Here is a 1,002,656-nt window from a genome sequence, read left to right as displayed (position 1 = left end):
GCACCTCTACGGAAAGAGATTTTCCTCACGAATCCAACGGTGTCCTTAGAATTTTGAAATTCGCAAAACTAAAGATGTTACAGCAATCTCAAACTCACCTCGATTTTTTTTACCATTTTTCGGATATTAATTATGCGATTTTGAGCTTGTTTTTTGAAGAAAAAACTTAGGAGTTGCACTAATCGATTTTTTTGCCATAATCTTCAATACTGCATACTCAACTCGAAAAATTTTTTCGCATCAAAAATTGAAAATTTTCATAAGGGGTTAGCCTTTGCGAAAAAAATGCAAAAAAAAATAAAATGTGAAATTTTATGTAATTTTGTTTATTGTACGAATCGTTTTCGAATTTCGAACTGCGGAATTGTGGAAAATGATCGAAATTCGAAAAAATGAAGGAGTTACAACGTTTTTGACCTTGAAAATGACCTTGAGTTTTTACGCCAAAAAAGATTTGGTTTTTGCAATGTTTTTCATAGAAAACTTTACACTATTCCTTCATGTAGCACCTCTACGGAAAGAGATTTTCCTCACGAATCCAACGGTGTCCTTAGAATTTTGAAATTCGCAAAACTAAAGATGTTACAGCAATCTTAAACTCACCTCGATTTTTTTACCATTTTTCGGATATTAATTATGCGATTTTGAGCTTGTTTTTTGAAGAAAAAACTTAGGAGTTGCACTAATCCGATTTTTTTGCCATAATCTTCAATACTGCATACTCAACTCGAAAAATTTTTTCGCATCAAAAATTGAAAATTTTCATAAGGGGTTAGCCTTTGCGAAAAAAAATGCAAAAAAAATAAAATGTGAAATTTTATGTAATTTTGTTTATTGTACGAATCGTTTTCGAATTTCGAACTGCGGAATTCTGGAAAATGATCGAAATTCGAAAAAATGAAGGAGTTACAACGTTTTTGACCTTGAAAATGACCTTGAGTTTTTACGCCAAAAAAGATTTGGTTTTTGCAATGTTTTTCATAGAAAACTTTACACTATTCCTTCATGTAGCACCTCTACGGAAAGAGATTTTCCTCACGAATCCAACGGTGTCCTTAGAATTTTGAAATTCGCAAAACTAAAGATGTTACAGCAATCTCAAACTCACCTCGATTTTTTTACCATTTTTCGGATATTAATTATGCGATTTTGAGCTTGTTTTTTGAAGAAAAAACTTAGGAGTTGCACTAATCCGATTTTTTTGCCATAATCTTCAATACTGCATACTCAACTCGAAAAATTTTTTCGCATCAAAAATTAAAAATTTTCATAAGGGGTTAGCCTTTGCGAAAAAAATGCAAAAAAAAATAAAATGTGAAATTTTATGTAATTTTGTTTATTGTACGAATCGTTTTCGAATTTCGAACTGCGGAATTCTGGAAAATGATCGAAATTCGAAAAAATGAAGGAGTTACAACGTTTTTGACCTTGAAAATGACCTTGAGTTTTTACGCCAAAAAAGATTTGGTTTTTGCAATGTTTTTCATAGAATCCAACGGTGTCCTTAGAATTTTGAAATTCGCAAAACTAAAGATGTTACAGCAATCTCAAACTCACCTCGATTTTTTTACCATTTTTCGGATATTAATTATGCGATTTTGAGCTTGTTTTTTGAAGAAAAAACTTAGGAGTTGCACTAATCCGATTTTTTTGCCATAATCTTCAATACTGCATACTCAACTCGAAAAATTTTTTCGCATCAAAAATTGAAAATTTTCATAAGGGGTTAGCCTTTGCGAAAAAAATGCAAAAAAAATAAAATGTGAAATTTTATGTAATTTTGTTTATTGTACGAATCGTTTTCGAATTTCGAACTGCGGAATTCTGGAAAATGATCGAAATTCGAAAAAATGAAGGAGTTACAACGTTTTTGACCTTGAAAATGACCTTGAGTTTTTACGCCAAAAAAGATTTGGTTTTTGCAATGTTTTTCATAGAAAACTTTACACTATTCCTTCATGTAGCACCTCTACGGAAAGAGATTTTCCTCACGAATCCAACGGTGTCCTTAGAATTTTGAAATTCGCAAAACTAAAGATGTTACAGCAATCTCAAACTCACCTCGATTTTTTTACCATTTTTCGGATATTAATTATGCGATTTTGAGCTTGTTTTTTGAAGAAAAAACTTAGGAGTTGCACTAATCCGATTTTTTTGCCATAATCTTCAATACTGCATACTCAACTCGAAAAATTTTTTCGCATCAAAAATTGAAAATTTTCATTTTGCGAAAAAAATGCAAAAAAAATAAAATGTGAAATTTTATGTAATTTTGTTTATTGTACGAATCGTTTTCGAATTTCGAACTGCGGAATTCTGGAAAATGATCGAAATTCGAAAAAATGAAGGAGTTACAACGTTTTTGACCTTGAAAATGACCTTGAGTTTTTACGCCAAAAAAGATTTGGTTTTTGCAATGTTTTTCATAGAATCCAACGGTGTCCTTAGAATTTTGAAATTCGCAAAACTAAAGATGTTACAGCAATCTCAAACTCACCTCGATTTTTTTACCATTTTTCGGATATTAATTATGCGATTTTGAGCTTGTTTTTTGAAGAAAAAACTTAGGAGTTGCACTAATCCGATTTTTTTGCCATAATCTTCAATACTGCATACTCAACTCGAAAAATTTTTTCGCATCAAAAATTGAAAATTTTCATAAGGGGTTAGCCTTTGCGAAAAAAATGCAAAAAAAATAAAATGTGAAATTTTATGTAATTTTGTTTATTGTACGAATCGTTTTCGAATTTCGAACTGCGGAATTCTGGAAAATGATCGAAATTCGAAAAAATGAAGGAGTTACAACGTTTTTGACCTTGAAAATGACCTTGAGTTTTTACGCCAAAAAAGATTTGGTTTTTGCAATGTTTTTCATAGAAAACTTTACACTATTCCTTCATGTAGCACCTCTACGGAAAGAGATTTTCCTCACGAATCCAACGGTGTCCTTAGAATTTTGAAATTCGCAAAACTAAAGATGTTACAGCAATCTCAAACTCACCTCGATTTTTTTACCATTTTTCGGATATTAATTATGCGATTTTGAGCTTGTTTTTTGAAGAAAAAACTTAGGAGTTGCACTAATCCGATTTTTTTGCCATAATCTTCAATACTGCATACTCAACTCGAAAAATTTTTTCGCATCAAAAATTGAAAATTTTCATTTTGCGAAAAAAATGCAAAAAAAATAAAATGTGAAATTTTATGTAATTTTGTTTATTGTACGAATCGTTTTCGAATTTCGAACTGCGGAATTCTGGAAAATGATCGAAATTCGAAAAAATGAAGGAGTTACAACGTTTTTGACCTTGAAAATGACCTTGAGTTTTTACGCCAAAAAAGATTTGGTTTTTGCAATGTTTTTCATAGAAAACTTTACACTATTCCTTCATGTAGCACCTCTACGGAAAGAGATTTTCCTCACGAATCCAACGGTGTCCTTAGAATTTTGAAATTCGCAAAACTAAAGATGTTACAGCAATCTCAAACTCACCTCGATTTTTTTACCATTTTTCGGATATTAATTATGCGATTTTGAGCTTGTTTTTTGAAGAAAAAACTTAGGAGTTGCACTAATCCGATTTTTTTGCCATAATCTTCAATACTGCATACTCAACTCGAAAAATTTTTTCGCATCAAAAATTAAAAATTTTCATAAGGGGTTAGCCTTTGCGAAAAAAATGCAAAAAAAATAAAATGTGAAATTTTATGTAATTTTGTTTATTGTACGAATCGTTTTCGAATTTCGAACTGCGGAATTCTGGAAAATGATCGAAATTCGAAAAAATGAAGGAGTTACAACGTTTTTGACCTTGAAAATGACCTTGAGTTTTTACGCCAAAAAAGATTTGGTTTTTGCAATGTTTTTCATAGAAAACTTTACACTATTCCTTCATGTAGCACCTCTACGGAAAGAGATTTTCCTCACGAATCCAACGGTGTCCTTAGAATTTTGAAATTCACAAAACTAAAGATGTTACAGCAATCTCAAACTCACCTCGATTTTTTTACCATTTTTCGGATATTAATTATGCGATTTCGAGCTTGTTTTTTGAAGAAAAAACTTAGGAGTTGCACTAATCCGATTTTTTTGCCATAATCTTCAATACTGCATACTCAACTCGAAAAATTTTTTCGCATCAAAAATTGAAAATTTTCATAAGGGGTTAGCCTTTGCGAAAAAAATGCAAAAAAAATAAAATGTGAAATTTTATGTAATTTTGTTTATTGTACGAATCGTTTTCGAATTTCGAACTGCGGAATTCTGGAAAATGATCGAAATTCGAAAAAATGAAGGAGTTACAACGTTTTTGACCTTGAAAATGACCTTGAGTTTTTACGCCAAAAAAGATTTGGTTTTTGCAATGTTTTTCATAGAAAACTTTACACTATTCCTTCATGTAGCACCTCTACGGAAAGAGATTTTCCTCACGAATCCAACGGTATCCTTAGAATTTTGAAATTCGCAAAACTAAAGATGTTACAGCAATCTCAAACTCACCTCGATTTTTTTACCATTTTTCGGATATTAATTATGCGATTTTGAGCTTGTTTTTTGAAGAAAAAACTTAGGAGTTGCACTAATCCGATTTTTTTGCCATAATCTTCAATACTGCATACTCAACTCGAAAAATTTTTTCGCATCAAAAATTAAAAATTTTCATAAGGGGTTAGCCTTTGCGAAAAAAATGCAAAAAAAATAAAATGTGAAATTTTATGTAATTTTGTTTATTGTACGAATCGTTTTCGAATTTCGAACTGCGGAATTCTGGAAAATGATCGAAATTCGAAAAAATGAAGGAGTTACAACGTTTTTGACCTTGAAAATGACCTTGAGTTTTTACGCCAAAAAAGATTTGGTTTTTGCAATGTTTTTCATAGAAAACTTTACACTATTCCTTCATGTAGCACCTCTACGGAAAGAGATTTTCCTCACGAATCCAACGGTGTCCTTAGAATTTTGAAATTCACAAAACTAAAGATGTTACAGCAATCTCAAACTCACCTCGATTTTTTTACCATTTTTCGGATATTAATTATGCGATTTCGAGCTTGTTTTTTGAAGAAAAAACTTAGGAGTTGCACTAATCCGATTTTTTTGCCATAATCTTCAATACTGCATACTCAACTCGAAAAATTTTTTCGCATCAAAAATTGAAAATTTTCATAAGGGGTTAGCCTTTGCGAAAAAAATGCAAAAAAAATAAAATGTGAAATTTTATGTAATTTTGTTTATTGTACGAATCGTTTTCGAATTTCGAACTGCGGAATTCTGGAAAATGATCGAAATTCGAAAAAATGAAGGAGTTACAACGTTTTTGACCTTGAAAATGACCTTGAGTTTTTACGCCAAAAAAGATTTGGTTTTTGCAATGTTTTTCATAGAAAACTTTACACTATTCCTTCATGTAGCACCTCTACGGAAAGAGATTTTCCTCACGAATCCAACGGTATCCTTAGAATTTTGAAATTCGCAAAACTAAAGATGTTACAGCAATCTTAAACTCACCTCGATTTTTTTACCATTTTTCGGATATTAATTATGCGATTTTGAGCTTGTTTTTTGAAGAAAAAACTTAGGAGTTGCACTAATCCGATTTTTTTGCCATAATCTTCAATACTGCATACTCAACTCGAAAAATTTTTTCGCATCAAAAATTGAAAATTTTCATTTCGCCTTTGCGAAAAAAATGCAAAAAAAATAAAATGTGAAATTTTATGTAATTTTGTTTATTGTACGAATCGTTTTCGAATTTCGAACTGCGGAATTCTGGAAAATGATCGAAATTCGAAAAAATGAAGGAGTTACAACGTTTTTGACCTTGAAAATGACCTTGAGTTTTTACGCCAAAAAAGATTTGGTTTTTGCAATGTTTTTCATAGAAAACTTTACACTATTCCTTCATGTAGCACCTCTACGGAAAGAGATTTTCCTCACGAATCCAACGGTGTCCTTAGAATTTTGAAATTCGCAAAACTAAAGATGTTACAGCAATCTCAAACTCACCTCGATTTTTTTACCATTTTTCGGATATTAATTATGCGATTTTGAGCTTGTTTTTTGAAGAAAAAACTTAGGAGTTGCACTAATCCGATTTTTTTGCCATAATCTTCAATACTGCATACTCAACTCGAAAAATTTTTTCGCATCAAAAATTGAAAATTTTCATAAGGGGTTAGCCTTTGCGAAAAAAATGCAAAAAAAATAAAATGTGAAATTTTATGTAATTTTGTTTATTGTACGAATCGTTTTCGAATTTCGAACTGCGGAATTCTGGAAAATGATCGAAATTCGAAAAAATGAAGGAGTTACAACGTTTTTGACCTTGAAAATGACCTTGAGTTTTTACGCCAAAAAAGATTTGGTTTTTGCAATGTTTTTCATAGAAAACTTTACACTATTCCTTCATGTAGCACCTCTACGGAAAGAGATTTTCCTCACGAATCCAACGGTGTCCTTAGAATTTTGAAATTCGCAAAACTAAAGATGTTACAGCAATCTCAAACTCACCTCGATTTTTTTACCATTTTTCGGATATTAATTATGCGATTTTGAGCTTGTTTTTTGAAGAAAAAACTTAGGAGTTGCACTAATCCGATTTTTTTGCCATAATCTTCAATACTGCATACTCAACTCGAAAAATTTTTTCGCATCAAAAATTGAAAATTTTCATAAGGGGTTAGCCTTTGCGAAAAAAATGCAAAAAAAATAAAATGTGAAATTTTATGTAATTTTGTTTATTGTACGAATCGTTTTCGAATTTCGAACTGCGGAATTCTGGAAAATGATCGAAATTCGAAAAAATGAAGGAGTTACAACGTTTTTGACCTTGAAAATGACCTTGAGTTTTTACGCCAAAAAAGATTTGGTTTTTGCAATGTTTTTCATAGAAAACTTTACACTATTCCTTCATGTAGCACCTCTACGGAAAGAGATTTTCCTCACGAATCCAACGGTGTCCTTAGAATTTTGAAATTCGCTAAACTAAAGATGTTACAGCAATCTCAAACTCACCTCGATTTTTTTACCATTTTTCGGATATTAATTATGCGATTTTGAGCTTGTTTTTTGAAGAAAAAACTTAGGAGTTGCACTAATCCGATTTTTTTGCCATAATCTTCAATACTGCATACTCAACTCGAAAAATTTTTTCGCATCAAAAATTGAAAATTTTCATAAGGGGTTAGCCTTTGCGAAAAAAATGCAAAAAAAATAAAATGTGAAATTTTATGTAATTTTGTTTATTGTACGAATCGTTTTCGAATTTCGAACTGCGGAATTCTGGAAAATGATCGAAATTCGAAAAAATGAAGGAGTTACAACGTTTTTGACCTTGAAAATGACCTTGAGTTTTTACGCCAAAAAAGATTTGGTTTTTGCAATGTTTTTCATAGAAAACTTTACACTATTCCTTCATGTAGCACCTCTACGGAAAGAGATTTTCCTCACGAATCCAACGGTGTCCTTAGAATTTTGAAATTCGCAAAACTAAAGATGTTACAGCAATCTCAAACTCACCTCGATTTTTTTACCATTTTTCGGATATTAATTATGCGATTTTGAGCTTGTTTTTTGAAGAAAAAACTTAGGAGTTGCACTAATCCGATTTTTTTGCCATAATCTTCAATACTGCATACTCAACTCGAAAAATTTTTTCGCATCAAAAATTGAAAATTTTCATAAGGGGTTAGCCTTTGCGAAAAAAATGCAAAAAAAATAAAATGTGAAATTTTATGTAATTTTGTTTATTGTACGAATCGTTTTCGAATTTCGAACTGCGGAATTCTGGAAAATGATCGAAATTCGAAAAAATGAAGGAGTTACAACGTTTTTGACCTTGAAAATGACCTTGAGTTTTTACGCCAAAAAAGATTTGGTTTTTGCAATGTTTTTCATAGAAAACTTTACACTATTCCTTCATGTAGCACCTCTACGGAAAGAGATTTTCCTCACGAATCCAACGGTGTCCTTAGAATTTTGAAATTCGCTAAACTAAAGATGTTACAGCAATCTCAAACTCACCTCGATTTTTTTACCATTTTTCGGATATTAATTATGCGATTTTGAGCTTGTTTTTTGAAGAAAAAACTTAGGAGTTGCACTAATCCGATTTTTTTGCCATAATCTTCAATACTGCATACTCAACTCGAAAAATTTTTTCGCATCAAAAATTGAAAATTTTCATAATTTTCCTTTGCGAAAAAAATGCAAAAAAAATAAAATGTGAAATTTTATGTAATTTTGTTTATTGTACGAATCGTTTTCGAATTTCGAACTGCGGAATTGTGGAAAATGATCGAAATTCGAAAAAATGAAGGAGTTACAACGTTTTTGACCTTGAAAATGACCTTGAGTTTTTACGCCAAAAAAGATTTGGTTTTTGCAATGTTTTTCATAGAAAACTTTACACTATTCCTTCATGTAGCACCTCTACGGAAAGAGATTTTCCTCACGAATCCAACGGTATCCTTAGAATTTTGAAATTCGCAAAACTAAAGATGTTACAGCAATCTTAAACTCACCTCGATTTTTTTACCATTTTTCGGATATTAATTATGCGATTTTGAGCTTGTTTTTTGAAGAAAAAACTTAGGAGTTGCACTAATCCGATTTTTTTGCCATAATCTTCAATACTGCATACTCAACTCGAAAAATTTTTTCGCATCAAAAATTGAAAATTTTCATAAGGGGTTAGCCTTTGCGAAAAAAATGCAAAAAAAATAAAATGTGAAATTTTATGTAATTTTGTTTATTGTACGAATCGTTTTCGAATTTCGAACTGCGGAATTCTGGAAAATGATCGAAATTCGAAAAAATGAAGGAGTTACAACGTTTTTGACCTTGAAAATGACCTTGAGTTTTTACGCCAAAAAAGATTTGGTTTTTGCAATGTTTTTCATAGAAAACTTTACACTATTCCTTCATGTAGCACCTCTACGGAAAGAGATTTTCCTCACGAATCCAACGGTGTCCTTAGAATTTTGAAATTCGCAAAACTAAAGATGTTACAGCAATCTCAAACTCACCTCGATTTTTTTACCATTTTTCGGATATTAATTATGCGATTTTGAGCTTGTTTTTTGAAGAAAAAACTTAGGAGTTGCACTAATCCGATTTTTTTGCCATAATCTTCAATACTGCATACTCAACTCGAAAAATTTTTTCGCATCAAAAATTGAAAATTTTCATAAGGGGTTAGCCTTTGCGAAAAAAATGCAAAAAAAATAAAATGTGAAATTTTATGTAATTTTGTTTATTGTACGAATCGTTTTCGAATTTCGAACTGCGGAATTCTGGAAAATGATCGAAATTCGAAAAAATGAAGGAGTTACAACGTTTTTGACCTTGAAAATGACCTTGAGTTTTTACGCCAAAAAAGATTTGGTTTTTGCAATGTTTTTCATAGAAAACTTTACACTATTCCTTCATGTAGCACCTCTACGGAAAGAGATTTTCCTCACGAATCCAACGGTGTCCTTAGAATTTTGAAATTCGCAAAACTAAAGATGTTACAGCAATCTCAAACTCACCTCGATTTTTTTACCATTTTTCGGATATTAATTATGCGATTTTGAGCTTGTTTTTTGAAGAAAAAACTTAGGAGTTGCACTAATCCGATTTTTTTGCCATAATCTTCAATACTGCATACTCAACTCGAAAAATTTTTTCGCATCAAAAATTGAAAATTTTCATAAGGGGTTAGCCTTTGCGAAAAAAATGCAAAAAAAATAAAATGTGAAATTTTATGTAATTTTGTTTATTGTACGAATCGTTTTCGAATTTCGAACTGCGGAATTCTGGAAAATGATCGAAATTCGAAAAAATGAAGGAGTTACAACGTTTTTGACCTTGAAAATGACCTTGAGTTTTTACGCCAAAAAAGATTTGGTTTTTGCAATGTTTTTCATAGAAAACTTTACACTATTCCTTCATGTAGCACCTCTACGGAAAGAGATTTTCCTCACAAATCCAACGGTGTCCTTAGAATTTTGAAATTCGCAAAACTAAAGATGTTACAGCAATCTCAAACTCACCTCGATTTTTTTACCATTTTTCGGATATTAATTATGCGATTTTGAGCTTGTTTTTTGAAGAAAAAACTTAGGAGTTGCACTAATCCGATTTTTTTGCCATAATCTTCAATACTGCATACTCAACTCGAAAAATTTTTTCGCATCAAAAATTGAAAATTTTCATAAGGGGTTAGCCTTTGCGAAAAAAATGCAAAAAAAAATAAAATGTGAAATTTTATGTAATTTTGTTTATTGTACGAATCGTTTTCGAATTTCGAACTGCGGAATTCTGGAAAATGATCGAAATTCGAAAAAATGAAGGAGTTACAACGTTTTTGACCTTGAAAATGACCTTGAGTTTTTACGCCAAAAAAGATTTGGTTTTTGCAATGTTTTTCATAGAAAACTTTACACTATTCCTTCATGTAGCACCTCTACGGAAAGAGATTTTCCTCACGAATCCAACGGTGTCCTTAGAATTTTGAAATTCGCAAAACTAAAGATGTTACAGCAATCTCAAACTCACCTCGATTTTTTTACCATTTTTCGGATATTAATTATGCGATTTTGAGCTTGTTTTTTGAAGAAAAAACTTAGGAGTTGCACTAATCCGATTTTTTTGCCATAATCTTCAATACTGCATACTCAACTCGAAAAATTTTTTCGCATCAAAAATTGAAAATTTTCATAAGGGGTTAGCCTTTGCGAAAAAAATGCAAAAAAAATAAAATGTGAAATTTTATGTAATTTTGTTTATTGTACGAATCGTTTTCGAATTTCGAACTGCGGAATTCTGGAAAATGATCGAAATTCGAAAAAATGAAGGAGTTACAACGTTTTTGACCTTGAAAATGACCTTGAGTTTTTACGCCAAAAAAGATTTGGTTTTTGCAATGTTTTTCATAGAAAACTTTACACTATTCCTTCATGTAGCACCTCTACGGAAAGAGATTTTCCTCACGAATCCAACGGTGTCCTTAGATTTTTGAAATTCGCAAAACTAAAGATGTTACAGCAATCTCAAACTCACCTCGATTTTTTTACCATTTTTCGGATATTAATTATGCGATTTTGAGCTTGTTTTTTGAAGAAAAAACTTAGGAGTTGCACTAATCCGATTTTTTTGCCATAATCTTCAATACTGCATACTCAACTCGAAAAATTTTTTCGCATCAAAAATTGAAAATTTTCATAAGGGGTTAGCCTTTGCGAAAAAAATGCAAAAAAAAATAAAATGTGAAATTTTATGTAATTTTGTTTATTGTACGAATCGTTTTCGAATTTCGAACTGCGGAATTCTGGAAAATGATCGAAATTCGAAAAAATGAAGGAGTTACAACGTTTTTGACCTTGAAAATGACCTTGAGTTTTTACGCCAAAAAAGATTTGGTTTTTGCAATGTTTTTCATAGAAAACTTTACACTATTCCTTCATGTAGCACCTCTACGGAAAGAGATTTTCCTCACGAATCCAACGGTGTCCTTAGAATTTTGAAATTCGCAAAACTAAAGATGTTACAGCAATCTCAAACTCACCTCGATTTTTTTACCATTTTTCGGATATTAATTATGCGATTTTGAGCTTGTTTTTTGAAGAAAAAACTTAGGAGTTGCACTAATCCGATTTTTTTGCCATAATCTTCAATACTGCATACTCAACTCGAAAAATTTTTTCGCATCAAAAATTGAAAATTTTCATAAGGGGTTAGCCTTTGCGAAAAAAATGCAAAAAAAATAAAATGTGAAATTTTATGTAATTTTGTTTATTGTACGAATCGTTTTCGAATTTCGAACTGCGGAATTCTGGAAAATGATCGAAATTCGAAAAAATGAAGGAGTTACAACGTTTTTGACCTTGAAAATGACCTTGAGTTTTTACGCCAAAAAAGATTTGGTTTTTGCAATGTTTTTCATAGAAAACTTTACACTATTCCTTCATGTAGCACCTCTACGGAAAGAGATTTTCCTCACGAATCCAACGGTGTCCTTAGAATTTTGAAATTCGCAAAACTAAAGATGTTACAGCAATCTCAAACTCACCTCGATTTTTTTACCATTTTTCGGATATTAATTATGCGATTTCGAGCTTGTTTTTTGAAGAAAAAACTTAGGAGTTGCACTAATCCGATTTTTTTGCCATAATCTTCAATACTGCATACTCAACTCGAAATATTTTTTCGCATCAAAAATTGAAAATTTTCATAAGGGATTAGCCTTTGCGAAAAAAATGCAAAAAAAAATAAAATGTGAAATTTTATGTAATTTTGTTTATTGTACGAATCGTTTTCGAATTTCGAACTGCGGAATTCTGGAAAATGATCGAAATTCGAAAAAATGAAGGAGTTACAACGTTTTTGACCTTGAAAATGACCTTGAGTTTTTACGCCAAAAAAGATTTGGTTTTTGCAATGTTTTTCATAGAAAACTTTACACTATTCCTTCATGTAGCACCTCTACGGAAAGAGATTTTCCTCACGAATCCAACGGTGTCCTTAGAATTTTGAAATTCGCAAAACTAAAGATGTTACAGCAATCTCAAACTCACCTCGATTTTTTTACCATTTTTCGGATATTAATTATGCGATTTTGAGCTTGTTTTTTGAAGAAAAAACTTAGGAGTTGCACTAATCCGATTTTTTTGCCATAATCTTCAATACTGCATACTCAACTCGAAAAATTTTTTCGCATCAAAAATTGAAAATTTTCATAAGGGGTTAGCCTTTGCGAAAAAAATGCAAAAAAAATAAAATGTGAAATTTTATGTAATTTTGTTTATTGTACGAATCGTTTTCGAATTTCGAACTGCGGAATTCTGGAAAATGATCGAAATTCGAAAAAATGAAGGAGTTACAACGTTTTTGACCTTGAAAATGACCTTGAGTTTTTACGCCAAAAAAGATTTGGTTTTTGCAATGTTTTTCATAGAAAACTTTACACTATTCCTTCATGTAGCACCTCTACGGAAAGAGATTTTCCTCACGAATCCAACGGTGTCCTTAGAATTTTGAAATTCGCAAAACTAAAGATGTTACAGCAATCTCAAACTCACCTCGATTTTTTTACCATTTTTCGGATATTAATTATGCGATTTCGAGCTTGTTTTTTGAAGAAAAAACTTAGGAGTTGCACTAATCCGATTTTTTTGCCATAATCTTCAATACTGCATACTCAACTCGAAAAATTTTTTCGCATCAAAAATTGAAAATTTTCATAAGGGGTTAGCCTTTGCGAAAAAAATGCAAAAAAAAATAAAATGTGAAATTTTATGTAATTTTGTTTATTGTACGAATCGTTTTCGAATTTCGAACTGCGGAATTCTGGAAAATGATCGAAATTCGAAAAAATGAAGGAGTTACAACGTTTTTGACCTTGAAAATGACCTTGAGTTTTTACGCCAAAAAAGATTTGGTTTTTGCAATGTTTTTCATAGAAAACTTTACACTATTCCTTCATGTAGCACCTCTACGGAAAGAGATTTTCCTCACGAATCCATTAGCCTTTGCGAAAAAAATGCAAAAAAAATAAAATGTGAAATTTTATGTAATTTTGTTTATTGTACGAATCGTTTTCGAATTTCGAACTGCGGAATTCTGGAAAATGATCGAAATTCGAAAAAATGAAGGAGTTACAACGTTTTTGACCTTGAAAATGACCTTGAGTTTTTACGCCAAAAAAGATTTGGTTTTTGCAATGTTTTTCATAGAAAACTTTACACTATTCCTTCATGTAGCACCTCTACGGAAAGAGATTTTCCTCACGAATCCAACGGTGTCCTTAGAATTTTGAAATTCGCAAAACTAAAGATGTTACAGCAATCTCAAACTCACCTCGATTTTTTTACCATTTTTCGGATATTAATTATGCGATTTTGAGCTTGTTTTTTGAAGAAAAAACTTAGGAGTTGCACTAATCCGATTTTTTTGCCATAATCTTCAATACTGCATACTCAACTCGAAAAATTTTTTCGCATCAAAAATTGAAAATTTTCATAAGGGGTTAGCCTTTGCGAAAAAAATGCAAAAAAAATAAAATGTGAAATTTTATGTAATTTTGTTTATTGTACGAATCGTTTTCGAATTTCGAACTGCGGAATTCTGGAAAATGATCGAAATTCGAAAAAATGAAGGAGTTACAACGTTTTTGACCTTGAAAATGACCTTGAGTTTTTACGCCAAAAAAGATTTGGTTTTTGCAATGTTTTTCATAGAAAACTTTACACTATTCCTTCATGTAGCACCTCTACGGAAAGAGATTTTCCTCACGAATCCAACGGTGTCCTTAGAATTTTGAAATTCGCAAAACTAAAGATGTTACAGCAATCTCAACCTCACCTCGATTTTTTTACCATTTTTCGGATATTAATTATGCGATTTTGAGCTTGTTTTTTGAAGAAAAAACTTAGGAGTTGCACTAATCCGATTTTTTTGCCATAATCTTCAATACTGCATACTCAACTCGAAAAATTTTTTCGCATCAAAAATTAAAAATTTTCATAAGGGGTTAGCCTTTGCGAAAAAAATGCAAAAAAAAATAAAATGTGAAATTTTATGTAATTTTGTTTATTGTACGAATCGTTTTCGAATTTCGAACTGCGGAATTCTGGAAAATGATCGAAATTCGAAAAAATGAAGGAGTTACAACGTTTTTGACCTTGAAAATGACCTTGAGTTTTTACGCCAAAAAAGATTTGGTTTTTGCAATGTTTTTCATAGAAAACTTTACACTATTCCTTCATGTAGCACCTCTACGGAAAGAGATTTTCCTCACGAATCCAACGGTGTCCTTAGAATTTTGAAATTCGCAAAACTAAAGATGTTACAGCAATCTCAAACTCACCTCGATTTTTTTACCATTTTTCGGATATTAATTATGCGATTTTGAGCTTGTTTTTTGAAGAAAAAACTTAGGAGTTGCACTAATCCGATTTTTTTGCCATAATCTTCAATACTGCATACTCAACTCGAAAAATTTTTTCGCATCAAAAATTGAAAATTTTCATAAGGGGTTAGCCTTTGCGAAAAAAATGCAAAAAAAAATAAAATGTGAAATTTTATGTAATTTTGTTTATTGTACGAATCGTTTTCGAATTTCGAACTGCGGAATTCTGGAAAATGATCGAAATTCGAAAAAATGAAGGAGTTACAACGTTTTTGACCTTGAAAATGACCTTGAGTTTTTACGCCAAAAAAGATTTGGTTTTTGCAATGTTTTTCATAGAAAACTTTACACTATTCCTTCATGTAGCACCTCTACGGAAAGAGATTTTCCTCACGAATCCATTAGCCTTTGCGAAAAAAATGCAAAAAAAATAAAATGTGAAATTTTATGTAATTTTGTTTATTGTACGAATCGTTTTCGAATTTCGAACTGCGGAATTCTGGAAAATGATCGAAATTCGAAAAAATGAAGGAGTTACAACGTTTTTGACCTTGAAAATGACCTTGAGTTTTTACGCCAAAAAAGATTTGGTTTTTGCAATGTTTTTCATAGAAAACTTTACACTATTCCTTCATGTAGCACCTCTACGGAAAGAGATTTTCCTCACGAATCCAACGGTGTCCTTAGAATTTTGAAATTCGCAAAACTAAAGATGTTACAGCAATCTCAAACTCACCTCGATTTTTTTACCATTTTTCGGATATTAATTATGCGATTTTGAGCTTGTTTTTTGAAGAAAAAACTTAGGAGTTGCACTAATCCGATTTTTTTGCCATAATCTTCAATACTGCATACTCAACTCGAAAAATTTTTTCGCATCAAAAATTGAAAATTTTCATAAGGGGTTAGCCTTTGCGAAAAAAATGCAAAAAAAATAAAATGTGAAATTTTATGTAATTTTGTTTATTGTACGAATCGTTTTCGAATTTCGAACTGCGGAATTCTGGAAAATGATCGAAATTCGAAAAAATGAAGGAGTTACAACGTTTTTGACCTTGAAAATGACCTTGAGTTTTTACGCCAAAAAAGATTTGGTTTTTGCAATGTTTTTCATAGAAAACTTTACACTATTCCTTCATGTAGCACCTCTACGGAAAGAGATTTTCCTCACGAATCCAACGGTGTCCTTAGAATTTTGAAATTCGCAAAACTAAAGATGTTACAGCAATCTCAACCTCACCTCGATTTTTTTACCATTTTTCGGATATTAATTATGCGATTTTGAGCTTGTTTTTTGAAGAAAAAACTTAGGAGTTGCACTAATCCGATTTTTTTGCCATAATCTTCAATACTGCATACTCAACTCGAAAAATTTTTTCGCATCAAAAATTAAAAATTTTCATAAGGGGTTAGCCTTTGCGAAAAAAATGCAAAAAAAAATAAAATGTGAAATTTTATGTAATTTTGTTTATTGTACGAATCGTTTTCGAATTTCGAACTGCGGAATTCTGGAAAATGATCGAAATTCGAAAAAATGAAGGAGTTACAACGTTTTTGACCTTGAAAATGACCTTGAGTTTTTACGCCAAAAAAGATTTGGTTTTTGCAATGTTTTTCATAGAATCCAACGGTGTCCTTAGAATTTTGAAATTCGCAAAACTAAAGATGTTACAGCAATCTCAAACTCACCTCGATTTTTTTACCATTTTTCGGATATTAATTATGCGATTTTGAGCTTGTTTTTTGAAGAAAAAACTTAGGAGTTGCACTAATCCGATTTTTTTGCCATAATCTTCAATACTGCATACTCAACTCGAAAAATTTTTTCGCATCAAAAATTGAAAATTTTCATAAGGGGTTAGCCTTTGCGAAAAAAATGCAAAAAAAATAAAATGTGAAATTTTATGTAATTTTGTTTATTGTACGAATCGTTTTCGAATTTCGAACTGCGGAATTCTGGAAAATGATCGAAATTCGAAAAAATGAAGGAGTTACAACGTTTTTGACCTTGAAAATGACCTTGAGTTTTTACGCCAAAAAAGATTTGGTTTTTGCAATGTTTTTCATAGAAAACTTTACACTATTCCTTCATGTAGCACCTCTACGGAAAGAGATTTTCCTCACGAATCCAACGGTGTCCTTAGAATTTTGAAATTCGCAAAACTAAAGATGTTACAGCAATCTCAAACTCACCTCGATTTTTTTACCATTTTTCGGATATTAATTATGCGATTTTGAGCTTGTTTTTTGAAGAAAAACCTTAGGAGTTGCACTAATCCGATTTTTTTTGCCATAATCTTCAATACTGCATACTCAACTCGAAAAATTTTTTCGCATCAAAAATTGAAAATTTTCATTTTGCGAAAAAAATGCAAAAAAAATAAAATGTGAAATTTTATGTAATTTTGTTTATTGTACGAATCGTTTTCGAATTTCGAACTGCGGAATTCTGGAAAATGATCGAAATTCGAAAAAATGAAGGAGTTACAACGTTTTTGACCTTGAAAATGACCTTGAGTTTTTACGCCAAAAAAGATTTGGTTTTTGCAATGTTTTTCATAGAAAACTTTACACTATTCCTTCATGTAGCACCTCTACGGAAAGAGATTTTCCTCACGAATCCAACGGTGTCCTTAGAATTTTGAAATTCGCAAAACTAAAGATGTTACAGCAATCTCAAACTCACCTCGATTTTTTTACCATTTTTCGGATATTAATTATGCGATTTTGAGCTTGTTTTTTGAAGAAAAAACTTAGGAGTTGCACTAATCCGATTTTTTTGCCATAATCTTCAATACTGCATACTCAACTCGAAAAATTTTTTCGCATCAAAAATTAAAAATTTTCATAAGGGGTTAGCCTTTGCGAAAAAAATGCAAAAAAAATAAAATGTGAAATTTTATGTAATTTTGTTTATTGTACGAATCGTTTTCGAATTTCGAACTGCGGAATTCTGGAAAATGATCGAAATTCGAAAAAATGAAGGAGTTACAACGTTTTTGACCTTGAAAATGACCTTGAGTTTTTACGCCAAAAAAGATTTGGTTTTTGCAATGTTTTTCATAGAAAACTTTACACTATTCCTTCATGTAGCACCTCTACGGAAAGAGATTTTCCTCACGAATCCAACGGTGTCCTTAGAATTTTGAAATTCGCAAAACTAAAGATGTTACAGCATTCTCAAACTCACCTCGATTTTTTTACCATTTTTCGGATATTAATTATGCGATTTCGAGCTTGTTTTTTGAAGAAAAAACTTAGGAGTTGCACTAATCCGATTTTTTTGCCATAATCTTCAATACTGCATACTCAACTCGAAAAATTTTTTCGCATCAAAAATTGAAAATTTTCATAAGGGGTTAGCCTTTGCGAAAAAAATGCAAAAAAAATAAAATGTGAAATTTTATGTAATTTTGTTTATTGTACGAATCGTTTTCGAATTTCGAACTGCGGAATTCTGGAAAATGATCGAAATTCGAAAAAATGAAGGAGTTACAACGTTTTTGACCTTGAAAATGACCTTGAGTTTTTACGCCAAAAAAGATTTGGTTTTTGCAATGTTTTTCATAGAAAACTTTACACTATTCCTTCATGTAGCACCTCTACGGAAAGAGATTTTCCTCACGAATCCAACGGTATCCTTAGAATTTTGAAATTCGCAAAACTAAAGATGTTACAGCAATCTTAAACTCACCTCGATTTTTTTACCATTTTTCGGATATTAATTATGCGATTTTGAGCTTGTTTTTTGAAGAAAAAACTTAGGAGTTGCACTAATCCGATTTTTTTGCCATAATCTTCAATACTGCATACTCAACTCGAAAAATTTTTTCGCATCAAAAATTGAAAATTTTCATAAGGGGTTAGCCTTTGCGAAAAAAATGCAAAAAAAATAAAATGTGAAATTTTATGTAATTTTGTTTATTGTACGAATCGTTTTCGAATTTCGAACTGCGGAATTCTGGAAAATGATCGAAATTCGAAAAAATGAAGGAGTTACAACGTTTTTGACCTTGAAAATGACCTTGAGTTTTTACGCCAAAAAAGATTTGGTTTTTGCAATGTTTTTCATAGAAAACTTTACACTATTCCTTCATGTAGCACCTCTACGGAAAGAGATTTTCCTCACGAATCCAACGGTGTCCTTAGAATTTTGAAATTCGCAAAACTAAAGATGTTACAGCAATCTCAAACTCACCTCGATTTTTTTACCATTTTTCGGATATTAATTATGCGATTTTGAGCTTGTTTTTTGAAGAAAAAACTTAGGAGTTGCACTAATCCGATTTTTTTGCCATAATCTTCAATACTGCATACTCAACTCGAAAAATTTTTTCGCATCAAAAATTGAAAATTTTCATAAGGGGTTAGCCTTTGCGAAAAAAATGCAAAAAAAATAAAATGTGAAATTTTATGTAATTTTGTTTATTGTACGAATCGTTTTCGAATTTCGAACTGCGGAATTCTGGAAAATGATCGAAATTCGAAAAAATGAAGGAGTTACAACGTTTTTGACCTTGAAAATGACCTTGAGTTTTTACGCCAAAAAAGATTTGGTTTTTGCAATGTTTTTCATAGAAAACTTTACACTATTCCTTCATGTAGCACCTCTACGGAAAGAGATTTTCCTCACGAATCCAACGGTGTCCTTAGAATTTTGAAATTCGCAAAACTAAAGATGTTACAGCAATCTCAAACTCACCTCGACTTTTTTACCATTTTTCGGATATTAATTATGCGATTTCGAGCTTGTTTTTTGAAGAAAAAACTTAGGAGTTGCACTAATCCGATTTTTTTGCCATAATCTTCAATACTGCATACTCAACTCGAAAAATTTTTTCGCATCAAAAATTGAAAATTTTCATAAGGGGTTAGCCTTTGCGAAAAAAATGCAAAAAAAATAAAATGTGAAATTTTATGTAATTTTGTTTATTGTACGAATCGTTTTCGAATTTCGAACTGCGGAATTCTGGAAAATGATCGAAATTCGAAAAAATGAAGGAGTTACAACGTTTTTGACCTTGAAAATGACCTTGAGTTTTTACGCCAAAAAAGATTTGGTTTTTGCAATGTTTTTCATAGAAAACTTTACACTATTCCTTCATGTAGCACCTCTACGGAAAGAGATTTTCCTCACGAATCCAACGGTGTCCTTAGAATTTTGAAATTCGCAAAACTAAAGATGTTACAGCAATCTCAAACTCACCTCGATTTTTTTACCATTTTTCGGATATTAATTATGCGATTTTGAGCTTGTTTTTTGAAGAAAAAACTTAGGAGTTGCACTAATCCGATTTTTTTGCCATAATCTTCAATACTGCATACTCAACTCGAAAAATTTTTTCGCATCAAAAATTGAAAATTTTCATTTTGCGAAAAAAATGCAAAAAAAATAAAATGTGAAATTTTATGTAATTTTGTTTATTGTACGAATCGTTTTCGAATTTCGAACTGCGGAATTCTGGAAAATGATCGAAATTCGAAAAAATGAAGGAGTTACAACGTTTTTGACCTTGAAAATGACCTTGAGTTTTTACGCCAAAAAAGATTTGGTTTTTGCAATGTTTTTCATAGAAAACTTTACACTATTCCTTCATGTAGCACCTCTACGGAAAGAGATTTTCCTCACGAATCCAACGGTGTCCTTAGAATTTTGAAATTCGCAAAACTAAAGATGTTACAGCAATCTCAAACTCACCTCGATTTTTTTACCATTTTTCGGATATTAATTATGCGATTTTGAGCTTGTTTTTTGAAGAAAAAACTTAGGAGTTGCACTAATCCGATTTTTTTGCCATAATCTTCAATACTGCATACTCAACTCGAAAAATTTTTTCGCATCAAAAATTAAAAATTTTCATAAGGGGTTAGCCTTTGCGAAAAAAATGCAAAAAAAATAAAATGTGAAATTTTATGTAATTTTGTTTATTGTACGAATCGTTTTCGAATTTCGAACTGCGGAATTCTGGAAAATGATCGAAATTCGAAAAAATGAAGGAGTTACAACGTTTTTGACCTTGAAAATGACCTTGAGTTTTTACGCCAAAAAAGATTTGGTTTTTGCAATGTTTTTCATAGAAAACTTTACACTATTCCTTCATGTAGCACCTCTACGGAAAGAGATTTTCCTCACGAATCCAACGGTGTCCTTAGAATTTTGAAATTCGCAAAACTAAAGATGTTACAGCAATCTCAAACTCACCTCGATTTTTTTACCATTTTTCGGATATTAATTATGCGATTTCGAGCTTGTTTTTTGAAGAAAAAACTTAGGAGTTGCACTAATCCGATTTTTTTGCCATAATCTTCAATACTGCATACTCAACTCGAAAAATTTTTTCGCATCAAAAATTGAAAATTTTCATAAGGGGTTAGCCTTTGCGAAAAAAATGCAAAAAAAATAAAATGTGAAATTTTATGTAATTTTGTTTATTGTACGAATCGTTTTCGAATTTCGAACTGCGGAATTCTGGAAAATGATCGAAATTCGAAAAAATGAAGGAGTTACAACGTTTTTGACCTTGAAAATGACCTTGAGTTTTTACGCCAAAAAAGATTTGGTTTTTGCAATGTTTTTCATAGAAAACTTTACACTATTCCTTCATGTAGCACCTCTACGGAAAGAGATTTTCCTCACGAATCCAACGGTATCCTTAGAATTTTGAAATTCGCAAAACTAAAGATGTTACAGCAATCTCAAACTCACCTCGATTTTTTTACCATTTTTCGGATATTAATTATGCGATTTTGAGCTTGTTTTTTGAAGAAAAAACTTAGGAGTTGCACTAATCCGATTTTTTTGCCATAATCTTCAATACTGCATACTCAACTCGAAAAATTTTTTCGCATCAAAAATTGAAAATTTTCATAAGGGGTTAGCCTTTGCGAAAAAAATGCAAAAAAAATAAAATGTGAAATTTTATGTAATTTTGTTTATTGTACGAATCGTTTTCGAATTTCGAACTGCGGAATTCTGGAAAATGATCGAAATTCGAAAAAATGAAGGAGTTACAACGTTTTTGACCTTGAAAATGACCTTGAGTTTTTACGCCAAAAAAGATTTGGTTTTTGCAATGTTTTTCATAGAAAACTTTACACTATTCCTTCATGTAGCACCTCTACGGAAAGAGATTTTCCTCACGAATCCAACGGTGTCCTTAGAATTTTGAAATTCGCAAAACTAAAGATGTTACAGCAATCTCAAACTCACCTCGATTTTTTTACCATTTTTCGGATATTAATTATGCGATTTTGAGCTTGTTTTTTGAAGAAAAAACTTAGGAGTTGCACTAATCCGATTTTTTTGCCATAATCTTCAATACTGCATACTCAACTCGAAAAATTTTTTCGCATCAAAAATTGAAAATTTTCATAATTTGCGAAAAAAATGCAAAAAAAAATAAAATGTGAAATTTTATGTAATTTTGTTTATTGTACGAATCGTTTTCGAATTTCGAACTGCGGAATTCTGGAAAATGATCGAAATTCGAAAAAATGAAGGAGTTACAACGTTTTTGACCTTGAAAATGACCTTGAGTTTTTACGCCAAAAAAGATTTGGTTTTTGCAATGTTTTTCATAGAAAACTTTACACTATTCCTTCATGTAGCACCTCTACGGAAAGAGATTTTCCTCACGAATCCAACGGTGTCCTTAGAATTTTGAAATTCGCAAAACTAAAGATGTTACAGCAATCTCAAACTCACCTCGATTTTTTTACCATTTTTCGGATATTAATTATGCGATTTTGAGCTTGTTTTTTGAAGAAAAAACTTAGGAGTTGCACTAATCCGATTTTTTTGCCATAATCTTCAATACTGCATACTCAACTCGAAAAATTTTTTCGCATCAAAAATTAAAAATTTTCATAAGGGGTTAGCCTTTGCGAAAAAAATGCAAAAAAAATAAAATGTGAAATTTTATGTAATTTTGTTTATTGTACGAATCGTTTTCGAATTTCGAACTGCGGAATTCTGGAAAATGATCGAAATTCGAAAAAATGAAGGAGTTACAACGTTTTTGACCTTGAAAATGACCTTGAGTTTTTACGCCAAAAAAGATTTGGTTTTTGCAATGTTTTTCATAGAATCCAACGGTGTCCTTAGAATTTTGAAATTCGCAAAACTAAAGATGTTACAGCAATCTCAAACTCACCTCGATTTTTTTACCATTTATCGGATATTAATTATGCGATTTTGAGCTTGTTTTTTGAAGAAAAAACTTAGGAGTTGCACTAATCCGATTTTTTTGCCATAATCTTCAATACTGCATACTCAACTCGAAAAATTTTTTCGCATCAAAAATTGAAAATTTTCATAAGGGGTTAGCCTTTGCGAAAAAAATGCAAAAAAAATAAAATGTGAAATTTTATGTAATTTTGTTTATTGTACGAATCGTTTTCGAATTTCGAACTGCGGAATTCTGGAAAATGATCGAAATTCGAAAAAATGAAGGAGTTACAACGTTTTTGACCTTGAAAATGACCTTGAGTTTTTACGCCAAAAAAGATTTGGTTTTTGCAATGTTTTTCATAGAAAACTTTACACTATTCCTTCATGTAGCACCTCTACGGAAAGAGATTTTCCTCACGAATCCAACGGTGTCCTTAGAATTTTGAAATTCGCAAAACTAAAGATGTTACAGCAATCTCAAACTCACCTCGATTTTTTTACCATTTTTCGGATATTAATTATGCGATTTTGAGCTTGTTTTTTGAAGAAAAAACTTAGGAGTTGCACTAATCCGATTTTTTTGCCATAATCTTCAATACTGCATACTCAACTCGAAAAATTTTTTCGCATCAAAAATTGAAAATTTTCATTTTGCGAAAAAAATGCAAAAAAAATAAAATGTGAAATTTTATGTAATTTTGTTTATTGTACGAATCGTTTTCGAATTTCGAACTGCGGAATTCTGGAAAATGATCGAAATTCGAAAAAATGAAGGAGTTACAACGTTTTTGACCTTGAAAATGACCTTGAGTTTTTACGCCAAAAAAGATTTGGTTTTTGCAATGTTTTTCATAGAAAACTTTACACTATTCCTTCATGTAGCACCTCTACGGAAAGAGATTTTCCTCACGAATCCAACGGTGTCCTTAGAATTTTGAAATTCGCAAAACTAAAGATGTTACAGCAATCTCAAACTCACCTCGATTTTTTTACCATTTTTCGGATATTAATTATGCGATTTTGAGCTTGTTTTTTGAAGAAAAAACTTAGGAGTTGCACTAATCCGATTTTTTTGCCATAATCTTCAATACTGCATACTCAACTCGAAAAATTTTTTCGCATCAAAAATTAAAAATTTTCATAAGGGGTTAGCCTTTGCGAAAAAAATGCAAAAAAAATAAAATGTGAAATTTTATGTAATTTTGTTTATTGTACGAATCGTTTTCGAATTTCGAACTGCGGAATTCTGGAAAATGATCGAAATTCGAAAAAATGAAGGAGTTACAACGTTTTTGACCTTGAAAATGACCTTGAGTTTTTACGCCAAAAAAGATTTGGTTTTTGCAATGTTTTTCATAGAAAACTTTACACTATTCCTTCATGTAGCACCTCTACGGAAAGAGATTTTCCTCACGAATCCAACGGTGTCCTTAGAATTTTGAAATTCACAAAACTAAAGATGTTACAGCAATCTCAAACTCACCTCGATTTTTTTACCATTTTTCGGATATTAATTATGCGATTTCGAGCTTGTTTTTTGAAGAAAAAACTTAGGAGTTGCACTAATCCGATTTTTTTGCCATAATCTTCAATACTGCATACTCAACTCGAAAAATTTTTTCGCATCAAAAATTGAAAATTTTCATAAGGGGTTAGCCTTTGCGAAAAAAATGCAAAAAAAAATAAAATGTGAAATTTTATGTAATTTTGTTTATTGTACGAATCGTTTTCGAATTTCGAACTGCGGAATTCTGGAAAATGATCGAAATTCGAAAAAATGAAGGAGTTACAACGTTTTTGACCTTGAAAATGACCTTGAGTTTTTACGCCAAAAAAGATTTGGTTTTTGCAATGTTTTTCATAGAAAACTTTACACTATTCCTTCATGTAGCACCTCTACGGAAAGAGATTTTCCTCACGAATCCAACGGTATCCTTAGAATTTTGAAATTCGCAAAACTAAAGATGTTACAGCAATCTTAAACTCACCTCGATTTTTTTACCATTTTTCGGATATTAATTATGCGATTTTGAGCTTGTTTTTTGAAGAAAAAACTTAGGAGTTGCACTAATCCGATTTTTTTGCCATAATCTTCAATACTGCATACTCAACTCGAAAAATTTTTTCGCATCAAAAATTGAAAATTTTCATAAGGGGTTAGCCTTTGCGAAAAAAATGCAAAAAAAATAAAATGTGAAATTTTATGTAATTTTGTTTATTGTACGAATCGTTTTCGAATTTCGAACTGCGGAATTCTGGAAAATGATCGAAATTCGAAAAAATGAAGGAGTTACAACGTTTTTGACCTTGAAAATGACCTTGAGTTTTTACGCCAAAAAAGATTTGGTTTTTGCAATGTTTTTCATAGAAAACTTTACACTATTCCTTCATGTAGCACCTCTACGGAAAGAGATTTTCCTCACGAATCCAACGGTGTCCTTAGAATTTTGAAATTCGCAAAACTAAAGATGTTACAGCAATCTCAAACTCACCTCGATTTTTTTACCATTTTTCGGATATTAATTATGCGATTTTGAGCTTGTTTTTTGAAGAAAAAACTTAGGAGTTGCACTAATCCGATTTTTTTGCCATAATCTTCAATACTGCATACTCAACTCGAAAAATTTTTTCGCATCAAAAATTGAAAATTTTCATAAGGGGTTAGCCTTTGCGAAAAAAATGCAAAAAAAATAAAATGTGAAATTTTATGTAATTTTGTTTATTGTACGAATCGTTTTCGAATTTCGAACTGCGGAATTCTGGAAAATGATCGAAATTCGAAAAAATGAAGGAGTTACAACGTTTTTGACCTTGAAAATGACCTTGAGTTTTTACGCCAAAAAAGATTTGGTTTTTGCAATGTTTTTCATAGAAAACTTTACACTATTCCTTCATGTAGCACCTCTACGGAAAGAGATTTTCCTCACGAATCCAACGGTATCCTTAGAATTTTGAAATTCGCAAAACTAAAGATGTTACAGCAATCTTAAACTCACCTCGATTTTTTTACCATTTTTCGGATATTAATTATGCGATTTTGAGCTTGTTTTTTGAAGAAAAAACTTAGGAGTTGCACTAATCCGATTTTTTTGCCATAATCTTCAATACTGCATACTCAACTCGAAAAATTTTTTCGCATCAAAACTTGAAAATTTTCATAAGGGGTTAGCCTTTGCGAAAAAAATGCAAAAAAAATAAAATGTGAAATTTTATGTAATTTTGTTTATTGTACGAATCGTTTTCGAATTTCGAACTGCGGAATTCTGGAAAATGATCGAAATTCGAAAAAATGAAGGAGTTACAACGTTTTTGACCTTGAAAATGACCTTGAGTTTTTACGCCAAAAAAGATTTGGTTTTTGCAATGTTTTTCATAGAAAACTTTACACTATTCCTTCATGTAGCACCTCTACGGAAAGAGATTTTCCTCACGAATCCAACGGTGTCCTTAGAATTTTGAAATTCGCAAAACTAAAGATGTTACAGCAATCTCAAACTCACCTCGATTTTTTTACCATTTTTCGGATATTAATTATGCGATTTTGAGCTTGTTTTTTGAAGAAAAAACTTAGGAGTTGCACTAATCCGATTTTTTTGCCATAATCTTCAATACTGCATACTCAACTCGAAAAATTTTTTCGCATCAAAAATTGAAAATTTTCATAAGGGGTTAGCCTTTGCGAAAAAAATGCAAAAAAAATAAAATGTGAAATTTTATGTAATTTTGTTTATTGTACGAATCGTTTTCGAATTTCGAACTGCGGAATTCTGGAAAATGATCGAAATTCGAAAAAATGAAGGAGTTACAACGTTTTTGACCTTGAAAATGACCTTGAGTTTTTACGCCAAAAAAGATTTGGTTTTTGCAATGTTTTTCATAGAAAACTTTACACTATTCCTTCATGTAGCACCTCTACGGAAAGAGATTTTCCTCACGAATCCAACGGTGTCCTTAGAATTTTGAAATTCGCAAAACTAAAGATGTTACAGCAATCTCAAACTCACCTCGATTTTTTTACCATTTTTCGGATATTAATTATGCGATTTTGAGCTTGTTTTTTGAAGAAAAAACTTAGGAGTTGCACTAATCCGATTTTTTTGCCATAATCTTCAATACTGCATACTCAACTCGAAAAATTTTTTCGCATCAAAAATTGAAAATTTTCATAAGGGGTTAGCCTTTGCGAAAAAAATGCAAAAAAAATAAAATGTGAAATTTTATGTAATTTTGTTTATTGTACGAATCGTTTTCGAATTTCGAACTGCGGAATTCTGGAAAATGATCGAAATTCGAAAAAATGAAGGAGTTACAACGTTTTTGACCTTGAAAATGACCTTGAGTTTTTACGCCAAAAAAGATTTGGTTTTTGCAATGTTTTTCATAGAAAACTTTACACTATTCCTTCATGTAGCACCTCTACGGAAAGAGATTTTCCTCACGAATCCAACGGTGTCCTTAGAATTTTGAAATTCGCAAAACTAAAGATGTTACAGCAATCTCAAACTCACCTCGATTTTTTTACCATTTTTCGGATATTAATTATGCGATTTTGAGCTTGTTTTTTGAAGAAAAAACTTAGGAGTTGCACTAATCCGATTTTTTTGCCATAATCTTCAATACTGCATACTCAACTCGAAAAATTTTTTCGCATCAAAAATTGAAAATTTTCATAAGGGGTTAGCCTTTGCGAAAAAAATGCAAAAAAAATAAAATGTGAAATTTTATGTAATTTTGTTTATTGTACGAATCGTTTTCGAATTTCGAACTGCGGAATTCTGGAAAATGATCGAAATTCGAAAAAATGAAGGAGTTACAACGTTTTTGACCTTGAAAATGACCTTGAGTTTTTACGCCAAAAAAGATTTGGTTTTTGCAATGTTTTTCATAGAAAACTTTACACTATTCCTTCATGTAGCACCTCTACGGAAAGAGATTTTCCTCACGAATCCAACGGTATCCTTAGAATTTTGAAATTCGCAAAACTAAAGATGTTACAGCAATCTTAAACTCACCTCGATTTTTTTACCATTTTTCGGATATTAATTATGCGATTTTGAGCTTGTTTTTTGAAGAAAAAACTTAGGAGTTGCACTAATCCGATTTTTTTGCCATAATCTTCAATACTGCATACTCAACTCGAAAAATTTTTTCGCATCAAAAATTGAAAATTTTCATAAGGGGTTAGCCTTTGCGAAAAAAATGCAAAAAAAATAAAATGTGAAATTTTATGTAATTTTGTTTATTGTACGAATCGTTTTCGAATTTCGAACTGCGGAATTCTGGAAAATGATCGAAATTCGAAAAAATGAAGGAGTTACAACGTTTTTGACCTTGAAAATGACCTTGAGTTTTTACGCCAAAAAAGATTTGGTTTTTGCAATGTTTTTCATAGAAAACTTTACACTATTCCTTCATGTAGCACCTCTACGGAAAGAGATTTTCCTCACGAATCCAACGGTGTCCTTAGAATTTTGAAATTCGCAAAACTAAAGATGTTACAGCAATCTCAAACTCACCTCGATTTTTTTACCATTTTTCGGATATTAATTATGCGATTTTGAGCTTGTTTTTTGAAGAAAAAACTTAGGAGTTGCACTAATCCGATTTTTTTGCCATAATCTTCAATACTGCATACTCAACTCGAAAAATTTTTTCGCATCAAAAATTGAAAATTTTCATAAGGGGTTAGCCTTTGCGAAAAAAATGCAAAAAAAATAAAATGTGAAATTTTATGTAATTTTGTTTATTGTACGAATCGTTTTCGAATTTCGAACTGCGGAATTCTGGAAAATGATCGAAATTCGAAAAAATGAAGGAGTTACAACGTTTTTGACCTTGAAAATGACCTTGAGTTTTTACGCCAAAAAAGATTTGGTTTTTGCAATGTTTTTCATAGAAAACTTTACACTATTCCTTCATGTAGCACCTCTACGGAAAGAGATTTTCCTCACGAATCCAACGGTGTCCTTAGAATTTTGAAATTCGCAAAACTAAAGATGTTACAGCAATCTCAAACTCACCTCGATTTTTTTACCATTTTTCGGATATTAATTATGCGATTTTGAGCTTGTTTTTTGAAGAAAAAACTTAGGAGTTGCACTAATCCGATTTTTTTGCCATAATCTTCAATACTGCATACTCAACTCGAAAAATTTTTTCGCATCAAAAATTGAAAATTTTCATAAGGGGTTAGCCTTTGCGAAAAAAATGCAAAAAAAATAAAATGTGAAATTTTATGTAATTTTGTTTATTGTACGAATCGTTTTCGAATTTCGAACTGCGGAATTGTGGAAAATGATCGAAATTCGAAAAAATGAAGGAGTTACAACGTTTTTGACCTTGAAAATGACCTTGAGTTTTTACGCCAAAAAAGATTTGGTTTTTGCAATGTTTTTCATAGAAAACTTTACACTATTCCTTCATGTAGCACCTCTACGGAAAGAGATTTTCCTCACGAATCCAACGGTGTCCTTAGAATTTTGAAATTCGCAAAACTAAAGATGTTACAGCAATCTCAAACTCACCTCGATTTTTTTACCATTTTTCGGATATTAATTATGCGATTTTGAGCTTGTTTTTTGAAGAAAAAACTTAGGAGTTGCACTAATCCGATTTTTTTGCCATAATCTTCAATACTGCATACTCAACTCGAAAAATTTTTTCGCATCAAAAATTGAAAATTTTCATAAGGGGTTAGCCTTTGCGAAAAAAATGCAAAAAAAATAAAATGTGAAATTTTATGTAATTTTGTTTATTGTACGAATCGTTTTCGAATTTCGAACTGCGGAATTCTGGAAAATGATCGAAATTCGAAAAAATGAAGGAGTTACAACGTTTTTGACCTTGAAAATGACCTTGAGTTTTTACGCCAAAAAAGATTTGGTTTTTGCAATGTTTTTCATAGAAAACTTTACACTATTCCTTCATGTAGCACCTCTACGGAAAGAGATTTTCCTCACGAATCCAACGGTGTCCTTAGAATTTTGAAATTCACAAAACTAAAGATGTTACAGCAATCTCAAACTCACCTCGATTTTTTTACCATTTTTCGGATATTAATTATGCGATTTCGAGCTTGTTTTTTGAAGAAAAAACTTAGGAGTTGCACTAATCCGATTTTTTTGCCATAATCTTCAATACTGCATACTCAACTCGAAAAATTTTTTCGCATCAAAAATTGAAAATTTTCATAAGGGGTTAGCCTTTGCGAAAAAAATGCAAAAAAAATAAAATGTGAAATTTTATGTAATTTTGTTTATTGTACGAATCGTTTTCGAATTTCGAACTGCGGAATTCTGGAAAATGATCGAAATTCGAAAAAATGAAGGAGTTACAACGTTTTTGACCTTGAAAATGACCTTGAGTTTTTACGCCAAAAAAGATTTGGTTTTTGCAATGTTTTTCATAGAAAACTTTACACTATTCCTTCATGTAGCACCTCTACGGAAAGAGATTTTCCTCACGAATCCAACGGTATCCTTAGAATTTTGAAATTCGCAAAACTAAAGATGTTACAGCAATCTTAAACTCACCTCGATTTTTTTACCATTTTTCGGATATTAATTATGCGATTTTGAGCTTGTTTTTTGAAGAAAAAACTTAGGAGTTGCACTAATCCGATTTTTTTGCCATAATCTTCAATACTGCATACTCAACTCGAAAAATTTTTTCGCATCAAAAATTGAAAATTTTCATAAGGGGTTAGCCTTTGCGAAAAAAATGCAAAAAAAAATAAAATGTGAAATTTTATGTAATTTTGTTTATTGTACGAATCGTTTTCGAATTTCGAACTGCGGAATTCTGGAAAATGATCGAAATTCGAAAAAATGAAGGAGTTACAACGTTTTTGACCTTGAAAATGACCTTGAGTTTTTACGCCAAAAAAGATTTGGTTTTTGCAATGTTTTTCATAGAAAACTTTACACTATTCCTTCATGTAGCACCTCTACGGAAAGAGATTTTCCTCACGAATCCAACGGTGTCCTTAGAATTTTGAAATTCGCAAAACTAAAGATGTTACAGCAATCTCAAACTCACCTCGATTTTTTTACCATTTTTCGGATATTAATTATGCGATTTTGAGCTTGTTTTTTGAAGAAAAAACTTAGGAGTTGCACTAATCCGATTTTTTTGCCATAATCTTCAATACTGCATACTCAACTCGAAAAATTTTTTCGCATCAAAAATTGAAAATTTTCATAAGGGGTTAGCCTTTGCGAAAAAAATGCAAAAAAAATAAAATGTGAAATTTTATGTAATTTTGTTTATTGTACGAATCGTTTTCGAATTTCGAACTGCGGAATTCTGGAAAATGATCGAAATTCGAAAAAATGAAGGAGTTACAACGTTTTTGACCTTGAAAATGACCTTGAGTTTTTACGCCAAAAAAGATTTGGTTTTTGCAATGTTTTTCATAGAAAACTTTACACTATTCCTTCATGTAGCACCTCTACGGAAAGAGATTTTCCTCACGAATCCAACGGTGTCCTTAGAATTTTGAAATTCGCAAAACTAAAGATGTTACAGCAATCTCAAACTCACCTCGATTTTTTTACCATTTTTCGGATATTAATTATGCGATTTTGAGCTTGTTTTTTGAAGAAAAAACTTAGGAGTTGCACTAATCCGATTTTTTTGCCATAATCTTCAATACTGCATACTCAACTCGAAAAATTTTTTCGCATCAAAAATTGAAAATTTTCATAAGGGGTTAGCCTTTGCGAAAAAAATGCAAAAAAAATAAAATGTGAAATTTTATGTAATTTTGTTTATTGTACGAATCGTTTTCGAATTTCGAACTGCGGAATTGTGGAAAATGATCGAAATTCGAAAAAATGAAGGAGTTACAACGTTTTTGACCTTGAAAATGACCTTGAGTTTTTACGCCAAAAAAGATTTGGTTTTTGCAATGTTTTTCATAGAAAACTTTACACTATTCCTTCATGTAGCACCTCTACGGAAAGAGATTTTCCTCACGAATCCAACGGTGTCCTTAGAATTTTGAAATTCGCAAAACTAAAGATGTTACAGCAATCTCAAACTCACCTCGATTTTTTTACCATTTTTCGGATATTAATTATGCGATTTTGAGCTTGTTTTTTGAAGAAAAAACTTAGGAGTTGCACTAATCCGATTTTTTTGCCATAATCTTCAATACTGCATACTCAACTCGAAAAATTTTTTCGCATCAAAAATTGAAAATTTTCATAAGGGGTTAGCCTTTGCGAAAAAAATGCAAAAAAAATAAAATGTGAAATTTTATGTAATTTTGTTTATTGTACGAATCGTTTTCGAATTTCGAACTGCGGAATTCTGGAAAATGATCGAAATTCGAAAAAATGAAGGAGTTACAACGTTTTTGACCTTGAAAATGACCTTGAGTTTTTACGCCAAAAAAGATTTGGTTTTTGCAATGTTTTTCATAGAAAACTTTACACTATTCCTTCATGTAGCACCTCTACGGAAAGAGATTTTCCTCACGAATCCAACGGTGTCCTTAGAATTTTGAAATTCACAAAACTAAAGATGTTACAGCAATCTCAAACTCACCTCGATTTTTTTACCATTTTTCGGATATTAATTATGCGATTTCGAGCTTGTTTTTTGAAGAAAAAACTTAGGAGTTGCACTAATCCGATTTTTTTGCCATAATCTTCAATACTGCATACTCAACTCGAAAAATTTTTTCGCATCAAAAATTGAAAATTTTCATAAGGGGTTAGCCTTTGCGAAAAAAATGCAAAAAAAATAAAATGTGAAATTTTATGTAATTTTGTTTATTGTACGAATCGTTTTCGAATTTCGAACTGCGGAATTCTGGAAAATGATCGAAATTCGAAAAAATGAAGGAGTTACAACGTTTTTGACCTTGAAAATGACCTTGAGTTTTTACGCCAAAAAAGATTTGGTTTTTGCAATGTTTTTCATAGAAAACTTTACACTATTCCTTCATGTAGCACCTCTACGGAAAGAGATTTTCCTCACGAATCCAACGGTATCCTTAGAATTTTGAAATTCGCAAAACTAAAGATGTTACAGCAATCTTAAACTCACCTCGATTTTTTTACCATTTTTCGGATATTAATTATGCGATTTTGAGCTTGTTTTTTGAAGAAAAAACTTAGGAGTTGCACTAATCCGATTTTTTTGCCATAATCTTCAATACTGCATACTCAACTCGAAAAATTTTTTCGCATCAAAAATTGAAAATTTTCATAAGGGGTTAGCCTTTGCGAAAAAAATGCAAAAAAAAATAAAATGTGAAATTTTATGTAATTTTGTTTATTGTACGAATCGTTTTCGAATTTCGAACTGCGGAATTCTGGAAAATGATCGAAATTCGAAAAAATGAAGGAGTTACAACGTTTTTGACCTTGAAAATGACCTTGAGTTTTTACGCCAAAAAAGATTTGGTTTTTGCAATGTTTTTCATAGAAAACTTTACACTATTCCTTCATGTAGCACCTCTACGGAAAGAGATTTTCCTCACGAATCCAACGGTGTCCTTAGAATTTTGAAATTCGCAAAACTAAAGATGTTACAGCAATCTCAAACTCACCTCGATTTTTTTACCATTTTTCGGATATTAATTATGCGATTTTGAGCTTGTTTTTTGAAGAAAAAACTTAGGAGTTGCACTAATCCGATTTTTTTGCCATAATCTTCAATACTGCATACTCAACTCGAAAAATTTTTTCGCATCAAAAATTGAAAATTTTCATAAGGGGTTAGCCTTTGCGAAAAAAATGCAAAAAAAATAAAATGTGAAATTTTATGTAATTTTGTTTATTGTACGAATCGTTTTCGAATTTCGAACTGCGGAATTCTGGAAAATGATCGAAATTCGAAAAAATGAAGGAGTTACAACGTTTTTGACCTTGAAAATGACCTTGAGTTTTTACGCCAAAAAAGATTTGGTTTTTGCAATGTTTTTCATAGAAAACTTTACACTATTCCTTCATGTAGCACCTCTACGGAAAGAGATTTTCCTCACGAATCCAACGGTGTCCTTAGAATTTTGAAATTCGCAAAACTAAAGATGTTACAGCAATCTCAAACTCACCTCGATTTTTTTACCATTTTTCGGATATTAATTATGCGATTTTGAGCTTGTTTTTTGAAGAAAAAACTTAGGAGTTGCACTAATCCGATTTTTTTGCCATAATCTTCAATACTGCATACTCAACTCGAAAAATTTTTTCGCATCAAAAATTGAAAATTTTCATAAGGGGTTAGCCTTTGCGAAAAAAATGCAAAAAAAATAAAATGTGAAATTTTATGTAATTTTGTTTATTGTACGAATCGTTTTCGAATTTCGAACTGCGGAATTCTGGAAAATGATCGAAATTCGAAAAAATGAAGGAGTTACAACGTTTTTGACCTTGAAAATGACCTTGAGTTTTTACGCCAAAAAAGATTTGGTTTTTGCAATGTTTTTCATAGAAAACTTTACACTATTCCTTCATGTAGCACCTCTACGGAAAGAGATTTTCCTCACGAATCCAACGGTGTCCTTAGAATTTTGAAATTCGCAAAACTAAAGATGTTACAGCAATCTCAAACTCACCTCGATTTTTTTACCATTTTTCGGATATTAATTATGCGATTTTGAGCTTGTTTTTTGAAGAAAAAACTTAGGAGTTGCACTAATCCGATTTTTTTGCCATAATCTTCAATACTGCATACTCAACTCGAAAAATTTTTTCGCATCAAAAATTGAAAATTTTCATAAGGGGTTAGCCTTTGCGAAAAAAATGCAAAAAAAATAAAATGTGAAATTTTATGTAATTTTGTTTATTGTACGAATCGTTTTCGAATTTCGAACTGCGGAATTCTGGAAAATGATCGAAATTCGAAAAAATGAAGGAGTTACAACGTTTTTGACCTTGAAAATGACCTTGAGTTTTTACGCCAAAAAAGATTTGGTTTTTGCAATGTTTTTCATAGAAAACTTTACACTATTCCTTCATGTAGCACCTCTACGGAAAGAGATTTTCCTCACGAATCCAACGGTGTCCTTAGAATTTTGAAATTCGCAAAACTAAAGATGTTACAGCAATCTCAAACTCACCTCGATTTTTTTACCATTTTTCGGATATTAATTATGCGATTTTGAGCTTGTTTTTTGAAGAAAAAACTTAGGAGTTGCACTAATCCGATTTTTTTGCCATAATCTTCAATACTGCATACTCAACTCGAAAAATTTTTTCGCATCAAAAATTGAAAATTTTCATAAGGGGTTAGCCTTTGCGAAAAAAATGCAAAAAAAATAAAATGTGAAATTTTATGTAATTTTGTTTATTGTACGAATCGTTTTCGAATTTCGAACTGCGGAATTGTGGAAAATGATCGAAATTCGAAAAAATGAAGGAGTTACAACGTTTTTGACCTTGAAAATGACCTTGAGTTTTTACGCCAAAAAAGATTTGGTTTTTGCAATGTTTTTCATAGAAAACTTTACACTATTCCTTCATGTAGCACCTCTACGGAAAGAGATTTTCCTCACGAATCCAACGGTGTCCTTAGAATTTTGAAATTCGCAAAACTAAAGATGTTACAGCAATCTCAAACTCACCTCGATTTTTTTACCATTTTTCGGATATTAATTATGCGATTTTGAGCTTGTTTTTTGAAGAAAAAACTTAGGAGTTGCACTAATCCGATTTTTTTGCCATAATCTTCAATACTGCATACTCAACTCGAAAAATTTTTTCGCATCAAAAATTGAAAATTTTCATAAGGGGTTAGCCTTTGCGAAAAAAATGCAAAAAAAAATAAAATGTGAAATTTTATGTAATTTTGTTTATTGTACGAATCGTTTTCGAATTTCGAACTGCGGAATTCTGGAAAATGATCGAAATTCGAAAAAATGAAGGAGTTACAACGTTTTTGACCTTGAAAATTACCTTGAGTTTTTACGCCAAAAAAGATTTGGTTTTTGCAATGTTTTTCATAGAAAACTTTACACTATTCCTTCATGTAGCACCTCTACGGAAAGAGATTTTCCTCACGAATCCAACGGTGTCCTTAGAATTTTGAAATTCGCAAAACTAAAGATGTTACAGCAATCTCAAACTCACCTCGATTTTTTTACCATTTTTCGGATATTAATTATGCGATTTTGAGCTTGTTTTTTGAAGAAAAAACTTAGGAGTTGCACTAATCCGATTTTTTTGCCATAATCTTCAATACTGCATACTCAACTCGAAAAATTTTTTCGCATCAAAAATTGAAAATTTTCATAAGGGGTTAGCCTTTGCGAAAAAAATGCAAAAAAAATAAAATGTGAAATTTTATGTAATTTTGTTTATTGTACGAATCGTTTTCGAATTTCGAACTGCGGAATTCTGGAAAATGATCGAAATTCGAAAAAATGAAGGAGTTACAACGTTTTTGACCTTGAAAATGACCTTGAGTTTTTACGCCAAAAAAGATTTGGTTTTTGCTATGTTTTTCATAGAAAACTTTACACTATTCCTTCATGTAGCACCTCTACGGAAAGAGATTTTCCTCACGAATCCAACGGTGTCCTTAGAATTTTGAAATTCGCAAAACTAAAGATGTTACAGCAATCTCAAACTCACCTCGATTTTTTTACCATTTTTCGGATATTAATTATGCGATTTCGAGCTTGTTTTTTGAAGAAAAAACTTAGGAGTTGCACTAATCCGATTTTTTTGCCATAATCTTCAATACTGCATACTCAACTCGAAATATTTTTTCGCATCAAAAATTGAAAATTTTCATAAGGGATTAGCCTTTGCGAAAAAAATGCAAAAAAAAATAAAATGTGAAATTTTATGTAATTTTGTTTATTGTACGAATCGTTTTCGAATTTCGAACTGCGGAATTCTGGAAAATGATCGAAATTCGAAAAAATGAAGGAGTTACAACGTTTTTGACCTTGAAAATGACCTTGAGTTTTTACGCCAAAAAAGATTTGGTTTTTGCAATGTTTTTCATAGAAAACTTTACACTATTCCTTCATGTAGCACCTCTACGGAAAGAGATTTTCCTCACGAATCCAACGGTGTCCTTAGAATTTTGAAATTCGCAAAACTAAAGATGTTACAGCAATCTCAAACTCACCTCGACTTTTTTACCATTTTTCGGATATTAATTATGCGATTTCGAGCTTGTTTTTTGAAGAAAAAACTTAGGAGTTGCACTAATCCGATTTTTTTGCCATAATCTTCAATACTGCATACTCAACTCGAAAAATTTTTTCGCATCAAAAATTGAAAATTTTCATAAGGGGTTAGCCTTTGCGAAAAAAATGCAAAAAAAATAAAATGTGAAATTTTATGTAATTTTGTTTATTGTACGAATCGTTTTCGAATTTCGAACTGCGGAATTCTGGAAAATGATCGAAATTCGAAAAAATGAAGGAGTTACAACGTTTTTGACCTTGAAAATTACCTTGAGTTTTTACGCCAAAAAAGATTTGGTTTTTGCAATGTTTTTCATAGAAAACTTTACACTATTCCTTCATGTAGCACCTCTACGGAAAGAGATTTTCCTCACAAATCCAACGGTGTCCTTAGAATTTTGAAATTCGCAAAACTAAAGATGTTACAGCAATCTCAAACTCACCTCGATTTTTTTACCATTTTTCGGATATTAATTATGCGATTTTGAGCTTGTTTTTTGAAGAAAAAACTTAGGAGTTGCACTAATCCGATTTTTTTGCCATAATCTTCAATACTGCATACTCAACTCGAAAAATTTTTTCGCATCAAAAATTGAAAATTTTCATAAGGGGTTAGCCTTTGCGAAAAAAATGCAAAAAAAATAAAATGTGAAATTTTATGTAATTTTGTTTATTGTACGAATCGTTTTCGAATTTCGAACTGCGGAATTCTGGAAAATGATCGAAATTCGAAAAAATGAAGGAGTTACAACGTTTTTGACCTTGAAAATGACCTTGAGTTTTTACGCCAAAAAAGATTTGGTTTTTGCAATGTTTTTCATAGAAAACTTTACACTATTCCTTCATGTAGCACCTCTACGGAAAGAGATTTTCCTCACGAATCCAACGGTGTCCTTAGAATTTTGAAATTCGCAAAACTAAAGATGTTACAGCAATCTCAAACTCACCTCGATTTTTTTACCATTTTTCGGATATTAATTATGCGATTTCGAGCTTGTTTTTTGAAGAAAAAACTTAGGAGTTGCACTAATCCGATTTTTTTGCCATAATCTTCAATACTGCATACTCAACTCGAAAAATTTTTTCGCATCAAAAATTGAAAATTTTCATAAGGGGTTAGCCTTTGCGAAAAAAATGCAAAAAAAATAAAATGTGAAATTTTATGTAATTTTGTTTATTGTACGAATCGTTTTCGAATTTCGAACTGCGGAATTCTGGAAAATGATCGAAATTCGAAAAAATGAAGGAGTTACAACGTTTTTGACCTTGAAAATGACCTTGAGTTTTTACGCCAAAAAAGATTTGGTTTTTGCAATGTTTTTCATAGAAAACTTTACACTATTCCTTCATGTAGCACCTCTACGGAAAGAGATTTTCCTCACGAATCCAACGGTATCCTTAGAATTTTGAAATTCGCAAAACTAAAGATGTTACAGCAATCTCAAACTCACCTCGATTTTTTTACCATTTTTCGGATATTAATTATGCGATTTTGAGCTTGTTTTTTGAAGAAAAAACTTAGGAGTTGCACTAATCCGATTTTTTTGCCATAATCTTCAATACTGCATACTCAACTCGAAAAATTTTTTCGCATCAAAAATTGAAAATTTTCATAAGGGGTTAGCCTTTGCGAAAAAAATGCAAAAAAAAATAAAATGTGAAATTTTATGTAATTTTGTTTATTGTACGAATCGTTTTCGAATTTCGAACTGCGGAATTCTGGAAAATGATCGAAATTCGAAAAAATGAAGGAGTTACAACGTTTTTGACCTTGAAAATTACCTTGAGTTTTTACGCCAAAAAAGATTTGGTTTTTGCAATGTTTTTCATAGAAAACTTTACACTATTCCTTCATGTAGCACCTCTACGGAAAGAGATTTTCCTCACGAATCCAACGGTGTCCTTAGAATTTTGAAATTCGCAAAACTAAAGATGTTACAGCAATCTCAAACTCACCTCGATTTTTTTACCATTTTTCGGATATTAATTATGCGATTTTGAGCTTGTTTTTTGAAGAAAAAACTTAGGAGTTGCACTAATCCGATTTTTTTGCCATAATCTTCAATACTGCATACTCAACTCGAAAAATTTTTTCGCATCAAAAATTGAAAATTTTCATAAGGGGTTAGCCTTTGCGAAAAAAATGCAAAAAAAATAAAATGTGAAATTTTATGTAATTTTGTTTATTGTACGAATCGTTTTCGAATTTCGAACTGCGGAATTCTGGAAAATGATCGAAATTCGAAAAAATGAAGGAGTTACAACGTTTTTGACCTTGAAAATGACCTTGAGTTTTTACGCCAAAAAAGATTTGGTTTTTGCTATGTTTTTCATAGAAAACTTTACACTATTCCTTCATGTAGCACCTCTACGGAAAGAGATTTTCCTCACGAATCCAACGGTGTCCTTAGAATTTTGAAATTCGCAAAACTAAAGATGTTACAGCAATCTCAAACTCACCTCGATTTTTTTACCATTTTTCGGATATTAATTATGCGATTTCGAGCTTGTTTTTTGAAGAAAAAACTTAGGAGTTGCACTAATCCGATTTTTTTGCCATAATCTTCAATACTGCATACTCAACTCGAAATATTTTTTCGCATCAAAAATTGAAAATTTTCATAAGGGATTAGCCTTTGCGAAAAAAATGCAAAAAAAAATAAAATGTGAAATTTTATGTAATTTTGTTTATTGTACGAATCGTTTTCGAATTTCGAACTGCGGAATTCTGGAAAATGATCGAAATTCGAAAAAATGAAGGAGTTACAACGTTTTTGACCTTGAAAATGACCTTGAGTTTTTACGCCAAAAAAGATTTGGTTTTTGCAATGTTTTTCATAGAAAACTTTACACTATTCCTTCATGTAGCACCTCTACGGAAAGAGATTTTCCTCACGAATCCAACGGTGTCCTTAGAATTTTGAAATTCGCAAAACTAAAGATGTTACAGCAATCTCAAACTCACCTCGACTTTTTTACCATTTTTCGGATATTAATTATGCGATTTCGAGCTTGTTTTTTGAAGAAAAAACTTAGGAGTTGCACTAATCCGATTTTTTTGCCATAATCTTCAATACTGCATACTCAACTCGAAAAATTTTTTCGCATCAAAAATTGAAAATTTTCATAAGGGGTTAGCCTTTGCGAAAAAAATGCAAAAAAAATAAAATGTGAAATTTTATGTAATTTTGTTTATTGTACGAATCGTTTTCGAATTTCGAACTGCGGAATTCTGGAAAATGATCGAAATTCGAAAAAATGAAGGAGTTACAACGTTTTTGACCTTGAAAATTACCTTGAGTTTTTACGCCAAAAAAGATTTGGTTTTTGCAATGTTTTTCATAGAAAACTTTACACTATTCCTTCATGTAGCACCTCTACGGAAAGAGATTTTCCTCACAAATCCAACGGTGTCCTTAGAATTTTGAAATTCGCAAAACTAAAGATGTTACAGCAATCTCAAACTCACCTCGATTTTTTTACCATTTTTCGGATATTAATTATGCGATTTTGAGCTTGTTTTTTGAAGAAAAAACTTAGGAGTTGCACTAATCCGATTTTTTTGCCATAATCTTCAATACTGCATACTCAACTCGAAAAATTTTTTCGCATCAAAAATTGAAAATTTTCATAAGGGGTTAGCCTTTGCGAAAAAAATGCAAAAAAAATAAAATGTGAAATTTTATGTAATTTTGTTTATTGTACGAATCGTTTTCGAATTTCGAACTGCGGAATTCTGGAAAATGATCGAAATTCGAAAAAATGAAGGAGTTACAACGTTTTTGACCTTGAAAATGACCTTGAGTTTTTACGCCAAAAAAGATTTGGTTTTTGCAATGTTTTTCATAGAAAACTTTACACTATTCCTTCATGTAGCACCTCTACGGAAAGAGATTTTCCTCACGAATCCAACGGTGTCCTTAGAATTTTGAAATTCGCAAAACTAAAGATGTTACAGCAATCTCAAACTCACCTCGATTTTTTTACCATTTTTCGGATATTAATTATGCGATTTCGAGCTTGTTTTTTGAAGAAAAAACTTAGGAGTTGCACTAATCCGATTTTTTTGCCATAATCTTCAATACTGCATACTCAACTCGAAAAATTTTTTCGCATCAAAAATTGAAAATTTTCATAAGGGGTTAGCCTTTGCGAAAAAAATGCAAAAAAAATAAAATGTGAAATTTTATGTAATTTTGTTTATTGTACGAATCGTTTTCGAATTTCGAACTGCGGAATTCTGGAAAATGATCGAAATTCGAAAAAATGAAGGAGTTACAACGTTTTTGACCTTGAAAATGACCTTGAGTTTTTACGCCAAAAAAGATTTGGTTTTTGCAATGTTTTTCATAGAAAACTTTACACTATTCCTTCATGTAGCACCTCTACGGAAAGAGATTTTCCTCACGAATCCAACGGTATCCTTAGAATTTTGAAATTCGCAAAACTAAAGATGTTACAGCAATCTTAAACTCACCTCGATTTTTTTACCATTTTTCGGATATTAATTATGCGATTTTGAGCTTGTTTTTTGAAGAAAAAACTTAGGAGTTGCACTAATCCGATTTTTTTGCCATAATCTTCAATACTGCATACTCAACTCGAAAAATTTTTTCGCATCAAAAATTGAAAATTTTCATAAGGGGTTAGCCTTTGCGAAAAAAATGCAAAAAAAATAAAATGTGAAATTTTATGTAATTTTGTTTATTGTACGAATCGTTTTCGAATTTCGAACTGCGGAATTCTGGAAAATGATCGAAATTCGAAAAAATGAAGGAGTTACAACGTTTTTGACCTTGAAAATGACCTTGAGTTTTTACGCCAAAAAAGATTTGGTTTTTGCAATGTTTTTCATAGAAAACTTTACACTATTCCTTCATGTAGCACCTCTACGGAAAGAGATTTTCCTCACGAATCCAACGGTGTCCTTAGAATTTTGAAATTCGCAAAACTAAAGATGTTACAGCAATCTCAAACTCACCTCGATTTTTTTACCATTTTTCGGATATTAATTATGCGATTTTGAGCTTGTTTTTTGAAGAAAAAACTTAGGAGTTGCACTAATCCGATTTTTTTGCCATAATCTTCAATACTGCATACTCAACTCGAAAAATTTTTTCGCATCAAAAATTAAAAATTTTCATAAGGGGTTAGCCTTTGCGAAAAAAATGCAAAAAAAAATAAAATGTGAAATTTTATGTAATTTTGTTTATTGTACGAATCGTTTTCGAATTTCGAACTGCGGAATTCTGGAAAATGATCGAAATTCGAAAAAATGAAGGAGTTACAACGTTTTTGACCTTGAAAATGACCTTGAGTTTTTACGCCAAAAAAGATTTGGTTTTTGCAATGTTTTTCATAGAAAACTTTACACTATTCCTTCATGTAGCACCTCTACGGAAAGAGATTTTCCTCACGAATCCAACGGTGTCCTTAGAATTTTGAAATTCGCAAAACTAAAGATGTTACAGCAATCTCAAACTCACCTCGATTTTTTTACCATTTTTCGGATATTAATTATGCGATTTTGAGCTTGTTTTTTGAAGAAAAAACTTAGGAGTTGCACTAATCCGATTTTTTTGCCATAATCTTCAATACTGCATACTCAACTCGAAAAATTTTTTCGCATCAAAAATTGAAAATTTTCATAAGGGGTTAGCCTTTGCGAAAAAAATGCAAAAAAAATAAAATGTGAAATTTTATGTAATTTTGTTTATTGTACGAATCGTTTTCGAATTTCGAACTGCGGAATTCTGGAAAATGATCGAAATTCGAAAAAATGAAGGAGTTACAACGTTTTTGACCTTGAAAATGACCTTGAGTTTTTACGCCAAAAAAGATTTGGTTTTTGCAATGTTTTTCATAGAAAACTTTACACTATTCCTTCATGTAGCACCTCTACGGAAAGAGATTTTCCTCACGAATCCAACGGTGTCCTTAGAATTTTGAAATTCGCAAAACTAAAGATGTTACAGCAATCTCAAACTCACCTCGATTTTTTTACCATTTTTCGGATATTAATTATGCGATTTCGAGCTTGTTTTTTGAAGAAAAAACTTAGGAGTTGCACTAATCCGATTTTTTTGCCATAATCTTCAATACTGCATACTCAACTCGAAAAATTTTTTCGCATCAAAAATTGAAAATTTTCATAAGGGGTTAGCCTTTGCGAAAAAAATGCAAAAAAAATAAAATGTGAAATTTTATGTAATTTTGTTTATTGTACGAATCGTTTTCGAATTTCGAACTGCGGAATTCTGGAAAATGATCGAAATTCGAAAAAATGAAGGAGTTACAACGTTTTTGACCTTGAAAATGACCTTGAGTTTTTACGCCAAAAAAGATTTGGTTTTTGCAATGTTTTTCATAGAAAACTTTACACTATTCCTTCATGTAGCACCTCTACGGAAAGAGATTTTCCTCACGAATCCAACGGTATCCTTAGAATTTTGAAATTCGCAAAACTAAAGATGTTACAGCAATCTCAAACTCACCTCGATTTTTTTACCATTTTTCGGATATTAATTATGCGATTTTGAGCTTGTTTTTTGAAGAAAAAACTTAGGAGTTGCACTAATCCGATTTTTTTGCCATAATCTTCAATACTGCATACTCAACTCGAAAAATTTTTTCGCATCAAAAATTGAAAATTTTCATAAGGGGTTAGCCTTTGCGAAAAAAATGCAAAAAAAATAAAATGTGAAATTTTATGTAATTTTGTTTATTGTACGAATCGTTTTCGAATTTCGAACTGCGGAATTCTGGAAAATGATCGAAATTCGAAAAAATGAAGGAGTTACAACGTTTTTGACCTTGAAAATGACCTTGAGTTTTTACGCCAAAAAAGATTTGGTTTTTGCAATGTTTTTCATAGAAAACTTTACACTATTCCTTCATGTAGCACCTCTACGGAAAGAGATTTTCCTCACGAATCCAACGGTGTCCTTAGAATTTTGAAATTCGCAAAACTAAAGATGTTACAGCAATCTCAAACTCACCTCGATTTTTTTACCATTTTTCGGATATTAATTATGCGATTTCGAGCTTGTTTTTTGAAGAAAAAACTTAGGAGTTGCACTAATCCGATTTTTTTGCCATAATCTTCAATACTGCATACTCAACTCGAAAAATTTTTTCGCATCAAAAATTGAAAATTTTCATAAGGGGTTAGCCTTTGCGAAAAAAATGCAAAAAAAATAAAATGTGAAATTTTATGTAATTTTGTTTATTGTACGAATCGTTTTCGAATTTCGAACTGCGGAATTCTGGAAAATGATCGAAATTCGAAAAAATGAAGGAGTTACAACGTTTTTGACCTTGAAAATGACCTTGAGTTTTTACGCCAAAAAAGATTTGGTTTTTGCAATGTTTTTCATAGAAAACTTTACACTATTCCTTCATGTAGCACCTCTACGGAAAGAGATTTTCCTCACGAATCCAACGGTATCCTTAGAATTTTGAAATTCGCAAAACTAAAGATGTTACAGCAATCTTAAACTCACCTCGATTTTTTTACCATTTTTCGGATATTAATTATGCGATTTTGAGCTTGTTTTTTGAAGAAAAAACTTAGGAGTTGCACTAATCCGATTTTTTTGCCATAATCTTCAATACTGCATACTCAACTCGAAAAATTTTTTCGCATCAAAAATTGAAAATTTTCATAAGGGGTTAGCCTTTGCGAAAAAAATGCAAAAAAAATAAAATGTGAAATTTTATGTAATTTTGTTTATTGTACGAATCGTTTTCGAATTTCGAACTGCGGAATTCTGGAAAATGATCGAAATTCGAAAAAATGAAGGAGTTACAACGTTTTTGACCTTGAAAATGACCTTGAGTTTTTACGCCAAAAAAGATTTGGTTTTTGCAATGTTTTTCATAGAAAACTTTACACTATTCCTTCATGTAGCACCTCTACGGAAAGAGATTTTCCTCACGAATCCAACGGTGTCCTTAGAATTTTGAAATTCGCAAAACTAAAGATGTTACAGCAATCTCAAACTCACCTCGATTTTTTTACCATTTTTCGGATATTAATTATGCGATTTTGAGCTTGTTTTTTGAAGAAAAAACTTAGGAGTTGCACTAATCCGATTTTTTTGCCATAATCTTCAATACTGCATACTCAACTCGAAAAATTTTTTCGCATCAAAAATTAAAAATTTTCATAAGGGGTTAGCCTTTGCGAAAAAAATGCAAAAAAAAATAAAATGTGAAATTTTATGTAATTTTGTTTATTGTACGAATCGTTTTCGAATTTCGAACTGCGGAATTCTGGAAAATGATCGAAATTCGAAAAAATGAAGGAGTTACAACGTTTTTGACCTTGAAAATGACCTTGAGTTTTTACGCCAAAAAAGATTTGGTTTTTGCAATGTTTTTCATAGAAAACTTTACACTATTCCTTCATGTAGCACCTCTACGGAAAGAGATTTTCCTCACGAATCCAACGGTGTCCTTAGAATTTTGAAATTCGCAAAACTAAAGATGTTACAGCAATCTCAAACTCACCTCGATTTTTTTACCATTTTTCGGATATTAATTATGCGATTTTGAGCTTGTTTTTTGAAGAAAAAACTTAGGAGTTGCACTAATCCGATTTTTTTGCCATAATCTTCAATACTGCATACTCAACTCGAAAAATTTTTTCGCATCAAAAATTGAAAATTTTCATAAGGGGTTAGCCTTTGCGAAAAAAATGCAAAAAAAATAAAATGTGAAATTTTATGTAATTTTGTTTATTGTACGAATCGTTTTCGAATTTCGAACTGCGGAATTCTGGAAAATGATCGAAATTCGAAAAAATGAAGGAGTTACAACGTTTTTGACCTTGAAAATGACCTTGAGTTTTTACGCCAAAAAAGATTTGGTTTTTGCAATGTTTTTCATAGAAAACTTTACACTATTCCTTCATGTAGCACCTCTACGGAAAGAGATTTTCCTCACGAATCCAACGGTGTCCTTAGAATTTTGAAATTCGCAAAACTAAAGATGTTACAGCAATCTCAAACTCACCTCGATTTTTTTACCATTTTTCGGATATTAATTATGCGATTTCGAGCTTGTTTTTTGAAGAAAAAACTTAGGAGTTGCACTAATCCGATTTTTTTGCCATAATCTTCAATACTGCATACTCAACTCGAAAAATTTTTTCGCATCAAAAATTGAAAATTTTCATAAGGGGTTAGCCTTTGCGAAAAAAATGCAAAAAAAATAAAATGTGAAATTTTATGTAATTTTGTTTATTGTACGAATCGTTTTCGAATTTCGAACTGCGGAATTCTGGAAAATGATCGAAATTCGAAAAAATGAAGGAGTTACAACGTTTTTGACCTTGAAAATGACCTTGAGTTTTTACGCCAAAAAAGATTTGGTTTTTGCAATGTTTTTCATAGAAAACTTTACACTATTCCTTCATGTAGCACCTCTACGGAAAGAGATTTTCCTCACGAATCCAACGGTATCCTTAGAATTTTGAAATTCGCAAAACTAAAGATGTTACAGCAATCTCAAACTCACCTCGATTTTTTTACCATTTTTCGGATATTAATTATGCGATTTTGAGCTTGTTTTTTGAAGAAAAAACTTAGGAGTTGCACTAATCCGATTTTTTTGCCATAATCTTCAATACTGCATACTCAACTCGAAAAATTTTTTCGCATCAAAAATTGAAAATTTTCATAAGGGGTTAGCCTTTGCGAAAAAAATGCAAAAAAAATAAAATGTGAAATTTTATGTAATTTTGTTTATTGTACGAATCGTTTTCGAATTTCGAACTGCGGAATTCTGGAAAATGATCGAAATTCGAAAAAATGAAGGAGTTACAACGTTTTTGACCTTGAAAATGACCTTGAGTTTTTACGCCAAAAAAGATTTGGTTTTTGCAATGTTTTTCATAGAAAACTTTACACTATTCCTTCATGTAGCACCTCTACGGAAAGAGATTTTCCTCACGAATCCAACGGTGTCCTTAGAATTTTGAAATTCGCAAAACTAAAGATGTTACAGCAATCTCAAACTCACCTCGATTTTTTTACCATTTTTCGGATATTAATTATGCGATTTTGAGCTTGTTTTTTGAAGAAAAAACTTAGGAGTTGCACTAATCCGATTTTTTTGCCATAATCTTCAATACTGCATACTCAACTCGAAAAATTTTTTCGCATCAAAAATTGAAAATTTTCATAAGGGGTTAGCCTTTGCGAAAAAAATGCAAAAAAAAATAAAATGTGAAATTTTATGTAATTTTGTTTATTGTACGAATCGTTTTCGAATTTCGAACTGCGGAATTCTGGAAAATGATCGAAATTCGAAAAAATGAAGGAGTTACAACGTTTTTGACCTTGAAAATGACCTTGAGTTTTTACGCCAAAAAAGATTTGGTTTTTGCAATGTTTTTCATAGAAAACTTTACACTATTCCTTCATGTAGCACCTCTACGGAAAGAGATTTTCCTCACGAATCCAACGGTGTCCTTAGAATTTTGAAATTCGCAAAACTAAAGATGTTACAGCAATCTCAAACTCACCTCGATTTTTTTACCATTTTTCGGATATTAATTATGCGATTTTGAGCTTGTTTTTTGAAGAAAAAACTTAGGAGTTGCACTAATCCGATTTTTTTGCCATAATCTTCAATACTGCATACTCAACTCGAAAAATTTTTTCGCATCAAAAATTGAAAATTTTCATAAGGGGTTAGCCTTTGCGAAAAAAATGCAAAAAAAATAAAATGTGAAATTTTATGTAATTTTGTTTATTGTACGAATCGTTTTCGAATTTCGAACTGCGGAATTCTGGAAAATGATCGAAATTCGAAAAAATGAAGGAGTTACAACGTTTTTGACCTTGAAAATGACCTTGAGTTTTTACGCCAAAAAAGATTTGGTTTTTGCAATGTTTTTCATAGAAAACTTTACACTATTCCTTCATGTAGCACCTCTACGGAAAGAGATTTTCCTCACGAATCCAACGGTGTCCTTAGAATTTTGAAATTCGCAAAACTAAAGATGTTACAGCAATCTCAAACTCACCTCGATTTTTTTACCATTTTTCGGATATTAATTATGCGATTTTGAGCTTGTTTTTTGAAGAAAAAACTTAGGAGTTGCACTAATCCGATTTTTTTGCCATAATCTTCAATACTGCATACTCAACTCGAAAAATTTTTTCGCATCAAAAATTGAAAATTTTCATAAGGGGTTAGCCTTTGCGAAAAAAATGCAAAAAAAATAAAATGTGAAATTTTATGTAATTTTGTTTATTGTACGAATCGTTTTCGAATTTCGAACTGCGGAATTGTGGAAAATGATCGAAATTCGAAAAAATGAAGGAGTTACAACGTTTTTGACCTTGAAAATGACCTTGAGTTTTTACGCCAAAAAAGATTTGGTTTTTGCAATGTTTTTCATAGAAAACTTTACACTATTCCTTCATGTAGCACCTCTACGGAAAGAGATTTTCCTCACGAATCCAACGGTGTCCTTAGAATTTTGAAATTCGCAAAACTAAAGATGTTACAGCAATCTCAAACTCACCTCGATTTTTTTACCATTTTTCGGATATTAATTATGCGATTTTGAGCTTGTTTTTTGAAGAAAAAACTTAGGAGTTGCACTAATCCGATTTTTTTGCCATAATCTTCAATACTGCATACTCAACTCGAAAAATTTTTTCGCATCAAAAATTGAAAATTTTCATAAGGCCTTTGCGAAAAAAATGCAAAAAAAATAAAATGTGAAATTTTATGTAATTTTGTTTATTGTACGAATCGTTTTCGAATTTCGAACTGCGGAATTCTGGAAAATGATCGAAATTCGAAAAAATGAAGGAGTTACAACGTTTTTGACCTTGAAAATGACCTTGAGTTTTTACGCCAAAAAAGATTTGATTTTTGCAATGTTTTTCATAGAAAACTTTACACTATTCCTTCATGTAGCACCTCTACGGAAAGAGATTTTCCTCACGAATCCAACGGTAGAACTCAAAACTAAAGATGTTACAGCAATCTCAAACTCACCTCGATTTTTTTACCATTTTTCGGATATTAATTATGCGATTTTGAGCTTGTTTTTTGAAGAAAAAACTTAGGAGTTGCACTAATCCGATTTTTTTGCCATAATCTTCAATACTGCATACTCAACTCGAAAAATTTTTTCGCATCAAAAATTGAAAATTTTCATAAGGGGTTAGCCTTTGCGAAAAAAATGCAAAAAAAATGCAAAAAAAATAAAATGTGAAATTTTATGTAATTTTGTTTATTGTACGAATCGTTTTCGAATTTCGAACTGCGGAATTCTGGAAAATGATCGAAATTCGAAAAAATGAAGGAGTTACAACGTTTTTGACCTTGAAAATGACCTTGAGTTTTTACGCCAAAAAAGGTTTGGTTTTTGCAATGTTTTTCATAGAAAACTTTAAACTATTCCTTCATGTAGCACCTCTACGGAAAGAGATTTTCCTCACGAATCCAACGGTGTCCTTAGAATTTTGAAATTCGCAAAACTAAAGATGTTACAGCAATCTCAAACTCACCTCGATTTTTTTACCATTTTTCGGATATTAATTATGCGATTTTGAGCTTGTTTTTTGAAGAAAAAACTTAGGAGTTGCACTAATCCGATTTTTTTGCCATAATCTTCAATACTGCATACTCAACTCGAAAAATTTTTTCGCATCAAAAATTGAAAATTTTCATAAGGGGTTAGCCTTTGCGAAAAAAATGCAAAAAAAAATAAAATGTGAAATTTTATGTAATTTTGTTTATTGTACGAATCGTTTTCGAATTTCGAACTGCGGAATTCTGGAAAATGATCGAAATTCGAAAAAATGAAGGAGTTACAACGTTTTTGACCTTGAAAATGACCTTGAGTTTTTACGCCAAAAAAGATTTGGTTTTTGCAATGTTTTTCATAGAAAACTTTACACTATTCCTTCATGTAGCACCTCTACGGAAAGAGATTTTCCTCACGAATCCAACGGTGTCCTTAGAGTTTTGAAATTCGCAAAACTAAAGATGTTACAGCAATCTCAAACTCACCTCGATTTTTTTACCATTTTTCGGATATTAATTATGCGATTTTGAGCTTGTTTTTTGAAGAAAAAACTTAGGAGTTGCACTAATCCGATTTTTTTGCCATAATCTTCAATACTGCATACTCAACTCGAAAAATTTTTTCGCATCAAAAATTGAAAATTTTCATAAGGGGTTAGCCTTTGCGAAAAAAATGCAAAAAAAATAAAATGTGAAATTTTATGTAATTTTGTTTATTGTACGAATCGTTTTCGAATTTCGAACTGCGGAATTCTGGAAAATGATCGAAATTCGAAAAAATGAAGGAGTTACAACGTTTTTGACCTTGAAAATGACCTTGAGTTTTTACGCCAAAAAAGATTTGGTTTTTGCAATGTTTTTCATAGAAAACTTTACACTATTCCTTCATGTAGCACCTCTACGGAAAGAGATTTTCCTCACGAATCCAACGGTGTCCTTAGAATTTTGAAATTCGCAAAACTAAAGATGTTACAGCAATCTCAAACTCACCTCGATTTTTTTACCATTTTTCGGATATTAATTATGCGATTTTGAGCTTGTTTTTTGAAGAAAAAACTTAGGAGTTGCACTAATCCGATTTTTTTGCCATAATCTTCAATACTGCATACTCAACTCGAAAAATTTTTTCGCATCAAAAATTGAAAATTTTCATAAGGGGTTAGCCTTTGCGAAAAAAATGCAAAAAAAATGCAAAAAAAATAAAATGTGAAATTTTATGTAATTTTGTTTATTGTACGAATCGTTTTCGAATTTCGAACTGCGGAATTCTGGAAAATGATCGAAATTCGAAAAAATGAAGGAGTTACAACGTTTTTGACCTTGAAAATGACCTTGAGTTTTTACGCCAAAAAAGGTTTGGTTTTTGCAATGTTTTTCATAGAAAACTTTAAACTATTCCTTCATGTAGCACCTCTACGGAAAGAGATTTTCCTCACGAATCCAACGGTGTCCTTAGAATTTTGAAATTCGCAAAACTAAAGATGTTACAGCAATCTCAAACTCACCTCGATTTTTTTACCATTTTTCGGATATTAATTATGCGATTTTGAGCTTGTTTTTTGAAGAAAAAACTTAGGAGTTGCACTAATCCGATTTTTTTGCCATAATCTTCAATACTGCATACTCAACTCGAAAAATTTTTTCGCATCAAAAATTGAAAATTTTCATAAGGGGTTAGCCTTTGCGAAAAAAATGCAAAAAAATAAAATGTGAAATTTTATGTAATTTTGTTTATTGTACGAATCGTTTTCGAATTTCGAACTGCGGAATTCTGGAAAATGATCGAAATTCGAAAAAATGAAGGAGTTACAACGTTTTTGACCTTGAAAATGACCTTGAGTTTTTACGCCAAAAAAGATTTGGTTTTTGCAATGTTTTTCATAGAAAACTTTACACTATTCCTTCATGTAGCACCTCTACGGAAAGAGATTTTCCTCACGAATCCAACGGTGTCCTTAGAATTTTGAAATTCGCAAAACTAAAGATGTTACAGCAATCTCAAACTCACCTCGATTTTTTTACCATTTTTCGGATATTAATTATGCGATTTTGAGCTTGTTTTTTGAAGAAAAAACTTAGGAGTTGCACTAATCCGATTTTTTTGCCATAATCTTCAATACTGCATACTCAACTCGAAAAATTTTTTCGCATCAAAAATTGAAAATTTTCATAAGGGGTTAGCCTTTGCGAAAAAAATGCAAAAAAAATAAAATGTGAAATTTTATGTAATTTTGTTTATTGTACGAATCGTTTTCGAATTTCGAACTGCGGAATTCTGGAAAATGATCGAAATTCGAAAAAATGAAGGAGTTACAACGTTTTTGACCTTGAAAATGACCTTGAGTTTTTACGCCAAAAAAGATTTGGTTTTTGCAATGTTTTTCATAGAAAACTTTACACTATTCCTTCATGTAGCACCTCTACGGAAAGAGATTTTCCTCACGAATCCAACGGTGTCCTTAGAATTTTGAAATTCGCAAAACTAAAGATGTTACAGCAATCTCAAACTCACCTCGATTTTTTTACCATTTTTCGGATATTAATTATGCGATTTTGAGCTTGTTTTTTGAAGAAAAAACTTAGGAGTTGCACTAATCCGATTTTTTTGCCATAATCTTCAATACTGCATACTCAACTCGAAAAATTTTTTCGCATCAAAAATTGAAAATTTTCATAAGGGGTTAGCCTTTGCGAAAAAAATGCAAAAAAAATAAAATGTGAAATTTTATGTAATTTTGTTTATTGTACGAATCGTTTTCGAATTTCGAACTGCGGAATTCTGGAAAATGATCGAAATTCGAAAAAATGAAGAAGTTACAACGTTTTTGACCTTGAAAATGACCTTGAGTTTTTACGCCAAAAAAGATTTGGTTTTTGCAATGTTTTTCATAGAAAACTTTACACTATTCCTTCATGTAGCACCTCTACGGAAAGAGATTTTCCTCACGAATCCAACGGTGTCCTTAGAATTTTGAAATTCGCAAAACTAAAGATGTTACAGCAATCTCAAACTCACCTCGATTTTTTTACCATTTTTCAGATATTAATTATGCGATTTTGAGCTTGTTTTTTGAAGAAAAAACTTAGGAGTTGCACTAATCCGATTTTTTTGCCATAATCTTCAATACTGCATACTCAACTCGAAAAATTTTTTTGCATCAAAAATTGAAAATTTTCATAAGGGGTTAGCCTTTGCGAAAAAAATGCAAAAAAAATAAAATGTGAAATTTTATGTAATTTTGTTTATTGTACGAATCGTTTCCGAATTTCGAACTGCGGAATTCTGGAAAATGATCGAAATTCGAAAAAATGAAGGAGTTACAACGTTTTTGACCTTGAAAATGACCTTGAGTTTTTACGCCAAAAAAGATTTGGTTTTTGCAATGTTTTTCATAGAAAACTTTACACTATTCCTTCATGTAGCACCTCTACGGAAAGAGATTTTCCTCACGAATCCAACGGTTTCCTTAGAATTTTGAAATTCGCAAAACTAAAGATGTTACAGCAATCTCAAACTCACCTCGATTTTTTTACCATTTTTCGGATATTAATTATGCGATTTTGAGCTTGTTTTTTGAAGAAAAAACTTAGGAGTTGCACTAATCCGATTTTTTTGCCATAATCTTCAATACTGCATACTCAACTCGAAAAATTTTTTCGCATCAAAAATTGAAAATTTTCATAAGGGGTTAGCCTTTGCGAAAAAAATGCAAAAAAAATAAAATGTGAAATTTTATGTAATTTTGTTTATTGTACGAGTCGTTTTCGAATTTCGAACTGCGGAATTCTGGAAAATGATCGAAATTCGAAAAAATGAAGGAGTTACAACGTTTTTGACCTTGAAAATGACCTTGAGTTTTTACGCCAAAAAAGATTTGGTTTTTGCAATGTTTTTCATAGAAAACTTTACACTATTCCTTCATGTAGCACCTCTACGGAAAGAGATTTTCCTCACGAATCCAACGGTGTCCTTAGAATTTTGAAATTCGCAAAACTAAAGATGTTACAGCAATCTCAAACTCACCTCGATTTTTTTACCATTTTTCGGATATTAATTTATTTATTTATTTAAAAATTTGAAGGGCCCCAACACATGAAGGTTATATAGACCCTGTATAGTTCAAATTAATTATTTTGTGTTTTTAATTTACAGGATGTACATATTTTTACAATGCAATATTATACTAATGTACAAATTAAATCAAATTATACATATTTATTTCTGTTAGAAATTTTTTAACGTTGTTGAAATTATTTACATTTGATAATATAGTGATGTCCTTTATATTATATTTATTTTTAGTAGGTAGAAATTTGTTACATGTGTTAAAAATATGATATATTGATAATAGTTGGCCACATTCGCAGCACGGTGGAGATGATTTTTCAATAAGATATTTGTGTGTTATAAGACAGTGTCCTATTTTTAGTCTATTTAATTTAACTAGATCTGTTCGTCGTAAGGACGGTTGGGTATATTTATATGGGATTTGATTTTGAATTTGAAATAATTTTGTTTGGTTATTAGAGGTCCAGTGATCGTTCCATAAGCCATGTAAGTATTTTTTGATCTGAGTCTTATAGTCCGCGGACTGAAATTTGAAGCCATAGTTGGTGTTTCCATTTAGTGCATCTTTTGCCAACTTGTCAACTTTTTCATTTTCTGTGATACCAAAGTGACTGGGAATCCACATAAATTCAATATTTTCATTAGGTATTCTTGATAATATGGTTCCTATTTGTTGAATAATTTGGTTTCTACTAAAAGGGTCACCCATTCCTTCCAAAGAGCTTTTACTATCACTCAATATGAGAGTTTTCTGTCCAGAAGAATAAGGTATAATTCTCTCAAGGCATGTTCTAATTGCCAGCAGTTCACAGCTGTAGATGGACGAATAGTTGTGGATGCGTTCGTATGCAGTAAGGTTCTCCCCAAGGACTGCAAATCCAGCCTTTTCATTTATAACTGAGCCATCTGTATAATAAAGCACATAGTGTCTATATTTCGTATTCATCATCTCTAAGTAGCGTTTTCGAAGTACCGTGGATGACATATTGTCCTTGTTGCAGTATGTAAGTGAAAGATCAATTTTCACATTAGGGTAGGTCCAAGGTGGTGTATTAGGTATCTTCATCGATTCAATACTATCTATATCAAGAGTATATTTCGAGGTAAGTTCCCTGAATTCTCTGTGTGCTCTTATGTACAATGGATGATATCTTGGAGGTTTTAAGATAAATCTGTCAATCTTATGTCTGTCAAAAAGCATTTGCGAAAAAGGATGGTCTTTTACAGAGAGCATTTTGAGAGTGTAGTTGAGCAGTTGTCCTAATCTCCTTATGTGTAGTGGGGGACACGATGAGATTGCCTGTAAACAAATAACTGGACTAGTCCTAAAAGCCCCTGTAGATAACCTCAAGGCGGTGTTTAATATCGGGTCGAGAAGTTTCAAACGAGTTTTCGAGGCAGATGAATAAATCATGGAGGCATAATCAATGGTGGGTAATACTATCGAATTCATTATCCTTAGTAGTGTCCGTTGGTCTGACCCAAATTGTGAGCACCTTAACATTTTGAGAATATTCAATTTCGAGTTAGCCTTTGCCTTGATATGCAGAATATGGTTATGAAAGGTCATTTTTCTATCAAAGATCACACCCAAAAATTTGTAGTTGTCTACAAATTGAATGTTTCTATCAGACAATCTCAAAAAAAGATCTCCAACCATGCCGTTCCTTCGTACAGAAAATCTCATAGCTACTGTCTTCTCCTCATGAAACTGAAAACCACTGGTATCGGTCCATGCTACAAGTTTGTCGATGGTCCTTTGTAATTTATTCGTTATCGCAGAAATTTTCTTACCAGAACTATAAATGACCAGATCGTCAGCGTAAAGTAGGGCCTTTACATCGCTCGTAATCTTATCGAAAATGAAATCTATCGCCAATAGGAAGAGTGTCACACTGAGAACGGATCCCTGAGGGACTCCGTTCTCAAGGCAATATTGTTCAGAGGGAGAGTTTCCCACCACAGTGCAAAAAATGTGTTCCTTTAGAAAATTACTGATAAAAGCAGCCATATTACCATTCACCATAGCAGAGTTCAGCTTCTGAAGAATTAGGGCCCTCCAGACACGATCATATGCCTTTGTCATATCAAAAAAAACTGCAATCAAATCCTTCTTGCAAGAGAAACTTTCCATGATGTCCGAATGTAGTATCGCCAGGTTGTCGACCGTACCTCTATTTCTCCGAAATCCCGATTGGTTCCTGTCAAGTACATTACCTCTCTCAATCACCCAAATTAGTCTCCTATTGACCATTCTCTCAAACAGCTTGCAGAGGCAGTTTGTAAGAGATATTGGCCGATAATTGTCCTTATTCGTAGGATCTTTACCAGATTTCAGAATCGGTATTACGAGTGCCTTCCTCCAGTTGGCAGGAAACACTTGTCTTGTCCAGATATAATTGTAAAAGTCCAGTATGTATTGTCTCGAATTACTATCCAAGTTCTTTAACATTTCATATCTAACGTTGTCAGGCCCAGGAGAGGTCCCTCCACATGATCTTAAAGCAGATCTGAATTCAATGAGAGAAAAAGGAATATTATATACCCCAGCGTTATCCGTGGTGTTCAAACTTATATTCCGAGTAGCCGCATAAGATCTGAATCGTGGTGAGAAATTTCGGGAGGAAGAATTATTAGAAAAATTTAGGGCCAATATATCAGCTATATTCTTCGGATCGGTTTCCAAGGTACCATTATCCTCCATAGCTGTTATCTGTCGGTTACTGGAGCATCCATTCAGAGATCTTATCTTCCTGTATACGAGGGAAGATGGAGTTCGTAAGTCTATGCTTTCGCAAAATTCCACCCATGTCCTTCTTCGGCTATCCCTGATTTCTTTCCGCACTTTGGATTTAATATGGCGGTATTTCGCCAAATTCTCCGACGTTATATTCCTCTTGAACTGCTTAAGAAGCTTTCTTCTTTCTCTAATCAAAGAACGTATCTTTTCGTTCCACCAAGGAACTTCCCTTCCTCTACACTCCGGTTTCCTGCATGGTATGGATTTCTGGGCGGCGGTTATTATGGTGTCGGTAATATAGTGTTCGATTTCGTCTATGTCATTAAATTCGGTAAATGGTCTATTAAGATTGCAGTCAAACATTTCCCAATTTGCTTTCCGCATGTTCCACATTGGCCTACGTTGAAAGGAAGGGGTGTGCCCATTATATCTAATTTGTATCGGGTAATGGTCGCTATTATGTAGGTCATCACAGACATTCCAATCAAAATATTGTGAAATTACGGGTGATATAAGGCTCAGATCAATATGACTAAATGTTCTATACGCAAGGCTAAAATGAGTGGGGCAATCTATATTGTTAAGAATATTAAGTTCATTATCATCAATAAATTTATTTACAACTTTTCCCCTGGCGTCGGTTCTTCCTGATCCCCAGATAGAATTGTGGGCGTTAAAATCTCCTAATATAATGTAAGGGAGGTTAAATTGATTTACAATGTTATTGAGAGCATTTTCAGAAATATTTTCTGACCCGGGAAGATATATTGAGCATATAATACACTTAATAGGAAATTTAATTTTAATTGCTACTACTTGTATATCAGAATTTATGTTGATCTCTTCGGACTCAACTGTATTGTTAACATATATGCATACTCCACCGTGTGCTATTTGTGATGTGTTAACATTCTTATGATAACATGTAAAGTTACGTAGCGTTACATGATTGTTTGATTTAAATCTAGTTTCTTGGATACAAATTGCAAGACAGTTAATTTTAGAAAGTAGTAACTTAATTTCATTCAAATGGCTTGAAAATCCGTTACAGTTCCATTGAATTATTTGGTAATCATTCATTTTCATAGACACTAGAGTTACTTGACAGTGCACCTTCCGTGATGTCATTTGCTTCTCCTTCATTTGTGTTTCGTTTCTTTTTCTTTTCAGCATTCGAGATCTCACGTTTTTTTCTCTTTGATAAACCTTTAGGTAATAAAGCTATTTTTGATCCATTGGGTTGTTTTACCTCTCGAATAGAAGAGACAGAAGAGAGAGCTTCTTTCAATGTTTTTGTTGGTGTTGCTTCCTCCGATCTATTAGTTTGTCTAACTTCATTGCTTTGTTGACATTTGCAAGGGCATGTGCATGCTTTGGATGTTGTTGTTGGTGGTGACACTGCTATGGCTGCATTGGCATATGATGTGGGGAGAGGATTTCGTCTGTCATATTCTTTTTTTGCTTCATATATACTTCTCTTTTCTTTGATACGTATGGTTTGAATTGCGTATTCTTTTTTATAAGCTGGGCATTCTTTCGAGAAACTGTTGTGATCTTTTTGACAGTTGTTACATTTTGGTTGATTATTGCATTTTTCTCGTTTGCCATTTTCGTCAACAAGAGTATGATCAGAGTTACTGCAGTGAGGGCAGATCTTTACTTGTGAGAGACATTTTTCAGAAATATGACCAAATTTAAAGCAATTGTAACAGCGCAATGGATTTGGGATGTAGTGCCTTACTGTGGTATGAAAATATCCAATAAAAATGCTGTCCGGCGTTTCTCTAGTATTAAATGTTGCAATGTAAAGTCCGGAATCGATGTTTGTCAGTTTCTTAGTTTCTGGATCGCGTTTTTTTAAACGTTTTATTTCCACTATTGTTTTGTTTGCTTTAATCATTTCCTCTTTTACCTCCTTGTCATCCAACTCACGTAATTCATTGGTATAAAAAATACCTTTTGAGAGATTAAGTGATTTATGCTCTTCAACTTTTATAAAAATATCTGGTGACAACGATAACATTTTAACTATTTTATTGGCCTGTTTTCCGTTTATGCACTGTATTAGTAGTTCTCCGCTTTTTAATTTTTTACAATTCATAATTTTACCTCCAACAGTGTCTATAGATTTTTGTATGAGGAAAGGCGATATGTTTGTGAAACCCTTATCGGCATGAATTCCCGCTCTGGACATCAGTAAGAAAACTGGTTCCAATGAGTCTGGGTTGAGGACTGCCTTGTCTCTATCGAAGAGTAGGCCTCCCATGTCGGGAGAGGCTTTAAATATTCACTTGTAGCACAAAGATTCAAGCTTAGTGTTGATAAGAAGTTAGAAAAAAAGTTGTTTTTTTGATATGATTTGTAGTTGTTGTTTGTTTATTTGAGTTTTATACTTTCACGCAGAAGTAGATGTGTACGCAGTGAGAGTTAAACACACACTTTTTCGGATATTAATTATGCGATTTTGAGCTTCTTTTTTGAAGAAAAAACTTAGGAGTTGCACTAATCCGATTTTTTTGCCATAATCTTCAATACTGCATACTCAACTCGAAAAATTTTTTCGCATCAAAAATTGAAAATTTTCATAAGGGGTTAGCCTTTGCGAAAAAAATTCAAAAAAAATAAAATGTGAAATTTTATGTAATTTTGTTTATTGTACGAATCGTTTTCGAATTTCGAACTGCGGAATTCTGGAAAATGATCGAAATTCGAAAAAATGAAGGAGTTACAACGTTTTTGACCTTGAAAATGACCTTGAGTTTTTACGCCAAAAAAGATTTGGTTTTTGCAATGTTTTTCATAGAAAACTTTACACTATTCCTTCATGTAGCACCTCTACGGAAAGAGATTTTCCTCACGAATCCAACGGTGTCCTTAGAATTTTGAAATTCGCAAAACTAAAGATGTTACAGCAATCTCAAACTCACCTCGATTTTTTTACCATTTTTCGGATATTAATTATGCGATTTTGAGCTTGTTTTTTGAAGAAAAAACTTAGGAGTTGCACTAATCCGATTTTTTTGCCATAATCTTCAATACTGCATACTCAACTCGAAAAATTTTTTCGCATCAAAAATTGAAAATTTTCATAAGGGGTTAGCCTTTGCGAAAAAAATGCAAAAAAAAATAAAATGTGAAATTTTATGTAATTTTGTTTATTGTACGAATCGTTTTCGAATTTCGAACTGCGGAATTCTGGAAAATGATCGAAATTCGAAAAAATGAAGGAGTTACAACGTTTTTGACCTTGAAAATGACCTTGAGTTTTTACGCCAAAAAAGATTTGGTTTTTGCAATGTTTTTCATAGAAAACTTTACACTATTCCTTCATGTAGCACCTCTACGGAAAGAGATTTTCCTCACGAATCCAACGGTGTCCTTAGAATTTTGAAATTCGCAAAACTAAAGATGTTACAGCAATCTCAAACTCACCTCGATTTTTTTACCATTTTTCGGATATTAATTATGCGATTTTGAGCTTGTTTTTTGAAGAAAAAACTTAGGAGTTGCACTAATCCGAGTTTTTTGCCATAATCTTCAATACTGCATACTCAACTCGAAAAATTTTTTCGCATCAAAAATTGAAAATTTTCATAAGGGGTTAGCCTTTGCGAAAAAAATGCAAAAAAAATAAAATGTGAAATTTTATGTAATTTTGTTTATTGTACGAATCGTTTTCGAATTTCGAACTGCGGAATTCTGGAAAATGATCGAAATTCGAAAAAATGAAGGAGTTACAACGTTTTTGACCTTGAAAATGACCTTGAGTTTTTACGCCAAAAAAGATTTGGTTTTTGCAATGTTTTTCATAGAAAACTTTACACTATTCCTTCATGTAGCACCTCTACGGAAAGAGATTTTCCTCACGAATCCAACGGTGTCCTTAGAATTTTGAAATTCGCAAAACTAAAGATGTTACAGCAATCTCAAACTCACCTCGATTTTTTTACCATTTTTCGGATATTAATTATGCAATTTTGAGCTTGTTTTTTGAAGAAAGAAGAAAAAACTTAGGAGTTGCACTAATCCGATATTTTTGCCATAATCTTCAATACTGCATACTCAACTCGACAAATTTTTTCGCATCAAAAATTGAAAATTTTCATAAGGGGTTAGCCTTTGCGAAAAAAATGCAAAAAAAATAAAATGTGAAATTTTATGTAATTTTGTTTATTGTACGAATCGTTTTCGAATTTCGAACTGCGGAATTCTGGAAAATGATCGAAATTCGAAAAAATGAAGGAGTTACAACGTTTTTGACCTTGAAAATGACCTTGAGTTTTTACGCCAAAAAAGATTTGGTTTTTGCAATGTTTTTCATAGAAAACTTTACACTATTCCTTCATGTAGCACCTCTACGGAAAGAGATTTTCCTCACGAATCCAACGGTGTCCTTAGAATTTTGAAATTCGCAAAACTAAAGATGTTACAGCAATCTCAAACTCACCTCGATTTTTTTACCATTTTTCGGATATTAATTATGCGATTTTGAGCTTGTTTTTTGAAGAAAAAACTTAGGAGTTGCACTAATCCGATTTTTTTGCCATAATCTTCAATACTGCATACTCAACTCGAAAAATTTTTTCGCATCAAAAATTGAAAATTTTCATAAGGGGTTAGCCTTTGCGAAAAAAATGCAAAAAAAATAAAATGTGAAATTTTATGTAATTTTGTTTATTGTACGAATCGTTTTCGAATTTCGAACTGCGGAATTCTGGAAAATGATCGAAATTCGAAAAAATGAAGGAGTTACAACGTTTTTGACCTTGAAAATGACCTTGAGTTTTTACGCCAAAAAAGATTTGGTTTTTGCAATGTTTTTCATAGAAAACTTTACACTATTCCTTCATGTAGCACCTCTACGGAAAGAGATTTTCCTCACGAATCCAACGGTATTTTTGCCATAATCTTCAATACTGCATACTCAACTCGAAAAATTTTTTCGCATCAAAAATTGAAAATTTTCATAAGGGGTTAGGTTAATTTTGCGAAAAAAATGCAAAAAAAATAAAATGTGAAATTTTATGTAATTTTGTTTATTGTACGAATCGTTTTCGAATTTCGAACTGCGGAATTCTGGAAAATGATCGAAATTCGAAAAAATGAAGGAGTTACAACGTTTTTGACCTTGAAAATTACCTTGAGTTTTTACGCCAAAAAAGATTTGGTTTTTGCAATGTTTTTCATAGAAAACTTTACACTATTCCTTCATGTAGCACCTCTACGGAAAGAGATTTTCCTCACGAATCCAACGGTGTCCTTAGAATTTTGAAATTCGCAAAACTAAAGATGTTACAGCAATCTCAAACTCACCTCGATTTTTTTACCATTTTTCGGATATTAATTATGCGATTTTGAGCTTGTTTTTTGAAGAAAAAACTTAGGAGTTGCACTAATCCGATTTTTTTGCCATAATCTTCAATACTGCATACTCAACTCGAAAAATTTTTTCGCATCAAAAATTGAAAATTTTCATAAGGGGTTAGCCTTTGCGAAAAAAATGCAAAAAAAATAAAATGTGAAATTTTATGTAATTTTGTTTATTGTACGAATCGTTTTCGAATTTCGAACTGCGGAATTCTGGAAAATGATCGAAATTCGAAAAAATGAAGGAGTTACAACGTTTTTGACCTTGAAAATGACCTTGAGTTTTTACGCCAAAAAAGATTTGGTTTTTGCAATGTTTTTCATAGAAAACTTTACACTATTCCTTCATGTAGCACCTCTACGGAAAGAGATTTTCCTCACGAATCCAACGGTATTTTTGCCATAATCTTCAATACTGCATACTCAACTCGAAAAATTTTTTCGCATCAAAAATTGAAAATTTTCATAAGGGGTTAGGTTAATTTTGCGAAAAAAATGCAAAAAAAATAAAATGTGAAATTTTATGTAATTTTGTTTATTGTACGAATCGTTTTCGAATTTCGAACTGCGGAATTCTGGAAAATGATCGAAATTCGAAAAAATGAAGGAGTTACAACGTTTTTGACCTTGAAAATGACCTTGAGTTTTTACGCCAAAAAAGATTTGGTTTTTGCAATGTTTTTCATAGAAAACTTTACACTATTCCTTCATGTAGCACCTCTACGGAAAGAGATTTTCCTCACGAATCCAACGGTGTCCTTAGAATTTTGAAATTCGCAAAACTAAAGATGTTACAGCAATCTCAAACTCACCTCGATTTTTTTACCATTTTTCGGATATTAATTATGCGATTTTGAGCTTGTTTTTTGAAGAAAAAACTTAGGAGTTGCACTAATCCGATTTTTTTGCCATAATCTTCAATACTGCATACTCAACTCGAAAAATTTTTTCGCATCAAAAATTGAAAATTTTCATAAGGGGTTAGCCTTTGCGAAAAAAATGCAAAAAAAATAAAATGTGAAATTTTATGTAATTTTGTTTATTGTACGAATCGTTTTCGAATTTCGAACTGCGGAATTCTGGAAAATGATCGAAATTCGAAAAAATGAAGGAGTTACAACGTTTTTGACCTTGAAAATGACCTTGAGTTTTTACGCCAAAAAAGATTTGGTTTTTGCAATGTTTTTCATAGAAAACTTTACACTATTCCTTCATGTAGCACCTCTACGGAAAGAGATTTTCCTCACGAATCCAACGGTGTCCTTAGAATTTTGAAATTCGCAAAACTAAAGATGTTACAGCAATCTCAAACTCACCTCGATTTTTTTACAATTTTTCGGATATTAATTATGCGATTTTGAGCTTGTTTTTTGAAGAAAAAACTTAGGAGTTGCACTAATCCGATTTTTTTGCCATAATCTTCAATACTGCATACTCAACTCGAAAAATTTTTTCGCATCAAAAATTGAAAATTTTCATAAGGGGTTAGCCTTTGCGAAAAAAATGCAAAAAAAATAAAATGTGAAATTTTATGTAATTTTGTTTATTGTACGAATCGTTTTCGAATTTCGAACTGCGGAATTCTGGAAAATGATCGAAATTCGAAAAAATGAAGGAGTTACAACGTTTTTGACCTTGAAAATGACCTTGAGTTTTTACGCCAAAAAAGATTTGGTTTTTGCAATGTTTTTCATAGAAAACTTTACACTATTCCTTCATGTAGCACCTCTACGGAAAGAGATTTTCCTCACGAATCCAACGGTGTCCTTAGAATTTTGAAATTCGCAAAACTAAAGATGTTACAGCAATCTCAAACTCACCTCGATTTTTTTACAATTTTTCGGATATTAATTATGCGATTTTGAGCTTGTTTTTTGAAGAAAAAACTTAGGAGTTGCACTAATCCGATTTTTTTGCCATAATCTTCAATACTGCATACTCAACTCGAAAAATTTTTTCGCATCAAAAATTGAAAATTTTCATAAGGGGTTAGCCTTTGCGAAAAAAATGCAAAAAAAATAAAATGTGAAATTTTATGTAATTTTGTTTATTGTACGAATCGTTTTCGAATTTCGAACTGCGGAATTCTGGAAAATGATCGAAATTCGAAAAAATGAAGGAGTTACAACGTTTTTGACCTTGAAAATGACCTTGAGTTTTTACGCCAAAAAAGATTTGGTTTTTGCAATGTTTTTCATAGAAAACTTTACACTATTCCTTCATGTAGCACCTCTACGGAAAGAGATTTTCCTAACGAATCCAACGGTGTCCTTAGAATTTTGAAATTCGCAAAACTAAAGATGTTACAGCAATCTCAAACTCACCTCGATTTTTTTACCATTTTTCGGATATTAATTATGCGATTTTGAGCTTGTTTTTTGAAGAAAAAACTTAGGAGTTGCACTAATCCGATTTTTTTGCCATAATATTCAATACTGCATACTCAACTCGAAAAATTTTTTCGCATCAAAAATTGAAAATTTTCATAAGGGGTTAGCCTTTGCGAAAAAAATGCAAAAAAAATAAAATGTGAAATTTTATGTAATTTTGTTTATTGTACGAATCGTTTTCGAATTTCGAACTGCGGAATTCTGGAAAATGATCGAAATTCGAAAAAATGAAGGAGTTACAACGTTTTTGACCTTGAAAATGACCTTGAGTTTTTACGCCAAAAAAGATTTGGTTTTTGCAATGTTTTTCATAGAAAACTTTACACTATTCCTTCATGTAGCACCTATACGGAAAGAGATTTTCCTCACGAATCCAACGGTATCCTTAGAATTTTGAAATTCGCAAAACTAAAGATGTTACAGCAATCTCAAACTCACCTCGATTTTTTTACCATTTTTCAGATATTAATTATGCGATTTTGAGCTTGTTTTTTGAAGAAAAAACTTAGGAGTTGCACTAATCCGATTTTTTTGCCATAATCTTCAATACTGCATACTCAACTCGAAAAATTTTTTCGCATCAAAAATTGAAAATTTTCATAAGGGGTTAGCCTTTGCGAAAAAAATGCAAAAAAAATAAAATGTGAAATTTTATGTAATTTTGTTTATTGTACGAATCGTTTTCGAATTTCGAACTGCGGAATTCTGGAAAATGATCGAAATTCGAAAAAATGAAGGAGTTACAACGTTTTTGACCTTGAAAATGACCTTGAGTTTTTACGCCAAAAAAGATTTGGTTTTTGCAATGTTTTTCATAGAAAACTTTACACTATTCCTTCATGTAGCACCTCTACGGAAAGAGATTTTCCTCACGAATCCAACGGTGTCCTTAGAATTTTGAAATTCGCAAAACTAAAGATGTTACAGCAATCTCAAACTCACCTCGATTTTTTTACCATTTTTCGGATATTAATTATGCGATTTTGAGCTTGTTTTTTGAAGAAAAAACTTATGAGTTGCACTAATCCGATTTTTTTGCCATAATCTTCAATACTGCATACTCAACTCGAAAAATTTTTTCGCATCAAAAATTGAAAATTTTCATAAGGGGTTAGCCTTTGCGAAAAAAATGCAAAAAAAATAAAATGTGAAATTTTATGTAATTTTGTTTATTGTACGAATCGTTTTCGAATTTCGAACTGCGGAATTCTGGAAAATGATCGAAATTCGAAAAAATGAAGGAGTTACAACGTTTTTGACCTTGAAAATGACCTTGAGTTTTTACGCCAAAAAAGATTTGGTTTTTGCAATGTTTTTCATAGAAAACTTTACACTATTCCTTCATGTAGCACCTCTACGGAAAGAGATTTTCCTCACGAATCCAACGGTGTCCTTAGAATTTTGAAATTCGCAAAACTAAAGATGTTACAGCAATCTCAAACTCACCTCGATTTTTTTACCATTTTTCGGATATTAATTATGCGATTTTGAGCTTGTTTTTTGAAGAAAAAACTTAGGAGTTGCACTAATCCGATTTTTTTGCCATAATCTTCAATACTGCATACTCAACTCGAAAAATTTTTTCGCATCAAAAATTGAAAATTTTCATAAGGGGTTAGCCTTTGCGAAAAAAATGCAAAAAAAATAAAATGTGAAATTTTATGTAATTTTGTTTATTGTACGAATCGTTTTCGAATTTCGAACTGCGGAATTCTGGAAAATGATCGAAATTCGAAAAAATGAAGGAGTTACAACGATTTTGACCTTGAAAATGACCTTGAGTTTTTACGCCAAAAAAGATTTGGTTTTTGCAATGTTTTTCATAGAAAACTTTACACTATTCCTTCATGTAGCACCTCTACGGAAAGAGATTTTCCTCACGAATCCAACGGTATCCTTAGAATTTTGAAATTCGCAAAACTAAAGATGTTACAGCAATCTCAAACTCACCTCGATTTTTTTACCATTTTTCAGATATTAATTATGCGATTTTGAGCTTGTTTTTTGAAGAAAAAACTTAGGAGTTGCACTAATCCGATTTTTTTGCCATAATCTTCAATACTGCATACTCAACTCGAAAAATTTTTTCGCATCAAAAATTGAAAATTGCGAAAAAAATGCAAAAAAAATAAAATGTGAAATTTTATGTAATTTTGTTTATTGTACGAATCGTTTTCGAATTTCGAACTGCGGAATTCTGGAAAATGATCGAAATTCGAAAAAATGAAGGAGTTACAACGTTTTTGACCTTGAAAATGACCTTGAGTTTTTACGCCAAAAAAGATTTGGTTTTTGCAATGTTTTTCATAGAAAACTTTACACTATTCCTTCATGTAGCACCTCTACGGAAAGAGATTTTCCTCACGAATCCAACGGTGTCCTTAGAATTTTGAAATTCGCAAAACTAAAGATGTTACAGCAATCTCAAACTCACCTCGATTTTTTTACCATTTTTCGGATATTAATTATGCGATTTTGAGCTTGTTTTTTGAAGAAAAAACTTAGGAGTTGCACTAATCCGATTTTTTTGCCATAATCTTCAATACTGCATACTCAACTCGAAAAATTTTTTCGCATCAAAAATTGAAAATTTTCATAAGGGGTTAGCCTTTGCGAAAAAAATGCAAAAAAATAAAATGTGAAATTTTATGTAATTTTGTTTATTGTACGAATCGTTTTCGAATTTCGAACTGCGGAATTCTGGAAAATGATCGAAATTCGAAAAAATGAAGGAGTTACAACGTTTTTGACCTTGAAAATGACCTTGAGTTTTTACGCCAAAAAAGATTTGGTTTTTGCAATGTTTTTCATAGAAAACTTTACACTATTCCTTCATGTAGCACCTCTACGGAAAGAGATTTTCCTCACGAATCCAACGGTGTCCTTAGAATTTTGAAATTCGCAAAACTAAAGATGTTACAGCAATCTCAAACTCACCTCGATTTTTTTACCATTTTTCAGATATTAATTATGCGATTTTGAGCTTGTTTTTTGAAGAAAAAACTTAGGAGTTGCACTAATCCGATTTTTTTGCCATAATCTTCAATACTGCATACTCAACTCGAAAAATTTTTTCGCATCAAAAATTGAAAATTGCGAAAAAAATGCAAAAAAAATAAAATGTGAAATTTTATGTAATTTTGTTTATTGTACGAATCGTTTTCGAATTTCGAACTGCGGAATTCTGAAAAATGATCGAAATTCGAAAAAATGAAGGAGTTACAACGTTTTTGACCTTGAAAATGACCTTGAGTTTTTACGCCAAAAAAGATTTGGTTTTTGCAATGTTTTTCATAGAAAACTTTACACTATTCCTTCATGTAGCACCTCTACGGAAAGAGATTTTCCTCGCGAATCCAACGGTGTCCTTAGAATTTTGAAATTCGCAAAACTAAAGATGTTACAGCAATCTCAAACTCACCTCGATTTTTTTACCATTTTTCGGATATTAATTATGCGATTTTGAGCTTGTTTTTTGAAGAAAAAACTTAGGAGTTGCACTAATCCGATTTTTTTGCCATAATCTTCAATACTGCATACTCAACTCGAAAAATTTTTTCGCATCAAAAATTGAAAATTGCGAAAAAAATGCAAAAAAAATAAAATGTGAAATTTTATGTAATTTTGTTTATTGTACGAATCGTTTTCGAATTTCGAACTGCGGAATTCTGGAAAATGATCGAAATTCGAAAAAATGAAGGAGTTACAACGTTTTTGACCTTGAAAATGACCTTGAGTTTTTACGCCAAAAAAGATTTGGTTTTTGCAATGTTTTTCATAGAAAACTTTACACTATTCCTTCATGTAGCACCTCTACGGAAAGAGATTTTCCTCACGAATCCAACGGTGTCCTTAGAATTTTGAAATTCGCAAAACTAAAGATGTTACAGCAATCTCAAACTCACCTCGATTTTTTTACCATTTTTCGGATATTAATTATGCGATTTTGAGCTTGTTTTTTGAAGAAAAAACTTAGGAGTTGCACTAATCCGATTTTTTTGCCATAATCTTCAATACTGCATACTCAACTCGAAAAATTTTTTCGCATCAAAAATTGAAAATTTTCATAAGGGGTTAGCCTTTGCGAAAAAAATGCAAAAAAATAAAATGTGAAATTTTATGTAATTTTGTTTATTGTACGAATCGTTTTCGAATTTCGAACTGCGGAATTCTGGAAAATGATCGAAATTCGAAAAAATGAAGGAGTTACAACGTTTTTGACCTTGAAAATGACCTTGAGTTTTTACGCCAAAAAAGATTTGGTTTTTGCAATGTTTTTCATAGAAAACTTTACACTATTCCTTCATGTAGCACCTCTACGGAAAGAGATTTTCCTCACGAATCCAACGGTGTCCTTAGAATTTTGAAATTCGCAAAACTAAAGATGTTACAGCAATCTCAAACTCACCTCGATTTTTTTACCATTTTTCAGATATTAATTATGCGATTTTGAGCTTGTTTTTTGAAGAAAAAACTTAGGAGTTGCACTAATCCGATTTTTTTGCCATAATCTTCAATACTGCATACTCAACTCGAAAAATTTTTTCGCATCAAAAATTGAAAATTGCGAAAAAAATGCAAAAAAAATAAAATGTGAAATTTTATGTAATTTTGTTTATTGTACGAATCGTTTTCGAATTTCGAACTGCGGAATTCTGAAAAATGATCGAAATTCGAAAAAATGAAGGAGTTACAACGTTTTTGACCTTGAAAATGACCTTGAGTTTTTACGCCAAAAAAGATTTGGTTTTTGCAATGTTTTTCATAGAAAACTTTACACTATTCCTTCATGTAGCACCTCTACGGAAAGAGATTTTCCTCGCGAATCCAACGGTGTCCTTAGAATTTTGAAATTCGCAAAACTAAAGATGTTACAGCAATCTCAAACTCACCTCGATTTTTTTACCATTTTTCGGATATTAATTATGCGATTTTGAGCTTGTTTTTTGAAGAAAAAACTTAGGAGTTGCACTAATCCGATTTTTTTGCCATAATCTTCAATACTGCATACTCAACTCGAAAAATTTTTTCGCATCAAAAATTGAAAATTGCGAAAAAAATGCAAAAAAAATAAAATGTGAAATTTTATGTAATTTTGTTTATTGTACGAATCGTTTTCGAATTTCGAACTGCGGAATTCTGGAAAATGATCGAAATTCGAAAAAATGAAGGAGTTACAACGTTTTTGACCTTGAAAATGACCTTGAGTTTTTACGCCAAAAAAGATTTGGTTTTTGCAATGTTTTTCATAGAAAACTTTACACTATTCCTTCATGTAGCACCTCTACGGAAAGAGATTTTCCTCACGAATCCAACGGTGTCCTTAGAATTTTGAAATTCGCAAAACTAAAGATGTTACAGCAATCTCAAACTCACCTCGATTTTTTTACCATTTTTCGGATATTAATTATGCGATTTTGAGCTTGTTTTTTGAAGAAAAAACTTAGGAGTTGCACTAATCCGATTTTTTTGCCATAATCTTCAATACTGCATACTCAACTCGAAAAATTTTTTCGCATCAAAAATTGAAAATTTTCATAAGGGGTTAGCCTTTGCGAAAAAAATGCAAAAAAATAAAATGTGAAATTTTATGTAATTTTGTTTATTGTACGAATCGTTTTCGAATTTCGAACTGCGGAATTCTGGAAAATGATCGAAATTCGAAAAAATGAAGGAGTTACAACGTTTTTGACCTTGAAAATGACCTTGAGTTTTTACGCCAAAAAAGATTTGGTTTTTGCAATGTTTTTCATAGAAAACTTTACACTATTCCTTCATGTAGCACCTCTACGGAAAGAGATTTTCCTCACGAATCCAACGGTGTCCTTAGAATTTTGAAATTCGCAAAACTAAAGATGTTACAGCAATCTCAAACTCACCTCGATTTTTTTACCATTTTTCAGATATTAATTATGCGATTTTGAGCTTGTTTTTTGAAGAAAAAACTTAGGAGTTGCACTAATCCGATTTTTTTGCCATAATCTTCAATACTGCATACTCAACTCGAAAAATTTTTTCGCATCAAAAATTGAAAATTGCGAAAAAAATGCAAAAAAAATAAAATGTGAAATTTTATGTAATTTTGTTTATTGTACGAATCGTTTTCGAATTTCGAACTGCGGAATTCTGAAAAATGATCGAAATTCGAAAAAATTAAGGAGTTACAACGTTTTTGACCTTGAAAATGACCTTGAGTTTTTACGCCAAAAAAGATCTGGAAAATGATCGAAATTCGAAAAAATGAAGGAGTTACAACGTTTTTGACCTTGAAAATGACCTTGAGTTTTTACGCCAAAAAAGATTTGGTTTTTGCAATGTTTTTCATAGAAAACTTTACACTATTCCTTCATGTAGCACCTCTACGGAAAGAGATTTTCCTCACGAATCCAACGGTGTCCTTAGAATTTTGAAATTCGCAAAACTAAAGATGTTACAGCAATCTCAAACTCACCTCGATTTTTTTACCATTTTTCGGATATTAATTATGCGATTTTGAGCTTGTTTTTTGAAGAAAAAACTTAGGAGTTGCACTAATCCGATTTTTTTGCCATAATCTTCAATACTGCATACTCAACTCGAAAAATTTTTTCGCATCAAAAATTGAAAATTTTCATAAGGGGTTAGCCTTTGCGAAAAAAATGCAAAAAAATAAAATGTGAAATTTTATGTAATTTTGTTTATTGTACGAATCGTTTTCGAATTTCGAACTGCGGAATTCTGGAAAATGATCGAAATTCGAAAAAATGAAGGAGTTACAACGTTTTTGACCTTGAAAATGACCTTGAGTTTTTACGCCAAAAAAGATTTGGTTTTTGCAATGTTTTTCATAGAAAACTTTACACTATTCCTTCATGTAGCACCTCTACGGAAAGAGATTTTCCTCACGAATCCAACGGTGTCCTTAGAATTTTGAAATTCGCAAAACTAAAGATGTTACAGCAATCTCAAACTCACCTCGATTTTTTTACCATTTTTCAGATATTAATTATGCGATTTTGAGCTTGTTTTTTGAAGAAAAAACTTAGGAGTTGCACTAATCCGATTTTTTTGCCATAATCTTCAATACTGCATACTCAACTCGAAAAATTTTTTCGCATCAAAAATTGAAAATTGCGAAAAAAATGCAAAAAAAATAAAATGTGAAATTTTATGTAATTTTGTTTATTGTACGAATCGTTTTCGAATTTCGATCTGCGGAATTCTGAAAAATGATCGAAATTCGAAAAAATTAAGGAGTTACAACGTTTTTGACCTTGAAAATGACCTTGAGTTTTTACGCCAAAAAAGATCTGGAAAATGATCGAAATTCGAAAAAATGAAGGAGTTACAACGTTTTTGACCTTGAAAATGACCTTGAGTTTTTACGCCAAAAAAGATTTGGTTTTTGCAATGTTTTTCATAGAAAACTTTACACTATTCCTTCATGTAGCACCTCTACGGAAAGAGATTTTCCTCACGAATCCAACGGTGTCCTTAGAATTTTGAAATTCGCAAAACTAAAGATGTTACAGCAATCTCAAACTCACCTCGATTTTTTTACCATTTTTCAGATATTAATTATGCGATTTTGAGCTTGTTTTTTGAAGAAAAAACTTAGGAGTTGCACTAATCCGATTTTTTTGCCATAATCTTCAATACTGCATACTCAACTCGAAAAATTTTTTCGCATCAAAAATTGAAAATTGCGAAAAAAATGCAAAAAAAATAAAATGTGAAATTTTATGTAATTTTGTTTATTGTACGAATCGTTTTCGAATTTCGAACTGCGGAATTCTGAAAAATGATCGAAATTCGAAAAAATTAAGGAGTTACAACGTTTTTGACCTTGAAAATGACCTTGAGTTTTTACGCCAAAAAAGATTTGGTTTTTGCAATGTTTTTCATAGAAAACTTTACACTATTCCTTCATGTAGCACCTCTACGGAAAGAGATTTTCCTCACGAATCCAACGGTGTCCTTAGAATTTTGAAATTCGCAAAACTAAAGATGTTACAGCAATCTCAAACTCACCTCGATTTTTTTACCATTTTTCAGATATTAATTATGCGATTTTGAGCTTGTTTTTTGAAGAAAAAACTTAGGAGTTGCACTAATCCGATTTTTTTGCCATAATCTTCAATACTGCATACTCAACTCGAAAAATTTTTTCGCATCAAAAATTGAAAATTGCGAAAAAAATGCAAAAAAAATAAAATGTGAAATTTTATGTAATTTTGTTTATTGTACGAATCGTTTTCGAATTTCGATCTGCGGAATTCTGAAAAATGATCGAAATTCGAAAAAATTAAGGAGTTACAACGTTTTTGACCTTGAAAATGACCTTGAGTTTTTACGCCAAAAAAGATCTGGAAAATGATCGAAATTCGAAAAAATGAAGGAGTTACAACGTTTTTGACCTTGAAAATGACCTTGAGTTTTTACGCCAAAAAAGATTTGGTTTTTGCAATGTTTTTCATAGAAAACTTTACACTATTCCTTCATGTAGCACCTCTACGGAAAGAGATTTTCCTCACGAATCCAACGGTGTCCTTAGAATTTTGAAATTCGCAAAACTAAAGATGTTACAGCAATCTCAAACTCACCTCGATTTTTTTACCATTTTTCGGATATTAATTATGCGATTTTGAGCTTGTTTTTTGAAGAAAAAACTTAGGAGTTGCACTAATCCGATTTTTTTGCCATAATCTTCAATACTGCATACTCAACTCGAAAAATTTTTTCGCATCAAAAATTGAAAATTTTCATAAGGGGTTAGCCTTTGCGAAAAAAATGCAAAAAAATAAAATGTGAAATTTTATGTAATTTTGTTTATTGTACGAATCGTTTTCGAATTTCGAACTGCGGAATTCTGGAAAATGATCGAAATTCGAAAAAATGAAGGAGTTACAACGTTTTTGACCTTGAAAATGACCTTGAGTTTTTACGCCAAAAAAGATTTGGTTTTTGCAATGTTTTTCATAGAAAACTTTACACTATTCCTTCATGTAGCACCTCTACGGAAAGAGATTTTCCTCACGAATCCAACGGTGTCCTTAGAATTTTGAAATTCGCAAAACTAAAGATGTTACAGCAATCTCAAACTCACCTCGATTTTTTTACCATTTTTCAGATATTAATTATGCGATTTTGAGCTTGTTTTTTGAAGAAAAAACTTAGGAGTTGCACTAATCCGATTTTTTTGCCATAATCTTCAATACTGCATACTCAACTCGAAAAATTTTTTCGCATCAAAAATTGAAAATTGCGAAAAAAATGCAAAAAAAATAAAATGTGAAATTTTATGTAATTTTGTTTATTGTACGAATCGTTTTCGAATTTCGAACTGCGGAATTCTGAAAAATGATCGAAATTCGAAAAAATTAAGGAGTTACAACGTTTTTGACCTTGAAAATGACCTTGAGTTTTTACGCCAAAAAGATCTGGAAAATGATCGAAATTCGAAAAAATGAAGGAGTTACAACGTTTTTGACCTTGAAAATGACCTTGAGTTTTTACGCCAAAAAAGATTTGGTTTTTGCAATGTTTTTCATAGAAAACTTTACACTATTCCTTCATGTAGCACCTCTACGGAAAGAGATTTTCCTCACGAATCCAACGGTGTCCTTAGAATTTTGAAATTCGCAAAACTAAAGATGTTACAGCAATCTCAAACTCACCTCGATTTTTTTACCATTTTTCGGATATTAATTATGCGATTTTGAGCTTGTTTTTTGAAGAAAAAACTTAGGAGTTGCACTAATCCGATTTTTTTGCCATAATCTTCAATACTGCATACTCAACTCGAAAAATTTTTTCGCATCAAAAATTGAAAATTTTCATAAGGGGTTAGACTTTGCGAAAAAAATGCAAAAAAAATAAAATGTGAAATTTTATGTAATTTTGTTTATTGTACGAATCGTTTTCGAATTTCGAACTGCGGAATTCTGGAAAATGATCGAAATTCGAAAAAATGAAGGAGTTACAACGTTTTTGACCTTGAAAATGACCTTGAGTTTTTACGCCAAAAAAGATTTGGTTTTTGCAATGTTTTTCATAGAAAACTTTACACTATTCCTTCATGTAGCACCTCTACGGAAAGAGATTTTCCTCACGAATCCAACGGTGTCCTTAGAATTTTGAAATTCGCAAAACTAAAGATGTTACAGCAATCTCAAACTCACCTCGATTTTTTTACCATTTTTCGGATATTAATTATGCGATTTTGAGCTTGTTTTTTGAAGAAAAAACTTAGGAGTTGCACTAATCCGATTTTTTTGCCATAATCTTCAATACTGCATACTCAACTCGAAAAATTTTTTCGCATCAAAAATTGAAAATTTTCATAAGGGGCCTTTGCGAAAAAAATGCAAAAAAAATAAAATGTGAAATTTTATGTAATTTTGTTTATTGTACGAATCGTTTTCGAATTTCGAACTGCGGAATTCTGGAAAATGATCGAAATTCGAAAAAATGAAGGAGTTACAACGTTTTTGACCTTGAAAATGACATTGAGTTTTTACGCCAAAAAAGATTTGGTTTTTGCAATGTTTTTCATAGAAAACTTTACACTATTCCTTCATGTAGCACCTATACGGAAAGAGATTTTCCTCACGAATCCAACGGTGTCCTTAGAATTTTGAAATTCGCAAAACTAAAGATGTTACAGCAATCTCAAACTCACCTCGATTTTTTTACCATTTTTCGGATATTAATTATGCGATTTTGAGCTTGTTTTTTGAAGAAAAAACTTAGGAGTTGCACTAATCCGATTTTTTTGCCACAATCTTCAATACTGCATACTCAACTCGAAAAATTTTTTCGCATCAAAAATTGAAAATTTTCATAAGGGGTTAGCCTTTGCGAAAAAAATGCAAAAAAAATAAAATGTGAAATTTTATGTAATTTTGTTTATTGTACGAATCGTTTTCGAATTTCGAACTGCGGAATTCTGGAAAATGATCGAAATTCGAAAAAATGAAGGAGTTACAACGATTTTGACCTTGAAAATGACCTTGAGTTTTTACGCCAAAAAAGATTTGGTTTTTGCAATGTTTTTCATAGAAAACTTTACACTATTCCTCCATGTAGCACCTCTACGGAAAGAGATTTTCCTCACGAATCCAACGGTGTCCTTAGAATTTTGAAATTCGCAAAACTAAAGATGTTACAGCAATCTCAAACTCACCTCGATTTTTTTACAATTTTTCGGATATTAATTATGCGATTTTGAGCTTGTTTTTTGAAGAAAAAACTTAGGAGTTGCACTAATCCGATTTTTTTGCCATAATCTTCAATACTGCATACTCAACTCGAAAAATTTTTTCGCATCAAAAATTGATGCGAAAAAAATGCAAAAAAAATAAAATGTGAAATTTTATGTAATTTTGTTTATTGTACGAATCGTTTTCGAATTTCTAACTGCGGAATTCTGGAAAATGATCGAAATTCGAAAAAATGAAGGAGTTACAACGTTTTTGACCTTGAAAATGACCTTGAGTTTTTACGCCAAAAAAGATTTGGTTTTTGCAATGTTTTTCATAGAAAACTTTACACTATTCCTTCATGTAGCACCTCTACGGAAAGAGATTTTCCTCACGAATCCAACGGTGTCCTTAGAATTTTGAAATTCGCAAAACTAAAGATGTTACAGCAATCTCAAACTCACCTCGATTTTTTTACCATTTTTCGGATATTAATTATGCGATTTTGAGCTTGTTTTTTGAAGAAAAAACTTAGGAGTTGCACTAATCCGATTTTTTTGCCATAATCTTCAATACTGCATACTCAACTCGAAAAATTTTTTCGCATCAAAAATTGAAAATTTTCATAAAGGGTTAGCCTTTGCGAAAAAAATGCAAAAAAAAATAAAATGTGAAATTTTATGTAATTTTGTTTATTGTACGAATCGTTTTCGAATTTCTAACTGCGGAATTCTGGAAAATGATCGAAATTCGAAAAAATGAAGGAGTTACAACGTTTTTGACCTTGAAAATGACCTTGAGTTTTTACGCCAAAAAAGATTTGGTTTTTGCAATGTTTTTCATAGAAAACTTTACACTATTCCTTCATGTAGCACCTCTACGGAAAGAGATTTTCCTCACGAATCCAACGGTGTCCTTAGAATTTTGAAATTCGCAAAACTAAAGATGTTACAGCAATCTCAAACTCACCTCGATTTTTTTACCATTTTTCGGATATTAATTATGCGATTTTGAGCTTGTTTTTTGAAGAAAAAACTTAGGAGTTGCACTAATCCGATTTTTTTGCCATAATCTTCAATACTGCATACTCAACTCAAAAAATTTTTTCGCATCAAAAATTGAAAATTTTCATAAGGGGTTAGCCTTTGCGAAAAAAATGCAAAAAAAATAAAATGTGAAATTTTATGTAATTTTGTTTATTGTACGAATCGTTTTCGAATTTCGAACTGCGGAATTCTGGAAAATGATCGAAATTCGAAAAAATGAAGGAGTTACAACGTTTTTGACCTTGAAAATGACCTTGAGTTTTTACGCCAAAAAAGATTTGGTTTTTGCAATGTTTTTCATAGAAAACTTTACACTATTCCTTCATGTAGCACCTCTACGGAAAGAGATTTTCCTCACGAATCCAACGGTGTCCTTAGAATTTTGAAACTCGCAAAACTAAAGATGTTACAGCAATCTCAAACTCACCTCGATTTTTTTACCATTTTTCGGATATTAATTATGCGATTTTGAGCTTGTTTTTTGAAGAAAAAACTTAGGAGTTGCACTAATCCGATTTTTTTGCTATAATCTTCAATACTGCATACTCAACTCGAAAAATTTTTTCGCATCAAAAATTGAAAATTTTCATAAGGGGTTAACCTTTGCGAAAAAAATGCAAAAAAAAATAAAATGTGAAATTTTATGTAATTTTGTTTATTGTACGAATCGTTTTCGAATTTCGAACTGCGGAATTCTGGAAAATGATCGAAATTCGAAAAAATGAAGGAGTTACAACGTTTTTGACCTTGAAAATGACCTTGAGTTTTTACGCCAAAAAAGATTTGGTTTTTGCAATGTTTTTCATAGAAAACTTTACACTATTCCTTCATGTAGCACCTCTACGGAAAGAGATTTTCCTCACGAATCCAACGGTGTCCTTAGAATTTTGAAATTCGCAAAACTAAAGATGTTACAGCAATCTCAAACTCACCTCGATTTTTTTACCATTTTTCGGATATTAATTATGCGATTTTGAGCTTGTTTTTTGAAGAAAAAACTTAGGAGTTGTACTAATCCGATTTTTTTGCCATAATCTTCAATACTGCATACTCAACTCGAAAATTTTTTTTTTCGTGGTTAGCCTTTGCGAAAAAAAAATGCAAAAAAAAATAAAATGTGAAATTTTATGTAATTTTGTTTATTGTACGAATCGTTTTCGAATTTCTAACTGCGGAATTCTGGAAAATGATCGAAATTCGAAAAAATGAAGGAGTTACAACGTTTTTGACCTTGAAAATGACCTTGAGTTTTTACGCCAAAAAAGATTTGGTTTTTGCAATGTTTTTCATAGAAAACTTTACACTATTCCTTCATGTAGCACCTCTACGGAAAGAGATTTTCCTCACGAATCCAACGGTGTCCTTAGAATTTTGAAATTCGCAAAACTAAAGATGTTACAGCAATCTCAAACTCACCTCGATTTTTTTACCATTTTTCGGATATTAATTATGCGATTTTGAGCTTGTTTTTTGAAGAAAAAACTTAGGAGTTGCACTAATCCGATTTTTTTGCCATAATCTTCAATACTGCATACTCAACTCGAAAAATTTTTTCGCATCAAAAATTGAAAATTTTCATAAAGGGTTAGCCTTTGCGAAAAAAATGCAAAAAAAAATAAAATGTGAAATTTTATGTAATTTTGTTTATTGTACGAATCGTTTTCGAATTTCTAACTGCGGAATTCTGGAAAATGATCGAAATTCGAAAAAATGAAGGAGTTACAACGTTTTTGACCTTGAAAATGACCTTGAGTTTTTTACGCCAAAAAAGATTTGGTTTTTGCAATGTTTTTCATAGAAAACTTTACACTATTCCTTCATGTAGCACCTCTACGGAAAGAGATTTTCCTCACGAATCCAACGGTGTCCTTAGAATTTGAAACTCGCAAAACTAAAGATGTTACAGCAATCTCAAACTCACCTCGATTTTTTTACCATTTTTCGGATATTAATTATGCGATTTTGAGCTTGTTTTTTGAAGAAAAAACTTAGGAGTTGCACTAATCCGATTTTTTTGCCATAATCTTCAATACTGCATACTCAACTCGAAAAATTTTTTCGCATCAAAAATTGAAAATTTTCATAAGGGGTTAACCTTTGCGAAAAAAATGCAAAAAAAAAATAAAATGTGAAATTTTATGTAATTTTGTTTATTGTACGAATCGTTTTCGAATTTCGAACTGCGGAATTCTGGAAAATGATCGAAATTCGAAAAAATGAAGGAGTTACAACGTTTTTGACCTTGAAAATGACCTTGAGTTTTTACGCCAAAAAAGATTTGGTTTTTGCAATGTTTTTCATAGAAAACTTTACACTATTCCTTCATGTAGCACCTCTACGGAAAGAGATTTTCCTCACGAATCCAACGGTGTCCTTAGAATTTTGAAATTCGCAAAACTAAAGATGTTACAGCAATCTCAAACTCACCTCGATTTTTTTTACCATTTTTCGGATATTAATTATGCGATTTTGAGCTTGTTTTTTGAAGAAAAAACTTAGGAGTTGCACTAATCCGATTTTTTTGCCATAATCTTCAATACTGCATACTCAACTCGAAAAATTTTTTCGCATCAAAAATTGAAAATTTTCATAAGGGGTTAGCCTTTGCGAAAAAAATGCAAAAAAAATAAAATGTGAAATTTTATGTAATTTTGTTTATTGTACGAATCGTTTTCGAATTTCGAACTGCGGAATTCTGGAAAATGATCGAAATTCGAAAAAATGAAGGAGTTACAACGTTTTTGACCTTGAAAATGACCTTGAGTTTTTACGCCAAAAAAGATTTGGTTTTTGCAATGTTTTTCATAGAAAACTTTACACTATTCCTTCATGTAGCACCTCTACGGAAAGAGATTTTCCTCACGAATCCAACGGTGTCCTTAGAATTTTGAAATTCGCAAAACTAAAGATGTTACAGCAATCTCAAACTCACCTCGATTTTTTTACCATTTTTCGGATATTAATTATGCGATTTTGAGCTTGAATCCAACGGTGTCCTTAGAATTTTGAAATTCGCAAAACTAAAGATGTTACAGCAATCTCAAACTCACCTCGATTTTTTTACCATTTTTCGGATATTAATTATGCGATTTTGAGCTTGTTTTTTGAAGAAAAAACTTAGGAGTTGTACTAATCCGATTTTTTTGCCATAATCTTCAATACTGCATACTCAACTCGAAAATTTTTTTTTCGTGGTTAGCCTTTGCGAAAAAAAATGCAAAAAAAAATAAAATGTGAAATTTTATGTAATTTTGTTTATTGTTGCACTAATCCGATTTTTTTGCCATAATCTTCAATACTGCATACTCAACTCGAAAAATTTTTTCGCATCAAAAATTGAAAATTTTCATAAAGGGTTAGCCTTTGCGAAAAAAATGCAAAAAAAAATAAAATGTGAAATTTTATGTAATTTTGTTTATTGTACGAATCGTTTTCGAATTTCTAACTGCGGAATTCTGGAAAATGATCGAAATTCGAAAAAATGAAGGAGTTACAACGTTTTTGACCTTGAAAATGACCTTGAGTTTTTACGCCAAAAAAGATTTGGTTTTTGCAATGTTTTTCATAGAAAACTTTACACTATTCCTTCATGTAGCACCTCTACGGAAAGAGATTTTCCTCACGAATCCAACGGTGTCCTTAGAATTTTGAAACTCGCAAAACTAAAGATGTTACAGCAATCTCAAACTCACCTCGATTTTTTTACCATTTTTCGGATATTAATTATGCGATTTTGAGCTTGTTTTTTGAAGAAAAAACTTAGGAGTTGCACTAATCCGATTTTTTTGCCATAATCTTCAATACTGCATACTCAACTCGAAAAATTTTTTCGCATCGATTTTTTTACCATTTTTCGGATATTAATTATGCGATTTTGAGCTTGTTTTTTGAAGAAAAAACTTAGGAGTTGCACTAATCCGATTTTTTTGCCATAATCTTCAATACTGCATACTCAACTCGAAAAATTTTTTCGCATCAAAAATTGAAAATTTTCATAAGGGGTTAGCCTTTGCGAAAAAAATGCAAAAAAAAAATAAAATGTGAAATTTTATGTAATTTTGTTTATTGTACGAATCGTTTTCGAATTTCGAACTGCGGAATTCTGGAAAATGATCGAAATTCGAAAAAATGAAGGAGTTACAACGTTTTTGACCTTGAAAATGACCTTGAGTTTTTACGCCAAAAAAGATTTGGTTTTTGCAATGTTTTTCATAGAAAACTTTACACTATTCCTTCATGTAGCACCTCTACGGAAAGAGATTTTCCTCACGAATCCAACGGTGTCCTTAGATTTTTGAAATTCGCAAAACTAAAGATGTTACAGCAATCTCAAACTCACCTCGATTTTTTTACCATTTTTCGGATATTAATTATGCGATTTTGAGCTTGTTTTTTGAAGAAAAAACTTAGGAGTTGCACTAATCCGATTTTTTTGCCATAATCTTCAATACTGCATACTCAACTCGAAAAATTTTTTCGCATCAAAAATTGAAAATTTTCATAAGGGGTTAGCCTTTGCGAAAAAAATGCAAAAAAAAATAAAATGTGAAATTTTATGTAATTTTGTTTATTGTACGAATCGTTTTCGAATTTCGAACTGCGGAATTCTGGAAAATGATCGAAATTCGAAAAAATGAAGGAGTTACAACGTTTTTGACCTTGAAAATGACCTTGAGTTTTTACGCCAAAAAAGATTTGGTTTTTGCAATGTTTTTCATAGAAAACTTTACACTATTCCTTCATGTAGCACCTCTACGGAAAGAGATTTTCCTCACAAATCCAATGGTGTCCTTAGAATTTTTAGAATTTTGAAATTCGCAAAACTAAAGATGTTACAGCAATCTCAAACTCACCTCGATTTTTTTACCATTTTTCGGATATTAATTATGCGATTTTGAGCTTGTTTTTTGAAGAAAAAACTTAGGAGTTGCACTAATCCGATTTTTTTGCCATAATCTTCAATACTGCATACTCAACTCGAAAAATTTTTTCGCATCAAATTTCATAAGGGGTTAGCCTTTGCGAAAAAAATGCAAAAAAAATAAAATGTGAAATTTTATGTAATTTTGTTTATTGTACGAATCGTTTTCGAATTTCGAACTGCGGAATTCTGGAAAATGATCGAAATTCGAAAAAATGAAGGAGTTACAACGTTTTTGACCTTGAAATGGCCTTGAGTTTTTACGCCAAAAAAGATTTGGTTTTTGCAATGTTTTTCATAGAAAACTTTACACTATTCCTTCATGTAGCACCTCTACGGAAAGAGATTTTCCTCACGAATCCAACGGTGTCTTTAGAATTTTGAAATTCGCAAAACTAAAGATGTTACAGCAATCTCAAACTCACCTCGATTTTTTTACCATTTTTCGGATATTAATTATGCGATTTTGAGCTTGTTTTTTGAAGAAAAAACTTAGGAGTTGCACTAATCCGATTTTTTTGCCATAATCTTCAATACTGCATACTCAACTCGAAAAATTTTTTCGCATCAAAAATTGAAAATTTTCATAAGGGGTTAGCCTTTGCGAAAAAAATGCAAAAAAAAATAAAATGTGAAATTTTATGTAATTTTGTTTATTGTACGAATCGTTTTCGAATTTCGAACTGCGGAATTCTGGAAAATGATCGAAATTCGAAAAAATGAAGGAGTTACAACGTTTTTGACCTTGAAAATGACCTTGAGTTTTTACGCCAAAAAAGATTTGGTTTTTGCAATGTTTTTCATAGAAAACTTTACACTATTCCTTCATGTAGCACCTCTACGGAAAGAGATTTTCCTCACGAATCCAACGGTGTCCTTAGAATTTTGAAACTCGCAAAACTAAAGATGTTACAGCAATCTCAAACTCACCTCGATTTTTTTACCATTTTTCGGATATTAATTATGCGATTTTGAGCTTGTTTTTTGAAGAAAAAACTTAGGAGTTGCACTAATCCGATTTTTTTGCCATAATCTTCAATACTGCATACTCAACTCGAAAAATTTTTTCGCATCAAAAATTGAAAATTTTCATAAGGGGTTAACCTTTGCGAAAAAAATGCAAAAAAAAATAAAATGTGAAATTTTATGTAATTTTGTTTATTGTACGAATCGTTTTCGAATTTCGAACTGCGGAATTCTGGAAAATGATCGAAATTCGAAAAAATGAAGGAGTTACAACGTTTTTGACCTTGAAAATGACCTTGAGTTTTTACGCCAAAAAAGATTTGGTTTTTGCAATGTTTTTCATAGAAAACTTTACACTATTCCTTCATGTAGCACCTCTACGGAAAGAGATTTTCCTCACGAATCCAACGGTGTCCTTAGAATTTTGAAATTCGCAAAACTAAAGATGTTACAGCAATCTCAAACTCACCTCGATTTTTTTACCATTTTTCGGATATTAATTATGCGATTTTGAGCTTGTTTTTTGAAGAAAAAACTTAGGAGTTGCACTAATCCGATTTTTTTGCCATAATCTTCAATACTGCATACTCAACTCGAAAAATTTTTTCGCATCAAAAATTGAAAATTTTCATAAGGGGTTAGCCTTTGCGAAAAAAATGCAAAAAAAATAAAATGTGAAATTTTATGTAATTTTGTTTATTGTACGAATCGTTTTCGAATTTCGAACTGCGGAATTCTGGAAAATGATCGAAATTCGAAAAAATGAAGGAGTTACAACGTTTTTGACCTTGAAAATGACCTTGAGTTTTTACGCCAAAAAAGATTTGGTTTTTGCAATGTTTTTCATAGAAAACTTTACACTATTCCTTCATGTAGCACCTCTACGGAAAGAGATTTTCCTCACAAATCCAACGGTGTCCTTAGAATTTTGAAATTCGCAAAACTAAAGATGTTACAGCAATCTCAAACTCACCTCGATTTTTTTACCATTTTTCGGATATTAATTATGCGATTTTGAGCTTGTTTTTTGAAGAAAAAACTTAGGAGTTGCACTAATCCGATTTTTTTGCCATAATCTTCAATACTGCATACTCAACTCGAAAAATTTTTTCGCATCAAAAATTGAAAATTTTCATAAGGGGTTAGCCTTTGCGAAAAAAATGCAAAAAAAAATAAAATGTGAAATTTTATGTAATTTTGTTTATTGTACGAATCGTTTTCGAATTTCGAACTGCGGAATTCTGGAAAATGATCGAAATTCGAAAAAATGAAGGAGTTACAACGTTTTTGACCTTGAAAATGACCTTGAGTTTTTACGCCAAAAAAGATTTGGTTTTTGCAATGTTTTTCATAGAAAACTTTACACTATTCCTTCATGTAGCACCTCTACGGAAAGAGATTTTCCTCACGAATCCAACGGTGTCCTTAGAATTTTGAAATTCGCAAAACTAAAGATGTTACAGCAATCTCAAACTCACCTCGATTTTTTTACCATTTTTCGGATATTAATTATGCGATTTTGAGCTTGTTTTTTGAAGAAAAAACTTAGGAGTTGCACTAATCCGATTTTTTTGCCATAATCTTCAATACTGCATACTCAACTCGAAAAATTTTTTCGCATCAAAAATTGAAAATTTTCATAAGGGGTTAGCCTTTGCGAAAAAAATGCAAAAAAAATAAAATGTGAAATTTTATGTAATTTTGTTTATTGTACGAATCGTTTTCGAATTTCGAACTGCGGAATTCTGGAAAATGATCGAAATTCGAAAAAATGAAGGAGTTACAACGTTTTTGACCTTGAAAATGACCTTGAGTTTTTACGCCAAAAAAGATTTGGTTTTTGCAATGTTTTTCATAGAAAACTTTACACTATTCCTTCATGTAGCACCTCTACGGAAAGAGATTTTCCTCACGAATCCAACGGTGTCCTTAGATTTTTGAAATTCGCAAAACTAAAGATGTTACAGCAATCTCAAACTCACCTCGATTTTTTTACCATTTTTCGGATATTAATTATGCGATTTTGAGCTTGTTTTTTGAAGAAAAAACTTAGGAGTTGCACTAATCCGATTTTTTTGCCATAATCTTCAATACTGCATACTCAACTCGAAAAATTTTTTCGCATCAAAAATTGAAAATTTTCATAAGGGGTTAGCCTTTGCGAAAAAAATGCAAAAAAAAATAAAATGTGAAATTTTATGTAATTTTGTTTATTGTACGAATCGTTTTCGAATTTCGAACTGCGGAATTCTGGAAAATGATCGAAATTCGAAAAAATGAAGGAGTTACAACGTTTTTGACCTTGAAAATGACCTTGAGTTTTTACGCCAAAAAAGATTTGGTTTTTGCAATGTTTTTCATAGAAAACTTTACACTATTCCTTCATGTAGCACCTCTACGGAAAGAGATTTTCCTCACAAATCCAATGGTGTCCTTAGAATTTTTAGAATTTTGAAATTCGCAAAACTAAAGATGTTACAGCAATCTCAAACTCACCTCGATTTTTTTACCATTTTTCGGATATTAATTATGCGATTTTGAGCTTGTTTTTTGAAGAAAAAACTTAGGAGTTGCACTAATCCGATTTTTTTGCCATAATCTTCAATACTGCATACTCAACTCGAAAAATTTTTTCGCATCAAAAATTGAAAATTTTCATAAGGGGTTAGCCTTTGCGAAAAAAATGCAAAAAAAAATAAAATGTGAAATTTTATGTAATTTTGTTTATTGTACGAATCGTTTTCGAATTTCGAACTGCGGAATTCTGGAAAATGATCGAAATTCGAAAAAATGAAGGAGTTACAACGTTTTTGACCTTGAAAATGACCTTGAGTTTTTACGCCAAAAAAGATTTGGTTTTTGCAATGTTTTTCATAGAAAACTTTACACTATTCCTTCATGTAGCACCTCTACGGAAAGAGATTTTCCTCACAAATCCAATGGTGTCCTTAGAATTTTTAGAATTTTGAAATTCGCAAAACTAAAGATGTTACAGCAATCTCAAACTCACCTCGATTTTTTTACCATTTTTCGGATATTAATTATGCGATTTTGAGCTTGTTTTTTGAAGAAAAAACTTAGGAGTTGCACTAATCCGATTTTTTTGCCATAATCTTCAATACTGCATACTCAACTCGAAAAATTTTTTCGCATCAAAAATTGAAAATTTTCATAAGGGGTTAGCCTTTGCGAAAAAAATGCAAAAAAAAATAAAATGTGAAATTTTATGTAATTTTGTTTATTGTACGAATCGTTTTCGAATTTCGAACTGCGGAATTCTGGAAAATGATCGAAATTCGAAAAAATGAAGGAGTTACAACGTTTTTGACCTTGAAAATGACCTTGAGTTTTTACGCCAAAAAAGATTTGGTTTTTGCAATGTTTTTCATAGAAAACTTTACACTATTCCTTCATGTAGCACCTCTACGGAAAGAGATTTTCCTCACGAATCCAACGGTGTCTTTAGAATTTTGAAATTCGCAAAACTAAAGATGTTACAGCAATCTCAAACTCACCTCGATTTTTTTACCATTTTTCGGATATTAATTATGCGATTTTGAGCTTGTTTTTTGAAGAAAAAACTTAGGAGTTGCACTAATCCGATTTTTTTGCCATAATCTTCAATACTGCATACTCAACTCGAAAAATTTTTTTGCATCAAAAATTGAAAATTTTCATAAGGGGTTAGCCTTTGCGAAAAAAATGCAAAAAAAAATAAAATGTGAAATTTTATGTAATTTTGTTTATTGTACGAATCGTTTTCGAATTTCGAACTGCGGAATTCTGGAAAATGATCGAAATTCGAAAAAATGAAGGAGTTACAACGTTTTTGACCTTGAAAATGACCTTGAGTTTTTACGCCAAAAAAGATTTGGTTTTTGCAATGTTTTTCATAGAAAACTTTACACTATTCCTTCATGTAGCACCTCTACGGAAAGAGATTTTCCTCACGAATCCAACGGTGTCCTTAGAATTTTGAAATTCGCAAAACTAAAGATGTTACAGCAATCTCAAACTCACCTCGATTTTTTTACCATTTTTCGGATATTAATTATGCGATTTTGAGCTTGTTTTTTGAAGAAAAAACTTAGGAGTTGCACTAATCCGATTTTTTTGCCATAATCTTCAATACTGCATACTCAACTCGAAAAATTTTTTCGCATCAAATTTCATAAGGGGTTAGCCTTTGCGAAAAAAATGCAAAAAAAATAAAATGTGAAATTTTATGTAATTTTGTTTATTGTACGAATCGTTTTCGAATTTCGAACTGCGGAATTCTGGAAAATGATCGAAATTCGAAAAAATGAAGGAGTTACAACGTTTTTGACCTTGAAATGGCCTTGAGTTTTTACGCCAAAAAAGATTTGGTTTTTGCAATGTTTTTCATAGAAAACTTTACACTATTCCTTCATGTAGCACCTCTACGGAAAGAGATTTTCCTCACGAATCCAACGGTGTCTTTAGAATTTTGAAATTCGCAAAACTAAAGATGTTACAGCAATCTCAAACTCACCTCGATTTTTTTACCATTTTTCGGATATTAATTATGCGATTTTGAGCTTGTTTTTTGAAGAAAAAACTTAGGAGTTGCACTAATCCGATTTTTTTGCCATAATCTTCAATACTGCATACTCAACTCGAAAAATTTTTTCGCATCAAAAATTGAAAATTTTCAAAAGGGGTTAGCCTTTGCGAAAAAAAATGCAAAAAAAAATAAAATGTGAAATTTTATGTAATTTTGTTTATTGTACGAATCGTTTTCGAATTTCGAACTGCGGAATTCTGGAAAATGATCGAAATTCGAAAAAATGAAGGAGTTACAACGTTTTTGACCTTGAAAATGACCTTGAGTTTTTACGCCAAAAAAGATTTGGTTTTTGCAATGTTTTTCATAGAAAACTTTACACTATTCCTTCATGTAGCACCTCTACGGAAAGAGATTTTCCTCACGAATCCAACGGTGTCCTTAGAATTTTGAAATTCGCAAAACTAAAGATGTTACAGCAATCTCAAACTCACCTCGATTTTTTTACCATTTTTCGGATATTAATTATGCGATTTTGAGCTTGTTTTTTGAAGAAAAAACTTAGGAGTTGCACTAATCCGATTTTTTTGCCATAATCTTCAATACTGCATACTCAACTCGAAAAATTTTTTCGCATCAAAAATTGAAAATTTTCATAAGGGGTTAGCCTTTGCGAAAAAAATGCAAAAAAAAAATAAAATGTGAAATTTTATGTAATTTTGTTTATTGTACGAATCGTTTTCGAATTTCGAACTGCGGAATTCTGGAAAATGATCGAAATTCGAAAAAATGAAGGAGTTACAACGTTTTTGACCTTGAAAATGACCTTGAGTTTTTACGCCAAAAAAGATTTGGTTTTTGCAATGTTTTTCATAGAAAACTTTACACTATTCCTTCATGTAGCACCTCTACGGAAAGAGATTTTCCTCACGAATCCAACGGTGTCCTTAGAGTTTTGAAATTCGCAAAACTAAAGATGTTACAGCAATCTCAAACTCACCTCGATTTTTTTACCATTTTTCGGATATTAATTATGCGATTTTGAGCTTGTTTTTTGAAGAAAAAACTTAGGAGTTGCACTAATCCGATTTTTTTGCCATAATCTTCAATACTGCATACTCAACTCGAAAAATTTTTTCGCATCAAAAATTGAAAATTTTCATAAGGGGTTAGCCTTTGCGAAAAAAATGCAAAAAAAATAAAATGTGAAATTTTATGTAATTTTGTTTATTGTACGAATCGTTTTCGAATTTCGAACTGCGGAATTCTGGAAAATGATCGAAATTCGAAAAAATGAAGGAGTTACAACGTTTTTGACCTTGAAAATGACCTTGAGTTTTTACGCCAAAAAAGGTTTGGTTTTTGCAATGTTTTTCATAGAAAACTTTACACTATTCCTTCATGTAGCATCTCTACGGAAAGAGATTTTCCTCACGAATCCAACGGTGTCCTTAGAATTTTGAAATTCGCAAAACTAAAGATGTTACAGCAATCTCAAACTCACCTCGATTTTTTTACCATTTTTCGGATATTAATTATGCGATTTTGAGCTTGTTTTTTGAAGAAAAAACTTAGGAGTTGCACTAATCCGATTTTTTTGCCATAATCTTCAATACTGCATACTCAACTCGAAAAATTTTTTCGCATCAAAAATTGAAAATTTTCATAAGGGGTTAGCCTTTGCGAAAAAAATGCAAAAAAAAATAAAATGTGAAATTTTATGTAATTTTGTTTATTGTACGAATCGTTTTCGAATTTCGAACTGCGGAATTCTGGAAAATGATCGAAATTCGAAAAAATGAAGGAGTTACAACGTTTTTGACCTTGAAAATGACCTTGAGTTTTTACGCCAAAAAAGATTTGGTTTTTGCAATGTTTTTCATAGAAAACTTTACACTATTCCTTCATGTAGCACCTCTACGGAAAGAGATTTTCCTCACGAATCCAACGGTGTCCTTAGAGTTTTGAAATTCGCAAAACTAAAGATGTTACAGCAATCTCAAACTCACCTCGATTTTTTTACCATTTTTCGGATATTAATTATGCGATTTTGAGCTTGTTTTTTGAAGAAAAAACTTAGGAGTTGCACTAATCCGATTTTTTTGCCATAATCTTCAATACTGCATACTCAACTCGAAAAATTTTTTCGCATCAAAAATTGAAAATTTTCATAAGGGGTTAGCCTTTGCGAAAAAAATGCAAAAAAAATAAAATGTGAAAGTTTATGTAATTTTGTTTATTGTACGAATCGTTTTCGAATTTCGAACTGCGGAATTCTGGAAAATGATCGAAATTCGAAAAAATGAAGGAGTTACAACGTTTTTGACCTTGAAAATGACCTTGAGTTTTTACGCCAAAAAAGATTTGGTTTTTGCAATGTTTTTCATAGAAAACTTTACACTATTCCTTCATGTAGCACTTCTACGGAAAGAGATTTTCCTCACGAATCCAACGGTGTCCTTAGAATTTTGAAATTCGCAAAACTAAAGATGTTACAGCAATCTCAAACTCACCTCGATTTTTTTACCATTTTTCGGATATTAATTATGCGATTTTGAGCTTGTTTTTTGAAGAAAAAACTTAGGAGTTGCACTAATCCGATTTTTTTGCCATAATCTTCAATACTGCATACTCAACTCGAAAAATTTTTTCGCATCAAAAATTGAAAATTTTCATAAGGGGTTAGCCTTTGCGAAAAAAATGCAAAAAAAATAAAATGTGAAATTTTATGTAATTTTGTTTATTGTACGAATCGTTTTCGAATTTCGAAATTCGAAAAAATGAAGGAGTTACAACGTTTTTGACCTTGAAAATGACCTTGAGTTTTTACGCCAAAAAAGATTTGGTTTTTGCAATGTTTTTCATAGAAAACTTTACACTATTCCTTCATGTAGCACCTCTACGGAAAGAGATTTTCCTCACGAATCCAACGGTGTCCTTAGAATTTTGAAATTCGCAAAACTAAAGATTTTACAGCAATCTCAAACTCACCTCGATTTTTTTACCATTTTACGGATATTAATTATGCGATTTTGAGCTTGTTTTTTGAAGAAAAAACTTAGGAGTTGCACTAATCCGATTTTTTTGCCATAATCTTCAATACTGCATACTCAACTCGAAAAATTTTTTTGCATCAAATTTCATAAGGGGTTAGCCTTTGCGAAAAAAATGCAAAAAAAAATAATTTTGTTTATTGTACGAATCGTTTTCGAATTTCGAACTGCGGAATTCTGGAAAATGATCGAAATTCGAAAAAATGAAGGAGTTACAACGTTTTTGACCTTGAAAATGACCTTGAGTTTTTACGCCAAAAAAGATTTGGTTTTTGCAATGTTTTTCATAGAAAACTTTACACTATTCCTTCATGTAGCACTTCTACGGAAAGAGATTTTCCTCACGAATCCAACGGTGTCCTTAGAATTTTGAAATTCGCAAAACTAAAGATGTTACAGCAATCTCAAACTCACCTCGATTTTTTTACCATTTTTCGGATATTAATTATGCGATTTTGAGCTTGTTTTTTGAAGAAAAAACTTAGGAGTTGCACTAATCCGATTTTTTTGCCATAATCTTCAATACTGCATACTCAACTCGAAAAATTTTTTCGCATCAAAAATTGAAAATTTTCATAAGGGGTTAGCCTTTGCGAAAAAAATGCAAAAAAAATAAAATGTGAAATTTTATGTAATTTTGTTTATTGTACGAATCGTTTTCGAATTTCGAACTGCGGAATTCTGGAAAATGATCGAAATTCGAAAAAATGAAGGAGTTACAACGTTTTTGACCTTGAAAATGACCTTGAGTTTTTACGCCAAAAAAGATTTGGTTTTTGCAATGTTTTTCATAGAAAACTTTACACTATTCCTTCATGTAGCACTTCTACGGAAAGAGATTTTCCTCACGAATCCAACGGTGTCCTTAGAATTTTGAAATTCGCAAAACTAAAGATGTTACAGCAATCTCAAACTCACCTCGATTTTTTTACCATTTTTCGGATATTAATTATGCGATTTTGAGCTTGTTTTTTGAAGAAAAAACTTAGGAGTTGCACTAATCCGATTTTTTTGCCATAATCTTCAATACTGCATACTCAACTCGAAAAATTTTTTCGCATCAAAAATTGAAAATTTTCATAAGGGGTTAGCCTTTGCGAAAAAAATGCAAAAAAAAATAAAATGTGGAATTTTATGTAATTTTGTTTATTGTACGAATCGTTTTCGAATTTCGAACTGCGGAATTCTGGAAAATGATCGAAATTCGAAAAAATGAAGGAGTTACAACGTTTTTGACCTTGAAAATGACCTTGAGTTTTTACGCCAAAAAAGATTTGGTTTTTGCAATGTTTTTCATAGAAAACTTTACACTATTCCTTCATGTAGCACCTCTACGGAAAGAGATTTTCCTCACGAATCCAACGGTGTCCTTAGAGTTTTGAAATTCGCAAAACTAAAGATGTTACAGCAATCTCAAACTCACCTCGATTTTTTTTACCATTTTTCGGATATTAATTATGCGATTTTGAGCTTGTTTTTTGAAGAAAAAACTTAGGAGTTGCACTAATCCGATTTTTTTGCCATAATCTTCAATACTGCATACTCAACTCGAAAAATTTTTTCGCATCAAAAATTGAAAATTTTCATAAGGGGTTAGCCTTTGCGAAAAAAATGCAAAAAAAATAAAATGTGAAATTTTATGTAATTTTGTTTATTGTACGAATCGTTTTCGAATTTCGAACTGCGGAATTCTGGAAAATGATCGAAATTCGAAAAAATGAAGGAGTTACAACGTTTTTGACCTTGAAAATGACCTTGAGTTTTTACGCCAAAAAAGATTTGGTTTTTGCAATGTTTTTCATAGAAAACTTTACACTATTCCTTCATGTAGCACTTCTACGGAAAGAGATTTTCCTCACGAATCCAACGGTGTCCTTAGAATTTTGAAATTCGCAAAACTAAAGATGTTACAGCAATCTCAAACTCACCTCGATTTTTTTACCATTTTTCGGATATTAATTATGCGATTTTGAGCTTGTTTTTTGAAGAAAAAACTTAGGAGTTGCACTAATCCGATTTTTTTGCCATAATCTTCAATACTGCATACTCAACTCGAAAAATTTTTTCGCATCAAAAATTGAAAATTTTCATAAGGGGTTAGCCTTTGCGAAAAAAATGCAAAAAAAATAAAATGTGAAATTTTATGTAATTTTGTTTATTGTACGAATCGTTTTCGAATGTTACAGCAATCTCAAACTCACCTCGATTTTTTTACCATTTTTCGGATATTAATTATGCGATTTTGAGCTTGTTTTTTGAAGAAAAAACTTAGGAGTTGCACTAATCCGATTTTTTTGCCATAATCTTCAATACTGCATACTCAACTCGAAAAATTTTTTCGCATCAAAAATTGAAAATTTTCATAAGGGGTTAGCCTTTGCGAAAAAAATGCAAAAAAAAATAAAATGTGGAATTTTATGTAATTTTGTTTATTGTACGAATCGTTTTCGAATTTCGAACTGCGGAATTCTGGAAAATGATCGAAATTCGAAAAAATGAAGGAGTTACAACGTTTTTGACCTTGAAAATGACCTTGAGTTTTTACGCCAAAAAAGATTTGGTTTTTGCAATGTTTTTCATAGAAAACTTTACACTATTCCTTCATGTAGCACCTCTACGGAAAGAGATTTTCCTCACGAATCCAACGGTGTCCTTAGAGTTTTGAAATTCGCAAAACTAAAGATGTTACAGCAATCTCAAACTCACCTCGATTTTTTTACCATTTTTCGGATATTAATTATGCGATTTTGAGCTTGTTTTTTGAAGAAAAAACTTAGGAGTTGCACTAATCCGATTTTTTTGCCATAATCTTCAATACTGCATACTCAACTCGAAAAATTTTTTCGCATCAAAAATTGAAAATTTTCATAAGGGGTTAGCCTTTGCGAAAAAAATGCAAAAAAAATAAAATGTGAAATTTTATGTAATTTTGTTTATTGTACGAATCGTTTTCGAATTTCGAACTGCGGAATTCTGGAAAATGATCGAAATTCGAAAAAATGAAGGAGTTACAACGTTTTTGACCTTGAAAATGACCTTGAGTTTTTACGCCAAAAAAGATTTGGTTTTTGCAATGTTTTTCATAGAAAACTTTACACTATTCCTTCATGTAGCACCTCTACGGAAAGAGATTTTCCTCACGAATCCAACGGTGTCCTTAGAATTTTGAAATTCGCAAAACTAAAGATGTTACAGCAATCTCAAACTCACCTCGATTTTTTTACCATTTTTCGGATATTAATTATGCGATTTTGAGCTTGTTTTTTGAAGAAAAAACTTAGGAGTTGCACTAATCCGATTTTTTTGCCATAATCTTCAATACTGCATACTCAACTCGAAAAATTTTTTCGCATCAAAAATTGAAAATTTTCATAAGGGGTTAGCCTTTGCGAAAAAAATGCAAAAAAAATAAAATGTGAAATTTTATGTAATTTTGTTTATTGTACGAATCGTTTTCGAATTTCGAACTGCGGAATTCTGGAAAATGATCGAAATTCGAAAAAATGAAGGAGTTACAACGTTTTTGACCTTGAAAATGACCTTGAGTTTTTACGCCAAAAAAGATTTGGTTTTTGCAATGTTTTTCATAGAAAACTTTACACTATTCCTTCATGTAGCACCTCTACGGAAAGAGATTTTCCTCACGAATCCAACGGTGTCCTTAGAATTTTGAAATTCGCAAAACTAAAGATTTTACAGCAATCTCAAACTCACCTCGATTTTTTTACCATTTTACGGATATTAATTATGCGATTTTGAGCTTGTTTTTTGAAGAAAAAACTTAGGAGTTGCACTAATCCGATTTTTTTGCCATAATCTTCAATACTGCATACTCAACTCGAAAAATTTTTTTGCATCAAATTTCATAAGGGGTTAGCCTTTGCGAAAAAAATGCAAAAAAAAATAAAATGTGAAATTTTATGTAATTTTGTTTATTGTACGAATCGTTTTCGAATTTCGAACTGCGGAATTCTGGAAAATGATTGAAATTCGAAAAAATGAAGGAGTTACAACGTTTTTGACCTTGAAAATGACCTTGAGTTTTTACGCCAAAAAAGATTTGGTTTTTGCAATGTTTTTCATAGAAAACTTTACACTATTCCTTCATGTAGCACCTCTACGGAAAGAGATTTTCCTCACGAATCCAACGGTGTCCTTAGAATTTTGAAATTCGCAAAACTAAAGATGTTACAGCAATCTCAAACTCACCTCGATTTTTTTACCATTTTTCGGATATTAATTATGCGATTTTGAGCTTGTTTTTTGAAGAAAAAACTTAGGAGTTGCACTAATCCGATTTTTTTGCCATAATCTTCAATACTGCATACTCAACTCGAAAAATTTTTTCGCATCAAAAATTGAAAATTTTCTAAGGGGTTAGCCTTTGCGAAAAAAAATGCAAAAAAAAATAAAATGTGAAATTTTATGTAATTTTGTTTATTGTACGAATCGTTTTCGAATTTCTAACTGCGGAATTCTGGAAAATGATCGAAATTCGAAAAAATGAAGGAGTTACAACGTTTTTGACCTTGAAAATGACCTTGAGTTTTTACGCCAAAAAAGATTTGGTTTTTGCAATGTTTTTCATAGAAAACTTTACACTATTCCTTCATGTAGCACCTCTACGGAAAGAGATTTTCCTCACGAATCCAACGGTGTCCTTAGAATTTTGAAATTCGCAAAACGAAAGATGTTACAGCAATCTCAAACTCACCTCGATTTTTTTACCATTTTTCGGATATTAATTATGCGATTTTGAGCTTGTTTTTTGAAGAAAAAACTTAGGAGTTGCACTAATCCGATTTTTTTGCCATAATCTTCAATACTGCATACTCAACTCGAAAAATTTTTTCGCATCAAAAATTGAAAATTTTCATAAGGGGTTAGCCTTTGCGAAAAAAATGCAAAAAAAATAAAATGTGAAATTTTATGTAATTTTGTTTATTGTACGAATCGTTTTCGAATTTCGAACTGCGGAATTCTGGAAAATGATCGAAATTCGAAAAAATGAAGGAGTTACAACGTTTTTGACCTTGAAAATGACCTTGAGTTTTTACGCCAAAAAAGATTTGGTTTTTGCAATGTTTTTCATAGAAAACTTTACACTATTCCTTCATGTAGCACCTCTACGGAAAGAGATTTTCCTCACGAATCCAACGGTGTCCTTAGAATTTTGAAATTCGCAAAACTAAAGATGTTACAGCAATCTCAAACTCACCTCGATTTTTTTACCATTTTTCGGATATTAATTATGCGATTTTGAGCTTGTTTTTTGAAGAAAAAACTTAGGAGTTGCACTAATCCGATTTTTTTGCCATAATCTTCAATACTGCATACTCAACTCGAAAAATTTTTTCGCATCAAAAATTGAAAATTTTCATAAGGGGTTAGCCTTTGCGAAAAAATGCAAAAAAAATAAAATGTGAAATTTTATGTAATTTTGTTTATTGTACGAATCGTTTTCGATTTCGAACTGCGGAATTCTGGAAAATGATCGAAATTCGAAAAAATTAAGGAGTTACAACGTTTTTGACCTTGAAAATGACCTTGAGTTTTTACGCCAAAAAAGATTTGGTTTTTGCAATGTTTTTCATAGAAAACTTTACACTATTCCTTCATGTAGCACCTCTACGGAAAGAGATTTTCCTCACGAATCCAACGGTGTCCTTAGAATTTTGAAATTCGCAAAACTAAAGATGTTACAGCAATCTCAAACTCACCTCGATTTTTTTACCATTTTTCGGATATTAATTATGCGATTTTGAGCTTGTTTTTTGAAGAAAAAACTTAGGAGTTGCACTAATCCGATTTTTTTGCCATAATCTTCAATACTGCATACTCAACTCGAAAAATTTTTTCGCATCAAAAATTGAAAATTTTCAATTTGTGAAAAAAATGCAAAAAAAATAAAATGTGAAATTTTATGTAATTTTGTTTATTGTACGAATCGTTTTCGAATTTCGAACTGCGGAATTCTGGAAAATGATCGAAATTCGAAAAAATGAAGGAGTTACAACGTTTTTGACCTTGAAAGTGACCTTGAGTTTTTACGCCAAAAAAGATTTGGTTTTTGCAATGTTTTTCATAGAAAACTTTACACTATTCCTTCATGTAGCACCTCTACGGAAAGAGATTTTCCTCACGAATCCAACGGTGTCCTTAGAATTTTGAAATTCGCAAAACTAAAGATGTTACAGCAATCTCAAACTCACCTCGATTTTTTTACCATTTTTCGGATATTAATTATGCGATTTTGAGCTTGTTTTTTGAAGAAAAAACTTAGGAGTTGCACTAATCCGATTTTTTTGCCATAATCTTCAATACTGCATACTCAACTCGAAAAATTTTTTCGCATCAAAAATTGAAAATTTTCATAAGGGGTTAGCCTTTGCGAAAAAAATGCAAAAAAAATAAAATGTGAAATTTTATGTAATTTTGTTTATTGTACGAATCGTTTTCGAATGTTACAGCAATCTCAAACTCACCTCGATTTTTTTACCATTTTTCGGATATTAATTATGCGATTTTGAGCTTGTTTTTTGAAGAAAAAACTTAGGAGTTGCACTAATCCGATTTTTTTGCCATAATCTTCAATACTGCATACTCAACTCGAAAAATTTTTTCGCATCAAAAATTGAAAATTTTCATAAGGGGTTAGCCTTTGCGAAAAAAATGCAAAAAAAATAAAATGTGAAATTTTATGTAATTTTGTTTATTGTACGAATCGTTTTCGAATTTCGAACTGCGGAATTCTGGAAAATGATCGAAATTCGAAAAAATGAAGGAGTTACAACGTTTTTGACCTTGAAAATGACCTTGAGTTTTTACGCCAAAAAAGATTTGGTTTTTGCAATGTTTTTCATAGAAAACTTTACACTATTCCTTCATGTAGCACCTCTACGGAAAGAGATTTTCCTCACGAATCCAACGGTGTCCTTAGAATTTTGAAATTCGCAAAACTAAAGATGTTACAGCAATCTCAAACTCACCTCGATTTTTTTACCATTTTTCGGATATTAATTATGCGATTTTGAGCTTGTTTTTTGAAGAAAAAACTTAGGAGTTGCACTAATCCGATTTTTTTGCCATAATCTTCAATACTGCATACTCAACTCGAAAAATTTTTTCGCATCAAAAATTGAAAATTTTCATAAGGGGTTAGCCTTTGCGAAAAAATGCAAAAAAAATAAAATGTGAAATTTTATGTAATTTTGTTTATTGTACGAATCGTTTTCGATTTCGAACTGCGGAATTCTGGAAAATGATCGAAATTCGAAAAAATGAAGGAGTTACAACGTTTTTGACCTTGAAAATGACCTTGAGTTTTTACGCCAAAAAAGATTTGGTTTTTGCAATGTTTTTCATAGAAAACTTTACACTATTCCTTCATGTAGCACCTCTACGGAAAGAGATTTTCCTCACGAATCCAACGGTGTCCTTAGAATTTTGAAATTCGCAAAACTAAAGATGTTACAGCAATCTCAAACTCACCTCGATTTTTTTACCATTTTTCGGATATTAATTATGCGATTTTGAGCTTGTTTTTTGAAGAAAAAACTTAGGAGTTGCACTAATCCGATTTTTTTGCCATAATCTTCAATACTGCATACTCAACTCGAAAAATTTTTTCGCATCAAAAATTGAAAATTTTCAATTTGTGAAAAAAATGCAAAAAAAATAAAATGTGAAATTTTATGTAATTTTGTTTATTGTACGAATCGTTTTCGAATTTCGAACTGCGGAATTCTGGAAAATGATCGAAATTCGAAAAAATGAAGGAGTTACAACGTTTTTGACCTTGAAAGTGACCTTGAGTTTTTACGCCAAAAAAGATTTGGTTTTTGCAATGTTTTTCATAGAAAACTTTACACTATTCCTTCATGTAGCACCTCTACGGAAAGAGATTTTCCTCACGAATCCAACGGTGTCCTTAGAATTTTGAAATTCGCAAAACTAAAGATGTTACAGCAATCTCAAACTCACCTCGATTTTTTTACCATTTTTCGGATATTAATTATGCGATTTTGAGCTTGTTTTTTGAAGAAAAAACTTAGGAGTTGCACTAATCCGATTTTTTTGCCATAATCTTCAATACTGCATACTCAACTCGAAAAATTTTTTCGCATCAAAAATTGAAAATTTTCATAAGGGGTTAGCCTTTGCGAAAAAAATGCAAAAAAAATAAAATGTGAAATTTTATGTAATTTTGTTTATTGTACGAATCGTTTTCGAATGTTACAGCAATCTCAAACTCACCTCGATTTTTTTACCATTTTTCGGATATTAATTATGCGATTTTGAGCTTGTTTTTTGAAGAAAAAACTTAGGAGTTGCACTAATCCGATTTTTTTGCCATAATCTTCAATACTGCATACTCAACTCGAAAAATTTTTTCGCATCAAAAATTGAAAATTTTCATAAGGGGTTAGCCTTTGCGAAAAAAATGCAAAAAAAAATAAAATGTGGAATTTTATGTAATTTTGTTTATTGTACGAATCGTTTTCGAATTTCGAACTGCGGAATTCTGGAAAATGATCGAAATTCGAAAAAATGAAGGAGTTACAACGTTTTTGACCTTGAAAATGACCTTGAGTTTTTACGCCAAAAAAGATTTGGTTTTTGCAATGTTTTTCATAGAAAACTTTACACTATTCCTTCATGTAGCACCTCTACGGAAAGAGATTTTCCTCACGAATCCAACGGTGTCCTTAGAGTTTTGAAATTCGCAAAACTAAAGATGTTACAGCAATCTCAAACTCACCTCGATTTTTTTACCATTTTTCGGATATTAATTATGCGATTTTGAGCTTGTTTTTTGAAGAAAAAACTTAGGAGTTGCACTAATCCGATTTTTTTGCCATAATCTTCAATACTGCATACTCAACTCGAAAAATTTTTTCGCATCAAAAATTGAAAATTTTCATAAGGGGTTAGCCTTTGCGAAAAAAATGCAAAAAAAATAAAATGTGAAATTTTATGTAATTTTGTTTATTGTACGAATCGTTTTCGAATTTCGAACTGCGGAATTCTGGAAAATGATCGAAATTCGAAAAAATGAAGGAGTTACAACGTTTTTGACCTTGAAAATGACCTTGAGTTTTTACGCCAAAAAAGATTTGGTTTTTGCAATGTTTTTCATAGAAAACTTTACACTATTCCTTCATGTAGCACCTCTACGGAAAGAGATTTTCCTCACGAATCCAACGGTGTCCTTAGAATTTTGAAATTCGCAAAACTAAAGATGTTACAGCAATCTCAAACTCACCTCGATTTTTTTACCATTTTTCGGATATTAATTATGCGATTTTGAGCTTGTTTTTTGAAGAAAAAACTTAGGAGTTGCACTAATCCGATTTTTTTGCCATAATCTTCAATACTGCATACTCAACTCGAAAAATTTTTTCGCATCAAAAATTGAAAATTTTCATAAGGGGTTAGCCTTTGCGAAAAAAATGCAAAAAAAATAAAATGTGAAATTTTATGTAATTTTGTTTATTGTACGAATCGTTTTCGAATTTCGTTCGTTTAGCCTTTGCGAAAAAAATGCAAAAAAAATAAAATGTGAAATTTTATGTAATTTTGTTTATTGTACGAATCGTTTTCGAATTTCGAACTGCGGAATTCTGGAAAATGATCGAAATTCGAAAAAATGAAGGAGTTACAACGTTTTTGACCTTGAAAATGACCTTGAGTTTTTACGCCAAAAAAGATTTGGTTTTTGCAATGTTTTTCATAGAAAACTTTACACTATTCCTTCATGTAGCACCTCTACGGAAAGAGATTTTCCTCACGAATCCAACGGTGTCCTTAGAATTTTGAAATTCGCAAAACTAAAGATGTTACAGCAATCTCAAACTCACCTCGATTTTTTTACCATTTTACGGATATTAATTATGCGATTTTGAGCTTGTTTTTTGAAGAAAAAACTTAGGAGTTGCACTAATCCGATTTTTTTGCCATAATCTTCAATACTGCATACTCAACTCGAAAAATTTTTTTGCATCAAATTTCATAAGGGGTTAGCCTTTGCGAAAAAAATGCAAAAAAAAATAAAATGTGAAATTTTATGTAATTTTGTTTATTGTACGAATCGTTTTCGAATTTCGAACTGCGGAATTCTGGAAAATGATTGAAATTCGAAAAAATGAAGGAGTTACAACGTTTTTGACCTTGAAAATGACCTTGAGTTTTTACGCCAAAAAAGATTTGGTTTTTGCAATGTTTTTCATAGAAAACTTTACACTATTCCTTCATGTAGCACCTCTACGGAAAGAGATTTTCCTCACGAATCCAACGGTGTCCTTAGAATTTTGAAATTCGCAAAACTAAAGATGTTACAGCAATCTCAAACTCACCTCGATTTTTTTACCATTTTTCGGATATTAATTATGCGATTTTGAGCTTGTTTTTTGAAGAAAAAACTTAGGAGTTGCACTAATCCGATTTTTTTGCCATAATCTTCAATACTGCATACTCAACTCGAAAAATTTTTTCGCATCAAAAATTGAAAATTTTCTAAGGGGTTAGCCTTTGCGAAAAAAAATGCAAAAAAAAATAAAATGTGAAATTTTATGTAATTTTGTTTATTGTACGAATCGTTTTCGAATTTCTAACTGCGGAATTCTGGAAAATGATCGAAATTCGAAAAAATGAAGGAGTTACAACGTTTTTGACCTTGAAAATGACCTTGAGTTTTTACGCCAAAAAAGATTTGGTTTTTGCAATGTTTTTCATAGAAAACTTTACACTATTCCTTCATGTAGCACCTCTACGGAAAGAGATTTTCCTCACGAATCCAACGGTGTCCTTAGAATTTTGAAATTCGCAAAACGAAAGATGTTACAGCAATCTCAAACTCACCTCGATTTTTTTACCATTTTTCGGATATTAATTATGCGATTTTGAGCTTGTTTTTTGAAGAAAAAACTTAGGAGTTGCACTAATCCGATTTTTTTGCCATAATCTTCAATACTGCATACTCAACTCGAAAAATTTTTTCGCATCAAAAATTGAAAATTTTCATAAGGGGTTAGCCTTTGCGAAAAAAATGCAAAAAAAATAAAATGTGAAATTTTATGTAATTTTGTTTATTGTACGAATCGTTTTCGAATTTCGAACTGCGGAATTCTGGAAAATGATCGAAATTCGAAAAAATGAAGGAGTTACAACGTTTTTGACCTTGAAAATGACCTTGAGTTTTTACGCCAAAAAAGATTTGGTTTTTGCAATGTTTTTCATAGAAAACTTTACACTATTCCTTCATGTAGCACCTCTACGGAAAGAGATTTTCCTCACGAATCCAACGGTGTCCTTAGAATTTTGAAATTCGCAAAACTAAAGATTTTACAGCAATCTCAAACTCACCTCGATTTTTTTACCATTTTACGGATATTAATTATGCGATTTTGAGCTTGTTTTTTGAAGAAAAAACTTAGGAGTTGCACTAATCCGATTTTTTTGCCATAATCTTCAATACTGCATACTCAACTCGAAAAATTTTTTTGCATCAAATTTCATAAGGGGTTAGCCTTTGCGAAAAAAATGCAAAAAAAAATAAAATGTGAAATTTTATGTAATTTTGTTTATTGTACGAATCGTTTTCGAATTTCGAACTGCGGAATTCTGGAAAATGATTGAAATTCGAAAAAATGAAGGAGTTACAACGTTTTTGACCTTGAAAATGACCTTGAGTTTTTACGCCAAAAAAGATTTGGTTTTTGCAATGTTTTTCATAGAAAACTTTACACTATTCCTTCATGTAGCACCTCTACGGAAAGAGATTTTCCTCACGAATCCAACGGTGTCCTTAGAATCCAACGGTGTCCTTGAAAATGACCTTGAGTTTTTACGCCAAAAAAGATTTGGTTTTTGCAATGTTTTTCATAGAAAACTTTACACTATTCCTTCATGTAGCACCTCTACGGAAAGAGATTTTCCTCACGAATCCAACGGTGTCCTTAGAATTTTGAAATTCGCAAAACTAAAGATGTTACAGCAATCTCAAACTCACCTCGATTTTTTTACCATTTTTCGGATATTAATTATGCGATTTTGAGCTTGTTTTTTGAAGAAAAAACTTAGGAGTTGCACTAATCCGATTTTTTTGCCATAATCTTCAATACTGCATACTCAACTCGAAAAATTTTTTCGCATCAAAAATTGAAAATTTTCTAAGGGGTTAGCCTTTGCGAAAAAAAATGCAAAAAAAAATAAAATGTGAAATTTTATGTAATTTTGTTTATTGTACGAATCGTTTTCGAATTTCTAACTGCGGAATTCTGGAAAATGATCGAAATTCGAAAAAATGAAGGAGTTACAACGTTTTTGACCTTGAAAATGACCTTGAGTTTTTACGCCAAAAAAGATTTGGTTTTTGCAATGTTTTTCATAGAAAACTTTACACTATTCCTTCATGTAGCACCTCTACGGAAAGAGATTTTCCTCACGAATCCAACGGTGTCCTTAGAATTTTGAAATTCGCAAAACGAAAGATGTTACAGCAATCTCAAACTCACCTCGATTTTTTTACCATTTTTCGGATATTAATTATGCGATTTTGAGCTTGTTTTTTGAAGAAAAAACTTAGGAGTTGCACTAATCCGATTTTTTTGCCATAATCTTCAATACTGCATACTCAACTCGAAAAATTTTTTCGCATCAAAAATTGAAAATTTTCATAAGGGGTTAGCCTTTGCGAAAAAAATGCAAAAAAAATAAAATGTGAAATTTTATGTAATTTTGTTTATTGTACGAATCGTTTTCGAATTTCGAACTGCGGAATTCTGGAAAATGATCGAAATTCGAAAAAATGAAGGAGTTACAACGTTTTTGACCTTGAAAATGACCTTGAGTTTTTACGCCAAAAAAGATTTGGTTTTTGCAATGTTTTTCATAGAAAACTTTACACTATTCCTTCATGTAGCACCTCTACGGAAAGAGATTTTCCTCACGAATCCAACGGTGTCCTTAGAATTTTGAAATTCGCAAAACTAAAGATTTTACAGCAATCTCAAACTCACCTCGATTTTTTTACCATTTTACGGATATTAATTATGCGATTTTGAGCTTGTTTTTTGAAGAAAAAACTTAGGAGTTGCACTAATCCGATTTTTTTGCCATAATCTTCAATACTGCATACTCAACTCGAAAAATTTTTTTGCATCAAATTTCATAAGGGGTTAGCCTTTGCGAAAAAAATGCAAAAAAAAATAAAATGTGAAATTTTATGTAATTTTGTTTATTGTACGAATCGTTTTCGAATTTCGAACTGCGGAATTCTGGAAAATGATTGAAATTCGAAAAAATGAAGGAGTTACAACGTTTTTGACCTTGAAAATGACCTTGAGTTTTTACGCCAAAAAAGATTTGGTTTTTGCAATGTTTTTCATAGAAAACTTTACACTATTCCTTCATGTAGCACCTCTACGGAAAGAGATTTTCCTCACGAATCCAACGGTGTCCTTAGAATTTTGAAATTCGCAAAACTAAAGATGTTACAGCAATCTCAAACTCACCTCGATTTTTTTACCATTTTTCGGATATTAATTATGCGATTTTGAGCTTGTTTTTTGAAGAAAAAACTTAGGAGTTGCACTAATCCGATTTTTTTGCCAAAAATTTTCATAAGGGGTTAGCCTTTGCGAAAAAAATGCAAAAAAAATAAAATGTGAAATTTTATGTAATTTTGTTTATTGTACGAATCGTTTTCGAATTTCGAACTGCGGAATTCTGGAAAATGATCGAAATTCGAAAAAATGAAGGAGTTACAACGTTTTTGACCTTGAAAATGACCTTGAGTTTTTACGCCAAAAAAGATTTGGTTTTTGCAATGTTTTTCATAGAAAACTTTACACTATTCCTTCATGTAGCACCTCTACGGAAAGAGATTTTCCTCACGAATCCAACGGTGTCCTTAGAATTTTGAAATTCGCAAAACTAAAGATGTTACAGCAATCTCAAACTCACCTCGATTTTTTTACCATTTTTCGGATATTAATTATGCGATTTTGAGCTTGTTTTTTGAAGAAAAAACTTAGGAGTTGCACTAATCCGATTTTTTTGCCATAATCTTCAATACTGCATACTCAACTCGAAAAATTTTTTCGCATCAAAAATTGAAAATTTTCATAAGGGGTTAGCCTTTGCGAAAAAATGCAAAAAAAATAAAATGTGAAATTTTATGTAATTTTGTTTATTGTACGAATCGTTTTCGATTTCGAACTGCGGAATTCTGGAAAATGATCGAAATTCGAAAAAATGAAGGAGTTACAACGTTTTTGACCTTGAAAATGACCTTGAGTTTTTACGCCAAAAAAGATTTGGTTTTTGCAATGTTTTTCATAGAAAACTTTACACTATTCCTTCATGTAGCACCTCTACGGAAAGAGATTTTCCTCACGAATCCAACGGTGTCCTTAGAATTTTGAAATTCGCAAAACTAAAGATGTTACAGCAATCTCAAACTCACCTCGATTTTTTTACCATTTTTCGGATATTAATTATGCGATTTTGAGCTTGTTTTTTGAAGAAAAAACTTAGGAGTTGCACTAATCCGATTTTTTTGCCATAATCTTCAATACTGCATACTCAACTCGAAAAATTTTTTCGCATCAAAAATTGAAAATTTTCAATTTGTGAAAAAAATGCAAAAAAAATAAAATGTGAAATTTTATGTAATTTTGTTTATTGTACGAATCGTTTTCGAATTTCGAACTGCGGAATTCTGGAAAATGATCGAAATTCGAAAAAATGAAGGAGTTACAACGTTTTTGACCTTGAAAGTGACCTTGAGTTTTTACGCCAAAAAAGATTTGGTTTTTGCAATGTTTTTCATAGAAAACTTTACACTATTCCTTCATGTAGCACCTCTACGGAAAGAGATTTTCCTCACGAATCCAACGGTGTCCTTAGAATTTTGAAATTCGCAAAACTAAAGATGTTACAGCAATCTCAAACTCACCTCGATTTTTTTACCATTTTTCGGATATTAATTATGCGATTTTGAGCTTGTTTTTTGAAGAAAAAACTTAGGAGTTGCACTAATCCGATTTTTTTGCCATAATCTTCAATACTGCATACTCAACTCGAAAAATTTTTTCGCATCAAAAATTGAAAATTTTCATAAGGGGTTAGCCTTTGCGAAAAAAATGCAAAAAAAATAAAATGTGAAATTTTATGTAATTTTGTTTATTGTACGAATCGTTTTCGAATTTCGAACTGCGGAATTCTGGAAAATGATCGAAATTCGAAAAAATGAAGGAGTTACAACGTTTTTGACCTTGAAAATGACCTTGAGTTTTTACGCCAAAAAAGATTTGGTTTTTGCAATGTTTTTCATAGAAAACTTTACACTATTCCTTCATGTAGCACCTCTACGGAAAGAGATTTTCCTCACGAATCCAACGGTGTCCTTAGAATTTTGAAATTCGCAAAACTAAAGATGTTACAGCAATCTCAAACTCACCTCGATTTTTTTACCATTTTTCGGATATTAATTATGCGATTTTGAGCTTGTTTTTTGAAGAAAAAACTTAGGAGTTGCACTAATCCGATTTTTTTGCCATAATCTTCAATACTGCATACTCAACTCGAAAAATTTTTTCGCATCAAAAATTGAAAATTTTCATAAGGGCCTTTGCGAAAAAAATGCAAAAAAAATAAAATGTGAAATTTTATGTAATTTTGTTTATTGTACGAATCGTTTTCGAATTTCGAACTGCGGAATTCTGGAAAATGATCGAAATTCGAAAAAATGAAGGAGTTACAACGTTTTTGACCTTGAAAATGACCTTGAGTTTTTACGCCAAAAAAGATTTGGTTTTTGCAATGTTTTTCATAGAAAACTTTACACTATTCCTTCATGTAGCACCTCTACGGAAAGAGATTTTCCTCACGAATCCAACGGTGTCCTTAGAATTTTGAAATTCGCAAAACTAAAGATGTTACAGCAATCTCAAACTCACCTCGATTTTTTTACCATTTTTCGGATATTAATTATGCGATTTTGAGCTTGTTTTTTGAAGAAAAAACTTAGGAGTTGCACTAATCCGATTTTTTTGCCATAATCTTCAATACTGCATACTCAACTCGAAAAATTTTTTCGCATCAAAAATTGAAAATTTTCATAAGGGGTTAGCCCTTGCGAAAAAAATGCAAAAAAAATAAAATGTGAAATTTTATGTAATTTTGTTTATTGTACGAATCGTTTTCGAATTTCGAACTGCGGAATTCTGGAAAATGATCGAAATTCGAAAAAATGAAGGAGTTACAACGTTTTTGACCTTGAAAATGACCTTGAGTTTTTACGCCAAACAAGATTTGGTTTTTGCAATGTTTTTCATAGAAAACTTTACACTATTCCTTCATGTAGCACCTCTACGGAAAGAGATTTTCCTCACGAATCCAACGGTGTCCTTAGAATTTTGAAATTCGCAAAACTAAAGATGTTACAGCAATCTCAAACTCACCTCGATTTTTTTACCATTTTTCGGATATTAATTATGCGATTTTGAGCTTGTTTTTTGAAGAAAAAACTTAGGAGTTGCACTAATCCGATTGTTTTGCCATAATCTTCAATACTGCATACTCAACTCGAACAATTTTTTCGCATCAAAAATTGAAAATTTTCATAAGGGTTTCGCCTTTGCGAAAAAAATGCAAAAAAAAATAAAATGTGAAATTTTATGTAATTTTGTTTATTGTACGAATCGTTTTCGAATTTCGAACTGCGGAATTCTGGAAAATGATCGAAATTCGAAAAAATGAAGGAGTTACAACGTTTTTGACCTTGAAAATGACCTTGAGTTTTTACGCCAAAAAAGATTTGGTTTTTGCAATGTTTTTCATAGAAAACTTTACACTATTCCTTCATGTAGCACCTCTACGGAAAGAGATTTTCCTCACGAATCCAACGGTGTCCTTAGAATTTTGAAATTCGCAAAACTAAAGATGTTACAGCAATCTCAAACTCACCTCGATTTTTTTACCATTTTTCGGATATTAATTATGCGATTTTGAGCTTGTTTTTTGAAGAAAAAACTTAGGAGTTGCACTAATCCGATTTTTTTGCCATAATCTTAGAATTTTGAAATTCGCAAAACTAAAGATGTTACAGCAATCTCAAACTCACCTCGATTTTTTTACCATTTTTCGGATATTAATTATGCGATTTTGAGCTTGTTTTTTGAAGAAAAAACTTAGGAGTTGCACTAATCCGATTTTTTTGCCATAATCTTCAATACTGCATACTCAACTCGAACAATTTTTTCGCATCAAAAATTGAAAATTTTCATAAGGGGTTAGCCTTTGCGAAAAAAATGCAAAAAAAATAAAATGTGAAATTTTATGTAATTTTGTTTATTGTACGAATCGTTTTCGAATTTCGAACTGCGGAATTCTGGAAAATGATCGAAATTCGAAAAAATGAAGGAGTTACAACGTTTTTGACCTTGAAAATGACCTTGAGTTTTTACGCCAAAAAAGATTTGGTTTTTGCAATGTTTTTCATAGAAAACTTTACACTATTCCTTCATGTAGCACCTCTACGGAAAGAGATTTTCCTCACGAATCCAACGGTGTCCTTAGAATTTTGAAATTCGCAAAACTAAAGATGTTACAGCAATCTCAAACTCACCTCGATTTTTTTACCATTTTTCGGATATTAATTATGCGATTCTGAGCTTGTTTTTTGAAGAAAAAACTTAGGAGTTGCACTAATCCGATTTTTTTGCCATAATCTTCAATACTGCATACTCAACTCGAAAAATTTTTTCGCATCAAAAATTGAAAATTTTCATAAGGGGTTAGCCTTTGCGAAAAAAATGCAAAAAAAATAAAATGTGAAATTTTATGTAATTTTGTTTATTGTACGAATCGTTTTCGAATTTCGAACTCCGGAATTCTGGAAAATGATCGAAATTCGAAAAAATGAAGGAGTTACAACGTTTTTGACCTTGAAAATGACCTTGAGTTTTTACGCCAAAAAAGATTTGGTTTTTGCAATGTTTTTCATAGAAAACTTTACACTATTCCTTCATGTAGCACCTCTACGGAAAGAGATTTTCCTCACGAATCCAACGGTGTCCTTAGAATTTTGAAATTCACAAAACTAAAGATGTTACAGCAATCTCAAACTCACCTCGATTTTTTTACCATTTTTCGGATATTAATTATGCGATTTTGAGCTTGTTTTTTGAAGAAAAAACTTAGGAGTTGCACTAATCCGATTTTTTTGCCATAATCTTCAATACTGCATACTCAACTCGAAAAAATTTTTCGCATCAAAAATTGAAAATTTTCATAAGGGGTTAGCCTTTGCGAAAAAAATGCAAAAAAAATAAAATGTGAAATTTTATGTAATTTTGTTTATTGTACGAATCGTTTTCGAATTTCGAACTGCGGAATTCTGGAAAATGATCGAAATTCGAAAAAATGAAGGAGTTACAACGTTTTTGACCTTGAAAATGACCTTGAGTTTTTACCCCAAAAAAGATTTGGTTTTTGCAATGTTTTTCATAGAAAACTTTACACTATTCCTTCATGTAGCACTTCTACGGAAAGAGATTTTCCTCACGAATCCAACGGTGTCCTTAGAATTTTGAAATTCGCAAAACTAAAGATGTTACAGCAATCTCAAACTCACCTTGATTTTTTTACCATTTTTCGGATATTAATTATGCGATTTTGAGCTTGTTTTTTGAAGAAAAAACTTAGGAGTTGCACTAATCCGATTTTTTTGCCATAATCTTCAATACTGCATACTCAACTCGAAAAATTTTTTCGCATCAAAAATTGAAAATTTTCATAAGGGGTTAGCCTTTGCGAAAAAAATGCTAAAAAAATAAAATGTGAAATTTTATGTAATTTTGTTTATTGTACGAATCGTTTTCGAATTTCGAACTGCGGAATTCTGGAAAATGATCGAAATTCGAAAAAATGAAGGAGTTACAACGTTTTTGACCTTGAAAATGACCTTGAGTTTTTACGCCAAAAAAGATTTGGTTTTTGCAATGTTTTTCATAGAAAACTTTACACTATTCCTTCATGTAGCACCTCTACGGAAAGAGATTTTCCTCACGAATCCAACGGTGTCCTTAGAATTTTGAAATTCGCAAAACTAAAGATGTTACAGCAATCTCAAACTCACCTCGATTTTTTTACCATTTTTCGGATATTAATTATGCGATTTTGAGCTTGTTTTTTGAAGAAAAAACTTAGGAGTTGCACTAATCCGATTTTTTTGCCATAATCTTCAATACTGCATACTCAACTCGAAAAATTTTTTCGCATCAAAAATTGAAAATTTTCATAAGGGGTTAGCCTTTGCGAAAAAAATGCAAAAAAAATAAAATGTGAAATTTTATGTAATTTTGTTTATTGTACGAATCGTTTTCGAATTTCGAACTGCGGAATTCTGGAAAATGATCGAAATTCGAAAAAATGAAGGAGTTACAACGTTTTTGACCTTGAAAATGACCTTGAGTTTTTACGCCAAAAAAGATTTGGTTTTTGCAATGTTTTTCATAGAAAACTTTACACTATTCCTTCATGTAGCACTTCTACGGAAAGAGATTTTCCTCACGAATCCAACGGTGTCCTTAGAATTTTGAAATTCGCAAAACTAAAGATGTTACAGCAATCTCAAACTCACCTCGATTTTTTTACCATTTTTCGGATATTAATTATGCGATTTTGAGCTTGTTTTTTGAAGAAAAAACTTAGGAGTTGCACTAATCCGATTTTTTCGCCATAATCTTCAATACTGCATACTCAACTCGAAAAATTTTTTCGCATCAAAAATTGAAAATTTTCATACGGGGTTAGCCTTTGCGAAAAAAATGCAAAAAAAAATAAAATGTGAAATTTTATGTAATTTTGTTTATTGTACGAATCGTTTTCGAATTTCGAACTGCGGAATTGTGGAAAATGATCGAAATTCGAAAAAATGAAGGAGTTACAACGTTTTTGACCTTGAAAATGACCTTGAGTTTTTACGCCAAAAAAGATTTGGTTTTTGCAATGTTTTTCATAGAAAACTTTACACTATTCCTTCATGTAGCACCTCTACGGAAAGAGATTTTCCTCACGAATCCAACGGTGTCCTTAGAATTTTGAAATTCGCAAAACTAAAGATGTTACAGCAATCTCAAACTCACCTCGATTTTTTTACCATTTTTCGGATATTAATTATGCGATTTTGAGCTTGTTTTTTGAAGAAAAAACTTAGGAGTTGCTCTAATCCGATTTTTTTGCCATAATCTTCAATACTGCATACTCAACTCGAAAAATTTTTTCGCATCAAAAATTGAAAATTTTCATAAGGGGTTAGCCTTTGCGAAAAAATTGCAAAAAAAATAATTTTGTTTATTGTACGAATCGTTTTCGAATTTCGAACTGCGGAATTCTGGAAAATGATCGAAATTCGAAAAAATGAAGGAGTTACAACGTTTTTGACCTTGAAAATGACCTTGAGTTTTTACGCCAAAAAAGATTTGGTTTTTGCAATGTTTTTCATAGAAAACTTTACACTATTCCTTCATGTAGCACCTCTACGGAAAGAGATTTTCCTCACGAATCCAACGGTGTCCTTAGAATTTTGAAATTCGCAAAACTAAAGATGTTACAGCAATCTCAAACTCACCTCGATTTTTTTACCATTTTTCGGATATTAATTATGCGATTTTGAGCTTGTTTTTTGAAGAAAAAACTTAGGAGTTGCACTAATCCGATTTTTTTTGCCATAATCTTCAATACTGCATACTCAACTCGAAAAATTTTTTCGCATCAAAAATTGAAAATTTTCATAAGGGGTTAGCCTTTGCGAAAAAAATGCAAAAAAAATAAAATGTGAAATTTTATGTAATTTTGTTTATTGTACGAATCGTTTTCGAATTTCGAACTGCGGAATTCTGGAAAATGATCGAAATTCGAAAAAATGAAGGAGTTACAACGTTTTTGACCTTGAAAATGACCTTGAGTTTTTACGCCAAAAAAGATTTGGTTTTTGCAATGTTTTTCATAAAAAACTTTACACTATTCCTTCATGTAGCACCTCTACGGAAAGAAATTTTCCTCACGAATCCAACGGTGTCCTTAGAATTTTGAAATTCGCAAAACTAAAGATGTTACAGCAATCTCAAACTCACCTCGATTTTTTTACCATTTTTCGGATATTAATTATGCGATTTTGAGCTTGTTTTTTGAAGAAAAAACTTAGGAGTTGCACTAATCCGATTTTTTTGCCATAATCTTCAATACTGCATACTCAACTCGAAAAATTTTTTCGCATCAAAAATTGAAAATTTTCATAAGGGGTTAGCCTTTGCGAAAAAAATGCAAAAAAAAATAATTTTGTTTATTGTACGAATCGTTTTCGAATTTCGAACTGCGGAATTCTGGAAAATGATCGAAATTCGAAAAAATGAAGGAGTTACAACGTTTTTGACCTTGAAAATGACCTTGAGTTTTTACGCCAAAAAAGATTTGGTTTTTGCAATGTTTTTCATAGAAAACTTTACACTATTCCTTCATGTAGCACCTCTACGGAAAGAGATTTTCCTCACGAATCCAACGGTGTCCTTAGAATTTTGAAATTCGCAAAACTAAAGATGTTACAGCAATCTCAAACTCACCTCGATTTTTTTACCATTTTTCGGATATTAATTATGCGATTTTGAGCTTGTTTTTTGAAGAAAAAGCTTAGGAGTTGCACTAATCCGATTTTTTTGCCATAATCTTCAATACTGCATACTCAACTCGAAAAATTTTTTCGCATTAAAAATTGAAAATTTTGCTAAAAAAATGCAAAAAAAATAAAATGTGAAATTTTATGTAATTTTGTTTATTGTACGAATCGTTTTCGAATTTCGAACTCCGGAATTCTGGAAAATGATCGAAATTCGAAAAAATGAAGGAGTTACAACGTTTTTGACCTTGAAAATGACCTTGAGTTTTTACGCCAAAAAAGATTTGGTTTTTGCAATGTTTTTCATAGAAAACTTTACACTATTCCTTCATGTAGCACCTCTACGGAAAGAGATTTTCCTCACGAATCCAACGGTGTCCTTAGAATTTTGAAATTCGCAAAACTAAAGATGTTACAGCAATCTCAAACACACCTCGATTTTTTTTACCATTTTTCGGATATTAATTATGCGATTTTGAGCTTGTTTTTTGAAGAAAAAACTTAGGAGTTGCACTAATCCGATTTTTTTGCCATAATCTTCAATACTGCATACTCAACTCGAAAAATTTTTTCGCATCAAAAATTGAAAATTTTCATAAGGGGTTAGCCTTTGCGAAAAAAATGCAAAAAAAAATAATTTTGTTTATTGTACGAATCGTTTTCGAATTTCGAACTGCGGAATTCTGGAAAATGATCGAAATTCGAAAAAATGAAGGAGTTACAACGTTTTTGACCTTGAAAATGACCTTGAGTTTTTACGCCAAAAAAGATTTGGTTTTTGCAATGTTTTTCATAGAAAACTTTACACTATTCCTTCATGTAGCACCTCTACGGAAAGAGATTTTCCTCACGAATCCAACGGTGTCCTTAGAATTTTGAAATTCGCAAAACTAAAGATGTTACAGCAATCTCAAACTCACCTCGATTTTTTTACCATTTTTCGGATATTAATTATGCGATTTTGAGCTTGTTTTTTGAAGAAAAAACTTAGGAGTTGCACTAATCCGATTTTTTTGCCATAATCTTCAATACTGCATACTCAACTCGAAAAATTTTTTCGCATCAAAAATTGAAAATTTTCATAAGGGGTTAGCCTTTGCGAAAAAAATGCAAAAAAAATAAAATGTGAAATTTTATGTAATTTTGTTTATTGTACGAATCGTTTTCGAATTTCGAACTGCGGAATTCTGGAAAATTATCGAAATTCGAACAAATGAAGGAGTTACAACGTTTTTGACCTTGAAAATGACCTTGAGTTTTTACGCCAAAAAAGATTTGGTTTTTGCAATATTTTTCATAGAAAACTTTACACTATTCCTTCATGTAGCACCTCTACGGAAAGAGATTTTCCTCACGAATCCAACGGTGTCCTTAGAATTTGAAATTCGCAAAACTAAAGATGTTACAGCAATCTCAAACTCACCTCGATTTTTTTACCATTTTTCGGATATTAATTATGCGATTTTGAGCTTGTTTTTTGAAGAAAAAGCTTAGGAGTTGCACTAATCCGATTTTTTTGCCAAAATCTTCAATACTGCATACTCAACTCGAAAAATTTTTTCGCATCAAAAATTGAAAATTTTGCTAAAAAAATGCAAAAAAAATAAAATGTGAAATTTTATGTAATTTTGTTTATTGTACGAATCGTTTTCGAATTTCGAACTGCGGAATTCTGGAAAATGATCGAAATTCGAAAAAATGAAGGAGTTACAACGTTTTTGACCTTGAAAATGACCTTGAGTTTTTACGCCAAAAAAGATTTGGTTTTTGCAATGTTTTTCATAGAAAACTTTACACTATTCCTTCATGTAGCACCTCTACGGAAAGAGATTTTCCTCACGAATCCAACGGTGTCCTTAGAATTTTGAAATTCGCAAAACTAAAGATGTTACAGCAATCTCAAACTCACCTCGACTTTTTTTTACAATTTTTCGGATATTAATTATGCGATTTTGAGCTTGTTTTTTGAAGAAAAAGCTTAGGAGTTGCACTAATCCGATTTTTTTGTCATAATCTTCAATACTGCATACTCAACTCGAAAAATTTTTTCGCATCAAAAATTGAAAATTTTCATAAGGGTTTAGCCTTTGCGAAAAAATGCAAAAAAAAATAATATGTGAAATTTTATGTAATTTTGTTTATTGTACGAATCGTTTTCGAATTTCGAACTGCGGTCCCTTAAAAAACCAAGCTCAAACCGCCTTGTCATCAAAAAATTTAAAATTAAATTTGTGAGTGAGTTTGAAAAGCGCTGCAGCTTCTTAAAATGTACAAACTTCATAATTTTGAAAATACAGTCGGGTTGGACAAAAAATTTATTTCTATATTGGTGCTAACTTGCAAAAAAAAATTTTTGTGGTTTTCGAAAATTTTGCAAAGATTTAATTTTTTTAATAATATACCAAATTCTAATTTCTTATTCCGAAAGTCTTAGATCATCTCTTGGTAAATGCCCTTTCGGTAAAGGTTGAATGAAGCAAATACTCGATAAAATTGTTGGTAAAACTCAAAATCCCTTTTGTGGGTTTAAATATTTTCAGCCATTTTAAAGTCGTAAATGATGTAAGTCTTTCATGAAATTTAGGAAATTTTAAAGCATTGCTCGATTGGATATTCAAAGATATGTCACAAAATAAACAGAATTTTTAATAATTTTTACATATTTCTTAAAAAACCAATTTGGCGACTTTTTTTCGAAGAGATCGTTGGAGTATTATGTCAAAATTTTATTTTGATAAATAATTATGTGTAAAAAAGCTTTTTTACTTTTAAATATAATAGTAGCAACTCTATTTATAGTTCCATGGCACAGTGGCGACATCACTGAAATTTTTGTTACAACCAGTTCATTGTTGGTTTGTGTATACGCTAAACAGCTTATGGTGAGTTGACTGCTTACTTTGTTTCTAGTAGATGGCGCTGCAGTTTTTGTTTATATCAAAAACTTTACGGTTAATGGTTGTGAATCTACACATGATTAAATATTTCCGATTTCCTTTATTGCTATTTTAGAATTTGCATTCGCAAACGTCTTTTTTAAGCAAATCTGTTGGTTTAACTGGAATTTATACATAGGCATACAGTTCGATCTCGGCTATAAAAGGTACCTTATCATTTAGCTTATCTGGAATCGGACAACACTCACTATTATGACAGTTGTCTACAGACACGGTAGCAGATGCGGCGAATGGCTACCGGGTGAATGTAGTCCTTGAAAAACGGCCGCCTCCCATTGCACCTGAAGAAATTGACCTCCCCCTGCAAACCAAATTGGATCTGGCTCAATTACGTTCCGGCAGAGCAAGGATTGATGCCGACGTGCAAGATGTATATCCCTATTGTTACCAGGGACCGCACGATACATGTCACAAGTTTAACTGCCCAGCCAAAATCACTTGACTCAGACCCCATCTAAGTCGTAGAATCCCTGGGTCTTGACACTCAACAGCATCAAGCAGACGAAAGAAAGTACACAACAAACTGCTACAACAACAATAACATTTGTCTCCTCGCTCTTGGAGAGTAAATTTTGAGCATTTGAGAGTAGCAATTTTGACACTGAAAGAATCTTCAACACTTGGGAGTAAGCTTAAATGATGTAGTTGTTGTAACCACAATTTCATGTGGAGATGACAATCCTATTGAAGCTCCTGTAGATGAGCAAGCTCTTTCCGGTCCAAAGGACCGATCGTAGCGGGAACAAGTTGGCAATTGGTTATTTAAAGTCGCTTATAACGCCTTGTTATATCGAGCATCATAGTCTTACTTTACTTACTTTAATTGGATATGACAGAACATTTGTTCCACTAGTCGAACGTAGAATAGTGTTCCAAGCGCCTCGATCTTCTGCTCTCATTCTAAAATCTCTGACACCAAGTTTCGAGGTGTCTCCCACCACTTGATATTTCCATCGGGCTTTTGGTCTTCCCGGTTTGCGTGTACCACCGTGTTTGCCTTCAAAAGACTTCTTTGCTGGAGCTTTTTCATCCAATCTGACAATATGATCTAGCCAACGCAGCCGTTGTATTTTGATGCGTGTAACTATGCTATCGTCGTTATATATCGTGGTTCATAGGTAGCCGAGATTAAAGGCACCCAGTATTTATGCAGGAGCCGGTGCCGCGCGGCCTCTCACTGGCCCCTCCGCTCCGCTGATTGTCCGCGACTGCCGTTGCAGCTACTCTGTATGAAGCATTCCAATATCCATAGCCTGTGGGCGCGCCCGGTAGCTCTCTTCTAAGCTTCTCATGACACCAATGAACACCACACAGATCGGACCTCAATGTTCCAACCTGTGTGGTACTCACAGCTACCCCGTGCCGAGAGCTTACATTTTCATTTCCTATTACTCCATTTTTTTTTTTTTTTTGAAGCAAACACTTTTTTATTGTTTTCTATAAAAATATATCAAAATTTTATTTATAATGTAGAATTTTTTTTTAACAATTTTATCTATAATCTTTCGCTTATTACATTCTCTAATTGCTTGTATTTCCTGCTCACGCGATATTCGCAAACTCCGTAGCTAGAATAAAGAAATGCATTACATCATTGGCAGTTTATTTGAAAATTAAATTTAAAATCACATAAAACAAACACTCACCCAGTACATCCCACTAATAGGACACACATCAAAATCAATAATTTCCATGATGTACACAATTGAGCGCTTATTATGTAACCAATAACCGAGCCAGTGGATTCCCACAGCCGAAAGTTGCTATAGCCAGCTATAAGGTTTTTGGGAAACAAAATGCCATAGAAAGCTAAAAGGATAGAAAAAATGAAGATGAGGATTTTGTAAAAGAAAACAAAAGACTTAAGGCACGAACTTGGGTATAAGGTTAGTGACCATGATAAACTTTGAGTGTGTTAAAAGCTTTACCCTTAAAGCTTGTTTTTTATTATTGTTCCTATACTCACCATTGATAACAACCAACCACACTCCATCACATATACCCCAAACAGCTGCAAAAGCACAATAGCTTAGATAATCACCTTGTTTGGGCACATAGAAATACATGTAGACAAATAGGATAAGGTTGATAATGGCACACAGTGCCGCTAGTCGAACACGTCCAAATTTTTCAGCTACACCTCCTGCAAAGCCTGCGGCAATAGCATTGGCAACACCAAAGCATATCATGGCAAAGCCAATGTTCGAGATACCCCAGCCACAGGCCACAAAAGACTGGAAAATAAAGAAGGAAGTAACTATTAGACTAACAAACAAAGGTTCACAATTGCAATGTGGAGAAAATATAAATTATTTGATAGGTTAGGTTTAAGTGGCAAAAATTGCAAATTTTGCCCATGAACATTTCACTAAGAAACAAGGGGAAAACTTCTCACATATCAATGAGTGCAGTCCGATTCAAGTTTAAGCTCAATGATAAGGTACCTCCTTTTTATAGCCGAGTCCGAACGGCGTGCCGCAGTGCGACACCACTTTGGAGAGAACTTTTACATGGCATAGTACCTCACCTTTAGTACCTCAGCATTAGGAGGGGAAAACCACCACTGAAATTTTTTTCTGATGGTTTCGCCAGGATACGAACCCAGGCGTTCAGCGTCATAGGCGGACATGCTAACCTCTGCGCTACGGTGGCCTCCAGACTCACTTAGACGTTTTCGTCCATTGTGATACTACAGGAACAGAAGAAGGAAGATGCCTTCTAGTTCCTACCGTTGAACCATCCAGATCGCTTCAAAAGCCCAATATCTTAAGAATGTTCACGAAATTAGAACCTTAAGGTGAATTTTGAACTGTTCAGCCATCTCGTTGAGAGATCTGCGATAGTCGAGGGCGGTTTTTGTGTTCAGAAATAGGTTCTCCAGGGATTTAATGGCTGTCTGGCTATCTGAGAAGATATTTATGTCAATCATCGTATATCTTAGCTATTCCACCACTATCTTAATTGCAAGAATCTCCGCTTGATACACACTGCAGTGGTCGGGTAACCTTTTCGATATGACCAGTTTAAGATCTTTAGAGTACACCCCAAGGCCCACCTGGTCGTTTAGTTTGGAACCATCCGTATAGAAGTCTATGTAACTTCTGTTACCAGGGATATCGTAGTTCCAATCGGTTCTATCAGGAATAGTGATAGAGTACATGGGATATTGTATCAAGGATGACACAGTGTTCGTAACCGCCACTTGACCACTGAGAAAGCTCCCTTAACCTCACGGCCGTGGTCGCTGCAATTTGGGTAGCCACAATATCCAGAGGCATAAGATATAGCATTAAATTCTGTGCATCAGATGGTGTCGTCCTCAGTGCGGCTGTAATGCACAAACAAGCCATCCTTTGGATCCGGTAAGTATTGAGCAATAGTTGGACTTTTGAAGCGACGTCCACTAGACCACTACACCATATAGCATTATAGATTTGACAACTGCAGTTTATACCCAATGCATGACACGTGGTCTAAACCACCAAGTTTTACCAATGGCTCTCTTGCAGGTATATAGGGCAAAATTTCCAAAATTTTGGATTTGAAGTTCAATTTCCTGCCCAGCAAAATACCTAGGTATTTTGCGATTTCTGTAAAAGGAACATTCTCTCCACCCAAGGAGACAGGTTCCACTGTAGGCAACTTGTATTTCCTGCTGAAAAGAACAACTTCTGTCTTGCACGGATTTATGGGATTAATGGGCTACCGAAAGTGATCTGGGTCACTTTCGGTAGCCCATTTTGCTGTTGCACGTAGAGCTTCCTGAAGTGTATCTCTTAGAGTGTTGGGAAACTTTCCCCGCGACCACTTTTACCCCTTTTCTTTCCAGAGACAATAATATATTGTTAATGGCTATATTCCATAGTAGAGGAGACAGTACACCTCCTTGAGGTATTCCTCTACTGACCAATCTTTTTAGATCCACAGATCCCAATCCTGCTGTAATGCATCTTTTAGTAAGATATTAATGAACTTTCTTACGGTAGAGTTGATGCCTAGAAACTCCAACTCCTTCATGGTTGACGTCGGTTTTATATTATTGAAAGCACCTTCAATGTCAAGAAATGCTACCATTGTATATTCCTTGACAGCGAGAGAACCCTCTATGTAGCCGACTAGGTCGTGAAGGGCTGTTTCTATAGACTTGTCTTTACTACATGCATGCTGCTGCCGAGACAGGTGATCTCCAGGGATCTTTGACCTATGATATGATTCTATCAACCTCTCAAAAGTCTTCAGCATACTAACTATAGACTAATAGGACGAAAATCTTTCGCCTTCGTGTGGAAGGGTTTTTCTGATGCGTGGAATGGTGGATAGGTAGAGGTTGAACAGTGCCGGAGATATCACCTGTTTCACTCTACTGTGCTTCGACTTCTTATCCCTAAATTCCAAAAATGACTGGCTACCACACAGATATTTTGCGACCCAGCGTTTCAAGCCTGGCTGGTGGGACGTATTGGCGATGTTCTCAAATAATTTGGCATGGATGACCGTGTCGAATGCCTTCGATAGGTCCAGTGCCACGAGGACCGTCCTATCACATGGATTGGGCTGATTGAAGCCACGGCGAATGTGTGCGGTGTGGCATGCAAAGCTGTTGTTGTGCTATGCAGTCTTCGAAATCCATGTGGATGCTCAGCGAATGGAAATTCTCCTACGAGGCTCGGGAGGAGTAATGACTCAAGCGTCTTTGCTACTGGTGAGAGAAGGGAGATCGGTCTGTAGGACTCCCCCAAACTCGGGTCCTTTCCAGGCTTCAGTAGAGTGATCACTCTGCCCAGTTTCCAGACATCGGGAACTAAAAGAGTGTTCGCCCACGGTAAATTATGATGGCCGTCCATCGGCTTGGAGACCACGGATAAGGCGAATGGCTCTCCTCCTTGCCCTGTCACTCTCGGGATGCACAAAAAATTGACGGTTGAACAACTTGGCGCATCTCTTTGGATCAGTCAAGATTATTTCGTCAAAAATGACTGAGGTCCTGTCATCCCGTCTACCGGGGTTCGAGAGCGACTTAACAGTAAACCACAGTTTGCCTACACCGGTGCCTAAGACACATTGCTCCAAGTGTTCCAGCCACAAATTCCGTTTATGTTCATTGACTACCCTGTTTATTTTCAGATTCAGCTCGCTGATTCTGGGGTTAGTGGGGTTCATACCACGAATCCCATCACGCTCGTCTGCGAGTACCACTGCTGCTGCGTTAATGATGTCTCGGAATTCCCTCTCGGCCACCAGCACATCCGAGGGAGTGGGCAGTTCACTGAAGCGGCGATTGGTATACTCTCTGAAGCCAGCCCAATCGGCCTTCTTATGATTGATAAACGTCCGGCGCTCAGAGGTTATGAAGTCGGGTGGTCGGTCGATGATAAGACATATGGGGAGGAGATCAGGGGATGCAATGGAGATGTCTGGCGAGCTGCTGCACCTCCTCGTAATCCTAGTGGGGGGATCCTCATTCACCGTGCAAAACGTGGAGCTTTCAATCTGCTCTGCCAAAGCTATGCCACGCTGGTAGTTACCTGGCGATGAAGGTTCCATCGGGTCAATGATGAAGAATCCATCAGCTCAATCCGGAGCGTACAACCGGCTGCCATGGGATTGCCATTGGTTATTTAAAGGCGCCAATAACTCGCCTTATTTTATAGAGCATCATAGGCACTCAGTATTTGTGCAAGAGCCGGTGCCGCCCGGCCTCTCACTGAGACTCGGCTCGGTACCGGTGATTGTCCGCGACTGCCGTTGGTGGAATGCTCCATATATAGTTGCTGATATATGGAGCATTCCACTCCTATGGAACATTCCACTTCTCGCAGCCTGTGGAAGCGCCCGATAATTCGCAACTAAGCTTCTCGTGACAGCAATGAACACCACACAGATCGGAACTCAATGTTCCAGCCTATATGGTGTTCACAGCTATCCCGTGTCGGGCCATCAAATGGTCATCTTTTAATTCAACTGAGCATTAAGAAAAGCCTGTCGCCGTAGTACTTGTCAAAGGCGACAAGTCGGCTGCACTTTACACCTATATTCTTGATAAATTTCAATTTTCTTATCCTTACCTTGGTAAAATCAACTGCCAGAAAGGCTTCTTCCAAACCAATGAACATAGTTATAGGCAGCATTAATAAAAGTCTACGCTTTTTCAGCATATTCACAGTGGACATCAAAAGTTTACAGCCAGATATTTCCTTGTCATCTGATTGGCCTCTTTTGTCACCATATCTAAAACAAAAGAAAAACATTAAAGACTATAATTTATTTGGTTCGCAAGGCCAAACCTTTTCAATGAGTCCACTCCAAATATAATTAAGGCCACTGCTACCACCATACAGCCCAAAAATATGGAATTCAACAATTGTATTTTACTTTGTTCGGGTGGCACTAAATTGGGATTTACTTCAGCCTTGACATTGGGACAAAAATTTGCTCCACATAATTCACCGACCAATTTTGAAGTGTCAGTAACATTTGCTGAACTTTCTTGATCTCCTCCGGCACTGGTTAATGAGAGCACCGATGATGATATTAAATTTCCCCAAACTTGAGCCATTTGATAGAAAATAAAAAATAAACCAAAAAATTTTACAGTATTATCATCCTTTTGTGATTTATGGCCTTCAACATGGGTCAAGGCATCAGCCACCGTAGAGAGATAGGTGCATTTGGCACACCACAAGGGACCACCGCCAAAGCCTACCATTAGACCCGCGGGTATAAGAGTTACAAAGCGTGCATAAAACTGAGCTCCTATATAGGGCATATAGGCGAAGAGGGACAAGGCCATAGTAAGTTTAACGCCAAACCATCTGAAAAAGAGAAATCAGAAGATTATTTTAATGATTAAAATCGGAAAACTATCTATGAATGGTTTTTATACCCACCACCGAAGGATGGGGAGTTTATTCATTTTGTCATTCCGTTTGCAACTGATCGAAATATCCATTTCCGACCCTATAAAGTACATATATTCTTGATCAGCGTAAAAATCTAAGACGATCTAGCCATGTCCGTTCGTACGTCCGATGGTCTGTTGAAATCACGCTGCAGTCTTTTAAATAGAGATATTGAGCTGAGACTTTGCACAAATCCTTTTTTTGTCCACAAGCAGATTAAGTTCGAAGATGGGCTATATCGGACTATATATTGATATAGACCGATCCGCCGATTTAGGGTATTAGGCCCATAAAAGCCACATTTATTATCCGATTTTGCACAAATTTGGGACAGTAAGTTGTGTTAAGTCACTCGACATCCTTCTTCAATTTGTTCTAGATCGGTCCAATTTTGGATATAGCTGCCATATAGACTGATCTCTCGATTTAAGATTTTGGGTCCATAAAAGGCACATTTATTGTCCGATGTCGCCGAAATTCGGGAGAGTGAGTCAAGTAAAGCCCCTCGACATAAGTCTGCAATATGGCACAGATCGGTTCAGATTTGGATATGGCTGCCATATAGACCGATCTCTCGATTTAAGGTTTTGGGCCCATAAAAAGCGCATTTATTCTCCGATGACGCCGAAATTTGAGACAGTGAGTTGTTTTAGGCGCTTCAACATCCTTCTTCAAGTTGGCCCAGATCAGTCCAGATTTGAATATGGCTGCCATATAGACCGATCTTTCGATTTAAGGTTTTGGGGCCATAAAAGGCGCATTTATTGTCCGATGTTGCCGAAATTTGGAACAGTGAGTTAAGTTAAGACCCTCGACATAATTCTGCAATTTGGCTCACATCGGTCCAGATTTGGATATAGCTTCCATATAGACCGATCTCTCGATTTAGGGGTTTGGGCCCATACCAGACGCATTTATTGTCCGATGTTGCCGAAATTTGGAACAGTGATTTAAGTTAAGACCCTCTACATGATTCTGCAATATGGCACAGATCGGTCCAGATTTGGACATAGCTGCCATATAGACCGATCTCCCGATTTGAGGTTTTGGGCCCATAAAATGCGCCGTATATGTTTCAGAACGGTCGTATATGGTTCAGATTGGTTTATTTTTAGATAAAGCTTCTAAAAAGACCAATATTTTGTTATACACAATTGAACAATGATTTGTATTGGGTTGCCTAAAAAGTAATTGCGGATTTTTTAAAAGTAAGTAAATGCATTTTTAATAAAACTTAGAATGAACTTTAATCAAATATATAATTGCCATTTTGTTCGATAACCTTTTGCCATCTTCTTGGCAAATTTAGTATTCCACGCTCATAGAACTTCTGGCCTTTATCTGCAAAAAACTGAACCAAGTGCGATTTTATAGCCTCATCATTGCCGAAAGTTTTACCATTTAAGGAATTCTGCAAAGATCGAAATAAATGGTAGTCTGATGGTGCAAGGTCAGGTCTATATGGTGGATGCATCAAAAGTTCCCAGCCAAGCTTACTCAGTTTTTGGCGAGTGACCAAAGAAGTGTGCGGTCTAACGTTGTCCTGGTGGAATATGACATCCTTACGATTGACCAATTCTGGTCGCTTCTCCTTGATGGCTGTATTCAATTTGTCCAATTGTTGACAGTAAACATCCGAATTAATCGTTTGGTTCCTTGGAAGCAGTTCAAAATATACCACACCCTTCCAATCCCACCAAACAGACAGCATAACTTTCTTTTGGTGGATATCAGCCTTTGAAGTGGTTTGAGTTGGTTCACCATGCTTGGACCATGATCGTTTTCGTCTAACGTTGTTGTAAACAATCCATTTTTCATCTCCAGTTATGATTCGTTTTAAAAACGGATTGAATTCATTGCGTTTAAGGTGTATATCACAAGCGTTAATTCGGTTTGTTAAATGAATTTCTTTCAATACATGTGGTACCCATATTAAAATTGACGCCAAACAAACAAATGTAAACAAAATTTCGCGCACTTTTTATCTAAACAGCTGATAACTGACAGAAGAAAGAATGCAATTACAGAGTCACAAGCCGTTGAAAAAATTTGCCAACGCCGACTATATTACTACTATATTACCGACAATTACTTTTTGGGCAACCCAATACTTATCAGTATTTGGTTCAAATCGGAACATATTTCGATATAGCTGCTATGGGGCAAAAGGTATGCATTTTTCACCGGATTTTGACATATTTACCCGAGGTGGTGGGTATCCAAAGTTCGGCCCGGCCGAACTTAACTCCTTTTTACTTGTTTTTATTTTGGTTAATTAGGGGTGGAATATTCAGTAACGGTTTGGTACTAAGACCAGTAGCAGATTGGTGTTAAAACCAATACTAGCTCGGTTATAAGGCTAACGGTACTAAGCATTTTAAAGTACGTTTACATTTGCCATTAAATCCGGATTTATGGCCTTTTCCAGATTTAAATGTCAAATCTTTTGTTTTTTCAGGTTAAATCCCAAATAAAACCGACTTTATGGCTGAATAATCGAAAAAACACCAAAATATGCAACAGTTTTAAAGAATTGTGTATGAATGTGTGCGATATCCACATTATTGTATACGCATGTACGCTTGTGTATGTCACTTAAATCCCCAAAAAACGCAGTGTAAACGGAGAGGATTTGTATCTGGATTTCATTAAATCCAGATCATAAAAATTTCAATGTAAACCTTCTAATATATTTCATCCATACCGGTATACTGTGCTACTTTACTATCAATACCGTATGGTACTAAAAAGAGCACGTTTGGTATCAACTTTTCTCTGGGTGTTCTAGTTCATTTTAATCAACTTAAACATGGCAGCTTTTCTCCCTATTTCATAAAATTATTTTTATTTCCATAATTCTATACCAATGAATTTGAGCTTAAGCAAAAAACTCAAATTCATACCACCAGTAATTGTGTAGAATATTAAAGAATTGAAATATCAAATAAAGCTCTCATATTTTATAGCTTCCTAATTTTATAGCAATTTTATTGAATTATTCTTCATCAACATTTACCAAGAGTCGATGGTACACATATCTCCACTGAATAGTCATATTTATTCACATTTAATTTATTTTCCTATATATCAAAGGCATATTCATTCATTCATTTGGCTTTTAGTGATTAAAAAGAAAAATATTTTATTGCAAAACCATAACAAGTTTATTCAACAAAAACCATAAACTGGGTCAATAAATCCTTCAGGCGGAAGTTGCAATACCAACCATCAATATACACATATCATTGGAGTTTGAGGTTTTTTCATTGTTATTTGATATTTGAAATTTTATTTTGAGCCAAATGAGTGAGTGGGTGAGTGCATTACTATAATAATTTGCAGATTCATTTAGAAAATGATAACGTTTGCATATGAAAAGCCATATTCTGGAAATAAAATATCGAGAGCAATTAGCTTTTTATATGGTGGTTGCTGAAAACAAAAGCATACTTTTAGGCTAATCACTTAATGGCATGCATTCTATAATATTCTACTGGGTGGAGCAATAAAACATTTCTGCAAAGGTTTGGTGAAGGCGAGTTTTCTCTACCCTACACCAGGGTCCATGGTGACCAAATATTAAGAAAAAAAAAAAACCACAAACAAAGGAATAGGAAAAAGGGAACCTAATGTTGGCAATTGCAGTAAAAGGTATTAAGGACCATAAAGAAAGTCCTGTATATGCACTGACGATTGTATTAAAAAAATATCAAGGTAGTCTTAACCGCCCCTTAGGAAGTATCCACATCTGATTATTAAGTTGGGAGTTATTCAGTTTTGAAGTCAAAAAAGTGTATTTTTTTAATTTTTTGGTCAAAAAAGTATTTTTATTGATCGTCTTGAATGAAAACCAGTAAGGAAAGGCAAAAGTCGGGTGGTGCCGACTTTATAATACCCTACACCTACCCTATAAGTACACAGTGGGAGCTATATCTTATTCTGAACCTATTTTAATGGACCTCGGTGGATGTTTTCAGATGGGTAATTAAGCAAACCGTATCACATTTTGAGCAAATTTGTTCAAACTGTAATAAATACGGTTGACAAATGACAACATTACGGCAAACTACCCATTGTATCACGAAAATATATAAGGGAGCCTCTTAAGGGGTCTATCTCTCTTTCTCGTACGGCAGTAGTGGTGTAGGGTATAAAAATATTAAAAACTAGCACCCATTTTTTGAATAAGCTCAGTTTTCTAAGAGTTTGAAAGTCCGTAGATATGTAGTACGAAACAAATTTTAGTGTTTAAAAATGGTGAAGTAAATATTATAAACAAAAATCATTCTACACCAACGAATGGACGAACATGGGTAGATTTACTTAACCCATTACCGACGAATGGGTAGAAAAATATCCATAAACATAACTGTTTTAGAAAAATTGTAGCACGATTTGGAACAGAGTTAATTTAACGAAATTTGGACTGGCGTAAGTGGACGAATAAAACTATTGTAGTTAAAAAAAATTTCCCGTCATAAAACATCATGTTTTGGGGGATAAAAATTGGCTTCTCGGCAATTTTTTATAGCTCGAAAAATCAAAATTCTTAGTAGTAAGATTTCTGGAAACCGTTTTGGAGTCTTTCTGCATTTCATATTTTCTTAACTAAAAAAAAATAATTAATGGTGATGACCCTACTACTTTTGAAAGCAGATGCGATTTTATGTCAAAGTCATTAAAATCCGCTTTTCTTCGCTAAATGGCGATAAAATATTACTAAAATAAAATTTGTTATAAAAGCATATCGGCTAAGGGAATAAAATGAATTATTTTTATTTTTTTTTTTAAATTTCTAATTAAAAAGTGCTCGGAGTCGACTGCACAGTTGGAGTCGGAGTCGTGCAATCTTCCACGACTCAAGTGAAAATTACTCGACTCCGCAGCCTTGGTTCCGAAAGCAGACGATAAGGTTCTTGGAGTTTTTGAGAGAAAAAATATTTGTAAAAGTTAAAGACCAGGAAGATGCTTTCTAGTTCCTACCATTGAACCATTCAGTTTGCTTTCAAAAGCTTAATAACTTGCGAATGTTCAAATCTGCAAAATCAGACAGTTTCGCAAAGAAATGAGAACCTAAAGATTAAATCCTTCTGACTCCCAGCGCGGGACACACCCACAGAAGGTGTTCTGAAGTCTATTCTTCTTCCATGTCCTCACAGCTTCGCAAAAGTATGTATTCCGATTAGACAGTGACCTGTCATGACGGACACAATGACTGAGAAGTCTGTTCTACCCAATGACAGCAAAGCAGTAGACCTCTTCAAGTCTAGATTACGCCATATTGTTTTGGAATGCTCACGGCCCCCTCTTTGTAACCATCTATCATTCGTTGTCCTTCGGGCCTCGTCCTAAAAACGTAGCTTTCATGTCGCTAGAGGCATACCCACAGATTCCAGTATCCCTGGAATGTGTAGGGTAGTTCCTAATCTCGCAAGCTCGTCCGCTTTACAATTCCCTGGGATATATCTGTGGCCCGACACCAAGAACAGGTGAATTTTGAACTGTTCAGCCATCTCGTTGAGAGATCTGCGATAGTCCAGGGCGGTTTTTGTGTTCAGAAATACGTTCTCCAGGGATTTAATGGCTGCATAGCTGTCTGAGAAGATATTTATAGCCAATCGTAGTAATGACATTATATCTTAGCCATTCCACCACTTCCTTAACTGCAAGGATATCCGCTTGATACACACAGCAGAGGTCTGGTAACCTTTTCGATATGATCAGTTCTAGTTCTTGAGAGTACACCTCAAAGCCCACCTGGTCGTTTAGTTTGGAACCATTCGTATAGAAGTCTATGTGTCTTCTGTCACCAGGGATATCGTAGTTCCAATCGGTTCTATCAGGAATAGTGGTACAATACTTTTTATCAAAAAAAAGGCTCAGGTAGGGTGTAATTCACACTGCTTGGAACATCGAAAATTTGTATCAAGAATAACACAGTGTCCGTAGCCACCACATGACCAATGAGAAAGCTTCCTTCCAATTCCAATTTGGGTAGCCACAATATCCAGAGGCATAAGATGTAACATTAAATTCAGTGCATCGAATGGTGTCGTCCTCAGCGCGGCTGTGATGCATAAAAAAGCCATCCTTTGGATCCGGTAAGTACTGAGCAGTAGGTGGACTTTTGAAGCGGCGTCCACAAGACCACAACACCATATAGCACTATAGGTCTGACAACTACAGATTATACCCAATGCATGACACGTGGTATAAACCCCCAAGTTTTACCAATGGCTCTCTTGCAGGTATATAGGGCAAGAGTTGCCTTTCTTGCCCTTTCCATAATGTTTGATTTGAAGTTCAATTTCCTGTACTTGGGTAGTTTGCGCTTTCTGTAAATGGAACAGAAAGGAGACAGGTTCCACTGTAGGCAACTTGAAAAGAACTACCTCTGACGTTGGTTTTACATTATTAAAAGCACCTTAAATGTCAAGAAATGCTACCATTGTATATTTCTTGACAGCGAGAGAACCCTCTATGTAGCCGACTAGGTCGTGAAGGGCTGTTTCAGTGGATTTGCCTTTACTATATGCATTCCGGAGGCCACCGTAGCACAGAGGTTAGTATGTCCGCCTATGACGCTGAACGCCTGGGTTCGAATCCTGGCGAGATCATCAGAAAAAATTTTCAGCGGTGGTTTTCCCCTCCTAATGCTGGCGACATTTGTGAGGTACTATGCCATGTAAAACTTCTCTCCAAAGAGGTGTCGCACTGCGGCTCGCCGTTCGGACTCGGCTATAAAAAGGAGGTCCCTTATCATTGAGCTTTAACTTGAATCGGACTGCACTCATTGATATGTGAGAAGTTTGCCCCTGTTCCTTAGTGGAAGGTTCATGGGCAAAATTTGCAATTTTTATATGCATTCCGCTGCCGCGACACGCGATCTCCAGGGATCTTTGCCCTAAGATATATTTCTATCAATCTCTCAACAGTCTTCCACATAAAGGATGACAGACTAATAGGACGAAAATCTTTCGCCTTCGTGTGGTAGGGTTTTCTTGCTTTCGGAATGAAAATGACCTTCGTGTCCCTCCATCCCACAGGTATATATGACACGTAGTCCGTTGGAGAATTTCCCGGGAAATGTGTATCAATGAGTAGTTCTAGTGTTTCCTCACTAGACATTGTCCATACATTCTCTGACTTCTGAATATACCCCACCGTAATAGGTCTCGAGCACAGAATCTTCCTTAGCCTAGAGACCTCAGATGTATACTCCACGGAGCCGCAGAATTTTACCCAGGATTTGTGCTGAGCCTTTCTCAGCTCGGCCTTATATTTTCTTAGCTCAGCTTTTGCTCTGTTGAATAGTTTTCTACATTCCTTCCTTACACCAACTAGCTCTGGGGTCTACCATGACGGCCGCTAGGGCATGCTGACTCAAGCGAGTCATTCAGGGCCTTCGTGATCCGGTAGACCACGTTGTCTATATCCTCCGTAGTTTCCACTTCCTTTTCTGGTCTAGAAGGAATAGACGTGCAAAATTTGTGCCGAAATTTTTCCCAATCCACCATTCTTTTTTTTTTTTTTGGCCGAGGGACCACTTCTGCAGCATTTTGAAGCTAATATAACGATGATGAAAGAAGCTGTGGTCATCCAACACTTCCCAGTCGCATATTCTTCCACTTATATCTTCCGATACAAAGGTAATATCTAGTACCACCTGCCTGTTCCTGGTAATAAAGGTCGGTTTATACCCTTTATTACAAATCGCCAGATTGGAACTTATAATATATTCAATGAGCAGTTCACCACCTTTCGTTAACATCTAACTTCCCCAAATCTGGTAATGTTCCTTAGCACCACTTACAATGAGGCTCTTCTTCCCTACAGAAGCGGCTTCAACCAACGACTTAAACGTATCAAAAAACGTTATGCCGTTATACGACACGTCCGACTTAAACTAGTTTTTTAGTTGTTTATATATACAGGGTGGCTGATGAAAGCCGCTACCAAAAAAAAATGTAATAACTTTTTTTCTATTTAATAATAATAATTTAATAATTAATTTAATTAATTAATTAATTAATTTAATTAATAATAATTTAATAATTAATTTAATAATTTAATTTAACATGAATAAAAGAAAAATGTATTCCATACACCGAAAAAAAAATGTAGCAATATTCATCATTGTAGCAATATTCATCAGCCACCCTGTATATATATTAATTCATTAAATCGGATATTTTCCAACTGCAGACCATAAGGGTTCTCTGTTTCTATTACAAATAGAAAAACAAAAAAACCTATTTATATATTAGTGAGAGAAACAGAGAATCCTACGGTCGGTTATTTCAAGACCGAATATATTTAGCGCAAAACGTTGTCCGTATATATTAATTTGTTACAAAATGTACTAAAACCAAAATATGGTGTAATTCTGTGATGTAGTATAAAAACACATATTGCCGAAAAGTATGCTTTTTAATTTCCGCAAACAACCAATACTACATTACACATTTATGAATAACCTAAACGTTTTTAACTTTGTTTGCTATCTATAAGCATATTTATAAGAATTTTACAACTAGCACTATTTTTCTATTAAATTCTTAAACAGCCACTAAATGTGTTTTCATTATGCTTTTAAAATATAAATTTTTAATTTCTATGAAATTAGGCCTAAAAGCATGCCATAATTTTGCATAAAAGTATGCCACATTTCTAGGACACAAACCAAACACAGAATCTTAAATTCATGGAATAATTTAAATTACTCACAAACTCAACTCTCACAACGTTGTGCTGTTTAGCCTTACACATAACGCATGTTGAAGGCAACAAAAAAATAATAATTATTTTATAATTTCTAATTGACGCGGGGAATGGGACAGACAACAGATAGACAGATAAACCAATTATGCTCAATTAAAATGTCACCCTGACGTATCATATGTTTAATTTCCGACAATTAAACAATTATGTGATAAAGCCTCGGGGGATTAACAGTGAGTGAGATTTTACTGCACAAGCCTAATGGTATGCTTTAAAAAAAGGTAGCGTTTAAGACAAAAACATGCAGGCTTTTAACACTCAGGTGTTAAATGCTTAATAATACCCAGAAGCCTGGGTATTATGTCTGAATTTCCCACAATTGTTAATAATTTGTTATACACATAACAGAAACACTCACACAAACGCATTTTTGCACACCTAATAAAGTCTTATGTGTTTATGATTCATAGACAACATAGTCGGTTATAAATTGAAGTGTGTTTATAATATTTTTGGGCGCCCCTAAAAATATGTCATAATAAAATGTTGTCTCATTAATTAGATCTTGGCTGTGGTGGAAAGGAGACAAAACTTTATAGAAGGCTATTTGTTTCGTCTAGTGGCTTATGAGTGTGTGTGTATATATATGTTGGTGTATTGGTTGTTTCCCTGGTGATAAGCCATAAAAGAGTTACTCATCTTTTTAATATCTGCTACAACAAAGGATTTTATTGCTTTCGGCCAAGCTATATTAAAATCTTTAATTTGTCTCATTGGAGTCACCGAGTGGTTTGTTTAATGACCTAAAACTGAAACCCATAAAAGTTTCTTTGGAAAAGTTGAAAAACTAAATGTTTGATTTGAATTTCAGTTTAATGGCATATGAAATAAAAATTGACAAAGGAAATATGGGATGTGATGGTGAGACTATATAAAATCTATTATATTTAAACTCAATGTGTGTGTGTTTGTCTGTCAGTTCGTTGGTTTGTTTGTTCCGAATCGACTCAAAAACGGGTAAACCGATTTTCTTGAAATGTTTTCAGATTGTGTGGGAAGGTCTGGAAGGAATAATAAACTATCTTATTTTTATACCCACAACCAAAAACCAAAGGCTGGGGGTATATTCATTTGGTCATTCCGTTGGCAACACATCGAAATATCCATTTTCGACCCTATTCTTTTTCTTTTGTCCATAGGCAGGTTAAGTTCGAAGATGGGCTATATGGGACTTTATCTTGATATAGCTCCCCCTATAAACAGATCCGCCGATTTAAGGTCTAAGGCCCATAAAAGCCCCATTATCCTATGTCGCCGAAATTTGAGACAGTGAGTTGTGTTAGACCATTCGACATCCTTCTTCAATTTGGCCCAGATGGGTCCAGATTTGGATATAGCTGCCATATAGACCGATCTTACAATTAAAGGTTTTGGGCTCATAAAAGCCGCATTTATTGTCCGATGTCGCAGAAATTTGGGACAGTGAGATGTGTTAGACCCTTTGACATGCCTCTTCAATTTGGCCCAGATCAGTTCAAAATTGGATATAACTGCCATATAGACCGATCTCTCGATTTAAAGTCTTGGCCCCATAAAAGGCACATTTATAATCCGATATCGCTGAAATTTGACCCATTGACTTATGTTAGGCTTTTCGACATCAGTGTCGTATATGCTTGAGATCGGTCTACATTTGGATATAGCTACCAAAAAGACCAATATTTTGTTCTACAAAATTGAACAATGACTCGTACTTATCAGACCACTCAATATCCGTGCCGAATTTTGTCGCAATCGGACCATATTTTGATATAGCTTCAATGGGGCATAAGTTATGCATTTTTCACCAGATTATGACGAAAGGTGGTTTACATATATAACCAAAGTGGTAGGTATCCATAATTCAGCCCGGTCGAACTAAACGCCTTTTTACTTGTTTGATATCGGAAGGGGGTCGGACCCTCCAGATACCTAGAGGGCCGCCACGACCCAAAACCCCCTCAAATAGGCATATTGGACGAAAATGACAATATAGGACTAAAATAAAAGGTATTACGGAGTAGATTACGAGTATGGTCTGGAAGGAGCAATAGGCTATAGAATTTGTTGATGTCGTAAGGGGACCAACCCTCCCCCGTACCCCAAAAGCAATACGCAAAAATAAAAGTGGACCGATCGGGACAATATGGGAGTCAAATGAAAGTTATTTTGGAGTTAATTATAAATTTGATAACAAACATTGGGTCGAGGAACCTAGTAGGCTGCCCTGACCCAAAACCCCCTCAAATAGCCAGTAGCGGGTGGACCATGTCCTTACTACTACTACTAAATTTCCCATGAACAGGGGCTACTTCTCTCATATCAATGAGTGCAGTCCGATTAATTCTTATTATTAATCTTATCTTATCCGATCCATTCTTATGTCGTGCCCGAACGGCGTGCCGCAAAGCTACACCACTTGGTAGAAAAGTATTATCATGGCAGGATACCTCAAAAATTTAGCCAGCATTAGTAGGGGGATAACCACGGCTGCAAAATTTTCTGTTGTTCACGCCCGGATTAGAAGCCAGGCGCTCAGCGTCATATGGGGACATGCTGACCTCTGCGCCACGGTGGCCTCCACCAGCTCCTTAGAGACTAGATAAATCATATGCTAAGGAATAAGGGGATAAGTAGTGGATCACATGAAATAAAGATAAGGGAGATAGTGGCACAGGGCACGCCACAGGGGGCATTTAATTGTCATTTCAAGGAGGGATACGATACCAGATGACGTTATTATACTTTTGAGGGGTAAGGATCCGAATCAGCTATGCAAAAAGACCGAAAGGATCTTGGAGTTGGCATATGACGTAGGGCCCTGAATGATACCCAGAGAAAAACTATAATCTGCCTAACCACGAGAAAGACGTAGGTGGGTCAATTTTAGGCCATTTCCTCAACACCACGATTGCGATAGATAGAGAGGATACTGAAGTGTCTTATTTAGGAGCGCACTATGAAGGCTCACCGATGTGGGGCACTTTGTAGACAGCCCATAGACTCAAAAATGGCCTGAATCTGATGATTGTCTACTGGCTCTACAGGATTACCCCAGTGAAAACTTACGCTACTGTAGTTTTGGTGGACGACTTTGAAGAAAGAGTGCAACAGAAGGATAATACAAAAGGATCCGAGAACATGTTGTCTTGGCTTAGGCATGATGATGAGGACCACGGTTAATGAGGCACACTGCGGTCCATAGACATTCATATTAGGTATCAGGCCGTCGACGTGTCTGTAGGAAAACTGGATGAAAAGGAAGAGGTTTCGAATCGGATACCTGACACGACACTTGATGTCGAATGCGAGGCACTGTTTTTTCAGGCTCAGTCTGGGAATTACGGAATGAGGACCACGCCTACTAGGGCACTGGAGATAATTATAGATATCCTTCCCATGGACAAACAGATTAAGTATGAAGTAGCAATTGCTGCGTAAGGTGATGAATAGATAGAGGATAGGAACAGGTTATACCATCCCAGTATAATCGATAAGAACCATGGATGAAATGAAAGAGGTTTCAAACAGATACCTCAGACGAGTGCGATTGCGAGAACAATTGCCAACGTCGCAATCTTGACGGAACTCTGGTATTGCCATACGAAAGTTATTGCTACACGGATGGATCTAAGCTAGAGGACAGAGTGGACTTGGAGGCCTACATTGAGGGCACAGGAGCTGAGATCTGTCTCCGACAGTTTGACCATAATACGGCCTCGCAGTTGGAGATGCGGGCGATCACGGAACAATCTATGGTGTTATCGCGAGGACGCCAACTATGAACATCATTACGTATAGTAAACTGGCCATTAGGGCTATAACAACCAGGAAGGTAAGAAAAGGAACAGTCTTGGAGCGTAAGGTGTCGGCACTGAGGGTAGTTAGGGTATAAGTGCCCATCGGGCCTCCCCAACCCCAAAATTCCCTCAAACAGACATATTGGACGTTCCTATAATGAAAGGTATTCGGAAGTAGATTACGAACCTGGCGTACAAAATCAGATCGATGTATAGGGCGTTACCCTACCCCCAAAAACGCCTTTAATGAGCATATGACCCATCATTATGGGACTCGGTTTTTTTTTGTTTGTTCTGTAGAATCAAAAACGGCTGAACCGATTTTCTTAAAGTTTTCACAGATTATGTAAGTTTGTCTGGAAGGAAACATAGGCTATATAATTTTTAGATATAGGATGGAGGCGGTCCATCCCCCTTAACCCAAAAATGCCATCAAAAACCAAAAATGGACCGATGGGCACAATATGGTTATCAAATCAAAGGTATTGGAGAAAACGAATATCGTATTAAAATTTTGGTACAAGTACCTAGCGGGCCGCTTCAACCCAAAACTCCTCTAAACATATATATTCGACGTTCCTATCAATATGGGACTCAAATGAAAAGTATTCGGCATTAGATTATAAATATGGCATAAAAAATTAGGTCCAGGTAATGGGAGGTCGCCCCACCCCCACATACCCCCAAATGGACATAGCAGCCGACCTGGCTATATGAGACTCAAATGAAAGTTATTAGGGAGAAGATAACGAATATTACATTAAAATTTGCATTCAAGTTTAGGTGACGCAAAGCGGTGCCCTAAAGCACATCCTAAACTGAACTTCATTTCCTTTGGGAATAAAGAACGAATTTGATATTTATTTTCAGAGCAAAGTACCGGTGGCCGCCCCAACCCCAAAACACCCTCCAAACGGTTCATATTTACCGACCATGGCAATATGGGGCTCAAATTAAAGGGATTTGGGATTGTTGCACGAATTTGATATCCATATTTGAGTCGAAATATCTGAGCTGCCATCGCTCCCCTAAAAAGCACTTCTCATTACCCTAATTTTTGAAAACACCAGATGTCAGAGATTGATGATGCGATTCGTTCAAAAATTTTTTTCACTCTTACAATTACCAAGGAGTATAAAAAGGAGATTAAGGCCTTCACTGAGGATGGCACAACCCGGATAACGGAGTGAGGGGGAGTGAAAGGCCAGACGATTTGGCAGTGAATTCCAAAGAACTGCCGTCGATAAACTTGGTTAACCCGAAGCCTTTCGGGTCGACGCAGTCCAATTTAAGCGCGTGGGCGAAAAACGCGCATGTAACACTGTGGAACAGCGAAACCGTCGGTAGGACGGCGAAACTCTTATGGGGTGATCCGGATCGTGAGAGGACGAGGCTATTACTGAAAGGAAGTAAGAAGGAGGTCAGTATTGCTTTTGGCGTTATAACGGGACACATAAGATTAGTCACTTATGCAAAATCGGATGATGATAAGACCTTGAAGCATATCCAAAAAATTGACATTTTCTTGTTCGAGATTACCTTAGAGCGCACAACATGCCGATTGCTCGCTTAGGTATATATCTATAGTGGCATGGGGCAGATTAATATCTGCACCCTCTTTTCAACCTGACCTAACGTAACCTACCGTCACCAAAAACAACAAATGGGTTCTAATGTTGTACATCGGAGGCCGCCCAAAACCCGCCAAATGGATATATAGACCAATCACGACAATGAAGCGTCATAGGCGGACATATGCTACAATTTCACGAATTCGATATTCAAACAATCTATGCGCTGTGGACATTCTTCTTCCAAATTTATATCTAAATTTGGACCGTCTCAACTCAGTGTCCCAAATTTCAACGAAATCGGATAAAATACCTTAAATCAAGATATCGGTTTATATGGCAGCTAAAACCAAATTGACGAAGGATATCAAGTGGTCTAGCACAACTCACTGTCTCAAATTTCAGCGAAATCGGACAATTACAGGCCTAAGAATTTTAATCGGCAGATCGGTCGATATGGGAGCTATATCAAGATATGGTCCGATATAGCCCACATTAAACAGTAACTATAAAAATAGTTCCTCCCAACAAAATAGATTTTTTTGTATACAAAATACTTACAACTTTTTACTTTTTCCATGTAGTGGCATTTGAGCTCTATGTTATTATGCTACTATTTAGCATAAAAATTCCTTAGTATCAAGTAAAACATCATTCATTGAAGAAAATATATCCTTCAGTAGTTGAAAAATTCTGAATCTTTAAGTTAAATTAAAAAAGTTTTTCATAAAGCATAAAAATTTAAATAATATCTCGTTAGTAAACATAGTCATATTTTTTTGGAGTCAAAAGATTTATTTCTCATTTATTCTAAACCGTTTTGAATAAATAAATCATATTCTGTCGTAAATATATTTTTTTCTATTTAGTATCAAACCCTGTACATTGTTATTGATTTTGCTTATAACCCGCCTATCCCCTTTCATCATCACTATTCATATTCACTAATTTTCCTGAAAATCATATGCCGGAAGCAACCCTCATTTGGTCGCGACTAGCATACAAAAATGGAATACAGAATCATCAATATCGCTTACTCTTGCCATATCCCTTGTCCAACTCTTTGAATCCTTTGCTAAATCATGATACGTGACTCTTTTTTTTTGCCCCACTAATAATAGCCATCCTTTGATTAACTCTACAAATGAAGAACTTCCTTTGGAAGATGTCACTGCAAAAATGAAGGCTCTCTTGTGTTTTCTCAAGTAGGAAATTACATTAAGGACATAATTTATATCGCATTTGTTCGCCTGCTGCCGCCGCAATCTTCGTGGCCATCGCCTCCAGTGCTATATATGTTTTGGTCAGAACATATGTATGTATGTGTGTGTGTGTTTGTGTTAACAAACTATTAAAATTTCCTTTTGGGCCTTATGAGATTACAAGAGCAATCGCTTTTTCTTTTTTGTCAACATAAATTTTCTTTGATATGTATTTAACTCAATATCCCCCGAGAGTGAATTACTTATGCCCAGTATGGCCAATGCCACCAAAGTGGAGCATATTTTTTTTTTTGTTGTTATGCTTCATCTCTGGATTTGGCAATAAATCTAAATTAAAGCTCGACTAATATAATATATGTAAATATGAGCTAATATCTTGCCAAACAATACTGTCTGAGGCATTTTGCAAAAGGGCTCCTTAAAGTATGCTATGGCAGATAGGCTTTAGTGTGCTTTGCCTAAAAGTGAGCCTTGACAGAAGACAAGCAAGCATTGTAGCATTTTCACTCCTACAAAAACAAATCCATGGTTAAATATTAGCTTTTCTGGGGCTTTACTCGCTTGTCAGCTCATAAATATGCGCATAAATTTTCTTGTCCTCTCTATGGATATTGATAAGTACCCTTTTGCCTTTTCTCAAACATGCTTTCTCAACCAACACACATCCCCTACTCCCAAAGCCTCTGAATATGTGCTAATGTATTATGTATAGCAGGGTATGAGTGTGGCGGTTTAAGTTTCTATTTATTATTGACGTTGCTGTTGATTAGAACTTCACGGTTATTTGAATTCTCGTTAACTTATCTTGGCTAGCAAGCAAAAGTCGTCCTTTGATTTTGTCTTGGTTCTTGACTTCTCCTCCATTATTGAAGAGTTCAACAAACAGAGGGCTGCTAAATTGTTGAGAACTCTACGCAGTCATTTGTGGGCTTAAAGGGCTTCCTAAAGTAATCATAATAATAAAATTTTAGTTTTTACCCGTCCATGACCGAATGTGTCAGCATAGGCTGTTAAGGTGTTAGACTTTAAAAATTAATTTCGTTCGCATACTTCGATGTGCAGGGGCGTGGGAATGTAAATTTGACAGGGAGGAAATAGAGTTGGGATACAAATTTTTCTTAGGAACCCAGCAGATTAATTATTCAGCTTGCGATGTAATATATCGATTTTTTTACCTTGCTAAATATTTAAAATCTTGATCATCTATGAGATTGAGTTATTTAACAGTATCTGTTCATTATTTGCCAGTTGAATGAGATTGAGATTGTTTCTGTCCATCAGTTGCCATTTGAATGAGATTGAGTTATGTCCGAGTGCCTTCCATTCTTCGTCAGTTGAATTATTAAAAAAAACAAAAACAAGTAAACACGTGCTTAGTTTGGCTGGGCTGAATCTTACATACGCGTGCAAGGGAGTTCGAGAAGGTCCAGAGACTGGTCTGAGTCGGGACCAAAGGGTTACCGCACCGCAGGCATGCCTGGAGGCATATTTGGGACTGTGCCGCCAGGGTCGCGCTTTGGCTGAGGGAGCTCGACATGCTGAAGGTGGATGGTTGCGGCCACAGTGCTATTCTGAATGTTATGGATACGGAGGGTAGACTGAGGTGGATCTCCCACTACCTATCACCAGTGCCGACTGGAGTGTGGGCATTCACGATTCGTTTTCCTGAGATGGACGAATGGAGGGCGGATGGTGTAATTGGGAAAGATGAAACCTCGATCTACACAGAAGGCTCCAAGATGGACTCATGGACTGGATTGGGGGTCTACTCTGATGCACTCAATATCAGTATGTCACTGAGACTGTCGGACGAGCGTACGGTCTTTCAGGCAGAGGTCTGTTCCATTGCAGTGGCCGCAAGAGGAATTCTGGTAAGGGGCTTACCGCCCTCGAAAATAAGAATATATGTGAACAAAATAGCGGCGCTCATGGCGTTGGGGTCGAGGATGGTGAGGTCGAGATGCGTGGCGGATTGTTTGGAATCTCTGGATAGGTTTTGGGCCCACGATGTGACGCTGATATGGGTTCCTGGGCATGAGGGGATTCCAGGAAAGGAGAGGGCGGACGAGAGCGCCAGGAGGGGATCGTCTGTCGTCAATTATCGAGCTACTAAACACAGTAGATGGGATGGCCAAGGCGGCGTTGGTGGGACTCGGTAGATGATTGCCTGACTGCAAAGGCGCTATGCCCGGCCGGAGGAGGACGAGAGTGTTGCTGGCGTTTGATAAGAGGTCGATGAGTACTTTGACAGGATCATAACCGGACATTGTGACATAGGCCGCATGGCGGCGCGCATTGGGATACCACACAATGACTTCTGTAGGCGTTGCCTAGATGAGGATGAGACTATTGAGCACTTGCTGTCTTCCAGTCCGGGTCTCCAGAGACGAAGGCTCTCCTTTCTGGGGAGCCGTTTCTTCTGTGATCTGGGTGAACTTGCAAACGTACCTCTGGTATGGCTCCTGAGATTTGTTGAGGGAACAGGATGGTTCCGACGGGGGGTGCCACAAGCTCCGGCGTAGGTAGATCCGTTCTTGCGTACAGATGGGCGGTTCTTTACCCCCCGCTCGGGTACACCACTCCTCCACTCTTTTTCGTTTATTCGTGTACGAGATCTCACATTTTCTTTCTCTTCCCTTTCTCTCTCTAGGGTACCACAATGGGCCAAACTGGCCTCCGAGTAAACTCACCTTTGGTGGGCACCCATTCCTGAACTGTGAGCATTCCTGAACTATGTGGCCTAATCTGGACTGGAAGAGGAGTTGCCGGTGTTGAGTACGTATACTGCATATCTCCGTCACCATCAGTTTCATCCAATCTAGCAATCTTTCAGTCGGTGGTTGAAAGATTGGGATTACATTCCCTTAGTCTTTCAAGTATCGTTTAAGGATCGGAGGGAATATCCAAGCATGCGCCATTGGTCGAGAAGGAATATCTTCCTTCTTGACTAAATCTAGTGCTGCACCTGGACAGATCTCACTAATCTTTTTTAGCGCACAACGATACATTTCAATTGAGCGTCGATCGCCGAAGGGTATTAGTCTGTATTGGTCCCGATACCAGCCTGCATCGCCACAAACTGGAGGACACCCAGGAATTTCCGCAAGGAAATCGGAGTATACAGATAACAGTCCATTGAATATCCCACTCCAATTATTCCTAGGTATGCAGCTCTGTTCTTCTCCCTTGTCGACAACTGCCATCACCAAACTGTCCCTAGCGAAATTAGCAAAGGTTCTTGGACACATCGCCCTAGTTCTTCTAGGCATGGGATGCCCTCCAGGTGACCGCAGCCTTTTGGCTGACTGCGGTGCAGTTTCCGAATATAGACAGGGTGCCTGTGCAGCAAATTCCCAAGCCCAATCTCTCTTCCTATCAGTGAGAGTCTCATTCGAATCATTCGCACCAAGCCTCTCAATAAACCTGAGAGCGATGCGTCTTCTATTATTCCAACCTCTTAAAAAGCGTGTTGGTTTGCCGAGGACGACCGATGGCCTAGGCAAATTATAGGCATGCGAAGAAGCAATAGGTTCGGCTTTGTCCTTTAGACACGAACCAGGTGTCAAAAGCCCCCGACAGACCAGTCGTCTGTCGGCTAGTGGAGCCTGGAGCAGCCACTCCACCAGTCGAGGTTTCAGTAGCAGACAACATGCTACGGCCTGATACCACCACTGCAGCTGTTGGGTCTTTGGAGTCCATTCTAAGCCTACTCCCGGGCTCTAGATCTGCTGCTCCACTGGAAACAGACGCAATTCATCAACCGCCTAATGGATACAGCTATCCATGAGTGACTAAAATTTTTCGTCCAAAAAGAATGACCTATTACAGGAAATTTTTTAGAAAAAAAAATCAATTAGATTTTCAAATCTTAACTTCTGCCCTTTAATCTTTCATGCTACGCCAATATCGTCACACTTAAGACACAAGCAAAGTGGTTAAATGTTTTCCCAAAGATCATTTTCCAATACGGGTAGGTCAGACATTTTGAGTATTATTGCCTGGTGAATTTGTTGTTTTGATTTTTAGCACCGTCATTAAGGGACTCTCAGCCAGCCATGAGGCCAATGTCAAATACAATGTTTCTTCGACGCAGCATATATGGAAGGTATAGGGAAAAGCAGCATTGCCTGCTTAAGTATTCATGGAAAAAGGTGGTAAAATTGAATTTTCATTGCATACTTTTGGTCGTTTAACTAAATGTAGGTGTGTCGAACGTCAAACTCTCGTTGGAGAAAAGCTTTTCAAATTGTTTTGGTGAATCTCAACATACGATATGGCTTTGGGGGGGCCAAAAGAAAAATGTTAATGTTTGAAAATTGTAAAATCACATTGCATACATTTAGGCATTTTTTAAATAAATTCCTTAAAAGCAGCATGCCAGCATGATGTGGTTTAACGACTTGCTTAAATTCGTTGATAGTTGATTTTTATGCTATTGCGAAACTTTTTCTCGATAATACCTGAGGGGTTAATATGCTTTTGCAGTCAATGGCAACAAATTGCCTAACAAATCGTTAGGTATTACTTTGTAAGAAATTGGGATCAATAACAAATCCTTCTAAGGTACAATAAAAACCTTAAAAGTGATTTTAAGTTTGTATGCTTTGTTTAGCGAGTTGGGTACAATTTTGGGAGTTTTGTTATTATAGTTAAGCGGATTTTAAGTTTTTTAAAGCAAATTGAAGTTTTAGAAATGTTAAAGAAAATATTCGAAGAAAATTTAACCAATCCCTTAATTTGTTTTTGAGAAAGCTACAGGAAGCAGTTAGCAATATTTATTTAAACAATTTAACTGATTTCCCGATTCTATTTCTCTTGGAATCAGATAACTAAACTTAAGAGCCTAAAAGTTTTCTGCTAATTGTATACACTTTCATAACTCCCTTTATAACAACATAGTCATCTACATCAATAATTTTCCTAAATTTATTTCAAAAACCTCAGCCAAAGTTATAAGATGTTGAGCAATTCGACAAACATACATACAAACAAATCAAATATAATGCATTAATTTTGCCTTTGCCATTTTGCCCTGAGTGTGGTTGTTGAGTAGAATATTAGAAGTTAAGTACACAACAAATTCATTTTCCAAATCTATTTACAGCCACTGCACAAAAGTCATTTGGTATGTAGGATTTGCAATGCATAAAGTACATAAGTAGGCAGACAAAGGCCTGCAACAGAAACGAAAGCAAATATTAGGCCTAAAGAAATGCAACAATAGAATATATTAATCATAAGCATTGCCTACTTTGAGGCAACATTGCAATTGCCTTAATGTAATCCATATAACACAAACTGTTTGTACTTGAGCAAGTGCTTAATTAAATCTCAACCATAATTATAAAATAATAGTATATTATTATGATTTTGCCATGAACAGTTTCAATGGCAATAAATTTAATGGTTAGGTAAACATTCGTGATATTTAGGCATTTTATTTCATTGATATAAATTTTGGTTTAACTTATTAACTTAATCGCTTAGTTTTCGAAGCATTTTTGCTTTGACAAGGTAGCAAACACAGCATGTTTACACAAATAAGCTTCATTATTTTTAAGTTATTTATTCTGTTAATTTAATTTGTAACTAATCAACTTCACAGATAAGAATTGTTGATTTTGTAAAGTGAATTTATCACTGACATTTGGCAAACAACTAAAGTAAATTAGTTTATTTATTGTATGTATGCAAATTATTTTGGTAATTTGATGTAATAAGTAGGATGATTAGGAAAAAATTGTCTACGAGCGTGGTATTAAATAAGCTGAAATGCCATAAGACATTGCCGTAGTACATATGTCTGTAATTATACCTAAACGGAGAAGAGAAAGGTACTAAACGACAGTTTTAGTATTTTTGTGTACAAGATACAAATCAAATTTTTCCATGAATTTTCTACTGCATATGACTTTTGCTGTCTGCAGAAGAGTCCTATTGAAATTAAAATCCAGTAAGGAAAGGCAAAAGATGGGCGGTGTCGACTTTATAATACCCTACACATACACTATAGGTTCAAAGTGGGAGCTATATCTAATTCTGAACCAATTTTGATGGACCTCGGCGCATGTTTTCAGATAGGTTATTAAACAATCCGTATCAAATTTCGAGGAAATATGTTCAAATTGTAATAAAAAGGGTGAACAAATGGCAACATTATTGCAAATAAGCCAAAACCTGACGAAAATATATATAGGAGCTACATCTAAATCAGAACCGATTTTGACCAAACTTCTTAGATATTGTGGTAGGCATCGAAGAGAAAGTTGTGCACAATTTTGGCAATATTGGTCAATAAATGTGCTTGCAGTGTCTCTAGAAGTAAAAATCGGGCAAAGTACATATATGACAGCTATATATAAATCTAAACCGATTTCTATGAAAATTACTAGTAATGTCGAGAGTCATTCGAAAATCTTTCCTGCCGAATTTCAAGAGAATCGGTTAACAAATGAGCACTTTCTTGCAATATTTCTCAAAATCGGACGAATATATACAAGGAAGCTTTATCTAAATCTGAACCGATTTCGAGCAAACTTAATAGATATTGTGGAAGTCGTCGAGGAAAGCGTTGTACAAAATGTTGGCAAGATTGGTCAATAAATTCGCTTGCAGTGGCACTAGGAGTAAAAATCGGGCGATATACTTATGTGGGCGATATACACCAGTAATGTCAAGAGTCATAAGAAAATTCTTCCTGCCAATTTTCGAGATCGAATCGGTTAACCAATGACCATTTAATTGCATCATAACGGCAAATCGGATCATCAAATGCATGGAATCTATATCTAAATCTGAACCGATTTTTTCCAATTTTAATAGGCTTTGTCTCAAGGCCGAAAAAAATGCCTGTACCAACTTTGAAGAAGATCGGATGAAAACTGTGACCTGTAGATTGTATACAAATTAACATGGACAGACGGACAGACAGACAGACGGACATAGCTTAATCGAATCAGAAATTGATTCTGCGTCGATCGGTATTCTTATTAAAGGGTCTATCTCTCTTCCTTCTTAGACACTAAGTTATAATACCCTATACCACAGTAGTAGAGTAGGGTATAACAAGTAAAAGCGCGTTAAGTTCGGCGGAGCCGTATTTTATATACCTTCCGCCATGGATCGCATTTGACACTTTATTTAAATGACTTCTTCAAATATATAAGAAGTATATCTAAAGAAACAGATGAACCGTGCTTGTCATGCCTATAAAAATAATAGGTTTAAAATTTCGGCCAAATAATTTAGCATCATAGAGGCTCAAAAAGTCAAATCGGGCGATGGGTTTATATGGGAACTATATCTGGTTAAAAACCTTTTTGGGAACATATTTGGTACTACTGTTGAAAGCCATAAAAAAAAACTTACGTTAAAAATTTCAGCCAAATCGAAAACCAAAGTTATGAACTGCTTTGGGCCGTACTTGAAACAGTTATTAGAAATCAAAACGAAACATTTTGTGCAAAGTTTTAATAAAATCGGATAAGAATTGCGCCCTCTATATGCTCAAGGATTTAAGATCCGAAATTGGTTTGGCACCTACATCGGTTATTAAACCAATTTAGACCATGCTTCGCAAGGTTGTTGAAAGTCAAAACAAAACACTTCCCAGCAAAAGCTCTCATTACCAAATAACCAGAAAGGTAAGCTCATTCAAAAACTAATAACTACTTTTTTTAGGCATCGTTTCTAATTACTTTTACCTGGCGATATCCTAGGAGGAAAGTCCTTCCGCACAAGCATACCTATAGTTCAAGAATAAGTTCTTATGCCTAAGCTTACCAATGTTTAAAAAAATAATGACATATTATCTTAATTGAACCTTTCTAAAAAATAACTGCTTAGACCCAAACATATTCGCATCTTTCCCACCACCACGTTCTCAATGCTCAGTTTCTTTGAGGAGGACAAATTTTATACAAATAATTCAAATTATAATTGAAATTAAAACTTCACAATACTCATGGGTATGATATAATTTTGCCTCAGTTTCTTAATGCCATTTTTTACAATACCCAGGCTATAGTAATGATTTCATTCTATTATTACAAATAAGTGCTTATTCTTGAGCTTCATCGAATGTTTTATGTAATGACATTTTTGCTAACGGTAACAAAGATGGTATTCCTGTTGATAACTCGTTATATTTTAGCAGCTAGTAAATCTAAGGATAATGAGTTATCCATTATTTTATATGCCAAAAATAATGACATGTACTTACCAAGTTTTTGCTGGGTTCATGCAAAATTTTAGCCAAATCAGATTAGAGTTGCGCCTTCTACAGGCTCAAAAAGTCAATCCGATATCGTAAGGCTTCTATATCAGATTATGAACCGATATAGACCATACTTGGAACACTTTAGACAAATTAAATTAAGACAAAACACTTTGTGCAAAATTGTAGAAAATCGGACAAGAATTGCGCCCTCTACAGGTTTCAGAAATCTAGATCCGAGATCGGTTTATATGGCAGCTATATAAGTTAGCAAACCAATGTGAACTATTCTTGTCACAGTAACTGGAAGTCAAAACAAAATACTTCATGCAAAATATCAGACAAGCCGGATAAGAATTGTGGACTCTAGAGGCTCAAGAAGTCAAGATCTGAGATCGGTTTATATGACAGCTATATCAGAACATGGTCCTATATGGCCTATTTACAATTCCAACCGACCTACACTAATAGAAAGCATTTGTGCAAAATTTCAAGAACCTAGCTTTATCCTTTCGAAAGATAGCGAAACGGACAGAGGGACGGGCATGGCTAAATCGAGTTAGAACGTCAAGACGATCAAGAATATGTATATATGTAGAGTAAGGCGAAACTAGTATATCCCCATCCCATGGTGGAGGCATAATAAGTTAAAACATTTTAATTTCGACTGGGTCGAATCTTATATACCTCCACCATGGGTCGCATTTTTTTAGTCCTTTGCTCTTTGTCCTCTTTATTGGTCAACAAAGGATAATGGATATGAATTGCAGTGCTATTGGAGCTATATCAGGCATTGAACCGATTCGGGCTACACATTACTTAGGTTGGAGACCATAGTATAAGTTTTTGTACAAAATTTCAACCAAATCGGATAAGAATTACGTCCTCTAGAGGCTGAAGAAGTAAAATCGGGAGATGGGCCTTAATAGGAGCTTACCAGGTTATGTACCCTTTCAGACCATTGGCACGCATGTTAAAGGTCATAGGAAAAGTCGTTGTGCAAAATTAGACAAGAACTTCGCCCTCAAGGAGCTCAAAAAGTGAATTTGGGAGATCGTTTAATATGGGAGCTGCATCAGGTTCGTAACCAATTCAAGCCATACTTTGCACGTATGTTAGAGGTCATAGAAAAGGGTACTGTGCAAGGCTCAAGAAGCATAATCGAAATATCGGTTTATATGGGAGCTTTATCTAAATATTGAACGATATGGCCCATTAACAATCCCAACCGACCTACGCTAACAGTAAGTATTCGTGCAAAATTTCAAGCGCTTAGCTTTACTCCTTTGAAAGGAAGCGTGCTTTCCACATCAGGACATGTGGATGGAGGGACAGGCGGACGGACATGGCTAGATCGACTTAAAATGTCATGGCGATCATGAAGATATATTCGGTTGCGCAAAAAGTAATTGCGGATTTTTCATAAAGTCGGCGTTAACAAATTTTTTCACAGCTTGTGACTCTGTATCATCCTGTACATCCACCACATTGGACAAACATATTAAACTCATAGTGTCAAGTTTCATGAAAAATACATTATTTATGAAACCTTAGCAGCTATATCGAAATATGATTCGATGTGGACCAAACTCACCAGGGACGTGGACACAAAACACAACACAATTTACTTGCTTCAACCATAAAACGGGAGATTGGTCTATATGGAAGCTATATCCAAATAAAATTCAATCTACACTATATGCAGGATATGTAGCTATTTAATACAACTCTGTACCAAAATTCAGCGAAATTGGTAAATCCCCCTCTACGGCTCCTAGACCATAAACAATAAATCGGGACATCGATATATATATAATAGCTTTAACCAAATACAAACGCATCTGGACCATCTCGGCCAAAGATGTCAAAGAGCGTAACACAGCTCACTCTGCCAAATATTAGCGAAATCTGTTAATAAATGCGCTTTTTATGGGCCCAAGAAATTAAATTGCGAGATTGGTATATATGGCAGCTCCAAATAAAGTCGAATAAGAACCACATTAATTTTAAATGTTAAGGGGCTAAGCGCAACTCATTGTGGCAAATTCCAGCGAAATCGGATAATAATGCGCTTTTTGAGGCGCTTTTTGAGGCCTCCTTAATCGGGAGACCAGTATATATGGCAGCCATATCCAAATATAGCTCGTTCTCGACCATACTGGGTATGAACTTCGAGGGACCTAACATAATGTATCCCCAGTGACTACACCAAATTTTGAGCGAAATCAAATAATAAGTGAGATTTTATATTCCAGTGACCCTAAATCGGAAGATCGGTATATATGGCAGTTATATCCAAATATCGATCGATCTAGGCCAGATTGAACAGGGTTGTTGAAGAGCCTCATAAAGCTTTCAGTGCTAAATTTTAGACAAATCGGTTAATAACTGGGCCTTGTATGGGCATAATAACTTAAATCGGGAGATCGAATGATATACGGGTATATCAAGACATAGTCCGATATAGCCGTTATACAAACTTAACATGTCTATGGAAAAACAAGTAAAAGCGTGCTAAGCTCGGCGGGGCCGAATCTTGGGAACCCGCCACCATAGATTGTGCTAAAAATTTATACAAAATAAATTTAGTTGTAGGGCATAATTTTATTGTACATACCAAACTTCTGTCAAACCAGCAAAAATTAAAGCTTCTAGGAACCGAACAAAGATGACCGAGAGACCGGTTAACATGATAGCTATATCAGGTTATAGACTGATGTTGGCCGTATTTGGCGCAATTGTTGGAAGCCGTAACAGAACATCGCATGCAAAATTTCAGCCTAATCGGACAAAAATTGCGGCTTGTAAGAACTCATCGGGAGATTGGTTTATATGGGAGCTACATCAGGTTATAGACAGATTTGCTCCGTACTTGGCACATTTTTTGAAAGTCATAACATAACACCTCATGCAAAAATTGAGCTAAATCGGATGAAAATTGCGGTTTCTAGGGGCTCAAGAAGTATAATTGGGAGGTCGGTTTATATGGGAGCTATATCTAAATCTAAACTGAAGATTGTAGAGTGATTTCAACAGACAGACGGACAGACATACTGGCGGACGGACAGATATGGCTAGATGGTCGTAGAATCTTACGACGAGGGAGTAGAGTACCAATCTACCATCTTTCTCAAGGTCATGTGTTTGGGGGTCGCCTTACCCCCAAAACAACCTCTACAGGTACACATTTACCAACAATGGCAATATGGGACAACAAAGGAGGCCACCGTAGCGCAGAGGTTAGCATGTCCGCCTATTACAACATTTGTGAGGTACTATGCCATGTAAAACTTCTCCCTAAAGAGGTGTCGCACTGCGGCACGTCGTTCGGACTCGGCTATAAAAAGGAGATGCCTTATCATTGAGCTTAAAACTTGAATCGGACTGCACTCATTGATATCTGGAAATTTGCATTTGCAATACTGCTTTAGCAACCGCAAACCTTGGACTTAGACCAATAACTCGAGGCGTTAAAAACGGGAAAACCAAACTAGTATACTGCCATCATATTGTGAAGTGCATAAAAATGCGTTATGTTTCGCCGTGCCGAATCTTCTATTCCCACTTCATACATTCTGCTAGAAATGAAAGTGTCTGAAAACCCCTATTAGAAGCACACTTAAGGCCACTTAAATTCTTGTTTCTTGATGGCTTGCACATCTTCCCTCTCAAGTTGCATTATACGCATCAAAAATGTACCCTCTTGCGTGGGCTACAATGTCAACTGGGCGATTTAGTTTATTAGTTTTTCCAAAGATAACTTGGAGATACTTTTCAAGAGTTGATCTCTTTTTTTATTAATTTTCTCCAAGGATGTCTTGCATATTTTGGTTGCGTTGTTGGTTTATTTTCGCAATTCTTGCTTTCACAAACTTTCACAAGAGTTATGAATTAATTACATCACTTTGGCGCTTTGGTGCTGTATGTTTTACTTGGACACTTCCCCAACTTATTTGAGCACATTGTTGTTGTTGTTTTTTTATGCTATTTGCATAGCTTTAGTAGTTTTTGGCAAGAATTGAAGTTTTGTAAAAAATTTTTAATTAACCCAATTTATGAGATTCCTACGAGGACACATTGCTTGTAGCGTTCCACGGGTTGTAGTTGTTTTCGTTGTACAAAAGGTTTTTAGTTGTATTTACAGGAGTATCGTAAAAAGCATTGCATACTTTTAGGAAGTGTATGAAAATTCCAAAGGGAATTGTTTCAATAATAAATTTTTACAATTATTTGCCATCTAAGAAAATCCTTGTTACCTTTATAATACTTTTCCCAACCCACCCCTTGTTTTACTAACTCTTTATTTATGTCTTCGACATTTATTGGCATGCACTCAAGCATATTTTTCATGACATAATTAAAAGACTGCAAAAAAAGCTGGTAATTATTTGAGCAAATATAATGGGGGGAATAATAAATCGAAACATTAAAGTGTTTCCCCCTCTCCCAAATTTTAGCTTTGCAATATTGTAACCATTAAATTAAAGTCAATAAAATGTTGCCTACTTTTAGGTTGAGGAGGCGATCAACAACAGTGAACGAATGTAGCATACTTGTGAGCATTAATTTAATTGGAAGATTTATCATTTTAATTTAAGGCTATTAAATTTAAAACCTATGACTTTCTAAATAGCTCTCATTATGGCTCATTGCTCTACCTCCCCCGAAGAATTGGCGTTTGTTTTACTTAATGGCAAATCACAACATTTAATCACAACGTACAGCGTGGGCGCATTAAGTCAAAATGAGAATTGTGAAGTCTATTCGAAAGATAAGGAAATTTAAAGCTCGTGTCAACAAATAAGATGGAATTGAAAGAAATACGCCATGCTATGTGTCATTTGTGTCAAGTCATTTATCTCGGTGTTGTCAAGTTAGGGACACACAACTTGACATAGTGACATTTAAATCTGGAAATAAAAATTAAAATGTTGACATATAAGGGTAGGCTTGTTTAGGAAGGACTTTTGTGTATTCGTTGTTTTGCACTCCAAACCTAGTTAACCAAAAGTTAAAATAGACTTAATAAAACAGTGAAATAAATATCACAATGAGTTATAAGAAACAAGTAAAAATTTTCTAAATTCGGCCGGGCCGGATCTTGGGTACCCACCACCATGGATTCCGCTAAAAATTAATTCCTATTAACTGAGTTTGTGTTTGAATTATTTTGTAGCAATCAAATCGGGAATTGATTGAGGCTTAAATGGTCTCAAGGTCGGGATATCGGTACTAAGGAAGCATATATCACCATATTGACCGATTCGGAAAACACTTGGCTCTGATGTCGTAACTGATAAGATAGGTTTTTGGGACAAATTTCAGCCAAATCAGGTAAAAACTAAGGGTTCTAGAGGCTCAAGAATTCAAATTCGGGGATCGGTTTATATGGGGGCTATATCTGTTTATAGGCGATTCCAAAGTCTTTGTTCCAAAGTTCAGCCAAATCTGATAAAAATTGAGCCTTCTAGGGGCTCAAGAAGTCATGGACGTGGATCGGATTATATGGTGGCTATATCAGTTTATAAACCAACTAAGATCGTACTTGGCATGGATGTTAGAAGTCATAACACAAGTCTTTGTTCCAAATTTTAGCCAAGTCCAATTAAAGTAATAGGTTTCGAGAATAGGATCCTCCTTAGCCCATGGGCCTCAAATGAATCTTCCACGGAGCTGCAGAATTCCACCCAAGGTTTGATCTGAGCCTTTTTTTTTAGCTCGCCCTTGTATTTTCTTAGCTCAACTTTATGGACGTCCTAAATGTGGTTTTCGCCCTGTTAAAGAATCTTCTGCAACCCTTCCTTAAACCAACCAGTTCAGGGGACCCCCATGGCGGCCACTATTCTAAGCCTTTTTAGCTCGCCATAGCATTTTCTTAGGGAAGCCTTATAGACATCCGAATCGTGTGGTGCCCATGTGGCTTTTACTCTGTGAAATAACCTTTTGCAACCCTTCTCTAGACCAACAAGTTGTTGCGGCCACTGTTTGCCCCTTGGCTTGTCTTTAAGCCATGCTGTCACAAGCAAATAACCTTTTGCAACCCTTCTCTAGACCAACAAGTTGTGGCGGCCACTGTTTGTCCCTTGGCTTGTCTCTAAGTCATTCTGTCAAAAGCAAGACGTTCGAGAGATTCGAGATTCGCTTCACCATTATGTGTATATTCTCCGCAATTTCCGCTTTCCATTCAGATCTGGATCTGCAGAATGTGTGCCGAAATTTATCCTAACCACCTTTCTACTGGAGGAGCACTAAATCTAGATGGCAATGCCTAGGTTTGGAGGGTGTGGATATTAATGCCCAGGTTAGGTAAGGTTGAAAAGAGGGTGTGGATATTAATCCACCCATGTCACTATGGACATACACCTAAGCCAGAAATCGGGTTGTTGTGCGCTCTAAACACTAAAAAGAAACCTCGAAAAAGAAAATTTAAGCCTGGAATTTCGTGCTGCTTACAAAATCCCTCCATACCACGCCCCTTAGTTGGTTTAGGTCTAGTATTGTGTCCCCACCTAAGTGCTGGTAAGCTCGTAGTCCTATGTGTCCTGTAACGATACCTAAAGCTTTACTGACCCCCTGCTTGCTTCACTTCTGTAATGGCCTCGTCTTCTCAAAATCCGGATCTCCCCATCGGATTTTCGTCATCGTGTCGACCGTTTCGCTGTTTAACAGTCTTACACGCGTGTTCGTAGTCCACCCTCTTAACTCGGGTTAACCAAGTTTGTTGACGGGAGTCCTCTGGCCTCCACTGGCACCCAAACGATTCGGATTGTGCCATCCTCAGAGAAGGCGTAAATCTCCTTTTACACTCCAAGACTGTTCGTGACTTTACCGTCCTGGTTGTTATTGCCCGTATGACCAGTTTACTGTCCGTAAAGATGTTCACACTCGATGTCCTCGCGTTAGCACCATACCATCGCACGCATTCCATGATCGCCCGGATCAATCAAGGACTGTGCCGCTGGCAGCAGTGCCTCGCACTCGACCTCAAGTGTCGTCTCAGGTATCCGATCGGAAACCTCTTCCCATCCTTCCAGGTTTCCTATCGTCGTCTTGATTATACCGCAATGGTATGAGCTGCTCCCACCCTTCAATCCATTCTCCCATCGTTTTTAGTCTCATAGCCCCAGTGGCTCACACTCACACTTAATCTGTATGTCAATGGGTCAGATATCTAGAATAGTCTCCAAGTGCCCTAGTGGGCGTGGTCCTCATCGCTCCGCCTATGCCAAGACAACATGTTCTCTGAACCCGTTGTATGGTCCTTATGTTGCACTTTTTCTCCATAGCAGTCCACCAAACTACTGAGGCGTAAGAAAGTATTGATCTAATAACGCTCCTGTAGAGCCAGTCTACATAGTGCCCAACATCTGTGAGTCTTCTCAGTACGCTCCTGAATGTGACACTTCCAATTGAGTTTCCTGTCCAAGATTACACCTAAGTATAGCCTTGTCAGATATCGAAATCTTATTGAGGAAACGTGGTGCGATAAATTGGCCCACCTTCGTCTTCCTCGTGAACAGGCATATTTCAGTTTTTTTATACCACCACCGACGGATGGGGGTATATTCATTTTGTCATTCCGTTTGCAACACATCGAAATATCCATTTCCGACCCTATAAAGTATATATATTCTTGATCAGCGTAAAAATCTATGACGATCTAGACATGTCCGTCCGTCTGTCTGTGGAAATCACGCTACAGTCTTCAAAAATAGAGATATTGAGCTGAAACTTTGCACAGATTCTTTTTTTGTCCATAAGCAGGTTAAGTTCGAAGATGGGCTATATCGGACTATATCTTGATATAGCCCTCATATAGACCGATCCGCCGATTTAGGGTCTAAGGCCAATAAAAGCCACATTTATTATCCGATTTTGCTGAAATTTGGAACAGTGAGTTGTGTTAGGCCCTTCAACATTCTCCGTCAATTTGGCTCAGATCGGTTCAGATTTGGATATAGCTGCCATATAGACCGATCCTCCGATTTGGGGTCTTAGACCCATAAAAGCCACATTTATTATACGATTTTGCTGAAATTTGGGACAGTGAGTTGTCTTAGGCCCTTCAACTTCCTCCGTCAATATGACTCAGATCGGTTTAGATTTGGATATAGCTGCCATATAGACCGATCCTCCGATTTAGGGTCTTAAACCCATAAAAGCCACATTTATTATCCGATTTTGCTGAAATTTGGGACAGTGAGTTGTCTTAGGCCCTTCAATATCCTTCGTTAATATGACTCAGATCGGTCCAGATTTGGATATAGCTGCCATATAGACCGATCCTTCAATTTAGGGTCTTAGGCCCATAAAAGCCATACTTATTATCCGATTTTGTTGAAATTTGGGACAGTGAGTTGTCTTAGGCCCTTCAATATCCTCCGTTAATATGACTCAGATCGGTTTAGATTTGGATATAGCTGCCATATAGACCGATCCTCCGATTTAGGGTCTTAAACCCATAAAAGCGACATTTATTACCCGATTTTGCTGAAATTTGGGACAGTGAGTTGTCTTAGGCCCTTCAATATCCTCCGTTAATATGACTCAGATCGGTCCAGATTTGGATATAGCTGCCATATAGACCGATCCTCCGATTTAGGGTCTTAGACCCATAAAAGCCATATTTATTATCCGATTTTGCTGAGTGAGAGGACAGTGAGTTGTGTTAGGCCATTTAACATCCTTCGACAATTTGGCTCAGATCGGTCCAGATTTGGATATAGCTGCCATATAGACCGATCCTCCGATTTGGGGTCTTAGGCCCATAAGAGGCGCATTTATTGTCCGATGTCGCCGAAATTCGGGACAGTAAGTTAAGTTAAGCCCCTTGACGTACTTCTGCATTATCGCACAGATCGGTCCAGATTAGGATATAGCTGCCATATAGATCGATCTCTCGGTTTTAGGTTTTGGGGCCATAAAAAGCGCATTTATTGTCCGATGTTGCCGAAATTTGGGACAAAGAGTTAAGTTTAGCCCCTCCACATATTTCTGCTATGGGACATAAGGTATTAGTATTGCACCGGATTTTGACGAAAGGTGGTTTACATATATACTCGAGGTGGTGGGTATCCAAAGTTCGGCCCGGCCGAACTTAACGCCTTTTTACTTGTTCGGGTTTACTTTGAAACGTCTGGGTCTAGCCTAGTTATATGCCATATGCAAGACCCTTTTGGCCCTTCTGCATAGCTGGTTCAGATCCTTATCCCTTAGAAGTATTATAACATCGTCAAATCCCTCCTCAGTCAGCATCCGTAATAGATCATTTATGGTGGTCTTCCATGCGAGTGGCGATAAAATGCCTCCCTGTGGAATGCCTTGTGCCACTTTCTCCCTTATATTTATGTTATGGGCACACAATTTATCCACCTGTTTCTTGGCATATGATTTATCCAGTCTCCAAGGACCGGGTTCACCTGGTACTGGTCTAAGGATTGGATCAGTGCGTAGGTCCGCACATTGTTAAAAACCCCTCGATGTCTCGGGTCCTTAAGAAGGAAAAAGGAGGCGGCTGACAAGCTGGCTAGGCACGGCGAGGTATGAATGACAATGCTACCGGTTCCGTGAACCCTTCCCTTTGCGAGCTCCATACTTCTGCGTCCATACTTCTAGGACTCTTTTTTGCATTGATCGACTGTATGGGGCGTGGGCTTGCAGAGTGGCCACGACCCTATGGCCGAGTATTTCACGAAACAGAACGCCAGTTATCTTGGGACTAAAAACCATGACATTGGATTGCTGATATGAATTGTGATGGTTTATTGCAACGTCAGGTCATTAATATCGCTCTGAACATAGGCGACGACAAAATGCTGCTAGTTTGTGGTGAGGAAGATGAGAAGATGGTCGAACAATATTTGCATCACTGCCCTATAATCGCCGGGAAGGAGTAGTGGGTGAAAAATTCTTTCGGTGGAGGGATTCCCCCCTGCTACTTAATTCTCCTACTATTCTTGCTGACTAAATAATTAGCCCGAACATCGCACATTGCTCGCATAGGCATTTGTAATTACGATATTAGAAATGTCGCTGGAGTTATGGCACCGCTAGTTATCATTATGCCCCCTATTTTCGTGATTCCGTTTTGAACACATCGAGATATTGATCTGAGACCCAATAAAGTATATATATTTTTGATCGTCTTGACATTCTAAGTCGATTTAACAACATTCGTCCATCTGTCTTTCAGTCGAAAAAAAAACTAACGTTCAAAGAGTTAAAGCTAAGCCTAAATTGGCTTGAGGTGGTCGGTTAGGATTGTAAATGTGCCATATGGGTCCGTGTTTTGATATAGATGCCACATAAACCGATCTCCGATCTTGACTTCTTGAGCCTCTAGAGGGCACAATTCTTATCGGATTTGGCTGGTGTGGAGGTGTTTTATTTTGAATATCAAGAACTGTGTGAAGTATGGTCCCAACCGGTGCATATTCTGATATGACTACCATATAAACCGATCTCCCGATTTCACTTCTTGAGTCTCTAGAGGTCGCAATGCTTATCCGCATTGTTAGATGGGGAATGCAAATGGGCCCTTATCAATGCAGATTTAGATAAACCCCCATATTCATGAGCCCCCAGAGGCCTCAATTTTCATTCGATTTAGCTGAAATTTGGTATGAGGGGTTCTGTTCTGACAGCCCACATCAGTGCCAAGTATGAACAGAATCAGTCTGTAAAGTGATTAGGCCCATATAAACCAATACCTGGATTTGGCTTCTTGAGCCCTTGGAAGTTTCACCTGATTTGGCTGAAATTTGGAAAAAATACTGTTATAATTTCCAACATACTTGCCAGGTATTATCTGAATTGGTTTATAAAATGATATAGCCCCCTATATCTCCCGATTGGTCTTCTTAAGCTACTAGAAGCTTTGGTTTTTCCCGATTTGGCTAAAATTTGATACTTGTAACCTTCAATGCTCACAATGCATCCTACCTCGATATATTCATATTTTGTTGCTTTGATTTCCAACAACTGTGTAGTATACGATCTAAATCGATCCATAAACTAATATAGCTGCCATATAAACCGATATCGGGTCTTGACTACTTGCTGAAATTTCACATGAGGTGTTTTGTTTTGATATTTAACAATGGTGCTAAGCATGGTCCAAATCGGTGCCTAACCTGATACAATTGTCATATAAACCGATCTCCCGATTTGTCGCAGTTACTGTCACCGGTTTGGTTGAAATTATAAACGTGGTATTTTTGTATGAGTTTTAACAGCCATGTCAAGAAAGATGCATATCGGTCGAAAACTTGATATAGGGTCCAAATGCATGGATATGTAAGATTGAGGTGGAGGGTATGTAAGATTGCGCCCGGCCGAACTTAACGCGCTTTTACTTGTTTTCTCTGCAATGTCCCACCTAAAGTCAATGTGGGAATAAGATGCTGGAGTCATTTTTCTTTCAGGCATTGAAGAGTTAGGAAGACTACATCCAGATAGATTTAAATCTTTTATCCTGCCATTAAAGGTCCTATGAAAGGTTATATTGATAAAGCGTGCGGTAACCAATGGCCCGTGTAACTATCCGGATCTATAACAGAAAATATTTTGAAAAATCCAATTAATCTACTTGGTGGACGCGGAGCATACTAATGTCATGTAAAGATTGTGAACAGTGCAAAAGGGTCCTAATTTTGGTCCATTATTTGTTCCACTAGCCGAACGTAGAATAGCGTTTCAAGCTCCTCGATCTTCTGCGATCATTCTAAAATCACTGACACCAAGTTTCGAGGTGTCTCCCACCACTTGATCGGGCTTTTGGTCTTTCCGGTTTGCGTGTACCACCGTGTGTGCCTTCAAAAGACTACTTTGCTGGAGCTTCATCATTCATCCATTCTGACAACATGACCTAGCCAACGCAGCCATTGTATTTTGATGCGTGTAACTATGCTATCGTCGCCGTACAGCTCGTGGTTCATACGTCGCCTGTATGCTCCATTAATGCAAACTGGTCCATATATTTTTCGAAGAATTTTTCTCTCAAATACTCCAAGCACTGCCTCATCTGCTTTCACAAGTACCCATGTTCCATTCATAATCCCATGTACGCCGATCTTACTATCTGCCTTCTTAGTCCCTTAACGAGAGCAATATGTAAAGCATTTGTATGAAATTTGTCATGCGATGTTCCGCAATTGACTTTCAAGGCGCATGTGGCGGAATTTTTCTATTTTGTGTTCCTTTATAAGCCTGATCGACCTTCCTTGTTATAACCTTTTCGTCGCATATGCACCTATGTCATGTGATTTATTCATTTCAGTTTCACAGGAATGTGATATGTATCCTGCTGATCTCCAAGAGAAGCCATTAGTTTATTAATAAAAGCAGTACTTAAGTTAATGGAAAAACCAGCATGCATTCAGTGAGAATTACTCCCTCAAGTGGGGCTATGCTGTAATTAAGTGACACTACATTAGATGGCATCCCATAAATAAGTAGACAACAATATTTTACCTGTTTTGCGGTATTGCTTTGGTCATCTCCTGTCTTTTTAACAAATTGCCCCAGTTTTACCAACAATTTGTAAAGCTTTCAAACTAAAACGTTTTCATTTTATGCCCACCTATAGCTTGTCTCGTCCCCTTTACATTTCCTGCTTATTTATGATGATTGAAGCCCAACAAATTTGGGAAACTTTTCGACCGTGATGTTAGCTGGTGTCCTTGAATGCCTTTTGCTATACAGCGCTACAGCTATACACTCCGTATAAATACATACATATTTGTACATATATTTATTTATCAAAATTTTTTTGTATGAAATATGTTGCAGCATATTTTTAGGTCACGTCTGTTTGTTATAAATTTAATTTGCTCTGACATGAAAATGTCAAAACAGGTGACAAGGTCACACGTATCGTATCTGTGGATATGGATGTGTATCGGTATGTGTTTGATAAACAACCGTCATTACTTTGAAAGAAATTTATGACCCCTGCCTAATAGGCATAAGGTAAATATGAAAATTGCCACTGGGATATTCGGTACATAAGACAAAAAACTTTTCACTTATTTTTTTTCCATAAATGAAATCGGCAAGATTTTTTACCACAATCTTCCACTAAATAGATTTAACGGAAAGTCAATCTTTGTTTTTTAAATTTTTTATGTTACAATATTAACCTTTTTTTTCAAAAATTCAAATTTACCCACGAAAATTCAATGAATTTTCGTAGGTGTATCGATTTCAGCAGTTTTTTTCCCCATATACTGTCCTAAAACGAGAATATGGTACAGCAATTTGAATTATGGTAACTAAGGGATTTGTTAATACTCAGATTGCCTATGCGGGGTTGTGGGTTTCATTTCCATCAGAGGCCTGGTCTGGCACTATTGTTGTATAACAATGGGCTTAATTAGTCTAAGTAAATCTATTGAGAATATAGACTGCCACTCAAACCTAACCCTAACAAAGTGGAACGCCCCATCCTGAGACACCCCTTGGCGGAGAAGTAAAGTGATCGGGAAAATATATGTACCTTAAATGAAAGATATTGAGTAGAGTAAGAAGCTGTCTACTGAAATTGGGGCCTAGTATCAAGGAGGTCTAGATTCAGGAAGGCGACCTACCACCATAATTATCATATTACAAAATTTACCTCGTTTATTATCCCGAGTCCGAATGGCGTGATGCCTAGCTACACAAAGTGGTGTAGAAAAAAGTTTTGGATACCTCAGAATATGTACCTCATACCTCAGAAATGTAGGAGTAGAAGGTATTTGTGATTAGAGTAAGAATCTGCTATCAATGCAAATATGCCCATGAAATTTCCATAAAGGAACAGGGCAAACTTCTCACATATCAATGAGTGCATTCCAATTCAAGTTTAAGCTCAATGATGAGGTACCACCTTTTTAAAGCCAAGTCTGAACGACATGTCGCAGTACGATTTGGGAAGAAGTTTTGACATGGCTTCTATGCATGGCATAGTACCTCATAAATGTCGCTCGCATTAGTAGGGAATAACTAAAACTGAACAATTTTTCTGATGTTCTCTCCAGGACTCGAACCCAGGCTGTCAGTGTCATATGCAGACATGCTAACCTTTGCACTACGGTGGATTCCATCTGTCATCAGTTAGGACTAACTGGCGGCAATACCGCCTAACCCCACAACAAAGTCCCACAGGCGTAACATTAAACTGAAGAAAAAACGTTGAGGGGAGAGTCACATGGGGGCTGAATGCGCTCTTATCATATGGCAATTCATAGGCAGGAGTTAGTGAATGAGGCCAAGTACGGTACAATGGATGTACACTGCTGTGGTTCGGCCGATCCTCACCTTTGGGTGTCTGTTGTGGCACCAGGTTCTTGAGAATATTGGATGTTTTCTGATGTCCCGCCATGACTCGAACCCACGCTATCAGAGTCATAGCCAGACGTTTTAACCTTTGTGCTACGGTGGCTTACATCTGCACATGTAAGCTCTTTGGATTTCGGGCATACGTTTGTTCTGCGGAAGGCCGCTGGCGTGGGACAACTTCGTAATATTGACGGTGTAACGGAGTATAAGACGGGCGTATCTTTCTTCGATGGCCACTTGGAGGTTGTCTTCCCATAGAGAGAGGTTTGGGCTTTGCACGTTCCGTCATTCTGAAATCTCTTTGTTAACATAGATGGGTCTAAGCTGGATGGGGGCACCGGAGCAGAAGTTTTGGTTGAATTCCTAGGAATGAGGCAGTTATATAGACTTTTGGATAGGATCAATGTCTTCCAAACTTGGTTTTGCGACTTGCGGCGCAGTGACAATCCATTGCATACTCCAAGGAAAATGCTGCGAAATCCGTACTTCGGTATAGGAAGCCTCCCCCAACGAACCCATGGTACGAACAAAAGTGTCGAAATGCTAATGAAGCCGAGAATGCAACATACTGAGCAATCAGTAGCAACGCTCCACTTGAAGGAGAGGTATCGGTAGAAAAGGAGAGGGGAAAAAAGCCTTTTCCGCAGAAAGAAGAAGGAAATGGAAAGACGTGAGTACGAGTGAGTACGAACGTGAGACAAAATAAAGTCCAGAAATTCCTAAAGAATTAAATCTCAATCCGATGGCTTTGGTACAGGCACAAAGACGGAAAACTGGTAACTGAAACAGATAGTTTGAACGTTTTACCTAATTGCTAGTGCCCGACAATGGCGGCAAAGAGGATAAAACAGAACCAATCCCTGATGAAGTTATTGAATATTTTCCCCCTAGTCAGAATGAGGCCCAAGTAGCTGTGACATGACTGAAGAACAACAAGGCAGCAGGAGCTGACGGGTTGTGCGCTGAATTAAGACCGGAGGCGACACGCTGATAAGGCGTATGCATCAGCTTGTCTGCGCAATCTGGCTAGAAGAACGCACACCCGATGATTGGGACCTCAGAATATTATTTCCTGTACAAAAAAAAAGGAGACAAGACGTCATGTACCAACTACAGAGGAAAAAGTCTCCTCCCCATCGCATACAAGATTATCTAGCGCGTACTGTGTGAAAGATTAAAACCTAAAGTCAATGAGATAATTGGGCTCTTTCAATTCGGCCTTAGACCTGATAAATTCACCTAGGCCAGATATTCACACTGCGCCAAAAAAGCCCGAGAAGGACAAGTCAATGCCTACCATCTCTTTGTTGTTCAAAGGTATTTCAAGCCATATCTGAGTTTGACAAAATTAACAGAACTCTGCAGGATGACAAATGCTCCTCAGTAAGAATACGAAAGAATCTCTCCGAACCATTCAATACCAAACGAGGTTTCAGACAAGGAGACAGCTTATAGTGTGATCTCTTTAATATCCTGCTGGAGAAGATTATACGAGATGTAATGCAAATGACCCAATCTCTTGTACATACGTGGTGCATGCCTTATAGGCAATTCCCCCAACTTTCTACTTTCATTTCTACTTTTCTTTTATTTCACACTTTTTCTTTACCTTTTCGCATAGAATTTTAATTCTTACTGGTTTGTGATACTTCACCATACTTCATGGAGGACCACCTATCCAACCTAAACCTTGACCTAGAACCAAAAATATCAACAAGAATATTGAAATTTCTTCATCATGAGGACAGGGTGAGATTGAAACGGATCATATATGGGTCATACGAGGAGACTGTCGAGAGATGGCAACAAAGGTGGACGAATGAGAATCGGGCCAGGTTGAAGCGACGACCAATACCCGATGTACAGATGTGGAGAGATAGGAAGCACGGCTACGTTAACTATTGCGTGCCACAGCTGTTGACAATCCATAGCTACTTCCGGAAATACCTGCACAGAATGGGCAAATGCTCCTTCAGCAGGTGTAAATATGAGGAGCTTAAAGTTGTAGACGATATGGAACACACATTCTTCCACTGCGAGCGCTGGGTTGAAAGACGCAGGGAAATAGCGTCTTTCAGGGAAACAGTTGAAAGACGCCTGAGACAATAATCCATAGCATTCTGGAAGACGAGAGGAAGTGGGAGGCGGTGATGAGGTATTCTGAAAAGGTACTGTGCCTAGGAAGACCTAGACGTAGCTGCGAAGAATATGAATGCAGAGGTCTAGTCGCAGACACAATGAGAATGATATGGATAATCACCAGATATGGGGTCCACATCGAAGTAATGCGAAAGCGGTTTTGAGGTGGAATTAATCCCCAGGGGTGAAACAGGGTGGTTTTTAGCCGGTACCGTTGTTAACGGAGTTCGGCATAAGGCGAGAGACGAACACGTCACTTGCGTGAAGCATTTCCTCATCCCGACCCGCAAAAAAATCATCATGCACCTAAAATGTAAAATATTTGACTAAAGAAAAGGGCACCCTAATATCGCTGCTTAGTGCCTAGCTATTTACTATGCTGAAACATATATACATAACTTTTTTTGCCTTCTTGCTTTCATATCCTCTCTCATCATACCACCGCAAATCATAGAAAAACCAATACATACTTGTGTTGCATGCAGCCAGCTCTCATCTCTCGATTGCGCTTACCTTATCACTGTCATTGGCAGCAGAATATTCGATAATATTAATGATCCATAAATGACCGCCAATGTTGTGGTGCCCAAAGCTTTATCGGAATTCACTGAACTTTGCAGATTTGAGGTGCCATGGAATGCTGTGAAGTGTATCATAAAGGCCAGGCCAATCACTATAACATTTTTGGTAATGACAAAACGTTCACGCGTCTCATATCGAGATATGGTACGTGTTTGTGATGGCTCGTTGGAATTATCGCCCACCACTCCATTGCCAGCAACTGTGTCATGCTGATATTGATGAGATGGCTCCACGCCATCAATGTAGCTTAACTCTCGTCCCGTTTCGGCATCCATGATGATGGGTGGCAGTGATACAAAGAAATCCCTTTAATGCTTTTAATTGAACTGTAATAAAGAGCAAATATAGAAGCAAATTGATGTTAGTGTGACGCGTACAAAAATATTGCAAAATGTTGTAAGGTAATATATGGCAACAGATGTTGTTTATTAAAAAATATATATCTTCTTTTATTACAATGTGAACATTTAACCCCGACACGCATAACTATACAAGTAGAAATCAATTAGCTTTTCTTGGGGCTTATTTTCTCCTTTAGGTTTTTTGATTGTGTGGAAAAGAAATATAGCAGCAACTAAACATCCATAATTTACAACTCATATATGCGGCTGCGGTGTTGTACTTTAATAAACAGGAGGCAACTACCTATATGGAATGTCAACAGCTTGTTTCCTTTTTTTGATACCCTACAGAAGCGTCCAAAGTTATTTAAACTGGAGATGTTTCGAGACAAATAGTTCGAGAGATGGGTATCAATTCCAAAACTACTTTAAACTACCACATATTAACTTCAGGGGATGAGTATAGCAAGAGAAGAAAATCAACTGAAATTCCATATTCTTTCTCTAAAGACAAAATTCATAAAAAACTTCTATAAACAAAAAACGTCAACAAAATTATGTCGAAGGATGTAGGTTAGGTTAGGTTAGAGTGGCTTTCCTTTACAGACTCGCTTAGACAATTTGTAGTACATTGTGATACTGCAGTAGCGACAGACCAAGGCCTCCGGTGGGAATCGAACCCACGACCCCCAGACTGGCAATCCGAGCACGCTACCAGGGCGCCTCTCAAAGGATGCAATTTTAATAAAAACTTTATGACTTTTTCTGCAAGGACAAAACTTTAACTGCGAAGACCTCAACCTTATTTCACATCCGTTATTTCACATACGTCGGATCCATCACCAAGGAGAGCCCCCAGGTGCATAGTTCGATGTTTTGCTGTACCTTATCGTTAAGCCGCAGCACCTGCACCAGCACCCAAAAAGAACACAAGAATGACCAAAAATCGAGGAAAGACAGTTGCCGGGCTCTAAGGGTGATTTCCAAATCCCTGGGCGTATCGACCGAAGTACATCGGATCCATCACCAAGGAGAGGCCTCAGGTGCATAGTTCGAGGCGTTACTTTACCGTGTCGTTAAGCCGCAGCACCTGCAGTAGCACCCGAATAGAACTCAAGAATGACCAAAGTTCGAGGAAAGCCAGTTGCCAGGCTCTAAGGGTGATTTCCAAATCCCTGTGTCGCATCTACCGAGATCGACGCGTAGTTATTCACGCATTATCGGACTGCACTGCCGTTATCCCTGTACAATCGGTCGAATCTCGCTTTTGGAAGCAGTACCGTATACATTAAGTGGAACGTTCTCCCAACTCTAATCTATCGAGTTGCTATGGGAGAAAGCTCATTCAGTCCCATTCTGATGCCCCCATGTTGTTCCCTGTTCAGACCAATTTCTGGTAAAGAAACATGTCAGGGACCTCTGTAGATACCTTTACTTTCATAAGCTATGACAGGACATTTGTCCAACACGCCAAATTTAGAATTGTTTTTCAAACGCCTGGATCTTCTGCCATCGTTCTCCAATCTTTGACACCAAGATACGAGATATCTTTTACTACTTGAACTTTTTATTGGATTTTTGGTCGTCCCGGTTTGTGTGTACCACAGTGTTCGCCTGCTGAAGACCACCGTAGCGCAGAGGTTAGCATGTCCGCCTATGACGCTGAACGCTTGGTGCGAATCCTTGCTAGACTATTGAAAACAAGTAAAAGCATGCTTATTTCAGCAGGGTCGAATCTTGGGAACAAACCATCATGGATTCCGTTAAAATATGGGAGCTATATTAGGTTATAGACCGATTCGGACCGTACTTCGTACAGTTATTTGAAGTCATAACAGAACACTTCATGCAAAATTTCAGCCAAATCGGACAAAAATTGAGGCTTGTAAGGGCTCAAGAAGTAAATTGGAAGATCGGTTTATATGGGAGTAATATAAGGTTATAGACCGATTTAGACCATACTTGCCACAATTGCTAAAAGTCATAACAGGTCACCATGTGCAAAATTTCAGCCAAATCACACAAAAATTTCGGCTTCCTGGGGCCCACTCAAATCAAAAGATCGGTTTATAAGGGAGCTATATCAGGCTATAGACCAATTTAGACCGTACAGCAAGGAATTTCAGCCGGATGAAAATTGAGGCTTCCAGGGGCTCAATAAGTCAAATCGGAAAATCGGGTTACGTGGGGTTCTTGACGGATTTGGATCGTACTTGGCACAGTAGTTGAAAGTCGTAAGAGAACACATCATGCAAAATTTTTGCCAAATCGGACAAAAACATTATTATATCCTCTCTTAATTTTATACACACTCTCTTATTTTTATACACACCACCATAGGACGAAGGTTTACCAATCTAGTCATTCCGTCTATAACACCTCGAAATATTGATCAGAACGGCACGCCGTTCGGACTCCCCTATAAAAAGGAGGACTCTTATCATTGAGCTTAAACTTGGCTCGAAGGACACACATTGATATGAAGTTTGCCCCTGTTCCTTAATGGAATGTTCATGGCCAAATTGAATTTGCAACCCCATAATATGTAATAATTTTATGTCCGTCCGTTTGTCGAAATCATGGTAGCGGAACGAAGAATGATATCACCTTAAAATTATGCACAGATACTTCCCTTTTATTTAGGTATTTAGGTCATATTGGTTCAGATTAGGAACATACGTCCAAAATGGTCTTTCGATTGGACTTTGAAGGACCTTAGAAGCCTCAATTATTATCCCATTTGGTGCATGATATGTTTTCTCATGACGTTCAACATGATAAGTATGGTCCAAATCGGTCTATAATCTAATATAACTTCCATATAAACCGATTACACGATCGGTGATCGGTTAATAACCAATAACACGCCTTGTATCGAGCATCATAGGCACTGAGTATTCAAGCAAGAGCCGGTGACACTAGGCCTCTCATCGAGATTATGGTCCCTCACTGAGACTCTGGTCTCTCACCGAGACTCTGGTCTCTCACTGAGACTCTGGTCTCTGACTGAGACTCTGGTCTCTCACTACGACTCTGGTCTCTCACTGAGACTCTGGTCTGTCACTAAGACTCTGGTCTCTCACTGAGACTCTCCATCGATACCGCTGACTGTCCGCGACTGCAGTTGCAGCTACTCCGTATAGAGCATTTCACTATCCGCAACCTGTGGACGCGCCTGGTAGCTCCCAGCTATGCTTTTCGTGTTTGAAAGCAAAATTCTGTAGGTAAGGTTATGTTTAAGTGTCATTCTACAATTAGACACATTTAAACATTTTCGTCCATTGCGATACCCCACGAAAAGGAATAGGAAGATGCCTTTTTTTCGCCTAAAGTTCTATAAACATTTAGATAAACTCTTCAAAGGTATAACCTTTTTTTTTGTAAAATTGTTTCTTTCATTCTGCCATCTCCTCTTAGAAGGAGACAACAATAAAAATCCCCCAAAGTGAAAGAACTTTTCTTGACTTAAAATAGGCCATCAACAATGTCGACCTTTAACATATGTTTTCTTATAACTAAAAGCCACTGTATTGCTTATCTAAGCTGAAAACAAAGAATTTATAAACTTTTGGGTCATATGTCAGCCAGCAGTAAGGTAATTTTTATGTCACACAAAGAAGAAAAAAACAAAAACAAGAAATGGCTATCAAAATGAGAAAAATAACAGCAGCAGTGGTGTCAAAGCAGAAACAATAAACAGGAAGATGTATCGGGCAACATTTAGTAACGAAATATGTTAGGAGGATATTAATATCCGTTTTGGCAGAGGTGTATTGGGAAACAAATAATAAATTAAACAAAATCGTGTATGGGCTACATTACTTTACTATAATTGGCTATGACAGAACATTTGTCCCATTAGACGAACGTAGAATAGCATTCCAAGAGCCTTGATCTTCTGCGCTCATTCTAAAATCTCTGACAATAAGTTTCGTGGTGTTTCCCAACACTTGATCTTTCCACCGGGCTCTTGGTCTTCCCGGTTTGCGTGTGCCACCATAATTGCCTCCAAAAGACTTCTTTGCTGGAGTTTCTACATCCCTTCTGACAATATGACCTAGCCAACGCAACCGTGGTATTTTAGAATAGAATAGCGTTCCAAGCGCCTCGATCTTCTGCGCTCCTTCTATAATCTCTGACGTCAAGTTTCGAGGTGTCTCCCACCACTTGATCTTTCCATCGGGCTTTTGGTATTCCCGGTTTGCGTGTACCACCATAATTCCCTCGAAAAAAAACTTCTTTGCTGGAGCTTCTACCTTCCTTCTGACAACATGACCCAGCCAATGCAACCGTTGTATTTTGGTACGTGTAATATGTTATCGTCGCCATACAGCTCATACAGCTCTTGATTCAAACGACGCCTATATTCTCCATTAACGCAAACTGGTCCATATATTTTTCGAAGAATCTTTCTCTCAAATACGCCAAGCATTGCCGCATCTGCTTTCACAAGTACCCATGCTTCAGAACCATATAACAGCACGGGTAGTATCAGTGTCTTACGATAAGCTGCGTCCTTGCTGGAAACCTCGTTCGGTATAGAAAGGTTCGGAGAGATTCAAGTGTCATCCTACAGAGTGTTATTATTTTGAAGGGATACTAAACTCAGACATGGCTTGAAATACTTTTGAACGGCGGCTTTGTTGTCAACGAAAAGTTGGTAGGTGTTGATTTATCCTTCTCGGGTCTTCTTCAGGATTTGGCGTAGAGTGAATATCTGGTCTATGGTGGATTTACCAGGTCTAAAGCCGCATTGATAGGGCCAATTCATCTCTTTGACTTTAGGTTTTAATTTTTCCGACAGTACGTTCGAGAGTGTTTTGTATGAGATGGGGATGAGACTTATTCCTCTGTAGTTGGCACATTCCGTCTTGTCACCATTCCTGTATACGGGACATCGTAAGCTGAGGTTCCAATCAGGGGGTATGCATTCTTCTAGCCAGATGCATACGCCTTATCAGCATGTCGCCTCCGGTCTTAAATAGTTCAGCGGGTAACCCGTTGGCTCCTGCTGCCTCGTTGTTCTATAGTCGGGTTCCGGCATTTTATACCATCATCAGGAATTGGTTTGGCGGTATACTCTTCGCCACCATTGTCGGACATTTGCAGGTGGGAAAAATATTTTTTTCATATTCAGCATGCTATCTGTGTCAGTTACCAGATTCCTTTCTTTGTCTCTGAAGAACGATGTGCCTGCACCAAAGCCATCGGTTTGACGTTTAATTCTTCATATATGTATATCTCATATATGTATATCGCCCGATTTTTACTTTAAGAGTCACAGCAAGCGCATTTTTTGACCCATCTTGCCAAAAATTTTGCAAAACGCTTTCCTCGACGACTGTCACAGTATCTAAGAAGTTTGCTCGAAATCGGTTCAGATTTAGGTATAGCTCCCATATATATGTTATAGGTTATGAGAAATATTGCAAGAAAGTGCTCATTTTTTAACCGATTCTCTCGAAATTTTGCAGGAAAGATTTCCTTATGACTCTCGATTTTACAGGTGAATTTCATAGAAATCGACCCAGATTTAGATATAGCTGTCATATATATATATATATATATACAGGGTGGCTGATGAATATTGCTACAATGATGAATATTGCTACATTTTTTTTTCGGTGTATGGAATACATTTTTCTTTTATTCATGTTAAATTAAATTATTAAATTAATTATTAAATTATTATTAATTAAATTAATTAATTAATTAATTAAATTAATTATTAAATTATTATTATTAAATAGAAAAAAAGTTATTACATTTTTTTTTGGTAGCGGCTTTCATCAGCCACCCTGTATACATATATATATATATATATATATATATATATATATATATATATATATATATATATCGCCAGATTTTCACCCTAGGAGCCACTGCAAGCGCATTGTTTGACCAATCTTGCCAAAATTTTGCACAACGCTTTCCTCGACGACTACCACATTATCTGAGAAATTCGCTCGAAATCATTTCAGAAATACATATAAATCCCATATATAAGTTCGTCAGATTTTGGGTAATTTGCAATAATGTTGTCATTTGTGAACCGTAGTTATTACAGTTTGAACATATTTGCTCGCCGAGGTTCATCAAAATTGTCTAAGAATTGGATATAGCTCTCACAAAAGTCGGTACCTCCCGACTTTTGCCTTTCCTTACTGGTTTTGTATTATGATTCCATGCCTTTTAAATATTTGAAGAGCCTTCGACTACTTCACTTCCCTTGACTATTTCACAATTAACGCTTAAAGCTTAAGCGTGCAGCCCGAGTCATCTTTACCTCAAGGATCATCTGTTCTAACATCGCATTGCGGACAAATGCATGTTTTTATTCTTGCTATTTTTAATCCGCCTTAAGCGTACACCCGCAAACAAAAATGTATGTGAGAATATTTTAACGTAGTAGTGAATGAGGAAGAAAACACAAAGAGTGTCAGTGAGACAGAGAGAGAGAGAGAGAGTTGTATATTCCGTATAGGTACAGAAAGGTGTGAGCCCAAAGGTGTTGTTGTGTGGGGGAAAAATCTCCTGCCACCATCGTCGTTGTCGCGGCGTCGACGACTCAGTGTCAAGTCAATAAAATGTAAACAATTTACGATGTTGACATCCCACATTTCACGTTGAACAGAGTTAAGTGAAGAGAAATTTCAATCCGTTACACATACCACAACAACAACACCAACAAACAAACCAGAGGTAGCAAAAAACAACAGCAATGCAAAGAAAAAATAGTCCATTATAAACGGATGTTGCCACTGTAAACTTGTCGGAGAGCAAAGAAAAATATTTTGCACGTCCCCAACGATGGTTGGGTGTGTGTACGCGCGAAAGTGTCTCTATGTATTAGTGAACGTAGTTTCTGTGCCAGCCACTTGGATGGGACTGACTTATCAGAACGTGTTGACATTATAAAGCAATTAACTAAAAACGTGAAAAATATTAAATCTTTAATTTTAAAATTTCTTAAAGGGTTGGTAAAGAAATTTCATCGTAAGTAGTTTGATAATATCAAACTATATTTTGATATCAACCATCGAAGCATGGAAGTAATTTATTATGCCATTCCAATTTTTATCGAAATATCCAATTTTATGATCAACATATTATGATGGGGGAACATTAATTTTTGTCAATTCATTTGGAACACATCGAATATCCGACCGTATACGGTATATTGATCGCACAGAACCATATTTTCCGCAGATTCTTGAATGGGGCATATATAGTCTATATTAAGATTTAGCTGCCTTACATACTGATCTTATCAGTTATCAGCCGATTTCCGAACTGGAATGGCCGCAATCTTTATAGAGAGGGCGCAGTATACGCACTGGCGGGTGTGTTAGTGAAAAACGGGGTAGACATTACTGCCCCACAGGAAGTATGATCGCTCGGGAAGGGCTCCATAACAACACCCTCAGATGACGCCCTATATTATAGCTGCCATTGAACGAGGCATGAATTTGGCTGTGTATTTTTAGTTAGTCAGAGACTGAAACACCTTGTGTCCTGGTTTATTCTGGTGGATGAGGGGCTATCCACACTCAGCATAAGAGCCAAATTCTTCAGCCTTATTAGCGCCTATGCCGCGACGAAAAACAAGGACGAACAGACTAAGGATATTTTCTACGAACACCTAGGGAGAGAATATGACCTCTGTGGAACCAAATTAATCACGTTGTAATAGCTGGAAGGCATTCATCCAGCGTGTTAGATGTACGATCGAGCCGTGGAGCGAATATAGATTCGGATCATTACCTTGTTGCAGCAAAGGTTCGCACCCGTTTGAACATGACGAGGAAAGTACGAAATGCCACTGCAAGGAAGCTGGACATTGAAAAGCTGCAAATACAACAGATGGCAACGGCATACTCCACTCGACTGACCCAACTGCTTGATGGAAGCACTCGTTGTTGCGATGGTATAATGGGGCAGTGGTAAACCATTGCCAACGCGAAATCCGTACTTGGGTACCGGAAGATGCTACTGAAGCCAAGAATGCGGCATATGCAGCAACACTGCAATCAGTAGCAACGCCAGATGAAGAAGAGGTATCGGGAGGGAGGAGAAACGTCTAGTCCGCAAAATGAAAATGGAAAGACATGAGTGTGAGTGAAGTTGGATGTACGGGAGTCAGAATGAAGTCTGGAAATTCTGCCAAAGAATTAAACATAAAATCGATGGTTTTGGTGCAGGCACATCCTCCTGCAGAGACGGCGAAGGAAATCTGGTAACTGACACATATAACATGCTGAGGTATGGAAAGGAAGCTGGACATTGAAAAGCTGCAAATAGAACAGATGACAACGGCATACTCCACTCGACTGACCCAACTGCTTGATGGAAGCACCCCTTGTTGCGATGATATAATGGGGCAGTGGAAAACCATTGCCAACTCCATAGAAAATGCCGCGAAATCCGTACTTGGGTACCGGAAGATGCTACTGAAGCCAAGAATGCGGCATATGCAGCAACACTGCAATCAGTAGCAACGCCAGATGAAGGAGAGGTATCGGGAGAGAGGAGAAACGTCTAGTCCACAAAATGAAAATGGAAAGACATGAGTGTGAGTGAAGTGGAATGTACGGGAGTCAGAATGAAGTCTGGCAATTCTGCCAAAGAATTAAACATAAAACCGATGGTTTTGGTGCAGGCACATCCTCCTGCAGAGACGAAGAAGGAAATCTGGTAACTGACACAGATAACATGCTGAGGATATGGAAAGAATATTTAAAACAACTGCTAGTGTCCGACGTTGGCGGCGAAGAGGATACTGCATAACCAATCAATGATGACTGTGTAGAATGTTTACTTCCTAGTCAGAATGTGGTCCAAATAGCAGTAACCCGTCTGAAGAACAACAAGGCAGCAGGAGCCGACGGGTTACCCGCTGACACGCTGCTAAGGCGTATGCATCAGCTTGATTGCGCAATTTGGCTAGAAGAACGCATACCCGATGAATGAAGACTCAAGTCCCGTCTCGTACACAGGAAAGGGTACAAGAGAGTATCTGCCAACTATAGAGGAATAAGTCTCCTCGCCATTGCATAAAAGATACCATCGAGCATATTGTGTGAAAGATTTGATTTTAAAGTCAACGAAATAAATGGATCCTTTCAGTGCGACTTTAGAAATCCACCATTGATGTTAACACTGTGTCAAATGATAGAAACGACCAGAGAAGGACATGTCAACACTTACCACCGTTCTTTGACTACAAAGCAGCATACGACAGCCCCTACGTTCAAATGTATTTCAATCCATGTCTGACTTTGGTATCCCGGCAAAACTATTACGATTGTGCAAGATGATACTTGCTGATACACTCTCCTTAGTTAAAATAGAAAAGAGCTTCTCCGAGCCGTAGAAAGTTGAACTTTATCTACTTCGGCACCGTTGCGAAAGAAAAAATGACACCAGCTTTGAAATAAAACCAAAAATTGTATTGGGTAACAGATGCTACTTTGGATTGAGCAAGCAGTTTTGGAGCAAAGCCACTTTTTGATGGACAAAAAATCACGCTATAAAAGACACTGCTAATACTGTTGCATGGCTCTGAGTATGGGGACTTATGAAAGCATATGAGGTAGTACTTGGAGGGTTTGAGAGAAAGATCCTTCCTAGAATATATTAATCAATCTGGGTCAATGGAGAATTTGGGTGTCGTATGAACCTTGAATTGTATGAGCTGTTTGACGTTGATAGCATAGTTAAAGGTAATAAATACAACGGTTGCGTTGGCTAGGTCATGTTGTCAGAATGAATGAAGGTGCTCTAGCGAAGAAATCTTTTGAAGGCGACGTTAATAGAACACGCAAAAGGGGAAGACCAAAACTGCAGACACGGTAGCAGTTGTGGTGAACAGCTACAGAATGTGGTCCTTGCAGAATGACCGCCTACCGTTACGCCTGAAGGAACTGCCCCGGCAAAGCAAAGTTTTTCTGGCTTAACTCCTACAGAGCAAGGATTGATGCCAACGTGCAGAATGTGTGTCCTGATTGTGAACACGTCACCTGTTTAACTGCCCAGCTGGACCCACTTGACTCAGACCCAGATCCCAACTCACGAAAGTCGCAGAGTTTCTGGATCTAGATATTCAACAGAACCAACCAGACGAAAGACGAACCAAAAATGCCATGGCATGATCAAGTGTAGTCAAAGATTTCATCGATATTTGATTGGACAAATTTTGCTAGAGAACTGTAAAATTTAGTTTTAAAAAATCTTTTGTTGTCGTGTTCTTTGGCTACACTCTATTTTCCATTACTGCATGCACTTCCTGTGAAAACTGTCTATTCACCTCTGACATTCATTCATTCATACAAATACAAATACAAATAAAAGCATTGAACAAACAAAAGGTAACAAAGGCAACATAACGACACTATAAATTGATGTCACATATGACAGAATGCTTGCTGCTGCGATTGTTGTCATAACAAATACAAAGTGAGGAATATATTAAGGAATGATAGAGGAGGTTGTATCATGATTGTGTGTGTGTGTAGCTACACACACACTTCTACATGAGTTAATGCTAGGCTGTTCGCCATTCACATGTACCTGCATGTGGCCTCAGGATTTATGATTATTGTTTGCCATACAAAGCGAGAAGAAGCATCATACATAGGTGCTCAAACTCAAGGCTGAGTTATACCAAGATTTCTTTATCTGAGTGCCCACATAGGTCCATTTAATTGGTCCTTTAGGATTGCTAGGTACTGCTTTTGAATTGTTTGTGTGTATATTTGAGTAGCCGTAACTGTTAGAACGAAGGATAGCTTCGGCATTTATAGGTTTCTTTTGTTATGACCAATCAAAGTTCATCAAAGAAATGGACAATATAAGTGCACAGAGTGAAGAGGGTGGCCATGTACGATTTTTTCGAAATAAACAACTACATATGTAGAGAGTTTATCAAAAAACAAAATGGTGGTAAGCAAGATTTAAATGAAGTTGTCTGTCCGGAAACACTTTTCCTGTTGACCCATTAAAAGCCTAAAGAGAACATCCGCTTCCTAATGTGCGTCTGCAGACAAAAAATATGTCCAATGCAAACGATTTCATCGAAATCACCTTCTAGCTCTACAAGGTTCTATGGTTTGGCGGTTTGCATGAGTGTAAAGTTGACACTTAATTGCATCACCATCATCAAGCGCTTCTTAGCATTTTCTCATAATTCCATGAATATCTAGTTATCCATATCTAAAATCCTTCTTTACTTCATAGTATTTGTTGGGAATCTTCCTTGTTGAAAATATGTTTTCCGAAGATCCAAATGGGTCTCGTTGCCCTTTATCGAGTTTTCTGAGCAGTTATCGCCAGGAATAGTGAAGAAATGATGAAAAGTCACTCGAACTCCAACTATATAAAGAGGAATGAAAGCACCTGGTCTGGTGACACTGCCTGGGCTGGGAGTGAAAATCGGTCGATATATATATATGTACTAGCTGGAAAGGGCCTGTTTCGCAGCGCCTTCTCTAACTCTCTTATTTTATCTAAGAGCTATACTGGCACGGTCAGGAAAGTCCTGTTTGGGGGTACTGGTACGGCCTTTCAGATATTTCGCCGGAATGTGGATATCATATTGGTGCTCTACTCCCAAATACCTTTCATTTGAGCCTTATATCAGATTCGTTCTCTAGCCTCAAATACATTTAATTTGAGCCGCATATAGTTATTATTGGTTTGTAAATACATTAAGCGGGCTTTGGAGGTGGCGCGGCCCGCCTTGGTATCCCACCCTAAATAAGGATACCAAATTTCTGTTTTTGAGGTACTGGGTTCCCAAAAAAGTAATTGTGGATTTTTTAAAAGAAAGTAAATGCATTTTTAAAAAATCTTAGAATGAACTTTAATCAAATGTACTTTTTTACACTTTTTTTCTAAAGAAGAAGAAGACAGAAGAAAGAATGCAATTACAGAGCAATTACAGAGTCACAAAATTTGTCAACGCCGACTATATGAAAAATCCGCAATTACTTTTTGGGCAACCAATATTATAAACAACCTAAATTTTAAATTGCCCTACCCATCTCCGATATCTGGAGTTTTTGAAAATAATGCAAGGTGGGAATCCGCCCATTACAGTTTGGATCTACTTCATGCTCTTGGTTTTGTTGGTGGATTGGAGTAGCCAAACCCTTTGTCCAGAAAGTGAATATCAGATTCTTACTCTAGTCCCAAAAACCTTATTTGAGCTAAATATATCTATAGTCGGTAAATTAAGGGGGAGTTTAGGTGAGGCTTCCCTGAAACACTTAAACGGATATTTGAGCCTCTTATTGTCATAATCCACAAATATATTAATTTTAGGGGGTATATAGGGTAGGGCGACCATCCACGCACTTAGCCCTTAAAAAATATGAGCATCGTGCTTTACTCTCAATTTTTTTTATTTGAGCCTCAATAGCCTTTGGTTTAGGAGGAGTTTATGGGGTGGGACGACCCCCGAACACTTGGTCTCAAAATTGGATATCAAATTTGTTTTCTACTATCAAATATCTATTATTTATTGCCATAGTAGGCAAACATGGCCGGTTTGTAGGAAGTTTAGGGGGCGAACCCTGAAATAATATCAGCATCGTGCTAGAACACGAGTTTGTTTGGCCCTATGATGTCAAGCATTTTGTCAAGGTAACGATCAAGATGGTTCAGATCCATAATAATTATTTTTTTTGGTTTGGTTATCTACATTCAAAATTACATTTCAAAGCTACCACTTGGGATATCACATTTTTAAAGATCTGCAGGTCCTCCTGTGTCTATCCCAATTTGAGCGTAAAAAGTGTACAAATACAAATTGTACTCCTTTCATTTGAGTACAATATATCTTCGGTCGTCCTATATGACAGTTTAGTGTTGTTTTTACTGAGGGGAGAGGGTCGCTCCCCCGACGCTAAGACCCAAATGACAATTTATTTCAGTCCTCTATTGTCGCGATATACATGTCCTGCTGAATGGCAGGAAGGCTGAACGTGACCCAGATTCTGGAATCCTTATATCTATGATAGATTCGAACTCTGCTGACGTAAACCTTTCTTTTAAATCACATATTATCCCGCTCGAACTACACGTCCCATTGAAAGGTACGGCAGACTCCATTTCAAATATATATACCAGATTCGTACTCAGTTCCGAAGTACCTTTCATTTAGCCTCAGACACCAAGGAATACATTTTAATATAAGTTTGTAACTATACATTTAAATACCTTTCATTTGATATCCATATTGTACCAATCGGTAAATATGTCCTGCTGGGGGGTTTTGGGTAGTGGGGAGGCACCAAGGAATACATTTTTATGTCAAATTAGTACTCCTCATTTGATATCCATATTGTCCCAATTGGTAAATATGTCATGCTGGGGGATTTTGGGGGTATGGGGAGGCCCCTCAGACACCAAGGAATAAATTTTTGTGTCCGATTTGTACTCTACTTCTAAATACCTTTCATTTGATACCTATATTGCCCAAAGCGGTGAAAGATTTCTGTTGGGCGGTTTTTTGATGGTGGGGGACCCCCAAAACACTTTGGGCGAAATGTACGTAGTCTACTTTTAAATACCTTTCATTTGATACCCATATTGTCCTTATCGGTAAACATGTCTGTGCGGGTGGGTTTTGGGATCGGGCGTTCCCCCAGGTTATTTGACCCAAAAATTTCATGGAATTCGGTTGAGCCGTTTTTGAGTCTATACGGAACAGACAAACAAACAAAGCTCAACAATTTCATTTTCATACCCACCACAGTAGAATAAATGGTATATTCATTTAGTCATTCCGTTTGAAACACATCGAAATATCAATTTCCGACCCTACAAAGAACAAAGTAGTAAAATTCTAAGATAATTTAACGAAGTCCGTCTGTCCGTCCGTCTGTTTCAATCACTCTATAGCCTTAAAAAATTGTGATATTGAGCTGAAACTTGGTACAGATACGTCTTTTTGATGCACGCTGGTTAAGTTCTTGAACGGTCCCAATCGGACTACGTTTGGATATAACTGCTATATAGACCGATCTGCCGATAAAAGGTCTAATGCTCATAAATACTTAATTTTCTTAATTTTTGCTGAACTTTTAAACAGTGAGTAGTTTAAGGCTTCCCGACATCTAACCCAAATATGGTTCAGATCGGACTATATTTAGATATAGCTGCCATATAGACCGATCTGCCAACAAAGTGTCTGTTGCCCATAAAAGCTTCATTTGGTACCCGATTTCGCTGAAATTTTAAACAGTGGGTTACTTAAAACCTGGCGATATCTAACATAAATATGACTCAGATCGGACTTTATTTGGATATAGCTACCATATAGACCGATCTTCCGATAAAGGGTCTAATGCCCATAAATGCTTTATTTTTTATCCGATTTTGCTGAAATTTGAAACAGTGAGTTATATTAAGCCTCCCAATACCTGACCTGAATATGGTTCAGATCTGACAATATTGAGATATAGCTGCCATATAGACCGATCTGCCGATAAAAGCTCTGAAGTGCACCAAAGCTTTATTTTTTAACCGATTTCGCTTAAATTTGAAACAATATCGATATTAGGATCCAATATGATCAGAACCATATTTGGATCCTAATATCGGATCCAAATATGGTTCTGATCGGACTATATTTAGATATAGCTGCCATATAGACCGATCTGCCAATAAAGTGTGTGATGCCCATAAAAGCTGCATTTAGTACCCGATTTCGCTGAAATTTGAAGATGCCTGCCGACATCTAACCTAAATATGGTTCAGATCGGACTTTATTTAGACATAGCTGTCATATAGACCGTTCTCCCGATAAAGGGTCTGAAGGCCATACAAGCTTTATTTATTACCCGATTTCGCTGAAATTTAAAAAAGTATGTTATTTTAGGCCTCCCGACATCCCCACATGTTTCCTTCCAGACCAACGTACACAATGTGCGAAAATTTTCAGAAAATCGGTTCCGTTTGCATGAAAAACGGCAGAACTAATTTTCTCGAAATATTCGCATATTGTGTAGGTTGGCCTGGAGGGAACCATAGGCTATATACTTTTTCGGTATCGGTAGTGGGACGAACCCTCCTCCTTATTCCAAAAACACAACCCAAAATCAAAAGTGGACCGATCGACTATATGAAACTTGGGGGAACCGAATTTCATAAAATTGTCATACATTGTGTACATTTGTCTGGAAGGAAACATAGGCTATATAATTTTTAGATATCGGGTGGAGGCGGACCCTCCCCCCTACCCCAAAAACGCCGATGGTCCGATGGGTACAATAAGGGTATCAAATGAAATGTATTGGATACCAGAAAACGAATATGGTATTAAAATTTAGCTCCAAGTACCCAGCGGGCCCCCCAACACCAAAACTCCTCTAAACAGATATATTCAAAGTTCATGTCAATATGGGACTAAAATGAAAAGTATTAGGCAGTAGATTACAAATATGGCATAAAACATTAGGTCAAAGTAATGGAAGGTCGCCCACCTCCAAATACCCCCAAATGGTCATATTAGCCAACCATGTCTGTATGGGACCCAAATGAAAGGTATTAGGGAGTAGATTACGAATATGATATTTAAATTTCCGTTCAAGGCTAGGTGGCGCTTTTCCTCCTAAAGATACGTCAAATGGGTTATTTCACCCATTATGACCATATGGGACTCAAATGAAAGGTATTTGAGAGTACAAAACGAATTTGATATCTAATTTTGGGGCCAAGTGTTTTGGGGTATGCCCTAAAGCACCCCCTTATTTTAGCTTCATTTCGGTTGGGAATTAAGAAGGAATTTGATATCTATTTTAAGTGCAAAGTGTAGGTGGCCGCCCCAGCCCCAAAACACCCTCCAAACAGTTCATATTTACCGGCCCTGGCAATATCGGGCTCAAATTAAAGGGTTTTGGAAGTGCCGCACGAATTTGATATCCATATTTGAGTCGAAATGTCTGAGGTGCCATCCCTCCCCTCATGAGAACATTACCCTAAGGAAGAACATTACCACCAGGAATCGAGAAGGGGCAAATTCTCACACATCAATGAGTGCTATACGATTCAAGTTTTAACTCAATGATAAGGGAACTTTTTTTATAGCCGAGTCCGAACGGCGTCCCGCAGTGCGACACCTCTTTATGGAAAAATTTTTAAATGACCATGCATGGCATTGCAACTCGCAAATATCACCAACATTAAGAGGGGATAAAAACAGGATTTGAAAGCGTATAGCTTTATAAGCTACAATGGCACGAATTGGATATCCGCATTCGGGGCGAAGTGTCCCCATCCTAAAAAGATATTAGAGAGTTAAAGAAGGCGCAGCGGAGCGGGCCCGGTTCGGCTAGTATTTTATAAATGTAGATCGTTAGCGATTGTTGATGGCCCATCTCGATTCAGATTTGGATAAAGCCCTTATATAAACAAAGCCATCAATTTGATTTCTTCCTCGCACTTCTGCTTCTAGTCTGAATCGGTACATAGCCTGATAAAGCTACCATATAAACCTGTCTCTTGATTCGTTTTTTTGAATACTAACTGAGAGCAATTCTTATCTATTTATTGCTTGACCGATTTCCTCCATTTACAAAAGGCATTGATTCTAAACCAATAAAAATATTTGTTCACAATTTTAAGATGATTGGCCATTTGTTTTTTGTACACAAACTAACAGACAGACAGACAGAGGGATGGACATAGGTAAATCGAATTAGAAAAGCATTCTGAGTCATCTTTACCTTGCGGGTATTAGAAACAAATGTACTAAGCTAAAACACCCTCTAATGTCATAGTGGGCATAACGACTTAAATCTTTAGGCACCATCGTAAAATAAATATTTGTTTAGATTTTTGTAGCCTTTTCATGATTCTGCAAATATTTATGATTTACATTTGCATGATTTTCATTTGCATAAACACTCATTCATACTTATTCAGTCATTGCCAGTAGTGGAGTTCAGCAGGCCACATGTTGTGAAACCTTTTAAAAGACCTGCATTCTAAGACCTGTTACACAAATAGACTTTGAAAGGATTTAGTCAAACCAGAAGTATATAATATTATTAGGTTTCTCTCAAAAAAAAGTTGATGGGAAGTATGTGTTTTTTTTAATTATAGACCTGTTTTCAGTCCTACTTGGTAATGTGATAACTATGGTCAATATTTTAACCTCACCTTGAATTTTAATGAGTTTAAAGTTCCAAATCAGGCCTTATTAAAAGCTCCATTTACTTATGAATTCTACCGGTTATGGGTAGAATTGCGCTCATTGACATGTGCTCACATACATTCAACATAAAATATTTGTAATGTTTTGTTATCAAATATACATATAAGGTGTCCTTAGATTGTGTCACATGAAAATCATATTAAATTAAATTGAATTTCTTTTTGCCAGACTGTGATATTTCTGTAGTGTTTGAATGGCAGGATTCCCACACCTACCATGCCTCATAAATATGCGTGCATGGTGTGCGTGTGTATGTGTGTGTGTATAGGGGGAAAAGGTAAGTAAGACAGTGGGATGAATTTGTGCTTTGACTAATAAATGCGCCTTTTATGGGCCCATAACCTTAAATCGAGAGATCGGTCTATATGGCAGCTATATTCAAATATGGACCGATTTGTGCCATATTGCAAAAGTATGTCGAAGGGCTTAACATAACTTACTGTCCTAAATTTCGGCGACATCGGATAATAAATGCGCCTTTTATGGGCCCAAAACCTTAAATCGAGAGATCTGGACCTAAAATCGAGAGATTTGTCTATATGGCAGCTATATCCAAATCTGAATCGATCTAAGCCAAATTGAAGTAGAATATTGAAGGGCTTAACTTAACTCACTGTCCCAAAATTTCGGCGACATCGGACAATAAATGCGCCTTTTATGGGCCCAAAACCTCAAATCGAGAGATCTGGACCTATTTGGGCCAAATTGAAAGAGAATGTCGAAGGGCCTAACACAACTCAGTGTCCCAAATTTCGGCGATATCGGACAGTAAATGCGCCTTTTATGGGCCCAAACCCTTAAATCGAGAGATCGGTCTATATGGCAGCTATACTCAAATCTGGACCGATCTGGGCCAAATTGAAGAAGGATGTCGAAACGCCTAACACAACTCACTGTCCCAAATTTCGGCGACATCGGGAAATAAATGCGTCTCTTATGGGTACAAAACTTTAAATCGATAGATCGGTCTATATGGCATCTATAGTAAAATCTGGACCGATCCGTTAAGTTCGTCATTGAAGGATATGATAACATCTGTGTCACGGTGACTTCTTAGGTGATGGATTACAATCAGAAGATTGATGGGCCATGCTTTTGATTTGAAGTTCTCAAAAGACGACAATTAAGAAGGGGGTACAAGCAACATATATGTCACTAAGCCAGGGTGCCAGGTTTCCGAACACCGTTTATAGTGCCACCGCGTACTAACCATATTAAAACGCAGTAGTCGGGCGGTGCTATGGTATATCTCTCTTCCTTATAATACTCTGTACCACAGCAGTAGTGTAAAAATGCAAATTTTGCCCATAAACATTCCATTAAAGAACAGGGGCAAACATCTCACATATCAATGTGTGCAGTCCCATTTAAGTTTAAGCTCAATGATAAGGGGCGTCCTTTTCATAGCCGAGTCCGAACGACGTGCCGTAGTGCGACATCTCTTTTGAGGAGAAGTTTTTACATGGCATAGTACTTCACAAATGTCGCCAGCATTAGGAGAGGATTACCACCGCTGAAAATTTTTTCTGATGTACTCGCCAGGATTCGAAACCTCTGTGCTACGGTAGCCTCCTAGAAGTGGTGTTGGGTATACAAATCGACTCAAAGAGTTGTATGATAATAGGACCTGTCTTTGGCAGCATAGCAGGCAGTACGCCATCAGGTCCCATTGACTTGTATGGTTCAAACAAATTCACCACCCAGATTATCTTCCCCTTCCTCAACCATGTACAGTTACTCAACACTGTGTAGTGTCAGAGGAACATCGCTGCCATCCGGGTTAATAGACCCACCAGCCACGTACGAGCACCCAGAGAAGTGCGTAGCAGCCAGTAGTTCAAGCTTCTCAGAGCTAGATTGCGGCCAGGTTCCGTCATTTCTTAGAATGCTTCCAAGAGTTTTCAGTTACTCAATCGCTCCCTCTATCGACTAGCAAACACAGACCCATGGGACCCTCTTAGATGGATTCACCTCGTTGTTGTACTTGTTTAGGGATTTCCTGTAAAGGTATCTGTCCGCACGCAGCTTGATTATGGTTGTCCTATTATAGAACCGCATTCTCTCGGATATGTCAGAGGGAGGTTCTCCTCATAACCACTCAACATGTTTCCGATTTGGCTGAAATTTTGTAAGTAGTGGTTAGAGGGGCCCTCTTGGATGATTTCACCTTGTTGTTGTACTTGTTGAGGAATTTCCTATGAAGGTATTTGTCCGTACGCCGCTCGATTTTGTTTGCCCTTTGGCAAGGGCCTCCTCGAAGTCACTCTAAGCCTCCTCAAGTCGCCGTTCCACCAAAACAGGTTGCGATTTTATACACGGATAAGTCGGAGGGCAGTTCTCTTCATAACTATTCCATATGCTTCCTGCCAGCAGATTTGCTGCCAATTTAAGCACCTTGCTATCAATAAGAAAAGTGCTTATGGTTCGAAGCTTTGCTTTCTGGAGTTCCTGTATGGTGATTCATTGCATGTAGATGACATCAGATCGTAGAAGATATATGTGGTCCGAAATGGGGCAATTCTCAGACACAAATCGGTATTTAACCTGACATAGTCCCCATATAAACCAATATGCCGATATGACAATTGAGCCCCTGAAAACCGCAATTGTAGTCCGATTTGGCTAAAATTTTGCAAGTAGTGGTTAGCGAGGCCCTCTTGGATGATTTCACCTTGTTGTTGTACTTGTTGAGGGATTTCCTTTGAAGGTATTTGTTGGCACGCAGCTTGATTTTGTATGCCCTATTATAGAGCCTACTCTAAGTCTCCTCAAGTCGCCGTTCCACCAAACAGGTTGCGATTTCTTACACAGATATGTCGGAGGGCAGTTCTCTTCATAACTATTCCACATGCTTCCTGTCAGCAGATTCGCTGCTAATTCAAGCTCCTTTCTATCAGTAAGCAACGCACTTGTAGTTCGAAGCTTTGCTCCGCATTGCAGTTCCAGTTGTTCTTTCTGGCGTTCTTGTATAGTGGGTCGTTGCATGTAGACAACATCAGATCGCAGAAGATATGTCTATGGTCCGAAAAGGAGTATTCCACCTCCTTTAACCTAATATAGTTCTCATATAAGCCAATCTGCCGATATGATAATTTGAGCCCTTGGAAGCTGCAATTGTTGTCGGATTTGGTTGAAATTTTGCAAGTAGTGGTTATTACGACCTTCAACACCCATGGTAAGTATGGTCTAAATCGGTCTATAACCTGATATTGCTCCCATATAAATATTAAGATATCTCTTTTTGGTTTTTCATAAAAATTTTCAATTTTAATTTTAATTTCCGGAAAATTGCAATAGAGGCTAGGTTCTTCCGTAGCTTAGGATGTATCTACCATGGACCTGCAGAAGTTCATCATGGATAAGCTTTATTCTGCTCGCTCTTGCACATTCTTGCCTAAGCCTTATAGTCGTCCCAGTCCTGTGGTGCCCTTGTTGCTTTCGTCTTATTGAAAATTCTTCCACAACCCTTCGCTGTATCAACCAACCATGATGATCGTTCGAAATTTAGCCATATTTCAGCTGAAGCATATCTTGCTTGGAAGTTATGAAGAATTCAGTATTTCGACACTGTAACAAGAGTCTCTCTAGCTGCGATAAATACGCACATATCGCATATTTCTCGTTATCAAAATCCAGGAACCCTCTTTGGCTAAAACACAGTTCAGGTGTTGAATAAATTTCATTACTTATGGCGATAGCAAAAACGGGGAAAAAAAGGACAAATGTGCCATAGAGGAAAATGATGCCCATCATGCTGCAATGCACGTTTGACTGTTGCTTCTATGCCCCAAGGAGTTTCTCGCCAACCTTCATTTCCCTTGTAACTAACTGTATGTTTATGCCCAGTGTTTGTACCAAGCAGCAGTGGCATGTGGCATGCCAAAGGTGAAACGTTGGGCACTTGTTTTGTGCTCAATTGAATTGGAAGGCTGCATTGAATTGTGGTGATGGGGGAATTTTGTACAAAACCTAACCAGCTTCCCGCAAGTCATTTACATACACAGCACATATTGAGAGCCTCCGAAAGGCATCGAAATGCAAATATGCTCGCATAGATATCTTGTGAAACGGCATGGCGCTACAGCAGGCCAAATGCTGTCGCAATAAACTAAACATTCAATGAATCTCATGCATTTCACATACATACACCCTCACACCCACATCCGCACTTCAACCCGACACTATGCCATGCGTGAATATTACATGCTCACACATGTGTGCCAACTTTCAAAGTCGAAACCTTTTGGGGCCTCGCATTCCGATGCTGAGTGTAAAAGATTTCTTTTACCCTCAATTTCGATTTGATTTTCCTGATGGAGGATGGACTGCAATAGCCCAAAAAAAAAATAGTGAGATGAAAGCAAGTCCATGTCTTTCATTCACCCTGGGTTTTTATGTAAAACAAATTTCCTAGTGAATGATAATTCGTGGACATTCTCAGTGCAAAATCCAATAGCGTTGAAAATTTCAATGGCTAACAAAAACAATAGAGGCCATATTGGTGCTTAAGTAAGCATGTCTGCTTATAATGCTGAACTACAGGATTGAAATCCTGGAAGCACCATCACCTTCAGTTTACCAAAGAAGGATAAAGGAGTGGCTGGCTTTGATTAAAGGTCACCAGATACTATGTGATAGGCCATATATGTATCCCACATATTGATTACTGTAGAAATAGAAAGAGGAAACTAATGAGCATTAGCTTTGTTCATGTAGAGGTCTACAGTGCCTCGGGCTTTGTCTCTAGGTAAGGTGGGTTTTATCGATCTGGATGCTGAGTGATCTAGTTAGACAAAACGGTATGCTTCAGAGAGGGCAATCGCTGAGATCCTGCAGGAGATGTGTGCATAGATGCGCAGGATTATTGTTAAATGGGCATGAACTGCTGCTGCTCTAGGGATGCATATGTTTGCAAAAAATTTGACAAAAATTTTGTCTTAAGAGAAAAGTTCACAAATTTTTTATTAAAATTTTGAATTTTTTAGAAAATAATACTATTTTCCTAGGGAAAATTTTATTGTTGTTGGATTTCTATACCCTCCACCATAGTATGGGGGTATACTTATTTCGTCATTCTGTTTGCAACTACTCGAAACATTCGTCTGAGACCCCATAAAGTATATATATTCTTGATCGTCGCGACATTGTATGTCGATCTAGCCATGTCCGTTTGTCCGTCCGTCTGTCGAAAGCACGCTTACTTTCGAAGGAGTAAAGTTAGCCGCTTGAAAATTTGCACAAATATTTCTTATTAGTGTCTTGGATTGTAAATGGGCCATATCGGTCCATGTTTGGATATAGCTGCCCTACAAACCGATCTTGGGTCTTGACTTCTTGAGCCTCTAGAGGGCGCAATTGGTATCCGATTAGAATGAAATTTTGCACGACGTGATTTATTATCCAACAACTGTGCCATGTATGGTTCAAATCGGTCAATAACCTGATATAGCTGCCATATAAACCGATCTGGGGTCTTGACTTCTTGAGCCTCTAGATGGCGCAATTCGTTTCCGATTGATATGAAATTTTGCACGACGCGTTTCGCTATGACTTCCAACAACTGTGATAAATTAGTTTCAAATCGGTCAATAACCTGGCATAGCTGCCATATGAACTGATCTTAATCTTGACTTCTTGAGCCACTAGAGGACGTAATTCTAATCCGATTTGAATGAAATTTTGCACGAAGTATTTTTTAATGATATCCAATAACTGTGACAAGTATGGTTCAAATCGGCTCATAAGCTGATATAGTTCACAAATATACTGATCTGGGGACTTGACTTCTTGAGCCTCTAGAGGGCGCAATTCCTAACCGATTTGGCTAAAATTTTGAATGACGTATTTTATTATGACTTTCAAAAACTGTGCCAAATAAGGTTCAAATCGATTCATAACCTGTTATAGCTGCCATATAAACCGGTCCGGGATCTTAATTTCTTGAGCCTCTAAAGGTTGCAATTATTATCCGATTTGCCTGAAATTTTGTACGACTGATCCTCTCATGACCATCAACATACTTGTTTATTATGGTCTGAATCGGTCTATAGCCTGATACAGCTCCCATTAAAATCGATCTCTCTATTTTAATTCTTGAGTCCCCAAAGGGCGCAGGTCTCCAACATATGATTTAATTGTGGTCCGAACCGTACCATATCTTGATATCGTTCTAATAGCAGAGCAAATCTTTTCTTAATCCTTTTTTGCCTAAGAAGAGATGCCGGGAAAAGAACTCGACAAATGGGATCCATGGTGGAGGGTATATAAGATTTGGCCCGGCCGAACTTAGCACGCATTTACTTAATTTTTGGTAAAATCTGTAAACTCTAATTGTCCATATAGCTGATATGTGTACAATGGTCAAATTTTATTCCTTGACTATGCACCTGGTTTCATCAAGCATACCACTGTGCTTCAAGCGAACACCAGTTGAATTTATGTAGCATTGTGGAGTTTCAGGAATTGTTTGAAGCATATTTCCCCCTTTGTAAAGGAATTCTGATTTACGATTACAATTTTCAAACATGCACAGAAGACATAAGCACATCATGCTGTAAAAATTCAAAACTCCAATGAATGGCGAATGCAAGTGGTAGTGTCTAAATGCAACCATAGCATGCCCAGTGGGTAGGGACAAAAAAAGGAAAGACTTGAAAACTTGAGTGAATGACCATGAGTGCATAACCCTTGGCTTTCAATCTCACATCATCTTTGGCATAGACTGTAACTACTATGGAAGTAAGGGCTGCATAGTTGCGTATATGCATGAAACCTCAACAAATCCATCATAGGAAAGCAAATGGGAGAAGAGGCAAAAATTCGGTTTGAAAAGGAAAACAGCACACAACCCAACGCTATTTTGAATGTGTTCAGACATCGCTGATGAGGCTAAATTACTAGGAAATGCTCTTGTATCAAAATTGAAAGCCTTACTGCTCCTTTACTGATTTTCCACAGGTAGTCATTTGCTTTTCCAGGAAATTTAATGTACATTGAGGAAACATTGCAAAAGTTGCAAAATTGAAGATGTCATACAACACATGATTCCTTGCATCTCCAATGCATTGATTTTTGGTTCAATGGACATAATTAGGCTTTCTCTTTCAGACATAAGAACATACAACGTCCGTACAAAGTAAATGAAATTTCAGATGCCCTAATTATGGAATAGTTATGCCAATATTCATGTAAATACGAAATGCCAATTCGTAATTAATAATTTGACAAACGCTTGATATGAATGAAAAAAACCAAAGATGCATTTCCCATTACGACCAGGTAAATAAAGCGATATATATGAAAATTTCCTTGGAAAAAACGGGTAAAAAGGTACTAAGTTCGGCCAGGTGAATCCTGGAAACCCACAACATTGGATTGTGCTCAAAATTTATACAAACTGAACTCAGTTGAAAGGTCTAATTTTATTTTACGTACCAGTCAAAAATTGTGGGTTCTAGGAGCGGTAGAAGACTAATCAGGAGATTGGTTTATATGGGAGCTATATCAGATTATAGCATGGTTTGAACAATACTATACATGGATGTAAGAAGTCATAGCAAAATTTTAGCCAAATCGGCCAATAATCGGATACATTTTGTAATGTTTTCGTGATTTTTCGAACATCTTCCAGCTCGAGATCATATTCAATGTTTTCTATACAACGAATAACATAGCAAAGAACTTTTAAAAATTGAGCAAGTGTGTTATTATTCATAACACTTTGACTGGCTTGGTGGATCATGATTTCTAATACGCCATGTTTCTTCATCAACACCTTTGTCAAATCGATTAAAGTGCCCTACATACCCAAAAACTATTGGGTAACGTGAAGAATCCGCTTTTGTTTTGAAACAGGGCTCAATAAGTCTTCCAACTCTCCGTAGTGCAGCAAGAGAGAAGAAAGCCTTACTTTCAACTATTCCGATACAAACTAATCATTAATGCTAAGAACAACAAACACATCAACATTGCCAAACACTTTTTGTTGTGCACTTGAACATTCTTTGAATGTCACCACGAGTGCTTGTTTTGTGCATAGGCCGCATTGACCTGCAGCACAGGGAAGAGCCGTTCGTCTGTTTTGTTTGTTGATCTTTAAAATCTTCTCGCGCTTTTTCGAATATCTTCCAGCTCGGGATCATATTAAATGCTTTCTATTCAAATAGCATAGCAAAGAACATTTAAAAGTTGAGCAAGTGTGTTATTATTCAAAACACTTTGACTGGCTTAGTGGATCATGATTTCTGATACGCCATATTTCTTCATCAATACCTTTGTCAAATCGATTAAAGTGCCCTACATACCCAAAGACTGTTGAGTACAGTGAAGAGCCCGCTTTTGTGTTGAAACAAGGCACAATAAGTCCTCCAACTCTCCTTAGTGCAGCAAGAGAGAAGAAAGCCTTGCTTTCAACTATTCCGATACAAACTAATCATTAATGCTAAGAACAAAAAACACATCAACATTGCCAAACTCTCTTTGTTGCTCAACAACATTCAACAACAACATTTCAACATTCTTTGAATGTCACTGCAAGTGCTTGTTTTGTGTGTAGGCCGCATTGAACTGCAGTACAGCGAAGGGCCGTTCATCTGTTTTGTCTGTTTGCGCCTTTTGATCTTTAGAAGATCTTTGTGATCTTTAAAATCTTCTCGTGCTATTTCGAATATCTTCCAGCTCGGGATCATATTAAATGCTTTCTATTCAAAGAATGGCATAGCAAAGAACTTTAAAATGTTGAGCAAGTGTATTATTATTCAAAACACTTTGACTGGGTTGGTGGATCATGATTTCTGATACGCCATGTTTCTTCATCAACACCTTTGTCAAATCGATTAAAGTGCCCTACATACCCAAAGATTATTGAGTACAGCGAAGAGCACGCTTTTGTTTTGAAACAAGGCACAATAAGTCCTCCAACTCTCCTTAGTGCAGCAAGAGAGAAGAAAGCCTTACTTTTCACTATTCCGATACAAACTAATCATTAATGCTGAGTACAACAAACACACCAAAGTGGAGTTGAGCTTAATGACTATGAGAATTATATTTAAATGTATGATTTGTTTATTGAAAAGTTGCTGAAAAGAAATTGCCTGATTAACAGATGCTTGGACATAGACATAGCTGTATTTATTGTTAGACGTTCCGTAACGAAAGTTGGCAAACTTTCTTGTTCACTATTATCCCTTTGTTCAGGCTCCCGGCTTTGTAGCTCATGTTTGTGTTACTTATTCAACATCCTATGAAATTTGAATATATGATGCTGAAAGACTTGGGGACGTTGGCAACTAAGCAACGATTCTGATTGGTTTTGACTTGACAAAATCTAGGCTTATCGTGGTCATCCTTCATCTCGAATGTGGACACAAGTCAGTTCGAAGCACCAATATATTTGCGGGCTATATCCAAATCTTAACCGATATGACGTATTTAAAATCCTCAACGACCTTCATCAATGAGAAGTATGCGTGCGAAGTTTCAAACTGATATCTTTTTTCATTCGACTGCGTTAAAGATTTCCACAGACGGACGGATATGGCTAGATCGACTTAGACTGTCAAGACGAATCTATATCATTTATATGGCGTCCTAGATCAATATATCGAGCTTTTACAAACTGAATGACAATATTAGTATATCCCGACGAATGATGAAAATGATAAAATTTTCTTATCGAAATTAAAATTTGTTAAAATTTTCCATAGAATTTTGATGACATTTTCCACAGAAATAAAATTTTACCGTTAGAAATAAAAAGTTGTGTAAAACAGAGAAATTTAATTTTAACAAAATCTTATAAAAAGTAGGAGCGTGCTAAGTTCGGCCGGACCGAATCTTATATACCCTCCACCATGGATCGCAGTTGTCGAGTTCTATGCGCGGTATCTCTTTTTAGTCAAACAAAGAATATTGAATAAGGACTCTTAGGCTATTGGGGCTATATCAAATTATAGTCTGATTCGGACCATAAATGAATGCTGAAGATTGTAGAAGTCATTGTGTAATATTTCAGTTCATGCGGATAAGAAAAGCAAAATCGGGAGGTTTATATGGGAGCTGTATCGCGCTATTGATCGATTTAGATCATATTAGACACGTATATTGAAGGTCATTAGAGAAGCCGTTGTACAGAATTTCTGCCAAATCGGATGACAATTGCGCCCTGTAGAGGCTCAAGAAGTCAAGATCCCAGATCGGTTTATATGGCAGATATATCAGGTTATGCACCGATTTGAGCCATACTTAGCACAGTTATTGGAAGTCATAACAAAACGCCTCATGCAAAATTTCAACCAAATCGGATGAGAATTGCACTCTATATTGGCTTAAGAAATGAGACCAAAACACTACGTGCAAAATTTCAGTATAATCGGACAAGAATTACGCCCTCTAGAGGCTCAAGAAGTCAAGAATTCAAGATCCCAGATCGGTTTATATGGCAGCTATATCAGGTTATGTACCGATTTGCACCGTACTTAGCACAGTTATTGGAAGTCATAACAAAACACCTCATGCAAAATTGCACGCTCTATTGGCTCAAGAAATCATGATCGGTTTATATGGTAGCTATATCAAAACATGGACCAATTTGGCCCATTTAAAATCCCAGCCGACCTACACTAATACGAAGTATTTGTGCAAAAATTTCAAGCGGCTAGCTTTACTCCTTCGAAAGTTAGCGTGCTTTTGACAGACAGACTGACGGACGGACATAGGTAGATCGACTTCATATTACATGACGATCAAGAATATATATACTTTATGGGGTCGCAAACGCATATTTCGAGGTTTTACAAACAGAATGACGAAATAAGTATACCCCCATCCTACGGTGGAGGGTATAAAAATGAATTTGTGATTGTTTGTTGGTTTGTTTGTTTGTCTGTTCCGTATAGACTCAAAAAACGGCTGATTCGATTTTCATGAAATTTTCACTGATGGTGCATAATGATCCCTTGGTGATAAGAGGGTAATACATTTTTTGATATCTGAAGGGAGAGCGGACTTATTTTCAGAAACGCCAGATCTCGGAGATGGGTGGTGCGATTTAAGCGAAATTTTGTATGATCTCTTTTAGTAACCTAAAAACAAAAATTTGGTATCAAAATTGCGGATGGGGTACCTGGGGGGCCGTCCCACCCCAAAACCTAAAAATATGTATATAGACTAATCACGACAATACGGGACTCAACTTTAAGTCCCAATTTTATTTAAGTTTAGAAATCGTATCTGTCGGACCAAGTGTTTGGGGGACCACTCCAATCCCCAAAACACCCCTAAATCGGACATATTTACACACCATGGCAATATGGGACTCAAATGAAAGGTTTTTTCGAGTAGAATACGAATTTGACATTCATATGTGGGACTAAGTTACTGGGCGTCCAACCAATCCCCAAAACATTACTTATTTACTGACCATGGCAATATGGGGCTTAAATAAAAGCTATTTGAGTGTAAAATACGAATCTCATATCGAAATGTGGGACCAAGAGTTTGGGGGGCCGTCCCTCCTCAAAAACATGCCCCAAAGAGGACAAATTTGCGATCATATTAATATGGATCTCAAATGAAAGGTATTTGGGAGTTAAACACGAATCTGATATCAATAATCGGAAAAAAGTTTCTATGGTTCCACCTCACCATCATAACATCACTCGAAAAGGAAGTATGGCCATTGATCATTGCAATATAGGGCTCCAATCTGTTTTTATATTTTCAAGACGGAGTCACTGAGTGGCCGCCCCATCGCCCAAACCGGCCTTGTTTGTCGACTATGGAAAAATGGGGCTTAAATTAAAGTTATTTGGGAGTAGACCACGTATCTAATATCAACATTCGGGACCAACTATCTAGGGGACGTCCCAACACCATAAAAACCCCCAAATAGGACGTAATTGCTCACCAAGGCAATTTGGGTCTTCAAGAAAGTGGAGCTCGATATTGATAGTTTCTTGGGACCATACCTCAAACCCAATGAAAGACATTTGAGATTAGAAAACGAATTTGAAATCCAATTTCGAGTCCAATGGCAATATTGGGTTCAAATAAACGACATATAGATATATTGGAATAAGCACGATGCTGCTTTATTTTCCAGGCTTAGTGTTTGGGGGACCACCCCACTCCCCAAAACACCCCTGAATCGGGCATATTTACCGACCATGTCAATGTGGGGCCCTAATGAAAGGTATTGGGGAGTAGAGCACAAAATTTATACCCATTTTCGGGGCCAATTTTCTGGGGGTCTACCCCTGTCCCAAAATACCCCATGAAGAGCAATTATTTACTGACCATCGCAGTATGGAGCTCAAATAAAGGTATTTGGTAGTATAATACGAATCTGATATCCAAGTGCGGGACCAAATCGGACATACATATTTACCAACCATGGCAATATGGGTTTAAAATGAAAGGTATTTAGTAGTAAAGCACAAAATTCATATCCACTTTTGGAATCAAGTTTCTGGGGATCAACACCAACCCCTAAACTCACCAACTGTCACCCTGGGGGTCTTCCCACTCCCAAAATCCCTATAAGAATATCGGGCTCAAATAAAGTTTTTTAAGAACGAAGTACGCCTAACATCCAAACTTAGATGCCCTAAAACCCTCGAGCGGGATTCAGATAAAGGCATTTACATTGTTATACAGTTATTCAAACGATATACATATACTATTTTCGTAGCATGGTATTCCATTAAAAGCTCTTTAATTGATGATAAAAATTCCTATAAAAATGAAATTTCGACAAAATTTTCTATAGAAGTGAATTTTTGACAAAATTTTCTATAGAAATAAATTTTTGACAAAATTTCTTATAAAAAAGAAATTCTTCCACAATTTCCTATAGAAATAAAATTTTGGCAAAATTTCTTATAGAAATTAAATTTTTACAAAATTTCCTATAGAAATAAAATTTCTAAAGAAATAAAACTTTATAAAATTACAATTTTTGACAAAATTTTTTATAGAAATTAAAATTTCTCGTTGATATTGAATGAAAACAAAAGGTTTTCTTTTTTCAACAGAAGTTTTTTTTACAAAGCAGTTATTGTTGACTTAATTATCAGTTTCTCATCATCTTGAGGTTAGCATAACAGTTGCACGCACACTTATATGAAATTACTCATATGTAGCGTATGATAAAAGATTTTCCTGACAATTTTCATAATATCCTTAATCTCAAGGACGTTGCGACGTTCTCTTCGAAACTCAAACAGGAAAAAAAATCGAATCATTAATCTCCAACGATCAAGGTGCAAAAATGAAACGTTAACGCGCATCCTTCTTGCTTGGATAAAGGAAATGAACCACACATAAACTTTTTGAAGGAAATGAAATGCAAACACTCTGATAAATAACACGAAAATCAAGTTTTCTGTTCAGTATAATTTCGAAAAAAAAGAAAGAAAATCAAAAGTTATTCATTGCTACCTAGCTGGGGAAAGAGTACACGAGAAGAATTCTTATAAAATTAATGTAGCATAGCAAGCGCATGATTTGAGGGATATTTAAACTTTTTCTTTGACAAGCAAGTCAACTGAAGCAGCAAACACAGCATGAGAGTTTCAGAAAAGGGGCTTGTGGACAAGAAGTTTGTGGTTTCCTGGGAGGGTTACGGAGGATTTGTTATTATAGAATACCAACGAGTAAAAAGGGCATTAAGTTCGGCCGGGCCGAACTTTGGATACCCACCAACTCGGGTATATATGAAAACCCCCTTTTGGCACAATCTGGAGAAAATTAGATAACTTATGCACCTAAATTCTACACGGATATTGATTGGGTTAATAAATATAAATAACTGTTGAATTTTCTATTTAAAATTTCAACAAAATCGGGTAATAAATAAAGCTTTTATGAGCTTCGGACCCTTAATCGGCACATCAGTCTATATGACAGCTATATCTAAATACAGTTCGATCTTTACCATATTTGGGTCGGATGGTCTAAAACTACTTGCTGTTTCAAATTTCAGCGAAATCGGTTAAAAAAAGCTTGTATTCGTTTCAGACCCTTAATCGGTATATGGGCCTGTATGGCCCCTATATAAAAAAAAAATAAAGCTTTAATGGGCTTTAGACTCTTTGTCTAGAGATCGGTCTATATGGCAGCTATATCTAATTATAGTCCTATCTGAACCATATTTGGGTCGGATATTGGGAGGTCTTAACCTACTCACTGTTTCAAATTTCAGCGAAATCGTGTAATATTTAAAGCTTTTATTCAGACCCCTTATCGGCAGATCGGTCTATATGACAGCTATATCTAAATATAGTCCGATCTAAAGCATATTTGGGTCCTATGTTAGGAGGCGTAAAACTACTCACTGTTTAAAATTTCAGCGAAATCGCTGAACAAATAAAGCTTTTATGGGCTTCAGACCCTTAATAGGGAGATCGGTCTATATGGCAGCTATATCGAAGTATAGTCCGATCTGATCCATAATAAGGTCGAATGTTGGGAGGTCTTAACCTACTCACTGTTTCAAATTTCAGCGAAATCGGTTAAAAAATAAAGCTTTTATGGGCTTTAGACCCTTTATCTAGAGATCGGTCTATATGACAGCTATATATAATTATAGTCCGATCTAAACCATATTTGGGTCGGATATCAGGAAGCTTGAGATAACTCTTTGTTTAAAATTTTAGCGAAATCGGATAATAAATAAAGCTTTTATGGGCTTCAGACCCTTAATCGGGAGATCGGTCTATATGGCAGCTATATCTAAATATAGTCCGAACTGAACCATAATTAGGTCGGTTATTAGGAGGTCTTAACCTACTCACTGTTTCAAATTTCAGCGAAATCGGGTAATATTTAAAGCTTCTATGGGCTTCAGGCCCTTTATCGGCAGGTCGGTCTATATGACAGCTATATCTAAATATAGTCCGATCTGAAGCACATTTGGGTCCTATGTTAGGAAGCGTAAAACTACTTACTGTTGCAAATTTCACCGAAATCGGTTAAAAAATAAAGCTTTTATGGGCTTCAGACCCTTTATCTGGAGATGGGTCTATATGGCAGCTATATCTAAATATAGTCCGAACTGAACCATATTTGGGTCGAATATCAGTAAGCTTAAGACAACCGTCTGTTGCAAATTTTAGCGAAATCGGTTAAAAAGCAAAGCTTTTATGGGTTGACCAGCATGCATCAATGACGTATCTGTGCCAAATTTCAGTTCAATATCTCAATTTTTGAAGGACGGATAGACGGACAGACACACCGACATCGTTAAATCGTCTTAGAATTTTACGACGATATATACTTTGTAGGGTCGGAAATTGATATTTCGATGTGTTGCAAACGGAATGACTAAATGAATATACCCCCTATCCTATGGTGGTGGGTATAAAAATGGTTTAAGTGTTGGTGAAAACTATAGCTACAGAGAAATCTTTCTTCCTCCCTTATAACCAGTTTCGAGGTTGTTTGAACAGGATTCGGATTTCACCTATGTGCTGCCATTTTGGACCACTGTGAGTCTTTACCACTTGCCAATTTCTGAACTTAAGATAAGCCAGCAAGCCACATAGTGCGTATACACGAAACTCACCATCAATATATTACTCATACTCTATGTGCTTTAAAATCCTTGTGGACGTAAAGCGATAACCATAATTTGCGCTTAATTTACAGCGATTATGTCATAAATTTTAAGAACAAACAGGAAAGTAATTGTGAAAATAAAAATAATTCATTACATTTCACCAAGCCACATACATACATACAAATGCACATATAAACACACATACAAACGGAAGCATGTCCTTTTTATATAATTGAGATAATGGCCTGTAAAATATAGTCCACTTGTTTTTTCCTTTTCATGAATGTTTTTATGTGCGGTTTTTTGGGTTAAATTTAAATTGTACTCAACTCTGCATATCAAACTCCAGAAAAAAGGGCATTAAAGTGTTCATCGTCCGTTTTTTGTAGCTCAGCAGCAACTGCTCATGTTTACAAAATGACGGTTTTTTGTGAGTTAGTTGTGCTTCAGTGTCTATATGCCCCCACCCCAACCCCTTGCCTTGCAACTCTAAACATAAAATCAAGACAAAGTTGCCTTTTTCATTTTCGGTTTATTATGTCTCTGCATTCTCTGTGCTGTTGGGTTATGAATAAAAATTTGCATTTTATGCAATTTATTTTGCCATCTCGGTTTTTTATTGCCATGAAACATTACATGGGCCAACATGGACTCTGGTATGTGAGGTAATGAGTGTTCATAAAAAGCCAGGTTATGAAATCATAACTACGTCGCAAGTCAGGGCTCATAGCTTGTGGTAAGAGACTGTGTCTTGTTGCAGGCTTACAAGTACTTCATCATCCACATAATCCTGGCAAGTGTTTTTCAAGCATCCTTCGACTGAGATTCTATGTGCAACTCTGTGGTTGAATTTTATTTCTGCAGCTTTTCTTTTTGGGCATAGGGACTCTTTGATCCTCGAGTTTTGGAAAAGTCTCATAAAACCAACTTTAATGTGGCATTAAAAATTCTTGCCCAGTGCCATTTGGTTTACCAAAGCAAATGTTGCATGCAACATTACTGTTTAAAGGATTACACACTGATTATCTCACATGACAATTGCTGTCACAGCTTTGAGAGTAGTGTTTAAAAAGTTAGGAAGAAAAGAGAGAGTATGGAACCAAAAAAGGAGGGAAGTAACTCAGAAATCAAGAACTCGTTAGGGTCGAGTTCAGATAACTATCGGAGTCAGCAAGTGGCTGATAGTTGGACGAACTGCAGATAGCTGGACGACCTGTACATTGCTGGACGACCTGTACATAGCTGGACGACCTATACACAGCTGGACGACCTGTAGATAGCTGGATGAACCTTAAATGTCATGACTGAAATATGATTCAGATAATGAATTATGATTGATGTTATACGCTGATTGCTGTGGTGCTTTGGTACCTGTTTTGGGGGGCGTGACATTCCTTTGAAATGGTTTTCAGTCTAATGCAGTGTTGGGCACATGTAGTAGAGTGCGTTATGTTTCCAAGCCCATGGGCTTATGTTCTTGTGTACGTTCACATATTTGTGCAAAGGTTTGTGTGTATTTGCCCCCCACTGGTCTGTTCCTTTAAATTCTTGGCAGAGATAAGAGAACACTGCACGCAAAGAGACTCTTGGGGCGAACATAAAGGCCGACTACATTTTAGGATTCAGATAACGGCTTTAGGTTGGGACCGAATGAAACACAACAGCAATCAACCAACGCAACAACGGGGAAAATGGTAGTAGAAAGGAGATCGGTCGTAGAAAAAAGATCGGAATTCCGATCACTGGTATATTAACCAAGAACCTCCGGGCCCAGTGTTGAGAAAGCAAAGGAAATAAGAAGTAAAGCATTGCACAGTTTACAGATCAGGACCAGATTTCCGAGACAAAAATTAGTAGAAGCGCTCGGAAAATACATTGCCTTTCAGAAAATACACTTGGGCATATGCAGGCTGAAAACTGTCAGAAAGGATAGACATCAAAAAAAGTTACAGCGAATACAGGAAAAGTGTGAAAAAGCAGCTATGACAAAGTAGGTCGGAAATAGCAGCAAAGTCCACGACATCGATGACCATACGGATGTCCTCGTGTGTGCAGTGTCGGAGGGGCGCATCGCGTCAAGTTGATGAGACTCCAGGCATGCCGGAAAAGGCATGCCGGAAAAGCATTAAGCGGTGGAAGCAAGAACTTTTGAGGGAAATAAGACCGACTAAGAAACTAAGACTTCGAAGAGAACACCACTACAAAACTCGCGAACAGGAAAACCTAGGCAGCCACCGAAGGCCCCAACAATACCCACCATCATGGATAAATTAACCAACCTCTTCTATATCACAAATCCACTACCAAATCCATTGTGATATGCAAATCGGGGCTGGTCTGGATCATATTAGAGTGAGGTCCCGAGAACTCTTATATAAGGCGCAGTTTTAGCAAAATGGGGCAATAAATCCGCTTTTTATGGAATTAAGACTATAAATTGGAAGATCGGTCTATAAGAAAGCTATACCTAAATATAATCTGATCTGGACCATATGCTGGTTGGATATCGGGTGGCTAAAACTACTTAGTGTTTGAACTTTCAGCGATATCGGATAAAAGATAAAGCTTTTATGGGCTTAAGACACTACATCCGGAGATTGGTCTATATGGCAGCTATATCTAAATATAGTCCGATCTGAACCATACTTGGGTCGGAAGTTGGGAGGCTTAAAATAACTCACTGTGATATCGGATAAAATATAAAGCTTTTATGGGCTTCAGACCCGTTATCGGGATATCGGTCTATAATAGGGCAATAAATGCAGCTTTTAAGGGCTTCAGACCCCTTGGATCTATCGGGATCGGTCTATATGTCAGCTATATCTAAATATAGTCCGATCTGAATCATAATTCGGACGGATGTAGGTAGGTAGATCGGTCCGTATGGCAGCTATATCTAAATTTAGTTCGATCTGAACCATATTAAGGTTAGATATCGGGAGGCTCAAAAAAAAAACATCGTTTCAGATTTCAGCGAAATCGCCTTATCATATCGAGCATCATAGGCATTCAGTATTTAAGCAATATCCGGTACCAACGTTTCAACGTTACTAAGCCAGGCGGGCTTCTCAGCGAAACGTTGCACTCGATACCGATGATTTTTCGAGACTGCAGTTGTAGCTACTCCGTATGAATAGTGGAATCATTATCCGCAACCAGTGCACGCGCACTGTTGCTCTCAACTGAGCACCTCGTGATGACAGTAAACACCATACAATCCCATGGCAGCCGGTTGTACGTACCGGATTGACCCGATGGAATCTTCATCGGCAAGGGCTGCCGCCTCAGTGTACGTGTTCGTCTTTTTTCGTCATGGGAGAGGCACATCCCGGAGTGCCTTCTCCGTATGCTTTTGGTCCGTGCCGGGATTGAAAAGAACCCCGGACCCTGGTTCTGTTCCGTTTGCCAGAACCGCCTTCATCATCGGTCAGTGTCGGTGAGGTGTAACAGGTGCTTGGAGTGGGTACATTTCCGTTCTTGCTCTGGCCTAACTTCGCTACGGGAGTATAGTCATACTGGCTATGTCGCTAGGTGCTGTGCGAACATAGCCAGCAGTTCGTTATACACCATTCCGTGCAGTATAGACCTATCTTGCCTGCGCTTGACGCTAGTGACCCATACATGGAATGTATGGGGGTAGCAGTCAAGTCTGGTACTGCCGAGATAGAGATATACAACGTGTATATACCGCCGGTTGGCAGCTGTGACCCGATTAATGGCCAGGCCTACAGCCCCGACATAAGTGGGTTGCTATCTGGCCATAGTCGTCTGGTTCTGGGGGATTTCAATGCACATCACTCGTCATGGCATTCTCCCCTAGGCAACGACCAGCGTGGCATAGCTTTGGCAGAGCAGATAGATAGCTCCACGTTTTGCACGGTGAATGAGGATGCCCCCACTAGGATTACGAGGAGGTGCAGCAGCTCGCCAGACATCTCAATCGCATCCCCTGATCTCCTGAGTGACGTATCCTGGCAAGCCGTCATATCTTTGGGGTCAGACCACCTCCCCATAATCCTCACCATCGACCGACCACCCGACTTCATAACCTCTGAGCGCCGAACGTTCATCAACTACAAGAAGGCCAATTGGACTGGCTTCAGAGAGTATACCAATCGCCGCTTCAATGAACTGCCACCCCCCTCTGATGTGCTTGTGGCCGAGAGGAAATTCCGAGACATCATCAACGCAGCAGCCGCTCGCTTTATACCAGCCGGTCGAATACCGCAAGTGCGACCCAATTTCCCGGCGCAAGCAGTGGTACTCGCAGACGAGCGTGATGGGATTCGTGCTATGGACCCCGCTAACCCCAGAATCAGCGAGCTGAATCTGGAAATAAACAAGGTAGTCAACGAACATAAGCGGAATTTGTGGCTGGAACACTTGGAGCAATGTAACTTTGGCACCGGTGCAGGCAAATTGTGGGCCACTGTTAAGTCTCTCTCGAACCCCGGTAGACGGGACGACAGGACCTCAGTCACTTTTGGCGAGTTAACCGTGACTGATCCGAAGAGATGCGCCAGGTTGTTCAACCGTCAATTTATCGTGCATCCCGAGAGAGACAGGGCAAGGAGGAGAGCCATTCGCCGTATTCGTGGTCTCCGAGCCGATGAACAGCCATCACAATTTACCGTGGGCGAAGTTACGAATGTCATCCGTGGCGCCAAATCTTCCAAGGCGTTGGGCCCCGACGGAATCTCTACATTGATGCTGAAGAATCTGGATTTACCTGGAGTTGAGTACCTTACCACTGTCCTTAACCTGTCATTGAACACTCTTATAGTTCCCGATGTCTGGAAAATGGGCAGAGTGATACCGCTACTGAAGCCTGGTAAAGACCCGAGTTTGGGGGAGTCGTACAGACCGATCTCCCTTCTCTCACCAGTGGCTAAGACGCTTGAGGCATTACTCCTCCCGAGCCTCGTAGGAGAATTTCCATTCGCCGAGCATCAACACGGATTTCGGAGACTGCACAGCACAACAACAGCTTTGCATGCCATCACCACACACATTTGCCGTGGCTTCAATCAACCCAGGCCATGTGATAGGACGGTCCTCGTGGCATTGGACCTATCGAAGGCATTCGACACGGTCAGCCATGCCAAATTATTTGAGGACATCGCCAACACGTCCCTCCAGCCAGGCCTTAAACGTTGGGTCGCGAATTATCTGTGTGGCCGCCAGTCATTTGTGGAATTTAGGGATAAGAAGTCAAAACACCGTAGAGTGAAACAGGGAGTTCCCCAAGGCGGGGTGATATCTCCGGCTCTGTTTAACCTCTACCTATCCTCCATCCCACCTCCTCCAGACGGCATAGAGATCGTATCATATGCGGACGACTGTACGATCTTGGCATCAGGCCCCCCACCCATTGATGACATCTGCGATAGGTTGAACGTCTACCTCAACGAGCTTGCCTCATATTTCGCTGCAAGAAATCTGAAGATATCCGCCACCAAATCTTCAGCCACACTGTTCACTACAAATACGCGTGAGGTGAATTCTGAGCTGACTGTGATGGTCGATGGAGAATTGATTCCGACCATCAAGTGTCCCAAAATACTTGGCGTCACATTTGACAGCTCCTACACTTTCTCCCCACATGCCACAGCAATCTGCAATAAAGTCAAAAGTAGAAACAAGGTCCTCAAGTCACTCGCTGGCAGCACATGGGGTGCAGACAAAGAAACCTTGTTGACCACGTACAAAGCAATTGGCCGGTCTGTGGTAAGTTATGCAGCGCCAGTGTGGTCACGTCAGCTTTGTGACACGCAGTGGAATAATATTCAGATCTGTCAGAATGCCGCCCTCCGAACTGCGACGGGCTGCCTCCTTAGTTCTCATGTGGACCACCTCCACCAGGAGACAAAGATCCTACCAGTGCGAAGACATAACTACATGCTGTCTAAGCAATACCTTTTGGGCTGTTATCGCAGAAATCATCCAAATCATCATCTTGTGGATAGATACCCACCGCCCAGAAGCCTTAAGGTAGATCTACATGATCTAGAGCGTGAGGTCCAGCGCTACAAGAGAGAACCTCTAGATCAAGCGGCATATCAAGCGGGTCTGAACAACATTCATGCAGACACGGTAGCAGACGCGTTAACTGGCTACCGGGTGAATGTAGTCCTTGGAGAACGACCGCCACCCATTGCACCCGAAGAAATCGACCTCCCCCGGCAAACCAGAGTGGTTCTGGCTCAATTTCGTTCCGGCAGATGCAGCCGCCTCAATTCCCACAGAGCTAGGATTGATGCCGACGTGCAAGATGTATGTCCCGACTGTAACCAGGGACCGCACGATACACGTCACCTGTTTAACTGCCCGGCCAGACCCACTCGACTCAGACCCAGATCCCTGTGGACGCACCCCATCTTAGTCGCGAAGTTCCTGGGTCTTGACACTCAACAGAATCAAGCAGACAAAAGATAGTACACAATAAACTGCTACAACAACAACAACAACAACAACAGTAAACACCATACGGATCGGAACCAAAAGTTCCAGATTCATCTAGTGATGGGCAGAGGTGGAAATAAGGAGGTTTGCTCCTTTATCAGAGATTGAAGGCCGCATGGAGATCGGCAATCTGAATTTTCTTTCTTCCGCCGAAGAGTTCAATGATGTAGTGTATAAGGCAACAGGGCACACTGGTGACGAAGTGAATGTGCAGCCAACAGCACTTAATTTCAGAGAGCAGAAAAGGGCCTCCATCTTCCCGAAAACTAGCAGGCTTTTGACTGGAATGGTGTCTGACTGTCGGTAAAAGTTTCGGGATGGGAGGAGAGTCTCCTCAGGAAAAGGAGAAGGACATTTACAATGGGAATTAGAAGCACCACATTTCCTCAATAGAACTCATTCGATTTCTGACAAGGTCAGGTGACAGAGCAGATGTCTTCATCGAAAGCCCCTGCTGACCAGTTGGCTGTGCAGATTGGAGCAGCCACGCCACCAATCAAGGTCTCGGTTGCAGACAAAATGCGACGGCCTGATACCACAACCGCGGCTGTTGGGTCTTTGGAGTCCACTCTAAGCCATCTCCTGGGCTCTAGATCTGCCACTCCAACGGAAACAGACGCAGATTATCAACCATCTAATGGATAACACTATCGTAGCTATCCTTGAGTGACTTAAATTTTTTTTCGAAACTAATTACCTATTACGAGTTACAAAAAATTCTTGCAGAGCGAGATAACAAAATCTCTGCTCCACTCAATGGTTCAAACAAAAAGAGAAGACACAGCTGTGTGTGTCCTGTACTGACAGGCAGAATCAGTTCCACTTTAGGTTCTCATTCTTTTGAGAACTTGTCCGATTTAGGCGATGTGAACATTTGCCAGTTGTTGGGCTTTTAAAATCGATCTAGATGGCTCAACGGTAGGAACTAGAAGGCATTTTTCCTCCTTCTCCTGTTCTTGTGGTATCAAAATGGACGAAAACGCTTAAGTGAGTCTGATGGCAGACTGCCACATAACCTAACCTAACCTAAGGATAAACCATATTCCTTGGTGTAGTTTTGGATTGTATTAGAACCTGAATAGTGAATCTAGAAATAAGAAGGAGTTTGAGGCTTTTAAATCATGCTGTAAACACGTAGGCAATGTACGTGGGTTGGATTTGAGACTTAAATTAAGACATTGGTTAAATTCAGTGCTGGTATGGCCTGTGCTAATATATACAGGGTGGCTGATGAAAGCCGCTACCAAAAAAAAATGTAATAACTTTTTTTCTATTTAATAATAATAATTTAATAATTAATTTAATTAATTAATTAATTAATTTAATTAATAATAATTTAATAATTAATTTAATAATTTAATTTAACATGAATAAAAGAAAAATGTATTCCATACACCGAAAAAAAAATGTAGCAATATTCATCATTGTAGCAATATTCATCAGCCACCCTGTATATGTCATCTCAGGTGGCCGGGAGACAGGCGTGACGTGACGTGAAGCATATAAGGGGTCTTCATATGGCCAATCGTTTAGCTCTGAGGTTGTTTTCTGGTGCCATAAGTACCACCGCTACAAACTCCTTGGACCGCAACCTAGGATCTAGTTTACTTTCTTCGTCATTCCGTTTGAAACTCATCGAAATATTAACGTGACACCCTATAAAGCAGTTACGCGAATCCAAGACTTTTCGTCGGTGGTGGTGGCTTAGTCTAAATTGCGATCGGTGGCGGTAACTGATCAGCAGCGCTGATACAAATATTCAAAACGGTGGCATTTGGAAGAAAATTGGGAAAAAATGGCCAGGCCACTACTATACAACGGCCCTGGATTTTCGAAATCTACGCAATAGCAAGGAATATTTTTATACCTACAACCATAGGAAAGGGCATATATTCCTTAAGTCATTCAGTTTGCAACACATCAAAATATCTATTCCCGACCCTACCGAGTATATATATCGTATTTTTTATGTAAGGTTAGTTCTTAAATGGGGCAAGTCGGACTATATTTTCAGCCACATCGGATGAAAACTGAGGCTTTCAGGGGCTCAAAAAGTCAAATCGGGAAATCGGTTTATATGGGAGCTATATCAGGTTATAGATCGATTTAAACCGTACTTGACATAGTTGTTGAAAGTCAAAACGGAACACCACGTGTAATTTTCAGCCAAATCGTATGAAAACTGAGGCTTCCAGGGGCTCAAGAAGTTAAATCGGGTAAAGTGTCTTGTTGGTTGGTTTTTGGAGGGTGGGAGAATTTGATGAATTCTATACGGATCAGACAAACAAACTAACAAACAGAGCGCAACAATTTCATTTTTATATAATAGAAGAGAATATGACAAACTTCTCCAATATCAATGAGCGCTCTTCGATTCAAGTTTAAGCTTAATGATAAAATTTCCCAGTGCGACACCTCTTTGTTGAGAAATTTTTACATGGCTGCCATACCAAATGAAGCAGTAGCTTACAAATGGCGCTAGCATTAACAGGGGATAACCACCGCTGATATTTTTTCTGATGTTATAGCCAGGCTTGGCATCATAGACGGATATGCTAGCTACTGCGCTACAGTGGCCTCCACCGCTCGTTCACTGCTATAAAGTGAATTCTTGATCAACTAGACCATCTAAGTATCTGTACCATGTCCGTCCTTCAATCCATCCATCTGTTCGTTTGTCTGCCTGCCTGCCGTCCTTTTTATCCGCCCGTCAGCCCATTTGTCTGTCGGTCTATCCATATGTCGGTTGGAAGTACTTTTTGTTAGTGTAGAACGCTTGGGATTGTACATGGGTCAAATCGGTCTATAACGGATAGCTACCATATAAACCTTAAACCTCTAGAGGGTGCAAATTATCCAATTTGGATGACCTTTGAACTTACTATTTTGTTACTAACCTAAATCGCTCGATAGACTGATAAAGCTCCCTTATAAGCCAAAATTCTGCGAATTGGGCCATGACCAGGTGTAGGTTCCAAAAAAACTGACTTATGTAAGATTTGGCCGGTAGAAATGAACTCTTGTCTGAACTACTGCGGCCAGACCTATTAAGTGGACTTCCTTCGAAATGTATACTAGACAGCGACATGACGGCCCTCGATGGACTTCAAAATGGCAAAAAAAAAATAATCGACATGGATTACAAGTACAGATCTCTGCTCTAGGCTAGTGGCAAAAAGAACAGATTAGCTTTTCCGGTTTTAATATATTTAAAGTTGGATTTAGAACTTTAACGTCTGTGGTATCCATAGACCCGAAATCAATTGAAATGTTGTTTCCGTTGGATAATAAAAATTTTCAGGCAGAAATCTACGCAATAGCAAGGAATATTTTTGTACCCTACAGCACCACTGTGGCACAGAGTACTATAACTTTGTGCATTTGATTGCAACGCTAAGAAGTAAAAGAGCTAGAGCCATCGATAAGTATACCGATCGGCTTAGAATCACTTCCTGATCCGATTTAGCTATATCCGTCTCTCTGTCCATGTATTCTTGTAATCGAGGTGCAGGTCGCAGTTGTTGTCCGACTGTAATAAAATTTTGCACAAATCACTTTTTTGGTCCAAGGACGAACGCTATTAAAAAAACTCGGTCCGGATTTAGATATAGCCCCCATATACAATATATCTTTCATCCGATATGGTCTTTATAGCTGCAGAAGCCACAATTTGGGTCCGATATTTACAAAATTTGGCGTGAGGTATTTATTTGACGTCCCAATATGTGCGCAAAGGTTCATCGAAATCGGTTCACATTTAGATATAGCTCCCATATATATTTTTCATCCCATATAGCGTTTTAAGGCTGTAGAAGCCACAATTTTGACAGCTTAATACGTGTGCAAAATTTCATCAAAATCGGTTCAGATCGGTTTTATATATAACTTTTTCAACCGATATTTGCCTTTGAAACTGTGATAGCCAGATTTTGAGACCTATTGCAAAACCTTTTGCTGTTTCTATTCGATATTTCGGTAAGTATACAAAATTAAAGTCTAACAACATTTAGACTTAGGTTCTATTTATTGAAGGGTGGTATAGGGTATGGCTGCCCCCGACTTTAGCCTATCCTTAGTGGTTAGACATGGTTTGCTGCGATTAAACAAACACACACTCACTTCATCATGCAATATCAAAAAAGTTCATCATGCACTTATCCAGAAAGCCTCGTTAAAAGTCATAAAATCAACAACAATTTTGCCAAAGCTTAAAAAAGTTGAAATAAAGCAACACATATAACTGGGACAATGTGATGCATCGTTTGGATTTAAAAGACCAACAAAATTATCATTGCAACCTCAAAGAGTCAGCAATATGCGCTGGTAAATAGCTTATGCCAAAGCAAACATGGGAGGTCTTTGGTCATAAATCTGCAATAAAATAGGGGCAAAAGCAATGGCAACTGTTTTATAGCAGTGGACATGTGCACTATGGTTGAAATGGAAAAACTTCAATAATGAGATGAATTAAAAAATTTAGTGATGCTCATAAGAATTTGAAATTTCAAATCGAATTGTTCGTTTCACTTTAGGACTTTTGAAATATTCTCTTTAAACTGTTACAGAATGGCAATAATAGTAAGCGATGAACCTAAAGGAGAATCAAAGGGATCCCATGGAAATTTAATATCCTCCTATCTACCCTCCCCTTAGATACTAAATGGCTAAAGCAACAGAAACATCAACATTTCCCTTGATTGCTGTAAAGTTTCATTTCCACTTTCTGGCTCCTCTGTTGTCATTTGTTCAATGTGGCACCTACTTTAGTGGTGTGATTTATTTGCCTTGGGCTACAAATTGTTTTAAATCACACCTTTGTTTTGTTCTTCCTAAGGTGTTAATTGAATGCAAATCAATTTACATATCTTCACTTTTCGTTTAAAAAGGCAATTTTAAAGTCATGCAGGAAATTTAATACCAAGTGTGAATTTTCAACTGAAGCACCTTCTAGGTTAAATTGAGTTGCTCTTCATTATTCAAAAAGTTCTGCATTTTTCATGTGTCATTTCGTTCATCTTTATTTAGAAGAAAATATTTCACTTTTCATCCCAACCAAAGGACATTAAGAATTAAGTCAAAGAAATTACTATGTGATACCCAAATACCTTTAAACAATTTAAAAATTTGTCGTCTTCTAGCCAGAAGTGTAAAATTAAATGAATAAATGCGGGCTAAAGTTGGGCAAAGTTGACCTTTTTAAACTACATCACATTCCCATGAACATCCATTAAGGAACAGAGGCTTCTCACATATAAATGAGTGCTGGCCGATTCAAGTTTAAGCTCAATGATAAGGGGCTTCCTTTTTATAGTCAAGTCCGCAGTGCGACACCTCTTTGGGGAGAAGTTTTTATATGGCAAAGTGCCCCACAAATGTCGCCAGCATTAGAAGGGGATAACCACCGCTAAATTTTTTGTTTGTGATTTTCTTGCCAGGATTCGAACCCACGCTTTTCAGCGTCATAGATGGACATGCTAACCTCTGCACTACGGTGGCCTCCACATTACATTGGGTATTGAAATTAAAATTTACTTAATTTTGAAATAAAAACTTAAGACCCAAACTCGTACATATTGTGGGAGTCATAGGGAAAATCGCTGTGCAAAATTTTCAGAGAATCTATAGAAAAATGCGGTTACAATGGCTCTTAAAGTGAGAATCAGGAATTACATACACATGGGACCTATATATTAAATTGAACCGATGTCAATGAAATTCAGCAAGGAATCCGGGGAATCATAAAAGAAACCTTCGTGTCAAATTTGGTGAGAATCGGTTAACAAACGTCGAAATAATTGCAGTATTAGTCGAAATCGGAAGAAAATATTAATGGGAGCTTTACATACATCTGTACCTATTTCGATTAAAATCTGTAAAAATCATAAAAATTTTCGACGACGAACGAAAATTTCCAACGACGAACACGTACCAGTGATAACGTCTTCTGGCGCCTAGTTGTCCGTTGAAGAGTTTCCCGGGATATGTGTTTCAACGAGCATTTCAAGTGTTTCCTCACTAGAATTTGTCCATATATTCTGAATATATTCTGCCGTAGTAGGTTTAGGAGGATAGCATCTTCTTAAGTCTAGAGGCCTAAGGGGTATCCTCCACGGAGCTGCAGAATTTCACTCACGATTTGTTCTGAGCCTTTCTCAGTTTGTCGTTCTATTTTCTTAGCTCAGCCTTATAGATGACCCAATCGTGTGGTGCCCTTAAGGCTTTCGCTCTGTTGAAGAGTTTTCTGCAGCCCTTGTTTAGAACAACCAGTTCTGGAGTCCACTTTGGTGGTCGCTGTTTGCCCCTTGGTCTGGCTCAAGGACAAGACACAAGCGACTCTTTCAGGACCTTCATGAACTACTTGACCATTATGTATATGGCTTTAGCAGTTTCCACTTCTTTTGCGACTTGAACTTTGCACACAAGTTCAGATGGACATACAGACTAACAGACAGACGGACATAGCTAAATCGAATCAGAAAGTTATACTGAGTCAATCCGTATGCTTATCAATGGGTCTATCTTTTTCCTTGCGGGTATTACAAACAAATTCTCTAAGTAGCAATGCAATGTACCACAGTAGCTGTGTAGGGTATTTGACAAAACATTGAAATGGGAAAAATTAAAAAAAAAACACCCACTCTTTAATTATGTTGAACATTTAATGAGAGCCTTAAGCTTCCAAACCTTGCCAACATTAGTGTACTCCCACCAAAAAATTCATAAAATAACTGTAAAATGGTGTTGGATCCTTTTTCTTTGTTTGGTCCAAACATCCTTTTTAACATTCTCTGTAATTACATGGAATTTCCTTAATTTATTTCCATAAAAGTAAATTTCCCTAATTCCTGGCCAATGCAACTAATTAGGGATCTCGTCAAAAAGACTTATGGACCGAAAAGCGAAAAAAACGTAATTTCGTCATATGAATTCATTATCAGTTTTCCCACGATACTTTTTTCTTTGCCCAGTTGTCCTAACATTCGCCTAAGGCATAAACCAACGGTACAAAAAGGGATGTTATACAGCCCAATATTTTGGCAGACATTGCAAGAAATGTCATAAATTGTGGCCAAGTCGTATTTAACCATTATTTCATACGCCTGTCCAAGTGTTGATAAAATACATTTTGTTTGGCCAATGTTGTGGATGGACCCAACATGCTCCATGTACTCTTATTGCTTATTATAGTGTCTTTATATTTATGTCGTACGAACAAAAATGCGGGCAATTTTAATGTGTGTGGTAAAGTGGTTGGCAGCTCACACATTTTTGTTGCTGACATGGATGTTGTCTGGAACAAGGTTTTTAAATGGAAGTTAATTTATGAGTTTAATTTTTGCTAGTATCGAATTTAAAAAATGTAGAGAAATTGTCAATAAGCCCAGGGTTTTAAAGGACTCAAAAACGAGTAAAAAGCTGTTGCTCTTTTATTTTTATACATGTTTTCCTATTTTAAGATATCTCTCATGGAACATGTTTCAATATAATTTCTTATTTTGCTTACTTTTCTGCAATGTTCTGGTATGTTGTTATCCTGGCAAGCAAAAGCGAATTTCATAGTGTCAAGGAGTGTGTGTGTGTGTGTGTTTATGGCTGCCCTTATCCATATCCTTTCCCGTTGATTTCCCTCCTTTGTTTTTGTGGAAGTTGTAAGTTAATGTAGTTAAGAACACTTTAGTCGTTATAAAGATTCAGCACAGTATTCTTCTTCTTATGTATAAAAAACAATTTGTGTTTGTTTGTTTGTCTGTTCCGTATAGACTCAAAAACGGCTAAACCGTACTATGGGGTACTACATTTTTTGATTTCTAAAGGGTGGTCGGACCCTGCCCCTTACCTTAAGTTTCAGAAACGCCAGATCTAGGAGATGGCTGGTGCGATTTAAGCGAAATTTTGTGTGATCTCTTATAGTTACCCAAAAAAAAAATTTTGGTACCCGAATTTCGGTTGGGGTACCTAGGGGAGAAGCCCCACCCCAAACCCACAAAATATATATATAGACCAATCACGACAAAATGGGATTCAAATGAAAGGTATTTGCGAGTAGAATACAAATTTTACATCCAAATGTGGGACCAAGTTTCTGGGATCAACCCCTTCCTCAAAACACCCCCCAAACAGTACTTATTTACTGACCACGGCAATATGTGGCATAAATAAAAGGTATATGAGTGTAGAATACGAATGCGATATCCAAATGTGGGGCCAAGGGTTTGGGGGGGGGGGGGCGCCCGTCTCCAAAAACAACCCCCAAAGAGGACAAATTTACGACTAGGTCTTTGGGAGTAAAGCACGAATCTGATATCAATATTCGGGAAGAGTGTCTATGGCACCATTCTAACTCCATAACACCACCAAAAAAGGGCGTATTTGCTGATCATTGCAATATGGGGAGGTATTTTAGAGTAGAACACGAATCAGATATATATTTTCAGGGCCAAGTCACTGAGTGACCGCCCTATCCCGCATAACAACACCCAAATACAATGTATTTGCTGGAATTCGATATTGATATTTTTTAGGGCCCATACCCTGACTGACTTTTGCAATATGAAAACAAATTTGACACCCAATTTTGAGACCAATGGCAATATGCGGATCAAATGAATGATATTTTAAAGTAGAGCGCAATGCTGATATATTTCCATGACTAAGTGTTTGGGGTAACACCCGCTCCCCAAAACATCCCCTAATCGTACATATTTACCGACCATGTCAAATGAATGGTAGAGCACGAAATTGATACCCACTTTCGGGATCAACAGCAATTATTTACTGACCATCGAAAAATGGGACTCAAATAGAGGTATTTGGAAGTAGAATACGAATGTGGGACCATGTATTTGGGGCACCGTCCCTTCCCCAAACCGCCCCCAAAAGGTGAGTACAAATTTATCGACCATGGCAATACGTGGCTCAAATGAAAAATATTTGAGATTATAAAACGAATTTGATAACCAATTTTGAGGCCAAGTGTTTGGGAGACGCTTCATCCCTTAAACTTCTCTTAAACCAATGGCAATATTGGGTTTAAACAAATGCTTATTTTTTTTAAGGTTAAGTGTCTGGAGGACCACCTCACATCCGAAAAAAACCTCTAAATCGAATATACATATTTACCGATCATGGCAATATGGGGCTCAAATGAGAGATATTTGGGAGTAGACCACGAAATGTATACCCACTTTCGGGAGTTAACACTGAGGGTCCACACCACCTCCTAAACCCCAATCACCACCCTAGGGGCCTTCTCAGTCCCAAAATCCCCGTGGGAATATCGGGCTCAAATAATGTACTTTTAGAGTGGAGTACATCTAACATCCAAACTTAAATGGCCCTAAACCCTTCGAGCGAATACGTAGTACAATAAAAATAAAATGGGATTCAGATAAATGCATTTATATCGTTATGCTATTAGTCAAGCGATATATATATTCTATTTTTCGTAGCATGGTATTTTACTAAAAGCTCCTTAATTGTCGAAAATAAATTTGTTTCATATAAAAGTAAAAGAAGTCTCAGCGGAGCGGGCCCGATACAGCTAATTACAATATAAAACTGCTTAAAATCTGAATCCTTTGCAAGTATAAAGCCCAGTGTTGAACAATAACATTATATAAGCAGCTATAGACGAATCTATATGGAGGCCACCGTAGCGCAGAGATTAGAATGTCCGTCTATGATGCTGAACGTCTGGGGGAATTTGTGTGGTACTATGGCATTTGAAACAAGAATGATCGACCAGAGAGTCCAGTTTACATGGGATCTATATCAGGTTATAGACTGATTTGGACCGTATTTGGCACAGTTGTTGGAAGTCGCAACAGAAGACCGCATGCACAAATTCAGCCAAATCGGGCAAAAGTTCCAGCTTGTAAGGACTCAATAAGTCAAATCGGGAGATTGGTTTATATGGGAGCTATATCCAAATCTGAGTAGATATGGTGCATTTGCAATCCCCAATGACCTACATCGATATAAAGCATCTGTGCAAAATTTCAAGCGGCTAGCGTTCGACCGCTATCATGATTTCGATACACGGACGGACTTGGCTAGATCGACTTAGAACATCGAGACGATCAAGAATATATATACTCTATGGGCGGTGGTGATTATAAAAATGGTATGGCAGCCATGTAAAAACTTCACCCAAAAAGAGGTGTCGCACTGCGGCACGCCGTTCGGAATTGGCTATAAAAAGAACGCCCCTTTTCATTGAGCTTAACTTTAAATCGGACATAACTCATTAAAGGAATGTTTATGGACAAATTTGCATAGACGAATTATGCTAAGAGATGCCTTTAATATCATCGAAACAAGTTTTTCGTTCTCAGCTAGAAAAGTTTTAACTTGCCAGGATTACTCACAATTGTAGCCAGCATTTGTAAGCGTATAACCACATCTGCAAATTTTTCTGATATTCACGGCGGGGTATGAACCCAGGCATTCGGCGTCACAGGCGGACATGCAAACTTCTGCTCCACGGTGGTCTCCACTTCTCCTGATATTCCAAGCTAATATGGTTTAGATTAGATATAGCTGCCATATAGACCGATTTGCCGTTTAAGAATTTTAATGCCCTTAACGGGTTTTCTCCTCCTAATGCTGGCAACATTTCTGTGGTACTATGCCATGTAAAACTTCTCTCCGAAGAGGTGTCGTACTGCGGCACGCCGTTCAGACTCGGCTATAAAAAAGAGGCCCCTTATCATTGAGCTTAAACTTGAATCGGACTGCACTCATTGATATGTGAGAAGATTTCCCCTGTTCCTTAGTGGAATGTTCATGGTCAAAATTTGCAATAGGCTTCCAAACCAAATGTGATGTATATGGGACTGTATTTAAACACAGCTGCAATACGGACTGATCTACCCATTTAGGGTCTTAAGCCTCTAAAAACCGGATTAGTTACCGAAATGCTTGTATAAGGCTTGTCGTCACCTGAATCAAATTATCAAGCTTGTATAAGGCTTGTCATCACCTGAATCAAATAAGATCTATTTAAATACATTAAATACAAATATATACTAGTGGATAGTTATAATATAATAAGATGATGAATAAATCCCTATTGGTGAGAATCCAGTTAGTTTTTGCTTACATCAACATGAAGTACGAGCAAAACTTTGTGTGGATGGCTTCATTTTGAGAGACAGGCACTAAATCACCTGCCGCTTGCTTACACAGACCAGCTTCGTAATCATGACTCAACGTGAATCCGCCACGTCTTTCTTATGAAAGATCCGTAATCATGTACGTCATGTAGTTTTATGAAAGATCGGCACGCGTCTTCCCAACTGTGGACCATCAGATCCGCAACAGGACAACATAGACAGGTCACCACGTGATCTACTCCCTTGAGGATCTCCAGATTCGTAGTTTGGTATGCCTTCCCGCCTACCGTTTGGGAATCATAGGATCTGCAGCCGAATTAATAAGCCAGGTCTCCTACGCACCCAACCCCTTGACAATACTCCAATAAATTGTCTGAGTACTTAGCCAGATGCCCACGGTGAACGAGGCTTCTCATACACGAGGTCAATACCAAGAAAATCCATTCCCCTGTATTAGAAATTTGGCCATGAACATTCCATTAGGGGCAGGGTTAAACTTCTGACACATCAATAAGTGCTGTCCGATTTAAGTTGATAAGGGGTGTCCTTATTATGGCCGAGTCCGAACGGCGTGCCGCAGTGCGACACCTCTTTGTGGAGAAGTTTTTACATGGCATGGTACCTCACAAATGTCGCCAGCATTAGGAGGAGGTATCCAACTCTGAAAAATGTTTGATAATGTTCTCGACATGATTTGAGCCGAGGCGCTCACCGCCATAGGCAGACATGCTAACCACTGCGCTACGGTGGCCTTCCTTTAAATCCACTCACATAGTCTCTCTCTCCCACTATCTTTGAAATTTTAAATTCCTGCGACGAACCCTTTCCACGCGAGCCTTACACCAGCTAACGGTAGAAACTCGTCGCTACATTCTTTAATTATTTTCCACTCTATGGCCCGGAATCACTTCTTATCTGCTATGGTTTCATTGCGCAACACATAAGATATGTTATTTACAAAAACCCATCAGTAATGAAAAAATGCGTTTTTTAAACCATTCGACTTCCTTCATGCACATCCATTTTGCAAAAATTTACCTGTTAACTTATGTGGTTTGTATGTTTGTTAAAAGTGCTAAGGATCTCTTTTATTTGCTTTCCCTCTACATGTATAGAGGAAATCTCGTATCTCGCATTTTAATTTAAGCAAATTAAGCCAATTTCAAGATATTTCTCAAGTACCTTCCCTTTTCGGCACATTTCATTATTCCCTACCTCTCTCAACACAGGCCTTACCTTCAGGCAGTAGAAATGAATTTCATAGCATAAAAGTCCAGAGAACAATATGTATTTATGTCCATTGATACTCATTTATATTTTTAGGAGTCCAGTATTCTTCTTGCTGTTGTTGAAGTTGTAGCTTAATTGAATGAATGCAGTTATGAAGCCCCCCATAGACTAAAGACTGTAGTTGTTGGTGCCTATATGCTCTAGCCAAAGGCGTCAAAAGGATTCACACAATAATTGCAATAAAAGTCAACAAAGAGATTTCTGTTTTTAATTTACGTACAAGCTCTCAGCCTGGCGCCTTTGTTGTGGTACTTACGCTGCGTATGCGGATGTGACGAGGCCAACAATTCTTTCAACTCGCCAGAAAAGTAAATGATATTTTAATTAATTTGTTGTTTTTACCCACGGCCATTGTAAGTGAAATCTATAAATTTACAACAGGCTTAATGTTAACAATGCAAATTGAAAACATTGTGATAAATATTCAATTTATTTAATCATACTTAAAGTGCAGTAGATAGGAAGCCATTGAGGCGTACATTGAGGTTCGGATCCTGGTGAGAATAACTGAAAATTTTTCAACAGTGTGTATTTATGATGTTATAGGCGTTGTTGAAAATATTGACAACGTGAGGGGATGATGTTGGGAATGCGTGTTATCAATTTAGTGTACCGACCGTAATGATCAAAAAGTGTATATATAAAAATCTTAAGTTTACATAACTCAATGTGGTAAGGCTGTATTTACATACGCCCGATAGCCCTTTTTTTCGTCATTCTGATTGTAACTACTCGAAATATTCGTCAGAGACCCCATAAAGTATATATATTATTGATCGTCGTGAAATTTTATGTCGATCTAGCCATGTCCGTCCGTCTGTCCGTCCGTCTGTCTAGCTAGCCGCTTGAAATTTTGCACAAATACTTCTTATTAGTGTAGATCGGTTGGTATTGTAAATGGGCCATATCGGTCCATGTTTTGATATAGCTGCCATATAAACCGATCTTGGGTCTTGACTTCTTGAGCCTCTAGAGTGCGCAATTCTCAACCGATTGAAATGATATTTGGCACGACGTGTTTTGTTATGATATCCAACAATTGTGCCAAGTATGGTTCAAATCGGTTCATAACCTGATATAGCTGCCATATAAACCGATCTTGGGTCTTGACTTCTTGAGCCTCTAGAGAGCGCAATTCTTATCCGATTGGAATGAAATTTTGCACGACGTGTTTCGTTATTATATCCAACAACTGTGCCAAGTATGGTTCAAATCGGTTCATAACCTGATATAGCTGCCATATAAACCGATCTGGGGTCTTGACTTCTTAAGCCTCTAGAGTGCGCAATTCTTATCCGATTGGAATGAAATTTTGCACAACGTGTTCTGTTACGATATCCAACAACTGTGCCAAGTATGATTCAAATCGGTCCATAACCTTATATAGCTGTCATATAAACCGATCTTGGGGCTTGACTTCTTGAGCCTCTAGAGGGCGCAATTCTTATCCAATTTGAATGAATTTTGGCACGTAGTGTTTTGTTATGATATCCAACAACTGTGCCAAATATGGTTCAAATCGGTTCATAACCTGGTATAGCTGTCATATAAGCAGATCTGGGGACTTGACTTCTTGAGCTTCTAGAGGGCGCAAATCCTATCCGATTTGGCTGAAATTTCAAGACGTTTTTTTATTGTTACTTTCAACAACTGTGTCAAATAAAGTACAAGTCGGTTCATAACCTGATATAGCTGCCATATAAACCGATCTGGGATCTTGACTTCTTGAGCCTCTAGAGGTCGCAATTATTATCAGATTTGCCTGAAATTTTGTACGACGGATTCTTTCATGACCATCAACATACGTGTTTATTATGGTCTGAATCGGTCCATAGCCCGATACAGCTCCCATTTAAATCGATCTCCATATTTTACTTTTTGAGCTCACAAAGAGCGCAATTCTTATTCGAATTGGCAGACATTTTACACAGGTCTCCAGGTCTCGCTCTAATATCAGAGCAAATCTTTTCTTATATCCTTTTTTTTGCATAAGAAGAGATGCCGGGAAAAGAACTCGACAAATGCGATCCATGGTGGAGGGTATATAAGATTCGGCCCGGCCGAACTTAGCACGCTTTTACTTGTTTCTACTATCGTCGTCATACGTCGCCTATATTCTTTATTAACGCAAACTGGTCCATATATCTTACGAAGAATATTTCTCTCAAATACTCCAAGCACTGCCTTATCTGCTTTCACAAGTACCCAAACTTCAGATCGATATAACAGACCTTGTTTCTAAACTGCTTACTTAGTCCAAAGTAGCATCTGTTTGCCAGTATTATTCTTCGCTTAATCTCAAAACTGGTGTCATTCGTTTGGGTTACGGCGGTGCCGAGGTAAATCAAGTTACTGACTGTCTCAAAGTTGTGGTTCCCAACTTTCTCTATTTTCTTTATCTGCTCTGTTGTGCAAGTCATCTTGAGAGTTGAAACCATCCATTTCGTCTTATCTCCATTTGCTGCCAGACTCATTTTCACTAACTCTCTTTCGATTTTTTCAAAGGCTGCAGTTACTACTTCCGGTGACCGACCCATGATATCGATGTCGTCGGCATAGGCGAGTAGCATGTGTTCTCTTGTGATTAGTGTGCCATATCTATACACATCTGCATCTCGCATAATCTTCTCCAGCAGGATATTAAAGAGATCACACGATAGGCTGTCTCCTTGTCTGAAACCTCGTTTGGTATTAAATAGTTCGGAGAGATTCTTTCCTATTCTTACTGAGGAACGCGTATCAGCAAGTGGCATCCTGCAAAGTCTTATTAATTTTGCAGGGATACCAAACTCAGACATGGCTTGAAATACCTTTGAACGTAAAGGAGTATTGAAGGCGGCTTTGTAGGCAACAAAGAGATGGTGTTGATTTGTCCTTCTCGGGTCTTTTCCAGGATTTAGCGCAGTGTGAATATCTGGTCCAGGGTGGATTTACCAGGTCTAAAGCCACATTGATAGGGTCCAATTATCTCATTGACTCTAGGTTTTAATCTTTTACACAGTACGCTCGAGAGTATCTTGTATGCGATGGGGAGGAGACTTATTCCTCTGTAGTTGGCACATTCCGTCTTGTCTCCTTTCTTGTGTACGGGACATAGTATGCTGAGGTTCCAATCATGGGGTATGCGTTCTTCTAGCCAGATTGCGCTAATTGTCGCCTCCGGTCTTAAATAGTTCAGCGGGTAACCCGTCGGCTCCTGGTGCCTTGTTGTTCTTTAGTCGGGTCACTTCTACTTGGACCTTATTCTGACTAGGAGGCAAACATTCTATACCATCATGAGGGATTGGTTCTGCGGTATCCTCTTCGGCGCCAACATTGGACACTAGCAGATGGGTAAAATGTTCTTTCCAGTTCCAGAGTTACTAGATTTCCTTCTTTGCGTCTGCAGGAGGATGTGCCTGCACCAAAGCCATCGGTTTGATATTTAATTCTTTGATAGAATTTCCGGACTTCATTCTGACTCCTGTACATCTCAATTCGCTCACACTCACGTCTTTCCATTTCCTTTTTCTTTCTGCGAAATAGACGTTTCTCCTCTCTCCTTTTCCCCCGATACCCCTCCGATATCTGATCCGAATCAATATTCACTCCACGGATCTATCTCGTGGAGGCTAAACTTTCCGACTGTTCGACCAAAAATGTCTTCCTTCCCTATTTTCGCATTCAAATCTCCCAGAACGATTTTAATATCATGAGCGGGGCAGGGGTCATATTCTCTCTCTAGGCGCTCGTAGAAAATATCCTCGTCTTTGTCTTCCGTTGGGGCATGGGCACAAATAAGGCTGATGTTGAAGAATTTGACTTTTATGCGAATTGTGGCTAGCCTATCATCCACCGGAGTACAGCTGGAGACAAGGTGTTTCAGTCTCCGACTAACCATATATCCACAGCCAAATTCATGCCTTGTGTCATGGCTACTACGGCATACTTCGTCACTGTTTGGCGTTGTTATGACGCCATTACCGGTCCATCGCACTTCCTGTAAGGCGGTAATATCTGCCTTGTACTTCTCTTATACATCCGCCAGCGCGTATACTGCACCTGCTCTAAAAAGAGTGCGGACATTCCAGGTGCAGATCCGCAAATCATGGTCCTTTTTTCGTTTGCGTGGGTCGTCAACGTTGGGGGGTCCGTTTTTTCTATTCCTTTGTTCTCATAGTAGTTCTCAGTTTTCCGGGGGCGGGTTACTGGCCCAGCGCCCCAACCGCATTGGTTTTGTGGGATTGCACACGTATCCCTCGTTGTGGCAAGCCGCTTGTTCCAAGATCCGAAGCTCGCCGCCAGCTGCCCCTAACCTGGGAACAGAAGCTGATGTTGATGAATTTATTATAACTACACAACCATATCAAAATTTATATCAAGATATGGGCTGGTCTGGATCATTTTTAATACAGGTCCCGAGAACTTTTCTAGAAGTCACAGCTTCAGGGACATAGGGCAGTTAATCCGCTTTTTAAGGGATCGGTCTGTTCTTTCATTTCAACCAAACGATGCGGATCGTGTCATCCTTAGAGAACACGTTAATCAACTTTTGTACAATCCAAAACAGGTCGTGATCTTACAGTCCTTGTTGTTATTGCCCTGATGGGCTTTTTACTTTCCATAAAGATGTTCACACTTGACGTCCTCGCGCTTACACCATACCACCTCACGCATCCCATGATCGCCCTTAGCTCGGCCTGCAGAACCATGCAGGACCAGGACCATAAAGATGGTCACACTTGACGTCCTCGCGTTTATACCATACCACCTCACGCATCCCATGATCGCCCTTATCTCGGCCTGCAGGACCATGTTATATGGTCAGGCATTCGAAAACAGATCTTAGTCCTTAGTTTTTTAATGTAGACCTCCAGGCCCACTCTGTCTTCTAGCGTTGAACCATCTATGTAGCAAGAACTTCCAGATGGCAATACCAGAGTTCCGTCAATCCAAACTGTGCCGCTGATGGTAGCGCCTTGTACTCGACCTCAATTGTCGTCTCAGATATCCGATGGGAAATCTTTCCATTCCTTCCAGGTTTCCTATCTTCGCCTTTATTTTGCTGAGTTAGTACGACTTCCTCCTATCCTCTATCCATTCTACGATAGCCTCAATTGTCAAAACCATGGTGGCTGCCTCATACTAAATCTGGTGGGCATGGTCCTCATAGCCCTGCCTATGCCAAGACAACATGTTCTCTGTATTGCATTACCCCTACCCTGCACTTTTTCTGCATCTAAGTCCACCACGCTCCTGTAGATGCAGTCGACTATTCTCGGATTCAGGTCCCATTTGGAGCCCAACTTTGTGAAAATTCTTAGTACGCATTTGAATGTGACACTTCCAATTCAGTTGCCTGCCCACAATCACTCCTAAGTATTTGACCTAGTCATATATCGAAATCTTGCAGAAACATGGTGCATCAAATTGGCCCACCATCGTCTTCCTCGTGAACAGGCAGATTTCAGTATTCTCTGGGTTAACATTGAGACCCCTAGGTCTAGGCCAGTCGTATGCCATCTGCCAGACCCTTTCGGTCCTTAGGCAGAGCTGCTTCAGATCATTGGCTGTAAGAAGTATTATGACATAGTCTGCGTAGCATAGGAGTTCGTGTCCCTCCTCAGTTAGCATCCGTAACATAGGAGTGGCGTATTGTAGTCACCCATAGGAGTGGCAATAAAATTCCCCCCTGTGGCGTGCCCTGTGACACTTTCTCCCTTATCCTTATGTAATGGGACCCACAGTTTAAAAATCTTCTCCTTAGCGATTCACGTAATTAAAATTTTGAAGATGTTTTCATGTAGGTTGAAATAATTACTTAACATTTGGAAGATGATGATTTTATACATTCCTTTGCATATTAAGAATAACCCTTGATTTGAGTAGGCATAAGGTTCTATAGCTATGCAGACAAAAAACCAAAAATTATAATGAACACCTACCATGTGTTGGTAACCAAATTTACATGTGCCTTAATCAATTCTTGAACTTCCTACACATTAAGATTAATCAATCAATTAATCACTTAGGTCAAAAACCATCAATACATTTTTTTTGATTAATTCTAGCATCAAATTTACAGAAGCAACCTTGAAAAGCCCTAAAATAATTTCAACACATGAGTAATAAGAGTATGAATAAGAGCCTCCTTTAGCAGAATTTTTCCCTTCTCTATTGTTTACTCTATCAATCAATTATTCGCATGCATATACATTTACACAAACACCTATACTAACATATAACAAGCTATTAAGCCTATGTCGTACATATTTACTTACATCAAGCCGCCGTCGCATATCTACACAAATTAACATTGGCTCAAACTGTTAACGTCAGTCTCTACGATACTACACAAACAAAGGCAGGAGACACATTGCTGCAGTATAGAGTTGCCGTATTGGATTTCGAAGCACATTTAGTGACCATAACAAAGAGCAAGAGAAAGCATATTCAGGTGGGATGGGCCGAATCTTGTATACCCTAAACAAAGGATCACATTTGCCAGAAACTAAAGGGAATATTTACAGCTACTAACAGAAGTGATAGGACTTTTTTCATTTCGCATTAAAATTTTGGTTTGACGGACTTCAGAATTCAAATCAAAAGATCGGTTTTTTTGGTAGCAATAAAGGTGAATGGGCATATTTTAATTGGTACTGATTTTGGAAGTTACATCGTAATACAGCTGGCAAAATTTAAGTCAAATGAGATGATCATTTTTAGGTTAGGTTTAGTGGGTTGCCCCCCAAAGGTGAGTTAACTCGGAGGCCAGTCTGGCCCATTGTGTTACCCAAGAAAGAAAGGGAAGAGAAAGAAGAAGTAAGTCCTCGGACTAGAGGTTATACAGGAATAAAAGAAAAACAGGAGGAATGGAGAACCCGAGTGGGGGTGAATAAACGCCCTTCCCCACGCAACCACGGTTGTTCCTGCGCCGGAGCTTATGGCACTCCCCATCGGAACCATCCTGTCCCTTCAGCAAATCTCTGGAGATCTACCAAAGGTACGTTCGCAAGTTCACGCAGATCGCAGAAGAAACGGCTTCCCAGAAAGGAAAGCCTACGTCCCTGCAGACCCGGACATGAACACAGCAAGTGCTCAATAGTCTCCTTTTCATTCTCATCAAGGCAACTCCTACAGAAGTCATTGCGCGGTATTCTCTTGCGTGTCGCCATGTGGCCATCGTAGCGCAGAGGTTAGCATGTCCGCCTATGACGCTGAACGCATGATAGTTTCATCAGAAAAAATTTTCAACAGTGGCTTTCCCCTCCTAATGCTGGCAACATTGTGTGGTACTGTGCCATGTAAAACTTTTCTCCAAAGAGGTGTTGCTCTGCGGCACGCCGTTCGGATTCGGCTATAAAAAGGAGACCCAGTATCATTAAGCTTAAAAAACTTGAATCGGACTGCACTCATTGATATGTAAGAAGTTTGCCCCTGTTCCTTACTGGAATGATCATGGGCAAAATTTGCATTTGCGATTTGCCGCCATCAGGCCTATGGCACAGTGCTCAGTTTTGACCTCTGTCAAGATACTCATCGACTTCTTATCGAATGCCAGCAACACTCTGGTCCTCCCTCGATCGATGACAGGCCAGAGCGCGTGTGCAGTCCGGCAACCATCAACCGAGTCCCACCTCGACGCCGCTCTGGCCATCCCCTCTCTTGTGTTCAGTAGCTCGACAAATGACACTTTTGCAAGACCATGTGGCCTATGGCACAGTGCCCGGTTATGACACCTGTCAAGATACTCATCGACCTCTTATCGAATGCCAGCAACACTTTCGTCCTCCTCCGGTCGATGAGAGGCCGAATCGCTTTTGTAGTCCGGCAACCATACACCGAGTACCACCTCGCCATCGATGCTCTACTGTGATCAGAAGCTCGACAAATGGCACGTAGGCAAGACCGGTGGCTGGTCTTACCGGCGCAGATGAACACCTCCTGGCACATTCGTGCGCCCTCTCATTTCCTGGAATCCCCTCATGCCCAGAAACCAATGTCAGCGTCACATCGTGGGCCCGGAGCCTATCCAGGGCCTCCAAACAATCCGCCACGCATCTCGAGCTCACCATCCTCGACCCCAAACACTTGAGCGCCTCTATACTGCCCACATAAATTCTGAATTTCGAGGGCGGTAAATCCCTTACCAAAATTTCCCTTGTGGCTAATGCAATGGCACAGAGCTCTGACTGAAAGACCGTACACTCGTCCAGAAGTCTCAGAGACATACTGATATTGAGTGCATCAGAGAAGAACCCAATTCAGCTCCGGACACCATCTTGAAGCAATCGCTGTAGATCGTGGTCTAATCCTCCTCCAGTATAGCATTTGCCCTCCATTCATACCTTCCAGAAAAACGAGTCGCGATTGCCCTGACTCCAGCCGGCCCTGGTGCTAGGTAGTCGGCGATCCTCTTCAGTCTACCCTCCACATCCATAACACCCAGTATCGAACTGTGGCCGCAACCATCCTCCTTCAGCACGCCTAGCTCCCTCAGCTTAAGCGCGACCCTGACGTCGCAGTTCCGAATATAGACCTCAATGGGCTGCTTACTGCCTGCCTCCAGTACTGCCTGCGGTGCGGATTTCAGTGTCCCTGTGACCCCGACACGGGACAGTCTCTGGACCTTCTGGAACTCTCTCGCACGCGTCCTCTTCTCTACGGCATTCCACCATACCACCATCCAGTGCTCCATAGGTCAGTAATGGTCTCACGATGGCCGTATACATCCTATAACTTATCTTGGGAGATGATTTGGTTCTTGATGATTGAGAAGTCTATCCGAACGATCGGATGATATCCCAAACTTATATAAAAGGAAGTATTTGTGCGAAATTTGCCTCAACAGAATGATTTCGATATCCGAAAAGGTCAAATAAAGGGTGATTTTTAAGACCTATAGGAAGGTTTTTCAAAAAAAAAAAAAAAAAAATACATGAAATCTTTATTTGAATCGATAGTACAGTCCATTCAATTTAATGATTGAAGATTATTTTATGCAAATGTTGACCTAAAATGGCACCTAAAATGGCACAGTCCAATTTGGGCATACTCTTTCCAACATTTCGGTCGGTAAATGCTTCAATGTTGTCCTCCAATGCGTCAATTGAATAACATTAACATAGCCCCCCAAAAAATAGTCTAAAGGCGTTGGATCGCACGATCTAGGCACCCAATTGACCGGTCTCGAACGTGAAATAAAATTTACACCGAGCTCTCCTCTTAATAAGTCCTTAGTTACGCGTGTCATATGGCATTGTCTTGTTGAAACCATATGTCTGTATATTGGGCAAAAAAAGTTGGATATCATCCCACGATAGCGCCCACCATTCACAGTTACGTTACGAATCACATAATTTTTGAAGAAGTACGGTCCAATGATGCCACCGGCCCATAAACCGCACCAAACTGTGACTTTTTCTGGATGCATTGGTAGCTCTTCCAATGCGTCTGGCTGATCTTAACTCCGAAATCGACAATTCTTCTTATTTACGTCCCCATTAAGCCAAAAATGAGCTTCGTCGTTGAACACAATGAAGCGCACGATGAACTTTCTTAACAGAGCACGAATTTTGATAATAAAATTCAATAATCTGCAAGCGTTGTTCGTTTGTAAGACGATTCATGGTTAAATTGTAGACCAAACTGAAGATGTTTGACACTGAAACAAAACACAAAACGTGCTTGAGCTGTTTAAATCAGTGTGGCCCAAAAGATACTAGCAAAAAATTATCCCTTTATTTAGGAATGATCTTGAACAGGAAATTCAATTGGAAGTATCGCATTCGGGAGCATGCCGAGAGGGCTCACAGATGGTGGTCACTATGTAGGCGAGCAGTAGGCTCGAAATAGAGCCCGAAACCAAGAATAGTCCCCTGGCTCTACAGGAGCGTGGTTAGGCCAACACCTACCTTAGGCCTTAGTAGTTTGGTGGACTATTTTAGAGAGAAAGCGCATCAAAAGGATAATACAAAAGGTTCAGAGAACATGTTGTCTTTGCATAGGTGGGGCGATGAGGACCCGGCCCTCAAGGGCACTGGATACTTTTCAAGATATGCGGCCCACAGATATACAGACAAAATGTGAGGCAGCACCTGCGGCAATGAAACATAAGGCGATGGGAAAATGGATGGAGGATAGGAGCACGTCACATCGTCGCGATACAATCGGAATCATGCACAGTGGTCCATACGGCCAAAAAACTTGAAATAAGTCAAGAACTTTTATTTGCTAATCTCAGCGGTAAAAGTGATCTAGACATTCGTAAAGGAGGATATAGTCTTTGGGAAAATTGCTTTTATAGTCAATGTCTTGAATACAGTGTAAGATAAAGGTTGTCAACGTGGAACGCCTTCCACTTCTTCACCCTTCTAGGGGCTATGGCTTTTGATCTACTGATCCGATTTGCATAATTAAGTACTCTGACGAAATCAAAAAGTTCGGCCGGGCCGAATCTTGGGAATGATTCCAACATGAATTCTGCACAAAATTTATACAAAAATTAAAGCTTCTAGGAACAGAACAAGTATGATCTAGAGACCGCTTTATAAGGGAGCTATATCGGGTTATAGACTGATTTGGATCGTATTTGGCACAGTTGGTGTAAGTCGTGACAGAACACCGCATGCAAAATTTCAACAAAATCGGATAAAAATTGCAGCTTGAAAGGACTCAAGAAGTCAAATCGGGAAATGGGTTTAAATGAGAGCTATCTCAGATTATAGACCGATTCGGGCCGTATTTGGCAGAGTTGTGGGAGGTCATAACAAAACACTACATGCTTAATTTCAGCCAAATCGGCTTGTATTTGCGGCTTGTAAGGGCTCAAGAAGTCAACTCGGGAGATCGGTTTATATGAGAGCTATATTAGATTATAGACCGATTTGGACCGTACTAGTCAGGAAGTCATAACAAAACACTACATGCTCAATTTCAGCTAAATCGGACAAAAATTGCGGCTTGTAAGGCCCCAAGAAGTGAAATCGGGAAATCAGGTTATTGACCGATTCAAACCTTAGTAGGCAGGTGTTCGAAGTCGTAATAGAACATTATATGCAAAGTTTCAGCCAAATCGGACAATTGCGGCTTGTAAGGCCTCAAGAAGTCAAATCGGGAAATCGGTTTATATGGGGCCTATATCAGGTTATTGACCGATTAAAACCGTAGTAGGCAGAGTTGTTCGAAGTCGTAAAAGAACACTATATGTAAAATTTCAGCTAAATCGGACAAAAATTGCGGCTTGTAAGACTTAAGGTGTCACAAACGGAATGAAAAAATTTTGTACCTCCCCCCCACCCCATCATATGGTGGTGGGTATAAAAAACTGAAATTGCCTTTGTACACTTCATTTTGATTCTATTTTGAAATTGGGGCTTTAACTCAAATTGTCCTTTTGTTATGGCAACACTAATTGGTCCACAATTTTGCCTTCACTTTCGCTGACTCACAAAAATCACACAAGCTCTACTACTCTACTCCTTTATCGGCCTTTATGCTGTGCGAAACTCATAAAGCAAACAACGGTTGGCTTTCGTTCTCTAGCGCTTTCTGTTCATGGTTCATACATCCATGGAAGAACAAATTAACCGCAGATTGTAATTAACTGCACATCACTGTGTATGAACCATGGATGTACGACAACTTGAGTGTATGAGTGTGCTCTTGTGTATGCCAGTGTAGGGCTTGATAGATGGTGTGCGTTTGGGTGCTATCGTTTGTCTACATAAATTGCATGAAAATAAGAATGAATGAGCAGAGCTCACACAAAAACCAAAGTATGTGTCTAAGTTAGTGAGTGTGGTATAGCCTTAACTTCCACCAGATCATGTGAGTTCAGAAGATGTTTGTTTCCGTTTCCTCTGCCATTTTTTATCTTCTTTTTTTTGCTGAATAATACAAATGACTGTTTGAACTTTGTTTGTAATTTTTTAATTCAATGTTGAATTAATGGAGAAGTTATCACAAAGTTTGAGTTTTCTTTATGACTTATATTCTAAGTGTATGCGATATGATCAACACAAAATCCTTTGGCCATTCCATAATGAAGCATTAAAATATTTACTTTGTGTGTGGTATGTGTTTCCCAGTTGAAATCTTGAGTTTTTGTTTAAAAAAAATCTGGAAAATCGCGAACAAATAGAGTTAAATTTAAAGATATAAGAAGATAGAAACTTTGCTATTGGCACATAGCAAGTAGGAAATTTTGTTGTGAAGAAACTTTCTATTTGCCGGAAGGTGGTTGACAAGTTAAAACAAATTTGAGGAATCTTTTTCAGGTATAACATCATAACATCAGAAGCCACCTGCAGGCTTAAATATACCCCATACTTAGTCATATCCGAAAAAAAATTTTTTGTATTTTTGGGTCCATTGCATTTATTCGGCAAGTCGATAGTTTGATTAGAAGCCTATTTAAGAAATGACCAGTGTTTGTAGCTTTGGAAAAAAATTTATAAATTTTGATTTGAAATTAATGATTGTGATGTTCGATCGGTTGTTGACAAACTTCAACTTTTTTGTCACGCATTATAGCCCTTTGTATTAAATGCATATTTAAAGAGCTTCGAGAGTTTTAAAATGAAACGTCCAACCGATGTTTTTGTATAAAATTACAAAGCAAACGCTTGATGTTTCTAAATGTTAAATGTGTACATTAGAGTGTCCTAAAAAAATTTATTTTTTTTTGAAACGCATTCCCTCAGTTTTACCTTTGGATCCAAAAAGCATAATACGAAATATTTTGTTGGTAGGCCAACGATAACCCGTGCCGACACGATGTCCAAAGTTGTATGTAGTACTTACTAAGGAAACCAGTTGAGGAATTTGGGTACATAATTATATGAAATTTATGGCTGAAACATCAAATCCACCTTATTCCACTACTATGGCTCTGATAAAATGTGACAGTATGTTTCAGAACTTCTTCTTGATTCGGCTCATTTATGTCCGTCCGTCCGAGCATCCTTCCTGTATTGACAGTCCCTCTGTCGCTTATTGTAATCATAGTGGAGATTGCATTCGTTCTCCAATTATTATGAAATTTTTCACATCACTTTTTTAGCTCAAAGACAAGACTTTTAAAAATTGGTTCGGATTTAGATATAGCTTCCAAAATCAAAATTCGCTCGATTTATACATAAAGGTCGATTTATACCTAAACATTTCAAGCGGTACTACAGAAGGAAGCCGACTATCTGGCGCCCCATCTGGCGCTCCATCTGGCCAGTATTTCCACAGCTTGCCTAGTACTTACATCTACTCCGAAGGCCTAGCAAGAGAAAAGGGTGGTATTCACACCCAAACCAGCAAAGACAAGTTAAGTGACACCAAAGCCTACTAAGCTATAAGTCGTATGTCCTTTCTACTCAAAATCATGGAACGCATTGTGGATACCATGATAAAGAGTAGGACATCCAGCGAACTGCTCAAATACAAACAGCATGCCTATGTCAAGGGCACGGGATAGCAGTGAGCACCACACAGGCTGGAACATTTTGGTGTTCATTACTGCCACGAGAAGCTTAGTTGCGAGCTACCGGGCGCGTCCACAGTTTGCGGATAGGGAAATGCTGCATGCGGAGTAGCTGCAACGGCAGTCGTGAACAATCAACGGTATAGAGCGGAGAGTCTCAGCGAGAGGCCGATGCTAGGCATCATAGGTATGATACCTATGATGCTCTGTATGACAAGGCGGGTTATTGGTGTCTTTAAATTATCAATGGCCACCCTGTTCTCGCGGCGATCGGTCCTTCGGTTCAGAACGAGCTTGCTATCATACAGGAGCTATACGAGGATCGCCATATCCACTTGAAAATGTGGATACGACAACAACAAGGGAAGGTTTGTGCCCTGCACGAGGTTGTGCATAAAATAAAAGATTATTTCAATGCCAAGACGCACACATTGGGGGTATGCATTGACATCGAGCGGGCTTTTAATAATTTTCGTACCGATACACTGATCCAATACTTAGATCAGAACCGGCTGAACTAGGTCCTTCGAGATTGGATAAACCAATTGTGGGTCCCATGACAAAAATATAAGGGAGAAAGTGGCACAAGGCACACCACATTTCATCGCCACTCCTATGGCTGACCACTATAAGTAATCTGTTACGGATGCTATTTGGGGGGGATATGAACCCGTATGCTACACAGACTAAGTTATAATACTTCTAAGGGTTAAGGATCCGAACCAGCTTCGCAGAAGGGCCAAGAAGGTCTTGCAATTGGTATACGACTGGCCTATGCCTAGGTGTTTCAATAGTAACCCAGACTAAAATCTGCCTGTTCGTGAACAAAGGTGGGTCAATTTAACGCACTACGTTTCCTCAAAAGAAAGATTTCCATATCAGACAAGGGCAAATTCCTAGGAGTAATCTTGGACAGTAAACCGAATTAGAAGAGTCACAGAAGGCTCACAAATCTTTGGCAATATATAGACGGGCCGTAAGTTCGAAATGTCGCCTGAATACGGGGGATAGTCCCCTGGCTCTACAACAGCGTGATTAAACCAATACTTACTTATTCCTCAGTAGTTTGGTGGAGAGCGATGGAGAAAAAGTGCAACGTAAGGATAATAAAGAGTGATTTTTGAAGAGCTATATGAAGGTAATATAAGTCAAGCTCTTGCATTTTGAGCAAAAAAAGTAGGATATCATCTCACTATAGCGCCCACCATTCACGATCCCCATCATCGTTGAAGAAGTACGGTCCAATGATGCCACTAGCCCATAAACCTTACCAAACTGTGACTATTTCTCTTGCAACGCTTTTGGCTGACCATCACTCCAAAATCGACAATTCTGCTTATTTACGTATCCATTGAGCCAATCGCATAATTTTTGTAGAAGTACGGTCCAATGATGCCACCAGCCCACCAACCGCACCAAACTGTGACTTTTTCTAAATGCATTGGTAGCTCTTGCAATGCTTTTAGTTGATCTTTATTCCAAAATCGATAATTCTGTTTATTTACGAGCCAAAAATGAGCTTCGTCGATGAACACAAATTCTCGATAAAAAGTGGATCTTCGGCCAACTTACCAAGAGTCCATTCACTAAAAATTCCGTGCGGCAGCACGCTACGCTACGGTGGCCTCCATTTTGGTAATAAAATTATATGATTTGCAAGCGTTGTTCGTTTGTAGGACGATTCGGAGTTGTATTATAGACCAAACTGAAAATGTTTGACAGTGAAAACACGAAACGTGCGTGAGCTGTTCAAACTAAAAAGATAATAGCTAAAAAATTCATCCTTTACAACAGGTTCAGTGAATATGTTGTCTGGGTATAGGCGAAGCGATGAGCACCACGCCCACTAGGGCACTGGAGACTATTCTAGATATCCTACACATAGACATACAGTTTAAGTATGAGATACTGCGGCTATGCGTCTTAAGGCGATGGGAGAATGGACTGAGGATGGGAGCTGCTCATACCATCGCAGTATAATCGAGGCAACTATAAGAAATGTAGATGGAATAGAAGAGTCACCCACTTGTATTGACGGAACTCTGGTATTGCCATCTGGGAGATCATGGATCAATGGTAGAAGACAGAGTGGAACTGGGGGTCTACATTGAGAACCCAGGGACAGAGATATGTTTTCTACTGCCTGACCATAATAGGGTCCTGCAGGCGGAGATCCGGGCGATCACGGAATGCATGAGGCAGTGCGGTGTTAACTTGAGAAATATGAGAGTGAAAATCTTCAGGAAGAGTAAACTGCTCATCAATACAATAAAAACTAAGACGGTAAGGTTACAAACAGTCTAAGAGTGTAAGAAGAAGATTAACGCCTGTCCTAAGTATGACAGGATCCGCATCGTTTGGGTGCCGGGCCACAGCGGAGTAAGGGAGAATGAAAGTGCAGACAATTTGGCGGTGTAGACCAGAGAACTGCCTTCAGTAAACTTGGTTAACTCAAAGCCTTTCAGGGCGGAATAGCGGTCGAAATCGAGCATAGATAGTCTGTTGTCGGTGGGAAAGGCACATCCGAGTATGGTTATCGGAATTTTAACAGGACATGATACGTATTGGCATTAGAAATTAGGGCATCTGTCGGTGTTGTCATGGTATGGACGTCTCGGAGGATAGATTCAACTTTCTTTAGTCAATGGCCTGCTTTATATCAAAGTAAAAACGGGATACTGGGTTCTTTTTTCTTTCAGGCACTAGAAGAATGGAAAGGCTTTAATCCGTCTAGGATCAAGGGGTTTGCCTTTCATCAAGGTGGCACCAGAATGTACGTTAACGAACGGTTACCTTTGTGAAGTGAATACATCAAAAGGAGAAGAGGAAAGATGAGGAATCACAATAGGCCTTATTCTGGCCAAAGTGGATGTCTAGACAACTAAGCTCTTGGCATCATCCTTCGCCAACCTAATCTTCGTTTCTCCTCATGGCCATTTCAATCCTATTCACAAAAAACTAAATAATCAGCCACTTAAACTAAATTTCATCGAAAACAAAAATGCCTCAAAATTAAACCTCAACATATGCTGTCGAAATTCCCACAGATGCTTAACAAATTTTGGCAAATACTGCATTGCAGTTTGACAAATAACAAGTTGACATTTAAAGCCAATAATATCGTTGACATGACAAAGTAAACACAAGCAAATTGGAGAGTGAAAACAAGAGTGTTTAAAAGGATGATTATTTGGTGGGTTTTAAAGGCATATAAGGGTGTACCGATTAATCGCAAATCACAAACAAGGATAAATTGTGTTCATAGGAAAAAACCTCTTACCATCTATTAAATTATTTTATTTTACAGACCCTCTTAACTTTTCTATGTTTGTTTGATTGTTTTTTTGTTCCAAATAGTCTAAACAAGCAAAAATGCATTAGTTTCGGCCGGGATACCCACTACACCTTTCATCATAATCCAGTAAAAATGTATTCTTTATGCACCCATAGCATCTATTGTATATCCAAATATGGTTCGATTTGGACCAAATTCGGCATGGACATTGATCCATAACCCAATATAGTTGCCATATTAACCGATCTGATTTCTTAGGCCTATAAAAGGCTTAGTTACCAACCAATTCGGCTGAAATTTTGCATGTAAAATTTTGCCATGACTTTCATTAGCCGAGCCAAGTAGGATTCAAACCGGTCCGGTCGAAGTTAAGGCAATCTACTTGTTTTAAATAGTAAAGGCATACCCTAATGTATATTGTTTTTACTGGTCTTCGATTGAGAGTCAATATAGAATAAATGCCATAGGTCAGAATTAAAAAACTATAATGGTCTTTGTCGTCTAAAAACCTATTAATCCGATTTTGTTGAAAAGTTACATGGGGCTCTTCAACATTAGGGATATTGATTCGCTTATATACAAACAAATAAGGCATTAAGGAGGCGCTGACAGAGTTGGTGGGGAAAGAATAATTAGAAACCATTAAGGAAAGGCAAAAGTCGGGCGGAGCCGACTATATAATACCATAACCCTACACTACAATTTTAATTTCGGACAATATATAAATATATATGTATATGAGAGCTATATCTAAATCTGAACCGACTTTCAAACAGATCGTCTGAAAATTGTTGTTACTTGGAGGTAGCACCATGTATGGGTGTAGCTACTACGGCCATTTAAGCGCAAATCTGCGATACATATATATGAGAGCTATATTCAAATCTGAACCGATTTTGACCACAACTTGCAAATATGTTAGGATCAAAAACAAAACTGTGCGTGTCAAATTCTGTGCAGATCGGTTGAAAATTGTGGCTACTACGGCCATTTAATTGCAAATCGGGCGATACATATATATGGGAGCTATATCTAAATCAGAACTGATTTTGATGAAATTTTGCAGATATGTTAAGATCAATAAGAAAACAGTTCTTGCCAAATTTTGTACGGATCGGTTGAAAATTGTAGCTACTACCATTTAAGTGCAAATCGGGCGATACATACATATGAGAGCTATATCTAAATCAGAACCGATTTCAACGAAAACAGATATGCAGATATGTTAGGATCAAAAACATAACTGTCCGTGCCAAATTCTGTACAAATCGGTTGAACATTTTAGCTACTACGGCCATTTAAGTCCAAATCGGGCAATACATATATTTGAGAGCTATATCTAAATCTAAACCGATTTTGATGAAATTTTGCAAATATGTTAAGATCAATAAGAAAACAGTTTGTGCCAAATTTTGTGCAGATCGGTTGAAAACTGTAGCTACTACGGCCATTTAAGTGCAAATCGGGCGATACATATATATAAGGGGGTTATATCCAAATCTGAACCGATTTTTATGAAAACCAATGGCGTTTGTCCTTGGGCCAAAAAAGTGATATGTGCAAAAATTTCGTGATGCTTGGACAACAAATACGACTTGCACTTTGATTACAAGAATACAAGGACTCACAGACGGACGGACGGACAGACGGACATGGCTAAATCCAATCAGAAAGTGATTCTGAGTCGATCGGTATACTTATCAATGGGTCTAGCTCTTCTCCTACTTAACGTTGCAAACAAATGCACAAACTTATAATACCTTGTAACCACAGTGGTGGTGTAGGGTATAAAACATCCTGGCGATTTCCGCATTGGCTTTAACGTAATCTTAATTTAATTGGATTGGAGTGGTTTGTAGCTAGTTGTGGTTTAGGACTTCGTTATTACTAAATAATAAGTAAGAGCGTGCAAAGTTCGGTCGGGTCGAATCTTATATACCATCCACCATTGATCGCATTTGTCGAGTTCTATGCGCGGTATCTCTTTATAGACAAACATAGAATATTTAATAAGAACTGTTATGCTATTTGAACTATATCAAGTTATAGTCCGATTCGGGCCATAAATGAATACTGAACATTGTAGAAGTCATTGTGTAATATTTCAGTTCATTCGGATAAGAATTGCGCCTAGTAGGTACTCAAGAAGCAAAGTCTGCAGATCGGTTTATATGGGAGCTGTATCAAGCTATTGGTCGATTCAGACCATATTAGACACGTATGTTGAAGGTCATGAGAGAAGCCGTTGTACAAAAAAAAAAAAAAAACAATTTCAGCCAAACTGGAAGAGAATTGCGCCCTCTAGAGGCTTAAGAAGTCAAGACCCAAGATCGGTTTATATGACAGCTATACCAGATTATGAACCGATGTGAATCATACTTAACACAGTGGTTAGAAGTGATACCAAAACACTGCGTGCAAAATTTCAGTCACATCGGACGAGAATTGCGCCCTCTAGAGGCTCAAGAAATCAAGACCCAAGATCGGTATATATGGCAGCTATATCAAAACATGAACCGATTTGGCGCATTTACAATACCAATCGACCTACGCTAATAAAAAATATTTGTGCAAAATTTCTAGCGGCTAGCTTTACTCCTTCGTGCTTTCGACAGACAGACGGACGGACATGGCTAGGTCGACATAAAATGTCACGACGATCAAGAATATATATACTTCATGGGGTCTCAGACGAATATTTTGAGTAGTAACAAAAAGAATGACGAATTTAGTATACCCCCATCCTATGGTGGAGGGTACAAAAAGTCAATACCAGAAAATGGAAAGGACAGGCGTTAAGAATCAATTTCAAAATGACGTTTTCATCTATTGTGATGCCACAGGAACAAGACAATAAAGACGACTTCTAGATCCTACCGATGACCAATCCAGATCTCTTTAAAATGTCCAACAAATTGTGAATGTTCTTACTTTACTTTAATTGGCCATGACAGAAAATTTATTCCTCTTGCCAAACGCCTCGATCTCTGCCAAGCGCCTCGATCTCTGCGCTTCTTCTCCAATTTCTGATACGAAGGTTCGAGATTTCGCTCTCCACTTGGTCACTCCATCAGAGTTTTGGTCTTCCCCTTTTGCGTTTTCGTTTATGGTCGCCTTCAATAGATTTCATTGCTGGAGCTTATTCATTTGTGAAGCGTTAACTATTTCAATGCGATTATCTATGCTATAGTCGTCATACAGCTCGTGCTTCATACGACACATATATTCTCCATTTATGCAAACTGATCCATATATTTCACGAAGAATCTGTCTCTCAAACACTCCAAGCACTGCCTCGTCTGCTTTCATAAGCACCTATCGCTCGGAACCATATTATTGTACAATACGGGTGCTATCAGTGTATTGTATAGTGTAATATTCGTCTGTCGAGAGGTGGCCTTGTTTCTAAACTTCTTACTTAATCCAAAATAGTATCTGTTTGCCAGTATTATTCTTCTCTTTATTAAAACTCGTTTAGATTACGGCGGTGCCGAGGTAGATAAAGTTACTAACTATCTCAAAGTTGTGGTTCCCAACTTTCTCCATTTTCTTTATCTGATCGGTTGTCCAGGGCGTTCTCGGAGTTGACACCATCCATTGCGTTTATCTCCATTTGCTGCCAGATCCATTTTCACTGAGTCCCTTTCGATTCTTTCAAAGGCTGCAGTTACTACTTCCGGTGACCGACTTATGATATCGATGTCGTCGGCATAGGCGAGTAGCATTTGTTCTCTTGTGATTAGTGTGCCATATCTATTCACATCTGCATCTCGTATAATCTTCTCCAGCAGTATATTAAAGAGATCACACTATAGGCTGTCTCCTTGTCTGAAACCTCGTTTGGTATTAAATGGCTCTGAGAGATTTATTCCTATTCTTACTGAGGTGCATGTTTCAACAAATATCATCCTTCAGAGTCTTACTAATTTTGCAGGGATATCAGACATGGCTTGAAATACCTTTAAACGTTTATGTCTATCGAAAGCGGCTTGGTAGTCAACGAAGAGGTGATAGGCGTTGATTTGTCCTTCTCTGATCTTTTCCAGGATTTGGCGCAGTATGAATATCTCGTCTAGGGTGGACTTAGCAGGTCTAAAACCGCATTGATAGGACCCAATTATCTTTTCGACTTAAGGTTTTAATCTTTTACAAAGTACTCTCAAGAGAATCTTTTATTTGATGGGGAGGAGACTTATTCCTCTGTAGTTGGCATATTCCGTTTTGTCTCCTCTCTTGTGTACGGGACATAGTTTGCTGAGGTTCCAATCATAGGATATGCGCTCTTCTAACCAGATTGCGCAGACAAGCTGATGCATGCGCCTAATCAGCATGTCGCCTCCGATCTTAAATAGTTCATCGGGTAACACATCGGCTCCTGCTGCCTTGTTGTTCTTCAGTCGGGTCACTGCTACTTCGGGATTGGGATTGGTTCTGCGGTATCCTCTTCGCCGACATCGTCGGACACTAGCTGTTGGGTAAAATGTTCTTTCCATATCCTCAGCACGCTATCTGTTTCAGTTGCCAGATTTTATTCATTGTCTCTGCAGGAGGATGTGCCTGCACCAAAGCCATCGGTTTGATGTTGAATTCATTGGTAGAATTTCCGTACTTCATTCTGGCTCCTGTACATCTCAATACCCTCACACTCACGTCTTTCCATTTCCTTTTGCTTTCTGCGGCATTGATGTTTCTCCTCTCTTCTTTTCTCCCGATATCTCTCCTTCATCTGGCGCACTGCCAATGGTTGCCGGGTAGCTTTGTATGCCGCATTCTTGGCTTCAGTAGCATCTCGACACTCTTGGTCGTACCATGGGTTTCTGGGAAGAGGGTTCCGGTACCCAAGTACGGACTTTGCGGCATGACATCAGAACATGGACATGGCATCAGAACATGAAAAGGAATATATAGTTGTCTTTAGACATCTAAGCTGAAATGTAAAATATTTAAAAGTGTTTTTTCCATTTCTAGAAAGCTTAACTAAGCATTTTACAATGTGACTCTTAATGCACCCTAATATGTTATAGTAGTCCCACTACATTTGCATATTCCCAGACTTGTCGTTGTGCCAATAATTTGCAGACAGTTTGCTGTTGAACAGCCAAATCCCTCTAAGCTTTGCTAAATGACATGAGAATGTTAACTGAGAGAAATTTTCGTTGCCATATTGGGGGGAGATGTAAATGGCTGTATGCCATTTTGTATTTGGATACAAAATGACATTGGTGGGTCAGTGGAAAATTAAATTTTTGATACCCGTTATCTTGGAAAATTAATGATATGGACAAAATGAAAAATATTAAAAAACTTAAGCTGAATAAATATAATAATAAAAAGACTTAAGCACGATCCTGCTACAACTACTTTAAAGTTTCCTATCAATCTATTATTCACGAAAGAAGTTTATGCACAAATCTGAACTATACTCGGCTTGAATATCATAAAGTTAAACATTATAATGTCTTGAAATGAGTCATTTATGGGATGAAAACTTAAATTTAGGATATCGTTTTATATGGTAGCTATATCCTGTACATCTCGCTCCTGCAAATATCGCAGTTTTCAGGTTATAAATTTGCTTTTCATAAGCTTTGGACGTGAAATTAGGACAAATGGGGATTATGTCAAGATATAGCCCGATATCAGTCCCTATTCGAACTTAGCCAATGGACAAAAATACTTAGTTTGGACGGGCTGAATCTTGGGAACCCACCACCATGAATTCTGCTACAATTTTATACTAATGCACTTTGTTGAAGGGCATATGTATGCTTCACGTATCAAATGTCTGCAAATCAGCCCAAAATTTAAGCTTCTAGATGCCGTAGGAGACAAATCAGGAGAAATTTTTATAGCTACATCTAGATACATCGGCCGATTTGAACCGTGCTTGGAACGGTTGTTGGAAATATTAACAGAACACTACGAGCAAAATTTCAGCCAATTCGGATATCTATTTCGGTTTTCAGGGCTTGAAGATGTCCATTCAACTGACTATTAAATATATGAACGGATTTCTGCCATTTGCTCTCCTGGCAGAAATCTGCGAAAAATTTCAAGCGGACATCTTTATTCATTCGACCGCTATAGTGATTAACACAGACTGACGGACGGATTGTTAAGCGCTGTAGCAAAGCTTAAAAGAAACCTCGAAAAGTCTTAACATAGATCACAGAACAATTGTTTCACTAGCCGAACTCATAAAAGAACTCCAAGCGCCTTGATCGTCGGCGTTCCTTCTCTAATCTCTGACACCCAATTTCGAGATGTCTCTCTTTACTCGGTCTTCCCATTGGTGTTTTGGTCGTCGCCTTTTCCAAGTGTCACAGTGGTTGCCTTCAAAAGCCGTCTTAGCTGGAGCTTGTTGAGCTGGCAACCCGTCTGCTCCTACTGTCTTGTTGTTTTACAGTCGGGTCAATGCTATTTGAATCTCTTTCCGATAACGCGGTTTATATTCTATACCATCATCAGGGATTGGTTCTGTCGCATCATTGTCTGTGAATCTAAAAAGATGGGTCAGCAGAGGAACACCTCAAGGACGTGTACTGTCTCCTCTACTCTGGAATATAGCCATTAACAATATATTATTGTCTCTGGAAGAAAAAGGGGTAAAATTGGTGGCGTATGCTGATGATGAGGCAATTGTGGTTTGAGGAAGTTTTTTCCAGCACTTTTAGAGATATATTTCAGGAAGCTCTATATGCGACAGCGAAGTGGGCTACCGGAAATGGTCTGAAGTAAATCCGTTCAAGACAGAAGTAATTCTTTTCAGCATCTGTCTACTTGGGAGGAGAGAATGTTCCATTCACTAAAAACGCAAAATACCATGGGTATTTTGGTGGACAGGAAATTGAACTTCAAAACCAACATTTTGGAAAAGGCAAGAAAGGCAAATCTTGACCTATACACCTGTAAGAGGGCCATTAGCAAAAGTTGGGGGTTGAGACCGCAGGTCCAAAGGAAGGCTTGTTTATGCATCACAGTCGCACTGAGGACGACACCATATGATGCACCGAATTTAATGTTACATCTAATGTCTCAGCACATTGAGGCTAGACAAATTGTTTCGATCACCACTGTTAGGTAAAGGAATCTTTCCCTTTGGTCATACGGCGGCTACGAACACTGTGTTATCTTTAATACAATATCTGATATTTCAAGCAGTGTGGATTAAATATTGCCTGATTCCTGATGGAACCTATTGGAACTACAATATCCTTGGTAATAGAAGGTGTATAGACTTCTACATGGTTGGTTCCAAACGAGACGACCGAGTGGGTTTTGAGGTGTACTCTGAAGAACTAGGACTGGTTATGTCGAGAAGGTTACTCAACCACTGTAGTGTGTATCAAGCGGAGATCCTCGCAATAGAAGAAGAGATGGAATGGCGGGGAAATAATGTCATATTAAGGTCATCAGACAGCCAGGCAGCTATTAAATCTTTGAGGAATGTATTTTTGAATTTACAAACCGCCCTCCACTGTCGCACATCTCTTAACAAGATGGAAGTTCAAAATTCAGCTGTTCTGGGTTCAGGGCCACAGTCATTTTCAGGGAATTGTAGAGCGGACGAGCTTACGAGAATAGGAACTACCTAACACATTCCAGGAAAACTGGAATCTGTTGATATGCATCTATCGACGTGTAAGCTATGTCTTCAGTATCAGGCCCGAAAGCCATTGAATGACAGATGGCCACTAAAACATTATCTGGCCCAATCTAGACTTGAAGAGGTTTACCGCCAGTCATTATGTCCGCTATGACAGGTCACTGTCTGATCGGAAAACATGCTGGCATATTAAAGGTTGCAAGTATCAACTTTTGCAGATGATTTGAGGTCGTCGAAAAACCGGCTAAAGATCATCTGCTGTGGGTGGGTCCGATGACATTAATATAAGATAGAAGATGGCACCGGGCACGCCGCAGGGGACATTTTAACGCTACTCCTATAGGTGACCACTATAAATATTCCATTACGGATGCTGAATGAGGAGGGATTTCATCCCGTCTGCTATGCAGACGATATTATAAAACTTCTAAGGGGTAAAGAGCGGAATCAGTTTTTTTTTTTTAAAACAAGGAAGATGAAGGTGGGCCAATTTAACGCTCCAGGTTTTCTCAAAGGAGCGAATGAAAGGGGTTTCCGATCGGATACCTGAGACGACACTTGACGTCGAGTACGAGACACTGCTGCCAACGGCACAGTCTTGGATTGACATGACTCTGATATTGACATCTGGAAGTTCATGCTACACTGATGAATTAAAGCTAGGGTGGGCCTAGGGGTCTACATTGGGAGACTAGGGACTCAGATCTGTTTCCGACTGACTGCCTGGCCTGGAGGCCATCTGAACGCTTGGGTCCGAATCCTAGCGAGAACTTCAAAAAATTTTCAGCGGTGGTTATCGCCTCCTAATGCTGGCGGTATTTGTGAGGAACTATGCCATTTGAAAAAATGGTTTGGCAGCCATGTAAAAACTTCTCCCCAATGTGGTGTCGCACAGCGGCACGCCGTTCGGACTCGACTATAAAAAGGAGGCCCCTAATCATTGAGCTTAAACTTGAATCGGACAGCACTCATTGATATATGAGATGTTTGTCCCTGTTTCTTAATAGAATTTCATGGGCAAATCTGTATTTGCCATAATACGATGCTGCAGGCGGAAATTCCGGCGATCATGGCATGCATGAGGTGTTAACGCGAAGACATCGAATGTAAACATCTTTACGAACCGTAAACTGGCCATCAGGGCAATAACATATTGGATGGTTAGGTCACGATTCGTCTTGGTGATGCTGATGGCACGATCCGCATCGATTTAGGTGCCGAGCCTGCTGACTGACTGAAGGTTGCCAGTAACGACTTTTGCAGAAGCTGTGATGACATCGAAGAAGAAGAGACTATAGTACACTTTCTATGTGTGTGTCCCGCAATGGCAGTCGGAAGGAGTTCCACTATAGGTTCTGATTACGTTGAGAACCTGCCTGATTTAGTATAAGTGAAGATTCACAAGTTGTTGGGCTTTATAATGTGATCTGGATGGTTAAACGGCAGGAAGTAGAAGGCATATTCCTTCTTCTATTCCTGTGGTATCACAATGGATGAAAACATCTAAGAGAGTCTGATGGCAGACTGACACTTAAACCTAGCCTAATCTATCCTGGTTGCCGAGCCATAGCGGAGTAAGGGTTATTAACTTGGTTAACCCGAAGCCTTTCAGGGATAAAGCAGTTCGAGTAAAGGGCGTGGGCAACGAACGGGCATGTTAAACTGTGGAATAGAGAAACGTTCGGTAAGACGACAAAAATCCTATGGGGAGATCTGAATTGTAAGAACATGAGGCTGTAAGAAGGTGGTCAGTGTGGCCTTTAGTATCATAACGGAACACACAGGACTACGAGCTTACTTATTCAAAATACGTGAGGCAAGTGATAGCATGTATAGGGAAGATGATGACCACGTTGAAGCATTTCCTATGTCATTGTCAGGCTTTCGCGGCTAACACACATCGACACTTAGGTGGGAACAGGATGCCAGACATGAACCGACTTAGAGGCGAGATATAGAATCAATTGGGGACGTTGTAAGTAGCACGCAATTTCGACTTTTACTTACTTAATTTTCAGTATTTAGAGCGCAAAACAAGCCGATTGCTATCTTAGTTGTATGTACACAGTGGCATGGGGCGGATTAATATCCGCACCCTCTTTTCGATTTAACCTAACCAAACCCATCCACTAATATTAAGGTCTTCCTTGAACACATTCTTTGAATATCGTCCTCCCAAACTGCATCACTTGAAATGTTTATTGATCCTTAATAGACAAATAAACCAAATCTCCAAAGTATCTGTATATGAGAGCTGCAAACTACTCATGTCACTTTGTCTTGCCATATAACGATATAATCCAATAATTAACGATTAATAGACCAACGAGCAAAATGTCATCAATGCAAAGAACATTCCATGACCCTAACAGCAACACCCACCCAACAGGACAACACTGAATGTCAAACTGCGTTTGATGATAGACAATATAATTTGTTTATGTCCATGGTACATGCCCATATCTTTGCAAATGAACATATTTTCCCCATTAGCACTCTGGAACAAAAATTAATGATGCCCAAGAAGGTGAGAAACAGAAAGGAGGTTCCCAAGCGATACAAGCTGAGCATATAGTTGAAGGCCTACAACATACAATGTTAGCTGGTACTCGTTGGGAGTGTAAGTGTGAGTTGTTGTTGTTGTTAGTGCAGAGCAATAGACAGCAAGGAATACTTTGGCAGGAATAGTGACTATAAATAACAGAAAACATAAGGCGTTTATAGGGCGAATGCAATAAACTCTATTGATGGTCATTTTGTTAAGTTAATAAAACATTACGGAAGGCATGGGACAGAAGGAGGTTTCAGCAATGGTTATAAATTGCACCAAGCTATGGACAACATTCCCCGTTAATATGGAGTGATGGAAACATTTTTGCCATAAGGATAAATTAGGGAAAACATCTACCGCTAAGACTTTTATGGAAAACTAGCCGAACCGGGCCCGCTCCGCTGCGCCTTCTTTAACTGTCTAATATCTTTTTTAGGTTGGGGACACATCGCCCTAAATGCGGATATCGAATTCGTGCCATTGTAGCCTATGACACTGAACGCATCCGAATACTGGCGAGAACTTCGGACAAAGCGGTGGTTATGCCCTCTTAATGCTGGCGACATTTGCGAGATACAATGCCATGCACGGTCATTTAAAAAATTTTCCCCAAAGAGGTGTCGGAACGCCGTCCGGACTCGGCTATAAAAAAAGACCCTTATCATTGAGTTTAAACTTGAATCGGAAAGCACTCATTGATGTGTGAGAAGTTTGCCCTGCTAGGTTCCTGGTGTTTTTAAAAATTAGGGTAATGAGAATTGCTTTTTAGGGTAGGGGTGGTACCTGAGGTATTTCGACTCAAATATGGATATCAAATTCGTGCTGCATTTCCAAATCGCTTTAATTTTAGCCCCATATTGCCATGACCGGTAAACATGAACGATTTGGAGGGTGTTTTGGGGCAAATTCGTTCATTTCTCCCAACGGAAATGAAGTTCAGTTTAGGGGGCGCTTTAGGGCGTACCCCAAAACACTTGGCTCCAAAATTGGATATCAAATTCGTTTTCTACTCTCAAATACCTTTCATTTGAGTCCCATATTGTCATAATGGGTCAATTAACCCATTTGACGTATCTTTAGGAGGAAAAGAGCCACTTAGACTTGAACGCAAATTTTAATAACATATTCGTAATCTAATCCCAAATACCTTTTATTTGAGTCTCATATAGCCATGGTCGGCTAATATGACCATTTGGGGATATTTGGGGGTGGGCGACCTCCCATTACTTGGACCTAATATTTTATGCCATATTTTTAGTTTACTGTCTAATACTTTTCATTTGAGTCCCATATTGCCATGAACTTCGAATACATCTGTTTAGAGGAGTTTTGGGTTTGGGTGGGGGACCCACTGGGTACTTGGACCCAAATTTTAATACTATGTTCGTTTTCTGGTATCCAACACCTTTCATTTGATACCCTTATTGTGCCCATCGGACCACTTTCGGATTTGGTTGGCGTTTTTTGGGTAAGGGCCCGCCTCCACCCGATATCTAAAAATTATAAAGCTTATGCTTTCTTCCAGACCAGCGTACACAATCTATGAACATTTTAAGAAAATCGGTACAGCCATGTATCAAATAGTCATAATGGATGTAACGGCGTTTTTGAGATGTGGCATGACCCCCTATACTTTGATCTGATTTTGTATGCCAGATTCGAAATCTACTCCCGAATAACTTTCATTTGAGTCCCATATTGGAATGAACGTCCAATATGTCTGTTTGGGGGAGTTTTGTGGTTGGGGTGGCCCGATGGGTACTTAGACTCTAATTTTAATACCATATTCGTATTTTACTCTCCAATACATTTCATTTGATACTTATATTGTTCTGATCGGTCCACTTTTGATTTTGGGTTTTGTTTTTGGCATAAGGGGGAGGGTCCGTCCCCCTTCCGATACCGAAAAATTATAAAGCTCATGTTTCGTTCCAGATCAACCTACACAATATGCGAAAATTTGGAGAAAATCCGTTCTGCCGGTTTTCAGTCTATACGGAACAAAGAAACCGAGTCCCAAATATCCGTGACTGGCTTAAGTGCCCATTTTGGGCGTTTTTGTGGGGGTGGGATGACCCCCTATACTTCGACATGAATTTGTATGCCAGATTCGTTATCTTTTCCCGCACACTTTTCAATTGATACCCATATTGTCCTTATTGGTCCACTTGTGATTTTGGGTGGTGTTTTTTTGGGGGAACGGTGAAGGGTCCGCCCCCTTCCGTTATAAATAATTTATAAAGCCTATTCCTACTTCCTAACCATAGTCTAATCTACTCCCGAATATCTTTCATTTGAGTCCCATATTGTAATGATCGTCAAATAAACCTATTTTAAGGGGTTATGGGTCCGGGCGGTCCCCTAGGTACTTGGACCCAACTTTTATTATGAAATTCGTACTCTACTCTTGAATACCTTACATTTGAATCCCATATTGTCCCAATCAGTCCACTTTTATTTTTGGGTAGTACTTTGTGGGTAAAGGGGAGAGTCCGTCCCCCTCCCGATATTAAAAAAATTATATAGCCTATGTTTCCTTCCAGACCAGCCTACACTATCTGTGAAAATTTCAAGGTAATCGGTTCAGCCGTTTTTGAGTCTATACGGAACAAACCGACAAACAAAGGTGTTTAGGATAAGAAAACGTATCTGATATCCAATTGTCGGACCAAGTGCTGGGGGGACCACCCCAAGCCCCAAAACATCCCTAAATCGGACATATTTACCGACCATGGCAATATGGGACTCAAATGAAAGATATTTGCGAGTAGAATACGAATCTAAATGTGGGCAACGTTTCTGGGGATTCACCCCTTCCCCAAAACACCCCCCAAACAGGACTTATTTACTAACCATGGGAATATGGGGCTTAAATAAAAGGTATTTAAATGTAGAATACGAATTTAATATCCAAATATGGGACCAAGTGTTTTGGGGGCCGCCTCTCACCAAAAACATCCCCCAAAAGGGGCAAATTTACGACCATAGCAATATGGGGCTCGAGTGAAAGGTCTTTGGGAGCAAAGCATGAATTTAATATCAATATTCGGGAAAAGTTTCTATGGGGCCACGCCACCCCCACAACACCACCCAAATAGTAAGTATTTTCTGACTATTGCAATATGAGGCTCAAATATGAGGGTTCTTAATTGGAACACGAATACGATATATATTTTCCAGGCCAACTCACTGAGTGGCCGTCCATCCCCCAAAACACCCCCCAAGCCGGTCATGTTTGCCGACTAGGAAATATGGCGCTCAAATGAAAGGTATTTGGGAGTAGACTACGTATCTGATATCAACATAAGGGGCCAACTGTCTAGCGGACGTCCCATCACCATAACAATCCCCAAATAGGACGTATTTGCTCACCAAGACAATTTGGGTCTTAAAGAGAGTAGAACTAAATATGTATAGTTTTTAGGGCCAATACCCGAAAACGGACATATTTGGTGACATTTGCAATAAAGAGTTTAAATGAGATTAGAAAACGAATTTGGTATCCAATTTTGAGGCCAATGGCAATATGGGGTTCAAATAAATGATTTATTTATAGATATATGAGAATAGAGCACGTTACTGATATATTTTCCGGGCTTAGTGTTTGGGGGACCACACCAATCCCCAAAACACCCCTAAATCGGGCATATTTACCGACCATGTGGAGCTTAAATGAAAGGTATTGGGGGGTAGAGCAAGAATTGATACCCACTTTCGGGACCACTTTTCCGGGGGTGTACCCCTTTCCCAAAATACTCCACCAACAGCAATCTCAAATACCTTTCAATACCTTTCGCAATATGGGGTCAAATAATGGTATTTGGAAGTAGAATACGAATTTGACATCCAAATGTAGGACCATGTATTTAGGGCATCACATTATAAACATTTTTCGGCCGTGCCAATATGTGGCTCAAATTAAAGGTATTAGAAAACGAATTTGATAACCAATTGTGGGACCATGTGTATGGGGGACGCCTCATCGTCTAAACTCCCCTAAACCAATAGCAATATGGGGTTTAAATAAATGGTATTTGAAAAAAGAGCACGATGCTGATATTTTCTCAGGGCCAAGTGTCCGGGGGACCACCTCACCCCTGAAAACACCCCTAAATCAGATATCATGAGGATATCGGAAATAAAGTATTTGAAGAATGGAGTACACCTTACATCCAAGCTTAAATTCGTAGACCAGTAAAGATCATATCGAATTAAGTAAAAGAAGGCGCAGCGGAGGGGGGCCGGGTCAGCTAGTTTTATATATATAAGATGTTTTAAAAGACTTTCTATACAATTAATTTGCTGCTAATTTCCTCATTTAGTATTACTCCAATGTTCAATATTTTAAATTAAATGGGAGCAAATTAATTTTTTTATATTTTTCTATAATGTTTTTTGTCAATAAATACTAAATAAGCTTGTAAGGGCTGTTGTCTGGTTATTTGCTTTTCCTTAAGCCTTGGGCTTTGGAGCGTATGATTGCTTAACACCTGCACCACACATTACTTAGCCGCCACCTTTTACAATTACATTCCTTGTTTAAACATTCTTTGGGTTTTTTGTTCAGCCTTAAAGCTTTGTGTAGATTTATTACCATAGTAAAATCTGCTTAAAACGGATATTACCGTATTTCATTAACTCCTTTGGCAGCGTATTTAATTTTCCGCTTTAGAGACATATCACAGCTTACTCACCCAACAAATATTCAACCCTAAACGAGAGGATAAAGGAGAAAAATCCAAAAACAAAAGCAAGCAAATACTAACAACAGGCGATTTCGCTAACCTCGTTAATTTCGTATAAAATGCAATAAAGCTCTTTATGGCCAACCATAAAATCCTTGACGCTTCCTTTTGCTTTTCAGTCAACCGCAAAGCCAGTACTTCAACGGGAAAGGCAAGCGACACCTTTATTGGCCGCCGGCAGCGTCGGGGAAAAAGTGTTACATGAATGACAGCAAAAAAACAAGCAAAACAAACAGAAAAGTGCGATTTTAACAATTAAATGAACAAAAGTTTTACCGCACTTTGTTTTAAATTCCATTTAACTTAATTTTTTTTCTTGTCTCTCCTTCTCTCCTTACCGGGAAAATGAATCTTCATTCTCCCAATATGAGAAAAAGGAAAATTTTATACATTTTAAAAGTTAAAATTCCTTGAAAAGGCAAACTTTTCAAACATAAGCATAACAACGGCCCTGGCTAAAAATGAAGAAAGACCTTAGCCTTCAAATAAGCGTGCATAGGAAAGCAAAAAAATAAAAAGTTTCACCAACAACTTTACTTTAAAGATTGCATTACAACATTTGCTAAACAATAAAATAAAGAACTCGACATTTCCTCAAATTTCCACTGCACTTTATGTAGCAACATTGAAACACATTATGGCCCTAATGATTCGTTCAACTAACTTTATTAGCTGTAATAAAGTGGAGCTTAAAGAGACGCACAAAAAGTTTTTCGACTTTTAAAAATGCTATTAGGAAGAAGAAATTAATAGCAAAATAAGGAGCTTGGCAATATCAATGGATTCTAAAGAAAATTGATGCAAAGATATTAAAAATGTTGTCAAACATGTTTCGAAGAAAAAAAATTATTAAATACAAGCTGGACGGGGCCCGTTCCCATGTGCCATCTTTCACTCTCTTATTTTATGTAAACCTAACACTGGCACGGTGAGGAAATAAGTCCTGTTTGGGGGTGCTGGTACGGCCTTTCAGATATTTCGCCCCAAGGGGGGGTATTTTTTGGCGTGGAGGGGGTCCACCCCATATATCAGATTAGTGCTCTAGTCCCAAATAGCAATAGAGTCATTATTGGTTTATATTTCCTTTTGGCGGGCCTTGGTGGGGCGCCCCCCCTCCCCCACCTCTAGATATCCCACCCTAAATAAGGATAAAAAAATTTTTGTTTTTGAGTTACTCTAAACAAAAATTTGGTTTCCTTATTTAGAGTGGGATATCTAGGGGTGGGGGAGGGGGGCGCCCCACCAAAGCCCCCAAATGGAAATATAAAAATACCAGTGTGGGGGTATTTTTTGGGGAAGGTGGACCCTCATATATCAGATTCGTGCTCTAGTCCCAAATGCCAATAGTGTCATTATTGGTTTATATTTCTATTTGGCGGGTTTTGATGGGGCGCCCCCCCTCCCCCACCCCTATATATCCCTCCCTAAATAAGGATACAAAATTTCTGTTTTCGATTTACTATAAACAAACTAAAATTAGCTTAAATTGCCCTACCTATCTCCGAGATATGGCGTTTTTGAATATAGGATAAGGAGAGGGTCCACCCATTAAAGTTTGGATGTTAGATCTACTTCTTTCTCTTGGTTTTGATGGTGGATTGGAACAGACAAACCCAGTGCCCTGAAAGTGGATATCAGATTTATATTCCATCCCCAAAAACCAAATGTGAGCAAAATATTGCTATAATCGGTATATATGTGTGATTTAGGCGGAGTTTATGAGATAAGTCGTTCCCAAAACACTTGGCCATTAAACAAATATCAGATATGAGATCCTTTTTGCTCTAGTCCATAAAAAAAATCCACTTTGAGGGGAATGTAGGGTGGGGCGTTCACCCACGCACATAGCCCCGAAAAAATACCATTATCGTTCTTAACTCTCAAATTACGTTTTTTTGAGCCCCAATTGCTAATGGTTTAGGGGAGTTTATGGGGTGAGACGACTCCCAAACACTTGGCCCTAAAATTGGATATCAATTTTGAGTCCTTTATTGTCGCGATCTACATGTAATGCTGAACGGCATAACGAGACCCGGACACTTTAATCGATATATCAACATTATATTCGAACTCTGATGACATAGGCCTTTCTTTTAATTCGAACTACACGTCCTATTGAAGGTTATTGAGTAGGTGGGCCGATCTCAGACTCCGTTCCAAATGTGTACATCAAATTCGTAGTCAACTCCTAAAGACCTTTATTTGATACCCATTTTGCGACATTGTATATTCATTAACGTTTTTGGGTTTTTGGAATTGGGGAGGCCCCGTAGGCACCTTGGACCAAATTCTTATAACAGATGTGTACTCAACTTCCAAACACCTTTCATTTGATACCCATATTGAGCCAATCGGTAAATATGTTCTATTGATGGGTTTTGGGGGGTGGGGAGGCCCCTCAGGCATCAAGGAATAAACTTTTATGTCAGATTTGTACTCTACTTTGGAAAACCTTTCATTTGATACCCATGTTGACTAAAGCTGCGAAAATGTCCTGTTGGGACTCTTAAGTACCTTTCATTTGATACCCATATTGTCCCAATCGGTAAACTTTTCCCTTTGGGTGGATTTTGGGATGGGGCGTTTCCCCTGGTTATTTGACCCCAAAATTGTATACTAATTTTGTGTTTTTGGGGTACCATAAAGTGGCATGCAAAACTTCGCTGAAATCGGTGCACTCATCTCTGAGATCTGGCGTTTTTGAATGTAGGGGTATGGGTAGGAGATTTATTTACTATACCCTCCACCATTCAGTTTGTAACACCTCGAAATGTTGATCTGTAACCCTATAAAGTATACACATAATCTTGATCATCTATATATTCTGAGAAGATCTAGCCATGTCCGTCCGTGCGTCGTTCTTTCCTTCCGTCCGTTCAACTGTCAATCCATCCGTGTGTTCGTCCGTCTGTGTGATTAGACCAATTCTTACTTACGCGTCAGTAGTTTGGCCGTCTGCTATGGAGAAAAAGTGCAACATAAGGACCATACAATAGGATCAGAGAACATGTTGTCTTGGCATAGGCGGAGCGATAAGGGCCACGCCCACTAGGGCACTGGAAGCTATTCTAGATATCCGACCCATTGACATACAGATTAAGTGTGAGGCAGCTACTGCGGCTATGAGACTTAAGACGATGGGAGAACGGATTGAGGATTGGAGTAGCTCATACCATCGCGGTATAATCGAGGCGACGATAGGAAACCTGGAAGGAAGGGAAGAGATTTCCGATTGGATACCTGAGATGATCCTTGAAGTCGAGTGCAAGGCACTGCTGCCATCGACACAGTCTAGATTGACGGAACCCCAGTATTGACATCTGGAAAATCATGTTACACGGATGGATCAAAGCTAGAGGACAGGGTGGGCCTGGGGGTTAACATTGAGAACCCAGGGACTAAGATCTGTTTTATACTGCCTGACAATAATACGGTCCTACAGGTGGAGATCCGGACAATCACGTAGTGAGTGAGGTGGTGTAGTGCTAACGCGAGGACGTCGAGTGTGAACATCTTAACGGAGAGTAAAATTACAAACAGGACGGCGAGGTCACGAAAAGTCTTGCAGTGTAAGAAGGAGATTAACGCCTTCTCTGAGGATGACAAAATCCGCATCGTTTGGGTGCCGGGCCATAACGAAGTAAGGGGGAATGAAAGGGCAGACAGTTTGGCGGTTAAGGCCAGAGGACTGCCGTCAATATATTTGTTTAACCCGAAGCCTTTCGGGTCGACGCAGTCCGAGTTAAGAGCGTGGGTGGTGAATGCGCATGTAATCCTGTGGAACAGCGAAACGGTCGGTAGGACGGCGAAAATCCTATGGGGGAATCCAGACCGTGAGAAGACGAGGCTAATACTGAAAGTAAGTAAGAAGGAGTTCAGTATAGCTTTTGGTATCATATCGGGACACACAGGACTACGAGCTCACTTATGTTAAATCTGTGCGGCAAGCGATAGCATGTGTAGGGGGAAGATGATGAGACGTTGAAGCATATCCTTTGTCATTGCCCAGCTTTCGCGTCTAACAGACACAATACCAGACATGAACCAATATAGGGGCGTGGCATGGAAAACAACTAAGTATTTTGTAAGTAGCACGGAATTCCTAACATAGAGTTTCTTTTGAAGATACTTTTTAGTTTTTAGAGCGCACAACAAGCCGATTACTGGCTGATGAATGCAGCTTTTCCTCAACCCAACCTAACATCAATGTTGTGGTTACCAACTTTCTCCATTTTTATAACCCCCGTCGTCATTCCGTTTGTAACATATTGATCTGAGACCCAACAAATATATTTGTTCTTTATCGTCTTGACATTCTTAGTCGATTTAGCCATGTCCGTCCGTCCGTCTGTCTGCCGAAAGCACGCTAACTTTCGAAGGAATAAAGCTAGGTGCTTGAAGTAGTGCATAAATACTTCTTACTAGCGGAGATCGGTTGGTATTGTAAATGGGTCAAATCGGTTTGTGTTTTGGTATAGCTGGCACATAAACCGATTTTGGATCATGATTTCTTGAGCCGCTAGAGGAAGCAATTTTTTCGGATTTGGCTGCAATTTTAGCATGAAGTGTTTTGGTTTGACCATCAACAAGTGCGCCAAGTACGGTTCAAATAGGTTCATAACCTAATATAGGTTCCATATACTCCGATCATTGATCTCGATTTCGTGATTATTATTTGATTTAGCTGTAATTTGTTGGTATGACCATCAACCTCTGTGGAAAATGTGGTCAAAATTGGTTCATAACCTTATATAAACCGTTTTCGAATCTTGACTTCTTGAGCCATTTGGCTGAAATTTTGCATGAAATGTTGTGTTCTAACTTCTAACATCTGCGCCAAATATGGTTCACAACCTGATTTAGCTCCAATATAAACCGATCTTCCGATTATATTTCTTTTGCCTCTAGAGGGATAATTGGACTTTGGTTATTTGAGGGCGCCAATAACTCGTCTTGTCATTTGGAGTATCATTTGCTTTCAGTATTTAAGTAAAAGTCAGTGCCACCTGACCCCTCACTGAGACTTTCCTCTCGAAGCACTTAGAGAGCACTGCATCTAAATTCAAATGTCTTGTCGGCAGGGGTTAACCGATTGCCATAATATTTCGTATTTTGCTTTTTGAGATCAAAGGGAAAACAAAATGGAGAATATGCGTTTCTCTATTTGTGGCGTGGGACAGTCTTATGTGCATATAGCAATGCAAACCAGTGATACGGTCAGCAGAATGATAGAAGTCTTATGGGTGGGTCCAGATCGTAAGTATATTAGACTAATGCTTGGGGAAAATAGGAGAGAGACTTTCGGTATCATTACGTGTCACTAAATTCCCTTCATCAAAAGAATTGTATCTCTCATCACCAAAGTATTTCTCATTTCGTTGGTCTTAAAGCCAATTTGAAACTTCAATGATTTATCACCCCTTTAAAAAACTGCTAGCAGATATCTATTTATTCCCTAATTGATTTCTTGTGCCTTTTTGTCTGTTCTACAAAGATTTATGTTATCTTTTATTATTTGCCATCATTTATTTTCATTGATATTCCTTTAACGCTACGATAATTTGGCATGTTCAGAGTGTATCAATCAATAAAATCGTTAGTCGATTAGAGGCAAAGAGACGCTTTGTTGATGTGCTGCTGTTGTGCTGTTTTTTATATCTTAATCGTGACTAAGGGACCACGTTGATGTCCTTTTTTTATACGCCAGTGAATATTTACCCAATAAAACCGTTCACATATCGATTGTTCACGACCGTGCGAGTGGATTTTATGAAGGAAATCTCAGAGATGATGTTATCGCTAATGGTGCGAGATATTTATAGGGGGAGAGCATTATATGGGAAGCAATGAAGCTTTTCTATTCAACATATTTTCTCTGTGGATAAGTTTACTATTGCAATGGGTGTTAATTCGTGTTCGTATCAATATTGATATGTGAATGATAAGACAGACGAACGGAGAACGTAAAGTTCATTAGAAAGAAAGGTCAGACGGACAGAAGGAAGAGCGTACAAAAGCACGTTTGAAAGGGTTAGAAGGGAAGACGGAAATATGGACGAAGAAATGGACGGAAGGGTGGACGAACAGAAGGACGGACGGACGGAAGGACGGACCTCGTCAAGTCTAGATTTGGGCACATAATTTTTTTAATGTTCACAACTCCCCACTTTGTGACCATCTGTCATTTGTTTCCCTTCGAGCCTGATACTGAAAACCTAGCTTACATGTGGCTAAAGACATACTCACAGATTCCAGATCCGCCTGGAATATGTAAGGTAGCCCCTAGTATCGCAGGCTCATCAGCTTTACAATTATCTGGGATATATCTGTGGGCCGGCACCCAGAACAAGTAAATTTTTGACTGTTCAGCCACCTCGTTGAGAGATATGTGGCAGTCGAGGATGGTTTTTGAATTCAGAAACACGTTCTCCAGGGATTTAATGGCTACATGGCTGTCTGAGGAGATATTTATGCCAGTTGTCGTTATGACATTCTATCTAAACCATTCCCTCACTTCTTTAATCGCAAGGATCTCCACTTGATATACACTACAGTGGTCGAGTAACCTTCCCAATATGACCAGTCCATGTTCTTCAGAATACACCCCAAGGACCAGGTGGACGGTCGTCTAGTTTGGAACCATCCGTACCAGTGATATCGTAGTTCTAATCGGTTCTATCAGGAATAGTTGTACAGTAGCCCCCATCCCATAATGGTGGGTACAAAATACAACATTTATGAACCCCAAGAAGTTTCATCGATACATTGTCTCGTTTGTCTGAAATTTTGTACTATGACATTTCCTATGACATTTTTCACTCGTTCGAGAGTTTAGAGTCATTTAAGTTTGGATATTAGATGTACTCCACTCTTAAAATACACTATTTGAGTCGGATATTTCCATGGGGATTTTGGTAGTGGAAAGACCCCTAGGGTGCTGATTGGTGGGTTTAGGGTGTAGTGTGGGCGCCCAGTGTGGACCTCCAGTGTGGACTCCCGAAAGTGGGAATGTATTTCGTCCTCTATTCCCAAAATACCTCTCATTTGAGCCCCATATTGCCATGATCGGCAAATCATGCCCTTGAAAAAAAAAAAAATATAAACATAGTGCTCTTTTTTATACCCTCCACCATAAGATGGGGGCTATACTAATTTCGTCATTCTGTTTGTAACTACTCGAAATATTCGTCTGAGACCCCATAAAGTATATATATTCTTGATCGTCGCGACATTTTATGTCGATCTAGCCATGTCCGTCCGTCTGTCCGTCTGTCCGCCCGTCAGTCCGTCTGTCTGTCGAAAGCACGTTAACTTCGGAAGGAGTAAAGCTAGCCGCTTGAAATTTTGCACAAATACTTCTTATTAGTGTAGTTCGGTTGGTATTGTAAATGGGCCATATCGGTCCATGTTTTGATATAGCTGCCATATAAACCGATCTTGGGTCTTGACTTCTTGAGCCTCTAGAGTGCGCAATTCTTATCCGATTCAAATGAAATTTTGCACGACGTGTTTTGTTATTATATCCAACAACTTTGCCAAGTATGGTTTAAATCGGTCCATAACCTGATATAGCTGCCATATAAACCGATCTTGGGTCTTGACTTCTTAAGCCTCTAGAGGGCACAATTCTTATCCGATTTGAATGAATTTTTGCACGAAGTATTTCGTTATGATATCCAACAATTGTGCCAAGTATGGTTGAAATCGGTCCATAACCTGATATAGCTGTCATATAAACAGATCTGGGGATTTGACTTCTTGAGCTTCTAGAGGGCGCAATTCCTATCCGATTTGGCTGAAACTTTGCATGACGTATTTTATTTTTACTTTCAACAACTGTGTAAAATAAGGTTCAAATCAGTTCATAACCTGATTTAGCTGCCATATAAACCGATCTGGGATCTTGACTTCCTGACCCCTAGAGGTCGCAATTATTATCCGATATGCCTGAAATTTTGTACGACGGATCCTCTCATGACCATCAACAAAAGTGTTTATTATGGTCTGAATCGGTCTATAGCCCGATACAGATCCCATATAAATCGTTCTCTCTATTTTACTTCGTGAGCCCCAAAGGGCGCAATTCTTATACGAATTGGCTGAAATTTTACACAGGTCTCCAACATATAATTTAATTGTGGTCCGAACCGGACCATATCTTGATATCGTTTTAATAGCAGAGCAACTCTTTTCTTATATCCTTTTTTGCCTAAGAAGAGATGCCGGGAAAAGAACTCGACAAATGCGATCCATGGTGGAGGGTATATACGATTCGGACCGGCCGAACTTAGCACGCTTTTACTTGTTAAAATACCATTTGTTTAAACCCAATATTGTCAATGGTTTAAGGGAAGTTTATGGGACGAAGCGTCCCCCAAACACTTGGCCTCAAAATTGGTTATCAAATTCGTTTTCTAATCTGAAATACTTTTCGTTTGAGACACATATTGCCATGGTCATTAAAATTTGTGCTTACGTTTTGGGGAAGGGGCGGTGCCCCAAATACATGGTCCCATATTTGGATATCACATTCGTATTCTACTCCCAAATACCATTATTCAAGTCCGATATTTCGATAGTTAGTAAATAATTGATGTTTGGGGGGTGTTTCGGGGGAAGGGGTAAGACCTGCAGCAAAATGGTCCCGAAAGTGGGTATGAATTTCGTGCTCTACTCCCCAAAACCATTCATTTGACATGGTTGGTAAATATGTACGATTAAGGGGTGTTTTGGGGAGCAGGTGGTACGCCAAACACTTAGTCATGAAAATATATCAATATCGTGCTCTACTACAAAATATCGTTTATTTGATCCGCATATTGCCATAGGCCTTAAAATTGGGTATCAAATTTGATTTCTTATTGCAAAAGTCAGCAAATATGTGCAGTTTGGGGTATGGGCCTTAAAAACTATCAATATCGGACTCCACTCTCTTAAGACCCAAATTGTCATGGTGAGCAAATACGTCCTATTTGGGGGTTGTTATGGGAGATGGGGCGGCCACTAAGTGATTTGGCCCTGAAAATATATATCAGATTCGTGTTCCACTCTGAAATACCTCTTCCTCTCCATATTGCATTGGTCAGCAAATACGTCCTTTCTGAGTGTTCTAATGGCGGTGAGAGGTGACGTCATAGACACTTTTCCCGAATATTGATATCAGATTCGTGCTTTACTCCCAAAGACATTTCATTTGAGTCCCATATTGTTATGGTCGTAAATTTGTCCACTTTGGGGGGTGATTTTGGAGATTGGCGGCCCCCCAAACACTTGGCCTCACATTTGGATATCGCATTCGTATTCTACACTCAAATACCTTTTATTTGAGCTCCATATTGACATGGTCAGTAAATAAGTCCTGTTTGGGGGATGTTTTGGGGAAGATGTGAAAACTTGGTCCGAGAAATGGATGTCAAATTCGTATTCTATTTGCAAAATACCTTTCATTTGAGTCCCATTTTGACATGGTCGGTAAAAATGTGCGATTTAGGGGTGTTTTGGGGGTTGGGGTGGTTTCCCAAACACTTGGTCCGAAAATTAGATATCAAATATGTTTTCTAATGTTAAATACCTTTCATTTGAGTCCCATATTGTTGTAATTGGTCTATGTATATATTTGGTAGTATTTGGGAAGGGGCGTCCCCCTAGGTATCCCATTAGGAATTTGAATAGCAAAATTTTGTTTTTAGGTTACTATAAAATATCACACAAAATTTCGTTAAATTCCGCCACCCATCTCCGAGATGTGGCGTTTCTGAAAATTAGGGTAAGAGGGAGGGTCCGCCCCCCCTTCAGAAATCAAAAAATTTAGTACCCTATTTTCACCACGGGATCATTATGCACTATCTGTGAAAACTTCAAGAAAATCGGTTTTTGCGGTTTTTAGTCTATACGGAGCAGACAAACAAACAAACACAAATTGATTTTTATATATAAGAAGATATATATCGTCTCCCGACTTTATTTATTAAGCCTTTAAAGGGCTCAGTTCTTACACGAAGTGGCGCAATGCACAATCACATCTGTTATAGGCTCCAACATCAAAGACTAGTAAGTCACAAATCGGTTCATAACTTGATATAGCTCCAATAGCATAGTATTTTTTGTCCATTATTCTTCGTTTGCCTATTGAGAGATACCGGGCAATTTGACAATTGCGATACCTTGGTGGAGGGTATTTAAGTTGCTGCCGGGCCAAAATTATCACGCTTTTACTAAATTTTTATTTTAAATATATCCCACTAGCATTTTTTTTCATTTTTTGTAAGCATTAGATATTTTCACTAACTTACCTCTATTGGGCCTTTGATTCGTTCGTTGCTTTGCCTAATGAACTGAAAATAGATAAAGTTTTCATAATTAATTTAGATTTTATTTCAAAGTACTTTTTTTAGCTCTTTCATGTTTGTTTTCAAGTGTTCTCAAAAATTTGTTTAATTAGACATAAATATCATTTTAATGTTACAATTAGAAAGCCAAGAGCTCTTACAATTCACTTGACTACAAATTTATGTTTTTATTTCAGAAAAAAAAAAATAAATATAACAGCTCAACACAAAGGTCTTGTAATGAGGGACTAGTAAAAGTAAGTTGACCTTCTGGAAATTCATTCAATTCCATGTATTATGAAGAATATCAAAGGTGATTCTCTTAATAAAGTTTTCAAATAGTTTTTTTTTTTCTTTTGAAGTATGGAAAAAGAAAACTAAAAACTAAAGATGTGAATCAAACAATGTCTATATAAAAAATGATTATCCTTTGTTTAAACATACAAGGACAATAATTTTATCCAACCCACAAAATAGGAAAAACTGACTTTTTTCACTGCAAATATGATGAAGCAGACAATTGCTATGTATTGAATAGATATAAAATCACTGAAAGTTATTACCAAAGAATATTATATTCCATCTATAGTTAAGACAAACAAAAATTACTAGGCTTTTGACCTCTCTTCGAAAAATACCCCTCGACAAGATGCTCATATAACCTTTTTGTATCCAATTCCAAAAAATATTGTTCATTGCCTGATAATGAAAAAGTATATCCACTCCGTTCAGTTCAGTTCAGTTCGTTTGCTTTTAGCCATCTTCTTCATAATGGAGAGAATATGATGTATAAACCTTAATGTTTGTCAGCAGTTTTGCTTTTAATGTTTTAGCCATTTTACTTAAATGGCTAACGGTTCTTTAAACGTGTAGGCGATACCAACAAAACAGAATTTCATAAAGGCGCAATGATCCAAGGGTAATAAGTTTTATAAAAATGTCTGCTCTTAAGACATCCTTAAAAGACAAACATATAGAAGAGGGGTGGTGTGGAAGTTTAGTGTGGAAAGAGAGAGAGAACGAGCATTCTGTGAAGGGGCCATATGAATGTCACAGGTTGATTTATATAATCTCTCACTAAAGGAGAGAGTAAATAGCAAATACGGGAGGCTACCGAAGAGCACAGAGGTTAGCATGCCCGCCTATGATGAACGATTGGTTTCGAATCCTGGTGAGACCATCAGAAAAAATGTTCACCGGTGGTTTTCCCCTCCTAATACTGGCAACATTTGTGAGGTATGATGCCATGTAAAAACTTCTCTCCAAAGAGGTGTCGTACTGCGGCACACCGTTCGGACTCCGCTATAAAAAGGAGGCTCATCATCATTGAGCTTAAACTTGAATCGGACTGCACTCAGTGGTATGTGAGAAGTTTGCTCCTGTTCCTTAGTGGTACATTCATGGGCAAAATTTTATTTACGACTTACAAAATCCATGTCAGAAAACCAGTTATAAAACACTGGTTGGTCTGGTTCCATGATTCTTTATCGATCCATCTTATTACTCTGGTTAAAGATACCGGGCGCGACCACAAATTACGGATTGTGGAATGCTCCATACGGAGTAGCTACAACTGCAGTTCCGTACACTCAGCGGTATCAAGGGGAGAGTCTCAGTGGGAGGCCGGGTGACATCGGCTCTTGCTTAAATACAGAGTGCCTATGATGCTCGATGCGACAAGGTGAGACACTGGCGCCTTTAAGTTACCAATGGCCAATAACGATTGGTCGTACAGACCCGAACCAACTTGCTCGCCTGCAAGATCTTGACGAGGATCACCACCTGCATATGAAAATATGGCTACAACGATATCAACATAGGTATGACAAATGCAGTGCATGCGGTTTAAGCCCTCAATGCTCTATTGCAAGTGTATAGGGCAAGAGTTGCCATTCTTGCCCTTTCCAAAATGTTTGATTGAATACCCAGCTATTTTGCGCTTTCAGTAAATGGAAGATTTTCTCCTTCAAAGGAGAAGAGTGCCACGGATGGTAACTTGTATCTCTCTCTGAAAATATTTCTGTCTTGCACGGATTTACACTTGGCCCACTTTCCGTTCCCACTTTGCTGTCACACATAGAGCTTCCTGAAGTATATCGCGAAGAGTAATGTTATTACCAGGGCTGCGGAGTCGTAGTAGAGCAATATTGCAAGGAGTTGAAGTCGAGAAAATTATCTCGACTCCGACTCTGGACAAATCAGTAAAAAAAATTAAAATTTTTCAATTAAATTTTTAAAATAAACAAGTAAGAGCGTGCTAACTTCGGCCGGGTTCGGTTCGATTCGGACCATAAATGAATGCCGAACTTGGTAGAAGTCATTGTGTAATAATTCAGTTCATTTGGATAAGAATTGCGCCTTGCAGGGGCTCAAGAAGCAAAATCGGGTAATAGGAATGGACGCTGTATCAAGCTATTGATCGATTCAGACCATATTAGACACGTACGTTGATGAGAGCAGCAGTTGTTCAGAATTTCTGCCAAAACGGATGAGAATTGCACCCTCTAGAGGCTCAAGAAGTCAAGACCCAAGATCGGTTTATATGGCAGCTATATCAAAACATCGACCGATTTGAACCATACTGGCCACAGTTGTTGGATATCATAACAAAACACGTCGTGCAAACTATCATCCCAATCGGATAAGAATTGCGCACTCTAGAGGCTCAAGAAGTCAAGACCCAAGATCGGTTTATATGGCAGCTATATCAAAACATGGACCGATATGGCCCATTTACAATACCAACCGACCTGCACTAATAAGAAGTATTTGTGCAAAATTTCAAGCGGCTAGCTTTACTCCTTCGGAAGTTAGCGTGCTTTCGATAGACAGACGGACGGACGGACGGACATGGCTTGATCGACATAAAATGTCGCGACGATCAAGAATATATATACTTTACGGGGCCCGCTTCGCAGCGCCTTTTTTAACTCTCTAATATATTTTTAGTGTGGGGACACTTCGCCCTGAATGCGGATATCGAATTCGTGCCATTGTAGCCTATGACGCTGAGCGGGTTCGAATCCTGGCCGAACATCGGACAAAGCGGTGTTTATTCCCTTTTAATGTTGGCGACATTTGCGAGGTACAATGCCATGCATGGTCATTTAAACTGCACTTTGCACTGAAAATTCGTTCTCATGCAAATTCGTTCTTTGTACCCAACGAAAATGAAGTTCAGTTTAGGGGGTGCTTTAGGGCGTACCCCAAAACACTTGGCTCCAAAATTGGATATCAAATTCGTTTTCTAGTCTCAAATACCTTTCATTTGAGTCCCATATTGTCGTAATGGGTCAAATAACCCATTTAGCGTTTCTTTAGTAGGAAAAGCATCACCTAGACTTGAACACAAATTTTAATGTAATATTCGTAGTCCACTCCCTAATACCGTTCATTTGAGTCCCATAAGGCCATGGTTGGCTAATATGCGCATTTGGGGGTGGGCGACCTTCCATTACTTGGATCTTATGTTTCATACCATATTTGTAATCTACTGCCTAATACTTTTCATTTGAGTTCCATATTGACATGAACTTCGAATGTATCTGTTTAGAGGAGTTTTGGGGTTGGGGCGGCCCGATGGGTACTTAGACTCAAATTTTAATACCATACTCGTATTCTATTCTCCAATACCATTCATTTGATACCTATATTGTCCCGATCGATTCACTTTTGATTTTAGGTTGTGTTTTTGGCATAAGGGGGAGGGTCCGTCCCCCTTCTGATACCCAAAAATTATATAGCCCATATTTCGTTCCAGATCAACCTACACAATATGCGACAATTTCGACAAAATTGGTTCTGCCGTTTTTCAGTATATATGGAACAAACAAACAGAGTCCCATATATCCGTGATTGGCTAATATCCTCATTTTGGGCGTTTTTGTGGGGTTGACATGGGTTGACTTCGACATGAATTTGTATGCCTGATTCGTTATCTACACCCGCATACTTTTCATTTGATACCTATATTGTCCTTATCGGTCCACTTTTGATTTTGGTGGTGTTTTTGGGGTAACGGTGGTGAGTCTGCCCCAGTTCCGTTATCAATAAATTATAAAGCCCATTCCTATTTCCTGACCATATTCGTAATCTACTCCCAAATACCTTTCATTCGATTCCCATATTGACATTATCGTCCAATAAACCGATTTTTGGGGGTAATATCAAGCTTTTTCACCAGTCCAAGACTTTTTATGTGATAATGAACGATTGATTTTGGTATATTTAACTTCTCTCCTATCTCACGCTCAGTTACATGACGATCCAATTCGATTAATGCTTTGATTTGGCCATCATCAACTTCATTTGGCCGACCTGAACGTGGCTCATCTTTAAGTGAAAAATCTCCAGAACGGAATTTGCGAAACCAATTTTGACACTGTCTTCCTTTTAAGGCTTTATCACCATATACATCTCGTAACTTTTTAGCAACCTGCTCCGCGTTTTTTCCTTTACGGAAATAATAAAGTAAAATATGACGAAAATGCTCCTTTGTGGGCTCCATATTAAAATTGACGCCAAACAAACAAATGTAAACAAAATTTCGCGCACTTTTTTTGTAAAGCAAGCTAAAAGTAACAGCTGATAACTGACAGAAGAAAGAATGCAATTACAGAGTCACAAGCCGTTGAAAAAATTTGTCAACGCAGGCTATATGAAAAATCCGCAATTACTTTTTGGGCAACCCAATAAGATATAGATTTTTGTTATTCAGTAACTTATAGTTAAATTTGGTAAGAAATATTTTTGACATCATACTCCTAAACTGATGTTTTTGGCGTATGGCACCAATTTTCGAAAGTATTACTTTAACCCTAAAATGCACTTTACAATTTAGTGATTACTGGCGTTCAGGTTAAATTTTCGGTTTAGATGTAAATAGCGACCTTTAGTATAATTTTATGGCAAACATATTTGTAGAATATTTTGATCAGTCAAAAGTTGATTTAAAATGAGTTTTAATGCTTTTTCAAAAAAGGGACCAAAAAGACCCCTTAAGTCAGTCGATTGAGGGTTAAAATCATATTTCTCGCAGCATTGCAAGTAATATTGCCGAAGACACTATACACCTAAAATGAAAGACCTACAAAGACCAATATTTAGAGAAAAAATTCCTGAATGGGGGAATTTCCCAGCTCTTGTTTGGTTACTTTTCTAAAGTAATCCGGGTTGCATGTTCCTGCATGTGAGATTTTAAGTTTGACGGATTAGAAAAACATGACGAACATTTCCCACATTTGAACTGCTTGGGGGCGTCCGTAACCAAAGTCTTTCCTTGAGGGCGAGGGTTTTGGACACTCTTTGCAAGCAAACTCATTGATTCTCTTTTGGGCCGATGTTATGTGGTTCTTCAGGTTGAGTTCCTGGTCTGATTTGCCTCTGAGTTCCTTTAGGCAAACGGCCCACTTATAACTTTTCCAAGGACGCTTGCTTGACGGTTCGTCGGCCAACTTGTCTAAATTCCTTCGAACTCTTTTTTTCTTTTCTTGTTTTATTTTGCAAAAACTAGGAACTTGAGACTCCTTCCTCCCTTTCCTTCCTTTTTTTAACTTTAAATTTTCTGATATTAACGATAGTATCGATAGTTATTGATATTTTTTTTTTGAAAAATATCGAATGTTGCGAATATCGATAGTTTGCCAGCCCTAGTTTCCTCTTAGAATTTTAATTTCTTCTCCAAGCCCTCCGCAAGGAGAACTTCGTTTAGTACCCACCCATTCACATTGACTCTGTTTTGTATAAGTATGTCAAAAACAGAAATAAGAAATAAGAAAAAGGAAAAATTGTTCATATATAAGCATGAAGTAAAAGTAATACAATATCTTGTGTGTTATTGGCCTTGTTTTTTGTCGTTGTTCCTTTTGTTGTAAACAATTTTATTCACTTGTTAATGGTGTTAGGCTACAATGACACACATACACACACATAAGCAGAGATACTCATAGCAAACACACATACGTTTAAAAGCTATAAAAAATACTTGAAATAAACCAAAAAGTATAAAATAAAGGAATATGGTTATTTTGATTTTATTTTTACTTTTATTTTAAGTCATAAGAATGAAGGCACATGCCGAAAGATTTAAAGAAGCCATTTAAGAGTGAACAAGGAGAAAAGTAAGTAAGAAAAGTGTAGGACAAAAATACCTTAAACTTAAATACCGACAAATCACTGTTCATGTAAGGGTATGGTTGCTTCAGAAGCCATATTGGGAGAACGATCTTCATAACTGCACTATGCAGATATGGTCTAATATGGTCCATCTTTGGATTTATGCTGTCTATGGACACAATACCGATTTGTACAAAGTTTCGGTTCGGTTCAGTTTTAAAAGGCTTGAAGATTGTGATTACAATAAGAAGACGGACGGACATTTCTTAATTTTCTAAGGGAATTTTGTTGATCAATTTATACATTCTAACATCGGTTATGGGAGGCCACCGTAGCGCTGAGATTAGCATGCCCGCCTTTGACGCTGAACGCCGGGGTTCGAATACCGGCGAGAATATCGAAAAAAAATTTCCAGCGATGGTTAATGCTGGCGATACTTGTGAGGTACTTTACCATATAAAAACTTCTATATGGCCTGCGGGACGCCGTTCGGAATGACCTTTAAAAAGGAGGTTCCACATGATTGAGCTTAAACTTGAATCGGTCAGCATTTATTGATATGTCAAAGTTTGCCCCTGTTCCTTATGGAATGTTCATGGGCAAATTGGCGTTGGCAACGGAAAAACAATATCAAACTAATCTCTCCATACCCATAGTTCTGGGTTTAAAAGAAAAATTTCTTGAAATTCATACATTTAAAAGTTATCCATAAATTAATTTTATTTTTTACTTCGAAACTTTTAAGATATAAAGTTTAAATTTAATTCCCAAGGCCTTTTAATTTTTGCTTTTGTATATATACACATACTTGAAAAATAAAAGCCTGGCTGGTTTGTTCACACAAATCCAACCAAGTCATTAAGCAGCAGTTATAAAACAATCCTTGCGAATCCATGTAGAACATAAACTGAGCTGAGAAAAGATAAACCCTAGACATAAGATGGGAAAATACAATGAAAATTAAACCACATGATGCTTCCTGTCGAACCACTGGCGTGGAAAATAAAGGCGAAAATGAGGGTTGCAAAACAAAGTCCCTAAGAAATGAAATTTTGACAAAATTTCCCATAGTAACGATTTTTTGACGAAATTTGCCGTTGTAAAGAAATTCTGACAAAATTTCATAAAAAAATGTCTTTAAAAAAGAAATTTTCATAAAAATTCCTATAAAAAGGACAATTTCACTAAATTTCCCATAAAAAGAACAATTTTATTAAATTTCCTGTAAAAAGAACAATTTCACTAAATTTCCTATAAAAAGAAAATTTTTAGGAAATATATAGGAAATTTAGTAAAATTTTCATTTCCATTGGATATTTGGTAAAAATTTCATTTCTATTTGAAATTTTGTAAAATTTAATTTTTTTAGGAACTTTTATAGTGAAGGAATCCTTGAGGAGCTTCAAACTATTTAAGTCACCCAGATTATTTGGCGGCCCACCTGACCAATGTTTTCAAAGCGTATCTAGGACTTGCATATACTCCGAAATCCTGGCAGGAGGCAAGGGTGGTATTTATACCCAAGACCGGCAAGGCAAGTTATGCGACACCAAAGACCTACAGATCTATAAGCCTTTCGTCCTTTCTACTCAAAACAAGTAAGTGCGTGCTAAGTTTGGCCGGGTCGAATCTTATATACCCTCCACTACGGATCGCATTTGTCGAGTTCTATGCGCGGTATCTTTTTTTAGGCAAACAAAGAATATTGAATAAGAACAGTTATGCTATTGGAGCTATATCAAGTTATAGTCCGATTCAGACCATATATGAATCCTTAACATTGTAGAAGTTATTGTGTAATATTTCAGTCCATTCGGATAAGAATTGCGCCTTGTAAGGTCTCAAGAAGCAGAATCGGGAGATAGGTTTATATGGGAGCTGATTCAAACCAAATCGGATGAGAATTGCGCCCTCTAGAGGCTCAAGAAGTCAAGATCCAAGATCTGTTTATATGGCAGCTACATCAAAACATCGACCACTTTCAATCATACTTAGCACAGTTGTTGAAAGTGATACCAAAACACCGCGTGCTAAATTTCAGTCAAATCGTACTAGAATTGCGCCCTCTAGAGGCTCAAGAAGTCAAGACCCAAGATCGGTTTATATGCCAGCTATATCAAAACATGGATCGATTTGGCCCATTTACAATCCCAATCGACCTACAGTAATAAAAAGTATTTGTGCAAAATATCAAGAGGCTAGCTTTACTACTTTGAAAGTTAGCGTGCTTTCGACAAACAGACGGACGGACTTGGCTAGATCGACTTGAAATGACATAACGATCAACAATATATATACTTTATGGGGTCTCAGACTCATATTTCGAGGAGTTACAAAAAGTATGACGAAATTAGCATACACCCATCCTAAGGTGGAGGGTATAAAAATCAATTTGTGTTTGTTTGTAGTTTGCATAATGATCCCGTGGTCAAAAAAGAGTACTACATTTTTTGATATCTGAAGGGGCGGCGGACCCTCCCCCTTACCCTAATTTTCAAAAACCCCAGATCTCGGAGATGGGTGGTGAGACTTAAGCGAAATTTTGTGAGCTCTCATATAGTACCCTAAATATAAAAATTTGGTGTCCAAATTTCGGATCGGGTGCTTAGGGGGGCCGCCCCACACTAAAACCTACCAAACATATATTTAGACCCATGACGAAAATATGGGACTCGAATGAAAGGTATTTAGGATAAGAAAACGTATGTGATATCCAAATGTCGGACCAAGTGTTAGAGGGACCACCCCAACCCTCAAAACACCCCTAAATCGGACATATTTACCGACCATTGCAATATGGAACTCAAATGAAAGGTATTTGCGTAGAGTAGAATACGTATCTAATATCCAAATGTGGGACCACGTTTCTGGGGGTCCACCCCTTCCCCAAAACACCCCCCAAACAGGACTTATTTAGTGACCATGAGAATATGGGACTCAAATGAAAGGTATTTGCGAGTAGTATACGTATCTGATATCCAAATATGGGACCAAGTGTTTGGGGGGCCGCCTCTCCCCAAAAAGATCCCCCAAAGGGGACAAATTTACGACCATAGCAATATGGGGCTCAAATGAAAGGTCTTTGGGAGTAAAGCACGAATTTGATATCAATATTCGGGAAAAGTATCTATTAGGGCTACCTCACCCCCACAACAACACCCAAATTGTAAGCATTTCCTGAATATTGCAATATTGGGCTTAAATAAGGGGGTTTTTAGAGTGGAAAACGAATCCGATTTGTATTTTCAAGGCCAACTCACTGAGTGGCCGCCCATCCCCCAAACACCTCCCAAACCGGTCATGTTTACCGACTATGGAAATATAGGGCTCAAATTAAAGGTATTTGGGAGTAGACCATGTATCTGATATCAACATTAGGGCCAAATGTCTAGGGAACGTCCCACCACCATAATAACCCCCAAATAGGATGTATTTGCTCACCAAGACAATTTGGGTCTTAAAGAGAGTGGAACTAAATATGTATAGTTTTTAGGGCTAATACCCCAAACCGGACATTTTAGCTGACTTTTGCAATAAGGAGTTTAAATGAGATTAGGCCAATGGCAATATGGCGTTCAAATAAATGATATATAGATATATGGAAATAGAGAATGTTGCTGATATATTTTCCGGTCTTAGTGTTTGGGGGACCACTCCAATCACCTAAACTCCCCTAAATCGGGCATATTTACCGACCATGTCAATGTGGAGCTTAAATGAAAGGTATTGAAGGGTAGAGCAAGAATTGATATCCACTTTCGGAACCAATTTTCTGGGGTCTACCCCTTTCCCAAAATACCCCACAAACAGCAATTTTTTAGTGACCATCGCAATATGGGGCTCAAATAAAGTTATTTGGGAGTAGAATACGAATTTGATATCCAAATGTAGGACCATGTATTTAGGGCATCACCCCTTTCCCAAAATACCCCCATAGGGAAAAAATTTGTCTACCATGCCAATATGTGGCTCAAATGAAAGTTATTTGAGATTAGAAAACGAATTTGATAACCTATATTAGGGCCATGTGTTTGGGAGACGCCTCATCGTGTAAACTCCTCTTAACCCAATGGCAATATGGGGTTTAATAAATGGTATTTGAGAGAAGAGCACTATGCTGATATTTTTTCAGGGCCAAGTGCCTGGGGAACGATCTCACCCCCGAAAACACCACCAAATCAAATATCATGGGAATATCGGGCTAAAATAAAGTATTTTAAGAATAGAGTACACCTTACATCCAAACTTTAATTCGTAGACCAATAAAGATCATATAGGATTCAGATAAAGACACTTATATTGTTAAACTGTTAGTCAAGCGATATTCCATTTTATTTTATTTTCGTAGCATGGTATTTCACTAAAAGCTCTTTAATTGTCGAAAATAAAAAAGTAAAAGAAGGCACAGCGAAGCGGGCCCAGTCCAGCTAGTTTCCTATAGAAATAAAATTTTGACAAAATTTTCTATAAAAAGGAAATTTTGGCAAAACTTCCCAAAGACAGGGCGAATATCATTAAATTTACAATTTCTGTTTGTTTCTCTTTCGAGACGAGCTCAATAATCGAAGATGTAAATGGAAAGCTAAAGATAGAAACACACACCAAAAATGCGTCCCATAGTGGTTGGTGTGTGTTGCTATCTTTAGCTATCCTTTTCCAGTTGCATCTCCGATCATTGAGCTCGTCTCGAAAGAGGAAGGAAAATTTGACAAAATTTCCTATAGAAATGAAATTTTGACAAAATTTCCTATAGAAATGAAATTTTGACAAAATTTCCTATAGAAATGAAATTTTGACAAAATTTCCTATAGAAATGAAATTTTGACAAAATTTCCTATAGAAATTAAATTTTTACCAAATTTCCTATAGAAATGAAATTTGCTTCAGAAAGGAAATTTCCATAAAATTTTCTATAGAAATTTAATTTTGCCAATATTTCCTATTGAAATGACATAATTTCTTATGAAAATTAAATTTTGAAAAAAAATTTCAATTTTGACGAAAGTTTCAAAAAAAAATCATTTTAACAAAATTTTATATAAAAATAAGGTTTTGACAAAATTTCCTATAGAAATGAAATTTTGACAAAATTTTCTGGAGAAATGAAATTTTGACGAAATTTCCTGCAGAAATGAAACTAGAAAAAATTCCTACTATAATAAAATTTTGACAGAATTTTGAAGAAAAATGGAATTTTGACAAAATTTCCGATGGAAATGAAATTGTGTCAAAAATTTGCTCAAAAATTAAACTTTGTTAAAAATTTTTTATAGGAATTGAAATTTGAATCTACTCCCATTTTGCCTACCATTTTCCATTTTCATTTTACCAGACACAATAAAACAACAACAGGAGCTCATCTCCTTGAGCCATTCACAAAAATATCTACAACAGTTCCACACAATAGATAAACCTCTGCCAGCATTGTCATTTTGCCAGATTTCATGGCGGACTATACTCAAAGTAGATTGTATTTCAATAATAATCACCTGCTGTAAGTGATACTGAACAAGTCTTGCAAAACAATGGGAGATAAGTACACAAAAATACCCTCCCACCAAAGCACACCAAATATTATACACATAGATATGCTAGGGAAACGTGAATGGTAATTTTTCCATCATAACACCCAAACTTAGTGCACACACACACACATCTAGGAAGGTACACAGCAAAAGAGCCCAAGAGCACATAGAATGAGTAGATCTACGGGTCAGGTTTTTCAAATAAGCTCACTTAACTTCCTACGAGAAGCAAAAAATAAAATGGGCGATAAACTTTTCCCCTAAGGAAATTGGAATGAGTTGAAACAGGAAGTTTTTGGCGGTTTAACGGGCGGCTAGGGATGATATGATAAGAATTGGCAGTAGCAGTGTTAGATAAAGAGGACATACTTAACACCATAATTTATATGTTATCGATTAGTTTAGTAACTTTTTGCTGGCAAACACAATTGAAATCGATGTGAAAACAATCTACAAGTTACACTAGACAGTGTTTATTAGGTGGGGAACCAAAGCCAAAATTTACTTCTTATGAACAAAAATCAATTTGTGGTGGTTTTCTATGTTTCACATAGACTTGAAAACATCTTTGTCGATTGTTGGATATCTTCGTATTTTGTGTAGAAATATGGCACCTAATTTTCTGATAGTTACAAGCGGTTCAAGCTCTTTGTATACCAAATGAATTCTTTTTCGATTTGATGTTGTTTACCCATCCTACGGAAACCCCTTGAGATTAACGGAACCGTTGAGAGCGTCTACGCGAAAATTCGGAACTTAAGCACTACACTTGGTGGCAACAAGGATCTTGAATTGGTAGCGAACCTGCTGGCAGAAACCACTTTAAGCAGTTAGGGGAAAAACTTCCCTCTAAACAGACCGTATAAGCGATCATGCTTGGTGGAACAGGGAATCGAGGAAACTTGGAAGAGTCTACAATAGGTCGAATAGAACAAAGCTACGTTCAGCTTGTTTAAGGGATAAGCATTCGCTTAACAAGTACAAGAGCGAGGGAAAATTAGTTTCATGAATCTGTCGATAGGGAAAGTGAAAGAGTCCTCCAGTTTCCCCAGGGTGCTCTAAAGACCCAAAAACCTTTGGAAATACTTTGAGAGATAACGAAACCTAAACAAAATCCTGCTTTGAGACGGAGGGCATATTACCTGCCTTACTGTTCCCTGAATTGGTGACTCAGTGCCGATTGAATGGCGGAAAGTTTGTGAAGTTGTCATCCCTGAAGGGGAGATACCGAGCTGCACCTGGCCCAATCATTAAACAATTATTAGTCTCTCTTCTTTCGTCTTAAAAATGAAGATGAAGAGACCACTTGACAGGTAAGTAAGAAATCTTCCCAACATTTTCTGGTATGCAGCTATAAGCATGACAGTGGGTGGGGAGTGGGTAGGCGACTCTACTTTGAAGGCTTTCGTGGGCATAGAGAAAGCCAATGGGATTGGCATGCAGCTCAGAAAGACTGAGCTGGTAGGAGTCTTGCCTCTTCTGGAGAACTCGCTTGGATGGGGAGAGTTGTCGATCTCCCCGGAGGCGGAGTATGTAGATATGATGATTGAACAAGGATAGGTTAAGAAGACAGTACGTACAACAAGCTGGGATTATCATGGCATAGTACCTCACAAATGCTGCCAGAATTAGGAAGGGAAAACCACCGCTGAAATTTGTTTCCTGATAGTCTCACGAGGATTCGAACACAGATGTTCAGCGTCATAGGCGGACATGCCCAGGGCAGTACACTGAATATTAACGGGGGTTTTTAGACCGATGACCACCTACGGAAGTCTGATATCGCTCTCCCTCTCTCTCTCTCTCTGGAGACAGAGTATCTTGCAGTGACCAGAAGCTGAACGAGAAAAGGTTTATAAGGAGATTGATTGCTCTCTACTACTGCTACAACTCGATAGGAAGGTGTTGCGGCTTAGCCAGTGGCAAAAAGCAACAGGCTTTGGGCAGCAGTGCTCTTCGCAAGACATTAGAAACGTGAAGGGTATCGTGACAGTGTCGACCTCAGCAGTAAAGATTAGTACCCAGAAAGATGTGCTGAATGCCTACGTCAATTTTATGCCTCTGCACCTTTGTGTTGGGTGTGTTGTACCGAAGATCGCCTTTAGACTTAAGGAGTCGGAATTTAAACTACGGGCATCCTGTTTTAGTGATAGGGGCTGGCAATGTCATTTGGTGGCAGGCTATATGTGATGCGTCGAATTATGTGCCAGTATAGTCGTTCCTTGTTGATAGGCTGGATGTCGTTTTCCCGGAAAGGGATCTCTGCGCTGTTGGACGCCCACCTTTCCCAGGACCTTCGATACACTCGTATGGGTCGAAATTAAATGAGATAGCGTTGTAGGAGTTCACTTTGAGTATCTTAGAATTTGCTATGTAAAAACCTCTGGAAGAGAATAGCGTCTGCCAGGAGGAGAGCTTCTGAAGGCAATGGAATAATGTTGATGCTGTAGCTGTTGCCCGATCGGATCGGACTATCATGTTATGGGTGAAAGGTCAGATGGCACTTAAGCTCCTCGCGTCGGACAAAGTTAACGGGCTGGACGTCGTTTTCCCGGATAGGGGCTCTAGGTTGATGGTACCCCACCTTTTCCAGGATCTTCCGAATGTACAGAAGGGCCTAAATTGGAAGAAGGTATCGTGATCGAATTTCTTTCATTATGAAGCCATAAAGGTTTCTATATGGGTAAAACTTGTTAGGTAGCCTTCGAGATTCTGAAGACATGGGGATAATACGATCAGGCTGATACGATTTATGTGCACGGTTAGGTGGCACAGAAGGCCACCTGGCGGCGATATCAAAGCGATTCTGGGATATCAAAGAAACGTGGGAAACTAGGCGGACGATGAGCTAGCCGGGAATTTATTGGTGATGAGCTTCGAATGTGCTACAGATTCACGAAATCCTTCCTTGCATGAGCTTCTTGGAAGGTTTAACTCTTTCTAGGATAACTGCACAAATGGGCGAGGGCCTGGGCGGTCGTGTTCCTGAGGCCGACTGTTACGCGAAACAAGACCTCACTGAGTCATGTCCTTGACTTAGTGCTGGTAAGGGAGTTGGTATCTTGCAGCTGAAACATTTGTTATTTACTCCTTGATACCTTTCATTTCATTGTAAATGGGCCAAATCGGTCCATGTTTTGGTATAGCTGCCATATAAACCGATCCCGAATCTTGACTTCTTGAGCCTCTAGAGGACGCAATTATTATCCGATTTGGCTGAAATTTTGCATTAAGTGTTTTGTTTCATCTTCCAACATCCATGCCAAGTATAGTCTTATTCGGTTTATAAGCTGATATAACTCCCACATAAACCAATTTTCCGATTATTATGTGATTTGGCTGAAATTTTGCTCAAAGACTTCCACTATAGTCTCCAACATACAAACCAAATATGCCCTGAATCGGTCCATAACCTGATATAGCTTTAATAGCATGGCAAATTTAATCCGTTATCCTTTGTTTGCCTAAAAAGAGCTACCGGGCAAAAAACTTGACAAATTCAATTCATGGTGTAGGGTATATAATCTTAGGCCCGCCCGAACCTAACTTGTTACTTGTTGTCTTTTCTTTCTTAGAGCGAACGCAATGTACCAGCTATCAAAATAGGTTGATAGTCGCATACTCTTTAAACTTTTCTACTCTTAATCCTACATTTTTTTATGCACTCTCCCTCTCATTCCGAGAAAATTTATTAAAATTTTTTCTTTAAAAAAAATTTATAAAAATTTTGTCTAGAGAATATTTCAAGGAAGTTCTGTCTTAAAGACAATTTTATGGGATTTTTTTATTTAGAGAACATTGTAAGGACATTTTGTTCTTAAATTTTATCCTTTGAGTAAAACATTTTTTTTTAGTGAAAACTTCTATAACATTTTTTCTTTAGGGGAAATAAGTGAATATTTTGGAAAAGGTCCATAAAAATTTTTTTTTATTACAGACAAATTTTATAAAAATGAAAAAAAGTAAATTTCAAGAAAAGCTTTTCTTAAGAAAAACTTTTCTTAAGAAAAAATTGTATGGAATTTTTGTCCTTAAAGGAGAAGAAAGTTTGGTTGAACTTTAGAGAAATTCATTCTTCATAGAAAATTTTAAGAAAATTTTGTCTTTAGAGAAAAATTTGTGTGAATTTTTTTGTCTAAGTAGGAAATTTCTTTGAATTTCATGTTAAGGGCAATTATTTTGAGGACAGGCAGTTATCAATAGTGGTGTACGTAAGAGATAAGTTTTTGACGAATTATACCTCTTTTAAATTGTTCCAGTTTTAGCTATTCTGTGTCATCAAACTCATCACCTTTCGGGTTTTTCGAGTGTTGCATAGTAAAAAATAATCAGTTTACCCCATATTTTTAATCAAGTCTTAATCATAGTGCCATATCAATATAAACGGCAAGGATATGCCACTATATGGCAAATGGAAAATCATGTAACACAAAATTAATCCGAAAATTTTTAATTAAAACATCTCCGCTGTTTTAATATTGAAATGAAATCTTTAAAATCGAAAAATACGCTGTTTGAAATAAAGCTTAATGTTGTGAAAGCCACGATACTACATCATTTAACCACGAGTTGTTTTTAACCAAAATTTAAAAATATACGCCATTTTTAAGGTTAACCAAAAATTATTTGAAGCGTATAACGATTGAGGGTTATCACAAATGCCACCACTCTCACATAGCCAGCCCGCGCACACACAAATTCATGCATCATTTGACACTAAAAGAAGCCTTTCATTCGGCAAATGTGTAAGACCATAATCTACCGTAACATATTAACATTCGACTTTAACATACTCACTAACATTGCCACACTAACACCATGGTAAACTCTCAACTTGCTGTAAATGTTAAAATTTCCCTTTGAACTCTGTTATTCATAACATTTTAAGAGAGGAAGCTAACATTTAAAGAGACTTAACAGAAAATAGGATTTTATTTTAAAAGCATAGTCAATGGGTTGAATACTGTTGGGCGCAACATTTCAGTTACATTAAAATGAATTTAACCGAGTTTCTTGAACTATGTCAGTGGGCACGTATTTTTTCAGTGTGAAGGTCAATGTCAGCTTAACACTAAACTGTTTAACACAATAACATACTTACACTGCACAAGTTGTAGCATAACATCTTGAATCCTTTGGAAGAAGATATTATTGAATGTTTTTAATTGAAATGATTAATTATAAAAAAAGAAACATTTTGTCCACTACAAAAATTATTTTGCTCAAAAAATAAAATATCATAAAATTTAGAAATAACAACCAAATGTGATTAAATTTCAGACTATAAAGAAAGTAACGAAAAATATATATACCGCACTTAAACCTAAAAATGACGCCAGGAACACGAAGCCAATTTCGTAGGGTACTTAAATTAAAACAAAAATTGCGCATAACCCAAATATCACAAAGGCAAAAGTTCGTCTCCAAAGGAAGGGAGCGATAGACATGAAATTTAAAAAATTAAACTTTTTTTATTGGAGTCCACCGTGGCGCAAAGGTAAGCAACTCCGCCTATGACTCCGAACGCATGGATTAGCGTCCTGACGAGAGTATTGGAAAAAAATTTCAGCGGTGGTTGTCCCTAGCTAATGCTGGCGACATTCGGGAGTAGCCGACCATATAATACCATACACCTATCCTACAATTATAAATTCGGGTAATATATATGTATATGAAAGCTATATCCAAAACTGAACCGACTTTCAAACAAATCGTTTGCAAATTATTGTTACTACGGCGAAAAATATGTATGGGTGCTACATTGAAATTTGAACCGATTTTGATGATATCTCGCAGATATGTTAAGATCAGCCACAAAACAATCCGTGACAAATTTTGTGCAGATCGGTTACAAATTGTGTGTATAACAGCCTTATAAGTGTAAATCGGGCGATACATATACAAGGGAGCTATATCTAAATCTGAACCGATTTTGATGAAATCTTGCAAGGTCGTATTAGTTTTGCAATAGTCCCAAATTTAGAAATGGCTTGATATACCTTTGAACGTATAGGGCTGTCGTAGGCGGCTTTGTATTCAACGAAAAGATGGTAGGTGTTGACTTGTTCATCTCGGATCTTTTCCTGTATTTTGCGCAGTGTAAATAACTGGCCTATAGTGGATTTACCTGGCCTCAAATCACACTGATTGGGCCAAGTTCACATAGTACACCAGATAGTATCTTGTATGCGATGGGGAGGAGACTTATTTCTCTGTAATTGCATACCGTCTTATCCCCTTTCTTGTGTACAAGACATAGTATGCTGAGGTTCCAATCATCGGGTATGTGTTCTTCTAGCCAGATCGCGCAGACAAGGTTATGCATATGCCTTCAGCGTGTCGCCTATGGTCTTAAACAGTTCAGCCGGCAACCCAACGACTTCTTTTCCTTATTTGTCTCTGCAGGAGGATGTGCCTGTATCAAAGCTATCGGTTTGATGTTCAATTCTTTGGTAGAACTTTTGGAATTCATTCTGGCCTCAGAACTTCTCGATTCTCTTTCACTCATGTCTTTCCGTTTGCTCCTTCGGAAACGGAAACACGTCTCTTGCGGAAGAGACGTGTTTCCTCCCTCTTTTTTCTCCCGATACCTCTCATTCGCCTGGCACGTTGCTACTGACTGTAATGTTGCCCTGTATGCCGCATTCTTGGCTGCGGTAGTTCTTATATACCCCTGGTCGTACCACGGGTTCTTTGAAGGAGGCTTTTGGTACCTAAGTATGGGTGTTGCGGCTCTTTCCATGGAGTGCTTTCTTCAAGCAATTTTTTTTCTGTCAGCCAACACACAGGGGATGTCCCCTATGAATGCAGTGCATTGCGTTGGCGAGAGGAAATTAGGAATTGGAGGGGGGGAAAGGATGTAGTGCTTATTGACATTTGTCTTAAATCCTTGGATGTCAAAATGGGTTGGAAAAACATTAGCCAGAAGTCGACTCCACATACGAACGGTTCGAGCGAAATAAGAATTCTCTCTTGTGCGAAAGTACCCATAGAACAGCGCCAAACAACCCACATTGCGACGATGATGAAGGGAGGCAATAGAGTTGGATACCCCACTGTCCCCAATCAACGCCATCGCTCTCCTCTACGCACGGTCCAATAGCTCCAGGGATGATTTTGAAACTCCAGCCCATACATGTAAGTTGTACTCCATTTGTTGACCTTATGAAAGAGGTGCAGATGTAAAGAAGATCAGACAGAGTGAAGAAATTCTTACACCGTTTTGATGAACCCTAAATACTTGAATGCTTCTTTCGACACTTCAAATACATGTTTAGCCCATCGGACATCATTTTGTATTTTCATGCCCAGAACATCAAGAGCTTCTGATTGCTCAACATTTACACCGTTGAAAGACAAAGATGATCGTAATGGGTGAGCGAATCGTTTGTGTGACAACAAGCAGCACTGAGTCTTCCATACTACTCGATTCATTCGACCCCACTCAGAAATGGCCAGCAAATCTTGGCAGAGTGTAACGTCCATAACCCGCCTCTTGTCCTCAATCTCTCGAAGACTCGGCCTATGGTCGCATGAGTACGAATGACAGAGATTACTGTCATCCGCAAATGATCAGATCGGGTTGGATGTCTGACCCAACAGATCGTTGATGAAAATTAGAAAAAGAGAAGGAGAAAGAACAGAGCTCGGGGGTACACCTGCGGTCAATTTGTGCTCATTGGATGAGAACTCATCTATAACGACTCGAATAGTGCGATCACTGAGAAAGCTCGAAATAAATCGAACGAAGCCATTACCGACACCAAATGCAACAACCTTTGATAGTAGTGCACCGTGCCAGACCCTATCAAATGCCTTGGAGATATCCCGAGCCATAAACTTACTCTCACCAAACTGGTAGATTGAGCGACTCCAACTTTCCGACAGAAGTGCCATGAGGTCGCCCGAAAAGCGATTTCTGCGGAACCCATATTGTTGGTCGCTAAGAAGGCCATTAGACTCTAAATACATCACAAGATGGTGATTAACCATGCTCTCCATGACCTTGGAGAGAGCGGAGTATATCGCATTCGGCCGATAATGCGCAGGGTTGTTTGCCTCACCCTTCTTGGGTATTGACTGAATGTTCGCAACCTTCCAACGCGCCGGGAAGACTCCCGCACGGTAGGCAAGGTTGAAAAGGTTGCGTAATGGACGAGCGGGCGTCGAAGAACACTTGCGTAAGACAAGTGTTGATATGCCATCCGGGCCCGAGGATTTATTTACGTCTAGACTTTCAAGAACCCTTTTAACTCCACGAGTTCGAAAAAATATTTGGGGCATGACGTCAGCTATATTTTCCATTGAGGGAAGTGGTTGATTGCTATCCGGCAGGGAAGAGTTCCCTGCAAATATATCAGCCAACAGGTTAGCCTTATCAACCGGGTCAGTGAACGATTGATCGTTCTTAACAAGATTTGGAATAGATGAAGAACTACCCTTTACTCTTTTCACGAACGACAAAAAGCTCTTACTTTCTGGTGTAGAAGCAAGAACCTTAGAACGCAGACGATGTTCGTAAAGAAATTTGTCGCCCCTAAGTACATTGGCCCACGAAGATCTTGCCTGTTTGCGCCGCAGTTCAGTATTGGCATTTTTATTCAAACGCCAATTTCTGAATGCCACCTCTTTCGATCTGACAGCATCTCTGCATGTCTGGTTAAACCAACTTTTGTCGTCTGATTAAGCCGTTATAGTCTTAACTGGAATAAATGTCCTCGTTCTGTTTAAAATTATTTTCTCAATCATTTCAGCAGTAGCATTTATATCGTCATCTAGAAAACATAGTTTCCAATTAAAATGCTGAAGGAATCCATTGAGCTCAGCCCAATGTGCTTTTTCGTATAAAAATATTGACCGCTTTGGGACTGGGGAGGAAGCAGTACGAAGAGCAGAATACGAAAAAGATGCTGAAACAATGCAGTGATCGGAGTTACCAAGAGGTGAAAGAGCAGTAGAGCAGTAATGTCTGCCCAGTATTTCTCCATAAGACCGGATTTTTCCAAGTTTAAACTAATCAGAACAGAACCGTTGCTTGGTTTCCAACATCCCCAAGTCATCCCCAAACTCCTTGCTCTACTTAAATAACAAATGGTTGAGACAACAGCCATAAGCTCTCCCCCTAAGTGCTTATAGAATAAACCATAGGTCTTTGTCTTATATTGGGGTAAGAGCACAGATAAAAATGATTTTGAAAGATTTGGATTTTATGCAGATTTTAGCAAGACAATCATTCAATAGAGACTAACTAGAGGCAGGGTATTCAAGTATTAGGCTGAATACGAATCTGCATGATTTATTCACAAAAAAGATAAATTCACAAAAAAAGACAAATAATAAACAGCAACGATTTGTTGGTTTCTCTCATCTCTTGTGTTATTGCTTTCGATGGTAGCCATATTGTACCATCACTACTATGTATTTTAAACCAAGTCTTAGTATTTAAGACTAACAACCTTTGTATTATGAGATATTTTAAGTTATTATCATAATTTGCGAATAAATGTCCAAAGTAATATTTTTGCTATAAATATCCACCAGTAGCTTAAGCACATGATATTTGCATAATTATGTGGATGAAATACATATTGTGTCCTTTTATCTAGGGACAAGATCTTAGATTTGTGGATTTCCAACCATATCCGAAACAATAAGCTTATGTTATAAATTCACCAAATAAAACCTAGTCTAATGCCACTACCATGGTTATTTCAAATGTGCGCCATTTGGACAAAAAAAAACAAGTAAAAAGGCGTTAAGTTCGGCTAGGCCGTTCTTGGGATACCCACCACCTCGGGTACATATGTAAACCACCTTTCGTCATAATCGGGTGAAAAATGCATAATGTATACCCCCAAAGCAGCTTTATCGAAATATGTTCCGATTTGGACCAAATTCGACACGGATATTGAGAGGTCTAAGACCTTGAGTGGTCTAACACATACAAGTCATTGTTCAATTTTTTAGATCAAAATATTGCTCTTTTTGGAAGCCTTATCCATATAGACTGCTCTGAATAATATACACGACACGGATGTTGAAAAGCCTAACATAAGTCACTATTTCAAATTTCAGCGAAATCGGATTATAAATTTGCTTTTTGCTTAACTCAATGTCTCAAATTTCACCAAAATCGGATAATAAATGCTCCTTTTATGGCCCCAAAACCTTAAATCGAGAGATCGGTCTATATGGCAGCTATATCTAAATCGGGACCTATCTGGGCCAAATTAAAGAGGGCTATTGAAGGACCTAACACAACTTAATGTCCCAAATTTCACCAAAATCGGATAATAAATTTGGCTTTTATGGATCTAAAACCGTAAATCGATGGATCAATCTATATGGCAGCTATATCCAAATCTGGACCGATTCGGGCCAAATTGAAGAGGGCTGTTGAAGTGCCTAACATAACTCACTGTCCCAAATTTTGTCACAATCGGTCAATAAATGCGCCTTTTATGGACCCAAGACCTTAAATCGAGAGATCGGTCTATATGGCAGCTATATCTAAACCGGGACCAATCTGGGCCAAATTGAAGAGGGCTGTTGAAGGGCCTAACACAACTCAATGTCCCAAATTTCACCAAAATCGGATAATAAATTTGGCTTTTATGGGTCCAAAACCTTAAATCGAGAGATCGGTCTATATGGCAGCTATATCTAAATCTGGACCAATCAGAGCCAAATTGAAGAGGGCTGTTGAAGGGCCTAACACAACTCAATGTCCCAAATTTCACCAAAATCGGATAATAAATTTGACTTTTATGGGTCCAAAACCTTAAATCGAGAGATCGGTCCATATGGCAGCTATATCCAAATCTGAACCGATCTGGGCCAAATTGAAGAGAGTTGGTGAAGGACCTAACACAACTCCCTGTCCATTATTTCGGCGAAATCGGACAATAAAAGCGCCTTTTATGGGCCTAAAACCTTAAATCGAGAGATCGGTCCATATGGCAGCTATATTCAAATCGAAACCGATTTGAGCCAAATCGCGGAAGGTTGTTGAAGAATCTAGCGCAACTCACTGTCTTAAATTTCGGCGAAATCGGACAATAAATGCGCCTTTTATGGCCCCAAAACTTTAAATCGAGAGATCGGTCTATATGGCTGCTATATCCAAATCTGGACCGATCTGAGCCAAATTGCAAAAAGATGTCAAGGGGCTTAACATAACTCACTGTCCCAAATTTTGTCAAAATCGGTCAATAAATGTGGCTTTTATGGGCCCAAGGCCTTAAATAGAGAGATCGGTCTACTCGGCAGCTATATCTAAATCTGGCCTGATCTGGGCCAAATTGAAGTGGGATGTCGACTGGCCTAACACAACTCACTGTCCCACATTTCATCAAAATCGGATAATAAATGTGGCTTTTATGGGCCTAAGACCCTAAATCGGCGGATCGGTATATATGGGGACTATATCAAGATACAGTCCGATGTAGCCCATCTTCGAACTTAACCTGCTTATGGACAAACCAGTAAGAAAAGGCAAAAGTAGGGCGGTATAACACCCTACACCTACCCTATAAGTACAATGTGGGAGCTATATCCAATTCTGAACCAAATTTCGAAAGAATCGGGTAACAAATGACCATTTAAGGCCACCGTAGCGCAGAGGTTAGCATGTCCGCCTATGACACTAAACGCCTGGGTTCGAATCCTGGCGAGATCATCAGAAAAAATTTTCAACGGTGGTTTTCCCCTCCTAATGCTGGCAACATTTCTGAGGTAATATGCGCGCCGTTCGGACTCGGCTATAAAAAGGAGGCCCCTTATCATTGAGCTTAAAACTTGAATCGGTCTGCAGTCATTGATATGTGAGAAGTTTGTCCCTGTTCCTTAGTGCAATGTTCATGGGCAAAATTTGCAATTTGTATTTTGCAATTGCATTATTACTGCAAATCGGACGAACATATATATGGGAGCTATATCCAAATCTGAAACGATTTTTATGAAATACACCTGTAATGCCGGGAGTCATAAGAAAATCGTTCCTGTCAAATTTCGAGAAAATCGGTTTACAAATGACCATATTATTGCAGTATTACTGCAAATCGGAAACACATATATATGGGAGCTATATCCAAATCTGAACCGATTTTTTCCAATTTCAGTAGGCTTCGTTTCTAGGATGAAAAACACGCCCATACCAAATTTCGAGCAAATCGGTTAACAAATGACCATTTTATTGCACTATTACTGCAAATCGGGTGAACATACATATCCAAATTTGAATCGATTTTTTCCAATTTCAATTAACTTCGTCTCTAGGCCGAAAGACACGCCCATACCAAATTTGAAGACGATCGGATGGAAATTTCGACCTGTAGTTTGTACACGAATTAACATGGACAGACGGACAGACAGACGGACATAGATAGATCGAATCAGAAAGTGATTCTGAGTCAATCGGTATACTTATCAATGGGCCCATCTCTCTTCCTTTTAGGTGTTACAAAATAATTCACTAAGTTATAATACCCTGTACCACAGTAGTGGTGTAGGTTATAAAATCTGTGCAAAGTTTCAGCTCATTATCTCTATTTTTAAAGACTGTAGCGTGATTTCAACAGACGGATGGACATAGCTAGATCGTCTTAGATTTGTACACTGATCAAGAATATATATTCTTTATAGGGTCGAAAATTGATATTTCGATGTGTTGCAAACGGAATGACTAAATGAATATACCCCTATCCTAGGGTGGTGGGTATAAAAATAACCAAAAATGTTAATTTGTTCTTTAAGCAAAAGTCTCGAGCAATGATTTATCAAACTCTTTTCGACTACAAATGTCTGTGTCAACCTCAGCACTCGCGCGAAACCTTCCAATAAAACACACTCATTTATTGTGGGTCCATGGGCACTTTGCTTTTTTAAACAAAACAAACGACATGGAAAAATCCATCACTAAACGACCGCAACAACGCAAAATCCTCACAAATGTACTACAATGCCATTTCTCACTAAGCACCTGACTTTGCTTGGCCATTTTTCGCCTCCCCCATATCGTATTCCATACCGGAGTCTGAGCCGTTGGTGGAATGACAAACTATATTTTTGTGGTGAAATGGTAAGGATACTTTTACAATTGCTTGACTTGGCAAATATCATTGCAATTTTTTCCCGTCATTGTTGTTTGCAAATCTCCGGAGATTTAAAAAAATGTCACTGAAATGAACAACTTGCGGCAGAGTACATTACAGCCAACCGGAGAGCTTAAGAGTAAAAATGAGCCTAGTTGGTGTAAGTGTATGCGACATGGCATGAACTTCACAGGTATTCTCTAGAAGGACTTATGTGACCTCATAAAAATGTGACATTAACAGACAAAGTACACAGACGTAAAGGATTTACTGCGACGTGGTTGGTATATGTGGTAGTTTCAATGCGAAAGTCAACAAAGCTGAAACGCACAAATGTAGGATTGCCCCTTACCACATGAAATTGTATACGTTTTAAGCGGAAAGAAGTAGGGGAAAACAGGATAATATAAATGATAAAGGTAGTTTTTCATGACCTGGAGCTTTTAAGAGATTATCCACATACGTAGGCATACCAAAAGGAGGGCAAGAGCAAGTTGGAAAAAAGGTAACAAAAAACCATTTTGGTCAAACCAAATTTGTAAACAAAATTAGATGGAACCGAGAAGCTTCGCTGCCATTGAATCTAAGTTGCGCTTAAAATTGTTTTAAAAATTGGATCAATAACCCGGATTCAAAGAAAAGGGTACTAGAACTTCCCCTTTCCAAAGAAAAGGGTATTTAAATTACCCCTTACCAAAGGAAAGGGTACTATAACTAACCCTGTCCAAAGAAAATGGCATTACAACTACCCATATCCAAGAAAAGGGGACTAAAACTACCGCTTTCCAAAGAAAAAGGTACTTAAACCAAGTTTTTCCAAGCAAAAGAATACTTAAATTACCCCTTTCCTAGGAAAAGGGTACTTAAACTACCCCTATTCAAGAAAAATGGTACTAAAATTACCCTTTTTCGAAAAAAGTGCATTAAAATTACCTTTTTCCAGACAAAGGGTACTGAAATTGCGCTTTACCAAAGCAAAGGGTAATAAACCTGCGTTTTTCCAAAAACTGAGTACTAAAACTACATTTTATTCAAAGAGGGTACCAAAACTACCCTTTTCCAAAGAAATAAGGTACTTAACCTAAGATTTGGCTGAAATTTTGCATGTAGTGTTCTGTTATGATTTCCAACAACTGTGCCAAGTACGGTTGAAATCGGTCTATAACCTGATATATCTCCCATATAAACCGATCTCCCGATTTGATTTCTTGAGCCCTTACAAGCCATAATGTTTGTCCAATTTGGCTGGAATTGAAGAACTGGTGTTCTGGGATGACTTCCAACAACTGTGCCAAGTACGGTCCGAATCGGTCTATAACCTGATATAGCTCCCATGTAAACCGGTTTCTCGATCATCCATGTTCGATTCCTAGAAGCTTTAATCTTTGACAGAAGTTGGGGATGTAGAATAAAATTATGACCTTCAATTAAGTTTATTTTGTATACATTTTTAGCAAAACCCATGGAACCCACCACTCCCAAGATTGGGCCAGGCCGAACTTAGCATGCTTTTACTTGTTTTTTATACCCACCACCGAAGGATGGGGTATATATTTTCGATCGTCGTAAAAATCTAAGTAATATTTAGCTGAAACTTTGAGGGGATAGAGGGATTAGTGTTTATTGATACTTGCTTTGAATTTCTGGATTTCGTAAGCAGCGGGGAAAAACATCCACCGGAAGTCGATTCCACATACGGACCGTCCTTGCGAAAAAAAGAATTCTCTCGGAATTGCATGGTCCGACCAGCTTGCCAATCGATTACAAATCGGTGCGCGCTTCTAGAAAATCTTGTATTTCCGCCAAACAACCTCAAGTTAGGGATTAGAAGACGGGTTTCCGAAGAACACACACCGTGTTTGCGGGTGAATTCTGATCGGTTGACTACCCATTCACCCTAACCTAAGCTTGCCATGCCGCCCTTACGTCTGTCTGTTGAAGTCACGCTGAAGTCACTAAAAGCAAAGTTATTCTGTGGAGCTTGCACAGATTCTTTTTTGGTCCATAGGCAGGTTAACTTTGAAGATGGGCTACTTCGGACTATATCTTGATATAACCCCCATATAGTCGGAGTTTCTGACTTAAGGTCTTGCGTCCATGTCCATTTACCACCCGATTTGACTAAAAATGTGGCACAAAAAAATTATGTTAGGACCCTTTTCATCCGTACTGAGTATGGGTCAGATCAGACGATATTTGAATATAGCTGTCGTATGTACCGATCTTCCGATTGAAGGTCATGAGCCCATAGATACCTCATTTATCAGCTGAATTCGCTTAATTTTGGCATAAAGAGTTTTAAGACCATCGATATCCACAAGAAATAAGGTTTTGATATGAAAATATCTTGGTGATGGGCCTGTAGAAGCCGTATTTATTACCCTATATCGCTAAAATTTGGCACAGTGAGTTGTCTTAGAACCCTCGACATCTGCAACAAGTATGGTCTATATCGAACTTTATTTGAAAATAGTTGACATATATATCGATCTCCCGATTTAAGGTCAAGCGCCCATAGGAGCCGCAATTACTACCTGATTTCGCTAACATTTGGCATAGTGAGTTGTCTTAGAACCCACGACATCTGCACAGTGTATGGTCTATATCGGACTTTATTGGAATATAGCAGACATATATACTTATTTCACGAATTTAGGTAATGGGCTTAAAGAAGCCGCTAAAATTTGACACAGTGAGTTCTCTTAAGACCCCCGACATCCACACCAAGTGTGGTCTAGATCAGGCAATACTTGAATATAGCTGCCGTATATACCGATCCGTGATCTGTGGGAGGTCCTTCGTCATTCTTCCGGAGTATGGTTCAGATTGGATCATATTTGGATAAAACTGTCATATATACCGATTTACCGAATTGAGGTCATGGGCCCATAGAAGCTGCTAAAATTTGGCACAGTGAGTTATCTTAAGACCCTCGACTTCTGCACCGTGTATGGTCTACATCGGACTATATATCAATATCGCTGCCATATATACTGATCTCCCGATTTAAGTTCAAGGATCCATAGAAGCCGCATTTATTACCCGATTATGCTAAAATTTGCACAGTAAGTTCTCTTATGAAAAATGGTCTAGATCGAACAATATCTTGATACAAGCCCCATATAGACCGATCTCCCGGATTAAGGTCTAAGGTTCATATAAGTCGCATTTATTAACGGATTTTGCTGAAATGTGACACTGTGATATGTGTTAAGTCATTCGTAATTCGTGCTCAGATTGAATCATATATGCATATGGCTGCCATTTATATCGATCTTCCGATTTAAGGTCTTTCGCCCTTAAATTGCGTATTCACTACCCGTTTTTGATGAAATTTAGTGGTTCTGGTTCACATTTCCCATTGTTGTTCCAATATATCTGGGTATATTCCTTCAGACTGACATTTTTTATAAAGGGTGATTTTTTTGAGGTTAGGATTTTCATGCATTAGTATTTGACAGATCACGTGGGATTTCAGACATGGTGTCAAAGAGAAAGATTCTCAGTATGCTTTGACATTTCATCATGAATAGACTTACTAACGAGCAACGCTTGCAAATCATTGAATTTTATTACCAAAATCAGTGTTCGGTTCGAAATGTGTTCATTCACCGTAACGTTGCGTCCAACAGCATCTTTGAAAAAATACGGTACAATGATTCCACCAGCGTACAAACCACACCAAACAGTGCATTTTTCGGGATGCATGGGCAGTTCTTGAACGGCTTCTGGTTGCTCTTCACTCCAAATGCGGCAATTTTGCTTATTTACGTAGCCATTCAACCAGAAATGAGCCTCATCGCTGAACAAAATTTGTCAAAATTTGAACACATTTCGAACCGAACACTGATTTTGGTAATAAAATTCAATGATTTGCAAGCGTTGCTCGTTAGTAAGTCTATTCATGATGAAATGTCAAAGCATACTGAGCATCTTTCTCTTTGACACTATGTCTGAAATCCCACGTGATCTGTCAAATACTAATGCATGAAAATCCTAACCTCAAAAAAATCACCCTTTATATGTTCAGAGGTATTTCTGGTCTTTTCTCAGCGATTATCCTCATGAGTTATGATGAAAATCGTCATGAAACATGACTTCTACTGGGACTTCGTCGAGGCTGGGCGCCTTTCCGCAGTAAGTTTGAGTTCTTCGAGTGTGAATGGTGGAGTGTGTGTCCATTCTAATGTTTTCGTCGTTATCTTGGATCGCATTCAGGGAATAGAGTGGTTACAATATTCAGCATTGTTTTGCCACCCATCTCCATTTTTGGGCTTTTCATTCCAAGCTTTTTCATAAAGACTTTGTATAGAAATCCTTAGGGGTCTCGGTTGAGATTTTCTTTTAGTTCTTTCCAATTCTTTCTTTAACTTCTGGGAATAGCATTTCTGAGTGCCTTTTTCGCCTCATTGTATTGGGTAGGTTAAGTTAGGTTGGGTTGAAAAGAAGGTCCGGTTATTTTGGGTCTGCTTCTGCTGCTCTGCTTTGAAGGTTACGTGCAGCGAGTTTGAATTCTTCAAGTGTGAATGGAGGAGTATGTGAGTCCACTGCAATGTTTTCGTCGTTTGGTCTTGGATCGTGTTCAGGGAACAGGGTGGTTACAATATTCCGCATTGTTTTGCCACCCATCTCCATATTTGCGTTTTTCATTCCAAGCTTTTTCATAAAGACTTTGTACTGAAGTCCGCAGGAGTCTTGGTTGAAATTTGAGCAATGACATAGGAAATGCTCCTACGTCTCACCATCTTCCCCACATGCTATCACCTGCCTCACCTATTTTGCACAAGTGAACTCGTAGTCCTATGTGTCCTGTTATGATACCGAAAGCTATACTGACCTTACTTCCTTTCAGTAATAGCCGTAATAGGTAATAGGATTTTTGCCGTCCTACCGACCGTTTCGCTATTCCACAGTGTTTCCTGTGCGTTCGTAGCCCACGCCCTTGCCTCTGACTGCATCGACCCGAAAGGCTTCTGGTTAACCAAGTTTACTGTCGGCAGTCCTCTGACCTTCACTGCCAAATCGTCTGCTTTTTCATTCCACTTTACTCTCCTATTACCCGGCACCCAAACGATGCGGATCGTGCCATCCTCAAAGAAGGCACTTCTTACACTGCAAGGCTGTACGGGACCTTATTGTCCTTTCGCCTTTTTCGGATCCAGTCACGTTTGTGTTCATCAATTGAGCCATTCCACCAGTGAACAGCGGTTCTAGGTATTATCGGAAAAGGAACTTCTGACACTGCAAGACTGTTCGGGACCTTATCGTCCTCTGGTTTATTTTCACCTTTTTCGGATCCAGTCACGTCTGTGCTCATCGATTGAGTCATTCCACAAGTGTACAGCGGTTCTAGGTATAATAGGTTCCTTAGTCCTAGGCATTGCCTTATCCCTTACCAATAATGGACATGGTGCGATTCGCTGCCATTGAAGCGTTTCCGGTGGATTGGGATTTCGATTTCTGCGTATGTTGTTCAATCTCGGCTAGCAGCAGGGATGGTTCTAGTTTGTTAACATGTGTGTGTGTGATTACCTTCGTTCTTTTTACTGACATGACGTCTCTGGGCCGAAAAGAGAAGTCGATGTGCTGGTGATCACTTCCAATTTATGTCTCCAGTACCCGACAGCTGTCGATCCTATCCGCGATTCTCTCAGACACGAGCGTTATGCCGGGAATTGTGCCTTTACATCTGGGGCGTCTGAGTGTAGGAACGTTCCCACTATTGGCCACCACTTATCCCATCCTTGCTGCAATCTGCAATATCCTTCTACCTCCGGAATTGGTCGATTGCATGTCCCACTCTACTGCTGGTGAGTTAAAATCTCCCGCCACCATATGGTTGCCATCAATCTCTCCCAGCGCATTCTCGATAGCATCAAGTTTGGACTGGAATTCGTCAATAGCATCGCTGGGGTTAAGGTAACAACTAAACAGCGTAAAGTCTCTTAGCCTTACCCATATGAATCCCTTGTCACTTCCACTTTTTTTCAACTGAATGGCGCTGCTGGTTGGATTCCGTATAGCAGTAGTTTTAGTCTCGTCTTCGAGCCAGAACCCTAGGGCAATTTCTATATTTTACTCGCTGATTAGTATGACATTTGACATTTCTTGTTTTATATTGTAATCATCTGTGGCAGAAGGGTATTTTCCACTCTACTCCTTTGCAGTTTACCTTGTAGCTTTACGAACCGGGCAGATGGTTTGCCTGGCTGTTGCTTTCTAGTGAGCATATGCAGCATTTAGGTGCATTCTTTCAATTTATGGTCCTTCTCGCCACAACGGATACATAACTCAAAGCCGTTTCTATCAGGCCCATCGCTGTATGTGACCTATTCCGAAACATCGTTGGCGATGTTCCTTGTAGCGTATACGGCAGTTCGCCATTGCAATTTTTATCCTACTTGTCTTAAGGAGCTTCTTAGCTTCTGTTACCGGTAGAGAGACGAATGCCCCGCACTGTTCTCTGCTGTTTCTGAACGTTAGGTGCACAGCCATTTCATGATAGGCCATTGTCCGATTACAAAATGTGCTAATAGTCTAGCAATGATTTCTGCAGAAGCTGTGAAGCCGTTAAGGAAGATGACTATAGATCATCTGCTGTCTCTATGCTTTCCTGCAAAGCATCAGGAATTCCAATTTATATTCCTATTCCTCTAAAGTCTTGTCTACATTCGCGAATGCGAACAGCGATCTGGCTAGTAAAATGGTGAAAAATTAAAGCCAACTTCCTTCTCTTGTGCTGAACGTTTAAAAATTGACTAAAATATGTGAGTGAGTCTGATAGCAGACTGCCTTTGACGTTATCTAACCTACATTGATTCTCAGACCATAAGAAACACGTCTGAAAGAGTAATTTAACTGGCTGCAATTACATACTTTACATCAATAGTAGTTTCCATCATTCTATCCACACAGATGTAAGCTAATCCCTTTCCTTAAACTACTCTATAGAATCTTTTATGCTACTCAGAAGCTAAGCTTTTCAAAATAAACGCTTATTATGAATAAAGAGATTTTATTTTGATATAAATACCTTTGGTAATGTTTGCTTTGACATTGTAGCCGACATTTCTGCTACTGCTCTATGTAATTGCATCGTACGGGTATTCCCTAGGAAAGTGCAATTGAATGTTTTTGTTTCAAAGTTTGTCATAGTACCTAGCCAACACTCATAGCAGTCAAGGAAGCTGCTTCTCAACTGTGCAAAATAATTTCCCCTAAGAATATGCAGCAAAGAGAAAAGTAAAACAAAAAATCTTTTGCAAGCAATAGATTCTAAAAGCAAAAGAGTTGAGTTAGTGATTTTGTATGAAGGGACATACTATAAAGAGAAATATGAATTGCTTATTTTTTTCTTTTCTATCCTTTAATGTGGAAAAAGTGCAAGCTAAAACCCACCTGCCCATTTTTCAGCGTAAAAATATAAACTTCCTAAACTTAATTAGTAATGAAAGGCATTACCACACATTTGCGGTTTAGTTATGCTTTAAAATGTTTATGTTTTAATAAGGATCCTAAATGTATGCTATGATTAATTAAATAAATCAAGAAAAGATGAATTTGGATGAATTTTTTCTTCATTTTCAATGCATATATAATAGTGATAGTTTATGAACGATGTTTGTTCTTAATTTACTAATTATATCCAACACCTTTACTGTGGTACAGGGTTTAAAATCTTAGTGAATTTGCTTGTAACACCTAGAGGGAGGAGAGTAAGGCCAATTGATAAGGACACTGAAAGAAAAATTGATACCGTATGTTATCAATGGTATACAAAGTGAAGCAATACCGTAATTTAATATCAAAAACATACCGTCACATCGTCCATACCATACGGAATTCTTTTGGTGTTACTTTACTATGAATGCCGTTGGTATCAATTTTTCGTTTGGTGAACACAACTCAGAAGACTTTCTGATTCGATTTGACCATGTATGTCAGTCTGTTTGTACATGTCAGTCAGGGTGCTCATATATAGATCGGCCCCACGCTACTACGGACATACACCTAAGCCAGTACGCGGCTTGTTATGCGCTCTCAATACTAAAAGTGAGCTCAATTAAAAGTCAGAAATACCGTGCTACTTACAAAATCCCTCAGTGTACGCGTTCGTCCATTTTTCGTCATGGGATTGGTACGCTTCTGGCCCGTGCCGGGATTGAAAAGAACCCCAGATCCTGGTTCCCTTCGGTTTGCCAGAACCAAGGATGCGGATTCGACTCCGACTCCAGGCAAATTGCTCGACTCCGACTTCGGAGTCTACTCCTGACACCTAAAATGCTATATTTTATACCCACCACTAAGGAAAGGAGGTGATACCCAACTAAGGCAAATGGGCATCAAATAAAAGATAATGAATACGTAAAAACAAAAATTAAGCAGTGAGGAAAGACAAAGGTCGGGCGGGACCGACTATATAACAGTCTACCCCAAACCTATAAGGAAGCTATATCTTATTCTGAACCAATTTTGATTGACCTCGGTGGAGGTAACCTGATATAGCTGCCATATAAATAAATCGATCTGGGATCTTGACTTCTTAAGCCTATAGAGGGCGCAATTCTTATCCGATTTGGCTAAAATTTTGTACGATAATTTCTCCTATGACCTTCAATATACCGATCCAATATCATCTGAATCGGTCTATAGCCTGATACAGCTCCCATATAAACCGAACTCCCGATATTACTTCTTGAGTCCGTATAGGGCACAATTGTTATCTGATTTGGCTGAAATTTTGCACAATGACTTCTACTATGGTCTTTAATATTCAATTCATTTATGGTCCGAATCGGACTATAACTTCATATAGCATAACGATTCTTATCCATTATTCCTTACTTGCCTATATAGAGATATCGGGTAAAGAACTCGACAAATGCGACCCATGGTGCTGGGTTTAAAAGATTCGGCCCGGCCGAACTTAGCACGCTCTTACTTGTTTTCTCTCATTTTAACTTAGTGTTACTTTTTTGGTTAAAATCTGTTGAGATTTAGATGTTGCTCCCGATTTTGATAATACTGCAATAGAATGGTGATTTGTTAACCGATCATCACGAAATTTGACACCAAACTTTCAATTATGACTCTTCTTATTACCGATTTTCACTTCAGGGGCGATCCCAAACGCTTATTATACCCACCACCGAAGGATGGGGATATATTCTTTTTATACCCTCCACCATATTATGGGGGGTACACAGAATGACGAAATTTCTGTTTGTAACTACTCGAAATATTTGCCTGAGACCCCTTAAGTATATATATTTTTGATCGTCGCGACATTTTATGTCGATCTAGCCATGTCCTTCCGTCTGTCTGTCGAAAGCACGCTAACTTCCGAAGGAGTAAAGCTAGCCACATGAAATTTTGCACAAATACTTCCTTTTAGTGTAGGTCGGTTGTTATTGTAAATGGGCCATATCGGTCCATGTTTTGATATAGCTGCCATATAAACCGATCTTGGGTCTTCCCTTCTTGAGCCTCAAGAGGGCGTAATTCTTATCCGATTGGAATGAATTTTTGCACAATATAGCTACTGATATAGCTATCACATAAACCGAACTTGGGTCTTGACTTCTTGAGCCTCTACAGTGCGCAATTCTTATCCGATTGGACTGAAATTTTGCACGACGTGTTTTGTTATGATATCCAACAACTGTGTCAAGTATGGTTCAAATCGGTCCATAACCTGATATAGCTGTCATATAAACCGATCTTGGGTCTTGCCTTCTTGAGCCTCTAGAGTGCGCAATTCTTATCCGATTTACCTGAAATTTTGTACGACGGATCCTCTCATGACCATCAACATACGTGTTTATTATGGTCTGAATCGGTCTATAGCCCGATACAGCTTCCATATAAATCGATCTGTCTATTTTACTTCTTGAGCCCCCAGGGTCTCCAACATAAAATTTAATTGTGGTCCAAACCAGACCATATCTTGATATCACTCTAATAGCAGAGCAAATCTTTTCTTATATTCTTTTTTTGCCTAAGAAGAGATGTCGGGAAAAGAACTCGACAAATGCGATTCATGGTGGAGGGTATATAAGATTCGGCCCGGACGAACTTAGCACGCTTTTACTTGTTTTCATTCCGTTTGCAACTCATCGAAATATCCATTTCCGAACCTATAAAGCATATATGTTCTTGATAGTCGTATTAGACATAAGACGATTTAGACATGTCCGTCCGACTGTCCATCCGTCCGTCTGTCCGTCCGTTTGTCCGTCCGTCCGTCTGTCCGTCCGCCCGTCTTTGCGTCTGTCTGTTTAAATAACGCTACAGTCTTTAAAAATTTTGATATATTAAGCTGAAACTTTGCACATATTCTTTTTTTGTTTGTCCATAGGCAGGTTAAGTTCGAAGATGGGCTACGTCGGACTATATCTTGTTATAGCCCCCATATAGACCGATCCGCCGATTTAAGGTTTAAGGCCCATAAAAACCACATTTATTATCCGATTTTTCTGAAATTCGGGATAGTGAGTTGTGTTAGGCCCTACGACATCCCCCTTCAATTTGCCCCAGATCGGTCCAGATTTGGATATAGCTGCCATATAGACCGATCCGCCGATTTAAGGTCTTGAGCCCATAAAAGACGCATTTATTGTCCGATTTTGACATAATTTGTGAGTTATGTTTGAGGATTAGGCCTTTCGACATTCTTATTCAATTTGGCCCAGATCGGTCCAGATTTGGATATAGCTGCCATCTAGACCGATCTCTCGATTTAAAGTTTTGGGGCCATAAAAGGCGCATTTATTGTCCGATTTTGCCAACATTTGGGACATTGAGTTGTGTTAGGTCCTTCGATATTCTTTTCTATTTTGGCATAGATCGGTCAAGATTTGGATATAGCAGCCATATAGACCGATCTATCGATTTAAAGTTTTGGGGCCATTAAAGGCGCATTTAATGTCCGTTGTCGCCGAAATTCGGGGCATTGAATTGTGTTAGGCTCTTCGACACATTCCTGCAATTTAGCCCAGGTCTTTTCCGATTTGGATATAGCTGCCATATCGACCGATTCGCCGATTTAAGGTTTTAGGCCCATAAAAGCCATATTTATTATCCGATTTTGCTGAAATTTGGGACAGTGAGTTCTGTTAGGCCCTACGGCATCCCCCTTCAATTTGGCCTAGATTGGTCCAGATTTGGATATAGCTGCCATATAGACCGATACGCGGATTTAAGGTCTTGGGCCCATTGAAGACGCATTTATGGTCCGATTTTGCCAACATTTGGGACAATAAGTTGTATTAGGCCCTTCGACATTCTTCTTTAATTTGGCATAGATCGGTCCAGATTTGGATATAGCAGTCATATAGATCGGTCTCTCGATTTAAAGTTTTTGGGGCCATACAAATCTCATTTATTGTCCAATTTCTTCGAAATTTGGGACGCTTAAGGCTCTTCGACACATTTCTGCAATTTGGCCAAGATCTTTTTAGATTTGAATATAACTGCCATACAGGCCGATCTTTCAATTTACGGTTTTGGACTTATAAAAGGCGCATTTATTGTGCGATTTCTCCGAAATTTGGGACAGTGACTTGTGTTAGGCTTTTCGACATCCGTGCCGTATATGTTTCAGATTGGTCTATATTTGCATATAGCTACCAAAAAGACCAATATGGGGGCAAAAATTATGCATTTTTCACCGGATTGTGGCGAAAGGTGGTTTACACATATACCCGGGGTGGTGGGTATCCAAAATTCGACCCGGCCAAACTTAACGCCTTTTTACTTGTTTCCAACTAATTTACTCAACATTTTGTGCACCAAAATTCGTAGATAGTGTGGGAGCCATAGGAGGAAATGGCTCCCACACTATGTACGAATTTTGGTTGAAATTCTTCTTCTAATTTCGATGACTTAGCCTGCATACCCAATGTGGTTTAGTAGGGTATCAAAAGCTGAGCTTTACATTCTAAATTCTGAGAAAGCAAATTAAATTCAATATGTGAGTTATGAGATAATACCAATATTTGTTTAAACAAATAAACATCCTTAAGGTTTGAGTTCCTTTACATCATGCTGTTTCTAAGTAAATATGATTCTCCTCTTCCTATCATGTCTGCCTTGAGTGCCAAACTTTACATCAAGTTTATTAATTTTGGCAATTTGTTTTTAGAAATCATCTGATTGCCTATTGCATTTATTGCCTATTTAAGTCTCACAATGTGGATATGAGCAAAATCTTGCCCACATGATTATTTACCTATTTGTGTCTATTTAAACATATTGCTTCCTTTATATCTACCCTACGTCCTTCTTTTCTTGGAATATTGCCAATAATATTGCATTAAGCATATATGACATGTGTTCGACAAGTCATTTTAATTACCTATGAACAAGCTAAAGCTATGAGGCTAACTAAAACTCCATTAGCATTAAGTGTGGACAGACTTTATTCATTAAAGTCTTTATACTTTCACCAAGATGACAACTATAATGTGTGTTTATTCAGGAGAAGACATACTTATGAAAACTAACGATGATAGCATTTCAGCAACACTACTTGTTGGACTAAGTTTCTGTTTAAAACATTGCCTCAGCAGGAATTTAAATTTTATAACAAAGGCAGTGATTAAATATAAGCTGTTATCTTATATATATTTTCATCAATAGAAATAAGTTTCCAAAATCCTGCAAAGTACATTTGGCGGAGGCCACCGAAGAGCAGAGGTTTGTATGTCTGCCAAGACGCTGAACGCCTGAGTTCGAATCCTGGAGAGACCATTAGAAAAAATTTTCAGCGGTGGTTTTCCCCTCCTAATGCTGGGTACATTTGTGAGGTACTATGCCATGTAAAACTTCTCTCCAAAAAGGTGTCGCACTGCGACAAGCCGTTCGGATTCGGCTATAAAAAGGAGGCCCCTATCATTGAGTTTAAAACTTGAATCGGGCTGCACTCATTGATGTATTAGAACAGGGGTAAACCCTGTTCCTTAGTGGAATTTTCATGGGCAAAATTTGCTTTTTGCATTGTCTGACTTCGCCGAAATTTGGGAGAGTGAGTTGTGTTAGGCCCTTTGACATCCCTCTTCAATTTGACCCAGATCGACTCAGATATGAATATAGCTGCCATATAGACCGATCTCTCGATTTAGAGTCTTGGCCCCAAAAAAGCCTCAGTGATTTATGTTGGGCTTTTAGACATCCGTGTAGTATTTGGTTCAAATCGGCCTACATTTGGATATATTGGGTTGCCCAAAAAGTAATTGCTGATTTTTTAAAAGAAAGTAAATGCATTTTTAATAAGACTTAGAATGAACTTTAATCAAATATACTTTTTTACACGTTTGTTCTAAAGCAAGCTAAAAGTAACAGCTGATAACTGACAGAAGAAAGAATGCAATTACAGAATCACAAGCTGTGAAAAAATTTGTCAACGCCGACTATATGAAAAATCCGCAATTACTTTTTGGGCAACCCAATAGTTACCAAAAATACTAATATTTTGTTCTACATATTGAACAATGACTTGTAAATATATGAAATTTTATCAAAATCGGGCAAAGGAATCGATTGTCAGGCGTTAATGAAATATTTATTGAAAATTTTGTATTTGGTAGTATCCCACTGTGGCTTAGTCGTATTAGGACACTTTGGCTGTGATTATTTGTTGCAAAGCCATTTCACATTGCTCTGTGCATTTAGGACTCCTAGCACTTTTCAATTCACTTGAAACCGCTTTGAAAACATTAATGACATGAAACTCACATATTAGTTCAAGTCAGCGGTGGGCGCACACATACATTTCCAGCAATTATTTTATGACATTTTGTAAGTAAACAAGATTGGAAATACATTGCTAACGTGTGTATGAAACTTCCCACCGCTCATATAAGCGTTCTTCTTTATGTCATAACCTTTATAACAGTTTAATTTGTTTCTTATAATTATAAAGCATACCTTTAGGAGAAATGTTGAACTAATTAAGTGGCATACCACCGGGAGCTGCAAAGACAAAGAAGTTGTGCACATTTTGTAAATTTTAATTATTTCAAGCAATGGCATACTCTCGTAGTTTTTCCTATCAACTCCCCCAAACTTTTAACTTTGATGTGAGTAATATAACATACATGAAAAACTGAGCATTTCCTTTGATTAATTCATTCAGCCACTTGCCTTATTTCTGAAAAAATTCATTAATATGAAACTTTTGGAGAGAACTTGTGAAGCAGCTAGTATTTTTAACATCCGTATGTATGTATGAAATATTTTAGGAGTTGATTAAATTTCATTTTATAAGAAAATTAAATAAGGTAAGAAAAATTGTTCTATTCCTGTTAATTTCATAAATAAATGAAATAAGAGGATGTAGAATAGCATTGAAAAGACTTGCATTTTCCTGAGATATTAAAAACACAGAACTGTGCCATTTGCAAGCGTTAGGAAAATTCGACTGTCATTGGATATATAAGTGCAACTAGAAAAGTATTAGTGCAACATTTAGATCGGCTAACAGTACTAATTCGAAATTAAGAGTGATTCCGCAGAGAGAAGGACTGACAGCCTTGGTTAACTATTTGGACAAGCTTTGAAGACGTCGAGGAAGAAGAGACTAAAGAACATGTGCTGTGTTTGTTTCCTGTACTGGCAGTCAGAAGGAGTTCCACTTTAGGTTCTCATTTCTTTGAGAACTGCTCTGATTTAGCGGATGTGAACATTCGCAAGTTCTTAGGCTTTGTAAAGCGATCTGGGTAGTTCAAAGGTTGGAACTAGAAGGCATCTTCATTCTACTGTTCCTGTTCTTGGTCCTGTTGTATGTTTGATGCATACTTTTGTATGCTGGCTTGAGGTCGGCTTAGGGCGATTCTCTTCATCCAGGTAACCAGTCCGGAACTGTTTGGGGTTCAACTGGCAGTAGTCTTTTAAGGTTACGAAGTCTAATCGGAGACTTAAATCTGGTACCACGGGGGTCAGGAACCCCTGGAACTTCGGTTCCTTCCTGACAATGGTGAGGCCCCAGTAGTGAGCAACGTGGTGACTGTGGTTCACCCACGATTCGATCTGATGGAGCTAGCATCAGGAATGTAGCGCTCGTAAAATATCTGAGAGTGACTGTTTCGGAGAGAATGGGTTTCTTGGTCCATTTGGATAGGGTGAAGGACAAGTTGAATGGAGTAGCCGGTATGGTTAAGCGTGTTCTGAGAAGCGATTGGGGTCTTAGTCGTCGCGCTATTCGGTCCATATATGGTGGTCTATTTGTTGCAAGGCTGGCCACGTTTTCCCGGGAAGTATTTCTTAGGAGGCGGACAAGACTTAGTGGAGGGATGAATACACGCAAGTTATCCATAACGAGGTGTTGCTGTACTGGCGCGACCGAGTGATTTGGTGCTGCGCATGACATGGCCTGGCACCTGCCTTGCCCATGTTGATGCAGCGGCGTTTACCCATAGTTAGTTCTCGTAGCTGTTGTTGTGTTCGGTCATACGTGAGGGTGGCCGCGTTGATTGTGAGTCCCATGTTGATGCTGATGTGTGTGGCGTAGCCCGTGAGGGCTGCCGTGTCCTGTTTGTGTTTGTGTATATCGTCCTGTTATATGTTTGGTGCATACTTTTGTATGCTGGTTTAAGGTCGGCTTAGGTCGATTCATTTCTTCCAGATGACCAGTCCGGAACTGTTTGGGGTTCAACTGGTAATAGTCTTTTAAGGTTACGAAATCTGACCGGAGACTTTAATCTGGTACCACGGGTGTTAGAAGCCTCTGTAACTTCGGTTCCAGCTTGACAACGGTGAGGCCCCAGTAGAGAACAACGTGGTGGCTGTGTTTTGTACCCAAATCGCGGCTAGAGCATAAACTCGGCGTGGAGTTGCGTTTTCAACCGGGTGCCGTGACCCTTAGATCGGAAGGAGTTTTAGGTAGTGCTCCGCTCCTTATCAAGGAGGTGAACACGTCCAAATACGTGGGATCAAATTGGTACTCATGTGTGGGTTACCATATGTGAGGGCGTTGGTAGAAGCATTGTATTCACCCTTGGGCCCTGGGCCTCGCATGTTTGGACCGTGATGGCAGGCATCTGCGTTAAACACGACATTCGTGTTCCTGTGGTATCACAATGGACGAAAACGTCTAAGTGCCGATAGCAGACTGCCACTTAAACCTAACCTAATAAACCATTTCGAATTGTTTGCCATCATAATTATGAAATAAGTACACCCTTCATCCTTGGTGGAAGCATAAATGGATAAATTAAATTTTCAACAAATTTCTTTATAAGTATCTATCAAAAGCATGCCATTTGGCCTAATTATTTAGTTTCAGCCAAATTAAAACCAAATAAATATCTCTACAAATAAAACACTTTACCTGTTTAATTGTCTATCAATTCAATAAAGATTTAAGAACAAATTTTTTAATTTCAGTATTTTATAAAACATAGTTGCTTCAACCTCAGCATTCTCAAAATAAGTGCATAAATCACAATAAATTTTTTATTGAATCATTGTGAAAACTCACGCTTGTCATTACCTATGGGGCATGTAATCATTCCATTTGACATTCATTGCATTAATTTGTATCTAATTAAATGAAATATTTCCGTAGGGGGGAAAATTTGCCATTTTGTGGTTTTCTTGGCATGGTGATTGTGTTTCAAATAGAGCTTTGTGGTATTTTGCAATTTCTTGCCTTACATACGGCATAATTTATGTATGAAGATAATTTGTCATTTAGACATTTGAGGGTCGTTCACTTAAGTCTTCTAACGCTCAAATTAAACAAATGAATTATTTTGTCATCGACACCTTTGGGAGACAAAAAAAACAAAAAAGTGTGAGGAGAGTAACAGTTGGAATTGAAAGTGACAAGACTTTATACGCAAAGAAAATGCTAATTTGCCAAAGAACATTCCATTAGGAACAGGCAGAAAACTTCTAACATATGAATGAACGCCGTCCAATTAAAATTTAAGTTTTATAATAAAGCACTTCCTTTTTAACAGACGAGTTCGAACAGCGCACATTGGGATAGAATCGGCCGTGCCGAACTTTGGATACCCACCACCATGGATAAATTAACCATCCTCTTTTATAACAACTCCACTACCGTATCCAATGTGATATGCAAATCGGTGCTAGTCTGGATCATATTTGATTGACATACATTTATACAAGTCACATCTTCAGCTATTTCAATTTCAAGAGGTTTAGTGATTTTGACAGACGGATGTACGGACTTGGTTATGTCGACTCGGAATATCGAGACTTTCCAGAATATATATACTTTATGGGATCGCAGATCAATATTTTGAGGTGTTACAAACGGTATGGGTAGATTAGTATACCCCCATACTACGATGGTGGGTATAAAAATGTGCTTTCAGCATAGAAAGGATATGCTGACAGACAGACATGGTTAAGCCGAATCAGCAGGAATTTCTGAGTTGAACTACACATTTTATCAAAGCCCCGGTAATGGTGCAGTTTTGTAATAAATCATCTTATATCTAAAATCAATATGCGTTTGTTTGTATGTTCCGTATAGTCTCAAAAACGGCCAAACCGATTTTCTTGAAATTTTCACAGAGGATGCATTATGACCCGTGGGGAAAAAAGCGTACCCAATTTTTTGATATCTGAAGGGGGCGGACCCTCCCCCTTGCCCTAATTTTTAGAAACGCCAGATATCGGGGATGGTGGTGTGATTTTACCGAAATTATGTGTTCTCTCTTAAAGTAACCTAAAAAGAAAAATTTAGTATCCAAATTTCGGATGGGGTACCTAGGGGGACCGCCCCACCACCAAAACCTACCAAAGTTATATTAAGAACAATTAGGACAATATGGGACTCAAATGAAAGGTATATAAGATTATAAAACGTTTTTGATATCCAATTGTCGGGCGAAGTGTTTGGGGGACCACTCCTACCCCCAAAACACCCCTAAATGGGACATATTTACCGACCAAGGCAATAAGGGACTCAAATGAAAGGTATTTGCAAGTTGTGTACGAATTGAATATCCAAATGTGGGACCAAGTGTTTGGGGGACCACCCCTTTCCCAAAACACCCCCCAAATATGACTTATTTGCTGACCATGGCAATATGGGCTTTAAATAAAAGGTATTTGAGTGTAGAATACGAATCTGATCAATCAATATATGTGAAAAAGTGTCAATAGAGCCTTATCCCCCCACCAACCAAATAGGACGTATTGGCTGACCATTAGAGTGGAACACAAATCTGATATATATTTTCAGGGCCAAGTCACTGAGGGGCCGCCCCATCCCCTAAAACACCCCCTAAACCGGACATGTTTGTCGACTATGGAAATATGGGGCTTAAATGAAAGGTTTTTGGGAGTAGACCACGAATCTGATATTAACATTCGGCGTCAACTGTCTAGGAGACATTCCACCCCCATAAAAAACCCCCAAATAGAACGTATTTCTTAATCATTACAATTTGGTTTTTTAAGAGAGTGGTGTTCGATATTGATAGTTTTTAGGGCCCACACCCCAAACCGGACATATTTGCTGACTTTTACAATAAGGAGTTTAATTGAAAGGCATTTCAGATTAGAAAAGGAATTTAATATCCAATTTTGAGACAATATGGGGTTCAACTAAATGATATTTGAAAGTAGAGCACGATGCTGACGATGCTAAGATTTTGGGGGACTACCCCACTCCCCAAAATACCCCTAGATCAGATATATTTACCGAGGCTCAAATGAAAGGTATTAGGGAGCAGAGCTAGAAATTCATACCCACTTTTTTTGGAGGTCTACCTCTTCCCCAAAACAACCCACAGACAGAATTTATTTACTGACTACCGCAATATGGGGCTTAAATAAAGGTGTTTGGCAGTAGAATACGAATCTGATACCCAAATGTGGGACCATGTATTTGGGGCACTGACCCTTCCCCAAAATATCCCCAAAGGATAAAAATTTATTGACCATGGCAATATGTGGCTCAAATGAAAGGTATTTGAGATTAGAAAACGGATTTGATAACTCATTATGGGGCCAAGAGTTCGGAGGACGCCTCAGTGGAGCGGTCCCGGTTCAGCTAGCTCTATATAAATGTATACTTAGTTTACCAAAATTACTCAATTCTTTTTTTGTTCATAAGCATGTTAAGTTCGAAGATGGACTATATCTTGATATTGATAGACCGATCCGTCGATTTAGGGTCTTAGGCCCATAAAAGCCACATTTACTATCCGATTTTGGCAAAATTTGAGACAGTGAGTTGTGTTAGAATCTTCGACATTCTTCTTTAGTTTGGCCCAGATCGGTCCAGATTTGGATATAGCTGCCATATAGACCGATCTCTCTATTAAAGGTCTTGCGCCCATAAAAGCCACATATATTATCCGATTTTACAGTGAGTTGTCTCAGGCCCTTCGACATCTTTCTTTAATTTGGCACAGATCGGTTCAGATTTGGATATAGCTGCCATATAGACTGATTTAAGGTTCTGGGCCCATAAAAGGCGCATTTATTATCCGATGTCACCGAAATTTGGGACAGTAAGTTAGGTTAAGCCACTTGACATACTTCTGCAATATGACACACATCGGTCCAGATTTGGATATAGCTGCCATATAGACCGATCTCTCGGTTTTAGGTTTTGGGGCCATAAAAGGCGCATTTATTGTCCGATGTCGCTGAAATTTGGAACAGTGAGTTTAGCTAGGCTCTTCGACGTCCTACTTCAATTTGGCCTAGATCGGTCCAGATTCGAATATACCTGCCATATAGACCGATCTCTCGATTTAAGGTTTTGGGTCCATAAAATTCGCATTTATTGTCCGATTTCGCCGAAATTTGAGATAGTGTTTTGTGTTAGGCTCTTCAACATTTTTCTGCAACTTGGCCCAAATCGGTCCAGATTTGGATACAGCCGCCATGTAGACCGATATCTCGTTTTATATCTTGGCCCCATAAAAGGCGCATTTATAATCCGATTTCACTGAAATTTGGCACAGTGACTTATGTTAGGCTTTTCGACATACGTGTCGTATATGGGTCAGATCGGTTTATTTTTAGATATAGGTACTGTACTTATTAGAATTTGGTCCAAATCGGAACATATTTCGATGTAGCTGTTATGTGGCATATGGTATACATTTTTCACCAGATTTTGACGAAAGGTGGTTTACATATCCGAGGTGGTGGCCCGGTCGAACTTAACGCCTTTTTACTTGTTATTGTCTGCTTTAAAAGAAAACCCGAGCAAAAAACTTCGAAAATGCAATTTTTAAATTTGTCCATTATGTAAAACATTAACACCGGTAATCACAAAACTGAATGTAGATTTGAAATAGGTTTTTTTTTGACAGACAACTGTCAAATAAACCTATTTTAAGGCTCCATTTAGCTTTGTGAAAGCGGCCGTTAGAATACTTTATTCATGCTATGCTGAAATAAATGGGTTTTAAATTGTTGAATATAGCAGTGGTGATACATTAAAAAGAAACAACGTGATGCTGGTCACGGTTCATTAAAAAGTGAAATACCACCTGCTTCGTGACTGAATTAAATTGCAGCAAATGTAATTTAAACACAATAATATCCAATAAAATTCATATTGCATTCATCTCAATTTGCTTGATTTTATGGTGCACAGTAAAAACTGCACATCTGTTTTATATCTAGTGGAGTATATTTTTTTTCCTGATATGTGCCCAAGTGTTGACCACAAATGTGTTTTTTTTATTTTTAACCAGCTAAGCAAATTTTAATTGAATTTCGTGCTTTTAAAACATTTTAAATAGAGTTTGTGTATGCTGTGTGTATGCCATTATTTATGCGGTTGAATTTAAGAATTTTGGTTTTGTTGTGCTATTTAAATTTTAAGGTCGCTGTGTTTGTGTGACTTATCAATTGTATGAGTGAAGGAAACAATTATTGACATTTTATGTAAATTAATTAGTCCTAATGTCGGGTCATTAGATAGGCAAAGAATGACACGAGCATTTTGTGTTTACTTTTACATTAAAATTTATTGTCACAGTTCATGCGAAATAATTAATCAATGTCTTGAAATTTTTAAATTTTAAACGATACATCATCATATATGGAAGCAGATCCATCACCTAGACATAATCAATGAGATGCATATTTTAGACGAATATTTATAAAAACTTATTCATAACAAGTAAGGGACTGAGTTGACCAGAAATACTCAAAATCTACGTTCAAAGCGTAAATTGGACGATAGCATTATATGGACAATTTTTTTATGATTTTAGTTGGAAGAGATTTCCCGCCTTCGAAATCTAGAATTTATGTGGACAGTGTTTGCGCCCCTACCGTAGCGCAGAGGTTAGCATGTCCGCCTATGACACTGAACGCCTGAGACACCATATATCAAACCTGGAACTAGGAATGTTTTCGCCAGAAGAATTCGGATATTAATGGGTGTAAAAGAGTGTGCGATCCATAAAGCAACGCCTAAATTCTTCGCACTAGATACAATATCAATCCTCTGGCCATTAACGTAAATATCCAGTTGTCGCATGTTGAAATTCTTGTTTTTGTGAACAAGCTAACATTTGGACTTACTTGGATTTAACAACAAACCATTTGCAGCCGCCCAGTCGTAAACGTGATGTAGGTCCGCGTTAGATTTACTTAAGCAGTCGTCTACATTGTCCACAAAGCCGCTTTGCAAAAATCGGCACGTCATCAGCATACATCATTATCTGATCGGGTGCTAGTTGACGAGGCAAGTCGTTTGCATATAATGAAAAAAGAAGTGAACCTATAATAGAGCCTTGGGGAACTCTCTTAGGTACGAACAAGGATTTAGATAATTTATTCCCTGCGCATACACACTGCCGTCTAACGCTCAGATACGACATAATCAGACTCGTTGCTGTTGAAGTGAAGTTAAAAAAATCCGTAGTTACATGCAAAAATTCAGGTGGTCAACCGTGTCGAAAGCTTTGGAGTGATCCAAATGAATTAGAAAGCCAAATTTGTTCTCATCAACGTTATTTCTGATCGATTCAACAACTTCAACCAATACAGTAATGCAACTTTGATCAGAACGGAAGCCGCACTGTCTTTTTGACAACAGGGACTCTTGGTGAAGTTATACCGACATCTGTCCATGAAGAATTTTCTCGAAAAACCTTAGAGAGATAGCATAAAATTGATATCGGCTGATAATCAACGTTGGATTTGGGAATGGGGATAATCTTTACATGCTTCCAAATATAGGATACACACTGGAGCTCAAAATTGTATTAAACAGGTATGTAAAGTAAGGTAGGAGATATAGAAGTAACATTCGTACAAATCTCGGATCAACTCCGTCCAAGCCAATTGCATTTGACTTAACACGGACAAAACTCTCATAAACTTCCTAATGGCTAACACATCTAAACTCAAAAGGACTACGGGCATCAAAAACGAAAGATGGCCCATCATCATCACTGTAAAATTGGGTGTCCGTTTGTATATCGGGTATGCTTATAAAAGTCCTCTAGATCCCCATGGTTTCGAGTGTTTGACTTGGGTTTACCCACTCCAATGTCATATATCACCTTCCACTTACTCTTCGAGCCCACTGCGCAATCATACTCCATTTTAGCCGCATTAATAAAAACTGTTAACTTTCCTCCTGGCTTCACCGAATTCTTCTTTCAACTCTGGAGACTTGAAACGCTTCCATCTACTGGTTATTATTTTAGTCGTCGAGAAAAGCGTTTGCACAAAATTTGGCAAGATTGGTCATTAAATGCGCTTATGTGGCACTAGAAGTGGAAATCGGGAGATATACATAGCAGCTATGTATATCTTAATCTGAACAAATTTCTATGAAATCCACCAGTAATATCGATTGGCCAGAGAAAAATCATTTTATAACTTATTAGAACTTTATTGCAATATTATGTCCGTTAGTTCATGTTAATTTGTGTACAAACTACAGGTCGCAGTTTTTATCCGATTGTCTTCAGATTTTGGTATAGGCATGTTTTTCGGTCTAGAGACGAAACCTATTGAAATTGGAAAAAATCGGTTCAGACTTCGTTCGTCCGATTTGCAGTAATCTTATATATAAAATCAATTTGTGCTTGTTTGTTTGTATATTTGTGTGTTCCTTATAGACTCAGAAACGGCTGAACCGATTTTCTTGAAATTTTCACAGAGGGTGCATAATGATCCCGTGGTGAAAAATGGGTACTACATTTTTTTGATATCTGAAGGGGGGCGGGACCCTCCCCCTTACCATAATTTTCGGAAAAGCCAGATCTCGGAGATGGGTGGTGCGATTTTAAGCCAAATTTTCTGTGCTCTCAAATTGTACCCTAAAAATAAAAATTTGGTATCTAAAATTTCGGATGGGGTACCTAGGGGAGCTGCCCCACTCTAAACCTTCCAAACATATACTTAGACCAATCACGATAATATGGTACTCAAATGAAAGGTATTCAGGATAAGAAAACGTATCTGATATCGAATTATCGGACCAAGTGCTAGGGGGACCACCCCAAGCCCCAAAACACCCCTAAATCGGATATATTTACCGACCATGGCAATATGGGACCCAAATGAAAGGTATTTGCGAGTAAAATACGAATCTGATATCCAAATTTGGGACAAAGTTTTCTGGGGGTCATCCCCATTCCCAAAAACACCCCTTAGACAGGACTTTTTTACTGACGATGGCTATATGGGGCTTAAATAAAAGGTATTTGAGTGTAGAATACGAATCTGATATCCAGATATGATGCCAAGTATTTGGGGGGCCGCCTCTCACCAACAACATCCCCCAAAGGGACAAATTTACGACCATAGCAATATGGGATTCAAATGAAAGTTCTATGGGAGAGTAAAGCACGAATTTGATATCAATATTCGGGAAAAGTGTCTATGGGACCACGCCACCCCCACAACACCACCCAAATAGTAAATATTTTCTGACTGTTGCAATATGAGGCTCAAATAAGAGGGGTTTTTAAAGTGGAGCACGAAATCCGATATATATATTTTCTAGGCCAACTCACTAATTGGCCGCCCATTCCCCAAAACACCCCCCCAAGCCGGTCATGTTTGCCGACTATGGAAATATGGGGCTCAAATTAAAGGTATGTAGGGGTAGACCACGTATCTGATATCAATGTTAGGGACCAACTGTCTAGGGGGACGCTCCACCACCATAACAACCCCCAAATAGGACGTATTTGCTCACCAAGACAGCTTGGGTCTTAAAGAGAGTGGAACTAAATATTCATAGTTTTTAGAGCCAATACCCCAAACCAGACATATTTGCTGACTTTTGCAATAAGGAGTTTAAATGAGATTAGAAAACGAATTTGATATTCAATTTTGAGGGCAATGGATATATGGGGTTCAAATAAATGATATATAGATATATGAGAATAGAACACGTTGCTGATATATTTTCCGAGCTTGGTGTATGGGGGACCACCCCTATCCCCAAAAACCCCCCTAAATCGGGCATATTTACCGACCATGTCCAATGTGGAGCTTTAATGGAAGGTATTGGGGGGTAGAGCAAGAATTGATACCCATTTTCGGGACCAATTTTCTGGGGGTCTACCCCTTTCCCAAAATACTCCACAAAAAGCAATTTTTTACTAACCATCGCAATATGGGGCTCAAATAAAGGTATTTGAGAGTAGAATACGAATTTAAATATCCAAATGTAGGACCATGTATTTAGGGCATCACCCCTTTCCCAAAACACCCCCCAAAGGGAAAACTTTTTTCGACCATGCCAATATGTGGCTCAAATGAAAGGTATTTGAGATTAGAAAACAAATTTGATAACCTATTTTGGGCCCATGTGTTTGGGGAACGCCTTATCCTGTAAATTTCTCTTGAGCTTATGGGGTTTAAATAAATGGTATTTGAGAGAAGAGGATGATGCTGATATTTTTTCAGGACCACCTCTGCTCCGAAAAACACCACTAAATCAGACATCATGAAATGAAGTATTTTAAGAATGGAGTACACCTTACATCCAAACTTTTTTTTTACTCTCGACATTACTGGTGGAATTTCATAGAAATTGGTTCAGATTTAGATGTAGCTATCGTATTTCATATAGTCGGCGTTGACAAATTTTTTTCACACTTTGTGACTCTGTAATTGCATTCTTTCTTCTGTCAGTTATCAGCTGTTACTTTTAGCTTGCTTTAGAAAAAAAGTGTAAAAAAAGTATATTTGATTAAATTTCATTCTAATTTTTATTAAAAATGCATTTACTTTCTTTTGAAAAATCCGTAATTACTTTTTGGGCAACCCAATATAACGCAAAAAAAGGACATATATAAATATATTAATCAACAAATAAAAAATTGTGAACTTATTTGCAACATACCGCTGTTTTGGACCACTATGTGTCACATTAAATAATTATCGAAATTTAGTTATGTGTAGTTGAAAAACAATGCTCGTCCAACTCAACTGTTCACTGAATTAAATTTGTAAACAAATTAACAGCCATTTCAAAGGACATACGGAGTTGGCTTTTATGTAATTCTCTAAATAATTGGTAATTTTGACAATCATTCATTTGTTGTGTAATGGATTATCTGCAAATGTAATGTAATTCGTACAGCTTTCGGTTTACTATTTGTTTTTTCTGTTGCAAGATCAATCACTACAAATAACGAATATAAAAATTTACAATGAATAATTCATTTAAAACAACATAAAAGTAGTAAAAATGCATACAAATTGTTGTCGGATTCATTTGAACATGGTTGGGAAATGAATTGTTTGTATTTTATTTCATAGATGTGGGAAAATGTTTAATAAAACGAATTTTGAAACTTGTGGGAAATAAATCATATTCAAAAGAACCAAGTAATTAATTTTTTTCGCAATACCATTTAAAATTATTTTAGTCTGCCATCTAAAATGAATTAATTTAACACAATACGGATTTAGATATTCAAAAATACAAATAATTCAAATACCATTTAAAACGTTAACCTTGTTAACACTTCATGTTCCTACTACGCTAGCAATACTTTGGTGATAGACCATGCAACATAAAAAATCAACTCATGTAAATCTATACAGGTGGTATAAAACTATTGGCTGCTTCAGAACAAGTTATAAACATTTGGTCACTAAAACCATGATTTCTTACCCTTAACCAAATACACGGGCAAAACGTGATAACATAACTTTTATAACATATACAAAAACCAGTAAAGAAAGACAAAAGTCGGCCGGTGCCGACTTTATTATAGCCTACACCTATCCTATAAGTACAAAGTGGGAGCTATGTCTAATTCTGAACCAATTTTGATGGACCTCGGCGGATGTTTTCAGATGGGTCATTAAACAATCCGTATCAAATTTCGAGCAAATATGTTCAAACTGTAATAACTACGGTTGACAAATGACAACATTATTGCAAATTATCCAAAATCTGACGAACATATACATATATTAGAGCTATAATAGTTTACCGTTGTAATAGATTACCGAATTTTCTTAGATATAAAGCTTTGCTGACTTTTTTAGCACTACCTACTCAGATAATTATTATGATTTATGTGGAACATATCCATACACAATCAAAAATTCAGCTTTTATAGACGTGTCTGAGATTGGCGAAAACGTAGTACTTGAAAACTTAAGGTCACTGAAGATAACTTTTTATCCCGGTCCAGATGTAATTCCATCGAACATTTTAAAGCATTGCGCTCTCGAACTTTCGTATCCTCTTTGTAAACTTTTCAACAGTTCATTAAAGCATGGATATCTGCCGGAATTGTGGAAGCAATCTTATATAAGACCATTATTTAAATCCGGAAATCGCAATGAGGTATCTAATTACAGGGGCATTTCAATTTTGAATGCTATTCCGAAGCTATTAGAGAAAATTCTGACTGACACTATTTCACATCAAGTCTCTTCTATATTGTCTCCCTACCAACATGGGTTCCGGAAATTGAAATCGACGATAACAAATATTTTAGAATTTACTTGTTTAGTCAACGATGGCTTTAGGGAACGCTACCAAACGGATACTATATATACCGATTTTAGTAAAGCATTTGATAAAGTCAACCACAACCTTTTGTTAAGAAAAATAGATCTTATTGGTTTCAGTCCATCTTTACTAAAGTGGATCAGATCATATCTGACTAGACGTACTCAGGGAGTTAAATTTGGTACTGGAGTTTCCAAACCAATTGTTGTCTCTTCAGGTGTTCCACAGGGTAGTCACCTTGGCCCTGTGCTGTTTTTTTTTTTTTTTTTTTTTTGTTCATAAACGATCTCCCTTTTGCTTTAAATCACTCGAATATTTTGATGTATGCAGATGATGTAAAGATCTTCAGATCAACGAGAGACTCTGATGAACAGTGTTATCTTCAGTATGGCCTTGATACTCTTTACGAATGGTGCAACTTAATATTTCCAAATGCAAACACATATCGTTTTCAAGAATAACCTCTCTTAAAACTAGCTACTTTTTGGGTTCCAATCAACTTGAAGTAGTCTATAGCTTTAAGGACATTGGATTTCTTCTAGATCAACGCTTAAACTTCCGTCAACACATCTCAATGGTTGTAAACAACGCTCATAGTGCTCTTGGCTTTAAGTGGCAGTCTCCCATCAGACTCACTTAATCGTTTTCGTCCATTGTGATACCACAAGAACAGAAGAAGAAAGATGACTATCCAGATCCAATAACTTGCGAATGTTCACATCCGCTAAATCAGACAGGCTCTCAAAGAAATGAGAACCTAAAGTGGATCTTCTTCTGACTGTTAGTGCGGGACACACACAAAGAAGGTGTTCTGTAGTCTCTTCTTCCTCGATATCCTCACAGTTTCTGTAAAAGTCGTTGCTGGCTACCTTCAGTCTGTCAGAATATTTTCCGATTAGACAGTGACCTGTCATGACGGACACAATGACTGAGACATCTGTACTAGCCAATGGCAGCAAAGCGATAGACCTCTTCAAGTCTAGATTGGGCCACATAGTTTTGGAATGTTCACGGCCCCCACTTTGTGACCATCTATCATTCGTTGTCCTTTGGACCTGGTCCTAAAAACTTAGCTTACAAGTTGCTAGTGGAATACGCACAGATTCGAGTGTCCCTGGAATGTCTAGGGTACTTACCAGTCTCGTAAGCAGTCTCGCAAGCTCGTCCGCTATACAACTTCCTGGGATATCTCTGTGGCCCGGCACCCAGAACAGGTGAATTTTGAACTGTTCAGCCATCTCGATGAGAGATCTGCGACAGTCAAGGCGGTTTTGCTTTCAGAAACACGTTCTCCAGGGATTTAATGGCTGCCTGGTTGTCTGGGAAGATATTTGTGCCAATCTTCGTTTCCACATTATATCTTAGCCATTCCACCACTTCCTTAATTGCACGAACTTCGCAACGATATTCGCCAGTTCTAGATCTTTAGAGTACACCCCAAAGCCCACCTGATCGTCCAGTTTGGAACCATCCGTATAGAAGTCTATGTAACTTCTGTTACCAGGGATATCGTAGTTCCAATCGGTTCTATCAGGAATAGTAGTAATTTTTTTCAAAAAGCGGCTCAGGTAGAGTGTAATCCACACAGCCTGGAACATCGGATATTGTATCAAGGATAACACAGTGTTTGTAGCCGCCACATAACCAATGAGAAAGCTCCCTTAACCTCACGGCTGTGGTCGCTGCAATTGGGGTAGCCACAATGTCCAGAGCCATAAGATGTAGCATTAAATTCAGTTCATCAGATGGTGTCGTCCTCAGTGCGGCAGTGATGCAGAAACCAGCCATCCTTTGGATCCGGTTAAGTATTGAGCAGTAAGTGGACTTTCGAAGCGAGGTCCACCAGACCACAACACAATATAGCATTATAGGTCTGACTGACAACTGCAGTATATACCTAATGCATGACAGGCGGTGTAAACCCCCAACTTTTGCCAATGGCTCTCCTGCATGTCTCTCTTGTATAGTGCAAAGGTTGCCTTTCTTACCCTTTCTGAAATGTAAAATTTGAAGTCCACTTTCCTGTCCAGCAAAAAACCCAAGAATTTCGCACTTTCTGTAAATGACACATTCTCTCCTCCCAAGGAGACAGATTCCACTGTTGGCAACTTGTATCTCCTGCTGAATAGAACTTCTTCTGACGTGCACGGATTTATACCTAGACCACTTTCAGTAGCCCACTTTGATGTCGCACGTAGAGATTACTGAAGCATATCTCTTAGAGTGCTGGGAAACTTTCCCCTAACCGCAATTACCACGTCATCAGCATACGCGACCACTTTTACACCTTATTCTTCCCAGGGATAAAAATATATTGTTAATGGAAATATTCCAAAGCAGAGGAGACACCTCCTTAAGGTGTTCCTCTGCTGACCCATCTGTTTAGATCCACAGATCCCCAGCCTGCCATAATGCATCTTTTAATAAGAAGGTTTAGTAATAAACTTTCTTACGGTAGAGTTGATGCCTAGAAACTCCAAATCTTTCATGATTGACGTCGGTTTACATTATTGAAGCACCTTCAATGTCAAGAAATGCTACCATTGTATATTTCTTGACAGCTAGAGAACCCTCTATGTAGCCGACTAGGTCGTGAAGGGCTGTTTCAGTGGATTTGCCTTTACTATATGCATGCGGCTGCCGCGACAGGCGATCCTCCTTGAGGGGTTCCTCTGCTGACCCATCTTTTTAGATCCACATAACCCAAGCCTGCCGTAATGCATCTTTTAGTAACTAAGTTATTAATAAACTTTCTTACGGTAGAGTTGATGCCTAGAAACTCCAACTCCTCCATGATTGACGTCGGTTTTACATTATTGAAAGCACCTTCAATGTCAAGAAATGCTACCATTGTATATTCCTTGACAGCGAGAAAATCTTCTATGTAGCCGACTAGGTCGTGAAGGGCTGTTTTATAGTGGATTTGCCTTTACTATATGCATGCGGCTGCCGCGACAAGCGATCTCCAGGGATCTTTGCCCTAAGATATGTTTCTATCAACCTCTCAAGAGTCTTCAGCATAAAGGATGACACACTAATAGGACGAAAATCTTTCTTTCCTACCACTCCAAGTAGGGTTTCCTGCTTTCGGAATGAAAAAGACCTTCGTATCCCTCTATCCCACGGGTAAATATGACAGGCTGATACAAGCATAGTATATCTCCCTTAGCTAATGAATCTGTCTATCAGACACAGCTTGTAATTCAACCGGTGATACATTATCAGGGCACGGCGACTTAAAGGAGTCGGAACTTCTTATCGCCCAAAGCATTTTCGGCTCAGACACAATTTCCCTTATAACCTCCGACAAATGCATACCAGTGACAATCTCTTCTGGCGTCACGTTGTCCGTTGGAGAATTTCCGTGTAAATGTATATCAACGAGTAGTTCTAGTGTTTCCTCACTAACGATTGTCCATACATTCTCTGATTTCTGAATATACCTTACCGTAAAGGTCTCGAGGACAGAGTCTTCCTTAGCCTCAAGGCCTCAGATGTATTCTCCACGGAGATGCAGAATTCTACCCAGGACTTGTTTTGAGCCTTTCTCAGCTCGCTCATATATTTTCTTAGCTCATCCTTATAGGCTTTGGCTCTTCTGAAGAGTTTTCTGCAGTCCTTCCTTAGACTAACCAGCTCTGCAGTTCACTATGGGGGTCGCTGTTTGTGCCTTGGCTTGGCACTAGGACATGCTGATACAAGCGAGTCATTCAGGGCCTTTCGTGATCCGATTGACCACTATGTCTATATCCTCCGTAGTTTCACTTCCTTTTCTGGTCTAAAAAGGATAGACGTGAAGAATTTGAGCCGAAGAGACCACTTCTGCAATATTTTCTCCAAGGCTAAAACTAATATAACGATGATCAGAGAAGCTGTGGTCATCTAGCACTTACCAGTCGCATATTCTTTCGCTTATAACTTACGATACAAAGATAATGTCTAGTACCCATATATCTAAATCTGAACCTATTTCGAGCCAACTCAGATATTGTGGCAGTCGTCGACGAAAGCGTTGTGCAAAATTTTGGCAAGATTGGTGAATAAACGCGCTTGCAGTAAGAGTTTTTAGTGAAATACCATGGTACGAAAATAGTACATCGCTTGTTTAACAGTTTTACAATATAAGTGCCTTTATCTGAATATGATCATATATGATCATATGATCTTTATTGGTCAACGAATTTAAGTTTGGATGTAAATTCTTAAATACTTTATTTCAGCCCGATATTCTCATGATATCTGATAGGGGTGTTTTCAGGGTGAGGTGGTCCCCCGGACACTTGGCCCTGAAAAAATATCAGCATCGTGCTCTTCTTTCAAATACCATTTATTTAAACCCCATATTGCCATTGGTAAGAGGAGTGTACACGATGAGGTGTCCCCCGAATACATGGCCCCAAAATATGTTATCAAATTCGTTTTCTAATCTCAAATATCTTTCATTTGAGCCACATACCGGCATGGTCGAAATATTTTTACCCATTGAGGGGTGTTTTGGGGAAGGGATGATGTCCTTAATACATGGTCCTTCATTTGGATACCAAATTCGTATTGTACTCCCAAATACCTTTATCTGAGCCCATATTGCGATGCTCAGTAAAAAATTGCTGCTTCTGGGGTATTTTGGGAAAGGGGTAGGCCGCCAGAAAATTGGTCCCGAAAGTGGGTATCAGTTCTTGCTCTACCCGCAAATACCTTTCATTTAAGCCCTACATTTTTCCATAGTCGGCAAACATTACCGGGGAGGTGTATTGGGGTATGGGCGGCCACTCAGTGACTTGGATTTGAAAATATAAATCAGATACGTGTTCTACTCTAAAATACCTCTTATTTGAGCCTCAAATTGTAATGGTCAGAAAATACTTCTTATTTGGGTGGTGTTATGGGGATGGGATGGCCCCATAGACACTTTTCCCGAATATTGATATCACATTCGTGCTTTGCTTCCAAAGACCTTTCATTTAAACCCCATATTGCTATTGTCGTAAATTTGTCGTCTTTGGTGGATGCCCTCGGGGATGGGCGGCCCCCTAAATACTTGGTGCCACATCTGGATATCAGATTCGTATTCTACATTCAGATACCTTTAATTTAAGTCCCATATTGTCATGGCCAGTAAATAAGTCTGGTTTTGGGGGTTTTTGGGGAAGGCGTGGGCCCCCAGAAACTTGGTCCACAAGTTTCAGATTCATATTTTACTCGCAAATACCTTTCATTTGAGTCCCATATTGGCATGGTCGGTAAATATATCCGATTTAGGGGTGTTTTAGGGATTGGGGTTGTCCCCCAAACACTTAGTACGATGATTGGATATCAGATACGTTTTCTAATCTTAAATACCTTTCATTTGAATCCCATATTGCCGTGATTAGTGTGTATATATATATTTGGTAGGTTTTGGGTTGGGGCGAACCCCCCCCCCCCCCAGTGATCTCATCCGGAATTTGGATACCAAACTTTTGTTTGTAGGTTACTATAAGAGAGCACAAAAAATTTCCCTTAATTCGCACCACCCATCTCCGAGATCTGGCGTTTCTGAAATTTAGGTTAAGGGGGAGGGTCCGCCACCCTTTAGATATCAAAAAATGTAGTACCCTATTTTTACCACGGGATTATTATGCACCATCTGCGAAAATTTCAAGAAAATCGGTTCAGCCATTTATGAGTCTATAAGGAACACACAAACAAACAAACAAGCCCAAATGGATTTTTATATATAAGAAAGATATATTTATGGGAGCTATATCCTAATCTGACCTGATTTTTATACCCTCCACCATAAGATGGGGGGTATACTAATTTCATCATTCTGTTTGTAACTACTCGAAATATTCGTCTGAGACCCCATAAAGTATATATATTCTTGATCGTCGTGACATTTTATGTCGATCTAGCCATGTCCGTCCGTCTGTCCGTCCGTCCGTCCGTCCGTCCGACTGTCTGTCGAAAGCACGCTAACTTCCGAAGGAGTAAAGCTTGCCGCTTGAAATTTTGCACAAATACTTCTTATTAGTGTAGGTCGGTTGGTATTGTAAATGGGCCATATCGGTCCATGTTTTGATATAGCTGCCATATAAACCGATCTTGGGTCTTGACTTCTTGAGCCTCTAGAGTGCGCAATTCTTATCCGATTGGAATGAAATTTTGCACGACGTGTTTCGTTATTATATCCAACAACTGCACCAAGTATAGTTCAAATCGGTCCATAACCTGATATAGCTGCCATATAAACCGATCTTGGGTCTTGACGTCTTGAGCCTCTAGCGTGCGCAATTCTTATCCGATCAGAATGAAATTTTGCACGACGTGTTTTGTTATTATATCCAACAACTGTGCCAAGTATGGTTCAAATCGGTTTTTAACCTGATATAGCTGCCATATAAACCGATCTTGGGTCTTGACTTCTTGAGCCTCTAGAGGGCGCAATTCTTATCCGAATGGAATGGAATTTCGCACGACGTGTTTTGTTATGATACCCAACAACTGTGCCAAGTATGGCTTAAATCGGTCCATAACCTGATATAGCTGCCATACAACCCGATCTTGGGTCTTGACTTCTTGAGCCTCTAGAGGGCACAATTCTTATCCGATTTGAATGAATTTTTGCACGAAGTATTTCGTTATAATATCCAACAACTGTGCCAAGTATGGTTGAAATCGGTCCATAACCTGATATAGCTGTCATATAAACTGATCTGGGGATTTGACTTCTTGAGCTTTCAGAGGGCACAATTTCTATCCGATTTGGCTGAAATTTTGCATGACGTATTTTATTTTTACTTTCAACAACAGTGTCAAATAAGGTTCAAATCGGTTCATAACCTGATATAGCTGCCATATAAACCGATCTGGGATCTTGACTTCTTGACCCCTAGAGGTCGCAATTATTTTCCGATATGCCTGAAATTTTGTACGACGGATCCTCTCATGACCATCAACAAACGTGTTTATTATGGTCTGAATCGGTCTATAGCCCGATACAGATCCCATATAAATCCTTCTCTCTATTTTACTTCGTGAGCCCCAATGGGCCCAATTCTTATACGAATTGGCTGAAATTTTACACAGGTCTCCAACATATAATTTAATTGTGGTCCGAACCGGACCATATCTTGATATCGTTTTAATAGCAGGCAACTCTTTTCTTATATCCTTTTTTGCCTAAGAAGAGATGCCGGAAAAGAACTCGACAAATGCGATCCATGGTGGAGGGTATATAAGATTCGGCCCGGCCGAACTTAGCACGCTTTTACTTGTTATTTATTCATCAGTAATGCCGAGAGCCATATGAAAATCCTTCCTTCCAAATTTCGAGAGAATCGGTTAATACATGAGCTTTTTTTTTTTGCACATTTCTCAAAATCGAACGAACATGTATATGGGAGCTATATCTAAATCTAAATCGATTTTGAGCAAACTTCTCAAATATTGTGGTAGTCGTCGAGGAAAGCGTTGTGAGAAATTTTGGTAAGATTGGTCAATAAATGCGATAGATTTGACTCTAGAAGTTAAAATCGGGGATATATATGAATGAGAGCTATATGTAAATCTGAACCGATATAAATTCACCAGTAATATCGATAGTCATAAGAAAATCCACCGTAGGAGGCCACCTTAGCACAGAGGTATCATGTCCGCCTATGACGCTGAACGCCTGGGTTCGAATCCTGGCGAGACCATCAGAAAAAAAATTTCAGCGGTTTTCCCTTCCTAATGCTGGCAACATTTGTAAGGTACTATGCCATGTAAAACTTCTCTCGAGAGAGGTGTTGCATTGCGGAACGCCATTCGGACTCGGCTATAAAAAGGAGGCCCCTTATCATTGAGCTTAAACTTGAATCGGACTGCATTCATTGATATGTGAGAAGTTTGCCTCTGTTCCTTAGTGGAATGTTCATGGGCAAAATTTGCATTTGGATAAGAAAATCCTTACTGCCAAGTATTACTGCATATCGGATGAACATATATATGGAAGCTATTTCCAAATCTGCACCATTTTTTTCCAATTTCAATTAGCTTTGTCTCTAGGTCGAAAAACATGCCCATACCAAATTTGAAGACGATCGGATGAAAATTGCGACCTGTAGTTTGTACACAAATTACCATGGACAAACGGACGGACAGACAGACAGACAGATGGACAGACGGACATAGCTAAATCGAATCAGAAAGTGATTCTGGATCGATCGGTACACTTATCAATGGGTCTATCTCTCTTCCCCCTGGGCGTTACAAACAAATGCTTTAAGTTATAATATTCTGTACCACAGTAGTGGTAATTGGAAAGTTTTGCATTTTTACAAATAAAATGTAATTTCAATTTTGTAATTTGCTAACTTGTCACAAGCACATTAGCTTCGTGTTTGACATCAACAAATTCAAAAGAGGTGTTGCAAACTAGTTTTAAAAGTGTTAGAGAGTAGCAATTGAAACTTGCTTAGATTGGCCATATTTCAAACCTGTTTAAATTCATAGTCAACAAACTTTATATTTATAAACAAAAAAACAACAACAAAAAAAAAAAAAGATTTCCCATTAAGGAAAAGTAGTATTTTTATTAATTTATGTTTCCGAATGGAGGAAGGTCAATGTGAATGGCAATATTTCGTTGCAAATTTAAGTGCTTGGAAATAAATAACGTTTTCATACACACCACCGAAGGATTGGGGTATATTCATTTGGTCATTCCATTTGCAATATATCGAAATGTATATTTCCGACCCTATAAAGTATATATATTCTTGATCAGAATAAAAATCTAAGGCGATTTAGACATGTCTGTGCGTCTGCCCGTCCGTCTGTCAGTCCGTCCGTCAGTTTGTTGAAATCACGCTACAGTCTTTGAAAATAGAGATATTGAGCTGAAACTTTGCACAGATTCTTTTTATACCCTCCACCATAGGCTGGGGGTATACCAATTTCGTCATTCTGTTTGTAACTCCTTGAAATATTCGTCTTAGACCCCATAAAATAAATATTGGGTTGCCCAAAAAGTAATTGCGGATTTTTCATATAGTCGGCGTTGACAAATTTTTTCACAGCTTGTGACTCTGTAATTGCATTCTTTCTTCTGTCAGTTATCAGCTGTTACTTTTAGCTTGCTTTAGAAAAAAAGTGCAAAAAAAGTATATTTGATTAAAGTTCATTCTAAGTTTTATTAAAAATGCATTTACTTTCTTTAAAAAAATCCGCAATTACTTTTTGGGCAACCCAATATATTCTTGATCGTCATGACATTTTAAGTCGATCTAGCCATGTCCGTCCGTCTGTCCGTCCGTCCGTGCTCTCTATCAAAAGCACTCTAACTTTCGAAGGAGTAAAGCAAACCGCTTGAAATTTGGCATAAATACTTCTTATTAGTGTAGGTCGGTTGGGATTGTAAATGGGCTATATCGGTCCACGTTTTGATACAGCTGCCATATAAACCGATCTGGAATCTTGACTTGAACCACTAGAGGGTGCGATTATCATCCGATTTGGCTGAAATTTTGCATGGATGTTTGGTTATGACTTTCAGCTGATGTGCTAAGTATGGTTCAAATCGTTCGATACCCGGGTATAGCTGCCGTATAAACCGATCTGTGTTTTTGACTTCTTCAGCCTCTGCAGGGAGCAATTCCTATCCGATTTGGTTGAAATTTTGTACAATGGTTTCTCTTATGACCTTTAACATACGTTTCGAATATGGTATAAATCGGTTTATAGCCTAATACAGCTCCCCTATAAACCGATCTCCTTATTTTACTTCTTCAGCCCCTAGATTTGGCTGAAATTTTACACAATGACTTCTACTATGGTCTCCAATATTCAATTCAACTATGGTCCGAAATGAATCATAGCTTGATATTGTTCCAATAACATAGCAATTCTTTTCGCTTATCCTTTGTTTGCCTAAAAAGAGATACTGTGGAAAGAGCTCGACAAATGCGATCCATGGTGGAGGGTATATAAAATTCGGCCCGGCCGATCTTAGCACTCTTTTTCTTGTTTTCCGCCGATTTAGGGTCTTAGGCCCATAAAAGCCACATTTATAATCTAATTTTGCTGAAATTTGGGACAGTGCGTTATGTTAAGCCCTTCGACATCTTTCTTTAATTTGGCTCAGATCGCTCCAGATTTGGATATAGCTGCCATATAGACCGAGCCGCTAATTTGGGGTCTTAGGCCCATAAAAGGAGCTTTTATTGTCCGATGTCGCCGAAATGTGGGACAATGAGTTGTGTTAAACCCTTCGACATTCTTCTTCAATTTGGCCAAGATCGGTACAGATTTGAATATAGCTGCCATATAGGCCGATCTCTCGATTTAAGGTTTGGGCCTATAAAAGGCTCATTTTTTGTCCGATGTTGCCGAAATTTGGGACAGAGAGTTGTGTTAGCCCCTTCGATATCCTTCTTCAATTTGGCACAGATCTGTACAGATTTGAATATATCTCCCATATAGGCCGAACTCTCGATTTAAGGTTTTGGGCCAATAAAGGGCTCATTTTTTGTCCGATGTCGACAAAATTTGGGAGAGTGAGTTATAGCTGCCATATAGGCCGATCTCTCGATTTTAGGTTTGGGCCTATAAAAGGCTCATTTTTTGTCCGATGTTGCCGAAATTTGGGACAGTGAGTTGTGTTAGGCCCTCGACATCCTTCTTCAATTTGGCCCAGATCGGTACAGATTTGAATATAGCTGCCATATAGGCCGATCTCTCGATTTAAGGTTTTGGGTACATAAAAAGCGCATTTATTGTCCGATGTCGGCGAAATTTGGGACAGCCAGTTGTGTTAGGCCCTTCGACAGTCTTCTTCTATTTTTCTCAGATCGGTCCAGATTCGGATACAGCTGCCATATAGACCGATATCTCGATTTGGAGTCTTGGCCCCATAGAAGGCGCATTTATTACCCGATTTAACTGAAATTTGATGCAGTGACTTATGTTAGGCTTTTCGACATACGTGTCGTACATGGTTCAGATCGGTTTATTTTTAGATATAGCTACTAAAAAGACCAATATTTTGTTATACACAATTGAACAATGACTTGTACTTATTAGTATTTGGTCCAAATCGGAACAATTTCGATAAAGCTGCTATGGGGCTTAAGGTATGCATTTTTCACCGGATTTTGACGAACCGATTTCCATAAAATTCACCAGCAATGTCGAGAGTCGTAAAAAAAATACTTCCTGCCAAATTTCGAGAGAATCGGTTGACTAATGACCATTTTACTGCAAATCGGACGAACATATATATGGGGGATATATCTAAATCTGAACCGATTTCAAGCAAACTTCTAAGATATTGTGGTAGTATTCGAGGAAGGTGTTGAACAAAGTTTTGGGAAGATTAGTCAATAAAAGCGCTTGCAATGGCTCTAGGAGTGGAAATCGGGCTATATATATATATTGGAGCTATATCTAAATCTGAACCGATTTCTATGAAATTCACCAGTAATGTCGAGAGCCATAAGAAAATCCGTCCAACAAAACTTCGAGAGAATCGGTTAACAAATTACGTTTTTAATACATTATTACTGCAAATCGGACGAACATATATATGGGAGCTTTATCCAAATCTGATTCGATTTTATCCAATTTCAATAGGTTTCGTCTCTAGGCCGAAAAACATTTCTGTACCAAATTTGAAGACGATCGGATGAAAATTGCGACCTGTAATTTGTACACAAATTAACATGGACAGACGGACAGACAGACGGACGGACGGACAGACAGACAGACGGACATAGCTAAATAAAATCAGAAAGTGATTCTGTATCGATCGGTATACTTATCTATGGGTCTATCTCTTTTCCTTTTTGGGTGTTACAAACTAATTCACTAAGTTATAATGCCCTGTACCACAGTAGGGGTGTAAGGTAAAACAAGTAAAAGCGTGCTAAGTTCGGCCGGGCCGAATCTTATATACCCTCCACCATGGATCGCATTTGTCGATTTCTATGCGCGGTATCTCTTATTAGCCCCTCTTATTTCGCCTTGTAGGGGCTCAAGAAGCAAAATTGGAAGATAGGTTTATATGGAAGCTGTATCAAGCTATTGATCGATTCAGACCATATTAGACACGTATATTGTGGGTCATGAGAGAAGAAGTTGTACATAATTTCTGCTAAATCGAATGACAATTGCGCCCTCTAGAGGCTTATGAAGTCAAGATCCCAGATGGGTTTATATGGCAGCTATATCAGGATATGTATCGATTTGCGCCATACTTAGCACAGTTATTGGAAGTCATAACAAAACACCTCATACCCAATGTCAGCCAAATCGGATGAGAATTGCTCCCTCTATTGGCTCAAGAAGTTAAGATTCATTGTCGGTTTATATGACAACTATATCAGATTATGAACAGATTTGAATCATACTCAACACAGTTATTGGAAGTGATACCAAAACACTACGTGCAAAATTTCAGTCAAATCGGACAAGAAGTGCGCCCTCTAGAGGCTCAAGAAGTCAAGACAAAAGATCGGTTTATATGGCAGCTATATAAAAACATGGACCGATTAAAACCATATTAAGCGTAGTTGTTGGAAGTGCTACCAACACACTACGTGCAAAGTTTTAGTCAAATCGGATAGGACTTGCGCCCTCTAGACGATCAAGAAGTCAAAACCCAAGATCGGTTTATATGGCAGCTATATACAAATATAGACCGATTTGAAACATACTTAGCGCAGTTATGGGAAGTGATACCAAAACACTACGTGCACAATTTCAGTCAAATAGGACAAGAAGTGCGCCCTCTAGAGGCTCAAGAAGTCAAGACCCAATATCGGTTTATATGGCAGCTATATCAAAACATAAACCGATTTGAACCATAATTAGCGCAGTTGTTGTAAGTGATACCAAAACACTACGTACAAAATTTCAGTCAAATCGGACAAGAAGTGCGCCCTCTAGAGGCTCAAGAAGTCAAGACCCAAGATGGCAGCTATATCAGGTTATGGACCTATTTTAATCATACTTAACACAGTTGTTGGAAGTGATACCAAAACACTACGTGCAAAATTTCAGTGAAATCGGACGAGAAGTGCGCCCTCTAGAGGCTCAAGAAGTCAAGGCGCAAGATCGGTTTATATGGCAGCTATATCAAAACATGGACCGATTTGGCCCATTTAAAATCCCTACTGGCCTACACTAATAAAAAATATTTGTGCAAAATTTCAAGCGGTTAGTTTAACTCCTTCGAACTTCAACAGACGGACGGACATGGCTAGATCGACTTAAAATGACTTGACGATCAAGAATTTATATACTTTATGGAGTCTCAGACGCATATTTCGAGGTGTTACAAACAGAAAGATGAAATTAGTATACCCCCCATCCTATGGTGGAGGGTATAATAAAGTGCTCATTTGTTAACCGATTCTCTCAAAATTTGGCAGCAAGGATTTTCTTATGTCTTTTAATATAACTGATGAATTTCATAGAAATCGTTATTTGTCAGATTTGCACTTCTAGGGTCATTGCAAGCGCATTATTGACCATTATTGCCAAAATTGTGCACAACACTTTCCTCGATGCATATTTGCTCGCAATTTGATATGGATTGTTTAAAAACCCATCTAAAAACATCCGCCGAAGTCCATCAAAATTGGTTCAGAATTAGATTTAGCTCCCACTTTGAACCCAGAGGGTAGGTGTAGGGTATTATAAAGTCGGCACCGCCTGACTTTTGTCTTTGCTTACTGGTTTTGTATTAGATTTCGTCAAAATGTAGTTAAAATATAAATCTATTGGGGTGGGTATCTAGAATTCAGCCCTGCCAAACCTATAGCGTTTTGAGTTTTTCATAAAAAAAATTTAATTTGGATGACAAGTCTCCATAAAAGGCCTCGCTATACCTACTTTTCTTTATAACCAGAAATTTTGTTTACATTTTATTACACTCTGGCAAATCTAATTTACTTATTTTCTCATTTTCGAACGAAATATGTTAAAATGCCATTAGTTGCAATTTGTAATTTTTTTGATTATTTCATTTATTTCACATGGCCCAATCAATTTATATGTGGCCGAGAATTTGATTGCAACTGATTTTAATTTATATTTAAATACTTGTACATATTGCCATACTTGTACATATTTGCATTACATTAAACACTTCACTTGTTGTTCACACACTCTTTGTTATTTTATTATATGGGATGGTCTCTTTTAAATTGGATATGATATTTTGTTTGGGAAAAAATAATAACATTGATAGTAAAAACTGCAATAAAAGCTCTCATATCACCAAAACCGTTTTTTACAGTCTTTCAGACTTATCACATAATAATTGGGTTTTATTGGCATTAATTATATTAAGAGATATATACAAAATTGCATGGTTGTTTTTCTCATATTCCAGCTTTTTCTGCTATAATTTTCACTTACACTTTTTATTTTATTGAAACTATGTTTGCCACACCGACGTTGAGTTGATATCAAGCAAACACGACACGTTAAACACACATTTGCGCCTTGAATATTTACATCCGTGAGACTCTAGCATTCGCGATGGGCAAGTTTTAACTATAGAATACAACAATCACCAACCACCTACAGTCTCCGATAGCTAGAGAATAATAACCATTTACTACTTTACGGCGAATTCAAATTTGCCTTAGTATCAATCATCTCAAGTCCGCCATTTAGTGGCACTTGTACTTAAATTTAATTCTAATCTTTTTGTATCCCAAGCAGCCGCACGATTTTGTGCCAGGTTTCAATTTACCTGCAAAACACGTTATTTTCTAAGGCGGCAAACTTTTAGTTTAACGATCTGTTATGCTTGAACTAAGCGAGTGATCAGAAAGAACTCTGCCATTGGCTGTCTACTTTGAGGTTTGTCGGCTCGCCGTCTTATTGAGGCTGTTTATTGAACACTTAAAGTACTCATTATATCAATATAATTTTTTAATAATATTTTGTTTGTTTGTTTTCTTTTTTTTCGATTTCTTCTTCTTTGTCTCAGCTTATCAAATATCTGTGACTGTTTGATGTATTGTGGTTTATGAAAACGGGCCATAGAATAATCATGAAATAAAGCCATTAGCGTACAGGCACTTACTGAGGAAACCCCAAAATAGCAATGAAAAGAAATAAAAACAATTTTAAAACAATAACAAATGTTGGAATCCAAAAAAAGTATGGAGAAATGTCAAACAAATAATAACATATAATTAGCTAGGTATAAAATATACAATTTACTATTTCAAACTATAAAAAACAGAAAACAATTGAAAATAAAGTCGTAGACAAGCAACGAAGAGACAACAAGTAAACCACTAAGGAAAGGCAAAAGTCGGGCGGTGTCGACTGTATAATACCCTACACCTACACAATAGGTACAAGGTGGGAGCCATATCTAATTCTGAACCAATTTTGATAGACCTCGGCGGATGTTTTCAGATGGGATATAAAACAATCCGTATCACATGACAAATGACAATATTATTGCAAATTATCCAAAATCTGACGAACATATATATGCGAGCTACATCTAAATATGAACCGTTTTTGATCAAACTTCTTTAATATTGTAGAAGGCATCGAGGAAAGGGTTGTGCACAATTTTGGCAATATTGGTCAATAATGCGCTCTGAGTGACCCTAGAAGTGAAAATGAGACGATATGTATATATATATATATATATATATATATATATATATATATATATATATATATATATATATATATATATATATATATATATATATATATATATATATATATATATATATATATATATATATATATATATATATATATATATATGGCAGCTTTACATAAATCTGGACCGATTTCTATGAAATTGACCAGCAATGTCGAAAGTCATAAGAAAATCCTTCCTGTCAAATTTTTAGAGAATCGGTTCACAAATGAGCACTTTATTGTAAAATTTCTCAAAATCGGACAAACTTATATATGGGAGATATCTGAACCGATTTTTTCCAATTTCAATAGGCTTCGTCTCTAGGACGAAAAACATGCCTGAACCAAATTTGAAGACTATCGAATGAAAACTGCGACCAGTAGTTTGTACATAAATTAATATAGACAGACGGACATAGCTAAATCGAATCACAAAGTAATTCTGAGTCGATCGTTATACTTATCAATGGGTCCATCTCTCTTCCTTTTAAGTGTCACAAACTAATTCACTAAGTTATAATACCTTGTACCACAGTAGTGGTGTAGGGTTTAAAAAGTCATAGACGTGCTTTGTTATACCCTACACCACCACTGTGGTACAGGGTATTATAACTTTGTGCATTTGTTTGTAACACCCAGAACGAAGATAGATAGACCCATTGGTAAGTGGATCGATCGACTCAGAATCAATTTTCTATTCGATTTAGCTAAGTCCGTCCGTCCATGTTAATTTGAGTACAAACTACAATTTGCAATTTTCATCCGATCGCCTTCAAATTTGCCACATACCTTCTTTTGACGTAGAGACGCAGATCGGTTTATATGGCAGCTATATCAAGAAATAGACCGATCAGAACCATATTTAGGTCGGATGCTGGGAAGTCTTAGCCTACTCACTGTTTAAAATTTCAGAGAATTCGGGTAATAAATAAAGCTTAAATGAGCTTCAGACCCCTTATCGGCAGATCGGTCTATATGACAGCTATATCTAAATATAGCCCGATCTATACCATATTTGGGTTGGATGTTGGGAGGCTTAAAACTGCGCACTATTCCAAATTTCAGCGAAATCGCATAAAAATTAAAGCTTTTATGGGCTTCAACGAAATCGAATAATAAATAGAGCATAGATGGGCTTCAGACTCGTTATCGGCAGATCGGTCAATATCGTAGCTATATCTAAATATGGCCCGATCATAACCATATTTGGGTCAGTTGTCGGGAAGAAGTTGTTGGAGCCCTAAAACTACTCACCTGTTTGAAATTTCAGCAAAATCGAATGAAAAATAAAGTTTTTATGGGCATTAGACTCTTTATCGGAAACGGTCTATATAGCAGCTATATCCAAATATGGTCCGATTTGACCCGAGAACAAGAACCTAACCCGCAGCATCAAAAATACGTATCTTTTCCAAATTTCAGCTCAATATACTCAATTTTTGAAGACTCTAGAGTGATTACAACAGACGGACGGACAGACACACGGACATCGTTAAATCGTATTAGAATTTTACGACGATCCGAAATATATATATACTTTGTAGGGTCGGAAATTGATATCTCTATGTGTTGCAAACGGAATGACTAAATGAAAATACTCCCTATCCTACGGTAGAGGGTATAAAAAATAGGTATCTTTAGCAATTTCACAATAACAAGAATTTTTGCAATTTTCGGTTTCGAAAAAATGTGGGGTGCCTCCCCCCCAATATTAAAATCCTGGCTGCGTCCTTGATAGGAGCTATATCAGCTTATAGACCGATTCAGACCATACTTGGCACAGTTGTTGGAAGTTATAACAGAACACTACGCGCAAAATTGCACCCAAATCGGACAAAAATTGAGGCTTCCGGGGGCTCAAGAAATCAAATCAGGAGATCGGTTTATATGGGAGCTATATTAGGTTATACACCGATGCGGATCGTACTTGGCACAGTTGTTGGAATTCTTAACGGAACACTAAATGCAAATTTTCAGCCAAATCGCACAGAAATTGCGGCGTTTATGGGATCAAGAAGTCAAATCGTGAGATCGGTTTATATGGGAGCTATCTCTGGCTATAGACCAATTTTAACCCTACTTGGCACAGTTGTTGGAATTCAAAACAGAACATTACGTGATAAATTTCAATCAAATCGGACAAAATTGCGGCTTGTAAGGGCTCAGAAATTCAAATCGGGGGATCGGTTTATATAGGAGCTATATCAGGTTATAGACCGATTTGGACCGTACTTTGCACAGTTGTTGGAAATCACAACAGAACACTACATGCTAAATTTCAGCCAAATCGGACATGCTACATGCTAAATTTCAGCCAATTTGGGGCGTTCAGGTACTCAAGAAATCAAATAAGGGGATCGATTTATATGGGAGCTATATCTAAACCTGAACCGATGTGGCCCATTTGCAATACCAATTGGAAATCTCAACGACCTACACCAATATTAAGCATCTGTGCAAAATTTCAAGCTGCTAGCTTTACGCGTTCGACCGCTGTCGTGTTTTCGACAGACGGACGGACATGGCTAGATCGACTCGGAACGTCGAGACGATCAAAAATATGTATAATTCATGGGGTCTTAGACGAATATTTCGAGGTGTTACAAACGGAATGACTAGATTAGTATACCTCTATCTTATGGTGGTGGGTATACAAATGAACATATTAGACCTCCCCATGCCCATACCAAAAGCGATCTAACTACCAACTTATTTTGATGTGGATAGAAGATAGTTATTGTTGATAATCAATATATATATATCTGTGGTTGTGGGAATATAAAGTTCTGTACAGATAGAATTTTACGTTTTAACTTTATCTTGTGTTTTATTATGATCCTACCATTGGAAAGGAAATCGTCTTAATGGTAAAAAGCATTGTCGAAAAATTAAAACCAAAATGATAAATTCAACAAAATATCACCCCTAAATTACTTGTTATTCTGCTTGTTGCAATCACAAAAAGTTTCTGCCTCAAACAAACAATCACAGAAAATCTGTAACCTTCAACAGTCAAAAGGCATTGACAAGTTCATTGTTATGGCTTCTGACCCAGCTACAAAAGCCTTGACCCAAAGACCAAAGTTAAACAAAAGCTACAAATGAAACAACCATCATCATTCTGTTATCACAAATTATTAAACAATTTTATTTTCAATAATGAAAAGTTCTTGATTTGAGCTCTCTTCACTTAGTGTTGCATATACATGCCACTGAAAGTGCAAAGAAGACTAAACATATTTTGGGGAAAATATTTGGACTATGGGAACTTTTTCCATTAAAACCGAAATAAATCTGTAGGTATGATAAGTTAGGTTGAGTGGGTAACCCACCAAAAGTGAGTTCACTCGGAGGCCAGTATGGCCCATTGTTTTACCCTACAAAGAAAGGGAAGAGAAAAAAGATGTGAGACCTCGGACTAGAGGTTATTTACGAATAAAAGAAAGAAAGGAGGAATGGAGAACCCGAGAGGGTGGTGAAGAAATGCCCATTTTCACGCAAGCACGGATGTACCTACGCCGAAGCTTATGGCACCCTCCGTTAGAACCATCCTGCTCCTTAAAAAAGTCTTAGGAGACCAACCAGAGGTACGTTCTTAAGTTCACCCCGATCACTGAAGAAACCGCTCCCCAGAAAGAAGAGCCAACGTTCCTACAGACCAAGACATGAACACAGCAAGTGCTCAATAGTCTACTCTTCATCCTCATTGAGGCAACTCCTACAGAAGTTATTGTATATATATTCTTGATCGTCGTGTCATTTTATGTCGATCTAGTCTGTCTGTCGAAAGCACGCTAACTTTCGAAGGAGTAAAACTAGCCGCTTCAAATTTTGCACAAATATTTCTTATTAGTGTAGGTCATTGGGCCATATTGGTCCATGTTTTGATATAGCTGCCCCATAAGCGATTTTGGGTCTTGAATTCTTGAGCCTCTAGAGGGCGCAATTCTTATCCGATTGGAATGAAATTTTGCACGAAGTATTTTATTATGATATCCAACAACTGTGCCAAGTATGGTTCAAATCGGTTTTTAACCTGATATAGCTGCCATATAAACCGTTCTTGGGTCTTGACTTCTTGAGCCTCTAGAGGGCGCAATTCTTATCCGATTGGAATGAAAATTTGCACGACGTGTTTCGCTATGACTTCCAACAACTGTGCCAAGTATGGTTTAAATCGGTGGATAACCTGATATAGCTGCCATATAAACCGATCTTGGATTTTAACTTTTTGAGCCTCCCAATCGGATAAGAATAGAGCCTCTAAAGTGCGCAATTCTTATCCGATTGGGATGAAATTTTGCACGACGTGTTTTGTTATGATATCTAACAATTGTGCCAAGTATGGTTCAAATCGCTTCATAACCTGATATAGCTGCCATATAAACCGATCTTGGGTCTTGACTTCTTGAGCCTCTAGAGGGCGCAATTCTTATCCGATTGGAATGAAATTTTGCACGACGTGTTTTGCTATGACTTCCAACAACTGTGCCTAGTATGGTTTAAATCGGTCGATAACCTGATATAGCTGCCACATAAACCGATCTTGGGTCTTGACTTCTTGAACCTCTAGAGGGCGCAATTCTTATCCGATTTGAATGAAATTTTGCACGAAGTATTTCGTTATGATATCCAACAACTGTGCAAAGTATGGTTCAAATCGGTTCATGTTCTGATAGAGCTGCCATATAACCCGATTTTGGGTCTTGACTTTTTGAGCCTCTAGAGGCCGCAATTTTTATCCGATTGGAATGAAAATTTGCACGACGTGTCTCGCTATGACTTTCAATAAATGTGCTAAATTAGGTTCAAATGGGTCAATAACTTGATATAGCTGCCATATAAACCGATCTTAAATGTTGTCTTCTTGACCCACTAGAGGGCGTAATTCTTATCCAATCTGAATGAAATTTTTCACGAAGTATTTCGTTATGATATCCAACAACTGTCCCAAGTATGGTTCAAATCGGTCTATGTTTTGATATAGCTGCCATATAAACCGATCTTGGGTCTTGACTTCTTGAGCCTCTAGAGGGCGCAATTCTTATCCGATTGGAATGAAATTTTGCACGACGTGTTTTGCTATGACTTCCAACAACTGTCCCAAGTATGGTTCAAATCGGTTTATGTTTTGATATAGCTGCCATATAAACCGATCTCGGGTCTTGACTTCTTGAGCCTCTAGAGGGCGCAATTCTTATCCGATTGGAATGAAATTTTGCACGACGTGTTTCGCTATGACTTCCAACAACTGTGCCAAGTATGGTTCAAATCGGTCGATAACCTTATATAGCTGCCATATAAACCGATCTGGGATCTTGAGTCTCTAGAGGTCGCAATTATTATCCAATTTGCCTGAAATGTTGTACGACGAATCCTCTCATGGCCATCAACATACGTATTTATTATAGTCTGAATCGGTCTATAGCCTGATACAGCTCCCATATAAATCGATCTCTCTATTTTACTTCTTGAGCCACTAGAGGGCGCAAGTCTTATTCGAATTGGCAGACATTTTACACAGGTCTCCAATATATAATTTAATTGTGGTCCAAACCGGACCCTATCTTGATATCGCTCTAATAGCAAAGCAAATCTTTTCTTTTATCGTTTTTTTTTTTTGCCTAAAAAGAGATGTCGGGAAAAGAACTCGACAAATGCGATCCATGGTGGAGTGTATATAATATTCGGCCCGGCCGAACTTAGCACGCTTTTACTTGTTTCAAATTTAAAAGTATACAGGGTGGCTGATGAATATTGCTACAATGATGAATATTGCTACATTTTTTTTTCGGTGTATGGAATACATTTTTCTTTTATTCATGTTAAATTAAATTATTAAATTAATTATTAAATTATTATTAATTAAATTAATTAATTAATTAATTAAATTAATTATTAAATTATTATTATTAAATAGAAAAAAAGTTATTACATTTTTTTTTGGTAGCGGCTTTCATCAGCCACCCTGTACAACTTGGTTGAGGTATATCTTCCATCCATTTGGCGAAGTTAACAGATGACAGTTAGCTTCGAGAAATCGTTATATCATCAGATAGCCAATGCTTCCAGGAACAGCATATTGAAACTTACTTCTTAAAAAAGTTTTATGAAGGAGAACAAGAATAGTCTTTTGGTCATTCTGGTTCAACTACATAATAAATTGTATGAAGTCTTATGTAAGTTATACAAATTTTTGTTTGTTACATTCCTATGCATTTTATTCTACTCTATAAGTAATCGTCTGTGTCATATCGTATCTTCAAATAGACTAAATTGTGTTGTCACAAATCGAACAAACGAACCAACGAACAAATTTATAAAGCGTTTCCTCTTATCACCTCGCTATTGGAAACCCAAGAATTAGACGCAGATCAAAGTCAGTGAGTGAATGTCATTGTCATGGCCATTCAAACAACATAATAATCAACATTTTTCCATCATCATCAACGTTGTCATGGCGGTGAGTGAGAGTGGTGGGAGTGGTTGTTGCAGGCAAAGAGGTGGCGTTTAGCTATTATCTCGCATGACTGGCTAACTGAGAGACTGGTGATTAGATGTCACTTTTGGGTGCAAATGACTTAAACGTGTCTCACTAACTCAGTCATTCGATCATTCACTTGTTCAGTCATTTGTCAAAGATTAACCGAACGATGTGGAATTCAAAAATTTGTCATAACGTAATGAATAGAAAAATGTAGAGCTAATGACAACACAAATTTCGTAAAAGGCAACTATCATAATTGTAATCTCTAGCGGCACTAAAACCTATGGTTACACAGCCAGTGATATATCAGGTGTTGCGTCACAAGGGTTTATCCCTTAAGAATTATGACGACTGCAAATAAAAATTTACCCATGAACACTCCATTAAGGAACAGCGGCAAACTTCTCATATATGAATGAGTGGTGTTCGATTCAAGTTTAAGCTCAATGATAGAAGGCCACTGTAGAGCAGAGGTTAGCATGTTCGCCTATGACGCTGAACGCCTGGATTTGAATCCTGGCAAGAACATCAGAAAAAAAATTCTGCAGCGGGTATTCCCTCCTAATATTGCCGACATTTATGAGGAACTTTGCCATTTGAAAACAAGTAAAAACAAGTAAGAGCGTGATAAGTTCGGCCGGGCCGAATCTTATATACCCTCCACAATATACCCACCTCTATGCGCGGTATCTCTTTTTAGGCAAACAAAGAATATTGAATAAGAAATGTTAAGCTATTGCAGCTATATCAAGTTATAGTTCGATTCGGACCATAAATGAATGCTGAACATTGAAGAAGTCATTGCGTAATATTTCAGTTCATTCGGATAATAATTACGCCTTGTAGGGGCTCAAGAAGCAAACTCAGGAGATCGGTTTATATGGGAGCTGTATCAAGCTATTGATCGTTTCAGACCATATCAGACACGTATGTTGAAGGTCATGAGACAAGCCGTTGAATTGCGCCCTCTAGAGGCTCAAGAAGTCGAGATATCAAATCGGTTTATATGGCAGCTGTATCAGGTTATGTACTGATTTGCGCCATACTTAGCACAGTTATTGGAAGTGATAACAAAACACCTCATGCAAAATTTCAGCCAAATCGGACGAGAACTGGATCCTCTAGAGGCTCAAGAAGTCAAGACCCAGAATCGGTTTACATGGCAGCTATATCAAAACATGGACCGATTTGAACCATACTAAGCGTAGTGGTTGAAAGTGATACCAAAGCACTATGTGCAAAATTTCAGTCAAATCGGATAAGAATTGCGCACTATAGAGGCTCTAGAGGTTCAAGACCCAAGATCGGATTATATGGCAGCTATATCAAAACATGGACCGATTTGGCCCATTTACATTCCCAACCGACCCACACTAATAAAAAGTATTTGTGCAAAATTTCAAGTGGCTAGCTTTACTCCATCGAAAGTTAGCGTGCTTTCGACAGACAGACGGACGGACGGACATGTCTAGATTGACTTAAAATGACTTGACGATCAAGAATATATATGCTTTATGGTCTCTCAGACGCATATTTCGAGGTGTTACAAACAGAGTGACGAAATTAGTATTCCCCCAACCTATGGTGGAGGGTATAAAAATGATACCCACCACCTCGGTTATATATCTAAACCACCTTTCGTCATAATCCAGTGAAAAATTCATTATTTATGCATCAAGAGCAGCTATATCCAAATTTGGTACGATTTGTATCCATCTTCAAGATCTGGGCCATCTTCAAGAAGGATATCGAGAGGCTTAACACAGCTCACCGTCCTAAATTTCACCGAAATCGGACAAAAAATGCGCCTTTTATGGGCCCAAGACCTTAAATGGAGAGATAGGACTATATGTAATGTACACAACCAAATATTTGTTGTAGATACTATTTTACAATAACTTTCGAGCATCTTAGAACCAGAGAAGAGGTAGGACTTCGGGAGCCTTTGAAATGCAAGCTGCAGTCGGGAGGGGGGTTCGCGTCCTTCTCTAATCAAGCCTTGTTCACAATACAATAATTATTTTAGACTCCCTTTTTATTTCAACTACTAGGATAACAAGAAAAAAAATGTGTGGTGCTAATGTGATACCCCTTTTTTAATATGAATTTAATTTACTAGAACGGCAGTTATTCGAAATGGTCTAAAAAAAAAAAAAGATATCAAGTGGACTCTATGGTGGTAAAAAAAAAGTCTCAGCCTCCATGCCCGCGCCATCCTATGTCCTGCTGGCTATGATATTTCAGGACCCCTAAACTACGATCACACCAAATTTATCCTACATACCTTTGCAAGAAACGTCTACAAGATAGTCCTTACAGATTCATTTTAAAAAAATTCAGTTTTATTCCAAAACATTTTAATTCTCTTAACATTTTTCGTTCTATAATCAATAAACTATACTTTAGAAAAAAAAATTAAGTATTTTGCATAATTTTCATGGCCCTTAAGGGGTTAACTTCAAAAAAAGTAGAAGTATCTTACTACGCAAATAAGCAGATGCAAATACAATATAATTTCTTTTTACAAATAATCCAAGAAAGAGCAACTCATTCATAACAAAATGCGTGTAAAACGTATTTAGGAAAAAAAAACAAAATGTGTGGGAGTCATACTCCACAATAGAGACAGAAATCGAAACAATAACAATGCACTTGTGGTTACAAACCAGTTGGGCTGTATAACACCTTAAAACATTCGTTGCTCTTTCTCAATTATAACAGATCAATGCAAGAAACTTTATCAATAAATTAACATAGCAATGATGACTTACCACCTTACTCCACTCTCTCGATGAAGGCCTCCACTCGATCGTTGGTTGATGGGTGATATTTTGGTGAATGGCTGTGATTTATGAATGAAATTAAATTTCTTGCAAAGAACATACAGACAGTGACTAAAATAGGTACTTAACAAAGCTAGTGGAGTTCATAACACATACATTTTTTTTTTGAAGTTTTTAAACGTAAAAATGATTTATGTCATTTTGTAAGGAAAAATCATTAAAAACAAATTAAATAAAAAAAAATTAATTTAAATTAAATTAAATGGGAAAAAATGTGTATGTGAAATGACCCAAACTTGCTTTGTTACGATTCATTTTTTTTTTTTTATATAATAATTATACTTATGCTTATATATTTTTTTTGTGGAATTTAATTCCTTTAATTAAAAAATCTACACAGTTGGTTGACACATTATGGTTGGACCGGCTAGTCTTTGTAAGAAAAAAGTTGAGGTGCTGTTTAGGTTATGGTCATGGATGGTTATGGTAGCTTCTCGAGTTTTATATGGCCATTAAAACTGGTTGGAAATTGGACTTTAGTCTTCCTGGGTAATTCGGTGTTTGTTTACTTCACGCTTTTATAAAAAAAAAGGCGTCTGGTTGGAATTTGACGGTAGGCAAAATTAAGCGGTGTTCATGTTCAAAAAGTGCCTTACATGTGGCAAATTCAATGTAATAAGTGTTTCGATGCTGTACAAATGAACGTTTTGTCACAGATACCGACAGTCGAATTTCAGCAAAATTGTAGGCTTATATCATTGGTTGGCTGCTTGCCGATTTATAACGTTGGATTTAAACAGAAGATTGGTGTTCTAGGCTCTTAGGTGATACCTGGCGTGGTTTGCGATCGGAGATGGATTGATGCTACTTATGCATGCCACATGAGCTTTGACAATCTAGCTTCCAAAACTTTGATGAAAGAGAATGGGCTCTGGATAAAAATCAGTGTCGTGTCTACCCTGTGGGTAGACTACGACAAAAAGGTACCAACTTCTGCGTCTGTCCAAATTGGAAATTTACAGATTTCCAATATATTGAGAATAAAGTTGAGAAGTACACGTGTAGGTATCCTTTTTTCGATATTCACTATAAATTAGTATGAACTTGGTCCTTAAGATTTTTTTTTCAAGTATTATTTCTTTAAATTTTCAATTTTTGATTGGTCTTTTCTCTTCGAAGTCAGATCACAGAAGCAATTTTATTCAATTTGGGGCAACGAATCAGACCTTTGGTTTTGCAATAAGGAGGTAAAATATAGACTATCAAATGCCATAAGTAACTGTCTTTTCCATTCCTATAATGAAATTAATCGATGATATCGGCCCAGATATCGATAAAAAGTTTCACTTTTTAAAAGGATTTTTCTCCAAAAGTTTTATTCAAAATGGAAAATAAAAGTTCAAACTAGTTTCTAGAGTCGATGGACTTTTTAATTAAGACCAAAAAATCCAAGTCTGATCAAATTTGGGAATATTTCTATATACTTCGATTATATACCTTCTCTATACATGTGTGTCTGGGTGTCTCTTGTATATAAGGAGTTTGAGCAGTACTTCTATGTTGTCATGAGAGATGACAACCCAAAAGGAAGATTGAATCAAAACACAAAATAACCAAAATTGTCCAACTGTGCGAGATGGTAAAAAAGACATATCAAAAATCATTTCTTGCGTTTTATGTAAAAAGAGGAAGACAAAAAAAAAAAAAATAATTCAGAAAAGAGGTCAGATATTGACAAAATACTCCGCCGATATCAGACTTTAAAAATGTATCTCTTTTCAGAGGCAACAAAATTGGGTGGCAAGTATTGAAGATAAAAAAGAAGGAAAACCAGGCGTAAGGGTGACGATGGGAAAATAAATGGAATTAGCCCATCAATTTAGCCATAGAATTTAAAGAAGTGGATGGAAATGGTGTAGCCACAATAAGTGAAAACAATGCCAATAAAAATTTACAAAAAATATGACCAAGCATATCATTGTCGTTGGTGAAAAAAAAAGAAAAAAATAAAAATTGATGACTGAAAGTGGCCACTACAAACCGGATAATTCAAAAGTCTTACGGCATTGAATTAGATGGAAAAAAAGCCACTAGTTTCTTATGTCTTTTCCATGGTAGGTCCCAATTAGTTTACTATTCATATCTTCAAGTAAGTAATAGTGGTTGCCAAGCCTCTCTTTCACCCTTGCTTTTAAGAAAACTGGGGATAATTTAGCGCTAAAAGATTTCTCAGCACTACTCTGGGCAAAATTACGGTAGAAGACAATTTGGCCAACATTGTAGGTCTGAACCCTGGTTCTAAGGTCGTAGTTATGTTGGTTCCTTTCATAAGCCTGTCTTATGTGTTTCCTTAAATCCATCCTGATCACCTGCAAAGCATCGTCTCTGGCCAGTTTAGCCGTGGGCTCTTCCAAGAGATCCAAACTCCTCAGGAGTTGGTACGTCGAACCGTGAGTCACCATGTCAAAGCCATACAAAGCACGGTATGGTGAACAATGTATACTCTGGTGATAGGCATTGCGTAGGGCACAGCTGATGGAAGATAGATTCTGATCCCACTGTCTGTGGTCACTTCTTAAATAGGCCCTTATTCCTGCCAACAACGACCGGTTGACCCTCTCGGATGCGTTGGCTTGGGGGCTATATAACGCTGTATAGACGTGTCTTACACCGAATTCTGTCAGAAAAGCGTTCAGCTCATTTGACTTAAATTGACTCCCGTTATCACTGACGATTGTCTCGGGCACCCCATATGCGTGAAAAATCTGTTTCTCAAGGAAATCCTTTATATGGGTGGCCGTAAACTTCCTTAGAGGACAAAGCCAGTGATATTTGGAAAGGTGGTCGAGAACAATCAGGAGACCGATATGTCCCCTCTTGCTTCTTGGGTAGGGTCCAAGAATATCAACGTAGAGACGCTGAAAGGGACGGACGGATTCCACGAGGTTACCCATTGGTGGTTTAAGAACTATATTCGGAGCTTTTGTGGTTTTGCAAACCTCACAATTCCGTATGTAATCGCGGACGTCCTTTACCATTCCTGGCCAGAAAAAAGTTCGCCTTATCAACTCTAAAGTTTTGGCCATGCCCCCATGGGCTGCAAGGGGATTATCGTGAGCTCTGGAAATGGTATCAGTACGAAGTCTATCTGGAATCCAAAGCTTCCAACAAAACTCGTCCCTAGACTCATCCCCTGAGCAGTGCTCAGTGCGATAATACACATATCTATCCCCTATTTTGATATCAGGGTATCTGTTAGGATCTTTTATAACCCGTTCCTTCAAAAGTCGATAGTCCTCGTCATCAAAAAATGGTGAATCCAAGTCAACACCTGGCTCTGAAACTTCCAGAGCTGAAATATCGTCCGTCGGTATCCTGGAAAGGGCGTCGGGAACGATGTGGTCTTTGCCTTTCCTGTGGCTTATCGTAAAACGGTATGGCTGCAACTTGAAGACCCATCGAGCAAGTCTTCCGCTCAAGTCTGGCTGTCGCATGAGCCATAATAGACTGGAGTGGTCCGTCACGACTTCAAAATCTTGGAGTTCCAAGTAGCACCTGAATTTCCTTATAGCCTCCAGAGCAGCTAAACACTCACGCTCTGTAACACTATAGTTACGTTGCGCGGTGTTTAGTTTTCTGCTCATGAAGGCTATAGGTTTCTCATTCCCCTCATCATCGAGTTGTATCAGCACAGCCCCAATGCCGTAGTCGCTGGCATCGCAGTGCATATAAAATTTCTTAGAGAAATCAGGGTTATTTAGCACTGGAGCCGAAGTAAGGAGCGACTTGACACGTTCAAAGGCCTGCTGTGCTTCGCCCGTCCATTTGAACTTGCGTTTGGTGGATACAACTTCGGTGATGGGGAATGTTTCAGTGGAAAAATTCTGAATAAAACGACGGTACCACCCACAAAGTCCAAGAAAGCCACGAACCTGTTTAAGATTCCGGGGCACTGGCCAGTTGGTGATCGCCGATATCTTCTCGGGGTCGGTAGTAATGCCCCCATTGCCGATTATATATCCAAGGTAGTTTGTCCTGGTGACACAAAACTTGCTTTTGGATATATTGAGGGTCAGGTTCGACCTCCTAAACTCAGTGGCAATTCTCATCAGGATCTGGATATGGGTATCAAAATTCTCCGAGACAATTACCATATCATCCAAGTAGCCAAAAACCGAATGGCGTAGGTCTGGAGGTATGAGCACATCCATCAGCCGACACATCGTCTGTGGGGCATTACACAGCCCGAACGGCATAACCACAAACTGGTAGAGCGGCCTACCAGGGACTGTGAACGCCGTCAGCTGTTTGGATGGCTCGTCCAGACCTATTTGCCAGAAGGCATCTTTGAGATCCAGCTTTGAAATGATGTTGGCTCTTGGTAGTCTCGAGAAAATCCCCTCTATGTTTGGAAGCGGATATGCGTCCTTCTTTGTTACAGAATTCAGCTTTCTCGCATCCAAACATAGCCTCACCTTGCCAGGCTTCACGACGAGCCTCATCGGAGAACTCCACGGTGAATTAGAGGGTTCGATCACCCCTAACTCTAGCATCCGATCAACCTCGGCAAACATGAGTTTTTCAACAGCTGGAGAAACAGGGTAAAAACGTTGTTTTATAGGTCTGGCATCGCCGACATCAATCGAATGTTGGATCAATGCGGTTCTGCCTAACCCCTGTTTCTCGAAGCTGGGAAAAAGTGCAATAACAGCTTCCAGCTGTTTCATCTCACCCTGAGCCAATCTCACATGAAAGTCATCGTCACGTCCCCCGCTATGGATTTCAAGTGCCGACACGACAGATGGGAAAATACTGTCATTGTGACAGACCAAAATATCAGAACTCGATAAAAGATTATTCAAAAGATTGAAAATATTCCAAAAATCGATCCCAAGAATCAATCGTTGGGAAATAGACGGAATAATGAATAATCGAATGTCCTTTGTCATGTCCTTGAAAGTAATAGAAACGTCTATCCACCCTAAGATGTTCTGGACTTTACCATCTGCTGTCTTGGCAAAAGACTTGCATGGAGTAAAGTTGGGAAACTTAGAAAAGTCATACTGGGCCAGTTCACCACCGATACAGCTTATATTAGCCCCAGTGTCCAACAGGCCGAATTCATGAAAGTCCAAAAATGACACTTTGGCATAATAGCGTCTATCATGCGGGTTCGAAATAATCGTAGAAATCTGAATCTTACCACAGACCTTCCTGATGCGAAAATATCTCCTTAGACGAAGTGTGGACCGTTTAGGTGATTTTGCTTTAGAAATACTAGACACGTTAAAAATTTCATTTCGCCTTTGAACATATATTTCCCATCGCTTATGATAGGGCAACCTGGGGTATATCAATCGAGAAACATCCTCATGTACATCAGAAGTGCTGGGCCTTTTCAAAATGGTAATCCTATCAGGGTCTAATTTGGACAGGTCAGGTTCAATAGAGGGTAAGTCAGGATCTGAAATTGTAAGTCCGGGAATTGGGGATGGGCCGACATCTAGACTTGGTTCTTCGTTGGCCCCGTCTGTCTGTAGTTTTTTGAAGAAGAAGACTGAACACGAGATAAACATCTGGCACACTGTGGTTTATAAACATTTTTCGCGCCACACCCGTAACAGAAAATAGTCCTGTCCTCAAGACAATCCTGCCAAGTGTGTCCTATGTTATCACAGTTCCAGCATCTAATCGACTCAGATCTCTGGACAGCATCGATCGTGTAGTCCGACTCAGTGTCATTCGAAACACCCTGATCTAATTCTGCCAGTTGCCTGCGTGGTGGAAAATTCAGGTTTTGAGATCGTTGGGAAAGTGTTCTGCGCACATACTCGTCGCTCAGAAAGTTCTCTCGCATTTGCACGAGTTTGCGTAGATGGGACAGAGACCTAATTGGGACATAAAGTAAATCCTGACGAATGTCAGGCCGTAAATTCCTGGCAATGATCTCTATGAATTCGTCCTCACTCATCGGATTGGACAGTTTATCAGCAATGATAGAGAGGGCATCGAAGAAAGCATCATAGGATTCACCCGGTTTCTGCTTTCTGATTCGCATCTCCTCTCTAAGGTCGAATGAGGACTTCATGTCCTTATATTGGCTACGGATCGCCTGGCAGAAACCCTCCCACGTAATGGCTGGCACTTGCTTGTGGTATCGCCAATACCATTCACGAGCTTTTCCAGTCAGGAGTGTATTAAGGTTCCTACAGATAACACTAAAATCATCATTAAAGGTTTCCCTCGTCAGAGTCCTAATGCGATATAGAAACTCATCAATACTGAGACCCGTTGACGAGCCGTCAAATTTCAAATTCCAATTATTCACAATAGAAGTTATCTTGTCTGCGTCCCTATTCATCGAACTAAAACTTCCCGAAGCATTCGGACTCGAAAATTGCGCAGCACGAGGGAACTGAAAATCACGGGGATCACGAGGATAATCACTGCCACCCATATTCGGAGGATTTGGTGGCCGGTGGTTGGGAAAATTACTCGGCATATTGACACAGTTACCTGAAGGATAATACGCATTAGTATTGGGCACGTTCCGGGGATCCCGGTTTAAATTGGGAATATTATTGGAAGTCGCAGTGTGTGGCAGATTCATGTTATGAAAAAACTTCCTCAACTGATCTTCTATCATGCGACCTATCTCGCGGTAATCTACACTCGAGTTCAATGCCTGAGGATCGGCAATGTTTTGTTGTGGAGGTGTCGTAAAGTCAAAAGAAGTATTATTGCATTGCTGAGGAGTCTGCCGGGTAGCAGGCTGTGTATTAGTAGGATTCTGTGCATCCTGAAATAGATTCTTAGTCACACTACGAGTTTCATAAGTCTTGTTCAAGGCACCTCTACCCTTGCCTCTATTATTAGGAGCCTTTCGAGCTGGGGGTGGTTTCGAAGCCATACTATATGTTCTTAACTCGCCTAGGTCACATACTCTCTTACAGACAGGACATTCTGCGGACGAAGAAAGATATGTCTCTATGCAGTTCCTGTGAAAAGGATGCGCACTTGCGCTTATAATTAAACAATCTTGGCCTTCAACCAAAAGTTGCTTACAAACCTCACATACTACCGAAGTATTGTCCGTAGAGGTTGTCTCTGATTGCGGAGGCAATTCTGGAGGTATCGGTTCCTCTGAAGCCATAATGACAAATTCGATTCAAATAGAAAAAATTTCACTCTAAAAACCGTAAAATGAAATTATAGAAAAAAATCTATTTTCCTTCAAAAAAGTACTGTCTAAAGAACAAATAGGCATAATAGTTTGACGTTTCTTGCTAGAATATGAAAATAGAATATGGTGTGATAAAACTCATTTCGAAAAACTGTGGATACAAAAACTGGCCTATGGCATATGTATATATTCATAGAATTAATTTATCTTGAGACACACCAGCTAAAGGGGAAAATTCTACCTTCTGTTATCAAAACGGTCGCTAATATGCTTACGCAAAATTAATCGAATTCCTATTTTGGAACAGGGCTGATAACTAAGTCTAAAAGAAAATTTAGTTCGCCGACATATAAACATTGTTTGGGAAAATTTAAATATATCTTTTCCTAAAGGAAATCTCAAGAGACAAAACAGATGTGGCTGATCAGCGGTCAGCTTTTCGGGTTAAACCCCAAAAAAACTGAAAATCCAGCAGACAACTAACAAAAGATTGTCTGGTGTGAAGTCCTGACAAAAAAAAAAAAAAACCTTAAAACTTTCCATATAAATGAAATCTACTCAAATAAAAAAAGCTTGAATGAGCCTGAAAGGACAAGGTCGTTATCCTTCGGCCCCACGTTGGGCGCCAAATTATGTAATGTACACAACCAAATATTTGTTGTAGATACTATTTTACAATAACTTTCGAGCATCTTAGAACCAGAGAAGAGGTAGGACTTCGGGAGCCTTTGAAATGCAAGCTGCAGTCGGGAGGGGGGTTCGCGTCCTTCTCTAATCAAGCCTTGTTCACAATACAATAATTATTTTAGACTCCCTTTTTATTTCAACTACTAGGATAACAAGAAAAAAAAATGTGTGGTGCTAATGTGATACCCCTTTTTTAATATGAATTTAATTTACTAGAACGGCAGTTATTCGAAATGGTCTAAAAAAAAAAAAAGATATCAAGTGGACTCTATGGTGGTAAAAAAAAGTCTCAGCCTCCATGCCCGCGCCATCCTATGTCCTGCTGGCTATGATATTTCAGGACCCCTAAACTACGATCACACCAAATTTATCCTACATACCTTTGCAAGAAACGTCTACAAGATAGTCCTTACAGATTCATTTTAAAAAAATTCAGTTTTATTCCAAAACATTTTAATTCTCTTAACATTTTTCGTTCTATAATCAATAAACTATACTTTAGAAAAAAAAAATTAAGTATTTTGCATAATTTTCATGGCCCTTAAGGGGTTAACTTCAAAAAAAGTAGAAGTATCTTACTACGCAAATAAGCAGATGCAAATACAATATAATTTCTTTTTACAAATAATCCAAGAAAGAGCAACTCATTCATAACAAAATGCGTGTAAAACGTATTTAGGAAAAAAAAACAAAATGTGTGGGAGTCATACTCCACAATAGAGACAGAAATCGAAACAATAACAATGCACTTGTGGTTACAAACCAGTTGGGCTGTATAACACCTTAAAACATTCGTTGCTCTTTCTCAATTATAACAGATCAATGCAAGAAACTTTATCAATAAATTAACATAGCAATGATGACTTACCACCTTACTCCACTCTCTCGATGAAGGCCTCCACTCGATCGTTGGTTGATGGGTGATATTTTGGTGAATGGCTGTGATTTATGAATGAAATTAAATTTCTTGCAAAGAACATACAGACAGTGACTAAAATAGGTACTTAACAAAGCTAGTGGAGTTCATAACACATACATTTTTTTTTTGAAGTTTTTAAACGTAAAAATGATTTATGTCATTTTGTAAGGAAAAATCATTAAAAACAAATTAAATAAAAAAAAATTAATTTAAATTAAATTAAATGGGAAAAAATGTGTATGTGAAATGACCCAAACTTGCTTTGTTACGATTCATTTTTTTTTTTTTATATAATAATTATACTTATGCTTATATATTTTTTTTGTGGAATTTAATTCCTTTAATTAAAAAATCTACACAGTTGGTTGACACATTATGGTTGGACCGGCTAGTCTTTGTAAGAAAAAAGTTGAGGTGCTGTTTAGGTTATGGTCATGGATGGTTATGGTAGCTTCTCGAGTTTTATATGGCCATTAAAACTGGTTGGAAATTGGACTTTAGTCTTCCTGGGTAATTCGGTGTTTGTTTACTTCACGCTTTTATAAAAAAAAAGGCGTCTGGTTGGAATTTGACGGTAGGCAAAATTAAGCGGTGTTCATGTTCAAAAAGTGCCTTACATGTGGCAAATTCAATGTAATAAGTGTTTCGATGCTGTACAAATGAACGTTTTGTCACAGATACCGACAGTCGAATTTCAGCAAAATTGTAGGCTTATATCATTGGTTGGCTGCTTGCCGATTTATAACGTTGGATTTAAACAGAAGATTGGTGTTCTAGGCTCTTAGGTGATACCTGGCGTGGTTTGCGATCGGAGATGGATTGATGCTACTTATGCATGCCACATGAGCTTTGACAATCTAGCTTCCAAAACTTTGATGAAAGAGAATGGGCTCTGGATAAAAATCAGTGTCGTGTCTACCCTGTGGGTAGACTACGACAAAAAGGTACCAACTTCTGCGTCTGTCCAAATTGGAAATTTACAGATTTCCAATATATTGAGAATAAAGTTGAGAAGTACACGTGTAGGTATCCTTTTTTCGATATTCACTATAAATTAGTATGAACTTGGTCCTTAAGATTTTTTTTTTCAAGTATTATTTCTTTAAATTTTCAATTTTTGATTGGTCTTTTCTCTTCGAAGTCAGATCACAGAAGCAATTTTATTCAATTTGGGGCAACGAATCAGACCTTTGGTTTTGCAATAAGGAGGTAAAATATAGACTATCAAATGCCATAAGTAACTGTCTTTTCCATTCCTATAATGAAATTAATCGATGATATCGGCCCAGATATCGATAAAAAGTTTCACTTTTTAAAAGGATTTTTCTCCAAAAGTTTTATTCAAAATGGAAAATAAAAGTTCAAACTAGTTTCTAGAGCCGATGGACTTTTTAATTAAGACCAAAAAATCCAAGTCTGATCAAATTTGGGAATATTTCTATATACTTCGATTATATACCTTCTCTATACATGTGTGTCTGGGTGTCTCTTGTATATAAGGAGTTTGAGCAGTACTTCTATGTTGTCATGAGAGATGACAACCCAAAAGGAAGATTGAATCAAAACACAAAATAACCAAAATTGTCCAACTGTGCGAGATGGTAAAAAAGACATATCAAAAATCATTTCTTGCGTTTTATGTAAAAAGAGGAAGACAAAAAAAAAAAAAATAATTCAGAAAAGAGGTCAGATATTGACAAAATACTCCGCCGATATCAGACTTTAAAAATGTATCTCTTTTCAGAGGCAACAAAATTGGGTGGCAAGTATTGAAGATAAAAAAGAAGGAAAACCAGGCGTAAGGGTGACGATGGGAAAATAAATGGAATTAGCCCATCAATTTAGCCATAGAATTTAAAGAAGTGGATGGAAATGGTGTAGCCACAATAAGTGAAAACAATGCCAATAAAAATTTACAAAAAATATGACCAAGCATATCATTGTCGTTGGTGAAAAAAAAAGAAAAAAATAAAAATTGATGACTGAAAGTGGCCACTACATATATGGCACCTATACCAAATCTGGAACGATTTGGCCCAAAGTGAAAAAAGATATCGAAGGGCCTAACACAACTCACTGTCTCAAATTTCAACGAAATCGAACAATAAGTCCGCCTTTTATGGGCCCAAGACCTTAAATCGAGAGATCGGTCTTTGTGGCAGCTATGTCCAAATTTGGACCGATCTGCGCCAAACTTAAAAATGATGTTGAGTGGCTTATCATAACTCACTGTCTTATATTACAGCGAAATTGGATAATAAATGCGGCTTTAATGGGCCAAAGAACTTAAATCGGCAGATCGGTCTGTAGTCCATCTTCGAACTTAACCCGCTTATGGACATTTGTGCAAAATTTCGACTCAATACCTCTATTTTTAAAGACTGTAGCGTGATTAAAACAGACAGACTGACGGGCATGGCTAGATCGTCTTACATTTTTACAACGATCAAGAGTATGTATACCTCATAGGGTCGGAAATGGATATTTCGATGTGTTGCAAATGGAATGACAAAATGAATATACCCCCATTCTTCGCACTGCGACAAGACGCTCGGAGTTTGCTTTAAAAAGTAAACACCTTGGCATTATGACGACTGGAGGCACTGAAATATTTTAAACAAGTAAGGACTTGCTTAGGTCAGTCAGAGGAGACTGCTTTGCACGAGGTTGTGCATAAAATAGAAAAATCCTTCGATGCTAAGACGTACACATAGGCGGTACGCATTGTCATTGAGGGGGCTTTTAACAATGTGCGGACCGACTCATTGATCCAATCCTTAAATCAGTACCAGGTGGAACGATAAAACGGATAAATTGTGGATCCCATGACATAGATATAAGGGAGAAAGTGGCACAGGGCACGGGTAACCACCATGAATAACCCATTACGGATGCTGACAGAGGAGGATTTTGGGACGATGTTATAATACTTCTGGGTGAAAGGATCCGAATCTGCTATGCAGAAGGGCCGAAAGGGTCTTGCAGATGGCAAACGACTGGGCTAGATCCAGGGGTCTCAATGTTTGCCCAGAGAAGACTTAAGCAAGCTTGTTTACGAGGAAGATAAAGGAAAAAGGAACGATTTCCATATCTGACAAAGCCAAATACTTATGAGTGATCTTGGACACCATCGCGGTATAATCGAGGCGACGATAGAAAAATTGGAGGGAATGGAAAGGATTTCTGAGACAACACTTGAAGTTAAGAGGGTGGCACAGGCTTGGATTGATAGAACTCTTGCATTGCGATATGGAAGTTCATGCTACCTGGGTCTGGGTGTCTACATTGGGATTGCGATATGTTTCCTGCTATAATACGGTCCTGCAGGCGGAGATTCGGGCTATCATGGAATGCGTGAGGTGGACAGAAAACTGATCTTCAGGGCTGTAACAACCAGAACGGTAAGGCTACGAATAGTCTTCGAGTGTATGAAAGGGAATAACGCCTTCCATAAGAACGGCACAACACGCATAGTATGTGTGGTGGTCCACAGCGGAATAAAAGGGAATGAAAGTGCAGACGATTTGACAGTGGAGGCCAGAAAACTAACGTCAATATTCTCGGCTAATCCGAAGCCTCACTGGGCGACAAGGTTCGACATATGGGTGTGCACGACGAATTTGTATGTAGTACTGTGAAAAAGCCAAACGCTTGGTAGGACGATGAAAATCTTACGGGTATATCCGGATCGTGTGAAGACGAGGCTAGTGGTGAAAGGATGTTATAAGAAAATCTGTTTAGCTTTCGGTATCAATAATGCAGAATAGGTGCGGCATGACCAAAATACAAAAATAAAAATTTTAAAATCATTTTTTATGTATGGTTTTCTTATCGAATCACCTTAAATGTAAGATTTTATATAATCTTAAATAAAAATTCATCAAAATGTGGTATAGGGATAAGAGGTTGTAAAAAGTCATTACCATAGTGTAGACCAAGTGGATAAGATGATGAGGCATTGGCGCATTTCCTAAGCCATTGCCCGTGTCCGTCTGTCTGTCGAAAGCGAAGCAGTAAAGCTAGGCGGTCGAAATTTGACACAACTACTTCTTATTGGTGTAGGTCGGTTGGGATTGTAAATGGACCAAATCGGTCCGTGATTAGATATATCTGCCGTATAAACCAATCTCCCGATTTCACTTTTTGAGCAACTAGATCTCATGCCAAGCGCAGCACTGGCACCAATGGCACACGCTTGTATACTGAGGATGGCCTCAGATCCTGAATCCATATTTGGGAGACTAAGGTACTGTAGTCCCGATCTTTCAAACAACGACTGGAAAATTGGTAGATTGAATGAGGCTGATGGCGACTTCAGCAAGTCTATTGGAGTTGAGTCCAATGGATTCAACAATTTGTAGCTGAAGAAGATGACTCAGCTGTTGTTGCTAAACACTTGTCTGAGGAATGGCACAATCCACACCGACTGGGTGCCGGGCCATAGCGGAGTAAGGGGAATGAGCAAGCAGACGATTTGGCAATAAATGGCAATAAATGCCGTCGATAAACTTGATAAACCCGAGGCTTTTCGAGTCGTCGTAGTCCGAATTAAGGGCGTGGGCGACAAACCACCGTAGCGCAGAGGTTCGAATCCTGGCGAGACCATCAAAAAAATTTTCAGCGGTGTTTTCCCTTCCTAATGCCGGCAACATTTGTGAGGTATCATGCCATATAAAACTTCTCTCCAAAAAAGTGTCGCACTGCGGCACGCCGTGCGGACTCGGCTGTAAAAAGGTGATCCCTTATCATTGAGCTTAATCTTGAATCGGACTGCACTCATTGATATGTGAGCAGTTTGCCCCTTTTCCTTAGTGGAATGTTCATAAACAAAATTTCAAATTGCAACACTGTGGAACAGCAGCAGAACAGCGAAACTCCTATGGGGTGATCCGAATTGTGAGACGACGGGGATATTACTGAAAGGAAGTAGGAAGGAGGTCAGTATAGCTATTGGTGTCATAACAGGACACATAGAACTAGGAGCTCACACGATACCAGACTTGAACCAAGTTAGGGTAGTGGTATGAAAAACAATTACGGACTTTTTAAATAGGACGGATTTCCTAACTCCTTTTCTTAGGACGGCACAATGCGCATCCTTTGGCTGGCGGGCCATAACGGAGTATGGGGGAATGAAAGGGCAGACGATTTGGCAGTGAAGGACAGAGAGCTACCGTCGATAAACTTGGTTAACCCGATTCCTTTCGGGTCCACGCAGTCCGATTTAAGAGCGTGGGCGACAAGCGTTGAGCTTAATCTTGAATCGGACTGCACTCATTGATAAGTGAGCAGTTTGCCCCTTTTCCTTAGTGGAATGTTCATAGGCAAAGTTTGCATTTGCAGCACTGTGGAACAGCGAAACAGTTGGTAGGACGGCGAAAATACTATGGGACGATCCGAATCGAGAGAACACGAGGGTATTACTGAATGGAAGTAGGAAGGAGGTCAGTATGGCTATTGGTGTCATAACGGCTTTTTGTAAGTAGCACGGAATTCCTAACTTAAAATTTTATCTTCCAGATGTTACACGGATGGATCAACGCTAGAAGACCCCCTGGCCCACTCTGTCCTCTAGCTTTGATCCATCCGTGTATCATCTGAAAGATCATGTTACACGGATGGATCAAAGAAGACAGAGTAGGCCTGGGGGTCTACATTGAGAACCCAGGGACTGAGATCTGTTTTAGACTTCCTGGCGATTCGGGAGATTCGGGAATGCGTGAAGTGGTGTGCTACAAACGCGAGGACGTCGAGTGTGAACATCTTTACGGAAAGTAAAATGGCCATAAGGACAATAACAACCAGGAGGGTAAGGTCACAAACAGTTTTGCAGTGTAAGAAGGGGATGAACGCCTTCTCTGAGGATGGCATAATGTGCATCGTTTGGATGGCGGTCCATAACGGGGTACGGGGGATGAAAGGGCAGACGATTTGGCAGTGAATGCCAGTATAGCTTTTGGTGGCACAAGGGGCTACGAGTTCACTTATGCAAAATAGGCGCAGCAAGTGATAGGTGTAGGGTATATGGACAAGATGATGAGACGTTGGAGCCTTTCCTATGTCATTTGCCGACTTCCGCGGCTTACAGACATCGGAACTTAGTTAGGGACACAACACCAGACATGAATCAACTTAGGGTAGTGGTATGAAAAACAATTAAGGATTTTGTAAGTAACACGGAATTCTTAGATTGAGTGAACATTCTCAAATTTTTAGGCATTATGAAGCGATATGGTAGTAGGCTAACGGTAGGAACTAAAAGACATCTTCCCTCTCTTGTTTCTGTTGTATCGCAATGGACTAAAATGTCTGATTGCAGACTGTTGCTGACACCTTTTCCAACTTTAAAACTTTTAACTTTTTCCCTACATACTGACCTTCTACCATTGAAATGATTTAGGGCAAATTTTCTGAAGCAATTACCTAGAAAAATACTTTGAATGAGTCTGATTACAGTCTGCCACCAAAAACCTTGCCAAACGTATGAAACTTTTAACTTTTTTTCCCTACATATTCACTTTCAAACATTTAAATGTTTAAGGGAAAAGTTTTCGTAGTGAATTACCCAGTAAAATACTTTAAGTTTAACTTAAACATGTGCTCAACATTTTTTCTCTCTCCCCTTAAGAGCTACTATTTTATTCAATTTAAGACATATGTCTCCCTTTTAAATCTTCTCTTCAAGAAATTTTCTTTACTTTCTTTACCCAAACTTTACTCAAAAAAAAAAAGCCAATGATAAATATTTTTTATATGAACATAACACACACACACACACTTCGTCCAACGTTTTGTTAAGGAAAACCCAAAAATCTCTACTCTTCCACATCTGATGTTTGTCAAATTTTTCGGTAAGACTTGACTGACCCCTCTGGACTGAATTCGGAGAAAAGTATTTGTACTTGAACAGATTTTCCAACAACAACACCAACCACAATTTTGGCAAACTTGACAGTGAATATTTTTGTTGTCCTTAACATGTTAAGGAAATATTTTCCTCCTAACTCAAAAATGTTACCCCAGAATCTCTTTTATAAGCAAAATGAAAAAAAAAAAAAAAAAACTATTTCATCAGAAAATGTTGCACTTGTGGCAATATGATTAAGCTGTAATTGTAAAGGGGGCGTCTCCCTGGCTACAGTGGCTGTGGCGATGATGATGATGCAGATAGTGTTGTTGGTGGCAGATGACGATGACAGTTTATCATGCTGTTATATGAAACTTATGTTGATGATACTTCAACCAGACTGCGCCATCGATGGCAAGTGGGCAAAGAACATAATATGCCATTCTTATATATAGTCAATACATGAAAAAAAAAAATCGTTATTGTACTATATATGTGGATACTGGTAATATTCGTTTAAATTCAGTATAAACAAAACAAGTTAAAGCGTGCTAACTTCGGCCGGGCCGAATCTTATATACCCTCCACCATGGATTGCATTTGTCGAGTTCTTTTCCCGGCATCTCTTCTTAGGCAAAACAGGATATAAGAAAAGATTTGCTCTGCTATTAGAGCGATATCAAGATATAGTTCGGTTCGGACCACAATTAAATTATATATTGGAGACCTTTGTAAAATGTCAGCCAATTCGAATAAGAATTGCCCCCTTTGGGGGCTCAAGAAGTAAAATAGAGAGATCGATTTATATGGGAGCTGTATAAGGCTATAGACCGATTCAGACCATATTAAACACGTATGTTGATGGTCATGAGAGGATCCGTCGTACAAAATTTCAGGCAAATTGGATAGTAATTGCGACCTCTAGAGGCTCAAGAAGTCAAGATCCCAGATCGGTAGCTATATCTGGTTACGAACCGATTTGAACCTTATTTAATACAGTTGTTGAATGTAAGAATAAAATACGTCATGCAAAATTTCAGCCAAATCGGATAAGAGGCTCAAGAAGTCAAGACCCAAGATCAGTTTATATGGCAGCTATATCAGGTTATGGACCGATTTAAACCATACTTAGCGCAGTTGTTGGAAGTGATACCAAAACACCACGTGCAAAATGTCATTGCAATCGGATAAGAATTGCGCCCTCTAGAGGCTCAAGAAGTCAAGACCCAAGATCGGTTTATAGGGCAGCTATATTAAAACATGGGCCGATTTAAACCATACTTAGCGCAGTTGTTGGATATCATAACAAAACACGTCGTGCAAAATTTCAGTCAAATCGGACCAGAATTGCGCCCTCTAGAGACTCAAGAATTCACGACCCAAGATCGGTTTATATGGCAGCTATATTAAAACATGGACCGATTTAAACCATACTTAGCGCAGTTGTTGGAAGTGATACCAAAACGCCACGTGCAAAATTTCAGTCAAATCGAAACAGAATTGCGCCCTCTAGAGGCTAAAAAAGTCAAGACCCAAGATCGGTTTATAGAGCAGCTATATTAAAACAAGGACCGATATGGCCCATTTACAATCCCAACTGACCTACACTTATAAAAAGTATTTGTGCAAAATTTCAAGCGGCTAGATTTACTCCTTCGAAAGTTAGCGTGCTTTCCACAGACAGACAGACGGACGGACGGGCGGACATGGCTAGATTGACATAAAATGTCACGACGATCAAGAATATATATACTTTCTGGGGTCTCAGATGAATATTTCGAGTAGTTACAAACAGAATGACGAAATTAGTATACCACCATCCTACGGTGGAGGGTATAAAATTTTAATTTTATTAATGGAATTCATTTTGTAAAGCACGGAGATTTTCAACTATAAGTTGGGGCAGAATTTTATTTAAATTTTATTAAAATATTATTAACTCAATCCTGAAAGTCTTTAAACTGTGGGCTATGCTGTGTCAGCTCATTCGTCAGATTCAAGAACGATGAATCAAATAGATCTTGTGGGGAAGAAGGAAAGGAAGGATAGACATATCGATCAGATTTGCTTACACCATTTTCGACAAATTAGCTGTGAAAACAAACAAAAGTTGAGTTCGTAGCCGAGTTGAGTTCCTGGCCACACAGAATTGGCAACATTTCAACAGTAAAGTACCTTATTGAGCTTGAAGAGGCGAATTATCAAAGTGAACAAGTAAACAAATGCGTTAAGTTCGGCCGGGCCGAACTTTGGATACCTCGGGTGTATATATAAAGCACCTTTCATCAAAATTCGTTGAAAAGTGCAATCTTTATGTCCCATAGCAGTTATATCGAAATAGGTTCCGATTTTGACCAAATTCTAATACAATAAGTACAAGTCATTGCTCAATTGTGTATAACAAAATATTGGTCTTTTTAGTTGCTATATCTAAAAAAAAACCGATCTGAACAATATACGACACGGATGTTGAAAAGCCTAACATAAGTCACTGCGTCAATTTTCATGCGCCTTTTATGGGGAGAAGACTTTCAACCGATAGATTGGTCTACATGGCAGCTACAATATATCCAAATCTGGACCGATTTGGACCAAGTTGCAGAAAAATGTCGAAAAGCCTAACACAACGCACTGCTCCAAATTTCAGCGAAATCGGACAACAAATGCTCCTTTTAAGATCCCAAAACCCTAAATCGAGAGATCGGTCTATATGGCAGCTATATTCAAATCTGGACCGATCTGGTCCAAATTGAATAAGAATGTTGAAGGGCCTAACACAACTAACTGTCGCAAATTTCGGCGAAATCGGATAATAAATGCACTTTTATGGGTCCAAAACCATAAATCGAGAGATCGGTCTATATGGCAGCTATATCCAAATCTGGACCGATCGGTGTCGAATAGCCTAACACAACTCACTGTCCTATTAAATATGACTTTTATGGGCCTACGACCCCTACGGCGGATCGGTCTATATGGGGATTATATCAAAATATAGTCCCATATAGCACATCTCCGAACTTGACCAGCTTGTGGACAAAAAAGAAACTGTGTAAAGTTTCAGCTCAATATCTCTATTTTTACAAAATGTAGGGTGATTTCAACAGACAGACGGACGCATTTTATAGGATCGGAAATTGATATTTCGAACGGGATAACAAAATGAATATACCTCCATCCTTCGGTGTTGGGTATAAAAAGTTAATCTATGTTAGGAATTCCGTACTACTTACAAAATCCTTCATTGTTTTCCTTGCCAAGTTGGTTCATATCTAGTATTGTGTCCCCACCTCAGGGCGGTATCTGTTAGACGATTTGGATTCCCTATAGGATTGTCGCCTTCCTACTGACCGTTTCGCTGTTCCACAGAGTTGCATGCGCATTTATTGCCTACGTCCTTAACTCGGAATGCGTCGATCCGACGGCAGTCCTCTGGCCTTCACCGCCAAATCGTCTGCCCTTTTATTCCCCATTACTCCGACACCCAAACGATGCGGATTTTGCCATCCTCAGAGTAGGCGTTAATCTTCTTCGTAAACTGCAAGACTTTTCGTGAGTTTACCGTCCTGGTTGTTATTGCCCTTATTGCAATTTTACAGTCCGTAAAGATGTTCACACTCCGTGATTGCCCGCATCTCCGCCCGTAGGACCGTATTATGGTCAGGCAGTCTAAAACCGATCTCAGTCTCAATACAGACCCACAGGCCCACTCTGTTATCTAGCTTTGATCCTTCCGTGTAACATGATCTTCCAGATGGCAATACTATGGTTCAGTCAATCCAAGACTGTGCCACTGGAAGCAGTGCTCGCACTCAACCTCAAGGTTCATCTCAGGTATCCGATCGGAAACCTCTTCCATTCCTCCCAGGTTTCCTATCGTCGCCATGATTATACCGCGATAGTATGAGCTGCTCCCATCCTCTATCCATTCTCCCATCGCCTTAAGTATCATAGCCGCAGTAACTGCCTCACACTTAATCTGTGCCCACTGCCCTAGTGTGCATGGTCCTTATCGCTCCGCCTATGCCAAGACAATATGTTCTCTGAACCTGTTGTATGGTCCTTATATTGCACTTTTTCTTCAAAGCTGTCCACCAAACTACTGAGGCGTAAGTAAGTATTGGTCTAATCTCGCACCTGTAGAGCCAGTGTAGTATCCTCGGATTCAGGTCCCATTTCGAGCCTACGGCCCGTTTACATAGTGTCCAACATCTGTGAGCCTTCTCAGTGCGCTCCTGAATGTGACACTTCCAATTCAGTTTCCTGTCCAAGATCACACCTAAGTATTTGACCTTGTCAAATATCGAAATTGTTTCGTTGAGAACACGTGGTGCGTTAAATCGGCCCACCTTCGTCTTCCTCACGAACAGACATACTTCAGTCTTCTCTGGGGTTACATTGAGATCCCATCCGTAATAGGTAGGGATGGGTTTCTGCCGGGTAAATACCAAACGCTTGGGTATTTATTGGGTAAATACCCAGATCGGACTATATTTGGATATAGCTGCCGTATAGACCGACCACCCGATGTCCCGATATAGAGTATTGAAGCCAAAAAACATCAAGTTATTACCCGAATTCGATGAAATTTGGTACAGTGCGTTCTGGTAGACCCCTACCCATTTGTGCCAAATGTGGTACAGATCGGACCATATTTGGATATAGCTGTCATATAAACCGATTTTATGAGACCAAAAGGTCAGGTTTATATACACAAATACGAAATTATCAAAAATTTTTTGAAAAATGTTTTTATACCCAAGATATCTTTGAAATTATAAATGCCCAGCTTTTGGGTATAAATGGGTAAATACCCGCGTATTTTCTCAATTTATCGGGTAAATACCTTTTGGGTATTAACCCATCACCCATCTCTAGTAATAGGTCATTTATGGTGGTCACCCATAGGAGTGGCGATAAAATGCCCCACTGTGACGTGCCCGGCGTCACTTTCTCCCTAATATGTATGCCATGGGGCACACAATATATCCACCTGATCCTAAGAATATGGTTTATATAGTCTCTAAGGACCGGGTCCACCCGATACTGGTCTAAGGATTGGATCAGTGTGTCGTTCCGCACATTGTCAAAAGCCCCTTCGATGTCAATGCATACCGCTAGTGTGTACGTTTTGGCATCGAAGGATTTTTCTATTTTATGCTCAACCTCGTGCAGGGCAGTCTCCACCGACCTTCCCTTGACACAGGCATGCTGTTTGTATTTATGCAGTTCGTTTGATGTCCTACTCTTTATCATGGTGTCCACAAAACGTTCCATGGTTTTGAGTAGACGTTAGGCTTATAGGTCTGTAGGCTTTTGGTGTCGCAGAACTTGCCTTGCCGGCCTTGGGTTAAATACCAACCTTGGCTTCTGCCAGGCTTTCGGAGTATATGGAAGTCCCAGGTACGCTGTGAAAATATTGGTCAGGTGGGGGCCTCCTGTAGTAACGCCGGAAATATTACATCAGGTCCGGGTGTCTTAAATGGTTTGCAGCTCCTCAAGGATTCCTTCATTATTCTTATATCTAAAATTCAATTTGTGTTTGTTTGTCGGTTTGTTTGTTCCGTATAGACTCAAAAACGGCTGAACCGACTACCTTGAAATTTTCACAGATTGTGTAGGATGGTCTGGAAGGAAACATAGGCTATTTAATTTTTTTAAATCAGGAGGGGGCGGACCCTCCCCCTTACCCCACAAATAGAACCCAAAAATAAAAGTGGACCGATCGGGACAATATGCGATTCAAATGAAAGGTATTCAAGAGTAGACTACGAATTTCATAATAAGAGTTGGGTCCAAGTACCTGGGAGTCCGCCCCAGCCCCAAGACCTCTTAAAACAGGTTTATTTGGCGATCAAGACAATATGTAACTCAAATGAAAGGTATTCGGGAGTTGGTTACGAATATGGCCAGGAAGTAGGAATAGGCTCTATAATTTATTGATAACGGAACCCCTAAGCGGACCCTCCACCGTTACCCTAAAAACATCACCCAAAAACAAAAGTGGACCGATAAGGACAATATGTGTATCAAATGAAAAGTGTGCGGGACTAGATAACGAATCTGGCATACAAACTCATGTCGAAGTACAGGAGGTCACCCACCCCCCACCAAAAACGTCCAAAATGGTCAAATTAGCCAATCACGGACATATGGGACTCGGTTTGTTTGTTCTGATAAAAAAACGGCCAAACCGATTTTCTCGAAATTTTGGGATAAAATGTAGGTTGCTCTGGAAGGAAACATAGGCTATATAATTTGTCGATATCAGAAGGGGGACGGACCCTCCCCCTTACCCAAATAGTACTACCCGAAAATAAAAGTGATCCGATCGAAATAATATAGGTATCAAATAAAAGGTATGGAATTCGAATATGGTATTAAAATTTGAGTCTAATACCCATCGGGCAGCGCCAACCCCGAAACTTCCCCAAACAGACATATTTTACGTTCATTTCGATATGAGGCTCAAATGAAAGGTATTCGGGAGTAGATTTCGAATCTGGCATACAAAATCAGATCGAAGTACCCATTGCCAAATGAAAGGTATTTGATAGTAGAAAACGAATTTGATATCCAATTTTATAGCCAAGTTTTTTGGGGTATGCCCCAAAGTACCCCCTAAACTGAATTTCATTTCCGTTGGGAATAATGAACGCCGCCCGTGACTCCAAAACACCCTCCAAACGATTCATATTTACAGCCCATGATAATATAGGGCTCAAATTAAAGGGATTTGGAAGTGCAGCACGAATTTGATATCCATAATTGAGTCGAAATGGCTCAGGTGTCATCCCTCCCCTAATGAGGACATTACCCTAAGGAAGAACATTACCACCAGGAACCGAGAAGGGGCAAATTCTCACACATCAATGAGTGCTTTCCAAACTCAATTATAAGGGACCTTTTTTATAGCCGAGTACGAACGGAATCCCGCAGTGCGACATCTCTTTGGGGAAACTTTTTTAAATGACCATGCATGGCATTGTACCTCGCAAATGTCGCCAAAATTAAGAGGGGATAAACACCGCTTTGTCCCATGTTCTCGCCAGAATTCGAACGCATTCAGCGTCATAGGCTACAATGGCACGAATTCGATATACGCATTCAGGGTGAAGTGTCCCCACCCTAAAAAGATATTGGAGAGTTAAGGAAGGCGCAGCGGAGCGGGCCCGGTTCGGCTAGTGTAATTACAACCTTCGATCAACCTCATTATTCCCAGATCTCGGTGTCTCCGTGAATCCCATCGTATCCAGTGGAAAATGGTTTTTCATCAAAAGCCTCAGCATTTTCTCTGTTGACTCTGCTCTCACTCTCACGTTGTCTACTAAAGTTTCAGTTTGGACATGGGTTTTTGAGATAAATCGCTTAAGTGAAAAAGTTAATTGTATTTGAATATATCAAGAAATATATATTTTGATATAACGCTAATAATTGTCTCTGGCTTTTAAATGGTTCTTTCCTATATAAATAGTACAATGATGTGAAAATTCGCTTGCCCTTATGCTTATATCGCTTAGCTGGAAACTGATTTCACTTATCCGAATCACGCTTAACAGGAAATTACGGATAAGTGAAATCACATTGATGCATTTTTAGCGTTTCACTTATCCGATTTCGACTGCATAGCAAAATATGCCAAGGCCACAGTGATCATAGGTTATCTTGTTCGTCTATGATGCCGAACGAATGGGTACACGCCTATTCCCTTCTATTACACAGAGCTTGCCGTATGTTTCATGGACATTGCACCATGAAACAGTGGGATTAATAATTTATTTGTTGCTTTCAAAAATCTGTACAGCTTGTCGCAACCTCCTGGTGATTTATGTATTGTATATGAAGCACTAAGAATAAGACCCATTACCTGAAAGCTTCACACTCTGGGTAATTGTCCAAACCAAATACCTATGCTATTTGAATATTATGGAAATTAATCATATCAGCCAACATGAGCGCATATGTAACCATTTATTTTACGCCCTCAGATTGAACTACGCATTATATGGGTATTCTATTACATCAACACCCACATACAGTACAATTTCGTAAGACAACATCTGTAAGATAATTTCTTCAAGGGGAGGTCAAACGTTGTGCGTGTCATCATTAGGATTGCTAAGAACATAATGATGAGTAGCTTGCAACCATATCCCACCTGTATGAAGATGTAAAGTGTTCTACGCCTTTGCAATTAAATGTATTTGAAGTAATATTACAAAATCATTATTTATAGGTAAATTGAAGTAGATAATTCATTAAGTTCAGCCAAGCTAAAACTTTGACAAATTTTTTGTAGAAATAAAATTTTGCCAAAATTAATATTAACATACGTGCTAAGTTTGGCCGGGGCGAATCCTCGGTTTAAAAATGAACTTAATTGAAGCGCAAGTATGTAAACAGGCAAAATTTTGAACAGTCCGTGCAAAATTTTATCCAAATCGGAAAAAAATTTAAGCTTCAAGAAGCTCAAGAAGTCATATCTGTTTGTATGGGGGCTATATCCAAATCTGAACCGATAAATTGGGCCCATTTGGAATTCCCAATGACTTTTAGAAAATTTCAAGTGCATTTCATTATGAGTTCGACCGTTATTGTGATTTCGACAGACGGAGGGACGGGCGGACTTAGCTAGATCGATTATAAATGTCAAGACGTTCCAGGATATAAAGGGTGATTTTTTTGAGGTTAGGATTTTCATGCATTAGTATTTGACAGATCACGTGGGATTTCAGACATGGTGTCAAAGAGAAAGATGCTCAGTATGCTTTGACATTTCATCATGAATAGACTTACTAACGAGCAACGCTTGCAAATCATTGAATTTTATTACCAAAATCAGTGTTCGGTTCGAAATGTGTTTCGCGCTTTACGTCCGATTTATGGTCTACATAATCGACCAAGTGAGCAAACAATTAATGCGATTGTGACCAAGTTTCGCACTCAGTTTACTTTATTGGACATTAAACCAACCACACGAATGCGTACAGTGCGTACAGAAGAGAATATTGCGTCTGTTTCTGAGAGTGTTGCTGAAGACCATGAAATGTCGATTCGTCGCCGTTCGCAGCAATTGGGTTTGTGTTATTCGACCACATGGAAGATTTTAGGCAAAGATCTTGGTGTAAAACCGTATAAAATACAGCTCGTGCAAGAACTGAAGCCGAACGATCTGCCACAACGTCGAATTTTCAGTGAATGGGCCCTAGAAAAGTTGGCAGAAAATCCGCTTTTTTATCGACAAATTTTGTTCAGCGATGAGGCTCATTTCTGGTTGAATGGCTACGTAAATAAGCAAAATTGCCGCATTTGGAATGAAGAGCAACCAGAAGCCGTTCAAGAACTGCCCATGCATCCCGAAAAATGCACTGTTTGGTGTGGTTTGTACGCTGGTGGAATCATTGGACCGTATTTTTTCAAAGATGCTGTTGGACGCAACGTTACGGTGAATGGCGATCGCTATCGTTCGATGCTAACAAACTTTTTGTTGCCAAAAATGGAAGAACTGAACTTGGTTGACATGTGGTTTCAACAAGATGGCGCTACATGCCACACAGCTCGCGATTCTATGGCCATTTTGAGGGAAAACTTCGGAGAACAATTCATCTCAAGAAATGGACCGGTAAGTTGGCCACCAAGATCATGCGATTTGACGCCTTTAGACTATTTTTTGTGGGGCTACGTCAAGTCTAAAGTCTACAGAAATAAGCCAGCAACTATTCCAGCTTTGGAAGACAACATTTCCGAAGAAATTCGGGCTATTCCGGCCGAAATGCTCGAAAAAGTTGCCCAAAATTGGACTTTCCGAATGGACCACCTAAGACAGCCGCGGTCAACATTTAAATGAAATTATCTTCAAAAAGTAAATGTCATGGACCAATCTAACGTTTCAAATAAAGAACCGATGAGATTTTGCAAATTTTATGCGTTTTTTTTAAAAAAAAAGTTATCAAGCTCTTAACAAATCACTCTTTATATACTTTACTAGCCAAACACGGCCCGTTCACTGTGCCTTCTATATACAGTCACTATGTATCCTCCTGGGATGTAAAAATTTGAATGTCAGGTTCGCACTGTACTTTAAAATATCTATCACTTCAACCCACATTGCCTTACTTGTTAAGTCTAAGAAACCAAAATTTTTAAAAAGGGACAAATGAAGTTTCACAAGATTATCAAATTGCGTTGTAGTTACTCAAGCTGATTCGTATGCTACTCTAATTATAGAATGTTTAAGTCTAACATAAACATTCTACACATTTCTTTGTCCATGTTCCATACATAACATATTCTGCAATCTCTTTAGACAATTTTGAGCTTTCGCGAATGTTGTTAACATACAGCTTGGACAACAATCGCCCTGTTAAATGTTCAGCAAATACTTTGGGACGAAAAATCAACTGCTAACTAAACTGTTATACACTAGTACTATAATTTATATACAAAGTACGATGATGCTATAAACCTGGGATATAATTCAAAATTATGGCTTCAATTATGCCAAAAACATTTGCAAACATAAATAAGAACCAAAAAATTTTAACATAAACCGCAAAAAATGGCTAAAGTTGAGCGAGGCAGACAATCTAATGCACTGCACCTCGAGGTGTTGGGTACATCTAGAGTTTCACTAATACTTTAAAGAAATTATTTATCGAAGGGGGAAGACATGGTTTAGTTTGAATCAATTTGGATTAGGTTAGTTTGAAAAGAATATGCACATATTAATCTTGTCACCAGGGTCCGTGTACATCAAGTAAATTTTTCATCGTTATATTCCCCCATTTCCCACCGAACATCTTGCTACAGGAGTAGAAGGCGCATAGGATGGTTTCGAATACAGGACTAGGCCCAGATATTTCGCTTCCTTCTACAACTACAAAGTGCTCCCGTTCAAAGACGGGAGTCTAAACACCGGTATATTATCTCCCGAGTGACGAGGGCCATTTCAGTCATCCTAGAGGTTGTCCATCTCGATAGACCCGCTAGTGACTTTTCATGATCTCGATGATAGAGCACAGGAATTTGCCTACTTTCCATAGCAAGACTTCATCCGCAAATGCGATCATTTTCGAGCCATTCAAAGACGGGAGTCTAAGCTCCAGCTCTTATATTTCCGAGTGAGGAGCTCTTATATTTCCGAGTGAGGAGGACCAGCTCTGTCTTCCTAGGGTTTGTCCTCAAACCATTTCTCGTTTCTCGTCTCTATAGTCTATCCAGTGCCCATTCCATGATCTCGCAGATCGACAACAGAAATTTACCTCGTATCCATAGCAAGACTTCATCCTCATATGCTATTATTTTCGCACCATCCCTGTTGAGATCCAATAGTATTTCATGTTAGGATGACAAGTTTGCAGTGAATCCGCGAGAACACCCCTACCTGAGACGTTTCCCTCGTCACAAGCCTTCTGACCGCATTGACAATTCTGTCGCGTAGCATGAAATCCATCCACCAGTAGATATTCGGTTGGACCCCCGTGAGGTCCTGGGCGGTGACTATCGAATCTATCTGCCAGTTGTTAAATATCCAGATAGGCCGCAATCACGTACTCCTTCAGTTAATAATACATCTCGACTGCTCGTACCACTTCACGCTGTACGGCTATATCTCTGTGTAGTTGTAAAGTCAGAGAACATCTGAAATTGCATCAACTCCATGCACATTACACCTCACTGAAATCGTCCGATGATGGTGCGATTCCGAACAGAATCAACATCTAACCATTGGGGACCCCATATGGTGCAAAGAATCAGCGGCTTCGAATTTAATTGGGGAAATATTGCCCTTCCTGAGGTCAAGTTGAGAAATTGAAATGTTTTAAGCTTATCGAAAACTGTCCCTTGGTATACCCTATATGTTTCCATGTTTCTCATTCTTTATTTTGAATATCATGGGGAGACTAAATTACGCATGTTTTAGGTGCGTCTCGACCTTTTACAGGTATGCGACTGGTTATATCTCGATAAGGAAGTTTGTGACCAAAGTAACTTCGCAAGCCCCCATTTTGTGGTTTTTGGTTACGGGAATCTAAGGTCTTCAATTAGAAGACGATTGCCAACGCGGATGACGTCGTCATCATGGACTTTCTTCAGGTGGCATTGAGCAAACTGTCTCGATGGGGTAGATCCTACGGACTTGGCATAAACCCCAGAAGGGCTGACCTGATGCTTTTCACCAGGAGAAAAAAGCTCGGTGTTTTCAGGGCATCTGTCCTGGATGGAGTAGGCCCTCTCAAGGCGAAGTACTTGTGCATGATACTTAATCAGAAACTAAGCTGGAAGAGGTGCCTGGAGGAAAAGGTCAAAAGCGGAATGAGTGCATTCGCACTTGTCAAGAAGGAGTTGGGAGCATAACCCGGGGAAGGTACGCCGGATGTTTATTGCTGTTTTTCGGCCGATTATCACAAATGGATGCCTCGTAAAACATCAGTGTTTTGAAAACTGTGACCCTCATAGAATGATCGAGATGTTAAAGGATACTGCGGCGGTACTGATCTCTGACGCAATAAGGCGTGCTCTAAAAGAGGCAAAAATGCAAATTTGCCCATGAACATTCCACTACCGAATTTGGACAAACTTTTCACATATCACTGAGTGCTGCCCGATTCAAAAAGACTCTAAAGACGGCAGCTGCATCTAAATATAGCCCGATAAGGACCATATTCGGGAGAGATGTTGGAATTATAGATACAACTCACTGTTCTAAAGTCCAGCGAAGTTATGTAATAAATGCGTCTGTTATAAGCCTAAGGCCCAAAATGGGCAGATCGGTTATATGGCAGCTGTGTCCAAATATGTTCCGATCTGGACCATTTATGGTTTCGATGTCGACGGGTCTATTAAAACTCACTGTGCCAAATTTCAGCCAAATCGGGTAATAAATGCGCCTGTTTTAGGCTTAAGAACCTAAATCGCCATATAGGTCTATATTGCATTTATATCCAAATATAGTCCGAGGTGGCCCATTCAAAAACTTAACCTGCGTTTAGAAGAAATACGAGTCGGTGAAAAATTTCAACTCAATATCTCAATTTTTAAAGACTGTAGCGTGATTACAACAGACGGACACACGGACAGTCAGACGGACAGAAACTCGGACGGACATCGTAAAATAGTCTTAGAATTTTACAACGATCCAAAATATATAAACTTGGTAGGGTCGAAAATGGATATTTCGATATGTTACAAACGGAATGACTAAATGAATATGCCCCCTATCCTGGTCTGATTTTCCTTCTCAATGTGACTTCTTGAGTCTCTAAATAGATTTGGTGTGACTTTCAACAAGCTTCATACCTTGCAACTTCTAAAAGTTTGAAAAAGGATGCCTGTGCCGTCTTTATGTATTCCTTCCGAAGTACCCCACAAAATATATGCGACACATTGCCGTACCTCATGAACTTCTGATGTTTTGAAGCAGTAATTTTTCCTTCTTAGGGCCTTGTATTTATTGTGAAAGTCTAGTACTAACCTGGCAATGTCACTCAATATTAAAAATATATAAACATGGATTTAGGACACCAGGCCTCGCAGATGCAAAACAAGGAATGATATCAGGCCTTAAAGTCGCCGACTTTCCAATTGGGTACTAACTTACTTTAGTTGACCATTACAGAATTTTTGTTCTTCTAGACGAACGTAGAATTGATTTCCAAGCGCTTCGGTCTCTTACGCTGCTTTTCCAATCTCTGATACCCAGTTTCGAGATGTCGTCTTCACTTGGTCTCTCCAGCGTAGTTTTGGTCTTCCCTTTTTGCGTTTTCTTTAATGGTCGCCTTCAAAAGACTTCTTTGCTGGAGCTTCCTCATTCATTCTGAAAACACGACCTACTCAACGCAAACGTTGTATTTTGATGCGTTTAACTATGCTTTCGTCGTCTTACAGCTCTTGGTCCATACGACGCCTATGTTCTGCATTGAAGCAAACTGGTCCATATACTTAACGCAGGATTTTTCTCTCAAACTCTCCAAGTAATGCCTCATCTGCTTTCGCAAGTATCCCTACTTCGGAGCCATATAACAGCACGGGTAGTATCAGTGTCTTGTATAGTGTAATTTTTGTGTGTCGAGAGTTGGTTTTGCTCCTCATTTGCTTGCTCAATCCAAAATAGTATGTGGTGACGAGGTAGATAAAGTTTCTGACTATCTTAAAGTCGATGTTTCCAACTTTAACCATTTTATTATCTGCCCGGGTTTACAGGGCTTTGTTGAGGTTGTTATCATCCACATTGTTTCGTCTTTATTAACTGCCAAACATACTTTCGTTGATTCTCTCTCGATACTTTCAAAGGCTGCGATTACTTCTTCCGGTGACCGGCCTATAATATCGATGCTGTAGTATATCTTCACTTGTGAATAGTGTGCCATACCTATTAACGCCTGCATCTCGTATAATATTCTTCAGCAGAACATAAAAGAGATCACACGATATGCTGTCTAACTGTTTGAAACCTCGTTTGGTATTGAACGGTTGGAAGATGTTCTTTCATATTTTAACTGAGGAACATGTATCAGCAAGCGTCATCCTGCAATGTCGTATGAGTTTTTCAGTGATTCCAAACTCAGTCATGGCTTGAAATACCTTTGAACGAAGACAGCTGTGTAGTCAACGATACTTGTATATGCTGATTTGCCCTTCTCGGGTGTTTTCCAGTATTTGACCAGCTTTAAAGCCGGACTGACTCAAAATGCAAATTTTGCCCATAAACATTCCACTAAGGAATAGGGGCAAACTTTTCACACATCAATGAGTGCAGTCCGATTCAAGTTTAAGCTCAATGATAAGGGGCCTCCTTTTTATAGCTGAGTCCGAACGGCGTACCGCAGTGCGACACCTCTTTGGAGAGAAGTTTTACATGGCGTAGTACCTCACAAATGTTGCCAGCATTAGGAGGGGAAACCACAGCTGAAAAATTTTTGATGGTCTCGCCAGGACTCGAACCCAGGCGTTCAGTGTCATAGGCGGACATGCTAAGCTCTGCGCTGCGGTGGCCCCAAAGCCGGACAGATAGGGCTCAGTTATAACGTCCAGTTTAGGGCTCCCCGGTAGCCGAGTTGGTAGCGTGCTTGGATTACCAGTGCAGGGGACGTGGGTTCGATTCCCGCCAGAAGCCTTGGTCTGTCGCTACTGTGGTATCACAATGGACCTAAAATTGTCTAAGTGAGTCTGTAAAGGACTGCCTAACCTAACCTATCGTCGAGTTTTGACTTTAATTTTTCACACAGTACGCTTGATTGTATCTTGTATGCGATGGGTAGGATAATTATTCCTCTGTAGTTGACACATACCGAATTGTCCCATTTCTTGCGTACGGGTATGCTGAGGCTCCAATCATCGGCTATGCGTTCTTCTAACAAAATCGCACAGACAATCAGATGTATACGCCATTTTAGCTTGTCGCTTACAGTCTTAAACAGTTCAGCCGGTAACCCATCGGCTCCTGCTGCCTTATTGTTTTTCAGTCGGGTTATTGCTACATGGACCTCGTTCAGAATAGTTGGCACACATTCTATACCAACATCAGGGATTGGTTTGCCACCATCATCAAATACCAGCAGCTGCTAAAAGTGTTCTTTCCATATCCTCAGCACACTATCTATATCAATTACCATATTTCCTTCTTTGGCTCTGTAGGAGGATGTTCCTGTACCAAAACCATCGGTCTTAATTTTTTGGTATAATTTTTGGACTTCATTCTGGCTCCTGAATATCTTGATTCTCTCACACTCGCGTCTTTCCATTTTTTTCTTCTTCCAGTGGAAGAGACATTTCTCCTCTCTCGTTTTCTCCCGATACCTTTCCTTCATCTGGCGCATTGCTACTGGCTATAATGTTGCCGTGTATGCTGCATTCTTGACTTCAATACTTTTTGACACTTCTGGTCGTACAATGGGTTCCTTGAAGGAGGCTTCTGGTACCCAAGTACGGGTGGAGCGTCTCTTTCCATGGAGTGGCCAATGGTTTGGCTTTGCGCTTCTATACTAACGAGATAGGGAGTGCTTTTTTCAAGCCACTGGATCTTTCTTCAACCAATTAGACCCTTGCCATCTGTTGTGTTTGCACAACACCTTCCGTGCAGTGTCAGCTTCGTGTGCGAACCATTGCTGCAACAAGGTTATGATCCGAAACGATATTTGTCCCTCGGATCGATCGAACATCTAACACGCTGGTTGAATGCCCTCCATCTATCACAACATGATCTATTTGGTTTCTAGTGTTTTGATTGGGTGACAGCCATGTGGCCATGTGAATCCTTCTATACTGGAATTTGGTGCTGTTAACTGTCATGTTCTTTGCCGCGACGAATTCTATTACCCTCAATTCATTATCGGAAGTTTCTGCGTGTAGGTAACATTTTACGTCTGTTGGATCAAAGGTATTTTCTTTCCTTATTTTCGCATTAAAATCTCCCAGAACGATTTTAATATCGTGAGCGAGACAGCGGTCATATTCGCTCGTAGAAATTAACTTTGGTCTGTTCACCCTTGTCTTCCGGCGGGCCATGGGCGCAAGTATGGCAGAATTTGGCTTTTATGCGGTTTGTAACTAGCCTCTCATCCACCGGAGTAAACCTGGAGACAAAGTGTTTCAGTCTCCGACTAAACACAAATCCACAGCCAAATTCATGCGACGTTCCATGGCCCTTAGGGTTGCCTTTCCCGAGCCACCGCGCTTTTTGTATGGCGGTAATGTCTGCTTTACTTCCTTAATACATCCGCCAGTGCGTACACTGTACCCTCTCTATAAAGAGCACGGACATTTCAGGAGCAGATACGCAAATCATGGTCCTTAAAACCTTTGCTGGAGTCCTCAATATAGGGGGAATCCGTTTTTATACCCTCCACCATAGGATAGGGGTATACTAATTGCGTCATTCTGTTTGTAACACCTCGAAATATGTGTCTGAGACCCCATAAGGTATATATATTCTTGATCGTCATTTCATTTTAAGTCGATTTATCCATGTCTGTCCGTCTGTCTGTCGAAAGCACGCAAACTTTCGAAGGTGTTAAGCTAGCCGCTTGAAATTTTGCACAAACACTTTTTATTAGTGTAGGTCGGTTGGGATTGCAAATGGACCAAATCGGTCCATGTTTTGATATAGCTGCCATATAAACCGATCTTGGGTCTTGACTTCTTGAGCCTCTAGAGGCGCAATTCTCATCCGATTGAACTGAAATTTTGCACGTAATGTTTTGGTATTACTTCCAACAACTGTTCTTAGCATAATTCAAATCGAATCATAATTTGGTATAGCTGTCATATGAACCGAACTGGGATCTTGACTTCTTGAGCCAATAGAGCGGGCAATTCTCATCCGATTTGGTTGAAATTTTGCATGAGGTTTTTTGTTATGACTTTAAATAACTGTGCTAAGTATGGCGGAGGCCACCGTAGCGCAGAGGTTAGCATGTCCGCCTATGACGCTGAACGCCTGGGTTCGAATCCTGACGAGACCATCAGAAAAAATTTTCAGCGGTGGTTTTTCCCTCCTTATACTGGCAACATTTGTGAGGTACTATGCCATGTAAAACTTCTCTTCAAAGAGATGTCGCACTGCGGCACGCCGTTCAGACTCGGCTATAAAAAGGAGGTCCCTTATCATTGAGCTTAAACTTGAATCGGACTGGACTCATTGATATGTGAGAAGTTTGCCCATGTTCCTTCATGGACAAAATTTGCAAGTATGGCGGAAATTGGAAATTCTTGAGCCTCTAAGGGGCGCAATTTTCTTCGGATTTGGCAGAAATTTTGTACAACGGCTTCTCTCATGACCTTCAACATATGTGTCTAATACGGTGCGCATCGATCAATAGCTTGATACAGCTCCCATATAAACCTATCTCCCGAGTTTGCTTCTTGAGCCCCTACAAGGCGCAGTTCTTATCCAAATGAACTGAAATATTACAAAATGACTTCTACAATGTTCAGCATTCATTTATGGTCCGAATCGGACTATAACTTGATATAGCTTCAATAGCATAACAGTTATTATTCAATATTCTTTGTATGCCTAAAAAGAGATACCGCGCATAGAGCTCGACAAATGCGATCTATGGTGGAGGGTATATAAGATTCGGCCCGGCCGGTCTTAGCACGCTCTTACTTGTTATTCTTCTTCGTTTCTTTAAGTTTTCCGGCCCGACGCCCCAACCAATCTTTTATCGTTCTATAGGTGAACAGGTGGTACATTTGAGCTAATTACCTTTAACGGATGTTGAAAGTAGCTTCCCAGGTGACACCGCGGGGAGGTTTGTGTCCATATTTGAGATGAAGGATGACTATGATAAGCCTGGTGAAAACCAATAAGAATCGTTGCTTGTTTTCCCACATCCCCAAGTCATCCAGTCGCCAAGATATATTCAGCTCCTTAATATTTGAACAAGGTCATTGGAAGAACTTGTCAAATATGATCCGTGGAGGACAGTATATAAAACCAGTAAGGAAGGGCAAAAGTCGGGCGGAGCCGACTATATAATACCCTACACCACCGAGTATACGTAATACTTTTAAAAGATAACACTTATATTCAAATTTAGTCAGACTTTAATTTTGCATACCTATTAGATTATCGAATAGAACCTTATACGATTTTCTTACGATGGTACGAAAATTGTGGCTTCTACAGCCTTAAAAAGCCATATCGGATGAAAAATATATATGGGAGCTAATTACCTTTAACGGATGTTGAAAGTAGCTTCCCAGGTGACACCGCGGGGAGGTTTGTGTCCATATTTGAGATGAAGGATGACTATGATAAGCCTGGTGAAAACCAATAAGAATCGTTGCTTGTTTTCCCACATCCCCAAGTCATCCAGTCGCCAAGATATATACAGCTCCTTAATATTTGAACAAGGTCATTGGAAGAACTTGTCAAATATGATCCGTGGAGGACAGTATATAAAACCAGTAAGGAAAGGCAAAAGTCGGGCGGAGCCGACTATATAATACCCTACACCACCGAGTATACGTAATACTTTTAAAAGATAACACTTATATTCAAATTTAGTCAGACTTTAATTTTGCATACCTATTAGATTATCGAATAGAACCTTATACGATTTTCTTACGATGGTACGAAAATTGTGGCTTCTACAGCCTTAAAAAGCCATATCGGATGAAAAATATATATGGGAGCTATATCTAAATCTGGACCGATTTTTATGAAACTTTGCACGTTGAATAAAACGTTCCATGCCAAATTTTGTAAAGATCGGACCAAAATTGTGCCTGCTACAGCCTTAAAAGACCATATTGGGTGAAAGATATATATGGGAGCTATATATAAATCTGATCCAATTGTGATGAAATTTTACACACATATTGGGACGTTACAAAAAGCACTTCGGGCCAAATTTTGTAAAGATCGGTCCGCAATTGTGCCTTAATAGGTCAAATCGGACGTAAGTTATATATGGGAGCTATATCTAAATCTGAACCGAAATACATTTCGTGCCGTCACGAAATACATTTCGTGCCAAATTTGGTATAGATCGGACTAAAATTTTGGCTTCTACAGCTTTAAAAGGACACATCAGATGAAAGATATATATGGGAGCTATATCTAAATCTGGACCGATTTTTTTCAAAATCAATAGTGTTCGTCCTTGGGCCAAAAACGAGACTTAAGCAAAATTTTGTGAAAATCGGACAACAAAGGCGACCTGTACCTTGATTACAATAATACATGGGCAGGCATGGCTAAATCGAATCAGGAAGTGATTCTAAGTCGATCCGTATACTTATGGATGGGTCTAGCTCTTCTCTTTCTTAGCGTTGCAAACAAATTCACCAATCTATAACACCTTGTACCACAGTGGTGGTGTCCGTCCGTCTGTCTGTTGATATCACGCTACAGTCTTTAAAAAAAGAGATATTGAGCTGAAATTTTGCACAGATTTTTTTCCATAAGCAGGTTAAGTTCGAAGATGGGCTATATCGGACTATATCGGACTATATCTTGATATTGCCTCCATATAGACCGATCGGCCGATTTAGGGTCTTAGGACCATAAAACCCACATTTAATATCCGATTTTGCTGAAATTGAAGACAGTGAGTTGTGTTAGGCCGTTCGATATCCTTCGTCAATTTGGCTCAGATCGGTTCAGATTTGGATATAGCTGCCATATAAACCGATCCTCCGATTAAGGGTCTTAGGCCTATAAAAGCCACATTTATTATTCGATTTTGCTGAAATTTGGGACAGAGAGTTTTGTTAGACCCTTCGACATCCATCGTTAATTTGGACCAGATCGTTTCAGATTTGGATATAGCTGCCATATAGACCGATCCTCCGATTTAGGGTCTTAGGCCTATAAAAGCCACATTTATTATTCGATTTTGCTGAAATTTGGGACAGTGAGTTTTCTTAGGCCCTTCGACATCCACCGTTAATTTGGACAAGATCGGTTCAGATTTGGATATCGCTGCCATATAGACCGATCCTCCGATTTAGGGTCTTAGGCCTATAAAACCCACATTTATTATTCGATTTTGCTAAATTTGGGACAGTGAGTTTTCTTAGATCCTTCGACATCCATCGTTAATTTGGACCATATCGTTTCAGATTTGGATATAGCTGCCATATAGACCGATCCTACGATTTAGGGCCTATAAAAGCCACATTTATTATTAGATTTTGCTGAAATTTGGGACAGTGAGTTTTGTTAGACCCTTCGACATCCATCGTTAATTTGGACATCCATCGTTAATTTGGACCAGATCTTTTCAGATTTGGATATAGTTGCCATATAGACCGATCCTCCGATTTAGGATCTTAGGCCTATAAAAGCCACATTTATTATTCGATTTTGCTGAAATTTGGGACAGTGAGTTTTCTTAGACCCTTCGACATCCATCGTTAATTTGGACCAGATCGTTTCAGATTTGGATATAGCTGCCATATAGACCGATCCTACGATTTAGGGTCTTAGGCCTATAAAAGCCACATTTATTATTCGATTTTGCTGAAATTTGGGACAGTGAGTTTTGTTAGACCCTTCGACATTCTTCGTCAATTTGGCTTAGATCGGTTCAGATTTGGATATAACTGGCATATAGACCGAACTCTCGATTTAAGGATTTGGGACCATGAAAGGCGCATTTATTGTCCGATGTCGCCGACATTTGGGACAGTGAGTTAAGTTATGCCCCTTGACATACTTCTGCAATATGGTACAGATCGGTCCAGATTTGGATATAGCTGTCATATAGACCGATCTCTCGGTTTTAGGTTTTGGGGCCATAAAAAGCGCATTTATTGTCCGATTTCGCTGAAATTTTGGACAGTGCGTTGTGTTAGACTCTTCGACATTTTTCTGCAACTTGGCCCAAATCGGTGCAGATTTGGATATAGCTGCCATGTAGACTGATCTCTCGATTTAAAGTCTTGGCCCCATAAAAGGCGCATTTATAATCCGATTTCACTGAAATTTGACACAGTGACTTATGTTAGGCTTTTCGATATATGTGTCGTATATGGTTCAGATCGGTTTATTTTTAAATATAGCTACTAAAACGGTGCATTTCTATTTGTGTTTCCTCTTCCCCTTTCTCTGCTTTACCTTCTTCTTGGGCGACCACAATGGACTTGAGATCTCTGATTGAAGTAACTAAGGTAACTAAGTAACAAAGATAAGGTAACCCAATCTAACACTACTCGTCTTTTTACTGATTATCATATCTCAGAGTATTTTATCGCCTTGATAACTTGCTAGTTACAAATGCTTCTCTTTATTATAGACAGGTTACATTGCTTTCTAATCACTTAAAGTTTCATGCCAACAGGTGCGCATGCAAAAGGCTTCGACGAAACTAAAAACAAGCAAGAGCGTATTAACCTTCACGAATCCTTACCAGAAATTGTTTAGATATGATTATGTAACACATGGTTTCCCCATATCGCCACAGCTGTATCAACAACATTTAAATATTATTTATAAGTAACGCTACGCTTTACGCTATGCATGACAGCCTTGATAAGGATCTTGGTTAAATTGTTTTGCACACAACCACAACCAAAAAACTAATTATTCAGGCACTTTGGTCTGAACTAACTGTGTCTGAGGGGCTAGTACTAAGTGAGTACACCCATACGTGTGAGGGTGTGCGAGAGCTTTTAGTTGGGATTTTCGCATTTTAATCTCTTTTCCCATTTGGTTTATTTGTTAATGCTAATTAAAGTAATTTCAGTTTAATTATGTGGCAGCAAATATTGAGAACCTTTCAGAGGCACGCTCAAACGATAACGGTAAGTAGAGGAAGACAGTGTCGAATGCCAAGTATTAGTAGACTACTCTAGGCAACTAGCAAAAATTTGCTGAAAATTGCTATTTTCTATTGTCTTTACATGACCATGTCCTTGTGGATCCATCTCCCACTACAGGATTTCATGCTCCAAAATTAATTTGTTATCAAGCCTTTTAATTTATTTTTAATTATCCACCATGACATTCAATTTCTCCATGAAGCTATTGAACGGCAGGGAACGGTGTACATATCTATAATGACAAATATCAACATGAAATGCTCCAACGCCAACACCAACATCATCGTGGTTGCTCCACCATCCTTGAAATTGCCACAGTTTAACTAAATACTAGTTCAAATAATCAATACTCACACACACACACAACCACTCACACCCTAGCTCATATTGCATACCTGAACACTTTGGTGTTTACCATGTACAACATGGACACGTAAATTGCACTCCATGCCGTGTGAGTACATTCTAATGCTTTAATACTCTGTGCAAATGATTCCTGCAAATGATCCATTAACAATTACCGTTTATGTGACCAATACCGAAGTGACAAACACTCGACGTGCAATTCATTCTGGAGCACATGCTTTCACTTGGCTACATGCATGGACCAACATCAATGCTTGGCGACCTGAATGAAGATGAGTAGAATATTAGGTTGTAACTAAATGTCAAATAGACCTGATAGTTAATCTCCAACATGGCAAAGCCGAGTTAGTGACACTTATTTCTGACCTCAACCAGTTGAAAAGATGTCGAACTTATTGGTCCCACTCCCCTTTTGTGGAAGATTGTTCCGACGCAAAGTGGGAGAAAATCGAAAAAATCTAGTACAAAATATGCCGTGTGAGAACGGATAGAGATATCACTTTGAAATATGGAATGGTTAAAGCTGAGATTGAAGAAAAAGCCCGAATAGAGATAATAATCCTTTTCAGAGTTAATAGATAAATGTGTCCTTAGAAAATTGAAAATAAATTCTGCCCGATTTTTTATATAAAAATCCCCAAAATACCCGGAATTTTTTAGTAAAATTGCTATGGAGGCTACAAATATTGTTTGGTACTAACATGTGCCCAATCAGGGATTTGGGATTTGTAGAACTTGAGGTTCTAATTTTTTAATGAAAAAATTGCCTATTTTGAAATACATATAGCACCCTAATACAATAACATCAGGCAGTGTAGGGGCAAGAGATCCAACACAGCCTAACAAACAGGGACCCGACGACGGAACCATCAACGATTTTCTCAAGATTAGGAAGACTAGGATGGTTAAAGATGCTAATGCAGAAACATCAGGCAGTGCTGTGACAGAGAACTCAGTGACGAGGATGAGATCATACCTACTGCCAAGAAGTCCATATACTCAAGATTTGGAAGACTAGTATAGGACAAAGATCCTAATATTGGAACATCACGCAGTGCAGTGACAGAGAACTCAATGCTGCCTAACGCACAGAAGCCGACGATGAGACCATAACCTACCCCCAAGAAGCTCATATACTCAAGATTTGGAAGACTAGTATAGGACAAAGATCCTAATATTGGAACATCACGCAGTGCAGGGACGGTAGACTCAAAACAGCCTAACAAAGAGAGATCCTACGATGGAACCATCAACGACTTTCTCTAGATTAGGAAGACTAGGATATGCAAAGATCCTAATACTATTGGGTTGCCCAAAAAGTAATTGCGGATTTTTATATAGTCGGCGTTGACAAATTTTTTCACAGCTTGTGACTCTGTAATTGCATTCTTTCTTCTGTCAGTTATCAGCTGTTACTTTTAGCTTGCTTTAGAAAAAAAAAGTGTAAAAAAAGTATATTTGATTAAGGTTTATTAAAAATGCATTTACATTCTTTTATAAAATCCGCAATTACTTTTTGGGCAACCCAATAAAACATAAGGCAGTGCAGTGACGCCCACTCCCAAGAAGCCCATCTAATGGGGGATCAAAGATTGAGGTCATCCAAATAAAGCTCCACCGGAGCGAGACAGCAACTCACACTCTGATAGAAAAAAACAAACAAACGGATTATTCTAAGCTAACACTGGTACTCGGCCAAGGACCTGCGTTATTTGTCATAAAAATTTTAAGTATGTATTTTCCAATGTCAACGTCGAATGCAATAGTGATGGGACAGGGAGACGATGGAGCATACCCGGCATCACTTTATCTACCTTTCGACTCTCCGACACCGCCACCCACATCGAAGCTGCAACTGTTGGTGAGGAAAGCAAAATAGACAGCAAATGAGGTACTAATAGGGTGCGATGCGAACTCTCACTACATTTAGTGGGGTAGTACCAACATTAATAAGCGGGGCCAAGCCCTGGCATAAATCTTGAATACTCACGACCTAATTGATAATTAATATTGGAGGAGGTTTTAGAATGTGAGGTTCAGGATTGGAGGGCCTCCACAGAGCATTCCTTCTCAGACCATCGCTACATTAGGTTTAGAATAGCACGGCCAGCACCGAATCCGATAAGTCTCTGTAATAAGTTAAAAGCCAACTGGACGAAATCCGGAAGACTACTCAGAAGTAGCCTTGGGCAAGATAATTTAGATTGTCCAAGTATAGAAGACATTGATGACAATGTCAACAGGATTACGACTGCACTGGTGGAATCTTTCGAATATAGTTGTCCTCTTCGGGAAAGGAAATCAGCCCAAGAATAAGCCTGAAAGACCGGGGAGATATGCAACATTGGGAAAGAGGTCCGCAGACTAACAGAGCACTTCGTAAAAAAGCGGAAGTTTATTGAAAGTGTACTACACACGGCTCAAGGAATACAATAAGATTACCAGAGCGGCAAAACGTGCCTCCTGGAAGCTATTTGCCGGGTCAATAGCGTTAATGACGCCGCCAAGATGAAAAAGTTTCTCTTAAAAGCCCATGTCCAAAATGAATTGTCAGTAGACGACATGGGAGTGAGAGCAGAGACAACGGACGACATGTTGAGACTTTTGATGAACAAGCATTTTCCACTGGATACGATGGGACTCACGGAGACAGCAGAATCTTGGAATAAAGAGGTTGATCGAAGGCTTATCATAACGGAATTTATGGTCAAGGAAGGTTTGAGGAACTTCAAACTATTTAAGTCGGCGTTACTATTGTACAAAAGGAGGTAGACTATCTGGCGCTTCTTCTGGCCACTATTTTCACAGCGTGCCTAGAACTTGCATATACTACGAAATCCTGACAGGAGACAAGGCTGGTATGTATATCCAAGCCCGGCAAAGCAAATAATGCGACACCAAAGGCCTATAAGCCTTACGTCCTTTCTACTCAAAACCATGGAACGCATTGTGGATACCATGATAAAGAGTAGGACATCCAGCGAACTGCTTAAATACTGCCCAGCACGAGTTTGTGCATAAAATAGAAGAATCCTTAGATGCCAAGACGAACACATTGGCGGTATGCATTGACATCGAGGGGGATCAATGTGTGCGGACCGACACATTGATCCATTCATTAGACCAGTACCGAGTTGACCGGGTCCTTAAAGACTGGATAAACCATATGCTAAGGAACAGGTGGATAAATTGCGGGTCCCCTGACATATATATAAGGGAGAAAGTGGAACAGGGCACGCCACAGATGGGCATTTTAAGGCACTCCTTGGGTGACCACCATAAATAACCTATTACGGATGCTGACTAAGGAGGGATTTGAAGCCGTCTGCTATGCAAACGATGTTATAAAACCTCTTAGGAGTAAGGATCCGAACCAGCAGAAGTGCCGAAAAGCTCTTGCATATGGTTATGACTTGGGTAGACCCATGGGTCTCAATGTTAACCCAGAGAAGACTGAAATATGCCTGTTCACGAGAAAGACGAAGATGGGTCAATTTGACGCATCACGTTTCTTCAATAAAACGATTGTGATATCTGACAAGGTCAAATATTTAGGTGTGATCTTGGAAAGGAAACTGAATCGGAAGCGACACATTCAGTAACGTACTGAGAAGGCTCAAAGATGTTGGACACTATATACACGGGCCGTAGACTTGAAATGGGTCCTGAATCCGAGGATAGCCCACTGGCTCTACAGGAGCGTGATTAGACCAATACTTACATACGCCTCAGTAGTTTGGTTGACTGCTATGGAGAAAAAGTGCAACATAAGGACCATACAACAGATTCAGAGAACATGTTGTCTTGGCATAGGCGGAGTGATGAAGACCACGCCTACTATGGCACTGGAGACTATTCTAGATATCCGACCCTTTGATATACAGATTAAATGCGAGGCAGCCACTGCGTGAGACGTAAGGCGATGGGAGAGTGGATTGAGGATAATCGAGGCGACGATAGGAAACCTGGAAGTAAGGCAAGAGGTTTCCGATCGGATACCTGAGACGACACTTGAGGTGGAGTGCGAGGCACAATCTTGGATTGACAGAACCCTAGTATTGATATTTGGAAGATCATGTTACACGTATGGATCAAAGCTAGATGACAGAGTGGGTCTGGGGGTCTTCATTGAGAACCCAGGGATTGAGATCTGTTTTAGACTGCCTGGATCTCGCCCGGAGCTCCGCCGGTCCTGCAGGCAGAGATCCTGGCGATCACGGAATGCGTGAAGTGGTGTGGTGCTAACCCGAGGACGTCGAGTGTGAACATCTTTACGGACAGTAAAATTGCCATTAGGGCAATAACGACCAGGCGGTAATGTCACGAACAGTCTTGCATTGTAAAAAGAAGATTAACGCCTTCTCTCAGGATGGCAAAATCGACATCGTTTGGGTGCCGGGCCATAACGGAGTAAGGGGAAATAAAGGGCATTCGATTTGGCGGTGAAGGCCAGAGGACTGCTGTCAATAATCCTGGTTAACCCGAACCCACCGTAGCGCAGAGGTTAGCATGTCCGCCTATGACGCTGAAAGCCTGGTTTCGCGACCTGGCGAGACCACCAGAAAAAAATTTTCAGCGGTGGTTCTTTCCTCCTAATGCTGGCAACATTTGCCATGTAAAACTTCTCTCCAAAGAGATGACGCATTGCGGCACGTCGTTCGGACTCGGCTATAAAAAGGAGGCCCCTTATCATTGAGCTTAAACTTGAATCGGACTGCACTCATTGATATTTGAGAAGTTTGACCCTGTTCCTTAGTGGAATGTGCGTGGGAAAAATTTGCATTTGCAACCCGAACCCTTTCGGGTGGACTGCGTCAACCCGTTAAGGGAGTGGGTGACGAATGCGCATGCAACATTGTGGAACAGCGAAACGGTCGGTAGGACAGCGAAAATCCTATGGGGGGATCAAGATCGTACGAAGACGAGGCTATTACCGAAAAGAAGTAAGAAGGAAGTCAGTACAGCTTTTGGTGTCATAACGGGACAGATAGGACTAAGACCTCACTTATGTAAAATCGATGCGGCAAGTGATAGCATGTGTAGGGCATGCAGAGAAGATGATGAGACGTTGGAGCATTTCCTTTGCCATTGCCCGGCTTTCGCGTATAACAGATACCGGTACTTAGGTGGGGACACAATAGCAAACGTGAACCAACTTAGAGAAGTGGTATGGAAAACAATTAAGGATTTTGTAAGTAGCACGGAATTCCTAACTTATTTTTTTTTTCTAGGTTTCTTTTTTTGTATTTAGAGCGTATAACAAGCCTATTACTGGCTTACGTGTATGTCTTAGGGGCACGGGGCTGATTAATATTTACACCATCTTTTCAACCTAACCTATACAATTTGACTGTCGACGAATTGCCTAATCGTGTTCATGAACCCAGCACAATTTTTTTTTATTGAGAAATTTAAAATTTTTTTAATTTTTTTTCTTCGAAAAATGGACGCTCTCTAACGGACATTACAGCAGACCAGTGAATTGTCATGAGACATGATGATATTTTTGTTCACAATGTCACTTAAGATGTCATGTATGATTTTCGCCACAGCTATATGAAAATGTCATCAACCAATTGTATGGGCTATCGGTTTATGTCTTCAACGATTTAACATAGTCATGCACCCATCTTTTAAGATGTATTGACAAGGTGGCCTGCTAGAAGTGTTCCTACGCGGGATGCACATACATGTGTGTGTTTGTGTCTGTCACGTAGATATGGCTCCATCCTGGCACTTAATAGGGCTGGAGATAAATATGTACATCAATGTATTGCAATTGAGCAACAAAATACCTGTACCCTCGACCCCTATATCATGACAGGTATAAAAATTAAATCATATAAATTACAAAAATGAATTGCTTAAACCATTCAACTGTCTAAAGGCCATATTTAAAATCATCATATTAGGTCTTTTGTGAATTTTTCTCAAGGCAACTCAATTAGAAATTAGATCTTATTCCCTTACCGCTTTTATGATTGCCCCAAAATAACAATAATAATAATAACAAAATTTATTTCATTGAAATATCCATCCTTTTTACGCCTTTATGACACCTCTGGCGTTCCGCGGACATACCATTTTTTTCTCAAACATAATGACCCCTAGGAGGTGTCAGCGTCTTATAAAAGCCGTTAAAATAATTAAATATTTTGGGAAGGCGAATGAAACTCCCATAAGCCAGTTGTAATTGTATACAAACGCAAGGAAATAGTCTTTAGGCTACAATTAAATAAATTAACACACACACACACACACACATCTAAAAGCAACCGAAACCAATTAAGGCCTAAGATGTAAAGCATCAACAAACGGACAGACAAAAGAAAAACAAGAGGCAAACAAAAAATTATAGGCCAGGTCAGTTTTAGATCGCTGGCATTACAAGGAAAGCCTTTAGAAGGCCAAAAATGTTCTCTGTCTCTCTCTCACTCTCTCTCTCGCTTTTACTCTCTCTATAACAACAAGTGAAAGACAACAGGCAATAAAGCTGCCAATTTATGGGCCCAAGTCGAGTTAATTTGATGATAATTAGTATGTGTCACTACTGTGTGGGTGGAAGGAAGATTTAAAGACTTCATTGTTTTTGCAGGCAATTACTTAAATTAGGGACTTTAATCTTTTCACTAGAATGAAACCAAACAACTTTTAAACACTTCAATGAAACCGATGAACATTTCTAACACTTCATTTTAAAGCTTTTTCATATATCAGAATCAGTTCTTTCAAAATCCCTGCATTTAAGGCTAAATTCTATTTATGTGCTTCACATAAACTTTTCATGGCCTACTCATATCGCATATCACCGGCTCACAGTTTACATCTTCGTTAAATTGTACCATATCATTGCGTTAATTCGAAAGTAAGCTAAGTCGATATGCAAGGATACAATAATGTTCAAAGTAACCGAAATTTTATCACAAGTAAAATTGTAAAATTTGTTGAAAGATTGTAAAATTCGTTAAAAGTTAACATACCTGCCACATGCTAAACCTGAAAATAAAAAAAAAAATATTTATTAATTAATTGGAAAAGACACGGAAATAATGAATTACAGAGAAAAATCATAGAAAGTTTGGCAAAGTCTGACAGAACCAAAAATTTAAAAAGAAATTTTTAATTAGATTATGAATTTGTATAAGTTTCGTCAATACGTTTGTAAAACCTCAATAGTGTGGAACATATGGTAAAGCAAGACTAAACAAGTAAAAAAGGCGTTAAGTTCGACAATGCCGAAGTTTGGATACCCTCCACCTTGCGTATATATGAAAACCCCATTTCATCAAAATCCGATGAAAATGCATACCTCATGCCCTATAACAGCTATATCGAAATATTTTCCGATTTGGAACAAATACTAATAAGAACAAGTCGTTGTCCAACTGTGTATAACAAAATATTGGTCTTTTTAGTAGCTATATAAACCGATCTGAACCATATACGACACGAATGTCGAAAGCCTTACATAAGTCACTTTGTTAAATTTTAGTGAAATCGGATAATAAATAACCCTTTTATGGGGCAAAGAGATTAAATCGAGATATCGATCTATATGGTAGATATAACCAAAAATTTTCTCAGATCGGTCCAGATCTGAGAAAAATTTAAGAAGAATGTCAAAGGACCCAGCGCAACTCACTGTTTCAAATTTCGCCGACATCGGACAATAAATGCGCCTTTTATGGGCCCAATACCTTAAATTGAGATATCGGTCTATATGGCAGCTATAGCCAAATCATGACCGATCTAGGCCAAATTGAAGAAATATGTAGAAGGCTCAAAGACAACTCACTGTCCCAAATTTCAGCAAAATCGGATAATAAATGTGGCTTTTATGGGCCTAAGACCCTAACTCGGGGGATCAGTCTATATGACAGCTATATCCAAATCTGATCCGATCGGAGCCAAATTGAAGAAAGATGACGAAAGGCGTAAGACAACTCACTGTCCTAAATGTCAGCAAAATCGGATAATAATTGTGGCTTTTATGGGCCTAAGATCCTAAATCGGAGGATCGGTCTATATGCAGCTATATTCAAATCTGGACCGATCTGGGCCATATTGACGAAGGATGTCGAAGGGTCTAATACAACTCAATCTCCCAAATTTCAGCGAAATCCGATAGTAAATGTGGCTTTTATGGGCCTAAGACCCTAAATCGGGGATCGGTCTATATGGCAGCTATATCCAAATCTGATCCGATCTGGGCCAAATTGAAGAACGATGTCGAAGGAACTAAGAAAACTCACTGTCCCAAATTTCAGGAAAATCGGATAATAAATGTGGATTTTATGGGCCTAAGACCCTAAATCGGAGAATCGGTCTATATGCCAGCTATATCCAAATCTGATCCGATCTAACCCAACTTGACGAAGGATGTTGAAAGGCCTAACATAACTCGCTGTCCCAAATTTCAACAAAATCGGATAATAAATGTGGCTTTTAGGGGCCCAAAACCTTACATCGAGGGATCGGTTTATATGGCAGCTATATCAAAATCTTTTCCGATCTGGACCAAATTAAAGAAGGATGTCGAAGGGCCTTAGACAACTCACTGTCCCAAATTTCAGAAAAATCGGATAGTAAATGTGGATTTTATGGGCCTAAGACCCTAAATCGGAGAATCAGTCTATATGGCAGCTATATCCAAATCTGATCCGATCTAACCCAACTTGACGAAGGATGTTGAAGGGCCTAACACAACTCGCTGTCCCAAATTTTAACAAAATCGGATAATAAATGTAATAAAAATGGGCCCAAAACCTTACATCGAGGGATCGGTTTATATGGTAGCTATATCAAAATCTTTTCCGATCTGGGCCAAATTAAAGAAGGATGTCGAAGGGCGTTAGACAACTCACTGTCCCAAATTTCAGAAAAATCGGATAATAAATGAGACATTTATCGGCCTAAGACCCTAAATCGGCGGATCGGTCTATATGGGAGCTATATCAAGATATAGTCCGATATAGCCCCTCTTTAAACTTAACCTGCCTATAGACAAAAAAAAAAACAATCTGTGCAAAGTTTCAGCTCAATAGGTAGTAGCAAGAAGGGGGAGAATATAGGCGACGTATGAACCATGAGCTGTATGATGACTGTATTTTGAAGGCAAATACGGTGGTACACGCAAACCAGAAAGATCAAGAGTCCGATGGATGGAAAGATCAAGTGGTGGAAGACATCTCGAAAGTTGGTGTCAGAGATTTTAGAATGAGCGCAGAAGTTCGAGGCGCTTAGAACGCTATTCTTCGTTTGGCTAGTGGAACAAATGTTCTGTCATAGCCAATTAAAGTAAAGTTAAATAAGTAGCATGAAGGGATGTGTATCGTAACATAAGAAGATTAATGTTTATGAAGGTGGTAAGGAGAATGGAAAACTTGACGTACCACATGGGTCGACTCATTTGGAAATAGTTTAAAGTTCCAGGAAAACATCCAAACAGATCCTCGTCCAGAAAGCCCATTTCTCTGCTTTTGCTTTTTTGAAATTCTCATTTTGAATCGGACCAATGACACTATCTATGTAAAAATGTCCTAGCGGGATATCCGTTCGGATTTCGTGGGGGCACCTTCACGACAAATGCGTTGTTGGTTTGGGCGACGAAGGTGTCTGATAGTTTAAGGAGGCACAGTGGGACAATAGAGGTCGGTCTAGGCTACGATAGACGGTGTGGCATAGTGTGGCTATGATAGACGGTGTGAAATTTCAGAATTATGGTTTTGACCCTAATATGACGACATTTGTAACCTTCATAGTAGGAACTTCATGGTGGCGTTGGAAGTTTCTCTATCTACGGAAATAGATGTTAATATGGGGGTCCCACAGTGGTCGGTGTTAGGATATGCCTCCTCTGCCGTAGATCGATTCCACATACGAAGCGTCCATGCGAAAAAAGAATTTTCTCGGTAGTACATAGTCCGATCGATTACAAACCGGTGTTAGCTTCAATAAATTCTTGTATTTCTGACAATCAACCTCGAGTGAGGAATCAAAAGACTGATTTCCGACGAACACACCGTGGAAGAATCGATAGAAAAGCGCCACACAACCCACATTTCGACGAAGCTCTAGTATAACAATGGAGTTAGATATCCTACCATATCCAAGCAACACCAACGCCCGACTCTGGACAAGAGCAGGCAGCCCTAGGGTAATTTTGGTCTGATATACGTAGTATAGATATTAAGAACGCCCAAGCACTTGAAGACTTCCTTTGACACTTCGAATATATATTTTGACTAATGGACATCACATTGAATCTTCATGCCCAGGCCATCAAGAGCCTCTGATTGCTTGATATCCACACCGTCGATAGATATTGACGGTTATAAACTGTCGGTGAATTGTTTGTGGGACAACAAACAGCACTGTGTCTAGCGTGCATAAAAATCCACTCTGTTCATTCGACCCCAATTAAATAAAATCCTGGCAAAGTATTACGTCCATAATCCGCTTCCTGTCTTCAATCTCTCGAAGACTCGGCCTATGGTCGAATGATCAGATCGGACTCGAAGTCACACCCAATAGATGGTCAATGACAATCCCACCTACAATAACACTTATAGTGCGATCTTTAACAAAGCTCGATATAAATCGAGCGAAGTCATCATCGACACTAAAAGCGTGCACCGTGGCAGACTCCGTTAAAATAGAGCTGGCAAACTATAGATATCGCAACATTCGATGTTATCGATACTATCAATAATATCCCATTACCTATATTTCAAACGAAAATGAGAAGTAAAAATCAAGAGATCGATTTATTTAAAAGCTATATCAATGCACAGACCGAATAAAGCCAAATTTAGTAAAGTTAGTTGGAAGTCATGGGAGATATCAATTCGCAAAATTTAAGCTCATCGAATGAAAATAGCGCCCTCTATAGGCGCAATGCGTCTTATAGGATACACTCAGCGTCAGATCGCTTATTTTTGTTAAATTTTAGGAAAAAATGTAACTTTGCCGATAGTATCATTGGGCAAAATATCAATTGATATTCAGACAGAAAATAAAATATCGATAGCGTCGATAGTACCATCGATATTTTGCCTGCTCTATGTCAAATGGAGATATCCAGAGCAACGACCTTTCTCTCACCGAACTGGTGAAAAGAGCGACTCCAACGTTCCGTCAGGAAAGCCATCAGGTCGATCGTGCAGCGATTTCTGCGGAACCCATACTGTCGGTCGCTAAGAAGACCACTGAACTCTAAGTATCTCACGAGATGGTAGCTAACCATGCTCTCCATAATTTTGGAAAGCGTGAAGCATAACGCTATTGGTCGGTAATTCGCATGGTTGGTCGTCTCGCTACTCTTGTGAATTGGCTTCACTTTCAAAATTTTCCAACGCGCCGGAAAAACACCCGCACGGTAAGGAAGGTTGAAAAGATTGCGTAAAGGACGATTGAGCCTCAAAGAATACTTGCATACAACAAGTGATGATATGCCATTTGAAAATATATCTGAGGCATGGAACTAGATACGTCTTCAATAACAGGAAGTGGTTGATGGCTTTCCGGCCGGGAAGAATTTCTCGCAAACATGTCAGCCAGCAGGTTAGACTTATCAATCGGGTCAGTGAATATCTGGTCGTCTTCAATAATAGTCGGGAGTAGAAGACGCTGTTTATGCAGAAACTTTTCGCGTCTGAGTACAATGGCACATGAAGTTCTTGTCTGCTTGCGCAGCAATTTATAAATGACATTTTTATTTAAACGCCAATTTCTTAATGCCTCCTCTTTTGATTTGTCGGCATTCCTGCATATCTGGTTGAACCAGCTTTTGTCCTTTGATTGACCCGAATTTATTTTAGATGAAATAAATAATCTTTTATCAATGAACATTATTTTCTCCATAATTTCAGCCGCCGCATATACGTCAATATCAAGAAAGCAAGGCTTCCAATTGAAACTGCGGAAGAAATTGATGAGCTCAGCCCAACGAGTATACGGAATATAAATAAATGTAGGTACATTATATATATATTTAAAGGAATGTGACTCTTTAAGAATATTTGGCGATTCTCTCTACCAGTGAAAATAGGGCATGCTCACTAATGCTGAGAGCACAAGGTATTTGTTTGCCATTTTTCAAGAGAGCATGTTCTTTGTGAAGCATGTTAGTGAGAACATAAGAAAAGGTAAGGCCGCATATGCGATATTGTACGGGGTTATGCGAATAAGTGAAGGACTGAGTGAGAGAGTCAGGATGCTCATGTACTCCCAGATAGTAAGATCGACGACTTCATATTCAATTCCGTTTTTTGTGCGCGATGTACCCTTAGTTTGCTTATATTGCAAAATTGCAAATTTGCCTATGAACATTCCATTAAGGAACTGTGGGAAACTTTTCACATATCAATGAGTGCTGTCCGATTCAAATTTATGTTCAATGATAAGGGGCTTCCTTTTTATAGCCGAGTCCGAACGGCGTGCCGCATTACGACACCACATTGGGGAGACATTTTCACATGGCATAGTACTTCACAAGGTGTAGGGGGAGAGATTTTAGAATGAGCGCAGAAGATAGAGACACTTGGAATGCTATTCTACGTTCGGCTAGCGGAACAAATGTTCTGTCAAATACTTCTTATTAGTGTAGGTCGGTTGGTATTGTAAATGGGCCATATCGGTCCATGTTTTGATATAGCTGCCATATAAACCGATCTTGGGTCTTGACTTCTTGAGCCTCTAGAATGCGCAATTCTTATCCGATTGGGACGAAATTTTGCGCGGCGTGTTTTGTTATGACATCCAACAACTGTGCCAAGTATGGTTCAAATCGGTCTATAACCTGATATAGCTGCCATATAAACCGATCTTGGGTCTTGACTTCTTGAGCCTTTAGAGTGCGCAATTTTTATCCGATTGGAATGAAATTTTGCACGACGTGTTTTGTTATGATATCCAACAACTGTGGCAAGTATGGTTCAAATCGGTCCATAACCTTGAATAGCTGTCATATAAACCGATCTTGGGTCTTGACTTCTTGAGCCTCTAGAGGGCGCAATTCTTATCCAATTTGAATGAATTTTGGCATGTAGTATTTTGTTATGATATCCAACAACTGTGCCAAATATGGTTCAAATCGGTTCATAACCTGATATAGCTGCCATATAAACCGATCTGGGATCATGGCTTCTTGAGCCTCTAGAGTTCGCAATTATTATCCGATTTGCCTGAAATTTTGTACGACGGATTCTCTCATGACCATTAACATACGTGTTTATTATGGTCTGATTCGGTATATAGCCCGATACAGCTCCCATATAAATCGATCTCTCTATTTTACTTCTTGAGCCCACAAAGGGCGCAATTCTTATTCGAATTGGCTGACATTTTACACAGGTCTTCAACATATAATTTAATTGTGGTTTAAACCGGACCGTATCTTGATATCGCTCTAATAGCAGAGCAAATCTTTTCTTATATCCTTTTTTTGCCTAAGAAGAGATGCCGGGAAAAGAACTCGACAAATGCGATCCATGGTGGAGGGTATATAAGATTCGGCCCGGCCGAACTTAGCACGCTTTTACTTGTTTTCTCTCTGCTCCGCTCCACGCTCATTTAAAATTAAATAGACTATTTTTCACTGCATCATAAGGCAAGATATATACATATTATTTTTACCCTACGATTACAAATCAAGCAATATTCAACTACAATTATATATATTCTTGATCGTGGTCTATATCGGACTATATTTTTATAAAGCCCCTATATAAAACAATCTCCCGAAATAGCTTCTTGAGCGTCTAGAGAGCGCGATTCTCATCCGATTGGATTAAACTTTTGGAAATCTGTTTGTTTAATGACCTCCAAAATTCTTGTCAAGTAGAGTCTCAAGCGGTTCATAACCGTATATAGCTCCCATATAAACTGATCTTGGGACACAATTCTTATCCGATTTGTCTCAAATTTTGCATAATATCTCCTATGCATAATAATATCTCCTATGCATAATAATATCTTCCATATAAAAATGGAATATCCGGTTTTACTTCTTAAGCCTTATGTCCGATCGGGACCATATTTGGCTGGAAAAACCCATCGTTTGAAATTTTAGCGTTTCAGATAATAAATTCGCCTTTTTCAAGCTCAAAACCGCTATATCCAAATATTGTCCACCCCATTTTGGATAATTAAAAACATGTCTGTGTACGGGCGAAATACGAATCTGTGCCAAATTTCAGCTCAATATCAAAATTTTTTAAGGCTTTAGCATGATTACAATAGACGGACGAATAGACACAATGGCATCTTTAAATCGCTTTATAATTTTACGGCAATCAAGGATATATAAAGTTTGGAATTTGATATTTCGATGTGTTGCAAATGGATTGACTAAATGAATATAAGTACCACCTATCCTATGGTGTTGGGTATAAAAAAATGTGAATTAAAAAAAAATTTATTTTGTCGGAGCGGGGCGGGCTCTGATATTGGAAACCACTCTGGGTCCTGAAAATTTCGTTCTCGCTCCGTTAAAGATAGGTCTGCTCCTCTTCACTCCGAATCCCTGGGCATAACCACCGCTGACAATTTTTTTCTGATGTTTGCGCTACGATTCGAGACTAGGCGTTCAGCGTCATATGCGAAAATGCTAACCTTTGCTCTACGGTGATGTATACTGCGAACCTTCGAAATAAGTGTAGATAATATAACTGCATGAGATGGCGCTCTACTAGATAGGTTAGTAACTCTATTGGTCGTTATCATATCGTAATACGGCTTTATGTCGGTTTAACTTTATTTAATACACCCGCAATATCAAGATGTTCAATAATTTTTCATTCTTTCCATTTAGCTCACAATTGAATCAAGGAAACTTTCGCATCATTATTTTATACGATAACAACGTACGTATGATTGGACGAAGTGTAAATGAATTAACGCAATAACATTTTTGGGATGCATTACACACTGGCGGTGTATATGTACGTTTGGTCATTATCAATTAATAAGTGATGTTGTGTAAAACAGCAATCAATTATCAAATTGATTGCATATTGAATCAATTCTTTGTAAATAAGTGCGAACAAGCTCATGTTCTACATTCGAGGTCGAATGAAACACTAAACTCATATGTAATGCTGGCAAATGCGTTTATAACAGAAAACGATTACTTCATAATTTATAAATGTTAGCCATAAGATACAAGGGAAACATTTAGACCGAGGACTATACAACATTGGTGGTTTTCAAAATAATGAGGAGGGTGTGCAATTTAGTATAGAACTGCAAACATATGAAAGAGGAGGGGAGAATCAATTGAAGAAGGAAGAAAAAAAATCAGTTTAAAAATATGCTAAAATTCCCTTTCACAGGCACAGATAAAAGAAGTACAGTTTGAAAATGTTTTTTTAATAGATATATGATTATAGACTTTTTTCTGGACACCATTCGAATATAACTCTTTCGCTGCGCCTATTTTATTGAATTGACCTGATTAAATCCTTTGAAACATCTCTTTAAATTACATCATTTACTATGCACTTTAAATACAGCTTTGCAAGTTGTAAACGCATCATTTGTTGTGTTGCTTATATTATATGATTGTTTATTTATCCAGTCAACCTCTAATATATATGCATACTCGTACATGAAGAAATTAATTTGTGTACATTCAAAATGCATGTTATAGATATTTTAAACAAATATATTTATCTAAGACATTTAGGATTACACATTGCACACTTGAATTCCTGTGACAGAGTTGTGGGTATGAGATATTTAGGAGCAAAGTTTGACCGTAGCTACTATTTCCATACAATAATTTATATACTCGCAATAGGTACTTTTGTGCATAATAGCAGATATCAAGTAAGAACGCGCTACGTTCGTGCGGGTTCATCTTTGGTGGTAGCAACTACCTATGCAATTCCAGTAGGACTACCTGAAGTTATGGGTATGCCCCTAGCGAAATGTTAGATAAAACTTCGAGGTAAGGCCCAAAGGGCTACGTATGGCAGATCATAGTAAACTGATTTCAAAAACTTTCAACCACTAGCAATTCTGTGTGCATACTGTAACCTCCAACATGAAACGAAATTGTTTCTAGCGTTATTGTGTTAGAGAAGAACATAATAATTCTAAAACGATGGAGTATTCCGATGTAAACAATTTCGGGTGCATCGAAAGCGAGTGATTCCTTATCCGCATATATAAAGGGTGATTTTTTTGAGGTTAGGATTTTCATGCATTAGTATTTGACAGATCACGTGGGATTTCAGACATGGTGTCAAAGAGAAAGATGCTCAGTATCCTTTGACATTTCATCATGAATAGACTTACTAACGAGCAACGCTTGCAAATCATTGAATTTTATTACCAAAATCAGTGTTCGGTTCGAAATGTGTTCATTCACCGTAACGTTGCGTCCAACAGCATCTTTGAAAAAATACGGTCCAATGATTCCACCAGCGTACAAACCACACCAAACAGTGCATTTTTCGGGATGCATGGGCAGTTCTTGAACGGCTTCTGGTTGCTCTTCACTCCAAATGCGGCAATTTTGCTTATTTACGTAGCCATTCAACCAGAAATGAGCCTCATCGCTGAACAAAATTTGTCAAAATTTGAACACATTTCGAACCGAACACTGATTTTGGTAATAAAATTCAATGATTTGCAAGCGTTGCTCGTTAGTAAGTCTATTCATGATGAAATGTCAAAGCATACTGAGGATCTTTCTCTTTGACACCATGTCTGAAATCCCACGTGATCTGTCAAATACTAATGCATGAAAATCCTAACCTCAAAAAAATCACCCTTTACTACAGAACAAGTAAAAAGGCGCTCAGCCGGGTCAAACTTTGGATACCCACCACCTCGGGTAAACCACCTTTCGTCATAATCCGGAGTAAAAAGCGTAATTTATGCCCCCTTAGCAGCTTTATCGAAATATGGTCCGATTTGGATCAAATTCGACATGGTCTAATAAAAACAGATCATTGTTCAATTTTGCAGAACAAACTATTGGTCTTTATGGTAGCCATATCCAAATATAGACCGATCTGACCCATAAACGACAAGAATATCAAAAAGCCTAACATAAGTCACTGTGTCAAATTTGAGCCTTTTATGGGGCCAAGACTTTAAATCGAGAGATCCGTCTATATGGCAGCCATATTCAAATCTAAACCGATCTGAGCCTTATTCAAAACGGATGTCGAAGGCTATAACACAACTCACTGTCCCAATTTACGGCAACATCGACATATGTTGAAGGGCCTACCACAACTCACTTTTCGGCGATATCGAACAATAAATGCACTTTTATGGGCCTAAAACCTCAGATCGAGAGATCGGTCTAATCTGGGCAAGATTGCAGAAATATGTTGAACGACCTAACACAACTCTCTGTCCCAAATTTCGGCGACATCAGACGATAAATTCGCCTTGTATGGATCCAAAACCTTAAATCGAGAGATCGTGCTATATGGCAGCTATATCTAAATCTGAACTGATCTGGGCCAAATAGAAGAAAGATGTCGAAGGGCCTAACACAACTCACTGTCCCAAATTTTGGCAAAATCGGACAATAAATGCTTCTTTTATGGGCCTAAAACCTTGAATCGAGAGATCGGTCTATATGGCAGCTAAATGCAAATCTGAACCGATCTGGCCCAAATTGAAGAAATATGTTGAAGGGCATAACACACTTCACTGACCCAAATGTCGGCAACATCGGGCAATAAATGCGCCTTTTATGGGCCCTAGACCTTAAATCCAAAGATCGGTCTATATGGCAGCTATATCCAAATCTGGTCCGATCACTGTCTTAAATTTCGGCGACATCAGACAACAAATGTGCCTCCCTCTATGCCAAGACATGTATTGACATCGAGGGGTCTTATAACAGTGTGCGGACCGACACTTTGATCAAAACCTTAGAACAATACTGGGTGGACCGGAACTTAGAGACAGTATAAAACATATTCTAAGGAACAGGTGGATAAACTGTGGGTTCCATAACATAAATATAACGAAAAATGTTGCGTCGGTAACGTAACAGGTGCCATTTTATCGCCACTCCTATGCATGACCACCATAAATAACCTATTACGGATGCTGACTGTAGAGGGATTTGAAGCCGTATGCTACGCTACGATGTTATAATACTTCGAAGCGGAAAGGATCCGAATCAGCTATGCAGAAGGACCGAAAAGGTCCTTTAGATGTCATACGACTCTGCGTGTTTACGAGAAAGAAGAAGGTGGGCCAATTTAAGGCACCACGTTTCCTCAATAGAACGATTTCGATATCTGACAAGGTCAAATACTTGCGAGCGACATTGATTAGGAAAATTAATTGGAAGTGTCACATTCAGGTGTGTACTGAGAAGGCTCACAGATACTGGGCATTGTGTAGACCGGCCGTAGGCTCGAAATGGGGCCTGAATCCGAGAATAGTCCGCTGACTCTATAGAAGCGTGATTAGACCAATATTTACTTATCAATAGTTTGACGGACTGCTATGGAGAAAAAGGGCAACGTTGGGACCATACAACAAGTTCAGAGAACAGCGCTCACTAGGGCACTGGAGACTATTTTAGATGTCCGACCCATTGACATTTAGATTAAATGTGAGGCAGCCACACGGATATCAGACTTAAGGCGATGGAAGAATGGATTGAGGATGAGAGCAGCTCATATCATCGCAGTATAATCGTGGCAACGATAGGAAACCTGAAAGGAAGGGAAGAGGTTTCCGATCGGATACCTGAGACCACACTTGAAGTCAAGTGCGAGGCAATGCTGCCATCCGCACAGTCTTGGACTGACGGATTCCAAGTATTGCCGTTTGGAAGATTATGTTATGTTATGTTATGGGCCTGGGGTCTACATTGAAAACCCAGGGACTGAGATATGTTTTAGACTGCCTGCCATAATACGGTCCTGCAGGCGAAGATGCGGCGATCATGGAATGTGTGAAGTGATGTGGTTATAACGCGAAGACGTCGAGTGTGAATATCTTTACGGACAGTTAAATGGCCATAAGGGCACTAACAACCAGGAACGTAAGGTCACGAACAGTATTGAACTATAAGAAGGAGATTAACGCCTTGGTTAACCCGCAGTCCTTCCTAGTTAAGAGCGTGGGCTACCAATGCGCATGTAACACTGTAAAACAACGAAATAATTGGTAAGACAGCGAAAATCCTTTGGCGAGATCCGGATTGTGAGTAGAAAAGGTTATTACTGAAAGGAAGCAAGCAGGAGGTCAGTAAAGCTTTCGATATCATAACAGGACACGTAGGGCTACTAACTCACTTATGCAAAATCGGTGCAGCAAGTGATAGCATGTGTAGTGCGTGTGCAGAAGATGATGAGACGTTGGATCATTTCTTATGTCACTGCTCGGATTTCGCGGCTAACAGACACCGGCACTTACGGGGGGACACAGACAGCAGACATAAAACAATTTCGGCGCATGGTATGGAAAGCAATTAGGGATTTTGTAAGCAGCACGGAATTCCTGACTAAAGTTTTCTTTTTTGAGGTTACTTTTTATACCCTCCACCATAGGATGGGGGTATACTAACTTCGTCATTCTATTTGTAACTCCTCGAAATATGCTTCTAAGACCCCATAAAGTATACATATTCTTGATCGTCATGTCGTTTTCAGTCGATCTAGCCATGTCCGTCAGTCTGTCCGTCGAAAGAATAAAGCTAGCCCCTTGATATTTCGCACAAATAATTTTTATTAGTGTAGGTCGGTTGGGATTGTAAATGGGCCAAATCGGTCCATGTTTTGATATATCTGCGATATAAACCGATCTTGGGTCTTGGCTTCTTGAGCCTCTATAAAGCGCAATTCTCGTCCGATTTGACTTCAAATTTGCACGTAGTGTTTTGGTATCACTTCCAACAACTGTGAAAAGTATGGTTGAAATCGGTCCATAACCTGATATAGCTGTCATATAAACTACTCTGAGGTCTTGACTTCCTGAGCCTCCAGAGGCCGCAATTCCTATCCGATTTGGCTTAAATTTAGCATGACGTGTTTCGTTTCGACTTCCAACAACTGTGTTTAGTATGGTTTAAATCGGTGCAAAATCCGATATTGTTGCCATATAAACCGATCTTGGATCTTGACTTCTTGAGCCCATAGAGCGCGCAATTCTCATCCGATTTGGCTGGAATTTTTCATGAAGTGTTTTGTTATGACTTCCAATAACTGTGCTAAGTATGGTACATAACCTGATATAGCTGCCATATAAACCGATCTTGGATGTTGACTTTTTGAGCCCATATAGCGCACAATTCTCATTCGATTTGGCTGAAATTTTGCATGAAGTGTGTTTTGTTATGATTTCCAATAATAGTTCTAAGTATGGCGCATATCGGTACATAACCTGATATAGCTGTCATATAAACCGATCTGGGATCTTGGCTTCCTGAACCTCTAGAGGGCGCAATTCTCATCCGAATTGAAAGAAATTTTGTAAAACGGCTTCTCTCATGACCTTCAACATATGTGTCTAATACGGTCTGAATCGATCAAGAGCTTCATACAGCTCCCATATAAACCGATCTCCTGAGTTTGCTTATAAAGCCCCTACAAGGCGCAATTCTAATCAGAATGAACTGAAATATTTCACAATGACTTCTATGATTTTCAGCATTCACTTATGGTCCGAATCGGACTATAACTTGATATAGCTCCAATAGCACAACAGTTCTTATTCAATATTCTTTGTTTGCCTAAAAAGAGATACCGCGCATAGAACTCGACAAATGCGATCCATGGTGGGGGTATATAAGATTCGGCGCGGCCGAACTTAGCACGCTCTTACTTGTTAGTATTTAGAGCGCACAACATGCCGACTACTGGTTAAGGCGTATGACCATAGTGACATGGGGCGAATTGATATCCGCGCCTTCTTCTCAACCTAACCTACTATGAGTTCATAAATGGTTGTCCAAAGTTCGGACCAGGGCTGCGGTTATGGTTATGGTTATCCAATGTTCGAACCAGGGTCGGAATATTAAGCCGGAGTCGGAGAGCGGTTCGGAGTCGGGGCAAGGGTGCTCAACTCCGAATCAAACTTCAACTCCAGCTCAATAGTGTACTTCGATTTCGGTCTCAAAAACTCGACTCCACAGTCCTGGTTCAGCGGAGCCGAATTTTATGCGTTTTGACTATTTCCACGAATATTTTATTTACAAATAACTTCCAAAAACCCCCACTCATTTCGACGCTTCTGTCAAATGTTGTCACAATTTTATGAATCCATGTTAAGCGTATTTGTTACGCTCTCAACAACACTAAACATATATTTACAATTTGCAATTTTTGTTAGGTATGATTGCATTTTGTTTTCAAGTAAATTAATTTGCATATCAATTTAATGTACACTTAAATGTGCATGTAAATAAATATGTGGAAATTTGCATATGATATGTGGACATTTGTTAGGTTTTGTATTGTTACACATTGCATATGAAAATTCTATCATATAAGAAATGCTAATATTTACTAATTTATAAATATTTTATGGTATCACATATATATATTAAAATTTAAAATCAAAAATAATAACAATAATAACTACATTCAACAGAATGGTAATAAAGATAACGCAAACATTTTATGCGAATTTAATTATATTCGATTATTTATGTGATTCAATGAATATGGCACCATAAAAGTGTACGGGTTAAAAATAAACTTTACATAACAAAGTTCAGACTAATGGGGCTCTGAATGTCAATGGAGTCATATCTATTTTTGCACCAATCTGAGCTCTGTTTTATGTTGAAGGTCACAAATGGCCAAATTTCATCGAAATGAGCCAAAAATTGAGGCTTCTAGTTCCCATACTTCACATCCACCAAACAACACGAATAGTACTGTCTTGTGTAGGGCAATTTTATCCGCTTTGGGTATAAAAACCCACCACCGAAGGGTGGTGTTATATTCATTTTGTCATTCCGTTTGTAATATATCGAAATACCTATTTGCCATCCTACAAAGTATATATTCTTGATCGTCGTAAAAACCTAAGACATTCTAGCCATGTCCGTTCGTCTGCTTGTCTGTTGAAATCACGCAACACTCCTTAAAAATGAAGACATTAGGCTGAAACTTTGCCCTGATTATTTGTTTGTCCATGGGCAGGTTAAGTTCGAAGACCGATCTGTCGATTTAAAAAAATAAAAGAAACAAGTAAAAGCGTGGTAAGTACGGCCGGGCCGAATCTTATATACCCTCCACTATGGATCGCATTTGTCGAGTTCTTTTCCCGGCATCTCTTTTTAGGCAAAACAGGATATAAGAAAAGATATATCGGGTTATGAACTGATTTGAACCTGAGACAGTTGTTGAAAGTCATAACAAAATACGTCATGCAAAATTTCAGCCAAATCGGATAAGAGTTGCGCCCTATAGAAGCTCAAGAAGTCAAGTCCCCAGATCTGTTTACATCACAGCTATGTCAGGTTATGAACCGATTTGAACCATACTTGGCACAGTTGTTGGATATCATAATAAAATACCACGTGCAAAAATTCATTCAAATCGGATAAGAATTGCGCACTCTAGAGGCTCAAGAAGTCAAGACCCAAGATCGGTTTATATGGCAGCTATATCAAAACATATACCGATATGGCCCATTTACAATACCAACCGACCTACGCTAACAGGAAGTAATTGTGCAAATTTTCAAGCGGCTAGCTTTACTCCTTCGGAAGTTAGAGTGCTTTCGACAGACAGACGGACGGACAGATGGGCGGACATGGCTAGATCGACATAAAATGTCGCGACGGTCAAGAATATATATGCTTATGGGGTCTCAGACGAATATTTCGAATAGTTATAAACAGAATGACGAAATTAGTATACCCCCATCCTATGGTGGAGAGTATAAAAATAAAAGAGTTTGGGAAAGATGGAGAATAAGAGGTTTAATATTGGATTCAGTCAGGACAGTGTTGCTGCAGGCTGGAAATCACAATTGTCCCAGACAGAAACTTTCCGTCGAATACGCGACACCGCTCCAGAGAATACGCAAACGACCCACCTTAAGAAGTGGAGGTGGGGGATTGGCCTTCGTGGTACACCATTCCGTGCAGTATAGACCCATCTCAACTGCGTCTGGCCCCAGTGACCACAACATAGAGTGCATGAGGATAGCAGTCAAGTCTGGCACTTCCGAGATAGAATTATAGCGCCGGTTGGTAGCTGTGACACAGTTAATGGCCAAGCTTACAAGCCCGACATAAGTGGGCTACTGTCTGGCCACAACCCTCTGGTTCCAGGAGACTTTAATGCACATCACGTTTCATGGCATTCTCCCGCAAGGTAACGGCCAGCGGGGCATAGCTTTGGCAGAATAGACTGAAGGCTCCACGTTTTACACGGTGAATAAGGATGCCCCCACTAGGCTTAGGTGGAGGTGGAGCATTGCATTCCCTGATCTCCTGAGTGACGTAACCTGCTGAGTGACGTAAACCGATTTGAACTATTCTTAGCACAGTTGTTGAAAGTCATAACAAAACACCTCCTGCAAAATTTCAGCCAAATCCGATAATAATGGCGTCCTCTAGTGGCTCAAGAAGTCAAGACCCCAGATCAGTTTATATGGCAGCTATATCAAGTTATGGACTTATTTGAACTATTCTTAATACAGTTATTGGAAGTCATAGCAAACACGTCGTGCAAAATTTCAGCCAAATCGGATAGGAATTGCGTCCTCTAGTGACTCAATTAGTCAAGATCCCAGATCGTTTTATATTTTTCATCAAAGGGAATGTTTCCTCAAATAGTTGAAAAAATGGTCATCTTTATACTAAGTTTCCTCATCTTTTGCTCGAATCTTTAAAATTAAGACAAACATTTTTCAGACACAGAGATTCCGACTTCAAGCCTTATGTTGCTGGTTGGCTTCGCTTCTTCAGGGAAAAGGAGCCAAATTGTGGGAAGTGATGCTAATGCACCTCACTAGATATGGGGAAGATCGGGTATCAACGAAAGCGGTGACCTGTTTAAAGTTAAAAAAGTTAAAAAACCAACCTTTTTCACCAGGAGCAGGCAGGAAGTTCTAGATATCACCTTTGTATCAGAAGATATAAGCGACTGGGAAGCGTTGGATGACCACAGCTTCTCTCATTATCCTTACATTATTTTCAGCTTTGGAGAAAATACAGGCAGAGTGGTCGCTCGGCTAAATAGAAAATGGTGGAGTGGTATATAATTCGATACACATTCTTCACGTCTATCCATTCTAGACTAGAAAAGGAAATGGAAACTGCGGAGGTTATAGACATAATGGTCAAGCGGATTACGAAGACCCTGAATGACTTGCTTGTATCAGCATGTCCTAGTGGCAAGCCGAGGGGCAAACCGCGACCACCATGGTAGATCCCAGAGCTGGTTGGTCTGAGGAAGGACTGCAGAAAACTCTTTAACAGGGCTAAAGGCTTAAGAGCTCCACACGATTGGGACATCTACAATATAAGGCTGCGCTAAGAAAATATAAGGCCGAGCTGAGAAAGGCTTAGAACAAATCCTGAGTGGAATTCTGCAGCTCCGTGGAGCATACATCCGGCAACGTGGCGCCAGAAGAGGTTGTCAATAGTATGCATTCGTCGGAGATTACTGAGGACATTGTGTCTGAGCCGAAAATCTTTTGGGCGACAAGAAGTTTCGATTCCTTTAAGTCACCAGACCCTGACGATGTATTAACGGTGGAATTGCAAGCTAAGTCCGATAGACTGGCTCCTTAGCTAAGTCAGATACACTCAGCATGCAATATATACCTATGGGAGTAGGAACACAAAGGTCATTTTCATTCCGAAAGCAGGAAAACCTTACCATGCAAAGTCGAATGCTTTTCGTCAGATTAGTCTGTCATCCTTTATGTTGTTTATGGCTAGTTAAACGTTAGGAATAAGAAGCCATCATCCATCTCCTATTACAAAGTCGACACTGCGCGACTTTTGCCTCAGTTAAGTTTTTTCTAAACAGCAACAACCCTATCTCCAACAACACCTCTATCATAAATCCTTGACTTTAGCCAAACAATACCAAAAAGGAAGGAATTCCGTTTTCGCTTACTTTTTTGCATGCCATTTACCCAATAGAATCTCAGGCACAATTGTTCTATTTATTCGCCTAACACATATTGTTCACTTTTTCTTTTGTTTTGTCTTTGTATGAGCCTCCCTCCAAAGTTTATTGAACTACGGAAATAAATAAAATTAAACTCAAGATATGGCCACAATACACAATAGCGACTCCATTGTCTAGCTTTGCTCGAACAAAATGCGCAAAAATGAACAAAACGAAATAAACGAAAAAAAAAACTCCAAACATCCAACACAAAAAGGCCATTTTGAAATGTTTTATAGGCTTCTCGAACCTCACCTCCTTGACATGGGCCAATTGTGGGTTTATTCTTTTTTAACAGCTAATGGCCTTCAAAAGAACAGCAACAGTTAGCAGAAAAATGGCTTAAAGCCGAACAAAAATGCCATGGTATGTTTAGAAAACCATGAAAGCACCAAACAAGCAAAAACCAACCAAAATCTATGGCGGAAAATATCAATGAAGACGGGATTTCGTTGTGTTTGTTATGTGAAATGGAAGAGAAATCAAAGAATGAAATAATTTCTAAAGTTTTAATCAAATTGGCTGTGGAATTGGTAAGAGAATGTGGTTTATAACATAAAACACTGTTTTGCTTTGCTCGAAATGTTTAATATTAAATTGTTTTCATTTTTGATTTCTTTTTATAGTCACCACCGAAGGAAGGGAGTACATTTTCATATTTTGTTATTCACTTTGCAACGGATCAAAATATCGATTTCTGATCCTAGAAAGTATATATATACATACGTGATCTTTGAAACTGACAATATTCAGTTCATGAGTACATCAGTCTATTTTCATACCCTCCACCATAGGATGAGGGTATACTTATTTCGTCATTCTGTTTGTAACACCTCGAAATATGCCTCCGAGACCCCATGAAGTATATATCGACATTTTATGTCGATTTAGCCATGTCCGTCCGTCTGTCTGTCGAAAGCAGGAAAGTGAAACAAAACTAGCTGCTTGAAATTTTCCACAAATATTTCTTATTAGTGTAGGTCGGTTGGGATTGTAAATGGGACATATCGGTCTATGTTTTGATATAGCTGCCCTATAAACCGATCTTGGGTGTTGACTTCTTGAGCCTCTAGAGGGCGCACTTCTTATCCAATTGAAATGAAATTTTGCACAACGAGTTTCGCTATGACTTCCCACAACTGTGTTCAGAATAGTTCAAATCGGTCCATAGCCTGATATAGCTGCCATATAAACCGATCTTGGGTCTTGACTTCTTGAGCCTCTAGAGGGCGCAATTCTTATCCGATTGGAATGAAATTTTACATGACGTGTTTCGATCCGACTTCCAACAACTGTGCTAAATAAGGTTCAAATCGGTCCATAACCTGATATAGATGCGCTATAAACCGATCTTGGGTCTTGACTTCTTGACTTCTTGAGCCACTAGAGGTCAAATCGGTCCATAATCGCTCACTAGAGGGCGCAATTCTTATCCGATTAGAATGAAATTTTGCACGAAGTATTTTGTTATGATATCCAATAACTGTGCAGAGTAAGGTTCAAATCGGTAAATAACCTGATATAGCTGACATATAAACCGATCTTGGGTCTTGACATCTTGAGCCTCTAGAGGGCGCAATTCTTATCCGATTGGAATGAAATTTTGCACGACGTGTTTCGCGATGACTTTCAACAACTGTGTCAAATAAGGTTCAAATCGGTTCATAACCTGATAAAGCTGCCATATAAACCGATCTGGGGACTTGACTTCTTGAGCCACTAGAGGTCAAATCGGTGCATAACCTGATATAGCTGTAATATAAACCAATGAGGGGACTTGACTTCTTTAGCTTCTGGAGGGCGCAATTCCTACCCGATTTACATGATGTATTTTATTATGACTTTCAACAACTGTGCCAAATGCGGTTCAAATCGGTTCATAACCTGATATAGATGTCATATAAACCGATCTGGGATCTTGACTTCTTGAGCCTCTAGAAGGAGTAATTATTATCCAATTTGCCTGAAATATTGGACAACGACTTTTCCGTAACCTTCAACATACGTATCAAATATAGTCGGAATCGGTCTAAGCCTGATACAGCTCCCATATAAACCGATTTCCCTACTTTACTTCTTGAGCCTCCAGAGGGCGTAATTCCTATCCGATTTAGCTGGATTTTGGCATGACGTGTTTTGTTATGACTTCCAACAACTGTACTAAGTATGGCTCAAATCGGTCCAAAGCCTGATAAAGCTGTCATATAAACGGATCTGCGATCTTGACTTCTTGAGCCTCTAGAGGGCGCAATTATTATCCTGAGCTGAAGTTTTGTACAACGGTTTCTCCCATGACCTCCAACGTACGTGTCAAATATGGTCTGAATCGGTCTGTAGCCTGAAACTGCAGCGGTCTATGGCCTGAAACAGCACAACAGAGATACCAGGAAAAGAACTCGACAAATTTGATCCATGGTGGAGGGTACATAAGATTCGGCCCGGCCGAACTTTGCACGATTTTGCTTGCTATATATATGAAGAAGATTTGACACTGATTTTATGTGTTCAAGTTTAAAATTTACCCATCCATTGTTATAAAAAAAAGTTTAACGAGGCTCTCGTGGCGTATGATTAACACAAATTCATTTCATATCACTTATAGGCACCCCTGTTCAAAGCATATTTTCGTATTTTTTACGACTATTCCATGCCTTGGCATTTGGTTTTCAACTCTTTTAAGATTTTATTTAAAGATATGTTGGATTCTTTTATTTATTTCCTGTCACACTAAACCAAAAGCGAAAAGCACAACATATATAAACATATTTCAAATTCGATGGGGCTCGTAAAAAACAAAATAACAAAAACAGCAACAAGAACAAGAGCAACAAGAAACTCGTACACTCACAACTTCAACAGTTTGGTTTTTATCTCTAACTGAACATTCCATGTTTTTTAGTTGCTAAGCATGACGGGTATGTCATTTCAGCTCAGTTTTCTTGTTGTTTTTTCATGGTTTCTTCAACTTTTTGTTTCGTATTTCATTTTTTCAATTTCGCCAGCCTTGTTTAGTAGTATCCAGGGTTATTATTCTACTCATCGATCAAAGTCACAGTCAAGAGCATTGGAATGTAAGGATAATGACAATGGCGCTGATGATAATGATGATGGTGATGCTGATGGCTTTGGCAGCCTGACGATGATGGCTGTAATGATGATGATGACGATGGTGATGGCCATGTTGATGTCTTTGGTACATTGCTGCGTGGATAATAATGACGCTTTTTATGATGACTACGACAAAGTGTCGTAGAGTTTGTCATATTAGCGTAACATTTTATAAATGTGTCTTGTTGTTTTTGACAGATACCATAACACCAGGGGAATTTAAATTAAAAGGGAAATATGAATTAAACTGTAAAAAGGATTGCAACAGGCCCTTATGAATGACAATTGGGTGGGGGAAGAAATATATGCCATACAAGTTGAAATTCTTGTTTCCTAGTTCATTTCGCTGTCATTCTCTTGTTTCCCATCAGTGTCAACACCTGTGTTGTCATGATTCCACCTTTATAGGAAATGACACATTTCAACAAAAGTCGATATTTCTAGAGATTACAGGCATGAATGATTACCCAAAAACCTATTGTCGATAGACAATCAATCTCAATAATATGTCACAAAGACACATTTTGCATAGATTCAATGTCAGTCATGCGTGCAAGTTATCTATCATCGTGGCGGAAAAGAGAAAAGAATAATCATTTGATTGGTTATGAGTGGTTATGTGCTTGAATTTGAGACACCATTTATGATGTAATCGATTATTTGGAACCGTTTTAAAGAATCTTCTGTTAGAGGACAATTTTATGTTGATCCTGCCAAAGTTGGGAGAAGGTTAGGATTATGGACTAACAAGTAAAAAGGCCGAACCGAAATATAGATACCCACCACCTCGGGTATATATATAAACCACCTTTCGTTAAAATTTGGTGATAAATGCATACCTAATATCCCATAGCTATATCGAAATATGTTCCGATTTGGACCCATTACTTATAACAACAAGTCATTGTTCAATTGTGTATAACAAAATATTGGTCTTTGAGTAGCTATATCTAAATCAAATTTGAGTGAAATCGGATTATAAATGGGCTTTTATGGGCCCAAAACCACAAATCGAGAGATCGGTCTATATGGCAGCTATATCCAAATCTGAACCGATCTGGGCCAAATTGAAGAAAGAAGTCGAAGGGCCTAACACAACTGACTGTCCCAAATTTCGGCGACATCGGACATTAATTGAGCCTTTTATGGGCCTAAAACCTTAAATCGAGAGATCGGTCTATATAGCAGCTATATCCAAATCTAGACCGATCTGGGCCAAATTGAAGAAGGATGTCGAAGGGCTTAACACAACTCACTGTCCCAAATTTCAGCAAAACCTGGTAATAAATGTGTCTTTTATGGGCGCAAGACCTTAAATCGAGAGATCGGTCTATATGGCAGCTACATTCAAATCTGGACCAATCTGGGCCAAATTGAAGAAAGACGTCGAAGAGCCTAACACAGCTCACTGTCTCAAATTTCAGAAAAATCGGATAATAAATGTGGCTTTTATGGGCGCAAGACCTTAAATCGAGAGATCGGTCTACATGGCAGCTATATCCAAATCTGTACCGATTTGGGCCAAAATGCAGTGCAAAGTGCAGTCGAAGAGCCTAACACAATGCACAGTCCCAAATTTCGGCGAAATTGGATAATAAATGCGCCTTTTATGGGCCCAAAGCCTTAAATCGAGAGATCGGTCTATATGGCAGCTACATTCAAATCTGGACCGATCTGGGCCATATTGAAGAAAGACGTCGAAGAGCCTAACCCAACTCACTGTCCCAAATTTTAGCAAAATCGGATTATAAATGTGGCTTTTATGGGTCTAAGACCCTAAATCGGCGGATCGGTCTGTATGGGAGCTATATCCAAATCTGGACCGATATGGGCCAAATTAAAAAAGGATGCCGACTGGCCTAAATCAACTCATTATCCCAAATTTCAGCAAAACCGGATCATAAATGTGGCTTTTATGGGCTTAAGACCCTAAATCGGCGGATCGGTCTGTATGGGAGCTATATCCATATCTGGACCGATCTGGGACAAATTAAGGAAATATGTCGAAGGGCTTAACACAACTCACTATCCCAAATTTCAGCAAAATCGGATAATAAGTGTGGCTTTAATGGGCCTAAGACCTTAAACCGGCGGATCGGTCTATATGGGGGCTATATCAAGATATAGCCCGATATAGTCCATCTTCGAACTTAACCTGCTTATGGACAAAAAAAATCTGTGCAAAATTTCAGCTCAATATCTCTATTTTTAAAGACTGTAATGTGATTTCAACAGACAGGCGGGCAGGCGGACTGGATATTTCGGAATGGATATTTCAATGTGTTGCAAACGGAATGACAAAATGAATATACCCCCATCCATCGGTGGTGGGTATAAAAATTATGGGATTTAACCTACTTGCCTTTACCCCTTTATATGTCACACGATTCAGAGTTGGCGCCTTCAAACCAAAGTTGCTGGTATAAACTTTTTGTGGGAGAGTATCTCCGGTAAACAGAACGAAGATAAATGGGAATTGTTGTTTCCCAGCCGACACGAGATAACGTTGGAACTTTGAGCATCGACTTGTGGGGTGTTCATCGTTATCACGGGAAACTTAGCTTAAAGCTGCAGAGTGCGTTCACAGGTTGTGGATATTGAAAAGCTTTGTGGTTATGCAGAGTAGCGGCAAATATGGCCGCGGACAGTCAGCGACTTCGAGAGGAGAATCTCAGTGAGGGGTCAGCTGGCACTGACTCTATTTAAATAGCGAATGTCAATTATACTCCATGTGACAAAACGTGTTTTTGGCGCCTTCAAATAACCAATGGTAAATATCAGCGTCTGTTCTCAGGTTAAGGGCGGTTTGATTTGCTTTTTTTGATTTGATTTGCGGCTCTCCAAATCGAGGGATACATGTGCCATTCCAAATAATCCATGCGGTTGGGCCGCTTGGCCAGTATCTCGCACCCCGGAAGATTATAGGAATTGCAAATTTGCCCATGAACATTCCATTAAGGAACAGGCGCAAACTTCTCACATATCAATGAGTGCTGTCCGATTCAAGTTTAAGCTCAATGATAAGGGACCTTCATTTTATAGCCGAGTCCGAGCGGCGTACCGCAGTACGACACCTCTTTGTGGAGAAGTTTTCATATGGCTGCCATACCAAATGGTACTGTGACTCCCTAACGTCGACAGCAATAGGAGGGGACAACCACCGCTGACAATTTTCATGATGTTCTCGCCAGGTTTCGAAGCCAGGCGTTCAGCGTCCTTAATTTAAAACAAGGGGCAAATATAGACCGCCTTGTGGTCAACAGAACTGGTTAGTCAAAGGAAGAGAAGCAGAAGACTCTTCAATAAGGCAAAAGGAAATAAGCACTACTGGATTTGAGCAACTTAAGGTTGAGCTCAGAAAATACCAGAGCATCCCGAAAAAGGCTCAGAACCAATACTAGATGGAATTCTACAGTTCTGTGGAGGATGCATTCGAAGCCTCTAGATCCGAACCTTTAAACTTATTGCGGCAGGATAAAGTCAAAAGTCATGGAATTTATGGGTAATGTCTAGTGAGGAAAGACTTAGGGATACACATTTCCCGGTAAACTCTCTAATGAACAAAGTGGCCTCAGAAGAAGTTGGGGCTGATATGCATTCGTCGGTGATTGCGGCGAAAATTGTGTCTGATTCAAAAATCCTTTGGGTAATACAAAGTTTTGACTCCCATAAATCGCCAGAATCTGATAATGCTTCACCCTTTGAATTGCAAGCTATATCCGATAGACTGGCTTCTTGGGCAAGGGCAATAAACTTTGCTTGTGACAGCATGACAAAACAGCAAACAAACAGCAAGAGCAAGTCCGCTGAAACCGCTATTAGCAATCGTTGGGATCTAAACCTCATGTCATCCCATGGCTGTATATTTTAGTGATCAGACTAATAATGCAATATTGTGTTGTGAACTGGTTGACAGTACTTCAAAATCAAACCAACTGTTTAATACACTTCAGGATCCAAAGGAAGGTTTGTTTGTGCATCTAAGCCGCATTGGGGATGACACCATTTGATGCACTTTAATTAATGCTGCCTACACTGTGTTATCCATGGTACTACGACCGATATCGAAAAATGGGCCTGAATTCGAGGATAGCCCACTAGCTCTATAGGAGCGTGATTAGACTAATACTTACTTACGCCTCAGTAGTTTGGTGGACTGCTACGGACAAAATTGTATTGGCATAGGCGGAGCGATAAGCACCAAGCCCACAAGAGCACAAGAGACTATTCTAGTTATCCGACCCATTCACATACAGATTAAGTGTAAGGCAGCCACTGCGGCTGTGAAACATAAGGCAATGGGAGAACAGATTGAGGATGGGAGCATATCATACCATCGCTGTTTAATCCAGGCGACGATAGGAAACCTGGAAGGTAGGGAAGAGATTTTCGATCGGATACCTGGGATGAATCTTGAAGTCGAGTGCAAAGCACTGCTGCCATCGGCACAGTCTTGGATTTACGGAGCCCTAGTATTGCCATCTGGAAGATCATGTTACACGGATGGATAAAACCTAGAGGACAGAGTGGGCCTGGGCGTCTACATTGAGAACCCAGGCACTCAGATCTGTTTTAGACTGCCTGACCATAATAGGGTCCTGCAGGCGGAGATCCGGGCGATCACGGAATGCGTGAAGTGGTGTGGTGCTAACGCGAGATCGTCGAGTATGAACATCTTTACCGACAGTAAAACTGCCATAAAGGCAATTACAACCAGGACGGTAAGGTCACGAACAGTCTTGCAGTGTAAGAAGGAGATTAACGCCTTCTCTGAGGATGGCAAAATCCGCATCGTTTTGGGTTCCGGGCCATAACGGAGTAAGGGGAAATGAAAGGGCAGACGATTTGGCGGTGAAGGCAGGAGGACTGCTGTCAATAAATTTGGTTAACCCGAAGCCTTCCAGGTCGACGTGGTCCGAGTTAAAGGAGTGGGCGACGAATGCGCATGCAACATTGTGGAACAGCGAAACGGTCGGTAGGACGGCGAAAATCCTTAGGGGAGGATCCAGATCGTGAGAAGACGAGGCTATTACTGAAAGGAAGTAAGAAGGAGGTCTATTTAACTATTGGTATCATAACGGAACACATAGAACTTCGAGATCACTTATGTAAAATTGGTGCGGCAAGTGATAGCATGTGTAGGGCATGCGGGGAAGATGATGAGACTTTGAAGCATTTCCTTTGTCATTGCCCGGCTTTCGCTTCTAACAGATACCGGCACTTAGGTGGTGACACAATACCAGACATGAACCAACTTAGGTGAGTGGTATTGAAAAAAATTAAGGATTTTCTAAGTAGCATGGAATTCCTAACTTAAAATTTTCTTTTTCGAGGTAATTTTTTTAGTTTTTAGAGCGCACAACAAGGCGGATTAATATTTTCACCCTCTTTTCAACCTAACCTATTAACCAATCTTCCCAAAATTTTGTACAACGCTATCCTCGACGGCTTCCGCAATGTTTGTAAAGTTTACTCGAAATCGGTTCGGATTTAGATATATCTCTCATATATATGTTCACGTCCGATTTGCAGTAACATTGCAATCAAAAGGCCATTTAATTCTCTCGAAATATGGCAGGAATGATTATCTCTTGCTTCTCGACATTATAGATGAATTTCATGGAAATCGGTTCAGATTTAGATATAGCTGTCATATATGTATATCGCCCGATTTTCATTTCCAGAGCCACTACAAGAGCATTTTTTGACCAATCTTACCAAAATTTTGCACAATGATTTTCTCGACGAGTACCACATTATCCAATTTTGGGTAATTTGCAATAATGTTGTCATTTGTCAATGTTGTCATTTGTCAATTTTACAGTGTACCGTACATCCCTAAGCTTACCGACCGCGCATCTTTGGGAAATATCATACTTGACGAAAACTCAACAACAGCATATAAATCAAACAAAACTCTAAACCAAATATTCAGGAAAAAAGGAACAACAACCAAAACAGACAAACTCAAACTAAGCAACGTCGTATACGAAATTACGTGTGATGGAGATCAACAAGAAAAATGCAACAAAAAATATGTGGGAACCACCAGACGCACACTAGGCACTAGGTTGGCTGAACACGAAGCCGACATAAGAAAAGGGAGACAATCGACAGCACTAGCACAACATATAAAAGAGAGCGGACATGCGGCAAACTTTAAGACAGTAAGAGTACTTGACAGAGAGAAAATAGAGAACAAGCGATACACATTAGAGAGCCTACGGATTCAACAAAGACTTAAAGAGTCGATAAACACCAAAGAAGACAAAGACAACACTAAGCTGCAGTATTCCATTGCAATAACTTGAAAACGACTGTTCTGTGATATTAGTAATAAGTTTAGACTTTATATACTTCCCTCAAAGTGCAATTATTTATATTATTATATTTTCTGTGTCGTGGTGTCCAGTTTTTATAGTAATATAAGTAATTCAACGAAGATGTAAAATTAATCGTAAGTCTAAATGAAAAAACTAAGCAATACAAAACATATACTTTATACAAGAATACTTTAAACAGGAACTTCAATAAACTCTGTCCTGATGAAGTTGGAAAAAATAACCAACGAAACGTCGAGAGAAAAAATGAAAACGATTTGTTTTATTTAAAAAATCCTCAACCTGACCAAAAAAGCCCATCAACAAAACAAAAAAACATTAAATATTCACATTGGTCATCAAAAACACAAAAACAAAATATCTCATTCGGAGGGCCTGCCGATACATACAGAAAATGCAACAAACACTGTCTACAACGAACAACAACATCAACATGAACAACTTCTTTCAACACACAAAATGTAAGTACAACACAGAAACGACCTTTGTACTCAAACAATACTGCCGATCAATAACAAAGCTTGCGAAACTGACAGAGAGAAGCAATTTTCTCCTAACATGCAGAAAGTCAAATGTAACACCAACACACTTACACAATCAAACAAAGAACATCACCAACTTATTCCGACTGACAACAACAAAAACAGAAACAGAGAAGATACTCGCAAAACTAAACTCAAAGCTACTCAATGTAGAAATAAGAGAAACGCACATACATATAAAACAAACAAAACAAGAGATAGCAAAGATAGAGGGAGATATAAGCAATACACTGAACGAAACGGAACTCTCAATTTTCAAGAATGGACAATGGGATAGATATAAGAATATAAAAACTAGGACAAAGGAAATACACTCAGCGAAATTAAATAAAATAAGATCGGATAAATTCTCGAAACATAATCTACGGTTCAATGACAATTGGTTTGTCAATAAAACAGAAGTAACATTTCCGACAGAGTGTAAATGGCTACTATCTATGGGGTCAAAATTTGCACTCCCAGTCAACAAAGACAATTTTGCACCAGTTCCACTTATCGCGGACATTGAACAGTGGGTGCAGAATATAGATGACGTCCGGGAGAAAGAAACAGCTAGGTCCAAAATAGCTAATAGAATTACGAATTTTAAGCGAAGCATGAGAAATGATGACAGAGAGAAATTCATATTAGGAATCTATGAAGAAACAAAGGAGATAATTGATGCAAACAGAGACACGATTATGGTCACAACTGCAGACAAGGGGAACAAAACAGTAGTCATGTCAAAGAAGGAATATCACCAGAAGATGAACCAATTATTTGCGGATAAAACAACCTATAGACCAATCGACGTGGATCCTACGGAGAAACTCCAAAAAGTTAACAATAAAATTATCATGGAACTATTCAAAAGTAAACATATAACAAAATGGGAAAAAACTAAATTAGACAGCATTTCACCGCAATCGCCAGAACTATACGGACTGCCGAAAATTCATAAGGATGGCACTCCCCTCCGGCCTATATCTTCGTCAATGAACGTCCCCTGCTATGCTCTTTCGAAACACATTGGAAACATACTAAAAACTATAATTTCGACGGAATACAATGTTAAAAACTCTCTAGAACTGAAACAACAACTCGGATCTATCACTTTGGATAAAGATGACATTATCGTCTCCTTCGACGTGGTATCGTTATTTACTAACATACCGATATATCTAGCCATTAAGAAAATTATGGATAAATGGGATACACTTCGGGTTAATACCACCATTCCAAGACAGACATTCCTCAAAATTCTCAATTTCTGCCTGAAAGATAACAATTACTTCACGTATGCTGGAAAACTTTACCAACAAACTTATGGTATGCCAATGGGGAACCCACTCTCACCAACGATTGCGGATATTGTACTTGACACCCTTTTGGACGACGTAATGGACGAACTGCAGAGTATGAACATAACGGTAAAATTTATAGTGAAGTATGTAGACGACCTGTTCGCGGTGATAAACAAAAAAGATGAAACAACGATAATGAAATTAATGAACGCGTATCACAACAAATTAAAATTTACGATAGAAAAGGAAACTCGTGCAGAGTTACCGTTCCTGGATATGAAGATAATAAGAAATGGAAATACGTTAATAACAAACTGGTACGCGAAACCAACAGCATCGGGAAGAATGATTAATTATAACTCTACGCAACCACACAGCACGAAAATTAATACGGCCAAGAACTTCATCCACAAAGTTCTACTGTTAAGCGATGAACGTTTCAAAGCAGACAACATAAATAAAATACAACAAATTTTAAAACAGAACAATTATCCAATGGCATTAATAAATAATTTAATTCGCGACGTCACCAACGGATCCAAACGACCCCATGAAGAAAAAGCATCAACGACGAAAAAATTTTACAGTGTACCGTACATCCCTAAGCTTACCGACCGCGCATCTTTGGGAAATATCATACTTGACGAAAACTCAACAACAGCATATAAATCAAACAAAACTCTAAACCAAATATTCAGGAAAAAAGGAACAACAACCAAAACAGACAAACTCAAACTAAGCAACGTCGTATACGAAATTACGTGTGATGGAGATCAACAAGAAAAATGCAACAAAAAATATGTGGGAACCACCAGACGCACACTAGGCACTAGGTTGGCTGAACACGAAGCCGACATAAGAAAAGGGAGACAATCGACAGCACTAGCACAACATATAAAAGAGAGCGGACATGCGGCAAACTTTAAGACAGTAAGAGTACTTGACAGAGAGAAAATAGAGAACAAGCGATACACATTAGAGAGCCTACGGATTCAACAAAGACTTAAAGAGTCGATAAACACCAAAGAAGACAAAGACAACACTAAGCTGCAGTATTCCATTGCAATAACTTGAAAACGACTGTTCTGTGATATTAGTAATAAGTTTAGACTTTATATACTTCCCTCAAAGTGCAATTATTTATATTATTATATTTTCTGTGTCGTGGTGTCCAGTTTTTATAGTAATATAAGTAATTCAACGAAGATGTAAAATTAATCGTAAGTCTAAATGAAAAAACTAAGCAATACAAAACATATACTTTATACAAGAATACTTTAAACAGGAACTTCAATAAACTCTGTCCTGATGAAGTTGGAAAAAATAACCAACGAAACGTCGAGAGAAAAAATGAAAACGATTTGTTTTATTTAAAAAATCCTCAACCTGACCAAAAAAGCCCATCAACAAAACAAAAAAACATTAAATATTCACATTGGTCATCAAAAACACAAAAACGAAGTTATTACAGTTTGAACATATTTGCTCGAAATGTGATACGGATTGTTTAATAACCCATCTGAAAACATCAGGCGAGGTCCATCAAAATTGGTTCAGAATTAGACATAGCTCCCACTTTGTACCTATAGGGTAGGTGTAGGGTATTATAAAGTCGGCAACGTCCGACTTTTGTCTTTCCTTACTGGTTAAAGACTGTAGCGTGATTTCAGCAGACAGACAGAGGGATGGACATAACTAGATGGTCTTAGATTTTTACGACGATCAAGAATATATAGAAGAATATATATACTTAATAGGGTCGGAAATGGATATTTCGATGTGTTGCAAGCTGAATGACAAAATGAGTAATACTCCCATACTTCGGTGGTGGGTATAAAAATTGCATTTACATGCATTGCTTACATACTGCATCAGACCTCCTACTATATGGTATTTAAGTCTGATGGACGGCGCTTCAAAAGTCCACCAATTGTTCAATGCTCAGCCAAGGACGGCTGGTTGATGCACACCAAATTTGTGGCTTCTACAGCCTTAAAAGTCCACATCGGATAAAAAATATATATGGGAGCTATATTTAAATCTGGACCGATTTTTATGAAACACACATATGAGGAAGTTGAATAAAACGGCCCATGCCAAATTTTGTAAGGATGGGACCAAAATTGTGGCTACTAAATCTGAACCGATTATGATGAAATTTTGCTCACATATTCGAACATCACACGAAACATTTAATTCCAAATTTGTAAAGATCGCACCAGAATTGCGGCTCCTACAGCTTTAAAAGGGTATATCGGATGAAAGATATATATGGGAGCTATATCTAAATCTGAACCGATTTCAAAAAAATTTTGCAAGCATTTTGGGTCGGTAAAAAAAACACTTCGTGCCAAATTTTGTAAGGATCGGACAAAAATTGTGGCTTCTACAGCTTTAAAAGGGCACATGGGATGAAAGATATATATGGGAGCTATATCTAACTCTGGACCGTTTTTTTTCAAATTCAATAGCGTTCGTCCTTGGACCAAAAAAGACACTTATGCAAAATTTCGATTACAAGAATACATGGACAGACGGACATAGCTAAATCGAATCATGAAGTGATTCTAAGCTGATCCGTATACTTATCGATGGATCTAGCTCTTCTCCTTTTTATTATTATTTCGTTGCAGCCTAGTCAAGGTTTACCCATTGCTCTCAAACAATCACCATTTAATCGCAAAAACAACTTTTCACACAGTTAAATCGACCCTTCTTTTTTTTGGTTGAAGGCAATTTTCTTCTAACATGTTTTTGTGATTTTGTCCATGTATTGGCTATAATCTAAGGAAATGTTGCTATCATTTATAACAGCCGTCGGAAACGCACAAACACTCTTTGCGTCTGTTTGTATGTCAAGTCAAGGCACCCAAAAAGCTTCATTTCCCGGCGAAGTGAAAAAATAAACGACCCAAAACCAGAAAAATTCCATATTGCCACACTACCAAAATTTAAGTTTGTGTTGTTTTTTTCTTCTTTTTTCAAATCTTTAAAATTCCCAACGCCTCGACCACAGACTCATACCCACAGCTTAAAGCACGATGCTAAATCTAAAGACTTACATAAATTATGACTTAAGAGTAACAAGGGTCCTTTTATTTCCTTTAGCTCTGGAGAAATAAACAACACTAAGGGAGCTGACATAGACGAAATCACAAAACAAGGCGAACTATTAATACCCTATACTACACAAGCATACCCTCTACTACACTAAAGAAGTTTGGAAAGTTAAATTGGACTAGGGGTTTGTTCCGAGTTTAATTCCTTACAGCAAAATAGCGCTGATGCCTAGGCCTTCATCAGTAATTCGTCTACAGTCGTAGACTGGTAACCCATCGGCTCTTCATGTTCTTCAACTGGCTTACTACAAGGATGTTCATATGAATTGTAAATAGGCGGAATACATCTATGCCGCTATAAATGATTGAATCTTACTCATCGACACTATTGGATACCTACAGCAGAAATGTTTTTTTTCGTATTCTAAGCACACTGTCGGAAAAAGAGAAGGAATGATTTTTATCATCTTCCAATACCTCTCCTCGACCTTTTGCAATGCTACTAGCTGCACGATAACTCAGTACGGTGCATTATGGGCCTCAGAGGCAATATGACACACCTACGGGGAAGCTTGTTCAATAAACCTACCATTACTTTACTTACTACGACAGAAGATTTCTTCCACTAGCCGAACGTAGAATAGCGTTCCAAGCGCCTCGATCTAATGCGCTCATTTTATAATCTCTGTCACCATGTTTCGAGGAGTCTCCCACAACTTGATCTTTCTATCCGGCTTTTGGTCGTCCCGGTTTGCGGGTACCACCGTGTTTGACTTCAAAAGACTTCTTAACCGAAGCTTCTTCATCCATGCTAACAACTAGACCTAGCCAACGCAGCCGCTGGATTTTGGTACGTATAAATATGCTATCGTCGTCTTACAGCTCATACAGCTCGTGGTTCATACGACGCCTACATTCTCCATTAACCCACACTGGTCCATAAATTTTACGAAGAATCTTTCTCTTAAACACTCCAAGCACTTCCTCATCTGCTTTCACAAGTACCCATGCCTCAAAACCATATAACAACACAAGTACTATCAGTGTCTTGTATAGTGTAATCTTCGTCTGTCGAGAGGTGGCCTTATTGCTAAACCGCTTACTCAATCCAAAGTAGCATCTTTTTGCCAGTACTATTCTTCGCTTCATCTTAAAACTGTTGACAGTAGTTTCGGTTACGGCAGTGCCGAGGGAGATAAAGTTACTGACTATCTCAAAGTTGTGGTTCCCAACTTTGTCCATTTGCTTTATCTGATCGGTTGTACAGGGAGTTTTGGGAGTTGATACCATCCACTTCGTCTTATCTCCATTTACTGCCATACAAAGTGAGTCTGACTGACTCTCTTTCGATTCTTTCAAAGGTTGCAGTTACTACTTCCGGTGACCGACCTATGATATCGATGTCGTCGGCAAAGGCAAGTAACATGTGTTCTCTTGTGAGTAGTGTGTCATATCTATTCACATCTGAATCTCGTATAATCTTCTCAAGATAGGCTGTCTCCTTATCTGAAACCACGTTTGGTATTAAATGGCTCGGAGAAAATCTTTCCTATTCTCACTAAAGAACATGTGTCAGCAAGTGTCATCCTGCAGAGTCTTATCAATTATGCAGGGATACCAAACTCAGTCAACAAAGAGATGGTAGGTGTTGATTTGTCCCTCCCGGGTCTTTTTCAGGATTTGGAACAGTGTGAATATCTGGTCTAGGGTGGATTTACCAGCTCTAAAGCCGCACTGATAGGGCCCAGTTATCTCATTGACTTTAGGTTTTAATCTTTTACACTGCACGCTCTAGAGTATCTTGTATGCGATGGGGAGAGACTTATTCCTCTGTAGTTGGCACATTCCGTCTTGTCTCCTTTCTTATGTACGGGACATAGTATGCTGAGGTTCCAATTATCGGTTTTGCGTTCTTCTAGCCCGATTACGCTGATAATCTGATGCATACGCCTTATCAGGGTGTCGTCTCCGGTCTTAAATAGTTCAGCGGGTAACCCGTCGGCTCCTGCCGCCTTGTTGTTCTTTAGTCGGGTCACTGCTACTTGGACCTCATTCTGACTAGGAGGTAAACATTCTATACCATCATCATTGATTGGTTCTGCGGTATCCTCTTTGCCGCCATCTGCGGACACTAGCAGTTGGGTAAAATGTTCTTTCCACATCCTCAGCATGCTATCTGTGTCAGTCACCAGATTTACTTCTTTGTCTCTGTAGGAGGATGTGCCTGCACCAAAGCCATCGGTTTGATGTTTCATTCTTTGGGTAAAATTTCGGCCCTCATTCTGACTCCTGTACATCTCAAATCGCTCACACTCACGTCTTCCATTTCCTTTATCTTTCTGCGGAATAGACGTTTCTCCTCTCTACTTTTCTCCCGATACCTGTTCTGATTGCTCTGAATGCCGCATTCTTGGCTTCAGTAGCATCTCGACACTCTTGGTCGTACCATGGGTTTCTTGGGGGAGACTTCCGGCACCCAAGTTCATATTTCACTGCATTTTACATGAAGTGTGATAAATGGTTTGCCACTGTCATTATATAATCGGAACAGGGAGTGTTTTCATCAAGCAGTTGGGTCAGTCGAGTGGAGTATGCCGTTGTCAACTGTTGTGTTTTCAGATTTTCAATGTCCAGCTTCCGTGCAGTGTCAGATCATACTTTCCTCGCCATGTACGAACGGGTGCGAACCTTTGCTGCTATAACCGCAGGTGTACCCCAGGGCTCTGTTCTTTCTCCTTCTCTTTTTCCAATTTTCATCAACGTTCTGTTGGGTCAGACATCGAATCCGATCTACTCATTTGGGGATGATAGTAATCTCTGTTATTCGTACTCATTGGACCATAGGCCGAGTCTTCGAGAGATTGAGGGTAAGAGGTGGGTTATGGACGATACACTCTGCTGGGATTTGCTGGCCATTTCTGAGTGAGGTCGAATGAATCGAGTAGATTTTAATGCACGGAAGACTCAATGCTGCTTGTTGTCACACAAACGATTCGCTTACCCATTACGACGGTGTAGATGTTGAGCAATCAGAAGCTCTTGATGTTCTGGGCATGAAAATACAAAGTGATGTCCGTTCGGCTAAACATGTATTTGAAGTGTCGAAAGAAGCATTCAAGTGTTTAGGCTTCCTTAAACGGTGTAAGAATTACTTCACTCCGTCTGATCTTCTTAACATCTGCACCTCTTTTATAAGGCCGAAAATGGAGTACAACTTACATGTATGGGCTGGAGCTTCAAAATCATCCCTGGAGCTACTGGACCGTGTACAGAGGAGAGAGATGGCGTTGATTGAGGGCAGTGGGTTATCCAACTCTATTGCCTCCCTTCATCATCGTCGCTATGTGGGTTGTTTGGCGCTGTTCTATCGGTATTTTCATGGTGTGAGTTCGTCTGATATTAGTCTTCTTATTCCTGATGTAAGGATGTATGTCAGGGATAACAGACATTTCAGGAACTCACACCCGTTTATAATTAATGGGCCAGAGGACAGCATAATGCATTATAGAGAGAATTCTGATTTCGCCCGAACCGCGACTTCCGGCTAATGTTTTTTCCACCCACTTTGACATCCAAGGATTTAAGACAAATGTCAATAAGCACTACATCCTTTCCCCCCTCCAATTCCTAATTTCCTCTCGCCAACGCAATGCACTGCATTCATAGGGGACATCCCCTGCGTGTTGGCTGACAGAAAAAAACATGGTAATGATACAAATTTATATTCGCTCAACTGATCGATCGTACATCTAACACGCTGGATGAATGCCTTCCATCTATCACAACGTGATCAATTTGGTTCCTCGTGTTTCGATCGGGTGGTAGCCGCGGCGAAATCTATTAGCCTCAACCTATTATCGGACGTTATCTCGTGGAGTCTAAACTTTTCGACTGTTGGACCAAAAATGTCTTTCTTCCCTATTTTCGCATTAAAATCTCGCAGAACGATTTTAATATCATGGGCGGGGCAGCGGTCATATTCTCTCTCAGGCACTCTTAAAAAATATCCTTGGTCTGCTCGTCCTTGTTCTCGGTCGAGGCATAGGCACAAATAAGGTTGATGTTAAAGAATTTGGCTTTTATGAGGATTGCGGCTAGCCTCTCATCCACCGGAGTAAAGCTGGAGACAAGGAGTTTCAGTCGCCGACTAACCACAAATCCACAGCCAAATTCATGTCTGGTGTTATGGCAGCTATAGAATAGTTGGTTTCCGTTTAGGGTTGTTGTGACGCCATTCCCAATCCATCGCACTTCCTGTAAGGTGGTAATATCCGCCTTGTACTTCTCTAATACCACCGCAGCGCCGTGGGTTCGAATCCTGGCGAGACCTTCAGAAAAAATGTTCATCGGTGGTTTTCCCCTCCTAATGCTGGCAACATATGTGAGTTACTATACCATGTAAAACTTCTCTCCAAAGAGGTGTCGCACTGCGGCACGCCGTTCGGAATCGGCTATAAAAAGGAGACCCCTTATTATTGAGCTTAAAACTTGAATCGGACTGCACTCATTGATGTGTAAAGAGTTTGCCCCTGTTCCTTAGTGGAATGTTCATGGGCAAAATTTGCATTTTACTTCTCTAATACATCCGCCAGCTCCTATTCTACACCTTCTCTATAAAGAGTGCGCACATTCCAGGTGCAGATCCGCAAATCATGGTCCTACCAAAGATGACACTAATCCGAACTGTAACTTGGTATCCAACATCACCCAGTTTATTTCCTCTAAATCTTCTGCATATCATAGTTGGTGGGTGATGTCAGCCTCCCTTGGCGGGGTTGCTTCCGAACTTATGTGGCTCCTTATGAAGAGCACATTGAGAAACCCCCTATTTCCAACCGCATAGGGTAGCCTACCACATTTTCAGGTACACCAAACACAAAGACAAATTGAAAATTCCTACCATCCAATAGTGAAGCGTATAACAAAGCGGTGCTGACTAAGACTCATCCCCATACCCATTTTTATCCTTGTGCCGAACGTTATTGGCATTTTTGGGAATGGGTCTGTTAGTGTTGCTTCTGTTGTTATTATTAGCATTGTTCCTGGAGCCAAAACATCAATATGATTATAGGCACTGAAGTCATTACCTATCAACATCATTGCTGCCATCATCATCAACGGCCTTCTGTATCCCCTTCTGCCACCCAAACACCATCACAACAACAGAAGAGCCAACCAATGCTGCTGTCGTCGCCGCAGGCAAACAACATCAAAATCATGTGAGAATCATTGACTTCGACAGCCTAAATATTGCCAAGGATGCGATGGCCAGAAAAGCAAATACTCCTAAAGTGTATGTTTGTGTGTGTTCGCTTGTTTGTTCAGTTGTTCAATGTTAGTTGTGCATATGATGTCTGCAGATGTGTATATTTAAACGTAAATATGTAGCCAGCCAGAGTACACACATACAAATGTTATTTAGATCCCTAAAAACAAGGCAGCAAAAAAAAAACAATCAACCTTTTTTTGGCTGCAGCAGCCATACCAACCGACAAGCTTGCCAACAACACTTTCTCACATTCTCACAATAAACATGGCATAATGTGTGAAAACATTTAAGCGAGAACAATTTTCTACCTTCTCAATCCAACTGTCCCCACTTTCTCTTACACGGGAGACGGAGAGCAGAGGCTCCGTCTCCCGTATTGTACACCAGGCCAGCAGACAAGCATGTGTTTAACAAGGTCTCTTTTAGGCAAGGCTTTCGAAATACTTAAACATCTCTGGGTGAGTAGATGTGAAAGTTGGTGTGTGTGTTTTTATAGCTGAGTCGCTTCATGTGTCAAGTCAATAAGCAAATCCCCCGTTTGTAACAGATTCATTTTGCCGTACATGCTGTTGCCTTTTCCGTGATTCAAGTGTAGCGTAGGCCACTTACCATAGTTTCAGATGATGGAATTTTCAACAGGATATGGTCCAGCCTTAGACCATTAAATACAAAGCTTTTATTCAAAGTATAGCACAGCAAAGAGCTTTTAAAAATCAAGGCATGTCTTGCCTCTGTCAGACATGAAATCGCGATTTTAGAAGCCAGTCAAATACTTTATTGACAACACATCGGAAGAGTCAAAACGAGAAAATGAGACAAGTAAAAAGGCGTTAAGATCGGCCGGACCGAACTTTGGATACCCACCGCTTCGGGTATATATGTGAACCACATTTCATCCGGTGAAAAATGCATAATTTATGTCCCAATAGTAGCTATATCGAAATATGGTCCGATTTGGATCAAATTCCGCACGGATATTGAGTGACCTACTAAGTACAAGTCATTGTTCAATTTGGTAGAACAATTTGGTATTTATATCCAAATATAGACAGATCTGAAGCATATACGACACGAATGCCGAAAAGCCTAACATAAGTCACTGTGTCAAATTTTAGTGAAATTGGATTATAAATGCGGTTTTTATGGGGCCAGCTATATCCAAATATGAACCTTTCTGTGTCAAATTGAAGAATGATGTCGAAGGGCCTAACACAACTCACTGTCTCAAATTTCGGTGAAATCGGACAATAAATGCCCCATTTATGGGCACAAAAACTTAAATCGAGAGATCGGTCTATATGGCAGCTATATCCAAATCTGGACCGATCTAGGTCAAATTGCAGAAGATTGTTGAAGAAGTTGGCGCAACTCACTGTCTCAAATTTCGGCGAAATCAGACAATAAATGCAAGGTTTCCGATCGGAGGTCGAGTGCGAGGCACTGGACCTTGGATTGGAGAACCCTAGTATTGCCATCTAGAAGATCGTTTTTACTCGGATGGATCAAAGCTAGAGGACAGAGTGGGACTGGCGGTTTTCGTTGAGAATCCAGGGACTAATACATGTTTAAGACTGCCTGATCATAATACGAATCTGCAGGCGGAGATGCGGGCGATCACGGAGTGCCTGAGGTGGTGTGGTGCTAAAGCGAGGAAGTTGAGCGTGAGTGTAAACTGACCATAAGGGCAATAACAACCAGGAGGGTAAAGTCACCAACAGTCTTAGAGTGCAAAAAGGAGATTAAGGCCTTTTCTTTTCCAGGGATAGCACTTTCCGCATGGGTGCCGGGCCATAGCGGAATAAGGGGGAATGGAAAAACAGACCATTTTTCAGTGAACGCCAAAGGACTGCCATTAATAAACTTGGTTAACCCGAAGCCTTTCGGGTCGACGCAATCTGAGTTATGATCGTAGGCTTCGAACGAGGGCAAAGCGAAACAGTCGCTATGACGACGAAGATCCTATGGGGAGATACGGATTGTGAGAAGATGAGGCTATTACTAAAAGAAAGTAAGCAGGTGGTAAGTAAAGCTTTCGGTATCATAACAGGACACATAGGACTTCTGCAAAATCGGAGCGGCAAGTGACAGCATGAGTAAGGCATGTGTGGAAGATGATGAGTCGTTGGAGCATTTCCTATGTCATTGCCCGGCTTAGAGCTCACAACAAGCCGATTACTGGCTTAGGTTTATGCCCATAGTGGCATGGTATTGTTATTCCAATCGCTTCAACATGAATAGTGATACAGTACTTCTTATCAAAAAGCGTATCAGGCAATGTGTAATTCACACTTGGATATCGGGCATTGTTTTAAGGATAACACTAAGTGCGTAGCCGCCGTAGCAATTTACCTATCCACAATGTCCAGAGTCGTTAGGTGAAGCTTTAAATTCCATGCATCAGATAGTGTTGTTCCGGCTAGGATGCACAAACAAGCCATCCTTTGGACCCGTCTAAGTTTTGAACGGTAGGTGGACTTTAGCAGTCAGAAGGGGTTGCACTTTAGGTTCTCATTTCTTTGAGAACCTGTCTGATTTAGAGGAAGTGAAGTTGTGGGGCTTTTTAAAGCGATCTGGATGGTTCAATGGTAGGAAATAGAAGACATATTTTCGTCTTCTGTTCCTGTGGACGAAAACGTCTAATTGGGCCTAATGGTAGACTGCCACTTAAACCTAACTTAACCTATTAAAATGGAATTTTAAACTTGAATCTTACAGCGCTCGTTGATAGTTAGAAGTTTGCCCTTGTTCTTTAATGGAATGTTCTTGGGCAAATTTGAGTTTAAACTAAATTATACGGAGTCCAATATGTCAAAGCAAAAGCTTCTAAGCCTTGCTTAGACCACTCATGTACATCTCAAGTTCTGGTCATGAACTTGAATTATCCCAGTCTGTCTATCTCTTTCTCCCCCTCTTTCACTATCCCTGTTTACAAAACACTGTCCCCTGGAAAGGACATTTGGTCATTATAACCAAAAAGTTTGGAGTTCTGTCATTGAAGAACAAAAAAAGGTTCTAGGATTTATAGGTTCTACCAAAGAAACCCCCAAAAACTAGAACCCAACTTCTTGATAAGCCCCACGCACATCATAATACATTGGTAAGGCGGAATGTTTGCACATGTTGGCATCCTTTCCGTTTGTTCAAGACCAACAAAAGATATGAGAATATTGACATAATCTTATTTGGCTATTTTTCTTTTATTTTTTCACTTAACTACTAGGGTGTATGAAGTGCATATGTGTGTGTGTGTGTGTTTCTTGCCAAAAAAAAATATACAAATAGATGTATTGTAGTTGCTGAAATAGTAATAATACTATCAGTGAGTGAGTTGTTTTTCGATGTTATCTATAATAAACGTAAATCAATAGGTATTAAAACTTTATTTAATTTTGTTCTTTTCCTCGCATACACACATACACACCACTCACCTTGTACTCGTACATGAAATGAAGCAAAAAATCTGCAATAAATTGTTGCAAAGTTGTTTAATATTAACATACATCATGACAAGGTACTCCTTTCAACTTTTCTTGCAGTGTAAATAATTATGATCACAATAAGTGTTTTGATAGGTGGATTCGCAAAATCAAGGCTTCTACAAGAAAAAAAAGGATATATTTTGATGGTGAGAAAAATGCAATAAAAAGGATTTATTTAAGGCATGAAAGAATATTTGCATATGCAAATAATGTTTGAAACAAACCACCCAACTCTGAGACATATAAATGCACAGGTAAATGTTTAACGCGCAAAATAAAAACAAGTAAAAGCGTGCTAAGTTCGGCCGGCCCGAATCTTATATACCCTCCACCATGGATCGCATTTGTCGAGTTTTTTTCCCGGCATCTCTTCTTAGGCTAAAAAGGATATAAGAAAAGAGTTGATCTGCTATTAAAACGATATCAAGATATGGTCCGGTTCGGACCACAATTAAATTATATGTTGGAGACCTGTGTAAAATTTCAGCCAATTCGTATAAGAATTGTGCCCATTGGGGCTCACGAAGTAAAATAGAGAGAACGATTTATATGGGATCTGTATCGGGCTATAGACCGATTCAGAACATAATGAACACGTTTGTTGATGGTCATGAGAGGATCCGTCGTACAAAATTTCAGGCATATCGGATAATAATTGCGACCTCTAGGGGTCAAGAAGTCAAGATCCCAGATCGGTTTATATGACAGCTATATCAGGTTATAAACCGATTTGAACCTTATTTGACACAGTTGTTGAAAGTAAAAATAAAATACGTCATGCAAAATTTCAGCCAAATCGGATAGGAATTGCGCCCTCTAGAATCTCAAGATGTCAAATCCCCAGATCTGTTTATATGACAGCTATATCAGGTTATGGACCGATTTCAACCGTACTTGGCACAGTTGTTGGATATCATAACAAAATACTTCGTGCAAAAACTCATTCAAATCGGATAAGAATTGTGCCCTCTAGAGGCTCAAGAAGTCAAGACCCAAGATCGGTTTATATGGCAGCTATATCAGGTTATGAACCGATTTAAACCATACTTGGCGCAGTTGTTAGATATAATAACAAAACACGTCGTGCAAAATTTCATTTCAATCGGATAAGAATTGCGCGCTCTAGAGGCTCAAGAAGTCAGGACCCAAGATCGGTTTATATGGCAGCTATATCAGGTTATGGACCGATTTGAACCATACTTGGCACAGTTGTTGGATATCATTACAAAACACGTCGTGCAAAATTTCATTCTGATCGGATAAGAATTGCGCACGCTAGAGGCTCAAGAAGTCAAGACCCAAGATCGGTTTATTAGGCAGCTATATCAGGTTATTGACCGATTTGAACCATACTTGGCACAGTTGTTGGATACCATAACAAAACACGTCGTGCAAAATTTCATTCCAATCGGATAAGAATTGCGCCTTCTAGAGGCTCAAGAAGTCAAGACCCAAGATCGGTTTATATGGCAGCTATATCAAAACATGGACCGATATGGCCCATTTGCAATACCAACCGACCTACACTAATAAGAAGTATTTGTGCAAAATTTCAAGCGGCTAGCTTTACTCCTTCGGAAGTTAGCGTGCTTTCGACAGACAGACGGACGGACGGACGGACAGACGGACGGACATGGCTAGATCGACAAAAAAGGTCCCGACGATCAAGAATATATATACTTTATGGGGTCTCAGACGAATATTTCGAGTAGTTACAAACAGAATGATGAAATTAGTATACCCCCCATCTTATGGTGGAGGGTATAATAAAATGTTAAAATAAAACAAGTATAAACGCATTAAGTTTGGCTGTGCCGAACTTTTGATACCCTCCACCATGGTTATATTAATCATTCTATTTTTTATATTTGAATCAAGTCCGGAGAACGCTTATGCAAGTCCCAGTTTCACAGAAATCGGGCAGTAAATCAGCTTTTTATTGGATTTTGACCCTAAATTGGAATATCGATCTATATGGCAGCTATATCTAAATGTAGTCAGATCTGGACCATATTCTGGCCGATTGATGGGAGGCTTAATGCAAATCACTATGTCAAATTCCAGCGGAATCGGAAAATAACTGCGTTTTTTAGGGATTTAGACACAATGGCGGCAGATAGGTCTATAAATAAAATAAATAAATTTTTGTGAAATCATGTAATAAATGCAGCCTTTATGGCAGCTATTCAAAATTTCAAAGTGTTATCTCTACCCATTCTGAAATGGCTGATTTATATTGTTTTTTGTTTATTCCCCCACTTTTCTGTATCCCACTGTGCGGAGACAGACACCAGTACTGGTCCACTCACCCGAAACCTCAACAACGACTACAGCTGGCACCCGTGCGAAATAGCCTTAAACATATGCTCAGTCTGTCACAGTAACATCCTAGCCTAATGCATATAACCAGTGTTGCCATAAATTGGGACAGACAATACACGGCACCCTGTTGCTTGAAGCAGACAGACCTGGCTTTGTTACCCTTTTCTCGGTCACTAAGTCAAGCGCAACAACCACCAAGAGACAGGCGACTCCAATGTCAGCCACCCAGCCGGCAATGGCTGCAACAACGACCGCAGTCAACAAACGTGCAGGCGACTATGCACCAGCCGTCCAAACATCTACAGCACACCCTATCAAGAAGATAGCTGTGTACGTGCACGTTATGCCAGCTGGCTGCTATCAGCTCTACCTCAGTCAATGCAATGGCCGATGCCACATTTTCAGCAGGAATAACTGCTTTACCCTGGGCATCTATAATTACTAGTACTCGGCGTTTGTGATAGCTCGTTGAACTGGTAGCGAAGAAAACATGTCAGCATTTTTGATTCCGAAGGCTTCCCCTTCCTTCTCATTCAGAGCCAACGACCGAGGACCCCATCTCAAAATTAATTCCCCTCCTTCACATTCACAGCCAACCTCGAGAAGAGCCGAGCCTACCATATATACCATTCCAACTCATCTTTCTCCTCCAACGTCACAAAATTGGTATCAAATAAAAGGTCTTTGGGAGTTGACTACAAATCTGGTATACACATTAGGGACAGAGTCTGAAACCGGTCCATCCCCAAAAATTCCTTAGTGGAATGTTCATGGGCAAAAATTTTACATTTGTATATCAGTTTATAGGCCGGTTTGGACCGTACCTGGCTCAGTAGTTGGAAGTCATAACAAAACACTATGTTTTGTCGGATGAAAATTTCGACTTGCAAGGAGCTATATCAGGTTATATAACGATTTGGCACAGTTGGTGGAGTCATAACAGAACACTACACGCAAATTTTCAGCCAAAGCGAACAAAAATTGCGGCTTGTAAGGGCTCAAAAAGTCAAATAGGAAGATCGGTTTATATGGGAGCTATATCAGGTTTTAGATCGATTTGGACCGTACTTGACACAGTTGTTGGAAGTCACAACAGAACATAATGTGCAAAATTTTAACTAAATCGGACAAAAATTGCGGCTTTCAGGGGTAAAAGTTGTCAAATTTGGAGATCGGTTTATATGGGACCTTTACTACGTTAGAAATCGATTTTGCCCGAACTTACCACAGAAGTTGGAATTCATAAAAGAACACTGTCTGCAAAATTTCAGCCAAATTAAGGTTTGTAAGGGCTCAAGAAGTCAAATCTGGAGATCGTTTTATATGGGAGCTATATCAGGTTCCTGACCGATTTAGATAGTACTTGGCACACTTGTTGAAAGTCATAACAGAACACTATGTGCAAAATCGGTTTACATGGGAGCTACATCCAAATCTGAACCGATATGACCCATTTGCTATCCCCAACGACCAACATCAGTATTAGGTTAGGTTAGGTTGAAAAGAGGGTGCAGATATTAATCAGCCCCATGCCACTATGGATATACACCTAAGCCAGTAATCGGCTTGTGGTGCGCTCTAAATACTAAAAAGTAACCTCGTTAAAGAAAATTGTGAGTTAAGAACTTCCTGCTACTTAAAAAATCCTTAATTGTTTTCAATACCACTGCCCTAAGTTGGCTCATATCTGATATTGTGTCTCCACCTAAGTGCCGGTATCTGTTGGACGCGAAAGCCGGGCAATGACAAAGGAAATGCTCCAACGTCTCATCATCTTCCCCGCATGCCCTACACATGCTATCACTTGCTGCACCGATTTTACATAAGTTAGCTCGTAGTCCTATGTGTCCCGTTATCATACCAATTGCTATACTGACCTCCTTCTTGCCTCCTTTCAGGAATAGCCTAGTCTTCTCAAGATCCGAATCCCCTCATAGGATTTTCGCCGTCCTACCGACCGTTTCGATGTTTCACAATGTTGCATGCGCATTCGTCGCCCACTCCCTTAACTAGGACTGCGTCGACCCGAAAGTCTTCGGGTTAACCAAGTTTATTAACGGTAGTCCTCCTTCACTGCCAAATCGTCTGCCTTTTCATTTTCCCTTACTCCGTTATGGCCTGGAACCCAAACAATGCGTATTTTGCCATCCTCTCCTTCTTACACTGCAAGACTGTTCGTGAACTTACCAACCTGGTTGTTATTGCCCTTATGGAAATTTTTCTGTCGGTGAAGATGTTCACACTCGACGTCCTCGCATTAGCACCACACCACCTCACGCATTCCGTGATCGCCCGAATCTCCGCCTGCAGGACCGTGTTATTGTCAGGCAGTCTAAAACAGATCTCAGTCCCTGGGTTCTCAAGGTAAACCCCCAGGCCTACTCTGCCCTCTAGCTTTGATCCATCCGTGTAACATGATCTTCCAGATGGCAATACTAGGGTTCCGTCAATCCAAGACTGTGCCGATGGCAGCAGTGCCTCGCACTCGACTTCAAGGTTCATCTCAGGTATCCAATCGGAAACCTCTTCCCTTCCCTCTAGGTTTCCTATCGTCGTCTCGATTATGCCGCGATGGTATGACCAGCTCCCATTCTCAATCCATTCTCCCATCGCCTTAAGTCTAATAGCCGCTGTGGCTGCCTCACACATCATCTGTATATCAATGGGTCGGATATCTAGAAAAGTCTCCAATGCTTTAGTGGGCGTGGTCCTCATCGCTCCGCCCATGCCAAGACAACATGTTCTCTGAACCTGTTGTATGGTCCTTATGTTGCACTTTTTCTCCATAGCAGTCCACCAAACTACTGAGGCGTAAGTAAGTATTGGTCTAATCACGATCCTGTAGAGCCAAAGGACTATAATCGAAGTCAGGCCCCATTTCGAGCCTACGTCCCGTCTACATAGTTCCCAACATCAGTGAGCCTTCACAGTACGCTCCTGAATGTGACACTTCCACTTCCGTTTCCTGTCCAAGATCACACCTAAATATTTTACCTTGTCAGACATCGAAATCGTCTTACTGAAGAAACGTGGTGCGTTAAATTGGCCCACCTTCGTCTTCCTCGTGAACAGGCATATTTCAGTCTTCTCTGGGTTAACATTGAAACCTCTGGGTCTAGTCCAGTCATTTGCCATATGCAAGACCCTTTCGGCCCTTCTGCATAGCTCGATCACAGACGGGTTCAATTTCCTCCTCGGTCAGTATTCATAATAGGTCATTTATGGTGGTCACACATAGGAGTGGCCATAAAGTGTAGCGTGCCTTGTGCCACATTCTCCCTTATATTTATGCCATGGGACACACAATTTATCCACCTGTTCCTTAGCATATGGTTTATCCAGTCTCTAAGGACCGGGTCCACCCGATACTGGTCTAAGGATTGGATCAGTGTGTCGGGCCGCACATTGTTAAAAGCTCCCTCGATGTCAATGCATACCACCTGGGTGTTCGTTTTGGCATCGAAGGATTCTTCTATTTTATGCACAACCGCGTGCAGGGCAGTCTCCACCGACCTTCCCTTGACATAGGCATGTTGTTTGTATTTGAGCAGTTCGCTGGATGTCATACTCATTATCATGGTGTACACAATACGTTCCATGATTTTGAGTAGAAAGGACGTAAGGCCTGTAGGCCTTTGGTGTCGCACAACTTGCCTTGCCGGGCTTGGTATAAACACCACCCTTGCCTCCTACCAGGCTTTCGGAGTATACGCAGGTCCTAGGCACGCTGTGAAAATAGTGGTCAGATAAGGCGCCAGCTAGTTATTCTCCAGATAATTAATCTCCACCGGAATTATTCCATCAGGTCCGGGTGACCTAAATGGTTTGAAGTTTCTTAAGGCTTGCTTGACCACAAATTCCGTTTTGATAAGCCTTCGATCAGTTTCTTTATTCCAAGATTCGGGTGTCTCCGTGAGTCCCATCGTATCCTGTGGAAAATGGGTTTTCATCAAAAGCCTCAACATGTCCTCCGTTGTCCTTGCACTCACTCCCATTTCGTCTACTAAAGTTTCAGTTTGGACATGGGTTTTTGAGAGAACTTTTTTATCTTGGCGGCGTCATTGACGCTATCGACCTGTTCGCAGAAAAGCTTCCAGGAGGCACGTTTTGCCGCTCTGGTTATCTTGAGCCGTGTGTAATACACATTCCCATAAGCTTCCGCTTTTTAACCCCTTTCAAGCCGCGATTATTATACGATTTTGCTGATATTTTGCGTATGGTGTTCTGTTATGACTCCCAAAATTCGGTTCGGCCGAACTAAGCACATTTTTACTTGTTTCTAACTATAGCCATATTCGTTAGGGTTACCTCTGCAAGGCATTCAAGATTCATTGTTCTAAAATAAATTGCCAGTATTCTTCACTTATAAATTTATTGCAAGCTTTAATAGGTTTTGTTGTTGTTCACATTTACATTTTTTGTTCATTTCCAGGTCTGAGAAAATTGAGGAGGGTATTTTGGAGTTTTTGCCGTGGGGATGTAGATAAGCCTTTGCTTTTCTTAAAGTATTACTCAAAATTGGCAATTTGTCATAACGTAGTATGGGCTTATTAAATTAATATTGGTGTCTATACCAGATACGGCAAGCCATATTTTCCTGCCTTTTGCCATTCCCCTTGCTCCCCACCAAATGTCTGGTTATAGCAATTTTGGTATCTATAATTGGCTTTTCTGGGATTTCTTACTTTGGCAGAATCTCAAAGTACTCGATGTGTAGAAATGCTTTCAGCATCTGTTCAGGTACGCTGCATACAAGTAAAATTCAAGACAATTGAGTTGAGGAGACGAGAAGAGAGAAGGAAGAAGCAGAGCAGAGTAAATGAGTGACAGAAAATACCACCTATACACACACACACAGACACTTGTATAGTGTCATGTTTAATTTACCTTAACAACGTCCTTCCTGATTTGCTCCCATAACAGTGAAAGTGTGTGGTTTGGCAAGCAAGAGCGTCTGTCTGTTTGTGTGGGTTTGACTATGGGCATGCATACTTACACATACGTGCTCACATATGCTTATACATATTTAAAATAATTCGATTTCTCATTCAAATAAATGTATCTAGAACTGTTTAATGAATATTAATTTTTCCAAAATAGATATTTCTGTTAGTACTATTATTATTTGCCAGACAATAACGAGGGTTCCATAAAGGACAATCAAGAACAATTTCGTTACACAAGTGTTATTGTTGAGGCAGGACGTGTCAAGGCATATCAATTGGAGTTGAAATGCCAAATCATGTTTTACATTATTGCAATGTGATTCAATGTCTAATGACATGTGTCATTTCGGTTTAATGTCATAATAAAATTTCGATGTTATCCTACAGGCAGAGAAATGTTGCAGAGTTTATCTGGCAAAGGCATAATGTGAAAGTCTACAATGATGGAGATGGTCTTTAAATTAGTTTGAGTACAGATGCATGGGTGTAGTTGGATAATAGTGGTAGTCAACAAAAGACTCACATAGACCACAGCCGTAGAGGGACAGAAAAAAAAACAAGTAAAAATGTATTAAGTTCTGAATACCCACCACCATGGAAATATTCATCATCCTATTTTATTATAACTCCACTACAATATTCATAGTTAAATCGAAATAGGGCGGGTCTGTACCATTTTTATACCCACCACCAAAGCATCACCACAAGCATAGGATCTAGTTATTCCATTTGTAACACCTCGAAACATTCGTCTAAGACCCCATAAAGTATATATATTCTTGATCGTCAAGGCATTTTAAGTTTGTCCGTCCGTCATTCCGTCCGTCCGTGTGTCCGTCCACCCGTCTGTCCGTCCGTCCGTCCGCCCGTCCGTCCGTCTGTCCTTCCGTCTGTCCGTCCGCCTCTCCGTCCGTCCGTCCGTCTGTCTGCCAAAAGCACGCTAACTTTCAAAGGAGTAAAGCTAACTTATTAAGCTGACTATATAACCTCAAAAATGTTAAGCTTTACGATACAGCTGTCAGTTGCAGATTGCAATACAAGAGTTGTTCAAACCCAAAATATAAAAGGCAACGCTCGCATAACCCATTTATAATTCTAACTGACTCACACTAATTGCAAGTATTCGCGCCTTTATTCTTCGAAAGTTAGGGTGCTTTCGACAGACGGGTGGTACCAAGTACTTCATAACCTGATATACCTTCCATATAAACCGTTTTCACGATTATACTTCTTGAGCCTCTAGAAGACGCAATTCGTACCCCATTTGGGTAAAATTCAACGACTTCTCCTATGACCTTCAACATACTTAGTTACTTTACAACTTAAATTAGCTATGACAGAACATTTGGCTCATTAGCCGAACGTAGAATAGCGTTCCAAGAGACTCGATCTTCTGAGCTCATTCTAAAATCTCTGACACCAAGTTTCGAGGTATCTCCCACCTCTTGATCTTTTTATCGGACTCAATGTCATCCCGGTTTGCGTGTACCACCGTAATCGCCTTTAAAAAACTTCTTTGATGGGGCTTCTTTAGCCATTCTGACAACGCAACCCTTGTTTTTTGATGAGTTTAACTATGCTATCGTCGTCACACAGCACATGGTTATACCACGCCTATATTCAACATTAACGAAAACGTATTTTACGAAGGATTTTTCTCTGAAACACTCCAAGTACTGCTTCTTCCGGTCACCGACCTATAATATCGATGTTGTCGGCATTGGCGAGTAGCATTTGTTCTGTTATGAGTAGTGTGTCATGACTATTCAACGAAAATATGGGAGGTGTTGGTTTGCCTTTCTCTGATCTTTTCCAGAATTTTGCGCAGTGTAAACATCTGGTTTATGGTGGATTTACCACGTCTAAAGCAACACTGATATCGCTCAATTATTTCGTTGACTTTAGATTTGTCTGTTTGCCCTCTTTTATATTGATATTTTAATCTTTCCGTGATTTATCGAACATATTTCAACTCGAGAACATATTCAATGCTTTCTTTTGAAAGAGTAGCATAGCAAAGAACTTGTACTAAGCATAGCAAGTGTCTTGTATGCGATAGGGAGAAGTCTTATTCGTTGTCATCTACTCCCATATACACTTTCTTTTGTACGAGGCTTAGTATGCTGGAGTTCCAATCATCGAGTATGCGTTCTTCTAGCCAAATTGTGCCGACGAGCGGATGCTTACACCTTATCCAGCCGGCAACACTTCGGCTCCTGCTGCCTTATTGTTTTTTAGCCGGGTTACTACTAAGTGAACCTCGTTTTGACTCTATACCATCATCAGGGATTGGTACTCATGGCAAACATCATCGGAAAACAGCAGCTGGAAAAAGTGTTCTCTCCATATCCTTATCGCATTATCTATACCAGTTGGCAGATTTCCTTCTTTGTCTCTGCAGGACGATGTGCCTGTACCAAAGTAATCGATTTGATGTTTAATTTTTTGGTAGAGTTTTCGGAAATTATTCTGGTTTCTGAACATCTCGATTCGCTCACACTCACGTATTTCCATTTCCTTCCTCTGCGGAAGAGACATTTCTCCTCTCTGCTTTTCTCCCGATGCCTGTCCTTCGCCTGGCGCGTGGTCACTGAGTGTAAGACTGCCCTGTATGCTGCATTCTTGGCATCAATAGAATTTGGCACTGCTATGGGTTTCTTTGGGGAGGCTTTCGTTTCCCAAGTACGGATGTTGCAGCTCTTTACAGCGATGAGCCTATGGTTTGCCACTGCGTCATTATATCATCGGGAGATGGAGTGCTTTCATCAAGCAGTGGGGTCAGTCAAGTGGAATATGCCGTTGCCATCTGTCGTATCTGTGAGTTCCGAGAATGTCTAGTATCTCTGACAAACATCCTTACATCAGGAATAGGAAGAGGAATATCACACGAACACACACCATGAAACTACCGTTTAAGGGAGGCAATAGAATTGGGTACCCTACTGTTGTATTTTCATGCCCAGAACATCAAGAGCTTCTGATTGCTCAACACCCATACCGTTGATAGACAAAGAGTCTTCCGTACATTACAATCTACTGGATTCATTCGACCCCACTCAGAAATCGCCAGCAAATCCTGGCCGAGTGTGTGTTTGCAACTTTTCAATGTCAATCTTCCGTGCAGTGTCAGATCGTACTTTCCTCGCCATGCTCAAACGGATGCGTGCCTTTGCTGCATCAACGTAATGATCCGAATCGAAGTTCGTCCTTCGAACCATTCGTACACCTTACACGCTGGTTGAATGCCTTCCATCTATCATAACATGATCTATTTGGATTCTCGTTTTTTGATTGGGTGACAGCCATGTGGCGGTCTGAATTCTTCGATGTTGGAATCTGATGCTGCTATCTACCATGTTTTTGCCGCGGCGAAATCTGTTAGCCTCAAGCCATTATCGGACATTATCTCGTGGAGGCTAAGCTTTTCGACTGTTGAACCAAAGATGTCTTCCTTCCCTATCTTCGAATTAAAATCTCCAAGAACGATTTTAAAATCATGGGCGGGACAGCGATATCATATCATTGGTCTGTTCGTCCTTGTCTTCTGTCGGTCCATGAGCGCAAATAAGGTGGATGTTCCAAAGACAAGGTGTTTCAAACATAGACTAACAACAAATCCTTATCCAAACTCTTGCCTCGTTTCATGACAGCTATAATATAATAGGGCGTCACTACTCGGTGTTGTTGTGGAGTCCATCCCTAACCATCGCACTTCCTGTGTGGCAGAATAGTCTGCCCTGTACTTATCCGATACATCCGCCAGTTCGTACACTGCGCCCTCTCTGTAAAGAAGATTGGACATTCCAGATGCAGATAAGTAATTCATGGCCCTTAAAACGTTTGCAGGGGTCGTCAACATAGGGGCAATCCGTTTTTATTATTCTTCATTATACCCTTCACTAAAGGATGGGGGTATACTAATTTCGTCCATATCCGTTCGTCTGTCTGTCGAAAGTACGCTAACTTTCGAAGGTCGGTTGGGACTGTAAATGGGCTATATCGATCCATGTTTTGGTATAGCTGCCATATAAACCGATCTTGGGTCTTGACTTCTTGAGCCTCTAGAGTGCCCAATACTTATCCGATTTAAATGACATTTTGCACGACGTGTTTTGTTATGATATCCAACAACTGTGCCAAGTATGGCTCAAATCGGTCCATAACCTGACATAGCTGTCAATAAGCAGATCTGGGGACTTGACTTCTTAAGCCTCTAGAGGGCGCAATTCTTATCGGATTTGAATTAATTTTTGCACGAAGTATTTAGTTATGATATCCAACAACTATGCCAAGTATGGTTCAAATCGGTTCATAACCTGATATAGCTGCCATATAAACCGATCTCGGAATTTGACTTCTTGAGCCACTAGAGGCTACAATTCTTCTCCGATTTGGCTGACATTTTGCACGAAGTGTTTTGTTATGACTTCCAATAACTGTGCCAAATATATTTCAAATCGGTCCATAACCTGATATAGCTATCATATTAACCAATCTGGAATCTTGACTTCTTGAGCCTCAAGAGGGCGTGATTATTATCCGATTTGGCTGAAATTTTGTACAACGGCTCCTCCCACGACCTCGTCTTTAGCCTGACAGCTCCCATATAAACCGATCTCCCTATTTTATTTTTTGAGCCTCTTAAAGGCAAAATTTTTATTCGATTTAGCTGAAATTTTTTACATAGATTTCTACTGTGATCTCCAACATTCAATTCAATTAGCACAATTATTATCTTTTATCCTTTGTTTGTCTAAAAAGAAATACCGGGAAAGAACTCGACAAATGTAATCTATGGTGGTGGGTATATAAGATTCGGCCCGGCCGAACTAAGCACGCTTTTACTTGTTTTTCTTTAAGTTTTACAGGTGATGAGCTACTAATCCCACGCCGCAACCTATATTTTCATCGTTTTTAGGTGAAATGGAGACGCATTTGACAAAATTCTTTAACAAATGTTAAGGGTAGCTACCCAGGTGGCACCGCGGGTAGTTTTGTGTCCACATTTGAAATAAAGCAGGATCAAGATAAGCTTGGATTTTGCTAAATGAAAACCAATCAGAGCCGTTGCTTGTTTTTTAGCATCCCTAAGTCACCCCTTTAATATACGTGCCAAATATAGCCTGAATCAGTATAAAGCCTGATAAAGCTCTTTATAAACCTATCTCCTGATTTTACTTCTTATGCCCCTTGAGGGCGTAGTTGTTGTTTAAATTACCTGAAATTTTGCACAACGACTTCTTTTATGATCTTCAACATAAAATATGCTAAATATGATATGTACTTAGCCAGCTTTTACCTGTTCCTACTAAGGTATCACAAAGGGCCGGTCTGGCCTCCGAATGAACTCACCTTTCGGAGTAGGGTACCCATTCAACCTTAAACTAAACCTTCAGCAACAATGTGTAATTTTTTCAAATCTTGGTTTCATCTCCCAATCTCCATTTAATAAATTTGCTAAGAAAACATCAACAATTTTTCATAGTCATGGACAATTTTAACAAAATTTTATGTTATTCTTTCGTTTGTCACCTGTCAATCATTATTTGACGCCATACAATAAATTAAATGTCTAAGAAACGCGTCTCATGTCCAAGGTCAATCAGTCGCATTTATAAAAGTTACAAAACTAAGCAAAAACATCGCCAATCTTCGCCATGAGACACACACACATACCCACAAAACAAAAACAACTCATTTTCCAAACAATTGCGCAATTGCCAGAAAATCAATCAACAATTGCACACGAAATTACCTTCTCAAGTAAAAGATAATAGCAAAAGTTGTGTTAATTAGTCGTAAATTGGCAGCGTTGCATGCCTTCCGTTAATGACAGGAAATGAAAATTGCTGAAACTTTATTTCCTTTTTCACACCTAAACTTAATTAATAAACAGCATCGAAATCAACATCAACATGATGGAGAAACTTCTGAAAGGGAAGGAGAGGGGGGCAAAGAATTTTTTGAGATTTGTAGCTACGCAGATATTGTAGGTACGATTTAAAAACCAATGAATTAAACACGTTTATAGTTGGGACATATAAAGAGGATATTTAAAAAATCAGAGGTTCTAAAAAAAATATATCTAGGCTAAAATTGTTGTACATACTAGCTGGCCCGGTGTACATCGCTACACCCTTTAGTTTTTTAAGGCCCCCTTTGACATGGTTCAAATTTGAAAATAGTTCATATTCGTACTAGCCGAAACGGGCCCGCTTCGCTGAGCCTTCTTTAACTCTTTAATGACTTTTTAGGGTGGGGATACTTCGTCGTGAATGTGGACATCGAATTCTGTAGCCTATGTCCCCCTATGACGCTAAAGTCCGGTTTTCGAAACCTATCGAGAACATCAGAAAAAAATAAAAAAGGGTGATTATCCCCTCTCGATGCTGGCGACATTTGCGAGGTACCATGCCATGCACGATCATGTGAAAAATTCTCTCCAAAGAGGTATCGCACTGCAGCACGCTCTTCGGAATCGTCTCTGAAAACAGGTCCTTTATCATTGAGTTTAAACTTGAATCGGAAAACACTCATAGATGTGTGAGAAGTTTGCCTCTTCTCGGTTCATGAGCAAATTTTTATTCTACTTCCAAATACCTTTTTTTAAGTTTTACCGAAATGGTAAATATTTCCGGTTTAGGGGGTATTTCGACGGTGGAGTGGCCACCCAAACACTTGGCCCTTAAAGTAAATATAAGCTTCGTGCTCTACTTTCAAATACATTTTATATGAGCCCCATATTGGCATGATCGGTAAATAGGTTCTGTTTGAGGTTGGGGTGGACCCCAGGGTCTTTGTTCCGAAAATGAGTTTCAATTTCATACTCTACTCCCAAATAGCTTTTACTTAAGGTATTTTGGTGTGGGGTGGCTCCCCAATCACATGGCTCTTCAATTGGATCAAATACATTTTTTTCTCTCAAGCACTCGACCCCAACAATAAAAACCATGTTTAGTTGTTGATGATTGTTAGGTAAAGTTAGGTTAAGTTTAAGTGGCAGTCTGCCATTAGACCCACTTAGACGTTTTCGTCCATTGTGATACCACAGGAACAAAAGAAGGAAAATGCATTCTAGTTCCTACCGTTGAATCATCCAGGTCGCTTTTAAAAGCCCAAAAACTTGTGAATGTTCACATCCGCTAAATCAGACAGATTCTTAAAGAAATGAGAACATAAAGTGGAACTCATTCTGACTGCTAGTGCGGGACACACACACAGAAAGTGTTCTATAGTCTCTTCTTCCTCGAAGTCCCTACAGCTTCTGCAAAAGTCGTTGCTGGCTGCCCTCAGTCTGTCAGCATGTTTTCCGATTAGACAGTCACCTGTCATGACAGACACAATGACTGAGACGTCTGTTCAAACCAATGACAGCAAAACAGTAGACCTCTTCAAATCTAGATGAGGCCACATAGTTATGGAATGCTCACAGCCCCCTCTTTGTGACCATTCATTAATCGTTGCCCTTCGGGCTGGGTCCCGAAAACATAGCTTACATGTCGCTAGAGGCATACCCACAGATTCCAATGTCCCTGGAGTGTGTAATGTAGTTCCTAGTTTCGCAAGCTCGTCCGCTTTAGAATTCCCAGGGATATCTCTGTGGCCCGGCACCCAGAACAGGTGAATTTTGAACTGTTCAGCCATCTCGTTGAGAGATTTGCAACAGTCGAGGGCGATTTTTGTGTTCAGGAATACGTTCTCCGGGGATTTAATGGCTGCCTGGCTGTCTGAGAAGATATTTATGCCAATCATCGTAATGACATTATATCTAAGCCATTACACCACTTCCTAAATTGGAAGGATCTCTGCTTGACACACCCTGCAGGGGTCTGATAACCTCTTCGATATGACCAGTTCTAGATATTTAGAGTACACCCCAAAGCCCACTTGGTTGTTTAGTTTGGAACCATCCGTATAGAAGTCTATGTAACTTCTATTACCAGGGATATCGGAATTCCAATCGGTTGTATCAGGAATAGTGCAGTAATTTTAATCAAAAAGCGGCTCAGGTAGGGTGTAATCTACGCTGCCTGCAACATCGGATATTGTATAAAGGATAACACAGTGACCGTAGCCGCCACATGACCAATGATAAAGCTCCCTTAACCTCACGGCAGTGGTCGCTGCAATTGGGGTAGTCACAATGTCCAGAGGCATAAGATGTACCATTAAATTCAGTGCATCAGATGGTGTCGTCCTCAGTGCGACTGTGATGCACAAACAAGCCATCCTTTGGATCCGGTTAAGTATTGAGCAGTAGGTGGATTTTTGAAGGGCCGTCCACCAGACCACAACACCATATAGTATAATAGGTCTGACAATTGCAGTATACACCCAATGCATGACACGCGGTCTAAATCCCCAACTTTTGCCAAGGGCTCTCTTGATGACTGGCCGACTGTAAAAGTGCAAAAAAAATTTCGCACATATCGCACTACCAATCTCTAATGTCTGGTGTTTTTAAAAATTAGAGTAATGAGTAGTGCTTTTTAGGGAAGGTATAGCACCTCAAACATTTCAACTCAAATATGGATATAAAATTCGTGCTCCACTCCCAAAACCCTTCGATTTGAGCCCCATATTGCCATGGTCGGAAAATATGAACCGTTTGGAGGGCGTTTTGGGGTTGGGGCGGCCACCGGTACTTTGTCCTAAAAATAGATATCGAATTTGTTCTTTACTCCCAAATACCGTTGTAGTGAGCTCCATATTGCCATAGTCGGAAATGAAGTTCAGTCTAGGAGTGCTTTTGGGCGTATCCCCTTTGAACCAAAATTGGATATTAGATTCGTTTTCTACTTTCAAATACCTTTCATTTGAGTCCCATATTGTCATAATGGACCAATTAACCTATTTGACGCATTTTTATTAGGAAGAGCACCACCTAGACTTGATGTCAGTTTCGTAATCTACTCCCAAATACATTTCATTCGAGTCCCATATAGCCTTGGTCGGCTAGTATACCCATTTGGGGGTATTTGGACTTGAGGCGACCTAATTTTTTTTGAGTCCCATATTGACGTGAACATCGAATATATCTGTTTAGAGAAGCTTAGGGGTTGGGCCCAGCGGGCCGGGTACTTGGACCCACATTTTAATACGATACTCGTTTTCTAGCCTCCAATACCTTAAATTTGATATCCATATTGTGCCTATTCTTCTGATTTAGGTTTTTGTTGGTGTTTTTGGGGTAAGGGGAAGTGTCTGCCCCCATCCGATATCAAAAAATTATGAAGCCTATGTTTCCTTCCAGACAATTCTGCACAATCTATGAAAATTTTTAGAAAACCGTTTTTGATTCTTCGAAACAAACCAATTCCCATATAGTCATGATTGGTTCATATGTTCATTTGGGGTGTTTTTGGAGGGTGGATGACCCCCTATACTTGGATCTGATTTTATATGCCAGATTCGTAATCTACTATCGAATACCTTTCATTTGAGCCCCATATTGATATGATCGCCTGTTATGTCTGTTTGGGGCGGCCCGATGGGTATTAAGATTTAATTTTAATGCCATATTTGTATTCTACGCTCCAGTAGTACTTTTCATTTGATACCCATATTATTCCAATCAGTCTACTTTTGATTTTTGGTGGTGGCATAAGGGGGAGCGTCCGATATCAAAAAATTGGGATGTGCTTGTTTGTGGGTTTATAAATTTGTTTGTTCCGTATAGACCCCAAAAACGGCTAAACACATTTTCTTAAAACTTTCCCAGATTGTGTAAGGTTGGTCCAGAAGAAGAAATCTTATATATAAAAATCAATTTGTGTGTTGTTTGTTTGTTTGTATGTTTGTGTGTTCCTTATAGACTCAGAAACGGCTGAACCGATTTTCTTGAAATTTTCACACATGGTACATAATGACCCCGTGGTGAAAATAGGGTACTACATTTTTTGATATCTGAAGGCGGGGCGGACCCTCCCCCTTACCCTAATTTTCAGAAACGCCAGATCTCGGAGATGGGTGGTGCGATTTAAGCGAAATTTTGTGTGGTCTCATATAAAAACCTACCAAACATACATTTAGGCCTATCACGACAATATGGGACTCAAATGAAAGGTATTTTGGATAAGAAAAAGTTTCTGATGTCCAGTTGTCGGACCAAGTGTTAGGGGGACCACCCCAAGCCCCAAAATACCCCTGATATCAATGTTCGGCAAAAGTGTCTATGGGGCCACCCAACATAACACCAACCAAACCGGACAATAAGGGGTTAAAATGAAAGGCATTTGAGATTAGAAACCCGACAAAGTCAATGTGAGGATGTAATGAAAGGAATTGGGGGGTAGAGCAAGAATTGATACCCACTTTCGGGACCAATTTTCTGGGGGTACCCCTATCGTAATACGGGGCTCAAGTAACGACATTTGGGAGTAGAATGCGAATTTGATATCCAAATGTAGGACCATGTATTTATGGCATCACCACTTCCCCAAACACCCCCAAAGGGTAAAAATTTTTCGACCATGCCAATATGTGGCTCAAATGAGTAGAGATTAGAAAACGAATTTGATAACCAATTTTGGGACCATGTGTTTGGGGGACGCCTCATCGTGTAAACTCCCCTCAAAACCAATGGCAATATGGGGTTTAAATAAATGGTATTTGAGAGAAGAGCACAATGCTGATATTTTTTCAGGGCCAAGTGTCTGGGGAAACACCTCACCCCCGAAAACACCCCTGAATCATACATCATGAGAATATCGGGCTGAAATAAAGTATTTTAAGATTGGAGTACACCTTGCATCCAAACTTAAATTCGTAGACCAATAAAGATCATATGGGATTCAGATAAAGGCACCTATTTTGTTAAACTGCTAGTCAAGCGATATACTATTTTCGTAGCATGGCATTTCACTAAAAGCTCTTTAATTGTCGAAAATAAATATTCCAAGGAATTTTTTTTTTTGCATATAAAGTAAAAGAAGGCGCATCGGAGCGGGCCCGCACCAGCTAGTAAGCTATATAATTTTTTCATATCGGAAGGGGGGCGGACCCTCCACCTTACCATCAAAACGCTACCCAACAATATGGGACTCAGATGAAAGGTATTTAGGAGTAATGTACGAAAATTATATTGGATCCAAGTACCTAGAAGGCCTCCCCGACCTCAAAATTCCCCAAATAGCCATATTGTATTGTAAAACAGTTGTTGGAAGTCAGAACAGAACACTACGTACCAAATTTCAGCCAAATCGGACATAAATTGCGGCTTCCAGGGGCTCAAGAAGTCAAATGATGAGATTGGTATTTATGGGAGCTATATCTAAGTCTGATCCTATATGGCCCATTTACAATCTCCAATGACCTACATCAATTGTAAGTATCTGAGCAAAATTTCAAGCGGCTAGCTTTACGCGGATGAAACTGAGCATGCAGTGTCAGTCTATAACCTGCAGTCAGTCTATCACCTGATACAGCTCCAAAGTAAGATTTGCTCAAACTCAGTGTTTTTACTTGCCTCAATCACTGCCACTAATATCCTCTGAAACTTTTAAGTGGTTCTTGCTCACTATTGGCAAATATCTACTTTTCCATACAATTTTTAAGAAATAAACCTTTGGCTATTGATTTCCACCTTCCTATAAAACTGCTTTTATAACTTTGTAACAAAATCTATTTCATGCAGCCAAAATCCTTCCCTACAACAATTTCAATTGTGTAATAGCAATCTAGCAGCCGGTCCCCACCATCGCAATTTGCCCAAGGTATGCATAACTTGAAAAACTCACCTCCCTATATGGCATAGAAAAATAAATACCTATCACAAATTGCATTTCATCTGCTGGCAGAGAAAAAAATCCTTTTTCAAAAAAATTTTACGACAGAAACTATAAATTAAACATTTCAACTCAGTCTCTCAATTGGTATGCGGCAAACTTTGAAGACGAACTTATTCTGCAGAACAATAAAATCCTACGGTCAGGGATAAAACGAGAAAAAAACTTGACCTTGACTGGGGGAGTCGCATCAAGGGAGCAAGAAGAGCATGAAGAAGAGTCTATGAACTAGTTGCGGCCACCGCCTCCTACCATAGTTTTTGTTTGGTTTGCATAAAATCGAGATTTTGCAGACAGCCCCAAAAAAAGTGTCCTCCATCTATCTACACAATCAGTTAGCCTGGTCGCCGTCTGTCTGTAATTCGAATTGGAAAGTGTATTGGCAAAATAAGTACAAAAAAAACTCCATGACGCTAAGGATGAATACAGCCAAGGAAATGAAAGTGGAAAGGAGTTACCATATTTGAAATAAAATTTTTAGAACATTTTCAAATCATATTGGGTGGCCCAAAAAGTAATTGCGGACTTTTTAAAAGAAAGTAAATGCATTTTTAATAAAACTTAGAATGAACTTTAATCAAATATACTTTTTTACACTTTTTTTCTAAAGCAAGCTAAAAGTTACAGCTGATAACTGACAGAAGAAAGAATGCAATTACAGAGTCACAAGCTGTTAAAATATTTGTCAACGCCGACTATATGAAAAATCCGCAATTACTTTTTGGGCAACCCAATATTTGACACGGTGCTAGGAGGTTAGGTTAGTTTTAAGTGGCCATCAGACTCACTTAGACGTTATAGTCCATTGTGATACCACAGGAACAGGAGAAGGAAGATGCCTTCTAGTTCCTACCGCTGAACCATCCAGATCGCTTTAAAAAAAAAACTCAACAAATTGCGAATGTTCACTTCCGCTAAATCAGACAGGTTTTCGAAGAAATGAGAACTTATAAGTAAAAGCGTGCCAAGTTCGGCCGGGCCGAATCTTATATACCCTCCACCATGGATCGCATTTGTCGAGTTCTCTTCCCGGCATCTCTTCTTAGGCAAAACAGGATATAAGAAAAGATTTGCTCTGCTATTAGAGCGATATCAAGATATGGTCCTGTTTGGACCACAATTAAATTATATGTTGGAGACCTGTGTAAAATGTCAGCCAATTCGAATAAAAATTGCGCTCTTTGTGAGCTCAAAAAGTAAAATAGAGAGATCGATTTATATGGTAGCTGTATCGGGCTATGGTCCGATTCAGATCATAATAAACACGTATGTTGATGGTCATGAGAGGATCCGTCGTACAAAAATTTCAGGCAAATCGGATAATAATTGCGACCTCTAGGACTCAAGAAGTCAAGATCCCAGATCGGTTTATATGGCAGCTATATCAGGTTATGGACCGAATTCAACCATACTTGGCACAGTTGTTGGATATCATGACGAAATACTTCGTGCAAAAACTCATTCAAATCGGATAAGGATTGTGCCCTCTAGAGGCTCAAGAAGTCAAGACCCAAGATCGGTTTATATGGCAGCTATATCAGGTTATGAACCGATTTAAACCATACTTGGCACAGTTGTTGGGTATCATAACAAAACACGTCGTGCGAAATTCCATTCCAATCGGATAAGAATTGCGCCCTCTAGAGGCTCAAGAAGTCAAGACCCAAGATCGGTTTATATGGCAGCTATATCAGGTTATGAACCGATTTGAACCATACTTGGCGCAGTTATTGAATATAATAACAAAACACGTCGTGCAAAATTTCATTTCAATCGGATAAGAATTGCGCACTCTAGAGGCTCAAGAAGTCAAGACCCAAGATCGGTTTATATGGCAGCTATATCAGGTTATGGACCGATTTCAACCATACTTGGCACAATTGTTGGATATCATAAGAAAACACGTCGTGCAAAATTTCATTCCAATCGGATAAGAATTGCCCACTCTAGAGGCTCAAGAAGTCAAGACCCAAGATCGGTTTATATGTCAGCTATATCAAAACATGGACCGATATGGCCCATTTACAATACCAACCGACCTACACTTATAAGAAGTATTTGTGCAAAATTTCAAGCGGCTAGCTTTACTCCTTCGGAAGTTAGCGTGCTTTCGACAGACAGACGGACGGACGGACGGACGGACAGACGGACGGACATGGCTAGATCGACATAAAATGTCGCAACGATCAAGAAAATATATACTTTATGGGGTCTCAGACGAATATTTCGAGTAGTTACAAACAGAATGACGAAATTAGTATACCCCCCATCTTATGGTGGAGGGTATAAAAATGGATCTCTGACACAGTCGTAACAGAACGTCCAAAAATTCAACCAAATCGAGCAAATAATGCTGCTTCGAAGGACTCATGATGTCAAATCGGAAGATCGGTTTATATGGAATGACGGTGAACGGCTGGGTTCGAAACCTGGCGAGAACATCAGAAAAATTTTAGGCGGTGGTAATCCCCTTATTTGCTAAATTTGTAAGGTACCCTACCATGTTAAAACTTCTCTACACTACTTAAGCTAAACATTGAGCTTAAACTTTAATCGAACTGCATTAATTTAAATGAGAGAATTATGCCCTGTTCCTTAATAGAATGTTCATGGAAATTTTAGTATTTCCTATTAATGAAGGTCAGTTGGGATTGTAAATGGGCGAAATCGGTCCACGTTTAGATATAGCATGTCCGTCCGTCAATTCTTAACCGATTTGGCTGAAAATTTGCACGATGACTTTGCCTAAGACCTGCAATAGATGTATCCAGTATGATTTCAATCGGTTAAAAACCTCATATAGCTCCCATAGAAACCGGTCTCCCGAATATATTTCTTCAGCCTTTAGAGAACGCAGTTCTTACCCGATTAGGCTGAAAATTGCACCAGAACCTTTCCTATGACCTTCAACATATGTACCGAGTATGGTTCCAATCGGTCCGTAACCTCATATAGCTGCCATAAAAGCCGATATTCCGAATATACTTCTTGAGCCCCTTAACGGCGCAATTCTTATCCAAGCAAAAAAAATCCAGGGGGATTTTTGGTTATTAACCCTTTTTTAGTTTCTGCCTAAAAGAGAAACCGTCTAAAGAACTGCGATCCATGGTAGAGGATATATTAAATTGGGCCCTGCCGTACTTAGCACGCTCTAACTTGTTTGTCGCTCTTTGCATACAAGTCCGACCACAGAGCGCTGACGCTGAAGTATCTGGATCTAGGAATCTGGAGGAGGGAGTCGTACAGACCAGAAGCCAAGATGCTTGAGAACTACACCTACGTAGCCTCGTTGGAGAATTCCCACTCGCCGAGCATCAGCATGGATTTTGAAGAGTGCACAGCACAACAACTGCTTTGCCTGCCAACACCACACCTCTTTGAATGAAATTTTGCACGAAGACTTTTTCTATGACCAAAACCTCACATCGCTCCCATATAAACCTTTCTCCCCAATATAAATACTTCTTGAGCCTCTATAGGGCGGAATGCTTATCCGATTTGGCTTTAGTTTTGCACAACGAGTTTTCATAAGACCTCCAATAGTTATACTAAGTATAATCGGAATCAGTTACTACTTGAGCCTCTAGAGGGCTCAATTCTGACCCGATATGGCAGAAATCGTCACAATGACTTCGGCTTTGACTTCCAATATTTAAACCAGGCATTGCATACATCAGTCCATAACCTAAGGTAGGTCATAACATGAAATCACAATGGATTTTATATATGGTTGGATAAAAATTGCTTTCTATAGGTGAACAAGATGTCCAATTGATCGGTTTATATAGGATCTCTTGATTCGACATCATGATCACCTATAGAATACAATTCTTAAGCAAGCATATAAAAAGTCTAAATATCCTCATATTAGGCCATCAGGTAATGCAGTGGCGGGACACTCGATATAGATTTAAGATCCTAATATTGGAACATCAGGAAGTGCAGGGACGGTAGACTCAATACGGCCAAACGAACAGAGACCCTATGATGGAACCATTACCGACTCTATTAAGATTCGGAAGACTAGGATATGCAAAGATCCCAACATTAAAACATCAGGCAGTGCAGTGGCGAGAAACTCAATACATCCTAGAGAACAGTGAGCAGACGATGAGACCATCACCCACTCCCAAGAAGCCCATCTAATGGAGGACCAAAGATTGAGGTCCTCCTCCGGAGCGAGACAGCTACCCACGCTCTGATGGCGAAATCAGCAAGCGCAAGGTTCAAATTGTCTTAATTCAGGAGCAATGGACGACACGGAAGTTTCTGAACCATGTCAACTACCAATTATTCTATGATAACACTGGTACTCGGCCAAGGACCACCGTAATTTGTCATAAAAATTTGAAATATATATTTTCCCCAAAGTTGTCAACGTCGAATACGACAGTGATGAGGTAGCGAAACGGTGTAGCATACCTGCCATCACTTTATCTGCCCCTCGACTCTCCGACACCGCCAGCAAAGTCGGAGCTGCAACGGTTGGTGATGAAAGCCAAACAGACTGGAAATGAGATACTAATAGGGTGCGATGCAAACTCCACATGTCGTGGGGTAGTACCAACATCAATAAGCGGGGTCAAGCCCTGGCAGAATTATTGAATACTAACGACCTCATAACACTTAATATTGGTATCACCGCTACCTTTGTTAATAGGATAAAAGTTTCTCTCAAAAACCCATGTCCAATTTATGGTCAAGGAAGACTTGAGGAGCTTTAGCCCATTGAAGTCACCCGGATCTGATGGAATATTTCCGGTGTTACTACAAAAGGAGGCCGACTGTGTGGCGCTTCATCTGGCCACTGTTTTCACAGCGTGCCTAGGACTTGCATATACTCCGAAAGCCTGGCAGGAGGCAAGGGTGGTATTTATACCCAAGCCCGGCAATGCAAGTTATGCGACACCAATGGGCTACAGACTTATAAGCCTTACGTCCTTTCTACTCAAAACCATGGAACATATTGTGGATGTCATGATAAGGAGTAGGACATCCTTTCAATTGCTCAAATACATGCAGTATGCCTATGTCAAGGAAAGGTCGTTGGAGACTGCGCTGCACGAGGTTGAGCATAAAATGGAAGAGTCCTTCGATGCCAAAACGTACACACTGACGGTATGCATTGACATCAAAGGGGGCTTTTAATAATGTGCGGACCGACACATTGATTCAATCCTTGGACCAGTACCAGGTGGACCCGGTCCTCAGAGACTGGATAAACCATATGCTAAGGAACAGGTTAATAAATTGGGGGTCCCATTACATAAATATGAGGGAGAACGTGGCACAAGACATGCCACAGGGGGCATTTTATCACCATTCCTTTGGGTGACCTATTACGGATGCTGATTGAGGAGGGATTTTAACTCGTCTGCTATGCATATATACCTCTAAGGCGTAGGGATCCGAAACAGCTATGTAGAAGCACCGAAAAGGTGTTGCACATGGCATATAACTGGGCTATACTCATGGGTCTCAATGTTAACCCAGAAAAGACTGAAGGTGACTGATCGATATCAGACAAGGTCAAATACTTATAAGCGATCTTGGATAGGAAACTTAACTGGAAGTGTCACACTCAGGAGTGTACTGAGAAGGCTCACAGATGTTGAGCACTATGTAGATGGGCCGTAGGCTCGAAATGGTGCCTGAAATCGAGGATAATCAACTGGCTCTACAGGAGCGTGATTAGACCAATACTTACTTAAGCCTCAGTAGTTTGGTTGACTGATATGGAAAAAAGGTGCAACATAATGACCATACAACAGGTTCAGAGAACATGTTGTCTTGGCATAGGCGGAGCGATTAGGATGACGACCACTAGGACTCTGAAGACTACTTTAGATATCCGACCCATAGGCATACAGATTAAGTGTGAGGCAGCCATTGCGGCTATGAGACTAAACTCGATGGGAGAATGGATTAAGGATGGGAGCAGCTCATGCTATCAAGGTATAATCGAGGAAACCTGGAAGGAAGGGAAGAGGTTTCCGATCGGATACCTGAGACGACACTTGAGGTCGAGTGCGATCTACTGCTACCAGCGGCACAGTCTTGAACTGACGGAACCCCAGTATTGCCATCTGGAAGATTATGTTACACGGATGGATCAAAGCTAGAGGACAGAGTGGTCCCGGGGGTCTATATTGAGAACCCAGGAACTGAAATATGTTTTAGACTGCCTGACGCTAATGCGAGGACGTCGAGTCCGAACATCTTTACGGACAGTAAACAGGCCCTAAGGGCAATAGCAACCAGAATTTCAAGACCAGATCAGCCTTGCAGTGTAAGAAGAATCCGCATCGTTTGGGTGCCGGCCCATAACGGAATTCGTGAGGTGGTGTGGTGTCTACGCGAGGACGTCGAGTGTGAACATCCTGGTTGTCCTAAATGCCCTGATGGCAATAATAGCCTGGACGGTAAGATCACGAACAGTCTTGGAATGTAAAAAGGAGATCAACGACTTCTCTGAGGATGGCAAAATCCGCATCGTTTGGGTGTCGGGCCATAGCGGTGTAAGGGGGAATGAAATGACAGACGATTTGGCGATGAAGGCCAGAGGACTGCCTTCAAAAAACTTGGTTAACCCGAAGCCTTTCGGGTCGACGCAGTACGAGTTGAGGGCGTGGAACAGCGAAACAGTCGGTAGGACGGCGAATCCTATGGGGTGATCCGGATCGTGAGAGGACGAGGCTATTACTGAAAGGAAGCAAGAAGGAGGTCACGGTAGCTTTCGGTATCACAAAGGGACACATAGGACTACAAGCTCACTTATGCAAAATTGGTGCGGCAAGTGATTGCATGTGTAGGGCATGTGGGGAAGATTATGAGAGTATTTCCTATGTCATTGTCCGGCTTTCACGGCAAAAAGACACACCGGTACTTAGGTGGCGACACAATACCAGGTATGAACCAACTTCGTAGAGTGGTATGGAAATGAACTAAGGATTTTGTAAGTAGGACGGAATTCTTAACTTAAAAATTTCTTTTTCGAGGTTACTTTCTAGTTTTTAGAGCACACAACAAAATGATTACTGGCCTAGGTGTATGTCCCCATAGTGACATTGGGCTGAATAATATCCGTACCCTTTTTGCAACCTAACCTATGACCTCCCATTGTCCCAATTTAGTTTTTGCAATGAAGAGAAAGATTCAGCCCAGCCGAACTTCACACGCTTTTACATGATGTTTGGTATTTTAGCTGATCATAGCCAAATGTTAGGAAAAATTTTATTCAAAAATCCAAATAATTACATAAATTATCTTATTGGAGATCGAATCACGAGTATATAAGTTGAAGGAGAGAGATCAGTTCCTATTTCCCGAACATTAAATATTTTTTGGCAACTCCGACCTTAAATCATAAAACCGTAAAGTTTCTCAACACTTAAACATGAAAACACATAAAAAGGGTAGCGGTGTAGTTGTCCTTAACCCATCCACCTATTAAGTGAATATTTTGATGGCATATCCATCCTTGCTCTGCTAAAAAGAAAAATCTCTTGATTGTTGCTTAGCATGTTGTTCTAATAAAAATTCTATTTTGGTATCTGTTTTTCTGTATGTCCAAAATGTCAATCAATGGCTATGATGTCCACTTGCATCACATCCTGCGAGCCATACCACCCAATTTGGGGACAGGCAATGGCAGTTACCTTCCTGGCAGCACATAATAAAAATCTTTTCCAATTTCCTTATGAACCTTTAAATGACGTTGAAATTTGTGTGAAACTGAAAGAAGCCTTCGGTGTTAACCTTTTTCGAAGGACCAAGTGCCGAGGAGATGAGGAAACTTTAAGCCCTTATCATTTTAAGGTTATTTATCGTCTTAGTTTGTTTTCATCCTTTTTTTCTAAAGGGATTTATTTTCATGTTGTTGGGTCTGTGGGTGTTTTTGCTGTTTTTTTTTTGCATTCCCTCATCCCCTCTGATTGGATGCGATTGACATTTTTGTTTGTTTAAATAAATCCCTTCATTGCTTAGGTAATCAATTTTAATTTATTGAGAACAAACGAAAAAATTAATAGGAAGTAAATTATGATGACAGTTTTTTGTGACACAAAACATGAAATACATCTTAGATGGGGTTTCAAATCAAAACAAGAAAAATAAAAACAATTCCAATTGTGATGAATGATAAATGGCAACATCATATTGTTTTAATGACAAAAAGTTTTGGCTTGGTTTCGGGAAACAAAAATGGAGCATGAAGTTGAGCAGGGCTGAATTTTGAATACCAACTACCATGGATATGTGAAAAGTTTGCCCCTGTTCCTTAATGGAATGTTCATGAGCAAATTTGTATAACCACCAAGGATATCTATTGAAATCGTAGAGAAAGGTATACAGATCGGTATATATATGCATACTAACCAAACTGGGCCCGCTGCGCCTTCTTTAACTCTTTAATATCTTTTGAGGGTGGGGACACTTCGCCCTAAATGTGGATATCGAATTCGTGCTATTGTAGCCTATGACCCTGAAAGCGTTCGAATTCTGGCGAGAACATCGCAAAAAGCGGTGTTTATCCCCTCTTAATGTTGGCGACATTTGCAAGGTACAATGCCATGCATGGTAATTTAAAAAATTTTCCCCAAAGAGGTGTCGCACTGCGGGACGCCGTTCGTACTCGGCTATAAAAAAAGGTCCCTTATCATAGAGTATAAACTTGAATCGGAAATCACTCATTGATGTGTGAGAATTTGCCCCTTCTCGGTTTCTGGTGGTAATGTTCTTCCTAAGGATAGTGTTCTCATTAGGGGAGGGATGGCATCTCAGACATTTCGACTCAAATATGGATATTAAATTCGTGCTGCACTTCCAAATCCCTTTAATTTGAGCCCTATATTGCCATGGCCTGTATATATGAAACGTTTGGAGAGTGTTTTGGAGCTGGGGCGGCCACCGGCACTTTGCAATGAAAATATATATCAAATTCGTTCTTTATTCCCAACGGAAATGACAATCAGTTTAGGGGTGCTTTAGGGCGTATCCCAAAACATTTGGCTCCAAAATTGGATATCAAAAACGTTTTCTACTCTCAAATACCTTTCATTAGAGTCCCATATTGTCATAATGGACCAATTAACCTATTTGACGTATCTTTAGGAGGAAATGCGCCACCTAGACTTGAACGCAAATTTTAATATCATATTCGTAATCTACTCCCAAATACCTTTCATTTGAGTCCCATATTGCCATGGTCGGCTAATATGCCCATTTGGGGGTAATTGAGGGTGGGCGACCTCCCATCACTTGCACCTAATGTTTTAGGCCATATTTGTAATCTACTGCCAAATAATTTTCATTTGAGTCCCATATTGACATGAACTTCGAATATATCTGTTTAAAGGAGTTTTGGGGTTGGGGGGCAAGCTGGGTACTTGGACCCAACTTTTAATACCATATTCGTTTTCTGATCACCAATACCTTTCATTTAATACCCTTATTGTGCCCATCGAACCACTTTCGGATATTGTTGGCGTTTTTGGTATAAGGGAGAGGGTCCGCCTACACACCATATCTAAAAATTATATAGCCTATCTTTCCTTCCAGACAAACGTACACAATCTATGAAAATTTTAAAAAAATCGGTTCAGCCAAGTATTGCAAATTGCAAATTTTGCCCATGAACACTCCACTAAGAAACAGGGGGCAAACTTCTCACATATCAATGAGTGCAGTCCGATTCAAGTTTAAGCTCAATGATAAGGGGCCTCCTTTTTATAGCCAAGTCCGAACGGCATGCCGCAGTGCGACACCTCTTTGGAGAAAAGTTTCGCATGGCATAGTACCTCACAAATGTTGCCAGTATTAGGAGGGGAAAACCACTACTGAAAATTTAATGATGGTCTCGCCAGGATACGAACCTAGGCATTTAGCGTCATAGGCGGACATGCTAACCTCTGCGCTACGTTGGCCTCCAAGCCAAGTATTATATAGTCATAATGAGTTTAATCCCGTTTTTGAGGTGTGGTGTGACCCCCTATACTTCAATCTGATTTTGTATGCCAGTTTGGAAATCTACTCCCGAATACCTTTCATTTGAGTCCCATATTGAAATGAACGTCTAATATGTCCGTTTGGGGGAGTTTTGGATACGATGGGTACTTAGACTCAAATTTTAATACCATATTCGTATTCTACTCTACAATAGCTTTCATTTGATACCTATATTGTTCCGATCGGTCCACTTTTGATTTTGGCTTGTGTTTTTGGCATAAGGGGGAGAGTCCGTCCCCCTTTCGATATCGAAAAATTATATAGCCTACGTTTCCTTCCAGACCAAACTATACAATATGCGAAAATTCCGCGAAAATCGGTTCTGCCGTTTTTTCAGTCTGTACGGAACAAACAAACCGAGTCCCATATATCCGTGATTAGCTAATGTGCCCATTTTGGGCGTTTATGTGGGGGTAGGGTGACCTCCAATAATTCGACATGAGTTTATATGCCAGATTCGTTATTTAACCGGATAGTACTTTTGGGTTAAGGGGGAGGGTCCGATTTCACCTCGGAACTACTTTCGCATTACTTCGAGCTGGATATAGTGTCTGCGTCCAGATCTCCGCTTTATCCCCTAAGCCGTTGCGTCGAGGTTCATCTTTTGTCTACGCAGTATCTGTTTAGCGTATCTGGTGACTTCTTTCCGATTCCTCTCATTTTCGAGCATGTTCGGAGCTATGTTGTCTAGTGAAAAGTTGCCAATCAGCGTCCCTACCTGCGTCGATCAGATCAGAGACTTCAGTCAAAGAACGTATGTTCGGTGACGTCTTCAACTTTCTCCTCCTCGTACATATAGGTGTAAGATGTGCAATTACCCATTCGATATAGGTACTTTCTAAAATATCCATGGGCGTATAACATCTGAGGCCACCGACGCGCAGAGGTTAGCATGTCCGCCTATGACGCTGAACGCCTGGGTTCGAATCCTGGCAGGCAGGACCATCAGAAACATCTTCAGCGGTGGTTATCCCCTCTGGCGACATTTGTGAGGTACTTTGCCATGTAAAAACTTCTCCCCAAAGAGATTTCACTCTGCGACACGTCGTTCGGACTCGTCTATAAAAAGGAGGTCCTTATCATTGAGCTTAAAATTAAATCGGACAGCACTCATTAATTTGTGAGAAGTTTGCCCCAGTTCCTTAATGGAATGTTCATGGGCAAATTTACATGTTTGGATAACATCTGAGTTAAATAGAAGTTCACATCCCCGTGCCTCTTGTCTCTTCACGCCTGTATATGTGGGATAAATCAGTGTGCCCACCTTGCCGTTTCTTGTTTAAACATCTCTGTTGCCATTTTTGGATGGTATCTTCTTCAATACCTCTTTATGATCCACGCCCTCGTGTTTGGCTCTAAAAATCCTATGTTGCGAGGAGATCAATGGGGGTCATACCTTCGATAACAAGGACGGCTTCTCCTAATACCGTGCTATAGGCTGATATGACTCGTAGCGCTGCTGTTCTTTTCATCGATAGCATACTCCTTGCTCTCATCGGCGTCTCTAGGGTTGGCGGCCATATTTCGGAGAAATACATTAAGATACTGTTAGAAGTCTCCATTAGCATCTTTATCTTGCTTGTAAGAGGTTTGCCTATACTGGCCATTAGCATGCTAATTTGTGAGGTCATTTCTGCTGCTTTGTTTGTTAACGTTGGTCCCCTTCCATGTTTCTCGCCTTTATCACTGCTGCGATGTCATCTGCGTAACCCACTAGGAAGGAGTTGTCAGGCATGTCTATTTTTTATACCCACCACCATAGGATGGGGGTATACTGATCAATAATCTTGATCGCCTCGACGTTCTGAGTCAATCTAGCCATGTCACTACGTCCGTCTGTAGAAATCACGATAGTGGTCGAACGCGTAAAGCGTAAAGGAAGCCGCAATTTTTCCGATTTGGCTGAAATTTTGCATGTAGAGTTCTGTTATGACTTCCAACAACTATGATTAATACGGTCGGATTCGGTGTATAACCTGATATAGCTCCCATATAAACCGATATCCGGAATTGATTTCTAGAGACCTTACAAGCCGCAAATTATGTCCAATTTTGCTTAAACTTTGCATGTAGTGTTCTGTTAAGACTTCCAACAACTGTGTCAAGTACAGTCCGTATCGGTCTATAACCTGACATAGCTTCCATAAAAAACGATCTCCCGTTTAGACTTCTTGAGTCCTTACAAGCCGCAATTCTTGTTCGATTTGGCTGAAACTTTGTATGTGGTGTTCCAACATCTGTGCCAAGTACGGTCCAAATCGGTCTATAACCTGATATAGCTCCCATATAAGCTGATCTCCCGATATGATTTCCTGAGTCCTTATAAGCCGCAATTTTTGTCCGATGTGGCTGAAATTTTGCATGCGGTGTTTTTTTACGATTTCCATAGATCCCTGAGCGGCTCTTCAAGCCACTTGCATTCTTTCTATGTTTTTGATCGTGTCTTTGATTAATGCCCTATCTTTCAGGTAGTTCTTCAATATTCTCACCAAGTACCTAGGTACATGGAAGATCTTATCAAAGGCTTGAATCACATCTGTCCACCTCGGGTATTCTTGATGTCTAGGGTCGCTAATAATACGATCGGCCTTTTAAAGTGACTGACATCTTATGCCGCTTGCACTGCGTCTACCACCTCTTTTAGAATCCCCAATGTCGACTTACCGGGTCGAAATACCTACTGTATTTGGAGAGACCTCCCGCGGCCCTGGCTTCATCAAGTCTGATGGCTTCCTTAAGTCCTGTTGTCCTTTTCTGGATTGTGGTATTTTCAGAGCCAATTTTTTTCACTTTTCTAAGCCGAAGGTTAGCCAAGCGCTTTGCATAATGCATATTTTCATCTTTCTACAATAGTATGTCCTGGGTTCAAATCCCGATGTGAACATCAAAAAAAATTTTTAGTGGTGCTTATCCCTAACTAATGCTGGCTACATTTGTGAGTTATCCTGCCATGTTAAAACTTCTCTAACAAGTGATGTCGCTATAAGGCACTCCATTTTGACTCGGCATAAGAAAAGGAGGCCCCCTATCATTGAGCGTAAAGTTAAATCGGACATCACTCATCGATATGAGAGAAGTATCCCCTGTTGCTAAATGGAATGTTCATGCGAAATTTAGTGGTAGTATAAAAGTTTGGCAACACTCTTCAGCTCATGAACCAATTGTTTTATTTTTATTGTAATGTGACTATTCGGCCTTTAAAGGCCCTGAATCATAACGATATCTCCAGATGTTGCGTATTTCTGACTAACTTGACTAACTTTTTAGCTTCTAACATTACATACCGTCTTTACCGGTCTTTAATGTACCGGGCGGATATTTCTTCGATCACAAACTGGAGGTTGTCTTCTCAGGGAAGCAGCTTTGGGCGGGGGGCGTCCCCCCTCTTGGGACTCTCTGTCTACACGGATCGGTCCAAGCTGGAAGGGCGCATCGGAGCAGGTTTTTTTTTGTTGAATTCTTAGGAATTAGGTTATCACATAGACTTCTGGATTAGTGCAGTGTCTTTCTGGTAGGGGTTTTCTCGATCTTCAAGGCCTTGCAAGTAATCCTGGGTTAGGAGCGGCGGCCCTCTCAGAATTTACGATTTATGTGGATAGTCATACGGCGGTGAAGGCAATGACTGCGGTTCTCGTGAAGTCGAGACCTATCGAGAGGTTCAAAGAGCGTCTCGGATAGGGGCTGGGGGCTGTAGTCACAGGAAATAGTCTAACGGCATCAAATCGCTCGACCTAGCCAGCCAATCTAATAGGCCATTTAATGAGATAACACGTTCTCCAAACTTGGTTTCCAATAAATTGATTGTGAAATTCGCTATGTGGACTGTGGCGTCGTGCTGTTGGATCCACATGTCCTCAAATCCATATCATCCAATTGGGACAAAAAATATTGAACAGTAGTGATTCTAATTCACAGTAACGTCGACCCATAAACCGCAACAAAACTCAATTTTTATACCCACCACCAAAGAATGGGGGTATATTTTTGTCATTCCGTTTGCAACATATCGAAATATTCATTTCGGACCCTATAAAATCTAAGACGATCTAGCCATGTCTGTCTGTTGAAATCACGCTATAGTCTTTAAAAATAGAGATATTAAGCTGAAACTTTGCACAGATTCTATTTTTGTCCATACGCAGGTTAAGTTCGAAGATGGACTATATCTTGATATAGGCCCCATATAGACCGATCCGCCTATTAAGGGTCTTAGGCTCATAAAAGCCAAATTTATTATCCGATTTTGCTGAAATTTGGGACAGTGAGTTGCGTAAAGCCACTCGACATCTTTCTTCAATTTGGATCAGATCAGCCCGGAGTTGGATATAGCTGCCATATAGACCCATCTGCCGATTTAGGGTCTCAGGCCCATAAAAGACTCCTTTATTGTCCAATTTTGCCAAAATTTTGGACAGTGAGTTGCGTCAAGCGCTTCGACATTCTTCTTAAATTTGGCCCAGGTCAGTTCAGATTTGGATACAGCTGTCATATAGACCAATCTCTCGATTTGAGGTTTTGGGCCCATAAAAGTCTGATGTTGCCGAAATTTGGGACAGTGAGTTGCGTTAAGCCACTCGACATCCTTCTTCAATTTGGCCCAGATTGGTCCAGAGTTAGATATATCTGCCATATAGACCGATTCGCCGATTTAGGGTCTTAGGCCCATAAAAGGCTCGTTTAATGGCCGATTTTGCTGAAAATTTGGACAGTGAGTTGTGTTAGGCCTATTGACATCCGTCTTCAATTTGGCCCAGATCGGTCCAGATTCTCTCGATTTAAGGTTTCTGATATCGCCGAAATTTGGGACAGTGCATTGTGTTAGGCCCTTCGACATGCATTTATTGTCCGATTTCGCCGAAGTTTGGAACAGTGACTTGTGTTAGGCTTTTCGACATCTGTGTCGTATATAGTTCAGATGGGTTTTTTTTCAGATATGGCAACTAAAAAGACTAATATTTTGTTATTCACAATTGAACAATGACTTGTACTTATTAGTATTTGGTCCAAATCGGAACATATTTCGATATAGCTGCTATGGGGCATAAGGTATGCATTTTTCATCGGATTTTGACGAAAGGTGGTTTACATATATATGAAGATAAATGTCAAAAGAGCGGCTAGAAATATGGCGTCATTTGCTATCCCTATCAGTCTATTTTTGTAGCGTCCTTGTTTAAAAACCCTTTACTAATATGCACCTAGGTCTAATTTTCGAAATGGGCCCCATTAAAATCGATCTCTCCATTTTACTTCTTGAACTCACACACAGATCGTACTTTTCATCCGATTTTGATAAAATTTGAAATACAGACTTATGCAAGCCCTTTGTCCACATAAATTCACCTTCCGAAGGGCTCCCACATTCGATTGTGATGAAGTTCGTGACGGTGATTATCACACACATATCACAATATGTATGCTGAATACGGTTCAAATGGATAAGGCAAGTTTTTGATATCACTGCCACGTCAACCAACCCACTAATTTAGCTTCAACATAAATTTCAATAGAAAACCATTGTGGAGGGTGCACAAAAGTTTGGTCCTCCTTCATATCTCTTGATTTAAGTGGTCATCTTTGATTTCCTCTAAGAACTGAGGGTCATTCTGGTGGTTGAAAGCACTTAAGACGACAAAACTATATGTGAAGTTTTTACTTATTATACACTCCACCATAGGATGGGAGTATACTAATTTCGTCATTCTGTTTGTAACACTTCGAAATATGCGTCTGAGAAGCCATAAAGCATATATATTCTTGATCGTCATGTCATTTTAAGTCGATATAGCCATGTCAGTCTGTCTGTCCATCCGTCCGTTCGTCCGTCCGTCTGTCTGTCGAAAGCACGCTAACTTTCGAAGGAGTTAAGCTAGCCGCTTGAAATTTTGCATAAATACTTCTTAGTAGTGTAGGTCATTTGGGATTGTAAATGGGCTATATCAGTCTACGTTTTAATATAGCTGTCATATAAACCGATCTGGGATCTTGACTTCCTGAGCCGCTAGAGTGCACAATTCTTATCCGATTTGGCTGAAATTTTGTATGCGGTGTTTTATTATAACTTCCAATAACTGTGTATGGTACAAATCGGTTCATAACCTGATATAGCTGCCATATAAACCGGTCTTGGGTCTTGACTTTTTGAGCCTCTAGAGGGCGCAATTCTTGTTCGATTTGACTGAAAATTTGCACGTAGTGTTTTGGTATCACTTCCAACAACTGCACTGAGTACGGTTCAAATCGGTCCATGTTTTGATATAGCTGCCATATAAACCGATCTTGGTTCTTGACTTCTTAAGCCTCTAGAGGGCGCAATTCTTGTTCGATTTGACTGAAATTTTGCATGAATTGTTTTGTTATGACTTCCAATAACTGTACTAAGTATGGCGTAAATCGGTACATAACCTGATATAGCTGCCATATAAACCGATCTGGGATCTTGACTTCTTGACCCTCTAAAGGACGCAATTCTCATCCGATTTGGAAGAAATTTTGTACAACGGCTTCTCTCATGACCTTCAACATACTGATGTCTAATATGGTCTGAATCGATCAATAGCTTGATACAGCTCCCATATAAACCGATCTCCCGATTTTGCTTCTTGAGCCCCTACAAGGCGCAATTCTTATCCGAATGAACTGAAATATGCTGAAAAGAATATGCTATTGTGTAAACAATAGCATATTCTTATCCAATATTCTTTGTTCGCCTAAAACGAGATACTGCGCATAGTACTCGACAAATGCGATCCATGGTGGAGGGTATATAAGATTCGGCTCGGCCGAACTTACCACGCTCTCACTTGTTTTTCTGCTTTGCTTTGCTTCGTGTAGCTTAAAATCTTTTTCAAAAAAAAAAAAAAAAACAAGGAAAAATTGTTTACAACTTTTATATCCCTTTATTACATGTGTTCTTTACAACAAAAATAATTGTCAACCAGCATTTAAACTCTGGTACCAAAACAAGTACAACTTGCAGTTACTTTGAATGAAATGAAACAAAACTCCTTGCAAACTTTTCTTGCTTTTTTTTTAAGAAACTTTTCTTCGATGCCAGTGGTTAGCACGAAAACAATAGTTTTCCACACAAAAAGGAAAGATTTCCACTTCCTACCTATACAGATTAATAAGAAAATTGTACTCAATACCTACAACTAGCCCAAAGAGTGTAAAAAGAAAAGTTTTTAAAAAACAAAAACAGAACACCAGTGGGAAGCAATAGACCATAAATTGTATACACCTGCTGGAAAAGTCCTCACAAAGGACATTTGGCTAAGGGACTCTGAGGGCTAGGAAAATTTATAATAGAACAAAAAACTAAATTTATGGCGAAATGTTTTCGAAAACATAAAAGAAACATAAATTGTGAAAAAATCTTTTTGAAAGCAAGGCATGAAAGCTAGCTGGAATCAAGCAACTGGGAAGACAGAGCAAGTAAAACAATTAAAGCTAAAAATATATTGAAATAATTAATTTTTATTTTTGTTTTCCCCCAATTAAATAACACAAATTAGCATTGCAAAATCCTTTTAAAGGGAAATATTTCTAATCTTCTTAATAAAAACAAAAAAAAAAAAACAAAATTTCTTGGTAGCGAATCCTAAACAAATCATTCTTCAATTATTCTGTTTGCCCATATAATTGAGGCAAAAATAATGATTCGCCAACAATCATTGGAGACAGCACCATCCCAAAAATGTCCATGTCCATTCAATGTCATGTTGTGTGGTGGTGTTTGCTTCACCATCATTTGCCTCAAAGACAAGGTCATGCCAACATTCATTGAGAGTCACATTCTTGGATACTTAGGGAATTTTGTTTGGGCGCCAAACAAACACTTGTTTGCTCATACTGTAATTCGACGAGTTATATTTTGGTCATGCGCATTTGGAGCACCCAAAAGGGGCTTAGAGGAGAAATTTTAACTGTTCTAAAGTTATAAAACCCCTCAAAATGTCGCTTTAAAAAAATATATAAAAGCATTAAAACTGATTGCTATGTCAACCACAAAAAAAAATCAAATAAAAACATATTGAATACCATGGATATATATTTCATGCGAAATTCGGTAAAATTGAGGCATTTGTTAGGAGAATGGTCTAGGTTAGGTTAGGTTGAAAAGAGGGTGCACATATTAATCCGCCCCATGTCATTATGGACATACACCTTAGCCAGTAATCGGCTTGTTGTGCGCTCTAAAAATTATAAAGTAACCTCTAAAAGGAAATTTTAAGTTAGGAATTCCGTACTACTTACAAAATCCTTAATTCTTTTCAATACCACTCCCCTAAGTTGGTTCATGTCTGATATTGTGTCTCCACCTAAGTACCGGTAATTGTTGGACGCGAAAGCCGGGCAATGACAAAGGAAATGCTCCAACGTCTCATCATCTTCCCCGCATACCCTACACATGCTATCACTTTCCGCATTTACATAAGCGATTTTACATAAGTGAGCAGGTAGTCCTATGTGTCCCGTTATGATACCAATAGCTATACTGACCTCCTTCTTGCTTCCTTTCAGTAATAGCCTCGTCTTCTCACGATCTGGATCCCCCATAGGATTTTCGCCGTCCTACCGACCGTTTCTCCGTTCCACAATGTTGCATGCGCATTCGTCGCCCACTATCTTAACTCGGACTGAGTCGACCCTAAACTGGGTTAACCAAGTTTATTGACGGCAGTCCTCCTGCCTTCACCGCCAAATCGTCTGCCCTTTCATTTCCCCTTACTCCGTTATGGCCCGGCACCCAAACGATGAGGATTTTGCCATCCTTACAGAAGGCGTTAATCTCCTTCTTGCACTGCAAGACTTTTCGTGACCTTACTGTCCTGGTTGTTATTGCTCTTATGGCAATTTTACTGTCGGTAAAGATGTTCACACTCGACGTCCTCGCGTTAGCACCACACCACTTCACTCATTCCGTGATCGCCCGGATCTCCGCCTGCAGGACCGTATTATGGTCAGGCAGTCTAAAGCAGATCTCAGTCCTTGGGTTCTCAATGTAAACCCCCAGGCTTACTCTGTCCTCTAGCTTTGATCCATCCGTGTAACATGATCTTCCAGATGACAATACTAAGGTTCCGTCAATCCAAGGCTGGTTCATCTCAGGTATCCGATCGGAAACCACTTCCGTTCCTTCCCGATTTCCTATCGTCGCCACGATTATACCGCGATGGTATGAGCTGCTCCCGTCCTCCAGGGCCCTAGTGGGCGTGGTCCTCATCACCCCTCCTATGCCAAAACAACATGTTCTCGGAACCTGATGTATTGTATTTACGTTGCACTTTTCTCCATCGCACTCCACCAAGCGACTGAGGCGTAAATATTTATTGGTCTCATCACTCTTCTGTAGAGCCAGTGGACTATCCTTGGATTCAGGCCCCATTTCAAGCCTACGGCCTGTCTAAATATTGCCCAAAATCTGTGAGCCTTCTCCGTACGCTCCTGAATGTGACACTTCCAATTTAGTTTCCTGTCCAAGATTATTCCTAAGTATTTGACTCTAGCAGATATCGAAATCGTTCTTTAGAGGGAGCGTGGTACATCAAATTGGCTCACATTTGTCTTTTTCGTGAACAGGCAGATTTCAGTCTTCTCTGAATTAACACTGAGACTCTTGGGTCTAAACCAGTCTTATGCCATCTGTAAGACCTTTTTGGCCCTTCGTATCCTTACCCCTTAGAAGTATACTAACATCATCATCATCGTAGCAGACGCGTTCAAATTCCTACTCGGGCAGCTTCCGTAGGAGTTTAGTTAACTGGTCACCCATAGGAGTGGCGATAAAATGCCCCTCTGTGACGTGCCTTGTGCCACTTTATCCCTTATATTTATATCATGGGATCCACAAGTTATCCACCTGTTTCTTAGCATACGGCTTATTCAGTCTCTAAGGAACGGGTCCACCCGGTACTGGTCTAAGGTACAGAGCGTGTGTAACAGTCTCGCTCCGGTGGAGGTTTATCTGGATTACCTCAATCATTGGTCCTCCAGTAAATGGGCATCTTGGAAGTAGGTCATGATATCATCCTCTGCTCCCTGTTCTTAAGACTGCATTGACTTTCATTAGCTAATGAGAGCTATATCAGGTTATAAATAAGCTCTCATATAAACATATCTCCCGATTAGTCATCTGCGGTTCCTATAAGCTTAAATTTTTGTCTGATTTAGCAGAAATTTGCCACGTAAAGTGCACATAAAACCTTCAACAAAGTTCATTTGTGTACATTTTTAGCTGAAACCATGATGGTTGGTTAAAAAAATTCGGCCCGGACGAGCTTGGCACGTTTTTTTTTCTGGTTTAGTTAGAAGAAATAAAAAGCTTCTATAATTGTAATAATTTTCCAATCAATACCGCTTGAATACATTGTGGTGTTATTATGAAAACTATTTGTTCACCCACTCTGCCTGTTGGTTACAGTTTTCACTTTTCGCCCACTTCATTTTCCACATAAAATTCTAAGTGGCATCCAAAGTTTTACTTTACGTGCCGCTCCATCGAGCACATACATGCAAATTGGAAGATCACATTAATTTGAATTCTGAATGAAATTTTAAATATATTCCGCCCCTGAAAACCTATTGCCTGCAGTGACTATTAGACCTAAGCCAAATGAAAAAAGTGGAATCTAAACTATATGTGGGTAAATTTCAAATTACTTCTAACTCCCTCTCCATCTCTCTCTCTCTCCTTCTCCCTGTATGTAGCAAGTGAGGGAATTGCATTTTATTTCTGTTGCAAATACTTGCGTTGAATGCTATCCTTAGCAGAGAGTATCTGCATATGTATGGACCTGACTTTGCAATGCCATACCTATTGCCAAACATGCTACATGACTTTGGGGGAGTGAGGCGTTCTTCTAACATTGTTATGCTGGATTCTGTGGTGTTTTTGCCCCAAAGCAGGCAAATGGTCGATTTAAATGGATAAATGGCAAATTTTATGGTTGCCCCAATGTTGCAATGACTCTTTGTGCTGACATGCACACATTTAAATTGATGACCACTTTTATGGAGGGCAAATGCGTTGAAGGCATATGCTGGGATATTATACAAAGATAGCAAGCCACCAACCTCATTTGGTTTCAATTTTGGGCAAAATGTCAAAGTGTTGCATTGTAGACGCATAATGTTATCATTGAGGGGAGAGTATGCATACATATATCACACATGCGTTGTTATTCTGCATGTGAAAGTACGGACTCAATCATTTGCATTCCAAGAAATTGCCAGAGAAAATTTTATTGAGATCAAAAGTTGATTGGAAATGTTAAAATTATGGCATAGAACCTTTGGATGATTACATTTTTTTATATCAGTATTGAATGTGCAGAATTTCGAAGATTACTTCATATATCTACCCAGCAAGAAATCTCAACACAATCTCAGATGGATGATTGTGTTGTTGTACTTTTTGCAATGACCAGCATTTCATAGTCGTGAATGTAACTATCCTGTCTTTTGCCTCCATAGCCACAATTATCCTTCTTAATTGCGATTACCTTCCTATCCTATCCTTCTTAATTGCGGTTACTTTCCTATTACTATACTGTAGATAAATAACTATGGGGAAGAATTCAATAGCGTCAATCCTATGAGAGCCGGATATACGTACCGGATTGACCCGATGGAACCCTTCATCGTCCTTTTATCGTCTTTCGAGGGTCACAAGCGTAGTCGTCGTCGGACTATATGACTCCTCTTACTTCTCCTGTGCAGCAATATACGTAATAGCAACACCCCAACCCCAATATTGCCGGACCGGTGCCGGGAAGTGCATCATTCTTGCATTTGAATTGCCATGGTCTCCGAGGCAAGATCGACGATATAGTAGATTTTATGAATCGAAAAGACATACTGGTTGCAGCGATCAATGTGACAATACTGACCAGCACCTGCAGCCTGCAGAGTTGTCACGGATACAATGTGCCACGTAAGGATTGCATGCGGAGTGGTGGTGGGGGATTGGCCTCCGTGATACATCACTCCGTGCAGTATAGAGTCTATACTCTATGGCGCTGGTGAACTCTACATGGAATGTATGGAGATAGCAGTCAGGTCCGGTATTGCCGAAATGGAGCTATACAACGGGTACACACCGCCGGTTGGTAGCTGTGTCCCACATAATGGCCAAGTTTACAGGCCGACATTAGTGGGCTACTATCTGGCCATAATTGCCTGGTTCTAAGGGACTTTAATACGCATGAAACGTTCATGGCATTCTCCCCCGGGTAACGACCAGCGGTCCATAGCCTTGACATATTAGATTGAAGGATTCACGTTCTGCACGGTGAATGATAATACCCCCAATAAGATAACGAGAAGGGGCAGCCAGACATTTCCATTGCATACCCTGATCTCATAAGCGACGTATCCTGGCAAGCCGTAATTTTTTTGAGACCATCGACTGACCACCCAACTTCATAACCTCTGACCGCCAGACTTTGATCAATTAGAAGAAGACCGATTGGGTCAATATCAGAGATTACGCCAATCGTCGAGTCAGTGAATTGACAATTGAAAAGTGCATATTTGGCCCATGAACATTCCTATAAGGAACAAGGGCAAACTTCTCACATATCAATGAGAGCAGTCCGATTCAAGTTTGAGCTCAATGATAAGCGGCCAACTTTTCATAGCCAAGTCCGAACGATGTGACATAGAACCTCACAAATGTTGCCAGCATTGGGATGGGAATAACACCGTTGTAATTTTTTTCTGATGGTCTCAAGGGATTCGAGCCCAGGCGGTTACCGTTAAAGGCGAACATGCTAACCTCTGCGGTGCGGTGGACTCTACGTCAAATTTGCTAATTGCCGAGAGGAAATTCCAAGACATCACTAACGTAGGCGGCGTTAGCATTATACCTGCCGGTCGAATATCCCCAATGCGGCCCGATTTCCCGGCGCAGTCGGTGATACTCGCAGACGATCGTGATGGGATTCGTTGCACGGGCCCCACTAACTTCAGAATCAGCTAGCTGAATCTAGAAATAAACAAGGTAGTCAATGAACATAAGCGGAATTTTTTGGCTGGAAGACCGGGAGAAATGTAATTTAGGCACCGGTTTAGGCAAGTTGAGTTTAACTCACTCTCGAACCCCGGAAGAGGGGAAGACATTACCTCAGTCACTTTTAACTGAATTGTCCACTTATAAGTCTCTCTCAACTCCCAGAAGAAGGGATGACGGAACTTCAGTCACTTTTAACTGAGTGGTCTACTGTTAAGTCACTCTCGAACCTCGGAAAAAGGGATGACAGGACATCGACGGTACTGTGACTGACCCGAGGAGATGTTCCATGTTATTTAAACCTCAATGTATTGTGCATACCGAGAGAGATAAGGCAAAGAGGAGAACAATTCGCCCTATGGTCACCGAGCCGGATAGCCATCACAATTTAATGTGAAAGAAGTCAACCAGGGCGTAAGGCCCCGATAGAATTTCTACACTCATGCTGAAAAATATGGATCTACCTAAGGACAGTTTGGTGATGGCAGTTGTCGACAAGGGAGAAGAACAGGTCTGCATACCTAGGAATAATTGGAGAGAGATAGTCAATGGACTGTCATCAGTATACTCCGATGTCCTTGCGGAATTTCCTGGGTCTCTTCCAGTTTGTGACGATGCAGGCTGGTTTCGAGGTCGATACAGACTAATTGCCTTTGCCGATCAACGCTCAATTGAAGTGCGCTAAAAAAGATTGGTGAGATCTGGTCAGGTGCAGCACTAGATTTAGTCAAGAAGGAAGATAGTCCTTCTTGACCAATGGCGCATGCTTGGATACCAAGAATTCCCTTAGATCCTGAAGCGATACTTGGAAGACTAAGGGAATGTAATCCCAATCTTTCAAAAAGCGACTGGAATATTGGTAGATTGGATGAGGCTGATGGTGACCGGAGACATGCAGTATTCGTACTTAACTCCGGTTGTCTCGGAGTTAAGTACGTAAGGCCGCTTCGGCGGCACTTAAGGTCCTCCTGATGGCTGGGGTATTTGACGTGGTTCTTATCCAGGACCATGGGTGTGTGGAGGAATGATATGTGGACCAAGAATTCCGGGATTTAAACTTCTCAAAGGTACGGGGTAATGGAAGACATAGAACCTGTATTCTTGCAAAGAGTAGTCTAAATGAATTTTCATCTTCCGTCTTGCTAAGCACTGAAGACTTAATAGTAGCCAGCCTTGAAATAAACAAGTCTCATTACTGGCTGGCTTTCCTATATATGGCACACGATTCAGAGATGCCGGGCCACAGAGATATCCCAGGGAATTCTAAAGCGGACGAGCTTGCGACATGTAAGCCAAGTTTTTAAGACCAGGCCCGAAGGGCAACGAATAATAGGGGGGGCCTGTGAGCATTCCAAAACTATGTGGCCTAATCTAGACTTGAAGAGGTCTACTGCTTTGCTGTCATTGGCTAGAACAGACGTCTCAGTCATTGTGTCCGTCATGATAGGTCACTGATTAATAGGAAAACGTATTGACAGACTGAAGGTTGCCAGCAACGACTTTTACAGAAGCTGTAGGGACATCGAGGAAAAAGAGACTATGGAACACCTTCTGCGCACTAGCAGTTAGAAGGAGTGGCAGTCTGCCATTAGACTCACTTAATCGTTTTCGTCCATTGTGATATCACAGGAACAGAAGAAGGAAGATGCCCTCTAGTTCCTACCGATGTCCGTTAAATCAGACAAGTTCTTAAAGAAATGAGAACCTAAGGTGATTTAACGGATGTGAACATTCGCAAGTTATTGGGCTTTTTAAAGCATCTTGATGGTTTATCGGTAGGAACTAGAAGGCATCTTCCTTCTTCTGTTCCTGTGGTATCACAATGGACGAAAACGTTTAAGTGAGTCTGATAGCAGACTGCCACTTAAACATAACCTAACATGGACAGACAGACAGACGGACAGACAGCTAAATCGAATCAGAAAGTGATTCTGAGTCGATCGGTATACTTATTAATGTGTATATCTCCCTTCCTTCTGGGTGTTACAAACAAATGCACAAAGTTATAATACCCTGTACCGTAGTAGTATTATAGGCTATATAAAGGTGTTGCCTCATCATTAAGGTTAAAAGTTAAATCAAAAACAAGTAAGAGCGTGCTAAGTTCGGCCGGGCCGAATCTTATATACCCTCCACCATGGTCGCATCTGTCGAGTTCTTTGCGCAGTATCTGTTATTAGGCAAACAAAGTATAATGAATAAGAACGGAGGAGCAACTATATCAAGTTATAGTCCGATTCGGGGTTCAAGAAGAGAAATCGTGAGATCGGTTTATACGGGAGCTGTATCAAGCTATAGATCGATACTGACTATATTGCACACGTATGGTGGAGGCCATGGGAGGAGCCGTTGTACAAAATTTATGCCAAATCGGATGAGAATTGCGCTCTTTAGAGGCTCAAGAAGTCAAGACCCACGATCGGTTTATATGGCAGCTATATCAGGTTATGGACCGATTAGGACCATACTTCGAACAGTTGTTGGAAGTGATATCACTATTTCAGTTAAATCGGACGATAAATTTCATTTAAATCGGACGATAATTGCGCCCTCTAGAGGCTCAAGAAGTCAAGACCCAAGATCGGTTTATATGGCAGCTATATCAAAACAAAACAAAACAAACAATTTCAAGCGGCTAGCTCTACTCCTTCAAAAGTTAGCGTGCATTCGACAGACCGACGGACGGACGGACATGGCTAGTTCGACTTAAAATGTCACGACTATCAAGAATATATATACTTTATGGGGTCTTAGACGCATATTTCGAGGTGTTACAAACAGAATGACGAAATTAGTATACCCCCATCCTATGGTGGAGGGTATAATAACTGATTGATATGTGAGAAGTTTGATCCCTGCTCCTGAATGCAATGCACGTGAGGAAATTTGCTATTTACCCTTTAATTAATTTCTACCGCTAAAAAGAAAATTTGACCTCTTCCATAAAATTTAATTTTAAATTTTTTGTCACTGTGTATGAGTATACAACACCTGCTTGCATTTTAGCCATGTTGACCGTTTGCACATACAAGTCACCTTTTGGCAAAGTTAGCCTTGAGGACTTTTCCACTATACACCATTTCCTATTCAGTTTATAGCAACACTATTATCGTTGTATAGTATACTCTTTGCAAATTGTCCTCACCCTTCCTTTTGCCTTCCCCAGTTTTTGTTGCTTTGCTGTGTGTAATTGATTACCATGGAAAGGGTTAATCCCAGCAAAAAAATGCATTCTATAAATACAAATTAATCCATTCACTTATTACATTTGCATTACTGGACACGTTCTTGCACTCTCTCTCTCGCTTTTTGTTTCGGGATGGAAGAGAAAAAAGTGCTTTCGAGTATAAAAAGTAAAAGTTAATTATGGTAAATTTCCTTTATGTCCTTTGGCCTTGCTGTGCTTTCTCTCATTCATGGTATCTATCATTTGTGTTTGCCACTGAACCGGAAAGTGCTAATAATCATTAAAAGCGGCTTTATGCAATAATTTTTAACATTTTTTCTCTCCCCTTTAAAGCATTAATCCTTTTGATGTTGTTTAAGTTGCCACTTGCCATAACATCCTGCCTCGTTGAGGCAGGATGACGATGATGGTCGTCAACAAGGCAGCAACAGAAATGTGGCATTTTATTGTGGACATTGTTAGTTGGCGGCGTTATTTTAGTCTAGATTCTTATCCACTTTTGGACATGGCTAATCGTTTTAAGCATTTATAGCTCATGTTCGTCGTTTTTATGGTGTGTTTCCTGATTTTTATGGCCATTTGGCTGGCACAAAAATGAATGAATGCGCAAAAAAAGAGTTGTGATTTCTAGAAATGTTGTTTGAATGAATTAGTAGGCTGGAACACGACATCAAAGCTAGACCATTTTAGTAGTGATAAATGTTGGGGGAACAACTTGGGCAGTGTCAATAATGGTGGTTTGAATAGCTTTTTAATAAAATAAATTAACATTTGGTCTTCTGCTTTATGGTGAACTGGCTAGAACCAAACTCAACAGTTGCAGTACTAAAAGTTTCTCTCAAAAACCCATGACCAAACTGAAACTTTAGAAGACGACATGGGAGTAAGAGCAAAGACAACGGAGAACATGTTGAGACTTTTGATGAAAACCCATGTTCCACAGGATACGACGGAACTCACGTATATCCTTGAGTTTTTGAAAGTCCTGATAGATTCCCATACAAATAACTTTTTTCACTTATGCGATTTCTCTCATGAACCCATGTCTAAACTGAAACTTTAGAAGACGACATGGAAGTGAGAGCAAAGACAACGGAGATGATAGCCCATTTTATATCACGTATATCCTTGAGTTTTTGAAAGTCCTGATAGATTCCCATACAAATAACTTTTTTCACTTATGCGATTTCTCTCAAAACCCAAGTCTAAACTGAAACTTTAGAAGACGATATGGGAGTGAGAGCAAAGACAACAGAGATAAAAATCCATTTTCCACAGGACACAACGGGAATAACGGAGACACCGAAATCTTGGAATAATGATGTTGATCGAAAGTTTATAATTACGGAATTTATGGTAAAGGAATCCTTGAGGAGCTTCAAGCCATTTATGTCATCCGGACCTGATGGAATATTTCCGGCGTTACTATAGAAGGAGGCAGACTATCTGGCGCCCCATCTGGCCAAAATTTTCACAGCGTGGCTAGGACGTGTATATACTCCGAAATCCTGGCAGGAGGGAAGAGTGGTATTTATACCCAAGCCCGGGTATATGCGACACCAAAAGCCTACAGAGCCATAAGCCTTACGTCCTTTCTATTCAAAACCATGGAACGTATTGTGGATACCATGATAAAGAGTAGGACATCCAGCGAACTGCTCAAATACAAACAGCATGTCTATGTCAAGGGAAGGTCGGTGGAGACTGCCCTGCACGAGAATAATCCTTCGATGCCAAAACGTACACACCGGCGGTATGCATTGACATCGAGGTGGCTTTTAACAAAGCGCGGACCGACACACTGATCCGATCCTTAGACCAGTACCGGGTGGACCCAGTCCTTAGAGACTGGATAAAACATGCTAAGGAACAGGTGGAGGCCACCGTAGCGCAGAGGTTAGCATGTCTGCCTATGACGCCGAACGCCTGGGTTCGAATCCTGGCAAGACCATCAGAAAAATTTTCAGCGGTGATTTTCCCCTCCTAATGCTGGCAACATTTGTGAGATACTATGCCATGTAAAACTTCTCACCAAAGAGGGGTCGCACTGCGGCATGCCGTTCGGACTCGGCTATAAAAAGGAGGCCCCTTATCATTGAGCTTAAACTTGAATGGGTCTACACTCATTGATATGTGAGAAGTTTGTCCCTTAGTGGAATGTTCATGGACAAAATTTGCATTTGCAAGAAACAGGTGGATGAATAGTGTGTCCCACGGCATAAATATAAGGGTGAAAATGACACAAGGCACGCCACAGGGGGGCATTTTATGGCCACTCATATGGGTGACCACCATAAATGACCTATTACGGATGCTGACTGAGGAGGGATTTGAACCCGTCTGCTACGCAAACAATGTTATAATACCTCTAAGGGGTAAGGATCCGAACCAGCTATGCAAAAGGGCCAAATGTCTCAATGTTAAGCCAGAGAAGACTGAAATATGCCTGTTCACGAGGAGGTGTGAGATAGGCAAATTTAACGCACCACGTTTCCTCAATGAAAAGATTTCGATATCTGACAAGGTTAAATACTTAGGTGTGATCTTGGACAGAAAACTGAATTGGAAGTCTCACATTCAGGCTCACGGATGTTGAGCACTATGTAGGCTCGAAATGGGGCCTGAATCCGAGGATAGTCCATTGGCTCTACAGGAGCGTGATTAGATCAATGCTTACTAACGCCTCAGTAGTTTGATGGACTGATATGGAGAAAAAGTGCGACAGGTTCAGAGAACATGTTGTCTTGGAATAGGCGGAGGGATGAGGATCACGCCCACTAGGGCACTGGAGACTATTCTAGATATCCGAGCCATTGACATAAGTGTGAGGCAGCCACTGCGGTTATGAGACCTAAGGCGATGGGAGAATGGATTGAGGATGGGAGCAGCTCATACCATCGCGGTATAATCGAGGCGACATCTGGAAGACCATGTTAAATGGATAGATCCAAGCTGGAGGACCCCCAGGCCCACTAGAGACGCTACAGTGGGCCTGGGGGTCTACATTGATTATCTAGGGACTGGGATCTGTTTTGGACTGCCTGACCATAATACGGTCCTACAGGCGGAGATCCGGGCGATCACGGAATGCGTGAGGTGGTGTGGTGCTAACGCGAAGAGTGTAAACATCTTTGCGGACAGTAAAATTGCCATAAGGATAATAACAACCAGGACGGTAAGTTCACGAACAGTCTTCCAGTGTAGACGATGCAGTGACGATAGGAAACCTGGAAGGAAGGGAAGAGGTTTCCGATCGGATACCTGAGATGATACCAGACGAAGCACTGTTGCCAGCGGCACATTCTTGGATTGACGGAATTGCGGACAGTAACATTGCCATAAGGATAATAACAACAAGGACAGTAAGGTCACGAACAGTCTTCCAGTGTAGACGATGTAGTGACGATAGGAAACCTGGAAGGAAGGGAAGAGGTTTCCGATCGGACATCTGAGATGATACCTGACGAAGCACTTTTGCCAGCGGCACATTCTTGGATTGACGGAATCCTAGTAGTAGCCATCTAGAAGACCATGTTACACGGCTGGATCCAAGCTAGAGGACACCCAGGCCCACTAGAGATGCTACAGTGGGCCTGGGGGTCTACATTGAGGACCCAGGGACTGAGATCTGTTTTACACTGCCTGACCATAATACGTTCATACAGGTGGAGATCCGGGCGATCATGGAATGCGTGAGGTGGTGTGGTGCTAACGCGAGAACGTCGAGTGTAAACATCTTTACGGACAGTAAAGTTGCCATAAGGACAATAACAAGCAGGATGGTAAGGTCGCGAACAGTCTTGGAGTGTAAGAAGGAGATTAACGCCTTCTCTGAGGATGGCAAAATCCGCATCGTTTGGGTGCCGGACTAAGCGTTAATGAAAGGACAGACGATTTGGCAGTGAAGGCCAGAAGACTGCCTTAAATAAACTTGGTTAACCCCAAAGCCTTTCGGGTCGACGCAGTCCGAGTTGAGGAAGTGGGCGATAAATGCGCATGCAACCCAGTGAAACAGCAAAACGGTCGGTAGTAGGGCGAAAATCCTATGGGGGGATCTAGATCATGATCTAGACGAGGCTATTACCAGACATGAACCAACTTGGTTCATGTCTGGTATTGTATGCGGATGTGGTATGGAAAGCAATTAAGGATTTTATAAGTAGCACGGAATTGCTAACTTCGATTTTCTTTTTCCTATTACTTTGAGGTGGATACCTATATGATGTACTTATACGATTTTATCCTTTAAGTAGTCGCAATGTTTTGGGTTAAAATGACTTCTGAAATATATGCCAAAGCCGAACCGTAAGAAGGTTTATTATTAACTTACATACAACAAATAAAAATGAACTAAGTTCGACCGGGCCGCACATTTTGCATCCAATTCCAGCCAAATCGTATGAAAACTAAGGCTTCTAAGAACTCAAGAAGCCAAATCCGGGGATCGGTCTACAAGACGGATATATCAATTTATATATTGATTCAAATCATACTTGGCACGGATATTGGAAGTCGGAGCAGAAGTCTTTGCCCCACATCAGTTGAAAGGTGAGGTTTCTAGGGGCTAAAGAAGCCAAATGCGGGGATCGGTTTATAAGGGGATATATCAGTTTATATACCGATCCGGATCATACTTGCCTCAGATGTTGGAAGTCATAACAGAAGTCCTTGTGGCAAATCGGTTGAAAATTGAGGCTTCTAGGGACTCAAGAGGTCAAAATTGCGGCTTCAAGGGGCTCAAGAAATCGAATCGGGAGAATGGTTTATATGGGACCTATAGCAGGTTATAGACCGATTTGCACCGTACTTGCCACAGTTGTTGGAAGTCATAACGTGGTCATAATGTGGTGTTCACATGCAAAAATTTCAGCAAAATTGGACAAAAATTGCGGCTTCGAGGGACTCAAGAAATCAAATCGGGAAATCAGTTTATATGGGAGCTATATCAGATTATAGACCGATTTTGACAATACTTGGCACAGATGTTGGAAGTCATAAAGGAACACCATATGGACAAATTTCAGCAAAACCGGATACAAATTGAGGTTTCTAAGGGCTCAAGAAGTCAAATCGGGAGATCGGTTTATAAATCTGAACCGATATTTCCCATTTGCAAACTCCAATAACGTACATCAATAAGAAGTATCTGTGCAAAGCGGCTAGCCTTACGCGTTCGACCGCTATCGTGATTTCAACAGACCGATGGACGGAAGGACATGGCTAGATCGACCCTGAATGTCGAGACAATCAAGAATATGTATACTCTATGGGGCCTTAGACGAATATTTCGAGGTGATGCAAACGGAATGAATAGATTAGTATACCCCCATCCTATGGTGATGGGTATAAAAAGGCAATAACAGACCACTTTTCTTGCTGTTTTTTATCTTGGCCTCATTGAAATTCTTTTTTTTTTTTGATTGTTCAGCCCAGCACAAAGCAATCCATTGATATCCAATGAGATTGCTCAATTTCCAGCGATTGTTCGTTTAGCCATCATTTTAGTCGGAGTTTGTTAACCCTTTCAAGCATATAATTTGATTGCCTTCAAGTATGCTTCAATGTGTGAGAGGTTTGTATGGTTTTTTTCTCCACTCTCCACTCACAAAAGGACCTCTTAAACCATCATTCAATTTGGTTTACTTTTGCTTATTGTCAACATTTTCACACCATCACCGCTACGCCAAAGTGATAAGCGCTGTGAAAGGACATTTGGTGTCACTGCTAAAGGATAAGGCGTAACGTTCTATTGACATTTGCATGTTGCCAAAACGTTGTGTCTACTCAAAGGGGCAAAGAACCCCAGCCACAAATAAGGTTGTGTTTACCAAGCGATGGATGGATGGTCTTTTTGCTTTCTTTAGACTGGGGGGAATACAAAAAAAAAAAAATACAGACTTAAAAAACATTGTAAATATTTCAAGCCTCACAGTGCACTTGAATTCCTTCGAAATCGACCAAAATACAAAAAAAGAAACCTCTCAGCATCGTTCACCGGCAAAGCTTCTGCTGCCATGGTTGATTTTGTGGGTTTCTCGGTTAAATATGTCCAAATCCCCAATGACGTTTTCTTACAAAGAGGAAAACCAAACAGAAAGAAAAAAACGCCATCCTTTGTGAGAAGGCAAAGGACCTAAAAAAAGACAATGCACCTTGGAGAAAAGTAAACATAGCTAAAGCACACAGCGAAGGGTTATTTTCAAAAACAACAACAGCAACCAACAACTTTCTCATGGCAAAACAAAAAGTTTAACAAAAACAAACTACTTTTCCCCAAATGACACCACTAAGAAGTGGGAAACTTTCCCCCCTTCATTTGAATATTTTGCTCGCCTTGAACCAGAAACCCATTGATGGCGGTTTAATGTCCATTTGTATGGAATTTCAAAAAGTCGTTAAGAGCTAAACGTTGTCTGAGGTCTTTAAGGTAAGCTAAGCACATGGAAAGTCCTTAAAAGAGAAGATAAAAGGAAAGGAAAGGAGTCTTCGCAAGTTTAAAAACATTTTTCCAAAATGTTAACGAAAAGTTTAAACAACATTTTATACACTACCACCGGACACGATAAGCATCATTGGGGAATTTCTTAAAATTTATGATAATCCACATGTGTTTAATCACAATGGAACTCAAGCAAGTTCGGCCTTTAAAGTGGTTGATTTAAATAACGAATTGTTTGTGGTGTAATAATTTGATAAAATGCTAAATTGGATCTACTTTCAGCCAAACAGTTATGGACATACACCTAAGCCAGTAATCGGCTTGTTGTGCGCTCTAAAAACTATGAAGTAACCTCTAAAAAGAAAATTCTGAGTTAGGAGTCCTTAAAATCCTTAATTGTTTTCAATACCACTCCCCCAAGTTGGTTCATGTCTGATATTGTGTCTCCACCCAAGTACCGGTTGTTGCTGTTGTTGTAGCAGTTTATTGATTCTGTTGAGTGTCAAGACCCAGGAACTGTGCGACTAAGATGGGGTGCGTTCACAGGGATCTGGGTCTGAGTCGAGTGGGTCTGGCCGGGCAGTTAAAGAGGTGACGTGTATCGTGCGGTCCCTGGTTACAATCGGGACATACATCTTGCACGTCGGCATCAATCCTAGCTCTGTGGCAATTGAGGCGGCTGCATCTGCCGGAAGACCGGTATCTGTTGGACGCGATAGCCGAGCAATGACAAAGAAAATGCTCCAACGTCTCATCATCTTCCCCGCATGCCCTACACATACTATCACTTACAGCACCGATTTTACATAAATGAGCTCGTAGTCCTATGTGTCCCGTTATCATACCAATAGCTATACTGACCTCCCTCTAGCTTACTCTCAGTAATAGCCTCATCTTCTTACGATCCGGATACCCCCATAGGATTTTCGCCGTCCTACCGACCATTTCGCTGTTCCACAATGTTGCATGCGCATTCGTCGCCCACTCCATTAACTCGGTCTGCGTCGTGCCGAAAGGCTTTGGGTTAACCAAGTTTATTGACGGCAGTCCTCTGGTCCTCTTCACCGCCAAATCGTCTGCCATTTCATTTACTTACTCCGTTATGGGCCGGCACCAAAACGATGCGGATTTTGCCATCCTCAGAGAAGGCGTTAATCTCCTTCTTACACTGCAAGACTGTTCGTTACCTTACCGTCGTGGTTGTTATTGCCCTTATGGCACCACACCACTTCACGCATTCCATGATCGCCCCGATCTCCGCCTGCAGGACCGTATTATAGTCAGGCAGTCTAAAACAGATCTCAGTCCCTAGGTTATCAATGTAGACCCTCAGGCCCACTGTAGCATCTCTAGTGGGCTTGGGGGTCCTCTAGCTTGGATCCATCCGTGTAACATGGTCTCCAAATACTAGAGTTCCGTCAATCCAAGAATGTGCCGCTGGCAACATTGCTTCGTCAGGAATCATCTCAGGTATCCGATCGGACACCTCTTCCCTTCCTTCCAGGTTTCCTATCGTCACTGCATCGTCTACACTGCAAGACTTTTCGTGACCTTACCGTCCTGCTTGTTATTATCCCTATGGCAATTTTACTCTCCGCAAAGATGTTTTCACTCTTCGCGTTAGCACCACACCACCTCACTCATTCCATGATCGCCCGGATCTCCGCCTGTATGACCGTATTATGGTCAGGCTGTCTTAAACAGATTTAAGTCCCTGGGTTGTCAATGTAGATCCCCACGCCCACTGTAGGACCTCTAGTGGGCTTGGGGGTCCTCTAGCTTGGATCCATCCGTATAACATGGTCTTCCAGATGGCAATACTAGAGTTCCGTCAATCCAAGAATGTGCCGCTGGCAACAGTGCCTCGAACTCGACCTCAGGGTTCATCTCAGGTATCCGATCGGAAACCTATTCCCTTCCTTCCAGGTTTCCTGTCGTCGCCTAGATTATACCGCGATGGTATGAGCTGCTCCCATCCTCAATTCATTCTCCCATCGCCTTAAGTCTCATAGCCGCAGTGGCTGCCTCACACTTACTCTGTATGTCAATAGGTCGTATATCTAGAATAGTTTCCAGTACCCTAGTGGGCGTGGTCCTCATCGCTCCGCCTATGCCAAGACAATATGTTCTCTGAACCTGTTGTATAGTCCTTATGTTGCACTTTCTCTCCATAGCAGTCCACCAAACTACTGAGGCGTAAGTAAGTAAGTAAGTCTTATCACGCTCCTGTAGAGCCAGTGGACTATCCTCGGATTCAGGCCCCATTTCGAGCCTACAGCCCGTCTACATAGTGCCCAACATCTGTGAGCCTTCTCAGTATGCTCCTGATAGTGACACTTCCAATTCAGTTACTGTCCAAGATCACACCTAAGTATTTGAACTTGTCAGATATCTAAATCGTCTTATTGAAGAAACGTGGTGAGTTTAATGGGCCCACATTCGTCTTCCTCGTGAACAGGCATATTCCAGTCTTCTCTGGGTTAGCATTGAGACCTCTGGGTCTAGCCCAGTCATATGCCATATGAAATACCCTTTCGGCCCTTCTGCATAGCTGGTTCGGATCCTTACCCCTTAGAAGTATTGGGTTGCCCAAAAAGTAATTGTCGGTAATATAGTCGGCGTTGACAAATTTTTTCAACGGCTTGTGACTATGTAATTGCATTCTTTCTTCTGTCAGTTATCAGCTGTTACTTTTAGCTTGCTTTAGAAAAAAAGTGCGCGAAATTTTGTTTACATTTGTTTGTTTGGCGTCAATTTTAATATGGGTACCACATGTATTGAAAGAAAAGAAGGTTATGCTGTCTGTTTGGTGGGATTGGAAGAGTGTGGTATATTTTGAGCTGCTTCCAAGGAACCAAACGATTAACTCGGATGTTTACTGTCAACAATTGGACAAATTGAATAAAGCCATCAAGGAGAAGCGACCAGAATTGGTCAATCGTAAAGGTGTCATATTCCACCAGGACATCGCTAGACCGCACACATCTTTGGTCACTCGCCAAAAACTGAGTGAGCTTGCCTGGGAACTTTTGATGCATCCACCATATAGCCCTGACCTTGCACCATCAGACTTCCAATTATTTCGATCTTTGCAGAACTCCTTAAATGATAAAACTTTCGGCAATGGCTATAAAATCGCACTTGGTTCAGTTTATTGCAGATAAAGGCCAGAAGTTCTATGAGCGTGGAATACTATCTGATGCTGAAGAATCTGATCTACTTTACATCTGTCCTCAACCTGTCTTTTAAAACTGTTATAGTTCGAGATGTCTGAAAGATGGGCAGAGTGATTCTACTATTGAAGACTGTAAAGGACCCGAGCAAAAGGGAGTCGTATAGACCGATCTCCTTTCTCGCACCAGTAGCCCAGACCCTTGAGGGAGTACTCTTACCGAGCCTCGTTAGAGAATTTCCATTTGCCGGGCATCAGCATGGATTTCGAAGACTGCATAGTACAACAACAGCTTTGCATGTCATCGCCACATACAATTGCCGTGGCTTCAAACAGCCCAGGCCACGCGATGGTATGGTCCTCGTAGCACTGGACCTATCGAAAGCATTCGACACGGTCAGCCATGGTAAACTATTTAAGGACATCGCCAACATGTCCCTCCAGCCAACGCTAGGTTTCGAATTATCTGTGTGGTCGCCAGTCATTTGTAGAACTTAGGGATGAGAAGTAGAAGCACCTCAGAATAAAACAAAGAGTTCCTCAAGATCCTCCTGGACGCACCCCATCTTAGTCGCAGAGTTCCTGGATCTGGATACTCAACAGAAGAAAAATAGAAAACAAGAACAACGAAGTTAAGATCGTCATCTAGAGCAAAATCGTGAAAGGCGCTGGGCATCAAAAACATTTCCAATCTAATGCTGAAGAACCAGGATGGCCATGGTTCTCAACCTGTTTCTCTTTGTCCGAAAAATGGGCAGGATGAACTCGATACAGGAGCCATATACAGATTTGAGCAAGGGAGAAACGTACAGACCGATATCCCTTTTATCGCCAGTCAAAAGGTCATAAAGATACAGCGGGACTTTTATAGACGGCGATACGGAGAGCAACTGCAAAAACTCAGTTTGAGTCTATCTTCGGAATTGTTTTGACAAAGCAAAACACTGATAACCTTTCCAAAGATGTTCTTTGCATCTCCTAGTCTCACATGTAATATATATGGATCGGGCCGCAGCTTTCTTCTTCAGACCTCCTCAGTTTCTTCAGGACTCAACCCACGCCGAGTAGGCGTGCAAAACAGTAATCGTGCTATGCACGAAATCCATGCTGATTTTCCGAATATGGACATTTTTCAACGAGGCTTGGAAGCTGTAGTGTCTCAAGGGTCTTGACTACAGGTTAGAGAAGCAAAATCGATCTACACAATTCTCACCTGATTGAGTCCTACCCAGACTTCAATAGCCGAACTAATTTGTAATTTTTCAGACATCGGGAGCTATAAGAGTGGTTAGAAACAAGTTGAGCACCCAGGTCAGATACTGGACTCTCGGTAAATCCTGATTCTTCAGCTTAAGTATAAAGAGTCTATTAGGGCCCAGTTGAGAATTAGCAGCTGAATGTGAGAGTTGACGGTTTAACGATTCTGATCACCAACTATCCAAAAAAAACTGTTGCTTTACAGGTCCTTCACACATGCTGCTACAATGTGTGACGAAATCAGAAGAAGAACAAGATCCCAGATGGGATTATATGGCAGCTATATCAAGTTATGTCCCGATTTGCGCCAACTTCTCTCAGTTATTGGAATTCATAACAAAACACCTCTTGCAAAATTTCAGCCAAATCGGACGAGAATTGCGCCCTCTAACGGCTCAAGAAGTCAAGACCCAAGATCGGTTTATATGCCAACCTACACTAATAAAAAGTATGTGTGCAAAATTTCAAGCGGCTAGCTTTACTCCTTCGAAAGTTAGATTGCTTTCGACAGACAGACGGGCGTACGGACGTACATGGCTAGATCTGAGACTTAAATGGCATGACGATCAAGAATATATATACTTTATGCGGTCTCAGACGCTTATCTCGAGGTGTTACAAACAGAATGACGAAATTAATATACCTCCCTCCTATGGTGGAGGGTATAAAAGAATTACGGCTCTCAAGTCACTTGGGATGCAGACCAAAAAACTTTGTTGAAGCGCATTTATTCGGTCAGTAGCGACCACAACAGTGACAGTGTGAACTCACAGGAATGATAAGATGCAGGTCTGGTAGAATGCTGCTTTACGAACTGCAACAGTATTATCAGTTCTCATGTGGACCACCCACTTTAAGAGATAGAGATTCTTAATGTGCCAAAACAAAAACAGAATATTCTGGTGTATTATCACAGCAGACACTCAAATCACCATTAGGTCGATAGCCAATCACCGCCAGAGACGTCAAGTAAGGCCTTGAGATTTAGAACGAAAAGTCTAGCGCTACAAAACCTCTAGATCAGGCATCGTATTAAGCGTTTCTTTTTAGCCTTATAACAACTAACAAAGGAAAACCGTTCTTCGAGATCATCCTCTGCCCATAGAACCGTCTAAAGGTGGTTCTACAGAGCAAGAGGTTCACCGGGTCTAGACAGCATTCCTACAGAAACAATAGCAGAAGCGGAGAATAGGAACCGTGTGAATGTGGTCCTCGAAGATCGGACGTCACCCATTAAACCTGAAAAAATTAACCTCTCCCGGCAAGTCAGAGTAGTTCTGGCTCAATAGCTCTGACAGATGGAGCCACGTCAACTTCTACAGAGCTAGGATTGATGCCAATGTGCGGAATGAGTGTCCCGATTGTGATTATGGACTTCATCACACATACACCTGTTTAACTGCCCAGCCAAACCTACTCAACTCAGACCCAGATTTCTCAGGACGCACCCAACCTTGCAAATGCAAATTTGCCCATGAACACTCCATTAAGGAACAGGGGCAAACTTCTCATATATCAATGAGTGCTGTGCAATTCAAATTTTAATCTGAATGATAAGGGACCTCCGTTTTATAGCCAAGTCCGAACGGAGTGCCGTAGTACGACACTTCTTTGTGGAGAAGTTTTTACATGACTGTCATACCAAATGATACAGTACCTCCCAAATGTCGCCAGCATTAGGAGGGGATAACCACCGCTGAAAATTTTCATGATGTTCTCGCCAGGATTCGGACTCAGGCGTTCAGCGTCATAGGCAGACATGCTAACCTCTGCGCTATGCTGGCCTCAACCTAAGTCGCAGAAATACTGAATCTAAATATTTCGCAGAACCAGACAGCCGAAAGATAGAACAAAAAAAACGGCTTTTCCTGGTGTGTGTTTAGGCCACCGAATACCTTACGAGTCAGACCCAGCTGTCATTTGGCAAAAATAATTTTTAAAACATAATGCAAAATCCTTATTTTCATTATAAAGCTAAATTTTTGTTCATAACATTAAATTAAAGGGTGATTTTTTTGAGGTTAGGATTTTCATGCATTAGTATTTGACAGATCACGTGGGATTTCAGACATGGTGTCAAAGAGAAAGATGCTCAGTATGCTTTGACATTTCATCATGAATAGACTTACTAACGAGCAACGCTTGCAAATCATTGAATTTTATTACCAAAATCAGTGTTCGGTTCGAAATGTGTTCATTCACCGTAACGTTGCGTCCAACAGCATCTTTGAAAAAATACGGTCCAATGATTCCACCAGCGTACAAACCACACCAAACAGTGCATTTTTCGGGATGCATGGGCAGTTCTTGAACGGCTTCTGGTTGCTCTTCACTCCAAATGCGGCAATTTTGCTTATTTACGTAGCCATTCAACCAGAAATGAGCCTCATCGCTGAACAAAATTTGTCAAAATTTCGAACCGAACACTGATTTTGGTAATAAAATTCAATGATTTGCAAGCGTTGCTCGTTAGTAAGTCTATTCATGATGAAATGTCAAAGCATACTGAGCATCTTTCTCTTTGACACCATGTCTGAAATCCCACGTGATCTGTCAAATACTAATGCATGAAAATCCTAACCTCAAAAAAATCACCCTTTATATGAGTTTTATTTCTCCTTCAAACTCACACATCCAAACAAACACCCTTTATAACAAAATTAACTTTAAAAATCCTCAGTTCTACCTTTCCGATAAAAAAAATTACTTAACTGAATATCGCACACAAAATAACGTATTGCAACCTTTTTTAGCCTTGGCAACCCTATACAGTTTCTTATTTCCATTGATAACAAAATGTGTTTTATACAGTACATTAGAACCACACAGCTGTGTGCAGTTTGGTATGGCCACACTGGGCTGATTCTTTTTTAAATTCTAGTTGAACTTACCTTCCATTAACACTCATTTTCTTCCACACACACAATTTCATCAGCTAATTAATTTTTCACTTCACTTCACATGATTGGAGGGTTTAACACAACTAGTATTTACAATACAAATCACTTCACATTGTTTATAATGTTTGATTAAAATTAAATATATTTCAGCGCTTCAACGGCCCGCACATCGGCAGCTACACTGACAAACTAACTGCGGCTGAACAGCTGTTCGCATAGCGCATGTTCAATTCCAATCAGAAAAAGAAGGCGAGTGTGTTTTTATATAAAGGCGTTGCCATCAGGCAATTGAAAGGCCGCCAGCAACAGAGTGAACCGTTGATAGAAAGTCATTAGTTTTATTAAAGTATGACATTTGTCTTGGTCAAATAATCCAAAAGACAACTTTTGTTTTATCATTTACCATCTTGGCATACGAATTCCACAACTTTTCCTTTGCTGAAACAAGAGAATTTTTAACGCCTTTCATTACTTTACGTTAGCGGATTGCTTATTTAAGTTTGTTGGTTGACTCTGTAGTCTTTTAGTGATTTGCCGGTTGAAAGTGCGAAACAAACAAAAGAATTCTTGAACAAATTCGCGAAATTACGAAAGTATTCTTAATCGAAGAGTGTTTTGTGTAAGATAGTGCTATAATTAAAAAGTGAAACTCTTGTCACCATGACCCAAGACATAATGATGAGCAGCGAAGAGGCAGTGCCTGTAAGCGACACCTCTTCCAGCAAACAATTGCAGCAGTTTTGTTTGTTGGCCAAAACGGCTCATGGTGCTGCCATTCTGGAGTTGATCAAACAAGTGCTGGAAGCTCCAGGTGTCTATGTTTTTGGCGAACTGCTAGTAATGCCCAATATACAAGAGGTGGGATGCGTAAATTACGCTTTTTATGCCTTGCTTGTTCCTATAGTTGTTGTTGTTTTCATCTTTGCTTTTTTTCTTATTTATTTTTAGCTCAAACAAGGTGACAATGTGAAATACTACAACACATTGCATTTATTTGCTTATGGCACCTACAAACAATATCGCCAAAAACCCGAAGACTACTTGGAGTTGACAGCCGGCATGCAAAAGAAATTGCAGCATTTGACCATTGTCTCATTGGCCATACAAAATAAATGTATACCCTATGACATGTTGTTGGAAGAATTGGATATTGATAATGTACGTCATCTGGAGGATGTCATAATCGAGGCTATATATGCAGGTGAGTAGGTGGAAGGGAACACACATACATATTTAATTGGTGATAGTTGAAACTTGAATAGGACCAATTTCGAAAGTCGTCAAGCTTTTTCCCCGAGACAAATTTGCATTGATGCTGCAGACGGGTAAACGAGTAAATATTCTGGAAATTTTGCTCTAACAGCTAGAAGATCTATTAACAGATTCCATACTCAGTCCAATATCGCAACTGGATTTTCTAAGCCACTATGCCATAATCGAAGGTAATGAACTTCCCACGGGATTGCTGTGAGCACGACACAGGCTGGAACATTGAGATCCGATCTGTGTGGTGCTCTGCTGTCACGAGAAGCTTAGCTGCGAATGGTCCATACGGAGTAACTGCAATGGCAGTCGCGGACAATCAGCAGTATCGAGCAGAGAGTCTCAGTGGGAGGCCGGGCAGCCCCGGTTCTTGCACAAATACTGAGTGCCTACGATACTCGATATGCCAAGGCAAGTTATTGGCAAGTTATTTAAATAACCAATGGCCAATCTGTTTCAACATAAAACATGTTTTTGTACATACTTGTCCTTTAATTGGCTATGACAGAACATTTGTTCCACTAATCGAACGTAGAATATCGTTCCAAGCTTCTCGATCTCCTGCGCTCATTCTAAAATCTCTGACACCAAGTTTCTAGGTGTCCCCAACACTTGATCTTTCCATCGGGCTTTTGGTTTTCCCGGTTTGCGTGTACCACCGTGTTTGCCTTCAAAAGACTTCTTTGTTGGAGCTTCTTCATCCATTCTGACAACATGACCTAGCCAACGCTATAATAAATACAACCTTGTATTTTGATGCATGTAACAATGCTATAGTCGTCATACAGCTCCTGGTTCATACGTCGCCTATATCTTCCATTAACGCAAACTGGCTTTGAACGTAAAGGAATACGAAAGCGGGTTTGTAGTCAAAAAAGAGATGGTAAGTGTTGATTTGGCCTTCTCGGGTGCGTTCTTCTAGCCCGATTGCGCAGATTAGCTGATGGACATAGTATGCTGAGGTTCCAATTATCGGTTATGCGTTCTTCTTGCCCGATTGCGCAGATAAGCTGATGCATACGCCTTATCAGCGTGTCGCCTCCGGTCTTCAATAGTTCAGCGGGTAAACCGCTGCTGCCTTGTTGTTCTTTAGTCGGTTCACTGCTACCTGGATCTCATTCTGACTAGGAGGTAAACATTCAATACCATCATCATCGTATCCTCTTCGCCGCCAACGTCGGATACTAGCAGAAAGTCCTTTCCATATCCTCAGCATGTTATCAGTTTCAGTTACCAGATTTCCTTCTTTGTCTCTGCAGGAGGATGTGCCTGCACCAAAGCCATCGGTTTGATGTTTAATTCTTTGGTAGAATTTTCGGACTTCATTCTGACTCCTGTACAACTCAATTCGCTCACACTCACGTTTTTCCACTTCCTTTTTTTTCTGCGGAATAGACATTTCTCCTCTCTTCTTTTCTCTCGATACCTATACGCCGCATTCTTGGCTTCAGTAGCATCTCGACACTCTTGGTCGTACCATGGGTTTCTTGGAGGTGGCTTCCGGTACTCAAGTACGGATTTTGACAGTGGTCATATTTTCTCTCTAGGCGCTCGTAGAAAATATCCTTGTGGCCAGCCCCTCATCCACCGGAGTAATGCTGGAGACAAGGTGTTTCCGTTTCCAAATAACCACAAATCCACAGCCAAATTCATAACTCGTGCTATGGCAGCTATAGTATAGTTCGTCACCTTTTGGTGTTGTAGGGACGCCATTCTCAGTCCATTGCACTTCCTGTAAGGCGGTAATATCTGCCTTGTACTTCTCTAATACATCCGCCACCTCGTATACTGCACCTTCTCTATAAAGAGTGCGGACACTCCAGGTGCAGATCCTCAAATCATGGTCCTTTTTTCGTTTGCGTGGGTCGTCAGCGATGGGGGTGTCCGTTTTTTTTATTCCTTTGTTTCTTATAGTTTTCCGGGAGCGGTATACTGGCCCATTTGTGAGGAACTATGTCATGCATGGAAGCCATGTTAAATATTCTCTCCATAAAGGTGTGGCACTGCGGCACGCCGTTATGACTCGGCTATAAAAAGGATGCCCCTTATCATTGAACTTGAATCGGAAAGCACTCACTGATATGTGAAATGTTTGCCCCCGTTCCTTTATGGAATGTTCATGGGCAAATTTGTATTTGATATACAATTGGTGCAGAAGAATTTGCGATTGCTACTTCCATGCCAAATGTTACTGATTGTGGCATTTCAAATATAACTTTTCATGTGATTCTTCTTAGCACAAAGAGATTTTATGCAATCAAAGATGCAAATAATTCTACTCAAATGAATTTTCCATTGTTTTTACAGTAGATTTGCAATTACAGTTTTCGATTGTTTTGTGTGTGGCACGCATTCAAGGCTAGTATATCTGAACTCACACATTGTATCACCCAGAACCACGAAGCTTAAGGCCACGGATGCATAAGCATGCTAAATATACGAGCTATGCGTTATTGTGAAAATTTATTAGAGCGCGCATAAATCCAATGAACATGCTGCTGCTGCATATCATCAATCATCGACTCACAAAGCACAAAGTATTTGTAAAATTAAATTAAATTCTCTTTTATCGCTACAAAACTAGATTCACCATCTCCAAAGGATATTGTATTTGTCAATTTGTGGCAAACACATGTTAACAGCTGCAAATTCGATTTCATATTGATATACTATCAATAATGAATGAAATGCGAGGAGCCCATAAAAAGGATGAGAGAAATTTAAACAAATTGAGAATATCATTTAAGTTGATGTTCTTACCTACACAATATGCTGCATAAGCTACACAATATACTCCAAAAGGATTTGAAAGCCAAATAAGAGAAAACGCAAAATTTTTAATTATAAAACTCTGCGATTTGTTTCGAATTGTTAGGGCTCTATTTCCCGGATGATGTCCTTAAATGAAAGGATGAAATAAATTTAGTTTAGAGAAACAAATGCCAAATTTAAGGCCTCGAGCTTGTGTTTTAATCAATACAATAAAATTTTAATTATTTTTAAGCTAATAAAATATTTCAATTACCGCCGGTGTCCGTCTTCAGGGAATTTCAAGTTTGTTTAATAATACAAACTAACTTAATTTCCCTGAAGATGGTTAACGGCAGTGTTTGAAATGTTGGATTTTTTGTTGTTGTTGTTGTAATAGCCACATTTGCACGTGGAGGTAGAGATCCTCATCAAGCTCCTATAGTTCAGCAAACTCGTTCTGGCCCATAAGACCGATTGCCGCGGGAACATGATGGCCATTGGTTATTTTAAGGAGTCAGTAACTCGCCTTGTCATATCGAGCATCACAGGCACTCAGCATTTGACCAGAGCCGGTGCTGCTATTCCGAAGGAATATTCCAGTATCTGTAAACTGTGGACTCGCTTGGTAGCTCCCAGCTAAGCTTGTCATGTTAAAGATGAACCCCAGCAAAGCCGAAATGAGCTCAAAGTTCCAGCCTAGGATGGGGGTATACTAATTTCGTCATTCTGTTTGTAACTCCTCGAAATATTCCTTTGAAACCCCATAAAGTATATATATTCTTGATCGTCATGTCATTTAAAATCGATGTCCGTCCGTCTGTCTATCAAAACCACGCTAACTTTCGAAGGAGTAAAGTTAGCCGCTTGAAATTTCGCACGAATACTACTTATTAGTGTAGGTCGGTTGGGATTGTAAATGGGTCATATCGGTCCATGTTTTGATATAGATGTCATATAAGCCGATCTTGGATCTTGGCTTCTTGTGTGATAAGTGTGGTTCAAATCGGCCCATAACCTGATATAGGTGTCATATAAACAGATCTGGGGTCTTGATTTCTTCAGCCTCTAGAGGACGCAAATCCTCTACGATTTGACAAAAATCAAATTTTAAGAAAATTTTCTTGGAAAATCAAGTTTTCATAAATTTTTCAATGCCAATCAAATTTGTGCAAAAAAATTTCTGCTATATGAAATGTGGAAAATTTTCTGTAAAAATTATAATTTTCACAAGATTTTCAGTAAATAATTTTTAGAAATCTTCTTCTTATAAAGGGTGATTTTTTTGAGGTTAGGATTTTCATGCATTAGTATTTGACAGATCACGTGGGATTTCAGACATGGTGTCAAAGAGAAAGATGCTCAGTATGCTTTGACATTTCATCATGAATAGACTTACTAACGAGCAACGCTTGCAAACCATTTTCAGTGAATGGGCCCTAGAAAAGTTGGCAGAAAATCCGCTTTTTTATCGACAAATTTTGTTCAGCGATGAGGCTCATTTCTGGTTGAATGGCTACGTAAATAAGCAAAATTGCCGCATTTGGAGTGAAGAGCAACCAGAAGCCGTTCAAGAACTGCCCATGCATCCCGAAAAATGCACTGTTTGGTGTGGTTTGTACGCTGGTGGAATCATTGGACCGTATTTTTTCAAAGATGCTGTTGGACGCAACGTTACGGTGAATGAACACATTTCGAACCGAATACTGATTTTGGTAATAAAATTCAATGATTTGCAAGCGTTGCTCGTTAGTAAGTCTATTCATGATGAAATGTCAAAGCATACTGAGCATCTTTCTCTTTGACACCATGTCTGAAATCCCACGTGATCTGTCAAATACTAATGCATGAAAATCCTAACCTCAAAAAAATCACCCTTTATATAAAAATCAATTTGTGTTTGTTTGTTTGTCTGTGACCCCGTGGTGAAAATAGGGCATTATATTTTTTGATATCTGAAGGGGGGCGGACCCTCCCCCTTGCCCTTATTTTCAGAAACTCCCGATCTCGGAGGTAGGTGGTGCGATTTAAGCGAATTTTTGTGTGCTCCTTTATAGAAACCTAAAAAAAAATTTGGTATCCAAATTTCGGATGAGGTACCTAGGGGGGACGCCCCACTCCAAAACCTACCAAATATATGTATAGACCAATGACGACAATATGGGACTCAAATGAAAGGTATTTAAGAATAGAATACAAATCTGATATCAAAATGTGGGATCAAGTGTTTGGGGGACCACCCCAAACCCCCCAAAACACCCCTAAATCGGACATATATACCGACCATGGCAATATGGGACTCAACTGAAAGGTGTTTACGAGTTGAATACTCATCTGATATCATAATGTGCGACCAAGTGTTGGGGGGCCGCCCCTCCATAAAACACCCCCAAACAGGACTTATTTACTGACCATCGCAATATGGGGCTCAAATAGAAGATATTTGAGTGTAGAATATGAACATGATATCCAAATGTGGAACCAAGTGTTTTAGGGGCCACCTCTCCCCAAAAACACCCCCCAAAGAACACAATTTCACGATCATAGCAATATGGGGTTCAAATGAAAGTCCTTTGGAAGTACCGCACGAAACTGATATCAATATTCGGGCAAAAGTTTCTATGGGGCCAATACACCCCATAACACCACCCAAATAGGAAGTATTTGCTGATCATTGCAATAAGAGGTGCTTTAGAGTAGAATACGAAGCTGATATATAGTTTCAGAGAAAGTCACTAAATTGCCGCCCATCCCCGAAAATACCCCCCAAACCGGACCTGTTTGCCGACTATATAAATATGGGGTGCAAATGAAAGATATTTTGGAGTAGACCACGAATCTGATATCAATATTCGGCACCAACCATCTAGGGGACGTACCACCCCCATAACAACCCCCAAATAGGACGTATTTGCTCACCATGGCAATTTGGGTCTTAAAGAGAGTGGAGCTCTCCTGGAGCTCTAAATGAAATGTATTTGAGATTAGAAAACGAATTTGATATCCAACTTTGAGAGCAATGACAATATGGGGTTCAAATAAATAATATTTGAGAGTAGAGCACGATGCTTTTTTATTTTCAGGGCTAAGTGTTTGGAGGACAACCCTACTCCCCAAAACACACATAAATCGGACATATTTTCCGACCAGGTAAATGTGGGGCTCAAATAAAAATTATTGGGGAGTAGAGCACGAAATTGATATCCATTTTCGAGAAAAATTTTCTGGGGCTCTATCCCTTCCCAAAAACACCCCACAAACATCAATTATTTATTGGCCATCGTAATATGGGACTCAAGTATAGATATTTTGGAGTAGAATACGAATCTGATATCCAAATGTGCGACCATGAATTTGGGACACCGCAAAAACACCCATAAATCAGACATACATATTTAAAGGTAAGGTAAGGAAAAGTATTTGGGAGCAGATCACGAAATTCATACCCACATTCGGGACCACGTTTCCGGGGGTCCACATCACTCCCTAAAGCCACCAACCCAAAATCCCCATGAGAATATCGGGCTCAAATAAAGTCTCTTAAGAATGGAGTACATCTAACATTCAAACTCAAATGACCCTAAACCCTTTGAGCGAATTCATAAATCAGTAAAGATCATATGGAAATCAGATAAAGACATTTAAATTGTTTAACTGTTAGCCAAGCGATATACATACAAATACTATTTTCGTAGATATGGTATTTCACTAAAAGCTCTTTAATTGTCGAAAATAAATATTTAAAGGTTAATTTTGTTCCATATAAAGTAAAAGAAGTAGCCGCGGAGCGTCCCCAATTAAGCTAGTTTTCTATAAAAAATCAAAATTTTCGAAAATTTTCCATAAACTTTAATTTTCCGAAAACTTTTTATGAAAACCATGTATTTCGAAAATTTTCTGTGAAAATCTAATTTTCCGAAAATTGTTTATGAAAACAAATTTTCCGAGACTTTTTTTCGAAAACTATTTACAAAATTCAATTTTCCGAAAATTATCTGTAAAAATCAAATTTTTCGAAAATTTTCTGTGAAAATCAAATTTTCCGAAAATTTTCTTTGAAAATTAAATTTCCAAAAATGTTCTACGAAAATCAAATTTTCCGAAAATTTTCTATAAAAGTCCAATTTTTCGAAAATGTTCCATGAAAATCAAATTTTCCGAAAATTTTCCATGAAAATTAAATTTTCCGAAAATTTTCTATAAAAATCCAATTTTTCGAAAATTTTCTATGAAAATCAAATTTTCCGAAAATTTTCCATGAAAATCAAATTTTCCGAAAATTTTTTATAAAAATCAAGTTTTTCGACAATTTTCCATAAAAATCAAATTTTTCGAAAATTTTTCATGAAAATTAAATTTTCCGAAAATTATTTATAAAAATCAAATTTTCCGAAAATTTTCCGAAAATTTTCCATGAAAATCAAATTTTCCGAAAATTTTCTATAAACATCCAATTTTTCGAAAATGTTCTATAAAAATAAAATTTCTTGAAAATTTTCCTAAAATGTTCCATGAAAATCATAGAAATTTTCTATAAAATTTTTTATAAAAATCTAATTTTTCGAAAAATTTTTATGAAAATCAAATTTTCCTAAAATTTTCTATGAAAATCGAAATTTTCGAAAATTTTCTATGAAAATCAAAATTTTCGAAACTTTTTCATGAAAATCAAATTTTCCGAAAATTTTCTATAAAAATCCAATTCTTCGAAAATTTTTCATGAAAATTAAATTTTTCGAAAATTTTCTATAAAAATCCAATTTTTCGAAAATGTTCTATGAAAATCAATGTTTCCGAAAATTTTCCATGAAAATCAAATTTTTCGAAAATTTTCTATAAAAATCCAATTTTTCGAAAATGTTCTATAAAAATCAAATTTCTTGAAAATTTTCCGAAAATGTTCCATGAAAATCATAGAAATTTTCTATAAAATTTTTTATAAAAATCTAATTTTTCGAAAAATTTTTGTAAAAATCAAATTCTTTTCGAAAATGTTCTATAAAAATCAAATTTCTTGAAAATTTTCCAAGAACATCAAATTTTCCGAATATTTTCCATAAAAATCAAATTTTCTGAATATTTTCCATAAAAATTTAATTTTCAGAAAATTTTCTATAAAAATCCAATTTTTCGAAAATTTTCTATAAAAATCAAATTTTTTGAAAATTTTCCGAAAATGTTCCATAAAAATCTAATTTTCCGAAAATTTTCCATGAAAATCAAATTTTCCGAAAATTTTTTATAAAAATCAAATTTTTCGAAAAATTTCTATGAAAATCAAATTTTTCGAAAATTTTTCATGAAAATCAAAATTTCCGAAAATTTTTCATGAAAATTAAATTTTCCGAAAATTTTCTATAAAAATCCAATTTTTCGAAAATGTTCTAGTATGATATTCTAATTTTTCAAAAATGTTCTATAAAAATCAAATTTTCCGAAAATTTTCCATGAAAATTTAATTTTCCGAATATTTTCTATAAAAATCCAATTTTCGAAAATTTTCCATGAAAATCAAATTTTCCGAAAATTTTCCATGAAAATCAAATTTTCCGAAAATTTTCCATGAAAATCAAATTTTCCAACAAAATTTTATACAAATTAAATTTTCCAAAAATTTTCTTGCAAATCAAATTTTCCAAAATTTTTATGAAAAAAAAACAAATAAATTTTCGGAAAATTTTCTTCAAATTTCCCCTGAAATGTTTTCCCATGATTTGTTTTTGTTTTAATTTTTTTTTTTTTTTTTTCAATTTAAATTTTATCTATCTTATCCCAAAATCTTAAATTTCATTAAATTTGTCCTTAAAAATTCCATTTCGTTGACCAGAATTACAATAACTTTTGTTTGGACCCCACTCTCTCTGTTAGTTGCCTCTCTGAGATATTCATCGCAAAACTTGTATTTTGTACATAATCCAAGCAATGCTGGGATAATTACATTCATTCTCCATTAAAATGCGTTTGTGTGTTAACAAACTCTTCAGCTGTGCTGTAGTGGGTGGTCAGATGGTTGGCCCATTTGAATGTGCGTCGTCTAAGTGTCTTCCGATTATTGTCGCATTTATAGGATCCAAACTAAACAAAATCTGCCATCTAAAGAGGAATAAATGTGTACGTGTGAAAGTGTGGCCGGCGAACAACAACAGTATTGGGATTAGTGGGTTACTCCAGCAACAATTTCGTATAATTGTCGCTGCAAGTGTAACCAATTTAGTTGTTGTCACACAAAGGCACATAAAGTACGATGGGACACCCGACCAACATTATCACAGCCACTGAGTCCTAATGCTTTTTTTTTTTGGTTTCAGCTTTCAAGTGTGTCTACTTTCACAGCAGGCTCAACAATCAACATCGCCCGAAACTGTCCGAAAGATACAAGGGAGTAGAGCTAAGTGTAGGAGTATTGTCTTCCAGCAGGCACGTAGCGGAACAATAAATGCTTGTTACATGGAAGCCTTTGAAGATGAAAATGCTAGGTAGATAAGTTTTTAATAGATGTGCGGCAATTTTGAATGGGTGTCCCAGCACTCTTTGTCTGTCTATCTGTCCGTCTTTAGTTAAAAGCGTGAGATTTGGCGTTGAATATTCGTGCTGGGATTAAATTGCTGTCCTTATATCCCCATGACGTACAAAGTAATTGTATGTATTATTGCATTGTAGTCATAGGGATAAACAAATCAGAGAAAGTTGAGTGAAAAAAGTGTCGGAAGCATTTAAGCGAGGGAAATGGTGTGCTTCAAAAGTGCTATTTTAAGTATAAACAAAAGTTGTGGCTGTCTTGAAATAAGAGAATCATCTCGAAATTGTAGAACATTATTTTTGTACAAGCTTGAGTAGGGCACACAAAGTAGTTGATCCTTCTTCTTTAATGTCCATGGAGCTTTTGCAGCAATTGTGTCTGGTACTATTTGCATCTCAGACAATGGCAAATGTGCTCCGCCTAAAAAGCTCCGATCACCGGATAACATTACCAGCCTTGCTTCTTGCTTATCAAGTTTGCTGATTAGCGCAGCACCATTTATTAACATCTGGTCAAAGACAGATTCTGCCTTATCATTTGATGCCTCTCTACTATCGCAGAACAGTGATATAATGGCTAAACAGTTTAAACTTCACCTGCTCTGGTTACCAGGTCTTACAAATGTCCAAACTTATTCTTCGGGATAAGGCACGAAGGACAACCGATGAGAGAACGCCACAAATTTGGGGCTATAAAAGCTCCAAGGTTATCAGGCCCACTTTAAACCGAATAGTACTGCGAATAGTATTGCACCAAATCATCACCCACACTGCAAAGCTAGCGTCGCAGGCGTTGTCTAGTCCGACTCGATTTTTTTGGCTCCTCAGAATGGGAAAATGCCTTATGTAAGACTCCTTCGTTTCCAAAATTGCAAATTTTGTCCATGAACATTCCACTAAGGGACAGGGGCTAACTTCTCACATATCAATGAGTGCAGTCCGAATCAAGTATAAACTCAATGATAAGGATCCTCCTTTTTATTGCAGAGTCCGAACGGCGTGCCGCAGTGCGACACCTCTTTGGAGAGAAGTTTTTACAAGGCATAGTACCACACAAAAGCCACCACTGAAAAATGTTTTTTCTGATGCTCTCGCCAGCATTCGAACCCGGGCGTTCAGCGTCATTGGCGGACATGCTAACCTCTGTGCTACGGTGACCTCCTGCTTCCAACGACACCGTTCAAAAATCCACCCTTTGGATTAATACAACCTCATATCTGGTTATTATCTACATCACCTTCGTTGTGCCTGCATCCAGACCATCTAATTCACACTCTATGCCGCTACTACCACATCCATATTCTTACTGCGCAGTACTTGTTCGGCGTATATCATCATCGCCTCCCAGTTCTTCTTGTCTTCCAGCATCTTCTAGACAATGGTCCCAGGCAAAACGTCGCCAATCGCTGTGTCCAGTTCCCTGCGTCTTTTCACCCAGCGCTCGTAATGGAAGAATGTGTGTTCCACATTGTCTGCTACCTCTAGCTCCTCATAAATTCACTTGCTAGAGGGGCATTTGCCCATTCTATGCAGGTATTTCCGGAAATAACCATGGCCTGTCAACTTTTGCGTATCATAACAGTTGACATCACCGTGGCTTCCTATCCCTCCACATTCGTACATCGGATATAAGTCGACGCGTCGACCTGGCGCGATTTTCATTCGTCCACATTTGTTGCCGTCTCTTGTTGCCGATAGTCTCATCACGTTTGACTCGTATATGATCCTTTTGAATCTCACCCTGTCCTTTTTGGGCTTTGTATCGCGTGGTGTAGAGCCTGACGCACTCCATGTCCTGTAGGTCTATCGGAACCATTTCGGCTATCACAAGGACTGCGGGCTGCCTAAGAGCTGCCTTCCACTGTACCGAGAGCATAGATTTCGATCGACATGCTGTCTGCATCGTCTGGCCCAATATTTCGCTCCCAAAGAGAAAGATGCTAGGAGGGGAAAACCCACCGATGAAAAGTTTTTTTATGATGTTCTCGCCAGGAATCGAACTCAGACCTTCAGCGTCATAGGCAGACATCCTAACCTCTGCGCTACGGTGGCCTCCCTCCCCTCCTAATGCTGGCGAAATATGTGAGGCATTTTGCCATATAAAAACTTCTCCCTAGTGTTGCATTGCGTCACGACGTTCGGACTCTGCTATAAAAAGGAGGCCCCTTATCATTGAGCTTAAACTTTAATCGGACAGCATTCATTGATCTGTGAGAAGTTTGGCCCGGTTCCTAAAAGAGATGTTCATGGACAAATTTGCAATTTGCAGAGGAAGATGCTATTGCATGTTTTCATTAAGAGCCTGCGCTTGCTCGGAAGAGGCCCACCTATGTTTATCACCTATTCACCTATGTTAATCATCGCGGCCTTGTTGTCGCGTAATAGGATTCGCTCTGCAAAGGTCAACTTTGTATACCGTCGGATCCCTAGATATCTGGCCGATCTCTTGGTCTTCACCACTATGCCGTTTATGCGCATATCCACTTCCATTGAGATATTCTTTCTTGTTAGGAATAGCAACTCCTTCTTCTGTATCGCAAGCTGCAAGCAGTGGGAGACCAGCCAGTCTTTTTGCCCTTACAATCACCTGTCGTAGTTTGCGTACTGAAACTTTTGTGTCTCTTTGTTGTCGCGTGCCGGATTTGCTTAGCATATGTCAGCTTTGTATAGTCGGATCCCTAGATATGTAACCGATCTCTTGGTCTTTACCACAATATCGTCTATGCGCATATCCACTTCCACTGGAATATTTTTTCTCGTTAAAAGTAGCAACTCCGTCTTTTGGATCATAAGTTCCAAGCCGTAAGAGTCCAACCAGTCTCTTGCCCTTAGAATCACCATCGTAGTTTGCGTACAGAACCCTTTGTGTTTCTTGCCATGATGACTGCAGCGATTTCATCAACATATCCTACAAGAAAGATTCCGTCTCGAATTTCTGTTTGCAGTATTCCATCATTACTGGCATTCCAGAGATCCGATCCAAGTATGGAGCCTTGCGCCGCACCTGATGTGACCTAATATTCACTCGTTCCATCGGTCCAGATTTGCAAAATTTCAGCCAAATCGGACAAAAATTGCGGCTTGTAAGGGCTAAGGAAGTCAAATCGGGAGATCGGTTTATATGGGAGCTAGATCAGGTTATAGACCGATTTGAACCGTACTTTACACAGTTCTTGGAAGTCTAACACATATGTGTAAAATTTCTGGCTTCTAGGAGCTCAAGAAGTCAAATCGGGAGATCGGTTTATATGAGAGCTATATCTAAATCTGAACTGATACGACCCATGTGCACTCCCCAACGACCGACATCAAAATTAAGTATCTGTGCAAAATTTCAAGTTTCTAGCTTTACGCGTTCGACCGCTATCGTGATTTTGACAGACGGACATGGCTAGATCGATTTAGAACTTCGAAACGATCAAGAATATATATACTTTATGGGGTCTTATACGAATACTTCGAATACTTGGCCCTTGTTATTCCCACCATCCTATGATGGTGGGAATAACAAGGGCCAAAAAAGTTTTGTCTGGGAACTCTGAATCCTGTTTGGTTTTTTTCAATACTCACCTAATATCATAACCCTTGCACATAAGTTAAGTGATAGTTTTGGATGGATTGGAATGATTCTGCCATGTATATGGTGGCTCCCATGCAAGTTTAGCACAGCTTATACTGCACTTAAACCCTTGTGGCTCACAATCAAGAAATCTAACCTTCACATCATAACTATTCTTCCCTAGAAAGTACAACAAAATATACTTTATTTGACTATTGACAATCCAACTTCAGGTTTCTTTACTCTTTAAAGTGTTCTCCTCTACTACATTCTTTGAATTTTTGGAAACTTTGATTGTTTTTTCTATGAAGCAAATGCAATATTGCGTTCCAAGCATAAAAGCAAAATTTAGCAAATACCAGTCATTGCTGAAAGTGGTTCAATATTGTTTCTAGGAAAGCGAATGCCATGCCAGTAAGAGTAGAAGAAACTCAGGGTCAAACGACGATATTAAGATGTTCTTTGCTCCCCTTTCTTAACACGAGTTGGAAAACGTAAACAGCAACCAAAAATGTTAACATCACTCTACTACCCACTGACATACGAGTACGAAGGATTTAGCCAGGGGCGAAGAGAAACAAACAAATTCAGACATTTCGTTTCGTTTTTTTTTTTGTCATTGTTCAAAGAAAACATGCACTTAAGTCTAACAACAAACAATAAAACGTGAAGGGCCAAGGGGTGCTGCACGAATTTCAAACAAAAAAACCAAAAAAAGAAACCGAATAACGAACAAGATAAGGGAGCGAGTAGTGTTACATTGCATGTTGACTTTAACGACAATATCAACCTAAAATAATTCCACACATGTTAGTAGAGTTCTTTTTTCATGTGTTTTTGAATATGACGTCTACGTCCGTTAGTAATTCCTTCTGCTGGTGATAGGGTGCATGAATGTACGCTAAAGACTGACGTCTGGCATTCGTGATTTCTAAACCTGTCCAGTGAAAGTTGATTGTTTTATTAAAGCACTAATAATGTGAGAAAATGTTATTGCGGCCTTCACCATTGCAGTGGTAGAAAAGTCTTTCTTTCACCGAAAATATATTTTGTACAATTAGGGGGTTCATTTCTGAAAACGTCAAACGTCTGTAAGAAGAGTAGAACTAAAAATGCCTACTAAAACCGAAGCTACGGACTTTTGCACAAAGAACTTTGATTCTGAATGGGGGTTTCATGGCGTATGCCAGATACGCTAAGCTATTTTTTAAAGTAGTCGTGAAGGCCTACCATCTATGGTTGGGCTATCATGAGGGAGTATAGATTCAGCACCGACATGGAGCCTTATCTTAGGTAACTGGATAGGTAGCAACTAGTAGCTACCTTACTTTAGTTGGAGATCACAGAACATTTGTTGCTCTAGCCGCATAGATTTCCAAGCATCTCCATCTTTGCGCTTCGCTGACACCCAGTTTTGTTGTTGTTATTGTAGTAGCCACGTTTTCATGTGGAGGTGGCGATCCTGTTCCAGCTTCTGTAGGCGAGCGAGCTCGTTCCGATCCAAAGGACCGATCGCTGCGGGAACAGGGTGGCCATTGGTTTTTTAATGGCGCCAATAACCCGCCTAGTCATATCGAGCATCATAGGCACTCAGTATTTGTGCAAGAGCCGCTGCCGCCCGGCCTCTCATTGAGACTCTTCGCTCGATACCGCTGATTATCCGCGACTGCCGTTGCAGCTACTCCGTATGGAGCATTCCACCATCCACAACCTGTGGATGCGCCCGAAAGCTCGCAGCTAAGCTTCTCGTGACAACAATGAATACCACACAGATCGGACCTCAATGTTCCAGCCCGTGTGGTGCTCACAACTATTCCGTGCCGGGCGGAATTTTCGACTTCACATTTTGCGTTTTTTATTATTATCGACTTCAAAAGAGTTCTACGTTGGAGCTTTTTCATTCATTCGGACAACATGACCTCGCCAACGGAACCATTGTATTTTAATGTGTTTCACTACGCTAAAGTCGTCCTACTGCTCATACAGCTCGTGGTTCATACGACACCTATATTCTCCATTTACGCAGACTGGACCATTTATTAAACGAATAATCTTTCTCTCAAACACTCTAAGAGAGCATCAGAAATACTTTTCATCGGTGGGTTTCCCCGCCTAATGCTCAATTTGAGCCAAATCGGGCAAAGATTGGGGTTTATTTAGAAGCTTCATTTAAATTTGAACCTCCACAGCAAATTTTCTAAACTTTCTAAAAATGTTTGAAACCACCTTTGCCCGAATATATAAATATAAATACCCTTATTTTGGGGATTTTTGTAAAAAATTCGGGCAGAATTTATTTTTAGTTTTTTCAAGGACACTTTTATCAAAACATTTTGGAAAACGGGCCACAAACGAAGATTTGGCAGCCCCAACAAATTTTCGAAATACCGAGGTGACCAACTTTAGGGGCATGCCAAAAGGCCCCCAGACAACCTAGGGACTTGCAGTTTTTCACACAATCTCGCTAATACCTCAGCTCTAACCATTCTAAATTTCAAAGATATATTGGGTTGCCTAAAAAGTAATTGCGGATTTTTTAAAAGAAAGTAAATGCATTTTTAATAAAACTTAGAATGAACTTTAATCAATTATATAATTGCCATTTTGTTCGATAACCTTTTGCCATCTTCCTGGCAAATTTAGTATTCCACGCTCATAGAACTTCTGGCCTTTATCTGCAAAAAACTGAACCAAGTGCGATTTTATAGCCTCATCATTGCCGAAAGTTTTACCATTTAAGGAGTTCTGCAAAGATCGAAATAAATGGTAGTCTGATAGTGCAAGGTCAGGGCTATATGGTGGATGCATCAAAAGTTCCCAGCCAAGCTCACTCAGTTTTTGGCGATTGACCAAAGATGTGTGCGGTCTAGCGTTGTCCTGGTGGAATATGACACCTTTACGATTGACCAATTCTGGTCGCTTCTCCTTGATGGCTGTATTCAATTTGTGAAATTGTTGACAGTAAACATCCAAATTAATCGTTTGGTTCCTTGGAAGCAGCTCAAAATATACCACACCCTTCCAATCCCACCAAACAGACAGCATAACCTTCTTTTGGTGGATATCAGCCTTTGAAGTGGTTTGAGCTGGTTCACCATGCTTGGACAATGATCGTTTTCGACTAACGTTGTTGTAAACAATCCATTTTTCATCTCCAGTTATGATTCGTTTTAAAAACGGATCGAATTCATTGCGTTTAAGGTGCATATCACAAGCCTTGATATGGTTTGTTAAATGAATTTCTTTCAATACATGTGGTACCCATATTAAAATTGACGCCAAACAAACAAATGTCAACAAGCTAAAAGTAACAGCTGATAACTGACAGAAGAAAGAATGCAATTACAGAGTCACAAGCCGTTGAAAAAATTTGTCAACACCGACTATATTACTACTATATTACCGACAATTTCTTTTTGGGCAACCCAATATCTCTACCTGGCATATTTATACCCTACACCTCCACTGTGGTACAGGGTGTTATAACTTAATGCAGAATCACTTTCAGAACATTTTATTAAGGAACAGTGGCAAACTCCTCACATATCAATGAGTGCAGTTCGATTCAAGTTTAAGCTCAATGATAAGTGGCCTCCTTTTCATAGCCGAGTTCGAACGGCTTGCCGCAGTGCGACACCTCTTTGGAGAAAAGTTTTACATGGCATAGTACCTCACAAATGTTAGGAGGGGAAAACCATCGCTGAACATTTATTTCTGATGGTCTCGCCAGAACGCGAGACTTCTTAAAATTTAGCACATACATTTTTTGGCGTAGAGACGAAACCTACCGAAACCTACCCATATAAAGTGTGATTTTTAAGAGCTATGGGAGGATAATAAAAAAACTCATAAAATTCATAAAAATGCAAGAAATCTTTGTTTGAAACGATAGCACGGTCTATATAATTTAATGTTTGGAAATTATTTCATGCAAATGTTGACCCGGACTGCGCCTCAATGGTCCATCCGCTGAGTCCAATTTTGGCATACTCTTTCCAACATTTCGGTCGGTATATCACGAAAAAATGTCGTCCTCCAATGCGTCAATTGAAGCGGTCTTGTCTGTATAGACATAAGTTTTCTCATAGCCCCACCAGAAATAGTCTAAAGGCGTTAAATCGCACGACCTAGGCAGCCAATTGATCGGTCCCGAACATGAAATAAAATGTTCACCGAACTCGCCTCTCAATAGGTCCATTGCTACGCATGCTGTGTGGCATATGGCACCGTCTTGTTGAAACCACATGTCATGTAAGTCAAGCTCTTGCATTTTGGGCAACAAAAAAGTTAGATATCATCTTACGATAGACATCTGCAAAGATGAAGAAGTACGGTCCATTGATGCCACCAGCCCATAAACCGCACCAAACTGTGACTTTTCTGGATGCATTGGTAGCTCTTGCAATGCTTCTGGCTGATCTTCACTCCGCTGATCTTCCGCGCGATGAACTTTCTTAACACAGCATGCATTTGATAATAAAATTCATTAATTTGCATGCGTTGTTCGTTTTTAATACGATTCATGGTTAAATTATATACCAAACTGAAGATGTTTGACAGTGAACAAAACACACAACATGCCTGAGCTGTTTAAACCAGTGTTGCCAAACAGATAATAGCTAAAAAATCGCTCTTTATATGTTCCTTCGACTTGGACTAATATTGCAATAATGTGAACATTTATTAGCCGATTCTATTGGCAGGAAGGATTTTCATTTGACTCTCGACATTACTGGTGAATTTCATAGAAATCGGTTTAGATTTAGATATGACTGCCATATATGCATAAAGCCCGATTTTCACACCCCACATGTAGGCTATATGTGTAAGCCAATATCTTATATTCACGCAATATATTGCATCCCCGCTGTTTTGAGATTGTTTTGAGTTTTGAGAATCGACTGCAACATCATTACCGAGCAGAAATATATTTTCCTGGTTAAATTTCCAATTTTTTTTTTTTTAATTTTAACTTTTCCTCTTTGTTTTCATCAACTAAACTAAATTTCAACATTTTTTTATTGAAACATGGTTGTTCAAAACTCTATTTTCCAACCATGTTCTTTTATTGCACATTCCTCCCCAGCTTAGTTCATTTGACGGCAAAGGCATTAAATAAAAACAAGTAAAAAGGCGTTAAGTTCGGCCGGGCCGAACTTTCGATACCCACCACCTCGGGTATATATGTAAATCACCTTTCGCCAAAATTCGGTGAAAAATACATACCTTATGCCCCATGGCAGCTATATCGATATACGTTCCGATTAGAAAGAAATACTAGGAAGTACAAATCATTGTTCAATAAACCGATCTGAACCATATACGGCAGGGATGTCGAAAAGCCTAACATAAGTCATAGTGTCAAATTTTAGTGAAATCGGATTATAAATGCGCCTTTTATGTGGCTAAGACTATATGACAGCTAAATCCAAATCTGCACCGCTTTAGGCCAAGTTGCAGAAAAAACTCGAAGAGCCTAATACAACTCACTGTCCGAAATTTCGACGAAATCGGATAATAAATGCGCCTTTTTTGGCCCCAAAACCTTAAATCGAGAGATCGGTCTATATGACAGCTATATCGAAATCTGGACCGATCTAAGCCAAATTGAAAAATTGCGGCGACATCGGACAATAAATGCGCTTTTAATGGCCCCAAAATCCAAAACTGAAAGATCGGCCTATATGGCGGCTATATCAAACTCTGGACCGATCTGTGCCATAATGCAGAAGTATGTCAAGGGGCTTAACTTAACTCACTGTCCCGAATTTCAGCAAAATCGGACAATAAATGTGGGCCTAAGACCCTAAATCGGCGGATCGGTCTATATGGCAGCTATATCCAAATCTGGACCGATCTGGACCAAATTGACGGAGGATGTCGAAGGGCCTAAGACAACTCACTGTCTCAAATTTCAGCAAAATCGGATAATAAATGTGGCTTTTATGGGCCTAAGACCATAAATCGTAGGATCAGTCTATATGGCAGCTATATCCAAATCTGCACCGATCTGGACCAAATTGACGGAGGATGTCGAAGGGCCTAAGACAACTCACTGTCCCAAATTTCAGCAAAATCGGATAATAAATGTGGATTTTATGGGCCCAAGACCCTAAATGGGAGGATCGGTCTATATGGGGGCTATATCAAGATATAGTCCGATATAGCCCATCTTCGAACTTAACCTGCTTATGGACAAAAAAAGAATCTGTGCAAAATTTCAGCTCAATATCTTAATTTTTGAAGACTGTAGCGTGATTTTAACAGACAGACGGACGGACATGTCTAGATCGTCTTAGATTTTTACGTTGATCAAGAATATATATACTTTATAGGGTCGGAAATGGATATTTCGATGTGTTGCAAACGGAATGACAAAATGAATATACCCCCATCCTTCGGTGGTGGGTATAAAAAAACAAATTCTACGAAAAACTTTTTTAATTTAAAATCAATTGCCCCATACAGGAATTGCATGTTCGTGGTTTTTTTTAAGCGATTTGGATTGTAATTGAAACATTATTTCATTGTTGGTACTTTCACTTATTTCCATAGTTCTAGTGGAAACTAAAAACAAAGCATATACTCTTAATCCGAAATAAAAATAGTTATGTCCAATGTGAAAATTTCGTTATGGTTTGTCACTAAGAGGATTGTGTAGAGAAATAAATTTGAAAAAAATACGCTTAACAAGTTTGGTGTAACGTTGATTATCCACCATTATTGAGTATTCACGATTAACAAGGTAGTATCCTAACCTATATCCAACAAGTACAAGAGTGTTAAGTTCGGCCGGGCCGAATCTTTTGTTCCCACCACCATACATTCCGCTAAAAATGCACCCTTATTAACTGAGTTTGTATTTGAATTATTTTGATCTCAAAAAGTAACACCGGGATATCGGTACTTATGGGGGCCTATATCACAATATTGGCCGATTCGGATAAAACTTGGCATTGATGTTGTAAGTCATAGGTTTTTGGGCCAAATTTCTGCCAAATCAGGTGAAAATTTACGCTTCTAACGGTTGAGGAAGTCAAATCCGGGTATCGGTTTATATGGGGGCTTTATCTGTTTATAGACCGCTTCGAATCATACTTGGCATGGATATAGGAAGTCATAACTTACGTTAGGTTAGGTAAGGTTGAAAAGAGGGTGCGGATATTAATCCGCCCCATGCCTGTCGACATACACCTAAGCCAGTAATCGGCTTGTTGTGCCCTCTAAAAACTATAAAGTAACCTCTAAAAAAATGTTTAAGGAATTCCGTGCTACTTACAAAATCCTTAATTGTTTTCAATATAACTCCCCTAAGTTGGTTCATGTCTGGTATTGTGTCTCCACTTAAGTGCCGGTATCTGTTAGACGCAAAAGCCGGGCAATGACATCATCTTCCCCGCATGCCCTACACATGCTATCACTTGCCGCACCGATTTTACATAAGTGAGCACAAAGTGCTATGTGTCCCGTTATGATACCAATAGCTGGATACTGACCTCCTTCTTACTTCCTTTCAGTAATAGCCTCGTCTTCTCACGATTTGGAACCCCCTATAGGATTTTCGTCGTCCTACCGATCGTTTTGCTGTTCCAGAATATTATATGCACATTCGTCGCTTACTTCCTTAACTCGCACTGCGTCGACCCGAAAGGCTTCGGGTTAACCAACTTTATTGACGGCGTTCCTCTTGCCTTCACTGCCAAGTCGTCTGCCCTTTCTTTTCCTCTTACTCCATTATGACCCGGCACCCAAACGATGCAGATTTTGCCATCCTCAGAGAAGGCGTTAATCTCCTTCTTACACTGCAAGACTGTTCGTGACCTTACCGTCCTGGTTGTTATTGCCCTTATGGCATTTTTATTGTCTGTAAAGATTCTTACACTCGACGTCCTCGCGATAGCACCACACCCCATCACGCATTCCGTGGTCGTCCGGATCTCCGCCTGCAGGATGGTCAGGCAGTCTAAAACAGATCTCAGTCCCTGGGTGCCTCAGGCCTAGTCTAGTCCTCCGACTATTTATAAAGTTGGTAATGGTTCCATCGTAGGGTCCGTGTTCGTTAAGCTGCATAGGGTTTCCATTCCCTGTACTGCCTGATGTTTCAATACTAGGATCTTTGCCTATCTTTGCTTTTTGAATCCTAAGTAAATGGGCTTCTTGGGAGTAGGTGATGGTACCATCATCGGCTCCCTGTTCGTTGGGTTGCATCGCTTCGCTGCCTAATGTTTCAATATTATGATCTTTACCCATCCCAGTATTCCGATTCTTGAAGTCGGTGACGGGTTCGTCGTCGGGTTTCCGTTTGATAGACTGTGTTGGGTCTCTCGAAATTGCACTGCTTAATAATTAAGTATTAGGATCTTTGCTTATCCTAGTCTTTCCAATATTGAGAGATGACGTGATTGTCTCGTTGTCGGCCTCCTGTTCGTTGGGCGGTGTGAGGTCACCTGCCACTGCACGGCCTGATGTCTCTAAATGAGAATTTCTGCCTATCCTAGTCTTCTCAATCTTGAAAAAGACAGCTTTGCTCCCGTAGTGCCCCATGCTTTTAGTCTTTACCAAACTCGTCACGGAGACTTGATCAATGCCAACCACAAGGATAGTTTCTTCTTCCTTGTCCTCCCTGTGGAAGACCTCCCACTCCTCTGCGACCAAACCTTGGTTTTGCTGGTACAAGAATCGCAACATGCGTTCCGTCGCAAATTTACTGCCCCATCCCTTGATGAAGACCGTCGCCTTTGTGAGCTGGGGGATATCCATCTTTCTCACCAGGTCGAGCTTTGCGCCCTCCCAGGGAGCATGACGAGCTGTTTGACGGTATTAATACAATCCGCCGACGCAAAACGCTGCGTAAAAGTGTCCCCCCTCTATACCAGCAGCTCATCATTTGTATGGGGGGACCCTCTACAAAGTTCCACACATATTCAAAAATCCGATCGTTAACCAGATCCTCCACTTGGGACCGATGATCTGGTGGAATCCTACCGGATGCTCAGCCGATATTGATGACTGCATAAGTCAGCTCATCTCTGTTGTGCTTCCTCGCCACTCTTGCGTAAGAGGGCGGCGCTCCTTACCATTCTCAACGACCATCTTCCCTTTCGTGATGGCTGTGGCCTCCTATTGGAACGCACAGTCCTCAATGAAGACTCAGGGGCCGTGCGCGCTTCCTTCGTTTCTGTTCCGACTTTGTCTACCTTCGCAGGACACTCTCTGGAGTCTCCATTGCGGGATGGCTGGCTTGGTTTTCCCAGAATAGTTGAAAGCGGGGAGCTCTTTTTCTTCTTCAGCATTTAAGCAGTGTTATGCTCTTCGGGAGATCTGACCCTTTTTCCAGCTCCCGTAGAAGTGCATGGAATGTCAGTTCTATCCCTTCCAGCTTCCTGCGCTTTCGCCTGATTGTGTTGCCAGTACATACTCCTCTGTCTTCTTCGTCGTGCACCGGATCGGTTTCTCGGTCTGCTTGTGAGCTTAGCAAAGCCATCGCTCCCTTCTGCTGTCATCCCGATGCCCTCATCTCTCGATTTGGCTGCGATGACTGTTGCATTGACACCGTCGCTGTCTGAATCCGAGTCAGAAACACCACCTTAAAGGCTGGGGACAAACTGTACATCCTTCTGGTTTATACGAAGACTATATGTGCGCTTGAAGCATTACTCTCGACTACAGGTGCCAAGGCACCCACACCTATGGGAGAGGAGGACAACACGCTACGGTCTGATGCCACCACCGCAGATGTTGAGTCGTTGGAGTCCATTTCTAGGTAGTACCTATTCCGAGATAGGGATATATTTTTTTCTTTGAGGAGGTATAAAAAGCCAGATTTGATAAGTAACCTATCAGTATGTGTATTAAATGCCCTTGTATTGATGGCAGCCAACTTTCATGGCTCGAATTTTCTCAATATAAACGCTGAATATGTTGTTCCTTTGCCATTTTAAAGTAAATGTATTCCATCGCATTCTACCTTTCAAGTTGTTCAAATATTTTTCTCTCTTTAAAATATTCAATAAATTTAACCAATATCCTAAGGCCAGCCAGTGGCATCATTTACTTTCCAGATTTTCTTACTTTTTAATAAAAAAAATCTGGAAAGTGTTTCTTGGTAAACTCAAAACAAAAATAAAACGAAGTTCAGTATGAAGTTACTGTGTGAAAATTGCAAAACATTCTGTGAGATGGAAACTTTTATTAACCCAGCAAACAAAAAGCAGAAAGTTTGGGTTATGCCAGGTTGAAAAGATGGTGTGGATTCAATCCGACCCATGCCATAAAGGACATACACATAAGCGAGTAATTTGCTTCCTGTCCGCTCTTAATCCGAAAGTATCTTCGAAAAGATCTATGTCAGGAATTCAGTGCTACTCACAAAATTCTTAATCGTTTTCCATTCTATGCCCTAAGTTGGTTTTGGCAGAGCAGATTGAAGGTTCCACGTTTTATACGGTGAATGAGCATGCCCCCACTCGCCACTTATTTCTATTGCATCCCCTGATCTGCTGTGTGTCGTATCCTGGCAAGCCGTTATTTCTTTGGAATTAAAGCAACTCCCCATAGTACCCATCATCGACCGACCACCCGACTGCATAACCTCTGAGGATATTTATCTCATTGAAGAAGGCCGATTAAGTCGGCATCAGAGAGTGCACAAATTGCCGCTTCTGTAATAGAAAAATTCCGAGACCTTAAAGCAGTAGCCCCTGGCTTTATACTTGCAAGAATAATTTCTCGAATATTATGGCGGATTTTACCGAGTTTTCCCCAAAATTCGATAGAATAACGATTATTTGGAACAAATGGTGTTATGGATTAGAAAGTACGCTTTATAAGCTATTATTTTGGGCCGGTTTAATGGTCCTTAGTATTTTCATTTTTTCACAGTGCTCCACGCAAAAATGATTTTTCGAATATTGTGGCTGGTTTTTCCAAGTTTTTTTCCCAAAATTCGATAGTGCAACGATTATTTGGATTAAAGTGAATTAGAACTAGGCTTCATGAGATGTTGTTTGAGGCCAGTCTTATCGACCCAAGTATTTCAATATTTGCGAAGTATACCAGGCAGTTTTAAAATGTTCTTCAGGTTGATGGTACTAAATTTTATTATAGATTTGCCCTATTATTCTCTAGATGTTAATTTGCTTTTAATGTGGTGTTTGAAATTAAGTTTTCATAAAAAATGGATTTTTTTCGTAGTCTTAAATTAATTGTGTGTAAAAATGCTTTACAGTGTTCAGCTAATGCCAGTAACAGAGGGCTGTTAGATCAGTGGTTTGTGCCTCCACTAGTTAAATTCGGAAGTTATCTTCACTCACATCCGGTCGAATACCCATAGTGTGGCCTTTTTTCCCGGCGCAAGCAGTGGTACTCGTAGATGAGCGCGATGAGATTCGTTGACCCCACTAACTCCAAAATCAGCGAGCTGAATGTGGATCTCTAGGTACCGATTTAGCCAATCTAAGATCTACGGTTAAGTCACTCTCGAAACGCGGAAGATGGGATGGCAGGACCTCAGTCATTTTTGGAGACGTAGCTATGACTGTCCCGACGAGATGCGTCAGGTTGTTCAATCGTCAATTTATTTAGCATCCCTAGACTGATAAGGCTAGAAGGAGAGCCATTCGTCATATTCGTGGTCTCCGAGCTTATGGACAGCCATCACAATTTACAGTGGACGAAATAACGAAAGTAATCCGTAGCGCCAAGTCAATCAAGGCATTGGGCCCCTTTGCAATCTCTACACTGATACTCAAGAATCTGAATCTACCTGCAGAAGGGTACCTTAAAACTGTGTCCATCCTATCTCTAAGCACCCTACGTAAGATGAGCAGAGTGATCCCGCTACTGAAGGCAAGAAAGAAACCAAATGAGGTGGAGAAGTATAGAAGGATATCCTTTCTCTTACCAGTATTTAAGACGATTGAGGGACAACTCCTCCCGAGCTTCGTTGTAGAATTTCCATTCGCCAAAAATCAGCATGGATTTCGCGAACTGCATAGCGCAACAACTGCTTTGCATGCTATCACCCCACACATTTGCCATAACTTCAATAAGCCCAGGCCATGTTATAGGACGGTCTTCGTGGCACTGGACCTATCAAAAGCCTTCGACACGGTCAATTTTGTCAAATTATTTGAGGACATCCCCAAAACATCCCTCGAGCCAGTTCTGAAACACTGGGTCACGGTCAGTCATGCCACACTATTTAAGGACATCGCCAAAACATCCCTCGCGCCAGTCCTGAAACACTGGCTCACGAATTATCTGTGTGGTCGCCAATCGTTTGCGGAATTTAGGGATACAAAGTCGAAACCCCATTAAGGTACAATTTAACCTATACCTGTGCTCTATACCATCCACTCCAGACGGCATAGCGATCATATCATATGCGGATGATTGTATGGTCAATGGCACCAGGCGCCGCACCCATTGTTGGCTTTTGCCATAGGTTAAACGTCTATTTCAATAATCTTGCCGCTTATACCGCTGCTAGAGATTTGAAGATGCAAATGCAAATTTGCCCATTAATATTCCATTAAGGAACAGGAGCAAACTTCTCACATATCTATGAGTGTTGTCCGATTCAAGTTGAAGCTCACTGATAGGGGACCTTCTTATATAGCCCGCTATACAGGACGCAGTTCGGACTCGTAATAAAAAGGAGGTACTTAATTTTGAGCTTAACTTTAATCGGACTGCGCTCATGGATATGAGAGAAGTATCCCCTGCTTCTAATGGAATGGAAAATTTAGTAGAGCCCGTACTTCTATTATGACCCGTAATGATACCGTTAGCTAAACTGCTCTCATTCCTACTTCCTCACAGGAATAGCCTCGTCCTCTCATGATCCGGATCCCCCATAGGGTTTTCTTCTTCTTGCCGACCTTTTCACCTTTCCTCAGTGCTATGTGGGCATAACTCGCTCTGGAAGGCTTTGTATTCATAAAATTTACTCATTGCAGGCTGATCTGATCCCTGCGGTCAATTTATTTGCCCCATACTACACTACAACCCGGCACCCAAACAATGAGTATCGTTTCATCCTCAGGGTAGACGTTTAATCTCCTTACACTCCAAGACTATTCGTGACCTTACCGTCCAGGTTATTATAGTCCTAATGGCCAACTTACTATTATTAAAAATCTTCACATTCGACGTCTGTGCTTTAAGACCATTACACCTCATGCATTCCGTGATCGCCCGGATCTCCGCCTGTAGAACCGTATTAGGGTCAGGCAGTTGGTTAAAGATCCCTGGGTCATCATCCCTGGGTTAAAGATCCCTCTGTCCTCTAGCCTTGATTCATGCATGAAGCATGAATTAACAGATGGCAATACCAGAGTTCTGTCCATCCAAGCTTGTGCGGCTGGCAGCAGAGATACGCACTCGACCTCAAGTGCAGTCTCAGGAAACGTCTGCCTTTTCCTATCGTCGCCTTCATTATACCGCGATGATGTGACCTGCTCTACTACTACTATCCATGTTCCCATCGCTTATAGGTTCAATACGCTATATATGGAAATCGATCTGTATGGCAGCTATATCCCAATATGGTCCCATTTGTACGATTTTCAACATAAAAAATATGATATTTATGGGTCCTATATCGGGGGATCGGTAGATATGGCAGCTATATCCAAATTTGATCCGATATGGACCACATTTCACAAGAATGGATAGGGGTCTACCAAAACTCAATGTGTCAAATTTCATCGAAACCGGATGAAAAATGGACCATTTTTCATCTTATGAGCTCAACACTCTATATCGGGGGATCGGTCTATATTCAACAAATAGATGCAGGGGTCTACCAGAACTCACTGAGCCAAATTCTATGGAAATCGGATGCAAAATGCCCATTTTATTGGGCTTTATGCACTATATCGGGAGATCAATCTATATGGCAGCTATATCCAAATATGATCCGATCTGAACCTTATTTGATAGAAATGGAAAGGGGTCTACAGAACTCAATGTGGCAAATTTAATCGAAATCGGGTAATAAATGGATCTTTTATGGCCTTCATACCCTATATCGAGAGATCGGGCGGGCCAAATATGGTTCGATCTGCACCATACTTCACTGGAAGAGTTCTACCAAAACTCACCGTGCCAAGTTTCATCGAATTCGGATCAAAAGGACCAATTTAATGCCTCAAGACTCAAAGTCTGGAATTCGGTCTATATCGCGGCTATATATAACTAAATTCCGATTTTATGAGATCAGAAAGTCAGGTTTATATACAAAGAATACGCATTCATCAAAAAATTGTTTGGGAAATGTTTTGTACCCAAGATATCTGCAAAATACTCATCTTTTGGGTATATATGGGTAAATACTCGGGTATTTATCCAATTTACCTTGTAAATACCTTTTGGGTATTTACCCATCGCCCATCTCTACTTATAACCGCAGTGGCTGCCTAGTACTTAATCTGTGTGCCTGCATATCTCGAGTGTCCCAGTAGGCGTCTCTTAGACAAAATTTTCTATAAACACAAAATTTTGAAAAAAATTTCTTAGAAATAAAATTTTGAGAATATTTCCTAAGAAATCCCCTTTTTTTTGCTGGGATCGATAAAATATCTCAACTATTTATTGAGCCCTGTAGAAGGACACTCTCATCTCTTCCTTTTCATCGGAAATGCACAAGTTTTTCAGTTTTTTTGCTGGCAATATTTTGTTGCGTTACATTGTTGCCTAAACGACAGCCAAGGCACAACTTTTTCATATTGGTATGACATTTATTTTACCGCAAGGTTGCATGTAAGTTTTACACATCCCTTTCCGCAGGAGTGCTTCAGCGAAATGTAGCAGTTTTAGTTCCCAAAGTTTCTACTTTTATAGGAGAAACGAAAAGGGGAAAACAAAATCTGCTACTAAAAAATGTGAGGTTTCGGAAATAATTGCTATATTGCATTTTTGCCAAATTGTAAATGACACAAAATGCAATAAGGCTCCAAAGTTGCACATAAAATTCTAGCTCTTAAATTTTTTATACCCTCCATCAAAACATGGGGGTATATTCATTTTGTCATTCTGTTAGCAACACATCGAAATATCCATTGCCGACAACATAAAGTAAGGATATTCTTGGTGGTCGCCGTAGTTATCTAAGACGATCTAACCACGTCCGTCCGTCTGTTGAAATCACGCTACACTCTTCAAAAATAGAGATATGTATATCGGACTATATCTCCCGATAAAAGATCTTAGGTGCAGTAGAGCCGCAGTTGTTGTCCGATTTGTTGAAACTAGGCACAGTGAGTTGCGATAGACCCTTCGATATCTGCGCCGAATATGGTTGAGATCGGTGTATATTTGGGTATAGCTGCCATATATATCGATCTCCCTATTTAAGGTTTTGATCTCACAACTAGCGCATTAATCATCCGATTGCGATGATTTTAAGCCAAGTGAGTTGTGTAAGATCCCTGATATCCGCACCGAGTATAGTTTATATCGGACTATATTTGGATATGCATATTTGCCCATGAACATTCCATTAACGAACAGGGGCAAACTTATCACATATCACTAAGTGGTGTTCGATTCAAGTTTAAGCCCAATGGGGCCCCCTTTTTATAGCCGAGTGCGAACGGCGTGGTGCAGTGCGACACCTCTTTGGAGAGAAGTTTTTACATGGCAAAGTACATCACAAATGTCGCCAGCATTAAAATTCTTCCATATCGGCTCATTCAGAGAAATATCCCCTCTTCTTATATGGAATATTCATGGGAAATTTAGTAGAAAGAAAGATAAGATGTAAGACCTCGGGCCATATCTACAGATTAGAAACGAACGAAAAGAAACAGGAGGGATGCAGAACCAGATTGGGGCGTGAAGAAGGCCTATCCCTACGCAAGCACGGATGTACCTTCGATGGAGTTTATGGCACTCACCATCTCATCAAAAATTCTCAGCAGACCTCCCAAAAGTACGTTTACAAGATCACCCAGATCGCAAAAGAACCGGCTTCCCAGAAAGGAGAGCCTTCGTCCCTGCAGACCCGGACATGAACATAGCAAGTTCTCGATAGCCTCCCCCTCATCCTCATCAAGGAAACTCAGCAGAAGTTCTTGTGCTGTATTCCCATGGGCGCCGCCAACTGGCCCATGGCGCCCTAGACGTCAGTAACTTTTTCGTCTTCCTCCGGCCGATAACAGACCAGAGCGCCATAGCAGTACAATACGGTAACTATCCTACGAGTCCCATGTCGCCACCGACGTCGCTCTCGGCATCTCTTCTGCTGCGTTCAGTAGCTCGACAAATGGCACGTAGGCACATCCGGTGACTGGTTAGCCCGGCGCAGACGAACCACTCCTGGCCCATTCATCCACCCCCTAATTCCCCGGGAATCCCCTCATGACTGGGAACCCAAGTCAGCGTCACATCGTGAACTGGGAGTCTATCCGGGACTCCTGAACCCCTCCTGGCGCATTCGTCCGCCTGTCATCCCCTGGAATCACCTCATTACCTGGAACCCAAGTCAGCGTCACATCGTTAACTCGGAACCTGTCCAGGGACTCCAAACAATCCGCCACGCACCTCTGGCAACCGCTCTCGAACTTAAAGACTTGAGCGCAGCCATACTGTCCACATAACTCCTGAGTTTTGAAGGCGGTAAATCACTTACCAAAATTTCTCTTGCGGCTACTGTAATGGCACAGACCTTTGCCTGAAAATCGTACACTCGTCCGGATGTCTTAGAGACATACCGAGTAGACCTCCAATCCAGTAGCTGACTGCATCTTGGAGCCATCAGTGAAGATCGATGTCTCATCCTCCTCAAACAAAGCATTCGCCCTTCATTCCTTCAGAAAACTAATTCTGAATGCCTTAATCCCAGTGGGTACCGGTGCCAGGTAGTCAGAGATTCTCCTCAGTCTACCCTTCGCATCCATAACATCCAGAATTGAACTATGGCCGTAACTTTCCTCCTTCAGCATGCCGAGCTCCCTCAGCCTAAGCGCCAGCTTTGTGGCGCTGTTCCGAATATAGGCCCCAATAGTCTGCATATCCAGCACCGCTTCCAGACCTTCTTGCGGTGCGGATCTCAGTGCCCCTATGTCCTCGATGCAGGCCAGTCTCTGGACCTTCTCGAAATCTTTCCTACGAGACCCCTTTTCCAAAGCCCTCCACCATACCAGTGCTCCAAAGTCAGCACCGGTACTGGTCTCACAATGGCCGTATACATCCAATAAACTATTTGGAGGTAACCCCCAGTTCCTACCGAAAATTTTTGCTGTTATTGTAGCCACATTTTCATGTGGAGGTGGCGATCCTTGTCAAGCTCCTGTAGGTGAGCAGGCTCGTTTCGGTACAAAGGACCGATCGCCGCGGGAACAGTGTGGTCATTGGTTATTTTAAGGCGCCAATAACCCGCAAGGCGCCAATAACCCAATAATTATAGGCACTCAGTATTTGTAGAAGAGCCAGTGCAGCCCGCCCTCTCACTGAGACTCTCCGCTCGATACCGCTGATTATCCGCGACTGCCCATTCAGCTACTCCGTATGGAGCATTTCACTATCCGCAACCTGCGGACGCACCTGGTAGCTCGCAGCTGAGCTTCTCGTGACAGCAATGAACACCACACAGATAGGACCTCAATGTTCTAGCCTGTGTGGTTCTCTCAGCTATCCCGTGCCGGGCCTACCGAACATTCTTCTGCAGGAGTAAAAAGCGCACAGTATCTTACGGCCTCTTTCCTCTGTATTCCTCTTCCAGAACAGCTTCGAATCGAAGACTATGCTAAGGTATTGCGTCTCCATCGACAGCTACAGGGTGATCCCATCCAAGGTCAGGAGTCTGAACTCCGGGATCTTGTATCTACGCATGAAGAGCACAAGCTCCGTTTTCCTTGGGTTGGTTCTCAACCCGTTTCTGATAGCCCATCGCGACAATCTCATGATCTCGTCGACAGAAGCATGCATTGGACCAGCAACACGACGTCGTGCTCATAAGCTATTAGCTTCGTGCCATCCTCGCCGAGATTTAACAAAATTTCAATTATTTCGAGGTTCCACAGAATCGGTGACAACAGAGCCTGTGGTCATCCCCCCTACGTTCCTGTGGTCATCCGCCTTTTGACTACACTTATCTCACAGGTTCGAATTAAAAATCCTGCCATAGAGCACATTTTAGTTCACTGGGAGACTATGGGGTGAGTCCCTTGGCGGTCTAGAGCCACGACTATCAATCCTATCTCCACGTTATTGAAGACACCCTCAATAGCAACAAGACCGCCGAAGTGTACTCTTTCTGTCGAAGGGACGTCTCGTATCACATCGTGAAGGGCCGTCTCCATCGACGTGCCTTTGAGGTATGCGTGTTGTGCTCCACTGAAGTTCTCCGGTCTTGCAACTTTCAGGTCTGTCTTGGTATATAATACTAGGCCAGGCTCGCTCAGAAAGTCCATTCTAGTCAGGGCAGAGTAACTCCTGCGATAATACCGTCAGATCCGGTCGACTTAATGAGCCGGAAACTGCGGACTGCTCACACTATCTTCTCCTCGTCAACGATGTCCCTGATGAGGTCATCCGGCAAGGCCGCATATGCAGGCATTGCGATATCGTGATCGCCGATCTTTTCCTGTCCGCAGGAGAAATGCATCTCCATCAAAAGTTCCACCGTCTCCTGACCACTCTTAGTTAAACTCCCGTCCTTCCTCCTCAGGGAGCTAGGCGTGTTAGAAATCTTCTAGAGCACTTTGCGCACTCATATGTCTCACCAGCGCTTTCCAATTCTCCACTGAATTTCGCCCAGGAACTCCTCTTCGCACTACTAGTCTCATTTTTGAATTTGCCAAGGGTTCTGTGATATTCGTCCCAGCCCTCTGCCGTATTCTCTCTCTTGGCTTTCTACTCTCCCACCCGAGCACCTTTATCTTCGGTGACTACCATTACTGGCTGGTTTTCCGCTGCGGTACTTGTTCGGGGCATGCCTTCAAAAAAGCCTCGTTCCCTTACGTCTTCCAGAGGTCCCCTAGGGTGCCCCAATTTAAGGCTTTAGGCCCATAAAAGCGCATTTATTCCCGATCGGCTTCAGATCGCACCATATTTCTGTGTAGCTACTATGGGCTCATAACTGATTAATTTTCACCTTTACGAAATGTGGTAAATATGTATATCTGAGGTGGTGGTGGGTATCCAAAGTTCGGCTCGGCCGAACTTAATGCGTTTTTACATGTAAATGTATTGTTGTTGTTATTGCAGTTCTAACCAAACAATGTTTTTGTCGACGTCTATGAAGCATCTCCAGCTTTGCAGCAAAACAAAAATCCTTTCGCTTTGTGCTTTTGCATGAACTGCCTTTTTGTGTGCCATACACCAGTTTAAAAGTTATCCAAAAATTTCTAACATTTTCGGAAAGGGAAATTTTATTTTTGTCGATAGTTTATTGCAGCTATCATGGGTGTATATTTGATATGGCTTCAGCACAGCAGTCTACCTTTGTAAATTCCAAGGGTGAACATTGTGCTTTTAATAACCAACACAACCTTCATTGCCAACCTTGCCAAAAAGGAAGAAGTATTGCAAATGTTGGTTTTTCCCAAAAACTAGGATGCAATAAAGTTTAATTATTATGTAGCATACTTCAAGGCTGTGTCGCAAACAAAAAGGAAGTAGACAATTATTAGATAGGACAAGTAAAAGCGCGCAAACTTCACGAATTCTGCTAAAATATGGGAACTTTATCTAGTTATAGACGTCATAACAGATCACTATGTGCACAGTTTCAGCCAAATCGGATGAAAATTGAGACTTCCACGGGCTCGAGAAGTCAAATCGGGAGAACGGTTTATATGGGAGCTATATCAGGTTCTTAGCCGATTTGAACCGTACTTAGCACAGTAGTTGCGAGTCATAACAGAACACTACGTGCAAAATTTCAGCCAAATAGGACAAAAATTGCGGCTTTCAGGGGCTCAAGAAGTCAAATCGTGAGATCGGTTTATATGAGTTCTATATTCCAATCTGAACCGATATGGCCCATTTACAATCCCCAACGACCTACATCAATATTAAATATCTGTGCAAAATTTTAAGCGACTAGCTGTACGCGTTCGACCACTATCGTGATTTCGATCTACGGACGGACGGACATAGCTAGATCGACTCTGAACCGCGAGACGATCAGGAATTTTTTTTTAATTAAATCCTTTTAGATGATTTGAAGGAAAATTTATTGCAATTCAAATTATTTCTAAAAAATAAAATATTTCATTTTTATAGAAAACTGTTATAAATTTCGTCATACAGAAAATTTTGTCAAAATTTTATTTTTATGGAAAATTTTATTTTGATGGAAAATGTTTTCAAAATTTTATTCTTGTGGAAAATGTATTCAATAAGTTATTTCTATAGAAAATTTTTTATTTTACCTCTAAATTTTTTTCCCACAGTTTCCCATAAGCCCCCTTTAACATCTATATTAACCCTTACTGTAATTTTTTATTCATCTTAAAGTAGGCAATAAACAAAAGCTTCTCAAAGTATGCTATTGTTTTGAAAAATTTTGTCAAAATTTTATTTCTATAGAAAATTTTGTCAAAATTTTATTTCTGCAGAAAATTTTGTCAAAAGCTATTTCTAAAGAAAATTTTTTAAATAATTTATTTAATTATGTAACTTTTTTTCCATAAGCAAATGATATGAATCTGTTATTTCATTGTGGTTGTAGCCAAGCTCGGGGCCATTATCACCACAGGCCTCTTTGTATCATTTGTTATATATTCTTCCCACAGTCTCCCTTAAATCGCCATTAACTTCTATATTAACCCTCATTGTCATTTTTCATTCACCTTAAAGTGGGCAATAAACAAATGCTCCTTGAGGTATGCTATTGTTTTGCATAACCAAAGTGTTTTATTTGTAACATCTCGCCACTTCTTCATGTTGCCATGAGTTCTTTGGAATATTCCCAATGGCATTCAAAATATATAAAAGCGCATATTTTAAAATCTCAATTAGAATTTTATTAATTCCTTCATGCCGAGCCGAGCAGAAGAAGTATGCCCGAAAATTCTACGAAATGCAAACAAAACAAATCAAGACAAAATTGAAGACGCCCATCATTAGAGGAGATTTCTTATACGGCTAGGCGCCTTCTGTATTATCCACCATTATCATAAATCTTTGAATGAAAATATCATTTACATGAAAGAAATGCGTAACGCGCATTGCTCTACCGTTTGGCCAGCTGTTGAGGCGTCATCCATCCAGCCATTCATTTGTAAGCCTAGACTACTTGATCCCACGTTTCCGATTTTCTTGTTTGTTTTGGCATTAAAGGTAAGCAGCATTTGGTTTGTGTCTATGTGTGTGTGTGTGCAAGTGCGTGTACTTGAATTGCCATGAAAAGTAAAATACTTAAAGAAGATGAATGCTTCTTGCTAGCATGTTTGTCTTAGAGATGAAATGCCTTAAATATGCCAAAGGGAAAGATCAAAAAGGAGATAATAAGAAAATAAGGTGAAGCAATACAATGTAATTACAGATTTATTTACAAAATTGTATTATACTTAACTGATTAGGATTTAAAGGAATTTTATTCGTAGATTCGTAGAATCTTTTATGTAAAGAAGAATAATCAGTATTAGTTTTAAACGGATGTTTAAGCATGAGAAGATAGGCAATGAAATACGAGTATAGTGTAATACTCAGCCTGAAGGTATGCAACACTTTTATAATAAAACAGAATTTTAGTTTGCAAGTTGTATCAAAAGTCATAAAACGCTTATAAAAAAAATAGAAAAAAAACATCCCTAAAGACATGCGTTAAGCATCGAATTCATAGCCAAGCAATGTGAGGCGAATTAGGCAACCCTAAAGATTTGTAGGCTAATAAGCCTTAAGTAATTTCTACAGAAATCACGAAACGTATGTTGAACATCATGGTAACATGTAAAAAATCGAGTGATTTGATCAAGTATGGACAACAAGCATATATTAAAGGGAGGTCAGTGAAAACAGAAGGCCACTGTGGCGCAGAGGTTTGCATGTCCGCCTATGACGCCGAACGCTTGGATTCAAATCCCGGCGTGAAAAGTTTAAGTGACAGTCTGTTATCAGGACCACATAGTTCCCACCGTTGAACCATCCAGACCGTTTAAAAAAACCCAACAAATTGCAAATGGTCACATCCGCTAATGCAGACCAGTTGTCAAAGAAATGAGAACCTCAAGGGGAACTCCTTCTGACTGCCAGGCGCAGACGTTCCGAAGTCCTCGCAGCTTCCGCAAAAGTTGCTTGCTATCTTAAGTCCGTCAGTATGTTTTTCGATCAGACAGTGACCTGTAATGACGGACACAATGACTAAGACGTATGTTCTAGCCAGCGATAGCAAAGTGGTAGACCTCTTCAGGTCTAGATTAGGCCACATGTGTATTGACATTATGGGGCGGGCACACTTATATAATCCTTACACGAGAGCCGGGAGGACTAGTCTCTCAGAGGTTGAAAAAGCCACATGTTAAAGAATAGATGGATAATATGTGGGTCTAACTGCATATAGGTGAAAGGCAGGGGTAATTTATCACCTTATCAAGCTCCTGTGTGAGCAAGCTCGGACCGTTCGCCGCGTGAACAAGGTGGCTATTGGTTATTTAAAGTCGCCAAAAACTCGCCTCGTCATATCGGGAATCATAGGCGCTCAGTATTTGTGCAAGAGCCGGTGCCGCCCGTCCTCTCACTTAGACTCTCCGCTCGATACCGCAGATTGTCCGCGACTGACGTTGCAGCTACTCCGTATGGAGCATTCCACTATTCGCAACCTGTGGAGTCGCCCGGTATGGCGCAGCTTAGCTTGACAGTAATGAACAACACACAGATCTTACTTCAATGTTCCAACCTGTGTGGTGCTTTAAGCTATCCCGTGCCACATCTTCTGTGGGTGACTTCAACTACAAACAGTCTGCTGAAGGCTCTCGCCGATGAGGGATTTGAACCAGTCTGCAATGCAGACGATCTTATAAAACTTCTGAGTGGAAGGGATCCAAATGTAGGGAGGTCGATATGACATATTACTGGGCCATACCAAGGGGGTCCGAACGTCATCCCTGTGAAAACAGAGATCTTCCTATCCACTAGTCTTCATCGTAAACAGATCACAGCCTTCTCCGTGTTTAAATTCGGACCCCTAGGCCTAGCCCAGTCGTTTACCATCTCCAAACCCCTTTCGGCCCTTCTGCACAGCTGATTTCGACAACTAATCCTAGGAAGTATTATGACATGCTCTGAGTAATAGACAGGCCCAAAACCCTCCTCAGTTAGAATCCGTAGTAGCCAATTTATAGTGGTCCACCCATAGGAGTAGCTATAAAGTGCTTCCCTGTGTGGTGCCCTGAGAAAATTATAACCGACTGTTGCTGGCGAACTCGAACACCTCAATGTGAACGAATTGATGTGTATCGCACCATAAATCGTTATAATGATACTGTAAGCCTTCCCTTAAGGCGATGCTTACAGTATTAACGCGTTAAAATCGAGGCAACGATAGAAAACCTGAAAGGAAGAGAAGAGGCTTCCGATCGGATACCTGAGACGACACTTAAGGCCGAGTGCGTGGTACAGCTACCATCGGCACAGTCTTGGACTTACAGAATCCTGGTATTGTCATCTGGAAGATCATGTTACACGGATGTATCAAAGCTAGAGAACAGAGTGGGCCTGGGGGTCTACATTCAGAACCCAGTGACTGAAATCTGTTTTAGACTGTTTTCCCATTGGACGGTCCTGCAGGCAGAGATCCGGGCGATCAAGGAATGCGTGAGATAGTGTGATGCTAACGCGAGAACGTCGAGTGTGAACATCTTAACGGACAGTAAAGTAGCCATAGGGGCAATAACAACCAGGACGGTAAGATCACCAACAATCTTGGAATGTAAGAAGGAGATTAATGCCTTCTCTGAGGACGGCACAATCCGCATCGTTTGGGTGCCGGGCCATAACGGAGTAAGAGGGAATGAAAGGCTAGACGATTTTGCGGTGAAGGCCAATAAACTTGATTAACCTTTCGGGTCGATGCAGTCCTAGTTAAGGCCGTGGGCGACGATATAGTCGGTAGGACGGCGAAAATCCTATGGGGTGATCCGGATCGTGAGAGGACGAGGCTAATACTGAAACGAAGTAAAACGGAGGTCATTTTGCACCGATCGGTCCAGTTTTGGATATAGCTGCCATATAGACCGATCTCTCGATTTAAGGTCTTGTGGTCTTGGGGTCTATAAAAGGCGCATTTATTGTCCGATTTTGCCAAAATGAGGGACAGTGAGTTGTATTAGGCCACTTGACACCCTTCTTCAATTTGCCCCAGATCGGTTCATATTTGGATATAGCTGCCATATAGACCGATTTCTCTATTTAAGGTATGGGGTCCATAAAAGGCGCATTTGTTGTCCAATATCGCCGAAATTTGGGACAGTAAGTTGTGTTAGGGCCTTCGACCTTCTTCAATTTGAACCAGATCGGTCCAGATTTGAATAAAGCTGCCATATGGACCGATCTCTCGATTTAACGTCTTGAGCTCATAAAAGACGCATTTATTGTTCGATTTCGCCGAAATTTGAGGCAGCGAGTTGTGTTAGGGCCTTCGACATCCTTCTTGAAGGCGGCCCAGATCTTTTCGGTTTTGAATATAGCTGCCATATAGACCGATCTCTCGATTTGAAGTCTTGGCCCATCAAATGCCAATTTATAATCCGATTTCGCTGAAATTTGGCACAGTGACTTATATTAGGCTTTTCGACTTCCGTGACGTAAGTGGTTCACATCGGTCAATATTTGGATAAATCTACCAAAAAGACTAATATTTTGTATTACAAAATTGAACAATGTCTTGTAAAGGGTGATTTTTTTGAGGTTAGGATTTTCATGCATTAATATTTGACAGATCACGTGGGATTTCAGACATGGTGTCAAAGAGAAAGATGCTCAGTATGCTTTGACATTTCATCATGAATAGACTTACTAACGAGCAACGCTTGCAAATCATTGAATTTTATTACCAAAATCAGTGTTCGGTTCGAAATGTGTTCATTCACCGTAACGTTGCGTCCAACAGCATCTTTGAAAAAATACGGTCCAATGATTCCACCAGCGTACAAACCACACCAAACAGTGCATTTTTCAGGATGCATGGGCAGTTCTTGAACGGCTTCTGGTTGCTCTTCACTCCAAATGCGGCAATTTTGCTTATTTACGTAGCCATTTAACCAGAAATGAGCCTCATCGCTGAACAAAATTTGTCAAAATTTGAACACATTTCGAACCGAACACTGATTTTGGTAATAAAATTCAATGATTTGCAAGCGTTGCTCGTTAGTAAGTCTATTCATGATGAAATGTCAAAGCATACTGAGCATCTTTCTCTTTGACACCATGTCTGAAATCCCACGTGATCTGTCAAATACTAATGCATGAAAATCCTAACCTCAAAAAAATCACCCTTTACTTATTAGACCACTCAATGTCCGTGTCGAATTTGGTCCAAATCGGACCAATTTCGATAAAGCTGCTATGGGGCTATTATGCATTTTTCACCGGATTATGGCGAAAGGTGGTTTACATATATACCCAAGGTGGTGGGTATCCAACGCCTTTTTACTTGTTCACAGTTCACAACATTTTAACTATCATTTTGTCTATTTAGTTTCTAAGATGTTTTTTTTTATCCCCAAAAGTATGCTTTAGGATCTTCCCATATTTTCCTTTCTTCATGCTATAACTAATTATGCTTTATTTATTCTTTTGGTTCATGTCTATGCTTAAATACCTAATGTAAAGCATCTATTAAGGAGATTTAAGTAAAATGGTCTACCCAATGGCATATTACTCAGAATGATTTTAAATACTTGCATCTATTAAATAAACAAATTAGTTCTTGTGCAATTATTTGTTGTGAAAAAAAAAATAATTTTTCTAATGAATTTGTTTATAACGTTTTTTTCCCCTCCTTCAGTGAGGAAACTAAGGTCTGGTGCTAATGTCATGCACTTCTTTCTTGACAACAATCAACAAATATAACAAGATTTTATTTGCTTGAGTTTGGAAGCTTCATCTTGTCTTCTATGCTTCTTTTTTCTACTGTCTTTGCTGTTTTCCATTCTCTTTTCCCTTGCATTATAATAAAAACATTTTAATTTTAAGTAATTACATTGACCAGTAGGAAAATAAATAAACAACTAATGGGAGAAGGAAGGAAGGTAGCAAAGCAACACCCACAGTTACGAGGCTGCAGATGCTGTGGAGCTGGCACAAAAAAAAACAGCATAAAAATATTTGCCTTAAAGCTGACCAACCACCAAAGCAACAGCAGCAGTGGCTGTAGAAAAATAAAAACGGAGATTTTATTTCCTGTGGAGGCCCACTGGCTGTGGCAGTCGTGGTCTTGCATCCTTAGTGTTGTTATTATGGTTGTGATGCCAGTACACAAATAAACAAGCAAATATTCTGAAAACGTGTCTGTCCCATATCCATTCAGTTAGTCTGCTGTGGCTACCTTTGTCTGTATCTCGGTCCCTATCTATGTTCATTCATATCTAAGTATCTACTAGTCTGTGTGTGTGCTTGTCGAACGGTGTGTCCGTCCACCAACCTCCAGCCATTTATCCAATGTGTTGAGTCTTCTTCTAAGGCCATATAATGGCCACACTTTAGACAGGTGGAAAGTGCAGAAAAAATATACGAGCTTTTAACGTTTTGCTACAGCTGTCAATGTAGCATTTCAACACTCTGGCTCATTGTTGCCTACTTTTAGGCAATAAAAAAGAAAACAGTATTGAAGTGTGTTTTTCTATGTAGGTAAGTGTGTGTTTGATAGAAAAGCAAAGGCATTTATGTTTTTCTTTCAAAGGAGGATATGGTGTAGCCTTGCTTTTTTGCTGCCCTAAAAGCATTGTGGCCGGAAATCAGTGTTAAATGTTTATACTGTTTTTTGTTTTTTTTTCTGTTGTTTGGTAAAGCCTATCCTTAGGCGTAGTAAATCATGGTATTTGCTTTTGTGTTTTCTAATCCCAGTAACTCGGACACGTTGTATTGATATCTAAATATGGGACATGCTTACAAAAAAGCCAATTTAGTTTTGAAGACTATTCGGGGTACAATTAACAACTGATTTTTTTCATTGTGTTGAAGAACAAGGTCTTCAAGAGACATATTTAAGGGAAAATAACCTACGTTGCTCCAAGATTATTCTATGTTTGCTAATTGTAATATTTTTACAACACTCCCTAGCCTTTCCATTTACGCTCATGCATACCAAATTTGTACTCATACACGTGTATAAATTTATATCCCATATGATTTCTAGTAACTTATTAGAGTGGGTAATAAGACTAATAAGTTTAAACATTACCACCCTTTAATAAAATTACGCTTTATTCCATTATTCCATCGACAAAGTGGGTTTTTAATAATAATACTACCTTCTTCCCTCTCTTAGGGGAAAATGTTTTTCATCTTTGCTGGTAATCAAGTTTGCCTTGGTTGTTGGGGATGATGATGCTAATAATCTTATGATTCCATTTAATTTCCATCCACTTGTGATTTTCCCAATGCGTGATTATTAATTCACCGAAACTTTTTTTCGGGGCCTTCCACTCTCACACTACGTGTAAGACATTTCCAGACCATCTCAAAACGCTGCTAAGAAGTTGTGTTCTCTATTCATCCTCTTTATGATTATGGCACAATAATAATGCAAGTGTGGCTGGCTGGCTGGGTGGCAGGTTGTTGGAGTGGAGCTGTCAGTTGCTAATTAAATGTGTATTAAATTTAATTGAATCTGAGTTTTTTGTTGGTTTCGGCACATTATCTTGACGTAAGGTGCGCGACGCTATCTTACCAATACAAAACAAACGCAATTGAAGAGTAACAAATTTTTAGGTACAAAGTCAGGATAAGTGTTGCCAAAATGATTTAACAAAAAAAAAATTAAAAGATTTTTTAACCAAATTTTACAATAACAAAAAAAAAAAACAAAAGCGTGCCAAGTTCGACCGGACCAATACTGGTAACCCACCACCATAGATTCTGCTAAAAATGTAGACAAAATAAATTTAGGACGACGAGAATATCAATGAAATGAAAGAACGTGTCAGAGGGCAATCCCCCTCCCCCATCATACCCAAACAAAAGGAATTTAAAATGATGTATGAAGACCGATCAGAATGAAATAGAACAGCAATAAAAGGTCTTTGGTAGTAGAGTACACTTCTTACCCTCAAATTGGGATACACACAGGAGATCCTGCGAATCTTTAAAAATGTGCTATCCCTTTAAAATATGATTTTGAATGTGGATAACAAACACAAAAACAAAATTTATTACTGCTGATCTGAACGAGATACGTAGCCCTGATTATTTTGATAGCTACCTTCAAAATGCTTGACATTACGGGGCTCAAACAAAATCTTGCTCTAGCACAATGCTGATTTTATTTCAGTGACCGCCCCCTAAACTCCCTTCAAATCGGCCATGTTTGCTTGCGATGGCAATAAGGGGCTCAAATAATAGGTATTTGATAGTAGAAAATGAATTTAATATCCAATTATGAGACCAAGTGTTTGGGGGTAGTCTCACCCCATAAACTCCCCCTAAATCCATTGCAATTGCGGCTCAAATAATAGGAATTTAACAGTAGAATACGATGCTGGGTGGGTGGCTGCCCCACCCTACATGGACATATTTGTGGATTATGGCAAAAAGGGGCTCAAATCTGATAATTGTTTTACGGCCAAGTGTTTCAGGGACGACTCATCTCATAAACTCCCCCTGAACCACACTTATATACAGACTATAGCAAAATGTAGCTAAAATGTGGTTTTTGGGAGTACAGTATGAGTCTGAAATCCACTTTCAGGGCAAAGGGTTTGGCTACTCCAATCCACCAACAAAACCAAGACAGTGAGGTAGATCTTTTTTTTCAAAAACGCCAGATCTCGGAGATGCGTGGGGCGATTTAAGCGAAGTTTAGTTTTTTTATAATCACTCAAAACCAGAAATTTGGTATTCTTATTAGGGTGGGATATCTAGGGGGACCGTTCTACCTCCAAAGTCCGCCAAAATGGAAATTTGTAGCAATAGTGCAATTATTAGGCTCAAATGAAAGGTATTTGAGACTAGAGCACGAATCAGATACATATTTACCCGTCATAGCAACATAAGGCTCAATATCCATATTGGGGAGAAATATCTGATAGGCCGTATTAGCACCCCCATGCAGGTGAAAGAAGAGTGAAAGAAGGCGCAGCGGAGCGGGCCTGTCTAGCTAGTAATTCATATAATTGGATATTGTTCATATAATTGGATATATACAAAGTGGGAGCAATATCAAATTGGATTGGATTGGATCTTGGATTTTCAGATACGTTATTAAACAATCCGTATCAAATTTCGAGCAAATATCTGACGAACATATATATGGGAGCTATATGTAAATCTCAACTGGTGTCGACCAAACTTCTTGGATATTGTGGTAGTCTTCGAAAAAAGTGTTGTAAAACATTTTTGGCAAGATTGGTCGAAAAGTGCGCTTGCAGTGGCTCTAGGAGTCTTTTTTTAAAAAAATTTACCATTATTTTTTAATAAAATGCTTCTAATAGTTTTTAAAAAATAAAATTTAGACAAATTTTTTTAAAAATAAAGTTTTCCAATATAACAAAATTTCTATAAAAATAAAATTAAGGGAAAAATTTTCTTTTGTAGTATTTTGACACAATTTTCTATCGACATTAAATTTGAAAAATTTAAAAAAAAATAAAATGTTGGCAAAAAAATTTTTCGATAACATATTTTAAAAATATTTCTTTCCAACGCTATACTTTGAATGGAAAGCATTCAATATGATCTTGAGCTGGAATATGTACGAAAAATCACGATAAGGTTTAAAATATCAAAATAAAAAAACGCAAACTGAGATTTTTTTTTTAAATTTTGAAAATATTTTTCTCTTTTCCATACGTCCGGCAACACTGCTCTAGATAGTAAAATGAGTTTCAATTTCATTTTGTTGTTGTTGTTAGACAGCAAGTTTATTTCACTTTTTTAAGGCTTTGACATGTATATACTTTTTTCTCCTCATCTTCTCAATGGCTTTTCATGGTGTATTTTTATTTATCGTTGGAAGAACATACGATGACACAAAGTAATTATATTTTAATTAGTTTATTGAAATTCATTTAATTAAAAAGTTTGAAACGTTTTGCCAGTGACACCTCGCCTTTACACCTACACACAATCATCGGTAGGTTGGATTAATTGTGAAGGGACAATAAAAATACTACAAAAGTTACGATTTTTTTGCTGTATGTTGAGGACATTGTAGACTGTTTACCCCTGGAAGTTAGGCTATACTATAGTTGGCGCCTTAGTGTATGCTACATCAACAAATGCTTTACATATTAATGAAACATTCTCCTTGATGGTTTTAATTATTTATACTAATCAAAGTTTGTTTTTGTTTTCATTTCAGGTAAATATGTCACAACTTTTTTTCTTTACGGAAATAAGTAATGGAAAACAATGAGAGCTGTTTTTGTTCAGGTAAATCGTTATAAAGGCAAATCCATTAACAATAGCGATACAGAGAGGAAATAAAAATTTAAAAAATGGTGCCCTGTCTGAACTTCATACGATCCCTCCGTATTCGCAGCAAAACGCCTCCATTTGATGTGTATCTTTAATTTTGCATAAATCTGGTGAATATGGTAGTACAGGCATGATTAGGGTATTACTTTTGGTCTAAAATTACATAAAAATAGTGATGAAGAGGTATTTGATGCAACAACCAACAATAAAGCAGTGATGAGTCTGTACTTGATGCAAAAACCCAGAATTACAATTTAAGGCGTGGTGCCTAAGGCACTTTTTGTCATGCAATTATCCAGGCAGACCCTGTATCGGATATATGGCCAATCTGCCAGGTTAAAAATATGCTCGCAATTGCCTAGAGATCAGAATTATGGAGCCGCAGTGTCTGAAGACATTTTCAATATATCAGCGACTGGCAACTGGCAATTTTAAAAGGAAAATTATAAAAACCAGAAAATAGAAGTTGAAACCCGTTGTTGGCAATACTCTAGTCTACTGACCAGAAAAAATGAAATGTGTACTTTCGAAAGATATCCAAAATCTTCCAGAAATTTTGAAAATGGTAGAATGACGGAAAAATTATGTCTCGTAAGTCCTTCAGGACATTGAAAAAAAAAAAACGCAGCATCAGTAAATGTGGCCCCTACCGTACTTGGAGATGTTTGGCAGTCCTCCAAGAACTAGAAAATCGTAGTACCAAAAGTTTTTTGCAATCCTCCAGATACTAAAAGACCGAAATCAACTTGTATGATTTGGGTAATCCTTCATCCTTAGAAAGACGTGGTGACTTTGTGTCGTCATTACTCCAGGAGTTGACCAGAGATGTTTTGAGCACTTAAGGACTACAAAAGACGAAAGACGCTGCATCAGGGCATGAAGGCAATCCTCCAGTGGCTCGAAAGTTGCCGTAACTGAAGCTTTTAACTATTTTCCATATCAGGACATGCTATTTCATATCATGTTGTTCTGTAATACAATGTCATGTCATGTTATGCCATATGCTATGTCATGTCTTGTCTATGTTATGCTATATCTTGGCATCATCACTTGTTATAACATGAAGTTCTAGCTAATCATAACCTAATGCGACATAAAAATCTAACAGTTGGAGACAAAAACCATCCACCAAGATATAGCATAACATAGATAAGACATGACATAGCATACGGCATAACATGACATAACATGATATGACATTGCATTACAGAACAAGATGATATGAAATAGCATGTCCTGATATGGAAGGTAATTGTGGTGGATATTTGGTCCTTGAAGGATGCCCGATTCGGCTGAAACTGTGTATGGACATTTCTTTTGGGACTTCCAGTAACCGTGTCAAGTACGGTCCAAATCGTTAATTAACCTGATATAGCTCCCATATTAACTCACCTCCCGATTTGGAAACTGAAGCCCTGGAAGCCGCATTTGTTATCCGATTTGACTGAAAAATTTCACGGAATGCGTTGTTATTACTTTCAACATCTAGATAAGTGTTTTCTAAATCGGTCTAATTTTCGTAACCTCGTTTGCTTATCCTTACCTCTTAAGACCAATAGTCCGATCTGAATGATTTTTGAGTCGGATGTATGTAATGCAGCTTTTATAGGCTTCAGAACCTTAATCGGCAGATCGGTCTATATGGCAGCTATATCTAAATATAGTCCCATCTGAACCATAGTTTGATCAGATGTCAGGGCAATTTGGCCCTTTCAAGAACTTAACCTGCGTGCAGCAAAAAGACGTTTCTGTGCCAATTTCAACTCAATTTTTGAAGGCTGTGGAGTGATTACAACAGACAGACGGATAGACACACGTACATCATTTAATCGCCTTAGAATTTAACGATGAATCGAAATAATTTTCGTTTGTTTCTCTTTCGAGACGAGCTCAATGATCGGGGATGCAAATGGAAAAGGAAATCCAAAGGTAGCAACACACACCAACCACTATGGAACGCGTTTCGTTCTTGGTTAGAAGACTTTTCCACCATATTAGGTGTGATGGCTTCAAGGGCCGTGGATTGGTATGTTATATTTGAATCGTATTAATTGCGCGAAAACGCATCTATGATACAATTACCACATTAACCACACTCGACAACCCTGTCTATTAGCTGTACTTTTTCCAATGCATGTATTTTTGTGTGTTGTGACAGACATTCTTTCTGTGACAAATTACACTTCTTCCGTACCACACATGATTTTGTGCATCTGTTGGAAGTTGTATTGGTGTCTTCGAACGCTAAGACAACGGCAATGGCTCTTGCTGTTGCTCCGTGTGCCCGGTTCGAACCCTGGGCTTTGCTGAATTTTTCATATTTCAAGTTTTTTTGCCTGTTAGGGCGAGATCATTAAAATTTACAATTTTCGTTCATCGCTCTTTCGAGATGAGCTCAACGATCGGAGATGCAAATGGAAAAGGAAAGCCAAAGATAGCAACACACACCAGCCACTATGGGACGCGTTTCGTCTTTGGTTAGAAATCGTTTCAACTATATTAGGTGTGATGAAACATATATACTTTGTAGGATCAGAATTAAATATTTCGATGTGTTTGCAAACAGAATGAATATACCTACTACCTTATGTTGGTGAGTATAATAAATTACCTTTTAACCAAAATTAAATTTCAAAAAATCCATTAACATTTTATAGCTCATATAAAGTTGGGGTCTGTACAGACAAGGTCCTCTCAACAACGTAGAAAAAATGTTCGCACACCCTAGGGTTAAGTTGGTGCAATTATTACGCCCTCTATACATTTTTCACAATATTTGGACGAAATATGGTATACATATATAACTGAAGTGGTGGGTATCAAAGCTCTTATAGGTGAACAAGCACTTCCCAAAGGACCGATCGCCACGGAAACATGACGGCCATTGCTTATTTAAAGGCGCCAATAACTCCCCTTGTCATATCAAGCATCATAGGCACTCAGTATTTATACAAGAGCCGGTACCACCCGGTATTTCGCTGAAACTCTCAGCTCGATAACGCTGATTGTCCGCGACTGCAGTTACAGCTACTCCGTGTGGAGCATTTCACTATGCGCTATTTGTGAATGCGGCGAATATCTCGCAGCTAAACTTCTCGTGACAACGAAGCTCAGTTATCCAGCCCGTGCAGAGCTCATAGTTATCCCGTGCAAGTCTATAGCCAACATTTTAAAGTTACCAGTTATTTAACAAAATACCACTCTCCATTGCCTTCAGTTTTCCCAGATTTTCATGGTCTCACCTTCATTATAGCCTTCATAATGACGTCCTTCACACTTTTGAGAAACTTATAAAATAAACTATACTTATCTTTTTTGTACAGCTTTATTTTCGCAAATCTCAGCATCTAAATACGCTTCCCTCTTGTTTTCTGCTTTACTGCATTGCATTGTTTTTCGTTATGTCCTTTCTTATTATCAGGATTTTCGCTTTAAGTACCTATAACAGTTTACCACAGTAAATTTCAACTGCTGCCAAATAATGTGTAAATGTCCACTCTGTTGGTTAGGTGTAAACAAAAACATTTCAAGAAAATAAAGTCCAAAAATTGCTGACCCTTTTTGCCTTGAGGGACTCAAGAAAGATAGATAAAGAGGATAGCCAAATGTTTTTAACACACCTTCGACAAGTTCGATGTCATAAACAACAAATGTTTATAAGACAATGGCAATCTCTGCTTTCGATAAAGTGTATTAAACTATCCGAGGTATTTATTTTAAAACTATTTAACAAATGGCTCTCTCTGGGTTGTTTTTCTTATTCACATACCCATATATATGAAAATGACATTTCTAGTTTCGCATACACAAACGCAGTACAAAGTCATCTCCTTTAAGGTAGGCCATTATCTGGCATAGCTAATAAATATAATCCTAAAAGTATGCTTACAATTTTCTTAAGTAGTAAACATTTACTATTATGTAAGAAATATATATAGCTATCTGTAGGGTCCTTTTGTAGTTTAAAGGTATACGGTCATCATTTTATGTGAATACTCTGTAGGTCCTGTGTGTTGTAGAGGTAGTCCTTTTCATGTAATGCTATCGTTTCTATGCAAAATATCTTTATGATCTCTACAGGTATAGAGGGAACAATAGAAAGGTGATTTTTAAGTTCTTAAAAGTATGCAACACATTTTTTTGTTTTTAGCCATTGACGTAGGGATGTCATTAAAATGGGGGGGGGGGGAGCTTTGGCACGCGTCTTCTTGGAGTTCGTTGAGATTAGGAAATCAGACTTCTGGAGACCACATGTCCGCCTATGATGCTAAACGCGTGGAATGAAATCCTGTCAGGAACATTATAAAATAATTTCAGCGGTGATTACCTCACAATTGTGAGGTACTATGCCATGAAAAAGTGGTGTCGCAGTGCGGCACACCCTTCGGACGCAGCTATATAAAATTAGTAGGTTTAGGCTCATGTACAGCTTATACTTGATATCGAATCATTGATATGTGAGAAGTTTGCTCTTGTTCTTTATAAGGATGAACAACCCATTCTGAACGTGTGTAACACCTTTCAGCGCAGGTCTTTGCTATTCTGAAGGTTCTGGAACCCATTTTTAATGCAGAAGCGGCTGCCTGATCGGATCGTTACGATATAGGGGGATAGTGAGGCGGCAGAATGGGTGTAACACCTTTCAGGCGGAGGTCTTTGTGATTCTGTATGCATGAGCGGCTGTCCGATTGGAAAGTCATAATGTAAGGGTATAGTGGGGCGGCACTGAAGGACATTTTATATCAAGACTGGTTAGGATAGGCAAGGAATTTCTACAAATCACGCGGAATGCTGTTAGGCTCTCAGGCCCCTTTGGTTGAAGAACGAGGTTGCCGACGATTCAGTTAACTCTCCCCTGTGTGGGCGATTTCTACAGTGACGAATGAAGCACGTTAATTCGCAAATACCGCGGGTTACAGAGTAGACATGATCCTCCGGCCAAGTGTCGCTTACCCTCTTGAGAGATTTCTTGAAATTTCATAATCTACATAATTATTTTGCCCCTGTTTTTTCTACGCCCTTGCATCACTATCCCTTCTTCATCTTAAGATGCTCGGTTTCCTTGAGTTCTGACACAAACAACTATAATTCTCTTTCTTTATGGCTCGCTTGGTCCTTAGTTTTTTTGTTGTTGTTTCATTCCTCTCGTTGGCCAGAATTTACATTTTCTGTTGGCAAATCTTGTATCTGTACAATGGAATGTTTATGCATATTTATGTCTTTTTAAATGTAATTATGCAGTGGATATTTATGTACTCCCTGTGGTATGCTACAAATTGAGAAAGCCAAATGGAATTGCAGTTACCTAAAAACATGTGTCTTCCGAGTTTTGTTTGGAAAGGAAGAGAGCTTAAACAAAACAAAAAGCTTTCAACTTTCCCACCGCTGGCTTGGAGAACAACGAAAATGAATTTTTGTGCATTTGACACATTAATCTGATGGTTAAAGCGATTATTTTTGCAGTGCATTGCAAGTTTTTCTTGTGCACATTTCGTACATTAAGTATAATGGCTAACAAACCTTGCGAAATTTTCCTCACAGACAAGTTTCGGGTCAGATAGTCCGAAAGTAAGGGACACGCTAACACACAGCACAATTTATGAGAATATTGACGCGATTTGACTACATTTTGTTAAAGAACTTGGGGATCTGTAATAAGGGGAAAACTCCAAAGTTGTATAACCGGCTCAAGGATGAAGTTATAGCTGTAACGTTTGTGACAAACAGAGACTGATTTAAAAAATTTAAAATCATTTGAAAAAATATCGGAGGGGGATTATTACGTAGCCCACGCTCTTAACTCAGAATGAGTCTACCCGAAAGGCTTCGGGTAATCAAGTTTATTGACTTCAGTCTTCTGGCCTTCACTGCCAAATCGTCTGCTTTTTATTCCCCCTTTTATCGCTATGGCCCGCCATCCAAACTATGCGGATCGGGCCATCCTCAAAGATGGCCATAATCTCCTTCTTACACTCCAAGACTGTTCGTGACCGTACCTTCCTGCTTGTTAGTGTCCTGATGGCCAGTTGATTGTTCGTAAAGATGGTCACACTCGATGTCCACACACTCGGTAACACCACACCACCTCACGTATTCCGTGATCGCCCAGATCTCCGCCAGCAGGACCGTATTATGGTCAGGCAGTCTAAAACAGACCTCAGTTCCTAGCTTCTCAATGTAGATCTCCAGGCCTACTCCAGCTTTGATCCATCTGTGGCGAATGATATTCCAGATGGTAATACCAGGGTCCCATCAATCTGAAACTGTGCCGCTGGCAGCAGTTTCCACACTCAACCTAGTGTCGTCTCAGGCATCCGATCGAAACCTCTACCATTCGTTTCAGGTTTTCTATCGTCGCCTTGACTATACCGCATGGTATGACCTGCTCCTATCCTCTACCCATTCTCCCGTCGCCATGAGTCTCATAGCCGCAGTGGCTGCCTCACACTTATGTCTATGAGTCGAATATCTAGAACAGTCTCCAGTGCCCTAGTGGGTGTGGTCCTCATCGCTTCGCCTATGCCAAGACAACATATTCTCTGAACCTGTTGTACTATCCTTACGTTGCACTTTTTCTCCATCGTAGTCCACCGAATTACTGAAGCGTCAGTAAGTATTGCTCTCAAATTGGCCCGCCTTCGTCTTTCTCATGAACAGGCAGATTTCAGTCTTCTCTGGGTTATCATTGAGACCCAGCCGTATGCCATCTACAAAACCCTTTCGGCCCTTCTGCATAGCTGGTTCGGATCCTTACCCCTTAGAAGAATTATAACAAATCTCTTTTCTACAATATCCAGTGTGGCTTTAGACCTTTCAGTGAGGCTTCAGACCTGGTAAATCCACTATTGACCAGATATTTACACTGCGCCAAATCCAGGAAAAGATCCGAGAAGGGCAAATCAACACCTACCATGTTTTCGTTGACTACAAAGCCGCCTTCGACAGCCCTATACCCGTGCTGTTATATGACTCCGAAGCATGCGTACTTGCGAGAGCAGATGGGGCAGTACTTGAAGTGTTTGAGAGAAAAATCCTATATATGGAGTAGTTTGCGCTAAGTTGGAGAGTATAGACGTCGTATGAACCACGAGCTGTATAAGCTATATGACGACGGTAGCATAGTTGAACGTATCAAAATACAACGTTTGCGTCGACTTGGTCATGTTGTTAGAATGAATAAAGAAGCTCCAGCAAAGAAGTCTTTTGAGATAAATCATATTATTGATGGCAGTTTGCAGACCATCTTAGGGGTTCAAGGGTCAAGGTTATAATGAACAACCGTTAGGCGATTTTCAGAATCCAGGTGGATGCAGGCAATTTTTTCTTATTTTCTTTAGAGAAAATTTCGTGGAAATGTTGTCTTTAGAGAAAATTTCGTGAAAATGTTGTCTTTAGAGAAAATTTCTTGGAAATTTTAGAGAAAATGTGATACCCATATTGTCCCAACCGGTAGAAATGTACCTTTGGTGTTTTGTTTTGGCACCCCCCCTGGGTTTTTGACCCCAAATTTTTATACCAATTTTGTGTTTTTGGGCTACCATAAGGTGGCGTACAAAATTTCACTCAATCCGATGCATACATCTCTGCGATCAGGCTTTTTTGAAATGAAATTTGTGGTAAGTGAGAGGGTCCGCACCACTCGCGAATATCACAAAATGAGGTACCTTATTTTCGCCGGGAGCTAAACTCTGTAACATGTGAAAATTTCATGAAAGTAAGTTCAGCCGTTTTTGAGTCTATTCGGAACAAACATTCGGAACATTTATTTCCTTCTTTAATCTAGAAGACCTTTCATTGGTACTATATATTCCTATATTATCCCGATCGATTCTTTTTTATTTTGGACGGTACTCTTGGGCCAACGCCCTAGGTATTTGGATCCAATTTTTGACACCGTATTCGCATTCTACTCCCGAAAATTTTTCATTTGAGCCCCATATTGTCCGGATCGGTTCACTTTGATTTTTTGGCGGTACTTTTGGTGCGGTTTTGAGCTTGGGGCGGCTCCCTAGGTTCTTGTACCCAATTTTAAATATCATATTCATACTCTTCTCCCAAATACCATTCATTTGAGTCCCGATTGGTCCACTTTTGATTTTAAGCGGTTTTGGGTCTGGGGCGGCCTCATAGGTACTTGAACCCAATTTTTAAAACCATATACGTATTTAACTCCCAAATACCTTTTATTTCCCACATTGTTCCAATCGGTAAATATGTCCTTCTGGGAGTTTTGGTGGGTGGGGAAGCCCCTCAACAAGGAATACATTTCTATGTCAGATTTGTACTCTAATTTTGCATACCTTTTCAACTTTTCATACATTATTATGGCAAGTTGATACTCTACTCTTAAAAACCTTTCATCTGATACCCATATTGTCCCAATCGGAAATATGTCCGTTCGGGTGGGTTTTGGGATTGGGCGTCCCCCAGGTTATTTGACCCCAAATACCTATTTCGTGTTTTTTGGCATACAAAATGTCGCTTAAATCGATGGACCCATCTCCGTGATCTGATGTTTTTGAAAATGAGGATAAGGGGAGGGTCCTCAAAAGAAAATTTTTGTCTTTGCCGTATACAGTTCACTTAGTTCCCCTATTTACCAAACGATCGTTGTAATGCGTATTTTATTCCGTAGACGAACAAAAATCTTATGGTGAAACTTAAACTTCATCATAAATGTTTACTTATATGATGTTATCGTTTTAAACTAAACTTCTCTCAAACTAAACCCTAATTTAATCCCCTAAATGTTACCACTACCAACTGCCACTACTACACTAGATGTATGGAAAAAGTTTTGGCTATAACATAAAAATTCATTGCCTACATCAAGGCAAACTTTTGCATAATAACTTAAGGCATACTTTTAGGGATATTTTACTTTGGGCAAATTGCTTTTCAAATATTTTCCCCAATTATATGCTTTCTTTTGTCTCTTCTAAGCAAAAATTATTTAACATAAATTTTAATGCTCTTAAAAATTACACAAAATTAAAAGCAGAAAAGTTGCATAGATGGAAAACAGAAACAGAAACTTCGATACATGATGCCTTATATGAACGAGCATTTGTGTGTTTGTGTTTTTGGACTTATTTACATTTATAAGCATGCAAGGACTAGGATTTGTTATACCCTGTGACTTCTGCTACTCGTATGCGTCGGTCTCCTACCAAAAAAAAACTCAAGGCAAATATTAAATGTCAACAAAGCGTAAACTCTCTATAACAGACATATTAAATGAAATTGTTATGATTCTACGCTGTGATGTGATGTGCGCCTTAAGGCTGGCAACAAATTTTCTTACTAAAGAAACATCATCAACCTCATAAGTAAATATGTAAAGAACCCACAAACGCAAATCACTGTGGCAAATTGAGTAAAAAGTTAATAAAGTAAATATTTTGGGTAAGCTTATTTATGAGTCTATCTGTCAGCCTCGAATTGTACTCCTGTCTTACTGTATTTGAAAAGAAAAAAAACACAAAAAATAAATTGCTTGATCAAAAACCCATGTCCTTTGAAGGGGATTGTTTGAGACATGATTACTTTAGAAAGTTAGAACCTAATATGTAAAGCAATCAAATGTAAAAGTATGTTAAATTATAAAAACAAAACAGAGAAAAACAACATCAAGAACAACCAAGTGAGGTATAAAGTTCAGCTAGGACGAATTTTATAGGCCTGTTTTAGCAGGCTTTGAAAAATGTTTACAAAATTTCCTATTGAAATGAAAGCTGAAAGATATACCTTCTCCTAATCAAGTCAATCTTTGCACTCTCTCAGAAAGAGGTTTAACAGTTCCGGAGATATCACCGCGCCTTGCGGAACTTCCTGTTTAACTCTACGGTACTTCGGCTTCTCATCCCTAAATTCCTCAAATGATTGGCGGCCACACAGATAATTCGCGACCCAGTGTTTCAGGCCTGGCTGGAGGGACGTGTTGTCGATGTCCTCAAATAGTTTGGCATGGCTATCGAATGCCTTCGATAGGTCCAGTGCCACGAGGACCGTCCTATCACGTGGCCTGGGCTGATTGAAGCCACGGCAAATATTTTCGGTAATGGCATGCAAAGCAGTTGTTGTGCTATGTAGTTTTCTAAATTCATGCTTATGGTCGGCGAATGGAAACTCTCCTACGGGGCTCGGAAGGAGTAATGCCTTAAGACGGTGAGGGAAGGGAAATCGGTCTGTACGACTTCTCCTCAGGTCCTTCCCAAGCTTCAGTAGCGGGAAGATATTGGGAACTAAAGAGTTGTCAAAGACAGTTTAAGGACAGTAGAAAGGTACTCAACTCCAGGTAAATCCAGATTCTTCAACATCAATGTAGAGATTGCGTCGGGGCCCAAAGCCTTGGATTATTTGGTGCCACGGATGACATTCGTAACTTCGCCTATGGTAAATTGTGATGGCTGTCCATTGGCTCGGAGACCACGGATACAGCGAATGGCTCTCCTCCTTGCCCTGTCACTTTCGGGATGCCCAATAAATTGACGGTTGAACAACCTGTCGCATTTCTTCGAATCAGTCACGGTTGGGGCAAAATTACACCTCTCTTAAGGACCTGTCGTTGCAATTATCAGTCAGGACTCCTACCAGCAAACCGAGGCCATGCTTGCTGAGCTCCACAATGAGTAGCGTTTTGTTCCGCGAAATATTTAGCCACAAAGTTTTTCGCCTTTCCAATCTACAGCGCCTTTGCCACCTTGCAACCCATATCACCAGCCAAAACCTCATTCGCATCGAAGAAGGTGTTTACCCTATCATGAAGCTCGCGCCGGAGATCGTTCATTGATTCCGTAGCAAGATCTCCACTTAAGAGTAGTGATCCATAGCTGCCCAGCTCGTTCGCCAACTTTTGATGTCCCGTGACACAGTTGAGATTAACAGTGTTCCCCATGGTTCGAAAAACATGCTAGCATCTTCTAACCAGTCATAGCCTTACCTTCCAAAATCTTCAGCACCAGCTGACTGTAAATGTATATAATCACAGTCCGATCGCTCAGCCGCTCCTGTATCGACTCAAGTGTTGTCTTCAAGATAGCGAAGACCTTCGCCTGAAAGACGCTATAACCAACCATAATTCTTTATATCTCCCTAATCCCAAAGAACTCATTGGAGGCATCTGCGTTGGTGCTCCCAATCAACCTGGATAAGAGGAATTCCCTTCGTGGGAAAACGATTTCCAACCCACCAACAAGGTAAGTCTCGTTTAGTGGCCCATCAGCGTGCAGCTACGCCGCATCTCCATCGCCCAGCAGCACATAGGAATGTCTAATGTCTGAGGTACCTTTCTTTCTCCCGCTTAGGGCTATCTTTGTTGCCACACACTGAACATACAGGTGTAAAGGCTTAAGAACGAAAATGATATTCTGCGCATCTCTTGGGGCACTCCTCCTTGCTCCAGAGACCAGCACGGTCGCAGTACCCTGTACTATCTCGATCATGCTGCGAACAGCACAGCCATCCTTAGGCCTATTTCACATCAGACTTCCATAGGTGAGAATAGTCCGAACAACTACCGTAAACATTCAATATACCGCCAACGGCTTTAGACTCTTTCCTACTTCCTACCCAGTTGCGACAATGTAGAGCGCATTCTGTCCTCTTGAACTAATCCTCGACATTTTTACTCTAGTTATGCCTCCGGTCAAGAATCACGCTTAGGTATTTAGTCGCCTAAGAGAGCGTCAACTTCGCCCTAAGATAGAAACCCTGAAAACACAGAGCTTTCGTTTGCTGGTGGAAAGTACCACACGAGTCTTCCTGAGATTTATGCCAAGCTTTTGTTTGGTTCTTGTCCATTCAGACAGCCTCCTTAACACTCCCCGAACGAGATTCGCAAAGCAGACAGAAATAGGGTGATGACGATATGATCCTAGTAGTTAACGAGTTTCACTCTCTCTCTCCAAAGACCTGAAAATCATTGACTTCGCTCTCCCCTTCTTCATGTTCAATTCGATATTGGAGCCCTCCAGAGCACACTTCATTGATATTCCAGTGCGTGCAACTTGACTTTGTTTTCTCGAACTACTTGAAAGTTCGAAGCCCTTTTTCGGCGGTATTGCGGCGTTCTATTCCTGCGGATACCCAATTCTGTTTTCGTCATCATACAAGTGGATGGGATCGAAAAAAAACTATTGAAAAATCTGCCGCTTGAGAAATGGTAGAGATAACATTTTGAAATAAGAGTATTTTTTCTAAACATCTCTTAAAACCCTAAAATTTGCTTCATATATTAAAATTTCTTATTGGAATCGTCTTTGCCATCGTTTTAATTGAATTTCTATGAAGCTGTTATCACAGAGCCCGAATTTTAATAAAAAATTTAAACGATTCGCATTTTTTGTTCGTTTGTGAGTTTCTCCTTGATAAAATAGCAGAGTATATTGAACACTTTTCACATTCACATATGATATTTGGTCTCAATTGTCAACCAGTGCTGACAGCCCGAAAACTTCTCTCATATAAATCACCCTCTAATGTTCGGTCACGCTCCACTGTGCAGCATTAGATTGATAATCAGGTATCTCCTAAGAATCGTCCTTTATTTTTGCTGTATTGCCTTAATCCCTTTCCCTAAAAAGTAATAAACAACTTTACTAAAAATTATTTTTTGTTTAGTGTCAAAATCAATATTGCACCTCCCGTAGTGTAGGGTGCAAAACCTGCTAATTTGCCATAAAGTACCTCTCGTCGTCTGCCATTCACATCCATCCATGACAAAATTAAGTTTTTACAGCTTCCTTTGCTTCCTGGCATTATTTTTTTCATATTTTGATTTTCCAATCAGCCACCATATATCCTCATGGCCATGTTCTCAATTTGCTCATGTTTATGAACAGTTGATTTGATTGTGTTCTTTTTTTTTGCTGCTCCAATTTGCAAAATACATGGATGAAAGAAAATATAAGCGAAAATGAGGAAGAAAACAAAAAGAAGAAAAAAAACGAAAATGAATAATCACCATACGTACTTACACTGGGAAGTAAGTAAATCATTTTTAGTTAATGGTGAAAATCTCTTAAGGCTATGGAAAAGTAAATTTAAATCAACTTCATTTATAAGTGAAAATCATTTAGCAAATAAATCACCACATAGGGAACATATATTTGAGATATAAGGTATTGGCTAAACAATTCCCCTGGGAGATAGGCAAAATCTTTCTAGTGAAGTCTCCTTGAGGTAGGCAACATTTTGGAAATTTAAATTGATCCCTTAAATATGCTAAACAATTTTTTGTTTTGTTTTGTTTTGAATGAAAAAGAAACCCGTAATGTCCTAAAAGATGAATTATTATGACTATATATCTTAGGATAAGTGATTGTTTTTGGGGCTACCAAAAACATTCATATTCACTTTGCTTAAAGTACAAAGAGAAAAAGACCATTTAATTTTTCTGGGAAAATTTTTATCTTCTAACAAGTGAATAAAATAATTTTAAGAACTAAGTTAAGATTTCGGTTTCTTTGAAAAGTATTCGTAACTTTAAATATGTAAATTAAGTATTCAACTTAAGAGCTTATGATTGTGGGCTAGCCTAAGCTTCCTTCAAGTATGGGCAAAATGTGCTACCCAAATATGATATTTTGTCAATGTATTGCATTGCCCAAAATGCTTCTGGCATATATTTACCTTCATTTTCCACATGAAACCATTTTGCGCCTAAAGATAGACACCAAATTAGCTCTTATTTCGCTGCTTCCAACCAAATGACTTCTCCACACACACACAAACACACACATGTAAGTGATGATTCGTGCCCCAAATGCGCCTCGAAAATCTTGGCTCATTTTCAATATATCCGTTATGTTGTATCAATCTCATAAAAATATTGACAAAACAAGTCATTTTTGGTAGTTGTTTTGCGGCGACGAATATTAAGTACCTCAAGCATGAACGGCGACACGTTTTGCATCACCACCTTTCATCTCTGATGTTCAAGAATAAATATTTACATAAAATGTACACATAATTCGTATATTTGCTTTATTTCACTCGAATGTCAGTCATATCAACGAAATATCACGGTTATGGAAGGAAGTTTAAAGAGAATGAGCAACAAAAAAAAAAAAATATCGAAGAGGATGTGTAAAATGTAAAGAGAAATTTTGTCGAAAGCAGTAGGCCCAAAGTTTTGGCAGTAGCTTAGCAGGCGTGTTAAATCAAATGGCTGAGGTAAAATCAAATGGTTGAAGGTCGGTTTTGGCCTATTGTTATACCTTTGCGAAAAAAAGTCTAGGTAAGAAGGCAAAGAAAACATTTAGGCCCCAAATCAGACCAAGTACTGAAATGACGCAGATCGTTGTGTGCTTACCTAGGATCCTGGGCGTCTAATTACACATGGCCATTCGCAGGAGCGCAAAGTATCAGCACCGTTTTTCTTAAGTTAACCCCCAATCCATTTCTCGTAGCCCCCTCGACAGCCTCCACAGTGACTTTTCTATGATCTCGCTGATCGTTGGCAGAAATTTGCCTCGGGTCAATAGCACGACATCGTCCTCATATGCCTTAAGTTTTGAGTCATCACTGTTGAGATCCAATAGTATTTCGTTTGACACTAGGTTCCACAGAATCTGCGAGAACACCCCTTCTTTACGAGTTGCAGTTGCCAACCGCCTTCTACCACACTCTCACCCAGGTCTGCGTTGACAATTTTACCGCGTAGTATACTACACATCCACTGGAAGATACTCGGATGTCCAGGATGGAAATTGTGGATCCTATCTCCACGACGATAAATGCCCCCTCGACATCCAAGAAAGCCGTCGTGGTGTACTACTTCAGTCAAAAAGTCGTCTAGAACTATTTTGCCACTTTGTGGTGGATAAACCTAGCAAAATAACGATGGCTGTGAGAATTCCAAAATTATGTGGCCTAATCTAGATTTGAAGAGGCCTACCGCTTTGCTGTCACTGGCTAGAACAGACGTCTCCGTCATGACAGTTCACTGTCTGATCGGAAAACATGCTGACAGACTAAAGGTTGCCAGTAAAGACTTTTGCCGAAGGAAGAAGAGACTATAGAACATCTGCTGTGTGTGTGTGTTCTGCATGGCAGTCAGAAGGAATTCCACTTTAGGTTCTCATTTCTTTGAGAACTCGTCCCATCCTGCGGAGACTGCCACAGTTCAAAAACCAATTATAGACCAGGCATCCAAAGAAATGAATTGGTCGAATCACATCACTAGAAATTCACTGTACCACCCAGACCTAAGTCCCTAACTCCTTCTTATAGAGTTACGACAAAATCAGCCCATCTTTTGGTCACCAACCACTCCCATTATCTTCAGCTCCACCCCATTCAGTAGCGAAACCCTAAAGACTCTAAATCTGTCCTTCTTATAGTAAACACCAGCCCAGTCTTTCTGGGATAAATGTTCAGCCCTTAGCGCCTTGGATGTGAATCAGGAGCGGTTGTCCTCTCAGGCTGTCACGATTTACGTGGACAGACAGGCGGCGCTGAAGATCCTGGCAGCTGCTCGCTTGAGGTCAAGGTTTGTCGGGAGATGTAAGGAGCGTCTCGGACGTTTTGGGGGCTCATACTCATATTGTGCTGGATTCCGGTCATAAAGCTGACCAGGTTTGGTTCGCGAATGGACTTTGGGAGTACGACGCCGATGTTGAACCACCCTCTATGTTGGCTGTTTATGATGAATTCTTACTATGACAAATGCGTTGACTCGGTGTAGGCTGGCCCTGTGGACTGCAGGTTCATCAAGGCCCTGTGGCCAAAATTTTCCGGAACGAGGACGTCGATTTTTCTCGAGCTGGGAAGCGTTACCTTGGATTGTTGGTGGGAGTCCTGACCGGACACTGCAATGTCAGATCGCTGATATGGCGATGGGCTCGGGACCATGAGGATTTCTGCATGATCTGTGGGGATAAGGAAGAGTTAGAGGCGATTGAGTATTTGGTGTGCCAATGCCTCGCGATGACGGAGAGAAGGATAATGGGTGAACACCTTTTCTTTTCATTGAGCTCTCTTCAGTTTTCCGACCCCTGAAACAATCTGGAATTTTGCAAGGGTCTCTGATGGCTGACGAGGAGGCGTGATGGCTATTTCATTTCTTTGTAGGACGAACACAATGGACCAGATGTATCCGAGTGAAGCGATTGCGGTCTCCGAGTAAAGCAACTGCGGTTGCTGGACTCCTGCCCTCTAACCTAACCTAAAGGGATCAATGCCATTAATACAGGTAGAGAGAAATGTTAATGTTTTCTTGTTACCGCAACAATGATGACCTTCCACTACTTGGCGCTATTGAATTCCGTAAAGGAAGTCGTCTTCACCTTTTCAGTTGACTTCCGATAGAGCTTGAAGAATCCTCTCTTAGCTGACATGGCGATGTGCTCGCGACTATGAGTATTTCTGCAGGGTCTGTGGGTATAAGGAGGAGTTGGAGACGATTAAGCATTTGGTGTGCTAATGCCCCACCATGACGATGGCTTAGAATTATGAGTAAACTCAATTTCTTTTCACTGAGCTCTCTTCAATCTTTCGATCCCCGGAACAGACTTCTACAAGTGTCTGGGATTGCTGGCGGGGCGGGCGATGACTATTTCATTTCTTTATAGGACGATTGCAATGGACCAGAGGTATCCGAATGAAGCAACTGCGGTTGCCACGCGCCTGTTCTTTAAGCTAACCTAAAATAGTGAAGGAAATTAATACAGAGAGAAATTTTAATGTCTTCTCATTACCGCAACAATGATTTTGGTGTCCTTCCACTACTTGGCGTCATGGAATTCCATAAAGGAAGTCGTCTTCACCTTTTCAGTTGACTTCCGATAGAGCCCTAAGAATCCTCCTTTCAATTTCCCTGTCCATAAACGTCCTTGTTCCGGTCTAGAATAGGCACTGATGACAAACTGATGGTCCTAAAGGGATCAATGCCATTAATACAGGTAGAGAGAAATGTTAATGTTTTCTTGTTACCGCAACAATGATGACCTTCCACTACTTGGCGCTATTGAATTCCGTAAAGGAAGTCGTCTTCACCTTTTCAGTTGACTTCCGATAGAGCTTGAAGAATCCTCTCTTAGCTGACATGGCGATGTGCTCGCGACTATGAGTATTTCTGCAGGGTCTGTGGGTATAAGGAGGAGTTGGAGACGATTAAGCATTTGGTGTGCTAATGCCCCACCATGACGATGGCTTAGAATTATGAGTAAACTCAATTTCTTTTCACTGAGCTCTCTTCAATCTTTCGATCCCCGGAACAGACTTCTACAAGTGTCTGGGATTGCTGGCGGGGCGGGCGATGACTATTTCATTTCTTTATAGGACGATTGCAATGGACCAGAGGTATCCGAATGAAGCAACTGCGGTTGCCACGCGCCTGTTCTTTAAGCTAACCTAAAATAGTGAAGGAAATTAATACAGAGAGAAATTTTAATGTCTTCTCATTACCGCAACAATGATTTTGGTGTCCTTCCACTACTTGGCGTCATGGAATTCCATAAAGGAAGTCGTCTTCACCTTTTCAGTTGACTTCCGATAGAGCCCTAAGAATCCTCCTTTCAATTTCCCTGTCCATAAACGTCCTTGTTCCGGTCTAGAATAGGCACTGATGACAAACTGATGGTCCGTTTAGCCGCAGGCACATGCAGATGGTTCCATCGCTCCCGCTTGCACTCTTCCGAACAAACTTTCTGGCTTTACGAATGAACTTGCTTTTGTTTCAAGGATTGCGCTTTTTCGGTAATAGACCGTAGACCACCTGCAGACTTTTTCTGTATAATATTTTCACCCATGTTGGTTGTAGTTGGACCGAGGTATTTATGTGAGAGATCAAGGTGCTGCAAGGCAGTGACCGTAGATAGATTCGACTCCTACGCCTCCACCCTTGCTGGATTTGTCTTTAGAGAGAATTTGATAAAAATGTTTCTAGAGATAATTTGATGGATTTTTTTTTCTTAACAGAAAATTCCATAGTCAATTTTCTTTAGAGAAATTTTCATGTGAATATTCCAATCTTAAGACACAAAATTTTTTCTTTAAGAAAATTTTATAGTTTAATTTCTGCTCTTGAGAAAAAACTCCCCCTAATTGTTTACCAGCCCCTTTGTTTTTTTTTTGCTTAAAATTTAAGCTATTTAAAACCGTTTGCCAACGCGCTGATGAGCAGGCAACCGCTCAAAGACAGTGGAGTGATTGAAATTATTTTGTTGTTATTGAAATTTTACACAGTTCTTTTCATTATCATACAAAACATCACTTATTTATTTATTTACGCATATTTTATATTCTTGCATGGCAGCAAGGAGGGCCAATATCATCAGAAGTTGCTGGCTGATCCAAAGTCAAGAGGCATGATGGGACAGCCAGTTAGTCAGCCATCCAGCTATCAAAGTCTGGGATATGACATTTAAATACAGCTGGAATTGTTTGGCTGTTGTAAACCTCATCAAACAGCCGACGACCGAGAGACAGCAGGTTGACAGACAGCCAAGTATTTGTATAGACAACAAGAAGCCAGTATAAGAGTTGCAGGGTGTAAGGTGCTTTCCCGGGGGGTTTTGCACTTTGACAGCAGAAACTTCCTTCCTTTGGTCTCATCAATGTTATGGTGGCGTTTTCACTTTTCCTTCGCATCTCCGCATCTCCTCCTTTTTCATTATGTCGTGAAAAAACGAAACGAAGCAAAATTTAGTAATTCCGCGTAGCGAATTGCCTTCGAGTTGAGTTTTTGTTGTTGTTGTTTGCTGCGAAGTGGGTGGGGTAAGGGGTCTTCATAACTACATTTTATAAAATTTCCATTTAATGTAACTTTAGTCGTGGAACATGCGCTGCTGGGCTGAGTTTTGAGCCTACACTTTATTATTTCCCATCAATATCGGTAAATAAGAATTTCTTATTAGCTTGGATTTTTTTTTTTGCCTTCGTCTTTGTTATTCTGGTTTCTTCTTTGCTGTCTTCTCAGTTTTGTTTTTATTTGGCAACAGTTGTGCGACGTTAATGTTTCATATTAAAAATTCGTTAAACTTTGCACTTCTCATTTGCCGAAGTCTTGCCATTGGGTGTTACTTTTCACTGCTATCTAAGCAAAACCAAAATGAGAGAAAAGAACCAATTTGAACTTTTACTTTAAGGTGTTTGCAAGGTTACAAGAAGTTTCCTATTTCAAATATTTGCATTTTATTTTAAAATTTTTATTTTTACTTTTATAGTAGGCTATTAAAAGCGAAATTATGAATTTACGCCTAATTGTATGCCATAAATTTTATTAGCTAAATTTTTATGTGATTTTTATGGTCTGCCATGAATATGTTACGTCTCAAAGTGGCTCGTGGTTATTATTGTGGCATTTCAAAAGTTTTGATTGGAGTGTTGTTATGCATTTTCTTTTTTGTGACATGCTGGGAAATATCTTTCCACATAGACAGTTTTAAGGTAGTCTATGATAATGACAGGTCAACATTATTTTGAAATAGAACGGCACTTTAGGTGGCTTCTATTAGATGCGTTGTAGCCATTTCAATGATATTTATGAGTCGTCGATGGTATTTTCAGAAAGAGAATTCTTCAAACTGTGGTACAACAAACAAATACAATTTTCAAGGTGACCATAGTAAACTCATTTCATTCTATGATGACCACGTTGTTAGAATAATGTGTGGGCCATAAAATGACGGGAGGCCATGGGCATAATTTGCAAGGGCCCACGAAGTCATTCGAAATATCACTTTACATAGTAGATATTCACAAATCTGAACCGATATGGCCCATTTCATATCCTCAACGACCTGCATCAATATGAAGTGTCTGTGGACAATGAAGAATAAAAGAAAGAATACTTTGTGGTGTCGCAGATCAATAGGTGTAACAAACTGAATAATTAGATAGGTATGGCCCCCATCCTTTGGTGATGGGTATAAAAACAGCAAGATTCCATATCGGTAAATGCGCCAGCTATGTCAAAATATAGACCCATATGGCCCATTCACAATCCATCCCGACCTACACTAATAGGAAGTCTTTGTGCAAAATTTACTCCTTGAAAGTTAGCGTACTTTCGACAGACAGACAAATCGTTGACTTGGAATGTCAAGACAATCAAGAAGCTATGTACTTTGTTGGATCTTAGACTATTAATTCGAGATGTTACAAACTGAATGGCTAGATTAGTATACCCCCATCCTGTGGGGCAAAATGCTGTCAAAGAAAACAGCAATGAACAACCCAAAGTGCAAATTTGTTGCCAATAAGCCTTTTCTTTGGAATTCCACATATAACAACAGCAATAACTTTATTCAAAACCAAAAACAAAACCAAAAACAAAACCACTAACTAACCACCAAACGAAAGTGTGGCGTGTATTTACTTGTGAATAGGCTTCGTTTGAGGTTTGCTTATATTCGTCTTTCAGTGTGAGCTACTTTGTTGATTCTTTTACTGCTTGCTCTGGGATTTTTCTCTGTATGATTCGAAGTGCTGAACTATATTATAAAACAAGGTAACATGGTTATAAAATGTTGCATAATTTCTACTTTGGAGACCATAAGAAAACGTTTTTATACCCACCATAACCATTTCTGACCCTATAAAGTATATATGTTCTGGATCGTCTTAAAAATATAAAACGTTCTAGCCATGAACGTCCCTCCCTCTGCCTGTTGAAATAATGCTACAGTCTTAAACATACATATATTGAGCTGAAACTTAGCACAGATTGAACAGGCAGGTTAAGTTCGAAAATGGGTTTTATCGGACTATATCTTGATAAAACCGCCATATAGATCGTTCTGCCAATTCAATGTCTTATGCCCAATGCGAAGAATAAATGTCGCTTATTTATTCTCAGATTTTGCTAAAGTGTGGGACAGCGAATTGTGCTAGGCCCCTTGACATCTCTATACTCTACATCCCTAATTGGTCCAGGTTTGGATATAGCTCCCATATATACCTACCTCTCGTTTTAATATCTTGGGTCCATAATGAACGCATTTATTGTCTGATTTCGCTGAAATTGGGTACAATGACTTGTGCTTAGCCCCTCGACATCCATGTTTAATATGGCACAGATCGCTCCAGATTTGGATATATAGCTGTCATATATACCGATCTTTCAGTTTACGATCTTGGGCGCATAATAGGCGCATTTATTGTCCGATTAGGCTGAAAATTTAAAATTGCTGAGTTGTGTTAGGCCCCTGGACATTTCAGTTCAATACGGACTTGATCGGTCCACATTTTGATATAGGTGCCGATCTCTCGATTTAAGGTTTTAGGCCAGTTAAAGGTGAATTTATTAAGCAATTTCGCTGAAGTTTCCTACAATGAGTAGTGTAAGTCGTCTCAAACCGAGTATGGTCTAAAAGGTCTACATTTGGATGAAGCTGCCATATATACCGATCCCCCGATTTCGCTGAAATTTGTCACAGAGAGCTGTATTAGGCTCGTTGACATCCGTTTTCAATATGGCCCACATAGGTCCCTATTGGGTACAGCTGCCTTATAGACCGATCTCTAGATATAAGGTCTTGGGGCCATAAAAGGGTAATCTAAGTACAGAGAGCTGTATTAGGCTCGTTGACATCCGTTTTCAATATGGCCCACATAGGTCCTTATTGGCCCACATAGGTCCTTATAGACCGATCACTAGATATAAAGTCTTAGGGCCATAAAAGGGTAATCCAAGTATATATTAGAGTTAACTGAACCTTAAAAACAACGGAATATATAAAAATTCGAAATTTCGTCAAAGTTTTAGACGTAAAGAAGAAATCTGTGCAATGTTCAAGGAAAAAGTTTACATTGAGTTATTCACATTGACTTAATGAGAATGTGGAACTCGTAGGCAAAAATCGGCACATAGGAGCTCCGCCCAAAACTTACCCAGAATTTTACGGACAACGAGGCGCCAGAAGAAGTTGTCACTGGTACGCATTCGTCGGAGGTTATTTGGGATATTGTGTCAGAGCCGAAAATTCTTTGGACGATAAGAAGTTTCGACTCCTTAAAGTTGCCAGGCCCTGATTAGGTATCGCCGGTGGAATCACAAGCTGTGTCAGATAGACTCGTTTCTTGGCTAAGGGAGATATACTCTGCTTGTATCAGAATGTCATATATACCTGTGGGATGGAGGGACACGAAGATCATTTTCATTACGAAACCAGGAAAACCCTACCATACGAAGGCGAAAGATTTTCATCCAATAAGTCTGTCATCCTTTATGCTGGAAACCCTTGAAAGGTTAAGGCAAAGGTTCCTGGAGATCGCTCGTCACGGCAGCAGCATGCATATAGTAAAGGCAAATCCACTGAAACAGTTCTTCACGACGGAGTCGGTTACATAGGGGGTTCTCTCACTGTCAAGGAATATACAATGGTAGCATTTCTTGACATTGAAGGTGCTTTCAATAATGTAAAATCGACGTCAATCATGAAGGAGTTGAAGTTTCTAGGCATCAACTCTACCGTAAGAAAGTTTAGTAATACCTTACTTACTAAAAAATGCATTACGGCAGGCTTGGGATCTGTGGATCTAAAAAGATGGGTCAGCAAGGGAACACCTCAAGGAAGTGTACTGTCTTCTCTACTTTGGAATATAGCCATTAACAATATATTATTGTCTCTGGGAGAATAGGCGCCCCGGTAGCCTAGTTGATAGCGTACTTGGATTACCAGTGCAGGGGTCGTAAGTTCGATTCTCGCCAGAAGCCTTGGTCTGTCGCTACTGTGGTATCACAATGGACTTAATATTGTTTAAGTGAGTCTGTAAAGGTCTGCCACACTTACCTAACCTAACCTAACCTCTGGAAGAAAAAGGCGTAAAAACGTGGCAATTGCGGTTAGGGGAAAGTTTCCCAGCACTCTAAGATATATACATCAGGAAGCTCTAGGTGCAACAGTGAAGTGATATAGGTAAAAAACCGTGCAAGACAGAAGTAGTTCTTTTCAGCAGGAGATACAAGTTGCCTACAGTGGAACCTGGCGCCTTGGGAGGTGGGAATGTTCCATTTGCAGAAAGCGCAAAATATCTCGGTATTTTGCTGGATAGGAAATTGAACTTCAAATGCAAAATTTTGGAAAGGGCAAGAAAGAATGTAAGAGAATCATTGACAAAAGTGGGGGTTTAGACCGCGTGTCATGCATTGGGTATATACTGCAGTGGTCAGACCTATAATACTATATGGTGTTGTGGTCTGGTGGACGGCCCTTGAAAAGTCTCAATTGCTGAATACTTAACCGGATACAAAGGATGGCTTGTTTATGCATCACAGCACTGAATTTAATGCTAAATGTTATGCCTTTGGACATTGTGGCTAGACAATTGCAGTCACCACTGGCGTGAGGTTAAGGAAGCTTTCCCATTGGTTATGTGGCCTATTTTCCAGGCAGTCTGGAGACGCTTTTTGATAGAAAGTACTGTACCACTATTCCAGGGATATGGCAGCTCTGATTGTAACTACAATATCCCTGGTAACAGAAGTTACACAGACTTTTATGCGGATGGTTCCAAACTAAACGACCAGGTGGGCTTTGGGTTGTATTCAAAAGATCTAGAACTTGTCAAATCGAAAAGGTTACCCGACCACTGCAGTGTGTATCAAGCAGAGATCCTTGAAATTAAGGAAGTGTAAGGAATGGCTAAGATGTAATTTCATTAAAATGAATGGCATAAATATCTTTTCAGACAGCCAGACAAACATTTAATCCCTGAAGAACATATTTTTGGACACCAAAAACCGCCCTCGACTGTCGCAGATCTCTCAACGAGATGGCTGAACAGTTCAAAATTCACCTGTTCTCGATGCCGGTCCACAGAGATATCCCAGGGAATTGTAAAGCGGACGAGCTTGCGAGACTAGGAACTACCCTACACATTCCAGGGAAACTGGAATCTGTGGGTATGCCTCTAGCGACATGTAAGCTAAGTTTTCAAGACCAGGCCCGAAGGACAACGAATGATAGATGGTCATAAAGAGGGAGTTGGGAGCGTTTCTAAACTATGTGGCCTAATCTAGACTCGAAGAGGTCTACCGCTTTGCTTTCATTGGGTAGAACAGATGCCTCAGTAATTGAGTCCTTCATGACAGGTCACTGTCTGTTTGGAAAACATGCTAACAGACTGAAGGTTGCATTCGTGGCATCCGTAGCATTTCGACATTCATGGTCGTAATATGAATTTCTTAGAGGAGGCTTCTGGCACCCAAGTACTTACTTCGCGGCATTTTCCGTGGAGTGGGCAATGTTTTGCCATTGCTTTGCTATACTATGGCGACAGGGAGTGCTTTTATCAAGCAGTTGGATCATGCGAGTGAAGTATGCCGTTGTCATCTGTTGTGTTTGAAACTTTTCAATGCCCAGCTTCCGTGCAGAGTCAGATCGTCCTTTTTGTACCATGCTCAAACGGTTTCGAATCTTTGTTGCAACAAGGTAATGAACTGAATCTTTATTCGCTTCACGGATCTATCGTACATTTAACACGTTGGATGAATTCCTTCCAACTATCACAACGTGATCAATTTGGTTCCTAGCTTTTTCTTGGTTTAGACAACGTGGAAGAAAATCCCAGCCTACATGTTCTGGAAGTTATTTTATATATCGGACACCTAACACCGATATGTCTATTTTCATTTGTTTGCTTTAGCAGATTTAGGTTGTTTTTATGAAGCCCCAATTAGGAAACAGGGAAGAGACTTCTTCATATCAACTAATGTAACCATTCCTTCCTATTCTCAACATAAATGGGCCTCCTGCGGCATTATTTTATCATTTTCGCGAAAAATCGCAGAAGTTTCACACTTCTGACGAACGGCGTTATGACCAAGCTTTTAAGCTATATACCATAATGGCCTCTTACTTACTTTTTTATTTTCTTCATTTATTTAATTTATTACCTTTGTACACTATAATTTTTTACTTTGTTAATAAATTGCGATGAAAAGCAATTAATTTTTATATTATTATCTCTTCAGTGCAAAAATAAAACTCATAAAACTATGCTGTAAATCATAACCTTTTGATTTCAATAGCTTATCAAAAGCTTTGTAATATTCAAGTTTACACACTATACATTTTTTGCCTCTTGCTTTCATTAAACTTTTGTTCATTTTAGGAGAAATGCAATAAATATCAATATTTCATCAACAGTTTTAACTGCACTGGCAAAAAGTATGCAAAGCTATCAATATCTCACACCACATAGTACCCCTCCCAAAAGTATGCTTTACATGCTGGCTACTACTGGCTTTTGTTGTTCGTTTATGATTAAAAAGCTATTGAAAAATATTCTATAGGGGTAAACAGCATCGCATCTCAGTGCTGGTTTTTTTGTTGTAGTTGTAAATTTTTTCAACAAAGAAACTTTTTCAATTGATGAAGCTGAAGTGTGAGTAAATATGAGGGGGAGGGATTCCTTGGTTGGTTTTTCATTTTACTTACTCTATGCTATTGTCAGGTTTTATGAAGGCAGGGGATCTTTGTTTTCTTGTTATGGGTTTTATTTTTTTTTTTGTTTTCTTCTGCTTTTTGTGGTACAGCAGAGTGTTGGGACTTGAGAGTGTAACTTTTTCAATTACCCAAAGTTGTAAATATTCTCCAAAATAATATGGGCTTCCTTATAGTTATATCTTTGAAAATTACTCTTAAACATTCAAAGCCACTCACTGCCCATGATTGTTTAAGCAAAGCAACAAAGTCTACAAGATTCTGTGAATGGTATAGTCATATATTGAGATTTTTGCTGTGTAACGAGTATAATTAGTCTCTATTCATATTCAATATGCATTGCCATAACTTGTTTGCATTGCTTGTTTTTGTAAATGAAGCATCACCACTAGTTCATCAATAGAAAATCTTTCGAGGATTGGTATGCAAGGTAAGGAATAAAATCAAAATTAAACAACTTGTCTTGACTTCTTCAGCTTTTAGAGGGCGCTATTCCTATCCGATTTGGCTGTAATTTCGCACGTGTTGTTTTTGTGTCACTTCCAACAACTGTGCTAAGTATGACTTAAATCGGTTCATAACCTGGTATAGCTGCCATATAAACCGATCTGGGATCTTGACTTCTTGAGCCTCTTGAGGGCGCAACTCTCATCCTATTTGGCTGAAATTTTGCACGTAGTGTTTTGGTATGTCTTCCAAGAACTGTGCTTAATATAGCGCAAATCGCTATTTATAATCTGATATAGCTGCCATATAAACCGATCATGGGTCTTGACTTCTTGAGCCGCTAGAGGGCACAATTCTCATCCGATTTGACTGAAATTTTGCACGAGGTGTTTTGTTATGACTTCCAACAATTGTATCAAGTATGGTTCAAATCGGTTCATAACCTGATATAGCTGCCATATAAACCGATCTGGGATCTTGACTTCTTAAGCCTCTAGAGGGCGCAATTCTCATTAGATTTGGCACAAACTTTGTACAACGACTTCTACTTCAACATACGAGATACAGCTCCCATATAAACTGATCTTCCGATTTTGGTTCTTGAGCCCCTACAAGCGGCAATATTTATCTGAATTGACTGAAATATTACACAATGGCTTCTACAATCTTCAGCTTTCAATTCATTTATGGTCCGAATCAGACCATAACTTGATATAGCTCCTAAAAAGAGATTCCGAGATTTGTTTTTTCTTAACTTTGTAATTTTGGATAATTTTTCATTTTGGGGATTGAAGTACTCCAAAATTTCTTCTCGTACCACTTTCATTACCGCTCAGCTGTTATATATTTAAATGTGTTTTTTTTTTATTTGAGCATTTTTTGTTTTTGGAAACGAAAAATTTCCACACAAGTCATTACTATTCCATGCACATTCAACACTCACCAAAGTAGTATTTCGTACGTTTTACAACAACAAAAAATGGACCCCCTCCCACGACATTGGCGGCCCATGTAAACTGCGAAAAATCCATTAAAAATCACAAATTAATGGAATTTTATTACGTGATGAATGACTTTGTGGCATAGACAAACTCCAGGGAACTTTATCCGCAAAACAAATGAGCAAAATTTCAAAAAAACTAAACTTTTTCGATTAGGTTTGTTGTTGTTTTTTTTTTTTATTTAAGACAATATGTCATTTTCCCCCCCTTCACATGGGTGACCTCCTGGCTAATGTGTGAGGTTAATGTGTATAAAATTGTGTAAACCTTGGAATGTTGGGTCCCGGAAAATAGCTGCTTTATTAGATTTGTTCCCTTCTCTTGGCTAAGCCCAGTTAACGTTATTATGTCTTGTGATGTTTGAACGGACAGGGCATGGAAATTGATGATAATAATGTAGCTTCTTCTTTGTGGCCAACAACTATCATTTTAATCCTTTCCTTGGACTTTAGTGGAATGTTAAGCCCCTGGGCTTAAGGCAAAGTACCAATGCAGCAGCCTTTTACCCCTTATCTTCGGCGTTTCTTTGTAAGATTAATTACTTTTCAAACTTTGGCTCATTTTGATTCTGGGCAAGACTCAGCCAACGACAAACCACAGTCTCTCACGCCTTAGTCATTTATATTTCGACTCTGTTATAATCAAAGAAGATTAAATGTTTCTCTCTGCGTACTGCAAGTAGAAGGCGACAGAAGTTGCTTTGTTCTATTTTGGTTAGCATTTCGAAACTTTTTTAATAGTTTTTCTTGTTGCCTCTATCAAAAGTCACGTCATACTTAAAGGCTTAAGGTCTTCTTCAGATTAAAGGTGTTCTTTTGATAGACAAATAGCATGCAAACAAAAATATGGGCAGGTTAATCAGAGACACAAATCAGCCAAACTCTCTTCATCTCATAGTTGTGGACATTTTCTTTTGTTTATGTTTCAGTTTAGCAAGTATTACAAGGGAAAGTTTTTCCAGTTAAATTAACCGTCAAAGAAGAGAAGAAAAGATATTAGCTCTAAAAGGCAAAATTTTGTAAAAATTTAGTTTAAGAGAAAATAGAAATTTTGTCTTTAAGACTTCAAGAAAATATCATAGAATTTTTTGCTTTTGAGAAAATTTCATAGAAATTTTATCTCTTTAGAAAATTTTATAGAAATTTTGGATCCGGCAGACTGCAGGCGGTCTTTTGAAGCGCCGTCCACCAGACCACAATACCATATAGGCCATTATAGTTCTGACAACTGCTGTATGAACGCAATGCATGACACGGGGTTTTAACCCCCAAATTTTGCCAAAGGCTGGTGTGTAGGGCAAGAGTTGCTCTCATCGCATTCCAAACCTGCTGTGCTATTGTGAAGTCTGCTGCTCTTTAACTGCTGTTGTTTAAACACTTTACTGCGTTTCCATAAACGTAGGATACCTGAGTGTTGGCTATGACTAAGATTGCCTTAGCTAGAACAACCTGTATGTTTTCTCGAGCCTGCTTAGACTGGTTCAGTGTTTCAATCTGCACGACCTTGAGCACCATTGTTCTTTCGATGAGGATGTGGAAGGTTCCTTCAGCCGCAAACCGTCTAGCAGGTGTTCGGCATCGTCGATTTCATCATCATCACCATACGGACCCGGTGGGGGTAGAATCATAACTTCGGTCTGCCATAGACCGATGAAAAGCTTGTTTTCCAATTTCTCAAGGAACGCCGCACCAGCCTCCGATTTAGGAACAGACTTGGCAATTATGAACCTTTCGTCGACTCTTGTACATCGCCGGAGGCTGAGCGCCGTTGCAATCCGTCTTGAGTGACCAAACTCAAAGACTAGGTCTTATTGGGATTTCCAGAGCCGGAATCAGCCTCAAGCTGTTGTACTCCCAAGCATCGCTGACTTTAGCGGTGCTTCTCTTCAAAAAAACCCTTTGAGGTTCGTCTATGCATTTGATTACTTTAAAGCAGTGTTAGGCACTTGTTGCAGCAAAGGTTCGCACCCGTTTGAACATGGTGAGGAAGGTACGATCTGACACTGCACGGAAGCTGGACATTGAAAAGCTGCAAACACAACAAATGGCAGCGGCGTACTCCACTCGACTGACCTAACTGCTTTATGAAAGCACTCCTTGTTCCGATGATATAATTGCACAGTGGCAAACTATTGCCCACTCCATGGAAAATGACGCGAAAGCCTCCTCCAAGAAACCCATGGTACGACCAAGAGTGTCGAGATGCTACTGAAGCCAAAAATGCGGCATATAGAGCAACCCTACAATCAGTAGCAACGCGCCAGATGAAGGAGAGGTATCGGGAGAAAAGAAGAGAGGAGAAACATCTATTCCACAGAAAGAAAAAGGAAATGGAAAGACATGAGTGTGAGCGAATTGATATGTAAAGGGTGATTTTTTTGAGGTTAGGATTTTCATGCATTAGTATTTGACAGATCACGTGGGATTTCAGACATGGTGTCAAAGAGAAAGATGCTCAGTATGCTTTGACATTTCATCATGAATAGACTTACTAACGAGCAACGCTTGCAAATCATTGAATTTTATTACCAAAATCAGTGTTCGGTTCGAAATGTGTTCAAATTTTGACAAATTTTGTTCAGCGATGAGGCTCATTTCTGGTTGGCTACGTAAATAAGCAAAATTGCCGCATTTGGAGTGAAGAGCAACCAGAAGCCGTTCAAGAACTGCCCATGCATCCCGAAAAATGCACTGTTTGGTGTGGTTTGTACGCTGGTGGAATCATTGGACCGTATTTTTTCAAAGATGCTGTTGGACGCAACGTTACGGTGAATGAACACATTTCGAACCGAACACTGATTTTGGTAATAAAATTCAATGATTTGCAAGCGTTGCTCGTTAGTAAGTCTATTCATGATGAAATGTCAAAGCATACTGAGCATCTTTCTCTTTGACACCATGTCTGAAATCCCACGTGATCTGTCAAATACTAATGCATGAAAATCCTAACCTCAAAAAAATCACCCTTTACATGAGTCAGAATACTATGTCCCGTACACAAGAAAGGAGACAAGACGGAATGTGCCAAATACAGAGCAATAAGTCTCCTCCCCATCGCATACAAGATACTCTCGAGCGTACTGTGTGAAAGATTAAATCCTAAAGTCAATGTGATAATTGGGCCCTATCAATGCGGCTTTAGACCTGGTAAATCCACCCAGGCCCAGATATTCACACTGCGCCAAATCCTGGAAAATACCCGAGAAGGACAAATCAACACCTACCATCTCTTTGTTGACTACAAAGCCGACTTCGATACTCCTTTACGTTCAAAGGTATTTCAAGCCATGTCTGAGTTTGGTACCCCTGCAAAATTAATAAGACTCTGCAGGATGACACTTGCTGATACGCGTTCCTCAGTAAGAATAGGAAAGAAACTCTCCGAACCATTTAATACCAAACGAGGTTTCAGACAAGGAGACAGCCTATCGTGTGATCTCTTTAATATTCTGCTGGAGAAGATTATACGAGATGCAGAAGTGAATAGATATGGCACACTAATCACAAGATAACACATGCTACTCGCCTATGGCGACGACATCGACATCATAGGTCGGTCATCGGAAGTAGTAACTGCTGCCTTTGAAAGAATCGAAAGAGAGTCAGTGAAAATGGGTCTGGCAATAAATGGAGATTAGACGAAATGGATGGTTTCAACTCCTAAGACGCCTTGTACAACCGAGCAGATAAAGAAAATGGAGAAAGTTGGGAACCACAGCTTTGAGATAGTCAGTAACCGAAACGAATGACACCAGTTTTGAAGAATAATACTGGCAAACAGATGCTACTTTGGACTAAGTAAGCTGTTTAGAAACAAGGCCACCTCTCGACAGACGAAGACTACACTTTACAAGAGACTGATACTACCCGTGCTGTTATATAATTCTGAAGCATGCGGCACGCCGTTCGCGCTCGGCTATAAAAAGGAGGTTCCTTATCATTGAGCTTAAACTTGAATCGAACTGCACTCATTGCTATGTGCGAAGTTTGCTCCCGATCCTTAGTGAAATGTTCATGGGCAAAATGTGCAATTTTCGCAAAATTTAATCAATATCGGTTCAGATTTGGATATAGCTCCCATATATATTTTTCGACGGATTTGCAATTATGGGGCCGTAGTAATAACAATTTTCAAACGACCTCTTCGTAAAAGTCGGTTCAGATTTAGTTATAGCTCTCATATATTGCGTTGCCCAAAAAGTAATTGCGGATTTTTTAAAAGAAAGTAAATGCATTTTTAATAAGACTTAGAATGAACTTTAATCAAAAATACTTTTTTTACGCTTTTTTTCTAAAGCAAGCTAAAAGTAACAGCTGATAACTGACAGAAGAAAGAATGCAATTACAGTGTCACAAGCTGTGAAATAATTTGTCAACGCCGGCTATATGAAAAATCCGCAATTACTCTTTGGGCAACCCAATACGTATATATATTGCCCGAATTGATAATTGTGGGGTTGGTGTAGGGTGTTATATAGTTGGCTCCGCTCGACTTTTGGCATGACTGGTTCGTTTTTAAAATAATTAAACCACATTCTAATATATGTATGAAAATTCACGACACACTTTTATCTTTGTTATTGAAGCTTATACCCGTCTTTATGCAGTTCAAAACATCCAAAGACATATTGGGCGTTATGACCTCAACCAAAGCGGACATCAAACCCAAAGATCTTTTGGGCGTTATGTCCTTTAGGCGTTATGACCGGTCATCCATTTTTTTAATATCTTTTTCAAAAACTCTGGTTGACTTATCATTTTCATGATTGAAACATTTTCAATTATAAAATTAATTGACTCAATTAATTTCGCGTTTGAAAGCGATTTTTTTGTTTATGTTCCTCAACAAGGGCTGTCATCTTCTCACTCAACTCTCCAAATTCCATGAAAACCGGATGGGGGACAACCTCCCCTCGATCCAATTTACAAGTTCTACCATCAGGTTGTCTTTAATCACCTCATTGAAGGACCTCTTGATCGTTGATGCCGCTGACGTGCTGGCTTTCGTTTATTTTCTACTATCCGTCCGGCAGTCCTCAATCTGCGAATGTTCCGTTCGCTGGCAGAAGGGCGATTATGATATTGGGAGAATTTCGTTTTTCTTTTGACAATCTTGCCGAGAATGAATTTAGTCTTGTGGTACTACGCCTTCTGAATAGCGGATGCATTTTTTCTGCTTTAGCTGTTTTGGCCAATGTAACCATCCTTCGGGATGTATAGAACTGTCATCCTGACTGCAGAAGCGTAAATTGGCAAGCCTTCAGTTCCTGAAAAGATAATCCGATATGCGGCTGTGAATCCCAAATTTTAGTGCAGTTTTATTTTTTAATTAAATTCATTCACGAGTGAGCTGCAAGGGGTTGGACCGCCGCGCAGAGACGGGTGGCGTCAACTAGGCAGAGTAACTATTGGGTTGCCCAAAAAGTAATAGCGGATTTTTCATATAGTCGGCGTTGACAAATTTTTTCACAGCTTGTGACTTTGTAATTGCATTCTTTCTTCTGTCAGTTATCAGCTGTTACTTTTAGCTTGCTTTAGAAAAAAAGTGTAAAAAAAGTATATTTGATTAAAGTTCATTCTAAGTTTTATTAAAAATGCATTTACTTTCTTTAAAAAATCCGCAATTACTTTTTGGACAACCCAATATAACCTACCCGTGCCCTGACGTCCAAGGAAAATTGGTAGCACATAGCTTCTTTAAACATTAGCTTGTCATTCAGATGCCTCAAACTAATATGCATTTCTTTAATTTGGCATTCCTGCTGCAGACTTGATATTCTCCAGTTAACTTTGATATTTTAAAGTTAATGTATAAATCATTGAATTAGATAGAATTTCCAATTAGAACACAAGTGTCAATCATATATCAAAATTGCGTATACAATGGCACAGAAAAGTCTACATACCTTAGTTAGAAAACACGTTTTACAATACGAAATTTATATACAAAAAAGTTTTTCCCCCCAATATCGCATGGTGATAAAAGTGATCACCATGATCATCCATGTTAAAAATAGTTAAAATTTATTCCATTCGGTTTATCCTTATTACGTAACTGTCTGTTTACGAAGCTACCATTTACGAAAAGGTATGTAGACTTATCTGTGCCACTGTATATGCGAGGAGGCCGTTCTATGGCAAACATCTCAAAAGTGTGCATCTTAAGAGTTAAAGTCTGCATGAATCTAAGTATGGCAAATAAAGCAAATTGCATATACACAAAAATGATTAACAAAATGTGTGTATGAGCTTAATGCAGATTGAGAAGAAATTGTTGTTTACATATAAGTTTCTAGGCTTCGAATGAATCCCACAACAGATGTAAAATGCACTTAAAGTGTTCAAATAGGATTTAATTTGTCAGTATTTAAACTTGGGTTGCAATTATTGTATGATTAATGCCTTATCGGCAAGGTTGAGTTTGCTTAGAGTCATTTTGAATATATGTACTAAGCAAGCTTGCACTCTTGTGCATATTTTTGGATATCCCTAAGAGTATGCTACAAACAATTTGCAGCCTAAGCACTAGGCAAATTAATTTGAATGATGGCAGTGGTAAGATGCTAAACTGATTGCTTTCCTTACAAATGCCATACTATAGCAACAGATTACTAAATATTAATATGAGGTATTTATATAAGATATTTATATAAGGTATTTATATAAGAAATGCACCCGCAAACTGTGTGGGCTAACAAATTGCATTATATATGAAACAATCAATATTAATGATAACAATCCCAAAATATTAGAGACATCCCAAAAGGAGGTATATTATGAATTAGTTTTTAAGTGCATTTATGCAATTAACACATAATCAATTACTTAATAATGAGTTTCAGTACCAGCGGAACGAAGTGTAAATGTTATGATTTAAAATCAAAGCCATACATAAATTATGATTTTAATTGAAAATATTAACATTAGTCGCAAGAGAAACAATACAGGGTAACTGTCATGATGTGTTACCTATTTTAACAACCGCATATTTTGTGTGCACATATTCTTATACCCTCCACCGAAAGATGGGGGTATATTCACTTTGTCATTCCGTTTGCAACACATCGAAATATCCATTTCCGAACCTATAAAGTATATATATTCTTGATGAAAATAAAAATCTAAGACCATCTAGCCATGTCCGTCCGTATGTCTGTTGAAATCACGCTGCAGTCTTTAAAAATAGACATATTGAGCTGAAACTTTGCACAGATTTTTTTTTTTCATAAGCAGGTTAAGTTCGAAGATGGGATGTATCGGAATATAATTTGATATAGCCCCCATATGGACCGATCCGATCCCATATGGACATTGAGTTGCCTTAGGGCCTCCGACATCCTCTTTCAATTCGACCCAGATCGGTCCAGATTTGGATATAACTGTCATATAGACCGATCCACCGATTTAAGGTCTTGGGCCCATGAAAGGCGAATTTATTGTCCGATTTTGCCAAAATTTTGGACAGTGAATTGTGTTAGGCCCTTCGACATTCTTCTTCAATTTGGCTCAGATCGGTCCAGACTTCGATATAGCAGCCATATATACCGATCTCTCGATTTAAGGTTTTAGGGCCATAAAAGGCGCAATTTTTGTCTGATTTCTCCGAAATTTAAGACAGTTCAGATTTGGATATATTGGGTTGCCCAAAAAGTAATTGCGGATTTTTTGAAAAGAAAGTAAATGCATTTTTAATAAAACTTAGAATGAACTTTAGTCAAATATACTTTTTTACACTTTTTTTCTAAAGCAAGCTAAAAGTAACAGCTGATAACTGACAGAAGAAAGAATGCAATTACAGAGTCACAAGCTGTGAAAAAATTTGTCAACGCCGACTATATAAAAAATCCGCAATTACTTTTTGGGCAACCCAATAGATGGCAAATCTCTCGATTTATGGTTTTGAACCCATAAAAGGGCCTGCGACATACATCTTCAATTTGGCCTAGATCGGTCCAGATTTGGATATAGCTACCATATAGACCGATCTCTCGATTTAAGGTTTTGGACCCATAATAGGGTCATTTATTGTGCGATGTCGCCGAAATTTGGGACATTGAGTTGCGTTAGGGCCTTCGACATTCCTCTTCTATTTGGCCTAGATCGGTCCAGATTTAGATGTAGCTGTCAAAAGACTTCTTTGTTGGAGCTTCTTCATCCATTCTGACAACATGACCTAGCCAACGCAGCCATTGTATTTTGATGCGTGTAACTATGCTTTCGTCGTCATACAGCTCGTGGTTCATACGTTGCCTATTTTCTCCATTAACGCAAACTGGTCCATATATTTTACGAAGAATCTTTCTCTCAAATACTCCAAGCACTGCCTTATCTGCTTTCACAAGTATCCATGCATCAGAACCATATAACAGCACGGGTAGTATCTGTGTCTTGCATGGTGTAATCTTTGTCTGTCGAGAGGTGGCCTTGTTTCTAAACTGCTTACTTAGTCCAAAGTAACATCTGTTTGTCAGTATTATTCTTCGCTTAATCTCAAAACTGGTGTCATTCGTTTCGGTTACGGCGGTGCCGAGGTAGATAAAGTTACTGACTGTCTCAAAGTTGTGGTTCCCAACTTTCTCCATTTTCTTTAACCGCTCGGTTATGCAAGGCTTTTTGGGAGTTGAAACCATCCATTTCGTCTTATCTCCATTTACTGCCAGACCCATTTTCACTGACTCTCTTTCGATTCATTCAAAGGCTGCAGTTACTAATTCCGGTGACCGACCTATGATATAGATGTCGTCGGCATAGGCGAGTAGCATGTGTTCTCTTGTGATTAGTGTGCCATATCTATTTACACCTGCATCTCGTATAATTTTCTCCAACAGGATATTGAAGAGATCACACGATAGGCTGTCTCCTTGTCTAAAACCTCGTTTGGTTTTCAATTGTTCGGAAAGATTCTTTCATTTTCGTACTGAGGAACGCGTATCAGCAAGTGTCATCCTGCAGAGTCTTATTTATTTTGCGGGGATACCAAAGGAGTATCGAAGGCGGCTTTTGCAGTCAACAAAGAGATGGTAGGTGTTGATTTGTCCTTCTCGGGTCTTTTCCAGGATTTGGCGCAGTGTGAATATCTGGTCTAGGGTGGATTTACCAGGTCTAAAGCAGCATTGATAGGGCCCAATTATCTCATTGACTTTAGGTTTTAATCTTTCACACAGTACGCTCGAGAGTATCTGGTATGCGATGGGTAGGAGACTTATTCCTCTGTAGTTGGTACATTCCGTCTTGTCTCCTTTCTTGTGTACGGTACATAGTATGCTGAGGTTCCAATCATCGGATATGTGTTCTTCTAGCCAGATTGTGTAGATAAGCTGATGCATACGCCTTATCAGCGTATCGCCTCCGGTCTTAAATAGTTCAGAGGGTAACCCGTCGGCTCCTACTGCCTTGTTGTTCTTTAGTGGGGTCACTACTACTTGGACCTCATTCTAACTAGGAGATGAACATTCTATACCATCATCAGAGATTGGTTTTGCGATATCCTCTTCGCCGCCAACGTCGCACATTAGCAGTTGGGTAAAATGTTCTCTCCATATCCTCAGCATGTTATCTGTGTCAGTTACCAGATTTCCTTCTTCGTCTCTGCAGGAGAATTTGCCTGCACCAAAGCCATCGGTTTGATGTTTAATTCTTTCGTAGAATTTCTGGACTTCATTCTGACTCCTATACATCTACATTCGCTCACACTCACGTCTTTCCATTTCAATTTGGTTTCTTGTGTTTTGATCGGGTGACAGCCATGTGGCTTTATGAATATTTTTATGTTGAAATTTGGTGCTACTAACTACTATGTTTTTTGCCGCGGTGAAATCAATCAGCCTCAACCCATTACTGGACGTTATCTCGTGGAGGCTAAACTTTCCGACTGTTGGACCCAAAATTTCTTCCTTCCCTATCTTCCCATTAAAATCTCCCAGAACGATTTTAATATCATGGGCGGGACAGCGATCATATTCTCTCTCTAGGAGTTTGTAGAAAATATCCTTGGTTTGCTCGTTTTTGTCTTCCGTTGGGGCATGGGCTCAAATAAGGCCGATGTTGAAGAATTTGGCTTTTATGCGGATTGTGGCTAGCCTCTCATCCACCGGAGTAAAGCTGGAGACAAGGTGTTTCAGTCTCCGACTAACCACAAATCCACAGCCAAATTCATGCCTTATGTTATGGCAGCTATAGTATAGTTCGTCACCGTTTGGTGTTGTAGTGACGCCATTCCCAGTCCATCGCACTTCCTGTAAGGCGGTAATATCTGCCTTGTAAAGGGTGATTTTTTTGAGGTTAGGATTTTCATGCATTAGTATTTGACAGATCACGTGGGATTTCAGACATGGTGTCAAAGAGAAAGATGCTCAGTATGCTTTGACATTTCATCATGAATAGACTTACTAACGAGCAACGCTTGCAAATCATTGAATTTTATTACCAAAATCAGTGTTCGGTTCGAAATGTGTTCAAATTTTGACAAATTTTGTTCAGCGATGAGGCTCATTTCTGGTTGAATGGCTACGTAAATAAGCAAAATTGCCGCATTTGGAGTGAAGAGCACCCAGAAGCCGTTCAAGAACTGCCCATGCATCCCGAAAAATGCACTGTTTGGTGTGGTTTGTACGCTGGTGGAATCATTGGACCGTATTTTTTCAAAGATGCTGTTGGACGCAACGTTACGGTGAATGAACACATTTCGAACCGAACACTGATTTTGGTAATAAAATTCAATGATTTGCAAGCGTTGCTCGTTAGTAAGTCTATTCATGATGAAATGTCAAAGCATACTGAGCATCTTTCTCTTTGACACCATGTCTGAAATCCCACGTGATCTGTCAAATACTAATGCATGAAAATCCTAACCTCAAAAAAATCACCCTTTACTACTCTAATATATCCGGCAGCGCGTGTACTGCACCTTCTTTATAATGAGTGCGCACATTCCAGGTGCAGATCCGCAAATCATGGTCCTTTCTTCGTTTGCGTCGGTGGTCAACGTTGGGGGGGTCCGTTTTTACTATTCCTTTGTTTCTCATAGTAGTTCTCATAGTTTTCCGGGGGCGGGTTACTGGCCCAGCACCCCAACCGCATGGTTTTTGTGGGATTGCACATGTATCCCTCGTTGTGGCGTGCCGCTTGCTCCAAGATCCGACGCTTGCCTCCAGGCACCCCTACCCTGGGAACACACATTGATGTTGACCATTGCTTATTTGAAGGCGCCAATAACTCGCCTTGTCATCTCGAGTATCATTGGCACTCAGTATTTAATTATTAGCCAGTGCCACCTGACTCCTCACTGGGACTCTCCTAAAAACGGAGCTTTCGACCATCCGCAACCGGTGGACGCGCCCGGTAGCTTTCTGCTAAGCTTCCCGTGAGACACGATGGACACCACACAAGTCGGAGCTCAAACTTCCAGCCTGTATGGTGCTCATAGTTATCCCGTATCGGCCGGATATAGGATATAGCTACCTTGACTATTAATCTGAGTCAGTCATGTCACGAGTGGCAATCTGCACGAGAAATTCACCACTATCATGCAAGCGCAGCAAATCCATTTGCTCTTTGGAGTCTTATTTTTCTTCCTTTGGTGTAGGTTAGGATGAAATGAGTTGTTTTGTGGTTCCTAAACGTAAGAATGCTCCACGAATGGATCACCATTTCCATAGAGATGTAACGGAAAATGTAATGGCAGCATTTGTGTTTCACAATATGCCATCTTCATTCGTTATTTCATTTATTCGTGCAACAGAAAATAGTTCTTGAGAAACAAATAAAAGTCTCTTAAGTTCGGCCGCGCCGAATTTTATATTCCCTCTACATTGGATCGAATTTGTCAAGTTCTTTGAATTACTTATTCAAATATACATGAGCTACATCAAGTTATTGACAGATATGGACAGTTCTTGTCAAGGCTGTTAGAAGTCATAGAAAAACACCATCGGCAAAATTTTGGGTGAATCAAGTAATAATAGCGCCCTCCAAAAGTTAAAAAGTCAAAGTTGGAGATCGGTTTATATGGCAACTATATCAGTTTATCAACCGACTTAAACCATACTTGGAACAGATGTTGAAAGTCATAGAAGGCCAACAAGTCGAATAGGGAGATCGGTTTATATGGCGGCTATATCAGGTTATGGACTGATATGAACCACACTAAGCATAGTTGAAAGTGATACCAAAACACCACATGCAAAATTTCAGCCAAATCGGATAAGAACTCAACACGTTTTTACCAGTTTGGAAACATTTCCCTTTAATACAAAAATCTCAGGTAACCTAAGTATAAGGTTAGTGAAGATTGAAGTTGTGAACACAACCTTCCTACTGTCACAACATGGAAAGTCTCCATCATGATGTTAAACATGTCTTTCGTTTCATAGAAATAAGACAGGCACATACATAGAAAAATTACTCGCACGTAGTCATGTCAACAAAAGCAAATAAAATCCTAACCGCTCTTTTGTAGAAAAGGCAAACTCAGTGTTACCTGTTTTAAAGATATGCAAAGAAATTTTGTATTCTGCTAACATAAAAAGAATCATGTTAAGAGTAGAAGTAATCAGAATGTTACTTGCGAAAGGTGAAAATGTCTGCATGTGTACATTAGGGTGGTTGTTTTGCTGGACAGCAGAATATTAACTTCAAATCTGCATGGGCTTAAGGGACATAGGGGAAATCGAACTTCAATTCCAACATTTGGAAAGGGCAAGAAAAGCAACTCTTGCCCTATACACCTCTAAATGAGCCATTGGCAAAAGTTGGGGTTGAACCGCGCGTCATGCATTGGGTATATACTGCAGTTGTTAGACCTATAATGCTATATGGTGTTGTGTTCTGGTGGACGGCGCTTCAAAAGTCAACCTGATGTTTAATACTCAACAGGATCCAAGGGATGTCTTGTTTGTGCATCACAGCCGCACTGGGGACGACACCATCTGATGCACTGAATTTAATGCTACATCTAATGCCTCTGGACATTGTGGCTCGATAAATTGGTGCGACCACTGCCGTGAGACTAAGGGAGCTTTGTTATTGGCCATGTGACGGCTACGGACACTGTGTTATCTTTGATACATTATTCGATGTTCCAGTCAGTGTAGATTACACTCTACCTAAGCCGCTTTTCTACTTCTATACGGATGGTTCCAAACTAGACGACCAGATGGGCTTTGGGGTGTACTCTAAAGATCTAGAACTGGTCATGCCGATAAGGTTACCTTACCAATGCATTGTGTATTACCCCAATTTTCAAAAACGCCAGATCTCGGAGATTGATGCACTGATTTATTCGAAATTTTGTATGCCACCTTATGGTTCTCCAAAAACACGAAATTGGTATACAGTTTGAGGATCTTTTGACAGGGGGGAAGCCCCATCCCAAAACCCACCCGAACGGGCATGGTTACCGATCTGGTCAATATGGGTATTCAATGACAGGTATTTAAACGTAGAGTACAAACTTGGTATAAAAATTTCACCACTCTCAAAAAACCCCCCAACAAGACACTTTCAACGCTTTGGGCAATATGGGTATCAAATGAAAGGGATTTAAGAGTAGTAAAAGTAAATAACCAATGCAAAACAGATTTATTAGTGTGGGTCTGAACGAGAACCGTAGCACTGAATATCTTGATCGCCCCCTTAAAAATGGGTGACATTATGGGGCTCAAACAAAATCGTGTCCTAGCACGACGCTGTTAATATTTCAGGATCCGCCCCCTAAATTCCGTTCAAACCGGCCCTGTTTGCCTACTATGGCAATAAGGGGCTCTTCTAATGGGTATTTCATTATAGTCAACGAATTTGATATCCAATTTTGAGGCAAATTGTTCGGGGTAGTCTCACTCCATAAACTCCCGCTAAACCATTTGCAATTGTGGCTGAAATAAAAGGAATTTATCAGTAGAGCACGATGCTGATATTTTTTCAGGGCTAGAGTGTTGGTGGCCGCCCCACCCTTCATACCCCTGAAACTGGACATATTTGTGGATTATGGCAAAAAGGGGCTCATATCTGGCATCTGTCTTATGACCAAGTGTTTCAGGGTCGACTCATCTCATAAACTCCCCCTGAACCGACTTCAGCAATATGTAGCTCAAATGTGGTTTTTGAGTGTAGAGTATAAATCTGATATCCACTTTCGGGTCAAAGGTACACTTTCGGTACTTGGCTACTCCAATTCACCACCAAAACCTAGAGAATGCAGTAGATCTAACATCCAAACTTTAACGGGCGGACCCTTCCCTTACCCTATTTTCAAAACGCCAGATCTCGGAGATGGGTGGGGTGATTAACGCCAAATTTAGTTTGTTTATATTAACTTAACAAACAGAAATTTGGTATCCTTATTTAGGGTGGGATATCTAGGGGGCCACCCCACCTCCAAAACCTGCCAAATGGAAATATAAACCAATAATGACCATATGGGGTTCAAATGAAAGGTATTTGAGCCTAGAGTAGGAATCTGATATATGGGCGTCCACCTCACCCCCAAATATACCCCCATACTGGTACTATATTTACCGACCATAGCAATATAAGGCTCAAATGAAAGAAATTTGGGAGTAGAGAACCAATATGATATCCACATTGGGACGAAATATCTGAAAGACCGTACCAGCACCCCTAAACAGGACTTTTTTTGCTGACTGTGACTAAGATAAAATAAGAGAGTGAAAGAAGGCGCAGCGTAGCGGGCCCTGTACAGCTGGTAATAAATAAAGGTCGAATATCTCCGATACCTTTGAAGATATTTTAGACCTCAAGCGGACTTTTGTGGGAATTTTTCAGCACTATCCACCAAATTTTGGAAATCGGAACACAAACAAAAATTTGGCAGCCTGAACAAATTTTCGAAATACCGAGGAATCAAATTTAGGGGCCTGCTAAAAGGCGCCCGGAACTACTAGGTCCTTGAAATTTTACACACGAGCTCGCTAACACCTTAGCTCCGACCCTTCCAAACTTCATAGAGATATATCCACCCGTTCTCACACGGCATATTTTTTTCTAGTTTGTTTCGATTGTCTCCCAATGTGTGACTTAAGGTTGAGGCAGCTGTTTCTTAGTATGTCTAGATCGACTCAAAATGGGTATAATGGGTGGTAGGTATAATAAATAAAATTCGAATAACCCTGAAACCAGTGGAGATATTGTAGACCTCAATCGAAGTTTTGTAAGGATTTTGCAGCATAATCCAGCAAATTTTGGAAATCGGACCACAAACGAAGATTTGGCAGCCCCAACAAATTTTCGATATACCGAGGAGACCAACTTTAGGGGCCTGCCAAAAGGCCTCCGGAAATCCTAGAGCCTCAAAATTTTGCACACGATAACATTTCAACTCTAATCATTCCAATTTTCAAAGAGATGTCTCTGCCCGTTATCTCACCGCATATTTTTTTCTAGTTTTTTTCGATTGTCTCCCACTGTGTGAAGTAAGGTTAAGGCAGCAGTTTCGTAGGCCAAGTAGTGTGAGTTACAAAAAACTTTAACACTTAGTTCCAGGTATTAGATTCCTCTCGCAAATAACCTTATACAAACTCATTCAAAGCTATTTCAAATTTTTGCTTAACTAAACTTAATGCCATTTGTACTCATTTTTATTATTTCAGTTTACTTTACCACACTTTTAAGTTCATTACATTTATATTTTAATTTATACTCATGATCCACAATGTAAATTTCCCTTTGTTAATGGCAACAGTTTGCCAAACCCATTGGGTATGGCTTTTCTCGACAAGCATATTTGCGCTGCTACACATGTGGGGAGTATGAGAATTTCCACCTATGCTTTCACTATCATTGACAATGCCATGGCAGCGGGAAATTAAACAAAACTCTTTGAAAGAATACAAGCAGAAGCAATTATCTAAACGCATGTAGTAACAAAAGAAAAATAAGAAAAGTAAATGAACGCGCTGATGAAACGCATACAAATGCTAGAGAAAGTAAACAAAAGAAATTGTACGACTATAACCTGCAAAGGGTAGCAAAAAACTAAAATGCGAATACAATTTAAAAACACCTTTGTTTGCTTTTTGTAGCATACACCAAGGCGGATATGTATATGTATGTGCAAAGGGACATCATGATGATAATGGAAAAAACGACTTATATTTTAGGAATATTTTTGCAATGCCCCACAAGTGAAAATGAGAAGCTAAATGGATGAAGACAAGAGAAACCAGCAAATTCTATTTTCATAGCCCAAGAGATAAGAAACACATAAAAGGCTAGGTGTAAAACAAAAGGTTTGAAGCGGAGTATGTAAGACAAATGAACTAACAAGAAAAAAACAAGTAAAAGCGTGCTAAGTTCGGCCGAGCCGAATCTTATATACCCTCCACCATGGATCGCATGTGTCGAGTTCTTTACCTGGCATCTCTTCTTAGGCAAAAAAAGGGTAAAAGAAAAGATTTGCTCTGCTATTAGAGCGATATCAAGATTTGGACCACAATTAAATTATATGTTGGGGACCTGTGTAAAATGTCCGCCAATTCGAATAAGAATTGCGCCCTTTGGAAGGCATCGAAACGGGACCCGACAAGCCCTGTGTGGGTGGATCATTCAGTGGGACTGGGCTTAAGGTTTGCGCCAGCGGGGAAGCACGGGATTATAAAAGTACTTCAAGGGCAACAGCTATTGAAGTATCTAAGGAGGAATCGGCATCACCGCAAGTGTTCAGTGTCCTGAGGAAGAGTGGTTCCGCAACCTTCTCATCTGCCCCTGGATGCGTATGGATGCTCATCATGACAAGATCTAACGAATCTTGTGAATCAGAAGACGATTCTAACGAATCAGAAGACGAGGATAACACAAAAGGAAGTTCTGAATCCTGACTATGATCCGGTTTCTGCAGATAAATCTCCACCATTGTAAGGCCGCTTCGGTGGCACTAAAGGTCCTCCTGATGGCTGGGGGATTTGACGTGGTTCTCATCCAGGAACCATGAGTGTGTGGAGGAATGGTTTTTGGACTAAGAATTCCGGGATTTAAAAACCTAAGGGTGCGGGAAATGGGAGACACAGAGCCTGTATTCTTGCAAAAAGTAGTCTAAATGTTTTTCTTGTTCCGTCGCTAAGCAGTGAAGATTTAGTAGTAGCCAGCCTTGAAATAAACTAGTCTTTAAGACGATTGGCATAAATGTCTTTCCCTGGAGAATGTATTTCTGAACACAAAAACCACCCTAGACTGTCGCAGATCTCTCAAAAAGATGGGTGAACAGTTCAAAATTCACCTGTTCTGGGTGCCGGGCCACAGAGATATCCCAGGGAATTATTAGGCGAATGAGCTTACGAGACTAGGAACTACCCTACACATTCCAGGGATACTGGAATCTGTGGGTATGCCTTTAGCTATATATCAGCTAAGTTTTCAGGACCAGACCCGAAGGACAACGAATGATAGTTGGTCACAAAGAGGGGGCTGTGAGCTTTCCAAAACTATGAGGCCTAATCTAGACTTGAAGAAGTCTACCGCTTTGTTGTCACTGGCTAGAACAGACGTCTGAGTCATTGTGTCCGTCATGACAGGTCTAATCGGACAAAATGCTGACAGGCTGAAGGTTGCAGTAATGACTTTTGCAGAAGCTGTGAGGACATCGAAGAAGAAGAAGAAGAAGAGACTATGGAATACCTTCTGTATGTGTGTCCCGCTCTGACAGTCAGAAGGATACAGATGGACCGTACTTATTGTAACTATTAGAAGTTGTAAAAAACTATCACGTTTTATATTTCAGACAAATAACTTCGCTCTTTGAGTCTCAAATAGTCTGTATGGCAGCTATATCAGGTTATGAACCGATTTAGAAACAAACGCCGTTTGCGAAATTGCAGCAAAATCGGATAAGAATTTTGCCAGGCTTAAGGCTTAAGAAGTCAAAATCCAAGATCGGTTTATATGACAGCTATATCAGGTTATGAAAAGATTTATGGCATTCTTGGCACAGTCATTGGAAGTCAGTACAAAACATCTCATGTTCAATTTCAGCCAAATCGAATAAGAACTTCGGCCTCTTAAGTCTTAAGAAGTCAAAATCCGAGATCGGTTTGTATGGCAGCTATATCAAAACATGGACCGACATAGTCCATTTACAATTCCAACCGACCTACCCCAATAGCCAGCATTTGTGCAAACACCTAGCTTTGCTCCTTCGAAAGTTAGGGTGCTTTCGACGGACGGGCGGACATACAGACGAACGGACATGGCTAAATCGACTCCGAATGTCAAGAGTATCAAGAATACATATACTTTGTTGGGTCTTAGAATAATATTTCGATTTGTTACAAACCGAATGATGAAATTAGTATACCCTTATCCTATGAAGGAGGGCACAAAAACTACAAAAGGTAGTGCAGTAATCAACAAACAACATTTTGCGAAGTATACTCCAAGGCGCAACAGAAGTCAGCAGAATTTTGCAAAACCATAGCACACCTTTAGGAGTGATTTAGGAGGAGCTAAACTCTCTCAAATACAAAACGTAACAAAATAACTATTTGGGTTAATTTAAACAAATTACCATTTCCCTGCTGCAGCTTAAAAAGTTCTATTATGGGTAGAACTTAAGGAGACTTGGAAAAAATATAATTAGGAAGAAACTGAAATTTATTTTGAAAGTGGATTGTTAGGGCCATATGAAAAATAGCTTGAACATTTTAATTTATTTGTTTTTAGAATTGCTTTTAAACAAATTGAAATTAAAAATTAGCAAAGAGTTTGCAAGAGGTGTTTAAAGCCAGCAGCATTTTTTTACAATTTTTCAAAAAAATCTATTATAAACGGTGATGTTTCAAAAGCTAAAGGAAAGTTTTTCACAAACAAAACACATAAAATTCAGACAAATGCATGAAATCTTTATATGAATCGATAGTACGGTCCATATAATAAAGGGTGATTTTTTTTTAAATCTATAGGAAAGTTTTTTTTAAAAAAAAAAAAAAACATAAAATTCAGAAAAATGCATGAAATCGTTATATGAATTGATAGTACGGTCCATATAATATGGTGTTTGAAGATTATCTCATGCAAATGTTTACCGTGACTGAGCTTGAAAAGGTCCAACCGCTTAGTCCAATTTTGCCATAGTCTTTCCGAAATTTCGGTCGGTATCTCACGAATATATGCTTCAATGTTGTCTTTTAATGCGTCAATTAAAGCGGGCTTGTATGTATAAACATGAGCTTTAACATTGCAAGTTGCAAATTTTGCCCATGAAGATTCCACTAAGGAACAGGGGCAAATTTCTCATATATCAATGAGTGCAGTCCGATTCATGTTTATGCTCAATGATAAGGGGCCTCCTTTTTCTAGCCGAGTCCGAACAACGTACCGCGGTGCGACATCTCTTTGGAGCGAGTTTTACATGGCATAGTACCTCTCAAATGTTGCCAGCCTCCTAATGCTGGCAACATTTCTTTGCCAGCCTCCTAATGCTGGCAACATTTGACCGCTGACAATTTTTTTCTGATGGTTTCGCCAGGATTCGAACCCAGGCATTCAGCGTCATAGGTGGACATGTTAACCTCTGCGCTACGTTGGTCTCCTTTGACATAGCCCGACAAAATATAGTATAAAGGCGATGAAGCGCACGATCTAGGCGGGCAATTGACCGGTCCTTCTTCGCCTCTCAATTACGCGTGCTGTGTGGCATGTGGCATTATCTTGTTGAAACCACATGTCATGTAAGTCAAGCTCTTGCATTTTGGGCAAACAAAAGAAGTTGTATATCATCTCACGGTAGCGCTCACCATTCACAGCTACGTTACGATTCACATCATCTTGGGAGAAGTACTGTCCAATGCTGGCACCAGCCCATAAACCGCACCAAACTATGACTTTTTTTAGGTGTATTTTAAACTCATGCAATCCTTTTGGCTGATTTTCTCTACAAAGTCGACAATTCTGCTTATTTACGTACCCATTGAGCCAAAAATCATCTTCGTCGCTCAATGGAAGAAGAGCGTGATGAACATTCTTCACAGAGCACGCATTTTAATAATAAAATTCAATAATTTGCAAGAGTTGTTCGTTTGTAAGACGATTCATGGTTAGATTGAAGACAAACTGAAAATGTTTGACAGTGAAACAATACACGAGCTGTTTTAACCAGTGTTGCCAAAAAGATAATAGTTAAAAAGTCACCTTTTAAAAGCGATCATATAAAACCAGGAAAAGCGTTCTAAGTTCAGCCGAGCTGAATTTTACTTACCCTTCACCATGGATTGCATTTCTTAAGTTCTTTGTCCGGTATCTCTTTACAGACAAACAATGATATTCTTTGCTATTGGAGTTATATCGGCATATAGACTGTTTCGGGCTATACCTGGCTTAGATGTTGAAGACCATTGTATGTCAAAATTTCAGCCAATGCGGATAAGAACTGCGTCCTCCAGGGTCTCAAGAAGTATATTCGGGAAATCGGTTAATATCGGAGCTATATCAAGTTTTAGACCGATTCAAACCAAACTTATCACATCTGTTGGAAGTCATAGCGAAATTTCAGCCAAATCAGACAATAATTGCGCCCTCTAAAGTCTAGGAAGTATTTGATGACCATTGCTTAATATGAGGCTCAAATTAGAGGTATTTTAGAGTAAAATCCGAATCTGTTATATATTTTCAAAGCCAATCACCCAAACTGGTCATGTTTGCCGACTATGGAAAAATGGAGCTCAAATAAAGGGTATTTGGGAGTAGACCATGAATCTGGCATCAACTTTCGGGACCAACTGTGTAGGGGAGGCCCACCACCATAACAACCCCCAAGTAGGACGTATTTGCTCACCAAGACAATTTGGGTCTTCAAGACTGTGGAGCTCGTTATTCATAGTTTTTAGAGCCAGCCCATAACCCAAACCTGACATATTTGCTGGCTTTTTCAATGAGGGGTTTATTTGAATGGTATTTGAGATTAGAAAACGAATTCGATATCCAATTTTAAGGCCAATAACAATATGGGATTTAAATATATGAGAATATGCTGATATATTGTGAAGGCTTAGTGATTGGGGGACCACCCCACTCCCCAAAACACCCCTAAATCGGGCATATTTACCGACCATGTCAATGTGGGGCTTAAATGAGAGGTATTGGGGGCCAGAGCATGAATTGATACCCACTTTCGGGACCAATTTTTGGGGGTCTCCCCCTTTCCCATAATACCCCACAAACAGCTAATTTTTACTGACCATCGCAATATGGGGTTCAAATAAAGGTATTTGGGAATAGAATACGAATTTGATATCTACAATAAATGTAGGACCATGTATTTAGGGCATCACACCTTCCCCAAAACACCCACCAAAGGTTAAAAATTTTTCGACCATGCCAATATGTGGCTCAAATGAAAGGTATTTGAGATTAGAAAACGAATTTGACAACTTATTTTGGGCCATGTGTTTGGGCGACGCCTCATCGTGTAAACTCCCCTAAACCAATGCCAATATGAGGTTTAAATAAATGGTATTTGAAAGAAGAGCACGATGCTGATAGTTTTTCAGGGCCAAGTGTCTGGAGGACCACCTCATCCCCGAAAACACCCCTAAATCAGTTATCATGAGAATATCGGGTTGAAATAAAGTATTTTAAGAATGGAGTACACCTTACATCCAAACTTAAATTCGTAGACCAATAAAGATCAAGGCACTTATATTGTTAAACTGTTTGTCAAGCGATATACAACTTTCGTAGCATGGTTTTTCACTTAAAGCTCTTTAATTGTCGAAAATAAATATTTCAAGGAAAATTTTGTTCCATATAAAGTTAAAGAAGGCGCAGCGGAGCGGGCCCGGACAAGCTAGTATGATATAAAGATTCTTCCTTAAATTTATGTACGAGTTTGCATGGATGGAGAGTATAGCCGTCGTATGAACCACGAACTACATGAGCTGTACGACGTCAACGTTAGCATAGTTAAATGTATCAAAATACAACGGTAGCATTGGCTAGGCCATGTTTTCAGAATGCATGAAGAAGCTCCAGCGAAAAAGTTTTTTAAAGGCGACCATTGTGGTATACGCAAACCGAGACGACCAAAACTGCGATGGAAATATTAAGTGGTGAAAGACACTTTGAAACTATATGTCAGAGATTAGACAAGTAGCGCAAAAGATCGAGGCGCTTGGATAGCTATTTCAAGTTCCGCTAATGGGAAAGATGTTCTGTCATAGCCGATTAAAGTAAAGTAATATGAAGAAGAAACAAGTAATGAGTGAGCACCTTTTTTTGTGCCTTTATTCCCTCCATGCCTGTTTTCCCTTTATTTGTCATCCTTCAGTCCTGTAAAAGCTTGAATTGGCTGACGGATCATCAGGATGGATCAGTTTTCTGAAGTTTGTGCTATCTTAACTTACTGTAGTGCATGTCTATCCATCTCCATCGTCGTTTTCTTTTACCTTCTTCTAGGGTGAACACAATGGACATAAAGTCGTTTCTAAGTGAAGCGGCTAGTTACCGAGATTTGTCCCGTGCCTTCCACCCTAACCTAATGCATTATTTCGTTGAAATTTGGTAGAATACGTTTTATATTCTCCTCCTCGATATCTTGGCCAAATAGGGTCCACAATGGTCACAAGGGCGCATATTTGTGGGCCTAACATTAAATTTAAAATGGGTGTTGTATTAAATCCTTAAACATTTGTATATTGTAAGACCTGCCATATAGTCCAATATGTTATACAACATTAAAGAATTCTCCTAAATTTGAAACATTCCCAGTTAATGTTGAAAACTTTTTAAAAAAAAAAATCTTTTCTATTCAAACATTCATTATTACTTCGTTGCAATATTTGCCAATAAAACTTTAAAAATTTTTCGCCCAAAAAGTTCGTTCAATTTCCACGAAAAATAATTCTGTAGTTCAGACATGATGTGAAATAGCAGATGAGTTAAAAAAAAAGATACCCCTAAATCCATGGACCAATTAAATTGTTAAAACAACATGTTTGGCTTATAAACAAAAAGTTTTGGGCTGTGGAAAAAAGAAAGACTAACAACCCATGACCACTATAAAAATTTGATTCAAAAGGCTTTTGATTCCATTGAATTGCATAAAACCGGCTGGGATTTCTATACAATGCCATTTCCAAGGTCGCTTTGACATTTGGGACTGTTGTTTTTCTGGGTCAATGCAATAGTTCATAGAATTGAAATAGTTCATCGAATCGAATTGAATTGTGTTTGGGAAATTTTACCTCTTTGGCATGCAATAAGAGCTTGTATGGCTAACATTTTTATTTCGAAACTATTTTTAATTAAGTACTTTGTTTGTGTTTGGGGTCAAACTAAGGGTTTTGCCTTTCGAAATAAAAAATCAGAGGGAGAATTAGGTTTAAAATTCAATGCTGTTGTAATGGTTTATTGTGTTTGTTGCTCATTTCATTATTTATAAGTAGTAAATCGAATTCAGTCTTTTGTTGTAGGTAAATTTAGATAGACAATTGTACATGTAGCATTAAGTAGTTAATTTCTTTTAGGATGAAGTAGCACAATTTATTCTTAGCTTAAGTAGCGAATTTTACTTTTAGTTTTGGATAGGAAATTTTAACTTTAGCTTTAAGTAGGAAAATTTAATTTTAGAGGGTAAGTAGGTTATTTCACATTTTGATTTTGGGTCTAAGGATACAGGAATTTGTTGATGGTGTGTAGAGTGGCCCGCACTTGTGTTTATTTTTGGTGTCCCGCACTTTGATGGTTTAACCATGTGTTGTGTTGATTTTGGGTCTTCTTGTGGGTTTATGTTGTATCTTAGTGTCTTCTTCACGTCTGAAAACTGAGTTTGTTAATTTTTGTTTCACTGTTTGTAATGTTCTTTTCTTTAACGATTGTTTATATGTATATATGTAAGATCACTTTTTTGCTTTTCACTTCACTTGGGTTCACTTTGAGGGGGAGAGAATACGATGCGCGGGTTTGAGATTTAAAAGCGAGACTGATCTTTTTCTGGTTGTTGCTTGTCACTTGGACCCCGCGAAAACGGTCAACTTTCCAAGCTACAAGCAACAATTCCAGGTAAACAAATATGAAGTCAAGGCGGAATCAGCGATTAAGAACTTACTTCAATGTACCGTTATGCACAGTGGGTCATGTGCATACGTGAACGCATGTCTGCACATGGGTGCACATGACTTCATGTTCAAACGTACTTTGAACATTCTCCCCCTCCAAGTGACGAAGTGACATCTTACCTTTTTAATCCTGGTTTCTTGCCTGTGAGGTGACTGGGCCGACGAACACGTATCCCCAATCTGTCTCCTGGGCGAAGACGGCTCCCAATCCGGGTTGTACAACACCACTCCTCCGGAGGTGGGCGTAGGCATCGGCCCCTACCTCTACATCGGTTGGTTCGTTGCCTCTAGGGTCAGCATCTGCCAAAGAAAGGGATCTTAGGCTGCTTGTGGGGTCGGGAATGATGGGATCTGAATAGGGTCGTCGCGGCAAATCCCGGGTCACCACTGCCCGGATGGTATACATGGTCCTCCTCGACGCATGCCTTGACCGAAGTCTTATTGTTGCCAGACGGTGCCCTCTGCGCTCTCTCGTTGGTATCCCCAGGCGAGTTACTGTGGCTGCCGCGATTCGGGTGATGGTCGATGCCTGGCACAAAAGTACCCGTACCCCAGCCCAATCGTCCTGCTCCTCGGGTGCCAATTCCACCATCGCCGTGGGTACAAAAACAGTGGCCCGGCTGTAAGGTATCTCGACCGGGGGAGGGCCTTGGACGATGGGCATCTGGTTGGCTGGTTCGATTGCAAGTTGCCGTGGGTTGGCAATCTCCATTGGGGGCGGGCTGTAGCTGCCATATGTCTCCCTAAGCTGTGGGGCTCCATGCAGCATTGTGTGATGGCGGTAGTCGCATGTTCGGCAGGCAGTGACCACGGGGCAGTCTGGGGCCAGATGGCTGCGCGCCAGACAGTTCCGACAGTAACTCCGTCTCTCAACTGTCTCGTATCTCTGATACGGTGTCATTTGCCGGAACCGCGGGCATGACCGTATGGCGTGGTCCTCCTGGCAGAGGCCACAGGCATACTGCCAAGATGCGGGGCGATACCTGGGTTCCCGTGGGTCGAAGCGAGGGCGTGTGGGTCTGGCGGGTCGTGGGGACTCTGGGCGAGGTAAATATCCGGCCATTATCTGTAACCAAATTCTCGTGAGTACCGTGTTTTGATGTGATTATGAATTGCTAGGGGTGTCTGAGAATAATTTGACAATCTTAGTTATGGGTCGACTGACTATGCCATTGGAAGTTCGAATATCTACAACTCGAGTGTTCTGATCAACACCGGGGTATGTTTTAAAAACTCGTCCTAACTTCCACTCGGTGGGATATCTCTCATCCCTGATGACAACTAAATCATTGACCTGTATGTTATCTTGCTGATACTTCCATTTGTATCTACGGTGAAGCTCATTTAAGTACTCTGACTTCCACCTCTGACAAAAGTTTTGGGATATAATCTTTAATCTCTTCCACCGATTTGCAAGCGTTATGTCCTCCTCTGAGATGTCGGGTTCTGCCGGGGTCAAAAGGGAAGAGCCTATAAGGAAGTGAGCTGGGGTCAAGGGTGCTAAATCGTTAGGGTCTTCAGAAGCTGGACTAAGGGGTCGTGAATTGAGGCAGGCCTCGATACGTGCCAATATGGTTGACAGTTCTTCGAACGTGAAGTTCATTTTGGGCATAGACTTCTTAAGGTGTATCTTGAATGATTTAACTCCTGCCTCCCACAATCCCCCCATATGGGGAGCTCCTGGAGGAATAAATTTCCACTCTAAATTCTGATGAGCATGTTGCTGAATGGCGCTGCTCTGTAAACTTTTCATAAACTCTTTCTGATCTTTCTTGAGCATTTCTGCTGCGCCTATAAAATTCTTTCCATTGTCGGAATATATCTTTTCTGGGCACCCTCTCCTTCCTATGAAACGAGCTAATGCCGCCAGAAATGATTGAGTCGATAAATCACTTGTTGCTTCTAAGTGGATGGCTTTTGTCGCAAAACAAACAAATATGCAGATATAACCCTTGGTTATTAAACACGCTCGTGCTGTTAAGCTTTTGATTCCGAAGGGTCCTGCAAAATCTACCCCTGTATTCGTAAAGGGTCTGGATAAAGTAGTACGCTCGGGTGGAAGAGATGACATAATTTGGGTCTGAGTCTTTAATCGATATAGGGTACAAACTCTGCAATTGTGTATAACTTTCTTGATCAACTGTTTCAATCTGAATATCCAAAACTCCGTACGGATGAGCCGGGTCATAAGTTGATTGCCTCCGTGCATTGAGACTTTATGAACAAATTCCACTAGAAGGAGTGCAAATCGCGAATCATATGGGATTAAGATTGGATGACGTTCGCTGTACGTCAAAGCTGGCGATTGAACTAAACGACCATTGGATCTAATTACTCCTTTTCTATCTATGAAGGGGTTGAATGGTAAAAGACTACTTCTAGGTGAAAGCCTTTTCTTTTGGGTCAAAGAACTGTATTCCTCAACGAAGTAATGTTTCTGAGTTGCCACTATAAGACGCATCTTTGTGTCTATGAGCTCTGGGCTGGTTATTTCTTGCGATGAAATTTTAAGTGAGGATCTAGTTGAACCTGTGTTACGCCAGAACCTAACTGCGTAAGACAAAACACGATATGCTCTAGCTAAAGACGAAAATCGAGTCAAAGGGTCATCAAAAGTGCCTGTTGCGAATACTTTAACTTGTTTTGCTTCAAGATTAGTGTCTGTATTAACTCGGTCTTGCGGCCACTGATCATGCGGCAATTTGAGCCACTGGGGTCCCGTCCACCATAAATTATGAGATATTAAGTCGTCAGGAGAACAGCCACGACTTGCTACATCTGCAGGATTATATTCTGAGTCAACATGTTTCCAATGCTCACCACCGACGTTCTCTAATATCTCTGAAACCCTGTTACCAACGAAAGCGCTCCATGAGCATGGTGGCTTTTGTAGCCAGGCTAGAACGATTGTAGAGTCGGTCCGGAAATGGGTCGTAAACTTTGATAATCGAAGCTTAGGCACAATGGCATTTGCTAACCTTGACAACATAACTGCACCGCATAATTCTAACCTTGGCAGAGAGATTTTCTTAACTGGGGCTACTCGGGTCTTGGCTGCTAGAAGAAAAGTGTCTACAGTTTTATCGATGTGTTCAACGCGTATATAAATTGTGGCTGCATATGCGCTTTCTGACGCGTCGCAGAATCCATGTATCTCCACAATACTAGCAGGTGTAAACCGAACCCATCTTGGTATCGATACAGTGTCTATAGAATGGCTGCCTCTCACAAAGTTATTCCAGTTCATTTGAGTCACTGGCTTCAACGAGTCATCCCATTCTACCTTATCTAGCCAAACCTGCTGCATGATTAACTTGGCTACAACAATTACTGGCGCTAACCATCCACATGGGTCGAAAAACCTTGCTATCGTTGATAATACTTCTCGCTTGGTGCTCATTTGCTTTTCTTCAACTGTAGGGGCCGTAAAAGTGAAATTATCACCTGATATATTCCAACGAATTCCTAGGGTCTTTGTCGAAGAAGCTTCGGAAATATTTAACCAATCTATTGGAAGAAGCATGTCTTCATTTAAATCCTTTAACAAACGTGTGTCATTTGACGCCCATTTTCTTAGCCTGAAACCAGCTGATTCTAATGCGGAGGCTAATTCTTTCCTAGCTGCTGTAGCTTCTTCTATGGAGTGTCCGCCCGCTAATACATCATCGACATATAAATTTTCTTTAATAATTCTTGATCCTAACGGATGAGAATCTTTCACGTCTTCTGCTAACTGGAGAAGGGTCCTAATCGCTAAAAATGGGGCGCAATTTATGCCGAAGGTAACAGTTAAGAGTTCGTAATCCTCAATTGGGTGGTTTTCTGATTTGCGAAAGAGGATCCTTTGAAATGCTGTTTGATTGGGGTCTACTAAGATCTGACGATACATCTTTGTCACGTCTGCATTGAAGACGTACTTAAAAAATCTCCAGTTCAACACTTGTACGACAAGGTCTTGCTGAAGTATGGGTCCTGTATGTAAGATATCATTAAGACTTTTCTTGTTTGATGTTGGGCTAGATGCGTTAAAAACCACTCTAAGTTTTGTGGTAACCCTATCTGGTTTGATAACTGCATGGTGAGGTAAGTAGTAGTGAGGGGTCTTGTATACGCTGTTTGGGTCTACCTTCCTCATGTGTCCTAATTCCAAATACTCTAATATGGCTGCATCATAATGTGCTTTAATATCTGGGGTCTTAGACAACTTTTTCTCCATTCTATGAAACTGTGCCAATGCGATGTTCCTAGATGAACCGATCTCTGAACAGCTTTTAAAAGGTAAAGTTACGATATACCTCCCCGCCTCATTACGTCGTGTTGTATTTTTGTAATTATTTTCGCAATAAATATCTTCTGCTGACCTCAAAACCTTTTTTGGGGTCTCTTCCACCTCCCAAAAGCGAGTGATTATCTTTTCTAATGATGATGCACTATAAAGTGTGATTTGTCTGTCGGATTTAGGGTCTTCCGTAATGGGTCCTCCTATGATCCACCCAAAAACGGTGTCCTGCGCTAAAAGTGATCCACAGGATTTCATAGTACCGCCTTTTGTGTATATAAGGGGTCCAATATCTAATCCGATTAACATGTCCACGGGTCGACTTTCAAAGAATCGAGGGTCCGCGAGACTAAGGTGTGCAAAATCTCCAAATTGATTTTGCCTTAAATCGTGTGTTGGTAAATGAGAAGGTAGGGTCTTTAAGACTGGTGCCCAAACCTCCAGCTCAAAACTAGGATTTACTCGTGAGCAAAGATTGAAGACGCAAGCTTTTGTCGATGTTTCAGAAACTGCGTCGCTTAAACCTGTGACGTGAATTAAATTCTTAACTGTTGGAAGTTGTAGTTTGTTTCTAATTTTCTCTGAAATGAAAGTTGATTGTGACCCAGGATCGATGATTGCCCTGGCATCATATCTATGTCCTCTAGATTTGATTTGAACTATTGCTGTGAACAAAAGTGTCTCTTTGGGTTGCGGAGTGGGTCTGATTTCCTGAAGTGTCAAAGTCGTTGAACAAGGTGCTTCTAAACAAGGTGTGGACTGTATATTTGGCGATACCGATGGTTGTACTAGGGTGGTTAAAGCGGCAGCACTGGTACTAGGGCGTGCGTATTCGCTAACCGGTTGAGCTAGGGTGGTAGGATCAGTAGCACTGGTGCTAGGTCGTGCTTCCTGTCTACCGGGTTGAACTAAAGTGTTGAGAGCGGCAGCACTTGTGCTGGGTCGTGCTCCGTCTCGTTGGAGTGTGCCTGTTGTAGGGTACTGGGTCTGGTTGCCTTTATGTATCAAACTGTGGTGTCGTTGACTACATTCCCTACAACTAAAACGACTTTTACACTCCCTGACTCCATGATCCGAAGAAAGGCAGTTATAGCAAAGATGACTGGTCTTAACAATGTTTATTCGATCGTTGATCGACCTTTCTAGAAATTGAGGACATTCTCGCAAAGAATGATTGGATTTACAAAGTTGACAAACCGGTTTGTTATTCTGAGCATTATAGTGTGATTGTGTGTTGTTGCTGGGTCTTGAGCCCGTGTTCTTGAAATTGGGATTTACATTTGTTTGAAAACTATTAACTCGCTTTTCCCGCTTATCGTACTCCGATCTGGGTTGATTATATCTCGAATATTGTGGCTTGATATTGCCGACTGATTCTAGGGTCTTGAATTTATGGGTCAAAAATACATCTAGTTGATTCCACGATGGAAGAGACGAACAATCTGCTAGGCTGCTTTCGAATTCTTCTAAAAATATTCTTGGTAGTTTGGTTGACACAAGATAAACTAAGATTGGGTCCCATCCCCCCGTTTCTACTTCAAGGGTCTGTAAAGTTTGGGTACAACTACCTATAGTGCGCTGTAATTTCTGGATTGTTGACGCGCTATCAACGGAAACCGAAGGTAAATTAAAAAGAGCTCGCAATTGCTCATTTACCTGCATGCGTTTATTTTCGTACCTATGAACGAGATTTCTCCACGCTATGTCGAAACCCTCATGGGTCAGTGGAACATTGGAAATTATTTCGCGGGCTTCTCCTGCTGTTTTCTGGGTTAAGTGAAACAACTTCTCGACTTTACTTAATTTTGAATTGTTAATGTAAATTGCTGAAAATAAATCCCTAAAGGTAGGCCATTCGCGATATCCCCCTTTAAAAACATCTGTGTCACAGGGCGGCAATCTTAGAGCTGGTGAAAAATCATTAGTGTCTCGCTGTTGGGTCATCGATATTCTCTCCTGTTTTTCTTGATCTTGTTGCTCGTTAAGGGCCAAAATTTCTCCGTTAAGAGAGCTTAAACACCGTTTATAAGTTTCTAGTGCCTGTTTGTAGCTATTTCGAAGCTTAGGTTTATCTATAGGTGTCTCATCCTTTTCCGGAATGCGATCCCTACAATCTAAGTATGCCTTCTTGATTTGATCCCATAAAGAATTGAGTTCTACCCGCGTGATTTCTAACGAATGTATATTATCATCCGACTTAGCCGCGGAGTAAACGGTCTCAAAATCCACTAAATCATCCACACAGTTTACAAATCTTTCGCGTAAATTCTTATCCATTTTGTAATTGGCTTGTATATGTTTTAAATAGGGTCAAAAAACTATAAATCCAAGGAAAATTTTACAACAAAATGTCCAAAAAAAAAACTGGTTATTTGTAGAAATCAAATCTATTTCAAAAAAACCTAATGCGAGAAAAAAAAATGTGTGTCTTGATGATGGGTCAAATATCTAAGGGTCAAATTAATTTGGGTCAAAATTAATTGGGTCAAAATTTATCAGACAACCGAATTAGCGATTCATAATCAGAAAACGATCAAAAACAATATTAAAGTACGCTGGGTAAATGTATGAACTTTTCCTTTTTTGAAAAAAAGGTTATGTATGACGTAATACCCAAGCGCACTTTAATAGAAAAACAAAATGGTACTCACTTTGAAGCTTCTTTTTTGATGTGTGTGTATGTGTGTGTGTGTGTAGGTGGGCGCTTGGCTTGGATCCAGAATTGTGTGTTGGCGCCTTTTGCAATTTTTGTAGCTTTGTGTCGTTAGAGTTTTTGATTTTGTTGTTTTAGTGTTTTTGATTTGATGAAGTTTTGGGAATTTAACCGTTGTAGCGGGTTTTTCCGTTTTTATCCCAGAGCGTAGATTTTTTGTTTTTGTGTTTTTACACGGAACGCACGAAATTGATTTTGTTGGGGTTTTTGAAAATGCACAATATTTTATGTTTGATAGAAAAAGAAAGAATTAGTTTGGGATAAAATTTACAAATTTATCGAGCAACCCATAATTCTGTTTTAACACTTTAATTTGTTTTTTAAGTTAAAATACTGAAAAATTTATGATTTTTAGAGAAAAAAAATTTTTCAAAATATGTAGAAAAAAATTAACATAAATTTTGGGTTGGACGATAAATTGTTAAATTTTTCAATTTTTTAGCTCTTTTTTTCCATTTTAACACAAAGAAACTTCTTTCAACAATTTAAAAATTTTTTGATTTTTATAATTTTTTTTGAAATTCCACTTTTTTCCACTTCTGTTCCACTGTGCGGGTCACTTTACGTTTTTTGGGTCTTTTGCACACTTCTTTTTTGATTTACCACAACTTCTAATGATTTTGGGGTCAATTTTTTGCACATTAAAATTTAATTAATTATTTTTATTTTTACACGGGTCACCCTGTTAATTTAATTAGTTTTTGTTTTATTTGAGTCTTTATGTACTTTAATTGTCACTTTGCAATTTGGTTATTATTTTCTTTTGTTATTTCGTTTTGATCTTCATTTGGTTGGAATATTTTATCAAATTTTCAATAAAATAAATGCCACAACCAAACGAAGAACACTGAGAGCCGCTATATATTTTTTAATTTGTGATTTGTGTATTATTTTGTTTTTAATAAATTGCCAAAACTGATCTTTTATGTGTTTTGATATTTTTGTGTTGGCCGTCCGTCCATACGTGTATGTATGTACGGTTGTGTGTAACCAACCCTTTTTTCGCACTTTTCTCTATTTCATTTGCTTTTAATTGTTGGGTCACTGCACTTTTGTTGTTGCGAATTTTTTTGTGTTTCGGTCACTGGGTCTTTTGAAATGAAAATGAATTATTTTTGGGCACAAAACAGAAAAATTTTTTTTTGATTTTTGGTTTTTTAATTATTTAAAAAAACCACTTATCCGGTTCGAAGGACCAAATGTTTGGGGTCAAACTAAGGGTTTTGCCTTTCGAAATAAAAAATCAGAGGGAGAATTAGGTTTAAAATTCAATGCTGTTGTAATGGTTTATTGTGTTTGTTGCTCATTTCATTATTTATAAGTAGTAAATCGAATTCAGTCTTTTGTTGTAGGTAAATTTAGATAGACAATTGTACATGTAGCATTAAGTAGTTAATTTCTTTTAGGATGAAGTAGCACAATTTATTCTTAGCTTAAGTAGCGAATTTTACTTTTAGTTTTGGATAGGAAATTTTAACTTTAGCTTTAAGTAGGAAAATTTAATTTTAGAGGGTAAGTAGGTTATTTCACATTTTGATTTTGGGTCTAAGGATACAGGAATTTGTTGATGGTGTGTAGAGTGGCCCGCACTTGTGTTTATTTTTGGTGTCCCGCACTTTGATGGTTTAACCATGTGTTGTGTTGATTTTGGGTCTTCTTGTGGGTTTATGTTGTATCTTAGTGTCTTCTTCACGTCTGAAAACTGAGTTTGTTAATTTTTGTTTCACTGTTTGTAATGTTCTTTTCTTTAACGATTGTTTATATGTATATATGTAAGATCACTTTTTTGCTTTTCACTTCACTTGGGTTCACTTTGAGGGGGAGAGAATACGATGCGCGGGTTTGAGATTTAAAAGCGAGACTGATCTTTTTCTGGTTGTTGCTTGTCACTTGGACCCCGCGAAAACGGTCAACTTTCCAAGCTACAAGCAACAATTCCAGGTAAACAAATATGAAGTCAAGGCGGAATCAGCGATTAAGAACTTACTTCAATGTACCGTTATGCACAGTGGGTCATGTGCATACGTGAACGCATGTCTGCACATGGGTGCACATGACTTCATGTTCAAACGTACTTTGAACAGTTTGAATTAATGTAAACATCATTGTAGTGTTTTATTGCCAGGAGAGAAAAAAGGATAATAAAAAAGTAATCTGTGCATGAATTGTTAAAAAGAGAAAAAAAAGGATAACAAAAAAGTAATCTGTGCACGAATTGTTATGTATTTAGCCATGTTATTGATGAAGTTAACTGCAACTTTGTTGTCAAGACTTTATTAAGTTATCAAGGGGCGCTTAAGTGATTAGAAAGTCAATAATATTGCCCCCAACCATAGGGTGGAAGGTATATTCCTTCATGAAAAATCACAACCGGCTATTGTTGGCGAACTCAAACACCTCAAGATGAACAAAAAGTATGTGTATCGCATCATAAATCCTTATAGCGTTGCCAAGGGCCATGGTGGTCGCCAAAAACCAAAACTGCAGAAACAGCTAAATTGATTCGGCTAGTGAAAAGAAATCCTGGCAGTAGTGGGCAATCTTATTGATAAAAGACAGAAAAAAGGGGTGACATTCATTGAAAAAAGGGGTTAGGTTAGGTTTAAGTGGCAGTCAGGCATCAGATTCACATAGACGTTTTCGTCCATTTTGATACCACAGGAACAGAAGAAGGAAGAAGCCTTCTTGTTCCTTAAAGGGTTACTATTTAAGGTATTTGTGAGTAGAAAGCAAAACTAATGACCAATTTTATAGCCAACAGTCTTGGGTCCACAAACATTTCATTAAGGAACTTGGCGCAAACTTCTCACTTATTGATATAAGTGCCGTGCGATTCAAGTTTGAGCTCAATGATAAGGTACCTCTTTTTTATAGTCGATAAGGAACAGCGTGCCGCAGTTTGACACCACTTTAGGGAGACATTTTTACATAGCTGCCAAACCATTTTTTATAACCCATCACCGAAGGATGGGGGTAAATTCATTTTGTCATTCCGTTTGCAACACATCGAAATATCCATTTCCGACCCTATTCTTGATCAGCGTAAAAATATAAAACGATCTAGACTTGTCCGTGCGTCTGTCCATCTGCCTGTTTAAATCACGCTACAGTCTTTAAAAATAGATATATTGAGCTGAAATAGATTCTTTTTTTTGTCCATAAGCAGGTTAAGTTCGAAGATGGGCTATATCGGACTATATCTTGATATAGCCCCCATATAGACCGATACACCGTTTTAGGGTCTTAGACCCATAAAAGCCACATTTATTATCCAATTTTGCTGAAATTTGGGACAGTGAGTTGTCTAAGGCTCATCGATATCTTTCTTCAATTTGGTCCTAATCGGTTCAGATTTAGATATAGCTGCCATATAGACCGATCCTCCGATTTAGGGTCTTAGACCCATAAAAGCCACATTTGTTATCCGATTTTGCTGAAATTTGGGACAGTGAGTTATGTTAGGCCCTTCGACATCCTTCGTCAATTTGGCCCAGATCGGTCCAGATTTGAATATAGCTGCCATATACACCGATCCTCCGATTTAGGGTTTTAGGCCCATAAAAGCCACATTTATTGTCCGATCTTGCTGAAATTTGGGACAGTGAGTTGTTTTAGGCCCTTTGACATCCTTCGTCAATTTGGCCTAGATCGGTCCAGATTTGGATATAGCTGCCATATAGACCGATCCTCTGATTTAGGATCTTAGGCCCATAAAAGCCACATTTATTATCCGATTTTGCTGAAATTTGGGACAGCGAGTTGTGTTAGGCCCTTTGACATCCTTCGTCAATTTGGCTCAGATCGATCCAGATTTTGATATAGCTGCCATATGGACCGGTCCTCCGATTTAGGGTCATAGACCCATAAAAGCCACATATATTGTCCGATGGTGCTGAAATTTGGGACAGTGAGTTGTGTTAGGCCCTTCGACATCCTTCGTCAATTTGGCCCAGATCGGTCCAGATTTGGATATAGCTGCCATATAGACCCATCCTCCGTTTTAGGGTCTTAGGCCCATGAAAACCACATATATTGTCCGATCTTGCTGAAATTTGGGACAGTGAGTTGTGTTAGGCCCTTCGACGTCCTTCTTCAATTTGTCCCAGATCAGTCCAGATTTCGATATAGCTGTCCTATAGACCGGTCCTCCATTTTAGGGTGTTAGGCCCATGAAAGCCGCATTTATTATACGATTTATTATACGATTATTATACGATTTATTATACGATTTTTATTATACGATTTGAGACAGTGAATTGTACTAGGCTCTTCGACGTCCTTCTTCAATTTTGGACCAGATCGGTCCAGATTTGAATATAGCTGCTATATAGACCGATCTCTCGATTTAAGGTTTTGGGTCCATAAAAGGGGCATTTATTGTCCGATTTCGCCAAAATTTAGGACAGTGAGTTAAGTTAAGCCCCTTGACATACTTCTGAAATATGGTCCAGATTTGAATATAGCTATCATATAGACCGATATCTCTATTTAAGGTTTTGGGTCCATAAAAGGCGCATTTATTGTCCAATTTCGCCGAGATTTGGGGCAGTGCGTTGCGTTAGGCTTTTCGACATTTTTCTGCATCTTGGCCTAAATTTGTCCAGATTTGGATATAGCTGCCATATAAACCGATATCTCGATTTAAAGGTATGCAATTTTCACCGGATTTTGATGAAAGATGGTTAACATATATACCCGAGGTGGTGGGTATCCAAAGTTCGGCTCGGCCGAACTTAACGCCTTTTTAATTGTTTTCAAATGACACAAGTATCTCACAAATGTCTACAGCATTAGGAGGGGGTAACGCTACCAAAAATTTTCTTTCGGATGTTTTTACCAGGATTGGAACTCAGACATACGGCGTCCTATGTGGGCATGCTGACCTCTGCGCCACAATGGCCAGCCAGACCGATAATGACCATATGAAAATCAAATCAGAGGATTTTGGGAGAAGAGTACTTACATGACACACAAGGCTAGGTTTAAGTGGCAGTCTGCCATCAGACTCACTTAGACGTTTTCGTCCATTGTGACACACAAACCTGAGAGCTAATGTCTTAGTCTACGCCCCCTTCCAAAATTGCTCATGAAAATCGACTTTCGATATTCCTCCTACCAAAAATCAAACAAAATCCTTTTAAATATTTAAAAATGCCCCTAGTACCTGACAACAATTACAATTATTGTACAAACAAGAAAGTTTCTACCACAAATCACCAGGGGTATTAAAGTTTATCTAGATTAAGTGTATACACATATAAAAAAAAATAAATTAATTTAACTTGCAGATGAAGCCTGTAATCGACATTTTACATTTAAATTTAACACAAGGTAAAATCACATTAATTGCTTAAATTGCTTTCTAACCGAAAATAAGCAAAGTGTCCTGGGCCACTGAGAATATCCGGTTGTAAATTAGCAAGGATAGCCAAACAACAATGCACGTGTTTACAAAATCAAACGAACTTTGTTTCATTAAAATATCCTTGGCCGCATGCATACACACACATACATCTATACAACAGCTATTCCCACAAGCAAAAAAAATAGAAAAAAGGGCCAGCTCAGCCACTCAACAAGCACTAGCACAGTGAAAGGAACGAAAGGACTTATGGCCACCAAAGAAGGTTGACAGTGTATGACTGTATTAATTATTACCAAGCAAAAGGGTAAACTGTTTGCTTACAAGCCCTTATTTGTATTTTGAGAAAATAATAAATTAATTAAAATTAAAAATTAATATTTCATCGAAGCTCTTAAATTTTGCCCTAGAGAAAACCTAAAACTTCAGGCATAAGAATTGCTCTTAATATACATAGGTCATAATATATTAAAAATCTACTGTAAAGTTTAAAGTTTTTTTAGAAAATGTTTTGGGTGTTTACTTTCGATGACGTTGTCTCTGTACATCGGTCGTTTGGTCGGTCGGTCGGTCATCATTCGTCGTCTCTTTGGAGAAGCAGCAATTAAAATACTCGCACAATTTGAGGTATTTTAAAAAGTATCCAAGGATCTCTTTCTACCTTCCTACCATTGCTGTGGTGCGTCGTCTTTATTTTTGGTACAAACTTTTAATTAGTTTTGACATTCACCCAAAACCAAACTAAAATTTGCACAAAGGCCAAAGAAGGTTGTCACCAGCATTGGACTCAACCACAGGAGCCAAGCTCATGATGGTTGAATGTCAATGGAGTCAATGTATGTTTACTCATACAAAGTGTCCTATATAGAGATGTTTGTGTGGCATAAGTAGCTATTAGTTGCCTGTTTTTATCTTTTTATGAATAACAAAATGACCAATAAATGGAAATCATTAAAAAATTATTTTTAAATAATGAAATAAAAAAAAAAAAGAAAAAAAATTTGGAATCGGCAAACAATTCATTAGTAAGAAGAGAGGAAACTCATTTCACATTCATTGGTACTGTCCGGTTAAAGTTTTAACTCAATAATCAGTAGCTTCAAAATTTTAGGGAAGTCCAATTGTTTGCCACAGAGCGGCACTTTTTTTTATACCCACCACCATAGGATGGTGGCGATGGTAACACCTCGAAATATTCGTCTAAGACCCCATAAGGTATATATATTCTTGATCGTCTTGACGCCGTGAGTCGATCTAGCCATGTCCGTCCATCCGTCCGCCCTTCCGTCTGTCGAAATCACGATAGCTGTCGAACCCGTAAAACTAGCCACTTAAAATTCTGCACAGATACTTAACATTGATGTAGCTCGTTGGGGATTGCGAATGGGCTATTTCGGTTCAGATTTGGATATAGCTCTCATAAAAACCGATCTCCCGATTTGGCTGAAATTTTGCATACGATGTTCTGTTATGACTTCCAACAATTGTAGAAAGCACGGTTCAAATCGTCTATATCCTGATATAGCTTCCGATTTGTTTTCTTAAGCGTGAGGCTGAAATTTTGCATACCGTGTTCTGTTATGAATTCCAACAACTGTGCTAAGTCTTTTTTTCGTAGCCCATCTCGATAGCCTTCGCTGTGACCTTTCCATAATATCGCTGAATAAGCGATCAATGTTTCTCTCATGTTTTAAAGAGATTTACGTCTTTCTCCCCTTGATGTATTCCTTACTCCCCCTTTCCCGTCCTATTTTGTGTAGTGAAGTGATCACTCTTGTTCTCTTGCCACTGTACTCCCTCCGCTTAAGGCATAACATTTAGCAGTAGAGGTATTCAACAGTTACAGGAGGCTAAACTTGATTCGCATATTAGGTTGGGTTGCAAAAAGAGTGTGGATATTAATCCGCCCCATGCCACTATGGATATACACCTAACGCAGTTATCGGCTTGTGCGCTCTAAATACTAAAAAGTTGCCTCGAAAAAGAAAATCTAGCTTAGGAATTCCGTGCTACTTACAAAATCCTTAATTGCTTTCCATACTGCGCCCCTTAGATGGTTTATGCCTGGTATTTTGTCCCCATCTAAGTACCGGTGTCTGTACGCCGCAAAAGCCTGGCAATAACTTAGGAAATGCTTAAACGTCTCTTCATCTTCCCCTACGCATGCCCTACACATTCTATCACTTGTCACACCGATTTTGCATAAGTGAGCTTGCAGTCCTATGTGTCCTGTTATGATACCGAAAGTATTACTGACCATTTTCTTACTTCCTTTCATCAATAGCCTCGCCTTCCCACGATCCCGATCTCCCCATAGGATTTTCGCCGTTTTATCGACCGCTTCGACCGGACGGTTTCGGGTTAACCAAGTTTATTGACGGCAGTCCTCAGGTCTTCGCCGCCCTTTTATTTTCCCTCACTCCGTTATGGCCCGGCACCCAAACGATGAGAATTTTGCCATCCTTAGAGAAGGCGTTAATCTCCTTTTTACACAGCAAGACTGTTCGTGACCTTACCGTTCTGGTTGTTATTGCTCTTATGGCAATTTTGCTGTCCGTAAAGATGTTCACACTCGACGTCCTCGCGTTAGCACCACACCACTTCGAGCATTCCGTGATCGCCCGGATCTCCGCCTGCACGACCATATTATGGTCAGTCTAAAACAGATCTCAGTCTCTGCGTTCTCAATGTAAACCCCAGTCCACTCTGTCCTCTAGCTTTGATCCATCCTTGTAACATGATCTTCCAAATGGCAATACTAGGGTTCTGTCAATCCAAGACTGTGCCTCGCACTCGACTTCAAGGTTCATCTCATGTATCCGATCGGAAACCTCTTCCCTTCCTTCCAGGTTTCCTATCGTCGCCTCGATTATACCGCTATGGTATGAGCTGCTCCCATGCTCAATCCATTCTCCCATCGCCTTTAGTCTCATAGCCGCAGTGGCTGCCTCACATTTAATCTGTATGTCAAATGGTCGGATATCTAGAATAGTCTCCATTGTCCTAATGGGCGTCGTCCTCATTACTACGCCTATGCCAAGACAACGTGTTCTCTGAACCTCCATAGCAGTCTACCAAATTACTGAGGCGTAAGTAAGTATTGGTCTAATCACGCTCCTGTGGAGCCAGTGGACTATTCTCGGACTCAATCCCCATTTCGAGTCTACGGCCCGTCTACATGCTGCCCAACATATGGGAGCCTTCTCAGTACGCTCCTGAATATAACACTTCCAATTCAGTTTCCTGTCCAAGATCACACCTAAGTATTTGACCTTGTCAGATATCGAAATCGTTTCCTTGAGGAAACTTGGTGTGTTAAATTGACCCACCTACGTCTTCCTCCCAAACAGGCATACTTCAATCTTCTCTGATTTAACATGGGTCTAGCGAAGTCGTATGCCATTACCAAACCCCTTTCGGCCTTTATGCATAGCTCGTTCGGATCCTTACCCCTTAGAAGTATTATAACATCGTCTACGTAGCAGACGGTTTCTAGTCCCTCCTAAGTCAGCATGTGTAATAGGTCATTTATGGTGGTCACCCATTGGCATACGACTCTAGCAACGTTGTATGCCATTTCCAAAACCCTTTCGGCCTTTCTGCATAGCTCGTTCGGATCCCAACCCCTTGGAAGTATTATAACATCGTCTGTGTAGCAGGCTGGTTTAAATCCCTCCTAAGTCAGCATGCGTAATAGGTCATTTATGGTGGTCACCCATTGGAGTGGCGACAAAATGCCCCCTAGTGTTGTGCTCTGTGCCAATTTCTCACTTATGTATATGTCATGGGACCCACAATTTATCCACCTGTTCCTTAGCATATGGTATATCCAGTCTCTAGGGACCGTGTCCACCCTGTACTGGTATAAGGATTCGATCAGTGTGTCGGATCAAAGGATTTTTCTATTTTATGCACAACCTCGTGGAGGGCAGCCTCCATCGGTCTTCCCTTGATCTAAGCATGCTGTTTGTATTTGATCAGTCTGCTAGGTATCCTTCTCTTTATCATGGCATCCACACAATAATATGGCATTCCACGGTTTTGAGTAGAATGGACGTAAGGCTTATAGTTCTCTAGGCTTTCTGTGTAGCATAACATGCCTTGCCGGGCTTGGGTATATATATACCACACTTGCTTCCTTCAAGGCTTTCGGAAAATATGCAAGTCCTTGGCATGCTGTGAAAATATTAGACAGATGGGGCGCCAGATAGTCAGCCTCCTTCTGTAGCAACGCCGGAAATATTCCATCTGGGCCGGGTGACTTAAATGGTTTGAAGCACCTTGAGGATTCGTTCACCATAAATTCTGTAATGATATCCTTCGATTGATTATCATTCCAAGATTCCGGTATCTCCGTGAGTCCCCTCGTATCCTGTGGAAAATTGATTTTCATCAAAAGCCTCAACATGTGCTCCGTTGTCACTGTTCTCACTCCCATGTCGTCTACTAACGTTTCAGTTTGGACATGGGTTTTTGGAGAAACATTTTGTAATCTTTCCATCGACCCGTTCGCAGGAAAGCTTCCAGGAAGCACATTTTGTCGCTATGGTCATCTTTTTGTATTCCTTGAGCCGTATGTAGTACACATCCCAATATACTTCCACTTTGTTACGGCGTGCTATGTTGAAAAGTCTGCGGACTTCTTTCCCAATATTTCGGATCACTCCGGTCATCCAGGGTTTTTCTTTCCTTTCCGAAGAGGACAACTTTCTTCGAAAGACCCCACCAGTGCCGTCGTAATCCACACTTGCTTCCTTCATTGCTTTCGGAGCATATGAAAGTCCTTGGCATGCTCTGGAAATATTGGCCAGATGGGGCGCCAGATAGTCGCGCCTTCTTCTGTAGTAACGTCGGAAATATTCCATTTGGGCCGGGTGACTTAAACGGTTTGAAGCACCTCGAGGATTCCTTCACCATACATTCTGTAATGATAATCCTTCGATTGATCATTATTCCAAGGTTCCGGTGTCTCCGTGAGTACCGTCGTATCCTTTGGAAAATGGATTTTCATCAGAAGCCTCAACTCCGTTGTCTCCGCTCTCACTCCCATATCGTCTACTAACGTTTCAGTTTGGACATGGTTTTTTGGAGAAAACTTGTTCATCTTTTAATCGACCTGTTCGCAGAAAAGCTTTCAGGAGGCACATTTTGCAGCTATGGTAATCTTTTTGTATTCCTTGAGCCGTGTGTAGTACACATCCCAATATACTTCCGCTTTGTTACGACGTGCTCTGTTGAAAAGTCTGCTGATTTCTTTTCCAATATTGCGAATCTGCCCGGTCATCCAGGGTTTTTCTTGGGCTGATTTCCTTTCCCGAAGAGAACAACTGTCTTCGAAAGATCTCACTAGTGCAGTCGTAATCCTGTTGACATTTTTGTCAATGTCTTCTACGCTTGGAGGCCATCGTAGCGCAGAGGTTAGCATGTCCGCCTATGACGCTGAACACCTGGGTTCGAATCCTGGCGTGACCATCAGAACAAGTTTTCGGCGGTGGTTTTCCCCTCCTAATGCTGGCAACATTTGTGAGGTCCTATGCCATGTAAAACTTCTCTCCAAAGTAAAACTTCTCTCCAAACTTGAATCGGACTGCACTCATTGATATGTGAGAAGTTTGCCCCTGTTCCTTAGTGGAATGTTCATGGACATTTTTTTTTTCTTCTACGCTTGGACAATCCAAATTATCTTGTCCAAGTCTTCTTCTGAGTAGTCTTCCGAATTTTGTCCAGTTGGTTTTTAACTTATTACGGAAGCTTATTGGATTTGGCGCTGGCCGTGCTTTCTAAACCTAACACAGCGATGGTCAGAGAAAGAGTGTTCCATGGAGACGCTCCAATGCTGAACCTCATCGATTATATTTTCCGCACATATTGTCACATCTAATACCTAATCCTGTTAACAAAGGTATTGGTGTTACCAATATTAAATGTTATTAGGTCTTTAGTATTCAAGAACTCTGCCAGGATTTGGCCCCGCTTATTAGTGCTGGTACTTCCCCACGAAATGTGGTGAGAATTCGCATCATACCCTATTAGTATTTCGTTTCCCTTATGACTCCCATACAGATTTTGGTCAGAATTTAATTTAAAGCATTTTAATTTAATTTCTACCGCATTCCCAATGTGGTGTAGGGTATCAAAAAGTCGGCTATATCCGACTTAAGTCCATCCTTGCTTGTTTTTAATTTAATGTTCTTTAAAATTTGTCATAATTTTCTTTCTTTAATTTTAGTTTAAATATATCTGGTTTGCTTTGCTCCTTCCCTCCTCTCTTTACCTTTCGTAATGTGAGCTGTTTTCTCGGAATGTCTAAACCAAATTTTCCCTTTGTAAACATTTAGCATTCTAACATAATTACCCATACCATGCGGACATGCAAACAGAGAATCCTTTCTTGTCCTTACACACTCCCTCAATTGCACCCTGTGGTGTTGTTAATGTTTGACAACATTTGTCCTTCAATTCCTTACTGTTGTTTGATGTAATTATTACAAATCTTCCCAGGATATTTGTCCAAGCATTAGAATAATGCTGATGTTGATTGAACGCAACACCATTTCTGGACAATGGCAATTTGGCCACATCCTTATTTAGTGTATATGTGAGTGAGTGTGTGTCATCAAAAAGTGGTGTTGTTATTGCATTAAGCCAAATATGCCCGAAATGTGCTCCAATGGACCACTAAAAGATCAACTCTTGAGCAGTTGTTGACATAGTAAATAGGAATTGTTTTTGGGGTCAAATACTTTTGTCGTTGATTTTGTCCTTCTATGTTCTTTCTTTCGGTTGGTATAATTAATTTCATCATTGTCCTCTTGTCCTAAATTGTTGACTGTCAGACAATGATTGTTGTCATCACCACCATTGATTTTGTCATGGACATGACTTAAACTCCTTTTATTGGATGTGGGTACATGCGGTTTTGTGGTTAAAGTCCACTCACTATGTGACAACATTGATTGGGAAAAATGCTTCCGGACAGATTTTGAAATGGAATCAATGTGTTGGCTGTGAATGCAGTTCTGCTTTATATACATGTTGTATGGTAGTTGGGTTAAGAAGGCCGGGAATATTTCCATTGGAGCATTGGAATGCCACAGGAAATTGCGAGTTACTAAAATCGTTAATTCAGATAAGTTTTATAGAAAAATATCATCTTTAATGGATACGGACCTACAAGTCTATCTGGCCGCTAATAGTAGTAACCTTTTATATTTCTTGCCATTACTTATCCGACCACGTTTTATGCTATATGTTGCCAATGTTGTCATTTATCAACACTCCATATATGTATTCTTGTTCAATAGTTGTTGGTTTGTTGTGTCTCTGTGGGACCCCAGTGTCGGTGTATAGATGATTGCGTTTTAGTGCATGTTTCTCTTTATCCAAGCCTGGTATATTTCATGGAAATAGGTTACACTCGTATGTCACACAAGGCAACTAGAATTTCGGGTAACCCCTTAAACATACGAAAGCTTTCGAATGTCATTATTCAATGAGTCTTGCATAGATTCGTTACCTATTTGATAAGCAGAGCGGTGATTAAAAATATAGCAATTATCGTATTTGAACTAAGTAAAAGCGTGCTACGTTTGGCCCGGACGAATCTTAGGAACCCACCACCATTGATTCTGCTAAAAATGTACGCTTATTAACTGATTTTGTATTCGATTTTTATACCCTCCACCATAAGATGGGGGGTATACTAATTTCGTCATTCTGTTTGTAACTACTCGAAATATTCGTCTGAGACCCCATAAAGTATATATATTCTTGATCGTCGTGAAATTTTATGTCGATCTAGCCATGTCCGTCCGTCTGTCCGTCCGTCCGTCCGTCCGTCCGTCCGTCCGTCTGTCTGTCGAAAGCACGCTAACTTCCGAAGGAGTAAAGCTAGCCGCTTGAAATTTTGCACAAATACTTCTTATTAATGTAGGTCGGTTGGTATTGTAAATGGGCCATATCGGTCCATGTTTTGATATAGCTGCCATATAAACCGATCTTGGGTCTTGACTTCTTGAACCTCTAGAGTGCGCAATTCTTATCCGATTGGCACGAAATTTTGCACGACGTGTTTTGTTATGACATGCAACAACTGTGTCAAGTATGGTTGAAATCGGTTCATAATCTGATATAGCTGCCATATAAACCGATCTTGGGTCTTGACTTCTTGAGCCTCTAGAGTGCGCAATTCTTATCCGATTTGAATGAATTTTGGCACGACGTGTTTTGTTATGATGTCCAACAACTGTGCCAAGTATGGTTCAAATCGGTTCATAATCTGATATAGCTGCCATATAAACCGATCTTGGGTCTTGACTTCTTGAGCCTCTAGAGTGCCCAATTCTTATCCGATTTGAATGAATTTTGGCACGACGTGTTTTGTTATGATATCCAACAACTGTGCTAAATATGGTTCAAATCGGTCCATAATCTGATATAGCTGCCATATAAACCGATCTTGGGTCTTGAATTCTTGAACCTCTAGAGTGCGCAATTCTTATCCGATTGGAATGAAATTTTGCACGACGTGTTTTGTTACGATATCCAACAACTGTGCCAAGTATGGTTGAAATCGGTCCATAACCTGATATAGCTGCCATATAAACCGATCTTGGGTCTTGACTTCTTAAGCCTCTAGAGTGCGCAATTCTTATCCGATTACAATGAAATTTTGCACGACGTGTTTTGTTATGATATTCAACAACTGTGCCAAGTATGGTCCTAATCGGTCCATAACCTGATATAGCTGCCATATAAACCGATCTTGGGTCTTGACTTCTTAAGCCTCTAAAGTGCGCAATTCTTATCAGATTGGAATGAAATTTTGCACGACATGTTTTTTTTATGATATCCAACAAGTGTGCCAAAAATGGTTCAAATCGGCTCATAAACTGATATAGCTGTCATATAAACAGATTTGGGGACTTGACTTCTTGAGCTTCTAGAGGACGCAATTCCTACCTGATTTGGCTGAAATTTTGCATGACGTTTTTTATTTTTTCTTTCAACCACTGTGTCAAATAAGGTTTAAATCGGTTCATAACCTGATATAGCTGCCATATAAACCGATCTGGGATCTTGACTTCTTGACCCCTAGAAGTCGCAATTATTATCCGATTTGCCTGAAATTTTGTACGATGGATCTTCTCTTGACCATCAACATACGTGTTGATTATGGTCTAAATCTGTTTATAGCCCGATACAGCTCCCATATAAATCGATCTCTCTATTTTACTTCTTGAGCCCCCAAAGGGCGCAATTCTTACTCGAATTGGCTGACATTCTACACAGGTCTCCAACATATAATTTAATAGTGGTCTAAACCGGATCATATCTTTATATCGCTCTAATAGCAGAGCAAATCTTTTCTTATATCACTTTTTGCTTAAGAAGAGATGTCGGGTAAAGAACTCGACAACTGCGCTCCATGGTGGAGGGTATATAAGATTCGGCCCGGCCGAACTTAGCACGCTTTTACTTGTTCGATTTATCTTGGTCCCAAGAAGTCATATCGGGATATCGGTACTTAGGGGGCCTATTTCACCATATTGACCGACTCGCATGAAACTTGGCACTGATGTTGTAAGTCATAAGGCAGGTTTTTGGGTCAAATTTTAACCGCATCCGGTGAAAATTTAAGCTTATAAGGGCTGAAGAAGTCAAGTCCAGAAATCGCTTTATATGGAGGCTATGTCTGTATATTGACTATTTCGGATCATACTTGGCAGGATGTTGGAAATCACAACTCAAGTCTTTGTTCCAAATTTCAGCCAATTCGGATGAAAAATGAGGCTTCTAATAGCTCAAGAATTCAAATCCGGCGATCGGTTCATATGGGGGCTATATCTATTTATAGACCGATTCGGTTTATACTTAGCACGGATGTTGCGAGTCAGAACAGTCAGTACCAAATTTTAGCCAAATCGGATGAAAATTGAAACTTCTAGGGGTTTAAGAAGTCGAATCGCGGGATCGGTTTATATGGGGGCTATATTCAAATCTGAACCGATGTGGTTAGAGATGAGCGATGGGTAAATACCCAAAAGGTATACCCGATTTTGATGAAATTTAGCACAGTGAGTTCTGTTAGACCCCTATTCATTTCTGTGAAGTGCGGTTAAGATCGGACTATATTTGGATATAGCTGCCCTTAGACCGACTACCCGATCTCCTGATATAGGGTATAGAGGCCATAAAATATCCATTTATTACCCGAATTCGATGAAATTCGGTACTTAGAGGGCCTATATCACCATATTTGCCGACTCGGATAAACTTGGCACTGATGTTGTAAGTCATAAGGCAGGTTTTTGGGCCAAATTTTAACCGCATCAGGTGAAAATTTAAGCTTCTAAGGGCTGAAGAAGTCAAGTCCGGGAATCGCTTAAAATGGGGGCTATGTCTGTATATTGACTGATTCGGATCATACTTGGCAGGATGTTGGAAATCACAACTCAAGTCTTTGTTCCAAATTTCAGCCAATTCGGATGAAAAATGAGGCTTCTAATAGCTCAAGAATTCAAATCCGGCGATCGGTTTATGTGGGGGCTATATCTATCTGTTTATAGATCACACTTGACACGGATGTTGGAAGTCGTAATTCAAGTCTTTGTTCTAAATGTAAGCCAAATCGGATGAATATTGAGGCTTCTCTTAGGGCTCAAAAAGTCAAATCCGGGGATCAGTTTGTATGGGGGTTATATCTGTTATACACTGATTCGGATCATGCTTGATATGGCTACAGATGAGCGATGGGTAAATACCTAAAAGCTAAACCTGATTTTGATTAAATTTAGCACAGTGAGTTCTGTTAGACCCCTATTCATTTCTGTGAAGTGCGGTTAAGATCGGACTATATTTGGATATAGTTGCCCTTAGACCGACTACCCGATCTCCTGATATAGGGTATAGAGGCCATAAAATATCCATTTACTACCCGAGTTCGATGAAATTCGGTACAGTGTATTCTGGTAGACCACTACCCATTCCTGTTAATTGTGCTACAGTTTGGACCATATTTGGATATAGCTGCCATATATACCGATCTCCCGATATAGTCTAATGAGCCTATAAAGCGAGCATATTTCATTCGATTTTGATGAAATTTCAAACAGTGCGTTTTGGTACCCTTATAAACCTTTTAGTTGAATATCAAAACTCACTGTTTTAAATTTCATCAAAATCGGATGAAAAATGCTCCTTTTATAGGCTCATTACACAAAATTGGGAGATCGGTATATATGCCAGCTATATCCAAATATGGTCCCATCTGTATCACATGTGACAGGAATGGGTAGGGGTCCACCAGAACACACGGTGTTAAATCTCTCAACAGATCTCAGGTCTTGAGACTCTAGACGGCGCAATTCTTATTCGATTTGGCTTGAATTTTCCACAAAGTGTTGTGACTTCGATTAGCTGTGCCAAGTATGGTCCAAATCAAATGACTTCTTGAGCCTCTATAAGGCGCAATTATCATCAGAGTACCCAAAATTTGGCACTCAATAGCAACTTTGGCCAAATCAATTGTCTGTATTGCATGCCACATAAAAACAAACTTAGCTATTAACACACGTACATTTACAATAGAGTGAGAGATGCGCGAACGTTTTAGTAATCGTACTCCTGGTTCCGGGATGGAGTCCCGCTCCGGGCGAAAGCGGCGGAAACCTGGCTCGGTAGTCCTGGTTCGGCGATGGAGTCCTGCTCCGGGCGAAATCGGCGGATACTGGTGTCTATAGATGCCCAGACTCCACTGTCTTTTCTGTGATCCCGGCGAATAACTGGCCCAGTACTCCAGTGTCCTGGATCAGTACTCCGTTCCGCGGGCTCTGTCGGATCCGGGCATGGAGCCTGGTTTCTGGTCGACTACGGGACACACTCCAGCGGGGAACGCCGAACAAAAAATGTCGTCTATGTGCTTACACGGCAATTCAGTTAGGGTATATCGAAAGTCTCGGTCTCGCGTGGCCTGCGTTAGCACACCTGCGGGTGATAGTGGATCGATGGCGCGTGGCTAACGATTACGGCGCGTCACGAGCACATGTGGCTTGCGTAGGTGCATGCACGAGCAGTAGCTTGAGAGCAATGGTTACGAGTGAAGCTTGCGTGAGCACCCACAGATGAACATGAGCGGTCATAAGAAATACTGACGCGCGTGGCTTCCGTAAGCACACACGATGAATACGAGCGGTCACTTGGAGTCGCTGACTCGTGGCCAGTGTAAGCACACACGGTTGAATACAAGCTGTCACTAGAAATTACTAACGTGTGGCCTGCGTAAGCAGCTACTGTAGGACGCGATCAGTCACGAGGAATTACCGACGAGCGGTCGCTAGAAAATGCTAATGCGTGGCCTGTATAAGCACATACGGGTGAACACGAACTGTCTCAAGGAATCACAAACATGCGTGGCCTTCATAAACACACACGGGTGGTTTCACTAAGCTAACAAAACACGAGAGAACGTTTGGCCTGCGTAAGCACACACTGGGGATTCTATGGAGATACATGGGTTTTGCGACGAGTGGACCGGGAAACTCATCGGCCAAACGGCACACAGCCACGGGACAATGTATTAGCGGAGCACTGCACGGTTGGATCGGGAGTTCATTCGTCGCGTAAGCACAATCACAATCAATTGGTGCACAACTCTGATTAATCTTAAGTTGCTGGAACGAAAAATCCATTCTTAAAAAGCTATTTCATGGTGCCGCGAAGCTGAGGTAGTAATTCATATAAAAAACCTCCAAAACAAAATACAGTCGAAACCGGATAAGTGCAACGCTATAAATTCATCAATTTGTTTTCACTTATCCGAAAATTTCAGTTAAGCTTAGTTCGGATAAGTGAAATATGTTTCCAGTTATGCGATACAAGCATAAGTTCAAATATGTATGCAATAACTTAAGTTGGAAAGGAGCAATGCTCAGTAAAACCATTTTAAAATCAGATAATATCATTAGCGATATATCATGGTTTTCCGAATTTTATTGACGACGTGAATTTTAAAATTCCAGATAATTTCACATAGGAATAACTTTTTCACGTGAAAACTTTTCAGTTTTTCGGTATTTTCGGTTAAGCTAATTCAACTGCGTTGTATAACACCAACAACTTCTGGCTCTTTCCATTAAGTTTCACTTATGCGAGAATTTTCACTAAAGCGTATTACAGTTATGCGGTTTCGACAGTAACGTGAATTCAGAAAACAAATATTCCATGGTAGGGGAAAACACAACATACAACAGTTTGGTAAGGGGAAAACGAGAGTAACGACTTTCCCCGTTACAGTATTTACTATATATATGAAATAGTGACTGAAAAAGCGTGTCACATGGTGGAGGGTATATAAGATTCAGCCCGGCCGAACATTTACCAGCATCGTTACGTGCTAAATATTCACTAAGATTAAAAATTCTTTAAATCAAGTAATCAAAAATCTTTAACCATAAGACAATTTTCCTTAATTTTCAATTTTAGAAACATTTAGGAGACCTAAATAGATTTCTGTTATATTTTTGGTTATTGTTATAAAAATTGCCTTTAAATTCAATAGTCCCTTCCTCTCACCCCTATACAAATACGAATAGTCTTCTTAAACGGTATTCATTGCTATGCTACTAATTTGTTTTCTAGTTACAATACACTTGCAATTTATCATTTGGCCTTTTGTCTAAGAAGACTCTAAGGATATCATTATTCATGAGAAAAAGTCTGCTCCTTAAATTACCACCAACTGTGTTTTTGCTTGCTTTCGGGCACAGAAGCCACATGGCGATACTCATATAACAACAGCGCATCAAAACTTTGAAAGTCATTCATATTCGTATGCGTATAATAGCCATACAATTGAGTCATGACATCGACTAGAAATACATACGATTTCATTCACATATACGTATACACCATCAGTCGCATGCTAGCTTTACCATCGTGCCAGCCTGCCAGACATCCTTTCGACCGTGTACATATACACGAATGGGGTATTATCCTTAAGCAACGATATCACTTCAACTATGAGTGAATGTCTGTGTGTGTGTGGTGATATATGTAGATGTTGATGTAAATGTGTTTACTCTGCAGACATGGTGTGAATGTACTCGAATTGTACAATGAAAGCACGAATTGTCGTTACTATGATGAAATGGAACATTTATAGTGATTTATGTTACAAAAGTCGGATGTTGACATTACCACAATATTGGAGGGTGGAATTGATGTGAATAAGGATTAGTGCTGCCATAAACAAACTCCTAAAATTTACTTCAAACTCTAGCAAATGGGAGTTTAGTGGTCGAATTTGAAAATCCGATGAATTTTCAACGAAATTTTGATCAATTACCTCTAACGCAATTCACTTTGGATCTACAATGGAGCAAATTGGGTCAGATGGTGCTGGTTATCTGGGTTATGGCTCGCCAGAATCTATAAGTTCAGCTTTTGTTCCATCCAACAAATCGATTTAGATGATTTAACGACGTAGGCGCGTCTGTCTGTATTACTGTTCTAATCATATTACTTTACTTACTTTACTTTAATTGGCTATGACAGAATATTTCTTCCACTAGCCGAACGTAGAATAGCGTTCCAAGCGCCTTGATCTTCTGCGCTCATTCTAAAATCTCTGACACCAAGTTTCGAGGTGTCTTCCACAACTTGATCTTTCCATCAAGCTTTTGGTCTTCCCGGTTTGCGTGTACCACCGTGTTTGCCTTCAAAAGGCTTCTTTGCTGGAGTTTCTTCATCCATTCTGACAACATGACCTAGCCAACGCAGCCGTTGTATTTTGATGCGTGTAACTATGCTATCGTCGTCATACAGCTCGTAGTTCATACGTCGCCTATATTCTCCGTTAACGCAAACTGGTCCATATATTTTACGAAGAATCTTTCTCTCAAATACTCCAAGCACTGCCTCATCTGCTTTCACAAGTACCCATGCTTCAGAACCATATAACAGCACGGGTAGTATCTGTGTCTACTATAGTGTAATCTTCGTCTGTCGAGAGGGGGCCTTGTTTCTAAACTGCTTACTTAGGCCAAAGTAGCAACTGTTTGCCAGTATTATTCTTCGCTTTATCTCAAAACTGGTGTCAGTCGTTTCGGTTACGGCGGTGCCGAGGTAGATTAAGTTAGTGACTGTCTCAAAGTTGTGGTTCCCAACTTTCTCCATTTTCTTTATCTGCTCGGTTGTGTAAGGCTTTTTATACCCTCCACCATAAGATGGGGGGTATACTAATATCGTCATTCTGTTTGTAACTACTCGAAATATTCGTCTGAGACCCCATAAAGTATATATATTCTTGATCGTCGCGACATTTTATGTCGATCTAGCCATGTCCGTACGTCTGTTCGTCCGTCCGTCCGTCCATCTGTCCGTCCGTCCGTCCGTCTGTCTGTCGAAAGCACGCTAACTTCCGAAGGAGTAAAGCTAGCCGCTTGAAATTTTGCACAAATACTTCTTATTAGTGTAGGTCGGTTGGTATTGTAAATGGGCCATATCGGTCCATGTTTTGATATAGCTGCCATATAAACCGATCTTGTGTCTTGACTTCTTGAGCCTCTAAGGTGCGCAATTCTTATCCGATTGGAATGAAATTTTTCGCGACGTGTTTTGTTATGATATCCAACAACTTTGCCAAGTATGGTTCAAATCGGTCCATAACCTGATATAGCTGCCATATAAACCGATCTTGGGTCTTGACTTCTTGAGCCTCTAGAGTGCGCAATTCTTATCCGATTGGAATGAAATTTTGCACGACGTGTTTTGTTATGATATCCAACAACTGTGTTAAGTATAGTTCAAATCGGTCCATAACCTGATATAGCTGCCATATCAACCGATCTTGGGTCTTGACTTCTTGAGCCTCTAGAGTACGCAATTCTTATCCGATTGGAATGAAATTTTGCACGACGTGTTTTGTTATGATATCCAACAACTGCGCCAAGTATGGTTCAAATCGGTTCATAACCTGATATAGCTGTCATATAAACCGATCTGGGATCTTGACTTCTTGAGCCTCTAGAGGTCGCAATTATTATCCGATTTGCCTGAAATTATGTACTACGGATCCTCTCATGACCATCAACATACGTGTTTTTTATGATCTGATTCGGTCTATAGCCCGATACAGCTCCCATATAAATCGATCTCTCTATTTTACTTCTTGAGCCCCCAAGGGGCGCAACTCTTATTCGAATTGGCTGACATTTTACACAGGTCTCCAACATGTAATAATATAATATAAGCAGAGCAAATATTTTCTTATATCCTTTTTTGCCTAAGAAGAGATGCCGGGAGAAGAACTCGGCAAATGCGATCCATGGTGGAGGGTATGTAAGATTCGGCCCGGCCGAACTTAGCACGCTTTTACTTGTTGGGAGCTGAAACCATCCATTTCGTCTTATCTCCATTTATTGCCAGACCCATTTTCACTGACTCTCTTTCGATTCTTTCAAAGGCTGCAGTTACTACTTCCGGTGACCGACCTATGATATCGATATCATCGGCATAGGCGAGTAGCATGTGCTCTCTTGTGATTAGTGTGTCATATCTATTCACATCGGCATCTCGTATAATCTTCTCCAACAGGATATTAAAGAGATCACACGATAGGCTGTCTCCTTGTCGTTTGGTATTAAATGGTTCGAAGAGATTCTTTCCTATTCTTACTGAGGAACGCGTATCAGAAAGTGTCATCCTGCAGAGTCTTATTAATTTTGCAGGGATACCAAACTCAGACATGTCTTGAAATACCTTTCAACATAAAGGAGTATCGTAGGCGGCTTTGTAGTCAACAAAGAGATGGTAGGTGTTGATTTGTCCTTCTCGGGTCTTTTCAAGGATTTGTCGCAGTGTGAATATCTGGTCTAGGATGGATTTACCTGGTCTAAAGCCGCATTAATAGGGCCCAATTATCTCATTGACTTTAGGCTTTAATCTTTCACACAGTACGCTCGAGAGTATCTTGTATGCGATGGGTAGGAGACTTATTCCTCTGTAGTTGGTACATTCCGTCTTGTCTCCTTTCTTGTGTACGGGACATAGTATGCTGAGGTTCCAATCATCGGGTATGTGTTCTTCTAGCCAGATTGTGTAGATAAGCTGATGCATACGCTTTATCAGCGTATCGCCTCCGGCCTTAAATAGTTCAGAGGGTAATCCGTCGGCTCCTGCTGCCTTGTTGTTCTTTAGTCGGGTCACTACTACTTGGACCTCATTCTGACTAGAAGATGAACATTCTATACCATCATCAGGGATTGGTTCTGCGGTATCCTCTTCGCCGCCAACATCGGACACTAGCAGTTGGGTAAAACGTTCTTTCCATATCTTCAGCATGTTGTCTCTGTCAGTTACCAGATTTCCTTCTTCAGGAGGATGTGCCTGCACCAAAGCCATCGGTTTGGTGTTTAATTCGTTGGTAGAATTTCCGGACTTCGTTCTGACTCCTCTACATCTCAATTCGCTCGCACTCACGTCTTTCCATTTCTTTTTGCTTTCTGCGGAATAGACGTTTCTCCTCTCTCCTTTTCTCCCGATACCTCTCCTTCATCTGGCGCGTTGCTACTGATTGCAGGGTTGCTCTATATGCCGCATTCTTGGCTTCGCTGTAAATCTCTGGTGTCAAGAGATCTGCTCTAACGACGTTCGCTCCAAAACAATTTTGGAAATGAGCTTTTGATTTTGCTCGTTGAGCTGGAAACCATGTGTGGTGTAATCAAGTGGGCATGTGACATATGGTGAGATTGAGGAAACCCGATACAACAAAAGTCCTAAAGATTTTTTCTAGACATATCAAATTCAATCCAAGTTATTATTCAATGGAATCCCTACTAGCTACAATGGTGGTTGGGGTTTATTTTTCGAGGTTTATCACTCGCATGACGAGTACTTTCAACTTCTTTCTGCATCTGTCTCCACTTTCCATGGACGGCATACAAATAATGCCAGCAAATATTTATTTACCATTTTGGCCAAAAGACGAATGAAAGACGACAACTTTGTATACGAAGATTCGTGTTCATGTCCTTTTTTTCCCAGTCCTATATAGGTTTCTTTGTGGCAGAATGAGAAAGTGGTTTTTTCTGCTGATGCCTTTCTTGGTCCATATCAGATGAATTACCTACCCACAAGACGGCTCAAGCGAAAACCAAAAACTTAACCCCAAACAACATGCGAAAGTTTTACACCAAATACCAAAATGGACCTTTGGTGTTGTGGAATTAGTTATAAATCATATGAATTTGTTGGGAATTTGTCAAAATGTTGTTTACACACGAAAATATTGAGCTTCCATTCACTCGAAGAAAGTGTCGGCATGTTGAGATATGTATTGTTGTCACAAAGTATTTGATGCTGATGAACGACCGTCTGATAAGCGATGAAACAAACAAAGATTTTCAATTGTTAGTTTGTGGCTAAAAGATTGATGACCTTGAACAAAAAAAAAAAACATAAACCCAAGAATATTGTAGCTTAAAAGAAACTGGAAGGAATCTTTCCTCATGACAAATAAGTAAGAAATTACTGTTATTATAGTGGAAATAGACATCATTGAGTTTTAGACATATTTAGATGATGGCCAATTTTTCTTGGGAGGAAAACTTCATGGACAAAATTTTATTGAAGTTTTTCTTAAGCGGTAATTTTATTGAAATGAATGTTGTCCTTAAAGAAATTTCTTTAGGCCACCATTTGGTCAAGGCACCATTCTGTAGTAGACCTATCTGCCTTTAAAGAAATTTCTTGAATTTTTGTCTTTAGAGTCAATTTCATTAGAAAAAATTTCGTGAGATTTTGTCTTTAAAAAAATTCGTGGAATTTTGTCTTAAAAAAACAAAAGTTTCGTACAACTTTATCTCCAAAGAAAATTTATTTCTTTGCGCTTCTTAAGCTTGGTCACAAAAATTATTTAATGTTATTACTTTAACCAGCTTCGACCAATATGTTTTCATTTCTTGCTCCTATTTCAAAAACCTACAACAAAAACTCTTTTAAGAGTCCCAGCATTCAGGCGGGCTGCAATGATCGCGATTTCGGACTTTGCCATAGGCCTCGTCAGACTGCAATTACAAGCTTCCACCTACTCACTAATTAGCGAGCGGTGCAATGATACAACCATTCCCTTTGAATTAAATGTTGGGTCTTGTTATTCAACCTTTTCTTATAGCGCAGTAGGAGAAGAGTTACATTCTAACAGCCAACATCTCTTCAAAAAGACTTCGAACATCAACAACACACGCAAAGTCCAAGACTTGTTATCCAGACAAACTTCGCTTGCCATACCATAACGTTTCAATATGAGCATAGTACGAGGGTTGCCTTTTATATTTCCGGATTGGACAAGCCTTGTGTTGCAATCTGCCTTCTAACAGCTCTATCGTAAAGCTTGAAATTTTTGAGGTTATACGTACTCAGAAAGTTTTGACATACGAGCGCTATTTGTGTTGTTTACAGTAACTTAAAATTACTTTTGCAAATATGGCTACTGTATCGGACAGTGTTAAAGATGACCATCAATTATTGATTCGTCGCCGTTCGCAGCAAATGGGCCTCTGATACTCAACAACGTGGAAAATTTTTGCGAAAGGATTAAGGCGTGCAGCCTTTCAAAATACAGCTGGTGCCAGAATTAAAGCCGAACGACCTACCGCATAACAGCATTTTTGGTGATAGTTGGTCGAAGATCCACTTTTTTTATCGAAAAATTGTATTCAGCGACGATGATCCTTTTTTGGTTCAATGGGTATGTAAATAAGCAGAATTGTCGATTTTGGAGGGAAGATCAGACAGAAGCATTGCAAAAGCTACCAATGCACCAATTGGCGCGATTTATGGGCTGGTGGCATTATTGGACCGTACTTCTTCAAAGATAATGCGAACCGTACCTGTGAATGGTGAGCTGATTTCCAACTGGTTAAAACTCCATGTTACAGTCAAGGGACCATACTATGGTCGAAAGACCAAATTATAGTCGAAGAAGCAAATTACGGCCGAAGAACGATATTATGGCCGAAGGACTATATTATAGTCGAAGAACCATATTATGGTCGAAGAACCATATGGTCATGGTATGGTCGAAGAACCATAATTTGGTCGAAGGACCATTTAATAGCCGAAGGACCATTTTAAGGTCGTAGGACCAAAATGTGTTATGATCGAAGGACCTACCATATTACAGTCGAACTACCATATTGTGATCCAATGACCACATTATGTTCCTTGAACTTACCTTCGATGTAAGGAGACCAGATAGTTTTAGCCGGATTTTTACTGACTTGATTCCTTTTAAAGTTCTCCTCTTTTTGGAAAAACTATACCAAATAGCCATAACAACAAACTGGTATTCTTCACAATAGTTATTTTTCCTTCACTTAAGTTAGGGCGTTACCATTCCATATTTTTCATGACATTACTTATTGTTGATGAGTGCATAGTCGCTATTGACCAAACATAAAGCAAACATACCATACAAAAATAAATTCATAAAAATATTAATCAGCTCATTTTTTTACAAGTCAATAAACCACACACACACATCCAACGTGGTCACTCAATCTTGGGTGTGTCAGCGATATATCCTTGTATGACTTACAGAAACTGGCAATAATTTTAATCGTCATAAAAATATTTCTTCATATCCTCCTAGTGCGAAGGAACAACTCATCCACAAAGTATATGCCAATGGACAATGGTTTTAACGGATGTATTTGCCATAGTGCGATGACTTGTCGAAAGTTCTGCTGTGTCAATTGAAGAGATGAATGTCAGTCAAGCTGATGTAATGTATGATTGCTCCTGGATGATAGGAGGGTTGGGCTATATCAATGGGCACCTCCCTCTTATCCATATGTGGAGAACGTGTGGGCAATAATAAACAAATAAAAACCTAAAAGGAAAAAATATAGAGTTATCAAAAAATTTTATTCTCTCACTTATAAGCCATCGATGGTTTGTGTTGCGTTGTTGCCGACTTTTTCTTTACTTTCGACTATGACTAGGCATAACACAAGTTGCCGTCACAAGGAACTTTTTCTTTTGTTTCTCAGGCAAGTTATCAGCGTAGAACATCGTTGATTCCTTTTTTGCCTTAACAGAGCAACACGTTCCGCCTTTTTAGGTCGGTTAGCTACGATCTCACGTTCTGGCCTGGCTTTTACTTTGGTGATGTGAAAAGCACTTTGTCAATTGCAAACAACGGCGTAAAGTTTGATTGATTATTTGACAAATGCAGACACATTTCTTCTTTGGTGTTTTACGCTGAAGTGTCAAAATATGAATTACCGCGACCTTACCCATATATGGTGGTTGACTGATGTGGTTTTCCATTGTTTGTTCTTGCTGTTAAGAGCAACGTAACGTATGTGAAAAAGTAAAATTAAAGTTTGAGGTTTAACTTCTTAACTGGAAGTTTGCTGGGAAAATTCAATAAAGTTTGGGGATGAATGAGTTCATGTTTTCTTAAATCCAATGTTCGTTTACATCAATTATGGCAAACACTTAAGGATGTATGTAAAAGAAAATATGTGTACCACAAGATTAAGAAATCTGATAAAAGATTGAATCAACTTTCGACCATACAATATTCCAAAGTATCGTATTTTGACAAAAATATAATCGTTTGCCGTTAGTTACATTATTCGACCGTAATAAGATCCTGTGACCCACAATGTAGTCTTTCGACTAGAATATGGTCCTTCGGCTAGAATATGGTCTTTCGAACAGAACATGGTCCTTTCGTTACGATCATTATGTGGTCTATTACGTTCGATCATAATATGGTCCTTCGACCTAATATGGTTCTTTGACCAGAATATGGTTCTTCGACCGAAATATGGTCCTTCGACTATAACATGGTTCCTTGATCACAATATCGCTCTTCGACGAATATATTATTCTTCGAATAATGGTCCTTCTTGCCCATAGTAGCCCTTCGACCATAATGTGTACCTTGGACTATAATATGATCCTTCGACTAAAATATGATCCTTTGACTATAATATGATCCTTTGACTATTAAATGCCATTTTGACTCCAATATCGCCCTTCGACCACAATATTGCGCTTTGAGCAAAATATTGTCCTTGATCACGTTCGATCATAATATGGTTCTTCGGGGTATAAACGGCAACCCAGAGAAGACTGAAATCTGTCCGGTTACGATAAAGACGAATGTTGGCCAATTTGAGGAGCCACAAAACAAGAGGGCTCACAGATGCTGGCACAACATATGGGCCGTAGGTTCGTAATAGGGCCTTAATCCTAGTGGGTATCATTTTACCAATATCTATGATTACCCATACCTATGATTGCATAGGAGCATAGTTTTACCAATACTTACTTACGACTCAGAAGTTTGGTGTACGGCGACGAAATGGTAACCACACAGGGCATTAAAAATAGTCCTTAATGTCCGACACATAAATATAAAGATTTGGTATAAGGCAGTCGCATGATACATAAAGATATAGAAAAGTGTATAGACGTTTTTTGCAAGTTATACTTTATCAGTATAATCGAGGTGACATTAGGCGACCTGATTGAATCGAAATAGGTTTCCAATCGTATACCTGACACGACGTTTGGGGTCGAGTATCAAACACTCTTGCTGGCGGCACTCTCTTGGATTGACGGAACTCTGGTATTTCCATCTGATAGTTCATGCTTTACGGTTGGATTAATGCTAGACGGCAAATTGGGCCTACGGGTTTACATTAAGGATGCAAGCAGTGAGATCTGTTTCCGACTGCTTGAACACAACACGATATTACAGGCGAATAACCAGGCGTTCACGGAATGCGTGAGATTTTAATGCATTATCGCAAAGACGTCGATTATGAATATCTTTACGGACAAAAACAACTAGGACGGTAATGTAACAAACGGTCTTGTAGTATAAGCAAGAGAATACGCATTTCGAGCCGAGCACTAGCGGAGTAGGAAGGAACAAGAGAGCACACGATTTTACTGTAGCGGCCAGATAACTGCCATGAATAAAGTTGAAGGTGAAGCATTTTCCTGTGAACAGTGAAACGGTCGGTAGGACGTCGGTGTCTAACTTGGGCATAAGTCCATAGTGCTATGGGACGGTTCATACTCCGCACCCTATCTACAATCTAACCTAATGTCACCTACCACAATATGATCCTTCGACATTATCGACCTTTGCATTTTGAGCATAATATTGTCCTTCGATCGTAACATGATTTTTTTTTTCATAATGTGGTTCTTCATGGCCAGAACATTAACTGAGAGGAGAATGAATGCTGCTCGTTTTTCGAGAAACAAGCTATGTCGATTAGAGACGCCATGATCCGTCAACAGAAGGCAAAAGTTGACAGATGTGTTTAGCTGTAGTCTTGTTTAAACAGCTCACGCACGTTTCGTGTTTAGTTTCATTGTCAAACATCTTCAGTTTGGTCTATTGTTTAACCATGAATCGTCTTACAAACGAACAACGCTTGCAAATTATTGAATTTTATTATCAAAATGCGTGCTCTGTTAAGAAAGTTTATCGTGTTCAAACTGTATTTAGTGACGAAGTTCATTTTTAACTCAATGGGTACGTAAATAAGCAGATAAACTATGAATGGTGAGCGCTACCGTGAGAAGATATTTAACTTATTTTTAATCACAATGCAACAGATTCACTTGCATGACATGTGATTTCAACAAGACGGAGCCACATGCCACACAGCACGGGTAGGTTAGGTTAGATAAGAGTGGCAGTCCTTTACAGACTCACTTAGACAATTTCAAGTCCATTGTGATACCACAGTGAGGTATCGGCCGAAATGTTGGAAATAGTATGCCAAATTTGGACTAAGCGTATGGACCATTTGAGGCGCAGTCACTGCAGTCAACATTTGCATGAAATAATTTTCAAACATTAAATTATGTGGACCGTAATATCGACTCAAATTAATATTTCATGAATTTTTCTCCATATGTGTTTGTTTTTTGAAAAACTTTCCTTTAAAAAATCACCCTTTACTAGGACATTAGAAACAATTCTACATATGCAACCGATAGCTATACTGATTAAAGCAGTCACTGACCTTATTATGATTGATTGACAATAATGTGATCAGTGGACCATTCTTTGGTATTTCGAACATACTATGGTCATTTGACCATTATATGGTATTTCGAGCATAATATGATCCTTCGATCATTATATGGTCCTTTGTTCATGATATGGTCATTGAACCGTAACATAGTCCTTTGACCATAATATAGTCCTTCAAAGGTCTAAGGACCATCGACCCTCTTATGGTCCTTCAACCATTTAATGGCACTTCGACCATAATATGGTCCTTTTACCATAATATTCTTAATGGACCGTAATCTGGACCTTTGACCATAAAATCATTCTTCAACCATAATATGGTCATGTGACCATAATTTAGTCCTGCAAACATAATACGATCGTTCGCCTCTAATATGGTCATTCGACCCTAATCTGGTACTGCGACTATTATATGGTAGAAGGCATAATATGGTCCTTCGACCATAATGTGTTCCTTCAACAATAAAATGGTCCTTCAACCATAATATAGCCATATTCCATTATATAGTCCTGCTAAAAAACGCTGATCGTTCGCCTATGGTCTCCTATAATATAGAATTTCGAGCATTGTGTGGACCTTCGATAATCGTTCGCCTCTAATATGGTCATCGACCATAATATAATCAATTAACCCCAATATTTTCCTTCGACCATAATATAGGCTTTTGACCATAGTATGGTATTTCGACCATAATATGGACCTTCGACCATAATAAAGATCATAATATGATCCCTTTACCGTAATATGGTCCATCGACCGCAATATTGTTTTTTGACCATATTATGGTTCTATGCCCATTCCATGTTTCTTCGACCGCTTGACCATAATATTGCCATTGAACCATCGTGTGATCCTTCGACCAAAATATTGTTTTTCAACCATAGCGTGGTCATATGACCATTATATTATCCTGCTAAATTAACTTGATCGTTCGCCTATAGCCCTTCTATAATCGTTCGCCTTAAGTCCTTCTTGGTCCATAATATGGTCGTTCGAACATTATGTGGTCCTTCGACCATAATATGGTCCTTCGACCATAATATGGTCCTTCGACCATAATATGGTCCTTCGACCATAATATGGTCCTTCGATCATAATATGGTCCTCCGACCATAATATGGTTCTTTGACCATAATATGGTTCTTCGACCATAATATAGTTCTTCAACTTTAATATGGTCCTTCTAACACAATATGGTCCTTCGGCCAAAACATGGTCCTTCGTTCGAACATTATGTTTTCCTTCGACCATATTATGGTCCTCCGACCATACAATAGTCCTTCAACCATAGTATCGTCCTCCGAACATAATATGGTTGCTCGACCATAATATGGGTCCTTCGACCATAATATGGGTCCTTCGACCATAATATGATCCTTCGACCATAATATGGTCCTTCGAACAAAATATGGTCCTTCGACCATAATATTCTTTCGATTCTTTGAAAAGCTGCAGTTACTTATTCCTGTGACCGAACTATGATGTCGATGTCGTCGTCATAGGCGAGTAGCTTAAGTTCTCTAGTGATTAGTATTCCACATCTATTCACATTTGTATCTCGTATAATTTTCTCCAGCAGGATATTAACGATATCACATGATAGGCTATCTCCTTGTCTGCAACTTCGTTTGGTGTTAAATGGTTTCGAGAGATTCATTCCTATTTTTACTGAGGATCTCATATCAGCAATTGTCATCCTGCAGAGTATTATTATTAATTTTGCAGGGATACCAAAATCAGACATGGCTTGAAATACCTTTGAACATAAAGCTGTATCGAAAATGGCTTTGCAGACCCTTTTGACGTGGTCTAAATATTAAAATAACTTATATTCTTATTTCACTCCAAATACATTGCATTAGAATCCCATATTGTCCCGTTGGTATAGAGGTCCATTTAGGACATCATTTTGTGGTGATGCAACCCCCTGGATTTGACATAAGTTTTTATATATGTTTTAAACTCTACTCTATATGCCCGTGTAGTGGTTTATGGTGGTGGAGCGAGCGCCCCACCCCGGAGGCAAATTTTTATATCAAGCTGCAGAGTATTATTAATTTTGCAGGGATACCAAACTCAGACATGACTTGAAATACCTTTGAACGTAAAGCTGTATTTTATTTCGTAATCGTAATCGTTTATTTTATTTCGTAATCGTTCACATAGTATGCTCGACAGTATATTGCATGCGATGGGAAGGAGACTTTTTCTCTCTAGTTGGCACTTTCTGTCTTGTCTCCTATCTTCGACTCAAATATGGTCCATCGACTATAGTATAGTCTTTCGAAATGTATATCGGCATTCGACCAATGTATTCTCCGACCAATAAAATATGGTCCTTTGATCACAATAATCTCCTTTGACCTCAATACGATCTTTTGATCATATTATAGTCGTTTGACCATCATAATGTGCTTCGGCCATATAGACTATAATATCTTCTAACCTTCTAACACAATATGGTCCTTCGGCCAAAACATGGTCCTTCGTTCTAACATTATGTTATCCTTCGACCATAATATGGTCCTCCGACCATACAATGGTCCTTCGACCTTAGTTTGGCCTTTGACCCATAAATCGTTTTCGACCAATGTATTGTTCTTTGACCAATATACTGTTCTTCGACCAATATACTGTTCTTCGACCAATATATTGTTCTTCGACCAATATATTGTTCGTCGACCAATATACATATTGTTCTTCGACCAATATATTGTTCTTCGACCAATATATTGTTCTTCGACCAATATACTGTTCTTCGACCAATATATTGTTCTTTGACCATAAAATGGTCCTTTGACCATAATATGGTCCTTTGGTCATAATATGGTTCTTTGAACATAATATGGTTCTTTGAACATAATATGGTTCTTTGAACATAATATGGTCCTTTAACCATAATATGATCCTTTAACCATAATATGATCCTCTGACCATAATATGATCCTCTGGTCCTTTGGTCATAATATGGTTCTTTGAACATAATATGGTCCTTTGAACATAATATGGTCCTTTAACCATAATATGATCCTCTGACCATAATATGATCCTCTGACCATAATATAATCCTCTGACAATAATATGGTCCTTCGAACATAATATGATCCTCTGACAATTATATGGTCCTTTAACCATAATATGGTCCTTCTCGACCATAATATGGTCCTTCTCGATCATAATATAGTGTTCTCTACCATAATATGGTACTTCTCTACCATAATAAAATAATTTGACCATTATATGTTCCTTCGTCCTTCAACCATAATATGGCTCATGTGATTTAATTTTAATACACCAGGCTATTTAGTACATAATTCCATTATGCCTCGCCATTGAATTTGCATACTTTTTAAATTATCGTGATTGATTAATTTTCTTCTTATTTATTTTTTCTTGCATAAATCCTTCGATCATAAATTTTTTTCCTTTGTCGTTTAACATACGCTCATGTTATTTACATGCGGTTTAGTTTATCAAGCTTTTACTTTGATTGATTTCGTTTTCGTATTTTTTTTCATGTGATTTTGTTTGTTTCTTTATTGTTATCATTGGAACAATGCATGTCACATGCACGTGTTCTTTGAATGTTGACAATAGGCAGCTTGTACAGCATTAGCATTATTTAGTACTTTTAATGGATTGCAAATCTTCTTAGTAATATTTTGTAATATGTTTATGTATTGCAAAGTTTTTTTGTTATTGTGGTTAATATGTCTTGACATCTAATTTGGCTAATTAGTTTCAGTTGCGGTTTCGTAGTCATTAAGGTCGTAATCATTTTGTAAAAGAAAAAGTGTTTAATTTGTAGTACGGTGTGCTCGGTATACTCGTATCATTGCCAGGGAATTGTTCTGGAATCATGTTGTTGCCACAACTAACCGTCTTCAACATTTGGGTAAATTTTTTTCCAGATCCTCAGCACACACTCTCCATATCCTCTACCAGTTTATTTGTTTATTAAATTACAATTTAAATTGTTGTTTAATTATTGGAGCTATGGCCATATCGTTTTTACCACAGAAAATGCCTGTACCAAAATCTACTGACTGGTGGTAAAAAGTTTGATGGTGATATTTTTTATCGAATTTGTGATAAATTTGTTTATTGTGTGTTTCTTAAAGGTGAACATAAATCAGAACTTGTAAATGCAAATTTTACCCTTTAACATTCCTCTAAGGAACAGGAGCATACTTCTCACATAGCAATGAATGAAGTCCGATTCAAGTTTTAAGCTCAATGATAAGAGGCCTCCTTTTTATAGCCGAGTTCGAACGGCGTGCCGCAGTGCGACACCTTTTTGGAGAGAAGTTAAACATGGCATAGTACCTGCCAGCATAAGGAGGGGATAACCACCGCTGATAACCACATGCTAACCTCTGCGCTACGGTGGCCTCCCAACTTATATAGTCATATTCCGTAGTTGTGGTTAGAGTACTTCCAATATTGATCTATGTTTTCAATACCTATTCAGAGCCATTTGTGCTCATCTACATCACTCTCAGCTTTCTATTCTCTTGTATTAATTAAAACAGTTCTCTAGGTTAATTGTAACATATTTAGTAGATTTACCATTTTTTTAATTTTTGCTTGGCTTAACTTTAAGAACAAAAAGTTTATTTAAACTTTAAAGATGTAGAGTTTTACTGGCGAGAATACACTTCTGTTTTAGCTAGGAATGTGGTGTATCTATGCCAAGCTCTTTCACTCACACATGGCTTGCAGCAATTTTAATTAAATGACATTCCCTGAAGTTATGGCTGTACTTGATGTCGAAAGGATGTGTCTGTTGTCGTCCTTTTGGTATTTACGTTTTTTTTGTGACTTTTTCTACTACAATTACCATTTCAGGCATAGTTGATTTCATGCTCTATCACTTTTTTGCTGTTAGACCACATCATCACCCCGTCAGCAATTATAATTATTTCTTTGGAAACCTGCACGCCAGGATGTAATTCATATGCTACACATACACATGGGTTGGTAGGTGGTCGACATCCGTTTGATTTGCCTAAGGGGACAGCTTTAAGTTTGCTCCTAGATATGAATTATACATGTAGTCTGTAATGACAGACATGTTAGTAGTTTAACATTAGGATGAGCTGAGAAACAAAGTTTTAAAGAGTTGGGGGATAATTAGGAAGTTTATTACTTGATTCTAATATTGTAAAGTTGTAAGCGGTTCAATATGAGTATGTTGTAGCAAAAGTTCAAATAGTAGAACCTTCCAATCTTCTTATGGCGTCCAGTTGTAAAAGTGTAAAATATCCTTCTGCTGGAGAAGTAATCTTTGTCCCTTTGGAAAAAATCGATGATCAAAGCTCTATAGTGGGTAAGGGGTCATTATAATTCAACATTAACTTGAATCATACAACGCTCATTAATATGTGAGAAGTTTGGCCCCTGTACCTCATTAGAAATTAAAAAAAAAAGTTTGCCCATGAACATTCAACAAACTTCTCTCATATCAATGAGTGCAGTCCGATTCAAGTTTAAGCTCAATGGTGACTGGCCTCTTTTTATAGCCGAGTCCGAACGGCGTGCCGCGACACCTCTTTTGAGAGAAGTTTTTACATAGCACCTCACAAACGTTTACAGCATTAGGAGGGGAAAACCACAGTTGACATTTTCTTGATGGTCTCGCCAGGATTTGAACCCAGGCGTTCAGCATCATCTGCGCTACGGTGGCTTCCAATGGGCAAAATTGCTGTGGGTTAAGTAGTGCTTTGAGCGTCCGGGTAGCCGAGTTTTCAGACTCCTCGAACTCGGTGGGTTTGATTCCCACCAGAGGCTTTAGTTTGCAGCTAAGGTGGTATCACAATGGAATAGAATTGTCTAAGTGAGACTGTTTAAAGGCTGCAACCTAGGTAATAGTATAAGAGTATTTTAGGATCAAACTCACATACACCATTTATGTCCATTGTCCATAGCACAGTAGCGACGAATCAAGGCCTCGAGCTCAAGGACCCTTAGGTTAGGTTAAAAAGAGGGTTCAGATATTAATCCGCCCAATCCACTATGGACATACACCTAAGCCAATAATCAGCTTTTTATTCGCTCTAAAAATTATTGAGTAACCTTTTAAAAAAAAAATTTAATTTAGGAAGTCCGTGCTACATACAAAATCCTTAATTGTTTTCAAAACCACTCCCCTAAGTTGGTTCATGTCTAATATTGTGTCCCCACCTAAGTATCGGTATCTGTTGGACGCGAAGGCCGAGCAATGACAAAGGAAATGCTGCAACGTCTCATCATCTTCCCCGCATGCCCTACACATGCTATCACTTGCCGCACCGATTTTACATAAGTGAGCTCGCAGTCCTATGTGCCCCGTTAAGATACCAGTAGCTATACTGACCTCCTTCTTGCTTCCTTTCAGTAATAGCCTCGTTTTCTCACGATCTGGATCGGACTCGGACTTCGTCGACCCGAAAAGCTTCGAGTTAACCAAGTTTATTGACGGCAGTCCTCTGGCCTTCACCGCCAAATAGTCTGCCCTTATCAAAACCCTTAACTTGTAATCCAAATTTACTATAGTTACTCATTAGCAATATAACTAATCCTGCGTTCTTCTTCGTTGCATCCCAATCTACCATTTTTGCCTTCTCTTCAATTATGCACTGTAAATGATGGTTTCCTGTAAACCCTCTGGCCCCTTAACAATTAGCAAAACATTTCTTATTCTATTTTGAAATGTCAGTTGACAATAATTGTCGAGCTGGAAAATGTAACCAAATATGAGTTAATTTACAGGAAACAAGTAGAAGGGTAGACATAATTTGGTTTACATCATTCACAGTAGTTCATCAGAAAAAAATTGGCAACTGTACATCAAGAAGCAAGACAAGTAAAAAGGAGTAAAAATTTATTAAAGTTCAGCCGGGCCAAAGTTTGTAGACCACCAACTCAAATATATGCACCACATTTCGTCTAAATCCTGTGAAAAGTTTAAAATATATGAACCACTAGCTGGCCAGATGTGCTTCGCTACACCCTAATTACTTGCGGCCCGTTTTGGCGTGGTCTAAGTTTTAAAATAACTTCTGTTCGTATTTAACTCCTAATACCTTTCATTAGAATCCCATATTGTCCCGTGTGGTATATAGTTCCATTTGGGGCATAATTTTGTGGTAGTGCAACCCCCCGAGATTTGACCCTAGTTTTTATATTTGTTTCGAATTCTACTCCATATGTCCGTTTGGTGGTTTCTGGTGGTGGAGCGAGCCCCCGACACTTGGGACCAAATTGTTATATAAAGTTCGTACTCTACTCTTAAATTATACCTATTTGATACCCATATCCAAATCGGTAAACATGTCCGTCGCCCACAGTTATTTAACCATAAAGTGGTTTGGGTTACCATAAAGTGGCATGAAATATTTCACTCAAATCGATGCTCCCATCTCCGAGATCCTTTGTTTTTGAAAATTGTGGTGAAGGGTCGGATATCACAAAAAAGTATCCTATTTTCAGCAGGGGGCTAAACTCTCATCTGTTGAGGGGTAGGCAACCTCCTATTACTTAAATCTTATTTATAATATCATATTCATAATCTACTCCCGAATACCTTTTATTTGAGATCCATATTATCATGATTGTCTAACATGCCCACTTGGGACAGTTTTGGTTTTGGGGCGGCCCTCTTGGTAATTACACCCAATTTTTTATATTCGATAATCGTATTCGTACTCTACTCTCGAATAACTTTTATTGGTGTTCCATATTGTCCCGATCGGTCCTCTTTTGATATCATATTCGTATTCTACTCCCTAATACCTTTCATTTATGTCCCATATTGTTCCGATCGGCCCACTATGGGCAGTACTTTTGCGGCGGTTTTGGTTTTTGAACGACTCCCTATATACTTAAATCCAATTTTTCATATCATGTTTATACTCTACTCCCTAATGCCTTTCATTGGAATTCTATATTGTCCCGATCGGTGCCTTTTTAATTTGGGCGGTTCTCTTTGGGGCGACGTCCTAAGTATTTGGATTCAATTTTTGACACCATATTCGTATTCTACTCCCGAAAACCTTTCATTGGTGTCCCATACTGTCCCGATCGGTCCTCTTTGATTTTGGGCGGTACTTTTGGGGCGGTTTTGGGCTTGGGACGACTCCCTCGGTACTTGGACCCAATATTAAATATCATATTCATACTCTACTACCAAATATCTTTCAATTGAGTCACATATTAACCCAATCGGTCCACTTTAGGTTTTGGGCGCTACTTTTGGAATGTTCCATTTACAGAAAGCGCAAAATACCTGGGTGTTTTGCTGGACATCAAATATAACTTAAAATCCAACATTTTTGAAAGGTCAAGAAAGGCGAATCTAGCCCTATACACCTGAGTGCCATTGGCAAAAGTTGAGGGGTTAAGACCGCGCGTCACACACTGGATACATACTGCAGTTGTCAGACCTATAATGCTAAATGGTGTTGTGGTCTGGTGGACGGCGCTTCAAAAGTCCACTTACTGCTCAATAGTAGAACGGATCCAAAGAATGGCTTGTTTGTGCATCACAGCCGCTATGAGGATGTCTACGCCATCTGATGCACTGAATTTAATGCTACACCTAATGCCTCTGGACATTGTGGCTAGACAAATTGCAGCGGCCACTGCCGTGAGGCTAGGAGGGCTTTCTCGTTGGTCATGTGGCGGCTACGGAAACTGTGTTGTCCATGAGACAATGTCCGATGTTCCAGGCAGTGCGTATTACTTCCTGCCTCAGCCGCTTTTTGACAAAAAGTACTGTAGCACTATTACTGAAATAGAACTATTGGAACTACAATGTCCCTGGAAATAGAAGTTATATAGACTTGTATACGGATGGTTCGAAACTAGATGACCAGGTCGGCTTTGAGGTGTACTTTAAAGATCTAGAACTGGTCATATCGAAAAGGTTACCCGACCACTTTGGCATAAAATCTTCTCAGACAGCCTTATGATTCCTGGAGAGCTTATTTCTGAATTCAAAAACGGCCCTCTACTGTCGCAGATTTCTCAACGAGATGGCTGAACAATTCATCTGTTCTGGATGCCAGGCCACAGACATATCCCAGAGAATTGTAAAGCGGACGAATTTACGAGACTAGGAACTAAAGGATGATTTTTTTAGCTATTATCTTAAAACAGCTCACGCACGTTTTTTATTTCACTGTCAAACATTTTCAATTTGGTCTATAATTTAACCACGAACCGTCTAACAAACGAACAACGCTTGCAAATGATTGAATTTTATTATCAAAATGCTTGTTCTGTTAAGAAAGTTCATCGCACGCTTCTTCTTCAGCGGCGAAGCTCATTTTTGGCTTAGTAAGCAGAATTTTCGATTTTGGAGTGAAGATCAGCCAGAAGCATTGCAAAAGCTACCAATGCATCCAGAAAAAGTCACAGTTTGGTGCGGTTTATAAGCTGGTGCCATCATTGGACCGTACTTCTTCAGAGATGATGCTGATCGTAACGTAACTGTGAAGCGTTGAGCGCTACCGTGAGATGTTATCCAACTTTTTTTTTGCTCAAAATGCAAGGGCTTCACTTGCCACACAACACAGTAACAATTAACTTATTAGAGACCCATATTGTCCCAATCGGTAAACACGTCCGTTCGGGTGGGTTTTGGGATGGGGCGTCCTCCCAGGTTATTAAAGCGCAAAATTTTATAACCACTTCGTGTTTTTGGGGTGGCATTCAAAATCTTGCTTTTTTGAAAATGAGGGTAAGGGGGAGGGCCAAGTGTAAATATCTGGTCTATGGTGGATTTATGAGGTCTTAAGCCACACTGATAGGGCACAATTATTCTGTTGACTTTAATCTTTAACACTGAGGAATTGACTACAGAGAAATTGGGCTCCTCCCCTTCGTGTATTAGACACTATCAAGCGTACTGTACGCTAACCTCTCGTCCATCTTAGTAAACCTGGAGACAAGGTGTTGCAGTCTCCGTTGAACAACAAATCCATAGCCAATTGCATGCCTTGTTTCATAGCAGCTATAATATAGGGCTTCACTTTTTTGTGTTGTTGTGGAGCCCTTCCCGAGCCGTCGTATTTCCCGTATGACGGTAATGGCTGTCCTGTGTTATCTCTAATACATCCGCAAGTGCGTAAACTGCCCATTTTCTGTAAAGAGTTCGGACATACCAGGTGCAGATACGCAAATCATTGTTCTTTAAACGTTTGCGGGGTCTTCAACATAGGACGGATCCGTTTTTTAACTTTTTTTCTAATCTTTCCTAGTTGTTCGTTGGTGTCTTTGAGCGTTATGCGGCACTCCCATATAACCTGTTTTGAATCCTGTAATCGTACTCAGTGACCCCTTTTTAAGGGCCAAGAATTCCCTCCTCCTCTTTCGACCCAAATTGGAAAAAGTCGATAGCAGATTTAGCCGACCCTACATTACAGATATGACCCTCCAGGGGTTTGATGTAACCAATAGGAATTTCGTTTGAGACATAGACTTTAGCAAAAACCAAAAACATGGAACAGCAGTTTACATTTGCACGGTTCACTTAATGGCATATGGTTATCACATACATGTATGCCCTAATTTTAGCTTGACTGTCATTTGACGTCAGGTCAATTAGGCAACCTGTCATGCAGTCCTTGCCCATCACTATGTCCAAAGTGATTTATGCCTACACACGCTCGCACACACACACACACACACAGAATGTTCATTTCACCGGATTTCCACGTGTGTCTAATGCAATCTGAACGAGCTTAAGAGCTATGGACAAGATTTTTTTTCCTAAATGCTAAAACAATGACTATGGCAATAATGGAAGTTTAAAGCTTTGTATTCTCTGTGTAACAATTTCTGGGTTCATGGTGAGATTTTGTTTTTGCCGTTGGCCTTTTACAATGAACACTGATGCTGCATTTCTAGATAAGGTATGAACATTGTGTCGGCGGCAGCATATGGAAGTTGAACAACAACGGCTACATATGCCCGATGAAAGTAAGTTAGTGTCAAAAACGCCCTCTATCGTCCAATCAATCTTCTTTCATTCAAACAAAGCAGTTTGCAAAATCGTTTTCTTAGACAATAAAGGAGTGAAACCCATTTAGCCTCAATTTTTTGAAAGAAGCAATGTCTCAGAACCTGATTTTTACTGTAAATCTTTTTGCATGCCACTTTTTTCTTCGAATAACTACTATGATTCTTACTAACAAAGGTCCCCTAAATGTATGTTGCAGTAATATATGCTGTGATGAATTTTTTCACTCCGCTTTTACTCTTCTCTAGTGTTCTCAATCACTGTCAACGACACATCACTAAAGGCTGCTTTGCCTCAGTTCTTTCGTTACGATTTTCATGGAACGCCATTCTTCTCTTAGTAATCCCATATTGCATTTGGCATTGATTGTCTCTATCATCGTTCTATATCGTTTTTTGTTTCTGTTTTTGTCATTGCAGATATTATTCATGGAAAATTGTTTCAGAATAATCGTTTTCTGGAAATCGATTATGCCCAGGGTCGTGACATTCCACCTGGCTATACAACCAAAATAGCAAAAACTCTGCAGGATTGGGTTGATTCCTGTGATGCCATCTCCAATTGCATTGTCGAGCAGATCAAACGCGCAAATGCTGAAAAATCAAAGAAGTTGGATAACAAAAAACAAATTGAACAGAAAGTAAGTGAAAGTGGTTGTACTCATAAAGTTTCATTTTTTCTTAGCAATTTTCAAGCAATTTTTATGTTATGGAACGGCTGTAGCAGGGGTAACAATGACAATGCAGCATATTGGGTTGCAAAAGGTTAACTTGTCTAAAATAAGTTAAAATTGAAAAATATCATAGGTTTCCAATATTACGTTGCATTGGGAGAATTCGATCTTAACAATCAAAAGCCTCTACAGGTTCGCTTGCAAGGAGTGTTACCAAATCAAACGACTAATTTTTTTTTTTTTGACAGTATTCTTTTGTTGAATCAAATAACAACAAGTAAAAAGGCGTTAAGTTCGGCCGGCCCGAACTTTGGATACCCACCACCTCTGGTGTATATGTAAACTACCTTTCATCAAAATCCGGTGAAAAATGCATACCTTATGCCCCATAGCAGCTATATCGAAATATGTTCCGATTTTGGCCAAGTTTCAGAAAAATGCCGAAGAGCCTAACATAACTCACTGTCTCAAATTTCGGCAAAATCGGACAATAAATGCGCTTTTTATGGGCCCAAAACCTTAAATCGAGTGATCGGTCTATAAGGCAGTTATATGCAAAGCTTGGTCGATCTAAGCCAACCTGCAGAAACTTGTCGAGGGGCTTAACTTAACTCACCGTCCCAAATTTCGGCGACATCGTACAATAAATGCGCCTTTTATGGGCCCAAAACCTTAAATCGAGAGATCGGTCTATATGGCAGCTATATGCAAACCTTCACCGATCTTTTGCCTTTCCTTACTGGTTTATGCACAACTTCGTGCAGGGTAATCTCCACCGACCTTCCCTTGACATAGGCATGTCCCACTCTTTATTTGCATAGATATAAAGCTCGCGTTTTGTGGACTTATAGAGCCGCAGTTATTACAAGGGGTATTATATAGTTGGCACCGCCATACTTTTGCCTTTCCCTACTTGTTAAATGACTGATTTTAGTTTTAGGTTATTTCTTTTTAATTTATTTCCTTTTTGAGCAGGAAATTTAATTGTTCTTCTCCTTCCCCAAATTCCCTGCAGCCTGGCACATCACTTTTAAACTGTTGAAGTTTTCATTTAAGTTTTCTCCCTTGACACTTTAGTGGCACTTAATGCTGTCGTCGACACAACAGTTCCATTAATCTCGAGACGCAATCTCCTCATATTAATTTAATTAAAAGTTTGCCATTATTCTTGTCTTAAGGTACGCCAATTGAATATTGACCGAACTCTGACTGCCATCTCTCCCTCCCAGTCTCTCTCACTACTACTCTTTCTAAGTTTAAGTTAAGAACGTGGTTTATTGCTGCTTGTCTAACTTTATTCTTCGATTTTTATTGCAGATAATTAATTTGAAGAAAGTTTACAAAACTCAAATTAACGACAACGACGAAGCCATGCAAATCGATTCACGTGAAACCACATCCTCGACCAGCCAAGAGGCGGCACGAAAGAAAAGTTCCAAAGTTAAGCCATCACGATCTGCGGGTAAGTTGTAAGCAAAAATGAATTCAATTCACACAAATTGTAGACAGTTGCTGCTGCTGCTGCATGCAAATTCTAGAAATCTGCTTCAAATTGCAATATCATGAAAAGTATGGCATTTAGTGTGTCAAGGGAGGTTTTTAGGGTGGATTTGATATGTCAAAACTTCCAAGAACTTTTACCGCCACGATTTTCCTCAATATTGCAATCCATGCTAGTCAGTCAGATGACTGAGTGCATCATTTTCCATTGAACGCCATGAATTTCTATACACCACCGAAAGGAATTCCAATATTGTTGTGGCTGCTGTTGGCAGGATGATGCCGATGATGCGGTTGAAGGAGCTCCTTTCAGCCGAGCTTGGGCTGTGAATTTTATCGCTATCACTCTCGCCCTCCCCCCAGGATGTTTGTTCTGTACATCTTTTCATCAAGCGCATTAACGGCATTAAGTCAACCAACCAACCAGCCATGAAGTTTTCTCAATCATCCATTCTGTCGTTTTTTTTTTAACTGCTTCTTAATTTGTTTTCTTTAGCTCTTTTCACATCATCACAATTTATTATTGCAAAAAGTTTTCACTCTCTTCCGCTCTCTAGTTGTGGTTTTCATAATGAAAAATGGAAAGTTTAAGTTGAATGCAAGTGACTGTGAAAAATTGAAAAACACTTAGCCACCAAAATTGTAGGAAACACAAAAAAATATTGAAATGGTCAAATGAAAAGGATTGCTGGACAATTGATTTTGGTTTTGTTGTGGAACACAAAGTAACAGTGATATCTTAAGGCGATTTTGTGACAATCAGCAAACAAGAGAGAGGCAAACCTCTGCCTTTAAGGTTATTGAGCAAAATCAAAAATTAAAGATTAAACAAGTAAAAAGGCATTAAGTTCGGCCGGGCCGAACTTTGGGTACCCACCACCTCGGGTATATATGTAAACCCCATTTCGTCAAAATCCGGAGAAAATGGTATACCTTATGTCCCATAGCAGTTATATCGAAATTTGTTCCGATTTGGACCAACTACTAATAAGTACAAGTCATTTTTCAATTATGTATAACAATATATTCGATTTGAACCATATACGACACGGATGTCGATAAGCCTATCATAAGTCACTGTGTCAAATTTCAGTGAAATTGGATTATAAATGCGCCTTTTATGGTCCCAAAGCCTAAAACCGAGAGATCGGTCTATATGGTAGCTATATCCAAATCTGAACCGATCAGAGCCAAGTTAAAGAAAGATGTCGAAGGGCCTAAGGCAAATCACTGCCACAATTTTCAGCAAAATCGGATAATAAATGTGGCTTTTATGGGCCTAAAACCCTAAATCGGAGGATCGGTCTATATGGCAGCTATATCCAAATTTGGACCGATCTAGGCCAAATTGACAAAGAATGTCGAAGGGCCTAACACAACTCACGGTCCCCAATTTAAGCAAAATCGGATAATAAATGTGGCTTTTATGGGCCTAAGACCCTAAATAGAAGGATCGGTCTATATGGCAGCTATATCCAAATCTGGACCGATTTAGGCCAAATTGACGAAGGATATCGAAGGGCCTAACACAACTCACTGTCCCAAATTACAGCAAAATCGGATAATAAATGTGGCTTTATGGGCCTAAGACCCTAAATAGGAGGATCGGTCTATATGGCAGCTATATCCAAATCTGGACCGGTCTAGACCAAATTGACGAAGGATATCGAAGGGCCTAACACAACTCACTGTCCCAAATTACAGCAAAATCGGATAGTAAATGTGGCTTTTATGGGCCTAAGACCCTAAATCGGCCGATCGGTCTATATGGGGGCTATATCAAGTTATAGTCCGATATAGCCCATCTTCGAACTTAACCTCCTTATGAACAAAAAAAGAATCTGTGCAAAGTTTCAGCTCAATATCTCTATTTTTAAAGACTGTAGCGTGATTTCAACAGACAGACGGACAGACGGACGGACATGTCTCGATCGTCTTAGAATTTTACGACGATCCGAAATATATATACTTTGTAGGGTCGAAAATTGATATTTCGATGTGTTGCAAACGGAATGACTATATGAATATTCCCCTATCCTATGGTGCTGGGTGTAAAAACCAGGGGAATCCTTTGAAGATATGGTTCTTAACATATCCCAGCAAAACTTTTCCTAACATTTAATGTCATTTATACCCTACACCACCATTTCTTTACCCCTTTGGTTGTAATGCTAAGAAATAAAGGGTGATTTTTTTGAGGTTAGGATTTTCATGCATTAGTATTTGACAGATCACGTGGGATTTCAGACATGGTGTCAAAGAGAAAGATGCTCAGTATGCTTTGACATTTCATCATGAATAGACTTACTGACGAGCAACGCTTGCAAATCATTGAATTTTATTACCAAAATCAGTGTTCGGTTCGAAATGTGTTTCGCGCTTTACGTCCGATTTATGGTCTACATAATCGACCAAGTGAGCAAACAATTAATGCGATTGTGACCAAGTTTCGCACTCAGTTTACTTTATTGGACATTAAACCAACCACACGAATGCGTACAGTGCGTACAGAAGAGAATATTGCGTCTGTTTCTGAGAGTGTTGCTGAAGACCGTGAAATGTCGATTCGTCGCCGTTCGCAGCAATTGGGTTTGTGTTATTCGACCACATGGAAGATTTTACGCAAAGATCTTGGTGTAAAACCGTATAAAATACAGCTCGTGCAAGAACTGAAGCCGAACGATCTGCCACAACGTCGAATTTTCAGTGAATGGGCCCTAGAAAAGTTGGCAGAAAATCCGCTTTTTTATCGACAAATTTTGTTCAGCGATGAGGCTCATTTCTGGTTGAATGGCTACGTAAATAAGCAAAATTGCCGCATTTGGAGTGAAGAGCAACCAGAAGCCGTTCAAGAACTGTCCATGCATCCCGAAAAATGCACTGTTTGGTGTGGTTTGTACGCTGGTGGAATCATTGAACCGTATTTTTTCAAAGATGCTGTTGGACGCAACGTTACGGTGAATGGCGATCGCTATCGTTCGATGCTAACAAACTTTTTGTTGCCAAAAATGGAAGAACTGAACTTGGTTGACATGTGTTTTAAACAAGATGGCGCTACATGCCACACAGCTCGCGATTCTATGGCCATTTTGAGGGAAAACTTCGGAGAACAATTCATCTCAAGAAATGGACCGGTAAGTTGGCCACCAAGATCATGCGATTTGACGCCTTTAGACTATTTTTTGTGGGGCTACGTCAAGTCTAAAGTCTACAGAAATAAGCCAGCAACTATTCCAGCTTTGGAAGACAACATTTCCGAAGAAATTCGGGCTATTCCGGCCGAAATGCTCGAAAAAGTTGCCCAAAATTGGACTTTCCGAATGGACCACCTAAGACGCAGCCGCAGTCAACATTTAAATGAAATTATCTTCAAAAAGTAAATGTCATGGACCAATCTAACGTTTCAAATAAAGAACCGATGAGATTTTGCAAATTTTATGCGTTTTTTTTTAAAAAAAAGTTATCAAGCTCTTAACAAATCACTCTTTAAAATTACTTTCTACTTCGATTATTAGCTAAGTTCATCGGTCCGTCTGTCTATATGTCTGTCCATGTATTGTTGTGATCAAGTTACAGGTTGCATTTGTTCTCCGATTGTCGTAAAATTTTGCACAGCTCAGTTTTTTGGTCCATGGACGATTGTTATGGACTTTAAACTAAATCGGATCAGATATAAATATAGCTCCCCTATAGAACTTTCAGTTTGCCCCTGTGCCTTAGTGGAATGTTAATGGGCAAAATTTGCAATTTGCAATAGATATAGCCTTTTAAGGCTGTACTAACCATCGGTTTATATAGCAGTTATATCAGGTTGTAAAACGATTTGAGACCCACCGTCATTGACTCTACTAAAAATTTACACATATTTTATTTCCCGCTCAATATTTAGGACAAGATTGGTTTTTTGAACGTAAAGTATTCTAAAAATGAAGGGTGATTTTTTAAGAGATGTAGAAAAGTCTTTCAAAAAAAAAAAAGAAATTCACATAAAATTCAGAAAATTACATGAAATCTTTATGATTCACATCATCTTTGAAGAAGTACGTTCCAGAAATGCCAACAGCCCATAAGCCGCACCAAACTGTGACTTTTTCTGGATGCATTGGTAGATCTTACATTGCTTCTGGCTAATCTTCACTCCAAAAACGACGGAGGACCACTTTTTTGGGAGCTATTTTCAAATCTAAACCAATAGTGCTCATTTATCTTTATTCGTTCGATCGCTATCATAATTTTCACGGTAATAAAAAATATGAAAAGTCTGTCACCTTGTAAACCTGTACATGAACAGAGCAAGTGTTTCATAGTTTTCACCTCATCCTCATCAAGACAAATTCTGCAGAAGTAATTATGAGTATGTGAGTTTTGAGGGCGGTAGTTAGTTCCCTTCCCAGAATTCCCTGGATCGATTACTCTTCTCCACGGTCTTCCACCATATTAGTGATCCATAGGTGAGTACTGGTCTCACGATGGCCGCATACATCCAATATAATTTTGGGGTTTACACCCCACTTTCTATCAAACATTCTCCTGCAGAAATAAAAACGTACAGTGCCTTACGGCCTCTCTTACGCGATTATCTTTGTGCAGACACCGCCGAAATCCAAAAGGATTTCATTTATCACGAGGTTCCATAGAATCGGCGATAAAAACCATCTCGACTACCTCCCTACCCTAGTTATGTAGGACCATACCAGGCTCGCTCGGAAAACCCGTTCAAGCCAGGGCAGGGTGACTCCAAGGAACTCCTGTGCCAGTGCCAGGATAATACCGTCATGTTCGGCCGACATAAATGTCCGGAAAATGCGTACTGCCCACACTATCTTCTACTAGTCAACGATGTTCCTGATGAGGTCATTCCCTATGGCCGCATGTGTAGGTATTGCGATATCTTGATCGCCAATCTCTTCCTGGCCGCCAGGGAAATGCATCTCCATCAAAAGTTCACCGTCTTCTGAACACACCCGGTGTAAGTGCTGGGATCCGTCGAAAGCCCTTTGTGCAACCTAGATGCGTTACTAGTGCTTTCCACTTCTTTACACTATTTCGCCCAGGAACTCCTCTTCGTCCTTCTCGTCTCCTTTTTGAACTTGACAAGGGCATCGCGATATTCGTCCCAGTCCTCTGCCTCAAGAGCATTTTGAGCAACCTAGTTGCGTTGCTAGTGCTTTCCAATTCTTCACACCATTTCGCCAAAGAACTCCTCTTCGTCCTTCTCGTCTCCTTTTTGAACTTGACAAGGGCATGGCGATATTCGTCCCAGTCCTCTGCCGTGTTCTCCCTTTTAGCCTTATTAAAAAGCCTTCTACCCTTCCTCCTGACAACGACAGGACGGTTTTACCCGGCGGTACCCGTTCGGACATGCCTCCAAAAAGGCCTTGTTCAGGCATGACATTTGAGTGAGATACCCTTACCGGGAGGACACTATCCAGACCTCGGCTTAACAGTTATGCCCTTATATGGATCTGGTGTCTTGCGCGCGGTGCTTCCATCTGCGGTCTCGGTTTTTTCTATAGCGTGTGTGACAGTTCTGAATGGATCTAGACCAATGTTGGGTACATGTGCTAGTGTGCGTAATATTTCTAAGCCCGTGGGCTTATGTTCTTGTGCACGTACACATATATGTTTAATAATGTGTGTGTATTTACTTGCTACTGCTCTAGACCCTCCATCTTCCTTAGATACCGTAAAGAGCGTTTGTAGCATTCTTCCCGTTTCTGTTGTTCGTTTGCTATACTTTCGGCTTGTCCCCTTGCGAAGTACCCGCCTCTCCACCTGGAGTTGAGGTTCCAGCTGCTGTCGGGTCTGAAGGGACCATTTGGACGTCCTCTTCATCCGTTTCATAAAGCTAAATCCCTCGAACTCCCAAGAGTCCATCGCAGGAATCCTCGCACGGGGACAAGTTGATGCTGTATCGCGGGATCAATGTATTGTATGTAGAGTTCAAGTATGGTAGCTGCTCTGTGCTTGTTTGTTTTGTGTAACATGAGGTTGGGACCTGTATATATTGTCTTCCTGCCGAACCTGCTGGTTTTGGTGTATTTATGGTACTGGACCGCTGATCACCCGTAGAGTTACTCTTTGTAATATTGTCACTCATGTTTGTATATCTTGGGATAACTTTTAGTTCAGGTTGAATCGGGAACCATTGCATTCACCTTCGAAGTCATGTCGCCCTAGGGCAGTATGATTTCCCGGGTGTATGCACCGAACCTAGATTCAATCCTTAAGCCCCCGCATTGCGACAAGATTGTTACCCCCACGCAGGGGAGCTCTTAAGTAAGAGTGCGTAGTCATAAATTCCAGCTGAAACACTCACGGCTTAATGGCTACAGCACTTAAGCGCTTAAGTAAGAGTGTCTTAAGTGCCCTAACCATAAATTCCGCTTAAATTCGTTGGCCATCTTTTTGGTCTCCAGATTCAGTTATCTGATTATGAGGTCAGTAAAATTCCAACACCCTTGTGTGCCAGTTCCACTTCCTGCATCGCAAAGTTGGGTTGCACTTGGGGTATTCGACCGTCTGGCGAGCTATTATAGCGTTACAGATGTATCGGAATTTCTTTTCAGAATGCTCATCCAAGGGATAAGCCTTCAGTTTTTAGCCATACAACAGGTGACTAACATTTTGCTCTGTTTGTTAGTTATGTATATCATATACCGCAAATCTTTCCCTTGTTTCTTTAATAATGGTTTTTTCACCAATACATAACAGCATTGTTATTAAGAAATTAAACACTTACAGTTGCCGGCTTCTGTTTATCCTTTAGTTTTTCTCAAGGTACATTAAGTGATTGTGTTGTGCTCGAAGTTTGATTTGAACCACAATAAAACTAATAAATTTCTTTCCAACAAAGTTTTGCAAACTTTTTGAGGTCACTCTCCTGACATTCAATTCTTATTTATCTCATTTTGAGTGAGTTTTTGTGACAGAAGTTCTTGGATTACTTTCATTTCACTTCTGTATAACCTTTGACTTTGATTATGTGACTATTTGCGTTTGTACGTAAGTCATAGTTTTAGGAATTCTTTCGTTTTTATTTTTCCTTGAATTCTGCATCATTTTGTTTCAACCCTCAATAAGATTTCATATGGATTATTAGTTGTGACATTTTCTTTCCACTCTGACCCTATGTTGTGCCAATTTAATTTTCTCTCTGCTTAAGCAATAGTCGAAGTTTAGCTTTGGGTGTTGCTAGTATTTATGTCCTTCGTCGAATAAATTCTGACAAAATTTGTTATCACATGTCCTGCAGGGTTTGCTTCTAAGAGTATTAGCTTGAGCAGCTTAATAATATTTCTACATTATTTGGAATATGCTGTTTTGAGCAAATCTACCCGCACACATTTTTAATTTTTGGTTTCTTTTTTCCCCTCTTTCCATTCTAGTTTAAAAGGGCAAATTTGCATCATTTGGCTGTCTGTGTATCCTTTATTGGATTCTGGCATACTGGAATAAGTTTTCTTTTTATTTAAATTCAAATCCATGCATCTCTATTATTTTAACTATAAATAAAATATTAGATATTTCTTTACAGGACTTTGTTTATATAAGCAAAGGTATTGCATTGCTGTCAAAGAAAATAATCTCTTTTTGATCTCAATAAAATTAAAAATCAATTCATTTTTGTCATGCTGATGAAAAATAAAATAATTGAATGGTTATTTGGCAAACGTATTTTTCTTTTGTAAAGAAATTCATTCAATAACGTATTTAATTGAAATATATTTTTATCATATTTCTATTACAAGAGGGGGTGGAATGTTTGGTCCTTAGCAAAAATTAAAATTGGAAAAGAGTACAAATACATTTGTAGTCAATGCCACATCCCGGAGTAACTGCTCCACATATATGTATCTAATATGTGACGGGATTAAAAAGAACCCAGCACGGACCCTGACCCCACACCTTTCCTTATGCATACCTAGATCCCTTAGCCTAAGCGCAATCTTGACGGCGCAGTTCCGAATATTGGCCCTTAATGGGCTGCTTATACGGCATCGCTTCCAGACCTGCCTGCGATGCAGATCTCGGTGCCCCTGTGACCCCACGCAGGCCAGTCCCTGGATCTTCTCGAATTCCCTCGTACGAGTCCTCTTCTCCACGGTCTTCCACCATGGCCGCAAACATCCAATAAATCATTTTGCAGGTTAACCCCACTTCCTACCAAATGAATAGAGCATAGGAGCAGGTTATACCATCGCGATATAATCGAGGCAACGATCGGAAACCCGAATAGATTAGAAGAGGTTTCCAATCAGATATCTGAGATGACACTTGTGGTCGAGTTCGAGACACTGCTGGCAGAGGCATCAGTGACCCTCCATCTGGGGGATCATGCTGTACAGATGGATATCAAAGTTAGAGGACATAGTCGGCGTGGGGGTCTACATTGAGAACCCAGAGACTGAGATCTCCTTTTGACTGCCTGACCATTACACGATCCTACAGGCAGAGATTCGAGCGATCACGGAAGCGTGAGTTGGTGAGGTGTTCGCGCGAGAACGTCAAGTGTGAACATCTTTACGGACAGAAACCTGGCCATCAGGGCAATAAAAAGCTTAACGCCTTCTCTGAGGATGACACAATCCGCATCGTTTAGGTACCATAGGAGCCATAGTGGAGTAAGGGGAAATGAAAGAGGAAACGATTTGGCGATGAGGGCAAGAGAATTCCGTCAATAAACTTGGTTTGCCCGAAGCCTTTCGGGTCGACGCAGTCTGAGTTCAAGGCGTAGTCGTTTCACGCCGTACTCTTGATGGCCCGGGACCCTGCAGAGAGTGACAGACATCCCCATTGTTAGAAAATCTCCTCGTATCTTCTAAGCAATCTCAAAGCCTTCTGTGTTGCTAGACTGTCCGAATTGAAATTTTCTCCAGTGCCTTCAGACCGGAGAAGATCTCCAACTGAAAGACGCTGCACTCGTACAGAATTCTATATGATTCCCTGATTCCAAGTAACTCAATGAAAACTCCTGCCCTGTGCCCCCATACCATACCCACCTTAGTACACAAATGGTCACGGGAAAGATGGGGTGCACGCAGCCCAGAGATTCCTTTTCGTCAAAACGACTTCCAACCCCTTAACAGAGGTGGACTCCTCTGGTAAATAATGTTTGACTTCTTGAGCCCCTGGAAACTTCAATTTTCATCTGATTTGGCTGAAATTTTGCATATATAGTGTTCTGTTATGACTTCTAATAACTGTGCCAAGTACGGTCTAAATCGGTAAAGAACTTGATATGTTTAGCTTCTATATAAACCGGTCTCCCGTTTTGACTTCTTGACCCCTTACAAGTCGCAATTTTTGCCCGATGTGGCTGTGGCCCCTAAAAGCCGCAATTTTTATAATACTTTTTTTTTGAATAAATTTTTAGCAGAACCATGGTGGTGGGTTCCCAAGATTCGACCTGGCTGAACGGCACGCCGTTCAGACTCGGCTATTAAAAGGAGGACCCTTATCATTGAGCTTGAACTTGAACCGGACTGCACTCATTGATATGTGCGAAGTGGTCCCTGTTCCTTACTGGAATGTTCATGGGCAAAATTTGCAAAAATTTTATTTTGAGTGTTTGATGGTGTTACATATATGTGGCTCTAGAATTTGTGTTCATTTGCCGAAATAAAAGTTTTTTATCGAATCCCCTTAAATTTAAGAAATATGATACTAGGATATGAGGTTGTAAAAAAATCATCACCCTAATGTACATATTTGATAGATCGGTTTATTGGCAACAGAGGCCCAGAAGATTATATCTCATCAAAATGATCAGGAATATATACAACATAAGATTGCTTGCCTTTATTTCGTAGTATAACAAATTTCACGACCACATTATTGTATCACCCTCACAATTCAGTTCTCGTTTTAAGCATGACCACCATGAGCTTGAATATACTGAATGGCCTTGGCAATGGCCTCTGGAATTGGTGGAGGAGTGGGCAGAATATCACTCTGAGGTTGATAACCATTATCGTCGGCTACATAGTTGATGTGAATATGTTCACCTTCAGGAGAGTGCCATTCAAAATCGCCTTTAACGGCACCATGATCATCACCAGAAGCTTGGGCATGAATGTGATTGCTGGTCTCAAAATCGTATTGGAAGCCATGTTCATTGACATCGGAATTGTATTTTAAGGTTTCGGCATCCTCAGCAACAGCGGCGCAGGAGATTACAGCTAAGAGCAGGAACTAAAGGAAACTTTTTTTATAGCAAATATTCTCCTTTCTATGGGCAATAAAAAAAAAACTTACGTATTTCAACATTTTGCTAATAATGCTTTCTTTGATGCTTATTCCAAGTTAATGCCAATGGTTTGTTGATTATCTGGGGGTATTTATAAGAATAATTGAAAGTAAAACAATCAATTGTAGGTGTTAGATATATCAAGTCTAGAAAATTTTTAAGTGTTTTGAAGAATTTATGATGTTCTTTTTTTTGTGGAAGGAAAGGTAATAAACCTTTCCTTACTTCCTTGCATTTGGATTGCTTGTGCATCACAAGCCATTTACAATGCAAATTAGGGCGAAAATTATTGCAGTGATTTGAGTTTTTTTGGTTAAATTAGACCAGTATGCAGAATGTCTAAGATTCTGTTTTAATTAGAACCCCATTAAATTAATTTATGCATAAACAAGTAAAAGCGTGCTAAGTTCGGCCGGGCCGAATCTTATATACCCTCCACCATGGATCGCATTTGTCGAGTTCTTTTCCCGGCATCTCTTCTTAGGCAAAAAAAAGGATATAAGAAAAGATTTGCTCTGCTATTAGAGCGATATTAAGATATTGTCCGGTTTGGACCACAATTAAATTATATTTATGTTGGAGACCTGTGTAAAATGTCAGCCAATTCGAATAAGAATTGCGCCCTTTGTGGGCTCAAGAAGTAAAATAAAGAGATCGATTTATATGGCAGCTGTATCGGGCTATAGACCGATTCAGACCATAATAAACACGTATGTTAATGGTCATGAGAGAATACGTCGTACAAAATTTCAGGCAAATCGGATAATAATTGCGATCTCTAGAGGCTCAAGAAGTCAAGATCCCAGATCGGTTTATATGGCAGCTTAATCAGGTTGTGAACCGACTTGTACTTTATTTGACATAGTTGTTGAAAGTAACAATAAAAAAGTCGTGCGATATTTCAGCCAAATCGGATAGGAATTGCGCCCTCTATAAGCTCAAGAAGTCAAGTCCCCAGATCTGTTTATATGACAGCTATGTAAGGTTATGAACCGATTTGAACCATATTTGGCACAGTTGTTGGATATCACAACAAAATACTACGTGCCAAAATTCATTCAAATTGGATAAGAATTGCGCACTCTAGAGGCTCAAGAAGTCAAGACCCAAGATCGGTTTATATGACAGCTATATAAGGTTATGGACCGATTTGAACCATACCCGGCACAGTTGTTGGATATCATAACAAAACACGTCGTGCAAAATTTCATTCCAATCGGATAAGAATTGCGCACTCTAGAGGCTCAAGAAGTCAAGACCCCAGATCGGTTTATATGGCAGCTATGTCAGGTTATGGACCGATTTGAACCATACTTGACACAGTTGTTGTATATCATAACAAAACACGTCGTGCAAAATTTCATTCCAATCGGATAAGAATTGGGCACTCTAGAGGCTCAAGAAGTCAAGACCCAAGATCGGTTTATATGACAGCTATATAAGGTTATGGACCGATTTGAACCATACTTGGCACAGTTGTTGGATATCATAACGAAACACGTCGTGCAAAATTTCATTCTAATCGGATAAGAATTGCGCACTCTAGAGGCTCAAGAAGTCAAGACCCAAGATCGGTTTATATGGCGGCTATATCAGGTTATGAACCGATTTGAACCATACTTGGCACAGTTGTTGGATATCATAACAAAACACGTCGTGCAAAATTTCATTCCAATCGGATAAGAATTGCGCACTCTAGAGGCTCAAGAAGTCAAGACCCAAGATCGGTTTATATGGCAGCTATATCAAAACATGGACCGATATGGCCCATTTACAATACCAACCGACCTACACTAATAAGAAGTATTTGTGCAAAATTTCAAGCGGCTAGCTTTACTCCTTCGGAAGTTAGCGTGCTTTCGACAGACAGACGGACGGACGGACGGACGGACGGACAGACGGACGGACATGGCTAGATCGACATAAAATTTCACGACGATCAAGAATATATATACTTTATGGGGTCTCAGACGAATATTTCGAGTAGTTACAATCAGAATGACGAAATTAGTATACCCCCCATCTTATGGTGGAGGGTATAAAAAGAGATATATAGTTTTTTTTCTTGGGGCAACTAAACCAAGTGTTTCCCTTCAATACCGGATTTGCTTCTATACTCGAATAGCTCTTAACTTTAAATCTGAAATCTAACATGCGTTATGGCAAATATTCTAGTCATCAAATGTGGAAATTGGATATAACCAAGCGTTGCAATTCAAATATATGTACATATTTAAAAAATAAATGAAACTCGGTCGAATATTAAATTAAATTTCCAATCTCATGATGTTATGCTTTCAGCATTTCGATGCTCCTATAAATACTTGCAATTTAATGGCAATAGATTTAAGTTCTAAACGATCTTAATAGACAAGCACTACTGGAAAACAAAAATGTTCAAATACGTAAGTTTTTCAAAAAGATTTTTTTTTTGTATAAAATGTTCACTCCCAACTCCTTTACCAGATCCTTATTGTCGCTTTGATTGCCGGCGCTGTTCTAGCCGAAGATGCTGAGATTTTAAAATTCAATTCGGATGTCAATGAACATGGTTTCCAATATGAATATGAGACCTCCAATCATATTCATGCTCAAGCTTCCGGTGATGAGCATACCGTCAAAGGAGACTTCGAATGGGAATCCCCAGAGGGTGAACACATCAAGGTTAACTATGTAGCCGATGATGATGGTTACCATCCACAAAGTGATGTTTTGCCCACTCCCCCACCAATTCCAGAGGCCATCGCTAAGGCTCTTCAATATATCCAATCCCATAGCCGTTAATAAAGTGCATATTTATTTTTGAAACAGAAAATTGTTAGTCCTTTGTGTGAAGCTTAATTGAATAGTATCCATAACCACAGAACCCAAATGAAATTTCATTGTGGGTCGGGGTTTACAGTAATCTGAATGATTGAGGATATTGGTATTCTCCTTAAAGAAGATATGTATGGTCTATGTTTGTCTACAGTGAAGCTATATATCTAAACAACTAAAAGCGTGTTATGTTCGGGCTGGGCTGAATTTTATATACCCTACACCATAAATCGCTTTGTCAAGTTCTTCGGGCGGTTTTTTATGGACAGAATCCTAAAATGGATATTCGGAAGTCATATCCAGAAATCCCTTTGGATTTTTTTTAAAACTTTATTAAGAATTTCGGTCTCTAGAGGCTGCAGAAGCATATTCGGCAGAACCGTTGTTGTTGTAGTTGTAGCCACATTTTCATGTGGAGGTGGCAATCATTGTCAAGCTCTTGTAAGTATTAAGCTCGTTCCGGTTCAAAGTACCGATCGCCGCAGGTGGCCATTTGCTATTTAAAGGCGCCAATAACCCGCCTTGTCATGACGAGCATCATAGGCACTCAGTATTTGTGCAAGAGCCGGTGCCGCTCAGGCTCTCACTGAAACTCTCCGCTCTATACCGCCGACTGTCCGCGACTGCCGTTGCAGCTACTTCGTATGGAGCATTCCCCTATCCGAAACCTGTGGACGAGGCCGGTAGCTCGCAGCTAAGCTTCTCGTGACAGCAATGAACATCACACAGATTGGACCACAATGTTCTAGCCTGTGTGGGGCTCACTGCTATCTCGTGTCGGGTCGGGAGTTAGATTTATATGGGAGCTACATCAGGTTTTCAACAGATTAAAACCATATTTGGTACACCTGTTGAAGGTTATGGGAAAAGTTCAGCCAAGTCGGATAAGAATTGCTCCCTCCAGAGGCTCATAAAGTATATTCGGGAGATCGGATTATATCGGAGCTACATCCGGTTTTGGATCGATTCGAACCCTACTTGGACATCTTTTGAAGGCCATAGGAAAAGTCATGGTGCAAAATTTCAGTCAGGTCGGATAAGAATTGCGCCCTCCAGAGGCTCCAGAAGTATATTCGAAAAATCGTTTATGTGGGAGCTACATCAGGGTTTGAACCGATTAGAATCATATCTAGTAGATCTGTTGGAGGTCGTAGAAAAAGTCATCGTGCAAAATTTAAAACAAATCGAATAAGAATTGCGACTTCTAGATGCTTAATCTAGAGATCGGTTTATAATTTTGAGCTATATTGAAATAGGTCGAAGCGCCTAGCTTGTTCCGATCGGCCTACATGTCCGTTTGGGATTTTTGAGGTGGGCGCCCTCCCTAGGTCTTTACCCCAACTTTTTGTATGAGTTTCGCATTCTACTTCCAATTACCTTCCATTTGATACCCATATTACCCCAATCGGGGAAGATATCATTATTGGGCAGTTTATGGGGGTGATATGAAGTTCGTACACTTTTAAATACCTTTCATTGGATACCCATATTGTCCCAATAATCGAGGGTTTTTGGGTAGGGCGTCCCCCTCGGTTATCTGACGGACGGTATTAAAATGTCAACCTAAGTTTCGGGGGGCTCCCCACCCCCAAAAATATTCCCCCAACAGGACACTTTAAACGCTTTGGGCAATATGGGTATCAAATGAAATATATTTAAATATATAGTACAAATCTGTCACAAAATGTATTTCTTGGTGTCTGAGGGGCCTCCCCACTCCCCAAAAGCCCCTAGCAGGACATATTTGCCGATTTGGGCAATATGGATATCAAATGAAAGGTATTTGCAAGAAGAGTAGAAAGCTGATAAAAAAAATTATTCTTTGGTGTCTGAGGCGCCCCCCACTACACCCCCAAAAACCCCTTAACAGGAGATATTAACCGACTGAGAGAATATGAGTTTCAAATGAAAGGTGTTTGGAAGTTGAGTACAGATCTGTTATAGTAATTTGGTCCAACGTGTATACGGGGCCTCCCCAACCCCAAAAATTATCATATGAATGGACTTTCTGAGTTGGCTACGAATCTGGTATACAGATTTGGGACAGAGTCCGGAAGTACCCTTCAAAAAAACTAGTGCTTCGATCGGGAATTAAAAGAAAGATCTAAAATGTTCACCGAACTCGCCTCTCAATAACTCCATTGTTACGCGTGATGTATGGCATGTGGCATCGTCTTGTTGAAACCACATGTCATGCAAGTCAATCTCTTGCATTTTGTACAAAAAAATCGATAGCGCTCACAGTTACGTTACGATTCGCATCGTCTTTGAAGAAGTACAGTCCAATGATGTCGCCAATCCATAAACCGCACCATACAGTGAAATTTTCATTATGCATTGGTAGCTCTTGTAATACTTCTGGCTGATCTTCACTCTAAAATTGACAATTCTGCCTATCTACGTACCCATTGAGCCAAAAATGAGCTTCGTCGCTGATCTCAAGAATCGCGAGATGAACTTTCCTAACAAAGCACGCATTTTGATAATAAATTGCAAGCGTTGTTCGTTTGTAAGAAGATTCAGGGTTAAATTATAGACCAAATTGAAGATGCTTCACAGTGAAACAAGACATTAAACGTGCGTCAGCAGTTTAAACCAGTGTTGCCAAATAGATAATAGCTTAAAAATCTCCCTTTAGTTGCCATATAGACCAATCTTCCAATTTAGGGTCTAAAGCCCACAAAAGCAGCATTTATTATCCGATTTCACTGAATCTTGGGACAGTGCATTGGTTTAAGCATCACGACATCAGACCTAAATATGGTTCAGATCGGACTATATTTGAAAATAGCAGCCATATAGACCGATCTGCTGATTTAGGATCTTAAGCCCATAAAAACCTTAACGGTTATCCGATTTCGCAGAAATTTGGGACAGTGAGTTACGTTAGGCCCCTCGACATTTATGTTTAATTTGTCTCAGGTCGGTTCTGATTTGGACATAGCTACCATTAAACCGATCTCTCGATTTGAGGTTTTAGGCGCATAAAAGACGCAATTGTTGTCAGATTTCGATAAAATTTGTGTAAGTGAATTCTGTTAGGGTTTGGTTTGTTTGACCCAGATCGGTTCAGATTTGCATATAGCTGCCATATGGACCGATCTCTCGATTTAAGATCTTGTGCCCATAAAAGTCGCATTTATTGTCTGATTTCGCTGAAATTTGGTATAGCGAGTTGTGTTAGGCTCCTCGATATCCCGGATCGGTTCAGATGTGGATATAGCTGCCATATATACCGATCTGCCGATTTAAGATTTAAGGCCCACAAAATGTAAATTTATTAACAGATTTTGCTGAAATTAGTCACAATAAGTTGCGTTAGACCCTCCGACATTCGTACCGATTATGATTAAAATCCGTCTTTATTTCGATATAACTGCCATATATACCGATCTTTCAATTTAGGGTCTTGGGTCAATAACGGGCGTACTTATTGTCCGATTTCGTTGAAATTTGGTATCGTGAGCTGTGTTATGCTCCACGACATCCCTATTCAATACGGGCCAGATAGGTCCAGATTTGGATAACGCTCATACTATGACGAAAGGTAGTCAATATATCTATATCCGAGGTACCCCGGCCGAACTTATTGCCTTTTTATTTATTTTTCTTAGATTTCGTTTGTACGATTTTTAGCAATTAACATTTCAACCTAAACCAACACCCAATCCATCTAGCTCGTATGTCAAAAGTTGTATAATTTAAAACCCCAAGAAACTACACCTTTTATTGTCAAGCTTGATATGGTGGATACAAAGCGGCTACCTACCTTTTTTTCTTTTATCACCAAGTTGCTTGATTAAAGAAAAAATATGGTAAATGGCAATAATTTATTGCTATCACAAATTTTATAAAACAAACAGACACACATAGCTACGAGTACACCCAGTTTCATGCTGTGATTTAGTTGTTATGTATGAAAGACCATCGTCCAACTGTTTCTGATAAAGATAAGAAACTATAACTTTTCAAATATGGCACTCTTGAACTTGACTTTTAAATAACTACCAACTGACAATAGATTTGACCTTATAGTAACACTTTTTTTCATTCGGATGCTAAAATTAATGTCGTTAATACATTTAGGGTGTCAAATGATCAAACATAATTGGAATATCATGTTAAGTTTATTAACAAGATACAAAATATTAGCGTTGGATATTACCATGTCACAGTCAGTGTTGGGTCTGGGTTTGGTTCGACTTAACGTCAGGATTGCCAGCTCTAAAAAAATTTAGGAAAAATGTTTTTTGATAAAAAAAATACTATCTTAATTTGATTTTTATAGAAAAGTATGCCGAATATTGATTTTCGTAGACAAATTTGTTGAAGTTTAATTTTCATAGACAATTTATAGAAATTGGATTTTCAAAGTAGTAAATTTAAATTGTATACCCACCACCATAGGATTGGGGTATACTTATTTCGTAATTCTCTTTGTAACACCTCGAAATATGCGTCTAAGACTAGGTTAAGTTAGGTTGAAAAGTGGGTGCAGATATTAATCCACCCCATGTCACTATGGACATACACCTAACCCAGTAATCGGCTTGTTGTGCCCTCTAAAAACTATGAAGTAACCTCTAAAAAAAAAATCCTTAATTTTTTTCAATACCACTCCCCTAAGTTTGTTCATGTCTGAAGTTGTGTCTCCACCTAAGTACCGGTATCTGTTGGACGCGAAAGCCGGGCAATGATAAATGAAATGCTCCAACGTTTCATCATCTTTCCCGCATGCCCTACACATGCTATCACTTGCCTCACCGATTTTACAAAAGTGAGCTATTATGTTACCGTAAGCTTTACTGACCTTCTTCTCACTTCCTTTCAATACTAGCCTTGTCTTCTTACGATCTGGATCTCCCCATAAGATTTTTGCCGTCCTACCGATCGTTTCGCTGTTCCACAGGGTTACATGCGCATTCGGCGCCCACGCCCTTGACTAGGACTGCGTCGAATCGAAAAGGCTTCGGGTTAACCAAGTTTATTGACGGCAGTTCTCTGACATTCACTGCCAAATCGTCTGCTTTCTCATTTACAGTTACTCCGCTATGGCCCGATTCGTGCCATATTCAGGGAAGTCGTTAATCTCCTTTTTATATTCCAGGACTTTTAGTGATCTTACCGTCCTGGTTGTTATTGCCCTTATGGCCTGTTCACTGTCCGTAAATATGTTCACACTCGACGTCCTCTCGTTAACACCACACCACCTCAAGCATTCCGTGATCGCCCGGATCTGCGCCTGCAGGACCGTATTATGGTTAGGCACTCTAAACAGTTCTCAGTCCCTGGGTTCTTAATGTAGACCCCCAGGCCCACTCTGTCCTCTAGCTTTGATCCATCCGTGTAACATGTTTTTCCAGATGACAATATTAGGATTCCTTACGTCGCCTCGATTATACCACGATGGTATGACCTACTTCTATCCTCAATCCATTCTCCCATCGCCTTAAGTCTCATAGCCGCAGTGGCTGCTCCGCCTATGTCAAGATGTCAACACGATCTCTGAACCTGTTGTATTATCCTTACGTTGCACTTTGTCTCCATCGCATTACACTAAACTACTGAGGCGTAAGCAAGTATTGATCTAATCACGCTCCTGTAGAGCCAGTGGACTATCCTCGGAGCCAGGCCCCATTTCCAGAGTACGGCGCATGGAAATGGTGCCCGACATCTGTGAGTCTTCTCATTTCGCTCCCGAATGTGACACTTTCAAGTCAGTTTCCTGTTCAAAATGTTCACCTAAGTGTTTGACCTTGTCAGGTATCGAAGTCGTTCTATTGTGTAAATGTGGTGCGTCAAATTGGCCTTTCGTCTTTCTCGTGAACAGGCAGTTTTCCGTCTTCTGTGGGTTAGCATTGAGAACGTTGGTCTAGCTCAATCGTGTGCCATCTGTAAGACCCTATCAGCCCAAAAAATCTATCAAGATTTTTGCACTCCTATTTATCTATTGCGTTGCCCAAAAAGTAATTGCGGATTTTTCATATAGTCGGCGTTGACAAATTTTTTCACAGCTTGTGACTCTGTAATTGCATCCTTTCTTCTGTCAGTTATCAGCGGTTACTTTTAGCTTGCTTTAGAAAAAAAGTATATTTGATTAAAGTTCATTCTAAGTTTTATTAAAAATGCATTTACTTTCTTTTAAAAAATCCGCAATTACTTTTTGGGCAACCCAATAGTTTGTAATCTTTTAGTGTCAAAACAGTCTGATGAGACTCCTGGAAAGGCTGACATCGCGATCACTGTAGCGTTCAACTCATATTGCACACGGCATTTTGCAGTGACTTTTTAAAGGATTTTTATTGTTTTGATTTTCTCTGGCAATGTTTGGATAACAAGTTTTGGCTTTGTGTTTGCTGCTGATTTTAGATGTCGTTTCAAGGAGACACTAGGTGTTGGATTTAACTTTTTTGTATACCCTCCACCATAGAATGGGGGTATAATAATTTCGTCATTCTGTTTGTAACACCTCGAAATATGCGTCTAAGACCGTATAAAGTATAGAGCCTAGGGTGCGCAATTTTCGTCCGATTTTGCACTTTGTGTTTTGGTATCACTTCCAACAACTGTGCAAAGTATGGATGAAATCGGTTTATAACCTGATATAACTGCCATACAAACCAATCTTAGGTCTTGACCTCTTGAGCCTCTAGGTGGCGTAATTCTCGTCCGATTTGACTGAACATTTTTAAGTGGTGTTTTGGTACCACATTCAACAACTGTGCCAAGTATGGTTCAAATTGGTCTATAATCTGATATAGCTGCCATATAAACCTATCTTGGATCTTGACTGCTTGAGCCGCTGGAGGTCTCAATTATTATCCGATTTGGCTGAAATTTTGCATGAGATGTTTCGTTATGATTTCCAATAGCTGTGATAATTATAGAGCAAATCGGTTCATAACCTGTTATAGCTGCCATATAAACCGATCTGGAATCTTGACTTCCTAAGCCTCTAGAGGGCACAATTCTCATCCAATTTAGCAGGAATTTTATACAACGGCTTCTCCCATGACCTTCAACATACTTTTCTTATTTGGTCTGAATCGACCTATAGCTTGATACACCTCCCATATAAACCGATCTCTCGATTTTGCTTCTTGAGCCCCTACAATGCGGAATTCTTATCCGAATGGACTGAAATATTATCAAATGACTTCTAGTATGGTCTTCAATATTCAATTCATTTATAATCCGCATCGAACGATAACTTGACATAGCTTCAATAGCATAACTGTTCTTATTCATTATTCTTTGTTTGCCTAAAAGAGATACCCCGCAAAGAACTCGACAAATGGGATCTATGGTGGAGGGTATATAAGATTCTCCCCGGCCGAGCTTAGCACGCTCTTACTTGTTTCTGACTGCACTGTAAGAAAAATTTAACCAATAAACCCAACGTTTCACTCTAAAGGCATACTTCTACCATTGCACTGTTCTGTCATTAGTGAGTAGGTGACAGCATGTAATCTTTTAGTGGTAACACAGTCTGATGAGGCCCTTGGTTAGGCCGAAATCGCGGTCACTGCAGTCTGCCCAATGAATTTTGTGCACCACATTTTGCCTTGACTTTTGTTGTTTTGCTTTTGTATTCGAATTAGAAACAAAACCAAAAATCCCATAGGTCTAAACTGAACGTATAATAAAATGAAATTTTGTGACCAAAAAAGAAATCCAAAAAACAAATATTGCTTTTTATGAGGTTTTTTATTTTTATATCGAAATATGATTTTTATAGAGATTTTTTGAAACTTTTTCTAATTTATAGCTGATTTTTTAAAAATTTTAATATTTTTGGAAAAAAAATTTAATCAATCCTTGAGTTTCAAAATGTATTTTATAAAATTTTGTATTTTTAGAGAAATATTGTCTACTCTCAATCTCTCTATCATCGACTTGTAATCTCTCTAATTGTCTTTTAATCTCTCCATTACCTCTTATGTGACACAAAACCCTAAAGACGGCAACACTGTTTCCTTATGGCGTTTCTGGCTCTAAACCAGATTCACTTTCAAAGCCACTGCAAATAATGATGAGCATGTGCACATGCGCAACTCATTTTTACTTTCTTCCTGATTTAGCAAAGCCAAAGCTGTTTAGCTGCTGTCGCTGCGACGGTCAGACTGACCATTCGTCAGATACAGACCGGTTATTATTTGAATTATAAAATATAACGTTTTGTTGATGTTTGAGTCTGTTTTTTGTTTGTTTTTTTTTTAAGTTCTAAGTGATGACGGTGGTGTTGACGATTTTCGGCTAGCTGGTCTTAACGACCATAAAAATTATAAGTTTTAACACCATTTGACATTCAACAAAATAATATAATCGAATACCAAATACAGCGGCTAGAATCTGTTGTTCTTATTTTTTGTTAGTTTTTATTTTTTGGTGAATGAATTTTTAAGTCAATATTATATTTGACAGTTTTAGATTGATTTGCCTAAGCTTTAGTTTTTATTTGGTATTACTATCGCAGTCTTGTTTTTCGGTTGAGATTTAAGCTATAGCTACGAAAAACTGGTATTTTCAATATAAACCAGCACAATTTAAAACACGAGCCAATGGTTGAACTTAACGGTGCTAGTCAACAAAAAAATAGCATCATTGACGTTAAAGATGTCGATACGAATGTGCCAGTGGGTGAAAAAATAAGCAAAGAAAAATGATGTTAAATAATAATAATTATTTTTCCTATAATTAATGTTAAATTTCCACAAAATGTTCTTTAAGATACTAAATATTGAGGAAATTTTCTACGATACTATTCTTTAGAACACAAAACAAGTTAGACCTTGCTAAGTTCGTCCGGGCCGAATCTTATATACCCTCCACCATAGATAGTCCGATTCGGACCATAAATGAATGCTGAACATTGTAAAAGTCATTGTGTAATATTTGAGTTCATTCGGATAAGAATTGGGCCTTGTAGGAGCTCAAGAAGCAAAATCGGGAGATCGGTTTATATGGGAGCTGTATCAAGCTATTGATCGATTTAGACCATATTATACACGAATGTTGAAGGACATGAGAGAAGCCGTTGAACGAAATTTCAGCCAAATCGGATGAGAATTGCGCCCTCTTGAGGCTCAAGAATCAAGATCCCATATCGGTTTATATGGCAGCTATATGAAGTTATGTACCGATTTGCGCCATACTTAGCACAGACGTTGGAAGTCATAACGAAACACCTCATTCAAAATTTGAGCCAAATTGGATGAGAATTGCGCCCCCTAGCGGCTCAAAAAGTCAAGATCCAAGATCGGTTTATATGGCAGCTATATCAAAACATTGACCGATTTGACCCATTTACAATCCCAACCGACCAACACTAATAAAAAGTGTTTGTGCAAAATTTAAAGCGCTTAGCTTTACGGACGGGCAAACGGACTTGGCTAGATCGACTTAAAATGTCATGACGATCAAGAATATATATACTTTATGGGGTCTTAGACGCATATTTCGAGGTGTTACAAACAGAATGAAGAAATAAGTATACTCCCATCCTATGGTGGAGGGTATAAAAATTGGTATCCAAAATTCGGATTGTGTACCTAGGGTGGCCGCCCCACCCCCAAAAACCACTAAAAATATATATAGACCAATCTCGACAATATGGGATTCAAATGAAAGGTATTTGCGAGTAGAATACGTATCTGATTTCCGCATGTGGGACCAAGTTTCCCGTTGGGGAAGGGATGAACCCCCAGTATAGACTCAAAAACGGCTGAACCGATTACCTTGAAATTTTAACAGATTGTGAAGGTTAGTCTGGAAGGAAACATTGGCTATATATAACATAGGCCCCCCTCCCGATAACAGCCTATGTCCCACTTTCCCCTTACCCCAAAAGTACTACCCAAAAATAATAGTGAATCGATCGGGACAATATGGGATTCAAATGAAAGGTATTCAAGAGTAGAGTACGAGTCCAAGTACCTGGGAGGCCGCCCTAGCCCCAAAACCCCTTAAAATAGGTTTATTTGAGGATCATATCAACATGGGACTCAAATTAAATCCGGTAGTAGATTACGAATATGGTCAGGATGTAGGAATAGGCTTTATAATTTATGTATAACGGAAGGAGGAGGACGCTCCACCGTTAGCCCAAAAATACCACCCAAAATAAAAAATGGACAATATGGGTATCAAATGAAAATATGCGGGAGTAGATAACGCATCTAGCAATTCGAAATTTTCGCATATTGTGTAGGTTGGTCTGGAAGGAAACATAGGGGGACGGACCCTCCCCCTTATGCCAAAAACACCACCCAAAATCAAATGTTGGCCGATCGGGACAATATATGTATCAAATAAAAGTATTGGAGAGTAGAATACGAATATGGTATTAAAATTTTAGTCTAAGTACCCATCGGGCCGCCCCAACTTCAAAACTCTCCCAAACTGACATATTGGACATTCATTTTAATATGGGGCTCAAATGAAAGGTATTCGGGAGTATATTTCGAATCTGGAATACAAAATTAGGTCGAAGTAGAAGTAGTATTAGTAGGGGTCACGCCACCCAAAAACGCCATTAGACCCATTATGACTATATGATACTTGGCTGAACCGATTTTCTTAAAATTTAATAGATTGTGTACGTTTGTCTGGTAGGAAACATAGGTAACATAATTTTTAGATATCGGGTGGAGGCGGACCCTCCCCCCTTACCCCAAAAATGCCTCCCATATCCAAAAATGGTCCGATAGGCACAATAAGGGTATCAAAGGTATTGGAGACCAGAAAACGAATATGGTATTAAAATTTGACTCCAAGTTTCCAGCGCCCACCCCCCCCCCCCCCCCCCCCCCCCCCGAACACAAAACTCCTCTAAACAGATGTATTCGAAGTTCATGTCAATATGGGACTCAAATGAAAAGTATTAGGCAGTAGATTACAAATATGGAATAGAAGATTAGGTCCAAGTAATGAGAGGTCGCCCACCCCCAAATACCCCCAAATGGGCATCTTAGCCGACCATAGGACTTAAATGAAAGGTATTAGGGAGTAGATTATGAATAGAACATTAAAATTTGCGTTCAAGTCTAAGCAGCGCTTTTCCTCCTAAAGATACTTCAAATGGGTTATTTGACCCATTATGACAATATGGGACTCAGATGAAAGGTATTTGAGAGTAAAAAACGAATTTGATATCTTACTTTGGAGCCAAGTGTTTTGGGGTACGCCCTAAACCACCCCCTAAACTGAACTTCATTTCCTTTGAGATTAAAAAACGAATTTTATATCTATTTTCAATGCAAAGTGCCGGTGGCCGCCCCAATCCCAAAACATTCTCCAAAGGGTTCATATATACCGGCCATGGCAATAGGGGGTTCAAATTCAAGGGATTTGGAAGTGCAGCACGAATTTGATATCTATATTTGAGTCGAAATGTCTAAGGTGCCATCCCTCCCAGAAACCGAGAATCACTGAGACTTTTCCGATTCAAGTTTAAACTCAATGATAAGGAATTTCGAATTTCAAACTGAAATTAATTTTTTTTTGATTTCCAGCCAAAAATTGAAAATCGATCAAATTTTCACAAAATACTAAAAGTGGTATCAAAATTTAAAAATGTTCCTTTCCTAGCCCAAATGAAATTCAAATTGCTGTAACTTCATCAATATTTCGAATTTCTCAAAATGGATTACATCAATGGTTTTGTGAAGAAAATCGCTTTTCATATTGGTGTCACTTATTTTGTAGCCTTTTTTCGGCAATATGTGGCAAGCTGATGATTTTCCCTTATGAGATTTTCAAAATTTTTACATCGAGATTTTTTTGTTGAATTTCAACCTGAAATGGATTTTTATGCATTTTTTATGCGTTCCTTAACAATAATAATTGGTCTCCCCAGCCAAAAATCGAAAATCGAGCAATTTTTCACTAATTACTAAAAATGGTATCAAAAATTTTATATAGCCGAGTCCGAACGTCATCCCGCAGTGCGACACCTCTTCGGGGAAAAATGTTTACATGACCATGCATGGCATTGTATCACGCAAATGTCGCCAACATTAAGGGGGGATAACCACCGCTTTGTCCGATGTTCTCGCCAGGATGCGAAAGCGTTCAATGTCATAGGCTTCAATGGCATGAATTCGATATCCGCATTTAGGGCGAAGTGTCCCCAACCTTAAATGATATTAGAGAGTTGAAGAAGGCGCAGCGGAGCGGACCCGGATCGGCTAGTAACTAATATATTGAACCACAAAAAACACAATATCAAGTTCTCTGAACAATTGCCTCCCAGAGGCAACAACAACAAATACATAATTAGAGGTCATTAAAGAACTCAATATAAAATTTCTAGCATTTCAACTGACTACCATAAGAAATGCCTTTTCCGCGGGAAACTTTATCAGGTTTTGTACTAATTTATATGAAATTTTCTTATCTAAAATAACATTTTATTACATATTCATCGAATATAAGGTATTGAAATTACAAATTTTAAATAGTTTCTTTAAGTTAATTGTCAATTTTGAAGATTTTTATTTACCAAGTCATTTTTATGCGATTTTTGTTTTATTAGGCAAGACAACAGGTGGTTATTCTTTTTTAAATTGTGATATTTAATTCATAACCAAATCCATATATAAATTGCCTATTAAACCAAATTTTAACACCTCATACAATATGTTTCTTTTTGTTTGTATGTTTTATTCTTCTCTTCATTTCTTTCTAATATAACAATACTTAGACATCAATGACTTATAACTAAATCTGGTTTAAGACATTGATTTGTTGCCAAGTAGTCATACACGCTAACAAATGGTATGGTGGTCTGTCTCTCTGCAATTTTGCCTATTTAGCTTATATCATTAAACGCAATTTATTCGGGATAGATGTAGAATTAGTTCTTCTTCCAAACAAAACAAAAACAACAAATCCTGATATACCATAGTCTTTGCTAAGCGACCAAACTTGATAAATTGTGTAAGCCAAAATCGAATCACAGAATAATAGAAACCTAGTAGAAATGTATAGCCAGGCGTAGGATTTTTTTATGGGGTTTTGAAGATTATTTATAATGCTTTGTTGCCATTACGTATAACTGTTAATGTCAAAAGCAATTTCTACTTAATTTAATTCAACCTGTTCGCCAAAGCTTATAAATAAGTGTTTTTTGGCACATGGAAGGTTAATCGATCCAGTGTTTATGTTTGTTGGTTTTACACTATTGGTAAATTAAAGCTACTTATTGATATTGACAGGTTTTTAGACTACATTCCATAGAACCCTGTAAATATACAAATACTACAATTAGTGAGCAACAAACGGGGAGATAGGTTTATATGGGATATAGGTTTATATGGGAGATAGGTTTATATGGCAGCTGTATCAAACTAATGATCGATTCAGACCATATGAGACACATATGTTGAAGGCCATGAGAAAAACCTTTGTAAAAAATTTCTGCCAAATCGGACGAGACCTGCGCCCTCTGGAGGCTCAAGAAGTCAAGATTCCAGATCGGTTTATATGGCAGTTATATCAGGTTATGAACCGATTTGCGCCATACTTAGCACAGTTATTGGAAGTCATAACAAAACACTCCATGCAAAATTTCAGCCAAATCGAATGAGAATTGCTCCCTCTAGCGGCTCAAGAAGTCAAGATCCAATATAGGTTTATATGACAGCTATACCAGATTATGAACCGATTTGACCCATACTTAACACAGTTGTTGGAAGTGATACCAAAACACCACCTGCAAAATTTCAGTCAAATCGGACGAGAATTGCGCCCTCTAGAGGCTCAAGAAATCAAGTCCCAAAATCGGTTTATATGGCAGCTATATCAAAACATGGACCGATTTGAACCATACTTAGCGCAGTTGTTGTAAGTGATGCCAAAACACCACGTGCAAAATTTCAGTCTAATCGGATGGGAATTGCGCCCTCTAGAGGCTTAAGAAATCAAGACCCAAGATCGGTTTATATGGCAGCTATATCAAAACATGGACCGATTTGAACCATACTTAGCGCAGCTGTTGGAAGTAATACCAAAACACCACGTGAAAAATTTCAGTCAAATCAGAAGAGAATTGCGCCCTCTAGAGGCTCAAGATGTCAAGACCCAAGTTCGGTTTATATGGCAGCAATATCAAAACATGGACCGATTTCGCCCATTTACAATCCCAACCGACCTACACTAATGAAAAGTATTTGTGCAAATTTTCAAGCGGCTAGCTTTACTCCTTCGAAATTTAGCGGGCTTTCGTCAGGCAGACGGACGGACATGGCTAGATCGACTTAAACTGACACGACGAACCAAAATATATATACCTTATGGGGTCTCAGACGCATATTTCGAGGTGTTGCAAGCAGAATGACGAAATTAGTATACCCCCATCCTATGGTGGAGGGTATAAAAATATGGTATTGATATGAGCTTTATCTACTCGAAAATTTTAACCAATGGTGGTTTTATTTGCTTATATTCTATGTGTTGACTATATTCAATTGGTTAAGAAATTTGTTTGTGTGGTCACAATTTCTGACATGAATTCAGACGAATGTCAAATTACCCTAGTTAGGTTCATGATTGGAACGTGCAGCATAAAAATGAAGTCCTGGGCAAAAATCTGTGATAGTTTTGAGGTTGAAACATGGACCACAAAAAAAAAGACCTGGGCGAAATTCTGTGACAAATTTTAGGTTTTTAGTGAATCAACTAGGTTGCCTGAAATGCTTGCAGAGGATCCCAGGGGTCTTAATCGCTAAGAAGGGAGGATGCACACAAAACATTAGTCTGCTGATATCAGCAAACGCTCTCTGCTGATATTAAATTTTAAACTTTTGACTGAATCCATATAACATTTTTGAACTTTCAAAAATAAAAAGAGGGTGCAGATATTAATCCGCCCCATGATACTATGGACATACACCTAAGCCAGTAATCGTCTTGTTGTGAGCTCTAAAAACTATAAAGTAACCTCTAAAAAGAAAATTTTAAGTTAGAAATTCCGTGCTACTTACAAAATCCTTAATTGTTTTCAATACCACTCCCCTATGTTGGTTCATGTCTGGTATTGTGCCTTCACTTATGTGCCGGTATCTGTTAGACACGAAAGCCGGGCAATGACAAAAGAAATGCTCCAACGTCACATCATCTTCCCCGCATACCCTACACATGCTATCACTTGCTGCACCGATTTTACATAAGTGGGATCGTAGTCCTATGTGCCCCGTTATGATACCAATAGCTATACTGACCTCTTTCTTGATTTCTTTCAGTAATAGCCTCGTCTTCTCACAATCTGGATCCCTTCCATAGAAACCCCCAGGCCTACTCTGTCCTCTAGCTTTGATCCATCCGTGTAACATTATCTTCCAGATGGCAATATTAGGATTCCGTCAATCCAACACTGTGCCGATGGCAGCAGTGCCTCGCACTCGACTTCAAGGTTCATCTCAGGTATCCGATCGGATACCTGTTTCCTTCCTTCCAGATTTCCTATCGGCGCCTCGATTATACTGCGATGGTAGGAGCTGCTCCCATCCTCAATCCATTCTCCCGTTCTCGCTTTAAATCTCATAGCCGCAGTGGCTGCCTCACACATTATCTGTATGTCAATTGGTCGGATATCTAGAATAGTCTCCAGTGCAGGACTACGCCCACTAGGCGTAGTCCTCTTATGACGCTTGTCACAAGACAACATGTTCTCTGATTCTATTGCATGGTCCTTAAGTTGCACTTTTTCTCCATAGCAGTCCACCAAACTACTGAGGCGTAAGTATTGGTCTAATCACGCTCCTGTAGAGCCAGTGGACTATCCTAGGATTCAGGCCCCATTTCGAGCCTACGGCCCGTCTACATAGTGCCCAACATCTGTGAGCCGTCTCGGTACACTCCTGAAACCAGTAAGGACTGGCAAAAATCGGGCGATGCCGACTGTATAATACCCTACACCTGTCCTAAGAGTACAATGTGAAGCTATGTCCAATTCTGAACCAATTTTAATAGACCTCGGCGAGCAAATATGTTTAAACTGTAATAACTACGGTTGACAAATGACAACATTACAGCTATGACAGCTATATCTAAATCTGGGCCTATTTCTTTGAAATTCACCAGTTATATTGAGAGTCATAACAAATTCCCTCCTGCAAAATTTCGAGAGAATCGGTCATGAGGACTTTCTTGCAGTATTTCTCAAAATCGGACAAACATATATATGGGAGCTATACCTAAATCTGAACCGATTTCGAGCAAACTTCTCAGATTCTGTGACAGTCGTTGAGGAAAGCGTTGTACTAAGTTTTGGGAAGATTGGTCTATAAATGCGCTTGCTGTGACTCTAGAATTTAATATCGGGCGAAATATATTTATGAGAGCTATATCTAAATCTGAACCGATTTGCATGACTTTCAAGAGATAATCCTTCCAGCCAAATTCCGAGAGAATCGGTTAATAAAAGACCATTTTATTGCAATATTACTGCAAATCGGACGAACATATATATATGGGAGCTATATCTAAATCTGAACCGATTTTCATGAAATTCACCAGTAATGTCAAGAGTCATAAGAAAATCCTTCCTGCCGAATTTCGAGAGAATTGGTTAACAAAAGACCATTTGATTGCAATATTACTGCAAATTGGACGAACTTATATATGGGAGCTATATCTAAATCTGTACCGATTTCGAGCAAACTTTTCAGATACTGTGACAGTCGTAGAGGAAAGTGTTGTTCGAAGTTTTGGGAAGATTGGTCAATAAATGTGCTTGCTGTGACTCTAGAAGTAATATAAATTGCCATCTGGAAGATCGATAACGCGAGGACGTCGAGTGTGAACTTGTTTACCGACAGTAAAATTGACATAAGGGCAATAACAACCAGGTCGGTAAGGTCACGAACAGTCTTGCAGTGTTAGATGGGGATTAACGTCTTCTCTGTGGATGGGAAAATCCGCATCGTTTGGGTGCCGGGCCATAACGGAGTAAGGGGAAATAAAAGGGCAGACGGTTTGGCAGTGAAGGCCATAGGACTACCGTCAATAAACTTGGTTAACCCGAAGCCTTTTGGGTCGTCGCAGTCCGTGTTAAGGAAGTGGTCGACGAATGCGCATGCAACATTGCGGAGCAGCGAAACGGTCGGTATGATGGCGAAAATCCTATGAGGGGATTCAGATCGTGAGAAGATGAGGCTAATACTGAAAGAAAGCAAGAAGGAGGTCAGTATAGCTATTGGTATTATAACGGGACACATAGGACTACGAGCTCACTTAGGTAAAATCGGTGCGGCAAGTGATAGCATGTCTGGGGCATGCGGGGAAGATGATGAGATGACGTTGGAGTATTCACTTTATCATTGCCCGGCTTTCGCGTCCAACAGATACCGGCACGTAGGCGGAGACACAATACCAGACATGAACCAACTTAGGGGAGTGGTATTGATAACAATTAAGGATTTTGTACGTAGCAGGGAATTCCATACTTAAAATTTTCTTTTTAGAGGTTACTTTATAGTTTTTAGAGCGCACAACAAGCCGATTACTGGCTTAGGTGTATGTTCATAGTGGCATGGAGCGGATTAATATCTGCACCCTCTTTTCATCCTAACCTAACCTAACCTATGCCATGTAAAAACTTCTTCCCATAGAGGTGTCGCACTGCGGCATGCCATTCGGCCTCGGTATAAAAGGAGATCCCTTATCATTAAGCTTAAACTTAAATCGGACAGCACTAATTGATATGTGAGAAGTTTGCCCCTGTTCCTCAATTGTTTAGTCTTCTCAGGTCGAGGTAGAGTTGAGAAGAGATGTTTCATTAATTCGTTTAGCGATCATTTTAGGTCAGTTACTTATAGTATCTGCACTTATAATACTCAAGATAGGTGTCTAGAAAACCAGGATCCAGGATCCAGTACAGTCCTCATTGTGTTAAGTGCACAAAAACCCCCCAACAAATCCTTAGGCAACTGGATTGGGAAAATCAAAATTTTTGAAAACTGGGCAGTTGAAACAGTTGTACCGAGGTAGTTAAACAAAGGCATTGCTTGAATTGTCCATGATTCATATTGGGCTCGTTGAGAAAACTATAAAATGCTTGAAATTTACACATTTAGATTTCTTTCTACTTTTATCACTTCGAGAAATAAAAATGGAAGTTTTAACATATTTCACTGTTCTTGCTGTTATTTATTGTATGCTCATTTCGTTTTTGTTGTTGTATTACTCCTCTAACTAAGGTTGTATGACAGAAACTTAATGGTGAGATTCTTCCTTGGATGGATGGGCTTTGATGTATTCAATGGCCTTAAGGATGGCTTCTGGGACTGGTGGAGGAGTAGGCAAGAGATCGCTGACGGGTTGGTAGCCATTTTCATCGGCTACATAGCTGACCTTGATATGTTCACCCTCAGGAGAGACATATTCATAGGAGCCATGAATATTGCCATGCTCATCACCGGCAGCTTCCTGATGAATGCTGTTGCTGGTATCCAAGAGATAGTTGAAGCCGTCATGACGAACATCAGATTTTAATTCCTTGATTTCGGCATGGACATCATCGCCAGCGGCAAGAGCGCAGCTTACAAAAGCAAAAAGAATGACCTGTAGAAAAATATTCCAAAGGAGTTTCACTTTGATTAATACAAATTCTCAGAGTTTGATGATTCTGCAATTTCTCAACTTACGAATTTGAACATTTTTGTAATTTTTTGTTTTGGGTTCTATTCCTGAAGGTCTCACAAAAGAAACTGTGTTAGTCTCAGAGAAATTTTGTGTTATTTATACCAAGCCAAATAAAATAATTTAAAAGTAAATTATTTGTTCTTGTATTCGATGTCGTAAAATTACTTATTATTATTATCAAAGGCAGGCTGTGTTTGGTGGTTTTTGTATTTTTTTTTTTTTTTGGTTTTTTTTCAAATATTCTTTGGCTTAACAAAAAAATTATCATTTTTAATTGAAATCCAGAATTGCATTAGGCCGAAATAGATGGATGTGCATGGTGGTGATGATGCCACATATTAAAAGCGTGTTTCATTAACATCCTATAAAGACATATATCATCACTCCCAGATATCCATCATGGACCGGTTTAATTCACCAACTTGCAAGTTATTAATGAAAGTGTTTAATTTTTGTATAAGCATGTCGCAGTAACAATTTCACCAGTTCTCAAGTATTGTGGTACTTTTATTTATAAAACAAAAATAAGTCATTTTTCATATTGTCAGTATCGACCTGCTTGCTTTTGGCAGTTGACTTGAAAACAAAGGTGCTGACATTTTTCGAAATTTAATATGTTTTCAAACAAATACCGCCATTTAATTTTTTCGACATAACTGAAATGTTTAAGTGACACCATATTAATTTTAAAAATGTTAAAAAGGTTTTTGGATTTGGAAAAAAAAAACTCGAAAAACAGTTAAGGGGTCAGAAGAGTTCTGTAGATAGATGCATCTATCTTTATAATTATTCGCAGACGACAGAAGGAAGTGGAATTGAGAATAGGTGGAGATTAATGGAATTTTCGTGGTCATATTTGTACTAGATTAACAGTGCTAAACAGATCAGTTCACATTGATAAAACCTCTTTTACACTTTACAACTGGGGCATTGTTAAAGAATTTCGAGTAGTGCTTCCATGTCTGTACTACCGGCGGGGAAAGGGAAATAGGTCTTTACGACTCTCCCGCTCGATTGGCTTCCGTATGGGACCCGATGCTGCGGATGACATTGGTTTATGATAAATTGTGATATGGGTGAACAATCTAGCGTAACACCACGGATCACTCGCAGCTATACGAACATGGTGAGTGAGGTCCAATCATCTCTTCTGCCGAAGTCAGAGACTACCTTTACAATGGACCACAGTACCAGATTTACAGTTACGCTGTTCATGTGTTCTATCCCTAAAGTCTTATGTTGTCGATCAGGCTATTGATTTCTAGATTCATTTCATGTAAAATGTTCTAGACATTTGTGGAGGAGAGCGTAGACTTTGAAGAAAGTGCGTCTGCACGTCCATATCATTACTAAAGGGTGTCAAGGTTGACCACTTTTGACTTCTCCAACCTTCTGGGGGCTCTGTTAAAAAATCTGCGAACCTCTTTCCTAATATTGCGAATTTCCCCGGTCATACAGGATTTTTCTTGGACTGATTTCCTTTCCCGAAGAGGACCCCACCTGTGCTGTCGTAATCCTATTGACATTTTCGTCAACGTCTTCTAAGCTTGGACATTCTAAATTATCTTTCCTATGACTTCTTCTGAGTAGCCTTCCGAATTTTGTTCAGTTGGTTTTCAACTTATTCCGGATGCTTATCGTATACGGCGCTGGCCGTGCTATTCTAAACCTAATGTAGCGAAAGAGTGTTCCATGGAGACTCCAATCCTGAACCTCATTGATTAGATTTTACGAACATATAGTCACATCTAATACCTCCTCCCTAATCCCATTAATAAAGGTAGCGGTGTTACCAGTATTAAATGTTATTACGTCTTTAGTATTCAAGAACTCTGCCAGGGCTTCGCCCCGCTTATTAGTGTTGGTACTACCCCACGAAATGTGGTGAGAGTTCGCATCGCACCCTATTAGTACCTCGATTCCGAAGCCTTTAGGGTCGACGGAGTTCGAGTTAATGGCGTGGTCCAAGAACGAAACAGTAGGTAGGACGGCGAGAACCCTATAGGGAGATCCGGATTGTGAAAAGACGATTGCTGAGAGCAAGTAAGAAGGAGGTCAGTATAGCTTTGATTGTTCAGATTTGGATATAGCTTCCCTATATATGTTCGTCCGATTTGCAGTAATAATGCAATAAAATGGTTATTTGTTAACCTATTCTCTCGAAATTTGGCAGGAAGGCTTTTCTTATAATTCTCGATATTACTGGTACTCGTTCCATTTGCAGTAATACAGCAACAAAATGGTAATTTGTTCACCGATTCTCTCGAAATTCGACAGGAAGGGATTCCTTATGACTTTCGATGTTACTGGAGAATTTCATAAAAATCGGTTCAGATTTGAATATAGCTCCCATATATATGTTCGTCCGATTTGCAGTAATACAGCAATAAAATTGTCATTTGTTAACCGGTTCTCTGGAAATTTGGCAGGAAGGATTTTCTTATGACTCTCGATATTACTGGTGAATTTCATAAAAATCGGTTCAGATGTGGATATATGTAGCTCCAAATTTATGTTCGCCCGATTTGCAGTAATACAGCAATAAAATTGTCATTTGTTTACCGGTTCTGTGTAAATTTGGCCGGAAGGATTTTTTTATGACGCTTGATATTATTTCATAGAAATCGGTTCAGGTTTAGACAGATTTAGATTTTCACACCTAGACCCACTGCAAGCGCATTTATTGACCAATCTTCCCAAAATTTTGTACAACGCTTTCCTCGACAACTTCCACAATATCCATAAAGTTTGGTCGAAATCGGTTCAGATTTAGATATATCAATATATATCAATCGACTGGACCATTCCGTGAGATAACACGTTCTTCATACTTGGTTTCTAATAAATTGGTGGTGACGTTCGCTGTGTGGTTTGTGGAGCCATCCTGTTGGAAACACATGTCCTCCAAGTCCATATTATCCAATTGGGATTAAAAATATTCTGTCATGATTGAACAGTAGCGATTCCAGTTCACAGTAACGTGCCCGTCTTGATCATCACGGAAGAAGTACGACCCAATGACGCCGCCGCCCTATAAACCCTCATGGAGTACGTGTGGACTGCTGCCTGACCAGTGGCGCATATTTTGTTTATTGTCGAAGCCATTCAGCCAGAATTGAGCCTCATCGCTGAAACTCTTAACGTTGAGGCCACTGACGCCGAATTTCGGTAGTAAATTTTAATAATTTCACACTTCACTAAAGAGAAATGTCAAAAATGTGGAAAAAATATGGCCTCGTTTGCTTTCCCTATCGGTCTACTTTTATAGCGTCCCTCCTTAGAAACCCTTTACATGTTTAATAATCAATTCCTTATTTAACGTCCATATAGACATTTTTTTTAATCCTCTCCAGTAACCAAATTATGGAAATATACCGTAAATCCAATCCAAAGCAAGAAATGCCAATTTTTTTTATCAACTCCAAATTAATTCTAGATAAACACACGTGATTCCAGTTTTGCGGTAATTCTTTGTATTGCTTTATTCAAATGAATGTATTTTTTAAACAATTTTTTTGTTTTGTTCCCTCAAATCTAAAAAAACAAGTTTTACCATGTACGATAATTCGTTTGGATTTCAATGAAAATGAAATTGATCTGTATATTGGCAAATTTAATTGGAAAGCCAGCCATATATGTGTGTATGCATTTCAATTCTAATGAACTTTCTTTCCGCAAAAATTTCATTATTGGGTAGTATTGTTTTTTTTTACATCATTTTTTAACATGATTACATAGGGTGGTGAAAATGGGTATGATGGATTTTTGAAAATTTTATATCAGCAATATGTTGCTAGATCTCTTATTGGATCTGAACGGTTTAGCCAAGTTCGGAAGAAGACTTAGACGATTTACGTTCAATGTGATGTTTCAGCAGCTATAAACTAAGGTCTATAGGGTGGTACTATATTCGCTTTTAACGAACATTTTTCATGGATACTTTTTTTAGATAATCGATTTTGTAGCAAAAAAATTGCCGATTTCAATCAGTAGGATCTTGCCTCATTACTTTTGAAAGAAATTTCACAAAAGTATGTATTATGTTTTCATTGAGATTTTTGTAGTGTTTCATTAAAGTAATCGTGAAAAACATGTGTTTTCACCTATGAAAACGAATATAGTAACAGCCTTGTAGTGGGAATCGAATTCACCTCCCCTCACACTAGTAATTCAAGCTTTTTATAACCTTAGCCTTTGGGCGCTCAATAGAATTCTCTAAATTTCTAAATAAATACACTTTTGTCTTCGGGATTCCATTTAAGTCATTTTGCAATTTATTCAATTAAAGTCATTACAGCACTTTGACAAACATTTTGGTTTTACATCGAGCTACCTAATGTTCTTCCTTTGGTGGATGAGCCTTAATGTATTCAATGGCCTTAAGAATGGCTTCTGGCACTGGTGGGGGAGTGGGCAACAAGGCACTATCGGGTTGATAACCATTTTCATCGGCCACATAGCTCACCTTGATGTGTTCACCTTCGGGAGAGTCATATTCATAGCTGCCATGAATATTGCCATGATCATCACCGGAGGCTTGTTGATGAATGGTATTGGAGGTATCCAAGAGATAATCGAAACCATCGGGACGGACATCAGATTTGAAATCCTTGACTTCAGCGTGAACATCATCACCGCCAGCAGCAGCAGCAGCCACATAAGCCACACAGGCTAGGAAAGCAACCTTTTCGTAAAATGGTAACAAACACAGACAAAAACAGTAGCTTTATATAAACAATCCTCTTCGAAATTTAATTTGGCTGCTTTCACTTACAAATTTGAACATTTTGTTATAGTTTGTTTTAGGAAACTGTCTTATCTTTGGGGACCAGTTGCATATTTATACCAAAAAAAAAGTGCTCCGTGACTTTTTGTTTCTATTCTTTTTTTTTGATAGTACAGTAGCAAGACTTCTCTCTTGTAGTCTTAGTTTTATTCCTGTTTTGTTGTTTGTCTTCATTAGTAATTTTATGGTGATTCTAATGATGTTGGCATATGTATATATGCTTTATGTTAAAATAATTGCAATGTTATCAAAATCCAGTTCCCTAAGTTTTTTTGGATTCAGTTCATGTGACTTGGCCAGTTAATCTTATCTTTGTTTATGGTAAGTGAGTGTATTTATAGATTTAATTTGGAATCTAACGATTTAACGGATTTATTGATTAAAAGATAACCTTTAAAATTCTTTATCTAAACCTAGATCCAATGACATAGACTATCAGATTTTGTAGGATACTAGAGTCAAAAATATGCAACGCTACAAATGCATCAATTTGGTTTCACTTATCTGTTATTTACAGTTAAAGATAGTTCGGTTAAGAGAAATTCATTTCCATTTAAGCGATTAAGACAATAGAGAAAGTAAACATATTTCGGTTAAAAGTCAAATACAATCACTGGCGAAATGTCAAAATATTTGTGGAAATTTACTGATTTTTTATTATACCCTTCACCATAAGATGGGGGTAAAAGTATATATATTCTCCATAAAGTATATATATTCTTGATCGTCCCGAAATTTTATGTCGATCTAGCCATGTCCGTCCGTCTGTCCGTCCGTCTGTCTGTCGAAAGCACGCTAACTTCCGAATGAGTAAAGCTAGCCGCTTGAAATTTTGCACAAATACTTCTTATTAGTGTAGGCCGGTTGGTATTGTAAATGGGCCATATCGGTCCATGTTTTGATATAGCTGCCATATAAACCGATCTTGGGTCTTGACTTCTTGAGCCTCTAGAGTGCGCAATTCTTATCCGATTTGACTGAAATTTTGCACGACGTGTTTTGTTATGATATCCAACAACTTTGCCAAGTTTGGTTCAAATCGGTCTAAAACCTGATATAGCTGCCATATAAACCGATCTTGGGTCTTGATATCTTGAGCCTCTAGAGGGCGCAATTCTTATCCGATTGGAATGAAATTTTGCACGACGTGTTTTGTTATGATATCCAACAACTTTTTGCCAAGTATGGTACGAATCGGTCTTTAACCTGATATAGCTGCCATATAAACCGATCCTGGGTCTTGACTTCTTGAGCCTCTGGAGTGCGCAATTCTTATCCGATTGGAATGAAATTTTGCACGACGTGTTTTGTTATGATATCCAACAACTGTGCCAAGTATGGTTCAAATCGGTTAATAACCTGATATAGCTGCCATATAAACCGATCTGGGATCTTGACTTCTTGAGCCTCTAGAGGTCGCAATTATTATCCGATTTGCCTGAAATTATGTACTACGGATCCTCTCATGGCCATCAACATAGGTGCTTATTATGATCTGAATCGGTCTATAGCCCGATACAGCTCCCATATAAATCGATCTCTCTATTTTACTTCTTGAGCCCCCAAAGGGCGCAATTCTTATTCGAATTGGCTGACATTTTATACAGGTCTCCAACATGTAATAATATAATAATAGCAGAGCAAATCTTTTCTTATATCCTTTTTTGCCTAAGAAGAGATGCCGGGAGAAGAACTCGGCAAATGCGATCCATGGTTGAGGGTATATAAGATTCGGCCCGGCCGAACTTAGCACGCTTTTACTTGTTTTTTATTAATTTTTATTACTACTGAGTTACACTCAACTAGTAATTTGAAAATAACGTATTGTATAAATATATAAAATGAACTAGAAAATATATCCTAGTTCGAATTTATGGAATGGAATTATGGAATTTTATTGTGGAAATAGTTCAGTAACTACATCCTAGTTTCTCCTCGGATTTATGGCTAGTTATTTGAAATCTTCTGGTGACTGGCTAGTTTCGAACAATATGATTTAAGTCAGAGTTAACGTGACTCTGTAGTTTGTTCGCATGTTTTAGGGCGTGGATGGATATTTCTTCCGATATTGTCCTCACTCTTAAGTCTTTGTGTAGGTCCGTGTTTAGTATGTATCCAAAGTGCATTGGCTATGGTACGAAGTATTAAATTTTGAGTTTTTTGGATCTTTTCTACTTCTTTCTTGGCAGCGCAACCTTAAAGCTGCATTCCGTAGGTCCATATTGGTTTGATCATTTGATTATACAAAAGAAGTTTATTTTGAATCGATAATCCATTGTCAACTAGCATCCAGTACAATTCGGAGAATTTTATTTTTATTTCCTTATTTTTATATCCACCACCTTAGGATAGGGGGTATATTATTAGTCATTCCGTTTGCAACACTTCGAAATATCAATTTCCGACCCTACAAAGTATATATATTTCGGATCGTCGTAAAATTCTAAGACGACTTAACGATGTCCGTGTGTCTGTCCGTCCGTCTGTTGTAATCACTTAAAAGCCTTCAAAAATTGAGATATTGAGCTGAAATTTGACACAGATTCCTCTTTTTGATGGACGATGCTAAATTTCTTGAACGGGCCAAATTGGACCATATTTGGATAAAGCGATAAGGGGTCTAATGCCCATAAAAACTTTATTTTTCATCCGATTTCGGTGAAAATTGAAACAGTAAGTAGTTTAAGGCTTTTCGACAACTAAACCAAATATGGTTCAGATCGGACTATATTTAGATACAGCTAGAATGCCATAAAAGCTTAATTTATTACCCGATTTCGCTGAAATTTGAAACAGTGGGTTATTTTAAGCCTCCCGATGTCTGATCTAAATATGGATTAGATCGGTACATGTTTAGGTATAGCTGAAGGCCTTATAAGCTTTATTTTTTTACCTGATTTCGCTAGAATTTAAAATATTATTTTGAGCTTATGGTTCAGATGGGACTTTATTTAGATATAGCTGCCATATAGACCGACCTCCCGATAAAGGGTCTGAAGGCCATAAAAACATTATTTATTACCCGATTTCCCTGAAATTTGAAACAGTGGGTTATTTGAAGCCTCCCAACATCTAACCTAAATAGTCAGATCGGACTATATTTAGATAAAGCTGTCATATAGACCGATCTCCCGATGAGGGGTCTGAAGCCAATAAAAGCTTTACTTTTTACCCGATTTCGCTAAAATTTGAAACAGTGAGTAGGTTAACACATCCCAACATCTGACCTAAATATGGTTCTGATCGGACTATATTTGGATATAGCTGCCATATAGACCGATCTGCAGATAAGGGGACTGAAGCCCATAAAAGCTTTATTAATTACCCGATTTCGCTGAAATTTGAAACAGTGAGTTTTTCTGAGCCTCACGATATCCGAGCGTAATATGGTTCAGATCGGTTTATAATTGGATATATTTGCCAAAAACACCAATATTTTGTACAACAAAATTGAATAGTGACATATATGTTAGACCACTCACTCTCCGTGCCGAATTTGGGTGCTTAAGTTACGAAGCCCTCTTTGTCGAGCTAAATCCACCCACCCTCCAAGAGACGCTTCTACAGCCGAGCATTTGAAACCCGTCTTCCAGGCAGGTCTTACTGTTGAGAGAAGAGGAATAGTTAATGAGAAATCATAATGGGTCACATGATGGCCTACGCGGGTGCATAGTCAAACATTTTGGCTTCATACTCTTCCAACCTAACCTACGCTAGTTCACACATTTCCAAAAATTTCTTATATATATAGAGCAACAATGTATAAAAATTTCCCGCTTTAACTCCTTCTATTGACTTTCTTTGCAGTATTTTGTCATAGCAGCTGCATATGCTATCTTATAGCCTGGTTAGACTATTGTCGCTCTTTTCAATATTGCGTCACTTTGCACTCAATTAGATATTTAATCAATTATGGAACCCCTAAAAATATGCTACGAATTCTAGTTCAGTTCTCTCACAATTCCATATTGGTTCTAAACCCTAATTGCTAAAGTAGCCATACCTTCGATATTAGTAAAACAGTTGGGAAAAAATTCTTACTTACATTTTAGTTAATGCAGCAGGTTGGTGCTCTTGACCCAAAAGATAGGGTTTAAATTCTATCAAATGTTATGCCAATCAAACTTCAACTGTTATTCGTTTGTATACCTCGGTTTTTTATCACATAGAAAAAAAAAACAAAAAAAGTTCATTTTGCAATATCGTTTATTTCATCCCCAATGGTATTATTCTAATGGAACTTGCTTACTTCCTTTGGAGGATGGGTACGAATGTATTCAATTGCTCTCAATATGGCTTCTGGAACTGGAGGGGGAGTAGGCAAGACATCACCTTCAGGATGATAACCATACTCATCGCCAACATAGCTAACCTTGACGTGTTCACCTTCGGGTGAGACATATTCATAAGAACCATGCACGTTGCCATAGCCATCACCTGAAGCCTGCTCGTGAATGCCATTGGAGGTCTCCAAAGCGAAGTCATAGCCATCTTTGCGTACATCCGATTTCAAATGGACAATTTCGGCATGATATTCATCGCCGACGGAAGAGTGGCCTATGGCAGCGAAGGCATAAGCCAAGAAAGAGGCAAAGACGATCTAATCCCAAAGAGAAGAAAAGCGATTTTAAAAACTTTTGAAAATTTTTTCGTTTGCGAACTTACGAATTTGAACATTTTGATGTCTTTGTTAAGCGCTCCAATGGATTTGAAAAACTGTGACTTTCAGTGATCTACTTAGAGGTTTTTATACGCAACTGAATTTTACCATCTAGTCACTGCATCTATGTTTTTTTTTGGTATTCTTGCTAATATAGAAATTATAGTTAATTTAAAGTTCCGCTGTTTGAAAGTCCTCTTACTTTTTTTATCAGATCAGCAGGGGTAATGCAGTGACTGGTTTTATTATCTGGCATTATGAATTGATATTATCCCAAGATGAGCATTTTGAAGTGGCCATAAAAACCATTGTTGTGCTTTAAATGCCTCCATAGCTTTAGTTGACTAGTTTCCAAAGACTTTGGGGCTAATTAGAAGTTTAGACTAATTTGTCATCATCAAGAAAAAAGTTCTATAGAATAAAATTTTTTATGACACATTGTTCAATATCGCTACAATAACACATATAATAGTAAGGCAAAAAATGTTAAGATTTTTTTAATTAACTTGTGTTAGGGTGTACCGAATCTTCCTCAGATATATCAAAGACAGACAGTGTTTTTTTTTCGTGTGTACTTGAAAATGGTTGAACAGTTTTTTTTTTTAAATTTTTACAAAATGTGTAGGTTGGTCTCGAAAGGAATAATAGGCTATATGGAATAATAGAATGGAATAATAGGCACTCAATTGCATCCGCGCTTAATTCCATCTACACTTAGTTTGCTTCCGCACCCAATTGCATCCGCGCTTAATTCGCATTCGCATCCACGCTAAGTTCGCATCCGCACTTAGCCTTTATCTGCACCCAGTTGCATTAGCGCCCAGCTCGCATCCGCTCCTAGTTGCATCCGCGCCTGGGTAGCATCCATATCTAGTTGCATCTCTGGAATGCTCCGCTACTAAAGAACGGTTTTCTCGTAGACTTTGTAGTAGTGTAACATGAAATTCCGAATATAAATTATATTTTTATAGGTATAGAACACACCTGCCTTTCCCTACCACCGAAGCATTAGACGTCGTCATCGTATCCTCTAACCAGTTTTCCGACTCCAACCGAACATGACGATCCCGAGGACAACCGGGCTAGCGTCCAATTAGCTCAAAACGGGTGTCCGACTACAAGACGCCCGATACCTATTGGAAACATTATCTGAAGTCCGCACCGACAACCGACGCCTTCTACTAAGCCCGGGTTGGTTGTGTGGGTTGGTCTCGAAAGGAATAAAAGGCTATATGGAATAAAAGAGAGGAATAATAGGCTATATACAGCAATACAGAAAAATCTACATACCCCACTCAAAAAGCACGTTCTACAAAACAAACATTTTGTACTAAAAGATTTTTTTCTTGGCAAATATTGAATGTTGATACCATTGTTTACCACATTAACATTAAATTGTTTGGTCAAAATCATATCCTAATAACTTTATTGTCACATTATGTAGCTGCCTTTTCGAAAAGTTATGCATATATATTTGTTCCACTGTATATTTACTAGCGTTTTGTTTTTGTCCTAAAATGGTATTTGTAAGAAAATTTTTTGATGATTGCACAATGAATACGCTCTCCACCTTGATCACAAAGAAAAACACACAGATAGGCATTCAGTATTGAAAGGGTACGCGAACAGACGGACATGGCTGAACCCAATCATTAAGAATTTCTGATTCGAGCCTTACACGGCACCACAGCCACAATAGTAACGCAGCATACAGTTAACATATTAACCATAAATTCCCACTAAATGTGAACTTTGTTTGCGAATTTCATACTAGGACCTAAAATCCTCCATTGAATTCCTTAGAAAGTACTACTTCTAACTTTGGACGTCGTGTTGGCAGAGGTTATCAATAGAGCTGGGAAACTATTGATATTTGCTCCATTTGATAGTCTTGATATTTTTCTTCTTAACTATCGATAGTATCGACTAATTTATTTTCCACCACGTAATACCGTGACCTTGAAACTGTTCCATGATTACTTTACCATACTTTAATTGGTCAATACAGAATTTTTTTGCTCTATTCGAATGCAAGCGCCTCGATCATCAGCGTTCTTGGTCTAAGAACTCTAGACCCTTTTTGGGCTTTGCACTTCTGACGTACTACTATCACCCAAAATTTCGCACCACCTTATATCATGACCCTGAAACTGTTCCATGATTGCTTTACTTTACTTTAATTGGCCATTACAGAAAATTTACTCCTCTAGCCGAACGTAGAGTAGATGTTCAAGCGCCTCGATCTTCTGCGCTTCTTCTCCAATCTCTGACATCCAGTTTCGAGATGCCGCTCTCCACTTGGTCACTCCATCGTGGTTTTGGTTGTTGTTGTTTTAACCACATTTTCATGTGGAGGTGGCGATCCACGTCAAGCTCCTGTAGGTGAGCAAGTTCGTTCGGGTCCAAGGACCGTCGCCGCGGGAACATGGTGGCCATTGGTTACTTAAAGGCGCCAATAACTCGCCTTGTCATATCGAGCATAGTAGTATTTGTGCAAGAGTTGGTGCCACCCGACCTCTAACTAAGACTCTCCGCTCGATACCGCTGATTGTCCGCGACTGTAGTTACAGCTACTCCGGATGGAGCATTCCACTATCCGCATCCTGTGGACGCGCCCGGTAGGTCGCAGCTAAGCTTCTCGTGACAGCAATAGACACCACACATATCGGACCTCAATGTTCCAGCTTGTGTGGTGCTCACAGCTATCCCGTGCCGTAGTTTTGGTCTTCCTCTATTGCGTCTTCTTTATGGTCTCCTTCAATAGACTTCTTTGCCGGAGCTTCTTCATTCATTCTGACAACATGACCTAGCCAATGCAACCGTTGTATTTTGATGTGCCTATATTCTCCATTAACGAATACTGGTCCGTATATTTTACGAACGATTTTTCTCATTTTATTGGGTTGTAGCGGTCAATGAATATAAGAACAAGTAAGAGCGTGCTAAGTTCAGCCGGGGCGAATCTTATATAGCCTTCGAATCTTATATACCCTCCAGCGGCTGAAAAAGTCAAGATCCAAGATCGGTTTATATGGCAGATATACCAGGTTATGAACCGATTTGAATCATATGTAGCACAGTTGTTGGAAGTGATACCAAAGCACCACCAGCAAAATTAAAGCCAAATTGGATAAGTATCGCGCCCTCTAAAAGCTGAAGAAGTCAAGACCCCAGATCGGTTTATATAGCAGCTATATCAGGTTATGAACCGATGTAAACCATACTTAGCACAGTTGTTGGAAGTGATACCAAAACACCACGTGCAAAATTTCAGTCAAATCGGACGAGAATTGCTCCCTCTAAAGGCTCAAGAAATCAAGACCCAAGATCGGTTTATATGGCCCATTTAAAATCCCAACCGACCTACACTAATAAAAAGTATTTGAGCAAAATTTCAAGCGGCTAGCTTTACTCCTTCGAAAGTTAGCGTGCTTTCGACAGACAGACGAACGGACGTACATGGCTAGATCGACTGTATGGGGTCTTAGACGCATATTTCGAGGTGTTACAAATGAAATTAGGATACGTCCATTCCATGGTGGAGGATATTAAAAGAGACGGAGTAAGGCCATAGCCTTGTGGTATAACTGTGGCCAATGTATATTCAAAAGTAAGAACCCATCTGTAACAATTCTTATAGCGCGATCTCGAAGAAAGCTCGATATAAATCAAACTAAGTCATTACCCATACCATACCAGGGCACTGGATTATAAGGAATTCACCTTATCGGCTTTTTGGATATTGAAGGGGAGTTTAACAATGTGCATGTGTCTGCTATTGAGAGGGCTTTACGGGGTGCAGGTATGGATGATAGATAGATTATAGGAAGATAGTAAGGTCTACGGTGTTAATAGGGTTGTCTTGAGATTCACGACTGGGGCTATGGGCACTACGGCGACAAGGTCCCGGAAGTTTATAATACGAATCCAGCCGATCGATTTGTTTATAAAGGAGTCGGCAGAAAGGACTCTGTTGAGACTATTGCAGCTTGACCTGGTTAGGAAAACTCCAGTTAGATATACCCGTATACTAGACAGCACATTGAAACACCTGCAGACTTACTTACAAATAGGAACGGAAATATTAGACCGCCGGCTATCTTTCAGGATTCCGACTCTGACGGAATGGCTAAAGGTTCGAATTAGGTTTACGGATTTTAATATTGGGTTGCCCAAAAAGTAATTGCGGATTTTCATGGAGTCGGCGTTGACAAATTTTTTTCACAGCTTGTGACTCTGTAATTGCATTCTTTCTTCTGTCAGTTATCAGCTGTTACTTTTAGCTTGCTTTAGAAAAAAAGTATATTTGATTAAAGTTCATTCTAAGTTTTATTAAAAATGCATTTACTTTCTTTTAAAAAAATCCCCAATTACTTTTTGGGCAACCCAATATATTTACAAATGGATCTACGATGGAGAACGGGACCGGTTGTGGCATATATTGCGTTGGACTTGACATCCACATCTCTTTGTATATGTGTGATGACTGCAGCATTTTCCAGGTAAAGGTCTTTGTGATAACTAGGGCGGCAGATATTGTGCTATCCAGAGGAATAAATCGATCTAACACCTGTATCTACAGCGATAGCCATGCAGCATTGAAGGCTTTAGTTGGCACGAGTGTAAGATCTAATGTTTTGAGTCGCTGTCGAGAAGTTTTAAATTGTTCCTGGACATAAAAATATAGAAAATGAGAAGTCGGACATGCTTACTAAATCGGTTGTAAGCTTTGCTCTTTTGTCAATATTGGAAGTATACCCACCACTATCGAAAATTTACCATGGAATTAAGGAGCGTTATAAGGATACATGGTTAAATCGCTGGAATTGAACAGCCGGATGTACAAAAACAAAGCTTTAATGGGAACGCTCAAAATCAAATAATTCTAATAGCACATCTGAGTATGCTTGCCGAAATTATAACAGGACATAATAAGTTAAGTAAACATATGTCTGTTATTGGCAATAGAAATGATGACATCTGTCGGTGGTGTCATGAGATCGACGACTCGGAGGACAGCTTTTACTTTCTTTGTCACTTTTACTTCGTAGAATTACAATGGGCTTTAATCTGACCAACGAGGATATCTAGGCGACTGAGGTCTTGGCATTATCCTAACCTAACCTATCCATATCGTAAGCGACTAGCTTAGATAAAAGTGCACTGTGCCAAATCCTATGAAATGCCTTGGAGATTTCTAGAGCCACGACCTTATGCTCACCAAACTGGCGGATGGAGCGACCCTAACGTTCCGACAGAACTACCATCAGATTTTGGTTTCGATTTCTACGCAAAACTATGCTGGCGGTCGCTAAGAATATTGTTAACCTCAAAATATCACAAGGTTGTGGTTTTTTGCAAATTAAAAATTTTAATGAATGTATATTTTCGAAAAAATATCATTAAGATGAGTTTCCTTGCCTACAATAACTGAAAAATCATTTTTTATAATTCTTTACACAATTTATTGATCAATTTCAATCTGTATTGAATTTTCTCCCTTGTTTAATGTTGACCATGAACTTCTTTGGGAGGATGAGCCCGAATATATTCAATGGCCTTCAAGATGGCAGCTGGTACAGGTGGTGGTGTAGGTAATACAGCACTCTCAGGATGATAACCATTCTCATCGGCAACATAGCTAACCTTGATGTGTTCTCCTTCAGGTGAGACATATTCATAGGAGCCATGGATGTTGCCATGCACATCACCCGAAGCTTGTTGATGTATGGTGTTGGAGGTTTCCAAGGCATAATCGAAACCATCCTCACGTACATCGGATTTTAGATTAACAATTTCCGCATGATGATCATCGCCCGAATGAGCAACAGCGGCAAAGGCGCAAGCAATGATAGATGCAAAGACGATCTAAGAAATGAATTTAGTTATAAATATCTGCATTGAGAACAAATTTCAACAAAACTTACAAATTTGTACATTTTGACTAGAGTTTGTTGTGCTGTTGTTGAAGTTTTGAAACTGTCTTTTGAATATAATATGCCTGGCCTATTTATACATGAAAGTGTTTATCTTCTGCAGTTAAATACTGGATTTACATTTGATATTGCTGCCCACATGAAAATGCCAACATGTATTCCAGATTTTTAATTTTTTATATGGGAGTCTGCAAATTTTTTATTTGTTTGATGAAATTAAAGTGCATTGCTGCGTTACTAGAGCCACATTCCATTTCCGTTGGATTTAATTACTCTTTCTTTTAAGACAAATTCTGCAAACTGGTTTTATTGTTCAGGTAGAAGTGTTAAAAATACCATTTAGCATTTATTGCCATTATTTTTTTTTAATTCTTTATATGCAAAAGAAAGTCATGCCTTCATGGTGAAATATTTTTGGGTTCCATCATTATATTGAGTTGCCCAAAAAGTAATTGCGGATTTTTTAACAGAAAGTAAATGCATTTTTAATAAAACTTAGAATGAACTTTAATCAAACATACTTTTTTTACACTTTTTTTCTAAAGCAAGCTAAAAGTAACAGCTGATAACTGACAGAAGAAAGAATGCAATTACAGAGTCACAAGCTGTGAAAAAAATTGTCAACGCCGACTATATGAAAAATCCGCAATTACTTTTTGGGCAACCCAATAACATTTGTGCCATATCTGCTTATATATAAAATTCAATTTGTGTTTGTTTGTTCCGTATAGACCCAAAAACGTCTGAACCGAGTACCTTTAAATTTCCACAGATTGTGTCGGTTGGTCTGGAAGGGAACATAGGCTATATAATTTTTTGATATCGAGAGGGGGGCGGACGCTCCCCTTTACCCCAAAAGTACTACCCAAAAATAAAAGTGGACCGATCGGGACAATATTGAATTCAAATGAAAGGTATTCAAGAGTAGATTACGAATTTCATAATAAAAGTTGGGTCCAAGTACCTGGGGCGGGGCGCCCCAGTCCCAAAATCCCTAAAAATAGGTTTATTTGACGATCATGACAATAAGGGACTTAAATGAAAGGTATCCGGGAGTAGATTACGAATATGGTCAGGAAATAGGAATGGACTTTATAATTTATTGATAACGGAAGGGGGCGGACCCTCCACCGTTACCCCTAAAACACCACCCAAAATCAAAAATAGACCGATAAGGACAATATGGGTATCAAATGAAAAGTATGCGGGAGTAGATAACGAATCCAGCATACAAATTCATGTCGAAGTATAGGGGGTCACCCCACCCCCAAAAAACGCCCAAAATGGGCACATTAGCCAATCACGGTTATATGGGACTCGGTTTGTTTGTTCCGTATAGACTGAAAAAAGGCAGAACCGATTTTCTCGAAATTTTCGCATATTGTGTAGGTTGATCTGGAAGGAAACATAGGCTATATAATTTTTTGGTATAGGAAGGGGAACGGACCATCCCCATTATGCCAAAAACACAACCCAAAATCAAAAGTGGAACGATCGGGACAATATAGTTATCAAATAGAAGGTATTGTAGAGTAGAATCCGAATATGGTATTAAAATTTGAGTCTAAGTTCACATCGGGCCGCCCCAACCCCAAAACTCCCCCAAGCAAACATATTGGACGTTCATTTCAATAAAAGTGCTCAAATGAAAGGTATTCGGGAATAGATTTGGAATCTGGTATACAAAATCAGATCGGTTACGCCACCCTTCAAAAACGCCATTAGACCCACTATGACTATATGGGAAATCGGTTGAATCGATTTTCTTAAAATTTTCATAGATTGCGTACGTTTGTTTGCAAGGAAACATAGGCTTCATAATTTTTAGATATCGGGTGGAGACGGTCCCTCCCTCTTGCCCCAAAAACGCCAACCATATCCGAAAGTGGTCCGATGGGCACAATAAGGGTATCAAATAAAATGTATTGCAGACTAGAAAACGAATATGGCATTAAAATTTGGCTCCAAGTACCCAGCGGGCCCTTCCCCCCAACCCCAAAACTCTCTATACAGATATATTTGAAGTTCATGCAGTAGATTACAAATATGGCATAAAATATTAGGTCCAAGTAATGGGAGGTCGCCCACCCCCAAATACCCCCAAATGGGTATATTGGTCGACCATGGCTATATGGTACTCAAATGAATGGTATATCCGAAAGTGGTCCGATGGGCACAATAAGGATATCAAATAAAATGTATTGCAGGCTAGAAAACGAATATGGCATTAAAATTTGGTTCCAAGTACCCAGCGGGCCCTTCCCCCCAACCCCAAAACTCTATGTACAGATATATTCGAAGTTCATGCAGTAGATTACAAATATGACATAAAATAATAGGTCCAAGTAATGGGAGGTCGCCCACCCCCAAATACCCCCAAATGGTCATATTAGCCGACCATGGCTATATGGGACTCAAATGAATGGTGTGAGGAGTTACATTACGAGTATGATATTAAAATTTGCGTTCAAGTCTAGGTGGCGCTTTTTCTCCTAAGGATAGGTCAAATGGGTTATTTGACCCATTATGACAATATTTGGTATTTGAGAGTAGAAAACGAATTTGATATCCAATTTTGGAGTCAAGTGTTTTGGGGTACGCCCTTAAGCACCCCTTTAACTGAACTTCATTTCCGTTGGTAATAAAAAAGGTATTTGAGAATAGAAAACGAATTTGATAACCAATTTTGAAACCAAGTGTTCTAAACTGGACTTCATTTCCATTGGGAATAAAGACCGAATTTGATATATATTTTCAGTGCAAAGTGCCGGTGGCCGCCACAGCTCCAAAACACCTTCCAAAAGGTTCATATTTACCGGCCATGGCAATATGGGGCTCAAATTAATGGGATTTGGAAGTGCACCACGAATATGATATCCATATTTGGGTCGAAATGTCTGAGGTGCCATCCCTCCCCTAATGAGACCATTACCCTAAGGAAGAACTTTACCACCAGGAATCGAGAAGGGGCAAATTCTCACACATCAATGAGTGTTTTCTGATTCAAGTTTAAACTCAATGATAAGGGAACTTTTTTATAGCCGAGTCCGAACGGCGTCCCGCAGTGCGACACCTCTTTATGGAAAATTTTTTAAATGACCATGCATGGCATTGTACTTCGCAAATGTCGCCAACATTAAGAGGGGTTAAACTCCGCTTTGTCCGATGTTCTCTCCAGGATTCGAACGCGTTCAGCGTCATAGGCTACAATGGCACGAATTCGATATCCGCATTCAGGGCGAATTGTCCCCACCCTAAATAGATATTGGAGAGCTAAAGAAGGCGCTGCGAGGCGGGCCCGTTTCGGCTAGTGTAAAATATATTGAAAAAAGTACATTTAATGAAAATAAACTTAATTTGAGAAACTTAATCAAAAAAAGAATGATAGTATGGAATGATTATCACAGTACATTCATATGGCATTCTTCTTCTTTGAACTCCTCACCACTGATAGTCATACAAGGAAGGTTATATTCTTGGTTTACATATTAGTCCGCTGCTAACGGCATGAAGGCAATACTTTTACATACATTTATGCCATGGATATAAGAGGGGCAACAAATTATTTGTTTTGATAAGAAAAATATTTTTTTTTATGTTTTGGCTCAACCGATTATTTTCTCGAACATGCTACGTACAATGAAATTTCTCTTCAAATATTTCAATTAGCACTACTGATCTAGTTTCTTTTTTTGTCGCAAGAGTGGTTTATATTTGAAGCATTAGTAAATATTCTTAAAATTGCAAAAACATGTCTGGGCATGTGTTACCCACTCAAGGACAAAGTGCACATTGGGAATAGTGCAAAAAAATTGGTGGAAAAAACTTTGCCATGTTTAAACAGAAACAAGTAAAAAGGCGTTAAGTTCGGCCGGGCCGAACTTTGGATACCCACCACCTCGGATATATATGTAAACCACCTTTCATCAAAATTCGGCGAAAATGTCATACCTTATGTCCCATATCAGTTATATTCAAATATGTTCCGATTTGGACCAAATACTAAAAAGTACATTAGCTATATCTAAAAATAAACCGATCTGAACTATATACGACACTGATGTCGAAAAGCTCAACATAAGTTACTGTCCCAAATTTCGGCGACATCAGACAATAAATGAGCATTTTATGGGCCTAACAACATAAATCAAGAAATCGGTCTATATGACAGCTATATCTAAATCTGAACCGATCTGAGCCAAATTGACGAAGGATGTCGAAGGGCCTAATACAACTCACTGCCATTAATTTCAGCAAAATCGGACAATAAATGTGGCTTTTATGGGTGTAAGACCCTAAATCGGCGGATCGGTCTCTATGGGGTCTATATCAAGATATAGTCCGATATAGCCCATCTTCGAACTTAACCTGCTTATGGACAAAAAAAAAAGAATCTGTGCAAAGTTTCAGCTCAATATCTCTATTTTTGAAGACTGTAGCGTGATTTCAACAGACAGACGGACAGACGGACGGACATGTCTAGATCGTCTTAGATTTTTACGCTGATCAAGAATATATATACTTTAAAGGGTCGGAAATGGATATTTCCATGTGTTGCAACCGGAATGACAAAATAAATATACCCCCATCCTTCGGTGGTGGGTATAAAAAGGTATATTCAGAAAACTGATGTGTTATATGTGTGAAATTTTAAAGCAAGTAACTGCGTTCCGGCAAATTTTGGTTGCGGCTGTGAAAGGCGCATTTATGGTCCTATTTTCAATTTTTATACCCACCACCAAAACATGGGGGTATATTCATTTTGTCATTCCATCTTAGTCGATTAAGCCCTGTTCGTCCGTCCGTCTGTCACACACTTAATTTCGATGGAGTAAAGCTAGGTGCTTGAAATTTTGTGTAAATACCTGTTATTAGTGCAGGTCGGTTGGGATTGTAAATTGACCAAATCGGTCCATGTTTTGGTTTAGCTGCCATATAAACCGACCTCGGATTTTGACTTCTTAAGCTGCTAGATGGCGCAATTATTATCCGATTTCTCTGAAATTTTGCACCATGTGTTTTATTTTGACTTCCAACAAGTCTTTAAAGTATAGTATTAATCGGTTCATAACCTGATATTGCTCCCATATAAACCGATCTCGGATTTTGACTTCTTGAGCCGCTAGAGGGCGCAATTATTATCCGATTTGGCTGAAATTTTGCATTATGTGTTTTGGTTTGACCGTCAACAAATTTGCAAATTATTATCTAAATTGGTTTATAACCTGATATAGTTCCCATATAAACCGATTTAAAATTTTGACTTCGTGAGCCTCTAGAGGGAGAAATAATTATTCGATTTGGCTAAAATTTTGTATGAAGTATTTTGTTCTAACTTCTAACAACTGCAATTCTTATCCGATTTGGCTGAAAGTTAGCCTAAAGTGTTTTGTTTGACCATCAACCACTGTGCCAATTATGGTCCAAATCGGTTCATATCCTGGTATAGCTCTCATAAAAGCCGATTTCGGATCTAGACTTTTTGAGCCGCTAGAGGGCGCAATAATTATCCGATTTGGATGAAATTTTACACAATGAACTCTACTTTGGTCTCCAACAGCCAAACCAAGTATAACTCCAATGGTTCATAACTTAGTAAAGCTGAAATAGCATAGCAATTCTTATCCATTATCCTTTCTTTGTCTATAAAGAGATAGCGGCAAAAAAGCTTGATAAGTGCCATTCATGGTTGAGGGTATATAAGACCCGGCCCGACCGAAGTTGGCACGCTTTTACTTGTTCTGTTCTTATAGGGGTGAAGGATGATGCGTGGAGGCAAGTTATATCTGCGCAAAGGATTATGTACCAGGAGAGTCCTCCCTTATTGGTAGGCTGGACGTCGTTTTCCTCGAATGGTGTCTCTCGACTAGGGGTACCCAGTCTTTTTTCAGTACCTTCGGTGTACTGAGATGAATTTAAATTGGATGTGGTACCGTCGTATTAAGTTTTTTGGAAAATGGTTGTTATATGGATTATTAGACGGGTGCCACGTTATGCAGTCAGAATTTTCCCTGGGAACGATGTCGACGCAAGAACTGCTGCCCGATCGGACTGTCACGATATACATGGCCAGGCCAGTCAAGGCGGCTCTCATATCTGGGTGATTGAGGTCAAGGGTAGTTAAGAGATATAAGAAGTCCCTTCGAGCCACTGGGAAGGCTACCAGGCTCTACTGGTACAGAGGCCGTCAAAGAGTTGAGAAAAACTCGGATCGTTCTGCTGAATCAGTGAAGACACTATTGTACGGCATATGATAGGGCGGACACTGTACCTAAAAGTCCTGGGAATGATTTCGATACAGGAGCTGCTACCCGATTGGACTGTCACTAAACATGTGGCCAATCAAGGCGGCTCCGATGTCCGGCTATGTGCGGTCAAGGGTAGTTAAAAGGTATGACAAGTTTCTATGATCAGCTTTTCGTTTTCCCTTATTTGCATTTGCTATGTAAATGCGTCTTAAGCCTTGGTCGTTTGGACGGGATGTTTATCAGTTAGTGAATCAGTCCATGTCTCAGTCAAGCAACTTTTTTATATTATCGACTTACAATTCTCGTATTCACCACAATGCTGAAAACTAAAATCACAATTGACTGTTCCTTGAAATTTTCTATTTATTTACAAATGCTTTAATGCTCTTTCCCCATCGCACATAACTCAACTTACTAATGATGGGATCCCTTCTCTTCCTTGGGGGGATGGGCACGAATATATTCGATGGCCTTCAAGATGTGAGCTGGCACTGGGGGTGGTGTGGGCAAGACAGCACTTTCGGGATGATAGCCATTCTCATCGGCCACATAGTCCACCTTGATGTGTTCACCTTCAGGGGTGAGATATTCATAGGAGCCATGAATGTTGCCATGTTCATCACCCGAAGCATGTTGACTGATGTGATTGGAAGTTTCCAGAGCAATATCGAAGCCATCGTGACGGACATCAGATTTTAATTGCTTAACTTCAGCATGTACATCATCATCACTACCATGACCAGCAGCGGCAGCAAAGGCTACAAGAGTGGCTAAGCAGAGCTAAGAAGGGAAAATATGAAAAAAGGATTATTTTCAGAATAATTGGTTTAGCAACAACTGCTTACGAATTTAAACATTTTTTATATGGTTTAGCGAACTTGGTTTAATAAACTGTTGCTTGATCTTAGCTTTCACCATTCTTTTTATACCCATGAAAGTTGCTGTTATGAAACTTAAGAAATTTTTGAATGAAATGCATCTGCATTCCATGGAGAAATTACTTGTGTTTTTGGCTATAAATTTGATCCATAATTATTAGCATTGTTTGCGCAAAAAACGTGGGGCTATTAGTTTTTGTTTGTTGTTCAATTTTAATTCTTTATTATCTGCAATGTAGCTTACCCCTGATTGGTTTCATATTTGTGATCCACGCATCCGGTTTAAGTTAAAAATGCTCTATGAATTTGATTTGAAACAGTTAAAAGCAAGTACCACTTCATAAATTTCTCTAAAACAATGATGTTTGTTCACATTAAGAATATCTGTTTGTTTGTAATTGCGATTTGCTTTGGACCAGTATTTGTCATCTTATAACTTGGACTGTTCACATGTGATAGGGAGTGTCTGGATCAAGAATGATTATATGGGTATCAAGTGAATACACTTTGAAACAAATATTTTCTTTTTATTCAAGTTAAGGTGTGGATAGTTTTTAATGTCAGCAGCAATCAAACTCGCTTACAAAATTGTGGTTCATTGTGATATAACAGGAAGACGAGAAGGAAAATGCCATTTAGTTCCTACCATTGCCCTTCCTGTCTCTCGACCGGGGATGCATTATCGGGTCGCGAGAAATCGGATTAAAAATTCGAAATCAGATTATAAATGCGGATCATAGCTATATCCAATTCTGGACCGATTTGGGCCCAGTTTCAGAAAAATGTCCAAGAGTCGCAACTCGCTATCCCAAATTTCGGCGAAATCGGACAATAAATGCGCCTTTTGTGGGTTCATAACCTTAAATCGAGAGATCGGTCTATATGGCAGCTATATCTAAATCTGGACCGATCTACGCCATATTGTAGAAGTATGTCGAGGGGTTTAACTTAACTCACTGTCCCAAACTTCGGCGACATCGGACAATAAATACGCCTTTTATAGGCCGAAAACCTCAAATCGAGAGATCGATCTATATGGCAGATATATCCAAATCTGTACCGATTTGGGCTAAATTACAGAAGAATGTCGAAAAGCTTAGCACAACTCACTGTCCCTAATTTTGGCAAAATCGGACTATAAATCGAGAGATCGGTCTATATGGCAACAATATCCAAATCTGGGCCGATCTGGGCCAAATTGAAGAACGATGTTGAAGGGCCTAACACAACTCACTGTCCCAAATTTTGGCGAAAATGAACAATAAATTCGCCTTTTATGGGCTCAAAACCTTAAATCGAGAGATCAGTCTATATGACAGCTATATCGAAATCTGGACCGATCTCTGCCATATTGCAGAAGTATATCGAGGGGCTTAACTTAACTCACTGTCCCAAATTTCGGCGACATCGGACAGTAAATGCGCTTATTATAGGCCGAAAACCTTAATTCGAGAGATCGGTCTATATGGCAGCTATATCCAAATCTGGACCGATTTGGGCTAAATTACAGAAGAATGTCGAAAGGCCTAACACAACTCACTGTCCCAAATTTTGGGCGCAATTATGGGCGCAAGACCTTAAATCGAGAGATCGGTCTATATGGCAGCTATATCCAAATCTGAGCCGATGGGGGCCAAATTAAGGAAGGATGTTGAAGGGCCTAACGCAACTCACTGCCTCAAATTTCAGCAAAATCGGATAATAAATGTGACTCTTATGGGCTCAAGACCCGAAATCGGCGGATCGGTCTATATGGGGGCTATATCAAGATATAGCCCATCTTCGAACTTAACGTACTTATGGACAAAAAAAGAATGTATGCAAAGTTTCAGCTCAATGTCTCTATTTTTAAAGACTGTAGCGTAATTACAACAGACAGACGGAGAGAAGAAAGGACATGGCTAGATCGTCTTAGATTTTTACGCTGATCAAGAATATATATACATTATAGGGTAGGAAATTGATATTTCGATGTATTGCAAACGGAATGAAAGAATGGATATGCCCCCATCCTTCGGTGATGGGTATAACAATGCCGTTTCATAGTGTTATGATAATATGGAGAAAGAATTTCTATGAAATAAGCAACTTGGCTATTTTTAGCAATAAAACTTGAAATAACAAAAATGCACGAATGCAAGTGCTAGTTAGGTAAGTAGTAGATATCACAAACATAAAATTAATCTGGTTCCTCTAAACAAAAGTATGTCAATTTCATATCAAAACATTACAAATTTAATGCATAATTGCCAACTGTCAAACGATATAATTAAACCTAGAATATTAGTCAGACAAAAAAGATGTTTTTTTTTTGGTATAAATAAACCCAAGAAATCATAGATTGCAAACAGTCGATACTTTACTCAACTTCAACTGATCTTAACAATTGCAAAATGTTCAAATTCGTAAGTTTCAGGAAGAGCTTTCCATAATTGGCCATCGTTATCATTGACTTGCATTATTTCCTTTAGTTCCTTTTTGGTACACTCGTAGCCTTTGTTGCTGCCGCTGGCCATGGCAGTGATGATGATGTTCATGCAGAAGTCAAGCAGCTAAAATCCGATGTTCGTCATGATGGCTTCGACATTGCTCTTGAAACATCCAATCACATCAGTCAACATTCTTCCGGTGATGAGCATGGCAACATTCATGGTTCCTATGAATATCTCACTCCTGAAGGTGAACACATCAAGGTGGACTATGTGGCCGATGAGAATGGCTATCATCCCGAAAGTGCTGTCTTGCCTACACCACCCCCAGTGCCAGCTCACATCTTGAAGGCCATCGAATATATTCGTGCCCATCCACCCAAGGAGGAGAAGGGTTCACATCATTAGGTGGATTTTCGAAAATTTTGGAGGAGATGACACCATATAGAAATATTGGATTAGTTGGAACATTACTTGGAAATAAATAGCATATTGAGACGAAAATCCATGTAAAATTTTGTGATTTGAAAAAGGAAGCGAAATTGCGTTTCCTTTTGCCTTGCAAACGGGAAATAACGCTTATTGTAAGTCTTATTGGGAATTACAATATGGGTTTAAAAATCAAATTTTTTAATTTTTTGTGTTAGGAGTTCTACAGAATATTGTCCGGCTTTTACCATCAAGCTCAATTTTTCCCTAGGGTGAGGGTATTAAAACTACCCTCTCCTTAGGAAGAGGGTACTAAAAATAACCTTTAGCTAGGTAGAGGGTACTAAAAATACCCTTTCCTTAAGAAGAAAGAACTAAAAATACCACTTCCATAGGAAAAGGGTACTTTAACTACCATTTCACTCTAAAACGGGTAATTAAAATATCCTTTCCCTTGCAAATTAGTGCTAAACTAGCTTTTCCCTTGAGATAACTTTCTAAAACTACATCTTCCCTTGAGATAACTGACTAAAACTACCTTTTCCATTGGGAAAGAGTACTAAAACTCCCCTTTCTTTTAAGAAAGAGTGCAAAAATTCCCCTTTCCCTTGGGAAGTAGTGCTAAAACTACCCTTTCCTTATGAAGGCGTAATAAACTACCTATTAACTTCCGAAAGAGTACTAAAACTACACTTTCCCTTGGGAAATGCTACGAAAAACAACCTTTCCCTTGGGAAAGAGAACTAAAACTACCCCTTTCTTTGGGAAAGAGTACTAAAACTACCATGCCATGGGAAAATGTAGTAAAACTACCCTTTCTCTTGGAAAATAGTACTAAAACTGCCCTTGCGAAGATTTACTGAAACTACACTCTGCCTTGGGAAAGAGTAACTAAACTATCCTTTTCCTTGGGAAGGAGTAATGGGACTATCCTTTCACTTGAAAAAGAGTGCCATGGAAAAGAGTATACAAACTACACTTTTCTTTGGGAAAGAATACCAAAAACACTCTTTTTCTTGAGAAAGAGTTCTAAAACTACCCCTTCCTTTGGGAAAGAGTATTATAACTAACCTTTTCTTTGTGGAAAGTGTATTGAAACTACTTTTTTACTTGGAAACGAGCACTAAAACTATGCTTCGTCTTCAGAGAGAGTACTGAAACTATCCTTTGTCTTTAGAAAGAGTACTAAACTACACTTTCCCTTGGGAAAGTGTACTAAAACTATCCTTACCTTTGGTAAGAGTTCTAAAACTATTTTTTCTATTGAGAAGGTGTACAAAAACTCTCCTCTCCCGTGGGAAAGAGAACAACCCGTAGGAAATAGTACCAAAACTACCCTATCCCTTGGAAAATAGTACTAAAACTATCTAGTACCTTGGAACATAGTACTAAAACTATCCTTTCCCTTGGAACATAGGACTAAATTTACCTTTTATCTTGGGAATTTTCATACGTAAGGTACCCGTTTCCTTAAACAAGGATACAAAAAATACCCTCTTTCTTGAAGAACAATACCTAAAGTACAATTTTTCTTGAAAAACAATGGCTTAAGTACCCTTAAGTGCTTTATACAACGTTTCTCTTGGAAAATGGTACTAAACCTTCACACTCACTTGGGAAAGGGTACAAAACCTACCCTTTCCCTTGGAAAAAGTACTAAACCTTCTCTTTCCCATAGCAAAGGGTACTAAAGCTAATTTTCCTTTGGAAAATGGAACTAAAATTATCCTGTATCTTTGAAAAGGGTATTAAAAACTACCCTTTATCTTTGAAACGGGTTCTAAATCTACACTTTCCCTTGGAAAAGGGTACTAAAACTTCCCCTACCCTTTGAAAGTGCTACTGAAACTACCATTTCTTTAGAAAAGGGTACACAAACCACCCTTTTTTTGGAAAAGGGTACTAAAGTTACCACTTTCTTTAGAAAATGGTACTAAAACTACCTTTTCAATTGGAAAGTGTAAAATTAACCTTTCCTTTAAAAAAGAGTATTAAAACTTCCCTTTCCCTTGGAGAAGGTTACCTAAACTACACTTTTGCTTGGAAAAGGGTGCTAAAACTGTCATTTTGCTTGGAAATGGTACTAAAAGTATCGCTTCTCTCCCTTGGAGAGGGGTACTTAAATTCCTTGGGAAATTTTACTAAAGGTACACTTTTCCTTGGAAACGGGTACTATAGCTACCCTTTTATTTGAAAACGGGTACTGAATCTACCTTTTTCCTTGCAAAAGGGTACTAAAGCTACTCTTTGTTCTTGGAAATGGATACTTAAACAACAAATTCCCGATGAAAATGCTACATTTTCAACATTGCAGTCATGTTTGAAGAATCAAATCATGTTTTGAAAAATTCTTCGTTTTTGGCTCACAAAAAATAGATCAAAAGTCTTGATGAAATTTTTGTGAAATGTGTGTTGTATTAGTCAAACACAGTCTAGTCTTGAGATTCTATTCTGAGCGTTAAAGGGTATTATAGAGAATCTTGCAGTTTAAGTTACCAGCAATGATTATATCATTATAGTTCAGTGAAACAGTTTTAATGTCGTAATTAACATTACTACACGAATTGTTGGGCCCAGGTCATTAAGATAAATAACTCTGAAGTTAGTCAACAGTGTGTTTTGGTAAAGCATTTAAAAGATCCTCAGATCGTGATTTGAATGAGTTAATTATTGAACACTTTTCTGAGTCTGAAATCGACTTTCTAAACTCACTCTTCAGCGCAAAAAGAGAATACTATAAAATCACTTCCCTCATTTTGACCCAAATTATGTAACAATGATAATAACACAGTAACGTAAACAAGTAAAAAGGCATTAAGTTCGGCCGGGCCGAACTTTGGGGATACCCACCACCTCGGGTATATATGTAAACCCCATTTCGTCACAATCCGGTGAAAATTAAAAAACTTATGCACCCAAATTCGGCAAGGACATTGAGTGGTCTAATAAATATAAGTCACTGATGAATTTTGTATATCAAATTTTAACAAAATCGGGTAATAAATAAAGCTTTTATGAGCTTCAGACCCTGCATCGGCATATCGGTCTATATGACAGCTATATCTAAATACAATCCGATCTTTAGCATATTTGGGGCGGATGTCGGGAGACCTAAAACTACCCACAGTTTAAAATTTCAGCGAAATCGGTTAAAAAATATTCCTTTTATGGGCTTCAGACCCTTTATCGGCAGATCGGTATATATGGCAGCTATATCTAAATATAGTCCGATCAAACTCATATTCGGGTCCTATGTTGGGAAGCGTAAAACAACTCACAGTTTCAAATTTCAGCGAAATTGGTTACAAAATATTGCTTTTATGGGCTTCACACCCTTTATCGGCAGATCGGTCTATATGGCAGCTATATCTAAATACAGTCCGATTTGAACCATATTGTGGTCAGGTATCGGGAGGCTTATAATAACACACTGTTTAAAATTTCAGCGAAATCGTGTAATAAATAAAGCCTTGATGGGCTTTAGACCCTTTATCGGCCGATCGGTCTATATGACAGCTATATCTAAATATGGACCGATCTGAACCATATTTGGGTCAAATGTTTAAGCTATTCACTGTTCCAAATTTCAGCGAAATAGGATAAAAATTAAGCATTTATGGGTATTAGACCCTTTATCGTCAGATCGCTCTATATAGCAGCTATATATAAATATAGTCCGATCTGAACCATATTTGGGTGAGATGTCGGGAAGCTGTAAGCTATTCGCAGTTCCAAATTTCAGCGAAATCGGGTAAAAAATAACGCATTTATGGGCATTAGATTCTTTATCGTCAGATCGGTCTATATGGCAGCTATATCTAAATATGGTCCGATATGGCGGGTTCAAGAACATAACCGAGTGCATCAAAAAGACGTATCTGTGCCAAATTTCAGCTCAATATCTCAATTTTTGAAGGCTGTAGAGTGATTACCACAGACGGACGGATAGACAGGCAGAACCACGGACGTCATTAAATCGTATTAGAATTTTACGACGATCCCAAATATATATACTTTGAGGGTCGGAAATTGATTTTTCGATATGTTGCAAACGGAATGACTAAATGAATATACCCCCTATCCTAGGGTGGTGGGTATAAAAACAAGTTTAGCAATTTTTATACCCACCACTGAAGGATGGGTGTATATTCATCTTGTCATTCCGTTTGCAACACATCGAAATATCCATTTCCGACACTATGAAGTATATATATTCTTGATCAGCGTAAAAATCTAAGACGATCTAGCCATGTCGGTCCGTCTGTCTGTCCGTTCGTCTGTCTGTCCGTCTGTCTGTCCTTCTGTCTGTCCGTCTGTCTGTCCGTCTGTCCGTCTGTCTGTCTGTCCGTCTGCTGAAATCACGCTACGGTCTATAAAAATAGAGATATTGAGCTGAAACTTTTGCACAGATTCTTTTCTTGTCCATAAACAGGTTAAGTTCGTAGATGGGCTATATCGGATGGGGGTATCCTAATTTCGCCATTCTGTTTATAACTCCTCGTAATATTCGTCTAAGACCCCATAAAGTATATATTTTCTTGATAGTCATGACATTCTAAGTCGATCTTGCCATGTCCGTCCGTCTGTCTGTCGAAAGTACGCTAACTTTCGTAGGAGTAAAACTAGCCGCTCGAAATTTTGCACAAATACTTCCTTTTAGTGTAGGTCGCTTGGGATTGTAAATGGGCTATATAGGTTCGTGTCTGGATATAACTGCAATATAAACCGATCTTGGAGCTTGACTTCTTGAGCCACTAGATGGCACAATTCTCATTCGATTTGGCTGAAATTTCGCAAGACGTGTTTTGTTATGACTTCTAACAACTGTGCCAAATGTGGTTCAAATCGATCCATAACCTGATAAAGCTTCCAAATAAACCGATCTGGGATCTTGACTTCTTGAGCCTCCAGACGGCATAATTATAATCCTATTTAGCTGAAGTTTTGTACAACATCATCTCCCATGACCTTCAACAGACGTGTCAAATATGGTCCGAGTCGGTCTATAGCCTGATACAGCTTCCACATAAACCGATCTCCCTATTTTACTTCTTGAGCCCCTAAAGGGCGCAATTCTTACTCGTAAATGCAAATTTTGCCCATGAACATTCCACTAAGGAACAGGGGCAAACTTCTCACATATCGATGAGTGCAGTCCGATTCAAGTTAAAGGTCAATGATAAGGGGCCTCCTTTTTATAGCCGAGTCCGAACGGCGTGCCGCAATGTGACACCTCCTTGGAGCGAAGTTTTACACGGCATAGTACCTCACAAATGTTGCCAGCATTAGGAGGGGAAAACCATCGCTGAAAATGACTCGTATTATCTGAAAATTTTCGCAATGACTTCTACTATGGTCTCCAACATTAAATTCAGTTATGGTCCGAATCGGATCATAACTTGATATAGCTCGAATATAATAGCTATTCTTTTCTCTTAGCCTAAAAAGAAATATCGGGAAAAGTATTCTTCAAATGCGATATATGGTAGAGTGTGTATAAGATTCGGCCCTTCCGAACTTAGCACTCTTTTACTTGTTTATTATACCCTACACCACTACTGTGGCAGATGATATTAAAACTTTGTGCATTGGGCAGAAAGAGAATTGAATGCCCTCTGCTGAGTATACAGATCGATTTACAATTACTTCCTATTCATGTATTCTTGTGATTTTTTTTTTTTTTTTGGTTGTCTGATTTTTGTGGAATTTTTTGCCCACGGGTGAACTCTGTTCATTTTGCTTAGAAGACAGAGATTCTACATATTATCATACCACTCTTTTTGCGTGGGCATATACCAACTGCATTTCTCTGCACATGAAAATCTAAGTATATTTAAGGATGTACGATCCTTCCATCGGTCTGTCGGATACAAAACAACTTTTGTAGAAGTAAGGCTAGCAGCTCCGAATTTTTGTCAAATACGCATTATTATTGATTAAGAGTCCTTTGCGATTTTAAAGGAACTCAATCGAACAATATTGAAATATTGTATCAACATATATAAGTCAGTTTTCTAATTTGAAATCTTGAAGTCATTATTTTCATCAGATTTAACATTCGTGCTTAATTCTCAATCATAGTTTTAGTTACCTTCACTCCAGTAATTAAATTTTGTTTTTCGTTTGTGAAACGCATTTTATTTAACAAATATGCATATTCCTAAGCAAAATCCTTTATACACTATTTAAAGTCTTGATCTTTAGAAGGTACTCATCTGACCAAATTAATGATGACTATCTTCCTTGGAAGGATGAGCCTTAATGTATTCAATGGACTTTAGGATAGCTTCTGGTATGGGATGGGGTTTGGGCAAAACATCACTTTCGGGATGATAACCATGTTCATCAGCTACATAGTTGACCTTGATGTGTTCACCTTCGGGAGTTAAGAATTCGAAAGATCCATGAATGTTGCCGTGTTCATCACCGGAAGCTTGTTCTGAAATGTGATTGGAAGTTTCCAAATTGTAATCGAAACCATCATGGCGTACATCGTTCTTCCATGACTTGACCTCGGCGTGAACATCCCCATCATCAGCAGCCACAAAGGCAATCAGGGTAACAAAAAGAAGCTGTAGAAGAAATATTTTTGTTATGAAGATATTTCTCCAGTATTTGTTCCTTTTCTAAGATTTTTTCTTAGATCTTGTTTTCGGTTACGAGTACTTACCCACTTGAACATTTTGTTTAGAAAGTATGGATCAGTTGATATTCCTAACTGTGCCTTCTTAATGATTCGTTGTGCCTTTTATACAACTTGAATTCGTGATCCCCAGTATGCAAAATCATTACCGGCTTTACTTTCTGTTTTAATTGAGGTTTAAATTGAATTTGATTTGCAGTTAATTTGATTTGGTTTGCAGATAATTTTGTCCTATATACAGAACCTAGAGGAGTGTGACGTATTAAATATGCGCTTTTGTAAATAATGGGAAATAGAATCAAGAAATTGTTTGTTAGAGTTGTTTTGGTAAAATGAATAGACCAATATGATGAGTTAAAAATAGACCCGTATTCCAAAGTAAGATCCGGGTCAACTTAATGTCATTTATATTTATAAACACCACCTCGAAATATATTCTGGATCTTTTCGCCATTCTCAGGGGAATTAGCCTGTCCCTTCATCCGTCCATCAGTCGAAATTACGATAGCGATCAAACACGTAAAGCTAGCCGCTGGACATTTTGCACAGATACTTCTTATGGATGTAGGCCATTCAGGTTTGCAAAGGGGGATTTGGATATAGCTCCTGAAGGTTACTAATCTTTTGCTAAATTGAGTTAATACGATGCTGAAAGGCCGGTTAATCAACGCTTCACTGGCAGAGGGCTCTATAAGGAAGACTACAAGCAGAGGAACTCCTAAAGAAGGAGTTTATTCTTCTCTGTTGTGGTTTTTAGTGATCAATGGGATTCTGAGATCTATCGAGAGCAGGAGGGTGAAGGTCGTTGCTTATACGGACGATGTCGCCATCGTGGTGGTGATCGTTTCTTCTCTTCTATTACGGACCTCATTCAGGGAGTTTTGAGGAAACGGTCCGTATAGGCGAAGGCAAACGGGCTTGGCATAAATCCCAGAAAGACTAAACTGGTACTTTTCACCAGGAAAAAAAAAACTGGATGTTTTTAAGGGACCTGTCCTGGATTTTGGGAAGCTACGGCACTCTTCAGAGGCCAAGTACTTAGGCGTGAATCTTGACCAGAAACTAAGATGAAGAGGAAATATCGAAGAAAAAGACAATACGGGACTGAATGTGCTCCATTCCTGTCGCAACTCGATAGGAAGGAGTTGGGGCCATGGGCAGGTGCACTGAATGTTTACGGCAGTCGATCGGCCAATTCTCGCTTATGGTTGTTTGGTGTGGCATAAAGCACTGGACAATTGTGAACCTCGCAGGATGAACGAAAATGAACAGAGTACCGCGACAATGCTATTCTAATCAAGAAGAAGTGCCCCGAGAGAGGTGCTGAATACCATTCTTTGTTGTTGTCTCAGTATGTTGTACACTGAGGCGGTAGCCTTTGCCGATAAAAGACTCCATCGGGCAAATCTGGTACGTACAACCGATTGCCATTAGATACTTTAAGACCTATTTGTTGGCTGTGAGGCAACAAAGATCGCCATCAGACCGAGGGAGTCCAGTACATGGCGCTCCTCTATCTTGGGTCATTCTTCCGTTCTATGGGGCATGGTGTTGCCGCATGGCGCAATGCTATAAGCGCCGCGACTTATTATGTACCAGGGGAGGCCTTACTTCCTAAAGACTTGGAAATCGTTTTCTCGAAAAGGAATCTCTAGGTTGGGGCGCCCTTTCTAGGACCCTCTGTATATACGAATGAGTGTTAATTGGATGAGGGCACTGGAGCAGTAGTCTTCATTGAATTCCTTGGAATCAGGGAATTTTATAAATTATGAATGGGTGCAGCAATCCTGATGGCACTGGAGACGATGTTGATGTGGGAGTGGTGGCCTGCCTGATCAGAGCGTCATGGTATACGTCGACAGTTAGGCGGCGCTAAAGGCTCTGGCGTCTGGCTGTGAGATTGAAACTGGTTAGAAGTTGCAAAGAGTTACTTCGATGGCTGTCATGATCAGGCAAACGAGCTGGACTGGTATGGATCTCTAATTACCGCAGATCTTGCCATGGAATCTGTGAGACCTCCACTGTGCGAGCTTCTTGGTAGGGTGGACGCCTTTTACGATGACTGCGCGAAAAACTCGTGGGCTAGTGCTGTAGATTATAGGGTGTCAAAGGCAATGTGACCAAGTCTTTCACGAAACAGGACATCGCTTATCCTGGGGCTAAGAAAACATGGCTTAGGACTGCTAATAGGAGTTCTGACTGGCCATTGCAATGTCTGATCGTTGAAATCGCGCTGGGTGCAGGGAGAGGTAGACTTCTGCAAGAAGTGCTATGACTAGAAGGAGTTGGAGACGGTTGAGCACCAGTTGTGGCACTGCCCCGAAATTGCGAGCAGAAGACATAGGATAATTAATGAACACCTCTTTCCGCCCTGGATTCCCTTCTGGTTCTTGTAATTCTTGATTTTGGTAGAGGCCTGAATTGACTGACTGGATCATACTTTCGACGGTGAGTTTTTATACCCACCACCGAAAGATGGGGGTATATTCATCTTGTCATTCTATTTGCAACACATCGAAATATCCATTTCCTACCCTATAAAGTATAAATATTCTTAATCATCGTAAAAATCTAAGACGATCTAGCGATGTCCGTCTGTCTGTCCGTCCGTTCGCTGATGTAAGGTCTTAGGCCCATTAAAGTTACATTTATTATCCCATTTCGCTGAAACTTGGGAGAGTGAGCTTTGTTAGGCCTCTCGACATCCTTGATCAATATGGCCCTGACCGGACTATATTTAAATATAGCTGCCGTTTAGACCGTTTTCTCGATTTAGGGTCTTGGGCCCTTAAAAGTCGCGTGTATTGTCCGATTTCGCTAAAACTTGGGACTGTTAGTTATGTTAGGCCTCTCGCCATCCTTATTTAATTTGGCCAAGATCGGTCCAGATTTAGATATGACTGTCATAGAGACCGATCTTTCGATCTTCGGCCCATAAAAGCTTTTTTAATGTCCGATTTCACAGAAATTTGGTATAGCGGGTTGTGTTAGGTTCCCCGATATCTATGTTCAAAACGGCCCAGATCGGTCCAGATTTGGGTATAGCTCCCAAATATACCGATCTCCTGAGTTAATGTTTTAGATCCACAAAAGGTGAATTTATTTTTGCTGAAATTAGGCTCAATAATTTGCGTTAGGCCCCTTGACACTCGAACTCAGTATGGTAAAGATCGGGCTATATTTGGATATAGCTGTCATATGTACCGATCTCAGGGGCCTAAACAAGGTAAGTTTTTTAACTGATATGGAAATTTGTCCGTCAGTCTGTTGAAATCCTGCTACAATCTTTAAAAAATAGAGATATTGAGCTGAAACTTTGCACAGATCTTTTTTTGTCGATAGGCAGGTTAAGTTCGAAGATGAGCTATATCGGCCCCATATAGACCGATCCGCCGATTTGGGGTCTTAGGCCCATAAAAGCCACATTTATAATTCGATTTTGCTGAAATTTAGGACAGTAAGTTGTGTTATGTCAGTCGACATCCGTCTTCACTTTGGCTCAGATCGGTCCAGAGTTGGATATAACTGCCATATAGACCGATTTCTCGATTTCAATTCTTGGGCCCATAAAACGCCCATTTATTGACCGATTTCGCCGAAATTTGGGACAGTGACTTGTGTTAGGCTCATCGAAAGCCCTCTTCAATTTGGCCCAAATCGGTTCAGATTTGGATATAGCTGCCATATAGACCGATCTCTCGCTTTATGGTTTGGGCCCATAAAAGGCGCATTTATTGTCCGAGATATTGAGCTGAAACTTTGCACAGGTTTTTTTTTGTCCATAAGCAGGTTAAGTTCGAAGATGGGCTATATCGGACTATATCTTGATATAGCCCCCATATAAGCCGATCCGACGATTTGGGGTCTTAGGCCCATAAAAGCCACATTTATAATTCGATTTTGCTGAAATTTGGGACAGTAAGTTGTGTCATGTCAGTCGACATTCTTCTTCAATTTGGCTCAGATCGGTCTAGATTTGGATATAACTGCCATATAGACCGATTTCTCGATTTAAAGTCTTGGGCCCATAAAAGGCCCATTTATTAACCGATTTCGCCGAAATTTGGGACAGTAAGTTGTGTTATGTCAGTCGACATTCTTCTTCAATTTGGCTCAGATCGGTCCAGAGTTGGATATAACTGCCATATAGACCGATTTCTCGATTTAAATTCTTGTGCCCATAAAACGCCCATTTATTGACCGATTTCGCCGCAATTTGGGACAGTGACTTGTATTAGGCTCTTCGACAACTTTCTTCAATTTGGCTCAAATCGGTTCAGATTTGGATATAGACTATATGTCATATAGACCGATCTTTCGATTTAAGGTTTTGGGTCCATAAAAGACGCATTTATTGTCCGATTTCGCCGAAATTTGAGACAGTTAGTTGTGTTGGGCTCTTCGACATCCCTCTTCAATTTGGCCCAGATCGTTTTGGATTTGGATATAGCTGCCATATAGACCGATTTCTCGATTTAAATTCTTGGGCCCATAAAACGCCCATTTATTGACGGATTTCGCCGCAATTTAGGACATTGACTCTTCGACAACTTTCTTCAATTTGGCTCAAATCGGTTCAGATTTGGATATAGACTATATGTCATGTAGACCGATCTCTCGATTTAAGGTTTTGGGTCCATAAAAGGCGCATTTATTGTCCGATTTCGCCGAAATTTGAGACAGTTAGTTGTGTAAGGCTCTTCGACATCCGTTTCAATTTGGCCCAGATCTTTTGGGATTTGGATATAGCTGCCATATAGACCGATCTCTCGATTTGAGGTTTTGGGCCCATAAAAGGCGCATTTATTGTCCGATGTCGCCGAAATTTGGGACAGTTAGATGTGTTAGACTCTTCGACATCCCTCTTCAATTTGGCCGAGATCGTTTGGGACCGATCCGCCGATTTGGGGTCTTAAGCCTAAAAAAGCCTCATTTATCATTCGATTTCGCTGAAATTTGGGTCAGTGAGTTGTGTTAGACTCTTCGAAATCCTTCTTGAATTTGGCCCAGATCGGTCCAGATTTGGATATAGCTGCCATATAGTCCGATCTCTTGATTTAAAGTCTTGGCCCCATAAAAGGCACAGTTATAATCCGATTTCGCTGAAATTTTATACAGTGATTTATGTTAGGCTTTTTGCAAATTCTGCCCATGAACATTCCATTAAGGAACAGGGGCAAATTTCACATATCAATGAGTACAGTCCGATTCAAGTTTAAGCTCAATGATAAGGGGCCTCCTTTTTATAGCCGAGTCCGAACGGCGTGCCGCAGTGCGACACCTCTTTGAAGAGAAGTTTTAAATGGCATAGTACCTCACAAATGTTGCCAGCATTAGGAAGGGAAAGCCACCGCTGAAAATTTTTTCTGATGGTCTCGCCAGTATTCGAACCCAGGCGTTCAGCGTCATAGGCGGACATGCTAACCTCTGCGCTACGGTGGCCTTTTTACTTGTTTTAATATTGTAAAATAAAGCTGTCTATATCTCGTAGACAGCAGAAGATGGCGTAAATCATATAAGCGTTTTTTTTTTTGTTTCTTTCTAGATCATGTCAAGCACCAAGTTTTGTAAAAACATGGATATTAGGAAAGTGTGAGAGATCAAAAGTTGTCATTTTTGATATCATGTAAGTCAGCCTATATTCGACATTATGTCACAAATGTATCTCTATTAGAACACAAAAACTCCAAATATTTTAAAATGTAAAAAATTTATTACTCATCATCATTCTTAGGGGAACTTTAATTCCAGTCGCAATCGCTTGTAGTCATTATTGTGCAAGATGACAATAACGTCGATCCTGTTTCGATACAATTCGGAGCAATTATATAAAACCTGTTAGCCCAAATAAGCCCACACAGTGGCGTGTTTGAAATTTATTAATTGAAATTAAAATAAACGGTATTTGTTCTTAACCAACAAGTTTTTATACCGTAGGTAATTTGAAATTATATTAAAATCGAAAGCTAAAAAGATGGCATAACCACAAAATAAAAAATTACCAGAAAAAAACACATAACTGTCTTAATGAGTATAAATAGGCCAATGCGAAGAAAAAATAAAACAGAGTGAAGTGTTAACTTATCGCGACAAAATGTTCAAATTTGTAAGTTGTAATGCAGCAAAATTTAAAAATGAAAAAAAAAAAGTGAAACAATCCTTAAATTTCATATTTGCAGTTGATTTTTGCCACTTTGGTAGCCTATGTTGCTGCTTCGGGCTCCTCGGCCGATGATGTTCATGCCGAAGTTAAACAATTGAAGACAAATGTCAATGAGCATGGTTTCGATTTCGTACTTGACACCAGCAACTCAATTCACGAAGATGCCGCCGGTGATGAGCATGGCAACATTCATGGTTCCTATGAATATGTCTCACCCGAAGGTGAACACATCAAGGTAACCTATGTTGCCGACGAAGGAGGTTATCATCCCGATAGCGCTGTTCTGCCCACATCACCACCAATTCCAGAAGCCATCTTGAAGTCAATTGAGTACAACAAGGCCCATCCACAAAAGGAAGAAACCAAGGGACATTAATTGGACATTTTTCATTAAACGATTTAAATAAAATGATTGCTTGAATTCACAATCGAATATGGTAGTTAAATTTTTAGTATAAATCAACAATGAATTAGGGGGTCATTTCCTTTTGAAGGGCTGTCTAAACCAGAAAGTGAGTTATTTTGTAACTGATATCTCAATGTCGATTTCGAGAGGAGAGTCTCTGTGAGGAGCCAGGTGGCACTGACTCTTACTTATATACTAAACGCCAATGATATTCGAAATGACAAGGCGTGTTATTGGCACCTTCAAATGACTAATGGCCAACATCAGCATCTGTTCCCTGGTTAGGGGCGGCTAGAGGCGAGCGTCGGATCTTGGAGCAAGCTGCTCGCGACATCGAGGGATACACTTGCACATAACTCATGCGGGTAGGGCGCCTGGTCAGTAACCCGCCCACGAAAAATTATAAGGGTATCTCTGAGAAACAAAGGAATAGTAACAAGTAAAAGAGTGCTAAGTTCGGCCAGGCCGAATCTTATATACCCTCCACCATGGATCGCATTTTTCGAGTTCATTTCCCGGCATCTCTTCTTAGGCAAAAAAAAAATATATATAAAAGAAAAGATTTGCTCCGCTATTAGAGCGATATCAAGATATGGGCCTGTTCGGACCACAATTAAATTATATATTGGAGACCTGTGTAAAATGTCAGCCAATTCGAGTAAGAATTGCTCCATTTGGGGGCTCAAGAGGTAAAATAGAGAGATAGATTTATAAGGGTATAATATAATAAACACGTATATTGATGGTCATGTGGGGATCCGTCGTAAAAAATTTTAGTCAAATCGGATAATAATTGCGACAACTAGAGGCTCAAGAAGTCATGATCCCAGATCGGTTTATATGACAGCTATATCAAGTTATGAACCGATTTGAATCCTATTTGGCATAGTTGTTGAAAGTCATAATAAAAAACGTCATGCTAAATTTTAGCCAAATCGGATAGGAATTGCGTCCTCTAGAAGCTCAAGAAGTCAAGTCCCCAGATCGGTTTATATGGCAGCTATATTCGGTTATTAACCGATTTGAACCATACTTGGCACAGTTGTTGGATATCATAACAAAACAGGTCGTGCAAAATTTCATTAAAATCGGATAAGAATTGCGCCCTCTAGTGGCTCAAGAAGTCAATATTCAAGATCGGTTTATATGGTAGCTATATCAGGTTATTGACCAATTTGAACCAATTTTAGCGCAGTTGTTGGAAGTCATAGCGAAGCACGTCGTGCAAAATTTCAGTCAAATCGGATAGGAATTGCACCCTCTAGAAGCTCAAGAAGTCAAGACCCAAGATCGGTTTATATGGCAGCTATATCAGTTTATGAACCGATTTAAACCATACTTGGTGAAGTTGTCGGAAGTCATAGCAAAACACGTCGTGCAAAATTTTGATTCAAATCGGATAGAAATTGCACCCTCTAGAAGCTCAAGAAGTCAATACCCAAGATCGGTTTATATGGCAGCTCTATCAAAACATGAACCGATATGGCCCATTTTTAATCCCAACCGACCTACTCTAAAAAAAAGATTTGTGCAAAACTTCAAGCGCCGTGCTTTACTCCTTCGAAAGTTGGCGTGCTTTCGACAGACAGACGGACGGACGGACGGACATGGCTAGATCGACTTAAAATGTCATAACGATCAAGAATATATACTTAATGGGGTCTTAGACCGTTATTTCGAGGTGTTACAAACAGAATGACGAAATTAGTATACCCCCATCCTATGGTGGACTGTATAAAAGCGGGATACCCTAATGTTGACGTCCCACGCAAACGAAAAAGGGGACCATGATCTGCGAATCTGCACCTGAAATGTCCGCACTCTTCATAGGGAAAGTGCAGTATACGCACTGGTAGATGTATTGGAGAAGTACAGGGCAAATATTACCGCCTTACAGGTAGTGCGATGGACCCGTAATGACGTAACAACACCGAGCGGTGACGAGCTTTACCATAATTTGGTTGTGGATATGTGGTTAGTCGGAGACTGAAACACCTTATTTCCAGCTTTACTTCGGTGAACGAGAGTCTAGCCACAATCCGCCAAATTTCTCGAGATCATCCTTAGTTGCGCCCATGTCCAGATGGAAGACAAAGATTTGCATACCAAGGATATTTTTACGACATAAAAAAAAAAAAAAATGCTCTCCCATGATAAATCTTTGGTCCAACAGTCTGAAAATTTAGCCTCCAAGAGATAACGTCCGATAATGGGCTAAAGGATTTTGTCGCGGCAAAAAACATGGTGCTTAGCAGCAACAGATTTCGACATAAAAAATACACAAAGCCACATGGTTGACCCCAGATCAAAACATGAGGAACCAAATTGATTACGTTGTGTTAGATGGGAGTCATTCAGCCAACATATTATATGTACGGTTGATCCGTAGTTCGAATATAGATGTGGATTATTACCTCGTTGCAGCAAGGGTTTCCACCCGTTAGAGTATGGTGAGAAAAGTACGTTGTGACACTGCACGGAAGCTGGGCATTGAAAAGCTGCAAACAGACAGCAACGACTGACCCAACTGTGTGATGAAAGCACTTCTTGTCCCGATGATATAAAGGCGCAATGCCAATCCATTGTCTACTCCATGGAAAATGTCGCGAAATCCGTACTTGGGTACCGGAAGCCTCCCCCAATAAACCCATGGTACGGCCAAGAGTGTCGAGACACCACGGAAGCCAAGAATGCAGCATACAGAGCAACCATGCAATCGGTAGCAACGCGCCAGATGAAAGAGAGGTATCGGAAGAAAAAGAGAAGAGAAACCTCTATTCCGCAGGCATAGAGGCGAGACGATCAATAATATTGGGTTGCCCAAAAAGTAATTGCGGATTTTTTAAAAGAACGTAAATGCATTTATAATAAAACTTGGAATGAACTTTAATCAAATATACTTTTTTTACACTTTTTTTCTAAAGCAAGCAAAAATTAACAGCTGATAACTGACAGAAGAAAGAATGCAATTACAGAGTCACAAGCTGTGAAAAAATTTGTCAACGCCGACTATATGAAAAATCCGCAATTACTTTTTGGGCAACCCAATATATATATTGTAAATACTTTATTCTGTCCCGTTATGATGCCGAAAGCGTTACATATTTCCTTTTTACTTCCTTTTAGTAATAGCCACATCTTCTCACGATTTGGATCTACCCATAGGATTTTCGCCGTTCCGACGACCGTTTCGCCGTTCCACAGTCTTTTGTGCACATTCGTCGATCACGGCCTTAACTCGGACTGCGTCGACCCGAAAGGCTTCGGGTTATCCAAGTTTATTGACGGCAGTCCTCTGGCCTTCAACGCCAAACCGTCTGCCCTTTCATTTCCCCTTACTCCGTTATGGCCGGGCACCCAAATGATGCGGATTTTGCCATCTTCAGAGAAGGCGTTAATGTCCTTCTTACACTGCAAGACTGTTCGTGACCTTACCGTCCTGGTTTTTATTGTCGTTATGGCAATTTTACTGTCGGTTAAGATGTTCACACTCGACGTCCCGCGACAGCACCACACCACTTCACGCATTCCGTGATCGCCCGGATCTCTGCTTGCAGGGCCGTATTATGGTCAGGCAGTCTAAAACAGATTTCAGTCCCTGGGTTCTTAATGTAAACCCCCAGGCCCACTCTGCCCTCTAGCTTTGATCTATCCGTGTAACATGATCTTCCCGATGGCAATACTAGGGTTCCGTCAATCCAAGACTGTGCCGATGGCTGTAATGCCTCGCACTCGACTTCAAGATTCATATCAGGTATCCGATCGGAAACCTCTTCCCTTCCTTCCAGGTTTCCAATCGTCGCCTCTATAATACCACGATGGTATGAGACACTCATAATCGTGATGACCAACTTTTTCATTAAATTTACATTTTGACAAGATTTTCTGTCTAAATCTAACGAACAAAGTTTTCTATAAACAAATGAACAATTGAATTGTCAAGCCTACACTAGCCTATTTCAAAAAAAAAACTTTAATTTTTAAAAATGCTGTTTATTGCACCAAACTTTCATAACAAATCTAACGAAGGACTTAATGATGACTTTCTTGCTTAGCAGGATGAGCCTTAATGTATTCAATGGACTTAAGAATGTGCTCGGGAATGGGATGGGGTTTGGGCAAAACATCACTTTCAGGGTGGAAACCATGTTCATCGGCTACATAGCTGACTTTGATGTGTTCACCTTCGGGCGAGAGGAATTCAAAGGATCCGTGAATGTTGCCATGTTCATCACCGGAAGCTGTCTCGCGTATGTGATTGGAAGTCTCCAAATTATAGTCGAAACCATCGTGGCGTACATCGTTCTTCCATGATTTGACCTCAGCATGGTAATCTCCATCATCGGCAAGGGCAAAGGCCAACAAGGCAAAGAGAGCAATCTAAAAAGGATAATGGATAAGGGCTTTTAGGTACACTTTTTTCGTGAAAAGGTTTTGAATGAAGACTTACAAATTTGAACATTTTCAATTGTTAAAGGTTGAGGGATGCTTTCACTAAACTGTGGCTATTCCTTGTATGACAGGGACTATTTATACCAAAGAAAGTCTGTAGTAATTTGTAGAACTTTTTTCCAGTTTTTTTTTTTGTAAATTTCAAAAACTCATCATCACATCAGATCATAATTATATTTCCCATCAGTACTTCATTAGACCACCGAAAGTAATTTTTATTTAAATTAGGATTTTATTTGAAATCATTTCACCCTTGTTACCATACGATAAGAAGACAATTCTTTGACCAGTTTATTTTGAATTCTCCCATATGATTAGATCACACTTTTATCGACGGAATTTGCAGCTATTGCAAATCAAGTCTCACCACAATTTCAAAAAATTTTAAGGTGTACCGAACTCCTTCAAGGTCTTTGCTAGCAGTTTGCGTATTACGTTGTTAAGTCAGGTTAGAAATGTAACGGTTTTCTAGAATTTAATAATAACTGGGGCTATGGAAACAAAAAAAAAAAAAAATACAAAGGTCTGAAAGAGTTCAAAATGGAACACAAAAGAGGAAGGGTCTCCATGGAACACTTTTTCTCTGACCATCGCTACATTAGCTTTAGAATAGGCATAGCCAGCGTCGAATCCGACAAGCTTCCGGAATTAGAAGAAAACCAATTGGACCAAATTCGGAAGGCTACTCAGAAAAAGACTTGGGCAAGATAATTTAGATTGTCCAAGCATAGAAGACATTGACGAAAATGTCAACAGGATTACGACTGCACTGGTGTGGCCTTCAAAGATAGTTGTCCTCTTCGGAAGAGGAAATCAGCTCAAGAAAACCCCTGGATGACAGGGGAGATTCTAATATTGGTAGAGGTCGGCAGACTTTTTAACAGAGCACGTAGTGAAAAAGCGCAAGTTTATTGGGATGTATAGAGCGACGTGCCTTCTGGAAGCTTTTCTGCGAACAGTTCGGTAGCGTTAATGACGCAGCCAAAATAAAAAAGTTTCTCTTAAAAACCCATGTCCAAACTGAAACTTAAGTAGACGACATGGGAGTGAGAGCAGAGACAACGGAGGAAATGTTGAAGCTTTTTATGAAAACCCATTTTCCACTGGATACGAAGGGACTCACGGAGACACCAGAATCTTGAAATAATGACCTTGATCGAATGTTTATAATAACGGAATTTATGGCGATGGAATCCTTGAGGAGATTCAAACCATTTCAGTCACCCGGACCTATTGGAATATTTCCGCTACTACAGAAAGAGGCCGACTATCAGAGGCCTCATATGGCCAAAATTTTCACAGCGTGCCTAGGACTTGCATATACTCCGCAAGCCTGGTTGGAGGCCAGGGTGGTGTTTATACCCCAGTCCGGCAAGGCAAGTTATGCGACACCAAAGGCCTACAGACCCATAAGCCTTACGTCCTTTCTCCTCAAAAACATGGAACGTATTGTTGACACCATGATAATGAGTAGGACATCTAGCGAACCGCTCAAATACAAACAGCATGCCTATGTCAAGGGAAGGTCGGTGGAGACTGCCCTGCACGAGGTTGTGCATAAAATAGAAGAATCCTTCGAGCCAAAATGTACACCCTGAAGGTATTCATTGACATCAAGTGGGTCTTTAACAATGTGCGGAGCAACACACTGATGCAATCCCTGGGACAGTACCGGGTGGAGCCGGTCCTTAAAGTCTGGATAAACCATATGCTAAGGAACAGGTGGATAAACTGTGTGTCCCATGGCATAAATATAAGGGAGAGAGTGGCACAGGGCACGCCTCAGGGTGGCATTTTATTCCCATCTCCTATGGGTGACCACCTTAAATGACCTATTACAGATGCTGACTTAGAAGGGATTTGAACCAGTCTGCTATGCAGACGATGTTATAATACTTCTAAGGCTAAGGATCCGTACCAGCTATGCAGAAGGGTCGAAAGGGTCTTGGATATGGCATATGACTGGGATGGACCCAGAGGTCTCAATGTTAACCCGGAGAAGACTGAAATATGCCTGTTTACGAGGAAGACGAAGGTGGGCCAATTTAACGCACCACGATTCCTCAATAAGTCGATTTCGATATCTGACAAGGTCAAATACTTAGGTGTGATCTTGGACAGGAAACTGAATTGGAAGTGTCACATTCACGAGCATACTGAGAAGGCTCACACATGTTGGGCACTATGTAGACGGGCCGTAGGCTCGAAATGGGGCCTGAATCCGAGGACAGTCCACTGGCTCTACAGGAGCGTGATTAGACCAATACTTACTTCCGCCTCAGTAGTTTCGTGGACTGCAATGGAGAAAAAGTGCAACATAGGGCATAGGCGGAGCGATGTGGACCACGCCCACTAGGGCAAAATTTGCCCATGAACATTTCATTAAGGAACAGGGCCAAACTTCTCACATATCAATGAGTGCTGTCCGATTCAAGTTTTAAGATCAATGATAAGGGAGCTCTATTTTTTAGCCGAGTCCGAACGGCGTGCCGCAGTGGGACTCCTCTTTGCGTAGAAGTTTTTACATGACTGCCATACCAAATTTTACAGTACCTCCCAAATGTCGCGAGCATTAGAAGGGGATAACCACCGCTGAAAAATTTCATGATATTTTCGCCAGGATTCGAACCCTGGCGTTCAGCGTCATAGGCGGACATGCTAACCTCTGCGCTATGGTGGCCTATTCTAGATATCCGACCAATGCAGACATGCAGGTTAAGTGTGAGGCAGCCGCTGCGGCTATGAGACTTAAGCCGATGGAAGAATGAGGATGGGAGCATCTCATACCATCGCGGTATAATTGAGGCAACGATAGGAAACCTATAAAGAAGGGAAGAGATTTCCGATCGGATACCTGAGATGAACCTTGAAGTCGAGTGTGAGGCACTGCTGCCATCGGTACAGTCTTGGATTGACGGAACTCTAGTATTTCCATCTGAAAGATCATGTTACACGGATAGATCAAAGCTAAAGGTCTAGGGGTCTACATTGAGAACCCAAGGACTGAGAGCTGTTTTAGACTGCCTGACCATATTACGGTCCTGCAGGCGAAGATCCGGGCGATCACGGAATGCCATAAGGTCAATAACAACCAGGAGAGTACAGTCACGAACAGTCTTGCAGTGTAAGAAGGAGATTAACGTCTTCTCTGAGGATGGCAAAATACGCATTGTTTGGGTACCGGACCATAACGGAGAAAGGGGAAATGAAAAGGTAGACGATTTGGCGGTGAAGGCCAGAGCACTGGCGTCAATAAACTTGGTTAAACCGAAGCCTTTCGGGTCGACGCAGTTCGAGTTAAGGCAGTGAGCAACGAATGCGCATGCAACATTGTGGAACAGTGAAACGGTCGGTAGGACGCCGAAAATCCTATGGGGGTATCCAGATCGTTAGGAGACGAGGCTATTGCTGAAAGAAAGCAAGAAGGAGGTCAGTATAGCTATTGGTATCATAACGGGACACATAGGACTGCGACCTCACTTATGTAAAATCGGTGCGGCAAGTGATATCATGTGTAGGGCATGCGGGGAAGATGATGAGACGTTGGAGCATTTCCTTTGCCATTGCCCGGCTTTAGGGTCTAACAGATACCGGCACTTAGGTGAAGGTTACTTTATAGCTTTTAGAGCTCACAACAAGCCGATTACTGGCTTAGATGTATGTCCGTAGTGGCATGGGCGGATTAATAACTGCACCTTCTTTTCAACCTAACCTAACATTTTAACAAATATTAGTGACAATAAACCCACAAATCAGGGTCTACAATATTGGCCTTTTTAAAAATCACAGGACAATATTTTGTCAATATTTCCATATTAAATTTAATATAATGCAGATTTTTCAACAAAGTTTGGTACCTTATCACCCTTTGCGTTGTCTCCTACTCCCACGCAACTCTTTTAAAGATTTTTCAAATGACGCAACTCTCTTATCATGAGTTTACCAAAAGTAATTTGTTTTGCTTTGGAGGCAATAAAGTTAAATATCCATCTTTATTTGTCACTTTGGTTTGCAAATGAACCCGACCTCAAGAAGTGGAGACTCAATTAAAAATCATTGAATTAATTTTTTTAATAGTTATTGCCTTTTTTGTGGTTTGTTTTTTTTTATCTCAGTCGAATCATAGTAGATGCCGCACTTAAATCAAAGCATAAATATAATCTCACACTTCAAGTGTGAAGACTGAAATCGAAAACTCAACCATAAATTGGCCACAGAAAATAATTAAATGCCAAAGTCAAGCGAACCGGCTAAGAGTTAAATTTTTGGCCATTGCTTATCACTGACCAGTTAGTCAGTCATAATTAAACTAATTAATGCCGGCTAGGCAAAAACAAATACTATTGTCTATCGTGTCATGCTGGACCAAATATATGAAGATAAGAATCTAGTGACAATTTATTGCTTTCGATATTTGTAAAGAAATGTTCTGAGCTTTTTTTTTAGAATTTTGGGTTATGGTTGACATTTTTATATCTCAATTAAATACCGAATAGATGTTTTTGAATATTGTTTGGGGGGGTTTATCGCTGGTTAAAGTGCCGTCACATTACATGTTCTCGTCTTACATTGTCTGACATGCAGCAGCTAGTGAAGTATTTAAGGAGGAATCGTCCACCCCAGAGTCCAGTGTCCTGGGGAAGAGCGGTTCCACAGATTTCTCACCTGCTCCTGGATGCGTATGGAAGCTCATCATTACAAGATCTAATGAATTTTGTGAGGATGAACTCCTGGCGAAATGAGAAGACGAGGTTAACGCAACAGTGGTGGAAGTTCTGAATCCTGACTATGGTCCGGTTTCTGCAGATAAATCTCCACCATTGTAATACCGCTTCAGCGGCACTAAAGGCATACGATTGGCATACGATTCAGAGATGTCGCCTTTAAACCTTAAGTTGATGGTTGAAGCCGCTTCTATAGAAGAAGAAGAAGAAGAAGAAGGAAGAAGAGCCTCATTGTAGGAAGTGATGCTAATGCACATCACCAGATATGGAGAAGATCAGATATTAACGAAAGGGCTGAGGCGATTTGTAATAAAGGGGATAAGCCGACCTTCATTACCAGGAACAGGCGGAAGGTACTAGATATTACCTTTGCATCGGAAGTTATAAGTGGAAGAATATGTTACTGGGATGTGTTGGATGACCACAGCTTTTCTGATCATCTTTATATTAGTTTCAGCCTTGGAGAAAATACTGCAGAAGTGGTCCCTCGCCTAACCAGAAGAAATATGGATTGGGATAATTTTTCGCCACAAATTCTGATCGTCTATCCCTTCTAAACTAGAAAAGGATGTGCCAACTGTGCAGGATACAGAAATAATGGTCAAGCGGATCAGGAAGGCCCTGAATGACTCGCTTGTGTCAGCATGTCCGAGTACCAAGCCAAGAGGTAAACAGCGACCGCCATGGTGGACCACAGAGATGGTTGGTCTAAGGAAGTACTGCAGAAAATTCTTCAACTGAGCGAAAGCCACAAGAGCCACACCACCCGATTGGGATATCTATAAGGCTGAGCTAAGAAAATATATGGTCGAGCTGAGAAAGGCTCAGAACAAATTCTGGGTGGAATTCTGTAGCACCGTGGAAAATACATTTGCGGCTTCTAGGCTAAGAAAGGTACTGTCTTCGAGACCTATTACGGTGGAGTATATTTAGAAGTCAGAGAATGCATGGACAATGTCTAGTGAGGAAACACTAGAACTACTCGTTGATACACATTTCCCAAGAAATTCTCCAACGGACAACGTGGTGTCACTGGTATGCATTCGTCGGAGGTTATTAGGGAAATTGTGGCTGAGCCGAAAATCCTTTGGGCTATCAAAAGTTTCGATTTCTTTTAAGTCGCCATGCTTTGATGATGTATCAGAGGTTGAATTACAAGCTGTATATGATAGACTGGTTCCTTGGCTTAGGGAGATATACTTTGCTTGTATCAGCATGTCATATATACCTGTGGGTTTGAGGGACACGAAGGCCATTTTCATTCCGTAAGCAGGAAAACCCTACCACACCAAGGCGAAAGATTTTCGTCTCATAAGGCGGTCATTCTCCATGCTGAAGACTCTTGAAAGGTTGATAGAACCATATCTCAGAGCAAAGATCCCTGGAGATCGCCTGTCGCGGAAGCAGCATCATGAATATAGTAAAGGCAAATCCATTGAAACAGCCCTTCACGACCTAGTCGGCTACTTAGAAGGTTCGCTCGCTGTCAAGGAATATATATTTCTTGATTTTGAAGGTGCTTTCAATAATGTTAAACCGACGTCAATCATGAAAGTGTTGGAGTTTCTAGGTATCAACTTTACAGTAAGAAAGTTTATTAATAACTTACTTACTAAACGATGCATTATGGAAGGCGTGGGATCTGTAAATCTGCAAAGACAGAGGAACTGCTCAAGGTGGTGTACTTTCTCCTCTACTTTGGAATATAGCCATTAACAATATATTATTGTCTCTGGAAGAAAAAGGTGTAACAGTGGTCGCGTATGCCGATGACGTGGCAATTGCGGTTAGAGGAAAGTTTCCCAACCATCTTAGATATATACTTCAGGAAGCTTTACACGCTACAGCGAAATGGGCTACCGAAAGTGCTCTAGGTGTAAGTCCATATAAGACGGAAGTGGTTCTTTTAGCAGCAGATTCATGTTACCTACAGTAGCACCTGTCTTCACGAAGAAAAGTATGTTTCATTTGCTGAAAGCGCAAAATACCTGGGTGATTTGCCAGACAGGGAATTGAACTTCAAATCAAACATTTTGTAAAGGGCAAGATATCAACTTTTGCCCTATACACCTTCAATTGGGCCATTGGCGAAAGATGGAGATTTCAATCGCGTACCATGCACTAAGTATATACTGCAGTTGTCAGACCTCTAATGCTATATGGTGTTGTGATCTGGTGGACGGCGCTTATAAAGTTCAATGCATCATGCAAATGATGACTTGTTTGTGCATCAAAGCCGCACTGAGAATGCAAAAAGTGCTGTTGGTGCGCTCAATAACTATGTTTTGCAGGTGTCTCAATCAGATTGTAAAATGCTTCGAAAAAGGGTTTAAATCATGCTGCAGAATACTTTGAAAAAGAAAAAAAAAATATTTTTGATTCTCGGTGTTGGGGCCAGAAAAAGTACATTTATTGTCCGATGTCGCGGCAATTTGGGACAGGGCCCAACACAATTGGCCCTTCGACTTCCTTCTTCAATTCGGTCCAGATTAGGATATAGCTGCCATATAGACCGACATCTCGATTTAAAAAGTGCTGTTGGTGCGCTCAATAACCATGTTTTGCAGGTGTCTCAATCAGATTGGAAAATGTGCTTCGAAAAAGGGTTTAAGTGCATGCAAAAGTTTTTAAATCATGCTGCAGAATACTTTGAAAAACAAAAAAAAAAAAGATATTTTTGATTATAAAAACTAGCATTTCCATGATTAGGCCTGAAATTTATATATCAGCCCTCCTACTCTATTCCTGGTAATAAAAATTATATATATTTCTATTCGGACGATTTTAAAGTAGACGACAAGGTGAGTTTTGGGGTGTACTCTGGAGAACGATTGGCATAAATGTCTTTTGAGACAGCCAGGCAGCCATTAAATATTTGAGGAACATATATCTCAATTCAAAGACCTCGCCGACTGTCGCTTAACTCTCGGTGAAGTGGTTGAACTATTCAAAATGCACCTGTTTTGTGTGCCGTTCCACAAATATATCGCTGGGAATTGTAGAGCAGACGAGCTTGCGAGACCAGAAACTACTTTACACATTCCGGGGAATCTGCTGGTATGCCTCCAGCGAAATGTTAACTGAGTTTTCAGGTTCAGATAAGGCCTGTGCCTGATCGGAAAACATGCTGAGACACTAACGACTTCTGCAGAAGCTATGAGGACGTCGAAGAAGAAGAAACTATAGAACATCTGCAGGGCGTGTGTGTCCCGCACTTTAGGTTCTAATTTGAAAACTTGCCTAACTTTGCGGATGTGAACATTCACAACATTCGCATTTAGACGGTAAGAATCAGAAGGCATCTTCCTACTCCTGTAGGAAGAACCCTCGGTTTCTTGGGCAATTTTTTTCTTGGAATTCGTCATAGAATAACTAAATTTATAAATAGCTCCCCTTGTATTACTTAAAGCAGCCTTAGCTTGTATCCCTAAAACTTCAAACTCTATACAGCCCAGCTAAAAATAATCTAGAAAATTATCTTCTTTTCCCCTTTCCACCTTAAAGGAAGGGGCAGCTCATAGCGCATTGCTTCTTGTTTAACATAATCATCCAATCAGCTAAGCATAATTTTCATAAAATACTCATAAGTTATTTTATGAAATAGTTTGAATTAGTTTTTTATCACCTAAAAATATGACTGCGCAAAATCAAAATCAAAGCCAAAGAAATTTAAATTTGTTCTTCACCACATGCAGCAAAGACTGGTTCTACACAACGTGGGCGATATAAAAAAACAAACAAAAAAAAATGAGAAGTGTTTTTTATGTAAAACAAAAATAAATATAATCTACAATTATAAGCAATTTTTTTTTATAGCACTGAATGTATCCAGTGACTGCACAATTTGTTTTAAAATAAATTTACATAAAATAATTAATTAGATAACATTTTTGGTTGGTTTTGCTGTGCCAATAGGAAATAAAATTTAATTGCTTAAGCATGACCCATAAAGATGATACCTAATCGAGACGTTCAACAATAAAAGTCATCAGTCACCTAATTTGACGATTGTGCAGAGATGCCATTAACAAGCAAAGTGAACGATTTGGAAGTGGTCACCGTCGCATTCATTCGTTGCTTCTAATTAGCCAAAGTGATGAATTCATTGACCAGTTTTCTGTTCTGCCATTCCATTTATCATACCATAACAGATAATTCACTGACCTCTCTCTCCCTCTATTTTTTTTTTTTTTTTGTTATGGGCTCATTTGCCATAATAATTCTCTAGTGGCCCCGTTTGGCTACCGCACTTGCTTCACATTTGACTTCGTTTATGGCTTAAATAAATTTATCTGGCCATTTGAGTTCAACCTCAACTAAGGAGTGGAGGAAAACTTATATTGGTAATTGGTATGATTTCATTCAACGGAAGTTCTGGCCTTTCCTTATTATAGGCTTTAAATAAGAAAGATGTGACATTATTGTCTTTTTGGTGGTAGTCATTAAAACAAAATTGAAAGTTGCAAATATGATGAAGAATTCTAAAGATTTAAAAAATGGAGTAGTACACTCAGAGAAGAAGTTTACTAACTAAATATGTACCAAATTTCCCATGAACATTCCATTAAGGAACAGGGAACACTTCTCTTATATCACTGAGTGCAATTTAAGCTCAATCCGAATGGAGTGCCGCATAGCTACTCCGCTTGGTAGGGAAGTCTTAACATGGCTGGATATCTGTTTGGTCTCTTTTATGTTCATCTTGATGGTCATATTGATTACTTTAGGCTTTTGTTTTTGGAAATGTTTAAGAAATTTTCTTGGAAGAAATGGTTTTTTTTAGGAAACTTCTTGGAAGAGATGGTTTCAATTTGTGGACGATTCAATTTGTGGAAGCTACATGATGCAACCATCGGTACACATTTCGAAATATGACTGCGCTGGCTCACATATTTTCTTATTGCTCAACTAATGTGTACATGCCTGGTAAGAGCGTGCTGAGTTTGGCCAGGCGGAATCTTTTATACCCTCCACCATGGATCGCGTTTGTCGAGTTCTTTGCGCGGTATCTTTTTTTTTTCAAACAAAGAATCATGGAAAAGAGTTGTTATGATATTGGGGATATATAAAGTTATAGTCCGATTCGGACCATAAGTAAATCGAATGTTGCAGACCATAGTAGAAGTCATTGGGTAATATTTCAGTCCATTCAGACAAGAATTGCGCCTTGTAGGGAGAAGTCTCTATGGGAAAAGTCAAGATCCAAGATCGGTTTATATGGCAGCTATACCAGGTTATGAACCGATTTCGACCATACTCGGCACAGTTGTCGAAAGTCATAACAAACAACTTCATGCAAGGTCTCATCCAAATCGGATGAGAAATGCGGCCTCTACTGGCTCAAGAAGTCAAGATCAGAGATCGGTATATTTGGCAGCTATATCAGGTTATGGACTGATTTCAACCGTACTTAGCAGAGTTGTGAGAAGTCTTAACAAAACACTTCATGCAAAATTGCAGCCAAATCGGATGAGAATTGCGCCCTCTAGAGGCTCAAGAATTCAAGACTCCAGATCGGTTTACATGACAGCTATATAAGGTTATGGACCGATTTCAACCATACTTGGCATAGTTATTGGAAATCATGCAAAATTTCAGCTAGATCGGATAAGAATTGCCCCCTCTAGATGCTCAAGAAGTCAAGACCCAAGATCGGTTTATACGGCAACTATATCAAAACATGAACCGATTTGACTCATTTACAATCCCAACCGGCCTACACTAATAAAAAGTATTTGTGCAAAATTTCAAGCAGCTAGCTTTTCTCTTTCGATAGTTAGCGTGCTATCGACTGACGGACGGATGGACGAACTGACGGACGGACGGACATGGCTTGATCGACTTCAAATGTCATGAAGATCATTGTGTTCTATCTTTCGTCTGCTTGATTCTGTTGAGTGTCCAGATCCAAGAACTCTGCGACTAGGATTGGGTTCGAGTCTAGTCTGTTTGGATCTGGGTCTGAGTCTAGTGTGTCTGGCTGGGAAGTTCAACAGGTGACGTGTGTCGTGTGATCCCTGTTCACAATCGCAACATACATCTTGCACGACTGCATCAATCCTTTCTCTGTAGGAATTGAGGCGGCTGCATCTACCGGAACGTAATTGAGCCAGATCTACTCTGTTTTGTTGGGGGAGGTCAATTTCTTTAGGTGCAATGGGATATGGTCTTTCTCCAAGGACTACATTCACCCGGTAGCTATTTACCACATCTGCTACCGTGTCTGCATGAATGTTGTCGAGATCCGCTTGATCTAGAGGTTCTCTCTTGTAGCGCTGAACCACACGCTCTAGATCACGTTGGGCTACCTTAAAGATTTTGGGCGGTGGATATCTATCCACAAGATTATGATTTGGATGGTCTCTGCGATAACAGCCCGAAAGGCATTGCTTAGACAGCATGTAGTTATGTCTTCGCTTTGGTAGGATCTTTGTCTCCTGATGGAGGTGGTCCACATAAGATCTGAGGAGACAGACCGCCACAGTTAGGAGGGCGGCATTATGACAGAACTGAATATTATTCAATTGCGTGTCTATTTTGTCAGGACACCTTATTTTCATGTCCTGCCCTAAAAAGGAGTCATTAAGACGTGATTTGCATCTCCTCCAGTTAGTGCGGCTAAAATAATATTGGAAATTTTGAGTCCTAGATCCATAGAAGTGAGAACAGAAACAAGTACGACCAGGCAGATGGTCGTAGCCAAGATTACAGTTGGATGATTTAAATAATGTGGCACATTAGTAAGTATAATGTCAAGAATTGATGGGCTAGATCTCAAAGAACTAAGTATGTAAGACGGGCTACTTGGATATAGTGCTGAAAAAGGAAGCGTCAGGGTGAGATCGGATATAATATTTCGCTAGGAATTTGCTCTTACATTCCCCAATCTCGGTGCCTACTATTCATTGAGAGCTGTAAGCTGGCAGTGTTGCATTTTTCAACGCAATGCTCAACATTTCTCATTCTGTTTCGGCCTTTTCAGTCTACCCCTTCGAATGTACCCACACGTTTACCCTTCCAATCAACCCCTTCACAATATTTCCCATCCAACTATGTTTATCAACCCCCCCTTAAATGACTACTAAAGCTCTTTTGGAATTTTAATACCCATTTATTAGCATGTAAATTTATACAAAATCAGTGTTCATTCAAAATTTACAACTTCCAATGAAAATACTATAATTTAATAATTTGAATTTGATTTTGAATATTTATTAATAGCCACCTTGTGACGTCACCCATTAAAGTTAAACTGTTATATGAATGGGTGTGTCCACATTTCGTTTCGTTTTTACTGTCAATTTAGCCTTTAAAGTCGACCGCTAACTGTGATGCTTTGTTTGGTGTTGTATATAACCAATTAGCAACAAATGTCAATGCTAATGTTAAATGGATGTCTAAATGTTAGACTGTTAGGTTGGACGGCCTGACTGACGGACTGAAAGACAGACAACGGAAGAAATATCAAATGAGCAGCCAGACAATGTGACTGAGTGGTTTTTGGCAAGTTGATTTGTCAGAGAAATGATATCGAAAGGGAAATGGAAATTTTGCATATATAGGGTTTTCCAATAAGAGGTGTTAGTCGGTAGTTAAAGAAAATTTTAATTTTTTGAAATGATTGAATGTTTATTTCATAATGAGGAGAAAGGTATGCCGTAAATGAAAAGGAACATCAGCCAAAGTGCCACCACACAACCACGCTTATAGGACCATACCGGGTGATTCAAACTAACACCTCTTTTTGAAAAACCCATATTACATTACTTCGATAGCTACCACTATAGGATTGCAGTCTGCTATCAGAGTCAGACGGTTTCGTCCATTGTGATTCCACAGAAACAGGAGAAGGAAGATGCGTTCCAATACCTACCGTTTAATACAGATCGTTTTTAAAAGCCCTACAACTTGCGAATGGTCACATCCATATTTGGATATAGCTGCGACCGATTTTCCGAAAAAGGGTCTAATGCTCATAAAAACTTTATTTTTATGACCATTATCCGATTTCGCTGAAATTTGAAACAGTGAGTAGGTTAAGGCTTCCCGACAACTGATCCGAATATGGTACACATCGGACCAGATATAGCTAACATATAGACCGATCTCCCAACAAAGGTTCTGAAGGCCATAAAAGCTGTATATATTACCCGATTTCGCTGAAATTTTAAATAATGGGTTATTTTAAGTCTCCCGACATCTGACCCAAATATGGTTCAAATCGGATTATATTTAGATATAGCTACCGTATAGACTGATCTCCCGATAAGGGAGATCCGATTTCGCTGAAATTTGAAATAGTGCGCAGTTTTAAGCCTTTCTATATCCGAAAAAATAGGGTACAGATTGGACTATATATAGATATAGCTGCCATATAGACCGATATCCAGATAAAGGGTCTGAAGCCCATAAAATCTTTATTTTGTAACCGATTTCTCTGAAATTTGAATCAGTGGGAAGTTTTACGCCTCCCAACATAGGACCTAAATATGGTTCAGATCGGATTATATTCAGATATAGCTGCCATATTGACCGATCTGCCGATAAAGGGTCTGAAGCTCATAAAAGCTCTATTTATTACCCGATTTTGTTGAAATTTGAAACGGTGGGAAGTTTTAGGTCTCCCGACATTCGTCCCAAATATGGTTTGTATCAGACAATATTTAGATATGGCTTCCATACAGAGCGATCTGCCGATAAAGGATCTGAAGCCCATAAAAGCTTTATTATACCCTCCACCATAGGATGGGGGTATACTAATTTCGTCATTCTGTTTGTAGCACCTCGAAATATGCGTCTTAGACCCCATATATTCTTGATCGTCATGTCATTTTAAGTCGATCTAGCCATGTCCGTCCATCTGTCCGTCCGTCCGTCTGTCGAAAGCACGCTAACTTTCGAAGGAGTAAAGCTAACCGCTTGAAATTTTGCACAAATATTTTCTATTTGTGTAGGTCGGTTGGTATTGTAAATGGGCCAAATCGGTCCATGTTTTGATATAGCTGCCATATAAACCGATCTCGGGTCTTGACTTCTTGAGCCTCTAGAGAGCGCACTTCTTATCCGATTTTACTGAAATTTTGCACGTAGTGTTTTGGTAGCACTTCCAACAACTAAGCTAAGTATGGTTTACAATGGTTCATTTTTTGATATAGCTGCCATATAAATCGATCTTGGGTCTTGACTTCTTGAGCCTCTAGAGGGCGCAATTCTCGTCCGATTTTACTGAAATTTTGCACGTAGTGTTTTGGTAGCATTTCCAATAACTGTGTTTAGCATGATTCAATTTGGTTCATTGTCTGGTATAGCTGTCATGTAAACCGATCTTGGATCTTGAATCGTGAGCCAATAGAGCGCGCAATTCTCAACAGATTTGGCTGAAATTTATCATGAGGTGTTTTGTTATGACTTCCAATAACTGAGCTAAGTATGCCGTAAATCGGTGTAGAACCTGATATTGCTGCCATATAAACCGATCTGGGATTTTGACTTCTTGAGGTTCTAGAGGGCGGGATTATCATCCGATTTGGCAGAAATTTTGTACAACGGCTTCTCTCATGACTTTCAACATCTAATATGGTCGGGATCGATCAATAGCTTGATACAGCTCCCATATAAACATATCTCTCGACTTTGCGTCTTGATGACTTCTACAATGTTCAGCATTCATTTATGGTCCGAATCGGACTACAACTTGATATAGCTCCAATAGCATAACAGTTCTTAATCAATATTCTATGTTTGTCTAAAAAGAGATGCAGCGCATAGAACTCGACAAATGCGATCAATGGTGGAGGGTATATAAGATTCGGCCCGGCCGAACTTAGCACGCTCTTACTTGTTTTAATTCAAACTGAAATTTAATTTAGTTTGAATTAATTCTTTGAATGCACCAAGTGTGCTGCCATGAACATCCCATTAAGGCACAGGGTGCAGTGAAGTCTTTTTCAAGTTTTAGCTTTTTTATTATTATGTTTTTTTTTTTTTGTTTTACTGCATTTTGTTTCTCATCAATACCTTCATGCATGAGTTCAATATTTAATTCGGTCTAGTTTGTTAAGTAGGATTATGATAATTCCACTATTCTTGAATATTAGAACAGAACTGAAAACTACCACCATATTCTTTTTATTTGAATATATATTAATATGTGTTAAATTAATTGGCACATAAATCAGGGGCCATTTAGATGAGCGATAAATGTTAAATCATGAAAAATTCTGAATGATTTGAAGTAGTGCGGTAATCAAGATTTTTTTTTTTTTTTTTTGCGAATACAATTCAAAAAACTAATCATATTTTATAATTTTTGTAATATTAGCTGAGCTGCATAACGAAATGAAACTAAAATCATGTTTTGGTCACATTGAAGTTGAGATGATAATTAATAGCAAAAATCATATAAAAAGTCAAGCATGCAAAAAGATCACCAAACAGTCATCAAGCGTCTAACTAGCAAAAGCTTAAGGAAAACTAACACAAAAAAAAACCCCAACAAAATGTTCAAATTCGTAAGTTTCTTGGAGGGTTTACTTCCGCGATTTAAAATCTTGGGGAAAAAATTGAATTTTCAAATCCTTTTGGCGTTTAGGTTGTCTTGTGCACCTTAATCGTTGCTGCCTCAGCTATCTCCAAATTCGGTGGTCGTGGTGGTGGTGGCCATCACAGCTCTGCCTCAACAGATGATGCCCATGCTGAAGTAACCCATTTTGCCTCTGATGTTCGTGCCGATGGCTTCGATTATACCTTTGATACCACAAATGCCATTCATGCCGCTGCCTCCGGCAATGCCAATGGTGATATTCAAGGTGACTTCAGTTGGATCTCTCCCGAGGGTGAGAATGTTGCCGTCCAATATGTGGCCGATGAAAATGGCTATCAACCCAGCAGTGATGTTTTGCCTACTCCCCATCCCATTCCTGAGGCCATCTTGAAGGCTTTGGAATACATTCGCACTCATCCCTCCAAGGAATAAAGTGGCATAGCCTATGGACACTACTTTCTAAGTGAGAGTAAACTGAAACTTTTTTATTTAATTGTTATCTACTATTTATATTGTATATAAAAGTTTTATATGGCTAACCAGAAATACATAAAAAAATTTTAAACGACATACAGGTTTCTCCTATTAATTTTTAAGAAAAGAAGTGATATTGAAAATGTTAACTAAAAATGGAAAAACTATTCATTACTCCCGATATTAGGAGGCCACCATATCGCAGAGGTTACCATGTACGCTTATGACGCTGAATGCCAGGGTTTGAATTCTGGCGAGAACATCAGAAAGAAATTGTCAACGGTGGTTATCCCCTGGCTACATTTGTGAGCTACTATGCCATGTTAACTTCTGCCCAAAGAAATGTCGCAGGTCGCATATCGGTTATAAAAAGCAGATCCCTAATCATTGGGCTTGAAACTTAAATTGAACAGCACCCATTGAAATGTGAGAAGTTTACCGCTGTTACTATTCTGTTCGAAAAGCTTACACTGCTTAGAGGGATTTGGAGCCCAAATTAAAGGAACAGTTTAAGGATCATGGTCAGTAGATGGGAGCAGAAACGTCTGAATGTTCCTGCAAAAAGGTGCATTAGCGACAGACCAAGGCCTCTGGTGGGAATTGAACCAACAACCTCCGCACCGGCAATCCGAGCACGATTCCAACTCGGCTACCGGGGTGAATAAAATAGAATATGTGTTTTGATGCAAAATCCCAGTAAGCCGAAGGTGTAATCACTCAACATTCTTAGCCTTTAATGGAAACCTGGCAATACCCGGTTTAACTGAGAGATATTAAATCCCGGACTATAGACACCGTCTTTGAACGAAATCACTCTGCAGTTGTAAAAGGAAGCGTAATATCAGGCACTAGTTCTCGATTAGAACTTTACTGGAATGGGAAAACGGAGAAAAGAAACGGAGAGTTTTACGCATCCTGAAAAGCCATTCTCACTCAGAGATATGGAGATACTGATATGGTCGAAGGCATACCAGCGAGTTCGAGAAGGTGTAAATACTGGCCTTCATTGGTATCATAGAAGTTATGAGATTCATACCACAGGCGGGTTTTGTAGCGATGATGGATATGCAACCTATTCAGGTCTATAAATTAAATTGCACCGTCAGGATTCGTTTGGACTGAGAAAGCTCGTCATGATGAAAAATGATGGATGGGACCACAGTTCTATTATGGGTGTTAATGATGCGGCGGGCAGACTGCCTGGCACCGGGATTCTTTCAAGGTAAGATCTTCAGGATTTGATTTCTCGAAAGAGACGTTTGGAAGTCTGATGCTGCTTTTGTGAGGAAAAGAAGAACTCGGTGCAGTTGTAAAAGGAAGCGAAATATCAAGGTACTAGTTCTCGATTAGAACTTTACTGGAAGAGGAATACCGAGGAAAACACGGAGAGTATTACCCATCCTGAAAATCCGTTCTCACTCAGAGATATTGATATACATACAGGGCACTGGTATGGTTGAAGGCAAACCAGCGAGTTCGAGAGTGTGTAAATATTGGCCTCCAATGGTATTATAGGAGCGATAAGATTCACACCACAGGCAGGGTTTGAAGTGATGATGGATATGCAACCTATTCAGGTCTATATATGAAATTGCACCCTCTGGATTCGCTTGGACTGAGAAAGCTCGGCGTGATGTAAAATGATTACCCGGTACAGGATAACTATGAGCATCACACAAGCTGGAACTTTGAACTTTAATCTGTGTCATGTTCTACGTCTAGCGTCATAGGCGGACATGCTAACCTCTGCGCTACGGTGGCCTCCATTGCATATTTAAAGGCGCTAATAACTCGCCTTGTCATATTGAGTATTTCAGGCACTCAGTATTTAAGAAAGAACCGTCGCCGCCCGTCGTCTCACTGAGTCGCTCCACTCGATATCGCTGGTAGGCCGCAACTGCAGTTGCAACAATTCCATATACCAAGCAATCCACTATCTGTAACCTGTGGACTCGCCCGGTAGCTCTCGACTGAGTTGCTCGGAATGACGATAAACAACACACAAATCAAAGCTTATAGCTGCAACTCGTGTGATGCTTAGTGTGATTTAGATTTAGTGATTTAGTTCCCTAGATCATTTACTTTACTAGTTAATTAACTTAGGTAGTCGCCATGAACTGTCTAGCAGTGTAAGAAGGACACTAACGCCTTCTCTGAGGATGGCACATTCCACAACGTTTGGGGGCCTAGCCATAACGGAGTAAAGGCGAATGAAAAGGCAGACGATATGGCGGTGAAGGCCAGAGAACTGCCGTCGATAAACTTGGTTAACCCGAAGGCTTTCGGGTCGACGCAGTCCTATTTAAGGGCATGGGCGAAACAGTCTGTAGGATGTCGAAAATCCTATAGGGTGATCCAGTTCGTAAGAAGACGAGGCTATTACTGAAAAGGAGTAAGAAGGAGGTCAGTATAGCTTTTGGTGTCATAGCAAGACATATAAGACTGCGAGGTCACTTATGCAAAATCCTTGCAGCAAGTGATACCAAGTGTAGGCCATGCGGGGAAGATGATGAGACGTTGGAGCATTTCCTATGTCATTGCCCGGTTTTCGCTGCTAACAGACTCAAGTGGTGACACGATACTAGACATAAACCAACTTAAGGGAGGGGTATGGAAAACAACTAAGGATTTTGTAAGTAGCACAGAATTCTTAACATAAAAATTTTCGTTTTCTAGGTTACTTTTTAGTTTTTTAAAGCACACAACAAGCCGATTACTAGCTGAAGTGTATGTCTATAGTGTCATGGGGCAGATTAATATCAGCACCCTAACCTTTCCTAACCTACTTCGCTAGTCAGTGCTTTGACTTGTTTAGTTCCTTCACTAGTTCATGTTCTTTACTAGTTGGTTTTCTTCACTAGCTCCTTTCCTTACATGGTTCAATACCTTCTTTAGTTTATTTCCTTCATTAGTTCATTTCTTTTATTAGTTCATATTCTTCGCTAGTTAAATTCCTTCACTAATTCATTTCCTTTTCTAGTTCATCTTCCTCACCAGTTCATTTCCATCACAAGTTCTTTTACTTCACTAGTTAATTCACCTCATTTCCTTCACTAGTTCGTTTCCATCACCAGTTCTTTTTCGTCACTTGTTCATTTTCTTTACTTATTCATTTCCATCATTAGTTAATTTCCTTCAATGGTTCATTTCCATCACTAGTTCAATTGCTTCAATGGTTCATTACCTTCTTTAGTTTATTTCCTTCACTAGTTCATTTCTTTTACAAGTTCATCTCCATCACTAGTTGAATTCCTTCACTAATTCAATTCCTAGTTCATTACCTTTTCCTCACAAATTCATTTTCGTCACTATGCATTACCTTCTCTAATTAATTTCGTGAAATATTTCATATTATTTATTAATTAATTTCCTTTACTAGTTCTTTTTCTTCACTAGTTCGTTTCCTTCACTAGCTCCTTTCCTTCATTGGTTCATTACCTTCTTTAGTTTATTTCCTTCACTAGTTCATTTTCTTCGCTAGTTAAATTCCTTCACTAATTAATTTCCCTTTCTTGTTCATCTCCCTCACAAGTTTATTTATTTCACTAGTTCATATAGTTCACTAGTTCATTTCCTTCACTATTTCATTTCCATCACCAGTTCTTTTTCGGCACTAGTTCATTTTCTTTAACAATTCATTTCCATCACTAGTTCATTTCCATCATTTGTTAATTTCCTTCAACTGTTTATTACCATCTCTGGTTCATTTCCTTCACTAGTTAATTTCCTCACTAATTCATTTTATTCACTATGCATTACCTTCTCTATTTAATTTCGTGAAATATTTCATATCATTTTCTAGTTCATTTGCTTTACTAGTTCATTTTCTTCACGAGTTCGTTTCCCCCTCAAGGTCCTTTCCTTCAATGGTTCATAACGTTCTTTAGTTTATTTCCTTCACTAGTTCATTTCTTTTACTAGTTCATCTTCTTCGCTAGTTGAATTCCTTCACTAATTCATTTTCTAGTTAATTTCCTTTTCTAGTTCATCTTCTTCACCAGTTCATTTCCATCACAAGTCCATTTACTTCATTAATTCATTTCCTCACTAATTCATTTTCTTAGTTCTCTTCTCTAGTTCATTTAGTGTATTTTATATCTTTTGCTAGTTCATTTCGTGCATTTCATATCATTTACTACTTCATTTCCTCTACTAGTTTATTTCCTTCATTAGTTAATTTACTTCACTAGTTATTTCCTTCATTAGTTTATTTCCATCACTAGTTTATTTCTATCACTAGCTCATATCCTTCATTGTACAATACCTTCTCTAGTACATTTGCTACACTAGTTAATATCCCTCACTAGTTCGGTTCCTTCACTAGTTCATTTACTTCACTAGTTCATTCCCTTCAGTAGTTCATTTCCTTCAGAAGTTCATTTCCTTCACCGCTATAGAGTGTCTCTTCCTGTCTCTTTTTGATCGTTGGTCAATGGCCCGTTATATTGAACTAGTTCGTTCGTGAAATACACTACTACTCATTAGTATGTCTTTTCAAGCCTTTGCAAAGCTTTGGTCCCGTAAGCAAAATCAAACTACAAAATTTTTATGTACAAACTGAAATTAGGGAAAAGAAATTTTAACTTTTTAAAAGCAATTAAATTTTTAATCAATATTTTTTTCAACATCGTCACTTTGATCACTTAAAAACGTTTGCCAAATTTCTTGGCTGGTTTCGAGGCAATAGATCTAACAGGGCTCGAGTATTGGCCTTGATTAGAATCCTCCGAACTGGGATGGCTGCGAAGATATTCCAAAGATTTCAAAATGGCTTCTGGAATTGGTGGTGGAGTGGGCAACAAATCTCCCTGGGGTTGATAGCCATTCTCATCGGCCACATATTGAATAGAAATATGTTCACCCTCGGGAGAAATCCAACTGAAGTCACCTTTGATGTCACCTTGAGCGGCACCAGAGGCAGCAGCCTGTATGCCATTGCTGGTATCGAAAGCATATTGGAAGCCATCTTCACGAACATCCGAGGAGAAAGAGTTTACTTGGGCATGGGCATCATCACTGGAAGCGGAACTATGAGAAGCCGCAGGCCGACTGTTAGAGGACTTGTAGGCATTGGGTTTGGAAACCGCAGAAGCAGCCACAATTAAGGCACAAAGAACAATCTACGAAGAAAAGGAAAAATCAGTTTAAGGCTTCTTAAACCTTTTTTATTTCTTAATACTTACAAATTTGTACATTTTGTTTTGTTTGCTTTATCTTCGATACTTTCAAACTGATGCGGATTCTCAAGATGTGCTCCTATTTTATGTGATTTTATTTCTTGCTACAAATTCGGCTTCCTTAGCCAAGAATACCTTAAGCAGTATAACAGTTTAGCATAGGATTTCTAAACAAGCCTTTGACAAAAAAGCTCTAACAAACCTTTGATTAATTGCAACGCTTGAAAGTTGTTTATTTTTTTCATGCATATAAAACAGTTTGGAAGTCGCTTTTTTGGGATATCCAAAAAAAAATGATTTGCTAAAACTAAATTTGCCAAAACTTTAGTTTAATATATTCGGGTTTTTTCGCATGCTAATATTTTTTATGACAAATTTTTTCATTCATGTTGTCCATTTATAATGGGTCATAGATTTTAAAGTAGGCTTTTTAGCATCACCGTTCCCAAAATGTTAATCTTTAGATTAAATGTTTAGTGTGTTTTTTTAATGATTATCAAGATGTCATAGTTCAAAAGCAATCTACTTCAATCTATTTCAGGCTTTTAGGCCTTTAGTTTTAGCCAAAAAGAGGCTGAAGAAGCAAAGGCGGCTCATAATATCTGTAAAACCGGTTAAGGAAACTTTGTCTCTGAATCTACTACATAGAAATGGATTTCCTGAATGAAAAGTGGATACCCCTCGCTTTTCAGGAAGTGGATGACAGAAATCGGAACAATGGTTAGGTTAGGTTAGGTTGAAAGGAGGGTGCATATATATAGACATACACCTAAGCCAGTAATCGGCTTGTTGTACGCTCTAAAAAACAAAACCTAACCTCGAAAAAGAAAATCTATATTAGGAATTCCGTGCTTCTTACATAATCCTTAATTGTTTTCCATTCCACGCCCCTAAGTTGGTTCATGTATGGTATTGTGTCTTCACCTATGTGCCGGTATCTGTTAGACACGAAAGCCCGGCAATGACAAAGGAAATGCTTAAACGTCTCATCATCTTCCCCGCATGCCCTACACATGCTGTCACTTGTCGTACCGATTTAACATAAGTGAGCTCGTAGTCCTGTGTGTCCCATTATGATACCAGTAGCTATACTGACCTCCTTCTTACTTCCTTGCAGTTAGCCTCGTCTTTTCACGATCTGGAACCCCCCCATAGGATTTTTACCATCCTATCGACCGTTTCGCTGTTCCACAAGGTTGCATGCGTATTCATCGTCCACGCTCTTAACTCGGACCGCGTCGATCCGGAACAATAGTCCATAGAAAAAATTATTATTATATTATTTCACTAGCTGAACAGGGCCCGCTCCGCTGCGTCTTCTTTAACTCTCTAGTGTCTTTTTAGGGTGGGGACACTTCGCTCTGAATGTGTATGTCAAATTCGTGCCTATTACGCTGAACGCCTGCGTTCAAATCCTGGCGAGAACATCGGACAAATTTTAAAGCGGTGGTTATTCCCTCTTAATGAAGGCGACATTTGCCATACATGGTAATTTAAAAAATTCTCCCTAAAGAGGTGTCGCACTACGGCACGCCATTCGGACTCGGCTATCATTAAGTTTAAATTTGTTAGAGTGACCCCCTATACTTCGATTTGATCTTGTATGCCAGATTCGTAATCTGCTGCCGAATACCTTTCATTAGAGGCCCATATTGACATGGACGTCCAATATGTCTGTATAGGGGAATTTTGGGGTTGGGGCGGCCCGATGAGGATAAATGTCCTCAGTTTGGCCTGGTCGAATCTTGTATACCCTACACCTTGGATCGCATGTGTGAATTTGTTTCGACGGTTTCCCTAAGAAATGATAATGAGATGAAAGCAATAAATCCCAAAGATTTTTATACCCTCCACCATAGGATGGGGGTATACTAATTTCGTCATTCTGTTTGTAACACCTCGAAATATGCGTCTAAAACCCAAAAAAGTATATATATTCTTGATCGTCGTGAAGAAGTAAAGCTAGCCGCTTGAAATTTTGCACAAATATTTCTCATAGGTGTAGGTCGGTTGGGATTAAAAATGGGCCAAATCGGTCCATTTTTTGATATAGCTGCCATATAAACCGATCTTGGGTCTTAACTTCTTGTTAGAGTGACCCCCTATACTTCGATTTGATCTTGTATGCCAGATTCGTAATCTGCTCCCGAATACCTTTCATTAGAGGCCCATATTGACATGGACGTCCTATATGTCTGTATAGGGGAATTTTGGGGTTGGGGCGGCCCGATGGGTACTTCGACCCAAATTTTAAAACCATATTAGTATTCTGTTTTCGAATACCTTCCATTTGATACCCATATTGTCCCGATCGGACCTCTTTTGATTTTAGGTGGTGTTTTTGGGTAAGGGGGAGGGTCCGCCCCCTTCCGAAATCAACAAATTATAAAGCCTATTTCTCCTTCCTGACCATATTCGCAATCTCCTCCCGAATACCTTTCATTTGACTCCCATATTGTCATGATCATCCAATAAACCTATTTTAGGGGATTTTGGGGTTGGGCCGGCCCCTTCGTTAATTGGACCTAAAATTCGTGCTCTACTGGTCAATACCTTTCATTTGAGTCCCATATTCTCCCTGTCGGACCACTTTTATTTTTGGGTAGTACTTTTGTGATAAGGGGGTCCGCCCATCTACCTATATCGAAAAATTATATAGCCTATGTTTCCTTCCAGACCAACCTACACAATCTGTGAAAATTTCAAAGTAATCGGTTCAGCCGTTTTTGAGTCTATACGAAACAAAAAAACAAACATACAAACATAAATACATTTTTATATATAAGATTCTATACTTCTACAATATGTATTTAAGAATTCATATCGGAAGATCTATTTATTTTCGGTCCATGAACCATAATTTGCCCGATTACTGGAAATCATACCACAATATCAAAAGTAAAATTTTAAGTAATTTATTGAACCATATTTCTGCTTGTTTCCATAAATGAAACCAAAAAAATCGATAAATAATGAAATTTTTTGAAATATATTGCCAATTAAAATAGAATTTCACAATTTGCCACCATAAATTTGCCATTGATGTTCCTCGACTTGAGTTTCATTTGCGTCATTCACATACCATACCACCACTACCACCATTAGACATTTGGAGACAGTCCATCTTTCCCCACTGTTTCTTGAAAGAAATATCATATATTTCATACCACGATTGCAAACTGGATGCTGAAGAGTAAAATCTCATAGTACTCCATATATGTCAGATACTTATTATACGAAAACAAGTATAAATGTTCTTAGTTTGGCCTGGTCGAATCTTGTATACCCTACACCTTGGATCGCATGTGTGATGTTGTATGCAAGGTTTCACTAAGGCAGAAACTAAGAAATGATAATGAGATGGAAAGCAATAAATCCCAAAGATTTTTATACCCTCCACCATAGGATGGGGGTATACTAATTTCGTCATTCTGTTTGCAACACCTCGAAATATGCGTCTAAGACACCATAAAGTATATATATTCTTGATCGTCGTGAAGGAGTAAAGCTAGCTGATTAAAATTTTGCACAAATATTTCTCATAGGTGTAGGTCGGTTGGGATTATAAATGGGCCAAATCGGTAAATTTTTTGATATAGCTGCCATATAAACCGATCTTGGGTCTTAACTTCTTGAGCCTCTAGAGGGCGCAATTCTCGTCCGATTTGGGTGTAAATTTGCATGAGATGTTTTATTATGACTTCCAACAACTATGCTGAGTTTGGTCAAAATCGGTTCATAGCCTGATATAGCTGCCATATAAACCGATCTTGGGTCTTGACTTCTTGAGCTTTTAAATGGCGCAATTCTCGTCCGATTTGACCGAAATTTTCGACGTAGTGTTTTGATATCACTTCCAACATTTGGGCGATGTATGGTCCAAATCGGTCCATAACCAGATATCGGTGCCATATAAACCGATCCTGGATATTGACTTCTTGAGCCGCTAGAGGGCGCAATTATCATCCGATCTGAAATTTTGCGTGAGGTGTTTTGATATGACTTCCAAAAACTGCGATAAATATGGCGCAAATCGGTACATAACCTGATATAGCTGCCATATAAACCGAACTGCCTCTAGAAAGAGCAATTCTCATCCGATTTAGCACAAATTGTGTACAACGGCCTCTCTCATGGCCTTCAATATACGTGTGCTATATGGTCTGAAGCGATCTATAGCTTAATACAGCTCCAATATAAACCGATCTCGCGATTTTGCTGTCTGAGCTCCTACAAGGCGCAATTCTTATCTGAATGGTCTGATATATTACATGTTCTGCATTCAATTAATTTCTGGTCCGAATCAGACTATAACTTGGTATAGCTCCAATAGCATAACAGTCCTTATTCATTGTTCTTTGTTTGCCTACTGCGCAAAGAACTCGACAAATGCGATTCATGGTGGAGGGTATATAAGATTTGGCTCGGCCGAACTTAGCACGCTCTTACTTGTTTTATATTGGGTTGCCCAAAAAGTAATTGCGGATTTTTTAAAAGAAAGTAAATGCATTTTTAATAAAACTTAGAATGAACTTTAATCAAATATACATTTTTACACTTTTTTTCTAAAGCAAGCTAAAAGTAACAGCTGATTACAGAGTCACAAGCTGTGAAAAAAAATATTTAACGCCGACTATATGAAAAATCCGCAATTACTTTTTGGGCAACCCAATATATTTCGATTAGGATTGGGTCCTTGGCTCAAGGTATCATGTCAAGATATACGTTTATATGGGAACTATGTCAGGTTATGTTGAATGAATTTCAGCTCAATCAGATAAGAAATGTGCCCTCTAGATGCTCATTACTACTGAGCCTCTAGAGGGCACATTTCTTATCTAATTGAGCTGAAATTCATTCAACATAACCTGACATAGTTCCCATATAAGTTCGGACAATCGGTTTATATGGAAGCTAAATCAGGTTATTCGGAACCAACGTAGCGCAGAGGTTAGCATGTCTGCCTATGGCGTTGAACGTCTGGGTTCAAATCCTGGCGGGAACATCAGAAAAAATTTTCATCGATGGTTATCCCCTCCTAATGCTGGCGACATTTGTGAGGTACTATGCCATGTTAAAACTTCTCCCCATAGAGGTGTCGCACTGCGGCACGCCGTTCAGATTCGGCTATATCATTGAACTGAAAATTTGAATCGGACACCACTTAGTGATAAGTGAGAATTTTGCCCCAGTTCCTTAGTGGAATATTCATCGGCAAATTTGCATTTGCAATGGAATATTCATGGACAAATTTGTTGTTGTACACATATCCGTCGATTTCCCCTTGTCAAGGATGTATATACTTTGTTGGATATATATACTTTCGAAGAGTAACCAACGGAATGATCAAACAGGTATACCACTTTCGTATGGTAGAGGGTATAACAAGTTTCAAAAGTATTTTTTGAGCATTTCGGTCATTAGCAACTCTTCAGTGGCTTTGAAATAACTGCGATGCTTGTTAGAGACTATGTCATATTGGCAGATATCCATAGATTTGGATTTTGCTGAATTTTTGCACAATTCTCATGCAGAGAAAGGATTAAATTTCTAATGATGCTAGCACTCACAAATAAAGCTTCTAGTCAAAAGAGACTTTACTAGGAAACGGAAAAAAGCAAAATTTTTCTGGTAAAAGTGTTGTTACAAATCACATTTAATGTTCAAATCCATCTTTGAGTAATCATTTCAATACTTTAATTTCTGTTGATATTCATGGTCATGGTCATTAGCTCGGCACACTCCTTTTGGGGAGAAACTATGTAAAATATAATTCACTGACCAGCTGTAATAGTCAACCATAATAAATAGAAAGACTACACAAGAGCTCGTGTGTGTAGGTGCCAACAACAAAAATATGCACCAAGAAGTGGTTAGTTCGCATTCAGTTGTGAAACTCCAAAAGAAAAACATAACTGACTAAAGTGCATCACATTGGTGATGTTTGTGAACTATTGAAGCTGTTATCAGTAATCAACTGACTTATTCAATTTCTGGTGATATTCATTCTTATGATCATAAGCTGGACTTGCTCCCCTTTGGGAGAAATAACGTAAATTTTAAAACATTTTTATATCCTTCTGCTCGATTTACCAGTACGGGGTCGTGGGTTCAGTTCCGATCAGAGGCTTCTCTACCGCTACTGTGGTATCTCAATGAACTAAAATGGTCTAAGCCTGTCTCTTTGGAACAAGTAAAAACATGCTAAGTTCGGTCGTTCCGAACATTGGCCACTCACCATCATGGATAAAATAGCCATCCTCTTTTATAACAACTCCACTACCATATCTATAGTAATAAGCAAATGGGGGCTGGTTATACAAATCACAGTTTCAGCGAAATCGGGCAACAAATCCACTTTTTATGGCATTAAGACTCTAATTTGGAAGATAGGTCCATATGACAAATTGCAAATTTTGCCCATGAACATTCCTCTAAGGAACAGGGGCAAACTTGTCACATATCAATGAGTGCAGTCCGATTCAAGTTTAATCTCAATGATAGGGGGCCTCCTTTTTATAGCTGAGTCCGAATGGCGTGCCGCAGTGCGACACCTAGGTCTATATGACAGCTATATCTAAATATAGTCTGATATGGACCATATGCTGGTCGAATAACGGCAGAGCTTTATATGGCAGCTATATCTGAATATAAACCGATCTGAACTATATTTGAGTCGGATATTGGGAGGATTAAACCACCTCACTAGTTCTAGTGTCAACGAAATCGCATAATAAATGCGGCTGTTACGGTCTTAAGACCCTAAACTGGCATATCGGTCTATACGACAGCTACATGAAATATGGTCTGATATTGACCATATTCGTTAGGAATATTAGGACCCCTAGTATATCTTAATGTCAGTGAAATCAGACAAAAACAAGTAAAAAGACATTAAGTTTGGACGGGCCGGTCTTTGGATACTCACCACCTCGGGTATATATGTAAAACCCATTTCGTCACAATCCGGTGATTCGGCACGGACGTTGAGTGGTCTAATATATTTGTCACTATTCAATTTTGTAGAAGAAAATATTGGTATTCGTTAGGAATATTAGGACCCCTAGTATATCTTAATGTCAGTGAAATCAGACAAAAACAAGTAAAAAGACATTAAGTTTGGACGGGCCGGTCTTTGGATACTCACCACCTCGGGTATATATGTAAAACCCATTTCGTCACAATCCGGTGATTCGGCACGGACGTTGAGTGGTCTAATATATTTGTCACTATTCAATTTTGTAGAAGAAAATATTGGTCGTTTTAGCAGATATATCCAATTATAAACCGATCTGAACCATATAAAGGTCGGATATTGTGAGGCTCAGAAAAACTCACTGTTTCAAATTTCAGCCAAATCGGTTAAAAAATAAAGCTTTTATGGGCTTCAGACCCTTTGTCGGCAGATCGGTCTATATTACAGCTATATCTAAATATAGTCCGATCCGCACCATATTTTGGCCGGATATTGGGAGGCTTAAAACTACGCTCTAGTCCAAATTTCAGCGAAATCAGATAAAAACTAAAGTTTTTATGGCCTTTAGACCCTTTATCGGGAGATCGGTCTATATGGCAGCTATATCCAAATATAGTCCGATCTGAACCATATTTAGGTCAGATGTGGGGAGGCTTAAATACACTCACTGTTTCAATTAAGGTTAGCCGCTTGAAATTTTGCACAGATACTTAATATTGACGTAGGTCGTTGTGGTTTGCAAATGGGCTATATCGTTTCAGATCAGGATATAGCTCCCATATAAATCGATCTCCCGATTTGACTTCTTGAGCCCCTGGAAGCCGCAATTTTTGTCCAATTTGGCTGAAATTTAGCATGCGGTATTCTGTTATGATCTCCACCAACTGTATAAAGTACGATTCAAATCGGTCTTTAACCTGATATAGCTCCCATATAAACCGATCTCCCGATTTGACTTGTTGAGTCCCTGGTGTTCTCAGCCGATTTGGCTGAGATTTTGCATGTAGTGTTCTCTTATAACTTTCAACAACTCTTCCAAATACGATCCAAATCAGTCTATAACCTAATATAGCTCCCATATAAACCGATCTCATGGTTTGACTTTTTGCGCCATTACAAGCCGATATTTCGTCCGATTTGGTTGAAATTTTGCATGCGGTGTTCTGTTACGACTTCCACCAATTGTGCCAAATACGGTCCGAATTGCTCAATTACCCGATATAGCTCCAATATAAAGCGGTCTCTCGATCATCTTTGTTCTGTTCCTAATTTTTATGGTTTGACAGAAGTTTGGTATGTAGAATAAAGTTATGCCCTTCAACTAAATTTATTTTGTATTAATTTTTTGCGGAATCCATGGTGGTGTGTTCCCAAGATTCGGTCCGGCCGAAATTAGCACGCTTTTACTTGTTTTTGATTCACTGTGCGTCGAAGCATTCCTTACGTCATTGCCCGGCTTTGGCGGCTAATAGACACCGGCACTTAAGTGAGAACACAATGCTATACATGAACCGACTTAAGGGGGTGGTATGGAGAACAATGAAAGATTTTGTAAGTTGCATGGAATTCCTTATTTTTTCTTTTTTATACCCTCCACCATAAAATGGGGGGTATACTAATTTCGTCATTCTGTTTGTAACTACTCGAAATATTCGTCTGAGACCCCATAAAGTAAATATATTCTATATATTATTGATCGTCGTAAGTAATATATATTCTATATATATATATTCTTGATCGTCGTAACATTTTATGTCGATCTAGCCATGTCCGTCCGTCTGTCCGTCCGTCCGTCCGTCCGTCTGTCTGTCGAAAGCACGCTAACTTCCGAAGGAGTAAAGCTAGCCGCTTGAAATTTTGCACAAATACTTCTTATTAGTATAGGTCGGTTGGTATTGTAAATGGGCCATATCGGTCCATGTTTTGATATAGCTGCCATATAAACCGATCTTGGGTCTTGACTTCTTGAGCCTCTAGAGTGCGCAATTCTTATCGGATTGGAATGAAATTTTGCACGACGTGTTTCGTTATTATATCCAACAACTGTGCCAAGTATGGTTCAAATCGGTCCATAACCTGATATAGCTGCCATATAAACCGATCTTGGGTCTTGACTTCTTGAGCCTCTAGAGGGCCCAATTCTTATCCGAATGGAATGGAATTTCGCACGACGTGTTTTGTTATGATATCCAATAACTGTGCCAAGTATGGTTTAAATCGGCCCATAACCTGCCATATAAACCGATCTTGGGTCTTGACTTCTTGAGCCTCTAGAGGGCGCAATTCTTATCCGAATGGAATGGAATTTCGCACGACGTGTTTTGTTATGATATCCAACAACTGTGCCAAGTATGGTTGAAATCGGTCTATAACCTGATATAGCTGTCATATAAACAGATCTGGGGATTTGACTTCTTGAGCTTTTAGAGGGCACAATTCCTATCCGATTTGGCTGAAATTTTGCATGACGTATTTTATTTTTACTTTCAACAACTGTGTCAAATAAGGTTCAAATCGGTTCATAACCTGATATAGCTGCCATATAAACCGATCTGGGATCTTGACTTCTTGACCCCTAGAGGTCGCAATTATTATCCGATTTGCCTGAAATTTTGTACGACGGATCCTCTCATGACCATCAACAAACGTGTTTATTAGGGTCTGAATCGGTCTATAGCCCGATACAGATCCCATATAAATCGTTCTCTCTATTTTACTTCGTGAGCACCAATGGGCCCAATTCTTATACGAATTGGCTGAAATTTTACACAGGTCTCCAACATTTAATTTAATTGTGGTCCGAACCGGACCATATCTTGATATCGTTTTAATAGCAGAGCAACTCTTTTCTTATATCCTTTTTTGCCTAAGAAGAGATGCCGGGAAAAGAACTCGACAAATGCGATCCATGGTGGAGGGTATATAAGATTCGGCCCGGCCGAACTTAGCACGCTTTTACTTGTTTTATGTTACTCTTTCGTATTTAGAGTGCACATCAACCCCAGGCTTAGGTATATGTCCATTGTGGCATGTAGGGGGATTAATAGCCGCAACCTTTTTTCAACCTAGCCTTTCCTAACATCTGCCTTAGATACCATTCAAAAATTACCGTAGGTCATTAGTATTTAAAAATTGTTTTTATACCCTCCACCATAGGATGGGGGTATACTCATTTCGTCATTCTGTTTGTAACTCCTCGAAATATTCGTCTAAGACCCCATAAAGTATATATATTCTTGATCGTCACGACATTTTAAGTCCAACTAGCCATGTCCGTCCGTCTGTCCGTCCGTCTGTCTGTCGAAAGCATACTAACTTTCGAAGGAATGAAGCTCTCCGCTTGAAATTTTGCACAAATACTTCTTATTAGTGTAGGTCGGTTGGGATTGTAAATGGGCCAAATCGGTCCATGTTATGATATAGCTGCCATATAAACCGATCTGGGATCTTGACTTCTTGAGCCACTAGAGGGCGCAATTCTCGTCCGATTTTACTGAAATTTTGCACGTGGTGTTTTGGTATCACTTCCAACAACTATGCCAAGTATGATTCAAATCGGTTCATAATCTGGTATAGCTGTCATATAAACCGATCTGGAGTCTTGACTTCTTGACCCATTAGAGGGCGCAATTCTTATCCGATTTGGCTGAAATTTTGCATGAGGTGTTTTGTTATGACTTCCAACAACTGTGCTAAATATGGTTCAAATCGATACATAACCTGATATAGCTGCCATATAAACCGATCTTGGATCTTGACTTCTTGACCCATTAGAGGGCGCAATTCCTATCCGATTTGGCTGTAACTTTGCATTAGGTGTTTTGCTATGACTTACAATAACTGTGCTAAGTATGGCGCAAATAGATATATAACCTGATGTAGCTGCCATATAAACCGATCTAGGATCTTGACTTCTTGACCCATTAGAGGGCGCAATTATCATCCGATTTGGCTAAAATTTTGCATGAGGTGTTTGGTTATGACGTTAAATAACTGTGCTAAGTATGGCGCAAATCGGTACATAACCTGATGTAGCTGTCATATAAACCGATCTGAGATCTTGACTGCTTGAGCCTCTAGAGGGCGCAATTATCATCCGATTTGACAGAAATTTAGTATAACGTCTTATATTGTCTGAATCGATCAATAGCTTGATACCGCTCCCATATAAACCTATCTCCCGATTTTGCTTCTTGAGACCCTACAAGGCGCATTTCTTATCCGAATGAACTGAAATATTACACAATGACTTTTACAATGTTCAGCATTCATTTATGGTCCGAATCGGACTATAACTTGATATAGCTCCAATAGCAAAACAGTTCTTAATCAATATTCTTTGTTTGCCTAAAAAGAGATACTGCGCATAGAACTCGACAAATGCGATCCATGGTATAGCTTGGTAAAGCTCCAATAGCAAAACAGTTCTTATTCAATATTCTTTGTTTGCCTAAAAAGAGATACTACGCATAGAACTCGACAAATGTGATCCATGGTGTAGGGTATATAAGATTCGGCCCGGCCGAACTTAGCACGCTCTTATTTGTTTCAACCTAACCTTTCCTAACGTTATTCAAAAATTACCGTAGGTCGTTAATATTTAAAAATTGTTTTTCTTGTTTTTATCATTGGTTTTCTAAAACATTGTAGTGTAGATTTTCCACATAACTGAAATGTAAAAAAAAATATGACACTTTTATAAGCTAATAAATTATTTTTCTCAAAAAAACTATTTAAGCGTTATATTGGCTTAACATTAACACCCACTTGTTAATTATCATCCACAAATTTATATGCCATTCATAAGCGAAAAATTATCCACCATACGAATCTATCAACAATTCTACCATCCACATTTGGTTAGTTAGCATTGATGTTTCATTTCAAGACAAATCACCAACAACGAATTAAATCCATCACCTATGTTAGCATACGAGTAAGATGTGTAAGATTAGCATTGAAATTGGGGCGCACGCAAACGAATTTAAACATTTAACCTATCAACTTTAGAGCAAGCTACAAAAGCAACGATTTTCATTCATGATACCCCGCCCTTATTTTGTGTCTTTTTATAGACGGTCAGCCAGTGCCAATAATGATAATGATTTAGTGTGGCGCTTTGTGATTTTTTTTTTCGAAAACCTTTTTTGGATATCTTGTCGAGTGACTTCTTGGCCCGGGCATAGTTAGAATGTAAAGCAAAACTAAGCAGCTAACGTTGGATTTGTATAAAAAGAGCGTGTAAGACTCTAACTTAAATAGTATTCAGCTAAACTTCTTAGTTAAACTGGAATAAAAATATTTCACGGAAATCATCATGTTCAAATTTGTAAGTAGATTATAGCAAATTTTGTGTTAGAATGATTGAAAGTGTTTTTCTTTTCATATTGCCTTAGGTCCTATTCTGCTCCTTGCTGGTAGCTGCTACAGCTGTCTCCAGATTTGGTGGTGCTAAACCTGCCAAAAGCTCCTTTGGTGGTCAATCTAGTTTCCGCGCTGCTGCCTCCTCCGATGATGCCAATGCCCAAGTAACCAATTTCGCTACTGATGTTCGCTCCGATGGTTTCCAATATGCCTATGATACCACCAATGCCATTCATGCTGCCGCTTCTGGCGATGCCAATGGCGAAATTCGTGGTGACTTTGCTTGGGTCTCTCCCGAGGGTGAACAGGTGGTTTTACAATATGTCGCCGATGAAAATGGTTATCAACCCAGCGGTGCCATTCTACCCACTCCCCCACCAATTCCAGAGGCCATTCTGAGATCTTTGGAATACATTCGTACCCATCCTTCACAAGAGGAATCCCCTAGATCCTTTGGCCAACAACCTTCCAGGAGTTTTAGCCAGAAATCCAGCAACAGTTTCCGAAAGCGCTTTTAAATTTTAAGAGCAAACTAATAGTTCAAAGTTTTAGTAAATTTTTCTAGTTGCTAGAAATAATCGTTGAAGAAGTATTGAATAAAATCATCATCGTGTCATGTATTTATGAAAAATCGGTCGTAATTTCGTAAAGTTATTTCAAAAAGTTGAAGAATATTTCATATCTTGCTTTTATTAAGCATAGAGTAAGAAGGACCTCTTAACGAAGTGTGGAGCAATGTTCTACCCCTTGGTGGATGTTGTTGTTGTAGCCACATTTGAACGTGGAGTTGGCGATTCTCGTCATGCTCTTATAGGCGAGCAAGCAAGTTGCGATCTATACGACCAATCGCCGCGGGAACATGATGGCAATTGGGTATTTAAAGGCGCCAACAACTCGCCTTGTCGTGTCGACCATCTTAGGCACTCAGTATTTAAGCAAGAGCCGATGCAACCCGACCTCTCACTGAGACTCTCCACACGATACCGCTGATTGTCCGCTACTGCAGTTGCAGCTACCACGTTTGAAGCACTCCCTGTAGCTCCCAGCTAAGCTGAAGTTCAAAGTTTCAGCCTGTCTGATGCTCATAGCTATCTCGTGTAACGTTTCCGTCCATTGTGATACCACAGGAACGGGAGAAGAAAGATGCCTTGTAGTTCACACCGTTGAATCATCCAGATCGCTTTAAATGACTCAATGAAGCAACCAGAGGGGAATGGCTTTGGCAGATTAAATTGATAGCTTCACGCTTTGCAAGGAGAATGCAAAACCCCCCGCCTGAATTATGGGTGATTGCAGCTGCTAGTCGCATTCGTAATCTCCGAGCCAATAAACAACCATCACAGTTTATCTCCTGAGCTGCCATCAGGAAGGTCAACCGAATTTTCAACTCACTCGCTTTCATGATCACCGAGCCAATAAACAACCATCACAATTTAACTCCTGAGCTGCCACCAGGAAGATCGTCCGAATTTTCAACTAACTAATCAAGCACTGCCTCAGAGACATTTCAGGAGAAGTATTTGCATGTTTACAGTCCTTGGCACATCACTGATCCACTTACAACCTCCTTATATAGTATGGGCCAACAGAATATTCACCAGTACACTGTAGCCAGGTACAGGCCAACGTAGCCAGAGGTCAGCATATCCGCCTATGATGCTGAATGCCTGGCAAGAACATCAGAAACAAATTTTCAGCGATGGTTATCCTTTTCTAATATGGTGACGACATTTGTGAGGTTAGATTAGGTTAGGTTAGGTTGAAAAGAGGGTGCAGATATCAATCGCCCCATGCCACTATAGACATACACCTAAGACAGTAGTCGGCTTGATTTGCGCTCTAAAAACTATAAAGTAACCTCTAAAAAGAAAATTTTAAATTAGGAATTCCGTGCTACTTACAAAATCCTTAATTGTTTTCAATACCACTCCCCTAAGTTGGTTCATGTCTGATATTGTGTCTCCACCTAAGTACCGGAATTTTTTGGACGCGAAAGCCGGTCAATGACATAGGAAATATTCCAACGTCTCATCATCTTCCCCTCATGCCCTACACATGCTATCACTTGCCGCACCGGTTTTACATAAGTGAGCTCGTAGTCCTATGTGTCCCTTCTTGCTTCCTTTCAGTAATAACCTCGTCTTTTCACGATCTGGATCCCCCCATAGGATTTTCGCCGTCCTACCGACCGTTTCGCTGTTCCACAATGTTGCATGCGCATTCGTCGCCCACTCCTTAACTAGGACTGCGCCGAGCCGAAAGGCTTCCGGTTAACCACGTTTATTGAAGGCAGTCCTCTGGACTTCACCGCCAAATCGTCTGCCCTTTCATTTCCCCTTACTCCGTTATGGCCCGGCACTTAAACGATGCGGATTTTCCCATCCTCAGAGAAGTCGTTAATCTCCTTCTTACACTGCAAGACTGTTCGTGACCTTACCGTCCTGGTTGGTAATTGCCCTTATGACAAGCAAGATGTTCACACTCGACGTCCTCGCGTTAGCATCACACTATGTCACGCATTCCTTGATCGCCCGGATCTGCCCCTGCAGGACCGTATTATGGTCAGCCAGTCTAAAACAGATCTCAGTCCCTGGGTTTTTAATGTAAACTCCCCGGCCCACTCTGTCCTCTAGCTTTGATCCATCTGTGTAAGATGATCTTCCTGATGGCAATACTAGGGTTCCGTAAATCCAAGACTGTGCAAGATTTATATCGGGTAACCGATCGGAAACCTCTCCCTTTCCTACCAGGTTTCCTATCGTCGCCTCGATTATATCACGATGGTATGAGCTGCTCCCATCCTCAATCCATTCTCCCACCGACTTAAGTCTCATCGCCGTAGAGGCTGCCTCACACTTAATCTGTATGTCAATGGGTCGGATATTTAGAATAGTCTCCAGTGCCCTTGTGGGCGTGGTCCTTATCGCTCCGCTTATGCCATGACAAAATGTTTTCTGAACCTGTTGTATGGTCTTTATGTTGTACTTTTTCTCCATAGCAGTCCACCAAACTACTGAGGCGTAAGTAAGTATTGGTCTAATCACGGTCCTGTAGAGCAAGTGGACTATCCTCGGATTCAGGCCCCATTTCGAGCCTACTGCCCGTCTACATAGTGCCCAACATCTGTGAGCCTTCTTAGTACGCTCCTAAATGTGACACATCCAATTCAGTATCCTGTCCAAGATCACATCTAATTATTTGACCTTGTCAGATATAGAAATCGGAGGCCACCGTAGCGCAGAGGTTAGCATGTTCGCCTATGACGCTGAACGCCTGGGTTCGAATCCTGGCGAGACCATCAGAAGAAATTTTCAGAAATGTTGCCTCCTAATGCTGGCAACATTTGTGAGGTACTATGCCATGTAAAACTTCTCTCCAAAGAGGTGTCGCACTGTGGCACGCCGTTCGGACTCGGCTATAAAAAGGAGGTCCCTTAGCATTGAGCTTAAGGCTTAAATCGGACTGCACTCCTTGATATGTGAGAAGTTTGCCCCTGTTCCTTAGTGGAATGTTCATGGGCAAAATTTGCAAAAATTTGCATTTGCAGATATAGAAATCGTCTTTTTGAGGAAACGTGGTGCGTTAAATTGGCCCACCTTCGTCTTCCTCGTGAACATACATATTTCAGTCTTCTCTGGGTTAACATTGAGACCTCTAGGTCTAGCCCAGTCATATGCCATATGCAAGACCCTTTCGGCCCTTCTGCATAACTGATTCGGATCCTTTCCATCGTCGCGTAGCAGACTGGTTCAAATCCCTCCTCAGTCAGCATCCGTAATAGGTCATTTATAGTGGTCACCCATAGGAGTGGCGATAAATTGCCAACCCCTCCCCCCCCCCAGTCATAGCAAAGAATAATTGGTAGTTGATATGGTTTCGTCCAGAGACTTTGTTCCGAGTCGTCCATGACTGCTGAATTAAGGCAATATGAATCATGCCATTGCCGATTTTCTCCATCAGAGCGTGTTTAGCAGTCTCGCTCCGGTAGTGGTTTACCTGGATTACCTCAATCATTGGTCCTCCAGTAAATGGGCATCTTGGGAGTAGGTTATGATCTCATCGTCTGCTCCCTGTTCTTTCGACTGCATTGACACTCCTGTCACTGCACTGTCTGATGTCATCGTTTTAGGTTCATTGCCTAGTCTAGTCTTCCGACTTTTTATAAAGTCGGGAATGGTTCCATCGTCGGGTCCCTGTTCGTTAAGCTTTATTGGGTTTCCACTCCCTGTTCTGCCTGGTGTTTCAATACTAGGATCCTTGCCTATCTTAGCCTTCCAAATCTGAAGTAAATGGGCTACTTGGGAGTAGATGATGGTGCCATCATCGGCTCCCTGTTCGTTGGGTTGCATTGAGTCTCCGGTAGCTGCGCTGCCTAATGTTTCAATATTAGGATTTTTACCTATCCCGGTAATCCGAATCTTTAAGTCAGTGATGGGTCTGTCGTCGGGTTCCTGTTTGTTAGGCTGTGTTGGGTCTCTCGCCACTGCACTGCCTGATATTTTAGTATTGGGATCATTGCTTCTCCTAGTCGGAATGACGAAAATAGCATATCGCCATCCTATGCTAGAATGTATACAAATCCAGGGGATTTCCATTTTTGAACTCCTATTATCCCTTGGTAAAGTGACACTGTGCAAAGGGTTTTTAAGCTCACAAGAAAGACTTTTGAAGACATATTCACCCTATCAAAAGTTTCGATTTATTTCTCACATTTTCGCCTTGGAACCTTAAACCACCTGTTGTCTTTTTATTTTCCTTTTGTAAAATGTTGCAATTCACCGCCAATTCTCATTCGATTGAATTGATATTCAATCTCTTTCATGTTTTTTAAGCAATTAACGCGTCTATGTTTTTAGCCTCAAGCTTTTTGCCAAACAGCCAACAGGCAATGGTGAATACTCTGTGAATAAATCCCAACAATGCTTTGGGATCTAGGAAGTGGATTTTCAACAACTTTTTTTTTCTTTGCACTATTTTGAATTTTATGTGGCCAATAAATTTCGGTTAGTTGTTTATCCGCCATTCCCCTTACTGGCGAGGAATAAAAAACAAAAATTCACTAAGATTTGATAGCTGTGTGGGTTGTGACTCTTGAAATGGCTCGCCTTATTTTTTTCGGTTTACAATTTTAGTGAAATAATCTTTAATTTATTTCTTTAACTTGGCAAAAACTTAACATGCGTTAAATTGTCTAGAAGTTTTGCTACAGAAATGTCAAAATGCAATATTTTAGCTAAGTTTGGGTAATTCGAGACGATACGCTTGGATGGATGAACGATTGAATGAATGGAGAATGGAATGACAAACTAGTCCCAAGGTGCCATCATAAGAAAGTGAGTAGAGACACTTTTTTAAAATGATATAAAAACATGTGCAATTAATTAGAACACCATCAGTATTTGGGATTATCTACAACAGGGAATTCACTTCAATTCAATTCATCAAGAAAAGAGAAAGATATCAAGCAGAAATGTTTAAAATTGTAAGTAGTCATCATCTAAAGGATAGTTTTTCAATCATTTAAAGCCAACCAACAAAGGATGAGGAATTTATTGGTTTTGTCATTCCTTTTGTAATACACGCCGAATTGGCAATTTCGGAAGTTACAAAGTGTTCCTATTCATCGTAAAATTCTAAGGTGATTGGGTGATGTCTATCCGTTTTTATACCCACCGCCATAGGATAGGCGGTCTATTCATTTAGTCATTCCGTTTGCAACACATTGAAATATCCATTTCCGAGCCTACAAAGAATGATGGTTGTGATAATCTAAGACGATTTAACGATGTCCACGCGTCTGTCCGTCCGTACCTATGTCCCTCCATGTGTCCGACAGTTGTAATCACGCTACGGCTATTGAGCGGAAATTTTGCACAGTTATTTCTTCCATACGCAGGTTAAGTTCTTGAATGGGCCAAATCGGACTATATTTGGATATAGCTGCCATAAAGACCAATTGCTGATTGAGGGTCTTAAGCCCATAAGAGCCGCAATTGCTATCCGATTTCTCTGAAATTGGAAGCAGTAAGTTGTTTTAAACCTCCCGACATCCGACTCAAATATGGTTCAGATTGGACTATATTTAAATGTAGCTACCATATAGACCATATGCCGATTTAGGGTCTTAAGCCCGTAACAGTCGCAATTATTGCCCGCTTTCGCTAAAATGTGAAACTTTGAGTTGTTTTACGTCTCCCGTTATCCGACTTAAATATAGGTCAGATCGGAATATATTTAGCTATAGCTACCATATAGACCGATTTGCGGATTAAGGGTCTAAAGCCCATAAAAGTAGAAATTATTGCTCGATTTCGCTTAAATTGGAAACAGTGAACTATTTTAAACCCCCTGGCATCCGACCCAAAAATGGTTTAGATGGGAATATATTTAGCTAAAGCTCCCATATAGACCGATCTGCAGATAAAGGGTCTTAAACCCATATAAGTCGCAATTATTGCCCGATTTCGCTGAAATTTGAAACTTTGAGTTGTTTTACATCTCCCAACATCCGACTCAAATATGTTTCAAATCGAACTATATTTATATATAGCTGCCATATAGACCGATCTGCCGATTTAGGGTCTTAAGCCCACAAAAGCCGCAATTATTACCCGATTCCACTGAAATTGGAAACATTGAGTTGTCTTTAGCCTCCCGGCATCCGACCCAAATACGGTTCAGATTGGACTATATTTATATATAGCTGCCGTATAGGCCGATCTGCTGATTAAGGGTCTTAAGCCCATAAAAGCCGCAATTATTGCCAATGATTTGTATTAAGCTTCCCATCATCCGACCAACACATGGTCCAGGTCAGACTAATTTAGTCACAGCTGCCATATAGAGGTGTAGGCCATCGTAGCGCAGAAGTTAGCATGTCCGCCTATGACGCTGAACGCCTGTGTTCAAATCCTGGCGAGACCATCATAAAATTTTCAGCGGTGATTATCCCCTCCTAATGCTGGCGACATTCGTGAGATACTATGTCATGTAAAAACTTTTCCTCAAAAGAGGTGTCGCACTGCGGCACGCCGTCCGGACTTGCCTATAAAAAGGAGGTCTCTTATCATTGTTTCTTAATGGAATGTTCATTTTTGCTATATAGACCAATCTTCCAATTTAGAGTCTTAATCCCATAAAATGCGGATTTGTTGCCCGATTTCGCTGAAACTGTGACTTGTATAAGAGTTCTCGAGACCTCAATCAAATATGATGAGACCAGCCCCGATTTGCATTTTACAATGGATATGGTAGTGGAGTTGCCATAAAGGAGGATGGTTAATTTATACATGGTGATGGGTATCTAAAGTTCTGCACGGCTGATCTTACTCCGTTTTTACTTCTTTGTAATCACGCTTTAGTACTGGTATACTAATCCAGCCATTCTGTTTGTAACATATAGATTTGGCCGTGTCCGTCCGTTAGTGTAAATCACGGTAGCTACCAAACTAATAAAACAATGCGCTTGAAATTTTGCACATACACCTTTTAATTGATACAGATCATTGTGGATTGTAAATGGGTTTAATCGGTCCATATTGAGATATACAATAGCTCCCATATTAACCGATATCCCGATTATACTTCATGAGTCCCTAGCGGGCGCCATTATTATCTGATTTAACTGACTTTTAAACAATGACTTCTGTGTAGAAGAAGCCATTGCGCAAACTTTAAGCCATAATTGCAAGTAAATCGCATAAGAATTGCAAATAAAAGAAGTAAAACCGAGAGATCGGTTTATATAGGAGCCATATCAGGTTATGAACCGATTGAAACAATATTCGGCACGTATGTTGAAGGTCATAGAAGAAGTCGTTATATAAAATCAAAATTGTAGACAAATCGAATAAGAATTGCGCCCTCTAGAGGCTCAAGATGTATAATCGGGAGATTGGTTTTTATGGGAGTTATATCAGCAAATGAATCGATTTAGACCATTCTTGACACAGTTGTTGGAAGTCAAAATAAAACACTTCGTGCATAATTGAGCCAAATCGGGCGCCAAAAAATAAAGATTCGTGATCGGTTTATATGGCAGCTATATAAAGTTTTGAACCGATTTAGATCATTCTTGTTCAGCCAATTCGGATAAGAAGTGCACCCTCTAGAGGTTAAAAAAGTCAAGATCCGAGATCGGTTTATGTGGGATCTAAATCAGTTTAAGAACCGATACTCAACATACTTGTTGAAGGTCAAAACAAAACGCCTTGTGCAAAATTTTAGCCAATTTCGACAAGAATAGCGCCCCCTATAGACCCAAAAATCAAGAACTGAGGTCAGTTTATGTGGGATCTATATCAGGTTGGGGACCGATTTGGACCATATTTAACTTGCTTGTTGAAAGTCTAACCAAAACACCTTGAGCAACATTTCAGCCATTTAGGTAACAATTGCGCCCTCTAGAGGTTGATGAAGTTAAAATTCATGATCGGTGTATGTGGCAGCTATATCAGGTTATGAATCTGTTTGTACCATTCTTTGCAAAGCAATATAAAGTCAAAGCAAAACTCCTCATGGAAAATTTCTGCCACATCGGATTTGAATTGCGCCGTCGACATGACAGCTATATCCAGTCATGAACCTATTTCGATTCTACTTTGTAAAGCTATTAAAAGTCAAAACAAACCACCTCTTGGAAAATTTCAGCTAAATCGGCTATGAATTGCGGCCTCTAGAGGCTCAAGAAAACAAGATCTTTGATTGGTTTATGTAGCAGCTATATCAGGGTATGAACCTGTTTGAACCATTCTTTGCAAACATTTGGAAGTTAAAGCAAACCACCTCATAGAGGCTCAAAGAATCAATATCCAATATCGATTTATATGGAAGTTTTATCAGATTACAAAGCTATTGAAATTCAAACAAAACGCCCCATGGAAACTTTCGGCCAAATCGCCCTCTAGAGGCTGAAGAAATCAAGGACCGAGAATGGTTTATATGACAGCTATGTTAGGTTATAAACCGATTTGGACCATACTTACCTTACTTGTTGGAAGTCAGAACAATATACCTTGTGAAAATTTTCAGCCAAATCAGATAACAATTGCTCCCTCTAGAGGCTCAAGAAATCAATATCCGAGATCGGGTTATATGGCAGCTATATAAGGTTACAAACCTATTTAAGCCAAATCTATTGATAGTCAAAGCAAAACACTTAATGTGTAATTCGGACATGAATTGCGCCCTCTAGAGGCTCAAGAAGCCAAGATCCGAAATTGGTTTAAATGACATCTATATCAGATTATGAACCATACAATCGTTGCATACCTGTTGGAAGTCATTCAAAATTTCAGCCAAATCAGATAACAAGATCGGTTTATATGACAGCTATATCAGGTTATGGACCGATTTGAACCACACTTAATACAGTTGTTGGGAATCATAACTAAACACCTCCTTCAAAATTTCAGCCAAATTGGATATGAATTGGGCCTTCGAGAGGCTCAAGAAGTCATGGCCCATTTACAATCTGAACCGACCTACGCTAAAAGGAAGTTTTTGTGCAAATTTGCAATCGCCTAGCTCTACTCCTTGGACAGTGGGTGGCGCATAACTGAAATAGTGAAAAATTCGTCTTAAGTAAAACTTGATGAGAAAGTCATACATTTTTGGTGACATTCAACGCATTTGAAATCGCTTAAGTGAAAAATCGTTTAACTGAAAATACCGCTTAACATGAAAATTTTCACAACCCAATTTACTATTTTGCTCTTTTGAATAACCAATTTCGTTGAGTGCTAATTAAAAATATTTGTGTTTATATTTCCAAAAAAAAAAAAAATTAAATAGTAATTTCCCAAATTCTTTTCCAAATTCTTTTACTTAGATCGCCTTGTGTACTCTTTTGGCTTCCGCCTCAGCTTTATCCACCTTTGGCAAACACAACAGTGGTGGTAATGGTGGTGGTCATAGCTCAGCTAGCAGTGATGATGTCCATGCCGAAGTAAAATCCTATACCTCCGACGTGCGTCCCGATGGATTCGAATATGCCTACGATACCACCAATGCCATTAACTCGGCTGCTTCCGGTGATGCCTATGGCAATGTTCATGGTGATTTCGGTTGGGTATCTCCCGAAGGTGTACATGTTGCTTTGCAATATACTGCCGATGAGAATGGCTATCAACCCAATAGCGACATTCTGCCTACCCCACCACCAATTCCTGCTGCCATTTTGAAGGCCTTGGAATACATTCGTACTCATCCACCCAAGGAGGAGAGCAACAGTTATCATGCTGCCAGCAGCAATAATAGAAATAGTTTCAGACATTTCTAAGGAGCAAACATTTCCAGGAAAAGTGAGATTTTAAATTCCTTTCCAGCAATTGAAGGGATGATTTAAAATACTTTGTAAAATATGCAATGCTAGATAATGTTTTTCACACACCAAAGTATTAAATACAACATGTCCAATATAACTCAGGATTTCCATTTTGGAAATTTCTGGTGTTATTCAAAACAGTGCAAAGTAAAGCAAGGTGTTTTTTATTACTCTTTGGAACACAAAAAGACAAGGAAAAGCGCTGTTAACTTGTCTGGGATTTGACTTGATCACCGTAAAAATCTAAGACGATGTAGCCATGACTGTCCGTCTGTTGAAATCAGGCTACAGTCTTTCAAAATGGCTACAGTCTTTCAATTGAGCTAAAACTTTGCACAGATTCTTTCTTTCCTTTTGTCCATAAGCAGGTTAAGTTCTAAGATAGGCTATATCGGCTATATCTTGATATAGCCCCCATATAGACCGATCCGCCGATTTAGGGTCTTAAGCCCATAAAAGCCACATTTATTATCCGATTTTGCTAAAATTTGGAACAGTGAGTTGTGTTAGGTCATTCGACATCCTTCTTCAATTTGGCCCAGATCGCATTTATTGTCCAACTTCGCCAAAATTTGAGACTATGAGTTCTGTTAGGCCCTTCAACATTCTTCTTCGATGTGGCTCAGATCGGTTCAGATTTGGATATAGCTGCCATATAGACCGATCTCTCGATTTAAGGTTTTGGGCCCATAAAGAGGGCATTTATTGTCCGATTTCACCAAAATTTGAGACAGTGAGCTGCATTAAGCCCTTCGAAATCTTCAATTTGGCTCAGATCGGTCCAGATTTGGATATAGCTGCCATATAGACCGATCTCTCAATTTAAGGTTTTGGGCCCATAAAAGAAGCGTTTATTGTCCTGTGTCGCCGAAATGTGAGACAGTGAGTTAGGTTAGGCCCCTCGACATCTCTTTGCAATATGGCCCAGATCGGTTCAGATTTTGATATAGCTGTCATGTTGATCGATCTCTCGATTTAAGGTTTTGGGTCCATAAAAAGCACATGTATTGTCCGATGTCGCCGAAATTTGGGACAGTGAGTTGTGTTAGGCCTTTCGACATCCCTCTTCAATTTGGCTCTGATTGGATTAGATTTGGATATAGCTGCCATATAGACCGATATCTCGATTTAAGGTCTTTGCTCCATAATTGCCGCATTTATAATCCGATTTCACTGAAATTTTAAACAGTGACTTATATTTGGCGACATCCCTATTGTACATGGTTCAAATCGGTCATTGTTCAATGTTGTATAATATTTTGTTATACAACATTGAACAATGACTCGTACTTATTAGACCTCTCAATATCAGTGTCGAATTTGGTCCAAATCGGACCATATTTCGATATAGTTGCTATAGGGCATAAGGTATGCATTTTTCAACGGATATTGACGAACGGTGGTTTACATATATACGCGAGGTAGTGGGTATCCTAAGTTGGGCCCGGCCGACCTTAACGCATTTTTAATTGTTTTAATACTTTTCCAATAACTTCTATTTAGATCGCTTTATGTACTCTTTTGGCTTCCGCCTCCATCTTAACCACCTTTAGCAAACGCTACACGTCGTGATCATAGCCATAGCTCAGCCAACAGTGATGATGCCATGCCGAAATTAAATCCTTTACCTCTTATGTTCGTCTCGATGGATTCCAATATACCTTTGACATCAGCAATGACATCAACTCGGCTGCTTCCGGTGATGTCGACGGCATCATGGTAATTTCGGTTGGTTATCTCCCCAAGGTGCACATGTTGCTTTGCAATATACCACCAATGAGTATGGCTATCAATCCAATAGCGACATTTTGCCCATCTCACCAGGAATTCATGCTGCCATTTTAAAACCCTTGGATATACATTCGTACTCATACACCAAAAATTTAGAACGCCTGCTATCACTACCAGCTATAGTAACAACTGGAAGCTCCGTTTTATGGCAAAATGAACTAAGTGTCTATAATGGAAAAAACCAAATATAAATGTGCAGGGAAAACGACACTCTGAAACTATTGTCTTAACTTGGCGATGGAAGGACAGATTTAAATAAATTCAGTAAGGAACTTTCTACTCTCTTAATTTTACCAAATTTTTGTAACAGGTTTCCATGTGTGTAACAGGAGCTAAACAAATTATTTTCTCTCATATGCAAAACTTTGTATTATGATGTAGCTTTTTAAAAGTTTCTACCATTTTCACACGACAGAGTTTGTCATTATGCTGTGGGAAAGTTTTAGGACTTCAAGCCGTTGCATGAGCAGCATTTTAAACATGCATGTTAAACAAATTTGTTTTGGCGCCTCGTAAGTTTTCTTTACAAATTTCAACTTTATCGTTGAAATTTGGTTGTCATTAAAACTTTCGTTGAATCGTTTGGAGGTTATTCATAATTTTTCCACTGAGCAAGTGAAACCAGAATGCAATACAAGTCTTCTTGCAATTAACTAAAATCAAAATACTTATAATGCCCAGAGTTATTAGTGCATTTGGAGGGAAAGGAGTGCGGTGTTTGCATTGGTGTAGTAAGTTATTCGCGTTTTACTTTGTTTTTGGGTAATGTGAACTTCACCGCTTTAGTCAATGTTACTAATTGATGTACGACAAGTTGCTCATAATATTAAGACATGATAACTAATTAGAATTTCTGCAAAGAGGATATTCATAATTTGCATTTTGCGCAATGTTCTTCGCATACAAGAATGTCTGCTTGAAGGTTCAATTTTAATTTTTGTTTGGTTATTGCAGTATACTTCCGAAAATGTGTTACTTTCCCCCGATTGGAACGACAAGATTGCTATGGTAGTTGGTATTTAAGGGAGCAATTGTCGTTAATATATTGCATTCTGCTGTTTCCCATTACAGGACGCGCACATACCAAATATTCCAGAGTTTCCTCTTTCAATCTTTACTTGAAACCATTTCATGACTGATAATGAGGGAGACGGACGATGGGCCAAACTTTTGTTCTTAGACAGCATTTTTAAGCTTCGATTGACCCCTATATTCTTAAAGCTTTCAATAAACAATGTTAACGTCCTAGTCGCGATGACATTCTTCATTCAGGGATGTTCCAATGGAACAGGGATGTTCCAATGGAACAGGGATGTTCCAATGGAACAGGGGTGTTCCAATGGAACAGGGGTGTTCCAATGGAACAGGGATGTTCCAATTGAACAGGGATGTTCCAATGGAACAGGGATGTTCCAATGGAACAGGGATGTTCCAATGGAACAGGGATGTTCCAATGGAACAGGGATGTTCCAATGGAACAGAGATGTTCCAATGTAACAGGGATGTTCCAATGGAGCAGGGATGTTCCAATGGAACAGGGATGTTGAAATTTGAAATACTATATTCAACAGTGATTTATATTTATTAGATCACTCATTGTCCGTATCGAATTTAGGTGTATAAGTTATGCAATTTTCACCGGATTGTGCCGAAAGGGGTTTTCATATACGACCGAGGTGATGTTTATCCAAAGTTCGGCCCGGCCGAACTTAATGCCATTTTACTAGTTTGTTATAGCAAAGCAACCACAATTGAAAATACTCTCCTCTCAGACTGGTCCCAACGTGGGTGCCATGTACATCACATTTTGACGAATTTAGAACATCACATTTTGACGAATTTATGCCTAGACCACTTTCGAAAATATCAACGATATCAAGATTCACGACTTTTACACCACAATTTTTTTACAGACAGTGGGTTTTGTTATACGTTCACCTCTTCAAAGTGGCCCTTCTTGAATTATTTTGCTGCAACATCTGGATTCTTCAGAACATTTCTATTTCCTGAAATGTCTCTACTTCTTCGAACATTTCAATTCCCGAAAGTAATCCCGCTAACCGGAACATATCTCATCCTTTTTACATCTCCCATTCCATGCACGGTTCAAGATCAGATGTAACTTTTTTCCTCCCAGATTTTGATTAAAAATGTCACTTAGACTAGAATATAAATAATTTTATATATGTTTTGTTTTTATAAATTCGTTTATAAATCTAAAAAAGTGCTTAGTTACGCTTTTTGAGTCTCACTAAAATTCCATTTTCTGATCTTAAAGTTATTCTTATATTCAATATAGGATCATATTCACTTTCCGGCACACAATCCTTGCGAGAATGATCATTTATTCCAGCGGACAAGCCATCCTTGGGTGGAAGAATTTCAAAATTTCTTACAACTGCAGACAATAGGGATTTCAATTCAAACATGGCAAACTTTTCAGCTAGAATGAAGAGAGAAAAGTTATTTAAGATACATTTTTGCCTTGTTTTAATAATAGGTCAACATACCTATGCATTTGCGTGGACCAGCACTAAAGGGCACACTTTTAAAGGCCTCAATGCCCTTGTTTTTCTCATCAGTGGCTGGCATAGTAGCAAATCTCTCTGGCCTGAATTCACAGGGGTTTTCAAAGTATTTCTCATTATAGCCCATGGCAAGCAGGCACATTATGACAGTCGTCCTTTTGGCTATTTTTGTATCATCTTAATTTCAGAGAAAATTTAACTGTTTGTATTGAATTTAATACGACTTAAAGAACAGATTTCTTACTTATTTCAATTGACTTGCGATTGGTTCTTGCTATCAATGGCACTGCTGGATACAAACGCAAAGTTTCCCTTAACACCAATTCCATGTAGTCCATCTTATGTAAATCTTCCCTCTTAGCTGTGGCATTTTTGAATTCCTCTCCGTCTTTTTCAGCGAATACTTTCCGCTGCTCATCGTAGACTTTTTGCTGTATGACCGGATGTCGTGACAGTGTGTACAGGGTAAAGGATAGAGCGGCTGCCGTCGGATCATGTCCCTAAGAACAAACGAAAGGAATGTAAGATAACTGAACTGCATTGTCAGTTTCATCATTTCGCAATTACCGTGAAAATAAAAGTGGAAATTTCTTCAAAGATTTCGCGGAATTTTAATTCTCTTCCATCCAATTTGGCATTCAAAAGTACATTTACAAATGGTTTAAGCTCTGCTGCATTCTTTTCATTGCTTAATCCTTTGTCTGCTGACTTCATTTGAGTCCTACGTTCTTCAACAATCTGTTGAATAAAATGAAATTAAAAGTAGATATTTGAAAGATAAAGGACAACATGCTACATGAAGATAAGACAAATAAGTGCACTGAGTTAAATGATTATTTAATTTCCATTAAAGTTTATTAGGGGTTGTATGTCGTAGTATTTGATCAGTAATGGAAAACATTTTAATTGAATTTAGTTTGGATCAAACTATAGTTTGAAATATTAAACTAGTGCTTTGGAGTAGAATTCGGGGTGACTGTGTTCAACAATCATTCAACTTTCTGTTCACATGCTGAACATAGTTTATAAGAATGCTGTGGGTGGCAGGGTAGTCTTTCCATTATACGAGGAATGTTTTACCTTACTTTAGTTGAAATTCAAGTGCAACACTAAGTCCTTATTGCTTGCTTGCTAGCTACTAACCTCAGTCTGTCAATACAGTTGGTGTTTCCGATTCAGACTCAGACAACGAAGATATCAAGAAAACCAACATTAAATCCAAATCGTGGAATGATTGCAGAAGGTTTGCGGAGGAGACCTATAACACTGCTAAGCTAACAGCTAAACCAAACAAAAGATATTTGGGGCACAAAATGTTGAAAGTGAAACTGCAAGACATCCTGGCGAAAATTATGAAGATGCCTCCAGGGATACAATGTATGAGCCTACCATTTCTGGGCGAGCTTGTATGATGATAAGGTTTTATGAGGATGCTGGATGCAAAATGCAATGCTGCCGAAAAAGTGAGGTACCAAAAGTAGATACTTCAAAAAGCATTTTTCGGAGAGGAACAATCATGAAGTAAGCGAGAACGATCCCCAAATCTTTAGAGGCGATTTATCGGCAGTCGTTACGGCGGCTTCCATTTCCAAAAGCATTATTTTCGAGTAGAGTGACATCATTGAAAGGTTAGTTTCTGTTGAATATCCCGATCCAGAAACTTTGGAACTAAGGTGGCATCTGCCAGTGAGATCTTGGTCTTAGTCGAGTGGTTCTGGCTGGGCAACTTAACCGCTGTCGTGTGGTCATATATCCCAGGTCACAATCGGGACACACATCACTCACGTTGGCATCAAACCTTGCTTTGTACGAATTGAGGCGTAATTGAGTCACAACTACTCTGGCTTGCTGGGGGAGGTCAATTTCTTAAAATGCAATGTGAGGCGGTCATTCGCCAAGGACCAAATTCACCCAGTAGCTATTCACCTCTTCTGAAGCCGTGTCTGCAAGAATGTTGTCGAGGCCCGCTTAATATGCCGCTAGATCTAGAGGTTCTCTATTGTAGCGTTGAACCTCTCGCTCTTGATCATGAAGACCCACCTTAAGTCTTCTGGGCGGTTGAAACCTATGTACAAGGGGATGAGTTAGATGGTCCCTTGCGATAACAGCTCAGAAGGCAATGCTTAAACAGCATGTAGTTATGTTTACGCACGGGATGGATCTTTGTCTCCCGGTTGAGATGGTCCACACAAGAATTGAGGATACAGCCCGTCGCAGTTTGAAGAGACATGCTAACAGATCTGAATTTTCCTCTATTGCGTGACACATAGCTGATGAGACCATACCGGCGCTGCATAACTTTCTACAGACCGGCCAATTGTTTGTACCTGGTCAACCTGTTTTCTTTGTTATCACCCCAAGTTGTGGTTATTGTAGTCAATGTTCATTTGTCGAGGTGGCGATACTCGTCAAGCCCCTTAAGATGAGCAAGCTCGTTTCCATCCAAAGGACCGATCGCCGTGGAGTAATGATGGCCATTGGTTATTTAATGGCGCCAATAACTCGCCTTGTCATATCGAGCATCATAGGCACTCAGTATTTATGCAAGAGCCGGTGCCGCCCGGGCTCTCACTGAGACTCTCCGCTCGATAACGTTGATTTTCCGCGACTGCAGTTGCAGCTACTGCGTATAGAGCATTCCACTATCCGCAACCTGTGGGCGTGCCCGGTAGCTATGCTTCTCGTCACAGCAGTGAACACCACACATATCGGACCCCAATGTTCCAGCCTGTGTGGTGCTCACAGCTATCCCGTTAGAGAACTGCCGTCAGTAAACTTGGTTAACCAGAAGCCTTTCGGGTTGACGCAGTCCGATTTAAGGGCGTTGGCGACGAACGAGCGTTTAACACTGTAGAACAGCGAAACAATCGGTAGCACGGGGAAAATCATATGGATCTGGATCGTGGGAGTACGAGGGTCTTACTGAAAGGAAGTAAGTATAGTTTTTGGTATCATAACGGGATACATAGGACTACGAGCTCACTTATGCAAAATCGGTGCAGCAAGTGAAAGCATGTTTAAGCATGTGAGCAAGATGATGAGACGTTGCAGCATTTCCTGTGTCATTGCCCGGCTTTCGCGGCTAAAAGACAATGGTACTTAGGTGGGGACACAATCCCAGACATAAACCAACTTAGGGAATGGGTGTGGGAAACAATTAAAAAAATTTCCTTTTCGAGGTTACTTTTTAGTTTTCTGAGCGCACAACAAGCCGATTACTGGCTTAGATGTATGTCCATAGTGGCATGGGGCGGATGAATATCCAGCACCGTATTATACAGTCGTAAAAAGATCTCAGTCCTTGCGTTCTCAATGTTGTCCCCCATGCCCAATCTGTCCTCTAACTTTAATTCGTTCCTGTAGCATCAAATTCCATATGGCAATACCAGAGTTCACTCAATCCAAGACTGTGCCGCTGGCAGCAGTGCCTCAGGTATCCGATCGGAAACCTCTTCTCATCCCTCCAGGTTTTCTATCATCGCCTCTATTATACCGCCATGGTATGAGCTGCTCCCATCCTCCATCCATTCTTCCATCGCATGTCACTGGGTTGGATATCCAGAATAGTCTCCATTGCCCTAGTGGGCGTAGTCCTCATCGCTCCGCCTATGCCAAGACAACATGTACTCTGAATCTGTTGTATTATATTTTCCTTTCTCCATCGCAGTTCAACAAACTACTGAGGCATAAGCTAATAATGGTCTCGTCACCTTCTGTATAGCCATTTGACTATTCTCGGATTCAGGCTCCATTTGAGCATACGGGCCGTCTACATATTGTCCAACACATCGAAATATTGATCTGAGACCCAATTAAGTATTTGTATTATTGATCGTCTTACATTCTCAGTCGATTAAGCACTTGTCCGTCCGTCGAAAGCCCGCTTACTTTCGAAGGAATTAAGCCATGTTCTTGAAATTTTGCTTAAATACTTGCAATAAATGCAGGTCGGTTGGGATTTCAAATGGGCCATATCAGGCCATGCTTTGATATAGCTGCCATCCAAACCGATCTTGGATCTTGACTCTTTGAGCATCTAGTTATGCCCACCACCATAGGATAGGGGTATACTAATCTAGTCATTCCGTTTGTAATACCTCGAAAAGTTTATCTAGGACCTCATAAAGTATATATATTCTTGATCGTCTCGCCATTTTGAGTCGAACTAGCCATATCCGCCGGTCCGCCCGTCCATCCGTCCGTCTGTCCATCCGTCCGTCTGTCCGTCCATCCATCCGTCCGTCCATCCGGCCGACCGTCTGTCGAAATCACGATGGGGGTCGAACGCGTAAAGCTATCCCCTTGAAAATTTTCACACATACTTAATATTGATTTGGGTCAATGGAGATTGCAAAGGGTCATATCGGTTCAGATTTCGACAAAGCCCCCATATAAATCTACCTCCCGATTTGACTTCTTGAGCCCCTGGAAGCCGCAATTTTTGTTCGATTTGGCGGAAATTTTGGATGTAGTGTTCTGTTGTGACTTTCAATAATTGTGCCAAGTATCGTCTAAATCGGTCAAGAACCTGATATTGCTGCCGTATAAACCGATCTCCCGATTTGACTTCTTCCGGGGGCTCATTTGGCTGAAATTTTGCACATTTTCTTCTGTTATGACTCTCAACAACTGTGCCAAGTACGGTCCAACTGGTCAATTACCAGATATAGCTAACATATAATCTTCTTCAGCTCCTGGAAGCCTCACTTTTCAACCGATTTGGCTGAAATTTTGCATGTAGCGTTCTGTTATGACTCTCAACAACTGTGCCAAACGGTCCAAATCGGTCAATAACCAGATATAGCTCCCATATTCGGCCCGGCCGAACTTAGCACGCTTTTACTTGTTGTTTTATTATGACTTCCAACAATTGTGGTAAGTATGGTCCAAATCAGTTCATAGCCTGATATAGCTCCCATATAATCCGATCTCTGGATTATTTTTCTTGATCCTCTAGAAGGCTTAACTCTTATCCACATTGAAATCTTGAACAACGACTTCTCCTATGACCTTCAACCTACTTGCCAAATATGGTCTGAATGGGTCCGTAGCCTGGTATATCTCTCACATAAACCAATCTCTTGATTTTACTTCTTGAACCCCTATATGGTGAAGTTCTTATCCGATATAACTGACATTTGGCACAATAACTTCTACTGTGGTCTCCAACAAGTATGGTCTGAATCGGTCCATAACCTGATATGAGTATTGCTTCAATAGCATGGAGCATCATCCTTTGTTTGCCTATAAATAGATAACGGGCAAAGAACTCGACAAAAGCGATCTTTGGTGGAGGGTATATAAGAGGGGGTATATAAAGTCGTGATGGCTTTACTTGTTTTTCACTTTTGTTTTAAGTTGGTGGCTGACCCTATTAGTTTCTTAAATTCTCAAATTCATTTGTTTATCCTCTCATCTTTTGCGTAATTCGATTGGGTGTAATTTACATTTTTATTCGCATCATATAAATTTCACATTACCTCATGCAGTGTCAATTTACTGCGTACTTAACATGTCCTATACATATTCATTGTATTCTTTCAACTCAATACATCTTCTCAGAACATTTACTCTTGACTTACCTGATTAATTTCAGTTTTCAAGGATCGCAGGGCCTTACGCTGTTTACTATAGTAGGGCGTTAAATAAAACAGAGTATCGAATCTCTTGACAATGCTGAAAGTACGTTCTTGTATAACATCGCACAGGCTACAGGATGAGAAAAGGACCACAATTGTGCAATACCATTGTCACCACAAACGAAAGTCAGGTATCCGCATATCATGATGCAGTTTTGGGAATTGATATGAAAGGAAAGAAGTAAACAAATATGTTGTTAAAAGTGATATATCACACATATAAGTTCAAGGATATGTGGATAACCTCTACATGTAAATACTGTAGTTTTCGTACATATTAACGGAATATAATTGCATGCGTAGGAACTTTTCGCTGGTTGAGGCAAAATTCTTAACAATCATACGTACAAATTGAAGCATTTTCATTGAACGCAATCAGTTGTATTCGAATACGCATCACCATGGAAAAAAGTAGATAACAAGCTCATCCTTTCGTTTGATATCTCAAAGGATAGGAAATGATTTTTGTTTAAAGTGAAACTATTACTCTAACAAGTGTCGATATTTTGTACTAAAGAAAAGGGCTATATCGAAATTTATAGTTGGATATAGCCCTCATGTAAACCAATCTTCCGATTTGAGGTCTTATGTTCATAAAAGCTGAATTTATCACAAGAGTTAGGCCCTAAACATTCGTACCGAGCATGGCCATACCTTAACTAAATTTGGCCATAATTACCATATATACCAATCTCCCGATTTAAGGTCTTAGGTAGGGAGGATTCCAGCAGATCATCGGTGCCAAGTGAAGGATCTGGTTCAGAGAACAGCAGCAAATTACCTTAAAAATAAGTGCACACTAGAAACACGCAGCGAATGGCAATCTCACACCTTATACCAGCTATCGTTGTTGACGCTTACGACTCTCAACAACCAAAACATAAAATACTCCTTGACCTCAACTGAATAGAAGACACACAAACACAGGTACCGTTCAAAGTTTTCGGAGCTGAAATTAATTTGCGTGCTTTGTAATGGCTTGGGTAAAGAAAAAAATGGAAGTAAGTGTGTCACTTTTGAATAGACGGAGATAGACAGCATGTCACGTCACCGATAAAAGCAATTCTCATCCAAAAACAAACAACCCAGTGCAAAAATTATGCCGCTCTACAACACATGATGTCTCATTCCTCTGCTTGCTTTGGCTTCATGTGACACTCATCTGATCGGTGCTTATTTGCAAACAAAACACAATGTCCGACGATCAAATTGAGAACACATCCACACATTACTTAAACTTGTGTGTGTGTGCGTGTGTTTCAAGCTAACTTTGTTTTTAGGTGGCATGCGCAATAGACATTTGCGTTGGCTAAAGTGGCTATTGAGTGCCAAATTTTGGTTCTCATGCAATTTTCTAACGAGCAGATTTTCAAACATATATTGACCTCTGGAGAGGATCCACCCATACAAATTATAAGCTGCGAGTATAAAAGGGACATCTTGATGCTGCTCTGCGTCAGTAGAATATTATGACACTGCTCGTTGGAAGTATCCACACATCGACGGTCTTCGTCAAGCGTTGGGGCAACAAATTCACGACGGGAGGTATGTTGAAAGTCTTAAGCAAGGAGGCGTTCTGCGGGTCTAAAACTGTATTTTTTTAAGATTTGAAAGTCTAGCATAGGCAAAGATAGATCCTCATATTGAGACATCAGGCAGTGCAACGACAGCAGATTCAACACTGCCCAACGAACAGTGGGTAGAAAACGAGACCATCATCGATTCTCAATATTGGGAAGACTTGGAAAGGCAGAGATCTTAACATTAATACATCAGGCCGTGCAGAGACAGGAGACTCAATGCAGACTAATAAACAGGGATGGAGAATATTATGACACTGCTCGTTAGAAGTATCCAGACTCTCTGGGTGGACACAAAGCTCGACCTTGTGAGAAATATGGACATCGACGGTCTTCATCAAGCGATGGGGCAACAAATTCACGACGGGAAGTATGTTGAAAGTCTTAAGCAAGGAGGCGTTCTGCGGGTCTAAAACTGTATTTTTTTAAGATTTGAAAGTCTAGAATAGGCAAAGATAGATCCTCATATTGAGACATCAGGCAGTGCAACGACAGCAGACGCAACACTGCCTAACGCACAGTGGGCGGACAACGAGACCATCACCTATTCTCAATATTGGGAAGACTTGGATAGGCAGAGATTCTAACATTAATACATCAGGCCGTGCAAAGACAGGAGACTCAATACAGTCTAATAAACAGGGAGCCGCCAATGCAACCATCACCGACTTTCGGAAGAATCTTGAGAAAGTCGGAAGAAAGTCGAAAGCAGGACAGGCAAAGATGAAGGTCACCGTAACGCGGAGTTAAGAATGTCTACCAATAACGCTGAATGCATGGGTTCGATTCCTGGCGTGACAATCAGAAAAAATTGTTAGCGGTGGTTATCCCCTCCTAATGCTAGCGATATTTGTGAGGAACTATGCCATTTCATAAAATGGTATAGCAATCATGTAAAAACTTCTCCCCAAGGAGATGTCGCACTGCGTCACACAGTTCGGACTCGGCTATAAAAAGGAGGTCCCTTATCATTGAGTTTAAACTTTAATCGTTGTCCTGTTGGTCCTGTTGAATAGAATGTTCATGCTCAAGATTTGGAAGACTAGGATAGGCAAAGATCCTAATATTGAAACATCGGGCAGTGCAGTGACAGGAAACTCAAAGCAGCCTTAAGAACAGAGAGAACATGATGGTCAACCACTCCCGAGAAGCCTATTTATTGGAGGACCAATAATTGAGGTCATCCAGATAAACATCCATTGGAGAGAAACGGCTACACACGCACTGATGGAGAAACTCAGAAAGGACAATTTTCATATTGCCTCAATTGAGGAGCCATAAACGACCCAGAACAAAGTTTGTGGTTATTCCATGCTAACACTGAAATTCGGCAGAGGATCTGCGTTATTTGTCATAAAAATTTTCTTTATATATTATCCCCAGAGTTCTCAACATCGGATGCAACAGTGATGAGATATGGAGACGGTGAGACATACCTGGCATTACTTTTTCTGCCTTTCAAGTCTCCGACACCGCCTTCCACGTCGGAGCTACAAAGGCTGGTAAGGTAGTCAAAACAGGCAGGAATATTTTGAGTGGAAGTACCAACATTAATAAACGGGGCCAAGGCCTGGCAGAATTCTTGACTACTATCCACCTAATAACAATTAATATTGGTAATACTGCTTTGTTAATAGGATTAGGGAGGAGGTCCGATTAGGATCAAATTCGATGAGAACGTTATTTTATAATTCAAGGACTTAAAACAGTACACTGTGCTAAATTTCAGCAAAATCGGGTAATATATCCTTTTCTAATAATAATCGGATCGGTCTATATGACGGCTATATCCAAATATTTTCCGATCTAAGAGGACCTACGAGGTCGAGGGCCCCAATACAACTCAGTGTGCCAAATTTGAACGAAATCTGCCAATAAATGCCGTATTTTTTGGTCTAGAGCCTCAAATCGAGTGATTGGTCTATACTATATCCAGTTATAAGACAATACAGTCAGGAAATGAAGTACTGATAGGGTGCGTTGCGAACTTTAATCATATTTTGTGGCACAGAACCAACAATAATAAGCGGGGCCAAGCCCTGGCAGAATTCTCGAATACTAACGACCAAATAACATTTAGGGAGGAGTTTTAGATGTGACTATATGTTTGGAAAATCTACCGATTTCGCTGAGATTTGCTTAGAGAGTTGCGCTAGGTTGCGTCAGACCCCAATGTTCCAACCACGCAGGTTGGAACATTGGGGTCTGCCGTTGCAGCTGCTCCTCATGTACCTGCAACGGCAGTCGCGGAAAATCTGATGTATCGAGCGGAGAGTCTTACTGAGAGGTTTAGCAGCACCGGCTCTTGCATAAATACTGAGTGGCAATGATGGTCGATATGACAAGGCGAGTTATTGGCACCTTTAACTAACCAATGACCACCCTGTTTCAACGGCAATCGGTCCTTTGGGCCGGAACGAGCTTGCTCACCTAGTGAAGGATCGCCGTCTCCACATGAAAATGTGGCTAAGACAACGACAACAACAACGTGCTCAGCCTATATTTATATGACACTGAGCTACCTCAAATCTATAGTGATGGGTACCAATCCTTCGGCACGGCAGAACTTTACACCGTTTTTATACCCTCCACCATAGGATGGGGGGTATACTAATTTCGTCATTCTGTTTGTAACTACTCGAAATATTCGTCTGAGACCCCATAAAGTATGTATATTCTTGACCGTCGCGACATTTTATGTCGATCTAGCCATGTCCGTCCGTCTGTCCGTCCGTCCGTCTGTCTGTCGAAATCACGCTTACTTCCGAAGGAGTAAAGCTAGCCGCTTGAAATTTTGCACAAATACTTCTTATTGGTGTAGGTCGGTTGGTATTGTAAATGGGCCATATCGGTCCATGTTTTAATATAGCTGCCATATAAACCGATCTTGGGTCTTGACTTCTTGAGCCTCTAGAGTGCGCAATTCTTATCCGATTGGAATGAAATTTTGCACGGCGTGCTTTGTTATGATATCCTACAACTTTGCCAAGCATGGTTCAAATCGGTTCATAACCTGATATAGCTGCCATATAAACCGATCTGGGGTCTTGACTTCTTGAGCCTCTATAGGGCGCAATTCTTATCCGATTTGAATGAATTTTTGCACGTAGTATTTTGTTATGATACCCAACAACTGTGCCTAGTATGGTTCAAATCGGTTCATAACCTGATATAGCTGTCATATAAACAGATCTGGGGACTTGATTTCTTGAGCTTCTAGAGTGCGCAATTCCTATCTGATTTGGCTGAAATTTTGTATGACGTATTTTATTCTTACTTTCAACAACTGTATCAAATTGAGTTCAAATCGGTTCATAACCTGATATAGCTGCCATATAAACCGATCTGGGTTTTTGACTTCTTGAGCCTCTAGAGGTCGCAATTATTATCCGATTTGCCTGAAATTTTGTACGATGGATTCTCTCATGACCATCAACATACGTGTTTATTATGGTCCGAATCGGTCTATAGCCCGATATAGATCCCATATAAATCGATCTCTCTATTTTACTTCTTGAGCCCCCAAAGGGCGCAATTCTTATTCGAATTGGCTGACATTTTACACAGGTCTCCAACATATAATTTAATTGTGGTCCAAACCGGACCATATCTTGATATTGCTCTAATAGCAGAGCAAATCTTTTCTTATATCCTTTTTTTTGCCTAAGAAGAGATGCCGGGAAAATAACTCGACAAATACGATCCATGGTGGAGTGTATATTAGATTAATTTATATAGATACATTTATATTTCCCTTTGTTTCATTTCTACTTACTCAGCAATAGCGGCATGCATTTTCGATGGTTGATTGTCCAGTGAATTACTTGGTACACCAGTGGCATTTTCTGCATTAAAACAAACAAAGTTAAGATTTTCTTTTAATATTTGAATTGGTGATAAAGTTTTCACAAATTTAGGTTACAGTTATGTTGTATTGACTTTAACATTTTGCTTTCTTTTGGCAATTTACATACCACACACAATGTCCAGCGTACACTTCCTTACTACATCTTGTACATCGAATATATCACCATTTTCAGCATACTCTTGTAATTTGTTTACAAATTTTCGGCCAGTCTTGTTAACAACCTGCATATAGCCCTCAATGGCCTGACTATCAAAGGCTGGTAAATATAATTTCTGATGTTTAAGCCATCTGGCACCGGAACTAGTCAATAGCCCATCACCCAGCCAGGGACGTAGGAAGGAGTACAAATGTTCCTTATACAATAGAGACGGACTTGACAGCATGTTCTGAAAGCCAATGCAAAAAATATGCACAAATGAACAAGGAATGAGAAAAATGAAGATTTATTGACAAAAGCCGGATATAATGAATGTAATATGGGCATATATTCATACATGACTGGATAACATATGCATGAATTTACATATCTGAAATGAAATTATTTACAACCCACACATGCATACATACCTGTATTTCCGCTGGATCACTTAACATGACATGGTATTGGAAGAATACCAAAGAGCGGAAGCCTTGGAATTCATATTTCCGGCAATATTGTAAAATCTTTTTGGGATATTCTAAAAATACAGAAAAGTAGGAAAACTGTTTAAATATAGAAGATTGCTATAAATTATTTATTGAGATTTTTTTTTTAATATATGAGGAAAAAAAACTAAATTGTTGTTAGTCGCACCTTCATTGAGCTTCATATGGCAAAATACTTTATTCAAATTCAATCTCAAACCCCGTTTACACTGTTCATTAAAAATGGATTTAAGGCTCTCGTCAGCTGATTTTACAAAGAGTAAACCGATGATCGAGCCATTAAATCCGGATTTAAAGAGCAGTGTAACGGGGTTTTTTTTGTTTATGATATTTCGGTAGGTTTTTGCAGCTTGCATTTAAGCAAATGCTTCAATGATTATAAACACAAGAAATAAATCGTTTTTTCGATTTTTTAAACTATACTTTTAGGAGCTTCATTCCAAAAGTGTGTTTAACCCTAGGATGGGCTAAGATTTTTGTCTACGTATTTAAGCGGACATGGTCTAACTAGACCAAAGTTTTATAAAAACTATAAAATATTATCAGATTTGTAAATTTTTGATTATTGGGACATAGAAAATCAATTCAGAACTTAGGTAAGGTTCAAAAGAGGTTATGGATAAACTGTTGATCGTCGTACAAATCTAAGACTATCTGCACACGTCCGTCTGACAGTTGAAATCGCACCACACCCCTTAATTATTAAGATATCGAGCTGAAACATAGCAGAGATTCTTTTTTGGTTCAAAGGCAGGTTAAGTTTGAATATGGGGTACATTGATCTATAATTGAATATAGCCCTCACATAAAAAATCAAAAAAAAAAAACAAATAAAGATACCATAGTACTTCTCTTCGAGTTATGCAGATAAAGGTGTCCTTAAAAAACTAAAAATAAATTTTGTCTGAAAAACCCCAAAATACAACTTTCGGGCAAAGATCGAGGCCACAAATATTGCTAGGTGCAAAACCAATTTTTGCATGGTTTTAGGGGACATATGGAGTAAACACAACTAAAAACGTGTTAAGTTCGGTCGAGCCGAATTTTGGATACCCACCACCATGGATGAATTACCCATCCTCTTTTATAACAACTCCACTACCACATCCATCGTGATATGCAAATCAGGGCTGGTTTCAATCATATATGATTGAGGTCTCGAGAACTCTTATACAAGCCACATTTTCAGCGAAATCGGCCAATAAGTCCTCTTTTTATGGGATTAAGACCCTAAGTTGGAAGGTCGGTCTATATGACAGCTACATCGAAATATAGTCTGATCTGGACCATGTGCTGATCGGTTGACGGGAGGCTTTATACAAGTCACTGTGTCAAATCGGCGAAATCGGACAAAAATTGCGGCTTTTATGGGCTTAAGACCCTTAATCGGCAGATCGGCCTATATGGCAGCTATATCTAAACATAGTCTGATCTGAACCACATTTGTGTCGGACGTCGGAATGGTTAGAAAAATTCACTACTTTAAATTTCAGAGAAATCGGGTAATAATTGAGGCTTTTATGGGCTTAAGACCTTGAATGGGCAGATCGGTCTGTATGGCAGCTATACCTTAATACAGTCCGATCTCAACCATATTTGGATCGGATGTCGGGAGGCTTAAAAAAACTCTCTATTTTCAATTTCGTCGAAATCTGATAATAAATGCGCCTATTGCGGACTTAAGACCCATAACCGGCATATAGCTTTATAGGGTCGGAAACGGATACTTCGATGTGTTGCAAATGGAATGACTAAATGAATAAACCCCCTATCCTATGTTGGTGGGCATAAAAACATGTGTCCTATTGGGGGATATGGGCGTTGGAAAATTTTAACTCGTTGGGTTTTCCCAATTTTTATATCTTTCACCATAGGATGGGGGGTATACTAATTTCGTAATTTCGTTTGCAATACCTCGAAATATGCGTCTAAGACCCCATAAAGTATACATTTTTGATCGTATTGACATTTAATGTCGATCTAGCCATGTCCGTCCGCCCGTCCGACCGTCTGTCGAAAGCGGACAAACTTTCGAATGAGTAAAGCTAGGCGCTTGAAATTTTGCACAAAATACCTCTTATAACTGTAGGTCGGTTGGTATTGTAAATGGGCCAATGCGGTCCATGTTTTGATAAATCTGCCATATAAACCGATCTTGGTTCTTGACTTCTTGAGCTTCTAGAGGTTGCAATTCTTATCCGATTTGGCTGAAATTGTCTAAATCGGTTGATAACCTAATATAGCTGTCATATAAACCGACCTAGGGTCTCGACTTCCAGAGCTTCTAGAGAGCGCAATTCTGATCCGATTTGGCAGAAATTTTGCATGAAGTGTTCTGGTATCAACTGTCCCAAGTATAGTTAAAATCAGTAAATAACCTGATATAGCCGCAATATAAACCGATCTCCCGATTAGACTTCTTGAGCCTCTAGAGGGCGCAATTCCTATCCGATTTGGCTGAAATTTTACATGACGTGTTTCGTTATGACTTCCAATAACTGTGCTAAGCATGGTTTAAATCGATCAATAACTTGATATATCTGCCATATAAACCGATATTGGGTCTTGATATTTTGAGCTTCTAGAGGGCGCCATACTTATCCGATTTGGCCAAAATTTTGGAAGAAGTGTTTTAATTTGAGTTGCACCAACTGCGTTAAGTATGGTCTAAATCAGTCCATATCCTGATATAGACGCCATATAAATCGATCCGCCGATTAGACTTATTGGGCTTCTAGAGGGTGCAATTCTTATACAATATGGTTGAAATTTTGCATATGTCGTTTTGGTATGACTTCCAACAACTGTTTCAAGTATTGTCTAAATCGGTATATAACCTTATTTAGCTGCCATATAAAGCGATCTCCTAGTTTGACTTTCTGAACCTCTGGAGTGCGCAACTATTACTCGGTTTGCCTGAAATTTTGGAGGTGGTGCTTTTCTATGACTGGTGTTTTTATACCCTACACCACTACTGTGGTATAGGGTATTATAACTTAGTGCATTTGTTTGTAACACCCAAAAGGAAGAGAGATAGACCCATTGATAAGTATACCGATCGACCCAGAATCACTTTCTGACACGATTTAGCTATGTCCGTCTGTTTGTCGGTTTGTCTGTCCATGTTAATTTGTGTACTCTTAGAGTCACTGCAAGTGCATTTATTGACCAATCTTTCCAACATTTTGTACGACGCTTTCCTCGAGGCCACCGTAGCGCAGAGGTTAGCATGTCCGCGTATGACGCTGAACGCCTGTGTTCGAATCCTGGCGAGACCATCAGAAAAAAAATTTGTTTGCTGTGGTTTTCCCCTCTGGCAACATTTGTGAGGAGCTACGCCATGTAAAACTTCTCTCCAAAGAGGTGTCGCACTGAGCCACGCCGTTCGGACTCGGCTATAAAAGGAAGGCCCCTTATCATTTGAGCATAAAACTTGAATCGGACTGCACTCATTGATATGCGAGAAGTTTGCCCCTGTTCCTTAGTGGAATGTTCATGGGCAAAATTAGCATTTTGTCATTTTTAACTTGTTTGGATATGATCTATGCGATTTTGTAGCAATACTCTAAAGTTTTCAATGAAATAGGAAAGAGTATTGCTTCGTCCAGCATCATTACGGAAAGAGATTTTCTTCACGAATCCAACGGTGTCCTTAGAATTTTGAAATTCACAAAAATAAAGATGTTACAGCAATTTCAAACTCACCTCGATTTTCTACCATTTTTCGAATATTAATTATGTGATTTTGAGCTTGTTTCTTGAAGAAAAAACATAGGAGTTGCACTAATCCGATTTTTTTGCCATAATCTTCAATACTGCATACTCAACTCGAAAAATTTTTTCGCATCAAAAATTCCAAATTTTCATAAGGGGTTAGCCTTTGCAAAAAAAATGCAAAAAAAATAAAATGTGAAATTTTATGTAATTTTGTTTATTGTACGAATCGTTTTCGAATTTCGAACTGCGGAATGCTGGAAAATGATCGAAATTCGAAAAAAATTAAGGAGTTACAACGTTTTTGACCTCGAAAATGACCTTGAATTTTTACGCCCGAACAACTTTGGTTTTTGCTTTGTTTTTTATAGAGAACTTTACAGTATTGCTTCATCTAGCACCACTACGGAAAGAGATTTTCCTTGCGAATCCAACGCTGCCTGAGAAATTGTGAAGCTTAAAAAATTAAGGAAGTTACAGCAATTGCAAACTCACATTGGTTTTTTTTTAATTTTTTGGATAATAATTATGCGATTTTGAAGCAATACTCCAAAGTATTCAAGGTAATAGGAAAGAGTATTGCTTCGTCCAGCATCTTTACGGAAAGGGATTTTCTTCACGAATCCAACGGTGTCCTTAGAATTTTGAAATTCGCAAAACTAAAGATGTTACAGCAATTTCCAACTCACCTCGATTTTTTTACCATTTTTCGGATATTAATTAAGCGATTTTAAGCTTGTGTTTTGAAGAAAACACATAGGAGTTGCTGTAATCCGATTTTTTTGCCATAATCTTCAATACTGCATACTCAACTCGAAAAATTTTTTCGCATCTAAAATTGAAAATTTTCATAAGGGGTTAGCCTTTGCGAAAAAAATGCAAAAAAAATAAAATGTGAAATTTTATGTAATTTTGTTTATTGTACGAATCGTTTTCGAATTTCGAACTGCGGAATTCTGGAAAATGATCGAAATTCGAAAAAATGAAGGAGTTACAACGTTTTTGACCTTGAAAATTTTCTTGAATTTTTAAGCCCGAAAAACTTTGGTTTTTGCGATGTTTATCACAGAAAGCTTTACAGTGTTGCTTCACCTAGCACTACTACGGAAAGACATTTTCGTCACGAATACAACAGTGGCTGTGAAAATGTGAAGTTTGCAAAACTAAGGAAGTTATAGCAAATGTAATCTCACGTTGAATTGAATTTTTATATCCTACACCACTACTGTGGTACATGGTATTATAGATTTAGATATAGCTGTCATATATGTATATCGCCCGATTTTCACTCCTAGAGCTACTGCAAGCTCATTTTTTGACCAATCTTGCCAAAATTCTGCACAATGCTTTTCTCGGCGAACAAATGTATGGAAGCCTTATCTGAATATTATCCAATTTTTTCCGATTTCAATAAGCTTCGTCTTTAGGCCAAAAAACATGGCTGTACCAAATTTGAAGACGATCGGATGAAAACTGCAACCTGTATTTTGTACATGACAGACGGACAGACAGACAGACAAACAAACAGACGGACATTGCTTAATCGAATCAGAAAGTGATTTTGAGTCGATCGTTTTTCTTATTAATGGGTCTATCTCTGTCACTGTATTTGCAAATTCGATTTAATGAATGCTTTGTTAGTTTCTTTTGCATTTTTTACAAAAGCAGGATTTTGTTTTTCGAATTTCATATCGTCAGTGTATAGTAGCCCGGCACATAAAGATATTGATATTATTATCATTATTTTATGAATTCTTCTACGTTCAGCCCGAACGATAATGTATGATATGCATTGTTATATATATTATCATGATTGATAATAGTTAATGGAAGAGGGCAAAAGTTCGTTAAAGCGGTTTGATGTTGTCGATTCTCTTGATAACTTTTATAACAGTAGTTGTCGTCAAAATTTATGAAATATTCGCATAGCAGACGATTGTAAAATGTATCGTCCTGATGTTGATTAAATTCAGCGACCCTGCTTCTTTTTCTGGGTCAATAATGCATACTGAAAAGTTTAAATAATTCCAATGTTAAACATTTTACCAAAAACTGGCAACTGCCTCTGGTATGGTATACAACTCCTAACTTTGGTATCAAGCAGCCATTCCAGTCATTGTTGGATAAGACTTTAGTAACAAGATTTTACCTTAGTCGTCTGCCATAGCTTTGGGTTATGGGTATCCAATGACTGACCAGGCAGTACAGGCTGAAGGAATGTCATTCCTTTTTTATACCCACCACCGATACTCGATTAATGTTCTCCTGTAGAAAAGGCTGAAGGAATGTCATTCCTTTTTTATACCCACCACCGAAGGATGGAGGTGAGTATAACAGCCATATAGACCGTCCGTCCGTCTGTCTGTTGAAATCACGCTACAGTCTTGAAAAATAGAGATATTCAGCTGAAACTTTGCACAGATTCTTTTTTTGTCCATAGGCAGGTCAAATTCGAAGATGGGCTATATAGGACTTTAACTTGATATAGCCCCCATATTGACCGATCTGCCGATTTAATGTTTTAATCTCATAAAAGCCACATTTATTATTCGATTTTAATGAAATTTGGGACAATGAGTTGTGTTAGGCTACTCGACATCCTCCTTCCTTCTCCTTTGGTCCCGATCGGTCCAGATTTGGATATGGCTTCCATATAGACCGATCCGCCTATTTAAGATGCAATTATTGTCCATTGTATTGTAAAGGCGCGGAGGCCACCATAGCGCAGAGGTTAGCATGTCCGCCTATGACGCTGAAAGCACGGGTTCGAATCCGAGCCAGAAAAAAAAATCAGCGGTGGGTTTCCCCTCCTAATGTTGGCAAGATTTGTAAGGTACTATGCCATGTAAAACTTCTCTTCAAACAGGAGTCGCATTGCGGCACGCCATTCGGGTTCGGCTATAAAAAGGAGGTCCCTTATCATTGAGCTTAAACTTGAATCGGACTGCACTCATTGATATGTGAGAAATTTGCCCATGTTCCTTCGTGGAATGTTCAAGGGCAAAATTTGTTTTTGCATTGTAAAGGCGCAATTATTATGAGTTTTGTTAGGCTCTTCGACATTCTACTCTTATTAGGCCTAGATCGGTCCAGATTTGGATATAGCTGTCATATAGACCGATCCCACTATTTAAGCTTTTGGGTCCATAAGAGGCGCATATATAGTTCGATGTCGCCGAAATTTGTTGTGAGCTGTGTTAGGCCCCTCGATATCTTTCTGCAATTTGGCCCAGATAAGTCCAGATTGGGATTAGCTGTCATATAGACCGATCACTCGATTTAAGGGTTGGGCCCTATAAGACGCATTTATTGTCCGATTTCGCTGAAATTAAGGAGTTATGTTAGGCCCTTCGAGATCCCTCTTCAATTTTGACCAGATCAGACCCGATTTGGATCTTGGGCCCATAAAAGGCGCATTTATTGTCCGATTCCGCTGAAATTTTGCCCTGATCGGTCCAGATTTGTATATAGCTGCCATATAGACCGATCAATTTAAGGTCTTGGACCCATAAAAGGCGCATTTATTGTCCGATTTCGCCGAAATTTGGAACAGTAAGTTATCTTAGGCTCTTCGACATCTTTCTGCAATTTGGCCCTTATGGTCCAGATTGGGATATAGCTTCCATATAGACTGATCTCTTGATTTAAGGTTTTGGACCCATAAAAGGCGCATTCATTGTCCGAAATTTTGGACAGCGATTTGTGTTAGGCGCTTCGACATCCCTCTTCAATTTGGCCTAGATCGGTCCAGATTGGGATTAGCTGCCACATAGACCGATCTCTTGATTTAAGGTTTTGGGCCCATAAAAGGTGCATTTATTTTCCGATTTTGCCAAAATTTGGGACAATGGTAGGCCCTTCGATATTCTTCTTTAATTTGGCTCATATCGGTTCAGATTTGGATATAGCTGCCTTATGGACCGATCTTGGCCCCATAAAAGGCCCATTTATAATCCAATTTTGGTGAAGTTTGACCCAGTGGACCATATTTCGATAAGGCTGCTTTGGGGGCATAAATTATGCAGTATTCACTGGATTATGACGAAAGGAAGTTTACATATAAATCCTGCCGAACTTAACACCTTTTTACTGGTTCTACTTTAGGTGAAGACAATATGTTTCAGCTACCATGGTTAGGTTAGGTAAGAGTGGCAGTCCTTTACACACTCACTTAGACATTTTTAAGTCCATTGTGATACCACAGTAGCGACAGACCAAGGCTTCTGGCGGGAATCGAACCCACGACCCCTGCACTGGAAATCCATGCACACTGACAAGTCGGCTTTCGGGGCTACCATATGTTTGGTGATCACAATCTGCTCATACTAGAACCTGTAGAAGTGTTCGAGTTGTGAAGCATTCAACTATCCAACATAGAATTAACCCAATTCGTAGCTTGAAGTTATTCAAAACTTGCATTATTTTGCCTAGGCTTTTATTGAAGATTTTGCATTTCCATATAGAACATCTAACGTTTACCAATAAAAGTTGATAAACTAAGAGAATTATTATATCCAGCAATTAAGATGGTTGGTTTTTTGTAGGCAAACGCCTTTCTTTCATCGCCTATACTCACCATCCGGCCTCAGGCCAAATTGAAACAAATTTCCCACAAACGGATAGGGTGTAGGTCCAGGTATCATTTCCATAATGCCAGCAACATGATCGATATAATTGAAAATTTTAATGCCCCTAAAGAATAAAACTGTCACCACGACTATGGCCAAGGCCAATAAAAACATTTCCATGGCCAAGGATTTTTGTTTTGTATTACGCCACCGGAACCGAGAGAACAAACAACACACTTTACGCGTAGCTTTCACAAAATATACTGAATTGTTAGCTAAGAATTATAGGAGGGTGTTGTCAACTAAAATTGTGTTCAAAGGGCCTTCTGTATGCCCGAAATGCGATAATGAGGCTTATCTTACACCTCTTTCACTTGATTTCGATAATATCGCTCAATTATTTGATTAGCAGTGCAAGAAGCACTTGTTGACTTTTCACTTTGTATATTTTTGGTTGAGATGGTCGGTCATAATTGTCCATAATAATAATTGACTCATTTACGAGTAGTGCTGTGGTGCTCTTTATTTTGATAACAAAAGTTTTAACCAATTGGAAGACTTGTTGTCATTATTTCAACACAGCTGGCGTTCTGAATAAGCCTCTAGCTAATCATCATCTGGTCAAAGTCCCTGTGAAGTATCAGTGGGTCGATGGATCGTATGTTATTGTTTTTTTTTTTGCCTGTATATAATGTTTTGCTTATTTTTAGATGATAGGTACCCAAAAGGTATTGTGATGTATCAAAAGCCAATGTCGTAAAGTATTTTCGTTGTTTGAAGAATTGAATATATGTATGTGGACAATAGTTTCATGAGCCACAATCGCCAGTCTGTCTGGCATGCAGATATATGTACTTTACTTTAATTGGCTTTGACAGAACATTTGTTCCACTAACCAAACGTAGAATAGCGTTCCAAGCGCCTCGATCTTCTAAGCTCATTCTAAAATCTCTGACACCAAGTTTCGAGGTGTCTCCCACCACTTGATCTTTCTATCGGGTTTTTGGTCTTCCCGGTTTGCCTGTACCACCGTGTTTGCCTTTAAAAGACTTCTTTGCTGGAGCTTCTTCATCCATTTTGACGACATAAACTAGCCAACGCAGTCGTTGTATTTTGATGCGTGTAACTATGCTCTCTCCACCACCATATCGCAGAGGTTAGCATGTCCGCCTAAGACGCTGAAAACCTGGGTTCAGATCTTGGCGAGACCTTCAGAAAAAATTTTAAGCGGTGGTTTCCCCTTCCTAATGCTGGCAACATTTGTGAGGTACTATGCCATGTAAAACTTCTCTCCAAAGAGGTGTCGCACTGAGGCACGCCGTTCGGACTCGGCTATAAAAAGGAGGCCCCTTGTCATTGAGCTTAAAATTGAATCGGACTGCACTCTTTGATATGTGAGAAGTTTGCCCCTGTTCCTTAGTGGCATGTTTATGGGCAAAAATGTGCAATGTGCAACTATGCTCTATACTATCATCGTCATACAGCTTGTGATTCATACGAAGAATCTTTCTCTCAAATACTCCAAGCACTGCCTCAACTGCTTTCACAAGTACCCATGCTTCTTTCGTTAGAACCATATAACTGCACGGGTAGTATTAGTGTCTTTTTTAGTGTTATCTTCGTCTGTCGAGAGGTGGCCTTGTTATACCCTCCACCATAGGATGGGGGTATACTAATTTCGTCATTCTGTTTGTAACTCCTTGAAATTTTCGTCTAAGACCCCATAAAGTATATATATTCTTGATCGTCATGATATTTTAAGTCGATCTAGCCGTGTCCGTCCATCTGTCCGTCCGTCCGTCCATCTGTCCGTCCGTCCGTCCGTCTGTCTGTCGAAAGCACGCTAACTTTCGAAGGAGTAAAGCTTGAAATTTTGCACAAATACTTCTTATGAGTTTAGGTCGGTTGAAATTGTAAATGGGCCATATTGGTCCATGTTTTGATATAGCTGTCATATTTTAAGTCGATCTAGCCGTGTCCGTCCGTCTGTCCGTTCGTCCGTCCGTCCGTCGAAAGCACGCTAACTTTCGAAGGAGTAAAACTATCCGCTTGAAATTTTGCACAAATACTTCCTATGAGTGTAGGTCGATTGAAATTGTAAATGGGCCATCTGGGTCCATGTTTTGATATAGCTGTCATATAAACCGATCCGGGATCTTGACTTCTTGAGCCACTAGAGGACGTAATTCTTAAGCGATTAGGCTGAAATTTTGCACGAGCTGTTTTATTATAGTTTCTAACAACTGTGCCAAATATGGTTCAAATCGGTACATAACCTGACATAGCTGTCATATAAACCGATACGGGATCTTGACTTCTTGAGCCACTAGAGGACGCAATTCCTATCCGATTGGGCTAAAATTTTGCATTAGGTGTTCTGTTATGACTTCTAACAACTGTGCCAAATATGGTTCAAATCGGTACAAAACCTTATGTAGCTGCCATATAAACCGATCTTGGATCTTGACTTCTTGAGCTGCAAGAGGGCGTCATTATTATCCGATTTGGCTAATTTTGTACAACGGCTACTCCCATGACCTTCAATATATGTGCCAAATATGGTCTGAATCGATCTTCAGCTTGATACAACTCCCCTTTAAACCGATCTCCCTATTTTATTTTTTGAGCCCCAGGCAAAATTCTTATTCAATTTCGCTGAAATTCTACTCATAGACTTCTACTGTGGTCTCCAACACTCAATTCAATAAGCATAGCAATTCATTTATTTTATCCTTTGTTTGTCTAAAAAGAGATACCGGGAAAGAATTCGACAAATGCGGTGAATGGTGGAGGGTATATAAGATTCGGCCCGGCCGAACTTAGCACGCTTTTACTTGTTTCTAAACTGCTTACTCACCCCAAAGTAACATTTATGCAAGTATTATTCTTTGCTTAACCTCAAAACTGGTGTGATTCGTTTTGGTTATGGCGGTGCCGAGGTAGATAAAGTTGCTGACTATCTCAAAGTTGAGGTTTGCAACTTTCTCCATTTTCTCGATCTGCTCGGTTTTACAGGGCGATATGGGAGTTGAAACCATCCATTTCGTCTTATCTCCATTTACTCCCAGACCCATTTTCACTGACTCTCTTTCGATTCTTTCAAAGGCAGCAGTTACTACTTCTGGTGACCGACCTATTATGTCAATGTCGTAGGCATCGGCGAGCAGCATGTGTTCTCTTGTGATTAGTGTGCCATATCTATTCACATCTGCATCTCGTATAATCTTCTCCAGCAGGATATTAGAGAGATCACACGATAGGTTGCCGCCTTGTCTGAAACCTCGTTTGCTATTAAATGGTTCGGAGAGATTCTTGCCCATTCTTTGTGAGGAAAGCGCCTCCTGCTGTTTTATTAATTTTTCAGTAATACCAAACTCAGACATGGCTTGAAATACCTTTGAACGTAAAGGAGTACCGAAAGCGGCTTTGCAGTCAACAAAGAGATGGTAGGTGATGATTTGTCCTTCTCGGGTCTTTTCCAGGATGTGGCGCAGTGTGAATATCTGGTCTAGGGTGGATTTACCACGTCTCAAGCCGCATTGATAGGGCCCAATTATCTCATAGACCTTGCGTTTTAATCTTTCACACAGTACGCTCGAGAGAATCTTGTATGCGATGGGAAGGAGACTTATTCCTCTGTAGTTGGCACATTCCGCCTTGTCTCATTTCTTGTGTACGGGACATAGTATGCTGAGGTTCCAATCATCGGGTATGCATTCTTCTAGGCAGATTGCGAAGATAAGCTGATGCATACGCCTTATCAGCGTATCGCCTCCGGTCTTAAATAGTTCAGAGGGTAACCCGTCGGCTCCTGCTGCCTTGTTGTTCTTTAGTGGGGTCACTACTACTTGGACCTCATTCTGACTAGGAGGTAAACCTTCTATACCATCATCAGAGATTGGTTCTGCGGTGTCCTCTTCGCCGCCAACGTCGGCAAAGTTCGTTCCATATCCTCAGCATGTTATCTGTTTCAGTTACCAGATTTCCTTCTTTGTCTCTACAGGAGGATGTGCCTGCACCAAAGCCATCAGTTTGATGTTTAATTCTTTGGTAGAATTTCCGGACTTCATTCTGACTCCTGTATATCTCAATTCGATCAGACTCTATAAGGAGTGCGGACATTCCAGGAGCAGATCCTTTTTCCGTTTTTACTATTCCTTTGTTTCCGGGGGCGGGTTACTGGCCCGGCGCCCCAACCACATGGGTTTTGTGGGATTGCACATGTATTCCTCGTTGTGGCGAGCCGCTATCTCCAAGATCCGACGCTCGCCTCCAGCCGCCCTTAACCTGGGAACAGACGCTGATGTTGGCCATTGGTTATTTGAAGGCGCCAATAAATCGCCTTGTTATCTCGAGTATCATTGGCACTCAGTATTTAATTAAGAGCCAGTGCCACCTGACTCCTCACTGAGACTCTCCTCACAAAAATCGTTCACTGCCCGCGGCCGCATTTGAAGCTACTCCGCATAAAAACGGAGCTTTCCACCATCCGCAACCTGTGGACGCGTCCAGTACTTTTCAGCTAAGCTTCCCGTGGTAAAGATGGACACCACACAAGTCGGAGCTAAAAGTTCCAGCTTGTATGGTGCTCATAGTTACCCCGTGTATTTGCAGATATATGTAGGCCAGGTTTATTTTCGGTCGAAGAAAAGGGTAAGGAATTTAATCCCAGTTCTACTACAAGAAGTCAGTGAACGAAGCCTAGGTTTTTCGTCGGCGGCTTGGCTAATGATGCACTTTTTGATGATTTATCGTTCAATTTTATTGGTCGACACATATTCTAGAGGGCGCAAGTCTTATCCGATTTGCCTGAATTTTTGCGTTTCATAACCTGATGAAGCTCCCATACATTCTAATCTCTCGATTACCTTTGTTTGGTTCATAGAAACTTTAATTTTTGACTGGTTTTCGTACCGATCGTCTTTAACCGATAATGCAGTTCAAGTACAAACCAAATCATCTTCGGTTTTTAGAAGTCGATCATGCAGTTTTGGTTAGTGTTCATGATCCTATGCACAGTAAAGACACAAACCCTTAGTGCGAGAACAATTATGGCAGTTTAAATCGCCATTTGGGAAACAAAGAAGAAACCTGATTAGTTTCTGAAATAAATATCGCTGATACACATCCATGGTACAGGGTATTATAACTTTGTGCATTTGTTTGCAACGCTAAGAAGGAGAAGAGCTAGAGCCATCAATAAGTATACCGATCGGCTTAGAATCACTTTCTGATTCGATTTTGCTATCTTTACCAAATTTGGCAGGAAGTGGTTTTTGTGACGTTCCAATACGCGTGCAATACTTCATCAGATTCGCATCTAATTTATATATAGCTTTTATAGATATATTTCAGCAGATATGGCTTTTAAGGCTGTAAAACTGCCCGATCTTTATAAAATTTTGCAAGGCTTCGGACCTTTTATCGGCAGATCGGTATATATGGAAGCTATATCTAAATATTGTCCGATCTGAACCATATTTGGGTCACATGTCGGGAAGCCTTAAGCTTCTCACTATTTCAATTTACACGTCATTGTTCTACTTTGTAGAACAAAATATTGGTCTTTTTGGTAGCTTTATTCATATATATACCGATCTGAACCATATACGACACGGATGTCGAAAAGCCCAACATAAGTCACTGTGTCAAATTTCAGCGAAATCGGATTATAAATGCACCTTTTATGGGGCCAAGACTTAAAATCGGGAGGTCGGTCTATATGACAGCTATATCCAAATCTGAACCGATTTGGGACAAATTAAAGAGAGATGTCGTGGGGCCTAACACAACACAACTGATTGAAATTTCGGCGACATCGGACAATAAATGCGCCTTTTATGCTCAAACAAACCTTAAGTCGAGAGATCGGTCTATACGGCAGCTATATTGAAATCTGGACCGATCTATCTACTTTATAGGGTCGGAATTGGATATTTCGATGTGTTGCTAACGGAGTGACAAAATGAATATATCCCCATCCTTCGGTGGTGGGTATAAAAAAGGGGAAAACATATCTTTGGCCTAATAGTCGGAAAATTTTGCCTATACGAAAAACTTCCGATATTGATTGCGGCTAATAGATTTTTCGCGGCAAAGAACATGGCATTTATCGGCATCAGATTCCAACACCAAAGGACTCACATAGCCACATTGCTGTCATACGATAAAAACACGAGACCCCAAATCGATCATATGAATGTCGGAAGGCTGGTGGCAGCGGCATACTTCATTCGGCTGACCCAACTCTCCCTGTTCCGATAGTATACCAGCTCAATGCCAACTATAGCCCACTCCATGGAAAGAGACACAATATTCGTACCAAAAAGCCCCCTTCAAGAAAACCATAGTACGACCAAGCGTGTCAAAGAGCTACTAAACCAAGAATCGGGCATACAGGGCAACTTTACATTCTGAATGTAAAAAAGGAGAGAAGAAAAATGTCTCTTCCGTAAGAACAAGAAGGAAATGGGAAAAGCCTATGGTTAAAAAACAAACAGGCAGCAGAAACCGATGGGTTACCGTTCGAACTGTTTAAGACCGGAGCCGACACACCGATGGGGCATATGCATCAACTTGTCTGCGCAATTTGGCTAAGAACGCACACCCGATGAATGAAATCTCAGCTAACTATATCCAGTGAACTAGAAATGGAGTGTGCGGAAAGAGAAGAGTGTGAAGGAAGATAAGGGAGATGTACCCACTGATAACTGTACCGATCGACTCAGAATCACTTTCTGATTCGATTTAGCTATCTCCATCTGTCTGTCCGTCTGTCCATGTTAATTTGTGTACAAAGTAAAGGTCGCAGTTTTCACCTGATCATCTTAAAATTTGGTATATGCCTAGAGGCGAAGCCTATTGATATTGGAAAAATCGGTTCGGAATTGGATATACCTCCCATATATATGTTCGTCCGATTTTCAGTACTAATGCAATAAAATAGTAATTTATTAACCGATTCTATCGAAATTTGGCAGTAACGATTTTTTTAACACTTTTGACATTGCTGGTGGATTTCATGGAAATCGGTTGAGATTTAGATATAGCCGCCATTGAGATTTAGATATAGGGCGATATATATATCGCCCGATTTTTACTCCTAGAGACACTGCAAGCGCATTTATTGACCAATCTTCCCAAAACTTCGTACAACGCTTTCCTCGAGACGATTTCCACAAAATCTATTAAGTTTGGTCAAAATCGGTTCAGATTTATATATAGCTCCCATATATATGTTCATCCGATTTTCAGTAATAATGCAATAAAATGGTTATTTATTAACCGATTCTCTCGAAATTTAGCAGTAACGATTTTTTTATGACTCTCGAAATTGCTGGTGAATTTCATGGAAATCGGTTGAGATTTAGATATAGCTGCCATATATATATCGCCCGATTTTCACTCATAGAGCCATTGCAAGCGCATTAATTGACCAATCTTAACAAAACTTCGTACAACGCTTTCCTCGACGACTTCCACAATATCTATTGAGTTTGGTCGAAATCGGATCAGATTTAGGTATAGCTCCCATATATATAATCGTCCGATTTTGAGAAATATTGCAATAAAGTGCTCATTTGTTAACCGATTCTCTCGAAATTAGGCAGGAAGGATTTTCTTATAACTCTTAATATTATAGCTAAATTCCATTTAGATTTAGATATAGCTGTCATATATGTGTATTACCAGATTTTCACTTCTAAAGCCACTGCAAGCGTTTTTATTGACCAATCTTGCCAAAATTGTGCACAACGCTATCCTTGCGTGGATAGAATTATGCGATTTTGAAACAATACTCTAAAGTATTCAAGAAAATATAAAAGAGCATTGCTTCGTCCAGCACCAGCTGGAAAATGATCGAAATTCGAAAAAATGAAGGAGTTACAACGTTTTTGACCTTGAAAATTACCTTGAATTTTTACGCCAAAAAAGATTTGGTTTTTGCAAGGTTTTTCATAGAAAACTTTACACTATTCCTTCATGTAGCACCTCTACGGAAAGAGATTTTCCTCACGAATTCAACGGTGTCCTTAGAATTGAAATTCACAAAACTAAAGATGTTACAGCAATTTCAAACTCACCTCGATTTTTTACCATTTTTCGGATATTAATTATGCGATTTTGACCTTGTTTTTTGAAGAAAAAACAATAGGAGTTGCACTAATCCGATTTTTTTGCCATAATCTTTAATACTGCATACTCAACTCGAAAAATTTTTTCGCATCAAAAATTGAAATTTTTCATAAGGGGTTAGCCTTTGCGAAAAAAATGCAAAAAAATAAAATGTGAAATTTTATGTAATTTTGTTTATTTTACGAATCGTTTTCGAATTTCGAACTGCGGAATGCTGGAAAATAATCGAAATTCGAAAAAATGAAGGAGTTACAACGTTTTTTACCTTGAATTTTTACGCCAATAAAGATTTGGTTTTTGTAATGTATTTCACAGAAAGCTTTATAGTATTGCTTCATCTAGCATCATATCGGAAAGAGATTTTCCTCGCAAATGAAAAATTGTGATGCTTGCAAAACTAAGGAAGTTACCGCAATGGCAAACTCATATTGGTTTTTTTTCTTTGAATTTTTGTACCCTAAACCACTACTGTGGTACAGGGTATTATAACTTAGTGCATTTGGTTGTAACACCCAAAAGGAAGAGATAGACCCGTTGATAAGTATAGCGATCGACTCAGAATCACTTTCTAATTCGATTAAGCTATGTCCGTCTGTTCATCTTAATTTGTGTACAAAGTACAGGTCACAGTTTTCATCCGATCTGCTTAAAATTTGGTACAGGCATGTTTTTCTGCCTAGAGAGTTCATAAAAGGGTGTATAAAAGATATAACCGGTTTAACCGGTGTTTTAAAAATTACAGAAACTGAACCGGTTGTTAAAATATCTCATTTTTCAAATAGTTAGAAAACCGGTTTTGTGGAGAAGCCAGAAATATATATATATATATATATATATATATATATATATATATATATATATATATATATATATATATATATATATATATATATATATTTATATATATATATATATATATATATATATATTTAAATATATATATAAATATAAATATAGAAAATATTCAAAAAATATGCAAACACACGCAAAATATGCGTTTTCTTAATGTACTTTGGATAAAACGAGTTTTTTCTGTGTTTTCAAATTTGTTTCCGATACTCCCAAAAATGTAGTCATCTGCATATCTTTCCCATGTCAACTTATGAAGAATGATTTTATTATTTCTTATACATAAAATATTCAAATAGTTGCTTTGTACATAAACACACAACATCTTACAAGATACAGCTATAATTTTCCCCCTTTCCCATCTGGCATTTTTTATTTGGGTTGGATTTTTCTTTTAAAAGTAGGAGAATATTTCGATTTAATAGTGGTTGCATACCATGGTATTCGTCCAAAAGGTATTGTGCTGTAATATGCCTAGTTTGAAGCTATGCTAGGCTTGTACTAGGTTGGAACTAATGTTGTGTGTTTAATATTCAATCGATAGCATTGATAATAAGCTGGAGAGCTCTTTCCAGCTGCATTCTTGTTTCGTTTGTCTCAGAGACAAGACATCTTAAATCTGTTTTCTTTACTTCTTGTTGTTGTTGTTATATTAGACAAGATACTAAAGAAATTTGTTCATGAATTTTGTTCAGTTTTTGATTGGTAAAAGTAAATTAAAATGCTTATAGTGTTACTGATTTTAGCGCCAATTCTTTTCATACTTTATTATGAAATGAAATATAAAAAAATTCGTAAACAAATTAAACATACGCCGGGGCCACCAATTCTACCAATGCTGGGAAATGCACATCAAGTTGGAAAATCACCAAACGGTAAATAAAGTATAAATTCTATATTTTAAGTAAGAACCAGTAAGGAAAGGCAAAAGTCGGTCGATGCTGACTATATAATACCCTACACCACCTAGTGCATGTAGTACTTTTTATATGTAGAACTTACCTAGAAATCTAGTCAGACTTTAATTTGGATACCAATTGAAATAGCAGTTTAGAACCTTGTAAGATTTTTCTATCATAGCACAAAGGATTTGGATTTCTACATCTTTAAAATGCCACATCGGATAAAAGATTATATGGAAGTTATATCGATATAATATATATATAATAATATATAAAATATATATAGGTTTCGATATAAAATATACACATAAAATATACACATTCGAGCTATATCTAAATAAGAACCGATTTGAATGAAATTTTGCGCACGTATTGATCAATTTAAACGTCTCATGCAATATCGGACGAAGATTGTGGATTCTACAGCCTTTAAAGGCCATATCGGATGAGCGATATAAATGGGAGCTATATCTAAATCTGAACCGATTTTTATGAAATTTTGCACATATATGAAGACGTCAAATAAAGCATCTCATGGAAAATTTTGTAAAGATCAGACCAAAATTGTGGCTTCTACAGCCTTAAAAGGCTAAATCAGATGAAAGATATGTATGGGAGCTATATCTAAATCTGATCCGATTTTTATAAAATTTTGCACACATATGTAGACCTCAAATGAAATACCCAATGCCAAATTTTGTAAAGATCGGAAGAAAATTGTGGCTTCTACAAGCTTAAAAGCCATATCGAATGAAAGATATATATGGGAGCTATATTTGAATCTAGGCCGATTTTTATAAAATCAATAGCGTTTGTCCTTGGCCCAAAAAATTGGCATGTGCAAAATTTCGTAACAGTCGGACAACAAATAGGACCTGCACTTTGATTACAAGAATACATGAACTCACAGGCGGACAGACTTACATGGCTAAATCGAATCAGAAAGTGATTCTGAGTCGATCGTTATACTTATCAATGGTTCTAGCGCTTCTCCTTATTAGCGTTGCAAACAAATGCACAAATCTATAATACCCTGTACCACAGTGGTGGTGTAGGGTATAAAAATTATTCCTGTACTACGGGTACTTGGTTAAATTCGGAATGTATTTTTATAAAAAACAATTAAAACGGTATTAAGTTCGGCCGGACCGCACTTTGGATACCCACGAAATGGGATTTACATATATACCCGAATATATGTAAATCCCATTTCGTCACAATCCGGTGAAAATTGGTTAACTTAAGCACCCCAATTCGGCACGGACATTGAGTGGTCTAATATATATGTCACTATTCAATTTTGTAAAACAAAATATTGGTCTTTTTTGCAGATATATCCAATTATAAGATCGGTTTATAACCATATTAAGGTCGGATATCGTGAGGCTCAGAAAAACTCACTGTTTCAAATTCCAGCGAAATTGAGTAATAAGTAAAGTTTTTATGGCCTTCAGACCCTTTATCGGGAGATCGGTCTATATGTCAGCTATATCTAAATATGGACCGATCTAATCCATATGAAGGTCAGATGTCGGGAGGCTTAAAATAACCCGCTTTTGCAAATTTCAGCGAAATCGGGTAATAAATAAAGCTTTTGTGGTCTTCAGACCCTCTATCGGTAGATCGGTCTATATGGTAGCTGTATCTAAATATAGTCCGTCAGAACAATATTTGGGTTAGTTGTCGGTAAGCCTTAAACTACTCACTATTTCAAATTTCAGTGCAATCGGATGAAAAAATAAAGTTTTTATGGGCATTAGACCCTTTATCGGAAAATCGGTCTATATAGCAGCTATATCCAAATACGGTCCGATTTGGTCCATTCAAGAACTTAATCAGCGTGCATCAAAAAGACGTATCTGTGTCAAATTTCAATTCAATATCTCAATTTTGAAGGCTCTAGAGTGATTACAACAGACGGACGGACAGACACACGGACATCGTTAAATCGCCTTAGAATTTTACGACGATCCGAAATATATATGTTTTGTAGGGTCGGAAATTGATATTTCAATGTGTTGCAAACGGAATGACTAAATGAATATACCCTCCTACAGTGGTGGGTATAAAAAATCTCATCGCGGAACTAAAGCAGATAAATAGGCCTTTAGTCTGATCATGCTGAATCTAATAAACCCTCCAGCGTCAAGGGGCACTCGTCAAGTTTTCTACGCATTTTTTCTTCAGTTAGAAACCGAAAGGGCTTAATATTAGGTTTTAACTAAGGGCGAAATAAAATACTTTAATTATCCAAAATATTGTAACAGTAAACATTTGATTTCGTTTTTTCACAGATATACTTCACTCTTTCTTCAATTGGTTTTATCAATATGGAAATTTTAGCCTATGGATAGGCTATCTGCTCAATTATGTGGTGACCGATATAAAAGATATGGAGGTTTGTTAGATTTCCATGAATATGTTTAAACACTCATTTATTTTCTTCTTCTCACCCATCATCAACAGTTCGTCCTAACCAGTCAAAATTTGTTAGCGAAATCGCAAATCTATGATGTCCTGCATCCCTGGTTGGGTGATGGTCTCTTGACAAGTCATGGCAAAAAATGGCATACACATCGTAAAATGATAACTCCTTCATTTCATTTTAAAATATTACAAGATTTCCATGGCGTTATGAGTGAAAAATCCACAAAATTCATGGAGAAGTTGAGAGAAGTCTCAAAAGGTGAAGCAATATTCGATATACAAAAGGAAATACATTATTTGGTTCTGGATATTATTTGTGGTAAAGTATTGGAAATTTTCTAATTATTTATACCCTACACCACTACTGCGCTACAGGTTACTATAACTTGATGCATTTGTTTGTAAGACCCAAAAGGAAAGGAGATAGATCCATTAATAAGTGTACGGATCAACTCAGAATCACTTCCTGATTCCATTTACCTATGTCCGTCTGTCTGTCCATGTTAATTTGTGTACATTGTACAGATCGTAAATTACAACTGGTCATCTTCAAATTTGGCACAGGTATTTTTATACCCTTCACCATAGGATGGAGGTATAATAATTTCGTCAATCTATTTGTAACCCCTCAACTCCGGATTTTTACTTTTAGGGCCTTTGGAAACGCATTTATAATCCGATCTTCTCAAAACTTTGTACTGTTATTTCTTCTATGACTCCAACTATATGCGCAGATACGACTTAGCCTGCATACCCAATGTGGTGTTGGGTATCATAAAGTCGGCTTTGTCCGACTTTAGTTTTGCTTACTTGTATTTTTAATTATTGAGATTTTTTTTTAAACAGATACTGCCATGGGTGTTTCCATCAACGCTATGGAGAATCCTCAATCGGAATTTGTTTCCGCCATGGACTTGTAAGTATTGCAGCTGAATTACAAACAAAATGCTCTGAGCGAACTCTGTTTATGCTCAATGCAAAGGGATTTATTGTCAGTGGAAATTATGTATGTTAAAAAAGCTTCGAAAAGGACTCATGGTAATGGATATTTAACGTTCAACTTGAGCCATTGAAATGATTTTAAATTGTTGGAATTGTTTATAAAAAAAAGGTTAAAATTTAAGCAGACTTGAAAGAAATGTTCTACTTAAAGTAAACATGAGCCCTTCAACTAAGCAAATTTTTGGTTGAATCCATGATGATGAGTTCGCAAGATTCTGCCTTACTGAAGTTTTTATTTGTTTTCTTTAAAAGTTGTCAACAAATAACCCTAACCCTTTTTCTATTACAGTTTATGTTCGAATGCCTGCTTGCGAATGTTTCATCCATTGAAGATTAAATTGTTTACCTACAAATTCTATCCGGAATACAAAACTTACTGTAAGAATCTAAATACGGTAAAAGATTTCCTTTACAATGTAAGTTGAATTGCATTTTTTCCATAAAATCCTAATATTCTCCTCGGGTTTATACTAGAGTGATAACTTATGCTAGTCTTGACAGAGAATTTCACCAAAATTTTGTCATTAAAGAAAATTTGAACGAAGTTTTGTCTTCAAGGCACATTTAACCAATATTTTCACTTAACAGCGAGCTTAGAATTTTCAACGAAATTTTGTATTTTGAGAAAAATTCGCCGAAAATTCGTCTTCAGAGAATATTTCATTGAAATTTTGTCTTTAGAGAAAATTTCACTGAAATTTTGTCGTTAAAGAAAATTTTACCAAAATCTTATCGTTGGAGAAAATATCACCGAAATTTTGTCTCTAGAGAAAATGTCGCCGAAATTTTGTCTTAACAAAAAATTTCACTGAAATTTTCTCTTAAGAGAAAATTTTTTAAAATTTTGTCTTTAGAGAAAATTCATAAAAATGTTGTCTTTATAGAAAATTCATAAAAATTTTGTCTTTAGAGAAAATTCATTAAAATTTTGTCTTTAAAGAAAATTTTACTAATATTGTCCCCATAACATGGTCAAAATAGGAGAGGAAGGCATCGAAACGGGCCCCGACAAGCCCTGTCTCGGGTGTTCAATCTGGTTGGATTGGGTGCCAGCGGGGAAGGACGGAACTCGACAGCAGCAGCTAATGAAGCATCTGTGGAGGAATCGTTCACACCGCAGGTGTTCTGTGTGTTCACTTTACAGCGAAATTTGAATTTTCAACGAAATTTTGAATTTTGAAAAAATTTCATCGATATATTGTCTTTAGAGAAAATTTCACTCCAAGAAGTTTCTTCTTATCCAGGACCCATTAATGTGTGGAGGAATGGTTCGCGCACTATGGAAGAATTGAAGACACAGATCGTGTATTCTCGTAGTCTAAATGTATTTCTTCTGCCTTTGCTAAGCACTGAAGATTCATCAGTAGTCAGCTTTGAAATTAATAAATCTCTCTCTAAATTATTGTCAGGCTTCTCTACATAGAGCACAAGATTCAGATATGCCACCTTCAAGCCTTATGTTGCTGATTCAAGCCATTTCTTCAGGGAAAAAGAGCCTCAATGATCTAATGCACATCACCATATATAGGGAAGTTCATATGTCAACGAAAGGAGCGAGCTGCTTATCGAATATATTATAAGTTGCAATCTGACCAGCAGCAGATACTAGATACTAGACTCGCCTGTGTGAGCAGTTCCTAGAATTAAACAGGGACCGCCATGGCGGACCCCAGAACTGGTTTGTCTAAGGAAAAGCTGCAGAAAACTCTTGAACAGGGCAAAAGCCACAATGGAACCACACGATTGGAACCTCTTTCAGGCTGAGCTAAGAACATACAAGGGCGAGCTGAAAAATGCTCAGAACAAATCCAGGGGGGAATTTTGCAGCTCCGTGGAGGATACATCCGAGACTTCCAGACTAGGGAAGATACTATGCTCGAAACCTATTACGGTGGGATATATTCAGAAGTCAGAGAATGTATGGACAGTGTCTAGTGAGGGAACACTACAGCTACTCGTTGATACAAATTTTGCGGAAAACTATCTGAGGGACAACGTGTCACCAGAAGAGCGACACGAGGTTATAGGAGAAATTGTGTCTGAGTCGAAAATCCTTTGGGCGATAAACAGTTTCGACTCTTTTAAGTCGCCATGCCCTAGTGATGTATCACTGGTTGAATTACGACCTGCGTCCGACAGACTGGCTTTTTGGCTTAGGACAATATACTCTGCTTGAATCAGAATGTCTTATATACCTATGGGATGGAGGGACACTAAGGTCATATTCATTCCGAAAGCAGGAAAACCCTACCACACGAAGGCAAAAGATTTTCGTCCTATTAGTCTGTCATCCTTTATGATGTAGACTCTTGAGAGGTTGATAGAAACATATCTTAGGGCAAAGATCGCAGGAGATCGCCTGTCGCGGCAGCAGCATGCATATAGTAAAGGCAAATCTACTGAAACAGCCCTTCACGACCTAGTCGGCTACATAGAGGGTTCTCTCGCTGTCAAGGAATATACAAGGGTAGCATTTCTTGACATTGAAGGTGCTTTCAATAATGTAAAATCGACGTCAATCATGAAGGAGTTGGAGTTTCTAGGCATCAACTCTACTGTAAGAAAGTTTATTAATAACTTACTTACTGAAAGATGCATTACGGCAGGCTTGGGATATGGGGATCTAAAAAGATGGGTCAGCAGAGGAACACCTCAAGGAGGTGTTCTGTCTCCTCTACTTTGGAATATAGCCATTCGCAATATATTATTGTCTCAGGAAGAAAAAGGTATAAAATTGGTCGCATATGCTGATGACGTGGCATTTGAGATTAGGAGAAAGTTTCCCAGCACTCTAAGGGATATACATCAGGAAGCTCTACATGCAACAGCAAAGTAGGTCTAGGTATAAATCCGTGCAGGGCAGAAGTAGTTCTTTTCAGCAGGAGATGCAAGTTGCCTACAGTGGAACCTGTCCCCTTGGGAGGAGAGAATGTTCCATTTACAGAAAACGCAAAATACCTGGGTGTTTGGCTGGACGGGAAATTGAACTTAAAATCCAAATCAAATCCAAGAGATATACATCAGGAAGCTCTACATGTAACAGCAAATTGGGTCTAGGTCGAAAGTGGTCTAAGTATAAATCCGTGCAGGGCAGAAGTAGTTCTTTTCAGCAGGAGATACAAGTTGCCTACAGTGGAACCTGTCTCCTTGGTAGGAGAGAATGTTCCATTTACAGAAAACGCAAAATACCCGGGTGTTTGGCTGGACGGGAAATTGAACTTCTAATCCAACATTTTGGGAAGGGCAAGAAAGGCAATTCTTGCCCTATACACCTGCAAAAGAGCCATTGGCAATAGCGGGTTTAGACCGCGTGTCATGCATTAGGTATATACTGCAGTTGTCAGACTAATAATGCTATATGGTGTTGTGGTCTGGTGGTCTGGTGGACGACGCTTCAAAAGTCCACCCACTGCTCAATAATTAACCTTGTTTGTGGCTTGTTTGTTCATCACAGCCGCACTGAGGACGATACCATCTGATGCACTGAATTTAATGCTTCATCTTATGCCTCTGGACATTGTGGCTGCCCAAATTGCAGCGACCACTGCCGTGAGATTAAGAGAGCTATCTCATTGGTCATGTGGCGGCTACGGACACTATGTTATCCTTGATACAATATCCGATGTTCCAGGCAGTGTGGATTCCACACGAAGCCGCTTTTTCATAAAAAAAAATGTATCACTATTCCTGACAGAACCGATTGGAACTACGGTATCCCTGGTAACAAAAGTTACATAGACTTCTATACGGATGGTTCCAAACAAAACGACCAGGTGGGCTTTGGGGTGTACTCTGAAGATTTAGAACTGGTCATATCGAAAAGGTTACCCAACCACAGCAGTGTGTATCTAGCGGTCTATTACCTGATATAGCTTCCATATAAACCAATCTCCCGATTTGAAATCTTGAGTCTTTACAAGCCCCAGTTTTTGACCGATTTGGCTGAAATTTTGCATGTGGTATTCTGTTACGATTTCGAATAACTTCCTGTTACGACTAGTGGAGCCTGATGCAGCCACTCCACTAGTCGATATGAGTATTTCTGTATCAGACAACATGGTGCATGCCTAATACAACCAAGGTGGATCTTTGGAACCTGAGCTAATCTTAGCACCAAACTCTGATATATAAAAGATTTCAAGTAATTTGTTCCATCTTCTCGTAGGTTATTGACAAACGAATAGAACTTCGCCAGCAAGAGGAACGGAACGGTAGTCTAAAAAAATCAGAAGATGAATTCGCTAAACGTAAATTTGCATTTTTGGACAATCTGTTATCCACTACAATTGATGGCCGGCCCTTGACTAGAGAAGAGCTATACGAAGAAGTGGCCACATTTATGTTTACGGTAAATATATAAAAAAATTTTCGAATTATACCCCATTGAGTACATTATTATGGGTTTTCTTTACACAGGGTCAGGAGACTATAAGTGCTGCTTTATCCTTTGCCTCCTTTCTACTTTCGCGTCATAAGGATATTCAAAAGAAGGTGTTGGAAGAACAAGAGCTTGTAATGGGAGGAAATATGAAAGGCAATGCCACCTTTCAGGAGCTAAGTGAAATGAACTATTTGAATTTGGTGTTCAAAGAGACCTTAAGATTATACCCCTCGGCTCCTGTGGTAGGCAGAATTGTGAACGAGGATTTGCACATGAGTAGGTTATGACTAGGAGTTATGACTATGCATGTTTTGTTTTCTAATATTCCTTGCAATTCTCTAGATGGAAAACTTATACCAGCTGGCTCATCAATCTTATTATTTATAATGGCCATGGGCTATAATGAGAAAATATTCCCCGATCCCTACCGTTTCCAACCGGAAAGGTTTGATATTACCAATCGCGCACCTGATAGCAACCCATTTGAGTATGTGCCCTTTAGTGCTGGTCTACGAAATTGCATTGGACAAAATTTTGCCAAACTGGAATTTAAGACAGTACTGTCGAAATTGGTTAGAAATTTCGAAATTTTACCTGCCCAAGATGAGTTAGAATCCAAGGATGGCTATACATCGATATTTTTTGGCCCATATCGGAAAGAAAGATCACCAATGCATAAATACGATCCAATATTGTCGCCTGCCTTAACGCTGAGATCAGAAAATGGAGTGCATTTAAGACTTAGAGAGAGATAGTGATGTGCTTAAGAAACAATAGTAGGATATTAAATGATGTTGGTGGTGGTTTTAATTGTAAGTTGTATCGAATTTTTTAAGGATAACTAAATCGTGGTAAGTAAATCAAGTAAGAAAGGAAAAAGTCGGGCGGTGCCAACTATGTAATATCCTACACCTACCTTTTAACTGGAAATTTAGAGATATATCTAATCTTAAACCGACTTTTATGGACTTTGGTGAATTTCCAAAATCAGTTGTTGTTCCAAAAACCATAGATGCTGTGCGCCAACTGATATTGTCATGTGGCCTATCGTGATATTGAGACAACCTTAGGAATAAGTGGGAATATTTGACCACCAAAAAAATGTTTTCCCCATGGATCCCACACGATTTTTCAATAGCCCAAAAAAAAAAGGCTCGAGTCGATTAATCGAAAGAAATGCTCCAAAAATACGAAACAACTGCATTTTATACCCACCACCATAGGATGTGGGTATACTAATATAGTCATTCCGTTTGTACCACCTCGAAATATTCGCCTAAGTCCCCATTAAATATATATCTTCTTGATCGTCTCGACGTCCTGAATCGATCTAGCCATGTCCGTCCGTCTGTCGGTCAAGAACCTTATATAGCTCCCATATAAACCGATCTACCGATCAAGAACATGATAAAGCCCCCATAAAAAAAGATCACACGATTTGACTTATTGAGCCCTTACAAGACGTGATTTTTATCCGTTTTATGACTTTCAACAACTATGCCAATTACGATCCAAATCGGTCTTTAACCAGAAATAGCTACCATATTTTAGTAGAATCCATGGTGGAGGGTTCCCAAGATTCGGCCCAGCGGAACTTAGCACCCTTTTACTTGTTATACCCACCACCGATGGATGGGGGTGTATTCATTTTGTCATAACGTTTGCAACACATCGAAATGTCCATTTCAGACCCTATAAAGTATATATAATCTTGATCAGAGTAAAAATTTAAGACGATCAAGCCATTTCCGTCCATCCGTCTGTCTGTTGAAATCACGCTACAGTCTTTGAAAATAGAGATATTGATCTACAACTTTGCACAGATTCTTTTTTTTGTCCATAAGCAGGTTAAGTTCGAAGATGGGCTACATCGGACTATATCTTGATATAGCCCCCATATAGACCGAACCGACGATTAAGGGGCCTTGGCCCATTAAAGCCACATTTATTATCCTATTTTGCTGATATTTGAGACCGCGAGTTGTGTTAAGCTCTTCGATATCTTTCTTCAATTTGGCCCAGATCGGTCCAGATTTGGATATAGCTGCCATACATAGACCGATCCGCCAATTTAGGGTCATAGGCCCATAAGAGCCACATTTATTATCCGATTTCGCTAAAATTTGGGACAGTGAGTTGTGTTAGGCCCTTCGATATATGTCTTCAATTTGGCTCAGATCGGTCAAGATTTCGATATAGCTGCCATATAGACCGATCCGTCGATTTGGCCTTCTACATTTTTCTTTAATTTGGCTCAGATTTGGATATAGCTGTCATATATACCGATCTCTCGATTTAAGGTTTTGGGCCCATAAAAAGGGCATTTATTGTCCGATGTCGCCGTAATTTGGGACAGTGAGTTGTGTTAGGCCCTTCGACATCTTTTTTCAATTTGCCCTAGATCTATCAAGATTTGCATATAGCTGCCATTTAGAACGATATCTCGATTTAAAGTCTTGGCCCCATAAAATACGCATTTAAAATCCGATTTCACTGAAATTTGACACAGTGACTTATGTTAGGCTTTTCGACATCCGTGTCGCATATGGTTCAGTTTGGCTTATATTAAGATATATCTACTAAATATTTTTTCTTTAATCCTGTCTCTATGAAGAATTTCAACCAAAATCCATGAAAGTCATAAAGGAAATGGATGATGCAAATTTTGAGATGATCGGTTGGTAAATTCTTTTGCAGAGACATAGAAGTTTAAATCGAGCGACACATATACATGAGAGCAGTCTTTAAATCTGAACCGATTTCTATGGAATAGTAGTATAAGTCCAAATCGGTTGAAAATATACACTTATGGGATCTATATCCCAATCTGAACCGATTTCTTCCAATCTCAAAACAAAACGACATACGGACAGGCAGACATATGGACATGACTAGATCTAATCAGAAAGTGATTCTGAGTCGATCGGTAGGTATTTTTGGTAATGGGTCTATTTCTCTTCCTGGTACCACAGTAGTGGTGTGGGGTATAAAAGTATTAAAAACTTGCACTCTGTGGCATACAACGAATAAATTGGGGAGGGTGGTATTATAAGGCCTGTAGGAGAAGCAGGCGCACGCACTGTCACCGGCCTTATTGCTCGTCGTAGGATGGATTCTAAGCTTATACTCTGCTACTTATAAACCATTAAAGGTACGTGCATACAAAGAATAAAGAGGGATAGAGGTGGCAAACTCTCATCTTCTGTAAGGTCGGTAAGGTAAGGTGTTTAGGTGTACCTGACTTTCTCTCCCGTCCATAGCTACGAATTTCATTAATACCCATCGTTCCAATCTACCTCCGTAGTTCCCATTCCGATTGGAAGCCTAACTCATCGCCGGTTACGGAATTAAACAGAAAATTTCAGAAACTAAGCTCAAGCCATAATGATTTTATTCGATAACCAAAGTTCAGATTGCACGATATTATTTCTCAATAACCTTTGCCGTAACATTGGTAATCATTTATTTTAAATTTGCCTTAAGCTAAGATCTAAATAATTGAAACTTGACTTAATTCTATGTGAAAAGACAACAAACAAAAAAAAATCATTCAGTTGCCAGACCTTATTCGGATGCCTCATATTAATTCCCTAACGGTTACTCTATGATCTTTACCCTCATTTTAAATAGAAATTTGTTTTATTTTCTTTCTTTAGAGACAACAACAAAAACTTTGTCTTAAAACTTACCAAAGACATAAATCTGTAGTCTAGCACCAATTCATTGTTCAAGTTGCAAATCAATATAAAAAAATGATAATATAATGAAAAATCTCACTTACGGTTGTATCTCCACACTCCCACGGTGAAAGGCCCTTCGATGAGTGGTGATGTAGATGCTGCATTGCTGTTAATATTGTAGGGTTGCCCAAAAAGTAATTGCGGATTTTTCATATAGTCGGCGTTGACAAATTTTTTCACAGCTTGTGACTCTGTAATTGCATTCTTTCTTCTGTCAGTTATCAGCTGTTACTTTTAGCTTGCTTTAGAAAAACAGTGTAAAAAAAGTATTTTTGATTAAAGTTCATTCTAAGCCTTATTAAAAATGCATTTACTTTCTTTTAAAAAATCCGCAATTACTTTTTGGGCAACCCAATAGTAAAAATGTTTCTGCAACCTTATAATATTTTTGGGAAACGAAAATCAACATGTTGCTAGACTTAACTAATGCCCATACCGATCTGAAACAAAGTTTACATTAGTTATGCTAACATAAAAGATATTTGCTCTGCAACATTTAGCCACGAGCACAACCCACGGCTTAACAGCGATCAACATATGTATCATTTGTACAGTGGTTAATAGAGCACATGTCTATGAGAATGTTTATATATATGCACATGCGTTTGTAACATTGGTGTGCTTTTGGTTGAAACAAGAGAATTGGTGGAATGGAAAAAAATGTAACATGATCTGAAAGGCTTCAGGTTAACCAAGTTTATTGGCGGCAATCCTCTGACCTTCACCGCCAAATCATCAGTCCTTTCATTCCCCCATACTCCGTTATGGCACGTCATCCAAACGATGTGAGCATCTGGATCTCCGCCTGCAGGACCGTATTCTGGTCAGGCAGTCTAAAGCAGATCTCAGTCCCTGGATTCTCAATGTAGACCCCAGGCCCACTCTGTCCTCTGTCCTTGATCCATCCGCGCCGCTAACAGCAGAGCCTCGCACTCGTCCTCAAGGTTCATCTCAGGTATCCGACCGGAAACCTCTTCCCTTCCTGCCAGGTATCTTATCGTCGCCTCGATTATACCGCGATGGTATGAGCTGCTCCCATCCTCAATCCATTCTTCCTTAAGTCTCATAGCCGCAGTGAATGCCTCACACCTAATCTGTATGTCAGTGGGTCGGATTTCTAGAATAGTCTCTAGTGGGCATGGTGCTCATCGCTTTTCCCAAGACTACATCATTCTGTTATATTTGTAGGCTCTCTATTGTGAATCGTTTTCTTTCTTTCGTTTCTTTGTCCAATATTCGTATGTTTTCAAAGTCAGCTGAGTGGTCTGTAGATATTATGTGTTGCGATAAAGCTGCTTTTTCCTTTTGTTTTCAATGTCAAGCTTGTGTTCGCTTATCCTAGTGTTTAACTCCCTCTTTGTTGGGTCTCTGTAGATTTGGTTGCAACACTCTGTGTTGTTGCCTTTGCATGCTATTTGGTATGCTACGTTGCTTTGTTGTTGTTTCTGTTTGTCTGTCTGTTAGTGTTTTTATAAATATTGTATTCATCGTCCGGTTTGGTTTGCAGACAAAGCATATGTTCTCTTGTGGTACTGTTGATCTTAGCAACTTGTTGTCCATTAAGTGGGGTAGATACGGTACACTGTAAAAATATTTTTATATTGATTATATTTCATTTATGTTAATGCTTTCTCCAAAGTTTTGTTTTCTACATCTCTTAACTTTTTCTTTGTTTCTTCCATTAGTTGTAATATTAGTGTGTTTGGGAAGCTATTGTTTTTCAGAATACTCGTAGCGGTTACTTTTGATACATTCTTTACATGGAACCGTTTGTCATTTATTGTTGATAATTTGTGATCTAGGCTAAGTTGGGTGGAAGTTTATTATACTGTCGTTGATTCTTTCGCATACCAATCAATTAATCGGACTAAAATTGTAGCTTCTACAGCCTTAAAAGGCCATATCTGATGGAAGATATATATGGAAGCGATATCCAAATCCGGCCCGATTTTTATTGAATTTTGCACACTTATGAGGACGTCAAATAAAACACCTCATGTAAAATTTTGTAAAGATCGGAAAATTGTGGTCTCTACAATCTTAAAAGGCCATATCGGATGAAATATATATATGGGAGCTATATTTAAATGTGGCCCGATTTAGACGAAATTTTGCACACATATGAGAACATATAATAAAACGCCTTGTGCTAAATTTTGTAAAGATCGGACCGGAATTGTGGCTTCTACAACCTTAAAAAGCTATATCGGAAGAAAGGTAAATATGGGAGCTATATATAAATCTGAACCGATTTTGTTCAAAATTAATAGCGTGTGCTTGAGGCAATCGGACAATCGGACAATAAATGCGGCGTGTACCTTGATCACAAGAATACATGGACATACAGACGGACATAGCTAAATCGAATCAGGGAGTGATTCTAAGTCGATCGGCATACTTATCAATGGGTTTATCTCTCTTCCTTCTGTGTGTGACAAACAAATGCATAAAGTTACAATACAATCTAACCAAAATTTTGTACAGCGCTTTTATCGACGACTACGCTGACATTGGTTCCTGGGCATGAGGGGATTCCAGGAGAAATGAGAGGGCGGACGAGTGTGGTTGGAGGAGTTCGTCTGCGCCGGGCGGACCAGTCATAGGTCTTGCCTACTTGCCATTTGTTGAGCTACTGAACACAGTAGATGGGATGGCCAGTGCGGCGTCCGTGGCGTGGTAGGACACGGTTGATGGTTCCGAGAGGGGGGTGCCACAGGCTCCGGCGTAGGTAGGTCCGTGCTTGCGTAGGGAAGGGTGGTTCTTCACCTCCCGCTCGTGTTTCCCCACTCCTCTTGCATTTTTCTTTTATTCGTGAATAACCTCTAGTGCGAGGACTCGCATTTTCTTTTTTTCTTTCCTTATTCTCTGTCTAGGGTACCACAATGAGCCAAACTGGCCTCCGAGTGAACTCACTTTTGGTGGGCGACCCATTCAACCTAACCTAACCTTTCTGCAATCGGTTCAGATTTAGATATAGTTCCCATATATACATATGTTCGTCAGATTTGGACTAGAATTCCAATTAAGTGCTCATTTGTTAACCGATTTTCTCAAATTTGGCAGGAAGATCGGTTTATAAAACCGATCTTGGATCTTGACTTCTTGAGCCAATAGAGCGATCAATTCTCATTCGATTTGGCTGAAATTTTGCATCAGGTGTTTTCTTATGTCTTCCAACAACTGTGCTTAGTATGGCTCAAATCGGTACATAACCTGATACAGCTGTCATATAAACCGATCTCCCGATCGCTTCTTGACCCCCTGCAGGGCGCAATTCTTATCCGAACGGACTGAAATATTACACATTGACTTCTAAAATGTACAGCATTAATTGATTTATGGTCTTATTCGGACTATAACTTGATATAACTCCAATACCATAACCGTTTCTATCCATTATTCTTTGTTTGCCTTCAAAGAGATACCGCGCAAAGAACTCGACAAATGCTATCCATGGTGGAAGGCCGAACTTAGCACGCTCTCACTTGTATTTATTTTTACCTTCACTTTAATTATTGTTTATTTTTTATGTAAAAACAAAAATTCTTAAAGTTATTAAAAAACTGTCCAAGCAGGGGAAGTAATGTGTTAGTCTTAACGAGGGAAATGACTAGTTGTTCAAAGCGTTTCGGTGATGGGTTTTTTAACAGGAGAAATGATCGATTTTTCAAACCGGTGATATAACAGATTTTTTAAACCAGTGAAATTATCAGTGTTTTAAACCGATGAAACGACAGTTTTAAAATTATTGGTCCCTAGGTATGAAATGGCCATATTAAAATAACTAGTTATGTGGGTAGTCAGGGTACCAGTCACTGAATAAAGGTGAAATCACCAGTTTGAGGCCGGTTCAAAGTCTTGCAGGGTATATACTCATACGAATACACCAACAGCTTGTGCGTTGCTACCCTCTCTGCTGCAGAGCCTAACCCTAGCTTATTAACTACACGTACTTTGTTTAAAGCGCAGCAACAGCACGCAGATCAATGCGTATATCAACAATCAAACACAGCTTGTATTTGTATTGTATTTGCAATGATCGAACCATAGCTTGCCAGTTCTACGAGTATGACTTCTGCCAACGAACATGTTGGAACCAACCGCTAGTTCGATTGCACATACATGCATTCGCCACACGAATCAGATGTCCATTTAACACACCAAGGAATATAGTATATTTATTTAGGCCATTAGAATTAAGGTTTCTTAACTTTTGTTTTACTTCAAATTGGGCTCTCTCCATTTCTGACGGTCGAGCTATCAACATCTAAGTATACTCAACTTGTACTTAATTTGTAAATTCTTTACAGCAAATTAAATAAAACTGTGCAACCTTTTGTTTAAGAAGTCCTTGCTTTTTCTCCGTTAAACAGAAGGGAATTTCCTTAACTATTTTCTCAACAGCTGGTTAATTCGTTAACTTCATTTGTTGCCATTAGGTGGGTTCTTAGAAATGCAGGTTAAGGAGTAGGGTACACCCTTCCCCGGTTATATATACAACTCTACATTCAGAAAAATTGCTGTATCATTTAATTAAGCTTTTTTGCTTTTTATTCAATTTTTATTTTTCAAAGTGTAAGCATTTAAACAATTCATTTCTCAATCTCTTACTCTTGCTGCGATAATTTCAAATCTATAAATTGAGTAAACAAGTTAACGCTGTAGTTCATATGCTTGGCGAAACTCTACAGTGGACAACATACCGGCGCGAATAAAAACGCGAACACAAAATAACCGATAGTCGTCGGCAAACATTTGACTGCATTCCTATTAGAAAAATTTGAATAAAATAAGCTAATTGAGTGATTTATAAAAAAAAAACATGTTTCTATTGTTAATAATCTCCGCGGTTATACTGTGGATAGTGTCAAAGGAAATAAAATATTCAAAAGTTCGAAGCCAGATATCTCACACCAAGGGTCCTCCTCTACTGCCTTTTATTGGAAATGCCCATCAGCTGGGAAAAACGCCGATGGGTAAATTTATAATTTACATTTTTTCTTTACAAGAAGAGATTATGAAATTTATCAAGGGAGAAAAACATTTGCTTATATGAGGTTTATTGAAGTGGTCAAGTATAAAAGAAGTTGGGACAACTGGATAAAAAGGCTGCCAGAACTTTAAGAGCGGTTGGTTATCTGCAGCTTTTTAATTTTCATTTTAAAAAACTTTTGCAATAAAAAGTTTCCGCTTTAAATTTTTTTTCTTTCAAACAAAACTGCAAATTGACATAATTTTTTTCCTCTTATCATATATTGAGTAAGGTTGTTTGAGAAGAAAAACTTATGAACAAGTAAAAAACGTGTTAAGTTCGACAGTGCCGAACTTTGGATACCCACCACCAAGCATATAATATTCATCCTATTTTTGATATAACTACACCACTATATCCATAGCTATATCTAAATAGGGACTGGTCTCGATCATATTTTATTCAGGTACCAAAAACTCATATAAGTTAACAACCACCACGATATAATGCTCTGCGTTTCAAAGTATCAGAGCAGTGCAAATACCGAATGGTGAGTTTCAGTTTCACACTGGCTTATTAGAATTGTAGAGCGATTGCCAGATCCCTAACCGACAGATCGGTTTATATAATAGCTATATCTAAATATATTCCGATCTGAAATATAATTGGGTTGGATATTGGGAGGCCTAAAACTACTCACTATATCAAATTTCAGCGAAATGGGATAAAAAATTAAGCTTTTATGAGCTTCGGAACCTTTATCGGCAGATCTCTATGGCAGCTATAACTAAATATCGTACGATCTGAAATATATTTGGGTCGGATATTAGGAGACCAAAAGATACTCACTATATCAAATTTCAAGCGAAATCGGATAAAAATAAATCGATTATGGGCTTCAGATCCTTTATAGGGTGACAGGTCTATATGGCAGCTATATCCAAATATAGTCCAATCGGAACCATAATAGGTTCGGATGTCGGGAGGCTTTAAATATGGCAGTTATATCTAAATATAATCCGATCTGAACCATATTTGGGTCAGATGTCGGGAGGCCTAAAACTACTCACTGTTTCCAACTTCAGGGAAATCGGATAAAAAATAAAGCATTTATGGGCTTCAGATCATTTATCGGCAGATCGGTCCATAAAGCAGCTATATCCAAATATAGTCCGATTTGTCCCGTTCAAGAACTTAACCAGCGTGCATCAAAAAGGCGTAACTGTGCCAAATTTCAACTCAATAACTCAACGTTTGAAGGCTGTAGAGTGATTAAAATAGACGAACACACATACGGACATCGTTAAATCGTCTTAGAATTTTACGGCGATCCGAAATATATATACTTTGTAGGGTTGGAAATTAATATTTCGGTGTGTTGCAAACGGAATGACTAAATGAATATACCCCTTATTCTATGGTGGTGGGTATAATAATCCAAAGTTTCTTAGATAATGCCCCAGTGGCCAATGAAGTTTTTATACCCACCATCATAGGATGGGGTACACTAATCTAGACATTCCGTTTGTAACACCTCGAAGTATTCGTTAAAGACCCCATAAAGTATATATAATCTTGATTGTCTCGACGTTCTGAGTCGATCTAACCATGTCCGTCCGTCTGTCGAAATCACGATTGCCGTCGAACGCGTAGTGCTAGCCGTTCTGTGATAATGTTCTTTTATGACTTCCAACAACTGTGCTAAGTACGGTCTAAATCAGTTTATAACCTGAAATAGCTCCCATATAAACCGGTTTCTCGATTATCCCTGTTCGGTTCGTAGAAGCTTTAATTTTGATGGTTTTGACAGAAGTTTTGTATGAAGAATAAATTTATGCCTTTCAACAACATTTATTTTGTATAAATTCTTATCAAAATCCATGGTGGTGGGTTTCCAAAATTCGGCCCTGCCGAACTTAGCACGTTTTTACTTGTTTCAAACTGATAAGAGTGCAATTAGCAGCTAAATTCACATTGACATAGCTTGTGTAGTGGTTGAGAAACCTTATTGAAAGATTAAACGGTGATATTTATGACCGATTAATAGCGGGCTATGAAGAATGTACATTTATTAAAACTTTGATAAGAATTTTATTAGAAGGGGTCGAACGTAAGCTTACTGGTCTTGGTAATTTTTAACCAAATTTGAGGAGTGTATGTGCTCATGCAGACAAACCGGCATATAGGTTTATATGGGGAATGTCTCCTTTTATGGCCCTATATGGTTCCCCTCCTAACGCTGGCGACATTTATGAGGTACTATACCATTTGGTATTACGACCATTGAAAAACTTCTCCCCAAAGAGGTGTTGCACTGCGGTACGTCGTTCGGACTCGGTTATAAAATGGAGGTCCCTAATCATTGAGTTTAAACTTGAATCGGACAGCACTCATTGATATGTGAGAAGTTTGGCCCTTTCCTGAGTGGACTGTTCATAGGCAAATTTGCATTTGAAGCAATACACGTCATGCAAAATTTCAGCCTAATCGGATAAGAATTGCTCCCTCTAGTGGCTCAAGAAGTCAAGATTCGAGATCGGTTATTATGGCAGCTATTTCAACCATACTTATCACAATAGTTGCAACGAAACACCTAATGCAAAATTTCAGCCAAATCGGATAAGAATTGAGCCCTCTAGTCGCTCAAGAAGTCAAGATCCAAGATTGGTTTATATGACAGCTATATCAAAACATGGACCAATATGGCCCATTTACAATCCCAACCAACCTACACTAATAAGACGTGTTTGTGCAAAATTTCAAGCGGCTAGCTTTACTCCTTCGAAAGTTAGCGTGCTTTCGACATGCAGACGGACAGACATGGCTTAATCGACTTAAAATGTCTGACGATAAAGAATATATATATATATTGAGGGGTCTTAGACGAATATTTCGAGGAGTTACAAACAGAATTGCGAAATTAGTATACTCCATCCTAGAGTGGAGGGTATAAAAATTTAAATACTTAAAGTTGTTTCTTACTACATTTTTGAGTATGGACTTTCAAACAGTTCGAAAATTGAGCATACTCAAAAAAAAACGACTGCAAGTTTTTAATATTTGTATACCTAAATGATCAACAAGCAAACCGATCGACTCAGAAACACTTTCTCATTCGATTTAGCTATTTTCATCTGTCTACCCGTCCGTCGTTATATCTGTCTTCTGTTCTTTTATACCCTACACCACTTCTGTGATACAGGGTATTACAATTTACTGCATTTGCTTGTTGTTGTGGATGGCAACCCTGCCACATAAAACAATTGTTAACATTTTAGCATTCTTTGATCTGTTACTTAGAATAGACTTACAGGCAGAAAGGTATTCACATGCGTACATACATACATATTTCTAATTCTGCATGTATGTCTTGTTGCTGCTTTGGCATACCCACACATGTTCAAACGCATTGATCGTCTACTTACACACATCTTAGATTTGTTTACATAGTCCGTCGGTGCATGTCATTTGTACATATGTGGGTTCGTTACCAAAGCAGAAGACTAACATAACCATAGGTTATTGACACTCTGATTCTACGTTCAAGTTAAGCACAAGTGCAACTGTTAAGCTCCCATGACTTGTAGCTCTTTTATATTAACAAATATAGTTTTATTACGTTTTATAAAACTCTCTTGTGGTCTTACTCGAAAGAAAAGACATGTCTTTCTCATACAAAAACGAAATATTTTTTTATATTGTACAACAACGTACTAACAAAAAAAGAAACAAATGTTGCAAACTATTGGTTTGCCCAAAAAGTAATTGCGGATTTTTCATATAGTCGGCGTTGGCAAATTTTTTCACAGCTTGTGACTCTGTAATTGCATTCTTTCTTCTGTCAGTTATCAGCTGTCACTTTTAGCTTGCTTTAGAAAAAAAGTGTAAAAAAAGTATATTTGATTAAAGTTTATTCTAAGTTTATTTAAAAATGCATTTACTTTCTTTTAAAAAATCCGCAATTACTTTTTGGGCAACCCAATATTTTGGCGCAACAAGCATAATGAATGGATCAGTTGGTGCCAGTTACCGTCGCAAAGCCATGCGAAGTGGCAAGTCCAAGCAGTAATGGTGTTATGGATACGCTGTCCAGGTGTACAAAGGCCTTTGTCTATAATCCGGAAGCAAACCGAACGAGTTGTTACGTGTGTTATGATCACCTATTCGGCTAAGATGGAAACAAACTCGCTGACGCCGAAAAGTGAAATAAGTGTTGCGGAAGCTGGAGCCTGGAGGTTTTTGGCAAATATGCCGACTATTTGCTACCAAAAGGACCTCGAGACTTGAACTTTGAGACAACAGTGTTCACTCTCAAAACACTGTTTGGCAGGAAAGAGTCGCTTTTTAGTTCACGGGTCGCATGTCTCCAATTTGCAAAGACAACACAAATAGATTTTATCACATATGGTGCCATGGTAAACTGAAATTGTGACAATTTTGGAGGAGACATTTAAGGTACGTTTACCATTGACAAATTGGTGTCAGAGGTCAACCGTATGCTTAGCTTGAGGAAAGATGCCGCTGTGGTAGAACAAAACGTCGTCCATGCAGTCAAGCGCAATCACGAGCACCACAAAGTTAAGAAGCAGAGCAGCGCAGCACCCAGTGACAAACCGCGACGTCCATGTTGGCAGTGTGGCGAAATGCATTTCGGTAAAAACTGCAGCTACACCAAACACTTATGTATGTGAGCAGTGTGACATCGTAGAGTACTGTTCTTGTTTCGCTGCAAAATCAAACCACCGCAGCGACAAGAAACGCAAAAAGAGGAACATAGCAAAGCGCAAGTAAGTATGATTGCAGTTAATAATGTTGCTGCAAATAGGATGCACGCCATCGTCAAAAGGAATGGCGTCAAGCAGCGCTTGCAGTTCAACACAGGTGCAGACATCACAAAAATTTCGCTTTTTGGGCCTGCGTAAAGAGCAGCTTGAATTTCAGCAATAATTTTTGTAATCCCAAACAACAAGTTGAACGTTATGGGTACTGACCTAATGGACAGACTTGGTATCTGGAGCTTGCCTATTGACACAATTTGCAACACACTTTCAACTTCGGAAATAGAAAATATCAAAAGCAAATACCCATCGATTTTTTCTACACAACCTGGAGACTGTTCAACACTCAAAGTGAATTTGAAAATCAAACAAGAATCTCAACCCGTTTTTGCCGCATTACAACAAGTAGATGAGGAACTCGACCGTCTGGAGCAGTCAAATATCATCACACCTGTAAGTTACTCCAGATGGGCAGCACCTATTGTTGTTGTAAAGAGGTCAAACGGCAAAGTTCGCATATATGTTGACTATTCCACTGGATTGAATGAGTGTATGGAACCTCACACCTACCCATTGCCGTTACCTAATGACTTCTTTGTAAATTCCAACGATAGCAAATTTTTCACCCAAATTGGTTTGACGGATGCTTATATGCAACTGGAAGTCGATGATGCCACAAAAGAGACCCTGAAGTCTACCAAATGAAGTCGATGACATCGTCATCAACAATAGAGTGCCGACTATTTTTCCAAATTTGGTTTCCCAGGATCATTGGTGAGTGATAATGCTACTCAATCTACTTCACAGTAGTTTTGTTTTGTTTGTAGTGAAAATGGCATTAAGCATATTCGAACCGCCCCATTCCACCCGCAATCAAATGGTCAAGATGAGCGTTTTGTTGACACAGTTAGACGTGCTTTAAAGAAACACCTAAACGGCCTCAAGGGCATACGAGAAATTTCTCCTCAGAGCAACCGACCAATTCAATCTCAGATCAGACGGTTGCACGCACCGGATTGACCGGATGGAATCCATCATCGGCAAGGACCGCCGCCTCAGTGTACAACACACTGCTACAACAACACCTGGAACTTTTCCTGGGGAGGAAAGTTGAAATAAATTTAGATTTGCTATTTAAGCCTAAATAAGACGTACCCCATGATAAGATGGAAGCACAATACAATCGGAGATACAACGCTAAATCGCCTTCAGAACTTTTCCTGGGTAGGAAAGTTGGAATAAATTTAGATTTGCTTAAAGAAGATGTATCCCAGCGCAATGATAAGATGGCAGCACAATACAATCGGAGATACAACGCTAAATCCAGACGCTTTGCAATCGGAGCTGAAGTCTACCCAAAGGTATACAAACACAACACATTCTTCTGGGCACCTGCAATAATCAAGACACATTGGTCAACTATAAAGTGGAAATAAAGGTGTTCCCCTATTTCAAGATGATGAAATCGCATGCAAATCAGCTTCGTATGCTACACAACAACACATCAACAATCAATACCCTTTGGTTTGACATGTTTGAAAAATGTCCATCGTCTCGCAATACAAATTAATCATCTGAAATAGCATTGACATCTACACCTACTCTTGACCCTCCGTCCTCATCTGAAGTGAATCTACCAATGTCTCTTCAACACTTTCACAACATTCAACCAGCAGAGAAGCCATTCAACATTCATGATCAGTTCGTCGTTCCAGCCGTCTCGCAATATCCATTTCCATCAGAAAAAATTTTCATCGGTGGTTTTCCCCTCCTAATGCTGACAACATTTTTGAAGTACCTTGCCATGTAAAACTTCTCTCCAAAGGGGTGTCGCACTGTGGCGCGCCGTTCGGACTCGGCTGTAAAAAGGAGTCCCCTTATCATTGAGCTTAAACTTGAATCGGACTGCACTCATTGATATGTGAGAAGTTTGCCCCTGTTCCTTAGTGGAATGTTTATGGACAAAAATTTACATTTTTGGCCATCTGCCGATTAAGAGGTTTTTGATGGAAACGTATTGTCCACATGATACGACGAGCCTCACGGAGACACCAGAATCTGGGAATAATGAGGTTGACCGAAGGCTTATCATTACAGAATTAATGGTCAAAGAAGCCTTGAGGAGCTTCAAACCATTAATGTCACCGGGACCTGATGGAATATTTCCAGCGTAACTACAGAAGGAAGCAAACTATCTGGCGCCTCATCTGGCTACTATATAAGCTGATCTTTCGGCCTTGATCACATGAAAAGCGGATTTATTGCCCGATTTCGCTGAAACTGTGACTTGTTTAGGGCTTCTCGGTGGCTGAATCAGATATGATGAAGATCAGCTCATTTTTGGATATTACTGTGGATATAGAAGTTGAGTTGTAATGAAATCCGATGACAAATATATCCATGGTGGTAGGTTCCAAATTTCGGCACGATCGAACTTAATACAATGTTACTAGTAAAGATTCGAGTCATCAGGCTGTTTATTTTTTTGTTGGAGCAATGTGAATGTATGCATGGTTGTAGGTATTAAAAGTTCGGGACAATCTAGCTTGATGCGTTTTTGCTTGCTCATATGTTCTCAATAGTGATTCAGGTTTTTGGAACAGGTTTTGCATTGTTTTGTTTTGCATTAATAAACCATAAAACTGTGTTGATGTATTTAACGCTGCTGTCTGTTAAAACAGCTCGAATCGTTAAAGTAATATCTTTAATCACTTAAATAAAATCTCACTTAAGTTAATATTTGTCATTGCTTTGCGGTAATGCACTTTAATTGCTTGAATATCATTTAAATTTGTGACTACTGACAGGTTTTTTTACTCGGTTTCTGGAACTACGCTTTAACTTTCGTGATCATTGCCACATTTTAACTAGACTAAGTGGTCTTTGTTTGTCTTACTAAAGAACACTGTTTAGATAGTTTGTTTGGGAATTTGTATGGTACTTCGATCCAACCTAATATAGCTAATGTATGTGTATAGTGCAATAAAAGGTGTTTAATGAAAATGTTCCAAAAATAATATTGTTACCAAATGTATATGGCTGTGACATAATCATAACGTAGGTAGCCATCATCATTCATATCACTTAACCCTTGATTGGACTAATAAGAGAAATATAGCCGAAACAAATGAAAATGTGTACTCTACGACGCACTATGGCTCAGATTGAGGAAACAGGTGGCAAAAATCAAAATTTTCATGTGCGCCTACGAAATTTTGAAAGAACCTATATTAAGTAAAACATTGCAATGATTTCAAAAATGCTACCTACAAAAATGTCAGATTTTTTGTTTAGGAGATATGGCCGTTCAAATTTAATCTTTTTTTTTATTTCAAAAAAAAGCAAAATTTTTAAGTTTTTTGGTCCAATTTCAGGTGTTATATCTCGAAAGCTAGCTAAGGGATTGCCATTTTTTATTTTGTATATGAAAGTATATATTTAATAAGTTTAGAATTATCAAAAAAAATAAAAAAAGGGATCTCCATCCAAACTTATTTGATCGCAATTATACAAAGGACAAACAAAAAGTTAGATCGCAGACTACAAAATCTGTTGCTGATGTAAGCCCAAAGCGTTTAAAAAGGATTATGGAAAGAATTCCCACGCCTCCAAACACTCACATTAAAAAATTATACTTTGGAGGAAACCTTGGCCTTGTTTATGGACCTAGAACTTCACAAAGACAAATTTGACATACGAAGGACATCGTTAATCCAACACGGGGTTGTCATTTTACACACATATAGGCATAGGCAAATTGTATTCACTACCATTGCATACGGAATTTACGGAAGTCTGCGAAAACCAGCCTGTAAGATCTTATGAACCATACTTCAAAGTGGCTGCTGGAGAGTCTTCCTGAAAATTAGGTGACGATTCTTCCCAAAAAACTTACATTGATCAGTAAATTGGTCCTGATGATCCATCAGGACAAAACATTTATAAGTAAAGTATATCTTCCGATGAAACAATATCGGACGCAAATATGTTTATGGCATCTGTTGTTCCTTTGCAGCTAGTATCTGACGTTTCCCTTCACTGAAAAAATCCACGTCCTTCATCAGTACATTTTTGCCGACCAATAATGTTGCAATTTGTAAAGGAATCTGAAAATGCAATGGTGAAGGATAGCTGTAAGCACCACTCGGGCTGGAACAGTGAGGTCGGATCTATGTGGTGTTCATTGCAGTCACGAGAAGCTAAGCTGCGAGCTCCATACGGAGTAGCTGCAACGGCAGTCGCATACAATCAGCGGTATCGAGCAGAGAGTCTCAGTGAGAGGCCGGGTGGCACCGGCTCTTGCACAAATACTGAGTGCATATGATGCTCGATATGAAAAGGCGAGTTATTGGCGATTTTAAATAACCTATGGCCACCTTGTTCCCGCGGCGATCGATCCTTTGGACCGGAACGAGCTTGGTCACACAGGAGCTTGACGAGAATCGCAACCTCCACATGAACATGTGGCTACAACCACAACAACAACATATTGAACAACAAATAAGCAAGATTAAGCCCACAGTGTTGAACATTGGAGAAAGGAAATATATTGAATGCAGCTACGACTTCTATCTGAGCATGGATGACGGAAAAGTAGTAAACGAACTGACAGGAACAACAATCATTGTTATTTCCAATTTGTAAAAAGAGTCAGAAGAACTTCGGTAAATTGAACTATTCTTCAAACAAGGAGAACCACGAATATGAAATGTCACCTTTGCATGCGAGGATACGGTTCTTGGAGTTCTTGCTAAAATTGGCGTATACCCTACCACAAAAGGAAGAACACTTCGATGAAAATTCATCAGCTAAGGATAAGGAAAATATCAGAAAGAAGCAAATACCGCATGATTTTTTTAAGCAACTTGGACTAAAAGTAGACTATCCCAAGTATGGATATGGAAACTCAAACGATGAAAACACTTCTAGGAATTTTTGTGAAAATGATGAGGCAGTAACTAGAATCACTGGAACTGACAATCAAATCGTATACAGATTAGAACTATTTTTAAATGTCTTAAACTGCAAGGAAAACATCAATTCTACAAAATATGGAGAATATGCATCAAAAACAGCAACACTTTTAGCGGAAAAGTATCCACAGAAGAAATTGGCCTCAGTAGTCCATAAAATATTGGCACATGGCAAATATATAATTGACTATCAGTCGCTGCCCATTGGAGAACTCTCTGAAGAACCATAAGAGTCTCTTAACAAATTCTATAAAAAAGTATAGTTTACGGAATATGTTTAAAGCATCACGGGTGAGGCAAAATGAGTACCTTTACAACATTTTGGCAGCATCTTCTGAAAGGAAGTAAAAGGAGGTCAGTAGATTTCGGTATCCTAACGGGACATATAGGACTGCGAGCTAACTTATGCAAAATCTTTGCGGCAAGTGAGCAGATGATTGATAAGACGTTGAAGCATTTCCTAAGTCATTGCCGGCTTTCGCAGCTAAAAGACACCGGTACTTAGGTGGGGACACAACACCCGATCTGAACCAACTTAGGGGAGTGGTATGGAAAACAGTTAAGGATTTTGTAAGTAGTACGGAATTCCTAACTTAGATTTTCTTTTTCGAGATTACTTTTTAGTGTTTAGAGCGCACAACAAGACGGATACTGGCGTAGGTGTATGTCTATAGTCTATAGTGGCATGGGGTGGATTAATATCCTCACCCTCTTTTCAACCTTACATGTTGCAAGCGCATTATTGACTAATTTTCCCAAAAATTTTGCACAACGCTTTCTTCGATGACTACCACAATTTCTGAGAAGTTTGCTCGAAATCGGTTCGGATTTAAATATACCCCCAAATATATTTTCATCAGATTTTGGGTAATTTTTAATAATGTTGTCATTTGTCAACCGTAGTTTTTACAGTTTGAATATATTTGCTCGAAATTTCATAGGGAATTTTTTATAACTCATCTAAAACATCACCATCAAAATTAGTTCGGAATTAGATATAGCTCCCACTTTGTACCTAAAGGGTAGGTGTAAGGTGCAAGCGCGGAATTGACCAATTTTGCCAACATTTTGCACTACGCTTTCCTCGATGACTACCACAATTTCTGAGAAGTTTGCTCGAAATCGGTTCGGATTTAAATATAGCTCCCATATATATTTTCATCAGATTTTGGGTAATTCGGCACCGCCCGACTTTTGCCTTTCCTTACTGTTTTTTTCTTTTTTTCGATTTTCTCCCACTGTTCGCCGTTAAAGTACATCTCTATCACTGACCTTAAACTTGAATCGGACAGCGCTCATTGTTATGTGAGAAGTTTGCCCCTGATTCTTAAGGGAATATTCAGAGGCAAATTTTCAAATGCTTTTGGCGACTTATAAGCGATATAATGAGCTGTCAATAAAAACAAATATCATGAGGCTGTCTTTTCTAGTGTGACGGATATACCACCTACTCTATGGTATACGCGCATCCCATGGCAATATTAATGGTATAGAAATTCATTTATTTCAATTCACCCTATTATGCACATTTATACTTTTTCTTACTTGTCAAAATAGTTAAAGCACTTAAGTTAACACAGTTTTTATCAGTCATAGTGCAGTCCAAACTCCATGTATAATGCCACCGATTCATGGTTAATTTAATTCTCAGTAAGAGACTATTTAAATTTTATACATATTCAGCTATAAAAGTGTGTTTGTTACCAGCTTGTTTTCGTTCGCTCGGCCAAAGCACAAACAGACTTTGTATATTAATTAGTCTTTCATTTTTTTTATGAATATCAAAATCATCAACAGGTTTAAAACAACAACAACCAACAAACGCTACGAATTCAGAATATTTGTCAACAAATGGGCATGCCGGCATGTGTGTTTGGTTTTTGTTATTTTGGTTTCGTGCTAGACAATCCAACATGTTCGTTTCAAACATGTTTGTTGGGAAATGCCAGAAAACGTGATAAGTTTCTTGACCTCATCGTTGTTAGTAAGGCTGGTGTAAACATATGTGAAGCTGAATGTGTTGAATCATTGATAACATGAATTGTAAAGAGCTTTGCTCAGTGATAGATATTTGGAAAATAAACAAAAGCGTTCCAAGTTCAGGTGGGCTGAATCTTATATACCCTCCACCATGTACTACATTTATCAAGTTCTTTGCCCTACATCTCTTTAAATGCAAACAAAGGATAATGGATAGGAATTGCTATGCTATGATGTATCATGATATGGTCCGATTCAGACCATACTTGGTCTGAATGTTGGAGGCTATAGTAGAAGTCATTGTGAAAAATTTCAGCCAATTTTTATAAGAATTACGCCCTATAAGGACTCAAGCAATAAAATCGGGAGATTGGTTTGTATGGGAACTATATCATTTTATAGACCGATTCAGCCGTTTTTGGCACGTATTTTGAAATTGGACAAAAATTGCGCCCTCTAGAGCTATATCAGGTTATGAACCGATTTAGACCTTACTTACTACGATGTTGGACGTCAAAACCAAACACTTCGTGCAAAATTTCAGCCAAATCGGATAATAACAACGCCCTCTACAGGCTCAAGAAGTCAAGATCCCAGGTCGGTTTATGTGCTAGCTATATAAGGTTATGAACTGATTTTGACCATACTTAGCACAGTTTGTTGGAAGTCATAAGAAAACACGTCCTGCACCATTTAAGCCTCTAGGAGTGAGAATCGGGCGATATATATGTATATATGCAAATGCAAATTTTCCCATGAACATTCCATTATTATGAAAATTCATTCCATTTTTATGAAAAATTCATAATTTTTAAACCAAAAAGCAGGTCTAAATATAGTCCGATCTACACCATATTCAGGAAAGGTTAAATAATTCACCTTTTTAGGGCCAAAGACATCTGTTCCTTTATTGGATATAGCTGTCGATCTCAACCATATTGAAAACGAATATCTCAGAGCATAGCACAGGCACTGTGTCAAATTTCATTGAAACCGAGTTATAAACGTGTTTTTATTGTCCTAAGAAATTAAATCGGAAGATCGTATATATGGAAGCTATATCCAAATATAGCCTGATCTTGAACATACTCGGTACGAATGTTGAAGCGTCGAACTCATTTTGCTAAATTTCGGCGAAATCGGTTAAAGGTGAATTACCTTTTACGGTCCCAAAACCTTAAATCTGGGGATTGGTATATATGGCATGTATATCCAAATGGGAACCGATCTGGACAGTATCGAACAGGAATGTTGAGGAGCCTAACACAAAAACCGCTATATCAAATTTCAGTTAAATCGGACGATAAATACACCTGTTATGGACCCAAGACTATAAATCGAGAAATCGGCCTATATGACAACTATACCCAAATCTGGACCGATCTGAAAACTAAATTCAATTTAACAAGGATGTCGAGGAGCCTTACATAACTTACTGTCTCAAATTTAAGCGAAACCGGACAGTAAGTGTGCTTTTTATGGGCCCGAAACCTGAAACCGAGAGATCGGTCTATATGGCAGAAATAACTAAATCTGAACCAATCTGAACTGTTAGAAGAAGGATATCAAGTGGCTTAACACAACTTACTGTCCCAAATTTCTAGCGAAATTGGATAATATATGTACCTTTAATGAGCTCAAGGCCTTAAATCTGGACTGATCTCGGCCGTATTGAACAAGGATGTCAGGAGGTCTAACACAACTCTATGTACCAAATTTCAGGGAAATCGGGTAATCAATGTGGCTTTTATGTCCAAAAGATCTTAAATCGTGAGAGCGATGTATTTGGTAGCTATGCTCAAATATAGACCGATCTGGACCACATTGAATATGGATGTCGAAGTCTATAACAAACCTGTATTTATCAAATATCAGCGAAATCGGATAATAAATTCGCATTTGATGGCCCCACGACCTTAAATCGGGAGATCGGTATATAAGCCAACTACAATATATCTATAGATAGTCCGTTTTGGAATATACTTGATATGGATATTGGGGAGCCTAATTCAACCCACTGTGCAAATATCAGCAAAAGTGGGTAAAAATATGGTTGAAATAGGTCTTACACTTTTAATGGGGAGATCTATATAGGCATGTATATCCAAATAAACACCAGTATAATTATATTCGACCCTTTTTCGTCTGTTCCAAGTGTTATTATATCTACCGTGACTTATTTACTCGTAGGCGTTCACATAAATTCAGACGCTTTCTTATTGTTCTCTAGCTCAACTAGAAACGTAGCTTGGTTCCATAAATAAATGTTATCATCTATGTTGCACGGCACCTCGAGTGAGATGACATGCATCTATTGTCAAGAACAAAACACAAAACAAGCGATGCGACGAGGTGACCTACTTTTGTGTAAAAAAAAACTGGTTTTATTTTGTTTCTATTACAACTGACGTAATAAAAAGTAACAAACTTTCTGCCACGCTTGAGGAACATCACTGCAAGTCATACTCCAACATGCGGAAACTAACATGTTACATAGGACTTGTATGAAACCTATGAAGACCAGAAAGAGATGCCACATTTAAAAAATGTATATAAATATCTGGGAATACTTAATCTAAAGGTGAACAATTTTCGCAATTTGGGTTTTTTCGTGGCAAAAATCATATCTTTTGAACCATTTAAGGTAACTGAATGATTTAAACGGCATATGAAAGATAACTGTTCAGGCTATGAAATTAATGTTTAAAAAGGGAGCTAAGCCTTGTAGATGCTAAGTTATAGCTTATCAAAATCAGAATTTGTGGAAAATGGTAAAAATGGTAAAAATGGTAGGAGGATTAAAGAAATATTTTACAAGTTATATATTTTTCCCCCATATTTCAAAACTTTAATGTTTTAAAATTAATAGCTAAAAAATATAAAAATAAATTTTTTTTTTTAATTTTCATCAGAATTAGATCGCACAAGAAGCTGATTACTGGCTTAGATGTATGTCCATAATGACATGGGGCGGATTAATATCTGCACCCTCTTTTCAACCTAACCTCGTCAGAATTTGTATATGAATCTATGACTAAAATACTTATCATTTCTAAACTATAATTTTTATACCCACCACCCAAGGATGGGGGTATATTCATTTTGTCATTCCGTTTGCAACATATCGACATATCCATTTCCGACCCTATAAAGTATATATTCTTGATCAGCGTAAAAATCTAAGACGATCTAGCTATGTCCGTCCGTCTGTCTGCTGAAATCACGCTACAGTCTTTAAAAATAGAGATATTGAGCTGAAACTTTGCACAGATTCTGCTTTTTGCCCATAAGCAGGTTAAGGTCGAATATGGGTTATATCGGACTTTATCTTAATATAGCCCGTATATAGACCGATCCGCCGATTTAGGATCTTAGGCCCATAAAAGCCATATTTATTATCCGATTTTGCTGAAATTTGGGATAGTTAGTTGTGTTAGGCCCTTCGGCATCGTTCTTCAATTTAGCCCAGATCGGTCCAGATTTGGATATAGCTGCCATATAGACCGATCTCTCGATTTTAGGTCTTGGGCCATAAAAGGCGCATTTATTGCCCGATTTTGCCAAAATTTTGAATAGTGAGTTGTGTTAGGCCCCTTGATATCTTTTTGCATTTTTGTCCAGATCGGTCCAGATTTGGATATGGCTGCCATATAGACCGATCTCTCGATTTAAGGGTTTGGGCCCATAAAAGGCGCATTTATTTTCCGATTTTGCCAAAATTTGGAACAATAAGTTGTGTTAGGCCCCTTGATATCTTTTTGCATTTTTTCCAGATCGGTCCAGATTTGGATATGGCTGCCATATAGACCGATCTCTCGATTTAAGGGTTTGGGCCCATAAAAGGCGCATTTATTGTCCGATTTTGCCAAAATTTGGAGCAATGAGTTATGTTGGGCCCTTCGACACCCTTCTTCAATTTGGCTCGGATCCGTTCAAATGTGGATAAAGCTGCCATATAGACCGATATCTCTATTTAAGGTCTTGGGTCCATAAAAGGCGCATTAATTGTTCGATGTCGCCGTAATGTGGGACAGTGAGTTATGTTGGGCCCTTCGATATCCTTTTTCAATTTGGCCCAAATCGGACTAGATTTTGCCATATAAACCGATCCGCCGATTTAAAGTTTTAAGCCCATAAAAGGCACATCTATCGTTTGATTTCGCCGAAATTTGACGACAGTGAGTTTCGGTGGGCCCTTCGACATCCCTCTTTAATTTGTTCCAGATCTGTTCAGATATGGATATAGCTGCCATATAGATTGATTTCTTATTTTATGGTCCTGGGTCCATAAAAGACGCATTTATTACCCAATTTCGCCGAAATTGGAGACAGTGAGTTGACTTAGGTCCTTCGACATCTCTCTTTCAGCCCGACCGAACTTAAAGCCTTTTTACTTTTTTTTTGATAATTCTACACTTTTTAAGTAAAGGGTGATTTTTTTGAGGTTAGGATTTTCATGCATTAGTATTTGACAGATCACGTGGGATTTCAGACATGGTGTCAAAGAGAAATATGCTCAGTATGCTTTGACATTTCATCATGAATAGACTTACTAACGAGCAACGCTTGCAAATCATTGAATTTTATTACCAAAATCAGTGTTCGGTTCGAAATGTGTTCATTCACCGTAACGTTGCGTCCAACAGCATCTTTGAAAAAATACGGTCCAATGATTCCACCAGCGTACAAACCACACCAAACAGTGCATTTTTCGGGATGCATGGGCAGTTCTTGAACGGCTTCTGGTTGCTCTTCACTCCAAATGCGGCAATTTTGCTTATTTACGTAGCCATTCAACCAGAAATGAGCCTCATCGCTGAACAAAATTTGTCAAAATTTGAACACATTTCGAACCGAACACTGATTTTGGTAATAAAATTCAATGATTTGCAAGCGTTGCTCGTTAGTAAGTCTATTCATGATGAAATGTCAAAGCATACTGAGCATCTTTCTCTTTGACACCATGTCTGAAATCCCACGTGATCTGTCAAATACTAATGCATGAAAATCCTAACCTCAAAAAAATCACCCTTTATATACCTCCATACAGAAAATAAAAAATGACAATCCCTTAGCTAGTTTTCGAGATATAACACTTGAAATCGGACTAAAATACCTAGGTTAGGTTGAAAAGAGGTTGCAGATATTAATCCGCCCCATGCCACTATGGATATGCACCTAAGCCAGTAATCGGCTTGTTCTGAGCTCTAAAAACTATAAAGTAACCTCTAAGAAGAACATTTTAAGTGAGGAATTCCGTGCTACTTACAAAATTCTTAATTGCTTTCAGTACCACTCCCCTAAGTTGGTTCATGTCTGGTATTGTGTCTCCACCTTAGTACCGGTATCCGTTAGACGCGAAAGCCGGGCAATGACAAATAAATGCTCCAATGTCTCATCAGCTTCCCCGCATGCCCTACACATGCTATTACTCGCCGCACCGATTTTACATAAGTGAGCTCGTAGTCCTATGTGTCCCGTTATGATACCAATAGCTATACTGAGCTCCTTCTTGCTTCCTTTCAGTAATAACGTCGTCTTCTCACGATCTGGATCCCCCCAGAGGATTTTCGCTGTCCTACCGACCGTTTCGCTATTCCACAATGTTGCATGCGCATTCGTCGCCCACTCCCTTAACTCGGACTGCGTCGACCCGAATGGCTTCGGGTTAACCAAGTTTATTGACGGCAGTCCTCGGGCCTTCGCCGCCAAATCGTCTGCCTATTCATCTCGTCTTACTCTGTTATGGCCCGGCGCCCAAACGATACGGATTTTGGCATCCTCAGAGAAGGCGTTAATCTCCTTCTTACACTGTGAGACTATTCGTGACCTTACCGTCCTGGTTGTTATTGCCCTTATGGTAATTTGACTGTCGGTAAAGATGTTCACACTTTACACCGTGATCTACGCCCGGATCTCCGCCTGCAGGACCGTATTATGGTCAGGCAGTCTAAAACAGATTTCAGTCCCTGGGTTCTCAATGTAAACCCCAGACCCACTCTGTCCTCTAGCTTTGATCCCTCTGTGTAATCCATTCTTTCAATCCAAGACTGTGCCGATGGCAGCAGTGCCTTGCACTCGACTTCAAGGTTCATCTCAGGTATCCGATCGGAAACCTCTTCCCTTCCTTCTAGGTTTCCTATCGTAAACAAAAAATCTGACATTTTTGTGGGAATGTTTTTTTGATATCGTTGGAATGTTTTACATAGCATAGGGTCTTCCAAATTTCGTAAGCGCACATGAAAATTTTGATTTTTCCCACCTGTTTCCTCAAACTGCGCCATAGTGCGTTGGTAATATTTTACAACAAATTTTTAAAATAGTTCTTCAAAAATCATTTTCTTTCATTTAACACCTTTTTGTATCTTTTGAATCTTTGCAGCTGTCATTCATTTCTTATTTGATAACATATACAAATATGGAAATTTCAGAGTCTGGATTGGATACTATTTAAACATGGTCATTTCAGATCCAAAGGATGTGGAGGTAACTATTCTCTAAAATAACACCATGAAGACATTCTATCATGATATGTTTTAACCACTTACAGTTCATTTTATCCAGCAACACTTTAATTGCAAAATCGGATGTCTACGATATGATGCATCCTTGGCTGGGCCAAGGTCTTCTCACCAGTAAAGGCTCAAAGTGGCACAAACATCGTAAAATGATCACTCCTTCATTCCATTTTAAAATTTTGCAAGATTTCCATGAGGTCATGAATGACAATTCAACAAAATTCATAGGGAAATTACGTGATGCCTCTAAGGGTGATACGATATTTGATGTTCAACATATGGTTAACTTTTTGACGCTGGATGTTATTTGTGGTATGTAGTTGTTGTTGTGAGAGGTTTACGAGAGGTTCTTGTTGTTTACTCTTTTTGGTTTTTTTTCTAGATACTGCCATGGGTGTACCCATCAATGCTATGGACAATCCTAATTCAGAATTTGCCAGTGCCTTGGAATAGTAAGTTTATGATGAGGCTCAAATAGGGTACTACATTTTTTGATAACTGCAGGGGGAGCGGACCCTCCCCCTTACCCTAATATTCAGAAACGCCAGATCTCGGAGATGGGTGGTGCGATTTAAGCGAAACAAAAATTTTGTATTCAAATTTCGGATGGAGTACCTAGGGGGGCAGCCCCACCCCAAAATCTACCAAATATATATATACACCAATCACGCAATATGGGACTCAAATGGAAGTTATTTAAGATTAGAAAACGTAACTGATATCCAATTGTCGGACCAAGTGTTAGAGGGACCACCCCAACCCCCAAAACACGCCTAAATCGAACATATTTACCGACCACGGAAAAATGGGACTCAAATGAAAGATATTTGCGAGTAGAATACGAATCTGATATCCAAATGTGGGACCACGTTTCTGGGAGTCTACCACTTTCCCAAAACACCCCCAAGCAGAACTTATTTACTGACCATGGGAATATGGGGATTAAATAAAAGGTATTTGAGTGTAGAACTCGAATCTGATATCAAAATATGGGACCAAGTGTTTGGGGGCCGCTTCTCCCCAAAAACATATGGGCTATATCCTTCTGTTGTGGGTATAAAAAGGGTCACTCTAATATACAACTCCCTATTCACACTTATGGAGCCGTAGCTTTTAAAATTTTCAACCGATTTGCTAGGAGTTCGGTACGGATTATCATATGAGCTATCTGAAACCTCTTCCGAAAGTTACATAAATAGCGTTCATAAAAAAGATTCATAAATAGCGTTCATATAGTGGTATTGACTACATATAGGGTGGGTGACGGCACTGTACCATTTTTGTTTTTTATACCCTCCACCATAAGATGGGGGTATACAAAGTTCGTCATTCTGTTTGTAAAACCTCGAAATATGCGTCTGAGACCCCATAAAGTATATATATTCTTGATCGCCATGTCATTTTTAGTCGATCTAGCCATGTCCGTCCGTCCGTTCGTCCGCCTGTCTGTCGAAAGCACGCTAACTTTTGAAGGAATAAAGCTAGCCGCTTAAAATTTTGCACAAATATTTTCTATTAGAGTAGGTGGGTTGGGATTGCAAATGGCCCAAATCGGTCCATGTTTTGATATAGCTGTCATATAAACCGATCTTGGGTCTTGACTTCTTTAGCATCTAGAGGGCGCAATTCTAGTCCGATTTGACTGAAGTTTTGCACCTGGTGTTTTGGTATCACTTCCAATACCTGCGCCAAGTATGGTTCAAATCGGACCATGTTTTGATATAGCTTCCATATAAACCGATCTTGGATCTTGACTTCTTGAACCTCTAGAAGGCACAATTCTTGTCCGATTTGACTGTGTTAAGTATGATTCAAATCGGTTCATTATCTGGTATATTTGTCATATACACCGATCTTGGATCATGACTTCTTGGGCCAATAGAGCGCACAATTCTCATCCGATTTGGCTGAAATTTTGCATGAGGTGTTTTGTTATGACTTATAGAGCCGTAGCGATCCATGGTGGAGGGTATATAAGATTCGGACGGGCCGAACTTAGCACGCTCTTATTTGTTTTTATTTTTGTTTTTTTGTTTTTTTGAATTTTAGTATGTGCTGTAATGTAAATATGCGTGCCTTCAATCCCTTAAAACGCAAAAAGGCAACTTATCAATTCTTCCCCGACTATCAGGATTATTGTAAGGCCCTGAAGGTCCTTAAGGATTTCACATATGATGTAAGTCATGGAATAAAAATTCATTTCGTAGATAATTTCCTTAACATTTGAAATAATTTAAGGTCATTGAAAAGAGAATCGCTCTTCGCAAGAAGGAAGAATTGGAAAAAGGCAATGCCAAGACTGAAGATGAATTTAGCAAACGAAAATTGGCTTTTTTGGATACTTTACTGTCATCAACTGTCGATGGCAGACCATTAACAGTGCAAGAATTATATGAGGAGGTATCCACATTTATGTTTGAGGTAAGTGTAGCTATAAAAAAGTGCAATAATGGATTTAATTGTTTTTGCTTATATCTCTCAAGGGTCATGATACTACCACCTCAGCCTTGGCCTTTAGTATCTTCCTGCTATCTAGACATTTGGGTGTGCAGAAAAAAGTCTATGAGGAACAACAGCGTGTAATGGGCGGTAATTTGAAACGAAGTGCCACCTACCAAGAATTGACTGAAATGAAATATTTGGATTTGGTTATTAAAGAAATCTTAAGACTATATCCTAGTGTACCCATGATTGGTAGGGATACCGATAAGGAGTACAATATGAGTAAGTATTGTTTTTGGAACTTGAAAAAAATAGAAATTATTTTTGTTTTATATTAATTTAGATGGAAAAATCCTACCCAAGGAGACTTCAATTGTCATTTTCATCATGGCCCTGGGTTACAATGAAAAAACCTTCCCCGATCCTTATCGCTTTAATCCCGAGAGATTTGAATCCATCCATCGTGGTGATGATCATAATCCCTTCGATTATGTGCCCTTTAGTGCTGGACCTCGCAATTGTATTGGCCAAAAATTTGCCATGCTTGAAATTAAGACAGTTATTTCGAAAATTGTTCGTTATTTTGAAGTTTTGCCCGCAGTCGATGAATTGGAATCCAAAGATGGTTATGTCAGCAACTACTTTGGGCCATATAGAGAGAAAAATCCTGAGTTACACAAGTATGATCCTAAATTGGCCATGGTATTAACTCTGAAGTCTGATAATGGCATTATGGTACGCATGAGAGAGCGAAAATAGAATAGAGTAGCATGAGATGTTAAAACTTTTTTTAAGTGTCAGCAGTTTTGTTTTATGTTGTTAGCTTATAAACTTGTTTGAGATATAATTATTTAAAAAATATGATTTTTTTGAATTTTTGGCATATATTCCTAATGGTAGGTATGTAGATGATGTTTTAAGCCCTTTAGTGTGTCAAGCAGTAAAATTGGCTGACAGGGGGAAACATATCAAGCTATGGACCAATTTGATATGCCGTCTTAATATTCTTAACGTTTTCCCAATCGGATATAAATATCGTCATCGAAAGGTTTGAGAAGTAAAAATTGTGTGATAGTTGTTGGGGATAAGATCTTTCATTGGCTAAGTGCCTCGGATGTATCTTTCGCGGAGCTGAGGAATTTTATTCTGGATATATTCGGGGCTTTTTCCAGCTTCCACTTTTATTTTCTTAACTCAGTCAAATATTGATGCCCTAGTCAGATGGTGCTCATGTGGCTTTCGCCTTACTAAAGAGTCTTTTGTAACTTTTTCCTAGGTCAACCAGGGCCTATGTGGTTCTCTCACTCCGTTATGGCCCAGCGCCCTAGGTTAGGTTAGGCTAGGTTGAAAAGAGGGTACATATATTAATCTTCCCCGTGCCACTATAGACATACAACTAAGCCAGTAATCGGCTTGTTGTGCGATCTAAAAACAAACAAGTAAAAGCGTGCTAAAATCGGCCGGGCCGAATCTTATATACCCTCCACCATGGATCGCATTTGTCGAGTTCTTTTCCCGGCATCTCTTCTTAGGCAAACCAGGATATAAGGAAAGATTTGCTCTGCTATTAGAGCGATATCAATATATGGTCCGGTTTGGGCCACAATTAAATTATATGTTGGAGACCTGTGTAAAAGGTCTCCAACATATAATTTAATTCGAATAAGAATTGCGCCCTGTGGGGGCTCAAGAAGTAAAATAGAGAGATGGATTTTTATGGGAGCTGTATCAGGCTATACACCGATTCAGGCCATAATAAACACGTATGTTGATGGTCATGAGAGGATCCGTCGTACAAAATTTCAGGCAAATCGGATAATAATTGCGACCTCTAGAGGGTCAAGAAGTCAAGATCCCAGATCGCTTTATACGACGGCTACATCAGGTTATGAACCGATATGAACCTTATTTGACACAGTTGTTGAAAGTAAGAATAAAAAACGTCTTGCAAAATTTCAGCCAAATCGGGTAGGAATCGCGCCCTCTAGAAGCTCAGCTATATCAGGTTATGGACCGATTTAAACCATACTTGGCACAGTTGTTGGATATCATAACAAAACACGTCGTGCAAAATTTCATTCCAATCGGATAAGAATTGCGCACTCTGTAGGCTCAAGAAGTCAAGACCCAAGATCGGTTTATATGGCAGCTATATCAAAACATGGACCGGTAAATTTCAAGCAGCTTGCTTTACTCCTTCGGAAGTTTGCGTGCTTTCGACAGACAGACGGACGGACGGATTGTTACCCTGATCTAGAATATATATACTTTATAGGGTCGGAAATGGATATTTCGATGCGTTGCAAACGGAATGACAAAATCCTTCGGTGGTGGGTATAAAAACAGCATATGATTGACATTTTCGTAACGGATATCGTTTTCAAAATCGTATCAAAAAATTACTCTAAACCATCGATATTTTTCTCATTTTATATTTGTCTAGCTAGCAGCTGCACCTATTTTTTCGCACATAACTGTATATATTATACAATAGATATAAAACATTTGCATATGATATCTAAATGTTCATTGCTTGTTGGCTCATTATGATTATCAACATCTTGGGCGGAAAGATTATTTTATTCCTTCATTGGTTCGATATGGATCAACGGTCCTTCAGCAGATTTCTTCACAAAACGATTCAGGGCATTAAAAAAGCACTGTGTAGAATTTTTTGGCGTTTTAATCGTATGGCTGCCTGAAGTATTAAACAGTTCGTTTAAATAAGACTTTAATGGCCGTTAAAGATTAATTCAGCGTCGTTCTGTTTATTGCAAGCGAGTTAAGAAAGAAATTCTTATCATATGAGGAACACATTTTAACAATGATAGCTGCATCAGGCGAATTAAAATTTGTTGTTCTGGTTTTGCAGCCTGTATATGCATTGAAAAGCTGGCATCGGCGTTTTTATTGTGTTGCATGTTTTAAAAAATTTCACTCAATTTTTCATTTTCAATAAACGGGATACCGCTTTTGCGAAGAACACATGCAACATTACTGTTTTGCTGTTCCTTGAGTATAATTTTCAAAGTTTTAATTTCTTCTCTTATGCCGATTAAAGCATATTCACTTCCAGCCTCTATTTTATCAACACATACAATTACCGCTCGCAATTGGCCATTCATTATATCCAACTTTTTTTCTAGTTTTGCACTCTCATTGAGCATGTCATGATGCCTAGCCTCTAACATTTCTCTGAATTTTTGAAAACACTTATCTATGGCTTGCATCAATTTAAAAGGGGTATTACCGCTGTAACAAACGCACGTCTTTTATGTTTTTTTATACCCTCCACCATAAGATGGGGGGTATACTAATTTCGTCATTCTGTTTGTAACTACTCGAAATATTCGTCTGAGACCCCATAAAGTATATATATTCTTGATCGTCGCGACATTTTATGTCGATCTAGCCATGTCCTTCCGTCTGTCCGTCCGTCTGTCTGTCGAAAGCACGCTAACTTCCGAAGGAGTAAAGCTAGCCGCTTGAAATTTTGCACAAATACTTCTTATTAGTGTAGGTCGGTTGGTATTGTAAATGGGTCATATCGGTCCATGTTTTGATATAGCTGCCATATAAACCGATCTTGGGTCTTGACTTCTTGAGCCTCTAGAGGGCACAATTCTTATCCGATTAGAATGGAATTTCGCACGACGTGTTTTGTTATGATACCCAACAACTGTGCCAAGTATGGTTTAAATCGGTTCATAACCTGATATAGCTGCCATATAAACCGATCTTGGGTTTTCACTTCTTGAGCCTCAGAGGGCCCAATTCTTATCCGATTAGAATGGAATTTTGCACGACGTGTTTTGTTATGATATCCAACAATTGTGCCAAGTATGGTTCAAATTGGTCCATAACCTGATATAGCTGTCATATAAACAGATCTGGGGATTTGACTTCTTGAGCTTCTAGAGGGCGCAATTCCTATCCGATTTGGCTAAAATTTTGCATGACGTATTTTATTTTTACTTTCAACAACTGTGTCAAATAAGGTTCAAATCGGTTCATAACATGATATAGCTGCCATATAAACCGATCTGGGTTCTTGACTTCTTGAGCCTCTAGAGGTCGCAATTATTATCCGATATGCCTGAAATTTTATACGACGGATTCTCTCATGACCATTAACATACGTGTTTATTATGGTCTGAATCGGTCTATAGGCCGATACAGCTCCCATATAAGTCGATCTCCCTATTTTACTTCTTGAGGCCACAAAGGGCGCAATTCTTATTCGAATTGGCTGACATTTTACACAGGTCTCCAACATATAATTTAATTGTGGTCCAAACCGGACTATATCTTGATATCGCTCTAATGGCAGAGCAAATCTTTTCTTATATCCTGGTTTGCCTAAGAAGAGATGCCGGGAAAAGAACTCGACAAATGCGATCCATGGTGGAGGGTATATAAGATTCGGCCCGGCCGAACTTAGCACGCTTTTTCTTGTTATTTGTTCTTTATTTGCTTACATCTTATGGCTATGCTTAACAGATGATGAGCGAGTCTGACTTCTTGTATTTTTTGGATGGGAAACCCAAGCATACGTTCATGTACAATAGTAACGGTTCTCACTATGAGTTGTTTTTGTCGAATGGTCTTGGCAGCCTAACATGTAAAGAGAGCAGAGGAACGATCTTTACATATGCTTGGTGATACCAGTACATAATACATAGAATGCATTTGTTAACAGAGTTGTGGCTCTTAACTTCTTACAGAGTGACTGGAATACTTCTTATGTTGTTAATTCTGTTAAACGATAAGTGTTGTATACATGTATTGGTTATTTCATTATTTTAAGCCTAACAATACTACAACTTTCTCCTCATATTACACCCTACACCACCACTGTGGTACAGAGTATTATAACTTAGGGCATTTATTTGCCCTAAGGAAGAGAAATAGAACCATTGACAAGTATGGCAATCTACTCAGAATCACTTTCTGATTCGATTTAGCTATGTCCGCGTGTCCATGTTAAATTGCGTACAAAGTACAGGTCACCGTTTTTATCCGATCGTCTTAAAATTTGGTACAGGCATATTTTTCGGCCAAGAGACAAAGCCTATTTAAATTAGCAATAATCGGTTCAGATTTTGATATAGCTCTCATATATATGTTCGTCCGATTTTCAGTAATAATGCAATAGAATGGTCATTTGTTTACAAATTCTCTCGAAATTTGGCAGGAAGTATTTTCTTATAACTCTGGACATTACTGGTAAATTTCATAGAAATCGGTTCAGATTTAGATATATCTCTCATATATAAATATATATATATATATTTTTATATCGCCCGATTTTCACTCCTAGTTACAGGCCAATCTACCCAAAACTTCGTACAACACTTTCCCCAACGACTGTCACAGTATCTGAGAAGTTTGCTTGAAATCCGTTCAGATTTAGATATAGCTCCCATATACATATGCATCTATAGACTTAAAAATAAAAAAACTCTTGTTTCATCCTTGGTATAAACTGAATTACTTAAATTATTTTCTTTTTCGTTTTCATCTTTTGTCACATCTTCTTGGATACCTGATAGAATTTGTTGAAAAGGATCTAGAATTGTATTTGGTAAACTTACTGGTGAAGCAATCTCAACAATTAAAAGCGTCCTAAGTTTGGCCGGATCGAAACTTGGGAACCCACCACCATGGATTCCGCTAAAAATTTATACAAAATAAATTAAGTTGTAGGGCATAATTTTATTCTACATACCAAACTTCTGTTAAACCGATCTTGGGTCTTGACTTCTTGAGCCTCTAGAGGGCACAATTCTTATCCGATTAGAATGGAATTTCGCACGACGTGTTTTGTTATGATACCCAACAACTGTGCCAAGTATGGTTTAAATCGGTTCATAACCTGATATAGCTGCCATATAAACCGATCTTGGGTTTTCACTTCTTGAGCCTCAGAGGGCCCAATTCTTATCCGATTAGAATGGAATTTTGCACGACGTGTTTTGTTATGATATCCAACAATTGTGCCAAGTATGGTTCAAATTGGTCCATAACCTGATATAGCTGTCATATAAACAGATCTGGGGATTTGACTTCTTGAGCTTCTAGAGGGCGCAATTCCTATCCGATTTGGCTAAAATTTTGCATGACGTATTTTATTTTTACTTTCAACAACTGTGTCAAATAAGGTTCAAATCGGTTCGGTTCTTGACTTCTTGAGCCTCTAGAGGTCGCAATTATTATCCGATATGCCTGAAATTTTATACGACGGATTCTCTCATGACCATTAACATACGTGTTTATTATGGTCTGAATCGGTCTATAGGCCGATACAGCTCCCATATAAGTCGATCTCCCTATTTTACTTCTTGAGGCCACAAAGGGCGCAATTCTTATTCGAATTGGTTGACATTTTACACAGGTCTCCAACATATAATTTAATTGTGGTCCAAACCGGACTATATCTTGATATCGCTCTAATGGCAGAGCAAATCTTTTCTTATATCCTGGTTTGCCTAAGAAGAGATGCCGGGAAAAGAACTCGACAAATGCGATCCATGGTGGAGGGTATATAAGATTCGGCCCGGCCGAACTTAGCACGCTTTTTCTTGTTATTTGTTCTTTATTTGCTTACATCTTATGGCTATGCTTAACAGATGATGAGCGAGTCTGACTTCTTGTATTTTTTGGATGGGAAACCCAAGCATACGTTCATGTACAATAGTAACGGTTCTCACTATGAGTTGTTTTTGTCGAATGGTCTTGGCAGCCTAACATGTAAAGAGAGCAGAGGAACGATCTTTACATATGCTTGGTGATACCAGTACATAATACATAGAATGCATTTGTTAACAGAGTTGTGGCTCTTAACTTCTTACAGAGTGACTGGAATACTTCTTATGTTGTTAATTCTGTTAAACGATAAGTGTTGTATACATGTATTGGTTATTTCATTATTTTAAGCCTAACAATACTACAACTTTCTCCTCATATTACACCCTACACCACCACTGTGGTACAGAGTATTATAACTTAGGGCATTTATTTGCCCTAAGGAAGAGAAATAGAACCATTGACAAGTATGGCAATCTACTCAGAATCACTTTCTGATTCGATTTAGCTATGTCCGCGTGTCCATGTTAAATTGCGTACAAAGTACAGGTCACCGTTTTTATCCGATCGTCTTAAAATTTGGTACAGGCATATTTTTCGGCCAAGAGACAAAGCCTATTTAAATTAGCAAAAATCGGTTCAGATTTTGATATAGCTCTCATATATATGTTCGTCCGATTTTCAGTAATAATGCAATAGAATGGTCATTTGTTTACAAATTCTCTCGAAATTTGGCAGGAAGTATTTTCTTATAACTCTGGACATTACTGGTAAATTTCATAGAAATCGGTTCAGATTTAGATATATCTCTCATATATAAATATATATATATATATTTTTATATCGCCCGATTTCCACTCCTAGTTACAGGCCAATCTACCCAAAACTTCGTACAACACTTTCCCCAACGACTGTCACAGTATCTGAGAAGTTTGCTTGAAATCCGTTCAGATTTAGATATAGCTCCCATATACATATGCATCTATAGACTTAAAAATAAAAAAACTCTTGTTTCATCCTTGGTATAAACTGAATTACTTAAATTATTTTCTTTTTCGTTTTCATCTTTTGTCACATCTTCTTGGATACCTGATAGAATTTGTTGAAAAGGATCTAGAATTGTATTTGGTAAACTTACTGGTGAAGCAATCTCAACAATTAAAAGCGTCCTAAGTTTGGCCGGATCGAAACTTGGGAACCCACCACCATGGATTCCGCTAAAAATTTATACAAAATAAATTAAGTTGTAGGGCATAATTTTATTCTACATACCAAACTTCTGTTAAACCAGCAAAAATTAAAGCTTCTAGGAACCGAACAAGAGACCGGTTCATATGGACAGCTCCCACGTTATAGACTGATAGACTGAATTTAGTCGTTATTGGAAGTCATAAAAGAACACTATGTGCAAACTTTCAGCCAAATCGGACAAAAATTGTGGCTTCCAGGGCTCTAGGAGTCAAACCGGGAGATCAGTTTATGTGGGAGCTATATCTTAATCTGAATCGATATTCTCAACGCCCATTTGCAATTCTCCAACGACCTACATCAGTATTAAGTATCTGTGCAAAATTTCAAGCGGCTACCTTTACACGATCCAACGCTATCGTGATTTCGACAGACGGGTGGAAGGACATGGCTAGATCGATTCAAAACGTCGAGAGGATTAAGAATATATATGCTTTATGGGGCCTTAGGTGAATAATACGAGGTGTTACAAACGGAAAGACTAGATTAGTATACCCCCATCCTATGGTGGTGGGTATAAAAAATACTTATGGGAGTTGTTGTTTTCGCACATTTTAATGTCTACTTTGGGATGGGTACTTCTTTATCGCGTAAATATTATAAAATATTGTATATGCCTTGGAAATTCTTGTACCTGATAGCCACTTGTTTGTAGCTCTAATGATATTTGCCATTGGTCTTAGACCAGTTTGGGCTTAGGTGAAATTTTAAAAATTGTCACGTTCCGAGTTTCCCATCCGCAATCAACCGATCTTCGCAATATATTGTCCGCTCTTTGCTAAGTCATAGAAAAGAAAGGCCATGGGATTATTTTCTTGTGTACGTACACAATAATGTGCAATAGAGTGAGTATTTTTGCCTATCACTGGTCTATATGCTCAAATACTCACTCGCTCTCTCTAGTAGAAGAGACACAAAAAATAATTATTGGTCCAGTAAACGAATAATCATTTGCGGCTGTCGAAGTTATAGTTATTTTTAATAATGCTGCGAAACATTTCACACTTACAATAAAGGCAAAATTTCATACTAAAAGTAATTTGTTTGTCGTAAAAATGTCCCAAACGTTTTATTTTCTTTCGTGTGGACATATATGGCCTGTATTTGGCAAGGCAATTTGTGGACGTATGTGCACTTTTATATAAATTTTAGTCGTAAGGGCCACAATTCAAGTATTCTAAGTGATGAAGACATTTAATCACTTATATGTGAACACTACTGAAATATAAACTGATATGCCATGGGCATATTTTTGCTAAATATTAAGCACCAATCTTTATTGGTTCGAGAGTTATGGTGATTTCGATTGACAGAAGGAAAGATGGTTGAACATTGCTGGATCAACTTAAAATAACTACATGATCAGCAATTGCAATGATTAACAGTTACGCAAATCTATATTTCGAAATGTTTCAATATCAAATTACATGTTTCGATTAGTATACTTCCCACCCTAATATGATGGTGAGTATACTTACTGAGATGATTGTTAAAAATACCAGTTGAGTAGTAGCAACCAACATTAAGAATAAGCAACCAACAAAGAATAAGAGAATAAAAAAACGATAGCAGATGCAAAAAAAAAAGAAAAAAAATGAAGAGAAAAAATATGTGAACGAAGCGATCAAATGCAACGAATATTAATTCAGTATAAAATCAACACCAATTTGTTGTTGAGGTTTCAGTTAAACGAAGACACTCCAACGGATAGGCTTTTCGCGGATAGTAATCCAATTTTAAGTAAAAATGTTGTTTACACTTTTTATATTGTTGCCGCTGTTGTGGTTGTTGTTCAATGAAATTCAGCGCCTAAGAAAGAGCAGACAAATTGCCCATACGCCGGGTCTTAAAACATTGCCCTTTATTGGCAATGCCCATCAAATGGGAAAAACGCCAAATGGTAAATAAAAAGAAAGGAAAGAAAAAATACAAAAGTGAAATAAAAAAGATTGTTAATTGTGATTGCATTATGAATTAACAAAAAATAAAAAAACAAGTAAGAAGGCGTTAAGTTCGGCCGGGCCGAACTTTGGATACCCACCACCTCGGGTATATATGTAAACCACATTTCATCAAAATCCAGTGAAAAATGCATACCTTATGCCCCATAGCAGCTCTATAGATATCATCCGATTTAGACCAAATGCTTATAAGTACAAGTCATTGTTCAACCGGCAGCTATATCCAAATCTGGACAAATCTGAGCCAAATTGAAGACAAATATCGAAGGGCCCAACACAAGTCATTGTCCCAAATTTCGGCGACATCGGACAATAAATGCGCTTTTAATGAGCCCAAAACCTTAAATCGAGAGATCGGTCTATATGGCAGCTATATCCAAATCTGAACCGATCAGGGCCAAATAGAAGAAAGATGTCGAAGGGCTTAAGGCAAATCACTGTCCCAAATTTCAGCAAAATCGGATAATAAATGTGGCTTTTATGGGCCTAAGACCATAAATCGGACTATCGGTCTATATGGCAGGTATATCCAAATTTAGACCGATCTAGGCCAAATTAACGAAGCATGTCGAAGGGCTCAATGCAACTCACTGTCCCAAATTTCAGCAAAATCGGATAATAAATGTGGCTTTTATGGGCCTAAGACCATAAATCCGAGGATCGGTCTATATGGCAGCTATATCCAAATCTGGACCGATCTATGCCAAATTGACGAAGAATGTTGAAGGGCCTAACATAACTCACTGTGCCAAATTTCATCCAAATCGGATATAAAATGTGGCTTTTATGGGCCTAAGACCCTAAATCTGAGGATCGGTCTATATGGCAGCTATATCCAAATTTGGACCGATCTGAGCCAAATTTACGAAGGATGTCGAAGGACCTAACACAACTCACTGTCCCAAATTTCAGCAAAATCGGATAATAAATGTGGCTTTTATGGGCCTAAGACCCTTAATCGGCGGATCGGTCTATATGGGGGCTATATCAAGATATAGTCCGATATAGCCCATCTTCGAACTTAACCTGCTTATGGACAAAAAAAGAATCTGTGCAAATTTCAGCTCAATATCTCAATTTTTAAAGACTGTAGCGTGATTTCAACAGACAGACGGACGGACATGTCTAGATCGTCTTAGATTTTCACGCTGATCAAGAATATATATACTTTATAGGGTCGGAAATGGATATTTCGATGTGTTGCAAACGGAATGACAAAATGAATATACCCCCATCCTTCGGTGGTGGGTATAAAAAGAAGAAACTAAAACTGCGGCTTATAAGGACTCAAGAAGTCAAATCGGGAGATCGTTTTATATGGGAGCTATATCAGGTTATAACCCGATTTGGACCTTACTTAGCGCATTTATTGAAAGTCAAAACAGAACACTACATGCCAAATCGGACAAAAATTGCGGCTTGTAAGGGCTCAAGAAATCAAATTGGGAGATCGTTTTATATGGGAGCTATATCAGGTTTTATACCGATTTGGAGCGTATTTAGTACAGTTGTTGGAAGTCGTATCACAACACTGCACGCAAAATTTCAGCTAAATAGGGCAAAAATTGCGGCTTGTATACACTCAAGAAGTCTAATCGGTAAATCGGTTTATATGGGAGCTATATCTAGGTGTAAACCGATTAGAACCGTACTTAATGCAGTTTTTGAAAGTCATAACAGAATACTACATGACAAATCGGACAAAAATTGCGGCTTCCACGGGTTCAAGAAGTCTAATCGGGAGATCGGTTTGTATGGGAGCTATATCTAACAACAAATGAAATATACCCCGATCCTTCGGTGGTAGGTATAAAATGTCATTCAAAGAACTTGTCCCATATAAACCGGTCGCCCGATTTGACTTCTTGAGGCATAACAAGCGGCAATTTTTGTCCGATTTGGCTGAAATTTGGCACGTAGTGTTCTGTTATGACTCTCAACAACTGTGCCATGTACGGTTAAAATCGGTCTATAACCAGATAAAGCTTCCATATTTTAGCAGAATGGGGGTGGGTTCCCAAGATGCGGCCCGGCCGAACTTAGCACGCTTTTACATAAAAATTGGTGTCCCTATGTATCTATATCTCCTTTATATTTGAAAAAGTCATTCAAAGAACTTGTCAAATATGATGCATGGTGGAGGGCAAACAAGCTTCGGCCGGGCCGAACTAAACTTCTCTTTTTTATTCCCACCACCGTAGGATAGTGGGTATATTCATTTAGTAGTTCCGTTTGTAACACATAGAAATATCAATTTCCAACCCTACAAAGTATATATAATTCGGATCGTCATGAAATTCTAAGCCATTTTAACAATGTCCGTGTGTCTGTCCGTCCGCCTGTTGTAATTATCTACAGCCTTCTAAAATTGAGATATTGAGCTGAAATTTGCCACAGATATGTCTTTACGATGCACGTTGGTTAAGTTCTTGAACGGGCCAAATCGGATCGTAGTTGGATATATGTAGCTGCCATATAGACCGATCTGCCGATTAAGGGTCTGAAGCCCATAAATGCTTTATTTATTGTACGATTTCGCTGAAATTTGGAACAGTTAGTAGCTTTAGGCCTCCCAACGTAGGACCCAAATATGATTGAAGTCGGACTATATTTAGATATAGCTGCCATATGGACGAATCTGCCGATTTCGCTTTTGAAACGGTGGGTAGTTTAACGTCCCCCGGCATCCGTCCCAAATATGGCTCGGATCGGACTATATTCAGATATAGCTGCCATGCAGACCGATCTCCTGATAAAGAGTATGATGCACATAAAAGGTTTATTTTTTATTCCCTCTTATAAATGCTTTATTTATTACCGGATTTTGTTGAAATTTTAAATACAAAATAGTGACTTTTATTTATTAGACCACTCAATTACCGTGCCGAATTTGGGTGAATAAGTTATCCAATTTTCACTGGATTGTGACGAAAGGGGGTTTACACATATACCCGAGGTAATGGGTATCCAAAGTTCGGCACGGCCGAACTTAATGCCTTTTTACTTGTTTCTTACTGCGCTATAAGAAAAATGTAAACTAGTATGGCTTAACTTTTTATTAGAACGGCTTGCTTCTACTATTGCATTGCTCACTTATTAGTGAGTACATATAAGCATGTAACCTTTTAGTGGCATAACAGTCTGATGAGGCTCCTGGTAAGGCCGAAATCGCGTTCACTGTAGCCTCTCAATACATTTTGCACATCACATTTCATTGACTATTTAAAGGGTTTTTTTTTGTATTGCTTTTCTATTCAAAATGAAAACAAAAACGAAAACCCATCGGGCTTAGTTGGAATCCAAAAAAAAAAAAAATATAATTTTGTGTCCAATCAAAAGAAGCCCAATAACATAAAATTTTAATAACAAATTCAACACCAATAACTTCTTGGGCGAGCCGTAGTGAAACTAAATATGAAATTTCTTCCATTGATATCACTCCATGGTTCAGGGATGTACATATATATATAAGTCATTATTATATATAAAGTCTTATATATATGTACATCCCTGAACCATGGAGTGATATCAATGGAAGAAAATTCAACTTATATCTGTATTTATATATTTTTTTTTAATGTTTTTTGTGTCAAATAAAAATTTGTTGTTCATCTGCACGCAAATATTATAGACTGAGTCAGTCTAATGATTAACTTTATTAAATTCCCGTTTTGTGATTCCATACAATAGTTAGCCGAAAAAACCGGTATTTAATTAAAAACAGAGAATTATTATACATTTAAAATAAAACAAATAACAGCAGATAATCAGAATAAATACAAATAAAAGCCAGTCGGCCGCTTGACAAAAAATGGATAATAGATAGAAATTGCTATGCTATTGGAGCTTAAGAAGGCTTATACTTGGTTTTGAAGTAGATGTCATTGTGTAAAATTTCAGTCAACTTGCATAAGAATTGCGCCCTCTAGGGGTTCAAGATATAAAATCGTGAGTTTCGCTTGTATGGAAGCTATATATCAAGCTATTGGGTTGCCCAAAAAGTAATTGCGGATTTTTCATATAGTCGGCGTTGACAAATTTTTTCACAGCTTGTGAGTCTGTAATTCCATTCTTTCTTCTGTCAGTTATCAGCTGTTACTTTTAGCTTGGTTTAGAAAAAAGGTGTAAAAAAGTATATTTGATTAAAGTTCATTCTAAGTTTTATTAAAAATGCATTTACTTTCTTTTAAAAAATCCGCAATTACTTTTTGGGCAACCCAATATATATCAATATATCAAGCTATGAAGCGATTGTGCAAAATTTCAGCCAAAGAAACTCAAGAAGTATAATCGGAAGATCGGTTTATATCAGGTTATGGATCAATTCAGATCGTATTAAGCACGGTTCAAGGCCATAGAAGAAGTTATTATGCAAAAAATCTGCCAAATCGGATAGGAATTTCGCCTTATAGAGTCTCAAGAAACCAAATCTGAAGATCGGTTTATATAACAGCTGTATCAGGTTACATACCGATTTGGACCAAACAAAACAAAACACTTCATGCAAAATTTCAGCCAACTAGAATAAGAATTGCGCCTTCTATAGGCTCAAGAAGTCAAGATCCGTTCTAGGTTTATATGACAGCTATATCAAAGCATGTACCCATATGGCCCAATTGCAATTCGATCTACACTAATAGGAAGTATATGTGCAAAATTGCAAGGGGCTAGCTTTATTACTTTGAAAGTTAGCTCGAACATATACACAGAAAATAACTCTAGGAAAAGAACAAGTAAAAGCGCGCTAGGTGGGGAAGTGCCGAATGTTGGGAACCCACCTCCATGGGTTCTGCTAAAAATTTATACAAAATAACATCATTCGCCCTCAATTCGTCCCTCTCAGGAAAACGAATCGCGAATGCCCTCACCCCAGCCGGTACTGGTGCCAGGTAGTCGGAGATCCTCCTCAGTCTACCCTCCGTATCCATAACACCCAGAATCGAACTGTGGCCGCAACCATCCTTCTTCAGCATGCCGAGCTCTCTCAGCCTAAGCGCGACCCTCGCGGCGCAGTTCCAAATATAGGCTCCAATGGGATGCATATCCAGCATCGCCTCCGGGCCTGCCTGCGGTGCGGATCTCGGCACCCCTGTGATCCCGGCGCAGGCCAGTCTCTGGACTTTCTCCAACTCCTTCGCACGCGCCCTCTTCCCTACGGCATCCCACCAAACCAGTGCTCCATAGGCCAGTAATGGTCGTCCGATGCAGCAGAGGACAGCATACGTTCCACGACAGTAGTATTTATCATAGACTCGTACTTCCAGACGTGGAACCTGTGCTTGCGCATCAAGCGCTTGTCACGGATCATCAGAGTGGATGGCTCTAGACCCTCCATCTTCCTCAGATACGGTAACGAGCGTTTGTAGCCTTATTCCCGTTTCTGCTCGTTCGTCTTCTATACTTTCTGCCTGCCCCCCTGCGAGGTTCCCACCAATCCATCAGGAGTTGATGTTCCGGCTGCTGTCGGTTCTAAAGAGATCATCCGTACGTCCTCTTCATCCGTTTCATAAAGGATCGCTCCAACTCCCGAGAGTCCATCGCAGGAATCCTCGCAAGGGGGCAAATCAATGTTGTCTTGCTGGGTCAGTATTTTTGGGATAACTTTTAGTTCAGGTTGAATCCGAAGTCACCGCATTCACCTGGGAAACCATGGCGCCCTTGAGCATTATGATTTCCCAGGCGATTGCACTGACCCTAGATTCAACCCCTAAGCCCCCGCATCGCGACAAGATTGTTACCCCGCGCGGAGGTAGAAGTCAACATCGGACAAAAATTGCGGCTTCCAGGGGCGAAAGATGTCACATCGGGAGATCGGTTAATATGGGAGCTATATCAGGTTATAGGCCGACTTGGGCAGTACTCGGCACAGCCGATCACGAGACGATCAAGAATATATATTCTTCATGGGGTCTTAGATGAATAATTCGAGGTGTTACAAACGGAATGACATCCAATGGTGGTCTGTATAACAACTATTATATTTGATAGACAAAATAATTAAAATTTTCTGGATTTTCAAAAAATTCTTTTGTTGGTTTAGTTGTTAGAATACGCGTACTACCATGCGGCACACAAGACTCCCATGTCACTAAGTATTTGCCACTCCAGGTTCCAATCCCCCAGACATTCAAACATTTTTTTGTTGTTTTTTCTTTAAACTTAAAAACATTCGGAAAAAAAATATGTATTTCGTATATTAACAAAATTTTTAAAAACCATTTTTACATTTTTATACTTTCCATCATAGGATGGCGATTTACCAACTTCGACATTCCGTTGGTATCACATCGATATATTGATCTGAGACCCAACATTTACATTACATACATTTTTCATCGTCTTGACATTCTGAGTTGATTTAGCCGTGTCCGTCTGTCTGTCTGCTTGCCCTTCTGTCTGTCTGTCGAAAGCACACTAACTTTCGAAGTAGTCAAGCCAAGCACTTGAAATTTTGCACTAATTCTTCTCATTAGTATAGGTCGATTAGGATTGTAAATGGGTCAATCGGTACATGTTTTGATATTGCTGTCATATAAACCGATCTGGGGTCTTGACTTCTTGAGCCTCTAGAGGGGGCAATGAGTTTGATTTTAGCTTTGTTCGCCTAAAAAGACATATCGGGAAAAGAACTCGACAAATGCAATCCATGGTGGAGAATATGAGATTCGGTCCGACCGACCTTAGCACCCTTTTACCTGTTCCTTATAGTCTTTAATAGGACAGCTTTGGTATATTCAACATTAAATTTAAAATGTTCCTCTTTCTCATCTACAATAGATATCATCCATTTCTTCTTTGGCAATTTCTACAAATATAATCAGGGAAATTTTCGCATTTGGGCTGGTTCCTATTTAAACATTTTAATAACAGATCCCAAGGATATTGAGGTGGGTACAGCAGCAATTGCAATACAACAATGCAATCACAAGTCTCTTAATCGAATAATTTTTAGTTTATTTTATCTAGCAAAAGCTTAATAACAAAATCGGACATATATGATATGCTGCATCCATGGGTAGGACAAGGTCTTTTGACGGCTAAGGGCTACCGATGGCAAAGTCATCGTAAAATGATAATGCCATCATTTCATTTCAAAATACTGCAAGAGTTCCAAGAAGCGATGGCTCGAAATTCGACAAAATTTATGAAGAAACTAAGTGAAGCTTCTCGTGACGATAGCATATTTGATTTTTATGAAATGGTGGAGCATTTGACTTTGGATATTTTATGCGGTAAGGGGAACTGATAATAAATGTAAAGTCTTTTAAGAAATTAAAATTTTTATTTTTTTATTTATTAGAAACCTCCATGGGTATTTCCATTAATGCCATGGATAATCCTGATACAAAGTTTGCGAAATCGTTGGCATTGTAAGTTGAGTCGATATTTGATGACATTGGCAATGATGAGTATTATCAATATTTCTTACAGCATATGCAGCAATATTAGTCTCAGAGCCTACAATCCATTAAAACGTAAGCTATCCACCTACAGATTTTTTCCAGAGTACAAGGAATATTGCAATGCTTTAAAAATTCTTAAGGAATTTACCTATGATGTAAGTAAACTTAATTTCAAAGAATACAAAGTTAACATTCAATTGGTTTGTCTTTCTAAAATTGTTAATAGTAAAAACATATTCTCCTGATCGTTGTGCCGTGACGATAACCGTCCGTCCTTCTGTCAATATTTTCATACTTCTTGCAGGTTATTAACAAACGCATTAAGCTCATCAAACTAGAAGAGACCAATCAAGCTAAAGAAACACCTACTGAAGAAATAAGTAAACGAAAGATGGCATTTTTGGATAATTTACTCTCAGCAAAGGTAGATGGCAGATCTCTAACATTGCACGAAATTTATGAAGAAGTTTCCACTTTCATATTTGCGGTAAAATTCAATCAATGCTCCTCATGCTCAAATTAAAGTAAAATATTTTTTTTAAAAAAGGGCAACGACACCTCTTCCTCGGCTTTATCATTTGTAACCTTTCTGCTTTCTCGCCACCTGGATGTACAGCAAAAAGTTTACGAAGAACAACTTTGCATAATGAAAGATCACGACTTGAAGGCAAATGCCACCTACCATCAGCTAAACGATATGAAATACTTGGATTTGGTTATAAAGGAAGCTCAAAGATTATATCCCAGTGTACCGGTTATAGGAAGGCATACTGAAGAGGACTGCACTATAAGTAAGGTCTTAAAACAAATAATGTAATCAATATAAGCTTTTAGTTTTCTATTTCACCTATAGATGGCAAATTCATACCCAAAGACACCTCCCTTAATCTCTTGCTTATGGCTTTGGGTTACAATGATCGAATTTTTCCTGATCCCTATCGTTTTAAACCAGAGAGATTTGATCCATTGTATGGTGATGAGTTGCCCAAGCAGTTTGAGTATGTCCCCTTTAGTGCTGGTCCACGCAATTGTATAGGACAAAAATTTGCCTTACTCCAAATCAAGACAGTTGTCTCTCAAATGGTACGGAATTTTGAAATTTTACCTGCCCTAGATGAACTGGAATCGAAAGATGGCTATGTATGCACCAAGTTTGTTCCTCACGGTCAGCCAAGACCAAAGATGCATAAATATGATCCACGTTTGGAGACCGTGCTGACATTGAAGTCAGAAAATGGTATAATGATAAGAATGAGAGAGAGAAAATAAAAATTTTAAATATTTATAAGAAAATGTTAATTGTAGCCGTTGAGTGAAGCGGACATGTTTTTATTTCGCTCCTCAAAGAAAAAAAAAAAAACTATATCCGAATCTCGGAATAGGTAGTACCTATTACGAAAAAAATTTTAAAGGCTTTTGGGGTAGGCTAGAAATGAACTTCAAAGACTCAACATCTGCGGTGGTGGCGTCTGACCGTAGCGTGTTGTCCTCTCCTCTTATAGGCGAGGGTGCCTTGGCACTTGCAGTAGAGAGTAATGCTTCAAGCGCACAACTAGTCATCAGACTAATTAATGAGGAAGAGACAGATGAACCAGAGGGATGTACACTTCGTCCCCAGCCTTTAAGTAAAGATCGTGTTTCTGACTCGGATTAAGACAGCGACTGTGCCAATGAAACAGTCGTCGCAGCCGAATCAAGAGATGAGGGCATCGGGATAACGGCAGTAGTGAGCGATGGCTTTGCTAAGCTCACAAGCAGACTGAGAAAGCGATCCGGCGCACGGCGAAGGAGACAAAGGAGTATGTACCGGCAGCGTAATCGGGCGAAAGTGCAGGATGCTGGAAGGGATAGAACTGACATTCCAAGCACTTCTACGGAAGCTGGAAAAAGAATCAGATCTCCCGAAGAGCATAACACTGCAAAAATGCTGAAGAAGAAAAAGAGCTCCCCTCTTTCAAGAACTGTGGGAAAACCAAGCCGTCCATTCCGCAATGGAGACTCCAGACAGTGCCCTTTGGAGGTAGACAAAGTCGGTACAGGAACGAAGGAAGCGCGCATGGCCCCTGAGTCTTCATGGAGGACTGTGACTTCCAATAGAAGGTCACAGCCATCACGGAAGGGGAAGATGGTCGCTGAGAATGGAAAGGAGCAGCCCTCTTAAGCCAGAGTGGCAAGGAAGCACAACAGAGATGAGCTGACTTAAGCAGTCATCAATATCGGCTGTGCATCCGGTAGGATTCCACCAGATCATCGGTCCCAAGTGGAGGATATGGTTAACGATCGGATTTTTGAACATGTGTGGAACTCCGTAGAGGGTCCACCCATACAAATGATGAGCTGCGAGTTTAGAGGGAACATCCTTACGCTTCGTTTTGCTTAGGCGGAATGTATTGATACCGCCAAACAGCTTGTCAGAGGTATTCACGCTCCCTGGGAGGGCGCAAAGCTCGACCTGGTGAGAAAGATGGATATGCCCCAGCTCACAAAGGCTACGGTCTTCATCAAGGGATGAGGCAGTAAATTTGCGACGTAACTCATGTTGGGATTCTTGGGCAAAGCAAAACCAAGGTTTGGTCGCAGAGAAGTGGTAGGTCTTCCACAGTGAGGAGAAGAAGGAAGGAACTCTCTTTGTGGTTGGCATTGATCAAGTCGCCGTAACAAGTTTGGCTAAGACTAAAGGCATGACGCACCACGGGAGCAAAGCTGTCGTTTTCAAGGCCGACAACAGGCCGTGCTACAAGACAACAGGCCGGAATACTACACTAGGCAAAGAACCTAAAACGATGGCATCAGGCAGTGCAGTGACGGGAAAGTCAATGCAATCTAAAGAACAGGGAGCAGACGATGAGATCATCACCTACTCCCAAGATTCCCACTTACTGGGGGGCCAATGATTGAGGTAATCCAGATAAACCTCCACCGGAGCGGGAAATCAGCAAGGGCGAGATTGTTATTACCTTAATTCAGGAGCCATGGACAACACGGAACAAAGTTTCTGGACTGAACCATATCAGCTACCAATTATTCTATGCTAACACTGGTATTCGGCCGAGGACCTGCTACTCACAAGAAGACTTGGGCAAGATAATTTAGATTGTCCAAGCATAAAAGATATTGACGAAAATGTCAACAGGATTACGACTGCACTGGTGGGTCCTTCGAAGATAGTTGTCCTCTTCGGGAAAGGAAATCATCCCAAGAAAAGCCCTGGATGACCGGGGAGATTCGCAACATTGGGATAGAGGTCCGCAGATTTTGAACAGACCACGTCGTAAAAAATCTGAAGTATATTGGGATGTGTATTACACACGGCTCAAGGAATACAATAAGATTTTCAGAGGGGCAAAACGTGCCTCCTGGAAGATTTTCTTGCAACAGGTCGATAGCCTGTCCAAAATGATATGGGAGTGAGAGCAGAGTCAACGGAGGACATGTTGAGGCTTTTGATGAAAACCCATTTTCCACAGGATACGAAGGGACTTACGGAGACACCGGAATCTTGGAATAATGACGTTGATCGAAGGTTTATAAATACGGAATTTATGGTCAAGGAAGCCTTGAGGAGCTTCAAACCATTTAAGTCACCCGGAACTGATGGAATATTTCCGGCGTTATTGCAAAAGGAGGCCGACTATGTGGCTCCTCATCTGGCCACTATTTTCACAGCAACTAGGACTTGCATATAATCCGAAAGCCTGGCAGGAGGCAAGGATGGTATTTATACCCAAGCCCGGCAAGGCAAGTTATGCTACGCCAAAAGCCTACAGGCCTATAAGCCTTACATTCTTTCTACTCAAAACCATGGAACGCATTGTGGATACCATGATAAAGAGTAGGGCATCCAGTGAACTGCTTAAATAGAGACAGCATGCCTATGTCAAGGGAAGGTCCGAGGAGACTTCCCTGCAAAAGAATGTGCCTAAAATAAAAGAATTCTTCGAGCCCAAGACGTACACATTGGCGGTTTGCAGGTGGATCGGGTCCTTAGAGACTGGATAACCCATATGCTAAGGAACAGGTGAATAAATTGCGGGTCCCATGACATAAATATAAGGGAGAAAGTGACACAGGACACGCCACGGGGGTCATTTTATCGCCACTTCTTTGGGTGACCACCATAAATGACCTATTGCGGATGCCGACTAAGGAGGCATTTGAACCCGTCTGCTATGCAGACGATGTTATAATTCTAAGGGCTAAGGATCCGAATCAGCTATGCAGAAGAGCCGAAAAGGTCTTGCATATGGCATATGACTGGGCTAGACCCAGGGGTTTCAATGTTAACCCAGAGAAGACTGAAATATGCCTGTTCACGAGGAAGACGAAAGTGTGTCAATTTGACGCACTACGTTTCCTCTATAGAACGATTTTGATATCTGAAAAGGTCTTGGATAGAAAACTAAGCATGTCCACTTATGACGATGGACGCCAGGTTTCGAATCCTGGTGAGAACTTCAAAAAAATTTTCAGCGGTGGTTATCCCCTCCTAATGACGTCGACATTTGTGTGGTAACAGGCCATTTAAAATCTTCTCCCCAGCACCCGCCGTTCGGAGTAGGCTATAAAAAGGAGGGCCCTTATCTTTGAGCTAAAAACATGAATCGGACAGAACAAAATTCCTATGAAATTTTCTCTAAAGATTGTTTCTTAATAGAAATTTTCTCAAATTTTTCCTGAAGACAAAAGTGTAAGTGTAAAGACAAAATTTCTATGAAATCTTCTCTAAAGACAAAATTTCTTTGAAATTTTCTCCAAATGACAAAATTTCTATGAAATTTTCACTAAAGACAAAATTTCTATGAAATCTTCTCTAAAGACAATATATTTGAGAAATATTTTCTAAAGTCTGAATTTCTATGAAATTTTCCATAAAGACAAAATTTCTATAAAATTTTCCATAAAGACAAAATTTCTATGAAATTTTCTCTTTTTATGCCAAACAAAGAAGTACTTTTTCGGTCCAAAGAGTAACTTTTTAGTACTGTTGAAAGTTTTCTATTTTCCATACCTGCTTCAACTCTGGTTTAAGCCAAGTTTGAGTTTATGTGCGCTTAAAAGTATGCTTTAATTTTGTTGAATATTGAAAGCATGGGACCTACACATCGCAAACGATGTGATTCAATATTGGATTTCTCACGAATCAAAATTTCGATTTCGGAATATGTAACTAATAGGTGTATAATTTTGGTAAAAAAGCTTGCAATGTTTGTTTACTCTTGAAATACACTTGGAATGAGAAATTCCGGATCGGACTATATTTAGATATAGCTGCCATACAGACCGATCTCCCGATAAAAGGTCTGAAGCCCATAAAAACTTTATTTTTTAACAGATTTAACTGAAATTTGAAACAGTGAGTAGTTTGCCGCTTCCCAACATCCGACTCAAATATGGGTCAGACCGAACCCCAAAACTTTAAATCGAGAGATCGGTCTATATGGGAGCTATATTCAAATATGGACCGATCTGGGCCTAATTGAAGAAGAATGTCGACGAGCCTAACAAAACTCATTCTCCCAAATTTCGGCGACATCGGATTATAAATGCTCCTTTTATGGCCCAAGACCTTAAATCGAGAGATCGGTCTATATGGCAGCTATATTAAAATCTAAACCGATCTAGACCAAATTGAAGAAAAATGTCGAAGAGCCTAACACAACACAAAAACTAAATTTCGGCGACATCGGATTATAAATGCGCCTTTTATGGGCTCAAAACCTTAAATCGAGAGATAGGTCTATATGGCAGCTATATTCAAATCTGGACCGATCTGGGCCTAATTGAAGAAGAATATCGACGAGCCTAACACAACTCACTGTCCCAAATTTCGGCGACATCGGATTATAAATTCCCCTTTTATGGGCCCAAAACCTTAAATCGAGATATCGGTCTATATGGAAGCTATATTCAAATCTGGACCGATTTGGGCCAAGTTGCAGAAGAATGTCGAAGGGACTAACGTAACTCACTGTCCCCAACTTCAGCAAAATCGGTCTATAAGACAGCTATATCCAAATCTGAGCCGATCTGGGCCAAATTGAAGAAAGATATCGAAGGGCCTCACACAACTCACTGTCCCAAATTTCGGCGAAGTCGGACAATAAATGCGCCTTTTATGGCGCCAAAACTTTAAACCGAGAGATCGGTCTATATGGCGGTCTATATCGCAAGAAAGATGTCGAAGGGCCTAACAAAACTCACTGCCCCAAATTTCAGCAAAATCGGATGATAATGTGGCTTTTATGGTCATGAGACCCTAAATCGGCGGATCGGTCTATAATGACAGCTATATTCAAATCTGAACCGATCTAGGCCAAATTGAAGAAAGATGTGGAAGGGCCTAACGCAGCTCACTGTCCCAATTTTCAGCAAAATCGGATAATAAATGTGGCTTTTATGAGCCTAAGACCCTAAATCGGTGGATCGGTTCATGTGGGGGCTATATCAAGATATAGTCCGATGTAGCTCATCTTCCCCAACTTAACCACCTTATGTACAAAAACAGAATCTGTGCAAAGTTTTTGCTCAATATCTCTTTTTTTAAAGACTGTAGCGTGATTTCAAAAGACAGACGGACGGACAGACGGAGGGAGGGACAGAGAGATGGACAGGCGGACAGACAGACGGACGGACAGACGTACTGACAGACAGACAGACGGACGGACAGACGGACGGATAGACGGACGGACAGACGAACGGACAGTAGACGGATAGACGGACGGACAGACGGACGGACAGACGGACGGATAGACGGACGGACAGACGGACGGATGGATGGACGGACGGACGGACAGACAGACGGACAGGCGGACGGATGGATAGACGGATGGACAGACAGACGGACGGACAGATGGACGGATATGGCAAGATCGCCTTTGATTTTTACCCTGATCAAGAATATACATATGTACTTTATAGGGTCGGAAATGGTTATTTCGATGTGTTGCAAACGGAATGACGAAATTAGTTTACCCCATCCTATGGTGGAGGGTATAAAAATGCATAATGGCATTCTTATCGAAATTTTTTAATCTTTGAGATATGTATGTTATGTTTGATAGAGGGTTCTCACGCTCCTCGTTGTGGTGAATTTCTTATCTTTTGCCATATGTTTGGTATAAATTCTATGGTTAATTTTTTGGCTAAGTACATTTGCCTTATAACACTTTAACTTTGTGGTCAACCAAAAAAGAATTCAAATACGAAAATTTAATACAAGAAACAACAATCAAAAATGTTGATAGTTTTATTGATTTTATTACCAATTTTGTGGTTTGTTTACACGGATAGAAAATATTCCAAAATGCGAAAAGAAATTGCCCATACGCAGGGTCCCAAGACATTGCCGTTGATTGGAAATGTGCATCAATTGGCGAAAACACCAAATGGTAAATAAAAAAAAAAAATAAATAAAAACATATGAGGCAAATCTATAAGAAAAACAGTAGAAACATGGACTCTTATATTAAAACTAAGGAAATAGTAAAAGTGAATAAGGAATAATATGGGAATGAGATACAATTGAAAGCATAAACAGTTTTTAAGAAGGATAATTGTTTCAAAAAACAAAGAAAATTTAAGTTGTGAATAAAAGCCATGTGAACAAATGATAAATAAATTAACCCAGATTCCTAGTTTCATCTGAGTTCTCCATATAATTCAAAGGATTGCCATTGAAGTGCTTTTCGTGAATCCCATAACAGATTACTTAACAAACTTAATACATTATTTTGGAATTTGTTTACTTAGCGTCTACTACAGGACTGTCTGTTTTCTTAGGAATCCCATTGTAATTAGCCATTGAACAATTGGTACCTAGCCCTCTGCTGGCTTGAAAGATTCTTTTCTAAGTCATTAAAGGGGGTCTGACGGTGAAGCCTTAAATAATGTCTTACTCAGATCGGCCACCAATTGCTTATTAAATAATTGTTAATCAATTGGTAGCACTTTTTTTTGGCTAATGGCAATTGAATTGATGATTAATCTTATCAGGTCACATTAATTATTGAATACCTGTTGCTGGTCAAAGAAAAATTAAGTAAAAATGTGCCAAATTCGGCCTGACCGAATCTTGTGAGCCCACCACCATGGATTCTGCAAAACAATTTCAACAAATGAGCTCAGCTGAAGACATGTCTGCTTTACTTACCGAATTTCTGAAAATCGGGCACAAATTTAAGTTTCTGGTAGCCGCAGAAGACTAATTGGAACATTGTTTTATATGGGTGCCAAATCGGGTTATAGATCGATTTGGACCTTACTTGGACCGACGGACATGGCTAGATCGACTTAAAATGTCAAGAACATCCATAATATATATCCTTTATGGGATTGCGGACCAATAGTTTGGGGTGATACCAACGGAGTGACTAGATTAGTATACCCCCTATCCTATAGTGGTGTGGCCTGTATCATTTGCTAAGTTCAAGTTTCACAACTATGCTATCTAATCGTTATGCTTTATAATTTCCAAAAAGCGGTTATCAGTCATGCAAATGTTTCCATAATAAATGGCCAGAAAGGGGGTACATTTACTTCGTTATACCTTTTATAAGGAGGGCACACAACATATGTTCTATTGGGTTGTCCAAAAAGTAATTGCGGATTTTTCATATAGTCGGCGTTGACAAATTTTTTCACAGCTTGTGACTCTGTAATTGCATTCTTTCTTCTGTCAGTTATCAGCTGTTACTTTTAGCTTGCTTTAGAAAAAAAGTGTAAAAAAGTATATTTGATTAAAGTTCATTCTAAGATTTATTAAAAATGCATTTACTTTCTTTTAAAAAATCCGCAATAACTTTTTGGGCAACCCAGTGGGCAATATGTATACCCAGTGAACCAAACGTTTAGAATTTGGTCAGAAGTCTGTACGAAAATTCGGCAATTTCATCCGAATTCGCATCCGAACTCTGTCCAAATTCTAAACGAACAAGTAAGAAGGCATTAAGTTTGGCCGGGCCGAACTTTCGATACCCACCACCTAAACCACTTTTCGTCAAAATACGGTGAAAATGCATACCTTATGCCCCATAGCAGCTAGATCGAAATATGTTCCGATTTGGACCAATTACTAACAAGTACAAGTCATTGTTTAATTGTGGATAACAAAATATTGGTCTTTTCAGTAGCTATATCAAAAAATAAACCGATCTGAACCATATACGACACGAATGTTAAAAAGCCTAACATAAGTTAATGTGTCAAATTTCAGTGAAATCGGATTATAAATGCGGCTTTTATGGGGCCAAGACTTTAAATAGATATATCGGTCTATATGGCAGCTATATCCAAATCTGGACCGATTTGGACCAAGTTGCAAAAAAATAACGAAGAGACTCACACAACTCACTGTCTCAAATTTCGGCGAAATCGGACAATAAATGCGCCATCTGTGGCCCAAAACATTATATCGAAAGATCGGTCTATATGTCAGCTATATCCAAATCTGGACCGATTTGGACCAAGTTGCAGAAAAATTACGAAGAGACTCACACCACTCACTGTCCCAAATTTCGGCGAAATCGGACAATAAATGCGCCTTTAATGGCCTCAAAAACTTTAACCGAGAGATCGGTCTATATGTCACCTATATCCAAACCAGGCCCAAGACCTTAAATCCTGAGATCGGTCTATATGGCAGCTATATCCAAACCAGACCGATTTGAGGCATATTGAAGAAGAATGTCGGAGGGCCCAACACAACTCACCGTCCCAAATTTCGGCGACATCAGACAATAAATGCGCCATCTATGGGCCCAAAACATTATATCGAGAGATCGGTCTATATGGCAGCTATATCAAAATCTGGACCAACCTGGGCTAAATTGCAAAAAAAAGTTGAAGGGTCTAACAGAACTCACTGTCTCAAATTGCGGCGAAATCGGATAATTACTACGCCTTTTATTAGTCAAAGACTAAATCCAGAGAACGGTCTATATGGCAGCTACATCCAAATCTGAACCGATCTGTGCCATATTGCAAAAGAGTGTCGAGCGACTTAACTTAACTCACTGTTCAAAATTTCAGCGAAATCGGACCATAAATGCGCCTTTTATGGGCACAAAGCCTTAAATCAAGAGAACGGTCCATATTCCAAAAGAGTGTCGAGAGACTTAACTTAACTCACTGTCCCAAATTTCAGCGAAATCGGATAATAAATTCGCCTTTTATCAGCCCACGATCTTAAATCCAGAGATCGGTCTATATGACAGCTATATCCTAATCTGAACCGATCTGAGCCAAATTGAAGAAGGATGGCGAAGGTCCTAACACAACTCACTGTCCCAAATTTCGGCGACATCGGACAACAAATGCGCCTTTTGTGGGCTAAAAACCTTAAATCAAGAGATGGCAGCTATATCCAAATCTAGACCGATCTGGTCCAAATTGTAGAAGGATGTCGAATGGCCTAACACAACTTACTGTCCCAAACTTCGGCGACATCGGACAATAAGTGCGCCTTTTATGGGCCCAAAGCGTTAAATCTAGAGATCGGTCTATATGGCAGCTATATCCAAATCTTGACCGATCTGGGTTAAATTGTAGAAGGATGTCAAATGGCCTAACACAACTTACTGTCCCAAACTTCGGCGACAATAAACGATCTTTTATGGGCCTTAGACTCTAAATCGGCGGATCGGTCTATACGAGAGCTATATCCAAATCTGAACCGATCTGGGTCAAATTGAAAAAGGATGCCGACTGACCTAACACAACTCATTTTCCCAAATTTCAGCGAAATCGGATAATAAATGTGGCTTTTATGGGACTAAGACGCTAAATCGGCGGATAGGTCTAGTCGATAGCTATATCCAAATCTGGACTGATCTGGGTCAAATTGAAGAAGGATGCCGATTGGCCTAACACAAATCATTATCCCAAATTTCAGAAAAATCGGATAATTAATGTGGCTTTTATGGGCCTAATACCCTAAATCGGCGGATCGGTCCATATGGGGGCAATATCAAGATATAGTCCAATATAGCCCATCTTCGAACTTAACCAGCTTATGGACAAAAAATAATTTGGGCAAAGTTTCAGCTCAATATCTCTACTTTTAAAAACTGTAGCGTGATTTCAACAGACAGACGGACGGACATGGCTGGAACGCCTTTGATTTTTACGCTGATCAAGAATATATATACTTTATAGGGTCGGAAATGGATATTTCGATGTATTGCAAACGGAATGACAAAATGAATGTACCCCCATCCTTTGGTAGTGGGTATAAGAATATATGAAGTGGTTGGCATAACTTCGGAACGAAATGTCGGAGGGAAATCTGATGTTATTGGCTAGACTTCGCACCGAATTCTGACTGAATTCTGAAATGGGAAAAATTATGGGAAATTCGGAAGGAAATTAAGAGTTGTGATTAAGATTTCTAACCGAATTCTTATGTTGAATCTTGATGTTTACATTGGCCCACATAACCCTAAAGGGCTTACAGCTTACAGTATTCGCAGTCATATCTCCAAGATATTTACTATTTCATATACACAACATATAGGTAGCATATGTAAATGACTTTCTTTGCAGCTGTGGTCCACTTCATGTTCGATAATTGGTATAAATATGGCCAAGGAAATTATCGCGTTTGGGTTGGCTACTATTTACACATGATGATCGGTGATCCTAAAGATGTAGAGGTAATATTATGCAAAAAAAAAAACTACAATAGCTTACTAAAATTTTGATTTCTTTTCAGTTCATACTATCCAGCAATACTTTAATTGCCAAATCCAAGGTATACGATATGCTACATCCCTGGCTGGGTGATGGTCTGCTAACCAGCAAAGGTTCCAAATGGCATAAACATCGCAAAATTATAACACCCTCATTTCATTTTAAAATTCTTCAAGACTTTCATGATGTCATGAACAGTAATTCGACTAAGTTCATCGATAAATTGATGGCAGCTTCGAAAGATGGGAAGATATTTGATTTTCAACATTATGTGAATCATTTGACTTTGGATGTTATATGTGGTAAGAAGGTTGGATTTTTTTTACAGATCCCTCTTTCATTTTATTTTTCTTTTTCTTTAATTATAGAAACTGCCATGGGCATTTCCATAAATGCCTTGGATAATCCCAATTCGGAATTTGCCAAAGCTGTAGAATTGTATGTGGAATATGATTTTCTCCAATGTTTAGTAAATATTTGTTTCCTTTCTTATTTCAGCATGTGTGGAAATATAAACATGCGCGCTCTAAACCCTTTGAAGCGTAAAATTGCCACTTACCAATTCTTTCCGGATTACAAGGACTATTGCAAGGCTTTGGCTGTATTAAAGGATTTCACATATGGGGTAAGATATGACGAAAACTTTATTCCATATTCTTGATCGTTTTGATACATTGAGTCGATGCAGTGATATTTTTTATTTTCTCTGAACTATTGCATGTCCCTTTTGCCGCACAAAGAGAAGATAGAGATCTGTTTAAAAAATCTAAAGAAGTACAAACCTTGCGACAAACCTTGTTTATATGCTCCCCTATAAGGTGTATATAAATTGGGATCCAAGTAAACGCTAGGTTAGGTCAGGTCGAAAAGAGGGTGCATATATTAAACCGCCCCATGTCACTATCGGTTTCTTGTGCGCTCCTAATACTACAACCTAACGGAGAAAAAATCAAAATCTGAAATTCTGTGCTACGCACAAAATCTCTAGTAGTTGTCAATTCCCCGCCCCTAAGTGGGTTCAAGTTTGGTATTGTGTCCCCATTTAAGTGCTTGATTCTGTTAACCGCGAAAGCCGGGCATTGACATAGGAAATGCTCCAATTCCTCATAATTTTCTGCAAATGCCCTAGACACGCTATCACTTGACGCATTTATTTTCCATAAATGGGCTCGTAGTCCTATGAGTCCCGTAGTCATATCAAAAACTATGCTCCGGATCTCGTCATAGGTTTTTCGTCGTCCTACCGACCGCTCACTGCTGCACGGTGCTAGATGTCGCACCGAAAAGCTTCGGATTCATCAAGTCTAAGTTTGCCTTCTTGTATCCTCCACCATAGGATCGACGTTTACTAATTTCGTCATTCTGTAAATTTCGTATGAAGTGTTTTGTTATGACTTTTAACAACTGTGTTAAGTATGGTAAAATTCGGTTATAACATAATATAGCTGCCTTATAAACCTATCCCCGTTCTCGGCTTTTTGAGACGCTAGACAGGGCAATTCCAATTTTGTCTGAAATTGTGTATGAGGTGTTTTGTTGTTGTTGTTTGATCTTTAACAACTGTGCTGAATATGGTAAAAATCGGTCCATAACTTGATATAGCTGTCATATAATCCGATCACTGATCTTGACTTCTTGAGACGCTAGAGGACGCAATTCCCATCTGATTTGTCTGAAATTTTGTATGAAATGTTTTGTTATATGATTTAGCTGAAATTTTGAATGAGGTGTTTTTTTATGACTTTTAACAACTGTACTAAGTATATAAACCGATTCCGAATCTTGACTTCGTAAAACACAATAGGGCGCGATTCTTATCCGATTTGTCTGAAATTTTGTAGAAGTTGTTTTGATATATACACTTTCAACAATTGTGCCGATTCGGACCGTACTGGGAAAAGTTATCGTCTCTGAGTGTCGAGACGATCCAGAATATATATACTTTATACTAAATAAGTATTCCCCCATCCTATGATGGTGGGTATAAAAACCTAACATTCTTGCAAATCAAATTTGATTCTATATACTTTTCGCAAGATGGTCTAGTTGCCCAGTGTATATATTTTTATACCCACCACCAAAAGATAGGGGTATATTCATTTTGTCATTCCGTTTGCAACACATCGAAATATCCATTTTCGACCCTATAAAGAATATATATTCTTGATCATCGTAAAAATCTAAGACGATCTAGACTTGTCCGTCCGTCTGTCTGTTGAAATAACGCTACAGTCTTTAAAAACAGAGATATTGAGCTGAAATTTTACACAGATTCTTTTTTTTTTGTTCATAAGCAGGTTAAGTTTTGCTGAAATTCGGGACAGTGAATTGTGTTAGGCCCTTTGACATCCTTCGTTGATTTGATCTAGATCGGTCCAGATTTGAATATACCTGCCATATAGACCGATATGTGAATTTAGGGTCTTAGGCCCATAAAAGCAATATTTATTATCCGATTTTGCTGAAATTTGGGACAGTGAATTGTGTTAGGCCCTTTGATATCCCTCATCAATTTGGCTCAGATCGGTTTAGATTTGGATATAGCTGCCATATGGACCGTTCCTCCGATTTTGGGTCTTAGGCCCATAAAAGCTACATTTATTGTCCGATTTTGCTGAAATTCGGGACAGTGAATTGTGTTAGGCCCTTTGACATCCTTCGTTGATTTGGTCCAGATCGGTCCATATTGAATATACCTGCCATATAGACCGATATGTGAATTGAGGGTCTTAGGCCCATAAAAGCCATATTTATTATCCGATTTTGCTGAAATTTGGGACAGTGAATTGCGTTAGGCCCTTTGATATCCCACATCAATTTGGTGCAGATCGGTCCGGATTTGGATATAGCTGCCATATAGACCGATCTCTCGATTTCAGGTTTTGGGCCCATAAAAAGCGCATTTATTGTCCGATGTCGCCGAAATTTGGGAGAGTGAATTAAGTTAAGCCCCTCGACATAATTCTGCAATATGGCACATATCGGTTAAGATTTGGATATAGCTGCCATATAGACCGATCTCTCTATTTAAGGTTTTGGGCCCATAAAAGGTGCATTTATTGTCCGATGTCGCCGAAATTCAGGACAGTGAGTTAGGTTAAGCCCTTCGACTTCCTTCTGCAATATGGCCCAGATCAGTCCAGATTTGGATATAGCTGCCATATAGGCCGATATCTCGATTTTAAGTTTTGGCCCCATAAAAGGCGCATTTATAATCCGATTTCACTGAAATTTGACACAGTGACTTATGTTAGGCTTTTCGAAATGTGTGTCGTATGTAGCTCAGATCGGTTTATTTTTAGGTAAAGCTACTTCAAAGACAAATGTTTTGTTATACACAATTGAACAATGACTTGTGCTTATAAGTATTTGGTCCAAATCGGAACATATTTTGATATAACTGCTATGAAACAAAAGGTATACAATTTTCACAGGATTTTGATGAATGGTGGTTTATGTATATTCCCGAGGTGGTGAGTATTCAAAGTTCGGCCCGGCCGAACTTAACGCCTTTTTACTTGTTATACCTGCCACCATATAATGGGGGTATACTAACCTAGTCATTTCGTTTGTAACACCTCGAAATATTGATCGGCGACCCCATAAAGTATATATATTCTTGATCGTCTCGACATTCTGATTCGATCTAGCCATATCCTTCCGTCCGTCTGTCGATAGCGGTCGAACGCGTAACGCTATCCGCTTGCAATTTTGCACAGATACTTAAAATTGATGTAAGTCGTTGGGGATTGCAAATGGGCCTCACTGGTTCAGATTTGCATGTAGCTCCCACATAAACCGATCTCCCGATTAGATTTCTTGATCCCCTGAAAGCTGCAATTTCCTTCCGATTTCGATGAAATTTTGCACTAGGGTTCTGCTATGACATCTATCTATTGTGTTAAATCGTTAAATCAAATCGGTCTAAAACCTGATATAGCTCTATATAAACCGATCGCCCGATTTGACTTTTTGAGCCCTTACAACCCGCAATTTTTGTCCAATTTAGCTACAATTTTACACATAGTTTTTTGTTATGAATTTCAACAACTGTGCTGAGTACGGTTCAAGTCGGTCAAAAACCTGATATAGCTGCCATATTTGACTTTTTGAGCCCTTAAAAGCAGCAATTTTTGTCCGATTTGGCTGAAATTTTGCATGTAGTGTTTTGTGACTACTTCTAACAACTGTTCAGAGTACGGTCCAAATCAGTTAATAACCTGATATAGCTCCCATATAAACCGGTCTCTCGATTATCCTTGTACGGTTCCTAGAAGCTTTAATTTTGCTAGTTTGACAGAAGTTTGGTATGTAGAATAAAATTATGACCTTCAAATTATGTCCTCCAGTAAACGGGCTTCTTGGGGGCCGGTGATGGTGTCGTTTTTGGCTCCCAGTTTGCTAGGCTGCGTTGAGTCTACTGTAACTGCACCGTCTAATGTTTTCCTCTTAAGATCTTTGGCTATCCTAGTCTTCTCATTCTTGAAAAGGACAGCCTTGGACGTGTAGAATGCCATGGCTTTGGTCTTAGCCACATTTCTCATTAAGACTCGTTCCAGTCCCACCACAAGGAGAGTTCCTTCTCTCATCTTATCCCTTGTATAAAAATTCAGATTGGTTCTTTGCAAATGGCCTTATTTGTGTTCTTCTTTTAAATATGTAGGAGGCTACATTCTCTGCCAGACGGATATAAATTTTATAACTATTCTATTGTTTAACTTAATCTAGGTTATAGAGCGCAGAATAGAGCTTCTTAATAGGAAGCGGACACAAAAATCCAATGCCGAGCCCGAAGATGAATTTACAAAACGAAAAATGGCATTTTTGGATACATTGCTCTCGACCAGCAAAGATGGCAGCCCTTTTAGCACTCAAGAACTTTATGAAGAAGTCTCTACATTTATATTTGAGGTAAGAAAGTATTTGGAATGACTTTAACTAGTTTCTCAAAAAAAGCAATACTTTCTTTATAGGGTCATGATACCACTTCCTCTGCTATATCATTTGCAGTATTTCTGCTATCGCGTCACTTGGGCATACAGAAGAAAGTCTATGAGGAACAGCAGCGTATAATGGGTGATGATTTGAAGCGTAGTGCCACATTTCAGGAGATAAGTGAAATGAAATATTTGGATATGGTGGTAAAGGAGGCTTTGAGACTGTTTCCCACAGTGCCCGTGGTGGGCAGGCATACAGAAAAGGAATATAATATGAGTGAGTAAAAGACTAAATTAGTAATAAAATTTTTGAAAAAAAAAGATAATGATTTACTTTCTATTGTTTTTAATAGATGGCAAAATTATACCCGAGGACACCTCACTAAACATCTTCCTTTTGTCCTTGGGCTATAATGAGAAAGTTTTTCCCGACCCCTATCGTTTTGATCCCGAAAGATTTGATCCCTCAAACAACGGCGAGGTGCACAAACCTTTCGAATATGTACCCTTTAGTGCGGGACCTCGTAACTGTATTGGCCAGAAATTTGCTTTGCTGGAAGTTAAGACTGTGATATCGAAAGTAGTGCGCTATTTTGAAATTTTACCCGCTCTGGATGAACTGGAGTCTAAGGATGGTTATGTTTGCACATATTTTGGACCATACAGACACCAAAAGCCTCCTTTGCATGAATATGATCCCAAAGTGGCTGCAATGTTGACATTAAAATCAGATAATGGTATTCTATTGAGATTAAAACAAAGGCAATAGAAGTTTTATACTCGTTAAAAATAATTGTTTACTAAAATAAACATTTTTATAGGCGTTTTATGTTTTGTAAAAAATAAATACAAAAAAAAAATGTTTTCTACCCTTCTTTGTCGTTTGGAAATGGTGTACTTTGCTTGACCATTTTCATATTTCAATATAACTTCGTAATTCCTAACAACAAAGCCAAATTATTAGAATGACTGTGAGTACATATTACTACATCATTCTCACATTTAACTGACTATAGTCCCATTATTCCAACTTCACAAATTAAACTACCAATGTTTGTGGGAAACCCATTTGCTGTCACAACTCTAACAATACTCGTAGTTAGTTTAAGTTTAACCATTGGAGAATTATTCATCATTTTTCGATATGATTGCTATGTTATCGCAAAATGGAAAATCAGACACAGCACAATTGTTTTGTCAACAAATGCATTCGATTGTGTGATTTTGATATGTATAGTGTGAAATACTACGGAATTAAGCCACAGTTCTCGATATGATAAATTTATATGAAAATTACAATTTTAATGCCAAAATGGCATCAGTTAAATGGGAATGTGCAAATATGCTGTTTTGTTTGCACAAATGCACTGGGAGATATGAAATGTACTATGGGTACATCAGATACTAGATTGGACCAAAGAGCACATCAAATACCATATTCGAAATCCAACAAATGGAGGAAATCTGCAGGAGGGTGGAATTTTGATTTCGACAACATTTGTCATAAATCTCATTTTGACAAGCTTGTGTAGAGAAAATAAATACGACAAATCTGGGAAAATCTGGCATAAAATCTTTGAGAAATTTTGCTTAAGTTGGGTTTATGTGGAAATCTGCCATCTGACTCACCAACAACTTGCGAATGCCCACATCCGCTAATTCAGACAAGTCTTCATATGAGAACCTAAAGTGAAACTCTTTCTGACTGCCAGTGAAGAAAACACACAGCAGATGTTTTATAGTCCCTCGACGTCCACACAGCTTCTGCAGGAGTCGTTACTAGCAACCTTCAGTCTGTCTGTATGTTTTCCAATCAGACAGTGAGTTGTCATGACGGACACAAAGACTGAGATGTCTGTTGTAGTCAGTGGCCGCAAAGCGATAGATCTCTTCAAGTCTTGATTAAGCCACATAATTTTGGAATGCTCACAACCTATCCTCTGTGACCATCTCTCATTCGTTTTCCTTCGGGACTGATCCTGTAGACTGAGCTTACATATGGCTAGGGGCATACCCACAGATTCCAATGTGTAAGGTTGTTCCTAGTCCCGCAAGCTCTTCTGCGCTACAATTCTCTGTGATATCTCTTTGGCCCGGCACCTACTGTTCAGCCATTTCGTTGGGAGTTCTGCGTGTGTCGAGGGCAGTTTTTGAATTTAGAAATATATTCCCTAGAGGTTTAAAGGCTGCCTGGCTGTCTGAGAAGATACCAGAGCTGCTATATAAGTGTCTGGCCTAAGCGACGCTAAGTATGGCCAGGTGCATATCTGACATATCAATTAGAAAATTTAGCATGGGCCATCCAGGCTTGCGTGTACCATCGTGATCGCCTTCAAAAGACTTAGTCCCTGGAGCTTCTTCATTAATTTTGACAACATAAGCTAGATAACACAAACGTTGTACAATCCCATGGCATATATAGGCGATCACGATGGTACACGCAAGCCTGGATGGCCCATGTTAAATTTTCTAATTGATATGTCAGATATGCACCTGGCCATACTTAGCGTCGCTTAGGCCAGACACTTATATAGCAGCTCTAGTATCTTCTCAGACAGCCATATATATATATATATATATATATATATATATATATATATATATATACATATATATATATATATATATATATATATATATATATATATATATATATATAGCTCTATATATATATATATATATATATATATATAAAGCTCTATATATATATATATATAGAGCTTTCCCCGACGACTACCACATTATCTAAGTAGTTTGCTAGAAATCGGTTCAGATTTAAATATAGCTCCCATATATATGTTCGTCAAATTTACAATAATGAAACCGTATTTATTACAGTTTGATCATATTTAATAGAAATTTCATACGGATTGTTTAATAATTCTTCTGATAACATCCGCCGAGTCCATCAAAATTGGTTCAGAATTAGATATAGCTCCCACTTTGTACCTATAGTGTAGATGTGGGGCATTATAAAGTCGGCACCGCCCGACTTTTGCCTTTCCTTTTGCCATTTCCATTGCATTCCCTGATCTCCATGAGTGACGTATCCTGGCAAGCCGTCATCCCTTTGGGGTCAGACCACTGTCCAATAATTCTCACCATAGACCGACCATCGGACTTCATAACCTTTGAGCTCCGGACGTTTATCAATTAGAAGAAGGCCAATTGGGCTGGCTTCAGAGAGTACACCAATCACCGTTTCAGTGAACTGCCACCCCGCTCGGATGTCCTAGTTGCCGAGAGAAAATTCCGGGACATCATTAACGCAGCAGTCGCTCGCTTTATACCAGCCGGTCGTATACCCCAAGTGCTGCCCAATTTCCTAGCGCAGGTAGTGGTACTCGCAGACGAGCGTGATGGGACCCCACTAGCCCCAGAATTAGCGAGCTGAATCTGGAGATAAACAGGGTAGACAACAAATGTAGGCGGAATTCGTGGCTGGAATACTTGGAAGCATTGTAACTTAGGCACCGGTTTAGGTAAGCTGTGGTCTACTGTTAAGTCACTCTTAAACCCCCGTAGATGGGATGACAGGACCTCAGTCACTTTTGGCGACGTAACCGTGACTGATCCGATGAGATGCCCCAGGGCAAGGATGAGAGCCATTCGTCGTATGCGTGGTCTCCGAGCCGATAGATAGCCATCACGCCAAATCATCCAAGGCGTTGGGCCACAACGGAATCTCTACATTGATGCCGAAGAATCTGGATTTTACGTGGCGTTGAGTACCTTACTAATGTCCTCAACCTGTCTTTGAATGCTCAATAATTCCCGATGTCTGTAGCCTGGAAAGGACCCTAGTTTGGGGGAGTCGTACTGACCGATCTCCCTTCTCTCACCAGTGGCAAAGACGCTCGAGGTATTTCTCCTCCCGAGCCTGGTAGGAGAATTTCCATCGGATTTCGAAGACTGCATAGCACAACAACTGCTTTGCCTGCCATCACCGCACATATTTGCCGTGGCTTCAATCAGCCATTAAAAACTTTAGTTTTCATCCGATTTTGCTGAAATTTAAAATAGTGAGTAGTTTAAGGCTTCCCGACAACTGACCCAAATATGGTTCAGATCGAACTATATTTAGATATAGCTACCATATAGACCGATCTCCCGATAAAGAGTCTGAAGACCATAAAAGCTTTATTTTTTATCCAACTTCGCTGAAATTTGGAATAGTGCGCAGTTTTAAGCCTCCCAACATACGACCCATATATGGTACAGGTTGGACCATATTTAGATACAACTGTCATATAGACCGATCTGCCGATAAAGGGTTTGAAGCCCATAAAGCTTTATTTTTTAACCGATTTCGCTAAAATTTGAGTTATTTTTAGCCTCCCAACATACGACCCATATATGGTACAGATTGGACCATATTTAGATACAACTGTCATATAGACCGATCTGCCGATAAAGGGACTGAAGCCCATAAAAGCTTTATTTATTACCCGATTTTCCTGAAATTTGAAACAGTGAGTTTTTCTGAGCCTTTCGATAGTCAACCTCAATATGGTCCAGATCGGTTTATAATTGGATATATCTGACATAAATGGGATTTACATATTGTATATACCCGTGGTGGTGGCTATCCAAAGTTCGGCCCGGCCGAACTTAATGCCTTTTTATTACTTGTTTTAACTTAGCCTTATTGACTTCCCATTTCTGTGGTGCCCTTGTGGCTTTCGTCTTCTCTAAACCAACAAGTTCTATGGTCTACCATGGTAGTGGTGATAAATGTTTGCATTTATAACTCTTCTCTATTTACCATGTCTTTCATTCTATCTTCAAATAATGTCTTGCTCATAAATACATCATTGAGTCTTTATGGAAAATTATGACTACTGATACTGCACTCTGGGATGTCATCTGCAACATGAGACTAAGATTATCGAAAGTAATTGATAAGGTTGTTTATTGATAAGACATTATTTGTTTAAAGATTTTGAGGCAAATGGTAATGAGTAACCAATTTATGGAAGAAACATTGGCAGTAGTCGGTAATACCATTTATTTATGATCTTAGGATTTGTATGACCTTTTTAAGGCAATAAAATATGTCGTAGCAGTCAGATCATATCATAAAAGTCATAGCAGTCAGTCTTTATTAACAAGAATAAAATAATAATAAATCATATCTTGGTATCTATTAAAAATAAAATTTTATTTTAAATTAATTTCTTATACAGTATCATAATGATAATATCTTCCATGTATATCAAAAACTTGAACCAAAACAGTTCCCACCTCAGCCTGGGCCACAAATTGAGTGGGATCGATTACTTGACTGGAAAATAATAAAAACCTCGTTTAAAAACAACTTCAAAGAGACTAAAAAAACATACTTACCCATCAACCATTTTCGATTGCATCGATGTTGTTATTATTTCAGCCTTTTTGCCCATATCGTAATACTTATTAATGTTAATGGTTTTATCGTGAGTGCCTAAATTCAAGACAATCACATATAGGTCGCTGCCTTTCTTTTCACGCGAATAAATGACAATATCATCCTCAATGGCCTGTATTTTTAGTTCACCATCTTGAAAAGAAGGTTCTTTGCGTAGTTTCACTAATTTCTTAAAGATTTGCAAGTGCGATTGTGGGGCACGTAATTGAGCCAAAGCATTGACAGTGGTATAATTGGCAGCAACCGGTAGCCAACTGTGATCGCCGGTGGTGAAGCCGGCCAAATTGGAGGCATCCCATTGATAGGGGGTACGAGCTACGTCTCGTGATACCGCATAATACGTTTCAGGGCTGGCATTACAGGCCTGAGGGTCGACAGAATCCTCCCAGCTGATAAAGACATCGGTCATACCTAACTCCTCACCCTGTAATTAAATAAAGAAAAACAAGTAAGAGCGTGCTAATTTCGACCGGGCCGAATCTTATATACCCTTCGCAGTATCTGGTTTTAGGCAAACAAAGTATAATGCATAAGGACGGAGGAGCAGCTATATCAAGTTATAGTCCGATTCGGGGCTCAAGAAGCGAAATCGCGAGATCGTTTTATATGGGATCTGTATCAAGCTATAGATCAATTCAGACCATATTGCACACGCATGTTGAAAGCCATGGGAGGAGCCGTTGTACAAAATGTGTGCCAAATCGGATGAGAATTGCGCTCTCTAGAGGCTCAAGAAGTCAAAACCCAAGATCAGTTTATATGGCAGCTAAATCAAGACATGGACCGATTTGGCCCATTTACAATCCCAAACGGACTACACTAATAAAAAGTATCTGTTGAAAATTTCAAGCGCCTACCTTTACCCTTTGAAAATTTGCGTGCTTTCGACAGACAGACGTACGGATGGACGGACAGACTAGATCGACTTAAAATGACATGACGATCAAGAATATATATACTTTATAGGGTCTCGAACGCATTTTTCGAGGTGTTACAAACAGAATGACGAAATTGGTATACCCCCATCCTATGGTGGAGGGTATAATAAATTTAGTTAAAGGGCATATTTAATTCTTCTGCCAAACCAGCAAAAGTTAAAGCTTCTAGGAACCGCACAATGATGATCGAAATATCGCTTTACATGGGTGCTATATTAGGTAATAGACTGATTTGGACCGTATTTCGAGGACAGAATTTTCCTTAGCCTAGAAACGTTAGATGTATCTTCCACGGAGTTACAGAATTCTATCCAGGATTTGTGCTGAGCCTTTCTCAGCTCGCCCTTATATTTTCTTAGATCAGCCTTATAGATGTCCCAATCGTGTGGTGCCCTCGTGACATTTGCACTGAAGAGTTCTCAACAGTCCTTCTTTAGACCAATCTGTTCTGGGGTCCATCATAGAGGAAGCTATTTGCCCCTTGGCTTGGCACCAGAACATGCGGATACATTCGTGGGCAAAGTTTCATAAAAATCGATTCAGATTTAGATAAAGTTCTCCAAAATTTTGTTTCGATCTGGACAAAATTTTGAAAAACGTGTTTTATTTGTCGCGCTAAATATATCATCAATTCGATATGGTATTGGGGGCTTGCTGCAAGGACCGCGATTTCGACCTGTGCCAGGGGCCTCATCAGCTTGCCCCTTTGCAAAGAAATCACGTAAATCGGCTTATTGGTTTTAAGGTTATAGCCCTCAGAATGTTGGAGTTGAAAGTTGGTCAAATGTGACACCTTGAGTTGCACCCTGTATTAGTAAAGGATAGGCTATGTTCTCCTCTACAAATGTCTAATACATTTTATACCGCTCAGATCAGTAGATGCAAAATTTTGACGTAATAACTACTGCCGTCCCCTGGGACCTCATCGCATAAATATGACAATCGAAATGTTTGTGTATCGAAGGTTTAAGAACCCATGTAGGCAGATCAGTCAAAATGTCAACTACGTATATTCAAATTTGGTCCGATCCCAAAAATAATCAAAATCGGATAATAAATGCTGTTTTTATGCGCTTAGGACCCTAAATCGGCAGAACGGTCTATAAGACAGCTATTTTTAAATATGATCCGATTTAGCCTCTTCAAGAAATTAGCTTGCATTGAAGAAATGCGTATCTGTGCAAAATTTCAGCGCAATATCTTAATTTTTGAATACCTGTATTGAAGAAATGCGAATCTGTGAAAATTTTCAGCGCAATATCTTAATTTTTGAATGCTGCAGAGCGATTACAACTGACCGACGGCCAGATGGACAGACGCATGGATATCGAACATACCATTAAGGAACAGGGGCAAACTTCTCACATATCAATGAGTGCTGTCCGATTTAAGTTTAAGCTCAATGATAAGGGACCACCTTTTTATAGCCGAGTCCGAACGGCGTGCCGCATTGCAACACCTCTTTTGTGGAGAAGTTTTTACATGGCTGCCATACCAAATGGTTCTCGCCCGGATTCGAATCCAGGCGTTCAGCGTCATAGGCGGACATGCTAACCTCTGCGCTACGGTAAAATGTATGTAAACAATTTTACGCTGACTCTTTGATTGGGTTTAGAGTCTAAGTCAGTCACTTTTGAACAGACGGAGACAGATAGCATGTACGTCACCGTTAAAATCAATTCCAATCCAAAAATTAAAAAAAGTTCAAAAAAATAACCGCTCAACAAAACTTGATGTCTCATTCCTCTGCTTGCTTTGGATTCATATGACACTCATCTACGTTGTGTTCATTTGCAAACAACACACGATGTCCGTCGACCAAATTGAAAATCCACTAAGCGATTACTAAAACATTCGCGCATCTCTTACTCTATTGTATTTGTGCGTGTGTTTCTAGCTAACTTTTTTTATGTGGCATGCGATACAGACAATTGCTTTGGCTCTTGAGTGCCAAATTTTGGGTCTCATGCAGTTCTCTGACTAGGATGTGGTGCAAACGGAATGACTAAATGTTTATTAACCCTATTATTATAAAATAAAAAATCTTCCCAACTCTCGCATTGATCATTTCAATATTTTGCACAACGATTACCTCTATGAATCCCGCAATATGAATGGATTTAAGTCAAAAATCTTCATATCAAAGTTAGATAAACTTTAATTTTTAAGACCACTCCTGTGAATAGTGTAGGTTATCAAAAGGTCTGCTGTGCCTAAATTTAGCCCATCCTTACTGGTTTTTCCTGGTACTTACATTATAGGTTACCGCATTTCCTGGCAATGTCTGCAGCAATATATTAAAGAGATCTGCCCTATTGACACCCAAACGGGAGGCCAAACGATGATTGTCATGATTACCCAATACCCAATTGGCATGGACACCTTTGGGCATAGCCGCCATCCATTTCTTAATGTGATCCACAACTTCTTGGGCATTTGAGTAATTGAGTTCACTCGATAGAAAATCAAAGTTGAAGGGAATGTGCGAACCATTTCGCAGTCCATCACCATAGAATTTCATGATATTTTCAAAACTGGTATAGGCTTCGGTCATCAGTATGCGAGTGTCGCCGCCATGTTCTCTTTTAAACTCATCCGCCAAAGCACGCCATTGATAGGCCATATCGAATGTTTCGGGTTGATCATTGGTATAGATGTGATGCAGATGGCAGTAATCATTAGGATCAGGACAATTTTCATTGACCGGTTCATCGAGATAGTTGTTGTTGGATCCCAGGTCTTTTTCGAATAGGAAAGGCACCGCATCTATGCGAAAGCCAGCAATACCTTTGCCCAACCAGAAACGCATGACATTTTTCATCTCTTCCACCACATGGGGATTGCGATAATTCAAGTCAGGCTGTTTAATGGCAAATTGATGCAGATAATATTGCTGTCGCTTTTCGCTCCATTGCCAGGCACTGTAACGGAAGGCGCTCAACCAATTGCTGGGTGGCTCACGTTCGCCAGTTAGTGAGCTAATCTTTCCATTATGCCAAACATAGAAATCACGATATTCGGGATCATTGTCTTCGGATTTTCTAAACCATTCATTCTCATCGCTGGAGTGATTGGGTACAAAATCGAGAATAATTTTTATTCCAACCTCTTTGGCTTTCTTAATCATTCTCTCAAAATCTTCCATGGTGCCATATTCGGGATGTATTTGATAGAAGTCGGAGATGTCATAGCCAAAATCAGCCATGGGAGATTTGAATATGGGCGATAGCCAGGTGGCAGTAAAGCCTATATCCTTGAGATACTGAAGTTTTTCGGTGATACCTGTAAGAGAAGGTAGAAAGGAGGTGAATAAGGTTGTCTATCTTCATCGGGTTAACTTTGGGAACCCAAGGTCAGATCATTAATATAGGGTATAAGTGGTATAACATTATCTGTGTAGCAGAGGGTTTAAATCACTATTTAGTTGAGATCTAAGGATCTAAGGCTATTTATTGGTAGTAAAATAGCCCATATTCTTAGGTCACACAGTGGGTTGTGACCAAAATACTAGTAACAAAAATCAACGGTTTGAAAAAGGGTAAAGTTATCTCCATTCTTTGACATTTTGAATAGTGAAAGGTGGGTTAACGAGATGATGTGGCAATGGGTCCATAAAGCTGGTCAACTTAGCCTATCAAAAATTGTTCGGGCTGCCAAGTCTGAAGATTTTTTACTAGTTTTTGTTGATCTTATCCCACTGTATGTTATGTAGGATGATTTATCCTTCTATATCTTAGCATATAACTTCTACAGTCTCTTACGATCCGGTCCTTTCTTTTTAAATACATACGTTGAACATTCCTGAAGAAAATTCTTAACTTTAAGATTTATCTTTAATTCTTCTTTTCTTATTTAAATTTAGAAGAGCCCTTTCTTTTTTTTATTTTTTTCCAAAACACTTTTTTACACTCCATGGCTCACCATTTAAATCTCCAATGCCATCACCATCACTGTCACGAAAGGATCGTGGATATATTTGATAATAGTTGCCATTTTCCCACCAATCCTTGGCCCAACAATCACTGGCCAAGGCAATCACTATAACTATGGCACTTGCAAATAACTTCATTATTAAGTTTTATTTTTATAATATTTTAATAATTTTCTTTTTATTTTTCTCCTCTACATTTGCACACTGCCGTTTGTAAACACTTGTCAATAAAAACTAATAAAGTTTAGTAGGGAAAACAGTTACTTTTATAACCATTTAGGTCTATTGGGAAATGTTTTATCTGATTTTAGTTTTTTGTTATTTACAAATTACAATTGCATTGTCAACAAAATGTTCATTTGGAATCTAAGTATTGGCTATAGGAGAAACACAATTAAATAAACATTTTTAAATGTGTGAAGTGGAAATTTAATAAAATTATTATGAAATATATGAAAAATATGAACGTCAATTGTTCAGCGTCATAGGCGGACATGTTGTTATTATAATGAACAAGTAAACAGGCGTTAAGTTTGGCCGGACCGAACTTTGGATACCCACCACCTTGGGTATATATGTAAACCACCTTTCGTCAAATTGGGTGACAAAAGCATACCTGAAGCCCCATAGCAGCTATATCGAAATATGTTCCGATTTGGACCAAATACTTATAAGTACAAGTCATTGATCAATTGAGTATAACAAAATATTAGTCTTTTCAGTAGCTATATCTAAAAATAAACCGATCTGAACCATACACAAGACAGATGTCGAAGAGCCTGAAATAAGTCACTGTGTCAAATTTCAGTGAAATCGGATTGTAAATGGCCCAAAACCTTAAATCGAGAGATCGGTTTATATGGCAACTATTACCAAATATGAACCGATCTGGGCCAAATTGACGAAGGATGTCGAAGGGGCTAAAACAACTCACTGTCCCAAATTTCATCAAAATCGGATAATAAATATGGCTTTTATGGGCCTACGACCCTAAGTCAGAGGATCGGTCTATATGGCAGCTTTTTCCAAATCTGGACTGATCTCGGACAAATTGAAGAAAGATGTCGAAGGTCCATATACAACTCACTGTCCCAAAACTTCAGCAAAATCGGATAATAAATATGGCTTTTATGGGCCTAAGACCCTAAATCGGCGGATCGGTCTATATGGGGCTATATCAAGATATAGTCTGATATAGCCCATCTTCGAACTTAACCTGCTTATGGACAAAAAAAAGAATCTGTGCAAAGTTTCAGCTTAATATCTCTATTTTTAAAGACTGTAGCGTGATTCCAACAGACAGATGGACGGACATGGCTAGATCTTCTTAGACATTTACGCTGATCAAGAATGTATATACTTTATAGGGTCGGAAATGAAAATTTCGATGTGTTGCAAACGGAATGACGAAATGAATATATAACCCCATTCTTCGGTGGTGGCTATAAAAGTTTTTTCGTTTTTTATACCCACAGCCATAGGATGGTGGTATTATAATCTAATCATTCCGTTTGTAACACCTCGACGAAAATTCGTCTATAACCCTATAAAGTATATATATTCTTGATCGTCCCGACGTTCTGAGTCGATCTAGTCATGTCCGACCGACCGTGTAACCGTCGTCTGTCGAAATCACGTAGCGGGCGCACGAGTTAAGCTAGCCGCTTGAAATTTTGCGCAGATACTTAATATTGATGTAGGTCATTGGGGATTGCAAAAGGGCCATATCGGTTCAGATTTGAATATAGCTCCCAAATGGACCGATCTACCGATTTGACTTCTTGAGCCCTTACAACCAGCAATTTTTATACCATTCTCCATACGATGGGGCATACTAATTTAGTCATTCTGTTTGTATCTACTCGATATATTTGTTTAAGACCCCAGATAGTATATATATTCTAGATCGCCGTGACATTTTATGTCGATCTAGCCATGTCCATCCGTCTGTCCGTCCGTCCGCCTGTCTGTCTGTCTAAAGCACGCTAACTTTCGAAGGAGTAAAGACAGCCGCTTGAAATTTTGCACAATTTCTTCCTATTAGTGTGAGTCGGTTGGGATTGTAAATGGACCATATCGGTCCATGTTTTGATATAGCTGCTATATAAAATGATCTTGGGTCTTGACTTCTTGAGCCTCTAGAAGGCGCAATTCTTATCTGATTGGAATGAAATTTTGCACTACGTGTTTTGTTCTGATATACAACAACTGTGCCAAGTATGTTTCAAATCGGTACATAACCTGATATATCTTCCATATAAACGGATCTTGGTTCTTGACTTCTTGAGACTGTAGAGGGCGCAATTCTTATCCGATTGGAATGCAATTTTGCACGACGTGTTTCGCTATGACTTCTAAAAACTGTACCAAGTATGGTTCAAATCGGTCAATAACCTGATATAGTTGTTATATAAACAGATCTGGTGACTTTTTGAGCATCTTGAGGGCGGAATTCGTATCCGACTTGGCTGAAACTTTGCATGACGTCTTTTATTATGACTTTCAACAACTTTGCCAAATAAGGCTCTAATCGGTCCGTAACCTGAATTAGCTGCCATATATATACCTCTATTCCGATCTTGGGTCTTGACTACTTGAGCCTCCAGAGGGCGCAATTCTTATCCGATTGGAATGAAATTTTTACGAAGTATTTTGTTATGATAACTAACGACTGCGCAAAGTATGGCTCAAATCGGTATATAACCTGATATAGTTGTCATATAAACCGGTATGGGGGCTTGACTTCTTGAGCTTCTTGAGGGCGCAATTCGTATCCGATTTGGCTAAAACTTTGCATGACGTATTTTATTATGACTTTCAACAACTTTGCCAAATAAGGTTCAAATCGGTTCATAACCTTATATAGCTGCCATATAAACCGATCTGGGATCTTGACGTCTTGAGCCACTAGAGGTCGCAATTATTATCCGATTTGCTCTCATGACCATCAACTTACTTGTTTATTATGTTCTAAATCGGTCTATAGCCTGATACAGCTCCCATATAAATCGATCTTTCTATTTTATTTCTTGAGCCCCCAAAGGGTGTAATTCTTATTCGAATTGGCTGACATTTTACACAGGTCTCCAACATATAGTTTAATTGTGGTCCGAACCGGATTATATCTTGATATCGCTCTAATAGCAGAGCAAATCTTTTCTTTTATCCTTATTTGCCTAAGAAAAGATGCCGGGAAAAGAAGTCGACAAATGCGATCCATGGCGGTGGGTATATAAGATTCGGCCCGGCCGAACTTAGCACGTTCTTACTTGTTTTGTCCAATTTAGCTACAAATCGAATCGGTCTATAACCTGTTATAGCTATAAACTGTTCTTCCGATTTGACTTCTTGAGCCCTTACTAGCTGCAATTTTTATCCGATTTGGCTGAAATTTTGCATGCTGTGTTCTATGACGATTTCCAATAACTTTGCCAAGTACGGTCTACATCAATCTATAGCCTGGTGTAGCTCCCATGTAAGCCGTTCTATCGATTATCCATGTTCGATTCGTAGAAGCTTTAATTTTTGCTGATTTGACAGAAGTTTGGTATGTAGAATCAAATTATGCCCTTCATCTAAATTAAGTTTGTATAAATTTTTAGCAGAATCTTTGGAACCCACAAAGATTCGGCCCGGCCGAATTTAGCCCTCTTTTACTTGTTTTATATTGTATGGCTATAAAATGAAGTAAACTTTTTACATCACTTCCTTCCGTACAGACCCCCTCTCCATGGTGAAACAGGTGACTCCTTCCTGATTGTTTTGAATATTGGCAGCCATAATAGTGTTTTGGATGTAAGCCAATATGCCAAGAGCATTGGTCCTCAAATTTAAGTGTCTGTCAGCTCTTTGCAATTGGGCATTGAGCCAGGCTACGTTTATCTTTGTCTATCCATGGCAAACTCTTTAAATTGTTTGTTGTTGTTTTTTTTTCTTCGATTTTTATACCCTCCACCATAAGATGGGGGGTATACTAATTTCGTCATTCTGTTTGTAACTACTCGAAATATTCGTCTGAGACCCCATAAAGTATATATATTCTTGATCGTCGTGAAATTTTATGTCGATCTAGCCATGTCCGTCCGTCTGTCCGTCCGTCCGTCCGTCCGTCCGTCCGTCTGTCTGTCGAAAGCACGCTAACTTCCGAAGGAGTAAAGCTAGCCGCTTGAAATTTTGCACAAATACTTCTTATTAGTGTAGGTCGGTTGGTATTGTAAATGGGCCATATCGGTCCATGTTTTGATATAGCTGCCATATAAACCGATCTTGGGTCTTGACTTCTTGAGCCTCTAGAGTGCGCAATTCTTATCCGATTGGGATGAAATTTTGCACGACGTGTTTTGTTATAACATCCAACAACTGTGATAAGTATGGTTCAAATCGGTCCATAACCTGATATAGCTGCCATATAAACCGATCTTGGGTCTTGACTTCTTGAGCCTCTAGAGTGCGCAATTCTTATCCGATCAGAATGAATTTTTGCACGACGTGTTTTGTTACGATATCCAACAACTGTGCCAAGTATGGTCCAAATCGGTCTATAACCTGATATAGCTGCCATATAAACCGATCTTGGGTCTTGACTTCTTGAGCCTCTAGAGTGCGCAATTCTTATCCGATTGAAATGAAATTTTGCACGACGTGTTTTGTTATAACATCCAACAACTGTGATAAGTATGGTTCAAATCGGTCCATAACCTGATATAGCTGCCATATAAACCGATCTTGGGTCTTGACTTCTTGAGCCTCTAGAGGGCGCAATTCTTATCCGATCAGAATGAATTTTTGCACGACGTGTTTTGTTACCATATCCAACAACTGTGCCAAGTATGGTTCAAATCGGTTCATAACCTGATATAGCTGTCATATAAACCGATCTTGGGTCTTGACTTCTTGAGCCTCTAGAGGGCGCAATTCTTATCCAATTTGAATGAATTTTGGCACGTAGTATTTTGTTATGATATCCAACAACTGTGCCAAATATGGTTCAAATCGGTTCATAACCTGATATAGCTGCCATATAAACCGATCTGGGATCTTGACTTCTTGAGCCTCTAGAGGTCGCAATTATTATCCGATTTGCCTGAAATTTTGTACGACGGATTCTCTCATGACCATTAACATACGTGTTTATTATGGTCTGAATCGGTTTATAGCCTGATATAGCTCCCATATAAATCGATCTCTCTATTTTACTTCTTGAGCCCACAAAGGGCGCAATTCTTATTTGAATTGGCTGACATTTTACACAGGTCTCCAACATATAATTTAATTGTGGTCCAAACCGGACCATATCTTGATATCGCTCTAATAGCAGAGCAAATCTTTTCTTATATCCTTTTTTTGCCTAAGAAGAGATGCCGGGAAAAGAACTCGACATATGCGATCCATGGTGGAGGGTATATAAGATTCGGCCCGGCCGAACTTAGCACGCTTTTACTTGTCTTCTTTACATGTGTTACATTTACTATAATATCTCTTCACTGCCGTTGCCATAAAAAATCTATTTTACTACCATTCTTTCTACGACAGGCAAAATATTGATAGTAAGAAGTTTCTGGCTATAGCTTATGTAGGTTATTTCTTACGTTTGGTCTGATTTATTTGGAAGAGGAATTGCATTAAATAAAAATAAAATAGAATTATTGCCGTGGAGTAGAGCACAAGAAATTGTTTGCAAATAGTTTTTATTCAATTCAAATGGTGAGAAAAAATTAGGGAATTGTATAAAGCTCAAATCGTAAAAAGGATTTGCCATAAAATTTGCAAAACTGTTTGGGTGTTTATGTAGAGTTGTACATAAAATGTGTGAAGAAAGAAAACAGCACTACTTGTAAGCTTAATAAGGCTATGAGAATTGCGGGAGGAGGGGGTGGGGGGGAGGTCTAAAACTCTTTGGGAATCACAAAATTTAGCTAATTTTGTCGAAAACAACATAGCTTTCAAATTCTGTGGGGGTGCTCCTGTGGGAGGTGAAGAAGCACCCCAGCTGCATCCAAAACTGAACCGATCTGAGCCAAATTGAAAAAGAATGTCGAAGGGCCTGACACAACTCACCGTCCCAAATTTCGGCGGCATCGGAATAAATGTGCCTTTTATGGGCCCAAGACCATAAATCGAGAGATTGGTCTATATGGCAGCTATATGCAAATCTGGACCGATCTGAGCCAAATTAAAGCAGGATTTCGAAGAGCCGAACACAACTCACTGTCACAAATTTTGGCAAAATCGGATAATAAATGCGCCTTTTATGGGGCTAAGACCTTAAATCGAGAGATCGGTCTATATGGCAGCTATATGCAAATCTTGATCGATCTAGGCCAAAATACAGAAATATGTTGACAGGCTTAAATTAACTCACCGTCCCAAATTTCGGCGACATCGGACAATAAATGCGCTTTTTATGGGCCCTAAACCTTAAATCGAGAGATCGGTCTATATGGCAGCTATATCCAAATCTAGACCGATCTAAGCCAAATTGAAGAAAGATGTCGAAGGGCCTAACACAACTCATTGTCCCAAATTTCAGCAAAATCGAATAATAAACGTGGCTTTTATGGGCCTAAGACCCTAAATCGGCGGATCTGTCTATATGGAGGCTATATCCAGAAATAGACCGATGTAGCCCATTTTCGAACTTAACCTGCTTATAGACAAAAAAAGAATCTGTGCAAAGTTTCAGCTCAATATCTCTATTATTAAAGACTGTAGCGTGATTTCAACAGACAGACGGGCGGACATGGCTAGATCGTCTTGGATTTTTACGCTGATCAAGAATATATATACTTTATAGGGTCTTAAATGGATATTTCGATGTGTTGCAAACGGAATGACAAAATGAATATACCCCCATCCTTCGGTTGTGGGTATAAAAATGTGTTAAGTTCGGCAGGGCTAAATCTTGGCAACCCACCCCCATGGAGATGGATAGTAATCGGGAGATCGGTATATATGGGAGCTATATCAGGACCCTCCCCCTTTCCCTAATATTCAGAAACGCAAGGTCTCGGAGATGGGTGGTGCGATTTAAGCGAAATTTTGTGTGCTCTCTTATAGTAACCTTAAAACAAATTTCGGATGGAGTGCCTAGGGGGGCCGCCCCACCCCCGAAGCCTACCAAATATATATGATGATCAATCACGACAATATGGGACTCAAATGAAAGGTATTTAAGAATAGAAAAAGTATCTGTTATCCAATTGTCGGACCAAGTGTTTAGGGGACCACCCCATCCCCCAAAACATCCCTAAATCGGACACATTTACCGACAATGGCAATAGTCCCAAAGAATAGTATTTGCGAGTAGATTACGAATTTAATATTCAATTCCGGGACCAAATTTCTGGGGGTCCACCCCTTCCCCAAAACACCCTCCTAAGGGGACAAATTTACGACCATAACAATATGGGGCTCAAATGAAAAGTCTTTGAGAGTATGGCAGGAATCTGATATCAATATTCCACAAAAAAGTGTTTATGGGCCACTCCACACCCATAAAACCACCCAAATAGGACATATTGAAGACCAGAATCTGACATATATTTTCAGGCCCACTGACACTGAGTGGCCGCCTCATCCCTCAAAACAGCTCACAAAACGGTCATGTTTGTCGACTATGAAAATATGGGAGTCAAATGAAAGTTAATTGGGAGTAGACTACAAATGTGATATCAACAATCGGGACCAATTGTCTAACCGACGTCCCACCCTCAAATAGGACGTATTTGCTCACCATGACAATTTGGGTCTTAAAGAGAGTGGAGCTTGGTATTGATAGTTTTTAGGTCCCATATCCCAAATCGGACCTATTTGCTGACTTTTGCAGTAAGGGGTTTAAATAAAAGGTATTTGAGATTAGCAAAAGTATTTGCTATCCAATTTTGAGGCCAATGGCAATATGGGGTTCAAATAAATGATATTTCAGAGTAGATCAAGATGCTGATATATTCCTAGGGCTGAGTGTTTGGCGATCACCACACTCCCCAAAAGACGCCTAAATCGGACATATTTACCGACCATGTCAATGTTGGGCTCAAGTGAAAGTTATTGGGGAGTAGAGCACGAAATTGAAACCCACTTTCGGGACCAATTTTCTGGGAGCCTATCCTTTTCCCAAAAACACCCCACAAACAGCAATTATTTACTGATCATCGCAATATGGGGCCAAATAAAGGTATATGGGAGTATAATACGAATTTACTGATCATGGCAATATGTGGCTCAAATGAATGGTATTTGAGATTTGAACACTAATTTAATAAACAGTCTTGGGGCCAAGTGTTTGGGGGACGTCTCATCCCATAAACTCCCCTTAGACCAATATGGGGATTAAAAAAATGGTTTTTGAGGATAGAGCAAGATGCTGATCCTGCAATGGAACCTCAACAGATAGAGTATGCTGCTAATATATTTTCAGGCCTAAGTGTCTTGGGGACCACTTCACCCCAGAAAATATCCCTAAATTGAACATATGTACATATTTACCGATCTTGGGGCTGAAATGAAAGGTATTTGGGAGTAGAGCACGAAATTCATATCCATTGGCATACACTACGCTATCGGAGCTGAGCCTCATTACAACCACTAAGAAAACGGCAACATCAGAAGCTATGTATGTCATTGAAATCTTCAGGCTTTTGGGCGAATTATTTTTATTTTCCAAAATGAATTTTCAAAATCTCTGCTAAATCTCTGTTCTATTTTGACAGTCATTCAGGTGCAAACTGAGACAATGATTCATGTTAAATATTTTCCCATATTTCATTCCGCTCTCAGATGTTACCATAATATAAGACAAATGCTACGAACAATTTCATTGAACATTTCTAAAAATGTGCACATTACAATCTGAGTTGCTTATGCAAGGGGCATTTTTTGTATATTTTATTAAATCGCAGCATGTCCTTAAATAATGAATTATGGCGAGAAATACAGAAGAAGCGAAATATAATAAATCATTCAAAAGCTGGCTTAAGAGAATATATACATGGGCCTTAAGCTAGATACAGACCTTCTCGTACATATGTACAAATGTAAGTTAAAATTGTAATAATACTGCCAACTTTCTTTTTTTGCCACACAGAAAAAAGTTGGCATTCACCAATAACAGCTGCAGCAGATATATTCCGCATCAACAAACAACAAGGAATTTATAATAATCGTTGATTTTATATTCAAATGAGCGTTAAATGTAAAGAGTGGATATTTAAATCGTAAATGTAAGTACACAATACATAGGGTGGCCCACGGAAAGTTACAATTTCAATTTCAAGCTATATATACTTTATCTTCATTATGATATCTGATCAAAATTGGCGAACCCACCGAGGAGATGACTTTTAGGTCAACGTAAGATTGGGCAACCACCACCACTCTTCATTCAGCTTACACTTTTCAGAATTCAATCCCACTTTTACTACTTGGGCCGACCATTGAGGTAAATGAACATATTTCGGATGTGTTGCAATTTGTAATAATTTTATTTTACGCATTTTTCTCTAAGCAACGCAATAAATTTTACTGTTATGATTTGTTCTTAAATTTTATCCCATATACAAAACACTTGTCAATATATGATTACCACTTCAATTAGTTTCCATTATATCTATAAATATAAGGTAGTTTCAAATATTATCAATAAAAATATTTACTTGTGGATTAATAACTTGACGTATATATGAAAATAAAGGAAATAAAACATATAATTTAACCAAACAATAATAACTTGTGCAAATAATTTAAAAGACAGAGATAACAATAAGTGTTACTTCTATGGTCATGGTTATGACTCAATAATTGATAGACGACAGTGCTAATGAAGAAAGTACCTCAAAGGAAATAAGTAACAAGTAAAAGCGTGCTAAGTTCGGCCGGGCCGAATCTTATATACACTCCACCATGGATCGCATTTGTCGAGTTCTTTTCCCGGCATCTCTTCTTAGGCAAAAAAGGATATAAGAAAAGAGTTGCTCTGCTATTAAAACGATATCAAGATATGGTCCGGTTCGGACCACAATTAAATTATATGTTGGAGACCTGTGTAAAATTTCAGCCAATTCGTATAAGAATTGCGCCCATTGGGGCTCACGAAGTAAAATAGAGAGAACGATTTATATGGGATTTGTATCGGACTATATACCGATTCAGACCATAATAAACACGTTTGTTGATGGTCATGAGAGGATCCATCGTACAAAATTTCAGGCATATCGGATAATAATTGCGACCTCTAGGGGTCAAGAAGTCAAGATCCCAGATCGGTTTATATGGCAGCTATATCAGGTTATGAACCGATTTGAACCTTATTTGAGACAGTTGTTGAAAATAAAAATAAAATACATCATGCAAAATTTCAGCCAAATCGGATAGGAATTGCGCCCTCTAGAAGCTCAAGAAGTCAAATCCCCAGATCTGCTTATATGACAGCTATATCAGGTTAAGGACCGATTTCAACCATACTTGGCACATTTCTTGGATATCATAACGAAATACTTCGTGCAAAAATTCATTCAAATCGGATAAGAATTGTGCCCTCTAGAGGCTCAAGAAGTCAACACCCAAGATCGGTTTATATGGCAGCTATATCAGGTTATGGACCGATTTGAACCATACTTAGCACAGTTGTTGGGTATCAAAATTAAACACGTCGTGCGAAATTCCATTCTAATCGGATAAGAATTGCGCCCTCTAGAGGCTCAAGAAGTCAAGACTCAAGATCGGATTATATGGCAGCTATATCAGGTTATGGACCGATTTGAACCATACTTGGCACAGTTGTTGGATGTCATAACAAAACACGTCGTGCAAAATTTCATCCCAATCGGATAAGAATTGCGCACTCTAGAGGCTCAAGAAGTCAAGACCCAAGATCGGTTTATATGGCAGCTATATCAAAACATGAACCGATATGGCCCATTTACAATACCAACCGACCTACACTAATAAGAAGTATTTGTGCAAAATTTCAAGAGGCTAGCTTTACTCCTTCGGAAGTTAGCGTGCTTCCGACAGACAGACGGACGGATGGACGGACGGACGGACAGACGGACGGACATGGCTAGATCGACATAAAATGTCACGACGATCAAGAATTTATATACTTTATGGGGTCTCAGACGAATATTTCGAGTAGTTACAAACAGAATGACGAAATTAGTATACCCCCCATCTTATGGTGGAGGGTATAAAAAGCTTTATCTGTATAGTCTGATCTGACCCATATTTGGGCGTATGTCGAGAGGCTAAAAACAATTCACTGTTTAAAATTTCAGCGAAATCGGATAAGAAATTAAGCTTTTATGGGTTTCAGTCCGTAAATCGGGAGATCGGTCTATACGACAGGTATATCTTACTATAGTCCGATAGTTTATAAAGCTTTTATGGGCTTCAAAACTGTTATCGGCAGATCGGTCTATATGGCAGCTATATCTAAATATAGCCCGATCTGAACCATGCAATATGCAATATGCCGTATACCGGCAAAAATGCCGGTAGCTGAGTTGGTAGCGTGCTCGGATAACAATAGTGGGGGTCGTGGGTTCGATTTCTACCAGAGGCCTTGGTCTGTCGCTGCTGTGGTATCACAGTGGACTTAAAATTGTCTAAATGACTGTAACTACAACAAACCGACCGACTATATGAAAAATCCGCAATTACTTTTTGGGCAACCCAATAAATACCAACAAGGAGTAGCACCCTTTTCAAATATACATTTCATGATGATAGATAAGTTTTTAGCATAACTTATCTATCAAAATTCAAACCGCGCCACCGTAAGGTTAAATTTTCATACATCAAAACGAGCGTTTGGGAAATTATGAACTACTCAATTTTTCTCGCTTGAGAATACATTGATCGGAAACTCACCACGTTCATGCAAGCGCATCAACACCTTTGTTTTTATACCTTACACCACAACTGTGGTACAGGGTACAATAACTTAGTGCATTTGTTTGTAACACTCAGAAGGAAGAGAGATAGAAGCATTGATAAGTATCTCAGAATCTCTTCCTGATTCGATATAGCTATGTCCGACTGTCTGTCTGTCTGTCTGTCTGTCTATCTGTCTGTCCATGTTAATTTGTATACAAAGTACAGATCGTAATTTTGGTCCGATTGTCTAAAAATTTGGTACAGGCATTTTTTTGGCCTAGAGACGAAGCTTATTGAAGAAATATCCATTTTTTTTTGTCGAAAAATAGTATTCAGCGACGAAGCTCAATTTTGGTTCAATTTGGTACGTAATAAGCAGAATTGTCGATTTTGGAGTGAAGATCAGCCAGAAGAATTGCAAGAGCTAACAATGCATCCAGAAAAAGTAACAGTTTGTTTCGGTTTATGGGCTGGTGGCTTTATTGGACCGTACTTCTTTAAAGATGATGCGATGACTGCGAATGGTGAGCGCTACCGTGAGATGATATCAAGCAAGAGTTTGACTCTCATGTGAAGTGGCTTCAACCAGACAGTGCCACATGCCACACATCACGCGTACCACACTCGGCGACTACCACAATATCTACAGAGTTTGGGCGAAATTGTCATTTGTCATCCGTAGTTATTACAGTTTGAACACATTTGCTCGCAATGCGATACGGATTGTATAATACCCCATCTGGAAACATCCGGTGAGGTCTTTCAAAATTGGTTCGGAATAAGATATAGCTCCCACTTTGTACTTATAGGGTAGGTTTAGGGTATTATACAGTCGGCACCGCCCGACTTTTGCCATTCCTTACAGGCTTTATTGCTATTTTATTGCTTTCACTTGAATATTGTTTTGTTTTACATACAACGCGTGTTCTGTGGAATGGCGGGCTATTATTTATGTTTACCTGATACTACTGATCACGTGTTTTGATTATTTTTGGTATTTTTTTTTTGGCTATGATTAAAGGAAATAAAAATTCATCTCTTTTAGTTTATTCTCCTTGCAACAACCCCATTACAAATGAAGCAGCAGTGATTTTAAAGTAAATGCCAGACTTTTCAGCAATCATGCTGCCGTTCTAAAATTGCAAACATAAAACTATGATAGCAAAACTACTGCCCAAAACCATAAATCGAGATATCGGTCTGTATGGCAGCTATATTCAAATCTGAACCAAACTGAACCAAGTTGCAGAAGAGTGTCGAGTAGCCTAACGCAACTAACTGCCGCAAATTTCCTTTTATGGACCTAAAACTTAAAATCTAGAGATCAGTCTATATATCAGCTATATCCAAAATTGAACCGATCTGGGCCAAATTAAAGAGGGATGTTGAAGGCTCTAACACAACTTAATGTTCCAAATTTAGGCAAAATCGGGCAACAAATGCTCCTTTTATGGCCGAAGACCTAAAATCGAGAGATCGGTCTATATGACAGCTATATCCAAATCTGGACCGATCGGGACCAAATTGAGCAAGCATGTCGAGTGGCTAAAACACAACTCACTGTCCCAAATTTCAACAAAATCGGAAAATAAATGTGGCTTTTATAGGCTTAAGGCCTTAAGACGGCGGATCGGTCTATATGGAGGCTATTTCATGATTTAGTTCGATATAGCCCATCTTCGAACTTGAGCTGCCTATGAATCAAAACAAGTAAAAGCGTGCTAAGTTCGGCCGGGCCGAATCTTATATACCCTCCACCATGGATCGCATATGTCGAGTTCTTTTCCCGGCATCTCTTCTTAGGCAAAAAAAGGATATAAGAAAAGATTTGCTCTGCTATTAGAGCGATATCAAGATATGGTCCGGTTTGGACCACAATTAAATTATATGTTGGAGACCTGTGTAAAATGTCAGCCAATTCAAATAAGAATTGCGCCCTTTGTGGGCTCAAGAAGTAAAATAGAGAGATCGATTTATATGGGAGCTATATCAGGCTATAAACCGATTCAGACCATAATAAACACGTATGTTAATGGTCATGAGAGAATCCGTCGTACAAAATTTCAGGCAAATCGGATAATAATTGCGACCTCTAGAGGCTCAAGAAGTCAAGATCCCAGATCGGTTTATATGGCAGCTATATCAGGTTATGAACCGATTTGAACCATATTTGGCACAGTTGTTGGATATCATAACAAAATACTACGTGCCAAAATTCATTCAAATTGGATAAGAATTGCGCCCTCTAGAGGCTCAAGAAGTCAAGACCCAAGATCGGTTTATATGACAGCTATATCAGGTTATGAACCGATTTGAACCATACTTGGCACAGTTGTTGGATGTTATAACAAAACACGTCGTGCAAAATTTCATTTCAATCGGATAAGAATTGCGCACTCTAGAGGCTCAAGAAGTCAAGACCCAAGATCGGTTTATATGGCAGCTATATCAGGTTATAGACCGATTTGGACCATACTTGGCACAGTTGTTGGATGTTATAACAAAACACGTCGTGCAAAATTTCATTCTGATCGGATAAGAATTGCGCACTCTAGAGGCTCAAGAAGTCAAGACCCAAGATCGGTTTATATGGCAGCTATATCAGGTTATGGACCGATTTGAACCATACTTATCACAGTTGTTGGATGTTATAACAAAACACGTCGTGCAAAATTTCATCCCAATCGGATAAGAATTGCGCACTCTAGAGGCTCAAGAAGTCAAGACCCAAGATCGGTTTATATGGCAGCTATATTAAAACATGGACCGATATGGCCCATTTACAATACCAACCGACCTACACTAATAAGAAGTATTTGTGCAAAATTTCAAGCGGCTAGCTTTACTCCTTCGGAAGTTAGCGTGCTTTCGACAGACAGACGGACGGACGGACGGACGGACGGACGGACGGACGGACGGACGGACGGACGGACGGACGGACGGACGGACGGACGGACAGACGGACGGACATGGCTAGATCGACATAAAATTTCACGACGATCAAGAATATATATACTTTATGGGGTCTCAGACGAATATTTCGAGTAGTTACAAACAGAATGACGAAATTAGTATACCCCCCATCTTATGGTGGAGGGTATAAAAAGAATCTGTGCTAAGTTTCAGCTCAATTTTTTTTTTAAAGACTGTAGAGCGATATCAACAGACAGACGGTCAAGCGGACGGACACGGCTAAATCGTCTTAGATTTCTACGACGATCAAGAATATAAAGGGTGATTTTTTTGAGGTTAGGATTTTCATGCATTAGTATTTGACAGATCACGTGGGATTTCAGACATGGTGTCAAAGAGAAAGATGCTCAGTATGCTTTGACATTTCATCATGAATAGACTTACTAACGAGCAACGCTTGCAAATCATTGAATTTTATTACCAAAATCAGTGTTCGGTTCGAAATGTGTTCAAATTTTGACAAATTTTGTTCAGCGATGAGGCTCATTTCTGGTTGAATGGCTACGTAAATAAGCAAAATTGCCGCATTTGGAGTGAAGAGCAACCAGAAGCCGTTCAAGAACTGCCCATGCATCCCGAAAAATGCACTGTTTGGTGTGGTTTGTACGCTGGTGGAATCATTGGACCGTATTTTTTCAAAGATGCTGTTGGACGCAACGTTACGGTGAATGAACACATTTCGAACCGAACACTGATTTTGGTAATAAAATTCAATGATTTGCAAGCGTTGCTCGTTAGTAAGTCTATTCATGATGAAATGTCAAAGCATACTGAGCATCTTTCTCTTTGACACCATGTCTGAAATCCCACGTGATCTGTCAAATACTAATGCATGAAAATCCTAACCTCAAAAAAATCACCCTTTAAATGCGCTTCTATGGGGCCAAGACTTTAAATCGAGATATCGGTCTATATTGCAGCTACATCCAAATCTGGACCGATCTGTGCGATATTACAGGAGTATGTCAAGGCCCTTAACCTAACTCACTGTCCAAATTTCGGCGACATCGGACAATAAATGAGCATTTTATGGGCCCAAAACCATAAATCAAGAAATCGGTCTATATGACAGCTATATCCATATCTGAACCAATCTGGACCAAATTAAAGAAAGATGTCGAAGGGGCTAACACAACTCATTGTCCCAAATTTCAGCAAAATCGGATAATAAATATTGGTTTTATGGGCCTAACACCATAAATCGGAGGATCGGTCTATATGGCAGCTATATCCAAATCTGGACCGATCTGAGCCAAATTGACGGAGGATGTCGACGGGCCTAACACAATTCACTGTCCCGAATTTCATCAAAATCGGTTAATAAATATGGCTTTTGTGGGCCTAAGACCCCAAATCGGAGGATCGGTCTATATGGCAGCTATATCCAAATCTGGACCGATCTGAGCCAAATTGACGAAGGATGTTGAAGGGTCTAACACAACTCATTTTCCCAAATTTCAGCAAAATCGGATAATAAATGTGGCTTTTATTGACATAAGACCCTAAATCGGCGGATCGGTCTATATGGGGGCTATATCAAGATATAGTCCGATATAGCCCATCTTCGAATTTAACCTGCTTATGGACAAAAAAAGAATCTGTGCAAAATTTCAGCTGAATATCTCTATTTTTAAAGACTGTAGCGTGATTTCAACAGACAGACGGACAGACGGACGGACATGTCTAGATCGTCTTAGATTTTTACGCTGATCAAGAATATATATACTTTATAGGGTCGGAATTGGATATTTCGATGTGTTGCAAACGGAATGACAAAATGAATATACCCCCATCCTTCGGTGGTGGGTATAAAAATAACTATTTGCACCTTAGATAAGGCTATCCCGTGCTGTACTTTCAAATGACAGTTTTGAGGTCAAACTAGAATTTTTTTGTTAGTCCATATCTATGAAAATCTTTTCCTTAATATATAATTAGTTTTATAATTTACCATAAACTGCACATAAAGATTGTGTGCTGGCTTTTGGTTGCCGATAAACCCTATCAAAGTTATATCAAAATATTTTCATAATCGCTCAATAAATTAATAATTTGAATCGAATCGAATCGAATTCCACACTCAATGCGAATGAATTCATATGCTACAATGGGTAAAAACAATTGCCCGTAAGTCTATGACATTCAGTTTCCAATAACACGAAGAGCAGGATGGAGCTTGCGTTGGCTCTACTTTTCTGTTTGGCGTTTTCCTCATCCGTAGTAGCCGCTGCAAATGCAGTGGATTGGTGGGAGGGAGCATCTTTATATCAAATATATCCACGCTCCTTTCAGGACAGTGATGGCGATGGTGTGGGTGACATAAAAGGAATAACCTCTCGATTAGAGTATTTAAAGGAGATTGGCATAACGGCTACATGGTTATCACCCGTCTTTGAATCGCCCATGTCCGATTTTGGCTATGACATATCGAACTTTACCCGAATCGATCCCATATTTGGCACTTTGGATGATTTTGATGCCATGGTAGCCAAAGCTAAGCAATTGGGAGTTAAAATACTATTGGATTTTGTTCCCAATCATTCGAGTGACAAATGTGAATGGTTTCAAAAATCCATAAGGCGAGAGGAGGGTTTTGAGGATTTCTATGTGTGGCATGATGGCAAAGTGGATGCGGTGGATCCTTCGAAAAGAGTTGCTCCCAGCAATTGGGTAATAATTGGAATTCTTTCAATTCAAATTCTTTGTAATCTTTGTTCTTATTGTGCTATCAGGTTTCTGTATTTGGTGGCTCTCAATGGACCTGGAATGCGGAACGCCAACAATTCTATCTGCATCAATTCCAGGATAAACAACCCGATCTTAACTACTCCAATCCTTTGGTACGTCAACATATGCTGGAAGTTTTGGAATATTGGCTAGACCGTGGTGTGGATGGTTTTCGGATAGATGCTGTACCCCATATTTTTGAAAAACGAAATGATGATGGCTCATATCCGGATGAACCTCTTTCCGGTTGGTCTAATAACCCCAATAGTTATGATTATCATAATCATATCCATACCAAGGATCAATATGCCACCATTGAACTGCTGTATGAGTGGAGAGAATTTCTGGAGCAATATCAGAAGAAAAATGGTGGAGAGACAAGGTAAGCTTGATATTATGGTAATTATGTCCAAATCGGACAAACATATATCTAAAACTGAACAGATTTCGGCCAAAATCCGGAGGTATTAAGGCAAATGGAAAGGAAAGCATTGTGTACATTGAGAAGATGGGTTGATAAATGCTCTTGCAAAGGTTGAAGAAGTGAACATTTCTAACAAAATGTCAGCAAAATCGCATAAAAATTGCGCCCGCATAAAAATTGCGGTTCATGAAGTAAAACCGGTGGTGGATATGAGGGGAACTCAATGAAAAGATTAATTTCTATGGGAGCTCTATCAAGTTATAAATCTACGAGTATTTAAACTAAACTTGAGACAGATGTTGTCATAGCAGATATCTTGTCCAAAGTTTCAGCCAATTCGGATAAGAATTGCGGACTCCAAAAGATAAAAAAATTTAATCGAAGATTGAATGTAATGGGAGCTATCTCTAACCAGGCACTAGTTTGGCTGTGCAGAACCTCTTCCATCATAAGTCGGTGTCGATAAGGTGTAACCGGTGCATGAAGAGGACGTATTTCCGAACTTGCTCATGCCCTACTACGGGAGTATAGTCGCACTGAATACGTTGCAAGGTGCTGTGCGAACATAGACGGCAGTGAGTTACATGCGTCGTCTCCGTCTTCTGCGTCCGCATCGTCGGACTATGTGACCCCCCCTTACCCCTCCCGTGCGGTAATATACTCAACAGCAGCATCCCAGCCCCAATATTGCCGGGCCAATAGAGTCAAGTGTATCTTTCCTGGAATTGAATTACAATGGTCTCAGAGGCAAGATCGACGAGTTAGCAAATTTTATGAATCGCAAGAACATATTGGTTGCTGCGATCCCGAAGACAGCAACCTGCACAGTTGTCACAGATACAATGTTACATAATGCTACGTAAGGATCACTTAAGGAATGAAGAAGGGGGATTGACCTTCCTTAATGTTGTTGTAGCAGTGTGTTGTACACCGAGACGGCAGCCCTTGCCGATTCCATCGGGTCAATCCAATACGTACAACCGGCTGCCAAGGGATTGGAACACTGAGTGAAGAGGGATAGCAGTCCGGTCCGTTAATGCCGTTATAGAGCTGTACAACCGGTTAGTAGTTGTGACCCAGCAAATGGCCAAGCATACAAGCACGACATAAGTGGGTTACTGTATGGCCACAATCACCTGGTTCTAGTAGACTTTAATGCGCATCACATTTCATGGCATGCTCCCCTAGGTAAAGACCAGCGTGTTATGGCTTTGGTAGAGCAGATTGAAGGCTGCACGTTTTGCATGTTGAAATTAGGATGCCCCCCCTAGGATTATGAGGAGGTGCAGTAGCTCGCCAGACATTTCCATTGCATCTACCGATCTCCTGAGTGTCGTAAACTGGCAAGCAGTCATTTCTTTGGGACCAGACCTCGCTCTCTACGCGTTAAAATTAGGATGCCCCCACTAATAATACGAGAAGGAGCAGCAGCTCGCCAGACATTTCCATTGCATTCCGTGTTCTCCTGAGTGATGTATCCTTATAAGCCGTCATTTCTTTGGGACCAGACCTCTCTCTCTCTCACTGAGAGTAATGGTGAGTGTCTGAGAGTGTCTGACTGAGAGTCTCTCACCACGGACCGACCACCCAACTTCATAGCCTCTGAGCGCCAGACGTTTATCAATCAATAGAGTCGGAGGTAATTCAGAGACATCTTTAACGCAGCAGCCGCTCGTTTTATACCAGCTGGTCGAATACCCAAAGTGCACGCGTTGGCAGTGGTAATCTCAGACGAGCGTGATGGGAAGCGTTGCACGGACCCCACTAAACCCAAAATCAGCGAGCTGCATCTGGAAATAAACCGGGTTAGGTTAGGTTAGATTGAAAAGAGTGTGCAGATATTAGTCTGTTCCATGCCACTATAGACATAACCTAAGCTTGTAGTCGGCTTGTTGTGCGCTTTAAAAACTGAAAAGTAACCTCGAAAACAGAAAATTTTAAGTTAGGAATTCCGTGTTACTAACAAAATCCTTAATTGTTTTCCATACCACTCCCTTTAGTTGGTGTCCCATCTAAGTACCGGTGTCTGTTAGACTCGAAATCCGGGCAATGATTCAGGAAATGCTCCAACGTCTCATCATTCCCACATGCTATTACTTGCCGCACCGACTTTGCATAAGTGAGCTCTTAGTCCTATGTGTCCCGTTATGGCACCAAAGGCTATACTGACCTCCTTCTTACTTCTTTTCAGTAATAGCCTTGTCTTCTCACGATCAGGATCACTCCATAGGATTTTCGCCGGCCTAAGGACTGTTTCGCTGTTCCATAGTGTTACATGACCTCCACGCCCTTAAGTCGGCCTGCATTGCCCCGAAAGGCTTCGGGTTAATCAAGTTTATCGACGGCCATTCTCTGGCCTTCACTGCCAAATCGTCTGCTACTTCGTTCCCCCTTTCTCCGTTATGGCCCGGCACCCAAACGAGGCGGATTGTGCCATCCTCAGAGAAAGCGTTCATCACCTTTTTACAGTCGAAGACTGTTCGTGACCTTACTGGCTTGGTTGTTATTGCTCTTATGGCCATTTTACTGTGCGTTAAGATGTTCACACTCGACGTTCTCGCGTTAATACCACACCAACTCATGCATTCCATGATCACCCGGATCTCTGACCGCAGGGCCGTATTATGGTCAGGCAGTCCAAAACAGATCTCAGTCCCTGGGTTCTCAATGTAGACCCCCAGGCCTACTCTGTCCCTTAGCTTTGATCCATCTGTGTAACATGATCTTCCAGAAGGCAATATTAGGGTTCCGTCAGTCCAAGACTGTGCCGCTGGCAGCAGTGCCTGGCAATCGACCGCAAGTGTCGTCTCAGGAATCCGATCTGAAACCTCTACACTCCCTTCCAGGTTTCTTATCGTCGTCAACGAACATATACGGAATTTATGGTTGGTGTAGGTGAAGCAGATTGTGGTCTACTGTTAGGCCACTCTCGAACCCGCGGTAGAAGGGATGATAGGACCTCAGTCACTTTGGGTGATGTAACTGTGACTGATCCGAAGAAATGCATTCAACCCACAATTAATTGTGCATCCCGAGAGTGACAGGACTAGGAGGAGATCCATTCATAGTATCCGTGCTCTCCGAGCCGAAGAGCAGCCATCACAATTTACTGTGAACAAAGTTAAAAATGTCATCCGTGGCGCCAACTTAGCCAAGGCGTTGGGTCACGTCGAAATCTCTACACTGATGCTGAAGTATCTGGATCAACCTGGAGTCGAGTACCTCACAACAGTCCTCAACCTGTCTTTGACCACTCATATAGTACACGATGTCTGGAAGATGGGTAGAGTGATTTCGCTACTGATGCTTGGAAAGGACCCAAGTAAGGGGGAGTGGTAGATCGATAGACAGACCGATCTCCCTTCTCCCACTAGTGGGCAAAACGTTTGAGAGACTACTCCACCCGAGCCACGTTGGAGAATTTCCATTCGCCGAGCATCAGCATGAATTTCGAAGACGGCATAGCACAACAACTTCTTTGCATGCCATCACCGCACACATTTGCCGTGGTTTCAATCAGCCCAGGCCAGGTGATAGTATGGTGCTCGTGGCACTGGACCTATCATTGGTACTCGACACGATCAGACATGCCAAATATTTGTGGACATCGCCAATACGTCCTGAAACGCCGGGTCGCGAACAATCTGTGTGGTCGCCAGTCATTTGTGGAATTTAGGGAGAAGAAATCGAAACACCGGTGATATATCCGGCACTGTTTAACCTCTACCTATCCTCCACAAGGCCCTCCCCTTCTCCCCCTCAGACGGTAAAGAGATTGTAACATATGCGGACGATTGTACGATCATAGCATCAGGCCCCCCCCCCCCCCATTGATATCTGCTATAGGTTAAACGTCTAACTCAACGAACGACCTCGCCTCGCATTTCGCTCCAAGAAACCTCGAGATATCTCCCACCAAATCTTCAGCCACATTGTTCTCTGAACGCATGCGTAGGGAGCTGAAAATGATGGTCGATAGAGTGACAACTCCGACCATCAAGTGCCCCAAAATACTTAGTGTCACATCTGACACCTCTTACAAATGCTCCTCACATGCCACAGCAATTTGCGATAAAGTCAAAAGTAGAAACAAAGTTCTCTAGTCACTTTCCGGCTAACAAAGAAACCTTGTTGACCACGTACAAATCAATTGGCCTCTAAATCAAGCGGCATATCAAGCGGGTCTTGACAACATTCATGCAGACACGGTACGAGATACGGTAAAATAGCTACCGGGTAACTGCGGTCCTTGGAGAACGACCGCCTCCCATTGCACCTGCAGAAATTGACCTCCCCAGGCAAACCAGAGTAGTTCTGGCTCAATTACAATCCGGCAAATGCAGCCGAATTACACTTTGGCGGTTTTCTTGGATATTAAGGGGGCTTTCAATAATGTGGAGATTGGGGCGATAGGCGCCTCACTGGACCGTACGGGGATACACCGATTAAACGGGGATACACCGATCATTCCCTATTCGTTTTCCTGAGAGGGACGAATGAAGAGCGGATGGTGTACTTGAGGAGTATGGGACTTCGATCTACACAGATGGCTCCAAAATGGAGTCAGGGACTGGATTGGGGGTCTACTCTGATGCACTCAATATCAGTATGTCTCAGAGACTGCCGGACGAGTGTACGGTCTTTCAGGAGGAGGACTGTGCCATGCAGAGCCGCAAGAGAAATTCTGGCAAGGTGCCTACCGCCCTCGAAACTCAGAATTTATGTGGGCAGTATGGCGGCGCTCAAGGCTTTGGGGTCGTGGATGGTGAGGTCGAGATGCGTGGCGGACTGTTTGGAATTCCTGGATAGGCTTCGGGCCCACGATGTGACGCTGACATGGTTTCCTGGGCATGAGGGGATTCCAGGAAATACGAGGGCGGTCATGCAGTCATCGGTTGTTGTTGTTGTTGTTGTTGTTGTTGTAGCAGTGTGTTATACACTGAGGCGGCAGCCCTTGCCGATGAAGAACTCCATCGGGTCAATCCGGTACGTACAACCGGCTGCCATGGGATTAGCAGCTATCGGTCTTGCCTACGTGCCATTTGTCGAGCTACTGAACACAGCAGAGGGGATACTAGGGCGGCATCGGTGGCGAGGTGGAACACGGTAGATGGTTGCCGCACTGCGAAGGCGCTATGGCCGGTCATCGACCGAAGGAGGACGAGGGAATTGCTGGCGCTCGATAAGAGGTCGATGAGTACTTTGACAGGGGTCATAATCGGACATTGTGCCATTGGCCGCATGGCGGCGCGCTTGGGGTACCTCACAATGACTTCTGTAGGAGTTGCCTCGATGAGGATAAGGAGGAGACTATTGTGCACTTGCTGTGTTCCTTTCGGGTCTGCTAAGACGTAGGCTCTCTTTTCTGGGGAGACGTTTCTTCTGTAATCTGGGTGAACTTGCGAATGTAGCACTGGTATATCTCCTGAGGTTTGTTGAGGGAACAGGATGGTTCCACCGGGGGTTTGACACAGGCTCCGGCATAGGTAGGTCCGTGCTTTCGTATCGAAGGGCGGTTCTTCACCTTCCACTCGAGTTTCACCACTCCTCCTGTCTTTTTCTTTTATAAGTGTATAACCTCTAGTATGAGGTCTCACATTTTCGTTTTTCTTCCCCTTCTCTCTCTAGGGTACCACAATAGGCCAAACTGTCCTCCGAGTGAACTCACCTTTGGTGGTCGACCCCTTCAACCTAACCTAACCTTGCCATGGTCAGTAAATATGTTCAACATATGAATTCAACAAAAATAGTGCTTTACATTTCATTGTCTGGTTTCTTGGTCCTCTATGAAGGCATCCTCATGTGCTTTAATACAACTCAATATTCTTTCTTTTTTATCTTTTTAGAGTCCTATTGGCCGAGGCCTATTCTTCAGTAGAGACATTAAGCGAATACTTTGGCAATGGTACTCACTCTGGGGCTCATTTGCCCATGAACTTCAATTTGATGTATCTGAATGGCTACTCCACTGCACGAGATATGGAAAATTCTATTAATTATTGGATGCACACCATGTGGACGAATCATCAAACCGCCAATTGGGTGGTGGGCAACCATGACAATAATCGTGTAGCTGATCGTATGGGTCATCATAAAGTTGATCTTCTCAATATTATTGTCAACACTTTGCCAGGAGCTTCCGTCACCTATTATGGTGAAGAAATTGGCATGTCCAATGTGCCCACCGAATGTACTTCGATTTCTTGTGATTCACGTGATCCCGAAAGATCGCCCATGCAATGGACTCCCGGAACTAATGCTGGTTTTACTGATGGACCTTCCACATGGTTACCCATATCCAGCGATTATATGATGTACAATGTGGAAACCGAAAGAATGGTGGGCCGCAGCAGTTTGAATATTCTTAAGGCTTTGCAGTCTCTAAAACACACTGCAGCTTTTCGCAATTTCAAAGAGCAGAATGGATTTTCCTACAGAGCTCTGTCGGAGCAAGTATTTCAAATTGTTCGAGCTGTACCCAATCGTGAGGAGTACATGGTCTTGGTCAATATGGGCAACAAACTGGAATATGTGGAGCAGATAGCCAGTCGCACTTTCGAATATGTGCTTGTGAGTCCACATTCGTCACACAACAATGGGTAAGAGTTTGAAGTGTTTTCCATTTATATTTACTTTTTTCTCTCATTCTTTTTTTTATTATAGTGATAAGGTAGATTTGAATGGACGCATTTACTTAATGCCCTTTGAAGCAGTGGTACTGCGTTGGATGGAACGATAATGTTTATAAGTCCACATGTGTACATAATGTCATATATATACCATTTGCAGTATGTGAATTAAATAACGATAGTGTAACAATATTTACATTGCATGAGGAAGTTCTTTAAAGAGAAAATAAAGAAAAAATAAAAATGTGCTAAGTTTGGCCCGGCCGAATCTTGGGAACCCACCACCATGTATTCTGCAAAAAATATCTACAGACGAAATCTCTTCCAAATCAGACTAATCAGGGAATCGGTTTAGATGGGAGCTCTACTAAGTAGTGGATCGATTTGGACCAAGCTTAATACTATCGCAACGGAATACTGCATTCAAATTCTGCCCAATCGGATTTCAGGTTCCCAAGGTGTCCAATCGGGTAATCGGCTTATAGGAGAACTTAACCAGGTTATAGACCGATTTGTACGATATTTGCCACGATTGTTGAAATTGCTTGTGGAACAATAGATGCAAAACTTCAGCTCAGTCGATTTTGGACCAGTTGCAATGCTCAACGACATACATTAACAAGTAAAAAGGCGTTAAGTTCGGCCGGGCCACCTCGGGTATATATGTAAACCACCTTTCATCAAAATTCGGTGAAAATTTCATATATTATACTCATATACCTCATACCGATCTGAACTATATACGACACGGATGTCGAAAAGCCGAACATAAGTCACTGTGTCAAATTTCAGTGAAATCGGATTATAAATGCGCCTTTTATGGGGCCAAGACTTTAAATCGAGATATCGGTCTACATGGCAGCTATATCCAAATCTGGACCGATTTGGGCCAAGTTGCATAAACATCTCGAAGAGCCTAACACTAAGCACTGTCTCAAATTTCAGCGACATCAGACAATAAATGCGTCTTTTATGGCCCCAAAACCTAAAACCTAGATATCGGTCTATATGGCAGCTATATCCAAATCTGGACCGATCTGTGCGATATTGCAAAAATATGTCAAGGGGCTTAACTTAACTCACTGTTCCAAATTTCGGGGACATCGGGCAATAAATGAGCATTTTATGGGCTCAAAACCATAAATCAAGAAATCGGTCTATATGGCAGCTATATCCAAATTTGAACCGATCTAAACCAAATTGAAGAAATATGTCAAAGGGTCTAACACATCTCACTGTCCCAAATTTCAGCAAAATCGGATAATGAATGTGGCTATTATGGGCCTTACACCATAAATCGGAGGATCGATCTATATGGCAGCTATATCCAAATCTGGACCGATCTGTGCGATATTGCAGAAGTATGTCAAGGGGCTTAACTTAACTCACTGTTCCAAATTTCGGGGACATCGGGCAATAAATGAGCATTTTATGGGCCCAAAACCATAAATCAAGAAATCGGTCTATATGGCAGCTATATCCAAATTTGAACCGATCTAGACCAAATTGAAGAAATATGTAAAAGGGTCTAACACAACTCACTGTCCCAAATTTCAGCAAAATCGGACCATAAATGTGGCTTTTATGGGCCTTAGACACTAAATCGGAGGATCGGTCTATAAGGCAGCTATATCCAAATCTAGACCGATCTGAGCCAAATTGACAAAAGATGTCGAGGGGCCTAACACAACTCACTATCCCAAATTTCAACAAAATCGGATAATAAATGTGGCTTTTATGGGCCTAAGACCCTAAATCGGCGGATCGGTCAATATGGGGGCTATATCAAGATAAAGTCCGATATAGCCCATCTTCGAACTTAACCTGCTTATGGACAAAAAAGAATCTGTGCAAAATTTCAGCTCAATATCTCTATTTTTAAAGACTGTAGCGTGATTTCAACAGACAGACGGACGGACATGACTAGATCGTCTTAGATTTTTACGCTGATCAAGAATATATATACTTTATAGGGTCGGAAATGGATATTTCGATGTGTTGCAAACGGAATGAGAAAATGAATATACCCCCATCCTTCGGTGGTGGGTATAAAAACGGACCCCCTAACGTTGACGACCCACGCAAACGAAAAAAGAACCATAATTTGCGGATCTGCACCTGGAATGTCCGCACTCTTTATAGAGAAGGCGCAGTATACGCGCTGGCGTATGTATTAGAGAAGTACAAGGCAGATATGACCGCCTTACAGGAAGTGTGATGGACTGGGAATGGCGTCACTACAACACCAAACGGTGACGAACTATACTACAGCTCCGTCCGTCTGTCTGTTAAAAATAGAGATATTGAGCTGAAATTTTGCACAGATTCTTTTTTTGTCCATAAGCAGGTTAACTTTGAAGATGGGCTATATCGGACTATATCTTCATATAGACCCCATATAGACCGATCCGCCGATTTAGGGTCTTACGTCCTAAAAGCCACATTTATTATCCGATTTTGCTGAAATTCGGTACAGAGAGTTATGTTAGTCAACACGACATCCTTTCTCAATTTGGCCCAGATCGGTCCAGATTTCGATATAGCTGCCATATAGACCGATCCGCCAATTTAGGGTCTAAGGCCCTTAAAAGCCACATTTATTATACGATTTTGCTGAAATTTGGGACAGAGAGTTATGTTAGGCCACTCGACATCCTTCCTTAATTTGGCTCAGATCGGTTTAGATTTGGATATAGCTGCCATATAGACCGATTTCTCGATTTAAGGTCTTGCGCCCATAAAAGGCGCATTTATTGTCCGATGTCGTCGAAATTTGGGACAGTGAGTTAAGTTAAGGCCCTTGACATACTTCTGCAATATGGCACAGATCGGTCCAGATTTGGATATAGCTGCCATATAGACCGTTCTCTCGATTTTAAATTTTGGGGCCATAAAAAGCGCATTTATTATCCGATGTCTCCGAAATTTGGGACAGTGAGTAGTGTTAGGACCTTCGACATCCTTCTTCAATTTGGCTCAGATCGGTCCAGATATGAATATAGCTGCCATATAGACCGTTCTCTCGATTTTAAATTTTGGGGCCATAAAAAGCGCATTTATTGTCCGATGTCGCCAAAATTTCGGACAGTGAGTTGTGTTGGGCACTTCGACGTTCTTTTCAATTTGGCTTAGATCGGTCCAGATTTGGATATAGCTGTCATATAGACCGATATCTCGATTTAAGGGTTTGAGGGCCAAAAATGGCGCATTTATAATCCGATTTCATCGAAATTTGAGTTGTGTTAGGCTCTTCGAGTTTTTTCTGCAACTTGGCCCAAAGCGGTACAGATTTGGATTTAGCTGCCATATAGTCTTGGCCACATAAAAGTCGCATTTATAATTCGATTTCACTGAAATTTGACACTGTGACTTATGTTAGGCTTTTCGACATCCGTGGTTCAGATCGGTTTATTGAACAATCATTTGTACTTCCTAGTATTTGGTTCAAATCAGAACATATATCGATATAGCTGCTATGGGGCATAAGGTATGCATTTTTCACCGAATTTTGACGAAAGGTGTTTTACATATATACCCGAGGTGGTGGGTATCCAAAGTTCGGCCCGGCCGAGCTTAACGCCTTTTTACTTTGTTTCTCATAGTTTTCCGGGGGAGGGTTACTGGCCTAGCGCCCCAACCGCATGTGTTTTGTGGGATTGCACATGTATCCCTCGTTTCGGCGAGCCGCCTCTATCCTAGGAACAGATGCTGATGTTGGCCATTGGTTATTTGAAGGCGCCAATAACTGGCCTTATCATCTCGAGTATCATTGGCACTCAGTATTTAATTAAGAGCCAGTGCCACCTAACTCCTCAATGAGACTGTCCTCTCCAAAATCGCTGGCTGCCCGTGGCCGCATTTGCAGCTACTCCGCATAAAAACGGAATTTTCCACCATCCGCAACCTGTGGACGCGCCCGGTAGCTTTCAGCTAAGCCTCCAGTGATAATGATGGACACCACGTTATCAAATATTAATGTTCGTAAAATTTTGGGTAATTTGCAATAATGTTGTCATTTGCGAACCGCAGTTATTGCAGTTTGACCATATTTGGTCGAAATGTGATACGGATTGTTTAATAAGATAGGATAGTGCGGTTTTCAGACCCACTTTGAACCTATGGGGCAGGTACAACTCGACTTTTGCCTTTCCTTACTGGTTAGTATTTAGAATGCACAACAAGCCGATTACAGGCTTAGGTGTATGTCCATAGTAGCATGGGGGGATTAATATCCGTACTCCCTTTCCAACCTAACCCAAGTCGATATTTTACAATTTATTTTCCTTTATTTAATTTTATTATTCGTTTCAGATATACAGTTGTGATTTTGTGATTTTAAGCCACTGTCTTCAATATAATGGCATCTTTGGGCATCATTACAACGGAATCCGCATAGGTCATGGCTCTGCAAGATAGAATATTTAAAATTATTTTTTTAGCCCTGAGAGATTCAAATGTTGACGCACCCTGTATATTTAGGACTACGATCTGTGACCACAACGTATTCCAATTGATGAGTGAGACCACTAAAAGCAGCATTCAAATTTACTACCTCAACATTATCGTTGAGATTGAGAAGAACCAAATAGGTTGGCTGACCTCCAAGATATCTATTGAAAATAAATTGAGTGACATATAGTAAAAATCGAAATAGAATTAAAGGGAAGATTTTCAATCGAGTCAGCAAGTGGTTTTAAGCCGATCAAAGTAGGAAAAAAGGTTCATTTTGTATACTAAATTTTGCCTTACCTCTTAATAGCCAAAACATTTTCATTCAATGCCTTTGTTTCAGTCTGACCCCTTTGGAAAGCAGGCTCGTCTCTTAAATTCCGCACCTGTTTGTAGACATTCAAATGGCTGCGTGTTATACCTCTCTCCCTCTTGACATTGACCATTTTGTAATTATCGGAAACGGGTAGCCAGGTGGATGTACCATCGGTGAATCCAGCAAATTTATCATCATTCCATTGGAATGGAGTGCGAACAGGATCACGGGTTAGGCGTTCATATTCTTGGGGATTCGATTGGCAGGCTTGAGGATCGATGGTGTCTTCCCAGCTGATCCAGACATCAGTCATGCCGATTTCGTCACCATTATAGGTAATGCTGCACCCAGGCAAGGTAAGCAACAGCATGTTGATGATATCAATGCGATCCTCTCCCAAGCGGGAGGAGAAACGACTTTTATCATGATTTCCCATCTAGAATTGGTAACTTTATGAGAAAATTTTAACATAGAAATTTCATATTCTCAAAACTAACCACCCAATTAGCGGCCTCTCCCTCTGGCATGTGACTCAGCCAATTATTGATAAACTCATCATATTGATAGGCATTGGAATCCTTCTGTATATTGCTGATCAACTCAAAGTTGAAGGGAATTTGGGCCCCCTTATGGGTGGCATTGCCATAATATTCCATAAGCACCTCCAATGGGGCATAGGCCTCGGTCATAATAATGCGTTCCTCACCACCCAATTCAGCATCCATTTCTTCCAACACCTCACGGAGTTGATAGACCATATCAATGGTTTCAGGTTGATTGGTGGTATATACGTGGTCATAGTACATATAATCCTCAGGATCATTTACACTGGGATTACGAGGTTCATCCGGATAATTTCCTTGAGCATCAGGTTGTATCTCAAAGGTATGGGGAACAGCATCAACACGGAAGCCAGCAGCACCACGACGCAACCAAAAGCGGAAAACATCCTGAAAAGGGGAAATTTGAAACAAGTTAAAACGTGGGGAGATTTGAAACAGGGGCAAATCATGGGAAACCACGGACTCTGTTAAAAATTAGCACAAAAAAAAAAGAAATAGGTGTAGGGCATTATTTTACCCTACGTATCAAATTTTTTCCCAACCAGGCAAAATTAAGGATTCTAGAAATTGAACAAGGATAATTAAGAGATCTGTTATATGGAAGCTTTATCAGGTCAAAATCAGAATTGGACCGTAATTGGCACTGTCTGAAAGTCGTTATATTACTTGAAAAATTTTAGCAAAAAAAAAAAAAAACTTTGGTTTTTAGGTGCTCAAGATCAAGATCATAAATTGCGGCTTTTAGGGGCCCAAGGAGTCAGATCGGGAGATCGGCTTATATGGGAGCAATATCATGTTATAGACCGATTTAGATCGTACTTGACACAGTTGTTGAAAGTCATAACGAGCAAAATTTCAGCCAAATCGGACGAGAAGTGCGGCTTCCAGGGGCTCAAGAAGTAAAATGGGGAGATCGCTTTATATGGGAGCTATATCAGGTTATAGACCGATTTGGACCGTACCTAGCACAGTTTTTGGAAATCATAACAGTCATTACATGCAAAATTTTAGCCAAATCGGAAAAAAATTGCGGCTTCCAGGGGCTTAAAAATTCAAATCGGGAGACCGGTTTATATGGGAGCTGTATCTAAATCTGAACCGATATGGTCCATTTGCAATCCCTGACGACCTACATCAATATTATGTACCTGTGCAAAATTTCAAACGGCTGGCTTTACGCGTTCGAACGCTATCGTGATTTCGACAGGCGAACGGAGGTCGGTCGGACGCACGGATGGGCATGGCTAGATCGACTCAGAACGTCGAGACGAGCCGCTTGAACGTCGGTTCACGGTTATGGACCGATTTGAACCATACTTGGTACAGTTGTTGGATATCATTACAAAACACGTCCTGCAAAAGTTCATTCCAATCGGATAAGAATTGCGCCCTCTAGAGGCTCAAGAAGTCAAGACCCAAGATCGGTTTATATGGCAGCTATATCTAAACATGAACCGATTTAAACCATACTTAGCGCAGTTGTTGAAAGTGATACCAAAACACCGCGTGCAAAATTTCAGTCAAATCGGATAAGAATTGCGCCCTCTAGAGGCTCAAGAAGTCAAGACCCAAGATCGGTTTATATGGCAGCTATATCAAAACATGAACCGATTTGACCCATTTACAATCCCAACCGACCTACGCTAATAAAAATATTTGTGCAAAATTTCAAGCGGCTAGCTTTACTCCTTCGAAAGACGGACGGAAAGACAGACGGATGGACATGGCTAGATTGACTGAAAATGATATGACGATGAAGAATATATATTCTTTATGGGGTCTCAGACGCATATTTCGAGGTGTTACAAACAGAATGACGAAATTAGTATACCCCTATCCTACGGTGGAGGGTATAAAAAAACTCAGTAAAAGCTGGCAGCAACTGACAAGTGGCTTAGAACACCCGTACGATCACTTAGAAATCTACTATATTAGATTATCAAAAGTTTTATAAAGTAACAACCCCCCGTACCCATTAGACTTCAGCTTACCTTCATTGCCTCCATGACCTTGGGATTGCGATAATTCAAATCCGGTTGTTTGGCCAGGAACTGATGCAGATAATATTCCTGGCGGCCCTCATGCCAGGTCCACATGCTGCCACGGAAAACACTTATCCAATTTGTTGGTGGTTGGCGTACACCATTCACAATCTTGCCCGGATGCCAAACATAGAAGTCCTTATATTCGGGATCTTTGGCCGCCGATTTAATGAACCATTCACATTCGTCACTTGTATGATTGGGGACAAAATCCAAAATAATCTTTATACCAATTGCCTTGGCTTTCGCAATTAATGCTTCAAAGTCTTCCATGGTGCCGAATGTGGGATCGATTTCGGTAAGATTGGCCACATCATAGCCAAAGTCTGCCATGGGAGAGGTGAAAATGGGCGACAACCAAGTGGCGGTTACGCCAATCTCTTTCAAATAGGGCAATTGGTGGGTAATACCTGTAAATCGAAAGAAAAACAATAATCACCTTGGGAAAACAATAAATAATCGAGTATTTGGCACTTACCCTTTAAATCTCCTACACCATCTCCATCGCTGTCTTTAAAGGATCTCGGATAGATTTGATAGAAGGAAGCCGTTTGCCACCATTTCAATTCGGCCGCTAGGATGGTTGAAACCCCCACAAGGCCTATGAAAATACCAAAAAACACCGTTAGCACCCTCATTTGGTGAGTGTCTTGTGCACTGTAACACGTTTGTATGACAATTGTATCGATTTTCATTAATACCTTTCGATTTATAATCTAAAAACACCTTAGATAAGCTATGTGTTTTCAGTTGATAGCAGCAACTTGGAAGCACACACACTTTTGGGACGATAATGATCTAAATGAAAGAAGTCACCAAGAATTTATTGGGGTATTATGGAAATTATTTATACATATTATTATTGTTCCAATGGACTTGATTTGGCAATAGTTAATTTTTCCATTTATCGTCTGAAATGCAGTGGAAAATGAATGATACGATTCAAATTTTATTTCATTTTAATTAATTCCTCTTCACTTTTATTACTATCGAGATTTCAATCACGTGTCTTTTGAGTGATCAGAGTGAGTCATAAACAAAATGGTGCAGTTGCTACACGTAGAAAAATTAAATGCTTGAAATGTATTTACGACAAACAAAACACTTTTATTACAAAGTTGTGTATTAATGGTAACTGTTTAACGTTTCGCTCCAACATATCAAAAGTTAGCCAGTAATGTTGAAGTAACTTTGTAAAAGCTTGTAAAACCTTTAGCAACTTGGCCTACGGTAAAGGAATCTTTCTTTCATTGCAAAATCAAAAATTCTTTTATGGCACAAGCGTTTCGATAATCGCAAACGATTATCCGTTTACCAGACCAATTATTATGGAGGCCACCGTGGCGCAGAGGTGGCCGTGGTGCCCGCCTATGTCGCCGAACGCCTCGTATCAAATCCCGGCGTGAACATCAGAACAATTTTCTGAAGTGATTATCCCCTTACTAATGCTGACTACAGTTGTGAGGTATCCTGTCATGTTAAAACTTCTCTACAAGGTTCGGACTCTGAATAATCAAGTAAAAAGGACGTTAAGTTCGGTCGTGCCGAACTTTGGATACCCACCACCTCGGGTATATATGTAAACCAACCTCAAAGTTTTAGCTCAATATCTCTATTTTTAAAGACTGTAGCGTGATTTCAACAGACAGACGGACGGACATGGCCAGATCGTCTTAGATTTTTACGCTGATCAAGAATATATATACTTTATAGGGTCGGAAATGGATATTTTGATGTGTTGCAAACGGAATGACAAGATGAATATACGCTCATCCTTCGGGGTTGGGTATAAAAAGGTGGCCCCTTATCTCTGATCCTAAACATTAATTGGACTGAAACTCATTGATATGAGCGAAGTATGGAATGTTAATAGGAAGCTTAGTAGTAGTAGACCAATAATTATACTCTTGTATCTCTCCTTCTACAGAAAGATAAGAAAAAAGACAGGGAGCGTATTTGATGCTAAAGACCAAAGATGAAAATGTGAATGTATGTGCGATACACTCTCTTAAAGCATTCCACCACCATAGGATGGGGGTATACTAATTTATTCATTCCGTTTGTAAAACCTCAAAATATTGATCTAGGACCATAAGGTATATTTTTATACCTTCCACCATAGAATGGGGGTATACTAATTTCGTCATTCTGTTTGTAACACCTCAAAATATGCGTCTGAGACCCCATAAGGTATATATATTCATGATCGTCATTTTATTTTAGCCATGTCCGTCCGTTCGATCTAGCCATGTCCGTCCTTCCGTCCGTACGTCCGTCCTTCCGTCCGTCCTTCCGTCCGTCCTTCCGTCCGTCCTTCCGTCTGTCCGTCCGTACGTCCGTTCATCCGTCCGTCCGTTCGTCGGTCCGTCCGTCCGTCTGTCTGTCGAAAGCACGCTAATTTTCGAAGGAGTAAATTGAAATCTTGCACACATACTTTATATTAGTGTAGGTCGGTTGGGATTGTAAATGGGCCACATCGGTCCATGTTTTGATATAGCTGCCATATAAACCGATCTTGGGTCCTGAATTCTTGAGCCTCTAGAGGGCGCAATTCTCGTCAGTTTTGACTGAAATTTTGCACGTAGTGTTTTGGTACAACTTCCAACAACTGCGCTAAGTATGGTTCAAATCGATCCATGTTTTGATATAGGAGCCATATAAACCGCTCTTGGGTCTTGACTTCTTGAGCCCTTAAAGGCCGCAATTCTCGTCCGGTTTGACTGAAATTTTGCATAGGGAGTTTTATTATGAATTCTAATAACTGTGCTAGGTATTGATCGCCTCGACATCCTGCGTCGATCTAGCCATGTCCATCCGTCCGTCCGTCCGTCTGTCGAAATCACGATAATGGTCGAATGCGTAAAGCTAGCCGCTTAGAAGTTTGCACAGTCACTTAAAATCGATGTAGGTCTTTGGGGATTGCAAATGGGCCATATCGGTTCCGATTTGGATATAGCTCCCATATAAACCGATCTCCCGATTTGACTTCTTAAGCCACTGGAAGACGCAATTTTCATCCGATTTGTGCCGAAATTTAGCACATGGTGTTCTGTTAACAACTGTGGTGTTCTTTCAACAACTGTGCCAAGTACCGTCCTCATCGGTCAAGAACCTGATATAGCTCCCATATAAACCGATCTCTCGATTATCCTTGGTCGGTTCCTAGAAGCTTTAGTTTTGCTAGTTTGTCAGAAATTTGGTATGTAGAATAAAATTATGCCCTTCAACTAAATTTAGTTTGCATATACATTTTTGCAGAATTAATGGTGGTGATTCAGGCCTGCCGTACTTAGAACGCTTTTACTTGTTACGTTTTTTGTTTATTATACCCTTCACCATAGGATAGGGGGTATTCTTATTTCGTCATTCCGTTTGTAACACCTTGAAATATGCGTCTAAGACCCCATGAAGTATATATATTTTTGGCCGTCATAAAAACTTAAGTGCCCCTAGCCATTCCCGTATGTCTGTCCGTCCCTCCGTCTGTCGAAAAGACACGCGAAGTTTCGAAGAGGTAAAGCTAGTCGCTTGAAATTTTGCACATATACTTCTTATTAGTGAAGGTCGGTTGGGATTGTAGGCCAAATCGGTTCATGTTTTGATGTAAATTGCAAATTTTACCCATAAACATTATATTAAGGAGCAGAGGCAAACTTCTGACATATCAATGAGTGCAGTCCGTTTCAAGTTTAAGCTCGACGACGTGCCGCAGTGCGACACCACTTTGGAGAGAAATTTTACGTGGCATAGTACCTCACAAATCTTGCCAGCATTAGGAGGGGAAAACACAGCTGAAAATTTTTTTCTGATGGTCTCGTCAGGATTCGGTGGCCTCCAATGTTTTGATATAACTGCCATATAAACCGGTCTGTGGGTGAAATTTGGCATCATGTTGTTCGCTATGACTTCCAACTTTGTTAAGTATGGTTCCAATCGGTCCATAACCTGATATAGCTATCATATAGACGGATCTGGGGTCTTGACTTCTTGAGCCGCTAAAGGGCGCAATTCCTATGAGATTTATCTGCAATTTTGCATGACGTGTTTCGTTATGACTTAAAACAAATGTGTTAAGTATGGTCCGAATCGGCAATAAACTGACATAGCTGCCATATTTCGAATCGGCCATCTCGACTTCTTGAGCCACTAGACGTCGCAATTTCTATCCGATTTGGCTGAAATTTGGCATGAGACGTTTTCTTGAGATTTCCAACAACTGTGCTAAGTATGGTTGAAATCGGTTCATAACCTGATATAGCTTTTTTGAAATCATGCTTTAATAAGCAGAATTGTCGATTTTGGAGTGAAGATCAGCCAGAAGCATTGCAAGAGCTACCAATGCATCCAGAAAAAGCACAGTTTGGTGCGATTTATGGGCTAGGGGCATCATTGGACCGTACTTCTTCAAAGATGATGCGCTGTCGTGAGATGATATCCAACTTTTTTTGGCCAAAATGCAAGAGCTTGACTTGCATGACATGTGATTTCAACAAGACGGTGCCACATGCCACACACCACGCGTTACAATGGACTTATTGAGAGGCGAGTTTGGTGAACATTTAATTTCACGTTCGCGACTGGTCAATTAAATAATCACCCTTTACATTCGTTTTTTTCTTAGAATCTTTTTAATTTTAAAAATGTATCTCTATCGGTTTTCAAATGGCATATCTTTTTATAGTTTTTTTTTTTCGTTCCTATCCCACTGTGCGTGTGGTCACTTGTCAACGTTATGCTTGATTTTTTTTATGGGTGTACCGTCCACCGTTATAAGGTGTCCCCAAAAAATTAGGCGTAACCCCAATTTGGGCTACCCTTTAGATTATTTAATCAACTTGGCCATAAATTTATAACAAATCCGTTTTGATTTGTTTCTCGAAGGTTTCTTTGACATTTTCTAGGAAAAAGTCGAATTTTAGCAAATGAAATTACGTTTAACGATTGAAGTTGAGGCTACGGTGTTTCAAGCAGCCCATTATAAATGCTAGCCTTTTTACCATAACAAATATATTTTCAGTTTCTTCTCAAATTAAAAACGTAGTGGCTGTATACATATGTCGGCGCCTGGAAGCGTTGTCAACATTTTACAGGATAAATAAACCGTTAATTTCCAGTGCAATAAACCGAAAAACATAATAGTACAGATGGTTAAAATGAAACCTGATCCCAAAATATTTCCAAGATGGCAATAAGTCATTTTCAAGCATTTTCAGGCGAAGCGAGAAATAATGTGATCTCCTTAGTCGTTATTGATTCTGCGTCTGTTCTCCAGTGTTGCAACGAATAAAAATCCCAGGAGTACGTAAAAAATACACTCCTAGGCCCTAATAGCTGCAATGGAGGAACTTTCAACCACTATTAGTCATTATAAATAAGAAAACAATTAAGTTCACTGTCGACAAATCCAGATCATTCCTCAAGAAGGAGCTGGAGGTCAACATCCTTTAAGGTATATCAGAGTGATGACAAAATGAATAGGTAAAGTAAAAGCGTACTAAGTTCGGCCGGGCCGAATCTTATAAACCCTCCACCATGGATCGCTTTTGTAAAGTCCTTTGGCTGATATCTCTTTATAGACAAACAAAGGATAATGTATAAGAGTTTCTATGCCATTTCAGCTATACCAAGTTATGAACCGATTGGCCGTTGGAAACCAAAGTGGATTTCATTGTGCAAAATTTCAGCCAAATCGGATAAGAATTGCGAAATATAGAGGCTCAAAAATATATGATTTTGAGATCCCATATGGGAGCTTTATCAGGATATGAACCAATTCAGGTCATAATTAAAAGGTATGTTAAAGGTCATACAAGAAGTCGTTGTGTAAAATTTTAGCCAAACCGGATTAGAATTGCTCCCTCTAGAGCCTTACATGGCCTGACATGGGATTATATGGAAGCTATATTAGGTTATGAACCGATTTGAATCATACTTGGCGCATTTGTTAAAAGTTAGAACAACACACTTTATGCAATATTTCTACCAAATCGGATAATACTTGGGCGCTCTAGCGGCTCAAGGAGTCAAGATCCGGAAAAGGTTTATATGGGAGCTATATCAGGTTATGATCAAACCAAAATACCCCGTGCAAAATTTCAGTCAAATCGGATAAAAACTGCGCCCTCTAGCGGCTCAAGAAGTCATGATCCGAAATCGGATTACATAAAGATATAACCGGTTTTGAACCGATTGAAGCCATGCTTGGCACTGTAGTTGATGGTCAAACCGAAATACTGCATGCAAAATTTTAGCCAAATCGGGTAATAATTTCGCTATCTAGCGGCTCAAGAAGTCAAGATCCGAAATCGGATTACATGGAGATAGGCTATGAACAGGCTATGAACCGATTGAAGCCATACTAGGCACTGTAGTTGATGGCCAAACCGAAGTACTGCAAGCAAAATTTCAGCCAAATCGGATAATATTTGCGCCCTCTAGCGGCTCAGGAAGTCAAGATCCGAAATCGGATTGTATGGGAGATATAACAGGTTATGAACCGATTGAACCAAACTTGGCACTGTAGTTGATGGTCAAACCGAAATACTGCAAGCAAAATTTCAGCCAAATCGGATAATAATTGCGCCCTCTAGCGGCTCAAGGAGACAAGATCCCTTATCGGTTTATATGGCAGCTATACCAAAACATGTACCGATTTGGCCCAGTGCCAACCGACTTGCGCTAATAAGAAGATCTTAGCTTTACTCCTTCGAAAGTAAGCGTGCTTTCGACAAACAGACGGATGGACATACGGACGGACAGACGAACGGACATACGGACGGACAGACGGACGGACGGACAAACGAACGGACATACGGGCGGACAGACGGACGGACAGACGGACGGACAGACGGACGGACAGACGGACGGACAGACGGACGGACAGACGGACGGACAGACGGACGGACAGACGGACGGACGGACAGACAGACAGACAGACGGACGGACAGACGGGCGGACGGACGGACAGACGAACGGACAAACGGACGGACAGACGGACGAACAGACAGACGGACGGACGGACAGACGAACTCACGGACACACAGACAGACGGACGACAGACGGACGGACGGACAGACAGACTGACGGACGGATGGACGGACGGACGGAATGACGAAATTAGTATGGTGGAGGGTTTAAAAACGCATTAAGTTTGGCCGGGGGAACTTTGATCTTAAGTTAGGTTAGAGATAAGTCTATATGAGGGCTATATCCAAATATTGTAAGGGAAATGCTCACGGACAGACAGACGGACGAACAGACGGGCGGACGGACGGACAGACGAACGGACAAACGGACGGACAGACGGACGAACAGACAGACGGACGGACGGACAGACGAACTCACGGACACACAGACAGACGGACGACAGACGGACGACAGACGGACGGACGGACAGACAGACTGACGGACGGATGGACGGACGGACGGAATGACGAAATTAGTATGGTGGAGGGTTTAAAAACGCATTAAGTTTGGCCGGGGGAACTTTGATCTTAAGTTAGGTTAGAGATAAGTCTATATGAGGGCTATATCCAAATATTGTAAGGGAAATGCTCAGGCAGATCGGGTTATGCCTTAAATCGGCTCAAAAATCAATGCGGGAGTCCCGTTTACTTGCGACTTCAGGTTATGGTTTAAGCTCAGTGATAAGGGGCCTCCTTTTTATAGCCAATTCCGAACGCAGTATGACATCCCTTTGGAGAGAAGTGTTTACGCGACACAGTACCTCACAAATATTGCCAGAATTAGTAGAGGAAAACCACCGCTGAAAAAAAATTTTTTAGATGGTCTCGCCAGGATTTGCACCCTTGTGTTGAGCGTCATAGGCGGACATGCTGACCTCTGTGCTACGGTGACCATCAGTCGGAGTGACTTCACGTAGTTTCAGATAATTCGGTTAGAATTGTGCCATCTAGGGGCTCAAAAAACCCAACCTTGAGATGGATTTTTATCTCAACATTGACCTAGTGGTCCCATTTTTAATCCTTGCTGACTTACAACAATAATGTGAATTTTGACAGACAGATGGACGAACTGATCTTGAATTCGGTTTGATTGGCAGACTTTCGACTAAAGCTGGCTATGAAAATTTCCCAAAAATAAATCTCGTTATGATTATGTTTGCTGGGTTTTTCTTTGCTTCTACCCAACATATTCGCTTACTCTTACCCTAGCCATAAAGATATGCAGTTTTTTATTGGCTTCCATCAGTGAAGAATTTAATTTCCGTTATCGCTACGACACTTTTAATCGCCAAATAAAGATTACCAATCTATCTAACCAATATCAGTCCAAATAAAAGGCAGACGTCAAAGAGCAGCAACTTCAAGAGTCGCATCAATTTGTCATAGACATGCTTGCTGTGAAGACGTATCTTCTGGCAGTGCTCCTGGCACTTGCTGCAGTAGCCTGCGTTGAATCGAAATCCTGGTGGGAAACCGCCTCCTTTTATCAAATCTATCCGCGATCCTTTAAGGACAGTGATGGCGATGGTGTGGGTGATCTGAAGGGAGTCACCAGTAAATTGGCTTATCTGAAGGAAATTGGTATAGATGCCACATGGTTGTCGCCCTTCCTCAAATCTCCCATGGCTGATTTTGGTTATGACATTTCCAATTTCACTGATGTGGATCCCATCTTTGGCACCATGGAGGATTTTGAGGAATTAATGGAGAAATCCAAAGAATTGGGAGTGCGCATTATTTTGGACTTTGTGCCCAATCACTCCAGTGATGAATGTGAGTGGTTTATCAAATCTGCCGCCAGGGATCCCGAATATAAGGATTTCTATGTATGGCATCCTGGCAAGATGGTGGATGGTGTTAGAAGGCCTCCCAACAATTGGGTGAGTGTATTCCATGGTTCGGCCTGGGAATGGCATGAGGGACGTCAGGAGTACTATCTGCATCAGTTCGACAAGAAGCAACCCGATTTAAATTTCCGCAATCCCAAAGTTCGCGAGACAATGAATGTAAGTGAGACTGAGGAATGTAATGAGACAATGAGTTGAATTCACCTGTTTCTGCAGGATGTTTTGCGCTTTTGGCTGGAAAAAGGTGTCCATGGTTTCCGTGTAGATGCCATTTATCATGCCTTTGAAATCGAAGCTGATGCCGATGGCAATTATCCCGATGAACCACGCAATGATTGGAATAATGATCCCGAGGACTATGGTTATACGCAGCATATTTACACAGTGGATCAACCGGAAACTCCCCATTTGGTCTATGAATGGCGTGAGATTTTGGATAAATTCCAACAGGATCATGGCGGCGAAGAGAGGTGAGTATTTGAAAACGAAGTGGTAAAAGAAAAGGTTTCTTATAAGTTTCAGTTTAGAGTGCTTATGGTGGAGACTTGGTCACCCATTGACATAGTGGTGCAATACTATGGCAATTCAACCGCCGAAGGTGCTCAAATTCCTTTCAATTTCCAAATGATTCTTTACATATGGGAGGACTCCGATGCTCATCAATATGCCAAGGTCATCAATAACTGGCTAACTGCTATGCCGGAGGGTCGTACCCCCAACTGGGTGGTGGGCAATCATGACAAGAATCGTGTGGGTTCCCGCTTTGGCGAAGATCGCATTGATATGTTCAATATGATGATTTTGACCCTGCCCGGATGCAGCATTACCTACAATGGCGAGGAAATAGGCATGACCGATGTATGGATCTCCTGGAAGGACACCGTAGATCCTCAGGCCTGCAATAGCTATGAGGAAGGCTATGAATACCGTTCACGCGATCCCGCACGCACTCCCATGCAATGGAGTGATGAGCCAAATGCCGGCTTCAGCGATGGCCCAAGCACTTGGTTGCCCATAGCCAGTAACTATAGGCAAAATAATGTGAAAGTTCAAAGAGGCATATCCTTGAGTCATTTGAATATTTTCAAGCAACTACAAGCCCTAAGGGACGAAGAGACTATGCGAGATGGCGATGTTGAGGCTAAGGCTTTCAACTTTGATGTTATGGGCATTAAGCGGTAGGTTGTTATTTAAAGGTTTGGTGTAGAAAGGACATTAAACACTATCATTGCCTTGCAGTTCCTTGAGGAATAACTACACTTTTATTACTCTCATGAATGTTTTCGACCAAATAATGACGGTAAATATGCACGATGTCTTTGACGATTTACCACCAGAATTTGAATATGTGATTGTTACCGATAAGTCCATACGGCGTGTAGGGTAAGTCCTTAACACATAAATGATTTTTAATTGCTTCTCATAGATTATGAGCCTTTTTGGCACTTTTAATTTATGGGATTTTGGTATATTGTTTTGCCCTTTCTTTTTTATTTCTTTACAGCGATAAAGTTTGGACCGATAAGGTGGTGTTGTTCCCCAAAGAAGCTGTGGTCTTGAAATCAACCGTTAAAGTTTGAAGTGATATAATATGTGTAAATTGTGTATTATATTATGGCAATTTCAATTTGAATAAATGAATTTAATACCATATGAAGTGTCTTGGTAACATATATTGAGTGTGGAATTTTTATGGGAATTTTAAATTTTGGATGTGCATTAAAAATTGGTGCCCATTAAAATCTTCCGAGGGATATTCTATAGATGTTAAACTTACATATTATTTGTCTTATACCTTTAATAGTGATTTGACCATGTCCCTACATACGTCGGTCTGGCGGAATAAAAAGCCCACGGCATAATGGAAACTGAAAACAAGTAAAAAGACGTTAAGTTCGGCCGGACCGAACTTTGGATACTTTGGGTATATATGTAAATCATCTTTCGTAATAAGTGCACCGTTTATCTGCCCAAAACCTTAAATCGACAACACAACTCACTGTCCCAAATTTTGGCAAAATCGGACAATAAATGCGCCTTTTATGTGCGCAAGACCTTAAATCGAGATATCGGTTTATATGGGAGCTATATCCAAATCTGAACCGATCTAGGCAATATTGCAGAAGTATGCCGGGGGGATTAACCTAACTCACTGTCCCAAATTTTGTCGACATCGGACAATAAATGCTCGTTTTATGGCCCCAAAACCTTAAATCGAAAGATCGGTCTATATGGCAACTATATTCAAATCTGGACCGATCTGGGCTAAATTGAAGAAGAACGTCGAAGAGCCTAACATAGATCAGTCTCAAATTTCAGTGACATCGGACAATAAATTCGCCTTTTATGGCCCCAGAACCTAAAACCGAGAGATCGGTCTATATGGCAGCTATATCCAAATCTTTACCGATCTGTGCCATATTACAGAAGTATATCGAAAAACTTAACTTAACTCACTGTCCCGAATTTCGGCGTTATCGGACAATAAATACGCCTTTTGTGGGCCCAAAACCATTAATCGAGAGATCGGTCTATATGGCAGCTATATCCAAATCTGGACCCATCTAGGCCAAATTAACGAAAGAAGGCGAAGGGCCTAACACAACTCAGTGTCCTAAATTTAAGCAAAATCGGATAATAAATGTGGCTTTTGTGGGCCTAAGACCATAAATCGAAGGATCGGTCTATATGGCAGCTATATCAATATCTGGACCCATCTAGGCCAAATTAACGAAGGAAGTCGAAGGGCCTAACATAACTCACTGTGCTGAATTTAAGCAAAATCGGATAATAAATGTGGTTTTTATGGGCCTAAGATCCTTAATCCGAGGATCGGTCTATATGGCAGCTATATCCAAATCTTTACCAATCTGTACCATATTACAGAATTATATCGAGGGGCTTAACTTACAATAAATACGCCTTTTGTGGGCCGAAAACCATTAATCGAGAGATCGGTCTATATGGCAGCTATATCAAAATCTGAATCGATCTGTGGCATATTACAGAAGTATGTCGAGGGGCTTAACTTAACTCACTGTCCCAAATTTCAGCAAAATTGGATAATAAATGTGGCTTTTATGGGCCCAAAACCTTAAATCGAGAGATCGGTCTATATGGTAGCTATATCCAAATTTGGACCGATCCGAGCCAAATTGAAGAAGATTTTCGAAAAGCCTAATGCAACTGACTGCCACAAATTTCAGCAAAATCGGATAATAAATGTGGATTTTATCGGCCAAAGACCCTAAATCGGAGGATCGGTCTATATGGCAGCTATATCCAAATTTGGGCCCATCTAGGCTAAATTAACGAAGCAAGTGAAGGGCCTAACACAACTCACTTTCCCAAATTTCAGCAAAAGTCGGATAATAAATGTGGATTTAATGGGCCTAAGACCCAAAATCGGAGGATCGGTCTATATGGCAGCTATATCCAAATCTGGACCCATCTAGGCCAAATTAACTAAGGAAGTCGAAGGGCCTAACACAACTCACTGTCCTAAATTTAAGCAAAATCGGATGATAAATGTGGCTTTTATGGGCCTGAGATCCTTAATCCGAGGATAGGTCTATATGGCAGCTATATCCAAATCTTTACCGATCTGTGCCATATTGCAGAAGTATGTCGAGAGGCTTAACTTAACTCGCTGTCCCAAATTTCAGCAAAATCGGATAATAAATGTGGATTTTATGAGCCTAAGACCTTAAATCGAGAGATCGGTCTATATGGTAGCTATATCCAAATTTGGACCGATCCGAGCCAAATTGAAGAAGATTGTCGAAAAGCCTAATTCAACTTACTGCCACAAATTTCAGAAAAATCGTATAATAAATGTGGATTTTATGGGCCTAAGACCCTAAATCGGAGGATCGATCTATATGGCAGCTATATCCAAATTTGGGCCCATCTAGGCTAAATTAACGAAGCAAGTCGAAGGGCCTAACACAACTCACTTTCCCAAATTTCATCAAAATCGGATAATAAATGTGGATTTAATGGGCCTAAGACCCTAATCGGCTGATCGGTCTATATGGGGGCTATATATGGATATAGTCCGATATAGCCCATCTTCGAACTAAACCTGCTTATGGACAAAAAAAAAAACAATATGTGCAAAGTTTCAGCTCAATATGTCTATTTTAAAAGACTCTAGCGTGATTTCAACATACAGACGGACAGACTTACGGACATGGCTAGATCGTCTTAGATTTTTACGCTGATCAAGAATATATTTCGGTGGTGGGTATAATAAAGAATATTAGTCTTCAACTTTTAAGCGAATAAAGCTATTTCCAAAATTCTTTATTTAGGTGATTGTTGCAGTTCTGTTACAAGTGTAAAACTGTGGGTCGCTAGTAGGTTTAAGAGCCGACCCATGGGTGATGCAATATTTAGACTGTGGACTTACTAAGAATCCACAATGGACTGGCTCTTTGGCTTAGGGAGATAAACACTGCTTGTATGAGCATACGTTATATACCTGTGGGATTGAGGCCCACAAAGATCAAAAAAGGGTAAAAATTTTCGTCTTATGAATCCGTCATCCTTTATAGTGAAGACTCTAGAGAGGTTGAAAGAAACTTATCTTAGAGCAATAATCCTTGGAGATCGCCTGACTCGGCAACAGTATGTAGGGAGTATTGACATTGAGGTTGTTTTCAATACCGTAATACCGACGTCAATCAAGTGGGAGCTGGAATTTCTAGGCATCTATACAGATATACCAATCAGACCGATCTTCTAATTTAGGGTCTTAATCCCATAAAAGGCGGATTTCTTGCCTGATTTCTCTTAAACTCTAAGTTGTATATGAGTTCTCGGGACCTGAATAGAATATGATTGATGAGACCAGCCCCTATTTAGATATAACTATGGATATAGTAGTGGAGTTATAATAAAATAGTATGATTATTATATCCTTGGTGGTGGGTATCCAAAGTTCCTCAAGGCCAAACTTAACACGGTTTACTTGTTTCTTAATGTATGGGAATAAAAAGATGTCATTGGGTGTCAAGTCAAGGCTGTGCAGCGGATGATCCATTAATTCGACGTTTTGGCAGATAGGAAATGCCTTGGTTTGAGTCGATGTGAGAGAGCTCGCTTCTCCGCATTCTTATGGTCATGCTACCCTCATAGCCTCGATGTGTGAGATTCTGAAAGTGGGTTGATAAATTTGACATTGTGTAATCTCTGCTTAAATAGGGAACCACCTTCACCGGCCGGCATCGAGATCGTATAGCACACAGACATCACTGATCGTGGTGCTTATTTTGCTGCATGACAATGTAAGATATTGACTGGCAAATCTTGAGCTGTATTCTGCACTGCAGTATGATGTCACCCTAAGGGAAATGTGTAGTCAATTGTCCCGAATGTACCGGTCCTAAATTGGTGAATTAGATACCTATCACAGGACATATCCTACAGGGAATGAAAAGATGCAATTGTCATAACTTATGATTCATAATTGCAAATTTTGCCCATGAACATTCAACTAAGAAACAGAAGCTAACTTCTCACATATCAATGAGTGCAGTCCGACTCAAGTTTTAAGCTCAATGATACGGGACCTCCTTTTTGTAACCGAGTCCGAACGGCGTGCCGCAGCGCGACACCCCTTTGGAGAGATGTTGTATATGGCATAGTACCTCACAAATGTTGCCAGCATTAGGAGGGGAAAACCACCGTTAAAAATTTTTTCTGACGGTCTCGCCAGGATTCGAACCCAGGCGTTAAATTATTGTTGAAAATCGCTTATCCGTTAAATGTATTTGCTTACTTATGTTATCACTCTTAAAACAAACTTGCAAAATATACTCATCCCCTTCCACCTGTCCCAGGACCTATACTACTTTTCTAGAATAGTGGCAATTCGTCACCTCGAGCGACAAACCCTTATAACCCTTGACAAAGAAACTTTGTTAGCTGCAGATCTGACGAAAAATTACACACAAATGGTCATGATAAGCTTCACAGAATGGGTAGAATAGGATAGGCAATCATCCTCTAAAGATGTCAACTTGAATCTTCATGATCTGTAGCGAGATCTTCAGCGACATCTTCATGATCTATAGCGACATCTTCATGATCTTCAGCGCTACAAAAGATAGTTTCATGCAAAGAGCATATATGAGGCTGATAATGTTAACCACGACAGAACTGAGCAGTTGTAGCTCAACTATATTCCAAAAGATGCAGTCGCATTGGATTCCCATTCGGCAGGGATTGATGCCGACGTGTTGGATATGTGACCGCTCGTATCCAGGGATTTATATGCCCAGCCAATCCTACTCACCTAACAAACAAATTAATTAATCCGCATAAGTTTTAGTCCTCTCGCCCAGTATTTGAAGACTTTTTAAAACTCTTTAAAATATTAACTGCTACACATTGAGCTATCTGCTAAGAAAGAATTACAATGCTATTGCCCAATGGTTAGGTCAGTGTTACACCATATATAACAAAAATTTCATTACAAAATAAAATATTCAATATTCAATTATCATTAATACGTAGAACCTTATAGCGATTATTATATTCTACTATTTTTCAGCTGATAAAGAGGGGCCATATATAAAAACTTCAAAATTAAACTTATAAATAATATATATAACAAGTAAAAGCGTGCCAAGTTCGGCCGGACCGAATCTTATATACCCTCCACCATGGATCGCATTCTTTTCTTTTCCCGGAATCTAGAGTTCTTTTCCCGGCATCTCTTCTTAGACAAAAAAGGATAAAAGAAAAGATTTGCTCTGCTATTAGAGCCATATAAAGATATGGTCCAGTTCGAACCACAATTAAATTAAAGGGTGATTTTTTTGAGGTTAGGATTTTCATGCATTAGTATTTGACAGATCACGTGGGATTTCAGACATGGTGTCAAAGAGAAAGATGCTCAGTATGCTTTGACATTTCATCATGAATAGACTTACTAACGAGCAACGCTTGCAAATCATTGAATTTTATTACCAAAATCAGTGTTCGGTTCGAAATGTGTTCAAATTTTGACAAATTTTGTTCAGCGATGAGGCTCATTTCTGGTTGAATGGCTACGTAAATAAGCAAAATTGCCGCATTTGGAGTGAAGAGCAACCAGAAGCCGTTCAAGAACTGCCCATGCATCCCGACAAATGCACTGTTTGGTGTGGTTTGTACGCTGGTGGAATCATTGGACCGTATTTTTTCAAAGATGCTGTTGGACGCAACGTTACGGTGAATGAACACATTTCGAACCGAACACTGATTTTGGTAATAAAATTCAATGATTTGCAAGCGTTGCTCGTTAGTAAGTCTATTCATGATGAAATGTCAAAGCATACTGAGCATCTTTCTCTTTGACACCATGTCTGAAATCCCACGTGATCTGTCAAATACTAATGCATGAAAATCCTAACCTCAAAAAAATCACCCTTTATATGTTGCAGACCTGTGTAAAATGTCAGCCAATTCGAATAAGAATTGCGCCATTTGGGGGCTCAAGAAGTAAAATAGAGCGATCGATTTATATGGGAGCTGTATAAGGCTATAGACCGATTCAGACCATAATAAACACGCATGTTGATAGTCATGAGAGGATCCGTCGTACAATATTTCAGGCAAATCGGATAATAATTGTGACCTCTAGAGGCTCAAGAAGTCAAAATCCCAGATCGGTTTATATGGCAGCTATATCAGGTTATGAACCGATTTGATTGGGGCACAGTTGTTGAAAGTCATGAGAAAAAAACGTCACGGAAAATTTCAGGCAAATCGGATAGGAATTGCGACCTCTAGAGGCTCAAGAATTCAAGATCCCAAGATCGGTTTATATGGCAGCTATATCAGGTTAGGAACCGATTTGAACCTTATTGGGCACAGTTGTTGAAAGTCATAAGAAAAAAACGTCATGCAAAATTTCAGCCAAATCGGATAGGAATTGCGCCCTCTAGAAGCTCAAGAAGTCAAGTCCCAAGATCAGTTAAAATGACAGCTATATCAGGTTATGAACCGATTTGAACCATATTGGTTCAGTTGTTGCATATCAAATAAAGGCTCAAGAAGTCAAGATCCCAGATCGGTTTATATGACAGCTATATCAGGTTATGGACCGATGTGAACCATACTTGGTACAGTTGTTAAAAGTCATAATAAATTGCGCCCTCTAGAGACTCATAAAGTCAAGCCCTCAAATCGGTTTAAATGACAGCTATATCAGGTTATTGACCGATATGAATCTTACTTAGCACAGTTATTGGATGTCATAGCGAAACACGTCCTGCAAAATTTCTTTCACATCGAATAAGAATTACGCCCTCTAGTGGCTCAAGAAGTCAAGACCCAAGATCGGTTTATATGGCAGCTATATCAGTTTATTTACCGATTTAAACCATACTTGGCACAATTGTTGGATATCATAAAAGAATACGTCGTGCAAAATTTCATTCCAATCGGATAAGAATTACGCCCTCTAGAGGCTCAAAAAGTCAAAACCCACGATCGGTTTATATCAGATTATTGGCCGATTTGAACCATACTTGGCACAGTTGTTTGAAGTCAAAACAAAACACCACGTGCAAAATTATAGTCAAACTGGATAAGAATTGCGCCCTCTAGAGGCTCAAGAAGTTAAGACCCAAGATCGGTTTATATGGCAGCTATATCAAAACATGGACCGATATAGCCCATTTACAATCCCAACTGACCTACACTAATAGGAAGTATTTATGCAAAATTTCAAGCGGCTAGCTTTACACCTTCGCAAGTTAGCGTGCTTTCGACAGACAGACAGGCGGACGGACGGACAGACATGGCTAGATCAACTTAAAATGTCACTAGGATCAAGAATATACATACTTTATGGGGTCTCAGACGCATATTTCGAGGTGTTACAAACAGAACGACGAAATAAGTATACCCCCATCCTATGGTGGAGGGTATAAAGAAATGCCAAACGGTTCTAGCCTACCGCACCTGTGCAAGTTAGACAATTGCATTTGGTAAATGTGAGCGAATAGAAGTGAAATAGAGTGCAGAGTATTGTTTATGTTGATAATCGCGAGTATTGACGTGCGACACCGTTAAAGAGCAACGGCATATCATAAATCTTAAGTGATTAGCACTGTATGGCGTTTAAATGTGAAATGTTGAGATTCGCCATGCCCCAGAATTCTATGAATTAAACCATAGGAACTTTTATCATATCGGCGATCGTATTGTTTGTGTATTTTTTAGTTAGGGATGATAAAAAAATTTAAATATATTGTAGTACTTTGGAATATTTATTATACCCTCCGCCATAGGATGGGGATATAATAAATTCTTCATTCCATTTGTAACACCTCGAAATATTGATCTGAGACTCAATGATAGTCTTGACATTCTATGTCAATTTAGCAATGTCCGTCCGCTACAAGCTAACTTCCGAAGGGTTAAACTAGACGCTTGAAATTTTACACCTAAGATTCTTATAAGTGACTGTAAATGGGCTATACTGATCCATGTTTTGATATAGCTGCCTAATAAGCCGATCTTCCGATTTGACTTCCTGAGCTTCTAGAGCGCGCAATTCTTATCCTTTTTGGCTGAAATTTGTAAGTGCCATTTTCGGATGACTTTCGACAACTGTGACAAGTATGGTCTTCATAATCTGATATAGCTGCCATATATACCGATCTGCCGATTTGACTTTTTGAGCTTGTAGAGGTCGCAGTGCTTATCCTTGTTAGCTGAAATTTTACACATAGTGTTTCGTTTTCACTTTTACTGTTCCAAGTATACATCAGTTCATTACCTGATATAACCGCCATATAAACCGATCTCCCAATTTGACTTCCTGAACCTCTGGAGGGCTCAATTATTGCTTGATTTGCCTGAAATTTTGGAGAGAGTATTTTTCTATGACTTCTTATAGCCCTAACAAGTACGGTAAATGTCGGCCTATAACTTGATACAGCTCTCATGTGTTTGAAAACGTCATTCAAAGAGTTTGTCACATGCGATTCATGTTGGAGGGTAAATGAGATTCAAATGCAAATTTCAAATTTGCAAAAAATGCAAATTTTGCCCATGAACATTCCACTAAGGAACAGGCGCAAACTTCTCACATATCAATGAGTGCAGTCCGATTCAAGTTTAAGCTCAATGATAAGGGCCGAGTCCGAACGGCGTGCCGCAGTGCGACACCTCTTGGAGAGAAGTTTTACATGGCATAGTACCTCACAAATGTTGCCAGCATTAGGAGGGGAAAACCACCGCTGAAAATTTTTTCTGATGGTAACGCCATGATTCGAACCCAGGCGTTCAGCGTCATAGGCAGACAAGCTAACCTCTGCGGAACGGTGGTCACCGTAGCATTTCGTCCCCATTTCCTGCCTATGGCCTGTCTACATAATGCCCAACATCTATGAGCCTTCTCAGTACGCTCCTGAATGTGAAACTTCCAAATCAGTTTAATGTCCAGGATCACACCTTAGTATTTGACCTTGTCAGATCTCGAAATCGTCTTATTGAGGAAACGTGGTGCTTTAAATTCGCCCACCTTTGTCTTCCTCGTGAATAGGCATATTTCAGTCTTCTCTGGGTTAACATTGAGACCTCTGGGTCTAGCCCAGTCATATGCCATATGCAAGACTGTTTCGACCCTTCTGCATAGCTCGTTCGGATCCTTACCCCTTAGATGTATTATAACATCGTCTGCGTAGCAGACGGGTTCAAATCCCTCCTCAGTCAGTCGAAGCAGAAAATAGACGCTTCATTGTCAATGGAGAAGCATTTATGTGAAGTCATTGGAACCATAATTAGACACAATATGTTAAGTAAACGTTTTCTCGCATAGGCATTAGAAGTGATCTGCCGCTGGTATCGTGGTATAGACATTACAGAAGACAGTTTTCATTTTCTACGTCAATGCGCTCCACTATCTCAAAGTGAAAATAGGATACGTGGCTCTTTTTTCTTTCAGGCACTAGATGAACTCAGACGCGTTAACCCATTCAAAGACAGGGCCTTCATCAAAGCGGCTAAGGGGAGCAAAAAATTGCCAGTCTTCCAGGCGGGTTTTACTTTTGAGAGCAAAGGAAGAATTCACGAGGAATCACAATGGTTGACATGATGGCCTACGCAGATTCTAAGACATATATCTTGGCATTACCCTCTCCCAACCTAAACTAACCTAGCTCTTGAAATTTTGCACAAATACTTCTTATCTGTGTAGGTTGGTTGGGAGTACAAATAGGCCATATCGGTCCATGTTATGAAATACCTTTCATATAAACTAATCTCCCGATTATACTTCTTGATAGAGCTGGCACTACCTATTCTATCGATATTTCATTTTTTGACTGAATACCTAATGATATTTTTCCGATGGATACTATCGTAAAAGTTAAATTTTCTAGCAAAATTAAACAAAAACAAACAAGTAAAAGCGTGCTAAGTTCGGCCGGGCCGAATCTCATATACCCTCCACCATGGATCGCATTTGTCGAGTTCTTTTCCCGGCATCTCTTCTTAGGCAAAAAAGGATATAAGAAAAGAGTTGCTCTGCTATTAAAACGATATCAAGATATGGTCCGGTTCGGACCACAATTAAATTATATGTTGGAGACCTGTGTAAAATTTCAGCCAATTCGTATAAGAATTGCGCCCATTGGGGCTCACGAAGTAAAATAGAGAGAACGATTGGGATCTGTATCGGGCTATAGACCAATTCAGACCATAATAAACACGTTTGTTGATGGTCATGAGAGGATCCGTCGTACAAAATTTCAGGCATATCGAATAATAATTGCGACCTCTAGGGTTCAAGAAGTCAAGATCCCAGATCGGTTTATATGGCAGCTATATCAGGTTATGAACCGAGTTGAACCTTATTTGACACAGTTGTTGAAAGTAAAAATAAAATACGTCATGCAAAATTTCAGCCAAATCGGATAGGAATTGCGCACGCTAGAGGCTCAAGAAGTCAAGACCCAAGATCGATTTATATGGCAGCTATATCAGGTTATGGACCGATTTGAACTATACTAGGCACAGTTGTTGGATATCGTAGCAAAACACGTCGTGCAAAATTTCATTCCAATCGGATAAGAATTGCGCACTCTAGAGGCTCAAGAAGTCAAGACCCAAGATCGGTTTATATGGCAGCTATATCAAAACATGGACCGATATGGCCCATTTACAATACCAACCGACCTACACTAATAAGAAGTATTTGTGAAAAATTTCAAGCGGCTAGCCTTGCTCCTTCGGAAGTTAGCGTGCTTCCGACAGACAGACGGACGGACGGACAGACGGACGGACATGGCTAGATCGACATAAAATGTCGCGACGATCAAGAATATATATACTTTATGGGGTCTCAGACGAATATTTCGATTAGTTACAAACAGAATGACGAAATTAGTTTACCCCCCATCTTATGGTGGAGGGTATAAAAAGTAAGAGCGTGCTAAGTTCGGCCAGGCCGAATCTTATCCTCCACCATGGATCGCATTTGCCGAGTTCTATGCGCAGTATCTCTTCTTAGGCAAACAACGAATATTGAATAAGAACTGTTGTGCTATTTGAGCTATATCAAGTTATAGTTCGATTCGGACCATAAATGAATGCTCAAAATTGTAAAAGTCATTGTGTAAAATTTCAGTTCATTCGGATAAGAATTGCGCTTGTAGGGGCTCAAGAAGCAAAATCGGGGGATCGGTTTAGATGGGAGCTGTATCAAGCTATTGAGCGATTCAGACCATATTAGACACGTACGTTGAAGGTCATGAGAGAAGCCGTTGTACAAAATGTCTTCCAAATCGGACGAGTATTGCGCCCTTTAGAGGCTAAAGAAGTCAAGACCCAAGATCGGTTTATATGACAGCTATATCAAAACATGGACCGATGTAAATAATCGGTATTTGTGCAAAATTTCCAGCGGTTAGCTTCACTTCTTCGAAACTTGGACGGACAGATGGACGGACATGGCTAGCAACTTAAAATGACATGACGATCAAGAATATATATACTTTATGGGGTCTCAGACGCATATTTCGAGGTGTTACAAACCGAAATGACGAAAATAGTATATCCCCATCCTATGGTGGAGGGTATAATAATCCGACACTGAATGCATCCATTAAGCTACATTGCGCCTATAGAGGGCGCAATTTTCATCCGATTAGGCTAATATATTGTACAAATATTTCTCTCATGACTTCCAACGGACTTTATTAACTTTTTTTTTGGTCTGGGCATTGATATTGTTTCTATATAAATCGATCTCCTGATTTTAGCTTCCCAATTTCGTTTGAAATATAAGTGATGGAAAATTAACGATAGTATCGTTATTTATTATTAAAACTACCAAAATATCGAATGTTGAGGTTATCGATAGTTTGCCAGCTCTACTTCTTGAGCCTCCGGAGGTCGCAATTCGTTTTCGAGTTGGCTAAAATTTTGTACCATGATTTTTTCGATGACCTCCAACAGATATGCCAAGTATGGCCCGAATCGGTCTGAAATCTGATATAGCTCCCAGGTAAATCGATCTCCTGATTAAACTTCCTGAGCCTCTTGACCTCTAGAGGGCGCAATTCTTAGCCGATTTAGCTTACATTTTGCACAATGACTTACACTATAGTCTTCATTATCCAAACTATGTATAGCCTGAATCAGTTTAAAACCTGTTATAGCTCTTATATAATCGAACTTCCCGATTTTATTTATTGAGCCCCTAGATGGCGCTGTTATTGTCTGATTTGGCTGAAATGCACTATAACTACTTCCACAACTTTCAAGCTACGTGTTAAATATGGTATTAATCGGTCTATAATCTGATTTATTGTAGCTCCCTTATAAATTGACGCCAACACTTCCAATGTGGTTTCCAACATCCAAACCAAGGATGACGCGAATCGATCCATAACCCGTTGTAGCTCCAATAGCATAGTATTTCTTATCTATTATCCTTTGTTTGCATGTAAAAAGCTACCGAGCAAAGAAGTTGACAAATACGATCCATGGTGGAGGGTTTTTAAAATTCGCTTTTATTTGCTTTAAACATGGTTTTGGTTGTTTTTTAATTTATTTAAAAATTTTCCAATATTTTATGTGACAGTTTTCAAAATAATGGCTTCTTTGGGCATCAATAAAACGGAATCCGAATAAGTTAAAGCTCTGAAAAACAAATTTAAAACATTTTAAATGATTAATAATAATATTGAATCTAAGGCTGTTGGGGTAATTTTGTTTCTACCAACCCTGCATATATGGAACTTCTATCTGTGACCACAACATATTCCATTTGATGGGTAAGACCACTAAATGCAGCATTCAAATTCAAGAACTCCACATTGTCATTGATATTCAGAACAACTACATAGGAAGGGTGTCCACTTAAGGATCTATTAAAGGGAAAATAATGAAATTTGGTTTGAGACTTATGTTGGCCTCATTAAAATCAAAAATTTCAAAAGACAGTTGAAAAACTAAATTTTCACAAATTCTGTTTCAACCTGGCTAAACATTCCAAACCTTGACCTTTCCCATATCCTTACCTCTTAATGGCCAAGACATTTTCATTCAATGCCCTTATTTCACTCTCGCCTTGTTGAAACACTGGTTCTTTTCTCAATCTCTGCAACTGTTTATAGACATTCAAATGGCTGCGTGTTATATCCCTCTCTCTCTTCACATTAACCATTTTATAATTTTCACCTACGGGTAACCAAGTGGATGAGCCCTCAGTGAATCCAGCAAACTTTTCATCATTCCACTGAAATGGAGTACGAGGTGGATCACGCGTTAAACGCTCATATTCTTGGGGATTCGATTGACAGGCTTGAGGATCGACAGTGTCATTCCAACTAATCCAGACATCGGTCATACCGATTTCTTCTCCCATATAGGTGATGCTGCAACCAGGCAGAGTTAGCAACATCATGTTGATAATATCAATGCGATCCCTGCCCAGACGGGAGGGGAAACGACTATTATCATGATTTCCCATCTAAAGATGTTAATGTTAATTTAAAAAGTAAAATCTGATCCTTTTCACTTACCACCCAATTGGCGGTCTTTCCCTTGGGCATATGATTCAACCAATTGTTGATTAACTGATCATAGTGATAGGCATTTGACTCATTCTTCAAATAGCTGATCAACTCAAAGTTGAAAGGTATCTGGGCACCTTCATGAGTTGCATTGCCATAATACTGCATCAGTATATCCAATGGAGAATAGGCCTCGGTCATTATAATGCGTTCATCACCACCCAACTCGGCATCCATTTCTTCCAACACTTGACGAAACTGGTAGACCATATCAATGGTTTCGGGTTGATTGACAGTGTAGATGTGCTCATGGTACATGTAATCTTCAGGATCGTTAACACTGGGATTTCGGGGTTCATCAGGATAATTTCCATAAGCATCGGGAGCAATCTCAAAGACATTAGGAACAGCATCAACACGGAAGCCGGAGGCACCACGACGCAACCAAAAGCGAAATACATCCTGAAAGCAAAAAGGTCAAATCTTGTATTTATAACCTACGTCATATAAAACATTTGTCAATTGTGATGGACGATTTTTGATGAAACCAGACATTGGTTAAAGACATCGCCAAGTTAAAGGCATCAAAAATCAGTAAATAAAGGCAAAAGTAGGGCGTTGCCGACTTTATGATACCTTACACATACCCTATGGGTACTAAGTGGTCGCCATATCCAATTCTGAACCAATTTTGATGGACTTTGGCGGATGTTTCCAGATGGGTTATTAAACAATTCGTATAAAATTTGTGTCATATTTTTACAATCCATGACCTTTTATACCCTCCACTATAGGAGGGGGATGAACTAATTTCGTCATTCTGTTTGTAGCTACTCGAAATATTCTTCTGAGAACCCATAAAGTATATAAATTCTTGATCGTCGATACATTTTATAAAGATCTAGCCACGTCCGTCCGCCTGTCCGTCCGTCCGTCTGTCTGTTAAAAGCCTTCTAACTTTCGGAGGAATAAAGCTAGCAGCTTGAAATTTTGTACAAATGCTTCGTTTTAGTGTAGGTCGGTTGGGATTGTAAATGGGCCATATCGGTCCATGTTTTGATATAGCTGCCATATAAACCGATCTTGGGTCTTGACTTCTTCAGCCTCTAGAGGGCGCAATTCTTATCCGATTGGAATGAAATTTTGCACGATTTGTTTCGTTTTGTGCCAAGTATGTTTAAAATCGGTCCATAATCTGATATAGCAGCCATATAAGCCGATCTTGGGTCTTGATTTCTTGAGCCTCTAGAGGGCGCAATTCTTATCAGATTGGAATGAAATTTAGCATGACGTGTTTTACTATGACTTGCAATAACTGTGCTAAGTTAGGTTCAAATCGGTTCATAACCTGATATAGCTGCCATATAAACCGATATTGAGTATTGACTTCTTGAGCCTCTAGGGGGCGCAATTCTTATCCGATTGGAATGAAATTTTGCACGACGTGTTTCGCTGTGACTTCTTATAATTGTGCTAAATTAGGTTCAAATCGGTCCATAACCTGATATAGCGGTCATATAAACCGATCTGGGGACTTGACTTCTTGAGCTTCTAGAGGGCGCAATTCTCATCGGATTTGACTGAAATTTTACACAAAGTTGTTTTGATATCATTTCCAACAACTACGCGAAGTATGGTCATCATCGGTTCATAACCTGATATAGCTGCCATATAAACCGATCTTGGGTCTTGAATTCTTGAGCCTCTAGAGGGCGCAATTCTCATCCGATTTTACTGAAATTTTGCACAAATTGTTTTGATACCATTTCCAACAACTGTGCTAAGTATGGTTCTCATCGGTCCATAACCTAATATAGCTGCCATATAAACCGATCTTGAGTCTTGACTTCTTGAGCCTCTAGAGGTCGCAATTCTCATCCGATTTGGCACAAATTTTGTACAACGGCTCCTCCCATGGCCTTCAACATACGTGTGCAATGTGATCAGAATCAATCAATATCTTAATACAGCTCCCATATAAACCGATCTCCCGATTTCGCTTCTTGAGCTCCGAATCGGACTATAATTTGATAAATTGGGTTGCCCAAAAAGTAATTGCGGATTTTTCATGTAGTCGGCGTTAACAAATTTTTTCACAGCTTGTGACTCTGTAATTGCATTCTTTCTTCTGTCAGTTATCAGCTGTTACTTTTAGCTTGCTTTAGAAAAAAAGTGTGAAAAAAAGTATATTTGATTAAAGTTCATTCTAAGTTTTATTAAAAATGCATTTACTTTCTTTTAAAAAATCCGCAATTACTTTTTGGGCAACAATAGCTGCTCCTTCGTCCTTATACATTATACTTTGTTTGCCTAAAAACAGATAGAGCGCAAAGAACTCGACAGATGCGACCATGTTGGAGGCTATATAAGATTCGGCCCGGCCGAACTTAGCACACTCTTACTTGTTTTTTTTTTTTTTGATACAAAACTGCAAGAACAGCAAACCTTTTTGCTATCCCTTTTACTAAGCCTTACCTTCATTGCCTCCATGACCTTGGGATTGCGATAATTCAAATCAGGTTGCTTAGCATGAAACTGATGCAGATAATATTCGTAGCGACCCGCATGCCAAGTCCACATGCTACCCCTGAATAAACTAATCCAATTGGTTGGTGGTTGACGTACACCATTCACCATCCTGCCCGGATGCCAAACATAGAAGTCCTTATATTGCGGATCCCTGGCGGCAGATTTGATAAACCATTCACATTCATCACTCGTATGATTGGGTACAAAATCCAAAATAATCTTTATACCAATTGCCTTGGCATTCTCAATCAAGTCCTCAAAGTCCTCCATGGTGCCAAAGAGGGGATCTATATCAGTGAGATTGGCCACATCATAGCCAAAGTCAGCCATGGGTGAGGTGAAAATTGGGGACAACCAGGTGGCTGTTATGCCCAACTCTTTCAAATAGGGCAATTCTTGGGTAATACCTAAAATAATTCCATTTTATGTAAAAAAAAGTAACCGCGTTTCTTCGTATGTAAGCTTACCCTTTAAATCGCCTATTCCATCACCATCGCTGTCCTTAAAGGATCTGGGGTAGATTTGATAGAAGGAAGCAGTTTGCCACCATTTCAATTCGACCGCTAGGATTGTTGTAGAGCCCAAAAAGCTTAAGAAAATACAAACAATCGATAGCACCCTCATTTCATATGAGTCTTGTGATTCGTAACAGGAAAGTATGGCAATTGGCTTGATTTCCAGTGAGTTTTTTCGATTTATACTCTAAATGACCTTGGGAAAGGTTAAATTGTTTATATAGATAACAGAAAACTGAAGTAGTACAACCAAAGTTATATTCCCTTGACTTTGAAATTGCAATAGTCAAATTTTAATTTAGCTTTGCGTTAACCCAATGGCATGGGTAAGTGAAGTGTTTCAAATTAAATAGCATTTATACATTTTTTTCCACTTCATTTATTATCAAGACTTTTGAGAATTTTATTATTGCCCAAGTTTGACCATAAATTTATATCAAATAATTTTGTTATTTGAGTTTTCTATCTTTCGTTCACTTGCAAATTTCCATGCGAGTGTAGGACTCGTGAATTTTAACCAGCGTTATGAGGTTTAGGATTTGCAGGGGATGTTATGTATTGGGTTGCCCAAAAAGTAATAGCGGATTTTTCATATAGTCGGCGTTGACAAATTTTTTCACAGCTTGTGACTCTGTAATTGCACTCTTTCTTCTGTCAGTTATCAGCTGTTACTTTTAACTTGCTTTAGAAAATAAGTCTAAAAAAAGTATATTTGATTAAAGTTCATTCTAAGTTTTAATAAAAATGCATTTACTTTCTTTTAAAAAATTACTTTTTGGCAACCCAATAATTTTAGCCTATGTGGGCACTTTAGATTTCGTTAGTCGCTTAAAGTAACCGTTGAATGGAGCGGACGTGTATTTATTTTGCTGCTCAGAAAACATCTGCATCTCGGAATTGGTACTACCTATCTCGCGATATCAGGGATAGCTGAGATTTTACTATCTACTAGGCGTTTGGGGATCTTCATCTGTTTCCAGTGGAGCGGCGGATCTAATCAAAACCAGGAGTAGGTTCTTAATGGACTTCAAAGAACCAACAGCTGCGATAGTAGCATCGGACCGTAGCATGTTGTCCGCCCCCCACAGATGTGAGTGTATTGTAGTCGAGGAAAGAACTGACAATCCCGAAGAGAGAATCAGTTCTCCAGGAGAGCGGAGAAAAGAGAAGCATGCCAGGTTCGACCGGGCATAGTCTTATACAAGAGTTGCCCTTCATATTTCGGGATTAGAGAATACAGCAAGTAAGAGCGTGCTAAGTTCGGCCGGGCCGAATCTTATATACCCTCCATCATGGATTGCATTTGTCGAGTTCTATGCGCGGTATCCCTTTTTTAGGCAAACAAAGAATATTGAATAATAACTGTTATACTATTGGAATTATATCAAGTTAAAGTCCGATTTGGACCATAAATGAATGCTGAACATTCTAGAAGTCATTGTGTAATATTTCAGTTCATTCGGATAAGAATTGCACCTTGTAGGGGCTCAAGATGCAAAATCGGTGGATCGGTTTATATGGGAGCTGTACCAAGCTATTGATCGATGCGGACCATATTAGACAAGTATGTTGAAGGTCATAAGAGAAGCCAAATCTGCCAAATCGGATTAGTATTGCGGCCTCTAAAGACTCACTCTGATTGAGCTATCTCCAAAACATGCATTCTAAATGCATCAACCGCCTCTTCAGGTGTCGAACAACGTTGACCTCTCATTTAATTTTTTACTTACAGGAATAAATAGAAGTCATTCGGTGCCAAGTCAGGACTATAGGCCGGATGACTCATCAAATCCATGTTTTGAGTGCTCAAAAATGCAGTTGTTTCGTATTTTTGGAGTATTTCTTTCGACCAATCGAAACGAGCCTTTTTGTGTGGAATGTAACGCGAACAAATTTTTTTGACGATCAAATTTTCATGCAATATTGAATGTATGCTGGTCCCTCTAATGCCTAAGGTTGTTTCAATCTCACGATAGGTCACATGACGATTTTGCAGTATCTGTTGGCTCACAGCATCAATAGTTTTTGCAACAACAACTGATCTTAGACGACCTTCACGAATTTCGTCTTGGAGTGAACTACGACCTCGGTTGAATTTACCATACCATCGATAAAGACTGGTCTTTATCGAGACTGGTCTTTATCGAGACTGGTCTTTATCGATGGTATGGTGAATTCAACCGAGGTCGTAGTTCACTCCAAGTTGATGGAGCTTCATCGTCAATTAAGTTCATCGATGCACTGTTGTTGAGTTAATCCACATTGAAAGTTGTAAAAAATAATGGAACGATAATGTTCACGATGTAATCCTGTTTTTGGGCTAGATGAATCTTTTAAGTTACAGTAAATAACACAAATAGCGCTCGTATGTCAAAAAGTTTTGAGTACGTATCACCTCAAAAATGTCAAGCTTTACGATAGAGCTGTCAGTTGGCAGATTGCAATACAAAGATTGTACAATCCCGAAATAGAAAAGGCAACACTCGTATACCCTACACCATGTAGTTCTTTTTATACCCTCCCCCATAGAATGGGGGTATACTAATTTCGTCATTCTGTTAGTAACTCCTCGAAATATTCGTCTTAGACCCCATAAAGTATATATTTTCTTGATCGTAATGACATTTTAAGTCGATCTGGCCATGTTCGTCCATCTGTCCGTCCGTCTGTCTGTCGAAAGCACGCTAACTTTCGAAGGAGTAAAGCTAGCCGCTTTTGCACAAATACTTCTCATTAGTGTAGGTCAGTTGAGAATGTAAATGGGCCATATGGTCCTTGGTTTGATACAGCTGTCATATAAACCGATCTTGGATCATGACTTCTTGAGCCACTTGGGCGCACAATTCTTGTCCGATTTGACTGAAATATTGGATGAAGTGTTTTGTTTTGACTTCCAACAACTGAGTTGGGTATGGTTTAAATCGGTCCCTAATCTGATATTGCTATCACATAAACCTATCTTGGGGTCTTGACTTCTTGAGCGTCTAGAGGCCGCAATTCCTATTCGATTTGGCTGAAATTTTGCCCGACGTGTTGCGTTATGACTTTAAACAACTGTGCTAAGTATGGTTAAAATTGGTTCATAACCTGATATAGCTGCCATATAAACCGATCTTGAATCTTGATCCCCTAGAGGGCGTAATTCTTATCCGACTTGGCTGAAAATTTGCATGGCTTCTAACTACTGTGCCAAATATAGTTCAAATCGATTCATAACCTAATATAGCTGCCATTTTAACCGATCTCGGATCTTGACTACTTGCGCCTCCAGAAAGACCGATTCGGACGTTGTACAAAATTTCAGGCAAATCGGATAAAGAATTGCGCTCTATAGAGGCTGAAGAACTAAAATCTTGAGATCGGGAAAGATGGGGCAAAGATTCTAATATTGACCCACCAGACAGCGCAGGACAGCAGATTTAGTGAACTGACTAACGAATAGAGAGCCTACGATGAGACCATCACTGACAAACTCAAGATTGTAAAGACTATGATCTGAATCTGATGATTGTCCACTGACTACACTGAGGTGGGATTAGACCAATAACTACTTACGACTCAGTATTTTAGTGGACTGCGATGGAGAATAAGAGCAAAATAAGGAAAATATAACAGATTCAGTGAACATGTTGTTTTGGCATAGAAGGAGCGATGAGAACCACGCCCACTAGGGCACTGGAGACTATTATAGATATCCGACCCATAGATATACACATTAATTGCGAAGCAGCCACTGCGGCCTTGAAACTTAAGGCTATGAGAGAAATTAACAAATAAATAGAAGATAGAAGCAGGTCTCACCATTGCGGTATAATCGAGGCGATGGTAGGAAGACCTGGAATGAATGGAAGAGGTTTTGGATCCAATACCTGAGACGACAATGTCTTGGATTGGCTAAACTCTGGTATTGACTGGAAACTCATGGTACATGGATGGATAGACGCTAGAGGACAAAGTGGGTTTGGGCCTACATTTAGAACCCAGGGACTGAGATTTATTACTGACTACATGACCATAATACGGTCCTGCAGGCGGAGATCCGAGCGATCGCGGAATGTGTGAGTTGATGTTAACGCGAGGACTTCAAGTGTGAATATCTTTATGGACAGTAAACGGAGTTTTAGAATGTAAAAAAGGAGATTAGCGCCTTGTCTGAGGATGGTGCCGGGTCGTAGCGGATTAAGGGGAATGAAAGAGCAGACGATTTGTCAGTGAAGGCCAGAGGACTGTCGTCAATAAACTTGGTTAACCCGAAGCCTTTCGGGACGATGCAGTCCGAGTTAAGGACGTGGGCTACGAAAGCGCATGCAACATTGTGGAACAGCGAAACGGTCGGTAGGACTTCGAAAATCCTATGGGGCAATCCAGATCGTGAGAAGTCGAGGCTACTGCCGAAAGGAAGTAAGATGGAGGTCAATATAGCTTTCGGTGTCATAACAGGACATATAGAACTACCAGCTTACTTATGCAAAATCGGTGCGGGAAGTGATAGCATGTGCAGAACAAGTGGGGAATATTGAGAGATGTTGTAGCATTTCTTATGTCATTGTCCTGTTTGTGCTGTTAACAGACATCGGCACTTAGGTGGGGACACAATACAAGACATGAACCGACTTAGGGGCGTGGTATGAACCTAAGCCGATTACTGGCTAAGGTGGCATAAGGCATATAAATATCCTCACCCTCTTTTCAACCATACCTAACCTGAGTATGAGTACAAGGATTGTTGAATTATCGGCTACCAGACCGCAATATGTTATGGTAACATATTGACCCGATGGAATCATTCATCGGCAAGGGCTGCTGCCTCAGTGTACAACACACTGCTACAACAACAACAAGGTGTTATAGGTCAAACAACTGCAGTATCCAGCCAGTTCATGAAATTCAGTTTAAACATCACGAGTTGCCTTTTACCCTCTTACGAAAACGTTGGATTTGAAGTTTAACTTTGTGTCCAGTAAAACACCCAGATATTAAGAGATTTCGGTAAATTCATACACCCGTACTCACAAAACTTAAAACAGTTTTATAGTAGGCTTATTTGACAGTTTTAAAAAGGAAATCTGTCAAATAAGACTACTTTAACGCTGCTTTAAGTTTTGTGATTATGGGCAATAATCTTTCACCAACCAAGGAGATTAGTGCCGCCATAGGAAACTTGTATCCACTTCCGAAAAAGTAACTTTCATCTTAGGATCCCAGATGGGAAGGTTGCAAGCAACGAATTCTGCAGAAGCTGGGAGGACGTCAAGTAGGAGGAATAAGTTCCACTTTAGGTTTTTATTCTTTTAATAACTTGTCCGAATTAGAGGATATGAACATTCCCGATAATAAGGCTCTTTTAATAGTTCTGATTGGACGGTTGGAACTAGGAGACATCTTATTTCCCATGATCCTGTGGTATGGACCATGCACGATATTTGTCCATAAATTCTTCGAATTTTGATTACGCCCTATTGTAATAGGTGATGAGGCTAGAATTTTCGGTCTAGGCTATATGTGGGTGTATCTTCCAAGGAGCTGCAGAAATCCATTCTAGATTTGGCATGAGCGTTTTTTCTAATATTGTACAGTTAGACTATTTTTGCGTTTCTTTACTGTTGAATAGCGATAAGGCTTCGAGTAATAAGATAGCTGTGCCTGTCACAGAAGCTTTGGTTTTGAAGTACCCCATAAATATCTAAGTGATAAAGAATGGATGATTTTCTTTTATTAAATTGTGGTAAAACTTTTTTATGAATAAAACCACCGCATAAAACCTAGCTTGAATCGGTTAGGAGTCTACCATCTCCCCTCCTTAGCAGGGTTTTATGTTCTGCTTTCGGAATAGTATTGGATTGCCCAAAAAGTAATTGCGGATTTTATAAAAGAAAGTAAATGCATTTTTAATAAAACTTAGAATGAACTTTAATCATATATACTTTTTTTACACTTTCTTTCTAAAGCAAGCTAAAAATACAGCTGATAACTGACAGAAGAAAGAATGCAATTACAGAGTCACAAGCCGTTGAAAAAATTTGTCAACGCCGACTATATGAAAAATCCGCAATTACTTTTTGGGCAACCCAATAGAAAACTTGAACAAAATATCACTATTATACCCTCCACCATAGGATGGGGGTATACTAATTTCGTAATTCTGTTTGTAACTACTCGAAATATTCGTCTGAGACCCCATAAAGTATATACATTCTTGATCGTTATGTCATTTAAAGTCGATCTAGCCATGTCCGTCCGTTCGCCTGTCTGTCAAAAGCACGCTAACTTCCGAAGGAGTAAAGCTAGCCACTTGAAATTTTGCACAAATACTTCTTATTAGTGTAGATCGGTTGGTATTGTAAATGGGCCATATTGGTCCATGTTTTGATATAGCTGCCATATAAACCGATCTTGGGTCTTGACTTCTTGAGTGCGCAATTCTTATCCGATTTGAATGAAATTTTGCACGACGTATTTTATTCTGATATCCAATAACTGTGCCAAGTATGGTTCAAATCGGTATATAACCTGATATAGCCGCCATATAAACCGATCTTGAGTCTTGACTTCTTGAGCATCTAGAGGGCGCAATTCTTATCCGATTTGAATGAATTTTTGCACGAAGTATTTTGTTATGATATCCGACAACTGTGCCAAGTATGGTTGAAATCGGTTCATAACCTGATACAGCCGCCATATAATATATATAATTATTATCCGATCTGCCTGAAATTTTGTACGACGGATTCTTTCATGACCATCAACATACGTGTTTATTATGGTCTGAATCGGCCTATAGCCCCATACAGCTCCCATATAAATCGGTCTCTCTATGTTACTTCTTGAGCTCACAAAGGGCGCAATTCTTATTCGAATTGGCTGACATTTTACACAGGTCTCCAACATATAATTTAATTGTGGTCCAAACCGGACCATATCTTGATATCGCTCTAATAGCAGAAATCTTATATCCAAATCTTTTCTTTAATCCTTTTTATACCCGCCACCATAAGATGGGGGGTATACTAATTTCGTCATTCTGTTTGTAACTACTCGAAATATTCGTCTGAGACCCCATAAAGTATATATATTCTTGATCGTCGCGACATTTTATGTCGATCTAGCCATGTCCGTCCGTCTGTCCGTCCGTCCGTCCGTCCGTCCGTCTGTCTGTCGAAAGCACGCTAACTTCCGAAGGAGTAATGCTAGCCGCTTGAAATTTTGCACAAATACTTCTTATTAGTGTAGGTCGGTTGGTATTGTAAATGGGCCATATCGGTCCATGTTTTGATATAGCTGCCATATAAAACGATCTTGGGTCTTGACTTCTTGAGCCTCTAGAGTGCGCAATTCTTATCCGATTGGAATGAAATTTTGCACGACGTGTTTTGTTATGATATCCAACAACTGTGCCAAGTATCGTTCAAATCAGTCCATAACCTGATATAGCTGCCATATAAACCGATCTTGGGTCTTGATTTCTTGAGCCTCTAGCGTGCGCAATTCTTATCCGATCAGAATGAAATTTGGCACTACGTGTTTTGCTATGATATCCAACAACTGTGCCAAGTATGGTTGAAATCGGTCCATAACCTGATATAGCTGCCATATAAACCGATCTTGGGTCTTGACTTCTTGAGCCTCTAGAGTGCGCAATTCTTATCCGATTGAAATGAAATTTTGCACGACGTGTTTTGTTATTATATACAACAACTGTGCCAAGTATGGTTCAAATCGGTCCATAACCTGATGTAGCTGTCATATAAACCGATCTTGGGTCTTGACTTCTTGAGCCTCTAGAGGGCACAATTCTTATCCGATTTGAATGAATTTTTGCACGAAGTATTTCGTTATGATATCCAACAACTCTGCCAAGTATGGTTGAAATCGGTCCATAACCTGATATAGCTGTCATATAAACATATCTGGGGATTTGACTTCTTGAGCTTCTACAGGGAGCAATTCCTATTCTATTTGGCTGAAATTTGGCATGACTTATTTTTACTTTTAACAACTGTGTCAAATAAGGTTCAAATCGGTTCATAACCTGATATAGCTGCCATATAAACCGATCTGGGATCTTGACTTCTTGACCCCTAGAGGTCGCACTTATTATCCGATATGCCTGAAATTTTGTACGACGGATCCTCTCATGACCATCAACAAACGTGTTTATTATGGTCTGAATCAGTCTATAGCCCGATACAGATCCCATATAAATCGTTTTCTCTATTTTACTTCGTGAGCCCCCAATGGGCGCAATTCTTATACGAATTGGCTGAAATTTTACACAGGTCTCCAACATATAATTTAGTTGTCGTCCGAACCGGACCATACCTTGATATCGTTTTAATAGCAGAGCAACTCTTTTCTTATATCCTTTTTTGCCTAAGAAGAGATGCCGAGAAAAGAACTCGACAAATACGATCCATGGTGGAGGGTATATAAGGTTCGGCCCGGCCGAACTTAGCACGCTTTTAATTGTTTTTATACCCACCACCGAAGGATGGGGGTACATTCATTTTGTCATTCCGTTTGCAACACATCGAAATATCCATTTCCGACCCTATAAAGTATATATATTCTTGATCAGCGTGAAAATCTAAGACGATCTAGACATGTCCGTCCGTCTGTCCGTCTGTCTGTTGAAATCACGCTACAGTCTTTAAAAATTGAGATATTGAGCTGAAATTTTCCACATATTCTTTTTTTGTCCATAAGCAGGTTAAGTTCGAAGATGGGCTATATCGGACTATATCTTGATATAGCCCCCATATAGACCGATCCGCCGATTAAGGGTCTTAGGCCCATAAAAGCCACATTTATTATCCGATTTTGCTGAAATTTGGGACAGTGAGTTGCGTTGAGCCCTTCGACATCCTTCGTCAATTTTGCCCAGATCGGTCCAAATTTGGATATAGCTGCCATATAGACCGATCCTCTGATTTATGGTCTTAGGCCCATAAAAGCCACATTTATTATCCGATTTTGCTGAAATTTGGGACAGTGAGTTGCATTGAGCCCTTCGACATGCTTCGTTAATTTGGCCCAGATCGGTCTAAATTTGGATATATCTGCCATATAGACCGATCCTCCGATTTATGGTTTTGGGCCCATAAAAGCCACATTTTATATCCGATTTGGATGAAATTTAGCACAGTGAGTTATGTTAGGTCCTTCAACATTCTTCGTCAATTTGGCTCAGATCGGTCCAAATTTGGATATAGCTGCCATATAGACCGATCCTCCGATTTATGGTCTTAGGCCCATAAAAGTCACATTTATTATCCGATTTTGCTGAAATTTGGGACAATGATTTGCCTTCGGCCCTTCGACATCTTTCTTCTATTTGGCCCTGATCGGTTCAGATTTGGATATAGCTGCCATATAGACCGATTTCTCGATTTAAGGTTTTGGGCTCATAAAAAGCGCATTTATTGTCCGATGTCGCCGAAATTTGGGACAATGACTTGTGTTGGGCCCTTCGATATTTGTCTTCAATTTGGCTCAGATCGGTCCAGATTTGGATATAGCTGCCATATAGACCGATCTCTCGGTTGAACAATGACTTGTACTTATAAGCATTTGGTCTAAATCGGATGATATCTATAGAGCTGCTATGGGGCATAAGGTATGCATTTTTCACTGGATTTTGATGAACTGTGGTTTTCATATATACCCGAGGTGGTGGGTATCCAAAGTTCGGCCCGGCCGACCTTAACGCCTTCTTACTTGTTTATATATAACTAGCTGAACCGGGCCCGCTCAGCTTCGCCTTCTTTTACTTTATATGGAGCAAAAGTTTCCGCTGAATATTTATTTTCTACAATTAAAGAGGTTTTAGTGAAATACCATGCTACGAAAATAGCATGGTATTTCAATGTAAATGCCTTTAACAATATAAGTGCCTTTATCTGGATCCCATATAATCTTTATTGGTCTACGAATTTAAGTTTAGATGTAAGGTGTACTCCATCCTTAAAATACTTTATTTCAGCCCGATATTCTCATGATGTCTGATTTAGGGGGTTTTCGGGGGTGAGGTGGTTCCCCAGACTCTTGACCCCGAAAAATATTACCATCGTGCTCTTCTCTCAAATACCATTTATTTAAACCCCATATTGCCATTGGTTTAAGGGGAGTTCCATATTACGATGGTCAGTAAAAATTGGTGTTTGTGGGTATTTTGGGAAAGGGGTAGACCCCCAGAAAATTGGTCCCGAAAGTGGGTATCAATCCTTACTCAGCCCCTCAAAAACTTTCATTTAAAATCCACATTAACATGGACGATAAATATGCCCGATTTAGAGGTGTTTTGGGTCCCCTAAACACTAAGCCCAGAAAATATATCAGCAACGTGCTCTATTCTCGTATATATCTATATATCATTTATTTGAACCCCATATTGCCATTGGCCTCAAAATTGGATATAAAATTCCTTTTCTAGTCGCATTTAAATTTCTTATTGCAAAAGTCAGCAAATATGTCCGATTTGGGGTATTGGCCCTAAAAACCATAAATATTTAGTTCCACTCTCTTTAAGACCTAAATTGTCTTGGTGAGCAAATAGGTCCTATTTGTGGGTTGTTATGGTGGTGGGACGTCCCCTAGATAGTTGGTCCCCAATTTTGATATCAGATACGTGGTCCACTCCCAAATACCTTTAATTTGAGCCCCATATTTCAATAGTTGGCAAACATGACCGGCTTGGAGGGTGTTTTTTTTTTTTTTTTTGGGGGGGGGGGGGATGGGCGGCCACTCAGTGAGTTGGCCTTGAAAATATTTATCGCCTTTGTGTTCTACTCTAAAAACCTTCTTATTTGAGCCTTATATTGCAATAGTCAGCAAATACCTCCTATTTGGTTGGCGTTTTGGGAATGGGGTGGCCCCATAGACACTTTTCCCGAATATTGATACCAGATTCGAGCTTTACTCCCAAAGACCTTTCATTAGATCCACATTTTGCTATGGTCGTAAATTTGTCCCCCTTGGGGGATGTTTTTGGGGAGAAGCGGCCCCCAAAACAATTGGTCCCATATTTGAATATCAGATTCGTATTCTACACTCAAATACCTTTTTTGTAAGCCCCATATTGCCATGATCAGTAAATAAGTCCTATTTGGGGGGTGTTTTGGGGAAGGGGTGGAACCCCAGAAAGGTGGCCCCACATTTGGAAATTAGATTCGTATTCTACTCGCAAATACCTTTTATTTTAATCCCATATTGCCATGGTCCGTAAATATATCCGATTTAGGGGAGTTTTGGGGGTTGTGGTGGTCCCCCTATCACTTGGTCCGACAATTGGATATCGGGTACGTTTTCCTATCCTAAATACCTTTCATTTGAGTCCCATATTGTCGTGATTGGTCTTAATATCTGTTTGGTAGGTTTTGGAGTGGGGCGGCCCCCCTAGGTACCCCATCCGAAATTTGGACACCAAATTTTTATTTTTAGGGTTCTATATGAGATCACACGAAATTTCGCTTAAATTGCACAAGGGGGAGGGTCCGCCCCCCTTTAAATATCAAAAAATGTAGTACCGTATTTGCAACATGGGGTCATTATGCACCATCTGTGAAAATTTCGAGAAAATCGGTTCAGTCGTTTCGGGGTCTATAAGGAACACACAAACAAACACAAATTGATGTAAATAAATTACCGAGTAGAAAGGTTTTTATAGCCTGCAATATTCAAAAATTAATTTAGTTTATAGGTATGATACACAACAATGTGGATTAAAGCAGGGTACTCTGTTTTTAGTTGTATAAAACTTCAACAAATTATCCTTATTTACTGACATATATTTGCAGAAAATATTCTGTACCAACAATTCTGCCATAGTAGCACACTAATTGTGCTGCTTTTTTGTCATAAGCCTAAAAAAACATTTTAATTTCTCATTTACAATTTTACAGAATACCTACCCCAAATGTCATATCAAACATAGAAACATATCGTCTTCAATAATTTTCCTCAAAGAGTTGCATTTAATTCTTCGTCTATATAAACAATAATCCATGCCGTTAGGTCGTCAACCATCAACATGTTACAACTGAAAACACCTATGACAACACTCTGTGTCGTTCTCTCCGCTCTCTCTCTCGCTGTTAAACTTCAATTTAAAATTGAAAAGAAAATGCTAGCCAGCCCACTTAGTGTTCAGTGATTAGGTCAGTGTTACAACAAATGCAACAACACTAATGTCAATGAGTCTCATACCGTATTTATAGCTTAGGTTTCATTTCCACTACATTCCCTTAGCTTTATCATACCGATCTCAATTCTCAACACAATTGAATTTGTTTTGTTTGGCCGCTGATAAAGAGTAAACATAAATAATAAACATTTTGAAAATCGAGCACATAAATAATGTGCAAAAACAATAAAGCCCTCTCTCTACCACATGAGTCAACAAAGCAAAGTCAATGCAATTGTGAATGAGTAGCAAGCATTGCAATTGTGTGTTTACGCTGAATATCAAGAGCATTGATGTGTGATAACGACAAACGCAAGACCGATTGTAAATCTATAGTGATTATTAACTCAGCATGGAAATTTAATGTGTGCGGTTGAGATTCGCCGACGAATATGTTTTGGGGAATTGTTATCAATGGTTAAATGTTTGGATGGGGGGAGGGGGGTTGTCGTTGTTGTTGGTATGGGAAGTTTTTTCATACCCACCCCCGAAGGATGGGGTTCGTCATTCTGTTTGCAACCCCTAAATTCGTCATTCTGTTTGCAACCCCTCGAAATATTCGTCTCAGACCGCATAAAGTATATATATTTTTGATGGTCGGTGTAGGTCGGTTGGGATTGTAAATGGGCCATATAGGTCCATGTTTTGATATAGCTGCCATATAAACCCATCTTGGGTCTTGACTTCTTGAGCCAATAGAGGGCGCAATTTCAGTCAGATTTGATTGAAATTTTGCACGCGGTGTTTTGGTATCACTTCCAAACTTCTATGCCAAGTATGGTTTAAATCGGTCCATAACCTGATATAGCTGTCATATAAACCAATCATGGATATTGACTTCTTGAGCCACTAGAGGGCGCAATTCTTATCCAATTCGGCTGAAATTTTGCATGAAATTTTTTGTTTTGACTTTCAACAACTCTGCTAAATATGGTTCAAATCGATCCATAACTTGATATAGCTGCCACATAAACCGATCTTGGATCTTGATTTCTTGAGCCACTAGAAGACGCAATTCTTATCCGATTTGGCTGACATTTTGCACGAGATGTTTTGTTATGATTTTCAACAACTGTGCCAAATATGGGTAAAATCGGTGTATAATCAGATATAGCTGTCATGTAATCCGATCTGATTTGGGTGAAATTTGTACAACATGACTTTCAACATACGTGTCAAATATGATCTGAATCGGCCTATAGCCTAGTACAGCTAGGGGAGTACAAATATTGGTTAACATTTGCATACTAAATATACAGGGCCCACACCTCTGCGCCTTCTTTAACTCTCTAATATCTATTTAGGGTGGGGACACTTCGCCCTGAATGTGGATATCGTGCTACTATAGCCTATGTCTGCCTATGACGCTGAACGCTTGCGTTCGAATCCTGGCGGAACTTCGGACAAAATTTAAATCGGTGGTTATCCCCTCTTAATGCTGGCGACATTTGCGAGGTACCATACCATGCATTGTCATGTAAAAAATTGTCCCAATGAGGTGTCGCACTGCGGCACATCATACGGACTCGGCTATAAAAGGCCCCTTATCGTTGATAAACTCAACTTGAATCGGAAAGCATTCATTGATGTATGAAAAGTTTACCCTTGCACGGTTCCTGGGCAAATTTTTACTCTACTCCCAAATGCCTTTGTTTTGAGCCCCATATTACTGTATTGGCAAATATTTCGGGTTTAGAGGGTATTTCGGGGGTGCTCACTTGGCCATTAAAGTAAATATAAGATTCGTGCTCTACTTTCAGAAACATTTCGTATGAGTCCCATAATGGCATGATCGGTAAATAAGTTGTGTTTGAAGGTGGCGTGGACCCCAGGGTCTTTGTCCCGAAACTGACTGATTCGAACTGATTATGTATGCCAGATTCGTAATCTACTCCCGAATACCTTTCATTTAAGCCCCATATTGATATGGACGACGAATTTTTCTATTTTTAGACATTTTTTGGTTAGAGCGACTCCCTGCGTGCTTGGACCCGATTTTCAATACCGGTCCATTTTTGATTTTGGGTGGTGTTTTTGGGATAACGGGGGAGGGTCCGCCCCCTTCCGATATCAACAAATTATAAAGCATATTTCTTCTTCCTGACCATACTTTTAATCTACTCCCGAATGCCTCTCATTTTAGTCCCTTATTGCCATGATCGTCAAATAAACCTATTTTAAGGGGTTTTGGGGCTGGGGTGGCCCGCCAGATACTTGGAACCAACTTTTTATGAAATTCGTACTCTACTCTTGAATACCTTTCATTTGAATTCTAATTATCCCGATCGATCTTTTTATTTTTGGGTAGTACTTTTGGGGTAAGGGGGAGGGTCCGCCCCCCTCCCGATATTAAAAAATTATATAGCCTATGTTTCCTTCTAGACCATCCTACACAATCTGCGAAAATTTCAAGAGTTCTGCCGTTTTTAAGTCTATACGGAACGAACCAACTAACCGACAAACAAACAAACACAAATTGAATTATATATATAAGATAGCTCCTCCTAAAGAAAGTGTTCCTTCGATTTGACTTCTTGAGCCCATAGGAACTGCTTTTGTTGCCCGATTTGGCTGACATTTTTCACATAGTGTTGTGTGACGATTTCCAACTACAGTGGCAAGTACGGTCTATAACCTGATATAGCTTCCATAAAAAACCAATCATACTTGCCTTTTGGTAGCACATACATATCTGTTATGGTACTATTAAACAATATCTTCCCATTAAGAACCCCTCTTGCCCTCCAAAATTCTGTATTTTAATCTCGTAATGCTTTCTTCAATATTAAAATAATACGTAAGATTTCTTCTTTTCATTGAAATCTCTTACACTTTTTATTTACTTCTAAATCTGAGTTAACGAAATATAATCTAATTAAACTGAAATGCCATCCAAGTACATGGGTATCCTCTGTTTTGTCAGCACTTTTAGTTTTTGCGTTTGCTTGGTGGAACAACGGCATTCTTTGGGTTTACACTGACACTTCTTCTTGGCAATGGTATATTGCAGTATTTGTTCTACAAAAAAGAGTGAATGAAAAAAAATATTAAAATTAAAAAATTTGCAGCTATAAGATATTTATCTGGTTTTCAATTTCTTATGATAGGGTCTCCTACAAAATTTAAATTTCATTTCATGCCTGTAAATAAAATTTAGTAATCTTTGATTACAAGATTTGTGAAACAAGAACACTATATGTTCAGCTCAAGGTTTAATTTGTAGGACAATAACAAAAAAACTTAAAATAACAACAGGTTCGAATACTTCTTACTTTCTTTAATGGGTTTCGCTGCGCTTAAGGATTTTTTAAACAATTTTTTGAACATTTTGTTTCACAATGGGTGTTCTTTGTAATCCGAAATTTTCTACACTAGTAAACCAAAACTTTTAGGTTGCCTTATATTTATGAAAATTTAATGTTAATGTGGAACATTAATTACAAAATGTGTGAATAGCTTTTTGAAAGCAACCGCATGACAAAAGATATGCAGTGGTTGAACGTTTTTTTTCATAAAACTTTGTATTGCATGGGCATGGACAACTGTGATAAGGGATTTTTCTAGACAATTCTCTGTATGTACTAATTAAAATTTCAGTTTTAAATAAAATAAAAAATATATAAGTATATTTTGTTTTTAATAAGAAGTTTTATTAAGGTCGTCGCATTTTTCATATGAAAATTTCCTTTCATGGTCTATTCCATTTGTCATGCTCATTGAATTTATAGGCACATACCCTCATTAAATTTCTGAGTTTTCTCAATGAACAAGTGAAAGTACAAACAAAGAAAAATAAAACAATCATTTTATTGATCATTGCAATTGAGGCAATTTTACAAAATATATGTGTACAGTGGCTCAAGGAAATTTACTTTTCAAGAATCCGAAAAAAGAAAGAACAAGTAAATACTTACTTAGATCCGCCGAACCAAATTTTATATACCCTCCACCATGTATTGCATTTGTCAAGTTTTTTCTACGGCATGTTTTTGTAGGTAAAACCAGAAAGAAAAGGCAAAAGTCTGTGCTGTGTCTGGGCTGTGTCTGGGCTGTGTCGACTTTATAATACCCTACTTCTATACTATGAGTACAGAGTGGGAACTATATCTTATTCTGTACCAATATTGATGGACCTCGGCGGATGCTTTCATATGGGTTATTGAACAATTCGTATCAAATTTCGAGCATATATCTTCACGGTCGACAAGTGAGAACTGAGGGAAGATACACCTAAGTCTGAACCGATTTCGAGAAAATTTCTCAGCTATTGTGATAGTTGTCAAGGAAAGCGTTGTACAAAATCTTTGGAGAGAATGGTCAATAAATGCGCTTGCAATGGCTCATGGAGTGAAAATCGGGCGGTATCGATATATGGCAGCTATATCTAAGTTTGAACCGATTTTAATGATATTAACCAGTAATATTAGGAGTCATAAGAAAATCCCTCCTGCCAAATTTCGAGAAAACCGGTTAACAAATGACCATTTTATTGCATTATTACTTCAAATCGGACAAATATATATATGGGAGCCAAATCCAAATCTAAACCAATTTCCATGAAATTCACCAGTAATATCGATGGTCATGAGAAAATTTTTCCTGCCAAACTTGGAGAGAATCGATTAATAATTGATCATTTTATTGCAGTATTATAGCAAATCGGACGAACATATATGGGGGCTATATCCAAATCTGAACCGATTTTTTTCCAATTTCAAAAGACTTCGTCTCTAGACGGAAAAACATGCCCGTGCCAAATTTGAAGATGATCGGATGAAAATTGGACATTGGACATAGCTAAATCGAATCAGGAAGTGATTCTGATTCTCTCGAAATTTAAGGATACTCTCGAAATTTGATTATTCTTTCAAAATTTGCCAGAAAAAATTTTCTTCTGACTCGTAATAGTACTAGTGAATTTCATAGAAATCGGTTCAGATTTATATATAGCTGCCATATATGTATATCGCCCCATTTCCATTCATAAATAAATATTTCTCCTTTATAACCGGTCTCCCGATTTGACTTTTTCAGCCTCTATTCATATCCGCTTTGGCTGCAATTTTGTACCAAGAGTACATTTATGTCCTCGAACAACTGCACCAAATGCCGCCCAGATAGATTCATTTATACTACCAGCCGAACCGGGCCCACTCCGCTGCGCCTTCTTTAACTCTCTAATATCTTTTTAGGGTGGGTACACTCCGCTCTGAATGCGGATATCGAATTCGTGCCATTGTAGCCTATGACGCTGAACGCGTTCGAATCCTGGCGAGAACATCGGACAAAGCGATGTTTATCCCCTCTTAATGTTGGCGACATTTGCGAGATACAATGCCATGCATGGCCATTTAAAAATTTTTTCACCAAAGAGGTGTCGCACTGCGGCACTCCGTTCGGACTCGACTATAAAAATAGGTCCCTTCTCATTGAGTTTAAACTTGAATCGGAAAGCACTCATTAAAGTGTGAGGTTCCTGGTGGTAATGCTCTTCCTAAGGGTAATGTTCTCCTTAGGGGGGATGGCACCTCAGGCATTTCGGATATCAATATGGATATTAAATTCGTGCTGCACTTCCGAGTCTCCTTAATTTGAGCCCTATATTGGCATGGCCGTTTAATATCAACAGTTTGGAGGGTGTTATGGCGTTGGGGCGGCCAGCGGCACTTTGCACTGAAATTATATATAAAATTCGTTCTTTATTGCCAACGGAAATGAAGTTCAGTTTAAGGAGTGCTTTAGGCCATACCCCAATACTGGGTACTTGGACCCAAATTTTAATACCATATTAGTTTTCTGGCTTCCAATACCTTTCATTTGATACCCTTATTGTGTCCATCGGACCACTTTCGGATATGGGTGGCGTTTTTGCGGTAAGGGGGAGGGTCCACCTCCACCCGTCTTAAAATTATATAGAATATGTTTCCTTCCCAGACAAGCATACATAATCTATGAAAATTTTAAGATAATCAGTTCAGCCCAGTATCATATAGTCATAATGGGGTGGTGTGACCCCTTATACTTCGATATGATTTTGTATGCCTGATTCGAAATCTACTTCCGAATACCTCTCATTTGAGCCCCATATTGAAATGAACGTCCAATTGGTACTTACATTCAAATTTTGATACCATATTCGTATTCTACTCTCCAATATCCTTTATTTGATACCTATATTGTCCCGATCGGTCAACTTTTGATTTTGGCTTGTATTTTTGGCATAAGGGGGAGGGTACCCCTTCCGATACCGAAAAATTATATAACCTATGTTTCCTTCCAGACCAACCTACAAAGCGTGCGAAAATTCCAAGATAATAGGTTCTGCCGTTTTCATTTATCTGTGATTGGCTAATGTGCCCGTTTGGGCGTTTTTGGGGGGTGGGGTGACCCCCTATACTTCGACATGAATTTGTATGCCAGATTCGTTTTCTACTCCCGCATATTTTTCATTTGATATCCATATTGTCCTTATCGGTCCACTTTTGATTTTGGGTGGTGTTTTTGGACAAGCGGTAGTGGGTCCGCCCCCTTCCGTTATCAATAAATTATAAAGCCTATTTCTACTTCCTGACCATATTCGTAATCTACTCCCGAATACCTTTCATTTGAGTCCCATATTGTCATGATCGTCAAATAAACATATTTTAAGGGGTTTTGGTACCTGGGGCGGCCCCCAGGTACTTGGACTCAACTTTTATTATGAAATTCGTACTCTACTCTTGAATACCTTTCATTTGAATCCCATATTAACCCGGTCAGTCCACTTTTATTTTTGGATAGTACTTTTGGGGCAGGGGGGAGGGTCCGCCCCCCTTCCGTTATCAAAAAATTTTATAGCCTATGTTTCCTTCCAGATCAACCTACACAATCTGCGAAAATTTCAAGGTAATCGGTTCAGCCGTTTTTGAGTCTACACGGAACAAACAAACAAACCGACAAACAAACACAAATTGAATTTACGTATAGCCCCCATAAAAATTAGGCCCATATATGCCTTAATTTTTCCACGATATGTTTAAAAGTTGGTACGCGAAATAAAAGTTCACTAAATGTCAACCAGATAGGTCTGTAAATAGATATGGCCTTCACATAGAAACATCTCCGAAAAGGCAGAATGAATTGTGGTTGGCATGTTTACAAATTCCTAAAATGCTCCATTGTATCTTCCTCCTATGCTGCGGACCACTGTAAAATACAATATGCAAATACAAAAACCGAGAGTGAAATATAAACCAATTGAACTGTTATTATTGCATACCCACTCTCTCTCTCTCTCCCTCTCTCTTTCGCTCTTTCACGCATGGTTTGATCACTAGGCTGTTAATGTGAGAGAAGAAAAAATTATTTTCTTTTGGCATTTTTTTAGTTGACACTTGGCTCTTGCAAGATAAACAACCGCTAGCCGATACAGCAGGCGATGTTGTCGCCAAATCCACAAAAATAAAAGAAACCAAACAAAAACAGCAGCAGAGAACACAAACAAAGGAAAGCGCCCACAGCAGTAGCAGATATAGAGCGTAGCGTCAACTATCTAACGCCCGCAATGTGGCAGCGAATACTTTTAATTAGCAGCATGCTGGCAGTGGCATGGGCTGGCGTGTTTCCAAATTATCATCCACATTTTGATTTTGTGCAATGGACCACAGATAAATCGCTGGACGATTATGAGGCAGAATCCAAGTGGTGGCAAACAGCCTCATTCTATCAAATCTATCCAAGGTCATTTAAAGACACCAATGGGGATGGGGTTGGCGATTTAAAAGGTAATCCAAGGGATGCGTTAAAGAAAAAGAGTTTAAAATTAATTTCCTTACCTTACAGGTATAACCGAAAACCTATCGTATTTGAAGGAGATCGGGGTTACCGCCACCTGGTTGTCACCCATATTCACCTCACCCATGGCCGACTTTGGTTATGATATTGCGAATTTCTTTGAAATCGATCCTTTGTTTGGCACCATGGCCGATTTTGAGGCTCTCATGAAGGAAGCCCATCGCTTGGGCATTAAGATAATTTTGGATTTTGTACCCAATCACAGCAGTGATGAGTGTGAGTGGTTTAAGAAATCCGCCAGTGGCCACCCTTTCTACAAGGATTTCTATATTTGGCATCCGGGCAAAATGATTGATGGCGTTCGCCATCCCCCCACAAATTGGGTAAGCGTTTTTCGTGGTTCCGCCTGGGAATGGAATGAGCAGCGGCAGGAATATTATCTGCATCAGTTTGTAAAGAAGCAACCAGATTTGAATTATCGCAATCCTTTGGTGAGGGACACCATGAAGATGGTCTTGCAATTCTGGCTCTTCAAGGGAGTCGCTGGCTTCCGTGTGGACGCTGTTCCCCACATCTTTGAAAAGCATGCAGATGCCAATGGCAATTGGCCCGACGAACCTCGTAATCCCTCGGTCAATGACCCAGACGATTATGGTTACCTGGATCACATCTATACCGTCAATCAACCCGAGACCATTGATCTGGTCTACATGTTTCGTAAAGTTTTGGATGATTTTAAATCAGAATATGGTGGTGAAGATCGTATTTTAATGACCGAAAGTTATGCGCCCTTGGATGTGGTCATGCAGTACTATGGCAATGGTACAAGAGAGGGTGCCCAGATACCATTTAATTTCCTGATAATTGAAGAATTGGGTAATAATTCGAATGCTTTCAATTATGCTGAGACCATTAACAAATGGCTGAAGAACATGCCTGAGGGTAAAACGGCAAATTGGGTGGTAAGTAGAATTTGGCTGATATTCACCTTGTCGTAATGACTAATCTGGGTATTTTGCGTAGGGGTCATGGAATAGTCCGGGGTTTGAGAAAGTCGTACAATAATGTGTCCAAGCTACGAATTAGAATAACTCGTAACTCTTGATATGATAAAGCGAAAAATATGGTCGGCTTTTGAAAAAAATCATATGTTTTGTACAGTAATTAGTAGGTTCAGATTTAGACTGAATGGGAAGCTCACTATGAAAGGTGAGTCCATTCGGAAGCCAGAATGACCCTTTGCAATACTCCAGTGAAATCAATTAAAAACATATTAAGTTCGGCCGTGCTGAACTTTGGATACCCAACACCAGAGATGGTCTGTCGGAAACGACGTATATGACATAGATTTCCGACGTATAATACATACATCGGAAACATCATAAACCTAGCCAAAACAAGTAAAAGCGTGCTTAGTTCGGCCGGGCCGAATCTTGAGAACCCACCATCAAGGATTCTGCTAAAAATTTATACAAAATTAATTTAGTTGAAGGGCATAATTTTATTCGACATACTTCTGTCTACGCGTTGTTTCTGTGCGATTTGTTTGCAGAGATGGATTTTCCAACGCAACACTCAAAAACAAAGCATTCTGTTTGGCCTTAAGTCGTGATTTTTTTAAGGAGTCGTGATATTTCGTAATTTTCTGGCGAGTCGTGATTAGGGTTGTGAGTCGTGATTAGGGTTGTGAGTCGTGACTCACGCCCACTCACGAATAATGTTAATTAAATAACGCTCACGCACGCTTACGTGTTTACTCACGTCTTACGTGCATACCTCTGCATGAGATGATGAGTTCAATTTCCGCGGGAAATTTTTAAAATTGTTTTTAAGGCCAATGGTAAAGAGAGTGCCGGAGAAAAGCCCGAGAGCAGCAGCGGCAAACGAACGTGACAAGCAGCTCGAGCCGAACAAAGGAAATAAAACTAACCACCACAACGAAGCAAGAACGTGTTGGGCTAGTTTGTATAATGGTTTTGTTTGCTTCCCAATAATGATTGTTGCTGAAGAGAGTGCCTTTCAAAACAAATTTTTACTTTGGGTCGTTGAGATTAAAAAAAATTGTTGCAGTAAAATTAACAAATTTTGTCGTTACTTTTTCTACAAAAGTTGTTGGTTTTCTGTGTAAGAATGCGTCGCACAGAAAGGTTTCGCATTCACCAAGTTTATTGATGGCAATCCCGTGTCCCTTACGGGCAATTCGTTTGCTCTTTTGTACCTTATATCGCAGCGGTTTTGGCATTGAAACGAAACGGATCGTGCCATTCTCGGAAAAGATGTCAATGTCCTTCTTACACTCCAATATTCTTCGTGACCTTTTCATAGAGCCCTGATGGCCAGTACACTGTCCGTAAAGATGTTGGCACTCGATGTCCTCGCGCTAACACCATTCCACTTCACGCATTCCGTGATCGCCTGGATCTTCGTCCGCAAGACCGTTGATGTTTTTGTTGTAGCTGTTTGTTGTGTTCTATCTTTCGTCTGCTTGATTCTGTTAAGTGGCCAGATCCAGGAACTCTGCGACTAAGATGGGGTGCGTGCAGAGGAATCTGGGTCTGAGTCGAGTGGGTCTGGCTTGACAGTTAAACAGGTGATGTTTGTCGTGTGATCCCTGGTCACAATCGGAACGTACATCCTGCACGTTTGCATCAATCTTTGCTCTGTAGGAGTTGAGGCGACTGCATCTGCCGGAACGTAATTGAGCCAGTACTTATCTAGTTTGCCGGGGGCGATCAATTTCTTCAGGCGCAACGGGAGGCGATCGTTTTCAAAGGAGGACATTCAACCAGTAGCCATTTACCGCATCTGCTACCGTGTCTGCATGAATGTTGTCTAGTCCCGCATTATATGAAGCTTGATCTAGAGGTTCTCTCTTATAGCGCTGAACCTCAGGCTCTAGATCATATAGATCTACCTTAAGGCTTCTGGGCGGTGAATACCTATCCCCAAGATGATGATTTGAAAGGTCTCTGCGATAACATCCCTAAAGGTATTGCTTTGACAGCATGTAGTTTTGCCTTCGCACTGGTAGAATCTTTGTCTCCTGATGGAGGTGGTTCACATGAGAACTGTCAGTCGCAGTTCGAAGGGCGGCATTCTGACAGATCTGAATATAATTTCACTGCGTGTCGCAGAGCTGACGAGACCACACTGGCACTGCATAACTTACCACAGACCGGCCAATTATTTTGTATCTGATGTACAAGGTTTCTTTGACTGCACCCCATTTGATGCCGGCAAGTGACTTGAGGATCTTTTTTCTACTTTCGACTTTATCGCAAATTGCTGTGGCATGTGAGGAGAATTTTTAAGAGCTGTCAAATGTGACACCAAGTATTTTGGGACACTTGATGGTCGGAATCATTTTTCCATCGACCATCACTGTCAGCTCAGCATTCACCTCACAATGTGGCTGAAGATTTGATAGCAGATATCTTCAGATTTCTTGCAGCAAAATATGAGGCTGAGTTCGTTGAGGTACACGTTCAACCTATCGCAGATGTCAACAATGGGTAGGGGCCTGTTTCCATGATTTTACAATCGTCCGCTACGATCTCTATGCCGTCTGGAGGAGTGTAATGGAGGATAGCTAGAGGTTAAACAGTGCCGGAGATATCACCTCGTCTTGGGGAACTCCCTGTTTCAATCTACGGTGCTTGGACTTCATATCCCACACAGATAGTTTGCATTTCAGGCCTCTCTGGAGGGACGTGTTGGCGATGTACTCAAATAGTTTGGCATGTCTGACTGTAGCGAATGCCTTTGACAGGTCAAGTGCCACGAGGACCGTCCTATCACATGGCCTGACCTAATTGAAGCCACGGCAAATATGTGCGGTGATGGCATGCAAAGCAGTTTTTATGCTATGCAGTCTTCGGAATCCATGATTATGCTCGGCGAGTGGAAATTCTCCTACGAGGCTCGGGAGGAGTATTGCCTCAAGCGTCTTTGCTACTCGTTAGAGAACGGAAATCGGTCTGTACGACTCCCCCGAACTCGGGTTCTTTTCAGGCTTCAGGAGCGGGATCACTCTGCCTATTTTCCAGACATCTGCCTGACTATAATACGGCCCGAAAGATCGTGCTAAGGTCAGGCACCCGAAAACACTTCTTTGCCGCTGTGCCGCCAATTAAGACCCCCAGGCCTTCTTTGTTCTCCAACTTTGAATAATGCAGGTATTTATCTTCTAAATGGCAATACCAGAGTTCTTTCAATTCAAAACCGAGTCGCTGGGAGCAGTGCTTCACACTCCATTTCAAGTGTCTCCTACAGGTATCCAAACCAAGAAAACAGCAGTAAGCCACATCAAAAATAAGTGCACACAATAGCCATGAAGCAAATGGCACGCTCACACCTAATACCAGCAATCGTTGTTGACGCATACGACTCTCAACGACCAAAACATAAAACAGTCTTTAAATTCAGTCCTATTGTAAGTGTTTTTGCCAATCAGCACAAAATGGTTGCAAGTCATATTTTGCATTTTAAGCAATACGCACGAGGGCTCACATTGACCGCAACTTTATAAAAGACAAACACACAGCTGCCTTTCAAAGTTATAAGAGCTAAAATTGATTTTCGTGCTTTATAATGGCTTGGCTAAAAAATTGAAGTAAGTCTTTCACTTTTGAATAGACGAAGAGAGTCAGAAGGTACGTCACTGATAAAAGCAATACTCTTCCAAAACGAAAAAAGCAAGTGCAAAAAACAACGGAGTACATCTATGACGCTCAACAACACTTCATATCTATTCCTATGTTCCTATGGCACTCGTCTGAGTGGTGCTCATTTGCAAAAAACACACGGCGTCCGTTGACCAAATTGAAAAACACATCCACTGAACCATTATTAAAAAGTTAAGTCATCTCTCACTCTATTGTATATGTACGTGTGTTTCTAGCTAACTTTGTTTTTAGGTAGCATGCGTTACAAACAATTGCTTTGACCATAGTTGCTATTTAGTTCCAAATTTTGGGTCTCATGCAGTTCTCTGATACAAACCGAAACCTCTTTCAAGTTTTTGACCTTGTAGGCTAATTAAACCGTTCTTTTGAGAAAGCGTGGCGCTTCAAATTGACCCAAATTCGTCTTCCTGGTCAACAGGCAGATCTCAGTCTTCTCTGGGCTTACATTCACACGCGTAGGTATAGCTCAGTAGTATGTCACCTCCAAGACCCTTTGATGTATCGTTTGCGTAGCAGATGGTCTCAAAATCCTTCAAGAGTGCTGATAAGATGACCCCCTTTGGTGTACCCTGTGCCACTTTGTTCCATGTACTTACGCATGAGAATCCCAATTCATCCACCTACTCCTTAATGTGTCTGGAAGTTTTTAAAGAGTTTTTTTACTTTTATGTTTTTATTAAAAATACTTTTTTTTTAATTTAACTTAAAAACCTTAAAACAAATGCTATTCTACAGCTTGTATTGTAATATACCTACATACATAAATAAAATAAAATTGCATGTTCTACTCCATCGCTATGATTTTCTCATATCCCATTGAACGCAAAAGAGCATAGGATTCGTTCAACATTGTTATCTCTAGCATAGGCCAACCCTCACGATGAATCAAAAATTGTAAGGGACCCAGATATTTTTTGGGTTTTCGTAAGACAATTCCTTCGAATAACTGATTGGCTGTTTGCTGCACAATGGGCTCTTCCATAATAGTTTCCGGTATCATCTCTACTGACAGCGCTGATATTGCCTCATTCATATTTTCTGCATTCTCATCAACAACCAATGCATTGATATCCAGATTAAGTTGACAAAGCCTTTGTTGCAAAAAATCCATGCCAAGTATCAGTTGTTCGCTTAGAAATGCCATAACTAAGGCAGAAACCTTAGTATTTTTGTTGTTGTAGCATATATCAATATCACATAATTCCATACACTCGAGTAGACGTTGATCATATGTCTGCAGAGTGGCACTTTTTCCTTCGCCAATTGCATTGGATTTTTTTAAACAATCAGTCAATGTTTGGTTGATGTAAGTGAGAGAAGCCCAAGTGTTGACAAGAGCACGAACTTCTAAACCGCAAATGTGGACGTTGAGATAATAACAGCTGTTGTTAACATGTGAGTCGCTGCTGCTGCTGTTGGCTCTGCTGCTTTTAATTTCTCTTGCTGTTGCTGCGGGTTTAGCAGAGGACAGGCTCTCACGGGTTGCTTTAGTTATTGGGCTAGCCATTATAATGGATGAAAGAGGCTTAATAAGAGAGAGAGTAGATTAGGATTTAATAATGACTTTTGTGGTGTTTTAGATAAAACAACAACAACTATGACAGGAAGCTCTAAAATTGATGGGCTAGAACTTAAACATTTGTAGCAATAGTTGTGCAATGTCAATGAGAATTTAAAGTGGGCAAACTGAATCTTTAAACGTCGTGAAGGTAAAAATGACAAATAGGTGTAGCTGCCATGGATGAGGAGGTTATAGCAGAATACAAATTGCAAAGCTTTAACTCAAATGGAATGAAACTGGGAGATCACTTGATCGTCTTAGAAATTCACGGACTCGGCATATAAAAATTATAAAGTTTTTCCTGCAACCATTTTTTTTTTGTTTTTTTCTTCTCTTTTCAGCTTGGAAATCATGACCAAAATCGCATTGGCTCTCGCCTTGGTGAAGATCGCATAGATATGATGAATATGCTTACCTTTACCTTACCTGGTTGCAGTGTGACCTATATGGGTGAGGAGATAGGCATGACAGATGTTTGGATTTCGTGGAATGACACCGTTGATCCCTCGGCTTGTAACTCAAATCCTGACAAGTATGAATCTCTATCCCGTGATCCGGAACGTACTCCCTTCCAATGGAGCGATGCGTTTCAAGCGGGATTTTCTAAAGCAAACAAAACATGGTTGCCCATCTCACCATTGTATCGCGAAGTAAATGTTGAGAAGGAGCGTTCGAATCCATTGAGTCATTTGAATATTTTCAAACAACTGCACAAATTGAGAGGGGAGCCCACAATGAAACATGGAAAAGTTGAAGTGAAGGCATTGAAACAAAATGTATTGGGTGTTAAGAGGTGAGTTAAAAAAAAATAACATTGAAATTTTGATGAAATTTTTGAAGAACTGAGAGGATCCTAAAGAGATTTGTCAAATTCGCACAAAATCGGGCTAGGGGGCTGTCCCACTTTCAAACCTCAAAATGTCAGTGGACCGATCATGACAACATGGAACTCAATTGAAAAGGGTATCTAACATTTAAATGTGGGATCAAGTGTGTTTGTGGCCTCTGTATAACCAAAACTGGCCAAGAGGACATATAGTCTGATCACGGCTATGTGTAACTCAAATTTAAGGTTTTTAGGAGTGGCGATGAAAACTGCATTTTATATGGCACACCCCCGATTTTTGGCGCCTACTTTAATTTTGACTCCAGGATCACGAATCCGAAGTCCGTTTTTGGGGCAAAGCCCACTGGACCACCCTAGGGCCAAAAAATGCAGCCCTGGGGAAAATGCTCCAACCTAGGCATATGGATATCAAATAAAAGGTATTGGCGAGTAGATTACGAACATGTTTAAAAATTGGATCTGGTAAGGACTTAAGGGGTCTTGAGAAATGTTAAATTGGTCTTCCCAAATGTAATAGGTATTAAAAAAAACAATTAAAAGCGGGATAAGTTCGGCCGGGCCAAATGTTATATACCCTCCACCATGGATCGCATTTGTTAAGTTCTTTGCCCGGTATCTCTTTATAGGCAAACAAAGGATAATGGATAAGAATTGCTATGATATTGGAGCTTTGTCAGTTCATAAACCGATTCGGGTCATACTTGGCCTAGATGTTCAAGACTACTATTGTCTTGAACATCTTGTGCCAAATTTCAACCAAATCGGATAAGAATTGAGCCCTAAGGGGGCCCAAGAAGTAATAACGGGAGATCGGTTTATGAGGGAGCTATATCCGGCTATGGGCCAATTAAAACCATATTTAGCACGTATATTTGAGGGCATAGAAGAAGTCACTGTGTGCAAAATTTCAGCTAAATTGTATAAGAATTACGCCCTCTAGAGGCTGAAGAAGTAAAATCGGGAGATCGGTTCATATGGCAGCTATATCAGTTAATGGACCCAATAAGACCATTTTTCACACGTTTGTTAGGGGTCCTAGATACAGTGACTTTGCCAAATTTCAGCAAAATCGGGTTAGAATTACGCTCTCTAGAAGCTCAAGAAGTAAAATCGGTAGATCGGTTTATATGGGTGCTGTACCAGGTTTTATACCGATCCAAACCATACTTGGTACATCCATTAAATGTCATTGAAGACGTCATAGTACACAATTTCAGCCAAATTGGATAAGAATTGCGCCCTCTAGAGGCTAAAAAAATAAAATCGGGAGGTCAATTTATATGGGAGCTATATCAGGTTTTTGGCCGACCTGAACCATACTTGGAACGTAAGCTAAGCATTGGAAAAGTCATTGTGCAAAATTTCAGCAAACTCGGATAATAATTCCGCCCTCCATAGGCTCAAGAAGTCAAATTTAGAAATAGGTTTATATGAAAGCTTTATTTAAATATCGACCGATATGCCCATTCACAATCCTAACCGACGTACAGTAATTTTGGCTATATATGGGTGTTACATTGAAAATATGATATGGTTCAGATCGGACTATATTTAGATATAGCTGTCATATAGACCGATCTCCCGATAAAGGGTCTGAAGACCATTAAAAACTTTATTTATTACCCGATTTCGTTGAAATTTGCAACAGTGGGTTATTTTAAGCATCCCGACATCAGACCTAAATATGGACTAGATCAGTCCATATTTAGATATAGCTGCCATATAGACCGATCTCCCGATAAAGGATCTGAAGCTCATAAAGGCTTTATTTATCACCCGATTTCGCCGAAAAACAGTGGGTTATTTTAAGCTCTCCGACATCTAACCCAAATATGGTTTATATCGGACTATATTTAGATATAGCTGTCATATAGACCGATCTCCCGATAAAGGTTCTAAAAGCCATAAAAGCTTTAATTTTTATACGATTTCGTTGAAATTTGGAATACTGCGCAGCTTTAAGCCTCCCAACATTCGACCCTAATATGGTACAGATCGGACTATATTTAGATATAGCTGTCAGGTAGACCGATCTGCCGATAAAGGGTCTGAAGCCCATAAAATTTTTATTTTTTAATCGATTTTGCTAAAATTTAAAACAATGAGTTATTTTTAGCCTTCTGAAACCCGACCGAAATATGATTCAGATCGGACTATATTTAGATATAGCTGTCATATAGATCGATTTGCCGATAAGGGGTCTGAAGCCAATAAAAGATTTATTTAATACCCGATTTCGCTGAAATTTGATACAGTGAGTAGGTTAAGACCTCCGAATATCCGACCTAAATTTGGTTCTGAGCGGGCTATATTTAGATATAGCTGCCATATAGACCGATCTCCCGATAAGGGGTCTGAACGCCATTAAAGTTTTATTTATTACCCGATTCCGCTGAAATTTAAAACAGTTAGCTTTCCTGAGCTTCACGATATCCGACCTTAATATGGTTCAGATCGGTCCATAATTGGATATGTCTGCAAAAGAGACCAATATTTTGTTCTACAGAATTGAATATTGACATATAAATTAGACCACTCAATGTCCGTGCCGAATTTGGGTGCATAAGTTATCCAATTTTCACCGGATTGTGACGAAAGTGGATTTATATATATTCCCGAGGTGGTGGGTATCCAAAGTTCGGCCCGGCCGATCTTAATGCCTTTTTACTTGTTTTTAGAAATATTTAAGAGCTTAATGCATATCTTAAATCTATTCTTTTGTACCTTTCATTTGATACCCATATTGCCTAGGGTTAAGGGGGTTAAAAACTCTCAAGATCCCGTAGGTCCTTCCTGGGTCCAATTTTTAGTCATGTTTTTCCATATTCGTAACCTACTCGTTTATAACTTTCATTTGATACCCACATTGTCCAGTTAGAAGCCTTTCCCCAAGAGTAGGTTTTTGGCCCCAAGTGGTCCAAGGGCCTTTGCCTCAAAAACGGACTTCAGATTCATGTTCCTGGGGTTAAACCACGCCTGCGTACCAAATTCCAGTGAAATCGAGGTGTACGCCCTATAAAGTGCAGTTTTGCCGCGATATGCATTCGTAATGGCAACCGGTTCTAGGTACCGGATTGAATACCCGCCGGCTAGGGTCTGCCGCCTAAGTGTTTTGCCTTTTTTCGTAATGGGACAAGCAGTGCCTGCTCCGTATGCTTCTGGTCCATGCCGTGATTGAAGACCCCGGACCTTGGTTTTGTTTTGTTTGCCAATACCGCATGCATCATCGTTGGGTGTATGAGGATGTGATCGGATGTGGGTGCATTTTCATTCGTGGTCTTGTTTGATATCGGTGCAGTAGATCAGTCATACGAACTACTTTGCAAAGACCACCTCCATTAGGAGACAAAGACCCTACATGTGCGAAGGCATAACTGTGTTTTCATATAAAATGGGTCTAATTAGATTTTTTGTTACTTTACGGGAGAAGGAAATAATTTGACATAGGCCTTTTTTTGAAATCCATTAATTTTGTTATTTGTTTTTGTATCCGCCTGAAATTTTGAGGTAAGGTGCATCTGACATTTGTCTTCCAGAATAAATACAAAATTAAAGTAAAAAATTCGGCTGAGCCAGGCCGTTGTCTTCGTCTTAACGTTCGAAGCCATTAGCACAACTTCCAAACTCCTCGCTGCAATAAAACACACTCGCATTGGAAAAATCCAAGTGTTAACATCTTCAGGGCAATAACAACCAGAACGCTAGGGACACGTTGAGTCTTGGAGTGTAGCAAGGAGACTAACGCCATCTGTGGAGACTACCGATTCGCATTGTTTGTTTGTAATGTACGATAGAGGCAGTATTTTAGCAAACCGCTGGTATATACGCCCAAATACTCACTCTTGTTTCTAGTAGGAGAGACATAAGAAACTAATTATAGGTACGGTAAACAAATAATCGTTTGCAGCTATCGAAGCACTTTTGCAATCAGAGAGGTTTTGGTTTTACCACAAAAGGAAGGTGCTTTTACCGAAACTGCTAAAGGGTTTACAATAAACAAATTTAATTACGTTCAATAATACTACGTTTATGGCTAACGTTTCGTATGTTGAAGTGAAACGTTATATGGTTACAATAAAAGCAAAACTTCGTGACAAAAGTATTTTGTTTGTCGTAAGAATTTCCCAAACGTTTTATTTGTTTGCGTGTAGATAGTTTACTCATTATGTAATAGATTTTTAAAAAATTTAAAATAACATATTTTTTGTTTATTTAAGAACTCTCTTAAAGGAATTTACCTATGTGACCCTTATGAATATCTTCAATGAAGTCGAGACATTTAATCTAAAAGAGGCATTTGAGAATATCCCAGAGGAAATGGTTTACGAGGTGGTCACCGATAAGTCGAAGGCTAAAAGGGGGTAAAAAGATTTAATTTTTTTTTGTTTTGAAATCGTTTTCTTACTTATCCTTCTTTTACAGTGATCGCTTGAAAACGAACTCAGTGACTTTACAGCCCAAGGAAGCAGTTATTTTGAAATCTCCGGGAAGACTAGATACTACAGTTGGTTATTATTTATACTACACGGCTGAAGAACAAACTCATAACTAATTTCTTGCCATATTACACTTTATTTTGTTTTCTCTATTATTTAGTGTCGTAGTTGAACTATAAAATTTTTTTCTAAAATTATAATTTCTTAAATTTAATCCGTTTCCACTATGATTGCCTCATAGCCACTGAGAACAAAATTGTCTAGAGAGACCAGGTCCCTAGAATAGAAATAAATTGTAACGAGTTTCAATTTAGTGGTTAAGTTAAATAATTACTAAATAATTTTTTTTATATATTCTCATTTATTTTTGACAACTTACCCTTCCTTTCTTGTTGATATCGTATTGGCTATTTTGGTTTTGTAGCTTCCAGTGGCCTTAATCGCATCCGTTACATTCGCTGACTTGGCATCGCCCAAAACATTGGCCAACAGTATGTAAGTCTTTTCATTTGGTAGATATCTGCAAGAATCGATGGTGATGCAATGAATTTCAAATCGCTAGAGAGTGGTTTGTTTTTCCAGGTAACGTTAAAATAAGTAAAAAACAGTAAGTAAGGGCAAAAGTCGGGCGGTGCAGGCTATATAATACCCTATACCTACCCCGTATGTATATAATACCCTATACCTACCCCGTATGTATGTAACCCTATACCTAACCCGTATGTAACCTACCCAATTTCTGAAACCATTTTGATGGACCTCGGCGGGAAAATATGTTCAAACTGTAATAACTACAGTTGACAATCCCATGGCAGCCGGTTGAACGCACCGGATTGACCCGATGGAATCCTCATGGTCAAGGGCTGCCGCCTCAGTGTACGTATTCGTCTTTTTTCGTCATGGAAGAGGCACATCCCGGAGTGCCTTCTCCGCACGCTTCTGGTCTGTGCCGGGATTGAAAAGAACCCCGGACCCTGGTTCTGTTCGGTTTGCCAGAACCGCCTTCACCATCGGCCGGTGAGGTGTAACCGGTACATGGAGTGGGTACATTTCCGATCTTGCTTTAGCCTCACTTCACTACGGGAGTATAGTCATACTGGCTATGTCGCAAGGTGCTGTGCGAACATAGCCAGCAGCAGGTGGGTCACAAGCGTCGTCATCGTCGCTTTCTGCGACCTCGTTGTCGGACTATGTGACCCCCCGACCTCTCCCGTACAGCAATTTACGCAACAGCAGCATCCCAGCGCAAATATTGCCAGGCCAGTGCCGGGAAGTGTATCGTTGTTGCAGTTAAACTGCAACGGAGTTCATGGCAAGATCGATGAGATTGTGGACTTTATGAGTCGGAGGGGCATATTGGTCGCAGCGATCCAGGAGACAAAACTGACCAACACCTGGAGCTTGCGCAGTTGTCACGGTTACAATGTGCTACGTAAGGATAGCTTAAGAAATGGCGGTGAGGGATTGGCCTTCGTAATACACCATACCGTGCAATATAGACATATCCCGCCTGCGCATGGCGCTAGTGACCCCTACATGGAATGTATGGGGATAGCAGACAGGTCCGGTACTGCCGAGATAGAGTCAATGAATTGCTCCAATTACAACAGTGTAACTGGTGGATTCGGTTTGTCGTTCATTTTTATCAACCCCACCACCCCCGCAATATTTTATTTAACATTTTCTTAGATGTATTTTCTTACATGTAATTTTGAGAACTCACCAAGTAGAAACACGTCTTGTCAAAAAAAGTTATTTTTCAATATTAATTCTTGTTTCACATAAAGGTGCAGCCACATTTTGCAAATTTTAAAGTTTTTGTAAAAAAATTCTAACCAATTCGTCCTGTATTTAGCATTTCGTGTACCCAGTAGGAAGAAACCCTCGTAACGTATTGATATATTTGGTTGCCCAAAAAGTAATTGCGGATTTTTTAAAAGAAAGTAAATGCATTTTTAATAAAACTTAGAATGAACTTTAATCAAATATACTTTTTTACACTTTTTTTCTAAAGCAAGCTAAAAGTTACAGCTGATAACTGACAGAAGAAAGAATGCAATTACAGAGTCACAAGCTGTGAAAAAATTTGTCAACGTCGACTATATGAAAAATCCGCAATTACTTTTTGGGCAACCTAGCTCCCATCTAATACCACCACAGTATTGGTATTTTAAAGATTTTTTTTCACATTTTTCAAACGATTTCCAGTTTAAAAATTTTCCCAAAATTCCTATGTAAAGGAAATTCAATTTTCTATGAAAATAAAATTTTTTAAATTTTTTCCTCATTTCTATCCAATGTTGAATTCAACTCCATTCAATACTTCTCCTACTTACCTCTTGATGGCCAATATATTATCGCCCACATTGCCATACTGTAGTTTTCCATATTGCAAAGTTTTCGTTTGACGCAATGCCGACATAGCCTTATAGACATTTAAATGGCTTTTGGAGTTGACTTTTTCCGTTTCCACATTGACGGTGAGATAATTGGGATTTATGGGCAACCATGTTGAGTGATTTGTAGAAAAATCTGCATTCTCGCCAGGACCCCATTGGAATGGGGTACGAGCAGGATCACGAGTGAATTTTTCATAAATTTCAGGATTTGAATTGCAGGCAGCAGGATCAACACTTTGTTCCCAGGATATATCTAAATCCACCATGCCAATTTCTTCACCCTAGAAACAAAACATAAATAGGAAACTATTGTAGTAAGGCTAGAAACAGGTAAGTCTAGAGATATGGGTAGCCTATGAATTCGCTCGGTGGATTGTTTGGTTGATTGTGATACTCTAGATATAGGTGAAAACTAAAGATGTTTGGTGAGAAAGCAAAGCTATTAGTCTCCAGATAAGTTCTAGGAACGAGATAGGTGGCTGAAGAGTAACAAGAACAGATTAGGAACAAGCCCCAAACCGGTACGCCCACCGGATAAGCGGCAGGACCAAAGTGACTGCTCGGTGTTTGTCAACCAATAGACATGGGAGTCTACACACATGTGATTACCCCCGGCGGAACGATCCCATTTTGTCTATGAAAGAGGTCTGATCAAACAAGTAAAAACGTGATAAGTTCGGCTGTGCCGAACTTTGGATACCCACCACCATGGATAAATTAACCATCCTCTTTTATAACAACTCCATCAATTCCACTACCATATCCATAATAATATGCAAATAGGGAGCTGCTATAGATTATATTTCATTGAGGTCCCGAGAAATCTTATACAAGTCACAGCTTCAGCGAAATCGGGCAACAAAATCGTTTTTATGGAATTAAGGCCATAAATTGGAAGATCGGTCTATATGGCAGCTATACCTAAATATAGCCTGATTTGCACCATATGCTCAGATGACGGTAGGTAGGTTTAATACAAGTCATTGTGTCAAATTCTAGAGAAATCGACTAAGGTCTAAGACCCTTAGTCGGCAGATCGGTTTATATGGCAGCTATATCTAAACATAGTCCGATCTGAACCATATTTGAGTCGTATGTCGGGAGGTTTAGTACAACTCACTGATTAAAATTTTAGCGAAATCGGATAATAATTGCGGTTTTTATGGACTTAAGACCCTCAATCGGAAGATCGGTTATATGGCATCTATATCTAAATATTGTCCGATCTGAACCATATTTCAGCGAAATCGGGTTATAAATGTGGCTTTTATGGGCTCAAGGCGCTTAATCGGGAGATCGCTCTATATGACTGCTATATCTGCATATCGATCGATCTGAACCATATTTGAGTCGGATATTGGGAGAATTCAATTTACTCACTGTCAAAGGTTTCTGCGAAATCGTATATTAAAAGGGCCTGTTACGGGCTTAAGACCCTAAATCGTCAGATCGGTCTATATCGTCAGATCGGTCTATATCGTCAGATCGGTCTATATTGTCAGATCGGTCTATATCGTCAGATCGGTCTAGATCGTCACATCGGTCTATATCGTCAAATCGGTCTATATATAAATATGGTCCGATCTGAACCATATCTGAGTCGGATATCGGGGGGCTTAAAGCAACTCACTGGTTCCAATTTCATCGAAATCGGAAAATAAATTCGCCTGTTACGGGCTTAAGACCCTAAACCAGCATATCGGTCTATATGGAAGCTATATGTAAATATGATCCACTATGGGCCATTTGAATATCTTAGCCTCTAGTACTTTCTGTTTTAAATTTCAGTGTAATCGGAAAAAAAAACTGCTTTTACGGGCTTGAGATGTAAAATCGCCAGATCGGTCTATATGGAAGCAATGTCTATACATAGTCCGATTTGGCCCATTAAAGAACTTATCCTGTGTTTCAAACAAATACGGGTCTGTGCAAAATTTCAACTCAATATTTAAAATTTTAGAGATTGTACAGTGATTACAACTGACGGACACATACATGGACATCTTTAAATCGCCTTAGAATTTTACGACGATCAGAGATAAACATGATTTTTATATATAGACGGCACGAAAGTCGAGTGGTGAAGTTGTTAAAATAGAATATTGCTAAATATGGTAGCTATATCCAAATATAGACCGATCTGAACCATATTGGGCAAGGATGTCGAAAAGCCTAACACAGGTCACTATGCCAATGACCTTAAATCGGGAGATCGCTATACATAAGGCAGCTATATCTAAATATAGACCGATGTCGAAAGGCCTGGCACTGCTCAATGTGTCACTTTTCAGCAAATTCGCTGCTTTTAAGGTCCAAGGACTTAAATCGGGAGATCGGTATATATGGCAGCTATATCCACCTATTAATCGATCTGAACCATACAGGGCGCAGCTATCAAAAAGCCTTACAGTAGTCAGTGTGCCAAATTTCAGTGAAATCGGATAATAAATGCACCTGTTATGGACTCAAGTCCTTAGATCAGGAGATCGGTCTATATGCAGCTATGTTGAAATGTAGACCGATGGGGGCCACATTGAACGCGAATGTCGAAGGGCCTAGCACTGCCCACTGTGTCACATTTCAGCGAAATCTGATAATAAACGTACCTTGCATGGTCCAAGGAGTAAAATCTGGCGATCGGTATATTCAAATACAGACCGATCTGAACCATATAGGGCACGGGTGTCCAAAAGCCTAACATAGGTTCTTGTGCGAAATTTTAGTGCAATCGGTTAAAAAATGCGCTTTTATGGTCCCAAGACCCTAAATCGGGAGAACAGCCTATATGGCATCTCAAGATCGGGCTATATTTGGAATATATGGATGTTTGTCCGATTTGGCTGAAATTGAGCATGTAGTGTTTTGAAATGTTTTCCAACAACTAAGCCAAGTACGGTCTAAATCGGGCTGTAACCTGGTGTAGCTTCTATATAAACCGATCTCCCGATTTGACTGCTTGATTCCTTACAAGCCGCAATTTTTACCCGATTTTGCATGCAGTGTTCTGTTATGACTTGCAACAACTGTGCCAAGAAAGGTTCGAATCGGTTTATAACCTGATATATTGTAGCTTCCGTATAAACCAACCTTCCATAATAACCGATCTCCCGATTTGATTTCGTGAGCTCTGACAAGCCGCAATTTTTGTCCGATTTGGCTAAAATTTGCCATGTGGTGTTCCGTAATGACCTCCAACAACTGTGCCAAGTACGGTCCGAATCGGTCTATAACCTGATAAAGCTCCCATATAAACCGATCTCCCGATTTCACTTCTTGAGCCCTGACAAGCCCCAATTTTTGTCCGATTTGGCTGAAATTTGGCATGTGGTGTTCCGTTATGACTTCCAACAGCTGTGCCAATTACTGTCCACCGGTTTATACCTTGATAAAGCTCCCATGTAAACCGGCCTCTCTGTCGTCCTAGTTCGGTTCCTAGAAGCTTTAATTTATGCTGGTTTGACAGAAGTTTGTTTGCCCTCCAAGATTCGGCCCGGCCGAAACTAGCACGCTTTTACTTATTTGATCAGAACTCGTGTTTGAGGAGACCTCCTCCTCTCTGATGTTAGTGATCTTGCGTCTCCCTTAAATGAAAAGCATGTGCCCATGTAAAACCGACCGATATTTAATGCAGATGCCAATCGAGGCCACGATAGGAAATCTGGAAGTAATGGAAAAGGTTTCCGATCGGATACCATAGACGACACTTAAGGTCGAGTGCGAGGCACTGCTGCCAGCGGCACCTTCTTGGATTGACGGAACTCTGGTATTTCCATCTAGAAGATCATGCTACTTAAATGGATCCAAGCTAGAGGACAGAGGGGGCCGGGGGGTTCTACATTGAGAACCCTGGGACTGAGATCTGTTTTCAACAGATTGACCGTAATAGCGTCATACAGGCGGAGATCCAGACGATCACGGTATCCGTGAGGTAGTGTGGTGTTAACGAGAGAAAGTCGAGAGCGAACATCTTTACGGATAGTAAATTGGCCATCAGGGTAACAACAACCAGGAGCAGTCACTACCAGTCTTGGAGTGTAAGAAGGAGATTAAGGCCTTCTCTGGGAGGGCACGATCCGCATCGTTTGGGTGTAAGGGGGAATAAAAGAGCAGACGATTTGGCAGTGCAGGCCAGAGGACTGCCGTCGCAGATCTCTCAACGAGATGGCTGAAAAGTTCAAAATTAACCTGTTCTGGGTGCCGGGCCGACAGAGATATCACAGGGAAATGTAAAGGGGATGAGCTTGAGAGTCTGTGAACTACCCTACACATTCCATGGATACTGAAATCTGTGGGTATGCCGCTAGCGACATGTAAGTTAAGTTTACAGGGTCAGGCCCTGTCTAATCGGAAAACGTGCTGACAGACTGAAGGTTGCCAGAAACGACTTTTTCAGAAGCTGTGAGGACATCGAAAATGAAGAGTCTATAGAACACCTTCTGTGTGTGTGTCCCGCACTGGCAGTCAGAAGGAGTTCCACTTTAGGTTCTCATTTCTTTGAAAACCAGTCTGATTTAGCGAATATGAACATCCGCAAGTTTTTGGGGCTTTTTTAAAGCGATCTGAATGGTTCAACGGTGGGAACTAGAAGGCATCTTCCTCCTTCTGTTCCTGTGGTATCACAACGGACGAAAACGTCTAAGTGAGTCTGATGGCGGACTGCCACTTAAACCTAACCTAACCATGTCAGATGTGAATGTAAATTGGGCCAAATCGGTTCTTGTTAAGATATGACGCCCATATTAGCTCATCAAACGATTTGTCCTCTAATGGGACTAATAATTATTCGATTTGGATATAAAAATCCGCAATTACTTTTTGGGCAATCCAATATTATTAAATTTGGCTGAAATTTGCGCGTAATATTTTGTTATGACTACCAACATACATGGAGGCAACGGTAGCGTAGAGGTTAGCATGTCCACCTATGACTCTGAACGCCTAGGTTCGAATTCTGGCAAGACCATCAGAAAAACAATTTTCAGCTGTCGTTTCGTTTGTTATCAAAATGCTGGCAAAATTTGTGAGATACTATGTAAAAACTTCTCTCCAGAGAGGTGTCGCACTGCGGATCACGGCTATAAAAAGCAGGCTCCTTATCATTGAGCTTAAACTTGAATCGGACTGCACTCATTGACTGCTACGACGCCTAGAAGCTTCAAAGTCTGCAACTATGCTCATTTAAGCAACTTTTTGGTAGAATCCATAGTTGCGGGTTCCCGAGCTAATTTCTACATGTTCTTTTTTTAAGTTATATCTTTCTTGGTTTTTTTTTTCTAATTTTGAGCTTCTTTCACACATTTACCTTAGAATTAACTCATAACTCACCATATAGGTCACGCTGATTCCAGGCAAAAACATTTGCAGCATATTCATGAGATCAATGCGATTTTCACCATAACGGCTACCCACACGGCGCTTATCGTGGTTACCCATCTGCAATGCGAATCAAGAAAAAAGGAAAATTCCGCTTAGCTCTTCTACACCGAACCTCTTCTTTCCTTAACTTACCACCCAATTGGCTGTTTTTCCTGCCGGCATGTTATCCATCCATTTTTTAATGATTTTCACAAAACCTGGCGCAGGTAAGTCCGTATTGATTTGATCATCATTGCCGGCAACAATAAATTGAAAATTGAAGGGTATCTGGGCACCCTGCACAGTTTTATTGCCAAACATTTTCATGACCTCACCAATGCTGGACCAAGTCTCAATCATTAGGACACGAGTATCTCCACCATGCACTCGCTGATAGTCTTCCAAGAGTTGATGCCATTGATAGACCATATCTATGGTTTCCGGTTGATCTTGGGTATAGATGTGCAAAAGGTAAGCGGATTCCTCTTTGTCATCGGTATAACCCGACAAAGGCTCATCGGGATAACGGCCAGTGGCATCGGGCAAAGCCTCAAACATCCAGGGTACGGCATCAATGCGGAAACCAGCCACACCTCGATCCAACCAATAGGTGAGAACTCGCTTCATTTGGGCCACCACATCGGGGTTGCGATAATTTAGATCGGGCTGTTTCTCAGCAAATTGATGGAGATAGTATTGCTGGCGTTGATCATTCCATTTCCAGGCACTGCCTCGAAAGGCCTGTAGCCAATTACTGGGAGGCTGCCTTTGGCCATGCTCATCTACAAAGCCATCACTCCACACATAGTAGTCCTCATAGCCTTTTTCACGATTCACTGATTTTTGAAACCAAACATTCTCATCACTCGAATGGTTGGGCACAAAATCCATGATGATTTTCAAACCCAATTTATTGGCCTCAGCTATCAGCTCATCAAAGTCCTTTAAACTACCATACTCCTCTTGGATGTCAAAAAAATTGGCTATGTCATAGCCAAAATCAGCCATGGGCGAAGTATAGATGGGCGAAAGCCAAGTGGCATCAACACCGATTTCCTTGAGGTAACTTAGTTTGGATTTAATGCCCTGCAAATCGCCTATACCATCACCATTGGAATCCTTAAAGGATCTGGGATAGATTTGATAGAATTGTGCAGTTTGCCACCAATCTTTTGGGGAAACTGAGGAGGTGTCACTCGATGAGCCATTACCCGAGCAGGCCTTCACCAAATTCACTATATGACCCATACAAAGCAGGCCCAATGTTAGGCCCATTAAAATTTTGATCATCTTGAAAATTTTTATTCTTTCTTCAAACTTCACTGCTGCTAATATAAGACTATTTTCACATTTCTTAATGAGTGGCGCTTTTAAAGACAATTTCTAGCACATTGATTGCGTTTCAACCATACGTTGTCATAAGACATGGAAGTGCATTTTAAATCATCTCTTATTAACTTTTTGAGTGGGAGATCACAATGCCTTTTTGTGAGTATTTTGTTTTTGAGTTTGTGAAAATAAACAATTTAGTCATTATTGCTCCTCCCTTCCTCATCCACTGGGTTGAGTTTATGATTTGTAGTTTCATAGTTTTAATTGATCCTTATCAAAAAAAAATTTTGTTTGTTTGTTGCTCAAATTTGATACATTCTCATAAGAAAAAGTGTAAAATATTTACACAACAAGTAAAAATGTGTTAAGTTCTGGGTTGGGCCGAATCTTGAGTACCCACCACCATGGACCCTTATTAACTGAGTTTGCATATGAATTATTTTGGGCTCAAAAAGACATATCGGTACTTAGTTGGGCCTATAACCCCATATTGACCGAATCGGACAAAACTTGGCCCCATTAAGTGAACATTTAGTCTTTTAGCAGCGGAGCGTAGCGACAAGAGTCTGAACGTAGCCTAACGAACAGGGAGCTGACGATAGAACCATCACCTACTCCCAAAAATCCCATTTGCTTAATGGGAGAAAGTGGCACAGGGAACGCCACAGGGGGGCCACTCCTATGGGTGACCACCATAAATGACCTATTACGGATGATGACTGAAGAGGGATTTGAACCCCTCTGCTACGCAGACGATGTTATAATACTTCTAAGGGGAAAGGATCCGAACGTGTTATGCAGAAGGGCCGAAAGGGTCTTGCATATGGCATATGACTGGGCTAGACCCAGAGGTCTCAATGTTAACCCAGAGAAGACTGAAATATGCCTGTTCACGAGGAAGACGAAGGTGGGCGGGTGGGTGGACGATTTCGATATCAAATACAAACGAGGTCAAATACTTTGGTGTGATCTTGGACAGGAAACTGAATTGGAAGTGTCACATTCAGGAGCGCACTGAGAAGGCTCACAGATGTTGGGCACTATATACACAGGCCGTAGTCGCCAAATGGGGCCTGAATCCTAAGATAGTCCACTGGCTCTACAGGAGCGTGATGAGACCAATACTTACTTTCCGCCTCAGTAGTTTGGTGGACTGCTATGGAGAAAAAGTGCAACATAAGGACCATACAACAGGTTCAGAGAACATGTTGTCTTTTCGTAGGCAGAGCGATGAGGACCATGTCCACTAGGGTACTGGAGACTATTCTTAATATCCGTTCCATAGATATACACATTAAGTGCGAGGCAGCCACAGCGGCTATGAGACTTAAGGCGATGGGAGAATGGATTGAGGATGGGACCAGCCATTGCGGTATAATCGAGACGACGATAGGAAACCTGGAAGGAAGGGACTGCTGCCAGCGTTTGAGTCTTGGATTGAGGGAAGCCTAGTATTGCCATCTGGAAGATCATGTTGCACGGATAAATCAAAGCTAGATTACAGAGTGGGCCTGAGGGTCTACATTGAGAAACCCAGGGATTGAGACCTGTTTTAGATTGCCAAAGCATAGTACGGTCCTGCAGGCGGAGATCCGAGCGATCACGGAAGGCGTGAGGTGGTGTGGTGTTAACGAGTGGACGTCGAGTGTGAACATCTTTAGGGACAGTAAAATTGCCATAAGGGCAACAACAGCCATGACGGTAAGGCCACGAACAGTCTTGGAGAATTAAGAAGGAAATTTACGCCTTCTCTGAGGATGGCACGATCCGCATCGTATAGGTGTCGGGCCATAGCGGAGTAACTGGGAATGAGAATGCAGGCGATTTGGCAGTGAAGGCCAGAGAACTGCCGTCAATAAACTTGGTTAACCCGGAGGCCACCATAACGCAGAGGTTAGCATGTCCGCCTATGACGCTGAACGCCTGGGTTCGAATGCTGGCGAGAATCAGAAAAAATTTTCAGCGGTGATTTTCCCCTCCTAATGCTGGCAACATTTGTGAGGTACTATGACATGTAAAACTTCTCTCCAAAGAGGTGTCGCACTGCGGCACTCCGTTCGGACTCGGTTACAAAAAGAAGGCCCCTTATCATTGAGCTTAAACTTGAATCGGACTGCACTCATTGATATGTGAGAAGTTTACCCCTGTTCGTTAGCGGAATGTGCATGGGCAAAATTTACATTTGCAACCCGATGTCTTTTTTGGGTCGACGCAGTCCGAGTTGGGGCGTGGGCGACGAATGCTAATGCAACCCTTTGAAACAGCGAAACGATCGGTTGAATGGCGAAAATCCTATTGGAAGATTTAGGTCGTGAGAAGACGAGGCTATTACTGAAAGGAAGTAAGAAGGAGGTCAGTATAGCTATCGGTATCATAACAGGACACATAGGACTACGAGCTCACTTAGATAAAATCGGTGCGGCAAGTGATAGCATGTGTAGGTTATGCGTTGGAGCTTTTCCTTTGTCATTTCCCCGCTTTCGCGTCTAACAGATGCCGGCACATAGGTGGGGACTCAATACTAGATATGAAACAACTTAGGGGCGTGGCATGGAATACAATAAGAGAATTTTGTTAGTAGCACGGAATTCCGAACTTAGATTTTCTTGTTCGAGGTAACTTTTTAGTATTTAGAGCGCACAACAAGCCGATTACTGGCATAGGTGTATATCCATAGTGGCATAGGGCGCACCCTCTTTTCAACTTGACCTAACCTAACCAAAGGGCTGACGAAGTCAAACCCGAGAATCAGGGATGGGGGTTTTATCTGTTTATAAATGGATTTGGATCATACTTGGCATGGATATTGGGAGTTGTAGATCAATTTTAGCCAAATCAGATGAAAATTTAGGCTTATAAGGGCTCAAGAAGTTAAATCGCGGGATCGATTTTTATAGGGGCCGTATCTAAATCTAAACCGATATGACCCATTTGCAATCCCTATGACCTACATCAATAAGAAATACGAGCATTCACGACCGCTATCGTGATTTCGACAGACGGACGACATCTCTAGATCGACCCCGAATGTCGGGAAGATCCAGATTATATATTCTTTATGGGGTCGCAGATCAATATTTCGAGGTATTATAAACGGAAAGACGAGATTAGTATAATCCCATCCTTTGTTGGTAGGTATAGAAACATTTTTTTTTTTTTGGAAGAAAAATTGGGTATATTTTGCTTGTAACACCCAGAAGGAAGAGAGAAATACCCATCAATAAGTATTCCGATCGACTTAGAATCACTTTATGAAATTTTGCATGTGGTCTTCCCTTCCAGCATAAGTGTCTGGAATGATAGCTTAGAAAAATCGTGAAAAAAATGTGAAAAATGCTAGCCATGGTGCAGGGTAAATAAGTTTCGGTCCAGCCGAACTAAATTCGGTAACACTTTGGGCGAAAGCAAAATCTTGATTAAAAGTGCATACAAAAAGTTGACTCTAATAATTATACCCACCACCGAAAGATGGGGGTATATTAATTTTGTCATTCCGTTTGCAACACATCGAATTATCCATTTCTGACCCTATAACGTATATATATTCTGGATCAGCGTAAAAATCTAAGACGATCTAGCCATGTCCGTCCGTTTGTCCGTCTATATGTTGAAATCACGCTACAGTCTTTAAAAATAGAGATATTGAGGTGAAACTTTGCACAGATTCTTTTTTTTTTGTCCATAAGCAGGTTAAGTTCGAAGATGGGCTAAATCAGACTATATCTTGATATAGCCCCCATATACACCGATCCGCCGATTTAGGGTCATAGGCCCATAAAAGACACATTTATTATCCGGTTTTGCTGACATTTCGGACAGTGAGTTGTATTAGGTCATTCGACATCCTTCATCAATTTGGCCCAGATCGGTCCAGATTTAGATATAGCTGCCATATAGACCGATCCGCCGATTTAGGTCCTTAGGCCCATAATAGCCACATTTATTATCCGATTTTGCTGCAATTTGGGACAGTGAGTTGTGTAGGCCCATCGACATCCTTCTTCAATTTGGCTCAGAGCGGTCCAGATTGTGATATAGCTGCCATATAGACCGATCTCTCGATATAAGGTCTTGAGCCCATAAAAGGAGCATTTATTATCCCATTTTGCCACAATTTGGGACAGTGAGTTGTATTGGGTCCTTCGGCATTCTTCCTTAATCTGGCTTAGATCGGTCCAGATTTGGATATAGCTGTCATATAGACCGATCTCTCGATTTGAGGTTTTGGGGCCATAAAAGTCGCATTTATTGTCTGATTTTTCCGAATTTTGGGACAGTGAGTTGTGCTAGGCCCTCCGACACCCTTCTTCAATTTGGCCCAGATCGGTCCAGAGTTGGATATAGCTGCCATATGGACCGATCTCTCGATTTAAGGTTAAGGGCCAATAAAAAGCGCATTTATTGTCCGATGTCACCGAAATTTAGGACAGTGCTATGTGTTAGGCCCTTGACATTTTTCTTCAATTTGGCTCAGATCGGTCCAGATTTGGATACAGCTGTCATATAGACCGATCTCTCGATTTAAGGTTTTGGGCCAATAAAAAGCGCATTTATTGTCCGATGTCACCGAAATTTAGGACAGTGCTATGTGTTAGGCCCTTTGACATTTTTCTTCAATATAGCTCGAATCGGTCCAGATTTGGATATAGCTGCCATAAGTCTTGGTCCCATAAAAGGCGCATTTATAATCCGATTTCACTAAAATTTGACACAGTGACTTATGGTGGGCCACCGTATGGCAGAGGTTAGCATGTCCGCCTATAATGCTAAACGACTGAGTTCAAATCCTGCCGAGATCATCATATAATTTTCAGCTTTGGTTATCCCCTCATAATGCTGGAGATATTCGTGAAGTACTATGCGATGTAAAAGAGGTGTCGCACTGTGGCACGCCGTCCGGACTGGGCTATAAAATGGAGATCATTCTGCACTCATTGATATGTAAGAAGTTTGTCCCTGTTCCTTAATGGAATGTTCATGGACAAATTTGTATTTTTTACTTATGTTATATGGTTCAGATCGGTTTTGAATTGTACTTGTAAGTATTTGGTCCAAATCGGAACATTTTTCGATATAGCTCCTATGGGTCATAAGGTATGCATTTTTCAGCGGATTATGACAATAGGTGGTATCCAAAGTTCAGCCCGGCCTAACATAACGCCTTTTTACTTGTTTTTTTCAGTCATACACCATTAGTTTAATGAAGGGAATTAAACAAGTAAAAGAATATTTTAAAGCATAATTTTTTGTCGTTTAACAAGTTTCTCTTCATACCCAAACTTGAATATGCCTTAAAAAAATTCTTATTGACATTATATAGTAATGCGAGCGAGTCTTGGCCAGGATTTGCTGAAGCTGTTGTCAGTTTACTTCAATGGCATAAGCAGACACTTGTGCTGCTCTCATTTTTCGTCGACAAATTGTTATTGCATCGAAATCATTAACAGTGATTGATCATCGTAAATACATCCCCCATTTTCGCTGTTGTTACTGAAGAACCAATGAATCGAATCAAATTCAAGAACGAAGAAAAAAATTTTGTTTAATACAAAACACGCGTTTTCTTTCAAGTTTTTGCTGTCTCACATTCCCTCGTGGTATTTTAAGAAGACTTATTTGTTTTCTTATGAGGCGGATATGGGAGCATGAGTCCTTGGACACTTTATTGTTGATAGGTGTTGTAAATGAGATGTTTTCCCCTTAATGGAAATTATTGCCATCATCATTATAATGACTTAGCTTTTTCTTTGTTTTTTGTTTCAGACCTTCCCCAGCCACTTGGTCCTTTGTTGGCAAAACATATGCTTGGCAGCAACACGCATTGGTTTTCATCATGGTAGAGAGTTGTAAGAGTAGAACAAGTAAAAGCGTGCTAAGTTCGGCCGGGCCGAATCTTATATACCCTCCACCATGGATCGCATTTGTCGAGTTCTTTTCCCGGCATCTCTTCTTAGGCAAAAAAAGGATATAAGAAAAGATTTGCTCTGCTATTAGAGCGATATCAAGATATGGTCCGGTTTGGACCACAATTAAATTATATGTTGGAGACCTGTGTAAAATGTCAGCCAATTCGAATAAGAATTGCGCCCTTTGTGGGCTCAAGAAGTAAAATAGAGAGGTCGATTTATATGGGAGCTGTATCGGGCTATATACCGATTCAGACCATATAAACACGTAAAAAATTTCAGGCAAATCGGATAATAATTGCGACCTCTAGAGGCTCAAGAAGTCAAGATCCCAGATCGGTTTACATGGGAGCTATATCAGGTTATGAACCGATTTGAACCATATTTGGCACAGTTGTTGGATATCATAACAAAATACTACGTGCCAAAACTCATTCAAATTGGATAAGAATTGCGCCCTCTAGAGGCTCAAGAAGTCAAGACCCAAGATCGGTTTATATGACAGCTATATCAGGTTATGAACCGATTTGAACCATACTTAGCACAGTTGTTGGATGTCATTACAAAACACGTCGTGCAAAATTTCATTCCAATCGGATAAGAATTGCGCACTCTAGAGGCTCAAGAAGTCAAAACCCCAAATCGGTGTGTATGGCAACTATATCAGGATATGGACCGATTTGAACCATACTTGGCACAGTTGTTGGATATTATAACAAAACACGTCGTGCAAAATTTCATCCCAATCGGATAAGAATTGCGCACTCTAGAGGCTAAAGAAGTCAAGACCCAAGATCGGTTTATATGGCAGCTATATCAGGTTATAGACCTATTTGAACCTTATTTGGCACAGTTGTTGGATGTTATAACAAAACACGTCGTGCAAAATTTCATCCCAATCGGATAAGAATTGCGCACTCTAGAAGCTCAAGAAGTCAAGACCCAAGATCTGTTTATATGGCAGCTATATCAAAACATGGACCGATATGGCCCATTTACAATACCAACCGACCTACACTAATAAGAAGTATTTGTGCAAAATTTTAAGCGGCTAGCTTTACTCCTTCGGAAGTTAGCGTGACAGACAGACGGACGGACGGACTGACGGACATGGCTAGATCGGCAATAAAATTTTACGACGATCAAGAATATATATACTTTATAGGGTCTCAGACGAATATTTCTAGTAGTTACAATCAGAATGACGAAATTAGTATACCCCCATTTTATGGTGGAGGGTATAAAAACAAGGGACCTTTAGGTAACATTAGGAACATGTAAGGGTGGGGGGCTTTCTAATTGTTTTACACCCTACCACAATTGTGAAGCAGGGCATTATTACTTGCATGTGCATTAGTTTGTAAAGCTTAGAGGGAGAAGAGCTGGATCCATTGATAAGTATATAAATCGGCTAAGAATCATCCTGATTCGAAATAATCATGTCTGACTGTCCATGTATTTTTGTGATCAAGGTGCGGGACGCATTTGTTGTCCGTCTGTTATAAAATTTTGCTTTTGATTTTTGGGAAAATCGCTTCAGTTTTGGGACTCAATATCAAAATGTCGATATGTTACAAACTGAGTGACGATTAATTTCGCTCCTCGAAGGAAAAAATCCGTATATCGGATGAAATGATGATTTGCGAGTATAGAGGGGACATCTTCACCCTGCGTTTTGCATCGGCAGAATGTAATGATGCCGTCAAAAAGCTCGTCGGACGTTACTCTCCCTGGGAGGGCACAAAGCTCGAAAGATGGACATCCCCCAGCTGACAAAGGGCGATGGTCTTCATCAAGGGATGACGCAGTAAGTTCGTGGCGGAACGCATGTTAGATTTCTTGGGCAAGCAAAACAAAGGTTTGTTCGCCGAGAAGAGGGAGGTCTTCCATAGGGAGAAGAACGAGGGGGGAACTCTCCTTGTGGTTGGAATTGATAAAGTCCTCTTGACAAGTTTGCTCCAGACTAAAAGCATGGCGCACTATGGGAGTTAGGCTCTCTTTTTCAAGGTAGGGAAAACTAAGATCCACATATTGCGACATCAGGCCAAGCAGTGGGAGGTGACTCACTACTGCCCAACAAATAGGGGGCTGACGATATTGACGATATCAATTTTGGGATGACCCGCAAAAGCAAAGATTCTAATACTAAAATATCAGATATTTGTATTGTAGCCGTTGAGTGAAGCAGAGGTGTTTTTATTTCGCTCCTCAAAGAAAAAATAAATATTGGGTTGCCAAAAAGTAATTGCGGATTGCCAAATCTGACAAAAATTGCGGCTTGGGATGAATCAAGAAGTCAAATCGGGAGATCGATATATTGGGTTGCCCAAAAAGTAATTGCGGATTTTTTAAAAGAATGTAAATGCATTTTTAATAAAACTTAGAATGAACTTTAATCAAATATACTTTTTTACACTTTTTTTCTAAAGCAAGCTAAAAGTAACAGCTGATAACTAACAGAAGAAAGAATTCAATTACAGAGTTACAAGCTGTGAAAAAATTTGTCAACGCCGACTATATGAAAAATCCGCAATTACTTTTTGGGCAACCCAATATATATCCGTATATCGGAATAGGTACTACCTATTGCGGTAAAATTTTAAAGCCATTTGGAGTAGGCTAGAAATGAACTCCAAAGACTCAACATCTGCGGTGGTTGCGTCAGACCGTAGCATGTTGTCCTCCCTTCCCTTTTAGGTGTGGGTGCCTTGGCACATGTAGTCGAGAGTAATGCTTGAAGAGCACAACTAGTCGTCAGACTAATAAATGAGGAAGAAACGGATAAACCAGATGGATGTACACTTCGTCGCCAGCCTTTAAGTAAAGGTGGAGTTTCTGACTCGGATTCAGACAGCAACTGTGCCAATGAAAAAGTCATCGTAGCCGAATCGAGAGATGAGGGCATCGTGATGACAGCAGAAAGTGCAGGATGCTAGAAGGGATAGAACTGACATTCCAGGCACTTCTACGGAAGCTGGAAAAAGAATCAGATCTCCCGAAGAGCATAACACTGCTAAAATGCTGAAGAAGAAAAAGAGCTCTCCGCTTTCAAGTACTCTGGGAAAACCAAGCCAGCCATCCCATATTTTTGCTTGGGAACGACCCAAGATCTGATGAAATTGGGTATAGTATTAGTAATCCGTTTCCGTTGGTTTGTCCTCAATACTTCAATACTTGTATCCAACTTTCTTACCTACACTTCAACCTACTCAAATACAAAATCATATAAATTTGGAATACATTTAATTTCTTTTAAGTACTCTGGGAAAACCAAGCCAGCCGTCCCATATTTTTGCTTGGGAACGACCCAAGATCTGATGAAATTGGGTATAGTATTAGTCCTCAATACTTACCAAACTTATATCCAACTTTCTTAGCTACACTTCAACCTACACAAATCAAAATTCATATAAGTTTGGAATACATTTAATTTCTTTTTATTTCAATATTAAATTTTTGTTATATATCTTTTAGATGTTTGTTTTTGTTTTTGTTTTTTCATAATTTGTTATTACATCCTTTTAGTTTGCTGTTTCTATTATCCATACATTTTACAATACTTAGTATATATAAATACGAGCAATTACATATAGCACTATAGTATATGTATGTATTGTATGCCATGCCATATAGAGTTGCCATAATGATAGTTTTACATGCATTACAATGCAATGCAATTTAGTATTAAATATCTCCTTGATCAATAACAATATCAATTTGTTAAAACATTTTGGTTTTTTGGTATGTATGTAGTTTTGTATGTAAAATGTTCGTTATTTTGTTCTGTACTTTGTTTGCAGTGAATTCGTTTGTTTCGGCTGTTGGTTTTCAATATCATATATGTATATTGTTTTAATATTTTTCTTACAATCACATGTAAGCAATATGTAACTTGATAACTTTAGAAGTTGGTTTATTTAATTTTAAACAGATTTATCTTATTTCAACTCTTTAGATTTTGTGAGGGCTTATATACAACATTGCAAAGAAAATCATTTTAAATTTATTTATTTTATCATTAAACATTATTCTTGGTTCACCTTTTATATTGTAAGAAAAATTTCTATAATTTCCATATAAATTTTATGTATAATCTAACAAACAATTTAATATAACTATATGTGTTATTATTGTAATACATAAATACGTATTATTTCAAAGTTTATACTATAAACAGTTATACAACTTTTTTTCTAATATTATCTGTTCTTTTTTTTCATATCAACTTTATTTCACTATATATACATATATGTTTTTATATACACAGAGAGTTGTAAAAATAACACAGAAAGCATTTCATTGTAGGAAAGGCGGAAGAAATGGAAAATTTTCATGGTTAAAAGTTTAGACTCGGCAGAGATATTGTATACAATATTGCAGTTTATTTGAAGTTAGACAGATACGGCTTTACAGCGAAGAATTTTTTTCACCTAACGGAGGAAAAACTTAGTTTGGGTTAGGAAAACTTAATATTAAGAATACTTTTATGCTTCGACAAGAAACAAAACGGTTAAGCTTTAATAAGGATTCAGTAAAACGATTTCAGAACGAAGATTAAGCTTTGAGATCAAACGCAAAACTTGTATCCTTCATTTCACAAAGAGACAACAGGTTTTATGAAATGAGAAACTTTTTGATACTAACATTCTTTATACAATAAGGATTCGGTAAAACGATTTCAGAATGAAGATTAAGCTTTGAGAGCAAACGCAAAACTTGTATCCTTCAATCCACAAAGAGTCCACAAGTTATGTGAAATGAGAAACTTATTGTTACTAACTCGTTCTTCACCCATGGTGAGAACAAGCGGGAACCTTTTTAGTAAAGATGTACCTTTTTCGTTATTGCAATATGAGTTATTCAGTTTTGACATAGGTTCTGATCGATAATAATGTCATACATCAATCTTAGGAGGTAAAATTTGTTAAATAAGAAGGAAACTATTTAATACGAGTTTAAAAATATCCTCATAACAGTGAAAATAAGCTGAAGTAAACCAACAACAAATTAAACAAGTAAAAGCGTGCTAAGTTCGGCCGGGCCGAATCTTATATACCCTCCACCATGGATCGCATTTGTCGAGTTTTTTTCCTGGCATCTCTTCTTAGGCAAAAAAGGATATAAGAAAACAGTTGCTCTGCTATTAAAACGATATCAAGATATGGTCCGGTTCGGACCACAATTAAATTATATGTTGGAGACCTGTGTAAAATTTTAGCTAATTCGTATAAGAATTGCGCCCATTGGGGCTTACGAAGTAAAATAGAGAGAACGATTTATATGGAATCTGTATCGGGCTATAGACCGATTCAGACCATAATAAAAACGTTTGTTGATGGTCATGAGAGTATCCATCGTACAAAATTTCAGGCATATCGGATAATAATTGCGACCTCTAGGGGTCAAGAAGTCAAGATCCCAGATCGGTTTATATGGCAGCTATATCAGGTTATGAACCGATTTGAACCTTATTTGACACAGTTGTTGAAAGTAAAAATAAAATACGTCATGCAAAATTTCAGCCAAATCGGGTAGGAATTGCGGCCTCTAGAAGCTCAAGAAGTCAAATCCCCAGATCTGTTTATATGACAGCTATATCAGGTTATGGACTGATTTAAACCATACTTGGCACAGTTGTTGGGTATCATAACAAAACACGTCGTGCGAAATTCCATTTCAATCGGATAAGAATTGCGCCCTCTAGAGGCTCAAGAAGTCAAGACCCAAGATCGGTTTATATGGCAGCTATATCAGGTTATGAACCGATTTGAACCATACTTGGCACAGTTGTTGGATATAATAACAAAACACGTCGTGCAAAATTTCATTTCAATCGGATAAGAATTGCGCACTCTAGACGCTCAAGAAGTCAAGACCCAAGATCGGTTTATATGGCAGCTATATCAGGTTATGGACCGATTTGAACCATACTTGGCACAGTTGTTGGATATCGTAACAAAACATGTCGTGCAAAATTCCATTCCAATCGAATAAGAATTGTGCCCTCTAGAGGCTCAAGAAGTCAATACCCAAGATCGGTTTATATGGCAGCTATATCAGGTTACGGACCGATTTGAACCATACTTGGCACAGTTGTTGAATATCATAAAAAAACACGCCGTACAAAATTTCATTCGAATCGGATAAGAATTGCGCACTCTAGAGGCTCAAGAAGTCAAGACCCAAGATCGGTTTATATGGCAGCTATATCAAAACATAGACCGATATGGCCTATTTACAATACCAACCGACCTACACTAATAAGAAGTATTTGTGCTAAATTTCAAGCGGCTAGCTTTACTCCTTCGGAAGTTAGCGTGCTTTCGACAGACAGACGGACGGACAGACGGACGGACATGGCTAGATCGACATAAAATGTCGCGACGATCAAGAATATATATACTTTATGGGGTCTCAGACGAATATTTCGAGTAGTTACAAACAGAATGACGAAATTAGTATACCCCCCATCTTATGGTGGAGGGTATAAAAAATGGTTCACATGCAGGCTATATCGAAAGATGCCAACGAATATTCTGTTAAGAAACAGCGAGAAGACTTCTATTACATCAATGAGTAAACCTATAGAAACAAGTAAAAAGACATTAAGTTCGGCCGGGCCGAACTTTGGATACCCTCCACCTCGGATATATATGTATACCGCTTTTCGTCACATTCCGGTGAAAATTGGATAACTAATGCACCCAAATTCGGCAGGCACATTGAGTGGTCTAATATAAGTTAGTCACTGTTAAATTTTGTATTTCAAATTTCAACAAAATCGGGTAATAAATAAAGCTTTTATAAGCTTCAGATCCTTAATCGACACATCGGTCCATATGACATATATATCTAAATACAGTCCGATCTTTACCATATTTGGGTCGGATTGCGGGTGGCCAAAAATTACTTTCTGTTTCAAATTTCAGCGAAGTCGGATAAAAAAATAAAGCTTTTAATCGCTTCAGACCCTTTATCGGGAGATCGGTCTGTATAGCAGCTATATCTAAATATAGTCCGATTCAACCATATTTGGGACGGTTATCGGGAGACCTGAAACTACCCACTGTTTAAAATTTCAGCGATATCGGGTAAAATAGAGCTTTTATGGGCTTCAGACACTTTATCGACAGATCTGTATATATGACAGCTATATATATATATAGTCCGATGTAGACCATATAAGCATTTAGACCCTTTATCTGAAGATAGCTCTGTATAGCAGCTATATCAAAATAAGGTCCGATTTGGCCTGTTCAAGAACTTAACCAGGGTGCATCAAAAAGACGTGTCTTTGCTAAATTTTAGCCCAATATCTCAATTTTTGAAGGCTGTAGAGTGATTACAAAAGACGGACGGATAGACGGACAGACACACGGACATCCTTAAATCGTCTTAGAATTTCACGATCCGCAACATATATACTTTGTAGGGTCGGAAATTGATATTTCGATGTGTTGCAAACGGAATGACTACGTACTTAGGTTGAGTGCATAACAAGCCGTTTACTAGCTTAGATGTATGCCTTTTGTGGCATGGAGTTAGTTTAAATCCCCATGTACTTGCCAAACTTACTTAGTGTACCGAATCTGTGGCCGTATAATCGCATATGAATTCTTCTTATTGAAGCAATATCGAAATCAAAAACCAGTAAAGAAGGCCAAAAGTCGGGCTATGCCGACTGTATAATACCCTACACCTAGCCTATAAGGACAATGCGGGAGCTATATCCCATTCTGAACCAATTTTGGTGGATTTCGGCGATCCACAAACTGAAATATCTACGGTTGACAAATGACAACATTTTTGGAAATTACCCAAAATCTGACGAACATGTGTATGGGAGCTATATCTAATTCCGAACCGATTTCAAGCAAACTTCTCAGATAATGTGGTTGTCGTCGAGGAAAGCATGGTGCAAAATTTTGGCAAGATTGGTCAAATAATGCGCTTGTAGCGGCTCTTGGGGTGAAAATCGGGCGATATACATATATGATAGCTGCATTTAAATCTAAGCAGATTTCTATGAAATTCGTCAGTATTATCGAGAGTCATAAGAAAATCCTTTTTGTCGAATTTAAAGAGAATAAGTTGACAAATGACCATTTTATTGCTGTATTTCTGCAAATCGGAGGAACATATATATGGGAGCTATATCCAAATCTGAACCGATTTCTATGAAATTCACCAGTAATATTGAGAGTCATAGGAAAATCCTTTCTGTCGAATTTCGAGAGAATCGGTTAACAAATGACCATTTTATTTCTGTATTACTGGAAATCGGACGCATATGTATATATATGAGCTATATCCAAATCTGAACCGATTTCTATGAAATTCGCCAGTAATATTGGCGAAATATAGCAGGAAGAAAATCCTTCCTGCTATATTTTGAGAGAATCGGTTAACAAATGACCATTTTTTGCTGTGTTACTGGAAATCGGACGAACATATACATGGGAGCTATATCCAAATCTGAACCGATTTCCATAGAATTTACCAGTAACATTGAGAGTCATAAGAAAATACTTCCTCTCGAATTTCGAGAGAATCAGTTAACAAAAGACCATGTTATTGCTGTATTACTGGAAATCGGACAAACATATATATGGGAGCTATATCCAAATCTGAACCGATTTCTATAGAATTTACAAGTAACATTGAGAGTCATAAGAAAATCCTTTCTGCCCAATTTGTAAAAATCGGTTTACAAATGACCATTTTATTGCAGTTTTACTGCAAATCGGACGAATATATATATGGGAGCTATATCTAAATTTGAAGCGATTTCTATGAAATTCACCACTATATGGAAGGTCATAAGAAAATCCTTTCTGCCAAATTTCGAGAGAATCGGTTAACAAATGACCATTTTATTGCTGTATTACTGAAAATCGGACGAATAAATATATGGGAGCTATATCCAAATCTGAACCGATTTCTATGAAATTTACAACTTATATTGAGGATCATAAGAAAATCCTTTCTTTCGAATTTGGAGAGAATCGGTTAACAAATGACTATTTTATTGCATTATTTCTGCAAATCGGACGAATACATATATGGAAGCTATATCCGAATCTGAACCGATTTTTTTCCCATTTCAATAGGCTTTGTCTCTAGGCCGAAAAACATTCCCATACCAAATTTGAAGACGATCGGATGAAAATTGTGATCTGTACTCTATACACAAATTAGCATGGACAGACGGACAGACGGACATAGCTAAATTAAATCAGAAAGTGATTCTGAGTAGATCGGTATACTTATCAATGGGTCTATCTCTCTTTCTTTTGGGTGTTACAAACAAATGCACTAGGTTATAATACCCTGTACCACAGTAGTGGTGTAGGGTATAAATAATTTTTTTTTTTCTGATTTCACGCTGGAAAAGTAGGAAACTAATTTATTTAGTTTCCTTTACAATTTTTCGCAGATAGAGAGATGTATAAAAATTTGCAGAGAGCATCTCACACATACAGTCTCATTTCCACTTTGTGCACTCCTGCTTTCATACCAAAGCTTTAGACTTGTTTTTTCAGATATAAAAAACTTGGTGAAAGAATCACTTCAGTGCAAAGCTAAGATCTTAAATTAGTAAACTTCTGATAAATAAAAAGAGTTTTGATTTTACATTATCTATGTATAATACCCTAATTGTGATGAAAAACATCATACAAAACACAAACCTAGATTATATTTAAAGCTATGATATTGTATATAGACGATTTTCTTTCCAATTTCCAATTTTATATATACTTATTTACATTTTTTTTTCATTTATTTACATGTGAATATTCTTATAAATATTATGATGTATTTTTTTAGTAGATTGTTGGAAGTTTTTATTGAGCTTATATTGCAGTTTTTTATATTTTTCATATACAGATTTCTTTTGAGTGATTATTTAACAATTTTATTTATTATATTACTGGGCTCAGAAGCAATATAAAAAACAAAATTGTTATATTTTTCAATAAAAAAATGAAAAGGAATTTAAAAAATTTGTAGTAAAACAAAAGAATAATATTGATGAAGTATAGGAATGTTCAAAATAACTATCAGTAATGACAAAAAATTAAACCTTTTTTTTGAAATGTTCTTCTAGTTCTGAAAGTTTCTATCGAAATTAACAGAAGATTCATTGAAAATCTAAATATCTTTCAAAATTAATAGAGGCTTTCTTGAACATCTAAATATCTTTCAGACTAATGTTTATGACTGATTAAAACCACGAATTGTAAATCGTTTGATATGCTTAACAAAGGTTATTACTCTTCTCCCCTTTAATATTGCAAACAAAGGCGCAATGTTATTAAACCCTGTACCAGAGTGGTAGAAACATGTAACTCTTTTCAAAGGGCAGTTAAAACATTTTACCAGGCTGAGGCCTACGGAATGTCCAGGTGTTCCATATTTTACATTAAAGTTTTAACAAATGTATATCTTGGATTTTAGACCTAACAATTTTGAAGTCGAAAGTAGCAGATGTTCATACATAAGTAAATAATTTTAAGGATTGTTCAAAGGACTTTTAGTAAAAACCAAAAACATATAATAGACTTGTTTTGTAAGATGATGTATAGATATTTTTATTATTTCTTGTCTTTTGGAAGCGATTTCAATTTCATTTCTTAAACTTACTGCTCATTATATGTATTATACTATCCTACTTTATGTATTTCGCTTTTAAACTAACTATACTTTTAAAGTGGAAAACTTTTGTAGCGCTTATCAATATACAATTTTGAAATTATTATCTATTAAAATTATCTATTGTTACAATTTAAGTCTACAAATACACAAAATTATGAAGCAGTCATGTTATTTGGTAATCTGTATATACATTATTTACCACATATTTTATTAGAATCCCATGGAGAATAATGAGTGGAAAAAAGTAAAAAAAAAAGTTTTTTTCAATAAGTTGCTGCAAAAAGTCAATAAAATCGATTTGTTTTGGTTAAAAAACTCAATCTTGTAATTATGCAATACTTCCTGTAATTTTCCAAAATCATGTTCAATGAGCTAGATTTTAATAAAAATTTGTTAACGATGGCTCACGGAATAATGATATGCTCTTTGGCTATATAACAAGTTCATAAAATTTTTTTACAAAAAGGTCTTACAAGTAGAACTTTGACCACCATGAATAGGGACCCTCCTATTAAGTTCTATATTTAGAAATGCGGCGCATGGATGCACTTAGAGTCAGAAAACTCGGCATGCTGAAGGAGAACGTATGTGGCCACAGTTCCATTTTGGTTGTGATATTTGCTCAGGAATCTATTATGTATAACTCAAAGACTGTTTGTTTGTTTGTTCCGGATAGATTCGAAAACGGCTGAACCGATACTCTTACAATATTCACACATTGTGTAAGATGGTCTGGAAGGCATGGATTTTTCCTAAAACCGTGTTTCAAAATATTAGCTTTTGTTGTTGGTTTAACCAGCTTAGACCAATGAGTTTTTATTTCTTGCTTCTATTTCAAAACAAAACAACAAAAACACTTGAAAGAGTCTCAACATTTGCGGTGTGTTAATGTATCAAGGGGCGGGCTGCAATGATCGCGATTTCGGCCTTTGCCAGGGGCCTCGTCAGACTGCTATGCCACCAAAAGATTACATGCATCCACCTACCCATCGCGATTTCGGCCTTTGCCAGGGGTCTCGTCAGACTGCTATGCCACCAAAAGATTACATGCATCCACCTACCCACTAATTAGTGAGCAGTGCAATGATAAAAGCATGCCCTCTGAATGAAATGTTGGGTCTTGTTATTCAACCTCTTCTTATAGCGTAGTAAGAGGAAGTTAAACTCTAACAGCCAACATCTCTTCAAAGAGACATCTAACATCAACAACACATACAAAGCTTAAGACTTGTTATCCAGACAAACTTCGCTTGCCAATATGTGGAAATTAACCACATATTTCTCGACCAGCTGATCGTGCTTCTATTCATTCCTTCGCGCTTCTTTGTTTGGTCATAAAATTTAATTTTGTTGTTGGTTTAACCAGCTAAGACCAATGTGTTATTATTTCTTGCTTCTATTTCAAAATTTCATTTCATTCTAAGGGCATGCTTCTACCATTGCACTGCTCACTAATTAGTGGGTAGGTGGAAGCATGTAATCTTTTGGAGGCAGAGCAGTCTGACGAGGCCCCTGGCAAAGGCCGAAATTGCGATTGATACATTTAACACACACAAATGTTGAGACTCTTTAAAGTGTTTTTGTTGTTTTGGGAATTCCGTGCTTTTTACAAAATCCATGTATAATTGTTTTCCATGCCACTCCCCTAAGTTGATTCATGTCTCGTATAGTGTCCCCACCTAAGTGCCGGTATCTGTTAGACGCGAAAGCCGGCAAATCAATGACAAAGGTAATGATTCAACGTCTCACCATCTTCCCCACATGACGGACACATGCTATGTCTTGCCGCATTGATTTTGCATAAGTGAGCACCAAACGCTATACTGACCTCCTTTCAGTAATAGCCTCGGCTTCTAACGATCTGGAACCCCCCATAGGATTTTCGCCGTCCTACCGACCGTTTCGCTGTTCCACAGGGTTGCATGCGCATTTGTCGCCCACGCCCTTAACTCGGACTGCGTCCACCCGAAAGGCTTAACCAAGGTTAACTAAGTTTATTGACGGCATTCCCCTGGCCTTCACCGCCAAATCATATACCCTTTCATTCCCTCTTACTCCTTTGTGGCCCGGCGCCCAAACGATGCGGATTTAGCCATTCTCAGTGAATGGCTAAATCCTTCTTACAATTGAAGACTGTTCGTGACCTTACCATCCTGGTTGTAATTGGCCTTTTTACTGTCCGTAAAGATATTCACACTCGACGTCCTCGCGTTAGCACCACACCACCTCACGCATTCCGTGATTGCTCGGATCTCCGCCTGCAGGACCGTATTATGGTCAGGCAGTCTAAAACAGATCTCAGTCCCTGGGTTCTTAATGAAGATCCCCAGGCCCACTCTGTCCTCCAGCTTTGATCTATCCGTGTAACATGATCTTCTAGATGGCAATACTAGGGATTCGCCAACCCAAGACTGTGCCGCTGGCAGCAGTGCCTTGCACTCGACCTCAAGGTTCATCTCAGGTATGCTATCGTAAACCTCTATCCTTCCTTGCATGTTTCCTATCCTAGGTTATACCGCGATGGTATGAGCTGCTCTTATCCTTAATCCATTCTCTCATAGCCTTAAGTCTCATAGCTGCAGTGGCTGCCTCACTCATAATCTGTATGTCAATGGGTCGGATATCTAGAATAGCCTCCAGTGCCCTAGTGGGCGTGGTCCTCATCGCTCCGCCTATGCCAAGACAACATGTTCTCTGAACCTGTTATATGGTCCTTATGTTGCACTTTTGTCCCCATTGCAGTCCACAAAACTAATGGGGCGTAAATAAGTATTGGTCTAATCACGCTCCTGTAGAGTGGGTGGACTATCCTCGGATTCAGACCCCATTTCGAGCCTACGACCCGTCTACATAGTGCCCAATATCTGCGAGCCTTCTCAGTACGCTCCTGAATGTGACATTTCCAATTCAGTTTCAGTTTTCAGTATTTGACCTTGTCTGATATCGAAATCGTTTCGTTGAGGAAATGTTATGCGTTTAATTGGCCCACCTTCGCCTTCCTCGTGAACAGACATCTCAGTCTTAGTCATTGTGTCCGTCATGACAGGTCACCGTCTAATCGGAAAACATGCTGACAGACTGAAGGTTACCAGCAACGACTTTTGCAGAAGCTGTGAGGACATTGAAGAAGAAGAGACTATTGAAAACCGTCTGTGTGTGTGTCCCGCACTAGCAGTCAGAAAGAATTTCGACTTTAGGTTCTCATATCTTTGAGAACCTGTCTGATTTGGCGGATGTGAACATTAGCAAGTTATTGGGGTTTTGTAAAGCGATCTGGAAGGTTCAACGTAGAAACTAGAAGCCATCTTCCTTCTTCTCTTTCTGTGGTATCACAATGGACGAAAACGTCTAAGTGAGTCTGACGGCAGACTGCCACTTAAACCTAACCTATACCCCATCCTATGGTGGTGAGTATAAAAAGAAGTATAAGAGGTGGTGGATTGATAATCTAAAGGTGCTTAGAAAGGATACTAGCCGAGCATTTAATGCGACAAGGGGTAGTGGTAACATCAAACTGTGGGTCATTTATAAGGAAAAGCTCAGGGCATACAAGAAAGAGGTTAGAAAATCCAAAGTGAGGATTTTGTCAGATTGATTGAGGAACTCTCTAATATAAAGGAGAATTCCAGACTGCGGAAGCTAATGACAAAGGACAGTCCAAACATGGGGAACTTACAAAGGCCAAGTGGGGAGTGGACTGTCTCCCCATGGGATTCCCTGTCACATTTGCTGAAGACACATTTTTCGGACTGTGATAGAACATAGGAATTTGTCTTTCATATCCGGGGGATATACAGACGCTTAAGATGTATGTGACAGTTTGGAGACTCATGAGAGTGTGCACTGGGCACTAAATAATTTTAGGCCATTTAGGTCCCCAGGGCCAGACCGCGTTTCTCCAAAGACGCTGTAGGAAGCTTTCGTCCATTAATGTGACAAATACGCACGAGTATTTAGGGCATGTAAAGAGTGATTTTTAAGACATCTTTATTTGAATTGATAGTATGGTCCATATAATTAATTATTTGAAGATTATTTAATGCAAAAGTTGACCGTGACTGCGCCTCAAATGATCCATCCGCTTAGTTAAATTCTGGCATGCTCTTTCCAACATTTCGGCCGGTATCTCACGAATAAATGTTTCAATGTTGTCTTGCAATGCGTCAATTGACATGAGCTTTAGCATAGCCCCACAAAAAAATAGTCTAAAGGCGTTAAATCGCTCGATCTAGGCGGCCAATTGACCGGTCCCGAACGTGAAATAAAATGTTCACCGAACTCGCCTCTTAGCAAGTCCATTGTTACGCGTATTGTGTTCCATGTGGCACCATCTTGTTGAAACCACATGCAAATCATGCATGTCAAACCCTTGCATTTTGGGGGAAAAAATGTGGATATCATCTCACAATAGCGATCACCATTCACAGTTACGTTACGATTCGCATCATCATTAAAGAAGTACGGTCCAATGATGCCACCAGCCCATATGATTTTTCTGAGGGTATCAACGAAAGGAGTGAAATGCTTATAGACTATATTATATCTTAATTTATTTATTGAATGGAACAGACAGAAAGTGCTATATGTTCCTTTGTATCAGAAAATATCAGCAAAAACATTTGTGACTGGAAAGTGTTGGATGACCACAGCTTCACTGATCAGCCTTGGAGAAAATACAGCAGGAGTGCTGTCTTGGCTTTGTCCCACGGCGGTACGCCGTTCGGACTCGACCATAAAAAGGTGGCAACAGCACTCATTAATATGTGAAAAGATTGCCCCTGTTCCTTAATGGAATGTTTTATTCAAAAATTTATACATGTTTTAGGTAATATATAGATTGTCCGATATTTATTCAAATTTCCTATAATTTTTTTATGTTCCGATAAGTTTTTGGTTTTCCGATGATTTATGTATTTCCGATAATATTTTTATTTTTCGAATATTTTTCGATTTCTCGATTTGTCGATTTTTCGATTATCTATCAATTTTTCGTTTATCTATCGATTTTTCGATTATCTATCGATTTTTCGATTATCTATCGTTTTTTCGATTATCTATCGATTTTTCGATCATCTATCGATTTTTCGATTATCTATCGATTTTTCGATTATCTATTGATTTTTCAATCGTTTATTGGTTTTCCGATATATTGTCGATTTTTCGATAATTTGTTGATTTTCCGATAATTTATTGGTTTTCCTACATGTTATCGATTTTTTGGTTAATCGATCGTTTATAATTTTTGGATATTTCGTTTATTTTCAATTTACCAATTAATCAATCGATCGACCGTCGTAAAATTCTATGATGATTTCACGATGTCCGGACGGACGTCCTTTTGTGTGTCCGTCAGTTGTGATAACGCTACAGTCTTTAAAAATTGAGATATTGAGCTGCAAATTTGCACAGACTTGTATTTCTTCCACACGCCCGTTAAGTTCTTGAAAGGGCTTAATCGGACTATATTTGGATATTGCTGCCATATAGAGCGATCTGCAGATTTAGGGTCTTAAGCCTAGAACAGGAGCTTTTATCCTCCGATTTCGCTTAAATTTGTAACAGTGAGTTGCGCAGGTCTATGTCGGACTATATTTACATATAGCTGCCTTACGGGTGATTTGTCAATTCAAGGTTTCAAGCCCAAAACAGGCGCATTTATTACTCGATTTCGCGGCAACTTAAAACAGTGAGTTTTATTAGGCCCCAAAACATTCGAACCGCATACACTGATAGAAAAATGACGGTACTTTTCCAATACCGCCTGATATTATTTTGTTCGCGTCATTGGCAACGATTTTTAATACCAATTGGGATCAATTCAATGCCAGACGTGGTAGTCTCTTGTGTGGAAAACGTTGCTGTGTTGATGTATTCATATGATAACCACTTCTGGGAATCAATGCATATGAAATCAATTGCTGAATACTAAAAATTAAGGTTGGTCACGTTGTAATGTTATTTTTTGTAATTATTAACATAAATAATCAAAATTTAATTAAATTTAAATTATTTTTAATGATTTTTTTTGATTTATTAGGTATGGAATAATCAATAACGGTTTGGTACTAAAACCAATAATGGTCAGGTTCTAAAGCCAATAACCAATTGGTATTAAAACCAATACCAGTTAGGTAATAAGGCTAGTCCCAAACGGCGAAATATGCGTCTTAGACCCCATAAAGTATATATATTCTTGATCGTCGTGACATTTTAAGTCGAACTAGCTATGTCCGTCCGTCTGTCTGTCGATAGCACGCAAACTTTTGAAGGAGTAAAGCTATCCGCTTGAAATTTTGCACAAATACTTCTTATAGGTGTAGGTCGTTTGGGATTGTAAATGGGCCAAATCGGTCCATGTTTTGATATAGCTGCCATATAAACCGAACTTGGGTCTTGATTTCTTGAACCTCTAGAGGGCGCAATTCTACTCCAATTTGACTGAAATTTTGTACCTAGTGTTTTGACATCCCTTCCAACAACTGTGCTAAGTATGGTCAAAATCGGTTCATAGCCTGACATAGCTGCCATATAAACCGATGTTGGGTCTTGACTTCTTGAGCCTTTAGAAGGCGCAATTCTTATCAGATATGGCTGAAACTTTCCATGAGGTGTTTTACTATGACTTCCAACAACTGTGCTGAGTATGATCAAAATCGGTTCATAACCTGATGTGGCTGGCACATAAACCAATCTTGGGTCTTGAATTCTTGAACCTCTAGAGGGGGCAATTCTACTCCAATTTGACTGAAATTTTGCACGTAGTGTTTTGATATCACTTCCAACAACTGTGCTGAGTATGGTCAAAATCGGTTCATAGCCTGACATATCTGCCACATAAACCGATCTTGAGTCTTGATTTCTTGAGCTTTTAGAAGGCGCAATTCTTATCCGATTTGGCTCTAATTTTGCGCATGGTCTTTCGGTATCACTTCCAACATGTGTGCGAAGTATGGTCCAAATCGGTCCATAACCTGGTATAGGTGCCATATAAATAGATCTTGGTTCTTGACTTCTTCAGCCGCCAGCGGGCGCAATTATCATCCGATTCGGCTAAAATTGTGCATGAGGTGTTTTGACATGACTTCCAAAACTGTGATGAATATGGTGCAAATTGGTACGTAACCTGATATAGCAGCCATATAAACCGATCTGATATATTGATTTCTTGAGCCTCTAGAGAGAGCGCTTCTCATCCGACAAAGTACAAATTTTGTACAATGGCTTCTCCCATGGCCTTCAATAAACGTGTGCAATATGGTCTGAATCGATCTGTAGCTTGATACAGCTCCCATTTAAAAAATCATCTTTTGATTTTGCTTCTTGAGCTTCTACAAAGCTCAATTCTTTTTCGAATGAATTGACATATAACACAATGTTCTGCATTCAATTCATTTCATGGTCCGAATCGGATATAGCTCCAATAGCATAACTGCCCTTATTCATTATCCTTTGTTTGCCTAAAAAGAGATACTACGCAAAGAACTCGACAAATGCGATCCATGGTGCAGGGTATATAAGATTTGGCCCGGCCAAACTTAGCACGCTCTTACTCTTTTTGTACCATACGGTGTTGCTTTACTATCAATACCATATGGTATTGAAATGAGTACCCAAACGTACCCATTTCATATCAACTTCTCTCTGGGTTTATGATCCAGATCGGAGGATATTTGGATATAGTTGCCATATAAACCGATCTGACATTTTAGGGCCTTAAACCCGTAAGAGGCGTATTTACCCAATTTCACTGAAATTTGGATCACCGAGTTGCACTATACATCTGGTTGTCTAAAGCAAATATGATCCAGACCATATATTGGCGAATCTGCCGTTTAAGGCTACTATGCACTTAAAATCCTCATTTATAACTCGATTTCGCTGAAATTTAAAACATTGAGTTGAAATGGGCATACCGTTGTCCGAATGGAAGATGGTCGAAATCGGACCATATTTTGGCATAGCTGCCTTATAGACCGGTCTGTCGATTTAGGGCCTTAAGCAAATAAAATTGGCATTTATTATCAGTCTTTTTAGATATTTGGAGCAGTGAGTTGTGATAGGCCCCTCGTAATCAAAACTGCTCATATTTTGATAAATATGCCATATAGACCTATCTTCCGATTTAGGTTCTTAGCCAAATAGAGATGATTTATTGTCCGAGTTCGCTGAAATTTATAACTGTGGCATGTATAGGGCTCCTCTATGCCCAAAATAAATATGATTAAGATTGACCCATATTTGGATATAACTAAGAATGGTATACAAATTTAATTCAGTAGGATATGGAATATATCCATGGTGGTGGCTATCCAAAGATTGTTCAATTAATTTTTCAGAATTTTTCTTTACAACTGTTTTGTTAATCATTTATCGCAAGCTTATCGAAATAAACGTTTTTTTTTTTCTTCTTCAACTTATTCTCCATACCAACTGAGTTGTGTGCACACATTTCAAGTGAACAGAATTATTCTGACATGCTTAGTGCGCTTCCTAGACTAAAATCCTTGTTACATGTCATTCCTTTAGCCAATTTCTTCTATACGGGTATGGCACAACGTTTTTTGCCTGTGCTACTTTCACGACTTAGGGGAGGATTAAGAGGACTTACGTTATTGTTGCTAGATTGTGATCCTTTGGTGGAACCGTTACGTGAACTTGATGACAGGCTGTCACTGCCGATTGCCGTAACTCCCGCCCCCGTTGCGGTTGTTGCTGTTGTTGCTGCTGTTGTTACTGTTGCTGCAACAGCAGCATTTGTGGTGTTGCCATTTTCGGAGGAGCTTTTCTTGAAATTATCCGAAGATTTGGAAGTAGATACTTGCAATAACTGCGTGGCGCCATGAGCAGGTTTAGCAACATGTTGCTCTTGATTGGCAGTATGACTTAGAATGGCTGCTGCTGCTGCCAGCGTGGCACTTGGCGTGGGCGGTGGTTCAGGCATATAGTGACCCTGCAGGGGCTATAAGCTGGTAGTCAATACCGTATTTGATCTTAGTGCCGACGTGGGCACGGTGGTTTCGTTGTTGGTCGCACTCCACTTGGTGCTGCCCGCAGTGGTCGCCGTCGTCGCAGATGCCCCCACTGTAGATGGTGCTAATGACAGCGATGGTGGGGTCGCCACATGATTTGCATTGTTTACACTAAATGGCAATGCCGTGGCATTCACCAGGCCATTGAGACTACTGGCAATGGCATTTGTTGTGGACCCTATTGGCGCATTATTGGTGGTGTTGCTGGTGCAATTGGCCATATTTGCACAATGCTGCTGTTGATTGATTTTATTATTGTTCGCCACCACCTGGGCCTCATTGCCCAGCGATGAGTGGCTGGAAGTGTGGGTCTCCGAGGGCAGCTGTTCCTTATCGTTGTGATTGTTATTTGGCACATATTGATCAGCATAGGGAATCTGTTGATAGGCAGTGCTATCCAGATTGGTGAATATGCTGGATATTGTTATCGTTTGGGTGGCCATTTCACAGAGTTTTTTCTTTTGATTTACGCTGCTGTTTTCAGTGTTGGTGGGTGTGATGTGTTTCTGGATTTTCTCCTCTTGGGCACAGGTGGCCGCAGTGACCACCGCAGCGGCCATCATCGATGAGGGTCCTGTATTCGCTGTGCGATGCATGTTTGAACGTGGAGGCATCATACTTTGGCGTACATTGCGCTCAGGTCGTACGAGGATTATATAGAGCTGGCAAGGCAAAAAGGAAGAAAAGAAGGAATGAGAAAAGCTGTCAATTTTAAAAAATCAATAAAGAAGAGCTTTAAGAAAAAGCAGTAAGTAAACCTACAACTATTATATACTTGTTAAATACAAAATTGGCAAGCATCTTAGGTCCTCCTAAGATAAGGTGGACATAATCTCAATGACCTTACTGCTACTATGACCCTTTTAAGCAATTTATGTTAGTAATAAAACTAATGCATGGATATAAATCCTTCATACTAAGTGTTTTCGATGCATTAAGGGTTAGATTTGTTGAAAAATTAGCAAATCTGCAATAAAAGTCCTTAGCTACTTATCCCAAAAGTTTAATGCTTTCCTGCTGCTTTTAGGACATGACAAAATTTCTAGCCATTAAATGCTTCATTACCATACCTAACATACAGTTATGCTTGTCATAAAGTTCCAATCCACCCCACCCACTGTGGATAGAGCAGCAACTAAAGTAGTTATCATCATTATGTGATGTTATGTCTTTATTTATGGCCACAATTTCCGGTAACCAATAATGCACGTCTCTTCAATTTATTCCAAAACACAGCTATAACCCAAAATGGAAGTCATTGTATACGTGGTACCGAATTTATAGATTTTCAGCACCATATGCTTTCAGGGGCACCAATTTATGATGCTACATATTCTAGCTCCCCCCAAACAATACCACCTACCCAACAAAAAAAAAAAAAAAAAAAGGATCTTAATTATCCTCATAAATTTCTTATTTGCTCTTTATATCGAACTTAAATTGTGGCATATTTGCAAAGTGAATTTCGTGAGCTACGGCAACTGAAATGGGAATCATTGGGGAAACAGTTGTTTACTTACCTTGGGTGAGAATAAACATGCGATTGTTACGCTTGCCGATAAACTAATGGTCACCGACATCGATGTTATCCTCAGTGGAACATGATTGGCTGTTCCAAAGTAGAGCGGCACAAAGGCCAGCCAAATGACGCAGGTGGTGTACATGGTGAAACCTGTAAAGAGAATTGTCCAAATCGGGTATGTAATAACATGGGAAATAAAACGTAACAAATTCAATGCGATAATATTTTAAGTGTTGAATAAATAAAACATTGCTAAGGTCCATGTGGGTGGAAACATTTAGGGCTTTGGATACCCACAAACTCGAATATGTCTTTAAAACCACATTTCGCAAAAATGCGGTGTTAAATGGAACTTTAATGGATACGTAGCAGCTGTGACGAAATATGGTCGATTTTGGACCAAATTCGGTACGAACGTAGGGATTTAACACAGCACATTGTGCTAAATTTCAGAGATATGGTGCAAAAGATAATTTTATGGGTCAAAGATCTAAAATCGGGAGATCCATCTATACGACATCTTTACTACTACACTACTAAATTCCCCATGAACATTCCATTACGGAACAGGGGATACTTCTCTCATATCAATGAGTGCAGTCGGATTAAAGTTAAAGCTTAATGATAAGGGGCCTCCTTTTTATGCTGAGTCCGAATGGCGTGCCGCATAGCGACATCACATGGAAGAGAAGTTTAACATGGCAGAATCTTCTTCTTATATATAACAAGTAACCAGTGAGGAAGGTCAAAAGTCGGGCGGTGCCGATTGTATAATACCCTGCACATAACCTCTAAGTATTTGGGTATAGGTCCCATTATAACCTCTAAGTATAATGTGGGACCTATATCCAATTCTGAACCAATTTTGATGGACCTCGGCGAGCAAATATGTTCAAACTGTCAAAACTACGGTTGACAATTGACAACATTATGGCAATTTAACCAAAATCTGACTAACATATATATGAGAGCTATATCTAAATCTAAATCGATTTCCATGAAATTCACTAGTAATATACAGCCGCATAGAAATCCTTCCTGTTAAATTTCGAGAGAATCGGTCAACAAATGACAATTTTATTGCATTATTACTGAAAATCGGACGAACATATACATGGGAGCTATATCCAGATCTGAACTGATTTGTTCCAATTTCAATAGGCTTCGTCTCTAGGTCAAAAAAACATGCCTGTATCGAATTTGAAGACGATCGGATGAAAACTGCGACGTGTACTTTGTACACAAATAAACATGGACAGACGGACAGACAGACGGACATAGCTAAATCAAATCAAAAAGTGATTCTGAGTCGATCGGCATAGTTATCAATGGGAGATCCTTTTGGGTGTTACAAACTACAATAATTCACTTAGTTATAATACCCTGTACCACAGTAGTGGTGTAGTAAATAATAAATGTGGCTTTTATGGGCCTAAGACCCTAAATCGGAGGATCGGTCTATATGGCAGCTATATCCAAATCTGGACCGATCTGGGTCAAATTGACGAAGGATGTCAAAGGGCCCAACGCAACTCACTGTCCCAAATTTCAGTGAAATCGGATAATAAATGTGGCTTGTATGGGCCTAAGACCCTAAATCGGAGGATCTGTCTATATGGCAGCTATATCCAAATCTTGACCGATCTGTGCCAATTTGACGAAGAATATTGAAGGACCTAACACAACTTACTGTCTCAAATTTCAGCAAAATCGGGTAATAAATGTGGCTTTTATGGGCCTAAGACCCTAATTCGGCGGATCGGTCTATATGTGGGCTATATCAAGATATAGTCCGATATAGCCCATCTTCGAACTTAACCTGCTTATGGACAAAAAAAGAATCTGTGCAAAGTTTCAGCTCAATAACTTTATTTTTAAAGGCTGTAGCGTGATTTCAACAGACAGACGGACGGACATGTCTAAATAGTCTTAGATTTTTATGCTGATCAAGAATATATATACTTTATAGGGTCGGAAATGGATATTTCGGATGAAAGAGCAGACGATTTGGCAGTGAATGTGAGAGAAGTGCCGTCAGTTAACTTAATTAACCCGTAACCTTTGGGTTGACGCAGTCCGAGCCAAGGGCGTGAGAGACGAACGAGCATGCAGCACTGCGGAACAGCGAAATGGTCGTTAGGATGACGAAAATCCTATGGGGAGATGCGGATCATCAGAAGACGAGGCTATTACTGAAATGAAGTAAGAATGTGGTTAGTATAGCTTTCTGTATCATAATGGGACACATAGGACTACCAGTTCTCTTATGAAAAGTCGGCGCGGCAAGTGATGCAATATGTAGGGCAGGGTACATTTGTGGGTCCTTAAAGGTAAACCCAAGACGACTGCTTGTTTACCTCAGTTGGCAATAAAACCATGTTACAGTAGTGATAGCGTGTATGGGGCTTGTGGAGAAGACGAAATGTTGGACCATTTCCGGACTTCAACACACTTAGGGGTTTCGAATATCCGACAATTCGAGATTTAATGATGTGCACTGAGTTCTTAAAATAGATTTTTGGAAATTACGTTTTTATACCCTCCACCATAGGAGGGGGGTATACTAATTTTGTCATTCTGTTTGTAACGCCTCGAAATATGCGTCAAGACCCCATAAAGTATATATATATATATATATATATATATCTATATATATATATAGATATATATATATATATATTTTTTTTTAAGATGAACTAGCCATATCCGTCCGTCCGTCTGTCCGTCCGTCTGTCCGTCCGTCTGTCCGCCCATCTGTCTGTCTGTCCGACCGTCTGTCTGTCCGTCCGTCTGTCTGTCTGCCGAAAGCACGCTAACTTTCGAAGGAGTAAAGCTTGCCGCTTGAAATTTTGCACAAATACATTTTATTAGTGTAGGTCAGTTGGGATTATAAGGGGCTATATCAGTCTATGTTTTGATATAGCTGCCATACAAACTGATCTAGGGTCTTGACTCCTCTAGAGGGCGCTATTCTTATCCGATTTGGCTGAAATTTGGTATGACGTGTTATGTTATGACTTCCAACAACTGTGCTGAGTATGGTTCAAATCGGTCCGTAACCTGATACAGCTGTGTTATAAACCGATCTGGGTTCTTAATTCTTGAGCATCTAGAGGGCGCAATTCTTATCCGATTTGGCTGAAATTTGGCAAGGCGTGTTTTGCTATGACTTCCAACAACTGTACTAATTATGGTTCAAATCGGGCCATAACCTGATATAGCTGTCATATAAACCGGTCTGGGGTCTTGACTTCTTAGGCCTCTAGAGGGCGCTATTTTTATCCGATTTGGCTGAAAGTTTGCATGACGTTTTTTGTTATGACTTCCAACAACTGTGCTAAATATGGTTCAAATCGGTCCATAACCTGATATAGCTGCCATATAAACCGATCTGGGGTATGACTTCTTAGGCCTCAAGAGGGCGGAATTAGTACCCAATTTGGCTGAAATTTTGCACAACGGCTTTTCCCATAACCTTCAACATACGTGTCAAATATTGTCCGAATCGGTCTGTAGCCCGATACAGCTCCTATACAAACCGATCTCCCTATTTTACTTTTTGGGCCTCTAGAGGGCGCAACTCCTATCCGATGTGGCTGAAATTCGGCATGACGGGTTTCGTTACGATTTCAAACAACTGTACTAAGTATGGTTCAAATCGTTCCGTAACCTGGTTTAGCTATCATAAAAACCGATCTGCGATCTTGACTTCTTGAACTTTTAGAGGGCGCTATTCTTATCCGATTTGGCTGAATTTTTGTACAACGGTTTATAGCTGCCATATAAACAGTGATATAGTTGCCATATAAACCGATCTGGGATCTTGACTTCTTGAGCCCCTAGAGGGCGCAATTATTCTCCGATTTGGCTGAAATTTTGTACAACGGTTTCTTCCATGACTTTCAACATATGTGTCGAATATGGTCTGAATCAGTCTCATCAGCACCAATATAAACCGTCTCCCTGTTTTACTTTTTGAGCCTCTAGAGGGCGCATTTTTTACAACGAATTCTGCTATGGTCTCCCACATTCAATTAAATTATGGTCCGAATCAGACCATACATGATTTAGCTTCAATAGCATAGCAATTCTTATCTTTTATCCTTTGTTTGCCTAAAAAGAGATACCGGGAAAAGAACTCGACAAATGCGATATATGGTGGAGGGTATATAAGATTCGGCCGGCCGAACTTGGCACGCTTTTACTTGTTATTGCTAAGACTGGAAGCATCACATAACAGGTTTCTGAGTGAACCAATGTGTCCCAAACTATGGCATAAATGCAAATTGCAAATTTGCTCATGAATATTCCATTAAGCAACACGGGCAAACTTCCCACATATCAGCGAGTGCTGTCCAATTCAAGTTTTAAGCTCATTGATACGGGGACACCTTTTTATAGCCGAGTCCTAGCGGCATACCGCAATGTGACTCCTCTTTGGGGAGATGTTTTTACATGGCATAGCACACAAATGTCGTTGGCAGGGGACTGCTCAGATATTACTGATGTTCTCGCCAGGATTCAAACCCAGGCGTTCATCGCCATAGGCGGACATGCTATCCTTTGCACTATGGTGGCTTCCGACTGCCTGTTGATCGTTTTGTATTTCAATATTAAGCCCATGAACCTTAGAATTTCATTCCGTCCCATGAGACCTTCTACATTATCGATCACTCCAAAACCTTTAAACATAGCCCACCCTGTTTTAATTAAAATACGAGCATATCATACTTACCTATATGTTTCGATTCATTAAAAGCTTCCGGTATTTTGCGTGTGAGTACCGCATACACCGTACACACCACAATCAACACAATGGGATAGAAGAAGGCGATAACGTACGAAGCATCTATGTAGGAGTCACACACCAAGAGGTTATCTTCGCGCGTCGGATGATGATGCATGGCGTGCGAAGGTGCTATCAACATCCAGACACCATTTATTAGAATCTATTTGTCGCGTCGCAAGAAAATAAGACAAATTATAACAAAAACATGTATGAGAGTGGGATTTAAAAAGAAAAACGTTGCAAATTAATTGTTTATCTTTCGTCGCCACTTGCACAGACAAAGTCCATTGATGTATGACACTCATTGAAGTGTGCGAAAGTTGAAATAAGGGGGGGCGGGTCATAAATCTTACCTGCACCGATATGAAGAACGAACATATCACCAATTGCGATTTGGGGCTAATGAACGAAGGACGTTTTGCCGATTGTTTGCCAGCCTTGAAGATGCGTGCTATGCGATTGGTTTTCGTGAGCAAAGCGGCATAGACAACGGTGAAACAAAAACCCACAGCAAATCTGTAAGAAAACAGTAAAAGGCGCGAGTGAGAAGGGGAGTTTTATTAAATATTGTATGAAAAATGATTTTGTGGTGTGAGCATGAGTGTGGTTATGGCATGTCATGTGGCTTGCCACATAAAATTCCAGATATGACCATAAAAACTTGGCATACAACAAAGTTTTGCTCTTTACGCTAACAGGGAGGGTGGTAATAAATCGCATGTGTTTTGGTATGTCCGCGAAAATTTATGAGGTGGTAAATGTATTTTCTCTTTTTGAACTTTTCAATCATAAATCTCGGCGTTTATTGATATTAAGCAAAACCTATAAAAAAAAGTTTATAGCAAAAAAAAAAAAATTAATTATATTGTATTTAAAAGAAACTTAGTAGTGGCTTAAGGTCAAGCCCAATATTGAACTTTGTATTAAAATGGTCATTAATGGTCATTAAGGCAAGGGCAGTGGGAAACATTCAAAGCCAGCTCATACAGATCCAACAACAAAAAGCAGAGGTAAAAAGAGAGGTAAGCGCAGAGGTTAGCATGTCCGCCTATGACGCTGAACGCCTAGGTTCGAATCCTGGCGAGACCATCAGAAAAAATGTTCAACGGTGGTTTTCCCCTCTTAATGCTGGCAACATTTGTTAGGTACTATGCCATGTAAAACTTCTCTCGAAAAAAGTGTCGCACTGCGGCACGCCGTTCGGACTCGGCTATAAAAAGAAGGCCCCTTATCATTGAGCTTAAAACTTGAATCGGACTGCACTCATTGATATGTAAAAGTTTGCCCCTGTTCCTTAGTGGAATGTTCATGGGCAAAATTTGCAATTTGCAAAAAGAGATATCTAGGTAAGACGAAATCTATGACTCAACAAAGGAAATTTGCCAAAAGTTCCTATAGGAATAAAATTTAAACAAATATTCTTGCTACAACTAAATTTCCCATGAACATTCCATTAAGGAGCAAGTGATGCTTCTCTCATATCTCACATAAGTGAGTGCAGTCCGATTAGGATAGGTTAGGTTGAAAAGAGTGTACACCTATGCCAGTAATTGGCTTGTTGTACGCTCTACAAATGCCGCACCGATTTTACATAAGTGAGCTTGTAGTCCTATGTATCCGTTATGATACCAAAAGCTATACTGACCTCCTTCTTACTTCCTTTCAGTAATTGCCTCGTCTTCTCACAATCCATCAGTGTAATATGATCTACCATATGGCAATACTAGGGTTCCGCCAATCCAAGACTGTACTGCTAGCAGCAGTGCCTCGCACTCGACCTCAAGGTTCATCTCAGGTACCGACCGGAAACCTCTTCCCTTTTTTCCAGGTTCTCTATCGATGCCTCGATTATACCGCAATGGTATGAGCTGATCCCATCCTCAATCCATTCTCACATCGCCTTAAGTCGCATAGCCGCATTGGATGCCTCACATTTAATCTGTATGTCAATGGGTCGGATATCTAGAATAGTCTCCAGTGACCTAGTGGGCGTGGTCCTCATCCGTCCGCCTATGCCAAGATAACATGTTCTCTGAACCTGTTGTATGGTCTTTATGTTGCACTTTTTCTTCATAGCAGTCCACCAAACTACTGAGGCGTAAGTAAGTATTGACCTAATCACGCTCCTGTAGAGCCATTGGACTATCCTCGGATTATTTCCCTATTTAGAGCCTACGGTCTTATACAAGCTCACTCCTTTGTACTTGATCTTGTCAGATAACGAAATTGTTTCGTGCCCTCGTGAACAGGCGAATTTCAGTCTTCTCTGGGTTAACATTGATACCTCTGGGTCTAGCCCAGTCATATGCAAGACCTTTTCCACCCTTCTGCATAGCTTGTTTGGATTCTTACCCCTTAGAAGTATTATAACCTCGTCTGAGTAACAGACGGTTTCAAATCCCTCCTCAGTCAGCATCCGTAATACGTCATTTATGGTGGTCACCCATAGGAGCGGCGATAAAATGCCCCCCTTTGGCGTGCCTTGTGCCACTTTCTCCTTTATATTTATGCCATAGGATACACAATTTATCCACCTGTTCCTTAGCATATGGTTTATTCAGTCTCTAAGGACCTGGTCCACCCTGTACTGGTCTAAGGATTGGATTAGTGTTTCGGTCCCCACATTATTAAAACCCCCCTCGATGTCAATGCATACCGCCAGTGTGTTCTCCAGTCTCCACTGATCTTCAGTTCGATTAAAGTTTAAGCTCAATAAAAAGGGGCCTCCTTCTACGAACGGCGTGCCACATAGCGACAACCACTTGGCAGAGGAGTTCTAACATGGTAGGACACCTCACAAATAGAGCCAGCGTTAGTCAAGGGATAACCACTGCTGAAAAATTTTCTGATGCTCACGGTGGGATCATCTGGGCCACGGTGGCTCCCAAATTTTCCTGTTGAACTGACATTTTTAACAAAAATTCTACTACAATGATGGAACGAATACCTTGATCATGCGATCCATGACAAATACCAGAGCAAAATTCTGAGGAGTATAGCAAGCAGCTAGTTGGTCATATAGAAAAGTGGGTGTAGGGGCTCTTGATGACGCGAAATCGGAGTTCATACAGAGTCATCTGGTGGACATGAGAGATCCCTCCCTTTTGGTAAATTGGATTGTTTCGATGCTGAAATGCCCGATTATCAATACTGGCATAGGGCTCGATTATGAATAGCGTAACCTCCGCAAGGAGGGGTTTTATCCCTTATTTGTTGGCTCATTTTGAGTTATCAATGGGATCGAGAAGAAGAGGGTGAAGGTCGTTGCCTACGCGGATGGCACCGTTATTATGCTGCGGGCTTAATTCTCCTCTATTATTTCCGATCTTGTTCGGGAAGCTTTGAGAAAAAATGCTGCATAGGTGGGGACCAACGGGCTTGCCATAAACCTTAGAAAGGCTGAGGTGGTACTTTTCACCAAAAGAAGAAAGCATAGTGTATTCAGGGGACCTGTCATGGATTGGGCAAAACTGGAGCTCTTTCTGGAGAGGATATAATGGGAGTGATTCTTGACCTGACCAAAGTCAAAAGGGAACTCAATGCACTCGACTCCTTTTTCAACTCCATATAAAGGTGTTGACAGCTTTGGCCCTGTAAATGAGTGAAGAAAGATGAAGACGATCTCAAACAACCTGGCACGGAGACCAATGGAAATTGGACTACCGGGATTTTCTTTTACCCACAGGTAGGATTGGTCGGCGAAGGTTATTTGGGGGAAATCGATTTCACTTTCATTATGCTCAAAGTCCAACTTGTCTATGTAACACAGGGGAGGGCTAGATTAGCAAGATTGCAAATAGGGTTTTATGCCCCATTTTCTGAAATCTGGTTATCAATGGGATTCTCGAGTCTATCGAGAAGTGGAAAGTGAAGATCGTTGTCTCTCTCTCTCTCTATTATTGCCGACCCTGTTGAGGAAACTGTATGGATGGGCGAGGACCACAGGGCTTGGCGTTAACTCCAGAAATACAGAGGTGATACTTTTCACCAGAAGTCGAAAGCTGTGTTTTTCCCGGGGTCCTGCTCTGGATGAGGTAAAGCTGTCGTTCTTTCCGAAGGCCAAGTATCTGGAAGTGATTCTTGACCAGACCAGAGCCAAAAAGAGACTGAACGCACCCTACCCCTGCCGTAGAGTGATATAAAGGAGCTGGAGCTCTAAGACGTGTAGATGCACTGAAAAATCGAAAGAAGGTCTTAAGACCTTGAAAAGAGTAAAGGGTAGTTCTTCATCTATTCCAACTTTTGTTAAGGACGATCAAATGTTCACTGACCCGGTTGATAAGATTAAACTGTTGGCTGATATATTTGCAGGGAATTCTTCCCTGCCGGATAGCAATCAACCACTCCCTTCAATCGAAAATGTATCTGGCATCATACCCCAAATATTTTTTCGAATTCATTAAAGGGTTAAAAGGATTCTTGAAAATCTGGACGTAAATAAATCCCCGGGCCCGGATGGCATATCAACACTTGTCTTGCGCAAGTGTTCTTCGACGCTCGCTTGTCCACTACGCAATCTTTTCAAACTTGCCTACCGTGCGGAAGTCTTCCCGGCCCGTTGGAAGGTTGCGAACGGTCAGCCAATACCCAAGAAGGGTGAGGTAAACAACGCTGCGAGTTATCGGCCAATTGCGATATGCTCCGCTCTCTCCAAGGTCATGGAGAGCATGGTTAATTACCATCTTGTGAGGTATTTTGAGTCTAATGGCCTTCTTAGCGACCAACAGTATGTGTTCCGCAGAAATCGCTCCATGGGTGACTTCATGGCACTTCTGTCGGAACGCTGAAGTTGCTCAATCCACCAGTTTGGTTAAAGTAAGGTTGTGGCTCTGGATATCTTCAACGCATTTGATAGGGTCTGGAACGTTGCCCTACTATCAAAGCTTGTCGCATTTGGTGTCGGTAATGGCTTCGTTCGATTTATTTCGAGCTTTCTCAGAGGTCGCACTATTCGAGTCGTTATAGATGGGTTCTCATCCAATGAGCGCAAATTGACCGCAGGTTTGCCCCAGGGCTCTGCTCTTTCTCTTTCTCTTTTTCTAATTTTCATCAACGATCTGTTGGGTCAGACATCGAGTCCGATCTACTCATTTGCGGATGACAGTAATCTCTGTCATTCGTACTCATTCGACCATATGCCAAGTCTTCGAGAGATTGGGGACAAGAGGTGGGTTATGGACGATACAATCTGCCAGGATTTGCCGGCCATTTCTGAGTGGGAACGAATGAATCGCGTAGATTTTAATGCACGGAAGACTCAGTGCTCAGACTTGTTGTCACACAAACGATTCGCTGAACCTACTACGATCATCTTTGTCTATCAACGGTGTAGATGTTGAGCAATCAAAAGCTCTTGATGTTCTGGGCATGCAAAATACAAAGTGATGTCCGTTGGGTGAAACATGTATTCGAAGTGTCGAAAGAAGCATTCAAGTGTTTAGGCTTCCTTAAACGGTGTAAGAATTACTTCACTCCGTTTGATCTTCTTAACATCTGCACCACTTTCATAAGGCCGAAAATGGAGTACAACTCACATGTATGGCCAGGAGCTGGGATGATTTTGACTGGACCGTGTACAGAGGAGAGCGATGGCGTTGATTGGGGAGAGTAGGGTATCCAATTCTATTGCGTCCCTTCATCATCGTCGCGATGTTGGTTGTTTGGCGCTGTTCTATCGTTACTTCATGGTGCACACACCATGTCTGATATTCGTCTTCTAATTTCTGATGTAAGGATGTATTTCAGGGATACTAGACATTCCAGGAACTCACACCCGTTTGTAGTTGATTGGCCAGCGGCCCGCACAATGCATTATAGAGAGAATTCTTTTTTCGTCCGAACCGTTCGTATGTGGAATCGACTTCCGGGTTATGTTTTTCCCACCCACTTTGACATCCAAGGATTTAAGACTAATGTCAATAAGCAATACATTCTGACATGCTAACCTCTACACCATGGTGGCTCTGGATTCCCTATCTTCGGCTAACGAGCCGGTCACTAAACTGAACTGTGTAGTAGGTCCATTGCGGAGCACATGGAAAGTCTGAATAATTGCTACTGTAAAACCGCCTAAGGACGATCTTGAAAACATTGCTGTAGGAGGACTCTTCTACATATACAAGATGGGTTGTTACTGACAGGGAACGCGATGAAATCCTCCATGTGGTCATAAATGCAAGGAAGCTTAGGGCCACTGGTTGGTACACCGAATAGACATTTAGATGAATGCGGACCATTGCGGACAAAATTTCTTATAAAAATGAAATTTTGACAAAATTTCATATGGAAATGAAATTTTGACAACATATCCTATAGAAATAACAAGTAAAAGCGTGCTAAGTTCGGCCGAGCCGAATCTTATATACCCTCCACCATGGATCGCATTTGTCGAGTTCTTTTCCCGGCATCTCTTCTTAGGCAAAAAAAAGGATATAAGAAAAGATTTGCTCTGCTATTAGAGCGATATTAAGATATGGTCCGGTTTGGACCACAATTAAATTATATTTATGTTGGAGACCTGCGTAAAATGTCATCCAATTCGAATAAGAATTGCGCTCTTTGTGGGATCAAGAAGTAAAATAGAGAGATCGATTTATGTGGGAGCTGTATCGGGCTATAGACCGATTCAGACCATAATAAACACGTATGTTAATGGTCATGAGAGAATCCGTCGTACAAAATTTCAGGCAAATCGGATAATAATTGCGACCTCTAGAGGCTCAAGAAGTCAAGATCCCAGATCGGTTTATATGGCAGCTAAATCAGGTTATGAACCGATTTGAACCATATTCGGCACAGTTGTTGGATATCATAACAAAATACTGCGTGCCAAAATTCATTCAAATTGGATAAGAATTGCGCCCTCTAGAGGCTCAAGAAGTCAAGACCCAAGATCGGTTTATATGACAGCTATATAAGGTTATGAACCGATTTGAACCATACTCCGCACAGTTGTTGGATATAATAACAAAACACGTCGTGCAAAATTTCATTCCAATCGGATAAGAATAGCGCACTCTTGAGGCTCAAGAAGTCAAGACCCAAGATCGGTTTATATGGCAGCTATATCATTTTATGGACCGATTGAAACCATACTTGGCACAATTGTTGGATATAATAATGAAACACGTCGTGCAAAATTTTATTCCAATCGGATAAGAATTGCGCACTCTAGAGGCTCAAGAAGTCAAGACCCAAGATCGGTTTATATGGCAGCTATATCAGGTTATGAACCGATTTAAACCATACTTGGCACAGTTGTTGGATATCATAACAAAACACGTCGTGCAAAATTTCATTCCAATCGGATAAGAATTGCGCACTCTAGAGGCTCAAGAAGTCAAGACCCAAGATCGGTTTATATGGCAGCTATATCAAAACATTAACCGATATGGCCCATTTACAATACCAACCGACCTACACTAATAAGAAGTATTTGTGCAAAATTTCAAGCGGCTACCTTTACTCCTTCGGAAGTTAGCGTGCTTTCGACAGACAGACGGACGGACAGACGGACGGACATGGCTAGATCGACATAAAATTTCACGACGATCAAGAATATATATACTTTATAGAGTCTCAGACGAATATTTCGAGTAGTTACAATCAGAATGACGAAATTAGTATACCCCCCATCTTATGGTGGAGGGTATAAAAAACTCAGGTTTGCGTAACACACCCCTTTTTCATCAAACTCAAAATCGAGTCCCTCAATATGATGATCTTCCGAATATTTCCCTTGTTTTGCAAAATAAGCAATGCTGATTATTTTTACAACTTTAATGTAAATGCTAATCCAGACATGCTTTTATACCTTCCCAGTGTCCATGCAATACCATTGATGGTATTTCCGATTTAGAACAACTACATCGTTATTACCACCCACCATGTGAAACATTTCACATTGTTGTCATGAAATGCATTGCTCTTTTCTCCTCATACCTAAAACGGTGGGAAAATAGAAAACTTTTTGCAAAGTACTTACCGTTGAATGGCACACACCACATTGGTGGGCTTCAATACCAGGGCAAATGTGACCGCGTAACACATTAGAATGCCAGCCAAGAGAATGTAGCTCAATTCTCTGCCGGAAGCTCGCACAATGGGCGTATCATTGTGCCTGTAGATGGTTTTTGTCCAATGAGTTTGGCCATTTCATGGAATGCATATAAAAAAGTTGGAATAGAAAGAAAATGTGTATAAAGGAAAATTTGACGAAAAAAAGAAAAAAACACATCAGGAATGCTAATGAAATTTTAATATTTTTTTAATCGCCTTGCATGATGCTTAAAGTTGTGTAGGTGTACCAAAACCCTCTGGCATTTGAGAAGCTTAGAGGAAAGTTTTATTTAACGAGTGTTAAGGTCAACTATATAATCGAAAAGGTATCAAGGTGCCAATGGCATGTATTGTAGTTAGCTCAAATCTTTTAAGTAAAAATAAGAAAAAGCGTTCCAAGTTCGGACGGGCCAAATCTTGGGAACCCACCACCATAGATTCTGATAAAAATGTATGCAAACAAAATTTAGTTGAAGCGCATAATGTTATTCTACATACCAAGCTTCTGTCAAACCAGCAAAAATTAAAGCTTCTAGGAACCGAACAAGGATAATCAAAAGAACGGTTTATGTGGAAGCTATATGAGGTCATAGACTGTTTTGGACCGTACTTAGCACAGTTGTTGAAAGTCGGAACAAACAATGTGCAAAATTTCAGCCAAATCGGACAAAAATTGCGGCTTGTAAGGACTCAAGAAGTCAACTCGGCAGATCGGTTTTTATGGGAGCTATACCAGGTTGTAGACCGATTTGAACCGTACTTGGCACAGTTGTTGAAAGTCGAAATAGAACACTATGTGAAAAATTTCAAAAAAATCGGACAGAAATTGCGGTAGCTGTATAAAAATATAAATTGATCTAAACCATATGCGACACGGGTATCGAAAAGCTTAACATAACTGTGTCACTGTGTCAAATTTCAGCGAAATCGGATTATAAATGCGCCTATTATGGGGTCATGACTTTAAATAGAGGGATCGATCTATATGGCAGCTATATCAAAATCTGAACCGATCTGAGCCAAATTGAAGGGGAATGACAAAGGTTCTAACACAACTCCCTGTTGCAAATTTCGGCGACATCGGACAATAAATGCGCTTTTTATGGGCCCAAAACCTTAAATTGAGAGATCGGTCCATATGGCAGCTATATCCAAATCTGGGCCGATTTGGGCCAAATTGAAGAAGGATGTCGAGTGGCCCAACTCAACTCACTGTCCCAAATTTTGGCGACATTGGACAATAAATGTGCCTTTTATTGGCCCAAAACCTTAAATCGAGGGATTGGTCTATATGGCAGCTATATCCAAATCGTGGCCGATTTGGGCCAAATGGAAGAATGATGTCGAGTGGCCTAACGCAACTCACTGCCCCAAATTTCGGTGAATTTGGACAATAAATGCGTCTTTTATAGGTCCAAACAACACAACAAGCCTAACACAACTCACTGTCTCAAATTTCGGCGAATTAAATTGAGGGATCGTTCTATATGGTAGCTATATCCAAATCTGGTCCGATCTAAGCCAAATTGAAACAAGATGTCGAAGAGCCTTAAACAACTCACTACCTTAAATTTTGGCAAAATCAGACAATAAATGCGCCTTTTATGGGCCCAAGACCTTAAATCGAGAGATCGATCTATATGACAGGTATATCCAAATCTGAACCGATCCGGGCCAAATTGAAGAAGGATCTGCAAAATCGGATAATAAATGTGACTTTAAAGGGCCTAAGACCTTAAATCGGCGGATCGGCCTATATGGGGCTGTATTAAGATATAGTCAAATATAGCCCATCTTCGAACTGAACCTGCCCTTGGACAAAAAACTATGGGGATTAGCGAGGTGATGGGGGGGAGATTAGCGAGACGGTGTGGGATTTCAGTAGGGCCCTTGAAGAGACGAGACGACTGTTGCAAGGCTGGCCACCTTTTCTCGGGAAGTATTTCTTAGAAGGCGGACTAGACTTAGTGGAGGGATATATACACGCTAGTTATCCATAACGAGGTGTTGCTGTGATGGCGCGACTGTGTGATTTGGTTCTGCGCATGGCATGGCCTGGCATCTGCCTTGCAGCGGTGTTTGCCCATTATTGGTTCCCTTAACTTTTGTGGTTGTGTTCGGTCACCCGTGAGGGTGGCCGCGTTGATTGTAAAGTCCCATATTGATGCTGATATATGTGGCGTAGCCCGTGAGGGCTACTGTGTCCTGTTTGTGTTTGTGTATATCGTCCCGTTGTATGTTTGATACATACTTTTGTATGCTGGCTTGAGGTCGGCTTAGGCCGATTTATCACATCCAGGTGATCAGTCTGGAACTATTTGGGGTTCAACTGGTTGTAGTCTTTATACCCTCTACCATAAGATGGGGGTATACTAATTTCGTCATTCTGTTTGTAACTACTCGAAATATTCGTCTGAGACCCCATAAAGTATTCATATTCTTGATCGTCGCGAAATTTTATGTCGATCTTGCCATGTCCGTCCGTCTGTCCGTCCGTCCGTCTGTCTGTCGAAAGCACGCTAACTTCCGAAGGAGTAAAGCTAGCCGCTTGAAATTTTGCACAAATACTTCTTATTAGTGTAGGTCGGTTTGGTATTGCAAATGGACTATATCGGTCCATGTTTTGATGTAGCTGCCATATAAACCGATCTTGGGTCTTGACTTCTTGAGCCTCTAGGGTGCGCAATTCTTATCCGATTGGAATGAAATTTTGCAAGACGTGTTTTGTTATGATATCTAACAACTGTGCCAAGTATGGTTCAAATCGGCCGATAAACTGATATAGCTGCCATATAAACCCATCTGGGATCTTGACTTCTTGATCCCTAGAGGTCGCAATTATTATTCGATTTGCCTGAAATTTTGTACGACGGATCCTCTCATGACCATCAGAGCAAATCTTTTCTTATATCCTTTTTTGCCTAAGAAGAGATGCCGGGAAAAGAACTCGACAAATGCGATCCATGGTGGAGGGTATATAAGATTCGGCCCGGCCGAACTTAGCACGCTTTTACTTGTTTAAGGCTACGAAGTCTCACCGGAGACTTTAATCTGGTACCACGGGTGTCAGGAGCCCCTGGAACTTTGGTTCCAGCCTGACAATGGTGAGGCCCCAGTGGGGAGCAACGTGGTGGCTGTGGTTTGTACCCAAATCACGGGTAGAGCTTAAGCTCGGCGTGGAGTTGCGTTTTCAACCGGGTGCCGTGACCCATAGATCGGAAGAAGTTTTAGGTAGTGCTCCGCTCCTAACCAAGGAGGTGAACACGTCCAAATACGTGGGATCAAATTGGTACGCATGTGTGGGTTACCACATGTGGGGGCGTTGGTAGACGCATTGTATTCACCCTTGGGCCTTGGACCTCGTAGGTTTGGGCCGTGATGGCAGAGAGACGGACAGACGGACGGACAGACAAACGGACAGACGAACGGAGAGACGGAAGTACGTGACTATTTTTACGCTGATCAAGAATATATATACTTTATAGGGTCGGAAATGGATATTTTGATGTGTTGTAAACGAAATGACAAAATAAATATTCCCCCATCCTTCGGTGGTGCCAATGAAAAGTCAATAGCTATGATGCAAATATTTGTCTCAAATTTGTTTTATTATGTTCAAGTGTTTGTTCCCAAATCAAATTGGGAGATCTCTGAACTAGAGGATATGTCAAGTTATAAGCAGTTATGGGCTTTGAGTAACTTTACATGCCATTGAGTTATCCCCTTACCCATAGACAAGTCTCTTATTTCCTATGACGATGTATTTTCCAACAACACAGCCAATAAGGTAACAATTGAATGAACATAGCTCTTTTTCTAAAGGGAATGGCTATAGAGATTCTTGCATCCATACTGCAACTCAAGCCTGCATAGTCTTGCACTATAAGTGGCAAATCTTGAAACAGAATTGGCTTAAATTTATTTTCTGCATTTCAGTTTGCAACACATGTTAAATAAACAATGTTTTCGTATAAAGCCCAATGATTGTTATTTGCATTCGTTACAGTTCACGATAGCTGCAGACCTTTTCACAATAAACTTTTAATGGCAACTTAATACCGGAAAATGTTCAATGTTTTTGTGGTCTGTTCAAGGCCTCGAATGTAACAACGCAGCTTTACATGGGAATGCATTTAACGCTCTATGCTATGCTGGGATTTGAGATAAGTTTTTACGAGTATGTGCGTTAAGGATAACAAGCCATCGGAGATGTATTGAATGTTGTTTTTTGCGACTAGCTTTCGTATGCATTCTTTGTTTTTTTTTGTTTTTTTGGGTCAAACATATACCAAACTCAATGGTGCATAAAACTGTGGCATTGGCATTGGATGTGTACATTTAAACTGCTACATAGTTTGTAGGATTTTTTGCAATTGTTCAAATGGGATCTGTGAAAGGATTATTGCCGGAAAACAATTCAAACAACAAATATTAAAGGAAAATATTGTTCGTAGCCCTGTTTCGGCGAAATTAAGTTTACTATGGAAATAAAATTTTGAGAAAAATTGCTGCTGAATGAAAATGTTAGTGAATGTTCCAAGGATAACAAATTTAGTTGAACTTTTCTGTGGAAATAAAATTTTTTTAAAATTTTCCAAAGAGATTAATTTGCCCTGTTTTGTGGTACTTTATTTTGGTTCAATTAATTTTCAGTAAAATACGATTTTGGCAAGGTATTCTAATAAAAATTAACCTTTAATAAAATGGCATCAAAATTAAACGAAATTTTCCATAGAAATAAAATTATCTAAAAATTTTTTAGATATACAAAATGTTGTCAAAAATTTCTATTGAATTTAACTTTTAGCAAAGTTTTGATAACAATTTAATTTTGTCAACATTTTCTACGGAAACGAAATTTTGGCAGAATTTGCCATGGATATAAAATATGAGGAGTTTTTCTAATGAAATCAAGTTTTTAAAAATATTTTAAAAAAATTAAATTTTATAAAAATAAAACAAGTAAAAAGGCATTAAGTTCGGCAGGGCCGAAATTTGGATACCCACCACCTCGGGCATATATGAAAACCACCTTTTGTCGCAATCCTATGAAAATTGGATAATTCCCCCCTATCCTACGGTGGTGGGTATAAAAAATAGAGATATTGAGATAAAACTTTGAATAGATTCTTTTTTTGGTAATAGGCAGGTTAAGTTTGAAGATGGGCTATATCGGACTATATCTTGATATAGCCACCTTTATAGACCGATCCGCCGATTTAAGGTTTAAGGCCCATTAAAGCCACAATTATTATCCGATTTTGCTGAAGTTTGGAACAGTCAGTTGTATTAAGCCTCTCGACATCCTTCTTCAATTTGGCCCCGATAGGTCAAGATTTGGATATAACTGTCATATAGACCGATCCGATCCGATTTAGGGTCTTCGGCCCATAAAAGCCACATTTATTATCCGATTTTGCTGAAATTTGGGATTTTGCTGAAGTTTTGGGGCCATTTATTGTCCGATGTCGCCGAAATTTGGGACTTTGAGTTAAGTTAAACCCCTCGACATACTTCTGCATTATGGCACAGATCGGTCCAAATTTGGATATAGTTGCCATATAGACCGATAACTCGGTTTTAGGTTTTGGGGCCATAAAAGGCGCATTTATTGTCCGATGTCGCCTCAATTGGGGACAGTGAGTTGTGTTAGGCCCTTCGATGTCCTTCGTCAATTTGGTCAAGATCGGTTCAGATTTGGATATAGCTGCCATATAAACCGATTTCTCGATTTAAGGCCTTTGGCCCATAAATGGCGCATTTTTTGTCACATTTCGCCGAAATTTTGTTCAGTGACTTGTGTTAGGCCCGATATTTGATTTAGATTGGTCCAGATTTGGTTATAGCTACCATAGAGACCGATTTCTCGATTTATGGTCTTGGGCCCTTAAAAGGCTATTGTGAATTGTGTTAGGCTCTTCGACATCTTCCTGCAATTTGGCTCAGTTCGGTTCAGATTTGGATATAGTTGCCATGTATATCGATTTCTCGATTTAAAGTCTTGGCCCCA

The 1,002,656-nt window shown here is 38.9% G+C and overlaps 31 protein-coding genes and 1 long non-coding RNA gene across 38 annotated transcripts in view; 14 read left to right on the top strand and 18 right to left on the bottom strand.

The window, feature by feature from the left end:
• Positions 1–116,113: 116,113 nt before the first annotated feature.
• On the bottom strand, positions 116,114–478,386 carry LOC106083451 (UNC93-like protein). 5 transcript variants are annotated; one of them, XM_059369267.1, is made up of 10 exons: positions 478,217–478,386; positions 377,975–377,990; positions 294,785–294,829; positions 256,093–256,134; positions 162,098–162,492; positions 120,943–121,470; positions 120,724–120,886; positions 116,625–116,892; positions 116,305–116,467; positions 116,114–116,226 (listed from the first exon to the last, which is right to left on the bottom strand). In XM_059369267.1, exons 5-10 carry the CDS (start codon positions 162,439–162,441, stop codon positions 116,154–116,156), a joined length of 1,539 nt encoding a protein of 512 aa, XP_059225250.1. In that variant the 5' UTR covers positions 162,442–162,492; positions 256,093–256,134; positions 294,785–294,829; positions 377,975–377,990; positions 478,217–478,386; the 3' UTR covers positions 116,114–116,153. The 5 variants fall into 5 exon arrangements, with proteins under 5 accessions (XP_059225250.1, XP_059225248.1, XP_059225249.1 ...); XM_059369265.1 differs by lacking the exons at positions 377,975–377,990; positions 478,217–478,386 and adding an exon at positions 322,191–322,543; XM_059369266.1 differs by lacking the exons at positions 377,975–377,990; positions 478,217–478,386 and adding an exon at positions 321,663–321,887.
• Positions 406,706–408,466, top strand: LOC131997873 (uncharacterized). Its single transcript, XM_059369729.1, has one exon. It carries the CDS (start codon positions 406,706–406,708, stop codon positions 408,464–408,466), a length of 1,761 nt encoding a protein of 586 aa, XP_059225712.1.
• A 270-nt stretch (positions 478,387–478,656) lies between the features above and the next one.
• LOC106089291 (COP9 signalosome complex subunit 7) lies at positions 478,657–630,933 on the top strand. Its single transcript, XM_013255112.2, has 5 exons — positions 478,657–479,083; positions 479,174–479,426; positions 621,646–621,866; positions 623,217–623,361; positions 630,788–630,933. The coding sequence occupies exons 1-5, from the start codon at positions 478,886–478,888 to the stop codon at positions 630,790–630,792; spliced, it is 822 nt and encodes a 273-aa protein (XP_013110566.1). The 5' UTR covers positions 478,657–478,885; the 3' UTR covers positions 630,793–630,933.
• Positions 573,275–580,781, bottom strand: LOC131997793 (uncharacterized). 2 transcript variants are annotated; one of them, XM_059369409.1, is made up of 3 exons: positions 580,730–580,781; positions 573,920–574,865; positions 573,275–573,497 (listed from the first exon to the last, which is right to left on the bottom strand). In XM_059369409.1, exon 2 carries the CDS (start codon positions 574,860–574,862, stop codon positions 573,924–573,926), a length of 939 nt encoding a protein of 312 aa, XP_059225392.1. In that variant the 5' UTR covers positions 574,863–574,865; positions 580,730–580,781; the 3' UTR covers positions 573,275–573,497; positions 573,920–573,923. The 2 variants fall into 2 exon arrangements, with proteins under 2 accessions (XP_059225392.1, XP_059225391.1); XM_059369408.1 differs by lacking the exon at positions 580,730–580,781 and having other exon boundaries at positions 573,920–575,312.
• A 2,308-nt stretch (positions 630,934–633,241) lies between the features above and the next one.
• LOC106089283 (larval cuticle protein 4-like) lies at positions 633,242–633,730 on the bottom strand. Its single transcript, XM_013255103.2, has 2 exons — positions 633,657–633,730; positions 633,242–633,593 (listed from the first exon to the last, which is right to left on the bottom strand). The coding sequence occupies exons 1-2, from the start codon at positions 633,666–633,668 to the stop codon at positions 633,267–633,269; spliced, it is 339 nt and encodes a 112-aa protein (XP_013110557.2). The 5' UTR covers positions 633,669–633,730; the 3' UTR covers positions 633,242–633,266.
• A 2,285-nt stretch (positions 633,731–636,015) lies between these two features.
• LOC106089285 (larval cuticle protein 4-like) lies at positions 636,016–636,432 on the top strand. Its single transcript, XM_013255104.2, has 2 exons — positions 636,016–636,053; positions 636,115–636,432. The coding sequence occupies exons 1-2, from the start codon at positions 636,042–636,044 to the stop codon at positions 636,430–636,432; spliced, it is 330 nt and encodes a 109-aa protein (XP_013110558.1). The 5' UTR covers positions 636,016–636,041.
• Positions 636,433–654,606: 18,174 nt separating this feature from the next.
• LOC106089277 (larval cuticle protein 2) lies at positions 654,607–655,187 on the bottom strand. Its single transcript, XM_013255097.2, has 2 exons — positions 655,113–655,187; positions 654,607–655,029 (listed from the first exon to the last, which is right to left on the bottom strand). The coding sequence occupies exons 1-2, from the start codon at positions 655,122–655,124 to the stop codon at positions 654,682–654,684; spliced, it is 360 nt and encodes a 119-aa protein (XP_013110551.1). The 5' UTR covers positions 655,125–655,187; the 3' UTR covers positions 654,607–654,681.
• Positions 655,188–659,443: 4,256 nt separating this feature from the next.
• On the bottom strand, positions 659,444–659,896 carry LOC106089279 (larval cuticle protein 2-like). The gene is made up of 2 exons (XM_013255099.2): positions 659,885–659,896; positions 659,444–659,794 (listed from the first exon to the last, which is right to left on the bottom strand). The coding sequence occupies exons 1-2, from the start codon at positions 659,894–659,896 to the stop codon at positions 659,444–659,446; spliced, it is 363 nt and encodes a 120-aa protein (XP_013110553.1).
• A 4,188-nt stretch (positions 659,897–664,084) lies between these two features.
• LOC106089280 (larval cuticle protein 2-like) lies at positions 664,085–664,670 on the bottom strand. The gene is made up of 2 exons (XM_013255100.2): positions 664,562–664,670; positions 664,085–664,496 (listed from the first exon to the last, which is right to left on the bottom strand). Exons 1-2 carry the CDS (start codon positions 664,571–664,573, stop codon positions 664,128–664,130), a joined length of 381 nt encoding a protein of 126 aa, XP_013110554.1. The 5' UTR covers positions 664,574–664,670; the 3' UTR covers positions 664,085–664,127.
• A 5,383-nt stretch (positions 664,671–670,053) lies between these two features.
• LOC106089278 (larval cuticle protein 2-like) lies at positions 670,054–670,525 on the bottom strand. The gene is made up of 2 exons (XM_013255098.2): positions 670,484–670,525; positions 670,054–670,424 (listed from the first exon to the last, which is right to left on the bottom strand). Exons 1-2 carry the CDS (start codon positions 670,493–670,495, stop codon positions 670,062–670,064), a joined length of 375 nt encoding a protein of 124 aa, XP_013110552.1. The 5' UTR covers positions 670,496–670,525; the 3' UTR covers positions 670,054–670,061.
• Positions 670,526–677,130: 6,605 nt separating this feature from the next.
• On the bottom strand, positions 677,131–677,636 carry LOC106089282 (larval cuticle protein 2-like). Its single transcript, XM_013255102.2, has 2 exons — positions 677,586–677,636; positions 677,131–677,520 (listed from the first exon to the last, which is right to left on the bottom strand). Exons 1-2 carry the CDS (start codon positions 677,595–677,597, stop codon positions 677,155–677,157), a joined length of 378 nt encoding a protein of 125 aa, XP_013110556.1. The 5' UTR covers positions 677,598–677,636; the 3' UTR covers positions 677,131–677,154.
• Positions 677,637–679,861: 2,225 nt separating this feature from the next.
• Positions 679,862–680,551, top strand: LOC106089281 (larval cuticle protein 2-like). Its single transcript, XM_013255101.2, has 2 exons — positions 679,862–680,023; positions 680,090–680,551. Exons 1-2 carry the CDS (start codon positions 680,012–680,014, stop codon positions 680,453–680,455), a joined length of 378 nt encoding a protein of 125 aa, XP_013110555.2. The 5' UTR covers positions 679,862–680,011; the 3' UTR covers positions 680,456–680,551.
• A 6,046-nt stretch (positions 680,552–686,597) lies between these two features.
• Positions 686,598–687,200, bottom strand: LOC106089290 (larval cuticle protein 4). Its single transcript, XM_013255111.2, has 2 exons — positions 687,147–687,200; positions 686,598–687,048 (listed from the first exon to the last, which is right to left on the bottom strand). The coding sequence occupies exons 1-2, from the start codon at positions 687,156–687,158 to the stop codon at positions 686,701–686,703; spliced, it is 360 nt and encodes a 119-aa protein (XP_013110565.1). The 5' UTR covers positions 687,159–687,200; the 3' UTR covers positions 686,598–686,700.
• A 5,921-nt stretch (positions 687,201–693,121) lies between these two features.
• LOC106089289 (larval cuticle protein 2-like) lies at positions 693,122–693,715 on the top strand. The gene is made up of 2 exons (XM_013255110.2): positions 693,122–693,225; positions 693,299–693,715. The coding sequence occupies exons 1-2, from the start codon at positions 693,214–693,216 to the stop codon at positions 693,656–693,658; spliced, it is 372 nt and encodes a 123-aa protein (XP_013110564.1). The 5' UTR covers positions 693,122–693,213; the 3' UTR covers positions 693,659–693,715.
• A 4,005-nt stretch (positions 693,716–697,720) lies between these two features.
• On the bottom strand, positions 697,721–698,215 carry LOC106089274 (larval cuticle protein 4-like). The gene is made up of 2 exons (XM_013255093.2): positions 698,139–698,215; positions 697,721–698,068 (listed from the first exon to the last, which is right to left on the bottom strand). Exons 1-2 carry the CDS (start codon positions 698,148–698,150, stop codon positions 697,721–697,723), a joined length of 360 nt encoding a protein of 119 aa, XP_013110547.2. The 5' UTR covers positions 698,151–698,215.
• A 15,148-nt stretch (positions 698,216–713,363) lies between these two features.
• Positions 713,364–713,839, top strand: LOC106089275 (larval cuticle protein 2-like). Its single transcript, XM_013255094.2, has 2 exons — positions 713,364–713,375; positions 713,456–713,839. Exons 1-2 carry the CDS (start codon positions 713,364–713,366, stop codon positions 713,837–713,839), a joined length of 396 nt encoding a protein of 131 aa, XP_013110548.2.
• A 4,685-nt stretch (positions 713,840–718,524) lies between these two features.
• LOC106089276 (larval cuticle protein 2-like) lies at positions 718,525–722,263 on the bottom strand. The gene is made up of 2 exons (XM_059369728.1): positions 722,141–722,263; positions 718,525–719,001 (listed from the first exon to the last, which is right to left on the bottom strand). Exons 1-2 carry the CDS (start codon positions 722,261–722,263, stop codon positions 718,525–718,527), a joined length of 600 nt encoding a protein of 199 aa, XP_059225711.1.
• An 8,874-nt stretch (positions 722,264–731,137) lies between these two features.
• On the top strand, positions 731,138–731,995 carry LOC106089287 (larval cuticle protein 2-like). Its single transcript, XM_013255106.2, has 2 exons — positions 731,138–731,363; positions 731,431–731,995. Exons 1-2 carry the CDS (start codon positions 731,352–731,354, stop codon positions 731,914–731,916), a joined length of 498 nt encoding a protein of 165 aa, XP_013110560.1. The 5' UTR covers positions 731,138–731,351; the 3' UTR covers positions 731,917–731,995.
• Positions 731,996–736,799: 4,804 nt separating this feature from the next.
• On the top strand, positions 736,800–741,874 carry LOC106089288 (larval cuticle protein 2). The gene is made up of 2 exons (XM_013255109.2): positions 736,800–736,880; positions 741,228–741,874. Exons 1-2 carry the CDS (start codon positions 736,869–736,871, stop codon positions 741,675–741,677), a joined length of 462 nt encoding a protein of 153 aa, XP_013110563.2. The 5' UTR covers positions 736,800–736,868; the 3' UTR covers positions 741,678–741,874.
• Positions 741,875–745,698: 3,824 nt separating this feature from the next.
• LOC106089292 (probable cytochrome P450 4ad1) lies at positions 745,699–787,606 on the bottom strand. 2 transcript variants are annotated; one of them, XM_059369288.1, is made up of 9 exons: positions 787,534–787,606; positions 757,696–757,805; positions 757,235–757,514; positions 757,036–757,105; positions 751,624–751,750; positions 746,609–746,779; positions 746,286–746,541; positions 746,024–746,218; positions 745,699–745,956 (listed from the first exon to the last, which is right to left on the bottom strand). In XM_059369288.1, the coding sequence occupies exons 2-9, from the start codon at positions 757,720–757,722 to the stop codon at positions 745,742–745,744; spliced, it is 1,341 nt and encodes a 446-aa protein (XP_059225271.1). In that variant the 5' UTR covers positions 757,723–757,805; positions 787,534–787,606; the 3' UTR covers positions 745,699–745,741. The 2 variants fall into 2 exon arrangements, with proteins under 2 accessions (XP_059225271.1, XP_013110567.2); XM_013255113.2 differs by lacking the exon at positions 787,534–787,606 and adding an exon at positions 766,064–766,255.
• Positions 775,762–784,562, top strand: LOC106089293 (cytochrome P450 4e2-like). The gene is made up of 8 exons (XM_013255114.2): positions 775,762–775,915; positions 778,237–778,340; positions 778,409–778,688; positions 779,216–779,285; positions 779,661–779,787; positions 783,537–783,719; positions 783,788–784,028; positions 784,095–784,562. The coding sequence occupies exons 1-8, from the start codon at positions 775,762–775,764 to the stop codon at positions 784,505–784,507; spliced, it is 1,572 nt and encodes a 523-aa protein (XP_013110568.2). The 3' UTR covers positions 784,508–784,562.
• A 4,564-nt stretch (positions 787,607–792,170) lies between the features above and the next one.
• On the top strand, positions 792,171–831,621 carry LOC106089286 (uncharacterized). The gene is made up of 16 exons (XM_059369727.1): positions 792,171–792,468; positions 810,578–810,681; positions 810,746–811,025; positions 811,096–811,165; positions 812,763–812,889; positions 812,952–813,134; positions 813,197–813,437; positions 813,499–813,912; positions 822,730–822,888; positions 829,727–829,836; positions 829,902–830,181; positions 830,250–830,319; positions 830,381–830,507; positions 830,657–830,839; positions 830,900–831,143; positions 831,206–831,621. The coding sequence occupies exons 1-16, from the start codon at positions 792,315–792,317 to the stop codon at positions 831,619–831,621; spliced, it is 3,162 nt and encodes a 1,053-aa protein (XP_059225710.1). The 5' UTR covers positions 792,171–792,314.
• Positions 831,622–837,527: 5,906 nt separating this feature from the next.
• On the top strand, positions 837,528–847,743 carry LOC106089595 (cytochrome P450 4e2). The gene is made up of 8 exons (XM_013255486.2): positions 837,528–837,740; positions 841,891–842,000; positions 842,060–842,339; positions 842,406–842,475; positions 842,536–842,662; positions 846,766–846,948; positions 847,011–847,251; positions 847,328–847,743. Exons 1-8 carry the CDS (start codon positions 837,587–837,589, stop codon positions 847,741–847,743), a joined length of 1,581 nt encoding a protein of 526 aa, XP_013110940.2. The 5' UTR covers positions 837,528–837,586.
• Positions 847,744–852,116: 4,373 nt separating this feature from the next.
• On the bottom strand, positions 852,117–857,432 carry LOC106089601 (maltase A1). The gene is made up of 4 exons (XM_059370415.1): positions 857,241–857,432; positions 855,574–856,601; positions 852,321–852,805; positions 852,117–852,258 (listed from the first exon to the last, which is right to left on the bottom strand). The coding sequence occupies exons 1-4, from the start codon at positions 857,386–857,388 to the stop codon at positions 852,153–852,155; spliced, it is 1,767 nt and encodes a 588-aa protein (XP_059226398.1). The 5' UTR covers positions 857,389–857,432; the 3' UTR covers positions 852,117–852,152.
• A 16,819-nt stretch (positions 857,433–874,251) lies between these two features.
• On the top strand, positions 874,252–882,033 carry LOC106089591 (maltase A2). The gene is made up of 4 exons (XM_059370346.1): positions 874,252–874,764; positions 874,827–875,203; positions 881,092–881,844; positions 881,909–882,033. Exons 1-4 carry the CDS (start codon positions 874,264–874,266, stop codon positions 881,982–881,984), a joined length of 1,707 nt encoding a protein of 568 aa, XP_059226329.1. The 5' UTR covers positions 874,252–874,263; the 3' UTR covers positions 881,985–882,033.
• A 4,122-nt stretch (positions 882,034–886,155) lies between these two features.
• Positions 886,156–889,963, bottom strand: LOC106089592 (maltase A3). Its single transcript, XM_013255482.2, has 6 exons — positions 889,723–889,963; positions 889,194–889,654; positions 887,137–887,589; positions 886,624–887,075; positions 886,341–886,484; positions 886,156–886,279 (listed from the first exon to the last, which is right to left on the bottom strand). The coding sequence occupies exons 1-6, from the start codon at positions 889,937–889,939 to the stop codon at positions 886,210–886,212; spliced, it is 1,797 nt and encodes a 598-aa protein (XP_013110936.2). The 5' UTR covers positions 889,940–889,963; the 3' UTR covers positions 886,156–886,209.
• Positions 889,964–897,562: 7,599 nt separating this feature from the next.
• On the top strand, positions 897,563–899,691 carry LOC106089589 (maltase A3). Its single transcript, XM_013255478.2, has 5 exons — positions 897,563–898,215; positions 898,273–898,526; positions 898,584–899,234; positions 899,296–899,439; positions 899,561–899,691. The coding sequence occupies exons 1-5, from the start codon at positions 897,598–897,600 to the stop codon at positions 899,634–899,636; spliced, it is 1,743 nt and encodes a 580-aa protein (XP_013110932.2). The 5' UTR covers positions 897,563–897,597; the 3' UTR covers positions 899,637–899,691.
• Positions 899,692–912,048: 12,357 nt separating this feature from the next.
• Positions 912,049–916,359, bottom strand: LOC106089594 (maltase A3). The gene is made up of 6 exons (XM_013255485.2): positions 916,073–916,359; positions 915,552–916,012; positions 913,086–913,538; positions 912,582–913,033; positions 912,285–912,428; positions 912,049–912,201 (listed from the first exon to the last, which is right to left on the bottom strand). Exons 1-6 carry the CDS (start codon positions 916,227–916,229, stop codon positions 912,132–912,134), a joined length of 1,737 nt encoding a protein of 578 aa, XP_013110939.2. The 5' UTR covers positions 916,230–916,359; the 3' UTR covers positions 912,049–912,131.
• A 14,742-nt stretch (positions 916,360–931,101) lies between these two features.
• On the bottom strand, positions 931,102–931,690 carry LOC106089597 (uncharacterized). The gene is made up of 2 exons (XR_001221657.2): positions 931,571–931,690; positions 931,102–931,316 (listed from the first exon to the last, which is right to left on the bottom strand). It is a non-coding gene; the product is annotated as an uncharacterized LOC106089597 (long non-coding RNA).
• Positions 931,691–935,670: 3,980 nt separating this feature from the next.
• On the top strand, positions 935,671–947,950 carry LOC106089598 (maltase A3). Its single transcript, XM_013255489.2, has 5 exons — positions 935,671–936,061; positions 936,120–937,033; positions 942,659–943,110; positions 947,382–947,525; positions 947,587–947,950. The coding sequence occupies exons 1-5, from the start codon at positions 935,842–935,844 to the stop codon at positions 947,714–947,716; spliced, it is 1,860 nt and encodes a 619-aa protein (XP_013110943.2). The 5' UTR covers positions 935,671–935,841; the 3' UTR covers positions 947,717–947,950.
• LOC106089599 (maltase A3) lies at positions 947,790–956,608 on the bottom strand. The gene is made up of 5 exons (XM_013255490.2): positions 955,508–956,608; positions 955,325–955,432; positions 949,937–950,280; positions 947,980–948,120; positions 947,790–947,877 (listed from the first exon to the last, which is right to left on the bottom strand). Exons 1-5 carry the CDS (start codon positions 956,600–956,602, stop codon positions 947,811–947,813), a joined length of 1,755 nt encoding a protein of 584 aa, XP_013110944.2. The 5' UTR covers positions 956,603–956,608; the 3' UTR covers positions 947,790–947,810.
• Positions 956,609–982,207: 25,599 nt separating this feature from the next.
• The window catches only part of LOC106089588 (metabotropic glutamate receptor 2), a 492,052-nt gene continuing 471,603 nt past the window's right edge, over positions 982,208–1,002,656 (bottom strand). Inside the window, exons 12-16 of the mRNA XM_059369726.1 lie at positions 996,573–996,707; positions 988,942–989,104; positions 988,535–988,748; positions 983,798–983,949; positions 982,208–982,939 (exon numbers count right to left, since the gene is read on the bottom strand). Coding sequence (XP_059225709.1) covers positions 982,208–982,939; positions 983,798–983,949; positions 988,535–988,748; positions 988,942–989,104; positions 996,573–996,707 — 1,396 coding nt within the window. The remainder of the gene's footprint in view (positions 982,940–983,797; positions 983,950–988,534; positions 988,749–988,941; positions 989,105–996,572; positions 996,708–1,002,656) is intronic.

Source organism: Stomoxys calcitrans, chromosome 5 (assembly GCF_963082655.1).
Source record: "Stomoxys calcitrans chromosome 5, idStoCalc2.1, whole genome shotgun sequence".
In the NCBI taxonomy this organism is placed as follows: domain Eukaryota; kingdom Metazoa; phylum Arthropoda; class Insecta; order Diptera; family Muscidae; genus Stomoxys; species Stomoxys calcitrans.
The sequence above is the reverse complement of the archived record's forward strand: the minus strand, read 5'-3'. Positions and strand labels throughout refer to the sequence as shown.

Bases quoted from the DNA above. Each gene is read 5' to 3' on its own strand.
- LOC131997873 (XM_059369729.1), top strand. From the start codon at position 406,706: ATGAGAAATGATGACAGAGAGAAATTCATATTAGGAATCTATGAAGAA.
- LOC106083451 (XM_059369267.1), bottom strand. From the start codon at position 162,441: ATGGATGCCGAAACGGGACGAGAGTTAAGCTACATTGATGGCGTGGAG. The intron at 120,887-120,942 runs GTTTGGCCTTGC...CTTTTGTTTTAG, and splicing joins GGAGTGGACTCATTGAAAAG to ATATGGTGACAAAAGAGGCC. The intron at 116,468-116,624 runs GTGAGTATAGGA...CTATCCTTTTAG, and splicing joins GTGGTTGGTTGTTATCAATG to CTTTCTATGGCATTTTGTTT.
- LOC106089595 (XM_013255486.2), top strand. From the start codon at position 837,587: ATGTTGATAGTTTTATTGATTTTATTACCAATTTTGTGGTTTGTTTAC. The intron at 842,476-842,535 runs GTATGTGGAATA...TTCTTATTTCAG, and splicing joins TTTGCCAAAGCTGTAGAATT to CATGTGTGGAAATATAAACA. The intron at 846,949-847,010 runs GTAAGAAAGTAT...CTTTCTTTATAG, and splicing joins TCTCTACATTTATATTTGAG to GGTCATGATACCACTTCCTC.
- LOC106089601 (XM_059370415.1), bottom strand. From the start codon at position 857,388: ATGAAGTTATTTGCAAGTGCCATAGTTATAGTGATTGCCTTGGCCAGT. The intron at 856,602-857,240 runs GTGAGCCATGGA...CTTCTCTTACAG, and splicing joins TGGCATTGGAGATTTAAATG to GTATCACCGAAAAACTTCAG. The intron at 852,806-855,573 runs GTAAGTACCAGG...ATTTAATTACAG, and splicing joins GAAATGCGGTAACCTATAAT to GGTGAGGAGTTAGGTATGAC.
- LOC106089594 (XM_013255485.2), bottom strand. From the start codon at position 916,229: ATGAGGGTGCTATCGATTGTTTGTATTTTCTTAAGCTTTTTGGGCTCT. The intron at 916,013-916,072 runs GTAAGCTTACAT...GAATTATTTTAG, and splicing joins TGGAATAGGCGATTTAAAGG to GTATTACCCAAGAATTGCCC. The intron at 913,539-915,551 runs GTAAGGCTTAGT...TTTTGCTTTCAG, and splicing joins AGGTCATGGAGGCAATGAAG to GATGTATTTCGCTTTTGGTT.
- LOC106089276 (XM_059369728.1), bottom strand. From the start codon at position 722,263: ATGAGATTTTACTCTTCAGCATCCAGTTTGCAATCGTGGTATGAAATA. The intron at 719,002-722,140 runs GTATGTGAATGA...TTTTCTTCGTAG, and splicing joins ATGGTGGTAGTGGTGGTATG to ATTGTTCTTTGTGCCTTAAT.
- LOC106089286 (XM_059369727.1), top strand. From the start codon at position 792,315: ATGTTTCTATTGTTAATAATCTCCGCGGTTATACTGTGGATAGTGTCA. The intron at 810,682-810,745 runs GTAACTATTCTC...AACCACTTACAG, and splicing joins CAGATCCAAAGGATGTGGAG to TTCATTTTATCCAGCAACAC. The intron at 829,837-829,901 runs GTGGGTACAGCA...AATAATTTTTAG, and splicing joins CAGATCCCAAGGATATTGAG to TTTATTTTATCTAGCAAAAG.
- LOC106089598 (XM_013255489.2), top strand. From the start codon at position 935,842: ATGTGGCAGCGAATACTTTTAATTAGCAGCATGCTGGCAGTGGCATGG. The intron at 936,062-936,119 runs GTAATCCAAGGG...CTTACCTTACAG, and splicing joins TGGGGTTGGCGATTTAAAAG to GTATAACCGAAAACCTATCG. The intron at 947,526-947,586 runs GTAAAAAGATTT...CTTCTTTTACAG, and splicing joins AAGTCGAAGGCTAAAAGGGG to TGATCGCTTGAAAACGAACT.
- LOC106089291 (XM_013255112.2), top strand. From the start codon at position 478,886: ATGACCCAAGACATAATGATGAGCAGCGAAGAGGCAGTGCCTGTAAGC. The intron at 479,084-479,173 runs GTGGGATGCGTA...ATTTATTTTTAG, and splicing joins TAATGCCCAATATACAAGAG to CTCAAACAAGGTGACAATGT. The intron at 479,427-621,645 runs GTGAGTAGGTGG...TTGTCATTGCAG, and splicing joins AATCGAGGCTATATATGCAG to ATATTATTCATGGAAAATTG.
- LOC106089589 (XM_013255478.2), top strand. From the start codon at position 897,598: ATGCTTGCTGTGAAGACGTATCTTCTGGCAGTGCTCCTGGCACTTGCT. The intron at 898,216-898,272 runs GTAAGTGAGACT...CTGTTTCTGCAG, and splicing joins AAGTTCGCGAGACAATGAAT to GATGTTTTGCGCTTTTGGCT. The intron at 899,235-899,295 runs GTAGGTTGTTAT...ATTGCCTTGCAG, and splicing joins GATGTTATGGGCATTAAGCG to TTCCTTGAGGAATAACTACA.
- LOC106089599 (XM_013255490.2), bottom strand. From the start codon at position 956,602: ATGGGTCATATAGTGAATTTGGTGAAGGCCTGCTCGGGTAATGGCTCA. The intron at 955,433-955,507 runs GTAAGTTAAGGA...TTCGCATTGCAG, and splicing joins GAAAAACAGCCAATTGGGTG to ATGGGTAACCACGATAAGCG. The intron at 947,878-947,979 runs GTAAGTTGTCAA...TTTCTATTCTAG, and splicing joins ATATCAACAAGAAAGGAAGG to GGACCTGGTCTCTCTAGACA.
- LOC131997793 (XM_059369409.1), bottom strand. From the start codon at position 574,862: ATGGCCGGATATTTACCTCGCCCAGAGTCCCCACGACCCGCCAGACCC.
- LOC106089292 (XM_013255113.2), bottom strand. From the start codon at position 766,235: ATGGAAATGTTTTTATTGGCCTTGGCCATAGTCGTGGTGACAGTTTTA. The intron at 757,106-757,234 runs GTATGTAAATTG...GTTTTAATGCAG, and splicing joins TACGCTGGACATTGTGTGTG to AAAATGCCACTGGTGTACCA. The intron at 746,780-751,623 runs GTAAGTCAAGAG...TTTATTCAACAG, and splicing joins TGAAAACTGAAATTAATCAG to ATTGTTGAAGAACGTAGGAC.
- LOC106089592 (XM_013255482.2), bottom strand. From the start codon at position 889,939: ATGAAAATCGATACAATTGTCATACAAACGTGTTACAGTGCACAAGAC. The intron at 889,655-889,722 runs GTAAGTGCCAAA...TTCGATTTACAG, and splicing joins TGGTGTAGGAGATTTAAAGG to GTATTACCCACCAATTGCCC. The intron at 886,485-886,623 runs GTAAGGCAAAAT...TATTTTCAATAG, and splicing joins AATGTTTTGGCTATTAAGAG to ATATCTTGGAGGTCAGCCAA.
- LOC106089591 (XM_059370346.1), top strand. From the start codon at position 874,264: ATGGAGCTTGCGTTGGCTCTACTTTTCTGTTTGGCGTTTTCCTCATCC. The intron at 874,765-874,826 runs GTAATAATTGGA...TTGTGCTATCAG, and splicing joins GAGTTGCTCCCAGCAATTGG to GTTTCTGTATTTGGTGGCTC. The intron at 881,845-881,908 runs GTAAGAGTTTGA...TTTTTATTATAG, and splicing joins CATTCGTCACACAACAATGG to TGATAAGGTAGATTTGAATG.
- LOC106089293 (XM_013255114.2), top strand. From the start codon at position 775,762: ATGCTTATAGTGTTACTGATTTTAGCGCCAATTCTTTTCATACTTTAT. The intron at 778,341-778,408 runs GTTTGTTAGATT...CATCATCAACAG, and splicing joins CCGATATAAAAGATATGGAG to TTCGTCCTAACCAGTCAAAA. The intron at 783,720-783,787 runs GTAAATATATAA...TTCTTTACACAG, and splicing joins TGGCCACATTTATGTTTACG to GGTCAGGAGACTATAAGTGC.